The 1,050,224-nt window shown below is 37.1% G+C and overlaps 1 protein-coding gene across 2 annotated transcripts; it reads left to right on the top strand.

The window, feature by feature from the left end:
* Positions 1–78,974: 78,974 nt before the first annotated feature.
* On the top strand, positions 78,975–752,086 carry CADM2 (cell adhesion molecule 2; the record flags this gene model as incomplete). 2 transcript variants are annotated; one of them, XM_080344633.1, is made up of 11 exons in its annotated part: positions 78,975–79,035; positions 515,513–515,543; positions 563,624–563,769; positions 617,703–617,855; positions 620,364–620,501; positions 630,495–630,665; positions 657,213–657,303; positions 685,191–685,369; positions 705,574–705,693; positions 750,167–750,292; positions 751,857–752,086. In XM_080344633.1, the coding sequence occupies 11 exons, from the start codon at positions 78,975–78,977 to the stop codon at positions 751,973–751,975; spliced, it is 1,335 nt and encodes a 444-aa protein (XP_080200759.1). In that variant the 3' UTR covers positions 751,976–752,086. The 2 variants fall into 2 exon arrangements, with proteins under 2 accessions (XP_080200759.1, XP_080200760.1); XM_080344634.1 differs by lacking the exons at positions 78,975–79,035; positions 515,513–515,543; positions 563,624–563,769; positions 705,574–705,693 and having other exon boundaries at positions 617,816–617,855.
* Positions 752,087–1,050,224: the final 298,138 nt, after the last annotated feature.

Raw genomic sequence — 1,050,224 nt, 5'->3', positions numbered from 1 at the left:
AAGAGGATCATACTGTAAATGAATTACTCAAAATTTCAATATATTGATTTGGTTTTAGATGAGCGGCTAGCATACAAAACACACTCTTGTTTCTCTATGAATGTGAGTTAAGAAAGAGAATGGAAAAAGAACATTTTCAACCAGATTAATTCTCTTGGAAACTGAAGTAGCTTACAGCAATCCATCAAAAGGAGGCTTCTTTTTACCACGTGAGGATTCATCCCCATGAATAACACATTGAAGCTAACTAAAATGTTACAACAAGGAGAATAAATTTGCACAGGACAGAAGGGCAAATCATAGTCTGAAGAGAGAAGTAAGCCTGGTGTTTGAATTCCTCCAAAGGAGCCTTGTTATCTGGAGTAAGAAGATGGTCTTAAGAGACAGCACTCATTAACTTCGAAAGTCTCTGACTGAGAAACTCTTCAGAAGAACCGAAACATATCTAGAGTGCTAGATGCAATTTCAAACAGAACTATTTGTTTGGAAAAAAATATATATTGCTTATAGGAATTTAAAGTGCTAGAAAGTCTAGGCCTAATGTGTTTTTTGATCTGCTGGTTGGTTGGTTGTTTTTTTTTAATATCATTGCTCTGTTTTGGGGGAAAAGCAAATGAGATATAAAGCCTCCCAACTCCATCACCCTTAATAGAGAGGTGTATAAAATTAGTATTCCTCTCTGAACTGAACATATACCTGCTGATTAGCACTGCTGAGGTGAAACTTGCATGACCATTAGATCTGGTTACGTGTTACCTCGCCAGCTTCCCAAAAATTGCAGTTAAAAAGAAATCCTGATTTACAAATTATTAAAATAGCAAAAAATAAGATGTAAGACAGATGATCTAGCAAATATTAGAATTATGCATAGTGACACAGCCTCCATTTGGCCTATTTTGTAAACAAATAACAGCAAAGGTGAGTCACACTCACGAATTATCATGGACACAGACAACGACAGAGATTTAACATTTTCATGCTGAAAGGCAGTGGAATTATTTGGAGAAGTCATGTCATACCAGAATCCTGCTTCTCCTTCTGTCTTTGCCATGGATAACTTCATCAAGTTTTCACTTTATTTATCAGTAAAATAGGGCAGCAGGAGGCTCCATCTTCCTAATTCCTGAATTATGAGACTAGCATAGTCCATTTTCTGAACTAAGAGAATATTTGAGTAAGAGCTGGAGGGGCAGTATGCTCTTTCTGAATATTTAGCTGTGCACAGACTATATATGAAGCTTAGTGGAGATTGGCAGTGTTTTTTCTGAATCTGGCATGTACCAAAGCCTTTGGTACTAGAGCAGCTCCAGTGGTGACACAAGGCTCAAAAAGATCTTATCAGGCCCCTTACTATGCTCTACTGAGTGTATGTAAATTATTTTTTTCAGAGGTTTATGCCCCAGCCAAATTCAGAGGAATTTTCTTAGAGACAGCAAAAGTCTCTTTGGCCAAATGACTGTTTTCCTGCCAATTTCTGGATTCCTACTGCAAAGCCAAAGAACCACACTTTAAATAAATGGTTTTACAAAAATCTGATACAAGCAAAATTGTCTGGATTGCTTAAGCTCCCTTTTTCCATTTTTCCTTTTTTTCCTTTTTTTTTTTTTTAAACATAGCTGATGCATTCTGTTCTGCAAATGAGGAAACAAACAAATGGCTTTAAGACAAAACCACATATATTAAATTTATCACAGAAATATATGCAGGTCCCTGGTGCATGATACAATTTTAAACTATAATGACACAAGGTAGGCATGTATCATTACATCAATTAATGAATTCCCTGAAAATGGAAAGAGTTAAGGAGCCAAACTCTTTGCAATTTTGTGTTCAGATTTGCAGAGAAAGAAAAAAAGAGGGTGGGAGAATTAAATTTCAGTAATTTTGGAATATTTCCTTTTCCATTTTAAGTGGCAGCTTTCCATTTTTATTTTGAAAATTTTGAATATTTATTTTGTATTTGACCTGAAACTTTTAAAAATGTCAAAGAATATTCAATAATAACAAAATAATATAACAAACAAATATAACAAAATAATTAATTCTTAGTTAAATTTAAAATCAAATCAAAACCAGACAAATTTTTAACTTAAAATTAAAAAAGCTTCAATACAGCTTCTACTGTTTTTTTTCTTAATTATTCAGATCAACAACCAAGCTCATGATCCACTTTTCTGACATCTGTACTAATGCCTTGGGTCAGAGCCTCGGTATGTAATTTCATCAGATGCAGTAAAATATTATAATGTCTCAAAACTACTGAAAAGTTGAGATCCTTTCCCTATTTCTAGACACACACATTCTCCAGATGATTTTTCCACTATTCCATTCAATTCACTAAAATGGCATAAAACAAAGATGGGGGCAGGAGGGGAAGAAAAAAGTGTTTTTTCTACTCATTTAGTAAATCAAATCAGCTGGGGGAAAGGGCCAGACATGCTGGACCCAGTAGAAGGAAAGAAAAAGGAGAATGTCATCTTCTCCTTTGGGTAACAGTGAACTATTATTCTAGTACAAATGCATGTGAAATTGTATTCTTATAATAAAAATAATTAGGCAAAATGCTACTTCAGAAAAAACACACTAGACCAACCCAGCTTTTAGTTGTTTCATACAGATAGCTGTTATGAAAGGCAGCTGAACAACGTATGTAAACTATACCATCACAACTGCTGAGCATTCAAGTTTACTTTCTTACTGTTTTTTCTGACCTAATTCAATTATATACATTCACTTGCAGATAAGAGAGTTTATATGATAAATTATGAAATTCCAGGTGAAAACAGAATTATCTTTTGCTAAAATAAATGGTTTTCTAAAAGTATTTAGGAAAACAGGAAGCATGTACTTATTTCTATGCTTTGCCAGAAAATACAATTATATCTGCCTAAAACATACAAGTTGCACATTCTAAATCATAACTCCTAAAAAATTGTAATATTTCTCACATTCCTGAGTTTTCCCAAACTGCTATGTAGCAGGCCCTTTTACTTCAGTAGGGCTTATTTCAGAAGCTTTGTTTGAAGTGGCGAATCTGAAGAACTTGAATTTGACATGAATATCAGGCCTGAAACTGGATCCAAACAATCATATGTTTATTGGCCTGAACCAATAATAGCAGGCATTGTGTTATGAATTTACGAGGCTCTGCAGCCTCAAATGAAAGATCATTGTGCTGAAGCTTAGATTATATATGGTAAGAACCACTATGCATGATGGATGCTTAAGTGATTACTTGCTGTTGGCCTGAGACTGTGAAGCTGCAAGAAACACTGATATGAACAAAGCTAATGTAATTTCTGCTATTTTAAGATCACCCAACTCTCTATTGATGTGAGCAGAGATTTGATGGACACAAAAATCTCTGGCTACTTGCTCCCAAGAGGCACATAAACTTTACTTGCAGTTCTTTATTGTCCTAAATTTTTAATCTGAGAATAGAGGAATAGTCTGAGAATTCCTTGGAGAATAGTGATTGAAAACGAAAAAAGTAGAGCAAGTTTATTAATTGTTCAGCTGAGCTGGAATAGTTTTTGCTGTGACTGTTTTCTTACATCGAGATTTTCCAATTAGTAGAAAAGTGACAAATGTTTAAAAGAGCTGGTCAACGCTTCTTGCAATAGTTTGAAATTAAGGAATTCACCACAAAATTGTACCCCCTTGAACTATAGCAGCATGTGTTATATGTCCACTTATTGCTCATAATCCTGGCAGCTAGAGCTTCAAGGACTGGAGGATTATGCCACTGCCCAGGTCTCAAGAGAGTTTGTTCCTTTCAGCAGCATCAGAGAACCTAAGTCCAAATCCTAATTGCATTTAGGACCAAACATTGTTTTCTTCTTTCTGAGGAAAGTACAGTTCTTTTACGCTTCCACAGGTGAGCCACTAAGAATAGTCCCACAGACAGTACGCATCAGGCTGCAGAAGATAATCCACTTTGCAAAACACCTAAACACAGAAACTAGTCAGGCTATCCCTTCTGGAAGGCAGCTATAAGCAGCCCTCTGCACTTGTCAGGAAGGAGGTAGCAACCCAGACAGAGCTGCCATGGAAACATGCAGCCGTCTAGACTCCAGGCAGTAGAGATAGCAGCTGTGTGAAGTGTGACCAGGTGGGTGACCTGCTCAGCCTGGTGGTAGAGCTGAGAGAGAAGGTAGAAAGGTTAAGAAGAATCAGGGAGTCAGAGAAGGAGGTAGACTGATGGGATCATTCTCTGACCTCCCTGAGACAGGAAATACAAGATCAAGGGAGTCCTTTTTCCTTCCCCCATCAGACTGAAGACAGTAGGTTAAGGAAAAGGAATCAATGGAAGCAAGTCCACATGTGGGGTGGTAGGTGAAACCCCCCCTTGCCCACCTCACCCTCCCAGGTGCCTTTGTACAGAAGGTATGAGGCTCTGGAGGTAAAAGGACAGACAATGGATGAGGAAAATTAAGATCTATCTAACCACAGGTGTTGACAGGATCAGAAAGGCCTACAACCTATACCTAATACAAAGGTATTATAACCACCTCCACAAGGAAGAAAATAAGGGGTATAGTTGTAGGTGACCCCCTTCTGAGGGGTACAGAGGGTCCAATATGCCAGACAGACCAACCCCTTAGGGAGGTCTGCTGCCTTCCTGGGGCATAGCTTAAGGACATCACCAGGAAAGTTCCTAGCCTGGTATGGCACTCAGGCTACTACTGGTTACTGGTCTTCTGTGTGGGTAGCAATGAAATTGCAACCTGTAGTCCAAGGGTGATCAAAAGAAACTTTAGAGTCTTGGAACGGTTGGTAAGGGAATTGGGAGCACAGACTATTTTCTCCTCCCTCCTTCCATTTGTGGGCAGTGACATTAGAAGAAACAGACAGGTGCACTCTATTAATACATGGCTCCATGGCTAGTGCCATCATGACAGTTTTGGGGTTTTTTTAATAATGGGATGGTGTATATGGCATCAGTTTCACTGGCGTCAGATGGAGTTCGCCTTTCCCAGAGGTGAACTTGTCTTTGCACAAGAGCTAGCAGGGCTCTTAGACAGAACTTTAAACTAGACATGATGGGGTAGGGGAACGATATCAGACTTGCCCATGACAAGCTGTGGGATGAGACACTAAGGATAGAGGGATGGAGTGCTAGTGAGAACCCTCAGCTGGTGACCCAGAGGCATGTTGGCCTCATTAGAGCACACTTGAAGTCTTATGGAGATGATCCAGGGACGCCTGAGGTAATAGAGGACAACAGGAAAACTCTAGTGAAATACTTCAAAGGAATTAAGGTGTGTTCCTCTAATAAGGTGACGCAGCCAACAGCCCAGCTGAAGTGCCTCTACACTAATACATGTAGCATGGGAAACAAACAAGAGGAGTTGGAAGCCACCATGCTGCTAGAAGACTATGACCTACTGACCATTACTGAAACTTGGTGGGACGGATCCCATGAGTGGAGTGTGGTGATTGATGACTACAGGCTATTCAGAAGGGACAGATAAGGAAGGAAGGGCAGAAGGGTTGTCCTCTACATCAAGAGTGGGATAGAATGTGAATAGTTGTCTCTGAAGAATAGCCATGAGCAAGTTGAAAGCTTATGGGCAACAATCAGAGACCGAGGCAACAAAAGAAACCTTGTGGTTGGTGTCTCCTACAGGCTGCCCAATCAGGTGGAGGCTATTGATGAAGCCTTCTTACTCCAGCTACAGGAGGCATTGCAGTCGCAGGCTCTTATCCTGCTGAGGGACTTCAACCCTCCTGAAATATGCTGGAAAAGTAGCACGGTGAGGTGTAAGCAATCCAGGAGGCTCCTGGAGTGCATTGAGGATGACTTCCTAAGCCAGGTAATAGACAGCCCTACCATGGGGGATGTGATACTGGACATGACAGTCACCAACACAAGCATGTTAATTGGTAACACGAAGGTTGGAGGCAGCCTGGGCTGCAGTGATCATGCACTCATAGAGTTCACAGTCCTGAGAGGTATGGGTCAGGTAAAGAGTGAAGTCACAAACCTGAATTTTAGGAAAGCCAACTTCCAGCTGTTCAGAGAGTCAGTCAATGGGACGCCCTGGGAAACTTCTCTGAGGGACAAGGGAGCAGAACAGAGTTGTTAGATCTTTAAGGACGCTTTCCATTGAGTGTAAGAAATGAGGAAAGGAAGGCAAGAGACCAACGGATGAGTCAAGACCTGCTGGTCAAACTAAAGGGTAAGGAGGAAATGCACAGGCAGTGGCAGCAGGGACAGGTATCCTGTGAAGAGTATAGGGACACTGCATGGTTGTGTAGTGATGGGGTCGGGAAGGCCAAGGTGCAGCTGGATCTGAACTTGGCAAGGGATGCAAAAAATAATAATAAGGGCTTCTATAGTTATGTCAGCCAGAAAAGGAAGATCAAAGGAAGCGTACCCACCTGATGAGCAAGACTGGTAACAACAGATGAGGAGAAGGCTGAAGTACTCAGCAACTTCTTTGCCTCAGTCTTCACTGGCACGCTCTCTTCCCACACTTCTTGAGTGGAAAATGAACTGCAAGGGAGGGACTGGGTGAGCAAAGTCCTTCTCACTGTAACTGAGGATCAGACTTATGACCCCTTAAGGAACCTGAACAAACGTAAGTCCATGAGACCTGATGAGATGCATCCCAGAGGGAACTGGCTGATGTAGTTACCAAACACTCTCCATGATATTTGGAAAGTCATGGCAGTCAGGTGAAGTTTATGGTGACTTGAAAAAGGGAAACACCACACTCATTTTTAAAAAGGGTAGAAAGAAGGACCCTGGGAACTACCAACCTCTCAGCCTCACATCTGTGCCTTGGAAGATCATGGAACAGATCCTCCTAGAAGCTATGCTAAGGCCTGTGGAGGCCAGGGAGGTGATTCAAGACAGCCAGCATAGCTTCACCAAGGGCAAGTCTTACCTGACCAATCTAGTGGCCTTCTGTGATGGAGTAACTACATCAGTGGACAAAGGAAGGGCTACGGATGTCATCTATCTGGACTTCTCTCCAAATTGAAGAGGTATGGATTTGGTGGGTAGACTATTTGGTGGATGAGGAACTGGCTGGATAGTTGCACCCAGAGAGTAGTAGTCAATGTCTGGATGGACACCGGTGACAAGTGGTGTCCCTGCGAAGTCCATACCAGGACCAGTACTTGTTAGTATCTTCACCCATTACATAGACAGTGGTATGGAGTGCACCCTCAGCAAGTTCGTGGATGACACCAAGCTGAGTGATGCAGTTGACATTCCTGAGGGATGGGCTGCCACTCAGAGGTACCTGGACAAGTTCAAGAAGTGGGCTCATGGGAATCTGATGAAGTTCAATAAGGCCAAGTGCAAGGTCCTGCACCTGGGTCAGGACAACCGCTAGTATCAATACAGGTTGAGGGATGAAGGGACTGAGTGCAGCCCTACCAAGAAGGACTTGAGGGTACTGGTGGATGAAAACCTGGACATGAGCTGGCAATGTGCATTTGCACCCCAGAAGGCCAATCTTGGGCTGTATCAAATGAAACATGGCCAGCAGATCGAGGGAGGTGATTCTGCCCCTCTATTCTGCTCTGATGAGACCACCACCTGAAGTTCTGCATCCAGCTCTGGAGCCCGCAGTACAGGAAAGACATGGACCTGTTGGAGAGGATCCAAAGAAGGGCCACAAAGATTATCAGAGAGCTGGAAAACCTCTTCTGTGAGGATAGGCTGAGAGAACTGGGGTTGCAGCTCTGAGGAGACCTTATTATGACCTTATTGTGTACTGTAAAGGAGCCTATCAGAAAGATGGGTACAAACCTTTTAGCAGGGCATGATTCTAAGGTTTTCACAGTCATACCTCAAGCAGAGGCTGTCTTTTCCCTTTTATATTCTCCAAGAAGTCTCCATTTATTATACAAATGGTTAGTGAAAGTGATTTGAATACAAAAATTTATTAACCTACATATGACTGAAAATTATGCATACGTCACTAGAAACATTCAAAAAATGTCAAAACATGTTCAGTTACTGTTTCATAGGTGCATAAGAGTGTTTCTGATGTATATGGAATGTGAGTGATCAACTGATAATTATACGATTTGGTTTCAACATTTTCCCCTATAGAAAGTCTGCCTGTCTCGGACTGCATTAAATTTTAATTATCGCGTATAGTCTGGTGCGTTTTTTTGTACATGGTTTAATTATTTTTCATAAATTATAGGTATGATCCGTACTCAGAATATTAAGATACCTTTTGATGAAAGAGGAGATGTATTCATGCTCAGTGGCAGTTCATGTAGCTACATCAGAGTCCAGTTCAAAATGGGGTTTTGTGTGTTGGTTTGGGGATTTTCATTCAACCAAATTCTGAACACTGAGCTCTTCTGTTTATCCTGTGTTTTTACCTTTTTTAATTTTTTTTTTTTTTACCATTTCTTTCTTTCTTAATCACATGGGTGACATTGAAGCTGGAAGGATGGAAGACACACATGAAGACACAATAGATTGCAAAAGCAACTTAAACAGCTTGGAGAAAGAGCATCTGATGAAAAATTTGGTCCTGATAAGTGTAAAACAAACTGAGAGAAAGTAGCAGAGATACTGAATAAGAGCATAGGAACAAGCTGCAATACAAAGTGGATTTTTCTTGACTTTAGTTTCTTAATTCTGTTTTAGTAATGCTTTTTCATGTCATCAGACACTACATGTTAGAGGTAAAGATAATTGGTGTTCATAGGAATTTTTGTTCTTTATTTTTTGCAAGAAGCTGCCGTCAATACAGAAATAATTTAAGAGTTCACAGATTTTAATAGTGGTTGAGATGTAGAAATGAATTCTTAATGCTGAGATATCACTTGTAAGAAAACAAAAGTGCACAGTTAGGCCGCTCCTATCAATGTGTTATTTATTTAAATATATATAGCATTCATGACTATACTGGATTTATACAAACATTCAGAACATACACACAAGATGAAGACAGGCATTTCCAGTTTTATTCCGTCTGTATATCCTAGGTCAGCAGGAAGAGTATTCAGTCCCCAAGGTCATTAATTTTGTGTCTATTATAAATCCTTGGCAGTGTTTCTGAGATTTCCGTGGTATAACAACAAAATAAACATACTTCCAGTAGGAAATGTATTTATGCCAAATTTATTTACTTCATGTAGGTTGGTGAACAGCCTTCTGATGTTAGCAACATTTTTTTCAATATTGGACTTGTGAAAGAGGTTAACGTCTTCTAGATAGTTCAATGGCATTACTCCAGTTGATCTTATATAGCAGCTGTTTAGAAGTGATTTTAGTAAATTTAAACTAGTACTTTTTCCTGGCCTTTCTAACATGTACCTTATGCCACAAACACCTTTCTTAGATGTGCTCACTTACACTGCTTCAGTCATTTAGGCTCTGAATTGGAATCCCTGGGAGTCTGGAAGTAAAGACTCTAAGGGGCCTGATAGTGTTTTCTCTTAATGCTGCTTTACACCATTCTAATAGCAACAGAGTCATAAAAATAATGTAAATATAAATTACTCCCATTTTAATGCCTTTTTCATATTACCAGAGTGCTGTGAAGTGCCCTTCTTATGAATGAGAATGAGACCTCAGCAGCCCAAATTGATGTAATTCACATGCTGATGGACAAAATGATAGGAACAAAGCAAGCAAAATATAAATCTATGAGTTTACTTCAGAGCTTGTTTAGAGCTTCTACTTTCCTTTGGTTCCTTGGCAAGTCACTCGCATATCTTAGATGCCCTTATGCTTATGCACACGTCGGTTTTGGAAGAGGATGAGGCATGTGGTTGTCTGGGCCTGTGGCAGTTGCACGTTCCCCTGAGATCCAGAGCCTTCAATGGGGCAGTTAATGGTTCTTTAGCACCTTTTGTGCTCCATTGTGCCTGTCCCTATGTACACACCCAGGGCAGTACCAAGATGCTGACAGTCACATCCTCCCCTGCCCCGGGGTGGGTGACTTCACCTCCACACAGCTGAGGGGACAGGAGGGATGAGACCCTCAGTCAATCGACAGGGTCTTCAACAAAGGGGGTGCCCAGAGAAGCTGAGAAGCTTCTGGACCATATTGTAATGACCACAGCCAGATCTGACCAGGCTATAAAATGGGGTCCCCACTGAAGACCCCCTTTGAGTGGTCTTCTTGGAACAGCAGGTCTGTGAACTGGAGCCCTCCCCTTAGACTGGGACGCCATCTAAGGAGACTTTCCAGGATTGAGAGCACCTCAGCTTTTCCTGTGATGAGTGGTTATTTACTGGATATGTCCTTGAATAAGTCCTCGCATAATCCAGGTTAAGTACCCTTGAGTGAGAGGCCTCTGGTTTTGTTTCTTCTAAGTGCATGCACGTTGTGGATCCTCATTATTCTTATGTTGTCGTACCCCAATAATCTCCTCAACTGATATCCGAACCTGTATTTTCTGTTGTCAGAGTGCTAAATAATTGTATAAACCCTGTTTCTAGTCAGTTTATTGGTTACACTTTTCCAGCTAGAATAAAGTCTGTTATGGAACTTACAGTCTGTCTAAAACTGACTTCAGGGTGCCTCTGTGACAGGGCTGAAGGCCTTCATGCATCTTCACTGCTTAAAAATTTCAGTGATTAAAGACTCATCCTCCCCTGCCAGAGTCCATTATCCCAGGGGAAAACCTGGAAAATGAGAAAGTGCATTTTCTTCTGCTGCTGGAGGGTCCCAGCTCAGGCCTGCCTCCCCCAGTGTGAGCCCAGGTGATGGGTGCAGAGGTGCTGGCCTGGTGTGGCACAAGCCTTCCATCTGCCATTTTGCCATGGAGACAGAAGTTAAATGCAAAGCAAATAAACGTCTGGGACAGGTGTCTTCCTAAACGCAGCACAATAGCAGACACCACAGCAGTAACTACCACAGCATCAGGCATCATTTATTTCCCAAAACACTAGAGTTTTACACAAATTAAATAAAAACTACCTTTGAATTTGTATTTATTGACACTTAACTTGCCAGTGACTGGTGATGGCTGTGGCCCAGCCTGGTCACCATTCCTGGCCTGGTCTGGTTTGTGTTGCTGGGGGCTGTGGGATAGGGCTGCTCTGGGAGGGAGGGCAGGGCCTCCCTCTGCCCTGTGCTCTCCGAATGGCTACCACCTGATCCTGGCCTGTCCTTCCTGGGACACCTCGCAAGGAGAGTGCCAGGGCATCAATCTTTAACTCATCTCAGCATTTTACCACCTCAACAACATATGGGGGGCAGCTCCTCCTAATATACACATCACTTCATTGGGCAGGAGTACAGCCTTACAAAATTTATCACAGCTATGATTTATCTCTTGAGGGAGAATCACTGTTACTCTGTTTTTAACCTACTCTATTACTTTATTACTTTCATTGGGAGAATTTTTTTTTTTTTTCCACTATTAACAATGATACTGTGAATATTTATATTATGATATGCATTTTACCCATATTTTCTCTTTGTATTTCCTTCTTCCTTAAATTTTTTGAACAGATTACATACAATATCTTTGGTCAAAAGTACACGATTAACAACAATATCAAAGGATGCCTGAATGACTACTAAACTATAAATGGAGAAAACAATCCAAGTATTTTAAATAAGTAATTAAGCAATTTTTCATGTAAAAGTTTCTAATAGAAATAAAAGTTGCTATTAAATGTTTAATAAAGCCAAGCAGGAACCCCTGGGAAAACAGCAAATTTTAACATTTCAACAAGTAAATAAACATTTTATTTCAACTTTGAAAAACATGATACTTTTAAGTGTTGGTGAAATATCAACATGTATTTTGATTATCAAATCCACTTGTGTGGTGTAACTATACATAATTTATCATCTATTAATATTAGCCATCATAATAATCCCATAAGAGATAAAAGCCTAGATAAATCAATTCTGGCAAAGTAATGAACAGATACCACCACTGTTCAGATAGAATAAATAATTATATCTATTCAATATAATTCTAGAGGAACATTGCTACTACTGAAATAGCTTTTCATAATAATTCTGAAGCAATTATCTCAGTGCCAAAACAAACAAATGAACAAACTAAACCGGTGAAAATGGCTTTAACCAACTTGATTTCTCTTTCAGAATGTATCTAAAAAAACAACATTGCATTGGAAACTTGAGTTCAACTGATTATTTATCTGAATCTTTTGCAGAGTTACCATACTTCAAATGTGGCTGCCAGAGCTGGTGCAGCCCCGTCCCCACCCCAGCTTTCTCACCTTCCTCTGGCAGGGCTGGTCTGTGCCCCAGGTGCCATCCTGCAGTTCTGGCAGGATGGTTGGAGGAGGGAGAAAGAGGAGTTGATGGATCCAGCTGTGGTCATCTGAGTCATGGATTACAGCTGGAGAATGCTGGTACCAGGAGGGGAAGCAGGAGCCAGGGTTGAGTGGAAGGTTGCTGGTCGTTCTCCAGGTACTCTCTTGCAGGATGGACGATAGCATCATGCCTGGAGAACAGAAGGCTCCAGGGAGACCTTACTGCAGCCTTTCAGTATTGTAAAGAAGCCTACAAGAAAGTCAGGTACAGATTTTTTAGCAGTGCCTGTTACAATAGGACAAGCACTAATGGTTTTAAATGAAAAGAGGGAGACTCAGGCTGGACATGGGGAAGAAATTTTTTACAATGAGGGTGGTAAAATACTGGTACAGGTTGCCTAGAGAGATGGTGGATGTCCCATCCCTGGAGACATTCAAGGCCAGGCTGGACAGGGCTCTGAGCAACCTGATCTAGGTGAAGATGTTCCCGCTTATGGCAGGAGGGTTGGACTAGATGACGTTTGAAGGTCCCTTCCAACCCAAACTAGTCTATGATTCTATGATTCTATGATTCTATGATGTGATTTTACACTCAGTCATGCTAAAAAACATATTGCTCAGTTGCAGCCATTTTACTAACAATAAAACACTTATTCTTTTACTGCATGTTAATTCTCTAATCCTTGGCGCATCCATAGGTGTTATCAATAGTGATATTTTCTTCTAATTAGTTGCTAAAACATTAGAAAGTGTAAAGCAATGAGCAAAGCCTTCTAGATCTTCAGTAGAAACATGCCCAACAAATTAAAATAATATTAGAAAACCTGGGGTGTAACTGAGGTCTTCTGAATACATCATAGGCCTTGAAAAGAGCTGTTTATCTCCTTGTGACAGAAACTATTCACTGAAGATGGAAAAGCTTTAGAATAATGTATAAAGCCTCTCGGTCTTCAGTTTCTACATCTTGAAGCAACAGCATTGATATCAGCTAGAAGGCACCCTGAAGAAATTGTGGGTTGTACCTTGCATAGTTAGAAAGGAGAAGGTTCAAGCTTCTATTCGACCTAATTTCTATATGCAGAATAAAAGGAGGACATTTTTTCAGATTGCTTTCAAACAGGAAAAACATAAAATCAGTACTGATATCTGATCTTTTTTTTTAATAGCATGTTGCTAAAAAAATTAACTGCTGGCATTATTTCTATGAAATATTCTGAAAAATAAATTCTTGTTAGATATTTTCTGTAAGTTGCAAAGCAAAACTAAGAAAATCATGGGGTTCGTATGTGTAAGGGCTATAATTTCACTCTACATGCCATAAGGGCTGCTCCATAGGAGAAGGTGAGCCAAGAGGTTGGCATGACAGCAAGGCAGGCACAGGACAGAGATCTGACCAACAAGGGTACAGTCGAGTAACACATGAGAAAGAGGAGCAGAGCAAGTTCAGTGCTAGCACCTAGGGTTAGCCAACAGCTCAGTGCTCACCAGGCAAGACCAGGGTGATGAGGAAGGTCCCAGGTCAAGACAGGAACTTCAGCCAGTGGAGCAGGGGCTGGGGCCACCTCTGCTGGGTACATGGCCAGGCAGGGCTGTAGTATAGCTCAGGAAACACCACAATTGAGGGCCTGAACTTCAGTGCAGCCCACAAGAGAAGTGGGACATAGCTCTCTCTCCCAATACTCTGAACCAGGGTTGTACAGCTACATACCAGCACTGACCCTGGGCATAGGCAGCTAATCCCTAGGGGTGTACTCAGGGTCTTGACAGGCAGTATAGATAAGACAATCCTATCTGAGGAGAGTAAAGAGCTATAGAGGTGCAAGCTGTGTCATATCACTTGCCTTCAAGGGCAGCAACTAATCAGTTTACCTGCTGGTACAGACTACAGATGTATGCTCCAGCAGTGGTTTGCTGAAAGGCACACATACTACAGAGCTCATGATTTGTCTATATCACAAGCACTGAAACCTACTAATTAAAACAAGACCATTCTAAGATTTTTGCTGCAAGTTCACTTTCACCAGTACATAGATAACCTACCTAATCCATTGAGCAAATTTAATTTTAGCAAAAAAACCCCACCAAAAAACAAAAAACAGGACAAAACCTGAAAAAGCAAGAAAAAAGGGGGGGGGAGTGGGCGGGAATTATTTGAGGGAGTTCTTGCACTTTGTTGTTCATTTGTTTTTTTTTAAAAAAGAGATGCCTCCTAAACTGAGTGCCTTGCCATCCAGATGGACATCACCACACTTCACGTACACTTGGCAGCTTACTTTAGGTGGCAGCTTACTTAAGGTGAAAATAGATATCTCAAGATCTCACACACCTCAGGAGATGGATGTGTTGACAACAAGGAGATGCTGAAAGGTACAATACCTTTCCATACTTTCACAGTCTGTGATTTGTGTGGTTTTTTTCTCTTTTTTTGATCTTCGTTGTCACGTACCATATTGAGAAAGTTCTGCAAAGAGCAAGTTCTCATGGCTTTCAACAGCACATATCTGCAATTTGTCAACATTAGTGTTTCACGACTAATCTTTCCTCTGGGTTAATCTGATTAAACGACATGTCACAGCTTCCTGTAAATCAGTTTGCTGGTAATAGAGTCCAGCCAAGGAAGACTTCATTCCTGAAAAGCATTCTGCTTTTCTTTCCGCTGAATATGTGTCATGTCATCATTGTCATCAAATCAGTTTTCTTGTCCTCTAGATAAAAGTAAACAATTTGCATAAATAATCACATAAAACTTGCTATTTTCCTCATTACTGGTGTCATAAAAGACAGTTTCAGCTTTAGATAAAACATGGACTGGTATAGAGAACAAAATTCCTTCTAATTTTCCCCACTTTATCTTTTTGTTTACTCACTGCCATATTCAAATTGCAGCTCTTCTGATGAACTTTGAGGAAACTGAGTGACCTATGTGACAGTCAGAGTCACAGCAGTGTAGGTGATGGTAATGCAGTTAATATAGGTCTTCCCAATCCACCTTTTGCTTGTTCGGTTGTTGGAATGCGGTACTGGTGATTGACTGGTCACAGCCCGTATGTGAGGTTACAAAGCAGATATCACTACTATCAGCACAATCTGTTCTCTCTCTGTTCAGCACATGCAGAAGACAGGAGGCCTCATTCCCCATATGTCCACTGAAGTCTACCAGAAGAAGAAACTTCACAGATTGAAGACATCCAGCTCCTGTTATATAGACTTTCTCTTCTATTTTCCAGGCCTAACACAGTGCCTAAATTATGCTCAGATTTATGAAGCACATTGAAAAATAGAAAATCACATGCATTCAATGATTATTTGTATCTTACCATATTTTTTACAGTTTAGTATTGCTTCCAGCACTTAATTTTATCTCTTATTGCAAAGCTAAGCAAAGAAATACTCTGGTTTTTAAAAGTGATTACCTCTGCAACAATTGCATGCTTATTCGGCAAGTGAATTTTCAATTAGTACAGTAATGTTTATTGCATTAAAACCTCACTGTTTACCAGGGAGATACAGAGATATAGCTGGCTTTGCACTATTCATTACTACTCAGGCATTCCAAGTAACAACATTATCTTCCTCTGGTCACCTTTGCAATATCTGACATTTGGTTAAGACAATGTCCTTATGTGTATGGTGCATTATCCTTTTACTCCAAGTACAGTGTCATTTTTTTTTTTTTTTTACATGAGGCTTGTAATTCATTAATTTTTAACTCTTAATTTGATTCATTAGAGCCTTAAAGTACATAAATGAGAAATAACACTTTGTAAAATCATTTTATTTCATGAAAAAAAAATGATAATGTGTTATACATGTAGACAAACTAAGAAATATCTTTAAAATGTAAGATAGAAGAGAATTATAGGAAAAAAAGTTACCTCACTAATTGTTAGTGATTAATTGCTAAATTTATACCAAATTATCAGGCAAAGAACTAATTGCTTTCCTGCATTAACTATTATATAAATATATGTGTCATTTTCCCCAGTATGGGGCTGATCTCATTCTCATTCAGATCAATACTAATTTTTCAATTTAGCTCAACAGGCATTAGATAAGCTTCTCTGGGAAAAGTATCTTCCCCAAGCCGATTAAAAACAGAGAGTTTCCACATAAAAAGACCTCTACATGATTTTTCCCCATTAAAGTAATGATGCAATTGATATTTGCGTGTTATGCTACAGGTCACAGTTTTAAGAGCTTGCACCCAAAGTAGCACCATCCTCCTGAGATTCATTCTGTACTTTTGCCAGGACGTTTTCTTACACTCTCTTGGTCTGAAAATACACAAAACTTCTCCAAATATGGAAATTTAGCAGCAGGAGTCATTGTTCTAAAAGTGTCATGAATAGGTTGTAGGGTTTTTCCGTGGCAAAGTACAGTTCTGCATCTCACTAAAGAAGACACTTCGGTATATTTCTTTATTAGTTTAAAAATTATTTTAAATCAAGATGTCTTCTCTGAAGGACTCATAGTTGAAGCTATAAATAGGGAGCTGCTTACATCTGTTAAAAAGATATCACATCACTTTCATCACCCGCATCTTTTGTAAAGCATATTTTTAGACATTAAGAAAGAAGTTATCTCTACCTATCAGTCAAACATAATGTCTTGTATGTGAAATTGTATGGGAAACAGCTACAGAATCATAGAATCATAGAACGGTTTATGCAGAAAGGGACCTTTAAAGATTATCTTGTTCCAGCCTGCCTGTCACAAGCAGGAACACCTTCCACTAGACCAGGCTGCTCAAAGCCCCATCCAACATGGCCTTGAGCATGTCCAGTGATGGGACATCCACAGATTCTCTGGGTAATCTGTTCCAGTGCCTCACAACACGCATAATAAAAAATGTGTTCCTGATGTCTAATCTAAACCTACCCTATCCAGTTTAAAACTGTTGCTGCTTGTCTTGTCACTACAGGTCCTGGTAAAAAGTCTCCCTTCATCTTTCTTATAAGTCCCCTTTCAGTGCTGAAATTGTACAGCAAGATCTCCCTGGAGCCTTCTATTCTCCAGGCTAAACAACCCCAACTCACTCAGCCTTTCCTCTTAGGAAAGGTGTCCCAGCCCTATGAGCAATTACTTGTGCTTTTTCCTAAGCTTTTTAAAATGTAAATCAAAATTTAAGTTGCTGTTCATCCACGCCATAGCATAGAAAATTCTTCACAAAAGAAAGGTTTGCTGTCTCTTTGGCGTGCTATGGGATCCTAATTGTATAAACAAAAACAAAACAAAACAAAACAAAAAAACAACAACTAAAATTTAAATTGTACTTTATCTCTAAAGTAAAGCCGTGCAGTTTGCTGGTTGATCTGCTGAGGTATAATTAACACTATAAATTAAGATAAACACTTTCTAAAGTTATTTTCCTCTACCTCATTTGTATTATTTGAAATAAATGTAGTTAGTTACAGGAGTATCAGCGTATTTTGTGCTGCTGAACTGATCCTTAGTATATCACTTCATAAGTAACAACACATTGCTCAGCTGATACCTGGTTACATCAGCTGATTCTAGGTTGTCAGATTTACCTAAAGGTTCTGAAATACCTGAGTTTTTTCCATTCACCTTGATGGCATGCTAATATGCAACTATAGACCCACTCTCAGGTTACTAGCTGAGTATCACTAACTTGTTGGTTTTGAACACAAAAGTCTAGTAAAATCACTAACCTAAATTGAAGATATAAGATAAATGTCAAGAGTGATAGATGCTTCATGACACTCATAAAACAACATTTATGTTGGACTGAAACAAAACATAATCTCACTCTCTCAAGCTTTAGCCTCTGAAAGCTATATTTATCCAATACCAGGTTGGTAATCTGTTATTGTTTATTCTGATTTAAAAACTAAAATGCTTCAGTATTGGAGTTCCATTTTTTTCTGATCAGTTTCAATATAAGAATATATTGTGCTTTATTAATATACTTCTGTGCGATGTTTGCATTATATTATATTATATTTATTTTACTTACTGCCTTTATATTAAAGCCTTTGAAGGATGTAAACATCTTCAAATTTTCTCCATTAAAATTTCTCCTTTAACACTGGAAGGATTTTTGGGCAGTCTGTCCAAACTCATCTAGGTCCCCAACACAAAGTCATAGAATCATAGAGCCATAGAATCATTTCAGTTGGAAGAAATCTTCAGGATCATCGACTCCAACCATTCAACCATAACTTAACTCTATCACTAAACCATGTCCCTAAGAACCTCATCTAAATGCCTTTTAAACACCTCTGGGGATGTTGACTCCACCACTTCCCTGGGCAGCCTGTTCCAATGCCTGACAACCCTTTCTGTGAAGATTTTTTTCCTAATATCCAATCTAAACCTCCCCTGACACAACTTGAGGCCATTTCCTCTCATCCTATCACTTGCTACTTGAGAGAAGAGACCAACAACTTCCATGCTACAACCACCTCTCAGGTAGTTGTAGACAGTGATAAGGCCTCAGACTCCTTTTCTCTAGGCTAATCAGCCCCAGCTCCCTCAGCTGCTCCTCATCAGACTTGTGCTCCAGACCTCCAGACCTCTCACCAACCTCGTTACCCTTCTCTACACTCTCTCTAGTACCTCCATGTCCTTCTGATGAGGAGGGCCCCAAAACTGAACACAGGATTCAAAGTGGAACCTCATCAGCGCTGAGTACAGTGGCACAATCACTTCCTTAGTCCTGCTGGCCACACTATTCCTGACACAAGCCAGGATGCTGTTGGCCTTTTTGGCCACCTGAGCACACTGCTGGTTCATATTCTGCTGGCTGTCAATCAATACCCCCAGGTCCTTTTCCACCAGGCAGCTTTCCAGCCACCCTTCCCTGATCCTGTAGCACTGCCTGGGGTTGTTGTGACCCAAGTGCAAGACCCGGCACTTGGCCTTTTTGAACCTCATACAATTGGCCTCAGCCCAACAATCCAGCCAGTCCAGACCCCTCTGTATGGCCTTTCTACCCTCCAGCAGATCAGCACTACCACCCACTTTGGTGTCATCTACAAACTTACGAGTGTGCACTCAATCCTCTCATCCATATCATTGATAAAGGGATTGAACAGAAGTGGCCCCAATACTGAGCCCTGGGGAACACCACTTGTAATGGGCTGCCGACTGGATTTAGCTCCATTCACCACAAGTCTTTGGGCCCAGTCATCCTGCCAGTTTTATCCACTGCAGAGTACTCCCATCCAGGCCAAGAGCTGCCAGCTTCTCCAGCAGAATGCTGTGGGATATGGTGTCAAAGGCTTTGCAGAAGTCTAGGTACACAACATCCACAGCCTTTCCCTCATCTACTAGGTGTGTCACCTTGTCATAGAAGGAAATCAGGTTGGTCAAATAGGACCTGCCTTTCACAAACCCACGTTGACTGGGCCCAATCACATGGTTTTCTTGTATGTGCTGTGTGATGTTACTCAGGATGATCTGCTCCATGACCTTCTCCAGCACCAATGTTAGACCAATAGGTCTGTAGTTTGCCAAATCCTCCTTCCGGCCCTTCTTGTTGATAGGCGTCATGTTTGCCAACTTGCAGTCAACTGGGACCTCCCCAGTTAGCCAAGATTGCTGATAGATAATGGAAAGTGGCTTAGTGATCACCTCCACCAGCTCACTCAGCACCCTTGGGTATATCCCATCTGGCCCCCAACAGACTTGTGATGTCTAAGTGGTATAGCAGGTCACTGACCATTTGGGCTTCATTCTGCTCCCCATCCCTGTCTTCTGGCTCAGGGAACTGGGTACATGCATCACAACTGATCTGACTATTAAAGACTGAGTCAAAGAAGGCATTTAGTACCTCAGCCTTTCCCTCATCTTCTGTCACTATGTTTCTGGCCATATCCATCCTTAGCCCTCCTCTTGTTGTTAATATATTTGTAGAAACATTTCTTATTGCCTTTAACAGCAGTCACCAGGCTCAGCTCTAGTTGGGCTTTGGCTTTTCTAATCTTTTCCATGCATAACCTCACAGAATTCTTATATATCTCTTGAGTGGCTTGCCCCTCCTTCCAAAGGTTATAGATTCTCTTCTTATTCCTAAATTCCAGCCACAGCTCTCTATTCAGCCAGGCTGGCCTTCTTCCCCACTGGCTCACCTTCCAGCATATGGAGACCACCTGCTCCTGTGCCTCTAAAATTACCTTCTTGAAGAGAGACCAGCCTTCCTGGACTCCTTCATCCTTCAGGACTGTCTCCCAAGGGACTCTGCCAACCAGCCTTCCAAACAGTCAAAGTCTGCCCTTTGTAAGTCCAAAGTAGCAGTTCTGCTGGCCACCCTTCTAACTTCCCCAAGAATAGAAAACTCAATTATTTCATGATCACTATGCCCAAGGCAACCTCCAACCAACACATTGTCCATGGGCCCTTCTCTATTTACAAACAACAGACCAGTGGGACTTCTTCCCTAGTAGGCTCACTAACCAGCTGTGTTAGGAAGTTGTCTTCCATGCACTGCAGGAGACTCCTAGGCTGCTTCCTCTCTGCTGTGTTGTATTCCCAGCAGACATCTGGTAGGTCGAAGTCCCCCATAAGAACAAAGGCTAGTGGTCGGGAGACTTCTCCCAGCTGCCTGCAAAATATTTCGTCTGCCTCTTCATCCTGGTTGGGTAGTTTGTAACAGGTGCCCACCAGGATGTCCTCCTTGTTGCCTTTCTCCTTGAGTCTCTCCCATAGACACTCAACCCTATCATCACCCTCCTCAAGTTGCAGACATACCTCGAGCCCACCCTACTCTGAGTCACGAGCCTGAGCAAAGTTATTCTTGGCATATTGTACTGGTTTATATCTGAAGTAAGGGAGAAGCAAAGTTTTCTTTCAGTGACTGAAATACCATTTTCAACTTGAGTCAGTAATACTGAAGCTTCTATTCGATTTTCTCATTAGCACCCTGACTCACTGGGGTAGGTTCAGTCATTAGTTCAGGAAATTGTGAAACCAAGGATTATGGTTTTGTTTATGGATTAAGTACTCCTGTATTTTGGGTGACATGAAAAAGGCCTTTGTGAAGTTAATGATTCATCCAGTGATTTCTGAATCACAGAATACCCTAGATAAGCACCTAAGCAATGACAGTTCCAAACAATGAGAGAATATTCGTTGTGTGATATACAGAACAGTAAAGAGCAGTTCAGGGGTTTATGTAGTGAGATTTCTGTTGATACTGCATCTTCAGTGCAGAAATTCAGTTTCATAGTCTATGGCTCCTTGAAGAAGCATATTTTATTTGACATTCCATTTTTGCGTTCAATTAACGGGCTGTTTCATCTGAAAGCCAGACAAAGCTAAGGCATTCTCTCTGGAACCTACAGGTTTGATGTGATATATTTGATCTGACCTCCATTCTCCATGCAGCATCATCCTTCTGAGACAAAACAATCCAAAATCACATGCATGACAGAGAGACATTTCCCTGTTATAATAAAGTGCACATCTGAAATCTTGCTGAGATGCTATTTTGGCAGTGTGAAAAAAAAAAGCCTCCACCACAACACAGTAGGCATCTCAAAGAGAAAAGAGACACTGAAGGGAAGAGAAAACTGTTTGCAAAATCAATGAGACAAAAAGATAAACACTGCACCAAAGCACTGAATGTTCACCGTGTCTTATACAATTCTTTTAATATAGAAACAGAAACTGACTTTTGATTTAACTGCTAAATTAAATAATTATGACTTCAAAGGAGGAGATTGAACAAACAGGTGACATGAGGTACAAATGTGTGCTCTTTACCCATAAGTAGAAAAGGAACAGAAGATTGAGGTCCCTGCCAGAGATCACTGATGACCAGAACAACCCAGTTTATTAAGAACATTCTGAATTTGTAAGTGCCTTAGTGTAATAGTTAATGTAATTAAAAATGTTATTTTATTATTTTTTATTTTTCATACATTAGGACAGACTCCCACACAGCTGTAAGTTCTTGTCTACTTTCAGTGCAATATCCCTGTTCATTTCTTTAATTTTTTCAGAGAGCGTTCAGCACCTAGCAGGTTATCCTCCACAAGGTTGAATGAAGAGAGTCTTGAGATGCACTCAGTGAGTTGTTACGTTATCAGAATAATTACAAGAAAGTTAGCATAAGAATCAAGTTTCTTTTATGCATGGCAGAAATAAGGGAAGTTTATATTGCCATTTTAGTTGCTGCAGCTGCAATGATTCTTTGATAGGAAAATATATATATATATATATATAAAAATATTTGGTAACTACTTATAAAACAATATCACACCTTCAAATTATTTTTTTTTTTTTTTAAATATTATTGGACTTTTAAGACAGGTAACAGAAAGAACTGTGGGAAAAAAACAGATAAGAACTTTTTGTTTATTCTGACTTGTGGGTATATTGATTTTACTTTTATCTAAACACATGCACTTTCTTTTGAGACTAGAAAATCTTAACTTCCACATAATCTTATAAACCAATGCAGTGATTCAAAAAGTGTTATATTTTAACACAAAACAAAATATTTATACTTTAAATCTGGTGAAGGTTGGTTAGTTGGCTTTTATTTTCTAGCATCATAGCAAGCACAGAAGAATTTTTTCTCCAAAGTTTCACTGGCATCTCCATTGTATGTCACATCTATGCATCTTTGTGATGTGTCATCTTTCTTCTCCTTGTCACAGGTGAATAAAGGGCCTAGCCATAAACTCAACCTTAATATTAAATATTTGTGCCAAGAATCTGTGCTCTATTTTCTGAGTGCTGGAGTTACTAGACAAAATACAGGTCTCCTGAAGAGTGATGTTGATTCTTCCTTAGCTGCATAGTGTCAGTGTTGTTTGCCTGCTTGGCAATAAAAAGCAGTTAAGTTTTCCTCTACTTCTGTTAAAAATGAGTGATATCAGAGGGACATAAAAAACTTTGTTGTTCTAAATTACTTCTAAAGTATTTTCAGGGCATGGTATGTGTGAGAGCCTTTGAGCAACAGAAATATATGTCATTTGAGTCTGAACACATGTCCTGTGCTGAACCCATGTTCCTTAGGTGGTAATGACATTTTACAGAAGGGAGAAGATGTTTGAGAAGATCTGTTCTAATGAGATAAGAGAAAATATGCACAAATCATCGGGAGATAATTTGTCCAGGAAAAGGAATGAGACAGAGGAAATAACAGTTCAAACCAGGTACAGAATAATACAAGTAATGCATTGCCTCCAAAAGCCTTCAGAAATTAGAATTTGAGATCTTGTATCATCTCTGGGATGCAGGAGGCTGCCTGCAGCTTTTTCTCAACAGAGAACAGTTGGAGGGGATTTGATATCTCTTCTTATAAAGAAGGGATTACTACTTGGGATGGAGTTCGGCCACTAGAGAGGGAGAATGCAGTGCTCAAGTCGTCTGATCAGAAAGAGATTTATCAGTTACACTGAGAATTATTTTCAGCTGCCTTTACAAAAGTATCCAACTAAGAAGCTAGCTAATGGATTTGAGATGCTTGTGTTCTGTAATAAAAACAATACTTATAATAATAATTTAGGCTTCTTTAACTCTTAATTTCTCACTAAACACATGCAAGCATTTTTGTTTTTGAACAGTTGTTGCCAATAGTAGCAATGCAAACTGTTTTGAATTTGTTTTGTTTTGACCTTCTGTCAAGTTAAAACAACTCCAGTACATCACCAGGCCTAACGTGTCCAGTAGAATTAACATACAATACCCACTCACAGCAGGTCTGAATTCGGTATATTGATTTTAATTAGAAAATAGAATGTGAAGACAGATTCTTTCTGATGTAAAGTAAACTGACCACAGTAATTAGGAAAATTGACATCTGATGCCCCCTGTACAAGTCACAGATAAAATTCCTCCTGAAAATGAAACAGAAGATGGTGTAATAGAATATTAGGAAGATGTAGGAAACAATGAAAGAGCACTGTGCATCCTTCCCAACAGGAAGAAGATGATTCCTGCAGATCTTCAATTATATTTCAAAATATAATTCTTCAAGAAGAAACACATTTTGAAAATTCCACAGAGAATGTTTCTAGCAGAAGGGATATCCAAGATCAAAGTTTTGTCATCAGAACGGAGCCTATGGACACAGATAAGAATCTGCTGGCAGCACATACTGTTAGAAACAAACCTGAAGGTACAGCAAGCCACTGTGTTTTGTTACAGGTGTTGTTTTGGTCTTTCATGTCTGGCAAAAGAATCTGGGATGCGGAGTAAATATTTGTAGAAGAGAGCCATGTTCAACTATGCTGTCACTGGTCATCCTGAAAGTCCGACTGTGTTGAAAACATTTAAAATGTCTGGATGCAGTAGAATACATACTCCTGGAAACCAAAAATAAAAACCAGATCTAGATAGATGGCTGATAAAATTAGCAATAGCTACACATCTACTTTGATGATAATGAAATATTAGATCATGAAAAAATGGTATTACTCCCATAATTAGTTTCAACATTATACTACCAGAACAAGCAGCATTATTAAGTCAGTTATACAAACCCAGGGTTTGGTTGCAATAACACTGACCACTACTGCAATTTCTGGACACTATATAACAGCATTGTTTCTATGCTTAAGACTCAAATTGCAACTTTTGGCCTGGTTGATGACTTATGTTTTGCCTCTACCCAAATGTGAGCATTTTCACCATGTATAGTTGTGGTTTTTTTCTCTGTATGGCATGTGTTTGGAATTCAGAAAAAGAAGTAACAGTTTTAAACAGAAGACAAGGCTAATTTTATTAATTTATGTTAGTAGCTGAGTCGTGGTAAAAAGTTATGATATTAGGGGAACTGCTGTCTTTTTTTTTTTTTTTTCAAAATTAAATTCTCACAGTAAAATGTTTTTTAATCTACATTCAAATTTTCCATTGACAAAAGCAAGCTTAGACCTTTTCCTTTTTCCTCTTTTCCAAAGACTACAAAATTATGTCCCCCTTTATACATCACAATTAAATTTTTAAAATGTCATTGGATTTTTAAAGTGTATAATTCTGTTCTTGTGGATTTTTTTTTTTGAAGACTTTAAATTTGGATTCTGAAGGAACCAAGTCAAAGGCAGCTACATGGAAAGTATTCATTAAGTCAAAGATTTGCAGAGGAATTTAAAGGAGCTATGCAAGTAGCTCCAAAAGAAATTAGGATTTGGAAGCTTTGGAGCTGACACCTTCCAAAGAGCCTGGGTCCAAAAGGGAATAAGGAAACATGAAGCTCCTTTCTTAAATTGTATTAATTCAAATGCAGGGCCATCTCTGGAGAAGAGCAAATACTTCAAACTAATTGAATAGAGATGTATCAAGGAAGGCTATTTTCAGATAGATTAATTTAGGAATATAATATCACCAGAAACACGTTGGTAAATCAGTGATAATGGCAATTAGGCTTGCTTGGCTGTTTTCACAGTTCACTAGCTTTTGTATATCTGCAATATGTCAGTCTCCTCATCAGAACAACTTCTGCCTTTCTGTACATCACTGACCAGAATTGTACCACATATGAGATGAAAACAGTGTCTAAGAGGGAAGAAACAAGATACTGTCAAGAAACTCCAAAAATGTGTTGTTACAGCTCTATTACTAAACAAATGACATTAGCATCCAGAGTAAGAACGTTATAATAGCTTTCGTGGAGTCTTAAGCTACATGAAGGTTTGTTACTATGCTGATATTCTGTATCTACAGGATCTAAGCCAAATGTTATCTTGCAGGATCTTCAGTAAAATTGCTTTAGTTTCATGCTTTCATTGTGGGATGTGAAACATTGTCTACTCAGTTGAGTAAATGTATCTTACATACCCAGTAAGATCCCAACATGGATATAAGATGATCTTCCTGACTGTAGTTTTTTTTGTTTTGTTTTGTTTTTTTTTTTTGTCTCTTTATTTTAACATTAAGACTCATATTTCAACTATATGTAACATGTTAAAATCAATGAAATAAATGTTTACAATAGAAGCACAATTATAACAATGTATTAAGAGAAGTGTGCAGTTTTAGAGCAAAATCCACTGACTCTTAACAGTGTCTGTTTGACTATGTTGATTGCTGGATCAAACTCTTATCGATACATCCTTGAATCTATCTCTCTGTAGTGCTGGATTTGTGAATCTGTGACAAATTGTGACAAATGACACTAAAATATCCATTAACATAGTTTAGCCATTAGTGACATAAATACTAACTGTCCAGAAAGGACTTTTCAGGTTGCTAGTTTATCCCAAACTAAGAGCTGGCATGAATAGCTGAAGACATGATACCTGTCATGCTGTTTCACAGACCTGTTGCGTGTAAAGAGAATAATATACACTGGATGTGCCATGGTTGCATCATGAGTGTTGCAATCTTCTATACAACACTTGACAGCCTACATTCTCCTAGAATAAGGAATATATGGTCCCAAACTTATGAAAATGGCATATGTCTACACAATAGATTACAGTTCAGTGAAAAGGTACTGAAAGATCTAGATGTAAACGTGCTATTCCAACACTGTAAGCAACCTAGCTGCAGCATTCAGTAGATCACCGTAGGTGAAGTTACCCTTTTTTTGTCTCTAGACCTTTCCTCTGAAAGCCTGAAGCAAATTAAAGTGTCTTAGAGATATTTTCTTCAAAACAAAGCATCACCTCTTCACATAAAGGTCCATATAATGTGAATGCAAGAATAAAAACATGTTTATAGGTACATAAGATTTAATATGGATTTCTTCCTTAGCTGTATTTAATGCATTCATGCTGACTTCCGAAATCAGGTTGCCTTCATTATTGGTTTGGGAGTAAAGCCTAATCATTGCCTTTTTTGGTGCTTCTAGGTGACAAAACCCTCTATAGCCCACATGCATCTGGAGACTTTGCTTGAAACATCATTCAGAAATATTTTTCTAGTTCATAGGTATTTCACAGAAATGTGAATACTGTTTCAATTTTTTTTTTTTTTTTAAATGAATGTGATAGTCAAATTACTGTTTTATTTATTACACCTTTTTAATAATCTAAAGTCTTTCTACCTTTCTTATAGTCAAAAAGGCCTAATAACATTTGAGTTTTTCCATATTAACAAATAAATTCAACACATTGGGCCTGGATAACAAGCTCTGAATAAGGTAATGGTGATTATTGCCTAGCAGATGAAAATGTCACAAGCTGCCTTCAGCTAGAATAGTAAATGGTTGAACAGCCCAAGGCTCCGTTAAACAAATGACCAGCAAAATCTGTCAGCACAAGTAGGTTAACTTTTATTTTCAAATAAACAGCCATAGCAAAATAAAGATCAGTGGACAGGTATGCAACATTGTTTTCCTGATATCTCCAAAGATACTATTAAAATGTATTAAAAGACAGGAATACTGAAGAAAAAACAAATGATTAATGTGTACTCTTCAGAAACATTCAGTAGCAAAAGCAAAAATTTGGAAAAAATGAAAGGGGGAACGAAGTGCATTTTCTGTCCAAATATCAGTCACATGCTAAGAGAAAATATAATAACAACTGTGCAAACTATGGTTTATTTTTAACTTTGAGTTTGTGAAGGGGGAGAAGATCCTACTGCGTGATAAAACTGTCTGCTAGGAAGAAGTTAACAATCGATCTGCAATAATAGTTTTCACGGTCTACAACTGAGAAACTGCCATCTCATTTGCAGGATGTGTTAAAAAAATTTCATTATGTCCTTCAGACTGAAGTATTGAACTTAAAAACCAAGACTGAAATCTTTCAGCATATCAGCAAAAGGGCAGAAGGCAGAGTAGCATATGGATGGATGCATGGATGCATGGATTGGTGGACAGATATATATATCTTCCCTTTTGGTCTTTCATGTATATCCTCCTATGTCAAGTACATACTTTCGGAACAAATGGTATTTCAGTGTTCATTCTTTCTATCTGGTATCGAGTTCATCATCAACTGACTTTCACTTTAAGGGAGAGTGAAAAAATGCACAGCCACAGAGGAGAATTATGAATTTTAATTCAGTGGGGGTAGTGGTCATTTTAAGATAAGCAAGTTTGCATGAGCATGTTTATTGAGTTGCTCTGTGCATCTTAGTGTGCTGAAACTCTGAAACATGAGAAGGCACATGTAGTATTGCTTCTTTCATGTTGAATTACCTGGATGACGACAACACAATTATTACTGATTTTGTTTCTTTATGTGGAAACCATAGTGGTTTTTTTTAAGAGAACCACTAAATACTTAATGAGGCCAGCATATAATGTATATCATAGTATTAAGAATAGCGAAACAGCAAAATAAACTAGAAATTTTAAAAAAATCTTTTTTTAAACTGGCATTGTTTGATTGAAATACTACAACGATATTTGTAGATTATGTTTCTTCATGTGTTATTAAGGAAAATCTTTAAAACATCTCAGAGAAAAATAGAATGTCATGCTTCTTTCAACACCACACTAGCTCTTATACTGACTTTTTTTCTAGCCATCTACATTTCAGTTTATGCCTCTCAAGGGTGCTGCCTCAAGGTCAAAGTAGTGCAAATTCATACTCACTTCACTGCCAGTTTTGCTCTTCCAAGCAGTTTCAGAGTAAGCTCCAATTCTATTTACAATTTGTCTCTTGTGGGAAGCATGTTGATTGTCATTATTTTTCAGCACTGTGATGTGCTATAGATATGTCCTGTCAAGCTTCTGAGAGATTTGAAGAATGAAAGCAACTGATTTCCAAACCAGACTTTGGCATTTATTACATATCAACATGAAAGTCACAGGAAAAATAAAGAAAAAAAAATTGGAAATTACAAGATGTCCCGTGTTTTGAATAACATCGTTCAAAAATGCTGGAAATTCAACAGTCTTTCTAGAAATCACCGAGGTTTCACAGTGTTAGCATTAAAAATTGTGTATTTGATGTATGTAATAGTTATTTTGGGCAGGTACTGTTTTCCTTACTGGGGGGTGAAGTTTTGGGTTGGCTTTTTTCTTTGTTTGTTGTGGTTGGGTTTTTTTTTAATAAATTTTCTCAGAGCACTATTCATTTATTAGATACTTTAAACTTTTGAACTAAAAACAGCCATAAGCATGGAGTGGTCAGTCTTTCTTTTCTACTTATAACTCCCTGTCTTTCTTCTAATACAGATTCTTTCAGGCATTTTGATCTTAAATGACCTCTCCCTGTCTTATCTCAGGAGACAGCACGAACGGGATTTCCTAATAAATGCAGAACTCACAGAAATTATGTGAATGTGGCCCAACTATTTATTCAGTCTAACAGGTAGGAAAATCATCATTCTCTAAGATACTAAAAGCTATCTTTTGTCTTCTCTATTAAATAATGAAATGAATCCAGAAAAATCAGTATCAGGAAGGACGCTCATGTGAGATAGAGGAATACTGAGCTCAGTGTTATTTTTCTGCTGATTCTTTCTCATACCAGCCTTGTGCTCCTTAACTCTTCTGGACAAAATTTACTCCAAATCATGTCACCTACAAACACAACAAAGGATAAGAAAAAGGACTTTTAGGTCTTGGTAGGCAGCAAGTTCAACATGAGCCAGTAGCATGCCCTGGCAGGAAAAAAGCCCTACAGCACCCTAAGCTGCATTAACAGGTGCATAGCCAGTAGAGTATTGTGTGCAAAAAAAAAAATCCAAATCTTTCTTATGTTTAGGGAAAGACAATGGCTGTCAATAGCACAAAACAATGAGTTTTACCAGCAACGTGTTTTCTCAAAAAACTTACTGAAAGTAAATCTCTCTTGTCATGTAAAGGACACATCCTATGTATCATGTCCTGCCTGGTACACTATTTTGCTCCTTTTATATGGTGCAACGTCTGTAGTAGTTGATTACATTTTGATTCAACAGTTAAATGACAAGTCACATTTACAAGGCAATTCTCATACATGTCCTTTACCAACTGATCACTAACAAGATCCATTATGATAAAAATCCCATCATTTCTGCTCTTAGAAGATCATAGGCAACAAAAAGGTTCAGAGTATTGGATATTAACGATACTTTATTTAACTACATCAACTTGGATATAACTAGAAAAATACATTTGAAATAGGTAGAAAGTACGATAATTTGAATTTGCATAGCTATTTTTCAAAAATCCTATCATTTATTTATTTTTCATCAATAGAATAGTACATAAAAATAATATTAACTGATAACAGAAAGAAAATCTTTACCATAAGATAAAATATTCAAATAGCAATGTCTTTCTCTGTTTTTCAGGACTGGGTATTTCAGATAGGAAGCATGTCAGAGGCAAAAGGGCCCTGTCTATGAATAGCCTAATGGTGAGCTCAAGATCTATAGCTTAATCTCTTGATGAAATGTTTAGCTGCGCTATGAAGAGTTCCTACCTGATGGTAGCTATTTCTGGTTCACCTGGGTAGTCATGATGATGGCACAGCAAAGCTCCTCTCTCTTTAATTAAGTCTAAAACTCTTAGTACTTTAGAGATACAGTTTTTTTGAAAAGTAAAAGTAGAGTCAGCAGTGACTGCCATTGAAATTAAGGGTGAAATATGGCAGAAAATAGTCCGGCCATTATGAAACATCATTGAATCATAGCATCATTGCAGTTGGAAGAGACCCTTAAGATCATTGAGTCCAACCATAACCTAACTCTGGCACTAAACCGCATCCCTAAGAACCTCATCTATACATCTTTTAAACACCTGCAGGGATGGTGACCATTTCCCTGGGCAGCCTGTTCCACTGCTTCACAACCCTCTCTGTGAAGAAATTTTTCCTAATATCCAATCTGAACCTTCCCTGATAGCAAAGATTTCTGAAAGATAGTTAGGAATCAAGGCATACTATTAAATATATATTTGGGATAAACACAGTGAAAAAAATAATTTCTATTTTAGAAATGCCAGTATAAATTATTTTTCTTTTCTCTGTTGCCAATTTACAAAGCTCATTTTATCAACCTACTATTTTCTTGTCTTGTTTTGAAGTCAGAATCTAGTCACAGTGACAATCTCATCATACATTTTTTAAAAATCCATTTTAGCAAAGGATGCTAAGGAAATACTTAGCTTCACAAATTATTAGTAATTGGCTTTCTTTCTGAAGAAGCCATATATTGGGAAATGGTTGTAAGGATTACATTCAAGAACTTCAAGACTGGCTAGTGCCTCATGAAACTGGTGTGTACATTTGGAATTATTTAATATATAAACACCAGATTTGTGATGCAGTTGTGTGCATGTCTGAAAGCTCAGATCAGCCTTCTCTTTATGAATTTCATCTTTGTAACCTAAGCACGTGATTGAACCTTTCTCATATATATATAAAAATATATGTATTTTAATATATATTATATCTATGTATTTGTATTTATATATATGAAGTGCCTATCACTATTTCTGTCATGCAGTACTACATTCCAGAAGTATTTTTTATAGACCAGTGTATATTGAAGTGGTGTAGTGGTGCCATAAGTGCCTCTTTGTTCAGTCAGATTTCTTTCTTAGCAGTAGAGATTGTTTTATGGATGCAATGTGTATTTTGCCTGCTTGAATAACTGGTAGCCTGACCTATTATCTTATTCAAGTGTGGAATAGAATGTTACTTCTGAAATCACCTGTCAACAACTCATGGCCCAGAGGACTCAAAGTAGGCTTTCCAAAGATTATCCACAAATTATCATTTTATAGCAGTGTAAGAAGATACCTTTCAGTCCACACTATTGTATATCCCAATGTTTCTTTACCTCTCTCTTCCTTGTCAACTCAGCTATTCTGACCAATATTTGTCAGGGGATAAAGAGAGTTGTTTTGTCCATGTGCCTAAAGGTGGGAGAAAGAAGGACTGCATGACATGTACTTATTCCTGCATGATGGGGCCCAGTGTTGAGATAGTCCATGCACAGTCAGGTAAAGAAGTTCTTTATTCTCCCATACCCCTTTGTGTAGATGATGAAGCCAAATCAGGAGCTAAGTGCATTTTATTTCACTTCCTAGAAAGGGAAATTTATTAGAAAACTTGGCTTGAAATATCTTTTTGTTTGTTTGTTTCTTTTCCTGTTATATTCAATTCAACAGGTTTCCCTTTTTGCTTTACCCTTGCACTTCCTTTTCTTTTTCAGTCTCCTAAATACTAATAACTACACCATAACACAAAGTAAGCTACAAATGTTCCTACAGACATGCCCAGCTATTATCTCGCAAAGCTAAAAACAGATTATGCTACTAAATAAAAATAAGAAGTTATGCTATAACAGTTTCAGGCAAGTAAAGACATGGGGGCATTAAGAAAACATGATGGACAGGGATTGAACCTTGCAGCTGAATGAGCAGGATAAATGATAACAAGCTTCAGTGATAGCAAGACTAAACAACAGACTTCGCTAAGTCAAAAACCCTCTAAACATTTTATGTTAGCAATGCACAAAGACACAGAACAGATTATCCAGGAGTATAACAAAGATGAAATTAGCATTAGTATCTCCAGAGCTTACAAACAATGTTTAAAAAAAATCACAGATAAGGTATTTCTGTCTGCTTATAACAAGCAATGTTAAACCATCCCTTTCTTAATTTAGAAGTTAAGATTTATTTGTAAAAGCTGTGTGGATTAAATAAAGAATCCATATCCATGGAAGTGGAAAGGCTACTATGCATGTGCAATTTAAAATGAGAAAGAGTTTAGTTAATGAAATAGTGAGAAGAAACATCAAAGCTTATACCTGTAAGAAAGAAATATACATAAATAACTACACAGTATACCACATGCATCCAAAACATCTGAATCATATGGAATAGTCTTTGGTGGTCAACCTGTCCTTCTTTCTGGGAAGATATTTTTTAATAATAGATCCTGTTGATTCTTGTTATAATGGTATTTCAAATAAACTAACTCAAAATTAAATGACAGCTTTAACCAGAATAGTCTTCTAATGCCTGTTTTGTGGCCCATGTTAAATCTGTCTCTCAAAAAACTGTATGCAAAGGCAAAACCTGTGACCAACTTGTCTCTTTCATTGATGAAGCCAAAAACTGAAGGGCAGTTTCTCTTTAGAGCCGTTCAATACTTTGGCTTCACAAGCAAAGTGCAAGTTGATTAAAACTTGACGGTTATATAAAGATAGACTGTAATTCTTGAGATATAGATGGTTACCCCAGAGCAGAGCTGAAACTCACTAGTAGAATAGTGTACAAAAAAAAAACAAAAAAAAAACACCACAAAAATGTCATTACTTGAGTCCTGCATACTAATTAAATAAAGAATTATGCTTTCCACATCTGTTAGTTCAGTGTCTTTCAGCGAAACAGTCAGCTCACATCTTGCAGAAAGAAATAGCTACCTCCACAAAATACAGCATCTATTTTCGGGGAAAAATGATTCAACTATATAGAGAAATGTAACTATTTGTATTATTGTTACCATAGCCCCTCAATGGAAATAAACCAAGATTATTTGCAAAAGCTTGACTTTGGCTATGATTAAAAAAAAACAAATAAACAAAAAACTCTCACACACAGACACAAAAAAAACCAGGAATCAGATAAAATGTCAGGTTTCTTTGTCTTTTAAAATTAAAAAGTGATTTCTTAGGTATAAGGCGCACCTAAAGTTTTGCTTTTCACTTACCTTATTATGTTAATAGGTAAATAATATTTTAAAAGAAAAGTATGACTGACACTGGAAAATGCTTCTTACTTCATCATTCTTATTCGCTAGACTATCATCTCAAAATGATATGATCAAATCTTCTCTTCAAACTTTTCAGCTGACATGAGATAATATTTGGAAATGCTTTCCATTTCAGCCTTGTAAATCCAAATCAGAGAAAATATAGGGATAAAGAACATGTGAAAGTATAACAACACTCTCAAGACACTGAACGACAGCAGGATAAGAGATCTTGGAACATTACCTATTTTTCTCAATTTCAACAGATGTTTGTTGTGGGTTGTTTTTATTTGTTTTTTTGTTTGCTTTTAAGGAGCTTCTAAAAAGGTACATCTTGAGAACTTTTCTGATTGAATTTCTAGTCTTTCTTCCCCACAAATGTCTTAACAACAAGGAGTATTTTCTAAGACACATAAGAGATTCAAGGACTATACACAGAGTTATCTGTTTGGCCCTACAGAAGCCTTACATTACTTTTCCAGAAAACCTGCTTTGTAACAGGTTTTACCTTACCATGTCTTATACCTAGTCTGAAAAGACGTATCTTTGTGCTAAATTTCATCCTCATTTTAGAACATAGTTCTGAAGTTTCTAGTAATATACCCTCTCTATATCAAATCAACAAACCATAGTTATCATTAGTTGTAGGAGCTCCCCAGTTGTTTGTCTAAAATAAAAATTTGAAAATTATTACAGTGAGATCATAGCTGAAGGTACGTCCACAGCAGCCAGGAAAAAACAAAAAAACAAACAACAACAACAAAAAAAAACAAACCAAAAAAAACACAAGAAAAAACCTCAAAACAAAACCAAAAACGTGAGGGAGATCAAATTTAAGTTGACTCAGCAAGTCACAGTCACAGTCTTACAGTCTTAGACTGAAAAATAAGTATTAATATTAACACGGATGTTGATGCAGACTTGCAGGCAATTTTGTTGTTCTTCACAGTAAAGTGGAGATTAGAACAAATCAGAGAAAGGAAAGATATAGCCACAAAATAAGGTCTATTGTTACCACTGGTTTCTTCTCATGAGTCAAATAAATCATTAGATGCAAAAATATTGTGATGAAAATTGACGAAGTTCAAGTGTAATGGAAAAGAAAATGCAATCTCCCAAGAACCTTGCAACACAAGTTCTGAAAATCTTAACAGTGCTTAGATGCTTCATCGCTGGCTTTCATTCCCAGTACTGCAAAATTGTATCTAGAAACATTCTTCATATCTTTAAGATGCATAACACTATTATGTAAAGTACACCTCATTGTACTTCCTTTTACAAAATCACAAAAAGAAATACCTTGTTAGTTGAGAAAATAAAGTCATTAGGTTTTTAAGATTTGATATCTATCAAAAAGTAAATTATTGTATCGCTGGATGGCTCCCTAAAACTATATCGGTTTTGTCAGAATGGATTTAACATAGCAGCTTAACTTGGCAGCCCAAAAGAGAAGTGGCATGATAGTGAACACCTGAAAGATGCCCTAATGCAAAGTAATAGCTCGCTTTCATTCAGACCAGTTCCAGCAAAATAATAGCTGTTTCAATGTCATAAGTCATCAAGGCATAACAGCACAGGAAAAACATTTTTCTCAAAAGTTATTCATTAAAATAGATCAATATGTCTGGTTTTAAAAAATCATGAGGTTGAATCTGAATAGAAAATTCATATAAACAAGCAAGCAATCATGCACAACTGTCACGATCTACAGGGTTACCCTGTCTGCGGGTGTATAGAGATCACCACCATGTGTTCATAAGTTTCTGTGATACACAAGGACATGGAAGCTTTATCCTCTAAATTTTTCTACTTTATTACAGATTACGACAAATACTATACAAATCATCAGTAGCAAGTGCACCACAAAATCACCACTAGCAAATATGATATATATATGCCAGGCTATTACAAATTACTATCAGCAATAACATAATATCAGTCAAAGCTAAAAGGAACAATCAATACTAGAAGTAATCAATCGTATAGAAACAATCAATAATAGCAACAGTAAAGTAGGTATATACCATTACAGTTTGATATAAACTTACAATCAGTGAAGCAACTTATCAACAACATAACAGGAGATATAATAGGTTGCTTTTATATATATATAAAATATACAAGATAAATATTACGTGTATAAAATAAATTGATATCAACTGAATTTCAGAAGGGACCAAACCTTCCCAAAGGGAAGCACAAACTGGCCCAGAGGAGAATTGAAATGTCCGAGAGCTGGGATGATAAGCTGAACTGACCCCAAAAGGGCTATAAGTAAGATAACAGACAGAGCCTCCCATCAGGTGTGATCTGTGTCACAAAGTCTGGAGTCAGCTAGGCATCTTCATGGAGAGCCCAAGCTCTTGTAGAAAGCCGCTGCAGAGAATTCAGCCTGTTTAAGGAAAAGAAAAATAAAAGCAGCACAGAATGTTCTCACAGAGAGAGGGTCCATTTATGATAAAAATTAAGTCATCTTTATAACATAAAAGGTCATAGGACATACTACTTCTAGCAGACAACAGATGTTGTTAGTTTCAATTTTTCACCTGTAAGAGCCAACACATATTTTCTTTCAGAGCATTTTATTTTTCCCAGACTGTTTTCCACCTTCTCAGATTATAAGTTTTTGTTTAATTTCCTTGTTTTTGCACCTTTTGGTGGTATCTCAGGGTCTCTCTGGCTTCTAGGTCCACCAGTTGTACTTCAAAGATGCCAGCTGCATTTTTCAAAGATGTTTCTGGTTCACAGACTTAGTTCCTAGGCTCTAACATGCAGACTGGCAGGCCTTTCTCTGGCAGTATTTTTCAGCAGAAGTTTTCTTTTTCCTAGCAGTTTTCTCCTTTTAACCAGGCCACCTTTATTGCTGCTCATATCAACAACTTATTCTTACGGGCTTAAGGGTTATCTTTGGAGCATTTTCTACTGCCATTGCTATTTATGCAGCCCTAGCAAGGTCTGATCACCTAAGGCAATCCAGAAAGACTGAGAAAGGGGAGAAGGGGGTAACCAGAAAATTTTTAAAATTCAAGGTGCACAGATTAAGTAAAAGAAAGCCATTCACACACCAATGAAGCCTTTATAAGAGAGTTACAACATTTTTCTTTCAGTAAGGACCTCGACCCTCAGCACCTGATTTGTACTGGATTTTCATAAAATTGGAGATCCCACTGAACCAGAGAACAGCCTATCAGATAAAATCTGTGGCCTGCAGGTTTGAAGAACAAATCTTTTTTCTTTCTATAGTCAACTAAGAGTGAACAAATACACTTTTGATGATTTACAGACAGAATAAAAGACTAAGAAAATGGAGGAAAAATTGGTCTAACCATGCAGTCATTTACACAAGCAAGCTATTTCCATTTAAATAAAAAAATATTGCTGACTTGAGCAAGTACTTCCTATCTACATAACAACTTGCAAAAATGGAACTGAAGTCATCCCAGTAAAGTATTACTTAAGAGTAAGGGGACAACAGATAAATAATCTTTCAATGAGATAAGCAAACTTTTAACAGAATTTTATATCTGACAGTATATCAAAAGTATCACATAGAAATCCTCCCGAGGAATTCACGTTTGAATACTCTCCAGGTGACAGAGCACTTTCTCCCTGCTGGTTTTATTGTAATGTCTGTTTTTTTAATTGCAGTTTGCCCCCTTTGCCAATTTAATTACAGAACTACATTTGAAACAAACTTTTCTCTATTGTGCATTCTATCTAGGATAGAATTCTATCTAGTTTTCTTGCCTTGAAAAATCTGTTTAGGAACATGTTTGGAACAAACATTTATATACATTCATAAGTTTATCTAGGCATTTATAAGTTCACCTACTACAGAGTCTCATTCTACATGAAAGCCATTTGTGTTCAAACAGTGTACTATTTAGGTGAGAATGAATGTAATTGTGGATTTTGGAAAGGGTGTTCTTCCTTATTTAATAGATGGCCCACATTATTCACCTAATTAAGAGCTAGCTTTAAACAAAATAAAATTATGTTGAAAATATAGGACTTCAGGAGTTTCAGGCAGTCACATCACAATACACTAGCATCAAGCAGGGAAAGTATATTCTTACCCCTATCTTATTTTCAGGAGGCTCAGGAAACCTGAGGGCTGCTTCTGGCAATTCACCTGGATGTCCTTTTTCCCTTTTATCAGTTCCACCATGTTTTACAAAATGTACAATGGCCTGTGGTGGCAGAAGATCACCCACAGAGTCTAAATCTGAGTCCAGCAGAATACACGTATGCAAGGCATAAATCTCAGGAGAGACAGAAAGTAACTTCTTCAGAATTAAAAGCAGATGTACCACATTGTGACACTGGCATACACTGAAGGTGTTATGGAATGATATTTGCTTGTGGGAAAACGCACTGAGCCTTCCTGATTCCTGTAGCAGTTTCCAGTGCTCTTTAGATGGTAGGCTTATACTATTGCACCCTGGTAATTTAGGAAGCTCTTCCGTATATGTCAAATCAAGCACAACATCAAAGGGTAACAAGAATAAAGAACAGCCTGAAGTGGTGTCATGCACATAGGTAGCAAGAGATCCCTTTTCACCTTTTTCATTCCTGTGCGTATTCATCTGCACCAGAAACAATCTGTTTCTCAAGTTCAGCTACACAGTTTTTTAAAAAAACTACCTACTTAGAAATAAACCATAGCAAACTAAGTCACCATGAACTTTTTACATCTGTTCAATAAATAATAAAGTTCAGGCTTGTGGAATCCCTTTATTTTACCAAGTCATCAGTTACATTGGCAAAGTTGATTTCAGGAAAAGGCAATGGTGTTGGACTGAAAATTATATTTACTCTTGAGTTTTGTTACATCATTTTACTATGACAAAAGTAAGTTCTATGCTTCAGATTTCTGATGCCAAAAAGTACACATAGACAAGTGGGACAGTGAAGTGTGTGTTGTTCCTTGGGAAAAGTAGGGTCTTGCTTCCAATGCAGAATGAAAGCATTGAGAGGGAAATAAGACAAATACATAACACCATGAAACTTCATATTAATAAATTCAGGAGGCTTAAAATAAGCTAGTAAAATGTAGACACCCTGGACAACTGTGCTTAGTGAAAGTACTTGACTTAACTAATGGTGCTTCTCACATAGTAAGTCAGAGTCGTTCATTTTGTGGTAAAACAGTAATGCATTTTTACTTGGATTTAAAAAACACAAAAATGGATAAACAACAAACAAGTAAGAAAATACACAGAAAGCCAAGTCCAGAAAAAGAAACCAGTTAGTTGTAGCTGCTGCCACCTTATTCCAAAAACTGGTACGTGGAATCCCATGGGAGACAGTTCTGAAGGGCTCATAAAAACTGGCAGATCTCTAAAGATTACATCCTCCAAGGACAAGAATAGCCCATCTCAATTCTTAAGAAAACACGCAGAAATATCAGAAGACTCAGCTAAGCATGAAGCTCAAGGCAGTGCTCCAGTGGAAAAAGGCATTGTATATGAGGTGGAAACATGAACAGATTACAAACAATGGTGTTAGGAAATCCAAACCTCAGTTAGAAGTGAGAGTTGCCAATGGACATTAAGGGCATCAAGATCTTCTACTGCTACATTCATAGTAACATGGTCAACAAGGAAAATGAGGAAACACTTGTTAGCCTTCATTGCACTAGTAAATCTTGACGGCCTTGACCAGCTTCATCTGCAGTCTCTACCACACTCCACACTGCTCCAGAAGCTGCATTTCAGCTCAGGTCTAGACCTTCAGTCTTTGTCTGAGCTGCATCATATATACCTCCTTGTCTCCAGTCCTGTTTTCTGGCTGAACTTCTACATTGCAGATAGTTTGTCTCTCTGACTCCTGTCTTTTGTTCCATCTCCTGCTGCTAGACGGACCCTCGACCTGGTTTGTTACCTCAGCTTGTCTGGAGGCAGACTCAGGGTGGCCTAGCAGCAGGCTGTTAGTACCTAGGAGTGGTTACCAAGAAGATGGAGCCAGGCCCTTCAATGGCACGTGATGGAAGTACAAAAGACAACGGGAGGAAGTTGAACTTCTGGTAAAATGTTATTTAATGGACATTGTTAATAATTTTATTTTGTAAAAAGTTTTTTATTAATGTAGAATTAAACAGGCATAAGAGAAAAAAAATACTTATATGACAGGAATTAGGCTATTAGTAATAAAATGCACTTTCCTTTTTCCTCTAATATATATATTATATAATAAAATATATAAAATGTATTTTATATCTTTTGATTTAATATATAATATGTAATATATTATATATATTTAGATAAAATATATATTATATTGACATAGTTTCAGAACTAAAATGTGTCATCCATCTGAGGATATTCACTCTAAAGGAATTTAGCAGTCAAAATGAGAAGCCAGCCACAGCAGAAACAAAACACTATTCAGGCCTATTATCTTTATATAACAGTAACTAATATGAATTGAGATTTAGACTTCGATTTTTAACAAAAAGAACCTTGGATGACACTATTTGAACTATTCAAGGAATAGCTTCATACCACAGAAATCAATGGAGAAGGTAGCACAGAAATTTTGTAAGACGATTTATACTGCAGAAATGGGAGGTGGGGCTAAGAAGTTAGAGACAGAAGGATAAACTATTGTGACTCACAGATCTCTTCCTCTGAAACCCATATGTTTGACTCATTCAGTTCCCTTTCTTCCACAGAGATGATAATGGTTCCATACTATGCAAGCATATGAGACTAATAATAGCATCCATCATTGTAACAATGCTATCAAGGCAGATGATGAGAGCAGGAGCAGGAAGAGAATATCATTGTGCATAAATCACACAAGCCTAACAGAGAAACAAAAAATGTATAGAGGAACTCATTGCAAATCGTGTGCAGTGACTTCTCCTAGAGTCTCAGTAAGGAAAGGACCAAAGCCAGGATCTTGGAACTGGTAGTAATATCAGTAGAAAAGGCAAACAAGAAAGTTACAGGACAAGAAACAAGGTGTTGCAGAAGTTCAATCAATGGGGGAACAAGTTTCAAGGAGTAGCAAGAGACAAAAAAGCCACAGGAAGAAATTAAATTGCTCTATCTATAGCATGATAGCTAGAGAGTTTGACAAAGTGTTGGAAGAATAAATGTTTTCCCTAAAGCAGAAATGTCAGTGTATCCTCAACAGACCTAGCTGTATGCCAAAAGCTTCAACAGTTCCAAGGTGTACAACAGTAACCAGTCTATCATTTCAAATATAAGAAGTGATTTTGAGTCATTGAGGCCCAGTATTATAATATGAAGGTCAAAAGATTCAAAAGAAAAGAGCAACATACATTGGTGCAGGTAAGAGAGGTCTGAAAAGAAAACAAGAGGAGTGAAAGAGAAAGAAATAGCACTATATAGACGGTTATTAATTTTTAGTATGAATATGAATCATAAAGAAATGGCAAGTTAAAATTGGCAAATTCTCAATGGCAAAAGTACTCTCTAAGGCAGTAAATAAAAAGAAGGTGTATTTGTTGTGAAAAAAGTTCAGAGCCTAAATGTTAGCACTGTATTGTGTCAAAAGTCAAACATCTACTTCTCAGCATGCCTTCCCTACAAGTTGAAAAGGGGAAAAGGGGAGTGCCTCAAAAAAACAGACAGCTAGGCTTGAGCAGTGGGTAGCTAACCCAGACACAAGCTGTCAAACAGCACAGGGAAGGAAAAAAAATAAATAAAGTAGTCTCACTTTGTAAGTTTTATATCAATGCTGCTATTCACAAAGAAATTGACACAGAATGGATTAAAAATATACAGGTAAAGAATTTCAAATTATGAATTTGGTTTAGAGAAAAACAATGTATGAGTTATGTGAGCTAACAGTAAAGACCACAGATAACTAATCTACTCCAGATATTAATAAAAGACTAAATATTCATGTATGCAAATGATTAATATTTAAAAGCATGTTATGATCTGCTTAATTATCATTGATTAATCAATGATAATTTGCAAGTGATTAATCAATGGATCTCTATAGAACTGAAAGAAAACATGTTCCTATCTGAAAATAGGAAGGCACATACACAAACATTCCAGAAACAACTGGATATAGGGAAATGCTATTTGGAAAGAATTTAATTCAGTCCCAATAAACAGACAATTATGAAGACTGACATCCTTCCAGAGAGCTGTACAGTTGAGAGGATTTGGCAGAGTTGTTGCCAGAAAACCAGGCAGCGCGGAAGTTGTACAGAATTATAATATACCAATGAGCAGGTAAGAGCAGAAGAGGGGTGATACTCACATCAACTGAAGCTTAGGGCAGGTAAAATCTGAATCTCAAGCTACATCACTCAATTATCTGTCAACTGTATACTTGATGATACAGTACAGTAGTGTATGGCTCTTTTCTTAAAAAAAAAGACAAAAAGTGAACAATTTCCAGAATTATTTCTATTAAAAAATAAAATAAAAATAAAAGGATTTGGTTTATGCCATAATATTCACTGGAGCAGCAAACCAGTTTCAGACATTCAGAATAGGCGTAGGTGCACAATTCAACAGCTTTCCAAGGCAATACAGATGGAGCTTGGCAAGAATTCTGACACGGGGGGCCAGGGGTCAGGCAAGGCCAGCTGTGCACACACAGCAGCCACAGGATGCGGGGGAGAAATGCATAATGCAAACACCATCACTAGAGGGAAAACACTGAGTATCAGAAAGGTACAGAATTTGACAAAAATTGTAATTGCTCCAGGGAAAACACACAACCATTAAGGTGCTACACCAAACAAACTAGCAGGGGAGATGAAGGTGTGGAGTGCCTTAGGGATCACTGTGGAATAAACAGCAGCCAGCTTACACTGCATCACCTCCTTCTGACCAAAAGGACCAAGGAAGAAATGTCTCCTGTGCAAAGCACAAATGAGAAGAACAGAAAGCTGAATGGGTCCAAATTGATCATCTCAGTGTTAGCCATAGCAAAGAAAAATCCAGGAAAGAAAACCCAATTTTTGTATGTCCAGATGTCTTAATAACCTACTATTGTAGGAATACTACAGCTGCCACTAAAGGCTGGGTGATATGACATTCAGGTTACTATATTCACTGTGTAAAGTGATCAAATGATGTACTGGTAAATGAAGCTGGACTAGAGAAGCAGCTGCCAACCTGCAACTTGTCATTTGGCAGTTGCTGATTCTTGTAAATGCCCTTTGCACCTCATCTGCAGAAGAAGGGAATTGTTTTGTTTTTACTTTTCCAGAAGAAAGCACACAAGGTGCTGAAAGTACTGCACAGCATGGATGTCATATATAATAAAATTCCAAAGTATAAATTTACAAGTCATCAGTACAACAAAATACTCATAGCACCGCCTAAAAAAAAGTTGTATTTGCAATATACAGCTGAATTTGAACCCATAAAAAAGCAAGCAGGAATCACACACTTCAAAAACACTTTAGGAAAGAGGTAGCAGCATGAAGCAAAATTAAAGGAAAAATGATAGATTTTGCAGTTTATTCACAATTTGTCAAATATTTTAGGAGAGAGTAAAAAATATATAGTGACATGAATTTGTACTTTAAGGGTTGATATTTGCCACAGCATCAGTATTCAGTTGATGAAAATGCCTAGAACTTAAGCAGTTTGTGTATCCTGTCGTTTGATAAACCTCAGTCTCCCTCCATGCATGTCCTCCTTGTCTTTTGTTGCTGTTATCCTGTATGTTGTATAAAAATTAAGCTCTAAATGCAGAATTAAGATTGCGGGGTGACAATAAAAGCCTGGCAGATGTATTGTTAACCTCCTCTCCCCCCCCACTTCCCCCTTTTGCCCCTCCCTCTCCCCCCTTTCCACTCAGGACAGGCGATTGGGAGGGAAAGAAGGACAGAGAGAAGAGAGTTGGAAAAAATTAACAATGTTTTACTAATGCTACTAATAAGAATAGAGAAAATAATACAAAAAATACAAAACCAATCTTGAAAGTCTCAGCAACTGCAGAGCCAGCACCCAAAGTTCTGGACTGGACTCTGCAGCCAACCGGAGCTGGATTCAGTCTCTCACTAGGTCTCAGTTCGCAGGGACAACTAGCAAGGTCCTCTCCTAATGTCAGCCATAAGCAGAAGGGAAAAAGGGATGAGATCCTCGTGATCTCCTACTTTTATATGAAGTATTCACGTGAATGGGATGTCATACACAGTTGGTCAGTTTCTTGGTCGCCTGTTTCTCGTTGGCCCTCTCGCGAGATGTCCATCCGTGCTTATCAGTAAGTTTGCATTCCATTGCTATGTTTACCAAAACATGTGTCTGGTTCTCCAGGAAAATGCAGTTAATATGAAGCTTTAGCTGACAGGCAAAATTCACTGGAAGAGAAACTTGTTTTTAACAAAACCAGGACAACTTGCTTTCAAATAAAGGAATGGCACTATACCTGGGTTCATAATGAGTCATTTTCCGGGAAACTGAGGAGGATCAATTGGAAATAATTTTCGTTTACAATAAAGATTTATGTTGGATATGAGGAGGAATATTTTCTAATGTTAAATGTTGAAATATCAGAACAAGTTCATAACTTGGAAAAGAAAGGAAAAAACAAAATAAAACTCAAACAAAAACCACAAACAACCAAAACCAAACCAAAACAAAAACACAGGGAAAGGTTAGATACATCTATTTTTTTTTGTTACTGAACAGACTAAGACAATCCAAAGTCCTTGGAGTAATTTTGGTTCCTATATTACTATGATAACTCCCAGAAGCAATTCAGGGTTGTTATATTTCCTTTTAATTTAATAATTAATATTTTCACAAGGCTTTTATTTCAATATATTTAGGCATTTGTCTCTACTACTGATGAATTTCTCACTTTTTTAGCTATATGTTCAAATAGAGATTATATTTGAGTTAAAGATACATACTTCAGTCTTTTTCACATTTTTTTATGATCAGATCACTAACGAGTGAGTAAAGCTTCTTTTAGGTTTGTGATACTTCTTTCCGAATAGCATTTATATTTCTGAACAATTTTCTGAATCGATCCACTTCTTAGGACCTTTCGCCTCCTAACACAGTATTTCTGACTTCTTAAATATGTTTTGCATAAATCAGTAACTCACATCTCCAGGGCTTTTTTCAGTTTTTGACAGTCTAAGTTATCACTTGTCTGCTGGAACAGAGATTAAAGCTGATTTCATTGTCAGTCAAATCTTAATCTACTACTGCACTGTTGTTAACCTGTGTAATAGTCTGTGTACAGATTGTATCTACTCATCTTTCAGTGTCTCAATCATTCACTCAAAGTTTGAATTTATTTTAATAGTACAAACCTATATCTGGTCATAAAGTCTTGATATTGCTGATCTTTGTTGTTGGCATGCCATAGTACTTTGCAGTGAATTGCCATGGAAGAGAAACTTACCAAGGCAATTTTGTTTTCTCCTTTATTTTCTTTTCATATGCAAAACTAGTGCAGACAGAGCAATCTCATTTGTATGAATATTCTACATAGGAGGATGCATCCACAAAATGAAAACTTTTTAGAGAACAATGAGTAAGATCCTGCCTGCAGGAAAACAGATAGCAAACAAATCCTTTTGATGTCATCAAGGCTGACATCAAAATAACCAGGGTTATCCAAGGTAATAAGAGAGTGAGTCTTCCTAATGCACCCCAGGATACCAAGAAGGCAAATAATATATGGGGTGAAATTATAATGAGTGTGACCGGCAGGTTGAGGGAGGTTATCCTCCCCCTCTACTCTGCCCTGGTGTGGCTGCATCTGGAGAACTGTGTCCAGTTCTGGGTTCCACAGTTTAAGAAGGACAAGGAATTACTGGAAGAAGGCCAGCAGAGAGCTACAAAGATGTTGAGGGGTCTGGAGCATCTTTCTTATGAGGAGAGACTGGGAGAGCTGGGTCTGTTCAGCCTGAAGAAGAGAAGGCTGAGAGGGGATCTTATTAATGCTTATAAATATCTCAAGGGTGGGTGTTAAGAGGAGGGACCAGACTCTTTTCAATGGTGACCAATGACAGGACTGGGGGCGATGGGCACAGACTGAAGCACAGGAAGTTCCATCTGAATATGAGGAAAAATTTATTTACTTTGACGGTGCCAGAGCACTGGAACAGGCTGCCCAGAGAGGTTGTGGAGCTTCCTTTTCTGGAAATACTTAAAACCTGCCTCGACTCATTTCCATGTGATCTGTTTTAGGTGAACCTCCTTTAGCAGGTGGGTGGGACTAGATGATCTTCAGAGGTCCCTTCCAAGCACAGGCATTCTGTGATTCTGTGAACAGCAGAGTCAACACATAGTCTAAATTCAAAAGAAACAAAACATTAAAAGAAACAAAAGTGTTTGCAAAGGCTTGGCAATTTTTCCAGGCTGTGAAAGAAAAGAAATGAATTAGTAGTGGGTTTACTACAAATTATACTTAATGTTTTATTCTTGCCTATATAGCAGGTTCTCTGGAATATGATGACCATGCAGCTGAGTGAAGGATTATCTTATTTATATATTATGTTGAAAGTCAAAGTTAATGTTCTATGAATGCATACAATTCTTACCAACAGACAGTATAACATGCTAGAACAAGTACAACTGGTATATGTGCAACATAAGAAGAAACATTTCATGTAATACCTAAAATTATGATAACTTCAAACAATATGTTATGGAATGAAAATACTTCAAGATATAAGCCTAATGAAATCAGAGACACATAGGCTTAAAACTACCATTCAAGTTCTGTCAGCCATACTATTATCTTAGTTGGGTATTTTTCATATTGAATAGATTCTACTCATAAATGTCACTGCAGGGATATTTGTTCACCAGAATGTGTGTTAGTAATTTCAAACCTTTGAACAAAGGTCCCCCATTGTGACATTTTTGCTGCCACCAGGATATCAGTGTGTTTGGGGATTTCAGATGCCATGGCAGCTAAAATCCTGGGTGGAAGTTAAGATTCATTTAGTTGTTTTTAATGACTCTAAATGAAAAGAAAAGGAAGGGAGGGAGAGAGAGAGGGAGGAAGGAAGAAAGGAAGGAAGGAGCGAGCAAAGAACTAGTTTTCAGAGTCCAGCAATAAATTTTTCCTTAAATTAGCAGCCATTTACCAGCAGCATATCCTGAACTCCCTTACCTCAAGTATCTTTCATTTTGAATCCAAATTACCTGAGTATCCCACCATAAATAGAAATTGTCATTCAATTAATAATAGGTGTAAAGAAGCGTAACACTGTAAAACAGTTACCATAATGCTTGATTTGTCTGATTTATTCTTGTTGTTTTCTAGTCAGTTTGGAACAATGAATGCTTTCTTTTCATTATTCTCTATTTGGAGCTATACTTCTCATTTTCTCTCTTGTATTGAGTCAGCAAAAGATGAGAATTCACATTTGAGACAATTGAATTATCAAAAAAAAATGAAACATGATTTTCAGCTACAGATGAATGTATTATTCTTCTTTATTCCTACCCTCTTTCCTCCTATGAATCCTTGCCAGCCCTTCTCACATGGTGACAGAACTTTCTTTTCACAATCAAAATACAATACAATGTATTATAGGCTTTTTTATTTAGTGGTATTTCTAGTTACAGAAATATTTAAAATTAACAAAAAACAGGAATTCCTAATGACTTTTAGACTCAGCTTTTTCACCTATTGTGAGTTTTACATTTAAAGAATTTTAATACATAAAAGTGTGATATTTGATCTTCTGGATTTTCTTTTATTGGCGGTTTCATTGGACTTACAAATTCTCTCACAAAGATGACATTTTTGATGCAAGTGGCCCAGTAATCTGAAAATTGTCTAGTCTTACAAATAACTTAACTCCTTACCTATATACAGTTTCACAGGGCAGGCTTCATACAAATTGAGCCACTTCAGAATCAGTTTCCAAATTCTTCAAGTCAATCTAACTAATGATTTTAGTCTTGATCCTCTGCTGAGCTTCATGCAATTAATTCTGTGCATGTACAAAGCCACAGTGGTATTAACACTGTGTTTGGGGCTGCACTTATTTTTCAACTCATTGGGTGCTACTTCCAATTAAATTCACTGGATTGAAATTAAGATGGCATTTAGGGAAGTGGTCATGGTTTTCTGTGCTTCAATAACTAAGCGGGAAATTCTGAAAAGAAAATACGAAAGGAAAACAGATGAATGGAAGGCAATGTGAGCAGCAACAGTAATTGTGATCTCCTTCTTCAGTTCTTCTCTTGATTCTACAGCATTTTTGAGCTCCCACATAATCCCTTTTTGGCTTTATTTTTTCTGCCAACTTTCACTGGCCATGACATTTTTTATCTCTTCAGTTCAGTCTCCAATTTTTGAAACATAATATAATACTGGAAATCTGGTTCCAGTTTTAAAGGAAACAATGGAAAATGATTACTGTCTTCCCAAGACAATCTCAGTTACACCTTTAAAAGACAGCAGAGTTCGGAATTCTCTGCAAAATGTCAGAGTAGCTTTGGTTCCACTGAAAACTGTTCACAGAAGAGGTAACATTCTGTGACAGTGCCTCTCAGCACAGCTGCCAGCTTTGCAGGAGGGATTGCCAGGACTGGCTTGCTGTAAAGCTGGAGTTAAGAGGCACCTAGACGTCAAAAGTCTAGGGGACATTTCCACTAAAATTTCTTGAAAGGAAGCCCCTCAGGTTTATCGTTGAATCTTCTGCTATAGTTTTAGAAGTTTGAACTGTCCTCTTCAATCTGCCAGAGAGAAACTGGAGGTTCCCTGTGCATTTCCTAAGCTTCCCCATACAGAAAGACACTGATAACTCCATGTAAGTAATCATGTTGTCTGAGTCAAACACATATAATCAAAAAGCAGAAAAATGCATATTTATTACTAACTAAAAAAATACATAATAAGAATACAGTGTGTCTTTCTCAACTCCATATCCATCACATTTGTCTTTTTGTTGTCTATGTCCCCACAATTTTTCTTAGTCTTATTTGCTCCATCCTACATACAGTATTACAACATTAATTGCTCTTCCTTTCTGCTTACAGGACAGGAAGACAGCTACTGCCTTTTGATCTACTTTCACCTACTGCCTCTAGTTCCCTTATTTGAAAACACAACAGAAATTAAAGCTTCCACCTGTGAGAAGCTCTAAACCTCTGTGACCATTGTGATTGCACTAACAGGTACATAACTGACCCTGTTATTCCCTAACTTGTACAGGACTATCACCACTCTTCCACTGAGTGACCACAAAACACATGCTGTTGACAATAGGCCTGTATTTAAGCATTTATGTATGAAACTACACATCTTGCAGGAGGCAAAAATACAAATAACATTATAGCTAGTAGAAAGAGGACTTCTTCAAGAATTTTTTTCCCTGTTCTTTCTCTGAAACAAGTCTGTCTTGGGATATAATGGCCAAGGGTGTGAAGGCTTGTGCATGGTTGAGAAACCAAAAGCAGTTACATGAATGGATGACAGGAATCTTGTTAATGTCTTAACAAGACACACTAGCATTTAATACCATGAAATTTATGATATTATCACAAGAAATGCCAATGCTGACTTTTCATATAATATATCTCCCAGGCAGGTAGCATGTTTACATACACACTCCCACATGGTGAATACACTATGTATTCAATACAATACTGAAATTTAACTGCGCTGAGATTATATGCCAGCTTTTTAGTGATGCACAGTAACACTGTGAAAGCCATCTGTTAAAGCTGTGGTAAGATTATAGGCAGTAAAACTGCTAAATGTTATTTGCCTGTCTTTTTAGATCTCCATTCTGTTCACTGAGACTCACTGGAGCATGTGTAGTATACTGCAAGTGATTAAAACAGGAAGTACAGTATTCAGACTAGTCTACTATCAGAGAAACAATACTATTTTGTGATTTTTCCTAAAGTCTCAGAGCAATTGAGAATTATGCTACCTGGAGGTCACTGTTATTGCTTGAATCTCCAGTGATGTCCAGCTCAGAACTTAGGAACTTACATGGCATTACTCATTCCAAAAAAATGCTTGCTCTTGTGGTATGAAGAAAACAGTTAGCCAGAAAAGAAGTACTGGTTAAGGTCAAGTCTGAGTTGTTTAATATAAATTCCATTCACCTCATCAACATATTTTCATAAGAGAGTTTTTCTACAGAAAGACTGATGTCGTCTTCTTCAAGAAACTGCGTGCCTGTATGCTAACTCAAGCTAGCTCAATAAAATGAACCCACATTGGAGGGAAAGCTGCAACATTGTAAGAGGAAGGGCATGCACTCAAAAGCAGTATATTGTTTATATTTTTTTCTTTTTTTTTTTTTTCTATTTTGAAGTAGTCTAAAAGCTAGAGAATAAAAAATAGTGCAAAGAAGTGGTAGATTTAAGAGCAAACTGAGTGATAGCCCTAAAAATCAAGGTCAGTTATGGAAACTGCCGAACTCTTCTCATCTAAGAAAGTTTAAAGTTGTTAGGGTTTTTTTCACCAAATAAATTGTGGCTGAAAATACTCATTAAATACCCATGTTTCTGCTTAAATTCTTCTACCAGTTGTGTGAAACATTCCAAAAAAAGCTGAAACCTCATTCTATTTCAAGATATCAGACAATGAAACTATGAGGTCTAATACTGTTAGAGCGAAATAAGGACTCAGCAAAACAAGTCGATTCAATGTGAATCACGCTAACGCCATTTATTACAGAAACAAGTCTCCTTATATATGTAACTATATTCTAATCACGCGTCCATGCTCCAAGCATGGATTCGCTAAATGAGTATCGTGGGCTGTCCGTGCGCTGGAGTCTCACTGATGATACATCCGATGATTCACGCCACGCCAGGACCCCGGTGATTGTGGAACGCCCCTCTTTCTCACAGCAGATTCTGTTCTCAGCTTCTCGAAGCAGCCTTGAGATTCTTTTGAGCCTGACTAATTCAGCAACAGATCTTTATCTATCAAAACCCCTCCACATAATACTGAACCCATAGTTTGTAAGTAAGATATCAAATGTTATGTCACCAGGACAAGTTGTGAAGTATAAAACCCCACACTTTGTATGTTATAATTAGAGTAAGCTATTATAACACTAATGGTAAGCTTTTTTAAAAGTCTTAGTTTTCATGACTGCCAGAAATTAAATGTAACGTAAGTCCACACAAAATGCAATTAAATCCCCCTTTTTAATACAAGTTCAAAGAAAAGCTTATTTGTATTCATCTTCCTTTTACCTATGGAAAAGCACAACACTAATACAGAATAAGAACATGGCTTCATACACTAATTTCAGGTTAGTCTAGTTACCTCTTGTCCTGGTTTTGTTAAAAACAAGGTTCTCTTCCAGTGAATTTTGCCTGTCAGCTAAAGACTTCATATTAACTGCATTTTCCTGGAGAACCAGACACATGTTTTGGTAAACATAGCAATGGAATGCAAACTTATTGATAAGCATGGATGGACATCTTGCGGGAGGGGCGACGAGAAACAAGTGACCAAGAAACTGACCAACTGTGTATGACATCCCATTCACGTGAATACTTCATATAAAAGTAGGAGATCATGAGGATCTCATCCCTTTTTTCCCTATGGCCGACATTAGGAGAGGACCTTGCTAGTCGTCCCTGCGAACTGAGGCCTAGTGAGAGACTGAATCCAGCTCCGGTTGGCTGCAGAGTCCAATTCAGGACTTTGGGTGCCGGCTCTGCAGTTGCTGAGACTTTCAAGATTGGTTTTGTATTTTTTGTATTATTTTCTCTATTCTTATTAGTAGCATTAGTAAAACATCTTTAATTTTTTCCAACTCTCTTCTCTCTGTCCTTCTTTCCCTCCCAATCGCCTGTCCTTAGTGGAAAGGGGGGAGAGGGAGGGGCAAAAGAGGGAAGTGGGGGGGGAGAGGGGGTTAACAATATATCTGCCAGGGTTTTATTGTCACCCCGCAATCTTAACCCTCGACACCTCTTCAGACACTGCACAACCTAGCTCTGCTTCAAAAATAGCCTGCAGACGTTTTGAAAAATAATATGTACTACTTATTGGAATTAGGTCTTTGAATGGCTTTGAGACACTTTCACTTTAAAAAAAGAAAAAAAAAAAAAAGGAGAGAGCTATTTGTATTTTCTGTCTATTTTAGCTCAGTAAAGGGACACCTACAAATGTGAGTCACCAAAAGAAAACATAATTTTCCAGCAAGGTCACAGGATTTTCTCACAGACCTTGCCAGTCTACTGAAAATCAAAGGTCTTAATCCTTCAAATTTTATCACGTATTCTCAACTCTATTGCTGTATATCCTATCGAAGTTAGCAACACTTCTTACAGTGGTAAGTATATATATGATCATTTACAGCATTGTTGCTTAACTATGCAGAGGGATAGCTTGTTAGATAAGGAGAGAAGGAAACAAACACCCTTTTACTCATACCTGGGTATCAAAAGTGGTGACATATTTTAGCAAATTCCTTGGAGAAGAGAAGTTTATATATTAAGTGACAGATGCAATTTTTTTAGGCTCCTTAATAAACCACCAGACCTGTATTCTGACAGCAAAAATAATAGGCTTAATACTTGCTTGAGAAGCACTTGTGTGAAATCTTGAAGTAAACACTAGCATTGAACACATTGCATATGTAACCAGAGTGGTAGGGTCTGTTTATCCACTAAACTCCATGGCAGATACAGCAGTGAAGATGACTGCCTTCCTGGCTTTGTACAATGACATTTCTTTATGTAAGATGAATCAGATGAATTCCAAATGTTTCAATGTGAAATTAAATTCTTATATATCTTATAATTTTTGGATAAGAAAGTGGTTTAGGAACGCTGGACAACTTTAATGATTAATGTTTGTGATGCCTATACATGTACCTCTCAAGGGTAAATTTTCTGCATGGTTCATTATTAATGGAAATTGCCCGCCTAACTCCCTGTACACCATGCAGAAAATATGTTCCTTTGCATCTATCATAATAGAAAATGTAGGAAAATATTTATTTCCATATTTTAAAATTATATTCAAAGTATCACCGATAGGAAGCTAATAAATATGCAAAAGAGCTGAAGAGAAAAAGAAATAAAAGTGGAAAGAGGTTCTTGTAAGAATTTATTCTTGACACAATAAGGTGATTTGCAAAAACTTAACATAAATAAAAGCATTCTTTAAGGTTATATATTCTTATACTTTCAAAACACAGAGTGTATTTTCTTTGTTTCTCCAGTAGTAATTATATAAGGTTATATAATGCATACTATGTACTTAAAATTCCTATTAGCCAAGCAAAGAAAAAAATATCACAGATTATCCTTTTCCTACATTATTGAAACACATTGAGAAAGCATTTCTAGAGAAAGGATGGCATAGAACCAGAGTAGTTTTTAAAATGGGGAACTCTTTCATATCAAGGTTTAATGATGTTGACTCTTGATCAGACAGGTATCCCTTCAAGATACTGGTAAGTAACTTAAATGTTCAGTTTCTGAATAGTGCTGCTGAAGTCCAGATGAAACCTTCTCACTGCCTTACATATGAAACTTCAGTCAAATAAAACACAGAATCATAGAACATCTCAGGTTGAAAGGGACTTACAAGGATAATCAAGTCCAAATCCCTGCTCCTCACAGAACTACCTAGAACTAAACCATGTGACTAAGAGCATCATCGAGGTGCTCCTTGAACTCTGACAGACTTTGTGCTGTGACTGTTTCCCTGGGGAACCTGTAGTAAAATAAAATAAGTGTGTGTTAAGTGTAATGAGTTAAAAGGGTATGTCATTTAACTAATATAAACTGCAATATCTCAGAAGACCTACCACAATATTAAGCATAGCATGAAAGATATGGCCCGGGAATTTCTTTAAAGAATAAAATATCATTTACAATATGGAATACACACAAATATACCATGAAAAATAGTGAAAAGCAGAAAAAAAAATCCCAGGAAAAAAGGTCCTCTAGTAGAAACAAAGCAGCCTTGGAAAGTGGGATAGATACTCCAGGACTAACTGGAAACAAAATGTGATTATGATTTGCTTACAGAGGACTGAATGGGTGAATAATGATGTGACAAAGCCCTCGTTGTTGCAAAATTAATCAGAAGACTCAAAGCTAGAACAGATTCCTAATAGTTATAGAAGAATCTCATACAAAATAGTGTAGTAAAATAGGAAATTATATCAGGAAATGCAGGAGAACGTACGTGTGCAGACACAAAACCACCACCTACATATTCTATATGCACACAGCCCCTTCCTCTCTTTTTTCCCAACATTAATACACAAATACATAGAGATAAGCAATTTACATTCAGGCATCATCTAGTGACTGCACCTTTTTCTATTGAAACACTGATAGTGTTGAGTAGCAACAAAGCAAAGTTAGAAAGTATCAAGAGAGGAAGTGAGGACAAAACACCACAACATGCCACAGTATGAATCTATGGCTGCTCAAATTTTGAATACTATCTGTCTGGCCAATGCTTCTCAAAATACAGGCATAAGAAGTGGAAAAGATACAGAGCAAGTCTTGCTGGAAAGACACAGAGCAAGAGTGTAGACACAGTATAGTCTCTTAGCAAAGATAAATTGAACAGAATGTGGGCTTTTACCTTGGAGGAGAAGGAAGGAATGGTAGTCCAAGGTATGAGGAAATAATGAAGAAGTGATGAACTGAGTAAACTGTTACTTGCCCAATGAACTGATCAGGTAGTAGACTTAGAACAAGAAATAGGCTTAATACAAAAAAAAAATAAAAATAGTATGACTTACACCAGACGTTCAAAACTGTGAATGATTTTGCCACAGAATAGAGACAGTTGCAGAAAAAATTGCATTGAGAGGATGCTAACAAGACAGTTTTGATATAACTTCCATCTCTAGGAAATTCCTAAATTGCTAATTCCTAGGAAATGCAGGAACATAACATGAGAAAGATCATGATATTGCCAGTTTTACCTTCTTTCACTGAATGTTTGCTGCTGGCTATTGTTTTAATCAGGAGACTGAGATGGATGGAACTCTGGAATCACATAATTGGGTAATTCCCATATTTCTAGGTTTCTACATGAAGAGAAAGACTTAGTGTTCTTCTGTCATGTGCTTTTATTAAAGCCTGGACTTTGAATTTCTTCATTTTGTATTTATTAACAACTTACATCTTTCATCACTGTACAGTTAAGCTGTTGCTGAAACCAAGACATCTTGTCTACATCTACAATCATAAATTAAGTGCATGCATAATACTCAACAAATAAATCAAAATTCTAATAAATCCCATTGGTAATTCCGGTCTGTAAATACTTGAGCTGGTTCTGAACAGATTTCACCATTATTTGCTAAATATGAATAGCATATTATGCTGTAACTATTACTATATCTCTATATTAGACAACACCTAAGTCTACTACATATTGCAAATCTATTGCCTACCTGATTGCCAAGCTATCTTAGGATCTTTTTGGTATTGCTAGCCAAAGGGTGATTCTTAAAGCTACTAAAAGTGATTCTTTTGGATGCTACTAGGGAACCTCAGTGGGATCGTAGAACCCTCCTATGCAGTTTTCAGTTCTCATATGAATTGGCTAAAACTGGATGTGTTAACAAAGACAGGGAAGAAAGGCAGAAAGAAAAATAACTTACACCTCTCATTAGGGCTTTGTATAACAAAATCAAGTAGAAAGCAGTTCAGTGTACAGAATGCATTGATCCATTCCAAAATGTAACAAGTCAGTAACCATATTCTGTAATAAGCCAAGTTTCTGGATCATCTTCAGATGTAATCTTGTATAGACTATGCAGTTCTTGAAAAACCCAAGCAAAGCCCAGACTGGCTCTGCTTTGTTGTTCCCTGGACATCTGGACACTGTAATTATTTTCTCTCCCATTTTAACTGACCTCCTGTCATGTAATGAAAATGAGAAAGATTGGTCATAAATTGCTCTAATTTGGAACTCAGCACTACAAATCGTCTTTACTTCTGTGGAAAACAAAATAAATTCAAATTGCTTGTATTTGGTAAACATATATACCCACTTTTCATCAGCTTTTTTCTGCTCTTTTTTTTTTCCCTACAGAATGAAAAATACTGTTTGAGACAACCAATATGACAGTACTAAGCAGTATGAAATTAAACAGCAGCTGTAATGTTTGTACAAAATTTAATCTACAAAAAGGTGAAGCATTTAATCTTCGCATTTCAATCTATACCCCCAAATCTAACCAAGGTGACTGAATGATGAGGTCTTCTCATTTTTGTGATTTTATATGGTTTTAAATATAAACTTTTTTCCCCCTTTCTCTTGGCTATTCCATATGACTAGTTGGGAAGTTGGAAAAAAAATTAATTAAACCTGAGTTTATTGCTTTATCTATTTTTTCTATCCAGTACCACTTGACAGAACTTTGTTTGAAGGAGTTAAGAGTATGGTCTTACTGTTACAGTAATTTATTTCTCTAAATGAGAAGTGTTGGTTGGCTGAGAGGCACTGTAAATATTAATGTCAGATTCTCTGCACAACCAGTTCGAACACTGAAGGTATATAGCAGCTAACTTGAGCCTCTATTCAAACTAAAACAGTCTACATACTGGGTTGCTGACTGTAAAGAGCTTAACACATCAATATTTAAAACAGTCCACAGCCAGCACACACCTGTAGCATTTTCCTTTTTTGTGAATAGATTGCAAGATACAATACAAATAGACAAAAAATATAAACCTATCAGTTCTGTACACTGAATAGCAAATATTAGTCTCTCGCATTTTGTTTTCTGTTTTTCAGTAGCTTAATAATAAAGCAGATATTTCAGCAAGTTAGAGCTAAAGAATAAATTTGCATAGCTCCTAATCCATCATATTATCCCACATGGACCAGAACATCCACTCACGTGGAAAAATGAAGGGGCATACCTCCACCTCAGTGGAACAACTCATGTAAAGGCCACAGGAGTTAATGGGACCATTAAAACATCTACATCTGAACATATGCTACATCTTTTACTCATTTAGTACCTTTGAAAGATGTACTATGCAGGAGTTGTTGCATCATACTGAAGAGATATGAAAAGGACACAAGAACAATGGACTTCCACAGACATCAGTAAAACATCCTTGGCATTTCTCCAATGCTTTTGTGCTGGTTTTGGCTCTCATAGAGCTATTTTCTTCATAGTAGCTAGTATGAGGTTATGTTTTAGATTTGTACTGGAAACAGTGTTGTAATGCAGGGAAGTTTTAGTTATTGCTGAGCAGTGCTTGCATAGAGTCAGGGTCTTTTTGGCTCCTCACATTGTTCCTCCAGTGAGCGGACTGGGGCTGTACAAGAAGTTGAGAGAGGACATGGCTGAGACAGTTGATCCCAGCTGACCAAAGGGATATTCCATACCATATGACCTCATGCTCAGCATATAAAGCTGAGGACAAAGGAAGAAGGGGGGCACACTTAGGGTGATGACATTTGTTTTCCCAAGTCACCATTGTGCATGATGGAGCTTTGCTGTCCTGGAGATGGCTGAACACCTTCCTGCTGGGGGAAAGTCATAAGGAACTATTTGGTTTGCTTTGCTTGTGCACACAGCTTTTGATGTAACTATTAAACTATCTGTATATCAACACATGGGTTTTCTCAGTTTTATTCTTCTGATTCTCTCCTCCATCCTGCTGGGGGAAGTGAGCAAGCAGCTGCGTGGTGCTTAGTTGCCGGCTTGGGTAAAACCACAGCAGCTTTGAATTATTAGGAAGAGAACAATTATGAAGCTAGTTTTACTGTGATTATATTAACTGTAAGCTTAATAAGCATGAAATACAAAAAATAAACTACATTGAAAATCCTTATCTGTAGATGAGAGGTACTGGCTGTAGCACATATGAACATAGAAAGAAAAAGTAAAATATTTCAGCAAACTTTCAGTGTGAGTACATTTTTCCCTAATATAAAACACGTTTTTTTTTTTTATTTTGTTAGCTTCAAGAGATCATATCGTTAATGACCGATAGCAGCTGAACTAATATCTATTGGGAAAACAAGTTTGAGTTGGAAAGAGGTTACTAAAGGAGTGCCACAAGAGCATTATAGCCTATTTTCTTCAGTTGATATAAGAATGAGATGTAAGTTGCTGAAACATAGAATCATAGAATCATTTCAGTTGGAAGAGTGATTGTAATAGAAAGAGTGATTGTAATAGGAATGGTGATTGTAATAGGAAATTCCCTTCTGAAAGGAACAGAGGGCCCAATATGCAGAGTTGACCCTCATCTTAGGGAAGTTTGTAGTCTACCTGGAGCCTGGATCAAGGATATCACTAGAGAGCTCCCCAAACTGGTGCACCCGACAGACTACTACCCACTGCTGGTCTTCCAGACAGATGGGGAGGAAGCTGCTTCCCATGGTCTGAGGGGAAGGAAGAACGATTTCAAGGTCTTGGGAAGGATGGTGAAAGACTCAGGGGCTCAAGTGATCTTCTCTTCACTCCTTCCATCTTCAAGTGATGATGTGGGATGGAATAGGAAAATTCAGTCTCTAAATGGTTGGCTCCAGGACTGGTGCTACAGGCAGGGCTTTGGATTTTTTGATAATGGTTGGTTTTATAAGACTCCAGTCCAGACAGTGTTACGTGGGAAAGGTTTATCTTGCAGGGGCAAAAGGATGCTGGGGCAGGAATTAGCTGGGCTCATTTGGAGAGCTTTAAACTAGGCTCGAAGGGGGATGGGGTTGTAGCTGGGCTTGTCCCAGTGGGGCAGCATTCTAAAACTGATGAGGACCGGGTGGCCTCCTATGCCCCTAGGGAGAAATTGGTGTGCTCTGCTCGCTCCCTGAAATGCCTGTACACCAATGCGCGCAGCATGGGGAATAAGCAGGAGAAGTTAGAATCCTATGTTCGGTCGGGAGATTATGATCTGGTGGCAATTACAGAAACATGGTGGGACAGTTCACATGACTGGAATGTGGTCATGGATGGCTATGACCTTTTCAGAAAAGACAGGCCAGCCAGGCGTGGTGGTGGAGTTGCTCTCTATGTGAGAGAGCAACTACAATGTACTAAATTCTGCCCAGGAGCGGATGATGAGCAAGTTGAGGGTGTATGGGTCAGAATTAAGGGGCAGGCTGGCAGGGGTGACACTGTTGTGGGTGTCTGTTACAGGCCACTAGATCAGGCTGAGGAAGTTGATGAGGCCTTCTATGGGCAGCTGAGAGTGGCCTCACAGTCACAGGCCCTGGTTGTTGTGGGTGATTTTAACTTCCTTGATGTTTGCTGGAAGGACCATTCAGCCAGCCAGCCACAGTCCAGGAGGTTCCTCCAGTGCATTGATGATAACTTCCTCATGCAGATGGTGGAGGAGCCGACTAGGAGAGGTGCACTGCTGGATCTCATCCTCACTAACAAGGAGGGTCTGGTCGAAGCAGTAAAGGTTGAGGGCTGCCTGGGTTGCAGTGACCACAAGATGGTGGAGTTCAGCATCTTGTGTGGCAGGAACAGAATAGCAAGCAGAATTGCAACCCTGGACTTCAGCAGGGCTAACTTTGGCCTTTTCAAGCAATTGCTCAGGGAAATCCCATGGGCAAGACTGCTTGAAGGTAAAGGGGCCCAAGATAGCTGGATTGCATTCAGAGATTGCTTCTTCCACGCTCAGGATTAGAGCATCCCCACACGTAGGAAGTCAAGGAAGGGAGCCAGGAGGCCTGCGTGGTTGAATAGGTTGAATCTGTTGGGTATGCTCAAGCAGAAGAGGAGAGTTTACAGGTCATGGAAGCAGGGGCTGGCCACTTGGGAGGAATATAAGGCTGTTGCTAGAGGATGTAGGAAGGCAGCTAGGATAGCCAAGGCCTCCTTAGAATTACAGCTGGCGAGAGGGGCCAAGGACAGCAAAAAGAGCCTTTTCAAATACATAGCAGATAAAACTAATACCAGAGGCAATGTAGGCCCACTGAGGAATGGGGTGGTTGCCCTGGTGGCAGAAGATACAGAGAAGGCAGAATTACTGAATGCCTTCTTTGTCTCTGTCTACTCTGCCGGAGGCTGTCCTGGGGAGCCTTGTACCCCTGAGACCCTGGATGAAGCCAGGTCAATGGAGGAGTTTGCTTTAGTCGGTGAGGACTGGGTTAGGGAGCAATTAAATAGTCTGGACATCCATAAATCCATGGGTCCAGATGGGATGCATCCACGGGTGCTGAGGGAGCTGGCTGAAGTCATTGCTGGATCGCTCTCCATCATCTTTGCCAAGTCTTGGGAAACGGGAGAGGTGCCCAAGGATTGGAGGAAAGCAAATGTCACTCCAGTCTTCAAAAAGGGCAAGAAGGAGGACCTGGGTAATTAGAGACTGGTCAGCCTCACCTCTGTCCCTGGGAAAGTAATGGAACAGCATATCCTTGGTGCCATCTCAAGATATATCAAGGATGAGAAGATTATTAGGGGCAGTCATCATGGCTTTACCAAGAGTAAGTCATGCTTGACCAACCTCATAGCCTTTTATGAGAATGTAACAAGGTGGATGGATGATGGCAGAGTGGTGGATGTAGTCTACCTTGACTTCAGTAAAGCCTTTGACACAGTCTCCCACAGCATCCTCACAGCTAAGTTGAGGAGGTGTGGTCTAGGCAATAGAGTAGTGAGGCGGGTTACAAACTGGCTTAAGGAGAGAAGCCAGAGAGTGGTAGTCAATGGGGCGGAGTCCAGTTGGAGGCCAGTATCTAGTGGAGTGCCTTAGGGGTCAGTACTGGGGCCAATATTATTCAATATACTCATTAACGATTTAGACGAGGGGATAGAGTGTACTATCAGCAAGTTTGCTGGTGACACTAAGCTGGGAGGAGTGGCTGACATGCCAGAAGGCTTTGCTGGCATCCAGCGGGACCTGGACAGGCTGGAGAGTTGGGCGGGGAATAACCTGATGAAATTTAACAAGGGAAAGTGTAGAGTCCTGCATCTGGGCAGGAACAACCCCAGGTTCCAGTATAGGTTGGGAAATTACATATTAGAGAGCACTGTACGGGAAAGGGACCTGGGGGTCCTGGTGGACAACAGGATGACCATGAGCCAGAACTGTGCCCTTGTGGCCAGGAAGGCCAATGGTATCCTGGGGTGTATTACAAGGGGGGTGGTTAGTAGATCGAGAGAGGTTCTCCTTTCCCTCTACTCCACCCTGGTGAGACCCCATCTGGAATATTGTGTCCAGTTCTGGGCCCCTCAGTTCAAGAAGGACAGGGAACTGCTGGAAAGGTTCCAGCATAGGGCAACGAAGATGATTAAGGGAGTGGAGCACCTCCCTTATGAAGAAAGGCTGAGGGAGCTGGGTCTCTTTAGTTTGGAGAAGAGGAGACTGAGGGGTGACCTTAATAATGCTTATAAATATATAAAGGGTGAGTGCCACGAGGATGGAGCCAGGCTCTTCTCGGTGGCAAACAATGATAGGACAAGGGGTAATGGAAGCAGGCTGGAACACAAGAGGTTCCACTTAAATTTGAGAAAAAACTTATTCTCAGTGAGGGTGACAGAGCACTGCAACAGGCCACCCAGGGAGGTTGTGGAGTCTCCTTCTCTGGAGACATTCAAAACCCACCTGGACATGTTTCTGTGCGACCTCACCTAGGCGTTCCTGCTCCAGCAGGGGGATTGGACTAGATGATCTTTTGAGGTGCCTTCCAATCCCAAACATACTGTGATACTGTGATACTGTGAAGAGAGTGTCAGGATTGTAGAGTCCAAACATAACCTAAATCTAGCACTAAACCATGTCCCTAAGAACCTCATATAAATGCCTTTTAAAAATATCCAGGGATGGTGACTCCACCACTTCCCCAGGCAGCCTGTTCCAATGCCTGACAACCCTTTTTGTGAAGAATTTTTTCCTAATATCCAATCTGAACCTCCCCTGGTGCAACTTGAGGCCATTTCCTCTTGTCCTATCACTTGCTACTTGGGAAAAGAGACCAACACCCTCCATGCTACAACCTCCTTTCAGGTAACTGTAGACAGTGATAAGGTCTCCCCTCAGCCTCCTTTTCTCCAGGCTAAACAGCCCCAGCTCCTTCAGCTGCTCTTTATCAGACCTGTGCTCCAGGCCCCTCACCAGTTTCATTGCCTCCTCTGTGCTCTCTCTAGTACCTCAATGTCTTTCTTATGATGAGGGGCCCAGGTTCATTTAAGTTATTTGTTAATAACAAAGCACGGAATGAAGAAAGATCAACCAACATGAAAAAAGACACTATAATTAAGAAAGTTCTGGGAAACCTTAAAGTAATTATGTGATTCAGTGTAAAGAAGTGTAATACAGCAAGGCCAGGGAAAAAAAAAAAAAATAAAGCTGATGTGCACTGTCTACAGTAATATGTTCCACAATAGCAAACAAGCAGAAGTTTTCATGAAGCAATGAATAAAATTTTAAACCTTTCAGAATACTATTCAATGTGACTGAAAAAAACAAAAACCACACTGAGTTATGGAGTCCCTAAATGGATGCATCAAATACAAGACAGAAGAAATTCCTCCAGAGTATTATTACAGCAAAACTGTATTTGTAGTGGTTGTCCCTTTCATTGGAACTAAGAACTTGTGAAGGAAACCACAACAATGCAGAGAATCAAAAGTAGTTTCCATTTAAATAAGTGATAAAATTTAAGTCTTACTTAGGAAAAAAAAGCAAGAAGAGAAACACTGAAGTTCTTTGAGATAACTACTCTGAGGGACCTAAGTGGCACGGGGTTGTTGGATTTCTATGAATTTTCTAATCTCCTAGGAGATTCCACAGATATGAAGCCATTCACACTGCTACATAACAGTATTCTTGACTACATAACCTTCATGCAGAGGCCTATTATATTAATTGACATTTTAAAGTACCATTCTACCTTCTCTCTTTTGCTTCTTCATATGGATATACCTAAACAATTGTATCTTGAAGTTTTATGAGTCATTCCTAATAGCAATTAGTTCTGTGACTGCTAATGGCTGTTCATAATGTTGTGTCCACAAGTACTGTCAGAGTAGAAGTATTCCCACTAATTTCAGATTACCAGAAACATTTTTCTCCCAAAGCATGAAATGTAAACAGCTCCAGGTTACTTCATGTCCCACTTTTCGGTTAGTCTAAATCAACAGGCAGGAAATATAAATTCTTCCTTTTCTACTTATTTACATTTTAGGTTGCTAAGGCGCATTTCTGAAAACTTTCTTGAATTTTGAGTATCAACTAGTATAGTAGCAAAATAGATGTTTTTGCTTTTAATATTCCTCTTTCTGACATGTGACATAACATGACGCTGGCTCAGACTTTTAGGTAATGCTTACTATTTGAGGAGCCCACTTCATGGCATGTTGGAAACATGCCATATCTGTTTTAAAAATGCATAATTTATCACAGTTCATTATTCTACTTTTTTGGAAAATAGTATCTATACCAAAATCAACAGCAACATTTATCATTAAGCACTATAAAGATTAGTTTCCTGACATGGAATTTTTAGACTACCAGAGGTCTCTTGTATCAGAATTTGAACACAACACATTCTCTCCATGTGCTGATTTACTCAAATGGAAAGCAGAAAAATTCTCAACAAGTGTAAGAGAGCAACATCATAGGAAAAAGTAATTAAATACTAAAAAATATCACCAGATGGGAGAGAAGTTGGTAAATCCAAATGGCAGCTTCATGGACAAATTCATACCAAAAGAAGAAAAGCTCAGCAATTTCAGAGAAATTTCAGATTGTTTAAGCATGAACTTCAATGAAGTCATGTGGAAGGTGGATAATGCATCTGTGCATTGCTGACTATATATTGCCAAGCCTTTTACAAGCGGGACAGATACTAAATGTCAGTTGTATTATACAACTGACATATTCAGGACATGTTTTAACAACACTCTTCCATAATAAAAGGTCACACAGGCATCACTTAGAAAAGGAAATTCTTCTTGAAACAATGTAGAGAAATATCTAGTCTGTCAATACAATAGTCAAAAGACTGAATTGTACATTCCAATGTTGAAATAATGAACAGTGATAGATGCCTTATGCACCTAAGAATGCAAATGCTAAACTATTAAAACCAGAAATATATTTCCTATAAAAATTATTTCCTTCACAAAAAGATATCATGTGCTTAAACTGATTCTTCTTGTGCATAAACTTATATAAACTGGGAGTGACACCAGTGAAATACAGGGCAATTCAATTGCTCTGGTGTGTACTACCTATTTTTGCCACATGTTCATTAATACTATTTGATACTGAAATTACAAATTAAAATATCTCAAGTATAATATAATTACTTTAATGTAAGGAAAGTTTATCAATCTTAACTGATATCAGTAGAAATTACATAGTAGACTCAGCTCAATATGTTTCAAGACAATTAAATTACTTCATACTAGTGTATAAGCATTTTTATGTCAAAATTTATGCTTCTGGAAATTGGAAAAGTAGAAAGAAACCGAGATAGCTATATGTACATTTAAAAGCTAGATTTTCTTAAAGAAAAATCTGTAATTTCTGAAGTAAAAGGAAAAAAAAAAGTATTACTCGAATTGTAAAAATAATTCTTAAAATTATAGTCCAAGTAGATTTTGTCATATTTTTAATTTAACAAATCTTGTTTGGATTTGATAGAAAAGACACACTGGATTGGAGCAAAAAGGCTATATCATACATATCCTTATAAATGCCTGACTACTATTGAGTGTGTGTAGTTTTGCAAATTAAGTTTTAGGCAGGAAAGGACTGTATTTAGAATAAAAACAAGCTATAACTGGAACTCTCTCATTATCCATATCCCTATTATCTTCTAAAAATATTTCTTCTTATAAATGCAAATTTATCTTTCCTTGTTGGGATTATCATAGAGGTTTCTTCACTAAATATAAAAGACAACAGCACAAATAACTCACAGACTTGTTAAGTTGTCTGCTACAAGTTAAGTGCATGTGAATAGCTTGAGTATATGAGAAAGAGGACTCAACTCAAAAGCAGGAAAAGAATATGTATGCTATCAAGTTCTTGGCAAATCTAGGTCAGTGGAGTGGCAGTCTTAAACTCTGTTGTGAGGATTGCCGCAATTTCTGCAGCAGTGAGCAAAAGAGAGATGAGAGACACACAAAGTGAGGAGGAGACACAATCACCACCTGAGCTATAGATCCAGTCTGATACTGTTTTTAGGGAATAAATGAGATTCCAAAGTAAATGAACACAAAATTCTCACTGTAACTGAAAGAGGGCTTTTCTCCATTCAAAGGTAAACTGAAGAAAAAGTGTTTTGTTTAAACCGCTCAGTGCCACAATGTCAAAACTTCTGTCCCACAATGTTCAACCAGGGTTGTACCATTCTCTTCAGGAAGATGCTAAAGAGAAAGACAGCACCAAGACATGTGTTTTTATTACAAACATTTAATACTTACGTGCTATACATATATAATTTGTTTGCTCTAAATTATATTTATTATGATTATTTTATGCTGTTCCTAGTGTTCCTGCATACTAGTCTTAATACTTCTTGCCAATTTGAGGAATTTTAACCAACTTTCCAAGATGCTCTTCTTCTGATCAAGTGATAGTTTTCTCCAAACATGGTCCCAAGTAGAACTTAGTCACAACTTGGTTGTGACAACAGAAAATGTCTTTCCAAGTGACAACACAAGCAACACACTGAGAAAAGGGAACAAGCTTAGGCTACTTTCACTGAGAGAAGTAGCAAAATGCTTGTTTTCCTACTGAGACTGAAATGAGTTTGAACTGCTACTTGGAAAAATACAAGATTGGACAGTTTTTGATTTTGCTGTGTTCAAAATAGAGGAAATTTAATTCATTTACAAAGTCCCATACTCTGCAAAAAATCAAACATATAGAAAACATAGATTTTTTGAAAGCAATCTTATTTAGTATGAGTAACTTGGTAATCAAATGTTATAATGACTAAAAGGTTTGAAAAACAACATTCATGTTGTTCTGAGGGTCACCCAACCAAGCCAATATTTTCTGTTTCTACAAAACCTGTGGAAGAATTATCTCACTCTTGTATGACATGCCAAAAACTGATAAAGATGCAAAACATTAATACATATGAATTTCAGGGAATGAGATAAGTTTTTTTATCATCCATAAACTAGTATGGACTAGCATGGACCTTAGGTAGTATTATAAAGTAATTCATCCTATAGAAGTACTTTAAAAAATCCTTACGGAGAATGTCTGTAAGCACAGAATACACATCTACAACTTTGCTATACCATATCACCAATCCACGTAGCCAGACTATGAGACTTTGAAAACACTACAAAATGAAAATGAAGACTGAGAAAGAGCCATTTCATGATCATATTTGAAAGTGCAACTTATGGTCTATGATGACAAACAAAACACTTGTATTGGCACAATTCAGAGTGTCAGACACTTGATTCCTGTATCATATGCCATAATAAAAACTGTAAAACTTCAGCCTTACTCATGACTGCTACCAACAGTGAATGACTAAAGATAACAACCAGAATTTCAGCTAAGCTGACTTTATATGTTAGTTTACGTAATACTGATAAATGCACAGTATCAGTCACTCAAACTTGCAAGGTGTTGACTGGGCCCCTTATCAGAATACTGTCAAAATGATCATCATGAAGATCTCACATATTTTAATCCAATTAGACTGTCTAACCTCTCAAAGGAGTGATTGAGTCCAACAGTCACAGGTTAGAGAGGTTAAAGAGATTCCTTAAACAATATGAACTGCAAACCACACGCAGCAAACATTTCCCTAAAATCTCTGCAGTAAACCAGGCCAAAACATTCTAGCAAGCATAGATCTCATAAGGTCAAGTTAAAAACCCTGGAAACTCCTTTGTCTTTCTCATTTTGGTAGTGTTCCAAGTGTAACAGATTAACAAATGATGTATTCATATTAAACCATGTAAAACTGCTGGATGTGAAAACTTCCATAAAACCTGAGATCAAAAGTTATACTTTGGTAAATATACTGCAGTGACGGCCATAAAATTTATGAACATGCCTAAGCTTGCAAAGAAAACTGGACTTATCAGCCACAGGAAAATAGAGTTGTTTAGCAGTTGTTGCAGATTATTCTAGTGCCTCTAGTTGCAGTGACTTTAGGGTCATCTCAAAACAACTGAGATTTTGGTTTTGATCTGCTACTGTATTGTGTCAGGCAGTTATAAAGGAAATTAAAGACAGTGGCTGTACTCACTGACCTCTTAATGGGTATGGAGGAAAGGTTCATTGTTCAAATTGCCATTGCTATAACTATCTTACATTGAAAAGTTTGAAATGCTCAGCAATAGTCATCTGCATTATTACCTTGGTTTTCTGACTAGTTGCATAAGAATTTATGGTAATGAAATCCCTCTGAATTCTCTGTATTAAATAACACACCACCCGCTTCCTTCTGCAAACATACGCGCATAAATCACATCACAATTAGGCTCATCTACTTCAAGCTGCAGGGACAGAAACCAAGTACTTGAACAATCATGAAGCTGTAAAATTTCTTCTGCAGAACTGAAGTACACTCAAATACACCTGAACAAGACATAAGAAAAGTACATAATATTTTATATACATGTAGAGTCAATAATGCCACATACTCCAACTACCGCGAACTTCAAATTGTCTCGCATATACACAGGGCTAACAACCTTGGGGTACGCTTGTATATGGGAGGCGCAAAAGGAATGAATCGCATCTTGCCATATTCTGTCAAATCTGCTAGTAAACTTGGTGCTCATTTGCAATCCATCATTACTTTTGTAAATGTTGTATGTGAAATAAATATGAAGAACAAAGATAATACCTACTTCTTAAGTTTAAACTTCTTGAATTATCTGAAATCAAGATTTTATTTAAGAAAGATAGGCATGTATTTCAGGATGCTATAATGATAATTAGTTCTTATCTGCTGAAGCACTTTCAAATATCAAGACATACTTCGGAGTATGAATATCAGAAAAGGATCCATTCTTACCTTTCGTATTACTCATGTAGCAAGTGCCCAAATGGAATGTATGAACTGAACAATGTATCTTATTTTTTCTCATCAACTTACTTTCTATATAATAAATAGTTATTGTATCCTGTTGAAGTGAAATATTGTAATTATTTAATTAGCCTGTTTTGCCCTCCGTAAAATGCAAAAGCTATAAATACAAATCAAATTGAGTTCTGCTGTAGGCAGGAAACCTGTCTCTAGTGGATAGCCTGCTACTCAGATATCGTTTGTTAACTTCAATCTTTATACTTTCACAAGAAAAACTAAGGGTACACATGCAGTATAGTTGTACTCAGTGATTTTCCATAGCTTGGTACTAAAACCACATTCTGATCTGAAAAAATGACACATGGCTTAATCTAATTAGTTCAGGAAGAGAAGAAGAATTTCTGTTGTAAGAGAAATATTGCATACAACTGAAAACAAGAAAAACAATTTTAAAAATGACATTGCGTATGTGTACCTACTTAACACTCTTTCCATACACAGCCTCTAGCAATGGCTGATTTTCAGTCTAACTCATTTTACTCTTATTGTCTGCCACTTAAAAAATTACTGACAATAAGTTACAACACAGTCTTGATATTGCTAAAACTCAGGAAATAACTTAGATACATAAGAAGCAAAAATCTTGCCTTTTATATACCTACTTTAAAGTGCTGTTAGTACCATCATCTAACAACTGAAGTATTAATGGCAACCAAATGCACTTGCCATGAGCCACTTTTGTGATTGTTAGAGAATGTAGATTTGCTTTAACAAGCACAAGCACCTTGAAAACCTTTTAATAGTTTCTTGTACTCCTCTCTCACAAATATTTTCCTTTATAACTTTTGTTCTCACTGCATTAGAAACCATCCATAAAGATGCTAACACATTAAATCTCCTACATTATAATTTTACTATGGGAAAACAAATAATGCACCTCCTAATGGCTACAGATACTGCAACATATATTTTCTTTTATTCTTAATCCTATTTTCCACTTAGCAGCAAACTGTCTAACTTGATTGTCCTATATCATAATGGCAAGTGATATAATGAAACACTTTATTTCATCGTTATGTAGAAGAGCATTTAAAAATATGCAACCTTCACTTCTTTGCTTGTTCATTAAATAACTTATTAGCAGGGCTTGTTATACTGCAGTTCTAAACCAGAATTTCACCTCTTAATGAAACTGAGTTTAGCAAACTTATAAACTTCTGTGACAGACATACATTTCAATTTGATTTCAAATAATGATGTTCTGCTCAAAAACAATTATAAGCTTTGCTTACAAAATAATTTAAACATTACAGTAACAATCACCTCTCACCCACTCTGAAACAAAAAGTATAGTTCAACAGACACTGACAAATTGCTGTATTTTGCATGATTCCTTCAGTTTTGTTTCTTTCAAAATATAGTTCCAATATTTTTTTTTCCAAAGACTGGTGAGGTCAGTTCCATATTTTGGGCCAGTAGCAATGTAAGTCATTGTTTATCTTAGTAATCATAATGTCTGTTTTCATTTGTGATTTATTGGCTTAACATAAGAGATTGAAACTCTTCAGGGGAAAAAAATCCTGAAACTTTCACTGACTCCATTTGTGATGATTACACTTCTGAGATTTAACAGATTTAAAAACGTTAGGCAAATATTTCAAGAGAGGAACTAAATCAAAGCTAATAAGCTAATACTAAAAGAAAGAAAAGCAAATAACTGAATTTTAATAAATGAACAAATTGATACACAAAACCGCATTAACATCACTAAAACTGAAAAATCAAAGACTTAAGAAATGCCAGGATTCAGAATTGCCTCTGCAACCTTAATTTGTCCTTGTTCTGCAGATACATTATAATGAAGTATTTAATTAAGATTAATGTCAAAGGTAACCACTAATTCCAAGTGGCCAATTTTCGTTACACAGCTCTGCATGTTCCTAGTCCAGTTCACACTGGTTTTAGGATGTCTGCAGTACTTCACATTTCTGCAGATTTGACTCTCTGGTATGAAGTTGGAGACTGAGAAAATAAGCACTAATATTAATTTATTACCATGCTAAAAACATTTGGTTTAAGTGACTTACCTAACATCACAGAGGAACTCTGTGGCATAGTAAAACATAATATAATTCTCAAAGGTATCATTCAATTAATTGATCTTTTTCTCTTCTTTCAGTTCTCTGCCGTATTGATTATACATTTTCCAATTTTTTTCAGCTAATGAATTTGAGATTTGATTTATCAACGTCTTCCTTCACCCCAAAACCATGAATCATCCCTAGAGCTACTCCTTCAGCTGGATGAGACAAATCTCTCTGTTCTGCAGAGGAGGGGTGGAACAGGACAACAGATGGACAAGGCACAGAAGAAGACAGAAGGTCTATCATGTAGTTCTACTTTGCCATATAAAAATTAAAAAAAAAAAAAAAAAAAATTTGCATGACCAACAAGTTCATTTATTTTATTATGAACATCTCATAACTGTAAGACGTTGACATACAGTGCATGCATGCCCTCAAATTTATTAAAGTGAATGAAGGAAAAAAATGTTATCACACTGATACCCATACAGAAGGCTTAGAGTCTTTAAATCCACCTTACATCTTTTGTTTGAGCTCATCAGTTAGGGCGTAGTACAGTAAATTACTATTACCTAGTGGAGAAAGTAATCTCATATATATTTTATCATGACTCACATATTTACTAAAAGCAGATACGTTATGGAAGTGAGATAAATTGAATTTCAAGCCCTATCACATAATTTGGGTACAGACATTTATTTTATTTCTTAGAACCTGAAGTTTTGTTACTCTCCTAGTCCTGCCTCACCCGCCAGTGGCTACTTTCATCATTCTTCTTTCCATTCCTCTGTCTTCTCAGAGCTCATGCTGTGCCAGTTGTACCACTTAAGCCTTGATTTTCTTTTTCCCTGCTTTATGGTTTTGTTTGGTTTTCTGTTTGTGTTTGGGGTTTTTTTGTTGTTGTTTTTTGGTTGGTTTTTGTTTGTTTGGGGTTTTGTGGTGTGGGTTTTTTTTGTTGTTGTTTTGTTTTGTTGTTGGTTGGTTTGTGGTTTTTTTTTCCTGTTCTCATCAGTTTTTATTGCCAGACTTTCTTTAATTGTTCTTCATCACCACTCAGTTTTCCTTTTTTACCTCTTATCTAGTCTTGTCTCATGCTCCCCATCCAGTGGCTCCTTGGTCCAGTTTCTGTGCTCAAGGATTCTCAGTTCCTCTTTGAAGCTCTACTCTGTTTTCAGATTTATCTTACACTTCTTATTTCCCAAATCATCTTCTGTCGATCCTAAACTCTTTGACTGGATGATTACACACTCCTTTCCTCCTGGAGTCTCAAAAACATGTTTCCATTGCTTTACTTTTCCTTAACAACAATTTACCTTGCCCCAGATTTCAGCCTCAGCTTTATCCCAGCCCTTTTCATCCATTCAACATCTAGTCCTATTTTTACCCTGACCTTCCATCACACTTGTTCTTTTTCTAGAACTTGTCTCCAACAACATTTATCTGAATACATTTTACCTTTCTCTCTTATCTTTTTCTCCTCCTTTTATTTTGGGCCAGGTGACATCCTTTTGATTCCACCTAGTGTCAGCAGATTAAAAGACAACACTAATCTCTGAAACCAATGACCTGGATCTATTTCCCACTTGTTAGGTACTGTGTTCTCCCAGACCACATCTGTTAGGGAAAACAAGAGTGAGGCTGCTCCCTGATAAATGTGAGCCAAGAACACAGAGATGCCCAGCCCATCAGGACAGAGGCCTCAACAGCCACAGCCTAGTCCCACAGTACTCAAGCAAGGACAGACCTAGAGGTTATAGTAAAGTCCAGCCAGAAGTCCAGATCATAGTGCAATATAATAGTAATGAAGTAGGCCAGAGATCACACTGTGAAGTGAATCTGCAGGTCAAGATTAGAATCAGATCTAGTGTTCACTAGGCAGGTTCATAAAATGAGAAATGCTAAGATCAAACCATTGACTGAAATCTGAATTAAACTATTCCATGACCAGGTAAAGACAAAACTAGAGACCTATACCCTTCTAACACAACTTGGCTTAAATAGAACTTCTGGGCCCATGGCTTAAGGTAAAGACCCCAGGTGAGACTGGTCAGGACCATTAAGGCTTATTAATGCTCTCAGCATCCCAACTGAATGTCAGGGCAAAAACTGGAGTACACAAGTTCTCACATTCCCTCATTTCTTGTTAAGGAGAGTTTTGGTATGCATGCCGTGACACAATTGAGTAGGTCTTCAGTGAGGACAATCATGGCATTAGAACTGTTTATACACAAGCTACACAGAGTCTACTCATTCTGCTTCTAATTGTGGTAACCTTACACCACCTGAGAAGATTGCAATCTCATTTTCCTTGCTAGAAAGAGCAATAGTAATCCAGTCTGGCTGGAAGGCTGTATTTCACTGCTAGATCGTCTAACTCTTAGGAACATGTTGAATAAAGATAGAACGTGTAGAAATTTTAAAGGCTATGATCTATTAAGTCAATTGTGAGCATTTTTTTATTTCCCTGTGACTTATGCCTTGAGTTGATTTTTCACAGAGACAGCAAAAGAAATACTCTCAACAAAAAGGCCCTATCAAGTCTTAAACCCCTTTTCTAAAGTATGCATTTGCTAGAACACATATTGTAGGAGTCTTTAGCACAGGCAAAACAATGTATTTGTTCAATTCTTTGAGTGTTACTCTGGATCAGCTAAAATACTTTGACTTGTATTTGAAAACATTTTAATTAAGGATGCACTAATGTGAAAACCTTAGTATAAAGGAAAAAAAGTAAAAAAAAGTTGAGTCTAAATGTTTAGAGCCTCCTTTTAAATGTGTGAGAAAATAATTGTATTTGTACTGGTGTCAATAATAAAAGATGCTTTAAGAAAGTAAAATGGATGACATTATGTTCTACAGAATGAACAGCTTCCTTCTTATTGAGTTCTTTAATATTTCTTTGTATCCTCAGTTGGATGCAAGAGAGGTTTTCTTTCGACACATTGCATAATCTGTGCATAAGGAATCAAACACAAAACAATTAAGAATTACAAAGCATCAGAAATAACAAAACAATAAATAATTGGATGAATATATATTTCAGATATGTTAGCTAGATTGTATTCTAAACTGTATGTAAACGTGTTCATCCAAGAATATTTAAAGCACAATTAGTCTCTAATTCCATGCAATATGTTTTCATGGCAAATTGTAATGTACATTATATATACTTATATGGTAAGTAAATAAAGGTCTAAGAAGCGGTTGGGGGTAAGTAATTTAAAAATTTCTTCAAGTGGTTGCTTCTTAGTTGATGGTTAGAAAATATAGGAAAGCACACACTTTTGCTAATTATCAAACACTTAGGAGTAGGAGAAACTAGTATGTATGGAGAATCTAGTATGTATGGAGAATCAGGTTACCAGCACCAATTTTTCTGTGTCTTCATTCCACAAATTATATGGATGAGATACCAGGTTATGAATAATTCTGCTTCCACTTACCCTTGGTAATTGTTATAATTATTTTCATAAACTCGAAGTCCACATTAGGGACTATTAAATTAGAATGATACCAGTTTGGTTTAACCTTGGTTCACTTTGCATTGGCATTGCATTGACAATGTTTCTTCTCCAAAAGCCAGCAAAATATCTCATTTATAATGTTCACCTTACTAACAGAACAAAGTTTCACTGAATTCATAATATTGCTCTGGAATTGATACATACTGTATATTTACACACCAATATGTTTTATGGAAATGAACATGTTTCTTCTTGGAAGTACATTTTCAAATTTCAGTTGCTCTTTACTGAAGCCAATTTTTTTTTCAAACAAAAAAAGCAATGCATTTCATGTCTATATATTTTTATTCATTACAGTATATTTTCACAATTGGATAGATTTAACTAAATTAGTAGTTACAGTATTTGTTCAAACCAAGGCATTTTTGCTGGCATCTGGTAAGTAAATGTTATCAAATTTTTTAATTTTTTTTTTAGGAATCAGCTTCAACCAAACCCACATTATTTCAAACAACAGCAACTCACCTCCACCACACAATTTCTTGAAGCAAACAAAACACCAAATCTTCTGTTCCAGCTGCTGAAGTATGGTAAGGCGATTATATAAAACACAAATGCACAGACTTCAGTCAAGGAACCTCTGAACTTCTGGCCTCACGTGGGCCCACAATGGTGCACTGGGCAGGGAAATGCACTTTCTGTGACCTTATGTGTCCTCTTCTGGAGAGAGACCCTGCACCCCAGGAAAGCCATTCTGCCACTTGCAGGTAGGAGGGGGCAAATGAAAGAATTAATGGCTTGCTACTGCAAGAGATGACTGTTATCCAACCAGATATTTCTTCAAGGTAGCTGCAAGGGCATTTTGTCACAACATTTTTGTATTGAGCCATGTAAATAAGTCTCACTTTCCAAATTACTGTTTTAAATGTGATCCATGAGTGTTTAGCAGTATTGCAAGCTAGGATAGAAGCTGTCTCTAACTTCTGTCACTATCAGCTTACCTTCTCCATACCTTTCTTCCTGTGGGGCTTTTTTGTTGTTGTTGGAACACTGCAATTGTATTTTGACTGCTTCTTCACTACCCTCTATATTATACAAAATTTACTTTAAAAATGTATTGTAGAACATAACACAGAGCAAGTGTTTCTAGAGCTATGTTTCACAGCTTTTAATACTGGAAGTTTCTCCTTAAATCCTCTCTATATCTTCCACTAAATTCAACAGAACTACAATGTTTTGTCACCTAAATAAGCCTTCCTTGAGTATCATTTCCTCTCCCTAATCACTGACCACTGATGCTATCAAGGAGCATCATTAAAATGATTATCCCTTTATATTTTGCTTGTCTTTCAAGGCTAACTCTAGAGGTAGACCAACCCCATACCACACAGACAACTCCTTACAGAGGAGATGTAACTTTTTGGAGAGAAGCCCTAAGCCTTGTAAGCCAGGAGAAAAAAAAAGTGTGCTAGCAAATTAACAGAATGTGTAGTGGACCAGGACATGAAGCAGTAAGTGATCTGAGTTGTCTGTCAAGGCTGCCTGTAATTTCATCAGCTATTCACCGACACCTGTGAAATCTATGTCATCTAGAAAAGGATCAACAGGAAATACAGAGAGGGGAAAACTAAGAAAGCTGGCTGCTCTGCTAGAGGAAGGGTTTGTCTGTCAGCTTCTGAGTAAACACAATCAAGAAAAAAGAAAGTGAGGTAGGATGACACAATGTAGGATCCATGCTGAAAGTGTAGGGAAGCTGGAAAACTTGCAATTTACCAATTCAGCAAGAAGAAAATCTTGCTGACACTGTCTGAATCCTGCTTGGAGATTAAATTATTTTGCTTTGTTTAACATTAGGAATATCTGTAAGTATCACTTTGATCGATACCAGAATAACGCAGAGAAACTTTTTTCTGGTTCTGATAAAACGTTTACCTTCTGCATCTGTTTTTCAGCATTGATCTACTGTTGATATTTTAGGGTATTACTTTTTACTCTGTTCTGCAGTGAATTTCCTGAAGACTCCCTGTTGCCCTTTTGGTCTGGAAGTAATGAGGCTTCTGGCCATTAAGTGTATGAGCTCCATTAATCAGAAGAAAATAAGTATGACATCATATCTAGCAGTTCTAATTATTTCAATTATAAATTTGTCAGACATATAGCTAGTCAACCAAACCAGGGGCTTCTGGTTGGGATTTCTTTCTGTTTTGAAAAATGGACAGAAACCTTGCTTCAGCATATGCAGCATAAAGATCTCTTGATACTCCTCTCTACTACAAAGATATATTGTTGGGGTTTAAACCCTGGGTTTAATTTTCTAATTTTTAGTAAAAAATTCTGCTGTATGATGAAGAGAGTAACGCTAATGCCCCCCTCCCCCCTCCTTGTGTACCTGTTTAGTTCTGGTTGTGCTTCTGACGTGAGGTGGGATGTAATGTCCGTGTTACTGGGTTCTGGGAGAAAAATGTGAACTGCTGTTTCTAAACACGCAGATCAGCTTTTCCAAAAGTACTAATGCAGCAAAGATGTGGAAAACCTGTGATGCACAGACAGACGCTTCATTCTTACACCTGCCAGGGGACCTCTTTTCACAGTTTCTAATTGCTAAGCTGGGAAGACACTTGTATCTTTCCTATAATGCTTCCTGGAACAAGATTACAATCAAAAATGTGTTTTGTCAAAAGTACTGAGCTGTCAGTTATCATAATTAATGCAAAAGCACCTCAGGTTGGATTACAGTCCTAGTTTAGTAAAGGAATTGAATTACTTATCTTGTCAGGACTGCTCTTTCAATTTCTTCCCCCCACCAAAAAAATGTAAGTTTTGAGCATTTGTTGGCATTTTTTGTGCTGCCTTAAAAATCATGACTTGTTCCTTTTTGCAAGACTTCAAAAATATTTTGAGAAACATTTTCCATTAATTACTGCTTTATGTGCACTGAACTGTATGAACAGTGGTAAAACCTTTGCCTATTGTGCTTTTTTTTTTTATTAGCAATAAAAAAAAGGTAAAGCAAGTATCTACTCATTCACCAGAGACAGACTTCAAATGCTTCCCTGTCCTAGGGGACATTCCCGTGCAACACCTTTGATAGTGTACAAGTGATGTACGTGATGTTCATTTGATACAAAATCATACGAATGATAGAACTTTAAAATGTAACTCTGTAATTTGATTCTGTACTGTGCTTGGACATCTTTTGGAGATGGGGGAACTCAATATAAATTCTGATGCAGTCTTAACTGTTGCCAGGCGTAATCATTCCTTGCTAATGAACAAAGTGGAAGATATGAGTACAGAATACATGACTTCCCAGATATCAGTCTAGTGCAAGTTCTTTAAGTTCAAGCTGTTAGCAGTTCTTTAATGATCTGAGACCATATACTCTTCAGAGAAATAAGCTTTTAAAGACCTTCCCTCTCCTATAGGTATGCAAGACTTGTGCATCACTTGTTTATCTCTGTAAAGCTCAAGGTGGAAATTCAGAGAGGTACTGTGCGAAACATACTGCATCATGTTGGAGAGCAAATCTCAATTGGAAAAGGATGGAACCAGAACCTGTTCACTACAAGTGTTTGGGTGCAGGGGAATCTTGCTTTCTCTGAGATAAGGCAACACAATTCCTTCCAACTTAAAGCATTCTGATTTCACTAAGAGGTTTTGGCAAAAGGTGAATGATACTGTGCTAAACACCAAATATGCAAACATGAAAAAGTAGTCTGACATATTGGATTTCTTACATTCAGTGTCTTACCTTTTAGACAATGAGCAATTTGGTACTCCTAGCTGAATGCTACAAACCTTCCCAAAGAAACCCTTCAAATAGAAAACTTTCTCCAAGCCATTCAGAGCCCAGGCAACACTACGAAATGTCCAGAAAGTTCCTTATTGCCACTGTCTGAACACCTCACAGGAGGGGCTGGTCATTGCTACTGTGGTGAAGGTGCCTATGAGTGTTTAATCCTGAAGATACAGGCGATTCAGCTGGTCTTTCTTAAATCTGCTGCTTTCAGGGAGGCGGGAGGAAAAGCAGAGGCACGAGAAGGTGCTTTACGCCTCCCTTGCAGGGAGCGAAGCAAAACGTCTGGATCCTTTCCACAGCCTCTGTCCCTGGCCACACCTCGCGGGTACTTCTCCCCGTTTTTCCCTCCGGCGATGTGGAGGAGCTGGCCGCCTGCACTCACCGGGGCAGCCGGGGCGCCGGCCATGGCGCTGCGGCCCGAGGACCCCATCTCCGTCACCCGCGAGTTACTCGCGCCACCGGGGCAGCCGCCGGGGACGCTGGGTTCATCCCAGACCCACGGCCCCGCTGTCGGTGCGCCTCGTCCTCACCGCCCGGTCGCGCCTGCCTGTGGCCTCCGGGCCCCGCTCCTTCCCCAGCCGCGGCAGGACGAGGGGCGCCGGGCGGCGGCTAACGCCCGTCCCTCCCGCTGCGCTTCTCTCCCTCCCGCCGCGCCGCCGATCTGGCCGCGGGAGGCGGATGTCCGCGGGGTGCCCCGCCTCGCTTGGAGGCCGCCCAACGCCCCGCCGCCCTCGGAGGTCTCCCACCCCGCCATCGGAGCGCTATCTGGCGTTAACGGTCGCGCTGCAGCTGGCGCCCGGGGCGCTGAGGGCCAGGGCGAGCAGCGAGGGGGCACCTGCCGCTCCTCCCCCGGGGCGCGGGGCGAGGGGCCTCCCGGGGGTCGGGTCCCTGCCGCCCCGCGCCACCAGTGTGGCAGCCGGGAGAGCCGCTCCCCCGGCCCGCCTGCCGCGCTCTGCCCCGGGGCGGCGCCGCCTCTCCTGCGGCGCCCGCTACCGCCGCCGGCCAGCCCCACATCTCGCCGCGTGCGCCGACGGCCGCCACTTCAGGACTGGGTCTGGACAGCGCCCCGCCGCCCGCCCCCTGTCCCCCGTCGCTCACCGCCCATTGGTTGGAGAGCCGCCGCGGAGCCAGATCTCTCCCCGATTGGCCAGAGCCAGCTGCCACTCAGTGGCGCAGGAGGTAGGGTCTGTCACATCCCTCGCGGCTGAAGACTCGGAGAAACGCCCGTTTGTTTTGTAACCTGTCGTCTCGCGCCTCCTCTGTCACCGCCTCATTGGCAATCCGGCCGAACCCGGGGACTTTCTATTGGAGAGCCACCGATGCCAGTCACACACCCACCTGAGGGGGCGTGCCGTGCCGGTGGGGGTGTGGCCAACGAAGTGTCAGGGGCGTGCCTACGGTGCGGGGAGGGGCGGGGTGTGGCCGCGGGGGCGGGCAGAGGGGCGTGTCTCCCAGAAGAAAGGGGCGGGGCGAGCGGCAGGGGCGGGGCGAGGCCAGGGGAGCCTCGCAAGCGGAGATTGCCCTTGTGTCTCGAGCCGGGAAGCGGCTGGGAGCGGAGCGGAGCGGCGCAGCCTCCCCGCGCGCCGCGGCGCCAGCGCAGCCCCCCCCGCCGCCTCCGCCCGCTAGCGGGACGGGACGGGACAGGAGAGGCGAACAAACGGACGGACGGACACGCCGGCAGGGGCAAAGGGAGCCAGTGGGGGCACTAGGCACCGCTCCGCGGGGGAACCTGAACCTGCCCAGCAGCGCCGGAGCCAGAAGAGAGAGCCATTCCCCCCCCTCCTCCCTCCCCAATCCGCCCCCGCGACCCTGGTCCTCCTCCTCCTCCTCACCCCACTGGATACAGCGAGGGAGACACTGCGGCGGAGGCGGCGGCGGCGGCGGCTCCTGCGGGGGGAAGGAAGCGCCCGGAGAGCGGAGCGGCGGGAGGCTGCGGATCTGCGTGCCTGGCGCCCACCCAGCCCGAGGGGAGACCCCAGGATGCGGCTGAAGCCCGGCGCGCTCCTGCGCTTCTACAGCCTCTGCGGGATCCTCGTACAAGGTACCGCCTCCTCCCCACCCCTGCCCCGCACGCAGGGAGGGAGGGACCCCCGGGGGGGCACCGCTGCGGCCCGGGGCATCCCCGGCCCCGTTGCCCACCCCCGCCCCTCCCCCCCCCCGCCGCTCGGCCTCCCCGCCACCCCACTTCTGACCCGCTCTCCCCCTCGCCGCTCTACCGGCCCCCCCCGCCTCCGCCGCCCTCTCTTCGCCGGGTGCCCCCAGCCTCCCGTGCGGGTAGCGCTATCCAGCGCTAAAGCGCCGCACGGTTGTTAACCCTTCCTGGCCTTCCCCCGTCAGCCTCTTCTCATCCTCGTTCGCCCTCCGCGCATCTTCCCCCCCCTAACCCGCTCGCCGCCGCCAGTCGCTTGCCAACCCCTGCAGCCACCCCTTCAACTCCCCGTCACCTCCCCGCTCGCCCGCCGCCAGCGTGCCCCCGAAAGTGCGAGTGCAGCCGCAGCGTGTGCGCTGCTACAACATCCCGGGGAAACGTGCGGGCTCCAGCCGTGCCTCCCCGGAGGGGAAACGGAGGGTTGACGGGAGGGGGAGGAGAGGGGGCTCCATGCCTCGCTCGCGCCGCTGCCGGGAACGCTTGTCTGTAGGTGCGATATAAAATATATACGCAGGGTAATCGGATGAGCCGGGAGTTCGGAAGCGGATCCCGGCACCATCCTGCTCCAGGCGGCTCATCCTGCAGCGAGTTTCCAGACTGGATGTGTTACTGTCTCTCTCTCCCCAATCGCCGCCTTCTCGCCCGCCGCACCGCCGCTCCCCCTAATTAACGTTATCCGTCCAAGTCAGATGTAGCGGCCGCCGCGGAGGGAAAACCCGCCGCACGCTGCTACCGTGCCGGTGATCACCCGTCTGCCTGCGGGAGATCTTCCTCCAGACCTCTCTCACTCGGGGGGAAGGAGAACCAGCAGCCGAGCCCCCGGCACTGCGCTGCCGCCGGGAGTTTGCTCTCTCCGCGGCGGCGGGATGGCGGCGCAGCCCCCCCACCCCGTCCCCGCCGCTCTGCGGGGCCCGCGCGGGGTGGGGCGGGGAGGGGGGAGGTAACGGTCGGGCGCAAGGGTCAGGGAAGGCGGTAACGGCAGCGGCGGCCCCGGCGGGCGATGTTGGGTGTAAACGGGGTCAGGGAGCCACCGCGCAGCAACTTGCTGGCGAGCGGCCGGTCCTCAGGGCGGCTGCGGGGGGACGGCGGGGCGTCTCTCTCCCATCCGCTCGTTCGGCCTGCCAGCTATGCCACTTTGAGAGGGAGAAGAGACGATTAAACTAAGTGACCTTGTGAGATTATTATTTTGTCCTTTTTTTTTTTTTTTCTTTTCCTGCTTCTACCCCTCGTCGTTCCATTTCACGTCAAGTTTAATATATTTCGCGTTTCCCCCGCCTGCGTCAAGTGTCGGGTGATCTCCGGGGGGAGTACCGCCTAGCAGCCCGTAGCGAGAGCAGAGGCAGCCGCCTGGCTGCCCAAAACACACGACTCTCATCCGTCCGCCCCCTCAGTCCTCCGTCGGCCCGAAGTCTCCGAATGCCCCCGCGCCACCTCCCGAGCAAGTCACCGGTCTCGGAGAGGAGAATGAAGAGAAGGGGGAGTGCGCTTGGCAAGTGCAAAGGGCAGTTTCATCGGGCAGATTATTTGTATTCTTTACCAATGTTTGAGTTGCCCTGTACGTCACTGCACAAGGAGCTGCTGTGTTGGTGCTATACAAGATTATTTATTGGGGCATGTGTGGCGGGCTGCACCTGGGGGTTGGCTTCTTCTCTGCCTTTTACATTTCCCTGTGAATTGTCAATTCATTGCCCTGCAAAAGAGGCGGGGTGGGGAGCGTCTGGACTGACTTTCTGTCACCAATAAAATCGGGGCTGCTGCTGGAGGGGGAGGATTTGATCTTTTTTAAGATGCAATCAGCTGCATTCAGTGCATCGCAGTTTTGAGAGTAAACCAGTGATTAAAAACAGTGATGCCTTTCACAGCATTTTAGGGAGTGTGCCAGGCAAAATGTAACTCTGTGAACTGCATCAGGTAAAAACATGTTGCAAGAAAAGGGGTGTAATACAAATCTGACTGTGACCGTGTGAAAATAACCAGATTGGGCCTGTCCTTGCAGATGGCGAAAAGCGATGCTTAACATGCTACCCAGCTTGCCCTCTGTGTGTATAAAACATCTCCCTCTTTTCAGTTCCTCACACAATTATTTTTTCAGCTCCTGATTAAAACTGTAGTCAGAAATACTTGGAGTCTCTGTACACTGCACTTGAACAAAGTGCTGTTCCAGGAGGCGCTTTTTCTGGGCACTTAAACAAACGGGGAGCTGGATATAAAGAACCTCTAGCCCTTAGATGGGAGTGAGGGGAAACAATTTCTACTAACCTTTTCTCTTAAGGTAAAGGAGAATAGAGAAGATGAGTAAATATTTTCTAGGAGAAGACTATCCTGAATAGTGACTGTATCTAACAATACCGAATTATTTTAGTCCACCTTATAGTGCTACTTCATAAATGTTGTTTTGTCAATTTCTGCCATTTATTTTGGCACAACTAGAAGAAACCATTACCATATTAGACAAATTTGTTGTTGGCAGCTTTATACCTGCATTTAAAATTAGTTTTTCCTGTTGGCCTGCTTTGCTTCCCCAAACTGTGTTGTCAAGTGGCCCAATGGATTTGTTAGATTCCCCCGATTTTCTGCTTATGGGCCATGGGATACACAGGTTTTTCGTCAGCTCTGTACATGAATAAGATCTTTGTTCTGAGGATATGAAGCACTTCTGGGTTTTAACTGAGGATGGTTCCTTTTTGTGAAATTGAAGCTAATTAAGTTTAAAGACAAGGTGACAAAGAGTCAAGCTGATGTGTATTTTGTAAGGAAGTGTGCCTTTCTGGCATGATCTGTGGAGAGACTTGCTTAAGGAGTCTGTCCTGAGTATTGATGAAGCATCAGTTTCATCAGGAAAGAGGACATAGAATAATGCTTCTCAGCTTGTGCGTGGAATAGCATTAACAGCAAGCAGTCCCTTCGTAAAGAAGGCAAATAAGAAGTAAAAGAGCCCAGTGTCAACTGCGTGCTGTTAAAGGGGAGCAGTGGAAGTGGAAGAGAGAGTAATAACACGTTGAGCTGAAAAGCGGTTTGTCAGCTGAGTTCGGGTATGATATTAGTCTGCTCTGCCCTCTCCAGTGTTTGCTGTGAAAATAGTAGGATCTCTGGTTGCAGTTGTTCTTAGCTTGTGGACTGTAATGATTCTAGAGTACTTACATGGTGTCCCAAGCGGTTAAATGGTTACGTATGTTTACAGTCACTCTTACATTTTTATTTCATTCCAGTTGATTTTTTTCTGCTTCATGAATTTAGCCTTCCTTGGACAAATTTTAACAGTTTGAGGACAGCATATATTTAGAATAGTTTAAGCACATCATCTGAGCTGGCTTTATGCAACCTGAAAAGTGAGTTCTTTATTGCAAAGGGTTATCACATGAGAAAATGTAACAGTAAAAATAGTTTTGTTGGATTTGTAGGATACAGATAGGGGTTAAGATTATCCTGGAATTGTAGCTGCTGTAGCCCCCTGCTGTGTGATAATGCAAATGGCACTTCATGCCTTAATGTTCTCTGCTTCTGAGAAGACACTGGATAATGCTAGATATGGGAGCAAATGGTCTCTTTCCAGTTCTCTGTCAACACCAAGCAAATCTTCTCAATATGGTTTCTTCAGACACTTCAAATGCTCGCAACCTGTTTACTAATGAAAATAATATAGAGACACACTAATTTGTCTAAATCTGTGATCAGTGATGCATCAGATCAGTGAAGACAGATAATTGCTTATGGGTGAGACTATTTTTTTTTTTTTCCCCATAAGCCCAGACCTATTACAAGCAGAATTAAAAAAAAAAGGGCAAATGTCTACTTCTCAGATCACCTAAGCTGATTTAAGACAAAATCGTCATATATGACTCAACATGTTGTGTATCTAGATTCTGTTTTGAATTTTCAGTGGGATTTCTGTTAGCGAAAACTTGGTAGCCCAATACTGTATGCGTAGGAATTGTCTTGACTGCTACATGTTGTGATGCTAATACAGTTTACAGCAAGTTGAAAGCATGTTGTAATTTTGCAAATTCTTTGTGAGTATAGGTAATTACAAAATAGAAGACAGTAGTTTTGATACAATCTTTATCTGGAATATTTTACACACAAGTTGCAACATAAAATATATCACTCTGCTTGATGGTGACTGTCTTTAAATGACTTCAGTCAATCTAACCAAGGTTTGGCAGGCTTATTAGCTGCTTAGTTCACAGGTTAGTTCATATTTCATGAATTCCTTTGCTTGATTTATTTATGTATTTTTATTGATAGTCATCATATAACAGTCATGTTTAGTTTTAGAACATGAAGTATCTAAACAATCCAAATTCTCATTGATGACCTCGCATGACTTCCCTGAGGAATACATGAATCTGGATCAGTTACTCTCACAATATTTATCACTCTTAAACTCAAAATATTTATCAAGTTTCTATAATCAACAGTAAACAGTTTTGAAGTTTCTCACTGAAGAAGTAACTCCATGGAAATGCTGATCAAGAGAAGCACCTCCATTGAAACAAATATATTTTTCATGTCTACTTTTCTTGTTAATTCTCATTTTTTGTTTGTTTGTTTTTAATTTAAGAAATGTAAACCAGTGAATCTCCCTCTGCTTTTAAATTTACTTAATTGTCAGTTACAGTTCCATTATATGTTACTATAAATATATTTAAGCCATATTTTTTATTATAGAAACCTTAGTTCTAATAATTAGCTTTCACATCACTCTGACTTGATCCTACTATTGACAAAATATGTTGAATGTGATTAGCCTTTCCACCAAAGAATTAATCTTCTGATATTGCTGGATAAATGCAATATTGGACTTTGAGGGATGTATTTTTGGTTTTGTTTTTTTAAATGCATAACAAATGGTGATTAAGTAACAGGTAACAACTGCATGTGTGGTGAAGACATTGACATGGACATCAAATATTTGTCAAGAGAATAGCAGCAAAACCAGAGTGTGGCTGACTGTGTTAGAACAACGATTACCTCTTCATTTCATATTTAAAACTAGAAATAGAAGATGCTGTCATTGTCCTCTTAATGCCTTCTCCAAGAGAAAGAAGGAATAGTTCAATTTTGTTTTAAAAAGTTAATCTGATGACAGGCTAATTCTGTTATACACTCTCAAAACAATGGAAGGTCTTCTCTAGAGAGAATGCCACTGATACACTTTTTAAAATGCACGTTCCAAAACAGATGTAGAATGGTGAAACTATTAGACATGGTTTAGTAGGTGTCTCCTCTGGGTTTGCATCAATATTAAGTATGATCTTAATGAGTATATTGCTTTTTCCCAAGGAGTTTTTGAGATGTGTTTGAAAGGAAGAAAGGTAAATACCAAATTCCAGTGACCAGGAGTAACTTGTAAAATAATGATTTCTGTCAGGAAACTGCCCCTGAACACTTTCTGTTTCTACAAAATGGAAGCATTTTGAAAATAATTGAGTATTTTGAAAAATGAAAATGGGTGCTTTTGCAAGGATTCTTAATGTTGCTTTTTATTTTTTTCATGAACTTATTTCAAGATTGTTTCCCTTCATTTTACAAATGAAAATTATAAGCAAAGTCCAAATGTTCACAATTTCTTTTATGTTGATGTACTGTAAGTTCAGGATGTGTGCTTTAAATGTCAATACATAGGACACTATCATGATAGCATTTTAAGGGGTAAAGAGGATGAAGCAGAAAACATTTATTTAATTGACAAAACAGAATTCTAATACTGGAGGCTGTGTATTGCATCTTCCAGTGCTATCTTTTAATATTAATGTTTTGTGTGTAGGACTTTCTAACATGGAGAACTTGGAATAGGCAAAAAGGATTCAGTGAAGAATGTAGGGAGTTATTTTAATTGTATATGGACTGGAAGACTCCCTGTTTCTTCCTTTAGCAATATCTGCCTACATCCTATATCCTTCCCCTAATACCTGTAAATGTGAAAACTAAAATTATACTTGCATCCTTTGCCATCCTTTCATTTGCAAAACAGAGACCTTGAGATATGTCTAAGCCTTTCAGGAGTGTTTTTGCTGTCTGACAAGTTTGGAATTTTTAAAGGAAAGATCATTTCTTCTTAACTATGAGTTGTGTTGTATTTATTGCTTGCTAGTATAATCAAGTGGCTCTTGGAGACTATGAATGCTTTCATAGGTCCCACATTTTAAGTAGCAGCGAATCACTGTTAATATAGTTTTACGTTACTATAAATTCATAAATTTAATTCCTTTCCATTTTGTAATACTCAATTAAGGATCCTCCTTTTTTTTTTCGTACATAGCTTTTAAAGAGTATTAACTGTCCATGGACAGCTGCTCTTCAGTTTTAGGAAAATGATTAGTATATAGTCTGCATTTCTCAATTTGAATGCCTAAAGCTCTTTCAGAGCTGAAGGTTTTTCTCTCTGCGTGTATATACTTATATATGAAGTTTTGTTCTCATAGAGATGTATTACTGAACTGCTCTCCAGCTTATTTTTGGTCTGTGAATGGAATTGGCAAGGTTTAGATTATTTGAAAAAAAGTGCATATTTTCATATATGCAGTTTAGTGGTTATCTCATTGCTTCGATATTCCCTCTATTGTCATCTTTCTGTAAACAGTTTGTTGACTACCTGTCTTTTTCTTTGTTGGATGGGAAAGAGTGCGAGAGAGACAACTTTCTTATGTTAGAGGTGAAAATATTCTGGTTATATTTTAAACTTCTTATATAACACAATATTAATCAAACAATGATTCTAATAATGGCAACTTGATTGCCAAATGTTCGCTAAAGTAACCTGAGTATGCTATCATGTGCAAACATAATTTGTGACTATGTATGAAAATGCAGTTATGCCTTTCTGGATATCATCAATATATAACGCATTGTATTATTGCCACTTCTTCTGGCAGAAGCTGTGTAGGCCATCACAGCTATACTGACCCGTCTGTCCGCGTCTTAAAAACTCTGCCTTTTCAAAGTTCAGCGCTGGGAACTCCACAACTGCAACTGACTGACAGCTCTGAAGAGAAAAAGGGCAAATTACTTCACAGGAGCAGTTGTAGTAGGCACTTTGGTATTTTCCATTTGTTGCGATATTTATCCCAAACTGACCTACATCTGCTGGATTATCAGTGTAACTTGACCTGCTTTTATTCCTGCTATGGTATAAGGCATGTGAAATGTCCTGTTCATTGGAGTAAGCACTCCAGTTTCCTCTTAACTTTAATGTTTTTTAACTTTTCTATTGCACTTGCAGATTTCTAATAATGTTATTGATGCCTCCAGGCTTGTATAGTGTAGCCTTTTAATACTAAGAAAAATAGGTGAGATTTGGACTAATATGGAGAAAGATATAAGTACCATCTTGTTTAATGATAATTTTCATTAATGGAAAGTGATGTTTCTACAGTATAAAGGGAATCTTCTGAGTTTTAAATTAAAACCAATTGTAGCAAAGTTAGCAACACCCAACATGGAGGAGCTTTAGAGAACTTGAATATCTAGTCAGACAATTACTAGGACATTACATACTAAAAGAGAGTGCATCTCGTCTTAGCAGTACATTAGCTTTATATTCTGTGCTTTCTCTAACAGCTGCAGTCCCGAATCTGACATGTTACAGTTCTAGAACATATTTTGACTGCTGCTTACGCAAATAAAATCAAGATGATGTGTATTTGAACACAAGTAGTGTATAAATAAGTATGGGCTAACACCTTGGCTATTTGCTCAGCTTCTTCAGAAGATTCTCTTTACCTTAACTTTGATTTATTTTTTTTTTTTTGGTCAAGTATTTGGCATATCTCTCCTCACTAAATGTAAAATATATGGGTTACAAACTGCTGGTTAATGCTTCTTTTTGAAATGTAAAATGCAGAATGGATGCCATTCTTAGAGTGAAAAGCCTCCTTCACTCCTTAAAGAAGGGTCCAGAGCTCTCATAATGTCAGTATTTTCCCCTTAAAATAAGTTTGAATTTTAGAATTGGATAGACTAAAACTAAACTGTTTTCTCTTTCTTTGATCATCTTTGTTTTGCCAATTATAACTCATTATTGCTTTGCTGTGTTCTGAATGATGAACTTTGGAGGTGGGGAAGGCATGTAGTCAATAGAAATATACAGACCATTTGTTTTTTATTTATGGTAGATAAAAATCTCAGTGTCTTATAGACTTATTAATGGCATGTTCACATATGTTTAACACGCAAGACTAATGTAATTTCAAAATAGCTTGGAACATAAGATTATTTTAAGTGAATAGACTTTTATCTATTTTGTGTAAACAATACTTGAGGGATGTGTCATTTAAAATAAGGTGATTGCAGAATTTCCCAAACTGTTTTTGGATTTTGAGAAAAACAATTATATCAGATTTTGTACAGATTTGCTTTTGTGTGTTAGAAAAGCAAGCGATACTTGTTCTACAAAACCACAATTTTCTCCTAGTCTGATACAAAGTGGAGTAACAGGAAATCTGGATAAAGAAGGCAGTTAAGCATGTTCTATAAGGGGTATTCTTTATTTACTGTGACATCTGTATTGCAGAATTTGGAAGTGCGGATGCTTTTAATGTTCATTAGATTATGCCTTTTGCAAAATGAAATACATGTAATTCTCAACAGGAAAACAGAATCCAGTAGCCTATATCATTTAAAGTGAACAAATGAAAATTTGCTGTTTAATGAATTGTTAATATCATAGGCTTTTTGTCTTATAACTGATCACTAAAAATGCTTGTCATTTGAACAACTTCTAGAAAGGAAGTAACTTCAGAAAGAAATTTCAAAATTGATGACTAGCTGGTCATGGAAAAATGCAGAGTGATCTCCCTGCAGGTCTTGTCTGCCTGGGATACCTGTCAAGAAAACGAAACTGTTTCTTCTCTTTGTCACTGCAAGGCTTGAAGTGAGGAAACAGCAATAGCCCTGCTTTGCATGCGTGAAGGGATCCCCCTTCCTAAGACAGTCAGGATAAAGGCCTCAAAGTTGGATCCTATATAATCTGTTTTCATTGATGGGTCAACTTTGCAATAAGTGAACTGTGGCACGCCAACACCTTAGTGGCTTTCATGAATGATGCCTGGGTAGGTAGGTAGATGGAGGACAGGGAACGAGGCAACTGATTTTCTCTATGACTGAAACATCCCCTCCAGAGTTACCACAGAAGCCTGTGCTGTGAAAGACCCAAACACACAGGGAGATTAGACTGGAACAAAACACTCAATGACTTCAAGCTTGCAGGATCCAGCATACCTTTTCATCTTTCTCCTGCTATGCCTCTCCACCTCTTCCTTCCTCCAGAAAATGAAATGCAGCAGGTGAAGGGTTTAGGGCAAGTGCATTCTGTGGAAGTTATGAGAGGACATCTTCCTCTCTACCTTGTAGGAGAAGATACCTGGGAGGGATGTGATAGGAAGTGTAGATTTATTTACTTATTAGTTATTATTGTTTTCTTTTATTCTCCCTATTTCTCTTTACCTACCACAAATGTGCACTAACAGAGGCAAGGAGGGGAGACAGTGGGTGTCAATTCCTGGCACCAGGACCTAAGTCCTACCAGGGGCATCAAGTTGCAGAAGCTTTCTGGTGAGGTAGTAGTCATAAGACTCTAGTTTGTTTTGTCTGTTAAGAGCTTGATATTTTACACCAGTACAGCATGGAAGGCTTACAGACATAGGTAAGAAGGGTCAAATGTGAGAAGTGAAAATGCTTCAAAAGCTACCGTATAAAAACCAGCAATTTAGATGAACTTCAACTTATTGATGCAAATGTGCTACATGATATCATTTCAATGTAGCTGCATTTTATTTTCCTTGTTCTAAGTTAGATAAATCAATTATTTGATTGGAACATTTTGTTCAAATGCAGATAAGGCACTTTGTAGGTTCAGTTAACTCCCATTTTCTCTATAATGTTACAAGTCATGCCATCGCAATGTGAAATGCGGTACTATCCAGATTAGTCACAGTATCCATGTCACTTGTGCTTTATTTCAATTAAGAGACTTACAGAAAATATCTGGTGCCATGTATATTAGTGTAAGAAATTAGAGTTGACTGGTGAATATCAATGTCAAAACAGAAGATGTCTTTAGAAAAAAAGTTCCACTGCTATTATGGCCTGTTGCTGTGAATGAGATCTTAGAAAATCCAGCATGTCTATAAAAATAGATTGATGATTCTGCATGTGTACCTGTGTGCTTATCAAACTGAGACACAGGCTGCTGTGCTTGTAAAACTTGGCTAGGATGTCTGCGTGGTAGGAGTAGGGGGCTTCTTAGGTGCTGCTGTGTCAAGGTAAAATTCCAGGCTGTTCAAATACACATCTCTCATTCTCTAGCAGGGAAATTCTTTACATGAAAACTTCCGGTTGAACTAGCAGCTAAAATTTCTACCCTGTTTCAGAAAGGCTTCTACTGTTTACAGAGTAGAAAAGTAAGCTTGCATGAACTAGAATTTTTAAACCTGTTACTGAGGCTCTTGTGATGTCTGTATCATGAATATATTTTTTGCATCTGGAACATATACACATACTTCAACGTGTCAGGGGAATCAATACAAATAGAATGTTTTGGTTAAATTAGAGAAATGGTCCGGCAAGTGATATTAGGGATGGATGAGCAATCAATTCAGTTTTTATGGTGCTTCAGAGCAATATTTGTATGATTACAAGTCTCTAGCATTCTTGCATATGCATTTTTTCTTCAGAGAATACACTTGTAAAGTATCTACATCAGTTGTTTTAATAACTTCTGACAAACTTGTTAGTATTGTTTCCTATGGAAATATGACAGATTTATTTGCAGAATACACAAGCATATGTGAATATAGATTACAAAAATAAATAAATGGATGATAATATTTGAAAACTTTTAAATAGAGAACTAGGTGGTGCTGTTCTTTCATCTTTGTAGCTTAGCTGAGTTCTTAAGTGTGGACTGAGAACACCAGACTACTACTTTTCAAGACAGAATTTAGCACTCTTAAATGTTTGAAGAAGTTATAGCTTCTGATTTCATTGAGAATGCTACTTTAAAAATTAACGACTGTATAACACTTTCTATTTTATGTAGAAGAAATTTGACATCCAAAAATGGTTTAGTTTTATTCAGCCTGGTGATATACTACCTTTTAATCTCAGTTTAAACGACTTAAGAGTGAATTCTAATATTTTTTTGACTCTTTTCTTGGCTCTGTATTCAGTCAGGATCGTTTGGTCAGATCAGTTTAGCATGATTAGAGGCATGAACCTTTGAATCCTTTTTCATTGTTGGTTTAATCATCAATAATAGCTGGAAGAAATTTGTTGCAACTATGCAGTAGCAGTATATAAACCACAGTTAATTAAGCAAGAAAATAAATTTATTAAATTTTCTTCCATTTACAAAAAATACAAAGTTTTAATCACTGTCTTGTCTCAATGACATTAATGTTATAATAAGAAATAGTGAAACTATGCTATAATGAAGTGCCTGGGATCTAATAGGTTTGTTATATCAATGTTCAGTGTTACCACAGAAGAATACATATCTAATGAGAATCCAGCTTCAGTCTGTAACACTTTAGTAGAGAATGCCTCTCATTGACCACTGGTTAAACATAAATTTTGAAAGAACAGATGGAATATAAAGAAGTAAGGGGACAATGTACTTCTGTGCTGAAAGGGATGAAAACTGTTCTAGCTACATCGGACTTAAGTCTTTAATCTAAGTAAATAATTACTTATTAAAAAAAAACCAAACTGTAGTTGCTAATAGGCACAAATGGGAGAGTGCAAACCCACTTTTTGCAGTTGCTCTTCCCTGTTCCTTCTGAAGCGCTGTAATATAGAGTTTAATCTGAAGCAGAAAGTGTGGTTTGTACTTTTTGATTGTTGATGAGTAAGCATAGAATGCTTTCACTTGACTCAGATTAGAGATTGTCTAAAATATACATACAATATCCATAATATTGAAAATTAATATCTACCAAGTTAAAACAATAATTCATTTTATGTTGATTTTCTGTAAGATTTTGGTGTCATAAATGTAGTTGTTATTGTCCCAGTGTTTGAAAAATATCAAAGCGTGTTTTGATTGATTTTTGGAAACTGGAGAGAAACCCAAAGCAACTCTACTTGACAAAGAAATCGTTTAAAAAAATCTCTTTTCATTCCTGACAATCAAGTATTTTTTGGCATTCAAACAAAAGGCATATTTGAGTAGTATACTGCATGTGTTAATAGACTTTGTAGAAAGTTTTTGGTATGTACCATTAAAAGCTATTAATAAAAACTCGCTGCCATAGTTACTGCAGTGCCTAGCACTTACTGATTCCAGAATTGTATATCAGAGATAGAGGTTCAATTTTCATGAGTTAGCAGACTATCTTTAAAACAGGTGTGTTAATAGATTGCACATGGCTAACTGTAATTTGGTACAAGTATGTAAAAGATTTCTGAATACATCTTATAAATGGAATATTATTAAACTAGTTATCTTAAGGAGTTTCTGCTTTCTCCCACAACTTGCCGTTTTGCTTGTGGATTAACGCATACTCATGAATATTTGAAGTACTGCATTTTTGCAGTATTTTGCTTGTTTCCAGGAAAGTGTGGGACCCCTGAATCAAGTGCTTTGATATGCAATTGTCTTCCTGAATAAGTATTTGGCTGGACAGAGAGAATTTATTTTGAATAGATGCTTCTTTTCAATTCCTCTGATTCAAAACAAAGAAAATAAACAGTTTGTATACTGTATTATTGAGGGGCCTTCATTGTCAATAAATAAATGAAGAACCACTTCTAAGTTTTCCTGTACCAGCCCACTCCTGTCTAAACAGCTAAGTATGAACACGTGAAGGAATGAAGTGTTAGAGTTAGAGCTACTGGTGTTTTACTGAGAGATTTTTTTAAGTTACAGACACTATTGAAGAACCTAATTTAAGGCGATTGCCCTGGAAGTGCCTTGTGATTTCTAAACCATTCAAAAATATTTTTTTAGAAAATGGATGTTAGTTGATCCTCAAATCTGAGGGAGAGAGAGGGTTATTATTTCAAACCAGAGCAAAGAAGAAATAAAGCTGATTTTCTTTATCACCTGTTCTGTGTAGATCCTGTGAAACACAATGATTCCATAAGTATCAGTAAAGCTCAGATTTTCTTTCTGAGTACTTTACAGTCACACTTTTGTTTTTTGTTTGTTTTGTTTTGTTTTGTTTTTTTCTTTTTCCCCTGAATATTACCAGTACAAGGAGAGATCTGAACTAGGTACTGAGTTTTAGGTAACTTTTCTATTTGAAATTATCGAGATTAGTACTGTAGGTGTGGGGTTATTTTGTTTCTTCTTTTCCCCTTAGCTAATATTTCAATGAATAATTTACGCATGAAGTGCAAGATAACACCATATATAAGGTTACTTTTCTAATCTAAAAAGATACTACAATGTAAAGAATCCATAAAATATTTTGCATTTTTATTTGTGAGAAAATGATATTTTTTTTTCTTCATCCTTTTTTGGTTTCCAAGTTCTCTCATGCTTCATATTGTATTTTCAGCTTTTATTTCCATTTAATCTGCTCTTTCATCTCTTCTTCCCGCACTGTCTAGGTGTTTAGGGTTTTTGTTCCTATGTCAGTGTGCTGACACAAGACTTTACATTTTCAATGTATTAAATAAGTTGAAGAAGAGGAATTCTGATTAAACAGGCAATTATCATCAGTCTCAAGCTAAAACATAAGGATCCCACTCTCATCTGAAACTTCAACCCAGGTTGTTCTTACGTCAGACATAAGACTAAGTAAAGGTTTGTGGGATTTTTATTTTTATGATTTTTTTTTAGCTTGTTTGGCTTTGGGTAGGGAGATAACACTAAACATTAATGTCTAATTTAGTAAAAAAGACAACCAAGAACATCTTAACTTCAATTGTACCTGTGGAAGGGATACAGATTGTTAGAAGGGTCCTGTAGAGAATTACCTTGTTTCTCATAACAATATATCCCTTTTGTACCACTTTAAGTTCTTAGATACTTTTCTTTTGATGTTTGCAGAGATTTTCATTTTGTTTTCATAATTTTCACATTTTACTCTCAAATCTTTTTAAAACAAATGTTCAGTATAACTTCAGTAGAGAATTACACTTGAGTTTGTTTCTTCAGTACACCCTTAGAGAACTCATACTTCAGAATTCAGATTAAAATTAAACAGATGTATATACGAGAATTTCAACTCAATGGGAAAACAAACAAACAAACAAACCTGAAATCTTTCTTCTAAATATGTGATTTAAAAGAAATAGTTCATATTTAGAGTAACCTGGATACTTTATCCTTCTTTTCCCTGATAATGGGATCTCAGAACCTTTGGGTTTCACTTTTTCAAGCATGGTCCATCAATTCTAATTAAATTGAGCTCTAAGGCTGTACAGGCTTATGATAATGATACAAATGTTTTTCTGAGAGTTGTTTCCTAGTATTTGTCATGATTAATTCCTCATGAAAGCCTCTACCTGTGCATAACACTGCCAACATAAGGGAATTAAATGGAAAGTACAAGATAGACACAGAATTGTGTTTGTGTGCATCTGTCTATATCAAAACCGAAAATGAATGATCAAGATGATAGGGCAATTATTGCATGTTATCTGATGAACCTAATTCAATTACTTAGTTGACTGTATGTAAATATTCCCAATATCTAGGACACAAGTTGTTTGGAGATTTTTCCAAGCCACCCCTTACCCTCTCCCCACCACTGAAGAGTTCTAAGCGTGTATAAAACTTTTCAAGAAACACTTAAAAAATAAATAAAATTCTAAAATCCAACTCTTCTGCCATGAATCCAGTTACCTAAAGTAAATCAAACATGATTGTATCTTTTCAACTGTGGGGGACTGTATTATTTGCAATTCTGTTTATTTTCCTTGTGAAACACATAAGCATTGGTATCAATGCTCAGTTAAAATCAAGATTTTGTTACTTCAATGGAATTACTTGTGTGTTGTCTATAATTTTTTGCAATTGCAGTTTGAATTGTAGGTATCATCTATGTGCATGCTGTATACCTGTTTCTGAAAATTCAAAGATGCTGTCACAGTATGTGATAAATCCTTCAGTCACACAAGAGTGTTGGTCCTTTTTTTCAACTTACCAAGCATATAAACTATATATCTTAAGTAATTGTTGTATAGAAATATCATACATGTAACGGGATCATTTTATCTATGCTCATTTGTCATCACCTGCATCCCAGAATGAATATGTTAAATAAGAACTAGTATTTTGCAGTTTGCATTTGTGCATTTTCTGATGACCCCAGCAAATCAAAACCTCTTCTTCCACTCCCCTCAAAAATTCTGTTGAGATTGTGCAAATACTAAGATATGTTGAGTAAAGTGACATAATATATGAAGCTTTTAACCACCTAAAATGTTGGCTAAACAGTGACTATTGGTCCTTTAAATGTTTTGTCTTATTGCTGGGTCTGCTGTCAAATATCTTTTAACATTTTCATTTTTGGAGCTTTCTCATCAGAAAATATGAGAAAAAGTATTAAGCAAAGCAAAGTTTTTTATTCTGCAGTGACTCTTGTATTGAACCTGTCTTATTTTACAATTAGTGTATCTGCTTGAGTAGTTAAAGTTCACCAACTTATAGCATATCTAGGTTAGGAGGCTGAAAGTAGAGATCTTCAAACAAGTCTGGGAACTAGAAATATCATGGGGCTGTGGCTGAGCTGATTATCCTTGTGTAGTTCATTTCAATACACTTTTTTTTTCTTATTCTTGGGGTTGCAAACACATACATTTAACTTTCTCTTAGTACATGTCCCTGCTCAGCAAAATTTTTTAGTATCAGATTATACTATCACTGTACTAAACCAGATCTAGACATTAGTCTTGGTTTCTATTTATAATATTTGTCATAATATAAAGTGATGTATCAGAATGTTAAAAACACATATTGAAATTCAGAGTTTTGAGTGAGATGTAGGCCAGCTTCCAAAAGTGCAGTACCCATTGTGGTCAGTGGAAATTCATGTGCAGAAGTTTGAAGAGTCAGGTTGTTTCTCTAGTATTTAACAAAGATAAGTGATGTATAGTCTGCATGCTTTAATAAACTTTGTATTTTTCATCATTTGATTTGAACTGCATTCAAAGTTAACTCATGCACAGACTCTTAATAAATTATCTTCTGATGAGAAGGAGTGGGCAAAACAAGATAAATGCAACAACTAAAGTGGTCTGGAAGTGAAAAGTAAAAACCTCTCCTGAAAATGTTTATTTTTTCTCTGTGAATAAAAGTAATTTCAAAAATATGTACTGTTTGTTTTTAAGTGTTGATGCTAATACAACTGAATTATGGAAGACCTGTTACCAACTAGTTGAATACAAAGTTATGTTGTTCCAGATCATTGTGGATCACCTGGTTAATGCTGGATGTGGAAGGCTGTGTTACATTATAGCCTTTGTCCTTCTTTTATGAAACAGATGTTCTCATTGAAGAGACATAATTGATTTCTATGAAATGTGTGGATGTCAGCTTGCCATTCTTTAGATGTAATAATTTTAGTTAATTTCTGTTAAATTATTGTTTATAGCTGCAGGAGTTCATATGTTTAAGTTATGTTAAAGTTGTTCAGATAAGCTGAAAAAATGGAAACAAAAGTGTCCAATGTAAATATTTTCAGTACTTTTAAGCCTTTAATTTGTTTTGCGAGCACTACTAACTCTAAAAAGGGTAGTTTGAAATGGTAACAAACATAACTGTTAGTGTGACCTCTTTTCACACAAACAACCTAAAGTTTACAACACCAGGATGTCACTTGGAATGCCTCTAGTTTCGTATTGTATTTGGCTTAATAATTGTTTTCTTTCTTTGAGATTTTGTTGTTAAGCAGGCAGTAATTCTCCTATAAATGATTAGGCTATTTACTGGCAAGGTTAAAAGGTGATACTTCTAATAAAATATGATAGAATGAACTTTATGATATATTTGAAGTACGTCCACTAAATTTTCAGTGGCAGATGTGTTGCTTTTATTGTCTTCCTTAGACTCACATGAGGAGAGCTGCCAAACCAGATCTTCTGAATGTACCTTGCTAATACTGAAGCTTAAAGACTAATCTTGCTAATCTAAAGACCTGAGTGTGCACATATGCATGCAGTAAGCATCTGGAGAGAAGGATAAGATTTGCAAGGCCAGAAGACACCAGTGTAGTCATGTGGAAGAGGCTTCAGATTAAATCCAAACTTGGATCCTTTTCTTTCTCCTAGACAGTACTGGTCTCAGCAGCTAGCAACAAGCTATAGTTAGTTGAGCTTAACGTGAATATCCCATTTGAACACTGCTTCCCTGATGCTTGTGAGATAAGGGCATTTTTCCCCTTTAAAATCAAAGTAAGAATCTCCTGTTCCAGTGTTGACTCACTATGATCTGACCCCCAAACCCACCAAATCAGGTTCTTCTTAAACAGGATTCAAAGAATTAGGGAGCTGCTAAAGGGCAGCTCTCTCTACAACTCCCTGAAAAGATGTTGTAGTATGGAGGGTGTTGGTCTCTTCTCCTGAGTAGCAAGTGATAGGACAAGAGGAAATGGCTTCAAATTGTGCCAGGGGAGGTTTAGAGTGGATATTAGGGAAAAAAAAAAAATTCACAGAAAGGGTTGTCAGGCATTGGAACAGTGGTGGAGTCACTATCCCTGGAGGTGTTTAAAAGGTATGTAAATGAGGTTTCTAGGGACATGATTTAGTGCTAGAGTTAGGTTAGGTTATGGTTGGACTTGATTATCCTAAGGGTCTCTTCCAACCAAAATCATTCTATGACAAATATTTTTTCTGAACATCTGTTCAGAAGTCTGCTTCATTTCTGATAGTTAACTGGAAAAAAACTAGAAATAAGCAAAAAAGGAGTGAAAAATGATTCAGAATGACAAAATTAATGGAGTTAGGATTCCTGAGAGTAATGCTGCTGTCCATGCCCTGCAAACTTCGCCTGAGCTTTTCATGTTTCCTTTTTTTCATAAGGTTGAACTTAGAACCAAGTTGCCTCAGATGATATCATTTTATCTGTAATATCTGTGTAATTGTTCTCAAATTTTCCCAACTTTTGTATGAAAAAAAGTTTTTTAAGAATTTGGTGCAATGAGAAAAAGGATCATAAACTCAGTTTTGCTTAGTCTTCATGAACAAAAAAAACCTCATGTTACTCTCTTGTCTTTCTTCTTAGCCACTGTCCACTATGAACAATGAAAGTCTGTAAAGAAAACTTTGGACTGTCCTCTGCAGTGTTTTGCTGAAAACATAAACAAATGAAAACAGGCAGTTTTCATAGCTGCAGCATCTTTACTTGAAAAATAAAGAACAACATATGCTGGATTGGTTATCTGAAATGCATGTGTGTGTGTAAGAGCAACTGGAAAGGGTGTTGGCTTGAATTCATAATGACATCCTAGTAGCATTTGTAAGATCTTATGAGAGAAAAAATGTTTTTGTTCATATTTTCTCTTTTCATATAGCTGGAAATTTGGCAATGGAGTGTCTCACGCAGTCTGAGTTATAGTGTGGCTTTCATCTGAGGTCCAGGAATGTCCTGTCACAAAACTGTTAATGGTAAAGTCTTGCTCTTGTAACTTTGGTTTGACTACTCTAATTTTGACATTGAATGTGAATATTTCCTGCACCTTATACTATTGCTTCACTTGTCTTGGACAGTACCTTGTCTTGTAAGACCTTTTTTTGCTTTATGGCAAAATACCTGATGGCTTTTGCTTTTTGGAAGAATGGCTTTGTATGTGTGTTGCAGTTTTCATTGACCATCTAGCCAAAGCACCTCCTATCCCCACCTTCCTGAATAGTGCTAGGTATAAGGAGTGGATGTGGGTTCTTTCAGAGGTGTTTTGTTTGTTTGTTTTGTCTGTGGATTCCCTTAGCCAAAGTCTTTACTATGTTACCTTTTTAGTCAGGAAATGGTAAATTTGGAGAGGTAGTACTTAAGGTAACTAAGCTGCTGATTGTGCTTGCACACTTTAGAACTTTAGGAACTTTAGAAACTTTAGAATATGGCAGAAGATTTATTCATTCCTAACTCTTACACCACCTTAACAATGCTCAACTGAACAAAACATGTTGGTGTTTCTTATGACTACTTCTCTGTCAGCTGAGGAGAGATTTGGGAGAAATACTGAGGTAGCAAGCAGGCGAACAAGAAGATATGACTAAACATCTGGCCCTCTGCTGATCACTGCAAACACTAGAAAATAATTGAAAATTTGAGGATAGTTAGCCAAAAAAAGGAGATGGGGAAAAAATAAACAACAAATGGGTAGTAGATCTGGTTAATGTTTCATAGCTTTGGTTTGACTGAATGGCATTTTTGTCTACGCCAACAAATTCCAGATCTCCAGGAAATTGTTCAGGTAGAGACAGGCACAACTTTATTGGCTTTGGAAATTAAGTTTGAGCATGGAAAAAGCCCAAGTAGAGTACTAGAAAAGAGGAATATTGGATCCATAGCATATTTATTTAGTACTGCAAATGTAAATATATTTTTGGTACTTGCTGTTGTTTCTTGGCCAGATCACAGACCAAGGCCTGAAACAGGTGAACATATCCTGATGCTCAGCTTGCTCCTATTCCTTGGTAGCTGCATTCATGTGATAATGTAAACTAAGTGAGTTAAGAAACAGGAAAATGCAGAATTCTGAAATGGTGTGTGGAAAGAAGAAAAGAAGTAATGTACAACAATATGGCAGAAGGGAGATACATGGAACATGATTTGAGGCATGAAGTGGGGAGTGCTTGCTGTAAGATATAAGAAAATAACATAAGCAGTTTCAAATGGAAAAGAAATGTAAAGCTCCCTGCTATCCCTGCTATGTGTATGTAGTTTGGCTTCAATACACAGTTCAGTTGTGACCAAATTGAAACTTAAAAATGTTTTTAAAGTTCTTAGTTAGAATTAAGAAACTATGTGTTTTGCACACGTTTCTGCTTCATATAATTTCTGTAATAAAATAATAAAGTGTTATTTCAGGTGAAACATTAAATATCAATGTGTGATTATCAATTGATTATTTTTTTAATTTGTGCAAGTTGTTTTTTGTTTTTTGTTTTTTGGTTTTTTGTATGAGACCTCTTTAGTAATCATGATTTACTTGTTTCTGTGATTGTTCTTCCTACGTCTGATTTCAAAAGAACAACTTGAGTGACTTCCTCAATGCAATTTTTATATAGTGACAAGTATCTCATACTTCTATTCCAAATGCTGGGTGCTTGACTGGCCTCAATCCAGAGAGTGAATATCCCTCTATGAACAGAGCCTATGCTAATAGTTTTCAGAATATACATCAGCACTAATCTGCTCTTCTAAGCTGCCACATAATATAGTCCCTTTTATGAACTAAGAATTCATTTATAAATAAGATTAGGACTTTTTTGTTACTAATCCTTCCTTATTTTTAATGTCCACTGCTGCTGGATTACTACATTTGTCATTTACAGGCACTGCCACATTTGGAGCTCACACTCGTGATTTTTAAGTTTTTTTTTTTTTTTTTTTTGCTTTGCTTCCAAATCTTAAGCTGTCAGCTTAAAACAGAAAACTCTCTATAGCACGGAAAAGGAATGATTACCTACAATTTCTAATTTCAGACTGTTTTATTGCTCCACTGCTTTGAGTCATGAAGTTTTTTCTAGATGTTAAATTGTGCTTTTTCCCTGTACTGATAGTTCTTCCATAGGTTATCGTCAGTAAACATTCTTACCTATGTGGAAATTTTGCTTATGAGAATCTTAAATGAAGTCTGTCCAAAGACTAATCTGAGGCTCTCCAGAAATAAGCAGAAGCTAGTAGAATTTATTTACCATGTGATATATGCAATATTTTCTTTCTTGGGACAATCTGACGCTATTTGATTCCTGCTTTGTATTTGTGGTAAAAAAATAGTGTGGGTTTTTTTGTTTGTTTGTTTTTAAATGTATCCAATATAGCAATTATCACACTTAAAATATTCTACAGGTTATGATGCAGAATTTGGAATTTGCTTTAGTTTTTAATCAAAATTCCATTACATTGCATAAAAAAAAAATATACAGATGGAAATATTTTTCCTTCTTCAATCTTCCTTATATATGATTTGCAAGACTTTACTTGTTGGTAGTTCTTTTTATCCTTCTCCTAAGCATGTATTTACTCTTGCCTTGATTTGTTTTTATGATCATGTTGTGCCTTTTTTTTATTTGTTTGTTTCTTGTAAGTGTCCTTATTTTCAACAAGATTACGTGAAAATTTTGTGGCATAAAGTCAGAAATCTCATCTCAGTCAGATTCCTTTATTCCCGATACTGGTACTGGGTGTTCTTGAATGTATATGTGGAAAGTTGAAAACTCCAGAAATGAATTAACTTCTCTAATATCTGTTTATGGACGAAAACCATCAAGTTGTCAGTAGAGATTAAACTTAAAAAAGGAGATTCTTTTACAGGATTTCCAAAATTCTTCTGTGGCTTAAAATCACAAAAGAGACAAAACAGATGGCATTTTATTTTTACTGTTCAGCTGCTTATAAACATTTATTTCGGCATTTGACTGGCATTTTTAAATATGGGTTTTGCAGATTTGCAGGGTTTTTTTACTGACTTTGGAATAGCACATAAAGTTACTTGACAGTAGTATAAGGAAATTATTGGTTAATATAAAGTTAATATTTTTACTAATCTGAACCTATTTTTCACATGGGAACATTATATTGGCATTACATTAATTCAACAAGACTTGGTTGATGAGTAGTGTGTAGTTTTCAAATTTAGGTTGTTTATATAAACAAAAACTTTCTAAATTTATAAAAACAGAAATTGCATTAGTGTGTGTGCACATATGCATGTGCATGTGTATGTATAATTTAAAAAAATAAGTTAGAAATGTCTGTTGTGTTGAAGTATACTTGATCATTATCTTTTTCTCAGTAAGAAGGAAAATATATCTTGGCATCTTTTTTACTCATGATGCTTTCATGTAAAAAGACTGAGGCTGATTTTTTTTTATCTTATTCTTTTTCTCCTAAAATTTTACACCTGTAAAGTTCATGATTCCTTAAGAGGTAACTTTTAAAAAACAGGTAGTGGACTTAAATAACTCTACTCACATTTCTTCTATAGCGTATTGATATATTGAGTAAGTAAGCATATAGGCATTAATTGTGCTAATACTTTGTGCATATATATGTAAACTCTCCTATAATATTTTATGGATGTTACTGAACATTTAATCTAATAGGTGTTCAGGAACAAGCTTCTGTTTCTCGTTTGCTTAGTCGAGTTTCTAAAATACTGCCTTTCCAGAGCATATTAGAGCAAATCTTTTGAAGAGTGTAGTCAGAAACTACAGCATGCTGAAGGCAAGTGAGATACTAGAATGGCTGCCTTAGGAAATCGACTCATTATATGGTGTTCAGACAGATATTCATATTTATCTACAAGTCAATTTAAAATTATGTTCTTTCAATAAGCATCGAGACAATGGTTAGAGAAGATTCCTCCATCAGTAGTTACTGAAGGAAGAAAAAACAATAGGATCAGGTAACTGATCCATTTCCACCAGAACATTTTCAAAGATTCACTTTCATGTTGGAACAGACTAGAAAGTAATTTAAAAAGTTCAAAACTGTGATCACTTGCTGTGTTTACCACAAAAGACATCTGTTAAAATCTTGCTAATCCAGGTGCACATTTAAAAAGTTATATAAATTATTGGACTTGGGCTGACAAATTAAAAGACTGAATCATTGTTTATTATAAATATCAGTCGCCAGAAAGATTGCTATCCTCCGACATTGTTTCTAAACATTTTTGCTTAGGAAAATTACAAAATTTTACATCATTTCTTACTTTGCCAGGATGCATTTTTCTGCAACTTAAAGCTGTTAGATATGCTCCAAATACTCTGAAAGTTATAGATCAGTTGGATGACAGTGTTAGTCAGCATCTTCAGCTGCTATGTCTTCCAGTAGGCTTTTTAAAGGTGATAGGTAGAGTGTGCAATGTTGCTCAGCTTTTGCATTTGGCTGTGTGCCTCAATGAAGGTTTTCATTGCCGTCTCCCTTGTGTGTCAGGCAGCTCTGAGAAATGTGGAGTGACTCTGGAGGCAGCTGGATTGCTCCATCACTGAGTCCCTTTGATTTTGCACTTGCCCATATAGAGAGGGTGGAGGTGGGGAGCAGGTGGCACTTTGGAGAGTGACGCCTTTGGAGAGTGGTGAAGGTTGACAGAGGAGCCGTAAGGAAGAGGAACTCATGAGGAAACACTGTGGGGCCTGCAGGAGAGAGATACAGAAGCCATGATGAAGAAGGTATGGTATCAAGACTGGGTCAGAGCAAGAGGGAAGAGAGGCTGCAAAAATGTGTGGTGAGGAGACAAGGGCCTGTGGAATGTTGATGAAGGAGGAGAAAGCAATGCCCATGGGCCTCTTTAGAGATGATGGAAGAAGCCAATCAAACTGTGTGCTCAGAACCAATTACCCTATTTGCTTTTAAGACATCTCAAGTTTTTTCTTGTTCTGCCTAGAACAGTTTTACAGCTGCCAACATTTGCTGGTTTGATAGTGTCATAGAATTCTTTTTACATATGCATTAAATTTTAAAATATTTAATAACTACAAATGCCTGTATATACTTGTTCATTATTTCAAATTGCATTGCTTTGACTGTACCACATGTACTACAAAAAGCCCCAACAAACTAGATGTATAGTTGAGTTTAGCCTTTTGGTTTATTAATACTCTACTTTGACAGCATGATGGTTAACTTTGGTAACCATTACAAATACCTTAACTAATTAAGGCATGTGCCAAATATGTGTGAGTAAAAAAAGAACTAAACACCTTTCAAATATCAATATTATTTTGAAAGACTTTATTATATTAAAGAAAACAATAGTATTATTTTACAAATATAGATATATAAAATATATTAAAATAATAGTATAAGTATATATATCATATAAGATTCTGAGACTTTATGTTGTTCTAAACTGTGCAATAAACCTTGATTTTGTAATAGTCATTCAGCAAATATCAGGAAGGACTGAAGTCATGGTCTTCTTCCTAGGTTAAAGTCAGTCCTACAGTTCACCTATCATTATTTTTTTTCCTCCTGTCTTCTGCTAAAACTATAAAATAAGAATTTTAACATTCTGTTCTTGGTTTACTCATGGTGTATTACTGATTTTGTTTTGAATATAAAACCAAATTACATTTCTCTTGCTTTTTCCTTGATTACCCAGCCTGGTAAAAGAAAGGGAAACAAGTTCTGACTTTTCCACTCCTGTCTCCTTCAATCTTGTGAAGTCTCCGTGTTTATTCAATGTTTATCTACCCATAAGTATTCAAAAGAGTCCTGTCACAGCAAGCTTTCAAGATAATAATCTAAAGGACATATTCCATTCCAGTAACACACATCAGGAATTCTTAGCTCACTCACAAACTCTGTAATCTAGGATACTCTTAACAAATTTAGTCAGTAGAATAAAACCCCTGATCTTCACTCCTATATCATTATGACTTTCTTAAAAGGCAGATTCTCCATTTCTTGTGTTGATATGTTGGCTTTTCTGTTATTGGGCTGATATTCTTACATGGTTATAAGATAGCAGCCTTCATGATGTGACCTTTTATGTGTGTCGTGTAATTGCTTATGATATTTGATTCTGTTGATGATAACAGTTGATCTTAACAAGCTTTGGAACATTTTGGACTGAGTATATGCCTCCAGCTTCTCAGAAGAAAAGTTGAATATAAAATAAATAGCATATTTACCCTTTTAAGCATTTCTGCACTTTCTAAAAATACTTCAGTTCAATTCTACTTCATCAGACCTTAACTAATCTTTGTAAATGTTGGGGCATAGGGGAGGTTTACTTTTTTTTTTTTTTTTTTTTTACTTGACTCCATGCTGGCTATGATATGTAAAATTTATGTTAGCTCATGTTAACTGTGTACATAGAGCTATAATTTACAGTAGGTTAGCTTTGCTGCCTAGGCTTTTTCTGAACTCAGTGGGGAAGGAGGCTACTAACTCTCGATTTCTGGATTTCAAGTGCATAAGAAAATAGCTGTTAATTAATTTGTTTTTGCATCAGAGGTTTCTATGCAATCAAGAAGCCATGTCATTATTTCTCCTCTCCTTGGCCGCAAGTTCGTTAAGCTTGTTTCTTACATAACTTCATGTGCACAGGGAAAAATTCACATATTTCAAAAGTATTTTTGAAAAGATTGTTTTTCACAGCCTGCCCAGAGATGACTTTTCATTTTCTGACTGTGGGAGAAGAAGGAATTAATGGAGAGACAATGTAGTCACACTGAAAATGGAGAAAATGGTCATTTTCCTTCAAGTCTTTAGGGAGTTCAGAGAACTGAAAGGTGGCTAGATGTGATCAGCTGGTAAGAAGGCAACCATATATGAGATCTGTGCTTGCTGCATAGCTGCCCAACTTGTGTAGGAGGGGCTGACTTCTTCCCCTTCCTCTGGAAATCGGGATGGTAATCAGTAATAAGAAAATACTATGTTTTTCATATTATCCTATCTTTTAGAAAAAAATATCAGTTCAGAAAAGGGAATAATTTATAACTTGAATGCATGCAAGTAAAAATGAGGAATTTGGATGATTTCCATTTTTACAGTGGAAATAGTTTTCTGCTTCTGTCTATCTCTTTTTTTCAACTTCATGTCTGGCTTACATGAGCTAAGAATAGTCTTTTATTATCCATCCTTAGAGTTTGTCTGAAATTATTTCTCAAATTTAGAAGTTTTAAAAAAAGCCCATCTCAAAACCTAAAGCTAAAACTTCCCTCTCCCTCTTCCTTTTTGAATGTCTTAGATCTTTTAGGTGAAATTGAAAAATAAAACCATAGAAGACAGGGACATGCTTTTCTACAGTCAGAGTAAGTCAAAGCAAACTTTTTGTTTTGTTTTTGTTTTTCCCTTTGGCCAAATCATTCACAATGGCTGGTTTCTCCCTAATCCACCAGTGGGGTATTTGGGAGGGCAGTTTAGAGGATCCTTTTGTGAATACAGGTTCTGCCTGGCTTATCAGAACTATTTTACCAGTTTTATATCTTCTTTAGGCTGCCTCAAAGTTTATGGTGCACCTGCTGGACATAAACAAGCTAGCAGGCTCTCTTGGGTTATAAGAGCTGCCTGTCTGATTCAATGGCAGTTCGAAGCAGAGCCTCTTAATGGAAAGCAGGGATGTTGTGTGCAAGGAGCAGATGTGTACAACATTGTTGATACTTTTGTAATGTAATGGATATTGAGGAGTAGGGAATTTGGGTGACTAGTGACAGAGAAAAGAAAGGGCTAACGGATTCCACTTAAAGCTTGTTCTTTCAGAGTACTTGTCAAAGTTTACTGCAGGGCAACAACAAACCGTGGCAGATGCTCTCTCTTACCCTCCCACCCCCCTCCCCACTAAGGAAAGGTGATAAAGAGGAAAAGTAGAGAGACTTGCAAGTTGGAAAAATTTTAAATGCTTTACTAATGCTACTAACAAGGAGAGGAAATATACAAAATATACAAAACCAATCTTGAATTTGCTGGGGTAGTACAGGGTTGCCTGCGGGAGCTGAGTTGGCGTGGCTCGAGTGGCTGCAGGGCAGGCACCTGGAAGTCCTGGGTGGATCTTTACAGCAAACCAGAACTGGATTCAGGGATGCAGGGTCTGGAACCAGGCCTCGGATCACAGGCACAATGGGCAGGGTCCTCTTCAGATGCCGGCCATGGTCGAAGAGAGCGAGAACCTTGTGATCTCTCACTTTTATAGGGTGTATGACGTGGATGGATTACTCAGTTGGTCAATTTTAGTCACCTGTTCTGTTCCCTTCTCCTTGTAAATACAGCCCTCTCACTTATGGGACAGGCAAAATTTTATCAGTTAACCTTGGTTGCTATAGCAATAAATCAAAACATGGGCTTCTTCTGCATTCCATTGGTCATCTTATCAATTCCAGAGTGCAGTGTCTCAAAAAACATGCTGCTAAATTAAAAGACATGGAGTTACTTAGAAGGTGCTTAGAAGAACTTAGCTAAAAGGAAAATCACTAAAAGACAACTGGTCTTGTTTTTAACAAGACCAGGACAGTACTGTACCTGAAACAGCAAAAAGTGTCTTCCCGAGTTCTGTTGTCAAAAATCTCTAAACCAGCTGTTTGCATGCATACTTGCAGATGATTTCTTTTTCAGAGATCCTGTGAAGAAAAAAATGAAAATATTTTATTCAGTTTCAGGGCATTAGGATTCAGCAAGTCTGTAACTTTTATGAAGCTGTAAAGCTTTTGCTATTGCTAACTGACATAATGAACTGCACAGATTATCTTGCTGAAATTCAGCTGCAGCTTGCTGGAAATCTGAAGCCCAGTATGCTGCTTCTTCCCCATGCTGGGTCTTGCATATAGGTGTTTTGACACTGCAAGTGTCAGTGCTCTCTCTGTTACATCTGTTGTCAGCTCCATGTGCCAGTGTATTATTGGACTGTAGTGCAAGGCCTGGAGAGTTCTGTTTATGAAACAGCCCAATTTTGATGTTGGTGTTTGAAGAGTATTTACTTAGTTTGAAAACTCTCAAATTAATTGGTTTAGGAGAACAATATATTTTTGCACAGTGAAATTGCTACAGCAGAATAGTTTTATGTAAGGAGATACTCCATGTTTGTAAAGGTAAATGTGATTATACAGGGAGAATATTGTACTTACATATTAATAGGTACAGCCAAAAGTGATAGAAACACAGAACTGTTATTAATATCTACCAATAGAATTACCATGCTTGGGGAACATGTGATAAGTTAAGAGAATAGGAATTCAATATTCAAGGTGTGGTTATGGCCACTCTGTTTTAGTGCTTAAAATTGCAAGTAAGACTTATGCTATTTTTATCACTTATTTGCTTATGCCTGTATCTGTGTTGGTATGTTCTTTGTCAGCTTCCTCTGTTTAGTAGTAGAAAAATGATTATTTTGTTTTCTAACTGTATACAGCATATGTTTGCTGTGTAATGTGGTGGGGGACAGCAAGCTTGCCTGTGGCTTTTAGGAGCTGCAAAGCTAATTAATTTGACTGCTCATTGTGCTCTGGCACCTCTAAATAGACCACTTAATTTTCTGTACTTGTAGATTCTATTCATAGGTGTCAATTCACTGATGTGGTAAAACACATTAACATTTGAAGTCTCATTATTTTTTAATACAGCTACTGATTTGGAGAATCTGTATGACTTAAAACAAATTTCGTCATAAAGTTTTTCTTCATTCTTGTCATTATTTTCGACACATTCAAAGCATGTTAATAGTTTTACTGCAAAGGTACAGTTGGCATAAATTTTCAAGGACAGTGTTAAATTGAAAAATATTCTGACAACCCTTATCCATATGTTCCTCTTTATTCTCCTTTTAGATGTGTGCACATAGAAAGTATTTGCTGAGTTGCCTTATGTTGTAGTTTAACCCCAGCTGGCAACTAAGCCTCACCTAGCCAATCTCTCACTCCCCCAGTGAGATGGGGGAGAGAATCATAAGGATAAACGTGAGAAAACTTGTGAATTGAGATAAAAGCACTTTAAAAAGTAAAGCAAAAGCCAAATGCACGAGCATAGCAAAACATGGAATTCATTCACTACTTCTCACCGGCAGGCAGGAATCCAGCCATCTCCAGGAAAACTGGGCTCTATCATTCATAACGGTTACTTGGCAAGATCACTGCCATCACTCCAAACGTCCCCCTCTTCATTCTTCTTCCCCCAGCTTTTATACTGAGCATTCTGTCATATGGTATGGAATATCCCTTTGGTCAGCTGGGCTCAGCTGCCCCGCCTGTCTCATCTCCCAGCCTTTTATGCACTCCCCACTTTCTTGCTGGCAGGCAAAGATGAGAAGCTGAAAAATCCTTGACTGCTCAGCAGTAACTAAAACATCAGTATGTTATCAACATTATTCTCATACTAAATCCAAAATGCAGCACTGTACCAACCAAAAGGGGTAAGTGATGCATGAGGATGACGGCCATCACATGCTTTCACTAGTCAAGTTTGTGTGTAACACAATGGTTTAATTCCCAACATTTAGTAGCATAAAGATTACTTAAAACAGTCAAGGCAGGAAGTTCTGTTCGGAACTTAAAACTTTTAGTAGTTCTTCAATATATTACCTATACATTCAGTATATTGACAATGAACACTACTATCTTTGTTATTGGCCACTGCAGTTGTAGGTGATCTTATTGAATGTCTAGGTTCTGTATTTAGGATTTTCAGTTGAAGGTTTCCAGATTTTCTGAGTCTTACTACCCTTAAGAAGTACTTCAATGTGCTATCATTTGGTCATATAAATACAGATATGTAAATTCACTTAAGCTAATGAAAATGTGTAGCTTGTATACCTAGGATACCTGGGATGCAGAAGTCAATATTTCCATAACCTAACGAAATCACAGATGCCTAAAGAAATGTGTCAATAATTTATTGTTGCATACTAGTAGATACACAGGTTTCTTGTATTTGTGTCTGAATTTGTAAATCTTGATTCAATGAAAATGTGGCAAGAATAATTTGTGTACTCATACAAATGCAAGCCTGATGCTACCAGAGTGTAGAAAATCCACTGCTTTAAGCTGATGTGCTTGTTTCATGTACAAGGTGAAGCAAATTCTGAAATTCTGTATTTCAGTATTTCCATTACTTTTACTGATTTTTTTTTTATTTTTTTTTATTTTTTTTTTTACTTAATTAGTTTCACTCTTTTGAGCAATCTCTTGTCACATAGATATAGTATTTAAGCAGATAAAAGCTAACCAAAAGGGATGCTTAGCAGAATCTTACTTGAGGTTGTGTATACAAACCAGTCTCTTTGATCCACTTCACAAAAAGTTAAATCTCTCACTTCCAGTGTGTAGGCCAAGATACAAGTGGCGAAAAATAAAACTGGAAAACTGAAGTGAAACAAATAAACCTTGCTTCTGAGGACTTGCAAAATTTGAAAATACTGTGGTTTGTTTTTTGTTTTTTTTTTTTCCCAGACAAAGCAGAAATCATGTCTGAAGTTGTATTTTGAGGATGATTGATTGAGATTGTGAAATATGACGGAAATAAAACGTATTCCATAAAATAGTGAATCTGTTGATACTTTGTTAATTTGCTGAGAGTTCTCATAGTTGTTATATACTTCATATAGCTGTTTCCAAATTAATTGCTGAGTGAACATTAGTGTGCTAATGTTAAAGAAGGTGAGTTTAGATACTCTTATATACCCTAATAAGATGGAGGCAGATCTGAGTACTGATTTAGAGATCTAAACTGAGTTTAGTTTAGAAAATAAAAGGAGATTAAAACTCTGAAGAAGCAAGGACTAAATTTATTTTACCCTATAACAGAATTCTTCTGGTGGCCTATTTTGTTATTGTCCATATCGCTCTACTGTAAGAGTCCTACAGTAATTTTACATGTAGTTACCAGGTGGGTTTTGTTTTGTTGTTTTCATATTTTTATGGTGTGGGTTTTTTTGTTTGTTCCTTTAAGCACTTGGCTTTTACTGTTCTGTGCTACCCCTAGCTTGTCAGAAACATAGAGAAAAATTTTAAACTCCAAGCTTTTCAAAACAGAAGATCATATTGGTGTAAGTAAAGATACAGGCTCTAATCTGTACATGTTACTGTCAAATTGATATTTGTCTTTGTAATGGTGTATCAATTGACCTTTCAAACTTTCAATACCATGTTGACTACCTAGTATTTTGAACTGCTTTCTTTCATTTACTTCTGTTTTCAATATTCCATTTAATTACTTATTCAGTCTAATAAATGGTTTTGTTCTTACATGCTGAAAGTATAGTTTTACTTTAATTGCTATATCTGATTTCACATTAGTCCTCAGTATCCTAGCAACTTAATTCCTTGGTAATTTTTCTCACTCATCATTATTACTTTTGCAGTTTGACCAACCTTTTTATCTTTTTTTCTTGTCCGTTGCAATGCAAATCTAAACATAGTTCTGTCTAATTTTCCAGTTACTTGTTCAATAAAATAGAGAATATCCAGTTATAGAAATGGAGTCTAGATTAGTCAAGTCTACTGAAAACAAATGCAATGTGGATATTCTTTCTGTGTTAATGGATTTCCATTTTATCATTTATTCAGATGAAGTAAATGTAGTTTTTTGCCCTAAAATCTCTCTTGACCCTGAAAAACTTCTATAATCTTTAGTGCATACAGAGTTACGTTTAGCAAAATTGGCTTTCACACGGGGGAGATCATCCTGACAAGTGTGTGTTTTCATGTCCAAGGCTGTTCATTTTGGAAACTAATGGAAAGAATGCTATTATTTCTGCATATATCTGTTGTAGCAAATAGATTTTGTATACTGGATATCTAAATAGGTATGTTGTTGGGCTATTTTTTTTTTTTTTTTGAATGCTTGTAATGGTTGGATGTTTTATTAAGTGAAATATAAATTTTACTTTAGTTAGTATCATTTTTCTTCTGGCCAGTTCCTTTATCAAAGAGAACATTTTTGGAAGAAATTTGTTTACATTTTGAGGCCCTGAAATAAAAAACAAACATCATCTTGGATTTGAGATTAACATCAAGCTTGGAGAAAATAGGATTGGAGTGCTGTGCAGCTGGAATTATTTGAAAGTGTGCTGGGGGTGGGGAATTTAAGGACAGATGGTCTTCCATGTGAACTAGTAGGAGGATGTTAAATATGAGAGTAGTGCTGACATGTTTATATGTATTTTTTTACTGAGAAGAATTTTAAATATTAAACATCAAAGTAAATAAAATTACTTAAACCAATTTATAATACTTGGTTACTAAAATGCACACTAACATGTGGATCAACTTCAAGACTATAGATTTATATACTGAATTTCACCCTCGGGAGGTAAGGAACCTATTTGAAAATTATGAAGTTGACAAAGCTATTTCTGGGAATAGAGAGTGCCTATGAGTCTTGATAATGTTTTCTAAATAAAAAACAGAATGTCTTTGGAAAAAAAGTACCTTGTTAGGAAAAGAATGGCTGTAAATACCTGTTCCCACAGTGTTACCTGTCTAAGAGGCCATGAAGTCAGAAAACTTGAGAAGGTTTGAGTTCTTGAGAATCCCCATTGTCAGAAAGAGATGTGCAAAGAATCCCAACTGCACCTTCTGGCTTCTGCCTGGTGCTACGAGTCCTTGGGGAAAACAGTAAAGCAGGTTTAAATCTGATCTCACAAATCTGCTGTGGAAAGGATAAGCCATCACTTCAGCTTGAACTCCACAATTCTGCGCTCTGCGAACTTAGAAATATGACTATAGTTTTTCTTCCCTCTCCTCACTTTCCCTAGATTCTGGATTTTTGTCTTTGTGTGTAGTATTTATTAATTACTTCATCTTTTCAGTTGATGGATTGAATGCTTATGCCGTTTAGTGAGCAAAGTTAATTTTTTAGAGTCTTCTCAATGGAAAACTCCTTACTAGTCCCTTATCCTTATGCTTTCAGTACCAAGAGTATTAAGAAAATGTGTAGTTATTATTAGAATTCCTAGGTTAAAAAGAAAAAAAAAGAAAAGAAGAAGTTGATTTTCATCTTAGATTAATCACACAAGACAGTCAAAGAAAAAATAATAGTCATCAGGATATTTAGTACATCCTAAATTGTTCCTTTTACTAATGAGATTTAATGTAATGCATCAATGTATTTTCCAGGCACAAATGAAGAAAAATAGAGATCAAGTTTGTTTTAATCAATTTTTATTAATTCTGCCCTGAAGCTTGTCATGATTTTCAGCATGGAACACAAACATGCAGAGCAGCAGACAGAGAGGAAATCTGTCTCATTAATCTCTTTTGGATGGAGTGTAGTGGAGAGTCATTTAGGATGCAGGCAGGTTTTATGGATAACATGCTATCTGTTTCCACGCAGGCCAGAAAGGTTTCCATGTCCTGGTGAAAAAGATACCAAGCTATTAGTACGGAGAAGACAGTCGGAGAAGGGGTGAGCAAAGTTTCCTGTCACCATCCTGGGAAGTGTGGGAAAAATGCAAAGATCTCTGGATTTTTCCCCTATGAAAATATTTATTGATAATAAACTACCTAAATGTGAATCATGAGAGGTGTTGGGTGCTAGTTTCAGGTTAACATCTTTAGTTCACAGGAAGTATGTGAAAAACTGCAAGTAGTTGATTTTAAAAGGTTTTATGTTTTAGTTTCATTTTTCCAATTTAGAGTAAAACAATTTTTGCCATATTTACTTTTAGGATTAAAAAACCTAAAATAATTGAGAAAATACCATACACGTCAATACTTAAAAAATCCAAACCAACCAAACAAAAAACACACAAAACCCCAAACCTGTAGCAAATAAAAAACTACTGATGGAATTTAATGCTGTTACCTCTTTCACATTGCTAATAGCAATCAGTATTTTAATGAATAGCAGATGTGTGACAGGTGAGATGAAGGTGATATGCTGAAGAGTTTGGAGATTTTTTTTAAGGCAGTTTTCTCATAACTATCTACACTCTAGAAGGCTCTCAGTTCTTCAGCCAGGAGCTGGAATCATTCATAGACCTGACTCCAGCTCAGAGCTTTCATATGCTCTTAGGCAGAGGCACTCAGATTTCTCTGTGGAGACTGTGCTCCAAAGCACATTCAGGCTCCTTATTCCGGACAAAGGACACAGGGAAACCTGGGCACAGAAATGCTCTTCCCTGATCATTCACCCAGTTATAGTTGCTGACATGATGGCAGTCTGCCCTGAAGTTGCAGACACTGGAAGTTAACCTCCTCAGGTAGTGTGCTCTGAAATATGTGATTTCATGAAAGGTTAATCGCTTCTGAGAAACTTTGATGGTATTTAACATTTTTCAGAATTTGATTAGAAAATAACTAGCTCTATTTAAGAATCAGTTTTGAAAATGCAGCATACTACAGCTGTAAAAAAATGACATATTAATCTGTCTCTCTAAAGTGGAATATAATTTACATTATATTTTTACATTATTGTCTGAGAGAAACTAACATATGCTATAACTACAGAAAGTGTATGTTTCATAATGGATCACAAAGATGTTTCTTGTTATTACAGAGAAGTAAGAACTGAAGTTTTTTGTACTAGTATCCATATGATCTGTATTCCTAATCTCATTAAAAAAAAAAAAAAAGATAAGTCCAAAGCCTTGCTTCAATGAGTATTAAGGTTTCTTATTTATTAACTTCAATGGCCATTCACTTTTCCTAATGATTTTAGAAGCCGAAAGAACTAAGGAGCTTTCCAAGAGAAAATGGTGTGTGTGTTGTGGGGGGGAAACCCAGCTGGATTACTCACTTGTGGTTTGGCTCGATAGATTATAAAAGAAAGTAGCTCTTAAGTATCTCTTCTTCCGGCACCCTCCCTTCTCCACCCCATTCTCCATTTCCCCTTTTTCCCTTTCTCTGTATTTTGAGTTTATTGCTGAATTGACATGAAGGAGAAAAGAACTGAGGCCCAGTAGCAGAATAACTAGTTTGATAGAGGGCAACTGAATTCTAAAAGTAGAACTTCAGGGATCTTCATAAGGCAGAAAAGAAATTGGCATTTTTTTCCTATATCTTCTGCATTACACTTGCATTTTGGCTTTTGAGACTGATCTTTTTTTCTTGTCAAGTGTATGAATTCTAAGTCACTATTGTAAATGGTATTTACTGCTACCTCTACAAAAAGTTAATATAAAAGGGAAGATGATAACGAACATCTTTTGCTGTCTCACTACATGATGAAATTCTTAACTGCCTGGGTTAGGTAAGTGTCTTTCTTGGCAGATGAAAGCCACTAGGAAATGATGAGTATCTTTTTGGTTTAGCCTGCTGTGTTCTTTTTCTGGACAAGAAACTGAAACCCATATTCACAGAACACTGGTGTAGGAAGTAAGATACCTGAAGGATGATCTTAGTTACTTGTCTAGGAGTCTAGATATGAATGAAAATCAGTGTGTACTACATAAACTTCCAAGAGATCTCTCATCATACATGAAGAAAGACCACCACATGAATATCTCAGCATGTCTTTCATGCCAACTCAGAGAACAGACTCCCACCTAAGTCTTCAGGGGCTGATCAATAGATAGATGTCACCTGTCTCAGCTAAGTGCTCTAACCGAAGGGCTTGGAGAATAACTGCTTTATGAATTCCCTCTCTAGTCCGTCTGGTTATGAAGGGTTTGCTACACAATAGTGCAATTCCGATAGGAAGATTGTGAAGTAAAATAACTTATTTCACTTGCTAAAGAAGTTTAATATTCCCTTGATGAACAAGATGGATTAAAACTTTTCTGGCTGGGTAGTGAGTCTGTACTTCACAATTTTTGAGTCATTATTCAAACCGCTGCTCTTCTGGGGTTCTGTGCATCCTACTTAAATGGCAATGGATTGGCAATACCCTGTTTCCTTCTGCTTTCCCTGATGGTTTTCTGAAAGATAAGAAGGTTCCTTCTTTTACATTTTCATTTCTAGTGATGACAGATTTCAGACCTCTTTATTTGACAATGTTAGATTCTCAAGCTACATGCTTAAACTCATATGTGTGAAATGAAACGTTCACTGTCATCTGACTTGCATGTTTTCCTGCTCAGTGTATTTAAATGGCATCCTCTGCTCTTAGATTGCTCTTTTCTGTGAATGCTCCATACAAATTGGATCCTTACTGTTGGCTTGGACTCCACACTGTTAAATAATTGCAATGGAAATGCTGAGTGTCATTGCTTTGAAGTAACACAGTTTATCTGACTCTATTAAAGATGGCTTTTGCAAGTTTTAACATATTTTGTTTTTGTTTATTTGTTTTTTTGAAATTAAGAAGTTCTTTGTAATTTCTGAAGTTACCTGTCTTCATAGTTTTCTCAAAATCATACAGATTAGAATAATGAATTGGCTCAGATCAATGCAAACCTCATGTAATACTAGTACAATGAGAGGAAAAGCAGGAGAAATCAGGAATGATAATATTGGCAGCTCTGAGTGGCATTTGAAAATTCAGTCCACAGCTGGGAAGTGTTGTGAAAAACAAATGAATTCTTCATATAGCCTGCCTTAAGACTACACTCCTTTTCTTCTGACCACCAAAATGAATATTCCAGGCTTATGTTGCTGCATGATTAACTAATTAGAATATAATAGTTTTGATAAATTTGCTTGTAGAGGTATTTTTAATAGGTACTAGCAGCCTAAACATAACAAAACAGTTCTAAGTGATATTTATTATCTGTGAAGTTCTTCATGGTTCTATACCTGTATTCTGTACAGGTTAGCTGTTAGCTATCCACCCTGTCTGGGCACAGTGGAAAAATGTTGAGCTGAAATTGCTTAAATGAGGGAGAAAGAGGAGTTTGCATGAACTTCCTTTGAGAGGAAGAAATTCACAGAATCACAGAATGGTTAGGGTTGGAAGGGACCTCTGGAGATCATCCAGTCCCTCTCACCTGCTAAAGCAGGTTCACCCAAAGCAGATTGCACAGGAATGTGTCCAGGCAGGTCTTGAATGTCTTCAGAGAAGGAGACTCCACAACCTCTCTGGGCAGCCTGTTTCAGTGCTCTGGCACCCTCAAAGTAAAGAAATTTCTCCTCATATTCAGATGGAACCTCCTGTGCTTCAGTCTGTGCCTGTTGCCCCTCATCCTATCATTGAGCACCACTGAAAAGAGTCTGGTCCCATCCGCTTGACACCCAACATTGAGATATTTATAAGATTGCCTCTCAGCCTTCTCTTCTTCAGGCTGAACAGACCCATGTCTCTCAGCCTTTCCTCATAAGAAAGATGCTCCAGACTCCTAATCATCTTTGTAGCTCGCCACTGGAATCCCTCTAGTAATTCCTTGTCCTTCTTAAACTGGGGAGCCCAGAACTGGACACAGTACTCCAGATGCAGCCTCACCAGGGCAGAGTAGAGGAGAATAACCTCCCTCAGCCTGCTGTTCACACTTTTCTTAATGTGCTACAGGATACCGTTGGCCTTCTTGGCCACAAGGGCGTATTGTTGACTCATGGTCAGCCTGTTGTCAGCCAGAACTCCCAGGTCCTTCTCTGCAGTGCTGCTTTCCAGCAGGTTTGCCCCTAACCTATACTGGTGCCTGGGGTTGTTCCTCCTCAGGTACAGGACCCTACACTTGCTCTTGTTGAATTTCATCAGGTTCTTCTCGTCTGTGGTTATTATTTGTCCTGTTGTTACCATACTGAGTCTTTTTGACTGATGAATACAAAAAGCCCCTCTCTAGCCAAGGTATTTAGACAAAGGAAGCAGTCAGTGGGTTTCTGAACTAAACCCAGAGAGCTGATTCAAGGATATTTTCATTATTTTTGTTTCTTGAGTTTTTAGTGAAGAATATTTAATTGTCAGTATGTATTTATGTTTCAATTCAGATAATTTAACTAAATCTTAACTCTAGTCTTGTTAGGTGTTCATACTGGTGATTTTCAATAATTTACTGAGATGGTTTTAGAATTATGTTTAGTTTTATCATTTTTGTTATGTAATTCCATTAGATCTTGATATATTCAGAAACCTTATAAACAATAGCTTTGTATCCCAGTTGGTTTATTAAAAATAAGTATGAATGAATATTCTGTCACTGTTCTCGCATCCTTAATTCATACAACATTCTAAAACCATTCACTTTTAAAATATTTTTTAATTAGCTGGAAGTTGCAAAATGTGTGTTAAGTTTAGGCAGTGAAGTCTTTTATATTAGAAATGCTCCATAATTACATTTTTCCAGTCATGAAAAATGAATTAGTGCTGCATTTTATGTGATGACAAATTTTCCTGTTTGTTCTAATTTTACTGAATAGCATACTGTAGCTTCTTGGCACAGCCTAGAATAACTCTATTTAGCTATGAAAGTAGGAACTGTGCTTAATACCAGAAAAGGCCAATATTGTGTGTAAACAATTAATTTGCACAAAAACAAAGTAAAACAACTGTGAGAACAATGACATGTGGGAACTGACTATCAGACACCAGTACACCAGTTTGTCTAGACAGCTGGGATCAATGAAGGTGCTTGCAATGGAGCTTTAGAGGCATTGCTAGGCAAGCGGTACAGATAATTTCTCTTGTGGGAGTACTAGTATATCCCTGTCTAACCTCCTTTTGACAATGGTGAAGTAGGAGATGGGAGACATCAGATATATTTTCTTTTTCTTCATTGCTGAGTAATCTGATTAGAGATTTAACCAAAGCTTACTTTTTTTTTTCTTTTTGACCTATGGGAAAGTGTTGTTTTTATTTTTTCCATTCCAGATGAAAGTGGAAAATGCCTGAGAGACAAATTCTCAAAAGAAAACATACTTCAGGTCTGTCAAAACACTTTGTTTTGATAAATATGCCTCCTGATATATTGTTTTTAACCTTTATTAAAGATTGGTAATCAGGTTGCTTACAATTTGGTGTAGTTGGCTTCCTAGCCGTAATTTGTAGTGATGCTTCCTTGGTTCATCTAAATTGTCAGATGGAATCAACCAACCATGTTCTTGCTTAACTCCAGAGAATTAGGAAACATTTCAAACAAACAAACAAACAAAAACCCTATTAAACGGTTTCACTGGATTACCTCTATTTCATGAAGCTTTCCTAAGCAAATCCTGCTAAGAAATGAAAAGAAGAATTTTAGACAGGAGAAAGAAAAAGAAATAGTAATGACTGTTAATCTAATTCCTCAATTAGTTTACTGTTGTGGAGCTGCCTTTTAGTGCTCAAGTTAGTATCCAGTTATTTCTTTATCTTTCTGCCGTGTGTATGCATTTTGCCATTGAGACACTGTGCTTCTTTATAGCATATATTTAAAGTTTAGAATGTTTTTATGTTATATGTAATGTAATAAATGCATTGTTCAAACAGTACAGAATACTTTCTGTGCCTCTGTGCTTTATTTATCATGCCAGAGGAATCTCTTCTGAGTCACTTAATTCAGTGTTATTACTCACCCACTGGAAGGCTTCCTCACCTTTCAAATCTGAATGCGGTGTGAGATGGTCAAAAGCTTTCTGAAAGTTGCATTCACCACACTTCCCTTATCTGCATAGACAGTCATTTTTTCACAGAGGGAAATTAGGTTGCCTAAGCATGATTTGCTCTTTGTAAATCCACGTTGACTGCTCCTGATGGACCTTTTTACATTTTGAATTGAATAGCAAGGATTTACAATCTATGGCTTATGACTTTCTTGTTATCTCAGGTGGTTGCCTGATTTCTTTTCAAAACGAAACAACCCCCAAAACCATAGTGATTGATTTTGGCTTTGTTTGAAAGCCTTTTGGAAATCTTTGTAAATTCCTTAGATGAAACATCATTAACTGTGTGCTTGTTGTTCCTCACAGAGCTGCAATATGTTTCCATGCTTTTCTTCAAAGAAGCCATGTTGACTGTTGACTCTTCCAATCTAAATTGTACTTATCCACACATTCTACTAACTTTGCTCTCCATTTATGGTCTCTGCTATTTTACCCCATGCAGGGTTTAGGCATGTGGACCTGCAGTTCCCTCAACAAACAATAGGACCTATTTTTTTTTTTTTTTTTTAAACAACTCTTGTTTCCACTTGGTAGATAGAAAGGTAAATTTAGATCCAGGTTTAAAGTGCTAGCTGTGGAGTGTTGCACAGCAAAGGATTATATTGTGTTGGAGGGACAGATTCCAACCAACTTAAAGTGTGGTGGTTTTTTGTTGGTTGGTTGGGTTTTAAACTGAAAAATGTGATTGAGGCTGCCTTGGGAGTCCATTATTAATTGTTGGTGCTGATCAGAACATTAATATATTCTTGGCTACATATGACTCTTAAAAAGTAGTCTGCTACCTAAATTAGTAGCTTTAAGCTGTTCCAACAGGCTTAAGATATAAGACAGCAAGACGTTTGCTGGTATTACCTAATCTTAGTGAACAATGGAGAAAAAAAAGTCTGCTCTAAAAAGCAAAGTTCATGATCTGCTGACTATGTAGAGATCAGAAGAGGGTGACTATGACAGACAATTCAAGCAACACAGAAACAGTCATCTTCACAGTGTAAAGCTTGTCAAAAATAATACAGCAGAAACAGTGTTGCAAATATACTAGTTGTAACAGCTGTATCCATTATTCTAAAGTGACCTCTGTGCTAGTATATACAGTTTAAACTGAGTCTCTATGAATTGGATAAATAGCCAAATGATGTGAGTATTTTGAAGTTCTGTATGTGTTTCAAAAGCAGAATCTCAGTGCAGTTAGGTGCCTACCTCACCTGACATGACATGACTTTTTTTTTTTTCTCTTTTTAAATGTATCTTCAATTAAAACAAAATGCATGTTTCTAGCTGAGCCTAATGGTTAGTCACTTGGGAATTCACACTGCTCCAGCTGATGTGAGTTCCTAGTAATAATCTGCAGGTGTTTTTTCTGCAGAACGTTAGACTAGTTGTGCCCACAACAGTAGTCAAAAAAAAGATGCCAAAATAAAGTAAGAGCAAGATGAAGATCTCTGGTGAAACTTCCCTGGAATACTATCCCAATCTCTGATAAATTATGATTGAGATACTTCCTATGTTACAGGTGATGTTTCCTCTATATTTAGGTGTTTGGTCTTGTTCAATCATGTTTATCATCTTCAATAGCTAAGTATTATCAGCACACTTGGTGACTTTCCTATTCAACTGTTCTTTGAGGTAGTTTAATAATGGACCATTTAGTTGATATCTAGAGCACTTAATTGAACATCTTTGATTTCAGCGCCAAACCTTGCAGAGTTCCGACAGTGAGTTCTCTGCTGTAAACTATGACCATGTGCTACTGCCCCATACCGTAGCCAGTTATTTCCTCATGCTGCATCTTGTGCCTTGCACAGCTTTGTTTCCTGAAAAACCTTTGGAAAAGGCATTGTTGAAAGTCTTTTACATTTCAAAGCTGACCTCACCTCCATCCAATGCTTTTTCACACCTTGACTAGACTCCAATAACTTTGTGGGTATCAGTCTGCTTTAGAAAAGCCATATTGATTCTTGTGCAGAATGTCAAAGTATAATCCTCAAGCCTGCTAACCTGTTCTTAGTTACAGTTTCTACTTATTTGCTTAATAAATACATCAGGTTTACAGAGCTAGTAAGTTTTTGTAGAGTATTCAAAAAAGCTTTTGGAACTGGATGTAGCCCTATTTTGTCCTTTAACGTCATGCTTTTATTAGTAGTTCATCTATTTTATCCTTGAGTTCATTTAGAGCTCTTGGGTGAAAACCATCTGGTCCTGCTCATTTGTTAATATTCACTTTGTGTGTTTGTTTCACAGCCTTCTCTGTGAAGGTTTGAGTCCAGCCCTCTGTGTTCCTTCAGCAGTGGAACATCGGCACGGGAAGCTCCCTTCCCTAATGACAGCTAATGACTTATCTTCTGCATCTGCTCTTGTACATAATTCCTCAGAAGGTGCTACATACTTCCTGGCATATTTCATTGTGCTTGGAAAAAGATTTACTATTAATTTTAATAACTTATTCCATAAATGTTCTTTGGTCTATTTTATGGAGTTCTTACCTTTAATCCACCAAATTTTATGATGCTTCATTCTTTTCATACGTATTGTGCTGGAGAATGACTGGTTTCTGCTGTTGTAGTTTACCTTGCTGCCTAGCATATTTTTGTGCATTCTCAAATAAACTTCAGTAAATTATCTTAATTTGTTTTGGTCCTTTTTTTTTTCTTGTCTAGACTGTCTGCAAAGATAAACTTTTTTGGGCTTCTTTTAGTCTTTTTTTGGACAAGTATCATTTTTTTTGAGTACTCTTCAAAAATAAGCACAAGAGTCATAAAACCCAGGAATATTGCTAATATATGACTATGAAAGATGTATGTAAACCTTTATTTTTTTTTCAGTGCTAAGCATTGTAGTTCACCTGCTTAAAGCTTGTTCAGATATTTAAATGGCATTTTATTCCAAGATGAATTAAACCCCGTGGGATAGAAAAACATCTATTTTAACAAATTTTGTAAAAACTGTCTTTGAATTTGTAGGTGAACGGAATAAAAAAAAATAAAAATGCTGAGTGTCAAGGCCCTGAAGGCACAAATAGGCCTCAGTTGCCTTGATCATCATGACCTGGGGTCTCAGTCCATACCCTCTGCCCATGAGCCCTGGAACTCCATTTAAGCTCAGTCCAGGTGCCTGCTCTTCCTGTCTCCATTCCTGTTCCTGGCTGATCCTGAATTGTCAGGGGGTTTTCTCAAATCAACCTTGGGTCGTTCCTTTCCTTACTGCTCACTGAGACCTGTTACTGTCACCTGTGACTCTGCTCAACCTGCTCAGATATTTCAGGGCTGTCCTCTGCTGAGGAGGCACTATTGTGCTGGTGTTGTCCATGGCTCACTGCTTGTGGAGCAGCCCTTTTCTTGCTTCTCCCTGACAGTGAGGTTAGTGAATTTTATAGATTTAAGGGTCAATATTTAAAGTAACTAAACCAGTAGTGAAGGTGTTGTTTTTTTTTTTTCTAGTTATCAAGGAAGGTACACTGAATAGCAGGTGTGGGTTGTTTTTCTTTGAAGTAATGATTTGGTACATATTGCAAATAAGCAGCTGTGGCATAGTATTCTGTGTCCTGTGATCTTATTAGTTTCTCTTCCTTAGTTTCTCACCTGTAAGCTGCAGATACTGAAGCTTAGCATGCTTTTAATTCTCATTATGGAAGCTTGGTATGCAGATCTATTAGCTATAGTGTTATTACAAATTAACTTATTATTTTTAGAAAGAAATTTAACTGAAAATGTATCATGTAGCCATTATTTCAAGAAACACTATCGATGAGCTAATTAATTTTTGTCTCTTATTTTTCTTCCTTTTTACTGTATGTTTTTATATCTTCTGGTTGTTACATAAATGAAAAGGTTCTTCAGATAATTTGTTGAAGAAAGACAATTCTGGATGTAATTTTTCAGGTTTTTCTTTTTGATTTAGTTTTTTTAAAGATTGTGTTGGTACCTGTGAATAGACTAGTAATCACAGAAAAGGTTCTAGGCATTAGTGAGACATGCCCACCTGGTATGAGAAAAGCAGAAATATGTGATTTGTTGAGTAGTGAGAGTAACAGGTTCAATAATGTCCCCTATGGAGAAAAGGTGAGCATAGTCTCCAACACAGCCTACCTAGGTGCATTCTGACAGTGCAGTGCAAGGATGGTTTTCCTTTTTATAAGTCACTGGCAAGGGTTTCATCAGCTTGAAACTCAGCACTAGTATTTGTAATGGATAGTATCCATTATGTAATTCTCCATCCCCCCCGCCCCAAGCAACAGTGCTTTAATTATTCTGTTCTGTACATGATACTGTATTGTATAATATAGTTACATGATATATGATGGGTAGACATGAGACAGATGCTCTCTGTTTTTAAACTCAACTGTAAGCAATGCACATTAAGCTAATGCATCCTGTTTTTCAGTAAGAATTAAAGCTTTGGGTTCAGCGGGCAGAGCTAATGCTGTCAGTGAATAGTTTGTTCACATCTGCCTACAAAATCCATTGTAGGCTTGACTCTTAAATTTGTTGTAAAAGTCGACAATGTGTAGTTAGTAAAAGATAATAACTTGCTGTATTGTGCAGTAATTTAAAAAAAGTGTGGGTTCTGCATTATGATCAGTGCATGCTCAGAAAATGCTAAAGAGGGTGTATACGTGCAAAGAAAAAGTTGCTGCTGCTTAAAACATGCAAGTGAGCTGCTTTAAGCAGCTGAGATGCACAAACATATTAGTAATTGAATTAATGTAGATTTAAATAAAGACATGGAAGACAGATAAACTGAAACATGATGTTACTTTTTATCTGTTTCCTATATTTTTAGTGTTTAAATTGATAAAACTTTTGCCTGGATTCTCTAAGGCCTAATTAGGTCTACTTCATTTCAGGAAGCATCTGCTACTTCATCTTGGTACCAGGGTTCTTCCCTGGCTGCTTCTGTGATGCTGCTCTTGCTGTCGGCTAAAAGTTCTGTCTATGTAAACAGCATTTTACGTCTGTTGCCAGTTGGGTGTAAGCATTGCTGGCGTGCCTCTTGAGCTGTGTTTGAAGAAGCTCGCTCTAGAGTGCGGTTTCACAGGCAGCAGCGGGAAAGCAGTTTCTCTGGAAGAACTTTTTACAGGTTTAAGTTTGTGGGATTGGAAGCTAAAAATAACTTAATCTTTGCTCATAAACTGAACAAGCTCCTTATGTTGTTCTTAGAGGTAATAAATCAGTTTAGGTTAGTACAGCCCTATAGAAGTACCATTTCTTTATGGTAGATGTTGAGTTTTGTGTTTAGTTCATTGTTGATCTTTTTGAGAAGAATAAGGTTTGGAAGGATGTCAGAAAACTGCCATAAGAGTTAACGATAACAGTAAAAAGATCACTCTATTTTTTTCAAAAATTTAATCATATGAGACAGTATTTTGCCTGAAAGAGAGGAAATGAATCAATCATAAACTGGAAATAAACATGCATATTCTGAAAAGAAATGTTTTAAAGTAAAAATACAATAGCATTAAAACTCACTGCAACTTCAAGGAAGGTCGGTTTCTACTTGTAAAAACTAGTCTATACAAAACCAGTTCTGCTTTTGAGTGCTTATCTATTGCAATTCACATCCCTTACTCACTAGGTCTTCGTGCGACCTTAAGTTGGATTACTTAAAATGTATTAGTTAGAATATCAGGCTATTTTTTTTTTTCTGCTGTTGCTTATAAACATCTAGTCACTGGAGCTTCTCTTTGCGTTGCTGTCTCTGCTGTTCAAAGTTAATCTGTACCAATTATTACAGATTCTGTTGCCAGCAGGAACTGAAGTTAAACTAGTGTTTGCTACCAGTCATTTACCAAACTAAATTTTGATATTCTGATAAAAGGCCAATAGAAGATTCAGAAAACTTTAGTGGAAAATGAAAGAATGACTTATTTTATTATGGACTAAGATGCAAATAACTCTCTTAATTTATATCATCAGCTCCATTTTACTATGACTTACCCTTATTTCTTCCTCCTCACAGTTGTAGACATATCCTATCTCAAGGAAATCTACCTTTTTAATAATCAGAGACAAGGATTCTGAAAATATTGTATTATATTGCCAAATATTTTCACTCTACAAACTCTATAGGTTTATAGCAATGGTGGTCATTTCAGCTAATGAGTAAACTCTAGGTACAGTCTGTGCTCAATGAAGCTGTATTTGTTGTTTATGTATTACATATGTATATGTTATTTCATATATGATTTTCTTGTGTTTCTCTAAGTTTATTAAACTTACCTCTTTAATGGTGGGTGTTTCAGTACATGTGTAATAAAACCTTGTGCAGTTTGAAACATGGAGATGGAGGCATGCAGTAATACAAACTGTTTCATTTCTGTGGTGAGAAATATAGATCATATTTATCTCAGACCTTCAAATATCCTAATAGTATAACTATGAGATTATGTCTTACATATGTCTCTTGTTGCTCTTGAGCCTTATTTAGACACACATTTGAATTTGGTACAGGGCTCAGGTTTTTCTTAACTTTAGAATCTGGCAGCCAGGCCTTAAAGAAAAGTCATATGAAATAATTTCATACTTATTTGTCTCTTTTCTGTCACTGTAGTGTTGTGATATAAGTCACTGTTTTTGAAGATTATATCTATGTTGAGTTTAACCGAATGGTTAGTTCGTCCCTTTGGCTTGAATATTTCTCTGGAGGTCTTTAAACCTATCATTGTTTTTTGTTTCAGTAGTTTCTTGTCTTTCAAGATACTTGTTCTAGACTCGTTAGACTGTATAAGCATGATAACTGAAGTATTCAAGCGTCAAATGTTGGATGAGAAAATTGACTACTCTGTATATATGCTTTACGTTTTAAATGCATAAAAAATTGTCTGGTTTTTGTGTTCTCATATTCATTGGAAGACCAAATGCCATTCAAATATATACTGAGTTCAAATATAACATGAAATCTTGAAAAATATATATAAAGCTGCTTATTTTTTCTAATTACACTCCAAAAACTTTTTTTTTTTTTTTTTTTTTTAAATCAAAATGTAGGGATTTTTTTTCTCTCAACAATTTTTGGGTACAGCTCTGACAATGAGGCCAGAAAAAGTGTATATGTGGTGACATGGGGTTTAGGAACTTGTAGATTAAAACTAATCATTCTGCTAGGTTGTTTTATGTTTGGATCTCTTCCACAGTCCAGAGGCCAGCAATAAGACTTTAGGTGGCACAGTAGAAGGAATAAGCAATATGGGAACAGAGGGAGAGGGATTACTTCATTCAGTTCTTTCCAGTGTTTAAGTCAGTGTGAAATTATGAAGTAATGGGGATGGAGGAGTCCATCTGAAAGGGAATTAGCTGCCATCTCAATACTTTGGAAATATGATAGTGGCTTACATTGTACCTTATAACTTTATTTTTCTCTGCTTTTGGGGATTTTTAAGAAATACTTAATTTTTCTCTGGAAAGGGCAGTTGACAGTTTTGAACTTCAAACATCAGCTGAAGATGTCATTTCAACAGCTAATACCTTCTTGCAGTTACATTAGTTTTTCATTTGCTCAGGCATAAGTAAAGACTTGGTCATGTTCTCTTCTGATTACTGTTTTGTGCCTTTTTACTATTTCTACTTTTTTTTTTTTTTAAAAACAATGCAGCCAAATTCAAATTGTAAATACTTTGGAAAACATCCAGTTGAAGCAGATGTTTCAACTGTAATCTGTTTAATTACAAAAAAATACTTCAATTGCTTTTAAGGTTTGGGAAATCTGAAGTTTAAGTTGCCCTGATTATATTTATTTGTAAATACTTTTAAAATCTAAATTTAGAAAACATAGAAGGGAGGCTAGTAAATAATTCTTGTTCAAGGTCTGTTTTGAAGAAATGCCTACATTTTTCACCACTTCTGTGAGACTAAGTTGGAGAGAATGTCACATCCTTCAGTTAGTAGTTTCAGTTTATTTAATAAGAAATTACAGTACTCATACTTAAAATGTCCTGCTTCACAGGTATTGCAGGAGACTTAACTGCAAGTTAATGGGTAGAAGATATACAATTAAGAAAAAGATTTTACACATACCGTTTCTAAAATTCCACGATAGGGATAGGATAATTCCAGTTGGAAGGGACCTTGGGATGTTTTTAATCTATCCTGCTGCTCTTGAAGCAGGATCAGCTGCAAGGTCAGACCAGGTTGCTTAGGTCTCAATCCAGTTGTGTCTTGAATGCCTCCAAGGACTGAGATTGCACAGGCTTTCTGGGCAATCTGCACTGCTGCCTGCCTGCCCTCATGCGAAGGCAGTCTCTCCTGACAACCAGTCTGAGCCGCCCTTGCTTCAGCTTACACTCATTGTCCCTTGTGCTCCCTGCACGTACCACTGAGGACACTGTCTTCATCTCCTTGATGACCTTCCCATAGGTACTGGGAGGATGCTGAGTCCCACTCCATACTCTAAGCCATCTCTTCATAAGGCAGAGCAAGTCCTTGTCCCTCAGCTTCCCCTTGGTGACCAAAAGCTCTTGTGAACTTGCTCTAGTTGCTCAACATCTTGTTTTTAGTCCACCAATAAAAGAATGCAGTTTTCTGTGTTATTTAATGACTGCTGAGAAAGATAGTCCCTTTTGTTGATGAGGATAATCCTTTCCGTTGATCTACCACCTTGATCCAGACAAGAATACGACTGGCCCTCTCTCCTGCCAGGGCAGGCTGCTGGCTCAGTTCATCCCACAGCCCAATGGCCTTTCCAGAGGAGTTTCTCCCCAACCTGCACTGATGTGAGGGTTAGTCTGTCCCAGGGGCTGGATTTGGTAATTTGCATTGCTGAGCTCTCTGAGGTTCCTGTTGGCATGTTCCTCCAGCATCTATAGGTGTCTCTGAATGGCAGCCCTGTCCTCGAGTGCACCAATGGTACCACTGCAGTTTGGGGGTGTCATGAAACCTGATGAAAGTGTGCTCCCTAACCTTCTCCAGGCCATGGATAAAGTTGTTAAACCGGCTGTGTCTGATTCCTGTCCAGTAGTTATAATGAGTTCTACGCAATCTGAAGAGAACTTGGAGATCACATGATGTGTACTTTATAATGTTTTTGTTCACAGCATCCAATCAGTTGTGAAATCTTTTCTCTTGCTAGTACAGAGTGGATTTTGCATGTTGTTCCTGAGTATTAATGAAAGTACCCCTTTCAGGGTATGATAAATTATTGTTAAGGTGGTGATTCTACAAAAAAAATAATCTTAATTGCCACATTTTAAAACCTAGTAATTCTGTTTGAAAGACTTGTTTTCATATGTGGTAACTATAAGGCTTTTTTACTAATGATTTATGCCACAGACTTTGCATGGACATTATGACCATCTCCTCTGCTTCCTGCACCCTCATCCTGTGAATGAATAGTTTTTATGCAGCCTTGTCTCATAAGTAACAAAAAGCCTTGGTCGTTTGGTAGTTGTAATTAAATAGATTGCTAAACAAAAAGAGAGTCTCTGGCAGTCTATGCATGTAGATATCACCCATCCTGCCTGTGTAAGATGAAAAGTCACTTCTGTCTCTTCCCACAATTAGTAGATGGAGAGGGAGGAGTGATTTTTTCTAGGAGAAGATCTAGCAAATGTGCAACAGGAAGAAAGTTATAATTAGTGCTCCAGTACAATATCCTTTAGCATCCACCAAGTCTGAAGCAGAAAAGAATAATTGCTGTAAAACTTCAGTTTCATTTATTCTACTGAGTATCCCTACCATGGTATTCAGAATGCTACAGACTCTTCTGTCTGCCACTTTATGAAACCGGCCCATTTCAACTTAGCCATCCACGCCATTTAGGTGACAGCTGTGTAGCTGCATAGAGCTTCTGACTGGAAGAGAACAGTAATGACCCAGTTTGAGCTCCCTGGTGTCACAACCCATTACAGGTTAGTAATCATATTTTAAATTCAGTGACTTGGGTTAGTCTATATCATTCCAGTCCTTAAGTCTGTGATGTAGGCACCATCCAAAACTAGTCTTATTTTGATTTGCATCTTTTCCCTAGACCATCACAGTGTTATTTGCTGTCCAAATCTATCAGTTTGTTCAGATTATAAATCTATTAAGAGCATTTGCTTTTTTGGGCATCAGACTCATCAGTATACATCAACAAAGACACTGCAGCAGCAGGTGCAGCCCTAGGCTGAAGAATGAACTGATGTAGATGCAAGGATGAGATGATTTCTCCTGAAGTAGGGCTGCATATGCTACACTATGCGTTGATGATGGGTGTTATTTCCCTGAGTCAGTCTATGTGTTCCTTGTGCATTTTTAAATTGCTCTCCTGAGAAAAGCTTTGCCTTTTACTATTTGGTCTATTAGTAATGATAATATTGCCTGAGTTTGGACTAAAAGCAGGACTGGAGAGCTGGAATCTGCAGGTTTTACACAACCAAAAAGTTGTTCAGTTACTTGAAAGCAGTGTTAAATGGGATAGGATTTTGTGTTGTGTCTTACTGAACAATGGAAGGAACTGGAACTTCTGGACACTTTCACATTGTAGTAATGGAGAGATAAGATGTAAACTTAGGGCTGTGTTGGTGGGTTTTTTTTTGCTTTTTTATTATTAAAAGCGATTTCAGGCTTTTCTGAAGTGATATGCTTCTATCATGGAGTCCTTTGAAAATCTAAGTTTGCACATCAGACTGACGAGAACAACAGTAGCTGCTGCTTCATGTTCTCAAAGCTAGGTGGAAAACTGATGTGCTACTTGCTAGTAGAGTTAACTTTCTTCAAATTTTAATTAACTCACAGCTTAGAAGCCTAGAAACAGGTAATACATGCATCATTTAAGATGAGGTTCACATTTAGGCATCCTTAGTATTGAACTTGGGTCTATTGCTCCTTTTGCTGAAAGTCTTACTACTTTAAATTTATCAGATAGTCTCCTACCATTTTTTTTCTCTAGCTGGCTGTACTTGAAAACATCAGCCTCCCTACCTTTTTCATTCCATTCCATGTTTAGACTTGTGGCTTGACTGCCCTTGAAGATTTGCTGGTGAAGATACTTTTCCATGCACAACTGTACCCATCTTCTTGGAAATAAGCTTATGCCAGGTAAAGAGTATATGTTTTGCCACTAAAACTGATTATAATAAACTGCTGACAATCTGTCTTCTATTATTGTCTACATTGCCACTTCTGCCAACTAGTTGTATTGCATAGAAGTGTTCCTGCACTCCTATCTGTACTTGAAAAAGTCTTAAATGTTGGTCTGGACTCATGTGTTCCCCATGTTTCTTTCTGGCCATCCATATTGCTAACTGGAACCTTCACATGTACAGTTGATGGGAAGATTAGTATTTGTACACAAAATACTAAATAGAGCTGTAATATTAATAAAAAGTTCTGATAGGATCTATGGTTTGAAAAACATTTAGAGGCAGAAAATTCCTTTTGAAGATGGGAAGTAAGATTGCTGATGATTGGTTTTGAACAGACTTAATTCAGCAGGTACGCTGAAGCAATATAATCGTAAAATAATATAAGTTATAGCCCTGGTGCTGTGTACTTGACCTGTGTCTGTGTTTCAGAGACTGTTTTGTAAGCACTTAATCAAAACTCTGGTCTTTGCCTAAGTTGTTCTGTGTTCTCTACTTGAAAGTTTCACAAGCATGTCCACAAGTTCTAGGTTCAAAACATACCACAGTTGCTAATGTCATGTGTAGTGGCTGTTTGCTCAGTTGTGACCAGTTGTTTTCTAAAAGGTGGTAGGTTGATAAAACTGCTGGAAGAAATTGTATTGGCAGAGCTGCTAGGTCGGAACATATATTAAGAAATAAGGTATGTTATTTTTCTTTGCCTCCTGGTAGCTTCGGTGATTCTGTGTAGGCGAGTTCCATGAGGGTAAGAATGATAAAGATCTGCTGTGACTATAATAATGGCAGAAGGTCTTCAGAAACAAAATGAAGTGGGGATGGAGGAGCAGGAAGGTGTTTCCCCCCAAAAAAACCCCAAACAACCAACCAAAAACCCAACCAAACAAGAAAAACCTCACAAACTCTAAAACAAACCAACAGACACTTTTGTCACACTCTCTGAACCAAAGGTGTACCTACTGTGAAAGTATGCAGTGCACACTACCTATTAGAAAATAGAATCATTATATTGGAACTCCAGATGTGAATACTTGAAGCTGTAAATGAAGGAAGATCACAAGTAGGGTCACTTTTTCCACAGTTGCTGCTTGGGAGATAAGGTGACAATATGAAGATGGATTAATGAGAATGTGGTATTGGTCCTCTTCTCCATTCCATCTGCCTAGTAAGACAGCTGTGTAATAGGTCACCTGACTCCGTAGCAGCACTGTAGCCCCTGGTCTGTATCATGGTCATGTCTTTTCTATATTTGTCAGCATTTTGGAAAACATCTACTGTTCCTAAAACATTATGAAAAGTGATTTAAGTATAGCTTTGTGTAAGAAGCTGTATTGCTCATTCCAGAAAAAAAAGAAAAAAAAAAAAAGAAAAAAAAAAAGAAAAAGAGTAGAAATAGTGACAAATACTATGTCTGGATGTCTGGATTTTACATACAAATTATTGAGGTCTATCTTGTGTATTAGCTTTTCTGAAAAGCAAAAGTCTAACCTAAAATGCAAGAAGTCGAGTGATACACAGTTATATTTCATATTACTTCACTTTGAAACTCAATGAAAACTGTTATAACTAGTTCTCTTTATAGGGAACTAAATAAATTCAGTGTGGTATGTGGTGCTTTTCCTTTTTCTTCCATTCATGCTGGTTTCTGCTGCTTCTGCTCTTTTTGGCAATGCTTTTTTTACCACTCCCCCTCCTCTCCCATATAAGCAAGATTGCATCGGCTTCATCCTTCTAGGCAGGCGCTCTCAGTGGAAGTGATGTCTGAGAAGTTGCTAAGGCAAAGGATGTCAGGGGCTTTAACTTAGCATTGCCAACGTTAGTTGGGGAACAAGTGCATTCATTGAAGTTTCAGATCTTGCTTTATAGTTTCCTTGCCTTTTCAGTTGAGTATTATTGGACAGCATGAGGGCAAAGCATATTTTAGTCCTCAGAGTTACATTTTACATAAGTTATTGATTGATATTGAACAGTTGCTTTTGGTCATGGTGAGGTCACTTGCTTCCTTTGATATAAATCCAAGAAAACCCCTTTGTCCCTTCTCTCAGTTGCTTCCCAGTGGGGAGTTTTTCATTCTTTTTATTCTTCATTGCACAACATGCAATTGGATGCGTGGTTTGAGGGTTTGATTTTTTTGCTTCTGCCAGTTCTTAAAGTGGCTTGTTATTTCTCAGAAGTTTTGGTATGTTGAAAAAATAACATTTCCAAGGAAATTAAAAGAGCAAAAGGCAACCATGAAATGAGAATCCTGTCTCATTTGAACACTTGTCCAGACCTAGGAGCAGTACTTGGCTGTGTGTTCATAAAAGCTCTACCTCTGCTTTTGTTGCCAGCGTCTGCAGAGTACAGCACTTGCATCTGTCAGCCTGCCTTGTCAGGACTTAAGATCGCTGTCAGCAGGAGAAGGGAAAAGGCTACGTGGAGTTAAAAGCTCAGTTACTAGAGTATTAAGTTCAAACAAGCCTGTGCACACTAGAGCCACCTGCAATCCCTTTGCCTGCTTACCTTCTTGAGTCATTTGGAGAACTGAAGCTGACAGACTGGGCACTCACTGCCGTGCACAGCGGTCCTGTCTCTCTGGAGGAGTGGAGGCAGGCTGCCGTGCTTACCTTATAAATAGCACAATCATAGAACCCTTTAGGTTAGAAAAGACCTTTAAGATCATAGAGTCCAACAGCGTTGCATTATATGCTTCCTCCATTGTGCTTCAGATTTAGAGGTGGCATCACCACAAAAATGTTTTCCTCATCATGAAACAACCTACTAATTGTTAACTACTACAGAAGCTCGGGGAGAAATAAAAAGAAGGAAAAGGGAAACAAATAGCAGTGCATTTTCATTGTAACTTCGTTCTTGTTGAGATGAGTTTTAAAACTTAAAGACGAAAAAAAAAAATGAAGTCTAGATTGAGCTGGTGACATCAGATGTCTGACTCGTAACTGGGTGTACCAGCCATGGGTGCCCAGGCGTGGGGGCTGCTGGGCAGCCTCTGTAAGGAGAGGCCAGGGCTGTCCTGTTCCAACCAGCTCCAGCCCACCCACTGCAGGGCACGGCTGAGCCCTGTGGCCATGATGGCAGCACCTTGGTGAGTCTGTGTAAAGAGGGGCAAAACGCTACTTGTAGGTGAGGGGAAAAGTGTGAGAAACAGCCCTGGCAGCCCTGAGGGGAGAAGTGGGAAGAGATGGTCCAGGCACCTGAGAAAGGATCCCCTGTGGCTCCTAGAGGCACTGTGGTGGGGCAGGTATTCCCTGGCAGCCAGTGGAGAGGACAATACTAGAGCAAATACCCACACTGTAGCCTGTGAAGAGCCCGTCTTGGAGCAGATTTATCCCAAAGGACTGCAGCCCATGGGAACGATGCATACTGGAGAAGGGGAAGTGTGTGAGGAGGAGGGAGCAACAAAGAAGAACTGAGGGCTGGCTATAAACTAATGCCATGCTGCTCAGGGAGGGAGGAGATAGAGGAGCCAGGAATGAAAAAGTGAAGGTGCACAGTAGCAGGGAAGGTGTTTTAGGTTTTGGCTTTTATTTTTTTTTTCTTACTATTCAACTCTATTTTAATTGGCAAGAAACTAAATTAATTTTGCCCAAGTAAAGTCTGTTTTGCCTGTGATGATAATTGATAAGTGATCTCCCTGTCTTTTTCTTGATCCACAAGCTTTTCCATCTTCTGTCCTCCTTCTTCCACTGATGAGAAGGGGGAGTGAGAGAGCAGCTGGGCAGGTGTCTGGCAGCTGGCCAAAGTCGGCTCATCGTGTCTAGGAAGTTGAAATCCATGCGTGCTGTTGAGAATTTTCTGCACAATTGTTTAACCGACTTTCAGTTCTTTTTCTGCTGAAGCATTTTCAGCATTTGTGCATTCAAATGTAGCCCACCTCTGAGGTCAGCAGAATTTTTTGAACTTCAAATTCGTAGCTTTTCAAGTACATTACTATAATAGGTGAGTCCAAAACACTCCCTTCATGCAGATATAGAATATATGTATTTTGATGTGCATTTTGTTTTAATTCTGAAAAAACTCTTGAGCAATACCTACTTCTTAAGTAAGGCATGCAAAAGGCTATTCAGTGCTAGAGTGCTATGCCAGCTAAAGTTTGTTAAATAGAAGTGACTTGTGTGGTTTCTTAGTGAATTCAAATTAGGAAAATTAATGTTTGCCAAATGAGAGAACTTGATGGGGTAAATAGCAAGCTTCTGGAAAGATTTGAAATAAATATTATCATAAAAATATGTTGGGAATTGTCCTAGAGTGTCTCCATTTACAGAGAACAGATGGTATGGAGATTATTAATGGCACACAAAGCTTTTTTCCTCTTGGTCACGAGTTTGAACTGCTATGAGACTGGACGTGATTGAAAGTTGTGACCATCTGTCCAATGGCCTACATGAAATGAGCTAGTTGTCTAAATCCAGTTACTAAAGAGCATCACCTGCATCATCATGTAAATATCACAATTAATACCCATTTTTGTCTTTTATCAGTTGGTCTTTTGGAAAAGAAATAGCTTTTCAATAATAGGCAAAATTCCTACAGATTACAAATACACTTTTGCTATAACATGAATTTGCTTCATTTTTCTCCAGATGTAATGTGACTGAAAACATTAATTCACTTAAAATATTCTAGTTTACAGGAGCTGTACTGATATCCTGGCTTATTATGTTGAAAGAGGCATTTTATTTTGATTGCCAAGAGTCTTAATCTGACTCTGATCCCATGGTTATGCCATTGCAGTACCCTTGCTGTGCTCTGTCTTCACACTAATCAAACTTACTAAAGGTTTTAAGGCCAATTTTCTTAATTTTAAACTTATCTTTGTCTCTCATAATGATGTTACCAAACTCTTTACCCTGTTCACCTTGCAAAGCAAATGTTACTGTCTTCTTTTGAAAATTTGAATTATGTCACACAACTAGAACCTTTTTTTGAAGCAGATGTTCATAATAAGGTCTGGTTTTAAAACCTGAGGCTTTAGATTCTTTAGCATTTAGATCATAGGCTTAATTTGCAAAGAGAGGAAAAAATATTCAGAAAAGGAAAAAAAATACTGGTTTGATAGGAAAACAAAAAAACAAAACCCTTTGCAACTCTGTTGTCTTTGTTCTACTTGCTGTATGCACTATTGAGAAGAATTTTCATACAGAGCTGGAAGATTGGTTAAGATACTTGACACATTTGGTTATAAACTGAGCATTTGGAAAGACATGAAATGGTGACTGCTTTCGTTTACAGGATTATAAAAACGGAACAGCTATGCTGAGGATTCCTATGCTCTATTTGGAATGCTAATAAGCATGTGAAAGGAATCATCTGCATCGGTCCCTATGTGTTTTTGCTATTCTTTTAGTGACCACATTTTCCTAACATCTTACCATGTAGTGAGGGAAGAAGAAGCTGCAAGGGACAGGAGGATAATTTGAATCCATTTTATTGTAGCCAGATCCTTTTATTTCACTGAAAATATTTTCAAATGCATCTTTTATTGCTGTTACTTATGTCAATGTGTGAAAAATACAACTGAAATCACTAGAACTTGTCCTCAGTAACTTACTCTTCTACATTTTGATCCTACATCATTTGCACTTTTTGGCTCTCCTTCTTATTATTCTGTAAATTATGCATAGTATATTGGTTGTGGCTAAATAATTTGCATGCATTTGCTATGCTTAAGTAGAAGGAATTCCAAATTAACTAGACTCTAACTAGTCTCTGCACCCTCAGTGTTTTCCCTTACTGTGAGATTAATTTGTACCATGTCCAATAAAATGTAGGTTTTTCTGTTGTGCTGAATAACACTTCAGATGATATCGTGCATTCATTGCTCACTCTGCATTATGAAGAATGGGGAGAGGTGGGGATGAACTTCCTTATGTCATTGAGACTAAAATAGTCACAGGACAAGATGTGTTTATGATAGAAGCAAGAGATTGTTGCATGTTTCTCACTGAAGAGGTGAAATGCCTGTTTCAGACTTAACATTAATCCCCTTAAATAAGTGGGAAAGAACATCCATTGCAATCTAATGGGAGTGATAGCTTTTACAGTCTGAAAGGAAGCCCTTTTCTCTATTTTCTCTCTGGGTCATTAAGTCAGTAAAAAACAAAAGCAAAAACAACAAACAAAACAAAACAACCATGAAAGAGGAGTTTGCTCGAGTTACAAAGACATTCTGCTAAAACGCTGTTAGTTATATCCATCCACCAGTTCTTCTGAAAGCATTCATAATATCCAAAATTATGGAAAGGCAAAATATCATTTATTTAGCTTTAAGTAATAGCCTTTATGGCCTCAACACCATGGAAAGGAAATTAAGGAGTTTAGTTAAGGAGTTTAGTTTCTTTGGATACCATGTGAAGCCTTGTAACCTCAAGGGCTTTTATCTTTCTTTTTCTTTCTTTTTTTTTTCTTCTTTTTTTTTTTTTTTTTTTCTTTTCTGTGAGATTACTCACGGTCAGAGAGATGATAGCGGTTGGCATGTACTTTCCTGATGATTAATATACTTTAGGTTTTATTCTGTCATTAAATTAACAGGGAGATTCCTTGGTAGGCATCCCTTTCTTGACTCTGGAAATACCAGTGAACTTGTTAGGAACATGGCACCTCTGCCCTCAGCCCATAGCAGCATAAACTCTGTGCTATCTGCCTAGATCTTATCTTGTTAGTACATCAAGTTTTAATCAAAGAACACTCGTTCACAGATCAAGTTGAGATTCTTTCCAAAGTAATGTGTATGTTTGTTTTTAGTGCTTATTGATGAAGTTTCTGGCTCTATTAGAAGAAAACTATATGTTATACTCTATAGAATACCCTTGTTATTGAAATATTTTCACGTTATACAAATGTGAGATACTCTCCTTGAAGAAATGTAAATCTTAAAGGCCTGGTTTGTGGAAGGGAAACACAAATGTGTGTATTGGTTTTTATTTGTTTACTCCTTCTGACTAGAATGATGAAAGCAGAGGTTTCCTGTGACTGTGTGTTGGACTTCTTTAACTTGGCACTGGCAAAGCTGTGTACTGGTGAGAACCAGCAGTTTGAATTTGCAGAAAGAAAATATATGTCGTTATCTAGGAATGTTTTATGAGCTTCTGAAGCAATCTTCAGCAGTGCCAGTCAGAATGCCGTTTTGGCATGCTCTGTAGTGACTGCAGTGTTTGCGCTGTGCTGCAGCTGCTAAAATTGTCAGGCTTTAAACATAGTATATCTTTATCTACCATTGGGATTGAAATAACATGGTTTCATTTCTGCACATAGAATATTGGTCATTAATATGCAAACAGATACCCAATTATTATTTGTCCTGCTGTTTTCAATTCTGGCAGATTGTCAGTGCTGGGATTTGAAACAAGCTCCTCGGTGTGAAAGGTCTCTCTTGTTTGTGAATAGTTCTGGAGAGCTGACATGCACACTGACTTTCTAAGGCTTACTGAGTCATTAGGGAGTGTTAAATGTATTGCATTTTTGTAATTTTCAGGGTGTTTAAAATGAATTTTACTAGAGCATTTGAAATAATGGAGCTAATATATTTCAAGATACTTGACACATTGCTATTTTTGTCAGGTAACTTATACAACTCTGCTGATACATTTAATATAAACTAGCAGTTGTATAACTTTCACAGGTAGTTGAGAAATAAGCATTTATTTTTGGCTGGATCTAAAAGCTACTTGACTAACAGTAATACAAATACATATTTTACCATTTGTTGTGAACCGTATTTTCAGAATTACTAATATTTTAGGAAAAAAGGAATGTACAGGTATTTTAATCATGCATATGTTTTATAACAGCATTTGTAAAAATAACTAGCTGATGCAGAAAATACAGATGAGTAGATTAGTAACTACTAGTGGGGAAAAAAACCCAAAGCAAACCAGAAATCCAGAAATATTCAGACTTCTGGTAAATTGCACTTCTGAAAGGTTTCTATGTATTCTGCCTCATTTACAGCCTTGAGCAAAACCAGCTGCATATATCTTTTCTTATGTCTTATACTTCATTCATTGCTTTCACTGATGTTGAAACTTCCTTTGTGCCAGCAACAGACTTGCTGGGTCATGGAACTAGCCTTGTACTTCTGTAAATATAGAACTATCACTGTCCATGTTTGAGGACTTATTTACACAAATAGAAGTTTTTATTTTAAGTTCTTCAAACAAATATTTTTTTTAATGTTACTAAATTGACTTAAAATGTGTGTTTGATCTTTTGGTCAAGTATAAGATCTGTAGTTAATGTATTTGTCACTTTTCTGTCATATCTCCTTCTGGAGAGAAATGGAGACTCAAGAGGATTTTTAGTTTTTGGAGTGTTCTTTGCATAAGTATACAGTAAGATGTGGACTTTAATTCCTGAAGAAAATGTCATTAAAATGTATTTTATTTGGAGCAGAAGCAGATTATGGTACTGGTAGTCATTATAAGTCTGACTTTTTACATGAACAAGAATCCTATAAAGATTCTTCTGAGACTAATTATTTTTGTCCTAAAAGATTAGTTTTGTAGCAAAAGTTTGTCATGATTTATTATGACATTTGCACAGAAGCTTTGGAGGACATTTTCTATGTTTTGAGTCCATCCCGGGTCATAGCTGAGGCATCTGTCCTGGTGGTCAAGTTTGACAGAGCTTCACACTGAGATATGGAGTTGAGTGTCTTTGTACTAGCTTCCATTACTGAGGAGATGTAATTGTTGGAATTTCCCAAGGTTTTTTCTAAATTTGAGATCAAATAGATAAATAAATTTGGGGCTGAGATTTTGCTGGGTTATCTGTGGTCCTTACTGAATGAATGGGAACTTTGTTAATTTTGAACTCCATGAAAGCAGGTATTTGAGAAGGAACCATGCTGTTCAGGAAGTACTGCCAAATGTTTCTAATGTTTAATGTTAAGTAGTGTGGAGCATCAGCTGCTGTAAGAATGTATTAAGGTTACAGGCTTTCACAATTCATGATGCTGTTTATGGTCCCCAAGTAGCTCCCTGAAGAACTGTATTTTAAAGAAAAATTAAATAACATAATTTTCTTTTCTCTTGATGACTTTGGTAGTTCTTGTTAGAGCTGTGAAATGTAACTCTTTTTAAAGAGCTGTGTGTTTGATGTTAATCTGCACAGTCTTGCTAATGGTATTTACAGCATTCCGGAAGTATAAATAATAAGTAGATCTATTTAGCATGTTCTAGTATGTTTTTTCCTTCTTGGAGAGACATTCTTGCTGAAGTTTGCTTGGACTTCTTATTTTGGTGTATTTTTTAAAAAGGTCTGCAAGAGACCATTAAAAGAGAGTACCAACAATGAGACTATTGACTGTTATGTATTTGACCTGAGGTGGTGTTTTTTCCTCTTTTTTTGTACTCTTTTATACTGCTGTTGTCTGAATAAGTTGAAAAACTGTGTTAGTAGAATGCGGCTCTAACTTATATGCTGATTTCTGTCTCAGAATCTGATTTGACTTCTTCAGTTGCTGTCCTAGTACCTGGTTAAATTTATATATATACAAAATATATATATATATAATAGGGTTTTTTAAATCTCAAAACAGACTTAAACTTTAAGGAAAGTAAAACAATTGCAACTCTCTAGTTGAGAGAACACATGACTGACAATCAGATACAGTTCATAAATCTATAAAATGTCACCTCTCTCTAAACTTCATGGCGAGAACTGACATCATGACAGAAGGAACACCTGTACTTTTAGATTGAAGTTTGCTTTCTACTATGTAACTACAACATTTCTAACTCCAGTCTTCCAAAGGAAGGCTGGGGTGAGAGCCTTTCCATGACTAATAATTTCAAGCATTGCAGTGAACAGCAGATATCCTTAACTATCACCTTTGTACAGCTGACATGCTTCCCTGCACTATTTCTCGCTGAAACTTGAATTCCAAATGAAGCCTTCAAAACTACCTGCATCGTGTTAAAATTGAAAGGTATGTATTTGCCTACTTGTGTTGTACTCCCTCTTATTATGGGCAAAAGGGAACCCACCATGTGTATCCAGGGCCAAGAATTTCTTATTAGTCCTGTTAATTTTTTCAATAGTCTAATAATCCAAACGACCTAATTAAAACAGGAAAAGCCTCAATAAAAATAATTTTAAAGTCTTTACCCATATCCATGTAACCAGTAGCTCTTATGTATCAGGAAAGGAATACCGACTTTCGTTTTGGTGTGGTAAATGAAATGCCATCTTCCGCTTGCAGCTCTTTTAGTGAGATTTATCTTGAAACCTGTATGCTGCATTTGTGGGTTGAGGCAGAGGGGATTGAGTAATTCTAGGATCTATTGCAAATTTATGAACATGAAAAAGGATGGGTTTTATTATTGCATATAGCAGATGCTTGAGAACTGAAGCTCAGTGCAGCAGAAATCCATATTTGATGGAAGAGAATGATGGAGGTAGAAGAAATTCAGACTCATACTGGGTAGCTGATGAAGTTCCTGTCATTCTTCACTCACAAAAATGAATTTGGCTGAATTTCAATATGTGATTTTTTTTATTATTATTTTTTTTTCTTAACAGCTGTTACTTCATAGGAGCACACATTTGTGCTTGAATTCTCTCAAGTCAGTTTAAACCAGAGTGTTTCAGTTTAGTTCAGTCAAGAAAAACATCGGCAAATTTAACCAAAAAGAAGTTTGCACTCACTGAAACAGATTTGCGTACACTTGCATGAAAGTGATTTTTATCATGATAAACTCTTAAACTTCTCCACGTTTGTGGTCTGATGGAGAAATATTGTTCTGTAAAGTGTACAGACATGACTATATAAGAAAGGACAAAGTGTTTCTATCTTCTCTTTAAACCAGCCAAAGTACATATATTTGAGACCTGTAACAAAGAATGCCTACTTGTGTTTCTTTCTTGAAAAAATTTGATGCAAGCCATTTAAAATGGTGAATATTTTGTGACCTAAGCTTGTTACCATTATGCAAAATTAGTCAAATTTCATGTAATGAATCCCTTGATGGCTTGGATGGTTAAGCTCCCATATGAGGGCTGCTTCTGAGCTTGAGGAACAGGTGAAAGAGAAGGATTCAGGTGCTGGGGCTCAGGTGGGGACTGCTCAAACTGATGCTGGAAAGCGGGTATCAATCTTGAAGGACACAGCTACCAAGGGGCGGACTATATACATACAGACCTTGCACTTTTAATCTGACTGGCCCAGTTGCTGTGACTGCTTTGGTAATGTGTTTTGGTTTGTTTCTTTATTGCTCTGTGTCGGTATGTGTGCCCTCTCTATGCATTCCCTGACTTCTAGAGTTGTTGTAGCTGTGTACAGTTGTGGTACAGCCTTATTCAGAGTCAGTTGGGTTACTGAGATGCTTGCAACGGTATTTGCCATATAATTTCAAGATATGTATACTTTCCAACAGTTTATCTTGCAGTAGATTATACATTAGATAAAATAAAAGGGAAGAGAATAAAGTCAAATCAAGTCTCTAGCAGAAACGTTAGAGCCTCAACCACGTTTTACTAATTATCACATCTATTCCAGAGCTTCAAACATTTCTCTGTCGTGAGAGCTAACAATATTCATATACATGCCAGAAAACTGAATGATACATTATTAAAATGTGGTTTTATTGCAGTCTCCTGAATACTGCACAAACATTTCAAGCAAGAACTGAAGTAGTATAAATGAATCTGAATCTTGCTGTACCTCAAAATTTAGGGCAATGTTGTCCCAGTAGTGTGGCAGACATTTCAAAGGCACATATTCACAAGCTCACTGTCAGTTGTGACCCGGGTGGATCTGAATTTATCTCTCTAGCTCATCAAGACATAAAGGAATTTTTCAAAAACACATCTTCCTAATTCTTGAATATGTTGTTGCAGTAATATGAATAAAGGAAGAGGAACACTTCTTTCATTCCAGGTGTGTGAGCGTTTTATTTATTTATTTGTTTTTAGGCAACAGTATGTGGACAAATTGACTTTTCCAAATATTATTAATCACGTATCTTTACGTGTAATATGGTTACATGTTTTTGATCAATGGTTGAAAAACTTCCAAAATATGTTTTCAATACTAGCATTGGTCCAAGTATAAGTATTGAGAAGGAGGAGAGGAATGAGCAAGGAAAAAATAGGAAAGATACAAATTAAATTTTGTAATTTATCAGAAATATTTTGAAACAGCAATAAAGTGGTATGAAAGAGAAGGATTGAGCAAGATAGCAGTGTTGTGAGTTGGGGAAGAAAATAAAGCATTCAAGATATGGTGAGTTATGTTGGCTGTTTCAGAAGAACAATGTTCAGATGCCCAAGTTACTGCTTTAATTGTTGGAAATAAATTCTTACATGCAAAAAAATGAATGATGCCAACTGAAATAACAAGGATCAGTAGAGGAAATGTCAGGAGTTTAAAGCTATAAAGAATTTTCAATATACAACTTTGGCATGAACTTCCCTGCAAAGAGAATCTTGCTGAAGACAACGGTATGCTGAATGAGAGATTATTTTCATGAAGCAGTGGGACAGAAAATGCTTGCTGAAATCTAGGCTTGTGAAAGAAAGTATCATGAATAGTGTCCACCAAGACAGAGCACTTCAACTCATAGTGTAACCACTCTGAACATTAAGACTTAACAGTAGCAGTCAGTGTGGGTGCTGAAATTCTGATGGATAACTAACAGTATTTCATCTATATTTATTGCCTGTACTTCTTCAGGCTCAGGGACACATTGTTTTGGTTGTTTGGTGGTTTGTTTTTTTTTTGACTGTTACACTGCAACAGTAGTTAGAAAGCAACTGGAAATACTCAGGATAGTTAAGAAATACAGAGAAACTTTGTTTACTCCTCAGTGGTACAGATAACATCCTCTGTGTAATCTATACATCTGTGCTGCAGGGAAAATCAGCTCAGTTGTACTGGCACTAGTGTGTCAGGCAGATACAGTGAATACTGACAGAATTGATTCTTGGAGGCAGCCGGTGACTTGCTGCTTCATCTGAAATTTAAGTGAGTCACGCCAAGGGGAATGATAAGCATGTAGTTCTGTATAACAGAGCCTCTGATGATGGGATACAGGATACTGGAGGGCAGCTTCACGATAGCATGTGCAGTATTGTTTTACTGAACTAAAAATGGTGAAAGAAATGAGTCAGTACAGTTCCACAGAGTCAGCTTTCACAGCAAGTATTTTTTTCTTAAAATTTATGTATAGGATTTTAGACTATACTATTTAGAAGATAGTTACAGACTTAATTGGTAGAAGATACTCACAAGAAAACAGAAGACTTCTAATTTGACTACATTTTGTCTGATCAGGCTTGTTCCCAGTATTTGGGGATGGGGAGTTCCAGGTAGTTTCTGGTAATTCAGTGAATAATGCTTCAAATGCCTCCATTATGGGATGTATCTTTCATTGACTAGAAATCTAATCCAGTTTGCAAGAATTTGTAAGATACTGTACATATAAGAAAATCTATGCAACATTTTCTGACGATTGTTGTGTGGCAAAAGTGATGTGTAAGCCTTAAAGCCAGACTCTGAGTAACAAACTAATTTGTCTCAGTTGAAAAAGGCAGGGAAGAGGGCACACTCTTCCTTTTTTCACTTTAAAGAAAGAAGTCATCTGTCATTAGATAATATTGAAAATACCATAATTGGGCTACCAGGGGGGGCACCCTTCACGAATTAACCATATTGCTTGATATTGGATATTGAATGAGTCCAAGAAATTCTAAGCAGCAAGGAAAACTTTCTTGAATTAATTAGATATTATTAGAAAATACCCACCAAGAAATAAAAAATACTATAGTATTATACCTACAGAAAATAGCTGGAACAATTGTGTGAGGATTGCAGAGGCTTTGCTATGAAGGAAACTAGCTTAATGTAGAGACTTTCAGCTGACTATGGAACAAAGAAAACCCCCTAGAAGATTTTACAGTTGAGGCAAGTCACAGGGTTAAAATGTGAGAAGAATGCAGTAAGGTTTTCTGAGTGAAATGAACCATTACAGCCTATTTCTGTTTTTTCTGTTTTCAAATTTTAGGGTATAATATATCTTTTTTTGCTCATCTACTACAAGTAGTAATACTGGTATGGATATAGTGAAGCATTAACTACTGAAAAAGTTTTTTATCTTTAAAGAATGTGCAATACTTATGTACCTCCTTTTTACAGAATCTGTGTGATCACAATACCAGCTCAAGTATGATTACTGAATTAGACATGTACTGTTACAGATTTGTCTGAAACGTAATGACTGATCTCTCCCACTTGTGTTTTGAGGTGTCCGTAAGTTTCTTTTTCTTTTATACTGAGATAATAGTGAGAACCTTTAACAGAGGCTATTTTCTGATTATTTTTTTCCTATATGTTTATGTAACCTGGAAATGCAACTGGAACTAAAGGGCTGAGATGCAGTTCATCCTGTCGTCCTCTTTAAGCAACTCATTCCAGAACTTTGTCAAACCAGCATAGTCCTTCTGTATCTACCTAGAGAAGGGGAATATCAATGATATTGCTAATATCTATGTTTGCAGCCAATTTCAAGCAATTATGATGGAGATCCACAATTAGAAAAAGGTGAATAGTTAACACAGTGGCTGTAGGAAGCTTTGATTTTTTGTTTTGTTTTGTTTTTTTAATTGGCCACACTTTCTGTCTACCCACATGGATCTTTCAGAGAAGTCTTTTCTTCAGGGTAACTTCAACAGGTTGAAAAAGAATTTCCCAATTAAGAATCATTGCTTGACAGGAAACCAGTTAACCTGTCTTCTGCATATAAGGTATGTATAATAACAATTACATTTATTTGAATGTGTCTGAAGTAAATTGTACAGTGCAATGCTCATCAAAGCAATAAATTTGGAGTAATTTTTCTCCTGATACTAAGATGAGCTGCCTTAATTTGGAAGATGGCGAAGTAGAAACTGTTAAATAAAGCTTTGTATTTAAAGAGACACTGTTGTCATAGAAATCTTACACTTTCCATTTTTTCCAGAGAATCTATACAATATTTCTGAAGTAGTCAGGATAACAAAAGTCTTTAGACTTATACTTCAATGTGTAAAAATAATAGGTTTGAACTTTTGCATATTGTCAGTTGCCTAAATAATATGACAAAAGGTTCCACTTAGCTGTTTGTCATTTACATCCTTGGTTCTATCTGTGATGGGCTTGTTGGGCTTTTCTTTCAGCAAACAGCACATTTTAAAGTAGCTCTCTACTCATTTGAAAAGAAAGATTCTAGTAGAGAAAGAAAGCAATTGACAAACCACTCTTTCTTATAGGTCAAATAGAATTATATTTTGTCTTGTATGTGTCAGACAAAACTTTTTGAGTTGAATTTTTTTTTTTTCTTTTTTTTCAGATTAGGATAAGTTGTTCTGTTTGACAAGGACTTTAAGAAGGCAGCTGTTTGGTGCACAAAATGCTGGTGTTTGATTTGTAAACACTACAAAGACTGAAAATTGTTTGGTTTTGGTTTTATCTTTTTTTTTTTAATTTCTAGCTAGTGTAGAGCAGTTTGGGTTTGGAGTGTCAATTGAGTCAACGTTGCACTTGAGACAGGATCTAGTGCTGATATGCAACTTAAACTTTAAATCCTGCTTTGGATTCCTAGCAGCCAAACTATAGAAGATTTGTTTGTAGGCCAGGTTTGTAAGAACATGTAACTGGATTGAATCAAGCTAGAGAACCATGTAGGATTCTTCTGTCTCCAGCAGTGAACAGAGTAGTACAAGGATTTATGACGCAAGCCCTAAAATCTGTGTCTCTTAATTTCATGAACTTCTGCAGCCAGATGTGGGGTTTTACATACTTAGTTACTCTCATTGGATAGTTATTCCATGAACTTGCCCCAGTCTCCAGTGTAATTTTTAGCTTTCGGTTATCTTTTTGGCAAGGAGTGTGAGTTTATCACCTCTTGCAAGCAAACCACTTATTTTGTTTTAAACCTGTCTCATACTAATTCATTTTGATAACTACTAGCTCACACATTAGAGTATACAGTGATACTTAACTGCTGTCTCTGTGCCACTGATGACTATGTAGACTTTGTAGTTGTGGCTTTTAAATTCCTGACTAAGTTAATGCATGATTTTGTTATTGCTGTTGCTCTTTGAATTCCCCGTCCTGTCCCTCCTCCCCCCATTTTTTTTTTCCTCAGTATCTTTTTAGATGAGGTGGTCAGAACCTAGCACAGTATTCAAGATGCAGACAAACTGAGTTTATACTGTGGTTTAATGGTGACCTCTGTTTTGTTCTGTTGTTTTCCTAATGATCCCTAGCATTCCATTAGATTTGTGAAAAAAACCCATAGAGTAGTGGCTGGATTTTCATAGCATTATCTAGCATTACACCAGAGCCTCACTCCTGAATAGTGATAGTCAACTTAGCCTCCATAAATGTAAAAATGAAGTTAGGATTTTTGACATGTGTATTGCATAAGTTGTACTGAATTTCATATACCACTTTATTGCAAGTCATAAAGTCTCATTAAGATAATCTGAAATTCTTCACAGTTGCTCACTGCACTTCCTATTCAAAGTATTTTTTTTTCTTTTGGTAGGTACTGGTTAATTTGATAGGCATCATAGTAGGAGCCTGAGCTGTATTTTATGAACTTTACTAACACAGATAAATTAAGTATCTTATACAACAAGGAGCAGCTGCTGCTAAATGTAGCAGAAGCTCTCCTATAATCATGTGTATTGATAAGAATGCTTTCTGTAGTCTGGGGACTGAGATTCTAATTTTATCTCTGTTGTGCCTTTAGGTTTTTGGATAAAGTTAAAAAAAATAAGAATTTATCTTCATTTTTTAATTGCATAATACGTTGTGATATGAATTGTGAAAGGTAAACATGAAAGGACATTGTGTTTTATTTTCCTGCACCTGCTTCTTTGTGGGGCTGGCTTTTTACCTGATCTGAATATTTAAACAGTACTAGGATTCCTGAAAGATGCCACATTGCTTTACTGTAAAGAAACCCAACTGTATTTGAGCTGTATAGTCAAGAGAGAAAGCAATTGGACTGAAGTGAGGTTGTGTAACATATGCTTTAATATTTGAAATCAAGTTAGGTGCTAGCAAGGTAGCTTAACACAATAAGTTGCTTGGATATGGGTGAAAGATGGGCCTGTTATTCCCTGGTGAAGTGGCAAATGGGAAACATAATATAGAAGGAAGCAAACTACTAGGTTTGAACCAAGAAGATTAATTGGGAGTGATAAGCTTTATGAGGAGAGGCAGGTGCAAAAGAGGTCTTGAACTGCTTGAAGAGTCTGGAAGGAAATCCAGAATTCCTGAGCCTCAGACTTCATTAGATGTTGGCAAGTAGCCATGAAATCCACTAACAGGAAATGTGTGCTCCATTTCTCTCTCTTGCTGATTCACACAGCTGTTGTAGGTTACAATCTTGTACCAGTTAGGAATGCCAGAATCCATGCTACTTCTTCAATTTTAATTTGCCCTGCATTCTCCCTGTGAGTATGTGTTATAATTGACTTTAATTACGTGTTCACACACTGTTTGTCACTGGATTCTTACTCAATGTATAGGATGGATGTTGTTTGGTGAATGAATGAGAGTTGTACAGATAATGAAACTGTTGTCTCTACAGTTTCTGCTGTAACATCGTGAAGAAATTGAAAGTCATGTAGTGAGGGAAACAGATAAATGAAAAACTATGATCTTCCAATGGAAGCCATTCTAAAGTCCTGAAGAATACTGTTCTCATGGCTTCTAACTTTGAAGTTGTTTAAACCTCTTTTTCTATGTTTCCCCAAAGCATTGTTCATAAAAATGGCTGTAATAGCTAGCCACTGGCATGACAGGTGTCTTGATTGTCAGACACCAGCACAATAAGAAGGAAGGATGACTTAAGTTAGCCTGCTGGAAATCTGAAGGAAAGAAAGTTCTTAGAATTCATAGCTACAGACAGTGCTGTGTTGTGCCAGGGATCACAGTCTTAAACTGTGTGACAATAAAGAATCAATATCCTATTTCACAAAGGAAGAAGGCTTAAGAGATTTCAAAACCAGAATGGTGTTACTACTTTGTTTCTCCCATAAATTTGGAGGAAGTCTAACTTTTCTCCATTTCTCAGGAAAGCGCTCAAGAAAGTGCTATTCTAGGCTGATCTGTCTCACTCTCCTTGAGCTTGGTTTCTGTATAAATCCAGTGGAAGAAAATGGAAAACAAATCTTAAACTTATATCACCGTCTGGTTAAGGCCATTTTCACGGGGTAATTTATTTAATAGTAGAGGCTTTTTCATGGTTGTGTAGTATTTGACAAGAAATAAGCATGTCTACCAGAGAAAGGCATGAAAGGGAGATGGATGATAGAATTGTCTAGTCTTGTCAGCGTTAGCAGGCTTAGGTCTGAACAGTTCAGCGTTCGCTTGATGTAAGCAGTTATATTCATGTAAAGAAAGCAGATGCCTTAAAATCCCTTTCACATTTAGTAGTAGTTGTGCTTTTCTGGCAAAATGTTAGGTTTAGAAACCCAAAACACTAGCTTGTACCATTCCTTGGCTCTGCCTTTGGAGCCAAAACACTGAAGATCCAATTGCACTGGAGCTTTTCAGCTATAAGACAAAGGTTGTCCTGACACAAAGTAATGCCCGTGTTAAATAAGGACAAAATCCCTTTCCTTATAATCCATATCTGATAACAGCTGAATTGAATTTAGCTGTGACTTGACAGATAGACTAGTTTGAGAAGAAATGAAAAGAGTGTACACTAAACTTCACATTTTGTGAAGTGGTATATACTTAAACCAGTTAGTCTGTGCTGTGTTGGTGTGTGTGTTTTGGTTTTTTTAATATTTAGGGTTTTTTTAATGTTTTGGTTTTTTAATCAGTGTGTGGTAAAGTATCGCATTAACTAACTAGATTGTTAGGTTAGAGCACCTTCACAATGGATTTTTTCTAGTTACTTTTTTTTGATCACCAATTGTGTTTAGAGATGCTAGCATATTTGCACTCAAACACAACAACAAGCATTCAGAATTCATAACTTAAAAAAAAAAAGAAAAAATACAATCTGAAAAGAGATTTGCCATGAACACACAAAATAATAAGTTATTTCAAGTGTATGTGTGGGGGATAATTGGTTGTTGTGAGGTTATAGAAATCTTAGTGGGTAACTGAAAACATATCCTTTAATATTAACTGTGGTGTTTATTTTCCCCATTTCTAAAGAGAGATATAACAATATTTACCTAATAGAATATTTTTTACAAAAATGAATTAGTGTTTCTAGAATGCTGAGATACTACATTCATGAAGAAGGTGGTGAAACACATAAGTGTTCATTTCAGAGACAGATACAGCTGTTTTTCAACAAATAATGCATAAGAAACACACATTTAAGGATGAGGATAATTCAAAAGTACTCGTGAATCTTTTATTATGATATAAACTTTAAAGATTTTTCAGTATGGTAGTGTTCTGTTTTTAATGTCATATGTAACAAATGTGAGTGTAAGCTTTTTTAAAGAGCTGTGTCTGTAAATTGGGGCTTAAAAAGTAGAATTTTGACTCTGGGTAGTTAGGTTGGGTTATATGCCTAAATTAGAAAAGGAACAGTAGCAGAATGTTCTACTTTCTTACTGTGTTCTTTTCCTTTTTGACATAATTAAGAGCAAAAGTAACTTATACTAATTTTTCCCCCTCCTTTGTGAAAGAAACTATGTTTTTGTTTTTGTTTGTTTGTTTGTTTGTTGTTGTTTGTTTGTTTGTTTTTTCCCCTTTGCAAATTTTCATTTAAATTATTTTGTTTATATAGAATTCTCAACTGTTTTTTACAGAGCTGTGGGACACAATCTTTTTCAGATTCACCATGTTCTTGATCATTGACTTTCGTCTTTTCCTACTTCTTACTGTACTCATGTTTTTCTAGAAATTCAGAGAAAAAATCTCAGGTTTCTTGAAAGATTTTGTTACCAGGTAGACAATCGTAGATTAATAACAAAGGAAATAAAAAGGAATATGGATTTTAAAATGTTTACACTAACTCTAATTGCTCAATTATTAAGGGTTTTAGAATTCTTGAGGATGACCTTTAGCTGAGTTGTTAACCAGTTCCTATTCAGTTTTCTTCCAATTAGCTAAGAAGCACTTATAACCTGATATTTTGGAGTGTGAAAATCAAACATAACCTTTCACCTTTTTTTAAGATTTTTTTTTTTTTTTTTATCATTAATGATTTCTGTCTTTTTTGAGTTGCCTTTTGAATTCAAAGTGCTAATACTGTTGTATAGAGACAAATGAATTTCAAGAGAGTTAGTGTTAACCTGATCTTCATTAAAAGTTTGGGGAAAATGAAGAGAGTAAAAGGAGAGACTATGGTGTTTTGCTAAATGTAGTGGATTCTTGCGAAGGAGCTGTAGTTTTGCTTAGGATTTCCCTATTTTTTCTTCACCAAACAGTAGTATGTTTACATGCTCTGTCAAATATGTGCACAGCAAATATGACTGCCTTCAGACTGTGCCTTTGCTAAAAAAAAATTCTATGTCTGTATAAGAGTGACTTCTGGAGGATTTCTTGTATTTTAGCTTTTTTTTTTTGAGCACAGTTAGTCCAGCCATGTTCAAGTAACTAGAAGATCTGGACAAAATAACGACATCGTGTATGTGCAGATCACTTGTGATGCCTTTGAAGCTGGTGTCAGACATCTGCTTCCTCATTAACACAACAGTCTCTGATGTAGTTCCTGGGGAAGTAGAAAGGGATGTATGTAGCTTTCCTCAGTGGCATATATATATTGTAGGCTCTGCCTTTTATTTTAATTTTTCTTCAGAGCTCTCCCAGATTAAAAATACTTTGCATTTTATAGCTGTCAAATGACTCCTCATTTAAAGATGTACTCATTTTACACACTTTAGCTTTTTATGGAGTTTGTTATTCATTCTTTATGTTAAGCTCAAAGTCATGAGATGTTCGCCCTTGACCCATCACATCTTTTCCAGGGTGAAGGGTCAGAGTCTATTTTCTTATTTCTTCTGCAGAAATAATTTGGTACCTTGTTCTTGCTATTTTGAAAGTGTTCAGCTACTGGAAAAACAAATATGGAAGATAGACATTTGGCTTGTTCAGCTGTAAAGTATGAGTTGGGGAAAAAAGAAATTTAAAACTTTCCAAGGCCTTTTTGCTCCAGCTGAAATCAACCATTATAATAATATATTTGCCATTCTTTTTCCTTCCAGACATCTAATTCAAGATATAACTGTGGCTTCTAATCTAAACTTTGTCTGCTGTGAACCACAAATCCTAATATAATAATAAGACCAGATCTTAAGGTTTTGATTTGATCACAATAACAGGCTGTAACTATCCATGGAAATAAGGCTGACATTTTTGACCTGAAACTTAGTTTTAACATTATTGCAGTATCCGCTGTGGAAAACTGAGAGTCCCACTCAGTACATTTGCCTTCCTTTGCCAAAGGCTTCTGAGACCAGGAAGTGTCATGGAGAGCACCTACACAGGAGAAAACATCTAACAATCAGTCAAGTCCAGAACTATTAGTATTCCACCTAAGAAAAAGGCTACTATACTTAAATGCACGATAGCATTTTCATTTGTGGTATCTTAAGAACAATTAGAGCACAAAAATTGGAACTGAAGTGCTTTGCGATTCTGAAAGAAAGATAAACATTGAGACTATGCTGCTTTTTCTTGTGAATAGCAAGTAAACAGAAGGGAGGTCAAGGCATCAAAGATGTTATCACATTTTGCACTTTAAAAGATCAGTGTAGTTACTGAGGTTTGTGGGGTTTTTTTTCATTTGTTTGTTTTTGGTTTTGTTTTTTTTTTTTTGTTTGTTTGTTTTCTTTTCAAAGTGCTAAGATTAGATTTAAGGAACAGATTTCTAAAACTCTTCTTAATCTCTGCACCACAGTAGTTGTCATATCACTTTCAATTTCATAGTTTGTATTAGGGCCAACAAACAATAAAAACAAATCAATTCCAATTTCAAGGTTTGGAAGACTTCTGAACTGTTGAAAATGTGGATAAGTGTTTCAGCCTAGCAAGAAAGAAATAACTTACAAGTTTGCATACAGACTTCAAGTTTCTCAGTGTCCTGTATTGTATTAATATCTTAGTGTCTAAAAGTAAGTATTTGAGAGGAAGGTTAAATGTTCCTCACATCCATGCAGCGTGTATAGAACTATCTTTATATCTTTCCTCAGCCACTTTTTTCCTTTTAAGCATCAGTGTAAAGATTGATTCTGGGAAGATTTATGTACCAGACAAAATCCATAGAGCATAAAACTAAACTTTGAGGCAGACTGGTAATTTTCAGTAATCAATCTGCTTTTAAAAATCAAACTGCAACATTTCTTCTATTAACATTCTTTGTTTTGTTAGATTTTTGTCATGACCTTTATGTTCTAAAATAATTTTAATGTTCAAAATTATTTTAGTGAATCTGCAATTGAGCAAGTCAAATTTATCTCTTGTCCTGCAAATCAATTATAATGAATTACAGTCATTCAGAACCTAAAGACTGTAATAACTCTGACAGAATTATAGGCAAACTAATGGGTCATTTATTATCTGATAACTTTGCTTTCATTGAAAATGAATGTATACTCAGCTATTTTTCCTTTCTAACTCAAAAATGGCTGTTAAACTAAAAAAATTGAAAGATAGCCTGCTATATTCCTCTAATACAGTTCTACCTCTTACCATGTTAACAAAGATGTGTATTACATTGGAATAATATTTTACCTGTAACAGAGCTGACCAAGTTAACTTTTATCTCAGTGGAGCATTTGTTAACACTTCATAGTTTTCTGTTCAGACAAGCTTACATAGTATGGATAATATTACTTGGAAGTAAAAATCATCCAGTATTACTGTTGCCAAAAAGAATACCTGTATCAAACAAGATTGTCACCATTTGAAGTTGTTCTTCCTTATCAGAAAGCAGAATGTGTTTTTGTTTAGTAATTTATTTGTAGGATATATGTGTGGAGGTAATAACACGTCAACAATAAAGCAGTCATCATGGACATATTAGATGAATGGTTATTCTCCTAAGATTTGACAAATAAAACTATGTATATGTATGCAGGCTCTCAGAAGTCCTTTTAGAACTGTAGTATGTGTTAATGTGAATATACATTTTTGAAGCACTCTGACTTGTGGTATGTTTTTCCTTCTCTTACTCTTGCGTGACAGGCAAAACAACCTATAGCAGAGTGTCACATGGATACAAAGCCTGTATATCAATCTGCACTTTTTTATAACTTTTTTTTTTTTTTTTTAATTAGCACTGTTAGCTGTTAACGATGTTTTTGGATAAAATATGTCAGGAGAATTAGAAATAAGGGGTTAGTTGCTACTAATACTGAATAATTATTAGTTTATCTTTCATTAAGGCATCATACATACAATGTGTTACAGATCGCTTTTTGAAATAAAGCCTTCCTTATGAAGGAGAAAAGAAATCAAATTGACTAATAGTTTCAAATTTGGAAAACTCAATCTATGAATGAATATGAAACACCAAAATTATCTATGGTTTAATTCTTTTTTGCTGATGAATGGATACTTGCAATGGTTTGCTGGTTAAATTTTACACTGGAAATTATTTTGACTGCAACATTTAGATAAACCTTCCTGCAACTGATTTGTTACAATGATGAAGCACTACTTTAGTCATCATTTAGTCATTTCAGTAAACGTTTAAACCAAATAAAAACCTTGGTCTTTCTGTAATGGGCCACTTCATTTACCCTGTTTTCCATTATTTAGGTGTTAGTTATTTGTGGGAAGGATGTTTGTTTTTAAGACATTATCTTTTGTAGGTGTTTTTGTGTTGCTATGTGCCCTAGATGTGTGCTTTGTTTTAATTTAAAACTTTATGATTTAAATGAAATTTTAAAATATTGTATATGTGGAGGTATTTTTCTTAGTTTTTCTCCTAGTCCTACAATTTTCTTTTCTAACTGTAATCTCAAGAGTATAATTTTTCCCAGCCCTAACCTTGTCTTGTAGACTCAGTTTTAAAAGATGTTATTCATTAGTTAGTTGATCATAGAGACACAAGAATTTTTCTTTGTTGTTATTGTTGTGATATTTTTGTTGTCGTTTTGATTTGTTTTGATACTCATTTTATCTTAGAATCATAGAATGATGTGGGTTGGAAGGGACTTTTAGAGGTCATCTAGTCCAGCCACCTCTGCAATAGACAGGGATGTCTTCAAATAGATCAGGTTGCTTTTCAGCCTCTTGATTATCCTTTATTTAAAGAAGCTTTGCAAAAACAAAAGAGAAAATGATAGACCTTCAATAGTTTGATGGCTTCCCAGTCCTGTAATTGGCTTCCAAGCATGAAGATATTGTGAATATTATTGAGTATAATTTTGGTACTGTTACTTCTCAAGGATTTAAATTGCTATTTTCTTCCAAAGCTGGTGTAGTTGATTTAGCCAGCTGCTGAATGAATCCTCATCTAATTTTCAATAGCTGTGGAAGAATCTGACTATAGTAGATAAACAACAGTAACTCAGCCCTGAGTGCAGAGAGGAAGATGGAGTAAAACTGCACATAATCCTTGACTGTGGAATAACATCTGAATTTTTAAGTAACTGGAATAGAATGAAAACATTCTTGAACTTGCTGACTGTGTAGATTAAAACTGCTTTTGGTCGAAATGGTGTCATCTCTCTGTATGGAATCTATTTTCACATGTTGACCTGACCCACGTGAAAGAGTGTAAACATAGTAATCTGAAGGGAAACCATGTATATTTTGTTTTTATAATGCAAGGCATTAGGTATTTGCCTTTCAGATTAGAGAGCTTTCTTTAGCTGTGGTTCAGCGAGCTTCTTAAAGATTTTTCTGTATGGGAATCACATTATCTTCCTGTACTTAACTTGTGCTACTCAAGGTTTGCTGCTGCTTTTATTTATTTATTTATTTATTTATTTAATAAGCGGGGGGAAAAACAGCCTTTGGTCAACCTATAAATGCAGTTAATGACTTGTTTCTTTCAAACGAGTCATAATAGTTCATGAATTTCTGTAAACTCGGTCAGCCATCTGACTAGGTTTATCTTTGGTAAACATTGTCTTGTCCACGTCTCATAGTGACAGCATCCCCATATACTAGAAATACCTGATAACCCATTTTATTGTAGAACTCTGTAATCACAGGCCTGTAAAATGACACAAATTGAAGAATGAGTCCTCTTCTAGAATAATTCAATCCCTGTGTGACTTGAGAAAATATGCATGCAACCCTGCCTGTCTTAGTCATCTTCATGTCAAAGTGGTATATGAATCTTATGCCTCTTACTTCCCATCTGTAAGTCTATATTTATGCCAACAGTAACCTTCCCATATGCCTGTACTGAGTCATATAAAGTTGAAAATGGGTATATCAAAAATTGGTGGGAAAGCCTATTGTTCCATATTTGAAACTTCTAGCCATATTACAAAAGCAGCTTTGACACTTCACAGCAACAAGAATGAAGAAAATTGCAGTCAATTAATATTGTGTCAGGAGTCACAAAATGTGGAAGATTTCTTTATTTCTCTGACATTTCTGTTTGTGTTGTGGGGTTTTTTTGTGTGCTTGTCGCAGTTATTTTTGAATTATTGTCAAATCCATTCAGTCTTGTGGTACTCTGATGGAATGTTTCATGTCTTTCCCTCTTAAAATTCTTTGAGTATTTCTATAAATCACTGAAAATGATTGAGGGTAATTTTCTATTTAGGTCTTAGCACATAGACCATTAACATCTTGAATCTGATCTGATGTGTGCTTTTTTCCAACCTCAGTGTCAATATTTGAAAAAGATTGTTATTTCATGGTCTCTAATGCTCAGGTGATTCACAATTTAGTTTATAATGAGGAAACTAGGATCTCTGTTGTGGTTTGGTTTTTTTTTCTGTTTGGGTTTCTTTGTTTGTTTTTTCTGTTTCCATTCTTGAGCATTTCTTTTAATTTGCTGAGTAAAATGCTTTAATGTAGGATTTCTGGTTACTGGTATTTATTGTTAATGATATTTGAGATTAATTTTATTTTTCCAGTACAAAAGAAACTATATACCAAGCTCAATTGCAAAATGAGTCTTCTTAAGTGTCATTGTCAAATCTTTTATGTTCAAACTCAAAGACAATAAAGCACCTGCAAAAATAAGTCCTGGAATGTTACAGCAACCTAAGCCATAAGAGAAGGGAAGCTTTGTTTTCTTTTCCATCTTTCATCTACAGGAGGAATCTAATGCTGAAGACAGGTTTTTAAAAATTATGAGTAGATAAAATGAGAACAATTCTGCTACCATAGGGACAAAGAACTAGACTGAAAATCTAACAATGTATTAAAAAGGTCATGTCAGGTGTGAAGAAAAAATTAGGCTTGTAAAGGAAAGAAATGGCTCTTGCCAACGTGGAATCTTAGATTTTGCTGTTTAGGATTGTGCAGACTTGTCTTACCTAGTGGAAACGTTGATGAAGATGCTGCATAGTTGAAAGACAGTTGAGGAATACAAAGAAATAAATATAATACTATAAGAATTAATTGGCTGGGAAGAAGCAAAATTATTACCAAATGTTATGGGAGGCTCTGAAAGGAGAGAAAAATAAGGTAAAGAAGGTGCAGCAAGGTAAGAAGCCTTTGTTTTGAGGGCATTTTAAGCAGAGCCAAGGATTTCTATGGATGTTAGAATTTTAGATCATGCAGGGGAAAAGAGAACTAGAATAGCAGATTTAAATATTAAGGAATAGGATGCAAAGTAACATGATTTTTTCTTTTTTTTTTTAAACTTTGATTTAAAATCTAGATGGAAAGTGAAGTATAAGAAAATATTTGAGGGTAAATGAAGTGCCACCAAAGATGAATTTGTTTCTACCAAAAACCCCACGTCTCTGTTGTCGAGAAGTTGGAGTGGTTGAGTTTTGTTTTCCAGTGGGTAAAGTGAGCCAATATAGGTTAAGAAAAACATTGACTACTTTTAAAGTAGAAATCAATAGTTCTCAACCATGACTTTCTGTATTAGAAAAAGCTTGCTGTGCTGTAATTTCTTTTTGGTGTATCTACATGTAAGTGATGGCAGCCATGTGGTAGTGACTATTCCAGAGGAATAAAACACAGGGTGGCATTGAAATTGTAGCAGTCTCTTATTTCGAGTGCAAGTATCCTTAAGCCATCAAACTATGTTGGTGAAGCAAAGCTGAAAATATTTGGAAAAAAATGTAGTCAATGTAATGGGATGTTGATAGAATTTAAGTATAAAATCAAATAACATTTAAAACTGAATTGTTTATACATTAATTCCCAGAAGGTGGATATTTTGAATATAAAATTATTTTTTTATTTTTAAGAATACCATACACTACCTACTTAACAGGTAATTGGGTGCATCCTTTGATTTCATAAGGTTTGTTTTTGTGCAGTTACTTAGCCTTGTCCTTTGCAAATTTCTCCCTTATCCAACAAAAGGTGTAAAAGGGTTTATTTGTTCCTAAAAAAAATCTCCCTCCCTCCCCCCCCTGAAGTTGTCAGCATTCCTGTTTATAAACTGGACACTCATAAATGTGTTTTCAAATAGAACTAAACTGGATAAGGGGGCAGTAGCCTCAAAGATGTAAGTTGGGGCTGCTCAGTCAATGCCCTACTAAAGGAATGTCTTCAGTGTGAATCCACACCTTCATACAAATCAGACAATGTAGATTAAGCAAATGCCTTGATTGTGCATCTCATTAGATGCCAGAGACTGTATTAAAAGGTAAGCAATTATAAGAATGCCCTAACTGTGTGGAAGAAAGCTTCAACTGAAGTTCAGAATAAATTACTAGAATACTAAATAGTAATGTAACTGGATATAGGATCTGTGTATATTTTTTCATATTTTGTCATATGTATTGATTTATGTTCTCTGATGTCTAGGAATAGAAGTGCCAGGGTGAACACTTTGCAAAACTTCAGGCTCCAGTTTCAAATACAGAGCTTTAAGTGGAAATACCAAATTATGTGGCCTACACAATTTTATCCAACATAAGCTAATTGTAAAAGGAAAAAAGACTGACTAAAGTTCATACACTTGGGGGAAAAAAAAAAAAAAAGTTACAATATAGAAGTATAGAAGTATAAGTTTTTGTTCTAAGTGACAGTAAATAATAATAATAAAAATAAAAAAGGGTGTTTTTATGACCTTGAGTTACAGTTTCACATATGTAAAACTGTTTCTTTGTTACTCTTTCCTTTTATCTTCCAACTTTCTTTTGGTTCTTTTGGGTTCCTCTGAAGGATAAATGCATGGCAACATTTGTAACAGTTTAAGTCCATTTCCCAAGTTAGAATGAAGTTGATCCAAAATGAGACAAAATAGATTATATTAGAAGTTCTTGCTATCAGTGTCTAAAGTTGACATTGGGGCGCTCTGGGGTACAGTGGGTCAACCAGTCCTCATCCTGGAGTGTTCCTGCAGGCCATGTCCTAATTGCATCTTCTGACAGAGCGGGGTTGGCATCATGCTGCTCTGGTCCTTGTCTAGGGTGACAGAAGAAAGAGGAAACCTGCTTCTGCAGGGCCAGGGTTGTTTTTTGATGTTGGAACACGCAGAGCAATGTGACCTTGGCTGTGGAAACAGAGCCAATACAAAGGACGGTTATGTGCAACCAAAAAATGTTAGGATTTCCAGATATTTTCACACTTTATCCTTATCTTTGTTTTCGCCTGGTCTGAAATGGTCAACAGGAAATTTAATTTCTCAGCTCCCCATGCTTTCTACAATTACTATTTAGAGCTGTATGCTCTGTATCTCACCTTTCCATGTTACCCAACAGGAACCGATTTGCAGTAGTCTAGACTTAGAGCTGATCATTCTGACCTCAAATTATGAAGTTCAGAGGGCTCCTTGTTGGCAGCACATGAATTTCAATGTCTGACTTGGTGAAGCAGGTCAGTGGACATGGTGCCTCTAATAAATATGGCTTCAAATATATCTTTCTGTGATGCCAAGGAAATGAAGCTAAATGGAAATTATTTCAAATTTTTGAGAAGAACAAGAATATAGATGACCACGTGGGTGTAAGTATTATACATATGTATGTGTTTTTGTTTATTTATTTGCTAAATTCATCCCGAATCCTTTATTTCAATTTTTTGGGGGAACTGGATAAAGGATCCTACGTATGTGTATGGTTGTTTCCCTACTTCTTGTTATCTTAAATTTATAACCTCCTATCTACCTATAGACATAATTAGCTAGATGATAAACATTAAGTTAACCATTTTCTCTATGGGAAAAGAAGCTAAAGTATTTCAAGCTTAAGTATGAGGTCACTTGTTCAAACACTGGAAGACACTCCCTACAGAGGTGGTCAATGCCCTGAGACTGTCAGTGTTTAAGAGGCACTTGGACAATGCCCTTATTAACAAGCTTTAACTTTTGGTCAGGCAGTTTGATTAGATTGCTATTGGTAGGTCTCCTCCTACTGAAATATTCTATTCTAATTAACTTGTTATTGTCTAACTAATAGCTTGAGAATGACAACATCATGAGCTGTGAATTATGAATTACTTTTAAAAATGGAAGAGGCTGCAGAAAACAGGCTGAAATGCCTCAAAAATTCCCAGGCTTGGTTATTTTCCTTTGTTATCTCATCCACCATATATTGATCAGATTGTAGTAGGCCATTGTAGTTGACTAAAAATGACAAACATAATGTTCTTAATGAATTGTTTTTCACTCAGAACTACTCGCAGAGGGTTAATATAACTTATTGTCACTTTTTCTTCAAGCTGTCTTTTTGCTGGAATCTAAAAATCCTTAATATCAGGTTTTCTGGGTAACAAAAGACAAAATGAAACAGCAAATGGTAGACTATCACTGATAGCAGGTAGCAGTTACAAATTTTGCTTTCTACAAAGTGGAAAATAGAAAGCAAACAGGTCCAAGAATGCTATAAACAAAACTGATTTTAGGGAAGAAGTACAGAACTTAATAGTAATTTTAATTATATGGATTTGTCTAGTGTGCCTATTAAGTCCCACTACAAACTACAAGTATTTTAGTAGTGTCTTCTGTTTAACTGTAAGCTGTTTTACTTTTCAGAGGTGGCTGTTGTTCAGTAAATCCCTTTTCATAGCATGGATCTAATGACATTTTTTCAGACTTGTGGCAGTGTTGTTTCTTTTTCAGAAGTTTCATTTCATCCATTTTTGGGGAGCAAAGGAATAAAGGAATGTTACATTTAAGATATTATTGTTATGGCTGAAAATAGTGTGACATAGTCAAACAGTGTCTTTTTAAAATTGCTTCTCTATTCTGAAGTTATTGAAAACATGCAGCATATCAATACTTGGTATTTCTTATCACATGTTGAAATGAGTATTATTCTTTTTGTGCGATTAAATAAAAATAGGAGTTGGGGAATTCTGTAAAGATAAGAAGGAAAAGTTTTTGAGCAATGATACTGCTAAGGCTTTTTTTTTTTTTTTTCCTTTTCGTATAATTTCTCTGAAGTTGGGTAAAATGTCTTCATTGTAAGTTCCCCATCATTGTTCTTTCATTTGGTAGGTACTGTTCTATATAAATATTGTGTAGAGCTTGCTGTGTGGATGAATCTTTACGTAAAATGTTTTAAGTTTATCATGTGGTGTTAAGAGCTTCAGACTAATATTGTTTGGTCATATCTGCTGTGAAACAGAAACACTGATGCACCTCAAGATGTGTACTTCCATCAGAACTTGGAACAATTATGCAAGCCATTGAGATCTACTTTATGCCAAAATGCTGGTTTTAACATTGTAGTAGGATTGTCTTCAGATTGCCACAATAAAAACAGCTAATGTTAGTCATCCACAAAATGTCTTTAGAGAACAGACACATGCACGTTAAAACATGGCAAACAGAATTTATGGGTGAGTGAAAACATGAAATAGGAATATTTTCACACCGTGTTATAGTGCACATTGTAGGGGTGATAACTCACCTTTCTTCCTGGCCTCTGGATCAGAATTTGTTTGTAATGCCTAAAGTAACTCTTTTTGTTACAGTCTATATATACAGCTGGGTTAGCTTTTAAATTGCATGGTTAGTATACCAAGATTGCAAGAGTTTTCTTCCTGTTCCCTTCAAGCACTTCTCTGGTGCTCTTGCAGATTCTTCTCCTCATGAGAGCTTTAATCCGCTGGATTGTTTTGTATTACAGTAGTGCCCATATACATCTTGGTGATTACCACTCTTCAGAGTCGTTACTTAAGTGGAATTGATTTGACTGAAAGCTGATAGCCTTGCTCCTCCTCCTTTGTAATATTTTCATGGGGATCCAATGCTTGTATAACCAACTATGTGGTCTGTATATTCTGTTTTGAAAGTTGTTGATGTGAAGAATTCAAACTGAACTGTTGATAATTGTGCTGGGTTTGATGTATCTAAATGGAAAGTCCATTATTTTCTTAACCAAATTTTAGTTGCCTCATAATGACAGCTTCATACAAGACCATATTCTGTAGTGCATATTGAAAAGGAGTCTTTTCCCTCAAGAACAGTAGATATGATATATTGGAATGGAGAGAAACATTAATGTTTTAATACTTTTCATAGTTGAAATATTATAGTCATAAATAATTTGTAGAAAATTGATGTGATGACTATGCTTTTTTTTGTGCACTAAACTTGTTTAATTTTAAGATTTGAAACATCATCCTGTGAACATGAGAAATATTGCATTCACTTTTTTTCCCCTCATCTAAATGGCTTCTTTAAAAAGAAAATAAAAGTCACCTACCCAAAGAGTTTTGTTTGTTTTGTTTTTTTTTTTTTTTCTGTAGGAAGTAGAAAAAGATTCAAGGACTCATGTTGAAGAAGAATTGCTGCTGTAGTTGGCTACATTAAACAATTTAACGGAAAGATTTTTCTGTAAAAAAGCTGATGGCTTCTCCTGTGAACATTTGGTTACCTGGATGAATGCCCATTCTTTGTGCTAAAGGCTGCAAAAACTGCAAATATATTTAATTATCCATTGACAGCATCTAATTACTATGTTAATATGATTAGTTAGAATTTGGAGTTTTCAGTGAGATATTAACATTTCTTGGCAAGGTCTTTGGAACACAGTGACTTGCATGCTGTAGCTACATTTCTTTTATTTGGTTTCTTTGTTTGATTTTCTTGAAAGGTCTCTGGCACACACAGATTCAGTACTATTTGATTTTTGGCAGACTCCTTTTTCACATGCAATTTTTTTCCTAGTTAACAATGTGACGTGACCTTTGCTGAATTTTCCTGCACATGGTTTTGCTGACATTGTTTGGTTTTCTCCTAGGTTGATTTTTGAATCTCAAGGATTTTGTGTAGGTAGCGATTCTCCCTGAAGTATTAAGAGCGATGCGTATTATTAGCCAACAAAACATGTTCATCTGCAAAGTTGTAACATTCCTGCAAAGTCAGCTGCTGCATTTTTTTTTCTCCTGACCTGTCTCTTGATCATGCTTTAAAAGAGAAGGTTAGTCTGGTTTAACCACTGGGTAGTACTGCCTTTGTGAAACTCCCATTCTAGGTTCATATTTCAAATTGTTTAGTTGGATTTCATACAGACTTGCTTTTAAATTCGCATGGAAGGACTTAGACCATTGCTTGTAGACTACAAACCATCCACATGGAGCATAAGTCCAGTGCAGAACCTGTGTAGACAAGGTCAGCATAACATCAGGCTGCATTTGCTGTTCCAGAGAAGCAGGCAATTAGCAGGGGCATGATCTTTCTGTCATGTGGTTTCCAGACAAGAATTCTCTTGTAGAAACCTGTTTTGCATTGTGTGATAACCAGATGCAGAATGTGCCTGAAAATACATCCCTAAGAAAGAAAATCCCTGTTTCAGAAGCAGCTTAGACATTTTGATACTTCTGTGCATACACTCGTGTATGTTACACGTGTTACAGGGTATTCATAATGGAGGCCTTGAGCCCGGGCATTATATTTCCTTTAGTTCAAATGCTTGCTGCAGCTTTTATACTCTGTCCTGAATTTCTGGTTGGTTTTACATAAAAGAGTTAAAATGTTGTAGGGAAAACTTGCTCAAAATAAGGGTATCCAAGTCTGATGCATAGTCTACCTCCTAAGTTATTGTTTCTAGCTCCAAAACAACTCATCATCTTATCTTGCAAATATTCTTATCTCTTATTCAGAGACTTATTTCTTACACCCATATCACCACTGGAAACAACTCTATGTGGCCTGTCTTCAAGCTACAAGGCTCGTTGTGCTCCGAGTAACAAAAGGCAAAGCAAGTACCAGCCATGTAGGCCATATTTTGGTAGAGTTGTCAGCTACTGTTGTGCTTCAAAACAGATCCTGTTTCAGCAGGCAGCCCTTCAGAAAAAATGTAGTTAAAAATGAATGTAAAATCAAGCGCTTGGAGAGAAAAAAAAGAATTGAAACACTAGGCTCAGTAGAGTTTATGATGAGATTGCCCTAGAGCACTGGGAGCAAGCCAAGTATAAAAAATTAAATGCTTATCTGCTTTTTGTCTTAGAGAAATATCTTAAAAGCTGGTGTGGCAGAAATGGACCTCAAAATGATCCACAGTCTTGCTGCTTTCTTCATAGGGTAAAGCTACTTTCCTGAAGCTCTGTTAAGTCACTTGTATCTACTACCATGCCTCATCTGAAGTTTTCAATGAGTCAAGTGTATGCAGCTTCCTCGGTTATCAACCTCTCACAAATATTCACTGTGTTCTTAAGAACAGTGTCTTCTGTAGAAAAAAACAAAAGACTTTGTATGTGGCACCATACAGACCTCGGGCTGATACTGTTTAGTTACAGATAAATAGTTCTAACCAGACAAAGAACTTTTGATATTTCTAGGAACTTTAGGAACATCTATCAAGCCATTTTTAATAAGTGTTAATTTATTTTTGTGGATTTAAAAAATTAATTACAACAACCAAAAGCCATAAAAATAACCTAACAGTTTTGTTAAGTAGCATTAAATTAGAATATATTAATTTTGTGCCCAGGTGAAAAGACTTTAAATTTCCTCTTGGTCTGAGCAAATGTAAACAAGTTTCAGATACTTGTGACTATGACAATCTTTTTCATAAAGAAAGAATTTGAATCCTTCTGCAGTTTTGTGCCTCTGTATGTGGTAACTTTTAATGACTATTTTTTTGTGATGCAGTCTTCAGACAGTGTAGATAAAAGATAAACATAATAGTTTAATAATAAGTCATTTCTACTGAATGTGTCAACTCGATTTTTGGTGTGGTGTCCTTTTTTAAGGCACAGCTAGTTTATTCTTGTTTGTGTAATGAGCTGTAGTTCATGAGAAGGAAATTAATGCAAGAGTAATTTCCCCAGCAGATAGTCCTCCTAATGCATACAAGCTGAAAGAACCTTAACAGTGCATACTTTTGCATGGTTAGCTACATGTTCCAGTGTTTTTTATGCATGCTGTACTCTCATTTTAATCTGTGTCTTTTGCTCAAAAAGACATAGAGAAACAAAGTGTAAATAAGAATACTTTTCATTGTTGAACATATTCTAAGAAGTTTATTATAACACAGTGCTTTAACATATTGATATTTATCCGAGAAGCATCACATTCTTTGAAGACAAAATGGAAGCATGTTATGGTGCTGCATTGCTCGCAGAAGCATGTAAATGATCAAAGGAAATAAAGATGCGTCTGTGTTGGTCTGCTGTGAGATGTAGAGGGTGCCTATGGGTTGATACGTCAAAAACCTGGGGGCGAGGAGGGAAGAAGGAAGCAGGAGTGGTGGAGAGAGAATTTTCACTGTCTTGCAATGTATACAGTACTAAACCAGCAGAATATGATTTGTCGTGATCTAATTATGTCTGAAAACTCCTAAGGAGCTGAGGAGGAGGGTGCACAAAACTGAAGAGTAGCTTTAAATGGAGATTAAGGCTAGTAAATGGAAATTCTTTGTCTCCAGTTTAGCAACTTCTGTGAATATTGGATTTTATAATCCCATGAGAATTTGTAATAAAAATTAATTGGAAGAAGACATCAGCTACTTCTTTTGGTACTAGTTGACCATAATCTCTACACGAACAAATGGATGTATATTGCTTCAAGCAGAGAGTACTTGGTATTGTAAAATGCCAACAACTGTGAAAATATGTAAGAATATTCCTGCCTCAGTTCAGTGACTAGTGAAGAAAAAAATTATTACTGTATGAAATGTATAATAGCAGCTACTAAGATATATGCAGTGCTCAGCATGAATACCGAATTGGTCACTTGCACCATAAAATTTCCTGTGCTAATCAGATTTGGAATTTTTTATTTCATAAACTGGGAAAACAATCAAGCAAAACTATGTTGTTTCCTGTTTTCTGAAAACAGATAGAAACCTAATGGATTTCCTTCTCTCTAGCTCTCTCTCTTTTTTCCTAACCAGATAGGCAAGGTAACCTTTTTACTTTTGTGTGGGGGTGTTTTTTTCTTTTTGTTTTGTTTTTTAGTTTAAATTGTCATACATGCATTTTCCCAATTTCATCTATGAAGTCTGTTAGCTCCCGATTGTCTCTTGTGGCCATTCTGACACAGCTACTAGAAATGACAATGAATGAGGACAAATAACACTTCATGTCTCTTTTATTTTTTCATCCTGATGAAAAGTGGGCCAGGCAGTTTTACAGTTATTTCCTAGCTGAGTTAGACTGCCCTTCCTCTCACCTGCTCCCAGCCTTTGATTTTTTTTTTTTTTAAATGAACAAATAGCCTTGACATTTGTTATGTTTAAGAACTCAGTATGTCCTCTATTTAAGTTTTTGTGTCTTTGAATAATGGAGTAAATCAGTGAATTCTTTAACTTAAATATTATAGATATTGACTAAAATTAGCAGTTATTGAGAACTATTGCTTTTTAAAATCAACAGGTACTAGTATACTACTTTTAATTTTTAAGTACCATCAATTAATGACAATTTCTTGCTTGAAGAGGACTTAGAGTCTTTTAGTATTCAGATTTTGAGAAGCTGTAAAAGACCCCAGAAGCATTGTAGCAAATGTGTGAATAAACATGTGAAGAAGTTTGAATATATGCAAGCATGGTAATGCATTTTAAATTAGCTTAATTAAATTCTATTGTTTTATGTTCATGGGAAGGATTTGTGAACATTAATTAGTTCATTTGCAAGACAGTCATATTAGCAAATTGTTTCTTTCTTTTGATAGGGTTAGATATTAAAGTAAAAATAGGTGAGGGAAACCTTAGACTGTTGCAGTACTTTAGTAGAGCTGGTGCCAAGTACTGATTTACTATTAGATCATATCCCTATATCTTCCCTATGCTGTGTATTGTTTTGATAATAACCTCATGACTGAAAGATTTTAATTTCTTTATATAAGTTGAAAATATAGGCTAGTTCCAATGGAGTGGAAAACACGAGCAGCATAATTCCCTCATCCAACATACATGCTGTGGAACGGGTATACTGAATTCATTAAATCAGATTAATAAAAAACAGGTATAAGTTTAGAAAAAAAATAGGAGAAGGTTATTTCTTAGGTCAGAGTTGTAGGACATTCACAGACTGATGGAAAGAAAGGAGCATGCCTCTTGATTTCTTTCTTTCATCCTATCCTATGATCTGTTACAATTGGGTGAGAGTTCTAGGAAAAATGAAACAGGTTACCTCATCCATTTTTGAAGGCTTATCAAAGGGTTTTAAAGGAAATATTAATATTTGTAAACGTGTCTGTCCTACACTTGGCAGTGTGACTTACCTAACTGCTTATGTAAGTCTTTCATTGAGCCAGCATGAAGTGTTTGATTCACAAGGATGCAGACTTAAGCTTGCTTTGAGCTCCAGTCAATGTATAGGTCCAGTCTAATAACCTGAGCAAACCTTTTCAAAACCAGCTCTTGTACATTCCTGCTTTGGAAGAGTTGGCAGTGATAGAGTTTTCAGATTTTGGGCAGCAAACACAGAGGCTAGGAAAATTCCCTTCATTTCTCATCATCTTTATTCCTTTTTCTTTCTTTCTGGAAAGCTGTGCCCTCAAATAGATCTCCTCCCTTCCCCCCATAAATACAATATTAATACAATACATTTAAATACAATATTAAGTGAATAGCACAAGCATGTGCAAGAGGAATGTTGTGTTGCCCCTGTTTCTCTTACTCTTTGGCTTCTTTAACGTGGTTATTTCAGTCCAGAAAAATCAAGATTAGTCAAACAATACTATGCTTTCATATCAGATCTGTTTTAATTTTGAATATGATGTTCATATTTCAACTTTTCTTTAATAGTAATGCCACATTTTATTTTTCTTTAAGCCTGCTGAGAGTCTCAAATTGTTTATAAACACTAGTAAAATCATTCTCACCTGTTATTAATGTTTTCCAGGTGAGGATTTTGAAACGAAGGGGAGATTAAATGACTTGCCCAAAGTGTCAAGCTAAGTACCTACTAACAACAAGCTCCTGTTATAGTCACTGTGTGTTCTTTCTTCATTTAATGCATGTAAATACCCGTTTATCACTAGAGATGAGCTAAGAAAAGTGGGAAAAAAACGCTTCATACAGAAAATGGAAGGCATACATGCATTTACGTGCTGTCAGTGCCTTAAAGAAAGGAAAGGAAGGATGAAAAGAGATGATATATGTTGAGATAGAACTAATAGCGGGTAGCATTGTTGCGCTTTCGTTTAGCTGCATTAAGAACAGCTCACATGTAAAGACAGAAAGAAGGTGAATCAGCTTTCTTTCCTATGTGTTGAAGTGTCAGTGCTAGGCTTGCTTTTTGGAGCTCAAGCCTGCAAGTAGTGTGTAGAGCCAGGGATTTCTGTTGCAGCCCTGGAGATGACTGAGGTGCCCCGACACAGGAGCAGAGCAAGGCTGCACCCTGCGTGGTCACCTCACAGCTGTGGGCTGCTGCGGCCTGCAAGGCCGGCTCTGCAGCACAACACAGGCGGTATCACCTGGAGACCATGTATGGAGTCAGCATGAGAATCTCTTTAGCCCCAGTAAAGCTTCAGGTCCGAGTGTCAGATGCTAAGTTACTAAACTTGTATGTCCTCAAAAAGGAGACAGAACAGTGAAGTAGTGTCTGTATATGTCTGCACATAGGTGCAAGACTGTGTAAGAACTAGGGCAACCAATGGACTTTTAATTCTGCTTCACAAGGATATTCCAAGATATCTGAGCTTGTGTGCTGCCTGGAGCAATCCGTGTCCTCAAGCCCCTCGGCCACCAATGGCTCTGATGGCAGCTGGCAACAAGACTGCAATGCACTATTTCTTTAACTTTTACATGATAAAAATTATGTGGTAAAAGCGAGTAAAACTCAGTAATAGCTTACAAACACACAGTGAACTGTTGTTTCACAAGCAGTTTGCACCAGTCTTTAAACTGTTCAGGCTTGGGAAGACTTTTTTGTTTTTTTTCCTGGAGTCCCAGAGTGAATGAAAGTGGTGTTAACTAGTTAAGTATTACTATAAAGTATCAAGTTTTCTGTCTACTGCACAGGCAGAAAATGGAAACGGCTGGTAGCAGGTTACACGACATCAGCAAAAGCAATGCTAGTGGCTAGTTAAAAGTGAATTTGACCCTGGAGTAAGGGTGGGAAAGAGAAGGAACAGAAAGGAAGGGAAAGGGAGAAGATAGACGGGCTGCCATGTGGTCACAGAGTTCTCAGACTGAGAGGATAGGCATGTGATGGTGCCTTGCTCTGCTCTATGACCTGGCTGTGATGAAGGTATTATTTGCCAAGTACTGAATTTTTTTTTGTTCGTTCTGTCATTTTGTCTTTGATAAACACCACGATGCTCTGTGATCTGCAGGAGTTTAGAGTGATAGACCTGGTGGTCCTTTCTGGACTTTTAATAATAAAAATGTCTTACATTAGATGTAAGTGTACATAAAGTTAATTAAGGGCTATAAGTGAGATTGAAGAAAAGTGCACTGCTCATTATATGCAAGATTAAGTCTTAAATGTGTATGCTTTATTTAGGTAGGTTTCTGAAACAAGGTCTATTGTGAGTTTAGTGTTGCCATCTTCAACATGTGCAATAGTTCTGGGTTCTTCAGAGTCACACGGGCAGTCTTAAAATAGTTATCACAAAGACGTAAAAACATTCCGGTATTGATATGCTTTTGGGGACACTCAACCCTTTCCTTTTGTAGCCTGTGAGAAAATTCAGTAAATTTTCATCTAAAGGTTATGCGTAGTAGTCTCAGCTCTTCCATAGACTGTTGTTAACAATTCTTATTATAATCCAGGGTTTCCTACCTTGGGATGTACCATTCACCCAAGCTGACTGACAGCTTGCACAAGGTAATTTCAGGTAGAATTGGGAAAAAAGCCAGGTTTCAACTTCATCATGCATTTTTTTTGTAAGGTATGTCTATACCACACATTAACAGAGTGTGGCTCTCTGTTACCCTTCAGCAACTACACTGCATGTCAACATGTAACACTGCCACTGTTTTTGCCCTAAGGAATTGGCTAACTCAGCTCCTTGAGCCCCGATTCACTGCTTCATGTACCTTGAATAGAGCTGCTATTCTATGTAACTGTAACAACTGAACCACAATTTCTTCCAGGAATCAAAAAAAAAAAAATATTGTCTAGATTTTTTTTTTGGTCTTGTTGTGTGTACATTTGGTCGCACCTTTTAATATAAATTAATCTCTTTTTTTTGCATACTCTGTAGGACAAGCAGGACAACAGCTTGTTTCTCTCTTCTAATTATACATGTAACTGAAATGTCATGTTTGGTAAACATCAGTGTCAACTTCCATTTTATAGCTTTAATATATACTATATTCTATGGTGTGGTGGTTTGTTTTGTGTGTGTATTTTTTTTTTTCCTTATGTTAAAAGAACGGTTGATACTTTACTTTCTTGGGTCCTTTATTGTGAAATCTTTCACCTATAGCCAAAATCAATTCACAGAACTTTGTAAGATGGCAAAATTGTTGTTTCATGTACTTAATTAAGGATGGGAAAACAAAAGATAATAATAGAGCAGTTAGCCACAGAGATCTAAGAAGGTTGCCACAGATCAAAGAACAGATTGTAAAATGTGGATGCTGCTGAGAGAGAGGTTCAGATAATCTAGAGAATGTAGTCAAAGGTGGCATGCAGATGACAGGAATGAATGGCTGAGAGGCAGATTTAGGATGGCACAAAAGGAATTTGCTATTTCTCCTGGTTTGTTTCTGGCACAATGACTTGGAAATAAATTACCGTTCCATAGGAAATTCTGCTATTTACTTTTCACTCAAATTCAGGACAAAAAGCTCTGTTTAACATAGAAATAACACCCTAGTAACTTCATTTTTGTTTTTGATGCATCGAAGGCTTCTTGCCTAACTGATGTTTAACTATTTGTATTTGATTTTGAAAAATCAAAACATTATAAATGGAAATACAGCAAAAGTCAAATAGAAAAATATGAAAGTAAATTTTTAGCAAAATGGAAAAATCCTAGTGAAGTGTTTCAAAACTGAGCAAGACAGAAAAGGTTTTCGAATTGTTCTGTACAAAATCAATTTTGATAAAAATACAGTTTTGATGAAAAACGGCATGTATTTTTTTATCCTTTTGAAGTCCTGCAGGCTATATCACACAGAGATGAAAATAAGGTAGTTGAAACTATTACTGGGCAAGATTAGCCAGAAAATAGTTGTAAAGGTGGTAGACTGAGGTGGCATTCAGTTTCTGCTACATTTCTATGTTGCTGCTGAGCAGCATACTACCTACTTCAAAAGGTACAGTAGTTCTTGTATGGCTCATAATACAAATTGGCTCCACATTTTTAAGGACCTGACTTAAAATGTTTAACTGGAATATTCTTATCACAGCAAGAGATTCAATGGGTGACAATCAGGCTGCTCGTGTAGACGTCCACAAACTTACAGTTTGTATTTGTCTAAAATTACTCAAGGTGAATGTTGTTGTTTGTGGGTTTTTTTGTTTGTTTGTTTTTGTGGGGTTTCTTTGTTTTTTTTTTTTTGTTTGGTTTTCTTGTTTGTTTTTGTTTGTTTGTTTGTTTGTTTTGGGTTTTTTTTTTTTTTTCTAAGCAGCTTTTTAAGGGATTAATATAAGGAGATCTTCTGCAAAGCCAACTGGAGAAATTACTCAGAAAGAGGCAATTCTATGTTTGTGTACTTGCTTTTGCACAGAGTTGTACTATCAACAAAAGCAGTAAAACAGATTTTCCAAATCTGTATAATCTCAGAGAAATGCACAAAAATCATAAAATGCTGGTTATAAACTCTATGAAATAGATGTAATATGCAAACAGGAGAATCAATTTTTGTATACTGGCTGTGATGCTTACAAAATCCAGGCCAGACCGAAAAGCCCCACCTCTTGTTAAAAAGTAGAAGATATCATTAGATGGCATTGAAGAAAAATGCTACAGAATTTTTCATAAAATGCATAATTTTAATTTTAAGTAGAACTTTAGAATAGATTTTGTTTTCTTGTACACATCTTTCTGTTATTATTTGCCAAGATTACTAACATAATACATTGAAGTGAAATAAGCCATCAGGTAACACTCTGAATGAATAGTGTTCACCTCTCTGTTCCTGTGAGGTTTCATTAGTTTCTGTGCTTGAATTTTACATTATAAATTGACTGTCATTATAACTTATAATTTAAGGATAAGATGTCTACTATATATAATTAGTAATGATTTCAGATAGCCTATGTAGCAGGAATCAAATACAAATGCATGACAATGGAAGTGCCCACAAATGCTGGTTTCACTGTGTCTTTGTTCTAGGTATAGGTATTCTTGTGTAGTTGAATGAACAATAGCTTCAGAGAATGTTAACTAACTGTTGGTGTAGCGGTATGCCTCTTACTCTTACCTGATGGGGAAAAAATAGGTTAAGACAGAGGCTTTTTTCCTCTAATTTGAGAGTATATGTCAGTTGTGCTAAGTAATTACCATACATTTATGAAGCAGTTAATCTCCCAAGTAAGCATCAAAACAAAGGAAAGGCTAATTTTATAGCCAACATTCATATCTGCCATAAAATAATACAAAATATTTAATATTATACAATTCCATGTCAGGTATTTAGTGTTTTGTGTTTGTTTTTTATTTTGTTTGGGTGTGTATTGTGGATTTCTAGAGATGGTACTATTTGGCTTGGGAGGGGGGGCAAAATGTATTAAGGTAATTAATCCTATGTATTTGTATTCTTCTCTGAAATTCAGTCTCTGAGTGTTTCCCTCATTTCTAACCATATAAAATAATTTAAAAATTAATACATTGGCCAAAAAACCAACCAACCAACCAAACAAACAAACAGCCCCAAACCTTTACCCAGAATGCATCAATGCAGTATTTTGAGTGATCTCAGAGATATCTATTTCAGGTCAAAAATACTGTCTTGCAGTAGAAAGTATTTTTGTATGTTAAGAAAAAGTGTGGTAGACAACATTGCAATGTGGATATTCTCAAGAAACTATCTTTGATTTTAGTAGAGATCATACTCGTTTCAGGAAGAAAATAAACATTTGAATATATATGTTAGAACAAGTGGTGCTGTACTGTGTTTTCTCAATAATTAACCAATTTTCTCACTCTGAACCAGAATATGTAGTTATTAAATCCTTCCCAGAACACTACTTTAAAACACTTACACTCAGTGTAGCATTCATTTGTATAGCTCTTGTTTGGTCATGGACAGTCTCTTAAAACTTAACCGCTATCAATTGATAAGAAACATTTTTGATCAGTTGTTTGATTTGTGAGAAGAAGAGAAAGTGTTTATTCCTGAGTTTATTTAGATTGTATTAGGCAAATTAAGAATCTTTTCAATAGTCAACAGTTGTTTTATCTTTTAAAGTTACAGCTCATGGTTATAGCCTCTCTGAAGAATACAGTGTATTAATCTCACTCTTTTCAACTACTTCATTCTTCTGTGTTCAGAAATTCACTTTCTGAAACATTCCGCTAATTCTGAAGAGATGCTTGCTGATAATTCAAGTTTTCTTCCTAGCTGCTTCTTTTCCAACGTGGAAACCTTGGTTCTGAGCAGAAGTTTAACCTTCCATCATGGGAAATGTTAAGTGGATCAGCCACGATCTGACTTTTTTATTTTCTCAAGAGAAGTAAAACCCTTAAATAAATAACAGGAATAGTAATAATATATTGGAAAGTCCACTAATGCTTTGGATTTTCTGAACCTTAGTATTTTGAATTGCCTGGCCTTCAAAGGGTTTTTGTATTCTGTCTAGCCATTATGAAATTGAAGATAATTTATTCTGTGTATATAACTTTGCATAGAAATACCTACCATTTTTCAGTGTGATCTTCCATACTTCTTAAGTAAATTGGACCTATAATTGAAGTTCTTGTTCACTTTCAATGCTGTTTTCCGTAATAGGTGAGTGGATATAAGAGGAGAAAGTATGCACTGTAAAATCTTTCATTCACTTGGCTAGGTTGTATCAAAAGGATAGTTTCTTCAATGTATCTTGAAAGTAAATATTTTTTTATTTATTAGGATTCATTTATATTGTTTGATCCACAGCCGTGCGTTGTTACCACAATGACAGTGTTTCCTACATGTTGTTCAATATTTTGTGTATTTTGTCTTTCATCCATTTAGCTGTTTGCTTACTGAGTCCTGGAGAAAGATCAAGAAGGGAAATTAAATCATAGTTAGGGTGTGACACGTTTGTGGCCTTGTTGATGATGTTAATGAGGATGTTACAGTGTCTGAGAGTCAGACTAGTGTGTTGTGATTCTGTTGAGGTAACCCATCAAGGACAGAGGTGGTTGTACTGTGAGAAGTCAGAAATAACTGCACTGTTTACAGTTTCTCCATCTGAGAGTGGCAAATACATTGTAGCTGGATCCTTATCAGGTGGGAAAGGACAATATCTTCCATTCTGGAAAATGTGATCTTTGGAGACTCTTTGGAAAGAAGATTGGACTTTTGGTGTGTTCTTTTTGTTACATTAGCAACTGATTTTTGTGTTAGCCACAGAAACCTTTAGTTATTTTCTCTTACTCTACTAGTATATACTTGTCTGCTGGGAGGTTGAGGTTAACTTGATTTCTCACTTGAACTGAAAATCAATTCAACAACCCCTTAGTCGTGGTGCTATAAACTACATTTGAAAAGTTGATCTACTGTTGAATTTTATGTGAGTTTGTGCTGGGAACTGAGTCCTAGCTTTCTGAAATTGAGGTTTTCATAAGATGACAGGCTTTATTTTTTTTTTTTTCTCCTTTCTTTTAATAGCATCTGCTTTAATGAGAAGTTGCTATAAAATACATTTTCCCAAAATGTAGGTAGGATTTTCTTAGTTTACTGTTCTGTGGTGTGTGTTTTGGGGTATGTGTGTGTGGTTTGTTTGTTTTGTTTTGTTTTTATTTGCACGGATCCCGCATAATGTAATAACCATTTTATACATGACTCTGAGAATCTTTTAATTGAGTATATGTGGTCAGGTTGCAGCTCATAAAAACTAATTCAGTAGGCAGAAGTACTAAATGGATTAATAATGTCCATAATACAGAAATTTTTAGGTTTGGGTTTTTTTGTTTGTTTTGGTAATGTTCAGGATCACTTAAAGTAAAAATGTCAGAGACTGTATTTTTCCAGATGATTTTTTTTTTTTTTGTAACTTTTAATGAGTCTTCTTAGATTTGTTTTACTTCTGTTGAATTTTTTCCTTTTGTCTCGTCTACTAATGACTCTGGAAGTGAAGCTTATACAATTCAGCCATGTATGAGTCACTTCCCCTCCCTGCCTTGCTTGTTTTTTTGACTACCTTGTAACTGGGCATAGATTCAAAGGAAAAGCTCTCATTAGTGCCACCACAAACAGAGGCTACTGTTATCTAAGTTGTTTGACCTGATGGCTAATCACATATGTAACTCAACCGTCAGCACATATGTATTTTTGAACTAACTGTGGCAGGCAGCTGTTGTTGTAGTTCATGGTGCAATTACAGCTGGTGGAACAGAGATGAGAATGATGTGGAAGCTGGAAAGTGAAAATGTGTTACGGTGTAAGAGTTCACGTGAGAAGAGGCTGCCGGCTTTTTGGGTGGAAGTTCAGGGTTCAAATCCAGAGAAATTGGAATTTATTCAGTTTGTTCGCTCAGCTTGATCTTTTTGTGCTTTACACTTGGATGATTCTTGTGGAATAGCTCTGTGGAAGTTGTGAAGTCTGTATCATGGCAGGCAAATCTGGGACTATGCAGATGGTTCTAGTTCTTATATGTGACAGCAAGAGAGGCACAGAGAGCACATGAATAGCATGGAGAGCTTAAAAGAAAGGGGCCAGTTCTATTTGTTCATAGTTTACACATGTTTATATTAATATGAGTCATTAAAATAAGGTGAATTCTATAGCAGTGTTCAAGGACATTTCTTCTCAATTATGCTGAAGTGTACTGATTTCCAACTATGATATGGAGTAGAATTTTCTGGTTTTTATTTTTAATGTGGGGAGAGGAGAACAGAAATCTCAAGTGTCAATGAATTGTGTAGGCGAGTCATAGAATCATACACTACCAGGTTGGAAGGGACCACAAGAATTTTCTGGTCCAGCCTTTCTTGGCAAAAGCACGGTGTTTAGGTCTAACCTGATTTTTCTCTATGGTTTCTTTAAAATGTGATCTGTAAACTTTAAAGTTATCTCATAGATCATTCATATTACTTAAAAAAATAAAGAATCATGAAAAGCCTTATCATTGCATTTTGTGCTGTTGAATGAATCTGTTTTGCTCTAATATTGTATCTGTGAAAGTCAGGAGTTTCTGGTTTTGATAAACAGGGAGGTCACATTATCACAGGCATAAGTGGGTACATGTTCTGCATTTAAAGTCATTAGAAGGTATGTATGTATAAACTACTGGTTTAGCATCTCTTTCTGAAAACAGTACCAAATTTGTGGAAGTGAAAGACAAAGTACTCATCTTGGATTTTACTTTTCTAACAACTGTTTGCATATGTTAAGTTTTTGCTGAGTCTCTTTTAGAATCAGTCTAGTTCTATTGTTTGTGAATGTCAAGGTTTAAGGCAAGGTGGCAATAAACCGCGGCAGATGCTCTCTGTTATCCCCTCACTTCCTGCCATTCCTTTCCTTTAGACAGGAAAGATTATTGCAAAGATAAGAGGAAAGGAAGAGAGACTTAGACTTCACATTGGAGAGTTTTAAAGGGTTTTACTAATGCTACTAATAAATAGACAATATATACAAAATATACAAAACCAATCTGAAGTGCTCGATGTGGAGTTGGCATCACTCCAGCAGCAGAGCTGGGTGTGCAGAGCTGGCGGCTCCAGCAGGTGCAGCTCAGGCCCCCGGAAGTCATGGACCAGACTTCACAGCAAACTGGAACCTGGTTGCAGGGATGCAGGGCCTGAGGCCTGTAGATCACAGGCAGACAGACGGGGTCCTCTCTAAATACCGGCCATGTCGAAGAGAGAGTGACCCTCGTGATCACCCTCTTATACAGGGGATATGACAATGATGAGATGGAATACTTCCGTTGGTCAGTTCTAGTCACCTGTTCCATCCACCCCTCCTCAAACAAGCCCCTCTCTCAATGGAACGTGGGAAAACTTATCAGTCTTTCTTGGCTACCATAGTAATAAATCTAAACACGAGCTTCTTCAGCATTCTGCTGGTCTCTTATCAGCACCGAGTACAGCATCCTAGGAAGAATATGCAGGCTAAAACTCAGAAGAGTACAGCCACCTAGAAGAACTTAGCTGAAAGAAAAAAAAATCACTAAAAGAGAACTGGTCTTGTTTTTAACAAAACCAGGACATTGAATTTAATAGAAACAATTTAAATAAAGTTATAATCAGCCCAACTACATCAAGTTTATTTGCTTTATTCTAGTAAAGCCACTCTGATTTCATATGTTATAATGAAGATACTTCTGTCTCTTTGACTTGGAACAAGACATTTGATGTTTCCCATCTGTCAAAGAGTGATTGCTGTTTTTTATCACCCAAAGGACAGTAATATTTGAAATATGTATAGAACCTGTGCATGTAAATTATTCTAGGAATAGTTGTGTCGATATCCCTTTAGTGTTCCAAACTGTTCTGACTGAGCTCATGCATTTATACACAAGTTGTGGTGTTTAGAAAAAACTCTGTATGCCCAGAATTGATCCAAATAGCTCAATTACACATTGAAGAAGGTACAGAATTTGCTGGTTTTAGCCACTTTTGTGTATTTTCGTGTCTATGATGGTGTTGTTAATGACCAAAATATCCCATTTAAATTGTGATGTCTAAATTTAAGGAAGATAAATCTAGTGATGGACCTTGTAGGTCTGTGAAGAATTAAAAAAACCCCAAACAACAGTGAAACAGGTGCCCAGTACCACTTTTCTGATTGCAACCACTATAGAAAACAAACTTTTCATAGTAGTTATAGGAATGAGAACAAAATAGAAATATAGTATTTGCTGCATATACTTAATTTTAAAGCAGAAAGTAGTTTCAATTATTTAAATGGGATTGCAATATTAACTAATGCAAACTATCTACCATCCACCTACCATTCCAAGTAAAGATTTGTAGAGACACTTTGGTATAGATACATCAAATACCACTATTAAGGACAATTATTTCTTTTTATACTTTCATGTTTTATTTTTCATCTTAATGAAAACCAAAACCATATCTCATTATGTTTTTCTTTTTCAAGATAAGAGAAAGCCTTGATGTAGTGTTATATATTTTTTGGTGGTGGCTTATCTGGACCTTTTGCTTGCTTTTTCATTGTCTTAGTTGAATAATCTTCAATGCAGCTGTGAAGTTCTATAAGCCTTAACAATTTTTGTGTAAAAGGTATGATTGGAAGAAAAAAAAAAGAAAACAACCCTATGAAGTAAGAACAAAAAACAAGCCAAATAACCAATATGTAACTGCATATACCTGTTTGGTAGATAGAGATTTTATTGACATACAACCTGTATATGGTGACTATCTGCTTTATTACGTGTTGTGGATCGATAATGTTGATTGTATCCAAATACAATCTATTTAATTATCTTTTTAAGGCATACAATAAACATAGAAAGCCACTTGCTATAGAATTTTACAGTAAGTCTTCCTTTAAAAAGTTAGTTGTATGTAATACCTCTTCAAACATTCTGCACTTCATAAAGTATAAGATTTATCTTTTCAAATCTTGTAGTAAATAGAAAACAGATGCCAGTGATTACAAAGCTGCATCTTCATTATATGTCAGGAAGTGACAAATTCCAAAAAGGCTAAATTTTATGGGTTTATTGCACAGGAGATGTTCTGTAATTTTAATGAAGTATATGTGTGACATCTTGTTTTGAGCCTTATTGGTAGGACTGAAATAATTCAGATGGTAGGATTTTCTCAAGTTTATATGCTCTAGAGAAGTTATATTAAATTTATTTAAATTTTTGTCATGATTTTTTTTTCTTTTTTTTTTTAATAGAGACAGTATTCTCCCTTCTCCAAAACCTTAGAGCTTACTAGGACTTGGAAACAAGAATGCCATCTAGTTAAAGCAACCTCTCTTCTGTTTTATAGTTCATATGAACTCTGATTCTTTTGTCCCGAGTTATCAGTGACAGTGACAATGGTAGTCAAGTTAGGTTACCTTTTTAAATTTCTTGTTTGTTTGTTTTTATTTTTTGAGAGGTTGTGGGTTTTTGTTTGTTTGTTTGTTTGTTTTTTTAAGAATACTCAGGGCATTGTTTTGTGATTATATTAAACATTTCCTGCAGCATCCTCTTGAGCACAATGTGCAGTCCTGTTGTCTTAATTTAAAGAAAGATTTGATGACATTAGAGATGATGGAGAGGAAATCTGGTTATATTATTAAGAGTGTGGAGCAGCTGCCAATGAAGAGACATCAGAGGAGGCTCAGCAGTTCAGTCTGAAGAGGAGAGAGTGAGGAATGTGACTGAAGTTTACAAATTCATATAATGGTCAGGCAAACAAAACTGACTGGCAAAAAATGCCAGTACTAGGGACATCTGATGAAATGAATAGAACTGTATAAAACAGATGGAAGAAAAATACTTCTGTAGACTGGATAGTGAGCTCCTTCTGCATGCCATTACAGTCACAAGAATTTGGGCCCATTTTCAACATTTTACTATGAATTCACAATGACATAAGAAGTGCTCTACTGGATCAAGCCAATGGCTTACCTAACCCAGTTCTGTCAGCAGAGTCGGACACTTGAGGGAAAACACACCAACTTTATCTCTTTCCAGAGCTCATTTCTCTTATACTTAACTGCTTAATTGAGTGTGCTAGAAGGTGTACTAGAAGGTAACTCCCTGCCTACTCCTTTTGGTATCTTTCTGTACCCTTGTCCACAAGTTAATCTAATCTTTTTTTGAAAATGCTGGTACCATGTTCTACAAACATAATGTGGCAGGATTTTCAGAATGAAGCTGTGTGTTCCTTCATTTTGAATGTTAAGACATCTCAGAGTTTTAAGGAAAAATACTAACATTTGAGACAGAGGCCTTTAAAACCAAACCAAACCTGCTGTTCATTCAGTAGGAGACCTTCTATAGGCCTTTCCTGCCTATCCTGCATAGTAAGAGTGGGTGACACCACGTCTTTTGGATTTTGCAGTGGGCATTGTTAGATTTGTGTTGAGAGGTGAAATTACTTCCCCCTTCCTCTGTTCCTTCTTATAATATGAAGCTTTGATGTGTGAAAGTTGGAACCCTGCGAGCTTTAGTTAGTTACAAGTGTTTTACCAGTGCAGTAAACTAACCAGTGGGGAGGACTGGTCTTCAAAATCCTGAACTGGATTCTCCTTGCTGTATGATGACACTTTGCATTTGAATACCATTTGGCTAGTTTGTTTTTTACTGAAGCCACTCCTTTAATGGACAGTATTAAAACAGCAGCCCCTTTTTGCTTTCCCTTGACTGTCAGTTTGATTCTAGAGGACTACAAAATTAGTACTAATTTTGGATGGATTAGTGTTGACCTGTTTTTAGTCCCTGTATCAAAGCAGAACAGAGGAGTTGCAGAAAAGGATAGAAAGAATTCTTACTGCGATGGATTAGCAGTAGGCTATTTATTGATTGCTGTTTCCATGTGGTACCTTATTTAAGCTAAACTGCATCTATACTATTCTGTCTGTGTGGTGTTCATGACAATGACTGAATTGAACCATTTGCAGATATGTGGTTTGAGTTTATTAACAGTATTTTACTGAATATAAAAGGATTCCTGACACAAATGGGCTTGTTTGAGAGACTGTGTAGCTGTTTTGTTCATAGAGTACAGTACATCTTATTTGACTTTATTTCCTTTCAATATCTTTTAAAAACCTTTTCACATGTACAATAGGAACACAGCCAAATCCACACCAGACAGGAACAGTAGTTAAGTGCACTTATACTTGTTGCTGCATGCAGTACATCAAATATAATGGGAATGTAACAATATACTCTTGTACATAGTCATTTTTTTTCAAGTCAACCTCTTTGATAATAATTTTTAGCGTTGTAGTTTTCATAACTTGTAGTTTGCTGTACTATTCTTTTTATAAGAATACATAAAGTGTAATACTTGGTTTCCCTGAAGTTTCAAGAAATTGAAATCGCATTGTAGGGCATGTGTGTTGGTTTTTTGTGGGTTTTTTTGTTTAACTTGGGCTTCTTGAATGAATGGCTTTTCCATACCTTATATTTCCAAGTGTAAGTGATAAATAAAAAAGATTCTTTTTAGAAGATAAAAAAAAAATCCTTATTACTGTGCCTTTATGAAAATTCTCCTGTCTCAGAAGAAAATGTTTAATTCTGAATCTGTATATATTCAACAATTACAGAGAACTTACATATTTAATAAAATAATTTTATGGTACATCTTGTGTTCCCAGAACAGGAGGCACAATACAGAAATTTTCTGGCTTGTCAATTCAGATCACTTTTAAATTCAATTTTAAAAATGTGTCCAAGTCTGAACCTCACATAGTAGGCAGATTCATCTCTTACTATTGCAATTTAAATGTGTCACTAGGTATTTAAATAGGTTTGGCCATACCTAGTTTACAACTTAGATCAATCTTCTGTGCACACGTAACAGGAATGATATGGATTCATAATGCCAAACATGGTCTCCAGCATTCTGTCAGAGCCATTGGGGAGCAGAATTGACATATGTATTACTTGGCAGGCATCTGCTTGCATAGATGTCACTGCAAAAGTGGAGCCATAATATTAATTGAATATTCAGCATTTCTTTTTTTGTGTGGGCTTATTATTTATTTTAAGGCAAATGTGGTTCTTGGTCTGTTCTGTGTCAGGCACAGTCAAAATCTATTGTATGTTGGCTTAACATTTTACTCACTTAAAAGCAACTCATTTTGGGGACTAGATTTTTTTTTTTTTTTAATTAAATCATTGTAGAACAGTATTGTTACAACACTAATGGGAACATTTACTTTGCATGGTTTTTTTTTTTTTTTATTTAATCTTCCTTGAATTGATTTTGAATGACTTTTCCTTGTCACTTCATAATTAATGTTTTCTTTATGTGTTTCAGATTACATTTTTCTTGTTTTGAGATTCTTAATTTCCTAGGAATTGGCTTCATAAAAGAGGCATTCAAGAGTGCTTCTAATTTCTTTCTTCAGATTTACCACAGGGACTCTTAGTTTTGAAGGGAACTCATAAATACAAAGCAATTTATTTAAGCCTGGGTTTTAGGCCTGACTTGATGCGAAAGAGGACTACGGAGAAAATTAGGATTCATTATGTCCATTCCCCCATTATGCATCCCCTGATAGTTAACTCAAATAAAAGACCAAGGCGTGTGTTTGAGTGTATTAACCAGCAGGGTGGAATTTAGGCAATGTGGGTGGAAGGTAACCTGGATGTGCCAGGGATCCCTGCATGGGACTCCATCTGTGCTTCTCAGAGGGGATTTTCTGTCTCTTACTGTGTCTAATCCAGGGGCATCTCTTTTCAAAGTGTGTTTGGATTGTAATCTTCAAGGGAAGAGGTCAATTGCAGGCAGAACTGTTCTGCTCTTTTTAACTGGAGACTGCCCTTCCGAATGCCACAGTTTTGAAGCCTAAGGGAAAAACTGTTTCATTCTAAGATAAATACTGCCAGTGTTGAGACCTTGGGTATACAGTAAAGCCTTAAAGCTGGATAATGGAAAAACGGACATGACTGTGAGAACTTAAAAAAATGAAAACATTGTTTGGTATTTTATAATTTCTAGTCTAGCATGAAGTTAAAATACTATGAAAGCAACAAAATTACCAGACTAGAAGTATCTTAAAATATTTTATTACTAATGCAGAAACAGTGCACACATGCTCAATAGTGTGGGTTTGTTTTTTTTGTGGTGGTATTTGTTTTTTTGTGTGGTTTTATTTTTTGTTTTCTGAGCCCTGCAGCTCTTAAGGCTAATTTTAGAGCATCCAGCTGCTAATTCTCCAGCTGATCATATAGAGTATAATTGCACTTAAGCAGGTCTTTAATAAATGCAAAGATGGTACATACAAATAAAGGAAATTCAAGTACAGCCTGCACATGAGAGAAAGTGGTTCAGTCCTCATGCCGCTTTACCCTCAGGCCTTGCTATAGAAAGGACCAACAGAGACAGCTAGTAGCCAAGTGTGGTACTTCTTTCCTGCCCACCCTGTGTATTGGGTTTGCATGGCAAGGTTTTGATAGCAGGGAAGCTACAGGGGTGACTTCTTTGAGAAGATGTCAGAAGCTTCCCCCATGTCCAATACAGTCAGTGCTAGACAGCTCTAAGACAGACCTGCCGCTGGCCAAGGCCAAGCCTATCAATGAGAGTGGTAGCACCTCTGTGATAATATATTTAAGAAGAGGAAAAAGTTGCTATGCAACATCAACTGCAGTGGAAGAAAAGAGTGAGAATATGTGAGAGAAAGAGCCCTGCAGACACCAAGGTCAGAAGGAGCAGCAGGAGGTGCTTGAGGTGCCAGAGCAGAGATTCCCCTGCAGCCTGTGATGCAGACTGTGGTGAGGCCAGCTGTCCCCTGCAGTCCATGGAGGTCCAAGGTGGAAGAGAGATCCTCCTGCAGCCCATGGAGGACCCCATGCCAGCGCAGGTGGATGCCTCAAGGAGTCTGTGACCCCATGGAGAGCCCATGCTGGAACAAGCTCCTGGAAGGACCTGTGGCCTCGTGGAAAGAGCTGGAGCAGGTTTACTGTCAGGACTTGTGACCCCATGAGGGACCCATGCTGGAGCAGTTCATGAAGAACTGAAGCCCATGGGAAGGACTCAAGTCAGATAAATTTGTGGAGACCTGTCTCCTCTGGGAAGGACCCTGTGTTACAGCAGGGGAAGATTGTAAGGAGTCCCTCCCCTGAGGAGGAAGGAGCAGTAGAAACAATGTGTGATGAACTGACTGCAACCTCAATTCCCCATCCCTCTGTAGAGAAAATCAGGAAGAATGGAGGGGTGGGGGGAAGGTGTTTTAAGATTTACTTTTTATTTCTCATTACCTGACTCTGATGTTGATAAGTAATAAATTAAACTAATTTACCCAAGTCGAGTCTGTTTTGCCCATGATGGTAATTGGTGAGTGATCTTCCTTGACCTTATCTTGACCCACAAACCTTTTGTTATATTTTTCTCCCCCTGTCCAGTTGAGGAGGTGAAGTGAAAGAGTGGCTTGGTGGGCACCTGGCATCCAGCCAGGGTCAACCCACCACACCCCATGATATGGACAGGTGCTTCCTAGGAATTTATTTACTTTATGGTAACTGCCAAATAGGTCTCAGAAGTGATTTTTAGACTCTGAGAGGCTGACAACTGTACCTGTCTTTTCTGTTTTCTAGTTAAATTAATATGGTCTCCACTTACAAGGATTCCAGAGAATCAAGTTTAAAAAGTAATATTGATGTCAAACATAAGCTTGTACGTAAGCTCCATCACTGTAGTAATGACAGTCTCTAAATTAGCCACTATTATGACTTGGTGGAGTGGGGGGAAACCCCCTTGGACACATTATGGGTAGTTATCTGAAAAAGTTTAGCTACTATTCCTGAATTTCAGAAGGAAAATGGAATCCAGAACAAGAGAGAAAAGATCAGGATGTAGTTTGAAATTCATGAGCCACACTGTCTCAAAGTCATAAATTAAAAATTAGGAAGTTACACAGCAGGATAATGAAGATGATAATTGTGGAGAGGTTTCCTTTTGAGGTGAGATTAAATATACTGTAGTGCATTATGACCTGGAAGAGAGACAACCGAGAAGGTGTAACATGATGTCACTGTTTAAAGCCGGGTGACAATAAAAGGAATAATAGGTGCTCTCTATTAGCCTCCGCCCTACCCACCAAGGAGAGGGAAAAGGAGGAGAAGGAAGAGACTTATGAGTTGGAAAACTGAAACAGCTTTACTACTAATAAGACAAATAGTGCAAAATATACAAAATCAATATGCAATCTCCCAGATGATCATGGAATCAGGTGCTGCTGGGACTGGGGTGCCAGAGGCTGCAGGGCAGACACCAGGACTGAACTTCACAGTAGATAGGAACCTGATTCACGAACAGACAGTCTTTATTAACTGTATACCAGGGAAGAAATGTTTCATTGTGTCCATTATTTTCCTTATGTTTTATGGAATCATTTGTATGGGAGCATGCACTTTTCATTGTTAATTTATTAATTTAGTATTATATTTTTTTTCTGTGATTACATTAGGATGCCTCATAAGGATAACTGGAAGGTATCCCAGCGTGTTTCAAAACAAACACACAGAAAGTTTTGTATTTGACAACATGACTCATTTGTTTTTGAAAGCTGACCCAGAAAACTGAGTTACTGTCAGATAGGAAATCTTTGCTTTTTTTCCTGATTTGGTATAAATGTTAGTATAAAAACCTGGGGCAATCAGAAATATCAGAACACTTGAGATCTGAATTCTACTGTTAATGTTTAAGATACTTCTGTTTTAGACAGAGAAACTTGAGTTTGGGTCTTCTAAACAATTGTGTTCAAATGAGGTAGAACATTGTCTTAGAATAAATAACATCTCTCTTTTGGGGAAAAAAAAAAATGAAAACTGTTTTAGAAAATCTGACGTAATAGCAGACTAGAACTCTGCCAGGATGAAAAATGAGTAACTACATTGTAAATGCCAGGTCAGAAAAGTACAGATCCTTAAACTGAAGTTCATAATCTTTCCTCAAAAGTAAGATTTCTATCAATATACGGATTTTGTCAGTAAAAAACTGAATTGATTAGTGCTTACAACAACACTGCTTGCAAATACAAGTAGTTTTATAAACAAATTTTCTGTCTTTTTTTAAAGAAATCTGAAGTAAAAAAAAAATAAAAAAAAAATAAATTGATGGAGATTAACATAAACAGCGTAATTCTGTTAACCTTCTGAGCAGGACTGTCAGTCTTCAAAATAGTACTTGATGAGTCTTAAAAGCATTAGTTTTTCTTGTGTTAGATCAATCTCCAGTATGTTTTACAGTACTTACACATCCTGAAGTTAAAAACAAAAAAAGGGCAAAATTAATTTTATAAGGAGAGAAAACCACCTTTGAAAATAAGTTTTCCTCAGAATATAAGATTACCATATGAAAAGAGGTGGTTGGTTTGTATACCCGTGTAGTCAATAGATTTGCAGTTGAAGGTTTATATAATAAGCAGAGTAAGATTAACTACTCTATGAACATTAATTTTTTATAATTGTCTCTGCATCTTTCTATTTATGAAATCAGATCTTCAAAATATTTTTCCTCACTGAAAGGTAAGCATGTTATCAAAGCCCTGAGTTACCTACCGCAAGTGCTGAAAAAATTAAATCATGGAGAGCCCTTCCTTGAAGACACTATATTGCTTTTCTGTGCTGAAACACAGCTCACAGCAGAAAGAAGCTCCATTCCTGAGCAGAAGTTTTCAGAATTGACAGAAAAGAATAATCCATAATCACTGATTTTCAAATTGTATTTTTAGAGAGCTTCTAGAAAAACCTGAGAAGCCTTTTCCTTAATATTTGAAAATAGCTTTTCTTTTTTTCTTTAAAAATGTGCAGGTTTTTTATAATGACTTTTTTTTTTTTTTTTTAAAGTCAGGACATGTTTATGAAGCTTAAAATATTAATAAGAAAATATGAATGACATTTGCCCTAAGTGATTAAAGAGAGCTTAGTAAAATACAGGATCATTCTAAGGCTCTTTAGCTAGCAGTATTCAAAAGAAGTAGGTGAGTGCTTCTTTAGTGTTGTATCATCTCTTGTGTTACCTTGGGTTACTCTAATAATGGTAAGAAAAAAGGAATAGAAGTATGACTTTTTGAACTCTTGCCTTTGTAAGACACCCAAACTCTATTTTCTTTCTGAAAAGAAAATAAAATACCATATGTTTTTCACTACAGTGCTTAAAAATAGCTTGCCTTATTGTAGAAGGAAACTTGTGCAATTTAGTAGAATTGACAAAAGTGAAAGAAACCTTACAGTTGAGTTATTTTTAGAATGGAGGAAGGAATAAATTAAAAGATTTGAATATTTAACTGATTTTCAATGTTTTCAAAGTGGTAAATGCTATACCCAGTTTCAGAGAACTTAAGGTTTCCTCCTCTGTCCTTATGACAGAACCTATGTTCTAATAGGACTAATAAAACTGTATTTATAATGATTATGTTTATTTTGGTTTTCCAATATAATAAAAATCCTATTGCTTGCATACCTGCTATCTATAGCAGATGTGATGTGGTAGACTAGAGACAAATATTTTATTGCTGTTCTTTCCTGATTTTTAAGTTGATACTTGGAAAGTAGGGAAAAAAATACATTGACATGAAGGAATTTATGTGATTGCATTTTTGTATGCCTGCAAATTCCCACATATCACTGATAAGACTACATTGGTATTTTTAATATGTATACATTCCTGAAGATATGTTTTGTTTTGGTTTGGTTTTTTTAGCTGATAATTTGAAAGTCTTATGCATTCCTGGGTAAAAATATAGTATTAATTCAGCTGAATTTTATAAACTAGTATTTTGAATAAAGGGGTACATGGTTTCAGATTTGTTATAAGTTTTTAACATCATGCAATTTGCAGAAAGTGATCTGTAAAGCTTTTCTTCCAGATGATGTAAACAAAAATTATTCTTTCAAATTTAAATATTTAGCTTAACAGAAATTGCATCATTGATAGTGACAGAGGATTAAAACATTATAGGTCAAAATCTGTCAGATCTGGTTAATCAACAGACTCATGTATTGAACCATGAACACATTTTTATTTTCCATGACAGAATCACTCATTAAAATGAACATTGCACATAAATAGCCATGCCACTCGCATGGAAAACTGTAAAACATTTGTTCAGTATGTAAGGTTTTGTTCATAATTTTAGTATTCAGTCAAATATCACATCACAATATGATTCCAAAAGAAGTGCTGGTGTAAAATATCTTCGATCCCATGAACATATTACTGAATGTTGACAAAAAAGCAGTAAGCTGAGGTAGCTTTCATTATAAACACATATACATATAGTTAGGTGTAATTTTCAAGAAAATACACAATGCTAGAGAGTAAATCAATATCAAATTTTCAATCAGTATATTTTGAAATGATAATAACCATGCTTTTATGTCCAAGATTAATGGGTATGTACAAATGCCAGAGAAACTGAGTATATTTCATTTGGCAATAAACAAGCTAATAATTAATGATCGTGTTTCCTAGTTTGCCAAGGGTAATTAAGACAATTCAGATAACACCAACTTCTTAAAAAAAAAAAAAAAAAATGAAATCACAAAACAAAAAGTCCCCACAAAAACCAAAAACCAAACTTCAGAAAATACCTTATTTTGCACTGTCTAGTGTGTTTTTTACTGTTAATCAAGTTGACCTAAATAAACTGGTTTGGTAAAACTACTACTCATTTAATACGTTATGAAAAGTAGATTTAAAGAAAGGAATAAAAGAGAGATCCTGGAAACAGAGTTTGTTTTCTTTCTTGGTCTCTCTCACAGTTTTTGCCATCACTGTTGATGATGCAAAACATTCCAGGGCAGTTCCTTGTAAACTCATCTTCCTCAGAAAGATCATGTATTTGGTAGTGAAGACTCCTGAGCTACCAAGCTCTGCTTTTCTTACCTAAGCAGTTGACCTCTTTCTTCATTGGTGGTATTTCTGATTTTATTTCTGAAGGTCCGCTGTTCTTGTGTTCCAGGTCAGCTTTGGATGCTCTCTCAAAATATGTGTTTTCACTTCATTGCTGGACAAATGTAAGTGGTGAAGCGGCCTTCCATTTGGATGGTCTCTGTGCTTCTCCTTTTTTCTTTAGAGAGAGAGAGAGGTGAAATTTCAAAGAATTCAGAAGTGACATGAGTGAGAGGTTTATTTGGGAAATTGGAGAAATGTATGGAGAGGGACTTAGAAAAGTGTGAGGCCTAGATGAGGAAGGCACTTTGAGGGGTAGACACTTGTGTAGGAGCAGACTTTTGGGAATGGTGAAGTGATTAATGAGGATAAATAAAAGATAAATAACTTTGAGTATGAGATATTTAGGAGTGTGGGGAACAAACATGCTTCTTTTTAGTAATTTCTAATTTGAACTCTGTCTTGGCATTCACAAGGCTGTCTTCTGTAGTCTTCCTCTCTATAAAAGTGCATCCAGACAAGTAATGGTACACTTTCGTGCTTTTTCAGACAAATTATTGGTTCAGAGAAGAAAGTGTCTACATCCATGAGAACAATGATTCTAATATTTGCAGAGCTATTGCTGTAGGGGAGCTTCTGTTATTCTCATTTACTTTTACACATAGCTTCACTGTTTTTGAGATTCCAGGTTTCAAACTATAACCTTCATTCAAGGCAAGGCTTTTCCAGAATCATGGCATGCAGTTGGCATTCTTAAATAGAAAAGTTTTCCATAATATAGGACTACTTTTGTATTGAAAACTTTCCTCATGGAAGGTGGCAAAAGAGCATATTTTTCAAAAGTAAGCACTGTGGAATTTTTTGAGATTATTATTATTATTATTGTTGATGTTACAGGTAGGAAGCATGATAATGATATTAAAATGGCTTTTATAATTATTTTGTTAAAAGATATTAATTTTTTCCAATCTCAGAAGTTTGTAAGCTTTTAGTTTTAAAAAGGAAAATTGTCTCTTAAGGCAAATATTAGGTGAAACCAGTATGGATTTGCTTTGTTACGATTGTTAATATTTCATTGGTTGAATTCCTACAATGAGTCTAAAAGTATCCATTGTAATTCAGTGCTACTAGACTGTCATCGTAACAGTGGTGTATATCTGTGCACTTCTTGTTCAATTGCTTGGAGTTTTGTGTTATTCTTCTAGGATATCAGGTACATATAGGAAAAAAATATATATACTAAAAGAATGCTTTGGAGATTTGAAGAAACTGAAGGTATCAATAATATTATATAGAGAGGGTAAGAGCTTACAGAATCCCACAAAATTAAAAAAACAACAAAAAAACCCCAAACAAACAACAACAAAAACAAAACAAAACAAAACCAAACCCCAAACAACCTTTACATACAAGATCTTACGGATCTCTTTAAAATCAGTACTGGTGAAACAAAAAGAATCCAAGTGTAAAACTTGATATATCTTCAGTAATTCAACTAAAACTACAAATACGAAATGTGTTATTTGTTAAAAGATTAATCAATAGAAATATTTCAGTATCACTTACAAAGTGTACTATTCCAGTGACAATGAATAAACAATTTTCTGTTATCAACAAATGTAAAAGAAATTTACACATGGGATTAATTAACTGTAAACATATTATATGATATTAAAACAGTAAACGTATGGCTGGCCTTGAGTACTCAATGGTATAATATGATTCTGCCCAACCTGTTAATGGATTTTGCTTTTTTAACATTTTGAGTCAACTATCAAACGAATCACACATAATGGGTGTTTCCAAACCTATCAACATCAATGTTTTAAAAATAAACTGGAAAAAAAAATAAGCAAGGAAATGTTCCTCTAAAACTTACTTCAGAATTCATGCTGAAGGTTTTAATTTAATGGAGAAATGTGTAATTTACAGTAAGTTTTCAGCTTCAAATTTTTGCCCTGACACTGATTTCTCATCAGTCTATCAGACAAAAGAATAGATATTTTAGATAGCTGGGAAAAAGGTGAGAAGAGCCTACTAAATCCTTTTAAGAATTTGAGTTATTTTACAGGATTTCATGTTCTGTTTTAAAAAATCAACAAATATGAGATCTGACTAGTTTAAATTTTCTCTCAGGTAAAAAAAAATAATAAATATTTGAGTTCAAAATTATAAACTACATTTTGGAAGAAGTATAGTTTGCATTTTTTTATGAAGTGGCTTCTGTGTCACTTACTGCTGTATGTAGTGATCAAATAAATGTCATCCATTTCTTTAGGTAAGATCTAGATCTTGTCATTCTTCTGCAGGAATCAAAGTATATTTATTAGTAAATTAAAAAAAACAACAACAAAAAAACCCTCAACCAAACCAGGAGAATATTATAAAAGGAAGTGGGATATTTTTTTTTTTTTCCCAGTAGCATGAATAGGAAAGAAGTAGCAAAAAGAAGGTTGAAATGACATAATTCTAAGCTTTACAACTCCGAAAACCCCATACATTTAAAAGTACTTCAAGAGGTTGTCTTTTATATGATCTTTTTTTGATATTATTTACAGAATTTTGTATTAAGATAGAAGCATTTGTATAATTTAGTAGCAAAACAACAGAGAAGTTACTTAAACTCCAGTTGAGCTTTTTTTTCCTTAATTGCCCTAAGGAAGTAGTTCACAGGATGTCATGATTTAAATTTAAATCTATTTTCAGATTTCATTTATAAACTTTCAGATATTAATTTGCATGTCGAAATTGCATATCATATCTCTTTATTTTTATGCTTTTAGTAACACTGGCATATACTTGTGGTTGAAAGATCCTCTATAAGAATCTGAAGTTTACAGTATGTCAGTAATATTTTTTCCCTTTCTGTGTGAAACACACTATATGTAGTAGATGAAACGATTCATTACAGAACTTTTTTTTTTTTTTTAATGTTGAGACTAAAAAGGGGTATGAATTTAGTTTTTAGGCATAATAATCCTTTGAATCATCTTTGTCAAATCAGTATGTTAATGTAGTTAAATTTCTAATTTAAAAGCAAACCAATGTGTCAACTGAACCTTGTTCTCTCATGTTGTAGTTACCAAACTGCAAATATATTAAATGACAGCCTACAAAATGGCATAAAGACTTTGTGATGATAGTATTCATAGAGTTTAACTTTTAAGCATGTGAAGTGCTTTGTCTGAAAAGGACGATTTCATTAAAGGTGTGTGCAGCATTAGCTGAAGTCTCTCATAATTCCTACATGCTGTCTTTAACATAAAATATAAAAGCAATTTCAGTAATCTATGGAGCTGTAGACAAGACCAGACATTTATACCTGGAATATTTTTAAGAAAACAAAAGCTCTGCTCATGTCTTTGGAAAGGGAAAGTTACTTTCAAATTTTAAAGTGTAGAGGAAACATTTTTAGGACGTGGCTTTTCTACAGTTCTTACCTTTCTGTAAATAATAGAGAAGGAACATATCAGTTCATACCATTAGATATGTAACTCTGAACGCACAAAACCCTCTGAAGTAGTAGAACAAACCTGTTGCACTATAAGTCCAATTTAAAGAAAAATAGGAAAATGTAGAATTCATCAAATAGATGGGAAAATATCTTTCTGAATATCTCTGCCTCAATTTCTTCCATTTTTCTTTAATATAATTGAATTGAAAACCCAGAATATGTGTATGCCTTAATTTCAACAGTTTTTTGTGTAAAATATTGACTTCTTTTAGCACAGATTTCATCAGTCTTAGAAGAAAAAATAGATGTTTGATTATTAGCTTTAAGAGTCACAGAGTATCTTAATAGCTCATAGAAATATTAAACAGAAAAAAAATCAAAACTGGGAATAAAAAATATTCTTAAAATCCATGTTATTGTACTTCTCCTAAAATAGCTTGACTATTAAAAGGCAAAAAATTCATACTGGTCGACTTCTATTAATTTTTTGGTATTCAGTAATTCAGATCCGTTCAGTCTAAATCTGGCCGTTGCCCTATGGCATTTATTTCTGAGACTTCTCTTTTCATATGGTGGAAAGAAATGAAAATTGGAAAGGCGGTGATTAAATTATTTTTGTACTTCATGGTTGAGTTGTTTGGGATTATTGAAAGTTGGCAGCAATGCTAGTTTTCCTAAAACTCTGGACACTTGTTGATCCAATTGATTTTTTTACATTTTATGTGTCTGTGCATTTATGTATGAGTTGTGTCAGGGAATTACCAATTCAAATTTTCAAATTTGTTGGAATTTTCAATGAATTTAGCAAAAAATGAGTATGGTTCTTACACTAGCAGTACTTCATGCTGTTGTACTAGCATGAGTCAACTCTGATTTAGAGACATCTCTCCTGTATTAAGAAAATTACTGACGTTCTGATTTTTAAAAATATTACTTTTCTCTCTGTGTCTTTGATATCTACATGGGCTTTTCAGAATGGAAACTTGTCATTCTTGGTTTGTGGGTATGTGTATATATATGTACACACACATATCTCAGCAGTCTTAAGACAGTTTTAAAGATTGCTCTGTATTATCTCAAAATTGTAGATTCTCAGTTCTTGAGAGATACTTTTTGGGGAGGGCAATGTTATAAATTGTTTTAGGGGAAATGCAGGTAACCATTAGAAGTCCAAACACAAAATTATCTAAACTGCTTTTCTTTAATATAAAACCTTATATCCTGACATCTCAAGACGCAAAAGCAGTGATAATATCACATATAGAGGATCGTGAACTGGAGAATTGTGGGCATGATTATGTGTGCTATTGGAAAAAATAGTACTAAAATAAAGTATTTTACTTTGTAAACAATATACATTCATACGTGGAGATTATATTGAAATATTCAAATCCGTATATGACATCTCTTTGTGCTATTTTAGAGTGTTCCTTAGCACGTGACTTTCATGCAGTTCATGATGTGAAAATGATATTTGAATATTCTATTCAGAGAGTGACTGTTTTTAAATTGCTCATCTAATTGTATTCTGAACAATGTCTTGTAACTGACACAGGGATGAAATACACTTCACCCCTGGCTCTCTGGTTTGTGTAAGTCATGCCTTTTTACGTCTTAATTTTTGAGGTCTTACCTGCCTAAGCATGGAAGAATGTTGTTCTCTTACACATAGGGTGGGGCCCTGGGCCAATTTCTGATATGGTGGTTCTGGTAGCCTGACTTAGCTGATGATGCTGAAGTTTTTCTTTTGTCTTGATAAAGATATTGATTTTGGAATGGTTAGTCACATCAAAATATAATCATTTAAACAAAAACCACATGTAAGGCAATACATCAAAACTAATAGAACAAATATGCTTGCATTGTTCTCTTGGACTTTAAAATCACAGGAGCTGTGAATGTCTAGGCTTTCTCTGTGTCTACTTGTTTCTTGTCAGAGCACCACAGTGATGTGCTGGCCAGCTGCGCAGTTTGTTCCATTTTGTTGGGTCTAGAATGCTTTCTTTGATGACTTCAGGTTTGTGCTTTCTTAGGTTCTGAGTGTAAACTTTCAGGCATGTGCTTACATATCCTTATCTTTAGCCATTACTTAGACTGGGGGCAAAAAGGGAGACCTCCTTTTATCAATAAACAATTTTCTCCTTGTTGGCTGCTAGGTATTAATAAAATGGATTTATAAATCATGGACTTTTAGAAGTTTTCCACTGATAGAGATTGAGGGAATTAAAGACCTGTTCTAATATATTTAACATTTCAGTTTTTTTAGGAACTCACTCCAAAGACCTAGATTCACATTTCCCATTCTGTTTTTTCACTGCATAGGGAAAAATGCCTGTCTAGGCACTTTCCCATCAAAGTTCAACTTTAAGTCCCTTTATGGTTCCTTTAAAATAACCAACCAGCTAACAACAACAACAAACAAAACCAACCAAACAAAAAACAAAAAAAACCCTCAAACCCAAACAAAACCAAGAAAAACCCTAATCCCACTTTAACAGAATTTATCTGCATGTTTAGAACTATTGAAATATCTTAGACAAGTTAACTTCAATGAAATTCCAATGTAGCTGAAGTTCTTACGACTCTTTATCAAATCATCATTCCTTGTGCAATAACTTTAAAATAGAAGGGAAAGCTAATAAACATTCACTTCATTGGGAAACCTAATGAATGTATAGTTCAATAGGCAGCATGTCAATTAATGGACACATTGAAGATCTGCATACCCAGCAGCAGCTTCAGAATATGAGATGAGCTGTGCTATTCTTAAGCTTGCAGGGTCATGGCGCTTGGCTGTTGTGAGTTCAGCTACTGACTGAATGCACTTCGAGTCTGAGTAGTATGTCCAGAGTAATTGTTTTATATTCATCTTATATTTTGTTTACTGTATTTTGCCATTTAGTGAGGCAGCCATTCTGCAAGGTAGCCTTTCCACATGGGTATTTTAGTGATATCCTTAATCAGTTTGATGTGAAAATGCCCGAGGTTCTTGGGCCTAGAAAATCTGCTTACTGTTTTGTTCTTTTTTTGATACCTTTCACAATGAGATTTTTTCCATTCCAAAACTAAGTTTGCAAAACTGACTTGAGTATTTTTTTTCACTTTAACATGGCAGCAACTTGAAGGTTATGTCAAGTCACATTTTATTTGTAACACATAAGCTCTTATAAGCTTTATCTCGTCAGATTTAGTACAGAAGACTTTCCAAATGGATGCATGAATGTTGCAGTATAGTTTTTGAACAACATTTGTCAAAATTGTCATGAGGATAAAGTTTAGACTTCCACCCCTACCCTGTGTGTGTGCTACTGAAAAACAAAGAAGGAAATGAAACACTGATGGATCTAAAAGTCTCTGGTCTAAAGTCTACCAGCCCCAACCCCACCACATCATCTCCTGCCTGAAGGAAAGTTATCAGCAGAATAAATAAGACACGAGTAAAGGCAAACATGAAAGAAGCAGGAAATGGTAGCAGGTTCATACTTTTCATTGACTTTCATCTCAGGCTTCCAAGTCTTTTGTAATGCAGTCTGTGTACAAAAGATCTTGTGTGACTCTTGAAACTTTGCTGTTATTAGTTTACTAATTTCTTCTACAATAATGGCGTTTAACAGTTTATTAAAAAATCTGGAAAAGGCACTGCACTGTTTGGATCCAGCTCAAGAATATGGTCCCATTTTCAAAGGGGAAGTGCTATGGCAGAAATAAAATAAAACAAACCATGAATCAGATGCGATGATTTTGTGAGCAGAGAGGAAAAAAAAAAGATGTTTATTTAGTCCAAATACTCATTGCAGTTACTGTGGAAGAAAGAAAGGGGATAGTTCTTACAGTAACTATAGGAGATAGTGCAAATAATTTTGGTGGTTGTGTCAAACAAGGTTGAAATAATGACCTTTACTGAAGAAAATATTAGGTTTTAGATGGTATTTAAATTTATATGGAAAGGAAGAGAAAGAAATAGTAAATAAATGCTGGTTTTAAGTTAGGTCTTTCAGCTGTGACAGGCAGTGGGGACACACAAGCTCTTTCCTGAGTAGAATATTTCTCAATTCTCTTCCCCTAGTAGCTTTAGTTTATTTTCCTGAACATTCTTATTTTGTACTTGATGGGGTTTGTTTGTTTGTTTGTTTGGAGATTTTATTTCAGCCTATGCTCTTCTTTAATGGAGTATTAATTCCTTTTGATTAAAAAAATATTTAATTTGGAAATCTTTCTGCTGTTCCTGAGATGTCTGCATCTATCTGCACTAGTGCAATTTATATGTTGTGACAAATTTGTTTTGAAAAATTCACAGGAGATGCAAGATTTATTGCTAACAACCATCATGTACAATCTGTGGTGGTTCTTAATGAAGACTCGGTTTGATTTATACTTATGTTTCACTCATTAAGATCTTCAGTTGAGCAACATTTAAAAAAATTATCCTGGCCAGTAATTTGGAACCAAATTTTAACAACAAGAGCATGGAGGGCTGGGGGCAAGGAGGGAAAAAGGGATCCATAGGGGTTGTATCAGATGTGTCAATAAGTTGGACACTAGAAAGGTACAGCACTGCTTTAAATTGCAGAATAAGGAATGAAAGATAAAGTGAAAGGAATGAAGTGAAACTACCTTTTTTATTAGCTGGCTTGCTAAAATGTATAGAGAGTAAAAAATTAATTCCACAGAAAAACAGGAGGGTTTTTTCTTCCCCCCCTCCCCCTCCTTTATTCATCTTTAAATCTTGAGTGGACCCATTTAGTCATGTGTTTGCAAGACTTTATAGATACCTGAAATGGTTATATGTGAAACTTTGTGAAAGCAGAGACCTTGAAATTTGAATTATGGACAGTTGCCCCATTAATGGCATAAAATCAAAACTTTGATCTGTCCAAGCTACTTATTGATACAAAACATTTATGTAACTATTTTTTTATAATCATTATGGTCTTCCATTAAAATATTTTAATAGGTATGAACCTTATAAAATGTTTGAAAAACAAACACAACTAGAAAAACGGCTAGCATTTCTGTGCCTGCCACGCTGTGGAAACAGTCAACAAGGGAAATGAGACTGATGTACTCAAAAAGGCATCAAACCAACAGCAATGAAAACCAGGGTTGGCAGCAGAATGACATGAGGAAAACAGGAACAGTGTGATATCTGTGAAGACTTTGCTAGATTAATAATAAATAGGTATACATAAATAATTATAGTTTTTGACAGTTTTAATGACAAGTCATCCAAGGAAAAAAAAATCTGCATATTTGGAATTTAAAAATGTCAAGTTTGAGATGACAGAGGGAAAGAGATGGTTTGGAACAGAGACTGGCAGCTTGTCCAAATATGTGTAATACTAAATACAGGTGATTATATTATTTGAAATTAAAAATAAGCTGTGATTTGGTTATTTTTAAATTGTTAGGCCTTCTCAGCTGCAAATTTCACCAGGTGCTCAGAGCAGTTGTTAAAGCAAGCACGTCATGTGTTACTTAAAAATAACATTCCTAGGCATCACTTAATATCTTTCCACTAAAGGAAAGCTGTTTTCCATGGTTAGAAGCAAATTCCTCTTTTTCCCATATAATTTAAGGTAGATTCTAAAACTGTGTAATTCATAAGGAACAGCTAAGATTTTAAAAGTTTGGTTTTTTGAAATTAATATATGGATGAATTAGGCAATGGCTGTATATACTATGGATATTTGTCTTATTGATTGCATCTAAAGGTGATTGAAGACATACCTTTTTTGGCTTATTAACCATATTTTAAAACATAATCTTGTTTCCCTTTATTGCACCTCATTGATCTCACTTGTCTCCCTGTAGCTCAAAATACTGTGGAAATCAAGGGCAAAAATATACACCTGTATTTTTTATTTTATTTTTTTTTTTACAGCAATGTGTCAACACTAAATATATATAGAAGACTTCATATATATAAAATCCCTTTGTTTTTCTCTTGTTGGCCTGTACCAGTAGGATAAATTGGTCATTATTTAGCAGCTAAGTCAAGAGAAGCCCCAGAAATCTGACAGTAAATGAAGTTATGCTGCCCTACCGGTCCAGTGGCCATGTTGTCCTGAAGCCAGAAAAGACTCGTGTTGGAGAGGAGGTGATGTCTGGAACTGAATCTGCACCTCATGACATACAGTATTAGTGCAGATCCACCATAGGGAAGTCTGCAAGTTGTGTCAGTCTTTATTGAGGCCAGCGTGAGTCCAGCAAACAAAAAGGAAGACATTGTTGGTATCTGGAAGATTATCATACTGCCTAATTTGCTCTATCTGTGTTCAATTTTGGGACCCTCATCATAAGAAGGACACTGAAGTGGTAGAGAGAGTGCAGAGGAGCGTGATGAAGCTGGTGAGGGGCCTGGAGCACAAGTCTGATGAGGAGCAGTTGAAGGAGCTGGGGCTGTTTAGCCTGGAGAACAGGAGGCTGAGGGGAGACCTTATAACTGTCCACAACTGCCTGAAAGGAGGTTGTAGCATGGAGGGGGTTGGTCTCTTCTCCCATGTAGCAACTGATAGGACAAAAGGAAATGACCTCAAGTTGCACCAGGAGAGGTTTAGATTGGACATTGGGAAAAAATTCTTCATGGAAAGGGTTGTCGGGAATTGGAAGAGGCTGCCCAGTGAAGTGGTGGAGTCACCATCATTGGAGGTATTTAAAAGGCATTTAGATGAGGTTCTTAGGGACATGGTGAAATGCTAGAGTTAGGTTAGGTTATGGTTGGACTTGATGATCCTGAATGTCTCTTTCAACCAAAATGATTTTATGATCTCTTGTTTCAGAAGATGGTAGTAAGAGAATCCCCTTCCAAATTTATTATTAAAGTGAATATACTTTCTTTCAGGCTGTTGGCTGAAAGTTTATTAAGTTTATTATTTATTTAGTTGTTAAGTTTATATTGAGATAAATAGTGAATATAGTGAATATAAATAATGAGTATCTTATAAATAGTCACAAACTTCAAAAAGTAGCTTTTAAATAAAGATAGGTCAATTAATTATCACAGTACAATGTGATATCTCAGGATCTCATTATTTTAAGAGGCTAGTCTCAGTTTTGACTGGTAGTAAGTATTAAATAAAGGACTAATATACCATTTGCAAGCTATTTATTGGTTGTGATTTTTAGTAATGGCTTGCCGAAGCTCAGCTCATACAAGCTTATTTAGTTGTCATACCTGTCAGACCTCCAGTTAGCACAGGATTTGCTGAAGAGGTATGTTATACATGTGTCAAAAAATAAACCCATTAAAATGATAATTAAATACCCATAAATTTTAGTGTGTTTTATTTTCCTGTCTTGATTTGAATTTTTATATGATAAATGCTAAACTTAAGAAGAAAATCTGAGCTCCCTTTTAATCATCGTGAATTTAAATGCTGGTAGCTTTTAAAAAATGGAAACCAATTAATCTGTGTGTGCATTTTAGTGTGATACTGATGTTATTGTGATTGTCACTAGATTGAGAAAGTCTGTAGAGTGATACAAATATATTAGAAACAAATGTAAGCTTTGAAGTATTAGATCTAGTACATTTTCAAGATCGCCTCTGTAGCCCTGTGTGTGTGTTTTCATCTGGTTGTGTCTGAATATACATGAGCAGTTTTATACTCTTAAATTGTGCAGTATTTTTCCAAATGTATTTGACAAAAATGTGAAAGCTTTGATCCAATACTTCAATTTTATCATACATTTGATCTTTTGATAATTGCAATTACTTTCATCTATACTCATATCCATATTGCATATAGATGAAAGAAGCACATTGTGTTTGGAAAAGAATAACAGCACAAAAGAGACTTTGTATCTCTGAAGAAGATTATGCAAAATGTAAGGAGCTAATGATTCACAAAATTGTATTTCTAAATAATTATGATTGCTATTAAGCTATTGCTGGAGGGAATTTTTTTATGTTTAGAAAGTGAATTACATGTAGCTCAAATACAAACCTTTCAACTTTCAGTTCATTTCAACTAGAGTTAAGTTACAGAGTTTCTGTTTTTTATCTGTGTTGATTGGTCCCACCACCTTGTAAAAACTAGTTGAATTGTCCAGAGATTGTGTTAACTAAATAACGAGTTCACATATCTTGCTCTGTCATTACACAGACACTAGCTTCTTGTTTCCTAATGTCACCGAAATGAAGACTGTCATGGCCCACAGCAGTCTCTGTCTTTTGGAATCCAATCATACATAACTCAGCCTTGCTTGAAGAGGTTTCCTCTTTCTGAGAGCAGTGGTCCATCATCTCTAGCGATGCTGTATTTCATGGATTTTTAATATCATATGAAATATGACAGTTCTTACATTGTATGTCTTTACTGGTATTTTACTAGGTTTCTTGCATGAGCGAATGAGTTAATACACATATAATAGCAAATACCTGGTATTTACTCAGAAAAAAGAAAAAAGCAGTGTTTAATGTTTGACAGAAAACACTCAGTAGTTAATGAAAAAACTACATCCTTGCTACTTGTTACCATAAAATGAGTATTACAAGCAAATAAAATCAATGGTTAAGTTATGCTTAACCCAAGATGAGATGCTAAGAGATGTCATCCATTTTGGAAGAGCACTGGTGTGCGGAAAGTTGTGTGAAGAATATCACTGCTCAGCCTTTTGTGAAGCATATATGTTATCTAAATTAACCAAAACGATGTACATTTATCTTTAAATCACTACAGTTTTATTGCGCTAGAAGTTTGAAGAGTCTACACAATGACAATTAGAAAAGAAATAAATCTCTTAACAAATTTTTGCACTCATAAAGAATTCACTTGAATTAGTTAAATTATTTCTCAAATACTTAATTGACTAGAAAGTCTTCAGGAATCAACCTCTGATATGAAAATACAATTTTCCTGTGTTTTTTCATAAATAGGCAGCTGAATTCTGGATTTAGGTGTACACCCCAACCTTAATTCTAGATTTTCTATGATTGAAGCCCACATAACAGAATATTTTCTCTTTGAACTTCCACACAGATTGTCTCATCTGTTGAGTGATTAACATTTTGTCTTTTTTCACTGAACAGATGTTTACAAAAAGTACCCCAGTGTTTTCATGACTGCTTGAACTGCCACTTTGCTTTATGCAAAGTTTAGGTTTACAGATTGCTATCTGCAAAAAAAATAAAACAAAACAAAACTGTCTAGTTTTGACCTAAGTTACAGTAGAGAGGGAGAGCTACATACCTTGCTGTGACATGTTTATGCATTGTTTTTGCTGCAAAGCTTATAACTTTCTGCCATAATTTTACTAATATTAAGACTCCTTGTCTTACCCAGCCTGGACATTGAGCATTATTTTAAGACAGTGTAGCTAGCAGATGGTTAGAAACAATAAAATCTGAAAATCATAACCTTTAAGATTATGGGATTTTATTATTATTATTTTTTTTTTGCTATTAAATCCTGAAATGTTAGTCTTTAACAACACGCATATATTTACTTTTAGATAAAAGTATTCATACAGAACTCAAAGGAACTGTATCTGTAGGATTAAATATATACACCTCCACTATTCCTTTGAAATGCTCAATAATTACTAATGCCAGCCTTTGTAAAATGGTTTTCATTTTCTTTTAAGAAAATAGACATATTTGGTTTAAGCTGCTTCATGTGTCCTTTCAGTTGAAAGCTAATTGCATATCTTTGGAAGCAGAATTTATCATGATGGCAATAATAAGATTAACTCTAGAAGTCCAATTGATTGCTGCTAAAATTGGAAATGAAGCTATTTGCTTCCTAGGCATGTATTCCCAAGCAGACCTTGCTATTTAATGTGCATGTATCTTCCTTCAGTGAAATTAGACAAGCTAATTATAGTATTTACTTAGTAATTTACATGTAGCACACACAGGGAAGTACTAGATAGCCAAAAATACAAAGCAATTATAAATTCATTGTCATCACGAGAAAGAATTTGGAAATACCAGAAGAGTATGAAATCTGAGGATAACCCCAAAAGTAGGGTGTTAAGTGTCTGGAAGAAAGAGGACCAAGGGGGTGTGTACAGTGAGATGAGTGTATGACGGGGAATGAGGAAACTGGAAAATGGAATGAGATAAAAAGAACAGGGAAAAAAAAGGAACAGGACAACAGGAACAAGAAAAGGGAAACATTAGAAGAAAAACAGCCATTTTTCAGCATTTTTTGTCTTACCTGTGTGTTAGTAGCAGTGCATTACTACAGAGCAGTGTGTTTGCTGTGTTTACACAGAACAACTCCATGCATAATTTTAATCTTTGAGTTAGCAGTAGCCATTGATGCTTATGTCATTTTTGGATAGTTTTCAGAGAAGTCATAAAATGCACCTATCTTCTCTCAAAAGTAACACTGACACTCTTTTGTATTGTCAAAAATTATTTTATTGTTGGCTACTTTGTCTATTTTTCGCTTCTCCAAAGAAAAAAAAAAAGTAAAATTGATGATTTGTGGCCCTTTCCCCTGCCAAAAGCAAACAAACAACAACTAAAACCAACAGCAACAGCAAAAGAACAAACCAAAACCAACCAACCAACAGGACAAACTAAGGCACACAGAAACATAAAAATCTAGTTTAAGAAGACTGAAGTTTACCCAACACTGTGGGACTTCCATTTCTGATCAGGGCCTTTGAAAATTACAAAGTCTCTATGCAATAAGCCAATTAAAAATTGTGTGGACAATCCTTTGTTTCTCAGGAATTTTAATGTATAGTTACTCTGTTCTATGCTAATGTAATTACTGTACCCATATGCCAGTAGCATAGTAAATTTGATTGATAATCTTTATGTTTTATGTATCTTTCAAACTGGTGGCTGCACTTACTTAGGTTAAGGTTTCCTGTATGACCACATATACATTTGAAAGTAACAACGTGGTGCGCAATTTTTTTAAAAATGAGATTTAGTTCAGTTTTTCAATTCAAGTACAATTTCATTTAGTCAGGAGCAATCATGAAGCAGCAATTGTTTTGGCTATCAATATTTTACAAGACAGTCTCAAGGTCACTTTAAACATGTAAACCATTTTACTCACTATTTTTGACTAATGCTTACAATTTGCTGTGACATTAATAGTCTGACACTGGGAAGTCGTAAAAGCATTTCATTGGAAAATGCAGTTGCTTAGAAGGATTTTCACTGCCACACTCATATAATTTGAAGCACTTGCTGACAGAAGTTGCAGTTCTGTTGGTCTCTAAATCATACTTCTGTGTCAAAAACATTATTTACATGGACATTTTTACTATTTTAAAGCTACTATAGAAAAAATCATGTTTGTAAACTTTCTTCATTCATATAGAGGACTAGCTAGTAGTTAAGTTTTTTTCATTTATGCTAAGTTTTTAGCAACTTCCATTTTATTACATCCCTTGTAGTTTAATTCATTGGCAAAATCTCCCAAATTTGAAAGAGCATAGCCTTTCCTAAAGCTAATGCAATTTTTGTATAATATATTACAGGAAAATATTAGCTTCCTTGGTAAAGGTGCCATTTCATTTTCTTTTTTTCTTTCTTTCTTTCTTTTTTTTTTTCTTTTTTTTTGTTTCCTATTAAATATTTGAGATACAAGAATTTTTTGTCTTTAACAAATGTGGCTTATGCATATACATTGATGAAGAAACCTTTTATTCTGAGATTCATAATTGTTTTCCATTCACACTACTCAGTAATAAATGCTGAATTCATTAAACCTCTAGGAGAGCATAACATTGTTGAAACTTATTTGGCATTACCTAAAGCACAGTATGTTCACTATGCTGTTAGATAGAGAAGAAGATAAAAATATAAAAATATGCCAATTCAGAAAAGTTGTCTAATTTTATCAGGAAAAATGCTGCATCTCCCACCAGGCTTCACAAGAAACCTTGAAAAGTGATTATGGTAGTCACAAAAGTTAATTAGTTTTGTAACTATGTTTTGTTAAAATGTTGCTTTAGGCAGAACACAGAATCTTTATCCGTTTTGGGTTTAGAAGATTTTGAGACTCCTCTTGTGGTAGCAGAACAGTATTGTACCTGTGCTACAGATTAACAAATTGGTTGAATTTTACACAAATTGAACTTTTACCTGTTTTGTGATCCACCTCACTATGTGAAATATTTCTAGCTCCTTCCTTTTCACTTGGATTTAAAGATAAAATATGTTATTTCAAAAGGTTCATAAATATAGAAGCTAATTGCCTACATTACAAATTAATGCTTCCTTCTTCCTCCTCATACCAAGACTTCTTATGCATTTTCTTCTTTTTCCTAGGTGAGTAACTGAAGGTTAACAGAATTCCTGGTTGTCAAGTATGCTTAATGCTTTTCTATAGTATGCTGGGGGTAAGTAAGATAACTATTACTTTTTTTCTTTTTTTTAATCAGCACAATATAAAAAAAAAAAAATAAAAGAAAAATTGGTAATAACTTCTGCAATGATGCTTTCATTAGTGTCATAATTGGCTACTCTATAAACACTGTGCAAAAACTTGCAACAGAATTGAAAATGCATTTTAGATGGAGAGGATTGGATGGTAGGTGTTATTCTGTTTCATAGAATTTTCTCTTCTGTCCTTTTGTCATTTAAATTCTATATTTAGGGCAGAGTTGCAAACTTTGGGAAGTTTGTAGATGTGAAAATGTTTTGGTTTCTAAAGGAGCAAGTGTACATGAAAGTAGACTAAAATTCAAAGTTGTAAAAATAATTTTAGGAAAATACTTCACAGACTTAGAAAACTATTGTGCTTGTGACTACTACATTTATGCATAAATGTGTTGTATTTTGAACTTTGTTAATGGTCAACATTATGCTTTGGGTTTATGTTGGTTCTACAGAAGTTGTTAGAAAATTTTTTTGTGGTATAATAGTTCTTAGTTATTATTTATTTCTTAGTTGTAATTTCCATGTTTCATATGTTTGTTATAACTGGAAAGAAAGACAAATATATATATATATTTTTTTTTTCTGAAAGACTTTTAAAAAAATGGTTGACTTATACTGGATTTACTTTTTGTCAACTACTGTGTGTATGATCAGAAAAACAAGAAGTAAAGGCTTCTATTGTAATCCCAGCCCTACTGGAATGCATCAATGGCCACAGTTGCTTCCATTAGAAATGTCTTTCATATCAGTCAGAAATTAAAATTAGTAGAAACACAGCTGTACATAAATACATTAAAATACTTTAAACCTGTACAAATCTCAGTTCTGCCTTCACAGAAATTGGTATTTATTTAAATGCTAATTAAAATACTTTGTTAGATTAATATTTAAAGTCTGTGGTGTTAACTTAGTCATTCTTTCTTCTGAAAGTAACGGTGTGGTGTGAACATGGATGCGTGGATTATCAAATGCCCGGTTGGTTTAAATATTTTTAGAAGGAAGGAAATGTTGGAAATACGCCTTTAGACATAGTTCTCTTAAATTTTCTTGGAAGCCTAATATGTGCTCTACTAGTAATACTTTCCTGCTTTATGTGGTTAAACTAAAAAGCATGGCTTCATTCAATGATATTTGTACAGTAATATTCATACAATGTGAAAATAGCATACTTCTAGGAAATTTGAATTGTGAGGGTTTTCTTTTTAAACCTGTAAAAGTTTTTAAAAGTTTATATAAAGAATGCAGAATAGTTCCATATGATGCACAGCATGTGCAAATAAGAATACATGACTACAGAAATAATAATCATGCATTCAAAGCATCAAGGCAGAAAATGTATATTAAAAATGTAGTTAAGAATGCCAGTTTAGGATGTCTGAGAGTAATTTTGTTATGATGTCCTTATTTTGGCTATACCATTGTTTTTCAAAAATGTGACTGTTACTCTGCAGTTAATCTGTTACACTTTTTCTTTAAATGTTAAAAAAACACAACCAACCAAACAAAAGCCTCCAGCACCACCACCACCAAAACCACAAAACAAACAAGCAAACAAACACAAACAAAAGCAAAACAAAACCACAACCCTCTGCAAAGATGAGGGAAGGTTAGAAAGATATTTTGTGTATTCAAGTATGTCTAGTTCAATGTTCTTAGGTACCAAGGTAACTTTTCAAGAACTAATAAAACACACTTCAAGTTCAGATGTCTTGTGGAAACAATAACCATTTTTCTCTCATTTGAAAACCTTGTTTTTACAAAACTTGTCCTATCAAATCTCATACTATTTACTTCAATTGAAATACAGAGAATAAAGTGATAAGCCTCAGGGAAGTGAATGACAATCTTGCTTTCCTGGGTCAGTAACTCACAACATATGAAATTATTCAGTGTTGGGTTATTTTCCTTCAGTGGTTCCTTAGATAATAGCTACAATGTATAGACTACTGATTGAACCAAACAATTCAAATGTGACTGTAGTTTGCAGACTTCAGAGGTATTTCATATTCATTTTCTACTACCCAAATCTACCAAATGGAGTAAGCAAAATTTAGTTTATTATCTCTTCTCTGTATAAGTTCCATTGTTGGCAACTATGCACAGTTCTGTCTGGTTTTATGTATAATTAAACTTAAAGAGGAGTCACAAGAAGAAATATTGAGATCATGCATTTAAATACCAGATTGGATTCTATCTAGAAACTTAGATTTGAAAAAGGTAATTCAGGCGAAAGAAAATTATTATGGAATGCAAAGCCAGTTCCTTTCTCTAGTAGTAATTTCTAACATATAAACAGCATTTCCAAAAAACTGACATATTTATGGCACCATTAATTAGCTATTGGAGAAGCCTCTGACAGTTTTAGAATAGTCCCGCATTATTGGAGACTTGCATCTCGAGTGTAGAATAGATTGCATTCTTCTTACATGTTCTATAGAAATAATCTGAATTGCATTTAATTAAGCTCAAAAGCAAAGAAAATGGAAGTGAAATTTTAACTTAGATATGTTAATAAACAGTATTAGGAACAAATCAATTTGAAAATACCCGTCCTGTTTTCATTGCTACCTGATTAAGTAACTCTGCTAATGTCTAAAGGGATACAGTGTGTTTTCTAAATATAGAATTCTGTACATAAGATGAGCTATACTTTAAAATTAGAGCTGCCTTAAAAAGCTTATGCAGGAATGATGTCTTTTGACATCTTGATTAATTACATCAGTTTTGTTTACATGGTATCTTTCTTTGACTAGGCTTGTGTTACTAACTGCAGCAGCAATGGAAAAGACTTGAATTTCTAAATGGAGGAGGTGTTTTATTGCAATAATTTTTGTTTGTTTTTAAAGTAAACTGTATCTTCCTGAATATTTTCATAAACAGTTTTAAAATTCTGCTGACACAAAAGCAGTCATTGCACTGCCCGTCAAAAAATAGAGACATTTCGTTCATACTGTCTCTCCTGCAGGTACAAAATCAAAGTACAGTACAGTCTCTGAAGTGCCTCAAAAATCTGAGTAGTCAGGACCACATCTAATGAAAACAGTGTGTTTAAAATATAGCTTGATAAAGCATTTTCTCTCATCTTCAGGTAACTTTAATACTTCATTTTTTGCCCTAGTTTGAGGTGAAATCTGAATTTAATAGGCTTTTGAGCATTATGACTGTGCTTTGGTTTATTCTGGTTGAAGGCAGAATAAACTGAAGAAACAAGTAGTGTAGTAGTGTAGTGTTTTGATAACTTGTTACTTATTTTTTTCCTCTGTTTTTTGTTTTTTGGGGTTTTTTTCTGTTTAATTCCTACAACAAATAAATATTTTAGAAATATCTGCATTGTACTTCAGAGTGAGACAGTAAAATAGAAAGTTTAACTTGGTAGATTAAAGTTTCTTGTATATGGAAGTACTACTTGTGGAGCATTTTTGAGATCTCAGCAGTTACAAATGAAAACATGTATTCAGTAATATCTGCAAACCTTGTGAAACTACGATCAATCTGAAACTTGTCTATTTATACACTTTGTAGGGGACAATTCATGGCACCAGTTACGGAAATATCTTTAGTGTCCCTGAACAAAAGCTAGCTGTTCTTCCGTAGTTTTCTTCAAATGCCTTTTTTTTTGTTTTGTTTTGTTTTGTAATATCTACATACTCAAAAGAAGATCTGTTTAATGTGCTTAAAATCACAGATTTTGTTCCTATCGGCTGCTGGTTTATCAACTGTGGTTTTCTTTGAATTCTATTTTATTACCTTGATAAATTTTATGTATAGAATAGATAGAATCTGGTATCAATGGTAATACGTGGTGTGGATTAACACAACTCGAATTTCAGGGGCTTTTTTACAGCATTCCATTGCAAGGTGATGAGTTAGCCTTTAAAATGGTATGTGGTATGGAGACTGTATTTAAATAAGGCATCCTGCCTGTTAGCATGTATGTGAAAATGACTCTATTGGGGTTTCCTGTGCCTGTTATCTGCTAAGTAGATGACTTGAGGGCAGCCCAGGGAGGAATGGAAAACATAGAGTAGAATAGTTAAGTGTGGCAGATCAGTGTGAATAAAAAAATAGGAAGAATCATTTAGTCAAGCTGAAGATCTGAAGTGGATGCAATAGCAACTGAAAATACATATGCATCTTCTGGCAGGCAAAGCTCAAGCCTGGAAAGCTGGGAAATCTGTAACAGCAGCATCAGGTATGGGAGCAAGTGAGGCTGGAGAGCATCAGCAGCTGGGTTAGGAACAGGAATGGGCACTAGTGCTGGATGGGGCAGGGCTGAGGGTAAAAGTGCAGAGGAGGGCTGAAGGGAGAGCATTAAGCCAAGTGGTGAGTTGTCCCATGTAAACAGGGAGTCAGGCAGTTTTATGTACCTGGTGGGCTGGAAATGCAAGCCAGGATCCTACAGAGAGGTCATTACCCTCTACTGCCCTGGAAAGTTGAATCTGGCTAGCAGTATGGGATGAGCTGCTGCTTGTTGGCCATGAAGAGGCAAAGAACTTGCACTGTTCAAGTTTAAAGAGGAACATAGCGTGGGGTTTATGACTGCTCTGCTCAAAGAGTTCATGTTTATTGCTAGCAGCTTTGCATGTAGGTATATGACACTAAATATTTTCCATATCAAAGCTACCATGTAATGACAGGCTGCATTAAGCAGAGTAATTACTAAGAGAAACTTCACAAAGATTTGTCGTGTCTACAGCATATTTCTATGCAGTGAATGGAAGCTGTTGCTAGGGGCACGATGTACTTTGTCTATGATCCACAATTTAATTGAACATCTTGTTATGTTTTTGTTTTATTGCTTACAGCACAGAAAATATGCTATGTGGCTTCCAATATAAATAAAATATATTATCCTTCATTCAGCTTGCAAGATACAGTGCTGTGCAGGAGTAACGTGATAATAAGGAGAAAGCAGGAAGGAAACATAAGCTCACTGAGATGGTATTCACCAGGAGGTAAAACAGTGTGTTGCTGTAAAGACTCCTGACTTCATGTTAAAGGAATAAAGTAAATAAAAGTCTTTGCAGTTTTTTGACTTCAGAAGATATGCATCTTCTAGAAGACAGAAGGTAACCTGAGCTACCTCAGGAAAGACACCTGAACAACTGAGCTGCTACAGAATATCTTGAAATGAAGTTGCTTGTTGTTCTTGGAGATAAACTCTAGTGCAGCTTGTAATATGCAGGAGTTAGGATAGAATGAAAACTACTAATTTATGAAGTTGCCAGTTTGGACAGCCTTTCTGGCTACCTGGATGCTCTTTGCCATGATATTCAAACCTTTTTTCAGTGGAGACAAGTACAAAGCAAAATTGACTGATTTACAGAACTGTGCCAGTTAGGTACCCAGTTCAGTGATGGTGACTTTTGTGAGTAAGCTAATGTTTCCTTCCACATTCCTCACTTTGGGCTCTTTCTCTTCTGCTACATTTTAGCTTTCATCTAGGAAAGCCCATTTTCTTCCTTCTCAACTGCCTCCCACATCTTATTTTATATGGATTATCTAGTTTGTTTGGTTTTGGTTGTTGTTCTTTCAATCTCTTCGGCAAGGAATGAGAGAAGTTATTATGGTTATTTCTGTCCAGGAATTTCTGCATCAGTCTCCTCTTTTTTGTATAAATAGTTGAAAATGTGTGAGGCTACACAGAAAGATGGATCAGATAAATAATTTAGTCACTTCCTTATTTGCAGTCTATGTGGAAATTTTGAGAGAAATATGGTTTTAGGAAGTGCCAAATGCTTCAACACAAAGCAAAGAGGCTTTCTTGAGAATAGTCAGTAGTGGCAGGCAACTTGTGTGTATATAGAGACCTGAGATTCAAGTGCTCCTTCTATGTTAAACAGAAGCGGAGCCAATATATGGTTCTTCTAAATGTAATATGAGGATCATAAGCAATGTGCATATTGATATTGGTGTGGTATAGAGTTCTCAGCGCTTTTGGCCAGAGATTGGCCCAGTCTAGTTTGGATTAGAGAAATATTTTCTGAACTGTTACATTTTCCAAAATGATATTAACAGAAATAAATATTATTAGATTAGAAGTAAATATTATTAGATTATTCCATTATTCTATGATTAGCCTTTGATAAATGGTACTTTTTTTCTCAGAGGGTTTTTTTTTCCTTTTTTTTTCTTCCCAGAAAATTCATGATTGATTCCACTTTCATCTTTCAAAAACTTTAGTAGAATTGTATATGAAGCTTTATTTTACTTCATAACCTACCATGCAATAGATACAGTATGTCCAGTATTGTATATCTCTTAGCTTTTTGACAGTAGAACAGTTCTCAAATATTTTTGATCATAAAAATATTTGAGACTTTTCCATAACATTTGCAGTTACCTTCACTGGATTTAAAAGTAAAAAACTATAGATAACTTAATTTTGTTGGGTCAATGTCATCCAAGTCCGTGATTTCTTATTCATGATATCTTCTAACAGACAGTTAGATAATGTCTTATCCTAAGTACCCAGTTAAAATCTGTCTAGTAACCATGTCTGTAAAACAGTAGTCAAACCTGGTTAAGTTTCAGAGGTTTTCTCTCATACAGGTTTGCTTATTCCTTGTTTTATATTTTTTTTCTTTTATTGTGCCAGGTGGTTTTACTAGCTTTTTTTTTTTTTTTTTTTTCATTTCCTACTAAACATGCTGGATGAATGGGATCGTTTCACTTATTGCTATTTTAGGGAAGTAATAACAGGTTTCAGACATGAATGTGGTTTCTGTAATATAGTCCATTAAACAGAGTGAAAACCAATGCCCTTTTTGATGATATTGTGTATGGTTTATTAGTAAAATGTTACCTTCTGATTGTGACTATATCCAGGCAAATTGTTTTGAACTCAGTCTGGTTGAATGAAAGCACTGACATGCAGTTGGATGCATTTGCTGAACTGGGTTCAACTTAAGGAACTTCTGAGATTTTTACGGGAGATACATGCAAAAAGCTAAGTAATTGAGCCTGTGTAGGCCTAGTCTGTTATTATTTTGTATGATGATACTTTGTTTAGTTAGAACTGTTACTGGTCGGAGAGGGTACATTTCTAAGTGAATTAGTATTACCCCTCCTTGTGAGGGAAATTATGCTAGTTATAGAATATTACATTGCTCTTCATTAGACATTTACTATTTCTTTTTTGTCCTTAAAATGAAATGGTTGTCCTTGATGCAGTAGCATACATTTATATAATGCAATTATACTTTCTTGTCACATACTGTATTTGGTTCATCCAGGGCCCATAATCTATCAATAGGGACCCTTAATGGGAAAATTATATTTGAATGAACGTCTTTTCTGCTTTTGCCGTCTTTTCTTTGTAGCATGTTCTTTTCTAGCTTTCTGCTTTGCTACTTTGTACTTCGTCATCTTTTAGGCTTTGTACCAATTCTCTTTCTACTATTTATTCCTCATTGTTCTTACCACAACTTTTAATTTTCCTTTCTCCTTTTCCATACAAGCTAGCTTTATTTTCTTGACTGCTTTGTATCTTCACTGGAGAGCAGGAAAAAGTAATTAAGACTTTGATCCTACAGTAAGCAATTCTCTCATTCTTTGAGGGCAGAAGTGACTCAGTACAAAATAAAGTTGTATAAAATTACACTTATTGCATGGATTAAGTAGTGCTAAAGTGTTAACCATGTTAACACTTAAAAATTAAGAAGTTAAAAGTGGTCTTAACTTGCTTGGACTGATGGCAACAGACATTATACAATTTTATTTAAAAATAAATATTTAAGCTGCAACAAAAATATTAGGACACTAGACAAGTCAGGGAAAGGTCTAATTTGAAAAGTTTGTTCTATTTCTTTTGTAGAAGTCATCATTTTTTGGTTTTGATTTTCTTTAAGTGAAGTCTTGTTTGAAGGCCTTTTGGATAGAAAAAGTCAAAATGAGTTAAAAACTGTTATTACTACTGCTTCTGATGAATAATTTTGGTTTCTTGAAAGTAAAATGAGACAAGTTCAGAAAAAGTAGAAAAGTAAAACTAGGAAATTTACCTTTTACTTATGCACTGACCTACTTGCAGATGTGTGAGAGCAGCAGAAGCCAAGCACATGGATTTTACTCCCTGCTAAAAGCCAAGGCACACACTTGCCAAGATCAAGCCATTTTAGGGTACAGACTAATTTTTCTCTAGCAGTAAATATAGCTGTTTAAAATGGTTGTTACCTTACTAGTGATTACCACCTTTGCAGCTGAATTAATGGTTGTGTGAATGCTGTTCTTCAAATCACAGTAAGGCTCCTCGCAAATCCAAATAACTTTGTGCTGAAATGACCAAACAAAGTCAGTAATGAGCATTGGGTGCAGTAAGTTTTCAGTCATTCCAGTTAGCTGTGCCAGAATTCGTCTTTCTATGCTCTTAGTCACAATTTTGCTGGGCTTTTAGCTCATTGACTCATGACAATGTTGTAATAGAAAGTCTTGACTAGCTCAGTCAAAATCCTTCTCAGAAACATAGTCAAGGAATGAAAACATCGGGGCAGTGAACAATAATGATAATCGAAAAGATAGAAGAAGATAAATAGATCAAGGAAAATGTGAGAATGGGCAGAAATGGTGGTGTCAAACTCTAGATCATTTTCAGAAAGAAGCAGAACTAAATAGAAGCTTTAAGTGGTCTGAAAACCTCTGTATCCCTTTCTATGGTTTGTTTGATATGGGGAAAGGGACCTGGGAGTCCTGGTGGACAGCAGGATGACCACGAGTCAGCACTGTGCCCTTGTGGCCAAGAAGGCCAATGGCATCCTGGAGTATATTAGAAGGGGGGTGTTTAGTAGGTCGAGAGAGGTTCTCCTTCCCCTCTACTCTGCCCTGGTGAGACCACACCTGTAAAGTTGTGTTCAGTTCTGAGCCCCTCAGTTCAAGAAGGACAGGGAACTGCTGGAGAGAGTCCAGCGTAGGGCAACAAAGATGATTAAGGGAGTGGAGCATCTCCCTGATAAGGAAAGGCTGAGGGAGCTGGGGGTCTTTGGCTTGGAGAAGAAGAGACTGAGGAGTGACCTCATTAATGTTTACAGATATATAAAGGGTGAGTGTCACGAGGATGGAGTCAGGCTCTTCTCGGTGACAACCAATGGTAGGACAAGGGGTAATGGGTTCAAACTAGGACGCAAGAGGTTCCACTTAAGTTTGAGAAGAAACCTCTTCCCAGTGAGGGTATCAGAGCACTGGAACAGGCTGCCCAGGGGGGTTGTGGGGTCAAAACCTGCCTGGACACATTTCTGTGTAGCCTCATCTAGGTGTTCCTGCTCTGGCAGGGGGATTGGACTAGATGATCTTTTGAGGTCACTTCCAATCTCTGACATTCTGTGATTTTGTGACTAGAACAGAAGTGCCAAAGACAAAATAATTGTTCCTCAAATCTCAAAAGCTGGGTGAATGGCAAGAAGGGTCATACTCCTCCCTAATTTTAGTTCTGTTTTCATAGATACCAGTGTGGAGTATTTTTTTCTATTTACATCTAGTATAAAGTGCCAGATTCACTGTGTGCAAAACAGCCTACCTTTTCACCCTGATTCACTATTTAGGGCACATTTTTTGCACACTTGGATCTTGGATTTCTGCTAGTATGCTGTTTTTATTGCCATCATTATTTTATCATCTTTGACTCAGTGTTTTCAACAGATAATTCAGTATATCAGTATTTTTCTGATTGTTATAGAGAATTTTGAGTAATGCCAAACTGAATAGTGCAGGCTAACAGTAGCACTGCCAGATCTCTGGCTCTGGAAAGTGAACGTCACTCTACCAGCTTTGACTACACATGATCATATTGTGCATTTGTTTCACGTGACATCCCAGTGAGAAATGATACCTTTCTCTTGCCTTCCTTTTCTTTTAAATTAAGATTTATTCTCCAAATAAAAAAGTCAAAGGAGTCTAATGCTTTGCATGCTATAGTGAACCCTTTGAGAAGATTATTGTCTTATGCTGCAGTAATCTGCAGCAGTAATCTGTTTTGAATTAGGCATTCGATAACTATTCCCTAAACCAACATCTAGTAGTTGGTAATGTCAAGAGATTTTTCAGCTGTGGGTGCTGTGGCGTTTTTTGTGTGTTTTTGTTTGTTTGTTTGTTTGAAATATGTATTGAGATGTTTTTATAATAAAAGTGGACTAGTTGTAAGACACTGAATATTCTTTATATAAACAAGACATGATTAATTCTTAAATTTTGTATGAATGTTTACTATACATTTGCATGCTCCTATATTCTGTTGTGAATGTATAACTGCCACCTCTCACTAGCAGATATCAAACAACTTTCTGGTACATTTTTACTTAGCAATTGAACTAGATTTGGAAATATGATGGAAACTGATATTCTTAATTCAGGAAATTGTGAAGTTTGAGCCTGTCCATCACTGGCAGAAAGGCCTTTGGGTGTTGTTTTTTTTTTTTTTTTGTTTTCTTTTGATTTTTGAACACATATACATGGTACGTACATATACATAAAGAATTATATTAAGTGTATATTTGAAGGATGCTTCTTCAGTCTCTTGCACTCCTAATTTGGTGTTCTAAACTTACACTGACAGCTATCGAAACAGCTCTTTTTTTTTTTTTTAAATAAAAAAAAAAGGGAGAAAGAGTAGAAAATTGGGTTGTTTTGCAATTTCTATATTGAAGACATTGAAGGATTCTTTGATTGTTTTAAATTTCTGTTGTAAATTAAACTTCACAAAACTCAGCTGTTGTATTTCCATTCCATCCCATTGAAGAATTGCTGTCCATTGCATGAATGGACTTCTCAGTTTCTTAAGAAGCTGAGAATACAATTACTGTCTGGCTTCAGGGAGGCTGCTTAGCAAACAGGGATTGCTACAGTTTCTTGCAGACCTCTAAAATGCAGGGACAGACAAACATACAGTTTGACATGTCCATCTGTAATTAAAATTTTATATATGAATGTATGTCAGAAGGCTCTTAATGACTTCAAAATAGTTTTGAATTAATCAGTGCTATTTTATACTAAAAGATGTTGCATTATTTGTAGTGCTCACAAAAGGACTTGTATACTGGTGGCTGAAAATCTACTTCACCTCTTTTTCTCTAATAATCTGAAAGAAAGTTACTTCAAAGACAGGAGATCCCTCTGATTTATAGATTCTAGATGCTTGAGGTGTCCTTTAGTACCAAGGTCATTACAAGTCAGTGGCCTGTGGTTCAGTTTATCAAAAGAAAGGGGATATTAGGAGAACCTGAGGTCTGCTGACTCTGTTTTCTGAATAGGCTTTGTTACAGTATTTGGGAGATAAAATCGTTTGGAAAAACGCCTCATAAAGTGTCAGAGACACAACAAAAGGATTAATCTGAAAACTGATAGTCTGCCCCCAGGACTGATGCTTTCCCTCCCAAGATGAGAGAACAAACCAAATTAATGTTATTCTTCTGGAATAATTTATTGAAGAATAGCAAAGCTTGGGTACATAGGGAAATTAATTTTCAAGTGGGAAAGTTCTCAAGAAGTATTTACCTCTGCTGGTTACTGAATGGTAGTTTTAAGCTCCTAAGATGTACTGTATTTTAAGTAATTGTCCATAAAGAAGAGGTTATAAGAGTAGAAGTAATAATTTCCAGTAAATCCTAAAATGGTTGACAGCATTATTTCTAAAGAATAATTAATTTTTTAGTTGAATAATTATGTCTCTACACAGATGCTATACAGGACTTTACCTGCTCTTTCATTGTTTCTTTAAGACCCATGTATCGGTGGTCTTTCTTAGTAACTCTCATTTTCATGAATACAAAAGACTAAGGAAAACTTCCAATCACCATAAGTCTATAGGAGGTGACTGGTATTTGAGAAATACAAAACTTTTACAAGCAGTAGAAATTTTGGCTGAGGGCTAGTACCTAAAGAATTAAAGGCTCCTCCAGGGCAGGTTGACAGCCTGCAGCAGAGAGAAGTAGGCTGAGTTGCAGGGGAAAGTAACTTGGAGATCAGCACCACTGGCTGACTCCGTTGCTTAGTTAAAGTATTTCTGTACCTGTACCAGGTGAAGAAGTTTTATTTATAAAAGTCCCTGGAATACTTAGGATTCCTGAATCATCTAACATTGGCTTCACTCTGGTAGCCCCTTGGGGAATCTAATTGCTAGCAGCTTCTTAGAGGTCAATATTATAGATTGCTTTTTACAGAAAGATCAAGGAAAAGATCAAGCTGTACTTCTTGTTTGAAGATGGGAGGGAGGAAGGACAAGTAGAAAAGGGCAAGGAGCTCAATAAGGGAATGTGATCTGCACACTGGGGCAGTAAAACAACTTTTAATCATAACCTGGTATTTGATGATGGTGTTTCAGAAATAAAGCACAAGGATGAAACAAAGTTGAATAATTAAACAAACACTAACCACCTCTAGGAGCACCAGCCCTGTTAAACAATTTCCCACAGAGGAAAAAAGTTTTGTTATAAAGAAACAATGTTATTTTTGTTTATTTTCTGAGTCCAACTTGTATTTTGAAGCTTAGTTATATATAATTTTAATTGAAATCCATTTAGATCCTGTTAGTTTTTGAGGAAGTAACTCTACCAATAAATCCTGTGGTTGATACAACAAATATAAGACATATGTAGATGTACTGACCACTTCTATTGAAAATAATGTTGATAGCAAAAATTAACTTAATCTCTTTATTTATAAAATTATGAGAAATACCTTATTCTATAAATTAGACATTGAAGTGTCTTATTTTCTTGCATTTCTTCTTTTATCTCTTCTGGGTTTTTCAGGCAAGTTACTGTGTTGAGTGCTAAATAACGAATATGAGTTGAATACTTAGAGTATTAATCAGTACTGGTAAGTAGATAAAGAGAGTATGCAGCATATGGGGCCACAGAACAGTGTTTTTTGGAGATAGGTTGTTCATGAGTGCCTTCACTTCCTATTGTCTGAGGCTGTATTAAAGGGAAACAAAGTAACAAACTGAAGCTATGAGAGAAAGCAGTTGCTTTGCAGAATGTATTGGCTGATTAGCAGATAAGTATTTCAATTTATATAATCGAAGTTCCAGAATAATCTTTTATTCATTAAAAAAACCAAACCACATTATGATACCTAAAGCCTAAGTTCTTTGAGTAACTGGGCAAGCTTTCAGTTGGATTTATGCAGAAAATGTCTGCAGAGTACTGAAAAAGTTGAGTCTCTAAACCCTGTTTTCTGTCTGAAAACTTGTAGAATGGCTTGATAGATCATAGGACAAGAGGAAGAGGCTTGTTCTACATTTTTTATAGCTTTTAAAATGAGATAACGAAAGTTGATATAAATTTGGTTCACATTTAGGGAGATAATTTAATATAAAGAGATCTGTTTTATTGACCATTTAAGAAAGCACTTGGGCAACACAGCAATAAGACTGTAGTATCATAATTCTAAAAGTGTATTTTATTATCACCTAATAATTTTTATTGTCACTGCAGTTTTGAGGCAACTGCAGTGCAAATACTGGGCCTAAATTGCCCCTGACTGGCAGCGTCTAGCCTTTTATGCCTTGTTCTTTTTTTCTGCAATCCAACCTGGAGTAATTACTGCAGCAGTTTCTCGTTTGCAGAAATGAGGGGGGGTAAAGGAGGCTGGAGATGGATACCAAGCTCTCGCACCATTGCCTGCCTGTGGTGGCTGTTGCAATGTGTTTTCCACAGTATCATGTCCCACTAAAGCTGCCATGTGTTTATAAGACCAGCAGCTTCCAAGGTGGGAGGCGGAAAAGGAGAAGGAGGTGGGTTGGAATAGGACATGTGGTGGTGAAGGAGAGGTAAGTGGTAGGAAAGATCCCCAGTTCTACGTTTCAGCACAGTGTTTGGTGCCACCCTTACCTTCGTATTTCCTCTTCTGATGCCCAGTGAGACCTGAAGGGGGATTAGAGCCATATCCCATGCTCCCCCAGAACTTCTCCAGAAGACTTCTTGGTCATATCAAGATGCATGATTCATATTTGTGAACTACTATGAGGAAAAAAAAATGTAGTATAATTTTTCAGGATGCACAAACTTTGATTTGAGAAACTTAAATCCTCAAAGGACTCACAACGAGCAAACATGTTAAAGGTGATGAGTTTAAAAGGGTGAACAGGATGTGTAATGGGACAATACCATAGCTCATTGGGACTCTTTAAAGACCTTTGTCTCTGTTAAAGCCTGATGCCAGGAATGCAATGGGACAGTAGGGACAAAACAAGACTAAGAAAAGACCATCATTGGTATCTTGGGTCTGTGCAGAAACAGGATCTTTACTAGGTAAATCAGAGATCACCTTAGGAAGGACCAAACACCTCACTGCAGGGGAGGGTCATTTCTGCCAGAATCACCTGAGTGAAGGCAGGGGACTCCCTTTTTAATGCTGTTTTCAGTTGCTTTCCTGGATGTTTGGCTTACTTTTCTTGTACAATTAGCAGTGTGTTGTTCTACTGTCTGAGGCTTGGTAAAATCCTGTTTAATTGTATTTTTCTATTTGCCATTTTAATATTTGCCATTTTGTTCCAATTATCTTTGAGCAATGCATCTTAAATAATGCTTCTCTGTAAGACAAATATTTTGCAGGTAGAGTGATCCGTAAAAAACACTAGGATGTTATAGTATAAATTTTGTCACAGGTGCCTTACATACTGACTTAACTAGATTAGCATTTGTTGTACTGTATTGATTTCTTTTCCTGCTTTTCCAAATAAGCTTTTGTATTTTATGCATATATGTTTTGAGTGACATTGGATATTTGCTCTCATATACATTTAAATAATATATAGAACAATTAAAAGAAAAGAAAGATGACACTTATGAGGCAAAACAAGAAGTTTTAACTAGATTTTTATCATTTATCATTTTTCGTTTATATTAGAAAAAGATAGAAAAGCTGTATACAGTTCTAGAGTGAAGGCAGCGGAGTGTAGAACTGCATGCCCCTGTCAAATTGATAGAGTGAAGATGTTGAGGGATATAATGGAAACTTTTTATTCAGTGAAGAGTGGAATGAAAAAACTATTTCTAGTCATTCATCAGCATTGATTGCCTTCATGCTTTAGGCTTAGATCAGAACTCACACATAATATAGAGAAAGTTGAACAAATATGGAAATCCACTTTGGAAAATGTAGTTAGATGAAGCTTAACCTTTGATGCAGAGAAATCATGAAAGTATTTAACATGGAAATTAACTATGGGTGATAACTACAGTGGTGATATACAAAGGAATAAATGACAGATAGTAGCTCTGATGAAAAGCAAAAATGTAGTGTGTAGTGGAACAAATGACCCCATGCAATACATAACATTCTACATTTCTCGTTTGACATTATTGAAAGGAAACAAAAGCAATAAAATAAGCCTACACATCAGTGTAGTAGTTCATACCCTTCTTTCTTTGGGACACATCAGCATTCACTTAAGTTTTTTTCACACCTGCCTATGTCAGTCAGAAGACAAGTATTCTACACCTGTTAGTACCTTGCGTCTGCAATCATTGTTGCAACTATTATTATATTAAATCAATTATTTAGGAATTTTATTATGCAACCTTCTGAAGTTTTAATGTACTGTAATTTTTAAGTAGCGCCATTATGGTTGCCTGCTGGGAATTTTATGTTTAATTTTCATGATGCTTTGGTATTCATTATTTAGAGTTTAGAGTTGTCCAGAAGACTGGCTTTTGCAAGACTTTGTACAAGAACATAAGAACACTGAGACTTAGAATCACAACAACTGAAAGGAAATTACATGCAAGAAAGCAATCAGAACAGCTGCTGTTGTTACTTATACAAGAATTTGTTGTTCCTGCATCAAAAACTGCAATAAAAATAATGTAAATGCTGAGCATTTTTCTGTCTGCTTCCATTATTTTCATAATATTTAGTTGCTATTCATTGGCAGTGTTTTTATTAGCCTGGGGTCACAAATGTTCATTATAATAAAAGCAGCAGTGATCGCTATAGCTGAGAATAAATTTTAATTTTTGACAGTCACAAGTTTAGATATTAATCTCTTTCAGATTTATTTTTTTTCCGGAAGAAGAATGAACAAGTTAGTTGATGTGTATATAGAATAGAAAGCTACCTCAGGATTATGAAAAACAAACAAAAAAAATCAAAACCACCGCCACCAAAAAAGCCTGAATACTCCACTTCATTTACCTTTTCTTACTAAGGAGTGGAAGATAGAGGCATGATTAGAAGACAAGATTGCAGGTAGTGAGAAGAGAGAGACAATTTTACATGAAAACTGATTTTAAACTGAGGAGGTCGTAAACCATAAAAGAAAAAAAGCCATTTTTTCATCCACTGTATTACTCTGAGGGTTAAGTATCCATTGAAATAATACAGATTTCCCGATATATTCTAGACTATTATATTTATTTTAGCGGAAAGAGTTCAGGTGTTTTTTTAATGGCTTTTCTTTTCCTTTTCTCTCTGTGTTCACTTCTCATAGGTGAAAAGATTTTAAAAAAATGTAGAAGAGAAAAACATTTTCTGTAATTCAGTTTGTTAATATGTTCACTAGTAGATCCATTTGTGTGCTGTTTGTTTCAGTCTGACATTGCAAGAAATAAACTAGAGAAGTGGCTAGTCAGAGGAGATTCATGACTGTCTTCTCTGCTTTAACCAACTACTTAATGGGAAAACAGAAGTTATTTGGATCAATTTGATTTTGATAGAGTGCTTCAAAATACTGTTGCCCATCTAAGGATGAAATTGTGAGTATCCTTTTGCCTAATTTTAGATACAGTTGTTTTTAATCCCAGCTTTAAGTCAGACAGACCAGGGCTCTGTCTCCTTTGTACACTAGTCCTTTCTGTCTTAACTGTCAATATTTATTCTTCAGCTTTGCAGCATTTGTTTACATGTTTTCGTGTTTTGATTTCTAGGGTTCCTTCTCTAAATTTTAATTGAAAATTACAGAGTTTCTGATAAGTTTCTGTTTGCTAAAGCAAACAAGCACTATTTACAGTATAGCTTGTAAATGCAAATGTCATAAGGAAGAAATTTTCTAGTACATTTTTTACAGAACTAGTTGTATTATATGATGGCAAAAAACTGTTTCCCAACATTCTTTTCATTGTCTCAAAACTGAAGACAATATTTAAATGTTGTTCTTTATACCTAAATAGAGCCAGATTTAAGCAAACAAACAAAGCCAAACCTTGTGATTTTCTTTCTGTATCTTTAGGGACTTCAAGAAAATAGAATTATTACAGTGATAGTTAAGATGATACTGAATGCATAGATGATATGTTCTCAGGAGCTAAACTGTGGAATTTAGTGCAAGGTAATACATGCTTTGTATCATAGTGGCTGGCCTAACTGATTGTAATTCACACTAATAGGAATAAACAATTTACTATTACATTTCTTGTGTGTGAATAGAATTTGTGTATGTCCTGACATGTTTGTTTTAAATTTTTCAGATATCTTAAATCATTGTGTAGATATAACCATCATGTATAAAAAAATGTTCACTATATAGTTCTGTTAGCATTTTGTTGTATGCTAGTGTATCTGTGTATATATGTTTGTGGCTGCGTGTGGAATTAAATAAATTAGTAACTTAAATCTAATTAGTTACTGTTTCTAACATCTACTTGAGAAGAAATCATTGAAAGTGTAAAACAAGCACTGAGAAGCAGAAGCCTTTTTAGCATTGTAATGAATCAAGGCAATGAGACAAAATATTTGTTGAAGGTGTGATGTGAATGCTAAACAAGTGTCAATGTAGTAATGGTAGCTAGTGTATTAGCCAGGAGTGTCCACTATATTTATTTGTTTGTTTGTTTCTTTTATTTGTTGTTGTTGTTTAATAGTTTCTTACACACCAGATAGTTAGTTCAAATTTCAGGTGTTTTTATTGAATAGCTCCACTGAAATGTTTCATAAAATCTCCAGCAATGATGTCAGTTACTTTTGTTGAAGTACTAAGATACATTGAGCAGAAGTAAAACAAAATACAAAAATAATGTGAATGAGATACTTCACCTAATGTTGGTCAGCTTGAAATACAAAGAGTTAACTAACTGTAATTTGTCAGTGTGCAAGCAACAACTGACATGACTCGACCTTTTCAATAGCCATTCAATAATTATTTTATTTGCTAATAGAAACAGCTGTTTACTTTTCTTTCCTTACGCCATATTTTCTCTTGTTTATCTGGAGAATATTAGAATTAAAAGCTACTATGAGATAAGTAAACACAAGTTAAATGAAAACAGTATATTAATCCATTTTGTGATATTGTGCTACTGGATTTGTGAAACAACAGGTTTGTCTTATTTTCAAGGACGATCACAAAATTGCAACCTTGTAACATTGTTCAGAAAAGGCATCCACGTAATGAAATGAGTTTCATATTGTGAAAAAGTGACAAAGGTTATGCAAAACCATAAAAATTCATGACTTTCAAATATTTAAATGTAAACAGCTATTCGTAACAAATACTGAATCTTCTCTCCAAACGATTTCTCCCTTCTTGATTTCTTGAAAGTACTTAATTAACTGACTGAGGGGAGAGGGAGGAGAAGACTAACTTTGGTCTTGTAGCAATAATAATAATTAGAAATGATTTTAATCATTTTAATGACTTTCATTGGCAGACATACTGTGTTGTGATAGTCTGAATACAATGTATCTGTTATTTGTAATGACCAGAACAAGTATCACAGTCTTAAAGTAAACCTGAATTGAGAACCTAAATGAAATATCCTGTGCCTAGGTTTAAAAATCATTATTGATTGAGATGGTGTGGGAGCTTTATTATTGTTGTTGTTGTTGTTTTGGGGGGGGTGGTTGGTGGTTGTTGTTTGGGGTATTTTTTTGTTTGTTTTAGAGATAAGATCCCTCTGTTGCTCACTTCATTCTTCAAGATTTGTGAACTTTACTTGTTTGTAAGGCAGGAATTGTGTGAAAAGTATATTTGTTGCCTTAGCAAATGACCTCCACTAACCAACATCTCGTTTGTTTTTATTTTACTTTGTGATCACTTATTTTGATGTTTTTTTAACTATGAGGTTTTTTTCTTAGACTATCTTTTTCTACTAGACAATCTGCTTTTATTAGACTATAATTAGTTTAGTTTTCTTTATTAGATTATCTGATTTATAGCCTGAATGTTTCACTCTCACTAGTGAAGCTTGGGAGACAGCACGGGAAACAGCATTTTCAGTAGACTGAAGAGAGCTGTCTCTGTCTTGATCTGTCAGACTCTCCTAGGGCAGTAGGTCAAAAGAAAACTGTTCATGTGAGCTTAGGGTTTGAAGAGAGCTGTCTGCCTGCTAGCTAGTAAAAAATAACAGATATAATAATTTCCTGAAAAATGATGAGAAGATGGTAAGAGGAAATTATTGAAATTCAACTCCCTGATGTTCCATGGAGTATGTTGTCAGGTCTCGTGCTACTTGTGACTTGCACAAGTCACGAGTGCACCTTGTCTCCATGTCTTGCTATGCATTGAGCTACTCTTTTTGGGAGAACATCTTGTGTCAGCATGGTTGATATACTTCTTATTTGGAGATAAGACTAGCAGAATACCCTGTTCATAGGACTTTAGCTGTTTAACTATATAACTGTTTTCTTTTTTTTTAATCAATTTACATAAAGGCTGATGTCCTGAAAAACTGCTGTTTTACTTATGTATTTCTGGACCTCATATTATCAGAGGTGATTGAGATATAGCCATCTTAAAATAACTAGCAGGAGGCTAGTAGCAGGATGCAATTGTGAGGGACATCTGTCTTAGAACTTTTTCCTGTCTTTACTCCATCAGCATCCACATTGATTTTTTTTTTTTTTTTTTTTTTTTTTTAAGTGTTCTGACAGCCTAACCACTCTCTCCCTTTGCTTCCCCCATCTTCTTCTCCCCAGCACATGGGCATACTCTCACTACTGATGAACAAGTGGGTTGAGCACATTCATAGTTGTAGACAAGTTGCTTTGTGTTTCTACTTGTTTAATAAAGTATAGATATATTTTATGGCCTTTTTTTTTTTTTTTAATGGATTTGGGTAACAATATAAACTTCTGAAGAAGGGAAGGACTGGCTCTTTTCAATGGAAGGAATAGAGACTTTAGATTCATGAGGAGGAAAACAGTGACTTTCATTCCTGTACTGTCAATCTGATCACATTTTCAGTAGGTGATGAGTGACAGTTGTTACCAGCCGATGGCTGCACGGTGACCTGTGTGAAAGCAATTGCAATCTTGTTCCATTTCATGGTCTACAGGTGTCTACACTGCAGAATAAACCAACAAAACTGACAGTAATTGGCACTGGTTTCAGCAATCACTGCAAGAGGTCAAGGACAATCCAGCATTCTAGGACATTGCTGAGGCATTTTGGAGTCATTGTCTAAAGAAACTTCTGCTGTTTCCCAAGTTCAAGCTGCTCTGGGGATCAAAAGAGGGTTTTGGTTTCCAGGAATGTTGGTTCATAGTCTTCAGCAAGACTGTCTTTTCAGAAAGAAAACAGTGAATGGCAGTGGGTTGAGGATGGTCAAGATAACTACCCTTTCCCAAGTAACAAGTGACAGGATCAGAGAAAATGGCCTCAATTTGCACCAGGGGAATTTTAGATTGGATGTTAGGAAAAAATTATTCACAGAAGGGGTTGTCAGGCATTGGAACAGGCTGCCCAGAGAAGTGATGGAGTCACCATCCTCGAAGGTGTTTAAAAGATGCATAGATGAGGTTCTTACGTACATAGTTTAGACATGGACTTGGCAGTTTTAGACTAATGGTTGGTCTTAAAGATCTTTTCCAACCAGAACGGTTCTATGATTCTATCTCGTTATGGAAGTATTAATTCCTTTATCAAAATACTTAACGGGAATAATATCTTCCAATTGTCTTTAAATAAAGTTGGAGATTACCTTTTAATATTTGTTTTGATTTCAGTTTTAATTAAGAATAATAAGGGGGAAAAGAAGTTATTTTTGTGAACATATGTGTTTATGTATACGCACGTATATACACAAACACACATGGGTTTTATGTAAACCTATTAAGCACAGCATATTGTGTGTAGTTTGTGATTTATGACAGAACGTGGCATGATTAATAACAATTAAATGCCAATAGATCCTTAATTGCACCTTATGCTCTATAGAGCTGTGCAGTCATTTCTTTCTGTATTTACCGAAGATTCAACTATCAAAAGAACTTGTAGGTTCTGCATGAATCTGTGTATTTTGTAGGTATAAAGTGATTTTGGGGGTTTCATTTCTTTTTCAGGTGGAGGGGCTCTTGCTTTGAGTTTTAGTTCTGAAAGAAGATTTCTTGTTTCTGTTTTGATTACAGATTTTTTTATTGTTTTTCCTTAACCCCTATACTGTGAGTAAAAGAAATGATAGCAGAAGTTTACCAGCTTCAAACTGATATTTAAATATAGCTACCTTGAAGTCGTAGCAATGACAGCTGGAAGAGACTCAACAGGTGTCTAATGTATTGTTCTGGTATCAAATCCTCCTCTTTGGAGCTAAAGATGTTGAAAAGAAGAGTAAGGAATTTCCTCCCCTCCAGTATAAATCAAGCAGTACTAGTACATGACTGCATGGTGGTATACACTAGGTGGTATATACTAGCTAGCCTCTTGAAAGATAAAGGCTGGGATCATTTCAGCTGAGAGCAGTCCTGTTTTTGCCACTTTTGGATTAGGTTTGATCCTAATGATATCTCTCCCTGCTTGCACAAGATGGTTAAATTCAAACCATGCAGTTGTGTGCCAATTCCTTCCTCACAGAATTTTACACAACAAAATTCATATAGACATTGTAATAGCATCAACAAAATAAATTCATTAATTCATTATTCACTTGTATTTTCATTTTTAGTACTACCAATAGTTAAATAGATAGCTGTAGGTATTTTTGAAATCAAAATTTGTGCCATCTCTTAGAAATCAGAACATGCTTCTAGAAAAGAAAAAAAAAAGTTACATCTATCATAATGATTATCTTTTTTGGTTTATCTTTTCTCAACAATTGTGGATCCCACAGGTTACTGTAAACTCAGCAAATGTTTTTAATACTTCCATGTTTAAGAAGTGGATTAATGTCTTTCTGCTACAGTTAGATATATTTTGTGCATTTTTCTCATTACATTATCTCATTAACTTTAATGTTTAGCAGTATAATTATGTACTTGTAAATAAAAACAGATCAATATGTAGTGTTAAAACATTAAGGTTTTCTCAACCAACATCTAACTCTGAAGAGAGTTTGGTCTTTAACTCCTTCAGGTCCCTTGGATAAGCCTTAGTGTAACTGTGTATTAATTTGGAAGCAGAAACTTCAAGCTTAAATTTTCTTCCTATTTCTTCTTTCTCTCAGACCTTTTCCTTCTTTTCCTTTCCACCATGTGTATATATATATATACATATGTATACAGTTGTTTTGTTTTTTTTTTTACTGGGAGAGAGAAACAACACATTTTATTGGCATGCTTTTGTCACAAAATAGTCTCATAATGTGAGATTTTACTCATTTTTAATCCCATGGCATAGGAATCTGATATTTCTTTACTATACTGCAATTGAACCAATAAAGTAATTTTAGTGCAGTGTGGATGCTTACTTAAAATTCATGGTAAGTCAAGGTATTTCTTGTTACTTTGTGCTACTTAGGATGAAAACATAATGCAGATACTTTTCCGCATTATAGTATTCACTGAAGAATTACAAATAGTTATAGGTTGTCAATGTTGTTAAATTATTGATGCATCTGACCTAAGTGATTCACATCAATGTTATATTTCATTCTGTTCTTCAGTGCACAGCAACATCTTTTTTTCATTAATGCACATCAACATAAAACCCATAAGTGCTTTTTAAAAGTATATTAATGCTGTGGTTTTGGAAGATACTTGAAGTAATGGCAGTATTTGCTCCATCCTGTCACAAACAGCTTATAAGCAAAACAAAAGAGGTGTGTGATAGAGGTAATAATGACAAGAGGAAATATTTCTCGAAGAGATCTATTTTAAGAGAGCTGAGATTCACCCTAGGGGGCAAGTGGGAAAGGAGAAATGAGTTGATGAATGGGAACGGAGATATTTCTAGAAACATAGAACAACACTCTTAAGGCAAAATAGGTTAAGAAAATGAAACATTTGGTAAATGCGTTAGGAAAGCATGGAAAGAAATTTATTTGAGATGAAAGTCCAGAATAGTCCATGTGCAGACCATAGGTGACAATATAACATTTTAAGGATAAAGAAGAGGTTTAGGAAGCTAAGGAGCAATTCAAAAGTGGATTGCATGATTTAGATCGTGGAACACAACATTCATTCAATAACAACATTTTTAAAAGGGAATGAATAAGATTTGATAAAAATGCTCTACTTTAGAATATTCAGAAGTCTGTTCCAAGCCTGAATAGCTCATCCAACAAAAGAGCTTAAGGCATGTTAATTTTCTATAGAGGCTATCAAAGAAGAAAGTGATATAATCATCCTTTGATTTCTACAGTTCCAATGACCAGGGTCTCATTTGTATCTGGGTTAAAATAACAGCTTTTCACATAGGTTCAGAGCAAGGCTGATGCATGATGGACTTTGTGGTGAGTTGCATTGACTTGCATAATAATGATACAAAAGTAAGTTTAAGGGTAAAACAAATTTATTGCAACCCATTTCTAATTGAATTGTATTTGCAGAAATTTCCGTTGCTAAATGAGAAGCACTCTTCTGAGTATAAAGTGATAAAGTGGCATATTATAAATATTATAGATCAATAAAAAGTAATACGCAATATAATGCCTAAGTATGTGCTGAATGCATTGTTACCTTAAAGTGTATTAAAAGAAGGCATTGTTCTTCGTTTAAATGTTTGCCCTCTATTTTTATATTGAAAATGTAAAAGTATTTAAAGTATTTGTTCTATATTTTGTAAGCTCTTTACTCTGATAATTATTTACTCTTTTTCTTTTTCTTTTTTTTTTTTTTTTTTAAATTGATTTGATGAGTGTTTCTGTATTGGGAGCTTAATTTGAGTCTTTACCAGGTTTTTCCAATCTTTCTTCTGTTTCTGACCATCTAATTTGCTTCACAGTTTGCATTTCTACATATATCACCTGGAGTAAATCCAAGTGAATCCCATTTTGCTGCTTGCATGGTAGACACCTTTTGATTCTTGTTATGTTCCTTGAACAAATTGTATGTTTTTCTCTATTTGAATTTGATCCTCTTTTTACTGTATCATTTATAGATGATTGGAGAAATCTTTGAGCAGCATCAATTTTGTTCCCTTGAGTAGGGAGACAAAAGAGTATATAATATTTAAATATATGAGGGATTTTTATTGATCTGTTTTATATAAACTTTCTTGGCATTGTTCAACATAGTGTACTGTGGTTTTAAGTACATGACTGCCATTGAGTGCTATGAGTCATACAGGTAGAATCCTATGTGGTGAATTAAAACTGTATAATTTAGATGTTACACATGGCATTTACATCTGCAGTGTTTATCCTACTGCTGGTTTAGGATAAGATGGTGAGTCTTATCAATTGTGATGCTCTTTGAGATACTTGAGTGAAAGGTGCCTGCAAACATTCATCTTCTGTAAGACAAAAGTGTATGATAATCTATAAGTATGCACGAGACAAATGTGAGTTTCAGAAGCTGGAAATAATTGTTCAGTTATGAAAGTCTCAGTAGATAATTTAAAGGAAAACAGGTGAAATCTTTCTCCTGACGCACAACTCATTTGTAATTTTAGGTAAATTACTGAGGTCCAGATTTTACAAAAGCAACAAACTCTCTCTTGGTTTTTACTTTAAAAACCTGCTTGATTTTTGTGTATCAGTTTTCCTCTTGTGCTAGGAGCACAAAGTCATTCAAAATGTAAACATGGGGTGAGTTGCTCTAAGAGCAGGGTACTTGCATATGTGTGAAAGCTCCTAACACAGATTGAGAATACACTGATAATTTCTAGTGCAAGTTTTTATACTTAAGTTCATGTATGGAAAATATGAGTGGCATCCTTTCTACCCAAAGCATTAATTTTATTATAAATTATAGGGAAATAAATAGCTTGTCACATGTTGGGAAACTTGAAATCCAAGTGCTTTGAAATAAATGTCGTAACATCAAGGAACAATAAATAAGAATCCAGACCTTGATCAGAGCAGAGTGGGGAAGAAAGAGGAGCAGGAACCTGTTAACTACACATCGACACACATCTGCTTAACTACACAAGCAGAAGCTTGTAGCAGACCAAGAAAGAGGCTTTTGCAATATTTATAGCTAAGAAACTAATGTTGAAATTTGGTATATTTTGAAAGTTCAAGAAAAACCTTGTTGTTACTTCCCTGAATTGCAATGCTTTAAACAGAGTGGATTCCACCTTCTCTGAAGGTATGACAAAGTCAATTATTTAGTTATTTTTTCCTTAGTTTTATACTGAGGGAAAATGGAAAGTTTTGATTGTTGTCAGGTCTCTGTCTCCATTGTGACAATGGAGGACATTTTTCCTTGCTTTATTCATATGGAAAAAAATAGTTACTCTGGAATAAGCAGGATCTAAGATTAAGACCAATAATTTTTTAACTTGGATGGTTTCATTTCCTGACAGCTTTTAATCAAGCAACTAGAAACATTTATTGTTAAATATGTCTCTCATATTATGATAGAAATTAAGTAATCAAAGTTATGGTAGTAAATAAACAGATTTTGTTGGGTCAATTGGAGTGATATAGCCTCTGGGTCCAGTCCCCCACTGTTTTGTGGTCTCTGGAGGGGGTGAAAAGGAAGCTATCCCTCCTTCACTTTTAGAGTCCTTTCTTACCAAGCTTTTGCAGTTATACTGGACTTCAGTAAATGTAGCATGTCTAAGGCATCATCCTTAGGAGAAGAGCATATTTCTGGAATCCATTAACTTCTTCTCCAAGGTTTTCCTTTCAATTTTTTAAACCTGTATGTTTGACTTTTACTTAGAATTAAATCTCACATGAAAACTTTATGACAATCCCACTTTTTTTTATTATTATTATTACAGTGTGAAAGAATTCAAATTGATTTACAGCAAAAAAATAGATCTAAGCTACAGGGTTTTATTAAGTTTCTTCATACAATGTTTGAAGAAAGAAAATAGCCTGGAAATAATTTTGAATCATTTACTTTTGGTGCTGTTTATAAAGTTATTTTCTGCATGTGCATAGATTTGTGTCTGAGTGTATATGCATGCATACATATACATATTGTTTCCTTCTGCCCAAATATTAATAGCTGGCAGGCTATAGAATAAAGTAATTTTTTTTTTAAATCTCAAATAAAATGTGTCTTCAGAACATATGGAGATTATCCTAGAGCTATTCCTTATGTAGTTTGTGCATTTATGCTGTAGACTATAGTCCTTTATGTGTAAGACAGGTACGATCTTCAGTGATGTAAGATATGTTAAAGGTTTGGGAACTAACTCTCCAAATGCAGTGTCAGTTAAACATGAAATATCCTGCGGATACATTGTTCATTAGTCATTAGTATTGTCAGATGTTACCATCTTTTAACTATACTGACACTCAACAATCTGAAAAATGTTTTCTCTTTCTTGTTAAATTACTCAAATCAATTATTAGTCATGCAGTGTTTTCTGGATTTCTGGACAGTTGGATTTCAAGGCAGATATTGGGGTTGTGCATATATCTTTTTTTTGCTTGTTTTGTTTTGCTTTTATTTTTGGAAAGACAGTCTTCTATTATGTCAGATGTTAATATTAGCAAGATACTAAACTTCAAACTTATATATCCAAATACGTGTGATTTAAAGCTTTTGCGTGTGAAAATGCATGGTTGGCTTTGCTTAGCTGAGACCACCTTATTCTTAAAGAAATTTAGCATTTACTGCTTGAAACAGTATGAGAAATAAAATGTTAAAATGTTTTCAGTCTTCATCCTTATAATGATTAATTTTTATCTGTAATTTTAGGATGTTTTGATGCAGACATAAAATATAACCCAATGCACTCAATATGTGTTTTGACTATTGCTCAGATACATAGTGGGTTTTGCTGACTTTTTAAAAATAAATACATTTTTTAAATACATTTTTTTGAAAAGTATTGTACTATTAAATCTTAAATACTATTGCAGAGAAATCTGAGGTTGTATCGATAAAGGAAACTGGTTTTGCCTCAGATTCTAGATTTCACACTATAGTCTTTTTTTTTGTTACATGTTTACTGGGGTGTCTTAGCATTGACTGGTTTCATGATATATTTTATTGCTCTGAAGATTTTTAGATTGAATTTTATCAAATGTTAGCTTATGTTAAAATATTTCTTCTTTTAATTTCCACTTTTAATGTCCGTGTGTGATACTCTGATGGTTACAAATGGCTGTTTGTAGGAAGGAACACTGCACTTTGGTTTATTTCAAAACACAGCCCTCTAACTTCCCAATATGACTACAGTCACCCCTGCTGTGACCACGGGTTTGGACCAGATGACTTCTGACACTTTCAACTCAATTCGTCTGGGATTCTAAACCTCTCCATGGTCAGATAATTGCCAGAATTCTTAGGGAATTGAAGGCTGTTAGCACTCCTGTCAGTAAAAGCAAGGCAAATAGCTTACAATTGCAGGAGTGTTTAATCTATTCCATGTAAGATCTTGATAATTTTGAGCTCTAGATTTTTTCTAAACCCCATGGAATATCATACTGGTTATGTATAAAATATTTGCACACTAGTAGCCGCAGCCTTCTTTAGATGTCTAACATTTCGACTTCCATTCTCCGATGTACTTGTAAGGACACCCCAAATATGAGGAGGGGGAATGTGGGGGCTATTGTTTCATTGCTGTGATTTTTGTTTCATTTCTGCTTGTTTGTTTAATTGTGTGTGTACTCTGAGGATAAGCCTGAAAACATGAGCTAATACATACCTTTGTGCATGTGTACACCTGCAACTCTTTTCCTCTCTGCTAATAATTTGTGAAACTTGAAACAAAAGTTTCCTGGTCAAAATTTTCAGATTATTTTTTGACCTTAATATTATATATTTTTTTCTCATTATCTTTACCTACAGAGAGTGGTTAGTATAGCTGCTGCAATATGCTGGGCTACCTCTTAACTGATATATAAGATTTGAAATTAATTATATTCTTCTTGTACTGTTTTTAAAAACAGTCTGTTGGAAGGATGATGGTTACTGGAATTTCTTTTTGATAAATAAACTTACTCTAATAAGCCTAAAAGTCATTATGTGTGAGGTACAGTGCTATATAAATGTCTACTATTATTTTTTATTGCTGCATAATTTATAATTCCCTTGTCAGTCAGTGACCCATGTATGAACACTTCTGTATACCAGTCAAATCAGATCTTTTCTTTCACAGAAAAAAAATCAAGTCCTCATTGCATTACAATATTCTCTTACAAAAGACATTATCAGGAGATAATTGATTGTGCTGGAGAATTACAAATGTTGCAGCACGACCAAGGTCGTCTAACCCTCACCAATGTCGGTTACCCTATGATAAAAGTGCTTTGTTCAGAAATATTGCTATTGCAAAATGGTTTAATAGTAACACAAAGAGGATGTTCAGAATTTGAAAAGGCCATATTTTTAGAGAGAAATACTACCCAGAAGCAAAACGCATCCTGACACTGTAGTGGTACACTGTGGATGATAAAAATGCTAATGGTTACAAATTAAAGTACCTTTTACCAGGTTTTTACAGTTTTCAGTATGATCTTTACTTTTTGAAACAACATGGATTTATTAAGAACAGAAGCTGTATGTCAAGATATTATAGATGTAGAACACAAACTTTCTAAATTACAAATATTGAAATTCAAGGTGTCAATTATTCCAATAATAATCTGATGACACTTAAGAGGTCAAAATAATTTTGTATAATTGGCAGGATTTCTGTCATCCCTGAGCAGATAATTTACTCTAAGTGTATTGTAACAGCAATTCAAGCTGTGGCAGATTCGTCTCCATCTTTATGACAACAGAGAGCCTGATGATTCATTTTAATTGTGGCATTAGGATAGAAATAAAAAGGTACATGCTTTTTCACACAAGGTTTGTCCTAGTTATGTCACAGAAAACCAGAGGAGAGGTGCTCCAATTCATTTACTTCTTCATTGAGGAGACAATCTGTCCGCATTCCATATACTTACACTCTCAAATTAGATTAGATTGAAAAGAATATCCTTCTGTGTAGCTAGTACTGCTGCTGCAATGAATATGTCTTTAGTGGACTCCTGATTAATGTAAAAACACATTAACATCAAGAAGTGACTGTAGTATAGATACTGAAAGATGGTACTTTTATTCCGTACTTTGTGCAGTGACTGCTTCAGCAGTTTTGAAGTCAAGTATTTATACATAATATTTGTTAGGGCCCTTATTTATGCACTTAATACTTCTACACTGATCTTACATGTCTAGCAATTACTCATTCTCATAGACCAGTGTTGAAGCTGAATGCTTTTTTAGAGTGTGTATTTTTCAAGTTTGAAGATCTGAAAATGGCTTCTTATGAGTACATAATCTGCAGAAAGATCTGTGCTATTCTTGACTAACAAAACAATACGACTTTGTCATTGTCATAGAGGAAAATGCGTAAGATTTCTGATGTTCCTTTGTACATTCAGCGTTAGATGTTGTGGATGGGATTGACCTCTTGGCCCATCCTGTGGAGGCCTTTCTGATTTAGTTGGTATCTCAGTGGGTGTGAGAGGGAAGATGCACAAGAGGTGAATGGAACTTCCTTAAAATGATGCATGGAATTCTAGCTTGATTGTACTCATCGCAAAACTGTAGTTATAATAGCAAGTCTCCTTGGGAATGTCTTAATAGTTGCAGATTTTTTATCATGGATATACCACCTTGGAAAGCTTTTTTCTTGTGAAAAATATTAATAATTGGATCAAGCCGTGATATCACGAAAATTATCAGACTGTGAAGCTAATGTATAAACCAGACACTTCTTTGCTCTTTCTCTGGTATGAAGTATTCAGTTTTCTTTATAAAGATTATTTAAGGAGTGGAGTCTCTTTGTAAGCACTACCAGAACTATTTTGTAAGAAAATCCTTACCAGCATGTAACTTGAATTTCTGTTATGATAGATTTGGCAAAAATACTGGTTTTAAGTGGCAAAAAGTGGTCTCAGAGTTAAGATCACTTCTCTGCTGTGGGATGATTTCTGACAGGAGTGATGTTCATAATGCACAGCCAGTTAACAATGGTGGATGAGTGGTCATATACAACCTCAGGATTACAGCAGTTATACTTACCAGGGCCTGAGACCATTTATTTTTATGTTTGTGTTACCATCCATTCTCATTATATCAGCCTTCATTCCTTTTCTTTTTCTAGCTTGTTTGCTGTAGTTTGAAATGGTTAAGTACAATATTTTGATTAGTGAAATATTGGGAACTGGGATTAATAATGTAGGTTCTGAGTGCTTGGTTCTGGAGCATGACTAGCTCGTTGGATCTCCAGTAATGTTTTCTTTTTTTAAACTACTGATTGCTAAAATACTGGAGCATGTATACTTACACTGAACAATTTCTAGAAGTTTTACAGGTACTTATTTATTTTAACAATTCAAATTCTGGTCTGGAGTGGGATTATACAGCTTTATAAATACTAAAAATTGAAGCAAAGAAAGATGAAAAGACTCTAGTATGGTTAAGGACAAATGTAGGCTTATACTTGAATACCAGACTGTCTTCATGCATGAGAGAATATGGCAAGTGCCATTTCTTTTTCCTCACAAGAACTGTTCACTAGTTGATAAAAATGTTATTTCCAGATAACTGCTATACACTGTTCTGCCAGCCTCACTATGACACTTGTATGGCTTACTTTTAAGTCATTGTTAGTTGGTCACTGCAATAAACAAGATTAAATTTTACCTGAATATTTGGCACCGTGAAGGGTAGCCACTGAGAAATCAAGAGTTCTGTGATCATGGATAGTGGTGGTTGGTTTGTTTGTTTGTTTGTTTGTTTTAAATACATATAGGGAGTGAATACCAATTCAAAGACTATTTTACATCAGTCAGATTTGGAATGTGAAAGGGTCATTATCACATGCTAATACCCACAATAGTTAAAGAAGTTACGTATAATGATAACTGGATGTCAGATGACAACTTAGGTTTGTAATGGATGTGACAGGAATTTAGAAATCACTTCACTAGCAGGGGCTGTTTAGTGTTTGAAGGACTAATTGGCTTTTTTTGTTTCTTGTAGTCTTTAATTTACTTTGTGAATGCTGTTTGTCCTCCTATATCTTTCTTACATAGTTATAGAGCTGTACTAATCAAATTGAATTGCCTCTTGTTGTTTCTCAAATTTTAACCACAACAGAAAACTGGGATTTTTAGGCAGCTAATTATAGTAAACCCTCTTGAGATTACTTCTTTATTTTTTTTCATTCTCTTGTCAGTTCCAGTTCTGTTCTTTTGGCTGTTCATCCTCCTCTAAATAACTATTAGCGTGGTTGCATCAAAAGTGGTTATTTTATCCAACTTCCTGAATATGCGTTCACCTTTACTTTGACATAGTTTCAATGAGCTCTTTATTAGTTTGGAGTGAGGACACAAAGTAGAAGTCAAGGGCAGGGGGATGATCTGCTGTGTTGCTCTGAACTAATACAGGGATGACTTTTTAACTTAATGGTGGAGAATCAGACTCTCTTTACCACTTACCCTGATACAATGAGGTGCACTTCTGTCAGATCTCTGTCTAGTGAACGTGAAGAGTAGCTTTTGGTTAACTCACCCTATGGCTAGTGATGCATCCTCTCACCTTTAAAGCAATGACATGGGAGACCTAGGAATTCAGTTTAGTCATCCGAGATGCTGCCTGCAAAACTGATCCTGATGCCAGCTGTGTATTGATCTACTGGTCAGGCCACAGTTTTCATGTAATGTTAGCATTTCTCATCTGGTTTTCAATATTAGATCACTTAATGATGTTGAGCCTCTCTTTTCTGTTTTGCAGATAAACTTCTGGCAGTCTCATATCCATATTAGTTGCTTCTTTGCAATTTTCTACAAAACCTTTATTTGGAAAAATCTTACTCTTAGATGTTAGTTTTCCTGATATTTTCCTTTATAGTCAATATAGATTTATCTCTTAAAAAAACTTAACCATGTTGATTGAACCTTCTTTATTTTAACTTTCTGTCATGTTAATTTGATTTTATTATCCTAAATATAATGATTCCTCTATAAGACATTTCCTAGTCTTTTCTTATTCTCCTGAACTACTAACATTGCTAGAAGATAAATCTTTACATATTGTTCTGTTTAGTTACCATGCATGTTGACTGAGGGTTGTTTTTTGTTTTTTGTTTTTTTTAAATTATTCACGGAAATGCTTGACTGTAGTTACTGCAAACAAGGAGGGAGGTAAATAAGGCTTCTGAGAGATCACCCAAGAAAACATCTGTCTTCATATGTCCACTGAAGGTGAATTTCAGTCTGTGATATTTTACGGTTACATAGCGCTTTTCATTTCAGAGCATTTTGCACTTTTTATCTGGAGAGTTCAATGAGAGTGCAACCATTCTCATTGCCCTCATGCTAGGAAAGCTTTGAAGTAAAGAAGGCTTTTTGCAGGAACTAACAGAAAGCAATATTGCTTTTGCCCTCAATATTGCTAAACCTTTGGCAAAGAATCAATGTTTCTGAGAAGAGCTGGTGGACATGCTTTATCTTCTGCCAGAAGAGGAAGGGAAAGGGTAGAAAGTTGTCCAACAAATGAAGCTGCTTATAAAGGATGTCCACATCAAGAAGACTGTGAAGTCTCACTCCAGGTGGCAGGTGGAGAGATGTCTGTTCCAAGCCATCCACATGATTGCATTGACCCACCTTTACTGATGCCAAGTCAGTGTTAGTTTTGTGGAATCAAACAGTTCTCTGCAGTTCTTAAGGGACATCAGCCTTTTCCCATCAAACTTACTGGTAAACAGATACAACATTACTAAAATTGAGATCAAAAGTGTGAACCAGTCTCACACTGCGACCACCTCATTAAATGGTTTTCTGTAAAAGATGATATTGTGATTATTTTTCATTATTTCTTCCTCTCTTAAACAGTCCTTAGTTTTGTCTTTGGCTCTGCAAGTGTGTTTAAAATACATATGACTGTGTCCATTAAGCAACAATTAACGTGCTACTTAGTCCTGTGATTCTCCTCCAAAAGGCTGACACTCCCCAATTTTTTTTTCCCCCCATCTACTTCATCTTCACTTTTGCCTATCTTAGATTTCTTCCCTTCTGTTCCAGTTTGAAGAGCAGCTATACCAGTGTCTTTTCTCCTTGTCATGCAGTTTTTTGATAAAACACTGTGAGCTCTGCAATTTTTCTCACATTAAGATTTCAGCATTATTGCTGAGTCAGAGTTGCAGTTTCCAAATGGCAGGGGTCACAAAGGCTGTTAATCAAGTTTGTATCAACATCTGTGGATTTCTGCAGTCTTATACTCTGACTTCTTGATCCATCATGCCTGACTAAAGTTGTTCTTTATGGAGAAAAATACCTCTGAATCCACTTATTTAGCCAGTGTTTCTGCTTTCAAACACATTGGGACTACAAATGGATGTCTTTTCAGTAACTGAATTCTGCTGCTACGGTACAAGGCTTAAGCTGGAATAAATCAGATTAGTTTACTCACCACTGTACTTCACCTACTGAAAGGCCACCATCCTTCACTGCTTTGTGGAGAAACAGCAGCTCTCATTGCAAACCTGTCACTTGACCGTTCACTTGTCAGATTTTACTAAGCTCTTGGTAAAAGGAGGAATTACTTAAATACAGTATATTTCGGAGCCTTGAGATTATTCTTTTGCTCACAAAGCATTTTAGAGCAAGAACACCCTCTCAAACCCTGTTTTCTTCTTACAGTTATCCTACCCTTCCTTTTTTTTCAGAGACCAAGTCAGATGGTGAAAGGTTTAAAATGTTTGTAGAATGTATCATGAGAAGCAACATTACATATGTTTCTCAAAACTTGAAAAAAAACTTACAACAAAGTATTGTCATTCAGTAATATAAAGCAGAGGATTACAGTTCTTACAGGCAGATTTTCCAGCAGTAGTAGTGTATTTGTTTTTCACATTCTCTGTTAAATTAGTGTGAGAACTATCAACTTTCTTAAATTCTTCTTTTCCAAAAATACAAGTGCGAAAATAGTCACAAAAAGCATTGTTACATTCATATTCATTCATTCATACCCTAGACAGATGACAGAAAAGGAAGGTGCTTTTTATAAAATGATTACTCAGTAATTGATACTGTACTTTAAGAGACCGAAAACCTAACATATATTGCAAACAAAAACATAGAATACAAGATTTTTTTATATACTTCATTGTTTATACTCCCAAATTATTGTCATTTTGACAACATATTTAATTTCAGTGGATGTTGGAAAAGGTGTGTAAGATCCATTGAAACAATAGGTTTTGTATTATATACGTTCAAAAATACTAATCTATTTAAGCAAAGGTAATTTTCTCAAATGAAGTTCACATTATATGGAATTAATAACCTTCAACCAAAGCAAATCAAGTCAGGCTTTAACCTACCTCTCTCTGAGTTGTCTAGTGAGGAGGACAAGAATATAAGACAACATCTGAGATGCGGACAAAAAGGTTCGTGCAAAGTAATTGTTGTTTTGGACTTAAATTTTAATTCATTATAACTAGTCTCAAACACATCTTATTAATCAAAATAAGAACCATTACAATCAACACATTTTTGCCAACCAGAAATAAGTTTGTTAATTTCTGTAGCATAAAAATTCATGTTTTGGGATTTGACGAACTCTTGGAAAGTGTTTTCTGCATCCTGCTGGTTGTGGAAGCATTTTCCCTGCAAAAAGTTGTCAAGGTCCTTGAAGAAGTGGTAGTTGGTTGGTGAGAGGTCAGATGAATATGGCAGATGAGGCAGTTTTCAGTGCATCTCATCAGTTTGCTCAGTTTGCTGAGAATATTTCTCAGATGTAATGGTTTGGCCAGGATTCAGAAAGCCGTAGTGGATCAGACTGGCAGCAGACCAGCAAAGAGTGACCAGGACCTTTTTTTGGTGCAAGTTTGGCTCTGGGAAGTGCTTTGGAGGTTCTTCTCCATCCAACCACTGAGCTGGTCATGACTGGTTGCGATATAGAATCCACTTTTTATCGCATGTCACAACTGGAGAAATGGTTTGTTGTTGTTGAGTAGAATAAGAGAAGATGACACTTCCGAACAATGATATTTTTGATTTTCAGTCAGCTCATGAGGCACCCACTTACTGAGCTTTTTCACCTTTCCAATTTGATTCAAATGCCATATGACCATAGAATGGTTGACTTCAAGTTCGACAACTTCTTGTGTAGTTGTAAGAGGATCAGCTTTGATCATTGCTCTTCATTTGTCGTTGTCACCTTCCACTAGCCAGCCACTATGCTCTTCATCTTCAAGGCTCCCATCTCCTATGTAAAACTTCTTGACCCACCACTGCACTGTATGTTCATTAGCAGCTCCTGGGCCAAATGTGTTGTTGATGTTGCAAGTTGTCTCCAGTGCTTTATGACCCATTTTATATTCAATTAAGAAAACCACTCGAATTTGCTTTTTTCTAAAATCATTTCCATAGTCTAAAATAAAGATAAAATAAACATCAAGTAATAAATCAGTATCAAAACCAAACAAAAACTACAAAAAAAACCAAAAAACCCCAAACAAATAAACAAACACAAAACCCCATAAAGTGAGAAAAAATATTAAAATTATGGCTAACACAACCACATTTATTTAAGAAAGTATTCCAATATCAAACGGCAAATTTCAACAATGCAAAAACCCCAGTTCGTTTTCCACCAAACTAATAACATTTAGACGATTTTAGCTGATTGAATGAACATGGGTACATGTTTCCTGGATTGAAATCTGCCATCAGAGAAGCAAAACCCTTGCACCTACAGGTACATCCCTAGAACTGTTGGCTCACATATAACAGATATTTCTTCTAGATACCTAGTTCGCAGGGAACAGGAAAGTATTTTTCCACCTTTGTAGGACAGAGGTGAGTGTAGCTCTTCCTTCAACTCAGATGACAATAGATAATGAAAACTTACTGATTCAGTGATGAATAAGACTAGCAGGAAAATCAAGCATTTTCCTTTCTCCTGCACAAGTTTCACTCTAGACAGGTTTGGTTCTCAAGGTCATGAAAAATGAACTTCAGTTTCCTTTGTCTCCCTTCTGTCCTCTGTTTGCATATTTCTGCTTATTTAATAAAAAAGAATCTGAACTTACCAGTCTTCATGCCGATTTTTGTTGCTTCATCTTCTAAAATTTTTTTTAAAGCATTTGAGTGTTCATGACTCACTGTAAGGCCCTTTAGGTTCTGAAACAAATTCGCTTTCATGTTCAGTTGATTATAGATCCTGATGCACCCAAAGAGTAACATAGGAAATTCCAGAAAATTCTAAATATGAAATGTAAATATGAAAATGGATAATTTAATAGCTATTCATCTATAATGTAGTCCAGTTAATGGTGTCAGTTCTTCAGCCAGTTTGGGACCCTTTGTTCTATAAAAGGCTTCCTGAATCAGTCTGAAAACAACAGGAGTTGCTGTTGGGAGATACCACTGAAGATTAATGCTTGTTTGTGGAAAGCAAAATTTCCACAAATTATTCTTACTTCAACCATCCCTCACCGCTGCTGAAAAGTTGTATGCAGAGTATTTTGCAACTGTTGAAAGTGATGTGAAACAAGTCTACCTGGAGTGAAGTTCATCCATAATTTAAAATTTCTTATATAATTTCAATCATGAAGTCAAAATCAAAAAGGAACAGACTTTGGGTTTGGCTTAGGGAGCTTAAAAAGGAATAGAAAGGAATCTGGAAGTAATATCAAGATAACGTTAAAGCTTTTCTTTTTATTTTTACAGGAGTTGTAAGGATAGCTGTAACTTTTTCACATTAATTTGAAACATAGCTGGATTATTTATGATTCAGATGCAGAATTTTAATTCTCATAGCTTCCAAACAGCAACATGTAGGAGTTTGGTTACCTGTATTATAATTTTTTTTTTTTTAAGAAAAACCCTCAAATTTACCCCGTTGTATGAAACATTTTAAATCTGGAAATAATGCTGATCTTTGAGGGAAGAGACAGTATTTTTTCATCTATTATAATTTTTGAATGTTTTGATCAATATATTGTCACATGATTAAATTCTATGAATAATAACTTATAACAGCAAAGTGTTATGTGTTATGTTGGCATTCATATGCCTACATGTAATTGACACTTAATTTCTACTCTTTTCCTTTATGCATCTCAGTTCAGAGTGTCACATATTTTATATCAGGATAAATTGTCCAAAATAGTGATCTACAGGCTTTACTAGCTATAATTAATTTCTTATAAATTTCATGTCACTAGAATTAAATGTGGCATTTAGCCTTATCTTAAAGATCTGTGTTCTTTGGATTCAAGAAATAGCATTTCCCAAATATGAACTTTTTTTTCTTTCACAGTAGCTTAAGTGTTAAAGCCTGAAAGGATTTTAGAAAGCTGCAGTGAATGTGTTAAGACTGTTAATGAAGCCTCTGAATCTAAGGACAAAATTAGCTCTCACACCCACACTGCGAAAAGTACAGCAACTGTCTGATAGAATTGCATCATGACTTTTACCTGGGGACGCTAGTTTTATGTTCACTTGAAATAATGAAATTGGAAAGACAGGTGTCCCCAAAGGACACTTTAAGGAGCTTGTACCTACCTAAATTGCTTGACAAAAATCCCTAAAATTTGAATATGAGAGCTATGTAAAAATGCTTATTGAGTGTGAGCGACAGATAATGCATTCTATCATGTAATATTTGCTTTTAAGTGTACAAGAATATACTGACACAGAATAACCTGAGAAAGAGTGAAAGGAACTTTTGAATACAAGGACTTTGAACTACTTAATTGCATTAAAGGTAGAGATAGGTCTGCGTATGAGCTTATGATTCATCAAAATCAAATGCTGGATTACAAAGCGGGGGCATCTACTTCTTTCCTCCATTTCAGTGAGTGGGAAAGACACCCGTGGCTGTAGTCATGGAGAAGAAGAATCTCCAAGATCCAGAATATCTTGTTCTTCTCACTTCTCAGCCCACACAAGTTCCTTCTTTGAGGTGCAGCACAGCATCAGGCCCAGCAGATCTGTAAAGAACAAGACCAGGAGGATTGTCATTCCCTTGGCACCATGTTGCTAGTCTCCTGCTGCTGACTTCACCTATTCCTTCCCGATTTTATTTGTCCGTTTAGACTACCTGTATCTGTGCAAGATTATGAAGACTGAATAGCACTTGGCACTATCCAGCAATGTAGGCCTGGAGTGGGCTATCAGAAAGCACTGCAGGAGGATGAGGGAGTAGGAAAAGAAGAATAAAATTCAATTCTTATAGAGTAGTCAAATAAAAATATTCTAGATACAGGTACATAATGGGAAATGTACATACAAATGTGAATGGATATAACTGATAACTAAGTAAAATTTCTAATAACAAGAACAAAAAATTACATTTGCAGATGTATTTGTACTGTACTTTTTTGCAATAATGTAAACATTTTTTCTTTATCCACTTTACCCAGAATCAGAGGAAGTGATCTGCAGGTCAGATGTTTAACAGCAATACAGTGATGCTCTTAGTCCAGCAGAAGCTCACAAACAAGCAGAAGCTATAAAACTATTTCTTTCACTTTTTTTTAACAGAAAACTTACAAGAACAGGAGTCTTAAGCTGATAGTAATTGAAAAGAACCTTAGTAGAGATTAAAAATAGGATATTTGAATAAGTGGCATCCCTGTTTAAGAATGTTTATGCCTCTTCAAAAAGAAATCCAGCAAAGGCACCTTGTGAAAGCAAGGATTAACATTGAAATCTCCAGCCTCCTAGACAAACTTCACAAGACAAAATAGAATTTCTTCATAGTGGGCTACTGAGTGTGCTGATGACTACAAGGAAACACCTCATACAGAAAGGTTTAGTTATTTCTCCATAATGTTCTCAATAATGAGTATGCTGACTCTGGTAGCAAAGAACTAAACATTTCCTTATTATGTGTACTCCTACCTCTCTAGCTACCACACTATTATGCAGTAGTAAAAAGCCCACTGGCTACCTCCTCCTAGAGGAGGAAAATGAGGCTTTTAGTAAAAGGAAGGAGATTGATTTCATGTCCATCATTCAGAGATTCTTAGGGGTATCAAGATAACATTTGCCCTTCACTTTAGTAAGGTCAATGTTATTAAAACTATATTGCCTGTGATTGTGAAGTAGAATTTTTAGACTTGATTATTGTAGCTGTTCTTAGAACCCTTTGTAAAATTCAAATGGAAGAGTTTGGAACTACTGAGTGCCATCTATTTACATTCATCAAAATGTAGGATGATTTCGCATCCTACTATGATATAGGTACACCAAAGTTTAGGAATTTATTTTGGATGTATTTTAGAAATAAGAAATCTGGTACATATGAGAATATTAAATTCTTATCCTTATGTTCTTGAAGAGGTTGATACATTCTGGTACTGTGTTATCATCACTGTTTTTTAGATGAAAAGGAGTACTTTATAAACAAGACAATATGGTGAAGTAAACTAAAAATCTTTATAGATTCATTTTAAAGCTATGGGTTAAGAAACACACATATTTGGCCTGTTACCAAATACGAGAGACCAGTTTCCTGGTCTACTGAAAACAAATTTATTAATAAATAGGAGTCTTAAATGAGAAAAAACAAGCAAAAGCATTTATAATCCAGCAATAAGTTAAAATCCTGTAAAATAATTATTGATAAAAAGCAAAAAATTGAATAATTGAATAATGCCTTTAAGTATGTATACAGTTCACATAGGAAGATGCATATATTAATTTCTTATTTACTATTCACTCAGAAACTGATATGGATTATAACATTTTATATTTACCTCTAGGATTTCTGTGATGAATGTTGGATCTCATTTATGTTGGAAATTGATTTGGTCTTAACCACATTTTCATAAACTACAGTATCCTAGAACTTCGAACATATACTGTAATCTTACCAATCAACATACAGATTCATTTACTCATAAACTTATTTTTACTTTCTGTATATAGCATAAGGCTATATTCCTTATTATTTGTTAGTTATCAGATCAATACTTAGAAAGGCAGCTTCTACTACAAAATGGCCTATTACTTTCAAAATGCTGCAAGCTATTAAGGAAAACTAAAATACTGAGAAGAATGCAGATGTAGTGTAAAAGAAATGTATAAAACATCTAATGCATGTGATACAACAAATACGTAGGATATAGTTGTCAATGAATTTGGTAAATAATGCTTACCACTTTAATTGATTCAAAAACCTATGACATTTGGGGGAGGGAGTGGGTATTGGGGAAAGCATTGATGAAATTTTGGATTTGTGCAAAAGGTTGGCTGTTGCCTTGCTAAGCCTTGCTTACAAAATTAATTCAAATTGGCTTGGAGAAGAGCAGTGTCATGTAGATTAAAAGCTGGCTGAAAGACTACAAACAAAGGGTGTCTTGAGGGTACCACAGGGATCACTGCTAGAATCAGTCATTTTTAACATCTTTATTAATGATCTGGGAGACAGTGTTAACAACGGGCTAATAAAATTAGCATGTGATACTGAATTGTAAGGGCATAGAAATACTTGAAAATTTAAAAAAAAACGATACAAGGTCTACAGAGATATTAGAAACACTGGCAGAAGCACCACAATGAGCTTCAGCTTTGAGAAGATGCAGCCCAATTAGATCTCGTGAGGAGAATTTGGAAGATGGATGACACACTTAAAGAAACTTGGAAGTGATTATGTAGAAAAAAAGCTGAATGTAGGAGTGATAATCCTAACAGCAAACCAAATGTGCATTGGCTGCGTAAGATGCTGGCAAAGGAGGGATGGTAGCAATGGGAGCAGGCTGGGAGCCCCAAGGGCTGTGGTTGGGCTTTCAACAGCTAAGTTGGAAAATTTTAAGTTTGTTAGAGCAGGTACCTGGTAAATGCTGCAGTGGGGAACAGCCATTAAATAACAGATCAGTTGTTTATGGGTTTTCTTCCTTATCCCTAACTTCTCTGTATCTAAACATGATATTCTGAAGGCCACATTGCAGCTCTTAAATATGACCATATAAGCTAATACGGAAGAGGTGCATGTTACTAAATTATTATTCCTAAAGTTACCAATGGAAAATATCTCGTAGAATCTTCAATAGTGAATCAAACCACTAATAAATAATGGAAAATACAGTAGTATTGAGTACCTCTGGGAGTGAAACCAATTTAGTGCACATAAAGCAGCGAATAAATATATTCAGCTCTCAAAAATTTGATCTTTCTCTAAGTGAAATATAAACACATTCTGTATCAGAATAAAAAAATGTTGACTGAGTCATGATTACATGATATACTTACTACTAAATTCTTAAAGAAATAGATTATTTTTCCTTAAAACTTTATTCCAATCACTTCAAAAACTAATGAACTGCTTTTGAAAATCTCAGTATGCGGTATACAAAAATACAAGTGTTTGAAATTGTATTTAAAACAATATCCCCCCACTTGAACTGTTTTAGTGTTGAGAGGTAACTTTCTTCATCTTGATTGCATATGTCTAAAATTTGTATTTAAACTTTGGAAGTACAACCTAATGTTTTGGAGATTCAAGTATTATATAAGAGCATAAATTATTATAGTTTAATTTAACTAAGTTATATAAACTAATATATATATATAAACTAATTTATATAATTTAATTTAACTAATAATTTCTTCCATTTGAGACCTTAATTTTGATTTAAATAAAGCTCTACTTACTTTGCTTTCATCTGGAATAGATGTAAGTAAATGCCAGCTGTTTGTATCCAAAGTAAAGTCAGAAAGGCTTACTATCTTTAAAAAAAAATTAAATTCCTTCCTTTTTAAGAATAAGTTACAGATAGAATGTAAAGCTACATCCAAGCCATGATGTTTACATCTGATTGCAGGTGTTTCTCCATCCTAACTTAAAGAAAAAATACATATATATATCTCTAAAACAAGTTTTGTTTTTTTTTTTTCTAGGGGAAGAGATATATAGACAGTTTCAGTATACAACAAATGTGAGCTGCTTGGCTACATCCAGAACAAGTAGTGTGGGTCAACTGGAAAGAGATAGGTAAGAATAAACAGCTGGCAAAGAAGATTTGCTGTCCGAGTTTCACATATTTCCACAACAAATCTTACCTCTCTTCAGCTGATAAAGCTGGAAAACCACACTGAGCACTACTAGAGAAATCATGCTTTTGTTTACAGATTCTTGCTGCTGCAACTCTTTTTAAAGTGGACAGAAAAATTATTTCATAGCAGAAAAAAAATTAGTAGTTTCTATAATATTTATGTGATAGATTCCTAAAAAAATGTGTTGATTTATTCCAGAATCCTGAAAATAAGTGATACTTTTGTGGAGTTATTTTAGAGAATATAACCAGTCTGGAAAAAAACCCTTTAATGAAACTAAAAGAACAGTGAGAATCACCACTTCCATCAAGCAAATCATATTGTCAACATGCAATTATGACAATATATATCCAGAGGACAAAAGATTCAATTTGCCACCCCGTCAGCAGCAAAACAGACAGAATAGCATATTTTGTATATGTACAAAAATAATGAAAAGACCACAGCTTTAATGACTCAGCTTTATCAGCTGAAGAGAGGTAAGATTTGTTGTGGAAATATGTGAAACTCGGACAGCAAATGTTCTTTGCCAACTGTTTATTCTTACCTATCTCTTTCCAGTTGACCCACACTACTTGTTCTGGACGTAGCCAAGCAGCTCACGTTACTGGAAAAACATTTGCATTGATTTTGAAGCTCTGCATTCAATGAGCAAGTTTGAAGAGGCAGTGATAACTCGGGCAACATTTGCTGCATTAATTGTTTGTGAAACTAAATGTGAATTATATTGGAAAATTGATCTGGCTGCACAGTAACCATTATTTTATCTTAAAGCAGTTGATGTAGCAATGTTACGTATGAAAAGCAGCCTCTGAAAAGAGCATCTCCTATTGTATCTCTATTGCTTTAATGAGAAGGAACTGAAAGTCCCTCCATCATCTCTGATGGGATGTATACATGTAGCATCCATCGAGGGTTTTTGTGAGTGTGGGAATGTAATTGAAAGGACTTTTTTCTTACATGTACATTTCTGCAGAATAGACACAACAGAACCTAGTGAAGAAAATGCCAGGGAAAAAGCCTTAGCGATAACTTATTTATGAGCTACACCTCTTTGAAAATTAATAGCAGTTTCCATTTTCTATAAAATCCTGAAAATCAAATGAACACCAGTTGTGAGTTTTGTTGATTGTTGTTCCAGTCATCTGTTAGTATGCCACTGAAACCTGACTCTGAGTGCTCTCTACCAGTAACAGAGATTTAAGGTTTTTTGTTTAGTTTTTTGTTTTGCTTATTGGTTTGCTCCAGCTGTAGTCAGCACACTGAAATCTACATTTTGAGTGCTTTTTTGAAACATTTGTCAAATAGATTTTTGGCTTCTGTTAATGATAAAGGTAACATTGTACAGTCCCAGACTGCAGTAAAATACCCTGAGTTTTATTTGTGATTAAATAAATACAAATCTGCATATATATATTTTTTTTTTCCATTTATCTTCAAACTGTGGGGCTGCTTGGTCTATCAACATATTTATTCCATTATAGTACCAGTATAAACAAATAAAAATCTGGGCATGAAATTAGATTTTGATTAGAAAACAAAGTTCTGTTTAAGTATTCTTTATGTGTGTAGTATTAATAGTAGTATAGATTTACTATATTTGAGGGCACAAATGTAATATGCATCTTAATTTCTGAAGGGTGAAATATATCTTTGTCACACCTGTAAATACAAACAAGTTGAGTTCATTAAGTGAGGTTTGTAAGCAACTAGAACTCACGAGGTCACCTTGCAAGTCTTTTGCAACTTTTTAATCTTTTAAAGGTTTTAAAATATTAACTATCTAATCCTTTCAAAAGCTCGCTGAGAAAAGCGATACATACATTCACACCACTCAATTCCAGGCAGTTAGAGCGAGGCTCCACTCCAGGAGCCAGAAACATTTGCCTGACTCTGGATTTAAGTGTGTAACCTCACTCCAGATTGGGCTCAGACCTGCATGCACTTCAGTCCTCCTCTTTCTTCTTCTCCTGCTTTTGCTTGCTGTGGTTTTCCTAAGGATCAGACAGTCCTGAGGATGGCAAGGACCATGGAGCAGGCTCCAGAGAGCATATAAGGGAGTGGCAATGAAGTTAGGTGGTTGTATTCCTGTTTCAATGGTAAAGAGTTTTACCAAAATATTTAAGCAAACGTGATCATTAGAACAACCTGCTTGTTAGAAGCAGTGATTGCTCTTTCTTGAAGGCTGTATATTGCACATACTTGTTGACATACTATAGAAGTATGTCCTGTTATTAATGAAAAGGCACTTGGCAGAATCAATTAACATAGACATTTGTTAGATTCATTATTGCTGCTTTTTGTTGTTCTATCAGTTATTTGCTGAACTTGGTTGATTAGCCCATTCTCCTCTGTTTCCATTTCCAGTGGTAATATCTTCTGAAGACTTTTTTAAAGCTTTCACTTTGACGTGTAAGGTTAAACTAATAAGATACACTGCTCAAATGCTCTTCAGAAAACTCCCAGCAGTGATGTAGTACATAGTTACACAAGACACGTCAAACCATCTGGTTTTGCATTTAGTTCACAAAGAAGTAAGCTGAACATGAGTGATGAATTGTCTCGAGAACTGATGGTAAAAATAGGATGATATCTCAGCTAAGGTGCCAGAAAGAAGAAAACATGGTAAATGCAAGGCCAGCATCTCTAGAAGAGAGTACGGATTGCCTAGCCTATTGCTAGAACATACACCATCTGTTTTCTTTTTGCCCTGCAGAGAGGCGGAGACAGTTGTGGGTTGCATTTTTTGAGTTTTATATATGCTGATTTTTTTGCTGTTGTTTTTACCTGAGCTAAAATTAACTCTCAGAAAGGGAACAGAAAAAAAACCTGTTTTAGCTGAAATTGGTAATAGAGTGTACTGCTTTAATCATTGTCCTAATGTAAAGACTTGTCCTGCAATTGCACAGGTGCCAGAATGGTTTTGTATGACTTATCAATTGTGTGTGAGATATGTTGATACTTTTAAAAATTCTTTTTTACAGGTTTTGTTGTTTTATAGCATTTACTATTCATTTCTTATAGTTGGAAGAACTGGGTAGCATAAAACGGCTTCATATTGTATGGTTTAATTGACAATAATTAGCAATTTACCACACATTGTTTGAAGGAGATTGAATAATCTTGGCTAAGAATATTGCTTGTAGGGTGAAGCTCCTACACAAATTGCTTTCTCAAACAAAAAAATGTAATCAGTTTTAAATATCTAAAACAAATTTTGTGAAATTATGTGATGTTGTGCTCACTGTATTATAAGGAAGAAAACAGAACCTTATTTGAACAAGTAGGGTATTTGAATGTTAAGAACACCTGGTGGTGAGTTTTGTTATGGAGCAGCTGAGAACTTGAAGTATAATATCGGTATTTCAAAATACAAGTAACACACTGACAAGAAACAAAGGCTATATTTTAGAAAGAAAATAAGTTCTATGAATTAAGCTCATGGTATCCACAGGCTCCTCAGGCGCTGATATACAGGGGGAGGACTGGAAATTTTCTTTCATAGTCTCCAGCCTGTAGTTTGTTTGTTCCCTACTGGATGTTGCCCCCTGGGGAACCAAGTCCTGGCCCACCTTTCCCCCAGGTTCAGAACAGGAGAGATATGCTGTGTGAGAGGTGGCTGCTCCCAGGAGTGAGAAAAGCAAAACAGGAACAAGACATGTAAGATACTCACAGGCTTCAAACAATGAAATGCAACAGGATTTAACTTGGTGGAGAGCCAGGTCGAGATGAATACATTGTTCATTTGCATCCTGTTTGATGATGGCTGGGCTCTCACCCTCAAGGGGCAGTATAGGCATAATTTTATAAGCGATGTACAGTAAATAAGGGTTAAGAGAAGATTTTTTTATTCCTCTGAGACTTTTTTTCATTGATTCCTTTGGTCCTATCATGCCAAACTAAGAGGTAGTTCCATAAATTTATGTCTGTTCCTCTCACATCTGTCTTCGAATAAGACAGATATTACTCTAAATCCTAGACAAAAAATTATTCATAGCTCATTCTGACCTCCAGCAGCCTTTGAAAGAAGTATCATATTGCCCTCTTCAGCCATTATGTCACTTCTTGGTGCTGCCTTTTATAACAGAAGATTCACTAGTGTTGTTTTTCCCCCATAATATTAATCAGTGAAACAATTAACACTGTCTTTAAAATTGTTATAATTTTTACTTTTTCATTAGCACCTGCTTTGACAAATAGGATCAGTTCACACCTCCGAATAGCTATGGCAGCCTGTCTGCAGCCCTCTGCAGGTGTCGCTGTAAACTTAACCAAACCTTTGAAGGTTATTGTCTCTGGCATAAGGACTAGAGAATTTGGGGTTAGTGAAGCTAAGATCCGAGAGTACAGTTATGAAGGAACCTAAACTGGAAAGGATAATTATGCAGCCATTTTTTGCAGCTGTGTAATTGCTTTATACAGCAGGACATGATTGTACTGCAGTAATAAATTGTAATGTTGTCCATGCCTTTTAAAATGTTATCTTTGCTTTTGCATGCAAGGAAATAACAAATAAGATGTATTCCAATTTGCAGGTGATCCAGTTAATTTAATTCTAGTTTGCATACATCACATTTGAGTTAAATTTATCACCACTTCCAAAATCACCTTTTAGAAAACAAAGTCTGAATACTTTTGAATAATCCTGGCAGTGGTGCAAGTGTTGCTTTTATTTGCATTTGGTTTTGTTGCCACATCTAACTTTTCCATTTTTAAAAATATTTATCCAATAAATATTTTTTTCATTTCCAAATATTTTCTTTTTATTCCAGCAGTTTATAGAATCAATCACCAATTCACAATAAACCCCATTTTCTTTGAACAGTTGCTTTTCGCTTATTCAGAAGCAGTTCACTAACAATGCGTGAAAAGCAAAACCTTTGTAAGGTTCCATGCCACCTATGACTGCATACTTCTAGCTTTAAAAAATCACTATAATTTGAATCATTTTACTACATATTTTAGGATATTCACACAGAATACTGGTGTCATAAATTCCTTTCCAAAAAAAAAGAAATTATTCCTTTCATTCTAATAGAGATTTCAGTATTTAACAAATGCTTTTTCAGATCCAATTACTGAATGTTAGATTCAAAGCTTTTGTGCTATTCTCAAAGCTAATAAAGTTTAGAAAGAATTGAATTTAAATGTGAAAGGAAATTTCCTACTACACAAATACTGAGCTTTTACTTAAAAACTTGCTACTGGAAAAGTAAAATATGCTGAATTATCATCTGTAATTAAAAAAAAAAAACAAACAAAACAAACTTCCTGTAATGTTTTCTTGTGTAGATTAATTAGCAAAGCAAATGTATCTCTACATTTCCCATGGCAAACTCTGTCATAGAAACTAACAGAGACTTCAGTCCAAGCATTCCAGTGTCTTCTCTGAGGGGTAGATTTTATTATTATATATATATTTTTTTAACATGTATAAGTCAGCACTCTTTTCTGTCCCATCAGGAGTTTCAACTAGTTAGCTAAAATTTTTCTGTTGTTGGGGTTAGAATGACCTTTTCCTTTCCTGTGGCAAGGTGGTTACAATCAAACCTTTATCAGAATTAAGCAAAGGCTATGTATATTTGTTTTGCTAAATAAATAAATAGAAAAAAAGGCAAGACTTTCCAAACAGACAAATTATTGCCTTGGGGTAAATGCAAGTTTGCTTGCTTAAATACTTAGCATTGTATGGTAACAAATAATTACCATATATGCAGTTGGATTGCACGTAGGTTTATCATTACTTAGCTGTAAAAGTGTCACTGTTTTATCTTTTTTCCTGTACCTATGCTAAGTCTTATCTCACTCTTAAAAAACAAATTAGGCAATAACCCAAGTTACATTCTGGACTTCAAAGAGGTTCTGACTTCATCTCCTGTCTATCTAATGCTTAAATGTTTCAAGCTTGCATGTTTTCACTATGCAAGTGAAAATCAAATTTTATATAAAATCATAAGACTTTAAGCCCATTCATAAAATACTTAATAGATTTAGCAACTCAGCTCCAAAGTGACTGCCTGACATATCAACTTACTCTCCCACTTCCTACCTTAGTGAAGACTAAAATGCTTAGATCCAGGCTGTGGTGTGGGGGTTTTCTTGTTTGTGTTTTGTTTGTTTGTTTGTTTGTTTTAGCAGAGTTTTAATGAAGGTAGTGTCTCTTTGAGGTCTCCTGACCTTCAGCTTCTGTCAAGGGTTGTCAGACCTTTTGTAGTCCCTCCTCGTAGTAAACATACAGTCTTTTCCAAAACTATCTGTGAATTTGTTTGCACTGTCACAGTTGTTTTAGGAAATGTCTCATTTTTAAGAATTTTGTCTTTTCTATGGGTGAGGATCAAATCAAATTGCTACTCTGGAGGTAAAATCGGCACGTTCATCTTCTGCTTAAACTTTGAACTTTGTTCAACTGTAATGCCAGGAGCTCAGAACCATGAAAGAAAACAACCTATTTGACTGTCCTCCTGTTGTCCTTAAAACCTCCTATTTCTATCTCTACCTCCTACACTCTTTGAGATGCTGAATATAGAGGACTATCCTGCATCATGCTAAGAAATAAATGTGGGTTTTTTTCAGTTTGTATGGTGCCCCTGTCACTGAGTAATTGAATCTGTGAATTATTCATACACTCACCAGTGACATGATGTGTATTACAAGTTTTCCAAGTATATGTATAAATGTTTTTTCTAGCTGTATTGTATTCTATTAATTTGTGGTCGTGATGAAATACATTTGCCTCACTGAGAAAGCAAATCAGAAAGTTAATTCTGTTTTCAATTAGCATGTGAAAGCAACACAATAATGAAACATAGAAAGGAGAAGTAAATCTAAAAGCTTGATTCAAGACCAGAGAAAGTGCATAAGGGAGCACAACCTCAGGTTGTAATGGGGGATAATAAGAAGTGAGAGGACTTTGCACAAGTCACTTGATATTCGTAGTGTTGGGCTTGCAGGACGTCGTGCGAGTCAGTCGGGCGCTGACCGCAGCCCAGCCTGGCTGGGCTCCTTGTCTCTGTGTGACTATGGAGCCACTCCTGCTCCACTCCTGCGGAGCCACTCCTCCAGAAATCATAGAATCACAGAATAGTTTGGGTTGCAAGGGACCTTTAAAGGTTAACTAGTCCAGCCTTCCTGGAATGAGCAGGGGCGCCTTGAACTAGATCAGTAATGCTGATTTGAGCACTTCTGTAGATAAATGTTATTTCAAAGATTGGGGATCAGCTCCATTGTAGGTGCTCAGAAAGCCTCTTTCCCTCCATAATAAGACTTTATACTGGGTTTTAAAGAATCTTCTGTGTCACAGAGGAAAGAATACAGTTTTTTTAAGATTTTTGTTCTCTTATATAGCTCTTTGGACAAAGTGAAAGAAAGGGGTAGTTAATCATGTGCAAGAGCAAAATAGCCTTTCTGAATTAACAGAATTGATACTGAATATTGGAAAATGTGTAAATCTTGGTCAGAACCACTGAAAGGCTGTCAAAGAACCGATGAGTGTGCAAACTACTCGAGGGACAAAATGGATCTGGATATACGGATTCATTCTTTAGAGTAAAGAAGAGGACACATTGTTCCAGCTCCCACTGACAGGGATCTGGAGACAAATCTGTTTTGAAAAGCCTATAAGACTATCCCTAAGAACCAAATTATAATTTACCTTCAAGCTGTTTCGCCTTCAGATTTTGCACTTGAAATAAACTGGAAATTAAGTTGCCTAAGTTATGCTAGGATTTCTTTGAGAATGATTAAAGAAGAGAAATACCTAGAGTAAAAACCTCTTGTCAAAAGTAATAGGTTTGGGTGAGATGTTGCACTTATATCTTAGGAAATGATGTTTGTTCTTGACAAATGTATCTGATTGCCAGCAGATATATTTATTTATTGAGCAGTAAGTTGGAAACATTCTAAAATGGAGAAAATTATTGATTTTGTCATCAATGAAATCTAAGATATAGATGACTGGAAAAACGGCTTTTAAATTATATTCTTGTTACTCAATGTGAAACTGAAACTTTACCAGTTTTGTCGTTTTCATGTCTTTTTAGCCAAATAGATATTTAACAGAAGTAAGAAATTAAACAAAGAAAACTCATTCAATACCATATTGAATGCTATTTTGCCTGTCTCCTCTGCAGCAGCTGAAGTAAAACCAATAAAGTGTTTATGGTCACACTCAGCTTATCAAGCATAACAAACTTGAAATACAAATAAAAAAGAACCTGGCACCAGAATACCATAAGCTGGAATGGTGCTTTTCTTGAGTTCTGTGACATTAACTCTAGTCCAGAAACATTGTCAGTTCACAGGTCCTTAAAATAACCTATCCACTTCCACATGATTGTGTCTTTGACTACATCAAACTGCATCTGCTTATTAGTTTCAGCACAGCAAAATTAATAAAAGCCCCACAAGAATTTGTTTTGGTCTTCAGCTGTGAAATATTTAAATTGTACTCTGACTTACACCATGAGGACTGCTGGGATCTCGGGCACTTTGATTGCAAAACTCTTGAGAGGATATCAAAGGTCAAGTAGACTGGCACCAAATTTCAAGATAATATTATAATTTAACAGGTATTAATTTATGTAACTGTACAGACAACTTTTTTTTTTTTTCTTTAAATCAGTGGCTGTAAAAAGTGTATCAGATATTTAAAACAGAATGTGATTGACTTGACCTTATTCTGCACCTGTGGTTAAAATAGAACTTAGCTACATACTTTGACAGGCAGTGACTAAGGGTACACACAGACTTGTCTAAATACAAGCGATCCGCCCATAATACTCAAGGCAAAGAAATTGGCATTTCACTCTGTCTGCACGTTCTTGTGACTGCTGTGCCCAAAGATCCATCAGCACTAACGCAATCATGTGGATGCCTGGAATGCTTTATGCACAAAGTGCTTTTAATCAGCATACAAATAATGTAAATAATGCAAATGTGAACCACTTAAGAGAAGTAAGAAGCCTCACCTCATATTTTTTCTGTTCCATGATTGTTATGCCTGAATTGATACTCTTATGCATCCATATCATACCATACCTTTTTTCTTTTCTTTTTTTAAATATTGTAAATTTGGCAAGGCAACTTTGTGCACAAATTGCAAAACCAGTATGAACTCAGATAATTCATTTTCTATGAGCTGGGCTCAGTTTCTCATTTAGCTGTAAGAAATCTCAAAATATGCCTTTTTTCAATGTGTGTTGTACTAAATGTAAGTCTTTGATCTGACAGTACATGAATAAGGAATGTTGTTTTTCTGAATTAGGTGGAAATGAGGCTTAAGGCAGCCTGCTGTCAGGATCCTAAGTACTAAATAAAATATAAACTAGTTAAACTTTGCAACCTCCAAAGACAGGCATAATTTCATATATCAAAAGAAGTCTGATATCCTGAATTAGGAGTGATTTTGTCTCTTTTCCCAAGTAATGAGTGATGGGACGAGAGCAAATGGCCTCAAGTTGTGCCAGGGCAGGTTTAGATTGGATATTAGGAAAAAATTCTCCATGGAAGCAGTTGTCAGGCATTGGAACAGGCTGCCCAAGGAAGTGGTGGAGTCACCATCCCTGGAAGTGTTTAAAAAACACGTAGATGAGGTTCTCAGGGACATGGCTTAAAAGTGGACTTGACAGTGTTAGGCTAACGGTTGGACCTGATGATCTTGAACATCATTTTCAACCAAAACAATTCTATAATTCTACAGTATATATTGTTATAGCTTTAAATAAAATATTGAACTTTAAAAGTACTTAAGGCTTAGAATGTAGAAAAAAATAACTTTTTCTCCACTTCTTCTCTATTAACATTTGTTCTTTAGTTATCACAATAATGTATTTTACCCTTGTATTTTGCTGACCTTCTTAAAAAAATAAAAATCTGGAGCTCTACTTGTTTTCCTTCTTGGTGATGTAAAAGTTCCTTTATTTTTATTTTTTTTTTTTTAATTCAGTATTATTTCTCTTTTATGTTTGTTTTTTCTTTTATTTCCCATGGCTTGGTACTCCAGCAAACTGTTACATTGGAACAGAGATGAGTCTTGAAGATGTGTTGACCTTTCAGTCATTTGTTTATATTCTTAGGATAATTCTGACACTATTACACTTCTGAGCTTTTGCTAAATGTTGAGGAATCATTCATAGTCTCTTCTTTGAACACATTACCTTTTCATTCTTGGCTTCCTTTACGGTCATCTGCTAACATTATTCTTCCTTTTGTTTAATGGTGCTTATATTTCAGTTTTCTCATTTTCCAATATATCAAGTATGTTTTGTGCAGCTAAATTTTGCTCATAGATACTAAGATTTTTACACTTTGTGATGTAAGTTATTCCTCAACAGTAACAAGAATAGAGCAAGACCTTTGCAACTCCCCTTGCAGCCCCTCTCTCCCCCTCCCTGTGTGACCACAGGCAATGGCAGCATTTGTGCCAGGACATGAACTGTTTTAAAAAGGCTTATGTATCCACAGTGGTGCATATGCTGTGGTTTAGAAATTCGTATCATTTTCATACTCTGCAAAGCTCTATGGGATGTTGTTTACAGGTCACTGGCATTTACATTTTGTACAAGCCTTGTGAGCTTGAACTATACAACAGCAAAATCTAAATGAGTCCTGTTTTTCTCAGGGTGCTCCAGATCAATCCTCTTTTTTTGTCTCCCACTTGCTTCAAACAGACTTACCTGCGTACAGGTCTTCAGTGTCTGGATAGGCATATTTCTTAGAAAAAATAGGATGTCACTAAAATCACTCAAGAGAAATGCTCCCCTGCTTGTGTGACACTCGGGTACCTATATAGCGTCCTACTGGCTGGAAACATTCTGATCTGCTCTTCACTGCCTTCTTTGTCTGGTGTAGCCTCACTGTATCTTGTCTCATCGGGTTTTTTACTTTAATGTGTTTCAAGTGTAGTGTATAATTTTTTTTACTGGCATTCTACTTGTGTTCATTCATTCAATTCTCCTTTATTAGAAATAGTTCATTCTTAGTACAAACCTTTCAAGCTGTCTCAGAACTGGGAATAAGAGTCTATAACATTTTTAGGTCCTAATTTTATTCTGTGCACTGTTTAGATAAATTATTATGCATTATACATATTTAAAATGTTGGTAAAGATATGTAATATTTGCTTGTGTTGCATATTGTTTGCTTGTGTTGAATATTGGAAAAAATTTCTTCATGGAAATGGTTGTCGGGCATTGGAACAGGCTGCCCAGGGAAGTGGTTGAATCACCACCTTTGGAGGTGTTTGAAAGGCACATAGTTGAGGTTCTTAGGGACATGATTTAGTGCAGGAGTTAGATTAATGGTTGGACTCAATGATCTTGAGGGTCTCTTCCAACCAAAATGATTCTATTTTCAATGGTATTTCACTGAAGCGTTTCTCATTTCAGACTGAGGCTTTTAATTGACTTTCAGCTGCCTGTGAAAACATTACCCTTAATATTGTAACAATGTCAGCTTTAGTATTTTTATAATGACAAACGTGTTAAAAGGTTTAATCTTCACAGAAGCTTTGCTTTCTTTAATAATCTTGCCTTTATAAAATGTATAAAATACTTGATACAGGGCTTCATCACTTAAAGGAAAAGAAGATACCTTTGGTATTGATTAATTTTCTTGTGTGGTTGTCAATAATGCCACAAAATTAATACAAATTATCTTACTATTTTTAGTTGCAACCACTTGTTATTGTATTGTCTGAAACTACTATCACAGAAAATGTATTTTATGTCAAATTGTATTACATTTGTTAAACTCTGGTAGCCTTTCCATGTATTGTGAATAAAAAACGAGTGGTTGGCAAAATGGTGACGACAACAGGGTTGACTGACCTTTCTGCTCATGTCTGGACTTACCTCTACTACTACTGCTTTTCTTCTTTGGAGTCCACATAACATAGTGACAAAAGAGCGTGATACAGAAGATTAAGAGACCAGAACCTCCATACATTTTAATTAAAAACTAAAACACTGGCTTTACTCATAATTTTGAGGAAGCTAGTAAGCCTGATCACTTTTTTCAGCACTAAAATATAAAATATTTATACTCCTCAGTCACTGAGCAGCACTTGAAAGAGTTTTAAGTAATGATTGTTAGAAGCAACTATACAAGAAAGACCAATAAAAAATATGTGATAGAAGAAAGGGATTTAAATCAGGAAATCAGGAAGGCTAACTATTGATAACTCTTCAACCAAGCAATTTATACAGATATTTAAACAAACAATGTATCAGCAATTATTTATTTTTTCAAATTAGGATATGATTTTGAATAGACAATTCACTTTCATTTCTGTTTTAATTATTTCCTAGTGTTTTAATCAAAATTTCTTGTCTGTATTTTTAGTCATTTGTATGTATTTTATAGAAGTGCAAACCAAATGTCTCTATATGTGTATTTAATGCATATTCATTGTTTGTAGCTAGTATTCACTGTGGCTAAAGTTTCACTTTTGCAGTATAGAGCAAATTTTGTTGAAAACTATGAATAATCATATTTGGTACTCTGTAAATACCACAGATTTTCTCCTAGTGTTGGGGGAAAGCATTAAGAAAGTTGTCAAATAAACATATTTTAAGCACTTAAATCTCACAGTCTAATCTTACAGTCATCTCAGTAGGTCAACACTGTTATTATGGAATTTTCCAAGTTCTTTATGTGGTGCATAACCAGGCTTTCAATCTTGTAATTTTGTTAGCTTGATTATGCAAGTTATGTTTGAGAAAATGATAATGAAGAGCAAGAATGCTTGCTGTCTCTTTGCATCAATTTCTAGTTGTGAGTTATTTCCTGGGAGAAAAGAACATGAGGAAGAAGGGATTACTTGCGAAGTTTTCATGCCCGACTTTATTTTTGGACCCTGGACTTAGAAAAATAAGAATAGGCTGCTAGACTTTCATATATCTAGTCTTTCTTTCCATTATTGTTCTTTGGTAAACTGATGTAGAAACCTCAAAGCATTAATGGTGTCTTAAGGAGAACTTTAGATCAGGAGACAAGGAAAACAATCCAGCAGCGATATTTGACATGTAGTACAAAATACCAACAAAAAAAACCCAGGTAGCATTGCTAACCGTTCCTTCATATTGTATTGATACCAGGCAAAACTGAAAAAAAAGATGTAGGTTTAGACCCACATCACAGCTGTTTAGAATTTCTATTAAATTTTCAGTTAATTTGTACCTTTTTACACTTATTTAAATTGATAATACAGTGAAAGCCAAAGCAGAAGCATTGAACTTGTTTTAACACAGTGTAAAACAATAGTTTCAAGATGTACAGCCTTCGCTTCTTCCTTCTAAATGGTTGCTTAAGGATGATTTTAGAGTTGGTTCTATTTCTCTTTTTGTTGCTGATTGCATCACAAAAGGAGAGATGCAATTCCTAATTGCTGTTACTAATGTCCATATCATAAGAAAGATGTTCTGGAGAACTGCCAGCAGCTTTTTTCTTCCCATTTGTCAAGAGGATAAAGATGAGAATTAAGCAGCAGGGCAAATTTATCTAATCTCAAGCTGCAGCTCTGCATCTGAATTTTAACAGTCAGTCCTTAAGGGCAGGGTCCATAACCAACACCCCGTGTATTTTGTGTGTCCTAAAGAAACACACTGTGTATGCAAAACTAAGAATTTGTTCTTAATCTTGTTAAAATGTTAAGTCTACTCTAGGAATTATTAATATTTTTAGACTGAATTATGCAACTGTTGCAGCTCATTCCCAATAGTGATACTGTTAGAACTGATATAGACAAACTTTTTATATGTTCCTCTTTCTCTGGTATTACTCTTACTTTTCTCAAAGCCTCTTATGGGCTAAGTCTCATAGTAGAAGTCTTATTTAGTAAAAAAACAAGGTGGAGTTATGGTGAGCCGAGAGCATTTCAAGTTCTTCACCAGAAATTGTTCATGTTAATGTTGCTCTTTTTTTTCTTTTCTCTGGTGGGAAGAGTATCATGTTGACCTAGGGTGTCTCTTCCTCCACAGACAGAGTCTGCTTTGGTTCATTTTTATTGTTTTGCTAACACAGTCTATTAACCTGATCTTCATTCACTGATAAAACCATTTATTTTCCCCAGCTCACAAAGCTACAGTCCCTTAGTGACTAGTGACTGACAGTTTCTGATTTGTGTTTATAGCCCTGGCAGCTTTGCCGTTGTCCTGTGCTCTCACTGTCAAGGCTTTTGCTATCATCTGGTGTTTGTACTTTCTGTGTTTAAATCCCCTCTTTTTCTTCAAGATGTAGTTTTCTGATAGCCTAAGTAATGTCTCATTACCACAAACTAATCACACATACATCTTTGTTCTAAGACTATTAATGATTCACTTGACAAAACTAATGATCCATTAGAAAACATGCATGCATCAATTAACATGTAGATATAGTGCTCTGGTAACCATTTGCAACCCATATCTTCTAGTTACAGCAGCTGCACTGGTATGTTATCAAAAGTGCTTTGAAATAACAGCTACTTAGACCTTTCCTTGTGCAGCAACATCAAATTAAGCAGCTCTTACATTTAAGAGTTAGTGCTTTTCTTCTGTCTACTTTTTCTCAGTGTAAATGCCAGCTCAAATCCATTTTCTCATCTGGTTCATTTTGCAGCCTCAATAACCAAGCCAACTTAACCAAACGGGGGAAGGAATGATTAGTTCTGGGGATAGGAAAAGGGACAAAAGCCATTGCTCAGACCATACTGTGGTTAAAGGGAACACACAGACATTTACACCTTTCAACGTCTCATGTGATCTCCCAAACATCTTCCCTGGTGTTTATCAGAGCAGAGAATGAAGATGCAAGGACAGAGAAGGTGGGCACAAGAATGCGGGAAAGCCTTCTAATAGTCACAGGAAATTGTCAGCAAGAGAAAAGCAGTGAGTGACGGATCCTAAGAAAAGTTACAAGTTCTGTGAGAGATTGGAGATGTATTGATTGAAAAGCCATTGAAAATTATTTTTTTTTCTTTTGAGGGTGAGAGTTGTGGTTTTTTGTTCTGTTCTTTTTTTTATTTGCCTAGGTCCACGTACGTCCTTATACTACTAGGTAAAGCTGTACCATGTTCTATATATATCATGTTGTCTTTCACAGTGTCGAGGGTTAGATTGTGGGGTGACAATAAAACCCTGGCAGATCTATTGTTAACCCCCTTTCCCCCCACACTTACCCCTTTTGCCCCTCCCTCTCCCCCCTTCCCACTCAGGACAGGCGATCGGGAGGGAAAGAAGGACAGAGAGAAGAGAGTTGGAAAAATTAAAGATGTTTTACTAATGCTACTAATAAGAATAGAGAAAATAATGCAAAATATACAAAACCAATCTTGAAAGTCTCAGCAACTGGGCCAGCACCTGAAGTCCTGGATTGGACTCTGCAGCCAACCGGAGCTGGATTCAGTCTGTCACTAGGCCTCAGTTCGCAGGGACGACTAGCAAGGTCCTCTCCTAATGTCAGCCATAGGGAAAAGGGCGAGATCCTCGTGATCTCCCACTTTTATATGAAGTATTCACGTGAATGGAATGTCATACACAGTTGGTCAGTTTCTCAGTCACTTGTTTCTCGTCGCCCCTCTCGCGAGATATCCATCTGTCCTTATCAATAAGTTTGCATTCCATTGCTATGTTTACCAAAACATGTGTCTGGTTCTCCAGGAAAATGCAGCTAATATGAAGGCTTTAGGTGACAGGCAAAATTCACTGAAAGAGAAACTTGTTTTTAACAAAACCAGGACACACAGTGAACCTAAAGAAAACGTGGAACAGAAATTCTTGTGTTTTATCAGAAATAAGGTCAGCACTGGTCTTGGAGGCCTGAAGTAGTTTGGCTTTGGATTACTTTGTCAAATTTTAATAGGCAGATGCCACAGCCAGGAAATATGCCAAGAGGCTCAGGAATTGAACAGTAGGACAGCTTAATTTAGTAATCTTGCTCACTGAAAAACAGCTTTGGAGTTGGAGGCATTATAGCTTCAGACTAAATTATCGGTGTACAACCTGAGCTAAGTAGCCTCTCTGGCAGCAAGACGTATTAACCTCTCTGAGAGGCATGTGAAGATGCCATCGCACTGTGGCCTGACATTGTCACAGAGCTCATGTGGGACTTGAACTCACATTGGCAGTAAGGCAAATGGACAATGCCTGCCATTCACAGAAACTTCAGCAGCTACATGGATTAAGGCCATGCACAGCACGTATGAGTGCTGCATGTTAATAGCTCATCCAACTTCCATAGCTAACTGCAAAACTCCAAACAGAAGGTCTAGCTCTTTGTGTTAGGAGGCAGGAGGAAAAGAAAAATACAAAAAAAGGCCTTGTTTGGTTCTCCTCCATACTTTTGTTCCAGCTTGTGCAGGCTCAGGCTTCAATAGTTACAACTGAACTGTGTTTTCTACAAGCTTTACTTGTGACGGAGTGACATTTAAACATGTGTGTTGTTTTTTCTTTTTTTCCCCAAAAATGAAAGTATTTTTAGTATTTTTCAATTCCTGTGTAATCTGAAAACTTTTAAAAAATCTGCTCCTACATCAAAATTTTAACTGTATGTGAGATTACTTGTTTTTAACAGGCTGACTTGTGGCCTGAGCTGTGGACAGAACCACTTCTTCACACTCTCTGCTTTGAACCATATTTGCACTAGTCTTTATTTTAAAAAAAACTTTTTTTCAGAAATTTTGATTAGCAGATATGAAATGGAACTTGGTATATTTTTTGTGCTCGCTCAGTATCTTTCAAGCAAGGGATTTAAAGTGCATCACACGTCTGTGGCAGAACCCATAACTGAAACTCAAATTTCCTGGCACATTTGGGGTCTAATTAGTGGCTTGGGTTTCAAGTGAATGCATGTGGGTAGATCAATACACGTGTATTAATCTCTATAGAGCAAAACAGAACTGAGCTGAGTTACATTTGCACTTGCAGAAACAGGTTCTAAATTAACTTTCATTTTTCTCAACTATCATACAATAGCCACTGAGAACAAGAGAAGCGATTGAATATGATTACCTTGTCATTGTGTTGATTAAATACAGTGTAAGGATGGGATGGTTACACCACCTCATCAGTTTTGTTTTAAACACAAGACTTTCAGGGAAATGAGGATTTAGTACATTTTAATTCCATCACATATGTTGAGGTTAAGCTCAGCTGGAAGAACTTTATCCCTGAAATTTCTAGTCAAAGTTTGATCACTCCATTAACTTTCAGGAGCTAGAAGATTGACCTCAAATCCTCAACCTCAATACGAATTTTGCAGTGGTTAAGATTCAGTAGCAAACACTTCTCTATCTCCAGAAAAGTCTTTCTTTACATTCTTTAATGAAACTGGAAGGATGCAGTTAGCATTTCATTACCAAATCAAGCTTCACTAAGATTTAAACTTTATGACTAAGACCATCAAAATTACAGTCCTTTTGTTATTTGACTTTACAGCATTCCTACTTTTTCTCAGTGTAAAAAAAAATACAATTACTTGTTTACCAGTTAATGCTGCCTACCTCGATTCAGTTAATGGGAGGTAGCATCCACACTGCTATTGGTCATTAGTTTCTTGTTGAGACTGATATGCTGCTTGAAAATTTTGTCTGGCGTCTTACAATGTTCATCTTGATTAAAGATTGGGATGTTTTTGGTGAAAAAAAAGGTCAACACCATAAATCATCCACCTTCAAAAAAATATGTCAAAATAGATTTCTGCACATACTTCGTATTGGTATTTCTGAGCTGAACTGATTGTCAGGGGTCAGAGGAGACTGTATTCAACTAGAGCTTTTTCAGACATGATAGCATGCCTCAGGATACTCATTGAGATTGAGATTTGCAGAGCAGACAATTGGAGTTCATTTAACACTTTAGCAAATTGTTGTTACTTCAACATTGTTCCTTACAGAAAAGTAAAATTGTAGCTTGACTGAGTTGCCGGTGTTTTGTAGTACTTGTTATGTAGATTTTTCCCCTCCCTTAACCTTGTTTTGCATTTTTTTTTCAGAATATTCCTGCTATTGCCTATTTTACCCAAAAGTAAAACTTATTCTTAAAAATACTTAGCTTACCATTGATTTTAAATGTATTTATTTTCTCTTAGTTTATCTTCTTCTCCCCTTGTACAAAGCTTTTACTGAATTTTTTTGATTTTATGATCTATTACTGCTGAAAAGAAGTGACTAGAAAGATTTCTCTCCTTTATTTACTTATTGTTCTTTGGCATAACACTGGCAGCTTTTTCATGTCATCCTCAGCAATATGCTGTAACATTTGGGATTATCAATAATCCCTAGCTGTTAGATACTTGGATTCCACTTAATTACAGTGAGATTTGTATTCCTAAATCACTTAGTACAGATTGCCATATTCCTGGGTATTAACCCAAAGCAATCAGCATACCTGAAGAGCATCTACTGGGCAAGAAACTGGACCTTTTCCAGCCAATTATCAAATGCTAATTAGAAGATGAAGTAGGTCAAATGAGAACGAATAACTTCTCTTGCTTGCCTTTGCTCGAATTCTTTGGGTGGGCTCCCAGGCAAGGCTTGGGAGAGTTCACAGCTTCCACAGGCAGATGTTTTATGTACCCTGGCTCATTTCACTGTGGCTCTTTTATACCATGTGTTTCCTCTCACTAGGGCTCCTCTAATTTTGTGTGATTGATAATGCTTCCTGAGGTCCCTCAACTCACACTTCCTTTTTCTGTAGTACTGGTAATTCTATTGGTCAGAGCATTCCTAAATACCCCCCAAAAATACAGCAAGACTGAAACTGGTGTGGGAAGCCAAATTCAGAGCCAGTATAAAAAATTATATAAATGTTTGTGGTAGTAAATTAGAAAAGGAATATGCTTCCACAGTTAGTGGGCCATGGACGTTTTTTGTGGAAGCTTCTGAGCAAATCCAGTGAATAATATTCAACAGTAAAATTTAGAGCATTTAATACGAAGGTTGGTGGAGAATTTGTGATACACCTCGAAACATCTTGATGTTTACCTGTGGTCCACTGGTACAAAAAAACTTAGCTATATTTAAAGAGTGGAAGAGTGCAGAAGATGCTGAATTTCTCTAAACAACAGATTTTTAAAGATCTTGTCTAAAAAGTAGGGTGAAAGAATTAGAGTACATTTTTAAGCTTTAGTCTAGATTTCGGTTTATGTGATTTTTATTTTCAGTACTACTAAGATGGTTGTAATTTGCTAATTGCTACTTACATACTGCCCATTCAATAAATTACACAATTTCTACAGCATTTTTGCTCTTTTATTTATGATAGCTATTTATACTCCATGGAGAGGCCAAGACCTCTGCCTTCCAGAAGGAACACACAAATGTAGAATTTTTCTTTGCTCTTCTACTGTCCTTAAACACTGATCTTATGGATTCTTTTGGGGTTTCTGCTTTATTTTCTTTTCTCCATTTTAAATACAGCAGTTCTAACTAATGGAATTTAATCTCGATGAAGTTTATAGAAATATTCAAAAAGGATGATTTTGAAGAGAAAATGGACACCAAGAACACATTAGATAGGTTTCAAAAATTAGATTATTTGGCTTTTATTTGTTCTGAAGAGAAAGAATGACATCTGTTAACTGCCTGGAGTTAGGAGGAGATTTCCCCTTGAGGCTCTCTTACATCTTCTGAAACACCTTTTACTGTCAATGACACAGATGGAGCATCCTATTAGAGTACTTATGCTGTAATTTTTATATTTTATCTATAAAGTACAACTGTAAAGGAATCATAGCAGAGGAAACAAAGCACATCTTGAAATACAATGAGCTCATCAGTGAGTAAGCCTTTAATGAGATTAGAAACATGCATAAATATCTTCCTGAAATAAGGTCCATGGTATGAAGAGTCATGAAAAAATACATATTATTCAAATCCTTCCAGTGTGGACAGAATAAAAAAAAATGTTTTGATTTAGTGCTTGACATTTTATTCCTGTGCTTAACACTGTTGAAATCTCTCTTTATGCTTTTGAACACTTTTTAAAGGGTGGTATTTTGGAGCTATTTCAAGTCTCTGTGAAGTGGATGGGGAAATTGTTCTTCCTAGAAGTTCTGTCAAAATGTTATAGCTTTTACATCTGGAAGTCTAAATCCAAGGACTGAAGCTTTCTGCTTTTATGATGAAAGGCAAATGAGTCGTTATGCTAATTATACATTTAAAATATCAATAGAAGTACCCAGTAAGTAGCAGTAAACATCTCTATATAAATTTCCTGTTATATTGATTGTATCTCATATAATAGCACATTACCTGATTGCTGTTGATCAGCAAAGTGGAATGAGATTTTATTTATTACTTTTCACTGTTGGGTCTCATAATAAATTATTATGGTGAATGTGAGAGGCAAAAAAGTGACTGCTGCTGCAGTTATGTTAATTGTTCATAATTTTTAATATAAAAATTCTTTAAAATATATATACGGAATAACTTTAATCACCAGCTTATTGTACGCTCAAAATGCAATAATGTTTTGATTGTTTTAGGCTTTAAAAAGAGCAGTTAGTTTTGTAATTTAAAATCCTACAGCTCTACAGATCTTTTATATTACTGTATAGTTTAATTTTTCCTGTACCAGGAAACAGATATTAAGAATGAGAGCACAGCTGCTGTGCATATGTGTTATCATTGACCCTGGTGATACTCTACTTTCACATTGAGGATCCCAGAGTGAAGGTCAGTGTGCTAATTTCCTACATGGACAGGGCATGAACTTACTCTGAACTTTCTTAACTATTTTCTTAGCAGGTTGGTTTGTGAAGGAGTCTTTGCTCCCTTAATGGGTCAATTTCTCTATTTTGCTAAACCACTTTTATGTGCCAGCTCTGCCTTTATAGTATGCAGAGATTCTTATATTACCCTCCCCTCTGTCACCTGAATGTCAACAGTCAAAGTAGTCAGTCTTCCACTGATGTAAACGCAAAATATTAAGATTTTTTTGTTGATCTTTTGTATTTAGGTCAGATTCAAATGTCTTTTGACTGGCAAAAGGAAAATACATGACCAGGCAATGGTGAATTTGACTTGTGATTTCAGTGATTTCAGTGTTATGCACTCATCCTTGTTTGTTGTATCAAAAATTCTTTTGTGTACTGTGAATTGTCATGTTAATAAAACCTCTCAGAAGAGAAACCAGTGGAAAGGTCTGAACTGTCTTCTGAGCTGGTTCTTGAGGCTTCACCCTCACAGTGTGCACTGAAACTGTTACTTATGTCTTTATTGCAATCTCTTATGGTTTCTGCGGGCTGCTCCTGCTAGGAGGCCATGCACCAATTTTTCTGCTGCTGACTTAGTCTTGTCCTCACATCTTAGACATTGTTGCCAGAATCCAAAGGAACATAGTGCCCAGCTGGGACAGGATTGTTGCTCAGATAAGTTGTCATCTCACATCCCCATGTGGGGCAGTGTTAATGATCATCTGTCTAGTGTATCTGCAAGCATTAAAGATCTTTTAGTAGCACAGGTGTCAAACACATGGCCCTCCACCCTTTTTTATCCAACCCGGCACTTTGTTTCTACGTGGTGACAATGCCAAACTCTTTGTCCTGAGGCTCCTGCCAGCGTGCTGGTCATGCGTGCAATGTATGTGAGACACATTATACTGCAGGAGCTGCAGCTGTAGCGAGAGCGGTGAGCCTGTGTAAGAAGAGTAATATGTGACATTGATGGAGGGGACACTAGTAACTGCCTTGAGGCATTCATTGAAAGACAAGACAGACAAGAATTACGAGGGGAGGGGTAGGGGGGTGAGGAGGTGCTTAGAGGAGTACTCTCAACAGGGCAACGATTCAATTTAATTTTTTAATAAATTAGCCAGATACATGAACTTTAGCAACTGCATATTATTTAAAAAAAAAAAAAAATACCTGTAAAAATATATTTTGCAACCAGAAGCCAGGATCCCACTCATTAATTCAAAAATGTCCAGTAAGAGAAAGATTGACTCAGAAAGAAGGCAATTTAATGAGAGATGGGAAAGAGAATACATGTTTGTGTTTCAAGGAGAAAAAACAGTATGTCTTTTGTGTTATGAGACAGTGTTGGTGCTAAAGGAGTACAATGCACATGACCAAGTGGTAAACACCAGACCAGCGGGTCAAATCCTAAAATTACATTTGGCCCTTTGAAGGCAACTGCAAGGCTGGTGTGACCCCCGATGAAAATGAGTTTGACACCCCTATCTTAGTATCATCTATGAGATGGGCTTGATGCCACGGTGGATAATGCTGTCAAACCATAGTGTGTTGCTGTGTGCTTCACAACATGTTAGAGGAGGATAAGGAACCTTTCCTCTTGTGAGAGGATGTGCATTGTGGAGGACCCTCATCCAGCAACAACATTGGGCACTGCATTGATGTGTATGGCTCCCTGCAGGAAAGAATAGCATGGGTTCTTTGGTAACAAGATTTGTGTCTCTGCCTCACATTGAGACTGAAATCTCTGTTTTAACATTGAAAACTCCACTCTCAAAAAGGATGTCTCATGATTTTTCTTCTCCATCTCATTTACTCCCTGTAGATATCAGAATAATTCTATTGTTTAACAGTGAGCAGAAGGTTGACTGTGTTGGCAAGGTCATCTCATATTTCTCAGGGCTGCTTCATAAATTCCACTTTCAGTGAAAAACCAATTCATTCTTCTGTGTTTTGACCAGGTAACTACAATAGAAATACAGGTTTGCTAGCACTTAAGGTGCTAGCTGCTACTTCTTCCATTTCCTTATCACCCTGCTCCGCTGTTCCAAAAACATAGTCTTCAATATGCCATCCGTGTGCCTATCTGTGACGCTTGGCCGTAACCTTTTTGGGTCTCCCTTCATAAAGACACTATATCAGGTCAAAGATACTATCTTATAGCTTCCAATACAAACCTTTCCTCTTTCTCCTGATATTTTCCATTTACTGTGTTTCAGTCTTGGCTCTTGATCTCTGAAAGGCATTGTGTAAGCTGGTTCCTTTTAGCCTTACCTTCATTTACCAGTTGTAGTGATCATGGGGACCCAGAGCATTTTTCAAGAAACAGATGTTTAGGTGATCAGAAGCGTTGTACTAAGTGATGTTTCCAAAGGCACTACAAAATGATATCCCAGTATTTTCTACCTGTGTTGTGCAAAGCGCTCTCATTATTTGGACTATAGATTTGTGAAGCCAGTAAATAATAGTTAGTTATGCATATATTTATAGGTAAAAATGGCATTGATAGGAGGTATTTTAGTTTATTTCTGAAATACAATAGTATATTGTAAATCAAAGATACATTTAGAGGTACTATACTGTTGCCCATCTATCAGTATTGCATCTGGGTGCCTATCATGTAAAATTGATAATAATAGGAGCATCTATAGTGGATTCTGTTGTAGTTCTTTTGTTTAGAGGGAAATGTTCAGTGCAGGATTTTTGATTCATTGTAATTCATTCCTTTACACTTGCAAGAGGAAGTTGCTTTAGTGTTTTAGATTCAAGGGAATGCCAGTTTTCTTCATATATTTTCTGTAATGGAAGAAGACAACTTTACAGTGTTTTCACTGAAGTTTTTCAGGCTAGTTTTGCCTGGAGTCCTTCAAAAGCTTGAGGGAAGGGCTGCAGTATGTGATGCTATTATATAAATTAAACAATCAATTTAATGTCCAAAAAGGATGAAAAAGCATTACATTCCAAACACCATATTTGTTGTGGAGTATATTATAATCACCAGGACTGAAGAAAGAACAAGTTTGCTAGAGAAGTGGTCATTCATTGTTAATGTATCACTTGCAAGACTTATTTTATTTCCATGTTACAGGAAGTGTATGCTCTAAAAACATCAGAAGGCCATGCAAAATAAATTAATAGGAAAAAAAATCCAGTCTCAAAGCTTCAGCAGCCAGTCCTGCATGTTTGTTTCAGTCTTAGACTCTTATTCCCATTGACATTAGCATTTTGCCCTTCAGTGCAAGGCTACAGATAACATGAAAAAAATGAATGAAATTAAAATCTCTGGGGGAAAATATTAGTCTCTGTGCAGTACACTCAGTTGTAGCTTTGTTCAATGCCTCTATCTGCAAACCTACTTCTAACTATGGTGCATACATAAATGCTTTTTATTATGGCTTATATGTAGCAAATCTTATCCTTCAGACCCTAGCGTTTTGATTTCAGAAGGCAGTGGTTGAGCTCCATATATTCAGGCTTCCTTTATCTAACGCAAGAGAAAAGTGTGATTTCGTGTAAGTGCACTGAGCTGGTGGAAATGTTTGGCAGCTACTCTTCAACCCTGAGGTCGTTTGAATAAATTATAGTTGACGATTTTGGTAAGGATTGCAAATAAGACAATGCCGATAACAAAATGCATCAGTCAGTTGCACATTCTTTCCTCTGTGCTTCTATTTTCTATTTGTTTTTACTTAAAATAGCTGTAACCTTCCATTGTGTGTAATAGTGAAGCATAATTCCTATTTTTTAAAGTGTAAGTAATATGCCTGTACCTTTCATCCAAACTAAACAAACAAACAAACTATCACTTATGTTGAATTAGCACTTACCCTGGTGGCAGCCAAAGGTAAAGTGTAGTTTTATGTCAACTCTCTGAAATCTGTCTCTGCGTGAACAGCAGTACACAATGGACTGTAATGGGAATTTCTTACAAATCCCTCCCTGCAGGGATTTACATTGTCAGTAGTCTCCCACATATAATATGCCATAATTGAAAGGCAAACTCAGTCATTTTTTTCCTCCTAATTATACAATAGTATTGTTTTATGTGTCATGTAAAGTATTTTCTTGTTTTGTGTGTATATATGTACTTCTAGCAAATCAGAAAGTAAAGGTAATTTTTTTCATCTTTTTTCTTCAAGGCTGAGTGTATTTTGTTACTTCTTAATTGCTGGCTTTCATACCACTACATTGTTTCCTGGAGTTTAAAGTCAGAGACAGATATAACATTAAAAACAAAGGTTGACTTAGAGGAAAATAGTCAACCATCACACAGGTAATTTTGAGTGAACTATAAGTCAAGATCTTTTATCATGCATTTTTTTGTGGCATATATTCACAGATGATAAAAGTGTCTAGAAAACTGGGTAAACCAAAATTAAAATTAAAACTATAAGAAAAGACTATGAAAGTTGGAAACCTTGGTACACTGAGGTTGTTTGTGGCAGTTACAAAGATTAAAATCTTGGATTAGTCGAACTAGGCAAAGTAATTTTGCAACTTCATTAACATGTACTGAAAATCAAATCACTGATAGGTCATATGGCCCGTGTGGTTTGTCGGCAGTCATTTCCATAATAGATTTTTTTTGCTGTTGCTTAAACCACAGGATAATGTGAAATTTAGTCAGCCTCTAAGGAGGAAGTGAATCTGAACAAAGAAATCTATGTATGTACTTCTGAGGATGAAAAACTGAGACCCACACAGTGGGAAGCCATCCCTAACAAGCTACAGTGGTCTTCAAGTACTCAGGTTTGGGGGACAGATGTTCTACCTGTCCCACAGGAGCATGAGGTAGGGAGATGCTCCACAGCTCTAGGCAAACCCTGAGGTACCATATGTGGCTTTTCAATTTGGTTTTGGCTGAGTAAATCCTTGCTCAACAGCTGAGTTAGGAGAGGTGATGTAGACACGATTGCCATTTTAGTGCGAGTCTAATGTAGAGCAACTGAAAGAGATGGGGTAGGAGAAGAGACACAGAAGACCAAGCAGAGATATAGTTTTGACTTTGTCATTTTAAAATAACAATTACTGAGAACAAAAGGCCAGAGCTTCCATTTTCCCATGGCTGGTCAATAAAAGGGTGTAGATAACAACAAAAGAAATAACAAAAGAAATAAACTTCTCAGATGTCGGAGTAGCCTTTCCTTTCCTTTCTGAGATACTCATCACCTTAGAGTTCAGTCAAGAATGTCGTCTGATGGGACAGATTGTTAGCTTTCTGCTGGATAATTCAATGTGATTCTCTTGACACAGCTGTGATTATATGATGTACAAACTGAAGGAGGGTAGATGGAAATTAGGAAGGTAATACTGATTTTGTAGTTAACTTTGCTAAAACAGTCACTGTCATAATATACCTAATTTTAGTATCTGCTCTTAAAAACAACAAACCAAAAACCTTAAGAAATTGGACAGGTGGCAGGAAAGAGTTACAGGAAATTTCAGGAATGGAAATTTATTGTACTGTGCAGGCTAAAGAAACTCCATGCACACAGTTTATCAAGTGAGGGAATGTAACCTCCCTTTTATACCAGTTGTGCTATGTATTCTGTGATATGTCCATATAGACTGCAGTTTTCTCCTCTGGCTCTAAGATTTTCTGAGTTTTTATTTTACTCAAAAAGACCTCATGATGGAAAGGGGAGTTTTTATATAAACACCTAGGAGTGTATCTTGACTTCTAGGGTGAGCTTTGCCCTGTGGATGGAAATTGCCTGTTGAAGATTGAATGGAGGTGTCTGTAATTATATTGGTGACATAACTAAGAGTAAGAAACATGCTTATGGTTTCTGCTTTGCACATAACATGTCAGACAACATTCTAAACATATAGTATATACTGTATTAAGAAAATGAACTACTTATTTTGACTTATGTCAATACATATAAATCAACAATCAGGAAGTCAGACATTTTCTCTTCCCAGGATAAGCAGACAGAGCTTAAAAGTGTATTGCCTATTTTCTTTTTATTTCACAATTAGTAGATGGAAGGATTGAGACTAGCAAGTTTTAAACTGCTTGAATATTAAAAAAAATGATAATCAGAAACAAACATTAAATATGAAAGTCACGTAATACAGACCAGAAGAAAGCGATATACCTGGTATATTTATGACAACACTCGAGATCTTCAGAATAATAATTCTAGGAGAAATGGAAGGCTAATGGGGGACTGGAAGTTACAATGTTTACTCTGCCATTCCTCATCTACTTGTCTTCTGTTGAACTGTGTTGTTTGCCCTTAATAGTGAAATATTTCATCTTCTGCACTTAAATGGACAGATTTTCTTAGTTAGTTAGTTAGTTTGGGTTTTTTGCTTTGTTTTGTTTTGTTTTTGTTTTTGTTTTTTTTTCCCTTAGGTTGATATCGCTAATTTGTTGTCTTTGCATATTGTATTGATTTTAATGCAACACTCAAGAGAGTTGAAATACAACTGGGTTTTTTTTTTAACCCTTAAAAGTTCAGTTTTCTTGTATCTTTAGACGATTCATGTTCATACCTTTCAAAAAGTCTTCCATCAATATGGATATTACATATGCTATAATACTCTATTTAAGTCCATGTGCTCCTCTTCCCAACAGGAGATTGTCCTAGTCTTCAGATTGCATTACTCCCCTGTCAAATATAACTACTGTTCATTACCAGAGCACCACCCCATGATGAAAATATGAGCATTGAGCAGTGAAGCATGCAGTAAATTAATTCCGTATCGGGAAAAACTGTAAATTTGTACTCAATTGCATATTACTTACAGAAATAATATATTGGTTCTAAAAGGTATTTGAAAAATAATTGGATTTCCAGGCATTAATTAAAATAAACTTCAACACAAACCAAAAAAGTTTATAGCTCAGATAGAAACTTATAAGATTTAAAAGATGAGTTGGCATATCTTATGTAATTATCTCAAGATTTGTACTCTAGTGAAGGAAAATAACTTTATTTTTTCCCCCAAAGAGTAAACAAAAGAGAAGTTATGGCAAGTTTTAAACAGTATTTTATAATTGAGAAATAGGAGGATCTTGGTACATTTTCTACAAAATCTTTCTCTTCCTTACAGATCTGTACCTGCAGCACAAGTTTTAATTCACCAGAGCATATTTCATATAAATTCATTTATCACGAGAATTACTTTAAGCACAACTTATAATGAAAATGTCATTCATAGTTTTCAAACGTTGGAGTATTACATATTTTATTTTTACAATGTTATTAAACACATGCTGCAGGCAGCAACATCTTTTAAAATTCTAAAATATGCAATCACCGAGAAAAATGCTTTTTTTTTAATGTCCAAATCCTTTTTTCCTTAATGTCAGGAGCCACCAAATCATATATGCAGGAGACCTTTCTTCCATTTCCTTCCCCCCGTCAATTGCTGTTTTAGGGCCAGACCAGTGTGGTGGCACAGCAGGCAGTCAGCAAGAACACAGTGGATAATGGAAAAAACCTTGAAAATACCCATACCATTGGGATGTTCAGGAAAGCTGTCATATGGACCCAGCTTATTAGTGCTGGCTCCCTTCCATGTCAGCAAGACCCAGGCTGGCTCCCACTGGCTCAGCTCCCTGTTCTTCAGTGTTTTGGACGCAGAAGGGGCTTATTAGCTGAGGTGCATTGCCTTGCAGGGCCAGGTTTTGCCTGGGATTAAACAGAGGCTAACAGGAACCTGAGGCTCCCTGGAGTCAGCTGAAATGTTGCCATAAGCAGCTGCACTGCTGACCTGGCTCAGAAATCTTGACATGGCTCTGCTAAAGCATCCTGCTGGACCAAAGATGCCTCTGCAAACTGCCAGGTCTAATATCTCAGCATCTGTGGTGCACTTAATCTACAACCCAGATAAACTATACATGGGTATTTAAGAGCTGGATGTGTTTCTAAAGGAGAACTAAATGATCTCTGACTCTTTTGTGCCTTACCCTTTCTCCCTATTAGCAGTTAACTGGTTGACTGCAAGGGCAGTGAAGGCTGAGCGGAGGGCAAGCACGCAGTGATGAGCAGGCTAGTTAACCAATTAGTTCAGAATTTCTCCAGGCCTGTCTCTAGTTGTGTGTGCTGCATATTGCTTAGTCATGTTTGAGGCACTTTGGAGGCCGTCTGAAATTCCTGTCTGAGCTAGATATTGTCATGGGCTGTCAGCTGAGCTGTCTGCTCCAAACTATTTGCAAATTAATAAATTAAAACTGTATTCATGTGGAATTTGCTTTCTGATACATTTTAGTAATTTAATTACTTCAGTAAATCTACGATTGAGAAATTTAGCTTATCGTAGATAAATTAATAACCTAGCTTGTCATTTTTGCAAATTGATCAACTGTCAACTTAGGTTTTAAAATCAGGCTAAAGGAGAGTGTCAAAAGAGAAAAGAGCAAATAAGAATGTTACACTACTTTCTTCAATAATGAAGAGATGAGGACATTGGATGTCTTCTGTTCCTTTAATAATTTGAGTTCTTCCTGTCATAAGGCATGATAATATAACAATATTATATATTATTACAGGCGTATAATAATAATAATTACTTAAAATATGTTGGAGAATAATAAAAGTGCTTATAATTATCTTTAAAAAATGGGTTACTTTTTAAAGCACCATGAAAATCAGCTGGAACTTATTAATTAATAAGTACAAACAACTGTTTGTACTCTTTCTCTCTCCTACTTCCTGTCCAGATATACTTTTCTTCTTGCTGTAGGGAACATAATCTTTAAGAGTAATTTGCTCATCTTTCTCTATCCTTTCTATACTTTTGAGGGTTCTATGATACATGGAACATAGCCTTGATCATAGCAGATAACATTTATATTGGTGGTTTCCATTGTGTTGCTGAATCCACTGGTGGCCTGCTCTTTCAGGTTTGAACAATTTTTATTTTTTTCTATAATTAGATATTTTATACTAAATAATACATAAAATAAATGGAATTAGACTTATTTTGTAAGTTAATATAAGCATTCTTCGAAGTATTCCAGTACAGTCTATATTTCTATTTCCTCAAAAGATACTTAAATTTTCAAAAGTATACCTGAAAATAGTGCCTAAAAAGTATATCGAGGGGAACAAAACCATTGTTTTACTTTACTGATAACCAGACTTGCTCTATACAAAGTATTTTTTTGTTTCTAGACGCAGCCATGGGATTCTTACTACAGAATTATCTATTTCAGAGAAATATCTTAGTAGTACTTTTGATCTATTTTTAAAAAAAACTTTTTTGTTAGTATCTTCTTATGTTACGCATTTAATATAATGTGCGACTGCCCATTGCTGCTTCATTCTCTTTTCTCTTCCACTTTTTGTGATCTAGTCTACTTTTGTGATAGTATATTTCTCTTTCTGCAAAACTAGTCGTGTTAAAATGCTTTCTGCCAGTCACTTATCTATAGTGGGATTCTATTACGATCCAAGGGATTGCTCTTTCAAGAACCTCATTAAAGTCTGAACAAACAATATGAAATGAAAAATCCTTCCCCAAGGCACAAATACTATAGACAATCCTGCATTGCAAAGCTAGCTAGGTGGGATAATATTAGACAGGTGGTAATGAAAATATCAGGAAGACTTAATAGCTAAAATGTGTAACAGTTAAGGTCAAGAAAGCATCCTGTTTTCTGATTTTTAAGCAGAGAACATAAGCATATAAAAACTTCCATCGTAAGGCATTGATCAACGTGGGGTTTCTCATGGACTTTTCACAGATTTACTGACAAATCTTACAATAAAGACGGTACAGATCCCCACAAAAAATATACCAAAAGTTGATTTTTAATAGCTCGTTATTGAAGAGAAACAGTTAAAACAAACAAACAAATTGGTACATAAACATGCCTTAAAACTCATATGCTCTAAATACATTCAAGAAATTTACTAGTACTGATTTTACTGCCTGAGACTTGGACATAATTTGATCAGATCTTGCCAATCATTAATATCTGGGTAACTTATGTTAGTTTAAAAATTATTTGTATTTAAACACGTGCAGATCTTGAAATAGAACGGTCTATAATTCAGTGTTTCATAAAATTTTGTCTGTAGCCAGGGCTTACCTCTTTTTTCTAAATTTTTATTTTTCAACAGCTTGTCTTACAGTGGCTCAGCAGTTTGTTACTGAAGTTCTCTCGTGAGAATGAAAGAAGCACTTGAAAGCTCTTATTTCTGAAAGAGCGATAGGATTAGGGGGATGCTTCAGAGACAGTAAAACAAAACAAACAAAAAGTATTCTTTAAAAGAGCTTCTCTGAAAATTGTTGTATTCTCTTGGTACTGAAACTTTTAGTTGTGGGGTTCTTGACAGCTCTTTACTCTTCCGGGTGGCCAAAGTTTGGACCTGTTCAGAGCAGATAGACTTGTGAGTTGTGCATTTTTTGCTATTTATATTTTGGATGAAAAGCTGAGCATTTTTCTTTTTGATACAGACCTCATTACAAGTATTCATTGCCTCTATCACCTCCATTTAGAATCTACTTTTTTTCTGTAGCTGTGTATTTCCCATGAAAACCCCAAGGGAAAGTAATCTAATTTAATAGAAACTGTCCCTGAATTAAAAGCTTTAAGAAAGAGATAATTAACGTTAGCCAAATCCTTCGCTTCTAAATAAAGATATACAGTAACTTGCTTTTCTGCACTTTGGACAGTTAGGGTTTTTATTTTGGGGTATGGTGCTGTTTGTCTTCTTATCCCACTAATGTGTAATTTCTGGTTTTACTGTAAGACATTAGCAAAGGGTTCATCAATGGAGTTAATTTATCAAAACAGGAAGGTTTAGCTATTTGAGGAGTACACACTGTCAATTAAGACAAATAGTTATTGGCTGGTGGGAAGCTCATGAACAAGTAATTATAAGAGATGTTCCCTGTTGAACTACCACACGTTATTCATCAGATTTCAAGTGATGTGTATTAGGCTGATAAATTGATTTTGCATCATTTATATCTTTCTCCACTAAGGTCACTTGCAGTTTTTAATTTTGTTTGGTTTAAGGGGAGGTGGCAGGGGTGGTGGAGGAGGGAGAGGGAAGAAGAAAAGCTTTCTTTGAAATTCATTTAAGTCATTAGTAACTGAGCTAAGAAAGTAATATACAATCAAAGTTCCCACTTAACCCTGGCTAAATGCAATTCCCTTTGTGGTTTGTGTGTGCCTCAGTCGCTCTGGAAGAGGTAAAAACCCATCAGTTTTCCATGGGCTTTCAAGGGTAATCCAGTTCTTGTGAAGTTAACACAACTAACAAGTAAAAATTCTTAGAGTGACACCAATCTCAGAAAAGTGGGCTGTTTTCCCATGTGCGCAAAATTAGAAGCTCTGGGTACCCAGGGAGGCAGGAGCAGTGGGTAGAAGGCTGGGCTGCGCCTGCATGACTGGGAAACACCACTTGATCCTGGTGGCATTTCTCTCCATCTTCTGTAGACCAGAGCAAGGACTGCAGAATAATCAATAAATAGTAGTTACACATTTCCCATTAATTACTGACCAGGTAGCTCCAGGCAGACAGTCTAGTGAAGGCAGTTCCACTGAGACAGGGACCACAAGTAGGGTACAAAGCAGGTAGTGACTCGCTTGAAATCTCTCCAGAAGAGGTTTGTTGTTGTCCATCTGCTGGTATTCGTAGAGAAAAGGTGCAAGTATAAGTTTTAAAATACATTGTGGAGATACGAGTTTTCATACCACATTTATCAGTGTAAAAATTCTACATTTCCACAACACTAAAATTATTTTATATCTTTAAAAAAAAGGGAGAGAGCAAAAGATTTGTATTTGGAAATATTGAAGACATACTGGTCAGAAAAAATCATTAAAGGTACAAAATTGTAAAATTACTCTTCCTGTCCTATGACACAAATAATTCATTCTATTTAGACAAAATTTGCTGGCTATATAGGGGTCGGATCCCCTTAGAATAAGAATGTCAATAAACAAGATCAATCCCATAGAAAAGAGACAGTATGATCTCATTTTATGCTTTTGCTCTGGAGATAATGTCTATTTTTGTTTAGTGTTCATTATTGTAGGTATAAATGGAAGTAAAAAGTGAAGTTGTGTGCATTCGTGTTGTGGAATAAATATACTGAATATTAAAAATTAGAGTTTTAAAAAACAGGGGTAAAAAAATCAAGTGAAAGTAAATAGATATATCTGGGCCGTAATGGGTTAAAAGTAGTTTCCTTTTTGTTTGCAGTTGCTTGCATGTGTTACTAAATTAAAAATTAGACACCACCACACACTTTTTCCTGTGTCTGTTCTTGTATGCTATTTCATACCATGTCTGAACACAACATACGGGATAAAGAAATGTATAATTATATAGCTAGGACACAGAGAACTCTTAGGCCAGACTGGAGGCTTTTTTTCTTTATCAGTGGTTAGAGCTTTTCAGGGAAACCCAGGCAGCAGATACTTCTAGTACATCTTCTGGCTTCAAAGGGCCATATTGCAAATAAGTGTTGGATTCTGCTTTAGTGAAGACATAGTCATCTGTGTGAGCTGTACCATGAAGCTGAGCTCAAATTTCCCTGTCCCCTTTCTCTGCTGGTGCAGAGTGATATGCATAGTAAATGTGAGCATGGTTCAGGGGATATTCCGCCAAGCTGCTGGGCCTTGTTTATCTTTAACAGCCTAACAGTGATGTTAGAATTGTTACTGATTACTAACTGCTTCTCTCAATGTTATTTTCTTAAGGGTAAGTTGGTTTGTACCTGGGCTGTTATGATGCCAGGTTAAACTGTAGTTTCTTATTAGATGTAGATTTTGTTTCAAATGCTTGATTAGGAACACATGAGTAAGAAGAAATACAAAATTCCTCTTACTCTCTGAAGTAGATAGTTTTTGTCATAAAGCTGTTTCAGAAACATTTCTCTGAACTCTATGGGCCGTATAAAACTGGATTATTTGCATGGAATACAAAATGTCTGGATTTTTCTCAACGAGGCAGAAATCCTGTAGACTGTATTGACGTGTCACCTTTGATTTAAACGAGTGATTTTATAAAAGAAAACTTGTAGAATGATCTGTCTCTGTAGGCATATTCTTGTGTGTAATAATGTAATACAGTATCAATATATCTGATTTCAAGGGAGGGTGAGATGTGCTTTGTGTTTCGACCAATCTATAAACACACCTATCCTTTCCATCCAAACTGTATTGTTTACTGTGGGAAGTTGGGTTGCATGAATTAAATATACAGTGGCTCCAACAGCATTCCAAACTGAAGCAGTTTGTGGCATCTGATTTCCTTTTGTAATTTTTCTCAAATTTGTGTTCTGATATTGTTTAGATAAACTGGTGTGATTTGTTTGAGCTGTATAAACATCTTAAACTGAAAGGTACCACACATAGAATAACTGAGAAATGAAGTGGACCCATGAGTGAGATTTGTGAGGCTAATATGTTATGTTTTCTTCACAACTTTTCAAGGACTTTTCCTGTGGTTTCAGAGCTTGGACTGATCTTAGTAACAGAGAAGCTGAAATTTGAGCCTTGTTACAGAATCATCTTTTACATGGATAATCAAGTGTAGCTGGCACTCTGACTATCCAACAACACTGAGCCACCCTAGCCCTTTCCCTCATCCTGTTTTGTTGAGTATATTAAAAGACAATCAAAGATTTCCAAGGTGTTATAGCAATAACTGGCCTCTGTTAACTGTCGGTATTTACAGCTTTTGAATGGTATTAGGTATCAGGCTGTATGATAACTAAAATTATTAATGACTTTTCTGATAGTCATTACTCTTCGAACCTCTTCCTTCTTGGGAAATCTACAGCAGCCGAAATGAAAGAACACTGTATAAAAATCCGGTATCAAATATTACTGAGGATGCTAGACAACAATGCCAAAAGCATTTGTGGAAAAAAAAAAAGTCTCTGGTTCTGCTCCAGCAAAGCAGGCAAATATCTGTACACTGCTTTCAGTGTAGTTATCTAGATGTGTATGAAAGCAGAGAGCTTTGCACATGGTTAAATAGGAATACATTTGCTATTTAGGAAAAACAGATGAAACTTGGACTGCAATTTATTAGAAAATATTCTGATTGAAAAGTATGCAGATGAGGGGTAAAATGATTCTTTTCTACCATATCATCTGAACAGTTCACTCTGCAAAGTATACATTCAGTTCAGATTGAGGCTAAAAGATACACAGTAAACCCAGTTTCTTACAGGCAGCAGTTCATTAGTAACATGTAATATCCTGTACTTTTTATGTAACCTCTTGTATCATTCCAAATTTTTCAGTGTTACTTTCATGAGACTCAGTTCTGTAAATCTTTGTCAAGATGTTCTCACTGTTGACACTGACTCCCACAGTCCGGTGGCATCTTCCGTCTCCCGTTTGGAGATAAAACATTGCTCCAGTCGCTTGCTTGGAACAAGGAGATTGCTTGCTGAAAAAACAGGCTATCAGCATTTATTTGTATGACATTTGTCACAGGTTTAAGACAAATGAAACACTTAAGTGTTAAGCTGGTTTGGTTGTTTTTTTCCATTTCTCCTAAGAGACAGGAGAATGCTTTTCTCTTTGACTCATACATATATACGCATATACACATACGTTTATGTGCACAATGACCATGTCAGACTTAATATTTACCAGTTGACTTCTGTCTTTGGGTTTTATTGTTGGTGGATTTTACTAAATCAGAAATGTTAGGCATGATACTGTGAAGTTGGATGTGGTTTTGAAATTAATAACATAATTTTTGGACAGGAAGCGAAGAGAGTTTATTGCTTTAATTACAGTGTAATGTTCATATTAAATATATTTATATTTTAAAAATCCAGTTTTAAGGAGATTTTAATAGAAGCTGGAGCTGATGAGGCAAAGCAATGCAAAAAGGCTGTTCCAGATGGCATATATCCAGAGGGAGACATTTGCATATTGACAACGGTGGAAATATATGAAAAGAGAAATAAGTAACGAGTATGAGACTAGTGAAGAGAATCCGAGTGAGAATAGTTCAGGACTCAATCTGTTGTTGTAAGGAAAGGAGTAGCAGTGTTCTCTACAGGCTATAATCTGATCCCAGGGAAAGATACTGAAATTGCTAAGTGCTTCAGTCAAGCAATAGAGGAATGCAAGAATGAGTCAGCAGGGCAGTTACAGATGAAATTGTAGAGTAGGAGGATAAAAATTTTGCAAATACAGGAGGAAAGGGAGAAGATGATGAATTTATAATGAAGGTCGGTCTTGAGGTGATGGTAGAAATATAAAGGTCATTTTTTATGGATTAGAAACAGAAAAGTCTACATTGTGTGAGACTTTAGTTACTGTCACGGGTAATTTGGTGGACCACTGATCTAATCTGGTATAATGGTGCTTCTTCTTTGTGTTGGAGGGTATTTTTCTTCTCCAGGGAAAGCACACACTGTGAAACAAAATGTTTACATTTGACTAACGACATTTAAAATTAATTGAAAGAAATATGAAAAATACTATTGCATGTTAAAACCCTTTCCCATTCCTTTTCAATGTTGTTTACAGGGGCATCACCAATTTTATTAATACCTTATATACTAGCTCATGCAGTTTAGAACTAAACCTTGTGTCAAGGAAAGTAAGCTCTTTAGTTAAAAGCAAGTAGCAGCTGTTACCTTTGATTTTGGAAGGCAAATTTTCTTTCTAAATGCCTAATTATAGTGCTATGTGTCTGCTCACCTTCAGTGCAATGCAACTTTTTTTCAAACTACTTACTTTGAAGTTTCTTTTAAATTTGTTGTTTAATTTTTAGCCCAGTGCTATCTGGATATTTTGGTATAGATATTCATTGCTTCCCCATGGACTTTTTTTTCCCTAGCCTATAGAGAGTCTGCAGTGTCATGCTGTAGACTCAGTGCACCAAGGGAGGCAATTTTTTTACCTCCTCAGATATGAGCCAGAAAGGCTCCCTAGGAGTACTCCTGAGAGCATGGAGAGTTTCCTAAATTGCAGGTTAATTAAAAATTACCCTGCCTGGAAATACAGATGCACTACTGTGCACTTTATAACTTCATCTGCCATCTACTACTTGACAAGGCAGCATCCTTACTCCAATTGTGCAGACCAGAATATTGGGTGCTGCCTGGCTGAAGGATTCTCCTTCACAATTCAAAATAAAGAGTAACCTGGACTTTCTGTAGCCACCTTCTGGAATTAACAGAGATTGCTGTCATTATGCAGCAGAAGGTAGGTTCACTTTGTAACAGTGCAAATTTAAAAGAATATATATGCTGAATTAAAGCATGATTAGTATAACTTAGAGCTTGAAAAATTGGAAAGTTCATTTTTATTCTGCCAGAAAGACTAACAGTTACACCTCTCATGAAGTTAAAGCAAGTCTGGTTTTATAATGAAAATTATTATAAGATGGTAGAGGCATGGTTTGGTGGCTGTATCGTTGCCGTCTTATCAACTTTCTGACAGTGGTATCTATAGATCAACTGCTGATTCATTTCCCCTTATTAAAATCACATATGATGCAAAGACACACTGATATATACTTATTTTTTTAAATTCTGCAACTGCTCTCTCTTTGCAGTTAGAAAATGCTTTCTTTGTTTTATCCTAATTTATGGTGTAGTATATATTGTACACAATTTCTGAATATTTTAGCACATTTTCTTCAAGGTAGTATGATAGATACGAAATGCAACATAAAATTTAGTTGCTATAGTTTCTGCAGAGAATGAGCCATTTGAAAAACCCTTCTGAACAGTAAGGCAATGTGCTAACTTAATATGTTGTGATTTTGAAGGGGAAAATTTTCAAGGGCCTGAAGGGAAAGGACATGCCCAAATGGCTCTGCCCCTCCAACTGAGCTCCCCAAGTCCCTCCTGGGCAGGGGGGGGTGACTCAGCTCTGCTTGGAAATCTTGGGGCCACTGCTGGGGCAGACATGGTGAGCAGACAGGGAAGGAAAAAGTAAGATAAAAAACAGTAAAACTATTGAAAGTCTTAAGGGAAAAAAAAAAGAAAAAAAAAAAAAGAAAAAAAAAGAAAAAAGTAGAAAAGAGGAAAAATCTCTATTTTGTGGACATTTGCTTAAATAGAGCTGTTTTCTAGAGGATGTCTTTGCTATCAAGACGTGTTGGATATGGCTTTCAGTTCACACCAATGTAAACTGAGGGCTCTAATTAAATCATTACACTTAGACCCTGCCATCTTACAGTAATGTCGGTGGGTTGGAGAAGTTTCAGAGAAGAGCCACAATGATGTTCAAAGGACTGGGAAGCCATGGTATGAGGAAAGGCTGAGAGAATTGGGCTTGTTCAGCCTTGAGAAAAGAAAGCTTAGGGGAGACCTTATCACCATGTTCCAGTATTTAAAGAGTGGCTATAAAGAAGCTGGGAGCTTCAAAGCAAAGAGTAACATGGAACAGATGAGGAGCAATGGGTACAAGTTACTCCTGGGGTGATTCCAATTTGGCACGAGGGAAATTTTTCACAATTAGAACAATCAACCATTGGAATAATCTCCCCAGGGAAATGGTAGATTCCCCAACACTGGACACTTTTAAGATTCAGCTGGACATGGTGCTGTCCCATCTTTTCTAGACTGTGATTTTGCCAAGAAAGGTTGGACCAGATGATGCTCGTGTCTCCTTCCAACTTGGTATTCTATGTTTATGCTTCATTGTACAACAAAGATCAAGCTACACTCTGAAAAGAACATGTTAGTATAGGCTTGTAATTTTAATTTCTCACACTTTTTCACTCTGCATTTCAGTAAAAATCTAATCTACCCAATCATTGCTTTAGGCTAACAACCTGTAATACAGAATAGTGTCAAAAATGTCAAACTTAATGAAAAAAAGGGGGTCAAACAGTGTTCACTAAAACAATATATTTAAATGCTTTTTTTCCACCAGATTTGTGCATTCTCATTGGTGGCATTTGTGGAATGCATATTAATCAAAGCTGAAATAAAAAGGGAAAGCTCTACTGCCATGAAACTCTTCCATGTCTGATATATGTATTAAAGCTATGAATCTATTAAATATATTTTTAAGAAATCATTGACATATAACCTAAAAGAAGAAAAGAGTTTTATGCTATGGGGGTCAGGTATATCATATTGGATCTTGTTGACTCTTGTACTTCAGCTTTTTAAAATGAAAAACTAAAAAATTTTGCAATGTGTTGGGCAAGGTGATGAAATTAATTAAAATAGTTAAAAATTTCTGTCGTAAAGTTAAAAGGAGATGAGGAATAGATTCTACAATATTCATGCTATTAAATTGCAACAAATAGTTTAATTACCTGACTCACTCATGTATGACAAACTCCTGAAATCTCATAGGTAATTTGATAGTACATACCAGATGAAACCACCTGCACGTCAATACTCTGGTCCATTTGCATAACTCCCTTAAACAGGGAGGCACTGGAAAACCTGGGAAAATGACTTAACAAGTCTTTATGTTTTCATCGCTGTCCTTCCATCTCTTCCATTAATATTTGTTTTGTTTTTCTCCTTCATGCTACAGTAGCAATGCTGATGATGCAACCCCAGACAGTCATTTCTGTGTAATAGCTTTGAGCATGAAATGCTTGATTTGCACTCCTGAGCAGCTATCGTGGGCTTCATTCCCCAGGTCTGTGTGTGTGTGGAGTCATGAAAATGAGGAGTTTTTTTTAAACTTTAGGGAAGTGGGTAATGCACAGAATGAAAAAGGAAGAGAGTGAATGAGTAATGCAGTCATAGAAGAATTGAAGGTAGGAGTAAAAAACTTTTTGATCGAAACAACAGGTTCATTTGATTCAGTTCTTGGGTGTTTGCTTTTATAGAAGAGAAAAATGAGCAAGAGTGTAAGACAAGACAATAAACAGGTTATCCTTAGTCTGTTCTACTGTATTTAAGGCCGTAACAAAAATAGTACACATTTTACACAGAACACAGAACAACTGTTTTTCCTCTGGACAAAGACTATCTGGACTCAGGACAGCTTTCTTCTTAGTTGTTTAGGTCATAAATGCAGAAACAATGATGATTATTTGCCAATATATTAAATATTCTACTTTTGAAGACTCTTAGAAAGGTCAAGAATTACAACATTGACTGTTCTGGTTTTGGTTCCATTTAGAATTTCACAGCTTCCACCTCCCCACATATGTGTACAACTTTAAATCCTCCTGAATGGTCTTAGCAAATATGATCAAGGTCAAATATCTTTGAAAAAGTTCTGAAAAACTAGTGTCACAAAATTAATTTGAGGCTGAGAAATTTTAATTTTTTTGTCCCTGTAATCACAGCTGCAAAGGAAAAATCCAGAAATAAAAATGATAAAAAAAAAAAATAATAAAAAAAAAAATTGGTGTTGAAATTGGTGTTGAAATATATAAGATTGTTTAACCTAGGGGAAAATTAATTTATCTGTGGAGAAACAAGCACCTGTAAATGTAGTGATTTTTGCTTCTGGATCAGAGATGAAGAAATAAGGCTCGATAACTAAGAGTATACTACTAAAATATATTATACTATATGCTTTTTTTGCTACTTTACTCCTATATACTGAGATATTACAAAGTATGCTATATCCCAAAAATATCCAAAACAGCATTCAACAAAAAAATAATTTGACCTGTTATTTTCAAATTATGTTGCCAAAAAGTTAAGGGCAATATTCTGAAAAGCTGAAATAATTGAAAATATACAGGATATAAATTCAACCTATGTTAGTAAGTAGTGTTCCATACAAATATCAAGAATGTCAGTATCCTCTGTTTGCTGATGGCATTTCTAAATACTTTTTTTTTTTAATTTATTTAACAATGACTAAAAATTAAGTAAAGTAATTTAGTTTTACTTGACTTAGAAGCAATGTTCACACTTCAGTCTTGACCTTTGATTTATGAGCTTATCGCCAGCCCCCACCCCCATCATCTGTTCATCCCTAATTGGGAGAGTCATATAAAAGTCAATGATAAGGTTAGTCTTAACCATCTGCGAAAGTCTTTTTTCTGGAAATTCACACGTGCATGCACAGAAACACATACTACGGAGTCACTGTCCTTGTATAACAAGCTACTTCGGCATATCTTAATGAACAGGATTAACTGCATTTCCCTACAGAGATTTACTCGTGCTTAAAGTTAGATGCAAACTCAATTCATATCTTTATGAATTAGATTCAGTAATACTGGATGTCTGCAGTGAAGAGTTTATTTTTGTTTAAAATTAGGGTTACCTGAATTTTCTATATAGTTCAAAATGTTTTTGTTCTGTTAAAGGGCAAATGTTGTGGCATCTACTTCTTAAATAAGTAAGTTTATGATCAGCGATGTACCAAATCAATAGACTGGTTTTCTGTTTAGGTTGATAGATTAATTTCTTCATCTTTCAGTATAGTAAATTGTTAGAGGTATTACTCAGATACCACTATCTACAGCGTTGCTTATGGTAGTAACAAAATGTTATATTCATTACAGGGGTGTCAACCTCATTTTCACCAGGAGCCACATCAGCCTCATGGTTGCCTTCAAAGGGACAAATATAATTTTAGGACTGTATAAATGCAGGAATAGTTACATTTACACAGTCCTAAAATTACATTCGGCCCTTTGAAGGGAACCTTGAGGCTGATGTGGTCCCCAGTGAAAATTAGTCTGACACCCTTGCATTAGAAATACTTACTAAATTCCTAGGTTTTTCTTTGACTGCAGGGAAAACTAGTATGACTCAGCATCTATAGACTAGCTTTCAAACACATGTATGTCTATAGACGTATACATGTGAAGTCAGAAGCCTAATCCATGCAAATCTTTGAATAATTTCATTACAGTATTTTAACCTACTTTCTATTAATCAGTACATAAGACCTTCTACATGAAATGCATCTTTTAAGTGAAATCGCTACAGCAGAGTCTATTATAGAATGCCAAAGAAAAAAGCCACTTAATTATTGTTACCATATCCTGCAGCCAGTATTTTAGCTACCCTTTATTCACTGTCATGGTCTCAACATTTTTCAACTTATTTTCTTCCCCGTATTTTTTTTTTTTAATAAAATGTGATCTGAAATGAAGACCCTCTTTTCCATTCAGTACTTTATAACAGTGATGGGAAAACAAAATGAAAAGGGTGGGGATAAGGATGATGTTTTGTCTGAGCCAAAAACTGTAACAAAACAAAAAAAAAAAAGAGTAAAAAAAGTCATTTGATTGCTCCTAAATTAAATTTTTCATTTTGTATTTTGAACAGGAATCTTCTAAAGCAGAAATTTAAGAAAGTTTGAAAAGGAAAACTTGTTTTCCAAAAGATCTACCATTTTCACTCCCCTCCCCCCTTCCCCGCATTTTTCTAAACTGATTCAAAAAGTGAAAAACAAAACAAAGAGTAACCTTCTGTTCATTAAGGATAACTTATCATATTTGCTTGGAATTCTCATCAGCACTATCTTGGTCTCAGGAGACATGCATAGTTATGGCTGGATTCCTGCCTGTACAGCTCTTGAAGAGTATTGACACTCTTCAGTTTATTCATAATCCTCTGTAGTTCTTCACTGAATTTCTTTCCAATATTGCAATGTACGTGTGATGAAACTGTTCCACTGTAAGAAAATGGTGACAAACATATTCATTCGTTAAGTCTTTCACAACTGTGATCTGTGATAGGAGAACATTTAAACTGTGACATCAATAGTGTATCCAACAAAAAAACTAAACTTTAAGGACAGGATGATCAGCAGGAATATGTTTGTAGATATTGTCAATGATTCAATTGAAAAATGAAGCTTAAAGAAATACATGTTCTTACACTAGGATAGCATATTTGTTCTATAACCGCATTATTGTTGGGAAGAACATCTGAAATTAAGTTGGCAGTTATGCAAGTATTCAAAACCTGAGCTAAGAAATTAATTTTCCTCCTTCATATAAAAAAAAAAAAAACAAAAAACAACCAAACAAAAAGCCCCAATGCACTAAACAAAAGGAATCGAGAAAATTGGTCTTACAATTGTGTAAAGTACTAAATAAGTTTCCTTTTAAATATGAAATCAAATGCAGTTTGAGAATCTCTTCAGTCATACTCCTGAAATCCCTTTTTGAAAGGCATAGATGTTTAGTATTGATGATACTGTTGAAAAATATTTTTATGAGTTTCTTGCAGAGGGCTGGGATTTATTCTTAGATTTGAAGTATGTTTTTTGGATGAAGAAGATAGAATGTATTTTACTTTCTAAAGTATAAAACAAATATTGAAGCAGAATGTAGGCTTAGTTTTTTACATTATATGAAATAGTTTGACTTTATATATAGTAATGTCTACAAGATGCCATTTATAGCTATTTAGAAGTCACTTTACGAATGCTAAAATATTGCACAGAACTGCATAATTTCAAGCACAATGGCTCATAAGTGCCATGGTGTGTTCTTTTCATTATGCACGGCACATAAAATGTCGAATTATAAAATTATAATGAATACAGCCTAAGTATTAAATATACTGTTTTGGCATATTAATATTATGCTGTGGATCTATTCTGGAGGATAGCAGTTATATATTTGAATTTTTAATTTAGTTCAGTGGTGATCACTGGGTGGGAGATTTTTTGAGGCAAGTATAAAATATTGCGATGCCTTTGTGTGTTCTGTGATATTGGAGACTTGGTCAAGGTTTTCTGGCACACCAGCAGTTCCAATCAGTTGAGTGATCCTCCAGCAAATGCAGAGGCCTTTAGAACAGTGATGGCAGAAGATGCCTTTAAACACAGACTGGCTGAGAGTTGTATGAAATTGCAAGCAATTTTACCATTAATTAAAACAATAATTAAATCCAATGTTTTTGAAGTTATTTTCACCTATTGATTTCAGTCAGGGACGTTGCTCAGATAGAAAGTTCAAAAAACCCCATATTCATGTGCCTTTCACTTCTAAAGATAAAACACTTTTTAACTTGCAGGATTAGGGCCGAAATACCTTTCTTTTTCTCAGGTTTTCACTTGTCTCATCTGAAAGAGAAAGTGTTATGAATTTATTATAACTGTGATGAGACATAAAATTACCAGTAATTTCTTTTATTCATTACAACCACTTTATTTACTTCCTTCAACTGTGTTTAAAACTGAAATCTGATTTTTTTAATAATTAAAAAAACCTAGTTCTTAAAAACTTGTATATTTTAAGTGGTTTTGGGTTTATACAGTATGATTCAAGATATTTTGGATGTGGTTTTGTTTGTTTGTTTGTTTGTTTTACCAGAGTGCTTTCAAAGAATACATGTCACACACTTAAATGCACATAATAAGTGAATGAGAAATATTTTACCTTTTTAGAGAGAAGGGGCTGTGAAATATTTGCGGTTAAGTTTATTATACCAGATATGCACCTTGTTTTTTCACTGTTAGCAAATATGTAATGCACTAAATAGTACACTAAATTTTTGATGTCAGGTACTATAAAAGGCCATACATCATTTGATTAGGTAAAACTGGCAAGCTACAGGCTTCAGGAAATCTTCAGTTTGGGAAAAAAAAAAAAAATGTTAAAATTATGAGATCTTTTATTATCTTTCATTTGGTGGGCTTAAGGTTAGTTTGTGCCAGTATAGTTTATCTCACTTTGGCTTTGGTGCAGACTGCGACAACGGTCATATTTATTTGAACTGTATGGTTTAGCATTTTCTTCTGTAAAATTTTAGCACTGAGGACAATGATGTCTTTTACAAAGAACTAGAACTTCTCCTGAGCAGAATTAGCAATTTTTTGTTTTCTCCTTAGAGCTATCACTCTCCTGATTTAAGCAATTAGAGTAGGTATTTATAGCATTAAAATTAAGCAAAGACATCGTGTTATAATAACATTAGAAAACCAGTTGATTTGAGTGTGTGTGGGGGGGAAGGTCTTAGATGAAATCAAGAAACAGAGGATTTTTGCCACATTCTCAATTTTATTTATTCAGCATCCCAAGTTTGGTATGTCATTGCTTCTTAGGTGCTACTATTCATCTATATATTATTTTATAAACATAGGACAGTAGAAAAGTTACCTAAGAAAAAAGATGAGACTTAACACATAGAAAAAACATAACTGGACCTCAGCATAAATAAGCATTTTAAGTACTTGAGCATTTTTCTGCTAGGGTTATATATATATATATATATAAAGTCTGTCATTTTGTAAGACACCTATGATACCAGTAGACAGAACTTCATTGAATCATTCAGAGGCTGAATTTTTTTTTTCTTGGTAACACCACCATGTTTTGTATGAATTATCTTTCTCTTTGTGACCAATGCATACTGTTAGCAAAGATTTTGCTGGGATAGAAAAAATAAAAGGTCTTAGGAAAACATGTACAAGGTAAGGCTTATAGAGGAGCCTCAAGCTCTGGGAAGATTAAAGTTGAATAAGAAATATAAATCCTAATGAGGTTCCATCCTAATATTACCTCTCTATGAGACCTTGGTAGAACTACTGAGAAGAATTTAAAAATAAAGTTTTGGTCATATGGCTGCCCTCTAATGTCCCCACTAATGAATCATTAACATTTGTGGCTTTTGCTAAAATTGAAGTATTAATTTGAATTGAATTTTCAGCAAAGAAACAGTCTGGGTATTTTGTTCTGGTTTTGGATAGTTTAGAAATATCATGTTCTAGCTCTGCTTTTCCTGTCCCTTAAGTTTACTTTTAAAAAAAAAAAAAAGCAGAGAAATTTTAAATTATAAATTCTTAAAACATGTTGGGTGTATTTTTTACTCTGTTTTCTCTACTACCTGTTTCCTTTTGTTTGTTTGTTTATTCTTTTCCTCTTTCAAATCCTACAGGTCAAGCCACATTAGAATGTCTGATGTTGACTTGCTAAGAAACATCACTGAGAAAATCCTGGATGCTTGTTTGAGTCAGATTAAAGATTGTTTCAGTAGGGCTACAGTAGCCTCAGGGCAGCTCCTCCGGATGAGATATGTAGGATAGCTCTTCTGAGTGCACTGCGTACTCTCATTAAACCTGCTGTGCTGACACAGTGTCATGGACAGAATCTAAATGTGGATGTGTGAGAACCACTACAGCTGGTTTTCTGTCTGAACACTCACAATTGAGCTAACCTCCAGGTTTCTCTCCTACGCTCATGAAGAGTCTGGGTCGTATTGGCAGAGGGCTGCACAGGAAGTGTTAGGCAGTGGATTTATTAGGCAAATAGTCACTTGCTCAGGCTCCCATACAGAACAGCTTCACGTTGTATGTTCTCTGGTTTTAGCTTACAGCTTTCTTTGTCCATACATAATCAGCGTAATTGATCGGGTGCCCACTTCAGAGTTTCAAGTATCTATCATGTGAGTTAGATATTTTAAAATTTCAGAACTAGCAGAGGAACAAAATACCAAAGAAAACTAGTCTGCTCTCTTGTTGTGAATGCCACATCAGTAGTTATCGTCATCATCATCTGGAAATGTATTGTTTCCAGATATTGTGAAAGCATTTTTGTGTAGGGTACTAAAGTCAATACTGTATGAACTGCAATAAGAAATAAGTCTAACAGAAGGGTATACAATAATATGTCTAGTTATGTACATAGTACTATTTGTAAGAGAACTCATCTTAAATCTTGTTTTCTATGGACTTTTGCTACGTAAAGGTTATTTCTAAACTGAAATCTCTTAGTTTTAGACAGGCATAGCCATTTTGTAGAACTAGAAGAGTATACAAAGAGTACAGTTACTTCAAAGAAAAAAAAAGAGGTCCCTTTTTAGTAGCTATCCTTGTAAAATCAAACTCGGTACTTGAACAATTCCGGTTTGAAACTACACCCACCTGCCTCACCTGTTTCAATTAATAATTTTCTGGGGTGTGGGTATTTGTTTGTTTGTTTGTTTGTTTAGTGTGAGTGTGATTATGTTTGACTGGGTTTTGGAGAGGTGTTTGGGTTTTTTAATGGGGATGCTGGTTTTTAAACTTTAAAAATATGTCTCAGGGAGAAGTCTTGAATCAGCTTTTCATAGCAAGAAATTTTAACCCTCCAAAAACTGGGATACATAGTAACCCCAAATCTTTGTATAATTAAGCCAACTTTCTGATTTACATTTATATTGATGATTAACATTTCTATTCACTAAAAAAATAATTGTGTTACTTGTAGGAAATGGAACTTTGCCACCCACATCTCAAAATGAAGTACAATAGATATCATAGTGGAAAGCTACATTTATTTTGCATTCCCAAATTTAACATGAAAAGTATTTATAACAGTTAAGCATCAAAATGATTACTGAAGCTGCACATTCAAATCTTGTCTTTTCTCAGTAGACTGGTATTGATGGAAAATCCCATAGATATCCATCAAAATGAAACTTTCAAGGACATAACTCATTATCAGCTAAGAGTGTTTATAGCTTTTGGATATTTTACAGTCATTTGGATCTGCAGTATTAATTTTGCATTACTCAACATCATACATATATTATTTAATATATACCAAACAGTCAGCTCTCAAAGTGAATTCTTTGTTCTCCCCAGCTCCTCATTTTCTCTGAAAACAAAGCATTACAGAAAAATTCTTTAAGATAAAACAAAATAATTATTTCAGAAAACTGATGCCAGGTAGGGCCACAAGTGTCTTCAGGCTCACAGTTATTGATTAGCATTTTTAAAGTTTGATAGTTAATAGTTTAACATTATTTTTTGCCTTAATGATTTCATTTTTTTTGCACAAATCCTTTGACTTAACATGACAGCCACATTATTAATTAACAGAAATTGGAAAGAGTGACTTCAACTTACTGCTAGCTGCATTATTTATTCATTTATATACAGTATAAATAATTCTGGGTGTATGCCAAAGAAATTAATAATCATAGGAGTAGTATCACTGAACTTTCATATCAAGGAGACATGGTAATACTTTATTACAACATTTGAATTAATGTGCAAATTTAACATCCTTATTCTATGCTATGCTTATTACAAGTCAGAGAGAAACTGATAGCATTACAGAACTTGAAGCAGGAGGGTACAACTCTGAAAAATCATACACACAACCGATCTGTAAAGGTCACGTTTATTTTGTAATTTTATAATCTGAGTAGTGGAAGGAAACCTCATGTTATCATCTTTACTTAGGTGCCTGATGATTAAAAAAGAAAAAAACAAATGTGCCAAAACACCAAACCTTGAATGGCCAATGTTTGTAGCTTATTGAGCTCCTATATCTCTCATATTTTTCTGTGTAATAGAGAAGGAAATTAATATTTTACCACATATGCTTAGCTGATAATGATGCTAATACATGTTTTTTGTTATTTAACAGGGGGGAAATTAGCATCGTTTTGGTTATGTTTTTCATTCTCTGATATTTGCATCTATAACACTTGAATATTCTAATGAATTCTGGTTGTTCATTTCTTCTGTCCATATTTGAATAACTCACTCGTGAAGTACTTTGTCCATCTATTAGTTAGTTCTCCAAGCAGATTATATGTAGATGCAGGACATACTGAATGCAGACATCACTGGGGCTTCTACTCCGTACTTTATGTTAAATCATTATGTTGTGCTCATTTAGTAGGACACAGCAACTTTTCACATTCAAATTTCGTATGTTGTGCCTCTTGGCTTTCAAATACAGACACATCAGAGGCCACACGATACAGTCATAGCTCTATATTATTCATTGAAGTGATGTTTTCTCAGGCTCAAGAAGAATGGTGACTAACAACTACCGGAACATTCCTGTGAGTGGTATGAATTGCTAGCAAAGAATTCAGTATATGACACTATGTTGAAAATCTCTTCTTCAAAATTAATATGTTTATTCTCTTTCCAGCTGTTATCTAATGGATAGATGGAGTTTGTATCAGGACTTCAAAGTTTCTAGATTCAGTTTCTTAAATTCCAATTGTAAGCTAGCTGTATACAACTTTTCCTCTGAAAAAAAATGAAAAATCCTCCCTATGTCTTTGTACTAGGTGGGTTTTTCATTATTAAATGTTCTTTCTTCTGTATAGTATGGCTTTTACTGTTTTTTTTTTTTTTTCCTGTTATACCATGATTTTACTGTGCTTTTTATATATTGTAGTTTCTCTTTTTGGACTGGATACTTTTATTTCATCCATGTTTAGTATTGTATTTTGACTGTGCTATTTTTCTAGTGTTAATGAAGTCCTTGCATGGAGTGTAATTGCAACAGTTTTATGTGAATAGCAAATACAATTGCTTTTTTTATTTGTCTGTCTTAATTTCCATCAGGCTGCCAATATTATAACTCATACAGAACACCAAAGCTCCAAAATGTTAAAGAAAATTTTAAAATATGGGATTTCTAATAAAGAATAAACTGTGGATTTCTCTCTCTCTCTCTTTTTTTTTTTTTTTTAAATTATTATTGGAAGATACTGCTTTTAATTGTATTGGAGTCTTAAAGCTGTTGATACCTTTCAAGTTGAAGGAAAAAAATAAAAGATACAAGAACACTTTAAGGTAAATTTCATTCTTGAAACAGAGTCAATAAGGCTATGTAACATGTCATGTGACTGAAAGAAATGATTTAAACATTTTTATAATACTCAGACTGTTGTAGTGTCATGTCCTTATAAAGTACACATGAGGGAGGAAAAAGCTGATCATAGGCATAAAGATTTAATGAACGCAATTTAGAGGTTTTTTTGGTTTGGTTTTGGGTTTGTGTTTGTTTTGCTTGTATTTGTTGTTGTTGTTTTGTTTTTTTTCCTCCTTTTCTGTGCTTATTAAAAAAAAAAAAAATCATCTGACTCCCAAACAAAACAAAAAAACCCCAGCCATAACAATGGGCATGAATCATACTGAACTAGGTAACTTATAAGGCTCAAAATTCGGGAACTCTGACTTCTGCTTATATCTGACAATCTGCTTGTTTCACCTCCCCCTCAAGTTCAAAGGTGTGATACAGAGGCAGATAGAAAGCCAAGAGGCATTCCAATAGCAGCAATCCATCACAGTCGGCCAAGTCAGGAGCCAGGCCAGTGCACGGGATGATGCTGTTCTGCGTGACTCACTCAAACCTAACTCCCATAAATCACGAAAAAGCTATGGAACTAAAAGACATCTAATAGGTCTTTTTGTAAGTTAACTCTCATCTAACAAGGATGTGCCTAACACTGAATAATGCTTCAATTCTTACAACCTCCCTTTTACAGTAGATTTGTTTAGCTCATTCCTTCTACTAACCTTGTTTTATTATGATCAAGAGGATGATTTTGGTTTTGGTTCGGATGAATGGTTTTGACGAAGTCTTCAGCAAAATTGCATAAACCATTTCCATTGGTTTATGTCATATTAGAATTACTCATTTTGTTCTGAGTAATATTTTGAAACTTTGACTATCAAGCCAGCATGTGCCCAGGTGTCCAAAAAGGCCAACAACATCCTGGCTTGTATCAGCAATAGTGTGGCCAGCAGGACTAGGGAAGTGATTGTGCCACTGTACTCAGTGCTGGTGAGGCCCCACCTTGAATCCTGTGTTCAGTTTTGGGCCCCTCATTACAAGAAAGAGATTGAGGTGCTGGAGAGAGTTCAGAGGAGGGTAAAAAAGCTGGTGAGGGGCCTGGAGTACAAGTCTGATGAGAAGCAGCTGAGGGAACTGGGACTGTTTAGCCTGGAGAAAAGGAGGCTGAAGGGAGACCTTATCACTCTCTGAAACTACCTGAAAGGAGGTTGTAGCATGGGGATGTTGGTCTCTTCTCCCAAGTAACAAGTGATAGAATGAGAGGAAAGGGCCTCAAGTTGCGCCAGGGAAGGTTCAGATAGGATATCAGGAAAAAAATTCTTCATGGAAAGGGTTGTCAGGCATTGGAACAGGCTGCCCATGGAAGTGGTGGAGTTACCGTCCCTGGAGGTCTTTAAAAGGGTGTTTAAATGAGGTTCTTAGAGACATGGTTTAGTGACAGAGTTAGGTTATGGTGGGACTTGATGATCTTGAGGGTCTCTTCCTACTGAAATAATTCTGTGATTCTAAGTTTATAACTGAACATTGAAATACGGTACATAATTTCTATCTAAGGGGAAATGGAAAGGAAATTATTTGTATTTGCTGTCTACAGTATTACTTCAATCTTCTTTTAAAAACAAAATATTTAGTCTCTTACTTTAAGAGACTGTACTTTTGAGGAACAAATGAGTTGAAATTTCACACTAAATGCTAGATGTCAAGAAAAATAACACTTGGGTGGGGAGCAAAAAATTCTTGAAGTGCTTATGAAAGCAAATGTATTGAATGTAAGGAAATGCACTTTAAAAGAAAAACAGAAGAGCGCCCCCCTCAACATACATACACAAAACCCCCACAAACAAACATATATCCACTTCTTAATAGAGAAATTTAATAACAAAACAGAGTTTTGAAATTTCTATAACACACAAGACAGAGGGGCTTTTTATTTTCATTTTTAGACATTTTTTATTAACTTGGGGTTTAGCTTTAATTCTCTTTTCAATTGTAAAGGACTTGAAATTATAGCCTGAACTTTAATTCTTCTTCAATAAGTTCTTTGATAGTTTTAGACAGGTAATCACAGGAGCAATTAGGGATGTTGTCCTGAGGCTTCTTTACTGCAGGTGCACCTATCTGATTGCTGTTTTGTAATTAGTGTATAATTCTAACAACCCATATGCATCATATAAGTTCCACAGTGCTTCAAAGAAGAGAAAACCCCTTTCAAGTCTAAATAAGTACTAAATAATTTAGGTTGCTCTGTTATTTGGTCTCAGATCTTCTTGTTGTGATGTTATTTTGTTTGTGAAGCTCAAAGCTAATGGAGAATTTGTCATGCAATTGGTTAAACTGTTAGAGAAAAGTATTAAATAATAGCACTGATTAAAATATTGAAACTAGAATTCCTTGAAATATGCAAAAAACTTAAAATGATTACAGAGGCAATGCCAACTTTAGGATTTTTGTTTTTTGAAGTCTTTGAAGTCTGACTTTGCAGAACAGATTGTGAATCCCTGGCCCATTACACACCTGCAGAGATTTTGGTGTTTTATTTCTCTTGGGTGAAACAGCACAAGCCCAAACCATGTTAATCACTGTCAGAACCAGTTGTATAAAATGCCAAAATGCAATGAACCGGGAATTTTATAATAAATATGACAATACAGTTTAAAGTGTTGTTTTGTTAGGCTTGCAATTTGTTGTAATTTATCACTTATTATAGTACTGGAGGGGAAGACTATCTGGGACCTCCAAGTGATCCTTTCACTTAGAAGAAATGGGCCTGTATTTGTATGCTGTTTTAAACATGAGGGAAGAAAAAAAGATGAAGTGCAGCTATGAGATGTGTAACATTTGTTTTTTAAGTATATGCAATTAAAATGCATGAAAATTTTCTGTTAATATCTACTTAATATGTGTATTCTGTTGGAGATAATTTAGAATTAGTTACATCTTTTTTATAGAAAGAGGCCTATATTCTATTAACCTTCTAAATAATAGTCAGTTTTAGCATATGAGAATATTAGACTTGTATAAATGACACTATTAAAAGCTGAAACGAGAAACAGCTCTCAGCTAAACAAAATCTACTATCATACTGCCCTGTGTGAGTGAATTATTGTATCAAGAGTTACTTCTGAATGTGGTTTTTAAGCAACTTTTCTTATTTCCAGAAGTCTTTTCAGGAAAATAAACTACTTTCCTTCAGCTGCTTGCAACAAGGGAGTGACAGTGCTGTTCTAGAACAGAACTGTTTCCTATTATATTGCCATACATGTTCTTAAGAACATACATGTTCTTATTGTCATATTGTTCTTATCCTCTAGACTAGTGAATTTCTAAGTTACTGCATCAATTATCCAGTGGTGACTGTTTCTTCTGAAATAGTTTTAATTGAAAATACAGAGTAATTATGGCCCATTCTAACAGAATTTACAGATTCAGGTTCTGACCTTTTAACCTGCATGTGCTTATGCAGATGATTAACTTAAAGCACAAGAATTAAGCTAGTTTGCTCTACTGGAACCATATCTGAAATTAAACTTCTTCCCATGTCTTTGCTGTTGTCTGTTGGGTACAGATTTCAAAGGTACCTTGTAGGCAACTGTTGAAGATTCTTGCTGTGTTCCCACAGGAAATTTTCACTGGTAGTGGAACTGCTGACCACAGAAAATATGGCTCTGACTACATCTCTGTTTGTTGTTCCTCCTGTTGTGACAGCTTTTTCCATCACTTAGCTATGTTTCGTTCTGGCTGAATCTCTCTCATAGCTCTTGACATGGTTGTAGTACCTGTGTGACAGTCACTGAACCAGGTCATTGGAAATTTAAACCCTAGGGTATGACATAATTTCAAAGGTAGTTGTGGCTCCTGCTCTCAAATAAGTAAGCACTTACATGTTTTCTAAAGTAATTTTCAGTTGGGAATATTGAAACAATTAGACTAGGGTAAATATGTTTTGAGGAAGAGTACACAGGATCTCTTTGGGATGGGAGCAGCAGAAGAAAAATTACTAAAAACTCAGTCCTGAAAGATGTTCTCAAATTAGACAATTGTCTTGATTTTTTTTTTTTTTTTTCCCTAATGTGATCTTCCCAACAGTAGTACAACAGCTGACATATTTCTCTGAAAGCCAAATAAAAAGAGGGTTTGTAAGTGTTAAATTAACTGCTATTTCTCACACTGGTCATTTCCACACACTGTATCCCAAATATAGCTTTGAAATGGATATAAATGATTTCTTGTCTCCTGAAACAACTAAGAAGGATACGGTCCCTTGGCAGGGTGGTGAAATAAGTGCCCATATCTATCATAATGCCCTGTGGATCTGTATTAGTAATATAGTAGGATCCATCACTGTTCAAAAACTCAGACAAGTCTTTCATATGGAGCAATAATATTATTTATTGTACTTAACTATATTTCTTGTAAGAACTCACCTGAAATCACGGATGCTTCATGACCATATGGATAAGAGTTTGCACTGTGAGCTTTCCTGCCAAGTCCAAACTCAGAATTTTACATCTAAAAACAATGTAGGTTGAACTTTGGAGCATGTTTTTGGCCTCACTGTATTAGATATATACCGTTTTTTCAAGTATTTTTTTTTGTATTAAGATAATCCATTTGGATCACTAACAACCCTGTTTTTTAATGTAACAGAATGATAAGAAATTTGTCACTCTCTGTTCTTAAGAAAATTTCTCTTAGTGAGAAACTAATGTTCCTGGGCTTTGGTTTCCCAAACTTGCTTTCTTGAGTTTTGCATTTTGCTAACTTCTAAGCTTCCTCAAGTGAAAGAAATGGGTTCTTTTAGAGAAATAATTAGATTAAGTGCTTAATTTCTCTAGCTCACACCCTAGAAGAACCAGTCTCTCTTCACTAAGGAAAAAGCCAAGAAAGTCCCATATTAAGTATTCTTTTGCTAATGATCTGCCTCTCACTCTCAAATAGAGGCACAAAAAGTTCATCCAGTTGACCCTCTTAGTCTCACTTATTATTAATATTATCACTTTTAATAGTTTCCTTCCTTGACAGACAAGTGTTTTCTAAGCCTATAATTTATGAACAATAGTATCTGAATTTGCTCAAAACAGGCAAAGGTGAATGTAAGAAGTTGTCTCATGCACAATTCTGTACTTCTTTTTCCTTGAGCAGTGAGACCTACTCTTCGTTCATGATCAGAGTAGTGAAAGTAAATTGCTTCATTGTTGCTTCACTGAAAGTCTTATGTCCTAAAAGAATAATACGGTAGGGCAGTCAATTATTACATGACCATATGTTTCTGTATGACAGCTTTTTTTGTGATTTCTTCTTTAAGCCTGAGAAGATTTTGCTGTGAAGTAGATCTCTGCTGAATATATCAGAATTGAAACAAGTTCTCAAGATAGTGACTTTAATCTGGGTCCCTGTGTCATTCCTGTTATCTACATTTATCTCCCATTCTGTCAAAGATGTGGTAGTTGGTTTTTGTTGCTGTTGTTTGTTGTTGTTTTGTTTTGGGTTGTTGTTGTTGTTGTTTTCCCTTTTCTGTTGCATCTGCTGTACCTGTGTGATAAGGTCTCTTATGTTTGTTTATCTTTTGATGAATGAGTTCTAGAAGTCTTTTGCTTAGAAGTCAAACAGTCTTGTTTGAAGGTGTCTTGTCTGAAATATCATTTTGCGATCCTGCCGTTTTATTTGAACTTGGCTTTAAATGATTTCAGGAAATAATCAGATGTCTGTGAATACCTGACTTTAATGTCTTTCTCTGAACACTTTACCATTCATATCCTTCACTTTAGTGGAGCAGGAGAGGGAAGCTGTGTGTGATATGTTCATGAAGTACGCATGCAGTCTAGGAAGTACATGTTTAGAAAGTATACATGTACTCCAGAAATTATAAGCATATTAGACTCTATAACCTGTAAAAAGAAAGGGAGGATGTCCATAAGATAATGGAATACCTAATTTAGGCCTCGTCCTCAAGAATCTTCCTCCACTTTCCAGATGGGTCTCTCGTGACTGTGGGCTACAGAAGGGGAACTGAGAGTTTCAACTCAACGAAAGAAATCTTTCTTTAAACTAATACACCACTGGACTGCGGAACTCCTTGCCTTAGAATGTTGTAGATGCCAAAAAGCTTATACAAGTTAAAAAAGCAACAGCTGGGTTAGAGATTAAAAAAATAATTTAGAGCAATTAGATGGAAAAATACCAACTCTAGCACAGGAAATCCTTGAATGACACCTTTCTGCAGGATATCAAAAAATTCTGAGAAAGCTTAATACTTGTTTTTCCTTAAGCTTCTTCTGTTTGCTATTGGTACCTGGCTTCATAACATGATCTAGTTGTTTCTGCGTCCTCTTTTGAAAGAAATGTTGCTGGCTTTTGTGGATACTCTTTGTGTCTTTTGGACACTGAAGGACAAAATATTTTGTACTGTATTTTATTAAAAAAAAGGTCAAACTCATTTTTTTGGTGGTGATTAAAATTATATATTAATACTCTCATACTTTTTGCTTATTTTGAGGATAGATCTAAATAAGTCTACTGAATGAATGGTATTTATTCCTGCATCACATTCCATTATATAGATTATAATTCATGAAAACAATCCTTCAATTCATTAAAACATTTTGCATAAAAGGAAATGTTTCCTTTGTGTGGTATTTCTTTTTAAAAGCTACTAATAGGACTGGAATTCTGAAAGGAATTCAATCATGTATAGGTAAAATAAATGTGAAACTCATGCACTGAACATGTTTTCAGCTTCTTTTGTAGATGGGGTTAGTCTCATAATAATAAATTCTAGATATTTCTTCTCTTAACGCCTCTGAATACTTCCTGTTGCAAGTTTACAATTTTAATTTCTAGTTCACATATAAAATATTTTGTGTTCTCTGTTGTGTATCCCTGAAATTTTGCCTATCACTAGCGATCTGTAATGTTGGTGGGACTGGGCATGCTTTACTTCCAATGATCAGTTTTAGACGTGATCAATTCATACCACTATAAAGGCTGGCTGGCATTCCCTACTTGCCAATGATAAATCAATAACAAATAATTCAAGAGTGTAAGTATTCTTTTAAAATAAATTAAGCCTTTAGGTATAAAAAGATTGCTTGTTTAAAGTTCAATATATAAAATAGAATTTATTTAATTTATTCTGAGTGAAGTAATACATATTAAATAATCATCCAACTGAAGATCAATTTGAATATATCCATAAATATACTTGCATCTTAAGAATTTTGGCTTTTTACTATATTAAAGTGATTATTAAAATACCATTTTTCATTTTAACCACATGTCTTGAATACTTTTAATGTTCAGGTTTCTCACATGCACTTGAATCTGGGGTTATATATATCTAAGGGTATGGTTGAACCATGACAGAAGGACTCTAGTGCCCTTCACAGGCCGCTAGCTTCTGATAGTCTCATTTTATCTTCAGTGCTTGTGTATAAGAAACATCAAATAAATGTGGTGCTGTCAAGTAATGCTTTGGCTGTTGTGAAGGAGTGTTTGGGCCCAGGCTGGTACTGCAACAGAAGGGAGGGAAGGGATCCTGCCTAAGGAGGGCTGAGATGTGAAGCTCTCCGGTTGCTTTTACCAAGGTGATTTTTTTTAACTCAGGCTTTCTTCCTGCACTCCCAAAAGGCTTTACATACTTCACAACCCACTTTTAGAGGCAGACTGTGCAGCCTTTCTATCATAATAATGGTGGAGTGTCTGTGCACATTAATCTTACATTATTTCTCTTATTTTTCAAGGCAGTGCATGAGGAAGAGAGTGCACAAGGAGTTGCAGGCCAGGGTTTGACACAGAGTGCCTTTTGATTGCTCTCAGCTGAAGAGAGGGTAGGAACAGATCGCCAAGGTACAAGCAGAGGCTCAGGGGAACTAAAGGGAAAAAATGTCAGTATAAAGACTTTGGACTAATTAGTATGGACAATGTATTTGGGTTAGGTATAGCATTATACAAGGAAGAACAGAGTTTGCATGTTCTCACTTCTTTTTGTTCCTGCTAGTCCTTCACCATGCATTTCTATAAGAAAAATATTATTGATGTAGTTGAATTGCAAGAACAGTGTATGTCCACATAGACACAGAGCACTGGTGGCAGCTCAAGTCTACCTATTTTTTTAAAGGAGTGTTAGGCAGTGTACAGTACAGATAATTTCAACTAGTTCTTAGGGGAAAAACTGAAACTATCACCGTGGCTCTGTGATCAAAAAGAAATAGGAAGGTATCCAGATATGCCCTCAACACTCTTTCAAAGTAAGAAAAATTAAACAATAAAAACTTTGGGGAGAAAAAAAGAACTGGAAAACGTAGACCAAAACCAGACTCTACCCATCGGTTTTTGGGTAATGCAAAAGCTGAACTGCATATATGGGCTATGAAATAGATGATATAAGCATCTTACAACCTTGAACTGAAAGTAGAACAAGTGAAAATCCCTACTCTGTAAATATTAAATGTTGAGTAGATAATATATTAAAGCTCTCAATCAGGGATTTTTTTTTTAATGTATTTTCTCCCTTACGCCCCCTTGACACTCTATAATAATGAACAAGTTATTTAGTTAATGAAGAAAGCATCTTGTATTTAAAGATCTACATATTAATGTGACCTTCCTTTGTTCATAGCTGTTAATATTTATTGCCTTTTCTTGTTGAGATTTTATTTGGTGTTCTGTGACAAACAAGAGTATGATTAGTGAAGCTGTAAAGTTTTCATGGTGACTGCCTGTGTTCCCAAGATAGCAGCATTAGCGTCTGCAGAAGCAGTTAATGCTGTTTATCATTAGTGACAGAGGCTGGGAAGGACCTTCTGTGGCTTTTATCTTTCACCTTGCCAACAGAAGTTGATGAGCTTTGTGATTTAAATGCATAGGTGATATTGTAATATTTGTGTATATTTCACATAGACAAGTGCACAGGTAAACTCATCTTGTTGATTGAGATTAATTAAGACCCATGTTACTGTAGTACTGGACAGGCTATGAATGGACGTACTAGATAAAAAATAGCAATCAGCACTTTATTTGCTTTTCTTTATGATTAAGTTAAAATTTGCAGAATTTGTATAACAGAAGTGCAGGTTAATATTTTATAACTTTTTCCACTTGACATTTTTTTTAATCTCTAATTAAAGTTAATTTAAAGATTTCTTTAGGAAATTTTGAATTGAGAATCTTGAACTCTACATTTGACATCTGCTATTTAGAATTAAAAAAAATAATAACTTGTTGCAATTGACTCATTTTGAGAATACTAAAAATATCTTGCAAAATTGTGTGCCTCATGTAGCTTCATATTCAGAGCTTTTTTGTATGTATATGTTCGTGTACATTGCATCTGCTTAATTTCCATCTTTATACAGAATGTTTCAACATTCAGTTTGTCCATTATTTAACTGTTTTAATGTGTGTATTTGGAAAACAGATGATAAACACTGTAGTTGTGCCAAAGGCTTATTGCACAACTCTACTTATAGAAAAAGTTGAAATTTTGTGTGTCATATTTTACTTCTGAAAGTTGATTTCAGCATAAACTGACCATCTACATTTTTAAAGGAAAAGTTGTAATGAAAACACAGTACTGTGACTAACAAAAATGGTTGTACATTAGTATATAAATTAATTTAGATGTCTTACAGATCCCTTAGCTGTTTAAAAAAATGCTTATTTTAAGAGCAAAATCCAAAATAAGTAGTCTTTCATTACTACTGTCCAAAGAAGGTCCAGACTGCTATATTTCCTGTGATCCTTACTTATATTCTGGGAAAAATATGAGATTTTATTGTATGTTTTCACTATAGAATGTCAAAAGAGAAAATATATGAAAAGCTAAGACCCAGTGCCACATAACCTTTCTGCACTCAATGTTATATAGAGACAATAATCTTGTGACATCAGAATTTAATCAGCAATGTGGGTATGAAGTATATGGGCCTTGCCTGTAAGCTCAAGGAATAAAAGGCCCAGGTATGAGATCCCCTTTGTACAGAGTACCTTTTTTCTCACCTTTTTTCTCACTATAGTTATCTTTTTTTTTTTTTTCAGTTGAAGCTGTTTTTAAAGCACTGATGATTAAGTAGTATTTATAGTTTTGTGATTATAATATTCCTGAAAATGTTCTGTGTTCTTTTTCCTTAATGTTTTAGACCAATAACAGATGTATTATTTAACCACATAAATAATGCATAGTTATCTACATAATTTTGGTTTCTAGCTAGCTGTAAGTGCTTTGATGGTCAAGGGGAAGGGAATAGAAGAGATGCATGAGTGTGGAGGATTTTGTGGTATATGAAGCGGCACCTACGTAACAGTGAAGATTAATTGTAAGGTTTCTTGCCTGTTTGCATTATTACAATACATCTAATAGGGGTTGGGAAAAAAAAAAAAAAAAAGGAAGAATTTAATTTGTTTCTTAAAATAGAAAATTTTAGGATTTATTTCTTAACTTGCTTTAATGTTGTATGTGTTTTGAGTTGGATTTGTTCCACTGAGTGATCACTGGTATTTTTTCATCTGAATTTTATTCAAGGGGCAAACTTTAAAGACTGAGAATTACATTTTCTTGTAGCAGCTCAGTTTAACTAGGTGAAGTATAACAAAACAGTACCGCAAAAGAGAGGAGTGGATAAAATACACATATAAATACACTTGCTTATGTGATATATTATTACAATCTTTAAAGATATATTAACTTGTTCTTATGGATACAAGAATGCTGCTTCAGTTTTAAAGGGTTAAGATTTAACATTTTAACAGCCTGTTTTATGATGATTTTCATACAACAGAAATAAGACTGAGTTGTCTTCCGTCACTGTGGTCTTTTCTTACATCAAATATCAGCAGCAGAAGCAATGTAAGCCTTTCTCATTGACATCTGTAAACCATAATCTAATCTTTACTTAGACAACATGATTCTGATGTTTTGGAACAAAAAAATGTTCTCTACTTTCCTCCTTTTACTGTCAAACATATTTGAATCTACATATTCTTCCAAGATTTACAGTATTTGTAAAACTAGCTTTTACAAGAAGCAAGAGTATGTACACAGAGGCTCATTTCCTCCAAGAATGCCACTTTGTACACTCTTTTCAGCCAGTGGTGAGATGGAAGCTTCTCCTTTTAGTTACTCAGAACATCTGAGGACATCACCTTGACACTGTCTGGATTTTTTTCTCCTTGAGGAAGATCATTCAGAAAACTTGTCACTGTATACAAGTATGGCCGTCGCAGCAAAGAAGAAGAGAATCACATTTAGTATCTTAAATAGCTTAATATAGTGCATGAAGACTAATAAAATAAAGAACATAAAGAATTCACTTGCAGTGTGTGCAATCTATCACTACAAATGCAATCAGAAAGAATACAAACTTTAAACCAAAGTTTCAAATGTTACCTGGAAGATTATCATCAGCTGACCATTCTTCTAGGAGAGAGGTAATACAAGCTGATTTGAACTGATAGACTATATTGTAAAACAAATCATAAAGTATTTGCAGATGGGAACCTTTGCTTTAATCTACCTTTGATGCAGGAGGAACAGAATATCAAAGGAAAGCCTATTTTTATTATTCTGTCACTAATATAAAATTGGCTTATATACAAGGCAACCAAATGTGACTAACAGTAACTTTTACTGTGAGCTATTTACATCGGTTTGGGTCAGTCAGCTTTGCCTGTAGAAAGTTTCAGTTTGGTTTTCATTTTGATTATTTTTATTTCTGAGATTTTTTTCAGTATTTTTTGCCTGTCTTCTGCATTTCTTTTTAATCTCTTTAATCTCTTTTTAATCCTATCTAGTAAACCAAGTAGGAATAGATTAAGAAAGTTCTATGCTGCTCTATAGTTAAGACTTTTGCACTGAATCTTCTAGACAGAAGGTGAATGGGAAATCTCAGGAAGCTGCAGTTATCCTTGGCTGAGTACTTCCACTTGCAGACATGTACTGACATGGATCTAATACCTATAGCAGAAGTAATTTCTTTCCAAGTGGTAGAAGACCTTTGATCATCAAGACCACGTTGTTCAGCTTGCATGAAAAGGGTGGTATTCACTTAAGGTGTTTTGTTTTTTGTTGATATAAAGAGGACTGAGGATTCCTGATGACTAAGAATTAAAAGACTCTTAAATTTATTTCTTGAGCTTTGCTGACTGGAAATGAATGGCTGGAGTTTGCAATTTTAGGAAAATGGTTGAAGTGACTGAGGAAAATCAAATGCAATAAATTTGCTGCTTAACTCATGTATCTGTTTACTAACTCTGTGAAAAAGATTTCCCTGATGACTAGATCATGTGTCCATTTTCCCTAATAAGCATTGCAAACAGGATGAGATTATCATATTAACCCAGAATATAATGACTATTATATGTTTTCCAAAAATACAATCATTTGGGTATTAACAAGTCTTTCAGTCCATGTAGAATTTAATCACAAAGGTCCTCACAGAAGTCCTAGTCTGCAAGAATGTGCAACCTGAGGTATTCCAATAGGAGGGGAAAGCTGGTCAATAGGGAGAAGTGATAAAATATTCACAAGAAAAAAGTAGCATTTTCTTATTATGATTTCTCACAAATCTTTTTAATTGAGCAGAAGATAAGATATTTGAACCCATTTGTCACTACATTTATCCACCAAAGATTCCAGAGCACAGACAAAACAAAATGGGCATTACTCTCAAGCCTCAGAACTATTTTCCCTGTTGTAACTTGGAAACACTTGATTCTATCACTGCCAATGAACTAGATGAATAAGGATAATTATTTAATAAAGCATTTCCATAATCGCTTTTGTATTTCACATCCACAACAACCTTTGTTTCTTTCACTACTACAATATAAGAAACCACATAAATAGATACTGATGAAGCACAGAAAAGGTCTTCTAAACTTTGCTTATTCATATGACTGGAGGGTTTATGGAAAAAGTTTGTAATTTGGTTTTCATTTAGAACTCTTAAATTTTTAATGTTCCATTGTTGTAATGTGGATTTAAGCTCTTTAATTATACAAGCCTTTTTGAATAAGTAACCTCTGCTCTAATCTAACTTAAGAGACTTTATGTAGTAGCTGGGAGATTCTTATATAACAATTAGTATAGGCAATGTCAAATTTAATGGTAAGCGGAATTCATTAAGGTCAATGCTAATACTACATTAGTTATACCTGAAACTGAAGCATATGAGGAAAACATTGAGTTAGATGAAATTTTTATATCAGTTAACACCAGTAATAAATTGATTTGAGGCAGCCACCACAGTTTCACCAGGGGCAAGTCCTTCCTGATCAACCTAGTGGCCTTCTACAATGGAGTAACTGCATCAATGGACAAAGAAAGGGCTATGGATGTCATCTGCCTGGACTTCCGTAAAGCCTTTGACACAGTCCTCCACAACATCCTTCTCTCTAAATTGGAGAAATACTAATTTGATGGATGGAATGTTTGGTGGACAAGAAACTGGCTGGGTGGTTGAATCCAGAGAGTAGTGGTCAATAGCACAATGTCTGGATGGACACCAGAGGTGAGTGGTGTCCCTCAGGGATCCATATCTGGACCAGTACTATTTAATATCTTCATCAATGACACAGACAGTGGGATTGAGTGTACCCTCAGCAAGTTCATGGATGATGCAAAGCTGAGTTGTGCAGTTGACATGCCTGAGGACTGGGCTGCCATCCAGAGGGGTCTGGATAAGCTCAAGAAGTAGGTCCATGTGAACCTCACAAGGTTCAACAAGGCCAAGTGCAAGGTTCGGCACCTGGGTCAGGGCAACCCCCAGTACCAATATAGGCTAGGGGATGAAGAGACTGAGAGCAACCCTGGGAAGAAGGACTTGGCGGTACTGGTAGATGAAAGACTGGACATGAGCTGGCAATGTATGCTTGCAGCCCAGAAGGCCAAACCTATCTTGGGCTGCATCAAAAGGAGCGTGGCCAGCAGGTCGAGGGAGGTGATTCTGTCCCTATATTCTGCTCTGGTGAGACCCCACCTGGAGTTCTGCATCCAGATCTGGAACCCTCAGTACAGGAAAGACCTGGACCTGTTGGAGAGGGTGCAGAGGAGGCCACCAAAATGGTCAGAGGGGTGGAGTACTTTTCTATGAGGACAGGCTGAGGGAGTTGGGGTTGTTCAGCCTGGAGAAGAGAAGGTTCTGGGGAGATCTAATTGTGGTGATGTGATGAGGAAAGAGTCTTTAGCAGGGCCTGTTATGACAGGGCAGGGGTTAAGGGTTTTAAACTAAAAGAGGGGAGATTCAGGCTAGACATGAGGAAGAAATTTTTTACAATGAGGTGGGTAAAACAGTGAAACAGGTTGCCTAGAGAGGTGAAAGATGCACCATCTCTGGAGACATTTCAGGCCAGGCTGGATGAGGCTCTGAGCAACCTGATCTAGATGAAGATGTCCCTGCACATTGCAAGGGGGTTAGACTAGATGACTTTGGGAGAACCCTTCCATCCCAAACTATTATATGATTGTTATTGTATGTTCGGCACAAGCAACAATGAACAACAGAAGAATATGGACTAAAATTAATTAATTACTGTAAATTAGTATTTTAGCAGGCTGTAATTTTTAATGACATTTGTAGAGATCATCTTAAAAAATTAAAAATATAACTAAATCTTAATTCAACAAGGAGAAGAGAGGGAGATGATCTGTAGACTGCTTGAAACTGATACATTCATTTAACCGTTTTTAATGCATTTAGGATTATAAATGGTGCTTCAAAGAGAAACTTCTAAATGGCATGAAAAAATTCTTCAAGGAGAAGGAAGTACTTGTATTTTACTTACATAAGAGCTTTCTCTCTTTCTCCATAAAGAAACCAAAGTATAGGTTACGAGGCTTTGTTTGCAATGATGTGATGTCTTCAGTGGTAAAGACTTTGGCAGTGAATTGTAGGATGAATGTTGTTTTTCATTTCTCTTTCATTTCTCTGTTTTGTGAGCTCACCTGTCCTTTCTTCTCCTTTTTCAACAGGATCTAAGACCATGCTTGAGACCTTATTGTCTTTCTTTTGAATAAAGGTATATGGTGCTTTTAGTGCATTTTTCTGCTGTATCAGATGTTATAAATTACAGAGTGTTCTTCTTTAGCTTTATTAAGGAAGCCTTCATGGAAGCCTCCTACCATTTAAGCTAGAAGAGCATGTACTCACTTTCTTCATTTGTTTAGGTAGGTCATTGACCTGGTGTGGAATAGATGGGAAGTTAGTCAATCCCAATAAGCTAGTATTCATATAAATTATTTCTTACATAAAAAGTAAAAATATGCTAGTGAACAGAGAGGCAAGGAGAAGTTTATATAAACCATTTGTGGGGCTGGAGTCTAAAAAACAAATTTGTTTGTCAATTTTATCATCTTTTGGTTTTTATTCATGTTTTCATGGGAGCTGAATGAAGCACATTTTTATGGAATTGAGGAGAAGGAAGGAATAGAATCATCAGTTTGCAGATACTAATATCTTTTCCAAAATTTTTAAACGCAGGTGGGAGTAGAAAATAATGTCTCAATGAAAAAATATATTGTATATGCCAGAGGTGTCAAAGTCTGCTCTTACATTTATACAGTCCTAAAGTTACATTTGGCCCTTTGAAGGCAACCAGAAGGCTGATGTGGTCCCCAGTGAAAATTACTTTGACACGTCTGGTATATGTGAATGAACAAAATAGTTATTAAATGTTGCTGTTTATGTTGCCTCTCTTTAAGAGGAAGCATTCTTCAGAGTGAAATAGTGTCTTATGTTTTGCTGGTTATTCTCCCCAAGATACTCTTGGAAGTGCTGAACTTTACTTTTCTATTAAATATTTTAAACATTCTCCTTTGTGCATGGGATGAGCAGAATGCCAATTAGAAAGAGTTCTTCAGTGGAAATGTTCTTTATTTTTTTTTCTCTATCTCTTTTTGAACCTACCATTGCCTAAACTCAGCTCTTTTTTAATAAAAATAACTTTCATTAAAAAAATGATTGTATAAAACTGCCGATCAACAATATTCCAATTCTAATGGAAGAATAAACCTGTTCTGTAGGGGTTTTTTTTGTGGTTTTTGTTTGTTTGTTTGATTGGGGTTTTTTGTTTGTTTGCTTTGTTTTGTTTTGTTTTTGTTTGGTTTTTTTCTGTCATCTGTTTGAATGGCAGAGAATAGTAATGATGATCAATTGTAGATGCTGATTTTAGTTTTTGAAAAATTTGCTTTCAAACCAAATACCTTTTCATTTGCTAAAAGTTACAATTTAAAGAAAGCATTGTGTTATCAATGATTAAATTAAGTAACACAGGTTATGCTCATATTTCAGTTCTATCACTTATTTGCCTTTGTCACATTAAGAAGCAAAAACTTTTCAGAACTAAATGAACCACTCAAGGATAAGAGTCTACAGAGCTGGATGGAAGATGAGGACTTCTAAATGACTGAAATACTCTGGTCTATATTTAGTAGGACTCTTTTTAGGCATAAGGCTGTTTTGGAAGTGGCTATAATAGATACATTATCAAAACTAATTCTTCAATTTGTATTTAGAAAGTGAAAGAAATCTTTAGTAACACACAGTCCTTCAGAAGCTGATACCAACACCTCGTTTTGATGTTTTATACGCAGAGTCAGCTACAGGGTCAGACTGCTCAGGGTTTTCTTCAGGTGGGACTTGAAAATTTCCCAAGCTGCAGATTGTGCAACCTCTCTGAGCAACCTGCTTCACCAACTGGCTGTCCTCCTGGGGATTATTATTTTTTTTTCCTTACTATCAGATGGAATTTATCAATTAAAATTGTGCCGGTGAAAACAAAACCAAGAACTTAGACATCTTTTTAAAAACTCATATTGGTCGTGTTTCTATTTGACGTAGAAGTGAAGAATGCAAGGGTCAGTTCTGGAGGATATGTGAGTATTGTTTTAGGGGTTTTTTGCTGTTTTTTTGTTTGGTTTTGATTTTTTTTTGTTGTTGTTTTTGTTTTTTAGCTGGTTGTGTGTTTATATGCAAAGGCTTTATTGTACTATGCTCTTCTATCATTTGTTAAGCTTGTATAGAAAACTTACCAGGTTCAACTGTATTGACACAGTCTTCCATCTGCTTAATGGGATGACATCTTGAAGTGGCTTCCACAGGTTCCTTGATGACACAAAAAATAACTTAAATGACTCAGAAATATCTTCCAATGTATCTTATTTTAAATTATTACAGCTTAGAGATTAAATGACTCATTAGATTTCTTAGACATTGGTCACTGACACAGTAGAAAACTTTGATATACCCTGTGCTCTGTATTAGAAAGAATTATTTTAAAAACAGTAATCAGTTTAGAAATCTCAGTACATCTTAGGAATCCTGGTGGAAGTAAAATGGCAAACAGAATGAAATGAGATGAAGAGAGATTATAAGAACAAAGCTCTCTAAAAGTGTCTTAAAATGCATTAACGAAACTTTATTTGCTAAATGAGAGAGGAAGAATTTATCATGATCACATTACACACATGAAAATTCCTTTTAATTGTTTGTGCCAATTTTTATTTGCTTTGCTAATATTTTATTGCTTGTTAACACTTTCTTTGTTGCAATTTAATATTTGAAGCAGAAGACACCTCTTATCATTATAATTTGGATTTTTACTGTGAGGTGTGGAGAGGCTGAAACAAAGACAGACTGTTGCAAGGTTTTTTTCTCTCCTAATAACAGGTCATGATTTATATTTGTTGAAACCAACAGCTATAATTCTTTGAGATCAGTTCATTCATTTAAAGCCTAAACACTGTCCTAGTTTTCATGGTGATCAATTAGTTGTCCATATTGTATTTCATTTCAGTATGCATTTTTTTCTCAACTAGATTCAGATTATTTATCTTCAAAAATATTTATTCATTTATGGCACCTATTGCTGTGGATTTCCTGGAATGCCTATCTAAAAGCTAACAAAAATAATTTGAAACAAAATTAAGTACTAATAGTCCTTTTGAATTTGAATGTAACTGTTGAAGGGAAACTCACATTTGAAAGAGTTGTATTCAGGAGAAAAAAAATCACTTGCTGCTAAGTGAAAATAAGTGCATGGAGATATTATATATTGCCATCGAAAAAGTCTGCTAAACAGTCTAGTACCCCCTAAATGTGCAGGATCCTAAGTATACTTGCTTTGGTAAAACCTCTAACCAAAAGTAAAATATGCTTAGGAAAAGAGCAAAGAACCAGGGGAAAAAAAACCAGTCAGATTTGCATCTGTGTGTGTTCTCAGATTGCTAGGAGACTGTAGTTTAGGATCTTCCTGAGATAGAAGACGTTTTTCTGCTCCAAAGTCTTGTAGATATTTTTCTGCCATGAAATTAAGCTCATTTTCTTATGGAATGTTGTTTTATCGTCAAGAGCTGTCTATGGTGATGACTTGTGGAGTTTGGTTATGCATTGTGTAGAAAAAGGACTAGCTCTCACCCTCCATTATTTAATGATTTCATGTTATGTTTTCTAGTTTTGCGTTGTGAGCAATACTGAATTGCTTACTTATTCAATAATAAAGATGATATACTCTCCCATACTCAGCAGTAAAAATGATTTAAAAAAATGGAATAAAAAAGCTATGTTAAGCATACCAAGCTTTGAAATGAATAGGCCATTATCTCATGAAGATAAGCGTAATGCAAGTATGTTAGATTGTTTTTGAAAAAACAATTTATCTAGTTTAATATTATTATGCAATTTTTGGGACTGAAGTGATTTCAGCAAAAAAAAAAAATCTGCTTAACTCCAACCTGACAACTGTTATTTATATCAAAATCATACTTGTATTTAAGTGCTACAATCTCTCATTGTTCCTTGGAGAAGTGCTGCTTCAGCAGGACTAGGCAAATTAGAATTTCCATAATTTTGCAAATCCCTGACTGTCCACTGTAGTGATTGTGGTTTTGTGTCTGCTTGGTCTAACTATTGATTAAATAAATTCTATTTTTGAGACAGGATGAGATCTTGTACCCTGTCAGTTACAGAGCTCCAGGAGACTGGTGGTAATTTCTGAAGGAACAGTAACCTGCTTGCCTTTGATCCATAACCTTTATTTCCCCAACTGCTGCAATCCTCCTAATTTCAGATCTGTATCAACCACCCGTCTCTCACAATAAAATCACAGTTTGCCTTTCCCCTGAAGTATAGGTCCTTATGTACTCTGTGAAAAATGTACAGCAGATCTAATTTTGGTTCAGGACTTACATGGTTTTCTCTGAATGAATGCATTAGATGAAAAAGCCCTTTGAAAGACAGTGCCATGTATTAGGAAGGAAATATATTTTTGAGAAAACATATCTTAAAAAGCAACTCCCAGAAAACAAGAAAACCCAGACCAGTCTGTATAGATACCAGCACCTTCGATGGTCACCTTCTTCTATATAAAGACTCTAGAGAAAGAGAAATCCAGGGCCATGGGGTTGTTAGATACCTAGTAGAGAAAGAATCAATACATCTCTCATCTCATGAAGTCTTACTTTTTACAAGCTTTTCTTTAATGTTCTTCTAGGTCAGCTTGTGTCTTTTCTCAAAACTCACAAAAGTGCCCTTGAAAATGTAGCACTCCTTCCTTCACAAGGCTTTGTGTACTTGAAGCTTTTTGGATCCTTATGCTTTCACTCTCACAGAACAGTTATCAGTTTAACATACAACTTAGGAAAACAATGTTGTCTTTCAAATCCATGCTTGTCAGTTGTTTTCTGGAAAGAGGTGGTTGTGTCTTCCCAAGCAAATTGCATTCATTTTAAGAATTATAGGTATATGGTAAGCATCCCATGAGCTTTAGCAGCAGAACATATTTACGCCAAAGATGTTGGTGCCTCATCATAGTCACATTGTTATCTCATAAACTGCATCATTAAATAGTTAGATTTCAATATTCATAATGTTATTACATACAATTTTCATATCATTCATGTTACTGTGTAATATAACTTACAAGAATCCACTTGTATCAGTGGATATGCTTTTAGCATTTCTGTTAAAAGTAAAATAAATTTTAGAGACCTAGCTTCATGAAATCATATAACGTGGTTGAAAAACTCAACAAGTACTGGAAGAAAACAGCTTTTTTTGTTGTGTGTTTTGCTGTTTGTTTTCTTTTTTTTTTCTTTTTCTGGGTGAGAAGTTTCCAGGCATTACATACAAATGCCATTTGGAGAAGGAGACAGTAATGACAACAAACTATACTTAATATATATGTACAGTTGTTATAACCTACATTTCTTAGGGCAGTACTTTTTGCTTACACACACATCTACCGCAGTTTTAAATGCAGTAACACTTGGACTCTAGCTGCTCCTCTGGGAGAGTGAGAGCTTCCCACAGTCCTCTGTCACTGGCAGTAGAGGCCTATCACAGGCTGGAATGGGTATATCAAAGGGTATTAGATACCTGCAGTTTAGGCAACTCAACTCCAACTCTAGTACCACTTCAGAGTCTTCATCAGTAATTAATCTCAAGAATATTAGTGGTAAAGATTTTTTTCATGTCTATGGTTACAACACAACAAATCCCCTCCCATACTCATTCTGTGTAGAAAAATAGAGAATATTCCAGGAAGTTTTTTTCAGCTGTAGACAGCTGTATTGGGTTACTTGTGTTGTACAAATTTTCATAGAGCAAAAATAGGTTGTCATGTTTATACAGTCACAGGACCTTCTAAATTACTTGTAAATGCATGGGTTCAATTTTAGAAATGTATATCAGTTTTAAATATCTCATTCTTTATAGAACAGTTAAATAACAGTTCAACCTGTGTATTTAGCCACTGGTTTCTATGTTAACAATTTACAAAGTACCAACCATTAGGATTAAAAACAAGGGGTAAAGGCGTAGATATGTCTAGCTTTTATGAAGAGATGTGTAGAATTTGGTACAGTCAAAATTCTGAGCTACATTATTTGGAATTCTTTTGTGATAGGGACCACATCTGACTGACTGGGTGATTTAAAGGAATCAGTTAAGAACCAGAATCCAGCAGGTAGAACAAATTGCAATAATCTAGTGGTGGAGCAACCCTGAAAACTTGTAGTGTCAAGATTTGCTGTTGGAACAAGTGTCAAAAGGAGTAATGGGAAGCTTTGTTTCATGACAACTGTTTAGCACAGAACATCAGATTTTTCAAAGCATGTCTCATTGTATAAGTTGTGATTGTCAAATACACTTTTAGGACCTTTAAAAAAAAATAACAGCTGTTGCTAGGTATGCATCCAGAAGAGGATCATAAGAACATTGAACCTGAAAAGCAGGTAGCCTTTGTTTCAAGTCTTCTTGAAAAGAGAAATAGTGCAGAATTCTTAGGTGAGTTGAATCTTACATTGCTCTCCATCTGCCCTTCTCCTGAAGTCTGGTTCATGTGAACTGCAGAAGTTCAGAAAGACCCTGCAGTTTTATGAGTTCAGAAATTTGTAAAAGCGCTGCAGAATGCTTTCTCTTCACTCACCCAGAACTTTGCAATAGTAATGCAAAGATTCTTTGAACCTCTGTACACCAGAATTGAATTACAGTTTTGAATCAGGCAGGGTTTTCTTTTCCCCTTTTCACTATGTCACTTCACCAGTGGTTGAGGACAGAAATTACCAGCATCCTTCTGTAGTTAGAGCGGTGCTATTAAGCAGGGTACTCTGAAACACAGAGGTCTCCATTAGTCTTTAGGGACAGTGTTTATGGGAAGTTTTCACTGACAGTAATGTCTGCATACATTGATATACTATTCCTTTAACTTTTTCATAAGATGTGAGACTAAAACACTGACCTTCATTCATTAGTGAGAGGAGCCATGAAGCTAAATAGAAGAAATAAGTCAAAAACTGTCCCAAATTATGTCTAAACATGAAACAATTTAGAAAAAGAAAAATAGTATTTAACCAGAAGTACATACTCCAGTATCCTCAACTGTCTGCAATGATGTGAATTAATACATGTTTCATTAAGATGATCATAAACAGGCAAATTTCAGTTGAATTTTCTCTTCCTTAGATTTCCCATCACTGTGACGTTTAATAACATTGGCAAAGTTAAATAAAGTTTATAATCAAAGTTTGTGTAAATGTATAAAGCTGGATCCTACAAGATTACGTGAAAGCATGGAGTTCTTGCTGTCTGGAATCCTGTTGCTCTCACTGTGACTCCGTGTGACAGTAGTATATTCCCCTTTCAGGAGATGAGAGGAAATGTCTTCCTTTGTATCGAAAGAAAACATGATAATTAGCGTGACTGCTGCCACAATTTACTTTGACCCTCTAGTTGATGGGGATGAAGACTTGTTCTCTTACAAGATGGAATTTTGAAAGCAAGACAGGATTATTAACCTTCTCGCTGCTGCTGGCTGTGTGAAGCATGCCACCCTCCCCTGACACAACAGCTTTGAGTCCTTCTCCTGTTTGGGATTCATCATCTTCAACATTCTCCATTGCTGTACAAGGGTCTTTCCACCCTACATGATAGTCTTGAGTACGCCCTGGAAACTCTGGCATGGAAAACTTTTAATCCTGTAAGTTTATCTCCTCTCAGTTGCTGTAGTGCTGGAAGGTGGCTGAGCTACCACCAGGCTCTGTGCATGCTATGCTTCCAGCATTTCTGCCATGCTGCCAGCCTTGGCACGCATTGTGCCTGGGCCTCCTGGAAACAAATCATTTTATAGACATGTTTTTGCTATCTTCAAGGGTAGAAATGTAATTCTGTGCAACCATTGCACTCTATGGATTTTGCTTTCTTTGCTTTTACAGTAGTTTAGCAGAGGACATTTTGAATTGGTTATTCTTCATGTTGCGCTGAACCAGGAAGAATTCAAAGGATGGTAACAGTTCACTTAGGGATTTTGATTATTTCTGCAAAGTATTTCCAATGCTTCCCTTCAGAAGTTCCACTTAACTGACCAAAAATTCTTCTGACACTTTAATATTCTGCTTATAATTGGTAATCTCTTCTGGACTTTCTTGGAAGTCTCCTCCTAACAGCTCATTTGAAGAGACCCTTACATTATGCAGGTGGTGCTTTGAAACTGAGAATAGGAAAACATTCAAATATGCTAGTTAGTGTGATAGGAAGTCATTTCAATATGTCAGAAAAATAAAACTTTGAAAAGAATATATTACAAGAGGCACACTTATGAATTCACAAATTGATGAATTATTGATTATGCCTATCAGTGGAAAAAATCAAATTAAAGTTAAAGGAAAAGATGATTTGAATAGCTGTGTTCATTCAAAATCCATAATAATCATGATATAAATACTTATAGAGAAGCTAAAATATTTTAAGGTAAGACAATAACACTAGTTCTGATTTGTTTTTTCTGGCAGTTGTTAAGACAGCTGTTATACATGAAAATGCATGTTTCCTTTGAAACGATGCGTGGATATTTGTCAGGAAAAGAAGGCTTAATGTTAAATCATGAAATACAAGAAGATGGGTGTATAAAATTAATTAAAAGTGAGAAGGAGGTGGTTCTTTCTAAACAGGCATGCATGAGAAAAAAATGTGTTTGAAGCATTCAGTCCCCAAAGAATTTGGTTATGGAAAGAGGCAAGCTATGAACATTTGAAAAGTACCATCTGAAAGTGCTTCAGCTATCCAACACAGTGTGATGATGCCTACTCAGAAGTAAAATAATTGCAGGAGGGAAACTGCACCAGTCCAAAGAAAAATCATAGCCTGTTCTCATCTATTGTTTGAAAAAAAGTTCCTAAAGTTCCATCTTTTTATTTTAAAGAAAGATATTTTCTTTTTTTTTTTTTTTTTTAGTATATCTGACACAACCACATTTTAGTTCTGTGTGCTAACTAGAAATGTCATTTATAATTAACATACCTAGAATAAATCCTTTTTTGGAAATCTTTAAATGCTTTTAAACATGTCAATTTGCCTTCAATGCCTTTCTAAGCAATCTCACGTAAATTGATTTGAAAGCTTGTGAAAAAGAAAAGGCTTTATTTATTTTATCCTGTGTTTATGGAATTTAATTCTATTTAAGCAGAAGCTGCTAGAGCATAGGACAGTTTTAAGGGTGTGGATGTTATAACTCTCTACTCATCTGTCTGCCATAGACACACATCAAGTTATTATGTGTAAAGTCCATCTCTTAACTTATTAGCAGTCTCAACATGTCTTCAAAGTATAAATGAATTATTAAATGTTGGCCCAGGACTGATGAGGAATGATGGAAAAGAAAAAAATAATTCTTTAGCCATTAAAGATGAGGATCAGAAAAAAAAGGAAGATATTACTACATTAAAAAAAAAAAAAAAAAAAAAGTATAGATTTTTTTATTTGCTTGATTTCTGGCTGAAGTCTCCAAAAGCAGCAAATTACATCCGTTCCTTTGACAATTCTGTCACAGGAAAGGTAGGGTTTGCCACAGAAATAAAGTTTCAGGATTCTGGGCTAATCCTGTAGCAATCAAACTCATTTTTGCATATTACATCTTTTAAAAATGAATTGGTTACTGTTGATTTTTTCAGGTACGAAAATGTGGCCCCTTATTACTTTACTTTACTTGTTCATTTATCAGGAGAAAAAAAAAAACAGAAAAAAAACCCCATAGCTTTGGATTTTGTCTTTGTGCTGTGCAAGGTTTAGTCCTCTATATTTTATGCGTGTTTGGTCACAGAAGCATATTTTTCTCGATAAAATGCTGAACTGTCTAATATAAAATGTCTATCAGCTTTTTATTAAATATACGGAATGAGAAACCAGGCTATGGCAATGAAACTATGTCAGAATAAATTGCAACTTCACACTGTAAGCCTCGTGGCTCACCACAGGTCATCATTAGGACCCAATTCATCTTAAAATGCGCACCATCTTTGAAGTAATAACACCCGACGCCTGTGCCTGTACTGGTAGCTCTGATCAAAAACTGTAAATCTTTTTGTCACCATATATTGTGTGAAACAATCAATCTCAATCCCTGGAGATGTGGACTTTGTGAAGAAACTGTTTTACCAACAGTAAGGGGAGTTGTAAATCAGTTTCAAATGGATGTTTGGCTAGGGTAAAGAAAAGAGTTCACCCTATAAAATGGATCCATGCTGAAAAATGCATTGCATAATATAATGATGTCTTAGGAAGCATAACTTCAGGATTGTTACAATTTCAGATATTTTAACATAAAGCCTACTGGTACAAGTGGCACTGGGTGTTTAGTATAGTAACCTTTTTCTTACTAGACTTGCTTGATACTTCACATTGCTTTAATCATTTTTAATACTGTCTTTAGTCTGCATCCTTATCCTGTTTCTCAGTACTTCTGTAACACATTGTTGACCTTAAGAGGATGCTCTAGGAAAAGCACAGTTCCTCTAAAGTGATTATTAATTTGTTATATATCTTAAGAAACACAGAGCCATCGATTTTTTTTTTACTCTAATGTATGTAATATCATAGAATAACCTAGAATGTTATAGATATTTAAATGCAAATAATTTAGAAATATTGTTATTTCCATTCTAAAATATATTTTAACAAATCCTTAAAGGTATAAGAGGCTTCTAAAGAACAATGTAGTAAATGTAAGTCACTCTTATTTCTGATCAGTCCTGTCAGAACCTACATTAGTCAGTAATAGTCATTCAATACTTAACAAAACTGTTAATTAAGAACATTTTCTTAAATAAAAAATGCAGTATAGCTGTCAAAACAATCTTGCTGCTGAATTTAGCTTTGAAAAATATAATTTTTTTTTGATTGGTTAGTATTTTTTGGTCCTTTTTCCCGTTTTGCTTTCTAATAAATCTAGAGAATAGGTTGGTTAAGTTAAAGACTTCCAGTGCAATCTTTTTTTCAAGGTCATATACTCTGGCAAATGTTTACCTTTCTTTTATGTAACTGTGAATAATAATTATGAAGTATACTGTCACATTGCATTAGTTATGTATTTAAAACATCAAACATTTATCCAAATTTCAGGATTTTTTAAAAATAATTATAATCATTTTTTACTTCGTACTTTCTTATCCTATCAACACAAGTTTGATTACCTGGATACTATTATTTCCAGCTGGCAGAAGATTATAATTTTATCTTAATTTGACAGAAAATAGTAAACATTATCAGCTAGAAACCCATATGTATTTTCTATCAGCAGTTTAAATGAATTGTTGTCAGGGGATTTTTCTGCCCTTAAGTGAATAGCTGAATACTCTGACATTCAATAGCTTTAACCAATATTGATATCCCACTAGCCTGTTTTGTCATTCTCTGACCTAATGTCTGGAAAGAAGATACAGGAGCATAGCAATGGAATTTTTTCCCCAATACAGTAGCGTAGTTGCTCGTGTAGTGGAGTAGAGTATTTTGTCAGTCCTGGGCAAGTTTATAGGCAGTTATTGAATCCAGCAGCACCATATTGACACTGATACAATTCAGTATATAGGGTTGTGTTATCCACAATTTAACAAAATAGAACAGAGTATCTGTTTTGGCCTATGGGAGTCCTTAATATATGAGCTGTAAAATCTGTACAAATGATACTGCAGAAAAGAAAGTGATGCTGTCTGTCGTTATGCCATTCAGATAAAGTACATATTAAAAGAAAGTAATCAACATTGGGAAAAAATGGCGAAGGCAGTCCTATTACCATAGAAAGGGTATGTTTGCACATTTTTCTTCAAAGGAATTACATTGAGTGCTTTATATTAGTGAGCTGAGTTGTAGTGTTTGCAGGGGGCTGGGGACAGTGACAAAATCACCCCTGTTCAAGCAGCAAAGAAGAAACATGTACCATTTTTTATTATACAGTTAATTCAAAAATAATTAGGCTTTGAATCATTTTAGTTGTGTGGGTGTTACTTTACCCTCTAAAAATAGATTCTCCAAATTTAGATTTTTTTATTATTATTATTTTTTTATGAGAGAAGGTAAGCTGATCACAGAGAAATCATACCTTGTTCTTCCTCAGCCAGATCAACATTACCATATTTGGGAGCTTCAGCACAAAATGTAATTTCATTGGAAGTTTTAAGGTCTGAATAATTTTTATGTAGGTAGCATAATGACCAGAAGGCAGAAAAAAAACTTATTTTTGAGTTCGCTTAGTTTTTAATGACGAAGGGCTTGTAAAATATAAATAGAACCTCTATTTAAATTGTAGACTTAATGAGTTAGGATCAGCAATAATCTATTAACAGGACTAGATTATACTTACTGTTTCAGGTTTTTTGTTTGTTTTGTTTTTAATTAAATATTAGGAAGCAAAATCCTGTAAAATCTAAAGTAGAAACTTATATTTTTATACATTTTTATTTCTGAATGTTGAACACTTTCTAATTAGGAGAATTAATTATATTATTTTTCTGGCAGTTGGCTACTTTATTCCACTTTAGAATTTTTGTCAATGGAAAAAATGCATAAATGAGAAAGATAAAAACTTTAATTCAAATCTTAAACTGAATTTAAATTGGATTACATTGAATTGAATTGCGCACTATATTGGAAATTAGGGAAAACATATTTTGTGTGTGAATTAAACAAATAAACAAAACCAAACCAAAACAAAACAACACCAAAAACAAAACCCCAAACTCCTGTGTTAAAAACAAAGACAGGATGCACATGGAATGCTAAGGATACCAAGCCTTCAAACAGATTTCAGGATTTGTGTTTGTATTTTTTGATGCTGCTTCTCTTTTCTTCATGCATTTTAGGTTTTATATCATAATGAAGTACATGAGTTTTCTTATTTGCACAGCAAAGAAAGGAGGACAAGGAAAGTTACCAGTACCTTGTTTAACTGTACACTTCGAAAATTAGATTTTGTTTAACCCATTCCTTACTCCAGCCATGGCTACCAAACACGGCGATCTTGCAGGGCTCAGCTTGTCCCTGATGGCAAACCATGGGCTCCCAGCACAGTCACAGGCTACTAGGTTCATTGGTCTGAAAATATGAATGCACCTAAAGTATATAAGATTTTTAGGAGATATTGTAATAAAGACACACAGGTTAGTTTAAAAATGGAAGAGCTCAAACTTCATTAAAAGGAAAGGAAAAAAGAAAAACACAAAAAGAAAGCCCAAACAAACACAAACCAAACCAAACCAAACAACAACAAACTTTTTAACAGGAAAACAGTAAACGATTAGAGTAAAAACTCCTGATTTTTCTCTTCATCTTTCTTCGGCACAACAAAAATTATAAGGTTCAAATAAAATCTCTTGAAGGCACACAAAGGCTGCTTGTTTTCCCACTCCAGACCAAGCAACAGAAGTGCTACATCCTCTATGGACCAGTGATCTGCTAACCTGTGTTAACTTTCAGCAGGGAAATCAACCAACCACTTCCCTGGAGCAATTTAATCATTTAACTTATTGATCTCTGTGTTCAGGCCAGGAGTAAACTAGACCCTCAGCAACTCATGATCATGTGGGAAAGGGGGAAGAAAACAACCAAATGAAACAAACCCAGCTTAAGGAAATCCTTCTTTTGCTTTGCTTAATAGTTTATCTTTGGCTTTCCTCGGTAGAGTCTACCTCTGTCTACAGCCACGGCTGAATTGGTATCAGTTGAGATCATTTAGCTGAAAGTGTACTTCCCTAAGAAACTATGAATTACACCAGGAAAGAGAAAGCTGTGTAAAAGAAAATAATCAAGAAAAAGAAAGATATCTGAAACAGTAAAACAACAACAAACAACCCAAAACCATAACAACAGCAACAAAAACCCCTGTATGTATTTTCAGAACTTATTCTATGATAATTTATACAACAGTCACACTAAAAATGGTTAGAATCATTTCATGGTTCGTGGATATTTCACACTGGAAATAATGTAGTGTATAGGAATAGGTTTATGTGCCATAGCAGTACAACTTCTATCTTCAGTGGGAATTTATGATACCACTGTTAAGCCTCAGACTCCTAGCAAATTTCCCTGTGAAAAAAGGATTATTTTATGTCATGTAAGTTATTTCATCCCAATGCAAGCAACACTTTAGTTGGTAATTTAGCCTGTGTAGCCTGGCACAAAAGATTAAAAAAAGTTTACAGTGCAGTCTTATTGGAGAATTTGCATGTCTTCTCAACCAGCTGTAAAGTTCCTGGAAGCAGGAGACTGGAGAGGTATCAACCCAAAGCAAAAGAAGTTTCCTGATTAATTGGTTTGTCTCGGTGTAACCATTTCAGTACAGCGGGACAAATCAAACTTGCTGCAAGAAAGAAGTTCCTCTTTTGAACCAATGCTTAATGTAATCCTACATTCAGACCATCTGTCTTATGAGTAAGATCTCCAGTGGAGCAGATTTTAAATGTACTAAATTTTTTTTTAATTATTTCCTTTTTCCAGGGATAAAAATCTGTTAAATTTTGATCTCTTAAGGCCTAATCCTCAGATGCTGTGAAATCTGTTTATTCTTTTGACTTTGGTGGAACTATAAGGATGTACATCAGTTCAGGATCGTGTTCTCTTCCCCGTCGGTATTTCTGCTAATTCAAGTGAGAAATAGATCCTCACTGAAGAGGCAAGCAATTCCCTTTTACTCCTCTCTTGATTTGGATAAGATCTGGCACTTCAAATAATTTATTAGATTTGCAATGTCCTTTGATTCTCTTATTCTGTATGGCAAACAAGGCTTCATTTCACCTCTGATCTTTTTTTGTTGTTGTTGTTGTTGGTTTTTTGTTGGTTTTTTTTTGTTATAAAGAATCTGTGCACGTATTACTAGATCATATTTAACCTAAGATGAATATTTTCCAGGCAGTGTTGTCTGTTGTTAGACAACTGTTTGAAAACAGAAAAATCATCATTCAACCTCCAATTTAGGAAATAGGAAATAGTGCGTAAAGAAGTGGATCAAGCAGAAAGTCTCCTTTGACTAAAAATTATTCCTGGTTGCAAGAATCTTAGAAAAAGGTTTTCCACACTGCAAAATACATTGGTGATGAAGAATGTTGGTGTTGGTCAAAATCAAACAATAAAGTAACCTTTGTAGTTCAGGAGGTAAAATTGTAGACAGTATGGTTAAGTACAAAATAATCATCTGTTTAAAGGGAGTAAGTGGTAAATGTTGATGTAGTCCCCAAGAAAATATATATATCTATATATAAAAAAAGGTTTACAGAACTTTCTTTTGCAACATTTATGTAAACTTCATTCAGTTGCTTAAATCTAGGTATCTAATTCAATTTAAGATGCCTTAATATAGCCAAGAGATCTACCCAGGGTTGACAAACATGGCACAAGGCCTGTGGAAAGCCCAAGACTGTCTGGGTTAACAGCTGGACAGCAGGCAGGATACCCCCAAATCTCTGCTACAGCACCAGACACCTGTGTCTAGGCATGGGACACCTCCGCTTAGGCAACAGAACCACGCCCAGAATAACTCAACAACTGTGTCCTGGCTCCCTTTTTCCATTATTATTATTATAATTCATTACTATTATTTTCATTATAAAATTTTTAAAGTTGTAAGTCATCGTGTGAGAAGAGATACTTTATTTAATTCTCTACAATTTAATACCCAGAATACTAAGTAATATTTTGTGTGATTTTTGTGAGTACTGCTTGTAATGTTTTTCTAACATTCACTTCTGTGTAGTCCTAGAGTTAATTTACAAAATTTTTAATGTCTTTTTGTTTCTCAGAAAACAGTGCTATAGACCGAGCTATTTTGATAAAAGGAAAAACACGATGGAAAACAGTACTTTCAGGATAGAAAAACATACCAAACAGTATATCAAAATTGAACAAGCACATAATATTTCTCCCTGTGATGGGGATGTCTTATTTATTTGCAAAAGTGGGATCAGCCCCTAAATTGTGTTCTTCTGCTCTCAGACAGCAGTTCAAGAATATGTCCATGAAGATACAGCTTTTCAGGCAGTCACAATGCACTTTACAAATTTCAGTTTGGCAGGCAATTTTCAATTTATCTTAATGATATTCATTCATTAATAGATACTGTAAAAGCTAAACTGTTGTTTTTTGCAAGTGAGAGATAGGTTGAATAATATTTTTCATATTACCAAATACTTTCAGTGTCCTAGAAAGCATTTTAAATGTACCTGGTAGTTAAGACATAACAAAAGTATATGTTTACATAAGAAGTGACATCTCATCTAAATTAGCTGTAGTGGAGCAAGAGCAATAAACAAAAGTAGATATTTGACTGTCAAAGCGGATGTTCAACACATGAAAACAGGGCTATTGCAAAGAGAGGTACATGAATTATAGCTGCTTGGTGACCTCTAATTGGGTTTGGACAAATTTTTTGAAGGCAGTCATAATTTAAATATTGAGAACTATCTGCCTCCTATAAGAGAGGTTCTGCTAATTCTTTTCCCAAAGCTTTCTAACATATTACCCCTCTTTACAGGAAATATATTGATTAATACTCTAAATCTGTTTTTCAGTTCCAGAAAGCGTAATTCATATAGAAGTCTGGGCTTTTATTCCCCTAAAGCTTCTTCACTCTGAGGCATTGCTCTCCTTCTTCTTACAACTGTCATTTGTTTCTCATGCAAAATTAAAATTTTCTTCAACTTTTCCCATTATGTTTTATTAAAATATTGATTAAATAGCCTTCACAGAAAGGCTGACATTTCTTCTTGTAATAATTTTAAGTTTTCATGTCAAATAAGAACTTGCTGTGTCCTTCCCTAGTATTTTGTTATTTTCAGAAGAGAAAAACAAGATTTAAATATTATTTGAAGCAACACTATGCAGTACATGTATTATGAATTTTCTATTTTTAAAAAAAATAAGACAAGTAATACTAAACAATTCCTTCTGCTTTCTTGAGTGTAAAAGGATGTCTGCATTTCTTGGTCTAGGTGCAAATATGTGTCTCTGCATGAGCGACAGCATGTATGTGCCTCATTTTGGGTACCTTGTCCTGATATCCTCTGATGATTTTGTTAGGCTATATTTTTTGTTCTTTAATTACTGTTTTGCATCATTTACCATTAATCTAATACATATTTTTCTTTTATATTTTAACTTCAGATGTAATGTTTCTGCAGAAAGTGTTTTCAGAATGCCTTATGTGTAGCCATTACTGTCTCCCTGTATTTCTCTCCTTCCTGCCTGATCAGGGAAATTCCAGGAAAATGTTTCGCTCTTAAGTTTTTCCTACAAAAATCTTCACTCTCCTTAGTAACCAAGTGGGGAGCTTCAATTTTCAAGACTCTCTTGCAGGTATTTTATTTTACTTTGGCTTGGTTTTATTTTATTATTTGCTGGATTTTCTAGATTACTTTAGAATAAATTCTCTGATAAATGAACAGTTTTCCTTATTGAAACAGAAAACATTTGAGTAGAAAACTTAATAGATATAGAGAATGGAAAAAAATGGGGAGAATAAACTATTGTCTCTGATACCTTCAAACATGTTTAGAAAGTTCATACACAAGTCTGAAGAAGTATAGAAGAGCAGTGGGTTGTCTGAGCATCAGTCACAGGAAAGAAGTCACTGAGGCACACAACCAAAAAATAATATAAACCCAAGGGAATACCAGAGACTATCCATCCCTTGATGATTTATATTTCAAAAAGAAATATTTCATGTAGTCCCAAACTGAACAAGTTTCTTCTGGCTTCAATTTGCATCAGAACCTCAGGTCCCCATAGAATGGAGTTACAACTGTGATCCAAAAAATTATCTGGAAAACCAAATAAAAATGGTTTTGTAGAGTTTGTGCTCAAAGTAGGTCTACCCAAGCTTTACTGTTTACAAGTAGATTGTGTTTGTAGCTGAGGAGTCATCACAAGTAGAAATGTTATTTGGGCATGAGGGGCAGAGGTTTCTCTCATCTGTTCTATCTGTCTGGCAAAGGGTGTAAATATGTGTCTTGTAAAGCCCCTGTTGATTACATTTCTTTTCCTCCAGATCAAGGTGGTTGTTAGCCTTGATAACAGTGGTGTGATCTAATTTTTAGAGTTTATGTCTTCCCTTCATAACACCAACCTTTCTGTCTTTACCTTCAAACACATGCATGCCTCCCAACCTCTGGGGCTGACACAAGAAAATCCTCTTGTCACTCAAAAAATACAGTTATCAAAAAAATACCATCTCAGGCTGTGAGGTCAGTAAAGGCCATCTGCTTCCTCAGCCAACAGAAAGGCTGTGGCAGTGATAGTAAGGAAACTTAGTTTCATGGCTCTGTCAGCCGTGACAACGGAGGGCTTGTTGATGGTTTGACAGGTCTTGGAGTAGCTGATGTATTTGATGCAGGTCAGTTCCCAGCTTAGGCTTTGGTTTTCTCCAGAAACAGCCACTGCTTGATGGAGGAGCCTGAATGTATTCAGCTTGAGAAGAAGTCAACCCGAACGACTTTTCGACCTAAGGGGAAAAAAGAAAAAAATATAGTGTTGTGAGTACTCCCAGAAGTATTGTAAATTATTTCAGAAATATCAAGGAATGATAACACTAAACGAGCTTCTGCTTTTTAAAAGCACATCAGAATTATGCTGCTACTTAAGGTATTTGGAGAATGGTTTTATTAGGTAAATTGAAAAGTAAACATAATGCTATGTGTAAACAGGGGGAAGGCTTTATCAGCTCCTTCAAGACTGAGGCAATATGTATAATAAGCTTTACCTGGGTAATTAATGCACATAATTTTTAACCATTATGGAAAATGAATTTAAGTGAGTGAATAAAGTGAATTTAAAATTATGTTTCAACAAGGTAAATGAATCAGTCATTGTAGCCTAATGTTAGGCTTCAGATTGTTGGAGTGGTAAACAAAGTTTCTAGCTGTGGGAAGCTTCCAGTAAATACATTTTCTTTAAAGTGTAATTCTATATGAGCTCCCAGTAAATTGTAATGAGAGCAGATTCAGTTATGAATTATTTGGACAAAATTATGACCTTTAGCTGTTGTCTACATAGCAGGTTTTTTCAAAGCGAACAGACCTGAAGGAAATGGGGTAATTTTGGTGCCAGCATTCCAGTAGTGTTGCAGTCTGTCTTGCTGTGTGTAGTAGTGAGCTGAAGAGGTTAACATGAAAAACAAATTACTGTGCTTTTCTGTAGTCTTCATTAATGATGTACTTCACCAGAAAAAGAAAAAGACAAAGACAACCAATGGGAATGGAACCAGCTTTGCAGGCTGAATTGGTATTCTGCTGTGCACAGTATGTTTTACTCCCTGGCAGCAAGATGACTTGTTTTTTCCAATTTTTGATGGTAAAGGGTCAGGAAATAGTATTAACTAAGGCAAGTGATTAAAAAAAATTAAATTGAAAACCTTTCTCTGCCTAGTAGAAGTCAGCTTTGAAACCAACTTATATTACTTAAGAGTGATTTATCATTTCACTCTTAAGTGATTTCCTTTTCTCCTCCACCCCCCGATGATAAACTCCAAGTACCATACACACAAAGGACATTATTTGATCCTCAAAGTTGTGGTAGGAAGATGTATTTCTTAAAGCACATTTGGGGATGTTTCGGGTATTTATTTCATATGTGCAATAAGCCTTGCTCCAGTCCTTGTAATTTTTAAGAAATGGATTTAGATATGTAAGGAATTATTTTTCTTTTATTTTTTTTTTCCTGAGCTCCATGTTATCCAACAAATCACTACTCTGAAGAGTGTTTTGGGAATTCAGTATTGACAGGTGGATACAGCAAAACAGAAACATTGGCATTCTCATTACTATACTCTTTCTTTTCTGTCCTTAGAAATCTCCCTGACAGTACCTGGTATCAGTTCTAAGTTTCCAGTGTCCCAGATCCTCCTTAATGGTGATCTTTTTAGAAATACTGTAGAAAGCTTTATCATTTAATTTTTCAGTAAAGACTGCTTTTTTGTTTGTCTGGTTTTGGTGTAAAATCAAGTGATTTACACTACCTTTTCAAAATTTTTCTGTTCTTGTGTAATGAACAGCAAGATTATTAAGTATTTAATTAGTTTTAATGGGGCCTTTTTGAATTCTTTATTAAAGGCTGTACTTCTGTATTCATTTCACCTTTAGAAATAACAATATTCTAATTTCTCTATTTTCTAGGAAGATATTATAGAAATTACTTTTTTTTTTTTTGTTTATTTGCCATGTTTACATTCTTTGGGTCATGGAAGGAAGAAGAATATTTTTTACCTTGTCCTCATGTCAGGATTTAATTTTAGTGTATACTGACATGGACAAATAATTTCCCTATCAACGCTTTTAAGTTACAATATTGAAACATCTAACTTTAAAAAAAAAAAACAAACCATTAAGTACTCTGTGTACCTGTGTTAATGATTTTATTTACACAAACCTCCCTCATGAACACACATTTTTGAAACAATAAAGCATAAAAGTAAGGCAAGAGGTCCCTAAAAATACATTTAAAGAGTAAATCCTATCAGTCTTACACTTTCAAGAAGATAAAACTATAAAGAAGCACTCTTGCTATCAAATATCATTTTTTCTGTAACCATGGGAACTTGAAACTTGTAGTATCTCCCTTTATGCATTTGTGGAGTGTTCACTATGGGCAAAGAGTATATAAGTAATAATGTACATTTGTTGTTATTTTAGACTAAAACATATTGCCAATGTTTTGTTCAGAAAAGTCCTCAAAACATCTGCTTCTCTAGTGACTTTGCAAATCAGAATTTCTATTTGTGTGGCCTAAAATATTTTTTTAAAAGCCTGTCCACTTATTATGGATTATAAAGATACTTTACATTTATAAAGATTATTACCATAAAAAGTGTGAACTATCTTACTTGCTCATCTATTTATCAATATGTTGCTGTTATAGATTAAAAACAACTTGCAGTACACAGCGAAGTACTGGTATTGTAGTTATAATATGTAGGAATATGTAGTAATAATATGTAGTTATAATATGTACCACTCTTCATCTATTTAACCTAAATATGCAATGATCATCATGTTACCTTTCACTTCTTAAAGCCATTTATTTAGTATTTCCTATTTTGATTATATATTGATACACTGTAATATCTGGAAATATTTAAATATCTTATTGCTCTTTAACCTAATGGTTTAAAGTTAAACAGAGGTTTGAATTCAGGAAAATATAAAGTATTCTTCTCAAGTAGCAGCAGTTTGCCTTTAATTTTATAAACCTTTGAGTGATTATAGAAACAAAGCAAATTTTCCTTTGTAGATATCTTTATTGTACATGCATGCATATGTGTGTGTTATTGAAACATATAATAAATCTCTGTATGATTTTTTCTTCTTTTTTTTCTTTTGTTTTGTCGTATGGAAACATAACTTTGTTTTAGTGTCTACTCTCCCTAGCTGCTGTTCTCCTTTCCTCAATGACGACATTTTATGCTTCAAGAATATTGATTAAGCTCTATTCCTTTAATTCTAAGTTAAATCAGAAGTATTTGTTTATCTTAGTCATTACACAGAATTAGCTCACAGGATGGGTTTAGAGTAAATTTATTATTATTATTCATGAAATATTTTTATATGCTTAGATAAGAGGACCTGCAAAAATCAAAATCAATGACTTAAGATATTTATTAATAGTTTCTTACTTTGCAAGATTTGTGGATTTTTCAAAGATAACACCTCTAACTAAATACTAAATTCTAATATAGCTACCATGGTATTACAAAAAAAAAACAACTTTTCAGATCTTTATTCAGACTTTGTATCTCTTTTGTATTTTCTTTAAGAGATGTGATTATTTTTAGAGTTATTTTTAAATAGTAGGATTGTACAATGAATTAATTTAAAAAGTCTTCTGAGTAAATGAAAGGACAAACTACTGAAAATTAGTCAATTTTTGTGGGAGATAAGAGTAAACAGATTTTTGCTTTAATGACAATAGATCTCTTTTGGAAAAAAAAGAAACAACTAGCTTTTACTGTAAGTCTGCACATTGTGTTTCCATTTATGTTTTCTTCCTAGAATGCTGTTAAGGCAGTTTTTGACTTTTGAGGTTTATATTGTGCCTTTTGTTTTAAAACAAAAACAAACAAACCACCCAACCAAACAAAAACAACAACAAGAACAACAAAGAAAACACCAAGAAAAACAGTATAAAAGAATTCTAATTTGGGGGGGGTTGAGTATCTTACAATGGTTAGTAGAGAAGTTTCTATGCTTAAATGTAGAAAAAATAATTTCTTCTCCCACCTGTCACTGACACAAACGCAGACATTTGGCTTTCTTTGAGAAAAAGTTTTGAACTTGGAAAGATTATGATATCTTCTAACTTCTGTTTTATTACAAAATATAACCTATAATTGATTCTCTATGAATACAGCATTGCAAGTAGCCCATGTCACCTTATGGGTAAGGTTCAGTGCCTCAACTCAAAGACCTCAGTGATACCAATGGAAGCGTGACTCACTTTACTCAGTATTTGTACTTTGTATTTACATTCAGTGTTACTTACTAAAGAGTTCGTAAGCACCTTACAGGTACAAATATATAAAGATAAATAGATAGATGAATTACACTTAGTTAACACTACATTCCATTTGAATGGTTTCCACCTGTTAAAATTAGAACCAAATGGTAAAATAAATTCAGCAGAGTCCTTCTAGAGTATGACATCTTTCAATTAAACTATGAGATTTGTTACAACTTGCAAATGTAATTGATTTTATTTTAGTATCACATATTAAGAAATTTCCTATTCCATTGCATATAGTCATAAGCCATTTGACAAATTTCTATTGAGAAGCTGCATCCTTTAGCCAGAAGTTACCCTCACTGTGCATGCTTAAACAAATTACCTCTAAATAAGAAAAGCAGTGTAAGGTTCAAAAGAAAATGCTGGACTCAAATATGCTAGATTTCCTTGTCTGTCTCTCAAGACCCTTAATGACTGTTCTCACATGGTCAAGCCAGTTTTTCTTTTTCTGTGTCACCCTATTTAGAAAAAACAAACAAACAAAACACCTTGCACAGTTTATGCAGACATGCAATTTAAAATTGGGATTATAGTTTATTTTAGAATTTAATAGAATTGTCTGCTGAGTGGTTTCCTGAAAAAAAAAATAAAAATATCTGGGAAGCCTTCCAGTTCTCGTCACCTTTTACTTGTGGTGGCAACCTCTATTGGGAAGAAGATCACATTTCTAATTTTGCACCAGGTCTTGGCAAGCTTCCATTAGTTCTAAAGTAATCATGAGATTCTTGTGGACACACAAGGTAGTTGTCACTTCTCTTTGTAGTGTTATTCTCTCTTGATCCTTCCTTCCTTCCTTCCTTCCTTCCTTCCTTCCTCTATGCATATGAAACAGTTTCAGTCAAAACTGCTACATAAAAATCCTTACACATTAAATTTTCCCAGTTTCAAGAAACACATTTCTTCATTATGGAAATAAATTATTCGTTCATTAACTGAAGATTAATCTAGAGATTCCACATGTTTGTTTTTTGTTTTGTTTTGTTTGGTTGTTTTGGTTTTTTTTTTTGGCTATCTAAGCATATGATGAAAATTTTAATTCATGAGGCACAGAGGCAGATAATTTTTTTTAAAAGAAAGTATTTTTTTTCAGCATATTCTTATTTATTCACTACAAACAATGCTTTCTTCTTGTGGTCAGGGATTCTTATTTTCCAGAATTTGTAATACATGTGAATTTAATTTCATTCATACTGCCAGTATTCTCCACCAATATTTGTTCTTAATTAAAAAAAAAAAAAATACAGTAATGCCTTTCTAATGTGTACTAGCTTTGTCATCAAAATTGTAATTTATACCAGGCGGTGTTGAAGATACAGGAGTAGAGGAATTGTTTTTGTAATGAACTCATAGAATTTCTGTAATAAAAACCTGAATTTTGAATGCATGCTTTTCATTTGAAAACATTGTAATTAGAACGTGCAAGACTGAATATTTAAGGTAACATTTAATTTGTAGTCTGTCTCTTCTCAAGCATTATCTGCATGACTTTCATATCTTCTCGGTCAGGCTGAGGTATAAAAAGGGACACGAAGTAATTTCTCAGCTAATAAAATATCTTTTTTGTTGTTCTCAAAAATTTCTTGTCATTAGAGACAGAAAGGAAATTATTCCCAATCTTTAACATACTTTGACTTGAGAGCTCACAGAGACAGTCTGCATCATTTCAACATATATATATATATATACATACTTTCAGAGAAGCTGTTTGCTTACATAAAAAAAAGTTCAAAAGGAACCCTGGTAAATTTTGGAAAGCTTCTCCATGATATCTACTTCAGACAAGATAATGTATAATATTATTTTAGATAATTTGGGACATTTTATTTAAATTTTATGACTCACAAATAATCACAGTTTGACACGATGTTTTTGCTGATCCATATATTTCTCTTTTTAAAATTAGTTTGATGACATGAAAAGAAACATATTGTGTTACTTTGGTGTAGAAATTGTAGCTTCAGGAAACTTCTCAAAGAAGTAGTCTGTGGCTAGAGGTGGAGGTTTTCTTCCAGAAAGAGACCTGGAGCATTAAGATGATAAAGAAGTTGAAACACAAAAGATTAAAATTACCTTAAAATCTCAGTAAGCATTCAGTGCAAGAAAGTTGTTTTATCTGGTGTGCTGAGGGAAAAAAAGAAGATATTTAATGCTTCTGGATGAATGTGATTGCACTTTGTCACCTGCTGTTTACAAAGACATAGTTCAACAGATAATTAACATGTAGCAGGAATATAAAATGAGCTTTTGGAGCCACATTTGAGGGGGTAGGAGACTAGTTAACACAGAAGTGACAAACAAGTGGATTGCAGTTAGTTTGAAACTCTGAATGCAAATGAATTTAAATCTCTTTAAATTTTCTCAAATATGCTTGAGCATGGGATTCATCCACTTAATAATAGTAGTAATATTTATAGTATTAGTATCATAAGAATAATAAGGTATATTAAACTATTTTTTTCAAGACATATCCCTCTCTCTTCCAAGTAGCTTTATTTTTACACAGCAGTGGCTGTATACTTGCATTGAGTAAAGAAAGCTCTGTCTCCTTATAATTGTCAGCTACTCAACTGACCTTACCAAAGAGCTTCTGTTTCACTCTTCAAACTTGTCACCATATTGAGCACTCTTTTAATATTTAATATTGTCTTCATAAATGACCAAAATTTTTTACCTCAGTGTACCATGGGGTCTATAAGGCAATATGGAGGCAACAAAACAAAACCACCTCCCCCTTCGCCCAAACACACAAAAATCCCACAGAGATAAACACTGCATTTTTATGTTGCTCTTTTAGTCAGGTGGAATGCAGATCTACTTGAATTAAATATAAATTATTTTCTAAATTTACAGTTTACAAAGAACTTCCTGCAGATAATCTCACAAATAAAGGTGATTCATGTGTATTTTTGTTACACCCTTAAGAAAAAAAACATTGCACAGGCATCCTTCTTGAAGGAAAAGTGCAACACTGCTTAATGAGGCTTTCAAATACAGACACAACATTAAAATAAAATAGCCTGTTAGCATTCCCTATTTTACTTCAGGGGCAGAATAATGTTACCCGTGAAACCATCACCAAATGTTCCTCTTCTGTTTGACAGCTGGAGATACCAGATTGTGTAGGGTTGGTGAGGTGCATTTGGGAAGGATTTGTCTGAAGGTAGTAGCCAAATTCACCATAACTGAGGGAGGGTTATACCTGGAGAAGGGAGGGAACTGGGCACAGCCCCAGCAACCTGGCAAGCAGCAGGTGGGGGGATATGGAGGGGTTGCTCAACAGCACATTGCCACAGTGACTGCAGGAGAGGAAGAGAATGAAGGATGCACTGGGGCTGGCAGAGAATTGTAGCTCAGAGAGTCACAGGGAGAAGAAACAAATACCAGTGATGGTAAAATTCCATACCCCATCAAAAGCTGGTGCAAAAAGAGCAAGTTGACTGCTATCACTGGAAGTTCTAAATTATTCAAATGACAAAAAATTCCTTAGAAATTTGTAGTAACAAATGAAATGTTTTAACATTCCAGAATCAAATTACAGTACTTGTTTGTGGAACTGAGTTACATCATATAATTTCATTTCGGTTCAGTGTTTATGATTTTGAAAAGTGTGTAGAACAGACCTTTAGTCTTGCCCAGCAGGCTATATAAAACCATTTTAATCTATTGTTTAATGGTTTCTCTTGAAACCTCACTTATTTTCTCCTTCATATTCAGCTGGCGTTTTCAGTAACTCCTATTTGTAATTTTTTTCCTCTTTGAGGGAAATACAAAAACTTTTTTTTGAGGAGAGTTACAGGAGATTGTTTCCAATTCAGCATCCTCAGTCACGTGCAGGCAGTTACCTGAAATAATGTTCCGCCTCTGGCCTATTCCAGTGATTTTGTCTGCAATGGCAAATTATCTGTCATTATAGATGTCTCCCTTTTTAAATTGTCATATGAATAATTTTATTTGTGGCATTACAGAAGGGTAGGTTTTAATATGTAAGTTAAAACATAGTTTTGTCACAGATTAAAGTTTGTCACTGACATTATGCCAGATTTGCTTTTGGGGCTGTTTGTCTACATAATGTTCCACACTACATTATACAGTTAATCACTTTGCAAATGGTATAAGATAAAGGTAAAGCATAGTTTCTTTTGCTTCTACAAAACTTGAATGTTTGCACCAAATGCAAATTGTCAACAGTTCAGCAAAAATCATTTAATGTATAATTAATTCACTGTAATCAACTGGCTACTAACCAATGATGAAAGCAAGATATCAGATAGCTTACAATGTTCCATTTTTATTTTATTTGACTTAATAACTTTAATGAACAAGCACTGTGTAGATCAGTTTAGGACTCAAAATCCTTCCCTTACTTTTGGTAGCTGACAGCCTAACAAGGGATTAATACTGTTGCTTCCTTTGTGCAAGAAAACAGCAGTTCCACTGGCATTTCTTTCCATGCACTTCCAATATCTGGAGCTTTTCAGATCTTGTGTGTAACAGTTTTGATATACTGATATTCCTTTGCTCCCTGGACATGTACTCCCTTGAGAGCTAACTTCATGCAGGACTCCAATTAGCAATAATGGAGCTGAATTACTTAAATGGTCAAGTGAATCATCACATACTTGTGATTTTCTCTGTTGACTGGCACCAAAAACTAGCACTGGCAAACAAGCTCCTGATGATAAAGCAAGAAATAAGAAAGTATGGAAATGTAATTATCCATTTGTGACCCTGAACTGGCTGTTCATGTCTCTGAAGCAAGAGATCATTGCATATACATTATCATTTGTATTGGGGTGTTTTCTGGAAGCTGCAGTCATGAAATTGCAAAAAGTGCTTCAATGATCAAAGCTTTCATAGCAGCAAAAATTAGATTTGTTTACTTTGAGATGGAATGGAGACTTGTCCTTATCAGCTGAGAAACTGTGATATTTCTGAGCTTCATCTAACAGTGGGTGGCACAGGATGAGGATATGCCTTGCAACTACCTGTCATCTCCTGTAGCAGCTATTATATCTCTGTCCTTTGCTTAAGTGGATACTTCAGCAGCAGTGATTTCTGATCTGCCTACTATTCCTTGTAGCACTTTCTACAGCTACAGCAAGAATAAGCGGTATTCAATTGTTCCTTTGTTCTTCCTCTTGTCATACCCTCTGTATCAAATGTCCAGGGTGATGCCTTTGCTACTAAAGAATCTGTCCGGTGGGAGATCTTGTTTTGATTATACAGTACCTTATTAAAAGCAAGCAGCACACAAACTAAATCCCCTCCTACTATTGTTTAAAACCTGAAAGTTGTTAACAAGGTATTGCTCAGCAAGTCATCTCATCCATAAATGTTACTGGAGGACAAAATATTCTCTAGAGTCTTCTTTCCATCAGTTTACATTTCTACAAAATTTCCTAAAAGGAAAATGAGACTTCAATAGTAGGAAAAAAACCAACCAACCAGCCAAACAAACAAACAACCTTAAATGCAGCAGTGCCTAGAAGTGTTTGCTTTAATTATGTGTTGTTGTGGAAAAATGAATAGTCCTAATGAAATTCAGGCATCCAAAATACAAAATCGGTCCCACATTGAATTTCAATTATGCCAATTCTGTTTTCTGTACCTCTGTCAAAACCCTGTAATAGAGTTTTAGGAAATCCCAGCTCTAGCAGGCAACAGAAAGCGTACACACAGTTAGGACAAAATTTTTGTGATCCCCTCTGACAAACCCTCACAGAGTGCCTGTAAAGAAGTCCCGTAGTACCCTAACAGGTCATGATGATCTAATATTGAGAGCATAAGCCACAGGCTGCACATATCAGTTCTAGTACCAGATGATGGGTTTCCCAACAAGATTTTAATAGTCCAAAATTCTGTCTCTTCTATCTAAATTAAAATAAGTGAAATTCCTTAAATATCCAAATAATCAAAATATGAAAATACTCTGGAAGTCTGAGCTTTTGCTTTACTTTCAGATCAATAAAGGAGTGACCTTGAAAGGAAATAAATCTGCTTAATCTGTCCTCAGTATTCCAGAAATACATGAAGGAATAAAATGGCTGTCAGAGTGACAAGATTCTACCAACGGCATTAAATGCACATAGAAATCTGGGAAGAAGGTTTTGCTGTTTTGCTTTACCATGCCTCCTTCTCATTTTGAAAGAATGAGGGAGCCAGTTTTAACTTTGTTCCACTCTGCAGAATGATTCAGAGTTGAGTTTTATTGATCATTTCAATTCCTTTACTCTGATAGTCTTGCATAATGCCTATAATTTTTTTCAATTGATAGTAGAAACAGTAGTATTTACAAGATTTAAATTTTAAATGTTACTCTGATGTAAATGTGAAATTATTAATATTACTTTCTCATATGTCTCTGCATAATGGGATGAATACAGAATAAGTTAGGATGTGAATTTAAAGTGCAACACCTATGCTACATTTACAAAGTAGATTAACCCAAACTAGACAGGACACTTCTGGGTCAGAGTAGGAGCTCTGAGTCATGAGTTCTCTCAATTCCTGCTGGGCACCTGAAGAGAATCCGAATGGAATCCGTGCTCTGTGTCCCTCTTCTGAAAGCTTCTGCTGCAGGAGTGTGATGATGAAACGGTGGCATTTCTACTCCAGAGCCACAATAGTATTAACAGAAACCAAACGACATTTCAGTTTATTTTAATATGTGAGACTACAAGCCACGGTACCCAAGAGGTCTGATTCACAATCCCTGCAGGAGATTTAGCTGCAGAGATTAAATATATTAAGTCCCACAAACCATTGGTTTATTTTAACTACTGAACCGGGGCTGAGAGTGGGGAGCTGTGGGCAGTAACTTCTTCAGCTGCAGAAAATTAATCAGGAAAGGAACATGAATCAGAGCCACAGAGCTGCTGACCTGGGAGTAAGCAAAGTGGGATTAATTTCTGTTCTGGTTTATTCTGCCCTGACTTCCCATTTTACACAGTTCTCCCAACTGTTGTGACACCATTGGGTTGAATTGCCTCACCTCCACAGCACAGAGCCACTAGCTCAGGAGGCAGTAGCTTCCTCATGAAGAAAAACTTGTTTGCCTTTCTCCTCTACCACATCCCATTCCTGTAGGAGGTCGGGACACAGCTCCTATCATCTTCAGTTGAAGCAGAGCAGGTGTGTAGTGGGGAAGGGACAGTATCTCAGTCCCATGGCTTGGAATGCTCTGGGCCCTCATGGAGGGACTGTGGATTTGAATGAGATTTGTAAAAGATGACTATGTTATTAACTGACTAAAGAGCTGATTTATGCCCACTGGGTTGCGTGACGCATGCTTCTAAGAAGGACTTCAACAGAGAATCTCTAAAAAATGATCTATCATAGAACTCTTTAAGCCTACAAAGTGATCCGCTTTTATTCTGTAGGTGCATGCTAAATTGTTTTTCTCAAATATATTTATATGGGGAGAAAGTTTTTTTCTCATGAGAGTTTTAGAAACTAAGAGTTTTTTTTCAATTATTATTTTTCTTTCATTGTATAAAGACAATATGAAGACTTAGGCAGGGTAAACCACTCATCATATGGTTCAGAGGCTGAGTTTCTTATCCATATCATACAATTTTTTTTCTCTTTTTTTTTTGTTTGCATGTGAGTGACTAGATCCTTGACATGGTATTAAGGAAATGTCAAAGTAGACATCTATTCTTAGTCTATAAGTCATTATTTAACAACTTCAAAGGTTTGACAACTACAAAGAAATGAAGCACAAACACCTAGGTATTGATTTTTGTCTTTTGATTTGTATCTACTCCATTAAATTCTATAGGCATTGACAACTGCTGAACTCGTCTTCAAAATTCTGTGAGCTTTCAGTCATTAAGGACAGATTTATTTCATTTTCTACACTTTTTTTTTTTTTTGTTCTGAAATCTCTTTGTCATTAAACTGTTACTGCAGTCTTAAGGAGAACTATTTAAAATTAAATCTGTTGAAAGTTATTATTCCCCTGTGTCTGTGCTGAAAGATAATGCTATGGTAACATGTCATTGATGAATTTATGGGCACTTGAAATCAATGGATTTACAATATTTGATTTAGTTACCCAATGTGAGTACTAATAATCAGTCACAAATGGCTGGTATGATATAAAATTGATGATATAAAGAATAGATCCTGAAAAGGATTTTTTTCAACTGTATTCCAAAATGCATATAATTATACTAGCTGAAAAAAATGAAAAGAAATGTTACACTTTCACTTAATTAAAAAGGCATTAGAGTAGTTTGTAGACTGCTAACTGGGAACACCTTAAATTTTAAAGTGAAGAATTAATAGATATCAGTAAGCACTTCCAGAAATATCACTTACCTCTCAATGGAGGATGACTATCTGAACCTAGAAACAGAACACTGCTATATTGCCATAGCCAGTGCTGGAAGCGTGAGTACTTAGTGCAAAAGTGAGTGACTTTTTCACTCAATTTATTTACAAAAATAGTTAGGCCAAGCTTGATACTAATGTGGTGTTCTCATGGATATGCATGTGTACATACTGTGTGGTGTCTTTCATGATGTCTTTCACATATAAAATTGGTTTTGTTTCATATGTGAAATCTAGGAGAACTTTTCACCTTCCTTGACTTCACTGGCAGTGTGTGACTGAGCCCTCTTTAACCCTAGTCTTTGTGGGAAGGGCACTAGATAAGAGGTCTAAGCTAAAAATAATAATAATAATACTTTAAAATAAATAAATAAAAAAATAAAAATAATAATTTTATATATATATATATCTTCCAGTCAAGTAATTTGGGTGGATAATATAATTGCCTGATCTCACCAGCTAAGGATACTCCATGGAAAAGAACTCCTCAGCTGATGAAGAGTCAGCAGAGCTGGCAGAGAGTTTTGTGGTGAACCTTGGGGTAAACCAGCATTTGTGGAGTCGCTTAGTTTGAGTACTTTGCTTCAACCAGTTTCAGCTCTCAGGTAACCCTCCAAGGAAAGTCCGTACTGCAACACAAAAAAGACAAGGAGCAACCCTAGGCCCTGGAGCCAATGGTACAAACAGGGCTACATTTATAATGGTTCAAAGTAGTTCTCTCTTAGGGCACACTGGCCTTGCCCATGTAACAAGTCAGTTTGCTCTGGGTCTCTTGAGCCCTTTATGGTGTCTGAGGCCATAGACATAGCTGTTTTTTTCTTAAGTTCAAACTGCATAAAACATCAGGGCTCTTTTGCACTGACCACCTTGCTATTTTGTAATATGAACGTGAAAGTATGTGCTGCTCTGTGCTGTAGCTGGGGTATGTCTGAAGAAGCAAAATATGCCAAGACAGTGTCGAGAGACTGTTTTGGGTGATAGGAGACAGCTGAGTGTAATGTACTATGTCTTGAGAGCAGACCTGGGAGTATATTATGTCCAAAAATGAACAGAGGCATTACTTTGGGAAGAGCAAGTTTGTTCGCTCTAACAGACAGTCTACGATCAAAGTAACAAGCAATGTGGATAATCAGGGATGATTCAGTGCTCAGTGTTACTTCTAGACATCTTTTATGTTCAGTGTAGATGTACCTTTGGGGACATTTACAAGGAATTTTAATTTAGAGGAACCCAAGGATTGCTGAAAACTGCTGATAAAACAAGCTAAAACTAGTTTGAAAGCCAAGAAGCTGTGGTTGTCTTTTATTTCTTCTTATTTCAGGGGAAACTAGAGATGGTTTGTCACTAAACAAGTATGTCATATAATGCGTATTATTTCACAAATTTTGACCTTTATAAGCAGGCAACCACACAGCTTTCTCACTGAGTCATTCTTACAGCATCCATTTCTGGAGTGAGGAATACGTTGCTGAGCAAATAGTAAAACCAGAGACTTCTCATTCTGAAAGGGAGAGATGTGAGATGAATGTTAAGATGAGAGAAAGTAATATTTTTTTCTAGGCGATAAGAAGAAAAAAATAGCAGGAGGTGGTATTTGCAGATGATATTTTAACTGCAAGTTCAAGAACTGTCTCTGATTTAATTTCTCCAGTTTAATTTCTCCAGCCCTGGAGATACTGTAAATCATCTTTCTCTAGTTTTGTGAATCTAGACCCTCACTGCCTTTGTCATTTTTCACATTTCATTTCATATCAATTGGAACATATTAGGAAGGGCTAAACCTTTATTTTGGAAAGGCAGGTTAGGACAAGTGAAGAAAAAAACTGGAACTTTTAAAACTCAGTTTGATCTGGTCAGAAATTTTAATCAAAGTTTTTGGTTCAATTGCAAATGAAAAAAATAGCAAGCAGAGACCTGCTTAAAGCTATAGTTTCAAACTGACTTGAGAGTTTCTTTTGATTCAAGACTTAGCTGTTCCTTATGAATTTGATCTGTCTGGCTTTCTATGAGGCAGAATTGGAGCCCCTGAGTAAACACTGTAGGATGAGGTAGTAAAGTACATTATGAATGACTGAATAATTTGTAAGTTTTGTTTGTTTGTAATAATAATATATAAGTAAAACAGGGAACAACTGAATTTCAGTGAAGCACTAACTGTATTTCAGCAGACTATCCAGCTGTAACCAGTGTATGCATTATCACTGAATTTTTAGGTAAAGTTTCAGTGGCAGTAGATAAAAAAGGCAATGCATTTTTGTGGGCCACACTTTATCTGTGATCCAGCCAAAGTGAAACAAAAGGAATGAAAATAAAACTATGATGTTTCTTTTTGTAAGTACTTACATAATGAAAACACTGCAAAAGAAAGTCCTTCAGATTTGTCTATTTGTAAGGAAATGACCATAATTATCCAGTTCCTTGATCTTTTTCAGAATAATCTATAAGGGTTTATTAGATTTCATGAGAGACCTTTCTGACAGTAAACTTGTTCTGGATATTGAAGTGTCAACAGATCTTTGAAATGCTTCTAGTAATTTAAGACAGATATTTCTGTGTGCATTTTATTTGATCAGTTTGGGGAGGACATAATTCAAATGTAACTGAAGTGATTAGCGTATCTTTTCTTATTTTTTGGGGTGATTTCTTAAAGCAGATATGAAACTGTAACAGTAGCTAGCTAACAGAATGAAGTTACTGATATTTTTAGGTATAAGGAAAGTTATATAAAATATTTTAATGATATATTTAATTTTAGAGGAGAACCTGAGAGCTGTAAATGTACCAATCAAGCAAGAAACATATTTAAGGATGCAAAAGTTTCTCAGAGATATAATTTCATTGTTTTGCTTATTATTTTAATTATTTTTCCATTTTTTTTTTTTTTAAGGTGACAAATATAGTTTGGATAATGTCATGATATGGTAAACAGTTACATTACTATGCCCACTTACCATGGCCTTTAAGAAAGTACCATTGTTCAGCTTTCCAGAGAGGAATTGTAAGCTGACAAGTAAAAAATCCCTTATCTGTCAAATTGAAATGTGCACCTAAAATCACTTAGATTAGAATCATAGAATCATTAGAATTAGATTGGAAAATATCTTTAAAATCATCAAGTCCATCTGTCCAATCTACACATCCAAGTCCACCACTAATCCATGTCCCTAAAAACGTAACTTGAGAAACATGAGTGTGAATAGACCATCATGAAAGAAGTAGTAAAGCTTAAAAGGACAAATATTTGAGGAGCCTTCTTAACCCACCCTTTTTTTTTTTTTCCGTAGTTAATTTGCAACTAACCTTGCTGTCTCATCCAAAGATGAGAGATACTGTCAGATTGATTGACAGATTAAGGGCTGGTTGTTTCCAGAAGAAGGGAGAAAGAACACAGCAGTAACTTTTTTGAGCGGACAGGTTTAGCTTAGCTGCCAGTACCTTGGTGAGAAGGACAGATATTTCTGTGGTAATCTGGCTTGAGTTACTGCTTTCTACTTACACCTTTACCTCCTGCCTGTGTCTCAGTGCTGGGGAGATGCAGAATTAACAGGCAAGTAATGAGCAACATGCAATTGGCTCTTTAAGCAGTTTTCTTCTGGCCTTTACTTTGTAGGGACCTGGGGGTCAGATACTAATACGTCTCAGCATCTAGAAAGTAGTTTGCCAGTCACCTGATAGACTATCTCTTCAATGTGAACTTTTGCTGCTGTTTCCATACTCACTTCATCTCAGACCCAAAATCCAAACTTGAAGCAGGACTTATTTCAGTTCCTTTAAAACACATAGCTTTGGACTTGTCTCTCTATCATAACAAGTTCCAAATCAGTTTTTTTTTTCACCTTAAACAATTTTAATTTTAATTGTATATAAATATTTTCTTCTTATGGAGACTGAAAGAATAACATTAAAAGTTACTGTGCTTTATATTGGTGTTGCAGGAATTCATTATAATGGACTCAACTGCCTGTAAGAATCACGAAGCAAGAGTCTTCATTAAACTGTTGAAAATATCAGCACTTATTTTAATGTTCAAAGGCCTCCTTCAGTTTTCTAGTAGAGAAGGCAACCCAATATCATTATAGGAGAGTCAATAAATCCAGTGTGGGAAGCTAAAGGGGCATCCAATTTCAGAGTCAAGGGGCTTTGACAGTGAATGCCCTTCTAGGAGGTCCCACTTTACTAAACTGATAGAGCTCTAGCACAAATTCCTCTGCAGCACAATCACACAACAGAGAAAATGTCTCACAAGTACCCTTTTTCCAGTCATTTAAAGGTCAAAACTAACTCCTTTGATTCCATTTGAAAGCCCACAGGTGTGGTAAGTAGCTTAGGTTACAAAGTTAATGACTGATAAAGTTGATTCTGCATGACAGAAGGAATACAGAGATTTCTCAAACAAGATTTAGTTTGTTATCTCTATTGCTAGCCCTGCTGTTTTTACCCCTAGTAATTACGTGACAGCCATCCAGATTTGCCAAAACATGTGTGGAGTAAAACGAATTCATGCACTTAGGACTTGGGTATTGAAATGAGGCAAATGGGAGGATTAGGGAAAGACATACCACTTTCCTTCTAGCTGTAAATAGATGTCATATAAAGTTGTGCAATGTAGGAAGTTTTTCTCTCCTCTATCTGGGTTTCTCTGTTCTCTCTCATGGATGGATTGCCACAGGGCCACTGAGCAAAAACTGAGGGTTTTTGATTTAAAGTTTTATTTTAAAGAAAAAAGCCATGAATCCTTGTGATTTTATATCTGGGAAGAAAGGAGAAAGTACAACAGAGAAGAAGAAATCCTTTGATAAAAATGAAGTGATTTCCTGCTTCTGGCTGTCCCAGTGACCTTGCTGGCAGACCTGGAAAGTTGACCTCTGCTGTGGTACAATGTTTGGAGCTTGGGAGCTGACAACTTCCACTATCACTGTCAGCTGAATTGGGGGATTTTTGTGGTATTGGGAAATGAAATTCCTCAAAGTCTGGATAGCCATAACGTCAAAGGGCCTTAGAGGAACTGTCAGGAATGGCCCACTGCTGTATTTCATTTTGACAGCTGAAATACCTCGGCTCAGTTGTGACAGCCCTGCATGGTCTGTTGAGGAAACCATCTGGTGGAAAATTCATGACCAGTTCCAGCAGGGAGACAAACAGCTGGGGGGAGTTCCCCACTTGCAAGTAGAAGTGATAAATCTGCAAAGTCCTTCAGCTCTCTGTACTCAATGTAGTGCCATAGAATCAGTTAAGAAATATAAGGCCTCATTAAAATGCTCCCAGCTACTGATAGGCAGGAAGGGTAGAACAACATTTCACCAAATAAGCAAGAACTCAGTTCATTTTTTAATCTGGGATTCTGATTGAAGAGATTTGTTAAAAGTAGCCAAAAACAAAGGCAAAAGGGGGGAGAAGTTGCCTAGTGAATGAATGAAAAAAAAATGAATGAAAACAGAAGGTGGAAAAGGGCTGATTGCAGAAAAGAAAAAAAAAAAGAGGAAAGATTCAGTGAGCATAAAGGAAAGCCTAGCTGCGGTCAAGCAGGGAATCCAAGTCGTGCCCTCTGGTCTGTTTGTGTTCTCCTATAAAATCCTTCTTTGGCCTTTACAAGTGGTTAGCTTTGTATTTTCCAAAGTACCACTGCCACTAAATTGGGAACCCACACACTGAATACAGAAATTCATCCTTCTAGTAATTTTCCATTTCATTAATACTGTTCTAATGGATTCACAGACTTTTGTGTTTTCCCAAGATGATACTTTAAACTGAGTTTATTTGTATTTGAACATGGCTGATTTTTTTCATCATAGTCTCTTTTGTTGTTGATGATTGGACATTTGAGATTAGTAAATGCCAGTAACAGTCATTTTTTTTGTGTTGCTGTCTTTGTTTTTTTCTTGCAATGCAATTTCATTGAGGGCACTTACTTAGAATTGTTATCATCTTGGATGATCAATAACCAGAAGTGGCAACTGACCAAATTAACATTTAGAAAATCAAAAGACTATAAATACGCTGAAGTTTTCTTACCATGGGAAATCTTTAAACATCATAAAATAACTCACAAAGCAACAGCCAATGCCATCATAGTAAATTAAAATGTACCGTTAACAAGAAAGTATACCCCAGAGCTGTCTGTATGGAAAATCAAGACTCTCCCAGAGTAATACTAACAACTTATATTACACTTCACATATTTCAAGCATTAAGATGTGACAACTGAGATGTTTTTGCCACATTGTTTCTGAGTGTATAGATGGTGTTATCCTTATTTGAGATGCATGAGAGCTGAGGGGGAATCTGAATTTTTACAGCTACCTGTTACCAGGTGTGAAGGCTTGAGAGCAATAATTCTACTATTTAATGTACGTGATTTCTACTTTTTAGAATAAAGTATATGTTTTTATTTTTTTTTTTTTTTTTACATTTTAACAATCCTTCTTTGCTTCTGGAAGAGAAATTTGAGAAATACCGCAGTATAATGTATTTTCTTAAATATTTCATTCAAATAGACTACTGGAAATATTCTGATGATGGGAATATTAGAAATCCCTTCAAGTGCTGGCTAGGAATCACCTATGAAACAGAACACAGTGACCTAGCATTCTTATGTTTACACATAAATTTCTGTTGGAGATTTCAGTATAAGTAGGATAACGTGAAAGGTAAGGCAGAATTTCGATTGAAGGTAACAAAATTCACAACTATTGGTCAAGACCATGGAATAATGTAATTCTTCATATAGTATTCTATAGTATATGTGTGTATATGTATGCATAATATGTTTGTGGATACAGTATTCCTATGCTGTGTATAGGAAATTGATTAAATGCTACCACTTAGGAAAGCAAAGGTTTGTTTTTTAAAGTGATGCAGACAGTAACACGGAAGAGGGATCAGTCAGCCTATAAACAGATGTGTGCCTCTAGATTGAGCTGGAATATTCTTTCTGTTCCATTCCTGAACTAAGACAATGGAAATGTTTCAGCTTTTTAAAATTTTCTGTCCTCCCTCCCTTATCTCTAGGTTTTTGCATTGTATGTTACAGCATCTCTAGTTAGCGACATAAGTGTTTTCCTAAACACTTATGTCGTCTCTATGGACATGATATTTCTTTTTACTTGATGATTCATTGTTGCCTTTCTTGAAGAATATATTCAAATCTCTTCTGTACCTGTGCTGGCCATTCCATGTTGTCTTTTCTAAAAAATTCTGACTTCTGAGGTAAGAAGTGAGATTTGTAAATGCTGACCTCCCATTTTCAGTTTCAAGGACTGGGATACTATCTAAAGCAACAGCGATTCATTGAGTCAGAGGAGATTATTCTTATCTGAATATATATTTTCAAGGGAACATAAGTTTGCTTGATAGTAAAGCGTGGGAATTAAAATCAACTATTGAAGCACTGAACAAGTACAGCGTGAGCAAACCTCATCAACATGCTACACATCAGAGGGCACAGAGATGGCCGCTCAGTTCTTGGCTTATGCCAACACTGCCAACAAAGGCGATAATTGTGATGGACTCCTTGATGTGAAGAACTGTTCACCAGAACCAATCAACAAGCAGCTGCCACATAGGAAGGCATTTAGGTAACCAACACCTGTGGCCTTATTTAAAATTACAATTAGCTTTTTTGTTGGAGAGTTCCAATTCCAGGAGAGATTTACTTTCCTTTTTTCTACAATTGCTGACAGATAGTTATATATCGTATAATTTTTCTGAAATTTGTTTTTGTTTATCAGTGCATAATATTCATTTACTAAGTCTGCTTTTGAAGGATTAAGAATCTTTTTTTCTGATTGCTGCATGTGGGTTTGATATTTCAGCAGCATCTGTGCATAATGTGAATTGAGATGTACTTATACTGTTATCTTGTTTGAATCCTTTATTTGCTTTGACCATGAAACATCCCCCCTTGTGACAGAATAGCTTCACCTCAGAGGGTTACTAGACTTAAAATACAATAAATAAAATAATGAACTAAAAACAGGCTATATGCTTTCTATTTTTCTCACTGCAACATCTATAAAAGTAAGAAAGATGGAAAGTGGAAAGTAGTGTTTTTTGCCCTGTGAAGTGTACCCTTTAAATAAGGGCTGAAAATCGAGGTATAGAAGCTGAAATGTCCACAATTATGACACTGAATGGGAAACAGGTGAGTTTGAGAAACTGTAATGAGAGAATTTCACAATTAGACCAGTAGAGTTAGCAATATGTTTGTTCGGCTTTGAGTTGTTTTTGGGGTTTGCCATTCAACATTTAGTCTTTTATCAAGGTCCAGAGATTTTTCTGCCAAGCAAGCATCTCTCCAGGTGGTAAAATTTTCTCTTAGCAGAGGAAAAACTAGAGGAACTGTAGAAGAGCTGCATTTACTGCTTGAATTGTTACCTGAAAGCAACAGCTAGTTTGAGGAGGAGCCTGATTTCATATTTTTTCATGCAAGGAAGATACAGAAGCAGGCTGTTAATTTTAGAATACTTAAAGCAAAAACTTGCCGAGATTACAGACACCTGAAATTTCTCAGGCTTTTAAGGCCACTTCTGTCTTCCTTTCATTGCTATTTTCTGCATTTTCTTGATTTTTTTTTTTATCTTTCTGATTTTTCAAAACAAGTTAGAAGTTACCATTAGGGCTACCTTGGTTTGGGCAATATATAGAATTATTAGTCCTCTAGTTATATGTAACAATTGTAGGAAAAAAAAAAAAGAAAGAAAAAAAGACTGGTATATTGTTTTGCTATATCAAAGGTGCTGCATTAATGGATTTTTTTAAAGATAAGCCATTGGGTAAAATGGAGGGAAACTCTACACTATGAAATTTCTTGAGCTTCCTAAAAGTTAATTTTTCTCACTGGATCAAATAAAGCCTCTTCAAAATTATGTGTGTGGGTGTATGTGTGGGGGATGTTGTTTCTATTTTTGGTTTGGTTTGGTACAAAGAAAGAGAAATCAACTGAAACCACCTTTCTAGAATTGGGCATTCTTACAGCAATGAGATAGCAACAAGTACTCACCCAGGTTCCTGTACTAACAACTGTTTTCTGACTAGATTGTGGGTCACTTCTTATAAATTTGAACTTTTTAATCATTTGGAGATAGTGACATAACACAGAAACTCTTTAGACAATTGAAGATAACAAAAAATAGAACAATTTCTATAATAAAAATCCTGTGTAAAAAAATGTGTTACTAAAACAATTCTATTAATCCAAACCTAGTAATGATATGATGCATGGAAAGTTTTTTTTAAAAAAGAAACTCTTATATTTTTGGAAGAAATACAAAAGAGTTTTAATGTTGTTTTTATCTCTGTGCTCTGTCTTTGGGGAAAGACAGTAGAAAACAAACATGACAGTACATTAATTCATTGTTTCAGTAAAAGATCAGATACATTCAAAATGCACATTTGTTTTCTTTCTTTGACTTTACTCAGTGAAATAGGGGGAAAGACCAGCTTTCCGGTAGTATATGAATGTTGCGAGTACATAATAAACCCAGATCTCCAAACACATCAGTCATGTGTCATCTGAAATATGCTTTGTGTCTCACATTACAATTGCTTCCCCAATATTCATGAAACATTCATGCTGGATATATGCAGTACGTGCCACATGGATAGATGTGACATGAAACAAAAACAATAATCAAGAATTCACTATAAGGAGGCCAAAACAGAGGCAGAATAGCCTCCATTTCATCTTTACATATGCAATTAGAAAATAAATTGATTACAAATAAAGTCTGTGAAGCTTTTCTATTTACACATTTGCACATGCACACACATACATACAAATATAGGTGCACAGAGTTACACAAGCACACCAGTGCTCTCTCTTCCTTCTATTCAATCAGTCAAGTCAATGAAGGGTTGAGTGCCTAATAACTATCTTTTTTTTTTGCCTACTGTAAGGGGATGACATGGCCTTCTAATCTTGGAGGAATCTTGGTTGTTAATGATGAATTTAGCTTCTTAAGGTCATGAAGCAGTCAGATGTAAAAGAATATCCACATGTTATTCTCACTGCTTGAATTACAACTCTCTTTTTCCTGTTCAGTTAGTCAGTCCTGTTTATTTTCCTTGGAAGCTAAAAAGAGAAATGGCTCTGTGCTATGTTTTGTCATCTCCCATAAATCCTCAGGAGGATGGAGTAATAAATTTCATTTCATAGGTAGGCTGTGGAGTTTGTTTTTATTTAAAGTATTTTTATATAGCTTCATGTGTAGATGTCTGACACATTTGCATGACCTGAAAGAATTTCCAGACTTCAAGGTCTGGTTGGGTTCCATAGATGTAGCCCAGGGGGACCTGACTCAAGCCAGAGGGGTAGAAATCTTTGCAGGTGTTTCCAGTTGTAAATTTCTTGGTTAGTTTTACAAAACCAGAAAATAAATCCTATCTGTGAAAAAGGGCTCTGAGTCATGGCGTTTTATTATCCATCGTCATGTTGCCTTCCTTGAGCGTTCAAATATTTTTTTCTAGTCTTATCAAGTAATCCAGCAAGTAGAGCTCTGAGCTACTTCTGAAGTACTTGAAATGATTACATCCCATTTTAATCCTTTTTGCAGGTAAAATAGTGAAATGTTTCTGTTACAGTGATAGTTGATAGGCACAAAGCATGTCTGTCTTAAAAGAGGCTTTGAAACAACCACCTAGTGACCTTACAGAAGAGAAATGCAACCCATACTAAATCAAACTTTTCTTTGTGGCGTACCTCCTCTGCCACTAAAAAACCTGGTTTCATTTCACCATACTTAAGTTCACACACAAGAGGTATTTTCAATGCTACTTTCAATAAAAACTCTTAGCTGTTGCATAAGACAAGTTTAGGAGGAGTTTGGGTCAACAGAGATCCAGTCCAGCCCTCATTAGAACCTGCCAGCCATTGATTTCTGATCCTAGGCAATGCCAGCAGCATTTGAAATAGATGTCAGAAGAGAGGAAAGAAGGAAAGAGAAGAGGCACATATCAGGTGCCAAGAGGTGATATCAGCTGGTCAGCTCACTCATGGAGGTAGTGAAATCTCCATGGAGGAAGATGGGCTCCTGCATTTAGTCAGTGTTGCTGTAAAGGATTCAGATAGGATGTTATGCTGGGGTGGTGATGCTCATCCAGTTCAACATGGAGGAATCTAAAGAGGCTGGGTTGATATGGTGATGGACAGCAGAGTCTAGCAGTCAAGAAGCTACAGCAGGTTTTTTCTCCTTGATTTGAATGTGGGTGTGGAGAGAAGGAGAGAAGAATACCTGAAACCAGCTGGTGTGCTGGCACTCCCACAGTGGCTAGAGATTCTTTGTTTCCCTTGTAAACTATGTATGGACTTTAGGATACCATAAGATACAGAGGATGATCTGAGATTCTAGATGTTTAGTTATCTGCATTATGCAGGCCTCATCCTCATAGTACGTGGAATAATGAGTGTAGGGTTTAAGCACAGTCTAATCCTGAAATGCATGTTTAATAAAAATTATATATTTTTCTCTACAGTGATGAATAATAAAATAACAAATAATAAAATACTTGCAAAGTATTACTGTATCAAAATAATATTTTTCAAATAGAAAGGTGTTATGTATGACATTTTTATATCTATTTATTTATTTAACCCAGCTACCCAAGTTTTATCCCACAGTAGACCAGCAGAAAGGATATTTGCTCATTTGTACCAGCAAATTCATAGTAAGGTGCTTCCTTCTACGTGAAGAATAGTTTTCTAGATTGTGGGTGCTTTTCATTCTTTAACTGACTTAGAGAAGGCATTATTTTTAAAATTACCATGTCAATTTAACTGTGACAGTAACAGAGGCAGGTACCAGCAGTTTTCTTCTGATTATGTTAAAATCCCATCTATTATTTAGTTTAAAACTGACAGCATATATTAAGGCTTAATGAAGGCTTTCAGTAATTTCAAAGACCAGATTTATCTTTGCAGATTTTGGGATGTTTCTGTCATTTATGAGTGCTATGATTTGAACAAAGGTTAATCTTGGGAGGAGTTTCATCCAAATTATTTTAACTTTGAAATAAGGAACTTTGAATTTACAAAAAAAAAGAGTTCTTTGGAAATCAGTTACGTGTAGTCTGATCTTAAAAGCAACCAGAATGATGGTTAGAGTTTGGATTTTTTTTCTTAAAAATCACATATTAAAATAACAGTACATACGTGAAAAGTAATAGACATTATGAAAATTAATCTTGTTCATAGTCTTTTTATAGTGCTCATTAAAATTGACTGAATTTCAATGAATCTGTCTCCTGGAGCAAGGAGAATTTTTGAAATTCATACTTCTGAAACAGTGCTCAGAGATGAGACAGTTTCCATTCTATTTGTTAAGGTAACACTGGTTTTGTTTGCTTGCTTGGTTTCTTGTTTTTCGTGTTTTTTTGAGGGGGTTGTTTTTGTTTTTTAAAGGAAGAGTTGAATGATTATTCACTCTTTATGACTTTGTATGACTTTTTCCTCTGAAAACATGTGAAGCTATTGGCTGATTTCTATCAAATTTGACAGAAAGCTAGAGGTCTCCAAGGTAATTACATTTCTTCCAATTTCATAAAGAAACAGAGTCAGGAAAAAAGAAAGAGCTGGCTTTGAACTATCATAAACTTGCCTCAGGAACTTTTATTTTTGTTTTGGAATGGCAATTTTAAGGAAATCAGAAGTAATTCTGTTCCAAAAAGGATGGAAATGTATAAACATATGCAAAAAATTATGGAAAATTTTATACAGTCAAGTTAAAATAAAATCAACCAATAGCAACAAAGTTTTGGGAAAGCAAGAGGTTTTTTTTTCATTCCACTGCATTTTCTTTTTTTTTAGCAAGGGCAAGGGAAAAGTTTGTGGAGTTGCCGTAAAACATAATTAGCTCATTTTATGAGGCAGTACTTGACAGAAGAATAGTTTCCATTTTTTAATAGTGGTATATTTTTTTCAAATGCTCACAATTCCATATTTTTCTAATTGCGTACTTTGTACGATGACAAACATATGGATTAATCTTTAAAACTGAGCAGGAATTATGTTTCATATTTAATTTTTGCTGTCAGCTAGGGAAATTAGGAGAAACAAGTGCTTATGAATCTTTGAATAATTTTAATACATAAGCAATTCTGAGATTAATATCTCTGAAGAAGTGTAGACTCCATTCATGCTGTTCCGCCACCTCTGTTCTTGACATTAACTCTTCTTCTTTTGGAGAACAACACATGGCTGAATTTCGACCTTACAGACACCGGAATATCACACAAATTGACATTGTATGCACAGGTTAAGTGTTGTGATTAATGTGTAGCTAGTGTGCTCCCCCTCTATTTTTTTTAGTTACCTTTTTTATTTTTGGTAAGCAAAGCTGAAACTCCTTGTGAGGATATATGCATTTTTTCTCTACTAATTCCAAAGCACAGTACTCTTAATAAATTGGGTCTTTTTCTATATTTCCTTGCTTTTTAAGGTCATTGTTATTGAACCTTTCTTTTTTCTTGAGACTACAGGAAACTTACGCATCTTTTTTCTTCTCGTCACAATTTCATTTCATTTTTGCTGTTAACTGATGAAAGAATTGACCATAAAATACCTTGAATATTTGAAGTTTGAAAAGGAAATGGTAGCAACCAAGAGGAGCTGAGCCTTGTGGTGTGGATCAGAACGTCCACCCTGGTAAAGTAAGGTCATTTGCTATCCTGCTTGTAGCAGATGTCTGGGACAGCAGATTGTCTGGGCTAAATGTGCTGAAATTTCTGTAAAATGCATGCAGAAACAAGGAATTCCATTCACATGATAAGGGCAGATACTGCATTCATCTATGTAATGTTATTTACAGTACATAATAATACTCTGAAGTTTTTTATTTCATTTATTTTGTGACATGAAAGAAGCGTTTAATAACTGACCTCTGCAATGGGACTTCTTCATTAAGTGCTAGCCATCTTCCAGGGCAGTCTGGCTCCAAGAAATGGGAGCATCAGCTCTTCTTGCTCACAGATAGCATAAGCATCATACCAAGCTTTAGTGAAATGGTGGCTATCTTCCCTAAAGGCTCTCTTTGTTTTCTGAGCTGTTAGTAGAAATGTACACGTTGTCATCTTCTGGTAGGGTCTAGTCACATCCTGATGAAATTGTCTGTAGGCAAACAATTGCCTTGCTGGACTGTGGACAGAAGTGGAATAACTATTATTTCTAAGAAAGTCAAAATTCTTACTATAATGGGGAAAGAATGTTTTTGTTACTTACAACTTAATTTTCCTGTGTGTGGTAATTATTTCAAAGTAAGTCCAGATTATGCAGAGAGCACAAACAATGGAAAACTAGCAATTTGTTAGTGAAAGGAATCAGACAGAAGTGAGCAGGTGCAGAAATACAATTCTTATGAGACCTTATGTTTAATTATTTTTAATTCCTAATCTAAGTGACAGATTTAGTTAAAATCCTGAGAAAATTCAATCTTTAATTAGAGTACGTCCTTTGAGCGGGGAAGGTGATATAATGTATCCTTCAAATAAAACAAAGAGGATAATTCCTTTTTTGAATACAAATATCTGAAGTCAACCTTAATACAGGGTTTGTTTATATAATATAACATTAAAAGGAATGAAAATTAACATATGCCAAGGCTACTCCAAGGTTGCAAGGCAAGCACTGGCAGCCTAGGAAACACTGTGATCAAGATTGCCTGTGCAATGCTGATTTGTCTCCTTCAGGCAGGTGCACTAATACAGTCTTTAATTACCTATTTACAGACTAGTATTTCTGCACAACCTTTCACTTCTGCTGAGTACCAAATGAGATGCTATTCAGTACTTTTTCTCTAACTTCACCATTCTTATCAGCTTGTGACTGCATCTTAAATTTACAGCACACAGGCCAGTCCTCACACTGAACACAGACAGAATTATTAGTTTTCTCATATGCTTTTTCCAGGTCTTTCAGCAGTTATATCTTACAACTAGATCCACAAAGGGGCACAGGAATTTTTCTATTTAGCGTTGTAATGCCTAATTTGTACCTGTCTGTCTCTCAGCTTAGATTGCACAACTCTGAGTTAAATTCCCTTTTCAGTGTGTGGATGCCTTGGGGTATTGCTGCTACAGGCTTTTGTGCAGAGCGGGAAATCCTGGGCTCTGTTTAGATGTCATGAATACTTGCAGCAGTCAAGGTATGTCAGCGTTAGTCTAATTTGCTCTGCTGTCATTAGATATAACTTCTGGTGCCTGACATGACAATCAGGAGGTAGTCCACCACTGCACATGTTGACTATGGATGCTTGTACATAAAAGGGATGCTTATACATGTCTGAACCCAGGTGCCTTCTACTGCTCCTTGCTCATTGGCAGAGAACACATCCAAGGGCAATAACCTGAAGTATTTCTTTCTCCAGGAAAGGAGGATGATTCTGTCTTCTGTTGGGATGGTAAACCCACCATCCTCTTGTTCACCTCTTACCTGATAGCTCCTAGTTAGATACTCAGACTACAGGACGTGTAAGTTTACATATCACCATTTTTAGGATGAGCTTTTATATCCTCAGGTACAGTATTTTGGGGATAATCCCATAACTACAAACCAGATAATGTAGAAGTGGAGACCCTGCCAATACCTCCTCCCAGAGGCCACTGCTAAACCTGGACTGGACTGACAGTCACTTGTAGCCTGGGGTAGAGTAGGTACAGTCGTGGGGGACAGTGATAGAGCTGTGAGTGGCTGGGGAGTAGGGTCTGGGGGAGTCTTAGGGTTAGGCCCCATGGTGCTAGGGTTGGGGGCAACCACTGGGTCCCAGCCACAGGGCTGGTCAGCTGGCAGGGCAGTGCCCTCAGCCAGCACAGCCCTGTCACACGTCAGCCAGCAATGTGAGTCAGGCAGGACTGGTGATGGCAGCCATGTTCAGCCAAGGGTCCTGATCATTTGCTGTGGCTGCAGGGACCAAGAAAGCTGGGTTGGGTTGTGTTGATGTCCAGCTCAGTAGGACTCATGGCCAGGCACCAGCAGGACTGTGGTGCAACAGCAGCACATCTCAGGCAGGAATACTGGGATTGATATGATACTTGGTGTAAAAGCAGCTCCCATGGGAACTGGGCGCAGTCCCAGCTGTGGTTTCTTCTGACTTTATTCACAACAGCTGTCTTCAATGTTGCCATCTGTGCTCTGATCTGGCCCAGAGCCTGGCTGGCCAAAGCCCCAGGAGGCGGGGTGCACTTCAGGTCCTCACAGCCTGCTCTCTTCCCATTGTAAATCTTCAAAGTGCCAGAAAGAGAGAGAGGAGAGAGCATGAACACCACAAAGCTTGTGTGGAAGCAGACCTGAGCTTTCCCATTGCAAGAGGATTTTATTGTAAAATAGCTGTCTGTTTATCTATCTAAGCCTTAATAAATCACTGACAAAGTCAACTTTAAAACACCATTGTGATTGCAAACCATTTTACTATTATTCTTAAGTTGTATAGGGCAAAGTCGGGCATGATAATATAAGTTCAACAAATTAAATCTATCAGTTGGGTCTTTGGTTTGGCACACCTAGGGCATGGTTGTGTAGAGGTTTATGTGCTGATAACAGCATTCCCTCTATTTCTGTTGCTGTTGTGAATGCTCGGTGTCTGCAGGTTATGATCCAGATGTCTCCAATTACTGGCCCCCAAATAAGGAACAGGTAATTAGTAGCCATGAGGAGGAATTTGATTTAACATTTTTTGATTACAGAGTGTAAACAGGATAGACTCTGCTGATTTCTTCTGTAAGATTATTTTCCTACGGTGTTGTCTTTTTCCTCCTCACTAGACAGCTTTGAGCTCCCATACCAGATGCCTTGTGGATGGTACAGTAACAGTCTCTCTCAGGCAGCCATCCCTCTATAAATGGACCGGCATCCCACAGAGGGAATGGATGACATGAACAGAGACTGTTCATCTTTCAAGAGAGCTGAACCATGTTTGTACAAATGAACTTAATGCTAATGTTTAAACTAGCAACCTCATGTTCTTTAAAAATAGTTGTTTTACATAACAATAAGTAATATCTTTGGTGTATATCATTGTTAATCTGTAACTGTTTCAATATTTATATCCTTTTGGGGTACAGTGGTATAAATAGACATATATACATAGAGAGAGACATATAAAGGAACAAAAAAGTTTCGAAGGTGCTGATGGTTGATTTGGCCTGCACATTCACTCGTCACCAGGACTTAAGCACATAACCTCCATTCTACAGGCCAAAAACATAACTGCTGGGACCTACAGCTCTGTTGAGCACTGTCTGTAAAAGTCTGCGATGGTGTGAAAACAAGGATTTTCAGAGGGGTTAAGATGTTAATTATATTACAATAAGAAGAGAGAGTGAGAGAATTGGAAGTGTCCTAGGTATGTGTAATGAGTAAGTAATGGAAAAGACTGAAATGCATTAATATTAAACCTTCTCTACATAACTCATCCATATTGGACACAGCTGTCGATAAAATATGCCCTTACTCTTGACAAGTAGCTCCTGTGTTTTGCTTGTAGATTAGCTTGCAGCCCTGCTCTGTATTCTTTATCTTCATCACTGCACCAGTCCTTTAATTAGGCAGTGAAATCTTCTGCATAGTGATTAGGAAATCACAGTTAAGAAGGTGTTACAAAGAGGCTCTGGAAGCTGCTCAAAATAGCTTTCAGCTTTGGAAATTCCTCCATCTACTGTGGGAAGAAAATGTGTGTAGGATTCAGAAGAGCATGAAAACTAACCTTTGCTCAGTTGATGTAGAAAATTGTTAGCCTTTAGTATAGGAATACTGTGCTTAATAAAAATTAGTCTGCAAGTGAGTAGCTAGCAGTTGTTCCCTCTTGTTACCTGGCATGCAGAAATTATACTGAGATCACCTACAGAAATTAAAGCCACGTTCAACAGCTTCATGTTGATGGAGATTTTTGATTTCAAGAGAAATTATGTGACATTCAACCCAAATGTATTCAGAACTCCAGCTACTTATACTTGAACAAAGTCTATATTTGTTCTTTGAAACACTGCTGTTTGTAATGCACTCTATCCCACTGTTGGTTTGTTTTGTTTTTTCGCCTTTGGAAACATAGGTACTTCACTTCCTGGCAATCAGCTAGTATTAACTTTTTCATTTCCCAGCCTCAGTCACTGACCATTGCATGTGGAAGTATACTCATATACAGTGAAGCAGAGTAGAACATAACATGAGTATTGTCCAAAAAAAAAAAAAAGCCTTTTTCCTTGAGCTTCATGATTCCAATATTTATAGAGAAGTCACATTTAGTGCTTGTATTGAAATACTGTTAATTGAATCTGGAAACTGTTGTGCCTGTTGCCTGCAAAAAAGGGGCAAAATCTGTTTTTTTTTATATGCTACAATATTACTGTACTACCTACATACAGACCTTATTATAAACAGAGAGAACAAGGAGGTTTTGGGTTAGAGAAACTGGCTCAGGACAGCCCAGTGGTCAAAAAAGGGCTCATTCATTTCATCCTTCGTGCTGACTGCAATGTGCTTGGTAGCCATGTGAGAAGGAAAGCTTCCTAACCTTACTGTGTAGAGGCAGAAGAAGATGGAGTTCATCTGCTGAGGAGATCGATGTTCTTGCTATAAATATATGTGGAGAAAAGGAGGAAGCCACCATTCTGCAATCTCCTATCATGTTTTGCTACATGTTTGTATATCTATAGATCCTTACTGTTGTCAGAAGTGGCTACTTCTCAAAGCAAGGTGGCTACAAAACTTAATCTTGGTGTAAAATTTTGGATTTATTGTGTAAAGCTAACAAAAGATATCGAACAAAGAGAGTCCTTTGTGCCTGTGTGCTTTTTTTGGCAGTAACGTTTATTCCTCATAATTCTATCCTACTGTTTTTTTTAAAAAATGAGATGTCCAGAATCACTTGGGTCAAACTTCCTTCTTTTTTTTCCCTTTTCAGAAGTAACTAAATGAAATGTTTGAAATTATGAACATTAAACCATAGGTTTATTTCAGTGAGTGAGCAGTATGCTGGAGAATCTTTATTCACAGCATACATGGGATTAGTCCTCATGAATACAGGTTGTCTTCTTCCGTCAGTGTGGTTGCATAAGTGATCTAGTGATTATGGCTCTTTTTTTTCTCATGTGTATAACTTTTTTATGCATCTGAATTATCTGCTGTTATTATTTAGATGAAACAATTTCAAGATTTCTTCCTAGTGTCTAGATAGTAGAAGAGGTCAGAAGGGTCTTTATGGCTGAATGAATGAATAGAACCTTTACTGTTGCATGCAGCGTTCATCCTGTTGTGAGTTGGGTTGGGGAGACTTTGGCTGGATTTCTTTTTTTATTTTTTTCCTCTGTTTAAATTTTTCCTTTCTACTTTCTTCTTATATAATGCTATGAACTACAGAGGGATATAGTTTAAAAATGTCAGGGATGTAGACAATTTAAATTGTAGCTTCTTTCTTACTGCAGTGGTAAAGGGTTCTCTTTATTGCAGAGAACATATGTGATCTGCATTACTTGTTTATTACTGTTACATTATAGCGTTTTTAAATGCATAACTGTACAAAGAGTTATAAATATTGTGTGTGCAGGATTGACTCTCTACACATATCTATTCTTTCTGTGTTTTCCAGAATGTGGTACGTGTTATTAGGGCAGGGTTTAGATGTGAAAATTTTTAGTCTTTTAGCAATAGTATTTTTATGTAGCCACAAATGTCTCTTTTTAATGTACTGTATCTGCTGCACAATGTATTTGTTCTCAAGACTGTGAATAAAGTACAAGGGAAATCACTGGAATGGGTGACAAGAAGGGTCTCAAGATGGCATGAGATTATTGGAACACCAGTCTTTTTACTTGCTCATAATCTGTGTTGGTGTATCTTAAATCAGAAAATAACATATTTCCAAGCTAAAGTGCATGTCTAGGATTAGAGAATTCTGAGATTAAATGTACTTGTCACTTAAAGTTGTTTTAAGTTCTTAACACATTAAATGGGGAAGTTGGACAATACAGAGTCAAGGCAAGCAACATGCTGAACAATAAAATATACCTCAGAGTCAGTGGGTGACACTGAAATTTCTGTGTGTTGAAGAGAAGAACATGAGAAAGAGTTTAGGGGAATAGGAAGAAAGGAAGTTGAAGAAGGTTCTGATGTTTTTCTTCCTTCTTGGCATAAGTGTCAACTTGTAGATTTGCAGTTCATTGTCAAAGGCTGCTGTTTGGCTCATATATCTTGGTAACGTGCTTGAGCAGAAGGAGCAGACTTTTCTTGCAAGGTAGGAGAAGTGTTAGTAACCTTTTCTGAGTGAGGCTAGGGCACAGTGTAACTTGCTTGGGAGCATCTGCACAGAGCTCCTAAACTCAGGGTTTTTAGGGGGCTAGGTTGGGTTTCACACCATTGCTGCTGGAGTCAGCTGTTGAGCACTCAATGCTGTAAAGCCCAGGATGGAAATAAAGACACAGATGGTAAGAGAGAGCTGCCTGGGGCAGGGCTGACAAGGAGAGGAGAGGAAAGAGGAGAAGAAATCATATTAAAGTGCTACTACATAATGACTGGTATTTTCCTATGTATACTGCTCATTTGCAGACTGCAGTTCTGTTCCGCTTCAGACTCCTTGCTTTTGAATCCTACTACTAATTTCAGAGAATGAATGGACATTTTTGCATTAAGTATTTCACAACATGAGTATTTGCAAGCAGGTTATAGATACAAATGAGTAGCCTAACCTCAACCTGCAGGCTAGGCAGCTAAGCGAGCCTGGGGTTGGGTGTTTCTGCTGCTGAATCTGGACCACTCTGCAGCAAGTTTTATTGGGTGAGAGGTAGAACAGGGAGCATTTGCTTCTGGGATCTCCTGTGAATTAGGCTCCTTTGGGAGTGACAGGAATCCTAATGAATGTTTATGTTTATTTTGCATCAAGGTCTTTTCAAGTAACAACACTGACAAGCAGGATCCAGACCGTAGGACACTTTTCACTTCTCACTGAGCAACACAGGCACATGTCTACATGATATGTAGATTTTTTGGTGTAACTTAAGCTCTAGCTGAAATGAAAAAGAAGTTAATCTATAATAGCCTTTTATAGGATCCAGCATAGTGTGATCTTGATTTTAGTTTGGTCATCAGTGCATTATTGCCATTTTAAAGTAACTAACTTTGGCAACTTTTTAATTCTCATTTACTACCTGCTAGATAAAACAAACATGGAGGAAAAGGACAAATGTCCAATTTTTCCAATATTTTTTTTCTCTCTGTTCCTTCCTTCCTTCCTTCCTTCCTTCCTTCCTTCCTTTTCTCTCTTTCTCTCGTTCTCTCTTTCTCTCTCTCTTTCTCCCTTCCTCCCTTCTTGCCTTCCTCCCTCCCTTCCTTCCTCCCTCCCTTCCTCCCTTCCTCCCTTTCTTTCTTTCTTTCTTTCCTTCCTTCTTTCCTTCCTTCCTTCCTTCCTTCCTTCCTTCCTTCCTTAAATATAAGTTTGTGTGATGCCAGTAGAGGGATTTGGGAAGGTTGCCATTCTTTCATTTCTTGCCATTTTATATAATTTTGATTATTCATTCCCTGCATTGTTAGGCAAGATGCATTTCATAGGAAGTACTCCTTACTATCATTTTCCAGAGAACGTGTCATTTTTTTGTTCAAAAATGCTACTTGTAAAATATATAACAATAAATAGATCCCAAGAGTTAGAAACTCAACATTTATAGTTTGGCTATTGATTTTAAGGTAACAAACTGCATCCTCCAGAAAATTTTGATTTCTGATATTAATGGCATTTACTTAACATAGTGCGCGTTGTAAAAAACTTCAGAAACTCTTAACATCAACAACTACAAAAAGAATCTGAGTTTTCAGTCCAGAGGTCATAGCAGTTCCTTTGACTTTTTCTCTCAGGTTACTTAGAACTTGTGACAAGCCTACCTTTCTCTCTCTTTTTTTTTTTTTTCTTTTTTTAACCTCTTCACCAGGAATGTTAAATACCTGAAAAAAATCTGAGTGTGCACATAGAGACACAAATAAATTTCTACCTGTTCTTTTACAACTTGAAAACATAAAATGTTTACATGTAATGGCTTGGCCAAGAACTGGCTTCTCATGCTTACATTTTGAGATGGTAGTTTCTTTGTGAAAAGGGGACACTTGGTGTCAAACTTTCCCAAGGCTTGATTGTGTCTATGTAATATGCTGCAGGCAGTTTAAGGCAAACAAGGCATGCTAATTCTGCATACACTCTATGAGAATGCTTAGAAGTATTTCTATTGGAATTATACATTGCTTGGATAATCTGGGAATATCTTTTTCCATGTCTGCTTTACTTTAGGGGAACATTAGAAAGCAAACAAGGGAGTAATTAATTGCATTTCTTTGCTTCATTAATTTCACTTTGTGTGCTACATTGAGAAGCGTAGTGGTGGTGTACCCTTGTACCAGTTAGACATATGTATTAACATAAATGAAACTGTGAAAAGTTCAGTATCCCTGAAGAATCTTCCCCACACTGTCACTGAATTAATATATTGGGTTTTCTTAGACACAGATTTCACACTGACATAATCACAAAAGTGTTCTAGGGCTGTGCTTTTTCTACTTTTCCCTTCAACATTGTTCCATTTGAAGCATCTCCTGCATGCCGTTTGCCTTAGTAGGTATATGGGGGTGATCCTCTCATCTTCCTTTTAAGACACACACCGTGACACTAGTCCAGTTGATCACAATTCTAAGACAGCTTAATAAAATCATTTTTTGTGACTCATTCAACTTGTTAAAACTCAGTCCTTCATAGATAATAAAATCACATTGTGTATAATAAATCTTTCATGCAAAAGATTCAGCAATGTTGTTGTTCTTATCTGCAGCAATATTTTGTTTTAAAATTAAAGCATCTTTTTGAACATGGTATATGAAACTCTAAAATAATTAATACATCTTAAATAATTAGGCTTTGGCAAAGCTGAAATTCTCCCAATGACAGAAAAATAACTTAATTTACACTATTTAAATGTATTTAATTATAGCATTGTCAGCTGCACTGCCAAGTTCTAAAATGGTGTGTGAAAATGTTTTTTGGCTGTGTGGCCTCTAACATGTAACACTGGAAAACTCATTTGGAACTCTATGAGTTAAGACTTTTTGAAGGCACAACTGTTAGGTTTTCCTTTCATGTGCCTCTAGGGGTATGTACACTATACCTGTCATGTAATCTTCTGCTCCTTTCTTTACTCATGGCTGTAGTACACAACTGAGTCTGCTCTTTTTTGTTTCCAATAGTTATTAATTGTATATCTTTTTTTACTTAGTTTTGATCTTCCACTTATTTAAGGAAAGTCATTATAAATCTTTCATCTCTACATGTCCTGATGAAGTATACCCACTAGAAAAAACGAAACAAAACAAAACAAAACTGCTGTATTTCTTCAGAAAAAAGAAGAAACCTTATTAAAAATGTATATATATATTTAATGTGATGTGACAGTCACTGCTGTTTTTCATAGCTATATAGCACTTCTAGATAAAAAATCTACATGGACTACTCACTCATTGGGCCACAGTACATGGAGTTTCTAACACTGCAGGATGCATTGAATGGCCTAATAGCTTCTGGAGAATGCTTAGGGACACTTTCAGTAGTTCCATTATTCCATTAAAAAAAAATAGAAATGTTTAAAGCAAACTACACTCCACACTTCACATTTGAACCCTCAGTTATTCCTGCACTTTGAATGTAAGCATATATTGAAAGCCTGAAGTTGGACAGCAGAGGTTTTTCTGGATCAACTGAAAAGCATTGGTGATAAAGCCAAGTGATTGTGGTGGAATTATTTTCAATAGATCATGAGAAAGCTGTGTAAATTAATGTGAAAAGAGAGGGTAGACAAGGAGAATGGATGATACCACAACTGTGCTTAGTCCTAGTTTTTACAGCATGGTTAAATGAACTAGCAGAACAAGCTACTAAAATAACATCCATTTAACTTCTTGTCCTAAATCTGGAGGTGAAGATGTTACATAAAAGAGGAGAATAGATAATTTCTTTACATATTCTTAGCAAAGTGCTTTTGACAATTAAGACTGGAACTAAGTACAGCTGAAATTTTAAATATTCATGTACATTAATGGCTTGGTCATTATTCTTATAGCAATGATTTAACCCTTGGGGCTTCAGATACCTTTGGCATTTCCATTCCCAACAAACAACAGCACAGTCAACTTCCACTGCAAAATACTTGTGTGCCAGAGACAGGATTTATTTGGTGCAGACATAAGTACCTGGAGGTCACTTTCCAGGCTTTTTAGGGAAACGAAAACTTCTCTGCCCACTGAGATATAAAAACACAAGCCTAAGTTCTTTCTCTCTCCCAGCTCTTCCCCTTCCCGCCGCCCCCCAGGTACTGTTTTCCCATTAAGCACTGCAGAAGGAATTAGGATATTTTTCTGTGAACTACTATGAGCAGCAAAAAATGGTTGAAAAAAAATCCCAAACCAAACAACAACAACAGAACTTTCAAGAACAGTTTAGTTCCTTTGAGCTTCTTTCAAGGCTGTACAGAAATACCCAAGTAACTTCTGATACTGGGATAGCTCCAACTAAGTCAGACCAGAAACTTTTATGGTTTGTGAGGGAAAATAACACTGAGCTATTAGATCGTAGTTCTGTCTATGGCATGCTGGAGGCTTTGTGCTGCCAGTTATTATTTCTGAAACCTGGCAACTGTTGTCATAACCTCAACTATTGCCACCACCAGCGATTTCCCGTTATCAAGAAGGCTAGAACAGAGATAAACAAGAACTGAAACAAATATTTGCTCCCAATAGTCACCACAATTGTTATCTGTTTTGCCTTGCCAGCACATAAATCCAAATCAAAGTACTTAGTTATGCAGATGTACTTACACAAGTGATATTTAAAGAAACTAGCATGTGCCTTAAAGAACAAATTTTTAATACTGGAGAGAGAAGAAGAGAGGAGAATAAATTCACTGTGCTGTAATTTTATCCCCAAAATGATTATACTTCTTTAAAGGACTGTTATGGTATACCATGGTGGTGTTACATGTGAATTCCAAAGAAGTGGAGATGCAGTGTTTAAACAGAAAATTATTTTTGATAACTGTAAACTAAAAAATCACATCCTCTGTTCACAAAAACACAACTCTGCAATCTAGAGGAGGAAAAAAAGAGAGGAGAGACAAGGTTTTTAAAAGTCTGGTCCAGTGAAAATGAAAATTCAGTTGCTAAACTTGGAAAAAAAAAAGAAGTTGTTAGCAAAGGCTATATATCTAAAACTAGGAATGGTAGAAAATTGATAGAGTAAATGAGAACATAATCTTCAACCAACAGCTGCAAAAGACAGTCCTGGAAGAGTTTTAGCATATTATGAGAAAAAGGAATCCTGATTATTCTTATTATAAATAGCAGTCTTTTAAGAAGGAAGTGGAAAAGATACAAAGACTAGATAATGTATTCGTTTTAGGTGAAAGAAGAAAGGCAGACGAGTAATGCAGTTGCATTATGTAATGCTGAAATATTTTGTATTTCAAAAGGAAAAGGATGCTAGTGACTCTGTAAGTAAAACCATACAGGGTATTTGCTTAAAACTGTCTTCAGATGAGATAGAGATTGGTCACGCAGTTGTGGAGCCAGCCTTTCTCTCTCACCTTTGCTACTGTGCTGGTGATGCTTTGCTCTGTGAATTCAGTCTAAGAAGATCTTGTGGTCTCTTGTCTGGAAACAGAGAGAGATCTTGCTCTCACTTCTGCACACGCACTTGATCCGCCTCCATATGAGTTCATCCAGCTTCTCGACTCACCGCCTGTGTCTGAAAGAACTCCCTGTAATTGGCGATTAGCTTGCATCTATCAATCTTATTGTTAGGAGGATTGACAGTTGAGACAGATGTCCGAGCTTATTCAATTAAAGCTTCAGTTGCATCCATTGCCAACCTTATGTCAGGTCAGTCCCTTCAAATGCAATTTGCAAAGCTTCAAGCAGGAGCTTTTTCCATATGTTTCCAAACCCAATCTCTACAAATATTTTTCCACAATTTTCTGTTATTTTTTCTGAGTGTGGTTGGAATCTAATTTTAACTTTGTCTTCCTTTTGTTATGTGCTGGTCTAGAGCATAGACTCATTATCTTTTTATAGTGTGAACTCTTTTAAATGTGCCAGACTGATGTTTTGTGATTCAGTAGTCAATATCCATAGATGGCATTTCCAAAGGTATTATTAGCTATGGGCAGGTAAACAGTTCCTTTTATTTATTTTTAAATTCAAATCCTTTATGTGAATCACACAAAAGAGATTAGTTTCTCATTCAAATAAATGAGTTTCTAGCCAGATAAAATCTACTTGCAGTGTGACTATTAAGGTGGTGAATAAATGCCTTTTGTACATCAGAAGGATTTCATTAACAAGTCAGAAAGGGCATTTTGACTTGTTTCCAACTTGGTACAAGCCTTTTTCATTCTCACTGATCAACACAAAGACAAGCAAGAGATTTTCTTTTATAATGTTTCAGAAAGCCACAACAAAAAGGTGTGTGTGTGTATCTTTTTTTCATTTGGGGGGGGGTGTGAAGCTAGTTTAGTTTTGTCTTCTGAAAAATACTGATTTTTTTCAAAAACACTGGAATTCTTGTGCAAAGATCTCATTACAAGTGCCCTCATGAGCAATTTATTGATGTTATTAGCCTTCTTTGTGAGCTGGAAGGAAGTTGTACCTCAAAAGAAGCTGGAAAGGATTAAAAATGCTGGAAAAAAAAAAAGTAGAGATTAGAACATCAATGCTGCTCTGTCTTTGTAGCATGCTGCAGTGCTACCACTGATGAAAGTAAGAGGAGCAGCATAACATTGCATAACTGAGGGAAGTGTTCTAACTGGTAGCTAAACTAAGAACGGATATTCAAACAAAAATCAGTCTATAGTCTTGGATCACCATTTTCTTTTATTTTTTTTTTTTCTTTTCTTGTGTTCACTATAGGACCATGCCATTGTTGTATTTTCTAAAACAAGTAAAATGTATTTAGATTCAGTCTTGTTGCCTCTCTTTTCTACAGTCCTTTTTTCGTTCAAAGAGGTTACATATAAGAAAGTGGAGAGTCTGTAAATTATTTGAATATTTTTGAGTCCCTAAGGGGATGGAGAAAGAAATTACAAGTGAGATTTAATTCATTTTTATACTGGTACTGGAGAGTTCAGTTGTATTTTGTGCAGTGTATCATCTGTACATTAGTTACTGACATGTCTATGTTGGATAATTGAAATTTGGAGCTCAGCGTAAAATCCTCTGCAAAATATATTTGGAGGCATTTCATTTGGCTATGTCATATTTCCTTTAAAATCCAGTTTCATTTTTGTGTTGATGTTCTAGTTTGGGTTTATGGGTATCCTTGTTTTTTTCTTTTCTGTGATACAAGTACTCTCTTTATAGAGGCTCATTTTTCCTCAGACTGAACTGGTACTCTAATTGGTTCCATAGCTCACATCTAGCAACATCTTTCAAAACTGCAAGAGAAGTTATGGCTATATCTCAAAATATTGCATGCTGGACTTTAATCAAACTGAATTTTAAATACATTAAAAAAAATATGATACACATAGCACCTTAGGCTATTTAAGTTTTTAAGTTGTATGGGTAATAATATCTGGAGGAGGTCCAAAAGAAAGAATTCCTTCCTTGTTCCTATGAAGGAATTTTTTCTCATGAGGAGCAATTCTTTTGTTCTTCACTTTCCAAATAACCTTGAAAATTTATAGGCTGATCAAGTGGGACATACTTAGTGAGAGTGTTCAGGGTCAGAAATTGAAAACTCACTTTTTTATAGTATCCCAAGTGTTTATGCGGAAGTTTTATGTCTTCCTTTATTCCAAGTTACACAAAGCCTTCTGGGTTTCTTTTAACAGAATAACAGTACCAGAGTTTAATCATTTTTATCCTTATGTATAACCGAAGCTTCAAAGCCAAAAGAGATTTTTTTTAAAATTAGTTTTATGAAATACCATGACTTGCTTTACTTGTGTGCATGCATAAGTGTGTGTGGCTTCTTCACAGATATCCAAGGGTTAACCTTTTACCAGTGTCATTCTCCATTTCCATGGGCATTGTTTATGACAGGCAATAACTGGTTAGGGCCAGTGAAAAGATTAAAAAAGCTCATTGGCATTTGAATAGGTGCACTTGGGCAGTATAGTGGATATACTAAAGAAGCTGGCCAAGCAAGACAACAGCTTTGCCAAATGGACGGGTGACCAGCTGAAGGATCATCTAGCATTTTGACAAAAGGCATTTTGACAAAACTGATTGCCAGGTTATTTGACAGTAGCTGGACACAGACAGTTTGGGGAGGGCAGAATGCTGGATGCAGGTACAGATGATAAGAGAGTCTCCTGTCTTAGAAGAGAAGCCAGGTTCTGTGCAAAGAGGAGGAAAGTGAACATACTTGGCAATTCTGACCACATATTGCTCTGCAATCGAGAGTAATGAGTGACACCAAGGAAGCACTTACAGACGTGATATGGTTTGACCACATCTGCATATTAGGGCTATGTTAACTACAACTGAGATAAGAAATTCTGAAAATTACTCTCTTTTGCTTCAGCTGAGGCTTAGAAAATATAAACTACAAACCTAGAGCTCTGATTTATTGATTTATGGTGTTCAGGTAGCTGCAGTATGTGAGTAAAGCTATTGCTTTTTTGCGTTGTTTTTTTTTTTTTTTTTAAATTTTTCCCACTGGTGCAGTGAGGATGTAAAAACTCAAATCTTTGTGGAATCCTTTCCTAAGAAAATTTATTCCTAAAAGTTTTTCTAGAAAACCTAAAGTCAGCAACTGCATCTGATGTATTTCCATGCTGAGGAAGCTTAGCAATGAATGGAGCCTGTCTGGGGTATAGGCATAGCAGTGCAACCTGATTTGATCACAGAAAAGCTTCGCTAGAACCAATATTAGGCAGAAGTAGAATTAAGCTGCTTGTTTCAACCCTGGAACAGAATGTTCAGAAATGCAAGATTTAAGGCTTGTCGATTCCCAACCCGAGTTGAGTCACTTATTATCCAGTTACACTCAGGTCAGTCCAGCCTCAGAAGGTTTATTGGCGTAGCCCAAGCGACATGTTAATGTGGCTAGGCTGCTTCCAGAACAGGACGAATAATTTCCTGCAGCACAGTATAGACTTGCTATTCTGGGACCTCTCTCTTGATCTTCCTTCTGTGCTCTAAGTACATAGCTGCTAATTCTTCTACAGCCTTCATTCTGAGGAGGACTGTGTCGTGCTACTAATTTAATAATGCACACTGCCTCTTTATAATGTTAAAATTGCTTTGGTCTGCACTTGAAAATTTAAGTAGCTGAAATTAGTTACTGTAACTAGAGACCTGGTGATTTTAAGTGGTTTGGGGTTTGTTCAGGTTGAGGCTGGGGAAGAGAGTATGAGGTGCCACTCAGGTTGCATTTTACCAAGCTGGAATTGCAGGTAGTCAGTCTACTGATAAGAAGCTGAAAATATAAGGATTTAGGATTTTAGCTGTAGAGCCCTGTATTTTTTATTTCTCTGTCTCACTTTTTGTCAATTATAAATGTGAATATAATGATGTAATTCACTGGAGTATTGATGTTAAATGCAGTGATGCTCTTCAGTGACAGTGACAAGTGGCAAGGACACTGAAGTGTCTAAATATATATATATCTTTTGAGCACTATCTGCTCTTGTAGAACTGGAGGGCACTTTTGTTATGTGAACTTGTGTTATAGTTGACACTATATACAGCTAAAGTTCAAGAGGGTTCTGGTCACTGTTGGTTAATGGCCACTGAGTGGTTAATGGCCACATGCTAAAGATAACATTCACATCTCTTAAAAGAAGTCATCAGCATATACCTCAAGTACATTTTTAGTTCAAGTTGGAGGATAACACACATATATGAGCTAAGGATCAACATTTTTTGTGAGAAAACTGAGGTTTTCTTAAGGCTGTTTTAGAGCGCCTGTAACATGTTACCAGCAATGAAATCTTTTGTTAAAAATCATGAATGGAAGAGAGGAATTCTAAATGATGGTGTAGATGTTGTTTTGTCTCTGTTATTGATATGTTTTGTGCACTACAAATATAGTAGTATTCAAAACCGAAAAGTGAAGCGAAACGAAACATATTTCACCTGTGATGAAAATCTGATAAGCTTGGCGTGGCAGATGCACACCCCCATCTCCCCCCTCCCCCTTCATTCGATATGGAAGGTGCAGGCACATCTCCCTCTTCCTCAACACATCCTCCCTGACCCCTCACCTGCAATGGGGGTAACATCTTCTGTTTGACCCCAGAGCCCGTTGGCCAGGGTCATTAAGAGAGAGAAGGAGGTGGTGCAGAAGCACCAAGCTGCCAAGAAGTTTCTGGGCACCCCACAGCCAGAGTGCAGAGAAGCTTCTGGAATGCCCACAGTCAGATCTGACTCGGGTATTTAAACAGGACCAAGGCAAGTGTTTGGCCTGTCCTCTTGGAGCGCAGGACAAAGTGCTGCCACCAAGAGCCCTCCCAGGACTGGGATGCCGTTTGCCTCATCTCCACGTGTGGGTGAGTGATATACTTATTTCCTTGCAGATAAGCGAGTGTATTAAATAATTCCTCGCCACTTGGGTGGGTGCTTATTCCATGCTTAAATATAAGCACGTGTATTTTCTTTAATAATTCCTTGCCAGATTCAGGCAAGTGTGTATTTTTCCTGGAGTCAGGGACAGCTCTGGCATTGTTTTTGGTGAGCCACATGTATGCACACTGTGGATCTCCATTGTTAGTATTTGCTGCACCCCGATAATTTCCTCAAAGTTGATATCTGAACCTGTATTTGATGTTACCGGAGTAACCAATTGTATAAACCCCATTTCTAATTGGTTGTTTTTCCGGACTTTCCCAGACAGAATAAAAGCCTGTTTTGGACTTGGTTGTCCGCCTAAAACTAACTTCGGAGTGCCTCTGTGACACTTGGACTGGAAACTTCTGGGTTTCTGTGATGTAGCTGGACAAGAGCCAAAGAAGGATCTTGTTTTGCATTTCTTTTCCTACTGTTCATAATGCCAACCTCAAAGGCCTTACAAGTATAACTGTGTTAATGGTACAATGTTAACGGCAGAGTGGTAAACCAGGCTTGTGTGTTTGAAAATCACTCACATCTTTTACAGTGGAGATTGGCTGACATATAAGATCACACAAGTTGGAACCAAAGATTTATGGCTGCAATGTATTTGAAAGGACAGTATTTTAAGGAGGAAATGTAATTTTCCCTACTAAATATGGTACCTCTTGCTGTGTGAAAGTTCTCATTTACTTTTGTTCTGTGAACTACACACAGAGAGGTATAGAAAAAGAATTGGAGAGCTACCTCTGGAGTTGATTGTAGATAGGTCCTTAAACCAAAACCAGGAGAAGGACTCTCATGATGGTAATTTCCTAGTTAACAGACAATTTTCAGCAAGCCTGTGTTGTGAATAACATTGAGTGGAAGTAACGATTGTTGAATCTCTGTGGTCGCTTATGTTTCAATCCTGAAAGAGACAGAGTCTATGCCTGGCTTTATTGGACAGCAAAAGAGGCTTGACTCCTTCAAACTTTTTTGGGTCTTCTTCAAGTTACTGCACACCCTCTTGTTCATTGTATACATGCCCCCTGGAGATTGGTTGCTATCTCAGGCACCTATACCCCTGCATTGCAACTTGACTTGAGTTAGAGTGAGTATTTACATGACAAGGTTGAGATCTGAATACAAATGTTACTTTTCACCTGAATTAGTTCCCTTACATTTGATGTGCAGTCACATGAGTGCTCATACTAATACAAAATAAGTGGTGTTATGGGGCCAGGAAGAAACAGAAGCAGCAACTTCTTTTGAAGAGTTAATTGGGGAAACATTCCTCTAACATTTCAGCAATCATATTAAAAATAGTTGTTAGTATAGTAATTAGTCTATTGTTAGCATTCCCTTTTTGTCTCCTCTTAAAAGGGCTCTGAAAATGTTCATGTCCTGCCATCTGGCAGTCTAGTACCGGTGGTTATCCATAAGCCCTTATTGTCTGCTGTCCAAACCACCACCACATCTTTCTAAGATGTCTGGCTACTGTCTAATTACTCAACAGCTCTAGTTATCCTCCTTCAGTACCTCCAGAAACCCAGCTTCTTATTATAAGCTCCTGCTTTATTTTAGTATCTCCAGACCCTCTCAAGGAGACAAATTGCCTTTCTGTCCTGTTTTCAGCTGGGGTAGATGTGGTTTTCTTCCTAGGAGCTGGGAGATGGTGTATTTTAGATTCAGTATGAGATGAATGTTGACAACACACTGATGTTTTAGTTGTTGCTGAGCAGTCAAGGACTTTTCAGCTCCTCGTACTGCCCTGCCAGTGAGAAGGTGAGGAGTGCACAAAAGGCTGGGAGGGGGCACAGTCGGGAGAGCTGAGCCCAGCTGACCAAAGGGATATTCCATACCATATGACAGAATGCTTAGTGTATAAAGACAGGGGAAGAAGAAAGCAGTGGGTGATGTTCAGAGTCACAGAGTTTGTCTTCCCAAGTAACCATTATGTGTGATGGACCTGGCTTTGCTTGTGAGCATGGCTTTCGCTTCACCTATTAAACTGTCCTTACTTCAACCAATGAATTTTCTCACTTACTCTTCTGATTCTCTCCCCCATCCTACCAGAGAGGAGCAAGTGAGTGGTGGTGGTTAGTTGCTGCCTGGGGTTAAATCATGACACTTTGCTTCTGGTCCTTTCCCTTATCTGCCTTCTGTATGTCTCAGCTCCTCATTATTCAAGTTCACAGTGTTTATTGCCTCAGCCTTTCCCTCAGCTAACAAGCTGGCATCCATTTACTCCTTAGACACCTTCTACTTCCATTTGCCACATCCAGCACAGCTTGAAGCAGTTTGTTTTGCTATAAATTGGAGTTTATGGTAACATACAATGTATTTGGAAATGTCACAATATTTAAATAACAAACTTCAATACCTATGAATAACAAAAAAAAAAAAAAAAAAAAAGCCATAAGTAGTGGTAGCAGGACTCTGTTTCTCTAGTCTTAATGACTTATATAGGTCTGTAACTGAAATCTCTTTAGGTAAACAGAGACCTTTCCTAAATTCAGTGAGTCTTAGATCAAGCCATATGTTTTCAGACAGGCTGTCAGACCACCCACCATCATCCATCTTCATCCTCTATTTATTTTTATTGTGACAACTTCAAATTACATTTTTTCCTATTTTATTCTTAGAACTTGTTTTGCTTTTACAACAATCTCTTCAAATAAAGTCTTCGCAAAGAAACAGATGGTGATCTTATTTTCTGTGCTGTGAATGGACAGCACTTCACAGTTTAGTAAGCAAAGTGAGACCCTTGTGGTATTCAGTGCATTTAGAAGGATAAATCAAGCATCAGAACACAGAGATGGTCCCTTTTCCATTAATCACTAGAACAGCAACTTTATGCTGTTTCTACAAAATGGCTGAATTACATCTTGACAGTCGATGCAAAGAAAGTGTCAGTAATGACATGCCTTTTCCACTGACCACTAATCCATTTTTCACTAAAACTAAGTCTTTAATGAGAAAATTCAAGAACCACTATTAATCGTCTATTTTGTATGTTGGGAGCACAGATCATAAAAAAACTTTACCATTGGATAAAACAACTTGTGGAGTACAGTATCTTTAGACATGAATAATTTCTGGTAATTGCTTTATCTCAAATTGCAATTAGGAGAGTGAAGATCCTTCTGATCTTGAAATATAGTTCAATAATGATACTACTTCTGAAAGTCTGTTCTATAAGAAAATGGTCCAGAGAATGGAGATACTTGATTTTTTTTTTTTTTTTTTCTAATTGAATCATTTATTATAGCATGTTCATTCATACAAAATAAACTATATTGCAGGGTTTCTTTCTGTTCTTGTTAACCACCATTACACATCTTAAAGTTATGTATTTTGTAATAAATAGAGCATACTCTTTTTTTTCCTATTCCTATCTGGTTTAGAAGTCACATCAAAGGCAGTTTAGTAAGTAAAATGGAGTTCTTAAATGTCTGAAATTTTTAAAAGAAAAATTAAGAGAAGAGTGTTTTTTTAAAGGAAGTATTTAAAACCAGTTTAAAGTCAGGTACCAGCTTCCATGATGGTAAATGTTAAGTTCAATAACTGCAGGTGATAAAAATAATAACTGTTGTGCACACATAAATTTGATGAGAATAGTTGTAATAAATATCCCATTCCACCAACAGCTTATTCAACAACAGCAACTACCTGTTAGTCTTGAAATAACTGTTTCTGCTTTCAAAGTGCTGTATAAATATGAGGTTAGTGCAACAAAGAATTGTGCTTGCTAACCCAGAAGGTGGGGTCCTGTCATTGTGAAGTAAGATTTTGCATTTAGTTTCAGTAAATGTCTCAAAAGGGAAATATTGCAAAATCAGGGCCTATGACTGCACCAATTCAGGCTAATGTAACAATATCTGATGAACACTATAACAATTACTAGACATGATATTAATACCATATGTTCTCAATTGCTTGTTTCCTTCCTGTTTGCAGACCTTTTGGTTTTATATATGTGGCTTTTTAGTTGTTTCTCAAGACTACTGGAAGGAAATAGATGCATTTTAGTGTAAACTTCAGATTTCTGTGCTTGTATGTCCATACCTTATTACTGAGTTTGACTCTTCTGCTGAAGTTGGCTGACAAAAACATATAGTTTGTTGGTTTTTTTTTTTCATGATCAGAAATTTTTAAGACTTGAACCTTTTGTGCATTTCTAGCTTGAGAGTAAAATTACTCTGCTGACCCTCTACCTGAGAATTTGCAGAATAATTCCTCTGATTTAGTTTTAAATTTTGTTTAATTTGGTTTTATTTCCATAATTATGGACTCTATAGAGTGCTATAAGCGGCTTCCAGAGTTGGCTAAGTGATTATCCAACTTCTAAACATTTAGGTTAAGTGTCTGCTGACAACTTAGGTGAATAAGAGAACAGACAGGAAGATACAAAAAATCTTAGTATTCTATTTCATATTTGTCTATATCATATTAATTGCTCATCCAAATTTGATCGCAAGTTGTCTTTGAGGTCTGAAAATTGAAATAAAATTTATTTCAAAAATGTGTATACTACAGTACAAGGTACCAATATGAGAACTGAAGTCACAATTAGCATGTGAAGTCATGGCTGTGCTACTGTCTGTATTTTAGTGTCTGTTATTTTAATTCATTTTAACAAACACTTAGGAAAGCATATGTCAAATAATATTTTATTTTAATACAAAATCTGGCAAATACAAAGTGGCAACATCATCAGCCCTTTATAATATATGGCGTAACTGGTAGTCTCAGGAGAAATATAACAATTTAACGTGCTTAGTATTTTATTCTGACACGAAGATCCACAGGAGTACCATTTAAACTTATGAATGGCAAAAGATGGTAAAAGAGCATGAAGAATGGGTTCTGAGCACTCTTTGGGTTCTGAGCTTTTGTTGTCTAGAAGTACAGTGATACTTGCTATAACATTTTATTTCTTGTCCATATTTTATCATGTCTGGGACAAGAATGATGTAATCAGACTAATTGGTTAGGGCTGATACAATCAACTCAATTTGAAATCAGTAGAACTTCTCAAAGGGTTATATTTAGGTGTGTGTTTATGCACTTTTACTAAGTCCTTAGAAAAAAGGTATTGTATGAACATTATCAAAAGAAGGCAGAGAATTTAGTTCATCAAGTAGAAATTTAAGTACATATTTGCTTATTTTATATCACCGTGTATATATAGACAGGTGGGTATACCCACAGCTTAACTTAGTAACTGCATTATGTGTAGAAATAGGGAGAAAATAGACTATTTTAATGTATCAGTGTTTTTGTATGAAGTGTATTGATATGTTAATGTTTCATGAAACAATATTTCCAAGAGGAAAAGTATTTTAAATTATTTTTGCATTCTTCTGCCTCTACACACTAAGTTATAGTTTTGAATATAATAACAAATTATCTTGTACTTATTTTGCTGAATATGGAAATATAATTTATAATCTTCTGCCAATTAGCTTTTCTCCTTAGTAGTATTTCTGAAGCATTCATTGCTGTTGTAAAATTCTATTAAGATAAGAAAATACAGAGTGTTAGATTTCTTTGCTTAGTTTTTCTTGAGACTATCACACAGTGTTTCTCCCAGTAAGCTTGGAAGAGAGAGAATGTAATTTGTACTTTCCAAAGCTTTTGATTTGAACTGATTGGTATTTTCTTTCAAAAAGCTGAGTAAGTTTTATTACAGTACAAACATGACCTTCAGGAAAAGGTTAAAGATAACTTTAACAAACTACTTTCCCAGCCACTCAAAAAGAATCAGTTAGGAAATGACTGGGCTCAGCTCCTCAGGTAAGTAGCCCTCATTAAATGTCTGTTATTGACATACTAATTATTATCAGACAATTGACAATTGCTGATATTAAATCTGGAACAAGCATACACAATCAACTAATGAAATTGAAATGCTAGAATTAAGGTGCTGCTAGTTGGCTTTTATAGCTAATGAGGAGATTTCTGTAGTCACACAGGTAGTTGCTAGTGGTTTAATGGGGTCCTTTATGGGGTTTATAGTTAGTAAGATCATGTGGTTTAATTATTTCTGGCATCTTAATACAATCTTTGTTCTTTTCACCTTTCACATGAGGAGACTCATTACTTTTCTCCAAGGATCTAGTATGATAGACAAAATGTCAGAAGTAATTAAAACTAATGATGGCCACACACAGAGAAATGTTGGGTAGGAATTCAGTCTATTTTGTGTTGAGAATTCCCCCTGGAAATCTGAAATGAAATGCTTCCCACTCGTATTTGGACTCGTTCTCATCAGCCTCTTATTTTCATCAGTTTGATAGTGTTGTGCTTCTTTGGCACCCTGATTTATTGGTTTGCGGGAAAAAGGTCAAACATTTTATGGCCTCACATTGTTTAGTCTGTCTTTATAACTCCCTGGGTAGAATGATTGTTTTCAGATAGGAGTGCCTCCCATTTAAAATCCAGCATCCTGAAATTTGTTGTCATGGCCCCCAGGTCCCTTTGGCAATAAGAACTATGTTTGTCTGTGCTGTGACGTTGATGTGGCTTTTAACCAGAAATTAACATTGTTCAACAACATGAATTGGGTTTCTTCACAATTCTGACTCATTGTATGTACTCCAGCAGTTTGCCTTCATTAAAGTCTTGGCAAATTTTCATAATAGCCATATGAGTAATAAGGTTTTTCCTAATACTGAATAGTTACAACATAGCAAACACTAGGTTTTCTATTCATAATAGGAAGAAACTAGAATAAGATATTGTCTTCAAGTGGAATATGAACACTCAGCTCCTCTTTGAATTTCTTGAATTTCTTTTGAAATCTTTCCCTGAAATTACTGATTATGTTTCTTAGTGCTGTCTGTAGCTCAGGCTAGTTGTGACTGGCAAGGACAACTAGATTATTAAAAAACTAGCAAAAAATCCCCTCTGAATTGAAAATGCTGTTTTTAGATGTATATGCTGGGCTAAGGCCATTTACACTCAGCCAGGGGCTGCTTTCATTTGCACCTCTGAACTTTTTCCTTTCCTGGTGAGTGGCCCCACAGAGGGAAGTATGTCGCCGTGTTTGGTCATGCAGTGGAGAAAAGCTGAAACCAAAGGGTTTTTGTGATTTAAGCCAAGATTTTCAGAACATCTACTTGTCTGGCAGATGTTTGCTTCAAGCCTGCAACCACAGAGCAAACGAGCAGTGATAGAGCTATGGAGTTGGTGGTGGGAGAACATGGGCAGTGGAAGGGGAAAACTTATCATGAGAGTTGGACAGTCAGACAGTCACAGTACTGTTCTTAAGCAATCTACAAGGAGTATATATATCAACAGCTCTTCTTTTCACACTTGCCATGTGGGCAAAGGGGAGGGGTGGTGCAGATAATTATGGAGGGCACCTAATCACACTGATTGGTGGTGCAAATCTGTCTCAGTTGAGTTCTTCTCAGCCAGGTCAATTCTAACCAACATAGTTCTCACCTTTTAGCTTTGCTTTGGAGAAAGGAAACTAAACAAGGCAAAATATATGCCCCAAAATACTAAGTTCTGCTGATACTCTGAGGTAAAAAGGTTATTCCTCAAACTGTAAGCACTGGATGGTGTAGTTACAGTGATTTGGAATTAATATTAGCAATATGAGCTGCATTCTTCAATGTATAATTGCTTCAGGATCTTCACTATAAATCTTGTTTCTGCAACTCTTTAGGTACAATTAGAAGTGACTCTGTGTGTGATTTATGTAAAAAGACTAGAAACAAGGAATAAGCATGACACTACTTAAATATTGGTTTTAAAAAAATGTTTACTTTAACTCCTGAATCTCCCTTTCCTCAAATTTTCTCAGTGACAAAACTTTAGAAACTCTAAATACAAGTGAAAGTGTTAAAAATGTTCTTAATTCCAAACACATGAGAATCCTTGAGTGTATGAATCTATTTCTGTATTTTTTAATTAATTTTATCTCTTCCATATGAGATAATACAAACAATGTTTGGAAGGCAGGGTATTTTGCAGACTGAAATATTACTGACTTGTCTTCTTCCATTCTTAGACTTCTTGGTTATAATAAATGTCACTTTCATCTAAGACCTACAACAGACCTATTAATAGAAGTCAAGTAAGCATTAAAAATGCACCTTCCTTCACCTAGAGCTATCACAGCTCCATCCCTTTTCCACTGTATTAGGAATAGGGCTCATTTATCTTCTGATGCTGAATCCCCGTGTTTCACACTTGATGAAGCCTTGCTTCAGGATAAATCTTGTGGCATTCTGCTTTGTCTTTCTTAAACAAAATTCTGTTAATAAACTAATTACACATAGACTGCATGGCATTGCTAGCAATCTACCATATATATCTACTTGTAGGTTTAACTGATGGTACTTTTAATTTTGCTTATCAGATCTAACTTCTTTACCTGCCTTTTTGACAGCTATGACTGAAGTGGAAATTGATTCTAGCTTTTTAAGATCACTTTGTCATTAGGCTTGCTATATTGAAAAGCCACTGATAAAAGATGCTGATGAATGAGGTGCAAGGATTAAAACTATGTCCTGTTTGTGTGTGTATGTGAGGCAATAGATCTGCAAGATTGAGTTCATTTTCTCCTTGCTATTGTTGATGCTGTTCTGGAAGATGAAAATAGAACCTGCTTCTTTCCCAGTATTTTTTTCAATCGGTGTATTTCCATTTGCCAGATTGTTCACCAGTGCTAAAACTGCATGCCCTATTTTTTGGGGGGGCAAAAAAGGAGAATTTTTTTGAAAGGGAATATTTGTATCCATAGAGTACTCTAAGAGACTTGTAAGAGAAAAGACAGGAAGAGGACATGAAATTTTGTATCCAACATGCTGGAGAAGCAACTAGCTTGCACAAAAAAAAAAAAAAAAAAAAAAAAAAAAGAAGTAAGTTCACCTTTCACTGGAAAATATACAAAAAAGTTAAGCATTACTGACAGCCCAAGTAACAACTCCTGTCTTCACCTATGCACAACTCTGAGCTAGTGTTGATTTATTCTTCTTCTGTTTAGTCATCTAAAATCTAGCTTGCTTTGCCTTCAAGTAACTCTTTTGCCTTTGTGGTGCTGAAGAATGGGTTGCGGGATGTGGTTCAGTTCAGACCTTGAAAAGAAAACATAATTGCTCAATTAGACTCTCTAGGAGAGCTTCATTTGTTGTAGTCAATTATATTGGTCACTGGCTACCATTAAGAAAGGAAAAGGGAATGAAAAGGGAAGAAACAAGGGATCACACATCCTTAACAGGTCAGATTAAACCAGCCAGAAAGGTTCATGGTGTCATAAACATTGCAGAGAGTGAAAAAAGACTTTGATAGCTGATAACTTAATTATCTGCCACTATCAGTTTGGAAGGGCTTTTAAACATGTCCAAAGTGTCTACCAAAATTTTCAGCAGGAGTGACAGCAGATTTTTAAGTAAGGATAAAAATGCAGCAGTCTGCCTGGAATAAGACTCTGACAGACTATGATGAATTACCTTATTATAGTTGTTCGCATGACAAATGTACTTGATCAGTGTTTCTTCTTGGGAATAGTTGAGCTTATCCAGAGGCAAAAGTTGAAAGGAAATGAAAGCTAACTAGTAATCCGAAGTGAAATACATCAGAATTTCTAGCAACAGAAGCAGAGAAACCTAATCAATTATTGTGTATATCAATAAAAAACCACTTCTTATGTCCCCCGTAGTATGACTTCTTCCTTTATCTATTTAATATTATGGATAGGAATTTCAAATACACATATGCTTTTAATTGACTCAGTTGATGTCAAGAGGCCGACTTAAGGCATAATGCTTTATAAACAGCAAGATTTAGCCTTTTGCCATGTTGCAGGACCACAGAGTACCTACCTTGAGCACAGAGAGTGACAGAGAAATTGCCATGGGCCACACCTGCCTGTAATCACAACTGACTTTGCTGCCTAGCTTTCCAAATGAACTTTGCAGCCATGACAGTGCTGGTTACAAAGCCACTTTGTGACAATGTACTGGGTTCAGGTGCCCAGGGGCTGCCAGAGGCTGCAGGGGCCTCTGTGAAGAGTGGCCGGGGCTGCCTCGTACTGAGCACAGCTGGTTCCAGCAGCTTCAACCCACCCACTGCAGGTCACGGCTGAGTCCCACAGCCACCATGGCAGTGCCTTGGGGAGAGTCTGTGTAAGGAAGGGCAAAATATTAGAAGGAAAAGTCTGAGCTCCCAGGGGAGAGGAGGTGACCCAGGCACTGGAGCAGGGGTTCCCCTGCAGCCCCTGGAGAGGCCATGGTGGAGCCGGTGTCCACACTGCACCCATGGAGGACCCCACACTGGTGAGAGGGAAAAGAGCGTGGAGGATGGAGCGGCAGAGAGGAGCTGGTGTGGACTGAGCAAAATCCCCATTCCACCCTTGCTCCACCACTCAGTTGCTGGGGGAGGCAGAGGAGTTGGGAATAAAGAAGTGAACGTCTTTCAGCTTTTGTCTTTGTTTCTCACCATCCAACTCTGTTTTAATTGGCAATAAATTAAATTAATTTTCCCCAAGTCATGTCTGTTTCACCCATGGCAACAAAAAATTAGCATTCTCATCTTATTTCCCTCCCCCTTTCCTGTTGAGAAAGGGGAGTGAGAGCAGCTGGTTGGGGATCTGGCAGCCAGCTAAAGTCAACCCACCACAGATTCTTTCGCTCCTTTCTTTTTTCTTGATATAGCATCTCAACACAGGCCTGTACCTAGCACACCCATATTTCCTCTCTTTTTTATTTTTTTTTTTTAAGTATTTGCAATTACAATTAACTGAAGTTATAAGTGTCAAATAACATTCAGAATTTTTAGCTACCATTTATCAAAGTCGCCTATTTAAGTTTTGTAAAATACGAGAAGTGAGATAATAATTATAACTATTTTAATTTCTACATTATTTCAAAAGAAACTCATGACATAATATCTAATACACAAGGTGTTACAAAAAGATGGAAACAGTTTCAAAACAGTAGTGATTTCAAAATGGGTCCATCATTTTGAAACACACTGTATAATTATTTAGCCAGAGTATCAGAACTATCCTAACCTGTAATTCTCTGATATGCCCACCTTACAATTTCAGCAGAAAAATAATGGAAATCCCACTCCAGAGTTCAGAGTTAACAAATGAGCTTTTGATTACTGATATCTCTAAACACATAACTTAGGTTGTTTCCCCAAATTGAAATTGAGAGTCTACATCTGCCCCTTCTGGCTTTGAGAGACAAGGCTACAAGCCTGTCTGTCAGGACACAAAATCTGTGTAACAGAACAAGAGTGAAATTGGAGAGAGAAAAATCTCAATAGTTTTGGACAAATTAGATGTTTTGGTTCATCCTAGCACTTTAAAACAAAACAAAACACAACAAAACAACAACTTGATATATACTTGATATACTCTCAACTATATTTTGTGTGTGTGTTTAGTCCTTAAGCAATGTATATATTGTTCTGATTTTTACTAAGAATTCTTACAAGAATGCGACACAGTATGTTGATTAGTACACTTGTGAAATATTGTTCTAAGTAATGGAAATTAGACTGAAGTCAAATTTTAGGTACAAACGATGTTTTTGTGATTCATATATCAAAGTTATTTTGGTTTTTTTTAACGTATTTTTACTTTTCTTCTGATTTAATCATTGGCAATGGTTTTCCAGTCAGTAGTGTGACTTAAGGACATTTTCTATGTTTCTAGTTACATATAATTATTATTTTGTTTCAAGGCATGATTTGAAAATCAACTATGCATGCAGAAAAGCTTGTGCTGTTGTTTATATTGGCTTTAGAGGACAAATAAGTACATCTGCATCTGAGCTTTCAAAACTTGTCAGAAAATGATTTTCTAAAGAAGAATTGCTTCTCAGTGCTTAAATTTAAATTGCGGAAAATAAGATTTTGTTATTGCATGTGCTTTGTTATACTGTGTTCATGAAGTACTCAGCATAGTTTAATCATCTTGATCACATTAAAATGAAAACAGTTAACAGAATATGTAGTCAGCTATTTTGGGAGTAATATTACCAATGTAACACATTTTTTCTCGTTGTTTTCTTTGAATTTTTCTGGTGTTTCTGTGATTTAGAGAACAGGAATAGGCCTGTATTTTCATCAAAAACATATTTTATTGTCCCCATAAGTATCTCTCCAGACCTAGTACAAATATAATATATCTGAAAAAAATTAGCACCTGGATGTGTTTGTTGGCAGTTCTTTAGCTCGAACTCTTTGGGTTTTGTGTTTGAAAACCAGTATACCTAGTCATATCAAGTTAGCAGGCAGCAAAGCCTGAGAATTTGTGCTAGAGACAGCAACACAGTTAACATGCTGCAGCTATTTTTTTCACAAAGTTGTAAGCTATATTTTTACTAAGTTAGCTGGATGACTGGAAGAGCCTCTACACAACAATAAGTAACTCTGTGAGGACTTAAGTAGGGCATGTTTGCTAAAGGAGATGCACAAAGACACAAACTGCATTTGTTCTTTGTCTTCGCTGTAGGGAGGTGCAAGCCAGATGTGTGGAGTAGATTCACTCTGCCAATGGCAAAAGAGCTGCAGAAGTAGGATTGTATGTTCCTCGTTCCCTATGTACATTTACAATGCACCCTATGTAGACATTGTGCGTTGTATTTGTGGAGAATTAAAAAAAAATATATATATAGATATATATTTCTCTACAGGACTCAAGCCTGATTGTCCCTTGTCCAAATAAACACACTCCTAAAGACCTATTGATCAGTTTCTTTAAACTTAATGTATTTTGTCTTACTGCTTTTGCTCTTAATATAGCTTGCTCTGAGAAGCAAGAAGTGCTTTTTACATTCTTCTATTAGAAATGCACAGTTATATCTCTACTGATAACTTACATAATCATAATAATTAAAAAAATCTATCTGAATATAAAAGTGTTCTGTAGTCTTTATACCAATCCTTGATTAGTGTTCTTATTTGACAAATGTACATCTGAACAATATTTCAAGTGAAAAATTGAATTGAATTCAAGTGGGGGGTTGTTCGAAGTAATTGAGGATGAAGGTGCTGGACCTGACTGAGACAGCACTTTATCCTGTTTGGGACTGATTTAATGTCTTAATTGTTTTCACATATTATTTGGGTTGATGAATCCTATCGATATTATAATGAGACTAAATAATTGTGAGTATCCTGTGAGTCTCCTATGCCTTTTTTTTCTTGAAGGCTTTTCTAATTTATACATTTTGTTCCTTATTTTACTTCTTGAATATTTTGCTGCCTCTTTATGAGTCTTAATTTAATTTCTTTCTTTATAAAATAACAAAATGTAAAATATCCAGTAAAGACCAAATGCATACATTGAAAAGTAAACTAAAATTGTAAAAGTTTGAGTGGGATTTGATTTTTTTACTGTGTCGTCTTGTGCAGAATTATCTATTTTGTATTTTTTTCAGATAGCTTATTGTTGTGCATAGCAGAGATTCAGTCAAATGGTACTTCTGTCAAAATTTTGACAAAGCAGTTAAACAGAAGAGTGAATAAAATGGCAAATTAATTGAATGGATAGACTTGGGTCTAATGCTTCTTTATCTGTCATTTGCTTGTTTTGTTCTGCTTAATTTAGCTGCTTTTCAGCTCATAAACTTCAAAGTCAACCCAAAGTTGAGCTCAAGGAGGATTCATATGATACAGGCAGGCCTGATTAGCCCAAGAACTGTGAGCAAGTGTGGTATCTATGCAGTCTGCACAACTGTGGTGAAGATGTAAATGTTTATTTTTTGTCTTCTGGGTTTGAACTCAAAGGATTAATCTATTGTGAGAAATTTAGAAGCAGGTTGCTAACATTCAGTATATAAAATCACCAGTTTTCAGATCTTAAATAAGGCATCTGTCTGAAGGGAAGGTAATTTAGAGTAGCTTGTGATTTATAGTAGTTTGACTCATCACTAGTGATCATAACTAAAAACGATATTTTGTTTCATTACTGTGGAATATTTTATAATGTTTTTTTCCCAAATGGGTTTTAAGAATAACAGATCTGCTTATTCAAGACTACTAATTTATACTGTTGCATGCCATAAGCACTGGTCTTGATTGATAACTGGTCAGATATTTATTGAACTCAGCTTATTCCTGGATGGTAGATCATAAAACCTTTATCTCCCAATTTATATCTGAGTTGTAAAATTCTGATCTCTTTAAATCATATGGAAATAAACTCTAAGCCTTTATAGGCATCTGCAGTGATGTTGTTTCTTCATGCCATTTGCTGCATCTTCAGTCTACATTCCACAGAATTCTTCCTCGGTCTGGTTTTGTTTGCTTCCTTTGACTGTGTAAAATCAGAGGATGTCAGTGCCATTTTGCTATCCCACACTAAAGCACTTTCCTTACTAGTTATTACATCTAAATTGCTTGTTGGTCATCAACATCTGCTGCTCAGTTTCTCATCCAAAAATACAGGGTATAATACTCTATCTGATGCCTTATTTATGTTTTTCTTTCTATAAAATGTGTTCTGGCTACTAAGAACTGCAGGTGGTTTTGTATCTCAGATCTAAGCATTATATCCCCGTATATACTCTTAGAATCTGTTTCGTTTTGCAAGCACCATTTTAAAATTTCTCTCATGCAACATGAAAGGGACAGTCCTGATGGTTGCAATTGTGACAGTCATTAATAAAACTAGAATAATACACATAAATCCCAAGACAAACACATTTTTGATTCTGCAGTTTGATAGGAAGAGTAGAAAAGGAAGAGTAGAAGGATATGACAGAATCATTATTTATCTGGAGCTGCTGTACTTTGTGTCTTAGATGAACGGTATGTCTGCTGTTTGAATAGGGAAGATGCGTAGAATTGTGATGACACTTGTAGTAGCAGGACATCCAGGCAACAAAGTCTTCCTTTTTCAGAACCTGCTTTGCACACTCACATGGGACCACAGCATGGAAGTTCCCTTTGCTGTTCCCTGTAAGGAGGGGTCACTGACAGCACTGTCCGGAGACTCACAAGCACAGGCAGCTCTGGCTCAGAAAGATATTGGCACAGTGTTAACATGTCAATATTGGGGGTATTGCCATGGAGGTTTTGATGTGTTGGAAGGCTGCTGGTATGCTGAGAAGCTTGGTGGAGCATGGCTATTGCTGGTAATTATATTCTAGAAAGAATGAATAGGGTATGAATAGCATTTCTCTTTGTATCTTGTAGATTAACTGCTAATAAAGTCAAGCAGTTTGAAAAGATCTACTGTGCCAGGATTTTTTTTTTTTTTTTTTTTTTTTTAATATAGGTTTATTTATTTGGAAAGAACAAGGAAACCTTTGCTTCTTGATCATTATGAGCATTAGTGGACTTGATATGATGAATTTAAAGTGTTACTAGTAGTTGAGGGTGCCAAAATACGATGACAGAAGATTACATCCGTATATTCCAGCAATGGCTGTTTTGCACAATTGTTGTCATTTTTTCTGAGCTTATTTCAGTCATGAAAGAGAATTAAGTAGTTTAGATTTTTTTTTTTTAGTCTTGAAATACTTTTAGATTATAGCACTTTTTAAGCCCTCTTCATAGTATTTAGCAACCTCAAAATAAACCACATTGACATTTAAAAATCTAACTACTTGCTTGTTTAAAAAAAAAAAATAGTTTATATTCTTGATGGAATATTCTATAACTCTTCTAGCATAATAACAACCTTATTGAAAGTTATATGGGTAAAACCAAACAGCTTTCCTCTAGAATAAAATCACAGAATCAAATGGGTAGAAAACATTTACCATTGGGAAAATTTCCTCTTTTTTTTTTCTCCTTCATTTTTTTTCCCCAAAGACCAGCTGAATTCCCTGATATCCTAGTCACTTTTTTTCAAGGAAAATCTACAAAAAATAGCCTTAGACAAGAAATTTTCCTAGGTTTAGTTCCTAAGTATCCTGGGAGCTAAATACTTACTCCTTTAGTGGTCACTAAAAAAATCACAAACTTGACAGAGGGAGCAGGAAAATAAGTGGTTTTAAAGAATGCTTTGTTACACAGGTTTTCATGACAGAAGAACAGAAAAGTTAGCTTTCGTGTCCCCTGTCCCACAGCTGTTCACTGAGAAAATCAGTTAGATCACCTAATGGATGAACAGAATTAGGTTAAAGGGAAGGTTGTGTTGCTCTGCCAGCAATGCTAGTTTCCTTTCCCCACTGAGAGTTATCATGTTCTCTGTTGTGCCGTTTCAAGCATTCCTGTTACCAGAAATTAGCCCAGATCTGTCTAAATGATCCAGTTTAAAAAGAAAACAGTAAATGGTTTTTAAGTGATTGAAGTCTAGAGTGGGAAATGTCACCAAGTAGTTTTGGGTCAGTGCATAGCCACTTAAACAGAATGTGAAGAAACTACAGCTTTTGTGGGGAGAAAGAAATAAGCAGATACACTGAAAGCATTGAAAGAAATTGTTGCCAGCCTGTGCTGGCTGGTTATGTTGGTGATTCTGGGCCAGGACCACAGAAGCGCCAGGGTGGCCGACAGCCTGGGTGCTCTTGCCCAGCCTCCCCGCTGATCTGAAACCAGCATTACTGCCTGAATCCTTCACCGAGGCTGAGCCTCGAATCCTGTGTTCAGTTTTGGGTTCCTCACTATAGAAATGACACTGAAGCGCTGGAGAGACCTCAGAGAAGGGCAATGAGGCTGATGATGGCCTGGGAACACAAGTCTGATGAGGAGTGGCTGAGAGAGCTCAGGTTGTTTAGCCTGGAGAAAAGGAGGCTGAGGGGAGACCTTATTACTGTCTACAACTACCTGAAAGGATGTTGTAGCATGGAGAGTGTTGACCTCTTCTCCCAAGCAGCAATTGACAGGATGAGAGGAAATGGCCTCAAGTTGCACCTGGAAGGTTTAGATTGTATATTAGGAAAAAATTATTCACAGGCGTTGCAGCAGGCTGCCCAGGGAAGTAGTTGAGTCGCCATTCCTGGAGGTGTTTAAAAGACTCATAGATAAGGTTCTTAGGGACTTGGTTTAGTTACAGTGTTAGGTTAATGGCTGGACTCAACGATCCTATGGGTGTTTTCCAACCCAAACGATTCTATGATTTTGAAATCCCGTGGCACCATTCAGGTCCAATGACAAGGAGAACAGTGAACCCTCTGCTCCCCTCTTTTTGTTGGACTGTTGGTTTTCTAAGTAAAATCTCTAATCACTTCATTTTGACTTGGAACAAGGCCTGATTGATATAGGAACCCTTTTTCCCAGCCCTGGGTGATGGGGCAGGAGGAGACTGAACCACGCCTCTCCTCAGCCATATGGCGGCGGTGGGATAGGTGGGCACTAGGCCCCAGGGTTGAAGCTGTGCTGGGGCTACGCATGCAGCAGCCATTGCCCCAGGCCTTGGGGGTTGTCAGGGTGAGCCCAAGCCAGTCAGTGAGGCCAGGGCCTCAGAGAACAGAGGGATCCCTCTCAGGGTTTGCGAGTGAGGGAGCAGGACAGGGTGGTAAGGCCTGCTTAGGCATCTTCCCCCGCTTCCCCCACACACACCATGCCAGGAGGATGCAGCCTGAGAAGGGTGTGAAAATGGTGAACAGGGAAAAAGGAACACTTGTGAGGCTGGTGTGGTGGTGTAGCCGGCAGAGTAAGAGGGATGGTGCTGGACATGCTCCAGCTGCAGCGCAAACCATAAATAAAATGGTACTGGATTGTGGATGATGTAGAAGAACATAAATGGTGATAGGGTAAACCCATCTAGGCAGCTCATCCAATGCAACAAAAAACTGTGTTAGTTTGTCAAGTGAGCGAATTGCTAACATTTGCTGATCATGTCAGCAATGATACCTAATCAGGCCCTCAGGAGCAAGAGGTGCAGTTTGTAGTAGCTGAAAGTTCAGACTGTGATCATGTTATCCTCTGTAGTTGTGTGCACATAGCACGTTGTTACTCACTGTTATCTAGCCCCAGGGACAAGGGCAGAGTTTATTAAATGTATATTAAGATTTTGATTATGTCAAAAGTAGAGTTTATGAAGGATATATGTTCAAATAATTCTTAAAATGTGTTTCACAGAGGTGAGGGATGCATTGGATTGAGGGATGTATTGGACTTAAATGACAGAATGGGTGACGGGACTGCCATTGGTGGCCTGTGCAGGACAAGGCAGTGAACTGCCCTGTATCTGTACCAGCTGGCTCTGAAAATGGAGTAAACACCACATTGCTTGTGAAAACTTCAGCCAGTCCAGTAGTCTATAGTGCACCTGCTCAGACATGCTGAAGAAAATGTGGCAGCCACTAGTGGCAAGAGACAAGTGGAGAGGCTCCTGGTGAGACATGCCAAGTAGACACCCTGGAGGATGCACTTGGAGACACAAGGGAGATATTTCAGGGTTATACAAGATACTCCCAGGTTATATGAGGGAGAACCCAAAAGTTTCAAGAAGAAACTGAAGGAGCCATCCAGGGGACTAGCAGTCCTACTGCCGGGCTGCACAAATCAAGCGTAGCTGGAGCCTTTATGCTGACCCACTTGCCTTTCCTCCCAGACTGTGCTGTCTCTCCTGTAGGACATGGTGGTCATCTAATTTAGAAAACTGCACACATATCCATGATTAAAGTGTTTTTTTATTTGAGTTCATTTAGTCTCCACACTATCAGTGTGGTCTTACACCATGGCAGTGCATGTTTGAATAAGAGGTAGTAATAATTTGTCATGGTAGTTAAGGACACTTCTGTCATATGCTTTTGGATGGGAAAGTATTAAAAGCCTTCAGATTAAGCAGTTTGTCAACATTAGGTACTTCCTGTGATAAATGGTAGCTTCTTAAAGCATACTGGATACCTTTAAGTAGGCAGAGATGCGACATAATGGGGAAGGAGAGAGGTGAACTGAAAATTACCAGCAGCAACACAGTCATAGATGAACAGGATTTCATAGAATCAGTGAAGTTAGTTTAAATGGAGTGGTAATGACAATGGGAATAAAAATAAAAATGTTGAAGTAGCTTTTGTAACAGATGACGATAGACCTAAAGAAAGAAAGATTGTAGTGGTGGATTTCAAATTATCTATAAGCATTTGCATCTTGAAGACATACCTAAGGTGTCTGTTTATGTGTTAATTCTTGCTATGTTGCTCATGAGATGTTGAACTAAATTCAAATCTTGGTAGGATTTCATGCAAGTTGCTGCAAACTAATAAATGTAATGGCAAGTAATAATTTGTTGATGTTTTCCAATGCCCCTCACCCTCAAATGTAGATTCTAGCACAGTGAGTCCCGGCGGTTTATGCTTACAGCTTTAAATTAAGGGATACTTTGCGTTATCTTTCCATAAGGTGAACTCTAGTAAAAAGTGAACAATTTTGTAGTTTTGTTTAGGGCCCAGTAATCCACACAAGCATTGAACAGTTTGTAGCAACAAGGTTTCAGTTGTCCAAGGAATCCATATATTCCACAGCTCAAGCAGTTGAAATAACTTTTAGCTGTTCTTTTGCTGCCATCATTAAAGTTATTTTACTTAAAAGAATGTGTACCATTTAAAGGGTATATGGTTTGTGAACATTCATATTTCCTAGTTTATACACTTTATAGACATTGCTTCTTCAGATATTTTTTGAGCTTCAAGACACTTTATACTGTTTACAATATGTTGTGGTACATGTGTCATTGTTGGCTGGCTATTGGAAAAGAAGGTAGAAAACAAAATAGACACTAAAGCATTTTTTTGTCATTAGACAAAAAACAAACAAACAAACAAACAAAAAAACCAAACCAAATACCAAACCCAAAAAAAAAAAAAAAAAAAAAATCAGTGTAGAGGAGTATAAAATCTGCCTTTGAGTTTATACCTTCCAAGAAAAATTGTATACACTTGTTTATTTGTACAAGAAGTGTTACATGCACACTGATAAAGTTAGAAAGATGATAATAACGTGAATCATGCTAATATATATATAAACATGGATGTTGGATTTTTCTTGCCAGATTTGGCTTTTGACCTTACTTGACTGATAAGATTCACTTTATAGTCATCCAAGGAGAGGAAATGACAAGGCTGTGATAGAAGATGCTGTCAAATCTCTTGGACTGTATTAATACTAATTTTATAACTTGTCTACCTATCTTTTGGTTGGATGTAGTTCTTTTTTCTTTAATTTGCAAAATGTATTATTTGAATAATGCTATGTATTAATCTTAATTTATTTTTTTTTTTTTGTATTCTAGGTAAGAGAATATCAGGTTTCTCACTATAATCAGACAACATCAAGGTAACAGATTTCAGGTATCTGAAGCCTATGATGAGACTATAATTGCGTGTGAATGTGTGTGGATTCTCTTGCATATGCAAATGTTTGAATCAGTAATAGATTTTATTTCCAACAGAAAAGTAGCCATCTTTAGCAAATCTTTATCAAACCTTCAAAATCTAATAGAAAGAATTATGTTCTGTGCTACAGTCTCATTACATTATGTTCTACTTTTCTTCTGTGAAAATTACTTAATTCTTTTGTTAGGATACTGGATATATTTTGTATGATGTCTATATGTTTGCAAAGACTAAGACAACAATATGATCACTTTGTGAAGTGAGTAAAAATAAAGTTGACAAGAAAAAAAAGTGTAATGCAAATAGTAAAAAAAAAAAAAAAAAAAAAAAAAAGAGATGCGTATGTAATCTACAATATTAAAGATTAAATTGGAAAGATTCTGAAATACCAGTATGCCAGGAGGAGACATTGTACTCACTTCTGCCTGTAGATAGCATATGTAGGCCAACATTTTGCTAAAAAAATTAGATTGGTGAAGCTTGCAGTGCTGTGTGGACTAATGTGCTCAAGCATCCAAAATATTTACATTACAAACCCACAAACAAGCAAACAGTTAGAAAAAGAAATTACCATATTCTTTCTTGTATTTTCTTTCTTTTATTTCCTTTTACATCCTTTGTGTCAGTCAAGATTTATGGATATGAGTCCTGTAAGAATCTTGTATTTTGAAGAGACAGCTGAACCTTATTTATCAACCTGGTTATTGAAATAAAATACAATGGGCACCCTGTGATGAAGATGTCAGCAGTAGTTTCAGCTAAGATTCAGTACTAGTATGTCTGTCACCTGCAGCTTTCAAAGATTTTTCTGGAAAAAATAATTAAAATTGATACCTATTTTTCCCCTCACAAATAGTGTGTAGTTTTGCAGTCCTTGATATCTCCAGCAAGAGTCATGTGTAGCATGTTGAAAACAATTAGAACATTTATAGAAGCTTTTCCTTCATTGATTGCATCCTATCTTTAAAATGCAACTTAAAAAAAATGCTAGTCCTGGTATATCCTTTATAAGGTTGTATTCACATTTTAGCAACTCAGATTTTTGTTGCCAGTATCATCTGGGCTGTTGGATACTGGGATATATAAAATCTTACAGCTATACAAAGGCAAGTAAATAGCATAAATCCTTCACTGCTAGACACAGTGTTGTAATGGATCTAAATGGCTTTTTAAAGGTAGGGTTTGGAGAAATGTCCAGATATTTCACGATTATTTAGCTAAGGTAGAAATCACACAAAGTTCTTTCATGAAAAACATTGGGATGGGTGTGTCTTTCACTGTCCAGCTGCATTTTGAATGCCTTGGCAGTGCCATTAGATCACAATAAGATTGATAGTTATTTGATATAACAACATCTGTTCCAACTTCCAGCAGATGCTCTTACTTTAAATGTAATATGCTATTTGTTTTAATCTTGGAGCATGTTACCTGTAGCAAATGAATGGTAGTGAAGTTGCAGTGCAGGCTTTGAAACAATGTATTGTGTATCTTTGGTCAAATTGATGTCTGTGGATTGTTCAGAACATCATTAACTTTAATAAGGATGGCAGTTGGAACAGTTTCTGATTTATTTCACAAATTGGCATATGGAATTCTTTTGACTGTAGGGCAATTTGTGTTGTTTTTTTTTTTTTAATTTTTTTCCCACTCTTCCCCCCCACACACACCTTTTCTCCCTTCCATGATTCCCTGCCCCAGTAGCCATTCTTTTTTGTTCCTGGTCAGTGGATAAACCTGCATGGACATGTATCTTATCCGAACTTGGAAGACTGTTTCCAAAGTTTGTCACTGTGTTTTTTACCTGTCACACCATATGAAGAGTTGTAACGAAAATACGTCCAACAATTAAATCGGTAACTTAATTGACTTTGCATGCACAACATGCTGGCAAATGGTCTAGACAAAGAAAATTTTAGACAACAGTATTTTCCTGCTTTATGGAAGTTTAAGATAAACAAAATGGTGATATCATCAAGTATTTCTGTAGTCAAAGAAAAGTTTTTTTGTAAAAAAAATGCTCCTTTTCTAGCATGAATATCAAAACCACAGTATTGTAAAATGCAGTGCTCTTAAATACATCCACACAGCAGACATTCCATATATCTTGATGTTAATAACTTCACTTGTAAGTACCATTTCCTTCTTTCAAGAAGTGGCATGCTATTATTGAACTTGTATGCAAATTCCAGCTTCTCTTACAAAGTTACAGCAATCAAGAGAATCTCATGTGACAATATCTGCTGAATGTTGTTAAAATTCTTCGTACAAACACAGACAAAAACATGCAGGTAGCTGTAGATATTTTCTTGCACATTGATGGCTAATTTGGCATTAATAACTCTGCATGTTTATGTTTTACCCAGAGAGAACACAGGAAGTTATATAAGGTGATGTAACTGTTTTCCTGTCACTGTCTTCTCCCTAAAGTCTCAAGTCAGTATGTTTGCAATGCCTGTTTTGAGAATTTTATCTTTCTTATCTTTATCTTTTTATCTGTGAAAAAGTAGAAAATTCTAGAATTTCTTGGAGTGTGGGAGAGCTCAGTCCAGGCTTCATGTGGGGATTTTTTGACACACATTGACTCTGATTCCCTGTCAAGCACCTGTGCATTTTAAGTAATAAAGTCTAGCTTCTTGCACTAAATAATGGTCTACCATACCTATTGTTGTGGTTTAACCCCAGCCAGCAACTAAGCACCACACAGCTGCTCACTTACTCTCTCCCAGGGGGATGGGGGAAGAGAATCAGAAGAGTAAAAATGAGAAAACTTGTGGGTTGAGAAAAAACAGTTTAATAATTGAAATAAAATACTACTACTAACAATAGTAATAATAATAACGATATGGCAATGCAAAAGAAAATAAGGAGGAGAGAGAAACAAAACCCAAGAAAAACAAGTGATGCAAATGAAACAATTACTCACCACCAAGCTATTGATGCCTGACCAGTCCCTGAGCAGCAGCTCTCCCTCCAACCCCCTTCCCCCCTAGTTTTATTGCTGAGCATGACATCATATGATGTGGAATATCCGTTTGGTCAGCTGGGGTCAGCTGTCCTGGCTATGCCCTCTCCCAGCTTCTTGTGCTCCCTGGTGCATTTGCTGGCAGGGCAGGGGTGAGGGGAAGAAAAGCCCTTGGCTCTGTGCAAGCACTGCTCAGCAGTATCTGAAACATCCCTGTGTTATCAGCACTGTTTCCAGCATAAATCCAAAACATAGCACCATAAGAGTTACTGTGAAGAAAATTAACTCCATTCCAACCAAACCCAGCACACCTATATTGAAAGTGACGTTATTAAAGTTCTTAAGAGATACATGAGTTTGGGTTCATTAATAGATATTTCTGAGCAGTTTGATGAAATAGCTCATCATAACCATATCAAAGAAGTATAATGTTATATAAAGCTACATAGTGCTTAACCAAAACTGTTCTGCATAATTTGTGACAGAGGCTATTATAATCCATTAGCCATAATTTCCAAGACAATTTTCAGTCAGTTTTAAGTTGTGAAAACAGTGTGAGCTGTAAATTATTAAATAAATTGCAGAGCTTCTTGGTGTTTCATATTGTTTTCACATACAACTACAATGTTATAAGCAGCCTTTTTATATATGAGGTTACTTTAGGGCAAATTGGATTTTTGTCTCTGTACCTATTGTGAATGGAGGTATGGTGTCTTTGTGATAAAAACGGGTAGGGATAATGGATAATCCTTCCTTTTACCTCTCCATTCCTAGTCTAGGAAAAAGTAATTGAACAGAATATTTGACTTTACCAGTAAAATAAAATGCCTTCAATCTATGAGTTTTCTTGCCAGTGCAGATATTAAATGAAATTTAAGACTGTAAGTAGATTTATCAGGATAAAGTATACTGATCCATGCCTCGCCCCCACAAACTGTCTAATGCCATGAATGAGGAGAGAGTTGTGCAGAAACACCAATATAAAATTAAGCTGTTAAAGCCGTGACTCTCTGGCTTCTTTCCTTCAGCCAGTTCGCAGTCCACCTCACTGCCCGATCGTCCAGATCACACTTCCTCACTTGAGCTGTGAGGATGCTGTGGGAGACTGTGTCAAATGCTTTACTGAAGTCAAGGCAGACCACATCCACCACTCTGCCATCATCTATCCACCAATTTCTTAAATTAATCTCCAAATTCAATACTTTCCTACAACAGATGAACAATTAAAAAGGAAAGAACAAAGTTCCAAATTGTCTATGATATCATGTACAAGGAGAAAAAAAATCCTTCAAAAGTATATTTAGTAATTATTACGTGCCTCTAATAAATAATTACTCCTTCCCTTATGCAATATAGGATCTTTACCATTCTCATGCAAATTATCTTATTAGGATACAAAAGTGAAAAAAAATATTTTTCACATAATTTTTTATGTTGTAGGGTTACTTATGCTGTGGCAAGTGGCAGTCTGCCATGATTTACCTACTCCTAGGATTGCTGGCAAAATAACTCAAAATCCTTCTTCATGTCATGTTGTCCTTGACACGGGGCACATTACTATCTCATATTTTAGCTTATAATGACAGACCATAAAATCTTAACATATGTACACACAAATCAATAGTAAGCTGAAGCATAGCTTGTTTGTATAGTAATGAAATTATTCAGTAGAAAAGGCAGTAAAATTACTCTACTGTTGTGATAATAATTAAAATAATACATTACTAGGAAAATCATACAATTTTAGTAGAAATAAAGCCAGAAAGCTAAATCAAAGCTGTTTTCATATCAGTCAAACATCAGTTAATTAACTAGATTATTTAACAAGAAATCTTCAAAATTAAGCTGCTGTTAATTCATTCAAAAGTAAATGCAAATATGTTGTTTTCCACATCACAACGTTTCAAACCAAAATGCAGGTTCTGGTGGAACAGAGTCAACTAACTTTTCCTCATCTGAGTCATTCACCTTTTCATCAGTGTTCTTTTTGTTCCCCTTGATTTGACTATTCAAAAATTCCATTGCTGTCACCCAGTCTTAAAAGATACTGGTTTTTTCATACTTGATTTCACAAAGCTCAGTGTAGAAAAGAACAGTGCTGTAGTGTGTTCTGGTGCTCTTGCTGTGTTGAACAGCAGGTTGTTGTTAATATAGTCCTACGTGGGTGACACTAGTAATGAAGACTCAGATCTCAGATGAAACAGTTCAAGCCAAACATGCAATCTGGATACCTGTAACGGTGGTTGATTGCCCATGGTAAAGTTGTTGCCTGCACGTTTTGTTGCTAGTTAAAGATCATTTGAGAAGGCATAATCACATTAACACCATGCACCTGTTTAACTGTTTGTATGTTCCCTTAAAGTCAACCATGTTGACTCCCTCCACATAAGTCAATAATATGATTTATTTATTCCCATGCATATTTATTCCATTCTAAAAATCATGATACCAAAGTTACCTATACATTACTAATGAGAAATTCTTTCTGTCAGTTGCTTTCTTTTCTTCTATCAAAGTACTTTTGAAGTAGTGAAACAGAAAGTCTAGAGTTGTTTTGACTGCTAATAGACTTACTAAAAAACAAAAAGGCTTCAGTGGGAACTGACATTTATTGTCTCTTTTCTGACCTGTTACTAAGTCATTGTCCAATACCTAGCAGTGAATAGAAGTACAGATGTTAAAACTTTGGTAGGAATTCAAAAATAAGTCTTTCCCATGTGTATGTAGGTTAAAAGAAAACTCCTTAGTTAAAAGAATATTTGTTTATTTTTGATTTTGTAGTTGTTCTGTATTCAATTAATGCTAACCTATCACTGTCTTAGGCTTCTTCATCTTACCACATCTTTTCATTCTTTCACTTCTAAGCATGTTTTCACAGGCACTTAAGGAATCCAAGTAGCAATAATCTGTGTACAGAAAGTACACTAAAATACCTCAGGTGCTCTATTCAGATTGAATATGCATCTAAATGGATTTATATGTAATATGCACTTTGGCAAAGTGCCATGACTTTCAGAGTTAACTGGAGGAAGACTCAGCAATGAAAAATAACTGCAGTTGGATAAGGCAAAGAAATACAGATTATCTTTTTGTGCATGCTGAATTTGGAAGTACATTTCTGTATAATATGTGCTTTTATTTGACATGCAGAATGCTGCAAACCAGTATGTTCTGTTAAACATTAGCATTACTAAGACAGGCTCTTTATGTGGTATCTTCTGCCTTCTTTATCTGATTCAGTGGTGGCTAGTTTATGTAAATAGATGCCAGGAAGTCTGCTTGGGAATCTCCCACCCAGTTGCCCACCACACCGCACCTTGCACTTCTATCCTCAAGAATCACATGATTTCCTATTAGAAACTAAGGATGGTGCCAAATCCATAGTCACCTTAGGAGAACAGCTCTGCAGTAGGATTTGCCCCTGTGCCACACTGATTTCTAAACTAGTGTCTCTGAGATCCCGATCCTGCAAGAGTGTTAAACTTCCCATGGCATAGACTCCTCTCTACTTTTCCTCAGAGACTCCAAAATTCCCATTTTTTCTTTCCTCCTTATCTTCCTTGGTGTAGAAAATGAAACTGCCAAAACATGGAGCATTTGCCACATCTGCAGCTGTGTTAAAAGGGGAATTGAACCTTTGGGAACAGTAGGAAACCTGAGTATGCAAGTCTGTCAAAGGATTTTTTCTTTTTTTAAGAGTTATATATATATGACAATATGATATTTTGCTCTGTCATACACATATTTGTATATGTAAGTGTGTCATGTGTGTCATGCACACTTAAATTACACAATTAGCTGTTATCTGTTAGGGTGCTGCTTAAAATCTTAATTATCCTTTTCATTTAAAAGCTTTTGAGAGGAAAATAGTAGTTTAAGTAGTATATTTAATTAAATGAAAATTTTATTACCTTTGCGAGGTCTTGTAATTCAATATAAAATCATAAACACTATTTGTTGTCCAGTTTTTACACTTGCATATTTGTACAAAAAAACCTGGTTGATTTTTGAATGTTATTGCTTCTACCTAAAGTGCCTATCATAACCAGTGCAGAAGGCCAAATCCCATTTAGTTTTAATTGACACAGCTTAAGTGAAGCTAGAAAATAAGTGGAAGCACCAGGTATGGCCAAACCATGCTAATGGAACAACTTGTTTTCAAGTGATCTTCATAAAGAATGGATGCATTGTTGTCTTACTACACACTCAATAGTGCTGTTGCTTTAAACTTTTGATTTAAATTTAAGTTCGGTATTATGAACTTCAGGTCATGGATCAGTAGACAAAAAGAGAGCTCCTTAATTTATTGTCCTGAAAATGAAGTATACACAGGATTCTTCTGATGCTCCTTTATTGTACCTTATTTAATAAACAGTAAGAGAGATGATTACATGCAATGAATCTATAAAACTGCAGTGATCACTGGGAAGCTATATGCATCTTGTAGTATTTTTTAGTTGAGATTATTACTTTGTGATTTATTAAAAAAGTGGATAACTACAGCATAAGCATATATTAAGATGAAAACTGGGCTATATTTTCTGAGATACTTTAAGTTTTTAGGTCATTCTTGTTTGCAGATATGCAATTCTGAAGAAGTTAACTTAGAGATCTTAACTTACTAGGACTTGCCATTGAGTACCCTGTGGCTAAGTGCCAGTGGCAAAGCATTTCTTTTATTTGTCTAAAGATAAATCCTGATTAAAAATAGAAGTAAATTCATTAAACTCCCTTAATGCATTGTTTCTCTGAAAATAATAGAAAATATGATGTATCTGGAAGAAGATTACAGAAATACCTTACATTTATAGAAACAAACTTTGCTTGAATCAGAGGTTTCACTGGAATCATTTTTGCAATATTCAGATTGGTGAAGTTTTAAAGATTTAGCTGATAATGTGTGTGGGTCTTGTTTGTTTGTTTCTTTTTAACTTTATTTTTGTTTGTTTGTTTACTAAATACTTTTGTTTGGCTTTAACAGACATCAACTGTCTTGTTCTGGTTTCCCGACTTGCTTGTTGTTCATGTTGCTTTGCATCTGTGACCTAAGGAAAACTCTTCACTTTTTTGAAATACTGAAGAAATCAGTTACTCATATTCAGAGCATTTAATGCATTGCGTGTCCTAGCTTTGACAATAGAACTTTTGGTGTTTTACAAAGCAAATACGTTTTATACCAGTTTTTACAACGCTCCTTTACTTCCAGTTTCTTTCTTTGGTTATGAAGTATCCATGTGCACATGCAGAAGTAAACAGACGTTTGCTAATCTGTGTTTTATTGGTCAGATTCTGTCTGCTCTTTTGACAAATATTGACCTAAACCTGAAAAAGTGGCATTGTACAAGAACTACATACTCTGTCCTTGCTCTGAAATGTGCCTGTATATTCAAGAACTCCTTTTGACATGACCAAATACTTTGCTTTTTTAATAACATTCAGCTCTCATCTATTAAGTCATTTATTTCTGTGTTAAGGCTGGCACCAGGTGTTAATGATAAAAGCAAACTGAAGGTGTGCAATCAAAGCGACAGAGGTTTATGTAGCTTAAGCAGCAACTTTGTTCTCTGGAAAAAATGATGTGACTTTGTAACACTAGATTTAGCATGTCTGTTCAATAAAACAAAGTGACTCCTGCAGTGAAAAGTCCTCTAATGGAAATGAATGCTGTTTGTTCTTGAGGGCTCTTTGTTTTTCATCCTTGCTCTAAACTACTTCTTGAATTATCCAGGATAGGTGGTGCCTATGAGCACCCTCTGTGTGCAGGTCTGTTACTGTGGGGAAGGAGGGGAGGAAGGAAACAAGAGTTTGGTTAATAAGGATGTTTACTTCATTTTCTAAGTGAGTTTTTTCTATTGAAAAAGTGTTGGAGGCTAAGCTGTTCAGACTTTGACAGGTTATATATCCCCTCTGCTCCCATTCAATTAATGGCAAAGAACAGTTAACAATATTTTGGTTTGAGAATCCTCAAAAGAAGAGGTGACAGAAGATGAGCCTATTATCCACCTTATCCTGTCTGTAATCTTTTGTCTTGTCTGCCTATCAAGCACAGATTCAGTGCCTCCCCATTCCCCTTGCTGTACGCTACTGACCCACAGGGTCTGCTTCAGTCCTGATATGGGTCAATCAGTCATGGGATGGATTGCTGACTACACCACAGGAGGTGAAAACATTTCCCAGGGTTCATCAGTAGGATGAGAGAGAGGAGGCAGGGGAAGCGTAAGGTAACATACTTTAGAGCAGAATTTCACTCAATGGGGTATTTTAATTTAAATACCTCTATTAAGAGTTTAATAGAGCTGTAGCTTCTGTCCCCACTGTGCTGACATGTAACTATTTTTCTCTTCCTGTCCTTGCTGTTTACATCCCTTCCCATCAACTGCCTTTTTCCTTGGGATTAATAGAGATACACTCGAGTTGCTGCATATTTCTTGTAGGAATTAAAATCATAATAGGAAATATTTTTGCTTTTAGAAGAAAGTGTGTGGAATAGTGATAGTTTAAAATGTAAGAGGCATTTGAACACTTCAAGAAGATCTCTGTGAGAGTAAGTGGCATGCAAAGTTGTGAATACTTGTAGGAATAGGAGGGAAGTAGCAAAGACACAAAGACTGAGCATTCCTCATACCTCTTTGAAGACAGAGGCAGTCATCCCTCATTGAAAATAAACCTGAAATGATATTGAGCTTCACTGCAGAAGAGAGAGCTGAAATAAGAAAGGCTGCAGAAAATGTAACTTGGAGATAGTGGTGAGATTGCATGAAAATGTAGAGGTAAATGTTGACAGAGGCATAAAAATTCCACTAAAGGAGCACTGGCTTTGCAGCTGATACCTCAGGATCTCTGTAGGTCCCATACAGAATGTTGCAGTGTGGTATCTTGCATACTGTGAGCCATAGAGGGGGTAAGGATTATCACTTCCTCAGTCCAAACTGCTGTATAAATTAGATAGGGTTTCAGGGTTTTAAAAGCTGTCTCTGTGATGGATATATACGTGATGGGTATATATACACACACATGCTATAAAATGTAAGAAGTGCACTTCATTATGTCCTCTGTTATTTGGAGTTCATTCTGTATTTACAGACTCTTGCATTTTATATGCAAATGACTGATTATAATTTAGAAAAGGAATATATTAATTTGATTAATTTCTTACCTTATTTAAATCTTATGAAATGTCACCTGCCATTCATCTACACACCAGTTACAACAAAGCAGCAAACATTACAAAGAGGTGAAGCGTTACATTTCTCCTAATCACAAGGCAGATATGACAGGTCTCAGTTTATGCACACAGACATTGCTGAGTGTGCTGAAGATATGGAGATACTTTTCTCCCTTCACAAAACTAATTAGAATAAAACTTTTGGTTTTAAATATGTAGCTGGAAACCTTTGTTCCTTTGTCACGGAAAACAAGCACAAAGTTCTATAAATTTTCTGGTGAGACTGTGAAATGGATTTAATTTTTTTTTTTGTAGATAGCAGCAAAATATAAATGAAGTACAGAAAATCTTGAAAGTTTGCATGCTTTTCTTTGTTTTGTTGTTGTTGTTTGTTTATTTTGCTTTCAAGGGTATGCTTTCCCATGGGCTTTTAGATTTTTTTTTTAGAAAAGTATTGTATCCTCATGTATTCCGTGGGGCATCTAGTGGGTAGCCTGTCAGTTCCACTACTACAAGAAGGCTGTCATTAGCCATCCCTCATACTCTGCTGTAGAATGTCTGTTTGAGACTTGTTGAATTCAGCTACTTTTCTGTGAAAGAAAGGTATTTTTATGTGTTAGTCCAATACTTAGGGCTTACAGATCTAGTCTCAGTTTACCATACTTGTTTGAGATTGGGCAGATAAACTATTGTATGTCAAAGCTTTACTTACTATGACAGAAGTGATTACATACTTCCTAGAAATTTTGTGAAATACAATGATTTTTAATGTTTTCAAATGAGTTTGCTTTCTTCTAGTGCAAGTAATGTAAAATTCTAGTATGATATTATTATTGTGAATGGTTCTTTACTCCATTGAAAGCTTACGAATGGATTTTGTCTGGTGTTAGTCCTCACTACTGTCTCCTATTGAAGACATTTGCATCTCCAAATGTTTCCTGAGACTGGCAAAACACAATATGAATTAGCAGTTAAGCTTCATGTGTACACATATAGATTTTTGACCACATATAAAACATAGGTGCTGGCTGAAATATTCTCCACTTTTTTTGAGAAAGTGATTCTAGGTTTATGAGTGCTCTCTGCATTATTTTTTTCTGGAACAATTTACTTACTCATTTCACAGAAACTATAAGACAGGTTAGAATGACCTTGAGTAGAAAACAAAAAAATTAGATGTGCATTTGAAAAAGCATATCTCAAAAACTATCCCATATGAGAGTAATGTCTACCTAGATTAATAGCTTTATTATTAATGGTTTAGACTATATTATATCATTTAATTGATGTTTATAAATAGCTTCCTTCCCTGTGGTTATGAAATATAACATTTACCAAACTTCTTCTTTGATGGAATTTACATATGGCACATCATGATGATTAAAAGCCAGCCGTCTTTTCACAGCATGGCAAGAAATAGGATTTGATTTATCTTCGTTGCTCGCCTACCACTTGCTGTGACTGTACTTTTGAAATTTTAATATTCTCATTTCTCAAAAGGAGCTTGTTATGTAAAGTATTATGTAAATATCTTTTATGCTTTGTTTTTTGGCTTTCTATGTTTAAAACAGTAATTTTAATGTGATAAGCAAATAAAGAAGGAAGGTGGGAATGAAAAGTCTTCTTAGCCAACTGGATTTTTGTCAAAAGAAGCAGGTTACTACTTCAGAATCTGAAGTACAGTGTGATGTGAAGTCTGTGTATTGAGTCCCTTTCATATGAGCTGTTTAGCAATTGATGAATGAATGGCTGAAAATGTGTCATTCCTGGATTTCTGTTCCTAACCTATTAGAGAATAGTGCCAGCACAGTATGGTTTCCTATGACAGAGAACAGAGCACATGCCTGTTGCATGTGGGCACACAGATTTCTTCTGCCCCCTTTCTCACGCTCCCCGCTTACAACTGCATCCTCAATAGCAAATACGGTGCCAGGTCCAGGCCTCGGACTATTCAGGCTGTGATGTGATAATCTTGTTGGGATGCAGATGCAACAGCATGTCTCTGCTACAACAAACTACATTTTGAAAGAGTAGGGATTGTGTATTCCTCTTACATCTGCTCAGAATTTAACACTCTCCCTTTTAATGCTGGCCTTCCCGACACCAGAGATTTGATCAAGGTGTTCTTCAAAATTCTGTGCCATGCTGGGAAAGTCTAGTATAAACCTGTTGTCTGTCACCTTCTAATTCTTTTTAAGCAATTAAGCACCTGCTGATTTACTGAGGTTACACTAGGATTTTTACTTTGGTTTTTCTCCATAATTTAGCTTAGGTTTTTTTCTGTTGTTTGGTTCAACAAGGGAGATAAACCTAATTTGACTGTCCTCCTTTCTGCTCCTTGTGAGACAGCCTGTGCCCACTAAACACCTATTTCTTAGTAGAATGAAAATAAAGACGAATTAAATATGCTCAGTGCTATGGTTTAGAAAACTGAATACAACACTAAGTAGCAAATTCGTACAGAATATTGTCTAAAACTACACATAACAGAGATAATTAACTAATGCCTGTACCAATGGTTTGAAACAGGATATGCATGGTAGGTGGTTGATATCAAATACAGCAAACCCACAGATAGATCGAGGTTTTGGTTTATTTTTATATTAGATGGTGGTTTTTTTTATAAGGCAGCATTTCCTTTGCCAGTCCTCTATCTCCTAAAAAAACTTGCAAGGCATTTAACATGCAGAGAAGGAAGGGATAATTATACCATGACCAATAAGGCATATATAGCTCTGCCAATTTGAACTGGTAAATATGAAGAAAATATGTCCTCCGTAGAAAACAATCCAGCTTTATTACATTATTAGAAAACATTATAAAGAAATCATATCCCTCTCCTAAATTTTATCAGAATATTTCATAACTTGTCAGTTTTCTTTGCCAGTTTTTTAGAAATAAATATGTGAAAATGAGTAATTATCAGTTCTAAAATTAACAGATACAATCATTTCAGAAGTGGACCCCTGCTGGGCTGTAAAGCTGGTTAAGATAGGGTTTTTCTTGGAATGCTCTCAGATCCTGTCCCATGGGATGATGTGTGTTGGATCTGAATGGTAAAAAGGATTAAATATTCTGCAAGGCAGAGTAAATTACTTCCTGTCTCAGCAAGAATAAACACATAAAACTAGTACAAAATGTATTTTTCTTGCTCTGTGCATTGTTATAAATGCTATTTGTTGTGATAAACAATATAAACAAATAGATTGTAACCATATTACCACAACTGAAACTTGTCTTGCTAGCTATAGGAGAAAAAAAAATGAGGATTATGCAGGACTTCTTGGGATTTAGTTGATAAACTGTAAACTGTGGCAAATCCCCATTTAAATAATTCTAGAAGGAAGAATGACACTCCTGAAATTCAGAAGTTTCTCACTTGCTAGCTGGGTCTGCAATAGTGAACTTGTGCTGTTTCCCAAAAGCTATTAAGCAACAGGCTGCTCTGTCTTGAGTACAAAAGGCTTCCAATTTCCAACATGGCAATTTCAGTCACTCTGGATATTTTTTCTTTAATATTTCAATTATATAGCAATTAACCAAGAAAATATGATGTGAACTATTCAAATAACAAAGCTAGTAAATAGAGTGCAATATATTATTTTTCTTAAAAACACACTTTCAAATCACAGTGAAGACTTCATCAAGGTATTGTTTGTATAATGGGATATTATATCAGATAGGCATCATTTAAATAATTTTCTGTATCAAAGGATAAAGGAAAACAAAACGGTATAAATGATTTATGGCTGATCTTTCATAGACCTGAAAGAGTACTGTAACAAAGAGAAAAAACATTTTTTTGTTTACACTGTAGTTTTCTATGATGATTGTAAGGAAGCTGAGCTGAAGAACATTCATTTTCTGTGCAGGTATTTTAAAAGATATTATATACTGCTAATATTTAAACTGGGATAAATATATTTTTATTCCAATCGTACATTCATTTTTGTTGAAACGTAAAAAACAGCTTATCTTTTTCTTGCAGAAGAGAGTATAATTTGTATTTACCATTACTGAGGAATGCTGTAATTGTACGTGTGAAGATTAAGACATTGATGAAAAATGAGGGGCCTTTTCATTTCATGTGCCAGGTAGGGCACAGACTACACAACTGTGCTCATGTTGCTCCACTGCTGATCTCAGACGTGCCCTGTTCTAATAGAGAATTTCTGTGCCTGCTTCCCTGATCTTCTACTAAGCAGAGAGCGGTGCTGCAGTGTGTCTGATAACTTTGTGCTTTTGTACATCAGAAACAATAAAGTATGTATGTGGTCTCACAATGACAGGAATAGTAGCAAACAGATGGCTTCAGTTTATCCCTACAGTGGGTACCCAATGAGCAGAAGTGAGTTATATTTTGCATTGTTCTCATAAATCTGTTTCACTGCACTTATTCAAGATGTGACTAGGTTCAGAATAACAATAGCAAAGTCTGTATAAACAAAGGTAAAAAAAATGGGTTTGTGTCTGTTTTCTCTAGCTTCTTAAATGATTGTTAGATATTGGCAGTGTTTCTCAGAACATCTGTATAATGCTATTAAAATTAGAATATTGCCTAGTATAGTCATAGTATGGATTCATGGTAGCTGACAGCTATCCTGACACTTGAATGTATTCCTTGTGTGTAACAAAATAGCTTTTATTTCATTGCTTTATCATTGAGATTGAAGCATTGAGTATTTTGACCTTACAGGTACTTGGTCAATCTGAGATGTTTAGCTAAAATGAAACTGGTTTAGCCTATGGCTCATCTTCAAGGCAAATGCATGCCAAAGAGACCAGTGCTCTAAGAAAATTTGTAGCAGAGAGCTTTGTACTGACTAATTAAGCATTTAGTACCTGAGCTGTGGGTCAAAACTTCTACAGCTGTAATTTGTTTAATACACTTGTAAGACATCCAGTTTATTAAAAAGGTAGAGAGGAAAGAGAAAACTTATTCTGCTTTTGGAAGCATGTGAGCTACTGTTACAGTTGCTAGCAATTGTTGCATCTGAATCAATGTTATCTCTACCAATTTGTTCTAAGTCTTTTGCATTGCAGTTTTTGCAGTACACGTGAACCAAAAACCCACACTTTATGTTCAAAGCAAAGAGCTTGTTGTTATTCTAACTGAAATCTTAGCAGTCTAACCAAATAGTTACTATTATTTGAGCTCGGTTACATACATATAAAGTAGAAGAGTGATATTACAGAGAAAGTCACAATAGTAATAATACATTTTAAATTGTTACATACACTTCCTAATATTTACCTTTTTGCTCTGGTATTATATGTACCTTCCAACTTCTCTCTGGGCCTCAATAGCTTCAGTAATGCTCAAGCAGAAATGGAGGTAAGAGTGGGTTGCAATAAGTCATCAGCACATCCTAAGTCTTTACTAGGATGAGTATGTTATAAATGCTCTGTTTTCTCCTCACTCTAGAGTTCCTTTGATGCTGATTTTACATCTTGTTGTAACATGCTGTACACCTTCTTCACTGGTTTACAGTCCACTTTACATCCTAGATGGTATGTTTTACAAAGATTGGATGTTTGTTCTTTTTTCTCTCATTATCCAGCTCCCAAGGTTGCATCTTTCAGCAACCAGTAATTGACTACCGAAGATTTTTCTGCAGTCCTGAGTTTTCTGTCTGTACTTTGAAGGCCTCTGCTATAATTTCATGCTTGCACTCCTCTATACTGCATTTTTATGCTAGATACACTATTTTCCATTAGTTATAAAAATATATCAAAATTCTAATAACAGTGGGGTTTACACCACACCATTGTACAAAACTAACGCAAATCAGGTCAGGTAAAAGTTACCTAATTAGAAAGTTGTTGTTACAGCTTATTGTGCTGAAATAATGCTCTAGGCAAGCCTAAAACAAACCTAGATGAAAGCTGACAAGTCCCTGTCTTGAGGCCTTGCAGAGTTAGTATAAAGCTTGTGATCTGTTAGTAGCACTGGTGATGACTTTACTGGGTTACAGAGCTGCACGACAACTTAGTAACTTGAAGCCAGTGTTATCATTCGGTATTCATAATGAAATCAGATTAGAAATTAGATTCTTTGTCTCTGTTTGCAATTAATTTATTTATTATTCATTTATTTATTTATTTCTGCAGTTGGAATTCCAGATTGTATTAGAATTGTTCCCATCCCATTCTGAAAACACTAGATAGGAAGACAAATCAGGAATATGTCTGCTGTGTTTTAAATATTTTGGAGGTAACTTTGGTTTAGTTTTACCTTAAATTGATAGATAAACAGCTAAATCATGGTAGCAATACCTTGAAAAGGTAGTCCCTGTGTGGAACCTGAAAGAAACGCTTGGATATCTGAGGTAGCCCTCACAGTGGTTTCAGTTGCCTCAAGCTGACAGTTGGTCTAGAACCCTCTCCCTTCCCTGAAGAAACAGCCCAAAATCTCCTGCTGTGGTAATTCTCTAACATGCTTGGCAAAAATACCCAGATGGAGTCCTAAGACAAGCTTTCACTAACACAGAACTTAAGTTGCCCAATGATATCATATGCCTTTTTAGGATGTGTAGTTCAACAAAAAGTCAACATGAGGAGAAAATAAAAAGGCAAAGGCAATAGGTGCTTACAACTTTAATTCTGTACCTCTTGAAGTTAACATATCTGAGAGCATTTCAACCACTTCTGGGTGAGGCATTTCTCTACAGCATGGTGGGGGGAGTTACAACAGCTTGATGAAGCATAATGTTGAACAAAATATGTAGGAGGGCTATGTCCTCAGGCTTATCACCTTGTATATGATCAGTATAAAAAGGTATATGGCCCCTTAAGAGAGGTTCATGAGCTGCTTTTCCCAGCTGCTTTGTGTATGTTGGGCCAAGGTCTGAGCCAGTTGTCATCTTAAGGGATTCCTTGCAATTAATCTGGCTATTCTGGAGGTTAATGCTTGGTAAGTGAAATTATAGATTTAGATGGATTATGTGCTTATGGCTAAGGAAACTGTAGAACTGGAAAATACTTGGAAAATACATTTTCTGTGGAGTAGGCTGTAAATGAAAGATGACTTAGAAGGAATTTAACATAGAGGACTGCAAACACAGAGGAATATTAGGATAATGAGTCCTAAAGAAAATGTAATAGTGTTAAAATTAAATTTTACAGTACATAGATGCTGAATGATGATTTGTTGGAAATTTAGGAAATTTCAAATTCAGAAAAAACAAAAGGGAGTGCTTTTTTGAGATTATTCAAAGTGAAACTGTTACAACTCGTTGCTGTAGGGTACTGTGGATGGACAAAATCTGGATGCATTGAATGAACCTAAAACTGATAGTGGAAATGAAAACTATCAAGGTTTTCTCAACAACAACAAAAAGTGTCCTTTGTTCTGGGTAATCCTTAGACCTCAGACTACATGAAAGCTACTGGAAGTTACGCTATTCTTGCAACCATCTTCTCTCTATCTGCTTGCTACTTGTTGGTATCAGTCACTGGCAGCTCCTTGTTCACAGGGAGGAAAAATTCATATGCAAACAACTGTTCTGAAAGGGACCTAGGTATATGTCCACTAACAGAAGGAAAATGTAGACATGAAGTTTTCCAATCCTTATTTCTTAACCCATATTTACACTGTCTTTCAAGATTTAGTCTTTATTTCTTTGCCCTTATTCCCTCTCTGTAGAAGCCTTGTTTACCTTATAGTGTTGTATCTAGTTTCCATTTTATGTAATGTGGGTATAGAGCTCCATTCCTTTTTTGCATGCCTGGGTGCAAATGTTAGTTTCACTCATAATTAGGAAAAAAAATATATATATATATAGTTTCCACAAAACCTTTGTGAAGTAGGCCAGTGTTCCCCAAAGAACTAGAAGGAATCTTTCTTCTAGGCTATTAGAGTATTTTTTCAGGGGCTGAAAGCTGTAGTAGGTAGGTTTTAATCTTTGGTACCTGTTGTAACATTAATAAAGTGAGTTTCCTTTTCATTTTAGAAATGACTGCCAAAGGTAAATCTTGGATAGAAACTTTTTTTTTTCCCATTAAGTAAGCTGGGATACATCAATATGTGTGTGTTGCAGCAATGTATACTATTAAACTTATATGCACTAAAAATGAAAGAAAAATTTTGAGGCAGGTATTTTATTTCCTGTTCTGCCATGGGCCTCCTTCTTTTGTCAATTAGCTGAATCTATGTACTGCAATCAATAAATTTGTTAAAGAATAATTATCCACATATGTGTTTTTAATGTACTTTGAGTTACTTGTGTGTTGGTTATAGGAGCACATTATTGATATTTTTACTATATTAATAACAGGAAAATTAAAAACATGAATGGGTCTTTATTAATAGGCAGTCTTTTTGGCTGTATTGGACAGGGATTTTGGTGTCACCAGGAGAGTAGAGGAAAAACACCAGTAGAGTAGAGGAAAAACACCAGTAGAGTGGTTAGGTAAGAAGGCATCATTACTCTGTGTTTCAGTACTGGCAATTAGAATTTAGGGAATTATTATTACAGGAATAAATGATATACTGTAGAAGTTAACTTCTCGGTTGCATGTGCAGCATATTACTTATGCTTATTACTTATGCCAAAAATAAAGCAAGAAGGAACAATAGATATCAAGTTAAGAATTTTGTTGAAAATGTAAATTGGTGTGTATCTAGAGATGTATGCAGAGATTTTGTGTGCTCAGCTTAGGCACGAAGCTAGTCTAAATAACCCCCTTCTACAGGTGATGCATGTGAACTACCAGATGATCAGATCTAAATGAAAATACTAATCCATCAAATAGAAGGCTTAATTTTCTAGACAAGGAACTTTTTTCCTCCTTTGCTAGCTGTCATTCACAGTGTGCACAGACAGGCATGGCTGCCAGTGCTGACAAAACCTGTGCCTGAGTGGAAAAATGAGAGGAGGGGTGGGATTGACTGTATGGTTTTGCAAAGTGATTCTTACGTTTTTGGACTTCATGCAAAGCTTGTAGCAAGCTAAGGTTTATAAATCTTGAATTGTTCTAACTGTTGAAAAGTTTATGTCAACCCTGACAAATAACTGTCACAAATAATTGATGAAATTATGCAATGTTAATTAAAGTGGCTGTTTTAAGGTATCTGTAAATAAACGCAAACACCTTTTCAATGTCAAGACTATGCACTAATCTTGCAGTGCATGCTTGAATATACTTGATTACCAACCTAGCAAGTTTGAGCGTGGATTTGAAGCCGAGTGGAAATTATTTGTGTTAACTTGTGATGTTTCTGCTCCCCACTACAGAGATCTAGGGGTTTGTAAAATCTGTTCTTTCATGCTGAAGTGGAGAAGGTCACAAAAAGCAATTTCTTTGGGTAACTGAGGTAGCTGGAATTTTTTTTTTCATGTTCCCTTCTTGCGAAGACAAAGCTCTAAGAACTCAATGTATACTTCTACTGGGCAAAGTCACTGCTGGAGGTGCTAAGGATATTTTTGTTGATCTTCATTGTTTAGCACAATCTTTAATGCTGGGTTTAGTACGTTGTGATGTCTTTTTCTCATAGCTTACACTTATTTTTCACTGATTTTAAAAAAACAAACGCACAAAACCAAAACAAACACAGCAAAACAAAAACCCACAACCAACCAACCAAAAAAACTAATGTCTAATGACAAAGATGGCTCTGACTAATGACCATAACATTCCTTACATGGGGGAGTTTATGCATTGTTCAAGGATGGACTGGCAGAATCAAGGTATCATCTGCCACCGGCTGGCTTATGCTGTCCCCAGAACTCTTCAGGGAGATCCAACACTAACCCTAAAAGGGTCTGGTCTTGATGAGCAAGATAATTTGTGAATGCAACTGAAACTTTGCTAAAAATAGGTATTTCTCCACAGATTGCCAAAATAGTGAAATTTTGGACATGGTGCTCAAAGCACTCCTTCAATATGCATGCACCTCCTCATTTTCTGGTTCCCAACAGGTCTTTCTCTGCTTCTCTATTTAGCACCTAAGTTTTTAATTGAGTCATTTTGTCTCATTTCTGCAGACTCTCCCTCCAGACTTTTCTGGCCTGATTGCCCACTTACACATCTCATCAGATATACAGTACTGCTGACACCACTTTTTGTAGCATTTTCTTCTGTCACACCCCTCTCTAACACCTATTCTATGCTTTGTTTTTGACGTGATATAATTTCACATGTGAACGAGTCATCACAGCTTCTGTACCTCCCTTCCTTTTCGTTTCTCTCTCCTCCCTACTTAAGGTCTGTGGTAATCTTAAGTGAAACTTAAGTAGATAATTGCTACTTCCATGAGGGAGTTGCTCATGCATATTAGTGGCCGGTATCTTCTAATCATAACAGACTACAGGAAAAATGACTTTGTATCATCTATGTAAGTATAAGTGATTACTGCTTGTCCTTTCTTGTACTTGCTCACCTCTCTTTACTTCTGCATTCCCTATGATTATTTATGACCACTTGCTGTATATGGCTATGGTGACAGTTTATAGACTATTCAGGGTATAAACCTGTGTTTGTCCAATTATTAGCACAATAAGGATATAGACCTGATCAGAACTGTGTGTACTTACAGAATGTAATCTGGTAGGTAATCCTTTTAGGCCATTTTTCTCAGCAAGATATTGAGTGAATAAGTAAGTAAATTATATTTGTTTCCCTCAATGTATTATTCAGCTGCTATAATTTTTAACCGCATAAAGAAAGGAAAAGAAAGGAAAAGAAAGGAAAAGAAAAGAGCTGTGCAGAAATTGAATATGTTTTAGAATTGCACTTCAAGATTTTGATAGTTGTAGTAGAGGGAAGAGTACTTGAATTAATCAGACGTCAGTTGGCTTGTGTGGTGGGAGGAAAAAACCCAACATAAACCAACAAAAAATGCCACAGACCTGCTTGTTATACTGAAGAATTGACAGACATATTCAAACAGAGCTTAGCACTTATTTTTTATTGGACAGCAACTGAAAATATGTAGTGTTAAATATTAATAAAAATATTATATTCAGAAACTTTTCAAAGTTAATTTTTATTAAATCCCAATGCCTGGTCTCATTGAAATGTTGCTGATGGCTTGACCAATTGTTCAGATAAGTTCAGTAAATATTTTTACTCTCTGACTATCTCAAGGTATTTGCTACACTTGAGTGCCCAGCAGCATACTAGTACAGCTCCTGATATGACTGATACGAGCTGAAAATTGGTTACAATGAGTTTCATCAATTTAAAGAAACTGGTGTTATGTCCAACAATGTAGGAACGTAAATTGACAGCTATCATTTCAGCTATAGGCCATTCAGCTGCTGAACAACTAGCTCATGGAGAAATTAATTTTTCTTTCAGCTGGCTGGCTTACAGTTTTACATATTACAAGACTGGAATACATTTCTCCAATTCTAATTTAGCAGAAGCACAGCATAAAATAAGTCTGTTAGACTGACAAGTAAAGTTACCAAATGAAACCATTATGTGGAAAACAGGAGACCTGTGCAAGTCTAAGAGGCAAGGATCATGTGCTTAAATGGCTTTGGGTGTCCGTATTTTTTTTAATTATTATTACTTTTTTATGCTGAGGCTGTAAAATCTGGCACTGAATTTAGGATTACATTACCCACTGTGTCCTTCACTAGGTTCCTACCTAAGCCCATGTTGCTTGTGAAACTGTCCAATGTTGTTTGTAACCAAAGGGAACACCTGAGGCTTCACAGTGGTGGTGGCTTCAGGAGGAAGAATTAAGCTGTGATGTTGTGTATTATGTCCTTCTTGTTCAACGTTGTCCTTTCGAACAATGAGAGTTTAGGATCACCATGATAATGTATATGTGATTTTTCTACTTTCTCTTTACTCATTTATTGAAAGACTTGTAAGGAGATGTGGCACGTTCTGCTGAGAGATCTTTACTTTGTAATAAAATCAATATAAAAAATGACACTACCTTTATTGTAACAATGCAACATTTAGTGCCTTTGTCTACTGCCATGGTTGTTGTGGGTGTTGTGTGCGTGGGTTTTTTGTTGCTGTTTGTTTGTTTGGGGTTTTTTTAAGTGACTTGTTCTATGCTAAGGCATTGTCTGTAATGAGTGGGTAGTTCTATGCAGCTTCACAGAATATACTTGCTATTGAATATAAATATGAATCTTGCATTGTAGATATGACCAGAATGCAATCGACAGTTAATGCAGTGAACATAAATCATGCTGATATAGTCCTTCATATTTTATTAAAATCATAGATAAATGGACTTAATGAGTACTTGTTTTAAAATTTATCAAAGTGTGCACTATTAAAAGCAGGAAGTTCTTTCAGAGAAAATTCAATACTAAATAAGCTTTCATCAAAATGTTGAGGAAAAAAAAAATCAATTACAGCAATCATATTATCTTTCAAGTATGTCCAATGAAGTCAGCTAATGGATATAATTTATTCTTTATGGAATTACAGTTTAAGTGTACTGGAGTACACTTAAACACTGGAAATACTAAAGCCATTATCATTTCACTTTGTATGAAAATTCTCAGTTTATGAATGCATAGGCAGCCTGAACTGGAATTAGAGTTCTACAGCAGAACGTGTGGATTATCTGTAGCTTCCAATTTCTTTGCTTGATTGAAACGTCCTTAGTTATTATATTCTGCCTGAGGTAATAGATCTATTTATTTATTTATTTATTTTAGCTTGCATACTTCTCAATCTTCCTAACATTTCTGTGAAATAAGGCAATGGACTTGTGTGCTTTTCAAAGTATGTCAGCCAGTAAATGACTCAAACATTTTGGAGTTGTATCTGCTTGCTCCACCTCATGTCTGTTTTTTTCCAGGTGAACAGTTAAGTGAAATTAGGAAACCTCTGCTTGTACCAATTATCTTTGTACTGGAAGCTTATAAGCACAGATCAGACCTACTTCTCTGTTGTTTGGGAGGGTGTTCAAACTGATTGTTTACCCCTTATTTGACAGATTTTTCTAGAAAAAAAAACAAAAAAACACAACAGTTTTAGTAGAAAGTGCTCAAAATTAAGGTGTAATATGAAGTGATTGCTACCCAAACACTCTTGGAATCTGATATTCTATTGTAACAAAAAGAAGGACAGGGAGTAGAAATGTGAAGCAACAGCAGAGGAAAAAAACAGTTTGCAGGGTAGACAGTATTGAAAAACAATAGGGAAGAATCTGAGAGATGAGACAAGTTCATTAGTCTGTAAGCATGAGTACAGTGATGCAATTTCCCTTTTCACTCCCTGTGTGTGTGTGTGTTTGTTCATATTAATGAACATATATTTTTATACTTACAAATAAAGTATAATAGATGCCTTTCCTTTCTAGCAGTGAAAACCAAAACTAATGTAAACATCAGTTTTTATTATTATTTTTGTACTCCGATGGAAACATATATATCCTATTGTCACACGTAAGTCGAAATGGCAGTTACACATAACTGAAATGTATTAGCTTAAGTTTTTTATTCTTCTACTGGAATATATCCCTGCTGCCATTCTATTCCTGAGAGCTCTGCAATTCACACAGTGGCCTTGGTACCTGTTTATGCACAGAAGTTTGCCTGGAGATTTACAAATCAAGATAGGCATTGAAATTTCCAGTCTTAGAAAATTGCTGCTGTGTGTCAATGTGAAGAGTTTTTGACCTAGTTTATAAGAACATATCATGAATACACTTTATCACTGGTCAAGAAATATGCATGGGCTATTTGGTGTTGATACTACTGGCTTTCTTAGCCCCGTGTGGTTTTATAAGATGCTGCTGACTGTATGAATCTCATGAATCTCAGGGAGAAAAGGGTAGACGGAACTGCAAGATGAGTGTCTCTTTTTTTTAATTTCTTTCAAATACTTTTTGTTTTTTCTATCCATGTCCTGCAGCATAGATTACTTGTCAGATAAATTTATAGTACCTTTCCAAGCTGTAAAGCGACAAGAGGGTAATGCAACAAGGCATTGGAGAGAAGTTTGTAATCTATCCCACAGTTTTTCCTTTTGTTTCACAGTACTGTATTACTAACAATAAAAGTAATGATAATCATTAAAAAAAAAAAAAAAGAAAAAAAAAAAAGGAAAAAAAAAAGGCAAAAATAGTCAAGGTCAGATAAAGGAAAACCAGAACTGTGAATGTCCCTGTGATTTAATGTGTCCCACCCTTCAGCCCTTGGAATGGTAATATCAACAGGCAGGAAACTTCTGTATGGAGCTGTTCTATGGGGATGTGGTTTTATGTTATTGGAGATACTATTCTCCACTCAGGCTTCTCAGTATAGAATGTTCCCTTGACAATGAACTCTTACATTACTGCTGCCAATGGTTTGAAGGTTTTGTTGGTTGTGTGCTTTTCTTAAACACAAAAGAGGAGGTCTTTACTTCTATTTCTGTTACAATTTCCTGATGGTGAGGCAAAACATCCAGGATTCAAGCCTTAATAACAGATGTTATAGGTAGTACTGAAGCCACTTAAATGAGTTCTCTAAATTCAAGGGTCATTGGGTTAGAGTGGAGGAACAAAAAAAAGATTGGAATGGTCACTCCTTGATCTGTGCAACTGGAGTGGTGAGAACCTGCATTTCTGTTGCTGCTCTGAGGTCTAGATATCTGGTTTATGTTGAGTATTCTAACAGTTGGACAAACTGGCCATAGCAGTGTTTGAATAGAAGTGAACAGCTGTCACAGCTTGTAGAGCAGAACCTGTTGATGTTGCTCTGTAAAAAGTATATTTAATTTACAGACTGAGTCTTCGAAAGGGATGGAGGAAGTCCAGAGGAGTCCACAAAGGTGATCAGAGGGCTGGAACACCTCTCCTATGAAGACAGGATGAGAGACTTGGGGTTGTTCAGCCTGGAGACAAGAAGGCTTTGGAGAGACCTTATTGCAGCCTTCCAGTACCTAAAGGGGACCTACGAGAAAGCTGGAGAGGAACATTTTACAAGGGCCTGTAGTGACAGGAAAAGGAGTAATGCCTTTAAACTGAATGAAGGTAGATTTAGATTAGATATATGGAAGAAATTCTTCATCATGAGGGTGGTGAGACACTGGAACAGGCTGCCCAGAGAAGTTGTGGATGCCCCATCCCTGGAAGTGTTCAAGGCCAGGCTGGACAGGGGTTTGAGCAACCTGGTCTAGTGAAGTATCCCTGCCCATGGCAAGGAGGTTGGAAGTAGCTGATCTTTAAGGTCCCTTCCAACGCAAAGCATTCTATGATGGGCAGGACATGCCAGGTTCATTAATCTCAGTAAGGTCTTCCCTGTGAGCTAAATGCTGAATTATTCAAAGCCTTAGGATGTATGCGTGCTCCTAGAAGTCTGAGTCACCAAACTTCTTTGAAATATGGTGGTTTGTTGTTTGTTGGTTTGTGGTTTGTTGTTGTTTGCTTTGTTTAATATCCTCAACTTTTACTACAGGGCGACAAACTGTAGCAGGTGCCCTCTGTTAACTTCCCCTGCCCCTGCCCCCCCACTAAGGAAAAGTAGTCAGAGGAAAAGGGAGAGAGACTTGCAAGTTGGAAAAAAGTTTAAAATGCTTTACTAATGCTGATAAACTGAGAAAATAATACCAAATATACAAAACCAATCTTGAATTTCCCGGGGCAGTGCAGCCGCAGCTGTGTCAGAGCCGGTTCCAGCAGCTGCAGAGCAGGCATCCAGAAGTCCTGGGCTGGACTCTGCAGCAAACCAGAACTGCATTGAGGGATGTAGGATCTGGAACCAGGCCTAGGACCGCAGGGATGACACGCAGGTTCCTCTTCAGATGCTAGCTATAGTTGAAGAGAATGAGACCCTCGTGATCTCCCACTTTCATAGGGTGTATGACGTGGATGGGATGAAATACTTAGTTGCTCAATTTTAGTCACCTGTTCTGTTTGCCCCTCCTTCCAAATACACCCCTCTCATTTATGTAGCATGTGAAATTGGTCAGCAACCTTGGCTGCCATAGCAATAAATCTAAACCTGGGGCCCTTCTGCGTACCACTGCTCACCTTATCAGCTCCTGTCGGCAAAAGCATGCAGCCAAATTCAGAAAAGTGCAGTTACGTAGAAGAACTTATCTGAAAGGAAAATTCACTAAAAGATAAACTGGTTTTGTTTTTAACAAAACCAGGACAAATATATTTTTGTGAGCTTTTGGGGAAGTATAGTTTGAGCATTTCTGGAGAAAGCAAAACAAAATATGTAAGATATATTATTGCATAAAATGGAATTGTTCTTCTGTTTCAGTAGGCTTAGTACTCTGTAAAATACCTTTTTAGTATCTACAGTAAAATATATAATTAAACAGAAGGATATTTATGATGTCTTATGTAGTGTACAGATGGTACCTTTACCCGTATCTGTCTGCCTTGTCCTTTCAAGGACATCCATTAAGGTCTGTTGCCTCCATAGGAAACAAGTCATTTTTGGAAAGAGGTGGTCTTTAAAATTTAATTTTATCAAAATAAACTAGATCTCGTGAGTATAAAATGTTTGCCAGAAACTAATTCTCTTCATTTTTCATTCAAATAATTTTTCTGCATTTTCTAGCCAGAGCTGTTTGTAAAGGCCAAAGAAGCAATTGCTAACTGTGTGTGATATATAAGAGTTGGATAGAATTAGCATCTCTGTCTTGGCTTTGGAATCTTTTGTCCCTAATCTTTCAATGAGTTCCAAATAGACAGACAACTATTTCTCCATAGCAGAAAAAGAACCTCAGGGAAAGTGAGGTCGAGTTACTTACAGTTCATTACTACATCATGGCTTTTGTGCATGTGTGGCTTAGTGAAGTTGGTTTTACTTTTCTTTCTCTTTTATTATCCTGTGATAATGTGGTAATAAATTCTAATGGCTTGAGCCTCCAATGTCCTAAGGCTACTCTCAGCTGTTTTTAGGAGAACACAGGTCTTGTAAATTTGGCTTCAGTTAGGTAAGGAAACATAGAATGCAACAGGAGGAATAGACAACCTGTCTATTTAATAGACAAATATTTAGTAGCTAAAACTCTGTAACCCACAGAAGAAAGAAGTTTTGAACTGTGTTCTGGTCTGCCACTGTTCAAAGTGCCAGAGAAGACCAAAAATTCATTACTTTCCAAAAGGGGTTAAATCTTGTCCATAACATTTTGGGTTCACATCTGCACGAAGTGCAAAGACACAACAGCAAAAGGCCATGAGTATCATGGAAGACTTGGTGGGCCTGTCAGAAGTTTTTATTGTTTTGACCAGTGATAAACCAGCAAAGAACATAAATATTTGCCAAGGAATAATCAGCAGACCTATAATGTTGGGTGGCAGAGGAAGAAGGAATCAAGATTTTATGTTCTCTGAATCTTATACTGGCCAAACATATCAGATGCCTGCTGGCTCCAGTGAAAGACCAAACACCATGCATGGAAAAAATATGTAAGGGCAGAATTGTCAAAGCCAGCAACACAAGGAAGTAGGTTCAAATAAGTGCTGAAATTATGTATATATTTAAATAAATTAAAAAAAAAAGAAAACATTTATTTATTTATTTAAGTCACCTTATTTTCTGCCACAAACTCTCCTCAGTGATTCTACTTTATTTATTAACTGCCTTTCCATTTCTGACAATGTCACTAGTGAAGGAAACAAAGTACTCTCAGGCACTTTACTAATAACAAATACATCTGTAATGATCAGTGTACTCTCAGTAAATGATGTAGCACATGGCTTCTGTTTTCTGGAACAGTGTTCCCTGACCTTGTTGGAGGTGCAGTTGCTGCTTATGTAGGAACAGACCCTGTGCACTTTATATTATTTTGCACTTCTGAATAGTTTAATTTTTGATTAAGCGGAGTTTGTTAAATCAACTTAGCTTGTCATGTGAATGACAATGAACACATAAGCTGTGGTCTGGTCAGGAACTCTTAAGGTTAATGTCATTCATGGACGGAGTAAGTGGAAGACTTACTGTTGTCTTGGTATTGTTCTTTGCCTAGAGAGTTAACACTAAAAATATATTGCTCATGCCACAAAATACTGAAAAACTAGGGATGAACTTTAGTTAAGCTCTCATGTCTGCATTTATTTCTTTGCCTAATGCTGCTCTCAACTGACCCACAACCTTGGCATAGATGTTTGCGCTTATTGCTGTTCTGTGTTTCACATATTAGAATTGTATTATGGGGTTGTGTATTTATTTTTTATTTTTTCAGCTACAATATCAGATTATAGGATATGTCTTAGCTTCTGTAGTCACAATCTGTACCAAAAGGCTTTTTGCAATACACATCTGTACCAGCTTAATGTTTGTATCATATGTGTACCACGTGGGTGGTTTTATATTAAACGGATCATTTTTCAAATATTATTGAAATTTGAAATATTGAAATTTGTTTTGGACAAAAAAATAACAGATGTTACTGGAATAAACACTACATAGATAGACAGGTCGAAGGATGGCTGGAGTTTCAGGCACTGTGCAGAACATGTTAATTCAATATGCATTTGTATATTTTTAATATATGTTTGTGTTTTCAGGATGGGTTATTGTAGTTGATTCTTTTACACATTGATGTCAAAATGTTATTGTGACACTGGTGGCTTCAGGCAGTGTTTTCTGTGCATTGCAGCAAAGGCCAATGATGTCTCTCTTCCCTGGCTGTCCCCAGACACTCTTAGTGAAGAGCAGTTCTGGGATGAGTACCTAATATGCTACTGCTTCTCTTTCTTGATGTCTCTGGTGTAACAATTAGTTTATTGCAACAAAATTCCCTCCTGAGAACCAAAAAAACAACAATTATCTTATGCTCAAGCTAGCTCTGTTTTGCCTAAGACAGGAAAGAGCAGCAGTCTAAGAAAAGAGGGTGGAAGGAAAGATGAAATGTGGTTCATCGCCATCTTCACTGTTTCAGCTGGCAAAATGGAGATGCAACGTAGGTGCAGTGAAACATCAAGTGCCCGTTCCCTGGCAGGGTCTTACTCACTGGTCTAAGGAATTATTTTTGCTCTCTGCAAAATGCAAAAACTCACATTGGAATACTGTTACTCATCATATTTTCCTGAAAGGTGAAAATTTTTGTGCCAAACTCATGTCCTCAGTCTGGTAGATAAAAGATTTCAGTTTGTCTGTGACACCCATCAGGTCTATGTTATTGGTCCACAAGATTTCCTAAGTTGAATCCCCTTTCGTCATTCGTGTTCAACTTCTACTTTTTTCCATACTCAGTTAGTTTGCTATAATGGTGCTCTCTGTAAACAAAAAGGGAGACTGAGGGCACTCTTAAGCAATTTTCAGTCTTCTCTACCACATTTTATAAACAATTTTGAAGTTTCCTTTTCCTTCCTTTATTTTTTTTTTTCTTTTTTTCTAAGGCTTCTGAAAATGGCACAAGTGGTGATGATTTAGTATCTCTGTAATTACAAGCCAAGAGTACTCTGTGGTGTTCTTGGTGTGTTTTAAATTGTGATACTCAATGTAGTTGTCATCGTTGCTGAACATAATTTCTGTCCTTGATAGTGGAATGTCAGATATAAAATAAAAAAACCTGCTTCTAGTAAAAGCTTTCCATTCTCCTCACTTTATCTGCATTTCAGAAATTGAAATAATAGGGCAATACTAGCTAGATTTTATGGTACTGAAAATATGAAGAATACTATTTTATATACAGAACATGTGAGGGTTTTTTTTTCCCGTTTATGTAGTGGGAGATATGTTTCAGGAGCACGAAAAAGTGTCCTTCAAGAGCCTGAAAACACGTTCTTCAGAAGCATGCAGTACATTATGGGTGACTTGTTAAAGTCCTGTGAATCTTACAGCCTCTTCCTTTGAGAAAGGATAATTGTATTAAAAAGAGTTTCATAAAGATACTTTTTTTAACAACAATACAGCTCTTCAAAATAAAAATAAAATGCTGCAATAGTCTGCTGAAAACATGTATTCACTCTTATGAAATGGTAGATATATTCCAATACTGCTAGATTTTGCGTGGACAGAAGTTACTGGAAAAAAAAAAAAAGAACAAGCAACTGTGCACCTGCCTTCTTTTGTCTCTGAAAACATAGTTTGACAAACACAAAATACCTTGAAACACAGCTCATTGAAGCAACTGTCTTTGTCTTCGCAAGCTGCTTACCAGTCTGTTGATTATCAGTTATACCACTGCATACTAGTAAATGTAAACATGTTTTAGGGAAGTAACATGTGCAGCTGGGGAAGCCTGAGGTAAATAACTTGATTCTGTGTACACTTGTGGCTTTTCATCTACCAGGATATCTAATAGACCCTCTAACGGGAATATGAAGTACAAGAAAAAAAGAATTTGGGTAGCACAATGTTAGTTACTGTAGATTTTATGCAAACTATTTTTTGACATCTTGTGGATTTGTTTCAATTTTGATTAGTCTCTGTTTTCATTATTCAAAAGGTTCTTAGGAGCTGGGAGGGGGTCTAGAGATTTTTTTGTTTGTTTGTTTCATAATCATGCTTTAACAGGCAATCTGGATGGAGAGTGCTATTTTTTCACAAACAATTGCGGATTACCAAATGTATAATTTTACCTTACAGGAGGAAGAAATACTGTTACCACTATAACTTTTTGTAAAGTTTTTCAAAAGTTTACCACCTTTACACTCAAATACAGTGGCCAGATGATGTGCACACCATATGGCTACTAGCTTGCTGCATCATTCTGGCTGATTGTTAGAGGCATTACTAAAGGGTGTTATTTAAGCAGTGTGTAAACTGAAGCAGTTAATGGATAACATTTCTAGACATGAGCGATCTGATGTTGGTATCAGTAAGGCAAATCTAAGAAAAATAAACAATGTAAAATAGAGTTATTACTTTTATATATATATATATATATATATATATATATATATATAAAGTTCACAGGCTCTGCAAGAAATGTCTAAACCTGCTCAGCATCTAGATTTTTTTTCTTTCTGTTTTAAGTATGAAAAAGCAGATAAGGAATGCTTCTTTATTTATCTGTATTTTCCAAAGAGATCAGATGGGACCCATGACTGGAAATCAGGGCTTGTAATTTCTGGCTGCATTTTCAAGGTGGTGCCTGAAACCTAGAATCATAGAATTACTGACTGAGTGACACTGACCTGTTTGAGTTTTTTTGTTTTATTTCTTGACAATGCTTCACTCCCTTTGTTGCCTTGAGGAGCTTGAGAAATTAATGTTTGAGCACTTGCACTGCTGCCCAGGCCAGGCAGGTTGACTTTCTTAGTAAATTACTAATGGGAACATGTGTTAGTAGTAAAACTCATTCAAGAAATTATCAATTTCAGCATAATTATTTTAGCATAATGATCGACATGATCTCAAGTACAGAATGTCAACTATGGACTCCAGGCAACAGGAGTTGGAACATTTTTTAATAAGAATTACTTCAGGAGCAGGAATGTTGTCACTAGACAACAATTGGTAATGGATTTTCCTGGAGGGAAAGGGGGAAAATTTCTTAGGTTTTATCTGGCATAAGTACTTAAAACCAGTCACTTGGATGAAATTGAAGGGGCTACCAGGATTTATGATTTTCCACAATTTCCTAAGCCTTCATCCAGATGGATTTAAATAATTTATTTTGTATTCATGTGTTTTGATGTAAATTAGTTGGTACAGCCTTTTCATAGCTTGTCCTATGTCCTGTTTAACAATTAAATTTTGTTGAATGTATTATGAGAGAAATGCCTGAATAGAATATTTTTTTAAAATATGATCTGAGGTGAATTAATTTTATTAGGAAATTACTTTTGAATAAGGTCCTGGTTTAGTTTGGGGAAATGGATCTTCCTTTCGTGATCACAAACCTATCTCTCTATTTTTCCAGTACTGTGTATTTTAATAGCTCTAATGTACAGGGTGTGTGATTTAAGTGAGGAGGTGGAAATCGTAAAGCTTATTTCTAATGCCTTGGAGGAAAGACCAAGCTAAAAATTCATGCACATTATTGGCGTCAAATCAAAGGCCATTTCTGCATGAACAAGTAATGTGGTATTAGAGGAAGGGAGCTATAGATGGGAACAGCTGGTGCTGGGGACCCAGCACCCATGTTGTGTGTCTTTTTGAATGCTTGGCTTTGCATTGACTTTAGTATTGTGGACTTGAGTATCTGACAGAGGTTGGAGAGCACTAGAGGTATTCTTGGAGTACAGTGAATTTAGTTTCACCTTAAAGGAGTCTATTTGTGCTTTTCAAGACTACTGTAAGATGTGAACCAAAGCATTATAAGTGAGAATGATCAGATTTGTTGTAAGAAAGTGATGCTCATCTAAACTATCAGAGCTGCATAGGACCCATCCAGAGACAGGTATGTATGAAATTGATTCTAATCAAATTCTCTGTTCTGATAATGAGCAACTTGTTATAATCAGGTAAATATCAGAGCATGAATTTATGCATCAAATCTGTTCTGGGAAAACATGCCTGAAGGAAGTAGCTTGCTATCGGGAACATTTTCTCAGCTCATCTAGGCAAACATACCACTTCTGTAAGAATTTCACTGATTTTCTTCATGGTGTTAGTGAGCAGTCAGGAGGGAAAGCTCAGACCAAAGGATGCAATCCTGGCTTTGTCCAAATCGCCTATGAACTCTTCTTGACTTAAGAGGCTCATCTTGAGTTTTGAAAGATGTTGCCCTTTCCCCATCTGCTGCTGTTTCAACTGCCAGAAAACTGTCTTGGTGGCTGGTTGGATCTATTTCAGATGTTCTGAGGGCTTTATTTTCAGCCCTGATGGAATTATGGAACCACTCCTCCTGTCAACTATTATAAAATCTAAGATTTGCCCCTGCATTTCTAAACTTTTAATAATTTGAATTTATGTACTCATTCTTTTTCCTGTTTTCCATTTTCAGTCTTGGCTTTCCTTTCTCTCTTACCTCTTCCTCTCTCCCTTAAAATAATCAAAATATTTTGTTGTGGGGAATGTGTGCTGTGGTTTTTGGCTTGTTCATCTGGGAGGTTTTTGTTTGTTTTTGTTGTTGTTTTGTTTGTTTATTTCTTCCCTCTCTCCTCCCCTGAATAAGTAACAAATCTCAAAGTCGGGGTAAGTAGATAAAGCCAAAGTGCAGTCTCTGCACTCTGTGTTAGCCTTCATAGTGCAGGCATAGATGGAGGGAAGGGGAGGCTTTTGGACGCTTCACCACTTTCTATATTCTGCATCTATTTTGGGCCACAGGAAGACTTCTGGGCCATAGGAAGCAGAGAATGTGAGAACAGAGGACTCTGCTCCCAGTTTCCCTATCCCAGTGGCAGAAGCTGGGCTCAAGCAGGGTTGTTCCAAATAACATATGACACAGACATCAACTTGGAAAAGCATGTTCCCTAGGACTTCAGTTCCTCAGGCTTCAAGGTGACCGGGAACAGTTTCCTGTGATTCTAGGGCTCAGTCATTGACATGGGTCATGAGAGTAGTGTTGGGGCAGGCTCCTCTTTGCAAGGAGATAATCTTGAGGAAGGTTTAAAATTGATCTTCTTTAGTGCATCACCCATAAGTACTTAGGAAGAGTGGGGCTTCTTCCAGTTAGGTCTTCAAGTACAACGATTTCTGTAAGAAAAGTATAAAACTTGCATCTTTGAATGAATACAGTATGCAGGCAGCCTTTCAGCCTGAGTGTGTTTCAGGTAGACATTATATTCACATTTTTGTTCTACAGGCTGAAAGAATCTGCAAGAAGTCAGTCTCACTGGATAATAATATTAAACAGTGAAGCATACAAGCACACTGATCCCCAGAGATGGCTTGAAATCTAGAGGGAATACACCCATGTTAGCTGCATGACAGTGCCAGCAGGATCTCTGTCAGGAGAAAACTGGAAGTTGCCAGATGTTTGTATTGGAAATACACCTCAAGCCAGTAAGACATCAGAACGATCAGTGTGTCAGAGCAAAGGCCTTCTCAGTACATAAAACCTGCATTTACCATACAGGAGGTATATTTCAAGATAGAGCAACTAACTAAAATGAGGAAAGTTACATCTTTCCATTTTGTAATGAAGATTTCAATGAAAACCTACATCCTGTAGAAAAAAATCCGACCAATATTAAAAGATAAACTTCCATGTATTTCAGACTGTATGATGTTGTTGTGGGTTAAGACCACACTATGAATGTGAAGGCCAGATGGAGGTGGATGCCAAAATACTTCAATCACACTTTTACAAGTCAAAGGACTTCTGTGCCTTGCAGGAGAGATGGTGGTCTGGCAGAGAAGTTGGGTGCATCAGCATAAGGATTTCTGCTGTAGTTTGCTTAGCCTGCATGTGGGGCTGCACGGTCCCTGGGCTTTGCTCTCTCTCTTTAGGAGTCCATCTTATTCTCTCTTGCATACACTGGCAATCTCTTAGATATCCTCAAGTGTCTCCTTTTTCTGAAGTTTTTCCCTCTGTGTGTTTCCTGGAGCATCTTTCAGAGTGTCTTCTCAGTTTTTCTCCCCAAGAACCTCTCCCTGTGTGTCTCCTGCCCCGATGGTGGTCGCTGCTGGAGTGCCAGGGGCAGCAGTTCTGGCCATGTTGGTGTGTTTGTCCTGGTGTCGGAACTGCCTATGACTGGCACAGAGTGACTCGTGGCCTTCTGCCTCATGGGTTCACCTTGTAACTCTCCACCACCCAGACTTTGCTATTTTTTTATACACTGTGATTAATTTTACTTGCTGAAACACTTCCATAAAATATTTTCTAGAATAATAAGTGTTGAACAACAGGAGTCATCAAAACTTGAAAGACAGCCCAATGAAGAGAGGAGAAACCAAACAAAATGAAGTGAGACTGGCTGTAGTTGTGTTGGAGGTTATCACCTGACCCAGTCATAGACCTCAGACTCTCAAAGTCCAGCACAGCATCATTAGATTCTGATGCTGCCTTCTTTGATCACAGGAATTTAACATGGTGAAGCATAGCCACTAATACCACGACTGTAGATCCTAACCTGTGAATTCTTATTGCTTTAGAAGGGATGATGTAAAATGCCAGCAGCCATTGCTAGCAGCTAGCTGTTTTCTGGGGGTTACTGCCACAGGGGAACATACTAATGCAGTTCCAAACATACCAAAGAATGGTGCTTTGAGAAGCAGATTGACATCCACTTGTGCTGCCATCCCATTTGTGACAGTCTTGTCCCTCTGAGTTTTCTGCAAGACAGCTGGGAGCAATAACACCTTCAGTCACACAAGTGAAGTTCTAATGGAAGATGAGAATATCTTTCAGTAAGTTCACTGTGCATTGAAAGATAATGCTATTTGGTTTGTTCATTTTCATTTGTTTTAAACATCTGTGAATCCAGAACACTATTAGTGAACAGTAAATTGCTATAAATGCTCCAAAATCCAGTTACCTAATCCCTGTTATGGAACTTACCTCCATTTAGTTTAGGTTGTTGACTATTTCACAGCAATAACTGATTTGTTGCAATGTACCCATATATGTGCATTTTTCTTTATGAATAAAAGCAAGAATGAAAATAAAAGCTGTTTATTTAGCACACTGTAATATCAGTTTCATGTTAGGCCTTTTGTTAGAAATTATTAATAAAAATGGTAGAAAAATCAGTAAACCAGCTGAAGTACAGGCAGTAGGTGGTATCGTCTGTTTGGTATTTGAGCATTGTCAATATAGCAATGGCTACATGGCAAATGAAAGTATGACTGAAGCAAAGTCAAGTGTTAAAGTAGTATCGATTGCAATGGTCTGGTGTAGTGAAAACTGATGACGTGTTCATGCTTCTTTAGTCTTTGGTTAAAAGGGTGGCACCTCTCTCTCTAGACATGTCTTGAAGAGTGATCCAGTAAAGCTTAAAAGTATTTCAAAATCTTTGGAAATGGAGTGCACTGAATTTATAGGAATGTAGTGTTATCTTCTATGATTGATACCATGCTTTTCACTATCTGGAATATGACTTCAAGAGAGCTCTGCAGTAAGACTTATTTTTGAATACTCTCTGTTTGAAATTGTTTTGTTTTCTGGTATTTGATTTAAAACAAAACCAAATCATCCATGACATTGCAATTAAATAATGAGACAGTGAATGAATGAAGGCAAAATGAGATAATCAACATATATAAGCAGTTAATCATGCAATCGTCTTTTAAGTACCAACAGGGAAGATTTCTATTTTTGATGGCCATGGCTCACGAAGGAGGCTTTCAGTACTGAATAGGTCTAGACTTGGGAGTGTTGGTATAAGTTGAAATTCCCTGCGGCTGCTCCACCTGCTTGTCAGACACTGGGACTTTGAACACAACTGTAACACAGCTTCAAGAATAATATTTAATTCCATAAAGGGAGTTTGAAAATGAATTTGCGATGTTTGTGAAGTCCTTAAATACATCAGTGGAATGTGACAGAAATGTTCACAGGAAAAAAAAAAAAAAATCATTTTTTTACCAGAGATTGATTCAATACTGGTTTGTGTTTTTAAGTATAAGGCTGTACAGTGAACATAGCAATGAAAACAATTTTGCAGTGAACTCTTTCACTGCAATATGCAGGAGTCCTGATGGTAAAAGGTATTATTTTATTGTTTAATTAGGAATTGTGTCATGATATACAAGAACTGGATTTTACAGGCTGTCTTGAGTCTGGCATTTCCTCCTTTTGAATGTTTTGCTTAGCAACCGTCTCTTTATATGATTTTGTGGATGCAGTTTAATATTTATATAATGGTAGTGCCCATGGGCTTGATCACGATCAAAGACCTGTTTTACTAACGTGCATATAAATACAGTTTCTTTGCTGTTAACTGTTTCTCAACTCGAACTTTTAATACAGTGTGATCAAATTAAAGCTCCAGGGGAAATGTGTCATGTTACGGCTGCTTCTAGATTAACAAAATTGCATTATGATTTTTTAAAGAATAATATTCACATTCTTTGGAAGAAACCTGGGATGCAGAAACTTCTTGAAGATGATAAAAAGCTCTAAGGAATGTTGAAAATGAAGGTCCCCACAAGATTTTTTTTTTTTTTTTTTCAGGGTGGTTAAGTGACAATTATGCTGAATATCCTTTTTTAAACTTTTCTTTCCTATGAGATAGTTAACTAAGGGGTAATGGGCTGCAGCAGTTTTGAAGAAAATGACAGGGTATTTTCTCTCTGTCTGCCTGGTACAGTGCAAAATCAATATAAGGAACATAGCACTGTGAGTGGAAAAAAAATGCTCTTGAGCATTATCCACACTCAAAAGATAGAATTCTTAATTTGTTGGAAGCATTGTTGAGACCAAATCCCAAGCTGAAGTTTTCAGTACTGATTCTTAGATAATTTTCTTCAGTGGTCAAAGAGAAGAAACAACAATAATACCAGACTTCAAAGATCTAATTTATGAAGAAAGATTAAGAGGCTTATTTTGACTGAAATAGAAAAATATATTTTATGGTGATTTTAGCGAAGTTTATATGTTTAGGGGGAGGGTGGCTAATGTTAAATGAACTCTTTATTCTTGCAGGAAGAAAAAGAGGGAGGAAAATCAAAATGGATTAGGAAAGGTTGAGAAAAAGACAGCATGAATGAGACATTTTTACAAAGAGTCATAAATGTATGTAAAAAAATACTGGAAAGGTTATTGAAGCATGAAACATTGATGGATTCTAAAGGTATCTATTTTAGTTTCTGAGGATAGTAAGATATGTAAATGAAATAGTTGAATAGAAGTGAGGAAAGCATAGATAAGGTAGGAAAGGTTTGAAGTTTCGTTTGTTTTGTTGTCTTTTTTTTTTTCTTTTCTGGATATTTGAGTACTCAATAAGTGTAAGGGAAATGTATTTTAAAGCAAATTAGTCAATTTTTCTTTTCCAAAAACATCTTTTAAAGATGAAAGCAAGACTTGAATTTCTCATGTATCATATGCCTACTGAGATGTGCTCTAAGCTCACATGTTCACCATTTTTTAATGACTCTTAAGTTTCGCTGACTATGAATGTAGAAAAATCAGATGGTACTGCTTAATACTTACAGCTTCTTCCATTTTCAGGGACAGTTTTTTTGCCATCGTTTCCTTTGTTAAGTTTGTCAGTGACATGAATGTAGCCAACGTAACAAGTGTATTCTTACTGGAAAATACATGTGGGCTCCCTCACGAAACATGCCCAGAATGTCTTGATTTTGGCAGTAAGCATATGCTAGCCTAGTCACTGTTTTCCATGGAAAACAAGACAAATACCACTGGAAGAGGAGCCCTTCCGGTATTCAGATTTTCTCTAGGAAGATGATCTCTAATATTTTATTGAATATGTTTCCTGTTAGTTAAAAAAAAACAAAAACAAAACACCTCTGAATTTTAATATGTTGCCTATTTGCTGAAATGCATGCAGATTTGTGAGGGGTAGCTTTGCAGTTGCATATCAGAACTGTAACTGAAGATACACCAATAAAGTTATGGTGTGTTAGGTGCTTCATGGTATGTACACAGGCATATGCTCTTTAACCACCTCATATTTACTGTAACTTAAAGCAGCTGATTCCTGACAGGGGCAGGGGAGGGTAGGTAGGGTGACGTGAGCTCCCTGGTATTCTACCATTAACAGCTCTGTGCCATCTATCAGATCTGTGTCTCATGCCCAGCTGTCTGACTAAGCAAAGGAAGGGAAATGAGAGGGAGGGAAAGAGGAACCTAGAGAAATAATTTTGCCTGGACCTTTCTGTTGTCCCCTATTGATAGATCTTGCTCTGCCTGTCTGCCAAGCAGCTGGAGTAAGCAGACATCCACAGCACAATCCTGACAGTCCTGCACAGTGGCAGGCTGCCCTGCCACAGTTTGACCTGATACTCAGACTGAGTTGGTTTCGGTAAAAGACTTTGAATGCTTCAGTGAAAGAGCGGAAAAAAGTGGAAGTGCAGGTCAACTGACTTATTGAAATTTGCTTTTCTGTTGTTTGTGAAGCTGTTACCTCTAGCATTGCAGATGAAGATGAGCACTAGAAATTGTCTGACCTAAGATAAAATAAAAACATTTACTGTCTTGTAATTTGGAGATACAGCAATATAATGCATAGAAATGCAGGCTTCATTAGGCTTGCTGCTTACAAAATCACTTGTTATGAATACTGAGTTTAAGTGGTGTTTGGATTTAAAAATCCTAATAGATGGGTAAATACTTTCATGGACTCAGTTATGTAATTTCTTAGTGGTACTTTCCTCATTACCCTTTTTCCTTTATGAGAAAGATTTGTTAAATGTATTGGAACAGTTCAAAAGTCCATTAGTTTTTGACTTCTTACTTCCTGCTTAATGGGATATAGGTTGCTTAGTTATGTTAAAGCTTTTCCAGAGCATGTTTCCATACCTGGATGCATTTCATGAGACTTCAGTAGACCAGGGCTATCATAACCTACCACAGGAGTATGCAAGATAGTGGATAATTTGTAAGTATTTACCCTTCTATCCAGAGTTTTCAAAATGCTGAAAATTTTTTTAGCAGCATACCAGATGTAGCTGACTGCTGTTTTTACCTGGTAGCTCTTCTGAATTTGAGATAGAAGAGAAGATACAAGTAAATACCAATTAATGAGTGCCTTTTCCCTCTTCAGAAATGAGTATTCCTACTTCATGCAGGTTGCTGCATCCATTTTCTGTGGAGGCATCTGGATCAGAATAGGTTTTATAATGTGCTTAATCAGTAAATTATAGTATCACAACAATTTATTTACAACTTGAGGAATACTCCAAGTTGCAGTCTGTGTGATAAGGCTAGGTGCTATTGTAGAAGATACTGAAGAAATGTTTATTATGCTTTCTTTACTAAATGTTCTCCAATTAAACTCACATATAAAAAGTTTTTTCTAGATTAAATATGCACAATTCAGCCATATTTTGGTTTTTGTTACTCCTGTAAGTCGGGCATATGCCAGCTAAGACAATTGTGTAAACTGTTCACCCCTTAACATTCATTGGCATTTTTCAGGTCTAAGTCATCCCAACATTGACTAGGTGCCTAAAATAAGTCAGATGCATGAAAGTAAAGTAGTGTCTTTTTTTCCCCATGGACTCTGCAAAGGGGAGGTCTTTAGCAGTGTGAGCAAGACACCTAAAATTAGGTGAGCTGGATTGCATATGTTTCTTTTCTTTGCTATACCGCCTCTGCAAAATTTGCTTATCTTTATTAAACCATATAGTAGGAGGATTATAATGCTTTTATGATTTTTGCTTCATAGATTAGCACTACCTGGCCTGCAGCTCATCAGCAATGTGTTGCCTTTTAGACATGGAGATGGCTCCTGGCTGCAGGAGGCTGCTGCTGCTGCCTTGTCCTTGCTGGAAGGAAGATGTTTCCAGCACAGTGTTAGTGCTTTAGTGTGGTTATTCAGCATTCAGTAAAGTTGGGGACCCAATGACTATTAAAGTCATTTTACTTCTGAAGTTTTATGAACTGCTCAGGTACGTTTTACATTCCAAAATGTTCCTCAGTAGAAGGGCACATTAAATTATTGTTCAAATTCCTCTAGTTCCATATTCATGCACCTGTGTATAGAGAACTCTGTTAATGAAATTGGGAATTAATGCTAGGAAAGCATCACCTGAAGCTGCATCCCAGCTAAGACAAAACAATCCTCTGCACCTCAGCCCCTGCCAAGTTAAGCTGTCAATAGGACATAATTTTAGACCCTATATTTTCAGCTGCTTTGTATAAACAAAAACTTTAAAAGTAATTACAATTAAAGGTTTTCAACTTAGGATTTTATTAAAACATAGGCATACATCTGCTCTCTATAGAAAGGTAAATTTGTTTAACTGAGTACAGTTGGGGATTTAAAGTCTGGTTATTTCAAACCCTTTTAATTTATGTTGCTATGTTCCCTGCTCTTTGAACCTTACCAAAAAATGTAATTATCTTGATAACTGCTATAAAATGTTATGACAAATTACAACACAAAATATGATGCAATACAATTTAGAGAGATGTAAAATTAACTAGTTGTGTTTCATGACTTGCAAGTGCTACGTGAATAGAGACCAGTCAAAGTTTTCCATATTGCTACAACTCATGTAGGTCCATTGCACCAAGAACCCTAAAATGTAAAGAAAGCCAAAATGCTTCAAAATATGCTACAGAGAAAATTCTTTTTGAGTTCAAGGACCATACTGTATTAGTGGTATTATACGTGAAATACTAGATCACCAAGATTTTTGGCACACAGAATAACAGAAAGACAGAATGTCATGGATTGGATGGGACCTCAAAAGATCATCTAGTCCAATCCCTCTGCTGGAGCAGGAACACCTAGATGAGGTTACACAGAAATGTGTCCAGGTGGATTTTGAATGTCTCCAGAGAAGGAGACTCCACAACCTCCCTGGGCAGCCTGTTCCAGTGCTCTGTTACCCTTACTGAGAAGAAGGTGAAGTTTCTTCTTGTATTTAAGTGGAACCTCCTGTGTTCCAGGTTGAACCCATTGCCCCTTGTCTTACCACTGAATGTCACCAAAAAGAGCCTGGCTCTATCCTCGTGAAACTCACCCTTTACATATTTATAAACATTAATGAGGTCACCCCTCAGTCTCCTCTTCTCCCATCTAAAGAGACCTAGCTCGCTCACTCTTTTGTCATAAGGGAGATGCTCCACTCCCTTAGTCATCTTCATTGCCCTGCGCTGGACTCTCTCCATCAGTTCCCTGTCCTTCTTGGACTGATGGGCCCAGAACTTGGCACAATATTCCAGGTGTGGTCTCACCAGGGCAGAGTAGATGGGGAGGAGAACCTCTCTTGACCTACTAACCACCCCCCTTCTAATACACCCCAGAATGCCATCGGCCTTCCTGGCCACAAGGGCACAGTGCTGGCTCATGGTCATCCTGCTGTCCATCAGGATCCCCAGGTCCCTTTCCCTACACTGCTTTCTAACAGTTCATTCCCCAGCTTATACTGGAACCTGGGGTTGTTCCTACCCAGATGCAAGACTACACTTGCCCTTGTTATATTTTATTAAATTTTTCCCCGCTGTCAAGGTTTAAGGCAAGGCGAGAATAAACCATGGCAGATGCACCCTGCTACTCCCTTCACCTCCCACCACCCCTTTCCTCTAGACTGGAAAAAGGATAGGAAAGACAAGGAGGAAGGAAGAGATACTTAGACTTCAAGTTGGCGAGTTTTAAAGGGTTTTACTAATGCTACTAATAGAGAATATATACAGAATATACAAAACCAATCTCAAATGCTTGATGTGGAGCTGGCGTCACTCCAGCAGCAGAGCTGGGTGTGCGGAGCTGGCAGCTGCAGCAGGTGCAGCTCAGGTCCCTGGAAGTCATGGGCGGGACTTCACATCAAACCAGAACCTGGTTGCAGGGATGCAGGGCCTGAGGCCTGTAGATCACAGGCAGACAGACAGGGTCCTCTTTAGATGCCGGCCATGGTCGAAGAGAGAGTGACCCTCGTGATCACCCTCTTATATAGGGGGTATGATGATTATGGGATGGAATAGTTAATTGGTCAATTTAAGTTACCTGTTCCATCCACCCCTCCTCAAACACACCCCTTTCACGACAGAACGTGGAAAAACTTATCAGGCTTTCTTGGCTACCATGGTAATAAATCTAAACATGAGCTTCTTTTGCATTCCGTTGGTCTTCTTATCAGCACCGAGTACAGCATCCAAGGAAAAACGTGCAGGCTAAAACTCAGGAAAGTACAGCCACCTAGAAGAACTTAGCTGAAAGAAAAATCACTAAAAGAGAACTGGTCTTGTTTTTAACAAAACCAGGACACCTGCCCAACTCTCCAGCCTGTCCAGATCTTGCTGGATGGCAGCACAGCCTTCTGGTGTGTCAGCCACTCCTCCCAGCTTGGTGTCATCAGCAAACTTGCTGATAGTACACTCTATTCCCTCATCTAAATAATTGATGAATATATTGAATAATACTGGCCCCAGTACTGACCCTTGAGGCACTCCACTAGATACAGGCCTCCAACTAGACTCCACCCCATTGACCACAATTCTCTGGCTTCTTTCCTGCCAGTTCACAGTCCACTTCACTACCCATTCATCCAGACCACGTTTCCTCAGTTAAGCAGTGATGATGCTGTGGGAGACTGTGTCAAATGCTTTACTGAAGTCAAGGTAGACCATATCCATTGCTTTACCATACCATCATCTACCCACCTGGTTATGTCCTCATAAAAGGCTATGAGGTTGGTTAAGCATGCCTTCACCTTGGTGAAACCATGTTGACTGCCCCTAATGACCCTCTTCTCTTTGATATGCCTTGAGATGGCACCAAGGATAAGTTGTTCCATCAACTTTCCAGGGATGGAGGTGAGGCTGACCAGTCTATAGTTACCTGGGTCCTCCTTCTTGCCCTTTTTGAAGACTGGAGTGATATTTGCTTTCTTCCAGTCCTTCAGGCACCTCTCCCGTTTCCCACGACTTAGCAAAGATGATGAATAGTGGTATTGTTTGTCAAAACAAGTAATTTCAGTGCAAGGTTTAAATCATGGGTGTTTTCTTGTTTGCTTCTCTTTTAGTCTGTAGTGACACTGATTTAACACCTTAAATTTGATACTTTTTTTTTTTTTTTTAAACCTAGTAGACTAACAGGATAATTTAGATCTCAGTTTATAGTGTGATGTCTCACTAGTTGGAACATACTGTTTATATGCAGTAATTGAAATTGTGTGTTTCTGGACTGTAGAGCATGTTTGAGTTCAGACCTTGTGAACAAACTCATTGAATTTCTGAACCTGTTGCCTGATGTGTGTCTTCTACGTGTTTGTGTAGAAAGGGTCTTTATGGAGAATTACCAGGTTGTAATCTCACAATTTTGACTTTTTGAAAAGTCTTTAAAATGTTTCACAAGCTATTCAGATCTGCCGGAAGTCACAATGTAGGCCAGCATCTTTTAGTTATGTTGTTAATTTTGGACCAGACTTTACCTTTCTTACACATGCTGCTGAGGTAATCCATCATCATGCTAAAATCAGGGAAGTTCAATCCATCACTGTTGGATTCTGATACAGGACTGTAGGGGGATGCAAGTCATCTTCTTGCTAGTAATCAAACAGCTGTGATACATGCCACTTTAAGCTTGTATCATCCTATAATAGACGGTTTTCTGCTACATGGGAGCCTAGTACAAAATCTTCTGACAGATGGACTGTCTTGCAGAGGTTTCTTTTTGTGGAGTTTAAGGCTATGAACTAGTTATTGACAAATACTACATCATCAGTTCCAGCTGAAGACACAGACTAATAAGGGGAACATTGGCACTAATCCTTATTTAATCAGCCTTAAAATGGCAATTTTGAATTGATGAGGGCATAGGGAATAGATTTTATACTTCTGAAGTGCTACTAAAAATACCAGGAATGTGTGTATACAACCCAAGGATGAAATTAAAGTGCATTCTGAATGTATGGTGAGCAAAGCATGCTGCAGAAAGCTGAGGCTGGAGTCATACTTGGACTGAAGAATTCCTTCTTTTAAAAACAATACACTCCTTCTCTGAGTTTCATAGAGAATTTGTGGGAGCACTATTGTTTTGTTTCGTTTTTCTTTTTCTTGTGTTTCTCAAATAACTTCAAAAGCTGTCAAAACATTCTAAAGCATTAAGAAACTTAATATTAAAAAACAAGAAACAAGCAAACAAACAAACAAACAGAAAAAAAAAAAACCAACACAAACACACTGTAGCAAGCTAAAGATTTAGAACTCATGAAACTGAATTTGGTTGCCTACCTAATACAACGTCAGTGTTTACAATAATTTCCCAATCTACCTTACTGTATATTTAGAGAACCTAAAACGGTATTTACAGTGTAACTCACTAATTTCTCTAATGCATCTACTTGGAAGGCTGTTTAAAAATGATACTGATTATGATCATTTTCATATAAGCATTATATAAATATTCATATCATATCATATTCATATAAGTATTCATATAAAAGTAGGAATACTTTCTAATCATTTTCAATGTTTCAGCACAAAGAAACATAGTGCAGCAGGGGAAGATTGCTTGTCTGTTCAGATGGAGTAATACAAATATTGTAGAAGCTTTACTGAGTATATTAGTCTCCAAACATGGATCTAAATCTATTTTGAAACTAATTTGTGTGAGCCATGGAACATGTTACAAGCACACAAGTGCTTTAGTTGTTTTTTTGAAGTTTCCTGACTTGAATGCTTTGAGATTTGATGTTTATCTAAATACAGTTAGTTAGTAATCTAAAGCTGGAAAGTAGCTTCATTGAAAGCTGAGCTCAGAAACATGAATGCGCACCAAGTAAAAGGGTTCCCAAGAGATATTTAAAGTATGATGGCTGCATCAACATACAGTCCTGAAGTATGGAAGAGGGGTATTCTTGTAGCTGTAGCAGAAAACATTCAGCCTGGGCTGACTCGTGCTGGCAAGAACTGGGTTGAATTCATCCAGTGCTGAAGTCTGTGCCACTTAAAGGAGACTGCTATTGACACTTGAGTTATTTAAATTAATCTAGGCTAGGATAGCTTGTTAGACTGCTGCATACACTTGTTCTGAGGCAGGAATGAAGAATACAGTATCTAGAAATGATGGCAGTAATATTATGTAGACATAGTTATATGGATAGCAGGGAGCTCATACTACTATGGGTCATTTTTTGCCTGTTCTGCAATAAGAAGTATCAGACTGAATCAAGAGCAACTTGCAACGTTTACCTCAACAGTTCAAGACAAACAATTAAGCCAAACAGTTTGAAACAGTAGCAAAAATGTCAATGTGTTAATGACTTAACTTTCTGGTTTACTCTTTCAGATCTTGCTCCGAAATAGCAAGCAGAGTTCTAGAATGTTTATAAAGCTTCTGATAGTTGGTACAGTAAATCTGCTAGAGATCATTTTGCATTCTCTAAATACATTTAAAGTGAATTTTCTTACTTCAGTGAAATAGCCAGTCGATTTACTTGCATGTACGTTTTCAGTTGTTCAAAAAAATTCTCACTGACTATTGCAGCAGTTCTGGAGTTTACTAATAGACACAAAAATGAAGAGGAAGTGCATCTAAACCTTCTTTTCAAATAGCTATACCGGGAATACTGGGACATATAAAGCATAAAACAATTGATATGACACCTGGGCTACTGAAGATAAGTGAAGTAGACACAGAGAAGTGGGTTATGCCCTTTTGTAAGTAGTAGAATTTTGAAGGCGTGTTATAAGCTTATGATGTGCCTTTCTCCCTTTCTCTTTTAAAAACACCTCAAACCTAATAAGTATCCTTGTGTGCATGCAAACACACAAAGAGGTTTTACTTTTAAAAAACTCTTGGAATATGTTGGATATCACCACCTTCTTTGATAGTGTCCTATTGTGAGTAAAAATAACTAAATGCTGGCAACAAACCATTATAGGACCCTCTTGTTATTGTGAGTGTATCTTTTGAAAGTCTTTTAGAACTACAGCCTTGATATAGCTATCTTGACCATCCACAGTTGGTTCACTCTTTTGAGGATCTCTGTCTATCTTCTGCCTCTAATGTCCTCTCATTAGTGGTAACCCTGGACATTAGGTAATGGACCCTACTTAGACTAGGAATGGAAAGCTATACTGTGCAATTGTCCTCTAATATTTGAATTGAAAGTGATTGTATCTCATATCCAAATAATAAATTTAGATCAATTAGGTTATAGAAGTAGAGGGAGAGGGAAAAGGAGTGAGAATATGATGGAATGACCTTGTGTTTTATTAAACATTACTCCTTTTTCAATAGTGACTGTGGTAAAGCATTAGAAAAAACAGGATGACATAAACAGAAATTCACTGCCATTAATGGCTGTAAACTGTGGGCCTGTCTGTCCAGACCAGAAAATACAGATGATATTGGCAGTATTCTGCTTATATTTTTGCTAGAACCAGTTTCATTACTCAAACACAAAATGCACAATACAACACAGGGGAAATTCTTTCATCAAAGTTGAGTACATGACACTAGTAAGCTCTTCCCTTTACTTCTTCCCCATTGCTCCTGGGCAAATGGCAAAACCCTGTCTTATTTCTATGACTACTTGATCACAGGGTCTTTTGGTTGCTTTTGTAATTACTTAATTCCTGTGTAGACTGTAATTGGTCAGCCACTGAACTGGCTTATGTCAGCTTAGATGTGCTGCCAAGATGTGCTTAAATAAAGAAAGGTCTCTCAGATAACCAAACAGTGACAAATAATTTCCTAAATTGCTTTCAAACATATGTTTTAGCACCTAGTACACAAAAAGATACGGAAAAAGTGGGAGATGATTTGCAAGAGCAGATTCAGCATTAGAAATAAGAAATTTGGGCAAAATATGTGTGATGTGGCATAGAGTAAGCCACCAACTCTAACAAATGGAAACTATGAAATAGTCATAGTACAGGTAGGTACAAGATACTCAATATTTCATGTACATAGGTTGAAGGACAGGAGTCCTGGAAATCTTACTCTCTCATATTGAAAAATATAACAAATAGTTTAGCAGTGAGCAGACTATTCTACCTGTGTCTCTTTCAAAATATGTACCCTTCATACCTAGTCAAAACTACCAGCTAAAATTCTAGTGCAGACTGGTGACTGTTAGTTGGGTGATGAAGACTAAACCTTTGCAATATATTATGCAGTACTAATGAATATATCTTACTGAGCACAATTTTCTGTAATATTTTCCATCACTTGTCATTAGATTTTTCCTGAGACAAGTATTATAAAATATTGCTAATAAAAATATTATAATAACTGAAGTAGAACAGTTTGAGATTTTTTTTTTTTTTGTTAGTTAATTGGTTAGTTATTGGAAAGTGTGGCAAGTTGCTTTAATTTGATGGTATAGGTCATAGGTTTATACCAGCACTGCAGAGGTAGGTATTTGTTCATCTTCTGTCCAAAAAGCCTTAAGTCACATCATGTTGAACACAAGACAAATAGATTTTGTTACCGCAACACCACACCAGAAGGATGTTATGATGATGATTGATTCATTCATTCCAGTTTACAGTTCCAACTACTTGTATACTAAAATGTTGATTTGAACTTAGAAAAGGGCAGTTTACCTTTTTATCAAACAAACTATGTCAGCAGCTGTAATAATTTGCTCACAGAAATGCAGACGTAGGATTGTCCTTGGCCCTGCTTTACATTTTTTTTCCTTGTCGATGATGTGCAAGTAAAAACTGTTTGTCGAAGGTCAGTGGTCCTCAGAGTACACTGTCCAATATAAAGACAGTTTTAACATGAAGTGTTGTGTTCTGCTTTTTTGAGGGTGTCTTTGTGGTAAGAACTCAACTACAGTGGCAAAAAATATTTGGGGTTTGTATTTAAAAGAAAAGTGTGCAGCTTTTGTCCTGTGCTACAAATCCTTTTCATAACTATTCCAGATTGTGAAGTCAAGTGATCACTTTTTTTGTAGCCAGGCACTGAAAAGCTACTGTGTCTCTAACAAAAAAGGCAGGAAAGCTTCTTCCAGAGGCTTTGAGTTACTCAGACATGTAGTTTATAAACATTAAGCCTTATTTAGTGGGTCTACAAGTTCAAGCTTTTGAGAAAGCTTCTAAATTGCTACCCTGCCTAACTCATGAAAAGGCTTCTTATAATCTGGAATAGATAAGACAGCTGCAAGAAGTGTAGCACAGTGCCTGCTGGCAAGGGAAAGGGTTTTATTCCAGGTAATGTACTGTGCAGAGACTGCCAGAGATCTGGTTCACCCTCAATCAGGAAGTATCTCGATCAAGATAAGATCATGATAGTCACTCTCTCAGCCTTCAAGAGGAAGGCTGCTAGCTGCCTAGTGTTGCTGTCACACATCTTTACAAGGAGTAGCTTCCAAGAACAGCAAATATTTCAGATTAGCTATCAGCTAGCAATAGTATGACTATTATTTGCTGCTATTTTCCTGTCATCACTGTGAAAGGAATCAAATTCATTTTAAATTTCCATGTCTTTGTAATGTGTTATAAGGATATGCAGACAGAAAAGAGAGGCTGGAGAGATTTCTTACTAGGAGAAACCAATTCTTTTTGGTGTTGTGTTTACAACCTTAATTTAAAATTCAGGGAAGTTAATAATATATTTTTCTTTAGTGGGAAACCTTTAATATTAACTGAGTTTGTTCTCTCTATACTCTTTGATTGTTTGGCTCAACTGTGAGGTTTTTTTTATTTTTTGGAGAACTATCCTATGACAAAGATAGACATAAAGTTTTAAAAAATGCTAATGAATCCTGCTTATCCATACAGAAGTTAGTTCAAATTTAGATGAGAATATCAGTAGAAGGTTTGAGTGGTAAATAAATTAACATCTCCTAAGTGCACTCATTTTTGTCTCCTGTCTGGTGAAGTAAAGTTTGGATAACAAACGGAATCTAAGTACAGAGATGGCTTGTTAGAAGTAGCATTCATTTCAGGTGTCAGTGTAACTAATATTCTAAAGCCTTCACTTTCATGTGAGACATTAATGTCTGCAGCTGATATGCTATCTCTAAAGGCACAAAAAGAACTGTCAGTAATTAGAGGAGGTGAAACTTGAGTGTTCTGAAAAATGAATTTGATTTATATAAAACTCTTGCCTCATACTGAAGAGCTGGTTTCGATTCTGATTCATTAAGCATGCGTTCCTGTTGTAAAAGCTGAATATAGTAAGTCGACAGTGAGAAAATGATTAGTTAATTTGTTTTACTGATCTGAAAAGTATAGACCATCTTTTTCAGGAGCACCAGCATAGTATCAATATAATCACACAAGTGCAAAAGCCTGGCTGTCAATGGTCTACTATTAAACAGATGATTTAAATATTACTTCAGGGGTTTTTAATCCAAGTTGCTCAGTATATTGGAAAATATACTGGTGTGCTCTCAAATAGGCAATATGGTTTCTGCACTACTTCCATTGCAGTTTCTAATGCTCTTTGGCAAGTCTCGACCAAAATCTCCTCAAGCCATCCTGACACTTGAGCTGTTTATACCCCTGCAACAGGATCACGATTATGGTTGAAGTGCTAATAGTTGCACTGTAATTAAAACTGCATATAAAGTAAAAAAAAAAGGTTGGAGAGGGGCAGAGAAATTTTAGTCGATAGCTGAAATGGCCATAAAGTTATTTTTGTTATTTTTGTTTCACTTAACGCTTTATACATTCTGCGAAACAGAGCAGGAAGCGAGAATCAACTTCCACAGTGCATTATTTGATTAGCTGGTATTTCAGTGTTGGAATACCTTTCTGGACCTTTCCACTGGTCACACAACAGATCTCTGATTCCTACATGTTCTTTCAGACCCCTACACCCAATTGGTGGTGACATTTTCTCCAAATGATGAAAGTCAGGGAAAAAAAGACATACAAAACCTGATGATTGTGTTTGACACACAGCCATTGACCTTCCTTTTTTTCCCCCAAAGCCATTATGTTGGGCTTTTTCTATGCTTTTGAATCAGAGCAGCTTTCTGAGCTGCAGGGCAGGAGACTGGGATGAGCTGCCAGATATTGGGCAGCTCATGAGGGAGAAAATGAGAACTGCAACAGAGGAGGAGGAAGATACAATTTTGTATGGTCTATAATGCCTCTGGAAAAATAAGTTTCAAATGTGGTATTTTGACTCCATACTGACTAATACTCAGTTTAGATTTCAGGAAATGAATATCATTATTGTAAGATAACTTATCAACATATGGGAGAAACTAGGTATCTTGTTAGTAGCAACCTATCAGTAGCTTGATGCTGAATTGCTTCTAACTGGCTGTTACTGTTGCTGTTACGGGATGTGAGAAATGCACCTGATGGAAATTATAATCAGAAGATGAATAGCAACTTATAAATTGTCTGTTTCAAATAATTTTATGCCTGCTCCTTTCTTCTTTTAACTGAATGTAAAATTGTATAGTCATATTACTCCTTGGCGTTCACATTGAAAACTTTAAGTCACTGCTTTGAAGATCTGAAGAGCTATCACTTCTGTTTTCTTCATTTGTAGTTTTTGATCTATGGCAGTATTAGCAATGTTGACTGCAGATATATATATGTATGTATATATAGTGTGTATATAATTGCGTATGTATATATGTTTTAAAAACTTTGAATTATAATGCTTAGATGGAGAAAATAAAATCTAGGGAAAACAAAACAAGAACCAAACCAAACAAACAGAATACAAACAAAACCTATTAAACCGACCAGACCATTTATGTTCAGAGAGTTCTTACAACAGTCTCTCTAAGATGGATCTTACTGTCTGAAGTTTTTAGGGCCTGTAGACTCTTTTCTGACTTCCCTTGAGAGACCAGTTCCAGGGGGAGGGTCACTGTGTTTGTCCTCATGGGAGTACAGTCTTTTATGAAATCAGAAGTTTGAAGGATGAGCCTCATAGCAGAACAGTAAAAAGAAGAGAAAATGATATGTAGTTAACCAGAAGTACAATAATAAAATCTTGTTCTGAATGCTACAGCCAAGAATATATTTCAGCCCCAATGGGTTCCCTTTCCCTTCTCCTCCCATGGAGCCTCTTTTAGTCTCATCTCTGCCTCGTAGCTCTTATTCTACTCCTTAAGTTTCAGCATGAAAATAATAAAAAGACAGGAAGCTGTAGCTGTAGAAATTTGAAAGAAATATAGGAGAATGAAACCTATTCAGTTGCAGGGACATAAAGAAATTACAACTTGGGGGGACAAGGTTTGCTGACACTTTTGTTCTTGATTTTTACAGGATGCAATTACTTACTGTTGATTTGATAACATTTTTATTAACTGAAACTTAAAACTGGCTATTTATAGCTTTCCATATTGTTATATTGGAGACTGTGGTTGTTTTAAGGAGGCATGAATTTCCTTTTCCACAAACAAAAAAAATGAAGCAGATTTTTTTTTTTCCAGAGTAGCAAGATAAAAATAAAACAAAAACTCTGGGTTCAGACTGACTTTCTGAGTCTTAACCATCAACAAATTCTTAAGATTGGTTTCAGATCCCTGCAAATGCATTCTGTAATTGTAATGCATTAATAAAATAGCATAACATTTCATATGTGCAGATTTTCACTGCAAACCTCCTGCAATACAGCAGAAGCAAATGAGACAATATGTGCTGTTTTCAAATGACATAAGTGTGCCTTTTAACATCATGGATTACAAAGATTAAAAAAAAAATGCTTAGGAAGAACTGAATTACAAAGTAAAAAAATGTTTCAATTTTAGTTTAGAATTTTGCTTGATACTGGCTTTACTCTATTCTAACATGATCATTGTTTTTAGAGAATGCATGTTCTAAATTAATCAAAGTATAATAACTAGAAACAGAAATAATCTGTATGAATATGTATTTACCTTTAGATTAATTTATAAGTAATAGTTAAAACGAAATAATCTGGTGGTTTGGGGTTTTTTTAAGTGCTATTCAAGATAAGTAGCTTGTGACAATTTGTTGAGTGGCGAGATAACTCTTCCATAAAATATCATAGGAAAAGCCTTAACTTATTTTTCTGTCTACCTACTTAAACTCGAGGGCAAGAGAGATTGGCTGATTGTGCTAAAGGAAAAACTCCTGTAGTCTGAAAAATTTATTAGTATTCTTCTGTGTGTTATGTGCATTTATAATATGTAGAGTTCTGCATACATATACAATAATGATAACAAAAAGGAGAATGTCAAGAGTGCTTCAAATAGCCCTCTCTCTCAAAAAAAATCAAGCAATTAGAACTTGAAACAAACATTTAGTAAAGTCTCATTCTATTTGAAATTGCTTAATAGTGAATGGTGAATTGTACCATTCCATTAACTGCAAAACAAGCATAATTTAGACAATTGTTCCAGTAGATTAATTAGTATTTTATGTTGCATGATGTAGAGGCACTCAACAGGATAGCATCACTTTAGATTTTCTCTACCTTGAGTCACCTTCACCAGGCAACCCTACTTTAGCATTACTTACTTATTCATTTTGCTTGTCAGAGTATTTGGGATGGCAGTGGAATGAGAAGGATACTAAAGAGCTGGTATCTACAGACGTAGAGATAAAAAGTATGAAAGTTTTATTGTAGTGGACAAATCTCTATCAATAGATGAATGGCAGACTATATTTTAACAGCAAAAAAATTCAGATCATTTTTTTAATAAAAATGTATTAGAAGATCCTGACAGTTCTCCAGGCTTTTAGAAAATTTGAAAAGCAAAAAATCAACATTAAAAGTACATTTGATACAAAAAGAAATCTGGCAAGAGAAATAAAGCCTTGTATACAAATTTTGAACTACCTCTGAAAGTATGATCTCAGGAAATAACCCATAATATAGTTGCTTTTCAACAAGATCAATGAAATAAGGCTGTCAAGTTATTAGAAAGCACATACTGGTGGTATAAGACAGGTACAATAACCAATATTAATATGCTGTCTTATGTGAAAACAAAAATATGTCAAACGTAAAAGTTTTTAATTTTGACACATCAAAGCCTTTTCATCCTCCAGTAAGTATTGTTTCCTGTTTTTCACTAATCATTTCACTTCTACAGCATTTTAAAATTTATTATTTCCTCTTTTGAATGGAGCTAAAAAAAAATCGCCAGCAGATATTAATGTAATTGCAAGTGTCAGTTGTCTCATCATGTGTATCAAACGCATTTTCAGTGCAGAAAACAGTTTTGAAGTTTAAGTTTTAGTTCTCATTTGTCTTTTTTTCTGCTATAGTAATGCTGTCTGTAACCAAATACCATATACAGAGTTCAGAATTAGTTTAACGCTGGATTCACAGCTTGCTTAAACTCAACAAAACTGTTGCAGGTAAAAACTGTTATTGGATAAGTAATATTTTTTAACAGATTACTAGTATATCACAAATGTGGCAAATATTAATTACCAGCCTGGCTTAATCCTGGAAAATGGAAGAGAAGATTGTAAGGGAAAATAACAATAATAACAATAACAATAATAATAATAATAACAACAATAATAACAGCAACAACAATAACAAATACAAATGCAAACAACACCTAGTCTATTTTCTGTAGTTGCTTTCAACTTTCTTTTTGGAAAGCCTCAGTTGCTCAAGTGTAAGTGGTTCTCCTGATGGGTATTGAGAAATCTTATTTGTGTTTTAATAAGATTCATCTGCTTACTTGCTCTCTTGAACTAGCTGTGTGCATATGTGAAAAGCAAGCACACCTGCAGGTTGGAAGAGAGGGCGGTGACACTAGGAAACAAGCATAGACAAAATTGTGAGTAGAAGTAAATACAGATTAAATAATACAGTAAGTATAATAAGCAAATATAAAAAATATGTGTGCAGCTAAAAAGATTAATTGTGGAGTCATCACATACTTCAAATATTGTGTCAGGAAAATCAAGACTTGTTAAAAGTTTATCTTTTTTTTCATATATGGCGCACATACTTTTGGTGGTTTTATATTATTTCTTTTTTCTTCTGCAGTTGGTTTTGGTTATATTAAGACGTTTATTAAATAAAATTATGTTAGCCAGTGGTTATTATTGAAGTGACAATTTTATTTATAATTGGAAAGATAAATATATTTATATAGCCTGATGATAAAATGTCTGTACAGCATACTGCCAACAGCAAGACCAGCTGCCAGATGAATTATCTGTGTCTCTTTGCCTCTGCTAGGAAAAGCCAAGTAGAACTGTTGTATGACCAGTGGCGAAGTCTGAAAACATTTAATCTATAGTTCAATGAGCAATTCTCAGTCTTGAAATGGCAATCTCAAATTTTAGTGATGATCTTTTAAAATCTGGGGGGTTTACATTCATTTAACCTAATAAATTACTGTCTTCAAGTTTGGAATCTGGAGAAATGTACCAACAGTACAGGAAAGAGTAGGGGTGCAAGACAAGGATTAAAAGCAAAAATGATATTTTGTGTCTCTCTCTGAAAGTATCCCTATTTCCTTGTGGAGATTAATTTATATGAAAAATGGTTTTATGCAGATTCAATATGCAAAAGATATAAACTGCTGTCCAGCTAATGCCTGTCATGTAACAATACCACGTATACACGCAAAATCTAAAAATGTAACTAGAAATAGGAAATAGCATGAGTGTGCTAGAGGAAGATCACAGAATTTCCTCCATGCCCACACATTTTGACCTGCAGTAGGCTGATTCACTTGTATATGTTCAACCCTATGGTAACCCTAGAGACTTTCACTGGCTCTACTATGGGAAAATTACTTGGCTGAAGTCAGTGATTTAACATGACCTGGTTTGAATGGCTGTTTGTTTTTAAAGGAGTCTTGGTAATACTGTCTTCATATTCCCAATCTAATAACTGGATTTTGAAAGACAAATCTTGATGCCTAAGAGTTTGTTTCTGGCCTTTGACAGGAGCAAAAGAAAGAGTAAATAAATAACTTATTCTTGCACGTTACTCTTTCTTGTATAGAAACACAGAAGCTATTTCTGAGATGCTAAGTCAAAACTAAAACTAGATGTCAGAAAGCACAAGGGGTAAGTGGGGCCATAGTTCAAGATGTTTGCCCGTGTATTAGTCAGTAGTGATTCTGAACCTGGTGTCCTATAGGGTTATATGCACTGCCTGTCTTTTCACCATTGCTGGGAATTTGTGAAACAATAGCTTCAAAAGCATCTGTCAGAAGGTTAGAGGTCTTCAAGATATTCAGGGTCCAGAATTCTGTGAAAGCAGCACTGGCAAGATAATTGTAATAACTGTCTATAGTGTCGGGGGAGTGGGGGAGGAAGAAGTTTGTATTCTGTTTGAAAGCAGCTAGCTCACTGGGTCAGTCCAAATATACCAACTAGAAGATCAGCTCCTGTATAACCATGGTATGTGTTGTGTCTCTTGTCCAGTGGGTGTTTCATGGAAAGGATACAGGAATTTTTTATGCTGGAGGGAAGAAATATAACGAGTAAGGAAGACAAACTTAATTAGTTTTGCTGTCCAAAGAAAACTCATTTAAATCCTTACTAAATTGGAGCACTCTGGAAAATTGTATTTGGATGTTTCTGTAGTAGAACGCAGAGTCATAATTTAAGTTGGAAGGAACCTCCAGTAGTTATCTAGTCCAAGTGCCTGTTCCAAATATGTCCAATGAGATCCGATTGCTCAGGGTCACATTCAGCCAGGTCTTAAACACCTCCAAGGACAGAGATCCCCCAACCTCTCTGGGTAACCTGTTCCAGTATTTAACCACCCTCACAGTTTCAGCAAACAAAGAAACAAAAAGCCCCAAGCCCTTTTTTCCTTATGTATAATTGGGATTTCTCACATTTCACCTTATCCATTGCCTCTTGTACTATCACTGCACATCCCTGTGGAGAGTCTAGCTCCATCTTCTCTGTACCCTCTAACCATCATTTTTCCAGGCTGAAGAGGCCCGGGCCTCTGAGCCTCTCCTTGTCTGTTTGTTCTCCAGCCCCCTAACCAATTCTGTGGCCCACCATTAGATTTACTTCAGTATGTCCAGATCCTTCTTGTACTGGGGAGCCTGAAACAGTGTCCAGATGTGGCCTGGTACAGGCTGAAGAGAGGAGAGAAGGCTCACTTCCCTCATCCAACATGCTGCACTGTTTGTATTTCTCCTTTTTAATTTTACACATTTGACTTGTTTTAATTAGATTTCTGATAAAATTCCTTCTATTAATTTATTGGCAGAACATACTTTGTATTCTAGAAGCATCACCTGTAGTCATGTGAAAGAAATTTGTTGGGATTTTTTTATGTTCCCGCACTCCCAACCCAGTGTGGATTTAAGAGTATTACTATATGTTCTGCCTTGGATCACAGAAGCAGTAAATTACTTTTAAGTTCATGCAGGACACTAGTTTGTTCTTTAACCTTAAAAATACATGCTTTATTTGCTTAAGAAAATCAGAAAATACTTCCTACGGAACCATGGTCTGTGTCTGATTATTCTTTCTCATTATTTTTACCCATTCATTAAAATCAACAGCTGAGTAGCTTCTTTAATTTGCTTCTGAATCTCTTTAGAAACCTCTTTTAACAGTAATACTTTCTCTCATGCATATAGAAAAACAGATGCTGACCAGAGAGCTGACAGAGTGTCAACCGTATGTGCAACACCTACATCACCTTTTTCATATGCTGTAAACAACAAGGTGACAAATAAGCACACTATGGAGAAATTAAAACATGAAAGGAATCCCAATGTAGTTGCAACATGGATAATTCATTCTGGAAAAAAATGAAGCTGCAAAATGTGTAAAACCAACAAAATGAATGTTTTGTGTATTCTCCAGGTGCATTTTGCATGGTAATAACAAAGTTACTTTTCATCCTGATATATCCAGGTAGAAGGCTAATTATCTTTCCTTTTTCTTATCACAAAAATTATTAGTATTTAGGTGTAAGTCTGTTGGCATTACTTGAAACGCTTCTTGAATCACAAAAATAAAGGTTTGGATCAGGCTTAAGTGTTCACTTACCTAAGTGCCCTGCATAGACACAGAACCTGTAGAGTGGTTTTCAAGAATGTTCAGTAAGAGAGATTGTGCACTGGGTTCTGATCATTCCTTCCATTGCTTTAGGTATTTTATAATGGATTTTCCTTTCCGTGTCTTCCTGATAGTCAATGTGAATCTTTCCTTGCAAACTGAGTTATTGTCTTCATGTCCTCTAGCAGATATAGGGAGAAGAATTAACCAACTGTTCTTACAACCCTTGGTATATTGGAAATGTATTATCAATGTAGAAAGCAAGCATTTTATGAGATATAAAAAACAAACAAACAGGCCAATGACAAAAAGAAACAACCAAGCAACCACAGGTTTCATTTAACCTTTCACTGTAAGCCATGCATTTTGACCTACGTGAACTTCTGAAAGCTTCTTCCTATGTCGTTTTATGTGTTATGTGTTCTTCAAGGAATACCACATACATCACATAGCAAGAATAAATGTTCACTCTGTATTGGTCAAAAGCTGTCAAAATTAAAAGGTTTTGAAAGTATTTTGCTGCACATCGTAGTAGACATTCAGCAAATGAACGGAGAATACTCAAAGCCGGTTTAATCCTCGTTCCCCTACTTTGAGAATCCAGATCACTTCAGTAATTCTGTCTTGACAGGTGCAAGTGTCAGCATACTGAATTTGAAATTTCTTGTTTGAACAAATGCTAGGTTTTGTTTCAGTATGATTAATTTCAAACTTTAACTGCCTGTTTAAAAAGTTCACTGCCTGTGTAGCATGGACACGTACCAATAAGTCTCTTACCCATTTTTTCTAACCTGCAAGCTGTAAAGTTATTTTTGCCATTTTTAAATGTTTTGGTTGTTTTGGCCTATTATTCTTGATAGTAGTGGCTTCAAAATTCTCTTTCATTCTCTTCTTGAAAGAAAATGCTTTCTCAAACAGTGGAAGTCCCATCTTGGCACTCTTTTTGTGACAACAATACATAGTCTGTAATAGCCACTTGTGGGAAACTTTTACAAATATTAACACAAAGAGAATAAATTCTGCAAAAAGTCTCAGCGTCTAGTATTTCAGGCAATGAATAATGGCCACATTTAAGGAAGTCAAATTCATTTGCCTCCATGGTACCACCTTCTTCAGAGAAGATACCCATAAACATCTGTTTCACAGTACTCTGCACCACAGGCTTGCTGTGCCTGAGCCCTATGCTTTTCAGGCTCTTTTCAATATACGAATTTTGATAGATTTTGACCCCATTAAGTTGCCACATATGCATATTAGTCTTTATAGGAAACTTTCCGTTTTTTTAGGAGTCTTTCTTAGTCCCTGCAAAGTAAATACATGCTTATTCTAATAGTAATAATTTATCAGGAAAACAGAAAAATATTTTTTGTAATGTGTGTGTCAGAAAGACAGAACTGTTACATCCAATTACAGCAACATGTAATCCCTCAAAGGTTCTTGTTCCTTTAGGTTGGGGGGGAGAGGTTGTGTGGTGGTTTTTTTTTTGTTTGTTTGTTTGTTTTCCTGGCTTTGGTGTTGGTGGGCGTTTTTAATGTACAGGTGACAATTTTGTGTAAAATTAGTTATAGTAAAATTCCTGATTCTAGTTCTTCCTTAAACATATCTATCTATCTATCTATTGCTATGAGCTTGTTCCTTATACATAGATATATCTCATGTACAATTGCTCCAGATTTCTGGTTTGGATTAAATTAAATATCAGAATCATCACTTTGGTTTCTAGTATAATAGGGGCAACAGCAGAATTACTAGTGTGTTGCTAGTCAGAAGAATAGTAAACCAAATTGACCTATCCAGAAGCCAAAGTCTGAATGTGATTGACCACAACCTACCTTGGTGTTCATGTTGTAGATGACATAAATATACCATATCCAACAGTGCATTCTTTGCAATGGATAATTGGTACTTACATTGCATCAAAGAAGATCACAGAATTATAATTTTGTGTGATATCTCACAGTGTCCTTACTGCTTAGAACTACTGTGCCCTCTTAAGTATTCTTTCAGCTATGTTGTTTGAACTGCAAGCATCAAATTTCTGTTAGCTCCTATTTGGATTTTTAAAACCTGTCAGAATAACTCGATTTATTCTCAAAGTCTAGCTTATATTTAGACTCTTTGATCTAAATTAGCTATTCCCTGTTTATGCTTTCAGATTCTTAGTAAATAAGCATCTGTACAGTTACAGCTAGACGGCCTTAAGTTTACACACAATTTATGACCTCAAATTGGAAAAGGAGCTATTTTTTTGATGTTTTCCTGTCTTTGTACCTCTTTGTAAAATCTTTCCTGTTAATAAATTTAACATATCTTGTTTTTTTGCCAGGCACTGAAATTTTGCTAGCAATGTGTTGGCTCATCAGATTAGGGAGATGTTTATAACTAACTTTATCGCGAATACACAAGGACTATGCATTAAATATTGTTCACATTTAGAAAGGGAAAAAACTCAAATCCTCCTATATGACATTCTCTAGTTACTGTAAGCTGTAGTCTGCAGCAAGGGCTGTCATGGGAGAAAGGTAGATGCTTAGGAGAGCTTTCTTCTGCGCCAAACTCTAGACAAGGCCTTGGAGACTGGCAGTTGTCACCTCTCCTCTATCCATTTCTTCAAGAAGACAGTGGTCCTGTTTGACTAAAATTCCTAAGATGTTTTAGGGCTAAGTTGCCAGAAAGTGTAAAGTCAGAGAAGACCAAGGTTTATCTACAAGTTATTTGAAGGAAATAAAAAATACGTCTTTGTGACCATATCTGTAATTGTGTGATTTTGTAGCCTGTTCTCAATTCTGCAAACACAAATGATGTTGCATACCCAAACAATTAAAATTAGCTTCTGTCTAGGCACATTACCAGGTATATGTAAGTAATAAAGCTGTTTCAAACTCATTCTGGGTCTCCATTGGATCTTCCCATCCTGTGCCTGTTTTTCTAGCACTGACATACTACAGACTATCACTGCTGTTCACATTTCTGTCTGTATCGCTGGAGATACCACATTAAGGAGCAGAGATTCTTAATGGGAAAGCATTTCTTTATATGCAGTCTATTGACTGTCGTTTCCTACTGAAACCTCTGCAACTTGAATAAAAATGATTGGACGGGTATTTAAAAGGTGTTTTAAGAATTCTAAGTACCTCTGCCCAAATATAAAAATTATTGGTTCAATATAAAAATTCTCCGGGGAATACAGCTTTTATCCATTCATGGATAAAGATGAGGCAACCACATTAAGGCTTTTGTTTATACTGGTGACTCAGGTGCAGCTGTTAGACTGATGTGTGTAACCCCTGAAGGAATGGATGGGTTCACCGAGGGTTTGCTGCTTTCTTTCCAAGAGACTCAAAACAGTATTTTTAACATATGCCTGTGTTAAGAGGGTGGACTACTCTCTTCAGCTGTTAAAAAGCAGGAAGCAATACACATGTTGTCCAAGCTTTTCTCACTGCAACATAGAAAATGCTTAGCGTAACAATTGTATGATATTCCATGGCTGGGATGTACCAGCTTTATATGCTGCCCTAGTTGTTGGCAGCAGCTTAGTTCCAAGCAAATTTTGGCATGTCAGTTTTGACCTACATCAGTCAGATTCTCTTTTCTTGAAAGACTGCTTCTCTCTCTCTAATGTTATTTTCCCAACAACTTTTTAGAATATTGGAATTGCAATGAAAAAAGTTGTTAATGAAGTCCAGCAGCTTATTTATCATAAAAATCACATATTTCACACTTAGTAGTGTTATTGTTACTGTTACTTTCACTGTTTCTACTTGTATTTTTCTTGCTACTATTGTTATCCCTAGATAATTACTAATAGAATTTTCCAAATGTTTTGGGAGGGCCTGATAAGCTCTAAGGATTTCTCTGTGTGGCAATAATTGTTGCAAGGATAAGAAATATACAATGGCAAAAAATAGCACAAACCAAAGCAGAATGATGCCTTTTCCTTTCACTATGGAGTAGTTCAACATTCTGTATGCAGCTTCCTATTTTGACAAAAGATTTTATCATATTTCTTTTATAAAGCATATAGTATTAAATCAGTCTACCTACTTTTAACTCCAAATCTCACAAGTTTTTAGCCTACATTTCCCTGAAGTGTTCCTAAAAACGTCCTTTATTCTGGCACCTATTTTCTTCTTCTGTTACAGCACATGTTTTTTACAGACTTTAGGTAACCCTTCAAATGCTCACATGTTCACTGAGGATTTCCTTGGCTCTGTGTGACAAAGCAGCTCTTTGACTGCCTCAAAATCCATATTGATTGTCAAGCTGTTTTTACTTTCTTTATAGGAATTTGTTGTTTAGGGGGATACCGTAATGAGGTAACATATATATTTTCAGCGTAAACAGTGTATTACAGAATCAAAGTGCATACACCCTAAGCAAAATAAATTGCTGTTTAAATTTTACTATGCACTTACAAATAGTTTGCAATATTTAGAAGCAGACGTATTGAAAAATGAGTAGACCAACATCCTCAGCATTGCATTTTCTTCCTTTGGTAAATTTAAATGAAAACTTCACAGAGATTTTGCATTTTTTTAATTTAATCTATTCATCAGTTTTATTGAAAGTAATATAAAGTGACACTTAATTCTATCATATTTGGCTAATATGTAACTCAGCTGTCATGCACCCAAAGAGATTCTTCAGGGTGTTCAGCTGTCATGTGTAATTTATAACACAGTTCTCTTGCATGAGAAAGGAAAATTTAAAGCTGAGGATATTTGTTTTGCTTTCTCTGTGGCAAGAACTGATACCAGTCTTTTTAAGACTCAGTTTCCATGTATTTGCTTTGATAATATTGACCTTGGACTTCTGGAACAAAAACAAAGATTCAAAAACTCAACAAAGAAAGATCCTTGTAAAAAACATTCTCTCAGAAATTGTATACCTGTAACACGCCTACTGTTAGGAAGAAGAGATCAGAAACATTAGAAGACATCAGATGATATCAAAGTAACAACTCACCCAATACAAATAATTATAAACACAGTATTTAATTTGTGTAATTTACTGAAAGTTCTATCTGTTTCCTTGGCAACTCTCTTACTAGGTCTTCCCAGGTGTTCCCTCCAATACTGGATACTCAAAATATTGAACTAAACAGTATAATTTACAATGAAATGAAATTAATCTCGGTAGAATGAATCAAATATGTCACCCATGAAGGGTAATTATGTTTCATTTTCTCAAGAAAGAAATCCAGGATAGAGCAATAGTTCTCATACCCGTGAAGTAACAGATGCTACTTCTAAATATGGCAGAATAAACTTTTCAATACTTTTAAAGCATTTTAAAATGTTGTTTGATAAGTAGAACTGGTAGGATAACTTTAAAAACTACTTGTATTAATGAGCCAGCTGGTATTAGTTTTAACCTTTTATTTCTTTTTAAGTGTTTAGACAAACTCTCAGCACAAATATATAATCATGATAGCCTGGTTCATTTGAAGTTTTCTCAGTGTATCATTTCTCTGTCATGAATTTAACAATTTAACCAACCTCAAAAACAATGCAGAAGCAGCTTGAGAAGCAAACCCTTTATTTGGATGTTGTGGTTCATCAGCTGACTTGCTGCTTTTTGTGGAAGTACTGCCTAAAGCGCAAATTAGGTTATAAAAAATAAAGTCTTGCAGCTTATAACACTAGTAAACATTTTGTTGCTAAACAAGCAAGTCAAGTATTTATTACCAAACTTTTATTTATTAACAATTTAAGTAATCTGTGGCTGCCTCGTTCTTCAAGAAATTGTTGTTCTATTCTCCAAAAAAATTTTGAGATATATGACTCTCTCTGAAACTTGCAGATACATGGAAGAGAAACTTACTTTTCACTAACAATGTTTGTAGTTTTTCTGGCTTCCTGTCTCTAACTAAATGATGTACATCCTTTTTTTATTGCCTTCTAATGATTTGTTTTGTGTTTTGTTTTGTTTTGTTTTTCACATGCATTTCATAGCGCTTTCATTATGACCTGGCTATTTGGAGATGAACATAGTCTTAAAATGGTATAATTTTCTCATACAACCTCAAAGCTTTAACAGCTCTCTGTTAATTTATCTAAAATGAATGAACACCAGAGTCATGGTGTTGGTGTTGAGGAACATTTTCATCTGAGGCCTGCACTGTTTTCTGAGACATTTGGTAGAAGAAAAGCAAGTTTGACTTCAGACTGCTATATTATTATTCATAATGGCCTATCAAGCCAGCAGGATAGTTCTAGGTTGTATAATTTCTCACAGCTAATAAAGTTGGGAGTGGGAAAAAAAAAAAAAAAAAGAGAGAGAGAGAAATGGAATTATGAACTAAGAAACTACATTTTACCTGTCCTTCAAAACATTCCTGTTAAACAAGACTGGTTTCACTGAGATCACATCACATGCTGTGTTCCTGGAATGACAGTCAGTGCTAGCATCTGAGTGACAATGCTCACCTGATGCTTCATACACTGCTTTAAAAGATGCTTGCATCTTAATCAAGAAAGAAAACAAAACTGAGAAAAATTAATGGTAGTATCTCATTTCTAGAGAAGGGGAAATAAAATATAGGATGGCTATGTGGTTTATCATTTTTTTCATTGAAAGTCTGTGAAAGAACTTCTATGTAATTTTAGTTAGATTTTTAAATGTTGTATTTGCGTCATTATCCAGTGAAAATGTTTCACTTTTCAAACCATTAATTGAACATGGCGGTTTGTTTTCAGTTGCTGATCCCAAATGTAATAGGAAAAAATGTGAGGTTTGTTTTTACAGCACTGCTCTATTGAGTTGTGGTATTTATGGTAAATTTTATAAAGGTACTTAAATTCCTTCCTATAGGAAGCATAGGTTTCTGTGGGATGTTCACTATATATTGTGATAGAAATTTTCACTTGTATTCAATGTTAAAGGAAGATTCCAGTTTGCATCTTTGTTCATGTAGTGTGTTGGTTTTTTTGTTTATTTCTTTCTTTCTTTTTATCCATTTAAAACCTATTTGTAAGGCCTTTCTGTGAATGCTTAAGTCCTTCTGAGTACTATGAGAAGTACAATTTGGAATAAGCAAGATCAACTTTCAGCCTCCTACTGAGTTACATTTTACCTTATTTGGTCAAATTATATTTTATCATAATGAAAGAAATAGATGCTTAACTAAGAATGGTTTGTAAACTTCAAAAAGATAAACAATTAAGAAATGCAGAAAACATACATATTAGTTATTCCAAAATTACATACAGTCACTCTTCAGACATAATCATGTTGTGTCAGTCAATGTAAAAATAATACATATTGCCTTAATAACCTTTACATTCTGCAGATACATCCAGAAGTCTCCACTATTCTTTTTCCATATTACTTCTTGTGCTCCTGGCTGATTCTAGGAATGCCTGAAAAATCTCTGTGTAGTCATTTTAGCATGACAAGTACCACAAAAGTTGAACACAAAAAATACCGGCATACTATGTCTTCCACGCAACTCATCACTTCCACCAAACCCCTGTGTACACCTTTCTTTTGTCACTGCAGCTTCCTAACCCACAGTAGTTATCCTTCCTTCTCAAATTTTCAGCTCTACCAAATGTTGTGGTTTTTGTTTTTTTTTTTCCAGACTCCTTTCCTCATAGTATCTGTTCCTTCAGTACCTTGTGATATCTAGGAGGAAGGAAAAGCATGTTAGAGAGCAGGGGAGGGCAGAGTTGAGACAGGGGAGTTCCGAGGTAGGCAGTGGTCCTGAAGGGCACTCCATAGTTCAGAAGTCATTAATCTCGTCATGTTTGCTTCATCTTGATTGTGAGATGGTTCCCACCAGTTCTGGTGCATGAGAAAACAGCAAGGTGTTTTTGTTTTTTTTTTTTCCATGTTTGTTTTGCTCAACTACATTTAATATCTGTGTATCTGTGGGCTGATAGACTTGGGGGAGACAAAAGGAGAGGCAGGGGAAGTTAGAACACATTCAAAATTATAACCAGCATGTCTCAGTGGAGGGATGGATTGAAATCTATGTTCTAAATAGATTTGGTTAATTTGGCATGAACAATTGTACAAAATCAGTTGCCGGAATTCATTATGATCATTGCCTACCTCTGTTTCTTAGATCAGTGGGATGTCTTAAGAGAAGAAAATTTTGATCATAAGTGAGGAACTGCTACAGGACTCAGAGTGTTTTGTTTGCAGTTTTAGTTGATAATGTAGAAAACGTAGCCATTCATATTTCTCTCGGCAGGCTTTCTAATAGCCTTATTCAACTTATTATTGGATCCTTACTGAATCAGAATGGGGAAGACCATGTAATTAGGTGCTACTACTACCGTACTGGGTGATACGGGACAACTACCTCTTCTGTTTTGCTGTGTGGGAGAATACTACTAGTTTTAGAGACTCTGATAAAATATGTTTATTTTGGAACATCATATTTGGTTTGACAACAAAGCAAAAAGATGTAGTTTTTAATATATTTTTTAAAACTTTGTCTGAAATTTCCAGGTTTTTTTTTTTTTCCAAGACATAGTCCCGTGCTGGAATTCAGTGTTTCATTTCTGTGGTTTGATAGCCATGGGCAAGAGAAAATAGGGGGTAAGGAGTTGGACATAGTCAAAATGTCAGTGAGTATCTATTTATCAAGCAGGATAATAAGCTGCAATGCATTTAGATTTTCATTTTTTTAAGTTGTTCTGCTATTTAGAGATTGTACTCTGTGGAGAATGAAGAATTTGCACGGTAAGTCTCTTTGAGTGCGAGGGACGGACCGGCGAGGACAGAGACTGGGGCTCAATATGAGTTTAACATCAATCCCCTTTAATGAACGTTTTAACAACACATTGAATATCAATGTTCCCCAATACACGTTTTAACAACCCTTATATACTCTTTACTTAGCGGTCACGCGACAAACGCAGGCTACGATTGGTCACTCTGCAGTCACGTGTGCCCCCCGCCCCGGTGATTGGCTGCAGGGCACTGTCCATGAGCTGTTCACGCGCAGTGACGACAGCGCCCCTCTGCAGCCTGGGTCGAGGACAGACCAGCTTCTGTTTACTTAAGCGACTTCCTTTCTGTCTTTGGTGTCTCCAGACAACCCTTAGTGCAGGTCCTGGCCTACACCTCAGCCACATCAAGCTCTGGCTTGTTCACAGCACACAGCCCATGTCCTCTTTCTTCCAAAAACTCTCCACAGTACTCCATAGAAAATTCTAGGCTATTGTAAAGAAGCAAAATATAGTAGTTGAATAAATCTGTTAAAACTCTTCTTACAACTCATTTGACATGCCTAGAAACAGAACACAGGGTTATCTTAAAGAAAAGGAAGCCAAATCTCAGCTTTGCTTTAAAGCATTAATAATTGTGGCAATGAATTAATGAGAAAAAAAGCATATCCATGCTTGGGAAGAAAATGGTCATAGGTAATGAGACAGCCAAGATTAGACCCTAGACAATTCAGTAATGCAGCCCATATTTAAGATGATTTGTATACAAATACATGCTTGGAAAATAATGTTCCTTATAATTATTTCTGTAATGCAAGAACAGTTTCCTGCTCAATTAAGTCTTATTTTTCTGTCTTGGAGTGACTGGACACCACAAACTAGATTGTCTAGAAGTTTTCTATAATCCAAGCCATGTATATGAGAACAAAAGAGGAAGGACAAAGACATAGGTATTGTACTTCTTTTTAATTCTGCAAGAAGTCTCTGCTTGCAATTGGTATTTGTGTCTTAGCTTAAAAATATACAAAATTTTCAAAGAGTTATGGCTGGGAGAACTTTGAGAATTTAAAGATATGTTTTCTCAAATTGACTTCACAATTTCAAACAAAATTTCAGGTTTCCTTTTCCCCAAGCTCTTCAGAATTCTCAGTGTGTTCTTTCTTAGGACAGTGCCCTACTTATCATGTTTTTAAGTATGCTGAGCTTGGGTTATCTATCTATCTATCTATCTATCTATCTATCTATCTATCTATCCATTCATCCATCCGTCTATCTATCTATCTTCTCTTAAACTTTTTACTTTCTTCTATATATAATTAAAGGAAGCAGAAATTGTTATAACTTCTAGTTTAGTGTCACAATGTTATTTTCTTGATCTATATCTCAATGACTGTTCGTGTATTTCGTATATAGAGGAATAATTACAGCAGATTTAAACTCACAATATCTTGTCACCTGTTAATTAGGACAGTTATTTTACTGTAGCAAGATTATATGGATATTTTTGTGTTGGTTAAATGGAAAATAAAGACATGATATATCTGTCAAGTTGAAATACTTGTTGTGTTTTTCAGCAATATTTTTGATTAGGAATTGTGTGATCAAATTGTTTTGACATAAGACATCTTGCTAGGCAGTTGAAATATTAACGTGTATGTGAGCTAGCAATTTATGCAGCTACTGAGAATTAGATGACTTATTTTTTTAACAAACGTGGTGAAGAATTAATTTGTAAAGGAGGTAAAGATATGTTTAAGGCAGAGATCCTTAGCTTGCTTTCAATATCACAGCAACTTTGTCTGCCACACTATATAAGAGGTAAACAAGAAGAGGATGAAGTCTTATTGGAAAATACTTCAGTTGAAGTAGAAGAATTTATACTTTTCTTCCTAATTTCCTGCCACAATGAACCTGTGATTTCTTGTTAAAATTGTCATGCATAGGGAAAAAAAAAACCACTTACTAGAAGCAGGAGTGTTAATTTACTTCTATCCAAATCATGTTCTGAACTGATAACTTGATCTTTGCAAATTTTATTTGTATTGGATAAAATATTTATTTTTGTCTTCCTAAGTTTTTGTTATTTGTTTTGTTTTTTTTTTTTTTTTTTATAATGCCTTGCCATGGCTTTTCCTTTAAGTGCCCAAAGTGAAATATTCCAGGGTAAATGTAAAGATCTTCTACCAGTTTCCTGTATGTTCTGTACTTCTGTTGGCTATATATTACCAATATACAATGTACCCTAAAGAAGAAGTCTTCACTTTTGGGGGATTAAGGCTATGAACACCAGATTGGCTTTCAACTAGCTGTGGATTTGACAGAGGTTCATTGGGAAGCATGGATTTCAATTTGCAAAATTGAAAAGGTCTCTTTGCCTCAAAGCATGTGCAAGTGCTCAGTGAAAGAGTAAAGTGAAAAAGTACAGGATGAACTAAAGAATTTGATTTTTTTTTTGGAAATGCAGGTGAATTATTAGAACCACTAGTAAAAGCCATCTAGCAAATGTATAAAAAATACATCGCAAACATCCTCATAGTTAAATCAGAAAAATGTGCAGGAAGATTAGCAGCCATTACACCATCATTTTTATGACCACTGATGCATAAAGTTAAATCTCTAACAAACTTTTATTTACTACAGTTTGATTACTAATTCATGGAGTATTCATTTGAAGGTCAGGGAATGATAGTAGCCTTTATATTTTCTAACTTTCCTCTTAAATCTTATGTGTGATTCATGATAAAGGGTCTGAAGTACATATCTTGATTTAGCATAATTTCCTTGTTCTTCACAAAGTAAGCTTGTCAACAGCCTGGTTCATGAGTTCATTGAAGTTATGAATTTTGTATTAAATTGTAGATTAAAATCATTCCAATTGTTTATTAGGTGAACTGACTGAGGCAATTATTGGAGAAATGGCTAGAACAAAGATTTAGGCATAACTGTTTTCCTCAACAAATAAATGAAATTTGCTAGGAAAATTAGTTTTCCCAATAAATGCAACCTGTGTCTTTCAGTTGTATTCTGGCTTTCTACAAGGAAAAAGCTTAAACTCTGTCTATTACTGATCTGCTGGTTTGCCTTCAGCTTCTCTTTTTATTTCTTCTTCCTCACCCCAGCCCACCCTTCCATGTGTTTAAGTCTTTGGTTTTCCTAACATCTTTTTTGGAAAGAAGGAATAAAGTTGCAGAGATCAAATAGCTGGACTGATTTGAATGATTAGTGTTTAGAAGACTTGGGTTGAGTGTTTGGCACACGATCACTTATTATTCAAACTGAATTGTGGAGCTGTTTTCCTCTTTGATGAAAAGAGTCGTAGTGTTATAATTTCCTACAGAAATAATCATTAGTTTTATTGATGTTGAAAAATAGCTGGTTAAATAGATATCATCTCAACTGTATGTTTCAAAGGCTTTGAAAACTCTGTAAGTGTGACTTTCTGTGGGTAATGTGTTTCAGACTAAATTTTTACTGCAGTCAACATTGTTTTTAAGCTGTACTTTTAAATATAAATAAAATGTGAAATGTCACATTTTATTGGTTGTAGATTGAGACCTGGAAGTTAGGTTGAATGCAGGTTTCATCAATAGAATCACAAAAAATGAGTTTATAAGCAAAACATTTTTGGAATAACATTGCTGGCAAAAATAAGTGGTGCTCTCTCATGTGATTCCATTAAAATAGCTAAGTAATTTTCTAAGTGTGCTCTTACAGCTTTTGAAATAACTGCCAAAATCACAAATAGCCGAGTTTAGACTGTGCATGTTATAACAGCAAAATTAAAGTTTTCTATGAGGTTATGGTATTGGTTGCAAAATCTTTTTATCTTGTGTTTTTGAGGATGTTTTGGAAAGTGTTTGGTATTTGTGTTCTGAATTTAAGATGGGAAACACATACTAGATTATGGAGTATAAAAATTAAATATGACTTTTTTTTTTTTTTTTTTTTTTGAATGGGCAACACCTAGAACATTATATTCTCCCTTTAATTCATTTCACAACTCGGTTGAAGGGTGATTGCGCTGTTCAGCAGGGCGATAGCTGGTGTTTTGCTGTAAAGTGTAGTATGGGATATGCCAAATGTCACGAAGTCTGCTTTTGCATGTTTTGGAATGTTTCATAGTTACCTCTCTTAGTTTCTTGTCCCAGATTCAGTTTGAAGACAATTAAGAATAATTCTTACACATAATTATTTTACAGGGAGAGCAGTGGAGAACAGACAAGTAGGGATGTGCTTGCTATGATTTCATAGCATGCAGTAAAGAGAATGGAGAGTTCTCTAGTTTTTACATTCTGATTAATGTTAAAATATAATAAATTATATATTACTGAACCTACAGTTGCAAATTTGTAATTGTTTTCTAAAATTAATACACTGATGAAGTTGTAACACTTCGGCTGTAATATCGGTTATGAATAAACGGTCATTTTTGTAATGAGAGACTCTAAAGCAATGATAGTACTCAAAATTTGAAATCTGTTATAGCAAAAAACTGATGACACTGATAAACAGTGTCTTTAGTATTCACTCTCTTCAGTCGAGACACCTCCTCTTCTAATGTTCCAGTGTTCAACTAGAAAGCAGAATGGCAGCCTTCTCTGGAGAAAAAATAGTTAATTCAATGAAAACAGCAATTTTGAGAAAAAATATTATAGACACAGAGATTATAGAAAATAGAGAAGATGTTTACATCTTTTTTAATATAGGCTGGATAATTTATTTTGAGGAACATCTACAAAAATTATTCAAGTTCTTAATAAAGCCTCACCATTTGAATTTCATAATGAAATTAATTATAACTGAAATACTTAAAATTTCTTTTGAATCATAGTAGATATTTTGTTTTATTCTTATTTTTCAAAAGTCTAAAATAAAAGATGTTTTAAAATGTTAAATGAGAAGTAATGGTAAAAGTGAAAATAACAACAACAAACAAAACAAAATAAACAAAAAAAACAACCCACAACCAACCAACCAAAAAAAACAAACAAACCCCACAGAAATATTTTGTAGGAAAAACTCTGAGTAAAATGTTTTTGACAGGTTCTGAATGCATTTTTTCTTAAAAATGTATTTTCTCTAAAATTGACCGGTTTCATGGGGTTTCTTTGTGTGTGTGTGGTTTGTTGTTTTATTTTTTTATTTATTACTATTTTTTTTTTTAATTAACCTGCACTTTAAGACAGCTCTTCAATTATTTCTATTCCTTTTTTGCCTGTATCTTCAATAAAGCAGGTAGACAAGACCGTTTTTTAGTAAACTAGGTATAAATGACTGTTCACGTGTGCCATTCCCTATTAGTGTGAGTTGAAGGAGTGTCATCTCACACCACTTTGTCCTTTCCTGATTTCACCACAGCAGTGGTTATGCTTCAGTGGGTCTCTGTCATGGTGCAGATCTTCAGGTCTTGAAGTGTGAAACCAGAAGCGAAGGAGGCAAGCCGTACTCAGAATTTCACTTAATTTAACATGTCTCTACCCATCTCTGCGATGCCTCTCAAATGTTTTGAAACAATCCTCAGAGCTGCTGCCTGTTTATTCCTCTCTGCTGCTGCTTCCCTGCTCATGCTCTCCCAAGGCATCAGGGTGATGGTGGAATTGAAGGCAGTCTGGGTAGCTCAAGGAACTGGATATACTGTGTGGCCAGTGGAGACAGAGATCTGGAGTGATAAACTTTGAGGATGATGGGTGGCTTGACTAATGGCAGTCTGGTGGCTGCAGTACTCAATCTAAGCTTCAAATGTAAGCCCAAAGGAATATAAGTAAGGAAGCAGAGCCTATTATGTATAAGAGCTTTCGGATAAGGAAGATGCAAGGCTAGGATGTTGCTAAGGACATGTGACACTAGGGTGTGTGGTGTCTAGGAGGAGGCTAGACACTACTTGGATGGGGAGATGTCAGGCTCCTGCACTGGCTGGGAGGAGCTTCGTACTTGCCCATCCATGACTTCCATTCTTATCTTTCACATTGGACAAGACAGACAAAAGCAGCAGTGGTCCAGTCTAGGTAGGCTTGGTTAGATGAAGGAAAGGACTCCATGCTTAGTGATGTTGGAGCTGCAAACAGTGTGAAGGATAGTGAAGAAGCAGGATCATCCCATCCTGCTTTCTTCTGTAGGGAAAGGATAGCCAGAAGAGTTTGAAAGGAGATGCATGATTTGAGTTTTATCTACCAAAGTATATTCAGGCTTTACTCTGGTCAGGAACTGCTGTTATGATATCTGTAACAATGCAGTTTTCAGAGCATTAACTTTCCATCTGTCCCATAGTGCAACTAATGCAGAAAGACACTATGGCAGCCAGGCAGTGAGGAGCAACAGAGAATTAGGGTTTTAGAAGGCTTCTCAGCCTCTGATGAGGCAAAATATAGGTGGATATTCCATGCCAATAACTCTTCACAGAAACAACTGAGTAGAAGTTCATTCTCTTTCCTGTTCTGTTGTTGCTTCAGAACAAAATGAAACCATATAGTCCAATTTCTTGTCTGCTGAACTTGTTTATTCTATGTCACGTAATTTTTTAATGTTTGTTTTAGGGTTTTGTTGTTGTTATTTTCTGCATATGGGAGTATTACTGCTACAAGTTGATTCTAAAAATGTTGGTTGTTGAAACTCTGTTTTGGTCTGTTCCTCCTTTTCAGATATGTTTTTTCCCTGTGTGAACCACACTTCTGAATTGCATTGTATTTATTTAACGTAGCGTATGTACCTCTTGAAGTTTGATGTTAGTAATACCACGACTCCTATCAATGGCTCACTCTCATGGCCACATATAATTTTACAGAGTTTGTATTCAGAGTAATGCTACAATAATAAAAAATAGGATTATTGTTAAAATTCTTGAAATATTAAAAAAAATGAGGGTGTAATGCACAAGATCCTAATTTCTTTACACTAAAATCCTGATTTGCGAATGTGAAAGATTGACTTTTCTTTCCAGAGATGATTAGCTGCCAGCTCTAATCAAATTGAGAAGTAATTAGCAAATCAAAACTTGATTAGCTCTTTGCTTGATTTACTAAAATTACAGTTTATGCAGTTTAAATGATGGGGGAGGGGAAATGTCTCTTCTCTACATATAGCCCACTACTGTTCTGTAATAGGGGAGCAAAGGAAGAGAATCCTTGCCTACAGTACTTAGCTACTTCAATCCTGTAGCACTGTTACTTCAGTGAAAGTGATGCTGGATAAGCAAAGACTTTGTCCTTTTTTTGTCTTTGAAGTAAATATGTTGTGAGTAGCTGTTGCGAAGCTTGTTTAGGATACATGAACCAGTATTCTTCTTCCTTCACAAAGTGCTTCAGTCTTGTTACAGAATTGTTAAAATGTGAAGGTTATGTATGTGTTTCTGAATGAAAGTTATCTAATTGATTTATGTGCTGCAACAGTACAGGCAAGGCTGAAAGGGGAGAGCAATCTTGACAGTGCTGGGCTTTGACTTCCATCTGTGCCACCTACTGGCTGTGGGATATTTGCCTTTGCTTAATTTCTGCAAGACTATTTTTCCTTTCTGTGGAACGGGTATCACTTTATCTTGCTCTTTCATCTTACTGAACTTTGAGTTCCTGTGGAAAAAACAAATATAGCTGGAGTCTAGAATGCTGTAATAGATGGCCCCTCCAGCTACGTAAATCAAATGCAAAATGTTAGGTTTTTATCTGTATGGGGCCAAAAATAAACATGTACGTTTTTCCAGTGTGCAATTTGTGACAATCTTCCTTGTCTGTCTTCTCTTTGAGATTAGATGGCTGTAATGCTCTCTGCATTTACATTGTGATCAGGACACATTTTAATGCATCTTTTATACTGGAGTCTTATTTGTTACAGAAGTAACTGCATTGGAGAGCTTCTCTGAATTAATTTAATGGCAGAATTAGCAGGCCAACTGTAATCCCATTGAAGTATCTTAAAAGCTGCACTTTTTGGAGGTAGATTTATTAGAAAAGCAAGAAGTTTGAAATTAATTCAAAACAGATTGTGAGATGCTTAATTTTCTGGGAACTGCCATGACAGTACCTTAAAAATAAAAAAACCTACTGTTTAATTAAACAGAAGACTAAAGACATAAGCCTTGTAATATTGCAGTATAGAGTATTGCAGAAATCCTGATATTTAGGGCGTCCAGTTCTGCTCTTAAATGCTAAGTATGAAGCACTAATGAAAGAAAACTGAATTGTCATTTTGTTTATATATCTGAAAGCCAAATGGATCCTTCGCATTATTATTTCAGAGTATATTCCAGCAAACTTCAGAAAAAAATTGATGTTCTGTTCAATTGATGATTTGGTGGGGTTTTTCCCCCTTTAGTCTTTAGGGCACTTTTTTCTCTCAGACATTGGTTGTTTATATAACAATTTGATATATTGAGTATTTCTGCCTCAGGCTGCCAGATTGTGGTATGGCAGCTGATCTATTTCTTTTTCGGATAAAGTATTTAATCCATAAAATTTTCCTTCCTCTAAGGGACATCAGTAGTCTTGGGCTTTCAAACTTGTATAGACTATTCAATGAACTATTGTACTTTTTTTTTTTTTTTTTAAACAAAAGCTTTATTTACTTTTTTTCTCAAGCTCTCAAGAACTGTACCATGCTTAGTTTCCCTGATGCCTTTCCTCCTGCAGATTCAACCTTCTGTTAGGTACCTATTTCCTTTTCCTACATCTACTGATAAGGAAGCCTTTCTCTCATAGGACTGAAGAGTGGTCCCACCATCCATTCACAAGAACTGCTATGTCATCCCACAATGTCTTCTCTAGTGCAGCCACACCACACAATGAAGCACAATTTATTTGAAAGAAGGTCTGTTTACCTTACACTAAGAAGATGCTATTGAAGGAGGTAGATCTCAAAACAAATGGCAATGGCAGAAAACCCTGACAAGCAAAGATGATGTCTGATAGCTCTATGAATAGTATTATACAATGTGTTCTGAGCTATGGGAGGGCTTAAGTTGATCTGTCTGATGTCCAATCCAATGCTTAATTCCAATGTCTTTTATCTGGAACTTCAAGCTGATAGAATTCACACATTTAGAAAGGGAAAAATTAGATTTTTTCATTTTCAGCCTAGCACCTTACAGGAGTAAGCAGGACAAAATTATATCCATCTTTTCTATGTAAAGGCAAGAGATCTGTAGTAACTGTGTTGGTGTCAAGGCTGATTTTAGTTACAGAGAAATGCGTTTTCATTTAAGGGGTCCAGATTTCGGTTTTTAGCTTGGAAGTTTTGAAGCAGGGCAGGCAACATTTGATGGAAACATGCATGTGTCAAATAAGAAAATATATCATTTCGACACTGAGGATGAGGAATATATAACTGAATATTTTTAAAACTGTTTGATATTTAGAGCGTTTTCTTTTGATCATGATTTCTATATCTTCATTTTCCAATAAATTAGTACTGAGTGTGGATGGGACAGAGTTAATTTTCTTCCTAGCAGCCCATATGATGCTGTGCTTTGCATTTGTGGGTAAAACAATGTTGATAACCCCCCAGTGTTCTGCCTGTTGCTGAGGAGTGTTTTCAGAGCCCCAAAGCTTTCTCTTTCTACCCCTGCAGATGCTGGGGTTGGGCAAGAGGATGGGAGAGGACACAGCCAGGACAGTTACCCCCAGGTAACCAACGAGATATTCCCCACCATATTGTGGTGTGCTCAGCTGTGAAGGCTCAGGGAAAGGAGGAGGAAGAGGGGGTTATGTTTTTTGTTTTCCCAAGCAGCTGTTAACATCTACTGAAGCCCTCCTTGTCTGAAAGGTGGCTGGACATCTGCCTGCTGATGGGAAGTAGTGAATTTTGCTTTTCTTGAACACACAGCTTTTGCTTTCCCTATTAAACTGTCATCTCAATCCATGAGTCTTCTTGCCTCCTTTTGGTTTTCTCCCGTCCCGCAGAAGAGGGGAGTGAGCAAGAGGTAGGTTGGGTATTGGGCTACTGGTCAGGGCTGACCTCCTACAAAATGATAGAGGTAAAAGAAGTTGCTTTAATTTAGAATCATGGAATACTTTTGGTTGGAAGGGACCTTCAAAGGTTGTCTAGTCCACCTTCCCTGGAATGAGCAGAGACATCTTCAACTATTGGTGGCTTAAAAGAGGTAGCTTTTAACAAGCATCAAGGATAAGGGTGTTGATGGGAAGCTGCCTCTCTTTTATTTATAATGTTAGGAAACAAAACCGTAGGTACTGTCAGGAGTCGAATTTGGAAGGAAAAGAATTGGTTTGTACCTTAGGATCTTTTCCTCAATGTTGGGCTACAGTTCTTATGCCCCAACCCAAAGTTACATCTGCAAAGCCTCTGAAATGGGGGCAGAGGTTATGTGGGTGGGCTGTTCCAGGTTCCTTTCCTAAGTCTCCAACTTTTTTGATTCTAGTATGTTTTCAGTATGTACTCCACAGTGTAAACTGAGTCCTTCTTAAGCAAATTAACCATTGTTAGCACCAGCTGTAGTTGTACCCATGAAGTTGTACTTGCAAAAAAACGTCTCATCTGTTCTTGCTGACCATCAGGGAGGTAACTACTGCTACAGTGGTGCCATGGTAAATCTCTTGTACCTTTTCTTTTCTTGTTCGATTGTTTCAGTGAGAGTTCTTTGTGAAATAAGATTACTCTTAGGTCACCAACCCAGCGTTTGGGGAATACCAAACTCCTGTTTATTAGTATTGCATTAAAATACTAATTATTAATGGTACCCAATTTTTTTTCAATATTTACACCATTGAAGTAGGTAGGTGAAGTTTAAATGGTTTTAACCTTAAAATCATTGTATCTCAACACGTAATGCTGCTTCATGCTACGAGTTGCCATAATTAAGAAGCATTCAGAAGTTGTTTTTCTTTCAGTGATTTCAGACATGCTCTTGCAATTCAAATTTTAGTGAAGATCATGGCCTGTACTCCACTAGTACAATTAAGGTAATTGACAAAGGCAAAACTGGTGTGCAAAGTTAATTAGATTTTTCCATCTCCTCACATTCAATTAAGCATGTTGGTCTGACACGTGTCTTCCTGTTTAATTGCCTTTATTTTTACACAGTATACAGGTTGTACTAGTATAGTAGTCTGTCAGATAAGTAGTAGTTATTGGAATAATCATGGAGCTGAACAATTTTTTTGCATGTTTTGATTGTCCTCTTCTGTTTGAACAGCTGAGTCTTGTAATTAATATTTACCTCATTTATGTAGCAATTTTGATTTGCACTTTAAAGTACATTATTTTGTTTCTGTTTTGTTGGTTTTTGGTGGTTGATTTGTTTGGGTTTGTTTTTGTTTTTTTTCTGGAGAACAAGAACCCTACTGTATAGCAGAAACAGACATAATAACAACTATAATTACAGCAGATGAGACTAGAAATTCTTCAAACTGTTTATGGATTAGGGCAGAAATTATAGCAATACTGAATGTTAAACCTGACACTGTCAGAGAAATATTTATGTCTTTGGTAACAGAGCAGTATTAAAAGTTGGATTGCTGCCTTGGGGATCATACAATTCTGTCAAACACTATTCATTGGCAACTATGTTATGACTCAAGCTAAATAATTCACCCCTTCTAAAATATGTATTGGTTTGCAATACCATTGGTAAATTTATTCTTCTGATTGTCATCTAGGTGAAAGGAGGACAAATACAGCTAAAGTAAGATTAGATGCAAGATCACAGCTAGTGTTCATAAAGTATGTATAAATACATATTTGGAAAACAAAATGCTTGTTCAACATGTGAATGCAAGCATCTGTCCAGTCCCTGCAATCATGTGTTACCAAAATTACTTGATTCATTTAAGTACCTTGGAGATTGAGAAGTAAAAATTTGTGGTGCTCTTGAATATGCTGGCATTTGTACACTTTGGTGAAAATCCATGGTCTGCCAAATTTGAGGACTGAAACAGCATCTCATATCCTCTGTTATACTCACACTTCCAATATCGCACAGCTCATGACCCTGGATTTAGCTTCCCTACATGTCATGCGCCTTTCATTTGCTCTATCTCTCCTCTGCGATGCTTACCCTTCCATAGCTGCCCTTAACATCCACATCTTCATCAGAAAGGATCATTAGGAAATAATGTTCTGGCTGTGATTTTCCTGGCAGTACCATAGGCCAAGTGAACCAGACAATAGGTTATTGCTGCAAAATGTTGTCCTTTATTTCACAATAGACTGTTAATTGTGATCCTTGTCATCCCACAGGATGTGAGGTGGCTCTGTGCTGATAGATAGTCTTGAGTTCTCACAAGTAGTGTCAACTGGACCCGGATAAAGAAACTCCTGCCATACAACTGTATGGCTTAAGATCCTAATGGAAAGCAGAGCTGTATTTCTCCTATATTGTCACTGTTCTATGAACCTTGTACATAACTGAATGCTTGCACAGGCTTGCTGCAAATTGACAGCCTTTGGAGAGAATGAATGATTTGCACATTTTAATGGGAGTGCTTAAATGGCCAACAAGAATTCAAAGAGCAGCAAGGTTGCTGGTACTTCCTTGACCAAACTATCTCAGCAGTGGAAGTAGCTGTACAATATCTTATGCATTTTGGCTGAAATACTAGTGTGATGCAAAGATCATCTCAACATTTGAGCATAATGATGCAATGTTAAAATGCACCTCTGCCCACGCACAGCGAGGGGCGCTAGCTGGCACCTCAGCAATCACAGTATATCTGTGTGTCTGGGTGTGGTATCAGCTCTGTTTATGGAGGTCTAAGCACTGAGACAAGAGTGGTCCACTGAAGAACATTTTGATGCATTTGTGGAAAGCCTCTCTTTGTTGCCGTTAAAGTTGGACTTCTGGTGCTGCTGCCAGTGATAAATCTGGTGATGCTGGCGGAATTAAATTTCTGACCATGACTGTCTTGCAAGTTAATGCAGAAATTTCGTATGAAGCACTTGTGAAGCACCAACTAAACTGGAATGAGTGGGAATGTTTCTAATATTTTTTTTTTAATTGGTCTCTTATCCCTCTGGCTTTCTGTTGTTGCACTTGTAAGCCCTTCCACTCCAGCTCCTTAACAATTTACAAATTAATATCATGCATGTTGGACCGGGAGTCTGGACATGTAGAACTTAAAAATCTTATTGATATAAGTCTCTTGACTTTGAAGTAATATGTCCGTTTTAGTCTCAGGATCCTAACGATTTCCATACCCTGTCTTATACAATGCAAAATTATTTGTTTCAAATGATGTCTCCAGTTTCTTTGAGACCAATCCTGTATTCTTCCAAGAAAGGATGTAACAACATGCAAGGGCACAAGGTTTTGGTCTTCACGGGCATTTGCAATGAAATATACTTGTTCAAAATGTGTGAGGGTTGGCTAGGCAATTAGATTCATATTGCAGCCTTTGTTCACTTAAATCTAGGGTTCTTATTTGCTTGTTTACTCAGTAGAGAACAAAAGAGGCTGCAGAAGATTGTAGGAGGGCTGATTGTTTTTCCAGCCGTATCTCCCTAGAAAACAGATGAAAGCAGAAAGCTTGGTATTTTCCCCGCTAATGTATGCAGAGATTTTTCTGAGTGACAATGTTAAAATTTATGGTGATCTATTAGGCAATTGTCTTGCTTAATGATATGTTTCAAATATATCTGGACACATCAAAAATAGTTAGCTTTTGTCTTGTATTCAACTTTCTGAAGGACTATGATCTTCCTATCATGAGAATGTGCTGTTTAAATTAGAAAAACTAAGGACAGTGATTTTCGAAAGCAATGGAGAAAATATCTAGTCAGGGTGAGGAGGGAATGAGGTATTTTTTTGTCTCCAACAAAAATGTTTGGCCTTCCATATGAGAAGACTAACAGAATCAGGTCCCACAGAAATTCAGGTACGAAGAGGAGGAGTCTGGGAATCCTTGAAGTCTTTGCAGGCTTTCAAACCCTTCTTATACAGCAAGGAACATTCAAAAGCAAGTTATCTGTGGCCTGCAGGATTTCTTAAATTGAAGGCTTGGTGGAATAAGACCCTAATTTGTTTTATTGTGGTGTACATGAAGCAGAGAGGGTCTCTCACTGCACTGATGTGAATAAATGTCTATTCTCTTCTGCAGATGTATTAGGTACATCTATTCCAGAAGGTTATCTTTTTTAAAAAATGAATTAATCATGTCACATAACTGTGCTATCTGGATGGTTATGGTTTTTTTTATTTTTATTTTTGATTAATTTCTATTGATTAGATGATAAGTTGGGACTTCATAAAGATCAACAAATAGAAGTCCACTGTTTCTAAAGTGATACCCATAAATATGGGAATAAAGAGACTTGGAGATCTAAGCCTGGATGGTCAAACTGTAAGAGGGGCAATACATTGGCAGAATAGACTTTTTTATTTTGGAAAGCAATGCTACATTATAATAAATTAGTGAATATGTATTTGGGATCCTTCTGGGTCCTGGAAAAGGGACCGCTCAAGATCGTTCAGACAGAATAGTTTCTTTCTATTGCAAGATGAATATATAAATCCATTTATCTACCTTAGAAATGCTTATCAGTGTGCAATCCATTCAATACTTTCCCTCAGAGTTCACCTGGCAAATGCTGCTTTTTTTATGAGTTGAGAGAAGGAACACCAACTTCTACACATTCCTCTAGTGGTTTAGTTTATTAGGGAAATGATGCATTTAACACTCCTACAAACAAATCAGTTGTGTCATGGGATATTAACTTTCTCTTGCCTGAATTAATGAAATCTGTTTGAGGATGATTTTTTCTCAACCTCAAGTGCCTTAAATAGAAGGCTATTTTCTAGCAGAAGGGCAGAAGCAAATGCAGTTCACAGACGCAATAAACTGCAAGGTCTAGTGACTGAACCACAAAATGTTAAAGCTAAAATGATGTTGCATGTTAATTCAGAATTCTCCTCTGTGGAGTAATTCCATGGCAATCAGGCATCCATGTCAATATTTTGTTTCTCTGTGCAGTACTCTTCGAAGAACGTAACTTCAAAAGACAAGGCCTGGCAGGGAGGGAGAAATAAGGCAGAAGAGGATAAATCTGTCAATTTTTAGGAAGAACAAATGCAAATATCTAGAAAGCAAAGCCTAATTTTTTTTTATTTTATTTTTTAACACTGCCTTGTATGCCAGCCACTTGTTTGGGCAACCTGTGTAGCAGAGAGTTGGCTACTTGCACTTCTCATTGGTATTCTCTAGTGATGATGCTTGTAGGTCAAGTAAAAGGTCATTCAACCAAAACAGAAGAGAAGATGCTTGCCAGCCTGAGGTTAGTACTGCCTCTGGAGGTTTATGTATCAGCCACTTGGATTTCATAGCATACCTTTATTAAATGCCAGAGTTGCTGTGTAGTCACTCAGGAATTAATGAAAACTGTGTAAACTCTTCTTAATTAAAATACTTGGAGTATATTATTGTTCTGATTTATGTGATAGAGAGGGTATCTGAATTTTGAACTGTATGAATTCTATGCACCTTTGTCCCTTTCTCAAGAGCTGAAACAGAGATATTGTTTAATTATCAGTCTGAAACTTGTTAACCAAATTTCCTTAAAAAAAAAAAATCATGATTTTCAAACTGAATATAAAGTATGAGATGTCAGCAAAGCCACAATTTAGGGGTTTTGTTTTGTTGCTGCCATATTGTGCTCTTAACAGTAGTGGGAAATAGATCGAGCAGTCAGTTGCTAGCAGAAATCTCCAAAGAATATCTAATGTTTTCTTCCTCAGCTACTGCCAGTGTGGTATGTCTGAATTTGCCTTTACAGGAGAAGGTTAAGAAAGGGTGTTGGAAAAAGAGCTGGTGTTAACAATAACCAGTTTGAGTTCTGTTCTCTGTAAAATCAAGCCTCCATCTTTTAGATTTTAAAAAATCTTCTTTAAAAACCCAGAAACATACTAGCAAAAAGAGCAAGCTTTTAAGCACTTAAGAGAGTTTTAAGAATAACCTCATCCTTTTAAACCATTTGACAATACTATGAATTTTTAAGTAATGTTTTCATTATTGTTATTTTTAAGTACTTTCTAACAAACTAGGAAATAATTTGTAAAATCTCTGGTAGTGCTGTGATTATGGATGAATTCAAACTGTTCGTTTTTTTGTTTGTTCGTGTTGGGGTGAGGGTTTTTTGTTTGGTTGGGTTTTGTTGTGGTTTGTTTTTTTTTTTTATTGGTGGGGTTTTTTGCTTGTTTGTTTTTTGGTTTAGGTTTTTTTTTCTTTAATACTTTTAAGGACTTCAACTATTGGGTGAATGGGGACAACATAGGAACAGGTTTTGATGTTTCCAGTACAGAATGAAAACTTCAGGGTCAGCAGAGAGATTTCCCCTGAAGTATTCCTGTAAGGATATTTGCTGTCTGTCAGAGGTGCAGACTTTTACAGAACATAGGAAAAAGAATTACAGCTGTGATGACAGAACTGCTTAGGTGATGAATAGAAGTAACTTTGCCTCTGTTTCTTTTTCAGTACTCTAAGTCTTTTAGGGAATTGGCTGGTGGGCTGGGCTCAAAGGCTTTTTAGTAAATGGGATTTTGTCAGGCTGGTGACCGCAGGGATCCATCTTAGGGCCAGCACTCTTCAATATCTTTATAAATTACTTGGACACGGGACTTGAGGGAATACTTAGTAAGTTTGCTGATGACACAAAACTGGGAGGAGCTTTCGACACTCTTGAGGGGAGAGAGGCCCTGCAGAGGGATCCAGACAAATTGGAGAACTGGGCAATCACCAACCACATGAAGTTCAGGAAGGGCAAGTGCCGGATTTTGCACCTGAGACACAGCAACCTTGGCTGTACATACAGACTGGGGGACAAGATGCTGGAAAGCAGCTCCGCAAAGCGGTGATCTGGATGACAGCAAGTTGAACATGAGCCAACAGTGTGCCCTGGCAGCCAAGGGGGCCACCCATGTCCTGGGGTGGATCAAGCCCAGCATTGCCAGCCGGGCAAGGGGGGTGATTGTCCCGCTCTGCTCTGCACTGGTGCGGCCTCACGTGGAACACTGTGTGCAGTTCTGGGCAACACAGGATAAAAAGGACATAAAGCTACTAGAGAGTGTCCAGAAGAGGGCTTCGAAGTTAGTGAAGGGTTTGGAGGGGAAGCCTCATGAGTAGTGGCTAAAGTCACTTGGTTTGTTCAACCTGGATAAGAGGAGACTGAGAAGAGACCTCATCATGGTCTACAGCTTCCTCACAAGGAAAGGAGGAGTAGCAGGTGCTGATCTCTTCACTTTAGTGACCAATGACAGAACCCGAGGGAATGGCAGGAAGATGTGCCAGGGCAGGTTTAGGTTGGTCCTTAGGAAAAGGTTCTTCACCCAGGGAATGCTGGAGCACTAGAATAGGTTCCCCAGGGACGTGTCACAGCCCCAAGCCTGACAGTGTTCAAGAAGAGAGTGGACAATGCCCTGAGACACATGGTGTGAACTGTGGGGTTGTCATATGCAGGGACAGGAGTCACTGTTGGACTCACTGATCCTTGTGGGTCCCTTCCAACTCAGGACATTCTATGATTCTGTGATTTTCTCTTCCTCATTCTGGTTCAACACAGGAAAAAAAAATCCCAGCTTAGCTGATAATTACTGATATCATATTAAAAGGAGAAGCGGGAAGTAAAATAAAGAAATATGCAATTCTAGGGCATGTGCAGAGGACACCACCTCTACCCCTCAGCCTTCCAAAAATCTACCTTCAGTTTCATTTGTGAAAGAATGTTTCAAGTGCCTGTTTCTTCTGTTCTCTTGGCTACGCCTAAGTGGGAAATGATCTGATATTTCTTCACCTCTGTTAAAAAAATCTTTCAGTCTGCCATTTCAGATACACAGATCTTTGAAAACCAATTTGATTATTGCCTCTGTAATGAATAATACCATTTAAGTATGGATGGACATTATATGTGTTATAAACTCCTTGCTGTAACATATATGTTATAAACTTCTTGCTGTAACATATCAAATTATACTCATTACAGTAAAAAAAAAGATCAATTTATGTTTCAGCAAAAAAGTAGGTATAGATTCTATAGAAAATAGACTTCCCTCAGATTTTCAAATACTTCTGTTTGTTTCTGTTTTATTCTTTTAATAGCAATGCTTGATTTCTGTGGTTTAAGTGTTAGTTCAATCATAGTTTTGCTATCATGTTCGTTAAATAATATTTTTTTAATTGTTGTTCATCATGTTGTTCATGTTATCATCCTTAATACCAAGAGTGTAGTGTTGTATTTTGACCTCCTATTTGTATTCTTACCACATTAAATAAAAAAGTCTTTCTTCAATAATTGGTAGGATAAAGAAATGTAATGTTCTGCAACTACCCCATTTTTCCTCATTTGGGTCCTTTATAAAGATGCTGTGCAGCCGCCTTCCTAAGCAGAGAGCACATTCCTTGCCTAAGGCCAAAACAATTATCTGCCATCATAAAGAAGTTAAACCAGTGCGGATGAGGGGGAGAAAAGGCTTGAAGTGCTAGTTATAAATTCTAGGAGCAAATCTGTGGAAAAGTGAAAAGAATCAGTAAGGGTACCTTTTGAAAGCAAAGCCATGTCCTATTTGCTATGGAAAACACTAGGCTGCAGAGTTAGGACAAGCTAAAAGGGTGAGCGTGCTGCAAGGTCTTTGCATGTTTGCTGTTTTAAATGACTGTGACTTGACAAGTAGTTCGTCTAAAGATAGGCAGGTACTTATATCTCTCTACATATATTTAGATGTACAGAAGGGTAGCGTTGCCAACTGAAAACTGTGGCTTGATAAATTGTGAAGAAGTATTTTGGCAATGGCTTAGCTATGTGTAATTTTCCTTTTTAAGATTCTGTGTAATTTTTGTTTATTTTCAGTTACTGCATTTGAAATAATGCCTTTGTCACTGATGTTAGACATAAGCTTGTATCTTAATGAGTAATACTTCATGAAGCAGCAAAGTTACAGAGAATGTACAATGTTGCTTTTATCCCTATGTCTGCAGAATCTGAGGCCTTAAGAGCCATTTGTGTTCTTGCACAAATTGTCTGCTTTCCTTTAGGCCAAGTATAAGCATACTAATCAATTTTCTTATTTTTTAATATTTTTTATGAAAGATATTTCTTGGGGGTCCATTAATTTTGGGATCACATAACTGATCTCACAGATAAAACACTTATTTATGGATGGTGAATGTCTAAATAAACAAGAGACCAGAATTTAAAATACATTATGAAGAAAATCTCTCATTGGGATAGAAAGTTATCATATGAGCCTAAATATTGACCATTGATTGCATTATAAGCTAGACACAGATTTTAAACAAAAACATTTAAGAATAATCTTGCTACAGAATAGTGTTGATTTAAAAAAAAATCTTCCCTCTATGCCCCTGCCTGCCCTCCACCTGACTCTCTGTGGTACAGATATATCTAAGATTTTTATACAGCTTTTTTTAATTAAAAAAAAAGGTGGTTCTAAAATATAAATCATGCTCTAGTTCTTTCCCATATTAGCTGTATCTTTTATTGAGATTAAAAAAAAAAAGAAGTATAGTCACAGTAAGGTTTTTAATTAGAATTAATGTACATTAGTGTTTTTCATTAATTCACTGCATAAGTGTTAAAGCTGTGCTGTTACACTTGATCTAGAGACACAGAGGTAAAAGAAGGTCCATGTCTTGCAATAACAGGAAAACTAACTATAAAGCAAAACACCAGAATCATACAGAGAAACAGAACTCAGTAAGATGGTGTCACAATCCTGGCTGGCGCCATGGGCTGTAGCTTCAGTGTTGTAACGGCCTTTGTCATTCTGACAGCATGAGGAAGGTGAATTTTAAGGGCCGTTTCAGGAAGACTAGTGCTTTATGTTTGCCAGCTTGTAGAATTGTCTTCTCCATTAAATGGGCTTCCTGCCTGAGTTGAGAAGTAGAAATTGGCATCTTAATGTTGAGGTAGAGAATGAGATAGGACAAGAGGGCTGTGGAAATGAAGAAAACATGTTTATGCAATAAAGAAAATCACTGAAGTGGCTTTACAAAGGTGCTGATTGATAGAGTGGGATGAGCTTCCTTGGGACTTTACATAGTTGTGTTGGGGTTCAGAGCGAAAAGGTTGCAAATATTTTTAAGTTGTGCAACAGTGTGCTGCTCGCCTGAGATGATCTAGAGGATGCATGTTGTAGCAGCTATTGCTAGTGGGGCACTACAGTACGCTTATCTGGGCTGATAATACTTTTTTTTGGTGCTAGCCACATTTGGAATGCATTTGAGCACTGCAAAACTGCACTTGCCTAGGCCGAAAGAAGGAATGGTACCACGTGGAAGCCAAGATGAAGTTTTTTTTCTGTATTAAAAGATGAGAATAACTATATTTTAGAGATGCTGTACAGAAGGCATCTGTGGACCAACAAGGTGAAGGATTTACCAAAGCGTATAATCAGTATAGTGATTTAGGTAAAGTTTAGAAGGCTCAGATGAAGGTGGTTATTGCTATAGGCATTAGTAATGAGAGAGATTAAGAGAAAAAAATTGTGCAGGGGGAAGAAGAGTATAGAATGAAGAGCTTCAGTTGAGTCACAATACATCAGAGATGCACGCAAGACATCCGTAAGAAAAGGCCATAGGAAGAAGCTAATGAGATTTAAATCTGGACACAGTAGAACAGAACTAGAATAAAGGGGTAGATTTGTGAGATAGGAGCTCAGAGTTGCTATATGAATATGTTACTTGAGTTTGTGATTGTGATTATTCAGTTTTGAGACCTACGTCAAGTACAGTGGTCTTGAGGAATTTGCAGAGAGCTGAGGTGAAATAAAAAGACTCTTCTGAAGATCACAGAAAGAAGCCATTAAAAAACAAGGGAGGCATAAAGTTTCACAAAAATCTGGAACTTAAATTAGCTAGAGTTCAAAAACTTGGAGTGAAGGGGCACAGTTGGAATTAAAACAATATTGTTAGTTAGGAACGTTTTGAATTTGTTCTTTAAAAAGTTTGAAAGGACCAACAGAAGTTTGAGAGGAGAGAGCTAATGGAGAGAGACAGAGTAGTTACCTCAGAGTTTTTTTCTGTGAAGACTGCAGATAAAAAATATGCTTTTCCAGAGATAGATATTAGAGCTCTTTGGTGGCCTCCTGCATTCTTCAAAATAAGAACAAGATAAATGTGTAAGGAATGAAGGTCCTGTCAGGAAAGTGGAAATTTTTCTGTGGAATAAAGAAGGGTTTTCATGTTTGTTCGTTTGTTTAGATTTAGATATAGGTTTTAAATTTATTGCAGAACGTAGCCACAAAGCTGCTTGCCTTTTTGTTTATTTTTTTTTATTTTTTTTTAAATTCAGGAAGAAAAAGGACTCTTCTGAATTTAGTATGTATATTCCTTTTTAAATATTCCATAATTATTTTTATTGGCAGCATATTTTATACACAGCATTTCTAACTGCTGTAAAAAAATCTTGCTTATATAATAAAAGCATGTCTCTAAATAACTTGTCTGTAACAAATAAAAAAATTACTTGTTTGCCTATTCTGGTGTTTTAAATAACCTTCTAAAATTAGATTTCAGAAAACTTTGCCAGTGTATGTGTTAAGTCTATATAATATCTACTATATATCAAATAAAATTTGAACAAACATAAAAAAAGAAAAAGTTTCCATCTGTTGTTTTCTATTCACTTTTTAATGGATTTTGTTCAGATTAAAAACCCTCAATAATAATTAATTTTAAATTTGTTTTACAAAGTATTCTGTGAGGTTCCAGCTATCTTCTCATACAAATTAACTTACCACCCACTATTCTGAAAGTTCTTAATATATAGTGACTCCTAGCCTCTACATTATAGCAACAAATATATATGTAGCATTCTGGATATGTAAAAAGTCTGTCATGTTCAAAAGAAAAAAAAAGACTGTACAGAAAAATATCCACTTTTCAGGTCTAAGATTTTCCTCATAAATGTGAAAACTTCATCATTTTCACCTGGAATATCTCAGATATTAAAAAGTGATAATTTTAGAAGACAAAGCTGAAATAATGAGTAAATGTAAAATGTCTGTAATTTTTATCTGTCAACAAAAAGTACTCTGAAGTATGACAGTGATTGAATTTTTCATATACACTTACTTGAATCACCTCTGTTAATGTGTCCAAAACACTTTTCTGAAAAGGCAACAGGTATGAATTTATCAAACGTGACTATAATAAATAATTCCTCTGCACTCCAATACAACTGGTATTATGTAAGATCAGTTGTAAGATCAGTTCCTGCAAAACTCCCTCTTTTAAAACTGAGAAACCCTTTTCACATAAGGTGACTGCATCTAGGGTTGTTTCCCTGAGACTTTGACAGCAGATAATTTTGTATCAGAGTTGCTGGAGCAGATTTGCTGGTGTTATAGAAGTTGCTTTTCTTAATACATCATAGTAAACATTTGTTGGTTTTCAGTCATTTCTATAAAATGGTCAAAACCTGCTTCTGAGACACCAACCCTGCTAAGAAACCTGCCTTTCTCAACTGTGGTGCTTTGCTTTCCAACTCTTTCAAGCAGTTCAGGGTCATCATTATCATATTGCCAGGTCACTAAGATTCGTGGTTTTATAGCTGCTTTGTAAATTTGTCCGTCCACTTGCAAATTACGTTTGATTTGTGAGCATGAAATTTACTACGTAATCTAATGCTGTCTTGGGTCAAGTCATGATTTTCTGATGATGTCCAGTCGTTTCTTACTGGAGCTAGAAATGTCAGAGTTTTTTATTCCATTGGTGAAAAGCCTATCTTTTTTTTTCTTAAAAAGCACAGTGCGATTAAGGTATCTCATAAAATTACTTTAAATGTCTTTTCCAGTTTTGTTCATTTAACACAGGGAGAGCTATCTCAGACACAGATCATTTCTGAATGCCAGTGGTTCAAAGCCTGAGCAGGTCAGTGCTGTTCCATTGGTGGAGCATGGGGACCTGAAACACTGTTGTAACTGCAAGAATTTGCTGTTTCACTGCACTGAAGAAGAGGGTGGCTGAATATTTGCCTGGGTCTCTTTAGTTTGCCTGGGTCTCTTTAGTTTGGAGAAGAGGAGACTGAGGGGTGACCTTATTAATGTTTATAAATATGTAAAGGGTGAGTGCCATGAGGATGGAGCCAGGCTCTTCTCGGTGGCAAACAATGATAGGACAAGGGGTAATGGGATCAAGCTGGAACACAAGAGGTTCCACTTAAATTTGAGAAGAAACTTCTTCTCAGTAAGGGTGACAGAGCACTGGAACAGGCTGCCCAGGGGGGTTGTGGAGTCTCCTTCTCTAGAGACATTCAAGACCCACCTGGACATGTTCCTGTGGGACCTCACCTAGGCGTTCCTGCTCCAGCAGGGGGATTGGACTAGATGATCTTTTGAGGTCCCTTCCAATCCCAAACATACTGTGATACTGTGATATTTCTTTGCCCATAGTTACATTTTCCTCTGCCATTGGGCAAAAGAGATCTGCTCCAAGAAAGTTATTTTCTCCAACTTAGAGAAAAAACAAGAGCTATGATTCATGCCTCTAGGGGTTCATGAAAATGTATTCCTGTTCTGGTTAGTGAAAGCTCATACTGGCTAAGAAAACTTTCAGATAATAAAAAAGTTTACTCTGAAAGTCCATGTTTAGTTCTGAGTGTGAATTTCAAAGAATTGTATTATAAACATAGCACTTCTGAGATGCACTTGTTGGATTTCAGAACATGTTCAATGAAGAATACAAAACATCAAAACACTCTGTTTAGTAAGCAAGGAGCAGGTGGTTTTCCATTATGTTCCCTCAGCCTAAGCCTGGCCAGGACCCCATATGCTGGTTGCCACAGATCAGGCAGAAAAAAAATATCCTACTTATTATTTTATACTTGCTATGAGGAGTTAGTTTTCAGAACAAGACAGGAAATTAATACCCAAACCAGGGTTTATATCTTCCCTTTAGTTTCTGAAGTGTTCGTGTATAGATGAGGGTGTGCTATATGTTTTTAGCAGTCACTTCCTCTCACTCTTCTTTTTTTTTTTTTTTTAATGATTTTAATTTGTTAATTGAAAACTTATTTAGATCATTATGATAATAGTATTCTTAGGAATGCGTTACAGAATGAACTATTAAGTAACTTGACCTCTTACATCAGTAGTCAGTTTACTGAGGGAAAATTTCAGACAATTCATAGCACACTGTTATATTTCAATCTTTGTCAAATCCTGTGGTTATCCTGTGCAAATAGTTTTCAAATATTTTATACTATTGTTAAAATCTGCTTTAAATCTAAGGTCTCCTTCAGGAAAAAAAAAAAAAAAATCAATTACGTACTATACATAAGTATCCCTTACCAAAAGCCTTAAATATCACATTTTCATTAACTATTGTGGAGGGTTAGATTGCGGGGTGACAATAAAACCCTGGTATATGTATTGTTAACCCCCTCTCCCCGCCACTTTCCCCTTTTTGCCCCTCCCTCTTCTCCCTTCCACTCAGGACAGGCGATCCGGAGGGAAAGAAGGACAGAGAGAAGAGAGTTGGAAAAATTAAAAATGTTTTACTAATGCTACTAATAAGAATAGAGAAAATAATACAAAATATACAAAACCAATCTTGAAAGTCTCAGCAGCTGGGCCGGCACCTGAAGTCCTGGATTGGACTCTGTAGCCAACCAGAGCTGGATTCAGTCTCTCACTAGGCCTCAGTTCGCAGGGACGACTAGCAAGGTCCTCTCATAATGTCAGCCATATGGAAAAAGGGAAAAGGCAAAAAGGGCAAAAGGGCCGAGATCCTCGTGATCTCCCACTTTTATATGAAGTATTCATGTGAATGCAATGTTATACACAGTTAGTCAGTTTCTTGGTCACTTGTTTCTTGTCGCCCCTCTCACGAGACGTCCATCCGTGCTTATCAATAAGTTCACATTCCATTGCTAGGTTTTACCAAAACATGTGTCTGGTTCTCCAGGAAAATGCAGTTAATATGAAGGCTTTAGCTGACAGGCAAAATTCACTGAAAGAGAAACTTGTTTTTAACAAAACCAGGACAACTATGAACCTCTAATATATTCTATACACAGTGAAATTCTATGCATGTCATTGCAACTGCTGAGTTGTTGCTGCTGTTGGTGTAAGAGAAGTACATGTGGAGATAAGTCTCTTTCTTATCTGACCTGATACTAGAAGAATCAACAGGAACAAAAATTTTTGGTGACAAGGAAGATACAAGGTTTTGGTTGTTGAAAGAGACAGTATGCAATTCTTTGGCAGGTCTCATAGAAGTTTGGTTTAATGAAAAATTTAAAGGGCTATGGAGCTGGATGGTGCCAAGGGGTAGAAGTACTGGTGTTCTGGTGTGGATAGCGTCAAAGAAAATGTAGGAGAAAATCGTGGCATCTCTTAGGCAGAAGATACTGTGACGAGATGAGTAAGGAGCTGGAATCAGAAACAAAGTTGTGTGACATTCTGGCTCTGAGATTAAGATTAGAATTTATTAAGATTAGAATCGATTTCATATACCTGTAACGATGCATTGCCCTGAAGGGAAAGAGAAGTTTCTGTATTAAGGTGTGTTGCAAGTAGAGTGTAGATATTGCCATTGAAAAAGATCATTCTTTCTGATTTTCTCTTGTCATGGGGTGGCAAAGCAAACAGTAGAATGTGTATTGTGAGCCAACAGTGTTTGTGGAGCAGACTGGTACCACCTTTCTTTCCATTGATCACATGACTTTTCACTTAGCACAGAGCACAGATGTTGAAACGTGACAAATTGATTTTGGATTCCTATGTATCTTCAGTCTCTTACATCATGGAAATCATACTCAAACTTCAATTATGAAGAGAAATATTGTGCAATTATGACATCACCTTCTCATCTTTCTTACTAATATGGGATTTATACAATAGTCACTAATGTGTTGTATTAAACTACTGCTGCTTTAAACTACTATTATATTCTTAACTTCCTTCTCTTTGCTTTGTATGAACAAGAGCAAAGTCAACAAGTAATTTTATTTGTTAGTTTCAGTTTGTGTACTATTATCTTTCATTTCATTTGCAGTAGTGATAGAGTTTGGGTTTTCCCCTAATTTTACTGTAGTAAACATTCAAGAAAATACACACTGTAGTTTCCCCTTTCAGAATTTTTGGGGTGGAGCTGTTGGAGATTACTTAATATCTGTTCTACCAAAGAGAGATCCTCCTATCATGGCCTATTCCCTTCATAAACTTTATCCAATGAAATATATCTTCAAGCCGTTAATTTACTTGCTGTCATTTTATTGTTACAGAAGTTCCACTGGTGCCTAGCCTATCAGGGTCTGATATTTTATCAGTTTTAGGTGTTTGTAGTTAATGTCACTCTTTTCCTGACAAATGATTTATAGTTTGAAGATGGATAGGGTCTTTAACCTCATGTACTAGGTCTGGTTGTGGTAGAGTCAATTTTCTTCACAGCAGCCTGTATGGTTCTTTGATATGTGTCTTAGATTTGTGACCAAAACAGTGCTGATAACACATCAATGTGTTGGCTACTGCTGGGAGGTGCTTGCACAGTGCCAAGGCCTTCTCTGTTTCTCACTCTGCTCCCCGCCACGAACAGCTGACCTGAATTGACCAAAGAGATATTCCATACTATATAGTGTCATGCTCAGCAATAAAACTATGTGGGGGAGGGAGTTTTTCCAAGGTAGCCATTGCTTCATGAGCACCTGGGCACCAATCTGTTGGTGGGAGGTGGTCAGTGCAACTTTGCATCACTCTTTTTAGTTTGTTTTTGCATTTGTATTTTTTTCCTGATTCTTTTCTATTCACTTGGAGATTTTGTTGTTGTTGGGGTTTTTTGTTTGTTTGGGTTTTTTGTTTGTTTGTTTTTTCTTCCTACTTAATACATCATCTCAACTCACATTTTTTTCATGCTTTTGCCCTTCCTTTTGTCTCTCCCCACCCTGACTGAGCGAGCAACCGGATGGGGCAGACTTAGGTGCTTAGATGCTCATTGGGGTCAACCCCCCACACCCTTTCTTCAGATACTGGATATAAAAGCTGTTCATAGTGTCAGAATCTGGAAAATCTGTTCATTCATCTTTTCCTTCAAGAACAGTTCATTCTGCAATCATATTTAAGAACAAAGAATATATTTGGTCATTCGGTGGTGTCCTTCATCTTACTTGTTCGGATGGCTAATATATTTGTCTAGTATTATGGTCATTTGTTTGAATAAATGTCATCATTATAGTGATTAATATCATGCCTTTCATAAGACCCATAAAATTTCCTGTGTAAATTCTCAGTGTCCTATTTTCAGTGGTGCAGAGCGACTACTTTTTCATATTTAATACACTGAAAATAAGTTTGGAACAAGGGACTAAAGGAATGGGACAAACTTTTTAAAAAATCTCAGGAGATATTGAAATAAGGCCAAGATGTAATGTAAGAATCCAGACAGCTGCTTAAATCTGGGCAACAAAGGCTTCCACCTTGTAGTGTGGTGGAATCATTGTTGGACATCCACAGACTCCCTACTGGTGGAAACGCCAAGTGTAACTGAGCACAGATTTTGGCCAACCTGAGCTAGACTGAAGATTTGGGCAGAGAGTGATTGATGTGAGCTTGGTACTTAGTTGCTCATGCCCTGTTTTGCTGTCTGTGATATGATAATGTCTGTTGAGCACTTCTGGCAAGTCTTAATGTGAGAGCCATAAAGTCTAATGTGTCTTTTTAATCAAACTCTCTAGTCATTCCGCACAACAGCCTGCTCTGGAATTTAGAATCAGTAGGGCTGAGACTTCAATAATCTAGCAAGAGGTGTGGGGAGAAACAACTCCAAACTTATCTTTGAAAGGCTTACAACAAATGGACTAAACTATTTACATTTTTTTTTCATATAAATGTGAATTGTCAGATCATCTGTATGGCATGATAGCTTATAGCAGTTTCAGAGAAGAAAATTTTCCTTGATCAGTTTGTTATTTCTATAGAGGATAAGCCTTTAATATTTTCTGTCTCATCTCAATGCCTTCCTCTGCTAAGGACTCAGCCCTGAGTGCTTTGTATCTCATGCCCCACTATCTAGTGTGCAAACAAATAAATGAAGAGAGAGCTTTAGATGCTATCTATAGTGTTTTAGTTTTGGAGGGTCCTTACCAGTCTCATGTTGTCTGTGATTCCTTGCTCTTAGCCAGTCCTTTGGTCTTTAGTTTGCTTTTGTGGCACAACAGGATAATTGAGTTCCATGCCTTGCAGATGACAGCAGCAAATGGCTTCCCTACTTCCGTGAATTGCTGCAAACTGTTTCCCCTGTGTCAGCAGTAAAGTGTGATACCTCAGGCTCAGGCTGCCTTCAGCACCTTCTCCTTCCTGGGCTCAGCTCAAGTTGTGTTTAGTTCCTTCTGCCAGTGCTTTTTCAGCACAGACCAGACATTGTTTTGCTAAGGTGTCAGTCAGATTTTGCATGACAGCTCTTGCTCCTCTTCTTCTCTCCTGGCTCAGTGCATGGGTGGAGGTAGTGTCAACACTGTTTAAACTCCTGTTTCTGAAGCTCCCAGCTAAAGCTGCGTGAGCTCCTCTGTCCATCAAACAGACGAGGGACATGCATTCGCTTCCCCTCTGGAGCCCTTCTGTGCTGCTATCTTTGAAAGATTATTCTCTCAGTCTCCATCTGGCTGTGGGCTACAGCCTCTCTGACTAACATTGTGCTTTGCTGATGTTCCTGCTACTGTTTTAAGGTTGATGGCTCTTGCACTCCAGTGTTTTTTATTTATTTCCTCACATTGCTTCTCTATAATGAGCCTCTTTTTAATGTGTTTCTACATTTTTCTGCCGAAATTGGAATTCTGTGCTCTTTTGGAGAAGGATATATAAAGCAATGATGGAATTTGGTACTTACTGTGATGATAGCTACTCTATGAATTCTCCATTTTTCTTTCATAAAAAGCCCTTGGTATTCTCTCCAGCCCAAAAGATGGTTTCATAAGTATTGCTGACTATAGTTATTCTGAGGATAATGTTTTTTTTCCTGTATTTATTGAAATAGAAATACGTCCTTGTTTGATCCCTTAAGAGTAGTAGACGTATTCTACATCATACAGTTTCAAAGAAGTGAAAATTACTTTAATTTTCAGACTCTGGAGTTTCTGGAATTGATTAATTTGTCCATGTAGCTAAACTCTTGGTACCTTTGTGACTGGCTCTTAACTATGCCACTTACTTTTACCTGTCAGTTGTTTTGTAGATATTGGTCAATTGGAGTGTGTGTGAATATGTACTGTTTTCCTCAGATTAAAACCAGCTTTGGATATGTTTGTTGTTTTTTTTGGTGTTTTTTTGGTGTTAACTAATATCTTTGTTATCTGAGTTAACAAAATAGTTAACAGAGTAGTTAACAAATTTAGCATGTCTTGTTTTCCACCTTGCATTGAGTATTATCTTATAAAAGTTAGCTGGCTAAGTGCTGATATTAAATAATTCTTCATAATATCATAGATAATTACCACTGATATGGGAATAATTTAGAGCCATCCATACATGAAATAGTGTTTTTCGTAAAAGTATATCATTAATAGGAGACCACTTTAATAGCAAGTGCACATGAAGAAACGTTAATCATGGTCAGTGTCATTACAATGTTGCATTCATGCAAGCTTAAGGAGTGCATTACAAATGCTGATTAATCTAGGAAATAAACTAATGGAAGAGTACAAAGCTGAATGTCACTGCAAGCATATTTATGTAAGCTTTTGATTTAATCTGGCCAGCTAAGTGCTGCAGGTGAAGTGAGAGAAGCTGCCACCTGTAAAGTTCTAGTGATATTAAATGAATAGATTGGAGTTTTAGTCACTGGAGATTCAATGGATTTCACCAAGTGTGGTAATCAGCTATAAAGAAGAGAATTCAGGTGTTTCCGTCTTTTATGCATTGCAGAGCAGTCATTGAAGAGGATGTTCTTTAACCAGATGCAAAATATTCAAGTTTTGTGGTTTGTTTTGGTTTTTTTTTTTTGGCAGTGGGGATATTTTTAATTTCATAGACTTTTTTTTTTTTTTCTATAAATACAATATTTTTTTCCTCCTTCTGGACAATTAAAACATCAGTACCTGCAAATTATGTTTTTCGAAGTGCAATAGCTTATTTTAAAAACCATCCACTTAGAGAGATCTGTCATGCAATGTCTGTCCCTCTATGCTACACATAGTATTTGTAAACAGAAAGCATTCTTCAACCTGCTGCTCCTGTAAGAGGTACAGCTGGCTTCGGCTTCTATTGAATCCAATTTTTTCAGGCACGAGTAAAGGAATAGCCCTTTGTCTCTTGTTCTAACCATTGTATTCCCTATGCATATCTGATGGACATCTACAGACAGATTGACAACAGATTTGTTATCTACAGGCTTGTAGAAAAAATTAAATAGTATGAGTAGGAGTCTAAAGAGGAGTGAGTACACAATAACAAACTGACAAACTGACAAAGCACCTGAAGCAAAAGGAGAGCTATTTGATAATCCGAGGATTTGTTGGTTTACTTTTTTTTTGACAGAACAAACGTTTAAATTAAAAATCTGTATAAAGTGCTGTGTATTTCTAGAATGAGTGTGCATTCCTTTTTTTTTTTTTTTTCCCTGTTACATTATGTACTACTTGGAAAAAGTCTTAAGGTTTGTTCATGCATGTATTGATTTTTAACCTCTGGGCTACCTGTGCAGTAAAGGAAAGTAAGGCCAACAAAATGGAGGTATATTTAGATTTATGTCTTGATCCTGGGACTTCTATCTAGTCCAAGAGTGCATCTGTGTAGACCTTTGCAAGCAGGTGCTACTTGCTCCCTCTGCCTCCTCACATGGCAGGAGGCTGCATGAGTGCCATTGAGTACAAGTTGCAGTGCCATCGGTAAGAAAACATTGCTCTTGTCAACACTATATCATTCTGACTCCATAATATTCCATAATAGTCTGTTCACATGATTTCTGATCATTGCATGGGTATTCTTTAAAGCCTACAAGTGATGTAAACATTTTTAGTACAGCAAAACAGCTGTAATGGTTTGTCTCAGAAAAAATCTCATTAGTTTTAGTTGAACTGGAACAGTACCTTTCCCTCCTCCCCTTGCTTATAAACCTTTCTGGAAATAAGTTTTACTCTACATTAAGAATAAATATCACATTAGAAAAAGCAGCTTACACGGGATAAAAATCATTCTCACTTTGCCCAAAACTGAAATTTTGAGTAATCAAAAACTTTTATTTATCACACAGAATGATGTAGTTTTTTGTTTTTTGTTTTTTTTTTTTAATATGATGTGGAGGTATAAAAATGAGTTGCACATTGAATAACATTATGAAATCTAAATGCAACTTATTGAAGCAAAACACTTCGACTTTTCTTAAATACAATATTTTTTAATGAGCAGAAAAAGTGAGTATTCTTCCTGAGCTGTTTTTTTTCCTGCTGATGAGCACACCCTGGTCATGTTGATGCAGTTGTGTTTCCAGTGGAAGACTGTACTCGCCTGTCTTCTTTCCTCTCCCAAAAAGGCTGACAGTTGTCCATCATTTCCTTGTTCCCCCGTAAACCTAGATATTGTTCTTGCTAGTCTCTCCTTGTAGTGTGCTACTTAGTTATGGTGTTTATTTCATTGTTTTATTGTATTATTTCCTAGACAATATAATGCTATGTTTGAAAAAAATAGGTGATTAAATCACCCCTACAGGAAACAATTTGTTATATTACAGAGTATCTACAGAGGTGGAATATACTCAATATAGCAATGGCAGTTTAGTGTCAGAGCTCAACTACTGTCTGTTGCTCTTGATAATTTTGTACTAGCAGCCTAACTTATCAAATGCACACTAGCTATGGTTGTTTTTAGATTGCATCACAGTGGTCAGGTGAAAAGTGATTTAGAAAATATGGAAATCACTGCCACTTACACTTGTATTCATTACTTTTACACAACCTTTCAGAAGCTTCAAGAATGTCATGACCCCTTTTCTGTAAGCTAATTTGTACAATATGCCCAAACCACTGCAAAAATACACAGAAAAAGGTCATATTTGAACAGATTATTTGTGTCTTGATACTTTTACATTATCCTCACTTCCTCTCATAAGAGTTGAAGACATTGTCAGGAAGCTAAGGAAAAACTGTGTGGAGATTTATTTCATGTTATTCTGACCTCTGTTTTCCACCCTCCTCATCCTTGTCTCCCAAAAAGAATACAGAAAAGACTTTAAGTCTCTCTTGGAGTCAGTCAAAAGTGCAGGGATAGCTGTTTCAGTGCCAAGGGAGCTTCCAGACATTGTTTGCTCTAATCTTAGTTAAGGATTTCATGGAGAGTTTGTTTTTTCTATAATTTGTTTTGACACTATTGAATTTGAATACTATAGATTTTTTTTTTTTTTATGATCCTTTTAAGAGAATAGTCTCAGTTTACTTTATCCTGCTTATTTTATGCTTCCTTTTGTTCTTCTTCCTTCTGCCTTTGTTCTTACCATACTTTGCTTTGTAGCTTTCGTCCGCTGTTATCCACTCCTTCTTTCCTCAGAAATACCTTTCTCATTATCCCAGGCACACATTCTGCTCCTTTCTTGTAAAGCCATACAACAGGTGCTAAGGGCCTACACAACTTTCTTGCTGACTTGGTTCTCTTGTCCAGCAGGTTAACAGTTCTCAGGACAAGGACTGTGTGTTCCAGTGTTCATATGATGCTCAATGCAGTAAGGACTATAACCATAGTAAGACTCTTACTGTCCACTGTTCTGCTCATAGAAATGATCACCCAAATTCCAATGTACAGTCCAGCTGTTTGTTGCTGCTCTAAAGATAATTAAAAAGTTGTAGCCTAGTTTAATCATTTAATCTACATGCATACATATTTTGTACAGTCAGATTTTGAGGAGTAATACTGATAATAAGAAACAGACTTTTTTGTAAGTTCTCTCTTCTTTACTATAAATTGTTATCTAATGTTAGAGTCTTCAGAGTCTTACAAAAAGATCTGTAATTCAACACCAAAAGTATGTGCAGGGAAATATCTGTGTCACCTACCCATAAGTACCAGCTTTAAGAGATTCCATAATAAATGGAGAGAGTGACAGGCTCTTTTACAGAGCAGGTCGGAGATGAAGCGTAACCTAAATGCTCTGAACTCCTTCTGCTTTTCCTCTGCCTAAGACACTGATTTTTGGAAGCTGGGCATCTCAGTGAGGTGACTAAGTTTTGAGTACCATAATCCCACGACACTGCCCTTTCACCATCTTTCCATACTGCTGACCTAAAAGGCCCAAAGCCAGCACCTCACTCCACACCAGCCAGAGCTGGTACACAGGGATGCATAAGAAATGGGAGAAGCAAAAAGCAGAACACTCAAGACAGGTCAGGGTGCCCTTGGCAGATGCTTCTAACGCACACAGCAGCACTCCCTCCCCAGAACAGAGCTGAGAGCCTTTCCTCAGATCTAATGGTGCAGTTCCTCCATCTGCAAAGTCTAAGCATATCAAAGTCTAAGCCTATTCTTCCGACATTGACGTCAAGGGTCAGGAAGCTTTTCTGCCAAGTTCCGATATAGTCAAGTTGCTTAATCAATACCAGTGTTAAACTGCCACCCATCACCATTTACAGAGATGTTTTTCTTAGATTTTTCTAAGTTACTCGAATAATGTCATGTGTGTCTTAAGAGATTAAAAATGGGAAGAATAAATGTATAGATGGTTTTGATGAATAGTGTCTTTAGTAGAAATTTAATAACTCAGAGGTAAAATATTGATCTTGTTGTACTTGCTCTCATAAATTCCTTTAAAACTGTAACTTTTTTTTAGTTGCAATTACACAGAAAGACAAACAGAGTCTTAGCACCTGTAATCTAACATATGACATGATGCAATATACAGTTTGCAGCCCTGAAGGTCAGGAGCTTGACTGTTATTTATTACAGAGAGAGAACATGAATTGACACTATAGTGGAAGGGTCTATTTTTAGACAGAAATGGAGCAAAAGGAGGAGAATTCATGACATGTTGGATACTATACACCTTGTGAGTGGCTGTGGAAATCAAGTGCATTGATGAATTTTAGCAAATGTATTGGCAGCAACAGTAAAAAAAAAAAAAAAAAAAAAAAAAAAAGTGTGGTCTGTATGACATATATATTAATATTACAGAAGCATTTGATGATAAGCATAATAATAAAAGGCACTGTAAACCAAAGTTGTGTTCTGTACTTTTACTGCTAGTCTTGGTCAGGAACAAGAAGGCTGTTCTCTGTGCGTATCAGAGGTATTGTGGCTGGATTAAGACAGCATTTGAAATAGTGGAGAGTACTTTCTGTGGTGAAAGCATGATAGAGTTTTCACCATTAAAGTAAGGGAAGTAGGTAAACTTTAGTGTTTTCATTTTTTTTCTACTACATCATAGATTGTAACTGTTTCAGGGCTCTGTGTGCTATAGAGCTTTCCTGGCTAAGTTTGACCATCTTTCTAGCAGACTCTGCTGTTACCAAAATCCAAACTGTCTTGTTAACACTCTTTTAAACTTTGGTAACCTGAGCAAAAGTTTGTTGGTGAGGACACTGCAAGACTATTCTAGTTTCTTGGGTTTTAAGATTGCCAAACTCTTTGGTTTCAGATGCTTTAATGTTTGCTTGGTATCTGTAAATCACCCTTAAAACAAACTAGTTTACAGTATCATGTAAAATTAAGTAGTAATTTCAAAATTCTAGCTGCAGAGAATATATTTACAGCTTTAGGGAGTAAATACCATTCTTATCTCTTTTTAATCTACTCAAAGTGTCTGCTACGGTACATCATCCATCTAATAACCTGTTTGTAATGCAAGATTAAAAGTTTTGTTCTTATAAAAATTAATAATTTACAACCAGAGGGAAACAAAAAAGATTCATTTTGTACCCAGCCCCACTTGAGATTCCATGCCAATTCAAGTTTTAATTCCAGAAAGAATAATATCCTAAATTACTGATTTAACTCAGCGATGGCTTTATCTTTTTTTTCTCTTTAGATGATTCAAGAATCAGGGCAATTAGTAAGTATTGGAAGAACTGTAATTGTCTGATGAGTTAAAGCATTATTTTTCTATGGTGATCAAAAGTCCTTTTAGTCATTGGATGTACCCAACATATCATTTCTTATAAAACACCCAAGATAAAACTGAAGGTTAGGAATGCAGAATTGAAGACGAGATTATTTCATGTAGCATTAGGGATTCTTGATGCAGCTAGTGTTTGGATAACTTGGGCTGGAAGGGTCCTCTTGAGGTCATGTGGTCAACTCCTTGAGCAAAGCAATCACAATTCTGAAGTTAAATGGGGTTACTGTGGGCCTTGATTGAACAAGATTTGAGCATCTCCAAAAAACTGAGATTCCTCAGTCCCTCTGGAACCGTTTCAGTTTTTCACTACCCTCATGGAGAAAGTTTTTTCTACCTGCTGCAAGAGCAGACCATGACAATGACATTTCTGAGGTGATGATTGCTTGGAGTGACTAGCTCATCACTCTTCAAAGGATTCCATGATAGCATATAGGAATGGTTTATTAAAGGAAACCAGGCTGTAGCTGCCAGCAATGATGGCTCTAATGCCCTTAGCCAGTGAGCAACTTCCTCGCCTCGTGTGTTATGTTTCCAGGCTGGAAGCTGGTGTATCTGCCCTCCCACTTAGTGCAAGAGAGAAATAATGCTCAGATTTTAACAAGGATCTTAAAGCTGAGGTGAAGATGGATGGATGCCAGTGTTTTCTGCTGAGCCACGGAGCAGCTTGGATATTCCACCACACTGTGCTGATTACACACTGGTAATTTATTTTACAGCCCTCTCAACCCTTGGAACAGCAGGAGTGGAAACTCTGAACTACCTCCAGTTTACTAATCCACTTTTATTTCCTAGTCTTCCTTTTATGGTAAATTCATGTTACTTTTTGCATACCTTCCGACAGATTTAATAAAAGATTTTACCTCTACCCGCACATTGTCTTGCATTATAACAGGAACTTGATCAGAGTCATAGAATAGTTTAGGTTGGGATAGACCTCTGGAGGTCATCTGGTCTAAACCCCTAGTCAAGACATGTTCAGTTGTGAAACTGTTAGATGTATAGTAAACATAAACACTACAAATAAATGTCTGTATGTTTTTCTTCTTAATTAAAAAAAAAATCCTAGAATAAAATGTAACGATCAGCTGGTATAACTGAAAATGCTTTCACCTAACTCATTAATTGAAGAGTTGGTAAATGAAGTGAGCAAAGCTCTGAATCAGTTATCTGTTGAAAATTGTCTTCTCTAATCATGCCCCTGCTAGTAATTCTGAAGATCTCTCTTAAACAGAAATAGATATGGTGCCTATTAATCTATTTTAACTAAGTCTATCATTAATAACACAAAGCTATTAGCAATAAGAGCAATAGAACAGGCTGCCCAGAGAGGTTGTGGAATCTCCTTCTCTGCAGACATTCAAGACCCACCTGGACACATCCCTGTGCAATCTGCTCTGGGTGAATCTACTTCAGCAGGTGGGTTGGACTGGATGATCTCCAGAGGTCCCTTCCAACCCCAACTATTCTGTGATCATGTGATAAGAGGGAGGTGGGTTTTTTGATTGTGTTTTTGTTTGTTTATTTGTTTGTTTGTTTGTTTCAGAAAACTAGTTTTAATTCCTGAGTGAAAAAATAGAGGGAACTCTTTCAGAAAATGTCTCAACAGTTCCACTTTTTACTTTTCTCTTATGTAGCTGAGTTGAAAATTGTTGCAGGAAGAAGCTGTTTATTTTGGTTTTACTATGTGAACTCTGAATATAGATATAACTTGTATTCATTGAGCACAGAGACTGTGGACAAAATAACTCAGAAAGGCACATAATACTGACGCAGCTGCAGATGGCAGCTCCTGAAAGCCTGCGGGCATGGGAGCATATTGAATCTACCTTGAAATGCATTTACTCATTTCCTTGTTGTAGAGATTCTGCAACCTGTTTCTAGTCAGCGTTGCTCCTGTCACTTGCTGGTGAGAGCAGAGAAGCATGAGAGGCCGAGGGAGCATGTGCCCTCACACTGGAAATGAGCAGGGGCAGCAGGCAGCGTCGCTCAGGTGTAGGCTCAGCTGTCTTGTGGTTGCTGTTCTTTGCGGCCTGTCCTCTGAGTTACTGATTGCAAAATGTGAAAAAGTTTTCATTAGGAAATATGTCATGATCCAGCACTTCCCCTGTTTTATTGGCTTAATGTTTACTCGCCATTTCCTTTTGTAATGGTGTTTGCCATTTGTAGAAAGGTATATTTATAGGCCTTGGTGATTTCAAGCAATATTGGTAAATTGCGTCTACCAAAAGGGTGTTAATGTATTTTGCTATCTTATTCTTTTTGGTGTATATATATGAAAATAGGTGCTACAAAGTGATCAGGATGTAAATCTATTTGACATCATATTTCTTTGATAAAACTCTGAAGTTCTCCTTCAGTTGTGTATAACTAAGTGCTTACTAATAAACTCTACTTCTGTGGGCTTTTCTTGTCTTCATAAGAAACTTACTGTGAAGTATACTCAAATGTGTGTCTAGATCTGTAAGTTCTCTGCTAAATAACTGAATAATGAAAGGACAGCCTGACCTCGGTGCCTGGCAGGGTTATGGAGCAGATCATCCTGAATGGAATCACACAGCACCTTCAGGATGGACAAGGGATCAGACCCCGCCAGCATGGGTTTAGGAGGGGCAGGTCCTGTCTGACCAACCTGATCTCCTTTTATGATCAGGTGACTCAGCTGGTGGATGAGGGGAAAGCCGTGGATGTGGTCTATCTGGACTTCAGCAAGGCCTTTGACACTGTCTCCCATAGTATACTCCTGCAGAAGCTGGTAGCCCGTGGCTTGGACAAGTGCGCTCTCTGCTGGGTTAAGAACTGGCTGGAGGGCCGGGCCCAGAGAGTGCTGGTGAATGGGGCTGCATCCAGCTGGCGGCCAGTCACTAGTGGTGTTCCCCAGGGGTCAGTGTTGGGTCCAGTCCTGTTTAACATCTTTATTGACGATTTAGATGAGGGGATTGAGACCATCATCAGCAAATTTGCTGATGACACCAAGTTGGGAGGGAGTGTCAACCTGCTGGAAGGCAGGAGGGCTCTGCAGAGGGATCTGGATAGACTGGAAAAATGGGCTGATTCCAATGGGATGAAGTTCAATAAGGCCAAGTGCGGGGTGCTGCACTTTGGTCACAACAACCCCCTGCAGCGCTACAGGCTGGGTGCAGAGTGGCTGGAGAGCAGTCAGGCAGAAAGGGACCTGGGGGTGCTAATTGACAGGAAGCTCAACATGAGCCAACACTGTGCCCAGGTGGCCAAGAAGGCCAATGGTATCCTGTCCTGTATCAAAAACAGCGTGGTCAGCAGGACAAGGGCAGTGATCCTTCCTCTGTACTCTGCATTGGTGAGGCCACACCTGGAGTATTGTGTTCAGTTCCGGCGCCCCTCAGGTCAGGAAAGACATTGAAGTGCTGGAAAGGGTCCAGAGAAGAGCAACACGACTGGTGAAGGGACTTGAACATAAGACCTATGGGGAGAGGCTGAGGGAGCTGGGGTTGTTTAGTCTGGAGAAGAGGAGGCTCAGAGGTGACCTCATCACTCTCTATAACTACCTGAAGGGAAGTTCTAGCCAGGTGGGGATTGGTCTCTTCTCCCAGGCACTCAGCAATAGGACAAGGGGACATGGGCTTAAACTCTGACAGGGGAAATTTAGGCTGAATATGAGAAAGAAATTCCTTACAGAGAGAGTGGTCAGGCATTGGAACGGCCTGCCCAGGGAGGTGCTGGACTCGCCGTCCCTGGAGGTTTTTAAACTCAGATTGGACATGGCACTTAGTGCCATGATCTAGTAAACGGACTAGAGTTGGACCAAGGGTTGGACTCGATGATCTCTGAGGTCTTTTCCAGCCCAGTCAATTCTGTGATTCTGTGACAATCACATTTCATGCAATTTTTTATGGCTTTCCATACACTTCTTCTCCTTCCACTTTTGCTCCCTTTTATTGTTTTTGTCGCATCGATGGTGTAGTCTTTTGGAGTTAGACTAGATGAAGGGTATTTTGCAGTAGATAGTTGGAGGGAGACTTAGTACTGCGTTTACTTTTTTGATGGCATTGTAGCACTTCACATGGAAATACAGGCGCTCCCAGACCGAGTCAACTATCAGATTTCTCTAGTCTCATAGGCTGCCCTTGGCAGTGGCAAACAGGTTAAGAGGCGGGCCAGATAACATAATTCACCTAGGAGTTTACATTTATGGGATGAAGAAAATGTTATTAATAATAGTTCATGTTGTAATTTCAGCAGAGGGATTCTACTTATACCCTGAAGCATGAGATTTAATTGCTCTTACATCATTGTCTTTGCTTACAAAGCTGCCAGTGTTGTTTATCATCAGAAAATTATCCAACCCTTTCAAAAAGCAGTTTTAATATTTATCTCAATGAACTTTCACAGCAGTAACTCCATAAATTAATTAAACTCTGCCTTGGAAAAGTGGCTCCTTTTTGCAGTTGAAATTTTAGTATCATTTCATAGAACCATATTTTTCACACTCAGGGACTAAGGTTCAAAATAAATTGGATAGTTTTCATAATGCCCTTCATTATTTTATAATACTTTTTTTCCCAGTCAATAAATTAATTGGTTGATTGCATATATTAAACGGCCTTCCTTCTCCCATGCCCCCCAGCCCGCTACCTTCTTTTGGATCACTCCAATCCAAAATTAAATATGTAATAATCCTATAAATGTTAGTAATCTTATGATCTATCTAAAGTAGCTGTATTACTGATAGTGTATTTATTATATGTCTAAAATATGTTCTTCTAAAGCTAAAACTTTAAAGTTAAACTTCAGTCAAATTTAGCAAATTCACTGACTTAATTAACTTTATATTAAATATCTCCTGTTTGCAGATGCTGAAAGTCTCAAGTTGTGTGCTATTTTTATTTAATTTTCCTATGTTAGTATTATTTCTATTTATGAGACAAGATGAAGATTGTATGATAGCTATTCAGTGCTCCTACTATTAACTGTAATATGTGTTATATAATATTTTCAGATTAATGATGTGAATGAAGTATGAAACACTAGTAGTTACATACAATGAAGGAATGTAGGTTGTAAGTAGATCCACAAAGAGAACTGAATCCAATACACAGCTGTATCCAAAACAGCAGCACAAAGAACTTATTTTCAACTGCATCAGTTCCTTCATCTGACTCTCCACATAGTTGAAAATGTACTGATCATGGCATAAAAGTGAGTGAAGGGGAAAGAAGTGATTGGGGGATGGACAGAGGGCAGGAACATTCACTCTAAATTTATGGTCATTTAATTGAAAATGTGATTATGATCTAAATACATCTTTCTAAATTTTTATCATTTGAGTACAAAATGGCTTAGTGTTAAAAAATATATCATGTCAAGATTATTATCTTCTGGTATTTAATTCTTGTAATTACTCTTTTATTTTTATGCCCTTAATGTCTTCTCCAGTGCTCTGAATTTCATGTTTTTCAATTACCTAAGATTATTGTTAATATAGTTTTTCATGGACTTTTGATGACCGTGCACTCAGCCTGGCATTAAACTTGAAGAGGAACTGTGTCCTTCTGCCTTACATATAATTACATATGTATAAAAGACCCCATATTCCTCAGTGGCAGACTGTTTACTCCTTTCAAAAATCTAAAATAACACATAGTTTTCTGTATTGAATGAACTATACAGCTTTTAGAAACATTATTATCTGATAAAGCTACATGCTGCTGCTGCTTCTCAATACCTCACTTAATTTTAAGGGAGAAAGTGTGAAATGGCATGTGGCAGTTTGGGGACTAAAATCATGGCTTCAACAGCCAGTGATCACCTTCTGGGAAGTTCCCTTTTAGTTTAACTGATTCTCAAAATTTTGATGTGAACAACAGATCAACACATAATACCTGTCAAGAGCCAGACCATCTTACGTCTGCTTGCTCTACTTAAGATAAGTGATGTTATTTTTTTCTTATTGGATTTACTTCATGAGGTAGTTGTTTGCTATGGCAATATTGGTTGCATATTGATTCCTAGATCTTATTGTATGAGTCATCCCTTTGTCTGGTAGCAAGTCTTTGAAGAAATTGTTTTTCTTTATTGTGAATATTCCCTCCGATAAAATTTCTTGGTTAATTTATTTTATCAATAATTTACATTGTACAATGGTCATACATCTTAGCTGACAAGTATATAATACTTTCACATGGCTACTAATATTTGCTGCATTAGAGGATGCTGAAAAATGCAATTTCATCTAGCCAATGTTGTTCTAGTCCTGTTTCCTTTTTTTTTTTTGTGTGTGTGTGTGTATTTTTCCTAAATCACTATTATTTTCTTTCAGTAATCTAATGGTATAATTATTGCTTGATTTATAGCCTACTAAAGTCAATAGAAATATCCCTGTCATATTTAGTGGGTGTTAGATTACTTTTTCAGTTTCAAGCTGAATACTGTTACTACTGCACAGATCAAAGCCTTTTCCTTCCTCTCCCTCTCTGAATATCAGATTACAGTTCTGATTGAGAGACTGTGCTGATCTGACTCAAAATGGGTTAATTTTCTTCGTGCAGTTAGAAACATTTCTTTTTCATAGCTAGCATGCTCATTATTTGGACTTAATTTGAGAACAAGCAGATAACACCCCAGCACAGAGTTAATGTTTTTAGTTGCTCTGGTCAGAGAGCCAAGGACACTCTGAGCTCTGCCCACAGGTGTGAGGCATCGAGGAAACGGGGCATGGTTGGGGCAGAGCTTGACTGACAACCAGATTGATCAATGAGAGCATTCCATCCCATTAGTGTTATGTTCCAGATTTAAGAGTGGGGCTTTCCAGTTTCTCATCCCCTTTTCTCCTCTTCCACTTTCTCCCTCTGTCTGGAGGTAGCCGGGGAAGTTTTGGTTGGGATGTTTAGCCTGGTCTTCTGCCATTTTGCAGAGGCCTCTGAGCCATTCTGCCTTTTTCCTCTATTTTTCTCTCTCTGAGATCAACTGTGGGACCACGTGTGACTTGCTGGGACTGGCTGCTCAGTTGTGGACAGAGCTCGTAAGGAATTGCCTTGAGTATCTTTTATTTCTGTTATATGTATATGTGTATATATATCTATATATCTATATATAGATATATAGATATATAGATATATATTTGCCAGTAGTGTATTAGTATTTTGTTATTTTATTAAAATGTGTTTATCTCAACCCAAGTTTCTCCCTTCCCTTTTGATTCTCTCCCCTCTTGGAGGGGGTAGGAGAGGGGGTGAGCAAGCGGTGGCTATCATGGTTGTATTGCTAGCTTAGGTTAAACCACCATAAAGACCCATACAATCAATGGAGAAACTAGTGCAGCATAGACCAGATTTCATAGTGAAATGAGGGGAGATCTAAACCCTTTCTTTATACTTGTCAGCACAATGCCATGAACATCCCAATAGCTGTAGAAGTGACAATGCACAGTAGGAGAACTTCTTCTGTAAGCTTTTGCAGAACAGATCTTATTTTCTGATTTTTCATTAACCTATTCTGTTACACAGACCTGATACATGTATTCAGCATACTAATGTTTGTTGTTCACCTTTGCCAATTTATAGAACATCATTTACCAATTCAACCAAGATGGTATTGGAAGCTAAACTCAATGCACAGGAAAACATGTTTTTAAAATTTAATTATAGCTGGAAATATTACTGGTTAGCCGGTTAACTAGAAAGATATAAGGTTGCTGAGATTTCCCCAGACAACACAGCCTTATTCGCCTCTCTTAATAAAACAAAACAATTTTAAAATGTTAATTTCTGTTGTGTGCAGAACAAGATAATTGCACTACAGTGTTTGCTTTGCATATTTACTTTTTATATGTAAAATTTTGCTGTGTGTTGTACAAAGTTCAACTTTATAATTCTGTTAATAAAATATCCTATAATTCTAACTAAACTTACAGTCAATCACTGCTTTTTTTGCTTTTCCAATGGTACTGGCTTTAATCAGTCTGATTGTGCTGTTCCCATACTTTCCCAAATGTAATGGAATTTAAGCATTGTATGCCATGTGAATTACAAAAACAATGAGAGAATTTGCAGAAGAATATGAAGTATCAGAAAGCAGTACTGTGGAATTAAAATATTTTTTAAAATTAAAACTTTTTTTTTCATTCAAATTACATTTTGGTCTTGTGTCACGACAGTGTTTATTTTATTTTAAAATTAATGAAGAAATGGATGAATTACCTCTTGCCACGTTAAATGCATAACCAAACATCTCGGAAACACAAGAAGACAAAATTATGTTATAAACCCGTATTTTTTAATGCTCTTGCAGCTCATCAATCCAAATTATTGTTTTTCTTTATTTAAATAATTCCAACATACAGGTTCTTTGCCATTGTTTAGTTGTAAATCTAATAATATGAGTGGAATTGTTCAATAATCTTCTGTCTCAAGCTTTTCTTCATTTCTGATTCATTGTGTCTATTATTAAACCCAGCTGTTGATGTTTTTGAACAAACTGATTTCTGAATTGTCTCTGCATTGTGTTCTATAATAACACCACTTCTGAATTATCATGGGCTGCTCCCAATTTACTTTTAGATAATTAAAGGCTGTCTTTATTTCTATCCAAGTTGTCTGTTTTATTTCCCAGAACACGAGGATGTGATTTCATTCACGCTGCTCTAGGGGTCTGAAGTTGATAATCATTTTTCTACATCTGCCCTCATCAGTGTCATCTTCCGATACATGATGCTTCAGTGTTATTCCTCGGCTTTACTCATTAGCATTCACAGTGTTGGGGCTGTGTTGTGTGAGTCCGCCACAAGCCATTCCCTCTTGTTTTCCTCAGAAGCCTGTACCTTCATGCTTTGGAGTAGCCTTGTCTTCTAGAATACATTCCTCTTCTTTTCAACTTCATTTATTAGTGTCTTTGCATGTAAAAATTAGTAATACCTTCCAATCATGCAGTCTCTAAATATTTTAATACATTGCATGTTAACGAATGTCAACATTGTTGGGATTGCCATAGTTTATCTCATGTATGGTGCATATGCTAACTACTCAACTTTAAGGACTTTAAAATAAAGACATCAATATAATATATTTTGGATAACTAACTCATGAGGTTCTGTTTTCTGCATATGAACTAATATTTTTTTTATTACAAAGAAAAAAAAATAAAACAAAATCTCTGCATGTACTTCAAATGGAAGACTGACCTATGACATGTTTCAGTATGTGGTCACACATAATATCTGATTTCCTTGTTTTACTACCTCATGTCATTGTGAAATACAAAAGGAAGACTACCTAAAAAAGGGGATAAGTAAGGGATTTACAGTAAACCCCCAAACAATTAAAAATATTTTTTTATTCCCACTAAGGTTCATAAGGAAAGGACATTTTAAGCTCTTAATAGGCTCTTTAAAATTAGTGTTAACCTTGAATTATGAGAGTTATTTTTATTTCACCTTGGTAAGAACAAGAATTTTAATCTGATCCTACTGTTTTTACTCTTGCCAAGGTAAAATTCCTCTGACTTCTCTTGCATTTAATAATTGAGACCTTTATGGACTAGTTTCTTCCCTTTGCTATTTTTTGAGGGACTGCCTGTGGTACTTTTAAATATAGTACTAGAGCTGAACAGTGAACATGGCAAAGAATGATCCTCACCTTACTAATAAAGCAAGGTATTTGATGTACAAGACACTTACCTATTTGCTTAAAAAGGCAGTAGCACATTATTCCAGGTTAATGCTGCCTTCACAGAGCCACTACTTGTATCTACTTGCTTTCATGTAAATGTGTAGCAGTAAGTGAAATCTTTGAACTGGCGACAGTGTGGTAAGTTTCTGTTTACTTCATTACTTTAAATGCAGGACTTTTCTCCATTATTCCTCAAGGGGCAGCACTGTTAAGATGCTGTGTAAAATTTTCAGACAAGTGCTGAGGTACTCTAACAAAAAAATGCGTCTTATTTATGATGTGTCAAATTACTGTTCTGAGAGTAGACCTTTTAGGTTGCATTCAGCCTTTAATTTGACTGAATTTAAATAGCATAAAATGCCTTTTAGTTGGAACTTGGCTTGCATATTATATCTCTCATTTCAATGAAAAACATTCAGATGCAAATACGGTTTGTTTGGACTGAGTACAAATGCCACTATCATGACTGATGAAGGCTTTTGATCACACATCTACAAACTGAAACCTTAAAAAGGAAGAGGCTATTTGGACTGGCATCTGCAGTGCCATGAATTATTTAGTTCCCATTATTCATAAATCTCTTTGAAGAGAAGGCTTATGAGGTTTTTAAGGAGGAGTAGTCATAGTTGTGTTGCTAGTTTCTATTTATGCTGTGACTGCATGTGCAAACTTCTTCTAAACTGCAAGCGCTGTACTGAATATGAAAGAGGTGTACGCAAGGTTTCTTTGGTTTCCTAGGGTAAGAATGGAGATGCCTCTGTTGTTATCATCTGCTTTTGTGTGCTCCAGGAGGTGGGCAAGGCAGGAGCATGTTGGGATAATTTGGTGAGCTCCCCAGTTAGCTGCTAGAGACCTGTTTGAATCTTGCAGGGCACATGTTCACAGCTGGAGTTTGTTCTGTCACTCATTCACTGAACTACAAATCTCTTTTGGCTGTGCTCCGACAGCAAAACAAAAATAGGAATGCCACCCTCTTTTTTGCATTCTTTTGCTCAGAATCCTTTGTTGTATGATGGTTTTTGCTACAAAAGACTGACATTTCAAAATGTTTCCTCTATTTCCACCAATGATTAAAGCTTAATTCTATCTATAAACACTATTCTGCAATAAAAGGGGTTTGCATGCTTGTTTAGCTCAATGTAATTGTGTAATAATGTTGTCTAGATGATGTACGTTGGCAGAAATGTTAAGGAATGGGTTAGAAATACCCAATAGTAACTTGCTTGTCTGCCTTGCAGACTAGTTTAGTGGGTTCATTTGTGTGTTTTCTTTTTCCTCTTTTTTTTTTATTTTTTTTTTATTTTTTTATTTATTTTTTTATTTATTTTTAGTAGGATTTCAGTTTGCATTACTGAGGAATACTATGGGAAATTATTTGTCTGGTATATGTTATTCCAGTCTGTTATAAAACTCAAATTATGAATCAAAATACTGTAAAGTTGTTGTGCAGCTCAGAAATGTACAGGGTTGACAAATAATTTCTTTATTATAACACCTTTTTCATCATAGGAGTACTAGGACTATTTTACTTCAGAAGTCATAATTAGGATGATTCTCCAACAATAATTTTCTAAAATATTATTATTCAAAAGTGTTCCATGGAGTGTTGTCATCTTTCATTTTTCAATTGACTGTGCACATTACTCTAACTTGATTTAACTTGTTATTCCAATGTACTAAAATGCATTATACTTTATAGACAGTAATGTATGTGTATATGCACACTTTTGTGTATTATATAGTACATAATTCATATAGATATATCACATATATATTTTATTTATTTTTGTATAGAATATAATAATGGATGTTATGTTATATATAGCAATGTATGTTGAATGAAGAGGTTTCTGTAACGTAGAATATAGTTTTATTTCATAAAAAAGTATACTGAAATAACATACACAATATCTAGTATATATAATATGAAATATATAATATGTGTGTACATTGAGTGTAATAGGTTTATATTCATATTCTTTTAAATTCTGGGAGTAGTTTCACTGATATGAAAATAAAGAAATACGAGAAATGAGAAGTGCAAGAAATATGTGCTTATTTTATATTATTTTTATATTATTATATATTTTATTATTATTATTTATATTATTATATATTTTTATATTAATATATTTTTATATTATTATATTTTATATTATTTTTATATTATTTTTATTTATATATATATAAAAGAAAGGTGTTTTGTTTGTTTGTTTGTTTTTTAATGTGAGTAATGTAACAACTTTGTGGCAGTATTAGAAGGAAGGAACACAGGCAGGGACCATCATAACAATAGTAAGGAAGCAGTTAATAATATATGAAAACTTTCTTGTTGTGTCATTAAGTATTGATTTACAGTTTTTCTAGAATCTTAGTCTCTTTCCTTATACACTATATCTCTTATCACTTTAGAAACACTTCCTCAATATTGAAATGCTGAAAGCACACAGGACTGGAGTTCAGAATTTTGAGATTTCTATAACAGTTAGTATATCTCATATACATTCAATTCTCTGAGCTTTCTGATCTGAATCTTTCAACATGATCATCTCCCCTTCTTTTCACTTAATGTTGGCTTTTTTTCCTCTTCTCTCTGGTTTCATCTTTTTTACCTCCCTGTTTTTTTTTTTTAATTTTTCTTGTTGACCTTGAAGAACTCTTTCATCATCCATAATTTTTAATTCATTTTATATATTAACTTGCTACATCTCCTAGACTCAGTTGTTAAAGATTCTATGCTACCTGCAAGCCATGATGTTTCAGTCTTTTAATTTTCATTCTTCCAAAGTGGCAGAACTTTGGGAACATCATTTTTTCTCACTTCGGTTATTGCTAGCAGTCACTCAGAAGCTCTTACTTGGCTCTGTCTCTGCAGTGGACCATCTACCATCATTAGTGTGTCTGCTTGCCTGGTGCATATGCTGACCGTACTTTGTATACACACACCCTGGTAAGGATGTTCACTAATAAGTCCTTATTTTGATAGCTCCTAGACAGAACTGGGCAATTTATGAAATGTGTCTGCTCTGTTTTGGAGGTATGGCCAACATATACATCTCAAGGCCAAGAGTGAAGGGCATAAGATGAAAGGCCCCAGTACAGAACAAAGCTGTGAAAATCATATCAGCAGCTCCTGTCAGTGGTCTGGGGATGTTCTTGTTAGACTGGCAAGCTGTGAGCCACCCCTTTTGAAACTAACTCAGATTAAATGCAAGCTGACGAGAGTCTAGTTTTCTAATGTTAACTGCTGATCACCTAACAGAACTTTTCAGTTCATCAGCTTAGTGCTCAGTGTAAAAAAAAAAAAAATAGATTCCAGATTACATCTTCCCCCACAGACGGTGTTTTCAGCTTTTTACTTACTATAATAACACTTTGGGCATGTTATTACATACAGTAACCTGAGAGTGATATGGACAGCCAGGAATACTGATAGGTGCTGTAAACATTGACCAATTCTTAAATGAATCCTGCACAAACCATTTCAGTAGAGTGGCAATATATTCAAGTAGGAATAGAAATGCTTTAATGCTCAGATCAAAAAAATTAAGGTTCAGGTCAATATTAGTAGTATCATATTTGGAACAATTATACCTTCTTCAAAACTATTTTTATTTTTTTAAGCTTCTTTAACAATGCTCTAAATTCTGAATTTAATATTACTTTATTTTCTGCCTGAAAAACCTAGTGGCTGTTTTATGAGTTTTCAAATTCTGCATATTCATTCACACATATACGTGTAGATTCTGCATATTCATTCCTCTCTTTCTAATAAAGAACTTGTATTTCTTTATACAAGAAGAGGATAGGGATGGGTGTAAAATCATAAGTCTGGAATTGTGAATTCTTGAATTTGTGAGTATTCAGATGTAGTTCTCATATCTGTAGGAAAGTTGCAGAAGAGGTGACAACTTTTACTGCATTAGCTTGCATATTCAACACATATATACATTTAAAATAATAGCGGAAAATTAGAACCATATACAGGAAATTACTTTTTCATTAATTTAATGTTTGTGAATTTAATGCATATAGTCAGATAAAATGTCAAACATGCAATGAAAGATGGTCTGTGGTCAAAATGATTTAGAATGGGGATAAAATTTATCTCTTGATATTGCATCTTTAAAAAAATAATTTTCATTTACGTATCTCACACAAGCTACAAAAATAAGTCATGCTCAGTAAGCCTTGGCAAGGCAACTTTTCACCTTAACAGTACTATTAGGCATCACATTGGATATTGGTAGGCAAAATCGAGTGGCAATTAGTCTTTTCTGTTTCCAGCACCTAAATAGAGTCCTTTTTTATAAAGCCATAAATAAAGAAAAGATAGTAGTTAGCCTTATTTTAGTATGATTATGAATAACAGATGATAAATTACAGTCAAATATTTGAACTTCAGATATCGTACACAGTCATAGTTGGCTTTTTTCTTACGCTTTACTTGTGTTTCTTGAACTGTCAGAAAAACATAGAAAAAATGGCAGTAAATCACACGAAATAAGTGCAAGAATTATTTTTTTAATATTACTTTACTAATAGCAATATGATCCAGTTGAAAGATTATCATCATCCAAAGTGGGTACAGATGTAATAAATAATTCATATGGAAAGCAATGTGTCTTCCTTCCTTGTTTCTGAGAATAAATTGCTAAGTATTTATTTTAAACTGAGTCATTTGAGTGTGGTTAATACTACTTTGGTATAAATTGGTTTTTGGGTTTTTGATTTTTTAGGGGTCTTAACAAAACATCGTGGTTGATTTACATCTTCACCACTTTTATTGTAAAGAGCTAAATTATATTTTTGTATTTTGATTACTGTGCAGATAAGTTTTAATATTTTTAATTTGTCTTGATAAATGAAAAAATGCTGAGAAAAAGATTTCATTACTCTTCAGAAGTGAATGTATACTTTTAATATGTATAGCAATATGATCCATTTTTAGTTAAAATAAATGTCACTCATTATCATACATGCAAATAGCTATTTTCAGGAGTATGATATATAGTTTGTCAATTATGAAGGTATTTTAATGTCTCTAAATCATCCAGTAAGCCTCACTAATTCCAAAGGAGTCATTATGTTCTATAATATTGAAACTAACTCTCTGGAAGGTCTGATGTGGAATGGCTATAATGTATCAGGTCAAGACAAAAAGTAAAGCTTTCCAGTATTTTTCTTGACATGAGAATTGCAGTGATTGCCAAGTGGTGATGAAGAAAATCCCTGGTAGAATTTTTAGTGGCTGAATAAAATCATCACTGAAAAGTCACATCTGAAATTCCCATTCTCTAACCGAAGAAGAACTTCAATTTAGAACATATTTACTGTCAAACATTTAAACATATGAAAATCCTGTCTCTGCACTTAATTAATTATGGTATTTTTTTCACCAGTCTTGTCAGTTACCCAAGTTTGTCTCCTAATGTATGGAAAAGCCTAAATTGATAATAATTGAGGAATAAAAAAAAAAAAAAAAAAAAAAAAAAAAAATTGTTCACAGTTTTAATCCTCTGATCTTTAAGATATGTGCATGTTTCCACATGCTTCAATTGTTGTCCCATTGGCACTTAATTTATACTTCAACCTTATTAAGGAAGCATTTCACACGGATGTTCTATTACAGATGTGGTTTAGCACATGTTCTCATGGGCTGAGATGTTGAAAAAAAAAAAAGTAACCATGCCATGAAAGGCAATTGCCTTCCCAAAACCTTCGTAGGGTTTACAGTAGATTAATTAATTGTACGTGGAAGTGAAGTAAGGAGAACCCTAGCTGTTTGCCTGCCTAACTAGCTCCTTGCTAACATTTCTGATTTCATGCTGGTTGTATAAGGGCTTATTTTGAAATACAAGAACTATTAGAGCTTTGTGGGTTATCAGAGCTGTGGACTGTGCGTAGAAAATAATGTATATAAGCAAAGTAGACTCAGAAAATGTCTAGTTGTATTAATGTAGGACAGCAAATACAGTTAAAAAAATAATCTGATATGAGACATGTGTGCCACATGTTGCTCTTGGGTTGAGTAAAATGGAGAAGGTGTAGTTTGAGGTGTTTTGCCTGCATTGATATGCAGACATGAAAAGAAACATGCACTCACTTCTTCCAGCTGCTTGTGCCCAATCACAGTTACGTGATGACAGCCAGTTTGTTCCGAAGTAGTTTGATAGTTCCTTTCTTCTCTTTCTAGAGACCTGACATAAACACAGAAGCAAAAACTTTTCAAATATTTGGTTTAAGTTTTATAATAACTGTAAAAGAGATCTGAGAGAAAAACTGAGTACTTGTATCTCTATCTGACATAATGACACAGCCTCGTGGAGTTCTTCATTGTACTACTTTGGAACTGTTTTTATAAGTAAATATTAAAACACTCTGTTACTTTGATACAATGAAATATAAAAGTTGTATTTACTCTTGTTCACAAACTATATTATTCATTTGTAAGTGAAATTTCTGTGAAGTTTTGTGGAAACCCAGCTTATGATGAAATTGATTACTTATTGTTTGTAGAAGTTGCATGTCCAGCTGTATTATAACATACATAAAGCTGGCATTCTGGGACAGACAAATCATGTTATCTAGATGCCTTTAAGAGAAGCCTTTAGGGTATGATTTTACTCATCTTCTAGTTTCACTATATAGTAATATACTGTGTTATGTGTTTCCAGCTGCTGATTTGAATCAGCTACGGCCGGAATGCTGAACTCTAGTGATGTTTAGATTATAAGATGCTTCTGCTGATCTCCATCATGCCAGTTATAATGAGTGTTGAGAACAAAATTACTATATTTATAGACTATTTTTCAGAAAGAAAATGGAGCTGCATGTTCTTCAATATTTTGTGATTAGTATTGCATAATAAAAGTCATTGCATGTGATAAACTAGTTGCAGTTTTAAAATATTTAATGTGTTTAGCAGCATATTAGGAAGTTAGAAAGATGCTTACAAGCATTTTAGCTTTTCTATTCCAGTATACCAATTGCTTCTCATTATCTGGGTTCAGTAATTACTATTTTACATATCTGTATTCTATTGGGTTGGAAAGGAAAGCTCTGAACACAAGAAAACAATCTGTCATTAGCTGGCACCGAATTCTAGAGTAATAGTGTGGGGGGAAAACCAAAATGCTGGAATCTGTGCTCCTTCATCACATTGCCTTTTGAAGTTTCACCAAGTAAAATATAATTTTATAGAATTTCTAGAGTTTCTGCTTCCATAAAGAAAAGTGTGCTTTAAAAGCAATATTGCTTTTTCTCACAGGGCACAGTAAACATACAGTAGCTGCTGTTTTGATTTTTTGTTTCTCCTTTAGTCATAGAACAGTTGATTATTACTGCCCAGGATGTATGGTCAGTTCATGGGTTTGCTACGTGCAGTAATATGTAGTAGTGTGTTGCCATTTGGGTCTGTGCATTAACTTATGTAGTTTATGTCTGGCTTGCCTATAGGTTTTATAGTGTGTATGTACAAGAGACATTAAGTAAAATGGGTTAGTATTGTTTTGTTTAATAACAAGTTGCTTATTTCTGTTTTGGGTTTTGTTTCTTTTTTTTTTCACTAATTATGGGCTGAATGTAGATCCACTGAACACAATTGAAGACCTTTTTGACCTTGTTAGTCTTGGATTTGAACATCTGCTGCTGCTGTCAAGAATTATTACGTTGTTCAACAGAGTAGCAGATATACAAAAATAATGTGGTACAGTATGTATCTTTGAGATACGTTTGTACTTTGTAGGTTAACAGTCAAGTTAGTATTTATTCATGGAACTGGAAGGGTGTGTTAGTATTTAAGATGTCCTTAAGAAATGGACCAAATAACTTTAAAGCAACAGAATGTTCTAAAGACAAGGGTGAGGTCCTGTATTCAAAAAGGATAAAATAAATATGTAAAACCAAAATGGTCAATAGGTAGATGTACAACAATATGGAGGGAAGGACTAAGAGTTCGTGTGGGTTTGAACACAATGTAATGGTGTCTTGTTAGACCCAAGTGCTATTTTGGAGTGTGCAGCTGAAGAGCTAGATGGAAGGCATTGTAAATAATTGTTGCACTTTGCCCTTGCCACTTCATCTGGACATCTTGCTCAATTTTAGTTCAGTCTTGAAAATCCAGGAGAGAAGAGTTAAAAAAACAACCAACCAACCAAAATAAACAAAAGTCAATGAAGTTGGAAAACATGTTAAGAAAGTGGAAGATTGTGACTGTTTAGGCACAGAAGATAAATAAGTCATCTTCAAATTTGCAAGGGATTACATGGAAAGTATGAGAAGGACTAATTGGGCTAATTACTAATTGGGCTAGTCTCCTACATATAATAGTTAGATTATATGTCAGGAAAACAATTTGCCATTTAGAGGACAACTGTGCACTAAAACAGATTACCTGGAGAGCTTTTGGAGTCCCTGTCACCAAAAGTTTTAACAATATTTTAGGCCATCTGTTAGGAGAGGTCCAAACATAATTCATGCTGATTCAAACCCAAAGGTTGCAGTAGTTGACCTCTTCCTAACCCTTCCAAATTTTCATTTTTGTCCTCTTTTCAATTGCATCTTCAAGAACATATTTTATGTTCTAAGAAGAAACAGTAGGACAAAACACTTTGTAGATGCGTAATCCCTAATATATAGCATAATTGTAATGACAATTCTTTGTCATTACAAAATCACATACTTTTTTTTTGCATATCAATTCATTCATAGTTTTTCTCTTAAACTCTGGGAGGAAAAATATGTTAAATTCTCATAATCAAAAAGGTTTTTATTTTTCCAAAGATCAGTCAATGAATAAGTGAAATGTGTCTCTTTCTAGAGGGAAATTACCTGATGTCATCTTGGGAACTCGTGGATAGAATGATGCAAAGACAGAATACATAAGAGAAGGTCCCATATTTAAATTCCATATAATTACATATGCATGACCGCACAGATCTTTAATGGTTATACAAATAGAGAGATGAAGACTGATTTGGGAATATTTGCATTCTGAATATATCAGCAAATGCCACTAACTGATAACCTAGAAATCTCCCTGAGAAGAGTTTGCAGAACTTATGTACTAAAAATAATGTTCACTATAAAATACAATGGCATATCAATAAAGGAAATCAAATCGGCGGTCAGAAAATCAGAAGTAAACAAATTTAGTCATGAGAATATATCTAGGTTGTTTAAATAATATCCTAATCTAAAAGAACTCACAAGGTCCCATAGTTCTCTGCCATCTTTTGGCCACACACTTCAAGACTAGACAGAAGTGTCTTCTTGAATGCAGGAGACTCAAAATCCCACTAAGAAATTCAGGTGATTATGGTGGTTTCTTTCTCCTTCAGTGGCTTTTGGAATAAATGCTGTTGTTGAAAAGGAGGTGGTGAAGCATGTTACATTAGAGCACATGCTGGTATCTTTGCTTTGAATGAGTCTCCTAGTCTGTGAGAGTCTAATAATCTGCATTATTCTCCAGAGAAAATGATCCTGCTAAGCCTTCTGTCACACAGAGGAGCTTTTCCACTCAGAGAATCAGAGTGAGCATTTAGGTGACCTAAATGACCAGTGATAATCCATCGGTTTATCCAAAGGAAAAGAAAAAGTAATTGTCATCATCATCATCAAATTAAAAAGAAAATTCTAAATTTAGGTAGTTTAAAAATAACTCATTTCAAAAACTGGAAATCTGCTTCATATGTTGGGGGTGTTGGGAAAGAGACTTGTGGGTTTTTTGTTGGTGTTTGGTGTATGTGGTTATGTGGTCTTTATTGTCTTTTGTTCTGTGGTATTTTTTGTTTCGTTTTGTTTTATGCTACGTCTCTGATAGTTTTTACTATTCCAGCATTGCAGAAGGCTTTAAGACTAGCATAAAAATACAGACAAATAAATATGTCGAAACTATAGGTTGTGGATGCCTTATTTTTTTTATTGAAGATGAGAGGACCTCCAGATTTGCTGGAACTGTAGGTTACTGTACGCAGGAGAAAATCGGTGCAATGTGTTTTATGAGTGTGAGTTTCATCTTGTTTCTTTTAGTGAAAAGAGCTATTTAGTAATTATAACATTTAGATATTTTACTGTTTTTTCCTCTAGCTGCATTCTTAGTATGTGTAATAGGTGAAATGAGAACAAGGCACTGACCTCCAACTTTTCACTTTTTCTTTTTTCTTTCTCCATATTTTCTGAAATAAAAGGTTAGGTAAGCTGGACATCTAGGGGGAATACTTTTCCCCTTTTTTATTTTTATTGAGCTGTTGAAGTAATTGGAAGGATGTGGGGGTTTTTTCCAAAGACAAAAGAAAAAGAAAACAAACCAAATCGAATAATAAATCACCTATAAGAGAAAAATAAAATAAACACTATATCAAATCTGTCTGAAAATGTCCACAAAATTGAACAGCATAGAGACAGCTGAGTGTGGAGAAAATATTGAACAACTTGTAACCACCATTTATCAAAGAATGTAATTTAACAATTGTTGGCATACAAAAAGCAAGAAGTCAGAAAGATATATCACAGAAAAAATAAAGCACAATATATTATTGATATTTGAGAGCAAGGGTATATATTAGGGGTTTTGAAATTTGAATCAAAATTTTACGTTCAAGCAATGATTTTTAAAAACATTGATTCAGCAGCATGGTTACAGCAGAAATACTTTTCTGATTTAAAAATTCCCTAAAAACCTTAGTTCTGTGAAAATTAACTGCCATGGTTCAGGACTTGGCACACTGTTCCTCCCCTTTCCTGTTCTCTCAGAGTGGACTCCCCCGAGGTCTCTGACCTTTACTTCTTGTTGCTCTGTGATCCTCTCGCTCCCAGACCTTCCCCTAGTAGCCAACCTGTTTTGTTTTGCACACACTGTGACCAGAAGAGCCTTCAGAAAATAAAGTATTGATTGATTTTGATAGAACTAAGGATTAATAGAAGAGTTTGGGCTTTTTTGTTTTGTTTGTCTCTCTTTTTTATTTTTCTTTTTCCTCAGTCTTACCTAGAAACCTAGTCGCTCTGTTGTGCCTTTCAGCCTGACTTTTGAGAATATGGTCTTTCTTCTCTCTTTGCCTTTCTTTCTTCTTCTTAAATTCCAACAAAGATCACTGTTCACACTTTTATGTAGTATGCTTCCCTATCCAAAATCAATTTCCTAAGAAAGACACAGCAGAGTAACTAAATAAAAATGCCCCTGTTAAAGTATTCTTTTTTTTTTAAAGAAATCTCCAAACATGGGGAAATACCAGAAGTCATTGTCTTTCCTTTTTATCCATTTTCCAATCGGCTTATTAATTCAGCCAAAAAAAGTAAGTGCCAGCCAAATACAGTAAATTCCACTGTTCATGTTACATTGTACCCATAAATTATTCCTGGCTTGTCCTAATCCATTTTAGTTGTATTACAGAAGTTTCAAATCAATGTACTATAAGTATACTACTTTGAGAAGTGGGTGAGTCGCTGCCTTGAAGGGCTCTGAGTCAGCAAGCAAGGGAGTCTAGGTGGGGAAAAACAGAATGTGCTATGTGAAATGCAGAGAAATCATCTGACTTACTCAAGACTTAAAGTACGTGTAGATCCTTTGACTGTAATGTTTGCAAAAACCCACGGGTCTGTTGTCACTGACATCAGTGGCACAAAAAGCTGAGTTATCACATTTCTGGTGCTCTAACCGAGACATCAGCCTCCCTCTGCTAAATTTCAGTCCTGATGATGCTCTTTTGAAACATTTATGTATGCTTGTCTCCTCCTATGACTTTTCACGTAGTAATAAGAAGAAAAGGTGGATAAAAATTTTCAAACATGTTGGACATAGGTTGAAAATTGTCTTCTCTTTACACAGAGTGACAAGGAGACTAAAGAGAGAAGAGCAAAAAATTCTTTCACCTTTGCCAAAAGAAATACTAACCTTAATTATAATAATGAAAGAGAAATTTTCCCTCATATTAGGTATTAAAAAGATGGGTCGTTGATGGAAACAGGTCCCATTAGTTCCTATATATAGGTAGAATTATATTTTGAAAGACCATTTTCAGCTAATTTGGCTGTTGTGCAGTTTGAACTTTATGAATTGATTTGTAATTGGACTGTGCTGTCAATGGAAAAACTTATAAGTATTGAACATGACATTTTTAAGAAGGTCACTGTCATCTAGTCCTCTATTAGTGGATTTACAGAGAGTTATAATTGGTCTAACAAGCTTAGTAACCTGTCCTACTTCCAATTATAATGTACAACCTCATTTATATCTTTTATTTACTGATACATGATAGATAATAATTCTCTAGTTCTCATGCTTCAAAATAAAGCTATCTAATCATAGAATGGTTGGATTCTTTTAATATCCATGTATATATGTACCTGTACACATAGATTATATATAATTTACATATGCATGTAGGTGTGTATATGTATTTATTCTGAACTATTAAAGTACGTATATATTTTTTCGTATAGGTATGTGTATATATATACACACGCACATACATATATATATATTTAATTCTGAATTATGAATGTGAGTATAAAGTCTCCAGTTGCTTTTGAATTACCTCACGGGGAGGTGTGTTTCCTTCAGACTTTTGTTGAGTTTAAATGATTGCTCTGGCTCGAAGTGATAAAGTGTTAATGTAGATGTAATTCACAGGACAGAGAAAGAAAGGGAAACATGACAAAATTAACAGGTTGATGAACTTGATGCATTCATTATCAGCTTATATATGAACAAAGGGGAAACTGGTCACTTATTATAAAATTAGAATGGCACCATTAAATTTGTTTACTATGCAAGCAATTTTTAGTAGGATTTGCTGGCTGCTTTGCAGGTGAGTATGTCTTGTTAAACAGCCTTGCAGAAGCAGCTCTGCAGAAGCATTTGCATGTGTTGTACCAACCCAAAGCAGTGTTGTTCTGTGGAGTAATGTTGATTTCAGACACCATGGGACTGCTTTTTCAGTTTTGTTTTCACTGCCAGGAGAATTTACATTTTCGGGTGCATTCACAAAGTTAAGATTTTTCATTTTTCAACAATTCTTCATATATGGCAACTTGGCCATCACTGCCATGCTCTCCTTACTAATACCTTTATGTGTGAATAAGAGAGCAAGAGTGTCTGTTGGTCAGAAGTTTAGCTGCCTTTCAATTGCGAATGCAGTTCTGCCTTAGAAGAGGTGCCAGCCAAAGAAGAATAATTTGTTTTGTTTTTCTGAGGTACCTTTCTTGTCATGAATATGCTCTTGAAGGAATGCCTTTCAGAGTGCACTTGAGATTTTAAAAAGTTGTGGGTAGTGTCTTTTATGTAATTTACAAGCTAGCAGAGTAATTCCATTTTCACTTTGGATTCTGATAAATGTTGTGTATCAGCAACATTATCCATGAGAGTCAGAAAACAGAAAGTAATAATTCTGTTGGTTTTGGTGGTAGGGTAGATGTTAGAAGAACACTGTAACGTCCTGGTTTTTTGTGTTTTTGGGGGGTTTCTTTGGTGCTTTTGGAACTAATAGTGTAAAACTGTGTTTCTTCAGGAGGCTCAAGGAAAGCTGTAATGTCTGCACCTTGTCTGCCTCTCTTTTTTCTAAGTTTGATCACTGTTTGTTAAAATACTGCCTGCTCTTTTGCTTTGCATGTTCTATTAGGGTGCATAAACAATCTGAATATATAGGTTTCAATGAAGAAAAACAATGATCATGTAATGCAGATTATAAATAACTGGAGTACCTGCAATTTAAATGATGTTTGCATCAGCTTCACAGGAGGATGATGTTTCAAGAAGTAGGAACAAGGGAATGATTTCAGGTACTTCAGAAGGTACTTTTGGCAAAGCAAATTGTGCTGTAGGTTTTAGAATTCACGAATGTGTGAACACATGCTCTCACCTTCTTGTGATTGATAGTTCATGATTTTTCTGCGCTCCTTGCCATGCTTTTTGGGTGTGTTTTGTGATATATTTTCTAAGTTCTCAACATGTCTTCTGACAGAATCATAGATCTGATCTATCTCATAGTACTGCAGTGTCTCAAACAAATTGGTCAAATAATCCTAGAAATGGTATTTCTTAGCTTTGAATCGATAGTGATAAAGTTTCTCTGTATTCTTACTTGCTCAAACTTCTGTCTAATTTATCTTTGTTCTCTTCTTCTGCAATTTTTTCATTGCTTCCAGTGGCTGCTACAAAGAGCAAAGGTAGAGGTGAGTGTCTGCCTGCACTCTTCAATTTGCATTGCATGGTTCTGCAGCCCATGTATTTTCTCACAAGGTTTTATGATTTTTTCTGCTTCTCAAAGCCGAGAGAGATATTTTTAGATTTTGTGGTATAATAGATTATTTTTTTACAATTTTGTAATTGCCCCTAAGTGCAGACTATTTTCATTGTTTATAAAACATCACTATTTATACTATATTTTGTTAATTGTTTTAATTTAGGAAGTTCTTTAGCAAAAATATAAAACCAAATGCATTGTAGTTAGATTTCTGACTTGCATTGTAGTAATGTAGGGGTATTGTTGGCATTTTAATAAAAATGGGGATATTACACGAAAATGCTCATAAATATGTAAATGTAATTTATATTTTTACATCTAGACGTAGTCATAAATACCTGAACAGAGAACAATGAACATAAGTGTCTCCTAAGCATTTCTCATCTTCTCACACTAGTATAAAATGATCATCACTATTTCTGATAGCATACCCATATATAGAGAGGCATACTATGATCTCTACAGAGCAGCAAGGTGATTGTCACAAATCAGCATGACAAAGAAGTAAACCTTTCAGAATTAATCATGTAAGGTCAGTTGCACCTTAAACCATTCCCTGAATTTCAACAAAGCAGTGATGTAGCAAATGTAACCTGATTAGAGCATTTTTACTTGCATGTACACATAAATGTATGCATATATGTGTATATATACATATGTGTATGTTTATTTATGAATATATTTTATCATAGAAAATCCTGAAAATATATATTTTACTAGAATTTATCTAACATTTCTGATAGATGAGTTGTTTGATAATTAGACATCAGATTTTAAGGCAAATATTTATACTTGGTTACATGTAGTTTGGAAGTTAAGGACTCTCATATCCACAGTGTTTGTTAAGTTCATTTATATACAATGTCTAGGTTGAAGCTGTTGAACAATAATAATAATAATAATAATAATAATAATAATAAAGAAAACACAGCCAACTGATGGTGTTTATGTATTAGAATACTCAAATCGATAAATAAAATACAGCACAGCTGTTTGTTTTTTTTTTTTTAAAGGCTTGCATGGCTTTTTGTAAAAATCTTTTCTCAGAAAGTTTGCATGCATTGGATGCCATGAGTGAGGGGAGTGGATGAAGTCAAATTTGCATAATTGTCAATGCATGCCATGAAGTTTGCTTTACTCTTTTCTGTACTGTCATATAGTCACTCAGCTGTGCTGTGTAACAGTGGTCAAGAGTTCAAGACCTTCATCATCAATGAAAGCAAAACAAAACAAAAACCAAAAAAAGCACACATCCACGGAAGCAAAATTTCAGCACAAATAAGTATAATCTCATCAGTATTCAGCAATTACTTCATGTACCCATATATTGCCATTCAAACAGAAACTGCCCTGGAGGCACAGGAATTATAAAATGAGTCAGAATTACTCATGGGCTCAAATCATCTGTGAATATTAACACACCCTTATTTCAGAAGTGCACGTGCGTATTGAATAAACAGCTGAAACTATATATAGTAAACTGGGTTTGACACTGTGATAATGGCAAATCCCATAGTCTGTAGCTGTGCATTATCTTTGGAGTTCTCTTGCTCGGTTGTACAGTGCCTTCGAGACATCATCAGCTTTTTCTTTGGTACTGAACAACCCTGTGAAGAAGGTACCAAATACCCACCGGGAATTCAGTCCTACGATAGTTGTCTTTTAGCAAAACTGTGGGACCCATCTTCTAGTCTTGTGTGGTGGAAGACATAAAGTAGCTGATGCCTTACTGCTTTTTCACATTGCTCTGTCTAAGCAGTCAAGAGAGCCTGTTCCTTCTTTTGAAGTATAACACTTAAGTGGCAAGCACTTATCTAATATAGCATTGGAAATGGCAACCCCCAACTTGAGGAAGTGCTTTGTTGCAGGAGGAATTTCTATTTTGGCATTTATTTCCCTGAAATCTAGCACTCTTACATCTATGCTTCTATTTATGGATCTTCATCTTTCCTTTCTGAAAGTTTGGAATTTTTGCTGCCATTTTCAGCAAGATGAAGTTGACACTCAAGCCTGCCCTGAGATCGGAGGGTTCCAAAGCATGTTTGTAGGTGACATTGTATGGGTTCACCTGTCATAGAATATTTTCTGTTGGAAGAGACCCTCAGGATCAAGTCCAACCATAACCTAACCTAACCTAACTCTAGGACTAAACCATCTCCCTAAGAGCCTCATCTAAACACCTTTTAAACACCTCCAGGGATGATGACTCCACCACTTCCCTGGGCAGCCTGCTCCAATGCCTGACAGCCCTTTTCGTGAAGAATTTTTTCCCAATGTCCAATCTAAATGCCTCTGGCACAACTTGAGGCCATTTCCTCTCATCTTGTCACTTTCTACTTGGGAGAAGAGACCAACACACCCTCCATGCTACAACCTCCTTTCAGGTAGTTGTAGACAGCAATAAGGTCTCCCCTCAGCCTCCTTTTCTCCAGGCTAAACAACGCCAGCTCCTTCAGCTGCTCCTCATCAGACTTGTGCTCCAGACACTTTACCAGCTTCATTGCCCTCGCCTGCACTTTCTCCACCACCTCCATGTTTTTCTTGTGGTGAGGGTCCCAAATCTGAACACAGTATTCAAGGTGGGGTCCTCACCAGTGCCAAGTACAGTGACACTATCACTTCCTGTTGGCTACACTATTCCTGCTACAAGCCAGGATGCTGTTGGCCTTTTTGGCCAACTGGGCACACTGCTGGCTCATGTTTAGACAGCCGTCAGTCAAGACCCCCAGATCCCTCTCTGCCAAGAATCTTTCCAGCCACTCTTCCCTGAACCTATAGCGATGCCTGGAGTTGTTGTGACCCAAGTGCAGGACCCAGCACTTGGCCTTGTTAAACCTCATACAACTGGCCTCAGCCCATTGATCCAGCCAGTCCAGATCCCTCTGTATGGCCTTCTGACCCTCCAGCAGATCAACACTCCCACTCAATTTGGTGTCATCTGCAGACTTACTTATGGTACACTCAATCCCCTCATCCAGATCGTTGAAATGTTGTTCATGCTTTGTTAATGTGAGAAACTCCTGCTGGTCTCCAGTTTCCCTCCCTCTCCTTGTGGGATTGTTTACAGGCAGAACATTAGAGCCCTTGTTCTCAAATATTGCATTCAATGTTTTTTCCTGAAGCATTTTCTCAGACTTTGTTGAAGACTGTTTGTATTCAGTGTGTCAAGCAGCTGTTGAACTCTCTAGTTTACTCCTACTTTGTGGCCTTTAAAATCAGTTTAGGCTTGAAGGTCATCTGCTCTGCAAATCATCTGGACTGAGTAAGGATGGACTACTAAGTTCTCGTTGCTCAGAGCCTTACAGACAAATTGAAGTATCTCTAGGATCAGAGATATCACACTTCTAGGTTAGATTTATGCTATCATTGTTGTCTTTTACCCTGGTTTTCTTATTTCTACTTTATACTTTCTGTTAGCTAGAAGAAACTGCATGAAATTTTTTTGTGGTCTCCAGAAAGGGTAAATACTTGAATTTTGCATAGAAGGTAGGATCTTGCTTTGGACTACCATGGGCAGATACTGCCACAGGACACTCATGGTCTGAAGAGAACACTTTTGGCATTTTCAAGAAGTCTAATTCAGAGAACTTGAAAGAGTAAGAGGTAAAATTAGACATGAAAATAGTTGTTCATAGCAGTGAATTTGATGAAGTAGAAACCAAAGATGCCACCTGAAAGTCTCAACAATCTGATTGGAGTTGTTTCAGTGCATGAATATTTTAAGGACTGTTCCTTAATGCACCAGATGATATTTGTTCAACTTGAGCTCTGTAAGTGAGCATTTCCTCTATCAAAGCATCAGTTTGAAGACCTCTTGACCTGCTAAGAAGGGCTGTTTTGACATTTTGGTGACAATATTGTTGCAGATACCTTCTGGCAGCAGTTAACAATGGTTTTCAGTCTCAGTGGTCTTATCAGAGCTGCTAATGACATGTCAATTTTCTGCCAGCAGGTGAAAGAGAGAGGCCAAGTGTCTTCATTCAAATGTAATTAGTTGAGGAATGGAATCGTGTGCTCCACATTTTTACTTCTCTGATACACTCTGTGTCAGCTGCTGTTAAAAAGTTATTTCTGGAGCTGCCCCACTAACCTTATGCAGTTAGACACTTGACTTTATCACCCTTTAGAATTTAAATTGGAATTTCTGATAGGTTTTTTGCTATTGGGAATGGTGTGGAAAAATATGAAAACTTCTTATTGAAGAAAGGAGATTATAAAGGCAACTGCTGTTGCAGGAGGAAAAAGCAAGTCCTCAGAAAAGATCTATCATCTGCCTGTTGAGAATTACAACATTCCTTCCTGTTCCTAAGATTTCTGAGGCCCTAGATAAAAAATAGTGAAATTCCCAATAAGAGTCCCAAGAAGAGACTTTTTGCAGAGGGGAAAATATAACAGCCATAACATTGCAAGATTCATAGTATCCAATCTAAATTAAAACATGGTGGATTGGTAGCTTATTTCTGCCATGCTCCTTTCCTCCATTTTAGCTATGTATGAAGTTCTATTTTTAATTTTCTCAGGTAGAAATATCATTCACATAATAGTTCTACTGTTTCTCATAGCAATATATTACTGTACTTCCCACTCAGTCTGTATATAGACAATGCTATATTCTCTGTCCAAAATTGTTGTAAAAGTTGTACCTCTATGGCTTCTAGAGGTCCTATTGATGGGAGACACCTTTAAACTTTTTTTCTTTTAATACTACACTTCTAAGTACTGTAAATGCTTTTAACTCTATTTCACTTGCCTCAAAATTTTGATATTAACAGTACTGTGTTTTGTAGCCCATTGGCTATCTAGGAGATTTTTTTAGATGTTGACTTGTGTTGCATCTGTGTCCCAAAGAAATTGCACTTATTTTTCAGCTCCATAGGGAAGAACTTTTTTCTTTCAGTCTTATCTTCTACAAATGCAGAGGTATGTTGTTTCTGCTTTACTTTTAAAAGAGAAGACTCTTTCAGAAACATAACATTTAAATTTAGCTTTAACAATGCTACTTCAAGCAAACATCTCAATCACTAATATCAATCATCATAGCATTTGATACACTGTCTAAATGCATCTTATTCAAGAGGCAAAGATCACTCTGGACTTGACTCGCTTGATTTATTTTGTTCTCATTATGTCAATGAAATCGGTATCAGCTTATTTGAAGTTTAAGTCTTGAGGGAGTGTGTGAAGGGTGTTGTACAAATATACATGCCTGGATAGTTGTGCAATGACTCATGTTATCTTTTAGTTAGGAATCAGTTTGTTTCTCGAAACTTCACTAGGTCTTATCAATGGTCATGTTCAACCCAACCATCTCTTTGATTTTCATACAGTATATGATAAACTTTATTGTATTCTCTGTGTAAGTATTTGTCATCTTGGTAAATAATAGGTCTAATTCATCCCATTGTTTTGACTGAAAACCAGACAAACCAGGATAAATTGTGTTCATCAGAATTTCCTGTATGGAAGACCTACAGTTTAGATCCTTTCTTCAGTACGTGCAATTAGTCAAGCATATTTCTCATTCAAGGTTAAATTATCCTGAAAACAAGCAAATAACACTACAGCTGTCCATGTTAAGAATAGGATGAAATAAAAGTACACAAAGGAGACTCAAATATTGCTATTTGTCTTATTTGCATTATCCTCACAAAGTTCTGAGCTATTGCATTATTAACATCAGTCAGGCATTAGTTCTGCTGTCACAGAGTTTTCTTCATTGAGGGATAGATAATTCAGGGTATCATCTGCATAAAAATGACACACTGCAACATTATGGCAAAAAAATACAAACTAGTGGAAGTGTATTGATGTTGAAAGTGTGAATCCAATATAGTGTCTAGGGAAACTCCATAACTCACAGGAGCCTGAAAGTGCATTTATTTATGGTTGCAAGCTTTCACCACCGAGACATGTAGAAATGAAAACCTGTCAGATTCCACCTTTAATACAAGGTCATTACAAAAACTTGCCAAGGCTGTTGTAGTAGCATAGCATGATCTGAAGCCTGACTGAAATTTTTCACACATTATAGTGCTATTGAAATAAAGTAGTTCTTATTTGTAAAATCTTCTCCTGACATTTTTATTCAAAATAGAGTTTCAGCTTCTGAAGGTAAAAGCACCTTTGGTATTTGTAAATGATTGTACTTCTGGAGGAGAACAACAAAGCTAATGAAGCCTTAATAACCATTCCTTTACTGTTTCTACAGTTTTCCTTCCCTTGTTGTTTAGTCACTGCTTCCAGTACATAACCTCTGTGGTCCAGTGCTTTTCTCTGCTGGTTAAGTCATGTCCAATGGCTAAACCTGTGAATCCAAAAGGTCTGGATTTCATTCCTGTATCTGCCACAGTTTTTCTCTGTGAATTTTCATGGCCCTTGAGGCCAGAGTTCTCTCATATTCAGCAGTTCTGATGGGGAGGAAAGTGATGATGAAAAACAAAATGTGATGCTTGACTGTGAATAATGTACAGAAAAAGAAAAGAAAGAAAGAAAGAAAGAAAGAAAGAAAGAAAGAGGTTTGAAAATGACCGTATTAAGAGTGCAGAGGACTGTGAAAGCATACATGGAGCATATTGTTCCTCCTTGCATGCCTTTTGCTGCTGGTACTTATACAGTAGCAGGTATTTGAGAAATTAATTTAGGTAGGCAATTGTTACTGTGTTTCTCCAGTTCGAGTTCTATTTTTGTGAAAAGCATAAGGATTTTTCAAATTAATATTTACTCAATAAACATAAAAATGTGTCGGTTTGGTTTTTGGTTTTTTTTGTTTTTTTTTTTTTTTAATCCTCCTAAATGCAGAACTTCCCATTAGATCAAGATAATAGGTTATTTCACAGTTTCGGTTTTCCGTCAAATAACGTAAAACATTATAATTGCAATAAACTCTAAAAAATCATATATATACTTGAGTATAATATATATGCTATTTGTCAAAAGAGTTTTGAAAAAGACAGCAGTTGCCTGAGTTCTGAGGGGTTTTTAGCAGATTCGTGAAATATGTTGCTATGTTTTTTCTTTTTCTTACAAACTCTAGCTGACCCTCTGAGGGAGAAAGCTGGAGTCATAATTATGATAATAGTTGTAAACAAAACTGCTGACTGATCTTTACCCTTTGCAATTATATTTGGGAAATACCTGGCCTTAACATCTGTAAGATTTCCGCATAATGTTGTGTGTACGCAGTCCAAATGCTCACCATTCTACTACACACTAAGGAGGCTGTGAAAACATGAATCAGCTTTTTCTTTTTTAGGCTGAGGGACTATGTGAGAAGCACTGGAAACAGGGGTCATACAAGCCTGTATATCCTTTTTGCTGCTTTTAATGCACCTTATTCTGGTATGTTTTCCAGAATAGATGTAAACAAAACAACCATTAATAGTTTTGGTAATGCCACATGGTCATTGAAATTGTAGGTAGCCATGGAATAAAGCAGCTCTGGCAACATAAAAATAATGAAGGAATGCACAAACCTCACTGAAAAGAGATTGGTGGGGGCAGGTTATTGCTTCTCACATACTCTTTTCCTTTGAGAGACATCTATGTTAAGCCAACATATCATCATATAATTTATTGACTAAACAGTTTAATAACCAGGGTAGAAGAGTTTGGGATGGAGTACCATAATGTTTGTTTTCATTCATGTGAAGTGCAGCACAGTTATGGGAGAGGGAGTCTAGGGAGGATGTTCCCTTTTGAGGTGGACCCAGTTTTCATCTACTAAAACATTTTGCCAGTTCTTATTCTCCAACTTTCAGATAGGCAACTCTTCCCTCCACAATGGTTAATGCAAATTCTGATTGCTTTTATTCAATTTGTTTGCCCTCATTTGGTTGTTAAGACTGTTAAAAGCAGTGTATTAGGAGGACTTGCCATACTTGAATAGAAATCTACTGGAAACTGAGTTGCTTTATTTGCTATTGGAACGGATGTGCTGTTGTAAGTCTGGTTGTGATATTGAGCACTGAGCCCTTATGGCTATCTAAAAAAATTTTTGTAGGCATTACGTTTCATTTCAGATATGAAAGTATTGTGAACACATGAGACAGACACATATTGCTCTGTGCTGGCCCAATGAAGTCATTTTTTCAGATTCTAGCTGAACAAAACACTTTGCTTCAGAGTCCAGACTTTAAACTTAAGCACAATTAGAAAGATATAGTGAGTATCTAAGATAACTTAATCATATTTATACATGCTATGGAATTGCTGGGCAAGATTTGAAAATATCTGATAGTTGGATGGAGCTGCCGCTCTGAAGCAGGCTGTTGACTTCTCTTATGCCCAAATATCAAAATTCCTCAACTTCTATTGAGACAAAATGTCTGAGGGAGTTTAATAATAACACCTAAAGACTGGAGAAAATATACAGTTGGTGTATGGGTTATGGCAAACCCGTGATCACTGATTTTTACTTCTTTGTTGATAGTTACAGATGCCTTTTAAATCATAGACTTTTCTTTCAAGCTTAGCTTAGTTTCTTGCATAGTTTTATAACCAAAGGAAGTAAAGACAGTGTTTTAAAATAGAAGGATTTTTTTTTTCTCTAATGTTCTTTTGAAAACCTTAAGACTTTCATTGATTCTCCACATTAGCTCAGTTTTCAAGACTTGCTTCTTAAATCTCTGTGTGAGATTAGATCTTCAGAGAATTTGTTTTACTTGAGTAGACAGTGGTCAGTGAAACACATGGTGTCTAAATGGCTGAGGATTCACTATGGTAGCTAACATTTAGTGCTTTATATTAACACTAGCTTGGTTTCTTAGTTCAGGCATAGGAATAGAAGAAAGGAAGTTAAGACTCTATGTGTTGCCATTGTTCTGTAGAGGTTCTCTGGAAGTTCTTTGTAAATAAGTGTGTTATACTCTGCATTACTCTGGATTTCTTTCAAGGACTTCCTTACACATTTTTTTAGATTATGACCTGCATATAAGGGAAAGGTAGTGGAAAACACTTGAGCAGAGTACAATGTGGGATTTTTGCTCCACAAAACCTGATGGATCATTAGAGATGAAGGAGAAAACTATGCAGGGTTCACTTACCAGCTGCCTTAGGTTCTTGATTCTGAATTAATATCCTCACTACTCACCTGATTGCCAAACATGTAAGTCCTTTTCTATTAAGCTGATAAAGTGAACTTCACCTCTTACAAAAACTAGGTAGAACCACCCTATTGCCTTTTTGCAGTTTTTCAGCTCAAATAAAAGAACCAGAAACTTTATTTGGCCTATTTCCAATAACTGTAAATTTCAGTAGGAACTTCTAATCGTTTATGTTTTGGAAACTGTTGCTGGCTCTCAGAAAGCTAAACAGATGAACTGGTGAGTTCTTGTTCTTCAGAGACTACTGTAGCTGAAACTGTGTCGGTAGCAGTACCCCGGGAAATAGAAAATCTTAAGATATCTTTTTTTTTTGGAGCCTGATTCTATGAAGTCAGGTCCAGAAGCTAAATACTGCAATCATAATAAATACATGTTTTATGGGTTTGTTTGTTTGTTTGTTTCTTGTTTGGTTTTAGTTTTCTTGTTTTGTTTGTTTTTGTTGTGATAATTTGTTTGCTTGGTTTGGTTTTCTTGGGGTTTTTGTGATTTTTTTTTTTTTTTTTTTTTTGTGGTGAGCACTTTTAATGGCAATATTTCTGAAAATGAAAAAAGATTTAGTAATAAAGAAAAAACACTGTAAATGTTGGATCTTTCATTTGGTATATTAGCAATCTGTTGATGGGCTCCCTGAAGAGCTAATAACAGACTAGCAGTCCTGATTCCAACCTAACCACCTTTTACATTTATTATGTGGTCTATAAAAGATGATAAAAATCTTTAAAATATTGTAACTTGACAAAAAACCTTCAAAGGGAAATGGGCAAGATAGTTAAGGAGTTCAAATTTAAGCGAAGCTGTCAGAAGGGAGGAAAACACTGGAAAGAGGGCAATAGAAAGGAATCGTGCACGGTGGTTCCAAATGCAGTGAGCCTTTGCAGCAGCCAACAGTAGAGGTTCTACCTGGACTTGGCAGGTCCCCATGTGTCTTAGAAGTCACTGTCAGTTTGCCAAATTCTGGCTTTCTTAACCATGCTGGTTAAGATTGTGTAAGCAAAGACAAAGCTATAGAATCCTGATTTATAACAGTCCCCATGCATGATACAATACATCCAATTGGTCTCCTACAGGCTCACTTTTCATTTGTTAACTGTTGCTGAGAGTACTGCAAGCCTTTTGTATTGCGAGGGGTGGCTTTTCCATTCATGTGTTTTTTTCTAATAGTTATTGTCATTTTTATATACATAATACATGTTGCATGTGGTGCATCAGGAAAAGTACTTAAACGATTTATTGTAGTTGGATTTAGAAACAATTGTTCATAACCTTAAGTTTCTTAAGGTAGAAATTTTGTGCTTTCATGCCATACTTAGTAGATTCAAGATGTCTGTCATCTGTGATCCCTTTGTTTCATAGTTTCCTTCAGAAGTATTTATTTTCATTCGTTTTGGGCAATAGTACTTACTGTATTTTTTGTCACTGATTTCTGGAACTGAAGTGTGTCAGCTAATGCTTCCCAAGTAGCAGCTCAAAAATGAAAGGAGAATAGCAACCCCTGCATTGATGTCCATTTACATTTTAGGAATTTACAAGTGTATAAAACTAATGAGTTAATAATTCAACATTCTTTTTAGATAATGTTATGTACAGAAATGAATAGGATGAAAAGGCTTTCTTCCCATGATTTGGCTTCTCTTACAGAATTTAATTTTGTAACGATTATCATAATGGACTGCCCATCCCACTCCAACAATAAATGATCCCCAGGAGGCAGACTAGTAAAATAAATGCTTCTCCAGAGGAGACATAATAAAATTGCTCTATTTGTTGTCTTTTTCTCTCTCCAGAAGCTCAGGAGATAAAGTGGGCTATGTAGCACTGTTGAGAGGTTACAAATTTCTGGTTTCAGTGGTACCAGCTAGGAAGCAAGTTTCAGTGTCAGGAAAACGCATTCCATTTACAACTTCCAGCCCTGCTCGTCCCAGCGTTTGCATGGTGATGTGCTGTACAGTTGTATCCACCTCACCTGCAAATCAATGTAGCATGTTTTCCTGGTCCTTCCTGCTTGCATTTTTTTTTTCCTTGCTTTCTTTTTCTGATATGTCCTGGTAACACAGGAGGCAGTTTTGTAATCTTTTATTATTCCTTCTGTATTCAGCTACCATCTTGATTTGATCTAAATATCTTTCAAAATATATTCAGTCATTTGTGTAGATTAGTGACAACTATTTTAATAACTTTACCTTTTTAAAAATAAATTTTACTTTCTTCAATGCTTCTCTGAAGAGCAAAGCATTATTTCCCATGACAGTTCCTTAAAATAAGATGTCATATTAGAGATTTTGGCTGTAAACTTGTCAGTCTTACCTGAAGAATGTTATATGTTTTCCAAAGGACATGAATTTGATTGACTTTTTGAGTTACAGCGTTCAAGCCCTTTGACTGCTTTTTAAAAGCAAATTGTGCATGGTATTGAGGAACACAGACAGCTACAAGAGATATTCTTGATCATCAAGTCCATTCTCTTTCCACAGGCATCACATATTACCTCTTCCTTATATGCATTCTTCTGTAAATCTGTTTTGGGGGGTTGTTGTGTTGCTTTTTTTGGGTTTTGTTTGGTTTAGTATTGTTTTTTTCTTTCTCAGATAGTTTTCTGATTAGGGAAACTGTGAACCCTTCTCTTGTAATTTTTGGGCACACTCTTCTAATTTCTGGAAGTAGCTTATTGACATAACTTTTCCTTATGTCGATATTATCTTTAACTGTAAACTGATCTTCTTCCTCCTTCTTTTCTGTCTCCACGAGTAATACACAGACAAGTATCATGTCTTCTCTCAGTCTTTGTTTTGACAGACAGACAGATGTTTTTCATTCTCTTCTCTTTCCAGGCTAGTCTTGGCTACATTATACTTTTCTGGTGTCTTGTGGTGTGAACTGGCTGCTGTTGATTGAAGTGAGCAGAATGATCTGCAGTGTTTTACCTGGGGTTCACCCCGTCTTTTCCATAAAGCCTTCCTACATCTGCCAGAAATACTTTTACCTGGCTTGTCATATGACTGCTTTCTTTGAAGCTGCTTTATATTGGTCATTCATAGTCATCCACTGATAAATTAGAAAATGTGCCTTCTTCCTGCTCATTTGTTCTCAGCTGATGAGATCCACCGTGTAGGTGAAGTTTCAATTATTAATCACCAAGTACAAGACTTTTTTCTCATTTCTATTACCTCTATCCTAAAGGTTGTCCAGCACTTTCTGTGAGATGTACCAGTCCTCTTCTGTATGAATGATACCTTTAAAGATTTTCTCATTAACTCGCTCATGCTGTCTGTTAATAAAATTATTATTAATATAAAAAATAAAGAATGAAAAGGAGTCCTTGAAAAAGGTCCAAGCATTAATGACTTCCCTCAAGTATCTCCTTTTCAGCTGCAGCCTGACACCATCTCCCATAAGCAGGTTCTTCATTTCCCACATTTCCTGTGCCGGTATCTGCCTAATTTACAAATTTTGTTTATGAGATCTTATTCTGATGCACTTAAGTAAAGATTAATCTACTAAATTCCTATTACCTGCCAGAAATCAGATTGGTCTATGTTTGTTAACTTTGTATTAATTTGTTGATCTCAGTTGACTATGCCAGTGTTTCTGATCCCTTCTTTCACATCTTCATGGTCATTTCCAGGGAACAAATTCACTTATCCTGCCTGATCTGCACAAGGTGCCTTGATGGTGGTTTTATTAGCTGTTTTCTTTTTCTTTTTTTTTTTTGTTTTACTCAGGGCAGCTGATATTTAGCAAGTGTAATGCTGTATAGTGGTGTTAAAAAAAGCAAGCAGTGGGATTCAAAAAATACCAATTATGTCTAACCCAAATTACAGCTATACTTCATATGTAATTATTTCCTGATAGGTGAGTTTTTTCATCTTTGTTATTAGTATATTTTTCTGTTGGCTGTTTTCCATTCACTTTGTAGTTGGCTTATTACTTTATCTGTATACTAAGTATATATGGTAATACTTATCCAGCAGTACTGTACTTGGCCAAGCTGTGTATCTTTAAAGGACTTTATTGGACATTTCCCATTTCTGTACTTTTTTGCATATAATTCCACAAGTGCCTTATGTGTATCTTCCAACTTGCTACATATGTTGTAATTCCTATTTCATTATTTTTCACCTGTATGCTTTTTAGTCACACTCTCTAGTTCATGAGTGCATCAGTGATGGCCTTTAAAATGTGTGTGTATATTTATTTATTTGTGTAAAGTTATTATTTTTTTCTCCGAGGCATCTTGCTTTAGGAGAATCCTGATCAACACCACTACTGGTTTTAGTGGGTCCCTTGAGCATCCAGTTACCAATATGTCTTTCCAGTTGTTAGCACCATGTACTTTCTGACAATTATCCCATTGCAGAAAAATTTGTAGTTAGATTGGTTTCTTCAGCATTGTCAACATGTCTGTCTACTTCACAACCAAATCTAGTTCTAAGGAACTAGAATAATTCCAATAAAATCCCATCTACCAGCTTCTTCAAAATGAATTTGGCTCAAAGAAAAATCTTTTCTGCCATCTTTTCATGCAGTTGTTATTAGGACTCAGCTGCCTTCATCATTATTTTTATCTTTCATGAAAAGCTCCTGCTCTTGTGGTATTCTAAGCATGATTGCTATTGCATCTTACTTCTCTTCATCCTGTAACAGAAGGCGCTTGTCTACAGTTCCTGCATTTTGCTATCCATATTCCTTGCATTAACATGCAAATATTTGGCTTGTTTCTTATCTCTTCGCTAATTGAATTAGGCTCATCTTTTCAGCAGTATGTCTTATGCATGCAAATAGTCTTGATATCCAGATTTAGAAGTGTTTTTCTCAACTTTATAGACTGCTATAGTGATAAATCTAAATTCAGTGTTGATGTCCTTCCTGACCTCCTCCTATGTACTAAACCAACATTTGGAGATTACAGATAATGCCCCAATCCTCTCTCTTAATTTCTTAGACCAAGATGCTTCCTGTTGCACAGTTCAGCCTAAATAATAGAAAACTATTTCAAGGCAGTTTGAGAGCTGTGTTTCCAGTGAAAGCATTCAAAATTTTATTTTATTTTTTTCTAATCCTGGAGGCACTTACTACTGTTGGTTGTCTTTGTTATATTCCTTGCTTCTTCCCTGTATTTCCATTAGAAAGAACAGAAAGAGTTATGACCTAGATTTCCTTATCTTTGCATGTCTTTTTGGTTTTGTTTTCAAGGTGCTTTTTGGGGGGATTTTTTGTTTGGTTGGTTTTGTTTTAGTTTTGTTGGGGTTTTTTTGTTTTGTTATTGTTGTTGGTTTGGTTTGGTGTTTTCCTTCTTTTGCTTTCACTGAGATTGTTTTAACTCTGTGTTAATTTCTACCAACAGTATGTAAATATAAAAGTGCTCAAAAAGTAAACACTGAAAAGCCAAGAAAATGATCTGATTATCTGGGGACATGCCACTGGTTTCTTCTGAAGTAATACAAGAATACTGTTCTGTTAGAAACAAGGCCATAGAGTTCATGTGCTTTTGACATAATTCTTCAGATTTTACAAGCTCTTTTATTGACCGAAAATGGATAGGTCAGCTTTCTGAATTGCTTCTCTGTAAGTGCATGCATTTATGAATTGCCAGCACTTTGCTTTCCTTGTGAGTAGGATTTAATCTCTCAGATGAAATGGGAATTAAACAGGAGATTAATCTGTTCCACAAAGGATCGTACTATTGCCAATCTTCATTGTCTGTAAGGTCTCCAAATCTTGTCATATATTAGTCATGTTAATGTGTTAATAATAATAAGGCCATGACTTTTTTTTTTCCCTTAGTTGAGTTGTAAATGTCCCTTGATTTATGTAGATTCCTAAACAGAAAATGATTTTGTGGATGAATAGGTGTCCAAACAGGAGTTTGAGCTATAGGTGACTTCCTAACACCCTGGATGACATTCAGTGACCTCTGCAGCCTTGTGCCTTGTCTCATTTTATCCAATATTAACAAGAGGCAAAGCCACATAACTGAAGCAGGGAACAGAGTGTTAAGTGACATAGTGGGAAGGAAGTAGCCCGTAGTGGTGCTGGGCAAAACATTCTGGGGAAAGCTTTTTGAGTCCTGTCTCCAGCACAGCGTAATAGCCTTGCTTCTGCCTCAAGCTCCTGATGCTGGGCATATCCAGCCATCAGATCCTGCCTCATATGTTACATGGAGAGTGAAGTCCCCAAAAAAGGTCCTTGCTCCAAGTCTTTATAGGAAGCTACACACGGCAGGAGGCAGGGCATGTAGATGCACAACAGGTTCTGGGTGTGAAGGCTGTGCATTCCAAGGAGGGTCTGGACCACAGGGCTGGGTGCTGGTTGCATGATACTGATGCAGGAGTAGGGCAGACTTAGAAAAAAGGTATGGCTCAGTGTAAGACATGACAGACTGGTTTATCACAGCATGATGGTTGAGTTGGTTGATCAGGGTAAGAGGAAACGAAGGCAGCAATATTGTAAGAGATTTGTAAGGGAACTGACAGGTGTCAGATAAAGACTTAGGACTGGTTTTTGGGAGGCCTGAGGTTTCATGGGCAGGGGTGCAGAAGGGTATAACTGTTAGCTATAATAGAATTTTGAAAAGTAGTTTTTGTAGTGTAGAATGTTGACTATATATTTTGTAAACTTAGGAGAGATATATCTATTTCCTTATTGTTTAGTACTGTCAGGAGGGAAATTGAATAACTTTTCAAATACTTTGTTATTACTCAGTAGAAAGTGTTATAAATTGGAAAAGTTGTTTATCTCTGGTATAAGTATTATTACATTACAGCAACATAAACCAAGCTCTATATGAAAAGACAGGAGTTTGATTTTAACTATGACAGACTGCATTTAATATGAGTTTGTCAGTGTTTATGTCTGAGGTATGTATTTCCCATTCTCATCTTCAAACTTCATCTAATTCCTTCTGTAATGTGCTGCAGTTCGCTACACTGTGCGGGGAATTTCATTCCAATGAAGTTTTACAGCTTTCTTATGTAGAGAAGTGAAGCATCAGGCTTGTACGGATTATATATTTGAAACTTGATCCTGTAAACATTTACTTATGTGCTTAAAGGTAAGCCTGTAATTCTCATGGAGTCAGTGAGTCTACCTGTGTATTTAAAGTTGGGGATAAAGTCAATGTAAATATCTCAAATATCTTAGTTATTGTATCACATCCCTAAGAAATAAATAGCTTCTTTGATTCTCAGCCAACTTTGGTACTAGTACATCTGGCATTGTCTTTGAGTCATAGATTTTTTTTGCACGTTGTTTCCAGTGTTTCAGAAAACGCCTGTGAATTCATCTGCTAAAAAAAAAAATAAAGGTGGGAAGTTGGGAAGCCTGAGGGGGATTGATTGTTTCTTTTTTAAATAAAGCCAGGCTGATTTGGTGACAATACAGGATGATTTTGAAACACCTCATCATAATTAGTTTATTGACTTAGTGTTGGATTACTAACAGAGACTCAAAAGTAGTTTGAGTGCCTTCGAATTAGCATCAGAATTCACACAAGATTACCCGAATTTACTTGGTAGTTGGGGTAAAAAAACCTCATGGTCGGAAGATTTGCTTTCCAAATAGCCATGCAATGAAAGAGCTTATTGCAAAGTTAGTTTATGTTAGGGGGTTTTTGCTTGCTTGTTTGTTTGTTTGTTTGTTTTTCTTAGCTCACCAAATAAAATCAGCTCATACATTTGGGTGTATCTCAGTACTTGATCAGACAGCAGTAGCAGAATTCATCAAAGTCCTTTCCTCCCTCCAATGACCCTCAAACATTTTCCCTTGTTAGCCCAAGGTTGTGACATCTATTTGTTGCATCAAACACATCTGCCTTATAAAATTACATATTATTGCAGTTTCTTCTCAAAATTGGTTTTGTTAGTGAAAATTGCACTCCCTGTCACCTAGCAGGCAGCTTTATAGCCTGGTTGTAAGATAAGCACAGTATGCTCTTCCTGAGAAGTCTGCACTTGAATTAAGTACGCAGCTGCTCACTCATTCCCCTCCCCCAAGTGGGATGGGGGAGCAAATCAAAAGGGGAGAAACTCATGGATTAAGAACAGTTTAATAGGACAGCAAAGGAAGGTAAAATGATATCTATATCTGTACCTATATTGATATACAAAATAAGAGATGCACAATGCAATTGCTCATGAACACTAGTCATGTACAGCTGATCTCAGAAGAGTGGAGACCAGGACAGCAGGTCATTCTCAAACACAATTGTGCTGAACATCTGATCATGGAAAAAAAGAGCACCTTGGTCTCAAACAGCTGATCCTGGAAGAAGAGAGGCAAGAGCAAGCCAGAAAAGTCCACTCCAGCTATATAATGACTATGATGCGAATAGTAGAGGATTTCTCATTGGCCAGGCTGGATATCAATCTAGGTGTTGTCCTATTATACTCCCTCCCAGCTTCTAAGTGCACCTGCAGCTGGCAAGCTGAAAAGTCCTTGGTTTCCTGGGCAACAGCCAAAACATAAGTGAGTCCTCATGTTCTTTTCATATCAACTCCAAAACACAGGCTAGCTACTGGAAAGAAAAGATCAACTCTGTCCCAAGGAAAAGTGTTGGAAGTCCAGTGTGTTATCACATTATTCTCATGCTAAACCAAAAACAAAAGACTGTACTAGCTACTAAAAAGAAAATATTCTAACCACTATGAAGAACAGTAACTATCCCAGCAAAACCTGCACATTGAGTCAGCTGAAACTTTTGAACTGCTTGGCCAAGGGAGTACTGAAGTCTGACATCTCCTTGACCAAAGAGCTTCCTGCTGCTTTGGAGTGCTTTTCTCTTGAATCTTATTCTACAGTCTCCTTGAAAGGTAAAATAAGAGCTGGGCTTGCTGCAATCAAAGCTGGAAAGAGGTTTTGTTTTTAGGAAGGCAGAGCACTTGAGCACTTCCACACTACCATGCTTGACGTGGGTAATTGAAATTCCATTGTCATGTTTGTATGTGCCAGGCTAATGTCAAAGTATATTTCTTTGAGAGGCTACTGGCTTAATTTCTCTAGCTTCTTGGGTTGAAGAGAAGATATGGGTTTCTAGAAAGTTAGTAGCTCAGCACTGGAATGTAGAATAGATCAACAGAAGAGAAAACTTACAACAAGAGGTGTTTTAAGGACTTCCCTGAATTTTCATTAGCAGGATCATAGTTATACAGAAAACCAGCACATGTGACTCTGTGGACCTTGTTCACTTGTTCATAAGTGCACCATTCTGTGCTGCTGGAAGTCAAGAGGAGGTTGTCTGAGCCTCTGACCTGGATTCTGGTCAAAGCCTATGTGCCAGTGCTTCACTTCTCTACACTGGGGTTGAGGGTTGAAAGCTGTTATAGGAAACAAGGCAAAACAACAGGGTGGAGAGAGCAAGGAACTCAAGATGACCCCAAAATAAGTAGGAGAAGATTTTGAACTAAATGCTAACACAGGTTTTACAAATCAATTAAACTAAACCATATTTCTAGTGCTCAGATCTCCCAGCTTCTGTACTGATTTGAATTTCATTATTTTCCTGGTTCCCATCCCCTGGCTTTCCATCATGCCCTAGGGTGCTTTGTTTTGGGTTTTTTTGGTGGTTTTTGGTTTTGTTTTTTCCTTTTTCATTTTCAGTCTTGTTCTGTCACTTCTGTCATTCAAGTATTAAGGCCTTGCAGCTATAGAGGTCTCTGTAATGGTACTTGCTGGGTTGTTCATAGCAAATTATCTTACAACATATTGTTTCCCTGTTTCTCTCTGCTTTGTTCCATTGAGTGTGTGATGAGAGCTTTTATTAGACATAAATTGTGTATCCTGGGGGAGCATAATAGAAAAAACACAAAACACCACTCAATCTGTAAAATTTAAAGCCATGCTTAAAATGTGTGGGAGAGAGGTGGGGATTCTTAGAAGAGGAACACTGCTGAAGGAGTGAGAGGTCTGGGCTGGTATCAGGAGGACGCCAATGAAAGGATAGACAAGGCTTTCTCAACTAGTGTCACTTATGATTGGAATAAGCTATTTAATCTTAAAACCCGTTGAGCTTTGTGTTGCACCCATTGCTATTCACTTATCTACAGTATGGTAATGCATTCATTATGCTTTGTGTTGCTGTTGAATGCATTATAATGTGAAGTCAGATTGTAGCATGAAAGTTCACTAAAATGCTAGGTTTCTTTTTTTTTCTATAACTGTGTGAAATGAAGCAAATATTTTCTGATCCTGAACTCCATGAGATGGCCTCTAAAATACACAGATGTTGCCGTGTATACCTGTAGATTCGTTCTTAATCGGAAGAAGAGACTGCCCAGCTGAGAGGGGCTTGGGCAGCTCGAAAAGCCTAGAAAATTGATTTGAAACAGAAGCTGGAGAGAAGCAACACCTCGAATGTATTTTATTTTACACTGATTTAAATTTTAAATCGAAAGGTAATGATCGCAGTGTTTTCTGGTGGGGATTGACATCTATTTTTCTAAGAATAAAGGGCAAAATGACATTTGGATTCCAGAAGAGATGTCATTTAGCTGTGTCAAAGAAAGTATCGGGGACTCTAATGACCTAGTTTCCTGTTAAATCTCTAGACCATTGCTGAAGTTAGGAGCATAGGGAAAATACATTTCATCTTCAAAGACTCCAAGATGAGGTTTATAACTTTCTTAAAGAGGAAAAATTGAAACCTCTCTGCTGAAATGAGGCAGATAAAGTTTCAGCCCAAGATGGATATTTTTCCCTGAAGATTTGAAAATTAAACCACCTGCTTTAAATGAGAAGTTTGAAAAAATGCAGTGTGCTAAACCACTGTCTTTGATAGGAAACGACAATGGAAAAAAAAATGTATATTTTTACTTCTGTATAGTCTAAATAAATAAATAAATAAATACATACATACATACATACATGAATAAATAAATAAAAATATTTGGATTCTGCAAATAACACAAGGACTGAAAAATACTTTCAGATTTTAGTTGAAATCAGAACTACTTTAAGTATTTGGAGGGGGCAGAGAATCTCATTGTTTCACAGCACTTTGTCTTTTCCTGCCATACCATATTAAGATAAGGTGCATATGAAGTATATTTCACTATATTTTTAGTTGAATCTGATAGCTTTCCTGCAGAGTTTTATGATACTGATTTAGGAAATGATAAACCACTCACAGCCAAGTGTGGCCTGTCTACACGTGTACCAGCTAAACAAGCAGGCTCATGATGATTTTGTGGGTGGGGGGCGTTAGGCTAATCTTTTGTTCCTAGTCTTCTGGAACAAATCCAATGACTACTTCTTTGTCCTTCACATATTTCTCCAGAGCAGACTACTGTCTCCTTATGTGCTCAAGATTTGGATGGGAAAACCTGTGCTTGTTCTTCTGCTTTGGTTTCGATTCTGCCTATTAAAAATCCTTGCACACACACCAACTCATGGAGTTCAGTGAGGCTTCCAGAAAGAAATACTGACTTAGGTCTTGAATCAGAAATAATACAGCTAAGGTATAGCTATGCATCAAAGCAATCTAGGCATATTGATAGAAGTGTGACAAATCGCTTCTGGATGTCACTACCACAGAGGAGGAAAGAGGTGATGTGTTGTGCCTCATTGGGCCATATAGACATTCCCCACATTTCACTAGTACTTAAAATTCATCTGAGTCTTGAATATAAATGAAACTGTTCTGAAAACATTCTTGTTTTGGAAGAAGCAAAAGCTTTTTTTTGAAAATTAACTATTCATGATGGAGGAAATACTTTAATTGATGTACATTCTGGTTGTTATATTCTCAACTGCCATTTCTGTTTGTGGAATTTGGTACATCTCTCCAATCAGTACTTCGAATTTTTATGCATCTGCATCACTTGAAGAAGGGAAACATGATGAGGAAGCGGGGGAAAAAGGAAAAGGGGGTGGAGAAGACAATAATTTTATCTGTCATTTTTCAATATATCCATTTTTGTGTTAGTGACAATTACTCTTCAAAAAACATTGGACCTGAGCAGAAGAAAAAGGTAATACTTTTGCCTTCTGCTTATTGAATGACTCACAAACACTCATGTACATGAACCCTAGCACCTTAGAATAGTTGTGGTATTGGAGCTTTCTGCATAATTTACCATAAAAGAACATGAGACATTCAGCAGTCAGTGCTCATTCAGAGATGTTCTGCATTACTAGCAGCACTAGTAAATATGCCTGCTCCATACATAATTTATGGTCTTCAGCAGAGGTAGTTTTATGCTTCGTAACAGGCTAGCTTTGATCCCTTAAAATTTGTTTGTTAAACTGAAAGGTTGGGTACAAAACAAAGACTTTAAAATCGTTCCTGCATTGCTTGTTTCAACACTCTTCATTTTCACATCCCGTTAACAAGGTTGAAATTGGTTCTGACCCAGTTTTGGGGAAATGAGCCTTCCTGTAATGGATTTTGTGTGTAAGACTTTTTATTAGCCAATTCCCTCCACACCCAACTTGATGTAGAATGAAAATTGCTTTAGAAACCTTAGTATGGTCTATTCTATACTTCTGCTTAAAGAATTTATTGTTATTTCTTGTGACCTGTAGGAGGAAAATGTAGATAGATTTTGTGTTCTGTGAATCCCTCTTTTAATGCTGTGATGCAGCTAGAGACCGTGTATAAATGTAAATGAATGTGTTGGAACTCATTGAAATGTGCTGGTTTTGTTTTGTGGGAGAGCTCCACATTAAAATAATCCATATTACACAGAAATACATTCCATCTTTCAAGTTCAGTAAGGTGTCAGGGTAAAAAAATTGTCAGTTTAAAATGTTTCAGTGTGCTGAAATTTAAATGTTTTCATTTATACCTTGTCTTTAGTTTCTGTAGCATTCTTTAGACAATATGTGAATTTAAACCTTATCAAATGTATCATATTTTAAACAATATAAGGATCTAAAATACATCTCTAAATGAAAATACACGGCGTTCCTCTCTGATATTTCAAAGACTGTAAAGTTATTTTTTTTCTACAGAGAATGTCATCAGAATTGATGCATTTCTTTGAAATATTTCAGTGCTGACATACCAGCACTGTCTGATGGAGTTTGTTTTTTCACCTTTCTCCCTGTTGATCCTGTTTTCCCTGTTCCTTTTCTTTTTCTTTTCATTTTTCTTTTTCTTTTTCTCTCTTTCTCTTTCTTTTTCTTTTTCTTTTTCTTTTTCTTTTTCTTTTTCTTTTTCTTTTTCTTTTTCTTTTTCTTTTTCTTTTTCTTTTTCTTTTTCTTTTTCTTTTTCTTTTTCTTTTTCTTTTTTTTTTTTATTTCCATTATCACTGTACTTCAACCTATTATCATTCTTTGGTTTTAAATGTCTTGTTCACACCCAAGCTATTTCAATAAGAAATTTTAGAATTGACTAGTGGTTTACAGTTTTTCAGCAAATATTAAGATCTGCCTTTTGGAAACTAGGTCTCTTTTTATACATGTCAAGTTAGACATATTAAAAACCAATTAAAAATTTCTTATTGCTGTTCAGACATCCTGTCATAATCTTTTTTTCTCTCCAGCTCCTCAGTGTAGGTAGCTTTGGGCAGGTAGTTTGCCCAAAGCAGTGATTTAAATATTCTCTCTGTCTGCAGTCCAATTCAGTTGCTCTTTTTTTTCTGTTCACTGTACCAGCCTTCTGACTCTCACTGCATCAGATTCAATTTCTGTAGTGTCATCTGCAAGACGTCATATATCATTTTAGTTCCTCCTTTTTTTTTCTGCTGTTATGATTTATTGTTCTAATATTGGGGAGGTCTTATGTAATGTGGTCTCCTGGTGTTGTGGTTTAACCCCAGACAGAAACTAAGGTCCATGCAGCTGCTCATTCAGTCATCTCTGATAGGATGGGGAGAGAGTTAGAAGAGTAAAAGTGAGAAAACTCATGATTTGAGATAAAGACACTTCAATAGGTAAAGAGAAAGTTGCACTTGCAAGCAAAGCAAAACAAGGGATTAATTCACCGCTCCCCATGGGCAGCCATCCCCAGGAAAAACAGACTCCATCCTGCAGAATGGTTACTTGGGAAGACAAACACCGTAACTCTGAACAGCCCCCCTTCCTTCTCTTTCCCACAGCTTTATATAGTCGTCATGATATCATATGCTATGGATTATCCCTTTGGTCAGCTGGGCTCAGCTGTCCTAGCTGTGTCCCCTCCCAAACTTTTGTGCTCTCCCTACCTTGTTGCTGGCAGGCCAGTATGAGGAGCTGAAAAGTCCTTGACTGCTCAGCAGTAGCTGAACCGTCAGTGTGTTATCAAAATTATGCTCATACTCTTATACTAAATCCACAGTGCAGCACTGTACCAGCCACTAGGAAGAAAATAAATGCAAGATAGAGAATGGGGAAGAACTTTTGCCATCTCTTTGACGTGTGTAGTTATTAATCTGTGGATGATCACACACCAGCAAAGCTTTTTCAGGCTTATTAAATGCGTGCTTGCTTAGAGGATCGATACAGCTTTTGTGTCTCATCTTTTATAGTGCAACCACACCAGGCAGCTCTATGAGTGCCTGAAAAAATGTCTACTACTTTTTACCTCCATTGGTATTTTAATATTTTTGGTACAGATGAGTCATCTGTAAGCATATGAGGGAGAAAAAAACATAAAGTCTACTTTCCTGGATAACCTTGTCTGCCAGAGCTAGCAAATGTTGCTTACAGTAGTGAGGAGAGGGGAAGAGTCTTCGCTTCTCTTTGTAACTGTTTCACCACAGCTCTTAAGATGTTCTGATATCTTTCATTAGATGTCTATGGGTTTTGTAATTTGAGAGCAAACATTTGATTTAATCTATCTTTTGCACTAATAAGTGCAAATAATAAGTGTATTGGCATTTATTCATATTGGACAATTTTTCCTACTGTATTCTAGACAGGAAAAAAAGAAATGCCCTACCCCCACACACCTCCAAATAAGACAGTGCAGCTCAATGTTTTTAGAAGGTCAGGCCACACATCTCACTTCAGAGTCAGGAGGAGGCCCAAACAGACACAGTAAACATGTGAAGGATCCATTCACAGGCAGCATATTGAGCGTTTTCCAGAAGCCTTGCATTGGTTGCATGTCAACGGAGTGGCTACACTGCATGGGTTTGGAGGCCTTTCTGCAGGCACTGGGTTTGCTGTACATGCTGTTCCAGTCTTTTGAACAGAACTTCCCAGATACAAACAAATGTGATATTGCTTTGGGGGGCGAGAGGGGTTGCTGGTTTAGTTGATTTTTATTTTTTTCCTTTCTTTCTTCCCTGGGATGTTGTCCTTCTGTATATGAAGCCTGAAGCAACAGTATCTGTAGCAGCAGTAGTTAGTCAACAGCAAGTGAGTTTTCTGTATCACTGTACCAGTTCTGAAATATAGACTGGCATTGAGCTTTCATGTTTTAGCAGCAGTTTAATGTCTTCAGTGTGGCTTTTGGAACAAAAGAATCAGAGTGCAGCAGTGGTACAACACACAATTGTTTCTTTCACATTTTCATTTGTATATGAAGAAGAGTTGTTATCTCCTGCTGTCCTGTGACAAGTCTCATGTTGTTTGCCATTGTGTTTTTCTTTTTTATTGAAGCTCCAACTCTTGGAATCACTGGGTTATATAAATTTGTCCATATGGCATTGCATAAAAAAAATGGAAATATTTATGCAAATCTCAAATCATAATTTCAATTCCTTGTTTTCTCTTCTTATTTCCGTCCTCTCCTAGGCCAGGTTCATTTATTCTAAACAATTTTTTCTTGATGGTATATTTAGATGGAGCTGTTCTGCCTATTGTAAAGATTAGATGAATAAAAAACAAGTTCTCTTTATGGGCCAGTGCAGGTCTACAACAGCTGTATGTAAGCAGTTCTTGCTGAAAACATAAGCAGGGTCTGGTTTTGTTTTGTTGGTGGTAGTTTTTTTGTGGGTTTAGTTTATTTATTACTTTTGGTTGTTTGTTTTTGGTTTTTTTCCCCTGCTGCCCCAAAGCAAAGCCATTAAAAGCTGGTTTTACAGAGAGTATCTTCTGAGGACCTATATATACTCCTACAAAGGAAAGTTTCCACATATGGGGAATGAGATGCGCTAGCTACAGCAAATTTATGATTTCAAAATAATTGCCCAGAAGCAGCATAAATAACATTAGAGTCTTCCAGTGGAACGGATACTAGAACAACGGCTTGTTTGGAGACTGTAACAGTCGCCTTGTTTTGTTCTACTCAAAACACAGGGCAGAATTATATTTAAGTAAAAGCCAAGCAATTATTCTTGGTCTTTTAAAGTTGTAAACTTCCATTGTGAAACCTTATTTTAAGCTGTTTCTGTAAGTAAATTTAGTGTAATATTAAGTAAGAGAACTCTCCGGCTGGGTTTTGAGCTAGCTTTTATAATCATATTGCATTGCTATTCAATGCATAGTTGCTATGTGTATCTGTATAGAAGTTTATCTTTCATATTGGAAATCACAGGAATGTGATTTGATACTAATTTTCTCTCTCACAAGTTGATATTGGAGAAGCTCTTCCCAGCCCTCAGGACCTCAGTTGCAGTGATTCAGCTGTTTGCCAGCCAGCCCGGGGCTGTTGAAACCAAATCATGTCATAGATCCAGTTCAAGGCCTGGCCAGTCTGACAGTGGAAGTGGTAAAGCAGCACACAGGGCAAAGTAAACCTAACTCAACACGGCAAATAGGTATCTAGAGAAAAACAGGAGAGATCTTCCAGAGCAGGGGTGTCAAACTCATTTTCACCAGGGGCTACCTCAGCCTCGTGGTTGCTTTCAAAGGGCCAAATGTAATTTTAGGCTTGTATAAATGTAACTACTCCTAGATTTATACCGACCCAAAAATTACCTTTGACCCTTTGAAGACAACCACAAGGCTGATATGGCCCCAGGTGAAAATGAGTTTGACACCCCTGTTCTAGAGTCTGCTGTCAATGAAAGAGTAAAGGAGACTTTCTGATCCAAGTCTGTCATACATGGCAAGCATGCTTGACAAAAGGCTTCAGGGCTTTTTATGGCAGAAAGTACAAATTGTAAATGGAAGAATATCTAAATTAGACACTGTTTAATTATAGATCGAATTAATTGAGAAGATCAGTTCCTCATTTACGCACTTGATATTTTTAAAAGTGGATTATTTTACAGTGGGCTACATTTCTCCTGACTTTAGACTCATATTGTCAGTACTGTGTTGATAAATTAGTTTTCATCAGTGGATATTATTCTAGGAGAACTGAAGAATGGAAAGCTCAACGAATGATTTATAAGTGCATGTCATAGATTATAATTCTGTGGTGCTCGGGAGAACTCAGGCTTTTTATAAAATGTATGATGCTAAAAGGTGTCTTAATTACTATCATTCTTACTGTTCCTTTGATTCTCAGAGTTGAGCAGGAGAAGCAACATCCAAAAGTGAGTAAAACAGCTCTCGTAATATGAAGAGGTAGAAGCCTATATAAGAGCTAGCTTTTCACTAAGGACTTGGAAAGATATTGTTATGAATTTTACTGTATCTTCTTGAAATGTGGATACATAACTATTGAGCTTAATTTAGTTTTAAAAAGCAACATAACAATGTTGAAAAGGACAGTGATCTTTACTCTACAACTGCCTAGCCCAAAGGCCACACTGGTGAAAGAATTTAGTTTACCTGAATCATTTAGTTGATATGATTTTGTATTTATGTTTCCGTGAAAGAAGCTCAGGAAGATCAGTAAAACTGATGGTTACACTGCAAATCGGAGTATAGTGTAGAGGTAGCTGTGCTTGCTCCAGGTCAGAAGCAGAGAAACAGCATAAATGAGTCATTGTAGGACTTGGTACTGTAGCAGTTAGATACTTCCCACAGCTTGTTCTGAAGAGAAAGCACTGATCACTGACTGCAGACTGGAAGAAAAAAATATATCTAAGTGTGAAGTGTGACAGATGCCTTGAGGCTGAGTATTGACTGAAAAAATATTTGAATCACAGGTAAAGTCACCTTTTCTGTTGTTTCCTGTGCTCAGAGATATAGAAGTTTGTTTACTCTTTTTAAACTGGTATGACTTGATCACAGGAAATCCCCACATGATCATCAGCTTCCATCTCAAATTAAACAATTTTCAAATCTTATTTTATAATTAGTTTATATTCTTAGCTAACTTTTTTTCAAACAAAACCAGGTACTCTGTAATGGCTACAGTCAAAGTCTGTGCCAGCAGACACTTAGGCACTTGCTTGTTAGCTTTCTTTGTGTACGTAAACAAGCACATAGTCTTGAGAATACAAAAGTCTTGATACTTAAAGGCACTTGGTGTTGGAGATCAGTTCTCCTCTTACCCTCCTCTCAAATAGAGTCTTTCAGGCAGGAATTCCAATTGCTGAGTGCATGAATGCCAAAAAAGAGGTGTTTCGTGCTCTTTCATTTCTTCACTTGAGAAATGCACTCTGCTGTCCAGAAAAAGTCGAGTTGTCTAAATCTGTGCAACAGATGTTAGTCACTGTGCCTCCTCCTCCCCTCTCCTGCTCTCCCCTGATAGACAAATGTGGTCTTTGGCATTTGTATTTCCCTTGTGGCGAAATATATTTCCCTGATTAGGCTAGTTGTGGTAACTGCTGAGAATTAAAAACAAAACAAAACAAAACAAAACTCTAATGAAGCTGATAAATCAGTTTTGTGAATTTTATCAGATATCCCCTTCTGCCATGTAATGAATTCCTTAGTAAGTGGGAGAATTTTCTTTTTCCAGAGTGTGGGCAAGCCCCTACATTTTCAAAAATTAATTTGTACTATATCTTAAGGCATTTTAATTCACACTTGTTCAGTTTCCTTTTTCTTCCTATGACTAAAACCCATCAACACTCAATACTCATGTAATTACAAACACTTGGTAGAACCCAATGCAAGAAGAACCACTTAAATATTGTGTGTGATTGTGCAGCTCACAACCTGCCAGGCTGCCAACCCGACAGCTATACAGTAATAAACGCAATTCAGAAATTTTTCTTGTCTTTGCATTTCCTAATTGCACAACAGCATTTTTGTTAGTTTCTCAAATGTTTCATCCTTCAGGGTGATTAAGGAAACAGCAAACCTGTGGTTACCCTATATGTTCCTTTCATGAATGTCTCAGCTTCTTTCTCCATGGGCCACAAAGAGAAGGCTGCTGATCCTCACTTGGTGAATAATTTTTCTTCTTCCTGACTCTCATTGCAACACCCCTTAGTGAACTCAGAGTTTCATTTTTGCATGGGCATGTGGGTATGGTGCTGACTGATGTAATAGCTGTGTGTGGATATGTCATCTGAGCTGCCAACACCCACATTAGCAAGATTAAAGCTCGTTCCAATGACACTTGTGATTCAGCAAGGAAACCTTCAACTGCATTGCCCTTTTTTCCCCAGTATATGGTCACTCTACAGCCACTTTCCGTGGTGGGCTATAAGGATAAGCACTCTAGCGCTCCTGCCTTTTGGTCATGAGAAAATAATGTTGTGATTTAATCCTAAAAGAAAAACATATTTATATAAATCAGTTATGTAAAATGCGAGAAGTAAGGTAATGTTAATGTGACCAGTAAGAGAATTTTTGGGTCTCCTGCAAATTTGACACAAGCAAGTGTTTTCTCAACAATGTGCAGAATGAATGTTGTTCTCCCTTTTCTAGAAGAAAATTATTCAAGTCAACATTTTGTTAGATACCAAATAACCTTTAGAATCATTCAGTAAATTATAAAATAAATGACTTCAACTAAAATATTCTTACAGCCAAGCAGGAAATCTAGTCAGCCATTACTGACATGGATTCACTGATCTAGAAAATTACTTTAATGCACATATCAATATACTTGCTGATTTTTTTCAGTGCATTTTTAAAAAACTGTTATTGCAGAGACCTCTTGTGCTTTGTATGTTATGAAATTCACTGAAGTTTTTATACACTAAAGCAATAATACAGGTAGTGTAGCTCCTAGGTTTACCTTTTTAATAAAAATTAATAATATTTTAAGTCAAACTTAGCTGTAAAAATATGAGTGTTTGTATGCAGCTGATAAATTAACTGTGTTCAAAAGGCAAAAAATTACATTGAACTGTGAATCTCATTCCAGATACATAAGGAATTCTTTGTGCAAGAGGACATACCAAAATATTATTCTAAGGAAGACAGAAAATTTGCATTTTTGCATTCACATCCCCATTGGTGTGGAGTTGGAATTACTTCCTATTAAATATCCAACTTTTCTAATTGAAAAGAATCAATTAATAAAGTTCTTCTGTTGGCCTATTGACATATAATAGGCTTTTTTGGGGTAAAAATAGACAAAGATTTCAGTCCAGGTGGCACTGAAGCTAATATTAACCTTTTAGTGCATCTTGCAGAAATTTAGAAGTCCCTTCTAACTGAGTTCTTAGTTCCACCATTGGCTTCACACAAGTACACCCATCCTGTCCCTTTTTGAGCTTTTTGAGGAGTAAGAATTGAATTGACTCATGAGAGAGGATTAATGAATGCCTATATCTATAAGTACATCTCATGAATGCACAAAGTGAAGAAATTTGAAGAATTTTTTTCTGCTGATTCCTTTTGTCATACCAACTTATTAACTTTAAGAACAGTAAGGACAAGAATTTCAGACAAATATGATATTTGGGGTGAAGATTTTTAATCATAGACTACTGGAAAGGACAGACCCCATATTAAATCCTAACAAAAAGAAGGGGTCCAAAGGTCAAAACAACAACAGCAAGAACAAAACCACCACCAAACAAACAAATAAGAGACTCTAGAACAAAAACTTGGAGATTTTGAATAAGAGACTTCCATCTGCTGTGAAAGCAAGGTCAAGTGATAAAAAAATGCTGTTCTATATATCTATTTTTGAGGGCAGCTGGCGAATTCAGGCATTCATTTACTTTAATTAATTTATTTTTTAATTACATTTTAAAAAATTTAACTTGTTCTTGTACCTAAATACCCTTAACAGTTTCCTTGACACAGTCTGTACAATCTATTAGGGACACAGTGCTGAATGCAACTTGCATTTAAGCATTTTTGAGTTTATATTGTTAGGGAAAAGAAGTTTAACACAAATATATTTTTCTAATTTACATCTGTGTATTAATATAAGGTTCAATAGCACAACAGGGGAAGTTTAGGGACATGTTTGAAAAAAAACCCCAGATTTAATATTTGGCTACATAAGAAGATTGTGGCATTTGTAGATAACCCTCTTAGAGAGGAATGGGAAAAAAAATACAATCAGTATACAGCACCATGCTTAACGAAGCCACAGCAGCTTTTTCCTGTCTCTGTTGCTACATGGCACACATCCAGATATCTGCTGTACTAACATTTGCTCCTGGGAGGAGATGAAGAAAAAAGGGTCCATAAGGTTTCCATTGGCCTAGACAACTGAAACATCTGCTAGATTCATGAGCAGCTTGCTGGCCTAAGTCAGCAGGGAGAAGTGCTGCAGATCAGCACTGCAATATCAATAGATATCGCATAGACCATAGGGAGGAAAAAAAGAAAGTCAGTAGAGTAAGCGATTTATTTCAAAGTACACCAAAGTCTTGTGTAGTTTTATATAAATGATATTTAAATTGCACAAAATTAGAGCCATATCTACAACTGATCTGTGTGCAAGACTCATTAGGGAACAGGTGCATGAAAGAAGAGCAGGATGTCATCCTCATCTTCTAATACCTACTAATAGGAGCAAATCACCTAAGCTCCCAGATGAAATTTGACAAATAACAGTCACTTGAGAAAATATTTCCTTTATGCAGAAGCTTGCACCAGAAGATGCCTTCTCCTTTTTTCTGAAATACAAATAGTGTGAAGATGCTTGTTGGAGGGGAATTGGCTGTTCTGTGTCAGGACACACAACAGAGAAAAAGAGCAAGTGTTGAAGCAACAAGCATAGAGGACAGAGGAGAATATGCATCCTCATTTGGTGTAAACTGCCTTTCACATCCTTAGTTCAAGTCTGGGTTCTGGAGCCTGAATGTGTAGTCTGGCCTAAGTAATTTTGTTTAGAGTTTGGTGCCGCTTAGGCTCAAAAGGGCTGCAGAAACTGTATCCATTGGTCATTCTCCAAACCAAATTCCTGGTATTATTTTATTGTGCAAACCAAAAGAGGGAGAAAAAAAAAAAATCAAGTACCAAGTAATTTTTAAAACTATTATTTCATATTATTTCATATTGGAACTTCCATTAAACAGAGATCTCATGTCTGTACTAGAAAAACAGTCAAACATCAAAGAAGGTAGATATTGACATGGTGAGTGACAACACCAGTAATGAAAACTTTGTGAATATAAAGATGATCACAAGTAGAAAACCTTTTATTAATCAGTCAGGCTTTTGGTCTGCGAGAATCAGAACTTCTTTCTTCAGGGAATGTTTCCAGTTGGCAGGGATGTGTCTGTGTATTGATCAACAGAAAAGTCATTAAGAGAGTGCCTATTCAGATCAAAACCATCTACAGGCATGATATTCCTCACCTTTAAGACAGTATTGCCTTTTAACACATCCCCCCTGTCCCCAATAGTTTTTACAGTAAATAAGTTTTGCTATCAAAGGGATGTTATTTGAAAGTGTGTTTAATTTGTCCATATTGTGTTACATTGACAGAACTCAAGAATCTAACTCCTTGATATTGATCCCCATTTACCACTATATTTTAATTGTGACTTGTTTACAACTGCAGAGTATTTCACTGAAAAACACTGGTAATCTGGTTAATCAGAAGAGATATGTGTAACATCACAAATAGTGTCTCTGGTCAAAATCTGTTTTTTTCTACCTTTGCTTTTTCTTAATTTGCCTTTGAGTTTTTCATATCATAAGAAGCAAACTGAACAGTGAAAGTGTTGGAAGTCTGGGTAGCAAGTATTTATTTAATCTGCTAGTGCAATGACAGGTGTTAGTGCAATGACTTGTTTCCAAACCAGAGGTATTAAGATCAGTGTTTAGATATGCTGTTCTGTTCTAATTAAAATATAAAGTCTGAAGTAAAAAGAAATTGAATTAGCAGGAAAAGTGGGGTTTTATTGATGAACATATCCCTGTTCTTTGTCCCCACTCCTGTTTGTGTATATATGTGTAAACGTGTGCAAGATACACATTTGCTTTTGCATTTTAGCAAGAATAAAAGCTATTGTGTGGGCACATACTAAGGCAAACCCAGAAAAATTTTCATTTTCAGTTTTGCTCATCTGTTTGGTACAGTGAAAAATTCCAGCTTTCATTTAAACACAGAAGACTTAAAGTGGTGAGTGAGCTATTGCCAGGGGTGTTTGTAAATAAGGGTAAGCAGTTCAATGATGGTGCATTTTGGGAATTCCTAAATATTATTTGAGGTTACAAACATTCAAAGAACAACAGTACTTGGAGCTGACCTGTATAGCGGTTTCTTCTTCTGTCTTTTAACAACTCTTTTGGATGAAATTTCAGAAGGTGGTGAGACAAAGCTAAAAGTGGAAGAATTTTAAACCTTGACTGTGTTCTGCTCAGGTGAAAAGAGTGATTGAATAGACAACATAAATAAACAGACAGATACAATTATTGTCCTTGCCAAATGGGTTACCTACATGTTGTACTTCAAACTCCATTATCTATTTTAAGGACAAAGGAAAAAGGAAAACTGTGTTTCTGGAGAGATGCAAGATGCAAGAATATTTTCTTTTATAATGACTGAAACCTGGAAAGCTTGAGAGAACTTTTTTTTTTTTCCCCCCCCCCCAATAGATTTGAAATGTTTCAGAGATGGAAGCAAAGAAATGTTGAAAATTATGTTGGCAAAATGATGAGAAAAAAAATATGAATAGATGTACTGATTTAATTCCATTTTTTTTCTTGGTCATGTAATTCTCTTTCAGTGGAATGTTTAACTGAGAAAAATGAAAACCAATGTATTTTGACTTTTCTGAACAAAAATAGTTTGTTTTCAACACTTAGGGAAAAATCTATATTTCTAATGTTTTCAGTCCATCTCTACTTTTCCCCTAGCCAAAATTATTTACTCAATTATTTCTGAATTTCTACTAATTTAAAATCTTCCTTAAACATTACTTTTTTCCAACATTTACTATTTTCTGAAATATCTTCTCCTTATACTAAGCTTATAAGCTTTCACATATCCTCAAATTATTTCAAGCCAAGATTTAAATAAATACGGCAGAGTTATGGGAAAGGTTATGATTAGGCTACTGAAGTATCTGTGAGATCAGCACGGGTTCTGCAAACAAATCAGCTGAGCATCTGGCCTGAATGAGGAGATAATACACGCAGCCTGTGGAGAGACGCTGACCTGAGACAATGCTAAGCACTACCAAGTTGTAAGGAAACATAAGTAACATGAGTTTTTAGCATGCAGAATCCAACAACGGTTGCAAATGTCTGGTGCACAGTTTCACTATGCAGTGACAGCTGTTAACAATTAATAGCTTACACAAATTCATAATTCACAGAAACAATGAAACAAAGAGGATAAGAGAGAAAACCCGTGGAACAGACTTAGGAAGTCCATGGAAAGGATTCATTTACTCATTTGGCACATTAGTTGTTGATTGTAATGTGCTCCGTATTGAAGCTCTGTATATGACTATTTATAATTCTCAGTTTGGGAAGAACAAAGAAAAAAAAAAAAAAAAGAAATTAGAAAAAAAAAAGAAAAAAAAAAGAGAAAGTAATGAAATAGGACAAGGGCCAATGGGTACAAACTGGAACACAAAAGGTTCCTCTTAAATTTGAGAAGAAACTTCTTCTCAGTGAGGTTGACAGAGCACTGGAACAGGCTGCCCAGGGAGGTTGTGGAGTCTCCTACTCTGGAGGCATTCAAGACCTGCCTGGACGCCTTCCTGTGTAACCTCATCTAGGTGTTCCTGCTCCAGCGGGAGGATTGGACTGGATGATCTTTCGAGGTCCCTTCCAATCCCTGACATTCTGTGATTCTGCGTGATTCTGTGAAATAGCACCCAAAAGAAACAAATGAATAAAACAACCCCAAAGCCTGCATTATCCTGGATGTTCTGAATCTTCACACTAATCCTAAAGAGTCCAAGTACTAGTGCAGCATTTTTCACAACGCTTGCTCCAGACTGATACCTCAGTCTAGGTCTGATTGATTTTATCTTCTGAACATCTCTGAATATGATTGTAGTTTTCTTATTTCTTAGCTGTTTGTCTTTCAACTGTTCTTGCTCCAAGTGGAGAGACAGTCATCTGCTCGTCCTTTTTATCAATCTTTCAAATGGCATCCCAGAAAGATAAAGTGGTTTTGTGACCTTTTTATAATTAACTTTCTGGACATTCTTGAGATTATGTGCCTGTCGTCTTTCTAGGAATACTTCCCTCAACAAGGATTAGATCTTCCCATATATAATTGTTCAGAACTGTGGTTGATAATTTCATATTCTTCCCTAGCCCACTTATTTAACTGTGACACTGCTTTCTGGATGGAGTGTGCTCAAAAGAGGATTATCAATGTATGGCCATAAACTCTGAGCATTGCTTCAGGACACCTTTCATAGTATTTACTTTCTAGACACTAGAAAGATTTGTTAAAAGTGTTAAAATGTATATCAACAGACCCAAATTGAACTCATTTTAAGTATTTTTTTTTTTTTTTTTTTTTTTTTAAATAAAAAGAACTTACATTAATAATGTGCACTTAAAAGAGTAGGTATGTTTTGCATTAAGTTCAGATAAACATGTAAGCTTTTGGATGCTTATCATTATTTTGTCGATATTTTGAATGTACAGAACTAGAACAAAAATTTCTCACACAGAATATTCCTTCAGGCCTTGAGACCATTTCCCCAAAGCAGAACTGTCCTGTACCAGGCTGAACATCAAAACACTTGTGGATTTTTTAAAATTTATTTTATTTTTGTATTGATTGGTTGGGGTTTTTTCTTCTTGTTCAAGTGTAGTCGACTTTAAGAGTGTAAATGGCTGGGTCATTCCATCACAGTACCAAACATCTATGGCTTGCAGTGAGTTATCATATGGAGACAGGATAGAAAAGGTATGAAAATTGTTTGCTTTAGATCGTATTTCATTGCAGTCAGTTTTAGAACTGTTATAAGTGCTTGCTAATGGATCATTTATACTAATATATTGTGTGTTACACTGACAGTAAATTTTAAATCGAATTTTATCATGGCTAAATATCTGCATGATAGTTGTTTGATACAAAGAACTCATAATCTAAGTCAGATAGGATGTGTAGCAGCATATTTTACTTTTAAGTCTTCCCGTGATGTTTAGGGTCAGATAGTTTTCCTATTGTCCTGTTTCACATTAAAATGATGTTAGTGTAAAAAAAAATTTGGCACAAATACTACAGAATTGCTGGCTTAGTCATGAGATACTGAGTGTGGACAACCCTGGTTCTGTTACAGTCATCTTAGAAAAATCAGCAATGTTAAGTTTGTGTCTTCCTTCGTAGTCATTTCTGTAAATTATTTAGATTCATGTGCATGTAACTAGAGTTGGATCTTCTCTTGGAATTGATGATTGTTCCTTTTACCTGGCTCTTATTCCATGGAAAATTTCTGCAGGAAAGAGAGAAGTGTCCAAAACCGAGTATTTTATATTTTCAACTGATTGTTTCTTGTAGGTAGGCAATTAATCAGAAGATAGAAAGTAATGTTCAGGCAGACTGCTGCCTCTAGATTGTATGTTGCAGCGTGGTGGTAAATTTTTGAGGCCCCCAAATCACAGTATTACAAGAGCAGTCTGGAAAACTGTATTAACCACTGTTGATGCTGAACTAAAATACAAAACTGTGACAGAGAAAATAGGACAGGGGGGTGATTTGAGACACACAGCATGGCTTCACCAAGGGCAAGTCCTGCCTGACCACCCTCGTGGGCTTCTGAGATGTAGTGACTACATCATTGGACAAGGGAAGAGCTATGAATGTCATCTACCTGGACTTCTATAAGGCCTTTGACACAGTCCCCCACAACATCCTTCTTTCTAAATTAGAGAGATATGGATTTGATGTGTGGATAAAGAATTGGCTGGATGATTGCACCCAGAGGGTAGTGGTCACAGCTTAATGTCCAGGTGGAGACTGGTGACAAGTGGGATCCTATTAGGACCAGTGCTGTTTAATATCTTTGTCAGTGACATAGACAGTGGGATCAAGTGCACCCTCAGCACATCTGCAGAGTGTTGCAGTTGACATGGCCAAGGGACAAGATGCCATCAAGAGGAACCTGGACAAACTCAAGAAGTGTGCCCATGCAAACCTCATGAGGTTAGACAAGCCAAGAGCAAGGTCCTGCAACTGTGTCAGGGCAACCCCCAGTATCAGTACAGGCTGTGGGATGAAAGGATTGAGAGCAGCCCTAGGGAGAAGAACTTGGGGATGCTGATGGATAAAAAGCTGGACATGAACCTGGACATGTGTGCCTGCATCCCACAAGTCCAATTGTATCTTGGGCTGCATCGAAAGAAGCATGACCAGCAGGTGGAAGGAGATGATTCTGCCCCTCTGCTCTGATGAGACACCACCTGGAGTTCTGCATGCAGCTCTGGGGCCCTCATTACAGGAAAGACATGGACCTGTTGCAGGGGTTCCAGAGGAGACCACAAAAATGATCAGAGGGTTGCAACACCTCTCCTATGTGAACAGGTTGAGAGAGTTGAGGTTGTTCAGCCTGGAGAAGAGAAGGCTCCAGGGAGACTTTATTGTGGCCTTTCGGTAGTTAAAGAGAGCTTAGAAGACAGATGGGGACAGACTCTTTAGCAGGGCCTGTTGCAATAGGACAAGGGGTAATGGCTTTGAACTGAAAGAAGGGAGATTTAGACTACGTATAAGGAAGATATTTCTTTTTTTTACAATGCAGGCAATAAAACACTGGAGCAAGTTGCCCAGAGAGGTGATAGATGCCCCATCCCTGAAAACACTCTGGAGCAAGTTGCCCAGAGAGGTGATAGATGCCCCATCCCTGAAAACACTCAAGGCCAGGCTTGACAGTGCTCTGAGCAACCTCATCTAGTTGAAGATGTCCCTGCTCATGGCAGAGGGGTTGGACTAGATGACCTTTGAAGGTTCCTTCCAACCCAAACTGTTCTATGATTCTGTGAAATACAAGCAGTATAGGCTGATTGGCTACTGTTTAACCTGTATGATGGGTTTTTTTGGAGAGAAGACCTACATTGGGAGAGATAAAAGCTTTTCTCTATTCTCTGTAAAAGTCACTTTTTTGAGATGGGCTAATATTGCTTAAGTGTCATATCTATTTCTGTTGGAAATATATTTTATAAGTTAAATTTCTTATATATATTTATTTTATTGCTTACTGTAGAAACATCATCATTAGCTTATGATCTTTCCTTGTTTACGTTGACATGCTTTACGTTTCCAAATACAAATTTCACTTTGTCTTTAAACTCCCTAAATATTCTTCAATTTCTGGAAAACTCAGAGCCCTATCTTCAGTTCTGTCACTACATCACCTTTATCCTGAACCTGCTTCTAAACAGTAGCACACATTCATGCAACAACAAGAGCCTGAACTGTACTACCTACTTTTGCACCTCCCCAGAACCCTGTGTAGTGTGATTTATAGTCAGTCCTAAAAAGTCTGGTAACTCATGTGTTTACAGCTCTTTAATTTTCTTTTGAGATGATGTGTCCAGAACTTCATTTCATGTGTTGCTCAGATGAGAAGGTTGAACAGAGAAGTAATAATTGTAACTGAAAGTACTTTCATTAGCTTGAATGGCCAAGTACATAACTGCTGTGAAGTTGGTAGTTGTCTCTCACACTTTTTCTTATTTATCTTTATGGAATAATTGTACTTCATTATGCAATTTTCTCAAATTTATATCTACAATCTCTTCCACTGAAATATAGTCTGAATCAATTATATCTTTAATTTGCAGCTGTTGTAGAAATATACACCTGAAACACGAGGAGTAAAGGAACAAATGCCTCTTCCTTCTCTGTTGTTGCTGTTTAGCATTAATTCTGTAGTCTGAAATCAGAGGCTCTGCTGTCATGCTCTTGTCTTTTGGGTTATTTTAGTAATTGCTTAAACATTTTAAAAAGCCCAGTGACCTTGAATGCACAGTTTGAGGGTAATAGTTATTTGCTGAGTTGTTTCTTCTCTCTCTTCAAAAACTCTGTCATTCTATAGAAAGTTTCTGCAGTGTTCTCATTAACTCAAATTTTCTCTGCAAGTGGTTTTGTTACTGGAGCATGTAATAGTTACCAGAGCACTCATTTTCTCTTTCTTTGTTTTGTTCTTTTTTAAACAATGTTTCTTCAGTAAGCAAACAATTTACAGGACATTCTCTCTGGGGATCAACTCTTAAAAGTATATGGTGTCCAGATATAGGACTAAATTATTGCCAGCAAGTTAGGAAAGGCAAATCTACCTGGTCGAAGACTGTGTATCAAATTATGCTCATGCAAATTTCTCTTTAGCATGCAGGCTACCTTGTCATCTTGTCTTTTAGAATGAAGAAAAGCAAGCAATTTTGTATCAAGAGTCAAACTCTTTTCCTTAATCTGTAGTCAATGTCTTAAAACACTCTTAAGACTGTTCTTAGAAATGAAATAAAATAAGTGAAATAAAATAATAGGGCTAACAACTTCTTCTGTAGTTTTCTTCTTCAAAATTTCCAGGACCCTAACCTTATATATGGTATCTGTGCTGAAAAATAGAGAAGGGGATTCATTCCTAATAAATTTTGAGAGAAAGCCATGAAACTAATTCAGTATATTTAGATATTTCATCATTCTGTTTTTTTTGTTTCTAATGTTTTAGTTCCTTTGCTAAGTAAGAAGGCTAAAATGAATGTATTCTTCTTACAGATGCAAGCTGCTGTTTGAAGAAGTAAGTTGCTTGCCTCCTCACCTAAATATTTATTCCAGATTTTTTTTTCTTTTAGGGTCTGGTCCTTTTGAAGTCAATATTAAAGAAAACAAAAAATCTGACTGATTTGAAAAATAATTTACTCAAGACTTTATTTCTTTATTTCCTCTCAAAGAGTTTTGCATTTTTAATGGGCTTTGCTTTTGGCTGACATCATTCAATAAAGGTGTCAAATAAAAGGCCAAAGACTGAAAAGGTTAAATCTCTGCTATAGGCTTCCTGTGTGAGAATGAACAGAACTGTAAACTCTGCTTTCTTCCTTTTTTATACTGATAAACTTTGTTTAGCTTAGAGGGATGCTGGGCAGCCAGGCTTGCAGGAGAAGGTAGATCCAATCTGCCAAAAGGTTGTTGAGTACTGTCACCTCTTTCCCAGTCCCTCCTCTCTTTCCACACCCATTTCTTCTTATGGCTTTCTGATGTATAGTGACATGAGTAGGCAAAGCTTGCTGCACTGGTATGGTGAAACTCTCTTAAAATGTAACTGTTTCCTATGAAAACAGATCTCTCCAGAAACAAAGGAGAGGATTATGTTTCCTCAGTGCTTATAACCACCAAGACATAGGTATGATTAGCCTGGTAAACTGGTTACAATAGATAAGCAAAGCATCAAATAGAAGTGTTGAACTCATGAAAAAACTTTCATTTTAATTGCAGAAAAAAAACCCAAAACAAAACAATAAAAAAACAAAGAAACAAAACCATAAACAAATAGACATGAGATGAACTCACAAGATGAATGTTTCCAAACTGGGCCAAATAATGATAATTATTCTGCATAGTCTTGTCACATACTGAGATAGCAATCAGTTTTAAAATCTGTAAAAGCAATTGAGCCATGGTTTCTGTGTGAAAAAAAACCAAAACAAAACAAAAAATCCTTTCTTGACTGAAAACAGGTTGTGGCTAATGAGATATGAGCCCATTGGTTCTACTGGAAAATAGTATTGGTCCTCTACAAAGCACTGCAAAACCAGCCTGGCATAGAATATACTTAACTATAGCTCTAGTCAAAATAGTTGAAATATTTTTTGCTAACAAATCTTCCTAAAATGAGCAGAGGGATCGGGATAGAGCATGGTCACAGTGATATCTAGATGCTGCCTAGTTTTCGCAATGACTTCATTGCTTATTGTAATTAATCTTTGTGTAGCCTTGTAGTGTTTTCCAATTAAGCTTTTTGCTTCATCTTCAGATCCAAGACAATTGTAATGTAGACCATCAGTGCTTTTTATTTTTCTTTGTATATTAGTATACTCCAGACAGACAGTAAAATTGTTTGACTTGCCTCAAAGTTTGATTATAAAACAGAATGTAGTTGTGTCACGGAGGCACCTCGAGGTTAGTTCAAGCGACAACAGGGTCCAAAACAACTTTTATTAAACGGGTGAGAAACAGGGTTTTAGCACTCCAAAAGTGACTTAAATACAGGTTCGGATATCAGTTCAGGAAAATTATTAAGGGGCAGCAACTAATTCAACAGGTGGTCCACAGGGTGCATGCACATGGCTTCACCCAAAACAATGCCGGATCCGTCCCTGAGTCCTGGAGAAGTACACGCTTGCGTGAACACGGTGTGGGATTATTTTTAAAAAGATACACGTACTCGTAGTGAGTACGGAATGTTAGTACACTCGTAATTCTGCGAGGGTAAATTTATAAAACATTCACAATTCTGTGAGGGTAAATTTATAATACACGTGCAAATGTGCACGGAATATTACACGTGCTTATGTGGAAGCATGGGAAGTAAAATACACTCATGATTGTGCGAGGAAATAATTTATACACGTGCTCATATTGAGCACGGAAAGTTACACGTGTAAATGTGCACGGAAAGTACATGTGCTTGTATTAAGCATGAAAAGTACACGTGCAAATGTGCACGGAAAGTTACACATGCTTACGTGGAAGCATGGGAGGAAAATACACCCGTGATTATGCGAGGATTAATTTTACATGTGCTCATATGGAGCACAGAAAGTTACACGTGCATATGTGCACGGAAAGTATAAATATACTTGCAATTCTGCGAGAAGTTTTACTCACATCCTTGGCGGCAAGGCAAGCGGAGTCTCCATCCCGGGGAGGGGGGCTCTCGGCGGCAGCATCTTGCTCGTGCTCCGAGAGACCCGCGACAATGGGTGGAGTCTCGACGAGAATCCCGTTTTTATATTGGCTGATCAGATCTGACTGTAGGCATTCTAGAAGCTTCTCTGCACCCACACACTGGCCGCAGGTGCCAGCGGCTCACTGGCGCCTCGGCATTCCCTTCTCCTAATGGCCCTGGCCAGGGTGCTCTGGGGCCAAACAAAAGAAGCTGTTAGCCTCGAGTAGCAGAGAGAGAGAGAGAGATGTGCCTACTCCTTCCATACTGAAGGAGGGAGGGGAAGAGAGGGGGGTTGGCATCCTGCCACAAGTTGTATATGTTGTAGTAGATACATATGTGACTGATTGACCTGACCTGTCAGTGAAGGGTAGAAGTGTCCTTGCCAACCATTTCTTGTGAAGGAAGCAAGCAAGCTACATGGGTATCCCTGTCTGTGAATGGTGATCATCTGTACCATGTTCATTATCTCAAGCATAACTGTCAGTCACCTCAGTTAACAGTAAAGTAGGAAGTAAATTACACAGAACTTGCCTAAAAAGCTCTGTTCAGAACAGCCCATATTATTTACATATTCTGCAATGTCTGGATGTTTATAAAAATAAAATGTCTCTTTTAATACTTACTAAGTAGCATTTGAGGGGAGTGGATTTCTCTTTGATCCAAATTAAAACTCCTATGAAAGATATAACTTTCACCCCCCTCCTTTGTTCCATATTCTTATTCCCTTTTCCTCCTCAGCTTATACTCCCACTGGGTGCATATTTTCAAGAGACCCCTGACTTTTGCAAGCCCTGTGTCCCATCGTCATCATGTAATCCCATGATAGTTTTTCTCCAGGTGAATTTCTAAAGCAAGTATCAGTGTCTGCCCTTGGTACAAGCACCAAATTTCAGCGCCCTTTCCATACCTGCAACCTGAAATAAGGAATAACTAGCGCTATTGTGTAATGTACTGCTAAGGTTTCTGGAGTGGTGTGCGGTGTCCTGGCTGCCTGTGTTGAAGGAAGAGAAAGGCTGTCAAGTTGTTCCAGTAATAGAGGGGCCATCCAGTGAGAGGCAAATAAAGCAACTTGGTTTGTTCAGCTAGCACAACGCAGACTAAAAGGTGATGTATCTGGGAAACACTTAATGCATGGGTGAGCAGTGTGGTAAGTGCTTAGAGGTTTTCCAATGGATGTTGAAATATAACATATAATTAATTATTATTAAGTCGTATGCCATGGTTTTTATTCTTTTCTGCTCAAGCATACTGACCATGTAGGAGCTTTACTGGAATAAAGAACAATTTAGTTCAGTATAGTTTGCTATTGCTATGAGTGCAGTTTTGTTACTGCTGTCATCATTTTGGGGTTTCAACAAAATAAGTACGATGCCAGAATTTTTGTATTTGTGACAATGGGGAGTCCAATTCAGAAATTAAAGAGAGTAAGTTAGACTTGGATTAATTCCTAAAATCTGGAAAGGGAATCCGCTTTCTTTTTGATTATACTTCTTTATGGTGTCTAAAATTGGCACATCCAACATTAAAAAAAAATACACAAATAGACATTTATAAATTTTTAAAATAACTTGATTAGAAGAGAGCTATGTTTAGATAGGGAGAACAGAAAGGATCTCAAATAATTTGGAGTACAGAACTATTCTCTAGTAATATACATATGCAAAAACCAGGAGATACATGTGATTTGAACAATATATGCAATGAAGTAATCATTTTTTTCATATATAAACACAAATAAAAGCATTTATTTTATGATTGTTTCAAGCCTCTGTTCCCCACAAGTACATTTCTCTGTCCTGTACCCACAGCAGTACGGGCTGAAATCAGATGAGAAAAAGTGAAAAAACATATATAAAAAATGGAAAAAAAAATATATTTTTCCTTTTTAATCCAGATCTTTTTAAAAGTTGAATAAACATTATTATTCATTTTGTGTAGATTGGTTAGCAAAGCATATATTAAATGGATTGCTTGAGGTCATGTGACAAGTCAATGGTAGATTTCAAATATTTACAAAATCTTAGATTTTGAAATCTGATATTTCACTTAATTTCATGGGATTATATCTGACTGCCATCACCACCATTGAAGGAAATATGGACATTAGTTTGTAGCTAAATTTTCTGCCTTCACAGAAAGTTTTATCAGGCCCTGGTTTAACACAAATCTTCACCACGAATTAATTGCTTTTCAATGTTTTTAAAAATGTATTTATAAATGAATATGTGATGAATTTAATATTTTCATGACTTCTTAAATTACAGTTATATCTGGGGAAAGGTAACCCTAATCTTTAAAATCTTTTTGACTGCTCCAAGACCTTTGATTGAAATAGCCTGATGTCTTGAGTAATAACCAAAACTTATTCAAAACCAACCTTACAAGCTTTAAGTGAATTAGAACTGTTTGAAAAAATAGGCTGAAAGTATAACAATAAATAATAACTCACCATTGAATAGCCATTTTTCTGTGCATTTCTCTGCATAGGGAAAAGCAGTTGGTGCTGCACTATTTAGATGGTTTTCGGAGTTGGTTTTTAGAAACACCCTGGGAAACACAATTGTTGCCAGCAGTGTTTGCAGATGCCACAAAGACCATGGATATATGAAATGACTAAAAGCTCAGGTCACTGGGCTCAGGGAAATATATATTTCAGTACGGTGAAACATAGGGACATACGTCTAAGGGCTACAGCAAGAGAACTGGTTGTCTTTGGAGCGGTGTATGAGAAAAAACGCTGTCATCATGGTGGACAGTCAGTCAAACTTGGGTTCTCATCTGACCCTGTGGCCAAGGGGTCTCATTTAGATCTGCAACCAGCCATATGAAGTGCTGGTAGAAAAGTGGCCTCACTGTTGTATTTTCTCCTTCTGTGAGTGTTACAGTGGAATTTCCAGGTCTGGGCTTCACACTTCAGAAAAAAGATGACAAATTGAAGAGGGCACAGAGAAGAGCCACAGACTAATTAAAGGATTAGAAAAATATGATATCTACAGAAAGCCGTAGGAGCTCAATTTATTTAGATTATCAAAGAGAAGGTTAATGGGTGATATGATCGCAGCCTCTAAGTGTCTATAAAAAAAAGGAGAAAATTGATAATAGAGGGCTCTTCAGAGCAGGGAAAAAGGTATAACAAGAGTCAGTGGATGCTAGGTGCTGCAGTGAGACAAATTCAGACTAGAAGTAAAATCCTGTCTTCTTTTTTAAACAATGATGACCATTGCTCTCGGAAATAAGTTACTGAAAGTGCCACTAACTTTCCCATTACTAGACTTCTAAAGTCTAGGCAGAATGCTTTTGTTAGATAACATTGTCTTGTTCAATATCTGCTTGCAGAGCTAAAGAAGAAATTGAGAAATGGGAGTTAAATAATTATATTAAGAACCAGTCGTAATAGCGAACCACAGTGGTAGCATCCAGTTGGAGAAATGATGTTGAAAACTGTATTTCTTTTAACATACTGACCTCCATCTGGCAGTGCCTTCAGGCTTCCCTTCTTATTCAAGGATCATCACTAAGCATTTTTTGATTTAATGGCACTGCTCATATGGATCAGCACCAACTCAGAGCATGAATGGGTTTTTTTTTTTTGCAGTGGAAATAAATTTTTCACAGGCATTAGGGGGTTTTTCCAAAGCAAGTCCCTTGGGGAATGATGTTGTGATTCCAGTTGCTGGCCTCCAGCCATGGGTCACTGTGCTGCAGGGGGAGCCTGCTGCCCTGTCAGCTCAAGGGTGGTACCTAGGAGTGGCTGAGAACACATTGTCTGCATCACTGGTGGCCTGGGCTCTTCATCCCACTGAGTACTTGCATGGACTGACAGCTTTTCTGGCATGCTTCCTGGGCACATGCTTCCCATCTATTTAACAGGAAAAAAATCTGATCTATGGTGGCATAAAACCACTTATTTGACACTTATAATGCTGTGTTAAATGGCATGATTCTGATGTTTTCTATAATGTTCATCTATCTGGTATAGGCTTCTATAGTCTTCTCTAGTCCTTTCAGCCCCGAAGCTCCTACTTCAATAACCCAAGTTAGATGCTGATACAGACAATGAAGTAAATCTCATAAATATTTATTTGTCTTGGTTTTCTCATCACTTACTAATAATTTTGGTCTTCATTAAGAGATGTGCAGTGTCCATTCTTTTGGTCTTGCTTTGTCTATCTTTCTCTGCACAGGTTCTCAGCACAGGTTCCCTTCTTTTCACCTGGGCTGGTTTCCAGATTAAATGACTCCTCCATACCTCTTTCTCCACTCCAGGCTTCCTGTGAAGCTCTGTGCATCTTCTCCAGATCCACACAGCTTCTCTATTGATAAGGGATAGGATGAATATTTTGGTTTTCCTTTTATATGCTAGATTAATTCTTGCTTCCAAAACCTCAGGATGCAGTGGAGTGGCCAGAGAAAAGAAAGTTCATCTGACTTCTTTCAGATCATGACATCTACCGTTTCCATTTAAATGGCTGATTAGAAAAGTTTACCTGCTAACCACGCTTCTGATCAAACAAGTCTGAGACTTGTCAATCATTAGCAAATGATAGACTGCATATATAATGACACCTTCATGATAAGAACTATAATATCAAAAAGACGATGTAGGATAATTCTCAGGAGATCTCCCAAGTTGCATTAACAGGGTCCTAAAACATTACAGTAGTTCTATATTAAACTATCTCCCATTCCTAGTCTTTAATGTAAATGACAGCTTTCACTGTGCTAATCTCTGATGCTAGGTTCTGTCTGATGTTTCTTGTATGCAAAATATATTTTAGCCCACATAGCCTCTTATGCACAACTCATACTTTAGAAGGTTATTTCTTTGGTAAGATGCCTGTAATTTAGTGGAAGTAATAACAGGCTGTGTGCATTTTTGCTGGATTTTTAAAATTCTAATTTAAGCAGTAAGCAATTTATGCAATATCTTGAGGTTCCTTGACACATTGGAATTGAAAGAGGAGAAATGGAAGGAAATGACAAATCTTTCTGTTTTCCTTTTTTTTTTTTTTTCCATCCTTGTTTATGATTTTTCACTCATCAAGTATTTCTCAACGTGTGGTTTTCAAGAAGCAGGGTTTGATTAATGAAGTGTCAGATACAGAGGATGTCATGAGAATTCTGGCATTTATTGTTTGCAGCATTTAAATTAGCCATGGTGTTTTCAATATTCCTTATTTTTGTATTTACTATATCTGTTATCCTGTTGATAGTAGATAACCTCTTATAGTAAATATCAGTACATAGTCAATTTTGATCTTTAGACATCTACAGAAAGTTGATATTTATACAAAAATTATACCAGTCATTCAGATTTGCATTTTGATATAAATCCTTCATTTATTGATTTATTTTAAAGCAAGGCAGTCAAGAGTGTTAGACTACCTAAACACTAAGGGTTTCAGTGATGTAGATGCTTAGGCCTAAGGCCATCAAAATTATTTTGCATGGGGATATGGACAGTTATTGAAACCTGGCTAGAATTAAATTTTTGGCAATATCAACAGGTCAAATAGAAGTTCAGTTGCTAATCTTTTATTTAGTAATTGCTTACTTTGGTGATCTGAAAACCTGTATACTAGATAATAGACTTCTGTATTATCATGCCTTCCATATAGAAGGTATGCCTCCATTTAACTTAGCTGGCAACAACTCTCATGAGAGCCAATAAAATAGGATGTTTCTGTGAAGGTTTTGTGCCAGTTGTGTGATTCAGTATTGGTATGATTAGTGGATATTCTATATATAATTTCCTTGATGTACTTCTGACATGTCTATGAGCTCATACACTCCCATAGGACTGTAGAGAGATTTTCCAGTTCTGGCACATCCCACTTGTGTGTCATAGCATTATGCTTCTTATGCTAGCAGTTCTACCTTCCCTTGAGTCCTTTTTGTATTAAGAGAACCTGTATAAAAGGAAAGGAAGAAAGAAGCATATGCTTGATTTAGACTATTGGATTGTCTTTCTTTTGCACTGTATTCTTGAATATGTTAATTTATCTCCCAGGTAATGATGTATCTTGCTTATTATTGAAGAACTTTTATTTTCCCACCCATGTTAAAAATGACTTCCATGTTTTTACTGTGCTCCCTTGTAGTGATACTTCTTTGTCAGAATGTGTTGTGCTATTTGACAAGGAGCGTTTTATTCTCACAGTACATAAACACTTTAGTCTAACTATGCCATTGAAAATGTGTGTGATTCAAGAACCTGGGTGATACTGCTCCTGTATTGTGTAGAGGCATTTGGAAGTCTTCCCAGTGACTTTTTAGCAGGCACTTAATGTGATTCATAATGCTCTGGAATAGAATCACAGATGTGAAAGAGACCTACTACATCATCAATTCCACTTTCATATGAAACCAGATTATATTCCCTCAACAGAGGATGCATCGAGCATTAGATTCACACTACATTTGCTCTCCAACAACTTTCTAAACCTGGCAGGAAAACATTGTCCTGAGAGTCCTTTAAAAACCATAAAAAGAAACAGGGAGACAAGGCTGCCATGTCCCTCTATTTTAGAAATGCTACGTGGATTTTTATGTTACGCTTTCAGTGATGTTTTCAACAGCCGTTTAATTATATTATCCGTACTGAGACATCTCTATACATATGTAGCATGCGAGCCCTATGCAGAGGCATATCCAGGATGTAAGGGTATGTCTGAGGAGATTACATTGCAAAGTATTTCTTTGGAACTAATTAGTATAACTTACAGGGTGGGGGGAGGGGGAAGAGAAAGAGGGGGAAAATACCTGCTTCTTAATTAATCTATCTGTGTCTTGGATACAGATAATATATAGTGAATATATATTTCGATTTATTGTATTACCTTTCATTGGTCAGAATAGATCACACTGAGTTCAGGCTCTGTCATCTGTGGGAAGCTGCTGCAATAAATTCAGTTCTACAACTTAAATTCTCTTTTTTTTTTTTTTTTTTCCCTTACTCTCTTCCCTTCTCCATCCCTCCCTTCCCTCCTCAGGCAGCCAAGGGCAGTTTCCACTTACACAGAACGTCACGGTTGTTGAAGGGGGAACAGCAAATTTGACCTGCAGGGTCGATCAAAATGATAACACCTCCCTCCAGTGGTCAAATCCAGCTCAACAAACACTGTACTTCGATGACAAGAAAGGTAAATCGTTTCCTGAACTTATGGTTCTGTGTATTTTTTTTTCTAAAAAAGAAATGTTTAAAAACATTTCCCTTTAACATTTTAATGTGAAAATATTTGCTAGGAATATATGTTTTCATCTATAATTACTATATAATCTTTTTTGAAGGGGCTTCACTGAAGTATATGAAATGTTGCATATAAAATTGTACGTTGTTATTAAAGGAAAGTAATAATATTTGAAATTCTTGTGGCAAGATAATTTGGAAAGCATTATTGGAAAATATCTTGGAAAAGCATTTATGGGTGGTGAGAGGATGAGAGAGGAACAAGTAGTCCATAAACCTTGCGACTGGCTTTTGTTATTGTGTGTGTATACATATAAACATATATATATATGTATATAATTCCACTATTTGCTTCAGGTGTACTGCAGTTTTGTTGTTATTGCAACACACAGTTGCTATGGTAGGTGTTCTTAACAGCTAATAAAAATGGTTCAGTGCCCTGATTTTTCCAATTGCATCATGCACAGATTTTTTTCATTTTAGTTACAAAAATACAAGAAAATGTCCACCCCTTACAAAAAGAAGGTCTTTATCACTGCAGGAGGATAGATTTCTGATACATTTGTCTTAAACTGAAATGAAAAGGCATTACATTTTAAATAATAGAATGTTAACATGAATATTATATTAATTCTTTTAAAGAAATTGAAGCTAAATTTGTGAGGAATAAAATCACTTGTCTTCAAAAATGCAAAAGTTTTGGTGTTGATTTCAGTGATACAGAGCTCCAACAGTATTTTATACTTAATTCTACTGCTTGAGTTTATTCTGAAAGGTGCTACATACTCTAGAACATATTTTAACAAGTGCAGTTATTCCTCTGCTTAAAATTAAAGAAGTGCTGTCCAAATGCTTTGCTGAATGATTACGAGACTTTAAAACACCTTTTAGGACTGAAAGTGCTTTATGGATCTATGCACTTCAATAAAAGTAGAGTCTAAAAGCTGTCATTTTATACCTGCAGAATCTGCAATCAAAATATAGCTTTTTTTGCTATTAATATAATAGCTGAATAGAATCTCTTTATGGTGTTGAAGTGGTTCCTTTCTCTTTTATCTAATTTCCTGTAGCGTGTAATCATTTGATTTGCAATTTCTTTGAAATCATAAGTACCTTTTCAATGTAGGATTGAAGATGAGAGGTTTATAAGGTGCAAACTTTTGAGCTGTAGGTCTGGTCCTGTAACCATTACTCGTATGGACCCCTTTATTTTAGCTGTAGTTGATAGTGATTTGGGATGGGTAAATAATGTCTGCAAAACTAAAAGCAGAGAAAAGTTATCTGTTGATAGAGCGCATCAGTATTCAGAAAATCTATATCTTATATAAAATAAGTGACATTTTAAAGGATGCTGAGAAGGACGTGGGAAGACTGCAAATAGATTAATTTGAACTTTGTAGCCATTTTGGTGTGAATTGAATTTCCTGTGTACTTTAGCTAAATCTGTACTTTTCCAACAAATAATTGAAGTTTGTATTACTTTTTAATATAATGAATTGAAGCAACAGAATTTAAATGGCATGCAGCATAGTAAGTACTTAGAAGCAATTTATATTCCCCACAGGAAATATGAGGAGCTGAAGTGTGTAAGTTTAAAGGACCACGCTCTTTATTGAACTTTTAGCTTGTCCCAAGACTTTGAGGGATGCTTGTTGATTCATTTTATGGAGGGGTTGCTATGCATCTATTAGACAGGAAAATGTATTAATGTCATCAAGAAAAACTTTAAGTCCTTCAGTCTTTCTTACATTGGAAAAGATTTGCATTCTGTGTGACATTTCCAGACTTGAGTATACTGAGGGGAGCGAGCAGTGCCTAGAAGTCCTACATGGAAAACATTCTGCTGTTTCTGAAAATGAAGTTACAGCTTTCACTGGCAATTTTTCTTTGTATGTATATGTATGTGTTCTTATAAGCAAGAAGGAGATTTTCTTTAGATGCTTTTGATGCTTGCATTTTTGAGCAAAAATGGAGAAAGGTATTTATGGCTCTGATACCCTGGTGGTTTTCTCAGTATATGATAGCAAACACAGCTGTAAAGGCTTTCTCTTTTTTGTTTGTTTGGTTGATTGGTTGGTTTGTGTTTTGTTTGTTTGATTTGGTTTGGTTTTCTTTTTTTGTTTTTTTTTTTTGTTTTTTTTTTTTTCCATTTGCACTTCTCTCAGCCAGGCATACAATTTGGCTATAATAGGCAGCTTTCTACTAGATCCAGTCATTACATTGAATTTATTGAGAGCAGTGTCTCAGCCGGAGTCTTTTCAAACCACTCTCTTAATGTTAGCCAAAACCAACCTTCAGATTGTACTTATCCTTTCAACACAATGAAAATGGGTGTTTAATAGTTCACACCCTGAAAATTCATGAAAACTGTAAATGTTTGACCTTGTGGATTTGGTCTCACTGATGACCTGTCTCCTTCAGCACGATATCTCCCTGTTGTCCCTTCTGGTACTTCTTTTTTTTTTTTTTTTTCTGGTCCTCTACCTTGTAGGTTCAAGGACATTGTGTATCAATTTGATTTTTAACTCTACCTATTTCATTCGAAGCACAAAATCTTTACCTGGCAGTAAAAAAAAGGGATAGTCTAGTTGCATAAATGTATACATGATCTCAAATTTTAATAGGCTTAACAACCTCCCCAAGACACTCCTCAGTTTCCTACCCTCCAGACAGAATTTTAAACATTTTGTCTTCCTGGGAAATATGAATTCATAGCCTACCCTGAGCAAGCTTGGGTTCTTTGGAAACAGATGCAAATTGCATGCTGCACATGAAATGAGCTTTTTCCTACACAATTTTCAATTAAAATGAATAATTACCATAGAAACCTCCATATCACTTTATGCACACGAGTTCCTATAATTATATAGCTGCCTTTGGAAGAAGCACAACGTGCAACAATGTAGAACTGGCAGATATTATTTTAAATTAATATAGGTTATTTTATTTTATCTTCACTAGTGGTACTTCTTAAGGATTTTGAAGGGGCAATTAATACAGACAGACATAAATATGAATGCAGGTGTATAACAAAAAGGGTGTAGCATGGAAGGAGAGATGGTTGATAAGAAGAGTGAAAAGAACGTTTATTCAACTTGTTATAGCAGCCATCTTCTCATACTATCTTTTGGTAGGGAATATAGATACACATGGAGCAGGATATTGAGTTATAAAAGGATACGTGTGCAACTGAATTATGGCTGTTGATGTTGAAAGTCTTTAATCTCATCAATATAAAAATGTGCAATCAGACTATGAAAAGGAACAGAAATGGTACCTGGTGTATAGATACCTAACAGTTTTGCTCAGTCAGGCAAGTGCAAGTGTAAAACACCTGCTCTTCACCTTAACAGGGAAGTTTGCAGGTCTGTTGACAGTAAAACAAGTGTTGTGTTGACGTTGATCATGATGTTTGCCAAAGACACACCAGATTTTGAGAAGACATGCCTGATGCTAATCACAGACAGGTACATGTCCCTAGTGTTTTCCTCAAGTAGAAGCACTTTCATGTCTTACTAAAAAATTAGAAAGCCTCAGGATTATTCAGCCCTCAGCAGCAGAATCTGTTTCTTCAGATGACCTTTGATTTTTCACATGTAAGAGTACTCAGGATTTCTCTAACTATCATCTTGAAAGCTTTCAAAGATACTGGTGTACTAGGCAAGGGCTACAAGAGGGCAGGGTACTTGCAAAGCTCTTGAGAGTTCCCTGATAGGCACAATGCCTCAGGTGAGCTTATGGAAACATGTTTGGGTATAACACTTGCCCATAAGTTTCTGCATTTTCGCCCTCTCAGGGGTGGCACTATTACATTAGAACTTGTGGGTAAGTTTAGAGGCAGGTTGCATCTCTAACAAAAATGTTGGGCCTTTTGGTATACTGAACTGTACTATCAACTCAATGAAAACAACTCCAAGCCTTTTTCTTTCTCAATATAAAGATAGTTAGAGGGAGACTGAAATTCACAGTACACAAGGAATAGTATTTTAATTACAGTGTCACATATGCCAGTTTCGGAGGAGTCATTAGTGCAGAGAACTTTAATTCTTACTGTAACACTGTCAAAACTAAATAATGTTATAATTGACATACAAAAGTCTGGGCCTTTCAGGCATGAAAATCCTGTATCTCTGATGAACAAGCAGAGGTAAATGTGGGTTACAAAAGTCATTTGAGAATGTTTCTGACTGGGGGAAATAGTGAACTTCCTTCCTGTATGACATTTAACGATTCCAGCAAGCAGTTGAAATTAAAAGATAAGTATATATGTAGACAAACAAGCCTCAGACAGAAGGAATATGCTTGTACAAAATGAAAGTCAGAGAAGCAAATAGTGTTTCTTTTTGCCATAGAAAGTAGGAACTACATTATTTAGATTAGTTATGCAGACAGGGAGGCAGACAGGATGTGTTGTTGGAAGGACTGAGAGCATTAGCATTTACGTAATGTGAAATTGAGTAGCAATGATGAATGGACTTATATCTCCACCTTCACACACTCTTTTTCCTGTTACATAATTGAGAGGAGATGGTATCAGACAATAGATGATGACCAAGCTTAACTCCATCTTAGGGTACACATATAAATTAGAGATTCACTGTTATTTAGAGTTTAATAGACTCTTTCAATGTGATAATACCTCGTTGTAAACCTGTGACATAACATGGAAAGAAATGGCAAAAATGCAAGAAAACTATACAGACAAGTATTGAAGCATGACTTTACAGCTGGAAAAGTTGGGGTATACAGGGAATAGTTTTATTTTTTTCCCTGAGCTGAATAGCAATTGCTTGTAAATGCCTTATAAAATTTGAGAGGTTTTTAGCATTTAAAAAAGAAATGTAGGAGGTAGAAATCTGGTTTTCACAGAGAGCTCTCCATGAAGATCTTTTAGAACAGCTCTTCAAAAAACTGCATTTAAGCTTAATCTTTATGTCAGTCAGATCTGTTGATTTCACAACTATGCTATGTGACTATCAGTAGCTGTCTGGCCAGGTCTTACCCTTCCTTGAGGCTCATGGTAAGACATAATAAGGATAGATAACCTGAGTTAAGTCTTTCAGCTGCAATTTTGTTTCTTACTTATGGATTCTTATATTCGGTCACTCCCATGTGGTGGGGAGGAGGAAAATATTGGAAGGGCAAAACCAAAAAAAGCTCATGGATCAAGGCTAAGACAGTTCAATAAGTGAAGGAAAAACAACAACAACAACAACAACAACAACAACAACAAAGTAAAAAACAAACCAAAACAACAACAAACAAACAAAAACAGGTGATACAAAGGAAATCACTCTCCTCCTCCCACCAGCAGACCAATGCCCAGCCAGTCCCTGAGCAATCCCTGCTTTGGGAGAACAACACTCAAATTTGATGCCTGAGCACACTTTCGTATGGTATGGAATATCCCTTTGGTCAGTTGAGGTCAGTTGTCCCGAATGTCTCCCCTCCCAGCCTCTTGTCCACCCCCAGCCCACTTGCTGGGGGTGCGAGTCAGAAACAGAGAAAGCCTTGGCAATGTGCAAAGCACCACTCAGCAATAGCCAATGCATTGGCATGTTATCCACACTGTTTTGGTCATGAATCCAAAACACAGCACCATACGGGCTGCTATGAAGAAAATTAATTCCATCCAACCAGACCCAGTACATCCTACTTCTGAGCCATGGGTAGGAAACGAGCTTAAGTGATTTTGGATAGTAGTTTCTCAGTGCTTGGAGTATAAAAGGAAGGTGTCTTAGAGCTTTTGAGATCAAGAAATGTTTCACTTGATCCTTAAAAAAGAAGGTTTAAAAAACAGGTTGCCACTTTTAAAAGCCGGAATGCTTGTGTTCGTGTATCTTAAAAAAAGATAACACGATAAAAGAGAGCAGGAGTCTGTTAAAATATCTTGACAGTTATTGTCTGTATGAATACGAAAATTACATTTTTAAAATGTATTACAATGCATTAGAATATTATTTCATTGCAATAAATTAGTAAACTACTCCCACTTACAGCATTTATTTTTCATTTCTTAGCAGTATTAAGGGAGTAAATGAGCATGTTGTAGATATGGTTAGAAAGTGTAGGAGTTTGCATTATATTGTGCTGAAGTGTGGGTATGTGCAGAAATTAAGTTTGCTAGCACTCAAGCTAAATGGAGAATGAAGCTGGTACATTGGAATATGATGAAGTGGAACAGTAGTTGTGATGACACTGCTAAGATTACTCTGTTATGAAGTTTCGTGCTACTCAGGCTGATGGCTATTTTTGTTTTAAACGGCAAAGAATCTTCTAAGGAATGAGAAATCTTTGAGGGATGATAGGAAGGAGGTTAAAAAGAAAAGTGGAAAAAGAAATTTCATATACCTGACCTCTCTGTGCTCGTTGTTTCTGTGGATGAGCAAAACTTCCTGGAGTTTCAGAAGAAAATGGACCTACTACATTTAATTCTGAACCCATTGTTTTCTTTCAGAGAACTCTTAGAGCAAATGATAGCAAGGAACAATTTGAGTGCAGAGAAGGGCAATTGGAAGAATATGCTCATGATGATAGGCGGTAGATCCAGCAGCTGTAGAGCTCAACATTGTACATCACAAGGAACATAAAGGTAGGCAGAAAAAGGCATTTTGTTTTTAATCAGGAACACAGTGAACTTTGCTCCTTAGGGAAAGTGAAGGTTATCTTTTTGAACAAACTGGATTACAGGCAAGAGTGCTGATTGTTATATCGCATATCACAACATACTCAGTACAGTAGAGTTATAGGGATAAGAGAATTACCAGACAGACCAGAACCTGAACGCTTTGTCATACAAGTGGTCATTAGATCCAAGAAAAAGTAAGTTTGCAAAAAATAGCTGATATTTGCAGGGCTTGTGAAAATTATGCTTCAAAAGGAAAACAACAACAGTAGAAAAAGTTGAAGTGCAAATATTTAGAAATGACATATCAGATTATAAAGAAATAGACAATGCTTTAGAATAAAAGCATATTTTTTCATACTTAAAAGGGAAAAACAATCCTGGAATATTCAGATATTCCTAGGACAGAAACATGTGATATATTGCACACAAAAATAAGAAAAAAATCTACAAGTATAATGACGACTGTGCATCTGGATGACAAAACTCTGACACAAAACCATGACAATATCTGCATGGCACAATGCAGTGTCATGAAGAGACATCTGAGATGGCACTTAAGCTAGCTAATATGTTGCTGGCGTGTCTGTCCACCTTCCACACAGTTTCTTCAAGCAAATTAGGTCATCTGAAAAGAAGAACTTTTTTAGTGTGGCTTATAAACATGCATGTAGCTTAAGACATTTAAAATCTAAGTTTGCACAACACACTGACTAATGATACTGGAAACAATCAGTCAAAAGCTGACTTGGAAACAGAAACTGAAATGGAATGCAATATAATCACAGCAGCCCTAGACTAACAGCAGGTGGTACAGTCACTGCCATTCCAGCTGCTTTTAGAAGGGTTAATGTAGAGTTTAACCATCAGTCAGCAAATGATGAAGGAATAAAAACACAGCAGGTCAAGGAGAAATATAGTCCAGAAGAGTGATTCAACAACATATTTTTAGAGAATTACGAAACTGGATGGAAAATAACGCTAAAGGATATGACTAAAGGACAGTGACTACTCTGTAGGAAAATAGGAAATGAATAGAAAAAGCCTCTTCTATGAGCATGATACAGAATTCCTAGTCTAGATAAATTAGACCTGAGCAAATGAATTCCAAGCCTGGCCCAGAAGCTGGTTTGGTAACACGCTTGTACCTGTGGACTTCAACCCTCTACCTTCTGAAATAACACCTACTCTGAGAAGATGGAGGCTTGCCAGGTTGTGTGGGCACTTCCCCATTGCTCAGTCAAATATGGCACAGAAGTCCCAAAGTTACCAAGATGGGAAGTCCCCACAATGTTGCATTAGCAGGAACGAAAAGTTTTTTGACCAGGCGAGATAAATTCTCTCTGAGTTTGCGCTAGCTGGCATCCAGTGAGTGTGAATGTCTCTGCAGCATGTTTCCCTTTGCTTCTATTTTCACGCTTAGCAAGGGTGAAGATAGCCTGAGTCTTTTTTTCACTGGTAGAATGGGTTTGCTTTTCTTTAATATAAAAATGGAGAAAATGCTACTAAAGACTCACCTTCAGCTGCACTGTATACCACAGAAAGACTTAATGGTAAGAGACTTAACTTCTTAATGTTTAAAGAGTGTAGCAAAGCAGAATACCATTTTTCTTTTGAATGGCCATCCTAAAAATATAAGCCCTTGTTGACTGACACTATGCGATGTAAAGGAATGAAGTGGGAAATCCTAGTTTTGTTTAGGATCAAGAGCTACTTGTAAAAAAAATAATTTTTATATATATATATATATATATATAGTACTGAAAAAAAGTAAAATATGCATACTAAATCTAAATGAATTTTTTATGCCACCTGTACATTAGTCAGACCTTATCATGTGTGTATAAATCCCACTCCATCACCAGAACTACTATACAATATTTAAATTTCCATTGGCAGTGGGAAACAAATTAAGGAGAACTTTTATGAGATCTAACATCAGATGTTAGGAAGCCAATCCAAAAGCTGGATGATTAGTTTATAGGAGGATTTTAATATATTTGAAGATTTAAATAAAGTCGGGAAATGTACACTTTCCTGTGCCTGGATCTAAACATATTATTATTTTCTCTTTTTGAGGTTAAGTGAAGGATCTACCATTATTAGAAGTGCTCATCACTCCCTTTCTGGTAAAAAAATTGTTTGAGCAGCTTCCCTTCATGATTGTTTCAGCACAGAAAGTGTAACAAATCATCATGTCCTGGATCTTTAAGGATCTGTGTGCAGAAAAGTAATTGCTGATGAGCTGCTGATATGGGGTGAAAATCCTCAATAACTCAGTGAGAGACTGTGTGATGTTCTGCTGTGAGCCAAAGAAAATAACTTTAAATTGAACAGAAACTAGAACTGAATCAACCTGAATGAGATTACGTTCAGAGGTATGTACTCTGGGTAAAAGGAGCTTGAGGAAATAAAAAAAAAAAAACAAAAACCAAAAAAAACAAAGGGCAATTGATTAAATGGAGAAAGGAAAAAGCAAACAATCAAACAAACAAAACCACAAATGAATAGTGTGCAGAGAGTTCAAGGCATGTTAACAGCTGTTTAAAAAAAATAATAAAATTTAAAAAACACGCCTGTAACAGCTAATCTACAGTAATTGACTGATAATTGTTTTTACATATACATTGATTTTCTAATATTAATAAGTTTTCAGAATGCTTCTTAAAGAATACTAAATAATTACATGACTGGGAAGAAAAATAACCTTCTGAAATTTGAAGTAAAACTAAGATGTAAGTAAAGTGTATAGACTCTAATAGAAATATTTTTGAAAACAAAAAGGCAGATGCAAACAAGTTTGGTTTTGGTTTTGGTTTTGTTTTTTACGTGGCAGCTGTAGTAAGACTGGGGCTGCATCCCAAACGCCTTCCAGTTCAGTGAGATATGGATGAGCTGTTGGACCAAACATTGTCTTTTCCTCGCTTGAACCTCAGCTTTTGAAGCAAAGACTCATTGATCAGTCTGATCAAACATTTAAAATGTAGCCTTTCACAAACTGTTATTGTTTTATTTCTGTCTGTAGCTTTATTGTCTGGTAGCAGCCTGAGAATAATACCATGCAACTACACTGACAACTCAATGTATGTTAAGTGAGAGCAAAATCAACTTAAATAGAATTTCCTGTTATCTAAAATAATGTTTGGAGGTAAAAAATAATGCCATCTTACTAGGTCAGTCTTCCCATTCAGAGTATCTGGTCATGGTTCAGTTTATACCAGTGAACAAAAGTGTGGTTTGTAAACCACAGTGTACATCACGGTGTACAATCTTAGCATGTTCGTATTTATTTTACTTCATACAAGGCACAATTTCCATTCTGACATTCTTCAGATCTTTTAGTCAATTTTGCAGCCTAAATATGAAGTGCGTTTCATCTGTATTTTTCCCATCTTGAATGAAACTATAATGTGTCTCAGTGCAAATCCCATCATTTCCCTTTTAATACCATGGTTATGCTGTTTACTAACATAGGGGGAAAAAAAAAAAAAAAAAGAAAAAAAAAAGCAGCAAAAAAAAGCGCTCCTGTCTGAATTGAACCATGTTGAATTAATATGCCAAACTTGATCATACTTGCATTAATCTATATGTGAAATGGGCAAGTATTACGTAGAACTAGTGCTTAGAGTACTTGTAAATAATGCAAATAAGTGCAGACAAGACTTAAAATCTGTCTTATTCAAAGGAAGAAAAAATTCCAATGACTTGCAAGGCAATTCATATCATGTGATTGTGGAGATAGGATAGTAAAATCCTTTTTACCTTAATTACAGATAGAACCAGTTGTATTAGCCACTCAAACACTAAAAAATGAACAATTGCACTGTTTGTAATGAAACCAAATAGGTTGGTTTTTGCTTGCTGTTTGAGCAATTGAGTGTCTGAGGAGTAGAGACTTGCCTCTGTTCAGTTGAACCATGGGGAATTTCTTCAAGATTTATAGTGGTATTGGATCATTGCTTAATCAGAGGGCAGAAAGATGTTCTCAGTATGTATTCTTTTCTTTAATGAAAGAGGTGATTAACCCATGCCAAATGCTATCTTTTAAGACTTCTTTCTCCAGTTACCTAGCAAAATTTTATTTCATCCCTGTTTTGGTACTCTACAGATGCACAGTATGCTATGGTAATGTACTTGATAAAAGACATTTCTGATAATTTTAAATTTTTTAAGAATAAATCTTTACCATAGTCACATCTTGTGAGAAAAACAGAAGAAGAAGGAAGACAGTGTAAGGACTAAAGGCTGAGCTCTGGCAGGTCTAGTAGCAACACTTTAAATGCTCCTGACTCCAGTTGTCTCTCCTGCCCCACTGGCAGATGTTAGTTAAAGGCATTGTGAGAGCAACAGCAGAAGTGAATTTGCTCTTTGCCTGTATAAGAAAAATTGTAGCTGGTTTACTTGTGATTCTGTTCCTTTATTCTGACTCTGTTAAGGGAGTGGTAATTGCTAGTACTGGGAATAGAGGCGGTTTCTTATACCACCACTGCTAATTCCATCAAAGCTCCTATGCCAAACTCTTAGACTGCTACAGAATAACTCTCCTCTGCAATCCTCTGGTCCTCCTGAGAAACTCTCCTGACAGTTCTGATCCACTGGAAAAGTAGAAATGTCAACTTAAAAAGTCAGACTTGTATCTGCATTAGTCAGAGCTTTCTTAGCAACTGACTCACACATATGGAATTTTCTCCCTGTGCAGATTAGCTAGGATTGTGAATGGGTATTTTTTCAGACCCGTTGAAGGCTTCAGTTTCCCCTAATATTAAAAAAAAAAAAAAAAAGAAAGGAAAAAAAAAAGAAAAAAAAAAAGGCCTATGATTTTCTTTCTTGCAATACATGGTGCTTTGATGCTGCCTGGTCAACTTTTATGCATTTCATATCACTGTCTTCCTGCAGATGAACTTCTGATATCGTGAGGCTGGGGGTGAGCCATGGAAGGGAGGCCTTATTCCTTCTTTCTTTGTCGCAGGGTCCAATTTCATACTGAAATTCTCCTTGCACTCACCCAGAAGGATCATCTTAGAGCAGAGGCAAGAAGAAGCCTTGAAATTGTGCAGCCTGCAGTTCCTCTGAGTCAAGAGGCTGAGCACAGTCTGTGGTGTTCTCCTTGGCATATCTATGTCAGCCTCTATTCACTAGTTCTTAGTAAAGCATTTGGGAAACTTTCAGCTCTTTGTATTTGCCAAGGATCCTCCCTTTGTGTTTTGCAGGTATATTTGTTGTTCACCAGTTGTAGTACAAATTATGTTACAGAAAAAATATCAAGGCTTTATGTGAATGATACATGCCTAATCTTTCACCCAGGGGAGGAAAACTATCAGAATTAATATCTGTAGGCGGCCATGAAAAGGAAACATCTTTCACAGTGAAGAACAAAAAGTGTTTGGAAAAATGTACCAGACTATCATACCCTCACCTTCTGTAACAGGCAGCCTTAGTCAGCAAGACATCTTACCTTTGTTTGTCTTTCAAGCATAGCTGTGTATTCATGATCTGCAAGCTTCTTTACTGAAGCTGTTGAGCATTAATAAGGAAATCTCAATTTCTTTATTAAAGGTATCCTACTTAGAACTTAACTGGACTGAGATCTGAACTTACTATTTTGAAGGAAATAGCACCATTTGATATTCTTCTTTTCAAAATGCATCAAGTATCAAACTTGAATTTTTAATATTTTGTAAGTTGCCTGACATAAACAAAAAAACCTTTTTAAAAATTTCCTTTTAAATAAAACATTTATTTTGGTTCAGCTTTTTATATATGAAATAGAAAATTCTTCCAAAGTGAAAATAATCTGCTTCCATCATATCATTAAAATTGTTTTCTTTTAAAGTATAAGGTTGAAAATGAGGAATTACTACATCAATTAATTAGCTTATTTTTCAATGCATAATATACTTTTGTCAATGTTGTTTTTTTCTAGTTTTGTTTAGAATACAGCAGCCTGTCTGCACAGATTACCAATGAAGCACCGTTCATTTTTCAGCTCTATTCACTGGCTTTGAATTAAAACCGGAATTTAATATAGGTCTTAGTTTTATCCCCCCACTTCACACACTCATGACAGGTGTGGTGCAGTGGAGCAGTGGAAAGGTCTACTTCAAGAATCAGGTTCATAAGTTTAAGAGTTGGCCTAAAGTTCCAGATCTCTGTCCCTTGGGAAAAAGGAGTGAGGCGTAAACCATGTCACCACAGAGCAAAATGGCACCAGAACAACCCCTTTCCTAGAACAGCTCTTCTTTGTGAGTCTTACTTTACTGTCAGAGCAACATCCAGTTCTGGCAGAAGGGAGACAAAGCCGCTATGTTTGAGGGCTAGGAGCTCAGTTCCCTGCTCCAGCACAGATCTTGGCAGGGCCTGGACACACCTGTGCATCCCCATCTGTAGATAGTGAAGGGACAGCATTGCAAGGTGATGTGTTGCTAAATAGCATTACTTTGCATTGTGCAAAGATCTGGCGGTACTGTAGCTGGATCATTTCAGATTTGTTTTGTGTCATTTTCTAGTGGGATTTGTTCCTGTTACAAACAGAAGCAGAAAGGATGGCTGCTGCCTCTTGACTGGGGCATCTTAAGGTTTTTCTGCTTATTTTCAAAAAGAAAGCAGCACCAATATGGACAAAGAAAGTTGCAGTTAAGAACTCCTTTAACTATTTCTTTCCTTGCTAATTAAAAATTAGGAACTTTGTCACATCTGTGCTCTAAAATAGGAGGGAAGAAAGTTTTGTTTTGATGCCCTGCTCTTTTACCAAACTCTTTTACTCCTAACCTCTGAGGAAATTAAAACTATGATATAAAATGTGTTGTGGCTTTGTGTAAAATAGCTCACTTTTGTAATGTAGACTTTCAAAATCCAGACTGGTTTGAGTATTGAAGTTACCAAGAAGGCACGTACTTTCAGGCATTTATAGATTGAAGTTTGCTAGGCAGAAAGACATATTTTATGCAGTGTTGCAAACTGCATCCGTGCTTCACTACTCACATTATCCTCTATCTGACTGTATTCTAGTTAAGGTGATGTAAAAAGAGTTCATTCTAAGCATATTTCTTTCTGTTCTGTCTCTGCTACTTGAGCTGGAGTTCATCACCAGAAGATGATGCAGTGCCACATCAACACACAATGCCAAGGCTCCCAATGACAGTCATAAATGCTTTCCTATCATGTTATGTTCAAACCACTTCTTTTGAGAGCCTATAGAGGCATTCAGAAAAGCTAATGCAACTCAGGTCAGCTCGTGCTATTTCCCAGATTTTTAAGCCTGGATGAGCTTGGACTCATCCTCCAGATCGATGTGTCCTAAACTGTATATCATTTCTTTTTCAAAAATGAGAGGATTTACTGTCCAAAAAATGTCAGCCTTGCTGCTGAAGAATTTAAAAGGTGCAGTTCATCTGTGCTTAACAAAATGCGCTGGCAATGATGTTGTCAATTTGTAATGAAGTAAGTTAAGAGGTCCGTGTATAATCTATCAGTGTATTGCAGCTTCCCGAGAGGATGGTTTTCACAGTGGTCAGTAATAAACCCATTTTGCTGAAAAAAATTGCACTCCTTTTAATAAGGATTATCTCTTTCGGATTATGACAATCTTCCTCTTTCTCCTAAGACAGTCAAATATGTTGCATCTATGTTTATGTTCTCAAACATTGGAGAGCGTAGCAAAGGAAAAGAGCAAATGGCAGTGATATGAAAATGTCCTTCTTCATTTTATGTGCTTGATAACAATTTTGAAGAAAGATATTCAGCCAGTCATATTTTGTAGCAAGTTCCTATTTCTTCTTCTATCTTTTAACTACCAACAACAAACAGATGGTTTTTTATGTCAAACTGATCAAGGCACAATAGATCAGAATCATCTTTCAAGATGTGTTAGAGGCGATAAGGCTTAATTTCTTATTTTAAAATGTGGAAATTACTCTCCTTGTCTGAGAACAGTCTGTCACCCAAACACCCCCCAATTACCACCATTTGCCTTATGATAAAAAAGGCCTTGCATCTCACTATATGGGCATGACATGGAGGAGACCTGTTAGTAAAGATTTAATATACCTGGAATAGAGGGTAATAAGAATTGAATTAGTGTAATTTATGTGGTACTGGCAACAATACGATCTGAGAATCTTCAAAGATTTTCCCTTCTGCAGTGATTCTAAATGAGCAGGTATTTTCAAGTCAAGTTCCTGCAATGTGTGTATGTCAATGTGTTCTTTTCAAACTTGTTCTGGAATTTTGTGAGTGTGTATATTTGATCTGAAACATTGGAAGAAAAATCATTTTTAGCTAGTGTTCCTAGTGAATAATTGCACCATCAGTTACCTTGAATTCTTTTCTTCCAAATGGTCCCTTATTATATACTTGAATCTGTTGTCCACTTCTGGCCTATTTGAAAGAATGTGTGGGTATCAAATATATATATAAATGCATGACTATTAGGAGTAGAAGAAAAGTGATCTAAATTTATTCTACTAATGCAAGAAAGTCAGGTAGAATTTTATTCTTCTCCACTCAAAGAGGCAGAGCCCAAGCAGACAGGTGAGATAGAAGAATGAGGCAGTTAGTCAACTCATGGAGAGCTCCAGAACGGGAGAGTAAGTCTCATTTCTTTCTTACTCAGCAGAGAAAGATGGAGAAGGAAGTTCAGAAACTTTGTAGAAGGAACAAATTAATTACCATTGTATAAACGGGAGGGGTATAACTTCTTGGGACTTCAGGTTTCAGTAGCTCTTTACTGAACAACAACATAAAAAAATCATGAATAGCTAGCACTTTAAACGTTTTCTGGGTGTTCAAGAAATAAAATTATAACAGATTGAACTGCAGGCTCAGTCCTAAGGATAAATGCATACCAACAGTTGCCTAGTAGGAAGATTTTGTCTGTAACAGGCCAAATCATGACCTGGCATAGCAGATATAACTCTTTCCAGGCTAGTAACATTAAGTTGCTTGGGTAAGGAGGTCATTTGACCCCGCAGTTCTAGATGTAATGAAGTTCCACACCACTCTGCAGAAGTCTATAATACACAAACATGAAAATGCTGTCTTTACTGGAGCTTGACTGGAATTTTATTGATCTACTGTTGAAGTAAACAAAAGCAAGTGCTTACTGCAAGCCAGTGTTTATTCCCAAGGCAAAAAAGAGTTTAAAGTCTTGACTCACTATAAAGAAGAAAAAATGAAGAAGAAAACTTTCATTCAGAAATTGCAAGCAATTTCTGAACAGACTAGGACAAAATGATCCATTAAATATCCATGTTAATGACGTAAACTGTCTCTTCAAGTAAATTGGGTATTTTGACCATGTAAGGCTGAGCATTTTTATTTAAAAAAAAAAACAAACAAAAACCAAAAAACAAACAAACAAACAAACAAAAAAAAGTAGAACTGAAAGATTGTGTGAGTACTGAGGATCTCTCCCACTGGTAAGAATTCCTTGGGGGTAAGAATGCAGCAAAGAAGAAAATCAACACCATTAAACAGACTAACTTACTATTTTATGCTTAAAACCAATGCCAGATTTATAAAACAGTGGAGTACTGTGACATGGAAATCTTCTTTAGGCATGTCAGTAATACCATATTGCAGCTTTTTGGAACTGAATGATGGGCTTCAGCAATACTATACATCAGAGAAAGGTAGTTGTTGGTGTTTGTTTGTTGTGGGTTTTGTTCGTATGTTTGCTTGCTTGGGTTTTTCATTATTAGAGCAGAAAGTGGAACTTAAAAGAGTTGAAATGAATTATGAAAAAGTTTACTTCTGAACTGAGCATGTTGTCTTTGTGAGATTAAAATAACAAAACAAATCTGATAGTTTATTTGGGGTCTGTGCTACCTTTGACTATGGTATCATGTTTTATAAGATAGACTTTTATTTGTTCAGTGCACGAAGGGAAGCCTTCTGATAATGATTTAGTAGGACAATGGTAATGTTGGAGATTGACTGGGAAGAATTCCCTGAATTGATTTTAAACCATGATTCCAGAATAAAGGTACTGGAAGCTAAGTATTTAGGATGAGATTCAGTTAACTGGGACCCTGACTGTGACCATTCCTACAGGAGTTACAAGATGGATTTTTAGTTAAGCAGTAAGCTTTTGACATACTTTAGAATCTTTTGGCAAAACATACTTATATGTTAGTTTTCATTATACTCCTTGTGAACATCTGGTTTTGTCTGAATTATTTTTATAAATCTGAGAAAATGATATAAAATATGTACAACTGCATAGGGGAAATACAAGCGCCTTAAGCTCACTGCAGATTTCACTGTTTATTGCCAAGACTTTCTAAAAGAAAATAAATTCTGGTAGTCGGCCGTACTTTAAATGGTTCTTGACATCAAGAATGGAGTTTTGCATCCTAATCCTAAAACAAATGGACTTCTCAATGCTAATTACTTGCCCAAGGCACTGAGACAATGAGTTTCAAAGCTAGGATGAAAACACCAGGAATCTTTGCCTTGTAAGTACCCTGTTAGGCAAGGTATTCTAAATGTCAAATATTAGTTTATAAGAGTAACCGATATAACAATAATAGTGCATGGGGTTTGATTGATGAGTCATATTTGTTTATATGCAAGACCTAGGAATTACTTGTAAAGTTTCTGCATTAAGAGCATTTTTTTTCACAGGCAGTTTAACACAGCATGTCAGTCCTTTTGTCTTTTGAGGTAATGACTTGAATCTTCTTCTGTAAGTGTCACCCAGAGAATAATTACCTTTGCATTACTATTCAAAAACAGAGTTTGGTTGACTTCTTTTAACTTGACAGCCATGTTTCTTGGGTTCAATAAATGTTATCAGGCATTCTTTGGCTGCTCCTATTACATCAACTTTAATTAGTTTTTGATTGCTGTTAATTTCACAGCCCTTTCTCCTTAATAAATTGCATCAAAAATGCTTTGGCTTTTTGTTGCATCAAGTTTAATTAGTTTTGTGTTTTGCTTACTCTATTTTGCTTTCTCTTTTTAAAGATACTCCCCCACAGTTTCTTCCTCTGAATATACCTCTGAGTCACTGATTCTGACACTGATGATTAAAGGAAAGTACAGAACCTCTGATCATTGAACCTGTCTCTCTCCAGAGCTGTGAGAGTGCTCCTGTCTCACCAGGGTACATGAGTGAATGTAGTACATGATAGAGAGGTCACCAATGGGCTTTGCATAATGGTGCAATTTACAGTGTGGTTAAGGAACAGAATTCTTCATTTCTGATCTAAATAAAGACATGCTTCAAACATTAAATGCAACAGTTCTTCTAAGCAACTCAGAACAAAAGCAGTCATCAAAATGAAAGTCTGTTTCCTTGGTAGGGCAATGTGCAAGTGAATGGCTTAGCTACCTTATGAGAGTGAGAGGTCCACATTATTATTCTTTAAGTATAATCAGGTGCTTTTGGAAGACCATGGTTTGTGGGGAGAGTGATAGGACACTTCATGAGAAACACCAGTTCCCATCCTTATGATCCTTAAGTAGCTTAAGTTTAAATGCCCAGACTTGAAATTGGACCCTTGGCATTCTCTAGTTTTCCTGACTCACTACTTTATAGGTAAAGTTTGGTTCTTTCCAAAACCCATTTAACTCATTGAATGTTGGAAAGATGTCTTCTTAATCTCACCTCTGGCATCATCTGGAAGTCTCTGCACTCCTTGTTACTCTTTTGACTTTTGCATGGTTTCACTGAAGATTTCTCTAGGACTCAAGATTTTGAGTAATGAGTGTCAGAGAAAGGTCCTCGGATAACATCAAGAGGTAAGATTTCAATATGCTGCTTCTCTGTGTAGAAGCTGGGGATTTCAAAGAGACAAAGGAAGTAGGAGCTGTATCTGGGAAAAGAACCAAGAAATGAAGAAGGAACATAGATGGCTTCAAAGGAGCTCAGAAGAACATCTAAAAGAACACAACAGGACAGGAAAGAAGATTGTCTGAATTTATTTTTTAGTACTTTAGGTTTCAGTAGCAGAATGACTTCTCAGTAAGATACCTTGGAGGTAGAAAATGGCTCGGGGGAATCTGGTAATTACAGAAAAATAATTTTATATTTAAGGCACTGGATTAGGATTCTTCAAATGTGGTATTAATTTATCTTTCAGTTAAAGGCTTCTTATGTAACATTTGGTAAATTAGATGGAGTGTCATTTTCAAAAATACCTGGGTACTGAGAGAGAAGAAACACCTAAGCAAGTTAAATGTTTAAGAAAGAAATGTGCAAGACCATAATATAGCATTTAGTGAATTCTAACATCTAGAATTGGATAGGGGCACACCTTTTGCCTTTTTTACTGAAAAGCTCACAAGTTGGGTAGATTTCTACTTCTGTTGAAGTCATGAGCTACCTCAACTAGAGCATGTAAGCCCTACCAGTACCCAAAGCTGGCTTTAAGTTTTCTGAGTAACTGTTTTTTCCTTTTCTCATAAAAGAACAAGATCCTTGCAAGAGTTATTAATGTCTCGCCTGTTTGGGATTTTTTTGTTTGTTTTAATGGAACCAATGGTAGTGTTTAGTCATATTTCTGTAACATTTTCTGTGTTCAGACATGAATTCAATATTAAAAAAAAAAAAAAGTCCTGCCTTGATGGCTTCGTATTCAATGCCATCTTAAGTCTAAAAGACTCCAAATGTACTTCTTTAATTTCTTGGATAAGATCCTTGACCATCAGGTAAAATTTTGTGAGGGTTTTGAGCACTTCTTTAAGGAGAAGTATATTGTCTGTTTTCAGTAAAAACTGCTCTTACATTTGTCCCTCATAAAATTGTTTTCCAAAGAGAATGAATGTTCAAGGTTTTTCATAAGCTTTTATGTATTTTCAGCATGGGAGTGGGGATTGAATAGATGTTTAGGAGCCCTTACCTCTCTGGATGTCTAAGGAGACAGTCCTCAGGTGTAGTTTATGCCGGCAAATAAGTACTTTTGGAAAAATGTCCATCATCTTTCTCAGCTCCTGTATGCTGCCTGTGACTTGGAGGATCTAAGTTTTCCCTTCTCCTGTCCCTTCTTTGCCTTTTATACTTACGACACCTTTGAGGGCAGGGTCTCTTCCTCTTTGTTGATGTACAGTGACTCAAAATTAAAGATGTGGTTTTTAGGTATTTTATAACACCCACGCCAAAGTAGTAGGTGTTATTTTTCTAGAAGCAGGCTTTGACAATGCTTTGCTTTATTCAAGTGGAAACTGGTTAGTATATTGGATAATCTGTTGCAAATTTAATGATACTGTTTTGCTTCCCTATCAAGGCTTTTTTAGACTTTCTATAGTAAGAGTCAGAAAAGATACATTCTTTATTCCACATACCAGACTTTACAAGTAACCTTTTCTCTTGTTAATCTATGAGTTTCCATCATTGTCTTTCCCTTAGCAACGCCACATACAAAAATATTTCCAGTGTTTCAGATTGCTGACTAATTCTGAACAATACCTGCATTTTTCTTAGATCCAATATTTAAAGTGTAGAACCGCTATTCTGGAAGTCATACTGTTCCCATAAAATTTAGTTAGCTTCCTGTAGCTTCCAGACTCTGAGAGCATTTTGTATCAGGCATCTGTCTTAGAAATGAATGGATTCTTCAGGGTAGCTTCCAGTATATGTCTAGCAACAATCCTATGAATCAAGTAAGGAGGTAATCAGATGTGTGGGAGTGACCTCCATGGTGCCTGGCAACAGTGTATGTTCTTCCTGAGTTTGCTCACTAGTAGCTGGAGGAAAAAAAAAATGACAATAAATCTGTAAATAACAAAGGAAAAAAAAAAAGTATTATGTGTTTAGAGTTCCTTCTCAGAATTTTAATTCCAGTTTTCTAGCTCCTGATGCCACATAGACACTGCTTAATAGTGGTTTCTCTATCACAGCCTTTTTGAAATGTGATCACTTTCCATCAGTATGATTTCCAGGCTCAGTCATGGCACTTTTCACTTTCTACTTTTTCCCCTTCGTTGTTAAATGGCCTCATTTGGCCCTGTGACCAGACACAGCATGCTGCCTTTTTTTCAGAGGTGCTTTGGCTATATGTTGCACAAACTCTTTTTTGTTAATGAAATTGAGTAAATAATTTGTAGTGATTTTAATGCAGTGGTTTGATAAAGTTATTAATTGCAATGCTTTGTGAGAATTTGCAAGGTATGTTATAGGTCACAGCTGTTTGCATATCAAGGATTTTTCTTCTTTATATACCTATTGAACTAGCATTTTTCAAAGGTGCTATAGATATTACTATAAGAACATATTTTCCCGAGGCAAGAATAAATTTGCAAGTCACATGCAGGAAAACTAGTTATGGGATAAACTGTCATTTGATAGAAACAAAGGAAGTTGAATGCTCAAGGTGTATAAATTATTACTGGGAATTATTATTTGTGATATTAAAAACCAAAACAAAAACAAGAAAACCACAACATAAACTGGTGAAAAGTGGAAAGGCAACAGACTAGGGAGTTTTGGGGGTTTTTTTACCTGAAAGTTGTACATTCAGACACAAAATTATTTGATTTAGTATTCTACTTTAAGAAAAAATATTTAGGATCTTAAGAGTACTTAGTCCAAGAGTACAAGTTAATGAAGTTGTCTTGACCTTCAACTTACATCAAAGCAGGTCAGTGCAGTACAGACAAGATAGCAGATGTAATCTCACATGTTCCTGCATTTGGTAGCCAGCGCTAGGGAATGTCTGGATTGTGGTGCATACCCCGAAGTCTTCAGTCAGTGTCCTTATTAGCATCCCCCACTAGTTAAGATGTGGGAGCATTTCTAAAATCTAAGGCAAGCCCAAATCCCTGTACCTACCCTCTTACAGCCATATTCCTGTATGGAACAAGTAGTCCACGTGCTATGGGACAGAGTGACAGCAAGCTGCTGCTTCCTTCCTTCTCTAGGATTCATCCCTAGCTTTGTCCTTGGGGACACCAATGTTGTTAAGGTTAAATAAATCTGGATTGCAATACAAACTCAGGCCTGCAGTCAGATTGCAATACATATGTATGCTGTAGTTATTAATAATTGCAATGACTACAATTGTAAACAAAGGAGAAGGTAGGCAGCCTGAAGCACTTGAAGCATAGCATGACAATTGATATCGGAGGACCATTCTCTACAGGGTCAGGACCATTCTCTGCAGTGTCCATGGAGTTGTGGTCACTCTTCCATTGGCAACAGCAGTTGGTGGATAAGCTTGTTTATAGTTAGCCCTGTTTGACATGTCTTTCATCCCACTCTTTTTAACTGATTAATATTGTAGAATCCAGCAACATATTAGATCTAGAAGGAATCAGACTGCTATATTGTCTGACAAATAACATAGGACTATAGTAAGTGGTAAACAAAAATATCTAGCAATCTAAGCATTGCTCTAAAATATTGTCTGGAGACATATTTTTGTTTCCCCAGTATCTGGTACAATTAAAACAGTGCTCAGATAAAAATAAATAAAATAACATTCTTCACAAACATTTGAAATTGTTATCCCTGAAATACAAAACCATAACTTAAAACCCTAGATATGGTACTTCTAATTCTAAAATTTTCATTTTGTCTGGCTAACACCGAGTTTAAAGTCTTTTACATGAAGCTTTTCACCAAGCACTCAATTCCAACAACTCATCATTAACTAATAATAAAAGGCAGGAGGAGAGTGAGTAATGCTTAGTATGTAATTTCAACTATGCTTTTGAAAGAGCTCTTTAGTAGTTGGTTTTCTAGATTTTTTTTTTGAGCATGCTTTTGAGATGGGTAATGACTTGAGATAAGAAATACTCAAAAAACTGTAAATACTGTGGCAAAATTATTTACAGAATCAAAGATGTGCTTGTTTTTCTGGAGGCTGTTTCTGGGGGTTATGTTGGCATCTTTTATTACTTTGAGCAGTGATAATGTGTGGTGTTTATTTTTCCCTCTCTACTTCTAAGCCTTAGCATTACACATATTTCTTGTACAAACAGGATCAGAAAGGTTTTCTTGGTTTTTATTTGTAATGGAAAGTTTAGCCTTTTTTATTACTTTCACTATTGACTCTTGATGTGTTCTTGTCTCTACAAATACTGCTGAAATAGCTGTTGTCAGCCATTCTTTGATATGTTTTGGCTGGATGGGTGCTTCAGGGTCAAATGATAGCTCATTCAGCCAATACTGTGGTAGCAACAATTGCCAGCCTCAGGCCAGTTCTTGCAGTTTAGATTTTCAGGCCTGCAATCTATGATTCCTTCTAGTTTTTGAACTTTCACCAAATATAAATGCTGCAGTGCTGCTCTTTGTTAAAAGAAAAAATAAATACATACATATTTCAAAAAGCTCTAGTAGTATCCTTCTTGTAGATCAGTACATGTTAGCTGTGTGCTCAGGGATGCAGACTGTAAAGTAAATGAGTAAATGCTCATACTCCATGGTGTTTCATGGATGAGTTTGATATGGTGTAAAGTAGCTATGTCAGGAACTGATTAAACCTCTGTGACTTCCAAGATATCAGGGTTCTGTGCTGACCCAAACAACTGATAGTTTGTGGGATTCATTCATTAGTCATTCATTAGTCATTCATTAGTTCATTAGAGATGACAGTTCAGTAAACTCAAACATGTCGTATGTATTTCCTTCTTATGTTGGCAGATTCCCTTTTTCATCTCGTAAGAAATTTTGCAGATTTGAATTTTAAGATGACTTGGGATAAGATAGAGGAAATTAGAGGATTTGGAAGGGATAGCACTCATTAGTTAAGTTTGCTGCATCAGTATGGATGACAATAGCAATATGTCATTGAAAGACAGATTAATTAGAGCAGGCTTTTTAAAAAAAAGTTCTCTTTAAAAAAAAAAAAAAAATCAATATTTGGTCCTCCTACTAAGAATTAGTGGGACCTAGAGGAATTGCTTCTACTACTGTTATTTCAAATTAATCGAGTCTTTCAAGGCGATTGTGGCCTTGGTTTTGCTTGAAGAGTAATTTGATGGGTTGGAAGTGCTAGAATGCAATGTGTATAAAATAATCCCCAACATTTTCTACTACAAAAATGTTTATGAAACTTTTCTTTCAGTATATTTTATTCCTTTTGAATATAAGTTTGTTGGGTTTTTCCTTTTTTTTTTTTTTTTTTTAATTGTATATTATTTTATATGCTGCCACAATGAAAAGTACCGTCTTTGATAACAATAATAATTAAATTAGAAACTGTTAAAAGGAAGAATGTCCTACCAGCTGCTGCTGTAAGTAGATTGTGACCTCATTAAACTCCATGAGTAAAAGCTGGAAGTAACAAGGGTTTCTGTCTCTAGAAGTGTTAATCATGGGAAGGGATTCTTTCCTAAGTGGTTTAGAGAGGCTTACCTGTCTTTTTAACACAACTTTACAATATTCTTAAACTGATTGACAGTAACATTTCATTAACTTTAAATATATGATAATGAACACTTCATGTAGGTTTATGCCTTGGGCTACATTTTAAATATCCAGTTTATTGTCATATTTGCAGTCTACTCTGATGCACGGTAGCAGTGTTCAGAATTTTTTTACTGACATTCTTTCTGCTATTTTTCATTCTATCAACCCTTCATAAAAACAAAACGGTATCTACACAGTGGTTTGTTCTTTCTCCTGTCCGAGACTGGTAGATGGCAAACTTTCTCAAATTTGAAAGTTGATTGGAATTGAGAATTCAGAGTATTGCTTAAGTGTTACACCACAGTTCAAATTGGATTCAGTTCCCATCTTTTCCTGAGCTCACAAACTATTTAATCTCAATCTTTTCCATTTGTGCCATGGAAAACAAATACATGAATGTGAAAACCATTATTGCCTTATGTTTCATTGCCATGTTAAAGTCCTCGTGATTGATAATACCAACTATTAAGTGAACCAGGCAGGTCATACTAGATATTATCTTTAAATAATTCAATTTGGAAATATACACTATTTATTCATTTATTGTATGGTGTATTCATTTTAATAATTTAAATAATGTTAATATTTTTAATGCATTTTACACAATTGAGAATTGATTTTTATAGAAGATGAAGAGCCCAAAATATATTGTAGGTACTTAGAAAAATTATGGCTAAATTCTCACTTTAAAATAATTCTTTGGACAGGCTCATCAGCTAGTTACAAGGGAAGCTGTATACACCAAACTCAATAGGATTACATGTTTATACTCTAGTTTTGAGAACTTAGTTTATAAAATTCTGGCCCATTTTCAATTATAGTTTTTGAATTCTGAATTTCCCTCTATTGTCCGCCCAAATAAGGACAGAATATACTTACATTTATGAACTGTTCCCTCTAAACTAATTTTCTTATTTCTTAGAATAAGCATCAAAATAAACTATTTCTTTGCCTCTTATCTGTTTCCCCTTACAGAACACCGACTCACATTTTGTACCAATGGTTTAGAGGTAGTGGGGCTTTTCTTCTCTAGTGAATGAGTCACTGTTGTAATTTTCCAATAAGTCATATAAACAGAATAATATTTTTTACATCCATTAATATTTTAAGTTAATAAAAGCTTCATAATTAAATGGACGGTTTTATTTTCTTATGGTATGTGTTTCTTTAAGATTTGCTACTAAAGTAGTCATATAACTCACAAGGGATATTTGAGAAGTTTACTATTCTAATTTGAATTTTTTGTTACAGTATTGCTTAGCTTTACTGAGCATTGTTTATAGTTTGTTCCACTTTTATTAAATTATTTTGTCTTAACTGTGGAGAATGTTGTCACTTTCAAGATTAATATGCACTAAAAGTAGTCAAAACTATGCAACAGTGACATAAGACCATTGTCCTAGGGCTGTGAAGAATTTTGTGACTCATTTTCCAACTTTGGGTAGAGTTGTTTTTCCTAGAACTTTAGTATTTCAGGTTTATGTGTCCATTTTCCTTTTCTTACAGTGATAACAAGATATCATCCATATAAGTAAATGTTTGCATGATATGCATAGATAAACTGACACAGCTGACTTGGATCTTATCCTCTACCATTTAATAGCTGTCAAAACATCTGCATCCCACCTGAGTGAGATTATAAATGATTATTATCACACACGCTTTCCCAAGGCTTACTTCTTTCCACTGTATTGAGTGGCAGTAATGTACCTCAGTTGAAAATACTCACCCCTGATTCACTCACGAACAATGGTTTTATTTTTTTGTAAGGACTCTAAAAAATTTTCATGTTATGTGTCAGTAGAGCCTGTGTCACTCATTATGACTTTAAAAAGCAGAAGCCATTGTATTAATGGAAATTTTTTACTTATAAATACAGATAATATAGGAATATTTTATGTTTGTCGCTCATCTTATTTTAGTACTTTGCAACCTCATTTAGCCTCTGTGCAGAAATTAAATGTGCTTTTAACATCTGAGTATCCAAAACTTATCCAAAACTATTACAGAAATAATTTCCAGTTGGCCTTTTTATAGATTCAAGTATTCTACTTTCTTAATAAATACTCAAACAGTCCAGTATTAATTTCAAATGCAAAAAGATCTCTCCTTCCTCCTTTTCAAAAATAGCTCTGCAAATATCTTAACCATTTTGTCTATTTGTGAAAAAATCCCCAATATGCTGATTAACAGAAGAAATAAAAGAGCACTGCTAAAATGAAGGTACCAGTTCATGTAGCATCATAACCTGTGCAAACAAGGGTTGTTGCAGCACATTCTGAAAGATAGCAATTTTGGTCAAAGGCAAGGAAAACTGCAGAATTAAAAGTGAGGCATGGAAAGCATTTTCCCTTTATTTTTGTCTGTACTGCACTGAGCAGTTTCCAGCTCAAGCATTTCTGCTTATCCCAGCCTTGCATGGAAAGATACACTCTATCATCTGTCTGCATCCCCAGCAACCTGGAGCTGTGTGGCTCAGAAGGACATCTTGTCTCCTGTCTGGAGATTAGTGAACAGCCAAGGAGCTCCCTCAGCGTATGAGGCAGCATAGTATATATTGTAGTAATCTGGATTAGGATTTTCCAAGTAACCAACTGCAAATTTATTCTAAATCAGCTTGATACTGGTGCCTCTTTATACTACTACTAAAATGTATGTCTCAAATCTTCGAAGCATGATTTTAGAATAGCTGGCATCAGTAAGAAAAACAGGCAAAGGCTATGCTGCATGAGAATAAGTAAAAACCATACCTTTATATTGTTTCTCCACAATTTTTTTTACTGTAATCTTCAAGAATAAAAGGCTGCTGTCTCCCTCCATTCAATGAGGAGGTACAATGCTTGTGACATTATCCAGGTGCTCCTGGGAGGGTACAGCAGTTACCTTGGTTCTGCCTTCCAGGAGCTACAAAGACAAGAGTTCTACCTTCTGGCCCTGTTCCAAAGAACAGGTGAGACACTTCACAGCAGTAGTTAAGCTAAGCAAGATATTAAGGGTTTACTGAATGTCACGCATGTAAATTGCCACTGCCCTCACTTCGCACTCACCTTCCATAGGGAAATATAGATATATTGATTGATAGGTGTGTTGAATGAGAACAGGGCTCTGTATGAGAGAGCACCTGAGGTAGAAGGTATTTGCGTAAAATTGCCTTCTCATTGCCTCAGAGAAATAAGCCATTAAATGGTAGCCAGCTGAAATTGTAATTGATAAACGGCTTAGCTGGCAAGCTCTCCTAATCTGTGCAAAACAAAGCAGTATAGAAGAGCACATGGCTTTTATTTATTTTAGAAGCCTATCTGCAATAGTAATTTTAATTTTTATACAGGCTATGAAAAAAATGATGAGGGCATATGATCACATTTTGTATTTGTCACAGTTGTTAATAGCAGAAGAAAGGAGCCAAGGTATTTATAAATACATAAAAGTTGCGTGTTCATACTTTATAATTCTCAGTGCAGTAAAACAGTGTGGTTTTACAGCTTGTGGGAGACAACAGTAGCAAGTCTTACAAAGATTTTGCATCAGTAGTGTGCTACAAGATCCTGGGCCTTGGGCCATACCTAGGTAAAAGTTTTGAGATAAGGACCGAATATCCCAATTACTTGCTAAAGGGAAGCTATGAAACTGACTGTGATCTTCTTCCTCCCAACCATCGTGATCTTCTGCAGCAAATTAGCTTTTCATTTAGAGTACTTGTATGAAAGGGGATTTCTCACATAGAAGTTATGTTTGGGGAAAACAAAAAGAATTCTTTTTCTTCCCACCTTGTGGAGCACTTCATACAAGAGAATGAGGAGATGCTAACATATGCATGAAATGTCACCTCTATTTGAGTTCTCCCATCTGCTTGATACATAATACTTATCATTATACAAACCATTAGGGGAAGTGTGGAATGTCTTGAGATGGACCTTTTCATCTTCTTCCTTCATTTGGCAATGTGAAGCATGAATGCTCGATGCCCAAGTGTGTCATTCATTTGACAGTTTCTGCTGACAAAGAATGAATCAAGGCTGTTTCTTCATGAAAGGTTTTTAGAGGACAGCAGTTCATTGCGTGTTCTGTGATTCCAGTGTTTTCTTTAATCATGTCTGAGGCTTCCCCTCATTCCTGCATTTATTTAATAAATTATTGTAAAAGCCCATCCTGGAGACTGATGCAGATTGCTGTGACCATATTCTGTATGATCTGAAGCGCCTATATGTTTTGTCTGAGAGAATGGCTAAGTATCAATACTCAGCCCCACCTTATTCTCATGGATTATACCATTAGTTTGGTGATGTCTTTCCTTAAGAGCCTTTGACACAAGGACAAGGTATAGTATACTGAAAAATTTTCTTTGATCTTAGACAAACTGTGGCGTAAGCTGAAGCTAGAACAAGGCAAAAACATATGCCATTACCAGACAGTTTTGTGAGACAGAAGACTTTTGGATATTCAGATGAAAGATAATGAATATTTTTCTTCACTGAAGGTTACGTCCTTTCTGGTTCAAGATTGTTCTTATTTGGATATAGTTTCCTAGTACAGGGTGTTTCAAAAAGATGGACATAATCATGAAATATACTGCTTTGAAATTGGGCCCATCTTTTTGAAACACCTTGTATTTTATTCAGATAATATTTGAAAACTATCCACAAAGCATCACCTGCCATTTTTGTATGGAGACTATTCTGTTGTCAAACTGACATTTTTTTTAAGGAAAACTTCTATTCTTACTTAGGCTAAAGATGTAGTTCATCCAAGAAAATGATCTTCAAAGAACTGCCATGTAGATACAGATATAGTTACAGTGAGAGAGATGTAATCAGCTGGTCATTTCATACAGTCTGTGTCATCTGCCAAAAAGGCATTCATCATCACACACAATGTCCTGTTGTGTTGTGGACTTGGGAATACAGACCAAAGGATCAGAGGAAAATGCATCACTTCACCAGAGGGCCTGATGTGCCCTTAAGGGCACATCCTTAGACGACTGCATTTACAAGCAAATATTTAAAGTGAACAAATAGGAATCCAGTATTTACACTATTAGAGAAAGTCTAATTTATTTCTGATTTAATTATGCCTGATTGAGTCAATGAGAATAATCTAATATGATTGGTGCAGAAATTTTTGAAGATAGTGTGTTATGATGCAAGATTTTGTTTTCATATACTCAATATGTTCCAGTAAATCAAAGGTCTCACTAGTTAATAAGAGTTTTATATATATAAAAATAAATTGCTGGGGGCTATTTATGGCTTTGTTATAGACAGTCCTTTTTGTCTTTTTTTTAATGTACTAAAACTTCATGAAGAAACAAAAAGAACAATTTGACAGAACGTGCTGTTTCCATGACATAATATAATTGCATAACAATCATAGAAGAGGAAGAACTAATTAGTTTACTAGAATAAGTGTCATCAGAAATAGGAAACTTGTCAATTCTCATAACATTTTGAGAGTAACTTAAATAAAAAAGACTGAAAAAAAGTTAAGTATAAGAGAGAACTGAGACTTTACTTCCCACAGCTATTTTGCACTCTATTGGAACTATAGAGTCATAGCATTAACAAAAAAATAATTAGAAAAACAGGCAATAGTTGAGAACCTGTAGTCAAAAAATGAACACATTGTTCTGTAAACTGATTAATCAACCAATTTTTTTCATTATTTGCTAGAATAAATATGGATTGTACCTCTGGGATGGTGTTATTAAAAAAAAAAAAAAAAAGAGTGAGGGAGAGAGAGAGAACAAAACCCCTGCTACTTTATGTGTAATCATGAAATCAAAGCCATAACTGAATTATTTGCTACTCTAGCTGAGGTCAGTTCCAGGTACATAAATTTTGTATGTGTACAAAATGGACAGCATAGAACAGAAATGTATTTGGAGGGGTAAGGAAAGGCAGGATCAAAACAGGAGCAAGGAAAAGTTCATTAAAATACCTGCCTTGCAATGACTTACTCCTGTTCTAGTTGCCAAACAGGTAATTCTTGGCTCTTGCAAATTCTGAAAATGAAGTGGGTTTTTTTAAGTAATAGTATCTAAAGCTCCTTAAAGAGGAAATTTAGCATTAGCACTTACATGTTCTTACATGGAGCAGGGGACTGGCCATCTTCCCCTGCTGTGCTGCTGCTATGTCCACATCTTGTGCAAGACAACATGGCTCTGAATCCATTGCTCCATAACATTCCTATGTCATGCAAGAAGTAGTTTGATTAACATCTGAAAGCATGCACTTTCCAGTGCATGGTTGGTTGTTGAATAGTATTTCCATTAATTTGGATTTTCAGTGTAAGTACTGAAATAAAAGGGAAAAGAACATGTGAAAGCATTAGGAGAATATACAGGGGAGCTGATATGACAGATTATGTGTTCTTCAAATGTGATTAACATTTGATGCAAGACTATGGAGTAACTTGCTATTTAGTTCCCTTCCTGTTTTCTTATCTCTTAATGTGCCTGTCACTCTAGTGTGTTCAAAGAGAGCATGTAAGCCATGGCCATTGTGTTGGGTACAACTGTACAAAAGAGTTTACAAACCTTATAATGATTAGTAAAAAGAAAAGGCTAATGAAGTAATACTCAATATAATTAGATACTGGAAGTGTAATTGATTGATTACCTTATTACTACAGGAAAAAAAAAAAAAAACAACAACAAAAACCAACAACAAAAACAACAAAAACAAGAAAAGAGGAATTGAACCCAGATTAGGTCTGATTCCTTCTCCCTCTAAATTCAGACATTCTCCTTAGAATCCGTGGTAGCTTTCCTTCTACTGTGTACTTCACTATAAAAATACAGAGACATGAAAGAAGATAAAGAGAAAATAGAACAGAACAAAAGTAAGAGAAGTAGTATATAATAAAGAGATAGCACAAAAACCAGACTAATAAAACTCTGTAAAACAAAGTGGATTTCTGAAGTACAGTGATGTGTAAGAAAGGAAAAGAGAATGAAAACATAAGACAGGAAAAATAGGTATGTGGAAAGGAATCTTGAAACAACAGAAATAATGATAAAATTTTTAGGACTTGATTTATCAAATCTGAAATGGTGTGCAAGCTACAAAGAGCAAAGTAAAAGAAACAGCATCATTATTCAAGGAGAAAGTAGGTCGAAAGCTTTTGAGCAGCATAAATTGGATTGGAATAGAACAGGACTATGCTAAGATTACTGATGAAGGATTTTATGTCATGGACTTCCTATTCAGTGAAAGTAATACAGTCTAGTATATCTTTGAGATGTGTTTTGAAGAATATTTTTTGCAAAATCAGTCCTACCAGTACTTAGTGTGAACTATGGAAATTATGATATTAACTTCAAGAAAACAAGTTAAGTACACCTACAAGTATTTGAGGGCTATTTTTAATGTATTATATACCCATTTGAGAGACTGCATGTCTACCATGCCTTACAGTTTGGAAGATGTCATGTTTACTATCAGTTTCCTCCCATAAACATGCACTGTCTTCCTCAGTAGCCTTGCAAAATGGCATCACAAAGCTCTCCATCTTAGATACAAACTAGGTAGGTCTTGCAAATGCTCTTTATCCATTAGTCAATCTAATTTCAACTCAGTAATTCAGTGCCCTTATCCTAACCTCAGTAAAAATGATGCAATGTCATCAGTATGTTTTTCACTTCCTTTTGGCTCAGAAAGGAGAACACAATCTCAGCAGTTAAATGAAGAGCTACATAGGTTCCCATAACTATAATTTCTAAGTAAACGTCTACATGGGCTATCTCTGCTTCTCTGTGAGCTGGGCTACTTTAGGATAAGAAAGGAAAAATAGTGGACAAGGCTCCCTGCCATGGTGCTGATACGACCAGGGACCCGCCACAAGTCCTTGAAAATATGTTTGCTGAAATACTACTATCTCCTGTTTGGAGCAGGAGGTGAGTGAAGGTGTCCCTCTGAGTCATACTGCCACACACTTGGACCAAAGGCTACCACAGGCAGGAATTGCCTCATAATTGATTGCAGTGGGGCTTTCTGATGATTAAGATGCTCCTCATTGTGAATATCAGTGACAGACGCTGTCTTGACTGATAAAGTGTTTCACTGTAAATCTCTAGTGTCAGTTTCAGAGGGTTCTCCCTGATCCTACTCTTTCACCAGATTTAATAGTGCGGAGTAAAAAGACATCTGTGAAAACAACACTAATTCTAGAATTGTTACACAACTTGTCTGTGCCTGGCAGAAGTTTTGTAAAACACAACCTTGTCTGAGCTTCAGTATAGCAGCAATCAGCTCTGTCTACTCATGTCAGGTCAATATGAGAGGTGTCTGCTGTTTCACGGAACAGTTTTCTTTCTCCTTTGAAAAGTAATTAAGTGTATCTGTGATGTATATTCTCTGTGCCAAACAATCTTTCATGGTGCATTGATTCTAGTACTCTGATTAGTGAAAACTTCACCTTGCAGTGAAAAATAGAAAATAATTTCTGTTTTATTTTTCTGCTTATAGACCTAAGAGGCACTACATGGTAAAAACTTATTTGAAGAACTACAACTCCCAATATGATTTGCAGAGATAATGACCATAGGAAAACTACTTAAATCTAGAATAAATATTGCAATAGATGAATGATACAGACTGATCAAATATTTAGGCAATCAATGGTCCTGTAAATCGTTACTGTGAATTCTGATACACTCTTGCTAGTCCTGCTGGACAAATTATTATTATCCACTTTGTAATGGCATAGTACAGTATCACAAAGATAAAAGGTTTCCTTGACATGAAGGTTACATCTTATTAATTACAATAGTAAAACAATTCTCTGTTTTGTGGGGGGTTTTTTTCAGCAATCAATATGCCACTAAAATCAGGTCCAACTCAGTAGATAGAAAAAACTCAAAAATTTCCCACAGTCAATTTCAGCATTGCTGTGTTAGGGAAACAGAAAGCTAGCAAGAAGACTTGAAAGATATCTGTATCTCAGTTAGTAGGCAGAGATACTGACTTGAGACATGCAGCCAAGCAAATTACTGTGCAGAAATACCAGCACGGGTCCCTGGAGTGTTATAGCCACATCACTGTGCTCAAATTGCAGCTGCTGAGCCCTGCTAATGCAGCTGGACTGGTTTCAGATCCCTCCGCACCGTGCCATTAGTTGCATGCTAGGTTTGATATTCCTATTGCAGTACTACATCATCCACTGCAGAATGACCTTTTGTGGTGACTATATTACTCTTGTGTTATAATGTGTGCTTTATGGTGCTTTAGTTTGAGACTGTTCAAAATGTCATTAATTCGAACAGTGACTACCAAGAAGTACCTTTAAACGCAGAAGCATATGTTCATTGTGTATTGCATCCTGTGTCCACTTAAGTTCTGGATACAGCTTAGCCTACCTTGCTTTTTAGTCCAGCCTCATAAAATGCCATTCAACTATGTTTAGTGACATTCCACATCTGCAGCGAGTATTCTCCATGCATATCCATAGGATATTATGAGATGGTACTTGCTTTGGCCAGATAACAAAGAAAGTCTACAGTAATAATCTGCTTCTCAGGTGATGTGCCTTCAGAGTCACCACCCTCTCATCATATTGGGAATTTCACATGCCAAGTATGCCCAAACTGAGAAATGAACTCTTATCTGGACTGTGCATATATGAGAGGTTGCTGCTATGGCTGGGGAGCAGAGATTGGCTGTTCCACAGAGTACAGATGGGTTGTTCAAGTTTGACACCACCATGCAAATCTGTGGCAGTTGCAGTATATACCTATATTCAGACGTGGACTATTGAAAAATGGAATTTGGGTGTCTAGATTTTCCCCAAGCAACTCCAGGAAGTGGGAAGTACTCCAGATTCTTATGAGAAAAAGTACAGGTTTGCTCACCTTTAAAATACACTAAATTGTATTTTGTCTTCCAACTTTGTGCTTTGACCTGTGAGAAAATCAAATGGTAGAGCTCTGAGATGGTTGTCATGGAATGATTTTTTTTTTTCCTGCTTCGAGTCTGGTTGATTTAAAATGTATGATGTTATTAATGATATTGTAGTTTTAAGAATTGAATTGGGAATGACACTTATTTTCCTAAATATAACAACAAGTTATGTTCTTTAGTTTATTTTTTTTTTCCTCTGAATGCTTTATATATTACTGAACTCAGTGTCTCTTGTGCTGCTAGCAACTATAATCTGCATTTCTGAAATAGGAGTAGAAGGTGAAAAGTTTATCTGGTTCACCAAAATCTAAGAAAAGGCTGCTTTAAATTCTGAGATAAGCATTTGCAATTCCTGCCTCTTAGGCATTTTATTCATGTTTAATTTTTCTCATAGTCTTTTAGTCCAGTTAAAAGCTATTCTTTTCTCTGTATCAGTGTTTGTTTCAGGGTGTCATGTGGCTGTGTGAGTATAATTTCCATTTACTATTGTAAAGTTGTTAAGGATGTTACTTTAGCAAAGCACTTAAAATTTTGAGGTAGAAACTTTGCTGATCCATTGTTATCTGAGAATCCATTTATGATGAGGAATGTGTTAGAGCAGGAATTACATCTGAGCAGTTCTGACTAAGTGCTTCCCTTCATTGTTATTTTGGTCAAGATCACATCCTTTCGTAGTCAAAATAAAACTACTTTGACAGGAGGCTGACATCGGGGTGTAAAGAACATAGTGCTTTCAGGCTATCTTGTGATATTTTTAGGCTGTCCTTGAAACCGCAAATTTGTTTAAATACTTTCATTTAATTGTTGCTGAGTTCCTCTACAGAGTGTGGCACAGAGAGAGGTGGTATTGTGACTGTATATTTAAAAGGCAGTCAATGTATCGTGTTACTGCTTTAAATATATCAGACTGAAATGACCCAGCATTATCAGATGCTTTTTATTATGCTGTTAACAATAGCAAGAAGTCCCTATTTTCTGAACAAAAAATGCAGACAAAATAAGGACAGATCTTCTTATTAAAATGCAATGGTTTCTATATAAAATTTCTAGGGATGTGCTTGTAAGAGGTATTGATGTCTTTAAGAAGGCTAACAGCTACACTGCAGTAGGAAGAAGCAGTTCAGCTAATGCACACTTCAGCAAATAATAATAAAAAAACCCCTCTATTCCAGCCATGTATTTCATTCACATATTTTATCCTGCCCCAGGGAAGACAAGATGGCTGAAAATCTGGCAGATTCCTGCACCTGAAATAACAATAAAATACTCTGTTATCACCAGAAACTTGTGAGTGGAGTGCAGGGCAAGGTGATAGAGGAAGAGTTACATGCTGCTAAGTTCACTGAGTAGACAAGTTTTCTATATTACTGAAGTAATAAGGCATGATAGGGTGTGCATTTCTGAGCTTGGGGGGCGGATTCAGGTACTATGATGTGATGCCAAAGAGAAATAACTTCAACAGCTGGAATAATGTGCCTGTAGCACAATGGTGCACACTGACACATGTCTCATTATAATACATATAACTGCCTTGTAAGGCAGTTGTAGTACAGGAAAGAGAGGGAATTTTTCTGATTATCCTTCACATTATGAATTGTTGTGCCTGCATTGGCTAGTGTTAAATTTACTGCCAAAGCAGAACCTTAAAGCAAAATGATTTGTTGAATCTAGAACAATGTATTTGTCATCAGTCAAAATCACTGAAATATGGGAGAGAAGGACAAACTGGTTTGTAGTCAGTGAGGAGATCAGAATTGGAACTTTTGTCTCAGATGCCAGGGTTGCAAACATGTGGACATACAGCAATAGGACTTATTAATAAAAGCATAGTGAAATGCCTGTTCAATTCAGCTTTTCCAACCAAGTGCTTTCTTTCCGTCCTTACTGTTGTCTCGGCACTCAACAACTGGGAGATGAATAGAGCTGTTAAAACTCAGCTAATTTGTATTTCTGTGTCAATAGAGGAATGCTTTCCAGTCCACTCTGGCATGAGAACTGAATCTCCACCTTTCTCAGGCACCTTATTTTTCTCCTAATAACACTTTAAAGCAAGTGTTAGGTAGAAGGAGAAGTTGCTGTCACTGTGTGAGGTCAAAATTCATAGGCTTGGTGAGCTAAGAGGACTCTAGACAAGGTCGAACAACAAACCAGGATCCAAAGCAGAAACAGATCATGTGTTCCTCAGGAATATGTGTCATGCTTTGCAGGGTGTCAGGCCAGCATTGGTAGGAAACACACATATTGCCGCTCAGTATTGTGCCTCTCCATGCTGGCTTCTGTATGAGAGGAAGAGTGAATCAGGAACAAAATGCCTTTCTTATTATCATGTGTATTTGCTTTTAGAAGAGAAGATATCTCTTGGAATTCTTAAAGATGTACCTTGCTAGCACAGGCCTGTGCAACCCCTCCAGTGAAAGAAATGAATTGCAAGACAGTGTGGCTCCATTGGGTTCCTTCTTCAACTGTGTGAGGTTCTTGAGTAATAAAGCAGAATAATTTGAGACTTATTGTCGTTGCATCCTCACATGCACACAGACACATTTATTTAGGGAAGAATGCTGTCTCCCGTGTTTTTAATAACACAGACTTCTCCAATGAATTATCCTGCAGAATTCTGAAAGATACTTGTTTCATTTCAGAGTATTTCTACCAAATGTGTCCTACACAGTGATTGGGGAAATAACCAAATAAGTTACTTGTTTTTAGTAACACTTCACTATGTAAAGTGTTCCTTGTTCTCTCTCTTTGTAGTTTTACCTGCCTTATAAGATTTATGTGCTAAAATTAAATGGTGCTGCATCAGTGTTGTGCTCTATAGAGACCTGTGTCATTTTCCATTTTTAGTGGTGAGGAGCTGATGTAGCAGAATACATTTAGGCTTTGTTTTCTGAGACAGCTAAAAATAGAAATATTTGATTATCCATTATTCATCATGATCGAACCTAAGATGTTATGCAAAACTTAGTTCTGTTTTCAACTAAGTTGGACACTTATCCAGAAGCTGACACTGTTAGTAAATTACTAGGGTACTGCAATATCAACAATTATAACTAATAATCTTGAATTTCAGAAAGCAATTATAACTTTTTAAAAGTTATATCAAAAGTTTGTGAAAAATCACAATAGTCATGCAGAAAAAGGCAATAACAAATAAACCACCCCTAAAACCATCAATACATTTTTAGAACAGAGTGCAAACTGTATGTCTTGGACTATGCCCATGTCTGTTCTGTCAATCACCAACCTCCTTTTATTAGTCTTAGATAGAAGATAAACAACAAGACTGACAGCTTTGTGTCCTTTGGCATTTTTGTGTCACCATCACAGAGTAGGAGGGTATTATGTCATCACTCAAGCCTGTCAGGTTTAGTTTAGTCTGCTGTTTGTCTTAACGATTGTTTTCCTCATTTTTTCCTCTAACTTGATACGCATACCCTGTATGGATTGTATATTGTTGATGTTACCAGAGTCCGTTTTTTTGACAAGAGGTGTCTTTAACTTCAGCCATGGAAATGTTACCCTTTTTCCCTGTACACCCAAACAGAAATTAGAAAAATAAGCATCTTCATCACTCAATCAGTTCTGGTCTATGCATACCCCGGTTCTGGTCTTTTCATACCTCATACATTCAAACATCAATTGCATTAATATTACAAGTAGCGAGAACTTTGAGATGTTTTTTTAAAAAAAAGAGCTTCTTTTAGGTAAGTGTTTGGCTTTTAAAAACAAGTGTGTTGAGAGGTTAAAGAGTCAACATTTGGCTTTTGTTAGTAGCTTCATAACACATGATAGTTTAATGAAAACTATAGTGTTTCCTCACTAGGGAGGCAATAGCCTGGTTCCACAGAAAGGCATATGTAACTATAGGAAATGTCTGCTTCAAACCACATATTTCAGCTCTCTGGGAAATCTGTGGAAAGTGTAAGACAAATTAAGAGTGAGGTTCTCCAAAGATGGCAAGCTGAAGCAGAAGATACGTAAGCTAAACATTAGAAATCATAATGAGGGGGAATAGAGCCTGTGCAAGCAACTTCAGCCTACAGGGAGGTATTTAGTGATTCTTGGGATTCTCCATTTATCTTTAAAAGATTGCATTTAAACCAGGTCAAATCTTTAAACTGAAACAAAGAAACAAATGGAAAAATGGAGAACAATGGAAACAAATGGGAAAATGGAGAAGAGTCTGCTTGGTCTAGGCAGTAGCCAGGTAGGTAGAGCATTCACTGCTAGTGGATGGGTAAGGAAGGGAGAAGTTTTTTAACTGCCACAGTCTCCAATACAAACCAGTAATAAGACTTTTCATCTACCAGCCTTCTCAGTGAATGTCCTAGCCATCTGGATGCTGTACTTTCTTGCTCAAGCCTTCCTGAAGCTATTCCACTGTAAATATTCACAGTAGGAAGCAAAATAGAAGACAAGCTAGTGGGTAAGAAACATAGAAAAATAATGTTCAAGTCTTTGCTTCCATTAATATATATTTATATGTTTATAGTGTGTGTTCATACAAAGTAGGGCAGTTTCAAAGGAGACTTCTTATAGCAAATGCCCAGAAGTCCAGTGGTGATGATATGCAGATGGTCAATGAGTTGGAAGTCCTGGGATCTGTCCCTTCTGAGCAAGCATCTCCAGCCAGAACTTTGGAGGTGACAGTAACTAGGTAGGTTTTGGAGAATCAGTTAGTCTGCACCTCATTTGCAAGAGGAGACCTAGCAGCTAACTCTAAGAATGTCTAAGAATGTGAGCTCATGGGTAAAATAGGTGGAGGAGCACCTTGTTTGTGAATTACCATGATGCAGACATAGGATCCACCCTCCCAATCCTCTCAACCATGCAGTTAATTGACCCAGAAGAAATCAGGCAATTGCCCTTAGGTATTTGTTCATCGTGAGAGACATGAGCTCAGCAACTCAGCTAGGCACTTGTCATTGCATAAGTGAAGGATTTCAGCAGCATCCAAGGGTTTTCCTTAGGCACAGGAGTTTGTGTTTCTGATATTTGCTGTAGTTTTATGTGGTAGCTTCACCCACAACTTGAGCTAGATACTATTTCTTAATAAATTGACAGAAATATTAGAGACCAAGTAACAGTGCAGAGTGCTAGAGAGCTTCCTGGATATTGTTGTAGTGGCTTTTTGACATGACTGTCTCAGCTACCAAATTTATTCCAGTAGAAATCACCTTACAAGATGACACTTGATTTACATTATCTGATTTGTTCCATAATGGGGGGAGATCAGAACTGAGTTTTTGATTTCATTTTCACAGGGAACAATATATATTTAATTTTAAAATGGATGATCAGTGACTACATTCACAGAATAATTCAAGACATCACTTTGGCTACTGCAATTCACATTGCAGAGTAGTGTAATCATAATTTCCATCCTACTTTGACTGTCTCAGTCAGTAATGCTTCATCTAGGCTCATCTGTAGCTGCCTGTCTTGGATCTAGATAGGCAGGCTGGAGCCATATGTTCAAGTAGTTCCAGTCTTTACCCCTCCTTCCTCTTTCTCTGAATTTAAGCAGTTTCTAAGGAACTCTAGCACCTAAACTGCTATTGAGGGAGACAAAGGCTTTTTTGCTCCTTTTTGGATTTAATCCACATAAAGTTTTATGTCTGTTGGTAGAATTAGGAAGACAGATTTGCATATGAAGATTTCATTTTTGTTTTGTCCCCTGGAGATCAACATGGTTGCAGACTCTGCTATTTTTCTTTTCTTTTCTCTTTTCTTTTCTCTTTTCTTTTCTCTTTTCTTTTCTCTTTTCTTTTCTTTTCTTTTCTTTTCTTTTCTTTTCTTTTCTTTTCTTTTTTTTCTTTTCTTTTCTTTTCTTTCCTTTCCTTTCCTTTCCTTTCCTTTCCTTTCCTTTCTTTTCTTTTCTTTTCTTTTCTTTTCTTTTCTTTTCTTTTCTTTTCTTTTCTTTTCTTCCTTTCCTTTCCTTTCCAGTGCCAGTGGTGAGGTATTTATTTTGTTTTAATTTATCACTGTTCAGGATACAGGATGCAACTAGAGAAAATATTAGCTCTGAGCATTTTTGTACAATATTATTTCTTGGTTTTTTGGTTGGTTGTTTTTTAATTCAGATTTTTAATTGAGGTTTAGTAAGTACTGTATGATTTTTTTTCCTGCTCTCAGAATAAACCTTTTCAAAATAAAGTAATCTAGTATGGTTCTTGTCTATCAAGCATAGAGGGTTTGAAATAATATTCAGTAAGTCAGCATTTGCAGGTATTTCATGACTGCACCTTTAATAACTGGATTATAGAACTCATTTTTTTGCGTGTCTACTAGGGATTTTCTTAAATAGATTTCTTCAGCTCCATCCAAATCCTGATAACACCATGGGATTGCTGGTCTGAGGAGGAAATATTTTAGATTTCTAGCTAGCAATAACATCCCTTCTCAATGAGGAAATTTACTCCGGGTACAGAGGTAATTCATTGGGCTTTTCGGTGACCCTGAAGATCAAAGTTGCTAGAGCTCCCAAAACTCTGTTGTTGTTATTGTTGTTGTTGTTGTTGTTGTTATTGTTTCTAACAGTGATACTGTAATTCAGTGTTGATGCAAAAGTTTTCTTTGAGGGCCCAAGCTTTTGATATCCTACAAGTAGCAAAAGGAACTGAGAACAAATCACAACCATCTAGAATATGATCCTGGAGCAGGTGAGAGCTCATCCACATGTATTCACCAAGAACATCTGGCAGGCTCCCTTCTCTCCAGCACTTTCTTTTCTGTTGTTCTATCTGGAAACATTTTCACTGATGCAATCAAAAGTTTTTAAATTCTTTGTTGTTCTGGGAAAAGACATGTTCATGGGAGGACCTACTCAGAACAGCACTCTTTTCCAGAGGATATCATCACGTTTATCTGTCAACATATGAACAGTGCCAGATAAGCCTTATCTCTATGGATGGATAGTCCTCAGACAGTTGTCTTCAGTACAGTTTGGCAGAGTGCTATTTGGGATATCAGTTATTAAATATAAGAAAACAACTGAAAATCCAAAAAGAAGGAGAGGAGGAATGTTGGGTTTGGGTTTTTTTTTTTTTTTTTTTCCCCTCCCTGTAGTAGTGTGATACAAGTTGTGTGAATCAGAGAACCATAGAATAGCTGAGATTGGAAGGGACCTCTGGTGATCATGCAGTCCAACTACCCTGCTCAAGCTGGATCAGCCAGAGCAGGAGGTTGTCCCAGACTGTATCCAGTCAGGTTTTGAATATCTCCAAGGGTGGAGACTCTACAACCTCTCTAGGTAACCTGTGCAGGTGTCTGAGCAGCCTCGCATTAAGATAGTTTTTTCTATGCTTAAGTTGAGTTTCCTGCATTTCAGTTTCTGCCTATTGCTTCTTGTCCTGTCAGTGTGCACTACTGAGAAGTGTCTGGCTCCATATTCTGTACTCCCCTCATCAGATATTTATAAACATTGATGAGATCTGCTTCTCTTCTCCAGAGTGAACAGTCCCCGCACTCTCAACCTCGCCTTATATGGTAGAAGTTCTTTTCCAGTCCCTTAATTGCCTTTATGGCCTTTTGCTGTACTCACTCCAGTACGTCCCTGTGTCTCCTTTACTGGGTCAGCCCAGAACAGAAAACAGTAGTTCAAGAGTGACCTCACCAGTTCTGACCAGAGGGGAGGATCATCTTCTTGGACCTGCTGGCAAAGTTCTTTCTAATACAGCTCAGGATGCTGATAAATGTAAAGTAATTTAAATTTGCAATTGTTACATTTTTGCACATCTGTTACAGAAAAGATAAAGTGTACTTTAGAGTTTATATTTGGAAATATAAAGAAATTAATTAATTTTATGTACTCTTCCCTTTTAAAGAGTTGCTAATCAGTATTCCCGATGTATATTTCATATGCAATTGGTTTAGCCCATTCTTATTTTCTAATTTCTTTCAGTGGCCTCATTCTTATATAGGAATTATCTATCACACAGAGAAAACAAAATTATTTAGTACAGAAAATGGGAAAAGTGTTGCTAAGAGGGATGCCAACAGCTTTTTTTATCAATTAAAGACTGACAAGGAGAAGAGGAAGAGACTAGATGGAGGAATAATTGGAGTCCAAGACAGCTTATTCCAAGGACTGGCAACACCCACGTATGTGTGAAGTCAAGAAGGATTTCAAACAAAAAGAAGGAAGAAAGATGAAGAGTAAGATGAGGAAAAACTGAGGAAAGGATGGGATCAGTGAGGCAGGTCAAATATTGTCTGTTGGAAGATAAACATATATTGGGTATACTGAAGAATGTTACAGTAGAAAGAAATTAAATATAAAATTTAATCTAGTAAGGTTTGGTTGAAGAATTTGGAAACAACTTGATTCAAGAAGGGCAAGAGAAGGATCCAAGGAAAGCATCAAACTTTGCAAACAGAGTTTGCAAGTGATTTGGAAAACAGAAGAAAAAACACTGTTTTTATTGAAAGTGGTACTGTTAAAAACATCATTGTGTACCAGCAGAAGTGGATTTGATGTCTGCATTTTTTCCAAAACTGTTGAGTGTGGCAGGAGTTGTATAAGATGGGAAAGGAGATTCGGGTGTATAGATAACAGGTTTATTTTTCTAAATACCTTTTAAAACTGAGGTCTTAACATTTGTATCTGTAGAGGAAGAAAAACTAGTTGAATTCTAAGGTAAAGCGGAGTTAAGTGGATCAGCTCTGACGTGAAGAGAGATAAGGTGGGATCAAGGACACAGTATAATTAAAAATGGGATATTATAACTTGGACACCAAAAACATTCATGTATCCAGTGTTGCAGATTGTAACTACAGCACTCTTTATTATATCTGATGCTGTGAACATATTATCATCCAAATGTGCAATTAATGTCCTTTGACGGGCACTTTGTCGACAAGCCCAAGAAAGAGTACAGTAACATTCACTGCCCTGAAGGCCAAATACCTCCTCGACTTGTGCCATGTCTCAGACAGCTTGTGAAGCAGAACTGGAAGTTACTCTTGATCTATTATATACAATTCTGTAGTACACAGTAGATTCAGAAATTCTTCGACTGTTTCTCCAATACTTCAGTGATTTACAGTCTACTAAAAATAGCCACAAAAAGCAGTCAACACTGGAACAATTCCTTGCAGTTTTTAAATATTCAATGCTTCCTTTCATATGACGATCATGATATACAAAACTATCCTTCAAAAGTAATAAACTGAAGGCAGGTTAGTTATGATGGTTTCTTAGTGAGTCTTCCGATTATACCAGTTAAGAAAAGCACTGTATGAGAACCAATATGATTAATCGTCTGTTACAAGTGCGAAGGGTAAGTGACATTCTCTAGCTATGTAGCTGTAAATTGTACTCTATGTATTTGCTCTTCAAATTAATGTCTTAAATACTTTTACTACTACTACAATTTGAACTGCAGAAAAAAACCAGAAGAATATTTGTCTTCAACTCTTAAAAAAGAAAATGCCTGCATAAATCTCTAAATCAAAAAGCCAGGATACATTCAGCTGATTTTTGTTTAGGCATATATGTTAAGAATGGACAAGTTTCTTCTGGTTTATTCAAATATATCTGGCATAAGTGGATGGCTGTGAAAATGTCAGATGTTGAAGATAAATGTTACCAATGGTAACATGATTCCAATAATCTATTACTGTCAGTATCTACTGTTTGTTAAATAATGCTTTTATTCATAGCGGAGTTTTTATTCAGTGCAGCTATCAGCACTTAGTATGCTGTTGTCTGTCAAATATTTGTTTTATTTTTCCAAATGATGTTCAGTAATACTTGGTGAATATGTCTGGCCACCACTCTGGACTCCAAATATTATATTGCTGCACTTGTGAAGTCACCACATTCTTAGAATATAGCTGCACAAGAAGCGTATTTGCACAAACTAGGTGCAGGAAAAGCTAAAGAAGATAAATCTTTGTGAATATCCACCAAAAGCTGGGGATTTTGTTGGTGTTTCAGGATTGGTCACATTCCAGAATTTTGTGCTACACAGATTATTTACCCCAAAAAAATCTAGAATCACAAGATCACAGAACATTTCACATTGGAAAGGAACTCTGGAGGTCACCTAGTCCAACTTTCTTCTCCAAATATGTCCAATTAGGTCAAGTTCCTCAGAGTATTTGACATCTGCTGCCAAATCTTCTCTTGCATTTGCATTAAGTTCATAATTTGCTGCCTCTTCCTGCTAAACAATCCCATGTCTCTCAGCCTCCAATTCCTTAATTATGTGTTTCCATCACCATTTCTCACTGTTCCCTTCACAGCACATCTGCATCAGAAAAACTAAGACAAATCCTGCAAAACAGTAAGCCTCTGTGTACTTGTGGTTCAGAGGCAGATTGTCTGCTGATAGGCCGGATGAGAGACTTAATAGAATTTTAAAGGACTTCATCATAAAAGTTGCTGAAACCACCAAAGAGCTGTCTGAGAATTCTCTCTGGAATTGCACTAGACTCATCTCAGATGTCTCCTCATACTTTGTTCCATGTTTCAATTCCCTCAATAGTGAGATCTGAAAGTCATCAGTAACACCACTAATATCTTCAGTATCGACATATATATTAGTATTTGACTCTACATTGGTACTGGAAGCAGTTGCTAGATTGATTGCAGATATAGTCATCAATCGTTGACAGTTTCTTCACTATTTTGTTCAGGTTGTCTAATATTTTCAAGACAGTGACCTGTTCTTAATTGGCCTCTGAAGGAAGCTGTCTTGCTCCACTGACTGCAGCAGGACTTTAGGGAGTCTGACTCCTTAATGTAGTTAGGATGAACAAGTATTCTTACTGCATGTCCAGCCAATGTATCCATCTGCTACAGGAAGAACCATGTTAATTTATGTATCTACATGAGTGATCATGAAGTGCAGAAGGAATGGGGCATCTTGTAGCTGTTCTCACTGACAGAGAGATCTCAGATCGTTAGTGAGAAAGTGTCTCCAAATTCTGCTGAGGCAGTATGTTTGAACAGGACCATGTTCTTGAGAGTTAGAGGGTGGTGGTTTTCCAAGAAATATGAAGCAATACCATAAACAGGACTGTACCACAAGTATTACTCATTCATGCCACTAAAAACATTTTCATTATGATGGGGTCATCAAGTTCAGCTAGTGAATGAGCAGAACTGTAATGTCATCATCTACAAGGTTAGAGAAATACAGTTCTGCATCTTCCTTAAGACATGGTCACCTGCAGATGCATATGAAGAACATCTTGCACATGGGCAGGTTTGAGGAGGAACTGGATTTCCAGCAGTGTTAAGAGTGTAAAATTTGGCTGAGTTGTTGACTACCCCCTAGGATTCCTGGCATCCAAAGCTGACTAAAGCCTGTTCATGAAGGTCACCAGCATTGACTGTAAAGGGTAGTCTCTTGAAGAGGAAAAAGTGACCATATTGTATAATTGATGTTCTTTAAAATATGTAGACTTTCTTGGTAGACCACTTTGCTATTTAGCTAGACGGTTTTTAATACCTAAACAAACTTAGCTCTGCCTCTCTCAGCAATCATTTAAGTACTGTTAACACAGTGATTAGTATCAACATCAGTAGCATGAGGAAAAATTGCCTAGTCTGGTCTTCACAAACGAACAAACTGGATAATCTGTGTACTCTTGTTTCAGTTTGCAAGAGGCTTAGTATTTATTTATCCCTTCTACTTCAGTGATGTCATTATCTAATATTTCTCACTTACAATGAACTCTAATTTAGCCTGAAACATACTGTTTTGTGTTTTCAGTATTACCCTCAAAATTATAGAAAAAAAATTATTTTTCCAACTTCTATTAGTATTTCCTTATGTAGGTGTGGACTGTTATTACAGCTCTCCATTGTATTATTTTCATACTATTACTTATGCAGTAGTGTTCCATCAGTAGACCTTCAGAAATTACATTTCCAACTGAGAGCCTGTTTCTTTCTGTAATTTGCCATATATGACACAGTATGATATATATATATACAGTTTTGGAATACTGTAGCATTATTTTTTCCTTTTACCGTAATTGCCAGGATCAGTACAACACAGAATACGATTTGTCTTTTTAGAATGGTGCTGCATTTGAAAATACAGTTAAATAATTTTCTCTGTAATCCTCAGGGCTTCTTCCCTGCAATACTGCTTTCAAAATATCAGTCTCCAACCTGGTATATAAAATTACCAATTACTTTTATCTATTAAATATAATTTGTTTTAATTCTGTCCATCTTTTACCTTGCCAGATCGTTTTGCAATTTTAATTTTTTTGCAGCTGCATATTTCAGAAGTATGATTGTTAAATATTTTCTTGGGTACTGTGCTATGTCACGTGTCCAGTTGCATTAGTATAGTAGCAAATCTTGTAAATCCTCATTGCGGAAGAAATTAAATGAGCAGACCTTGTAAGACAATTTTTCATTCTGACAAATGTGATTTTTGCTTCATTTTTTTGAGGTATAGTTAAACACTGTTCCAACACAGTAAAACAATATAGCATCTTCATAGTTAAAAACCTATATGTTTTGGAAGGATTTGAAACTTAAATTTCTTACATGAAAATGTGAGGCAGCCCAGAGATCTCAATAACTGTCATCTGTAAGATTCTCAAAAGACAAGCAGCACATAAGTGCAGTTCCTCTTTAATTCCAGAAACAGGCATTATGAACATTCTTAAAAATAAGTTATTCTCTTTTTGCATATTGCCATGTTTCTTGAAGACTCTGAAAAGGAGAGAAACTGAAGAGAATACAGAAAGTCATTGTGAGAGAAGATGTAGCTCAGTGCAGAAACTCTAGCATGCAAGAAAGTTTTACTGCATTCATTCCATTCATGAAGAGCATATATTCATCCTGGCCTCCTTTTGTCCTTTGATGACAGTTGGAGAAACCTCACTGAGTGAATATGTTCAAGATCATAAGTCGTCAGAAGTCACCCTAAACTGTTTCCATTTTATCTAGATTGCAGAACACAGAGAAACGTTGTCATTTTGCTGAAGAAATTATCTTGCTATTTGGATATTCCTCCGAAGTATCTAAGGTTGTTCTTTAAATATAGCCCACCCTCATAAATAATAGATAATGTTGTACGGATAGGTGTCTTGGTCCCCAGTGCTCTGGCCTTTTCAGAGGAGTAGGTGAGCACAGAGAAGATGCCTCTGTTACTGAGACTGTCATCATCTCTTCCAATGAAGGCATTTTGCTGTGTGCCTAGACATATGCATTATCCAAAGTGCAAAAAATCTAAAAAAATATAAAAAACAGAATGCAACTTGCTCTTGAACATTATTCTCTAAATAACCTAATCAAATATCCCAGAAGTATTTGTCAGCTGAAAACAATCTAGTTATTTCTTTTTTAGATTGCAGGCTAGAGCATAAAGTAGAAGATGACCAGATGATTAGAGGTACAAGTAGTATATTCCTATTGACCCTGTTTCTTCCTTTTGATAACCAAGTACTTCAGAAGAGTTCAAAGAGAAATATAAATACACTGGAATGAAAATAAAACTAATCTCCAAGGATTATTATGTTTTCTTCCATTTCAAAAACCTCACTTAGCATCTTCTGCAAAACTCAGTGATGCCCTGAATTTATTAAGTACATGAAGGGGTTCAAAAAATGAGTGAAGTATCCACAATACCTAAGTGACACGAAACTGTGAAAGATGCTGTTTGGAATGCCTGTGTGAACTCATCTGTGTTACTAATCACTTTCCTAATGGCGAAAAAAATCATCATGTATCTGAGAATTTCACAGCCAATTAGCCAAAGATCTGTCCACGGTATTGTGACCTTCAATTCTTTATTATTTCTGCTAATTTTACTTAGAAATGATGTCACCTTTAAAGGACTCCAATGGTACATACATCAGCCAGTCTAACAGGTTGCATAGAAACTTCTAACATATTACCAAGTGCTTTTCCCTCTACATTAGCATTACCTGTGAAAGTAAACTAATTTTCAGTGTTTCTGTCCCAGTACTGAAACCTGTCGTGACCCTAGACTGATTAAGAGATCATCTATCTTTCTAACCTTTGGGCTTTGTTGCAGTCATGACCAGCTAGTAATAAAAGCAAAAGTGATAGTTTTACAGACACAATGCTATGGGGTTGATTTCCAATGAGAGTTAAAGATTGCCTCACCACATGTGAGAATAGAAAACATGAGATCACTAAATATCCACACTGCTACAGTCTTGTATCCCTTCTTGTATGAAAGTAATCAAATAGCATGACAGGAAGTGAAAGAGGAAGGAAAAATAATTTCTTTCCATGTACAAATAATTGAGAAGTTTTAAAATATTAGGAGTCCAGATATCATGCAAGTTCCTACTAGGTAGGTTAGGCATTACCAGAATAACTGTGTATCACTCGAAATGTGCAAACTGTTCATACTATAACAGACTAAAGAGTACATTATTTTTTTTTAAAGGAAGTTGAAATGTTTTGAAAATAAGTATGATGGCCTGGAAGACTGAGCACAGAATAACAATAATAGATTTTTTTTTTCTTCCATTTACTCCCCTTTTGTCTCTGTTTTTTCTTTCCCCGGTGGTAGTGGTCTATGGCCTGACAGATTTTAATGCTCAACTATATGCAAGTGCTGTAGATCACCCCTATAGGCACCTTGATATATTGAACTTACCGGGAACAAGGCAAAAGGCCTTCTGAAGTACATCCAAGTGTATCTGGAAACACAATATAAATCCCTTGAAATCTGTTTCAGATTAGTCAATGGTGCTGCATTCAGAAAGTTGGAATCTGAAAATCAGAAGGATGGTTTCAGTTCCATAAGTATTAAATTTTTGGGAGTTTAGCACAACGTGTAGACTATCAGAAATCTTTCTGGTTCCAACTAATGGTTACATTATTCCCATGACAGAGGGAACAGCTCTAACATGAGGAAGAAAATTTTGTTGAGTGAATCCTAGGATGGCAGCATATGTCAAGTTAGTATTGTCAAAACATCTGTGAAACACTCTGGAGGATTTGAGATTTTAGTTGTTTGTTTGGTTTGTTTTTGGTTGGTTGGTTGGTTGTTTTTTTCCCCATTCTTCAACTATATCACTCATCACTCAAAATACTAATGAGATATAATCATTTTAGATAAATAAGATGAGCGATGCTGCTTTCTGGCCACTATATCTAACAGGTCCAACTCCCTTTTCCACACAGTATGAAATATGGCTTTTTTTTTTTTTTTTTCCATGACAGTGTGAATTTCTAAGGTTTTTTTTAATCTCTTTGATATAATTCCTATTGTAAGATTTCACTACATATGATCATAATATTTTTTTCAAAACATAAAGTGCAGCTTTTTGTGTTTGTGAACAAAGAGACCAGTTTATTGCAGTGGCCGTGAGTCTCAAGAATTGCTAATTAATGCAGCTGAGATACATGACTGTATATTTTATTCATAATAAACTAAACTATGCAAATTATCAAGGTTGCTTGTTTCTGTGTCAGAAAACATTCTGAAAGGAAATCTTTTCTACAGAAAAAGAGACTGACAGGTAAAATAAATGAAGTGTATCTGCTTAGGAACAAGTATTTTGTGCATAATTATTTCATACCTTTCTAATTAACTATATAATATGTGCCTTGGAATTACAGAAGAACAAATAATGTACTTAGAGCATACTGGAATTTACTATGCAATTTTATTTCTTATTCCATTTTATATTTTTTGTAAGTACCTGCAACTTAAGAATCCGGGAAGGAGGCGTCTGTGATAGTGTTCCTTGTTATAGTTTTGGCAAAGGTGTATTTTCCAGAAATCAAATATATATTCAGTTTATTTACCCTTTTTCTAACACCTCCGTATCATGCAAAAATGTAGGTATGCAAGTTATTGATAAGGTAATGATTTTGTATGTAGGTTAAAATCCCCAGGAAAAGGGGGTTGACTTCGGACAAAATGAAATGGAAAAAAGAAAAAGCTTCCAGAGAAGGTTATGAATGAGCAGGCATAGGTAGGAGAGAGGTTGGTAAACCACACACATCAAGTGGGGATGGAGCTTGTAGAGCCTATAAGGACAAAACTTTCTCTTCTGGCTCACCCGGTCTGTCTAGTCATTACCACAATGCAACTGAAAGTATTCAGAAACTACCTTGTGAAATACAAAATGAAGCTAGTTGTATAACCTTCTTAAAAGGTGGAGGAATAAATACTGTCACTGGGGTACAATACAGCAGCTGTATTTTAGTATGTTTTCTATTTTTTTTGTGGGGAGCTAGAAATATTTACTGCTGTTTGTATTGAACAATGCATGGACATTTCAGTATATAGAAAATCTGTTTATTGGTGTATACCAAACTCCAAATTCATGCAGAATGTCCCCATACATGTTCTGCTTTTTGTTTTCAGCTATTAATTAAAAAAGAGACAACATTTTGTATTTTACGGTACGGTACTTTATTTAAATTACTGTAGTAGAGCCTCAAGCTGGCTTGAACCTTGTAGTAAAATTGCTCTTTTGGGGACAATTCTCGCTCCAAAGAAAGAGCAATCAAAAAGTATATCGAAAGCTTTTGAAGCTCATATCCTTTAAAGAGAGAATAGTGAACTAAATTAGATCACTCTTGAAACAAGTAGAACTCAGATCTGCTGAAAGGGATGGAATACAGAGTATTGTAAATAAATCTGCTTCCCATCCACTAGCTCCTTGAGGAGAATGTCTTCTCCTTCAAGCTTTTGCTTTCCAGTTGATACCTTTCAGTAGCTGGCTTCTGTTCCGGCTCCACGGGCTTCTTTGCACCATCAAACAGGCCCATCAAGAGTTTACTCTCTGCCATGAGCAAGACCCCGGCTCTACTCAGTCTCCATGCCTGGAGATTTCTGTCTGGCTAGAAGTGCTCCTGGCTTGTGCAATGTCACCAACTGTTCATTTGCTGGTCGAGGGAGCAGTCACCCTCTCCCAGAGGGTTTTCTCTGCCCCAGGGTGCAGGAGCCAGGGCTAGACAGGCAGCCACTTTTTCTCTGATCCAACTTCAACCTTTTAGCAAAATGTACCTCACACAGAAAATGGAAACAAACCAGTTCTGGCATCTACCATAGCAATGAGTTTCTTAAGAGGAATTCATGTCTTTCTAAACCAATATAGTTAGGGATACAGATATAGATGTAGGAATAAGGTTTGAAAATAAGATTCTAAAAAGACTCCATGTAAGTGCTAGCCTTGTCTAAGCAATAGCAGTAGAATTCTGATTGGTTTGGTCTCAAGTCTGCCTAGACAGGAAAGCTTACAGATGTTTAGGTTTGAAACTGATGGCACAGATAATTAATTGCATTTAGACTTAGCACTTATAAAAATGCTTCTGACAAATAGCTTTCCTGCAAAGGAGTATTATCACTACGCTATTTGCGACATTTTTTTTGCAAAGGCTCTGTGTTGGTATTTCCATTATAAAATTATTTCTTTGTGTTCTTTCAATAAAAGTTAACTTCAGGCTGAAACATGGAACATCTATATCAGCTCTTGCTCAGTGGCTGTTTTTACCAGTTTTCCATAAAACTGGCTGAGCTGCAGTTTCTCTGTTGTACACAGGCTAAAAAAGGTGTAGAGGGGAGGAAATGAGAGAGGAGCAGTGGGAATATAGTTGATGGAGGTGGTTTGTATTTCAATTTTTTTTGGCTTTTTTTTCACTGCCAGTTAGATCAAAAGTGGTGTGCTATTGGCAACACCTATAGACCATTTGTGCTCTAGTGTAATTCATTACAGTTCTGTTTAGTGCATGAAATTCTTCATATTGCCCGATCTATAGGAAAGTATTTCAACAGCTACATAAATCTTTATCACGAGGCAGTAGCAATTGAAAATTTTAACAAAATAAAATACAATAATAGATTATATACTGCATTATTTTTTAAACAATTTCTGATTAAGGAGAGGCAAAACTCACCACTTTCAAATTATGGGATGCAGAAGGTCCTTTTTTTTAAAAAAAAAATAAAAAATCATATGCTGTTCTCCAAATTATATATATGGGCATGGTAGTAATCAAACGTAATCAAACCATTTCAAAGCTCTGGGTCATTTTGAAAATATTTTTGAAGGGTCAGTAATGTGAAATAAGCTACCATTCTTCTTTATGCTCAGTTTGCATCTGAGTAGAATTGAAAAACTGAGAAATGAATTCTGAATCCCCATCTACTTCCTCAAAGATAGCAACAGCTTCCCTATTGTGAGGGCTTTTGGTTACTAAAGACAGAGTCATCAGCTTTGCCTGCTGTTCTGGGTTGGTAGAAGCTTGCTTCTATGGATTTTTGTTTTCTTGAGCTTGTTTTTCTTGGCTGTTGTGTAAGCATATTGGTATGTACATAGTTTTCCATGTTGTGGCTTTTGTTTTGCTTGCTTGTTTGCTTTAATGTTGCCAGTATTTTCCATCATTATATGCATTTTATATTATATACTACGTAATTATTTATTACTTGCTGTGGCTGGTCAGAAGATGTCGAAGTTATGTTTTGACTCTGTCCATTACACACAATCTCAGTCACTTTGAAGTGCCTTGGAGCAGTTCATGACATGCTTGTATGTTAGGTCTGCTTAAGCTGTTACCTTTCAGTCTTCAGGCCCTGCAGAGAATAAGTAAGTCAAGCTTTAGCTGGCCTACCCTGAAATAGCCAGTAAATTCAGCTTGAGATTGCTGTAAAGAAATCTGAATGCTAGCATTAGAAGACAACAAATTCAAATGACGTTTTTGCTGAATATTCACTGTAGCTGCTTATTTTGGTGTAAATCATCTTGAACTGGCAGCACTTGGAGAGCCTTACAATGGGGCGGAAACATCTAGATTTAGTAGCAAAAGAACCGCAGTAAAGCTTTGTTTTTCTTTTTGGAGATTTAAATGTTAGGAGAATGATATCTAAGAGCCTTTAGGGACTATAGAAAGAGGTGAGTGAAAACAGCATTAGAGACTTCAACACCATGGTTCTTCTCACAAATCAAAACATAGCTCTTCCAGTAATTATAACAGTCCTGTATTAGTTTGATTTCAGAGGCTGACCATAAAAATAGACTCAAATGCTGTTAGGTCAAAGATTTGAATCTAGAGGTATATGCAGCACTTTCTGAGTTACAGAGGATTTTTTATTGTTCTCTTAGGAGAATTATGGTGTTAACTTACTTATTATGCTAGTATTTCTATTCTGCCAAAAGACTTAATTAATATATGTAGATTCCCAAAACAACTTCACTACAGAGAAATTGAATGTTTAGGAATGTTTTCATTGTTTGTTTGTGGTTTTGTTGTTGTTGTAGTTTTCAATAGAAAATGTGTGTTCATCTAAATATAGGCTTTAAAATATTTAAAATTTCAAGACATTAGCTAAAGTGACATTTTGAATTTAAGTAAATCTATCTGTTCCTCTTGCCTCAGTGGCTTCATGGAAACAAAATTTTGTTTGGAAGGATTTTCTGATAGACCAGATGTTTGATCATAATCAAAAAAGTAAAGCCGCTATCCTAAATTACCTCAAATCTTTAAATGTATTATATATGCATGTAGAAGTGGAACTTTCAATATATTCATAATAAGAAATATCCTTTGAGCATTCGAGAAATCTGGTATTCCAGTTCAATATGAGTAGTAACGGATGTGAGAAAAATCTGTAGGCAAGCTGTGCAATTCTAGACTTCTAAGTTGAAAATATAGTTTGTTAGTAGATGAAACAGGATTTTTAATATTCAGATACATTTATAAATATGTGAAAAAGAAAAAGGTTTTAGGAAGGAGTTATTTTAGGCACTGACCAAAGCTGTTATGGGACAGAAATCAAAGTCACTTTTTTGTTTCAGAGGAAGACCAAAGAAACTAAAGTCCCTTAATTTCTAGGTTTATATACATTACAAGTCACTTAGCACACTATTCAAAAACTCGCTGAACTCCTGCACTTTATTCCACAGAGAAAACAAACTGCTCTGCAGAAAGACAACTGTGGCCGTATCCCTGTATTCTAGGCCATGATTTCTCTAGACTACATCACAGAGCCTCTTGTACAACGTACCACACTTGGTTAATGTGCTGTTTCTTACCTTATGTTTTTTTTGTTTTTCAGCTCTGAGGGACAACAGAATTGAGCTGGTCCGAGCTTCATGGCATGAACTGAGTATCAGTGTCAGTGACGTGTCTCTGTCGGATGAAGGGCAGTATACCTGCTCTTTATTTACAATGCCTGTCAAAACTTCCAAGGCTTTTCTTACCGTTCTCGGTAAGTATAAATAGCTGAGCACGAAGAAGCAAGTGTTAAACTTCTCAGGCTTTGGCAAATTATGATAAGAATGAACTTTTCTAAAGCTTGTCAGAAGATACATGTAAATGTCTGATCTTGTTTCCCTGAAGTTTATTGTTTCATATTGCTGTGCTGAAAAATAACATGCCTCTTGCTATTTGTGCTGTGGCAGGATAATGAATTAGGGAGCACACAAATATCGCAGCATGAGTGCTCCATAAAATGGACATAACCTCTACATCCCAAGCACCAGAAGTGCGAAGAAGGTGCATGTATTCATCTCCTAACAATATATTGTACAGGGCAGAGAGGAGAAAATCAGAACGCATAAAATCAAAACGAGTTTTAGTGCTTTATCATTTTTCCTTAGCTATGCATTTTCTTGTCTCATTCTCTCATTCTGCTTTCTTTTCTTTTCTTTTTTTTTTTTTTTTTTTTTTTTTTTTGTCTATAAAGTGCATATTTTCACTGAGTTTGCTGTTTCTTTTATGCTTTATCTTCTAAATGCTCTGCTGTTTTCTCCAAAGGTTATAGATACACATAGAAAAGCAAGACATTTTGAGAGATGTCCAGGAAATGAAGTTTCTTCTTGAAGCTTTATATGTTTCTATGAATGTCAGTAGCCCAATTGGCCAAAATTGCTACAGTTCATTGAAACACACCTGTGTACCTAAGAGGTTATATGATTTTAGAGACTGATTTTTATTCTTTTCTCCTTTTTCTGTCCCTGAACTTGACTATTTTTTTTTAATTTGATTTTTATTTATTTCATTTTTATATATACAGGCAGATGTTTGAATTTAATAGGACTGATGTAAGATGTCCTCTGCACCAGTAATATTCACATTAATCCAGCCAGGGAATTGGTTTTGTGCATAGGATGTGAAATACATCTTCCTTTCAGTCCCTGTGAGACTATTTTACAAAAATCTTCAAAAGTTTGCTATTAAGGACAAAAAATACCCACTCAGAGTAGAATAATCTGGAGTAGCAACTGCCTACAGTTAATCTTTTCTGTAGAGAGGCATCTCATGATCTAAACAATAGATGAGTAGACCAATTCAACATTTTAAGTGGCAGCAAGACATAGAAAGGTGTGGCAAAGACAAAAAAAAAAAAATCTAGCCAATATTTATTAACCAAAGTAACTTGATCACAGCTGTTCTCGTTTTACCTGCAGTTTGAGGGAGGGTTTAATGAAATATTCGCAACATCAGCTACTTCCAAGAAAGAAAGCTTCAAGGTTTTAGATGCCTATCTGTTTTCATTTTGTATTTTTAATTTTCTATTTCAAAGTAACATTTTGGAGCACCTTCTATCTGAAAAGGAGATCTTTTCCATTGAAATGTATTACATATTTTAATCAGATAAATTATCCTTTTATGAACTAATAATCTCTTTGTTGACTGCTCTGTTATAGATTAGAAGATTTAAGTGTCAAGGTATTATAGTAGACACCATTTTCTGTCTTGAAAGAGAGGAGTAAATTTATTACAGAAATGTACTATGCAATAGGTACTGCTGCTTGGTTTTTATGTACATAATCTGTCATTGTGGATAAGAGATGTAAACAAACTAAATTGTGAAATACACAGCACAGGATCAATTACCGTGACTGATTCCTTTATCTAGCCACAAATATGAATGTGTCAAAGTGCTGCAGATGCATGTTATAACAATGACATTTTCAGAGATTTTAAAATTATAGTCATCAGTATCACTTTAAAAAAAGTTATTCTTGTGTCTTTGGAAGTCAGATGGATTAATACATGTAGTGATCAATTTCTCAATTCTCTTCATTATTTTTAAAAAGTTTTCCATGGTTCATTGAAAAACAACTATTTCCAAATTTAATATTCTGTATATAGTATGTCATGATTATGCAACCTCCTTCAAAGAACTTGGATTCAGCTGAAAAATACTCCATAGACAATTGAATTGTGATTATACCTATTGTTTTTTGGTTATGTATTCTCTGAAGATAAAGTAGCTCCTGTATTTACTTTCACCCTCCCTTTTCCCTGGATTTTGTATTAACATCTTCATAATTCATGCTTAAACATCCCTTCTGAACTTAGACCAGTTCAGCTTTTTGTTGCCAGTTATATTGTATTTTCACAGCTGTACTTCTAATATACGTTGTCATCCTGCTTGCTTTGTAGACCATTTTAAACCTTGTAATAGCAAGTCATACTAGAACTGCATGCAGAAATACATAGATAACACAGTTTTTAAAATACAATCTGTTTCCCGTAGAAAACTAGATAATTTATGTTTTCTTTAATTCTTTAGAATCAACTATGGTACAGATTGACAGTTTATTTGCAATGGGAAGCAGGATTAACTGGCATTTCAATTTTGATAGAAGACAAGGAACTAATTATTCTGCTCCCAAAATTTAGAGCATATGAAGCAAACTTTAAGTTGGTCATATATTCGTGGCAGCAGCTGACACTATCAGAGATATTTTGCTTGTTTCCTTTTTAGGTGTTCCTGAGAAGCCACAAATTACTGGATTTACCTCACCAGTTATGGAGGGAGAGAGGATGCAGCTAACTTGCAAGACGTCTGGTAGTAAACCAGCAGCTGATATCAGATGGTTCAAGAATGACAAAGAAGTCAAAGGTACTTAAAAGGACTTTGATGTAATTTTTTGCAAGTGTCAAAAATATGTCTTATTTAAAATTATATTTTTAAATTCACATTTGTAAAGTTTCTGATATTTAATCATTGTATGAATCATTAATCATAGAATCATAGAAATATTTAGGTTGGAGAAGACCTGTAAGATCATCAGGTCCAACCATTAACCTAGCACTACTGAGTCCACAACTAACCAATGTCCCTAAGCATCACATCTATACACCTTTTAAACTGTTCCAGGGATGGTGAATTCACCACTTCCCCGGGCAGCCTGTTCCAATGCCTGACAACCCTTTCCACAGAATTTTTTCCTAATATCTAATCTGAACCTTCGCTGACACAACCTGAGGCCATTTCCTCTCATCCTATCACTTGCTACTCGGGAGAAGAGACCAACACTCTCCATGCTACAACCTCCCTTCAGGTAGTTGTGGACAGTGATAAGGTCTCCTCTCAGCCTCCTTTTCTCAAGACTAAACAGCTCCAGTTCCCTTAACCTCTCCTCATAAGACTTGTGCTCCGGACCCTTTAACAGCTTTGTTGCCCTTCTTTGAACACGCTCCAGCACCTCAGTGTTTTTCTTATTGTGAGGGGCCCCAAACTGACAACAGGATACAAGATGTGGCCTCGCCGATGTCAAGTACTGTGGAACAATCAACTCTCTAGTCCTGCTGGCCACACTATTCTTGATACAAGCCAGGATGCTGTTGGCCTTCTTGGCCACCTGGGCACTCTGCTAGCTCATGTTCAGCTGCCTGTTGACCAAAACTCCCAGGTACTTTTCAACCAGGCAGCTTTCCAGCCACTCTTCCCCAAGCCTGGAGCATTGTATTGAGTTGTTGTGACCCAAGTGCAGGACCCAGCAATTGGCCTTGTTGTACATCATACAATTGGCCTTAGCCCATCGATCCAGCCAGTCCAGATCCCTCTGTATGGCCTTTCTACCCTCCAGCAGATCAACACTCCCACTCAACTTGGTGTGATCTGCAAACTTACTGAGGGTGCACTCAATCCCTTCACCCAAATCATTGATAAAGAGATTAAACAGAACTGGGACCAATACTGAGCCCTGGGGAACACCACTGGAGACTGGCCACCGACTGGATTTGGCTCCTTTCACCACAACTCTTTGGGCCCAGCCATCCAACCAGTTCTATACCCAGCAAAGAGTACACCCATCCAAGGTATGTGTATCCACTTTCACCAGGAGAATGCTGTATGATACAGTGTCAAAGGCTTTACTAAAGTTTAGGTACACAACATCCACAGCCTTTCCCTTATCCACTAAGTGGGTCACCTTGCTCTAGAAGGAGATCAGGTTGGTTAAGCAGGACCTGCCTTTCATAAACCCATGCCGACTGGACCTGATCACTTGTTTTTCTTGTACGCGCTTTGCGATGGAACTCAGGATAGCCTGTTCCATGACCTTCCCTGGAACTGAGGTCAGACTGACAGGCCTGTAACTCTCCAGATTCTCATTTCAGCCCTTCTTATAGATGGGTGTCACATTTGCCAACTTCCAGTCAATTGGCCCTCCCTGTTTTTCCAGGACTGCTGATAAATAATGGGAAGTGGCTTGGTGAGCACGTCCACCAGCTTCCTCAGTACCCTTGGGTGCATCCCATCTGGCCCAATAGACTTGTGTGTTTTTAAGTGGTGTAGCAGGTCACTTAGTATTTCCCCTTGGATTATGGGGGCTTCATTCTGCTCCATGTCCATATCTTCCAGCCCAGTGGACTGATTATTGGAGAACAGCTGGTCTTACTATTGAAGACTGAAGCAAAGAAGGCATTAAGTACCTCAGCCTTTTCTTCATCCTTTGTCACTATGTTTCCCCCCATATCCAATAAAGGAAGGAGGTTCTCCTTAGCCCTTGTTTTGTTTCTCATGTATTTATAGAAACATTTTGGTTGTCTTTTTATGGTAGTAGCCAAATTAAGTTCCGGTTGTTCTTGGGCCCTTCTGTTTTTCTCCCTGCATAATCTCATGACATCTTTGTAGTCCTCCTTAGTTACCTTCCCCTTCTTTCAAAGGTTATAAATTTTCCTTTAATTCCCAAGTTCCAGCTGAAGCTCTCTATTCAGACAGGCCAGTCTTCTTCCCTGCCATCTCGTCTTTCAGCACATGAGGACAACCTGCTTCTGTGCCTCCAAGATTTCCTTCTTGAAGACAGACCAATCTGCCTGGACTCCTTTATCCTTCAGGACTGTCTCCCAAGGGCCTCCTAAACAGGTCAAAGTCTGCCCTTCAGAAGTCCAGGGTAGCAGTTCTACTGACCTTTCTGCTTCATGACCACTATGCCCAAGGTGACCTCCAACCATCATATGACCCACAAGTCCTTCTCTGTTCGCAAACAAGATGCCTAGTGGGGCACCTTCTCTAGCTGGCTCACTGACAGCTGTGTCAGGAAGTTGTCTTCCATGCAGTCCAGGAGCCTCCTAGACTGTTTCCTCTCTGCTGTGTTGTATTTCCAGCAGACACCTAGTAAGTTGAAGTCCTCCATGAGAACAAGGGCTAGTGATCGTGAGATTTCTCCCAGCTGCTTATTGAATATTTCATCTGCATCTTCCTCCTGGTTGGGTGGTCTATAACAGACTCCTATGATGTTATCTGGTTCGTTGGCCTTTCTCCTGATTCTTGCCTGTAAACACTTGACCCTGTTGTCACCATCAGTAAGCTCTAAAACAGGGGGTGTCAAACTGTATAAATGTAACTACTGCTACATTAATACGGTCCTAAAATTGCATTCTGCCCCTTAAAGGCAACAATGAGGCTCATGTGACCCCCGGTGAAAATGAATTTGACGCCTCTGCTCTAAATAGTCAAAACACTCCCTAGCATACAGGACTATCCCACCTCCTCTCCTTCCTTGCCTATCCCTTGTGAAGAGCTGAAAGCCATTCATTGCAGCACTCCAGTTGTGTGAGTCATCTTACCCTGTTTCCATGATGGGAACTATGTCATAGGAGCAGCTTCCAGCTGCTCCTGTTTGTTTCCCATGCTGCGTGATAGTACATAGATAAGGAATTTTTTTTGTAAATTACTGGAACGGTCATATAACCATCTTTTTACTTATTCTTCAAATGGTAAAACCTGATGTTTGGAATTGCTCTGAATTCTATTCAGCATAATAAACTCAACTGTGATGCTTCATAGAGAAACATTTTATGGATTACTGTTATCACAGCCATACCATTCACCCCAGATATTTTACATCTCTTTTTGCCTTTCTAATATGAGATATGTCTGATTTGCTCAATTGCCAGTTTTGTGTTACATTCTTCTAAGGAAACTGACCAGGTGAGACAGAACAGTCTGAAGGATACAGGAGATTGCAGTTCCATAAGGGAGCTATGGAGCATGCTCTGGTGAGGAGGAGTGAGGACATACAGCAATAGAGGGAATCTCAGCTGGGAAACTAGGTCCCTGTAGCCGAGGATACTGAGTATCTGTGGTAAGGAGCAGGGAGAAGACAGACTTTAAAGGGGATGGGAAGAACTTCACCAGGACTGGGGGGAGTTGGAAAAAGTCTGTTGTAACTGAAAAGTCATTGGGTGACTAAAACTGAAGCTGAAACCAAGGATTTGCCTGTGATGATTCTTTGAGATAGGAAACAGCTGCATGTAAAAGCTATTTATTTCTTTTCTGTCTTCTCTTTCACTTTGTATGTTGTTTCCTTAGAACTTAGTTTTCTAGTCCATGTCATCATAAATGCTGGGCTAGTTTAAAATCTTTTTTGGTGAATGGGTGGAGAGAGCTTCCTGTAACAGAAAGCTTAGTCACATCTACCCCAGCCAGCTGCAGTGCCCATTATAGAGTACATAAATAAAAAATAAATAATATGAATAATTCTGCTATAAGATCAGATCAATAAATGATTCAAAATCCGCATTTTCTTTCTACCTTAAAAAAGAAAAAAAAAAACACAAACAAAACAAAACAAAACAAAACAACTCCACAACTTTATCTGCTTTCTCTTGTATTTGTCTCACATTGTGGACTTTGTTAGCACAACAAAGTGCCTCAAGCAAAATTGCAGCATTAATTACAGAACCCATCAATCTTCCTTTACTTTTCTCTAACACAGTTCAATGTACACAACCAGAGCTGTGATATCAAATTGGTAAATAAAGGATATTGCAGTTGATTGTCCAAGGAACCTAGTCCATTCTAGAAGTCTTTAGATTTGTGATCAAAATCAGAATACTTTTAAAGGAGACCAAAATTTTAGGCTGGAATTATTTGAAATATATTTGACCACTTTTAACAAGGATAGAAAATCTGGAAACAAAGAACCATTCTTTCCAGTCACTGGGAAATTTGAGAAAATTGCTGAAAAAAAAGGGCTGCCTCATTAAACATAATTAAAAGGAAAAATTTAAAGCACAGCTAACACATGGCATGGCATAGATTCTGTCATTCAGAAAAGATGACAAGATTAATATACATATTCAAGATATGTAAAGATTGAAAGTCACTCTGATCAATGTCAATACTTTAAGAGAACCACTAATACAGTTGACATGACAGTAAGGCAACATATCTAAAAAGATGTTATTTTAAAAATTATATTTTAAAATCTCATGTATTAACTTTGCCTTTCAGCTGACATATAATTGAAGCCAAGCAAGCAATTAGGTGATTTGACTCTTTAACTAATTTACCCTTCTCAACATTTCCTAAAAAAAAGAAAAAAGAGGGGAAGGGACTGAGCACATTCATTTCAGTTTGGTCTTCTAGGTCTTCTGAAGAGCACATTGCCATTTCACAAAGGTTAGGAATAAAATAACCTAACCAGTTTGCAGTGGCATCAGCAGAAGTTACATTAGCTTTGTGCACTGTAAAAGGTGAAATGATAAATCTGAGAAAATAGATATGAAATTATATGCTAATGCAGCTGACATTAAAGGTTAGGAGTTCATCTGTCTAGCACCAGTAAATCCAATTGTGTTACAGTGTATTATACGTGGTGCAAAAGAATATAAATGATGCATTGAGTTCAGAGTTGCACCGAAGGGGAAAAAGCCATTCTAAAATTGTAGCTCCATTGCTATTATTCAAAAAAGGAATCATCATCTGGTAAAGGAATACTGTTTGATAGAGTGTTAGTAGTGAGAGAGACTGAATGTGAAACACTGAGCACAATACCTTTTACTTTAGTTTTCCATCTCTCATATATGCACCAAATTAACAAAGTGATCTGCAGTTTAGCATTCTGATGACACTTCTGGAAGATCATTTAAAGCAATAATATTGGAGAAGCTAAATACATAATCTTTATTTAAAATCAACAACACTTGTTACAAGGTATTTCATAGAATCATAGAATAGCTTGGGTTGGAAGGGACCTTCCAAGGTCATCTAGTCCAACCCCTCTGCCATGACCAGGGACACCTTCAACTAGATCAGGTTGCTCAGAGCCCCGTCCAGCCTCACCTTGAATGTTTCCAGAGATGGGTCATCTGCTACCTCTCTGGGCAACCTATTCGTGTTTTACCACCCTCGTTGTAAAAAAATTCTTCCTCATATCTAGCCTGAATCTCCTTTCCTTTGGTTTAAAACCATTATCCCTTGTTCTGTCGCAACAGGCCCTGCTAAAGAGTCGACATCTTTCTTATAGGAGCCCTTTAAGTACTGAAAGGCCACAATAGGGTCTCCCCAGAGCCTTCTCCAGGCTGAACAACCCCTACTCTCTCAGCCTGTCCTCATAGCAGAGCTGTTCCAGCCCTCTGATTATTTTTGTGGCCTCCTCTGCACCCTCTCCAACAGGTCCATGTATTTCCTGTACCAAGGGCTCCAGAGCTGAATGCAGAACTCTCAGGTGGGGTCTTATCAGAGCAGAGTAGAGGGGCAGAATCTCCTCCCTCTACCTGCTGGCCACGATTCTTTCGATGCAGCCCAAGATATGATTTGCCTTCTGGGCTGCAAGTGCACATTGCTGGCTCATGTCTGGGTTTTCATCCACCAGTAACCTCAAGTCCTTCTTGGCAGGGCTGCTTGCAATCCCTTCATCTCCCAGCCTATATTGATACAGGGGGTTGCCCTGACCTACGTGCAGGGCTTTGCACTTGGCCTTGTTGAACCTCATGAGATTCCCATGGGCCCACTTCTTGAGCTTGTCCAGATGCCTCTGGATGGCAGCCCAGCCCTCAGGAATATCAACTGCACCACTCTGCTTGCTGTCATCCACAAGTTTGCTGAGGGTGCACTCAGTCCCACTCTCTATGTTATTGGTGAAGATGTCCTGGTTCTACTACAGACCCCTGAAGGACTCCACTTGTCACTGGCATCCATCCAGACATTGTGCCATTGACCACTGCTCTCTGGATATGACCATGCAGCCAGTTCCTCATCCTTTGAACAGTGCACCCATCAAATCCATATCTTTCAAATTTAGAGAGAGGGGTGTTGTGGGGGCCTGTGTCAAATGCTTTACAGAACTCCTGATAGACAACATCTGTCGCCCTTCCTTTGTCCACTGATATAGTTACTCCTTCATAGGAAGCCACTAGGTTGATCAGGCAAGACTTGATCTTGGTGAAGCCAATTGAAAAAATATTATGTTAAAAAAAAAATTATAATTCAGAAATATTTTTAATAGATTTTCTTTTTTTTTTTTCCTAGCAGAATTTGACTTCAAAAATAAATAAGATCATATTAGTAATTTTGTTGCAACAGATTAGAATAGTTTGAAGGAGTTTATGTATCTTTAGTATACACAAAGAATTCAGAGAGGCAGTGAACATTTTGTCTTTCTAAACCTCTAAAACAAATATGATTTTTCTTTTTTTTAGTTAAGAAGGCCATTTCTTGTCACAATTTGATTTTAAATGTAAACAAAAATTATATTTACCTTGCAAAAACAGCACAACTGTATTTTTAAAAGATTAGTGTTTCTACATGGGTGTTACAAGTATATGCTTTTGGAAATAGTTGGCAATGAACAATGAATGATAGACATTCTACCGTTTCTATTTTTATTATTTTCATTATCAAACAGCTAAACTAGTACTAGTTAATAAAAGCATATCTGTATGTGCACCTATCTGATAGTCATAGAAGTGGGCCCATAGTTGATCCTTAAATTTCATATGTCCAAACCTCTGTTCAAAGGTTTGATCAGCTTGCTAAAGGTCTTTTCCAATTCAGTTTTTGAAAAATCTCCAAGCATGGAGATTCCATAGTCTGTCTGGGCTAGATGTTTCCGTATTTGAAAGCCCTTACTGTGGAGGATTTTCATTTTATGTAGATATTTGATGATACAGAATCAGAATTTTCTTGGTGTAACTTGTGTTCATTGCCCCTTAACTTTTGCTGCATACCTCTAAGAGGACTTTGGATTTTTCTTCTCTGTGACCATGTATTAGGTACTTGAAGGCAGCAGTTCATCTGGTTTTAGTCATCTTTTCCTCAGGTTGAGCAAACCCAACTGCCTTAAGCTGTCCTTGTACATCGTATGCTTCCGCCACTGAGCATATCTGTGGCTTTCACCTCAACCTATTTGGGTTTTTCAACACCTTTCTTGTACTGGAAAGCCTAAAACTGAGCCTAGTACTTTAAATGCAGACATGCAAATACTGAATAGAGAAGAATCACTTCCCTTGGCTTGTTGACTATGCTGTTATTGATGCGAGGCAGTAATTTTTTAGCTTTCAACATTGTAAAGGCACACTGTTGACTAATGTGCAACCTGTCCCCAAGAACTCCAGTTTCTTCTTTATAAAGCTACTTCCTAGTTAGTCATACTCCAACCTGTGCCTCTGTAATTGATCTTTTTTTTTTTTTTTTAACCTTTATTTCAAGAGGGTTTTTAGGTGAGAGAAGTAGCAAGAAAATTAATAAAATAATGAACTACTGTAGGCCTATTCAAAGATTTTTTAAAACTCCAGGTTAATATTCTGAATGGTAGCATATGGTGAGATACCCAGTACCTGATGCACTGCTCTTGCATCCAGGTGGGCTTGCATTCAGTTAGCATATGTTACAATCATACTTTCATTTTGCTATGAAGAAACATCTGATAAAGTGGACAAACTAAGTATAATATATCCACTGCTGAAGATGTCAACAGTTTATAGAATATTATCACCGTTCTTTTTACAGAGGTAATTAACTCTAAGGGTCAAACTCTTCCAAACACTTCATGTTTAGAGAAAGGCTTCTAAACATCCATTTAGGAAATTAACTGGGGTTTTGTTTGATTGATTGTTTTTGTTTGTTCATTTTGTTCTTTGTGTGTTGTTGGTTGGTTGGTTTGTTTTGGTTTTGTTTGGTCTGGGGTTTGGTTTGGTTGGTTTTTGTTTGTTTTGGTTTTTGTTGGTTGATTGGTTGGGTTTTGTTGTTTTTTTATTATTATTTTTAATCTAAAGGATTAAGCATCCACAACCTCTCACTGAAATTAAAGTTGTTGATGTTTGCAGGAGCTGTCTGTTCTCCCCTTGAAGTCAGTAAGCAAAGGGATGTGTACATTGCTTATAAGCAGAAGACTATCTATACAGGTCCTTATTATTAAATTTGGAAACGTAACTCTGGGAAAAAAAATCTCATGTGTTTACTTTAAATATTAGTGAATATTAGTTCTTTCATTCTAATAACTATGATTTATCCATGGTCAATATTCCTCTCACCTACTGATCCCTAAATATTAATAGTCACCATGGCAGAAATTGAAATCTCTTAAACCAACAGGTAGAAAAATGCTTGCTTGTATGCAAGTAATAATTATTTCTTAGGAAAGAATGAAAATTGTATAACTACGTGGCATCTTCATCTACCTAGAGACAATGAGAAAGACCACCTTACTGATTCAGAGGTATTTTTAATCTTAAAAGGTGTATCTTAGGCCATTTAAGATTTGCTTTCCAAAATTGGTATTTCATGGAAATGTTATTTAGGTCATCCTCTCTAGTGGGATTTAATATAATTTATAAAAATTAAACCTCTCACTTTTTTTTTTTTTCTTTTTTTTTAGGGCACATGTAATCTCAATATAATTTAACATATATGTTTATGAATCTATTTATATCTTTTAAAGCTTTCTTTGTAACAAATTGATATAACAAGCTTACTATTTTGCTGAAATAAATTAAAATCAGTACTATAGGTATTTTGGAACCAAGTAAAATCATGCTAAAGTATGTGTAAGATCTCATGTTGCAGTTAATACATTAAAACATTAAAAAACAAAAAACAAAAACCAAAAACCTCAGTTTTTTGGATCTTCAGTTCTGATCCAAGATTTGTGTCCTACAACAAAACTTTCTGAATTTGAACCTTAACCTTGAGCTGAGTTGAATACTTCTTAAGCATGACTGTAGGCTTCCTGCACTCCAGGATCTGGGCTGAAAATTGTCAAAGAGATTTTTAACTGAATCTGCACAAAATAAGTATGCCAATTTAGCATGATATAAAGTAGTGAGTAGGTGATCTCTCTGAAGTAATTTCATTTCTAGTCTTCTTGGGGCTTGTCTGTAGATTAGAGTAAATACTATTACATGCTCTATTTACAGTTGTTCAATGCCATTGATATCTATTGCATAATTCTAGCCAAACAACAGAATAAGCAATGAAGAAAGTAAGCACAAGATTAATGAGATTACATGAATGTAACTCTTAGTTAATATGACTCCAGTAATATCCATGTATCATTATGAAAGATTATAAGCATGGACTTAGAAAGTTTAGTAATTAGTGACACTCTGACTACTTAAGGTAAGTGATGGTGCGACAGACCACATTTCTCTAATGAACTGCAGAAAAAGTTGACATCAAATTTGGACCTAAACATATAAGAGAGAATAGTGAGAAGAATTTCATTAGAGTGTAGTGTCATGTTACCAATTCTGAAATTTTCTTTCTCAATATGAAAGATGTGAGTTTTTTCAATGAGTGTGATAGATAATTTAGCCGTCTAATGCTTGACTACTTTTCCTAAAATTATTGGACAGAAAATTGTTTGTTTATTTTTTCTTTCAGATGTTAAATATTTAAAAGAAGAAGATGCAAATCGTAAAACATTCACAGTCAGCAGCACACTGGATTTCCTAGCAGATCGCAATGATGATGGTGCAGTGGTAAGCTGCAGAGTAGATCACGAGTCCCTAAACTCTACACCTCAGATAGCAATGCAGGTTCTAGAAATACACTGTAAGTAATACACATTGCATATACTTGCTTGTCTAGTTTTGTTTTGTTTCATAGTTTCTAATGTGGGAAGCAATGGGTATCTCTGGTATTGTGCAGACAGATAACATCTTTCTTTCAGCCAGATTCTCTGGTTTGTATTTGATCGGTTGTTTGGGTTTTTTTTTTGTTTGTTTTTATTTTTACAAGGGAAACTCTAAAAATTTTAATGACAGCATTACCAGTGAAAACACTGTGGGACTGGGTTCCTGGTTTGCTTTGAGAAATAGTAGAGAGGAAATGCATTTATCTTTTTTGTTTATCATTGTAGCAATGGGAAAGAGTTCTTAAAAATCAAGATCATAGTGGTTCACAATTTTTCTTGAAAGTTTCTAGAAACTTGAAACAAGGGTATGAAGAAGCAAAGTTTGCAGTAGACTGCCTCAATATCTTTGAATCCTGCTAATGAAACTCTGTTAATAACACAAGTTCAGAAGGAAAAACCCTTTAAATTTTATTTTTAGGCTTTATCTATACAGCATGTTACTAAGATAATTCAAACTTCAGTTGTCCTCTATTTATATACATTGCGTTATTTTTTTCAAATAGGGTTTCTGGAAACTTGATCTTTTCTGCAATGCATTATTTCAAAGCTGAAAGAACCTGCCTAAGTACCTCTGTGCCCTACTCTGAAATCATGTTGTCTTATGAGTCTTTTTTTTTTTCTCTTACAAACCGTGAGACACTCAGAAAAATGCCATTTCACCATCCGATGATGTTTTCATTTTCACTTGCATTATACCCACCATTCTTCAGGGTCCAGCTATTTGATTTCCAGCTAGCAAAAAGAGACATCTGGAACATATTGTCAGACTAAATGAATGGGAGAGACCTTGCATGCTTCTGTTTCTGGCTAGGTGTAATTAAAGAACCTGCCCCAGATTCTATTATAAAGCAGACAAGCTTGTCTGTAAAGCAGACTAGTTCTGGAGATGCTATGTCAAGGACTGCTGGCATAAATAACTTGTTTCTAAAGGGGGATATTTCAAGACAGCCAAGCGATTGGGCCTAGTCAGCATGGGGCTATGAAAGGAAGGTCTTGCTTCACCAACATGATCTCCTTCTAGGACAACATGACCCACTTAGGGGATGAGGGAAAGGCTGCAAATGTTGTATACCTAGGGTTTAGTAAAGCCTTTGACATTGTTTCCCACAGCATTCTCCTAGAGAAGATGGCAGCTCATGGCCTGGATGTGAGTACTCTTCAGTGGGTAAAGAACTAACTGGATGGATGGCTGGGCCCAAAGAATTGTGGTGAAAGGAGCCAAATCCAGTCGGTGGCCAGTCTCCAGTGGTGTTCCCCAGGGCTCAGTATTGGTCCCAGTTCTGTTTAATCTCTTTATCAATGATTTGGGTGAAGGGATTGAGTGCACCCTCAGTAAGTTTGCAGATCACACCAAGTTGAGTGGGAGTGTTGATCTGCTGGAGGGTAGAAAGGCCATACAGAGGGATCTGGACTGGCTGGATCGATGGGCTAAGGCCAATTGTGTGATGTTCAGCAAGGCCAATTGCTGGGTCCTGCACTTGGGTCACAACAACCCCAGGCAACGCTACAGGCTCAGGGGGGGAGTGGCTGGAAAGCTGCCTGGCAGAAAAGGACCTGAGAGTTTTGGTCAACAGGCAGGTGAATATGAGCTAGCAGAGTGCCCAGGTGCCCAAGAAGGCCAACAACATCCTCGCTTGTATCAAGAATAGTGTGGCCAGCAGAACTAGAGAGTTGATTGTTCCACAGTACTCGACATTGGTGAAGCCCCACCTTATATCCTGTTTTCAGTTTTGTGCCACTCATCATTAGAAGGACATTGAAGTACTAGAGAGAGTGCAGAGGGGGACGATGAAGCTGGTGAGGGGCCTGGAGCACAAGTCTTATGAGGAGAGGCTGAGGGAACTGGGGCTGTTCAGCCTGGAGACAAGGATGTTGAGGGGAGACCTTATCACTGTCTACAACTACCTGAAAGGAGATTGTAGCTTGGAGGGTGCTGGTCTCTTCTCCCAAGTAGGAAGTGATAGGATGAGAGAAAATGGCCTCAAGTTGCGCCAGTGAAGGTTCAGATTGGATATTAGGAAAAAATTCTTCAGTGGAAAGGGTTGTCAGGCATTGGAACAGGCTTCCCAGGGAAGTGATGGAGTCACCATTGCTGAAGGTGTTTAGAAGACGTATAGATGAGGTTCTTAGGGATGCTGTTTAGTGCTAGAGTTAGCTTAATGCTTGGACTCAATGATCTTAAGGATCCCTTTCCCCAAGATGATTGCATGATTGCATAAGCGTTTAAGATTCACAACACACGTAAAATACAGTAATGCCAAAAGCACTCCATTCATACAAACTGACAGCATTGCTAAAAATCCCATGTGAAAAAAAAGCCTGCAAATTAGGAGGATGTCATTTAGTATCCACAAGTATTAATAATAGGTACTGAGAACAACTGTATTCTGAAACATTCTGCCCATCTTATTCACCAAATGGCTGTTGAACACCCGCCTCCCCTAATGTGTTGAAATGGTATCTGGACTAGAGACATGAATTTTTAACAGGTTTATTTCCCTGAATTTTAAATCCCACAACTCTCAGCCACTGAGCTGGCCCATACCTTCACTTCCAAATTGCTTACTTTTCCTTCCGTGCCCTCCTCAAGATGTTAGGACTACAGGAGATGAACCAAACTAAATGGAACAGTGCATACAGAAACAGGACAGCTACACAAGGTTTAAGCTGAGTTACAGTGGCTGCAATATAATGTGATTCTGGCTAAAGGCAGGTTTGTGGTTTGTGTGAGCATCAGAAGATCATAAGGCAAGGAAGCCTTTCTGTGGCCTCTCATACATAAAGCTTCTTGAATATTCATTGTTTCATTCCCGTTTGCACACTAGGTAGCAAATCATAACCTTGCTAAGTAGCAGCAGGATGCATCTTCCTCTAGGCCTGTTGCTTCACGTTTTGAACAAGACCCTTCTCTCTCTTCTGGGAGTTCACTGGAGTTCTCTAACAAGAACAAACTGAATAGAGTGCTTACAATTACTAATGTGCTTTATGTTGCTGCGCTCCCCACCCCCCAAGACTGCCAACTTATCAAAACCACAATGCATAAGTAATTATTCTCTATCGTGTCTGCTTGCTCCATTAATTTTCCACCAATCGATTTAATACTCTCCATCACTAATATGGAGACATTGTACATGGAAAGATAAGTAAAAAATGTACCAACAGAAGCTCAAGTTTAGAAGAGAGGGTGGAAATACCATTTAAAATCATGGAGAAACTAATATTTATTACTGGTGACAAGGAGACTAAGAACAGGCTATTATTGTCCTTTTCCTTACCATCTACATCTCCATGGTCAACATACCCAGAAATCTTACACTAGGCAAGTTTCTAAAGGAAACTTTAAAAATAGAAGGAGATTCAGGGAACTAATGATGTGGTTCAGCAAAGAGCCTTGAAGGAAAAAGAGAAGGAGGATCATATACCAGAGCAATCTTGAAGACTCCGAATGGAATATATTGCACTGGAACTGAGGCCCTTGGTTTTATTCTTCTGGTGTTGCTCTCCCTCATTGTGGGTATTACTGCAGTCAGTGGAAGCTGTTGGCTTTCTTCCATCAATCCATAAGACTTAAATGTATAACAGACATCCTATTTGTATCAATGAGAGGCATGCTCACAGGACCTAATATGAGTTGACCCAATATATCCCCAGTGCCTGCTGACAGCAATTCAAAAATAGTGCTGACAAAACAGATGGATTATGGGACCCCATGAGAAAAGTCAAGACAATTTGTTAATCTGACATCCTGTAGGCTCCAAAATCATGACCAAATGGTGTATCATTTCTCCACAGGGCACTTGTTCTGAATATCTCAGGGGTTTTTCAGATAAACAGATAAGCAAGGACCTTAAAATAGTCAAACAGAACAGGACAGATGAATATCAGCTTTGGAGAGAACAGATGCACAATGATTGGGTATCACTCACTAGAATTGTACTCTGTTTTTAAAACACCTTCCCAAATCTGAAGAATTTTATCTGTGGTACATGGATGCTCATTATGAATTATCATTACAGGTTAGAAAAAATAAACTAAAAAAATTTGTCTAGCCATTTATGTCCTGTGTAATTATGCTTGAATGTAATAAAGTCTTCATTTTTCCAAGCAACTAGCCCATGACTATGGACAGAACATTTATGGCTTCCTCAAAACAAAAACAAACAAACAAACAAAAAAAAAAAAAAAGCAAAGAAAAGGAAACTAACAGAACAGTAGGGATTACAGTATTGTGTTTGCATCCAGTGGTTGATAGACAAAAAGGAAAACAGTGCAATGGCTGGAATTACAGATTTTTATTTATGCCTAGTGAAAGACAGATTAAAATTAAATCTGTCCAAGGTGATGAGACTATATAAAACAGATATTTGTAAAGAGTCCATGGAGAGATGTAGATATAGGTGTTTATGAGTCCACACATCTGCTTTTATGATCAGCTTTAATAGGAAGTAAACTTAACAAATGAAAGCCAGTAATGCCATCAGCAACCATGATATATACTTTATTCCCTCTTCTTCCCCATACACAAATCTTTGCTCTCATTAGTGAGACAGATAAATCAAATCAGCTTTCCACTGTAGTACTACCATACATGAAATTAGGCCGAGGAGTAAACTTTTATAATAAAAAGTGTTTACTTTCTTTTAATATATATGTGTGTATGTAAGAGAAATAATGTCCAGGTCCTTCTGGTATACTTTTTTTTTTTTTTCAATGATTAGGTCCAGAAGTAGAGATTACCTATATTATTTATAGCTTGACAAAAAGATGGTTATCTTGAAAGAGACCATGATCAGTCCTTGTTTCCGCAGGGCTTTCCAGACTAATTTTGCAGGCTTCAAACATTAAAATAATCGGGATGCTGTTGGGGTAAGCACACTGTACCCCACTGCAGACTGTGGTATAATTATCTCTCGCAATCTTTTGAGCTTTATTTATCACTAATTGATATTATGCTCACTTGTGCTTGATCTTGTTCATCTGTATGTCATGCTCTGCAGAGCAGCCCAGTTGCCCAAGTCTTTCTGTCGTGCTGAAAGGCTTGGCTGTAATTTAGTTTCTGCTTGGCCAGCAGAGGTTTGTGGCAGCATGACACTGCTTGCTGAATTTATTTTTCCTTTGACCCTTACTATCAACAGTAAACCTAAAATAGACTTGTATCCCCCGTGGCTTTCCTCTGAAGTTTGCTTGTCAGCCTAGCTGCCACTGATTATTAGGAAGTGCTTCTTGTAAGTGATAAATACAAATCTCAAAGGGATATTTCATGTTATTGTTTACTTCTGCATTCAAACTAAACTGAGGATGCATTCTTTGTTTTTGTATAGAAGAATCACAGGTGCGGAACTCAATTTTGAAAGCTTTTCAGTACGATATTTATGAGTTTGTATAGCGTAAGTCTTCATGCACACTCCTCAAAAGACATTCTGAGGGCAAATGCAACTTCTGGTCGACACCTGGGAAGTGAGTGAATTCTGTTCATCCCTCCGCAATGTCTCAGACACATGTTGTTTCCCAGAAGCAGCATATTCACTTTCCTCCATGTCCTGTCTGAGCAGAACCCAGCCAACACATTGCTTCCCACTGAACAGAGTGCCATAAAATTACCCAGTGGTAATTACCTTACCTTAGTGAAGATTCTCTGACTACAGTAAATTACCCAGCAGACCTCAGTAAAAATTAATTGTGTAAGTCTGCCCCAGAGGCTACTTTTGAAGCTTTAAAGTGAAATCATATCATTTGAACTTCAAAAGTAATCATCATGATTCTAAAATGGCAGCTGTGATGTGATCTGTGCTAAAGGACTCGGTGTGATTTTGCTCAAAAGCTGACCACACTCCCAAATGACAGCACTAATAAGCTAAATATGTGTTATGTAAAGAAGCATCTAAAGAGGCAATTTTGAGTAAATTCTAGATTGGCAGACACAGATGTGCAGTGAATTGTCAGTCTGAGAAGTCTATAGCCATCAGCTAACTTGTTTTTACAATGTTTGTGTAATAGGCTGTTTCTTCATTTGTGGGTTGTTATTAGATTGTTTTACAATGATCGTCCAAACTTGAATTTAAGATTAGGCAGCTATTCCAAGAGATTGTTGGCTATTGTCCAGGAAATAAACTTATTGATTTTGAATTAAGTAAACAAAATGCCTTGAGTGCAACAGACTACAGATAAGCAAATCAACAATGCACTTGTGCAGCCATGTAGAAAATAGTGTGTGTCTGTGTGTGTGTGTTTAATAACAGTGTACTACTGTGATTTCTGATGTATAAACAAATGAAGGCTATCCTGAAAACAGCATGGGGTTAGAATTTCTACTGGTGTAAAGCAGAGTAATTTTGTGAAAGAACTACATTACCTGATGCTCACTAAGAGAGTTTAGCCCAATATTTTTACTTGGCTGGTTTCAAGTTTTTGTTGGAACACAGTTTCTACAATTATGCATTCTGAACAAAAATAAGTTAAAATATATGATATATTGGGGGGGGGGGGTTGTGAATATGTGAAAATATAAGATGTGAAATATATATAATATACATTCATATAGTACTGTGTGAAATAAGGCATCACAAAAAAGGGCAAGAAAAGGGTCGTGCATGTTGACTTTTAGACCCTTTGTGTACGGATAATGTCTAAACCGTAGTGACACATCAAGACAGTATTTAGAGAGAAAAAAAAAATCTTCCTTAAACCTTAACGTTTAATTATAATAGATTAGTTACACTTTACATATCTTAGAGAGCTGTTCAGGATGACTATCTCAACCATGGACATGCTGGGTTTTTTTGTAGCTCAGAACAGGCAGATGTGTGCCCATGAAGACAAATATAGAATTGAACACCTCTTAGCTAGGATAAAGTTTGAGAGGATAGGGACAGTTTTCCTTGTTGCCTCCCTATGGTCCTTCTTTACTGTAAATGGGTAAAATATGTGTCACACCTTCATTTTCTTTTGACTGTGTGGCTAAGGCAGACCATTTCTCTTTCTGAGGCCGTTCAACTAAGACATAAGATTTGGATTTTCTTTTAGTGTACTGCTTTCTTTTTAATTACTTCAGGTTTTGTTGTTTTGTTTTGTGTTGTTTTGTTTTGTTTTATTTTGCTTTACTTGAGGTATGCCTCGCAGAATTACCCAGGAGTTAAGCAGTACCCATGCTTTAGGGACAAAGGCACAGTCCTCATTTTAGGAAGTAGCTTGTACTGTCTAGGCAGAGAACATGTTGCTCTGAAGTGAAGAAAATATGAGAGTTAAAAGAGAATTCCTTCTTTTTTTTTTTTTTTTTTTTTTTTTGTTTCTGATCACTCAACAGCCCTATTGGTCATTTTCATTTGCTTATGACCATCTCTTCATTGGGCTGTGTGACATCCTTAAAGACACACTGGCTAAAGTAAAATCTGGGAATATTTGGCATGATTACACACTGCCTTAATCTTTGTATGCACAGCCTGGCAAGAGATCCAACCCAAATGTCAGGAAATGGTTTACTAACTATAATAATGAGGTGTCACAGCCTTCCAATTTTTCATTTATTTTTTAACAGGTCCCCAAAATATTGAGCCAGCTCAAGTAAATGCAGATAGACTGTATGTTGAGTCAGGAGGGAAAATAGCTGAGTGCTTGTAAGAATGGAAACTTGTTTTGGTTTTTCTATGAGAGAAAGTGTTTATCTAACTATGTCTTTAGTCAAGCACACAATTCTCCTATAAATTCTGATACAGTGAAAAGAGATGGATTTTCCAAGAGCATAAATCTCAAGGGCTGTAAAAGAACTCACTCAAGATTTGCACATCCAGGGCTTTGCAGTTCTCTATTCCAATTTAGCACGATTTGCTCTCTTGCTATACCCATTTTATCTTACAACAATTTGAGTGTTTGGAACTGTGACACTTCAGAGTCCTCTGGAACTCGTGGAAGGTGGCCAAAATCTCAAGCTTGAGCTGTCTTTTAAGAGTAACATGATGGCACAGATGCAGCAGCACTTTCTCTGGCACAGCCCATCCTATTACATCCTGTGCAGAAGAAAAGGCATGGAAGATTTCCCCTTGAGGAAAGAGAATTGTTTTGTTCCAAATGGATATACTCCTAATGATTTTGTTGGCTTTAATGCTTTATTTTTCAGGGTTCTTAGACTCAGCTCTGGAAATGAGACACATTTCAGCTATGTGTTCTTTTTTTTTTTTTTTTTTTAAGGAAACAGTCTGATGTCATTGTACAGCTACCTAGATCCAACCTTTTGGAAGTCGCTAAGTCATTAGCAGACTGTCATCTCTTATCAGTCTTTCTGCTACACATACCTGACGAAGACAGATGTGAATAACAGGACACAAGAGGGAAACCCAGAACAATTTTTTTGAATGATTTGACAGGACTCTGGGTGCTGTAAGAACAATCTTTTTGCTTCAGACACCAAAGAGTTCTGGGTTTTACTCCAGCACTGGCCTGTCCCAGGGATCTTTTATACGTATGCTCTTTATCCTTAATAATGAAGTATACTTCCCATCCTGAGTTAATGGAAGGTAGTAGCTGGGTAGTGTAAGAGATCACCCAGCATCTTAATCACCTGAGCTTGATTGTAGCAATACATTTTTTCAGAACGTACTTCATCTCTACAGAATAGGCCTGGACCTCGAGCTCTTAGATCTCACCTTTTCAAGTGGGTTTCTCTATCTGACCTTTATTTTGAAATGAGATGGTCTTACTGATTAAAGCCATGTTTCCCTTCTACTTATAGAGCAAGAGGGCTATGTTTTCTCTGTGATGTGCAGACAGGACCTGACTCTCTCATAAAACCTGCCTCTCTGATAACAGACAATCTCTGTAAGCCTGAGCAAGCAGGGACTTCCATACTGGTTGGCAAAAATCTGCCAGCCATTTGAATCCTTTAGAAGTTTATGAGGACAAGCTAGGTGTTTTCTTAAATGGCTGCCTCAGTCTGAGGAAGAGGTACTGTCTCTGGTGACTGATGCTCTCATACAACTATCTGAGTGGTGTTCTTGCTTTTTGCTTTCAATGAGGATGCTCTGCTGGACTGCTGTGACCTTGAGAATGGGACAATTTCAAGATCTTTCAGTTGTCTCGTTGTTAGACAAGTTTACTCTTTGTAGACACTCAGGTTTCCACCCCAAGACTCCTCTATGTTGAGATATTCTTCCGGTGTTTTCTCCAAACAGGATTTTTTTTATCCCTGAGTCACAGTGTGAATATTATTATGGACAATATATCTCAATGTTATTTGAGTGCTTCGGTGACCAGCTTTCCATTCTGCCTTCCTTAAAGGAGGGATATTTCCACATTTAGCGATGTAAGATGTAGTTGAAATTAGTAGTAATAAGAATGCAAATTAAAAGATTCAGCCATCAGTACATGTAGACCTCTTCATATTGAATGAAAAGTAAATAAGTTATTATTTTTAATTGTTTAGCTCAAAAATTATGTAAATATTGTGTTAATAAGTAAAATTATCTTGTTTAGGCTTTTCATATTAGTGAGTGCTTAAATGAAACATCAAGGATAGCTACTATAAACACTAAAGAATGATATCTGTGAATATGAAAGTTCTGTGCCACAATTTGCATGTTTAAATGAGATCAATTAGGTTAATGATGGATGAAAATAAGAAATCCATTATTTAAATGTAAAATAATTCAAAAACTTGTGGGTCCATTTACTGTCAAACTTTCATCTTTCAAAGGGGATATCTAGTTCAAAGGGTTAATGTACAATTCTGACCTTTCCCATCTGGAGGCTTATGTTCAAATATGGTTTACAAGTGAAATACAATTTAATATAATTTATTTTTCTGTAAAATCTTTTGTAGGCAAATCCACAGAGTGGCTTGTCTATTCTGCTTAGAAACTTTAAAATATGGTGTGAACAGGTTATTCCATTTGCTTGTTGTGTGCTTAAGAGAGGGCTCAAGAATACTAAAAGTAGGATGTTCAGGAAATAAACATAAAATGAATATGATTTAATTTCAAAGGAGTAGGACTTTAGGCATAGGAAAGAGACAACCTGCGGTAAAATGACTGATAAGACAGAGGGCATGGATATGCTGCGAAATGGAGCACAGTGAGGTCATCCCTGAACCTGTTCCAAATATATGTTTGAACCACATAGTATTCAGCCATGTGGAGATGCTAGCTTTGATCAGTGTGGTGACATTTCCAGATTAACAAGCACTAGTCGGCTAACAACTGTTTTCTCTCTGGAGGGAAGGCTGGGGATAGAACCTTATAGAGCTCACTGTAGGCTTTTGGGGTCACATAGTTAATTTGGTCATGACTGGGCACTGGCCATGGTCATCAGTAGAAATCCCCACAGACAGTCAATCAAGTCACCGGAGGATATTCTTAGGTGGACATAATAAAGAGAACAAGATAGTCTGTCTACCTGAACACATCAGAAAACTAGTGTCATTGTGTAAATAAAGCAGTGCAGCTGATACCTGTAATGACAGATTTTTCTTTGGGTAAAGAGATAGGTTCCAGAAATAATGTTCTGTTGCAGACAGACAAGCAGCAGTATCCCAAAGACTGACTGATTTTTGAACTCCTAATCCAAGTAACAATCAGCTAGTGTAAAAGTGATTAAATAATTAATAATTTCTCTACATTGCATTTGATAAGACAGATAAGACAAGCAAGACACAGCAGCAGCAGCTATGGTAGGTTACATACCTGAACACTATATTATTGTGGACTGGGGTGGACACTGGGGCTCCTGAAGCCAGGGAAACCTGAGAAAGAGTTTGCTGTGGCATTCATGCCGGCAAGTGGCATCTTTCACAAGAGAGGCTGATGAGGCTTGGGCATTGTAAGGAGCAACTGTGGGAGATTTAAATGGTCCTCAGCAGTGCAGGTGATGAGGAGTGCTGGGAACAGGATGGGCAAAGAAGGTCCATGGCAGTTTGCACAGGTGGAGCATGCAGACAGGGCAATGCATGCTACTCATAGATCCACAGCCCAGGGTAGTGCTCCAGGTCTCTGCCATAATGGTGAGCACTCTTGCAGGGAAAGCCCCTGAAATGTCTCAGTTCCACCCAGGCAGAACCAGTAAGAAAAGAGACTTCTGTAGAGGTGGCAGGTTGCAATGAGTGGCCAGACCCCATTCCGGGAGAAAAGCTAAGTGCACAAGGTGTGCACGGGTTGATAATCTGATACATCAGGTAGCTGAGTTGCCGGAAACAGTTTAAAGGCTGCACAGTATTAGAGGAGTTAAGATGGAAATAAGTGATTTCAAAACTGTGCTCCTGTAGCAGACACCACTGAAAATGTAGCGGACACCAATGAGAATGAGGCACTTTGGACCCTGGTGACCTGCAAAAAAAGGGCTTCGCCTCAGTCTCCATACTCCAGTATCACAACCGAAAACAGATATGAAGCTTTAACAGCTATAGACACCAATAAGCAGGGTCTGCAAGGAGAAACTGTATCAGCAGCACACAGTGGATACTGTAAAAAGAAACAAAGGGTGCTTGTAGTGGGTGACTCTCTGTTAAATGGCACTGAAGCGCCCACCTGCTGTCTTGACAGGGAGCCACGAGGTATGCTCCCTTCTGGGAGCTATGATCTGAGATGTTACAGAGAGGGTTCCACAAGTTGTCAAGAGCAGAGACTACTATCCACTGCTGCTCTTTCACATGGGCACAAATGCCACTGAAAGATGGAACCTAGGGGTGAAAGTGAAAAATGTTGGTGCCCAAGTCATCTTTTCCTCCATTCTACCAGTTGGAGGAAAGTGGGCTGCCAGAAATACATGGACAATGCACATCAACTCCTGGCTTCAAGGCTGGTGCCATTGTGAGGGTTTTGGCTTTTATGACAATGGGACATTCTTTTATGAATATAACCTGTTAGGGAGGGATAGAATCTACCTGTCTAGAAAAGGCAAGGGAATCTTTGGCAGTAGACTGGCTAGCTTGATAAGGTGGGCTTTAAACTGAAGAGCCTGGGGAAGGGTCCAAATTGGCAATGCTCACAACATCAAATCCAACTGGGGAATAAGCCAGACCAACCATAGCAGTGACAAATATTCCTTAGCTGCCACCCAAGGTGAGAAACGGAAGGCCAACTACTTCAAGGGTATGTACAGCTGTGGTGGATCCTTCTGCACCCCTCATGGGAAACCTGCAGTCTCAATTACTCCTCTGAAGTATCTGTACACCAATGCACATAGCAGGGGGAATAAGCAGGAAGAATGAGAGATCTGTGTGTAGTCGCTGGGCCATGATCTCATTGCTGTGACAGAGACATGGTGAGACAGCTCAAATGACTGGAAAGTTGTTGTGGAAGGCTATGCACTTTTTAGGAAAGACAAACCAGCAAGGTGAGGTGGAGGAGTTGCACTTTATGTGAAAGAGCAACTTGAATGTATCAAGATCTGCTTAGGAGAGAGATGAAGTTGAGTCCTTATGGGCAAAAATTAAGGGATAAGGGGGACACTGTTGTAGCTGTTTGTTACAGGCCACCTGACCAGGAAGAAGAAATCGATGAGGCTTTCTACAAACAGCTGGAAGTACCCTCACAATCACAGGCCCTTGTCCTCATGGGGGACTTCAATCACCCTGACGTCTGCTGAGTAGGCAACACACCTAAGCATGCACCATCTAGGAGGTTCTTACACATCATTGATGACAACTTCTTGACACAGGTGGTGGAGGAACCAAAAAGGAGAGGTGTGCTGCTGGACCTTGTCCTAACAAACCAAGAAGAACTGGATGAAAATGTGAAGGTTGGGGACAGCTTTGGCTGCAGTGACAATGTGATGATGGAGTTTAGGATCCTGTGTGGAGGAAGCAGGAAAATAAGTAGGATTACAACCATTGGCTTCAGCAGGGTGAAATTTGGCCTCTTCAAGGTCCTATTTGAAAGAATCCTGTGGATTAGGGCTCTAGAAGGTAGGCGGGGGGTCCAAGAGAGCTGGCTAATATTCAAAAATCACTTAATCTAAGCTCAAGACCGTTGCATCCATATGAGCAAGAAATCAAGTAAAGAGACTTGGAGGCCTGCATGAATAAGTAAGTATCTCCTATCAAAACTCAGGTGGAAGAAGGATGTTTGTGTAACTAACCACTTGGGAGGAATACAAGGAGGCTGTTAGAGTATGAAGGGATGCAGTGAGGAAGGCCAAGCTCCACTTGGAGTTAAATCTGGCCAGGGATGTCAAGGGCAACCAGAAGGGCTTCTTCAAGCACATCAGCAGCAAAAGGAAGATGAGGGAAAATGTAGGTCCACTGCTGAATGAGGTGGTTGCCCTGGTGATGGAGGAGACAGAGAATGCAGAGTTACTAAATGCCTTCTTTCCTTCTGTCTTTACCACTAAGACCAGTCCTTAGGAATCCCAAACTCTGAAGCTAAGAGAGAAAGTCTGGAGAAAAGAAAGACTTCCCCTTTGAGAAGGATCAGATTAGAGGTCGTTTAGGCAAACTGGACATCCACAAACCCATTGGCCCTGGTGGGATGCACCCAGGAGTGTGGAGAGAGCTGGCAGATGTTATTGCTATGCTGCTCTCCATCATCTTTGAAGGGTCATGGAGAACAGGAGAGGTGTCTGAGGACTGGAAGAAAGCCAGTGTCACTCCAGTCTTCAGAAAAGGCAAGAAGGATGACATAGGAAACTACAGACCAGTCAGCCTCGCCTCCATCCCCAGAAAGCTGATGGAACAACTCATTCTGGATGTCATCTCCAAGCATGTGGAGCAAAAGAAGGTTATTAGGAGTAGTCAGCATGGATTCACAGGAGAAATCATGTTTCACCAACATGATAGCCTTCTATGATGGCATGACTGGCTGGGTAGACATGGGGGGAGCAGTGTATGTTGTTTACCTTGACTTCAGCAAGGCTTTTGACACTGTGTCCCACAAAATCCTCATAGATAAGCTCAGGAAGTGTGGGTTGGATGAGTGAACAGTAAGATGGATTGAGAATAGCTGGATGGCAGAGCTCAGAGGGTTATGATCAATGATACAGAGTCTAGGTGGAGGCTTGTAGTTAATGGTGTCCCCCAGGAGTCAGCACTGGGTGCAGTTCTGTTCAACCTGTTCATCAGTGACCTAGAAGAAGATACTGAGTGCACCCTCAGAATGTTTGCTAATGATACCAAACTGGGAGGAAGGGTTGACACACCAGAAGGCTGTGCTGCCATTCAGTGAGACCTGGACAGACTGGAGGACTGGGCAGAGAAGAACCTGATGAAATTCAACAAGGGCAAATGTAGGGTCCTGCACCTGGTGAGGTACAACTCCAGGAACCAGTACAGATTAAGGGCAGACCTGCTGAAAAGCAGCACTGCAGAGAAGGACTTGGAAGTTCTGGTGGTCAACAGGTTGACCATGAGTCAGCAATGTGCCCTTCTGGCCAGGAAGGGTCTGGAACATCTTTTTTATGAGGAGAGACTGAGAAGGCTGGGTATGTTCAGTCTGGAGAAGAGAAGGCTGAGAGGGGATCTTATCAAATGCTTATAAATATCTCAAGGGTGGGTGTCAAGAAGATGGAACCAGACTACTTTCAGTGGTGCCCAACAGCAACAATAGGGGGAGGGGCAATGGGCACAGACTGAAATGTAAGAGGTTCCATCTGAATATGAGGAAAAACTGCTTTGCTTTGAGGGTGCCAGAGCACTGGAACAGGCTGCCCAGGGAGGTTGTAGAGTCTCCTTCTCTGGAGACATTCAAAACCCGCCTGGACACATTCCCATGAGATCTGCTCTAGTGAACCTGCTTTAGCAGGTGGGATGGAGTAGATGATCTCCAGAGGTCCCTTCCAACCCCAACCATTCTGTGAGTTTGTGATACATGGATATAATGTGAATAGATTAGATTAACATTTTTAGAGATATGTACTGGAAGGTTGATATACAGAAGAACTAGAAAGAAAGTTTTAAAATATGTTTGTTAGAACTACTTAAGATTAGGTAGCACTAACAGGACAATAAAGACTGTGTGGCTGAATGACAGTCCAGTATCTGAAAAGTTTGACATCAGGTCCCAATTGGAGCAAAAATTTTTCAAGTATGTGACTAAGATCCATTAAGCTCCATGCTGCCTTCAAAAATATGCTTCAAATGTCTTTTTCTTTTTTTCCTAGTGTAGATTTGGTGTTATTTCAAATTGAATTATCTTGGAAGAAGACTGAAAATTACAGAATATGTATAGCTCACACCTCAAGTTACAACTCTGGTCACCTTCAGCCAGTGAACCTAATGACAGAAGGATAGAGCTTTCCTATAGAACAGTTTTGGGGGATGTTTATTTCTAAAACTAAAGACTGGAAAACAGGTGAGATATTTTGGAGGAAAACATATACAGAAACTGTTAGTAAGACCTCCCAAGGAATAGAGGTTTACCCTTGATGAGGGTGTAGTATATATCTATAAGAAACAAGTAAAAATTTCATGTCCCTGTACTATTGCTTAGATATTTTTAAATAGATTAAACTTTTATAGTGCCCAATATGTGATAAGAATGTCAGATAAAGTATTGAAGGGGTATTTTGGTCTGCTGAGCTTATAGAATTCTTATTTACTCCTTCTGCAGTTTGCAATTCTGAAGCCATATTCACAGAAGCGCAGAATGTTAGGGATTGGAAGGGACCTCAAAAGATCATCTAGCCCAATCCCCCTGCTGGAGCAGGAACACTTAGATGAGGCTACACAGGAAGGTGTCCAGGTGGATTTTGAGATAATTTGAGTCAGACATAACAGAAAACTGAAGGCCTTAAGCAAAAGAACTGAGGATGCATAAGGTGAAGTTACATTGCAAGGTCACATGTTGACTTAGAGTTAGGTATTTCTTGATAATATGTGATCTAGGCAGAAAGGTGTTTTTTTCTCTTGCTTTTTTTTCAATACTCCTCTCAGGTGGCATGGCAAAAATTAGATAAAATAAAAATAAGCTGGAAAGAGCACAGTGTACAGCAATGGAGATGTTAAATGGAACAGAGACGTTTACGTATCTACAGAGACTGGCAAAATTGAGATTGTTTTGTCTGAAAAAGTATCAGGGCAGAAATAATTAAACAAGAGGAAGGCTGTATAACAAAGCTTCATCACTTGCTTCCACCATAGAAAACAGAATTGAGTTGCCAAAGAAAATATTATTTCTACCATATCATTCATGTATATATGGGACCTAATGGTTAACTAAGACACCAGTGACCCATTCTGCAAAAGCATGTGAAGGAGAATAGCTTTATTTACACAAGCAGTGCTACTGGAGCTTTCTATTACATCTTCATGAAGTGGCACACATCTCAAACTGTGGTGACAGTGTCACTCTGTCTACCAGTTAATTCAGCTGAGTCTACCAATATATCTAAAGCTATGCTCACATTTATGTCTCACAGTCTTAAGACCAAGCACAAAGTAGGTAAGAATGATTACATGGCAAAGGAAGTGTAAGGTTTTAACACATTTTAAGTGGAGTAGAGAAGAACTGTGGAGCTTCGGTAGCATACCTCCATCTTCTCTTTCACCTTCCCAAAACCTCAAGCCACACATTACGTACTATCACATTTTAATTATTTTTTTCCTTTTCAGCAATTGTGGTGAAGGAGTCTGGTATGACTGACAGGTGAGATGGTGAAACAGGTACTATGAATATTTTTTAACAAAATACCAGATAATCAGTGTTCACAGCATTAGTAACTTAAAGGGTTTCCTGCAAGGTTGGTGCTTGAATTCAGGCACTCATGAATTATGAGCATCAGGAGGGAGTATTTCATTGATCAAGCTTTCTTTTTCCCCACATTGGCATTTGGCTTGTTGTTTTGCTTCCAAGAGTGTTTTTTATGCTGTTCTGGTACAAACTGTTATTACTTTGTTCTTCAACAAACATAATTTAAAACTAAATTAAAAGAGATGAGATAGAGGATGACATAATAGTCATCAAAGAATCTCAGAAGACAAAGGGACCATATGCTGGTTTTTGTCCTGCTTGATTATAAAGTACCTTTTAAATGAATGTAAAAAGAAGATAGGAATACCCATGTAGATATGGTACCAAGTATTTACTTGTATCAAAGCTAAATATTGAAAAATATTATAAAGCTTATTTTTACAGTATTGTTGAACATATTTCTTGAAATTAAATACCATTGCCATGACACAATCATTTGATCTAGATTGTCTCACCCACAAATACTAATAATAAAATAATTTGTCAGATACATAATACTGAGGTTTTTGTCTCATGTGTTTGAAAAGTGAGTCATTAGTTATATTCTGAAGCAGATCATCAAACTGACTGTATTTCTCAGGCTTATTTGATGAAGTTTACCAATACATACTTACTTTGCAATTGCTTATTCAAAGCAACAGGGTACAGGCAGAAGCCATGCTACTTGTCATTTACAAAAGAAGCCCAATTTGGGGGAATGCTGATTCACAGCTGTAGAATGTGTGCAACTGGTAAGCATAAAAGCTATTAAAAATGGTGAGCAATTTCACAGAGCTGATTAGAGTACTCCTCTCTCTTTTTTCAGATCTTGTTTGGGATATCCAATTTGTTGTTTATTTTTGTACATACTAGAGTGGTTTGTCCTTGGAATTTACTTTAAAGGACTTTTTTTCTAAGCTTAATTACCATACTTTTTTAAAGAAATAGGTATAAAATTCTGTAGAAATATAGAAATTTTGAGGAGTTTTGTAATTGCTTTCCATATATGAAACTTATTATTTCCTCAAGACTTCTGGAAAAAAAAAAAAAAAACCAAACAACTTAAACCATCCTGTGCTTACTCCAGTGCTAATTAATCTGGAAAGTAGATACATCATCATTTTCAGAGGTATCTGCTTATTTTATCTGTGCATCTAGAAGTGATGGAAAGGTTCCAAGGAAATAAGAGAAAAAGCATGATGAAAAATGTAGAAGGCTGTGACATAAATAGATTTCACAAACATGCTTTTTGAAAAATCAGACAAAACCAGGTAGAAAATGAATGAATTAGTCTCTCAGGAAATAATTTAAAAATTTTATCATCTGGCAGTCATTTATTACCAGGTAGCAATAATATTTTATTATCAGATTGTTAGATTTTTATAACATTTTTTAAAATGATAGCACCAGAAATGTTGCTGTTAGCTTCCACAATAAAATATCAGAGAAATTTATGGAAGCTTTTCAATATTCAGAAGGTTTGTGGTCATAAAATATAACTATGAAGTAGACGTGCTGTTGGTAGCCCATAATTTAGCTAAACCTGTAAGAGCAAAAGTGTGTTGTAATAAATAAATCAGACTAATTTGAACTCTGGTACAAAGCGCAGAGGGTAGTTAGTGTGCAAAAAATTAAACATCAAGATAAATAAATTAATTCTAAGTGGCAAAGTAGACTTGAGTATTGTAGATCCAGGCAGGAGATACTGATGCACACAGGCACGTGATTGTGTGAGAACTTAGAGTAATTTGGGAACAGTCAGCGGGCAACACCAGGAACCACGGGGCTAATACATTTCTATAACTTTGGGGGAACAAAGGAAATCTGCAAGTTTTCCTGGGCAGTGGCAATTTCTGGCTATGCAGACAGCCTGAAATGATAACCCTCAGTGACAGATATCTACCTGTTTATCTGGGGGAGATATTAACATTGTGATCCCTTGCTCTTGAGAATCTTGTAGAAATGATGCAGCAAGTTATGGCAATAGAAGAGTGCAGTAAGCCTCATCAACCAACCAAAGCAGGATTTTATATATTGCAACAAGGCACAACCTGCTTGCTGAGAAGATGACAATCCTTCTGTTATTCCAAGAAATCCCAACAAAATGTCCTCTAGAGAAGGAGAGAGACCTCATTCCAGTGCTTCTGCCAAATCATCTGGCAGCCATGACGTAGATGTTGTACCTTAGGCAGGGTCTATGTATTTTGTCCTGTGGGCTGCCTGGGGCTCAAGTGAGTGTTTTCCAAACTGATAAGTAGTTAATAAGACACATTCCTTTTCTTGCTTAGGGTCTGTGAAGGTAAAACCTGGCAGTCATGGGAAGCTCCCTGATCACAGTGGGAAACGTCACCCTGACACACAAGAATAGCTCTCTTCCTTATTGGATTCAATGATGTATTTCATATTATGAGATCCAATGCAGAATTGCATTGTTAAACAAAGTCTTTTCTTACTAGTAGTACTTTTAAGGTTTTTTAAATCATTGTGCATAGAAGAAAATTTGTAGTCACAAAAGGTAATTAAAAACATCTAGTCATCATCCTAAAAGATTAAATAGGAAGGCCGTACCAATGTTTTTAGAAGGAGGGATTTGAATAACACTTGTAGCATACCCTGATGTATTATGAACACTTGTTTCCTTTGGCAAACCCAGCAAATGTTGTATTCACCCCTGCCTTTACTGGTGTCTTTCCTATTAGTGTTAGCATAATTTGCACTCAAACAGTAGGTCCAACAAGGATCACAGACTTCATTACAACAAACTCAGCTTCTTACTGCAGGTGGGGAGATGTTCATAACATGAACTAGAGAGAGAGAATCACCTTCAAAGAAAACATGCATCAGAATCAAAGTATTCCAGAGGAGGCCTAGAGTCAAACGATGTTAATGAGCTCTTTTCCATTATTTAGAACATGATGAGAGACAGGATTGTATTTGCCCTGATTTTGAAATAGGCACCTGACAGTTTGGTTGGATGGAAACTTATCAGATGAGGAGGTGTTGTTTTGGAGGCTTAATAGTATTTACTGTCATATTGTAAAGAGGTGTACATTTTTATTCAAAACAGGCAAACATTTGAGCAGCTGTGCCTGCTTTTCTACTATTTGTACTAGGTATAGCTCTTTTGGTTCTAGTTCAAAGTTGGAAGGCTAAGCAGGACATTGTGAAAAATAAAAAAACGCAGAATCCCTCATATTTTAAGAAAAAGAGGTTTAGATAGTATATATCACACTGATGTGTACCATACATAGAGGAAAGAACCTCACCGATGGATTTTTCTTTTTGAATTCCAAAGATTCGTAAACTAAGGAAATAAAGAGTTTAATCTTTCACTATACGCCTTCTATATATTGAAGCTTATTGTCACCAAATGTGACAATTTTTCTGTGCCAGATCTTTTAATATCCTACAGACTAGAAAACATACATTCTATGATGATGTGACAACAGTGGAAACCAACAGAAATGTGATTTCTTCTTGCCACTGTCACCCATTTCCTTAGAATGATGTGAACTAACCTTCGTAAAACTGTAAGTCGAGACTAATCGTTACTTAAACGGCAAATAACTTGTTTTATATGTATTAATGGACTGCTTTGCTTATGACAAAAACATGGTACCCAGGTACAAAGAGAACATCCAAACATTTTGCACCAGCTCAAAGGCCGTTGAAAACATTTCAGTAATTTTTTATGTGTAAAGCCCAAGAATAGATGTATCAAAGACACTCAATGCTAAGTATTGACAGAACTTTCAATTAAACATCCTAGGAAATGTGTAGGGAATATTAAAGTTTTATGGGTTTTTTTTTTGTTTGTTTGTTTTTGTTTTTGTTTTTCTAAATATCCTAATCTGGCTTTAGAAACGTTTTTTAAATGTAGGTAAGATGGACAGTATATTCCATGTTATGTTGTCACTGAATACAAATAGGGACAATTTGCACAGTACTGAGTTACTTGTGGAATTCTAATTCATAATGTGGAATGGGTTAAAGATTTTGTATACTAATACCTGTTGGTTTTAGTAGTCAGAAAATCCTGATTTATCCAAACTAGGACATAGGTAGGAAAAAAAACTCTTTCAGATTTAAAGTGAAATTTTATTTCAAACCTGAGTAGGAGATCTTAAAATACCTGGTAGACTTCTGCTATTGTATGGTAGTTCAGCACATAAATCCTTACACTCTTGAATTAGACCAAACCCTTAATCCCCAGATTCCAAGGGTCTGAATGTTCTAATCACTGAATTACTGTCAAATAAGTATTTTGCTGGATCTGATCTACTTAGCGTGAATACTTCAATACTCAGTAAAGGAACCTTTTTTACTCATAAATCACTTTATGGGCTCTAATAACTTGTCTAAAGAACTAGTCTTGGTGGGCTGATTACTACTTCTCATAAAAATCGAATTACCTGTAAGTAAGGAAGCATAGAAATGTTGTCCTAAGACTTGGGGGTTTAGTCGGCCTCTACAATGTAGAATGCTGTATTACAGGTCTGTTTTTCAGGGATTAATAACCTTATTTCTGTAAGTGAAAGGAAGGGGGTGTTCTTGTTCCATTCTGCTTCCTGAAACTTTAGCCAGATTGAAAGATATTTGGGGTGCTGAGTTTAAATTTCATAGTAAGTTTATGCAGTTATTTTTTAAAAAAATATCTATAATTCAGCAGAGAACTTGAAAATTATGAGCCCTGACCTGGATCTCTACATGTGATGTAATATTCCTTTCAAAGATTCTGCAGGGGAGAACCAATAAGACTTTTTCTGTTAATTCTCCTTTCACTGGAAGCCCAATGAAGGCTAAGATGTGAGCAACATAGAGATTTACTTTAAACAAATTGTGCAGAGAAATCTAGTGGTAACTAGTGTTTATTTTACAGCTAAATATATATGTATATTTATATATCAGTTATCTGCGGTAAAGACTGATGCATGCATCTTTGAATAGGTGCATTTCCACCACTGTTTGAAATCACTAATCTTTCTACTCTTGAGTAGTATATTACTGCCAGTAGTAATTTTTTAAAAGTCTCGACTTAATGTACGTACTCCACTCACCCAACTATCTGCCCATGAAAAGAGGTGATCTTTTCTTCTGTTTCTAGGATTGTAGTTACAGTAACTGAAGATGATTACTTTAAAGAGAGATTATTTGACAAAATAACATGGTGCTGTTTTAACATCATCATAATTTTATCCTTTTATCTCACTTTTTTTTTTTTTTTCCCCATAGTTGTGGTTATTCCCACACACCTTTTGCTGATTAATGTTATAGGATACATAGGGGTCGTACTTGGATTTAATTACTCAACCAGCAGCTTGGACTTCCATGGAAAGGTATCCACAGAAGCTCCAGTAATCCAACAAGCTAAGGAGTTAAGGGGTGAAGGACTTCTGAAGTTACATAGGAAAAAGAGGCCAAGTTACTTTTTTAAGATCGTGCCACTGAGAAGAAGCTAACAGTGATTAATTTTCTTATTCTATTAGTGACCTGCTTTATGATCTTAAGCTAATTTGTTACTTCTATTAATTCAGTTTCTGCTTTTACACTGTGGTTGTCAAGGGTTTACATATACAGTTTAACATAACTTATCATATGGTAATCTTGCAGCAGCTTCCATATGATTCCTTTATATGAGGAAAATTATGTGAAGAAATTTATATGAAGAAATGTAATGCTGCATGTAACCTTATAAGGGCTGGGAGATGATATAAATACATAATGAAATCCTTCTTACTTCATGCAATGTAAAAATAGTAAGTTAATTTTGAAAAAAAAAAAAAAAAAGGCCAAAAAAATACCCCAAACCTTTTAGCATTGAGGATCTGATTAACAGCGACAGTCTGGTGAGTGATAAGAACCATGTTTATTTTGAAATAGTTTCAAAGAGATTAAATCAATCAGTAAAGCAGTTCCACAAGGTATTAATGTTGCCATTAGTTATTGCTAAGAGTACAACAAAAATCGTGTGCTGAAGTGTTTAATTACTTCTTATATCAGATAACATTCATTACCAGTGTCAACTAAAATCAATTTTCCACACGCATTCACTGATTTTGTGTGTTGCTGAATAAAGATGATATTGCCTGATCAAAAATAGATAAATCATCCCAAAGCTTTGAAATGGCTTCCCTGGTCTTGTGCAATGAGATGTACCCAAATCCTAGAAAGCTGGATGAAACAGAATCACTCAGTGGAACTTTTGCCTTTGATTTACTGAAACTGGAAAGGATATATGAAAAAAAACAACCAAAGCAAATCATGGCATAGGTTTTTTCTGTAACCACTGCAAAGTTGTTATTTCCAGCAAAAAGACAGATTCCTGGCACATGGCTGGTAAAGGTGTCTTGCTATATGCCTAAAGACATGTTTGAATCTCAGTTCACATTGCTGCTACCTCCAGTCAGTTGCAGCTCATAAATACCTCACTACTCCAGCTGAAGAGTGTAGGGCCAAACATTTTTCATGCTCTTGGAAATGTATGGGAATACATAAGTCACTGGGTATTGAAACCATTGTGTTTTCCTGTGTTACTGTGTAGGCTTGCTCTACAACCTATGCTTACATAAGCCACTGTGGTTTTGGTTTTTGTTGATTTGTTGGGTTTTGTTTGATTGGTTTTGTTTGTTTTGTTTTTAAATTCAATTTTCCCAATGCTCATTCTTTTTGGAATATTTATCTCCTTCATAATGTCATTAGAGCTCAGGATAAGGGCTTATTTGTAGATATTGTAAAGAAATTATAGTCACCAGTCCCTTATTCATAAGAGTTTTGCTTGAAATACTGATCTACAATATTTTATTACCATGAAAGTATGGGGCCAAATCCTAAAAAAGATGCAAATAATTTAAGTTCTGTTAAGTTTAACTGATGTAAATTGGCATACTTCTACTGACTTTAAAGGAGAATCAACAGAACATCTGACACACAAACCCCTGATCGTACTCCTTTCATTTGTTTTGGTTGTAAAAGTGGAGATTTTTTTGGACATATCTGCATTACTTATAACAAGCTGATGAGCATATCTGAAAATAAATCAATGTCTCTAACTGTGTTACTATTCTTGATATGTTTTTCTTTCTTTAGACTTCATTTTCTAGTGGTGGTGTTGTTTGCTGAAGATAAGGTGATGTTCCAGTTGTTATGCTTTATACTTCTGAGTGTGACGGGTTAAAGCTCCCAGTATTGATAAAGTACATTTATACCTGTCAAATTCTTCTAAAATGAACAGTCCTAGCAGGAGGTAGTATTTTGTAACAGCATTTTGTGTTCTGGAAAAACCTCAGTCAACAGGATTTTATTTATCTTTGTTAAAATAATATATTTAGGTTAGTTTTGATGGAATTATTTTTAAAAAAATCTTCTCGTTCTAAATATTGATGTCAATGTGAAAGTGAAGGACAAGTTTGTCTTAATAGTTTTCCCCTTAGAAGTGCACACTTTAATTCTGGACAGAAATCAAGCACAGCATGAAAATAAAGTAGAAGCAACAACACTGAGAATGAAGCATCCAAAATAAAATATCAACTATTTTTTTTTTAAAAAAAAAGGACTGATAATTAAATACAAAAATTGTCGATTGTAAGCTTTACTAAAAACTGTATACTGAATTAATCCCTGTGTTACCTGTTTTAAAGAAACAAGTAGCTACTGTACAAGTCAATTACGAGGGAAAATCACATATTTCCTACACTGCTTTATTATGCATTAGACAGTGAAATACAAACATAAAACCTTTCTTATTCTGTGTAAATAAGCTCTGCTTGGAAGTGCATGGAGAACAGAGAGCTGTCTGGGGCATTAAATAAAGTAGGAATGGGAATTTCACACTGGGGGAAACAGCACTGCACTGATCCATGCAAATGAAAGCTTAATTGTCTGAAGTCCCCTCTTCTATTTTATGTGGGTCATTTACAGTAATGCATATAATGCTGATCATTTCTTAAATATTTAAGCCAGTAATGCTAGCTAGATGGACCTTTAATTTCTTTCCTCACCTGTGGCTATCAAGATTACACCCATCAAAGTTTAGCTCTTTTTCATATTTCTCTGGGAACCTCTTGATCTCATTGCATTAGTTGTCTCCCTCCCTCGGTTAAACTCTTCATGTGTTCCTAACTGATACTAATTTGTTCCTCTGGTTCAATGTATAGTTAAGAGAGTAATTTATTAATCTTCAATAGCACCACTGAAATCACAGAAGTACTTGATGCCCTGATTTATTAAGGCACTTGAGGTCAGTGCCTTAAGCATGTGCTAAAAACAAAGCGAATTCCAGCACATCCTCCAAAGGATTAGTCACCTGCATAATGGTTTGCAGGGTCCTTCAAAATATGAACTTGTGGAACAGATTTGCTACTGGTGTAAGGTTAGTGCAGTTGTACTGAAAGCTAAATGATGCTGAGGATCTTTTCAGTGGAATTTTCTTGTCTTGTGCCATGCTGTTACATTTTGATATGCCAAAAATAAAAATCAAAGTTAGGAAAATGCTTCTGACATTTTTAATTGCCATTTAGTGTTCAACGGGACTATTAGCATCTCAATAAGACATTATATCATTACAGCATATCATTTTTTTTGCATTTGATTCTGTAGGGGCATATTGTCATGCTCTTTCACATTTGCTTGATAATAGGATATCGGTGGTGTCACTGCTACCTCATTGCTAATGAAAATAGGAATTGCAAATTGAGTGAGGCAAAACTTAGGTACCCTAGGTTTGCAGGTTAAAGTATTTCTTGTTCCATAGATGAAGATATGTGTTTTGTATTAGGAAACTGTGAAGAAACAAGAATTTATACTTTCCTATTGAGTCTGAAATTTTTTCTCACTATAACTATGAACTATTTCTTTTCCTAAGCAAAAAACTTCTTTATACAAAAATGTTTCTTTCTCTATGTTTTGTTTTGGGTTTTTTTTTTGTTTGGTTGGTTTTGGGTTTTTTTGTTTGTTTGTTTTGTGTTTTTTTTTTTTTCCTTATAAGAGGTGTCTCTAGCTCATATAAACTATCTTGATTATGAGAATATACCCTTGCAAGGCAGCTGGCAATTTTTTTTTTTTATTTATTCTGAATGAATTCACAGTAGCTATATTGTGTATGTTTTTGCAAATAAAGCTATAAAGTTAATTCCAATGTGTAGGAAAAATATTTCTAAAAAATTTAGGACAGATTAGGGACATTTATATAGTGCTTTGTGCAGATATTTAAAACATTCTCTTTGTAACTTTGATTTAAATAATGTTCTGTTTTAGGGGCAGCATTATTGCATTTCAGAAATAAAATCCCGTAAAATGCCTGTAACAACATGTTTTATCTGAAAGCCCATTGCAGACTTCTTATTATGAGTTTCAAGCTTCTGCAACAATAAAAGTGTTCTTATTGAAATGTATGTTATTGCATTAATTCCTCTAATAGCAGCATTCCATCATATCAACCTATAAATAGACAAAGAAACAATTGCACAGAATACTTGTTATTCATCCTCAATATTTTTTATTTTGTTGTTAGACGTCAGAGTTTGGAAGAGTCATATGTAGTATTTGCATTGAATACAGAAAGAAGAGTTATTTCCTCTGTATATACATGTGTTTTATATCTGTGTTTTCTTGGGATATAAAAAAGTTACTTGTTTAGTTCCATCGGTCATTTTTATTGCCTTCCTGAAGACAATGGAAATCACACAAGGCTCCATAAAAAAGCATCTCTAAGTGCAAATGAAATCTATGATACAGTCTTTTGCAAATAGAGAGGAATGCACTCATAGATAATAAATCTTTTTTGTGTATATCAACAAGATGTCTATTTTTTTTTCTTCCTAGATACACCTTTAGTTAAAATCATTTCTTCCAATTCATGGCCTGAAGAAGGACAATCTATAATTTTGACTTGTGAATCCAAAGGAAAACCAGTGTAAGTGATTTAACAAGTAATATGTTTTCGTTATTTTCATTATTCTGTTGTGATTGCAATCTTCAGCTGCAGAAATCTGCTGGTTTTGTCTTGTCCTGGGGTGTAAAGTAATCTCTGGAATAGAAAACCCCTTGAAGCCTGTCTACATTAAGTGTCTGTAGAGGCTTGGTCTTTTACTTTGTCATCTATTTTAGTTTCAGGAAGAATTCCAGCTGTGAGATTTTTTTTCAGTCAAGTATATAAACCTGAAAGGAGTGCAGGCTTAATCAGTCACTGTTTACATCATTGAACTGATAGAAGAAAAGAAAATGTCTCATGAAAATCTTCCTACATCAACTAGCCTCAGAGAAAATATATTGAACTTTCTGGATGCTTTGGCTGTCATTTACAGGGGAATTTGAAGTTTAATGATATGTGCAAGTTGGCTGCCCGTTTCGACCAGAATTTGAAAAGATGCAGCCTGCTTTAAGAATATAAATTGTTTTACTTGGAAACTAACATCTCTGCCATCAATATTTTAAAAGCAGATCTGCAGAGATTAACTCTTACACAGAAACTACTATTTAAATAGACTTTGGTCTCTAAAACAGTATATTCTCAGATGAGCTGTTATATATTTATCCATAAAAATACAAAAATAATCCAGTTGCTTAATATTAAGTTGATAAGAATCAAGTTTATTAAATACTGACCTTCTGCTCAAAAGATTAATACAAACTGTTATATGGAGTGATGATATACAGCTTTAGATTGGTCTTGAAAATAATAGTGCAATAATATTTTGGTTCTAGAAAAGGTGCAAATTACATGCCAAAAATCATGTCACTTAGGGCTGAATTTCTCCCTAGTAAAATTTCAGTCACTTTATGGAATTGCTTCATATAGGAAGCTGAAGTCAGATTTAGGTGAAGTCAGGAATTTAATTCCAAAATGTATGAATTGAAAAGCTCTTCTGACTTTAGTCTGGTATCATTTCAACTCCATAAGTATTTTCTTTGTTACATTATATGCTTGTATAATTTGAAAGCAACTCTTCCATCCAAATCTTGACTGGCCTGAGCAACTCAGCATTTAGATCCTGCTTCTATTCTGCTTGAGACCAGAACACTGAGGGTCCACCCAATTAGTCTTGCATGGTGCTCAATGCAATCAGTCCTCTGTGTACCTGTGTACTTCTGAACTAATATGTGTTTCTGAGACAGATACTCCTGTAGGTAACACAAAAATCAGTTGCAAGCCATCTCTTGCTTTTATAATATACTTGAAGGAGAAGGAATTATCCATTTACCTAATAGCATTTGAAATTCCCCTAGGTATCAAAATTCAGCAGAAGATATTCAAGATGATATTCAAGTGCTTAATCTTAGGAAAGAGGTCAGCCCTGATTGCCTTGAGTGCACTGTTGGCTAGGTGATAATTAGGATTTTTCCTGTCTCAGTGTTTTCCTCATGACTTAACAGGTGACAACTATATGCCAAATGCTCTGCTTGGCTTATAGACTTCAGATGTCCTAACCCCGGGTGCTTGATTTTCACTGTTCATCTAACATTCACTGTAGGGATAAAGGTTAGAAGTAAGGCAGTCATTATGTACTTTTATATTTTTAATTAGCTGTTGTTTGTTGCAGAGGGCATATGGCCCTTCACATTTGGAGTCTTTAAACAATAAGAAAATTTGGAGGTTGTGCATTGATTTCCTCTTTTTTTTGCTTCTTAGTTTTGTGAGACAGACATCTGGATGATTTGACAGAGAGATGTAATTGGCATGTGAGGAGGAAGGAGGAATAGGTGTATGATACCAACTAGGTGTTCTAGTCCTCCAATGATTTCACCTGTCTCTGAGCATTGCAACGACGCTTTTCTGTTTCTGAATGTATGAGAATCATTTCAGCTCTCTTTAAACATTTGCACAGTAGATATTTACATCTAAGCTGCTCACTTGGGCTTCCCTTTGCATTCAGTGGAGAGATTTAGGCAGTATTACTACATGACTTGTCTGTTCTACCTTAGACAATTACAGAAGAAACAGCCAGACTGAATAGCCAGACTCTGCTACTTTCTCTCAACTAACTACATGGAGTTCAGACAGTTAATTCAGTCAGATATCTACTTTTGTATTTTTCAATACCAAGTATAGATGTCTAAATGTAGACTTTTATATTGAATTTTCTAGCTATGTTGAATTTTGGTTACATGTATCTTGCTCTTTGTACAATCTTCATTGAAAATGGGCTAACATTTTTTTTTTTTTACATGCCAAAGATGTTAGACTCTGTTAAAAGAAGAGGCTATTAATCCTCTCAGATATTATCTTTTCCTCTAGACCCTCATATTTGTTAGCCATTTCTGAAGGATGTAAAATAATATAAAAGGGGTACACCATGTTTTCTGTTTGGTACATATAATATTGTAGATATAATTAATATGTTACCATTAGGAGACATTCATTAAAACATAATAATTCAAATAGAGTTTCAGTTGAGGCATTTACTGTTTTGGTTTGGTTTGGTTTTTGTTTTCAAATACAACTCAGTTGCACCCTTAATGGATGCAAATGCAAACTTTGCATGTGGCTTTGAAAGGGCAGCCAAATAAAAACTCCACACCACAGAATTATCAAGGCAGGGCAGCTGTTTGTGGTAATCTTTTGGGCACAAATATTTTGCCAATAAATACACCTCTAATTGTCAATGCTAGTAGAAACACCAACATCAGCTGCTCCATACTGCTCCATTAGGTCAGTCTTTCATGGTGCAAAGCCAGTAATAAATAGGCATCCTCCTGGGAGCAGTTTGCAGTTGCTTTGCATGAGAAACAGTAATGTCATGCTTCCAACCTACATTACAATTACCTTCTGGCTTGTAGAGAGAGAGAAATTGGAGAGGTCTACAGAGACCAAGTATGTCAGTATCACAAGAGAAGTGATGAAGTGTGGGCTTTATGGAGAGCTCAGAGCCAGCTATGGTCCTTCATAGACATTTAAACACCATGGGTTAATTTCCATACACTGTCAACTTTACGTCACAGTTAAAACAGTATCTTTTGTTTTCTGTAGGTAGCAGTGAATCATACCAGTAAATGAACACTTACTTACAGGTACACTTCTCTTGTATCCCAGGAACAATTTTCATGAGCTTCAAAATGACATTAGACATGAAAATGGAGGAAGAATGAAGCCAGGCCATGGCTGTGGTGACATTCCTGATACTGATAGCTGCTGCAGAGTAATTCTTTCCCAAAAGGGAAAAGCAGAATGAGGCTAAAACTAGAACGTACTTACTCCATCTTACATTGCATCACCAAGCCTCTCTTTGCAGGGATTCTGTCCCTCAAACCATGTGCATCACAGATACCCAGATATTGTGCTCCAAATCTACAACACAGTCCTACGGAAAATCCTTACTTAACTTACTGTCCTGTAGCAGGGAATGGGAGGGAAGCCTAGCTCAGACCAACACCTCTAGGAAATCAACTGCCCTCTGCATCTCCTGCTGAAACAGCATTCTCCACAGATATAGCAGAGACAGGAGGAAGAACTGTTTACTGGGTGTTAAAACTAGAGAACTAAGGCTCTGCTAAAGTTTCATAGTCTAGAGTATAAGATTTGGCTTGACCAGTCAATGACCATGTCTTTGGACAAGACAAAACATGGCCTCAGACACTGGCTGCATGTGTGCAGCATCCATGTTAGAATGTGTGAGGTGGGATGGAATTATCCCAGACTCTGAGGGTGCTGTTGCAGTGAATGGGTTCATGTAACCTCACATTTGTGGTCTTGGTGCACAGATGGAACAGGAGTCCTACAAGTGGGACAAGGGGAAGAAGAGAAGTTGGGGGGAGTGGGAGAGAGGATGGAGAGGGAGATGGAAATGTGGCTGAGCCATATAGTTTCAAACCAAATTGAAGCTAATCTCTTGTATTTTCAGTCCTTAGAGCTATTTTGTCTTTTCCAATATTTTTTGATGAAGCCCTGGACAGTTGTCAGGCTATAATATTTTAGTAAATGAACTTGCCTAATATGTCTGTAAGGTGTCAGTGGCTCTTTTAAATTCATTACCATAATATACCTTTGCCTAGGCTTTGTTTATTTTCCAACAACGGAAATGTAATTAAGCTTCAGAAATCATAGACATCCTCTTTATGAACTCATATGCAATGTCTAGACTTTCCTGAAGTCATATTGCCTGACAATATTTTGAATATTTTAAAATGAACAGAAGACAGCTGAAAAAAATAAAAACCCAAGAATAAAATTATCATTTACAGTCATTTGTGCTTACAAAAGATTTTAGAAGTTGATATTTTCTTATTGTAAGTTGCAGCTTCTACACACTGTTGTGTCATAATGGTAGAGTCTAGTGACTCAAAACTGACCCAAAACTGAACTAAAAAACTACCCCATAATGAAAAAATGGTTCAATATTTAATATTCTAAGTCAGCACTCTCAGCAAAGTGTGCATGAAATATGGGGTTTTTTAAGTCAGTGTCATTTCAGCAGAAAGGATGTCAAAATATAATGGAATAATTAGGGCACAGGAAACAAAGAGAGAGTTGGCTGTCTCCTGTGTGCTTTAGAGAAATGTCTTTCCATTCCATGCAGCTCAGGGGAATCATAGTATAGTTGGTTGAGTAACGTAAAGTGAATATTTGGCCTTATTTGAAAAAAATAGGAAAGATTTTTATTTCAGAAGAACACTTTATATGTATCCTTCATCAGAATAACATTATTTGTAAGGTCATGAAAAAGTTCTAGAGAAAAGCACAACCAGTAATAAACACTAGTGTTATATGTGCCCAGTAATATATAGACAAATACATATTTTGATATCAGAAATATTGGTCACTTTTAATAATGAGGGCATGCTAAATAGCTTGTGCTATAAAGCTACTGTAAACTATGTATATAGTATTGCCACTGAAAGTTGATTTTTCTAGTATCTATTTTAAGAAGACACCCTTGAATGAGACAAACATTTTGCAAAGGCAAACACTGGAAACAAACACTAATGATAACAGAGGAGTATACAACACGTTTCTGTCAGTGACCTCAGCGAGTGGCTGTTTCATTTGAGAAGGACCTGACAGGGCTCTAGGTGACTCCCTCTGGCCCACATTTAGCCTACTGTCAGCCAGGATCCACAGGTCCTTCTTCGCTTAGGTGCTGGATTTTGTATCTGTCCTTGCTGAATTTCCCTGCCTTCCATGAGGAACCTGTTGGCCTGTTCCTCCAGCCTGCAGAGGCCTCTCTGAATAGTGGCCTTCCCTGCAATTATACTCAATACAGCCAAAGTTTGTTGTAAACAATCAGCTTAATGAGAGCACATTCCATCACCTCAGCCAGGTCTTTGATATTAAAAAGTCAAACAGAACAGGAGCCAGGACAGAATCCTGAAAAAGTCAGTTTGTAAACAACCACCAGGTAGAGTGTCCCTTCAATCTAATCAATGGGCCAACCACTTTTTCACCCATTGAGTAGTACACACATCCAGGAAAATGGTAACAACCCAGCCAAGATACAAAGACTGTCATTGGAGACAGTAACTGAAGCATTGCTAAAATCAAGGTAAACAGCATACAGAGTCTTCTTCTCCTACAGATCCTGTCATTTCTTCAGAGTTTTCACGTGTTTAATAGTTAGAAAATTATGGATACACTTATTTCATTAATCATTTTGTCACAGGTTCAAGGATAAAATGTGTTAGAAATAAAAGAGTAGAAATTCTCTTCCTTCCTCTGAATAGTTATCTTAGTTCAAACAAATTCAAAGTGGAAAATCCCCTGAACCTAAAGAAGTTGTTTTGAGAAATGCTAAAATGGATGCATTTGGATTTCACAATTTTCATCATACAATGAGAAGCATCATAATATTTTACTTCCTGAAAACTATGGCATTATGGGCAGGATTTAGCCTTGGAAGAAGGCTAAATCTACTGACTCCTTCAGTAGAATAGGAATTATGAACGGTAGCTATGAATTATCTGTATTACTCAGGTCTTATCTGAGACATTCTCTCAGAACACAGGATGAAAATAATTTCTTCATAGGTGTTTTTATGTTTCTTCCACATAGAATCTGAGAACTTGGCAAATATTTAAGTATTTATTGTTATCACACCTCTGTACAACTAGGGTAATCAATTGCCTCAAATTTACTGCTGGGAACAGAAGCAGAAAAAAAAAATCTTAAAATCAAAACTAACAAATAGAACACATATATTTTATGTCTAATATTGAACACAGTCCCCAATTTCCCAAAAGTACTTGATGTGACATAGCATCACACTCAGAAGATAGCTCATCATTGGTTTGAATTGTAACAATGAGTTCTTAGCACATCTACAAATCTATGCTCAAGAGTCTGAAATCAGAAACTAGGAGAGAAAATTGTGGAAACTCACTTGACATTCAGCTGTTAACATTTTGGTGTAAGTAGTTTGCCAATATTGCTTTGAAACTATATCATAATGGCAGTTTTAGATTCTGATTCATTACCCTAACAGCCAGCTTTTTGCCCATGTCCAGTTCTTTCTTTCCTGTTTTGACATGATACACTTCTCAGCTTCTCTAGGAAATGAGATGGAGGTTCTGTAAGAAATTGTCTCATTTTCTGCATAAATTTTATTCACTGCAGAATGCTATCTAGATTGTGCCATGAATACCAAGCAGCCTAGAAAGGAATTCTAGTTAATGCTAGGCTAATGTTAATCACTTTGTGTTCCATGGTTATTGTAAACCACATAGAAAGTTCTGGCATGCTGAACTCAAACAGACCTGTAAGTTAACCATCTAGATCCTCCACCCATATAGGCAGCAGTGTCTAACTAAAAATACCTTTATCAGTGTTAAACACTACATTTCAAGCTCCTTCAGTCAGGAAGATAAAGAGAAACTATATCATATGCAACACAGACTTATCACATAGCATATGAGAAAATTTTTTTAGATTGGAACTGTTAATAATGGTGAACCTTTTCAGTACACAAATTTTATGCCCAGTTTATTTTTAAAACAATTCTAGTTAATAGCCACTGATGCCAGCCCAAATTTCTATTGAAGCCAAACTTGGCAACATTTGCCAGTATAAAATTTGACACTGTTACTGTAATTACCTTCTTTAGATAGTTGACCAATTTTTAAATTATTGTCATTTTGAAGGAGTTCATCCTAATGGTATCTCCTGCCTTGATTGAGTAGGCATTTGTTATACGCTGTGTTAAATGAGTGCTCATTTTCAGTAAAATGTTCTAGAATCTTATAAGGAATATCATATGAAGTGTAGAAAAAAACTGCCTAGTGAAACTTTCCAGATAGGTAGTTTGTCTTTGCAAGAAAAAGCCAATTATTTTTAAAGGATTATGTAAATATGTAGCTTGTAACCTTCAACACCAATATTCCATTGACATTACACCTTCCCTGTGGAATTATGCTGTGATGTAGCAGATAACACACTAAGAAGCAGGTAACATTTTTGCTGAGATACAGCATGTATATTTAATAGATTAAATTTCAGTTTGTGTTAAACATCCTGGCCATCTGGGAGGCTGTATCTTCTTTTCACAGCTGGGACCTTCTATGCTTTTTTTTTTCCCCCAGTATTTTGCAGGGAGCAGGGAAATTGGTGTTATAAAAAGTGTGACACAAAAAGAAACAGGTGGGAGCATTAGTGCCTGTCTGAAAATTACACTTTACAATAAAGCCTCCTGCAGTGCTTAAGAACTTCCTTTAGTGATCTGTAAAATGATCTCATTGCCTAATAGGCTCAATTCAATAATTGCTTTTCCTATTTTTTAAGTGTCCCTTTTCTGCAGTGTTTACACATAAAATGGTGCAGAAAGTACAGTGTGAAAAACAACTAAATGCGGCATTTTTATTGCTTATTATATCCATTTTGCATGTGGATGCCTTTCAAAATAATTCTTTCCCTTGCTCTCAGTTGGGAACACATTCTAAAACAAAAAAGGCCCACGAAATATAATAATAGATAAAACTGAAATACAGCATGGGTAATTCTAGTTGAGTACTAGACTGGAAGATAAAACATGAGAAATAAGTTTTGGGAGTTCATTGCATATCTGCATTTTCACCAGTCATTGCAAAACTGGGGCTCATGTATGATTAATGTGTAAATGAGGTGCAGAAAATGGACACTGAAAGAAACAGTTTAATTGACAAACTCAAATGCAACCTTCTGCCTGATCATCCTTCTCCACAGTTATAAATTCTCAGTCAGCGTTCAAATTCTAAAAAGAGGTATGAATGGAGTAAGTATGGGAAGATAACAATACGGTCAGGTCTGTTGGTATACTTTTGGAATGGCTATCTTACATGTGAAAGGCAAAGCCAAAAGTGAGTTGAGGGTTCGGTTTTGGGTTTTTGGGGGTTTGTTTTTGTTTTTAAGTGAGCACTGAAGCCTATCCCTGAACTGTTCCTACATGATGTTGCACTAGTCCTCATACTGCACTTTCATTAGTGACACCCATTCAGTAAATCTAGTGCTTGCTTACATAATTTTCTAAAACTGCATTGGCGGTTTTAGTTTCCTCACAAAACTGAGAGTCCTAGTGCCTATTGGCAGCAGTTCTCTTTACTACAGGAAAACCCAAGAGAACTATTTTGAAAGGTGGTGAAATTGCTCCACTGCACAGCAAGGAGATTTTGCCCCATCATGGAAAGGGCAGTGAGACCTGTTCACATAAACATTGAAATTCCCAGTGTTGTGTGCATATATTACTGACCTTTTTTTTTCATGAGGTTTTTTTGAAGAAGAAGCAGCTCTTTGCTCTCCATTCCCTAGAGTTATTGCTGGGGAAAATCACTTGATACGGTTGTTCTAGGTTGCTCTGAAAGAGTACTGTTCTGACATATATTTTGACAAATGGGTGGCATATTTACAAAATGTATAGTATTTGTATGGATGGAAGGAACTGCACATCTCTCCACGCAAAGAACATTGTGGCATTAACCCAGACAATTTAGCCCCCTGCTAAGGCTTGGAAAACAAAGGCTGGAAAAATATTAAAACAACCTTTTTAGGTTTGAAAATGTAAGCTTAACAATACTGTTTGGTAGGTGAGCCTAGCCCTGGAACAAACAGATATGACAAGGTAAGTAGGATTGTGGTTCTGACAGGTAAGGGAAAGGGGTAAGAGAATGAATAAATTAACACCATTTATTGTTAGTGTAAATTACAAATTAGTCATTGTTCATTTTAGATAGTCTTTGTCTTTCTACTGTGAGGAAAATCTCAGAGATTTCTCAGACTTGAGTTTGCCTAGCTAAAATGAAATTTCCAGACTCAAGGCTTAGTATTTAAAGTACTACTGTAAACTGTTTCCAAAATGTATATTATAAGACCTAAAGAAAACTGAGTCTGTGATTTGTAGTTTTGCACAGGAGAGCAAAAGCAGTGGGCTGGAAGAATGTAGCACTTCAAGGAGAAGAGAACTAGCAAGAAACTGTTACAGCTAGTTGTCTTGGTTGTCCCTCATTTAAGAGCCTGCTATAAGCAGCTGAGGGGCTGAGCAGCCATGCCAGGGCTCTTAATGGCAGATAACCTAGTCAGGGAATGATCTAACTGGGAGACAGAAGTGAGTCTACTGGGTTTTGGCTGGTGGGGCTCTGAAGTTAAAATTTCATCACAGATGTATGTGTTGAGTTTTGTGCATACCTGTTTCTGTGCATTATGCAGCAGAGTCTTGAGGGAATAGTCTTGTAGAGAAGAAAAACAGCAAAGGTTATTCATAACCAAAATAATACAAACAACATAAGAGTATTTAGTGTTTATACACTGGAAAACAGAAAAGATGGCTACTACTTAGTGAAGGATCCTGTAACTTTCTCCTGTGTATTTCCTTCCATCCTTAATAGCAGTTGCCACGTACCTATCTGTGGTGGCTTGACCATGGCTGGCAGCCAGACACCCACCCAGACATTCTTGCATTCACCCCACTCAGCAGGACGTGGATTGAGATAAGGACAGGGAGATTGCTTACCAGTTACTGTCACAGGCAAAGCAGATTCAGCTCAGGGAAAATTAATTTATTGCCAGTTCCTCTAACTACCCTTGCCAGGGGATGGGAAACAGGGGCTGTGGTCAGTCTCTGGCATTCCTTCCTCCTCACACTGCTCCAGAGTTGTCTGCTCCAGGGGCTGCAGGGGAATCTCTGCTCTGCTGCCTGCTGCATCTCCTCTCTCTCCTCTTCCCCTCACCTCAAATGGCTGTTTCTCACATTTTTTTTCCTCACCCCTCACTGCTGGGCAGTGTTTTGCCCTTTCTTACACAGACTTTCCCTGAGGCACTACCATTGTGACTAGGATTAAGAAGTGGTAGTGGGGTGGACTGTGATGTCCCCACAGTAGGAGCAGGAGATCCAGCCACACCTGCTCAGAGCTGGGGGAGCTGACAGGGTACGGAGGAATGTGGATCCTTTGGGAATAGTAGGATTTAAGTGGAGATGGGTCAGTGTTTCTACTTATAATTGCTACATAATTGTGATTTTCTTCTTTTTCTTTCTTCTACTGCTCTTGAATATCCTTAGTCTATCTTCTTACCTCACTCACACAATTTCTAGAATGCTCCAAATGTAGTTGGTTTGTCCCAGGAAGCAACAGACTGGGGGAGCTCACAGCACCATCTAGTCTACCTTCAGCTTGTTCTTTAAAATGTATTTACTTGCAGTTTTCACCTAGGGGCAATAAGTGAAGTCTAGACAATTATATGGTAATCAACATCAAAAACGAGAACTACATAAAAACGAAGAATCTTGTTAAAAAGAAGCTAATAGGGGCAGCTAAGAGAATTAAATCTTTCCAGGCAGCCTGAGGACTATGTTAGAAGAAATTTTTAAAGAAAAGAGTCTAGAAACACAGGGTCAAGGCATATCACCTGGGAGAGAAAATTAAAAAGGAGAAATTGGTGAGGCTAGACAAAAGAGAAAGTGAAGTAATAAAAATGATGAAGCCATAAATTAAAAAGCTGAAGTTGTTTTCTAAAAGAAGGAGATCCTTAGATTTTGGCAGATTAAATATGAAAATGCAGTAAGCCAAACTGCTAATATATATATATACACATATATATATATGCTTAAGCAGCAACTAGCAAAGGGAATTGAAAGTAACAGTCTTTCTTGATATATACCAGGAAGTGTGCCAGTATATTTGTAGGATCAACTGAGGATCAGGCTGTACGGGGAAGCCAGATGAATGTGCTATATCCATATTTACTGTGGAAGAAACTGGGTATATTACAGACTGGATCCCTCTTTTTTTTTTGAGGTGCTCATCAGCAAGAATTTTCTTAAGTGGTCTGTGGAGGACATTGTGGAACGTATGTACAAAATAAGTGGTAGCAAGCCAGCAAGACCAGATGGTTTCACCCTGGTGTTCAAAAGGAATTCAAGGATGAGACTGATGAATTATGAACAGTGACAGGAAACCTCATGTTTAAAACCACCTTGTTAACTTGGGACAACAGGGCTTCGGGAGAGATCCCAGGATGTGCAAGTCTGTACAAGTGACACCTGGGCTTCACAAATAGTAAAGACTATAAAAAGGACTAGAATTAGCAGACATATGAATAAAAACAAACTTCCTACAGGGAGGGTCCCTTCTTCCAGAGTGAAAATCCAGTCTTATAAACATATTGGAGTTCTTCGAAGAGCACAGAAAATGTGCCTTTTGGTGGCCCAGTTGATAGGAAATATTACAGGTATTTACAAAATTGTAAATGTCAAACAGATAGCTGTTAGGGATTGTTGGTTCATTCTTTCTTCAAATATGAATGTTTAAGGGTGAATTAAGCTAGTAAGAATCAGTTCTGTCACAAAGCAAGGAGTACATTTTTCATCCAATGACTGGTAAACTTTGGGAATTTGTTGTCAATGAATATGGCAGATGGTAGAAGTTTGTGGTAGTTCAAGGGAAAACTCTGTAAGTTCATGGAAAAGGAAAAATCCTTAAGGTTTACAGAATATTTTTAAACTGTGCTTGGTTTCAGAAGTGCCTGAGACAGTTGCAGGTTGGAGCAGTGCTTGGGAGGCAACATCTCTGCTTGGCTTGTTCCCTAGACATCTGCTTGTCCCTGGTGTTGGAGATAAGGCACTGGGTACCTGAACTTTTAGTCTGATCCAGTACAGCTGTTTCTGTGCTGTTAAGCGTTGAACATAGACTGTTGTGGCTTGGTAGGACTAGATGCTAATGAAGCTGGATCCCTTTGAGAGCTTGAAGGTATCTCCTTTACAGTGCTAAAAGTTATTACTATGAAGTACTAATGAATAATTTTCTATGTGAGAAAAGTTTGAATGAACTAAAACACTCCCCTCTATCTGGAAATAATGATACATTTGGGAGAAGAAAAGCAAACTCCTCTAAGTAAATAACGTTTGTCTCTTTTTTTTCCCTTTATTGTATTACTGTTTCATAAGTTATTTTTCGATGTAAAAGAAATTGACAGAGACCACGGTATAGGACTTAGCTCTGCAATATAAATAATCATAAGTTCCCAGTGTGTTGTTCTTAAGATTTCATTTTATTACCTTGAAAGTACGAAGCATTTTATTATTTATTATTATCTAATAAAGTGTGCTTCAACATCAGATTTTTTTGACACTGGTGAAAAAATACAACTAAGAGACAAAAATGTTATGGTGTATTTCTATTCCTTTGGTGCTCCTATAACTGTGATAAATATCAACATTTGGTTACTTGTTGAGAAGAACCCATGATTCAGCTAAAGATTTAGAAATGTCATTGTTCTAGCTAGTTATTTAAGGGGATCTTGTCTGGTGAAAAGAGGATATTCTACTACATCTCCCAAACTTCATGATGTTCTTACATGCATTGAAAGTCCAGAAGAGCATACCTTGGTTAATGAGGGTTGGTACTGAAGACTTTGTGTAGTCTTTGTTTGTCATTCACGTTGCAGCACTGGTACTTACATTAGGTCTCTGCATGTTGTCACTGCACCTGAAGCACATGGATGAATTTTAGTTTCATGAGGCTTCTCCTTGACTGTGCCTTACATCAGCGACAAATGGTTTTAAACAAGTAGTATTTGGACAAGCAAGTAGCTGTTTACTTAATGGAAAAAGGGGAAGTGAATCAGCCACTCTTCATTTTCCTCTTTGATTCTTGTGCCAGGTAGCATTTGACCTTAGCTCAGAAAATGCAGCTGGTGTTTCTTAGGTGGGATTTCTCAGTTTATCGTAAAAACAGAGGCAGTTTCTCATGAGTGTTGGGACACAGCTCTTACTGAAAACAGTGAAAGTTAGGCATCTGAATATCCATCAGTGTCTCAGCCTGAAATATTTAAGCAATCTAAAATCCTGACTGCTCATAATAATCTTTGTTCATTAATACCTCAATATACCCTTCGGGCCTCAACTGGCAGTAGTGCTATCATCAGCAGACATAATGTTGATTAAGAAAAGAGAGAAAAGGGAACTGAAAATCCAGTGTGACAGTAGTTACCTCCTCTTTCCTCTTTCTTGCAGTCTCCACCATTCTCTCTATGTGGCAGTTCAGCACAGCCTATGTAAGCCAAGTCAGTTTTCTGAAAGTGTACGTTTTTTAATCCTATAATACGAAAATGTAAAACATTTAAAATGAGGGGTGGTGAAACTCTTTCTGCTATTTTTCTGTTATTTCTGATAAATCAGTATTTTCCTCAGTTTGTGTTGCCCTCGCTGGGGATGCAGTATGCTTCTAAACTTCTATGAAGACACACAGTGTTATAAACGGACCTGAAGACATGCTGATTGAGAAGATGTTATTTTCCTCTGTTCTATTAAATGCATAGTAACTAAGGTGTGCACATCCTATCATTATGTTTTACTGCTGCTTTCCTATTCCCAGCAGTACTTCATTAACATTAGGAACATAGTTCCTGGTTAATCCCAGTAATTTTCAGCAATCATTCTGATGCATCCACTTGAGCACCATATTATCTTAATACTGCTGACATTTGCTTGTCTTTGAAATACATTTTTTTCAGACATTGTCCATTTAATCCGCTGCAGTTTCTATTGTCCTTTATTCTTATAGTCATGCTTTAGTTACAGCTGATGAAAAAAGGAAAATCTACTAATTTCTCAATAGCTCTTAAAGGTTAAGAAGGAATCAACAAGGTGTAAACAGCAGTATAAGAAGCCCAAAGATTTAGCTGTTTGAACACAGACTACGTAATTAGGAACCTATAGAACTAGAATTGTAGTGAAACCAGGCCATTAAGATTTCTGTATTTAATCGACAATTTTTCATGAGAATGAAATTCTTGCATGCCATTTATCATCTCAGCTGTACTCTGACAGAAAAGAAAAAGCCCCTAGGAACAGCAATAAAATATTTAAGCAAGGTGTGACAATTATTCTTTATATTCACTTAACTGTATATAGTTTCTCCTCTACTTTTACCCCGCAACCCTGCTCTTTTCTGAGATTGTGAGTCCTAGCTTATGAGGCTAAAAGGGAAAGGTTTTTTCTTTCCAATTTGCACATTAATATATGGCACCCATCCCAGGAAGAACAGGGGAAGGGCATATATTACTGGTGTGCTCCAGTACTTATCCCGAATACTTCCAGCTCCAGAATTTAAAAGGAGCTTTCAGGGTATCACTGTTTCTCTGCTTGATGTTTTACACCTTCCTCTGACTGGAATAATGTTGCTGTGGCCCTGAGTGGACCTTATTTCTTTCCCTGTGTGGGATTACTCGGCTGTTAGCCTGAACCTGAGGCTCTGCTGACTTTCCATTCTCCAGAGGAGGTAGTGGATTCACCGGGTCTGCTTTGTCCCTCCGCCTGCAGCAGTGAGGAAGATGCATCTTACAGAGAAGATCTCTCTCCCTTTACTTTCTTGCACAGTTTTCTAAAAGCAAGGCTGTCACTTGCCCTTAATTATTGATTTGTCGTTAGAGATATCTTATCCATTGCCTGTGAGGGCTGTTAAATGATTGCATGGCAGATAATACATTGTGCATCCACCTGAACAGCTCGTTGTTGTGCAATCTGTCCATATCAGGCCTTCAATACAAGACTTCTGATACAAAAGCAGCATCTTTGTTACTTTACAGAAACTGGAAAACACCTTATCTAATCTGTGGTCAAGTCCAGGCTGACCTGCAGATATTCCCTGCAAGGAATTGCCTAGTACTTTGTCCTTGAGCCAGTGTCAGGTAGCTGACAGTGGCGGTTACTTCTCCAGGGGCCTCCATTCCCCAGACAGTAAGGCAGGATTTATGACATAAGATTTTCTTTTTCCTTTCCTTTCCTTTCCTTTCCTTTCCTTTCCTTTCCTTTCCTTTCCTTTCCTTTCCTTTCCTTTCCTTTCCTTTCCTTTCCTTTCCTCTCCTTTCCTCTCCTTTCCTCTCCTCTCCTTTCCTCTCCTCTCCTTTCCTCTCCTCTCCTTTCCTCTCCTCTCCTTTCCTCTCCTTTCCTTTCCTCTCCTTTCCTTTCCTTTCCTTTCCTTTCCTTTCCTTTCCTTTCCTTTCCTTTCCTTTCCTTTCCTTTCCTTTCCTTTCCTTTCCTTTCCTTTCCTTTCCTTTCCTTTCCTTTCCTTTCCTTTCCTTTCCTTTCCTTTCCTTTCCTTTCTTTTTTCTTGTTTCCTTCTTCTTTCCTGCAGCTGTACTGGCTTACACCTTTCCTTCTGCCTTTTTAGCCTCAGGAAACTTTCTGTGGAGAGCTTCTTTCTGTGGAGGACTTTTTTTTGGTTGTTGTTTCCTGGTTAAAATTTAAAAGAAATATAAATTATTTATAAACTGGCAACACAAAATGAATTTTATAGCCCTACATACCATTGTTTTCTACAGACAGAAGATTTCAAAATGCACTTTTTATGAAACCTGTTCATAAGGTGTCAAGATTATGGTTTTTTCTCTGAATTTAAAACTTTTGAGCCTCAGACTTTAAAATACATATTAAAAGGTGTGGTTAATTGCTGGCTACTAAAAATACTAGACATTTTGATTTGAAGTACTAAAGATGCATTAAAATATAGAGATCTATTTCAGAATAAGTCTGAAAAAAAAAAAAAAATTAAGTCAGTGCCTATTCCCTGACTTTCTAATAATGTATTTAAAAGAGGTTTACTTTTCTTTATTTATTGTATGCATCAGTGTGCCTGTATTCTTCAGTTCCCTGTTTGCTCCTAAGTCGTGGTCTGGCCTTGAAAGTTCGGAAATATGGCAACGTCTTTATCCCTCCTCCATTTTGTGGTACTATATTTGTAAGGGATGGAAGGCAGAAATACAGCAGTTCAGCAAATTTTGCCTTTTGTGGGAGTAATTGCCTGCCCAGTGCAGAAATGTCTGAAGACTTGATAAAGTATAAAGGAGTAGAAATTTCCAATCTATTTTTTGGGAAGTTGGTCAGATTCAGAGAAAGCAAAAAACTGGATGGGGGATGAAATGAGACACCAGAAGTTTGAAAGTAGATGGGATATATGTCAAATGTGAGAGAGATTTGGGCAGCATGGAAAACCAGAATGTGAGGTTACAGAATAGGCACTATATAGAACAGATAGCTGATGGCTCTTAGTGTTCTCTGCTATGAAAGCCCATTAAAATTAGCACATCTGCAGTGCTTTCACTTTCTGACTGAGGAAGTTACAGAGGCAAATGCCCGAGAAAAAGGGTGGAGAAAACCAATAGCCTTTTAGACAGCATGCAGTGGTTTTAATTTGTATTAAGAAGGTGGAGGGTATAAGCACAAGATGCTTCTCCTTTTAAAAATTTTCTTATTTTTTTAAGACTGTCCTAAAATGGGTACTGGTAGTATCCCATCAGTGTGTGAAAAAAAAAAAAAGTGCTGTAGAATGGGAACTGGCATTCTCCTCCTAAAAATTATGTGCATATGGGGTATATACATCATACACACGTCTAAAGTAAAATGCAACCATTTCTGTAGTACTGGTCTGATGGTTCAGAAATAGTGCAATTTTGCAGTTAAAAGCTCAACCCATAAGTACAGCCGTATCAAAATACTGGCATGGCCTGTTAGATGTAAGGAAAATCGTGGTTAGTTTTAAATATCAAGGGGCAAAAAAGGAAGAAAAAAAATCTGTTGGTGAAGACTATGAGATCTGACTTTCTTGAAGAAAATTAGCCACAAGATCTACCACTTAATCTGATGAAGAAGTTGTTTCACTTCAGAAATTAGCAAATTGGTTGGATACCAATAAAAATAACAGCAATAAAACACTTAAAGACTGCAGGAAATTTTACGAGTCATCTGGAGAGTTCAGATCTCAAAAGAATAAAATCGTGAAAATAATTTTGGATAAAAAACCCAAAAGCATGCCTATAAAGAAAGTGTCAGGCTTGGAAGAGTACTGGCTGGATATATAATTGGAGAAATATTCAGTACCGCAATAAACTGGTTCAGAGTAGAACCAGAATGAAGAAATGAAGGATGGCTGAGGTCTTACGATGAAACTCAAACATAAGAGTATTGTTCATCAGAAGAATAAAAATAGAAGCATTTTTAAATTCTTTTTTATATACAAGTAGTAAAACTATAGTGTCTTAGAAGAATATTATTTGGATTTATTTTGTCATTTTAAAGCACAAATTTGAAACGAAGTCTGAAATCATTTAGAGATTTCATTGCACCAAAATAAGATTGGCAATCAGTAAGCAATTAAACATTCTTAAAAAGCTATAAAAACTGAAATAGATTTTGCACTTCCATGAGAGTTAAAAATATTTTGCTACAGCTTATCATGAAACACAGATGTCTGAATGTACACTAGGTTAAAAAGATTGTTTATTTAGAATACTTCATAGATTTGCCTTCTCTAGAACTTGCTGTTAGAAAATATGTTTTATGTATTGGAATTATATAAAATATATTTTTTTTGCATTACTACAAAAAATATAGCTGAAGCAGGCAACTATCATATACCTCAAAGACGTACCATTCTAAATGATATTTATCATTAAAGTGGGTTTAAATATAATTCTGAGTGTAACAATTTAAAAGCAGAAAGTATTCTACATGTGTTTTTGTTGTTTAGTACTAACAAAAAGTATGTTGAGTGAAAACTTTAATATTCCTTTTTTAAGAATTTTTATATGGTCACACTCAGTATTTACTCATTTCGGTACTCTCAAGTCATTATGGTAGTGCTCAATTAATTCTTGATTCAGACATGGTCAGAGTAATTCAGTGACCAATGGACAAAATGTCATTGTTCATGTGAATCAGAAAGTGGCACCACTGCAGAATATATACTAGATTTGGATGGCAAGGATTTTAATGCACATTAATGTTCTAACATATAGTTGGAACTGTTGTGAACCAGAAGTTCTAGACTCATGAAGTAATGCATGATAGATGGTGCAATACCTTTTGGAACGGTTTCTCAATATGGCATATTCAAAGGAAAAAGTTTGGCAGAAATGATAATTGCTGAAATATAGAAAAATGTAGAATATAGAAAAATGTAGAATATAGACAGATTACTTAAAAACACAGGCTGAATAATTTAAATAGGCAGCATAAACTGTAAGCCTTAAGCATTAGCAGATGCCTGTCAATCCTGATCTATCTTTACACACTGGCGCACAGTTAAAACCTTTTGTCAATAGTTCATGAGTTTATAGCTAATTTTCATTTAAGAGTAATCAAGCTCTTTAAGACATAAAATCTGAATTTGTTCACTCCACAGGAGATCCATGTGATTTGGAGAGGCTATGAACTTTGCAAAAAGGTTTCTAGTTCTTATGTAAATTGAAGATAATAAGGTTTCTCATGTTAATCAGAAAAAAAGAAAAAAAAAAAAGCTTTTCAACTTGTAGGGTACAATTCAGCAAATAAATTGATATATGAGTTTGAAGTTATTAATGTCAATTAGAAAAGCTGACTTTCTAAGTGTCTGTGCAAACCTTCCATTATCAGAACAAGATTTAGCTGTCTATCACAGTGGAAAGCTAGATCAGGGTTTGCTGGTATCTCTGCTCATGGTGTTGGCCTAAGTAACAGGGCTTTGTAAAGGAAGTAGGAACTCTGCAGCCAGAACTGTGTTCTCCCTTGCACATTTGGCAGTCAAGCCTAACCTAACACTGAGTAGCTTCTAATAGGGAGGCCAGGCTGAGGGGAAATGATCAATAAAGTTGGTAAATATGGAATAAACCATATTTCTCTTCCAGATCAAGAGGACAGTCTTGCTTAGAATGACTTCTATTTTTTCTAGTTTATTATAAGCACATAGAGGATCTTTTAACAGAAGTCTCCTTCAGAATTTACCAAAAAATGTACGGTGAAACAGTTTGTCTCAATTTTTTAAAGGCGGGTGACATTTGTAGTGGTTAGCGTGTTATTTTTATGGCATGCAATAGTAATTTCACTGCAAGGTGAGTTTAATAACTAAGACAAAAAGGAGACTTCTTCTGATAGAGGAGATCAGATAAGATGTTCAGATAAAGCCTTAAAAGAAATTAATAGCGCTAGAAGCAGCACTGCTGAAACTGGCAAAATAAAACATGTAACCTGAATGATTATGGTATTTTCTTAGAAATCTTTATAACAAGAACAGTTTTTAAGAGGATACATTTTTTTAGATGTGTTTTCCTGACTCTGAATAGTTAGAGGTACTTGGGGCGATAAATGGCCTTAGCAACCAACTGTGCACAGTTTGATTTCATGTCTCACTGATTTATTCTGAGTTGGCCATTTGCATGCTCTAGTGTTGGGGGCATAAGAAATCACTTAAATAAGTAACTGTGTTACTATATACTACAGTGATGGGTTCGTATGTATTCCACTATTGAGACAAACTGCTGACTTGATCTCAGCTTTGATATATTGCACAATATCACAACAAAGCTTTTTCTGACATTGACCCATCAGCCATGTTGCACATTTGTGAGCTCTCTGATTTTGCATTTCCTTCAAAGCTGAAGGGCTTGCAGTGCTGGCACAACCAAACTATCCCTGACAAAACACTGCCTCTCCAATACAGACACAGTAAATATTCATAATGAATTATAATGGTCAGAACTATTTTTTTCACTTCTAATGTGGATCATGGAAAGACAGTGGATCACCCAAAGCATTAAGCATTTTGTGTCCTCTTTTTTTCTCTCACATTAAACTTACTTTAGGGAGAATGGTACTTTGTAAACAAGCTTTGGGGTCTCCCTGACATTGCTGTCATGTGGCAATGGATTTTGAGTTTATTTCAATAAAATTCTGGACTACATTCCTATGGCATCTTCCTCACAAAGTTGTGGGGTTTTATGTTGTGTTTTTTTGAGACAATCTTTCTGTCCATCTCTAGCCTCCCTGCTGCTTACAATAGTAGAATCAGGGATATTTCTGATGCAATTCACTGATAAGATACCTTCTGATTTCACGTAAGATCTTTTGTTGATCTGTGTCATGACTATGAGAAAGCCAATCTCCAAACTGTTACTCACAGCAGGTTTCTTTGGGAAGATTGTGAATAATACTGGTATTAGGTAAGAAATTTCATATATACATATATAAATATATATATGTGGATTATGCACTTTTCAGGATATTTGTTTCATATTGCCTTGCCTTCTTGAAAATGACTAACATAAAGGAAATATTTAAGGGGAGAGGGTACAAGAAATGCACAAAAGGCAAAGCAAAAAACTACAGGTAAATAGCTTTAAAGGAGTTAACATTATAATAGGTTGGTGAAAATTGGGGGAAAAAAGCTATCCAGAGAGCAGCAGCATTACACAGCTGTGTTAATGGCTGAAAGCTTTAGGTCAAAGGGTGTCCTAGACTCTAAAGATACTAAAGGATAAAGGGAAATGGGCTATCAGCCTGATGAGAGGAAATACAGAAGGAAAGAGAATTATGGCAGAAGGAGAACAGTCAGGTTCTTACAGGCAAAGGTGGGTACTAACTGACCTGAAAGAAACCTTGAAATTGGTTGCAAGGAAAGATTAGAGTGTAGATAGGGGGAAATATGAATATGAAAAATTACTCTTTTATCCTTTAGCAATCTATACTTTGTATCTTTGGGTTAAAGAATAACTACCTTGGCTTTGAAAATAATCTCTTGAGTCACTCTAATGAGTTGCTGTCACAGGCTACTGAGGGATGAGGACTTCGGGCCACAAATTTAGTCTGTCATAGCAACATGGTTAGCAACTGTAATCTGTTGAGCCAGTTTGAAGGTGAAAGGACTGCCCGTTTTATGCAAAACAAGCTAGAGGCACAGAGGCCTGTTACTCCAGTACATTTGTGATGTACAAAAGAAAGGCTTTGATCTGTAACCAGGACAGAAAGTGAGGGATGAAGGGGATTTGGTGTGGTGTGAGGTTTTTTTTGTTGTTTGTTTGTTTTGTTGTAATTGTTTTTGTTTTGATTTGGGGTTTTGTTGTTGTTGTTGTGTGTGTGTGGTTGTGGTTTTTTGGTTTAGTTTTTGGGATTTTTTTGGTTAGTTGTTTTTTTTTTTTTTTAATTCCCATTTCTGCTATTTTTTTCCCTATTTTTTAGCATTGTTTTTCTGTAAATGATGAATAATAACAGTTTGAGATTCCTGCCACCCGTTTAAGTTTATCATTTAAGCAAGGTTTTCAAAGGCATAATACACTACAACTGTCTTCAATGTTTCTTGTTGCTCCTGTTGTCTTTATAGCTCTGATTTCTTGGCAAATGTTGTCACCTAATTTTTAGCATATGTTGGTATTAATAATTTTATTCTTAACTATTTTAAAAAACATTGGTATAGGGCATCATAAATACTCTTAGGCTACGTTGTGCCTGCTGAGCTGCTTAAAAGACAAAAAGTGGAGGCAAATGTAATAGTAAATTCTTATGTTCAAAGCTCTTTGAAAATAGAACTTCATTAAAAGTACTTGGGACATTCTTGACTAAGTCATCTGGGCAGAAAAACTCTAAGAAGGTTACTCAGGGCTTTGCAGAACTACAAAATCATACAGAGTTCTTATCTCGTAAAATACTAACCATCTATCCAAGCCTTTTATGAAAGGCTAGTGACTGTGGATATTGATGTTTTTGATAGATGAAATGCTCCCAGACCAGCTCATCCCAATATGACTCATCAGACTCAAACTTTACATAAACAAGAGGTTCCCTCAGGATTTAATCTTTCAACTGGTTGATTAACTGACAAAGCTAAAAATCCAGATTCTCAATACAGAGAAACTGTAAGTTTCAAATTAATGAAGCAATCGTTCCATTGGGTGACTTTTAACATTGCACCAGGATTTCAACAAAAAATGCTCTGATAAATGCAGTGATACCTTTTCCATTACTCATTTGAGCATAACTACTGGATTATGTTTTTATGGACTTGAGTGTGCTCCTGTTTGAAGAAGTAAAAGGCATTGTTCAAGAGAGGCCATACTCTAATTAATTTACTTGTCTTATTAGTATTCCACAAATCCTTCTTCCATCTTTATGGTTTTTACCCTCATTTGGCTACAAAATTTTGATAGGATGCTGAGGTACCCAGATGGATGATAATATATCCTCAGCGAGTTGGAGAATGTAAAAAAAAGCCAACTCTGTTCTGTTGTTGTCATTGTGGGATTTTTTGAGTGAGATCTTATGGAAATTAAAAGGTTATCCTGTGCAAGTATTATGGGTCAGCAAGTGATCTGAGTGTTGTTTACCAAGGTCTCGGTGAAGAACACTTTGTACATGACCTTTCTCTACACAAAAATCAGAAAAGGGCAACAAAAATGAATAGAGCCAAGAACTTTCAAGTGGGAGTGGATTGCAATGCTTAAATTAACTTTGTGTGGAAAGAAGAGGTCATACAATAGATCTATAGATAATTTTTAAAATAAGGCTGATTTAAGATAAATATAATGGTTAGATATAAAGATATCACTAGAAAGCAGGACTATAGGAAAGCACTGGAACATCACAGTCCTTTAAAGATGGAGAAAGGGATGTAAAATTGACAAACTTGTTTTAAAATACTACTGTGTAACTTTAAAGGCCTAAATTATAAAAAATATCAATGTGGACTTATTTAACTGTTAACTTTCAAGTTAGTTACATAAACAATTGTTGAAAAAGTAAGTCTGTGCCTCAGTGTTCTTCTTTAATCAAATCTGCCTGTCATTTTAAAACTTTTTTTTTTTTTTTTTCCCCTCCAACACATTCCACTTTGCCCTTAGCTTTCTCTCTGGCTTATTTTGACAGAAAAGTTTTCTTAGCCTCAGGATTAGAAAAATATGCTTTATTTACCAATGCTTTGCTAAGCTATGTGCAAGAAAACTTCTGTTCCACAATAAAAAACATGAATCATCCAGGAACATGATACCAGTTTTTTGATATAATCATTACAATTCCATTTCAGTTTGACTAGGAAAGAATACTAAATTCTGTTGCTTTTTATGTCAAGTTTTGAGGCTAACATGAAGACAGCTCACAAAATCATTTATTTATACCAAATACTGGTTACCCTTTTGCAAGCCAGTTACTAAAAGCTTCTGAACCTTTCTACTGTGATTAAACACAAATTATACCAAAATCTAAGACCACTTAGCCATTCTTCAGAGGGAGTATAGAGTTCAAATTTCTTTTGGGGGGCTAGCAGAGAAGTCATTAGTCATACTTAAGGATTTTTAGTATGTTTGTGATTAGTATTTCTGGCTTCTTTTGTTTCAATATAGTCCTGATGATTCCACTGCAAGCAGCTGCATAGGAATCCAAAACAGTAAAGGGAATACATATAAGCCAAAGAAATAGCATGAGCTGTGTCATTGGAAGAATTTCTTCAGTACAGCATGCTTGATTTTTTTATTTTTAGTTTTAAAAGGTGTCACATTGGGAGCAAATTAGAATAGATAAGCCAGAAGCAGAGCTATGTTTTGGGAAAGAAAACAGCATCTTGGTGCTTCAGCTCTGCTACCTCCCTAAACCCAATGGAGATGTATTAATAGCACAGCCCATTTCCACGTAACCACATCCACATGGGAGGGATTAAACCAGGGATATAGAAAAGCACCTCTCATCCAAGATGAGAAAGAAAGAAAGAGAAAGCAGGAAGGCAGGAAGGAAGGAAAGAAAGAAAGAGGCAAAGAAGGAAAAAAGGAAAGAGAGCGAGAGGAGGACAGGCCTATTCTTTAGCTGACTGCATTGGTACCAGCAGGCTGCACAGTCCTATTAGGACAAAGTAGGTCAGTGAGCTTGTTTGTGCCATGGAATATGTGAAGGTAGTAACATGCAATTGCATTAGTGGCCACAGTGCTTGCTCCAACTTTATAGCTAGTGTGCTGCAAGACAGATGTTTTCAGGATTGTCTGAGAAAAATGGGGATTAAACTGGAAAGAGTGATCTAGCTTGAAGTAAGCACAAATGCAAGGTGCAGGGATATCCTCTTTGTTCCAGTCCACACTGTAATAGATAGCATTATGGCAAATCTTTAGTATGCGAAGAAAAGCTGAAATTCTGCAGTGTTGGAGATGTATGCATCAAAGAATAATGTGCAGTATTAGGAGTGTATATATTTGGTGGTTTAGAATGTCAAACCTAAATATTCTGCAGGTGAGCTAGAACCCTATCAAAGTGATGGGTAAGAGAAAGGACCTCTGTCTGGATCTGCGCCCATGAACATGTTTCAAAAGCATAAACTATGGGCAATTCATATTTCTCTGTGTCTTGTGCTGCAGGAGGAAAGCTTCCCCATCACTGTTTCAGTTTCATTTGTGCTTTGGACAATGAAGGTACTAAAGTAATTATCAAGAAATAGCCAATATGCTCTAAATTTACAGTTCCTTTACCCTTTCTTGTTGTTATTTTTTTCCTCCTGCCAATAATGTCAGAAGATATCAAGTGCAAACAAACAGAAAAAAAGAGAGAGAGTGGCCTACTAAGTTCAAGGCTATCGTAACTTATGATAAGGTTATAATATGCAGAAGCATTATTTACCATATCCTGCAATATTCATTGCTACTGCTAGGAGATCAGTGTAAGACAGATAAAAGTAAATACGTTTTTTGCACAGCAGGTAGGAACTTCCAGAATTCATTGCCACAGGAGGCTGGCTTGACATACAGTATAAGCAGATTCAAAAAGATATTACAGACATTCATAGGCAACAAGTAAATACTAAGTAGATAAAAAAAAATAAAATAACAGGAGATGTGCCCTCCAGCATCCCTGACAGAATGACTGTGGATGCTGGCAAAGTGGCAGAGTACAGGAGGAATGAACTACAGAAAATGGACAAACACACAAGCTTTTCATAAATGCTGACCACGGCCACATATCCTGGTCTGGGTGCACGAGCATGTCTCGCGTTCTTAGCTCACTTCTACCTAAGGAATTGTTTAGATGAGAATGTCTCAAAGCTTCCCAGCAGTGCAATATAGTTTTGTGGCTGTGACAGAAGTGCTGCTTTAGGCACCATTCCTCAGTGAGAGCTGTGTCCAGCCACCACGATATGTTGACTGTGAGTCAGCTGCCCAGGAATTCTGCTGCTGCTGCTGCTAAGCCAACACATGGTGGCTTGATATTAATGGTTAATCCACAACTTTCCTGACACCCAGAGTATGTAGATCTGCCTCTCTCTAAGCTGTGATTTTTCTGCCACCATCACTTTGCAACCATAGCTAAGCACACTCTGTAAGAGTAGAGTTGGTATATTACAATGTGACAAAGCTCCCTGAATAATTTATATCTAAGGCTCCATTTCATACTTATTTGTTATCCTATGGGTTTTCCCGTAGGATATGCCATCTAATTTCAATTTAAAATGTAAGTTCCATAAATTACCACTGTGCAGAAGTTGCTTTAACATGCCATTTATGAAGGTAATGGTGCACATTGTAGCAGAAGTTTTTCAGAATTTCTGCTCCTGGGATTACAGATTCACAGTAAGCTGGTAAGTGGGGAACAATGAAGAGTTCACTAGAAAATTGAACAAAGCCACCTTAAAATACCAAGGCAAGTCACATATTAATGTTGTAAACTCTGTGGGGATATGTTTCTGCAATAGCATGGACATCTAGGTTCCCTTCATACATTAAGCAGAAAAGAAGTGTGTATATTGTGTATATCATGTATATTTAGACACCAATTCCTGAAAGTGGACTTAGGAAGAGTATTAAGACATAATTATGGTAAGATATAAATAAGGTGCATTACACCAACAGTTCTTAATCCTTGGTTTAAAATTATGTGAATCTTGTTATATTCCCTGAGTATATGATTATTCTAAAATAGCATAACTTCAAATAATAGCTAGTCTAGGTAAAAAGTTCACCAATTATTTAACAAGGTATCATCCAAATATTATTTAAATGTGTATAAAAGTCTGCTGGTTTTTGAGATAAACATAAGTTATGGTATTTTTACTTTGGAAAAAAATAATATAAATTATATAGCAGTAAGTCCATTTCAGAAAAAATCACTTTGTTTACATGTCATGCCTAACTTAAAAGAAAATGTGTCATTATGACTATTTTTCTGTCCATAAAGCCACATTTTGACAAAAAGTCTCTCCTTAGGTATCTAGGTTTAATTCTTATTCTTAACACTCACTGTATTTAATAAGCTTTAGACACCTGCTTGAATTAGTTAAATTAATTATTTCTTGGATAAGACTTGCAACTAAGTTATCATCTGCTGATTTTATAACAGCATTTTGTATTTTGTTTTATTACTTAGTCATACAACTGCATACTTCAATAGGGAAATATAATGTAACATTCTCCTACTAAATAAATGTGCAAATCTAGAACTGCTTCTGACTGAAATTACTTAAGTAGCATACCCAAAAGAAAGGGATCGATGTTTAGGTTATAAGGTACAAAGCTACCAAATACAAGTAACGTAGCAGTGAATTCCCAGGCTATATATATCTTGCTCTAACGCCTAGTATCTAAGGACCTGAGGTGTTCTGTTTGTTTGTGAGATATTCAGTAAGACAGTTTTTCAGTCCCAGTTGTGGATCTTTTTTGGTGATTTCTCTCATGTAAATTTGAAAGTAGATGTTGTTACATGTACGCTAAGACTGCATACCAGCAATAAATGCATCCCACTGTCTGTTAAGCAAATCTTGTGAACTGTGGAGTTTCTGCAAGGTCTTTAGGAAAGAGTTAGGTATCACTTGCCAGTGGGAAGGTATATGTGAATCTGCAATATGGTAAGTTCCGTTCTCTGTGGTGCCCTTAACTTGCCAGGGGGTTTTCTCTGCCAGTGCTTTGCCTTTGCCTTCTTGGATTTGAGTTCGTGAGGCGCAGGAGGAAAGGTTTCACAAAAGAAGGAAATCCAGGATTTTAAGTCAAATCTTATATTGCTTGTGATAACATGCGTAACAAGCAATTACTTGAGGGAAGAATGCAGAAAGGGTGGAAAAAGGGATGGGCTGTGACACAATGCAGCAACAGAAACAAATTTAGATTGTATGTAAGATGTGCCACTTTGAGACCGATATGTCTGGTTCAGGAAAAACACTCGGCATACACAAGTGCACTTGGGAATGTGAATAGCCTAAATAATTTTAGAATCCATTTATAAACCACTTACATTTACTTCAGCCTGCTTGCATGATTTCTGATGCCTGTCAGCCACACAGGACCATATTGCTCATCACACAAATGGAAAGCTGTTTTCACTTAGCTTGCCAAGTATCTTGCCAAACTGTGAACCCTGAAACCTTGCAAGCACCTGTTTTTGATTTAGGGAAGATCTTGGCCTGTTCCAGTTCCATTTGTTTCCTTTTTCGGTTCTCTTCTTTTCCTTGCTTGTTCTTTCACTTTCTTTAGTAGCTCCCATCCAGGATGGTGAAGTTGTAATCGTGACAGTTCATTATATCCAGTAACTCAAATGATCATTGAATACTCTGTGATGGCAGGTTACTATTCATAATTTTCTGATGTATATGTTGCGTATACATGCTATGTGTATCTGACTAAATGCATTGCTTTGGATCCAACAGGCCAGAACCAGTACTGTGGACAAAGGATGGTGGAGAACTACCAGATCCAGAGAGAATGGTTGTCAATGGCAGGGTCCTAAGCATCAGTTTCCTAAACAAAACAGATAATGGTACATACCGATGTGAAGCAAAAAATCCTATCGGCCGAAACAGCACAGAATATGTCCTGATAGTACATGGTGAGTGCGTGCTCGTTAGTTTTTTGGTGCATGTTATGCATATGTAAAATTTCAAGAAAATGCAATCAGTTTCTTATGATCATTACCAAAAGAACAGCAAGAAAAAGCTGGAAGTATAATTGCACTTTTATTGATGCTATCATGTAGTTGTGGGATGCATGTTTACTTCCTTTTATTGGCATGCCTCTCTTCATACAGTTTAAACAAAATATATTTGCTTATGCTGTGAACTTTTTTGCAAAGTAAGCACCTGTAAAAATGTTTTGCAGTATGTTGGGTACTGTTTTATACCTACTTGCCTCAGGCACACACTGTTCAGATAAAGCTTGTTACAAAAGCATATGTGAAGGGAAATATGGAAATACTAGACAGACAAGTATTTGAGGTTTTTGTTTTGTTTTTATAGACCACCAAAGAAAGGACAATCAGATACTTTCTTTACCCAAGTTACAGCCTGCTGCTGAGAAAATTCAGCTTATACAAGTCAGCTGATCATCGTCTGGCTTGTCATTACAGTCAGTCCTCAAAAATTTGTCCTGTCCTAAATTCATGTGACTACTTCTAATAAAATTGAAAAATGGGAAGGTTCACATTAAATTACAAGTGATGTGCTTTCCTTAATTAATTAGGCAACAATATGTGTCACATGAAAAGAATAGCAGGCTTTTACATTAATCATGGGTAAGATTGGTATGACTCAGGTATAGGAGGATCTATAATACAAAGTTAGCATTTACCTTTAATACAGCTTTGCACTGAGGATCTACTGTCCCAAAACATAAAGATCTCTTATCACAGATATGTATGTCATAATTCCTGGAAAACTTTGAGTTCTGTAATTTGAATTTTAACTAAAGTGAACATAGAGGCGAAAGTTCCACTGTAGCTCATGACAGTATTTTACTTTTCTTCTAGTGTTGTAAAAAATGCAACTTCTTATTAAAATGGCAAAATATAATGAAACAATCTAATACAAATTATACTCTGTAAATGGGCATGGGAATTGTATAGATTTTATTTGCCCATGATGAATTCAGGTATAGCAAATACATGTTTTCTTGTTGTTTGCAAGCTCTAAATAACATTTTTCACTAAAGGTTTAACCTGCCTTTAGGTATTTGGCAGAAAACTTTTAATAAGTGTTACTTTCAGCTTTCAGTAATGAGATATTTTTGACACTGTTGATGAAATGTCATTTATCAAAAGAACCCCTTAGATTACTTTTCATTTTTCTTAAAGTTCACTATTAGTTTATGTAGGATTAGTGGCACAAGTAAGGAGGAGGTCTTTGCATGAGGAACTCAGAGCCTGTACTGCTGCGTGAGTATTTCTGTGTTAAAGACAAAAAGAAAAACTAAACCCTCTAACCTCTGCTTACATTGATTACTACAAGAAAAGACAAAGGAAAACTATCCTTTACATTGTGGAGGTAATATTTTATTGGTTCTTGGCTGCAGGCACTAAGTGTACTGCCTTTGATGAGGTAATGTCTTCTAGCTTACCAAATGTTGAAACTTCTGTTGTTTGTGTCTCCTGCCCAATTTATTTATCTGATTATTTCTGAAAACATGGCCATTTATAATGGTAGATTTTTTCCATCAGTGGTGACTTTGCAATATACCTCTATCAAAGAATATTTCACAATCTCCTATGTGTCTTTTCCATAGTGGCATGCCCCTGTTGATCTGATTTTCTTGCAACAACTTCATGGCAGTCTGTAAAATCATTCATTATCAGGAAGGCATTCTGTTATGTTTGGCAGCACAGTAGGCATGTTATCAGATTTAGCTTGCACATTGCTGACCTTTTCTGTTATGAGTATCAGAGTTTTCCTAATTACGTTTCTGCAATTCCAATGTTAGAGCTAAAGAAGGTAAATGTCAGGTGCTTCTGAGGTTTCTGAAACAATGAGAGTAGTGTGACAGAGTATGTGATGATGTTTAGTGCTCACCTTACTGTGTTTTAGAGTTGTTAAGTTTATTTTAAGTAGAGAAGAGACTGACACAATTATTTTATCAAGTGTAGCACAATCAGTTGTATAGATCAATTTAGGCAGTGTCTTACCCCTTCTTTAGCTCATTACATTCAAAAATGCCCCTAGCGAAACACAATTCTCCCAAAACTATACAATATTCTCTCTCTCCTTCTCTCTCTCTCTCTGTCTACCAAAAGTACATTTTATCATTTCCTGAGATACATTCTTCCATTTAATAGGGGATGTATTTTTTTCTAGATCTTCCTAATTATATCTGGGAACATTCTTTGATTTTGCATCCCTTCCCCTGTGCCTAATGTGTGGCTGTAATATTTTTTTTTGTCCTACTCCTTTGTTAGAGGTGATTTATCATATCAACATGCCTTCTTTACTTGAATGTTAGGTTCCTAATACAAGTATATGCCAGCTTTAACATAAGGGGAACATTTGTTCGTAATGATGTGGGAGAGGAGAGGGGAGGAATCTCTTCACAAAAGATTATTTTAAATTACAGGTCAAGGAAGTAATGTCTAGGAAAAACGACCTACCAGATCTATATGGAGTGAGGAATATGTGCCCTGATTGCTAGTGGCCACTGCCTTAATAGAGCCTCTGGAAGTTCAGTTCCACAGTTTTTAAACAAAAAATAATTTTTCTAGGAAACTCTGAAGCCCAGAGGAGTTAGGGTGAGAGAGAAAGAAAGATAATTATATGTCCAGGTTTAGAGACATACTAAGGCAGGTTCAGTTTTTCCAGGCTAGTTTGTGTGAGAAGGCAGAGGACATCGGTGGAAGGCATCCTCCGCATAAGCAGAGGAGTGTAACCTGATTCAGAGCTTTTATTTTCTTATCCATACTGTGATTTCCTCTGCATGCTTTATTTTTTTCACTTCAACAAATTTTGTCTTTCTGTTTTTTAATATTGCAAAAGTTTCATCAGACTTCTATTCCTTTTTTCCCCTATGAAATGCCACCCTGAGTGGGACTCAATCTACTAATTCTCTCCATTTCTGAAGTTATCTTCCTAACTCAGAAGAGATTTAGACCACTTCAGCATAGAAAGAAGTTTGCTTAAAATTAGAAGGTATAGAATAGTAGAATCCTAGAATCACTTTGATTGGAAGACACCCTAGTTTTAAGGATAAACAAAGTATTTATACATATTAATTATACAAACCAAGCAAAGAGTGTCTCATGCCTTTAACTGGACAAACCTAGACACAGAATTATACAGAAAAGTAGTATTTTTTCCACTGTAAGTGATGATGAGGTAATAGTGTTTTGATATTAAGTGATGGTAGTGGAAATAAATATTGCTGTAACCAGCTGAATGGCAATCTGTCTGCTATAATTAGTATCTGATAACATAAAAAGTCTTTTTAGATTTGTAGTGTAATTAAAGAAATTGGACTTCAGAGAAATTGAATATAATTGAATCAGGTAAAAGGCACAGGCTATTAAATATTCTCATGCTGCTTTGCTGAATCAATACGGCTGTTACTTTCATTTTTCTTACCTTTTATTATTAATAATAAATGTCAAGAAAACCCTTCATGAAGCAAGAAGTTGGGCACAAAGTCAGAGTTTATAGGCAGCAGTGCAAAGGCAAGACATGTAGTTTGCTGAAACATTTGCTCATGCAGTAACAAAGCCACAAGCTTTAAGGCCTGTAGCTGTTGTCATTTCTGTATTCTAATTGGCAAGCTTAGTGCCTTAGAAGTGCACATTCTGGCTAGATATATTGCACCCTTTCTTTGGTAATGGGCCTCAGGCAATTTTCACTCTCTTCCAATTTATAAAGAATTTTGTTTACCTTTGTCCAAACACTAGTCATTAATCATCAGTAAACAGAGCTAACTGTCAAACTCATAATGCTCAACCCAAAAGCATAGATTCTACTTGCAAAGCTTAAGTAGTAACTGTATTGATTTAACTGGAGTTGAGAAAGGAAGTGGTCCATCATCATCAAACTGAAGACACAGCTGTTATGTGGGTAGCAGTAGTTCATATCCTCTGGATGTCACTAGAAGACCTGAAGACTTAGTTCAACATCATATTGAGTGGGTGACAGAAGTCCACATCATTCGGAAATCTTAATGAAAACAGCAGCATGTGATAATTTGCAAACCTATATGACATAAAATACCTTGGTGAAATACCCTGATTTGCCAGTCTAAAGACACATATTCCATTAATTTAAATATTCAGAGGTATCATGTGTCGTGTATATATGATGTATCAAAGCAAAGGAAAATTAACATGAATCAGCAGCTGTGGGTGGTCAAAGCATTTCTTACTATCAGACATACAGTAGAAAGTGTTTAGGCCAGTAACATAGTACCTCTAGAGTATAAAAAATGGCATGACATATTCACTTCAGTCTCTCAGTTATTTTGTATTTTTTTCTTGAACAAGCTATTTTATTGCAAATAAAGGCATCTAAAAGATCGAGTTACATCCTCATTAATATTTTGAAATGTACTTTCAAACAGAAGATCTCCTACAATGTGTAAGACCAAAGGTCCCACTTCACCTTTCCTTTGGATTATAATGTATTTATCTTCCACTGCTGGTCCAGTCCCATTTCAAAATATTTCTCGTCTTTGCTTTCACAATAACCTGTGGCAACAAGTTTCTGAATTGAATTATGTGCTTTGAAGGAAAAGTATTCTCTTTTGTTTGTCTAAGCCTGCTGCCTGATCTCTTCACTTCCCAACTTTACAATCTATTTGGCCTCTTTTGCTGTTTGTGCTATAAGAATGGAAAATCTCACTATGATGGGGGTTCATATTTGCATTCTGATGGTGTTGTCTCATTCCTCTTACCGTCGCTGACAGTTTCTTTCAAATCCCAGTACATCTTCTGTTATAAATTCTCCCACTTAGGCCTTTGGCTTGTATCCTCTTCTAAGTCCCACAGCTGTTGTTATCTCAATAATGTTCTCATTTCCACCTTCATTTTACCATTTTCCAGTCTGATCGCTGCATTGCAGTTAAAATCACTGCTGCTTCCCTTCAATAGCTTCTCAAGTATTTCTGCCTTGCTCTCTGTTTCTCGCTGATTATGACCTTAGACTCTGCATTTCCTGGATTTCTGTCCCTTATATCCACTCTCCCTCTTTCATGACCTGTTTTCTACATTTTTCTTTGGTTTTGGTCTAGTAGTAAATCTCTGTGACTGACTGTTCTCCACATCTGGAACAGTGCTATGCCAAACATAGTGCTATGCCAAGAGCACCAGACAGCTTAGTATATTAACTTCTGCCTCCAAATACATTTACAGAAGTTTGTCTCCTGTGGCCACCCATAATACCAGCACCATGCACTTTTACTTCTATACAAGTTTCATTTTAATTTAGTAGAAACTCTGTGGCATCCAAAGCACATCTGAAATGAAACAGACTTCATTGGATAGGCAATAGATCTCCTGGTTTGCAAATATTTTCACTACAGGCTTCTGATAAATCTTATGCATTGCTTTTGGACACCTTATCCTCATAAACATATCTCAAAAAACACAAAAAATATATTCACTAAAGGGGTGGGGGGAGGTGGGAAGGAAAGGAAGCAGCATCCATATGAAAGAGCATGCTCATCAGTTATCTAGTTGCTCTCTGTTTTGGTGATAACACCCTAGATGTTGAGGTAGCTGGACAATTTCTAAAGTTTCCTCCTTTATAGTTCCTGACTTGACATGTCTCATTTACAGACAAATCTCAGAGAAAAGACTTTCCTTGCCTATGGGAAAATCCTACACTTTGACTGAACAAAGCTTGGGCTTTGGGAAAAGAGAATTGACCAGATCATTGTGTAATGGAACAACAATAACATGCACAGCTACAATAGTGCGTATTTTTAGTAAAAAAACAACCTTGACCTTACAGCAATCAAGGCATATCAAGAATACGAGTCTCAGAAGACTGCTTAGGACTTAATTTGAAATTCTGTACATGTGAATACCTATGCTATTTAGTTTTGCATTTTGTTTTGTTTTTATATCTCTGTTTGAATTAAAAGAAAGAGGGTGTCTCAGTTTTGAATCCTACGTTGGTTTGGCTGAATCAGTGTAGTTTTCCATTGCTTTAGCTAATTTTCCTGTTGATAGCTAGCATTGTCCTTTGTTTTGAATGTAGTTCAAGAATAATAAGATAGCACCTTGGGACAGAATAAATGTTCTCTTCCAGTAATTTTCCAGTGTTTGAGACTTAGGATGAAAGGATGTAAGAACTCACTGATGTTGATATTTATTGATAGAGAAGCCAAGGTCATCCCTCAGTTTCTCAAATTTTGCAAGTAAGCAGGTGTATAATGCTTGGAGGAGAGGATCCAGGACAGCTGACTTAAGCTGGCCAACAGAAGTATTCTATACTGTGAACGTCATGTTCTATATTTAAGTGGGAAGTTTCTGGAAATAGCACTCTTTCTTCAATGGCTGCTGTCCCTGAGGGGTTCCTGCTCCTGTTCTGCTTCCAGAGCCTGGTTCCACTACCTTCCCTGTGCCCCTCCCTGTGTTCATCTCCGCATCTTCACTGAACTCAGTGTGCTCACAGTCGCCGCCTTCTGGTGTTCATTGCTGCAGGCGTAATTTCTAGTGGCTATTTGCTTTGTATCATTTTCCTTTTACTATTATTTAATAAATCTGCTTCTGTTTCAACCAAGAAGTCTTTCCTCCTCTTTCCATTCCCTCCAGAGAAAGAAAGGTGAGCGAGCAATTGTTTTGCTATTTAGCTGCTGGCCCACCTCTAAACAGCAACAAGGCATATTCCCATCTTTTGAAAAGCAAAAATAACCTTAAAAGGTACAGAAGACAACTCGCAGACAGATAAGCCCGAGCCTTCAGCTGAAAAACAAATAAATTAAAGGACGTTCTTGAAGACTTTTTCCTTCTCAAATGTTTCCATCCTCCCAAACCATATATTTTTTTCTTTTTCGCTCTCCCCCTTCCCTGCTATGCATGTCTGCATACACAAACACTTAACATGCACACATACAAACAAATAAGCAGAATAACTTATTAGTAGTAACTTATTAGTACTATTAGTAGTAACTTATTCAGGAAGAGATTCTTTTTCTTTTTTTTTCATCTTCATATATTTGAAATCCACAGCAGAGGATGGTTTTCTTGCAAAAGTTGAGGTGTGGAGGAGTGAAGTTTCTGCAAGTCACAGCCCTTCTAATTGTGTTGAAGTGACATTAAGGTATTCAGTCATTGTCATGACATTGAAGTTGACTTCTCTAGGTGACTTGGTTATGCTAAAAGAGGTGTCCCAGACCTTAAGGCACAATGCAGATGGATGCTGCACAATCAGACGAATTAAGAAATCATTGTACTGGACAAAAGAAGAATAATGTATAGTTGACATTTTTTAGGTATATGTAGACTGTCAAGAAACTTATGGTGGAATTGTTGGCTTTATTTTGTGGATGAACTGTCCAGCTATCATCCCTGAATGCTTGCAAGGCAGATGCTTTGAGGTTGTTTTTTTGTTGATAAATACATGAATAGTGGGATCTATAGTTGAGCTGTATGAACTGATATTTCTTCATTTATGGTGACTTTGGAAAAATAATACACAATTTTTTATTTATTTTTTTTTTTTCAGATAAGCTCAAAATTATTTTGTAAAGGTCAAGAAAATAACATTCCAAACCACAGTAACACTTTTGGGGAATCTGTTTGACACTTCTACATTTTTACATTAGAATACTACTTTTGATGAAAGAAAACTTCTAAGTTAATTTTGTTAGATGACATATAGAAGATTTTAATTAATTTATTTTCCACAGTGGAGTACTCATTGGAATTATTGAATTCAGAGTATTTCAGTTGAATTAAATCTGGATGTGTCCTGAGTTGTTTTGTTGGTGTTTTGTTTTGGTTTGTCTAGGGTTCTTTTGTTTGTTTGTTTCTGTGTGTGTGTGTTTGTCGTTGTTGTTTCCTTTTTGTTTTTGTTTGTTTTGTTTTGTTTTGTTTTTCTTCTCCTGGTGGATGCATCAAAAGCTCTCTCTGGGTCAAATCTTTAACAACATATTCTAGCATGTATAGCTCATTCCTATTTGACTAGATGTCATACTTCTTTAAGAAAAATGTAGACTTGGATAGTGTCTTTAATAGCACACAGCACTTGAAAATATTTAATTTTCTGTGTACATATAAAATTGGCTAATGTAATAATTCTTGATTTGGATTCTGTATGTTATATCTGAAAAGGAAAAGATTGCATGTTAGTTTTGAATTATAACGAGTTCTTGTTTCCACATGCAATAATTGCATAAAGTTAATATTTTGGATCCTTGCGTATGGGTAAAGCATCCACAATAAAGTGAACTAGATATAAATCTTGAACTAGATATACTGTATAAATTGCTGTTGCTTTTTGAAAAGAACTTTTAACTGATCATTAGTGATGTGTATTTCTAAAATAATGCTGTTGAATTAATTATCACTGATTTGCTGTAGTAGCAGAGATTGCTCTCAGATTTTTCTGGAATTCAAGCTTTGCTATTGCTTATACTTCTAACATTCTTGAACTTTACTTCAATGGAGCTTTTTTGGCTGAGGGGTCAGACTTAAAAACCTTAATGAAGAAAATATCACTGTCAACAGAAAAAATTAACTTCAAACTGATGACAAAGTTATAGTCTAACAGTTGCTAGTGATCTTCTTTTTGCATATACATAATTTATTATTCACAAAACCTAAACAATAAATGAATTGTTAAAGTGATCTAATAATTTTCTAAATTGAAATCTTTCTTGATCATTAGGTGCTACGTGGAATGGAGATAAGGGTGTCCTTTATCCTTCTCATACGGTGCTTTTATAACTTTCTTTTGAGGATAGGTTGTTCAGTTTTCCACTCAATTCAAGAAAGGAAAATGATACACTATACAGTGATACAGTTTAAAATGTTGGCTAGTGATGCTAGTAGCCTCATGCTACATCAGTATAATGTTTTATTCCAACAGAGGTTACAAACCCTGGGAAAGTAACAAAAATCATTGGTTCTGAGCAAATGGAGATAGATATAAATGCTTTGGTGAGATTGCAAACAGTATCCTGAGTCTGAAAGGGGTAGGGAAAGGTTCTGTAAAAATTCTTAGAGAAGTCTGAGAAGTTCTGTACCTAAGGTCACTGATCACATGCTAAGATGAGCATAGAAGCTCAAAGAAAAGTAGACACGTCGAAATTTTCTCATCTCAAACCATTAACATTTCTAACATCAATAATTTGATGTTAACATTTATTAGTTCTGAGTGTTCTGGTTCTGTTATTTGTAATTTTAATAATTAATGACTTGTAAACTTTTTCTGGAGTTTATCTTAGTTTGAGTGTCCATATTTTATGAAGGAAAAAATATTCAATAAAATACTTTGTATAACATTCCATTAGTATTTTACTTACAGTAAATAAGGTTTTCCTCTCCCTTGTTTTCCATATTCTTCTAACTAAAAAACAGATAAAAATTACAAAAATTTGACATTTCCCTGAACAAAATTTAAAAATCTCCATAACATCTTTCTTCACAGCATAGATTCAGTCTACATTTGAGGTGAGACCCAAAGCATCTTTAGCCCCTCCTCCAAAATGGAAACCTCTAAGCTGCAATAACAAACTGTTTTTTTCTTTCTTCTACTGCTTGAATTCTTGACCCAATATGATAAAATTCTCTTTGATTTGTAATTAAAGTCACATTTTTTATTGCTAAATCATATCATAATCTTTCTGTATTATATCTTCTTCTGTCTTGCCATGCTTTAATGTGAATTACTTTGACTTTGTCATTAGGATTCAAAACTGTTTTGACAGCTTTGAAGAACGCTCATTGCATCAATCTTTCTGTATAATTGCCATGGGAAGGGGAAGAGACAACAAAAACTAGCCAGGAGGACAAGTGTACGTCTCAAAATTATTCCCCAGTTGCAGGGAGGCAAAACCACCCCAAAACTAAAAAAAAAACCTACCACAAACCAAATCAACAACACCCCACCCACCCCCACACCTCCTCCCCCCTCTCCCCAAACAAGAACCAAACAAAACCAAACCAAACCAAAAACCACCAAAAGGACACCACCACAAACAAACAAAACAAACTCCACCATTGCCAGCAAGTATGACTATGGATCTACCAAAGCTGGTGGTAAAGTGCTATATGGGGAAGTCCCACAACACCCTGACTTCTTTCACAGGGCTGTGGTTCCTCCTGTAAACTCTTCTGAATAAACTTACCTGGCAGGTGCCTGTGAAGAGGTCTCCAGATATCTGCTGCAACTGATGGAGTTCATGTTGTGGTGCAAGGTGATGTGTTATTTGTGAGAAGAGTGGTCCAAACCATTTTCAGTCAGGATTACTTTTCTTTTCTTATAAGCCCTGGAGAGAGAATAATTAAAGTTTTTATTTCTTTATTCTTTATCTGCTTTACACTCTGACATGCATTTTCTTTACTTTTACTTCACTGGCATCTACACAGCTTGTTTACTCACTGAATATTCCCTTGAAGAAAAATATTGCTTTTGCTTGGAAACTTCTTGCTTGTCAGTTGAAACAACCTGTGTTAATCCTCATAGCAAGTGAAGAAAGAAAGAAAACAAAGGAGAGGAGGAAGGAAAGAAAAAAGTTTGACAGTGTAAAACTGTAGGAGTGGGTAAACTTGAGGTATTACTGTGAGTCATTGCACTACTGGATTTGTTTTTTCTTCTTTTGTGTCTGTTTTTTGTATTTTCTGTGGATTTCCTAATGCTTGATGCGTAGGAGGCAGGGAGTAGTCGTAGCAGGTTGAGGTGTTCAAGTGCTAGTTTGCTGTTTGATTGAGGAGAGCTCTGGATGGTTTTCATCATTCACAGGCAGAAACGGAAATGTCTTTGCACAGCTTTGTATATCATTTTGTTTAAAACAATTTAGGAGATATGACCAAGCATTCTTTATAACGGGTACTGTGATAATCCTTTGGTTTAATCCTGTTGGATGGCTTGGTAGTTAAGGTAAATGTGTAAGTAAATGTGTGTCTGCCTGAAGGGAAGCTGGATAATTTTAATCAAATTAAGTCTTGACTATATTGCACGTGTCCTGCCATCCATAGTAGTGTGTTATATAAAGCCAAAAAAGTCATGGGGGGAATTCAACTGTAACTCTCTTGAGCAAAAAAAGACAGAGCATAAAAGATTGACAGCTAGAAATATAGGTCCTTGGTTTCTCAGGTAATGTAGTATGGTGATACGAAAATGAGAATGAAGTGTATTAGTCAAAGACAGTGCAAAGAAGTGCAATAGACTATGTTTTAGGTTGCAAAGATGCCATTAACTTGCCCAAGGTGATTTTCAATGGGATACAGCTATGCCACTGTGATAAAGCATTTCAGATTAGTGTTGGACCCCTTTGATTTTAGTTTGAAATAAAGTAATTTAAAATAAATAATGTTCTTTATCTCTTTTATGAACCTTAAAATTATTGCAGTGAGTTTTGACTTGTTTAAGCAATTTCAGTGATTTCTGCTGAATTTCTCAGAGAAATGAAAGTAGCTACCATAATTAAATAGAGATCAGCAATCCGTTTACCTCCATTTAGTTTCAGCATTTGGGTCTCTAATAGGGAAATTTTAGAAAAATCTCCTTGGCCTTGTTCCTCTTCCTAGTGCAGTGCTGGCTGAGCTTTTTGAATTTTTTTGCACAGAAAGAGCCAAGTGTCATTCTGAGAAAGCTGTCATATTTGTTCAAGGCTGCTGGTGTCTGAATTTGTATTGTATGTAGGTTTTCAAGGGCCAGCTGCTGGTACTTTATTTCATATGATTTTGAATACTCCTATTTTATGGCTTGGAGAAACAAGGAAATATGACTTGTCTGTTAACTTTAAAAGAATAAAAATTAACATCACAGCCTTAACATGATTTTTAAGCAATGGCAATGAGCCTACAGCACCATATTAATAGTGATAGAAGGCTGTGTTTCTGGGGCAAATCATGCTGGCTTTACTCATACAAGACGCTTGGTGGTTTTTATGGTAACATTTTGTCTTGGATTCAGTGAAATTGGCACTTCAGCTATAAGAACAATTCCTTTTTAAATATCATTTTAAAAGGCTTTGTTTTCTTTTATGGTTCTGATTGTTTTGGTTTTTTAGTAGAGGGTTAAAACAGGACTTGGGAGTTCTGTTCTGAACAACCCTGTCAGGCTCATATATCTGTAAAAATCAGACATTTCACTTAATACTTCTTTGTTCATTTCTCCAGCTGTGAAATGGGAATAATGCTAGCTCCTTTTCCTTAATATTTGGTCTACGCTGTCTAAATAATGGTCTTACAGAAACTCATGGCAGAGATCCATTCTTTACTGCACATATATTTGTTAATGTTGAGTTGTGAACACGATCGACATGTATAGGTGCCTTTACATAGGAAAAGCTACTTCATTTGACACTACAGTCTCAAACAATGCTCTAAAACATTACCTTTTTATTTAAAATGTTGAATTACTAAATTCTCTTTATTAGCCTTTTGCATGCTCTGCAAATTTTACTTAATTTCTTTCAGGCAAGTTGCATAAGCTTCAGTGATTTGCTCAGTGCAGTATTTGTAACTACATCAATTAGAAAGATGGGCTTTTGTACAGGATAGAATGAGTCCCTTAAATAAAATAATAGGCTTTATTAGTATTACTACTATTAAATGGGAAAGGGCTTTTTTACCTACTAGCAAAACTTATAGTAGCTTTGGGAAAAATAGGTCTTACACCATATTTTTTAGTAATCTGAAGTACATATTGTATTCATAAAACTGCAGAACATGGAATATCAGTCTTTCTCTTGAATACTTGTTTTGATTTGTCCTTGGAGGTACATTGTACACTAATAATAATTAATAAAGTAGAACTTAGAGCACCTGAAAACAGATTATTCAGTATTAAATAATTTGCCTTCTTGATAATTTAGGTTTTCCGTGTACTAAGATAATCTTCAATATCTAATCACCAGGACAAGTTATTATCTTATGAATTTTATCCTTTTCTGTTCTCTGTATGTCTCCTGGTTTTAGCACAATTAGAAATTAAGAAATATTGCGTTACAACCTATTTGTTTTCTCCAGTACAAATGTTGCAATTCATATAATGTGCCCCATCAAAACTGAACAGCAAGAGGCAAATGTATTGTGAGATACCATATTATGTCACCTTTCATTCTTCTGCTTCACTGAGAGCAAGAATGGTGAGCTTTATAATTGGCTAGACTGGTGACAAACAATGAGTCTGATGGACAGAGAAATGGGAGTGTGTTCCAGCATCTCAGGACCTTCATTGCAAACTTCTCTTTCTGTTTCAAGGGAGCTGCCGTGAGAGTGCATTTGCTGATCACAAATTCAGCGAAGTAGTGTGGGGAGCAAAATGATCCCTAAAGTAAACACTGAGGGCTTCAAAGGTCAAACCCCGCATTTTGAAAGTTGTCAGCCACTAGTGCAATGCTTAAATGTTCATGTTAGTTGCTTTCCTGTGAAAACCTTGATTCAAATTTCATGTGGTCCCCATGTGCGACTCCAACTGTGTGTGCAACAGGCTGGTCTCCAGGTGACAAAGCTATATTTGTGGCAACCTCTGTGCTGTGGAGAAAGGTCATGTTTTCCTACCCAGAAAAAACAAAACAAAACCCACAACAAAAAATAAACAAACAAACAAACAAAAAAAGCACCCTTCCTTTTTTTGTGTGTTTACTGCTAATCTTTGAATTTTAGCAAGTACTCATAAGCCTTATAAAATGCATGTACATAGACCCAGTGCCCACTAAATCTCAAATTCTGTTCTGTGTACGGGGAGAGGTTCAAGAGAAAGGGTGGGAGCTGCCCCTGCTGAGCATGCTCTGCTTGTCAGTCCCCACAGAATGTGATAGACGTGGATTTTATCTAAATATCCCTTGCTGTCCGCCTGACCCTGGGACCCACAGCACCATGTGAGAGCTGTCCTGAGCACACGCAGCCGCACCTGGGTGTGGAGGGAAGTCACTGGTCTCAGCCCTGAAAACTCGTTCTCCCTTACCATGTCCTTCCTACTACATTGAGACACTTCCTTCCCACCACTTCTTTTTTGTCACACCTGTATGAGAGCCACAGCTTCTTGTTTCCTAACAGCTCACAAAGTTCCTCTGAGCCTGACCTGGCTTTACTGGTGGAAAATCAGCCCTTCACATACCTGTGGTCTTTGTGAGCCCTGCTGTTGCTCTGGTGCACAAAATGAATGAGATATTCAGTAGAGGAGTTGTTTCAAGACAGTTAAGGGCAGTTAACCTTTTCTTCATATTTCAGTGTCAAATGAGTTGGCATAATCAGAAATAACTTACTAGTACACCTTGTTTTGTCATATTTATCACATTTCTTATTTTTCCATGAGCAATTCTGGTCAGAGCATGTGTTGTAAAATGTGCCACAGTGTGATATCAGGTCGTCATTTTAAAGGAAGAACTTTTAAGTGATTTGCAATGACATCATGCTGCCAATACTAAGTACTAAAAATGGCATGGGCTTTTTTCTTTCAAGTCATATTGATAAGTTTCTAAGCATAGAATTTGGGCTAGGAATGTGTGGATACCATTTTTTTTTTTGCTTGGCTCTCTTTGAAAACAGGAGACATTTTCTCTTCTTGCTGTAATTTTGTACTACTTTATCCTTCGTTTGCTACTGAAACCGATCGAGTTCAAAATAGGACAAAAATCCACACTGAACTACCAAACTTTCTATAAGAAGAGAGAAATAGTGTTCTTCCCAGTTTCTAACTTAGGTAAAAAGAGCAATGAGATCAAAATCTTAATATCTCTTGATTTTTTTTTCCTTTATCCTGGCTGTGCAACCAAACTATGTTTAATCAAACTTTAAGGAGCCGTCCCACATCTTCTAACATTTAATATCATCAGGCCCATGAAACATCTTGGAATCATGGCACTATGTGAATTTATTTTCTTTTCTTTCTAAGTTGCCTAGTCATTTTAGCCCCTCTGTATATCTTGCATTATGAGCTCATGCACTGGAAGACTCCAGTGGTTTTAATTACAGATCTAGGTCTACATGGAGCTTTTGTTAAAAGGGTTTCGATATTTTTAAATGACATCTGATTTTCTAGACAAAATGTCAAGCACATAATTGCCATTTCAGAGTTTCATAAATCTGAATCAATTAGTAAGAAGAACCCCTTGACCTCATGTCCGTGAGCCTTCATGATCATTCAAAGTGGTAAGGAGCTATTGGCACATGATATTCAAGCTGAATGATCCTTTTGTTCAATCCCGTTTTCGTGGAGTAAGGCTACATGTAGCTCCCTTTGAATTTAAAACCTTGCTAAATTATTTAGTACTACATACCACGGACTGATTAAATTTTGCACAGAGTAGTGAGATTGTTTCCCAGGTAGGTCATCACTCAGTTCAGTTTACCACTTAAAATTTCTTTCATTCTCCATCAAAATACAGCAAGGGCCATCCATCATTATCACTTTGTCCTTTAATTTTTCTGTCAGCCTTTGTCAAGCTTGAAACAAAAGCCTTTACATTTTTATCAACTGCAGCTATTGTTGTCGGAATTGTGCTCAGTCATTTCAGAATATCGGTTGTGTTTTTACCAAACAAGTCAAATATTTTCAATAGGTCAGATCTATCTTTCACATAAGCCCGCTAAACCAAACAGAACCATTTCTCATTTCTTTGGAAATGGAAAGTAAAAATGCTTAGGGCCAAACTGGCAGTGAGAGTAAATTGGATGAATGTCTTTTGCCTTAGCAAGAAGAATGTGTCATCAATTCAAGAAAGAAGGAGGTGCGAGTAGAAAATTTTGATCAGGCAGAACTTGACAGTGTTTTGAGCCAATCTTGTACAACACTATTCTGCCACTCTTAAACAGACTACATCTGTGCCTCGGCTAAAGAGCAGCCTCCAGACCAATGTTGAATGCTCCTCCTTTTTCCACTGTCCGCTTGCAGTCAGCAGTCAGATTACCTGCTGTCTGCCTTCACCTTGCCAGTGGTCCTGTAGCTTGATGGCCTGCTAACAAGCAGCAGCAGCCAACACCCTTCTAAAAGCTTCCCCATACTTCCCTCTGCATCCACTGAACCATGATGTTACATTAGGTCCTCACTGGAAAGAGACTTTTTCGCTTAGCATTTGTGGCTCTGCTCAAACCCCCTCATGCCACTGAGAGAGATTAGGAGCCTGTCTCTTTCACTGAAAATCCAGTTCAGGTCCTACCCGTATAATCTGTGGGAACGTATGTGAAAAATAGTTGGAACTGCAGTCAGTAACTCCCCTTGACATGAAGTCTAACCTCTTTTCTATTTCCAACAACTTTTATGGAAACAATTGTGTGAATTGATTGTATTTCATAGATAGAAAGGTGATGAATATCAACTTAAATACATTATTCAACTTTTGACTGTCTGTCAACACACATTCATTTTAGGAGTAAGGTTTCAAACTTAATGGTTACAATGATTGCTTGACTTCTAGATCTGCGAGCGTGGCTTTTCTATCTTTTTTGGTTCCCTATTGGCAAAATATAGCTACTTTCTGCTCCATTAGAGGCTAAGGATTAATACCTTAGTATTACTTGAAATAGCGATCTTGTGCATTGATTTGGGTATGGCTACTTGAATTAAAAAGTTCCACTCTACAAGGTCTTTTGGTCATAATGTTGCCTGGTATTTAGTGGTAGGAGACTCATGAACAAAAAATATTCTTTTCAGCTGAATGTTGTGTACAACTAAATTCAGAAAATGCAAGGCCAGAAAAATGGAATTAAGTCTCAATCCAACACAGGTTTCTTGAGTAGAAATCTGAAAATTCATTATTTTAAGATCCTTCTAGGCAGAGAGCTCAAGTGGGCAAATCTAGAGAGTCCCTTTGATAGCATGTTTCTGAGCAGCTGCCAATAGGGAGCTCTGGGTAACATAACCTGTGCCTTGCCATTAGTATAAGATAGGTGTGCCCTGCAGTAAAAGCAATGACCAAAAAGTCCTACAGGACTAGAAAGAGTAAGATTGTAATTCCCTTTTCTGGCATACAAATGAAACAGCACAACCTCATTAAAACACAGTGGTTCATATGCCTTAAACAGAAGCCTCTGCTCCTGTTTATGAGTTTATACTTGTAGTCTGTCTAATTTTGAGAACTACCAAACCCACTTACCTCCTACACTTACAATACATGATGAGAGAATGACGGGCACTGCATGTTACTTCGCTTTATTTCCTAACTGCATATTCTGCATTCTCTGATGCAAAAGCAATTTCAGGGCAAGGTCAAGTAGTTTTCAAGAGAGTCCATAAATCTTCTTGGAAGAACTGATAAGGAGCCTTTCTGTCACAGACACTCAGTAGAAGTGGGGGGCCCTGTACACATAAGTCTTTTGAATGTGGGGCTGGGGTGCTTTTCAGAGTTCTAATCTACGCGTGGATTTGGGATGTCCAAAATAGGGTTTAAGGATGGGTTATGGCCCAAGAATTCCAAAACATGTTCATCGGAGAGCTGTGAGCTATTATTTTTTTTTACACATACCTTCCTATTGCACACTCATGTCACTGAAGATATGATTCTACTGGGCAGAGCCTTGAACCTAAGCAGGTATGCACCAGGCATTTCTTGAGTCCAGGGCTGACTTAGATTTCATTGCGTGGGCAAGTAGTGCTCTTCAGGCTGATGATTCCTGGTTACTATCTTGTATTGCAGTCTTTGAGAGCAAGTAATTGTAATGCTGTGAGCAAAGCAGAGCAACTGCAGTTATTTGCATGGTGAATTTCACCTTACTTTGCTAAGAAAGAAACAAAGCCAATGCTGTTTCTTGTATGTACCTTTCTTTTGAGAACATATGTTTTTCTTTGAGCCTTCAGACAAGCTGCCATTTTGATGTTTGACATCAGAGTTTGTGAGTTTGATCAGGATACTAATTCCCACACAAGTTTTCATCATTCTTCATCTGATTAGAAAAAGTGAATCTATCACATTTGTCTTAAAACTCTGATACACCCTAGTTCTTTTCAACTAGTCTATTTCCTAAGTAGCCTTTCTTTTAAAATAAGAAATCTTTTTGAATTTTTTTCAATCAGAAGAGAAAACAGAAAGCAATGAACTTCTAAATTCACCAATGACTCATTTAAGCTATTAGGTGGTAAAATGGGTAGACAGTGTGTTCACAGATTGGAAAGCACTGACATAAAACCATAACTGTATTTGCCAGTAGCAGTTAACTTGCCACTGCAACATTCTTAAGTAAATGGCATGTTTAAGAACGATAATTAATGGAACTGTGAGTCACACTAATTAGGTTTTACGTACAAGACTGATTTGTAAAGCTTCCCAATAAACAAGGGTTTGCTGTCCTTATGAAATAGGTGTGTTTTTTTCTGTTTGATTTCATTTTTAGCAGATACTTATCAGGGAAGGAGTTTCCCTTTATGAGAAGCAATTGCAAAGATCAGTATATGTGACATGTATCTTTTTAACATGTTAATTTATTTCTAATGCTTGTTATACTCAGTTCTGTTTAATTATCATGGTACTCACACTGCAGGTAATGTTGCCATTTTTCTTGATGATTAATTTGACTACGCTGTGGGTTTTTTTAAAAGTCTGGTTTAATTTTTCTGACTTGGGAATATTTTGTACTGAGAAACAGATTAAATACCAGTTTACAACAGATGAAAGCAGGTTCTCATACTGTTTTCTGATGGCTTAGAAAGTGGAAAATCCCAAAGGTATAGATTCCAACAAGAATACTGCTAGCATTTATCAAAACCAGAAGAATACAGAAAATTGTAGGTGACTCATAGATGTTAACTGACAAGGAGACTTTAAATTGGCAAAATAATCTGTCATCCAATATGAAAATAAAGTAAGCATGCTAATTTGAAATCTTAAGAGAGTAATTATGCAGTGCTGAACTCAGGGACCCTGTGTCTGAAGTGTATTCTGTAGGGCCCAATACTGTAAAGCTCTGAGCTACTTCAGCTCCCATTGATTTCAGTCAGAATTGATGGTGCTCAGAGACCAATTGCATTTTGTTCCACAGCAAGAGAAGACAGATTGTGGGTCAGATTTTTACTCTTTTATTGCATTGAATAGCACTCTTCAGAAATATTTTCACTGAAATCAGTGTGGAATGGGTTACTAACCATCAGCTGCTGAGAAATTGGTCCTTTCCTTTTAAACCTGCATTGTAAATAATCTGAAAAATGTCAGATGTTTTTATGTCCTCATGGAAGTGCTTTTCTCTAGTTCTCTTCAAGGCTTTGTTTTTTCTTTAAAGCCTGCAATCACCTTATAAGCAAAGTGATACTGGTCTTTATTGCTTTTGGCAGTGTAATCAAAGTATTTTCTATCCGTACATCTGGTAATATTCTGCTCTGTACTAGAGCATTTTGCAACAGACATTGTTGATTCCTCTGCAACAAAGCAGCCGCATACCTAAGTCTGGCATACCTGCACTTACTTGATCAAAAGCTGAAGGGTTTTGTAGGATGCTGTCATAAGGACTGTGCTTTTTTTCTGACTTGTATACACGTTTCTAATAGTAGTATTATTAGTATTTCCAATTTTTTAGTCCTAAACTGTTTTAGAGAAATAGTGATGCATGTAGTGATGGTAAATTTCGAGTGTTAAGTATGACTGAAAGATGGCTGTGACTGCTAATTAGGTTAAAGTTTTTGAAATATACTCTGCTCTGGATCTTAGCAGACAACAGTGTCTTAAACAAATGTGTGGGAAGAAGAAAAGCAACATGGAAAAAGCAGCTCTTATAGTTAGTAGCATTTTCTCCCCTTTTTCCTTCCATTGAGTCTGTCTGAAAGTGGGTGTTTTAACATAAAGCCATTTCTCGTTAACATGTGTGTGTTTATTTTAGCATGATGGTGTTGTTTTTTTCATTTCCCACTCTGACACAGCATGTTTCATCTGTATATGGTTTCTACTATATGAGACATTTAAAATGTGAAGAAATAGATTCTTGTCACTTAAACAGTCACTCTCCAGAACTGTGGAAACGTGGTCATTTTAACAGTGTTTTAAATTCTGTATGCTAGAAGATTGACTATAAAAACTGAGAGTGATATAATGTCAAGAATTTAAAGGTACTTCATTGTACCTGTAATAATTTATGTTAATCATGTTTTAATTTAGTCATTTCAACATACATGTATTTACAAATTAAACCACTTTTATGGTTCTCCTTTGTTTGCATGATATGATTTTATTTTATATTTTTTTTCCACTCACCAGATGTTTTCAACACTTTGCTTCCCACTACTGTCATCCCCTCCCTTACCACTGCAACAGTCACAACCACTGTAGCCTTAACAACCAGCACAACCACATCGGCAACAGCCATCAGCACCAGAGGTACAGTATGCTTCTTTGTTATGGCCTGAAAAAACACATTATAAATAGGAAATTATAGGTTCGATTTTTACGAAAAATAGAACTTGCTAAAGAGAGGATTCAAACACTTTAGTTCAATATATAAATTCAATAGAATAATCCATGAGAGACTACATGGTTAAGAAAGATTTCATACGACCTTGAATATTTTTATTGCTCGAGCAGTGTGTATGTGAACTTTGACAGGATGTTTAAATTATTTGTATACATTTGCATTTAATTTTTTTAAGGTTAGTAGATTAATGTAAAATGCAAGCAAGCTATTTTTAAGTAAACATGACCTTTCAAGACTGGTTATTTTGGGTGCTAATGTTTAAAACAAGATAGGTGTCTCAGCATTGGAATTACTGTTGATGCAATCTTGCTTGATAACAAAGAGGCATCATATTACATCACCCTTGTTAGTCTTTTACAATTTAATCTATTCCTGTTTTAGGGTTGTCTTTGTCTTACCAGAACTAGGGTAAATGAGCTGAAATTTCTCTCTCCCCTCCCTGCCTTACATTTTGTTGGGTTTTTTGTCTGTCATAAGTTTCTAAATGTTTCTAGTAATGCTTTGCTTTGTTATGAGCAAACTATAACCCTTAATTTTACTGTTGTATTCAGTGACATCAGATAACTGTTCAATAGCAAAGGTGTGTGTAAGGTTTTGTGGATTACCATCTTCTGGGTAGCTAGTAATCTCTCATAGTGAGTGAAATGGCAGAAGGTTCCTATGTGGTCTATTGAAAACCTTTGTTGTGCAAGGAGAGAGGAAATCATATTAACTTATCACACTTGAAATACTCAGATGATGAGGTATAATTATACCAGGGGAGCTAAGACAGAGTTATGAAATCTTTTATTTCTGGAAGCATTGTTACTAATCAGTTGTAGTGACTTCCCTAACTTGCAAGAATAAGTTGAGCTAAATGCAAGTCCATTGTGTAAAGATTGTGATGGTATCAGATCGCCCAACTTTCTCCTCCATAGGGCATTGGTATTTTAATATTGTGGCTTTCATGTAATAAACTGCATCAGAAATGATATAACATTTCTAAGCTTTAATGTTACTTATGATGTAAAAAAAATATTGTTGCTTTAGTGAAAAAAAAGAAGTATTGTAGTCCTTTCCCTCCAGAAAAAAGGACAGACCATGAAAAACAGTCCAGTGTTCATGGGTCTGAGTAGCTGCAAGAGAAACATTTATTGAAAAGGAACAGAATGACAGGAATTATGTCTATATAGAAGAGTGTTTTGTGTCAAACAGCAGAAGCTTCCCAGCTTTCTGAGGGCTTGGATACTGGAAGGACAAAGTGCTTGGTGTGACATGTTGGTGTTTGCTGTCCTGAAGGAATTGTTTTCTTCTTGTTGTTATGTGGTCTTAGCTAAATTGTGTCACTGATGTGATTGTATATTTAGTCTAACAACGTTATTAAGGCAGTCGGTTACCTCTTAAGTGTGGTTTGGGACCTCATTTTTCTTTACTCTGTATGCCTGGCATCAAGAGAACTATCTGGAAAAGGAGAACACTTTTTTAAGCTTCAACTCTTAACACATATGAGAACACATGCAATTTGATGCTACAGCAACAAAGAGATACTGCTTTAAGCAAAATTAAAAGAAGGAAATCTGTGTGAAGGCAATCACTAAAACATGAGCACCTACTTTTCCCCGATGAATTGAATGCAGAAGATGCCTGAGATGATGAGACCACTTAATCATCAAGGAACTGGGATATGTGGTCTCTTGGGCAGGTAATCTGAGAGACAAAGGAATGTAGAAAGGCTATTTCTTGAAAAGCTTGTATTGAAAGGAAAATGACAGTCTATCCCAATGCAATGGAAAAATAAGACACATAATAGACTAATGAAGTTGTTTATCTAACAATCTAAGAAATTAAAACCCAAAAATGTTAAAACAAAAGAAGATTGCTAGAAGTTTGAGTCATATCAGTGTGGAAGAAACAAGAAACCAGGTATAATATCAGAAACAATCAGATGCAAAAGTAATTGCTACTAGCAAGATGTGAGAAATTTAACCAAACAAAATGTTTTAGAAATACATTAGATGAAAGACAAAAATAAAGAAATGTAATGATCCTATTCATGAACCATTAGGACAAGGCTGAAGTACCTGGTGTTTTATCTAGCAGTGGATGATAAATAGAGTGCTGTTTCTAGCAGGGGTGTCACACTGAAAGATGACCACAAACAGAGATAGATCACAGAACAAGAACAGGAAACTTAGAGATGTGCTCTGTGAGGAATCTAAAGGCACCAGTTTGTTTGGTTTTACTTTCAAAAAAGAAAAGTCAGTATAAAGCTGATGGAGAGTTATTTCCCAAGTTTGATGAGGAAAATGAATCCACTGAATCAGTGTCAAAGGCTTTTAGTGGGGAAACTTTCTAAATGAGCAGGAGGCAGTGTAGCTGTTGGAAGTTCTGTGACTTCCTTCATCCTTTCTCTCCTTAAAAATGCTTGATTCCCATGGCAGAGGAAAATGGACAAGGTGCTCTCCTTAGGCCTCTTCCTCCCTATCTTTCTTGGGCCCATAAACAAATAATGTTCACAAATTTACCGTGAATGTTGTGAAGGCAGAATTCCACCATCCTGAAATACTAAAATGAGCCTTATCTAGATCAGAGCACCTATACACCAGAGGTACAAGCTGCATAAGAACCATTTTGGAAAGGACCACATTTTCAGTAGTGTCTGTTTCTGGCTGAGTGAAAAGAACCACATAAACATACTTTCCTTTGACACTTCTGCTTTTTATTCCAGTAAGAATTTTGACCTGAAGGAGTATATAAGGACATAAAGTTGAGAAGATATTAATATATTTTCAATACTCAAATAATTTTTTTTGTTGTATTTTACCTTCTGGATACATTAGAAGCAGCATTTCTCTTTGTCTTTCTTTATCAGATTTTGTTTGATCATGCCTTAAACAAACAGAAGTTTGCCACAGATCATAGGGTAGTATATACTAATTAATAATATGATTGAACTGGATTTCCAATAGATGACACAATAGTCTTGCTGGATGGATTTCACTAATTCCATTCAGAAATTGTGACTTCATACTTATGAATCACCTCAGGTAAATTTTATAAGACATTCCTCTATTCTGCATGACTTTTACGTAGTTCACCTTGAGGATATGTTACTTCACATCCAGTCATAAGAGATGTCTTTACAGGAATATGATAGAGGATATAAAGAGCCCAGAGAGTCTGTATGGCATTTTACATTATGCTGATTGTACCTCATTATTACGAAAATGCATTAATGGGAAAAAAAAAGAAAACCCACCTCCAAACTATCACCAGTTAATTCTGGAACTGTATGACCCATCTCTATCATAATTTACGTGGCATTTAGTAAACAACATGAAAAAAAAAATACTGATCCGGTTGGATGACAGCATGATAATTCATAAACATCCTGTTTAGTCAAACTTTTCACTTTCTCAGACAAATGTATGCTTGCTTTTGTGCTCAGTCCTTCAGGAATTAATTATTCTTTTACTGGTACATTACCTACTAACTCAAAAAATCTAAATACAATTTGATGCCAGTGAAGAGTACTGCCCTTTATATATTTGTCAAGGGTATCTTAAAGCCTAATAACCATGATGAGAAATGTATGACAAAATGAGAATAAAATGTGTGAGAAGAAACAATTCTAGAGGACTACGGAAAGAATAATTACACACTGTATCATCAGATTTATGTAATGTTATTTATGAAAGCTGTGCATGGATCCATGCTGATGTTCCCTTTTGTACTGGAAGAGGCACAAAGCAATTGTGGATTTGCCCCCAGTAGTGAAAGAAGGGATGCCTTCCTTGGAGAAATTCTTTGTTAGCATGACATTAATTTCGATTGTTCTGTGCCACTCCTTCAAAGTCTTGTAGGTAGAGAGGGAGTGTGATTAACAGTCTAGGAGAAGCTACCTCAACCCAGAACAGCTCTGTGTTTCTGCATTCACCAAGCAGAAAAACTTGTGTACACATAAACCCCTCTCAAAGGCTGGCATTATGTTAATCACAACCCCACATACCACCCCACCCTGCTATTTTTTTAATGTAAATCGTTTTCCCATCAAGAAAAAAAAAAAAAAAACAAAGAAAAGAAAAAAAATAAGGCAAAAAACCAACAACAACAACAACACACTCAATAGAAGGAAGTTATAAATTTTGGTAATTTTTACTTATTGAAGATTGAAATCCCACCACCACCCCCTAAATAGGTACAAAAGTCACATTGCAAGAGCATCCCAAACTGAGAAGATAGATCTATTCAGTTCAATTGCATGTATCAGAATGATTCAGTCTCATCTGACTCACTTGTATAATGACTGTGCCAGAATGTTCAAAGCTTTATATAGCAACGCCTAAAAACATCTCCAAAAGTCATTGCATATAGCAGAGATATGATGCTGCTCCCAGGCAGCTGCAGAGTGAAGTTCAAGAGTTTATTTCATAGTCAGGGTTACTACAAAGGCAACGAATGTACACATTTATATATGAATGAAATCCCTGCTTTATTATAATCCACTTTGCTTTTATTGGTTTTGGCTCTGGTATAAAAGAAAGATTTCTTAAAGGAGATCCGTGGAGCTAAATTTAAAAGAAGAGTTTGCAGTGGATTAAGGAGGGGTTTGAGGATGTGATAATTTTGAAAACTACTGTGAATTTAATTTGTGTGAATATTTCTATTTAATAGCATAAATTTCAACCATCAAACCACCTTAGCTAAAAAATTACATTAATTTCTTTTCCTCGCATTTTTACCTTGGAGTTTGAATGAGGGAAAAAAAAAACCAAACTGGAATACTCATTTCATATGGGCAGCTTAAATGCAGAAACTGCTTGGACAATACTTGTAGTCCGCAGATTTTTTTGTTATCAAAAAATGTTAAGAATTACCATTTCTTTCCTTGTGATTTAATGTTTCTTACATACAATATAATTAATGTAACTTGGCACTTTTGTGATATTGACAGAGAAAGAAACAACAAAGCAAGGAAAAGGTATAGAATATGTGAGAAATAAGGGAGATTAGGGTAGACATATTTCAAATACAGTTACTTGCATTCAACTCTGACCATGAATAAAATGTGTTTTGTCTAAAACATTTGTGGATGTGGTCTATCTTGATTTCAGTAAACCATTCGACACAGTCTCCCACAGCATCCTCGCTGCTAAATTGAGGAAGTGTGGACTGGATGATCGGGTAGTGAGGTGGACTGTGAACTGGCTGAAGGAAAGAAGCCAGAGAGTCGTGGTCAATGGGTCAGAGTCCAGTTGGAGGCCTGTATCTAGTGGAGTGCCTCAAGAGTCTATACTGAGACCAGTACTATTCAATATATTCATGAATGACTTGGATGAGGGAATAGAGTGCACTGTCAGCAAGTTTGCTGATGACACCAAACTGGGAGGAGTGGCTGACACACCAGAAGTCTGTGCTGCCATCCAGCAAGACCTGGACAGGCTGGAGAGTTGGGCAGGGGAAAATTTGATGAAATATAACAAAGGAAAGTGTAGAGTCTTGCATCTGGACAGGAACAACCCCAGGTTCCAGTATAAGTTGGGGAACAACCTGTGAGAGACCAGTGTAAGGTAAAGGGGCCTGGAGGTCCTGGTAGACAGCAGGGTGACCATGAGCCAGCACTGTGCTCTTGTGGCCAAGAAGGCCAATGGCATCCTGGGGTGTATTAGAAGGGGGGTGGTTAGTAGGTCGAGAGAGGTTGTCCTTCCCCTCTACTCTGCCCTGGTGAGACCACACCTGGAATATTGTGTCCAGTTCTGGGCCCCTCAGTTCAAGAAGGAAAGGGAAGGGAACTGCTGGAGAGAGTCCAGCGCAGGGCAATGAAGATGATTAAGGGAGTGGAGCATCTCCCATATGAGGAAAGGCTGAGGGAGCTGGGTCTCTCTAGTTTGGAGAAGAGGAGACTGAGGGGTGACCTTATTAATGTTTACAAATATATAAAGGGTGAGTGTCTTGAGGATGGAGCTAGGCTGTTCTTGGTGACAACCAATGATAAGACAGGGGACAATGGGTATAAACTGGAACACAGAAGGTTCCATTTAAATTTGAGAAGAAACTTCCTCATGGTGAGGGTGACAGAGCACCGGAATAGGCTGCCCAGGGAGGTTGTGGGGTCTTGTTCTCTGGAGACATATAAAACCCACCTGGACACATTACTGTGTAGCCTCATCTAGGTGTTCCTGCTCTGGCAGGGGGATTGGACTAGATGATCTTTTGTGGTCCCTTCCAATCCCTAACAATCTGGGATTCTGTGAAAAGCAGTTTTATATGACAGCAGGATAAAAGCTTGTTGTTTTACATACTACTTTATAGCTGTAGCAGTAACAGCCTAATTTGTCTCTAGTTTTACTCAAACCAGGTAAGAAAATTAAAAATTTCCAGTTTTTATTTCTTCTTTCTCATCTTCCCTTCTCTTATAATAATCTCCTACTGGCTTATCCACTTCTAGATTTCCCAGGAGGCCAAACTCATGTTCAGAGCAACGCTTCTTTAGATTATTTTTTTCCCACTAGACATTCAAGTAAGCCTTTAGCACCCATCTTGCAAGAACTGTCACCTCTTGATTTTATGACTTTTTTTGTTACACTTATTTTTCATTCTTCTTGTTTCTCAGCTGGTTAGAAGGTGTGCTAATAAATCATGGTAAACCTAAGTTAGACCACGATGAAATCCCAAACCTATTTTACAAGCCTCTTTCCCTAAGTCTTGAAACCTCCAGGGCTGTCTCTGGTCAGAGTTATCTGTTACACAGGTGAAACACCCACAAGGTACAGCTGAGTAGTAGCTGGGAAACCTTCCCTGGCCAGCATCTGCAACCAGCTGATAGGAAGGCCAGGAATAGAAAACTCATTTGAATTCCTTGGCACTTGTGTGGGCTAAATAGAGGAGACCAGTAAGAAAAATTGTGCCCAGTTTCCCAAGGTCCACTACTTGCTAACAGGTGCAGAGGGGAGATGCAGGAGTGTAAGGCTGTCTGCCTTCTTTTCTGCATGCTCTCTGCTACCAAGGGCTCCAACATTGAAAGAAAAATTCCACAGCTGTGTTTGTGTATGGCCTCAGCTCATGAGCAGGCATGTGGCTCCTTGGGGCAAATCTTAGGCTTCTGTGCAGCAGGGAGGACAAACCCAAAGCAGAGATCCAGTGTACCCAGAGAGCAAGATTTGAGATTTATTTTTTTTAGGATCAAACAATCAACTTTTTTAATAACTAAATATTCCTGTTGTGGTGAGATTCAAATGTGTTATTTATGGAAACAGGAGGAAATTAGAACCCAGAGTTTAAAAAAAAAAAAAAGAGAGATTAGGCTGTCCTGTGCTTCTCTCTTCTCGTATGGTACTTGAAGGATGCACAAGAACTATGCCATGCACAGGAGAATCCAGAACAACTTTGCCCAACATGAGCAAGGAAGCTGAATTCTTATTAGTTCCGTTTCTTTGTAGATCCCTCAATGTTTCTCCTGACTCCTCCAGGGTATACAATTTATTTGGTTTCAGTTGCTGTGTAAGTTTCATGACTCTTGCTAATTTCTGAAGTTTCCAGAAACATGTGTTGAACAGGACTTAGAGTTTCTAAAGGTCTACAAGTATATTTTGTAGAGACTTAGTAGTCCGCAGTTCCCATTTTAGGGGAAACAGTATTTTTTATTTGCTTAAGGAACATCTAATTATTATTTCATCCCAGAAGTCAGGCTTGGTGGTACAATTAATGCTGCAAATTCTCAAAGTGCACAAAGTTAAGATCAACAGGGTATAGCTCAAAGATTCAAATTGAAAGAACTGTTTGGTTTTTAGGTCTGATAGATACCCAGACAGGAAAAGCCTTCTTATAATATCATGAAAGTGGCTTTTAAGAATGTTAGTGCAGCAGATCACATACACAGATTTGATACATGCAAAAAAATTATAACTAGGGGTCCTCAGGTGTTCTTATGCTTTAGCCTTATGGTATAAGGTATCTCCCTGTAGCAACCAAAGAAAAAACAAAACCAAAACCAACTAAACAAACCCAAACCAACCATACACCCAAACCAACCAAACACCCAAACTCAAGCAATTTCTTACTTTACTTGCTAGATTCCTACTGATTTCTAAGTATGTCCACAGAGAATCAGACTCATGACAAACAAACACATCCACATGCATGACGATCATAGACCAAAAATATGCTAGCTTCAAGCAAGAGGTGTTTCAAACATAGTGTGAAAATAGTCTACATTTTTTGAAACTAAGGCTAGGAATTTTGTGTATTTTAGCATCCACAGAAGATATTTTTCTGTGGCTCAGATGAAATAGGACAACAAGGCAGTATGTAGCATCAAATGGTAGCTATGAAAGAAAGTACTTTTTCGTGTAATGTGAAACTAAATGTGAAACTCCATTATCACAACATGCTAAAAATTTGAAATATCCTGATGTTTATATTGTGAGCTGACCAAAATCAAGTGTTTCTGTGTGGAATTCCCAGTTCTTAAATGCTTTTAAAAAGTGCTTTATATTTGTAATATTAATGCAAGAGTTATCCTCGAGTCAAGATGCACAGCACTAAAGCAGTCTAGCCACAAACAAAAATTCTGGCAAATTGTCCACATCGCGCTATTTGCCTTGATTGCCATGAAATGTACTTGGGCTTTTCAATTTTTATCTTTTACAACTTAAAGCAGAGAAATATGCAATTTAGAAAATTGCAGTTTTCTCTGTTTATCAGCTATTATGATGTAAGATGAAGACTGTCGTCATCATTATATGTTATTTGTTCATATTATTCATGAAATGAGATTGTTGCATTCTGGAACAAATAAAGATAGATTTTATACTCTGAATAGGTTACCGTATAAATGAGCATCAGAAATGAGACATAGATTACAACACAGGCACTCTGAACACATGAAAACAAAGGAAATACCATAATATCATATATTAGGAACCTGCTTTTTCTGTCTGGAACAAATATTTCTAGTGCTAACAAATCCATCCAGCTGTCAGCTTGCAGTAATGAAGTATGCAACTTAAAAAGTACACAATGATTTCCAGCCTTGATGGATTATCACTTAACCCAAAATGCAACGCTGTACAGATAAGTATCACAATTGGTTGATGGTCTGATAAAGATTCCATTATATAGCTGAGCTCCGGAGAGGCTTCAGCAATGCATCAGGAATTCAAACGTTCCTAACCTGAGCTCTGATCATGCTGGTTTTTTTTTTCCTGCATATGAATTATGCAGTCAAACAGTCTCTCTTGCAAGCCAGCAGTACCAGAGATTTTCCAAATTAAGAGTCCCTTCTGTTGGAAGCACATTTACTGCCAGCAAGGAAAGTCCTGTGCTCTGAATTCATCCTGAGTGCCCCTCAGGCGACAGTGCTGTAGGGTCTTAGCACTCCTTCTGCCCAGCCTCCACATGTAACTAGCAAAGAAAAACAGGTCTTTCCAAAAGTACATGGGAAGGACAGAAGTCATCAGTATCACCACCTCTACATAAAGCATAACATCAAAGTCAGTGTAGATTGAAGAACGTAATCATACTGAGCATTTTCATCCATCCTCTAGCTGAGTGGTGCCCTCAGTCATAATGTTTCCTACAGTTTCATAAGGTGTGATAATTTTCAAAATTCATTTGTAAACAAGACATGAAACCTATATTATTCGTACTAACTTCACACTCCAATCATGCTTAATAGTCTTATGACTTTCAAAATAATTTAAAAAAAAAAAAAAAAAAATCATACCTGCTACTCTAAAAGCCAGAATTCCACAAATTTCAAGAGACTTTGGGATCAAGTATTTACACTCTACAAGTGGTTTGGCTTGTAAATTAGTTAAAGTAATGTATCCCATCTAGCTGACAGGCAGTTTTGAGGTTTAGAAGTATCTTGATTTTCTGGTCCAAAGGGAGAGAGACTATTTTTAGTGTGTTTTCAGTGCTGCCTGAAGTGCCTCATAAGCTTGAGAAAGACCTGCAGATATGTGAAGAATTTCCTCTACAGGAGAACAGGCTGTAATATCCTCTCGTCTATGTAATACTTTACATATACATGAGCTCATTAATTTTCACTGAGACTATATGTAGTTTGGTGTGTTATTCATAGATAAAATCTGTGATCTGCTAAGTCCAGAGTGATCCATTGGGTTAGTCAGCCTAAATTCTTGTATGGATTCCACTCTTATAGGTTCAGAATGAGGACCAGAAACCTTTATTTAACTGAAGAGCATCCACCAGAACAGATGTAGGCTTAATTTAGGACCTAAAGAAAGGGAGAATCCACAATTTCCCTTGGTGTTTCTCTTCAGCAGTTAACTATCCTCATTGTTACAAATTTGAGCCTTGTTTCTCAGTTAAATTTCTCTGAAGTTAACAGCCATACATCAGTTCTCATTAAATCTTTCTCCAGTAAAAAGGGTTCTCATTCCATATGTATTTTCTTCTCAAATGTTAATATTTATTGTAAAAGATGCTGTAAATACGCATCAAAATTTATTGTTAGACTTCATTTGAAAGAACTGAATCTATGATCTTTAGGATCTTCTTAAGACTTTTTGTTGATTTGGTTTGCTTTAAAGGTGTTGTCAAGTGTATCTTCAGTGATGAATTTTAAAGGAAATCTATATTTTTATAACAAGAAGAAAAATTAGGCAAATACTTTCTGTTGAGTGTCTTTCATTGCTGCTGTATTTATATCAAACCACAAGGCTAACATAGTTTTATTTTATTTAGAGAGATATTTAAGGTATTTAAAGATCGCACCAGCAAAATGCAAGATATTTTTTTCTGATGTTACTGTGGAAGGCAGATTTTGGCAAATTCTGTGCTGTCAGAATACTGATGAAGTGCTTCACTGTTAAAAGCAGAAGTATACAACTAAGAATCGGCACAGTTAACAACAAGGACAACTAAAGCAACTGTTCCAGTGTCATGCAGGATGTTAAAAAAGACTGAAATGGTGCCAAGAAGGTCTAAAAATGCAGAGAGAAAAGAAAAAGAGGGAAAATGCTTATAGTTTCAAATGTATTGCTAACACCTTTAATAAAAAATGCACGTCTTTCTCACTAACCAGTGAACTACAGTCATCAACTGTGCCTTTGAAGCTGAAGAGATTACTCCCTCTGCCCTTGGTTTCTCTGACACTCCACTTGAAACACAGTTAATAACTTCCAATGTGAGTCTCACAAAATACAGAACTGGTACTAATTATATTAAGTTTTTTGGATGAAGGATGACCTTCGTAAAACTCGAAGCTACAGCATTCCTCAGAACAATAAAATAAAAGCAAAATCTACAAAGAGTGACTTTGGAGATGATTTAATCTGACCTTTTAATTTTTGGATGTGAGGTTATCCAAATACTGAATTCAAAAAAGGTTATTCTTAAGGTAATATTTTAGCATTTTTCAGAGCATTGAAATTAATTGCTTAGCCATACCCATTTTTGCTGCATTAGCTATTTGGGGTGTCTGTTCTTTGTTCACTTTGGAGATGGCACCGTGGAGAAACCTGAGTGCCATGCAGCTTGGGGAAGTTGGCTTGTATTTGCACTTCATAGGACCATTTCCTTCAGGAGCTGAGAGAAGCATCAGTACAAATTCGTACTTGGCCTAGGTCTCCTCTCAGACCCATCTGGGCCACATACTTTACTGGGCATCATACTTGATGTGGATTGTTTTCAAAGTGCAGTGTACACAGTGATGAGTGACACAGGAGTATTTTCAGAGCAGAATGCTGAACATGTGCCTTGTGCATCAAAATGCTGAAGGTTCAGGTCCTGCTGTGGTGGTGGTGCCTGTCTCTCGGCTGTGCTGTGCATCTGACAATAGAGTTAAAATGTATTTCCCTGTTACGACTAAGAGGAGTAGAGAGACTAGAAATATAAAGGGAGCATTGCTGTAGTTCTGTTACTTTAAGACTCTAAACCAAAAATCTTTAAAGGTTGACGTTTTTCTGCAGTGTGGCCGTCACATTGGGTGCAGAAAAGCAGAGTCAACAAAGCTGAAGTGAAAAAAGGTGACAAAAAATGAATGCCAATGTTTTAAAAGATTAGCTTAAAACATGCTTTAGAGGAAAGAAGCAGAAGAGAAGTCTGGTTTGAAGCATACGATATTGTAAATGGCTGTACCTAATCACAGCCAAGTTCATTTTTTTGGTCATATAAATTGAGAGAGAATTATAAGCTCATCTACTCTGGGAAATACAGGGTGGAAAACCTTATTCAATAGCACTTGACTCACTGTTTGGCTGAGTATAAAAGACTGAATGGGAAAGCACAAATGGAAGTGACTGAAAAAATGAAATTCAGAACCAACACAAGGAAGTACTTTTCACTCAAAGAGAAATACAATTTTTCAATAGCCTACTGAGCCAAGTTTGGAATTGGAGGCACTGGGGTCATTAAAGAAGAAGAGAGATACTATTCTGGAGGAACTGTGTTAACCAAGATGACTCGCAATGGTCTGAATGGCCTTTTCCTTTTCCCCAAATTTATGTTCTTTTTGAAAAACTTTGATTACAAGTCATCCTGCTGTGATTTAGATAGCATGAATTTGAAAAGAATGTATCAAATCCTTTCAATCAAGATGCTTGGGTTTCTTTCCAGCCTGAATTCTTGCAAGCCTGTAATAGAAAAGCATCAGTCAAGGGAAAGAAGTATCACGAGTAGCAATTTACGTTAATACACAATTTCCTTTTCCAGCATAAAGAGTAAGAGACAAGGATCCTGGGCAACAAAGGCCAGAATATAAATCTTTATAGGAATAAATTATGGATAGTCAGGGGAAAAAAAAAAAAAAAAAAAAACGAAAAATCCCCAAGACTGACAAATCCCCAAGGCTGACAATTTAAGGAAGCCATTCTATTTATTTTATATACTTCTTTTCTTGTGGCTGACAAATCTCTACTGTATCCACATCAGGTCATGAACTGCATTCGGCACCCTATAGAGAAGAGACAGCTTTTATTTTAATGAATTCAAAGTGCCCTATCAATCTTTAGCATTGACTTTGGACCAGGTCCTTGGACATTCTTGATAGAAGCTAGCTTTTATAACTATATTAATTTGTTAGAGAATAGGAACATTGTAGAAGATTAATATATAAAGCTTTTCCACTTTTTCATTTTTTTGTGGCAGGGTGTAGCTTTCAATACAGACCTAAGAGGAACATTTTGAATGTTCAGGTTTGTGTTTGACTCAATTACTGTCTCCAGTGCAGGAATTCACCTGGGCTGAATTGCATACTTGGGCACACTTTGAGATTCTTTGGCACAATTACTGTCGCTGATCCTGAACTTGTTTATCTTCTACAATGCGGTTTTGATAGTGTGAGTGCTGGGTTGCTCTTGTATGAGGACATCCTAATGTCAGATCTTTTGTTGTTGTTGTTCTTTTGTTTGTTTGTTTGTTTGTTTTATTTTTTTTTCTCATAAGTTGTGAGTTTTACAAAACAATAGCAGCCCTGGGTTATTTAAGGTTTTAAAGGTTGCTTAACCCCAGAGCCCTATCCCTCCAGCTCAACTCTGAAGCATCTGTTCCCTGTATTTCTGGAGTTAGTAACGCTAAGAAGAAATTAATCTTTTATTACAATCAAGTTGGCTCTCCTCCACTATGAGACCTTGTGCCAAGTCCCTATGGGACTTTTTTGTTGTTATTGTTGTCTTAAGTGCCTGTATTATAGCATGACTGTGGGGAAGTGTCCTAATTGTTTTTGTGTGACTGAAATGTCCACTTCTTTTACTTCCTGGTGCTTTCCAGTAGTATCCACTGATTCTTACAAAATAATTTCTGTGGAAAAAAAATGCTGCAAATTGCTACTAAGACACTCAGAATTTTTGTTTCTATTTTCTGTGCAGAATGTGCTTCTCTGTATTCATTATGAATTATGAGTGAACTGTAGGATTTTTACATAATTCTAAATCCTTCTCAACCTAATAAACAGTCAGGGGAATAATTCATACACCAGGGAAATTAATAGTGTGTGGTTGCCTTCAGCACCATAATAAAATTGTATGCAGTGTGAAACATCTTGCTCTTGGTACATCTGTGGTGTTACGGGAAACCTAAGGACATCAGGAAAGTTCAAGGTCAGGAAAATTTTTCTTCTGTTTTTATAGGTGATGTTTGCATGAACTTGTGTATAATAACAAAATAAATAATGTACATAATAAGAACAACATATGAATCAGTCTAAACCACATTTCTTAATGTGTCTATTTTATTAAAAAAAATATGAACTGTTAAACTGTCTGAACAGAGAACACAATGAGCAGATTATTTTGATTTTAAACTTTTTTTTTTTTTTTTTTTTTTACTATTGAAAATATGTCTGAGTTGTCTTATGTTACAGGCTACTAACCCTGTTTATACTGTCCCAATTTCTAGTCTGTCTGAACAACTTCTAAAATCCTAACATATTAACCATTTTGTGAAAAAGTCTCTGAATCTATGGTGAATGAATGGCAGCATTTGAGCTTACATTCTGTATTCAAGCACAAGCCTAAAACACATTTTTTATCCCAACGTAAATAAAAATGGAACATGCTCAGCAGCTAGCATGTGCTCTAAACAGAGGTCATATGCAATACTGTCTTCATTTCCGCAGGGATCATCTGATTAGGGTTTTGTAGGACTGGACATATCTTAAACCCTTATCTCTCTTTTGACTTCTCTTTTGACTTGATGGCTACAAAACAGTGCTACTAATTCTTCATGATTTCACAACTTTAGTGGAGATCCCAGAGTAAACTTTTATTTGGTGTTTAAAATCACAGGTGTCTAAAATTGAATGAGTCTGTCATCAGCCAAACAGATGGTTGAGGAAGGCAATAGGAGAAACAAAGCTGGAGAAATGAGAGAAAATGAGTGTCTTCATATTCATAAAAATCTTCTGTGCATAGTAACAACTCCTACTTCCCTATTGATTATCTACAGTTGTCCATTTTAGCCTTACATTTCTTCATCACACTTTTTGTTATTATCACATACTTTTTATTTATATGACTTTTATTAGTGATTACCTGATATTAAAAAAAGAAGTAATTTACTTGTCTAAGTTTTATATATATATATATATATATATATCCACATTTAAATTGCTGTATTCATTCAGAATCTTAGAATTGGTATTAATTCATCAGACTGAGGAGTGCTAAGGACTTTGGGCTTGTCATCTTTGGAAAAAAAGCAGCTGAGGGGCAACCTCATGGCTCTCTACAACTTCCTGATGAGGGGCTATAGGGAGGGAGGTGTTGAGCTCTTCTCCCTGGCATCCAGTGCCAGGACGTGTGGGAATGGTTCAAAGCTGCACTAAGGGCAGTTCAGGCTGGACATCAGGAAGTATTTCTTTGCTGAGTGGGTGGTCAAACACTGGAACAGGCTCCCTAGGGAGGTGGTCGGTACCCCAAGCCTGTCAATGTTTAAGAGGCATTCAGACAATGCCCTTAATAACATGCTTTAACTATTTCTCAGCCCTGAAGTGGTCAGGCAGTTGGACTAGATGATCATTGTAGGTCTCTTCCACCGCAACTGCTGTTTTGTTCTGTTCTGTACTGTTTTATTCTATTCTAGTCATCCTTATGATTTATATCGTGGTAGCCACAGCAGATACCTGATGTTGCACTAGAACTCACAAACCTTCAGTTGAGACAGGAAAATATATAAATTTTACATTTAATATCACATATGAAAATCCAGGTCATCTTTCATTCCAAATAAATTATAATTAAAAGATTCAAGTTCTGAAATAATTTCTAAAACGACACACAAATGTTAAGAAGTGTTACAGTCATAGATTTCTCCATCTGTTGCTGGATACCTTCAATATATGGCTATTTAATGCATTAAAAAGTTATTTTAATTCTTTTTGTAAGGGTTGTAAGATTATCATTTATACTGTGTTCAAAAGACTGATGTTGGAAAAGGGCAGTTATTTTAGCCATATTGCTACACTAATAGTATGCTGAAAGGAAGTCTTCTGGAAAGGGGAGAAATGAAAATGGCAGTCAAATGTTCTCAGAGTTAGTCTTGGTCAGTTCAGAGTTCCAAAAATCAGCTTTATTAGTCCTGAACATCAACTTAAACCTAACTTCTAACTTCAGATCTTGGTCAAAAAATTACTGTGGATGATTTACTTGTGAATGTAGTAAACATGTTGGAATTTTCCAATGTGATTATCATGAGAATGGACACTTTTTCTTTTCTGTCAAAAAAGCCTGTTCTTTATTTAATTTTAAATTAATCAACTTTTGTCAATAAATTTATTATTTCCAAGAACCTCTTATATTTTAAGATCTGAGTTTTATCCTGATATTTCATTACCACTAATTACTGTCTGCATTGCCACTATCTTAATGAAAGATAAAAACCATAGAAACAGAAGTATGTAGCACTGAAAAAAGTAAATTTTTCTAAGATTGTGGCAGTAAGTGTGATAGAATACATGATGCCCACTAACTGCTGCAGGAATGTGAACTAATCTAGACTGCATTCCACAGTTATTCTTTCAGCAATCAAAACCGAAATGATGCATCAGCAGCAGAGCTGTGCTGCATTGGAAGCACTACTTACATACATAGTAGTGCAAAAGCATTAGAAAGAATGAGGCCTGCAATCTAGCAGTGTGCTATTCAGTCTAAATTTTATAGATGGTATATTTTAGTCAGACCTGTACTGAAATCTTAAGAATTTTTCATCAGTTTTACATGACATTAAACATATATATATACATGTTAATTGGATTAGTTTGTCACTAAGTAATTATGCAATATGTTGTTAACATTAGCACTTTGAGAGGTGCCTTCCTATAATCTGCAATTGTATTCTTGTATTCTGGACAAATGTCATTAATCAGGCTGGAGATGCCAGCCTGCTCCTGCAAAAGATTACCCACACGTTTTGTGCATTATGAGCAATCCCATGGAAATCAGAGAAGCTACATCTGTTGTTTAAGTCAAATGCATGTGTGTCCTTGGGGGATTACGACCATGTTTAACATTAGGGCTAAACCCTATTCTTTGAACCCATTTAAGAAAGTTTACTTGGAAGGTTGTGTAACAGGAACTGCAACATAATCATGCCTAAATATTCCATTAATTTGATTTCTCTTTTTCATTTATTCATTGCATACTGAGAGAAGCAGAACAAAAATGGGTTTTTTGGTTTGTTCTTTTTTCTTGGCACTCAGTCTGTGTTATTATAGATAAATAATGTTCCTGATAAGGTTAAAGCGTTTATATTGTTGTGCACTTATCAAGCATTTACTCTATTTGCTGATATTATAAACCACTTCACAACTTTGATAAGGAATGAATATTAAGATAAGACCCAATTTCTGTCTGAAGTGTCCACAGAACCTGCTTCAAAGAAAGAAAAAGTAATGGGACTTCAGATTTAAATCCTGACTTGTTTTCAAATTATATATCTGAACATCTGCAGTACCATAGTAGATAATGTTAAATATTACGGCTACGAACATCAATAGTACAACTGTAATTTTATGACAAAAATTTTAAATAAATTAAAACTGTGTACTTTTATGCTGAACAATCCCTATTCCTATTACATGGTTCTTTTATGTAGTGAGTGTGTTTAACAAAAATACATGATTAACTGGCAATTCGCGTAACCTTTGAAATCACTTTTATGATAAAATTATGAACATTTCATAATTTTCGATGTTGGAGTATTTACAGAAGTCTACCAAAGATTATGCATATTTTTCCTTTCCATACAATGGGGATAATCCCCCACACATCCTGCCCAGCAGTGCTTTTTTCACAAGCCACTTATAAAATAACCTGAGCTATTTCAATACTGTGAATAGTCCAAAAGTATTTCACTTGTTATCTGAAGTGGCATTGATTATTTCACCGCCAAGAAACAAGTTATAGGTTGCTACTATGTCATTGACACAGTCATGTTGGCCCCACAGTGCTCTTGCACTTTGCTGGGGAGAGAAAGGACAACTGCCAAGCAGAGAGAGGAGGAGCAAGAGCTGGAGTACACTGTGGAGGGAGAGGCTGCTAAACAAAATGATGTGACCATTATGGGCTTGTGACATTTAACTAACTCAGAAATTTTTTAGAATCATGATGCACAGTTGCAGAAGCATTCTAATGGAAATATAAAAAGTAATAAAAGCAAATGATGCATTGATTCTATAAAACCAATTCACCTGTACACACTTGAACAATGAATGTCTGAATGAGCTGCTGATAGTAGTTTGTAAGCAGAGGTTGGATCATTGCAGCTAGTTCTTTGAAAATAAGTCAGGATTCAGTGATAATACAGAAAGGTAGGTAAAATCGTGGCACCAGCAGGAGTGGAGTAGAAACCTGAATGGAAATCATGGCCATGTCATTGTGTAAATCTATGGTGCATCTTAAATTGTTCACCTTATGGTGTGCCTTACATGCTTAATACTGTACCTCTGCATCAGAAATACCACACAAAGTTCTGGTTATCTGGCATTAAAAGGTATGATAGAAATTAGAAAAAAAAAAAAATGCAAAAAGGATGTCTGTTGTTTCAAAATGGTATCTGTGCTGGGAGAGCTTAAACAGACTAGAACTTTTCAGCTTGGAAAAGAAATATCTGGAAAGAGAGGTAGTAGCAGTTAAATTAAATTAGGAATTACATTAGAAAATTGATTTATGTGCATACAATCACCAAGGCAGAAAGTTTCTAGACTCTGGAGTCAGAAAATGGTTGAGTGAACAAGGGGAACTTATGTATCTCATTTTTCATCTGGTTGTAAACAAGACTTCACTAGGTGGTGGTGGTGTCCAATCTAGTACAGTCATTCCTATGTTCTAAGATTTTTCTGCACAGGAAAGAATTGCAAATTTCAAATTGATCATAATTTAAATGAATAAAAATATACCAACCTCAAATCATAGCTGTAATTAATATTAAAATAATAGAATTGTTTAATTAAAATGGATCTTTATAACTGTTAGGTTATTGACTAAGATAACTTATACTACAAGGCTATTTTTGTTGCAATGTTAAGAAAACTAAATTTGAATCTATTAATTTAGTAACTGCAGAAAAAATCAGTAAAAAATGCAAGATTACTAAATCAAAACTGTAATATCCCTCTACCAATTTAGTTAAACTAAGTCTTCTAACAATATAGTTTACCTTATTGATGTCTAAATCATGTAAATATACTGCTATCCATATCAGAGTTCACATACCACAGAAACCATAGGTAAAAATAATTTGATACAAATCTTAATGAAATCAAGCTAAGTCAGTGATCGTTACATGAATCAACATTTTCAAGAACGACTGTGTCCCTGTTTTTCTCGTGAACTGACCATTCAGAAATTGTTTTGACTTGTGATAGTTTTGAAGAGGCTTCCTATCATTTTTTTTAGCAAAATAAGGTTTAGAAGAGAAAACCAAAACCTGCTGGAGAAACATCTACATGCAAGATGAGAACATTTTTGTCATCCTACCCACTGTGGCTCTAACCATACCTGGAAAATATGTCTGTGATCTGGTACATAGTCTGTTTGGAACTCTGAACCAAAACCATTGATCTGTTATTGTCTGGAAAACAAAGAAAGAAAGCAGTTACCATTTCAGTTGGAGTCTGTCTTGCTATAAACTAGTAAATCTAGAATGTTTAAGTAGTCTATAATGTTTTGAAAGATTATTTTTACATGGTTACATTTGTTTACCTGTGTAGGATTTAAAGACTAGGACAGGGATGAGTCTGAAAGCTTGGGAAAAAACAGCAAATAATGGAGCTTTTTGTCACTAAAAATCATTTTAAAGGTGCCACAGTGTATTTTAATTAGGCCTCAACTGTGAAAACATAAAAGTAAATGAGCAACTTATTATGCGTGTGCTCATAACAGTAAAGTACTTCGTGTTTCCAGGAAGGATGCTTCTGCATACAGTGTGTTTTCTTTTACTGTTACAGAATTTGCAAGTTTTCCCCCTAAATTTAAGATTTTATTTCTAAGTAAGCCAAATAAAAGTCTAATGGTTATGAAAGAGAAAGAGTTGCTTGAGAGTGCAGCTTAATTCCACTGTTATTGCCATAAATAATAGTGATGTAATACAACTTAACAAAATTAATTGCAAATTTAGACTCTTTATTGCCACGTGCCACCATTTCAGTGAAATTATAAAATCATAAAAACCAAGTTAAGAATTTTCCTCCTTCCTGGTAATTCAAATACAAGTTACAAATGAAAAAGACACTCAACCTACTATATAATTTATTTTATCAGAAAGAAAAAAGATACTGTAACAGAGTATCTTTTGCTCATCAGATGTGACTCTTACTGCTTTAAGGGAAAAATAAAGTTTCTCTATGGCCACCTACTGTGTGATTTCAGTGGCAAAATGACCGTCAAACTAATTGGCAATCACACTGCTATAAACCTACAAGTCCCAAATACCATGTATGTGTAAAGAAAAATTGTATGGGTGGCTCAAGGTTGTAATAGCAGTCATGGTTTCACAATTAACCAAAGTAATAGGGGAAGCCTGAACATCGTATATTATAATAATGGTAGAAATATGGAACATAAAGCATTTAGAGGGGTAGTACAAATTCAAATGTTATGACCACAGATAACAACCCTAAAAAATTGTGGGACAATTAAATCACAACTGTAATATCTCTCTAACTTAATCCAATGTAGTTAAATTAAATCTTCCAACAGTATAATTTACTGTTAAAACTTTACTGATGTACATATCATGTAAATATGCTGCTATCCCTATCAATTTACCACAGAAAACATAGGTAAATAATTTGTTACAATTCTTACGAAATCAGAGTAAGTTGGTGCTGATTACACAGATCTAAATTTGAGTGTAGTACCAATGAGGGCAAATTTATATGAACATGAACTATATTGTAATATATACATACGCATTGTCTTCTGCGCCAAAAATCCCCACATTTCTATATTCAGAAGTAAAAAAAAAATGATGAATGAATAAAATTAAAGATCTTATGTAATGAATTAAAGAAAATTATTAATATGGTGGGGTTTTGGGGTTTGTTTGTTTGTTTGTTTCAGTGGTTTTGTTTGTTTTGGCTTTGGTTTTTGTTTGTTTTGTTTTGGGAAAAAGACCTATGTAGTTACAGACTTTTCATTGGGCTTTTTTCTTCTGGTGATAAGCATAAAATTCAGGCTGGTTTGCATGTCAAGGACCACTCCTAGCAAGATCATGTAGTAAAGGTGTTGCTCTTCAGATCTGAGGTTCATCAGCAGAGCTCTTACAGCTTACTGTCTAGAAAGAGTAAGCACTGTAACTGGCATCCAGGTGAAGCTGTGTTCTGGTTCTTTCCATGGAAAGCAAGGAGAGGCATACTCCTCTCTAGGTCCCAAGCTATACCCCCACTGCAGACCAGCAATAAAGCTGCTGCAGTTCTTGTGGCTATCTAAGACAACATTTTCAATTTCTACTTTTATTGAAGTGCTGGGTGTGAAACTCTAGTGGCTAACAGGGTACAAATCCTGGTCAATCTACCCTGCTCCCTCTCATACACAGGCAGGAGAAAGTGCAGTTAATTTGCATCCAGTCATAAATTGGAAACAGTGATTTTTAGCCCTGAACATTTAAAAGTGTCTGGATTTTACTCTCCTTTGTCAATACTCATCTGTTTCTGAGTGAGAGGAGAATCACTGGAAACAGCTAGAGAGGCATCAACAGGTAGAAGTTAATAATCTGTGTTGACATTTTCATCCAATGATATGGTTTTACTTTTCCTGAGCAGGCTCTTCAGTACTACCCATCAGTGAAGTCTGCTGAATAGCAGTTGCTTATAGTGCCCAAACCATGTGAGTCTAACCTAGTAATAGTATGAAATATTGTGCATGCTATGTTGAATATGTGATGGAATATTCAGGGTTAGATTGTTTGGGGGAGTTAGGATGAGTGGATAAGGTAGGTATAGAGTTGATTCCTGGCCAGTCCATTGAAGATAGATACAGAGAAGGCAGAGTTAGTGAATGCCTTCTTTGTCCCTGTCTACTCTGCTGGAGGCTGTTCCAAGGAGCCTTGTACCCCTGAGGCCCCAGAGGAAGTCGGGACAATGGAGGAGTTTGCCTTGGTTGATGAGGACTGGGTTAGGGAGCAATTAAGCAATCTGAACATCCATAAATCCATGGGTCCAGATGGGATGCACCTGTGGGTGCTGAGGGAGCTGGCTGAAGTCATTGCTAGACCACTCTCTATCGTCTTTGCTAAATCATGGGAAATGGGAGAGATGCCTGAGGACTGGAGGAAAGCAAATGTCACTCCAGTCTTCAAAAAGGGCAAGAAGAATGACCAGGTAACTATAGACCAGTCAACCTTACCTCCATCCCTGGGAAAGTGATGAAACAACTTGACCATGTTGCCATCTCAAGGCATATCAAGGATAAGAGGGTCATTTGGGGCAGTCGACATGGCTTCACCAAGGAGACGTTGTGCTTGACCAGCCCCATAGCCTTTTATGAGGACATAACGAGGTGGATAGATGATGGCAGAGAGGTGGATGTGGTCTACCTTGACTTGAGTAAGGCATTTGACAGTCTCCCACAGCATCCTTACAGCTAAACTGAGTAAGTGTGGACTGGATCATCACGCAGTGAGGTGAACTGGGATCTGGCTGAAGGAAAGAAGCCAGAGAGTTGTGGTCAACGGGGCAGAGTCTAGTTGGAGGCCTGTATCTAGTGGAGTGCCTCAAGGGTCAGTACTGGAGCCAGTATTATTCAATATATTGATCAATGACTTGGATGAGGGAATAGAGTGTGCTATCAGCAAGTTTGCTGATGACATCAAGCTGGGAGGAATGGCTGACATGCCAGAAGGCTGTGCTGCCATCCAGTGAGACGTGGACAGGCTGGAGAGTTGGGCAGGGGAAAAATTAATTAAATATAACAAGGGCAAGTGTAGAGTCCTGCATCTGGACAGGAACAACTCCAGGCTCCAGTATAGGTTGGGGAACGACATATTAGAGAACAGTGCAGGGGAAACTGACCTGGGGGTCCTGGTGGACAGCAGGATGACCATTAGCCAGCGCTGTGCCCTTGCGGCCAAGAAGGCCAATGGCATCCTGGGGTGTATTAGAAGGGGGGTGGTTAGTAGGTCGAGAGAGGTTCTCCTTCCTCTCTACTCTGCCCTGGTGAGACCACACCTGGAATATTGTGTCCAGTTCTGGGCCCCTCAGTTCAAGAAGGACAGGGAACTGCTGGAGAGGGTCCAGCACAGGGCAATGAATATGATTAAGGGAGTGGAGCATCTCCCTTATGAGGAAAGGCTGAGGGAGCTGGTGCTCTTTAGTTTGGAGAAGAGGAGACTGAGGGGTGACCTTATTAATGTTTACAAACATATAAAGAGTGAGTGTCACGAGGATGGAGCTAGGCTCTTCTCGGTGACAACCAATGGTAAGACAAGGAGTAATGGGTGGAAACAGGAAAACAGGAGGTTCCACTTATATACGAGAAGAAATTTCTTCTCAGTGAGGGTGACAGAACACTGGAACAGGCTGCCCAGGGAAGTTGTGGAGTCTCCTTCTTTGGAGACGTTCAAAACCCAGCTGGACGCAGTCCTGTATAGCCTCATCTAGGTGTTCCTGCTCCAGTTTGGGGGGACTGGACCAGATGAACTTTTGTGGTCCCTCCCAATCCCTAACATTCTGTGATTCTGTGAAATATGTCCTAAATATATCTTCTTTTGCTAAAGAAAATAAACAAGAAAACAAAAAATACTGTGTCTTCATACAGTGCTACAACTTGTGTAATACATAAGATGCTTGAAGTATGTGAAAGAATATACAGCCAATGTATAACAGCACTTCTTTTCCACTAGATGATGCAGAGGAGACTTTGCCTCTATGTGTATATTCATGCAATTGAACTGAGCATACACTCTCAAGGCATACTTTTGTCTGCAATAGAGTTGTTAAAGTTTCATTTCAGCAGTTTCTTGTCTGCTTCAGGCAAAAAATGGAATCCTGGCTTGGTCCCAGCAACTTGAAAAGAATCTGATGCCTATAGAAATACAGAGTCTTAATCATTAGGAACTATGTTATTTTTCTGGTTCTCCAGCAATGTTTCATAATGAATCAAAATAAGCTGCATGTTTTGCTAGTAGTTTGAATACTAATTACATGGAGACCTTCAGCAGTTTGTGACCACTTCTAATGCTTCTAAATTTTGTTTGTTTATATTTCTGTTAATCAGTGAGGTTTATGTTGTAGGAAACCACAGCAATACAGAGGAATCTTAATTTCTTGCTCTTTCTTTTCTTTTTTTTTAACAAGTCTAGCTTCCAAATCCACAGTAACCTCTTCCTGTTCAGACATCAGTGCAACTCAGACTGTGCCAACAGAGTTTTCATCTCCCTGAAGCAGGAATTTGGAATATTAAGCAGTTCAGAGCAGATTTTACCTGCTTAGTTGCCCCGTGATTTTCTCATTTCTCTTCTTCAGTTTTGCTTCAATGGGCAGAAAATGAGATTCTTTGAAAACAAAAGTAATTTTGCAACAACAAAGCAACCAACTAATTGGGAAAAGAAAAGGAAAACAAAAAGGAGAAACATCCTAAAGTATGTAGTTTGCCCATCTGATTTTTGCTAATTGTTCAACCATGAGTAGAGCATTGGCTACTATTCTGGGTTGAAAGCTGATTTTACTTGTTGAACTTTCCTGCTGGATTAACAGAGGCTGAGTTTCATCATTGTAGCTATTCACACACCTACTCTTCTCAAAGAGGATGTCATTTTATGTCTCTGCATCTCCTCTTTGATAACGTTAAATACTTAGGAACCCATGCAAAATATGTAGTAGAAGACATGAGCTCAGTTGTGCCTTTGCAGTTTTAACTGTTGGAACTGATAAACAGGTAAAGTTCAGAGCTGGTTCCTTCCCTAGTAGGAGGAGCAACTCTTGAAGTGTGGGGAAGGGACCTGGCAGTTTTGTGCACCAGTGGGCTGTGTTTTGCACACCAAGGAAACAGGAGCATTTTCTAAAGCTCAGACTCTCCTGTTGTGGTGTTCACATAGAAAATCAAAGATGCACAGGGATATACAAGCATGAATTTTATTTATTTGTTGGTACACATCTGGTTTTCAATGCCAAAAGAATAGAAATGGGCAATAGTGGAATCCAGGGAAAGATGGATCGTATTTCCTGTCACTATCTAAAGAATCCCTAATAGTTTCTTTTAAACGGTGTGTACAGAGGCATCATTTGGAGTAAGCAAGCACAAGACCAGTTTATACCACTAACTCTAATTTCCCTGAATGTTAGAGAGAAATATATTTGTAAAATAAAACTGGCACTCCTATTCCTGCTGCTAATAGAAACAGCAATAACTAAGAGAAGGGCATGTTCATTTAAATTCATTATTCTTTTAAGGAACTTCTGAGAATCTGCCTTTCCTTTCCCATCCCTACCACACAAAGAGAACAAATGTATCCATGGCTGCATCTCTATGATTCAACATTGTTTATAAACAAAAGTGAATGGAATGAGAAAAATGGAAAGAGGTTTGTGTTCATACAGCAGATTCTTTTCTGTCTTTCCCAGTCTTTCCAGTCTCTTCTGTTTTTAAAAAAATCTTAAAATATTTTGTTTATGTTGCTGTATCACGGATGTTAATAAGTCCATAATGCTGTAAAGAAAAGCATGGCTTAGCTTTTTCCAAAATTTGCACAACGAGTGTAACATCTCTTTCATTATAATTGATTTTCAAATTTGTTCAAAATGTTTTACAAGGCATAACCTATTGAAATGAGTCATCTAGTTTTCAGGGTGTCTGGACATAAAAGCTTACTGTACAATTTAGGTGTAAAAACACTATTAAAATGTTAGCACTAGAATAACTCTCCCTAAACATGTTGAAAATGAAGTTTGATTTTTTGATTTGAAAGAACAGTTCAACTCGCCATCAATTACACTCAGAGCTCATTATGTTTGTGCTGCAATAATTATCTGTCCTTTTATGTATTGGGTCTTTCTTGTAGCTCTTTGGAAGATAATTTTGGTTTTGATGCACAGCTGCTTGTTTCACACAGGTTCTACCTCTAAAAGGAAGATCTGATATCAAAATGCTGTTGTCAGCTATGAAAGGCAATCACAGACACCATTTTTTATGTTTCCTCAGAAGGCACATACAAGACATTTCAAAGTGTTGTGTTTGGATATTTCACAACATTCATTTAGTTCTCTTTAAGCCACTCCATGAACTTGTACTTTCGATGTGTCATGGATGTCATACACATGGTTGCTTCTTTAAAGGACAATACTCTGAAATTCTTGCACTGTGTGGTATTTTACCCCTCAAGTAATCCCATCCATTTTGCTTCTGGCATGTGAAGAGGTAGAATAATTTCAAGTCAGATTCTGAGTACTGGCAGTTAAAAGGAGAGACTTTCTCTAGCACTTCTCTCAGTATTTGTTTCTGTGTGACAGTCTATGAACTGAACAGATTTTATATATATATATATATTTTATTTTTTTTTTTCCTTCACAAATCAGCATTTTAAATAAGGATTTCTATAGTAGCTGATTATAAAGATTGTCTGGTCTCTAAAAATATGACCAGATCATAAAAATGCATTGTGCCAAGATATGCAATTTGAAATGATAAATACTATTCTTTCTGAAATGCTACTGCTTGGGTTTGCTGCGGGAGATGCACCAGCACAAGGGTTGGTCTTTGCGGCCAGGCTGCACCTGCTTCCTAGAGATTGTTCTCTGTTCCAAGATAATGTGACAGACTTTCATTAAAGATTATAAATCTGGTTCAACAAATCCTCTTGATGATACTTGATGTATCTTGATGATACTACATGCCAGGCCACGGCATAGGTATGTGCATGAGATAAATGATTGTTCTGTGCTTTCCAGAATGGTTTCTTTCTTCTTAGTATTAAGAAGAAACACATCGTCGACCATGCTGCACACAAAGAAGGTCCCAGAAATAGTGCGTATTGGCTGAGAAATATCTCTGTCAGCCAACAACTCCTAGTAATAGTTTTCAGTTGTTTAAAATATTTAAAAGCCTGAAACGTGCATTGATTCAGATGGGAGAAAGACTGCATCCTTAGATACTGAAGTCAAGCAAGTGTGAATTGTACACAGTGTTAAACTGTTCATGGTTAAGCGTCTGATGAGGGGCTCAGTCATGATTGTATGTATTTAAAGGGTTGGCTGGCGTAGTTCTTCATGGACGCAATGGAAAACCAAAGCATTTGTTTTCTTTGAGCAACTTTTGTTTCCAGAAAAGGCAAGTCAACTTCTTTTCTTTGCATCTGCTCTGTGAAATGACAGACATCTCTCTTGGCAAAAAAAAAGTCTTGCAGTAATTTGTCTGACTGTCACCAGACAGGTAAATAAATCTTAAAAGCAGATGTTTCAAAGAACAAAGTTAAGCAACACTAGACAATGTGATATATGTTTAACTGTGCTTCTTGGCTTCCACAGATTTTCTTTTAATAACTAGAAAATAAATTATTTAAACAAAAGCAGTGTTCAAAAGAAAACTTTTCAAGAAGATTTGACGTATGCTATTTTCTTCTATGTTCCCATAAAAATGGTAACAGTATAGAAAATTAGTCAATGAACTATGAATTCTTATAATAAGATGCTAAAATAGACTTTTTAAAAACTGAATAGTCCTGAACATAAATGAATAATATACCTTATCAACTAAATGTAAATGTGCTTTAAAATATTATGTTCTGCTGTGTCAGAACTACACATCTCTGAAGAGATGCAAGATGCAGAAAGATGGAGACATTGAGCATCTGTGTTCTGTTGAACATAGAGCCAGGAATCAAACCAATCATTACAGGCTTTCTACAGCAGATCATGTTAGTGATACCGTGTCCTTGATATATGATGCATCAAAAAACAGTGTTTCAGTTCATTCATAGATGAAGTGTTGTTGAGGAACTACCCAGCTAAAAATAGTTTATATCTCATTAGGAATGCTGTGACATTTTGATCATGGCCAAGGCCAAATCATGCCATTATTGGTCAGCATACACTTTCTCATGCATGAAAGGGAGATATGACAAGAGATGTGTCACTGCATCCATATTCTGAGTTATTTGCCAGGATGAATTTACCTTTCTAGGGACACCTAGTCAACAGAGAATGAAGCCAAAGAAGAGGTAATCTAATACTCAGTGAATTGTGTTAGCTGGTCAGCTATAAAAGAGGAGGTCAATACTGAATTAGGCATTTCAAGCTGTTCTTTGAGTACATTAACTCTTATGTTCACTCTATCTATGCTCCAGGCCAGTTCCATTCAAAAGTGGTCATTTCTTAAATTAAGGTCACAAAACACTGCCTCTCAGATAACATGACTATGGGTTTCTGGGGACTTGACTTAATTACTTTCTCACAGTGCAAAGGTGGGCATGGCCAGGGCATGTGATTTTTTTGTGGTGATATCTTCATGATTATCAGGGGGTTTCACCCCCTTTCATGTATGCCAGAACTGTATTTATTTTAATATTCCCTATTCATCTCCAAAACCCTAGTGAGACAATGATTCTGCTCCTCTTCATGTTGCATCTTTAGTAGGACTGTCTGTGGCTAGTACATTTTGGTTTAGATTCAGTGTTTTCAAGTGTATGTTTAACATTCTTGAAGTAAGACAAATCAGTTGGGCCCTCAGGCAACTTACAACTAGAAACACCTACTTTGTGAATTTAAAACAACTTCATAGGGCAGGCAGATACACAGATGATCAGCTCAGCCAAAACAGTGCTGCCTCTAGGCATGGACAGTATAGCATGCTAGTCATCCAAAGATGCATGCGGCAGGGACACATTTGTCTCCCTGTCCTTTAAATGGCTTAAGCCATGCTTTTGTGAACACGCTTCATGATGTTGTTGCTCAAATTTGACATAAGATACATTAAAAATACTTCAATGTGCATTTAGTTCTCATCCTGAGTGCGCAGTAAGATTGAATAGAACAAAAATGCAAAAGGTCTTATGGAACTTACTTTTGGGACAAGAAAAACTTCTTAATTTCTAAAGCAATAGCAGGAAGTAACAATGCAATAGCAAGGCAATAACAGGATCTATGCAGATGCTTGTGGCACTGAGGAAGTTGTTTTAAGTGACAGTTTTGCTGGAAGTATATGAACCTCTTTCATGAAAAAGTAATGGAGAAGGATGGTGCTAGGGGTGTGGAAGGCCAGGGACACAGAAAACTGTGTGGAAGCACACTCCTAAATGTAGCTGTGATACTACATCATTAGCAGATTTTATGAGAATTTTTCCTCTTCTTGAAGTCAAATTACCAAAAAGGAAGACATTGAGGGGACCAGGAAGAAAAGAGAGGTGGCTGATGCACTCCAGAATGTTTTCCCACAGAATTTCCCACAGAGAAATTTCAGATCAGAATTTTTGCAGCAGGATTTTATCTCCCCAGGTTTGTGGAGAAGATTCAGACCATAAATTTAGTTGTCAGATTTTTACATGAGGTCTTCCATGTGGTATTTCCATCAGAGCCCCTGCAGTGTTTGGGGCCTACAGTGTACTTTGAAAGATGCCTGCTCACTGCTATTACATGGAGATAAGCTCCAGTATATTTTTATCTGTGAAATGTTTTGTGCATTGAATATCAAGTCTGACAGGCAGAGAAGCAATTATTGTGGTTGCTGGTTCTTACTCCCTGCTATTACAGAGAAACAACACCATCCAGACTTTTACTTGCATGACAATTTCTCTAGTGAGTAAAAAGATAGAAGAGATTTCAAATGAGTTGACCTTGCTTTAAATAAACCTAGCTATACCTGAGAAAAACAGAATTACACCGGTTTTGTCAAGCTGGTCATAAAACTGAAATCCTCAAACTGAAAATACTGCAATTGCCAGAGAATGTGGAAATGTCAGCTCATTTATTTGCAAATCTAACCTCTCAGTAATTGTAAACATAATTTGATGGAAAGTCCATTGGAACAATTTGCTGATCTTTGACATTCTTATTATGTACACTGCTTTGTAAAACATTATCTGAAATAATATGGTATGGAATATTTTTTCAGAATGCCTACTGTGACCCTGGTTTTAAGATAAAGAAAAAAATATTTCAAGAAAAGACAAATTATTAGAGGAAGACAACAAAATTCTATCACATAAAATTTTCCTCTGCCAACACAGAGCTGTTTTCTGTGGTATAATTTCTAAAGTTTTATGTGAACTCCTGCCATTACTAGAAGGCAGGAGAAAAGTAATTGGAGAGCCTGTTGAATTTTTGACAGTATGGATATAAAAGTGATGGCAACAATGTAAGACAACACAAAAAGATCAGTAAATCTTAAAGCAATAGTAGGTTTGTTTATTATTAACTCTGTTCATATTTAGATGCAGAAACCTGGAAAACCTCTTTATTTTATTTCCTTGTATTCTTCATTTTTATGGCTTGTGACCCATATCCTAGAACTGTAGAATAACATAAATTTTAAGGGACTTCTGGAGATCATCTGGTCCAAGCCTAGCTTAGAGCGGGGCCACTGTACATCTGGTTGCTCAGGGCCTCATTCAGGTGTGTTTGACATATGTCCAAGGATGGAGAACTCACACCATCTCTGGGTAACTTGTTCCAGTGTTTGACCATCCTCATGATGAAAAATAAATTCTTAATATCTATTTTTAACTTCTGACGTTCTGGGTTGTGTTCATTGCCTCTCATCTCTGTGCACTTCTAATAAGAGTCTGGCTCGATCATCTCTTCTTCCCATGTGGTAGCTGAAGATAGCAATAATGTTTCCTTCCTTAACTCTCCTTAGGACTGAAAAAATGTAATTCTCTCAGCATGTCCTCATACATTGTGTGTTCCAGCCCCCAAGCACCTTGTTGACCTTTACTGTCTGTGAGTGTGGACAGCTGCTAACTAGCTGACCTCTGCAGGGTATGAATTTGCCGCTCTTTTTTAGTTTTGCATATAATTCACAAGGATTGTCATGCTCGACATATGTGAAGTATATTATGTTATGGCTCATATTTGCAGAGCCATGGCATCTTTTGGAACAATACCTGTTTATAGTACTATGAAGATTTAACCACTTGCATGCTACGGCAACAATGAAAGGCACAAATGTCCATTTAAATATCTAAAACGTTCATGTGCTTGAACAGTTTCTGAAGTTAACAAGAGATATAATTGCACCTGTACATATTATTTTAAACCAGTAACATTTTATGGGTCTTCTATTGTGATTGCTGTGATTGCTTTTGTTACTCAGTTCTCACAAAAATGGTAGCAGAACCTTGTAATACTGTTCACTGAAACTTTGAGATCTGGATGCAGATTTAGTTACTTCATGTAATTTTAAAGTTCCAAACTGTTATTGTTGCATTAGATTAACATACAGATAAAGGAACTAACCTTTAAATGGTCCCCTGAGATTTTAGGAAGTTAGTGTAACTAAATATAAAGAAGTTTTAATCATAATTTCTAAGTATAACTGTAATGCATAAATTATTAACACTTAAGAGAAAGCAGACATTACTGGGATGAAAAAGAAATCTGAAGCCAGGAAAATATAGCTGCTCATTTTTCTAACATTAATTCTCTGCTACCTTCTTGTATCGCAGAATCACAGAGTGGTTGGGGTTGGAAGGGACGTCTGTAGATCATCTAGTCCAACCCACCTGCTAAAGCAGGTTCACCCAGAGCAAATCACAGAGTAATGTGTCCAGGAGGGTTTTGAATGTCTTTGGAGAAGGAGACTCCACAGCCTCTCTGGGCAGCCTGTTCCAGTGCTCCTCCACCCTCAAAGTAACAAAGCTACTCATATTCAGATGGAACCTCCTGTGCTTCAGTCTGTGCCCATTGCCCCTCATCCTATTGTTGGGCACCGCTGAAAAGAGTCTGGTCCCAGCCTCTTGACACCTGCCCCTGAGATATTTTTAAGCAGCGATAAGATCCCATCTCAGCCTTCTCTTCTCCAGGCTGCCAGCTGACATACATCTTCAATGATTCTATTATTAAAATGAAACAACTTTGCCTGTTAAATTCAAGGTTATTTATGAACCCACGGATTCATGTTGACCTGTTTAACAATGTTTAACAACATCTCTAATACTTCTTTGTTGATTTCCATAATCTAGAAGTTGATTCACCCTATTTCTGGCTTATTCATGTATTCTGTTTATTTTTATCTTCATCAGTTATTTGCTGTGATTTTCTTTCAGTAATGTAGCTGTGTAAGATTATCTTGTTCAGTCTCATGTCTCTGAAATAAGGGCATCCAGCTATTAATTTCTTCATTATGCAAACACATAGGAATAAATGCACAGTTTCCTTTTATCTAAAAAACAAAAATTATATCCATCAAAAGTTTAGCAAAAATTAAACACACAGAAATCCATTTCAAATGTTTTTAAAATACTATCATGTAAAATATTGTTTGTAAGGACAGATGAAGTACTCACCTTACCCCTACTACCACTGTATATAAAAACCACTAATTGTTCTGTCAGTCATTCTATGAGTAAAGATCATTCACTGTTGATGAGTCTCAATTTATTTCAAGGGAACCGAGACACAGGTAAAGAAAACACTTTGCCAAAGCATGCATACGGGTATTTGTTGCATGGCAAGGATTTAAACCTGATTTTCCATGCTTATCTCTCGAAAAACTAACTTTTTTTTCAAGGAATGTCACCAGCATAGTGTCCTGGAGGGACATCTCACGAGCCTCTAGGCCTTAAGTGTTGTTGTGAGCAGACTAAGTCATCACTAGGCAGAACAAGCATATGTTTTCAGGATTTTACTAGGCTACAAGGTGTAAAAAAACCATTTCTACCTTAAGTACTGAAATAGATTTTGCAGGAACAGGCCACATGCTGCCTCCTTGGCCCAGGTGACAAGAGCAGCGCTTTGATGAGTAGCTGCTACCAGCATGGAGGACTCTCTGATTATGCACTGTCCTGCGCCGCAGGCTCACTGCTGCGTTTGGCGCCAGACCCAGACACTCCGGTGTCAGAGAGGAGCTGTCGCAATGGGCTGTGAATTCATGAATCTCACCTCCAGAAGAGGAGGAGCAGCTTGCTAAAGCTTTCCAGAGGGCGAGGAAGGCTAGAAATGCTACTTTTCACAGCTAATGGAATCGTAGCTCCTTCTTTAGTTTATCTGCACCTCCTTTGGTAGCCAGCGTCTTGTAAATTGCAACTGGGATCTAACACTCCGGTTTTAAAGCAAGAAAAGCACTTAATCTTGGTTTATGCCCTGTTTGTTGTATACTTGTTTTACTGAATTAAGGGCTGTAACACTAGAAAACTTGAAATATCCACATTTGGCTTCATATTCCTAACCTTCCAGTAAAAATCTCTGTTTTTCAGCTGAGTATAGTATTTACTCACTTCATATTGGGAATTATATTGCTATAATGGGATAGCCATAACTAAAATTTTGCTGACTAACAAAAGCTTCTGCACCCAACAAAATGTCACAATGATCAGAATCACATTTTTGAAGTGCATCTTTATTTTTAGTCGGTTTAAGCACACAAAATACTTCAGAGAGGAACATAATGTACCTTACATGTCTATAATGTAAAGGGAACAGACTTACTAGGAAGGAAGAAGGAAAGAGATGAAGTTGCTCTGCAGTAGCATTTGGAAGAGTCGTGTTACTTCCAGCTTTGTTTGGAGTGCTGTTTTTTGCTTCTGCATTTGATGTTCATGGTTTCCTAAAGAGAGAACTAAGTTTTAGGAGGCCTTTTAAGAGGAAATGTGAATTAATGAACCACTTCAGTTAAGTAAGAGTGGATGCAAAGTGATGTAATCTGATGAGACAATGCAGGGTAAAGGGATTATACGGAAATTTTCCTGCAGTTTAAAGAGTATAAGAACTGAATAGGAAAAGGAAGGGAAAGCTACTTGATGAAGTGGCCAAATAGGAAATGAGCAGAATATTTCTAGAGCAAAAAATGCCATGAGATATTTCCTAGACTCATGAATCCTTCCAAGAACTTTTTCCAGACCAATAGCTTGAAGGAAACCAATTTTAACTACTGCAGTACAAAGATGCTGACCTCTTAGGAGCTGTAGAGCAAAAAGAGCTTTCTGCTGGGCTTTACAACATGAATTTAAAGGGCCAAAGATCTCCTTGCTGAGCAGCACCTTGATTTACAGAGTGTCCTGGTACAGTTTCTGGTCAGAATGAATTTTTAAGAAGAGGTACAAATGTGATATTGTAAACCATGAATATCCACAGTTTGACTAAGATAAGAGATTTGTCATTTTTTAAAAAATAAGCACTGGTATTTTCAATTTTGAGTTAATTTTGTTGTAGCTTTCTGAGTTGTAAACCTCAAGGAGCTGTAAATCATAAGAAAGAGCAGCCCTTCTAACCACAATTAGTTGCTCTGTGAATAAATTCCATATATTTTTTGCCAGCCTTTTTTTCTTACCATAAGTTTTTTAAAAGACCTCCAGTAATGTAGTAAATTTCGACTCTCCACGTATTGCAAGCACTACTGCAAGGAGGTGTAAAGTAAATGGAGAAATGGCAGCATCATTTTCTATTTTTCCCTTGAAATTTTTGTTGTTTATTTTTTGGGTAGCAGGTTGGGATTTTTCTTTAATGAGAGGCCATGAATTTCTGTTCTGAGAGTGACCTGCATTTTTCTAGCAGATAGAGTATAATTTGAAGCTATTGACATATTGTGCAAGACTTTTCTGATTTTTAAAGTTCTCCTCAAGAACTGTTCCAGTACACCACATACACTCATTTCCCCAGTATTAGACTTTTTACAGCTTCTCAGACCAGGATCAGACTACTATTAAATTGGGGTGGCCATCTTCAAATAGTGTGAGCACAATCAGCATTTAGTAAAATAAACATGGCCCCATTATTTCTTAATGCCTTGCTTAACAACTTTAAGATTAGACTATGTCGCCCAAACTCCCAGTAGGCAGTCCTTAAACAGTGAGTAATATTTCTGTCTGCCATAGTCAAGTAATCCCAAATGTAAGTAATTTACAGGCTGACATTAGGGACTGTTACAAGAGACCTATTGTACTATGTCACTGAAAATCAGCCTGCCTCTGCACGTTTGATCAACAGCCAGATGGAGGCTTTTATCACATTTATTTAATCTGAAATATACATAGTAATTACAGTGGACCTCTGATTTGTTCAGTCCTCATTGCTGTCTCAAGAGAAGGTAGGAAATTAATCTGTCAGTTGCAGACTGGTGTGGATGTGACCCCCTTGTTAGAATCCAGATGTATTGCAGCCAGCAGTGCAGACAAGAGAGATCATGAGTGCTGCTGGAAATGAATGCATGCTGCCAAGTTAAAAAAAAAAAAAAAAATAGGCCCATTAAGCAAAAACTATGTAGCTTTATTTTTTTTGTGAATACAAAAAGCCTTTAGGAAAGTAAAGATCAACCTTATTCTTAGCAAATCCATTACCAATCAATGACATTAAGAGCAAACAGTGTCTCACTAATAGCTGGGTGGTATTTAACTTTAAGGCATTTGAAAACAACGCAGTCTTAATGTTCCCAGAGGAGTATTTGGTTAAGATATTGAATTCCATCAAGCATGTCATTATTAAATGGGGAAAATATTGTTGTTTCCATTAGTACAAAGTTGTCATAAAGAATGAATAGTATTCAATTAAATTACAGGCAAAACTTCAAATAAATTGAAGGTGGTTTTATTGCTTGGACAGAAACTTCACTAATGGATATTACCATTGTACCAAAGAATTTACATAAGATTCTATGCCCTAACTAAAACAGCTATAAAAGATTCCTCACATATTAACAGGGATGCTCACCTTCCTATTAATAATTTACTCTTCTGTTACTCTGTGCATTACAACAGACTGTCTCTGCTAATCTATCTCACATCCCTCTTTCTGAGATGAGCTGGGTCAGTCAACAGCCTCTTTTGGCTCAGTTACCCTAACCGCAAGTATGCCTAGCTAATCTTGTGGAGATATATTGACAGATAAAATATGCTATTAATTGCCAAAGAGGAAATTCTGTTGCAATTACTCATACTGAGTAGTCCCACGACAGATTAAATTGCTTTTCAGCATGAATAAGGTGTCAGATTCTGGCTGTAAGCGGCTGGTTTACTGGGGTTCTTTTTTGTCATTATAAGCTTATAATTATTTTAATCTGATTTGGTAAGAAAAAATTAGTATGACAAGCATACAGAATTCATTTGAACAATACGTTTTCTTCCACCACAGAGTAAGTATTAATTAGAACTGTTCTTCAATTAAATTAAAGCTGCCCTTCTTGGTTTTAAAACTCTCATGAACATGTTCAGTACAATGTATCTTGTGCAACTGTGAATCTGCTCATGCGTCCCTGATCCTTATAGGACCATACATGTTCTCGGTTAACTTTATGTCTGTGGGTCTGCTTTACTGGTGAGAAAACTTTCTCTTCCCTACCTTATGCCATTGGGAACAACTTTGTCTCTGTGATTCACTGAACCTCTCCATTTATTTCATACCTTTTCTCAGCTGAAAGCATGTCTTTCTTGCACTGCTTATGTGAAGTAGTATCTATTATTTGAGGTCTGCAGTGATAATGTTTATCTCTGAGAAGCAATTTGTGAGGGAGTTTGTACAACAGCATAAAAACAAAGCAGAAAAAAAGTCACAGCAAAAACATTTATTCTACTTTCTAGTGGGCTTAAACTGTTGGGTCTTCCTTAAGGTTAACACAATAACTGTCTTAGAAGCTTTGAGCAATGATCCTTTGAGCAATTACTCTCTTAACAACTGTAGTTCATGATATGTAGCTGTGGTGATCATGTGTTGCTTTCTCATGGTACTGGAAAGATAACACTGCCAGAGACCATCTGAATACCTGGCCCCAGCCACTGTGATGGAGAGCAGCAATAGATGCCCACACTCAGAAAACACTGCTGAGCACGTGCTCCATGCTCCCTTCCCACACAATCACATTCATATTCTTGCTGGAAAACCAAAGCCTGTGAGAAGTGACCAAAAGCCACAACTACAAGGTACTACAAGGAAGGGAGCAGAAAAGTACATTGGCGTATCCGATCTCTGTGTTAATTAGTGAATCATTCATTATTTGTACAGATAATTAACTTCTGATGACAGGGAAAGGAGTTGTGTGCACACACACACCTGCTCCAGCTGGTGCCTGTCCTTTTTCTGATGAAGAAAACCAAGAAGAGCAGGGATCCATTTATTGATGGAAAGTCATCAGGAGAAAAATGATGCTTATGAAATGTGGTTTTTCTCACAAAGTCATGCATCTTGATTTTGTAGGTAGGGATGAGTTCTTCCTCTTATTTATTTATATATTTTTAAAATTATCTAATTGGCTGAAGTTTCCAAACTTCCATCTCCTTTCTTTTGATTTCTTCAATGGAGGCACTGAGCATTCTGTAACTTCACAAGAAGACAAAAATTTAAATGCTGGAAGCAGAGTTAAGGCATCAACTGTGTGTTGCTGCAGCCCACAGTCAACTTGTTCAGGGAAAGAAACTTACCAGGGAAATTCTACAGTCATCTGTGCCAGTTGTCTCTTTCCCTACAGCCTCCTGTTTCAGTAGCTAGAAGTTATAGCTGGACAGACTGCAAGTATTTCTTCAAGCCCTGAATTGACTAAATTATCCTCTACAGAAAATAAGATGAAGACAAAATTTGTGGATTTTAGTTCTTTTTTCCTAAGACAAAGTCTGAAGCAATTGATGGACAAAAATATAATCTTGTCAATACGAAAAGTCCTTTATGTGCTCTAATGATAACAACTGTTCCCTTCAGGAAAGTGGAACTTTTAAAGCAGCATTAAGGAGAAAAAATAAAAAAAATAAAACAAACAAACAAACAAACAAAGAACACTTAAAAAAACCCACCGCTATGTTAATGACGCAAGGCTCAAAATCTGCAACAAGGCTCTAAGGACCCCAAAAAATACTGTTACACTTTTTGTTTAACATTGTAGGTATACAGCTCTCCTGTTAGCATTGCAAATAATACATTTACAGAATAAATAGGTATGGGTAATGCTTTTATTTACCTTTGACAAGGGCCATCTACTTACAAATACACATCAGAAGACATTTGGATTTTTCTCTCGACTGAAAGAAGTCTGAGAATCATGAGAACAACATGAACTCTTCAAAAGGAGCTGTAGGTTCAGCTGCTGAAACATTAGTGTGAGACTTTTGTGCTTCTGGGATGTGGGCTCTTCTTAATTGAAATGTATATATAACTCAGTACTGTGAAAAAAAAAAAATCACTTTGAGGTAAAATGGGCCAAACATGCTACTGCAGTAACTAGAGAAGAAAGGGCTATCAATTCCTTTGAAGATTTACAAGTAAAGTTTTTTCTGCCTGTCTAGTCTATGGTTGATGATGTTCCTCTATAAAAATAGCAGTTTACATATGCAGTATATTAGTACACTGTTTTGTTCTTCTTTGCTTCAGGCACTGAAGAAAAAGAAGCTTGTCACATATTTTAGGTTCAGAACTGGTTAATAACAAAACACATTTTCAATGAATTTCACAACCAACCCCTTTGGGCAGCTACTCTTTGCAATTTAAATGAAGGTGAAGAAACTTTCTTTTCTCCTTAACAATACTTTCACAAGTTTCATGTACATGTATTTTAGTGCTTAGCACTATATTACAAAATGAGATTAAAAGTACCTGTTTCAGCACTCCAGGCCAGGCAAAGGGAAATTGAACTCTTGGGTGCCCAAATTAAGGTGCTAAAATGGGTAAATTCTACTTACTGGCATTTATCACAGACAGCACTACTGCCTCTTTTCCTAAAGGAAATACCTTGTCAGCTATCGCTTCAGTCCTACCTCCTATCCATATTGTGAGTAAATTCCTGTTTTAGTCTTTTTTTGTCCTACTGCTGTTAGACAAATAATTGTGGGTTTGGTTTTGTTTGTTTGTGGAGTTTTTGTTTTGTTTTGCAGTTTAATGCTTGGTTTTTTGTTTTTTGTTTTTTGTTTTTTTTTCCAAAGCTTACATTTTTGGAACAGTTAAAAATTATATGAACCCTATGGCTAAAGCTGGCGAATGGTATTAACCTAAATACATTTTTAAAACCAAGCTTGTTCCATAAACTGCAGAAAGAAATCTTCTCTGGTTCCCAATGAGATTGTGCCTCATGGTTGACTGCCTTTTTAAACTGAATTATACAAATTCTGCAATGTGACCTGACCATTATGAGACAAGAAGGAAGAGAAGCTGCAAGTGGTTATGGGGGGAAGGGGGAAAAGATGACTTGGGAAGGGCTCAGATTTTATAAATGCCATCTAACCAGGTGAAAAGCTTCTAACAGAATCTGTGCAGTAGTGGACGCCAAAGTGCTCACAATGGAGAGAAACCTCTAATGAAGAATTGATTCCTGGGCACAGATTTTGACTGAAACTTTTGTCTCTGTTAGAGTTTTTCTGAAGTTGTCTTTCCTGTAGGTTCTCTGATATCTAATAAGTTCCTGCAGCAACCTGTCCCCTCAGATTATAGGAAAACTGTAATCTTGAGATCTTTACTGTTTCTTAAAACTTGTCATAATGCGTCCATGGTTCTTAAGTAATTTGCTCGGAGTGAAAAAGCATGAATACACAAGTTATCTCTGCTTAGGAAATTAACCTGAAATACAGAGAGGTTTTAGTGGATAACATTTCTAATTTAACTTGCATTCTCTGGTGGACTTCACAAACTCAAAGTTACTTGCTTTCCACAGTTTTTGCAGTTGGCTCTCCTCTGGCTAAGGCACTTAGAAGTAGTGCAGGTTTAGATGTCTCATGATTTGTGGTTCCTTGCTAGATTTTCTCCAGGAATGTTCACTGGTTTCCACTACTCATTTTCACCCTGCCTTCATCTGCAGCAGTTCAACAGCCCTTCAAATATGACAGAGCTATTTATTTAATTTTTATGCTTTTTGGATTTCCCCACCCTAAAATGTACTTTGCTTTACTGATCTGATTTTGAGCCAGGCCCTTCAAACAATTGCTTTTGCAGAAGTATGAAATATTGGCAAGTTATACTGGGAATGATAACAAGTCCTTGAATATGGGGAAAGAAGCCAAAGTCACTTGAAGAGATTTTTCTGTCACATAAATTGTAACATGGAGCCATGCCCCAGGATCCCTTGCTGGAGCCCTTCTACTTTGCCTCAGCGGTTGATTATTCATGAAATCAGTAAAAGTGACTGTAGGCTGATGGTTTCAGTACTTACCTGAGAAATGGGACATCCCTGTTCTTTTTCCAGCCCTAAGGAACAGTAATTTATGAATAATACATCTGCTTAATATGTCTTCATTTTGTGAATGCTATTTAAGCTTCACAGCAAATTAGGACCTTTAATTTCAATTTTTCTTTTAGTAGAAATGGTCAAAACAAATTACTGTTTTGCATGCCTCCAACATAGGTGTATATCATGCTCAGAGTGATTTTTTAAAACTTCAGCACCTGAGACAAAAACACATTAATAAAGTTCTTCAATAAATGGAGCTGCTTGAGCATATGCTCCCCCAAATATGTCATTTCAGCATTCACAAATGTGTTTGTTCTCCCTTTGCTTAGGGAAGGGTTATCTGACCCTTTCCTGCAGCCTGCTCAGTCAAGTTAGCTATGCATAGATAAGAAGGAAACTTATGCAGGGAGAAAATGAAATTAGATGGATAATTAACATATATTTTATGCAAAAGCATGAAAAACTGTTCCAAAATTTATCTGGTTAACTAACGTGTGAATTCATATAAAAATATTCTACACTGAAGCTTTGTCAGCAGGTCATAAAAAGCACATATCTCCTTATTTAATAGGTCTAAGATTTATATGATGCGTTTCATTTCTTAATGACTGATACATTTTTTTCTTAGTCATTTTAAGTATGTAATTTCTGGAGGTTTGTGAATAAACAGTAACAGGCAAATCCCAGAAATTAAAAATGGTTGTAACTTCACAGCATCAGCAATCGGTATTTTGAGGAGGCTTTCTAAATTTAGGACAAAAAACAAACAAAAAAGAATTATGAGATTTTGTGTCATTGTCTCGCTGTAAGATTTTAAGATTTCCTTAGTCTCATCAAAGGATGAAATAAACAGAAAAACAACTGCTATTTGAAGAAGATGTAGTGTTTATTGCATAGCTGAATACTTAAGATTTCATTTACTGAAGTTATGTGTGGCAGGGTAGGATTTGCCTGGTAAAGCTCATGAAGCTTATGATGGGAATCTAAAAATAATATAATTACTGTTCTATTTTTTGGAAAGCAAAATGTCGGGTGGTCAGCTCCTAAATACATGTTTAACACTGTCAGGAACTTCAATGGGAGTTGCTAGTATAAGTGCCCAGAATGCTTGAGTAATTACACATGTTCACTGCATAAATACCTAAACCACAAAATGGCATAGTTTCCAATCCCCTGTATTTCTATCATTCAGATACTGTCCAGGCAGACTTTGACCCAGTAATTATTTATACGATGATAGATAGCCCCATATCTATAATTCACTCATGGGGCTTATGTCATTTAATGAAAGGCAAAAGTATAGTACGTTACTCTGTATGCTTAATGTAGGGCATATTTAATGCTAACATTATTTTCCTATGAGGCAAATATTTCTATGAGGTGCACTTCCTGTTCAGAATATTGTTTATGTTGTATAAATTTTCATTTTGAGATTAAAGAATTCTTGTTTCACAGTAAAATATTGGACGTTTTAGAGGATCTCTTTATTTCCTTCCCTTCCACCTCTTCTTTCCTCTCCTTTCTTTCCTTTTTTCTTTTTAACAAATAAGTTATTCAGTGGTAATATAATGGTAATAGGTCGTGGACAGGTTTGTTCATGGGCAAACTTGTCTAGCAATACTTACCATTATAATTTGACTTTGATATCAAGGTTAAGAGATTATAGCAGAAATACAATACTAACTTTTCATTCCTATGAATATCTAAATTAATTTTAAAGTTCAAAACTTCGACCTATAGCAGGCATAGAATCTCATTAATCCACATTAGTGAGAACTTTACATATATGTTGGCTTTAAGCCGTTTCATGTAGTCATATCAGGTATGCCAGAAGAGAAGTGAGTAGCCATGTATAAGAAACCACCTGAGGATAAAAACACAGTGTATTGTGAGGATTTTTAATCATAATGTTTATTAAAGCTCACAGAGGAGATATATTGTAAATCTGGGTATTGAGCCAAGGCTGTAGACTGCAACCAGCTTTTCAGAAAGTGCCTCTATAAAGTGCTGTGCCAGCCTTCTCTGGATTATACGCTGCATCAGGATGTATATTATCCCTTAAAATATCTCCTTTCATTCTTTAATTTTACTCCTAGTATACTAGCAGGAGTTAGCTTTTAGCGGGAAAACATGATCATGCTGCTGCTGGACCAGTATTGGGGAAGAGCATCTCTTGCAGGTCACATGCAGCATTTGGGGACATTGCTGCTCCTCCGTTCCTGAATGGGTCGTGCCTTTTTGCTGCAGGGAGGAGGTTTATCACAACGTTGCTACAGGCACCACAGCAGGAGGAATTTGTTAGATGGCTCAAGCAGGCTGACAATCCTGCAGCAACCTGTCACCTTCCATTTTCTCAAGGGAACAGTCACCTCCTCCTTACTCACTGTGGAAGACAGCGTCCCCGCAAGGCATGGGAAAGGATGGCTGCACACTTCAAGATCTTGCTTCAAAAAGGCAAGATTTCAGCTGTCTTGCTTTTCCCTGCAAGGCTGCTGGCACACAGAACTCAGGGTCATTTTTAATCACCAAAACGGAGGCAATGTCCCCTTGGACTGAATCTCCGTACTCAGTGTTGTGCCACCAACAGCAGCACCATGCCAGGAGGTTCATGGAGATGAAGGAAGAGGTGGGCACAGCTGACTTTGTAAAGTGTTTCTAGGTTTTTTGAGTCAAATAACTACTCTTTGCCATCACAAAAGTGCTATGGTCAACTTCTCCAAAGTCCTCTTAGCAGCCATAGGAGAAAGATGTGGGAGCTAAGCAAGCCAGCAATGAGTGACAAAGCCATGCCTGATGGTGATGGGTTCAGTGACTGTTAAGAACAGAACTGTATCTGTAACAGTGGCCATAGCGCCCTGTACTCCAGCAAACATGAAAGTGTAGTTTCGGTATGCCCGACTATTTACAAAAGAAAGAGAAAGCACGATTCTTTTCTTTCATCTATATGATATTATATTTGTGTACACTTGTGTAGGTGAAGGTATATCTATATATCTTACCATTATACAATGATCCTGGTCAGCAGAATGTAATTATGGTATGGAATCATACCTCCTCAGCATTATCAGAGCACCTTCTTGTCATGTTTACAGACTTGCCTTGTTTTCAGTGTAAATATTTTTCCTGCCTTTCCCTTTTGCAAAGCAAAGAAGTTGTTTGCAAACTATTTGTAGATTATAAACAGCACCTACGAGGGAAATGCCCTTGAACCAGTGAGAGTAGATTGATTGCAACACACAGTACATGCTAATAGCACCCTGAGGGAATTACTTTGTAGCAGAGGCATTTTCATAAAAATAGAAATCTTACCATGATTCTCAGTTTGAATTTTTACTTTCTTTTGCATATTTCGGATGAGTCAACAGTCACAGGTTGCTGGTTCATTGTTCAAAAGCTCCAAAGAATTACTCACCCCTAAGTAGTGCCATTTTCCTTCATTGCCTCTCTGTTACTTTTGTGAAACACCAGGCAACAGAACAGAAAAATGACCAGCACAGAAAGCTTGAATCTGACATTATTCCAAGTGTTCTGCACAGAGTTAGTAAAATGAACCTGATAATACATTGTTATATCTATTACAGGTTGCTCATCTTGGACATTAATCGAGTATTCATGGTAAATTGACAAAATGATGCTTGAGACTGAATGACGATCTTTCAGCTTGCCCGATACCTTTATCTGATCAAATTCATGCAGGCTCAGCCATGTGCAGAGGAACTTGGCATGGCTGCACTTTATCTCCCTTTTTATTTCTGGTGAAATAGGATAGGAGTGAGAGGAAGAGAATATATAAGGGATCCCCACTGAGAATCGGTTCTATAAATTATGTATTATGCAGACACTATTCTGCTGATGCTATCTGATCCCCAATTCTCAGTTCCTTGTTTTTCCTTCTATAAATAGCTATGGCCAGGTTTTTAGTTGTAAAATTACGAGGACAAAACAAGAAACCTTTCCCATTTAATAACCTCTGCCAAAGAAGAATAAGGCAATATTTTTCATAACTGTGATGTCTTCAGGGCTTTAACAATCTGGGAATACAAGCAGCACTATGTCGTTGATAAGATACTGGTAGTAAAAGTGGGAATAACCATGCTGAATATTAAAGAGGGAAATGCCCTATTTTCAGGATGATCGGTATAAAACTTGGTATTGTGAATTTTCCTGTCAATTTTTTTGTCTATGTAGGATCACTTTTGCTTTTTGTTTCTCCCTTTAGATCCAAATGCTTTGGCTGGACAGACCGGACCTGACCATGCTCTTATAGGAGGAATAGTGGCTGTAGTTGTCTTTGTAACGCTATGTTCTATAATTCTCCTTGGTCGATACCTGGCAAGACATAAAGGTAGGACTGATTTAGCGGAAGCTCAGTCCCTTTTGAAAGCAAGGCATAATTTCACCTGGGATGGCTGTTCTCTTTTGCCTTCCCCCATTTGCTAAATGATTTTGACTAGAAAGCTCAGTTCACAGCCCAGTCGCAAGTGAAGTCCCTGTAAATTTTACCCAGTTTTCCAGTGGACCGGCTAAGGCACAGGACATCTAGTTACATGCCCAAGGTCGTATCATAAGTCAGTGATTTAGAGAGACTAAGAGGCAAGATTCCCCCTTGGTTTTGGCCCTTGGCTCTAGACGTTTGGTTACATGATCTCATAGTTTTTTCTAGTACATCAGTTCAGCAGAATATATATAAACATAGAGAGAGAACAAGATTTTTCATTTTAATAAATTGTGCTAATACCTTAAGTATGTATTGAAAAAATATCAGACACTGGTGGTGAGTTTTCAGATCAGTGACTCTTTTGCTAATGATCCCACTGGAATCAGGGGTTAATTCCTGGGCCAAGCTTTACTTTATTCAGAGATTTCACCTTCACAATTCTACTCCCTTCCTTTTCAGGCCCCCCTGCCATCAGACATAACAGGGAATGACTGACACTGGCTTCTGACTAAGCTTCTCTATGATCCTATTTTGACCTAGTTAATTCCAAAGTAATTTCTTGAGATTCAACTTCTGAATGACTTGTAGAACTATTGTTAAAACACTCCCTTCCCCCTCCAAAAACAAAAGTGAAGAGAGGATTAGTGTTGATATTAACTCATTAAATTTCATTGTAGATAGGATAACTATATTGCCAGCATACATAAGCTGATAAAAACATATTTTTAATTTGATTGGACTCTGCAGGGAAAAAACAAGATTTTTTTTCTAATGAACCAGTGAAAGTGTGTCTCTTTTGTTTTATTTTCCTGAGTGAACAGTAACGCATCTCAGGCCCACATAAATAATGCTTTTCACAAATGGGAAGCTGACTATTTTACACAATTCTTTTTATTCATATCCTGAGCATAAAGATATCTGTTATTGTAGAATGTGAGTGGGTTCAGTTAATAAAACTACCTCAATTTTTTAATTCTTGGAAATGACTATAATACGATTCTGTAAAATTAAAGTGTAGATGCTATCAAGAACAAATAGAAATATAAAAATAATCAGTGGCTCTTTTTTATAAAAAATAAGCATTTATTAATATCTAAGTCTTCAAAGTTAGTTTGTTTTTTATGGATAGTTGTTCCATGAAATAACCAAGATTTTATCATTTGTTCTATAATTGCAAAATGTATTGCATATTAATGCAGCTAGATAAAGTGGATTTTTGTTAAAATATTTCCTTAATTTATTTGAGATATATTTGAATTTATGTATGTGTGTTGTCAGTATTAATACTGTAAGTATTTCTTAGACAAAGTAGAAAGCTGGGCATACCTCTATCACGTAGACTAAAATTGTGTAAAAATATTTATACATTCATGAAACAATGCAGTATAAAGCCAAAAACCTAATATTTCTTCTTTTCTTTTCTTTTCTTTTCTTTTCTTTTTTTTTTTTTCTGTTTTACTGATTCCTATAGGAACATATTTAACAAATGAAGCAAAAGGAGCCGAAGATGCACCTGATGCCGACACAGCCATTATCAATGCAGAAGGCAGTCAAGTCAATGCAGAGGAAAAAAAAGAGTATTTCATTTAGATGCAGAGCTAGAATCTTGGAGTTTTACTTATCAGGCTGACTGCTGGAGAAAACTGGCTATAATTTCTCAGAATTCCTTTATGCCATCTTCTGCTATCTTTATTAACTCTCACACCTGCTATAAGTAGCCAGTTTATGCCAACAATCAGCTGTTGACATCATCATTCTATAATTACAGTATCATGCGTAAAGCAGGACATTTCTTATTGCCTAAAATTCATATCCACTGCTCTCTTAACATACAGTGCTTGAATATACAGCCTTAACAATGTTAATCATCATCTTAATCCAAGTTTTCTACATTTTTAAATGTTATGCAGCTTTCTTCTTTTTTCTGTTTTCTTTTATCATGTCCCTACTAGTGTGTCATAAAACAAAATTCATAACAAATACTATTAGGTAGGGACCTAGCTTACTTACATAAAATGTTAAGTCTAAGATTAGAGGTTTACAAAGAATGTTTTATACATGTCTATCTATAATTCAAAAAAAAGCAACTTGTTTTTGAAACAAATGCCCTAGGAAACACAAACTGAAATACTTTTGGTATAGTTTCTTGCATGCTTGGATTTGATGGAAAGAAAATATCAGTCTACTGAATTTTTTGTTCTATTTTGCTTTGTTTTGTTATGTTTAAAATGGTACCTTGACAACAGTGCCATGTTTCAGTGGTAAAAATATGCTGAATAGCTATACAGATTCTGCAAAGTTAGATAACAGTACTTCATTTGAAACAAATTTGACCTGCCCTTTTACTGCTTTTTGGGATCATGAGATTAGAGAACTTTCTGTGTAACTTCTGTTTTTTATAATTTATTTGCTTCACATGACCTCACCTGCCTACTCAAATTTGAAGTGTTCATGGGGCACAACTGCAAGGCATTTTAGTATCTGTATATAGTGCATATAATAAATTCAATTAAACATTATTTGATACATATTTAACTTTTTTGGCAGTAGCTAAGTCAGTCACAAGTAAGCATTTTCTAATGTCCATTATATCCCTTTAGATATGACTCAAATCAGTATTCTGAGTAGATAACATGTATTAGTGGTTTTTTGTCTGTATGTCCTAGCACTGTTCAGCAGCAAACTTTTCTAGTTCTTGTTACTTTTTTCTTTGTTATACAATGGAAGCACAATGTTATATGGAAAGATAGTTTTAAGCTAACAACCAGTGCACAGCCTCAGGTTTTAAATTACAACCACATTTGATTACTATCCTTAAAAAATACTATTGAGTTGCTAAAATTCTCAATTTTTCGTTTGGCAGTTCCAGAGCTGCTTCTCTATGTTGGTTTGCCAAAAAATTTAAAAAAAAAAAAAAAAAAAAAAAAAGGAAAAAAAAAGGAAAAAAAAGAAAAAAAAAAGAAAAAATAGAAGTGTTAAAACAAAAGATATATGTTTTGTGTATACAGTAAATGGACTAATTCTTTATATTAAATTCCTGTCTATGCATTTTGTGAGGTACAAACTTATGTCACCGTGAATGATAGAGAATTCCTGCCATGCTTTTAGCTCCACAGTGAAAGTCTCTGTTTGGATTATTTCTGAAATTTTTTGTGTAATTGACAGCTGAAAAATCACATGCTCTTAAATATGACAACAAAACACTCTAAGCCCATTGGCTTACTTCCTCTTCCAATGAAAGAGAAAGGTTGCTGTAACAGCTCTTGGAAGCGATTCTACACCGGAGAACGCAAGTCTAGATGGAGCTTGTCTTGCTCCTAAGTTTTGCACCTTTGACAAAAGAGTATTTCTCTCTGGTAGCTGTGCTTGTGAAGCCTAAAAGCATGATGGTCTGCTGTAAAGGACTTTCTCCTGGGATTTTATTTTTGTGTGGGGAAGGGAGACTTTGGAAAATGACATCATGTAGTATGGTAAAATGGAAGATAAAAGGTGCTCTGTCAGATTATTTATCAGAAGAGTATAAACCTTTTAAGGACGATATTAGAGTATTTTAATTGTTTTTGTTGAAACATTTATCTTGTTCATTTCTAAGAAAAAAGGGTGTCGTCAATCAAAGCAGCACTTTTTTTCAAAGTATACAGGCATAAATAATATGATGTGGTTGAGTGTTAACATAATAAATCATATACAGTATGACATTTTAAAGAAATAAGTCTGCATTGATGTGATTGCATGCTTGTTTTTACAGTTCTCTCCATACCCATCTGTGGAAAAATGCAATAATATGTTAATATAATATGGTAGTTTGAGAGAACCAGGTAGGTGCTACTAGACACATTGAAAACTAGTATAGGTTTACAAGATATTCATGTCTTTCAAAACATACATATGTAAAAGGCTGGCAAGGAAGTCATTCAGTTTAATACCAAAAATATGGGTTCATGTCACAACAGTAAGTTACATTACCTACAGTACAGTATCACATACGGCACGGTTTTATTTCAGGACCTGGAGCCCAGTTCAACTAAGAATTTAAGCACATGCTGAGCTTTAGGCATCAGAGAAGTTCCATTGGACTGTAAGGCACTATTCATTTGCTTAAAAATAAGTGCTTCCCTGGATGAGGGCCTTATTTGCTCAAGTGGAATTCCCCACCAGTATGGTGTTTATGCCTTTTTTCATTCTTCCTAACTCAAGCTTGCTTGAATAGTAGGGTTGCTACTGGAACCATTACCCAACCAAGGTCAGGTAGGGCCTTCAAAAGTGAGATTGCCCTTGAGGTAACCATTTCAAACCATTTTCTCCAGTGGCAAAGAAACAGCATTTAAACTTTGTAAAAAGAGGGAAAAAACAAACAAACAAGCAAACAACACCAAAAACAATGTACTGTTAAAATAAGTTATTTCGTTGGTTTTCAATTAAAACGTCTCACATGTGCTTGCTCTTAATGCAGTTGATCTTCCATTATCTTGCACCTCGTGATGTCCCTTGCATCTGTGAAAAGCAGATGTGAAAAACCCCACACCAAGTATTCTACCTGGATAGCACCTTGCAAGCCTGTCTGGTCTTCACTGGTTTAAATTACTGCACTAGGTGTAAGGAGGCATCCCTTTTCTTTGTATGCGGAACCATGTCTCAACACTAACAACATTCAGCAGGCTCAAAGCCAGTCATCTGTTCCCTTTGTCCAAGATCCCATTCTGAAACACCGCTTTTATTATGGTGTGAGGTATCCAGCGAATGTGAAAAGCGGAGGATCTGAATGGGAACTACCCTCTCTAAAATGTATGTGACATCCTCTCCTATACACACTTGCAGAGTAGTTTTCTTGAGACCAGGTAGCTAGTTTTCTGCCAGTGTACTGTTTACAGTGTCGATTGCTGATTATTTTTAAACTTTTTGATGTAGATTTTTTTTTTAGTGCTTCGAGAACATTCTCATGATTTGAACAAGAAAGCGGTGCATCCTCGCACTCTTTTAGGGTCATCTGACAAACCAAGAAACAATTTAAGGAACCTATGTTTAACTTGAGGCTCAGAATTTAATCTAGAACACTTTAAAAAGTTTCCACATTACTTAAGGGTGGTTTGTCTTGCACTGAGACTCCATCTATAAAGGAAAACATGAAGAAGACCAATTTTTTTCTAAATAAGACATGAAAGTTAACATCTTGTGTATTTTCATTGCAGTATGATATATATATATATATAACTATTTCAATGAAAAGAAAGGACAGAATCATCTGTAATTATGTAATTCATGATTGTAACAGCACTGAAGTTACCATGTACGCACATGTACAGTAGCTATTTCAACAGTTACAGTGTAGTTACATGTAATTCCCTGTAACATAACAGTTATAGTGTAATTTAGTGCCACTTATTGTAAAGTGTTACCAAAAGGAAAATGGAGTTCTTACCTTTACAATTCCATTCAAATTAAAGGTAAGTTTATTAAATTAGCACCATGAATCTGATATTGCATTTCTTAATTAAGGAGGTGATTTAAAACTTCATGTTCACACTGCAGCTTCCCCCACCGCTTACCCAGACTCCTCCAAGTGTCTAATCTCTACACTCCTAGGAACTGGTAATATGTGATGAACATACCAAAAATCCAGCTACTTCAACTTTAATTGAATAAGCTGTCTGATAGAGAAAAAAAAAAAAAAAACCAACAAAAATAACAAGTAATGCTTTTTATTAAGTGGCACAAAGTACACACTAAAAACTATGCAAAAATATAGGTAAATACAGTGTACTTACATGTAAGTATCTTGTACTTGCTGTGTATGGATATTGGAAAACCGTGTAATTACAATATGCATTTTGATTATTTCAAGCAGGGGGATGACCCCTAACAGTCACAAGGAAAACCTGGAAGGTACATATCCAAACAGTGGATATCCTAATGCAATATGTGTAATTCCTCTGCTTACAATGACTAATTTATAGAAGTGCTTATACCACTCCTCATTCTCAATAGCTGTGCTTTCCATTTCTTTGAGACCCATTAAAGATCACTGAAACACCTTTAGGCAAAGTAAGACACTGACTTTGCTAATGGCTTTTCTGCTAGCACTCTGCATGTCTGGCAACACTGTTCTACAATCTATTTCTGGCTCAACAGCACAAGTTTCCTCTTTTTTTCCATCCTCAAGGGAGCCTAGTATGTTAAGATGCTGAAATATGCTGCCATATGCCCTGGTATTTTTAGCACGAACAAGAGAGAAAGAAAGAGAGAGAGAGCTGAATTTTTCTGACCCCTATTTTGCTGAATCACCTCACCTGGAATTTCCACTACTCGCTCAATAATGCCAGGTAATCTTAAATTGTAAGTACAAAATGCTTCCATCAAAGTACAGAGGATGCCTTTAATGATGAACCATAATGATAAAGCTAACATTTTGTAAATGTGAGGTTTTGTATTACTGATTTTTTTACTTCTCACCACTTATGCATCATACCCTTCCAGAAGGAATGCACTGAAAGACAGATAACATAGACTATCAAAAGAAGAAAAGAATATTGTAAACCTTGTTGTGGTTACCATTGCTATAACCATCCTTTGTGTCCTATGTAACAAGCAAATAGATGTATTTAGCAACTGCCATTAGCATCATTCCACATTATACTGTTCCTAGAATATGACATCTACCTCTTAGTCTAAAGACGAGCTATGAGATATTTGTATACATTTTTAATACTATTGCAACTTTGATGTAGTCTTGAAATAAAATCAGTTGTTTTTGTTCTTTTTTTTTTTTTTCTGTTAGGAAAAAAAAAAACAAACATCCTGGGTCCATAATTCTGGCCCTGTTCTTCATTCATTTTGGGACACTTTGAGCTTTTAACAGGGCACAAAGACACAGCCTCAGATGGTATAAATCAACTTCACTCTGTTGCCTTAAATGTGGGCCAATTTACACTGGCTGGGGATTCATCCCAAACAGCGTAAAAATAAACTTCTGTAACACGTCAATGTTTAGTCAGTACTAGGTAATGATGTGCAATCCAACTGCAACACAGTTCTTTCCAGTGAGGCATGCAGGTTTGAAGAGAAACTTTTAAAGCACATGCAAGCTTTCAAATTAAATATGCAATATCAATATTGTTGAGATATTTTGACATGTCTGTTATGTGTTTAAACATAATATTGCCTGGGCATGTTTACATTAAAACACTCATTGCATGGGAGACAGGGAAGGACTATTGCAAACAATATGAGAAAATTAAATTGATAGAGCAGCCTTTGATGTCAACAGAGCACAGCAGAAACTCTTATTGAGAGTAGGACTTCCTACATGTTTTTTCAGAGTGGACCTAGTACCTCTAAAGCAAATAGGAGTTGTCTGCTTGGCATTAACAGAAGCTAGCACAGTTCCATCTTGCTATTGATGAATCTAACCCAGCACTCTGCACTAGTTTTAACTCAGGAGGAAATAAGGGTACAAACATGGTTTAACAGCACACTTCTGTATCACTCCACATCCTCAGGATGCTCCAAGCTTTGTGCGCTTCCAGCAGCCATTAAGAGAATTCTTCCAGCATCTAGGAATCACCTTGCTGCTGTGTTCATTTTCTTCAGTAGTGTTTACTGTACTCACAGCCAGACAGAAGACAGTGTAGAGCCAATATGATGACTCTACAGGACCAGGGGCTTCCAGAGTCTCTCAGTAGATAGAAAAAAAAAAAAATCTTCATGGCTTCTGTGTTTACTAGACATCTGCCCTCCATGTTCTGTGTCTTAAGTCATTTATTCTCTGCTGGGCTAAAAACAGCAGTCTAATTGGAAAGGAGGTAGCAAAAAACGTCTCTCTAAAAAGAGCAGTGTGTGTCACTGTTAAAGAAAAGTTTGAGGATTTTTTTATTATTATTATATTATTTTTTTTTTTAGATTTCAGGTGCAAAGCCAAGCCTGTTGGGGTCAGCACTTTAGCACTTTCCCTGTGTTCAGGGTCAAGCCAGCAGTGTTTCCTGTGTGAGCTCTGATCTCACATTTCAGCACAAACTACAGACAGCCTTACTCTGTCCTTATGCATGGCACTGAAAATCACTTCTAAACACATTCATTTTCCTAGTATTATTCTACAATGAAATCATTGAAGGGTTTTCATAATAGGTTCAAAAGGAGGGGTTTTAAAGTAATAACTTGTAAAGAAAATAATAATGATGATCATCAACTGTTTGTGTTGATTATGAAGAAGAGGAAAATCTTTAATTGCTGGACTGAATTCTTTATCACTTCCTCTTTCTCTCCTTTCTATGCATATTGATTACTGTTAGTAAATATGCAGTTGCACATGTTGTCCTTTTTCAGTGAAAACAGATTTGCTTATACCCCTATATAGCTTCCATAGAAATATGCAAATATGACCTACAATCATCTGTGTCTGCCTAAACAGTGAGCCAAGAGAGTGAATTCATAGATTACTGGATTCATATACATCCTGCTTGCATAAAAGTTGGGTACAATATGCCTATTGATTTGAAAAGGACAAGGCTCAAGTCCTTAATGCACATGTTTGAGTTCCTATTTAGCTCCTTACCAACAGAATTATAAAGCAACCATTGTGCATCCTTTACTTTTAGCCTGGTTATTTTATAACTACAAAAAACCTTCAGTTCCCCAGGAAGTTTCCTAGAACAAATAATAAGGCATAATTTGTGAAAGGACTGTAATAACAACTTCATCTATTCATAGCCACTGTAAGTGTATTCTCCTAGGAACTCCAGTGTACTCTGCTCTTACACTGGCAATTTATGGCCTTGGGAAGGATATATTTGAATGGTTCAGAAACGCTAACCAATAAACAAAATCCATGGGAATTAAACATATTGCACTGCTGATGAGACACATTTTTTTAATTTAATTTCCTCATTAATAACTTTGAGCAGACAAAATGCATATTGTAATGTTAGGTACATGACACTTGCATGTTGCTATGCCTATATACTTACAAAGTATTCAATGTGTACTTAGTGGCGCTTAAAAAATGTCGTGTACAATTCTTCTAAACATTCTTACAGGGTTCCCATTTGCACTTCATCTTTCAGAAAAGTCTTGTCAGAAAATTGTCTGATGAATATTATTGAAAAAATAAAATTTCAATTTTAGTTATCTGTTGGACATTTCTGAATTGTCTATTCATTTAATATATTTCCTGGTTCTTGCCAGTTTGGCGGTAGAGTTGATTTAGACAAGTGGCTGTGCACACAAACTGTTCACTGAGCAGATTTTGCTGTTTCTAGTAGAACTGTTATAATAATATACTCCCTTAAGTATTAACTGTGATATTTTAAACAGTTATCCAAGAAAATTATCTGTGAGATGCTGGTATTTCACAGATAATTACAAATTCTATTATTTTATTTGATGTTTATGCACTATTTGCTATGTATTGCTTTACAGTTTCTTCTGACTGACAAAGTAACAGCTTTTGGATGCTGTCCTCACTGTTAGAGAAATTCATCCCTATGAAGAGGTCAAGTACTGAAAAAGCATTTAAGCCTGTGGGACTTAAATGGTGGCTTAGCCTTCTTGAAGGAGCTAGAGAATTCATGCAAGGTTTTCTACACCACTTATCATGCTTGAGTTGATATTATAAAGGGTGAGAAGGCCACTGGTCTCAAAGGGAGAGAGGCAAATGTCACAGGTAAGAGGAAATTCTGAGAGGGCCTGTGTATATGACAGAGAAACCAGTCCCAGATACAGAGAGAGATGCTAACAGAGTTTGGTACCTCCATGCAGAGGATATCCTAGTGCTGTTGCACATGTCTGATGGCAGAGCTTTCCTATGACCTAGACTAAGCATGCGTCTGACAAATGTACAACCCCGTTGGATTCAGCAGATTCGTTCTTATCTTTATCCTTTCTTTTCACTAAACCAAAAAATGTCCCCTTAACCCACTTTTAATGTGCAATAACATACTTTTTAATACCACAACAATGCAAATTTCCACATGACCCTCAGTGTCATATGCCCATGATTTAGGCAAAGCATGCTGAAAATTGACAGTGTGCCCAAAGAAAATGGCACAGTCCAGCAAATGACACCATCCGCCACTGGATTTAGAGTTTTCTGCATTCAAGCTGTAACTTGTAGTACTGTCCTGTTTTCCTTTATCAGCCAAAAGCTTCCCTAAATGTAACGGTATTTTGTGCCTTTCCTTGACCAAGAGTAGATTCTTACAGTGATCACATTAACTTGGTATGTCCCTCAAATGATTCCTTTTTTAAAGAAGGAGTCTTAAATCTATAAATGCCAATAAGGGATCTCTTTCAGCAGCAGCTAACAAAATATTTTCCCTCTTCTCATTTCTATAGTAATAAAAGACAAAAGTCCCTTTTTGTCTGGGTTTTTAGTTTGATTTGTTTGGGGTTTGGTTGGTTGGTTTGTGGGGATTTTTTTGGTTTGTTTGCTTTTGTTTGGTTTGGTTTGGGGTTGGTTGGTTGGTTGGTTGGTTGGTTGGTTGGTTTGGTTTTGGGTTTGGTTTGTTCATTTGTTTTCCCAATAGGAATACTCTAAAGGGAAAAAAACAAAACAAAACAAAACAAACAAATAAACAAAAAACACAACATGATATATTTTAAACTGTAAAGGCTGCTTGAAATTTTGTAAAATACTGAGAATAATTTTGTTGAATACAAAATGTCTTTACCAGACTGTCATGACATTATATATTCACTGATGTGAAAGAGAATCTACTTACCCCTTTTAATAGTCATCAGGCACCTACATGAAGTTATATGCACTATTTCAGAAGTAGTGTTATAGAGCAACACTTGTCCAAGCTCTGTTGGTAAGAGTAAGGTAAAGGTAAGTGCAATTAGTGAAATTCAGAGATAATCAAGTAGGGATAATGAAGATGATTCCTTGCTTGACAAAAGTGCCATAGTACATCGCCTTCTGGTTCTGCTTCAAGCACTTGGCAACATCCTGAGCCATGGGAGGGCTCTTTATATTAGCTCCGGGCTACTTACGTGCCCTAGCTCTTGCTCCAGCTGAGTTTGTAGCAATAGATTCTTTGCTGCTTGAGGCTAAGAGGCTGGGGCCTTATTGATTCTGCAAGATGCATTCAGGAAGAAGACAGAGAGTGTTTCTAAGCAAGCCAGAAAGATCTTTTTGAAAGAAGTCTCTTCTTTATCCTGTGGTAACTTACAGGAAATCAGCACTAATGTCAGCTGGTGAGGATAGTAACCATCCCTGCTCGGTGTACTGTGGGGGAGGACATCCTTCAGGCTGTGCCAGCTGGCTGCATGAAAGAAGAAGGGAGCGGTGAGAAGAGGCAAAGCTGTGCAGATACCAGGGACATGGGAGACAGGTTTGTACTTCTCTAGGTGTGGGAGCAAAGGGGAGCCTGTTATTCCTATTTTCAGTCTGTATTCACTTCTAGAGCTTCAGCTAAAGAGGATGTAAAATGAAACCAGTCCAACCAGCAGAATGACAGAGCTACTGAGCAGTGAGAACCATTCTCCAAAACACTGATGCCAACACATGGCAAACAGGCAGTGCTTCCCATTTCAAGTGTTTTGAGTTGCTTGAACTTAGAGAGAGGTGGGAATTTATAAGATACAAAGAAAGGAAGAAGAAGAACCCAGCAAATCATAATTTGGACCTTGACAGATGAAGCTGGACAGAAAGTATCAGTAATTGAAATGGAAAAAATACATCTTGGAAGGGCTTTCAGTTCTGTATCAGAGCATTAGCTAGCTCTGTCTCAGGACAATGAGAATATTTCATATAATTCTGTAATTTTTCCAGTGCATTTTCATTCTTTCTGGAGCATCTAATGTTAACCTCAGAGAAAAAAGTGCATATGCCATAATATGATCCAGTTAAAGTACATCATTATATTGCACTCACTAACATAGTATGAGATTACCCTCCAGAACAGCAGTAAGCAACATGACTAAGAGCTGTCATATTTATTTTCTCATCCACTCCCCATGGAGGAGTCTGTGTCCAATGAAGTGTTGTATTTATTTATTTTATTTATTTATTTATTTATTTATTTTAATATTTCCCCTATGTTTATGTAAGATGTTTAGATTAAAATCACTTTGTACTCAGAGAAGAAACCTATACAGGTTGTGATGGTCCCTTTTTCCTGTGAGTTTCAAAGTTCTTGTTTTAGAAAATTCTCCCTGTAAAACCTTCAGTGTGATAGAGGAATAAAGTTACTGATGTTGGTCTACATTTATTAGCTCTAGGAAGCCTTTCAGCTACACTATATCTGGCCCTTGAAATAAAGTCCAAGACCTTGGACTAAATTCCAAAAACTATAAGAAGCCAATGTAGGCTATGGGGCAGCAAGCTGAGCTTGCTTTTTACTAAGAAGATGTATCCAAGTTTTGCACACCTTTGAGGGTGTGTGAAGACACACTACATGCTCAGCTGTACTGCACAGCTGTAGCCCACCTGCGAGGTCACATAGCAGAGTTGCTGCCATGATCTTCAAATTCATGTATTGCCTAAAGGTGATAAAAAGCAGTGGTCATGACTGCTGCTGTAGAGAAGGGTAAGCAGTACTCCTGTTGGGGCCTGCTTTTGTCACTTTGGGGCCTGCTTTTGTCACTCCCCACAGCCAGACTTACCCCTAAATATTATTTACCTGGACACAATCAAGATTGGCACTCTCGTCATGCAGCTAGCACATGACTGCAGTTCATCTGACCAACCAGCCTCCTGTCTGCATGGGGAAGACAAAGCTGATGTAGGAGAGCATTAATCCTATGAGACTGGACAGAATCAAGTTCTCAGTAGTGTTTCCCATAACTACTCCTTGAGTACCACATGCCAGAAAGGCCAATGTCATTACCTTCACCTGTTACAGCAACGTGTGTGCAGCACATGAAAACCTCTTTGAGACCTATGTCTTTTCACTAGTAGAAGGGAAGAGGGTCACTAGGTCATTACAGAGACTCTCATTTACACATCATAAGCTTATCATTTGATGGGTGATTTAGGGACTATAAGAAGTTTGTTCACATTTAATATCACAAGTTACTGAAACATGAATGCAGGATCTCATTCTGGTTCTTTTTGAAATTAGCAGTGGGATTTAATTTAGGGTTTTCATTTTTTTTGGGTTGTATCAGCTCATAAACAGACAGGTACAAATGGACAGAAGTATACACACACAAGCACAGCATTAATGTCATGTATTTTTTTGTGTCTTCTTCTTACCCCCATTGATATCTTCCACTTCCTCTGCTACTCCAAGCTGGTGATTTTATATCTACCATAATCTGTCAGGACACAGCGTTCTCTTTTTCACATTTGTTTTATACCCGTGTGGCTTCCACCAATGCTTTATGTGGCACAGGTAAACTAACTTTAGGTTTACTCATTGATCAGCAACTTTGGTTGAAATTTTTTCACCAGGAGGCCTACTCTGGCTTTCTAAAGGAGGCTCTAATATACAAAAACGTGGCAGGGTGGGAAACATTTTCAATTTTTCCACTGTACTCAGTACAGCTAAGCCACATTAACTGAAGTGGAAGAGAAATTCAGCATTGGTCCCTGAAGATAATGACTGCTGCACCCAGGATGGGAAGGAAGCTGTTGGTTGTGTTGCTGCTCTTTGGCTCTGCTGCAGCTTGGCAGAGTGTCTGTGACAGCAGGAACACCAGATCAGGGCATTATTTGATCACCAAATCACATACTTTTCTCTGCCAATATCATTATTTATTTCTTTCAGAGTGGGAGGGAAATAGCATGGCTGGTTTCAATGCCCCTGGGACCATGAATCTACGATTTCATTTAGGAAATGAATCATGATCATCCTGCCTTGCTGTGGGGCAAAACTAGAGAATATGGTATTTACCTTTAATGCACAAAGCTAACAAATAAGTGTTCCTGTAAGAAACTGAGAAAAGGGAACAGAGAATTGTATAGGGTAGGTGGGGTCTAGAAGAGCAAGAAATGCAACAAAAGTGTTGGCAGAAGGAAATGCTGCAATACCTTTCCTACCACTGTGAGTCTCATGAGGTTTGCAATTAAAGTGGGGGAATGTAGCTAAAGAATCAGATAAGACTACAAAGCCTGTTAGGGACTCAGGGAGGGAATGAAATAGAAATTTCAAAGCAAAGGCAGAGAGAGGAAAAGGCCTCTGAAAGAAAATGACGGCAGACTGACAGAGTGTCACTCAGTGCAGCTGATATGCCTGAAAGTCCCCAGAGCTGGGACTGAGAAGGCATCACATCAAGTTGCTGACAGAAAGGACTTCCACTGTCATTCACAGGCAGCCTTCGAACTGATCAAAGAGTACTGCTAAAAACTCACACTGAAGCCAGGAGTCCAAGAGAGAGCAGGTTGCCTACAGGCAACACCTTCAGCATAAAATATGCAGTAGACAGTAGAGTAGAAGGCAATTGCTTGAGATTCCTGTAGCCACAAGAAATCACCTCCCCACAGAATCACAGAATAGTTTGGGTCAGAAGGGACCTTCAAAGGTCATCTACTTCAACCCCCCTGCATTGAGCATGGACATCTTCAACTAGATCAGGAAAAACTATGACACTGTCTAAAGATTTCTCTGTTTTGAGAGGGTATAAGTGTACTAGCAGCTTCAATTGGAATAAGCATATTTGATATAAATATTTACATTTGCATAACTCCCCTCCCTAACCCTGCTGGAGACATAAGGAACTCAGTAGCAACTGCTTCAGGCCAATGCTCTGCTTCAGCTATCACAAGAAAATGGCAACTGCAGTCATAAACTTTGTCACCAGCTGCTACCCACTTACTCGGGTGGTTGCCAAAAAGAAAGACAGAATGCCTTTGACAATGGCAGAGGCATTCTCATTTCTTTATAGGTAAAAGGAGCTCTAAAAACCCTCTGTTAAATTCATACTGAAATAGGCTAAACATTGGTGCACTATTAATATGCTCAAGAGACGAAACTTGGAAATGTCTCACCTTCTTATATACCTTGGGCAGGAATTTCCTGCTCAGAAATAATCTCTTTTATAACAAGGAAATGAAAATTATTACAATTAACCAAAAGAAAGGAGTGAAGACCACTGTTGGAGTTTCATGAGCCACGGAGTTTTTTGTACAAGTCATGAAATTCTCTTGCAAATGGAAATGAAGTATTCTGTAGAAACTGGGATCATTATACACGAAGATAAAGGAAAGCCCTTGCTCCCTCATATCCCGAACGAATGAGCTAATTTATGGTTTGATTTAATTTTTCTAATAAAGAACCAACAATGATTTGGCATGCATCACATATGTATGAAACAAGGTGAAAGGGAGAATCACAGAAATAAGACTGAATTATACCAAAGCTAGCTCAGTTTAAAATCAGCCTAACTCCCTGGACTTCTACGAAATTACTCCTGATTCATCTGGATGTAAGTAAGCATAGAAACCAATTACTGCTTCTGCGAAGGGCTGAACGTAGTGTCATCCTAAGGCAAGGAATGAAGAAAGGTTTTGTTCAGGCTTTTTTTGTCTTTTTCTTTTTCTTCTTTTTTTTTTTTTTCTTCCTATTTGAATGGCCTCTTATGTCAAAGTTCTCATTAGGCAGCATCAGAGACATAATAACAAAAAAGAGCATAAAATGTTACAGTCCTGCTGACTCTGCCCCACACCTCATCTAGCCTCAGAAAACATCAGTAGCATGTTAATGCACTGACCTCTTCCAAGAAGTAGAAGCAGCTGTACAGCTTGTTTCTAAGCTAATGCATAGAAATTGGGAGTGGGAGGATATTGGGAAGGATGAGTGTCTGGCACAGTCATATACTGGTAGCGAATTGTCCATGTTTCAAGTTAGAAAATGTGCAATTACAGCTGGATAGGGAAAAACAAAACAAAAACCCCTGAAAATAATGGAGAGACTGGGTATTTGCTTGCTTGTTTATTTTCTCTGGCCTACATATTTACTGAAAACCATAGTAAAGCAGGCTTTTTTTTTGTGATAGACTACAGGAGGATTTGGCAAATATGACAGAGGAAAACCATGAGCAGATATGCCTAAGTTGTTCTGTGAGAGAATTGTGGGGCTGCAGGGAAAGGTCTAGGAATTAAATGTCCTCATAATATTCACTGGGAAAAGCTGCTTTCAGTAGCTGTGCTAAGCTCCAAGAAATGCAAATGACTGATCTCCAAAGAATGCAGAGCTGGGTACAATGTGACTAACTAACATCCCCTTGCTCCTTGCGGGCCAAATAGCCACTCTAATGCTCAGTTTGCCTTGAAAAACTAATTCCTTTGCTGGTACAGAGCTGGCACCAAGAAGAAGCTAAATCTTGTATGATGGGACTGATCTAACAGCTTCATCTGGCTGGTACAGGATTACAGCAGAATTTCCTACATGGAGAACCAGACTTCAATCTGAAATCAAAAGTGTCTCTGTTAAGACTTCTGTGTGAAAGGTCCCTTTGCAAATCATCTCTCACCAGGAGACTTTCCCTTTCCAATGAACTGATAAAAAAATACTAATAAAATCATTTAAAAATCTTGAGGTCAGTACCTAGCATCTTAGTATTCCTTATTCTTTCCTAAATTTATTTGTACCAGGTAAATTGTTTAGGAAAGATATGATACTCAAAAAAAACAAGAAAACTCTCCAGAAAGAAGGGTTTAAATGGCATACAAAGTTTTATTTTTGTTTGTTTATTTTGGCTTTGTTTGGGGTTTGGTTGATTTTGGAAATACTTGGGTTTCCTACCACTTCCTATCACTTCCTACTGTAATGAATTAGAAAGTCTATTCACAAAGACAAAATGCATATTCCAAAACAGCATATCAGATGGGACTTGAGCTGTGATGGATGAGGCTAAGAATTGCCTCAGTTACAGATCTGCATCTGATGTGATCTTGGAATGTATTTGAGATCTATGTAGTGATATCTTTAAATATATTTAATCAAATTGCTAGGCATCTTTGAAAAATCCTTTTGCCTGATTCTCTGTGTTTGCAAATACATTCTGTTATGAACATACTTGGGGGGCAGAAGTTACTTTAGGGGGTGTTTTCTTCTCAAAGCCCTTCAACTGAGAGGAGCAAACCCAGTATTAGGATACATAGGTTTTACAGTTTTTTGGGCAAGTCTGGTATCTATCCTATGTTTTCCATCTCTGAAATTGAGGTAATACTTAAAGTACTTTTTAAAAGTACTTTAAAGGTTGCCATGTTAAAAATTAGCTGTTGCCTGTTACTATTAGTTTAACATAGATTATAAATCCCATTAGATTTGCACTTGTGTTAGGTGGTATCAGAAAAGTAAATGCCTATGATACCCACTGGTATAGAAAGAGGCTGCATTCAGCAATATCTACTGAACTTGCTAATAATCCAAATTCAGCTACCTGACAGAGCTAAAACTGCAGTACCTAGGCTGGAAATAAGCAGGTATCTCTGAATCCTGACACTAGATAAAAGTGTGTCCTCCATAGGACAACTCATCTCCTTTTGTAATGTCTACTGCACCTTCAGCAAAATAAAGTAAAACAACTTTGGAAACAGACGGGCTGTGTGACGATCAGATGTGTCAATATCTTGACTCAAGAGAATAAGAGGTCGTAATTAAGGTTTTTCTTTAAAGCAGGAGTTTTAATAGTGTATATATTGTTCCTGGTAGTTGTTTCAAAGAGAAATCAATAACTTACAGGGAACTGACAGTAGTGACAGGTATTGAAGTGGCAAAAACTATTGGAGACTTTAATTTAACTTTTGCTGCTTCTATAAATGTTTTGGATAGCCTGGGTATAGCATAATGACACCATCTTTATCCATCACAGAAAGATACATTAATATGTGAATTAATAATAATGTTATGATTTCAAAATATTGGCTGATACTAATGCACAACCTGGTTGCACAGAGTCTGAGTCTGACCAATTTCTCTTTTTTTCCACTTCAGCTGTTCCTTGCTTTATTTAGAAAGAGTCAAATTACTTTGTGCTACTCTGTCTGTGTCTCTGATATGGACTAAACATATTATATTACAAGTCACAGAAGTATAGTAACACATCTTTATTGGGGCTACTGCCCAGTTAGAGGCCTTGCACCAACACTTCTATCAGTCCTTTAGACTTTAAAACTAATGCTTCAGCTTGTATGGTTAGTTCAAAACATTGCAAATGCAAAGTTTACAGAAGTGTATGACAGTGATATATTTGCCAGTAGCAAATTAGTCCAAGTGAGTTATAAAGCTTTCACTGACGTACATAACTCTTAACAGGTTTCAAACTGTCTCCTTCACACTATGATTAATTTCATTAGATATTCTTAAAGTGAAGAAAAAAGAGGAAGAGTTATAAGGTAGTCTGTCAATCACAAGTTCTAGAACACAAAAAATCTGAGATTTAGTCATCTTCCCATACTGTGGACTTGGTTCTCATCTTGCATGAGAGTAGTTCTACTGCACTCGTAACCCACACATTTAAGCAGATCGAGATAGAATTTTAGCACCAAGCACCAAAATGACAGTCTGATGTATTTTCTCAAAAGATTATTTTCCAAAATAGAGATTATGTAACCATGTGTTTTAAATGTACCTGTTCCTAAATAATATGAAATACCTTATAAATGGTGAAATTATGTGCCCATAGTAAAACACCACTACATAGCTAATATGCAAAACTATACATATTATGCAATAAAGACTATGCCATAAGTGAAAGATTGAAACAGTAAATTACAGTCAGAATTCTGCTTTATTTTGGTCAATTTATGAAGCAAATGGATACATTCATCACAGACAGATCTTATGTGGGAAGGTAACTTCCATCTTAAGTAATGAAAACATCATAAAGAAAGCCCCATTGGCTAATGACAATGTGACTTTTGTTAATCCTTGATGATTAACAATATATTTTTTTTCCTGATGATTGCATCACAGATTTGAATTCCCAAAATAAGCTTGACCTACTGATAGCAGTGATAGTTTTTTAAAGGGTGAGCAATTCAGTTGGGGCATAATTTCTTTTCTCTGGTAATGCCCAGTCCTGCCTTCCCTCCACACAGGCTTTACCCATCACTTGCTCATCCGACTGGCTTTTCTGATAGGGATGGGTGGCTTTACCTTTTCTGTGGTGTTGTCTGGTACCTGACTGTCATTGACTCCAGCTGTTGCCCTTTTCATTGATTCTTTAGCAGGTGTGGGAGGGAAAGGGGAGGAGAAGCAGTTGTTTATTTCTTACCTCTGCAGGCAGTCTGCTCCTTTTCAATTGCTATTTGTTACAGCCTTCTACAATGTGAAAGCCTGATCTCTCTCCTGTCTTTCTTCTGCTTTTCTGTCAGTACTGGAACTTGGGTGGATTTTTTTTTTTTCCTCTTTCAGTTTCTTTTTACTCTGTCCACTCTTGACAAATGGGCTTTTGCCCCACTTCCAGCTCTCTGGGATAGCACACCTGAAGACAGACAACAGCAGCTGAACAACATGGCAGTGTGTATAAATAACCTGCATTCAGTGCAGCATCCAAATTTTCTTAGGGATTACTGCTTTTATTTTCACAGGAGGCCTGTGATAAAGGGTGGGTAGTGGATTCATGTCACAGAGAGAAGAGAGTTGGACTGGTAAATGGGTTTAAGGATTAAAGTTATGTGTTTTGATATCTAACCTTTTTGTGCCTACCTGCCAGAAAAGAGACCAGAGCTTTATGTTAAATCTACATGGACAGATCTGGGTTTCTGGGACATGGATTCTCAGCCCTCTGAAGACAAAGGCATTTCAAGTCAATGTGGAGTGTTAGCAGAAGATGCTTACAGAAGAGATATGTCTGAAATTCCACCCTTCTCTGGAGCTTTGCCAAATTAGCTGAGCCTATAATAAATTAGCTATTCATTTGGGCCCAGTACTGGAACCTTTTACCTGAACTTCTTCCAGAAATCAGGTCAAACTGCAGATTTACCAGGAAGGGTAATGGGGTTGTGTGGTCCCTAGTGTCTGTGTTTTCAGTTCTGCCATGACTGCTTTCCTTTACAGTGATATGGCTGCAGAAACACCGATGTTTGCTTCAGGGTTTGTTTGTCACCACTGTCAGCTCTTGGAAGAATAAGATTACAACTTTACTGGGTCTATGATAATGAGAATAACTCTTGTGGTTAACTGCTAGGAACCTAACCCATTATTCTTTGAAGTCAAATCACATGAAAAAGGAGAAGGAAAACACAATGCTCCTTCTCCTACCCAGCACGGCTTTCAGTTTAGTTATGTGGTAGCTGCACAGGTTCTAGAAGATGTAGACTTGAATTGCCTCAGGTATAGCTGCCTTCTGCCACATCTGAAGTAAAATGAGATCTCCTCCACATCAGGTGATTTCTTTACCCATTTAGGCCTGTGATGTGAAGGTGCTGTTAGTGCAATTTTCTGCCTGATTTTTGGGGCAAAATGAGATCTGTCACTTGTTCTCCACCTCAGCATTCTCTCTTGGCATTGTATGGCCATCTCAGTGGTGAATAGTTTAAGGGTGACCAGGGCACTTCTCACATGGGAAACACACCAGCCTGCTGAGAAACAAGTTTTATATGCTCAGCTCAGGCAACTGCAAATTTCTACTTGGTGCTGATCTTAGGGGTTACTGCTAGTGCCAGCATAAGCTTAGGGCCTGGCTCAGAAAAGGGACTATACTTTATACAACAATTTGCACCCCCATTCAAACCTTTCTCATCATAGCACATCCTCTTCAGTTGTCCATGGATATTGTCACATGGCTAACAACATAAACTAATACATGTAACTAAACTAACTAACATGTAAACTAAACTAATTTTAATTTCTGTGTAGGATTATCATGCAGTGGACAAACAAGAGCTAATAGAAATGCTCGAGCAGGCAACAGGGAGTTGGGCTTTCTGCCGCTTTCTCACTATATCTCCTCTGATGCCCCTCACTGCTGCTTTGAAATAACCCGTTACTCCCATCATGCGAATCTTGATCAGTTGCTGTCAGTCATGGTTTCAGTGTGCCAGATGTGATGTTATGTTATGCCAAATGTGGCCTGAACCGAGGGCAAGTGTGACTCACCATCAAACTGTTTTCTCCTGTGAGCCAAACAAGATTTAATAAAGGAAAAAAAGGAAGCGGGGGGGGTGGTATGGGGTGATGACTGTTATTTATGTTGGTTGAGTCTGTTGGCTTCTCTTCCTAGATATGTTAAAAGCAGTATATTTACTAGCCTTTGTTTTTTATACAAGTGAACAGTGAGTGGCCTCAAACTACATGGGTGGAAAATAGCTTGAAAAGAGGATTTCTTTTTTTTTTTTTTTTTTTTTGTAAGAGTGCATGGATTTTTGGGGTTGTCTGGAATAATTTCACAGAAACAAGAGCAGATTAAAGGAGGTAATGACATGTTTGTAATTTCATTCCTAAGGCTCACGGTGTCCTTGCCTCTGTCTAGTTTTCAGCCTGGAGATAAATCAAGGGCTTCAATTTCCAAATCTGTCATAGAAGCTTCACAAATAAAAATGCTGACAAAAAATATCTGCTTTTAAATAGCGACTTGCAAGCCCTGACAACTAGCAGTCTATACATCTTTCACCTTACAGGGAAGAGAAGTAGTGTGTGTTGCCAGGAAAAATAAGCAGGAAAAAAGCAGTGCTCCTAAAGTTAAAGTAATCTAAAAGTATGACAACAATAACCCATTTACAGTCATGTTTTGAATGCTAGATGAAAACAGATTTCATGTGGTGTATTAACAAAGCCTCACAGCTGCCTGGCAAAGAAAAAAAATGGATGTAGATTTAGAATATGAAGTAGAGAGACTGTGTAGACAAGCAAAATTCCTTTCCACCCCCAGCTGCCCTCACAGCTGCTGTGGCTGCTCCACTGTGCCCACAGAGAGAGCTTGTGCGTGACTGGGGAGGAGTGGGAAACAGGCACCATTAAAACCAGCTCAGATTATGCTGGTTAAAGCTGAAAAATTTGCTGTATCTCTTAGCTGCAGGCTCTAGCTTTTGCAGGATATGAATTCCAATTAAGAGGCAGAGCTGGAGCAGTCTATAGTGATAGGTAAACTAGACCAGTTACTCTGTTAAAACTAGGGGTGACAGAGCTGAAATGGCAGCTAGGAGTGCTTCAGCTAGCAGCACAGCAGAGTTCCTGAAGTCCCACAGACACTGGCCCCATACAGTGTCCCACCACAGGGATTCGTGTCTGATGGTTATACATATAGTCTCCTTGGTCTGTGGGATTGAAATTTGTATGAAAATTGTAGAGCCATTTTATCACAGCAACCTAGAATGGTCTGGGTTGGAAGGGACCTTAAAAATCATCTAGTTCCAACCTGCTGCCATGGGCAGGGACACCTTCTACTAGACCAAGTTGCTCAAACCCCTGTCCAGCCTGGCCTTGAACACTTGCAGAGATGAGAAATCCACAGCTCTGCGCAACATATTCCAGTGCCTCGTCACCCTCATAGTGAAGAATTTCTTCCTTATATTTAATCTAAATCTACCCCCATTCAGTTTAAAGCTGCTATCCCTTGTCCTATCGCTACATGCCCTTGTTAAAAAATTCCTTTCCAGCTTTCTTGTAGGTCCGTTTTAGGTACTGGAAGGCTGCTGTAAGATTTCCCTGGAGGCTTCTCCTCACCAGGCTGAAAAAACACAACTCTCAGCCTGTCTTCATAGGAGAGGTGCTCCAGTCCTCTGATCATCTTCATGGCTCTCCTCTGAAATCAATCTAGCAGATCCACATCCTTCTTATATTAGGGGGCCTCAGAGCTGAACACAGAACTGCATGTGGGGTATCATGAGAGCAGAGAGGGAGAATCACCTCCCTTGAACTGCTGGCCATGCTCCTTTTGCTGTAGCCCAGGATACGGTTGGCTTTCTGGGCTGTAAGTGTGCATTGCTGGGTCACGTTGAGCTTTTCATCAACCAACACCCACAAGTCTTTCTCCTCAGGGATGCTCTCAATCCATTCTCTGCTCAGCCTGTATTTCTGCTTGGAATTGCCCCAACCCATATGCAGGACCATGCACTTGGCCTTGTTAAACTTCATGAGGTTTGCATGGGCCCATTTCTCAAGCCTGTGAAAATCCCTCTGGATGGCACCCCTTCCCTTCAGTGTGTCGACTGCACCACACTGCTTGGTGTCATCCGCAAACTTGCTGAAGGTGCACTCAAACCTTCTGCCCATGTTGCTGAAAAAGATGTTAAATGGTGCCAGTCCCAATACCAACTCTTGGGGAACACCACTCAATGCTAGTCAGCACTTGGACATTGAGTCATTGACTGCAACTATTTACACGTGGCCATCTAGCTAATTCCTTATCCACAAAGTGGTTCATCTGTCAAATCCATGTCCCTCCAATTTAGAGAGAAGGATGTTGTGTAGGTTAGTGTCAAATGCTTTGCACAAGTTCAGGTATATGACATTCGTTGCTCTTCCCTTATCCACCAATGCTGTAACCCCATTGTGGAAGGCCAACTAGTCTTGTCAGGCATGATTTACCCTTAGTGAAGCCATGTTGGCTGCCACCAGTGGCCTCCTTATTTTCCATGTGCCTTAGCATAGTTTCCAGGAGGATCTGCTCCATGATCTTGCCAGGCACATTGTGTTCTTGAATCTCCCCCTACAGCCTAGCTGCCATTAGAGGCAGAACAGTGTGAATCAGGCCCCCCATGACATGCCCAGGTTACTTGCCTTCATGAAAGGTTAGACCTGTTTCACCTCAAAGCCAGAGGATAGCTCAGCATGCAGACTGTGTGGTGCTCTGGGGCTTTAGTCTGAGTGCACAATCAGAATGAATGTATTGGAATAAATGCACTCACCCAGCCACTTTTCCCAGAAGAGCTCTTTTTCTTTATTCCTTGCTAACATGTGCACTTAATGCCTCCCAGTCAGATTGTGTCCTTAAGGCTTCTGCTTGGGAAATCCTGAAGGCAGACATCTAGCAGTTGTCAGATCCAGGGAATGAGTGGTACCTGCTCTAGGTAGTTGAAGAGCCCTAGGTAAATTTATTTCATATAAAAACTTGTCATCCTAATGGCATATGGCCCCTAGGATTTGTCTATGTACATGCTGTGGGCAGGATCTGAGACGACTCCAGTCCCTGGTCCAGTGGGAACCACGCTTGTGTCCTACACAGCAGACAAATGACCACAGTCTGCCTGGATCTCATTTTTAAGGCAGAAGAAGAGAACATGTCAAGGGAAACTTGTATCTGTTGTAGCCCTACATATAAGAAAGAACAGGGTATAAAAGATAAAGGACCATGTTGTCTTATTAAATTAAGGATTATTTAAAATGTATGAAAATTCTATGTGGCACATAATAGCTTTCTAGAGCAGGGAACTAGCATACTTCTGCCTTCTATTAATGAAGATAAAAAACTTGCTCAAGACTCTTATTATCTTCATCTCTGCAGTCTTTGTCAGACGTCTGGGTTCAAAACCAAGCTGTAGAAGGTGGGTGCTCTCATTTTGCTCTTCACAAATTAGGCTTCATGGTCAAGCAAGCCCTACAAACCTCAGTAGTCTAATTTTGCTTTTAGTATTATCACAATTGTAAAATGGTTAGGAAAAGTTTTTACTTCAAGCAGAGGACTTGCTACCTTGGAGCCATTGAGAGACAGGGCTCAGTAAGTAGCTATCACTGAGGTTTTATTTCAGCGAAAGTTTTAGAAAAATAATGCTTTAATCTGTAGATCTGGAAAGTAATCTGTGAATAAGGGCAAAAAGGGTTAGTATTTTTAGGACATATTATATGTTCAAAGGGCTGTGCACAGTGCTAATGCACATCCATTAACAAACTGATCTTCAGCCCCTGTGTGCAGTTAAGTAGGAAAGTTTTACAGATGGGAAGACTGACACAAAACATCTTGCTTCAGGCTGCCTGGTGACAGAGCCAGCTTCAGAAGTCAGCATCTCCCATCTCCCCGTGTTGTTCCTCCAGACAGCACTGCTGAGCAGCAAAAAAATCCAAATCAGAGACACCTTTCTGCAAGGCTTAAAAGGAATGGCCATGAAATAAACATAACAGTTAAAGCAAAAGGCAGTCTGAACAGCCCTGCTGCATTTTGAGTGTCGGGGTCTGCAGAGCAAAACTGCTGATGTTTTGGTAAAACCAACACCAAAGACATTAAGTTTTATTATCGATATCAGATGATTGCCTATTTCGATAATCACTGGACTGTGCGTTTGATAAAAGAACATTTGAGAACTGCTAGGCTGTTATTATATATAATTGCTCTTTACAATGACTGGATATCTCTAGTGAAAATGAATCAGTGATCTCCACTGTAGCAGAATCTATTAAATAATTGGAGAGCATGGCTAAGATCTTTGATGTTGAAAGGAAGAAATTCAATAAGCAGTCTCATCAGGCTTTCTAACACAGCAGAAAAAAAGGGCTGCAGGCAGGAACATACTGACACTACAGGTCACTGAAGGTTTACGGATTTGTGCGCCTTAGAAAGGAGGCAGAACCTGGCTGTACAGGACTGTTGAACCATTAGATACCTCAGGGGGTGTCAGAGTATTGTTGTGTAGCCTTCTAAAAATATAAATGGCAGGGCCAGACATCAAATGTTTCTCCTCTGCCCAGATTTTATGGGAATATTGTGTGTCCAGAGGAGATGTCAGAACTGTGCTTTGGCTGTTTTGCTACTTGACACTGGTGCATTATCCTTAGAAGATTAATTTTCACATTTATTAACCCATTTCTAGCTTGCAGACTCACATCTTTCCATCAAAGAAGTGCCTGTTTGTCTTTGAATTAATAGCTTAGATGTACATAGTGGCCTTCATTACAAAAAAGCATTCAGCTCCCTCTGCTAGATGGAAGACAGCTGGCAGGTACTTAGTACATTGCCCTGGGAGGAGAGCTCTTGGCTGAAGAAAGCACAAAAAAATCCCTATTCTCTTCTAACAAGAGACACCCTGGGACCTTTAATGTGACCATGGGACTGGCTTTTACTGGCTCCTCTGAAAAAACTGCAGACAATACTCCTTGTGATACACTCTTGGTCAGAAAGGCTGAAGGAGGAAAAGGGATCGTGGGGCTTTGGGGATCAAATTATAACTCCCTAACGTTCATAACAACATTTGTGCTGGCATTAGGCTGTAGAAAGGATATTTAAAGAAACAGTTGAGCAGATCAGGTTAGTGATTTCCTCTGTAAAGATGTACAGTAAAAGAGAGCAAAGCACCACAGCTGCAGAGTTATTGTGTCTGCAAAGTGCTGGGGGCAGCTGGTACGTGATGATGGGACAGTGTCAGGGTAGACTGTGCAGTGGACATTTCCTGTACTACACCAAATTTATCCCACTTGCCTTGAGGAACAAGTTAGCCAAATTGAAGGAAACTAGTAAGGAGAAAACAAGAACACCCAGCCCATGGTGACTTCTCAAGGTCTTTTGGGCAAAAAAACAACCTTGTTTGTGGTCCTGACCAGCACTCAGGGAGAGTGGTGAAGCGGTGAGAAACATGGTTGTTGCCAGGGTCTGTGTGTGAGGGTGGCATGCTGGAGAAGCTGGGAGGACCTTGGTCTTGAGCCCAAATCCCTCTGTTCTTTGCAGAGGCTTGGGTGAAAGAAATGAAATGGGGTCACCCCAGTGCTTTCATGGACAGACATCCAGCTCCTTCTGACCCGTGGGCTATTTGTGAAGTTACAGTGTGTTCTTTTGCTCAACACAACACTGAAAATACTCTGAACAGCATTATGTGCTGTCCAGATCTGCAATGTTTGCAGTATGCCTCAATGAGTCCACACTACCGTTTTTCCATATCAGTCCATATCACATCCATTATATGTTTGTTTCAAAAGTCCTAAATACAAAGCTAATTTTAAGTGTAAATTTTGCAGTTGTAGAGTTTTTAATTAGTAATTTTATCCAAAGGGTTCTCACCTTTAGTGAGATACATTTACTGTATAGCATGATGATCTAAGCAGTTCAAGTGCCATATAAATATAAAATATCTTTTTTCACTTTTGTTAAACTGTAGCATGAAAAAGCCTAAAAGAGAGGCAGATTTGTAGTATATAAGTTAATGCTTTTTCAGAAGTCTCGAGTGAAGTTGGATTGCTGTGAAACCATTTCTCTCATAAAACCTTCTCTTCCTTGTCCACCTTTTTCAAGCTTAAGCAAATTAAATGGCGAAGTCATACATAGATCAAAGAGAATGTTAAACCGTAACTTTATTTACTCATTTTCTCTTTCAGGATCAGTAACTTTTCATCACAGATGTAGTGTCATGATTAGCTCTTTTCCTTACCTCTATGTGACAGTACAGTATTTCTATTAAAATTGCCTTGCAGTTTCATAACTCTCCAATATAGCAAGGAGCTGAAACCCCCATGTTGTAGAAATGAAGCTTTGCTTAGAGTACACGATTAAAAAGAGTAGACGAGTACAAGAAAGCAAGATAATCCCAAGGGCATACCGAGCTTCAAATACTGATCCATGTTTTAGATGCTTTTTGAAGTGTCCCTTACAGGTATTGGGATCTGTGGGAAAATGATAATGAGTTTGTATTCTTTGGACCAGCTTCCAAGGTATCCCAGTATTTTTGCACTTGTGGTTTGCCAGTGTGTGCTCAGCCACCACAGGGCAGGTAATCTGTGTTAGAGCATGGCTGTGAATAGATTTGGGATTCAGAGCTTGCAGTTTTGGAGAGCTGAGACTTTAAAATCTCCTCTTCTGTGAGGCAGAGTATGAGCACAGAGCTGGAAATCGGGGTGTGCATGTTCTGCTTGTCTGGCAATGGGCTGCTGCTGCATTGAGCTGCCCAGTTACTTGGAGACAGCCATCCTCGCTGCTATGCATAGTGTTCCGGCTACTCCAAACAGCATGTACCAATTATCTCTTTTTTTTTTTTTTTCTTGTTGCCTCTGCTGTGCTTTTTAATTGAAAGAAATGATGGCCTTTAGCCTCTAATTTGTGCTTTGGTGTGTGTTTTTCTTTTGATGCCAAACAATGGATTCTTCTGAATTCCAATTTATGAGAACTGTAAACCAGATTTAGGTTCCCATTTTACATGTACCATCTCAGTGTCATACAATGCTCATAACTTTCTGGTCCGGAGTCCTCCCAGCAGTGCTGATGAGAGGGCTTCTGTCCCCCTTCCTTGCAAGTCCCTGCAGGAGAGACCTGGTTAAGGGCACGGCAAAGGGAATGGATTCTCACTTGTGCACCACAGAGCTCTGTGGTTCTTCCACCAGGATATGTTAAGAGCAACGTGGCTATTGCTGCTTACAACTAGTCTGAACATCTCCACATTGCAATGACAAGAACACTGCAGCATGATTAAAGGATGCTTTTGCTTGCTCCTGTGGCTCAGCTGATTGTAGCTATTTTGCTACAAAAGCAGACCAAGGCCTTTGTTATACCCTGGCTTATGGAAACAATAAGCCTTTGTGAAATGGCTTTTCCATCCTTGAAATAGAAAATCACTAAGCAAAAATGATTTGTATAGTTTCTTAGAGGTACTGTCTCTAAAAACCTATGCTTTCTGTGTTTCAGATATGCTTTTTATCTCATCAGCACTTCAGTGCAAAGACCATCCAAGTTCTAAATTGGCTCATTTTATGTTTATGAAGACTTTCTATATTTAAAAAAAGAGTCAATTATAAAGCTTATTGGTATATACTGATACTTCAAAGGCAGTAGAGAAAGATGTATGTTTCAAATAGTCAGGACTCCTGGGGTGAGTTAGGTTTAATATTTTGATAGGGAGAAGTTCCATTAACTTCATATCATTAGTAAGAAATAAAAGTTTTTCTTTATTTATTGAAAAGTTTAACATTTATTGTATTAAACATCAGGATTGAATTTTGTCTCTTTTTTTGTCTGTAGTCACCCGTTTTATATTTAGTCTTGAATATGTAGTCTTTGCTATACTCTGCTATTGTCAAGTTAACATGCACTACCCATTTATTGTGGAGAATGAAAAACTTGGGCACAGTAAGTCTCTTTGAGTGCGACGGGCAGACCAGCGAGGACAGAGAATCCGGCTCAATATGAGTTTAACATCAATGCCCTTTAATGAACGTTTTAACAACACATCAATGAATATCAATGTCTTCCAATATGCGTTTTAACAACCCTTATATACTCTTTACTTAGTGTTCACACGACAAGCACAGGGTATGATTGGTTATTTCCTGCAGTCACGCGTTCCCCACCCCCATGGTGATTGGCTGCAGGGCACTGTCCACGAGCTGCTCATGCGCAGTGATGACAGCGCCTCTTCTGCAGCCTGGGTTGAGGACAGACCAGCTTCTGTTTACTTAAGCGACTTCCTTTCTGTCTTTGGTGTCTCCAGACAACCCTCCGTGCAGGTCCTGGCCTACACCTCAGTCACATCAAGCTCTGGCTTGTTCACAGCACACAGCCCATGTCCTCTTTCTTCCAAAAACTCTCCACAATTTATCACAGAGCATCTTGTTTTCCACAGTTCACTTGTCATGCTTAGATACTTTGCTGTTGGGACTTTATGATTGTCATTTTTACTTTTCAGATTACTGTATAAGTTTAAGGGCATTATCATATATGTGAGATTCATAATTAAAAGTCACTGGATTTTTTTTTTTTTTTTTAATGTTAGCTTACAAAAGTGGAAGTAAAGCAGATTCACAAGTCTGTCAAGATAGCTTTCTGAAAATGAACACCACAAGCTGACCGTGGTCTGCTTTGCAAATGCCATATAACCAGTTCTATGCCAGTGATGTAGTCCACTGGTGTGGAAAACATGGAGCTGGAATATTATGTGCTCAGCTGATTCCTAGTTCATGGGTAATAGTAACCTCAGCTGTTCTAGCTGCCATAAAGTGGTCCCACAGGTCCTACAAATTAACCAGTTGGGGTGGGAAATGCTTGGCTCTTTGAATGTCTCGAGATAAATGAGAGAGGCAACTTTAAGCCCCAGGCAATTTAGAATCTGATTTTAGAAGAATATGATAGACAGGATAAGAGTAAAATTGCAAGATAGGGTGTGATACTGACAGCATTTAGAGCACTACTGTCAGTCTTGAAGAAATGTAGGTTATATGGAGGGATTTGAAGGAAGAGAATGAGAGTGCTTTGCTGACAAGAGAAGGATTTTTTTTTTCTTAAGTGTGAGAACTTTGCTTTGAATAAGATAGCAAGTTTAGAGAAGGAATAGACAGAAAAAAAAGGAAGATGTATGAATGGAGGTATCATGCTGATGCTAATATCTGTAGTGTTTAAGAAATAATGAGCCCAATAACATATGTGAAAGTTCTTTTGGAAAGTATCACAGGGAAACCTAACAATGTATTTTTCATGATTACTGATTTCCAAACTCTACTCTCTGCCCCAGAGTTTCCTTTAATTGGTTACAGAATTAGCCGTTGCCCTGAATGTATTTGGAGTTTAAATAGTATTAGTTCATTATTTTATCTGCTTAAAAATGAAAGGAATAAGGAAAAAAGGCATTTTGGAAGTCATTTTAGATTTGTATTTTCAAACTAGTTAAACACAGAACTGCATAAAAGTGACACTCTCTTACTCATCCATTTCATCTAACCACCATATTTCCTTGTTTTACTGATTAAACTTCATTTACAGGCTCACCCTAAGAGAATTTAAGTAAGCAGCAGGAGAGAGAACTACATTTTTATCATTCTTGTATCAGAAAACTGAGCAGTTCTTTACTCGCTTCTTTAAATAAAAAAGTCTCTTCCTCAGCTGCACTTACTTGTGTTTATGATGATCCTCAGCCACGTTACCTACAATGATGCAGAAAATAGAAGTGGCAGAACTGACCTAGAAATATTTCTAACCTGGTTGAGTTGGACAGGAAATTCTTATGAGGGAAGGGTGCAGCTCTGGAAAGTCAGCTTTACAAACCACGGTAAGTCCTAGGCAGCTGCACAGGTGCTTTGTCTCATTTGTAGTATATAGTGCCCAGCCCTGCTTCCATTTGTTCAGGGAGAAACTTATTCTTGCTGCTGTCTTGTTTTCTCCAGCCCAAGTTTTATACATTCAGGTACTGATTCATGTTATAAAACCTTAATGAAATATTTTCAGTTCGTAGGCATCTCTGAAAGCCAGGAGTGAGCCAAAAGGGAGAGTTTAGGATTCTGTGTCCTGTTGAGGATTTCTGTCTATCAGAGCTCACTCCACAAACCCACTTGGCTGTTTCTGGTAGACTGGTGTAATGAAGGGTGAGGTCAAAGCTTTGCTGCTCAAGTTAAATGTGTTTTGCTGTTCTGTGCTCTTAAGGTAATCATTATATCTTAACGGTATATAACAACTATTTTCAGTTGTTCAGCTGTTCCCGATCGGGGTTAGAGGACTGCAGAGTGAGCCCAGGCAGTAGTAAACCTCTATGGAATACAAATAACTTAATCAAGGCTGTTGCCTGGCTGTTGAGTGTGGTGGCTAGTGCGGGACAAAGGGTTGGTAGGAAAACCCTGGATTCCTACTAGACAGTTGCTCCTTTAGAGAAAAGTGGGATTTAAATTTGGGACATCCTATTAATTTTGCAGGGGTATAAAAGTTCATCTCAAAAAAACCCAAAACAAAACAACAACAACAAATCCCTAAACAAACAAAAACAAAAACAAAAAAACAACAAAAAAAACAAACAAAAAAATAACCACCAAAACCAACACCAAAAAATGCTAAAAAAAAAAAAAAAAAATCAGCCAAAAAATGGGAGTCCAGCTTGTTTTGAAGTCCCAAATTTCATAGACTTGAAAGCCACAGACATTTTGCAGTTTCTTACAGTGATTTCTGTTAACATGTTTTACTGATTACTCTGATATAATCACTACTGTTATATGGTACTTCAATCCATCTGTGCACAGGCTTGCAAATACTAAGTTTTTACTCTGTCTTCAGCTATTACTCCTTATTAATTTCACCTTGTGAATTTATACTGAAAAGATCAGTTTTCTTTTATTAATTTCTGTATTTCAGAAGATTATTTCTGAGCTGAGACACATTATTTTTAAGTGACAACTTTTGAAGCGGGTTGGTTGTCTTTCCTAGTACTATATAGAATATGGGTGACCTTTAAACCAGAGAAATGTTAGCTTTAAGAATTTATTTTTATTTAAATTTATCAGTTACTCCTTTGTATCAAGAGTGCATAATGCCTTTCTGTATTTGGCCTTTCTAATCTCTAAATTTTCCCCTTTCTTTTCTTCTGCCTCAAATTAATTTCATTCTTCTAAGTTCTCCTCTTGACAATGTTGACTGAGCTTGAAATTTCCTCCTAATAAATTGGTCTATCTACCTAATGAATCTTCAGTTTTTCTGCAAGGGATGCTATCTCCAAGCAGTGACTTGAACTTCCAAATTTTCATTTCTTCACAAAGAAACTGAGGGTTAAATCAAATAAGTCACTAATATACTTGAAAATTCAGCATATTCTCTTCTCAGCTCTGAATTTATAGTCTAGAGCTCTGTGGTGGATGCCCAGATAGGTGAATGGACAGGGTTTTCTACTTTCGAGTAGGGTGCACAGAGCCCATGGTGCCTCTTAGAGAGACTTAGAATTAGCACGCTGGACATACAGCTGCCTTTTGCTAGCAAATTGAAACCTCAGGAGTTGGGATCAGCCCTTATGTCTCAGCCCTTCTGTGCTACATACACACCTGAGGGAGCAAGTGTGATGATTTGTATGCAAACTACCAAGTCCCACTTCCCAAAACCTTTAGTTTAGAGTTCTCTTACTTTAACAGGCATCTACTGAAAGAGGTGTGGAGGAGGTGGATGATATCACTCCTACTATTTAGTAAATTGGTATGTATTGTCATCTTCTGTCTGAGGGAATGAAAATGGATCCCTACCCTTTACCTGAATGCTGCTTTAGTAGCAATTCTTCCTTTCTAATTCTTTTCTGCACATCTCCAAACCCATTGGGACAGGGAAAAAAAAAAAAAAAAGCCTTGTCACTCTGTGGGAAACTGTTTCCTGGAAGTGGAAAGACCTAGGTTAGCTGCTCTTTGCCATTTGATATATATTGCATGGCATACGGAACTCTTTTGAGAAAATATTGAAACACAAATTACCTGTTGTCTTCCTTTTCCTCCTCTACAGAGTACAGATGGGGTTACCAATGTATGCACATACATGTAAGCTCATCCCTTAAGAGCATTACAGGACAGAGTACTGTTTATTTGCAATTTTTCCCCCTTGACTCCAAGTATGGTGTTCCAATTGGTGTATCAGTTTTAGCAAACTCCTAGCCAAGAGTCTAGTGATTAGGACACTTCTAGGGAAGCAGCAGGATTGGGGTGTTTGTTTGTTTGTTTTAAAGAAAGGTGTGGAAGCATTTCTTTTGTGAGTGTTGTTAGCCACTTGTCTAATGCATCTTTGCCTCTCCCTCCTATCCCTCTGTTTTTTTTAGTAAAGAAAATAGAGGCGCCTTTTTTTTTTTTTTTACAAAAAGTATTTTGAGTGTTTATTGTAAAAACTAGATATATAGTAAAAGTCTTAATAAAAGGTATTCCCTTTTTAACTTCTTTTTGATGTTTAGCTAGTTTCATTTCATAGGAGTGAAAGGAAGAGCAGGGATTTATTGAGTAAATATGCTGTTAAGCTCTTACAGCTTAAGAATATATCTGATGTTTACTGCGTTAACCAATTTGTTCTGGCAGCTCTAATACCCAGGTTGTAAGGCATTTTTGCTTCACCCTTTGGAGAAAAAGCTAGAGCATAAAGGCTTACTTCTCCAGTATGGTCAGTAAATATCAATTAAAATTATTCTTGAAGATTTTTGACATTTGTTGTACAACCTTGACAACTAGAATGACAAGAAAGACCATAATAGCTCTTGAGCAGCTGTTAAATTCCATTGTATCAATGATCTGTGAATTAAACAGAAGTTGACTGATAGACTGTAGCTTGCTTTGAAGAAGCCATTATGGGCCATTGGGTCAAAAATGGTCTTTCAAGAAGCAGCCTTAGTATAAATTTGCTACACCTTGAAAGGAAAATTAATAGCCTCAGGGCTATTTGGATTCTATTTCAAAACTTCAAATGTTTTCCAGAGTATAAAGCCTTAGAGGTGGAGCTCAGGCTTAATATGTGCATCTCTACAGGTGAGTAATCATTATCCATCCTGATGGCATATGAGTGTACATGCCAAATCTACAGATCTGAATAAGAGGGACTAGTTGCTCACCTCAAGGTCGTATGATATCTAACAGTTCATGTCCAGATTTACCAAATCTGCAGTGAAGTGGTCCCTGAACCTTAGGATTCCTCTGTGTTCCCAAGACTGCTTTATTATGAAATAACTTGTGTGATTTTTCTCATATCATGTCAAAGATTATGTAGAAGCCTAGAATAATAGTTTTCCTTTGTCATGAACCTTCTGAGTTAATAACAAACAGCTGTGTAGGGAAAAGAATCCTGATTCTGTCAAGTCTCATCTGTATCACCTCTGGAGTGAGCTATATCTCTAGATGGACTTGGGCACAGTGATGGAGAGGTATAGTTGAAATAGTTAAAACAGCTAGGAAACAGTCTGGATGATCAGGGTCCAGTGCCTAAACTTATTTCCTGGTCCTTTTTAGATGAATAATAGAGCCACAGCTGCATGTCTCTTTGTGATACCCCCTCCTACCCATATAGTAGTAGCAATAAACTTCTCTTCACAAGTCTAAATTAGCACAGATTTTTATTTTTTTTATTATTTGTTTGTTTGTTATTCTAAATTACTGAGTGTCTGCTGTCATATTCTCTCTACACCTGGCCTATTGCATTTTGAGCCAGCTAATAAAATCCCCATTCAGGGCTCTCCTGGGAAGGTGTAGGAAGGAAACAGCTGGCTGTGACAGATAGTGCTTTGTGTGTTTCTGAAAGGTGGCAAGCATTGCAGAGGTACAAGGCTTGAGGGGGAGGAATAAAAAATCAGAAGCAAAATTTTTGCTAAATGCAGATGGCAAAAAGAATTTTGCTTTTGGGTATTGCAGTAGTCCTTCAGATATACACAACAAGCCAGTGGTGGGCCCCTTGGAAAACGGGCAGCAGGGCTCTGTGGCAATCACTCTAATGATACCAGGAACCTCATGCCAATACAGCAGTTGAAGACCCAAGGTCTTACACAATATTGTGTATTTGTGCGTCAAATTCCTCCCCACCATGACAAAATTAGGGAATTTCTCTTTCTGTCTTGTTACCTGTCATTTTTGTCTGTCCTGGGATCAGCTGAGAGAACAAGTGTGTGTGAGAGGGCAGTGAAGAGGTTCCTGCTGACTTGCTGCAGGTGCAGTTTAAACTACTTCAGTTGTCTTTGATTCAGATACCTGCATTGGGCTTTGTTTCCCTCTGCTACTTTTGGTTTGTACTGGCTATAGAGCATGCACTTTCCACACTTACCTGCTTTTCTGAAAAGGAACATCTTGTTGAAGGCTGGAAGAAGAACTGTCCAAAAGATCATAGTTATTTATTCCCAAGTAAATTGCCAAGAATTAGTAGAAAAAAGTCAGTAAGATTAATAATATCAAATTCTCACTTTAATCAATAACTACAGAGAAGTTTTCCCTAGCTACTTGCACAAATTGTATTTTTGAAGTATAGAAGATCTCCCCATAATCCTAATTGGTTATGAGTTTATGCATCTAGAGTTGTTCATCCTTGGACCTATAATGAGGTTGCATCTGTGTGTTGATGAAAAGTGGAGCAAGCACTTCCTTTTTTTAGTAGATCCACATAAAGCTGCTGAATGGTGAGTGATTTGCTTATGAAACATATCCTGAAGTATGACAACTGCCAAGCAAAACTTTCTCAAGTGCTATGGAGAAATCTGAGGAGGAATGAATATATGCTTTTGTTTATGACAATATATTAAAAAAGGAAGCTGCTGAATATGGAGAACAATTTTCTTCTGAAGATATACAGAGAAAGATGACAAATTCCAAATGGATTTTTCTGTAATAATGAGATGAGGAAAAAGCTAACAGCTACAGCATAGATGGTTTGCCCTATGCTTATTAAAATTTATAGAGGAGAAACTAATTGTTCACTTGCGGAAACTCAGTCAATGGGCCAAACAAATTTGCATGATTAGGAATACTCTTGAGCATGTGGTGTTAGTATATGTTGCTTGGTTAGTCTAAGTATCTTGCCTAGCTGATCATTTGCCAAAAGAAGGGATTCAACTGTTTTTGTTCTTTGTTATGCAGATATATTCTACGACCACCTCACAAAAAAGTCGTTTTATTAGAGGATACTACTTGCTGCTTGGCTGAGCTAGAGCAGGATGAAGCACAATAATGTTAAAAGAGTTCTAAGCTGAATTACAGCAAACCAGCTGATTTATATTGGATTTATGCAGCTTTGTTTAACTGACACTGTTAAGAGAGTTTGGGAGGGGTGGTGGAGTGGGATAGGAAAAGATTTCCCAGAAATGTCTAGAACTCTTTGTTGCTGTGGGTTTGACACTGAAAAATCCTGCACAAATCTCTGGTATTAAAGGTACTGAAGTCTATAGCAGAAATGTGTCAGATGAGAAACAAGGATTGGTAAAGATGAAAGGGCACGATAGGAAGTTGAGTCCTGCCTGTATTGTGCCTCTTTGTCTTCATCCCTCGGAGCAAACTAGATTTGACTTCCCTGGTCCATGGTAGATCTGTGACTTCAGGGAAGGCATTAAGTGATATAAGAGCTGAGCTTTATTCCTTCGTGGATAACATTTACTTCTTGATACTGAGTGTTATGCTAGAAGTCTTATCTTTTGGTTGCTCACAACCTATTTGGGACAATGAGGGGGGATATTGTTTTTATTTGCTCAATCTTCACTTTCCATGTTAGGAAGAAGCTAGAGTGGGAGGTAAAAGCCTGGTGCTAGTTCTGGACTAGTTGCAGTGCCTTGTGTTGCCAGGATGTTTTTTGGAGGGGGGGTGGGAGGCTGTTTCACTCCAATGAGCAGCAGGGCTGTCTGGAGGGAGATTCGCTGTGTAGGGGACAGAGCAAGAGGTGGCCAGAGGAAGAAAGTAGAATAAGGCAAGGAGATTTTTTTAGGAGAAAAGAAGCACAGTTGTGTTAACAGCCCAGCCTAAGAGGGTACAGTGTTCAGGAGAAGTCAAGAATAAAATTATTTGCCAACCAGTCTCTCACTGGCAGATCTGAGATATTAGAGCTAGTGTTTGTTCTGATAAAACATTGTGTTATTGTTTGCTTTTAAGAAAAGGGGCATTCATACATTGAAACTCTGGTTAACTGAGAGTAGCAGTACAGAATCATTTAAACTTTCAGGCACAGAAAAACACTTTTTTGAATTTACCTTTTGTTGCATTTGCGACACTCAATTTTTGATTCAGTTAAAACAAACGGAGAGCACGTGGATTCCTCCATAGTTCAGCAACTCCTTCCAGTCTGCCCTTCTTTTTTTCCCCAAGCAGTTTTCCAAATTATTTGAGCCATGTACAGGACTTCAAGAGAGAAAATGAGAGTGGGAAATGAAATAAAAATATGTTCTAAAAGCAAAGGAGAAACTTGTCTCTTGGCTCCCATGAGAGCTGTGCATGCTAACTCAGGATGACCTTGTTCCAGAGCAAAAGATCCCTGCCACCTGGTTTAACCCAGGACTTGTATCCTCTTTACTTCAGACAGCTTGATCATGCTGTGCAGCCAGCAAAGGGATGTGTCTTGTGTTGTGGCTCAGCTGTCTGATGATACAGCAGTGTCTACCATTCACAAGTAAAATCTGCAAGAACAATGGTTATAATAGTGTTTGATCACAATTTGGTCATAAAATATGGATTGTATAACTGAAACAAGTAGATTACAGCTCTGCTTTTCAGACCAAGACTCAGCTGCTCTTAAATGTGCATTGGCTTGACATATATAGCTGTGTTTCTTTTTTGTCTTGTTGAAAACCAGATCATTTGTATAAGGCACAGCCCATCCCTCCCTGTGCCATCATAATGCAGATTTTCAAAGCTTCCCTGATACATATTCCAGGAAGGCTGTACATTGTCACTGTTGTCTTATCCTAACACCAGTCTGCCCTCATAATGACATGCTTTGGTTATGCCATAGGTTAATTCATGAAGAGGGCCTGTAATCAGAATCAGCTTTCTCTGAAGCCCTGATTAAGTGAGGAGAGTGATCTGTGTCCTTCACTGGAAGAAGACAGTGCTCGTGGCGTGTCTGGGGGAGGTGATGCCCTGATGTCACTGCACTGTCCAGACCTATTTAGAACAACCTCTACTATAGTCTTTGGAGGCTCCAATATTGTGCTTCCAGTGTGCAAGAGCTACAGTTCAAACAGACATTTCTCCTACCATGCTCCAAACTGTACTTTTAGCTTCTTCTGTCCTACCACCTTCCTGCTGCAGCATGATAGCCCTGAGTTAATATCTAAGAATGTATACTAGGGTGACTTCTTTTAGGAAGAAAATCAGTGTGCAGCTTCCCATCCTGCAAATTTGTTTGCCACCTCACAGTCCCCAGGGGCAAAATCTTTCCCTATAAGCGCACCTTTTACTTCTTGGTTCCTTTTTGTATATGCTGAAAAGGACATTTCTGTGTAGGGTTCTTGTGTATAATTCAGTTTCCATTTTTGGTTTAGAAGCTGCCTTAAAATCTAAAGATAAAAGAGTTTCTTTTGCTTTGCCCCACCTGTGAGGAGAATTTGAATTTCTGCTGGAAGAAACTGCATCCACTGGATTGGGGTCACTCCTACATTATTATTCTCCCACCCACGCCTGTGCAAAAGCACACAAAGAGAACTGCATTAGGAGAAGCCTGTAATCCAAGCCCCCATCACAGAAATCCTCAGCAAGTCAATCTCATTCTAGGCAGCTCTTGGTATTTGACCATTTATTTCTTTTCTACTTACTCCTGAAATAATATAAATGGATGCACCTGTCCAGTCACGCAGAGAAAATGAGGGCACTGCCTGTAAGTTAAGTAATGACTTTCTAGCCCTAAATGTTTCCCCCATCACTTTGTTCCCCAGCATGTAGTGGTACACATTTTTGTCTCCTTCTTTTGAAGCAAGACTCAATTCTCTCCAAAGTGTCAACTGCTGTGATTGCTTTATTACACAGTCTTATGCCACTCATAGCTTATCTGATTTTAAATTACCATATAAATCTACATAGTTAGACAATATAAGAAACATCATTTTAAATGTATCTAATCTCATTTTCAAAGTTAGATAAGAAACAATCAACACTTTAGAATGAAAGTAATATCTCTAAGCTAGAAAACGGGAACCTACTGAAATTTTCTACACTAATCATCATTAACTATAATACTTGCAAAACAAAACAAAACAAAAAAACAGTGGTGTAATTAATTGTAACACTTAGAGGGTTAAAAGGACCAGACAAAAAAGATATTCTCAGATTAGTCATTGTTTGCTAATTCTCCAACATGGTAATATGAGGGATTTTTAATTATATGTGCTAATATTGCTTAAGTTTTAGCAGAATAATTGCAGTGTAGCACATGTATTATAATGCGGTAGGTATGGCATAACCACTGTGAATTCGAACTCTCTAAGTGGAGAAAACAAAAATGTTAGGGAGTGGCTTAAAGATAAAGGTCATGAATCCATGGAGCAGTTGCATGACCAGAGTTTGTTCTAAGAGGAGTTTTGTCCTAATGTTTGTTCTAATAAGAGTTCTGTTCTGATAAATTAGCGGTTTGTCATGATTTAGGGGGTTTGGCATGGCTGGCCCTCCATGCCTCAACAGGCCTCGGTGGAAGCTGCTGATCACGAGGGAGTGGCAAGGACACTGTGTCCTTGATGAGTCTTGTAAACAACTTCAGGGAGGTGGGAGTTGAGAAGGCGCTAAACTCGCGCAGCCAGCTAGCCGCAGGTAGGAGGGTCAAGGCAAATGTAACCTTTGGATCTAAGCCAATCAGCAGGTGACAAGTATGCATAATTACTGTAACCTGTATAAATATGTGTCGTTAAGGGCAATAAAGTTGAACAATGCGTTATCATTCATACTGAGTCGGGCTAGCTTGTCCTCCGCCGCTCGCACAAAAAATTAAGCTAGCAACAGTGCTTGGCTGGAAATCTGTATACAGTTACAGCAAAAGGAAAAGTTTGCTCTAAGTACAGACCTGGGAGTAATGCTTTATTAATATATGGAAGGAAGATAGTTTGGAAGAAACTTTTGCTTACCTTGGGAGGGGAGCTTTGGCAGGAGTTGAAGTGGGAATACTGCACTAAAGAAACAAATCAGGAAGACTTGTTTTGAATTTTATTAGTTGTTTGAAAGCAAGCTCTCAGAAGTCCCATTACTGGAAAGGCATTCAGTACGATTCCTTGGGCAAGAAGGGAAAACAAAGATAAACAGGCCTGAGGCAAGAGTGGTCAAGATGTCATGCAGTAAACATGACTTGGGCTGTGTAGACGTCAGTCTTAGAAGTTGAGTCTCTGAGAACTAGAAGGTGCATTGACCAAAGACGTGGTCCCCTAGTGAGAGCTTGACCTCCTGTGATCTGAGTAGCATGTTTCACAGGTGGAGCTTCTGCAGCAGAAGTTATCCGGTGGCACTGGCATTCTGCTGCCTTATGTTCTTGCTTGTAACTGTGGTGCTCAGGAAGCATTTTTAGCTGCTTTTCTATTAACTCCTGTTCTGAACACACAGTGAGGAGATTGTGGTGCTTCCTCAACTGTTTTCATGCTTTTGCTCAGGTTCATTCTTGTTGTTAAATTTTCAGTGTGTGTCTTCGACTGCAAGTGTTCCTTTTGTTAAAATAACTGTTTGACTATGTGAATAAGAATTGACATGAGTAATTGAAGCTGCAAATAATGTGACTTGGTCCAATACATAGGAAATGAAATATAAGTAGACTGAAAGGAGTTGGACTTTGGCAGAGACCTAGTAGTGCTGCCTATCAACTGGATGGATGGCTTTGTGCTAAAAAAAGCCTGTCTTCACTTGCATATAACTTCTGACTTTAGGAGTTGTGCTGAAGGTATCTGAGACCTGCATCTGCTTTAGAGTGATTAATGTGTATGTTTGCATTTAAGAGTTTCGGATGATATATGTTGTTCCTAAAAGGAAAAACACAGAATTTTCCTCTGGGTAAGTTAAATGTGAGCATCTCACTGAGAAGCTACAGAGCCCCTACGATGAAGGGAAAAATCTGCTGGATTTACTCAGGGATAATATCCAAATTCTATGACTGATGCTCCAGAAATAATGAGCTTGTGGTCAGCTGGCTGCCTTTCGAGCCCCAGGAGCTGAAGCTGCAGGAGGCAGTGCCTGGGCTGTTTGCTCTTGGGTGACCACTGCTCTCAGCGAACCCAGCTGGGCAGCTGGTGGGCAGAGCCTCAGGCATCAGAGCAAAGGTCTTTCAGTGGTCCTTCAGCGTTGGCAGGGAGAGAGCAATCTTCCCACATGGGAGGGGAGCTGCAAATGGGAATACTCAGATTGCACTCCCGTTTGAGGCTTCCCTCAGGGGTTTGCTTCAGGTTCAGGTGACCAGAGAGGCTGCACTGGGCAAAAGCATCTTGTACTTTCTTTCTTTTCCCACCTCTGCCTCCTGTAGCTGCACCACCCCCGCCATACAGAGGAAGAGAGGGAAATGCCACGCTGCTGGCACCCAGAGAATGGGGAGGGAGCAAAGGGGTTGGCCAGTCAGGCCTGACAGAAGCTGGCAGCCCTTGCCTCTCTGCTCTCCTCCATGGGTACCTGCGAAGCCTGTGGGCAAACCTTGCTCTGTGCCTGCCTGGCCGCTGTTCGGGAAGGCAGGAGAGATCTCTGCTGCCATGCCTGCTCGCCAAAGCCTGTGCATGGCTGGGGCTGTCAAGAGGCTTCAATGCGGTGCAGTCTCTGCTTGAGCAAATGATATTACCAAAGAGTTCTGAAAAAGTACTTGTAAGGTTGGCATGGTCAAGCCTCCAAAGATAACTGGGAAAAAAAATCACCTTTTTCTGATTGTCACAGTGTGAGACAAAGTCTCCAGTGGCTCTAAGCTCATTTGGCTCTATTGCTTTATTGGAACTGTAATGGTTTATCTGGTCAGATAAACTCATCCAAACGTAGATAGTGTCCAAGATTCAAGTCACTAGGCTTGTAAACAGTTGGAAAGCACAAGTACTTACAGTGGGGAGCTCTTAAATTCTTTTTAATTGCAAGAACTGAGAACCTATGCTTTGCATTTTGACCATTTGTTTTGTTTGTGGTTTACTAGCCAAATCTCTTTATCTGTTCTCTTTTCATGTTAAGATGCATTTAATAAAGAAAAGCATAGATATCTTAAAATACTAGAGATTAATTCTCAGAAGTTCTATACTATACTTTTTTTCCAAAATAAGGAGAGACTGTTTTGTTTTTCTCTCCTTATCTTGCCTCTCCCCTACCCTCCATAGTGAAAATGCTCTGTATAATTTACTGTTTTCAAAAAATAATTCTGACTCATTCAGTCCATTTTTTCACTTGTGATTATGCACTGTGGTTGAAAATGCAAACCTACAATGAAGTGAACAGAAAGCTGGGCACTTTTTACTTTGGTGCTATTTCTGCTTTTTGGAAAACTTACAGAACACAAACTTGATCTGTCTATTAGTAGCATGCAAGATTCAGTGCAATATTGGTATAAATTTGTATACAATTTCTACTGAAACCTAGTAGAGCTTGTGAACTGTGAACTGGTCAGCTCAGTCCTTTTCTCTAAATATCAAAGTTGATGAAACATTCTGAGATGAAGTGTAAAAGACAGGTATACACTGTCATACAGAAATGATAAGCTATGAAAGTGATGGTGTCAACAGAGCATGGTAGGATGAGATACTAATTTCAAGTAAGTATCTGGTTTGTCTACCATTTGGCACCTGATAAATGTTTCATTCACTTCTTGTTCACTATCTCTTTGGCTGCCATGGATCATCAGATTTTGTTGTTGTTGGTTTTTTGGGTTGTGACTTTGTTTTGTTCCCTTTTCTGATCATTTCAGATGATCAGTCTCAGAAATTAAGAAAGGAAGAAAACCTAGGAAATATTTTGCTCTAGTTGCTTCTATTCTGTATTATGACAGATTTTCTTACTGATATTCATTTTCTTTCTGACACTTTATCAGATTACTGCAACTTATTTTTAGGCTGGGAAATGGAATACAAAGTTGAAGCTCGTGTGTGAAGTAGGCCTGCTTTATTGATAGCAGATGGAAGAGGCATTTGCTACTCTGTAAATAATGTAAGTCACCTCTACTGCAAAGCCACTTTCTAGCCTGTCAGTCCCCAGCCTGTACTGTTGCCTGGGGTTATTCTGTCCCAGATGCAGAAGTTTCCTTTTGTCCTTGTTGAACCTCTTGAGGTTTTCTGTTGGCCAGTTCTCCCACATAGTCATGGTGACAGCCTTGCCCTTTGTTGCCACTTGGTGCCACCTACAAACTGCCTAAGGTGTCAGTCCCCCCTGTCATCCAGCTCACAGATAATATTTAGCTCTATAAGCTCCATTATCAAAGCCTAAGATAGTCTAATCATTAAAAAAAAAAAGGTTGTGATTAGGCTTCAAACTGTTTACCCTGAAAGTCTAGCCAGTCTAGCCACCTCATAGACCACCCACTCAGTTCCAGTCACTGTGTCTTATCTGCTAGGTGACACTAGTGAAAGTCATTAGAAAGTAAATGGTGTTCTCTGCTGTCCCACATTCACAGAGCCAGTCGTTTCATCATGGTAGGTAATCATGCTGATCAAGTGCAATTTTGTAAATCTGTGCTGACTGTTCCAAATCACCTTCCTGTCATCTTTTGCATGCATAGAAGTGCCTTTCATGAGGACTTGCCAAGTAACTTTCCCAGGGACTGAAGAGTGCCTTAGTGGTTTGTAGCTCCTTGGATTCTAGATTCTAGTCCTATAGTCCCACTATTATGATATTTTTTTTCTTTTTTTTTTTTTTTTTTTCTTAAATGGCAGAAGCACTTGCCTTTTTCTAGTCACTGGGGACCGTGCAAGTTGGGAGAGCTTTTTGAAGAAGACAGAGTGGCCCCATGGAAATATTGGCCAGCATGCTTTGGTATGCTTTATCCTGCTCCATGAATGGATATACACTTGACTTATTCAAGCATCTCATAATTTGATTCTCCTCTGCCTGGTAGTTCCTGTTTACCCCAGGTAACATTGTGAGCAGACCTCCTCAGTACAGACTGATGCAAACAAAACATTAAGTACTCTGGCCATTTCCATGTTTTTCTTATAGAGCCCAACTTCCAATTCAGCAGCAAGCTCACACTTTTCTACATCTTGATTTTGCTACCAAGGTAGCTCTAGACTCTCTCCTTCTTGCTCTGATCAGCTCTCAGCTGTTTTAGCTCCAGCCAAGCTTTGCTCACCCTGAATCCAAGCCTGCACATGGGTGACCTCTCTTTTGTAGCCTCTACCTGCTCATACCTTCCCTGTTCTTGGTTGTCACATCTGAACTCCCTCAGAATTTCCCAATTAAGCCAGGATGTACCTGGCCCACTTTGCCAGGGGCATCTTGCCAGTCTGCAGTAGTTCCTCACTCTTGAAAGAGGATCCTGTTGTCACAGAAAAACAAATCCCATTGCAAATAGCAGCAGCAGAGCCAACTTTCATGTGCAGGGGATTTTGCACCTGGGACATGGCAACCCTGGCTGTACATACAGACTAGGGGACTAGAGGCTGGAAAGGAGCTCTGCGGAGAGGAATCTGGGGGTTCTGGTTAATGGCAAGTTGAACATGAGCCAACAGTGTCCCTGGCAGCCAAAAGGGCCAACCGTGTCCTGGGGTGCATCAAGCACAGCATCCTGCTTTACTCCAGACCTCACCTGGACCACTATGTGCAGTTCTGGATGCCACAGTATAAAAAAAAATATATTAAGCTACTAAAGAGTGTCCAGAAGAGGGCTGCAAAGTTGGTGAAAGGTTTGGAGAGGAAGCTGTATGAGGAGCAGCTAAAGTCACTTGGTTTGTTCAGATTGGAGGAGACTGAGAGGAGACCTCATTGTGGTCTACAGCTTCCTCACTAAGGGGAGGAGGAAGGGTAGACACCAAACTCTTCTCTTTAGTGACCGATGACAGAAACTGAGGGAATGGCAGGAAGATGTGCCAGGAGAGGTTTAGGGTTGGACATTAGGAAAATGCCCTTCATCCAGAGGGTGGTGGAGCACTGGAACAAGCTTCCCCGGGAGGCAGTCACGGCTCCAACCCTGACAGTGTTCAAGAAGAGACTGGACAACGCCCTCAGACACATGGTGTGAACTGTGGGGTTGTCATATGCAGGGACAGGAGTTGGACTCAATGATCCTTGTGGCTCCCTTCCAACTCAGGACATTCTATGATTATATGATTCTATAAATCAGTGCAGCAGCCTGAATATTGCCAAGAAATCAGCAAAGATCTGAGGATGGCAGAAGGGTCCTTGCAAACTGACTCTGAAAACAAGGCTACGGAGATAATTTCTGGCAAAATCTGTTCAAAGACTGCTAATATCTGAGCAAAGAAATTCTGTCCCATTACTTGTGTCTGTTGTATTGGTTAGGCAGGGAATGTTTTGTGCCTTGTATGAAACACACATGACTTTAAAAACCCACAGCAATTAAACCTCAACTGCAGCAAGCTTTTTCTCCTCGAGTCTCCTCTTGACCTTCATGGGTCTAGATGACTAATACTTCAATTTTCTTTCCCTAATGTTCCTGATGCATCTCTCTCCTTTTTTTATTTTTTATTTTATTATTTTATTTTTTTTAAGCTGGTGTTGGGTCTCATCTCTTTCAAAACTATAGAAGTATATAGCAACAGCATTAGGAGCTCAGGAAGAGAAAAGTGAGATCAGTCTATAGTGTTGTTACTCTGTGCTGCTCAGGTGAAGTGGGACTAAAGTAGTTTTATATCAGCATTCATCAGCATCCCCAGCAGCAAAGATGACTCAGTTGCTTTGTTAATGCTCTTGCTGTTCTCAGTTGCTAAAACATGTTAGGGGTCATTGACATTTGGGCACACAAGAGGTTGTTCCCAACAATTCTCAACAAGGAAAGGAGACCAAATGAAAGTAATATTATCTCAGGTCAGGTTGATAAACAGATACTCATAACGCTGCTGTATTTTTTGCCTTATTTCTTCATTCTGTTTCAAAAAATCTTATGCAGCTAGTGCAACGTTATTTTTAAGAGGCAAAAATGAAAATAACTGTGATATAATTCTTACACAACTTGGGCAATAACAAAAAAAAAAAGCATTCAGTGTATTAGTTTTCCTTAGGGTTTTATTTGTGGTTGTTTGTTTGGTTAGTGTTTTGTGGGGCTTTTCTTTGTTTGTTTGTTTCTTTTTTTCTTTTTTTTTTTTCTTTTTTTCATTTCTTCAAGTCCATATGACTTAAGTTCATCTTTTAAACATAAATGTGTAACTTTTGGAATCATAACAATACACTTAATTACACAGATTTTTTTTAATACAAACTGGGACTACCAACCTCAACTGTAATTACAAGAGTAATGAACCTCCAAAATGTCTGCTTAGTCAAGAATGGATTTTAAACTACAGAGGGCTTTTCCCACCTTGTCTTGGTTATTTGGAGTTGAGTTTGTGTTTTTTCATAATAATGTGTAACATAATATATAGCATGGAAAAATATATTTTGATAAGTTTATTTTTGTGGAATTATGGGTTAAAAAACTTATCTTTCTAGGGTTTTAATTTAGGTATAATTATTATTAAGAACAAATTTGTCATTTTTCCTACAGCATGTATTGTTTTAGCTATAATTAAGTTTCAGATTGACTTTTATCGAACAGTTTTCTAACTGTGCAGAGGCTTTTCAGATTAGCGTGTGTATGCTTGTGTTACACAAAATTAGGCCATCTCCATTATGGCCGATGTGTGTGTGGTTTTGCTTGTGGAATTCTGTGCCTGAGCACATTAAAAGTTTTGCAGAAAACAATGCAAACAACCCTGCTGCTACTGTTACATCTTCCCTCCCCTTTTTTCCTGCTTCAGAGAGGATATTCTGATTATTGATATTTACACTGTTAAAAGCCAAAGACCTTGATATTTGATGTTTAGCATTATGAAAAAAAAAAAAAGAAGTTGTTCCCTTTTACCTTTATAGACAGTTTATCTTATTTTTTTTTATCAACCATGTTTCTAACTGTTTGTCTTTGAGCATATCCATTGTCTCACTGACTTCAAGGAAAGTGCCAGTGATGGGGATCTCACATTGACTCCAGCCAACTGTGACATACAGATTGTTTTTAAAGATTATATGCCATAGCTGTGTGAAAAGAAAAAAAATAGTTTTATGGTTGGGTTTTTCTTGTTGCTATGAAGACAGGCTTGCTGAGAAAGGGACCTAAAGAGTCACTTTCATGAAAATAGGGAAGTGATGTCTTTCGTCACACAGTATTGTACACTAATAGATCTTAAAAAAATGTTACGATGTCCAGGACTCAATGCTGATAAGCTGGCAAACTGTTTCCCTCAGTCACATCTCATTTTTGTGTAGATCATCACTGAGAAGATTCTGTCTGGACAAAGATGGCATCTTTTAGATTACTTTAATTTCCCTGCCCCTATAAATGCATGGAAAGACCTGATGGATCATGACATTGTTTTGTTAACTTTGCAGTTATGGGACAAGACTAAAATGTTTTGCTAATTACTTTAGATTTCTGGCTGTTTTGTGGATGATTTTTTTTTTTTCTTTTTATGCTGTTTGTGTGTGTATAAGTGCTAGTGCAGATCTTGCATTAACTCAGTTGGAACAATGCTTTTCTGATAACTCTTACTTTGTATCTTCCTGGGACACTACAAAAGCAGTTGTGAGCAAGGTTTACTCTTCACTCTCTCTCCCAAAATCCCCTTTCAAGGTGTTACAGTAGAGTACATATCTTGCTAGAGATGTATATGCTGTAGGAGCATTCAGGAGTAGACTTGGAATGAGAGCATGCAACTTGTTGTCATAGTTAGCTAGCAGAATGTATTAAATAGTGTCTAGATGAGGGTTTGGGTAAGAGGAAATTAATTAGACAAAAGTTAATTTGAGAGACCTGCAGTAGTGCTTTGGGCAACTCCTGAGGCTTGCAGACAGAGGAGCCAATTCCTGGAATTGTGCCAAAGCATGCTGGCCTTCATTTCCACTCGTCTACCCTAAGTCTCATGGGTGTTTAGAAAAGCAAAGAGTAGCAACAAAAAGTGCAAAAGACAGAAAGCCAGAATGATTTGACATTAAGATGGTGTTTGCAGTGTTCCAAATTTGGTTTAATTATTCTGGTCTTGCATTTCTCTGTGTTACCGGAGACAATGTTCACAAGGTCTTCCAGGTATATCAATAAACCATTGTGTTTAGATGAATCCAGTCCTCTTGGCTTCAAATTTAATAGCCTAACATTTCCTTTCCAAAGGAAAATGCCACGCTGGAACTTTTACAGCATGTAGGTCTTCCACGTGAGGCACTACTAGTCTCTCATCTTTCTTGTCAGCATTAATGTGATTGGAGTGCTCTTTCCTAACATGGAAAGGTGGATATAAATTAAAGCACATATTTTTACTGATTAAGAATGAGAGATGCTGCATGCTAAATATATCTTTTTTTTTTTTCTACTTTTGCCTTGCAATATGACAACTGCCATGTCCACTTTCCAGGAGTATTTTGAATAAGAAGCTGCCTTGCCTTTGTCATGTGCAAGTTAAAAGTTAATGTACTCTATATGTGACTGCACCTTGAAGTCATTTGTAAGCTAAATACAAGATTCAAACCTGTTGCTTATTATTCATTGCCCTACCCACATCTAAAGATTTATCAAGAATTATGTCAACTATTTTGATTTTGAGGTTTAAGCTAAGCCTCTAAGATTTGATTCAATAAAATTTTATGTCTCCCTTTGTATTAAAAGTTGCAGAAAAGAGGAAAATCTCGATGGACCTATGACATGATGGACAATATCATGTTTTTAGGAACCTTTATCATTTCTCATGTCATTGCAAACAAATAAGGAACCTTTAATCCAAGGACGGATGTCATGTAACACTTTATCTGTCATCTCAATATACATTTTTATATTTGAAAGTGTCATGCAGTATTAACAAGCTATTGCACTGCATGCTAAGTATATTTTGAAAAAGTTATTAAAGCATACATTAACTGGCTGTGAAGGCTCATTACTTTGGTTCTAGTTAGTATTTCTAATTGCAGATGATTGTCGATTCGAAGGTGTTTTTTTGTTTTTTAGGAAATCTGTCTGTTTACTCACTAAAGCACCTTAAATACATATTTAAAAACCTAGTATGACCAGTTAACGTATTAACAGTGAATGTTCTGTTAATATAGCTGGTAATAAATTTAATCCAGAATTTAATCCAGAAAAAAAATACAAATTTGAGACAAAAGTCTTAACCACAGATTGAACAAATAAGGAAAAAAGAGTGAATATTCCTTTTAGCAGAGAGATGAGACTTATTACAGCATTTCACATTTGCTTTCACTTACTGTGCAAATAAGTATAACATAATTGCTTACAGTTTTCAAAATACATGCCCATTCCATAATCTCTTTAGTTACCTTTGGCATCTCAGTAATGACCTCAGACTCATTGCTTGTTGAGAGTTATATAGAGTTTCTTCATATTAAATTGTAGCCTGATGCAAGAAATTGAAGAACATATCTGTCTATATCACTTCAAGAAAGTATCAATGGAATTGATCTAAATGTGCAGCAAACAAAAGCTGCCTTTTAGGGATAGCTTGAAAAGCTGTTTGACTAAAATGGTCTGGTAATCACTGTGATCTTAGTTCTCTGAATCATCATTCATCCTTCTTATTTGGAGGGGGGAAGAATTTGCTGCTACTCTATTGTAGTAAATTGCTAACTTTTTTCCAACTTCTATTTGCTCACTGGTTTCATCAGTGAGTTGGAGAGGGGGAAGCAAAGGGGACAGTCAGCAAATACTCTGCTCTCTTCTTAAACATGCCAATATGACAGGTAGCTTGAGGATGATTTCCCTTGTGTGACTGTGCAACCTCAGACAGAATTGAGTCTGACTAAAAGCTATTCCAAAGAACAGAAATTAGTTACTATGTTTTATTACATCTTTATTAAAAAAAAAAAAAAAGCATTGGAAGTTTTTTTTCTACAGATTTTATATGTTTGGGTTTTTTTCCCAGTTGGAAAGAAAATTCCCTTCTTCAACTGTATGCAACTGCTTACCCTGTAAGAAAAGAAGTATAAAGATGTCCATCATGATACTTTCAACATTTTCAAGTCACTGCTTCAACCACGTAAATTCCTATCCATTGCATGATTGCAGCTGGCTAGCTAGTGTTAACGCATTGTCAGACCTTAGTACAGATAACATTTACTATCACACAAATCACTTTGCATCAGTGGAGTTATTTTGGCCAAAACACTTATAGGTAGTAAATAGGATGTATCACACACAGTCAGTCGGAAAAAAGATCCCTGGACCAGTGGTGCACTTCACAAGTTTATTATTCCACTATTTTCTTTAAGAAAGTGATGTTTAGGCCATTCCTACTTATTTTACTTTTTTTTTGTTTGTTTTGTTTTGTTGTGGTTTGGAGGGGGGGGGGGGGGGTTGTTTTTTTTTGTATTTTTTTGTGGTCTTTTTTTTGTTTGTTTAAGGTCATAGCCTTTAGTTTGTTCCTACTCAGTCTCCCAAATGTTGTTGTTTTCCTCCTATAATAACTTCTTAAGCCAGGAGTGTCAAACTCATTTTCACCAGGGGCTACATTAGCAGTTGCCTTCAAAGGACTGAATGTAATTTTAGGACTGTAATATGCATTCAGCCCTTTGAATGCAGCCATGAGGCTGATGTGGTCCTCAGTGCAAAGGAGTTTGACACCCCTCACTTAAAAAAAAGAAAGAAAAAAAGGAGCGGGGGGGAGTAGAGTGAGAGGAAAGGTCTTCAACTCTGAAACATGTTCTTGATCTGTTGGCGTGCCTTGTCTCAGTGTGTTCTTCCAAACCTCACCCTTCGTCTTGTCCTCCTATTCTCTTTATGTTGAAAGTCTTGATGCTCTTTCCATTTATTGCCCTTCCCCCACCCTCAATCTCTTTTTGCCTTTTCTTTCCCTCAGGATTCCCTCTTGCTATTTGCAGATTTGCTGACTCCATTACCACATGCATGGTGACCTGATGTAGGTGTCTGTGGGCACCAGCTCCCACATGGGGTGAATGAGTGCTCAGAGGGAGATGGGGAGCAGACACCTGCTGAAAAGGGCTCTCTCTGCAGCTCTCACCCAACTCTTGTGTTTAGCAGCCCTTCTATAGCTCAGGTGGAAAGAAAGGGTAGCTCAGTTCATCCCACAGACTGTTTCCCTCCTATATCCCTTCTTTTCTCTTCACAGCCAGCAGGAGATGGGAATAGGTTTCCTTGCCCCTGAAGCAGAAAATGGTGTGTGGGCAGAGGAGAGAGCATTGTTTCTCAACCCAAGTACCCCCTGTAATGTTTACCTCTTAATATATTTTTCTATAATAACTAGTGTGAAATTCTTGGGGAGAGCGAGAAGAACTGTAAAAGCATTATTTTTAACTTCCCTGGGGCAGGGTTTGTCTTCTATTGTTCCTATAAAGCAATGTGAATATGTGATGCAGCATGGGAAATAATAGCATTTCAAATAAACACAAAAATTATTTCTCTTTGTTAGATTCTTGGCTGAGAACTGCCTGGCTGAGGAGAATGAACCAGACATTCACTTATAAGTGGATGCCTCCAGCTGCGCGGGAAAGCAACCTGTGTTATACTAATTCTGTAGAAAGATAAAGGGCCTCACTCTTCAAGAGCTTTTATGACTACTTGAAAGAGGTTTTGCAATGGGTATGGGGGGGGAGAGCACAAAGAGAGGGAAAAACAAAACACCACCCAAAATAACAAAAGGTTAAATAAATCTGAAGGGAATGCAAACTGAAGGAAAATAGGAGTTTACTTTGTTGCCAAACTGTACAATAAGTAGATAGTGTAAGCATCTCTAATGTGAGACTTCTGTGTTTCCTGCTGTCCTTACCCGTGAAAAAGTATGGAGTTACTCTCTAGTAAAAGTAAAGTTAAACTAATGCTCATTCTAATTAGCTGTAGGGAGTTTTGCTGTTGACTTTCATAGTACCAGAATGTCCCTCTATGTGCTTCAGCACAGGAGCAGACCTTCCAGAACTCTGGGAAGGAAGCAGAGGGAAAAGATTTTATAAATTTAGAGGAAAACAGAAGAGAGAAAAAGACCACATAGTTTCTAGATGAGGGCAGGAACTATACCTATGAGGCACTCATGGGTTCCCAGATCCATCATCTTGGGTAATTCCTTGCTGGAGGGCTGGATCAGAAGGATTTAGTCTCTTCCAGGCAGCATTTTTCAGCATTTGGAGCCAAGAACAACATCCCTATGCTGGGCAAGGTGGACTCTGAGTTCTAACAAAAAACAGGGTTTCCTTGGTGATGTTTTGCTAAGGAAAGTGTCTTGTAGAAACACTGAGTTGGGACATGAAGGTAGAGGTCAGGCATCTCACCTAGGACCATGAGCCCCAGCATACGGCAGCACAACTTGCCCTGGTGGGGTGGGACCCTCTGCCACCACAGAGGTGGCGGCTCTGGATCTGATGTGATTGCAGAGACTTGGTGGGCACCAAGGCCCCTTCTGAATTCTGAGTGGTGTTGCTTTACGCTGAAAAGCCATGAAACAAAAAGTATCATTTGCTATAGCTTGTATGGTGCTACTTCAAGCACTCTGCACAGCCAGAGAAAACAGCAGAGCCAAATTCTATATCTGCTAAAAGCCAGTCTGCTGTAGAAATATGTGCCCCATTGTCAGAGAGGCACCCCAAAGTCAGTTTTAGGTGCACAAGTTCCAAAACAGACTTTATTCTGTCCGGAAAAGTGCAGCCAGTAAACCAACCAAAACAGGGCTTATACAATTAGTTAGCACTCGGACAGCACAAAATACAGGTTTGGATATCAGCTGAGGAGATTATTGGGGTGCAGCAAAATGAGAATAATGAGCCCTCTGACTCCAGGGTCGCCTCAAGAAATAATCACTCGCCTGAGTTATGCAAGGACTCACACTCGAGGGCTCACCCAAACGAGGAGGTGAGGTGCCCCCAGTCCCAGGAAGTTTCCTTAGATGGTGTTCCAGTCTAAGGGGAAGGCTCTGGCTCAGCAGACCCGCTGGTCTGAAAGGGAATCTTCAGCGGGAGCCCTGTTTATAGTCTGATCAGATCTGGCTGTGGGCACTCCAGAAACTTCTCAGCTTCTTAGGGCCCCTCCTCTGCTAACGACCCTGTCAACTGACTCTGAGTCCCACAGAAGAGCCATTAACTGCCCCATTGAAGGCTACAGTTCTCAGAGGGGGAAGTGCAACTGCCACACCCGTGTTTGTCTCAGACTGCACTTGGATAGATCAAATCTGGAACTCTTTTGTAAGAACCAAATTTTGCTCTGGGAAGGAAAAGGGTTTTGTCTCTGTTTTAAAACCTCTTGTAGCATGTGATCCTTCACGGGAAGGAGGAGGAAAAGTCAGGGCATCATACAGATCTCAATCCTGAAGCAGAAAGTAATGACACTGAATACATCCAAGATTCCTTGAAACAATAAATGGATTGTGAGAATGCCTAGTCTGAAATTACAGGCCTAAATGTATGATACCACCTCCATGAAAATGGAGGTAGCCAGCTGAATAAAATATTCTGTCTCATACCATTTAATTTTCCTGGCCAAAGAATATATTAAAAGAGAAGAACCACACAGGTGGTGTTCATACATGTATTTCTGTGAGAACAGACCAGATGAAATACAAAGAAAAATAAGATGAAGGAAAAGTGAGCACAGTCTTTGCCTTTCTCAAAATGCATCTCTTGCATCTTCTTCTGTTGAATATCTGTACCTAAAACCTCACAGTTTTCTGTATTTAAGCAGTTTCAGTATTTTCAGAATCACGCTCAGTAACACAAACCTGAAACAAAGAAACCCACTGAAGGCTGAGTAAGCCAAACTCCCTCCCTTCTTCACATCACCTTGAAAAACAGGAGGACTCAACAAGATTTTTCTTGACCACTGTGAAACAAACTCCATCTGCACCTCCATGAATTTTCTATTTGTGTTTTCAGAGTTTCCATGTTGAAGTTTTATGAAATTGTCCTGGGAAAGGTTTGCTTTCATAAGCATTCCATTGCCTTTCATTTTAAGTTCTTCCTTTGTGTTTTATAGGCATGGGTCACAACACTAGTTCAAAGTAAAAGTACTGCAGTTTGAATAGTTACCTCTAGCACCTGTAAAGGCTGCTGGCTTCTGAAGAAAGCTCTGAATTAAATCTTCCAGCTGGTAGCTCCTGACATGTCAACAATTACTGAAGAGAGAAACATAGAGGGAGACAATAACATTTGCATTTTCTTGCTAATTTATTAAGAAAAGACAGGAAGAGAGAAGGGTTGGTTAATTTTCCATTCATCGTTGACTTCAATGCTTTTACAAGGGCAGGCTAAAAAAGGCAGGGAGCTGTGCAGTGTAATAAATCTCAGGTTGCTTGGGTAGCTGTAAGAGAATGCTGCAGTGCTGAGTTCTGGGGCCATAATCCCATAATTCAGTGGTTCCAGCCCAGCAATTGCCATGCTACTTTCCACTGAGCTCATTTATGATCCCAAGCAGTTCCTTGCTTTCACTTCCTATTTGCATCTTCTCCTTCTCTATTTTTTTCCTTTCTCTGAAATCTTCCCTGTCACATTTCATCTTAATTCTGATTTCTTATCATCCTTCCTTGAGCTGTTTCAGCTTACGTTTTTTCTGCTATCATCCACTATTTTCATCATTGAGGGGTTAATCATGTAAACCACCTCTAGCACCAGCACAGTTTCGAGCTTCAAGCTTTTCTGTTTCCTCTGTCAAAGCAAGCACAGGTTCTCTATACCTTTGCTGTCTCTGAGTAGTCTAATTTTTGTAGCTAAACCAGCAACCTTTCTGCTTTCTTGCATTAAACCTCCAACAGAAGAGCCTGACTGATAGACTCTTTATAAGGCAGTAAGAGTCTGTGGAGCACCATAGCCAGTGTGTGCTGACACTGGCAGAACTAATAGTGGTTCATACCAAAGATGGATGTAGGCTATTTCAGTTGCAGTCTGATATTTCTTGTTCCCCATTTTCTGTTTAATACTTTTACATTCTTAAAGCAGCCAGATTAATCTTCATCTCTTTCTTTTTGTCTACAGTTTCTTGAGACTAGAAACTCATTGCAAATTGATTTTAATCTGAGCACCTCTGGGTCATTATATGGCTTCATCTTTTATATAAACAAGTAATAAATTGTTGGTTGATATTTTTCTGAGCCTGTAACTCGAACAGGTGTGTGCCATTGCTGTCTTCCCAAATTTCCTGCTAGTTTAACACTGTTCCTCTTGAGCGAATTCCATTCCTATCTCAGCATTAGTCATGCGTAATCTCATAGCCATGAAACATCCCTGTTGTTTGGTCAGTGACCCAGCCGTCTAATTCTCCTTGGCAATCCTGTCACTCACTGTTTCAGCAAGCATGTCTTTCCAGCAAATATATTCTTCTATCAACATTTGCCAGTGTTGTTGCACCACATCTCACTGGTTTCACAAATTTTCACATTATCTTATCCCAGTCCACTTGTCAGCACCATTGCTGTCCTGCTGATTTTTCTTGTCTTTGCATCCCAGAAACCTTTGTGTGCTGTAAGATGCAATGAGGTATAGTAATATCAAAAAAATCCGAGTTGATGTTCCAATAAAGACACTTTCAGTGCAGTACAGCTGTGGGAGTTGAGGGCCAGAGAGTGTAATCTCTGGATCCTGATGGTCCTTTTGCACTGGCCGAAATGACTAGCTGAAGAGCTGCTCAGTTAATGAGTAGGAGTGGAAACTCTTCGTAGCGTAGGAGTGCACCTCTTCCCCAAATACCTGTGTTTCTATGATGGGTGGGGTAAGAAGTATCCCAATAGCCAGCACAATCCTGGAATCATCTTATATGGCTCAAGATACCTACTATACTCGCCTGAGAGCTGCTTGACACTTGTAGGTTTGCCAAATTTGCTGTCTACTACATTTGGAGTTGTGAATATGAAGAGTGCATACGGTTTTCAGTACTTTTGCACGTACTCCAGCTTTAAACCAAAGCTTTTAAAGAACTGATAGTTTTATCACAGTACATTTCTTTTGGATTGAACAAAATAACTTTCTACAAATAAACTGATTTTTTTTGTTGTTCAAGAGGTTTTGAATACTTTTAGATTTATACAGTTTAAAGTAATCTTTGCACATATATAAGTAAAATATGTTTTTAAAAATGGTGTATATTCATAGGTAAACCATAGTAAAAGAGATCATCTTATTAGAACATTGGGGCCAGAAGGGAATTGGAAGAAGTTTCATGTTTATGCCATTAACTATAAGTTATCTTCACCTTCTAAGAAAGCATTGTATGTGAGAAATTTGTCCAGAGCATTTAAATTGACGACCCATTAAAAAGCATGTGTATACAGTGTCTGCTCTTGTACGAAAGACAATCATTCTTGTGCGGTGGGCTAACTCTCCTCTTCTTAGAACACTTTTGTTTGTGTTTTTTTTTTCTTTCACATGAGAAATATTTTGGATAAACTTTCCTGAGATGTTTACCAATGTGCATTGAGGCAAACTCTATGGGAGGTGGAAGACAATGACAAAGACATATACGCTAGTAAGAAAAAACAATGTTAATATCTAGAAGTAATGAAAGTAAAATTTCAAACAGGAACACGTGGCAAATAATATAGTAGACTATTTCACAGAATTACAGATTGGTTAGGGTTGGAAGGGACCTCTGGAGATCATCTAGTCCCAACCACCTGCTAAAGCAGGTTCACCTAGAGTAGATTGCACAGAAATGTGTCCAGGCAAGTTTTGGATGTCTCCATAGACGGAGACTCCACAGCCTCTCTGGGAAACTTGGTCCAGTGCTCTGGCACCCTCAAAATAATGAAGTTTCTCCTCATATTCAGATGGAACCTCCCATGCTTCAGTATATGCCTGTTGCCTTTCATCCTATTGTTGGGCACCACTGAAAGGAGTCTGGTCCCATCCTCTTGACACCCACCTTTGAGATATTTATAAGCATTGATAAGATGCCCTCTCAACCTTCTCTTCTCCAGGCTGAACAGACCCAGCTCTCTCAGGCTCTCCTCCTAAGAAAGATGCTCCAGACCCCTAATCATCTTTGTAGCCTGCTGCTGGACTTCCTCCAATAATTTCTTACCCTTCTTAAACCAGGGAGCCCAGAACTGTACACAGTGCTCCAGATCTGGCCTCACCAGGGAAGACTAGAGGTGGAGGATAATCTCCCTTGACCTGCTGGTCACACTTTTCTTAGTGCACCCCAAGATACCATTGGCCTTCTTGGCCACAAGGGCATATTGTTGACTCATGGCCAACCTGTTGTCAGCCAGAACTCCCAAGTTCTTCTCTGCAACACTGCTTTCCAGCAGGTCTGCCCCTAACCTGTACTGGCGTTTGGGTTTATGCCTTCCCAGGTACAGGACCCAGGTACACTTGCCCTTGTTGAATTTCATCAGGTTCTTCTCTGCCCACTCCCCCAGCCTCTCCAGGTCTTGCTGAATGGCAGCACATCCTTCTGGTGTGTCAGCCCTTCCTCCCAGTCTGGTATCATGAGCAAACTTGCTGAGGGTGCACTCAGTCTATACATCCAGGTAGTTTTCTCCATTCCTTGTAAATTTGATTTTATTTTGTTTACCAGATCTCTTATCTACATAGCCAGCAGTGATATGTTCGAGGTGGACCTGTCTTAACTCTCTGCATGTGAATAAATTAAAAAAACCAAAAGTCAACAGTTAAGTATTGCTTTGAACTAAATGATAGGAAAAAGAGAAAGAGAAAACATGCTCCCATTTAAACAATGCCCCTGTGACTACATGAAATATTCAAGATTTCGTGGGGTGATTACCATAGGATGGAACACAAGATAATTTATTTAAACAATAAGAAAAAATAATAAATTCTCTTTGTTATAAACAATTTCCTGCAAGAGAGAACAGATATTTGGCTACAGGAGTTTGAAAGGGCCAAGGCTTTTGACTTTGTAAAGAGCAAAAGGCATTCTGAGGTCAATGAGGTCTGTGTTTGAAATATGCTGCTTTTTTTTTTTTTTAATTTTCCTTTTTATGAAGTGTGTTGATCCTCAACTAAAAAATATCACAGTAGAAATCGAAAGTCTCAATAGGAAGAGGCCATAGACCCAAGTCATGTTTTCAGCATATACTGTCTTATTTATATCTGGAAATCATACTAATTAGTTACCAAAAAGTACTACCTTTTAAAAATAGTTCCACATTTTTGGGGGGTAGAAGAAGGAAATGCATTGACTTAGTAAATATTTTGAATTGACAGACAACCAACTAAAAATTGTTATTTGTAGTGTTTAAAGGGATTTCAGGATGCCCTGAGAGAAGACACTGCAGAAAATGACAATACAAACTTTGTCTGCATTTCCTGAAAAATGCCTATCTTGACGGTTCTTGAAAAACGCTGGTGATGGAAAGGGGATCTCCATGGCTGCAGTTTCAGCCTATTATTTCTTGTTCTTTCCTTCATGGACATGGAGGATAAGTTATTCTTTCTCTCCCTCTCCAAAAGCCTTTAATATACTTGAAGACTTTTGCAGTTAGCAACCCGTTTGTTCAGCCTTTCTTTGTAGTTTGTGTATCTTAGATCTCTGATCCTCAGGAATCTCTACAAGCAACCCACATGTTTTTGGTAGGCAGTGACCAAAACTGAACCCATTACTACAGCAAAACAGAAGGAAACTAGGAAACACAGAAGCAGCACAGTTTACGCTGTTGTCTATTATCCTGCTATGATGTCCACTTTTTTTTTTTTTTTTACCAGAGAATAACACTGTTGATTCATGTTCTGTGATCCACATATTTGTTTGTTTTAACCAGATTGCTCTCCAGCCTATATTTCTGCAACATTTTTCCCCTAAGTGTACATGGCAGTGTAGAATGCCATTAAAAAAAAAAAAAGAGAGACCCTCCAATATGCAATATAATTTTAAATCACAGTCTTTTGTATTGTGTTTGCTGCCTCTCTCATGTTGGCGTCACCTTTACATTTAACAAATAGACTGGTTCTGTTCCATCACTCAAACCACTAATGAAAGTATTGAATCAATACTGGTACCCATTGGACAAATCCTGATGCATATTTTTTTTTTTTATTTTTGAGACACCTGAAGACAGCCCAGAAAATGTTATATGTGTTGTTGATCTAGACTTTGGTTCCCTTCATTGTTGCCTATTACTTTATCATAAGCAGGACAGAGTCAGTGCCTGATATTTACCCTTCTCCCTCCTACAGAAGGGTTAAGGTCAGAAGACCTGTTATCTCACCATAAAAAGATACTGGATATGTTGGGTAAAACTCATTCTTCATGTCTTTTTTTCCTTGCTAGTTTGTGTATTCTTAAAGGTTGTTTGATTGTGTTGATAGGGTTGTTGGGTTTTTTTTTAGGTACTTGGTTAAGGAAACTGATATATAATTTCTACCTCTTCCCTTTTTTGTCTCAGAAATACATGCTATATTCAATCTCTTCTAATTCTCTGGAGTTTTCCCCATTTCCCAGAGATTCTCAAAACCAGCCATTAATGTGACAGAACTTTCAGGTGTTTTAAATTTTATCAGGCTCATGGAGTCTGAAAACAAATCCTAGGTGTCTCTGAGCTCTTTATTCCCTGCTCTAGCCTTTTGCTTGACATCAGTCATGCATCATTTTTCTAGTAAAAACTGATAGCAAAAAAAGGCATGGAGTACTTAATCTTTGTGGGCATCCTCTTTCTAAAGAGGAGGTTAAAATTTAAAGATTTTTTTAGTCTTACCTTAGTGTACTTCTAGGATTGTTTCTTGCTTATCTTTTACGTTATTTGTTATTAAGCTATTTTTCACACTGCTTCTAGATACTAATGCTATTATTTTATTCCTATCCTTAGTAATCTTGTGTAGCTTCCTCTAAAATGAGGTCAAGGAGGAGCTTGTGATTTAGCCAGTGGGGGTCTAATTAGTTTTTCCATTCCTCCTTTACACTGGGTTAGTTGGCTTTTGTGCCTTTGTTATAATTTCTTTAACGAATTGTTAGTGCTCCAGAATTTCCTTAGGGTTATCTCTTCCCTGTGAGGCTATGGTCTACCAGTTCTCTGAATATATTAGCCTTCTTCATGAAATGCACTATTTTTATTTTGTTGTTCTTCTCAATCTTTCCTTTTCTAAAAAGAGGTAATCCTGCCATTTTATCCCGTCCAAATTACTGTTTACCTATTTTTCCTTTCTGGATAGGGTTGTATTTAGAAAAATTACCATTTTAGTTGTTTTCTCCATATTCTGTAAAGAAAATAAAAAATTCACAAAAGTAGCTTTACTGATCTCCCTTAATACTCAGAATCTCACAGGGTTCAGTGTCAAGCTGCGTATGCAGTTTCTGAAGGCTTTGATAAATTCCTTGTGTCTGGAAGAATACCAAAAACCTTAAGCAAACCATGGTCCATGGCCTCAACGGTTTGACATCATATTATCAAGTAGAGATCCTATGAGATACTTTAAACACTGTTGGGTTTTTTTTGTTTGTTTGTTTGGGTTTTTTTCTCATTCTAACATAGCCATCTTATATGGTATTCTTATTTCTCTTCTGTATATTCTTTCATTTGGAAAATGATACTAAATTTCCCTGGTTACTTTAAAAATTAATAAGTTATACAGTGATATGCGTGAATCTAAACAGTTCCAAATGATAATTTTCAAATGTGTTTTGTATGTGCATTTATTTAAGACATTTATACTTGCTTGTTTTCCTTGTGTATACACATGTACCATCATATCCAGTCTTCGACAGAATTGGGTCTGTGGTGGGAACAGAAACAATAAATCTCTTTATTTCTGGCTTTTATGGAAGTAACACCTTCTAAAATATTTTTTTTCTCTTCTTTCGTCCTAGGTTGCTGACTGATGGAGGCAATGGAGCACTGTGGTCAATTGAATCCCACAGATTCTAATATTAAAAGACAAAAGGGAAGGACGTTTGGGTGAGCAGAATAAACTGACAAGCATTTAGGAAGCACCAGTAATTGTCTCTCAGGAAAGCAGAAAAAAGCATTTGTATTTTACTACTTCCTGTCTACACTCATTACCGACTTCCCTTTCTTAAATGCTACAGCATTTTTTTTTTTTTGTTACAAAGATGGTGCTTAGTTTCTTCTAGATACTTTTAATTTTGATGGTAGAAACGTTTTGAAGAATCACCTCTTTTTTTTTTTTTTTTAATGAAGATTCCTATTTAAGAATATTATTTTGCCTCATGGAAAAAGATAATGTAATGTTTCTTAAGTGAAAATAAATTTATCAGACACATGAATGAAAATATTAAACATTCTGTAGCAAACTACAGAACACTTGTTTTTAGTTTATTTGTTGAGTTGCAGATATTGATTCAACTTATTACTGAAGTTTTCTTGTCTTCCTCACAGTGCCTTCCCTTTAAGGTGTGCTCATAGTGCAATGCAGGTAAGGATCTGTTCACATGTTTGGTATGCTCCTCATATTTTGTAAATGGAATTGTCGTAGCTAGACTTTTCGGATGCATGTGATCCAGCTGGCACAGATATTAGAATATACATGCCAGTCTTGTTTGATATTGAATTTTGGCATTGTGAAAGCTTCTTATTTTTATATTGATACTTCTAAAGGTGCTTCTATGCAGACAAAAACAAATCCAAGCAACTCAGCATGAAAGCCTCTGTTTTCTTTGATTAGCATTGCATCAAAAACAGTGTTTAATCTCTGTTTATCCATTTCAGGCCTAAGAGTCTTGCTTATAGATCTTTAGTACCATTGTGCATGAATATGTGAAGTGTCTATGTTTCCTGTTTTACGGTAAAGATATCAGAACAGTTCACTGCACTTTTGCATTTCCATAGGACTTGCTCACAGAACTGCTGCAAAGACATTCTGTAACCATTTTTTCTTTTTCACGTGTTGGTCTGATTGTCTTCAGGGCTAATCACATTAGCACATAAATTGTCATTGTGGAATTAATGGCTTCATTTGTCCCTTACTTTCTCGAAAAGCAAGGTGTGGGTTTGGTCCCTATTATAGGTTTACTTTAATCTTGATTCTTAAAATGTGATAATATTTTAAAATTATAGCAATGATTACTACAAGTGTTTCCTCTTTGATGAAAAGAGAGATGTAATAGGCTAGGATATATATTTCCTGCAGGCACTGAAGCACATATTTTTCTGACACATCAGGGTTTCAGCATAAAGAAGCTTCACACTAGCAAAAAGTTTCCAGCAGATAATATCTCCCTGTGACCCTGCTGCAGAACGCATGCACCTTCTGTGTCACTTTTTAAAGTCTATGTACATCAGCTGGGAATGAGGGGGACATTTGATCACTTTCCTTGAAACTCCATTCTGATAGAGTTTATCATCCAGTTTATAAGCCTGATATATTGGATGAGTTTTTAAATAGGCCATTCCAAGTCCTTGAAGACAGAGCACCATGTTGGAAGGACATTGTTTGAATCCCTCAAATTCTAAAAAGCAATAAAGCGTAATATTTGGTGTATGAGCACTTTTGGTCCCTACAGTCAGTAACTGTTGACTCAAAGCATGAATGAGAAGTAGCCCTTTCCAAATGTATATAAACAGAACTTTTATTTTAATTCTTAATGTCCTGTTTTTCTAAACCAGTGCTTTCTTGGAACAAAGATATCCTACTTATACACAGCTGTGCAGTGGCAGTATGGAAGCACTGGGAAGCTGTGCCTGGCCATGGGAATTCTTGGAAAGGCTGTGTCTTGGTGGTAACTACGTCTCAGACATAACCTCTCTAAGACTTCCCACAGTGAGGCAAGCTTTCACAGTGTCTTGTGAACAATCAATTCTGTGTCACCCTGGGCAATGAAAGGAAGGTGCCTATCTGTATGCTCTTTGAATACCACTGTCCTTCCATTTTAGGTTGTTGACCTTGCTCTGGGAGCAGATAGATGGCAGGTTCAATGGCTTTGCTCCTGTGTTTCTTTGGGTGCAGAGCCTGCAGTTGCAACTCCTTTGCATGAAGGGAGTGCGTGAGGGAGTTGGTGCCTTTCCATGTTCTTCTGCCTCCCTTCATCTGGGACAAGACTCACTTGAGGGCCACTGACACTCTGGTTCATAGGATTTGCTTAGAGAGCTATGCTCTGAGCATCTAGGTGCTGTATTTGTGCATGCCAAGGAATTATAGTTATGCATTACAGCAGATGTTTTATGGTAGTTCTGTAATTAGCACTCTGTACTACTATGCCAGAGGCACAGATTTGATCTCTTGCTCTCTGAGCTGGCAGGGAATGGGAGCACTGCTTAGGCAGTGTGCAAAACCCCAGATGGGCAGGGAAAAGGAATATTTTCTATTGCTCTGCAGTGGCCCTTATAGCTAATGATGATGGTATTTTGTGCTCTTATGCCTTTCATTTAAGGATCTCCAAGTGATTTACAAGCATTAAGTAAGACATTCTGTACCCAAGTGAAATAGCCAGTAGCAAGTACAGAGGAATCACTTCATCACTTACCTCTGGGCCATAACACGGCAGCTGTCCAGCAAAGCAGGGCAGAATTAGTCAACATTTTAGGATGGGCAGCAAGCACTGTAGCTTTCAATTAAAACAACAGGGAAAACTGAGGTAGGCAGAATGTAATTGTACTTTTGCTTAGCCAGAGTGTTTGGGCCAGCATATCTATTTTGAGGGGAAATTGTTGGTTTCCTTAATACAAACACACATGCCTTCCATCAGCACCAGCCCGTCCCTGCCCCTGACACAATGACAGGTCATTGGCTTAATGATTCAGTGGGAAAAGTGCCATTCTCTGACTCATCAGAGGCCCACAGCCTGGCACTGCAAATTTCAAAAGAGCCAGGCAAATGGTCTGAGCCTCTACCTATCAGAATTTAAGACTTGCATCAATAGAAGTGGATTAAGGCCTTTGTGTTGCTGCCATCAGATCAAGCTTCCAGCTCCATTTAGCAGCTCCTAGCAGGACTCTGTGTGCATTTTGGTTAATTTTTCTTGGCTTTCTCTACTGTTTCCTTCAGACTATTTAGTCCTATTATATACTTCCTATGTTCAAATTAGCAGTCTTTTCATTTCAATTGTTCAGCAGTATTTCCTTGGTAAATACAGAAAACCTAAAGAACATTTACTGAATTTGCTAAGCTAAAAGATCTGTGTGCAGGTTTTTGATTTGCCCTTTCATTTATCACCTTCTTGTCTCATCTCTTATGTGTCTATCTTAATTTCTTTCCTTAGTTCTATTTCTTTTTCTTGTATAGATTACTTCATTGCCATTTGTTATTCCTCTCTTTAGCCATAGGGCCAAAATAAGTGGGTTATTCTCTTTGCTTTAATCAGGGATCAATGCAGAGACCTACATTTTATATGTCTTTTTTTCTATGTAAAAGATTTTGTGGATGTGCTTACGTAACTGTGCATGTTGAACTATTTAATAATTCAGGCTTTTTAGGCTATTTTCTATTTCTGCAACAAATGTGGTTTGGTTTTTTGGTTTTTTTGGGGTTTTGTTTGTTTGTTTGTTTGGGGTTTTTTTTAATATGACACTTGGGTGTACATCTTCAATTCTCTGTTGTTACTGTGTGGTTACAAGTGACAGTGTTAATTCTTTGTTGATCTGTGTGGTTCAAGTGCAACAGCTGCAAGCACGTTGGTATTTCCATCCCAAATGTTTGAAATCCAATACGAGCTGTAGCTTGAAAAACTCCTGGATTATCATCTCTTTATTTAGCTATGTTGTTGACTACTTCTACAGAAACAACCGACAATCGCAGGATGTTGCAGAATTTGAGCCTGGGAACTCTGAATACTAAATGAAGAATGTAGCCATTCTGCACAGCACATCAGAATCATATTATCACTGGCTACCACCAAATTTTCCTCTTGTGTGTATAAAGCCTGGTTAGGTGATCCAAATTGTCCATGCTTGATTTGTTTTGATTATAATATGAGCTAATATCAGGCTTGCTGTCTTCTGAAATAACCTTGTTGTCTTCAGTGCAACATGATGATGCTAAAGCTTTTCCTTTCTTTTATGCCTAGCTTACTAGCACTGTGGTCTGGTGAAAACAGAACACAGATGCTTTCTTTGCACATGGATGATTTGGGAATAACTCCACTGGAACCTCGTGTCAGTTTTTCCAGATCACATCAGCAATTGTACCAAAAGCAAAAGTTCCTCTGCCAGGTTCCTCCGCAGAAAAAAATGCCACTGTGACATTTTAACCTTTCCTTTCTGTAGGTTTCCAATCATCTAGTGCAATCAGAGGTATTACTGTCTCTTTTATTTCCACCTCTCCTGCATGTTGTCATGAATGCATTGCTCAGTCAGGGGACATGACATTGTAAAATGGCAATACTGATATATTTGTACTTCATAGCTCTGTCCTTTCTTAGTAATATCGGTACAATTACCTCACAAAATTTTCCTGCCATACCTTCACAAAAAGACCACTCTGAAAGCAGCCATCTTTCATTTTCTTGCCTACGTTTCCATGTTATCTTTTCTGTAAAGCAGCTAAAACACAGCAAAATCTGAAACTGCCACTTAGGATATTGCAATACAAAATATGTAGATGACCACAGCTATCCCATTAATTCTTTCTGCTATCTCCAATTGAAAAGTACTAATCCAATAAATACAGTATTTTTTTTTACATGTCTATCCATTGATCCTACCATTTAGAACAAACTCTACTCTGGATTGACAGTATTTGCTCTTCTGTCTTACACATCAGTTCATTTACATTCAACAGGGAATATAACAAAATTAGTTTATTTGTAACAACTTTTTACCTCCTTCATTGCAACACATCATGGTTGATTGTTTGTTTTGGTGGTTGTTGCTGGGCTGAAAAGGATAAGAACCTCAACTTTTGGGAGGAAGATGTATCCAGTTGTGATGTGTTACAAGGGTCTGATTCAACTTTGCAGGGTCCAGTCAATGAGGCAGAGTATTTGCAGAGGTCACTGGGCTGTCGCTGGTGAGCAGCAGCTGATCGGCTACCAGCAGAGACCTCTCCTGTAGGTGGCTGGTGCCTCGCTCTTGTTCTTGTCCTAGTGATCAAGGAGACATTTTGGCTTTCTGCATGCTGTAGCTTGATATCAAAGACTGCAATGCTGCATGGTGAGATTCCTTGTCAGTGCTTACAGAAGTTCGATATGTTGACCTATATTAATTCAGGGTCTTATGGGCTCCACGGTGTAGAAGTAGGCCATGCTCCTTAGGGAAAAAAAATGGAGCTATTACGTTACGGAGTGTGATTGCTATATAAATATATATGCATTCAATGTTCTATTGGTGCTATCTTTGAAGTTCTCTAAAGAAGGCTATTGCAAGTATTGCTGAGTTGTAATAAAATTTCTTTTTTTCTAAGGCAGCATAAAGAGCTAGACAAGTAAGAGTCAAATGGCATAAATACAATTTGATTTCTTCTTTCAGGTTACCCGTCTATTTGATTTCTCTCATGTTATTCTTTCACTTCCTTACATGTTTATTTATATCTGGCTTAGAAGCCAGAGCTTCAGTGTTCTGGGCATTGCACAAACACAGAACAAAGGCAGAGCCCTTGTGACAGAAGCTTTGCTTTTTTCCAGCTATTTATTGTAGCCTGTTATGGAAAGGCTGCCTTTTGACAACTAAAGACAAAATCTGTGTGTACCTGGAAATTAAATGGAAACTTAGTTTCCCCTGACCCCTCTTCAGCTCTCACCAAAATAATTTGCTATAACTTTGGCTGTAAGGAGAACAAACTTTCTTGGCATTTTTCAAATTCAATTATACGAGACATTTCATTCTCTTGTTTGCTTTTAGAAGGAAATAATTAGCAGACATTTCTGTTTTCCACATGGATCTTAGTATTCTGCAAAGAAGATGACATTATACCTGGGTAAACAGCAAAGTAATTATCAAAACAAAGTCAAATAAAACAAAGGAGACTTTCCTTTTCTTTTGGAAACTCCTGGTACTCTGAAGCATTTCATGTGTAACTGAATCTTTTCTTCTCAAATTAATTTATGTTATTGTACACGTGGCTAAATATAGACTGATCGAAGTAAAGACTGGCAATTTATTTACAATAATTTTATTGGTCTTAATTCCTTTGTGATAGCACTGGGTTTAATTTGTACTCCAACAGCCTGCATGTAGAAAAATAGCTTTTAATGATTTTTCATTATGGAGCTTTATTTTTCGGCATACTTTGTTCTTTAGTATTTGGCAACAACTGTACCTCCTCTTCCTAAGGTCAGAACGATTTGAGCTTCAACTACTTATTTGAAGAGATCCGATAAAGAAATTTCATCTCTGTGGGTGCTGGCCAGTGATGAAGAGAACCCTAGGTTTCAGTAGAGACTAATGTTAACTCAGGAGGGAATATTCAGGAGGGGAAAAGCAATCTGCTCTTCAGTGACAGACTGCTGACAATTTACTTCCACTAGCCACCTCTCTCTTCCTGCCTGAACTGTCAAAGTGCCATGGAAGAAAAAGCCCTTTGTGCCTGTGTGCAGAAAGTGACTGTCATCACCATTATGAATGGTATTTTACATAGGGCTTATAAAGATCAGCAATTACTTCATCCTTCCTGCCTTTTCTTTGTGCCTGTTTCTCTTCGTGCTGCAACCAGCTGAGGTTTGGCCCATAGGACATCTGATTCTCTGCTGTGAGAGTACCTCTAATAGGTTGCCTCATACCCTGGTTCCTTCCTTCTAGTAATCTTCCCAAATCTGCAGGGGGTGGGGGAGGGGAGGGAGAAACAGCTTTCCCTTCTCTCCCAGAAGGTTAGGACTGAGATTTGTAATTCTGGTTTTGACTTTAGGCCCTGACTCAGGCTAAGGGACAGCTGCAGTTGCTGACATGTCCCAGAGAGCCCTGCTAGGAAGAGTGAGAAGGTGGGTGAGAGAAGTGAATGTGTGGATTTTGGGAGGGCAAAAGAGGCAGAAAAGGATGGGTGTGCGAATGAGCATTGTGAATGGCAATAGGGGCAGGTTGGATAGTAACAACAACAGTATGAAAAGGTTTGAAAATCTGTGATTTCAACATTTCCCTTTTCCCTGGATTAAGAGGGGAAAAAAAAAAAAAAAAAAAAAAAAGATCTATTTATTAGAATGGAAAATTCTAATTAACCTGAACTTTTGAAAGTTTTTAGTCTGGATGTTACAGTGTGCATGCCTGAATGGGACCAGTGCCTTATGAAAACTGAAATTCAGCTCTCTGTCTCCTTAGGCTCAAATTTGAGCTCAAACTTTTGTACAACCTCCATCAGGCACAGTAGTCATGACTCAGATGGTGTGTTTAACAGTTTAATTGGAGGGGATGCTGTGGTGTGTAAATGTAACTGCAGCTCAACAAAAGTGCCTACAGAGAAAAAGTGAGCTCTGGAAGGAGCAAAATACTGTTCCTGTGAGGTGCCGTGGCAGATCCAGAAAACAGAGGAATGGTGGATCCAGCCCAAAATGAAAAAGCATGGTTTGTTTTAAAAAGACAAAACTGTTCTGTTTCAGAACAGTTGGTCACCAAAGCAAATTTTCCTTCATTCAATCCTGAAAAAGAAAAAGCAATTGACAATTTTTTTTTTGTACATAAAGCATACAGGTTAAGTAAGACACTTTGATTTCCACTGAATATGCTTGACACAGTAAAACTCCCAGTCCCTGCTAGTCAGTGAGTCAGACAAGTGAGATGAATACAGGTGAGTCAGGGTTTTTATGACAAAGCAGTGAGTGAAGATTGATATGATGTAGGTATCTCTAGTGTGGGTAAAATTGGTGTGAAATGACTTTGTGTGTACAAAGTTAGTTGTGAAAAGTATATGCATCTGAATGACACCAGGAATGTTTTGTTTTGTTTTTTTTATATATATAGATATAAATATATATATATATAAGAAAGGAGAGTCCTTGTGCACAACCAGCAAAGATTATGATTGCTCACATTTTTAAGTAGCTCCTTTCCGCATTTCTTTTGAACTTGACAAGTTTTAAGTTAATGAGCTTGTCTGGAGGCAACAGCCAGATTTCTATTAATAGTTTAGAACAGAAGCCTATGTATAGTTCACCCTTTCCTTGTTTTCAAGAAATCATTTAATTCGTGGGTGTGTTGTTTTTTTTTTCTTTCTTTAAAATATATATATATATATTTAGAGAGTTAGCAGATGCAGAGCCTCTTAGTTACTGTAGTTTATAACATGAAAAATTATTTACAAGGTTAGAAGCAGGAGATATTAAGCAACTCAGATTATCATATGAATTTAATAAGAATTATACAGATTAGAAGGCAGCACATTATAAAGCCAAAGGATAGGAATACCTCTAATTACACCTCCAGGTGCAATTGCCGCAAATCAGAATTGTGGGATCTCAACATCACAGTCAGGTTGTTTACCTACAAGAATCAGGTTGAAACAAGAGATTTCACTGTGTTTTCTTCATGTTTTTCTGCTATTACAGTGAGTGTTTTCTGTACTATTGTTTGCTTTCCCTCATTTGCCTTTCAAATCTTTATTCTCTGTATATATTGTATCTAGTTTATGATATTTATCTCATTTATTTTTTAATCATTTTAACAATTGTCCTTCAAATATTTTGTAGTTGTTTTAATTTCTTTGGAAATGTTTAATGTTGGTGTCCATGTTCTTTACTGGTTGTTTCCAAGGAGATATTTGTTTTCAGTCTCCTGCAAATTTTCTGAATGTTTCTTCCTAGTATGTAATAGAAATATCATTCTTTTTAAAGTATTTCAGCAACAAATTTTGAGCAAAGCACTAAGCTCTCTATCATAAGATTTTAGTCTGTAAAACTTAGAAGACTAATAACCTGCTTCCTGAAGCTCGGGGGATTCTTCTTTTCGAGAAAAGTATGACTATTTTATGTTATATCATACAGTCTTATAAGTTCTTACTGTTTATTGCAGTAACAGCAGGTCTCATGATATTTCATATTTCTTTTCCTTGTAACATCCCAGCTCTTGCAGACACATGGCTGTATAAAACTTTCAATTTTAACTGAAATAAGTTTCTAGCACTTGCGCTTGTAAAGAAAGAAAACCTTGATAAAGTCACTCCCTGAAGACTAAAAGAAAAACTAGGACAGAAATGGAGAGGACCCAAACTATGTTACTTCTTAAAATGAATAATATCTTGGAGTCTAAGCCATGGTGTGTGAACATCAGGTTTTGCAGCATTGCATACATGAACAGCAAGGTAGGACTGTAAATGTTGAGTATGTGCAGCCAGGCTGATAAGTAGAGTGTTGTCAACCATTTGCCTTCAATTCAGAAGAAACATTTCTTGATCAGAGTGAAACTGAATAAAGTTCCAGACAAAGGAAGCAAATATTCAGGATACTTTATTTCTTCTTGTCCCTCTTTCCTCCACTTGGCATATTGCATCAGAGTGGTTATCTGCACTTTCTTCCCCTTTTTATTGCAACCTTTCACTGTTGCTGGTGATTAGAAATCAGTAGTCTTAGTTTACCTTCAGTATTTAACTTTTTTATATGCAGGAGCATTATTTTAAAACTGCGTTTATGTAAACAAGGTGACCTTGGTAACTTCACAAATAGAAAAACAGCGCACCCTCACGGTAGGTAACGAAGAAGTAACGATAATAATGCTGGTTTCATGGCATTGCTACGTTTTGCTTTCCTTTTTCCCCCCAACCCTTTTTCTACATGTCTCACATGTTTTAGGTCATAACTCATAAAACTGCCTTTACCTGTTCCACACTTTTATGTCCACTAGTGTTTTCATCATCAGACCTGCATATTGTCAGCATGATTATGAACAAAATGGAACAAATAAGATCCTGATATTTAATAACTGAAGGATAAAAAAAAACAAACAAAAAAACCAAACACCCAAACAAAAACAAACAAAAACCCCCACAAAATAAAAAAAAAAAACAAAACAGCTAAACAAACAAAACAAAACCCCACAATTTCTGCATACATCGGTAAAAATAAATGTAGGATAAATACTTTTGCAACATTGCCTTTTCAGCACTTTAAATTAAAGGGACAAATCCTTGTGTGGAAAAATTTAACATATACCCATTGAAATCAATGGAGCTACACAGATTTAAAGCAATTTGGTATCTGGCCCTCTATTGGAAATGCTAGATTAAATTGAAAAGATATGTACTTGAGATCAGTTCATTTCAAAGCATGCCTTTCACTGGGGAATCTATAATGACCCTGAAAAAAATCTGAAATACTCCCCAAATTGTGATTTGTGCAAAGGAAAAAAAATACTACTTTATATCTTTATACTGCTTTTACCTGGGAAGATATACTTGAAGTAGTTTTCAAAACGATTGAAGCAAATCTGACAATTTATCATAATTGAAAGTGTCTCAGGAAAATGTCTTGGAGGCTCAATTTCCTGCTGAGAAAGGGAATGTCAGTGTTGTCACTGACCTGTGGCTGTAAGAGGCACATGATCAAGACTTATTAATTACAACATTAAGTGCCAAATATATGAGATACCATAGACATTTTATTGGATGTGGGAACTAATCAACTTGCTACTGAAGTAATTCAATTCTGTGCAGGTTTATTATTCAAGCACTTTAAAGCTCAAGGAATGACAGCTGATATATATGAGGGAAAACTAAGAGAGACAACAATAGTTCCTTTTAATTGTATTTATTGTATTGGATAAAAGTGATATACAGCTTTCTTTTTTGGTTTTGAAGTGATTTGTCTCATGCTTAATTATCACTTAAGTATCAATGACCAGAACAGAAAAATAACTTTCATCCTGACAAACACAGTTGTCTCCAGAGAACTTCTCCTCTTCAGGCATCAAGTAAGTGGGCTGCAAGGCAAAAGTGCCACCAGTAGCTCCAAGTTGGCCAGCTCCAGTGCCTACAATCTTCCAGGGCACAGCTTGGGCTAACTTGCCTTGCTGAGCAAGGAAGCTGTTGAGGTGAAGCATGTCCCCTCAGTGCCATCATAAGCAGCAGCTGCTCAGGTTGTGTCCCCCCTGATGGAGACACCCCCAGGCTGGGGTCTCAAGGCAGGAGCTGAGCAGTAAAATGTTGTCTCACTGTGCTTCGTAAAAAGTGGGATCATGCTTTTGCCTCCTTGAACTAAAAAAAATTCTTTAGCTAGATTTATATTTGACTGCCCAGGCAACAGCACTGTCTGCTGTTTGAACCAGTCAGCCTGGCAAGCTAGAAGACCCTTGTCAGTTGAAACCATGTTTTCCACAGTCTTTGTGGTGAAGCACTTGGGAATGCATTAGTTACCAATGAAAAAAACCTACTAAATTCTATTCCTCTGCAACTACAAAGATAACTTCTTAGTGGAGAACAGATGACTATTTCAGTAGGACAGGATTCTTAATGGTAGATTTTTCTTTCACAGAAATGCATTACATGGCACGTGTGAGAAACTGTGCAACTTAGTGAAAATGGAAGGACACTCATGTTCTTAAATGATGAACTAGATGGGGCTAGACAGTCTCTTCACAGATTATGCATCTCCTTTGAATGGGAATATTATGGCTTTAGAATAGACTAAACAAGACAAATTGATGCTTCCTCAGTTCTCAGGGATTGGATAGTTAGGATTTGAATTCATTAGAACATATTTTGTTTGCATTTTAAGTTTGAAAAGAAGATATGTCCTTGGCTTGGGAATGAAACTTAACAGGAGAATATGCATCTACTTAGTCTTTAAGACTGAAATTTTATGCAAAATTTGTTTTGTGAGTTTTGCTTTTGAATTTGAAATGCAGACTTAATTTCTGTTTACCCTCAGTTCAGTCATTCTTAAACATATTGCTAAAAGTATTAAAGCTATTGTAACAAAATCAGTTTGGAGTTTTTAAAGTAACTTGAAAATACCCTGTTGTTATTTCTCCAGTATGGTAGTAGAAGGGCTGAAGTTGATTTGTTTGTTTTAACATAGTAGTGGTTTTTGTTTGGTTTTTTTAGGTTTTGGGTTGGTTTCTTTTGTTTTGTTTTGTTTTGTTTTTGTTGAGATTTTTTGCAGTTTTTGTTTGTTTGGGTTTTCTGGTTTTGTTGTGGTTGGTTTGGTTTTCTTTTGTGTGGGGGGTTTTGTTTGTTTATTTGTTTGTTCTTCCCCATATTACTGCTGTTCAGCTCTATTAAAATAGAATGTCCATTTTTCTGTTGCCCAAAGATTTTTCTAAAACAAAAGATGTGATATTTCTTGATCTGTTTTCACTGATTTCAAACTGGTTTGGATATTAACACCTCTTTGAAACATTTACACTCCTTCCTGTGCTTACAGTGGGTAAACAACTCATTCCTTGTGTTAGTATCTAAACTCTTAAATGTAAATTGGGTAGGAGTTCGAAAATAAGACAGGTATGCACAGCAGCATTTAAGGTTGCATAAAATCCTTGTGACAGTTAAGTCATATGCTTGCACAGTTTAGCAGTGTTAGAGGGAAATCTAGAGCATGATTAGCAAAGTACTTTTTAACTTCTTTTTATAGGTGGTTTAACCAGAGGAAATAAGGAAGAAGTGCTTGCATAATTACATAAGCGTTTCACTTGTAGCTAATGTGATAAACATAGCGATATCAGCTAAATTTTGAGTTGGAATTTTAGGCAGCATGCTAGCAAGGGGAAGCATGCCTACAGGGATATTTCTGTTACTCATTCCTAATGGAGCTTCACTTAGATAAGGCAATGGATGTCATCTTCATACGGTGCCTTCTGGCCAGAGCTAGCAATAAAAATACACAATAGATTTAATGTGGCTTGGCTGTCCTCTGACCAGCAAGTTATTCTGCCAGTTTGCTATTGGCAGGGGCAGAGAGTACACTGAAATTCTTCAGCCGTGCTCTTACGTCTTTTATTACCATAGTGTTAGGCAGTGGGCATAAGTTGGACTGTAAATGACCCACTGAACCTATGAAAATGCAGAACAGAACAATCATGGTGAAAGCATGGATACTACCAGAAATGTAAGCCAGCTTACACTAAACTAGAACTAAAAAATATATTCATAAACACATTTTTGGCAGTGATAATTTAATGTGTTAACCTTAAGGATATGATTATCTATGCTCCAAGATTTTTCTACTTCATGGTGTCACATTCAAATAATTTTTAGACAAGGGCCTTACTGGTAGGCTGATGATAGTCATATGGAAATCCTGTTCTTATCAAGTAAAAGTTTGGTTTGTGGTTTACAATAGCAGTTTAGTGTGTAAGAAGTTCTTTTTAAATATGAAACTTAATTGCAGTCTACAGCTGACTGTTATACAGTACCTTATGCATACCTTGGTGCATATAAAATATTTTTCCCTTTTGTTGAAATGAAGGTGAAGGGAATGTGAAGGACTCTGGTGCCAATGGGAGCACAAGATACCGCACTATGGTGTGAGCTGGACCAGGACCAATGTCCTCCACTCAGGAGGTGCACTTTTCAAATAGGTACACAGGCATACTATTCTGGAAATATATACAACTTTCTGTCTTTCATTAAGAGAGCTGAAAGAGATCAAGAAGGTGACAAGTTCTAGCACCACTTGCAGATATTTAAACAAGACAGAAATATTGATGATATTAGCATGCAGCGTTATTGCTGTAGTCATGTATGGGTGAAGCAGATTACTGGAGAATTTAATCTCTAAAAATATGTAGCAGGAAATTTTTTAGATTCTATTCATCAGCAAATAATAGGTAAATCACAAATGAATTTGAATGAAGAAGACAGACCGGGGTCGCTCATCTAAGGAGTGCAATCCAAAATCCTTCTGTAAGACCAGAATCAGAACAAACATATACAGATTTCTGTTTCAGACAGTGTTAATTTCCTTTTAAATTGAAATGAAATTATTTCTAATTTATGCTGGTGATGTCTTGAGCAGGTTTGTGCCTATTTGCATACCTGGTTTACAAGAAGTGTATTTCTCCTCTGGGCCAAATGTTGTACTCCCTGTAAAACAAAGGTTATGGCACTAACACAAACTACTTCCTTGAGGCCAAATTCTACCCACAGTTTCTTGAATGCAAATTACTGGCATTACACATGGGTAACTGAAAGCTGAATTTACCCTTGAGTGCTCAGTTCAGTTAAAATTATTTTGCAGCTTCCCTGCTGATGGCTAAGAAATCATCCAACCACAGTAGTATAGCTACCTTTTATTCAGTATTCCCTTAACAAATGTAACATACGAGTTGCTTATAAATATACATGCTTTAGTTTAAAATTGCTGATGAAATTCACTGCTTTACATACTACAGGTATAGTGAAAGGAATATCTGAAAGCTCATAATTAACTATTCCTTTTGTTCAGACAATGCTAAGTGGACTAATTTTTCAGACAGATAGATATTGTATCTGAGTTGTTTTCAGAAATTTTTCACACAATTGTGACTGGTTTATGGCAGGGCTATACTAATTAGTATTCTTGATCTTCATCATTATTTCTGATGCATCGTCATGTGCTTCAGATCCAATCCTGCCTTGCTCTGAGCACAAATAATTGAACACCCCACTGTAAATCCTTTCTAATTAGGTTATTCTTGTCTTTTAATCTCTTACTCTGAGAGCCATTAATGATTTTGAACTGAGACATGTATAATTTGTAATAATTTATTTTATCTGACTTTAAAAGACCATTTGTTTTCCTTTTAATCTTTATCAACCCTGTTTGGATTTAAGACTGTGCACTAAATGCCAAAGGTGAAGACAATTTTCATTATATTATGCAATTTTTAACCTGATACTGAAGCCTTCATCTGCAAAGTGTATGATGCCTCCCATAAATGAATGAAAAACAAAACAACAAACAAACAAAAGGAAAAAACCAAAACCAACCAACCAACCAAACAACAACAACAAACATACCAAACCAAAACTACAAAAGCCTGCCCAACAAATCTGGAGGGCTTAGATGTCAATGGTGATAATATGTTCATATGTTTTCTAATTGCAATACTACTGTACCAAATACCATACTTTGTGTTATTCTCTTGTCTATTTGAACTGGTAGATTGAGCCTAATTTTCCATGATGAAATGTTTCAGATTATTGGAAACTTCTTGAATTTAAGCTTTCAGAGATCATTGTGGACCACAGGTTAAATCAAATCAAGCTGCTTTCAGTGTACCTAGTTTGATTAATTATGCAGAAATTTATTTTAGCAGACAATGATAGTGAATTCCTTCAGTTATGTATCAGAACATGACCAGTTTGTTAGATGCTTCTCTACAATGTGAAATATGTATACAACAGTCAAGTAGAGTTTCAAATCCCAGTACATTCATAATATGTTCTAAAAAGCTTTATAGAATTATTATTAGTGGTAGTAGTAGCAGTTGTTGTTGTTGTTTTTGTTTTTGTCAACCCATACGTTTAAATGGAAAACTAGGCATGCTTTGAAAATTTCTGGAAGACAGTTGTCAACAAAGAAAAGAAGTATCATTCTTTATTGGTGTACATTATTTTACTCCCTAAGCTCTATAGAAACCCTGGGGAAGTCACTATATTTCATGTCACTTCTTCCTCTACATCTAAAAACTCTTCACTTCCAACACTCGCTATTTTTGCTGTCCCCTGGAAACAGCCATTAACACTGCTACAGTGTCCTGCAGTGCATTATGTATTGCCTTGCCTCTAGAGTGTGTATGCGATGTTACTGTGTTTCAAACTGAGTTTCAGTTAATCAGCCATTTATGGTAAGATAGGAGTGTTCAGCAAAGTTGAATAAATACCCTGAATATGGATGGTCCACTACTAAAATGAACTGCAGAGCGATCTTCATAGAAGTGATAGAATCAGCCAACTAGTGATTGTTTATGAATGGCTTGGTTACATCTAAGTGTAGTTTGTTGTTGTTGTTGCAGTTAAAGACAACAAAGGAAAAGAAGTTTCAGTTGGTTTATTTAGTCTTCTGCTCTGCACAGCCAGACAAATACATGCCCACAAAACTTTGAGAGCTACCAAGGGTGTGAGTTCACATAAACCAGCACTTAAACATATGTTCAGTCCCACTAGACTTCAAGTACATACTGAGAGCTCATTGTTTTGGGAAGGATGAGCAGTTTTCTGTTGCAGTTACCCATCACTTGTTGGAAAGGATAATTTTACACAGCAATCAAGTAGATTGGATGAATCTAGAGCAACTTGAGAAAAATAGCATCAAAACTAACTAGAAGATATGACATAATAACTTCCTTATGTCCGTCTGTTGATTGATTTGTGACCAATGTAGTAGTCTTCAAAAATCTCAATTAAGTAGAAAATAAATACCTTGTAAAATGGTATGTGCTGGTTTAGATATTTACACTATGTGCAAAACCAAATTTAACTCTAAAGGGAAACAGCTTTTTCTAACAAATGTAAATTTTTTTCTTTTGCCATAGCAAGTTTGTCAAGACTTGTCCTGGACTAAATTCCCAATGTTGGTGACTTCACAACTGTCTTCGAACTAACGTGACTTTGAATAGTACATGGAGCTGTGACTATGCCAAGGGCACTGCTGGTGGGTCCTTGGGGCTGAGGTGGTGCAGTGCCCTCCCTCCCTCACCAGCCTTGTCCCACATCCTCCAGCAAGGTGAGCAAGCTGTGCAGTGCAGAGGATAGTGGCAGGGACAGTCATAGCCCAGCCACCCCAGCTGCTGTCCCAGGCCTGGCTGGTGTTCAGCCAGGGGGAGCAGTGTCCCTTCAGTAGGGGACTGGCTGGATCCAAGTTAAAATGCAGCTCTAGAGCCAAGGGGCATCAAGTGCATCGGGGACCTGAATGAGGCTTATCCTTGGACTTAGCTATTTTTCACAAAGCCTTCTCCAAGGTTACACTGGTATGCAATGCCAGAGAACAGCCTGATCGCTCCATTTTTTTTCCTGTTGGACAAAATAATATTGGGTATCAGGTGCCTTCCTGCTGGCTCTGTGAACCTGCAGTGTGATGATCCATCTCTGACCACAAACCCTCTTCACTGCAGGAAGTGCTACTCACTAGGCAGTAGAAAACTATATTCAAATGACTTTCTGTGCTGGGAAAGGGTGGGGAAAATGTGTTTATGGGAGAGTAAATGGATCTGTCCATTACTCTGCTGCTTCGTTCTCAATGATAACCACAAACCGGAAACTGTCCCTCATCCCAAATCCATGTTATTGCAGGCTTTCACTGTATCTATTCCTTCAAATTCCAGATCTCACTGGAGTTAGTGAGAGAAGTTGAAACAAAAGTAAAAAAGGCTTTTTCTTATTAACAGGGGAGCCTGATAATAATTCTGGTTCATTGGGGTGAGGAGATGGACCACATATCGACATAACCCCAACTGAATACCCCAGTACTGGAGAACTGCCATGAACTTTGAGGAAGACAGGATGTGTTCTTCATGCTTGACCATCCAGAGAAATTGAGAAGTTCTTGTGACATCAACTTATTTTCAGCCCTTCCAGCACATCTGCATGCACCAGCAGGGCACAATGCTTCCACTGTCACCACATTGATTATACTTTCCCTTTCCCTCTCCATCCAGTCCTATTTGCCTATGTGGCAGAGACTTTTCTGAGGACAGAAGTCCTCTTATAAAAGGCAGATTTTACCCTACTTGAAATCTAGGAAGAGGCTTAACCGCTACCCTCCGTGCTCAGTCTCTCAAGAAAGAAAACAAATTGCATTCTGAAAATACTGCTTCGTTGTTTTGTGGTTTTTTGTTGTTGTTTGTTTTTTATTTTTGCTTTTTTCCCTGGGAGGTTCACTTGTATTAAAATCCTCTGGTTTAATGGTTGTCTTTGGTCAGAGCTTAGTGTCTAAATTTTCTGGAAATAAGCAGAAAGACCATTCTTTAAAATGGGAAGAAAGGTGGCTTAAAAAGTATACATTAATAATCTAGAGTCTTTTTTTTACTAACTTCAGATTTGAGGAAAAAAAATCTTATGACTTATGTCAGGATCTTTTGTTCACTTAATGAATTTTTCAAGGTATTAAAATAATTTGTGCAATGTGGTGCCTATTAAGCTAGCAGGTGAGGATGGAAATAGAATATAATTTCAATTAATATCCCATCTGAAACAAAAAGAACATTCTTAAAGATTAAAAAAAAATCTTCACTGATTCAAGAAAGAACCTCATCTTTGCTGGAAAATAAAGCATATGACATGGCAACAACAGCTCCATAGAACAGAGAGTGGGAAGTATGTTGAAGAACAGTCTTTACATTTAACACTTCAAAAAATGAACCTCAGTGAAGCTACCAGGCAGCCTTGCTCCTTTGGTATACTCACACTTACAATACGTATGTGAGGATATATGTGCATGTATATATGACTATACCTCTACTCCTCATTTTACTAATTTCTATGGGTGCTATGATTACAGACCAGGAGGAGATTAAGCCTCAGAGCACAGCCACATGGTGACTTTAAGCAAGTTTACTTTGGAAGTGTTAAATATGTGAAGTGATCTTCAATATATGCAAATTAAAAGCTTCTGGGAGTACTGTGCATGCAATGAAAAGAAAATATAGCCTTCTGCAGATGGAAAAAGCAAGCTTATTAGGAATTAATAACTCTCTGAGTCCTAGGGAAATAAGAGAAAATGGTGCATCTAATTCTTACTATAGCAAAATGTAATTAACAGGAAGGTCAGAGGGCAAGGACACAGTATGCAATTAAGTCTTCCTCAATCTTGTGCTACACAGGTAAACACAATACAAGTTTAATAATGAACTAATCCTCTGGTACCTAGTGCACATTGCACATTTTTAGAACTCTCATTTACATGAACTCTGTTGGAATTTTATTTCTTTCTATACCATGTTTTGCAGTTTTATAAAGAAAATTTAGGAACACTCTAAAGATGTTTTCCTCACTCCTATCTTCAGGTTCCCTCTGATTGCCCTGCCACTAAAGCATTACTATGGTTCCTTTTTCTGCATGTTACTTGAAATTTAGTGCTAATGCAGATAAGGCAAAGCTGTAACGAGGCTGCTGCTAACATGTGAAAGCTGTGCTTTGAAGTGATAGTGTAATGAATACCTATGTTAGTTACTGTTGGACACATTCTTTACCTTTCAGATGTCTGTTTTAGTATTTTAGGAGGCGATACTCTTTTTTTTTTTTTTTTTTTTTTTTTTTTTTTTTTTTTTTTGAGATAGTGTCCAGGATACTTGGTTGAGGGTATAGTATTCATTACATGCTTGTTCACAAATGCGTAGTGGGGATAGATTAAGTGCTGATCATGCTCTGAGCAGGAGGTTGGGATATGTGACCTCCCAATGTCTCTTCCAAACTGAATTAATCTACAAATTTAAGATTTGCATGCAGAACTCTGCGTTAGTTTTTTACAGTTCTTTTTAAGAAACAAAACATTTCAGCTAGATATTGGATTTCACCTGTGGTATATTCATGTTCTCATAAGTGCTCTGTTTATTATTTGTGCCCCTCTGCCACAGCTTTACTTTCTCTTGTCTCATTTTCTGTCAAGAGCTTCCAGACTTGCCCTTGATTTCTGCCTCATAGCAAATCTGACTAAGACCCACTTCCCTGTCTGCTTTTGCTTTCCAAGCTCTTTTTCATCTATGGCTCTGAGCCCAGGGAGCAATTCATAAAATGTTGCAAACCATAACACAGACTGTGGCACCTAGCAGTCACTGAAATGGGATGAAGTTTTACACAAATAATACCAGCAGAAGTGACTATGCTGCAAACTTACCTTTCTAGGCCGCATGGGCTAAGATTTATGCAAAAGGGCTCTCTAGACTTGGAAACGTCAAGAAGCATATCAAAAGGGCAAATTCATACACTAAATCATCCTCTAATCCCTCATGTCAGATCTCCCAACCTTATACTGTGGATAACTGTGAATGACAAGATAGCACCTAAACTGAAAACTGTGTAGTCAGATTAAGGATGAGTGCAAAATTGATCTGGTTCTTCTTTTTTGTCATCACTATAGAAGGTCCTTGCCATAAATGTTACAGGATTTTTTATTTTTTTTTTTTCATGAGCAAGATTCTTTGTGATCAAAAAGAAGACTGAAGTAAAGGGTCAATGCCCTTGTCCCAAACAATTTCTGAAAATCCAAGCTGTGATACCTTGAAAAAAAAAAAAAAAAAAAAAAAAAAATAGTAGGGGGACAAGTACATTATCTAATTAGAAAATTAGAACAGAGATTATGATTTTGCCAAAATATAATGTTTATTTCTTGAGCTTTTGACCTGTAACTTTTGAGTAACAGGAAGCAATCAATTTGAAAACTAGTGGAATTCCTCTTCAGTCTAAATCCTCCTGGGATGGGCATAAAAAGCCTTTGCAGAAAACAATTTTGGTCTCAGTTAAGATAGAAACAAGGGCTGAAGAAGAAAGCTATTTTTGTATCCTTTGGAAAACATAAGTCTGAAACACAGGTATTACATCCTTTTTGTCCAGATGTGTGAGATGAAGGTACCAGAAGAATGAGTGTGAGATATCAGCTTACTCTGCCCTGCCTCACCCCCCACCCCCGACCCCCTTTTTCCAAAGGCTGCGTTGTGACCTGAAGAAATGAACAGCCGATGCACTAACCAGTAAGGGGGAGTGCAGAGGGTGAATTCGGGTTATCCTTTGAGAAAAGGGCACAATGACTGTGTGTGACACAGTAACTGGTGCCATGGCCATCATTCTTGCAGCCTCACACCCGTCTATGCTGCCTCAGCTTTGGTGGGCGCACTCAGCTTCTGCTTTCCTGGTTACCGAACAGGGCCGGTGCGGGACGCTGCCTCCCCTCCCATGCCGGTGAGGCTGCGGAAGCTGCAGGGATCTGCATGGCAGCCTGAAGAATAGGGTCCTAATTAGGCAACAGCTCTGTAAAATGTTCCTTTCTTCTTCAGCTTTAAAACTCATTTACCCTTTCCATATGTGTCAAAACATGTCAGATATTACGGGCGTGATCTCTTGAGATCATGCTAATTCGTGACTCTCTTAATCTTACAGCTCTTTTTTATTGAATGATTGTGGTATGATTTATACTCATTTTTTTGCTCACTTGCTTTCTTTGGTATACGTTGAGGTTATGTTTGTTTCCAGGGATATGACTATATTTTGTCTGACAGAAAATAAGTGGTTAGTTTGAAATATCTGTTATTCTGTGCTTCCCCCCTTTCTCCTAGAGTAAAATAGGGAGGTAAAAGATGATTGTACTGCAATGCTTGTATTGACAGTGGAAAGAGTACAGATATTTTTGGTTTACTAAATACTGCGTGCAAAAAGGAGAAAAAGAATTCCAAATGAATCAGAAGTAATTTACAAACATAATTATAGTAAAATTATTATGAGCTTGAGCAACCCTACAAAACATAGTACAGACATATTCAGTATTTTCAAATGAATATGCGAAAATATTTTCTTGAACTTGTGGATTTGATGGGGAGAATGAGTTTCCTTAATATTAATAACCTCCACATAGCTGCATGAAACAAATGGTGATAGGGGAAGAAGCCTTACCTATACTTGGTAGTGCATGTATTGAGATTGATGTTTACAGTTCTTTAGACCTATATTAATTTTATGGATGAAATCTTGTATCTTTTTTTTTTTTTCTTTTTCTTTCCCCTTTGTGTTGGTATTTGCAATTTAATATCATCACCTAAGTGCTCCTGAACTTAGGTTTTTTTCTTGCAAAACTCATAGCTGAAGAATGATGGTGATAACCTGACCAAGTTTTTAATTTCTGCACACAAGCAAAGCTTGGTTTCAGCCATCTTACTTATAAAATGAACACTGACATTAAGGAATATATTGTCTTGATTATGGTTCAGACATCAGTCTGAGATATCTCTATAGAAGTGTATTGTACTTCTCATCTGGATACAGTGACTCAATAAATACATTGATACTAACTGATAATTTTTCTTCTTATAGTGACTAAGGGTCTTGTGCCTGCTTATTATATCAGAAAGAAAGAAACAAACAAAAACAATAACAACAAAAACAAACAAACAAAACCCAAAACAAAACAACAGACAAAACCACAAACCACCAAACAAAAACAAAACCACAAACAAAAAAACCCCACAAACCTCCACAGCTGACTTTGGTAGGAATTTTGCCTGAACAAAGACTACAAGCTGCAATCTCAATGAGATTTCTCTCAGTGCATTATCTGTTTCATTTTCTGAAGTTTCTATATTTTGACAGTACATATGGATGTGACTTATATTTCAGCTTAAAATTGCTGCTTTTAGAGACCAAGCTGCTGCAGTGATGTTGGGCTCTTATGCATGTGTTAAGGCTCTGCTTTGTTTCCTACCTGAATGCTTGGAATTTGCTAGTGTTTACCTGAAGTCCAGATGAGTAGCTGTGAGAATTTTGTGGAATGGAAAGGAGGAAGAAAAATAGCTGTATTCATAGAAACTACTTCTTTAACATAAGTGCATTCATCCACAACAGCCATCCTCCACCCTGACACGGAACAAAGGTCTTGGTAATGCTGCTCCTATACAGTGTACTGAAGGCTTTGGGCACGATACACAACTGCAGGTTGGCAAGGGCATGACACTATTAACCAAAGCTGTCTCTCAAATCTCAACTGACCTCAATACCAAAGTGGAACTTGCCAGCGAGTCCTTATTCCCTTTGGGCATTGATCAGTTCTTTTTAAGTGGCTGGGAATCTAGGGTTTCAGGCTTCTAGCACAATTTGCAAAATATCTATTACCCAATATGCAGAAATTGAAAACTGCATCAAATATTATAATTAAGATAGAAAAGTGCTTCATTGCTCAGGTATTAAGTATGTTCTTTTAATCTATATGTTTTTAAGTGTGCGCATGTAAGAAATGTATATGTATAGATGTTTCTGACATATATCCAACTGGTTTATGCAAATCTCAGCAAAAGGTATTAAAAATGGCAGTTTATAAATATAAATCGATAGCTGCAGCAGATATTTGCTTTACCATTACTCCACCTACTGGTATTGTGTTAAACTGACTGAGATATCAGAGCTTTCTCAAAAAAGAAAAAAAATAAAAAATAAAACTATCCCCAGAGCACAGGTACTGTGTGATTAATTAAACAACAATTGTGGGGAATGATAGATTTAAGGAGTAAATAATGGTTTACATCAGATGAGTGGAGGCTGAACTATGTCTTTCTTTCCATAATTACTCATTAGTGATATTCTTGCCATTAAAAATATCTAAAAATTAATTTGAGAGGAATCAATAATATAAGAGATGTGTCTAACTATACATTTACAACAAAACCATGTGCACACACATTATTTGAATAATAGTGTGGAATTACCTTAGAACAGTAAAATATCAATTATAATTAAGTCTTCTAAAGCTATGGCAATTTGAGTAAATAGAGTATGACACTGTCTGAAAAATTACAGTGGGGAAAACAAACACTGTCACAAATGGACTATGCTCAGCTTCTTGGGCCTGAAGTTTATAAGATACGATTTTTTATCACATTGTAATGGCTGGAGGAGCCTAAGATCCAAGAAGGGCTTCAGACACCCCCATGGAAGCTGTCAGTTCTGCATGTGATCTGACCCTCACGCAAAGACAGGGGATGCCTGTGATATCTACATGAAATTTGGGTAAATCAAACATCGTAGGACCACCGTAGGCTCTGCTGCAAATTTGAAGAAAAAAAAAAAAAATAAGAAAAAAAAAAATTTGCTTTTGGGGGGTCTGTAGCCCCAAGACAGCTTTGCGGTTACCTGTTTATTCATTCTTTCCACCTTTACTGTTTTAATATAACACATCCTTTTGCTGGGGCTATCATAGGCTTTCATAAAGAGCCCACCACATTGTAAGATTTGTGAGAAGACCCTTCATCAGTGAATTCCCTGGAAAAGGCTATATGTTGGCTTTTTAATATTTAAAAAGAAAAAGGAGACAGCGATGAACTAAGTCCGCTGTTGTTTGGTAATCTGGCCTGTATTATATATCTGTGTCATAATATATATGTCATACATGTGCTTACAGCCAGTTCCCTCATTTCCTTCTTTTTGGTTACCTTATTTTAAATTAGTCACATTTCCTTAATAGATAGATGCTAAGAAAGCATATAGTTATATAGCAGATTTTACAAGTGTAACTATGCAAAAAAAAAAAAAAAATATCTGTGACATGGTTCATTCCAAAGGCCTGGTAATGAACTTTTCCTCTGCTTTTGTAATTGAAAGGGTGATGAGGGCACAGTCACCTTTTACTCTGTCATACCTGCTGACAACAACCTGAAAAGAATCCTTTTATCAGTGGTTTAAACACGACTTGTTTTCCTCCAGGGGACTGCATTCATGAAAGAGCAAAGAGAAACCTGATACCTCCACCAAAGGGATATGCAATCCATGTTGGACTACTACTGCTGGGTGTCACCAGGTGATCCATTAAATCCACGTTCCTCAGCTAAGCCTAAATCAAGGGTGAAAGGGAGGGACATTTTCATCACCATGGGTCTGTGTGTCTGTGGTCTTTGGTCTTTTGAATCCTAATTAACAGAGAAATATGGGTATCTGGACTGAATAATTGACAGACACTGTGCTGTGCTCAGCTCCTTACTAGTGTGACAAATCACCAGGACAGTGGAACGTGCCATGGTGCATATCTACCACCCCAGCTCTGGTGTTCTCCACATTTCTGCAGTAGGTACCAAGCCCCTTTTGGTTGAAGCCCTTTCCACTAGTCTACGTAGTACTACTGGTGTTTTATCCCCCCTTTCTTCCCAGCTGCTCCTTCCTTGACTTGACTGAAGCCTTGGGACAGGAACCATTACTTCTTTATGCTGTAAAAGCCACCCATGGGTTTGGAAAGAGATAAACCTGAGGAGAGGAGTGTGTGATGACTCCTTTGGACCAGCAAAAGGTACTCTTCCTTTACCCTGGGCAAGTAGGAGGAAGCAGCTGGTAAGAAGACCAAAGGGGAAGCAGTGCATTGGAAGACATCATTATAGGAGGAAGCATGGAGGGGTAATTAGGTGAGCTTGCTCCTTGTTTGTGCTGTAGTGCTGAACACGATGCTTATTCTCAGCAGTGCAGAGGTTAAGAGACACAGGTCTAGATGGTCATCCAAGGGGTATGCAATTAGCTTTCATGCGGAGCAAAGCCAAAGCCAGAGAGCTTGCACCTGTAGATTCCTGATGGAAAAACACTCTTGACTGGGCATAGTCTAAAGTGAGATCTTTTTTCCATGGAGCACAAAAAGGCTGCGTGCTGAATACAAGAGGATCAACACAGCTGGTTGCTAGCATCTTGATTAGGGATGGATGAACTGGCTTGGATAAAAAAAACCAAACTAGTCTGACTGTGCACAGACCTCAAGCTAAGCCTGAATTTTGAAGGGGGAAAACAATACAAAGCTTATATTATTATTTTTACTCTTACACATTAACATTTGTCTGTAGTTCCTGGTTGCAGCAAAACAGCCTAAAGGCAGTGCAAGGATGGCACATTTCCTGGCTAACTGGAAAGAAAGGAAGTCACTTGGTCTCTCTTCCTATCATCAGACCTGTTTCTAGATAACAGACATTTTTCTCTGCACTCAGCCACATACCCTAATATCAGAATGTTTGTCTGTCTCTGAGAGAATTCAACCTGTAGCAGTTAAGAGAAAACTGCCAGTAGCATCACTATCCCTGAAAGGCTTTTTGAAGGGTCTGTGAAGTTTCTCTCATGGAGAGTCTGTGAGCACTGAAAATTGCCATCTGTGCCATTGCTGGTGTTTTCTCATCATGTTTAGATGTCTGCATAAGCTTGGTGGTGTGACCACACTGCACATCACAAAGGGAGGTGGTACTTCTTCCTCAGTCATACAAATGACATCTTGGCGATTCTCAGTGTTGCAGCTCTGTGGGAATACTGTGGAAATATTTGGATTCTGATTTAAAGTGAGCATCCACCTGGCATTTGTGCTGGAACATATGTTATTTCAATGTGCATCTCAGTATTTTACCCAATAAAATACTAGCTTTGTCCAAAAGATCTCTTAATGTACTGTTACAAATAAATTACAGTTCAGTATTCTTTTTGAAAGTACTCACATAGGCCTTTTTTCAGAGTTGTCTTTAATTTTGTGAGGACAGAATATAGGAAATCACGTTATGTGGCCATTCATTTAAAACATAGCTAATTATTGGAGAGCTATATTTAACAGTGAAAGCTGCTATTTAACATAAATAATAGTTGGGGTTTTTCTCTTTAATTGCACAGAAGGGTTTGTTTCCAGTAAATTAAAATTTATTTGACACCAATTATTTGACCATATGAAGATGTAGAATTTTACATTTAATTGATTTCCTCTAAATTAATCTGATGATTATTAGATTTAAATAATAAAAATAATGAGCTATGTTTCTTTCTCTAAATTGCTTCTCTGTCATGTGTGCTTCCCTTTGTATTGAACTTGGTGACTTATTTGCTTTTAGTAGTTCTGAAATTTTCTGACACTAATTACATTTTGAAATACAACCTTCCAACTATGTTGCTTCTGGTTTTTACTCATTTCAGATTGGTTTAGAAGTATTGGTTTATTATTTTATTGCTGAATATCAAAGCTGAGAGCCATATTACATGTATGAGTGTGCTTTCTTTTCCACCCTTGGTTTTGTTAATTAAATTCTGTATCCTCTATATTGTTCATGATTTGTAAGGTTTGTTGCCAAATTTCAGGCTCTGCAGTGTGAAATTTATTCAATATAAGTATTTTATTTGTCCAATTGTTTTTGAAAACTAGTTCAGCCATAATCTCTAGCATTTTCTTTCTCTGTAGTGTATTAACTGGCCATTGCAATACATAACAAAAACAAAAGAAAATGTTCTGACATACTCCCTGCAAAAATAACAGATTAAACATATATTTTTCCTGCTGCTAATAAAAACTAAAAAGACCTGTCGCTGAGGTTGCTGAGCTATATGCTACAGAAAGATAGCAGATTAGCAACTACAGCAGATGAGCCCAGTACTACTTCTGGTTGAGCACTGGTTGTGGGATAGACACCAGTACCAAGAGTCTAAGAGGAAGTTAACTGAATTCTTCAGTTGTAATATGTTAATCCACAGAGGAAAAGATTAGTATGTTGCAGGTGGCACTTGCCTTATACCTCAAAGCTATAAACCCATTAAAACAATTACAGTGGGTCAGACCAAAGGTTCATCTCATGCTGTATTCTGACTCTGTAGGAGTGAGTGCTTAGGAAAGAGTAAAAGCAGAGTAAGGATGTAGGATGCTTCCCTTCAGTATTTTTACTGGTCTCCAACTGTTTTCAGTCAGAGCTGTTGCAGAGAGGGAACTGTTTTCAGGCAGGGAACTCTGTATGCCATGCCTGGTCTCCTTCTCTTTGCTAACTGTCTCATCTATGTTCTGTCTCCCCTTCAACCCAGATTCTCTAGCCTGTGCCATCATGAGAGTCCCAGATGCTGCATCGAGAATTGGTTCCTTTTTATTGTGTGTGGAGTCTGGCTCCTGCTATCTTATTTTGATGTGCCCTAGTTCTGACAATATAAAAGATAAATTATACAGTTCATCCCTATCACCCTTTTCACACCAGTCACAATTTTGCAAATTTTTCTCATATCCTACCTCAGTCAATTAATTTCCATTCCAGAGATGGTTAGCTTAGTTGTTCCCTGTACAAAAGTTATCCTACACATTTGATTTTCTACTGGTTTGGGTTTTTTTGGTTGCTTGTGTGGGGTTTGTTTGAGTTTGCTTGCTTGTTTCCTGCACATATTTTATGCTCCTGTATCCTTCCTGAGATAGAGGCATACACACCATTCAAGATATGGGTGTACCATGGTTTTATACAATGGCATAATGAAATTCTCTATTTTATTCTCTCTTAATTTTGCAATAGTTTCTAACTTACAATTTGTATTTTTTGACTACTATTGAGCACTGAGCAGGCATTCTCGTGGAACTGTTGATCCCAGTCGAAAGATTATGCTCTGAAGTTGTAATGCTCAGCTCAACAGCCGTCACTTTAAATGTGAAGATAAGATTATTTTTCTTCTATTTGACTAACTGCACTTTTGCTTATATTGAACAGCATTTGACATTTTATTGCTCAGCCTCTTAGTCTCATAAGATCTTTCTGCATTTTTTCGTGAGTCTTTTTCTTCCTACTTTAATAACTCAGTATTGTCAGCAAACTTTGTCGGTTCACCACTCACCCCCTTTGGGAGGTTATATTTATGACCATATAGAACAGCAGGGGTCTCAGGTGAAACTCCATTGATGGTTTTCTTTCACTGCTTGAGACCCAGTCATATTACATCTTCTTTATCACATCGTTAAGCCAATTATCTAGCCAGGATTTTTTTTCCCTTGCATACAGCCATGTAGTTCTTCAAGACCCTTTAATGAAAGAATATATTGAAAACTTTTTGGAAGACTAAATAGGTTACACCAAGTTGATGATCTGTATCTAGATTCCTTTTGAAATCCAGCACTGAGAACCCAAACAGGTTTTTAAAGCATTGCTTGCTCTTCGAAAAGACACGTTGGCATTTTCCAAGTAAAACAGTTTTTTCCAAGTTTCTGCTCATCTTGTATTCTCTCAAGGTTTTTTTGCTAACTGGCCTTGTGTATGTTAGGCTTTCATCTTGTTCCTTTGGCATATTTTTCCTGCCTTCATTTTATTTTATTTTTTAATGGCACTATATTTTTTAATCTTCAGACACCAGTTTTAGGCAGAAATTTATAACCCACTATTTGTCTGCTTCATCCTCAAGCTCCCTTGAAACTCCTGTGTGGACACCATCTGGTCCTGATGTGCTCCTACTGTCCATTTTGTCCATTTGAGTCATGACTTTTTCTGCAATGATTTCAATTTCATCTGGATCCTCTGACAAGTCTCCCAGGCAAAAGGATTACAGCACAAGAGTTCATAGTACTTTCCATAGTGGATGGTGATGTAAAAAATTAGTTTGTCTTCTGTATATTTGCACCTTCTGTGAGTGCACTTTTTGCAGCCTTATCATTTGTTGGTCATACAGGTTTTTTGTTGGTTTCTTGTTCCTCTTGGAGGAAGGATTTATTATTAAGTTTTGTTGCATGTTGCATGTGGTCAGTTTGTTGTGTTTTCATTAGTAGGGCTCAGCCTATTTGAATGATGCCTTATAATATTCCAAACCCTACTATTTAAATATTGTGGTTTATTCCTGCTCTTTTAGAGATGTTTCTTAAGAGGGTTTATAAATTTCTCAGAAAATAATATATATTTACTTTGCCATTAGCTCTTGATATGTGGGGTGTTCACTTTGTTTGGAACCCAGTTGTCATGACTGTTCCAGTAATCCATTGACAAATTCTGAACAAATGGTTAATTCTTTCATCAGATATATAGGGTAGCCTATAATGAATGTTTATGTATTTTTTCAAATTAATCCATTTGTAGTAGAGCTAATGAAAAGTATATAGAATCCTAATCAGCTGATTTCTTTTTAATTTGAATCTGTATATAAACAAGCTTTAAATGAAAAGGGATATGGAAATTATTCATCAAGGGAGACCCACAGAGACTTCTATGATTGCTATAAACATGAGGGATTCCAGACGGGATCCCCCACAGGAGCTAATGTATGGAAACCTGAACATTGTACAGATTCTGTAAAAGTCAGTAGAGCGAAGAAGCCAGGTTTTGTTGGTTTTTTTTGGTTTGTTTGTTTTCTCTGTTGCTTCTCCATTGAACATTTAAAAAAAAAGAAAAAAGATAAAAAAAAGATAAAAGAGAGATAAAAGAGGATAAATATTGTCAAGGCTTAATGCCTCTCTTGTCATTATCAAACACCTCTAACAGCTCCACACAATATCTCTTTTGCTGAGGTATGCGAGGTCATACTATGGGCAGTCTTTCTCACTGTTTTGGGGGGCTGTTGTAAATTTCATTATGTTGTCAGTTATAGAAATTATTCAAGATTTCTCAGGAGTGCAAATGAAATTCTGTTTTGTGATTTTGATTCCAGGAGAAGGAATGGGGAAGGGAGACGGGAAGAAGTCTTGAAGTCCAGACATGAGATGAGTTTGTTTGAGAAAAAGGTCTGGAAAGGCTCTTGGTTTAGGGGATAGGTTAAGAGAAAGTAAATTTTCCTATCCCTTCTGGGAAAAGAGAGACACCGAGCTGGGCCAAGGGTCCAGCATTACTAATGAAGAAATGGATGAGAGTGGATGTAGCAATAGCACCCACCCAAGTTTTCTACAGTCATCTCTCAGAAAAGCACATCATCCAGGAGCTGGTTGTTAGACTCCTTTGACTCTGAATCAAATTCATAAGTCTTACCTAATCTGAATGCCTAAATCTGAAATCCAGATATTTTCTTCAATCCAGATGTGGGTGCTTCCACAATCATAGCCTGAGGTTGGCTTAGTTTGTTCATTTACTTGACTTAGTCTCTTACACAGAATAGAGGAAAGATACTTTACAAGCCTGTGCATAGGGAATTTACTCAATGAGAAGTGAATTCCTAAACTTTTACTAAGTAAACAATGGCATTGATTACTCATTTTGGATGTGTTGATTAGTGAGAACCCAAGTATGTAAAAATCCTGGCTTTGGGATAAAGATGAGCACTCACAGGTCTGTCTTGTGAAGAAAATTCCACCTTGAAAACTAGACCTATTTATCTTTTTGGCATGCAGTAGGTTAGATGTTCTTTGTTGGAGATTCTCAGTGATTATCATGCTCAGTGTGCAACATGGAAAAAGGGTAAAGCTTGTCTACACAACTCCATTTTGTCCCTATTTTGTGTGTGTGGTGGCTACCACAAGATTTATGAGTTTCGTAAATGAAGCTATAGAGGCTTTAATTAGCCCTAGCTGCCTTATAATAAATTCCTACTATGACATCTTTTCCATTCTCTCCCAATAAAAACGAAGCAATATTAGTATCAAGCTTGGAAATCATCATTGAAAAAGGCTTAAAAAGCACAGGTATTTATTGGCTAAGGTCACAAGGTCATGAATTTTCTGCTCTCTTAAGTATCTGTGGCAAAGATTATTCCCAGATTTCTCCATTTTCAATGCTATTATTTAGAAGTCTAAGAAGCAGCCCAGAGTTGTCAGTAAAAGAAAAAAAAAAGAAGTGGGAGAAAACTGAAGATAGCAGAGCAAAACAGTTTATAGACATCTCTTCATGCACACACTGGCACACATAATAGAAGAGGATTACACATAATCTGCTTAGAAAGAGAAGAAAAATTTAAATGAGATAAAACACAGAAGGAAGCAAGAGAAGCAGAGACAAGCAAAATCAGTCTCAAGGCAGTTAGTTAGCGAAGTGCCCGTTAGTTCACTGCTAACATGGCACAAGATAACAGCATTTTGTTGATTTTATTTTATTTTATTAGTAAAGAGAAGGCTCGTGTATGTGTGTAAACTAAATTTCTGCAGGTTAATTTTAGGGACATGTATTTTTAAGACATATAATTAATGGCACCACCTGTGAATCATACAAAATCAGAAGAAATATAGATATTTCATGGCTAGTAATTCTACCCCACTCCTCTGTTATTCAAGAGATAAGAGCTGAAATGCAGCTTGGAGAGAGACCCAGGGGAGTAACGTGCATTGGAACTTTATGTACAGGAGCAAGAACAACCCCCGTTTCAAGGGAAAGTCCTTTTGCAAGGTTATGTTAAAGAATGAGGTCATTTCACACTTATTCACATTAACACAGCACTACAAAAGCTCCTGAAGAATATGAAGTATAAGAATTAATTAAAATACTAGGGAAAGGTGTTTCTGTCTGGAAGACAAATAGTGCATCTGGTGATGCTTATGCAAGGGCAGCAGCAGGCAGGCCATCACTTTATACTTGGAAAAATAGTTTCCTCTGGATTTCTAACTTTTTTGTAAGTAACGGAGGTAACTGCGAAAGTGGAACAGCACACTAGCATTAAAAAAATGCTTTCCGGTAATGCCTTGTTTGTATATGTTCAATACACCTACTTACCCTGTTGCTAGTAATTTTTGATTTGTAGTTTAAGCTGGCATTAGGCACACATTGGATTTCATGAGTAGATAATGAGGAATTCAGAGAAGTGGCAGCTCACAGAGATAACACTACAGTTTGTCTGAAAAGGATTGTCTGTTGGCACTGCGTCTTGACAAACAGCACTGATTTGGTGGAGAAGGGGTGCCCAGGAAAAGCATGGCCTCAGGCATCTTGCTCCCATGCCTGGCAGAATGCACATGCTTTTGGGAGGACCTGCAGCTATGAAAAATCAAGTTCTGAGGCTTCACTGGCAGTGTTGGCTCAGTGCTCGAAAGTGGTCTCCTTCCCAGTTCCTTGATAGGCTTCAGAGGAAGCTGCTTACTGACTTGTCCAGCAAAGGCAGCAAATTTTACATTCATACTAATCTAAAATATTGGAAACATGGTAAAGAAAGAAGGATGGGAGAGAAAGTTCTCATGTCACCTTCAAACAGACTCTTGATAAGGATAGGCCAAAAGAAGCCCCTCTGGCCAGTTCTAGAGGATAAGTTGATGAAAACCTTGTGTATTTATATTTCATCACACATTTTCTTTCTCCTTTTTTTGTTTTTTTTCATTTATCTTCAGTGGTGAATTAGAGTGAGAAAGCCCTCTTTTTCATATGGTATCAAAACACCCACTTGTCTTGTTTTGACCTTAATTGCACAAAATTTTACTAGGTTTAGTGTACCTGGTGTATTGATTCTGTGACTGTGACTACAGCTGCACATAAACCACTAGAATCTTATTTTATGAAATATGAAGCCAGCTAAGGAGGGATTCACTTGCTTCCAAATATTGGTTTTCCATTGCATAAAAAAGATGCTCTGTAGGTCTTTTTTTTTTGGTGTTTTGTTTTGTTTTTTGGGGGGTGGTGTTTTGCTTGTTGTTGTTGTACTGGTTTTTGTTTGTTTGTTTGTTTGTTTTAAGTTGTTTTTATGTGCACCTTTAAGAGGACTTTAAGTTAATTTGCCCTCTTTACTTCTGTATGTCAGATTATTTACCTGCTGTCCTCCTCCTTTAAAATGGAAAAGTATCATTGCACAAGGTTGGATTATCTCCAACATGTTGCCATTTCTTTTCTTGTGGAGATTATACATACAATCATTAAATAATAATCTTCTAAACCTCCTCTAACTGAGGTGTGGATGGAAGTCACAGAGGTGATTAGAATATGATTAGAGAGCACTGTGATTCTTTATCAGTTGCAAATAAAAGGATAAAAGGTTGGAGTGTCTAGACTTCAGTTGAAAACATTATATTTCTACAAGTTTATAAAAAGGACTTCAGCCTAGAAGATCTAAAAAAAATAGATTGGGGCTTAGCAGTGCTTGTGCTCAGCACCGTTTTCAATTTGCTTCTCAGATGTTTGGCTGGAAAACGAAGCCAAGAAACAAGTTTTGCTAATCCTAAAAACAGTAATTTCAACACACTACTATAATCTCAGAAAACAGGACATACATATTTATGACAAAAAGTAGCACTGTCAGAGTAATGACATGCCAAATGTTGAAGGGGACTTTTCCATTACTTTGTGTGGACTCCTCCCTCTTAAAAAGTCCCTTCTCTACACTAACAAATAAGTAAACCCCAGTCTGCATAAGCTATATTTTAAGGCAATTAATGGTGTTTTACCACCGAGGTCATTCATCAGCCTATGAGCTTCTTAAAGATTTAACATATTGATCCTTCATTGTTTCATTTTCCCCTACATCCAATATCTTTAGCACAGTTGTTAATTATTTATTTTAGTAAAACCACAAATGCTACAATGATCATTGCCAACAATTCAGCACTAATGAGCAGTTCTGTTGTAACTAACCATTGTGTGCATTCAATATGAGAAAGCAAATCGGTAAGGAAAAATCTTGAAGCAATGTTATGCTGTTATAGATTATAGTGAAGAGTAAAAAAAAAATACCTTTGCAATTATTAAAAAGTTTTACTGTCATCCTGTGAACTGAATCTTTTTGGACTATAATTATCACTTCCGCTATTACTATTGTTATTGAGGCAGCAGTGTTTTGTTCATGATGAAATAACAAAGGCAGTGGAGAACAACTAAGACTGTTTGCAGCAGTTACATTCTATCTGAACAGAGAACAAGGAGAGCTTTTATTTTACCCTAAAATGTAGTTCAAGGTAGCCTATAAATCCGACACATTTTTATCTCTGTCAGATATGTCACTCATGTCTGAACTCTGCAGAAAATCTTTGAGATATGAGTAGAAATTTGTAATATTTCAAAAAGTTGGTTAACTTAGCAGACTGTAGTAAACAGGTTCTGTTATCAAATGGTTTATTATACTATCTCATTATATAATGTCATCTGCTCTGACCACCTGCCTATCCCTTGACTTTAACATTTCACCAATTTATGAAACAAGGAGGTCCTGTGACATGTATTCTTGGAAGCCTGCTGTTGCTTGAACCCACACTGCAGCCATTCAACAGGAACTTCAGTAGGCTTACTTTCCTTATTTTCTTGTATTCATAGAAGTTTTAAAAACTTAGTATTTTTGAAAATAAATTAGCCAATTAATGGGAAAGATTGTCACACACCACACAGATTTTCTTTTCCATATCTCTAGCATTTCTACGTCTGCCATGATATGTGCACTGGAACCAGGTGCATAAATTCCAATAGCTGTCTTACTTTGAGACCATTCATCTCCTTCCGTCTCCAAGGACTTCACTAGGCCATTTAACAGTAATGTTTCTCTTTTTATAGTTCATGAAGAGGCAATCTCTGACTTCATCTTCATTGACTCATTGTTTTCAAGGCTGAGTGTCCCAATGTCTAACATATATCCTGCAATCTACATGTCCAGGTATTACTGTGAATTTTTGGCTGTCTGAAAATATATATGGGTGGACCACTATTGTTTAACTAAGAGCTTAATTTAACTCTTCAATAATCTGCTACCTCTTGTTGCTACCCATTAATCCTTCTGTGCTCTGCAGATTTGAATATCTTTGTCGTTGCCCAAGTTATAGATAGATGTTAATTAATATTGTTGTAAAAGCGTGGCCATCAAATTTCTCATTGTAATGTAGGAACCGTGTACCCTGTAGAGCATGTAAATTCTTCAAAGTGTTCAAAGTTTGGTGTAACAGAGAATTTCAAAATACAGATCTGAGAGAGAGGTGAGCTCTCTCCCTGGAAGAGTCTCTGTGCTTATTATTAGTTCAAATATTCCCTGTATTTGTGCTTTACAAGTACGTGGCTGCTGAGATTCCCTTTCAGCACAGTACATTGATGGAGATCACATGTGAGTCATTCTTCAAATCTTAGTGAAAACAGAAATTGAGGTGTCTTTTTTTTTTTTTTTTTGAGAACTGCATAGTTCATTTAGTACTGAGTATCTGTATTGGTGAATTTTTATCTAATTTACATTTAAAAATATTTATCTTTTTATGTTTTCTGTTCTTTGTTTTCCATTAGTTTCTCCTTAAATAATTATTATTCTCAGTTAAATAAGACTGTTTCATTTTCTCAGTACTAGATACTTCATCAATACAGAATTTTATAACATCACAGCTTTATTCAGGAAGATACTTTATTTAATTCAATTGTAATGAATACTAATTCTAAAAGTAGTCCCACTTTTATATGAATGTCTTGCTGTGAAAATCTTTTCCTGTTATGGTCTTTTCTGCAGCTTAAATTCCACTGGATATATCTTGCACTGATTTCTGATATTATAGTTGCTCTGTAGATAGCTTGTTTCTTGCCTGCTGGCTCCTAAGTGCCCAGAAGCCACTTGTAGCCAGTAGAAAGATTGCCATGGATTCAGATAAGCAATGTATCAGCCTCTTTGGACACAGTAGCTGTTGTACTCAGAATCCCCTTGCTGTCATTTTATTTATTAGCTATGGTGTAATGTATATGTTCCATAGGGTTGACTCAGACCATTACCTGCTTACAAATTTACAGTAGTAACAGCTGCCTGTTCAGAGCAGAGTGTGAATGTACTGCTGAAGGTAGTAGCGGAGAAAAGGCAATGAAAAGCAGAAAGTGTTGAAGATTTAAATAGTACAATGATTGTTTGTATGAAAAAGCTTTGCAGATTTGTGCTGACAATACACAGTTTTTTTCTTCTTTGTTGTAAATAACATTTCCAGAAATTATGTAGACAGGCATTTTAAGTGAATGGATTTATCTCTTTTTTAATGAAGACACCATATCTCACCAGCAAAAAAAACCCAAACCAAAACAACAACAAAACCAGACCAAACCCCAAAAAATCAAACAAAACAATAACACCGAAAGATGCCCACCTCCCCCTTATGTCTGTGAAAACCCTGGGCATACAGACCTTAAGATAAAGAGATATTTTCTTATTCTACTGAATTACTGTGTGGCAGAAGTGACTCTCAGCATGATCCAGCCCCTTTCTGTGTATCATCACAGCTGCAGTACATGCTTTACCCACATAATCTCCCTGGGTCTTGGGCGTGGTTCAGCTGGTACTCAGAGTGAAGTCAGAGAAATCAGACTGTCTGATCAAACAAACGGATTATCATATTTTGTGGTGGGTGCTGATATTGTGATTTCTATCTGCTGTCACAAATGTCAAGATGAGGAAATACATTTACACAATACTGAGTAGATGTCATAATTCAGGTAAAGCAAAATTTTATTTTATGATTTAAGAAAGGAGAGTTGATGCTGATCCCATTCACACCCATACACCTAAGGAAGGTCATTAGTGTAGTGCTAACATAAAGGAGATCACAGATTTTGATTCATTTTGCAAGTCCTACAATGTCAGATAACATAAACAATGTGTTTTAGGCATACCAAATAATTTTTATTATCCAAGCAACCTTTCTTCCATGTTGTCTTTGCACAACTTACTGAATTTTTAAAGAATACTTATTAGCCTCTATTAGATTTTGTTAAATTAATATTTAATTAATTTAAATTAATTATAGCTTGATATCAGCTTGTTGAATCTGTTGCTGTGCAGTGATTCATAATGAAGAGGAATGCATGATTACCTTAGGAAAGGAGAAGGAATATAAGTTTTGGTCTCAGCTCAAAACCATCATATTTTAATAGCTCAGACATAGACATTGATATCTAAAATAGATATTGAAGTAGAAAAGCAGACTTAGAAGTTTTTAGACCAAGTAAGAAGATAGAAGTCTTGCAGGTCCTTTGTTGTGCTTTTAGTCCACTAAGGCTTTTTAACCAAAACAGCTCCTATATTTTGTTAAGCTTCAGATTAAAATAACCCTAAAGCAAAAGTATTGTAAGGAAATGATGTCCTTTTGTTAAAGACAGTTCATGCTGAGGAACAGTCTGGCTTCCTTCCTCCAGTAACTTCTGTAGATGCGTATTAATGGAAACATTCCCTCAGGTATGAATGGGGTGGAAGAAAGCTCAGCAGGGAAGACAGCAGCATTCACCTTCCCACCCTCCTCAGCCTCTCAGTCTCTGTGTGCTCACCCACCCCCACAGACAGAAGAGCTCTCAGGGCCCATTTTACTTGGTAGATAAGAGGGCCATTTTTCAGTGATGAAACCAAAACCCAGTTTTTATAGGTTTTTCATTCTTGACCTCCCACCTGTTATTTTAACATTTTCTGTCTTTCCTAAGTTGCTGATATTATTGAGAAGTTTCTTTTTGTCTGGCTGGGTTAGGGACTGCGGAAGCATCTGCCTCGGTGCAGAGACTTCCCTCATGACTCAGAAAGAGCCCCAACACACAAGTGCATCCTGCAGTTTCTCGTCTGTGTTATGGAGTGAAGGCTGCCACAGGGAGCAGCTATACCCCCATGGCAGCTCACTCTGGTCTGCTAGTTGGCTGCTGCTGTGGGCTGCACCAGCACCTCACTCTGTGGCTTCTCCCACGGTGGGTACAGGGAACGCCCTTAGGAGGATCGCACCTGGTTGAGTGACAGGAGGTAGAAAGAGCTTGGGGCCCCAGTTTAAGGTGTAATGAGAGAGAGATAGAGGTTATCCTGGCAGGACTTGTAAAGAAGCAAGGCAGGAAGGAGATAGTAGAGGAAAAGAAAAAAAACAAAAACAAACCAGAAACAAAGCCTTATCTTGTGCCTCTTTACAGATCTACACAGAGATGACAGCAAACACTGCCAATGGTGGTGATACTTGCTGCATCTAGTGACACACAAGCAAAGAAAGTTGGGAAATCCCTGTCCTAGCTTTTGAACCAGATATGGAAGAATTTCAGTTTCTTTTCAGCCTGAACAAACTCAATTCCGTATTTCCCATCTCCTTGAGGAGAGCCAACCATGGGTTCCTTTGGAAAGAAAGCATACTACACTATTCATGGTGAAGGTGTTCCAGTTTTCAGAAAAGATTGTAAGATTTGTTGGGTTGCAGTGAAAAAAAGAATTACAGGAATGTCACTATGCAACCTAGTGGTTAGGCATTCCCATGACAGAAAAGAAATAGAGGATTTGGTCTCTGCTTCACAGAATATTACTGCATTTCCCAATACTGTAAAACAGAGTTAAAAACCAAACTGAAACAACAACAAAAAGCCAAAACACACGAACAAAAACAAAACAAAAAAACCCACAAAATTTTGGCAATAAATCAGTTGCTTCCAGTCAAAATAATTGACCTTGAAAAGTCTGAATTTAATAATATATGGGATTAATTGTCGATGTGGCAAGAATTGCTGAGATTTCTTTTCATGTTAATATTTTAGGCTTGTCTTTTAAGTCAGCAACAGTTAAAGAGATATGGGGCTACAGCAAAGGCATGAGTCTGCTTTGAAAAATATTTCCTGAGGAACTTCCTGAGGCTTGGCACAGTGTTCTGTTAGTTTTGCAGTATTTCTTTCTGTAATACTCCTTTCTTTTTTCCTTCAAAAATATTATTTTCACTGTTCCTCTGCCTAGATTATTTCCTTCTGTAGAAATATTTACCTGTGCTTGGCAGTGTGTGAGCCTAACTTAGAGATGCTTTCAAGGTGCATGACTCCCCACTGACTGTGTAGGAAGCTGGGGAAGATTAGGGTTTCAAATCACCTAATTTCAGAATTCTACAATATCCAGATCTGTGCTAGTTTTCTAGACTCCATTTATCATCAAGGGAAAGAAATGTCAGTTTAAGAAATGATTTGATTCATTCTAAGTGACAGATACTGGAGCCACTGTCTAGAAGTAAACACTTCTCTAACACTCACTGTGAACATCGCATCTCCATGTAGACCTGTACCGAGGTATGGTTCATTGCCAAGCAGCTGTGTTTGTACATATGTATATCAGGCTTAGTTGCACGCCTGCTGTTGCACTGAGTCATTTCAAGGATCTTCTAACATGTAAAACACAGCGAAACAACTTAAATGGTAAGTAGTTAATGAGATATCACTGTATGCTTAATACAGCACATGATGTTACCTATCAGCCAGTTAGTAGTTACTGACTGTAAAGAATAATGTAATATCCGCTGGTAGAATGGTTGCACAATGGTTGCATTGACTCTCATCTTTGACTTTCTAAATAGTCACTGTTCATGCCCTACATCTGCTTATTTGCGTTGCTAAAAATACATAGGATGTCTCCTTTTAACTCTTGGTGGGCAACTCCTTTGCAATACACTGAGAGGTCATCAGTGTTTCCAATACTGTATGAAAGGAGTGTGAGTTGTGCATAAAACTACAAGTTTTATGACTGATGTCTCTCTGGTACCTTTTGTTTTCCCATTTGATTGGTAAGTATCTGGCCAGCTAGCAATGCTTCCAGTCAGGGAGAAGGGGAGAGGATTTAGTTACCAGTTTAATGGGAACCACGGCTTTCCACCAGAGCACCTGCCAGCTTTCGTTAGGAAAGGCAACAGCTCCCCAGGTACAGGAACTCATCAGAAACTGGGAGCCAGGAGGAGCTGCCTCTCACAGAGTAAAATGCTGTTAATCAGCATTTCCCTGGGCAGCCTGCTTTGCCGTGGCCAGAGGAGCTCAGGAGGCCTCTAACTCTTATCTGACTGTTTCTGTGTAGGACAACAATTCTCTCTGAGTTTCTGCAGACGTTTCTCTCTGCTTCAAAATGTGGTAGTCTTGGAAAGGTTTATAGCCTTTTTTAGCTTTTTTTTTTTTTTTTTTTTAAGTACTGGTATTGAATGCTGCTCTACTTTGTATGTGCTGAACAAAGTGGGGTCTGCAGAAGTTGAAACTACAGACATTTTATATCCTGATCTCACTTTTAAGGTCCTACTGCACTCTCAGTGCAGACCAGCATTTGGTTGCAAATTGTTGATTCCCTTCCATGTCTAGCCTGCAGACTAAATACATGTGCAGTGTGTACATTTATTATGCTTTGAGGTTCTTTGGGCAGCTCAGCAGCATTGCATTGCATGTCATCAACTAGCTTTAAGAAACCAACATGTGACATGATACTATGCAAAGATACTAATAAGGCTCAAAAAAACCAAGCAGCTGCAATAGGCACTTTGACTAATAGACCTTTCCTCTTCATAGCATTAGCTTTTCTGTTAACTGTGCTGTGCTACCAGGATTGCAATGTTTCTGATTGCAGACCTTGCAGCAGTTAGTGCAAACACAGCTGTATGTGCAGCATGCTCCACTGTGTCCTACGTGTGACCTTTTCACAGTTAGTGGAAAAAGGAAACTAAGCAGAATAACTGCCCTGAGCATTCAAATATTGTTTCAAATCTTCAGAAAACACAGAAGATTTTTTAAACAGTAATGGGTTTTTTTGGTAAAGATTTTCAGATTGATATATCTTCACCAAAATGCTGGTTGTTAAAATGATTTTGGAAAATTCCAAACAGGAAAGAAAGGCATACCAGAGTATAAACCCTTTTTGCATTGAGAAAGAGTGAATGATAGAGTAGCCCAAGCATCTGCGTTCACACAAGGAAAGAGAGAAACAGAATCTCACTGAGTGTCAAATTTAAATGTACATCAAGAAGAGAGAAAAAAAACCAAAACCACTAAAGCCTCCCTAGAGACAGATGCTGTAAATCACAGAGTTCCTTTGATAACATCAGTTCAATAACTACAACAACAAAAATTATTATTTTTTAATAACTTGGTATCCAACTAGGCCAATACCTCGTAAAATCAAGAGAATGACTGACAGACGCAAATATATTTCAAAAGAGGCAGAGTCCCTTTTTAATAATGCAAGTTTAACTAAATTATAAATCATTTCATGGTCTTTGCCCAGAGAAATCCCATGTCACTGGCTTCACTGATACTAGCCTGTAGCTCAACACCTATGATGCCAAAACAGCTGCTCAGATACAAGCTTTCTCTTTTTTCTGTGTGCGTGTGTGCAATTCCCCTATCATTTTTCCCTTCTGTCAGTTTAATTGCTTGGAGACCAGATTCCAGATCAGATAGCCCACCCAGGCAGATATAGAGAAGTGATGCTACTGCTGCAGGAATGGAAGTGATGGGAGCTTCTCACAAGAATTATTCCTCTTCTTTGGGATCACTTTAAAAGTTAGCTAGATTGCCTTTGGGCCCTATGTATGTTTTTTAGGGGAAGCATATACAGGTGAAAGGAATGTTAACCTGACACATTGTTTAAGTCAGGGTAGTCACAACCTCTGTGCTCAATTAAAGAGTAGGAATTCTTCCATCCACACGGCATCCCATTGCCAAAGGACGTGGCAACTCTTTGTGCCTTTCATCATGATTTCCATGGTCACTGGGGACAGCATAAGCAGGATTTCTCCTCAACACAGTCTCTCTATGGCTCTTCTGCACTTGTTTACTAGCTATGATAAGACTAAGACCAGCTGTCCAGCAGCCTACTACATCCTTTCTTGTTTCTGAAAACCAGCTTCAGAGGAGCTAGAATTCACTTTCCTTCTTTTCGGTTCATCCTTAAAATACTGTCTGAGATGTTCAGTATGGAGAAGGAAGATGTGCAAAGGCAGTCCCTTCTGCAAGTCTGCTGCCGCATTTGAGGAAAACAGGGTGTGGGAGAGCATTTCTTTGTGTACTGTTGCTAGGAAGACAGCAACATCTGTCAATTGTAATATGCTACAGAGTATTAAACAACAAAGTATGATTCTTTTTGGACACATGACTACCAGATGAAGGCTTGATAAGAAAACAGTTGACAATAGGGCAGATAATAAAAGAGCAGTTTTACAAACCTCAAATATTCAGAAATCCTGAGAATACCTTGAAACATTTGAACAATTAAAAAAAAAATATATATATATATACACATACATACATATATATACATATATATACATATATATATATACACTGAAATTTGTTGTTTTTTGATACCTTTGTTCTCTATTTCTGTGTTGCTAGTTTGCATGATGGTCATTTTTTATTCTTGTTCTCAAAAATGCGTAGGCTGGAAATTTGATTCAAAGCAAAAACAAAATAGCTGATATATTCATGCATTCTGATAATTCTGTCATCAGGGACTACTTGGAGGAATAAAAAGCAAACCCACCAACCAAGCAGACAGCCAACGAACCAAAATAAACTGGGATTCCATGAGACAACCAAGATGCTAAGATTGGCAATCTTGACTGAGCTCCCTCATCTCATATTTCTGGAACCTTTTGCTGATTTAATGAAAGTGTTGCCCAGCAGTAAAAGAAGAGTAGCAGAATTTTAGCCAGCAAGTGTTTGAAATACTATACCACTAGCAAAATCTATCTTACCACACTCAGACAGTAATTTTTTCTCTGGTCTGTGTATGAGCTTGTGACTTACATATCTGCATAGTCTGTTCCCTTTCCTAAGATGTGGATGCCATGTTGAGTAGGAGCATGTTTTCTGCAGTGACAAACTTTGATCCTATTTTTATTGTACAGCCCAGATTAAATTATCTGTTTTCTGCCCTTAATTGAGGACTGCAATAGCATGAGACTTACTCAACTGAGTTTGTTTATTCAGCAATATTTAAACTCCCTTTATGTGTGTCTGTGTGAGACTGAGAATATTATGTTTTATACAGCTGTTTACAAGTGCTTAAAGATTTTTTTTAAAAAAATAGATATTAAAGATGTCAAAAGGATGTTTTGTTCTCATGAGGATTTCTGCAGTGTTTCTTCTTTTGTAAAATATGTTCTTAAAAACAAAGGAAAAAAAAAGACTCTGTAGAAATTCAGCGCTGTTGCCTGAGTTGTACAGGAAAAAAATATAGTGAGGTGCTATATTCCCCCAGCCAGCACATGTTCCTGAGATGTTTCTAGTGGGTAATAGTTTGTTAGTAGGATGATGTATGTTACCTCATGGAGGTGAGTTTACTGTCATTTCTGCAGTTTGTCCAAAGAATTTTTGCCAACCATACTATTTTTTTGAAGAGAGCACAGCTACACATTTTGCTCTGACAGGGCAGGATATGCTGATATAAATCATACTGTGGTTCCTGAGCTCCGATGCGTCTCATAAAATGAGAGGATAGTCAGCTGTAATTAAATTGTGGAGCAATCCCTGCAGAAAAACAGACTTCCCTTAAGGTATAATATGTTTTTAATAAAAAGGATAGATCTCAATGCAATGTATTCCATCCCAGCTGCCTGACAGTGCTTAGGTATGCAGGATGTTAAGTCAAAGCCTTGCAATAATAAAATTTGAATTCTGAGATGCTGTATTTCTTTTTTATGAGGAACTAATTGTACCATATCATTGACATGCTGAAGAATCGTTGCTTAAAGATCAAGCTCCAACATCAGTAAGCACTTTTGAAGTTGAAGTCATATATTTTCAACTATGAGAAGAGGACTTGTTTGCAATTTCTCAGTTATTTTTGGTAGTGATTTTCAAAACCACAGACAAAAGAAGTCCATCGAGGTAGCAATTGGAAATATGTTGGTCTTTTCAGTTCTGATTATTTTACCTAATTTTTAATTTTCATATACAATAAGCAAGATTATTGAAGATGACTGATATAAATTAGTACTCATAAAGCAACTCAGCTAATTAAAAGATGTAAAAATTCTACATTTGAACAGCCTAGACAATATCTATCACCATCAGAGGCCTTCATTTCATGAAAAAGAATCCCTCCAGTGAAATCCCAGTAGTCGTTCTCTAAGTGGACTGTTTAATTTGATTGTCTCCTTTGGGGGTTCTTCAATTTTAAAAAAGAAATCTACTCCACCACCTGGAAATGTGCATGTGCACATGCACCTGTAACCATGCACTTGAGAAACTCTCATATAAGGAAGGACTGAGCCTTTGCAGCCTGGAAGCAAAACATGGAATTACACACTTAAACATGTTTCTCATTTCTTGCATAGAGGCCAAAATAATTGGCATGTTTGCAGCTGGAAGGAATCTTCCATTTTGGCAGTTTGGTAGACACTTTTTCTTTCTTTCACAGCAGGTCTGAGTAAAAGGCTGAATCATTCTTGTTTAGCTTTTCTGAAATGTAAACTACATCAGGATACTTCACTCTGGCCTTGCATGAGGGCATGCTGAAGAGACAATACTGACTCATCGGTTCTTTGGTTGGCTGACCAAACTGCAAATTTATTACGTAATTGTAAATGTAAGGGCAGGATGAGGCTGCCTATTTCCAGCCTGACCAGCCACTTTCTCTGCCTTTCTCACAGATTATACTTCCTGAGCATTTCCAGTTGGAATAGGAAAGTGGAGAGTCAGGAAGAAATACCAGCCCTGTATTTCTCCCTTAAACATACTTATATGATCCCCCCATTACTGTGTTGTCTGAGCAATTCCTATTTTCTACTACAGTTACCTTCACAAAACTTTAGTAGCGTGGAATATCCCTGTTATCTGTGTTTTACTGATGGGAGCTGAGAACTAAACTATGTCTGTATGCATTTCTGCTAGGGCTGCCCTTTTTAAGTGCTGTGGTTGAATGGGAAGTTTAGCCTGCAGGGGCTGAATTTTCACCATCTAGTTCCTCTGGGAGTACCACAAAGGCAAAACTGTTGGGTAGCTGGGCTAAGACAGAAGTGTGGACTTTGTCTCTCCTGGAGGAAGTGGCATAGGGTGCACCACAGAATGACAATTTCAGGCAACTAGGAAAAGATATTAAAAAAATGATAACCTGACATTATGACCCAATGAAGACCGATCTCCCTCAGAAGTGTGTCCAAGGGTGTGCTGCATGCTTCAGGGTATGCACAGGAATTTTTCAGTTTGAACATCATCAAGTGAAATCTAGAAGCTGATCAGATTGCAGTGCTGAGAAGTGGGGACAGCTCTGCGTGAATCTTTTTTGAAAGAGGTAAAAATAGGCTGACTAGAATCAAAACTGAATTGGGGGTGCATTATGAAGGACTGATTTCACTCAGTTTTCTGTCAGTCTTCCTTGAAGCAAGGCTTGAAGAGATGGTTGCTTTTACTTCATCATTGCTGTTGGAATCTATGTAGTCTTAAAGACAGAGTATAGTGCCATTCAGTGAAGATCAAAACCACCTCAAACAGCAAAAGGTCAAACCATATTAGATACTGAACCAAGTCCAGTGGAATGCAACAAAACTGTTTCTGAGCAATGATTTGCCCTTTCTGTCTCTGCTTTTTCAGCTGACTATAAGGACTATACTCAAGCACTTCAGGGCCATGAGTGCCAGGGAGCAATGAGAGTGTTTATGCACCAACATTTTAGAGATATTGTTCCATCAAGACTCATAATCTAAAGGGGTTTTTTGGATATGAATAAATGGGTCGGAGACCATCAAGGAAAATAAAAGTGCTGTTGATGGCTTGATAAACATTGTTGCTTTGGGGGATTATTACTGACTTTACGCCATGACCGGAACCACAGAATATGTCTGTTACCAAGATGCTGTCTCTCAGCTGAGACAGAAAGCTGTATGTCAATAATGAAAAATTGAGCTCAGACTCATCCTGCTTTTGGAAACATTGTCATAGGCTAACCACAGTATTCTGCCTATTTGAATAGTTGCTTTAGATCTGCTCGATTTATTATGGGTTATATTTTCTTTAATTACGTGGGGACCTAAAGTTACAGACGTGCCAGTATGAGTTCATAAACCTTGAGGATTAAATCCCCATTGATATCAAGTCTCTAAAGCTGCAGCATTCTTTATTCTTTTCCTATGCTGTTGTGCAGTGATCCTCTGCACTGCTAAAGCACTTCCAAAACTCATTGCAGCCATGTTTGTGTTTTAATGATAGGTCAAATTACCCTTACCTGCAGTTTGTTAAACACTTTGCCAACATTTTGAATTAAAGGTGTCATAGAAATGTAAGATCATGATGTGGTTTTAGATTCTCAAACTTCTCCTACATGTAGTTGAATATTGATACACTCGTGGCTTAAAAATGCTATGACTGCAACTTCAGAAATTTCTTCTGTTCCAGTTTGTTTAACCAAACAAAGCTTGTTTAACATTAAATATTCAGCAAATTTCTTTCTTCAGATCAGCATACTCATTAATAATTTAAAATATAAACTATCACACATTAAACATGCAAATCAGACATTTTATTCAAAGTGGGTCCTCAGTCTCCTACACATAGTTATGATAAATAGAACCTTCTGCAGTGAGTCACAACACTGTTTCTGTCAAAATTATTCCCTGAGCAACAAGCAAGGCAGAGAGAAACAGCAGAGTGGCTGTGTCAGTGGCCAGTGCTGACGGCCTGTGACAACACGCCTTCCAGCTCTTGGCCTCTGTTTTCCTGTTCATAGAATCATAGAATAATTTCACTTGGAAGAGACCCTCAAGATCATTGAGTTCAATCATAACCTAAGTCTAGCACTAAACCATGTACCTAAGAACCTTGTCTATATGCTTTTTAAACACCTCCAAGGATGGTGACTCCACCACTTCCCTGGGCAGCCTGTTCCAATGCCTGACAACACTTTCTGTGAAGAATTTTTTCCTAATACCCCATCTGAACCTTCCTCGGCACAACTTGAGGCCATTTCCTCTCATCCTGTCAATTGGAGAGAGGGAGAAGAGATCAACACCCTCCATGCTACAACCTCCTTTCAGGTAGTTGTAGACAGTGATAAGGTCTCCCCTCAGCCAGCTTTTCTCAAGGCTGACAATGCTACTATGCTCTGCAATGTGTTATGTTAAACTTACTTCATGGTGTCTTAACATGGGGTCAGTGGCATAACTTGTGTTAATGTGGTGGTTTTGGTAGCTTGATCTGTGACATATTTATAAAATTATTGCTACAAAACAGCTTGTCCATTTTAGGAATAGTGGGAGTTGAGGACCAACCAGTCTGGTTCAAGCTGTAGTTTTGTGAGAGAAAGTGAGTCTGTAATATGTAGATATCTGGGAGAACAGGATCTTTCATGATGCTGCCACATTACATATAGGTACATAAGACAAGCTTATATCATTTTAGTCATTGGCACAATGTGACCCTGGAGCATTCATAGAAAGAAGATACGAACCTCATGTGGAACTTGGAAAGACCACAGTGAAATATAAACAAAAAAACCCAACAACGACACTACACAGAATTTTTTTCTCTCAGTGAAGCATTTGTAACAGGTTTTTGAGAAGGGTTCCCAAGGGAATTGTGAAGGACTGGTAAAGACAATTGAACCCTTGAGGGAATTTGGACATTGATGAAAACAGAAATATAGATATGCTGAATGGTATTGACTTTGAAATAAGCAACTATTTTGTATAAACAAGGTAGATCCTGGAAATAGTAAGTTATGCCATCCAAGCTTAAATACGTAAATAAAAAGTAATTAGTCTTTATAGGGGGAAAGTAATTTCAAAGAGCCAGTTCATGCCGCCTGCCAACTCAGCTTCTTTTGCAAGAAGGGAGACAGAGGGAACGTATTACCCAGCCTTAAAATGGGCAAACTCTTGTAGTCAAACTGAGATCATTTGTTCTTTATCATACTAAGCCCTATCATAATGCAGAGTATTCAGATCACAGCAGGATTTAACAGACATGCTGCTCCTCTGCCTTCAGCACAGCCTCTCTGCTTGTATGCACTGCCAGCATGTCAATGGTGAGCATACAGCAATTTCTTACATTATATGACTTCCAAATAAATAATGAAGTCTTTTCATACATACTCTTTTTTAATTAAGAACAGACAATAATTTTAAAGGATTTTTAAGCAAGAATTACCTTAAAAGGCTAGGGTGGTTTGATTATGTGAGGATTTCATTCTGAAAAAGACATACTTTTAATATTCTTTTTGATTGAGGCTCTGCTATTTGATAAAATCCTTATTTGCAGAAAAATTTCAACAGCTTTAGCTAATACTGTATCATACCTCTCCTTTCAAATTATATTTAAGCTTGTAAGGCCCAGGCTGTAAGACTGTGAGACAAAGAAAGACTCGTCCAGTGAAGTAAAACATTAGCTGGACATGGATTGTACTAGATTCTACCCAGGATTTTAATCCAGATCTATGTTCTGAGAATCATTATTCTTATTTTTACTTTGATGTGATACTGGTAAATAGCAACCTCTAAACTCTGAAAACTCTACAGTCTGTAATATGGTGGCTTAGTTTATGTCTGAGCTCTGTGTTTGAAGCATGCATAGGTCTCACCAGGTTATCCTATTTTTCCTAGGTTTCATACCAGTGATATTTATTAAAACAGAAAGGATCTGAACATTGCCCTTCAGCTTTCAGAGCATTTGGCTAAATGGCTATCACACCGCAGGTTGCCTTTTCTTTTAAAGTATTTGTATTGCATCGGAGTATAGAAGTTGTTTAGTGCACTGCAGCTGTGTGAAAACTGTTGTTTTCCTTAATTCTTTATTTTCCTTTCATCCTAACTGATTACCACCTCAGTCAGAATTTATCAGCACTGCTCTGTGCACTGGACTGTGTGACCTAAATTGTATGACCTTGCATCCAGAATCTAATTCTCTAGTACAAACTCATATTTCTTTGTTGATCTTTTAAAGACATTTTCCTCATTAGCATAGCAGGAAAGCATGTGGAAGCCAAGTGAAACAATATGGAATTTTACATTGCACTCAAATCCCTTGCTGCAGTGCACTCAACTAACCTTCTATTAAAATTATATTTTCTTCCCATATCCTTGTTTTCTATTTGCAAATAAATAATCTATCAGTGCTAAGGAGCTATTTATTTTGTCCATCTTTGATTATTCCTGTCAGTTACCAGCCTTCAATTTGGCCATTTTTCTGTGGCTACTCAGGTAACCACAGTGCTATCAAAGCCTTTCCAGTATATTAAAAATCCCCAGCAGCTATGTTTCCACTGCAAGGATATCTTAATCTAGAATTGTAATATTAGCAGGAAATAATAGACAATAAGAAAATAAGTCTAACTCTCAACATAATGCCAACTTCTGAACAGTAAACTCTTATTATGGAAAAGGAACATCAAATGCTTTTAGCATCTATGATAATGGGAGAGCATGGAAGAGAAATAGGAGGTATGAACAGTTAAAAGACAAGCCTCTAGCACCATCAAGAATTTTGTGCAGAAATCAGAAAAATGACTATGAATAGAAGCTTTATTTATTTTTATATTTTTTCCCACAAGATTTCTAAAAGAATTTAGATTATTTTAATAAATGTGAAACTAAGGACCTCTCCCACACATTTATATAGCCTTTATTAGGCAAAGAAAGGGATTTGTAGGTAGCTGTCAATGCAATTTTATTTGATCATGTCACCTCCTAATAGACACATTCTTATAGTTCACTTGAAAAGTTGCGTAACAAATTTACCTACAGAAATAGCTAGCATCATCAGCTGAAAAACAAGATACAATTTTAAAGTGTTCTTTACAATCATAATATTTTCTAAACAACATCCATGATGAAAAATAGGTTTTGTAATCCATGTATATAGAAAAATCACCACAGTAAAAGTTGGAAATAAAAAAGAATGAAGATCATCTAAAGGATTCCACTGTGACACATGGCATAAGTTCAGGCTGCTTCATTTTCATTTTTACTTCTTGGTGAATTTAGTGGTTGTTTTTAAAGCTAATGCAGATGACGTAACACCTTCAAAAACACTGAACTGTGACAAAAGTGTTGCTTGTAAGTCTCATGTTCACCTCTAAGATATTGTCTGAACCTGGAATATAACACCTAAACTGGGCCCAAGTTGTGTTTCTGCTCAATATGCCACAGTTAACAAGAACTAAACATAGGTGAGGTTTTTGCTCTAAGTGACATAAAGACTCCTCTCTACTTGTTCTGTGGTACATAATACACTGCATATTGAGTACTGAAGACATTATTAGTATTAGAGCTATATGAGATAAGGGAGGGGAACACACTGGTGATGAAAATGACTGGTGTTTACACACTTCCATGCTTTTTGTTACAAAGAATTGGCAGGTCTTGAGGCTCTGTACAAGGTAATGTGGTCTTTTTTCTAGTCAGTACAAGTTAGAAGTAATCTCATGGAGTTAGGAAATCCTAAAGCACAAACTCTCTTTCCTTTGTTTGCTGCTATTAAAATGTGTAGCTTTACTAGCTTCAGAGAAACTGTTCATTGTTCACAGTTTATTCAGCACATGATAATGCACTTGATTAGGTACTTAACTTCCTGTTAAATTCATTGATTCTTGCTGAGTTAAGGAGGGTTGACTTGTATGCATGCTGAACTGGATACCTTTGTTGTGTGGTTTTTTTTTCAAGTAGCTGAAAAGTTAGCATCCCAAAGTTTCCTGCTGTCTCTTGTGAGTGGCAAAAAATCCTGCCATGTTCTTTGTCAAAAGTGGCTTGGGAGGCTCCAGTTCCCCCCGTGTCTCTCCTCTAGAAATGACCCTCAAGTATCTTGACAACAGAAGCATCCCTGTCGGCAATATATACCCAAACAGTGGTAAAATGCAAAAACTGATTTAGCTGAAACATGCTGAGATTGTAATTCAAAGATCCACAACATCATTTCAGTCTCAAGAATGCAAATACCTTAGTTTTTAAATAATTGCATACAAAAGCATTCAAAGCACAAATAATAACAAGACAATAAGCAATGTTTGCTATGGCAACATGAGTTCTAAAGCCAGCAATACAGTTATGATGCCTCTGAAGAGAAAAATATGGAGTTGTTCTGGAAGGCAGATTGGACACAGCTGGTAAATCTCATAGTAAAAAGAGTGCAAATCCATATACACAGCTCTTCTAATGTTGGTGTGAGGTAAACTGAAATCATGATGTGACCACATTACAGAATCTACTGCTGTGTTTGGTTATATTTGCATTACTACAATCCTCCATCCCAGAAAATTATTCTGGCTCTAGACAAAATGATGAAGAATGGCTTACATCCACATTATCTAAAGGTGTCTCAACACTGCTTTGCACTCCGCTGGGCCATTGCACCTTAAACAAGGACATTTGTATATGTGTGGCTTATTGCCTAACACAGAATATCCAAAATAATATTAAAGCAGGTTATAAGATAAGTATATTTTTTTTTCTAGCATGAGAGTCAAGGGTCTGCATTGCATGCTTTGGAATAAAGCAGGAAAATGCATAAAGAGATTTCAGGATGCAGAAGACAGCGAGGAAAACCAAAGCAGTGCAGTGTTACCTACAATGCAATATAGGCAGCTGTCCCTGGAGTAAAGTGTTTAGAACAACTCAGTTTTGTTTTGGTGGAAACTGGTTGGTTGACTTCAAAAAAGAAACTAGGATAGAATTGAATTGTATATCGTTTGGACAAGCAGTTTATTAGGACTTAGGGCTGAACTGTGGACTGAAGTTGATAACAAAGAAGACTTTATCGTGTTTGCTTATGTATTCAGTGTTTGAAAGAAAGCATTTGGATGCTTATATATAAAACTCAGTGTTTCATTCACAGGAGGAATTATTTGCAAATGTTTTTATAAGTCTGTATAGAAATCAAAGGCCAAAGTACTTCTGATGTATCTTTTATAACCTCTAGGGTCACAGTATCTTGAGTGACAATAACAAAATATTTCAAAAACAGCTAACATCAGATCAAGACTTTGTGTTGCAAAAAAGATAGTTGAATGAGTCAGATCTTTCTGATAGCTGAATGATCACAACCTTGCTCATGTGTTGACTAGGGTTGCATTTCACTAAGACTGCAGAATGTATTGTCAGAACCCATCCCCTACCAGAGGTAATATGGTTAACATGTTGACTGCAATTAAAGAAGCAGCACTGTCATCTCAGATGCTTTACATACCCTCAGTTCAGTCATTGAAAAGGGCCTGAATGTGCACCAGGTGAACAATGTTTGTACTATTTTTTGAAGGCATTCACACAGCAAGTACTATGCTGGAAAAAAAGTAGCTCCTGCTGGCTGTTTTCCGATGTAAATTAATAACAGATGTTCCAACAAAGTTACAACATGTTTTCTAGATAGTTAGAGGAACAATCAGATATTAGTGCCACATTGTTGTCAAAACAGGTCTGGGGAAATGGTTAAGACCTCACGACTTCTTTGAAGATAATCAGATAAAGTTGAAAGTGTAATACAGATCTTGGAGCCTGTGCAAACTGCCATTATAGTTCTTTGTGACAAAGGCACACCTACAGTTTCAGTGATTCATGATCCATCCATGTTATTATATGATGCACTGAAAGTTACCAAGCCTAGATTGGCAGCTCATTGGTAACAGCAGTGAAAACTTCAGTGGCTAAATATGTAGGTTTAGCCACCAAGCTATCACAAGATATTGTGAGGTTTATTGTTTTATTTCTTTGGGGATATAGACACACTCACACATAGGGTGGTGATGGGGAGGAAAAGATTTTCATTTTTTGCAGGGAGCTGCACGTTGTATTCTAGATGCAAGATTTGTTCCCATGAGGAAGCCCAGAAAATTAAGATTTGTGATAGATCCTTGTTGTGGTTTAACCCCAGATGACAACTAAGCTTCACATAGCTGCTCGCTCACTCCCGGCTGGGGAATGGAGGAGAGAATCAGAACAGTAAAAGTGAGGAAACTCATGTATTGAGATAAATACAGTTTAATAAGTAAAGTAAAATCTGCAGATGCAAGCAAAGCAAAACAAGGATTTCCTTCACTGCTTCCCATGGACAGGTAGGTGTTCAGCCATCTCCAAGATGAGAAGTCAGCAACTAAAACATCAGTGTGTTACCAACGTTATTCTCATACTAAATCCAAAACACAGCACTGTACCAGCTATGAGGAAGAAAATTAACTCTATCTCAGCTGAAACCAGGACAATCCTGTAATTCTAGGTCTATAATATTACACTGTGAAGGAGAAGAAAAGGCTGATGATTACCAAAAGGAAGAAATAAGAATATGTGGCGTACACAAGTGTATGTGCTTTGCTTGATAAAATTTCAAGACAAGTTATAAAACTCCAAGATTAGGATACTTCTAAATGTGATAGCTGAGATCAAAGAGAAAATCACAATGTTAAATATACAAAAGTGCTCATATCTCTAGAATACATTACTCATGGCAAGAAACCCACTTTAGATTTCATGATTACTTGAAAAACACTTTCTGGCTTACACTCTGCAGACATAGCACTTAAGATATGCCATCATTCATGTATTGTAGGAAACAAGCTAGGAATTGCATAAAAATCTTACATCTATTGCATAGGAAGTCAGCTAGGAAGCTTAACAGCAAAGATTGCATTAAGATGTCAAAGGTAGCTATTTTCAAGGATCCTTTTATTTTTTTCAGCTTCACAAGATAGACATATGATGGTCATTGGCCTTAATCTTTCAATAACTCACTTTTAGGGGACAGAAATTGTGTTAAATAAGTAAGAAAGAGTAAAAGTTGTATGAGCACAGCTCTTCCAGTTCTGAGCCACAGAAGATAATGTGTGTTCTGCTAGGTTAATACCCTTGGTCAGGGACATGAAGCATTATAAAGGCTTTTAATTAACATCCCCAGAGCACTTGTTACAACACCGGGTAAGTAGAGGGAGTTTCTATTTGAATCTTTCTTCATATGAGGGAATATTTTGAGAAATAAAAGTAATAAGTAGGAAAACAACAAAAAATCTTTTTCCTAGTGGCAAGAATTGTAATTGTGAGTGTTCAGTGACTTAAACACACTAAATTGATGTTTCATAAGAGGTGGTGATTGATCCCCTTGAAGATTAAGTCAAGATAATTACCTGTCCAAGAGAAGAGAGTGAGAGAAAAAAACACATTCTTTTCTATGGTCAGTGTTTAGGCAGAACTATGCACTGATGGAGAAAGAAGTAGTGTCATAGGAGAGCAACCAGTCATCTATTCTTAGCACCTACATAGCGCTTTACAGGTTAAAGCATTAAAGACTGAACAATCTGTATTTGTAAATGTGGAACTTCCCATGGGTTTCTGGATAGTGTTGATACGTGCTTTTTTTTGTTGTTGTTCACATATTTTGTTTTGTTTGCTGTTTTGGTATCCCTCGCCCCTTGCAGAATTACCACCTTTCCAACAGGCAACCACGCATAATTTTCTTGATCCATTTTACCAGTACTATTTTTCTTATGATCTCTTCTCTGAGTAGTCATCTATACAGACGTGTCAACAAATTCTTGGTGATGGAAAGTGCAGGCTGTCATTCTTTTGTTTCTGTCTTCTGGGGTCTGCCATAAAACTTCTCTCCCTGTTTCAGATTTCAGTAGTAACTTGGATTTGGAGCTGATTAGTAAGAGTGATGTGACTGATAGATTTGGAGCTATTCAGAAGTAATTTATTATTTCAGCCAGGAGACTAGTAACTTTTCTGCTTGATAAGAAAGCATATCTTCAGCTCCTCCTCATAGCAGGCACTGTAATGATCCATGACACAAAGAATCTTTTCTGTAAAGAACTGGCATGTCCATTTTTGGTCTGGTGTTTTCTTGTCTTCAGCACTGAGAGTCTTTCTCAGTGAAGCATGTAAATCAGTCTGCTTTTTACTACATATCCCATCTCCTACTACTGTGTTATTTAAAAACTTATGAGCATTCACTAGTATTTTTAAGACCACAATCCATTTGAATAATTCTTTCTGTTTGCATTATGTGTTGATTCTAATCCCAGAGTAGCAAAATGTATGCTGGTGTTCCATTCATCTCCACTGATGACAGGCTGCCCATAGTCATGGTAAGTTAAGTGTGGCAATTCTTTGTTTATATTCATTATTTTATTTCCTTAATCTTTGTTACTGTTTTATCTTTCTCAAATTGCTGGAACTAGCTTTATTTCTCTTTGCGTGTTTCTTTCCTCTCATCTTCCAGCTTCTCATCCTAAATATCATACATGGTAAATTCTTTTCCTCCTATATTAGCTCTTCTTCAGTATTGCCTTGCTAACATTCTTTCACACTCCTATCCAGAAGTATGTCCTCTGTGTCTTGACTAAGAGTTAATCAGTGAATCATATCCAGCATCTCCTCCACTATTTATTCAGTGTATTTGAGATTCAGTTTAATTTCCAGACTTCGGAAATTCTCTTCCATGAAGTCCATTAACGGAAAGTTCACAGAGGAGCAGAATATTTCTGGTTGTGTATGCTATCATGCTCCAGCTGATTGTGTTTCTTTGCTGAAATGTGGCCTTAAGAGCAAAGAACTGTTTCTAGACCTTGTCAGAAGGTCAAGATATCTAAGGCAAAGGTCTATGTAAAATTTCCTCTTCACCTAAGTTTCAGCTGAATTGTTGATACTGCACAACACGTAGTATCAGGCCTGAGACCTTACATTTCTGTATTTAGGAAGTGGATCTGTGGATAGCTATGCTGTAATTTCTACAGAGAGATTTTTTGTTATAATTTAAAGCTGTATTTCTGAAAGGTGACGATTCTTTTGGTTTAAATCCCTTGAAAACTACAAAGTAAACTACATAACTCGAAAGAGTTCATTTCTGTGAAACGGTTTCTTTTTAGATTAAAAGCAACCTTATGTTTTTGCAGCTGGAAAACAAAATCCTGGAGAAAGTGTTTTCCCCAACAGGGAGTGGGTGTTGGTACTTCAAAGCTATTTTCACTTATTGCAATCTGAAGCCAACTATTGTGCTTCAAACCATGATCATATACCTTCATTTTGGTTTGAGGAGGTGCGCGCTCCTTCAGTTTTGCTGTTGCCCCTCTTCTCAGTGGTGAGATTGCACAGGCTGCATGTGTTTGAAATAGTTTTGTATTTATGTGGCTAACTTGAGAGAAAAAGCGTTCGTGATGGGTAGGTATCTCTCATTAAAAACATGAGTGCTGCTGCAACCTGCACCAATACTGAGAACCCAGGACTTTGGATAGTGGAAATGCATGTAATCATTCAGTATTTTGCAAGTTTGAAAACTGCTGGGGTTTGCAAGCTACAGAGAGACAATTTCAAAGGTATTGAGCCCTGAACCAGCTCCGCTCCTTCAGCTGCTGAGAGCTCTTTTCCGTTCATTTGAAGCAGTGCTCAGTCAATATAAAGTGCCTTTGAAAGTATCATCCATTCTACATTCACCACCAATTTCACAGCTCCAGGATTTCTTGTTTTTCCATTTGTGTTTTCTAGTACATTGTACTATGTATTTCTCTTCTTCTGTGCCTTACTTAATAAAGATGTTGTTCAGAGTTAAAACCTTTTCTGACGATGGCTGGAGTCAGTTTTTCCACATCTGTGGAATTTCTGGACTGATGTGGTTTACTTCACTGTCTGTTATGCATTTTCCGGTTTGGGATTTTGAGCTTTTCTTGGTCTTGTGTGGAGGATATTCAACATCAATATCTTGTCGCTACTCTGTTTTATGTTTGTCTCTGACTTGCTTTTTTCTATCAAAGAGATATCTATAAAGATAAAGTCTCTTGTAAGATGTGTCTGAAAACTCAGATATCCCAGAGTTTAAAATTAGGCAAATTATTTCCATATACTATTATATAATTTTTGCACACACAAACATACAAAAGGTACAAAACTTTTTTTGTTCAATAACAGGCTGAAGATAACAAGCCCTCACATAAGTGTCTGCATGTAATATAGCAGCAAGCTACTTTAATTTATTGTACTCTATTATATAGAAAGCCCATTAATTGATATGTCATAAGCTCAAAGTGATATAATTTAACTAGAACAATTATTTAGCTAAGTAGAATTAGAACTTGATTGCTAATCTATAATAACTTCTCATAGAAAAAAACCCCAAGCTTATTTATCCTTTTTTTAGCAATAATGAAAATTAAGATGGTACCTTCACACTTTAGGAAGGGAATGCAGAAAAAGTAAAGATGAAAGCAAGATGGAGGTTGGAACTGAATCAATCTATTTTTATCCAATGCTGTTTCGTTTGTGTTTGTTTGTTTGTTTTTTTCTGTATATATGGACAAATAACAAAAAAAGCCCAACAACTGCTGTAACCCAAATGGGTAATTCACCTCATGCCATTTTAATGCAAGGCTATACTTAATAGCTACTGACAGCTGCACTAACTAATGCTAAAGAATTAAGTGTATGGTGGTGTGAAAAATTTATTAAGCAAAATTTGTTACCATTTTGCTTAAAACTACAGGTCATGTTGTACTTTTCATCAGAGCCGAAAAGGCAAGACAATGTCTTATACCAGTGGCAGATCTTTACAAGTTGTATTGTCAAGTTTCACTAGCAATCAAGCTCGATCTTGATTGATAAGTCTGTGTTTTATGTACCAATATTTAAAGGAAGTGAACCTCAGGAAAATAAGCAGGGCTAAATGAGGAGACTGATGGACACGAATCCTTAAGGTCCTTTACCTTACTGTGACATTAACTTCTGTGTCTTCTGTGACTATGCCTCTGAGGCTAATTTCTGATTTGTGGTGTGCTGCTGTGTTGAGGGAAAGCAGGTTGCAAATATTCACAGCTACTTCACAGAATACTCATTCAACAGTTTTTGAAAGGTATAGGGTCCCTATTGATACGTTAGATACATCCTACAGCATTAGTTGTTAGGCTGCTGTTGTGAATTATGTAGTCCCTCAGCAGGCCTTGGTACTGCTGCCAGGGGAGAAGGCGCTCAGTGTGATGCGGTCTGAAATGCAACGTCTTTGATTACATGTCTTATGTTGCAAAGGAATGTGTTTCACCCTCTACTTAAGGTAGGATGTCAGGGAGTAAATTTCTTTCTTCAGTCAGTGAAACAGGGACACATAAGGTTTTGCATCCATTCATCCACAAGTGCAAAGTCCAGCATCTTTCTCAATATCATAGAAACGAACATAAAGAGATGCCTTCTGCCAATACACTCCCACTGAGTCAGAAAAGTAGGGAGGAAACAATTAACTGACATACTGCTAATAATAGCTGCTCTAGGCAGCACATTAAGCAGTGCATTAATTGATGTATTAATTGATTTATAAACACCAGCTTCCTGAATAGCTTGACTATTGCCATCATACCGGGATGAAGATAAATGGGGAGCTGCATAAACTTTAGCAACAGTATAATTAAACATTTCTTTTGTGGTACAATGTGGCATTCCCTAAGACAGTACCAATATGATGCATTCTTTTCTGTCTGATTAATGAGTTGGATTAATTTCAGCAAACTTTATAATGTTCAGAGCTGCATAAAGTTTTTCTGAACTACAACTTATCTTAAAAAAGGTGGTTTAGTGAAATGAACAATGAAAAGATACAGAGGCCTGGAAGGCAGAGAAGGGTTAAGAACCAGATGTTTAACTGTAATAAAGGGTGTAGAAAAGTTATTCTCCTCACTGCCACATCTGGACCTTAGAAGACAGTTTGCCTGATGAGGGGCTTTCCACATTCTTTTTCTGACATGAACGTCAAGCTTCAGATAGTCACAAGGAGCTAAATTGTGTCTTTCTGTTACTAAGCCAAACTAAGCCAAACAGATGAATGGTACAGCTCTCCTCCCGTGCTGACTCTGCTTTTGCCTACAGGGCAGGTGCTGCCCCTCCATGCACTGAGTATTTCCACTGTCAATGGGCAAAGGGAAAGCCAAGAGAGTCAGGGAGGCTGTGCATCCTTGATCAGTCCTTCCCTGATGCTGGGCACAGGGGGGACTGCAAGAATATAAACTGAAGGGCCACAAGAGATAGTATGCATAAGACAGCTCAGCTATGTATTTCTTCTCTAACAGGGGTTGAACCTAAAGGTTGGTACTAAACCAGGCTTCCTCTCTTTCTCTGCAGCTTCATTTGCTCCCTTCTCTCTGCAGCCTCTGCCTCTCTATCTGTCTCTACAGCCTGCTCCTCTCTTCCCAGTGGTTCAGCTGGAGCTCTGACTCATTCCACATTTCATACTGAAACTCAGAACAATATTTAATCCCTTGACATCCCCCTCAAGTTGTTAATGGACTCCGTTTCTTCTCCTTTTGCCCTCTCATCACAGTGGGGGCAGAGAAGCATCTCTAGGGTCTGTCAACACTTTGCTCAGTCAGTTGATTGTGCATTGCCTCTGTGTCAGCAGCAGGCATTAGTGGAGAATTGGGAGTGTAGGGAGCAAACCTGTTCTAGCTTTGAAGTGGTGCAATATTGCAGTTTAAAATACAGATGCTGCCCAGTGTGTAGATAGGGTGCCATGTAATAATTGCTAAGTGGGTGCCATGGGATATCAGAAAAAAAAATTATATACCTATTATATACCTGCATCCCCTTCCCCCACATACCATTTCAAACATCTCATTGATGGTTTTTAAGGCGAAAGGGTTTGTCATTGCCTGAAGCATAATGATGGAAAAAATGAGAAGCTGCAGTGGAAACACAGAATAATAATACTCCTGTACAAATACCTTATTCCAAGATTTTTCTTTGCTTATCTTTTCAGCTAGTTATCTTACACTAATCTCTCGTGGTTCAAGGTATGTGTGAACTCCACAGAAATTAAGTTCTAGTAATCATATTATGACCCGAATGTATTGCCCATATCAGTGAGGTTTCATTCTCACAGATATTGACATATTCTCTCCCTGTGTACGAATGCTTGAGGGCAGCTTAGTGGTCAGGACATGAAACTAGTGCATCTGGACTTAATCCTTCCAAGTTGCTAGATTGTATTAATATTTGGGCAGTGAAGGAAGATACTACATCTAATTGTACCTTGGGAAATGCTCCAGACATTTGTAATCCTTGTACAAATCTGGTGCAAAGAATGCCTTAGACTTAATGAGGAGAGTGAAAAGCAACAAGGAGCAAAAGTCCCATTTGTTTCAATGGCATTCATGTTGCTGAAATCTCGTAGATATTCTTGAAAATCCCTTTCTATCTTGGCTAGAAATGTTGGAAGATGAAACTTGACACATGTTTCTACGCTAAATAACTCTCCAGAGTCTATCGTCCCCTGTTGATTGCAACAGACAATGAGCAGTCTTTTGTTGTTGGTCATTGGCACTGTCTGAATAATTTGGGGCAAGAAACAGAATAACTTCAGTAAAGTTTATCTTTTATTCTTTTATAAAATCTGTCTCAAAAGGACTGCAGCTGATGCAGAAGTCCTTTTCTTCTTTAACAGCAATGCCATTAGCAGCCTGCTGGTGGAAGAAGGGATCTGGATATGAGGTATGAGGCAACCAGGTTGGGAGTTGAGGTTCACAGGCTTATCCCACAGTTCAGCTTAAAATGGAAGCAGAGATATGTTTCTGTTCTCTGTTTGCCATTTGCTTACCTTCAAATCTGGGCTATTTTCCTACATACTCTGTATTTCTCTTTTCCCATTAGTAAAAAAGCAATAGCTCACAAGCAATACAACCACCTGGGCTCTTAGTAAATGCACCATGACCCCTTTATATTACAAATGAATAAAACACGGAACAAATTTCATGTAGCTCAATACCTTACATGAGAGTATCTTGTCTCTAGACAGTTCATTTCTCTCTCTGTTGTCATTCACGCAGCTCTTCTGCCTAGTCCTTTTCTGCAAGAGTCCTTTCCTGTAATAAATAGTAACTCTGTTCCTTAACTGCATATGAAGTTTGGGGATGAAAACAAGTTCATTCTTTATAAATGCCCAGAAGCAAATATTAGGTTTAATCCTTTCATATTTTACCACATACTGTTTTTGTCCTAGATGCTCCAGAAGTTCTGAATTCAGGCCTTTCAATGTAACTTTATTGGATAAAGTTTGCAAATAAAATTTCTTATTATTATTTTTATTGAATAAGTTTACAAATATACATGGGTATATCAGTGTTGCTGAGTATTGTTCATCTATGTTTCTCAAATGGAATTATTAATATGTGTTACTGCTACCTTCTACAAAAAACAAGGTAGCAGCAACAGGAGTAACATGGGAAACTGGTACCTTTTAGTATGTTAGTTGCTTGTGTATTTCTGCTACTCTGCACTTGCCATACAGGAAGCCAGATCTATCCACTCTGGAGAAGTGTTTGAATAATTCAGGGTCTCTTGAATTTTATGCTATAGCAATCACAAACCCTGTTTTAACCTACTCAGAAAATGAGCCCATATGATGTAAAATGTTTTTCCTGAAGATGTGGATTGTGACTGTTCGTTATCTTCAGTGGAGTGAGAATGAGCAGATTAAAGATAGTCAGGTACTCAGAGATTATGGGAATGGGGAGTCTCGGACATTTCTGGAAAAGTGTCACTTATTTCTCCTGTGCTACTGGGCATTCACATCAATGGCATACATTGGCTTTCCAGTCCGTAAGTCCATTTGAGCCACAAAACAGTTACTGTGATTCTGATGGGCTGAAGGTGGGGAAACGGTTTGTCGTTGGGGTCCAGCTTCCACCAACAGCTCTGCTGCCAGTAATGATCCTCTTGGGTTTGTTGGCATTCTGCTATTTCTTTTTGTGTAGTAGAATACTTGTTTACCTGAGCTGTTCTGTACTCTTAATAAACAGCAACACTGTTGATATTTTAGGGGAATAAAAGATAATGGTGATTCTTCACCCCACCAGACATTATAAGGTGTTTTCTGATTACTGTTTAGATTGCAGTAATACCTGAAGTCTCCACTTGTGAATCAGGCACCATGAAACTCACTCCTCCTGCCAAATACTATGTCCTGAAAATGTTTGTCCTGCAGCCATCAGAGCAGGATTGTCACAGAGCGTGGTTTCCATGGCCATTAGTGACAAGGGGCATAAGATTGACATGAGGAGAGCAGTTAGAGGCAACAACACTTAACTGTAATTACCATTGAAATTGTAAATTAGCTTCTCTAGACTAAATGGGCATTAGATCAGGTACTCTTTGAAAGGTAAATGGGAAAGACTGAAGAACCCAACTGATGTCGTACATGGTTTTGTCTCATTTTGCTGCCTCTGAATCATCACCATTTTTCTGCTCATATTTTCCCAGTCATGGGAAGATTTGAAAGCAGGAAGGTTCTTGAGGGTTCATTGATATGATGGAAAGTGCAGAAGCTTATGCTGACAGGTTAAGTTTTCACTCTTTTGGCTAGTGATACAGCATTGGAGAATGAAAAAATGTCAGTGTAGGACATACAGCTCCAAATACTCACTCTTCTGTAAGGCTGGTTAAAGCAATGTAATGAAATTACTGCTAATACAATGAAATATGGTTCAGATTAGTGTTCACAGACAATGTCTGTTGATCTTTTTTTTTTTTCCTTTGTAAGCAAGGCATTTTGATTTCAGATTTAATAATCTCCAATAGCCTCTTTTTTTAAGGTCTACTAAACTAACAGTATGGCGTAACTACCATTGATCTTAACTTGATTTATGGTCTACAGATGATCAAACATAGACTTGCAAAACTACTTTGCACTGAAGATTAGTTACAAACCCCGCTTTCCCATCAGAATGAATTTTCTTAGTCTGAAGGTTCTGGTAGGAAAAAACCTCAGTATCATGCTCACCAGATAATAAATTATCTGCAACCTTTCCCAGTCTGCAATCAATATGTTATTCACTATTTATTTCCCAATTTTAATCAAATCTAAAGACAGAAAACTCAGAAAAGCCAACCCAGGACAAAACTGATGATAAAAATGACATTTATTGACATTTCTGAGGCACAAGGTGATTTAAATGAAGTTAAAATACCTTACAGCAAATGACAAGGGTTGTAATGAAAACCCAGTGAACACAATAAAATATGCACTGCCAACTGCATACAGGTCAAAAATGAAATTTACATAAAAGTAAGATAACTTTGCTTCTGTGTCATTTATCCTGGTGCTACACAGCTGCCTGGTTGTTGCAAGCCACAGCGACAACATCACTTTACCTGGCCATGTATTCTTATTTCTGATTATATGAAAGAGGAAGAAACTAAGGAAGGGATGAGAGGCAGAGGCAAACCGGCAGCTAAAAATCAAAAATTTTTAGGTACTCTTTTAGTCATTTATGACATATATATATATATATATTTAACTAGACTTCTATTTGCCAACTGATTTCTGTATTTACATCTCTGGTTCTGGTGGATACATCTATTTTCACATCCCACACGTTTGGCCTTTGCATTCCTGATACATTTTGGCCTGTTCTACCAGGTCTTTTGCATGTTATCAAGCCCAGTCCTACTATGGACTTATATTTTTCCCATTCTCATCAGGAACAATGCTATTTGACATTATTCTGCTCAGTATGACCCTCAAAATATCTGAAAGGTTCCCTCATAGCTGTCACCTATCATTTTTCTGATCACTTTTTCTCTAACTTGCAGCGACAGATGGAGCTGAATGAAAAACAAACAAAGAAACAAACTTTGAGGTGAATTTCCATAGCAGATGACTGTAGGTCTTGCAACACCTTTAAGCTGATTCTTTGTACGGCTGAGTAAATAAAAGCCTTGCTAAAATCTACTTGAACTGCCATATTCAACCCCTCCAAAAAAAACCCAGATCTTACTCATTTCTGTAAGCCACAGCTCTTGAAGACAAAATCAGGCAGTATGAGGAGACAAGAGTGAATGTTTTTTACTAGTGTAGCTGAAAGCCTGAAAGGTAGCAGGCAACTCCTGGAGCTTGCTGGCATGAACTCATGGAAGAGGGAAACAAATGAAATGTTGTCTATGTATATCTATCTATCTATCTATCTATCTATCTATCTATCTATCTGCCTGCCTGCCTGCCTGCCTGCCTGCCTGCCTGCCTGCCTGCCTGCCTACCTACCTACCTACCTACCTACCTACTTACCTACCTACCTACCTACCTACCTATTCAGGTAGAGAGCATTCATGAGATCCTGCAGACTATGTGAGACATCTGGCATGTTTAGCACAGCAGTGGCTGCTTCCATAGAAGCTGTCCCTGCAGCAGCTGTGGTGACAGAAAGTATATGGGAGAGTAACCTTGCAGCACTTTCAGCTGCTTGAGTGGCCATTCTCAGAGAGCATGGTTGTGCATGGACTAGGTATACTAGAAAAGGGCAAAACTTAAGTTCCAATTTATAGACTCTTCAGAGCAGGTACTGTTCTTTTTTCTCCTGGCACCTAAAGGTCTTAATCTTAGAAGACAAATAGTAATTTAACAGCGTGAAGAGGTGGAGAGTTATACTTGACCACAGCTTGTATGAGGTCCTGCTATACAAGCTGGGGAGATGTTTAAGGGAAATGGTTTTTGGAAGGAGCAGGAGAGTCCAAAACTCAAAGCAGCATTTAAATGGAACCAGGTAGGACTGATTTTGCAAAGATGTTCATATACCTGCAGATTCTACATCATAACTCTGTTAAAAATTCCAGTGCTACTGAAGCACTGCACAATAATAACTATTTGGTTGCAATTCCTCCAAACTGCTTTTTAATGGCTCTGAAATAGAACTGCAAATCCAATGAGAATTTTTTTTTTAAATTTGGGAATAAATTCAATTTTCGCAGTGCTATCATGGATGATCAGAGAGATTCAGGTTTTATTTGGAAGTGCATTGGTGTTTAGAACTGAGGCACTGTAATTGCAGACCTGGATTTCACACTGCTACTTACTATACAACAACTAAAATAAAAGCAAGTTCTTGTCTGAACAATTATTTCAAAATTACACCAAAAATAGAGGCAATACTATGAGAATATATTGGTAGTTGATGCAAAAAGGCATCCAGTGGGCTTTCTGAACACTGGATCAGGCCCTTGGTAAATACATACAACCATTTTATATTGTTTATCAGTCTTTGTACTGTAAATAACTGGGATACTGAGTCTTATTCTGTTAGTATTCATTTTGTATAAATATATAAAATGACATATCTATAATTACTTCATTGCCATATCACAAAGCAGAAAGAAAAAAGTAAAGCAAAATTCTTATTTTACCTTTTTTCCTAGGCTGGCATCAAGTGTGTGATATAGTCATTTAAAAAGTATGTTTTTAATATTCTTCCCCACAGACAAATGAAACAAACTGATGTCATATAAACGACAGCTTCTGAAGAGGTACTTCCATTTACTTAATTCTGCCTTTTTACTCTTCCCTATTGTATCGCTGACAATTTGCTTTTAAGGCTGTTATTTGTATGAATTGTGTAAATACCTTTAAAGTTCTGGGCAACTGCTGAAATATTTTTACAGTTAGGCAGCTGAAAGTGTTAGCTTGTCTTTTATTATAGGCTGTTTTTTTGCATTTGTCTTCACTACTTCATGTTCTCTTGTGACACCTTTCTGTCCTGATAAGGTGGAAATCACAATCAAATAAAATTTAGATTGATTTTATATTTATGCTTATCATCCTACATCATACAATTTGTTGAGAAAGGAACTGTAGTAAAGCTGCTGCTGTACCTACTAAAGTCATTATACCATAGCTCCATTGTGCTGTTTTATGAGACCATAATCTGCTTCCTTACGAGGCAACTAGATTAGTGCATCATAAAAATGGCAAAAGCACCACTATTACTGTTCTACAAGTTTTTATGCCTTGCTGAATTTTATCATTATTATTATTGTTGTTTTACCGTTAGTGTGGCCTAGTGAAGCTGTGGTTTGAGATGAGAATTCTTTGTCTAAATAAAAAAACCCAAAAAGACAAACAGTAGTTTGGCAGAAGCGTAACTCCCTTTGACAGAAGTAGTTTTGTCTGTGGTTCTTGGAAAGGGTACATGCCCAGGCTGCCCATGTGTCCATGATGCTGTTGATGGGGATATGTGATGCATGAGGCTAAATAAATTTGCAAGTCTGACTTTTTAAGTGGATTGAAATAGTTGACATCAAAACTGTTGAAGTAAGTGACAAAAGGGAGATATAAATCTGCACATTTAGTTATTCAAATACCTGTAGCAATATTTGAATGCTAAACTTCTATAGCTCCTCCAGAGCCCCTTACTTGTCAGTTTTGACACACAAATTTATTGGCACATACCAACACTTCCAAAACTAAATCAATTTTTTAACATCACAGTTTGTGGATAACACTTGCAACAGCAGACTTTAGCCTCCTTCTTTAGTCTCCTTCTCTGGAGGCTTTAGTCTCCTTCTCTGGAGACATTCAAAACCCGCCTGGACATGTTCCTGTGTGACCTCACTTAGGCGTTCCTGCTCCAGCAGGGGGATTGGACTAGATGATCTTTTGAGGTCCCTTCCAATCCGAAATATACTGTGATACTGTGATACTGTGATGCTGAACTTTTGACTAAACGGGAGTATTTTGCTTCTAATTGGGGGCAAACAATCAGAATTATAACCATCTAGTCTATGTGGAAGTTCCCTAAGTAAACTGAGGGAGCCTTGTCTGTTTACTTACATGTATATTTATCACTCTGGGAAAGCTATGAAGAGAGTCTTTATTATATAATAAGTGTGCCCTCAATTTTAGAAAAGCAAGTTAATTATAGGGACAGTGGCCTACAAGTTTTAATGAGCACTTCTGTAGATGCAGAATGATATGAATTATCCCCCTTGTGCCAGGGAAAGGAAGGGAGGTCCTTGGAGTGAGAGGACAAGCAATTTGTCTCCCACTGCAGCATTTGAAGGAGAAAGGACCTCTTTTAGGTGGAGTGAGTTGTAGTTTCTGATGGGCAGCTAGCTGAAGAGCTGAAACCAAAGCATTTTTGGGCAGGTGGTGATGTCGCTGGCCCTTGTTCTGGGCACTTCGCCTCTGCCAGGACACAGAGCTCAGGGCTGACCTCTGCAAAGGCTTTTAGGTGCAAGGACCTGTGATAATCCCACAGTAAATCAGTATGCCACCCAGTTCAGTCAAACCCAAAATATTAATTTCTTTCTTTCTAGCTATTTGCTAACTGACTTTAAATTTTAGTTATGTTTTGGTGCTTCAGTTTCTGAGTATTCTCCCTTCTGAAGTTCATTTTTCTTCTCTTGTAGCTGGTGTTTTATGCTGAGTATAATTGCAGACACAAATAAGGACATTTGTTTTGACATCACTTTTAATATATTTTAGCAGAGTGACTCCTGAGTGCCCATTCAGCAAAACATATCCTTTGAGGTAGGATCATTTGCTTTTCCTTAACTTGTCAGACAGAAGACTAGTTCCACTTTAGTCTCAATATCTTAGGGGGTCTCTTGGTTTAAATTTATTAGAAGCAAAGGAAGTTTCCCAGCTGCAGTGTAACCTTGAATGTCTTACAGGTTTTTCAGTTGCAGTATAAGGGCAATGCCCTGAGTAGATACAAATTTAACTAGACATGAGAAATTGCAAAAGCCCTTTTTTTAATCAGCAGTTGCAAGTCCCTTGATTCGACCATGAGAATAAATTTTCTATGATCTCATAACTTCAAAAGCTCTCTCCACTCCCTTCTTCCCCCATCTGTTTAACCAATAACCTATTCTCACAAACACTGAAAATCACATTATGAACACAGTTGGGTTGTTAGGCCTGGAATGTACTGTGGATCAGGCTGAATTAAGTTATAAGTATGCTGAGACTATGCAGTTAGGAGTAAAAGTTTCTGCTTCTTTTTCTTTTCTCGAAGGTAGATTTTCTGAAAAATACCTTTTTTTTCCCACAGAAAATAGTAATGAATCTGGAGCAAATTTAGAAAATTAGGGACGATTTCTACAGCTGATATTGAGCTTTTTATTCAAAAATATTATAAATCATCAGACACTATAGATATAAATATTTTTTCCCACCATTTTCTAATATTACTGCCAAGTCAGAATCATAACTTGGTTACTTGTTTATTTTCTTCCCCTAAATAATTCAAGTAAATATTGCCAATAGTCTCTCTCTTAGTAAATACATATTGAAAATCCAAGATCTGAATCCAGTTATAGGAACTGAGGTCAGTGTGGGGTTGTCAGAGATGGTGGCTATCATGAAGCACGCCAAGAAACCTATCTTTAACAACTGAAGGAGACAGTGAAGTATGGTAATACTGAGTAATCAAAATTTTTAGAAAGATATTAGACCAAAGCTCTCCCAACCATTCTAAGCACCTGGAAGTTAAAATGGAGACAAATAGTTCCAGAATGGATTTTTGGGGGAAACAGTTGTGCCAAACCAACCTACTTCTGTTCTGCAGCATGTCAGAGAAGCAGCACCGAATCCTTTGTGTCTTGTCTCCTGACTCTGTTAATCCTGACATCTTCAAAAGTAAACACAGTCTGCAAAGGTCTGTGACAATGTGTGTGCAAAATTGTTTGAAACCTCTATGCAGAATGCAATTATCACATTCGCTATTAAAATAAAGTGATAAATGGACCTGCTCTGTGCTAGTCGTTGTTCATTAATGATCACCATCCTCAAGGCATTAGCAAGTTGAGAGGGAGGAAGCTAGATGCACCAGATGACAAGAGCAGAATTAAAAATGATTTTGACAACCTGGGGAAGATGAGCTGAAATGGAATAGGTGGGAAGTGCATGTTACTTCACATAGGCAAGCTGAGTCAACTGCATAAATAAAGAATGAGGAGCAGCTGGCTAGGAAGCTGTTATACAGAAAAGGGTCAGGAGTTGTACTGAACCAGAAGCTAATATGTATGAGTCATGAGTTAAAATGTCATACTGCTGTGGTGAATCCGAATACCATACTGGGAGGCAGCAGGGCACTTGAGGTAATATTTTTATTCTGCTCAACTTTGATAAAGATTCAAGGGCCTCAAGGCTAAAGGCCTATATTGAATTTGGGGCCTTTGCTTAAAGAAAGATCTGGGCTAACACTGTAACAGAGTAAATATAATTTATTGGAAGATGCAGGAATAGAGGGAGAGTTTTGGGAAGTGGAAAAGTTCAGAAGTTTCTTGACTAACTGTGTAAATGAGGCTTAGGAATTGTTTGGATTATCAGGCCAAAGGTGGCATAATGTCACATGTAGGCAAGTAAGAATGTGGGATGGTTAATCTTGTCTTTTCTAGGAGCATAAAAGTTACAGATACAATGCTGCTGATGTGTAGAAAATGGCAATTTGGAGTGTGATAGGAAGGAAAATGTGACAAGGAACAACCTGCCAGGTCAAACTGACCTGGAAAACAAGAAGAATAAAAGTCTTACTATTCATTGAGGAAGAAGAAGAAGAAACTATGCTAAGGAAGGAATATTACTATATTGCATACACCAAACGTTTACATGCAAACTTTCTTTGCATTTTTCCCTGCTTTAAAAGACAAGGAGTTAAAGTGCTTCTTTTGAAGCTTTAGGAGATTGAAGACGCTCGAGAAGGACTACACCAGTCTCTGACAGTCCTTACTCTACTGAAAAAAGTAGTCAATGTTTAAAGGTATGTGCTTGTAAATGTTCCAGAATCCTTCTATACCTACTTTGGCTGCCACTGAATGGTGAAATGCACGTCATCGCTGCTGCATAACTATCACTGTATTAGCCAGATACATTTAGTAAGAAATATATTGACACTTAATTACATCTTTGTCCTGCTTTGTAGATTTCACCTGTGGTGCAGAAGTCTTATAGAATGCCCATGGGCTTTGCAGGGTGAGGCCAGTTCTGGTGGGCAGAAATGGAGGATCAGTGAAATGTCATCTTTAGTTTAGATCCCACCTGAAAACCATCATCATCTGTGTCTTGGCTGGTATTAAAGCAAATACGTAAGTCACAAGGTGAAGTTAAAACTTCAGGTTACATTGTCAAAACAAAATAGCAAATTTCTATCCTTCGGGGCTAAAGGAGAAAAAGAAAAAACTCCAAAGCAAAACTGGATCTGACTGATGCAACAAAACATATCTGACTCTTTGCCTAACTGGACAGAAGAGAGCCGAAACAGGTGAGCCAGAAGGGGAGATGGAAGAGGGAGCAGAAGATAGACTTTCTCTGTCCATCATGGGCTTTGGCTATGTAAAAGAACTTGGACTGCAGCTGCAGAAAGGGACTGTTTCACTGCAGCCAGCATGCTCACTTGTGAGAGGTCTTCACTACTGCCTTTCTTCTGTGAGGGGAAGGATGTCTCTTTATTATTCAGTTATCGATAATCCAACCACTAATGTGGCAATCCACCGCTGTGCTGTGTCCCATGTTGTTATCTCTGTAGCTCAGAGCAAAAACAAATAAATCAGTCAGGCCAGGTAAGGATCAGTAGAAAAAAAAAATAAAAATGGAGCCATCAGCATATGCTTTTTATGGAGTCCAGAGTTAAACAGGTCTGGCCTAACCAGAGTCTCAGTCCTGAGCAAATTTTAGTTCAAGGAGTCTGTTCTTTCTTTACTTAGATTTTTTAAAGTGTGTTACTTTAAAGTGCCTGGATGTTGCACATATCTGTAAAAATGACATTCTCAGCAAGATCAAGAAAGCTTTATAGTCTCCTAAAATAGCATCTGAATTCTAAGCAAGAAAAACAGAGGAAAGAAAAAGAAAAAAAAAAAACCCCTCACTTCCTTTAGATGAAGAGGCCATATATCATTCTATCATTAATCTTCTCATAGTGGGAAAAGATTATGGGAAAAGTGGTAGCTCTTCAGTTACTTCATTATCTCTTTAGCCATGTGTCTTCTGAGAAACTTCACTGTTTTTCTGACCCAAACATAGCAATGAGATAACCTCACTTCTTATTAGCGTTGACAGAGGTACCTTGTCTCAACAGACTCCACAGATCTCTCTTTCTTTGGCATTGTACATCACAGAGTCCTTGTATGAACATCTCAAGGATAGGCAGTAGCTGGCTTTGCAGCTGTGTCCTTTAAGGCTTTTCAATCTTTCATGTCACTCCCCCCAACCTTTGGTGGAAATGATATGTTATCCAATTCTTCACATTAAGAATTTACCATTCCTTGGGCTGCCATGCTGGCATCCATCCCCTGTGGTGCTTAAAAAGACAGCAGTATTTCATAGCTGTAGTCACTGTAAGAGTAACCTAGTTTTACATACACTTTTAAATAGGATTGCTCTTACAACTTTGGGATGAGCTATAAAAGCTATTTTAACTCACTCCATGACCTGAATATTCACATTCTTGTTGCACCCATTCATTTGGATCTAATGACATCACGACAGATTTGGGGAAGGCTTAGGTAAGTGGCTTTTCAGTTTAAGTAATTCTGGAGAATCCTTTCTTCATAATAGCTAAAGCATATTAAATACCATAGTGCAGAAGCCAGGCAATGTAGCTCTGTGTGCTTAAAACAGACATCTAGCACTGAAAAGAGCAGAGGAGAGGAGCTTTGGAAACTGTTTATACTGCTGAAGCCAGGGAAGAGATATATCATTTAGTGATAAAATCCAGATTATTTATCCCATCTTTTTACTGTAAATCCTAAGAAATAAAACATATACCAGGGAGGTGCAGGAGGTGCAGTGAAACAATGGAGTACAAATACATGAAAAATATTATAACCTAATCTCAACTTTTTTTTTTTTTTAACCTATATCCTGCCATTTGTTTATGCAGTGTCAGTTTTCTTCGCTGCCATACTAGTAATTTTGTTTCTTTTTTGGGTATTGTATTTTCTATGGCTTATTGCAGACTGCATTCTACCATCCACCTCACTACTGTATAGCTCACATTCTGCCCTCCCAGTTACAGCAGGAATATAAAGGGAGTAAAAGACTAATCAGAGTGAGCACAAAAGGAGACGGAATGTGTCTCTGAATGCTTAAACTCATCAAGAGAAGGCCTGCTGCCTTTTCTATTTTGAATGCACAGCTGGTTCTCAGTATCAAATACTTTTCTTTTGGTAGTGAGGTCTATGGTTGCTTGCACTGAAAGCATTATGATCCAAGCACTAATTTCTATTCCCTTCTCTGTTCTACAAAAAATTGTCAGTTTATCTCTCTAGGTTTGCCTGCATCCATGTGCAAATTTGAAGTAGTTAAATCCTACTGCCTTTCTGACACCTGAATAAAACCCTACTCCCTGCATGGTTTAGGAGCCTGAGCAGATGTTTCCATAAGGCAGAAATGAAAATAGAGATATTCAGGTCGACGGCACTGCAGAAACAGTAGTCAAGGGCCAAAAAAGGCATGAGATGTAGCAACAAGCTAAGGTGAAATATCTCTGTCAGGCCTACCAGAAGACAGAGAAGACCAAGACAGCATTTACTAGCTCCCCACTGGTCGCCTTCTACCAAAATATATATTTGAAGGAAGAGGTGAACATACGTGTTTGTGTATGTACAGCAAGTTTCATATATTGTACATACATTTGCACATGCAAAAAGAGGAGCATACTTTCACTTGGATGTAGCTGTGAATACACTAATGTACCATAGAAAGATAACTTCATCAGGAAGCAGAGATACATAGGATGCAATCCAGTCCCTGTTAGGCATTTGTAGTGCTCTGAAATTTAGCAGGATCAGATATAGGGAAGCCAGAAAAAGCCCAATAAAGGAGGAAGTTAAGGTAGAGATAGTACATATAATTATTTTTCTAATCAAAAAAGATTAGAAACACTCTTCAAAAAACAGTGTTCATTTAATGACTAAAAGACCTAAGAATAGCTTTTGAAAATAACTTCTTTATTTAAAGACCTAACAATAAAATGAGATAATATTAGAGCCATTAGTTATCAACCATATCTTAATATCAGTGGTAGAATTTCATCTGTCATAAAGGAACAATATCAGAACATGCAGATCATAGCAACAAAGAAAAATCTACCAATCTAGGTATGTGACTAAAATAAAACAGACTGCATCAAGACATGCTTCACAAATAGCAGTGCTGATTCAGTTCGAGGTCCCACCTTTTACAAATAAGTTCTGATAAACCTCTAGTACACAGGAAATGTAAAAACTGCAGAAGGCTATAGTCTCATTTGAAATTCAGTTTTGCCATTTCCATATATCTCACACCTGCACTCTACTTTCACAAGGGTAAAGGAGCAATTACAATAGCAATGTACTTGATTGTATTTCTGCTTTCTTTTGTCTTGCAATGTTATGTGCCAAGCACGACTCATCTTTCCTTGTGAGATACCTGTGTTGATCTGTACAGAGATGTCCTTTTTATGCTTCATGTTAAACAACAGCATTTTCCAGGGATAGCTGAAAAACCTTTTCCTGACGTTTCTAGGTATAAAATTTCATGTCTTGCATGCTGATCAAATATCTACCTGTATCCTTCCCTTAGCTCTTACAGGCCTTCACGTGAACAACCAAGCAGCAGTGAGGCCCGCATGTCATTAGCTGCTTGTAGCTTCTGCCTTAACTGAGCCCTTTTCAACCTCCAGAGCAATACATTAGCTATAATCATGTGTGGAGTAACTTAGTTGGATCCACTCTTCTGTTCCCACCCTGATAACCTGAGACCCCTTGAAAAGGTTTCTTTTTCTCTGCAAATTGGGCCTTCCTGTGGGCTCACTGTGATGTAAGAGGGCTTCTGGAGTACATTCCATGACACATATTCTATTCTTCAATTAATTTATTGGAAAAGTCTTTAGGAATTTAAAGACTGGCTTTTATTTTTCTTTCCACAGTTATCTAAAAAATTGTGTTTTCTCTAGCAGATTTGGCTCTCAGGAGAGTAACCTCCCTATTTACTGGAAAACTCACCAAGAGGACCTGTACTGCAAACAGGTTGCTTATGAAAAAGTGTTTTGCAGAACTAAGATAGCAGGATGGAAATGTACCAAAATACTGACTCTAATATTGGATAGTAGTACTGCAGATTATGGCCTAGAATCAGCAAAATATATTATCTCACCACTTTTTGGAGATCATGTACTACTCCTACTATGACAGACATGCATAACTAACATCTTTCTCAAATTGATGCCAGTGACAAATCAGGAAGAACTGGGACATTCCCTACATCCCTAAATCGTGCTATTACAAGCACTATGTTCTCCTCAGTGACGTTATGAAAGTGTATCTGCAGAATGTAGTGCTCTTTTCCTGTTTGTTGTGAAGTGTTTACACTGCTTCCTTTCCTGATGCTGGTATTCAATGCAATGTGTACATTTATTATGAAATATCTTAGAAGATCATAGATGCCCAAACAGCACTCTTCTGTCCAAAACTGTTCATATCGTTTGTTTATATGGCACTTAATTGCAATATTCTAGCCAACACACAGTAAAAATATTAGGCAATTCAGTACTCAGACATATTGTCAAGATCTTGTAGGTCTTCTCTAATCTGAACAGAGTCTTGGTAGATACTCAGAACCGCCTTTGTATCTGGATGTTGAAAATTAGCAAGCAAATTTTCTAATTTTAACATGCTTTTAACTTCTGCTGCTAATTGTCACTTTAGCTTACAAAGATGATTCAGTAGTACACTGTACATAGCAATAATAATAGAAACATTAAATTTGCTAATAGCAGTATGACTCATGATACATTTTCATACCCTTTCAGGAAACTAAAATTATATTAATCTGTGTGTGTTCTCAAATGTTAACTAAATCTTTGTGGTACTGGTCAGATGGCTCTTTTCGTGGCCCTAAGATGAGGGAAGCAAAGGATAAAGTTACCCTTGATATTGCAATTCCAGAAAAGTGGAGGGTTTGGTCAAGAAAAAAGATCCCAGCTTGCATCTTCTGGAAATGACATATGTTTCTATCAAGGTAAATGTCATGTTACATACTGCCTTTGACTAGCCAGCACAGATGTTAAGTGAAATGTTCCCACTTGAGACAGGTGCTTACATAACTGAAGAAAATTAATAGCTTTACTGTTTATGTAGTCATAGGAAAAAAAAAAAAAAAAAAAAATCATCTCATTAGGATATATGTCCTATCTCTGACTGCACTGCTCTTCAAGAAGATGTTTCCTCCTGACTTTGTATGGAAAAGTGCAAGTAGTGGCCTTGCATTCTTGAATGACAGCTGTTCTTTCTGTGTATTTCTGGACCTGCTATCAATTCCCCAGTGGCTGGCATCTACCTGACACAAGCTAGACTTGCAGTCTTTTGGTGACATTCACCACTCTCTTTTCCTTTGCCAAAGTTCACTTGCTTTCTGCTTCTGAGCTGTTGTCATCTAGATTGAACCCCTCCTGGTCAAAAGTTTGGCAGCCATTCCCAATAGTCTCAGATTTGCATGAAAGTGTGGTCCTATCAGTTACTGCTTGTTTCTTAAGACCCTGAAGTATCCTTCTTCCTCGTGTAGCTGATAAGTGCCTGCACTATCCAGTATTGTTTGCTTGTTCATTTCAGTAAACTCTATATCCTCTTCCTGGGATCTTCCAATGCTATTTGAGTTATACTTGTTGAATTTCTGAATATGTGCAAGAGTTTCCCAGGGTGTCTGTAGATCAGACAGAAGAAGGCTGCAGATCTGTTCAGCATCCTTGCAGATGGAAGAAAGACTAAAAGCAGGGAGGAATGCTAGGATGTTTTCAAAAGAGTGAGTATTTTAGGAATATTCAGAAAACCTTGTAAGATAGAAAAAACAAAGTATCTGACATTCAGCTGGCATCTCAATAGATGCTGCAGCTGTATCCCTGTGCATCCTGGGGCATGGAATCACCCAAGAGATGGGGAACACAGAGGTGCTGGCCATGGGGCACTTAGTCTTTGTCATGCTTATTAGCTGGCAGTAATGATACAGGACTGTCAGTGTGAGCACCCAAAGTACATAGGCACAATTAAAAATGCAGAACTGTTGACTAATAAAGCTTCTGGAAGTTTTTTTTTTTTTTTACACAGAAGAGTGCTAGCTTACATTCTAGCAGCCTGTAAAAGAACATCAATCAAATTTACCTTTATTGAAGAGTAGTATACAAGAAAATTAAAAAAAAAAAAAGCAAAAGACAACCAGCAAAGAAAAGAAACAAAAGAAACACACACAACTGCTGGCAAGTCTTTTATTTTATTTTATTTTTCAGTGAACGCAAGCTACTAAATGTGCATAAGAGCAAAAGAACAACAGCCTACCCTGCAATCCTGGCTCTTCGCTGGCTCACGATCAAAGGACTGAAAGGAGCATTTCACAGGAGAATGCTGTAATAAAGGTGTCATAAAGCATTAGTGGTTTGCAGCTGAAGGAAAAGAAAACAAATGTAAATACTTCTTAACTGTCTGGTCAACGTGAACTTCATTGAACTTTTTAAAAGCAGAAAGGACATGAATGATGTTCCAGGCATTTTTTTTTAGTTTTCTTTTTTAAAAAATATCTTTCTTGAAAGGACAGCATGTACCAATTATAATCCTTTAAGATAGCAAAATTCTTTAAAATAAGTTGTCAGGAGAGATCAAAGACTGAATCAGGAATGTAGGAAATGCTATGTCTTATCCAATAAATAAAGAGTGTTTCTTTAGCATGTTGCTGAAGGTAGCCTGGATCTAGTCTTTTGGATAAAGCACAAGAAACCTCAAGGTAGGTGCTGTGTTAACATGCTTGAAGAAAAGAAGAGAAAAAAAGTAAAACGTAAGAAGTTTTTAGCATCTTCTCTTGGATGTAATTTATTTTTCACAATCTGTTATTTGATCATTGTTGAGACTGGTCAGACCTTGTAGCAGATCTGGCAAGGATGAAAGAAATGTCACAGACAGGGAAGGAAGGAACTGGGAACTGGCAGCACAAAGATGACTCATCTATAAACAAGATATGAGTAGCAGAGAAATCTAGTTGACTGTACAACTCAATTAAAAAAAAAAAATCAGGAGCAATCTTACTGCAGATCTCTCATGTTTTCTTGTATCTCAGAATGTTCTGGAGTGGTGCAGTTGCTTTTCTTCTTGTTTGTTACTTTCAGCTATCATATCTTTAGCACATCAGCTGCTTTTCTTTAGTAACTATGAGCATGTAGTGCTCACAGTTGTCCTGAGTAAAAGTGAGTGACCTATTCTCTGCCTCTTCCAAAACTGAAACATGGCCTGAAATTCGTGATTTTTAAACCCCTCTGAAAGGCCTCATTAAGTGGCAGACCTGGAAGAACTTAGCGTGGACTGAGAGCAGAGTTTGCATCCTTGCACATTTTCCTCTCTTTCCCCACACAGACCTCAACTTGTGTCTAGTGTAGTTGCCAGGCATCCTGACAAATCTATTTGGAGGCTGTAGGTGGGCTACAGCATCACCGCTGTACATTGCACAGCCAAGAGTCGGTAGGCATTGCTGTTAGTCATGTCCCTGAAAAGCAAAACTTGCTGTCACTGGCAGGGTACCCTTCTGATTTTGAAGATATGACTGCTTATGTTAAGCTCAGCTTAAGCAGACCAGTGTGAGGGGTCTATACCACAAAACATTTAGTTCTGAAAGAGTATGACTCAATGCTCTGCTAAATGCAGCTGCATGCCAGAACCAAGCCATTATGTGTTGGGTAGCTTACCCTTCAATGGTTCTGTATACTTACATGTCACAGAGGTAGAGCTGTCCTGGAATGGGTACCGGAAGAGTTTCTGTGGTGGACATATTTCAGAAGTGTAGTAGGTCATTATAGCACAGAATGTGTTAGAAATTGTGATATACATTTTTGTAGCAGGCTGCTCAGCTAGCAGTCCAGTGGTTGGGGAGGTGAATAGCCTTGTGAATATGAATCGTGTGGTGGGAGTGAATGTTCCCATCTGATGATAGACACTTACCTAAATGGGGACACTACTGAACTTCAATTAGATAAAAATAGTAGTTCTTTTAGAATAATAAACCAGTACATGAGCTGGTGAAAGACAGAAGAGGAGGGTTAATGCAATACATTCCTATGAGTCAGTGACAATATCCAGCTAGTTATAGGGGGTAGGTTTTTGCATTTTTTTTTCTTGATGAGCTGTCTGGAAGTCCCTCCTCTTCTGCATTTTCTTGTCAGAAGCCGTCTTTCCCAGGGTAAGAAAACAGACTATATCTATTATTTGTAAGTTAGAAAAATAGAAAAAAAAAATAATGAAAACAATATGTTTCTATTTAGATAGATAATTCTATATCAGAACATTTATTTTGTTTGAAGTCTCATGAGTTAGGTCTGGTTTTCCAGACAAGCAAGAGGATATAATCATATCGTGTCTCAGTCCTGCTTCTACTTCTGAAACTGTTCCCCAGTTCAGCCAAGACTTATATGGATTAGGCGATCTCAAATATGAAAGTCCTATTTTGTGAAAACTTGTTGAGCAGAGAAACTGGAGTGCTTGCTTCTATGAAGGAAAATTCACAGTATCAGGTCAGCAGCTGATTATCCCTCTGGCTTTTTCTCTAAGTAAATCCAGACTTTAGGAGAAATTCTAAGGCAGGCTTTCTAAAGAAGAAAATTATAAGACCCTGTTGGCACAAGGAATGGGGGTTCAAGTCACATGCAGAATTAGCGCTATCCTAGCAACAGATGGGTAGTGAAACCCATCTCCGGAAAGATCTGCTCATCATGGAAATGGGGTCCTCCCTTTTCCTTTCTGGCTGGTGAAGGCAGTTCTCACTTGGAGGTAAAATTATATTAGTGTTTGGGTTTTGTTCATTTGTTTTTCAGTGATGTCATCCCTGCCTCACCATGGTTTCTGTGGAGGTGAATTGAGCTCTGTCTTCCAAAACAATTCCTCAAATCCTCTGTGAAATTATTTCCATCTCTAGTGTTTGTGCACCACACTGTGGTATTGCTGTACAAACAATGCAACACTATGCATGTAAAGGAGATTCAGTAGAATATGATTAATTTATAAGCATGATAACTTTCGTGTATTAAACTGTCTTATTTTCCAGCTACCAACAAGTTCCCCTTCCAATAGCCCCTCTTAATTCTCTATGTCAATTTTCAGTTGTTTAATATTAACTCCAAGGTCTTTCCTTAGTTGCTTTCTTGAGTGGGCAGAGGGATGTTTTGGTGTGTCTCATTCCTCTTTTGACTGCTTGGAAGCAAAGGAAGTGAGAAGATTGAAGGCAGGTGAGTGCAAAGTCGTAGCAGGTTCTATTTTCTCTCATCTGAATTGTTCCATGAACAGCTCTTGTAGGTCTGTGCTTGCTACTTGGCTGCTGAGCCCTGGCCCAAGGAAGGAGCTGATCTGCCAGAGGCTGGCAGTGACAGCTTAGTGAGATGCTTCTTCAGTCATTGTGTGCAGGGAGAAATCGAGGAGAAGATTTAAAAACCAAACAAACCAAGACCAGGGTTGACTGCACCTGTCTACAAAACAAGACCATAGGAATTGCCATACCCTATTAGAGCACTGGTCCATTGAGTATTGTGTCCTAACTAAAATGCTGGCCAACACCAGAGGCTTCAAACCATGAAACAAGGCACTGTGTAGCAGGCAGCCATAGCAGCAGGAAGTGTGTCTTGTTCGGGGTTTGTTTGTTTGATTGATCGATTTTTATTTCCAGCTTGTTTTTGCCTTGGAAGTTTAACTCATTAAATGAATTTCAGCACATTCCTTTCTCTTAACCTTTCCTCTGCTTTACAGCAAGTTTGTTTCTCTTACTGCAATAGCAGTTTCCCAGTCATCTTTGCTAAGCAGATGAAAGATTCACTCGTAGGGAGATATATGTGTTCTCTTAATAGTACTTTATTTCTATAGGGATTGAAAGCTGAGGGAATTAGTCTCCAGTTATATCTGCTCTTTGACTGTGTGTAGTAACTTCTCAGGCAGGTCATGTACTCCATTCCACTGCTATCTGCTGTTTCTCTGTATATTTTCCTGCATTTTGCATTATCATTTGTTAAATATATTCCAACCCGCAATTTATCTTAGTCAGCAGATTTAGGACCTTTGTGTCTCTCTGCACACCCAGGGAATTCAGAAACAAATTACTACACCTAGGGGTTGTTTTTAATGCAACAAATGTTTTAGAGAAAGTCAAGAGGGGCTTGGTCAATATTGTCTGGACTCCCCTGTGCAATAAAACATTTTCCACATCCTTTCCCAGGTGGCAGGAGAATCCTGATTCGATTCAATTTTCTAAGCTTGCTATTTTTAATTTTTAATATGTGTTTTTTTCACTGAATTCAAGCTCTTCTGGTTAAATTTCATGTGTTAGAGATATTGCAGGCAGTAGTCAAAATTATTTTTGTACCGCTTATGCATCGATTTTTGTTGGCAGCTTTTACACAAAAATTATCTTCCGAAATGTTTTGTAGGTTAGATAATGCAGAATAAGAAAACAAGAAGCCACATACAGCTTAAGTTTGTTAGGCAGGGTTTCTTAGAAACTCAAAAACAGAACCTGTTTTTAATAAGATGTTTTCTAAACTACACTGATTTGTTGAGGTGGAAACTGCATTAATATAAGACAAACATGCCTTCTCCTTAATACTTGTCAAAAATAGGGTTCTTTGAAGTGAGGGGAAGTATTTGCATAAAGATCTAGGTCTCCCTCCTGCAACCATTTAAACAAATGAAAATATTTATGTATCTGAGTCTGATCTTTTGTATGTGTGGAGGTGGAGATCCTGTTCCCAGCGAGGTGACTTATACTTGGTAGGCTTCCCTGCCTTACCTAACCACTTGTCTGTCAGATGCTGATCTAAATGGGCTACTTTGGTACTCAATGTAAATACTTGTGCCTCTTCACTCCTCTAGATCAAAAACAGAGCACTTGTCCCTGGCAGGGCTGTACCATCATCCTTGGCCTTGATGTCCCCCTTGAGTGCTGTGTGGGTGGGTGGTGGACCTCCTGTTGTCACTACACACAGAATGTTTTGGACTCTAGACAGCAAATGCTTTGGAGCAAGTGCTGTTTGCCCATCAACTTGTATATTGCTCTCAGCAGGAGAAGTCCTCCACAGCAGTGGGAGTCACTGAGCACTCAGGTAATAATGCCTAATAAATAATCACAGAGTAAAAAATTGTTGCAGGGCTTGTGTGAAATTGATTCAAATGGGAGGCAATTGTCACAACTTAGTTCAAAAACAAAACCAATGTTTTTTAACAGAGCTGTAGCTATAATGTTTCATTATTGCAATCAAGTTTCTGTCAAGAGCTAAGAAAGGCTGGGAGCTCACAGGGACCCCTCTTGATAAAGAAGTAACATTCACTTTTTGTTTGTGAAATTAGTCTACGGGTTTAACAAATTATAAATAATTGCTGAAATGAAAAATGATTCAATAATGTATTCAAGGGACAGTTTTCATATTAGTGAACTGATCTGGTGTACATTCAGAAGAATTCTCTGCCATGTTATTTAGCAGCAGGGATCAGAAATATTCATTTTCTCACAGTAAGATGCATGTAACACTTTTCTTAATTTAGAGACAATTAAGACTGGAATGTGGAGGGACTATTGCAGTGGAGTGACTCACGCCATACTTATTGGGGAACAATAAGATTACTTTGATTTCTGAAGCAAATCTAAGTCTCCAGACTACTTATTTTTTAATAACTGCTGACCATATACAAATTGGGATAATCGGATTCAGGAGATTTTTCTCTGTTATTGAACCAACAAAAAGCTGACACGTCTATTTGCTGTGTCTAAACAAATTGAGAAAAATAAAACAAAACAAACAAACCATCAAACCATCAGCCTAGAGAAAATGACTTAAGTTTACTAGTACAACTGATGTGTGCATGTATGTGTTAATATTCTCAGTGTGGTTTTCTGAGGTGTTCCCAACAGTGGTAAGTGAAATTATTTTCAGCTGAGGTAGTGGGCAGATATTTTCAGCTTGTGCTTCCTTATCTCTTCATCATAAGTACAGTCCTGATATGTACAGACAAACTCTGGAAGAAGAAAGATATTTTTCCACTGTGCCTACCCTTACCTATTCATTATACTGCAAGACTGCTATGTGTTGCAAATGTAGATTTAAAACATGTGGCATACCTCTGCCTTCAGCTATATGGACATACCTCTCTTCAAAGTTGTTTCCTCTTCAGATAGGCACAGGATTTTCAAACAGTCATCTTTTTTGTCTTGTTGGTCTAAAAGTCACCATCTTATAAATGTGTGTCACAGCAGATTTGGAACAGAATTAGAGAGACATTGAAATAGGTGACACTAACAAAAATGAACATGAATGTTGAAAATTGGAGTGAGAATGTCCTGTGCAGCTTTTGTAGCTTTCTGAACTCATCTGGGTTTTTTGGAGATATTTGTCCTTCCCTGAGATTAGAAGTAAAGAAGAGGTCAGTTCTGGTCAGAGAAAGAGTTTTATAGAGATATGAGGACAGAGTAAATGAACTGAATGGGGTGAGAGGGAAAACATGAAAAAAGGAGTATGACCTTGCTGTAACTGCAGTAAGAAAGGAAGATGAACTTGGCCTGGAGGCCAGAAGAAGAGACAAGCAGGTAAAGTGGGATGAAGAATTTTAGCTATTGCAAAGGAAAGAATAGGCTTAACTGTAGTAATAGTGAGGAATAATCAGCTATACAACACAGAGACAAAGGTAGCTGTCTGGGACAGGAGGATGGAGAGAGAATTACACAGAAGTAAATAACAAAGCAATGTGTCTTTATAAAGGATTTAAGAAGAAATTCAGTAAACAATAAGATTTAAAAAATATTTTCAGCTTGATTTCAGCTCAAATAGATTTAATTTAGATATCCGCTTTTTTAGGGATCAGTGAGGAAGTTCTTTGCCACACACTTCTGAAGAAGGTGTTTGTGACATTTGCTAGGAAGTACGAGGATTTTCAGAAAACAGTATTGGCTGTTTGCAGAGTCAAGATTTCAAGGGAAACTAAAGCATTTTAAAGCATCAGTAGAGTAGCCAGTGGCATGCTGTTTGAATTCTCCAAAGATCTAGATATTATTTTTGCAGAAGCAATGGCTGGACACTGAACACTTTTTGAAAGTGTGTTCTGCTGCAGTAGCAAGCATTTAAAAAGCAGCTTCTCAGTAAAAAATCTCCTTCTTGTCTACTGAGATTTCTGTCTCTTTATTTTTGGATTTTATTAATTATTAAAATAAAAGAATCTAAGGACATAGTGTTAATTTTTTCTAGTTATTTTTGACAATGGCACTGTCATTAGGGACTAATGCTTACACATCCGATCCCACATGCTGCCAGCAATAGGATATCTGGTGAAAAATTAATTTAGTGTGATCTCAGAAAAGATATATCAACTGATGAACTCTTAACACCACATTTGATTTAGTGGAACTTGAGATGCTTTGAAATCACAGGAGAGTCATTCAGTTCTCTTAAAGATAATATCAGCAAACGAGATTGATAGAACAACAACAAAAAAAAATGATGAGTTGCAGCAGCATTGGGTTAACTTCACTTAATAAGATCCCTTTTTATTTGTTTTACTCTGCTGATCATTGTGATCCTAAACATAGAGGAGCTAAGGTAAAGTAATTTACTTATCCAATTTATGAGGAGAAAAAAAAAAAAAAAAGGCAGAAGAAAACTACTAAAATTCAAAAACTAAAAATGTAGGGAGCTCATGACTCTGCATCCAGCTGTGAGCCATTACTCACATGAGTAGTCACACTGATTGCGGTGGATCTATTTGTGGAAGCTGGAGCTTATGCCTGGAGCAGAGCCAGCAAATGGCATAGGAAACATAGGCACCAGTTTAAGAGGCAGGCTGTAGCTGGGAAAGACTGTTCTGCCTGTGTTGGAGAACATGTAGGTCACTATGGACCTACTCCTACAGTCTTACTCTCTGGTGGCACTAGCATGCATTAGGTATGAGGGCAGCTATTGCTTTATTTTCCTGAACCATCTGCTCTGCACTGCCTCCCTGGCCCAGGGGCAACAGAAGCAGTAAGCATGGGGTTATTTGGATCATGAGCAAAGAAGAGCAAAAGAAGATGAAAGTGACATTTCCAACCTGGGCTTTCTTCTCCTCTCACTTCTCATGTTATTCCAGCAATGCCCTGCTAGCCTTTTATCACTCTGGGCTCCTTCCTCCATGCAGAGCCCCAGCTCTACCTTTCTTCCCCATCTGTTGTGGACCCCATATCTCTCTCATTTACCCAATAACACTGCAACTCCATCTCACTCATCTGTAGTCCTTCCTGCCACATGGAGTGCCTCAAAATTGTACTATATTCCCACACAAATCATAGAATATTTCAACTTGAGAGGCACACATAAGAATCATTGAGTCCAACTCCCAAGTATTGGTTTGCCACTGCTTGTGTCCTTCCTGACCCTTCAGCAATCCCCATCACCAAGTCGTTCTCACCTGCCAGAAGGTGACTCTTTAAAATCTGACCTGTTGCTGACACTGCTAAATTGAATTTGCTTGAAGGATCTTTGGAAGGACAAAATTGAATTTGCAGCTGAGAAGCCTTGAGCCTTGTCATCTATAAAAGAAGGTGGGGGAAGAGTCAAATTCAAAATCCAACATTTAGTGATTCACATGTGAAATGAGTTTACAGAAATGTCTTAAATGTGTTGTGGCATAAAACTTGAAGATCTCAGCCAAAAGCTCAAAATGAAAATAAGGTGTGACATATTAAATCCCCTTCCTAAAAACTTATTACCTATTCCGATTGCAGAGATGTTTCATCAGAGGGTTGAAATATGATCTGGAACTTAGTCTTCAAACTGTTTCTATGGTGGAAGATATTTATGGTCAGTTTAGAGAAGCAGTGTGACAGAAAAAAAAAGACTGAAAATGCTCTTTATCCTTGTTAGTTTCCTCCTTTGATTTAGGACTTGGGTTTCTCTGTTTTTGCTAAATGCACCGAGTATACTGGACAGATGTATTCATTTCAACTTTCACATGACTGTAGTAAACTGGAAAGATAATTGGCCCAACCTGTTTCTCTTTGGCTTTCCTTTTCTCCCATTTTAGTCTTTAAATGGCAATTTGTTTCCAATGCAGGATTCAACTGAAAAGATTTAAAGGTGACGTACAACCAAATACAGCCGAAAGTTTTGGCCAGCTTCAAAATGGCCCTGGAAGCCAACGTCTCATTCTAGGAGAATATCTTCATTCAATATAATATCTAGACAAATACGTATCTTTATTGTAAAATAAATATGGATTGGAACAGGTATTTCAGTGCTTTTATGTATCAGAGGTTAACATAAGTACTTAAGTTAAATTTCTTTTATTTTGTCTTTAAATGCTCAAAGTATATCTATAGGGAATCCGGAGAGTTATCCAATTCAGTTAATATGTAATTTAATAAGATACAAGCCACTTGACATAAATTTTGTGATTTTATTATATTCTTCTTACACCATCTGAATTGTTCTTGTTTATTGCTTAGTTATTTTTTATCTCTGCCTACAAAGTTGAAGATATATCCATGGCTCAGTTCTGTTGTTTAAGGGCCAGTTCGGCATTCAGGACACCTGAGCTCAGTGTTCTGCTCCATCTGCAGAAATCAATACTTTCTGGTGAGTGGCTAGAGCCACCAGGAAATGTGCATACCTTATTCACATTGATTTTTGTAAGAGTTAGATGACTGGACAGCTCCTCAAAAGCCACTGCTTAGCTCATTGGAGGTCTATATTTTTAAGACGAAAAATTATCTATTTGTGAATGTGCCTCACAACATTTAAACCTGATTAAAAACAAAAACAAACACAAACAAAAACAAAATTGGGCCTGTGTGGCCCAATTTACTATGTGTCAAAACAGATCTACCAAGCATTTTCTTATACAAAAGATGTCATGGCAGACATACTGTTCGCTATTTATTTTCCTTTACTACCAGGCTAAATACTAACATCCCCTCTGGCTTCCTCTCTCCGTTTTTCTGGCCCAGTTACACAGTTACACTATCTCTAGCATTGAAAGTGAGGGCCTCTGATCACTCCTGAATATCCATCATTCATTGCTAGAATACCTTCCTTAGAAGATAGGGAATACAAATTCAAATACTCTCAGATGACTTTCTTGCTATTTCTGTCTATAAACTTTAAAATGTCTGTGGACCTGTCAGGCTGTGCATCTGCTGAGCCCAGCAATCCCAGAATGAGTCAGATTTAATCTGTGCGGTATCCAGCGCATCCAAGAGAGCCTGGGCTCTAAGCACATTTGGTGTAAGTTGATCCCAAATCTACAGTGGCACATCATGTGAATGTATGTGCTTCTATATGATTTCCATGTACCAAATAAGGCTTTTTCCATCTAAATACAGATGTGCTGAAGTCAGATGTAAGCAAGACTGGGTAGTCTCATTAGTCATTTTAGACTGATACGCATTTTCAAATTCATTAAAACTTGTCTAAATGCATAGCTACTATTACAAATTCTAAAGAGTTCCATTTGTATCTGTATTTTTTGTATTAGAAATTATTTTTACAGTTTTATGCATCATGATACAGTATCTTTATGCAAAAATACCTTTTTTTTTTATTTACAGTTTTCTGGTTTTTGTTGATCTAATCATTGCTACATTCTAGAAACCATTTTCTCGCCCTATTCTGCAACATGAGGCTGTTGAACCCCAGTATGGGACATTTTACCACATCTGGCTCCTCTCTGAATTTGCTTAGTTTAAAGCAGGTTAATATTCTAATTTTCACTCTGTTTTCCCTGATTGCTTTTTCACATTTCTGATGATATATCACATTTTTGAATTAATGAAATGTTTTAAATTTATTTTAAATGCTTTTAACTGTTGTCAAGATTAGGGCAGAGATGACACAAGTCAAAAAGTTATCTGTAAAAGGAAGAAGGATTTATCTCCTCCTGCTATGATCCATATGAATTAAAGATCATGTGACTTTCTCAAATCAACAAGAGAGAGTACAGCCTAAAATAATGTGTTTTGAAACAAATTATTGAAAAAACAGTTTCTAATTTTGGCCCCAGCTTTGTCCACTTACGCATATACGTCACACTCAATGAGTGCATATTAAGTAGCATTAGTTATGTATGCATGCATGTGTACACATAAATATGCATGCACACATGTATAATATATATTTGGGAGCAATGCTCATATGTTTAGATTTTAAGAAATACTTTATGAAACCAGCATTCCCCAAAATTCTAATATAGCACTTATTCTAAAATATTTATGTGGTTAATAAACTTTCTTTTTTTTATGGATTAGACATATATGAAACTTTTTTTCTATAACTTTAGATTTCCTAGTCTTATTTAAAATAATGAATGTGGTATTGGATATCATGCACTAAAATTTGTTATTTAAAATATGATACATGATATACCCATGAAACATATTCTCCTGATGAGAGAAAAAATAACCAAGAGAAAATAAAAATTGTAAGTCACACATGCATTACCTGGAGAATGAAATTTCCTTCTATTGTATGATAACTTTTGTAAAGACAGTGGTACTACTGAAGATTTCATATTGCTAGCACTAAAATACAGCTACTTACATGAACTTATGACAGCACAAAAATATTGTAAGGGGAGTGAATTCACTCCTTCATAATGGTAAAGATATTGAGCTATGGCAACCATTTCTGTGGAATATACATTGACTGAGGGAAAAAATGTGCTCTGGATGGTAAGTCATTGGGCTGAGAGGGGATCTGGGTTTATTCATTCTGGCTGTTCTCCCAGAAGTAGATGGTTGATCCAGAAGACACTCAAATCCACAGTGTTTGGATATGAGTCCATTTTAGGCTGTAGACCTGTTGGTGTCTTAGAGCTTAGTGACAGAGAAGCCTTGACCTGTTGCGTAAAGCGTGCCACCTCCTGCAGTGCAGATGGGCTGTGTCTGGCTGAATGGAGGTAGATCTATCTCTCTTTAGCCTGTAATGCCACAGGGCTGACTGACAAAGCAGGCAAGACTCTAGTAAGACTGGCACAACACTTACGCAGCACGTTGGTGCTGCAGTCTGGGTCAGGAGCATGCTTTTGAATCAAATCCCCCAGTTCTCCTCACACACTTTTGTGATGAGGTTTGGTGTGTACCATGAAGCAGGCTCAGAGCACACAATCTGGATTACTTGACATGGAATTGAGCAGAAAGATGCCCTCTGTCATGCTATCAAGAACTCAACCCACAGGACTAGTTATCTTAAAACAAAACCCAATTAAATGTTTATAGTGTGAACTCCCTGTATTTGCCACCAACTGGAGTACTCGGTAAATCTACTGAGTTCCTCTACACAGCCACGGTGTGCAGTCATATTGTAGGAGATGCATAAGCAGTGAATTGGTGTTACGTCTTCCTGACAGTGTGGTATATGGGGCATAGGGCATACAACATGCCCAAGTCCACTCTCAGACTAATGCAAGGCAGAAGAGATGTGTACTATTTGACTTAGAGCTTGTTTTCCAATTCTTGCCATTTTCCTTTTTTTCCTTCATTGTATTTCATTGTTATTTATGTGAGAGTGAGTACAAGAGCACTTGTAAAATGCCTACGGTGATAGAGATTTGATCTCATCCGAGTCTTCGAGGCACCACTCTTATATAGGTAAGATAATAATGAGGTTAATAGCCTCAGAGAAATTGTGACGAGGCACTGAAAACTTGTAACCAAAATATCTAATCCAAGGCATCTTCTTGATTGTGGTTTAGTTTACCACAGTAACGTGAAACCACCAGGTTTTTAAATATACTTCAGTTTGAAGCCTCTCTTCACGCAAAATAGAATTGAAGTCAGTTATGACCATTCTACATAGTTTAAAAGCTCCTTTTCCTCTCAATTTTCTGTTAAAATTACTTTTGAGACAATATGCTGGTTTGACTGAAAATGAGTTAATTTTATTTGTGCAGTTAGAAACCTTTCTTTTCTGTAGCTAGCATGCTCATTATTCGGACTCAGATTGAGAACAAGCAGATAACATCCCAGCACAAAGCTAATGTTTTTAATTGCTGTTGTCTGAGAGCCAAAGACATTCTGAGTGCTCTGCCTACAGGTGCGAGACAGTGAGGCAGAGATGGGGCAGCGATTGACTGACATCCGGACTGATCAATAAGAGTATTCCATCCCATTAGTGTCATGCTTCAGATTTAAGGAGAGTTGCTCTTCTGGGTTGCTCCCCTTTTCTCTTGCTCTTCTGCTATATCTTGCTCTCTCAGGGGCGCAGCCGGGTGAGGTCTTTATGGGACATTTAGTTTGGCTTTTGCTGTTTAGCAGAGGCCTCTGGCCTTTCTGCCTTTTTCCTCTCTTCTCTCTCTCCGGGATCAGCTGTTTGGGACCAGGTGTGGCTTGCTGGGACTGGCTGCTCAATTGCGGATAGAGTTTGTGAGTAATTGCCTTGAGTATCTTTTATTTCTCTTTTTATGTATATATTTACTAGTAGTATATTAGTATTTTGTAATTTTATTAAACTGTGTTTATCTCAATCCAAGTTTCTCACTTCCCTTTTGATTCTCTCACCTGTTGCGGGGGTGTGGCAGGGGGTGGGTAAGCAGCTATCATGGTTGTTATTGCTAGCTCAGGTTAAACCACAACAGATAAACTTTCCCCCTCACCTCGAATAAATGATGATGTATTATAGCAAGAGCTGTTTCTTGATTGGAACAAAGTCTGTGGTATTTTAACGATCCTGAGTTTAGGCTTTCTTTTTCTTTAATAAATATCTGGAGTCCCTCATTTTCCATTGTGGTGTGGGTTGTTTTTTTTTGTTTTGTTTTGTTTTGTTTTGTTTTGTTAGACATGCTACGCATGTGGACTCTGGCAAGTTGAGAGCCATGGGAGTAATTCTGATCTGAAACAGCCTTTTTTCTAAACACAAAAATGAGTCTATACCAATTTCAGAACCTCTCTATCTAGAATTACCAAAACAAACAGCTTTGAAATTGGAAATGTGTTTACCCTGGCCATTCAGCCTGACAGAGCAGTCTGGCCCCATGGAATGGAAGCTATGTCTTTGAAACATCATAGGCACTATAAAGGTTCGGAGACCAAATATGGAAAAGGCTGTGAGCATTCCGGCTTGAAATACGTAAGGAAGAGAGGAGGGAGCTAGCTGGATTCACAAGATAGTGTTAGACCCTTCAGTTGTACAGGGTTAGTCACAAAGCCTCTTAATTTTTCAATGCAAGCAACTAATGTGACTTTCAGAGTCTGGTATTCTATGAATGCTAAAATAACATTAATTATTTTTCAGTGACATTGCAAACATTGTAATGGGAATTGTAGTATGCTTTTGTCGGTGTTATCTGTCTACTGAAAATAATATAAGAGGCAGGAAATTATTATTTTTTAACTTCAGGGTTATCAGTCTTGGAACTTTTTAGCAAAAATACTGTATCTTCTGGTATTTTCTATAACTTCCATTACTAAAATACAAGTTAAATTTTAAAAATTTACAAATTAAAATATACATCATAGGAAAAACATTTTGGTGATCCCAAACTTTAATAAAAGTGGTTTTATTAAGTCTTCTGAAAAGGTTATGGAAAACGATAAAAAGCTGAAATAGGTCATATTAAGAAACCTTGTGCTTTGTTAAAATACATGCTGCTTGGCAAGAGATTTTAATGTAGTGTGGTTGTCAGAGCTGACCACTATTTTACACACATATTGTGAGAGAGCTGACTGAAAATAGTTTATCTTAATAGTATCTATTGACTAACTAAGGGCTTAAGCATTTTGTTGCTATATTCACCATATTTATAGGTATCCTGAGAAGCAGGTAATTAGTGCATTGCAAATTTATTTCCAACATTCACTAGCGATGTAAGTCTGTGAGCCAGGTTCACAGATGGCATAGTCAGCTTTAACTCCATTGACTTCTATTGTGCTGTCCTTATTTAATCCACTAATTATTTCAGAATTAAACATTATTTCAGAATTAAATTTATAATTTCATTTTTTCTTTGGTAATCCTGAACTATTCTAGCCAGTGCTGTCTAACTTATTCGCAATTATAGGCTGGATTGCATTCAAGTTGTAACTGTGAGCTGATTGCACTTCTCTCCAGATATATTAAGGCACAGTGGAAAACGACAGGCATTCCCAAAGTTGTGTATACCTTAGCAAGATATGCTACACAAGGGAAAGGCTCTGTGTAGAAAAGGAGATGGTGCTGAGGATCCAACAGACAGACACATTGTGGGTATTCCTGCATTTTCCTTTGGACTAGCTCTGGACTGATGCGATGGACTGAACACCCAGTCATGGCTGAAGCAAGTAGGGTGAGATCACAAAGTGCATCCTTCAGTTTAGCTTGATCTTCTTTGTTTATGCACTCTGAGACTGCTTTGTGGTGCAGACCAAGGCACGGTGAATAGGAACAACAAAAATTTAATTTGGAAGCACACTGTTTGTCCGAATCAAAATGCTAATACAGAGGCATTCTGTAAAAGATACTCAAAGTAATTCAGGGCCTGGATAACTGTTTAGATTACCTCATCTTTCAACAGTCTTGTTTCAAGTCAGAATCACACAGCCTAACTTCTATGTATTAGTGAAAGGTCTGCTTCCCTCTTTTTCATTTTATGAGGTCCAGGCATCTCTAACCTTAGAGAAAGAAAGCTGCACTGGTCTGAGGGTTTTTCCTTCTCTTTAATCCTAAAAAGAGAGAGAGAGAGGACCAAGGCATGAAAGAAATGCAGTGAAGGAAAGAAAAGCAATGATTTTTCTAAAGACGTACAAAATTTGGGCAGTATTGGTAGAAGAAAGTGAGCAAAGGCAGTTCTTCAATGATAGCAGAGTTTGCATGCGTACACTGAGCAAAAACAGGTGTATAGTGAAAGTAGGATCACAACTCTCATGACTTGCAAGTGAAAATTATTTGTATGCAGCTCTGTAAAATGTAATTTGTGTTGATATATAATTGGACACCTCCTCAAATCCTTTTCATCATTATACTATGTGAAAGTATAGTGCCATCAATTGTTATCTGCTTTTTCTGGGTTACTGCTATGCACATCAGTTCCAGCTGATTCTTTCACTTCTTTACTGCTTCCAATAAAATGGAATTAAGGATATTTCATGTCATCATTATAGATTACATTTGGTTTTATTATAAATTCAATATATGGGTATGTCATTGTGTGCATTTATCTTATGCCATTGTATATCTACATCTATATATGTGTGTGTGTAAAAGTACACATATACATATATGTCTTTGTGTGTCTGTGCACATGTATAGAGAATGAATGAACTTCAAATAAATGCTTTACTGTGTGGTTGTTGTTCTTTCTGGTATGAGAGATGATCACATAACACATTTGCCAAGATACTGTGGAATAATTTCTTTGTGGTTTCCCTGAAATGGTAGCCTGTATTGAACTTCCTCATGGGTGTAGTCTCATAAAACAAACAGGCTGAAGATCAGTCTGTAAATAAGACATGGCTTTTCGGTATTGTATTAATTTTCCTCCTTGCTGTGTCCTTTTTTTTTTTTTTTTGGTGAAGTTTTGGTCTTTCTGTTCATGATAATAATAACTTCGTAGAAACATAGAGTCAGAGAATCAGAGAATAGTTTGGGTTGGAAGGGACCTTCAAAGCTCATCTAGTCCAACCCCACTGCAATGAGCTGGGACATCTTCAGCTAGATCAGGTTGCTCAGAGCCCCGTACAGCCTGGCCTTGAGTAACTCCAGGGATGGGCCAACCACTGCCTCTCTGGGCAACCTGTTCTGGTGTTTTACCACCCTCATGGTAAAAATTTCTTCCTCATGCCTAGCCTGAATCTCCCCTTCTTTAGTTTAAAACCATTCTCCCCTGTCTTGTCATAAAAGGCCCTGCTAAAAGGTCTGTCCCTATCTTTCTTATTAGGCTCCTTTGAAGTACTGAAAGCTTGCAATAAGGTGTCCCCAGAGCCTTTTCTTCTCCAGGCTGAACAACCCCAACTCTGTCAGCCTGTCCTTGTAGGAGAGGTGTTTCATCTATCTGACCACCTTGATGGCCCTCCTCTGGACCCTCTCCAACAGGTCTTTCCTGTACCTTGAGGGCTCCAGAGCTGGACGCAGTACTCCAGGTGGGGTCTCATCAGAGCAGAGTAGCGGGGTAGAATCACATGCCTTGATCTGATGGCCATGCTCCTCTTGGTGCAACCCAAGATATGACTGGCCTTCTGGGCTGCAAGCACACGTTGCCATCTCATGTCCAATCTTTCATTCATCAGTACCCCCAAGTCCTCTGCAGGGCTGCTCTCACTCCCTTCATCCCCCAGCCTGTACTGATACTGGGGGTTTCCCTGAGACAGGTGAATGACCTTGCACTTGGCCTTGTTGAATCTCATGGAGTTTGCATTGGCCCACTTCTCGAGCTTGTTCAAGTCCCACTGGATGGCATCCCATTCCTCAGGTGTGTAAACTGCGCCACTCAGCTTGGTGTCATCTGCAAAGCTGCTGAGAGTGCACTTGATCTCACTGTCTATGTCACTGATGAAGATGTTAAACAGTACTTCCTAGTACTGACATGCTGGTCAAACTTAAGGGCAAATAGGAAACGTACAGGCAGCGGTAGCAGAGACAGGTATCCTCAGAAGAGTATAGGGATACTGCCCGGTTGTGCAGAGATGAGGTCATGAAGGCCAAGGCACAGCTGGAGCTGAACTTGGCAAGAGGTGCAAAGAATAACAAGAAGGGCTTATGCAGGTAGGTCAACCGGAAAAGGAAGTGTACCCCCCCGATGAAGAAGACTGGTAAACTGGTAACAAGGGATGAGGAGAAGGCTGAAGTACTCAGCAACTTCTTTACCTTAGTCTTCACAGGCAAGCTTTCTTTCCCCACTTCTCAAGTGGAAAATGAACTGCAAGACAGGGACTGGAGAAGTGAAGTCCTTCTCACTGTAAGTGAGGATAAGGTTCATGACCACTTAAGGAACCTGAACAAACATAAGTCCATGTGACCTGATGAGATGCATCCCAGAGCTATGAGGGAATCAGCTGATATAGTTGCCAAGTCACTCTCCATGATATTTGGGAAGTCACGACAGCCAGGTGAAGACCCCAGTGACTGGAAAAAGGGTAGAAAGGAGGTACTCAGCCATGCTGCCGTCTTGCCCTCCTTATCAGATTTCTTATACCTGGGGATCGAGAGCTCAGAGGAATGCATCCTTAAAGATCTGCCAGCTCTGTTCTGCTCCTTTGTCCCTTAGGGCAGTTTCCTAGGAGATCCTGTTGACCAACTCCTTGAAGAGCTGGAAGATGGCTTTCCTAAAATTCAACCCTAAAAAGGACCCTGACTTTACATCTCTCAGGACTGCAAACTCCATGAGCATGTGATCACTGAAACCCAGGCAGCCTCCAATCTTGGTGTCACCAATTAGCTCACTTGCCTTGGTGACCATCGGGTCCAGTATTGCCCCTGATTGGGCAGCCTGTAGAAGACACCAACCACAAGGTTTCCTTTGCTGCCTCAGTCTCTGATTCTCACCCATAAACTTTCAACCTGCTCGTGGCGATTCTTCAGAGACAGCTCTTCACACTCTATCCATCTCTTGATGGACAATCCCTGCACTCTTCCTTCCTTCCTTCCTTCCTGTCCCTTCTGAACAGCCTGTAGCCATTGAGTGTCACACTCCAGTCATGGGATATGCCCCAACAAGTTTCAGATATGGCCACTAGGTCATAGCCTTCTAGCAGCATGGTGGCTTCCAGCTCCTCCTGTTTGTGGCCCATGCGGTGTGCATCAGTGTAGAGACACTTCAGCTGGGCTGTTGGATGTGTCACCTTCTTAGAGGAACACCCCTTAATTCTTTTGAAGTTTTTCACTGGTGTTTTCCTGTTGACCTCTATTATCTCAGGAGCCCCTGACTCATCTCCATAAGACTTCAGGTGTGCTCAACTTATAAACTTAAAACTTACAAACTTAAAACTTATAAAAATAAATGAAGTAACTTTTGAAGTTATTTCATACAATGAAGCAGGTGAGACCCAGGCTGCATTCTCTGAGGGCTTTTTGCCCTTTATAATTTTATTTTTCTGAAGTGTCATCAGTCACAGATGAGGCAAACCTTGTACTGTGCAATGCCAGGCCTGCAGGCAGCTGTTACGGATTTGTGCTGCTGTGACTACATGCAGAACTTTTCATCACCGTGTGTCTTCCTGACTGCAAATTGTTCGCTTTGGTTATTTGCTACTTGAATTTTGTTGCTTTACAGGTTTGTTTTCTAGGAGTGCCACACTGGTTTATAATTCTTTCTCTCTTCAAGGTATGAGTTCTGTCACATCTGAGAGTGTATAGCATCCCTCATGTCATGTGAGCCATAGAGTGGTCACTCCTGCTTTAAACTTAGAGAACTAAAATAAATTCAGTGGCTCTTTGTGCTTCCCTTTGGGTTTTTTTGCAGAGCAACAGCATTTAGAAGAAATCTGCAGACCATGACTGCAAATTACCGTAAACCTTGTAATAAAGCAAAATTAACTTAAATACTTTAAGCTTCCATATGACCAAGCCATAGAAGTCCTAGTCCATTATCTTTATAATTGTACCTGCTAATGAGTTCTATGACTCACAGATGAATCAAAATGCAGCTTATCAATGTTAGGGAACCTATTTTGCTTCTCCCTTAAAATGCTGATGTTCTGGGCCTCTGGGCTTGAGGAGTGTTGCTAAGACAGATGCTTTATAAAAGAGTGATTAGTCTTGTGCAGCCTAAGATTTGACAGCCTGGGAGGTTACTGAGACCATTTGCCAGTATCATTTCACATTCCTTGGGCATCTCCTTCAGCAGCCAAGGAAACATATGATGCCGAGAGTAGTTTTCTTACAAATCTGTAAGACATTAAGGAAGAATATTTATTTTATTACAAGTTGAAACAGGACATTTCAGCTAAATGTTTCTTAAAAGCTATTTTTATACTGTCACAATTCAAGGTTGGCAAACATGACCATATACAAATGTGAATGGTAGTTGACATAAAAACATCTTCATTTTTTTTCTTAGACAAGGGACTTAATCAGTTTAAGGGGTTATTTATTCAAACACTTATTAAGAAGCTGGAAAAATTTAAACTTGGAGATGCATTATTCTATGAATTTAATTTAAAACTGTAGCTGACTTCACAGTGAGGTATAGGTCCCTGGTTTAAAGAGTGAGAGGCAGACTATACTTTTTCCTGACATTTTGGATTGGATTAACGTTGGGTACAAATAAAACTACTTTGTATCGCTGAACAGGGACATTTTTCAAATGGACAAAAATGCATGCCGTTTAAATATTTGATATCCATGTACTATGTTCCTTTTGCACATATTGTTCAGTATATTGGTACTACCTAGGTTTAATTTACCACATTTCTACTTGAAGAATTTAAAAATTATTATTTTCTGGATTTGTTTTGTTTGTTTGTTTTGGTTTTGGTTTCTGTATGGGTTTTTTGGTTTTTTGTTTTTTGTTTTTTGTTTTTTGTTTTTTTTTTCTTTTAACATTGATAGTTTTGTCACATCATTCATTTCAACATTCTGCTTCTCTTCAGGAAGCATTACTTTACTGGAAAGCAACATTAGGATTTCATGGCAACAATGCATTATTCAAGACAGTCGATTACAATTGTAATTTCTCACATATGTTTTAACCTGGTGGGTTTAAATTGCTATCCAAGTAAGCTTTAAGAGACTTCACAAAATGGATGTGTATTGCCACTCTACATACGATTATCCTCCTGACAGTACAACATATTATCTCTAAGGAAACAGCATATGGCTTTAGCTCAGATGAGACAGCACCACTGTGTAGTAGATGGGTTTCTTTAAAGCTGCACAGCAAAACTTTAATGTACCATGCTAAAGTGCATATGTGAAGAAACCAAGAGTGTTATAAACACAGGTGACAGCCTGGCAGGCTTTTATGGAAGCATCACCTGTCCTATCAAGATAGCACATGATGAATAGATATTGGCTGTAAACCTTCTTCTTCCTCACTTGGTGTTTGGTGATGTTTACATTGCTTATACAGTTGGGTTCTTTGGTAGTATAATTAAAAATATTGTCAGTTTTGACCTCTAAAGACCTATGCAGTAAATTACATTTTCCAGTGCTTTATATTAGTCATTTAACTCTAAATCCTGGGGAAATGCATTTATTATAGAGAAGGTTTCTTAAAAGTTACATCTCCCACTGGACTGCCATAGCAGTTGACACATGGCCTCATGTTATATGTATAAGTTAGCACTCTACAAAACCCACTATAACTCTCAAAAAATAGATTAAGAACTGGCTTAAATGAGAAATCTCAAAAAGAAATTAGAGTAGGGATGTTTTTTCCTAGAGTCATTGAGAGATTTATTTTTTACCAGTGTTACTGAATAAGTTGTGTGTGCCTTGGCTTTTGCAAACTGATGCCTTGCCACTTTTCACCAAAATATTTGGTGTTTGATATTTTGCTGAAATATCTGTAATTTGTGGGCATTTTTTATCAAAATGAGTTTTGTTGAAATGCTTCCACTAGGTAAACATAGTTAAAAGAAAGGAAGAAATGAGTTTCTTATTGCACACATTTCGTTTTTAAAAGTACCAAATACCAAAGTCACCAGAGGTGAGTTTAGCACTTATTTTTTCTGAGCCGAGCTGGTGACACTTTATAAATGGGACAGATGTTCTGGTGAGACATCCTTGCCTTTGCCAAAAATAAGATTCCCTCAAGATAATATTGAGAAATGCTATTTCTCTAACCCACCCTCGCTCTTGGTTGACTACTCATGCCTTTTTTCCCCTCTCATTTTTGTATATATTCAGGAATTGCATAGGTGTTTGTTTGGGAGTTGTTTGTTTGTATGTGGGGTTTGTTTATTTGGTTTGGTTTTTTCCCCTATCTCAACTATGATTTCCCTACTGCTAGGTTAACATTTTCTGGTAGACTGGTTTTAGAACTATGACTCCAGATGTAATCTGATCTGGTATTCAGGCTCTCTCTCAGTTACTCCATCCCAATACAACACAGTGTCAAACAACTCTAATTTCTGAAACCATTGCCAGGTTTAGTGGGAAACAGCATAGGAAGAATATCGCTCTGCCACATCTGTTACCATCATTCTTCATTGCTGATACCATTTGGTACCAGTGCAGAACTTCATTGCTCCCACCCTCTGCACAGAACTCATGGAAATTCTCTTTGTGGAGCAGGAAAAGATGAAGAAAAATCTCGCAGTAGTGAGACTGGGTGCTTTCCTATTCCTTTCTGGAATCTTTTTTGAGAGGATGGTGTAATTATTTAGCATGATATGATTGTGAAGTCAGAAGTACAATTTGAAGATGTCAAGGATAAGAAGACACTGAAAACTAGGAAAATAAAACTCCGCCCTTGACAAGTATGAAATGGTTGAGGAAGAACTCCTACAGATATTACCAGGTTGCTCTGTTCTCTACTGACCATCTTAATATTGTCAAGAACTTTTTTAAGCCTTCTTGTGCCCCTGTAACCACTGAGAAAAAATACTTCAGTGTTGTTCTGAACAGCTCAATCAGTAATGAGACTTAGGCTGTACAGAAAGCAAAACAGAGCAAGTAAGATGGAAAAGAAGTACTTAATGCTTGAATGAATGCTGACTGTTCACCTCAAACAGTATAGTTTTCATGCTACCTGTTAAAAAATGGATGTAGAAAAAAACAAGTTCATTGGGGAGTAAACAAGCGTCATACACAGTAAAGCAGAAGACATCCTAAATTTATACGGGTGGGGTTTTTTTTGTTGTTAATCATAGGGCTAAACTAAATTTCACTTTCATTGCCAGAGGATGAATAAAGAGAGAGACTGATGTTGAATTAAGTATAAGAAGAAACAGGCAGTTCTCCATTTACATAGCATATTGTTGTTTTCTACTTACAGTAACATAAATACATATGAAGAGTTTTTGGCTTCATGCTTCAAGAGAAGCAAAAGCTTTATGCCTTTATTCCAAATACTTGGTAAATAGAAAATAAAAACAGAGATATCATTGATTTGGTCCATGATATTATTATATTGTACTTAGGTGTTACTGTACTAATTATTCTAAAGTCTTTGAAATGTCTCATTCAGGGTAGATGTATTTTGTTCTAATTGCACAGAATAATCTTCATAAAGATGTCTTAATCTTTTTCTGAATTTCAAAAATGAAGTAAAATAATAATGACTGCATGTATAGCAATGATGTCCTGTGATCCTTAGGCTGTATTCTGTTCTTACTCTGTGTTAGTTGGAGGTCAAAGTTTAAACTGTCAGTTTTCTTCCTCAAGATTTGAAATTGTGTCCTTAGTCCTGAAGAAATGTTGAAACAATATTTTTCTTTTCATAAAAGAACATTAATTCAGCAGCACAGGCTGCCACAGTAGTGACAAGCAAAGAGCAGAAGTGTCTGTCACAATAATTCCCACACAAAAAAGTGAAGAGCCAGAACACTTCCTAGAACTGTATCCTTCTGAGCACATTTTTATGGCCTTTAGTTGTGAAATGTTTCATACTCCAAGATGATAGATCTAGTAACCACAGTGAGTAGCAGCTGCACTTTTTTGACATTCGGGGGGTTGTTGTGTCTCATTTCAGAAGTTGTTATACGGTACTCAATTTTAATATTTTGAATTTTCATTACAGGTATGGCTTTTGCTTATCTGTTTATTCTGAACTGATCATCTTTCTTCATGATAATTGCAGAAAACTATCAAGAGGCCTATAAACTATCCAGCCCTTAGAGACAAAGGAGAATGAGACATGGTATTCATGGTACTATATTCCTCTGGTTTTTAGAATTGTGAAGCTAATAAATTTCTTCACTGAGTTCCAAGTGGCAATCTTCCCATGTTCTTGAGATGTAATAGTCTTAGCAAGTAGCAGTGGTCATGTAGGAGTTCACCTGGACTTCCAAATTGGCAGAATTTTCTGTTTGACATTTGTTCATCCATTCACTGAAGAGTGAACACAATATCTTTCAAATTATGCAATTTTCTTAAGTACTAAAGATGCTTAGATATCTCTTATACATTTGCAACCAACACACTGATAGATTTATAAACAGCTCTGTAATGAGTCCTGTTATGCCAAATGTGGCTTAATTAAACCCCTGAATTTCCACCTATCAGTGCGAACAAAGTGGAATAATTTGAAGAGAGCTTAGATACACTGATCAAATAAACTATATAAAATAATAAATTGCATGTATTTCTTTAATCTCTTTTCCCTTCCTGCTGATGCTCTACTTCCAGTTCCTTGAGGTTCTTTCTGTATCATTGCTGTTGTACTTTTTCCCTAATTTTTTTGTCCCCTTCTCCATAGGTCTTTTTTCCCCTTCACATTTCACAGGTTTACTCCAAAGACATCGTCCCTGTTTTCAGTCATCCTCCTTTCAAGGCACACACTCTCAACACATCACATGCAGTGGGAAATAGTAAAGCATAATTTACTCTCATGATCTCTGCAGGCAATATGAATTCTTTTTTCACCTTGTCTTTTATATTTTAAAAACTTTCAGATTCTTCTCCATTCAGATCTCTTCCTTTTGGGATCTCTGGTACTGTACGAGGATGTGATTATTCAAGAAACTACAATACAGGTCAGAAGTGAAGATGAATACAAGAGATTTCTGTTGAGAGCCAAGAAAGTATGGAGTAGAGAAATTCCAGGCAGGGAGTAAGGCTAAGGAGAAAAACACCAAGAATCAACCACAGACCCTAAAATGGTCTGTTTGAGAGTTCCCTGCAACATGCCCATATCTGCATTTCGAGATAGGTCACTAACAAACTCACGCTTCCCTTCTGTTCTGGAACCTTGTTCTCATCAGCATCTTTAACCTTTTCTGTATCAACATTTCATGACACATATACTTTTGTGCTCCCTCACCCATGCTGTGGTAAAGAGCAACTGGTAAATTAAATTTGCCAAATATTAAAAAAAAAGTTTTCAATAGAGCTTGTTTTTAAAAAGCAAAAGTGCCAGCTGATCTCATCTCTACACCCCTGCCCCATATAGTACCACTATCTGTATTCCTTCTTTATATACTTCTTCTTTGTACTCCTCTTCTTTACATTCCTCTCCCTTCTATAGGTTTCCAGTCTTATTCAAGACAGAAAACACTCCTAACTGGGAACGTGATACAAACAGCCATATAGGTGATATGATTATAAAGGGGAAAAGAGTAATTAATAGCAGGTAGGAATAAATACTGTAATATTATCAGGGTGAAAATACATTTTGGTCTGAATTCCCACACAGTTTAAAGCACAGTGAAATCAGTTTAATATGACAACTTTATAGACAAATTAGTTTTAGCATCATACTTTACAGTACATTTCAGAATTTTTGGTTGCTTTTGGTGTTGGGGGGGAGGAGACAACATGGGGAATAGCAGTCTTCATCTGACTATAGAAATAGTTTTCCATTCTGGTCTTGTTTGCTCTAAATACATTTCACTGTACAAGCCTTTCAATAGCTCAGTAAAACTTTTCTGATCTGAACTCCACTGACTGAACTTTGCCATTTAAAACTAATGTGCTGTTCCACTGTCTAAAGGCACTCCTAATGGGCAACTTTAACATTGTTTAGATGCCAAGTAATTTGTTACAGCTGGTATTTCCTCTCCTACTTAATGGTTGGAAGTTAAATGTTTGCCATCAAAAACCAGTGATCTGTTGAGCGGTGATCCATGTGAGAACAGTGAACCTATGTCTCTGCACATTTGTTAGTCATCTATGAGGTAAAGCAAAACTGACCTCATAATGTCAAATCCCATTTAGAGCTGGTGAATAGGTTGGAAAGAAGATACTTGATACCTTTTGAGCAGTATTAAAAATACACTGCTGTGCAGAAAGATGAAAGCCTCAGTAAATTAATGTGGAGATTCTGGCCTTTCCAAATAATTCATAGTTGAATTCTGTCTTTTAGAGGAATAGAATGCAGTTAATAAAGATTGTGACTTCAGTAAACAGTTTCAGAGCAGGGCTACTTCCATATACATGTTTGAAGCTGTAGGTTTGCCCTTCTATGTGTACCATTTTTACTTTGAATTGTTTTTCTTAAGCCTCATTAGTAGTTGCATTTTTCTAACTTCACTCAAAACCAGTCACTCGCATCACTTTGCTAAAACACCAGGTTGAAATTGAAATGTCATATACCTAACTTCATCTTACTAAAAGATGCAAGTTTCTTCTTGTATACATTTTACTTAAGTTCTTTTTATTCACTGGCTATAGGCCACAGGAGCACCCAGGCACAGAGAGTCATGAAGCTGGGGCTGGTGCCCACAGTGGCAGAGCTCGTGTTAACACTCATTACTAGTCTTTTCATTTCCCTGACAGGCAACTGTGTTGTCCTCATTCAATCAATTCACTCCTCCAAATGTCAGCTATGAAACTTTAAGGGCTTCCAGACTTTTAAGATCTGCCTCACAAAGCTTGCAGTTTGATGAATAATTTACAGGATTGGTATCCACTTAATTTGGCTAAACTAATAGGCATTGTTGCTGTTTTCACATTAAGTTTTTACTTATTGGAAATTAAGTTTTAAGGACTTTTTAAAAAGTCTAAATAACCAATTGAACTGAAAATATTTGGGTAATTCCACTTTCACTTGTAGGTTTTGCACAGGCTCTGAGCAAATACAAAAAAGACCTCCATCCACTCTCCTGCCAGAGTGCCATTGCATCTTTTTAGACATAAATCCACTGGAAAAGCCCAAGGTAGGATTTGAAAACAAAATCAAAAATTCTTTTGAAGGGTAGCAACAATTGATCAGAATTGTCAGAGACCAGTGAAGAAGGCAGTTGCTGGATATAAAAATAGGATGTGACTGAGATGGTTGTGTGTGTTAATATATTTATGAGTTTGGGCAGAAAGATGACCAGACACTTCATCTGTGCCTAATGCAATTTCATGCAGATTCTCACCAGTTGTGACCTCTTTGCATTGCTCCAGAATGTTATGCCTGAAATAGCTTGCCCTCTTCATCCCAGTATTTTTATCAGGCTTCTCCTGTGGCCAAAACCTACAAAATCTAACTATGCCGACTGTGAAGTGTGATGTTTGCTGAGGAATTTAAGAGGAGCCAAAACCCGGGCTCCAATTAGACAGCTTGCTACATTCTCACCATGGAGAGAAGACAGCATGTGAATTACTCATATGCATTAATTATAATCTCCTCCCCTACCTTCCATTTTTCAGCTTGCCAAGCTTCTCCCCTAACTGAATTGTCCTGCTCTTCTTGTGTGAAAAAGGAACAGTCATCTGATGTTTTTTTGTGGCTAGGTCTAAAGTTTTATTTTCCCCATGAAATTAAAAATTGATAATCACAAACCAAAAAGGCTGGTCTGCGGTGACCCGATCAAGCTGGTGTATGCTTTTTGATTCTTGTTTTGCTTTTTCTCTATCAGTGGTTAAGAATGAGAGTGGGGAGCAATTAGTGTTTTTATGAAACTTAGACCTAGGGCTGAGGAGAAAGCAGGAAGCAATTTATCTGTGGTGAGCAAGCCTCAAGAGTCATAATTTCCTTGTTTGTGTTTCAGTTCAGATGAGTGCCATCCTGTTGTTTGTTTCATAAACTGTTTAATAAGCTGTAATGTTTATTAACAGTAATCCATTAAGATTGTCTCCTGTGAGACCTTTTCTGTAGAGTCAGTGCTCTGTGCTTCAACTAGGAACCCATTTTTTATTTTCCTCTTGTTTCTTGCTTTCACTCCCATTCAGAAACTTTAATGATTTTATTGGAACTTTCATACTGTTCTGCACAGAGAAAGAACTCTTAAAGGCGTTTAGATACAAACTGTGTCAGCTCCAGCCTTGCCAAACAGAAAAATAATGAAGTCTAAAATATGTTTGTGTTAGCCACAAAGTCTAAAATTGTAGCAGCTCAATTTCCTTGCTAGGAAGTGGGAAAATTAGCTGTGCTATGTCACATGGTGGATAAGGGTGGGAGGTAGCACAGGTGGTCATAACAACTGCAAAGGGTTTATCATATAAGGCTCTGCTCATTTTTAATAAAATTGTCCTTGAAACCCAGCTAGACCAGAAATTAATAGGAAGCTTGCAATGATTTTTCTCAGCAAAGCACTATGAAATTTCATATGGTGAAAATCACTTATCAGTACATCTAAACTGAGTTCTATTTTAAAATATAGTTTTTAATTAAAGTCTGCAATTCTGAGCCTGCTGCTAGTGCCTGATATCTTGCTAAAAGGTTGCAGCACTGGTGGAATTAATGGTATGAAAACCTGACAGAGGAGATTATGAACGTCTGTGTTTCAGTGCTGGTTTATCATTAGGAGGGGCTGCAGCTGTTCCTTGCTAAAGGCAGGGTTCATGATGAAAGTGAGGGTCTTGTTCCTTGGTTTAGGTGTCATTACAGGCAAACCAGGCAGGTTCCTAAGCTGGGTGTGTGCAGGGAAGGAGCAAATGGTTGTCTATGGTCTCAGCTGCCTACTTTGAGGATGGTGGGGCTCCAGCAGCCCCTAGCATAGCTGCTGCTGTGGTATGGTGGGGCAGCACAGGGCGGGGTGATGGCAGGCCAGGCACACTCCCATCTCTGGAGATGACAGGGACAAAAACTCTGGCACCATGTTCAAGCTCAGTGCCTTCTTCTGACCTGTCCCTACTAAGGACAGGAACTGCTTTATGTGTGTTGTAACCTTTATTATTCAAGAGACAAAAGTGACTTTGCCCATGCTTCTGAGAAGCCTTGAACTGGCTTGATTCCAGTTGTAACTTGAAATGTAAATCAGAAGATTTTATAGCTGCTTTGCTGCAGCTCGTATGACTTGGGGGGACAGTGGAGCAGTAGACATTTGCTAGAGGAGAGATGAGCTGCAGCAGTTCTGGGAATGATATTGCAGAGAGCTGAAATGGAGCAGATTTCATCTATCAGCTTCAAAAGGACCTCACAAGAGAGAGCTAGAAATAACTTGTATTGCATGAGACTGGCATTATTCTCTTCTAAGCTCCTGAACCAGACCAGTGTCACACCTCTTGGCTCTGGAGAATATCTGAAGAAGTACAACAGAATTATGAACTTTGCATAGCAAGTTGTGTGACTGTGGCGTTGCCTGAGCCAGGAACCCAAAGCTGCTGCTGTGCAGGAGGAAGCAAAGAACAAGGAATGCAAATCCTCCAGTATGGCACAGAGGTAGACCCTAAGGAGGCCTCCGAGCTGAGGTTCTGCAGCAGTAAATGCAAGACTAAGTTGTCCACAAAGAACCCCAAAGACAGGTTTGGTACAGCTGTATTACTACACTGGTCAAAACTCAAAATTACCGCTACTTTCAAATTATGTTGGGCTAGTGAAGGCTGAAACTAAGTGGAGCATATTGCAATTGCCCAGGGGGACCCGGCACACATCTACCACTGAAAGCAGGAATGATCATTTTCAGATGGAAAAGAAACCATAGCTCTGATAGTCAGAGGCACACTCTTCAGAACATCTGCCAGATGAGCTGCAGCACAAACTTCAGTGTTAGATTATACACATTGGGCTGTTGAGTTTTGTTGTTATTTTCTTTTACAATTGCTGCTTGGTCTCAGATAAAATGATGCCTCCTAGCCAAAGATACTGCTGAGAGTGAGACTCCAAAGAAAGGGATCTGGACTAGCATAGGGCACCTGAGAGAACATATTTCTAAACTTGTGTTATCAATATGAAAGTGAGTTATCAATAGCAGATAAACATTTCTTAAATGTATTGAGATGTTCAGAATGCTTCAGAAAATAAGCAAATAAATAAAAGGACAACTTTAGAAAGTTTTCATTTAGGAATGGAAAATCTAAGCTGTAGTCTTAGCCATACTAAGGAAACAACTATGCCAAAAATGCTACCTGCAACAACTGAAAATGCCTATACAGTGACATAAGAAAATAGGCTTCTTTCTGTTTACATTTCCTATATGTGAAAGAAATTGTGCTTGTTCTGAACTTCTTATTGTTTTTCTGAAGTATCCTTTTTGTAAAAAGGCGAACCAAACTTTATCATTTGGAGCCTTGGGAGCTTAGATGCTTTCAAAAGAATAAGTCTACAGAAACTGGTGGTGAGAAACAGAGGTCTTAGGTCACAGTGATATCAAAAAGGACTTTTGTCACTGCAGAGAAACACATGCTCTGGCAGAACAGGTTACTTGTAGTGTACTGCCAAAATGGGAGGGAAGCAAAGGTCTCTCTGACCAAGACAGCTTTAGATGGGCAATAGCCACTCCAGGATAAGCTGGCTGAACCTGGGGACATGATTCACCTGGCACTAATGAGCTTTTTGCTGCCTCCGAACAAGTGAGACAACACAGGGTGTCTCAGAGATTAGCTGACTACTGTTAGGAAGTTGCTTTTATATGTCAGAGATTTTTTATTATGCTGACTGCTATTAGGGTTGTGTTTAGCTGAGGAAGGAGGAGGAAGTGGAAAACTGTTATTCTAAGAAGATCTTTTGCAGAGGTTCATGTTAGAGGTTCAAGGGCAAGGAATAGATCTTAGAAATTGAATGAGTTTCTCAACACAGCTTTTGTGTTCAGCACCCAGAAAACTGACCCAAAGTTAATGACTTCTGAGGAAGGTAAAGACTAAACCTCTTTCGATTTCCTCATTAAAATCTTCTCGTTATTTAAAAATATGTTCACCTAGGACAACAAGTTGCTGTTTTGTATTTTAGCCATCCTCTGAGCCCAGGGCCTTTCAAAAGTTTATACTCTCAAGCAGACAGAAAGAGCAAATAATGGTTGGACCTGATTGCCCAAGGTAACAAAGCAAATCCAGGAATTAAATCCAGGCTGCTTTATTCTCCCACCCTGCATTTAGCCTGAGGATGCTGCTTTGGCCAGTAGCAGGCTACTCTGTACTAGTGAGTGACACATAGTCTAACACATATTTCTTATGCTTATGAAAAAAATTATAATCCCTGATAAGAGTCTCCATATGCCTTGTCCTTTTAAAAAGTTAACCACTGGAAAAGGCTTTGCATGTAAATGAAGTTTTTATCAGGTTTCAAATCTAATCAAAATGGATGCAACTTTCTTCTAAAGAATATGCAAACTACTTGGTCAAACATCCTTCAGCCTCTAAGTTATCACCAGCCTGACGTCAGTCTGGAAATCCCAATTTTCTTAAGAGATGATAAATGTTATCTGCCAATCTTTTCCGCTGAATAAACTCTGTTTGATCTGCATTAATCACACTTGGCAGAAGCTGTTCAAGCCTGCTAGCAGCAATCCTGGTGAACAGCTTGGCATCATTGCTTAATAATGAAGTGGAACAGTATGAAAAACAACATGAAGGAGCTTTCTTTTCGTTCCCAACCCAAAGTTAATGAAACACACATTAAAGTGAATGGTTTGAAATATTCGGTAGTTCTGAAACTGTCTTGTAATCATATTATTACTCTCAAGGGCAAAACATACCTTTTTTTTTTTAACTTTTCTGCTATAATACTATGTGTGAGAAGTGCACAGAAATGAGAAATAGCAGGTACTTCTATAATTTTCCATACTTTTCATAATTTCAATAAATAAGCATTCAGTTTTCTGAATTAGTCTTCACAAATTTTGCCCAAGGATGTTTAAGTCATTTTCACTTTTCATTCCAACATGGCTGAGTGCAGTTCATAGCTGAGCTCTTCCTATTGTTCTTCCGTCAAGATAGACGGCTAGAGACAGGTCTGTGCATCACTGCAGTCCAGCAAACCCTGTTGTGGGGGCTGTCCCGTTAATTAAACAGTGAGTGTAACACATCCTGAGTATTTCTACAAAAATGCTAGATCTGGTTGCAGGTTCTCATCCAGGAAAAACTTGAAAACCTTTTTTCAATAACTTCACTCGACTGTATAGATGCACTAAACTCAGTGGAACTATTGACATAGAAAAAGTTCAGCACAGAAATAAGGCATTGGTGGAAACAGCTATTAAAGAACTCAGGGAGGGTGAGAAATGTATTCCCATAGGGTTACACAGCACCTGCCTTAGTTTTGAATAAATGAGGGAACAACAAAGAAAGAGCAGGGAGGGAAGTGCAGAAAGCAGAGCCGCATCCCTGAAAAATGAGGAAAAGAACTGAGGAGACAAGGAAAGAATAAGTGAAGATACATGTGGCTAGATGGACAAAATAATATTTTGAAAAATTATGTGACCTTCCATACAATTTCTGGGAATTCCTAATCTGCAGGACCCACTCAGAAATAGCTTGAAATGTTTTATTGAGGAATCTTTCTTGTAAAAAAAAGAACATTGGTAAAAACAACTTGATTAATAAAGGAAAAAAAAGGCTGATGAAATTTCTCCCCTAAAAAAGGATATTAGTCTTGTCTATAGACATTTAAAAATATTTCCATGTTAGGAGAGTGTTAGGATGTAAGGTTAACACAGCTGAACTTCTTTATAAATGTGCACTCGTTTCAGCTTAAGCCTCAGCCCTTTGAGACTAAAAGGCAACTTATACACAGGTTTTTGGAAGCTTCATCGTTTTGTGATCCTCGTGACCCCTCTGAGTTTTCTTGTAAACTTTCATTTCTGGGTAGCTGAAGTTGCTTTAAATAAACCACTTTAACAAGTAAAGAAAACGTGTTTCTTCCTAGGACTCCCATCAGATTTAGTGAATCCATTCTGTTTAGATACAAACTTCCTCCTCTAGCCCATAAGATAAACTATTTTTTTTTGTTGTTTTTTAAATAAAAACTGTGTAATCTTAATTCCAAGAGACACGTCCTACGAAATCATTTAACATTGCAGCTAAAATAACAATTAGCCTTCCTACCTTAGCACAATATATGACATTGTTTCTGAAGTTTGTGGATTCAGACAACAAAGAAATCCAGAAGGAATAAAATAAATGAACATGTTTTGGAAGATGTGTCCAAATGCCTCAACTTTGTGCAGGCTGCAGATGCTGCTCTAGTTCTTAAAGAAAAAATAAAAATAGAAATATAAAAATAAGAAATTGTCATAACATAACTCTTCAGACAAAGAAGCAAATCCTCCTCTTCTGTGCTTATTCAGGTTTTGGTGATTTACCACACATTCATGACTAGCTTGAAGAAATCTTAATTGAGAAGCTTTGTGTGAAACAAACATAGCTACCACTAGTCAGAAGAAATAAATTAAATCACTGCAGTTCTGAGGTTTTTAGAGCATATAATGGTGCTTTCATGATGGGGGTAATCAATAAAATTTCAAAAAGAATCTATGCAATAGGCACTTGGAAGTCTATGAAAATATTTAATTAATTACTAGTATACCAAAAGATTTTCTGTTACTTGTGACACGTTTTGTTTCTTGCATGCACACATACACATACACGTGCCATTAATTTAAAGGGATTTGCTACATAGTGATTTCTCTTGAGATGCATTTTTGGCTATACCCACAAATAACCTCTGCTTTTAATTTTAGTTCATTAAGAACTGCAGTAACCAAATGGTAAAATATATATAATGCATAATACATTAATTTACATGGCTCACTCTTGTCTATGAAGATGTCAATTTAATGAGATGTCACAAATAATGTTTTATCTGAAAAAAATCTCTCAGCTATAATTGCTCAAAGCATGAATGCTATCTCTAAGCTGCATTTTCACTGCATGTGTAACATTTTTAAAGTGATGTTGACTGTAATGCCTCTTACTCTGAACAATCTTCACTCAAAATTTTTACGTGATATAAGGAGGAAAAGTAGAAATTGCTTCTAGACACCTAGAAAAGCCACTAGAATACAGATTAAATTCTTTACAAGTTTTTGAGATGTCAGGAGTCCACTTTCTGAGAAGTAGTTAAGCTAGTCAATAATGAGGTAATGTTAATTACCTTGTGAGATTGTGCTGGGGCATCATCTTACATACACTCAAGAACTGGCAAAGGCCACATTCTTTTTCTCTGGTACACAAAGGTGCTCTTCCTAAACTCTCAACTGAAAACTGAAGTGAACCACACAAAACAGGAAGAATATATTATTTAAAAAAAAAAAAAAAAAAACAAAAAAAAAAACAAAAACAAAAACGCATGAAAGAATATGAAGGAAAAAAGTACATAAGAAGAATCTAACAAAAAACTATGGATACAAAAGTATGGAAAGTGGAAAAAATTGTACGGATAACATTTTCAAAAGGATCTTATTCCCAGGTTCAGAAATGTCAGACTACACTGAACTGAAGTTTACACCAATCTACTCTCAGCCATTTTTAAACTGAGGACTCTAGAAGCAGCTGATGCCCAATAGCATTTTTTTTTAGCAACTTTTGTTCAGACAGAGTCATTTATAACAGGATGATACATATACATATTGGTAACCATAGTATCTCAATTTCACTTTTGATTTCTCTTTCTGTAAATGGCAAGGTTTCTGTCATTTCAGTTCTCTCAACACAGCTGTTTTGGTGCAAAATGATAATTTATTAGGAGTGACACCATTTTGGAAATATGCAGCTTTAGTATCAATCCGAATTTTCCAGGTAAAGGATAAGAGTAAAAATTCTCTTGAATAAAATAGAACATAGAAGACCTTTTGAAAGGTTAATGTAAGTAGCAGATAACCATTTAGACTTTTTTTGCTAAATTTTGTTTATGAAGATTAAAGGACTTACTGCTGTTTTGATTAGAAATTAAAGGTCCTGCTTACAGATACAGACTTGGGTTGAAATATCTGAGAAAATGGTGACCTAGCACACTTGAAAACTTGCAATATTATTAGCAAGACTGAAATCTTTCCTTGCTTCAACATGAAATATGTTTTAATAGAGAAAAGGGTTATTATTTATCATTGAATTCACTTAGCAAATCAAAATGAAAATGGTAAGTACCCCACTGCTTATCTTCCAAAACATATTGTCATTGCAATATAATCAGGACTGTGAACTACTTGGAGATTAAAAGGTGATCTCAGGATAATGAACAATGAATCTATGTACATGCTGAATAGATGAATTTGATCGAGATGCTACCAACACTACAGTTATGGAGGTGTAAAAATGATAGAAATATACTTCCGAAGATGCTTACTGGGATTCCTGGTGAGCACCTTTTTGGCCTTCTCTTTAGGCTACATACTTTAGTGCCGACAACCTAATCACTTCCCAAGTTTAACCTAGGAACTACAGGGAGCTGGGATCTCAAGGTAAATGTACTTATCTTTTCAAGGGAAGAAAGCAGTCATTCTTCTGGAAAACTCAAGGGCTTCTAGCCCATATTTTCCTCCTATATGGATTTGACTCTCTGGGTAAACTGCCAAGTCTCTTTTCTCGCTCTTTTTTTTTTTTTTCTCAAGTCATGGGCATGTTTGCTGTTGATGTTCACTAATGTTAGCTGTGTTCGTCAACACCCTTTGGTTTCTGGTGACCATGGTAGTGTTTTTGTAGTAAATTTATCTAGAACTACTGAGAGAAATTGAAGTGTAAACAATAAACAGCTCTGGTTAGAGTCACATTGAATTCGTACTTATCTTCCAGGGAGCTGACAGTGACTTAATTCTTTCTAAGTAAATGCCATCTTTCTTTATGAGAAATGGCCATTAGAGTATCTGAGATGACATGACAACCTTTAAAATGACAAGACACAGCACAATAAAGCATACAGTTTTTTGTCAAAAACAAAAATCCAGATTCAAAATTAAAGACAAAGACATAGTATAGTCGAAGTAATTTTTCAAATCATATTACACCTGATGCAGGTAAAACTAAAGTATTATCCGACTTGAGGAACAGAAAAAAACTTTTTGAACATAAAGGAATGAATCTGACAGGCTTATTTTTCAGCTGTTGTTAGAAAAGCAGAAATGCAGACAGATTACCACAACAAATCTATTCAGAAGCAATGGTGACCAGTGTTAATCTTGATAATTAGAAACAACTGCAAAGTGAGGTAGAGTGAAAAGCACTCAGGAGTAATAGTTGGCTTTTTGACATCGGGGAAATTTTTAACTTTTATTTATAGTGGAAGTTATACTATTGAATATAGAATTTGAAGACCGTGTTTAAATATGTGTACAGTTTCAGTTTTCATATTTCTTTTAATATATGCAGCCAAGATTAATTTACCTCTTGGTTTAACTTTAGTGCATTACAATGGGTCTTCCTTGAACATATTTTATACCTTTATTACTTAAATAAAGGCACAAAATGTGTTAAGGTTCTGATGGTGAGTACTGGGACCTGCCTTGCCAGTGTTATAATCTTTGTAAAATATAAAAATGCTTCCCAAAAATATGTGACAGTATCGCCAGGTCACATATCTCAGTGAACACAGATTCCCTTTAAGGACCTTGGTTACTATTTCTTCAAAGAGTTTATTTGCCTGTTTATAAGTCTAGGGTCTCACACAATAGATCTTCCTCTGTTTCTGCTTATGGGATTTTCAAACACTCCACAGTTTTCTGGAGAGAAACTAGACTATATATATATATAAGTATATAAGCATATAAGTATATAAATATAGAAAAAAATATAAAAATATATATATATGTAAGTTAGTTTGATTCTTTACTATGGCATAGACATAGAGATCCAGCTCTGCCATCGTTTACCTTACCAGACAATACTTTTCTAGGATTTTTAAAAGTGGAACAAGTCCAGAGAAGAAAAACTTTTTGCAGTGTCAGGGTCAACTCTACTTTTGACAGCCTACAGGGTTTACTCCAAGCCATCTCACCTATGTATTTGACCACCAGCCATCACCGTTGTCTCTGTGGTCTACATCCCTTGCTGTGAAGTTAATGGAAGCCTTCAAGGAAAATAAAGGAAGTTATGAATTAAATGATTAAACAAACTTTTTTAAACAAGGCATGCTGCACACTAGGTAATAACTATGAAAGAATTGAGACTTTGTTTCATAAAAACACATTCCAGCTTTGTCTTCCTTATGTGACCAAACCTGAGCTCATGGCTAATCATTCAAAACCATTTCCTCTAGCCTCTTCCTCAAAAAAACAAAAACAAAAACAAAAACAAACCAAACAAAAAATATTATTTGCAGTTTGACTATGGAAGGAGACAGGAAAGAAATCAGAAAGACAAGGTTACAAGCTTTTAAGGCTGCTCTTGTTTCAGAAAATTTGCAACAATTACTCTTTGTTCACTATGTAACAGATAAATTGTGGACTGCATTAGGGTAACAAGCATTCTTTTTTTAAGCCTTCCATGTTCAAGACCTCACGTGACCCATAATACCTACTGCTTCACCCTGGTACAAGCAGTCAGGTCTGAACAAGCTGACACAGGCTGAACAGGCTGATACATCCCTATAGCATTAAAGTCCTTGTCCTAATACCAATGAACACAGAAAAATTTCATCTTTAAGTGAATATGTGAAAAAGAGAATAACATTTTCTCTAACATAATTGCACTTGAGCTTTTTAATAGAGAAAATAAAAGGAGAATACATTTGTTATTGACCGAAGAAAGAAAGCTAAATGCTCTGACATCTAGGGATTTTATTGAGCAGCAGTTTGAAATATTCTCAAAATGAAAGTGAGCAAACTAATCCATATGTTGGCAATGGAGAGAATGATTTAAGCTAGATTTGATACTGTTGGTTCTAAGAGAGTGTTGGCCATCATAACCTTGAAGGTAAGAAAGGTGTAATTGCCTTCCTGCAATGGCAGGTGGAGTTCATATAGGAATACTTCCTAGAAAGACAAGGGAAGTATCTGCCAAAGACCTACTAATGCAAGCCAAATTATCTGCTCATACAAACAGATATGACCCCATTGACATTAGAGGAGTTTTATCCATTTACAATAGCAGGGATCTGCCTTCTTACTGAGGTTTATTGTTGTACACATTCTACCCTAGGGTCATTGTGTAATTACTATAGAAAATAGTGTATTCACTTGATAACAACTTGTAGCAGAAAAGCAATTAGCCTGCCAAGTGACTTGATGTTCCTAAGAAGGTACTGAAGTTTTGGAGGCTGGAAGTTTTAGCAGAAAGAAAAAGAAGTGAAGGAGGAAAAATGTCAGGCTGGCAGACAGCGTACAAAGGAGAGGCTCGGGTGGGGAGATAGAGGTGGCCGTTTTAGGAAGTACAATTTTCAATAAAAATCTCAAGCTTCAATGGGATACCAACAACCAGAAAAACACTTCACTAGCCCACTAACTCCTTGACTCTGCGCAATACTGAGAAAGATACCTGGACTTTCTATCTGAACAAATTGCTTAGGATGTTCATGGATAGGTGGGCAGTAGCCAGTCTACAAGAGCAGTTGTCATTTCTTTCTGATATAAAATATTATTGATGCAAGAAGGAAATAAGTCCTTTTATACAGAAGATTCATGAGCACAAATGAATAACATTGTTAATATGTAAAATACTGTTTGACCAGTGCTTCAGTTCTAGTGTACTGGATTAGGATGGTGCTGATGAAATCTCACTTTACTGGACATAAAGGTAGAGATGGAAACACTAGTGGACATCTCGGATTGTTGCAGTATCATTATCACAATAGCACAAAGTGTTATTATTTTGTTATGGAAATCAAGACAGTTTCTCTCATACAGAAAAAGGGTGCAGCAAATGATGGAGTGTGCAACATTTGAAAAAAATGCTTAGGCAGTTAGGGAATGGAAAAAATTAGATAAAGTGCAGCAACCTTAAAGCATAATAACCATTTTTGACGCTATTAGAGGGTAAAATGATTTTGCAAACTGTGATTTACCTGTTTGAGTAGAGCAGACTGTATTGCATGCCTCTGTTGAATTTTCTTTTCTTTTTATAATGATTCAAAAAACAATTTAGAATCAATAGGTTGTGGAATATTGGAATGTTAGTATTTATTGAAAATGGACTGTTTTATGGTGATCTGATATAATTAAAATCAAAGAAGAGAAAAAAATGAAAAATAGGGGAGGGTTTTGCTGGTGAAGCCATATAGGGATGTTGGGTAAATAAAATGCCCCCAATTGTTTGCTTTTATAGAGAAAGTCTTTATGTGAAATCAGTCTCTATCATTAGCTTCTATTCTTTTTATTGCATGCAAACAAGATTAAAAAAAAGATGTCATTCACATAGAAATGTATTCTAAGAGATAGGGCTACATGTGTGTAAATAAACATTATTCCCAGCAAATATGTTACTAATGTATAGTTGGAAGAAATAGAATGTTAAACCCACATATAACTAAAGGATTCATATTTTCAGATGCAGGAGAAATCCTTAGTTTGTATTTCCCCATCTGCTTTTTAAAAATGCAAATAAACCACCATCCATTTAAAAAACCCTCCATTGAAAATCCCAATCAAGTTCCTAGAAACCTTCTACCTGCCTTATTTCAGTTCTGTAAATTATTATCAAGTCTGAAGGGAAATGAATCTGTGCTTTTGCTATACAATGCTTCTGAGGAGACAAGGTACACAGACTAGATCTAAGAATTTTTTTCTTTTCATTTTTTTTTTGCTTTTGACAAAAATGCATACAAATTCATATAAGAACCTGAATTCTTCTTGAAATATACACTTTTTTTAAGCTGAAAAAAAAAAACATGGGTCAGAAAGTGTTGGAAGTTGACATTTGTTAAGTGAAACTTTTAAAATTCTATTTCACTTTAAGTTTAAAAGGAAAAATAAAATTTCTGTGTCCAAGAAAATAAAGTTTGGTCAAATTTAAGTAGGCATCCAGCTCTGAGGTGACAGTGACACCAGTTGCAAGAGAGAATTCATTTCATGCATCTCTCAGAGAATGTACAACAGCAGGAGTTCCCACTACTGGTCAGAGGCTGCAGCTAGTGCAAGACTTCCTGAGGGAGCAAGAGGAACAAGATGGCCATGCAGAAGGCCTCAAAAGCACTGCTGGGCTTATCCTTCTCCGCTTTCTGAGTTTTGCAGGGACAGGATCCAGCAGACTTATGTACAGGGATCCTACAGATCCCTGGTCTCGCTTAAAGGAGTGAAATTTTCAGATTACAGTATCACAGTATCACAGTATGTCTGGGATTGGAAGGAACCTCAGAAGAACATCTAGTCCAATCTCCCTGCTGGAGCAGGAACGCCTAGGTGAGGTCACACAGAAACGTGTCCAGGCGGGTTTTGAATGTCTCCAGTGAAGGAGACGCCACAACCCCCCTGGGCAGCCTGTTCCAGTGCTCTGTCACCCTCACTGAGAAGAAGTTTTTTCTCAAATTTAGGTGGAACCTCTTGTGTTCCAGCTTGATCCCACCACCCCTTGTCCTATCATTGTTTGTCACCAAGAAGTGCCTGGCTCCATCCTCGTGGCACTCACTCTTTATATATTTATAAACATTAATAAGGTCACCCCTCCGTCTCCTCTTCTCCAAACTAAAGAGACCCAGCTCCCTCAGCCTTTCTTCATAAGGGAAGTGCTCCACTCCCTTAATCATCTTTGTTGCCCTACTCCCTTAATCATCTTTGTTGCAGATTTAGGAAAACACAGGTAAAGTTTCATTTGAAGACGCATTGTTTTGAGTGTATTGTTTTTCAGGGATATTAGATGTAATGAAAAAGCCTGAAAGTGCAACAGGTCACACCAGTGCAATCAGTTTTTATCTTGCTTCAGACAGGAGAGTTGCATACTGCAACTTGGTTCATAGGTTCAAAAAACAGCACTTCTTGAAATAAGCAGTTACCAGGCACTGTTATACTACAAACAAATCTGGAATTTCATTAGACCAGCTGTAATAACCTTAACTAAAAATGCACTTAGGTTCATTTCTCCCACACATGTATATAATTCTAGCATTTTATGTGTTCTATCACTGGACACATAGAGAACACCATTTTCAACTTCAAAGCATATGTTCTACTTTCGAGGAGCTACATGTTCAAATGCAAAAAAAAAATGCACTTTAAAATAAAATTTACATGCACTTTCTTAAAGATGTCATAGTGTTATTTTTGCATGCAGGGTCTACACATATAAAGGTAGGATTAAACTACATGTATAGTTAGGAAAGTATTCAAGTGTAAACCCACCATATCTGCAAACTGGGAGTGATAGTCATATGCAACTGTTAGGAAATAGACTGCCTTAGCTTATTGAATTGTTTGGTATACTGCTTCTCATAGAACTTGTTCAGAAATTGCTTGTAGAGAACTCCTTAGCATAACTGATTGTTTGCTGTGAACTCTTGAACTCTCTACCTTGTTGAACAAGAAGCAGCCCCAGAGACTGTTCAAGCAAGAAGAAAAAGGGAGCTTTTGATCAACAGGATTTACACCCCTGGAGATAAGGAACAGAACCACACATCTAAAAGAAGATGAGAAAAAAAAAATGTTTTGGTTATTGTCAAGGACTTATTTTCTCCCCAGCTGCAGCTGCAAAATAGCAGCTGAAGGTCAGGACTTTGATTGACATCTAGTCTGGTCAGAAAAAGACAAACAACTACCCACAGAGGTAAGACACAGCCTGCCTGATGAAAATGAAGGGATCCAATGCAGAACTGGGAGAACCCAGACTCTAATTTTATAATTGGCCCAGACTGTCATGCACGGGGTGGGAAACTTAAATTCTAAGGGTATCATTGCCCAAGGTTTTCTTATTCGAGGTCCCTAACCAGAAGTAACCAGCTCAAGCTGCTATATACTGTGCCTTATGAATAAATTATTTATTTAATAAGAATTTCTGGAATCTATGGCTAAGTCTTTGTCTCAGGAAACCTAGGGAAAAGAAGCATCCTCAGCACAATACTGTTCAATCTACAAGTATTTGACATCCATACACAATGTCAAATAATCTTCTAAGGCCAGATAGTTATGAATAAAAGTTCATGAATTAATTCACCGCTTTTCTCTGCTACACTTTTTAATGAGTTCTCCAACTTAAAAGCACATTTCCATAAGGCAGCCTGTTGAAATTAAGATGCTTTCACCATCAAGCTGAGCTTGCTATAATATCACAACTCTGCTAGGGCAAAGTAAAATTTAAGATATCTTTTTTTAGCATAAATTTTAGTTTTCTTTGGTTTTGGAGGACAATTTAATTACAAGTTTTTGATCTGATTAAGTTATTTAGGTATCTATCTTGAAGAAATCATTGCTTTCAATCTACATTCTATTTTAATGATTTGTACATACATCTGTCTCACATATCGCTCTCAGCCCCTTCACTCCTGCATACAACATTTTTTGGCAAAATTTGTACAAGGTATGCTGTGTACTGTCACAGTTTTACACAATTAGGTCAGGTAATTCGAAGAGCACGGCTTGAAGTAATGCTTGTCCTGTCACTATAGAAAACTTTACACAGGGGGAAAAAGTGATTAAATTATTAGACGTGACTCATGAAACAAGGTGTCTTACTTAATTTTGTCATTTCCAGATGTGGAATTTTCAGAAATTCTGTCATAAACTCACCCTCTCGTGAATCAATCACAGAATCATAGAATGGTTTGGGTTGGAATGGACCTTAAAGATTACCTAGTTCCAATCCCCCTGCCATGGACAGGGACACACCTTCCACTACATCAGGTTGCTCAAAGGCCCGCCCAACTTGGCCTTGAACACTTCCAGGGATGAGGTATCCACAACTTCGCTGGGAAACCTGTTCCAGTGTCTCACCACCCTCACGGTGGATAATTTCTTCTTTATATATAATCAAAATGTACCTTATTTCAGTTTAAAGCCATTATGCCTCAACTTGTCTCTACATGCCCTCGTAAAAATCTCCTTTCCAGCTTTCTTGTAGGTTCCCTTTAGGTAGTGGAAGGCTGCAATAAGGTTTCTGTGGACCTTTCTTTTCTCCAGGCTGAACAACCCCAAATTTCCCAGCCTATCTTCATAGGAGTGGTGCTCCAGCCCACTGATCATCTTTATGGCCCTCCTTTGGACTCACTTCAACAGGTCCATGTCCTTCTTATGTTGGGGGCCCCATAGCTGAATGCAGAACTCCAGGTGGGGTCTTACAAGAGTGGAGCAGAGGAAGAGAATCACCTCCCTTGACCTGTTGGTCTTGCTTCTTTTGATTCAACCCAGGATATGGGGGACTTTCTGGAATGCAAGCATCACTTAAGCTAAACATCATTACAAAGTTCTTGCTTTGACACTTCTCCTTATTTTGACTGCATTTATATCAGCTTTTTCTCCCTCATTCCACATGCACTTCCAAATCACCCATGCTGGCAGCTGTTCACAGTGAGCTAGTGTCACAATTTTAACAAGCTGGTTTGTGGATTTTTTTTTTCTCTGAAGGCATATCAAGCATTACAGACCTCTAATTAGTGGTAGTTATAGTTGAAGACAGGTCTTTTGAAGCATTAAGAGATTATATCCTTTAATAGCTCTGAAAAGAATGGAAAACATCCTTATTTGCTTCTCATTTATCAAGCTTACCAATTTCAAGACATAGTTTGGTATCATGGAATTATATGTGACCAAGAGGCTGTACTGGTGCACAGACGTCATCAGAACAAGGAGAAAGCTGTTTTCTTTAAAATAACAATAAAACCTGAACAATCAACTGCATCAAAATTAATGTGTTTGTTTCTGTCAGTGAGATAACTTCTATTTCTTCATCCTTGGCTATGTGTTTGCAATAGATCAAATTGCCCCTTCTCTTTCATTTGACTGACTGCAGAGCCAACACTTGCTGAAACTTTTTTTGGTTCATTGTGTTTCTTGTCCTCTTTTTTTAAGTCCATTTTTATCTTTTCCTCTCCAGAAATCCATCAGACCAACATACAGCTCCCAAGTGTTATCTTTGATTTGTTTGGCAGTGTATGTCTAAATCAAGGAAAAGGGGCAGAAAGTATCCTGACTGATGTGGAACCTCATAATGATTTTCTTCCATTGTCCCTCACAGAGTGCCATTCAAGCAACAGCTAAAAAATTACTTCTAAAATAAGACTTCATGATTATGTTTTGCACATTAAAAGCTCATTCTGTATCTCAAATGTATGAAATAGTCTATCTTGTCCATCAATTAAAAAAAAAAATCCAAATTAAAAAGGAACCAAACCCTTGAAATATACCCTAACAAATGAGCTAGTTGGACTAGTCATCAGGTTTGATCCCAGATACACAAAATATTCCCTTCTGTGATTACTATGACTTGTGTGTTACAGGTAGTCTAGAAAGACTGCCTTGAGTATACCAAATTAAGGGTATTGAGTTTTCAACATACCTCAGGCTTTACAGATCATAACAGATGCAGCTGAAATTTGCTATGTAAGACCATTTTTTTCTTTTCTACTATGATGTTCAGTTGAAGAGCCATTTCAATTGTTTGTTGTCAACATCAAAAACATTCTACAAATTACACTCACATCTCATTTCAAAGATAGCTTAGCAGGAATTAAGCTCTTTTTCTATGGTGCTGCTTATATTTTGTAATTATGGAGGACATTTATCTGTGAGCTTTGCAATTCTACTGCCAGCACATCTGTTTACTAGATATACCAATTTGCTCACCATATTTCAGTTTTAACTGTGTCAGGACGTATATAAACCTACCTATAAGTATAGTAAAGCACACACAAGCCCATGTACATAATCCAAATACTTATTAAAATACTCCCGTTCATCACTGTCCATATTTTAACACATTTAAAGGATCCTTGGTGCTTGAGTGCAACTCTCCTCCAGTTGAAGCCAGTGTAGAGGAAACATCCCCAGGTATTTGCATGAGCTACACTCCAGTGATAAAGTTATGGCAGAAGAAAAGGTGTCAACGTGCATTTATTCGAAGTTGAACTAATTTTATTTTTTGTCTTTTAAGTTCTTCACAGTTTTTTTATAATAGATTTGGCTTTGTGACTTGTGCCCTGCTGAACATCCCCAAGTGCAATGTAAGAACTCTTGCAAGCTACAGTCTGGACCATAAATGCCCAAATGTCCCCTTCAGTCTGTGAGATCCCCTTGACACCTAAACTTCTACCTGCTAAGCTGTTCAGGTTCTGCTAATGTATATATATCCAGTAGCATAGCCATCATGCCTGAGCTAATGGCAACAATTTCACGCCTTAAGACCATTTTCTATGCTTTGAGAAGTCTGTTCTGCTGGGGAAAATTCGGAGTATTGCTTTTGCAATCACAGAAGTCATGAGCCCTTCCATCAAGACTGCAGCCAGAGGAGATGATGTCATTCTCTAATTTCTGAACAAGTTAATAACATGGGCTCCTATCTGGGAAATGGAAGATCAGAAAATTCAAACCTATATCACTTTCCTACCAGATGAGCATTCTTATTAATGATTAGAATCACAATTTTCTTCATTTCCCTCTATTGTCTGTTTGGCCCTCTGAATCCTGGATTGATTGACTGATTAACTGATTGATTGATTGATTGATTGATTGATTGATTTTTTCAGTATGGTAGCAATACAGTGTTTCTCTGTTTCAGTCTAGTGGATAACTGTCTGCTTAGGACATCACACTGGAAGATCAAAGCTATGAACTTAAACTACTTTTGGCTTAAGGAAGGTCAAGAACCGTACTTCTAATCTCAGGTAAATTTTTTCTTGACCTAACTGTAGGGTAGTAATATAACAATATGCCACCTTCGTGTCCTACTATCCTAAAACCCAGTCATTCTCCTCAAAAACTCACTTTGTGCCTAAATGCAGGAATGCTTTTCCTGGATTTATATCCTAGTCCTATACAGATTATAGCTCTGAGTCAAAGATAACATTTCAAATGCATATTTCTTTTGGGAACATTTGGACTGCTTGGGTTGTTCTGAACCTCACTCTCAACTGGAAGTCTTGTTGTCTCTGTTCACTTAGGAGAGAATTTTGGACCTAATCTGGATTTACGAATACAAAATTTGGCATGAGGTTGCTGTGGCCTTTTATTTGTACACATTCACTGGAAACTCAATGAGAAGCCCAGATTTCAGAACTATGGCCATGATCATCATTTCTTCCTGACTTGCTTGTATTGTAGTGAGTAATGGCGTAAGCATGGAAAAAATCCCATAGAAACAATAGTGAAAGACTTCGATGTACCGAAGGAATGCTAATTAATTTCCTTATCTTTTCCATTAAAATATTCAGAAATACACTATGAATGGAAATCCATAGTGCAGGAATACTTTATGTGATAACTAAAATACATTCTTATTTTATGTCCATATAGCATTCAAAGTTACATAATAACATAATTATCTCTTACTTTAAAACTTTTTTTCATGTTCTGCATATGTGAGTTACATGTTACTGTTATAAGCAATTCAGCTGGTGTGGAAAATGACACAAAACAGCAGAAAAATAGAATCTGGCTTAATGCAAAGCTTTTTATATTCAAGGTACCTCAAAATACTTTATAGAATGTGTTGTTGTTAGATATTATTACAGGCTTCCCATTAACTGGGAAAAGGTGTTTGATGGCTTCAAAGGTGATTTGGAAGGTGTTTCTTAATCTAAGACTAAAAAGACTAAAAAGAAAGAGCATTCTCAAACAAACATGCTACTGAGAACAAGCTGAGGAGACAACTGACATTTGTCCTCTCTTGGTCAATAGATTGTTATTAAATCTCTAAAATCATATTAAACAATATTTTAAGGAACTGACTTAAATCCACAAGGGGAATAAAAGAAAATGAAAGTAGATATTTATTCTGAAATCTCATACTATTGTGACTGTATTTCATAGTCTGATGACATACTATGCACATGTTATTATTAAGCTTCGGTCAGAGAGCTTGGGTTAAGATAGGAATGTCATCCCAGGCGTTAGCCATTAATCTGGGCATCTCATTGCTTTACTGACATTTAGGTTATATGGATAATAACTTTGGGCCATATTTTGAAACCTTTATTCATGCTGAATGGCATCTTATGCAGCATCAAGTCCCACTAAAATCAGGTTATTTCCAGAGAAATACATTATTTGATGTGGAATATTGGCCTTTGGCAACATCTGTAGATGAAATTGTACTGTAAAATGGTATCAAAATGGCTTTGTATACAAATTTGAAACAGATTCTGAGACAGTGGCTCCTGACAATGCCATTTCACACTCTCTTTCAACGTGTGATTCCTTGCCACAGAGCAGTAATGACAATACAGCACTAACATTTTATCAAAAAATGACAGTGAAACCATGGATATGAGTTATTCAAAGTTATGACATAGAGACATGTTTGATACTCAAAGTCAGTGTCCTGGTTTTTTTAGAAACAAGTTTCTCTTTTAGTGAATTTTCATTTCAGCTGAAGTCTTCTTAGTAATTGCACTTTTCTAAAGTAGGATACATGTTTTGGTAGACATAGCAATGGAATGCAAGGTTGTTGATAAGGATGCACATCCCCCGAGAGGGACAAGCAGGAGATGACTAAAACTAACCAACCAAGTATTCCATCCCATTCATGTGATACATTATATGAAAGTGGGAGATCACAAGGATCTTGTCCCTTTTCCTTATGGCTGACATTAGGAGAGGACCTTGTGAGTCATCCCTGCGAACTCAGACCTAGTGACAGACTGAATCCAGTTCTGGTTTGCTGCAGAGTACAATCCAGGACTTCTGGGTGCAGGCTCTGCTGCTGCTGGAGCAGCGTTGATCTTTGCCAGGACTTTCAAGATTGGTTTTGTATATTTTGTATTATTTTCTCTATTTTATTAGTAGCATTAGTAAAACATTTTAATTTTTTTCCAGCTCTCTGTCCTTCTTTACCTTCCAATCACCTGTAATTAGTGGGGAGGGGGGACTAAGGGAGGGCTGGGGGGCAGAGGGGGTTAACAAACATCTGCCATAGTTTGTTGTCACCCTGAAATCAAACCTTGACAGTTAGGTAGATATTTAATTAAATTAAGTAATGCCATTTTATTATTATGTCTTTTTTTAATTTTTTTTTTAATTGCATGTTTTTAATGGTATCTTCTACAAACAAAATCAGAGATAATTCTTTTAAAATGTACTTTAAACTACTTTTGGTAGCCAATCAGGCTCTTTCAGAGCCATTTCAGTCTACTTGAGTCTGTGTGTGACAGCCATAATACTAGAAAATATTATTGTAAGACCTGCAACTTTAATATTGGTAATGGTGAGGCCCACTCCAATAACCTCAAAGAACTATATTTTTGAAGAATGTAAAAGGAACTGTCTTTTGGGGAAATTACCATAAAAGAGAAACAGCAAAAATTAGCAACGGAAAATTTCTAGTTCAAGAGAGAACATTTTATTTTATTTATTCAGATATCCAGTTTTAACATGATCTTAATAGTTTATGCAATCAAAAACTCCTCACATCAACAACTGATGGAAAACAACAAAATGTTTTTGTGTAATCCAACATGATACAATAATGAATGCACACCAGGTACTCTTGCCAACAGACTACCAGTTTTGACTTCAAGAACAGACATTACAGGAGAACGTTTGATCTCACCTGGCTACACCTGTGTCTTTAGCAAGCTTTCTTAGGGACACACAGGTGTCTGTGCATGTGAGAACATCCTAGGATGTCTTCTGGCTTACTGGGGGAAATGAAGTAGAAAAAGTATTGCATTGCTGCCTGTGTCTTCCAGAGGCTTGGTTTCCAGTGCTCCAAACAGCTTGGAGATAAGTTGATCAGATGTTAATAGGAGTTGTTCCATTCTCCCAGGCAACAGTTAGTCTTCCACTGCTTTACAGCATGTTAGCAAGCTGGCGCCTGCATCATGATTTTCATTCACATAGAACCAAGAGCTTGTAGTGCTTGTAGAAGTTGCAAAAACCTTTTCAGAGTTTCTTTCCAATATTTTTGACACAAGAGCTCAGAGCTCTTTCCCAAGTGTGTCCAACCCAGGTAAGATGTGTGGACTCTTCATGAGACTGCTGTCTTCTCTTCCTTGCCCACTTCTACTCCTTGTCTCCCCTTAAAAACCGTTCATTGCACATGTAAAACTGAGATTTTTCAGATATAAAAACTTGTCTGGTTATGAGTCCTTTTTATGGGTACAACATGGAAATGTCCATGACATGAAGGTGACTGTCTCTCTTATCTCACTCTATACCATCTGTTACTACTGCCACTTTGCCAAATGTTTTCTGCAGAGCACATGAAAGGTAGACCTTCTCAACCCAACAGCAAGCAAACCTTATCCTGCCCCCAGAAATAGCTGAAATAATTTGTCTGAAATTCTTCTCCTGCTTATCTCAAAGACCCCAAAACACCCCAGAAACTGGTCCAAATGAGACATGATCAACCTTAAGTAACATAATCCTGGGAGCTTTAAAGAAAATGAGTATGAAAACAACATCCTAAATGATAAGTGGTGTGCAGCTTTAAGATTGGCTGAAACTGAAGGCAGAACTTGTAATTAGGATTTAGATAGTGAAAACAACACAGCTACTAATACCGGGGCTAAACTCTGCTCTTGGATATGTATATTGTAAGAAGTGCCGCTCAACTTCCATCAGAAACATTTGCACAGATCCAACTGCAGACTTCAGCCTGAGTTTGCAAGGAGATATGTTTGATTTTGTAATTGCATCATTATCATTTACAATTGATATCAGTTCTGTCATTGTATATGCCTTGTTATGGAGAAAACAGATAGCAGCAGTATGTTAGGTTGGTGAAAAAAAAAAAAAAGGAAAACTTTTAAGTATAATTACTTTACAATATAATCAAATTACACTGTTGAGCATTATAATGTTTCCATGACATGCACAGTATCACAGAGGGAAATTTTAATTTTTACTATTGATAAGATTATTACTTTATTGCTTCTTAGAAATTTTCATTCTCTTTATGATAGTGTTGCAGGGGAAACAAATGTGAAGTAAATGGAGCTGAAATGTGCGGTATGGGTGATGAAACTGCCAAGTGAAATTATATTGTTCTGGGTTTTGTGGTTGTAGATGATTCTCCTTGATTTATTAAAAGTTAAGAATGTACATTAAAATAATTGAGACCCCAGTGAAGTACAAGGAACAAAAGACAGGACATCCTTTGGTAGACACAGATGAACAAATACGATACTAATGTGTAGCATAGATAGTGTAATAAATTGTCCACTAAACAAATTTGAATGCAATGGGGAATCTGAGCCTTTCCAGGAATTGATACTGATGCCAAATGCATTAATGTTCTACATGCAACATGAGTAATAGTAGAGAAAAGCAAAGTGAACACTTAAATTGCATTGTGGCTTAGTAATTAAATTGTGGCTCTTAAAACATTGTCCCCCCACAAAAGTCCTTACAAGCGAATGAGTTGCCTGCAAGTGCAGTTTTAATAAAATTGACTTAGATACATTCCAGCCTCCTTCTACATCCTTGTGCTTTTTCAGTTTAATACAGTATTTCTAGTTAATCCTTTTTAATAGAATCAAAATTTCTCAAACATTTGCTCTGAGATTCTTCATTAAAGTTTAATCACTGAACTTTTGTCTAGCAATCAAAGAACAACTGCCTCATATTGATGGATACTGTCAAGTGCCTCTCTGTCCTTAGGACTCTGGGCAATTTTCTTGGGACACTGGAGCTAACTAGGGCCAATAGCAACTCACCTCTATCTCATTCTCTGACTGTTTGTAGAAGAAAGTTATTTTCCAATAGGTTGAAGTCTTTTATCTGCAGACCACTCCTCCCAGCAACCAGTAATTTAATGGTTAATCTCCTTTATCTATTGCCTCTGTTCAAGACAATCATGAAATTTCAGCTCACAGATTTAAGTCTAAGACTTCTCTGACTGCAAAGCTACTGCACAATCTTAATCTTATTTTGCATCCTTTATTCTTCCACAGACCTACAGTGATTTGGTTTTATTACTTTTTAATAGGAATATCTCCTTCCTGAGTGTAGTCCTACATGCTACAACTTTGTACATATCTGTGCTGTTGGTCTAAAAATATGAGAAGTGTCTGCTATCATCAGAGAAGAAGAAGAGCTTGTGTGCTTCAAAACACTTTCATCTTTCAGCCAGGACAGTTTGCCAAATATAACACGTTCCCTCTCAGATAAGATCCTGCTATGTTGAATACATTTGTATTCTGGACAAAATAACTTGCTGTGGCAGGATGTACTCCTCTGACCATTGATGTGAGAGAGAGCTAACAGTGTAGTTAGCAATGAGAAGTTATACTCTGGACAGTGCAGAGGCCTATTGAATCAGAAACAGAAAGAGACAGTAGCTGGAATACTCTCCATTCCCCTTTAAGGGCAGTCACTTGGATCCATTAGCTACTGACATCAACCTTCCTGTTTGAAAGCAACGTCTGAGATTACAGGTAACATTACAAATGATGTTATGTGTTCCTTCTCATAAAACCATCTGCCTTTGTACTCTTTGCCTACGTAGCTAGAAATAACCCAGAATAAAGCAAATGCTCCTAAAGTCACCCACTGGTCTCCATTGATAAGGTGAATTAGTTCCTTTCACAAATGTCACCCTTACCATACTTGGTTCTGGGAAGGAAATTTCTCCTTACAGTTTATCAATCACATTTTGAAGTGTTTTTTTCCCCATTTTCCTTGGTGAATGTAAGGGAGGCCTGCCATCAAAGCTACAGATGCCTGCACTGCATCTCATTGAGCTTACAGCTATCTAGTAGATGTGAAACATAACTGATGTGAGGGACATTGCCTCTTTTCCATTTGACTACCTTGGCCTACGTGGACAGTTTAAAACACCTTCAAACTTTCAACACCTGTCCTCTGAGCTTCAGTCTCCTGGGAACAGGGATCAGGAGCTCAGCATCAGCTGTGCAGCTCTCAATGGCTGACAGTGCTGCCTTTCCTGCTGACTTTCATGTCTCCTCTCCAAGGGAAAGACCTTTTCAGAGGGTCCCTGGCCCTGCTGGTGGCTGCTTTCTGGCTGAGCTGGTGGGATCACTGCAGCTAAACCCAGCCTGCAGCCATAGTAGCCAGGGTAGCAAGGGTACGCTGCATGCAAGTGCTTCTTCTGCTGGGTCCAAGCTGGAAGATGGAGAAGGGAGAAGAGAGCAAGGTCTGGTGAGCATTCTCTCTATTGCTTTTATTTGTTGGTCTCTTTAACATTTAATTTTCCATTTCTCAAAGGTAGAGAGTTCACAGAAGCATGATTTCTTGTGCTCCTTTGGGGCCTTGTCTTGTAGCTCACAGGGTAGAAGCATTTGCAAACACAACAGGGTCTCCTCAACTGAATCCGTGTTCTTTAACAGTGCTGTAAATAGTGGGTTTTTTTTCATGATGACTTGTTATTTTAAAAAATCTTATATGTGCTTGATCTCTCCCACTTCTAAATAAATACCAGTGACACTTGCCAGATGATTTCTGAAAAGTCAAAAGGGGGAAGAGACAAAGTTTGTTAGCACTAAAGTCTTTTTTATCATCCTGTCAGCTTTATTACATGACAAAGGATAAGGCTTAGATGAAACAGCAGGACTGATCCTACATCAAAATAAGGAATGAACTCTTTTGCTTAAAACTGTGCTCATCTGAATGCAACCAGTGAATGGTAAGTGGATCTTTGAAGCTGAATGCTTTCAAATAAAATTTTATCCATTTAAAAATACACACACATGCACACGAGTCTTTCTGAGAATAGGACACTTCTTGTTCATACTGGATTGTTGGTGACAACTGTATGACCAATCAAATGATCCAACCACAAATATCCAAATCAGCAAATCCATAAATAGCCATGCCAAATGGTGCAAAGAGGACTTGGAGTTCTCTTATCTGCAGACATCCCTACCAGTTTAAATACAAACAAAAAAAGACATCATCTGCCTGCTATTGAGAAGAAAAGTTAAAAGAATGCAGTGAAAACTCATTGCAAATATCTGAGTGAAACTTCACTACAACCTTTTGGCCATGGATGCTGGTTATTCAGTGCTTTGACTTCCATTAGAAGCTTGTCATTACATTTGACTCGCTTATGTATGTATTACAACATATTTTCATGTAAAACTTTATTTTGAGCAGCTACCCCAATTCTTTTCTCAAAGACTATAGAATAGCAGTGAAGCAATAGATACGGTGGCTTGTAATAAGCTTTTACAATGAGGCAAATATAAATGTTTTGATCAAAGTCATGACTGAACCGAGAAGAAGCCATTGTTCCTATAATTTCCAGTTATACTTAGGGTTTAATGCCTTTGCATCTGTTCTTAATCTCTGACCACAGACACAAAGAGGAACTATGTGAACAACTGTGTGTGGTTCAACATCACAGAAAAGAGTCTATTATACCCATGGCAAGTCTGGAAGGTTTATTACTGTTATCCCAAATGACAACTATCTGCTCTGTGATTCTTGGGTCCTACGCTGTCATTGCCACAGTGCTGCAGGGAAGTTGAAACTGAATTGGTTTGAGACTGTACAGCCAGGAAACACACATTGGATGGAGGAGGCAACATGAGTAGAAAAGCCATCTTGCAGTTCAGGCAAAAATGCTCAGGATGAGAAAAAGGCATGCATGCACACACAAAATACCCACAAACATAGGCGAGAAAGAAGAGAGTCAGGTGAAAGTTGGATTAATTAAAAGGATCCATACAATTATAAGACATTGTGCCATTGCTAAAATTTCCATTCTCACCTCTGATTTTCCCCTGTTGCACTAGATTGGTTAATGCCTGACAACCTGATTAGGTTTTTTTGGATTAAAATAAGAAAATGCAAAGCTATTTTTGTGCTTCATATTTCCCGTCTCTCTCCCTTTATATCTTTAAAAGTTTACTACTTTTTTCTTCCTTCCTGTCAAAATACTCTTTATCACATCTTTCTCAACGAAAATTATTTTGCATACTGCAATTCTGTAGAGATGTGCAAACTGCAATAATATACAATTAGGTGATCTTTTTCTCCATTTTTCATAGTAAGAAAGACACCTATCTAGTGAATATCTTTGTCTGCCACCAGTGCAAGTGTCAGTGTTTGTCAAGATATCTCTTATGTAACAATAAGACGAAATGATTACTGAAATCAGATTAAAAACAAGGACATACTGGATACAACTGCTGTTTTTATATCCCTTACAAATTTTATTCATCTTTACTCTGTTGCAAGAGATTTTGTTTCACAGGTACACAATTCTGCAAATAAAAACTATTTAAACTCCAAGTGAGAAAAAGAAATAAAGAAGGAAGAAATAATAATTCCTCTCTTTTTCGAAAAGATTATTTGTATATCCAACTCTCAGTGATTTGTTGGTGTGTCATGTTCCACTTTGATGTCTTTATAAGATTATTACTTAACAGGTTTTATTGAAATTTTTGATACAGCATAAAGACAAGAGAAGACTGAGGGACAAAACATTTGATTTATGTGTGCTTTTCTTGTGTGTCATAGCAAACAAACAAAAAAGCAAATAAAATTTTCCACCAGATGTATAAAAATAAACCCCTAGGAAGAAGTTTCAAAGGAGAATAGCATTAATGAAAATTTTGACATAACCAAACAATCAAAGGAATCTTTCGTGCAATATTACTATAAAAAGAATAGTAGTGAAAAATTTGCTGAAAGGAAAAAAACATCAAAAAAAACCCCTCAACTTCTTTTCACAGTGAAATGATGACAAGGCCTGCAGAGCATGCTAAAAAGAGCAAACTGTCTGCAAAAGCTAAGATGATGGCTGGATATTACTGAAATGTGTTTTGAAGTTTTTTGTGGTTTTGTTTGTGTTTTGTTGTTGTCAGTTTTGGTTTTGTTTTTGTTTTTTTTGTCCTCTCGTTGTGCCAGCCCAAACTGTTTATCCCTGCACCCTGCTGTCATTTCCAGTATTTTGAGGCAATCTGGCTTTGTAAAGAGGTGACGGTGTGGCTAGCTCTCTAAGACTGGCACACACGGGCACAGTTCTCTCTGCTCAGGACCACTGTGTGGAAATCACAGAATCACAGAATGTTAGGGATTGGAAGGGACCTCAAAAGATCATCTAGTCCAAACCCCCCACCAGAGCAGGAACACCTCAATGAGGTTGCACAGGAACATGTCCAGGCGGGTTTTGAATGTCACTGGAGAAGGAGACTCCACAATCCCCCTGGGCAGCCTGTTCCAGTGCTCTGTCACCCTCACTGAGAATAAATTTCTTCTCAAATTTAAGTGGAACCGCCGGTGTTCCGTTTTGTACCCATTACTCCTTTTCTTATCATTGGTTGTCACCGAGAAGAGCCTGGTTCCATCCTGGTGATACTCACCCCTTACATATTTATAAACATTAATGAAGTCACCCCTCAATCTCCTCCAAGCTAAAGAGGCCCAGCTTCCTCAGCTTTTCCTCATAAGGGAGATGCTTCAATCCCTTAATCAGCTTCGTGGCTCTGTGCTGGACTCTCTCCAGCAGTTTCCTGTCCTTCTTGAACTGAGGGACCCGGAACTGGACACAATATTCCAGATGTGGTCTCATCAGGGCAGAGTAGAGGGGAAGGAGAACCTCTCTCGACCTACTGACCACCCCCCTTGTAATACACCCCAGGATGCCATTGACCTTCCTGGCCACAAGGGCACAGTGCTGGCTCATGGTCATCCTGCTGTCCACCAGGACCCCCAGGTCCCTTTCCCTTATGCTGCTCTCTAATAGGTCATTCCCCAACTTATACTGGAACCTGGAGTTGTTCCTGCCCAAATGCAAGACTCTGCACTTGCCCTTGTTATATTTCATTACATTTTTTCCCACCCAAATCTCCAGCCTGTAAATAATGTAGTGTTACTGCTGATTCAAACTGCTGCTGCTCCACTAGCAGCAATAGCAAACAGCTGATTTTATAAAAACGCTTTGTGAAGTGTGATGCCCACAATAACAGTACTGTATTTTACTACCATAAGGCTAGTGATCTGAAGCATTGCCCATCTCTGTGTTCTGCTGCAACTATTTCCCATGCAGAGATATCTTTGATACACGATTATATTACTGGAAAGTTTTGGGTTGCTACTGTACATTTTTGGCAAGCCAGAGGAACTGGGTCAGAAAGATGACACTAACTTTTTCAGTTATATTATCAGTTTAATGATCAAATCAAGGAGAAATTGTAATTTGCAAGTACATGCCTAAACTGGATCTTGAAAGTTCATTTATTCACTTCCCACTTTCTTGGCTATGGTGATTATTGGGCTCTATGGAGGCAGCTGACTTCCATTTGGAAAGTGAACCTTAAGGTGTGCTGTGCAGCATTGATATACATGCTGGGTGACACACAGGTCCCCTGTTTATAGAGCCCCTCAACTGCTTGAAATAAATCCTAGTAGAAGTCATCTGTACCATAAATTACAAGAATGCTGGAAATGTCAATTTGCAAGGCTTCTTGCTGCCAAGGAGGTTTCTTACGTCAAGGGCTGATTCTCCACTCTGGCACATCAATGTCAGGCTGGTGTTTCTACAGCAACCTCACAGCTATGACAGTGACTGAAACCTTTGGGCCTAAGGGCTGTAGCTGTAGAGGGGTACTGGCACTCTTGTAAATTTTGGGAGAATTCGAGTTATCAAGTAAATTTTAAGTGGGCTTCTTCCTTTATCATCCCTAATATTCTTGCTCCCTTGGATCTATAAATAATTGGGCTTTTGTCCAGTTGAGGTGACCTTTTTCTCAGTACCCTTCTGTGACGTCCCACAGTATCGGCAGCTTTTTATCATTTCACCGTCAACAACCATTGCAGCTACCTTCATTGGAAGTCCCTCTACAGTTGCAGCCCTACAGCAGCAGCCCCTTCCCCTTGCCCTTTGTGTCAAGCCTGCTCAAGCCTTGCAGCCATCCTCATTGCTTTGGATAGCAGAAATTGAATGGAATCAAAGTTATGTAGGAAAAAAATTGCCCAACTTTCCCTTTCATTAGGTCTTTTTATTCCTTCATACATATGCCTCTCTTCTCACTCTTCACCCTACCACTTCACTTCTTTTCTATTCCCTTCTGCAATTGTAACACCCCATGGTGCCCTTCTTTCTCCATATATTTTTGTTTCACATGTGTGTGTCATTTTGTCTAATACCCCTAGGTAATATCAACCTATGAAAACAGCTATTCCCTCTCCATCTCTCAGGCAGTACAAGTTTCTACCAGAAAGATCTAAAGAACTTCCTTCCTTGACTTTAAATTGATTTTGTACATCTTGTTTACAGTTAAGAACTTGGAGAAATGAAAATAGGCACTAACATAAAGAGACATTACTACTGTGAAGCTGGTCATTGAAATACTGAGATTAGTTCTGAGACTACAGATTGCAAATCGATATTTTACTTTTTAGGAAATGAAAGAGAAGTATGAATAAATATAATGATTCATTAAAGCTAAGTATAAACTAAAGGCCAGAATTACAGAAGAGTGAACTGTTTTTCTGTCTCCTTGCATCAGTCACATTTAAGTAGTCCATGAAATAATCTTCTCACTTAAAACAGAATTAATATCTCCTATACTGAGAAACAATTTTTAAGGAGAGAGCTTACATGGAGGTTGCTGTACATTGTCTAAGAAAAAAATCATGAATTTTAAAAGAATGACTTTCAGAGTGAAGCAAGTCTGAAAAATTAAATAGAAAGCATTTGTACAAGATCGAGTTATGTGGTCATGTCCTCACTTGCTTTTCCTGGGGATAGCTGTAATACACCAGTCAGGTCTGTTTCTACAAATTTGCAACTGCTGCTTCTGATTTGTTCCACCTTGATATAATCAATCTGAATTCATGGTATCACCCTGTGCTGCCACAGAAGTGGCTCATGTGGGAAACAGAGCAAAATGCAACAGATCCTGCCCTAGTGCAAATGGGTGTGACACAATGTCTTTACTACAAGGTCAGTTAAGAGCAGATTGCCTATGACCTTCTTCTTGCTCATAAATTGAATTGCTTTGGTTGTTAGCTAATATCCTGGGGGGAAAAAAAAATTAAAAAATAAAAAAAAATGCAACAGAGTGATTTATATTTATGTATTCTATATTTGAAAGTTTTACCTATTAAGAAAGTAATTGCCTGAAATTGTGAGTGTTGCCTGAACATGAATATTTGCAGTGATGACACTCCAGACTAGTTTACTGTATTGCATTTTCAGATCATGTTTTATGCATGTACTTATTCAAGAATACACTAAACATTACTATCCTGACTACATTTGTATTTGGATGTTATGTGTGTTTACATTCAAGTAAGCTGCCCTATGATGGGATCTGTCCCTGAAAACCTCCCTTATAGACACTCCACTCACAAAGCAGAGGTGGAGATGCAATACAATTCAAATTACCGGATTCACATGGACTCAGTTGCACTAGTGTGAAACTGTGCGATTATGCAAAAGAGTAAGATACTTTCTCTGCCTTGTATGCAGATGGGCAGGAGGGCAAGAGAATCACTGAGACAGCAATTTATAAACAGTTAGATTTCATCTCTGAGGATTATTTATCTCACTTATTTTAAATTAAAAAAAAAAAAAAAAGTGTAGTGTGTGCTTCCCCCTCCCCACTCAGTCACTTGCAGTGAAGGCAAGTACTAAGATAGGTTTGGCCTGAAAATTGAACAATAGGAAAATTAAAATGCAGTGGTGGAAGTGGGGGATTGTCCAGAGCTCTGTGTGGGTTTTGCTTACAAAATTTTTCAGTTATGCTCTTCACTTTGCTGAATAATCTTTTATCTAACCAGGAATTTTACTGACTTGACCACCACTGAGGCTAAGTTCCCAGAAGCATCTTCCAGACTTTTTGGCAAGTTTGACTAAATGAAAATATCGGTCACTGACACTGTCAGAAAAAAAAATCACTCTTGAGACATCGCAGTAGATAGGAACTTTGTTAATTAGCAGTGGGAAATGGGAGTAAGAACAATTTTCTTTTCACAGGGAAGGCATTAGGTTTTTGTTTTTTACTTAGATATTAAAGCAATAAAGCCTTGATATGTTAATTTGTTGGATCTGAATGTGCTTAGACTGTGATGAAGGTGTTTTGACATCAGATGATGGGGATGTTTTGATAGTGCATTTCTGAGGTTAGGCTGTTTTGACACAAAAGGCTTTGACAAGATATTTGTAAGGTCACTGTGACCTACCGCTGCTGTTAATGTGGAAGTGATGGAAATGTAAATGTACTGATGTCTAATCAATGGAATAAAGTACTGTGGGATATATGTAAATTGAGATGTAAATTAACTAGTTTGGGTTATAAATGGGCATGTTTAAAAAAAATGCTTCACGGGTGCTTTCTTGGCATTTTCCTTTTCCAGTCCTGGGGGGAGAGGAGTGTTTAACTACGAAAACCTCGTGAGACCTTATGGTGGCCTTCCAGTACTTAAAGGGGACCTGTAGGAAAGATGGGAAAAGATGTTTTATTAAGGACTGTAGTGATAGGAAGAGGGGTAATGGTTTTAAACTGAAAGAGGGTAGATTTATATCACATACAAGGAAGAAATTCTTCATCATGTAGGTGCTGAGACACTGAAACAGGCTCTTCAGAGAAGTTGCAGATGTCCTGGTAGTGTTCAAGGCCAGGCTGGATGGGGCTTTGAGCAGCCTGGTCTAGTGGAAGGTATCACTGTCCACGGCAGGGGAATTGGAACTAGATGATTTTAAAGACCCTTTCTGACCAAACCATTCTGTGGTTCTATGCAAACAGTGTTTGACTTCACAGACATGCTTCCTTCTACTTACTAAGACATGAAATAATGTACCTTTTGATTTCTGGTTAAGAAACTTATGACTTTTTGTAATAACCTTACAAATTTAAATTTAGCAAAAGCAACCACCTTTAACTTGGCCTTAGATTATACAAGCCTAATCTTCTGGTCAACCCCCAAAAGGAGAGCTGCTAGTTTTGTGGTTGATGTAGAATCCATGTCACAAAATTCATTTACCCTCTAACAGAAAAGAGGCTGCTGTCATGTCTGCTCCTGTGCTAATGCCTGGATAAAGCAGGCAGACCCAACAATGCAAACTGCAGGGCTGCCAAAGCAGAGGGAGGTGGTGAGGCAACAATCTAGTGAAAGGATGCTGCCCTGGGCTGTGGGATGCTTGTGGCTGTCTTTTTTTTACTGTTTTGTGCCAAGCCAGCCAACTATTAAGAATTAACAGGGGGCTGCTCCATGAATAGAGCAGCCTGTTGTATTGGTGTGTTATGCAATTTAATGCCCTTACAGGAGGTGGATCAATATCACAGTGGGAGACATAAGGATCCCAAGTAGATTAGTCACAGACAGTGAAGAGTGAAGAGAGAGAAGAGACTAGAAGAGAAAGGAAGAAAATTTCCACCTCTCCTTCAGAATTAATATTCTTTTTCTGGTTTTACTTTCTTTTAGATTTGGTCTGCCTGCCTGTATATGTTCGGGGTTTGCCGGAAAGCTTTTCCCAGGCTCCTTTTTTTTTTTTTTCATTTTATTTTTGTAATCATGTGTCTCTTTTGTTGCTCTAAAACCTGCCAGAGCTTGATGTTAACGAGTTGCTGCTTGAAGAGCTTGTACTGGCCCATATTTGCAGTCCTATACAATTTCAGTTTAATCACTATGGCAGTCAGCTCAGAAGTGTCTATAGTTGGAAAACATCACTATAACATGGTGCAGTTGATTTTACTTCAGCATGGCCTCAAGACAAGCCATATTGGCACATGAAGAGTGTGTAGGTACTCCTCTTTCTCTGTGCCACTTCACACATTTGCAGATATGAATTTGTCCTTTCAGAAAACGTACAATAAGCCACCATTATTCTTTATGAGGTAAGACCAAGTGTTAAACAAATTGCAAACAAGGCAGCATGACAGAGAAACTTAAGATATCCTATTAAGTAAATGCATCATTCCTTTCTCCCTTCAGTACCCTTTCACCCATCTTATCACTTCCATAAATCTTCAATCACTCTAATCATCTCCTTCCAGCCTCTGCAGCCTGCAAAGAGGACAAAAAGCCCTGCACTGGCTTTGTGCTTTCATTTCTCTTCTCTTTGCTACCAGCAAGACAAATGAGTTATTTCACAACTGTTGGGAAGGGGGAGCAGAGGGAAAAAATATTTAACCTACCTCATCTAATCAGAACCTCCTAACAGATGGAGGGAAACTGTTCCCTGTGCTCAACAGGGAACTTAGCCAGGGCTCTTCCCCCACCACCACTTGCTGCCAGCTAAACATCTGAATTTTCTCTCTTCTAGAAGCTTACCAAAACTCTAATCCAAGAAACCGCACCTTATTATCTCCTTTCCCTCATGTTTCATTCCCTTGTCCTTAAGCAGAGCACTCGTCCAGCCTGATGACTTTCAACATTGTGACAATGTCCAAGTCACCATTTTCCACCCACTCCCAAATCCACTGTTTAAAAAAATAAGAAAAATATCAAAAAGTGATAATGCTTTCCCCTTCTAACATGTCCTCTCAAGTTTGGTGGTTTTTTTGATTGGTTGATTGGTTAGTTTGGGGTTTTTTTGTTTGTTTGTTTTTGTTGTTGTTTTTTTCTTTTGTTTTTGTGGGAGTTTTTTAAATATTCAGAGCAGGAAAAAGGTTTTTTTGCATCCTGGACTGTAGTTTCTGACATATCATGAAGAATCCCATTTCGTATCAGGAGGGTAAAGGGTATAAACCAGGGCAGAAATAGGGACAAATACAGCTACAGACAGCCAAGTCAAGGAAGTTATCTGATTTGAGAGACCTAAAATTCATGTCTCTTTCTGGCAAAAGGTATCATATTTTAGCTAGGCACTTGCATCTTTGTGGGTGTGTTTTTCATGTTTGGAAGAGAAATTTTATCCTGCACCTGACAAACCTCCAAACTGAAGATGATACCTTGGTCACTGTCAGAGCACCAACTTTATTTGCCAAAATTAAATCGTCCGTTACACCAATTATTCATCTTCAGCTGTTTGCCGGGTTTGGGCTGAGTAACAGGTATAGATGATAGCACATTTCAAAGTCCAGCTCCTGCCCGGTCATCTAGATAGGGGAACACAGCCAGTGTTTTGGCTCTCTTCCTATAAATTATTGCTGTGTAGAGGATGTGGCTGTTTGATTGCCCAAGCACAGAGCTATGACTATTCATACTCAAGGGCTAGAAAGACTGCAGTGCTACCCAGTTCAGACATAGCTTTACAAGACTTAGCAAGGACAATTTTGTAGACAATGAAAGTGAATGTTGTTAGCATTCAGTCCAAGGGAGGCCAGTGAGTTGTTAGCTCATGTGGACATTAAACAGAGAAACAACTCCACCTAGTACTGATCAGGTAGGATTTCTGAGCATTTACTGCAAAACACCTGCCCAATGCAATCCACCTGCAGAAGTTCAGCAGAATGACCCTTGACAAAAATTCAGATTCGATTCACTTCATCAGACAGATGGTCAATATCTCAAGGTTCATCTCCCTTAAAAAAGAAGAACTCTCATTTACAAAAATGAGTCTCAATACAAGTTATATACGTGATCACCTGAGAGCACTAAGGGCTTTCTAAGGAAAGGACCAGAAGCAATGGCTGTGACAGCACTGAAGTTCATGAAGTTTTAGTTTTGCAATTGTTTGACTGTCATCGAAAAAATATGTTTGAATGTCACCCAGCTTGTATTTTTGATAGTCACCATGGTGCTCTTGCTCAAATTCTGTACCATAGGCTTCTGATGGATTCTCCAACATGCAGTTTTGAGATTCAAACACAAAATTAATCTCAGTTTATACTTATTGTTTTCTTCAGGGACCTAATGTGCATGTAACTACTCACATGCACAACTCACACATACACTAAAATGGACTGTAATAGTAACAACCAAACAAGGTAATTATCCTATAGATTTAGAAGAAGGGACAAGAACAATACTATCATTTCTGGCCTAATACCTACTGCTGTTACTATGACAAAAATTATTCTTTGGCTTCTATTCCAGCATTCACTGGAAAATAATTCCTTTTGTGTATAGCTAGTGTATTAGTCATATGCATTACAGTGAATAAGATATTACTTTTGTTTCATAAGGACTTTGATATGTTTAGTAGCACAAATATCTAGGTTGGTATTACAATTGCACTTTGACAATTTCTGTAGAAAAATAGACACACATTTGTAGCTGTTTTATTTTTCCTGCAGAAGATACTCTATCAAGAAACCTGTTTTGTTGGTGTAATGAAGTGTGACTTTCAAAAGCAGTAAATGGGCACAAATGGAAATATAAAAAAATATTTTTAAAGAAAAGGAACAAAACAAAACTTTTTTTTTTTTTTTTTTTTTTTTTTTTTTTTTAACTGTGAGAATGATTAAACACCGGCACAGGTTGCCCAGGGAAGTTGTCAAGTCTCCATCACTGGAGATATTCAAACCCTGACTGGACATGGCCCTAAGCAACCTGCTCTAGGTGACAATGCTTTGAGTAGAGGAGTTGGACTAGACATTTTTCAGAGATGCCTTCCAGCCTCAGCCACTCTGTGATTCTAAATAGTCATGTTTTCTGTGCAGTCACAAAAGGGTTGTTTCCTTTTAGATAGTTCCATGAATTGCTCTTGTTGTCAGATTCAATAGCATCAGTCATTTCTCTGTTTTTGTTATATCTGAAGCTTATCAGAAATAAGAGGGACAATTCAGAGGTGCTTTCTAGAAGAGAGGGCTGAAACAAAGGAGATCTTTAAAGCCAATTGTGGATGCTGAGTTAGATAGAATAGAGTACACCTCCTTTAAGTAGGAATTATTTAGAGTCTTTCATTTCAGTAGTTCCTTTTCTTAATGTTTAAAGAACACATCCTTTGAGTGCAAAAATCGTTCAGGAGAAGAGTTAATGCACTAAGTGACTGAAACAAGAAAGTCAAATTGAAGACTTGTTATATTCCTGAAACTGCACCTTAATCTGATATTGTACAAAGAGACGAAATTAAAAAGAAAGATAAAACATGGTTGGTCCAACTGTATAACTCATGTGTCAAATGTGCTCATTAAACCAGTGAAAGAGAATGTGATATACTGTGAAGGTTAATTACTAATGAAAAATAAACACAAAAAAGGAAGGGGGGGGATGGAGGGGGGGGCGGGGAATGGGGAGGGGTGGGGAGGGAAAGAAAAGAGAAATCCAGAGTTTGTAATGATTGAATGCAGCATGCTTAGGGGACTATTGCCACACATCTGCTTTGTGACAAGTATAGTAAAATTAGTTATGGATCATCAAAGAGATTCCCAGCACTTAACAAAATGAGACTGAAAGTGCTTTTTTTCTCCAGGTTCAGACATCTGGGAAAACATTAATCAAACATACAGATTCAGTGGGAGGAAAAATTTGGAAAACAGAAATGTTGAAAGAGATTGAGTGCATAATATTGACAGAAAAACAGATATGAATCTGCAATGAGGTATCCAAGTAAAAGAGCCATTTTGAATTTTATTTTATTTTTATTTTTTCAGTCTGCAGATGAAGAACCATCATACCTTTATTCAGGAAGGAACAATAATCTTGTTCTGGTTTGGAATGGTAAAATGGAAGATCATGGTTGATCCTGCAAGATGCTTAATGTTTCCTACTGCATAACCTGAAGTCTCCCTGATGTGGAAGGGAGTTGGGCCTTAGAAGACAGTGTACAGAGTTGATAACCTCTTACCAATGTTGCCGAGCAGTTGGAAGGGAATTCAAAGAAATGCAATGCTAGTCACTGCTGACAGGACTGGCTTACAAGAAAAGATTAAAACTTCTCTGATTACATCCGTGTCTGATGGGATGTGGTGAGGATCTTCTTAACAAATAGACAGAAAAAGAAAATTTGTGATATCAGCCACTACATAAGAACTGATTCCTTATTTGGGGAAGCAAGTCAGGTTTCCTTTCTCTAGTATGTAGAGGCAATCTCTCGGGCAGAGCCTGGGTTTCATCTAATTTGCTTTTAGCTTATCTTGAACACTTCTTCCTAAACTAATTTAAATTGGCAGGTTTAAGCGTCTTGAATTCTTTATATCTATCTATTCTATTTATTATTATTTCTAGTGAGTAGGTGATGATATCAAACAACAAACAATTACAAGTACAGAATGCAGGAAAAAGAGTCACTGTGCAAGAGAATATGAGGAAGAGCAAGGCGATGACTTGCTGTAAGGGACAGCTGTTTTGAGTATCAGCAGAAATAGCTTCTCCCAGACCTGCCTACGTGACCTGTTTGGTTTGCATAAAAACATGACCCCTTTAGCAGTTATATATTCAGTACTGCACTATATCCGTCTCAGTGAGCTTGCTTCCTCCTCCCTACCCACTCTGTTCTATTTTTTGTGTGTGTAGGCGATAAGCATTGTGAATATTTTTTCTTGTTGTGTGCTGTGAACCTTACCTCTCTGCAACTGCAATTCTGAGACCAAATTCACACACATCCATTCCTAGATCTGCCCCTTTTTATAGTCTGGTACCTTTTCAAACTGCTCTGAAAAAAAAAGTGCTCAGTGTTACATTGCTGGTCTTAACCAATATGAATCGGGTTGGAGGGAGGCGATGGATTTGACATCTTGCCATCTGCTGGCCTCAGCTCTGCAGGTCAGAGCTCAGAGATAGACCAGCTTCTCTAACTGCTTTGGCCATGTAAGTTATTGTGGTAACTTTGTCAAAATCCTTGTGGCATGATTAGCAAAAGCACAAGATGCACTGCATGCCACTAAGCCAGACCGATTTTCTTTAGTGAAACAGATAACACTGTTCCCACTACCTTGATCACATTAATAGAGGTGACAGAACTTTTATCCTGGGAGACTCTGCTAACTCTGCCTTGCATTTTTCTAAATAATGAAAATCACTAGAAAGCAATGAAACTATCGTCTAAGTGACTGGAGGATGATAGAAGGTTTTGGAAACTGAGGGCAGATGACACTGTGCTGTTACAGTAGGCTATCAGCTGCTGGTCAGTACCTGCTCTTTTCACATAATTTCACGCTACAATTTATACAGCTAAGAGAGCAGAGAAATGAAGAGAAACACCCTCCACAAACTTCATTTGCCCTGCACACTTAATCAAAGAGCTCTTTTGTGTTATGTACAAAGGATAAAACAGTGATGGTTTAAGTTTCAGAGTTTAGGGTCTATATGATTTCTCCTCGTTTCCTTTCCTTTTTGTGTGTGTATGTGTGTGTATGTGTGTGTGTGTTTGTGTGTAGCGTTTTTTTTGTGTATTTCATGAAAATTTAGTAGATTATTTCTAGAGGAGTTCACAGACTATTTTGTGACTGTGTAGGGGTATTGAACAAAAATCTTTTTAAGTGGGGAAACACTGCTTCTGTTGTGTGCATGGTGTAGTTATTTTCCCACTGTTATTTCATTTTATTTTAAACTTAGTCTATTGAACCATGAAAAAATCTTAAGTATGAGAAATGTACTTTTCTTTTATGTAGCTAGTATTATAAGCCTCATAAAAAAACATCTCAGATGAATAAAGCAAATTTTTATTTTTACAAAATACATGTAAGGAGATATAACTATTTAACTACTGCTTCAAGTTGCTTCATGTTGTTCCATATCCATGTGTAGAAATAAAGCTAGGTTTCCCACAGATCCATGCCCTACATCCCTTCACCTCACAGCCCCCACATCTACAATAAACCCATACCTCCTCCTACAATTACCCCTCCCACACACACCACATCACAACAATATCCCTTTGTCTTCCCTAGATCCCCCAAATACCATATTCTCATTTCCCCTCTGTGCCCCCAATATTTCTGACTGCAATGAGCCCTCTCCTCTACGTACATGTGGATTGCAAGAAGCACCATATGCTGTCATCAGTTTTGAGCTGTGCAAGAGAAGCCTGCACAGCCAGCCATGGTCCTTGGCTGCTGGGAGAGCCAAGCAGAAAGGTTGTGAGTTGATTCATTCCCACTTGTCCTTCAGACATTTCTGTCTTCCACCCAGCCCTGCATTTTCCCAGTTTCTTGGAGAACCTGAAATATTTGAAACCTGATGTTCTTCACCAAACGTGGCTGAAACGCTTCTGTCAGTTCAAAAGTTATTAAAAGTAAAGGAGGGAAGACAGACATACAGATACACAGAAAGCTTTGTTGTACAAGCCTCATTTCTGAAGTAAACCAGCCAAGCTGAAGATAAGAAAGAGATAGTGAGAGCCATAAAGTGCAATAGTTTGAAACTATTAGTTTACAAAAAAGACAGAGGGAAAAATCTTGCAGCCTTTAAGCCTCATGTTGCTATAAATTATTTTCCTGCTGCTTCCCACCTTGGTTTTGCTGTACCATAACGTAGTTATCACACCTTTTGAGAAAAGGTCCAAAATACATAGATGCAGCAACAGTGTTTGGAAACAACTGTCCAGAACATTGGGGGTTAATCACATCCACAGCCTTCTGCCTCACTGCTCACTAAGTCTACGCATTTCTTATGCAGAGCTGATTTACAGCTGCACTGTTAAGTTTTATCCTGTGAAAAAGCCTCAAAAATGTGTTTCTGCTGCAGAAATTCTGCCCTTTGTAATCGGGGAAGAAAATGTCTATAAAATAAGCTATACAGCTCTATGATAAAGCACTTCAAAACGTACTTCATTACATACCAGAAAAGCTGAAACTACAAAGCCCATTGATCAAAATGAGAACATTACTGTACCCTGTTAATTAGGATATAGTACTTAACACTATTCTTTGTACTGGGCACAGTAAGTACACTTCTATTAACATGTTTTCTGGGGGGTTTGAGGGCCAGTGTTTCTCTTTATTTTTTTTGCACCAAAAGGCAGGAGCCAACAGTCACCATTTTCAGAGTGCTACAGGAAGAAGAGCTTTCCTACTGGGAAAAGCCAAAGAAAGAGTGGAAAGAAAAAATGTATGTGTCAGATGACAGAAGGGAAAGGGGGAACAGTTAGGAATGGCTAGCTGAGATACAGTGAATGATTGCATTCTTACAACTTTCCTAGGGTTGAATAGGGAAAACAAGTTACCATTCTGAACATTTAGTGGAAAGCTTTTCCAGCATGCTGGAAGAAGAACAGTGTACAAATACATACAAATACCTATTTGACAGTCAGACTAGAAGCAGGGAATTTCAAATGTATACAACAAGAAGTGAGTCTGAGTAGCTTTTTCTCTGTCACAGTCACTGCGTTCAGCACATGAAGAAAGCTTAAAAATCCAAACAGCTACAAGTCTCAAGTAGATACTTGGAAAAAAACAGCTCCTAGTGGTGTATGAAAATATACAATACTGGTTACATCTAATGGAAGCAAAAGAAAAGGTAAAAAACAGAAAAGTCAAGGAATATAATAAACACAAGCCCAGATCACTTTCTTGGTACTAACAAGCCGCCTAAGAGATATCGCTGTTGCCCTTGCCACATGTCATCATCACACAGCAGCCTGAATCTTCACCTTTCCCCTTCTAGGATATCTGTCACGCTCTAGGTGGACAAAGCTCTTAGGCCAGAACATGGTTTTATTAATTAAGATGTATTTCCAGTGCAACCTCTGGGTTGTGTTTGCCACCAGCAAAGGGCTCTCCCCAGCTGGATGCCAGTGTTTAACTGGGTAGCAACACCTGATGGGGAGCAGCAAGGGCAGGAGCGGGCACACAGCGCTGCCCTCTGAGAGAGCATTTGGCAGCTCTCCAGGGGCCTATGTGGTCCATCTGCACTCAATGAATATCTGTACGCTTTCAGTTCATGCACTCTGAATCTACTATGGTTTCAAAAGGAGCATAGAATATATTTTATCTCAGCAGCTAATGCATGGTGAGATTTGTGCTGTGTGAATGCAGGTCATCTGAACACACAGAAATCAAGCTCAGAGCAAATGTGAAAGGAACCCCTGGTCCCCCATGTAAACAAGTTCTTAATCTTTCTAGGCTCTACCTGAGAAAGGAATTAGGATGCTGATCCTCAATTTTGTCAGTCTCCTCTCTATCATCTGTGGGTGTTTATTGAAGCACTGGGCTGGTTACATAATTTTTCACACTATTCTCTCAGGCTGTCCAATGTATGAAGTCGTTCTTTAATTGAAGTTTCTATTTGCATGCTTCACAACCCTTAAAATATTCTGCTTGGAATGTCAGACAAGGTTAATTGAGGGCTCACTTAATGATGGTATTATTGAAACTTGAATTTGGATAAATCCAATATTAATTCTAGGAGGATTCTGTAAGATTTGTTTTTTCTCTTTTGGTTTTATCTTTGTATTGAGAATTAGTTTGCCGTTGAAATTAAAACTGATTTTCTATATACTGAAATTCATAGCATTCTAATGAATTACAGAAACTATCTTTTCCTATAAATGGAATGACTGCATTGTATTTAAATATAATTCTTTGCATTCTACAACATACGAGACTGCATTATATCATTTTTGGCTGATATGATTTGGGGGATTTTTATTTCCTCTTGGCTATGTGCAGGAAATTATTTCTCAGGTTTTGCTGAGATCAGGTGTACTCACTGTTCTAGGCTGTTGCCTTACTGTGACTGGAGTTGTGTATTTAACTTTGGAAAAAATGGCTGTAAGAGTACTTTCTTACCTACTGATCATGTTGTTTAAGAATCTCATCCTTTCTATTTTGCCCTCAATTTTTCAGCAGACAAGTCATCTTCATGAGGAAGAGCATTTGTCCCTGTTTAAAAATATAGAAGAGCACTGTAACAACCTAAGTGTAAGGTATCTCTGTTAAAGGACTGAAGCATCCATTCAAATCTTCGTGAAGATCTGTAAATGAAAACTTTATCACTCAAAATTTTGGAAACCTTTTTTTTATTCTAAGCTTATTTTAGCATCCATCACTCTATGTTACTAAGCTCTTTTGAGGCAGCAGTTTCTACCTAGCATTGGCAATGTTTAACATGTTCACATTTACACAAATTATGTAATACAGGTATCTAATGACATAGTAAGAAAGTTAAATTCCTTATCCACTACCAAACTTATTTTTAACTGACAAGTAAAATTATTTCAAAGAATATGTGTAAGCCTGATACAACTAATTGTTTAACAAATGCTTTAAAAAAAAGTCAAAACACTAACTTAATATGTAGAAATTCCCTGCACAGTCTATAACTTCCATGGCATAATCCTCCACCAATTCATTTACATTAGAAATTAAAGGAAAGTGGATGTTTGTTTCATAGCACATGATAGTCTGCTTCCACAGAACTGAAAGGGCATTTGGCTACATCTGTGATATTCTTGCACTGAATCATTAGACAGCTTTTAAAAATCTGTATTTCAGGCAAAAATCTACATCAATTTGTTACTTCAAGTTTTTTGTCTGATCCTTCAGAAACAAAAAGAGTCAGACCTTTACCTCCATATGTAGTCAATGGCTATATTCTAAGGGTCACCTGCAGGAGATTGTTTGAAAACACAAATTTCATGCTCATGTTCACATCAGTTCATGAACTGATGTTCATGTTCACATCAATTTTATACAACATGGCTTTTCTTTGCTCTGACTGACTGTTAAACAAAGTATCTTTCCTTTTTTTGTAGCTTAATATTTTGGCCTTTCAGTTTTACTCCTCTGCACACCTGTATTTGAGTCATGCACTGAGAAAACGTGAGACAACGTTTTATTGTAGAACGATCAAGTAACCGTTCTCCTGCCGCACAGCCATTACTGTTGTTTCTGTGCAGAGGATACTCATTATCCAGTATGTGAAATTACAATGGGAGAAAATTGTGAACATCTCAAACAGAGAAGTAATTACCATGTACCATAAATTATATGGTTTGTTTGTCTTTAAAAAAAGTTGTGGGAAATTTTTCTTTTCTTTTCTTTCGTTTTTATGCTTCAGACACTTTAAAGTACTGTGGATTTAAATATCAACACCCTTTTCTGTCTTAAATATCACAGCTTCATACCATCCTGGGTTATCACTATTGCAGCAACAAATGTGACAAATTACATCATGTAACTAAATACCCAGCTCCTATATGTTCATGGGACAATTAGAGAAAAGAAAATTGTGCATAAAAAAGCATTTTTATTTCTTTACAAAATAGTAGATGAATTTAACCTCTGAAGAAAAGCCTAGATGCTATTCTGAATAGTACTGAACACTGGAGTGGCTCAGCCATAAAGGAGGAACGTATTGTTCATAGGTAAGGATGCTGTAAATGTCAAATATTTAATGGATAACTTATTTTTGTATTTTTCTTAAGCAAGGGCTAAAGGTCAGAATTTTATGATACACCATGTACAGACTTACAGCAAAGAAATGAAAAACTATCTTTTTTCATTCTTCATCTTTTACAAAGTAGCCAACTAAACTGCCCAATAAAATGGGCCAGTCACTATGGGCCAGAAATAAGAATTTGAGGTCCCCTGACAACATTGGCATTTTTCCCCTTAACAGTTAACAATTTGGTCCAAATACATCAGGTTGTAAAGGGGAAATGGTCCTTACCCTAGATTTATTTTCATTATTTATGGTGCATGGAAACCAAGTTGTTTTCGGAAAAGATGCATAAGCAAGGAAGGGATTCTTAGTCCTCCTTGACCTTCATAGAAGGCTGTTTTTTTCTCATAAAAGTTCTGCTTTCACCTGTGTTTCGCTGCATTAGGAAGAGCAAGCTTGGAGTGCTCAGATCCCCATGTGACACAATCCTGTTCATATTAACTGCAGATCACTCTGTCTAGCCAGGAGCAATAGGACTTGTTGTGAGGGGCAGGTGTCCATACAGATCATTCTGCTCTTTATGCATATGCAGGGTCTCTCCATGCAGATTTTCAGTCGCTGCTTATTCTCTTCCCTTTAGATGTGAGCTTGCAGTTCTCCTTCTCTGCTGGCCCTCTCCCCAAGGTGTTATAGCAAGTGGAGGTGATTTGCCCATGGGTTATTAGAGAAGACACCACATACACTAGGAATTCCCAGTGTATAAATAATGTCCTCGCTAATTAATTTATTTGTGTTTGAGTCTCTCCTCCCATCCTGTTACTGACACTTGTGATTATTAGAACAGAAAGCCCAAGTCCTTTCCCAGTCTTTGTCAGATGACCGCCTCTTGTGCTAACTATTAGACTGCTCTGTACAATATCCCTGGAATGAAAATTAGCTGCTCTACAAAAAACAACAGCAGAGGAAGAATAGAAATTATGGAGTTTGAAACTGCACAAGCATATGTGATTTTATGAAAGTCAAGTCTGAAGAGTAACAAGAAGTTGCGCAAAACACCAGACTGACTACCAGGTGAGTGAAATGAGATGCCTCCTTTCTTACAAAAGGAGAAGAGTTAAACTGGTTATGCCAAAAGCACATCCATTCATGTCAAATGAGGATTTCATTAGAGAGTAAATAGTTTTACTCTCCCATTGCCTATGCATTGCCCAAATGGTGCTATATGGATATGAATTTGTTGCAAATGCCTGGCCCAGAACTTCCACCTCCCAAGGTGAGTTTCTTGCTGAGACAGAACTGATAGAGATGATACAGCCAGCTCCTTCAGTGTACCAGAGAAGAGAGATTAACGTAGGGCAAGTAAGCTGAAATTTCAGCTAGCTACCACCATTATTTCACAGAGACCAGAAAGTCATGGAGAATAGGAATTGCTCTGACACACACAGGAGTCTGCTGCAGCATGAGCACAGCTCTTGGTTGAATTGCAGTGTGTCCCCTTGTCCTTCATCAGCCCCTCCCCAGCTATGCCTGAGCAGTAAGGACACAATATCTTCACTGTTAGATGGGATATAGTAAACAGGATACTCTAAAAATGGTGTTGCTTGTCTGACCACTGTTATCATGGCTAGCAACTGTCACTATATAGATTTGCAGCAGCTGCAAGAAATACAGCTAGATCCAGCGCAGTAGATATTCCAAACACTGTGACAGAGCCTTGTCTAGGTGAAGAAGACAAAAATAAATGTTTATCAAAGAGGTCTGATTGCCAGAGAATAGTCACCCTGACTCCTAATGGAAAGTTACATTTTGCAGAACAATCTATAGATGCTATCTCACAGCTGTCACAGCAAAATTACCTTTACTGAAGTCAGCCAGGAGCTCTGCTAGGAGTTGTGGAGTGTGGAAATGTCCTGAATCCAAGAGCACACAGTGGTGCAAAGTTATTTCTCATTTTCATTAAAAAAAATGCAGTGAGGAAAGATTTGACATTATTCTTTAAGATAACAAGAAAACCACATCAATTCTGGACTGTAACATTCTTATTCTTCCCAAAAGTAATTTGCTTTCTATGTATGAGTAAACTGCTACTTTATTCCATGCATCTCCACAAGTATGTATTTATTTCCTGTTCAACAGAAACCCTGTGTAAAAGGAAATATATAAATATATAAATAACTTCTATGGTAACTATGGAGAGTGCCTGGCTTATAGTTCAGAAACCTGATAAAGAAGCCTGTTCATTTTATATTATTTTTCCTGAACAGTACCTATGCTGAGGGCCATGAAAATAATCAATAAACTGAAGAAATGAACAACAATAGTCACCACAGAAAAGTTCAGAAAAATCTAACTGATGAAAAAGTTAAGCAAACACCCTACAGAAAATCACAGAATCACAGAATGTCAGGGACTGGAAGGGACCTCGAAAGTTCATACTCCATTCCCTTAATGATCTTTGTGGCTCTGCGCTGGACTCTCTCCAGCAGTTCCCTGTCCTTCTTGAACTGAGAGGCCCAGAACTGGCCACAATATTCCAGATGCGGTCTCACCAGGGCAGAGCAGAGGGGAAGGAGAACCTCTCTCGACCTACTGACCACTCCCCTTCTAATACACCCCAGGACGCCATTGGCCTTCCTGGCCACAAGGCCCCAGTGCTGGCTCATGGTCATCCTGCTGTCCACCAGGACCCCCAGGTCCCTTTCCCATACATTGCTCTCTAATAGGTCATTCCCCAACTTATACTGGAACCTGAGGTTGTTCCTGCCCAGATGCAAGACTCTACACTTGCCCTTGTTATATTTCATTAAATCTCATTATTTTTTCCCCACAACATGGAAATGGTTAATTCTTTTTCTCTTTATTTTCTGTGAGTGATAAGCAGAATGGTATAAAAATATGTGCTTTCAGTATTTTGTTTTGTTTTGTGCTGTTTTATTTTCCTATGGGCTGTGCTCGTGCAAGAAGCAACTGTGGCCTAAAATTAAGATGGTAAAAATGTGAACTACGTAACAGATGGCATTTTATAACAGTGAAGACTTTTGAGGAAGTAAAAAATACCTATCTATCAAAGGCAAAATTCCATACAAAACTAGGATGGAATCTATACAAAACCCTGAACAACACATTCAGAAACCACAAGACTTGTTTGATGCATTTTAATCTATAAATGTGAGACTTCCTAGATTTGTACCCATTTCAGGAGACATTTTGGAGTATATGTTGGCAGAAGCAGGCATGTGCACCAAAATGAAGGATTTTGCCAACATAAAGTAGAGGAAATTTGCTATCCAGCAGCTGTGGTATTTGTTGGGAGCTTGGGCAACTACCACACAAACATCTGTTTGCATTTAATGAATGCTGCTGTGGCACAGGGTAAAGCGGTGACATGAAGCTCTTTGTGTAGACATGATCTAGGTTCAAAGCTCCATAAGCAGCTCTTAGTTGGCAATACCATGTAACATATTTTTTTTCTTTTTTCCATACAGTTCACCTTCACAGTCAGAACAACCTCTGTGCTCATCTGGGCTGTAGAACAGCAATTCCCTTGAACACAGCAGGCATTCAACCTGAGGCTGACCAGGTTCAGGCATTGAGCCATGCAGCCTTAAGTATGCTTGCTTGCCTTGCATTATGAGTCACTACTAGGGGCAGATAGCTGCTGTTTGAAAATAAGATAAAATGCATTAACAGAAATTCAATTTAGTTTTCTGTTTTGTTTTGATTTTGTTTGTTTGTTTGTTTGTTTGTTTTTAAAAAAAGACCTACCTAGTTGAATTTAGGAGAATTCATGAGTCAAAATATAAGACTTTAGTTAGGAAATAATTGGACACTTCTGACCTGAGGCAACAGTCAGAATTTGTTCAAAAAAAAAAAAAGAAAAAAGGTACATGTCATTAAATTTAATAATACTTAATCATAGAATCATAAATATTTCAGATTGGAAAGTCTGAGCAAGTCATTTAAGTCCCCCTTCTTATCAATGCAGGACTGTTCCCTATTGCACATAGGGTGGTATGTTTTCCACAGACTATTAGAATTCATTGTCAAGAGGATTTACCTTAAATTCTGCCTCAATTTTCCATTTCTTAATTTCATCCCATTACTCCCTGATATACCTGCTTGTTTCAAGCTAAGTAATTCCTTTCCCTCCCTAGTGTGTATGCCAGTCAAATATTTGTAGATGGTTAGCATGCCTCTCCTTAGTTATCACTTAGCCAAACTATACATATTTATTTAGTTCTTTTAATCTTCCTCATAGGCAAACCCCTCCAGCCCCTTAATTATTTTGTTGCTCTTTTCCGAACCCTCTCTATTTTCAAATCTTTCTTGTGGTCATATTGAATGCAGTATCCCAGTTCATGCCATCCGTAGCCACAGAAAATCAGGGGGGCTATTGCATCTCTGCTGCAATGCGATGTGTCTTTGTATCTGACCCAGTATATTTTTTCTTCCCTGCTCTGTCATGCTGAGCACCATGCAAGGCTGGAGAGAGGTCAAGACAGCCTCTGTTTTTAAAATTCTGCCCTGAAGCTATCCCTCACGGTGCTGTCAGCAGGGAAGACATTTCTTCTTCTAAAACCTTACTTCTGATAGTTTTTCCATCTAAAGATGTTGTAACTTGAGCTTTCTTGTGCATTGGGCAATAACTTCACTTATATTTCTCCCCTTTTTCTGTGCTTCTTTACTGTCATCTGCCCTGTGTGTTTCAGAGGAGATCAGTAAGAATGGGAGAACAGAGTGAGAACAACAACAAAAAAAAGTAGCTGACTGCAACAGCAGGAAAAAGCTTTGTCTCTGGGGTTTATCATCCCACAGATTAGTAGCCCAGGATGAGGAAAAGGCTCTAGGGAGGCACCGTGATAAAACAACACAAGAATGAAGACTAAAGTGAGGAGACAAAGTAGTACAGAAATAACTTAGTGGGGCAAGCTGACAGGGGAGATGAAAACAGGGAAGACAGCACAGGTATTTTCTTCCTGGCCAGCACCTAGCAACAGATTCTGTTATTGAATAATTGGTACTATGTTGATTGCTGTGGATGGCTTTGTTTTGACTTTTCCTTGTCAGTTTTGATGTCTCCATTTACACTAAAACACTCTCTTTTTCCTCAGCCCTTAGTTCAGCTGAACTGAAAGGTGGACTTTCCATGTAGACTCTGACTCTGCTTTCCTGGCAAGGCCACTGCACTGACCACAAGGTCCCCTAAAGAGGATCGCTTAAATGTCTTCGGCACTTAACATGAAGTGGTTTCTAACAGCACACTGCAGAAAAGCTAGAGGATTCAGGATGACCTGATTGATGCCCAGAGCTAGAAAGAGACTAGTCAGCAACTGTTTTTTTCTCTTGAGACCTTACCTGATTAAATGGAACACAAGTACTTCCAAGAAGTACTATATTCAAATAATACGTATAAATCAGTGTCCAAGCCAAGGGATTTTGTAGTGTTTGCTTTACCCTTAGCTTTTAAACTTTTTATTTCATCTTGGAAACCATGTCAATTGACAGAGCTGTGCAGGAGTGCAAAAAGTAAATGTAAAAATCTGCAAACATAAAATTATAAATGTAAATATTTCAGTGCAGGTATGAGTGTTTACATAAAGGGCAACCTATTTCTTCTTCCTTTCTCAAAGTCCCCAGGTGGTGTTTTTTACGTGTTTGTTTTCCCTGAAAATAAAAGGTAACTTCAAGAGGTAGGGCCAGCTGTAGCACTATAGTGTTCCAGATTTGTAAGGGAATTTATGCACCTAATTGCCAACTTGGCAGACAAGAGGTTGTGTCTCTGTATTTTTAGCATTTATTTACTTATATGAGAATTGTCATTATATTTGTTCAAAATAATAGAAAATACACATTTTGCAAATTTTAATTTAACTGCCAAGTATCTTTCTTACATAAATATATCCGATAAGTCATCTTATCAGAGTAACCGTCTGAAACCATTCTATGGGAACAAACTGACCCTTACATGAAACCTCTTTCGAACAATAAGAGGATGAACATGACCAGGGAATGTTTCCATCTTTAATATAAGCCAATATTTTCCAGCCTAGCCATCAATTTTGTGTGCATCCAGCCATACACAAAAGAGTGTCCATCTGCATGTTTGGATGAATAATCAGTACGTGAAGCTGACAGGAGTCACAGAAGCCATCACTGGCATGTGAGAGTCATGGTGTTTAAACAAGGGATCCTGAAGATCTCTCATCATTGAAAGAACCTTTTGTGGTTGCACATGCACATGAAGCTGCAAAGCTGCAAAGGCAAGGAGAGCAGGGAACTGGGAGACCACATTCTTATAGCACAGGCTCAGCTCCAGTTGTCCGTAGTCCCAGAAGTATTCCCCTCATATTCTTTTTCGGTGCTCCAGAAACCTAAATAAAGTTGAAAACTGAAGTCCTGATGTAAATTCAGGTGACAGATACTGAAAGCTTTCGCCTTTCATTGACTTATCTAATGTGTCAGGCAGCCAGCACAATACAGAAAGAAAGGTGTTTATGCAGCATTTTTCCCAATTTACACTATTTTTTCAGCCTATGTCTGAAATGCTATGACACTCTCAGTTGTTTCTTTGCCCTTTACAAAGTTTTTGAGTCATTTTTTGGAAAAAAAAAAAATATGCAAAATATACAGAGATTAAACTCCAGCCTCCAAATCTCTTTGTGTCTTTGTTTTGCTGGCTCAGAAAATGAAGGCTATCGGCTCTCGGATTATGTAAACTGACACGGTACATTTAGTTTCATCTTCTTCAGAGTGCATGCATCAAGTTATCCATAAAGTATTGATTGCAGGGCACTGAAGCTGTGTGCACAGTGTTGGCTGATTTTATAAGAGATTTTATTCACAATTCTGCCACATAAGCAAGGTGTTGCTGTTGTTTCTAATGGAAAGCATGCAATGCTAAAGACATGCAGGTGTCTCTGGGAGAGAGGGTTGCACTCTAATGCCCAAGTTTATGTCTTTCAGCACAGTGTATGTGAAAACATGAGGAAGTCATTGCTCTTGAGTCATTCCTCTGTGGCATATAGCCTTCAAAGCCTTCTTTTCCCTGCTACATTCAAACCACTGCTTACTCTCTTTTTTCCATACATCTCTATCTACAAGGGATGTCCCAGGTGGAAGCATGTACCTATCTGCCAAACACTTGTTCTGTGCACAAGCAGTAAAAATAATGTTGCAGGAAGGTATCATACACAGTTCATTCTCAGCAGATCTGGTAAAGACAACCTGGAAGCATCAACCTCATTGAGCAGAGCTACGTGGCACAGCTACAGAAACCCTGAGCACCTTACCACATGCCTCGACCACAGCCAAAGCAGAGACATAGTGTGTCTGAGAGGACCAGGCATGTGGTAGAGCCTTTGCACAGCTAAACCTCTCAGAGGTCTGAGAAAACTCGTAAAGCCTTCAACATGAGCTGGACAAAACTTCCTCAGACAAAAGGCAGTTTCAAGGAGACCACAACTGCTATGTGGATTTTGACACAGGAGATGCTGAAGGGGTTGCACAAGCTCCCAGAGTAGTGCTGCAGCCACATCTTCTCCCTTTCCTTTTCTACTCATTTTTTCAAGGACAGGACAGGCATTGCTGCCTCCAGCTCTTGGTTTAAAGTCATAGGCAGTGTGTGCTTTGCGTGTGTATGTAAGTACATGCTTTTGTCTCTGGGCTGAATGGCCCCACTGCCTGACCTCACGCCTCAGAGCACTGGCAGGAGCTGACCGCAGACCTGCAGCTCTGCCTGATGGGGAGGGAGGTGGCAGAGCTGGTCACTGCTCCTGGCCCCCATGCATAGTCTCCTGTTTGAAAGGCTTGCTTGGTCTGCTGGCCCTTGCCTCCTTCCTTGTCATCTCCTTGGTTTTCATCTCTGAGAGGCGGTAGCATGGTGTTTTTCTGATAACTCGTTAATGCTGAGGGTGCAGCTGAGGTTGGTGTCCTGTGCTCCAGCCAGGTAAGGGTGCTCATCTCTCACCACTCCCTGTCTGCATGGGACTGCTGTAAGGGATGCTCACACTACAGCTTGCAAATAGCTTGCCCATGTTTCAAATATTTTTTTAAACCTTCTCTGAACACCATAATAGTTTCCTACCTGCATTCAAGATAAGTCAGACATTTTACTAGTGAGAAATCATAAACACAGTCTTGCTTGACTTCCAGAGGTGTTAAGCATTTCTGAAGTTTCATAATGTTCAAAAAGCTTGTGTTATAAACAAAATGGACAACACTGCCAGTTGGATTTTATTTTTTCAGACAGTGGTTTGCTGCCTTCTGGCTCCTCGGAGTGGTCGGTGTTGGCAAGGCTTCCCTCTACCTGGCAAATGCTGGGGCTCTAGCAGGCAGCTGGGGGGGAGTTTTTCGGCTGACCCAGATTTTGAAGCACTGTGGAATAAAAATGTGTAGCTCCTATTAGTCCTGACTGATGACTGGATTAGTAAAGTGATTATGTAGTGAGGTATCTATGGTTTCTGCTGTGTCTCTGCGGAGTGTTTCTGTACTTTATGTCTTGCACTTTCTTTACACAGAGTATACTTTTTTTTTTTTTTTTTCTGTATCTTGTCACCCCCATGTCACACTTTTTTATTAGGATTTCTCATACCAGAGGGGTCTAGTTGATTAATAAAAATCAGGTATTCTTTAATAAACATATATTAAAGAATTTTTAATAACACCATGTTGCAGCAGCTTTGTGTGCTCTTATTTTAAGAAATTGGCATTTGCACCAAGAAAGACAGAATCAGTCACTTTCTCAGATTTTGTAGCCCAGTCACCCAGCACTGGAGATCCCTGGAGATGTCATTACTGAAGTGATAAGACATTCTGGTTTAAGTGCTCTTGGTCTCTGCAGAGCAAGTGGCTGGGAATTAAGTATGCGTGTTACACATAGTAGTGCAGAACAGCATCAATAAATTACTATTCTCCTCCTTAATGTTTGCTTTTAGATTCATGGGGACCAGAAAGAGCCAGTGCCAGGCCAGAACTCATGATTTTTAATTCCTGTTTGGGCCTGGATTTATATGGCTGAACATTGTGCCTCTGGAAAATTGATGTAATACTTGCAGTTACCATTGAGCTGTTGTTCTGATGAGCTACTGCTCAAGCAGGTCTTTGAATCAGAAATTGCTATGTGGTTTATGTTTGCAAAGGAACAGGGCTTCAGTAGTGATTCTTGGCTCTAGAGAGACTTTACCTGCCCTATCCAGTGAAAACATGGGTGGTTTGCCAGTGGTCTTCGAGGGAGAATTATTTTGTTTTTCATGTTAGCTCTTCTGCTACAAATAGCTCTATTTTTTCTCTTAGTATATGCAATGTGGTACATCAAACACATTATAACACATTCTATGACTTGTTTTTTGTTAGGATCACACACATTAAAAAACAGAGCAATCATCTGATAGCAAGGTAAGCTTTGTGTTAAGGTTAACACTAATCTCCCTGTGCTGAAAACACAACTACAGTAAGCTGAATTATTGTCCCTGTGCAGTTTTCATAGTTATTACTTGGTAGGTTGCCTCTTCAGTGTCAAATTAGAAGTCATTCGGCTAGAACCATTGCAGTGGTGCCTCTTGAGGTTTGTAGGCCTACATACTTGAAGTATATTACAAATTTTTTCGAACAGTTGTGCTTTCACAGGGGTCTGTATTAGAACAGCATGAAATCTGCTGCTGTTTACTTTGGTTTTATCTAAACCTCACTGGTGGGTTCACTTTATGCATTGTCAGCAGCACTGAGAGTGAAATTCCATCTGTTTCAGACAAACCTGAAACTTGAAAGAAAACTTGAACTCAACCTCCTGAATTCCTCCCAGTGTCTTTCTCCTTTCCATTCCTTTCTTGAAGGGCAAATTTGCATTTAGTTTTCTGATATTTAGTGAACACCAAACAGCATCTTTTTCTGCTTTTCAAGAGCCATTTTATTTTGCAGTTTTGCTTACTCTTCTGCCCTACCTTGCACACACTCATCCATGTCATTTACTTGCTGTGGTATACTGAAAGCAGATGGGAAGCAAGTATAGATTTCATTCGTCTTTTATGCATATATATATATATCTATATATATATATCTATATATCTTCGTAGGCACGGAGGATGAATTTTCTCTGTTACAGTGTTTGTTTAAATACTGGCTGCAGCGACCATAAAACAGAGGACAGGAGACAGAAAGGCTGAGGAAAACATTCAATGAACCAACTGCGTTATTCAGGTGAAGAGGAACTATAGGGGAAAAATGCTTACGTATTATAAAAGAGAAGCTAACGCTGGCCAGAAAGGTAAAACATCTTTTTCTTTACGTTAGTAGTTAAAACTTGGACTGGTTGGTGAAGCAGAGAAGTGTTGTGGTCCTCATTTCACTACTAAGCAATCTACAGCTGCAATACTTGAAGTGAAGGTGGAGAGAGATATCTAACCAGCTTAAATTTGTGTAGAAACAAGGTGAAAGGGCTAGGCAACAGATTAAAAAATGTGGGATTAAGCAAAACAGAATTGAGTTTTCTTTAAGTACTCGTTCTGCCCTGGTTGACATTTGGATTTTCTTCTGTTGTTAATTTTGTTCGGTCTCACATCTTCTTTTTTTTTAAAAAAAAAAAAAAAAAGAATTGCTCTTTTACTAAATCATATAAGCAGCTGTTATAGTGGTATCTTGTCCTTTAGAGTTGACTGAAAACTGGTCTTATTTTTCAGATAGTGCCTTTGCCTGAAAATTATCATTACAATGCCTTCTGGCAAACAAGAGCAAGATTTGAGCGGGGTCAAAGACAAATCTATGTAGGGGATTAAATCAGAGAAGAGTTTCAATCTTCCCATAGAAGTCAAAACCTCTAAGATGAGTTTAAAAAGAATTATACAGAAAATAGAGTTAATGCTTTTATATAACATAATAGGAAGTTTAAACTTTAAACACAGACAATTATTTTAATTAAAATCTATAAAACTGAGCATTATATTTATGTTTTATATTCTACAATGCATGTTAAGACAGAGTCTCTGGGGAACCTTTTAGAGTTTAAGATTCAAAGTAAAAAACTGTGACTGAAAATCTAGCCTTGATCATGGTTTTTGAAACAGATATCATGAACCTGAATTGTTCCTTGTACATTTTAAATCCTTTGTCTTTGTGTAAGATGATGAACTACCATAAACTTTGGTTTGATACTTCTTTTTCTCTTCTAGAGAAAATATGAGAAAATTTCCCTCTATTACAGCTTGTATTTGCAAAGCATGATGAATAACTTGGTTCAAAGTGAGTAAGCATCCACTAAAATATTTTCATTATATTTTTGGTGTTTTGTTTTGGTTTGTTTTTTTATGTGAAAGCATGACAGATTGTAATAATCAGCAGAGGCCCCTTATAAGCCTTTTTCTATTAAAAGGACAGGCATGCATATGACAGTTCCTTTATTTGTCAGACAGAAGAGTATATAAAAGCAGAAACTTCTCTAATTCCTTTCTCTATACATCCATATCCATGCATACACAGGTATATGTACATGCATTTTACTTCAAAAAACCTTTCTATGGCCCTGCCCAGCTTTTTCCTTGTACATATATATATCGATTAATATGTTTCATTTTGCTGCTGGGAAGTAATATTACATCTGGATTATAAACAGATCTATCTTGACTACGGATGGGGTTGTTGTACTGTCTAAAGGGCAGCTGTGATGAATGAGATTGCTTAATGCTCATGGATATGAACTGGCCCATCCTTTGAGCGTCTCCCATTGGGTTCACCCAAACACCACCACATCGAATACAGAAAACAGAGGGTCCATGGAGCAGGACTGAAGCTGACAGAGCTTGAAGTGCTGAGCGAGGAAAGTCTCAGTTTTCCTCAAACCCCAGCAAAGAGTAAGCAAGGGTAACAGGAGATTGGGTGCTTTCTCCAAAAGCCATTTGCAAAGCCTTGGTGGGAAACCTGGTTGCAGCCACACCTCTGAAAGCTGTCTATAAAAGTTTTCATACATCACATTTGATGTGTTGGCCCAAAGCATCCTGTTCAGGCTTCCCAACAGGCGAGTCTTGCTTGCATGGGAAGATGCTGGGCAGTATCTTTTATAAGATTAATGAGGGTTAGTGATGGCTCAACAGAAATGACAACGAGAAGCAGCAAATGAAATCCTCTCCAGGCCCTTCCTCTCTGCAGAGTGCAACACAAAACTCTCAGCTACATAAGAAACTAAGTAAATTCTTTCTAGGTCATTTTATTTTTAAAGATTAACTTGAGATCAGAGACTTGCATCATGCTGTGCTGATTGCCTCTGTGTTTTGCAATATAGTTATTGGTACAGATTTTTAAGGACTAAATTGTCAAAATAGTTTAGTAGTAGTGTGAAATCTAATCATTTTGTACAGATTACAGTACCTCTGTATTTGAGATGGTTTTTTAAATTCCGATTGCTGGAACTGCATCTTTAGTTGTTCCTTGATTGTTTGTAGATGCTATGAATGCCTTCGGATCCAGAGAGCATGATAATGGCTTTGAGCACAGAAATGGAGTTGCAGCTGGATTCTCAGGAGAGATTTCTACACTAGGTAACAGCTCACATATGGAAATTGGCTTATCGAAAAGGTGTTATGGGGGCAGTAAAGGGAACCAAGATTTGCTTGCAAAGTGGAGATGAGAAACAGGAAAAGGTAGAAATAATCTAATTTCTCATGGAAATTGTGTTAAAATCAATTTCTATTATTTTCATCACTAATTTTAGGCCAGGATCTGCAACCATTGCTGAAGGTAGCCATTACCTTGTTTCCAGTGCAATTCCTTTTACTACAGTATGTGTCAAAGAAACATGGAAAATTGTGATTCCCAGGGTAAGCTGCTGCTTAACATGAGTGTCAGAATTGTCTAGCCTTTATTAATTCCAATCCTGAGTTCTTTATATGATATAACCATCCTAAGCAGAAAAAGCTAATGTGCTGAAAGGCAGAACACTGTGTTTGCAAAAAGAACAGCATGAAAGGATCTATGCTCCAGTGATGTCTTGTTTACTGTTGCAACTGAGTTCAAAGCCCATTTGTCCTTCTTATTACATTAAATTAGTTCAGGAGTCACTTCTGTGATTCTGTGATTAACTGAAGTATCCTTAACCTAGTGCTTCTGTAAACTGGTACATCTACATAGAGAACAGTTATTAAAATAAACATCTCATTAACAGCATCCTAATGCAGTACCATTGTGAGTAATCAATGAGTTCTCTGGCAATCATGGGAATTATACAATGTAATTGCGTTATCTATAATAAAATTGCTAGAGTTGCTGACCATCCCAGTTAAAACTTTTTTTTTTTTTTTTTCTTACAGCCTGCTGATTTTGCTCTGAATTTCTAACACACCATGTTTTCTTCTTTGTCCTAATGTAACTTTAGAATAGAAATCTATTAAGCTAAGCTCAGGTTTATAAAATAAATTTATCATGGAGTCACATTACAGAAACAAGTTGCATCCCTTAAGCTTTAAAGTCATCACTTCAGGTAAGAATTTTATGCTATCCTCTAAGACAAAATAGAAGCTGGAAATATAGGAAAAATTTGTCTATGCTGCTTCCACCTGACAGTCTATGTTTCACTCCTTTTAGCTTAGTCTCTTAGCCATGCAGTATAGAGGATCTGAATCCCCTGCACACCCATTACAGAGAACACGTAAGAATAAGGCTAGTGCTGAAGCCTGAGCTCTGAGAAAACAAATATGGGAATAAGAAGTTTCCAGCAGATACAATAAAGGCATACAAATGCCTCTGCTTTGCAAGTGTGCACACCCCTCCCCATTCATCCCTGCTGCTGCATTGGGGGCTACACACATACAGAAGTCCTGGTAGAAAGCTACCAGTGGCTGCTCCTCGCCTGCCACAGTGCTAAGAATTCCAGCTTAGCTTAAACTGATGGTGAAGAGGATGTGAAATAACCTTCTAGATTTGACATCAAAATGAATGAAAGAGCACCCATGTTCTGCCGTTTCAGAAATGAGTTTCAGAAATGATCTCTAGTAGGTGAGTACTGATAATCATCTGGAGCTAGTAAAGTTATTAACCACATCCAAAACAGCATGTTTGCTCACACTTAACTGGACAGGGAAGGCATATGCCTGCAGCTGTGATTTTGCCCTCTAGACTGTCTGACAATGTAGAATATGGATGTAGTAGATATCTTTAAATTTATTACAAATATTTTCCTCTCTCCATAAGATGCTCCAGCAATTATTTGAACCCTCAGAGTTAGATTGTCATTAGAAGTCATTGTCCGGGTCTGCATCAAGACAACTCTGTTGTGAGACCATCCATATCAGTGGGTTTGGATAAATATCCAAGGCATTGGAGTGGATGCTGTAGATTTACTACATACCTTTTTTTAAAGAAGCAATAGACTGGTACCTTTTTTGGTGGGTAAAGAATTTGCAATATTGTGCACTGTTTCAAGAATGACAGGTTAGAAGCCATGCAAGTCACTGGCATTAAAATTAAAGGAATTCTATTTAGAGACCCTCTTCTGTGTCAGGAAAAAACTCAAGAGAGTAGCAGCTAAAACTTGTTTATTTATCAGGCAGCTGAGTTTGTAGGTGAACTGATTCCTAGATACACTGTAGTTGGGCAACTTTTCTGTTGACTAACAACACTAAACTGAGAAGGCCACCTCAGAAGTCAGGTGGGAAAAGGTTGCTCTCTACAGGCTCAGTAGTCCTTCCAAACAGAGAATTTAAGTACATCAAGTATCTGTGGGAGGAGGGAGAGCATAGTAAAACATGATCATTACTAGGATTAAATAAAAATTAGACCTAGATCACCTAGGCTTGGATGATCTTCACCCCAGCCCTAGAGACAGACAAGGACAAATCACATGAAGACTTGCAGATGTTGCCTTGCACCTTTTGTTATACATAGGAGTGATGATGGAAGAGGAGTCTTGCCAGCTCTCTTTCCTCATTTGAAAACCTGTACTGCCGTGTTTCACTTTAATTAACCACACAAAAATGGCAGAAGGAGAGAGGCAGGAGAAAAGCATCCACATCAGACACAACAGAAGGGAATGTGGGAAAAGGGTGGAGAGGTGGGTTGGTGTTGTCTGGTTTATGGCTCTTCTATGCCATCTGAATGGTACAAAAGCCTAAAAAACAGCTTGAGCATCTGTGTTACTGTTTGCACCCTTAAGATAATGAAAATCCACAAATGCTTAGAGGAATAAAGAACATTTCAAGTTTCCTGAGGTTATATAAAATAAATATTTATTCTTTCTGATAAAGGATATGCAGAGAAGTATTGCAGTTAAAAAAAGGCATAATGTGTTCACAATGTGAAGAAGCAGAACAGCACAGTGAACAGCATTAACTAGGCTGTTTCCAAACTTTTGGCTGCCTAATCATGCAGCCTGAGTACTCTGTTACTATATTCGTCATGTACACAGTATTATATAGATATATATAATACCAACTGTCTTGCTAGATATAGATATTTTTATTGGAATGTTATCCCCAGTCTCCTCTCTGCTTCTCTTTTCACAGTTTTTCTTTAGCAGAATATGAAACTAATACTTTAAAATTTCAGCTGCACTTTTGAACCTGTGATATTTGAAAGCAATTTTTTCTCATCACAACCTGAAACTGGTATGTTGTTACACAGGAAATGTTGCACATCTCAAAACTCTGCACTTGTAGAAGATGCGGTGCATATCCTTTCAAAGATGTGGGATGCGTGTGAAAAAATGTATCAGAATTGCTTGGCTCATTGGAAATTATCACTGCAGCTCTTTCCTCTACCTCTTTTCTTTCTTTACACAAGTGCCAAAATTATCTCTGAAAAATGTGTAAAATTAATATTCTGTCATGTAGATCCTGGAGTTTATTTTGAAATGAGAGTTTGTCTGTGAAAGCTATATTATGCATTTTGGTTCTTATGCTATGTAAAAATATTAACATAAAGTAAATCCAAGCTCAGGTGCATAATTAAATCTAAGACAGCAATTATTAAAGTACCTGAATGAGCCCCAAGACCAAATCCTGCCTGCCCAATGAAAGCTAATGACAATGGGTTGCTCCAACTCTTAGATTATCAAAGGATCTTAGCACCCAAGTGGTCTCACAGATTACGTACCTGAATCCACCATCTGAGGATGGACAATTTCTATCTTTTTTATAAAAGCATATGATTTTGGAGCCAAAGAGGAGGAACAAAAGATGGAGTACGGTCCTGTAGCCCAGTGAGGTTGATGTTTCAAATTTGTAAGCATTAAAGTAAATGACAAAACAGTTCCCAAAGCAAGAAGGAGCCTCAGCTCCTTCTTATACTGAAGGGGATATCAGCAGAGAGTTACCGCTTTTTGTCATTTCTGAGCAGGATCAGGGGCAAGATAGACTGCACCAGGGAACTTTCTGGTGAAATCCCAAGTATCCTTAATCTTTTGAATGCTGGAGAGGTTTAGTAAGGGTTTTGTGAGTTGTGTTTTTGGATTCAAATGCCTAAATCTCACAGAAAATATACCTAGGATATCTAACTGCCTCTGCTGCACTGATTTTGTTCCCCATTACTTTTCCCTAGTTACATATATATATATATATATATATATATATATATATATTTCTTATGTATGTATACATGTTAACCCTTTTGCCATGTTATGTATCAGTTTAAATTTTGACACAGATGAGACCAAATTCCTCTGCATTTTCTCTTCACTCCCTGAATTAAGTAAACTCTAGATAGCAAGCATTTGGTATGCAGGAAAAGCTCTAGTGTTGATTTTTGTTTCCAGTAATCACCCATCCATCTAATCCATCATACTTGACTGGATCATACATAAATCTGATTAGCTCATGTAAGAATGTAAAAGACTTTCTTGCTTCCTTTGGTAAGCACATCAGTGCAATAACCTAGACATCAACAGAAACAGGCTTTACACTTTACAGAGGAGAATCAATAAACCTGAGGATATGCTGATTATAAGTGTACACGACCTCCAGGAAGGTTGTATGCAGCTGAAGTGAGAAATCCTTCACCTCTCAAACTGGTCAGACCCAAAGATTTGTTTAATTAGCTGATTATGCTTTCTTTGAGAAGACCTATATGCTTAATGCAACAGCTCAATATGCAACATTAATTTTAATTAACAAATTGTTTGTGGACCTATAGTTCTTTCATATTGTCACTGTAGCCAAGGTTAGGAAGTTGTCTGAAGGAAATAAATTTGAAGCAATTCGGGCACAGGTAAATAGTCTGTGATTATCTATGAATGATTGTCATTATGGTCACTTCTGAAAACTCATGTGTTTCCCATGGTTCATTAAATTTGTTTTACTCCCTGAATAAATGAGCTACTTTGAGAAGTCAGCTGTGAAGACTGAAACAACCCCAAGCAGAAGGATTTATTCCACTAAGAAAAATGACAATTGGCAACATAGAAGACCTTCCAGAAAACAGCTTATACAAAAATTGTGGTTTCATTAATTCATATTAAATGTTTTCAGCAGCTAACTAGTCATAGTATTTCATCAAGATGTGCATTCATAAAAAAGGGAAGGTATTAGCTTTTCTTTAGCAACTTTGCTCTGATATCTTTATTCTTTCCTAAAAACATAACATTCTCAAGATGGAAATTTTTTATTTCAGTAAGTTTATCTACCAGATTGTCAGAAAATTACTTCAAAACGGCCAGCACGAGGCTTCCACCAAGAGTTTTCAACAACTGAGCAACAAAAAAATCCCCAAATTATGGTGTCAGAAAAAGGCAAGAAAGGAGTAGGGGAGTTGACATCATGCTACCTTCAGCCAGGGGTTTGTGCTGCCCTTGCCACAAACAGATTTTAGAGCAGGTCAGGCTAGTTAATGTGATTGTAGCTCCCCAGTAGGTACTTACATGATGGCATATTGTGTTTATATAATGCTGTATCATTACAGGAATGCGACAAAGAGGGCCAGCAAAGAGGAAGGCTGGTCCTGATGCCTATACTGTGTTTTGAAGGGGAACACCCTAGAAAACAGGAAAGGAAATATCTTCCATAAAAGCATCCAAGCAAACCAGATGGCCAATCCCTCTGGAGGGAAGGACAAATGGTGGGAGAAGAGGAATGCAGGGAAAAGCCTGAAGGAGTACAGAATGAAGGACTTCTGAAGGAAGCAAGAGGCTACATGCACTGGGGGACAGACCTACACCAAGCTTCAGAAATGACACAAAGTGACCCCTCCTAAAGACTCCAAAGGGGAGCCAGGAGGGAAGACGCTTTCTCCCAACCACAGAAACACTGAAAGTTGCAAATTTGAAAGAAAGCCCAGAGAAAAGGGCCCATCCTTCTCAAGAGGGATATTTGTTTTCCAGTTTTTCATATGCTTTACTTCTTACTTCGTAAGTTCTGAATTTTCCCTGCTTGGACAGTTATCTTGTTCTACTGTGCGTGAGATTTGGGTATTTTTTTTCTTCCAAATAAACCTTAATGTAAAAGGCTACAAAACTATTAACTTTGGGTTGGCAGGACAGATTTGCTTTCTATTTCATGATCCTTCTGGTGCAAGCCTTGTGAGCCGGTAACCCTCCACCATCAGTTGTTGCTGTATTGACAAACCCTACAAAAGTAGAGGACAGCTAAGGAATAACCTTGAAATGCCACAGGAGAGCTGCACAGAGACAAAGTGAGATAGCTCTTCCCCCTTCCCTCTCTCATCATAGCACCAAAACCTGGGAGCATACATCCTGAGTATTTGTGATCCCTTGGAGCTAAGTGACACTACCTGGCCTCTTGGAGCTTTCAAAGGCAAAATCTAGCTGGCCTTGGACATGAACGTGCATTACAAGAGTGATGATGAAGAATTAGGGAATTGCTAGCTAAAAAATAATGAATGACTGCCCTGAAAGCTGCGTGTGACTTACTTCAGGGTGTACAGTCAAAAGACTTATGTTGATGTGTATCTGTATTATGGCCTACACGATGGCTATTTGTATGCTCCCCAGCAAAGCACAAACCTGTCTGCTACCCAACGCTGCATGTGAGGCAGCCTGTGCTCCAAATCAGCCACAGTCAGGATATTGAAAGTGCTTTTTTACCCAGTGCAGTAGGGTATGTGTGGGATATGTACGGTATATTAGATTGGTTTCCAACCACCTGCCAGAATTTGATGGCAGGAAATTTGCACAGCTCTTGTTGTAGCCAAGTGACAGATAATAAGAGAAAGGTGCCATTGTTGGAACTATCAGTATCAGATTTTCTAATATAGGCCTGTTGTAATGAGATCATGCACGTTGCTCAAGCTGCAATCAAAACTTCCACTGAAGGAATGAGCCTGGATAATAATAAAAGCAGAAAGCATTTTAAGTAAATAGAATTTCCCAGATACTGCATAATGTTGTTTGTTATTGCTATCTTTTATGAGCCTTGAGAAATATATTGCATAAGAATGATTCCCTTCAATATAAGCTGTTATCACGGAGGTCTCCTATGTCAATTCTTATTTAAAATATATTTCCTTACAGTCTCGATATTATGAAAGCATAAATTAATGCGACCTCTTTTCTTCCATTCCATGTCCTTATAAAGCCTCGCCACAGCTCTCCAAAGAACAGTTACTTGCTGCTTTGTACAAATGTAGCCTAAAACACTCCAAATAATAAGATCCATTTCGGCAGTAAAAATTCATTTTATGTACAACTTTCACAGCCCCTGAAAAGCCAAGGTCTTTCAATGAACGTTGCACAGAACATTTTTTTCTAAGCTCAAGTGAGAGTGAAGCATGTAGATGATGTCCCCCTCCGCCCTTGTAATGGAAAACCTCTATGAGCCTAAACAAGTGCCGCCTCTTTTAAAGAGCTTGTGGGAGCATAAACAGGGAGCCTGACATCTCTAACAGCCAGTGCAACAACAATGCCCTGGCAAATGTAGAAGGGAAGGCAGACTATTTCCATGAGCTACACTAGTACATTATTTCCCTCTTGCCTAAAGCTTGCCATTGGCAGAAATACTAAGCCAAAACAAATTCCTACGGTGAAATGCACATTCCTGATTAACATTTCCCTATTAAGACCATTTTCCTGTTTTGCACAGTTTGCTTTTTTATTGTGATATGTATTTATTATTGCTGGCAGCATATAATAAATATCATTTTGGTGTTTCATCCATATTATTTTCTGACCAATGAATCTTATTTTCTATTATTTTCTGCTCAAGTAAGAGAGCTGTATATTTTTGAAATTTCTTCCTTAGATAGTTAAAAATCTTGTTTACAGGCAAAGAGGAAACGTACCTTATACATAAAGTCAAAAATTATCATTAGTACAACTGAAATCCTAAAGGTCTAATCCAATAATTGTTATTAATCCAGATGTAATCATTATGAAAATAGAAAGAACATGTGTATGCAGAAAATGTTCAGTAGTAATAATAATAATACAGTTAAATTTTTACACATGCACTTAGTTTCTACCTCTTTTCTTGATGATATGGTCACTCTGGTGTTCCTCTTAGTCCTAAGGTCAGGGGTTTCATTCTAGTGTTCACGGCGTTAACAGCGAGTTGTCAGCGTACAACTCGGAGGAATATAATGTTCACATTGATGTTCTCCTCTTTTTCTGTCTTGGGTTCATTTGGGATCGCTTTTGTATGTCTGTTAACATGCCTTTACGCCCAGCTTTTATTTAATTGACCTGCACCTCTGTGTTATAGCCGATTTTTTATGGCGGATTTACATATGTTAGATACTATTTTTTTGTTCTCTTTGTTCTCCTAAAACCCAGTTTTGTCCAGCTTTGGGTCTGCACTTCTTTAGCCATGGAGTCTCCAGTGCACAGCCCGTGCCCCATAACTTATCATCCCAAGCCTATATTCCTCCACACTGTGTCTCCACCTCTTAAGGTCTCTCTTATCCAGCCTGATTTGTGTTTGTCTATACTGGTAAAACCATGGTGGTACCACACAAAGATAAACCAAAGTAAACCAAATCAGCCATAAAGTTCTAAAGATTTAGAAAAATTTCTGTCACAACTAAACTAACTAAAACAAGACTGCAAGCAAGTCACAGAAAGTTCAGACAGAGCAAGTCCTGACACCTTGCAAACTCAGTGCAAAGCTTGTGGCATGTTACCAGCCTTCGTGATACTGTATTACAGATCGACATGATTGCAGTAGGTTCTTGTACATATAATATTTTTTTCACTTTTCTTAGAGACATGAAACAGACTTATCTTCTTTAGACTTTGACTGGAAAAGATGAATTTCAACCCCCTCAAGTAATTCTGTAGTTCTTTTAAGTACCTTGCTTTCTTTTGTGATGTTTAGTAAAATATTTATTTGACAGTGATAACAAAATAGTTATATAATATAATGTGTAGGTTTGTGAAATTCATCATAAAGGACAAGCTGTTAAATTTTCTGGCTGCCACTTGTTCAGACAGTGCTTCATACTCAGCCTCCAGAACTCTATCACCTAACATGGCTCAAAACAAACCTAGAAGGTGTAATATAGAGGAAAAAAAAAAGGTGGTAGGTGCAGACCCTTGTATAAGCAAAGGCAACCATGGTTGGAACTGCTCTGTATGCTTTATTTTAGAAAGCATCACATGTCCAGTCCCCGTCACTGGATTATTTGGCACGTGTCCACCACCATTAGCTTTAATGAAATCTCATAGCCTTATTTCCTAAAGGATGACATTTGAGATCATGGTATCTATATGAATAATTTATTTTGTTTCATTCCCCATTTCTTCCAAAAACTTTTTGTACCATTTCCCACATTTTGTCTAATTCAACACAGGGGCAAGTCATCTCAGAAAATACTAATTTCTTACTGAGGAAATAATGAGCTTCAATCATTACCACATACAAAACCATCTCATAGACAAGCCAGACACAAGTCTGCATCTCACTGGTCTTTGCTGGGCTGCTGCTCATGGAATGCATGGTTTCAGTGGACAGTTAATGGCTTTCTGGGCAGAGTGTTCAGTGCTACTCATTGCAACAACTCTTGTCCAAGTGAAAAAAAATTTTGCTAGATAAATGAGAACAAATAGGGATAAGGGGGATTTAAGCCCCTTATAAGTTTCTGTCTTCATCCTTCTTATCACAACATTCCCAATGCAGGACCACAATTTTTCCCTGACACCCCATGCATCAACTCAGGAGGTGTAGAAGAGGTAGGTGTTCCACTGTATAAGAGCTGGGGATAGAACAGCTGGAGTGGGTCCTTCCCATCAGCAGGCCCTTGCTACAAGTCTGCTTCTGTCACTGAGTCATGCAGAAAATGGAACAGAGATAAAGGAAAAGAGGCAATGTAGTGCTCCTCAATCACCTACATCAATGCTTTTCCACAGCAGGCGCTTTCTGCTAATTTTCCGTTTGCTGCTACCATCAGCACATTGCACAACTGTGAAGACAACTGTCTAAGAAAGACAGTGTACAGGTATGAAGTAACTGGTGGATTCTTTGGTTTTAAATAACCATTCTGTTTGCTTGAGTTGTTTTTTTTTTCCTTCATTTAATTTCTGCTAATTTTGAAAATTATAAGGTTTCATAGAAAAATATTTCTCTGTGGCAAATGCACAGGCATCATACTATTAATATTAATACTATTAATATTGTACTGCTGAACTGATTTGAGTGAGAGATACCAGTTCTTATTCTGCTGCTACTGTTTTATTTCAGCAAGATCTAGACATCCTAGCTGGAGAGGGAGGACAATACTACAAGATGCTGTCTATTTATACAGCAAACAGCAGCTTCTGTTCTGATAGATTTATGATTATCCACTCCATTTATCTCAATGAGATGTGAACTTTTAAGTTTGCATGGTCCATTAGGGTTTCAAGTGAGCAAGACATTTAAGCATGTGCTTAAATCCATCCATATTCAGAAAACCAATTAAGCACATGCTTAATTTCAATGATGGATGCTGTACTGAGGCCTATAAAGCTAAACTGCCATTAAACTTCGACAATGTCCCCCATTCTTTTTTTCCTTCAAAAAAAATAACCTAAGAAGTTATTTGCAAGAGCTCATGGTAGTGCAAAACAAGGTTTTGCAATTTCCGTGTGCAAATATCAGGAACTGAACTAGTGAGGATTAGTTGTAATAACATCACCCTATGCAGTAAACTAATAGGCAGGGAATCAGAAGGATTAATTCACAAAGGTAACTTTTACCTAGTGAGATAGGGCAATTTGGAGAGGCAAAACAAGGCTTTTGCCTCTTCACCAACTACAGAGGCAGGCTACAGTGATTAATACAACTAGTGTTAAGGTAGCAGTCATTCAATACTTCTGTAACCAGATACAGATTTCAACAGTCTTCCATAGGAGACAGTATAAAAGTACAAAGCAAATTAGCTTACGTTACATTTCTTATCCTGGCTTCTCTGCATTTTCATCTGCCCCTTTAATCGTTCCATTAACAGTCCCATAGATGCCTTTATTTTGTTTTTTAAGCATTACTATCATAAGATCAACCCAAGCTATAAAATTATTCCACACTGAGATATGTATGATACCTATTGATGTCAAAATTAAAGGTTTTTGAAGAAACAGTGCTGTAATCTTATTATTAGTTCACTAATTGCTAATTTAGTTTCAACTGGGTATGACATTTCATAACATATTCCATTTCACCCTCTTTACCACATTATGCAGGGCAGCTAAGGAGTATGAAAGCTTTAAGGATGTCTTTCTATTTATGAGGGTAAAGAGGATGCATAGGCATTCCTTAATAATGTAGGTCTGAATCAGTGTAAAAAAGTTAGAAATGAAGTAGTGATATATTAAAGAGGAGATTTAGAAAGAGATGATTTTAGCAAAGCTATCACTGGTATTTGAAAATACTGAAAAGTACTTGACAATACCACAGAATTTAAACAGGAAGACAAATACCACAGCTTAACCCTGCAGATAATGGGAATAGCAGGCAGACTCTGGCCTGTCCCTGAAGGACTAATTTTGATCTCTATTAACCACTTAACCTGGGGAGTTCAGTTTAACACCATTAGAAAAACAAAGTACATGTTTAGCAAGTGAACTGACATAAAAGTACCCCAAAGTTTTCACTAAGCTTGTAAGACTCATTATGGTTGTTAGAGCAACATTGGCCTGGGACACATGACAAGTAGCAGAACAAGAAGATAAAGAGGCCAGCAATATACTTACAAATACTAAAATTATACTTCTGGAAAGAATTATGTGTTCCCTTCAATAAATGTACTATTTGGCAAAAAGGTAATTATTTATTTTAAAGCAGTCAATTGATGTTTTGTATTTTTTTTTTTTTTCAGCAGATAACTTTAATAAAAAGGTTAGTAGTGGCATTTGTGTTTGAAATTCAGCATGCAGGTGTACAATTATTAGAGATGGGAGGAAGATACGTCCTTACCTCTTCTCTGCTCTTGCCTCTTTGTTAACTTTCCACTCTGTACCCGAGTTCCCTCTTATTTTCCCAACCACTGAGTAAATTGATCCAGACATACATGTATACTTGATTCTGCAAAAAATGTTGTATGTTCCTGGCAGCAGAAGCTTGTGCTGGCAGCCAGTGTGAGCCCACATGTGCACTGGGGTGTACAATTTCCCCTCAGGAACTGGGAGAGCTCTCACAATTCCCTTTTTTGCAGCATGTGAGATTTTGCAGGGTTTGCAATGTGGCAATTATTCTCATGGAAATGGGAGAAATCTCAGGTTTCCCTTTGCAAGAAACAGTTAAAACATCTGCTAGGTCACAGAGAGAAAGTGAATGTGGTGCAGATATTAACCTAGGATGCACTAGAGCAGAAAAGAAAGAATAGGTCCCTTGCTTCCAAGGATGTTTATCCAGTAAAGGCTTATTCCAAAGTATATAAAACACTGAAACAGTCCTGGGAGCAACTCCTGTTTTCTTGTCTGTTGGGTGACTGCTCAGACAAGATTTGTGTGAAAAGTGGGCCCTCCTCCTCCTTTGGCCATATTTTAAAAGAAAACAGCTGTTGTCTCTATATCCTCCACATGAGCTCCAAAGCCCCTACAGATCAGTCCTTGTTTGGAGGAAGGTTTTGTTTCTTGATCCCAGCTGATGTGAGCTTTGGTATGAGACACTGAGGAATGCAACAGGTCTTCATGTACATCCATGGATATGAGAAAGTTACACATGGTGTTTGGGCAACACTAAAATTAACATGCCAATCAGTTGGGGTGTTCCAGGGTTGCAACGGTGATTTTGAATGTGGCTTTGGATCCTGTCTCTGAGCCCGCAGACAGGCAGGAGTTGTGCAACAGAGCTCTCTTCAGCATTTCTCACTGCAGGAATCTACAGCTTTTGCCACAGAATCTCAGCTTTCTTTTTCAATTCTTTTATATGTATTTGAAAGTGTCCTAAAAACATATGTCCTCAATCTACTTTGAGTCATCAAAGAGCCTGGAACAACACTCCTGAGAGCATGGAAACAGAACTGATGCTGTGACACCATGAAATTTTACATTTTGCTAAGGCACGATGAGTCAGTGTTTTACTGCAGATTTAATTATTTTACTGACATCAGAAATCTATATGTATTTTAATTTTTTAGGGACTGTTCCCTAGTGAGACTGGATATAGCTGCATCTTGCTCTGCACTCTTTCTTGCAAAAGAGGAATTCATCGATTGCAGAGGGGGTAGGAGAACTAAAGTGATGTCACTTAGTCTAAAAAAAAAAGTGTGAGAGCATAGAAAGAAGAAATGGCTTTTTACTAATCATATTTGCCTGTCGGTGAGAGACATGATAGCATAAAGTAGGGTGATGAAATTCTTTCTGTATGGACACAAGGCCCGACAAGCAGAGGAGAAAACAGTCCTTAGCATCTGCTGTAACTGCAGGAAAGTAAGAACAAAGGAAAACCTTGTGTAACCTTTCCCATTACCCTGTATGCCCATACATACATAACACTCAAATTCTATTACAGCTCTTTCTTCACTGCATACAGACTTTGTTCTTTTGATCTTGGTGGACTTGTGTTCTTTGGATGTGTTTTTCCTTGGGTGATAAAAAGTCCACATGTTTCTGAGAGTAAGATTCCATGCATGCCACTTGAGAGCAGGTGCTAAGCAATGTTTATAACCTGAAAAAGCAAGTCTTACCCAGATAAAGGCATCAATTGGAAAAAAATACCTTAAAGATATGCCCAGGAACACATGGGGGCTGGATCTGCAGCAAGTTGAAAAGCACATAGGTAACACGGACTTCTGTTACATTGCAGTGGTGTTCACCTCCTGTGGATCTGGTCCAAGGCCAAGATGGAAGAACCAGGGCAATAATTAGACATTCTGTTTTGCAATTAGAAGCCACAGATGAAGTAATTAAAAGCTTTCCAGAACATCACTTACTATATTATTGGGTGGTGGGTTTTTTTTAATTTGTTCTTGAAATTAATTCTGCTTAAGTGACTAACTAGATAGTCAGTATTCAGCTTGAGAAGTGCAGACAGGTGGGGGTAACCAAAACAAACAGGACTAAATTGGTATTCATATTAATAGGAGAGTTCATTCTAGAGAGGAAAGGTTAATTTGCTTTTCAGTGAGTATATGAAGGAGCTGCTTGTGGCTAGGGTGGTAATTTATAGCTAAATCATATGTTTAAAGGCAAAAGTGATTACAGAAAAGCAAGGGAGCAAGGGACAGCATTTGCAGTATTATGCAACAGAACTGTCAACAATATTCTCTGTGCTTTCTCCTTCCCCTGAGCACAAGGATTTGAGAAACATGCCAGCATGATAGCACTGTCAGTTGTGGTCTTATTTTTTCTCTACCCAACAGATACCTTAACGAATACAGAATCCGAGACAATGATGCTTTAATGATGCTTATTCTGATAGTCTAAGAGTTTTTTGTCTGAGAGGGTTTTGTTGGGCTTTGCTTTCCCAGCAGTGTGTTGTCTGCAGGTACTGAATTTTCACCTGGTTAGCATACTAATTCTTGAGATTTGTGACTTTTCAGAGATGCAAGCAAAGGAATTTATGACTGAGATGATGACTGGACATGGATAAAATCATTGTGAATATGGGTTGATTTTATTTTGTGTGTGTTTTTTTGTTTTTTTGGGGTTTTTTTAACCAAGAAGAAACTGATATTTATGCAACAGAATGTAGATGGGCTAACTTGTTTCTTTGATACATCTAGGCTTAGTAGTTGAAATTTTGGCCAGCCACCTGCAAGGTTACATTGCAATAAGAGTGGTACCTGTGCTACTGAGTGTCGCAGAAGTACCCCAAAAATCGATTTAGGCAGACAATTATCTCCAAACAGAACTGTTTAGCAGAGTACTAACTAGAAATGAGGTTTATCCGAAATTATTCAGTACTCTGGCAACATTACAAAATACAGATTCAGATATCAGTGGGGAGTTCAGTTACTACACAGAGGGGAAAGTCCTGCTTAACAAACTTAATTTTATTCTACAACAAGGTTGCCCATCTAGTTGACCAAGGGAAGCCTGCCGATGTGATATTTTTGGATTTCAGTAAAGCCTTTGATTCTGTCTCTCTCAGTATCCTCCTGGACAAGATGTCCAGCATACAGCTGGATAAACACACAATACAGTGGGTGAGCAATTGGCTGACAGGCCAGGCTCAAAGGCTTCTAGTAAATGTGGTTATGTCGGGCTGGTGACCAGTCACTAGTGGGTTCCGCAGGGATCCACCTTAGGGCCAGCACTCTTCAATGTCTTTATAAATGACTTAGATTCAGGACTTGAGGGATTGCTTAGTAAGTTTGCCAATGACACAAAATTGGGAGGAGCTGTCAACACTCCTGAGAGCAGAGAGGTCCTAAAGAGGGATCTGGACAAACTGGAGAACTGGGCAATCACCAACTGCATGAAGTTCAATATGGACAAGTGCCAGATTTTGCACCTGGGACATGGCAACACTGGCTGTACATACAGATTGGGCAACAAGAGGCTGGAAAGCAGCTCTGTGGAGAGGGATCTAGGGGGTCTGGTCAACAGCAAGTTGAACACAAGCCAACAGTATCCCTGGCAGCCAAGAGGGCCACCCGTGTCCCAGGGTGCATCCAGCACAGCGTTGCCAGCCACACGAGGAAAGTGATTGTCCCACTCTGCTCTGCACTAGTGCGGCCTTACTTGGAGCACTGTGTGCAGTTCTGGGAGCCATAGGTAAAAAAGATATTAATGTACTGAACAGTTTCCAGAAGACGGCTGCAAAGTTGGTGAAGGGTTTGGAGAGAAGCCATATGAGGAGCAGCTAAAGTCACTTGGTTTGTTCAGCCTGGAGGAGACTGAGGGGAGACCTCATCACAGTCTACAGCTTCCTCACAAGGCGGGGAGGAATAGTAGGTGTCGATCTCTTGTCTTTGGTGACCAATAACAGAACCCAAGGGAATGGCAGGAAGATGTGTCAGGGGAGATTTAGGTTGGACATTAGGAAAAGGTTCTCCACCCTTTGGTGAAGAAGGTGGCGGAGCACTGGAAGAGGCTCCCCAGGGAGGCAGACATGGCCCCAAACCTGTCAGTATTCAGGAAGAGATTGGACAATGCCCTCAGACATATGGTGTGAACTGTGGAGTTGTCATATATAGGGACAGGAGTTGGACTCAATGATCCTTGTGGGTCTTTTCCAACTCAGGACATTCTACAATTTTATGATAGCTGATTCAGACTCAAGGGATCCAAAGACACTTTAGAATGGTGCTTCAGAATGTTCATCTTCCCACTCATAAAAAGTGACTACTCTGAAGGGTCCTCAGAATATATAGTCACTTACCAATAGGCAAAATTTCTTAATCCTCAAGGAAATTTCCTCAGATGGAATCCCAGTCTAAGGAGAAGAGTCTCCAACTGTAAGCCCATTCCTCCAAGGTAGACCAACTCAAAACAGGTCTCCAGCAGACTCCTTTTATATCCTAGGTCAAATCTGAGCTGTGATCATTTATGGTAGTGGTCTAGAAACTTCTCTCAACAAAGGCGTTTCATTGGTCAAGGGTACTGTCTGTTGACCAAGGGGTGTGTGCATGATCACAGTGGTCTGTCAGCCTGGAAGTTTCTGGTGCTTTCAGTGGGATGTGCATCTGACAGCCTGTGTTAAGAAGTGCAGTGATAAATGTGACTTGACACAAGTATGTGACTGCCACAGTGGCTTAGAAGGAGGTGTGAATATAATAAGGATAGGTTTGTAATGGCATTGTACTGATGTGGGTGAGGAGCAGTGCCAGCAGCTTGCCCCTCCTACCTTTAATGTTATATTCAAGCTTTAAACAAGCATGCAAACCTAGAAAAGCTTAACAAACAAATACCTAGCAAAGTTTGCCCTTTGGAATTTTTGAAATGAAAATTGCTAATTCATCACCTTTAGAACTGTGATTTTTGCTGCACCTGCCATAGTTTGGATGGTGGTGGAGTGAGAATCCCAAATCAGACTGACATCTGAAATGCCATACTAAATTTTTTTTTTTTATGTGAGTGTGTGAACTTGCAGATTTCTAAGGGAAAATCCTCAAGAAAATAAGAGATTCACTCAAAATGTGTCATTTAGCAGTACCTGAAATAATTTATCAAGCAATAATATTAACACTGTCTTTCTTGTTCCACCAAAGTCTCTTAGAAACTGAAAGCTCCAATTTACCTTTTAAAGTTAGGTGGAAACTTTCTTCACTGTGAAAAGTGTTGTGGTTACAAAGTCAGCAGTGATGTAGGTCAATTGATATTAATGATATTATTTCATGGTTAAATGAAGCCTAATTGAATTTAAACTGTTTGGTTTCCATGTGGTTTTTATTGTTTCATATTGTATTAGCTGTCACTTTAATCAGCAACATACTCAATATTAATTTTTTCAATGTACTGCTGTTTTGCCTTTGTCCATACTTGCACAAAGAATTTAGATAAATAACTGCAATCACTGCCAATAAAAGTTACCCATGCACTTCAAGGCCTCAGCCCTACAAACATGAGCTGTCCCATTAAACTGAATGAGCCCTTTTTATATGTGGGGAGTTTCTCAGGCAAAGGTGTGCGGGAAAGATCAAGCCCTAATACATTACATTCATTCAGAGGAGAGCGTATACCTACATTGCCCAACCATCCAAAAGGAAAATGATGTACAATGCACCTATGTCATCAGTGGGTTTTATTTTGGTTTGCTGTCATTAGAAAGGTTTTTTTGCAAGATAGAAGTGGATCAGTAGAATAAGAATATAAAATACTGAACTTCTCAGTCTTAATCAGGATGATGACATATCAGAAGAGCAATAACAGTACAACAAAGACACTCTGAATTCATCCAGCTCTAGTAGGACATGATTGACATTTAATCGGAAGGGAAACCATGGAAGATCAATAACGTGTTTGAACATCAGCTTTCACTCACAGCTCATAGCTGAATCAAACTGCTGGCAACCTTCATGATTGATGCATCATGTTGTCCAAAAACCAAAAGACCCTGGTATCTCTTTTGTTCCTGCTAAATTATCACTATTTTCACTGTAAAGGAGATGGTAAAACTCTATGCCTGCTATAACAGGAATTTGAAACAGCTTGTAGCTAAAAAGAAAACCAACAAGCTCTTTTTAAGTATTGTGTCAGGACTGAAAGATATTTGAGGAAGTGGAAACAGTTGAGCCAACATACAACACTGCAGACGTAGGTTTTCAAAGGATGATTTTACATTTGTTGTTAGCTCAGTTTTAGTGCAGCAATACCCATGAGCTTCAGTCACGGACCAGGATAACACAGGACAACAACAAAAGCCCTGCTTCCAAGTAGTTTGAAATTGCACCAGATAACCCTCTTTCTGTGCAGAACAACATATCTGCACAAAAGGCACGTCTGTTTTCAATACTGAGAGTAAATTCTTAAGGAAAATGAACCGGTAGCATGCCTGTAGGGGCTTTACAAAACTTCATAGTAAAAACTAACTGGCTTTTGAGTAGTTGGTGCCATCCCCCAAAAATCATTTACTTTCTTTATGCCAGTAGTCAAGTTTTGCAGTTTGACGCTGAACCTTGAAAAAAATCTCAGCTTGTCTCCAGGATAGTGTCTGAACTTCACAAGCCTGAAGAAGACAACTAAACTGTTCTTAATCCAAATTGGCTCTTGACACCTCTGAGGGGGAAAGACATGTATCAAGAGATTTTCTGAGGCTGACTTATATAGACATGCTTCAGACTAGAACTATTTTAGGTTCATATTCTAGTATAGAAATGTCCCTGATGCTCCTGAAGAAACAGGACGAAAAAAGAGCGCACTCCTGCACATTATAAACACCCTTGGTTGACATGTACAAAGGTACGTACAGGTATTTTCACAGGCTATAAAACAGAGTTCAAATTGACCAAGAAATAGATAAAGTCTGTAATCTTCAGGATGCTAGCTGCAGTAAAGATTATGTATTGCAGATCAGAAAATATGTTTAAAAAAGTATCTTCTTTGCTATGGCAAAACAGTTGCACCTTCCACATTTCCAGGCTCAAATGTGACCATGATAAAATCTTAACAACATGCCATTAAATAAGCCTTTACAACATGCCTTCTGCCTCACTAGATATATCTGTGAATCCTCCCTTTGCACTGGAGTTTAAATAAATTCCATGGACAACTGAGAAGAATTAAAGTATGACCTGATAGTTTCTCTGCTTGACAATAATATTGTCTGTTGGTTCATGCTGTATCCAAGATACTGTTCTCTGATCCGTGTTCAGAAAACAGATATTGATGGTTTTAGCTGATTAGCATCTGTATACTATTTGGCATTTCAGTCTCAAAACGTATTTTACAAAATGCTGCAGCAGGTGGTTTCTAGACTGTGCGCAGTGATGCTCAGTGCAAATATTTCCCTGCATCACCCAGCTAATGCCTTGAAATTTTTTTTCTGCCTTAAACAAACAGCAATGCTGATGAGTTTGACTAGCAAAGTCCAACCTTTTGATCAGGATGCTGCTTGCACCCTGTATGAAGGTATGGGAAGGTTGTCTAATTATTCTTATCCTCTGTTATAGGACAGAACAGCAGCTGGTCAAAATGCAGGTACTTCTACACCCAAAATGCCTCTAGTAATTTTGGGTAAGGCATCTGGACAGATAACAATACAGACAAGGAACTCATTGTTACATGCTGTAAAGTATACAGGTATTCCTTAAACATGACTGCACTCACACTTGTCACATAACTGGCATACCCAAATTTTAGTCAAGCAGCAGTTGCAAGTCACCTTATGTGAGAAGAGAAAGACTGTAAGGGTTCCTTAAGAAAAGAGCAGAGGAAAGCAGGACACAGGATACTCATGCAGGCTGAAGCCCACTCCCTGCTGAGGTGACTTTAAGAAAATGTTTGCCATTTAAGCTTTCCACCAAAATTCCCTGGAATTTCTTTAAACACACAGTATTTTGGCAGCAAGTGAAAAGAGCAAGTAGCTGTGATGCATCTCACAGGAACCATCACTCATGTTCAAGGTTTGTGCGATGAAAGGGTGCACAAAAAGCTGGGGAAACTAAGCAGCTTCTGATGCTGTAAAATCAGCAAAGTAACGGACTCTTAAAACCATATTTTGAGGTTTTAAAAGTAGCATTTCTTAATCAGTGCCAGGACTGGATAGGGGGTGTCCTTCCATAGATCTGCCGCCAACCAGTGGCATGGCTTATATTGACAGAGAAATTACATATTCGTTACAGTTCTTGACAACCATTAACGTATTCCGTGCCTATTCTAGCACAAGCTATCCACTTGAGCAATGCTAAGTAACATTTGCATGTTTCTCAGTTGCTTCTCAGTTACGTGTTTTAAAAGAATATGTCATAAATCTATGTCAACCTTAAGAATAAGGTCTGGTTAACAAGATTCTAGATTCTATGGTTATAAGGTCTGCTTATGCAAAGATTCTATGGTTACAAGGTTGATTAATCTTTAAAGGTTGCTACCTCAATGTTCTCCTAAACTATGAGTTCTATCATTCCTTAAAATACAGTCTAAGAATTAGAAATACAGGTATCACTTCCAAGAAAATATCACAGTTTACTTGACTTTAACATCTATTACCTCTCTTATTGTAAACAGATGGCACAATCAGAAAAAAAAAAAAAAAAAAAGAAAAGAGGAAGAAGGGCAGCAGTTGCAGCAGTTTTCAGAATTAGGAATAAGATTCTGTGCAAAAAGTAAAATTCACTCTTCCTGTGAAAACTGTGAAGAAAACTAGTGAGACTGTGCTCAAAGACTTTTCTTCCTCCTGGAAAATCGATAGAAATTTCAAGAAACAATCAACAACAACAGTTCAACTCCCTCAAGCCCCTTGGATATAATGAACCCAAAGCTGTGAGTCACCCACTGATATGTGTCTCTAGACTGGCTGTGTGGGAACTGAGCACCATCAGGCCAGTGATGGATGGCACCATCATGTTACCATGTTCAGCCAGGGTTCCACACTGACCACAAGGCAGCTGAGGAGAAATTCTGCACTGCTGAGCCCCAGCACCCTGCTACCCCTCAGCTCCAGGCCTCCAGAGAGACCCAGGGCAAAGAGGGAGAGAGGAGGCAGCTGTGATCTTTTGGCTCCTGCTTCTGTTCAGTTTATGACCAAGATGTCCTGTTCCAGCTTCAGGACACAGAGCACGAGCCTGCCATGCCACGCAGATGGCATCTTTGTGGAAAACAATGAAATTAGCCAGAAAGTGTATGGTGGCATAACAAAGATGATGAAGTACAATCATGGTTGCGTAAGACTACTATATGTTCTAAGTAGGTATAACAATGAATTAAAGCTTCTATGAAATTATAGAAATTTTCCTTTTTCTTTTTCTTTTTTTTCATTTCATTTTATTTTATTTTAGTTTTACTTTCATTACTTCTGGTGGCTTGGGAACCATTCCTGTACACATTCCAAATTCCATAAAGTGATATATGGACCACTAGAAATGATTTTAGATATACAGGCCCATGTTGCAACAAACTTCAAGCTGATGGCTGAACTATAACTTTGGAATCCAATTTAAATTGGCCATTTTAGCACAAAGCTACACACATTTTTTTTTTTAATTGCAAATTGATAGAGGAGACATTCTCTGTTGTAAAACAAATTGTATTTTGTTTATCTAACATTTAAATGTCCAGTGCTAAAGTAATAAAAAAAAAAAAAAAAAAGACCTGAAGTAATGAATAAGACAAATCCCAACTCAGTTTGACACTTTCCCCCAGCATGGTGATTTTCAACCTTTTTTTCTCCATTTTCAGACACCTCCTAGCCTTTCATTGCAAACTGCTCCCATTTGAATTCATCTTTCTTAGATACGGCTGATTAAAACTGGAGACAGTATTGCAGATGAGCTCTCAGCAGTACCTTGTAAAATAGCATGAACTCTCCCTCATCTCTACTGAAAATATCCTGTCAGAGGCATTTTTGGATTGCCATTGCCATTTCACAGCACTGGTGGCTCTCAGTTGTCCCATGGCCAATACACCCAGATCCTTGTCAGCGTCAGTCATCCCTAGCTAATGAGCTCCCAGTATAAAGCAAAAAAGTGATAATAGTCCCCAAGCCCAAGCCCATTTACACTCTGTACTATAAAATTTAATTCCACCACTATTACTTTTTCCCCTGAGGTTATCCATTTCTCCTTCCTTGATGCTTTTTACACCGGTGCCTCCTTACAGTGTCATCAGCAAATTCCGTTTGTGCTCTTTGTGTTAAATGTTGTCATTTGCATGCCAACATCACTAAAATGAATATTAAGTAAAAACAGTCATGTTCTCTATTGCATTGCTCTGAAAACACCCATGGAACTAAAGTAAGCCCCGTCTTTTAACAAGGGCACACATGTACGGCTAGAAAACTCTATTGCCTAGTACAGATATCCCTGTAAGGCCCCTCCCATGCCATTACACCCCCATCCCAATCAAGGACCACATCATAAAACTCCTTTGGAGGCACACTCCAAAAGGGTTACACACTGTGCAGCCCACTGTATAGATGTATCAGGCAGAAGGCAAAGCGTTCAGGAAAGCAGCTGTAGGACACAGCTGTGTGCTGTTGGGGTGAGCATGGGCCTCCTTGGTGCTCCATGGCTGCTGATTTCCTCCCCAGACCAGGGGCCATGACGTACCCTTGCATCAGCAGCCACCAGTACAATATCCCCATTGTTGGGGCCCCCAGGGCAGCATCAGGCCCACCAGACTGCCAAGAGCTGGCCCAACTCACAAGCACCACAGGGCATATGGAAGCCACAAGAGAAAGAAATAGAGGCAGAGCATAGACCCTCCAGGTGGTGAATACAACAGCCATCTCAAAATTTCATTTTGATAATCTCCAGCTTGTCTTGCCACTGGCTTTAAATGCCTCCATGCAGGTGTCACATCTTTGTCCTCCAGCTCTCTCCCTGGCCATGTAATAAACACACTTTTATTTGAAGGAAGTCCAAATAAGTGAAACTCTATGGCCTTGACTTTTTTCCTCAGCACCCCATGCAGGTTTTCTGAAAAGAACTGTTACAAAGATTTTTCAAAGAAATTGGGGTCACCTGCTGCAGTGAACTGAACATAATTGGGAAGTACTGCAGATATCCTCTGTTTGGAAATGCATTGCGTGTGGATGATGGCTAGTTTGGTTTTGTATGAGTTTCTGGCTTCAAATGCTATTTTTAAGAGCTGTAAATAGAGCAGGTTCTGCCCCCAGCTCCTTCCACCCTCTACTCCTACTCACTGATTTCTCAAATTAAATTTGGTACAAATACTGTAAAAAATAATTTTCTCCCTACACTATAAGAAGATAGGCACAGACAGAAGTTCAGACACATACAGCATGTAGCATCTTTACAAGATAATATCAGCAGTGTGGCTTTCTGTCAGAGGTTTTAGCTTTAAAAATTGTAATCATCAGTTTAGCATATTTATCATCCTCTAAGATGTATACTCTTACCACTGCCTATGAGGAGAAATGGCTTTTATCAGATCACCTTTGTATTTATCAGAACCTTTTAATTGCCCACAACATGTGGCCCTTACAAGCATTTGCATTAAAAGGAAAATTGTCACTGTCGTTTAAAAACATGTTCTCAGAGTCACACATTAAAATAGATAAATCTCCTTCAGCCTAAAATTAAAAGGAGAACATAGAGATTGCTGTCTTCCCCAGCTTCCTTTGACCACAGAGGAGAGGGGAGTTCGAAAGCAAATATCCCTTCCCTGTTGGCTCTTGCTGTTTTCTGCTTTTTGCACTGCCAAGGTGAGTAGAGCAGCCCTGGCTGCTTCATTTGTTTTGCTTGAACCAAGAGACTGATAACAGCAAAAGCAAACTCCCCTTCTGTTTCCCCCAGGCTTTCATGACTGCTGGACCAAGAACTGTTCACACTTACAACTCGCTGATTCAGCCTAAGCTCAAATTTTTTTAACTTGCTCCAGATATTGATTGTTTTATAGAGTCAGATGCCAGTTGGAAATGGAATGCCCCAAATGCCACAAGTAAATGTTCTCCCTGTGCTCTTTCATACAGCAAAAAGCACAGCACAAGAGATCCTCCTTTGAAGTGCAGAGAGTAGCTCAGGGCATCTAGAGCAACTTGTTCAGCACAGGTTGAGATGATTGGGTATTATTGCTGTAAATCAGACCTTCCAAATAGCTGTCATTTTTTATAGTTCTTCCCTGAATTCTTGCCACTTTATCTTCATTTTATGGCAGGTCTCAGGACCATTTCCCCACTTGACCCAAGCAGTCAAGCAGAAGATGAAGAGTCTTACTGTCTGTTTTATCCAGGAGAACTTTATGAGGACACCAGACAACTTGTAGATAATTGTGGTTCTTCTCAAGAACAGGCAAAGTCTCCCTTTTTACCACTTCATGAGGAAATGAAAAACATCCTTTCTGAAAGGGCCTCCCAGGGCCTTTCCTTGGGCTAGACTTACCTTACATACTTGGGTTGTGCTGGAACAATCAGCACTGTCTGTCTACAGTGTGTGTGTGTGTCACCTACACCCTCCAGCTCCATACAGCATTAAAATGAAAATCCATTGTTCTCACCAGTGGGGTTCCAATTGCATGCATCTTTGGATCGAACAGGGAGAAGACTATCTTCTGGGGTTTGGAGATGACTGTTAATTCAGCCTTCTCTTTCAGGAACTCTGGAAATTCTTGCAGCCAACATGAAGGACTACAACTTTTCCCAACAGTTTGTCCCAATCTGCAACAACATCCTAGGCGCATCTACGCAAAGCCACCTGGCAAGAGAACAGTAATCCCTGGCTCTGTAACATGACTTTTTTTCCATACTATAGCCAGCTTGCAAGACATGCACTTAGCAATTTTTCTGTCTACTCTGCTGCTTCTAAAATGTAGACTGACTCTAGATAACAAGGAGATAATTCTGAATCTAACCCATTTATTTGCTGTTTTCCTGAGGAATAACAGGACAGTTCAACACAAGGGCTTTTGTTGAAATCCCATGCCAATCATTGCAAAAATGTTCTTAGGAAAAAGCTAATCTTTTGCTTCTTCTCAAACATACTGTGTATGTACTCATCATCTATTTGCCCTTCGGTCATTGGCATCCGTTACTATATCAGCCCAGCAAAACATAGGTGGAAATACAGCAGATGGTGGCATATCCCTGCAAGCTTAATATAACAGAACTAACATTAAGGGCACCTTCTTCAGGAAAAGCAGATTTTTGCTTTAGGAGTGGAATATGAAAATTTCCAGATACCAAATGTTATGAATCCAGCAATAACAGAGCTCCCCTGATAATGACAATGGTTTGAATATTTTTTATTTGAATAGATCTGCCTGCATTACCAATATCTACAGTGTTGCTTGGTAACTATTTTCCAATACCAGGAGAATGAAAAACACTTTTTCAAAACTAGATTCCAGTTCTGATATTAAGTCTTGCATTTTAGTCATTTCAGTCTGTCCTCTGTATTGCTGTCCAGATATGGCAATATTCTTGGTTACATTCTTACATGGCATGAACTTTTTTTTTACTTTCTTTCTATATTCTTGACTATATTAGAGAAGATGCCAAGCGAGATTGCAAGCAAATATTTTACGCTCCCTCCTTAAAAATATGTTGATGTCATAAGAAGAGTCAGTGAAACTATAGAGTGAGAATACAGGTGATCTCAGACACCAGCTGCATAATTCAGGCAGAGTTTAATAATGTAAGTAGAAAACAACTCTAAATTATTAGTGGACAGAAATAAAATTACCATATGAAGTAGAAAAACAAATTATATTAAAGTGTTGTGTGGAATAGAGGTGAATATGCTTAAATATTAGTCACATTTCTATGTATATATTTTGCCAGTGGTGCACTGCTAGCATTCACTTATCTTCCAGAAGCTATGTTGTATGGTCACAAAGATAAAGGAATATAATAACAATAGTAATAACAATAATAACAAATGTAACACTGTTGATAGGATCATAATTCAGCAATGAATAAAATACCACAGTGCTCTACTAAATTACTTGTTAGAATTTTAACTCAGACAATAAAAAGGATAATTAAAAAGAGGAAAGAACAAAACTCCACTGTGCTGTAGTTTTAAAAGTGTGTCTGCTTATTTCCTCATGTTGTAAATTTCTGTTAGAAAGCCATTTCTTTCCAATTTTATGAGGATTAACAAGTTCACTGCTGCCTTCTATGCTAATATCAACAGTACTACAGAAGGTGGTAGGATGCTTGTAAATGCCATGATTTTGCTGATTTGTGGGTACTCCTATGACTAAAAAAATGTAGCAGTTGTGTGAATCAGCCCTTAAAATCTTTTTTTCACTCTTTGACAATGCCAGATTGTGCAGGAGGCTGCCTAGGGAGCTGTGTTTGAAAATGAAATCCCCACGCCCCTCAAATATATGCACAGTGACTTTCTGAAACATGACTGGTTTTCACAAGTATCCACTGTTCATTTGCTTTCTAAATGCCCTCTTTTGACTAAAGAGATGAAACTGGCAGTTCAGAACTATGATGGTAGAAGAAGATCAGCAGAAAGCATATAACTTTTGTTTAACATCATTGGTAGTAGCAAAATTCTAGCTGGTAAGTGGGTAAGTGATTACGTCGGTTCTATTCCATAACTCTTCCAGAAGAAGGTAGAACTTTAAAGTCACTTAGGAAAACCCTTTCCCTGGTGTTGAAGTAACAGCAAAGTCTGCATGGCAGATGATGGAGAAGTTCTGATTCCTGCAAAAGTTCACAGCCACAGAATGTACTTCCTAAGGAAATCCTTCTCAAATTATGGCCAAACAGACAATGTGGTGGTGCCTGGGATTTTCAACAGTGGCAAGACTGTAAAATGTAGAAATTGACAACACCTGTAGAAAAAGCAGCAGTCTAAAACTTTCCACCATTCATCAGGTGCAAAATGTCTTCTCATGTTTTAAGAAAAGAAATGGAAGGTTTGTTTTATAGCACCAGCCTTAACATCATTCCCAGGGCCCAATGGTGTCCTAGATACTGCCTCCTTAGGGAGACTGGGTAGCCTCCAGCACTGGAAGTCTTTAAAGGACAGGTTAGACAGAAATGTCTGGAGTTGACATAGACAGGTGTAACTAACCTTTCTGTAGGTCAAGGGAATGACCCAAATGTCAGTCACCTCAGAAAGTAACTCCCATCATTAGTTTTCTATTTTTTTTAATAGCATTCAGTAATAATTGTACTAACAGAATTGTCCTTCTTTCAGAAGGAATGACATGCTTCAGGTATTCTGGGCTCCAAGAAGAGACAAGTGGGTACGTTTTTACTCTGTGCTATGGAAAATGTCAGGCATGGTGGTTGCTGTGATGCCCAACAATTCGAAGTTCACAGAATATGTCACAGCATTTGTTTCTTCATTGTTTAACTACAGATAAACTTGATGTTGTCTAAACTCAGACATAATGTGGAGGCAAATTCTTCAATCTATCCTACCCTCACCCAGAAATATGGCATCTATGGTTATTCAAATCACTGTGGTAGTGGTTTATTCAATCATATGGGAGATTACTGAGAAAATAAGGGCAGGATGTGGTCTTCTGCCTTCTGCAAATACTCAAAAATGATGATTTCCATACCAAGAAACCATGGTTGAGAAATTGATAATTCTTTCTCTCTCTCTTACTTTCTTTTTTTTTCCCTCAGGAGTGGTGGAGGTGTTGAACTACTAGGGGTCACATCAAAATTTTTGTTTAAACCGTGAACTTCTCCTGAGATCATATGACTCAGTCTGGTGGAGCTTTTCAAATAACAGTATTCTAAAGTGGGAAATGCTGCTGACAAATTAAAAAATAGATTCTCTTCTTACTGCGGGGAAAAAAAAGTATGTTGTTGGGGTGTTTGGCATTTTGTAGGTGTGATACACTAAGAATTCAAAACTCCTACCAAACTCTGGGAATTTAGCATCTCAAGGCATCAAGCCCATGCAGAACCAGAAATTATTGTTGCTGTTACTTTGGTGATCTTTTACAATTAGATATTTTCCTCATGTGTTTTAATGCTTTAGATCCCTAATATGCACTGTTTATTTCTCTCTTTTTATTACTGTTAAGGCTCAAATAATATGTGGGGGAGAAATGCACTCAGAAAAGACAGATTCTAGTTTTATTCCCACGCCCACACTGCAAAATACAGCATACAATAAATCTGCAAGTGAATCTAGATTTGTGACTTATGTAGGCCATTAATGTTTAACGTATGCAGTACCTACACTTTTGCAGGTTTGTGCGTATCCTTTTCTAATGTCCTGTAAACAGGCTCCAAATAATTTCTGACATCTCTGGAGCAGGAAACTGCTATGTATACAAAACTCAATCTGTGCTGAAGATGAGAAATTATGGCAGAAATAAGTGTTAGAACCCTTTGATCCCCCCTTCCTCTCTGCAGCAGTAAATATATTCAGAAAGGCAGCGCTGTAGATGTATAAATGCTAGCACTCTGAGTGAAGTCAAACTAATTTACTCTATAAACTTCTCTGACATTATGAAAACTTTACAAAGAGATCATAGCGTGTGAAGTATTAAAATACTATAATTTTAACTTAAGAACCCCACTCACCAGACATTTAAGCGCCTTTCTGTATATCTTCTGCCTTTAGAAGTGTTTTAAGGATAAATGGGAATGCCATAAAGATGGCAAAATATATTATGCCTCTTGAAGTTTAGGAATGACACCAACATCAAATTAATCCATTTTTCATAGATCTATACTCAAGAAGTAGACCCAAGCAGCTAGGGAGAAGAAGTGTCAAAGGAGCTGGTTCTGAATGAATTAATGGTAACAAGGGAGCTAATCACAGAATCATTGAATGTCCTGAGTTGGAAGGAACCCACAAGGACGATTGAGTCTAACTCCTGTCCCTACATATGACAACCCCACAATTCATACCATGTGTCTGAGGATGTTGTCCAGTCTCTTCTTGAACACTGTCAGGCTTGGGGCTGTGGCACCTCCCTGGGAGCCTGTTCCAGTGCTCCATCACCCCCTGGGGGAAGAACCTTTTCCTAATGTCCAACCTCAACCTCCCTGGTACATCTTCCTGTCGTTCCCTCGAGTTCTGTCATTGGTCACTGAGGAGAAGAGTTCAGCACCTACCATTCCTCCTCCCCTTGTGAGGAAGCTGTAGGCTGCAATGACAACACTGGAAATGTCTAACAGGGTTGCAGAGGAGCTGAGCATAGATGTCTTGTGGAGCTGGCTTTGTGTCACAGGCAATAAGCTAATATGCCGTTTGTCGTGGGGGAGAACTAATTTATTGGTGTCAATTTAGGACTCAACTAGTTGCAAAGCTGAGAGTGGCTGAATGGAGTGTATGGATATCTCATCATGAGCACTGGACTGGACCGTTTTCAAGGAAGATGGCTTGAAGCCATAAATTACAGTGCTTTGTCACACAGGCACTCAGCACCACTGCAGAGGCAGATCAGCCTACACAGCAGTACAAACTGCAGTTGCACTTTCAGACCTTTTTCTCTGCTCATGCTCCATGTTGAGAGGTGGAAAAGAAGAAGAATCCCCAAAGGAGACAAAGCTTGGAGGCTGGCCAAGTTCTTCATCACATCTGAGCAGGAGGACACATCTGTCCAGGAAGAGGATAAATGATGGGTAGAAGAGTATTTTTCCTCCTGATGTAAAGCTCATACTTAACAGCAATTGTAGGTACCTCAATGACTTAATTAGTTCAGAACAATGCTCTGCATTTCTTTGACTGCAACAGACCTATAAGACCCTTGCTCTGCTGTCTATGGTGATTTTCCATAGATTTTGAAATCCGGACATCTTTTGTTTCTCGACTGAGTGCATGCCTCAGCAGCCATCTGTGACTCTGAGGAAAAGGGCATGCATGACACCTACATATTTCTGTTATTTGGCTGGGCGACCCAAGTTCTCCTGGATGCTAGTCAGATGATGGTTCTCACCACTTTCCAATCCTAAAGAAAGCAATTGAGTGCAATCCTGAACAACAATGCATACCTGTTTATACAGCTTACCGATGTGGCTATACAAATTTCAGCACCCAAGCTGGACTGCTGAGAGGTATCTCAGATATTTTTCTTCACAGCACCATCTAGTGCTACTTGAGCAAATCACAATTTTCTTTGACACTGTGTTGTCTAATGTAAGTACACAATTACATATATGTTTTAAAACAAATACAGAATGAATGAGAGGTCTTAAAAAAAAAAGTACTTGAATAAATACTGTTGTGGTTTTTGTTGTGTTTGTTTGTTTGTTTGTTTGTTTCCTGGAGAAATAAGGAGAGGAAAGACTCACAGCAATAGATGTGCAGTGATTTATTGCACTTCATAAACAGTGCTGATGAAGGCATTATGAGAACCTGAACAAAGCAGGATAAATAAAATAAAATTAAATTAAATTAAATTAAATTAAATTAAATTAAATTTTAAAAAAAAATGTTTGCTGTTTAAAACTACATGTTTTATCTGGACCAAGAAAGTACTTGTGGGTTGGTGTGGGTTTTCAAAGATACAATACCTTGCCCTTAATATGCCTTGCCATTTTTTTCTAACCTCAGAGAAAGCCTTTTGCTTGACATTGCTAAAACATGTTCAACTTCACTGAATAATGAATGCTGAAGGTAAAGACTGTCTTTGCCAATAGCTCAGCGACCACCAATAACAGCAAAAGTTCTTACCGAAAAAAATTCCCAGAGCATCCATGATGATCATTGCCACAAGAGCCAAAAAGATCCCACAACCACTCTCCCAAACCTTAATTTGTCCTTTACTGTGGTGAAAACCAAGTCAAACAAAGGGGAAGGAAAAAAAAAAAAAAAAAAAAAACACAAAAGTCAAAAAGGGAAGAGGAGAAAAAGGAGAAAGGGAGAAAGAGAGAAAGGGAAATGCAAGCAAGCAAAATGCTTCCTAGATACTATTTTTTTAAATCCTGATTCAAAATAAATAACAAAACTTTTCCAGTCATCATGAAAATTGCCAGCATATGGAAGAGGAAGCTATGACAGCAACCACAGGTTTGCCCAGGGATTTTTCACCTGTTCATCTTGTACTGTTGCAATAAATTCTTACAGAGTCTTCTGGAGATCACAGTGGGAACCAGCTGCCATCTAGACAAAGCAGAGACACAGGGAGCTGTAGAGAATACCAGAATGCTACATACTGATAGAATTTGGATGTACTAGTATTGCCCTTCTATGGAGTAATATCTAGTCTAGTCTCATATTCATTGATTGTAACTTTGTAATTTGATCTTGACAGCTTGTAGATTTTCAGGATACTATTCTCAAAAACAATTCAGGCAGGTTATGCTTTCAAATCACTGGTTTCATAGTTGGACTTTATAAGGAAAGGTACATGTTTTAAATAGCTTTTGTGTAAAAATCCCACAGGATATGCCAAAAGCAAACTAATGACCACTGGTGAAGCCACAAATGGAATTGGGTAGTATATTGATACTAGCAGTAAACAGTATTCGATTTTAACAGTGACTAGTATAGAATAACATGTCTAATTTAATTTATGAACCTAATTTAAATATCGGGGAGATTTGACACAGAAAAACTAGTTGCTATGTTGTTTCTGTATTAGTATTTGCTACTCATCAGAAAAATGGAATGACTTTGTAGTGCTTGGTGTTAATTTGTTCATCTGCTTATGCTGTTGGCATTTCTTGCCTGCTTGTGGTATTTTTGCAAGTAACTCTAGCTGTTCTTAACCCTGATTCAAAGAAACAATTGATTTTCTTCTTATGATTTATTATCATTGATCAGTCTGGAAATAATGTATTTTTGCTTTTGACACATTGTACAGCCACAGCTAAGGTTATCAACCTTTTTCTATTTCTCTGTGCAGGGAAGAATTAACTATGACTCCAGAAGTGCAAATGCTGTTCCTTTGTGAGCAGCTCTGCCCATGTGAATAAATTTCAGTGAAGTCACTAGGATAATTCATGTGCACAAAACTGTGCTGTCTTGGATCATGACATTTGTGTATAGCTCAGCTGGAAAACCTTTACTCTTCTTGTCTTAATGGCATGCATTTTTAAAGACTTTCAAGCTGTTTCTATTAGTAATTTTAAAAGCTGAGGTTCTGAGCCTGCCTAAGTTGTAGTTCTAGTATAAACCTAAGAGACAATAAGGGTTCTTTACAATGAACAAACAAAAAATCCAGCTCTTTATTTTGGATATTTGAATGCTAACCTTATGAAATATATTGAAGTGAAAAAAGAAGCTTGCTGCTAAGCTTTTAGTACAAAATAAAATAAGCATTACTAACTTCTATCTCTGTCTCATTTTCAGATCTTACAGGCCTGTGTTGTTTCACCCCTACCTTCACTAAATAAAAATGAATATTATATTGTTGTAAAATATAGCTAAAAGAAGACGATTTAGCTCTGGCAAACACTATGAGACAATGTGAGACAAGATGAACCACGAAAGACATACATATACACTAGAAAATATTATTTAATACTAAGAAAATTATTTCTGACTTTTACAAGTAGATTTATATTTATGCTTTTTAATATCCCTTGTTCTGGTGAATAGCATGGCTTTCACTTAACTTTTGATACCAAACTTTTGCAAGAACTCTCTGTCCTGTACAAGACGAGACTTCCCTCAGTCCCTGAGAGTAAATGAGAGGAGAGTTTTGACCTTATGTGACCCCCCAAACAGTGGATTAGTAGGGTTTTCTACTTTTCAAGAGTGACCCTTCCTCCAGGTGATGGAATCATGAGTAAGGGTCAAGATGGTGCTAATAAAGAAAGAGGCACTGCAACACAATCTCAGCACTGCATCATCTACTCCTATTACATTTTTGGTGTGCAATATTTTTCTCAGCGGGGCTCTTTTTGTGTGTGGCTGGTTATCTTCAAAGCAAAGCATACCAATGCATTGCAAAGCAATGTCAAGGCGTTTCAGAGCTTTAGCAAAGTTGCTTTAAACAAGACCTTTTCAGCAAAGGTCTTGTGTTTGCTAGTATCAGAAATGGATGATCAACATCCTGATAGTTCTCTGGCTTTAATGACAGCAGGGTCTGTCACTGCAACAGGAAGTCTCCTTCAAGGGTTAATTTGCTTCCTGATCAAAAAAATAAAAATAAAAATGGGGAAATTATTTTGTAGCTCACCTTTTTTTGTATTCCAAAGTGTGCTTAAAGAGAAAATACAGATGTCAGTTATTTCCGTTCTGAAAATAGGAACTTGTGACATTAAGAGTCTTTCAGCTTCTCAAATTTATGCTCTGTGAATGAGTATCCAATTAATGTTTCAAGTACACTGCCTGAGACAAATCTTAAAACCACGGATACTGCAGACTTAGTAGCAGTAAAACAAACAAACAAACAAACAAATCAAAAACAAAACAAAAAATACAAACAAACAAACAAACAAACAAAAAACCAAAAAAACCCCCACACTTTCTTATTTTCACTCTGAATCATCAATAGCTAAAGAGCTAAAAGTAGAAATTCTTCATGTACATGCAGAGAAAAAATAGATTTGCGATGGAAACTTTTTGGCAAGTATGAGTCTAATAGTATTTGAAAAAGATGAGATATTGATCCCTAAAATAAAGAAATAAATACAAATGCCCAAACCTTTTAGACTGCGAGGATCTGCAAAATTAACAACCTCGCACTCAGAAAACTGATTAAAACAAAACAAAACAAAACAAAATAAAACAAAACAAACAAACAAACAAACAAATCCCTTTCTATAAAATTGCAATGGAACAGAACTTCTCTTGCCTTTACTTTCTGAGAACAATAGCATGCCTATACTTGCATATGGCAGGAGGAAAAGTACACAAACTCAGGATCAGCTCCTGGACTTTGTGGTGCAGGTCAGTCCAATTTTGTAAACAAACATGTTAAAAAAATTACTGTCAGTTTCCAGTACTGGGTACTGAAATAGCAATAGCAGCATAAAATCCCAGCCCTCCACCACACCTGATTTAGGTTTGGAGCTCCATCTTTTTTTACTGGGCTGTTCCTGCAAGGTGAATACGGTTAATTGGGTAGCATATACTTGATCAGAGCTTCAAAGAGATGTCTTCAGACTAATAGCAGGTCTAAACAGCGTTGCATGCTCACAGTTCTCCAGGTATGAATCAGCTTTAGTCCACAAGACACATAAACATGACTCCAAGGCCTAAGCCCGTGTAGCTTGCCTTTCAGCCATACTTTGTATCTTAGATCAAGCTCCATGTTCTTGGCTTTTGAGGCTCAAAAGAAGGTGTTTGTATCCAGCTGCTGTGGCTTGTGGAAGCAGCATTTTCATTAGCATTTTTTATTATTATTCCCCAGGAAGCTTCTAGTGTTCATGTGGAGGCAACCCTCTTTTGTGTGCAATAGGTCTGCTTGAAGCTGAGCAATGATTTGGGATCAGGAGCAGCATCAATTTGAAACCCATGAGTCAGACGTGTAGTTCATAGCTGGCCCCAGCTCTGCAAAGCAGAGTATTACTTCTTACCTCCCCTGAAGGGAACAGCAAACTCCACACACATCTCCAGAAATATGCCAGTTTTCAGATTAGGATTGAGGGCTGCGATTACCAAAAAAAAAAAAAAAAAAAAAAAAAAGAAGAATGAGAAAGAAACCATTCGTAATGCTCACTAATCTGAGAGGAAGATACCGGATAGCTGAGTGAAAAAGGTAAATAAATTCTCCCACGTTATTTTGCGCCTGGGGAGGAATAACCCCAAGCACCAGTACAGGTTAGGGGCAGACCTGCTGGAAAGCAGCACTGTAGAGAGGGACTTGGGAGTTCTGGTTGGCAACAGATTGACCATGAAACAACAATGCAACCTTGTGGCCAAGAAGGCCAACGGTGTCCTGGGGCGCATTAAGAAGAGTATGACCAGCAAGTCAAGGGAGGTTATCCTCCCCCTCTACTCTGCCCTGGTGAGGCCGCCATCTGGAGTACTGTGTCCAGTTCTGAGCTCCCCAGTTTAAGAAGGACAAGGAATTACTGAAGGGAGTCCAGCAGTGGGCTACAAAGATGATTAGAGGCCTAGAGCCCCTTTCTTACGAAAAGAGACTGAAAGAGCTGGTCTGTTCAGCCTGGAGAAGAGATCCTGAGAAGGGATCTTATCAATGCTTATAAATATCTCAAGGGAGGATGTCAAGAGGATGGGACCAGACTCCTTTCAGTGGTGCCCAACAATAAAACAAGGGGCAACAGGCATGGACTGAAGTATAGGAGGTTCCATCTGAATATGAGGAGAAACTTCTTTACTTTGAGGTGCCAGAGCACTGGAAGAGGCTGCCCAGAAAGGCTGTGGAATCTCCTTCTCCAGAGACATTCAAAACCCTCCTGGACACATTCCTGTGTGATCTGCTCTGGGTGAACCTGCTTTAGCAGGTGGATTGGACTAGATGGTCTCCAGAGGTCCCTTCCAATCCCAACCATTCTGTGATTCTGTAATTTCACTAAAAGGCTGCAGAAATATTTCAGTTATATCAAGAGCAGGCACTGGGTGGGAACTTGTCTCTTCTTGCATGGGTTCCCACAAAGCCCCTGCTGCCCAGCGCCAGCATTGCAGTAGTACAAAATGTTCAACCTAGCTTTCAGTGGGGGGCACAGTGGGGGTGGCTCCTGCTGCAGCCATGAGTTTCCGATATTTTTCAGTGATGTCAGGCAAAGCACCTCATAACTCATCAGTCACGCATGCTCGCTAACCAGCATTCCTCAGCCTGGATCAGAAGTTTGGGTCCTGCTTGCTTGCTTTCTAGTTTATGAATATCAGGAGGCTCACATATTTTCCAAGGTTATTTCTAAAACGGTCACAGATTTCTCATTTAAAAAATTGTCTGAGAAAATATTATCTTTATAAGTGGGTTGAATACGAACACAAGGTATCACAAAACAGAAGATAAAATTTTCAGAGCTGGCAGCACTGGAATATGATTTTGGTACATATTTTGAACTAAGGTGAGGAGGGGTATGGAGCATCTTTCCTATGAGAAGAAACTGAGAGAGCTGGGCCTGTTCAGCCTGGAGAAGACTGAGAGGGGATCTTGTCAATGCTTATAAATATCTCAAGGGTGGGTGTCAACAGGATGGGACCAGACTTCTTTCAGTGATGTCAAACAACAGGATGAGGGGCAACGGGCACGGACTGAAGCACACGAGGTTCCATCTGAATGTGAGGAAAAACTTCTTTAATTTGGGGCTGCCAGAGCACTGAAACAGGCTGCCCAGGTAGGCTGTGGAGACTCCTTCTCTGGAGACATTCAAAACCCTTCTGCACATGTGCCTGTGTGATCTGCTCTGGGTGAACCTGCTTTAGTAGGTGCATCGGACTAGATGATCTCCAGAGGTTCCTTCCAACTCCAACCATTCTGTGACGCTGTGAAAATAGAGTGTGTGGGTAATTTATATCCGAATTAGGAAGGAGCTCATTTTGGGTCATAAATCCTCCTTGTAGCTTGACATTGAAAATGTCTATGGAAAGAAAACTCTGACTTACAGTCAAGATCCACTGAATCAAGATTTTTTTTTTTCAATTATTTTTTTATCTTTGATCCTGTATTACAAAAGTAAATTTGGTATTGATGGAATTAGTTTTTCAGTAACACAACTTTTATAGAGATTAGGGTATTAATTTCATTTATTTAGTGAACCTGTACATAGTATACAATGAAAGAGAAAACAGTCTTGTATCTTAAAAAATCTCATTTCTTCTAAAATGGAAGCTTAGCCTCAGCCTACATGAAAGTACAAGATGTCACAGAAAGACAAGCAGTTACTATGAAGAGGTATATCTGCGTGCAAATATAGCACAGGTTTTATGGAAAGACAAGAATAAATCAAATAAAAATCCCTTTTAAAGATAAAATGTCACTGCATTCCAGCTGGGGAGGGGGTTAAAAAAGAGTCAAAATATGAACAACCTCTAAATCCTTCCTTGCAGTGTGCAGTCAACTCCTCACCTCTTATGGGTATCTGGTATTGATTTCCAAGTCTTAATAGGCCATTACAGATGAAGCACTGCTGCACTCTGACATGCTCATTGCTAGGAATGTGCAGTGGTTTGTGAACAGTTATTTGAAATTTTGCTACCAGATGGCTGCAGCTTTGCAAACCACATGCCACAAGACTGAGACGTTCTGGCTCTGGTTTGAGTAGGAGACGTAACTGCTGCAGCTCCAGCTTTCCCTTCTGACCACTCCAAGAGAGCATGAGATTGCAGATAATTATGGGAGGGTGGCAGCATCACTTGCAGGGACATATCTTGGAATACCTGAGGTCTGTGCAACCAACATCTTACTGGGGCATGGCAGGGGGGAGTGGTGGGATGGGACGGAAAGATCAGCTACAAGTTACAGATGAAGTTACAGTATGACAGATGCACGTAAGCAGTGTAAGTCTTTAATATCTGATTTATTTAAAAACCATTTACATTTACAAACTTGGGTAAAATAAAATTCATAAGTGGGAATTTAAAGGTACTTCAGAGCCCTGTGGTGGTTCTGTGGCCAAGGTGAACAGTCCAGAGTTCACAATTATGTGCTTGATGATCAGTAAAGTAAAAAAAATGGTAAGGCGCCTGAGGAATCATGCCCTTAGGCTATGAAAGCTTTCTGTTGACATTCTTTTCATTCAGCTTTAGAAATTAAAGTCTTTATATCTCCATTTCTGAAATGTGGTCTTCCCAGCAATGTATTTTTCCAAAAAGATAATTAAAGCTGGCAAGCATTTCAGGTATTCTTCAACAATCGCTTCTGAAAAACTACAGTTTTTCTGTCATCAGCTTACTGTAAATCAACCTGAAATGTCAACTCCACACTTACAGTAGCCAGTAAGCCTCAAGGATAAGTTCATATTGAATTGTGAAAAATGAAATGGAAACTAAAAAGAAGCAAACACATCAGAAGCCCCTCTTCACCACAGGAGTGCTCGTCTGTGACAGATTGTGATTTAGAATGGGTTGGCTGGTGAAAGGTATGCATATGTAGACTAAAATGTTGATTATATGAAAGTAAAATAGACAATACAAAATGTGCAGCAAGTAGTATGTTTGGAGGCTTTTACACGAGAATTAGAGGGATCAAAAATAAAGAGAAATCTGACAATTTAAATTGGCTAAAGTTTCAGTTTTCTTGAAGAGTTGGATTCTGTCTCCCTGGCTTGTTACCTACATGTTCCTACAATGTATATTTCATTTACATGGGTGTTTTGCTAGCGTTATGACCAAAAATCATTTCAAAAGGTTTTTACCTTTGAGATGTTGGTATTCAGCATCATATCCACTAGATGTCGCTCAATAGTCATAATAATTTCAGCATTGACATAAACACAAAAGAAAACATAAAAAGGGAAATAAATGTTTTGCTTTCTTCAGACTCAGAATTATGTTTTTTTCAAAAATTCAGATAGTAACTGTTTAAGACACAATGTCTGAAAGGTTGTCATCATCACTTCAAAAATTATAACTTTAAGCTTGTAGGCTGATCTCATTTAGAAGTCCTTGTTACCATCTGGAAGTTATCTATTATTTAATAAATCTGGTTCTTTAAAGAGCATTTGGATGGTGATTGGCTTGATGCTAATGAGTAACTGTGCCTCTGGACTGTGAACACCCTTTTCAACTTTTTGATCTGCATGATGCCCAATAACATTGATCTTCAGTTAAATTGTTTTCTAGTTTATATGTCCATGCCCTCTGCCTTTTTGACATTAAAAGATATTTTGAATCCACGTCTCCCCCAAAACGTTAATTTACCAGGACAGATGGAGTCTCTGTTATGCATTTGGCAAGGGTGTGTTCCTACCTGGAGGTTCTCTAGCTCCCACTTCCAGGCATTTGTTCTCATATGGCTTTCAGGTACTGTAATGATATCACAATGCAATTGACTTTTTATGGGAAATTAAACAAAGAAATTTTTCTCTAGTCTTCAAATGATTTTGTTGTTGTTGTTGTTTTGTTGGCTTTTTCCATATTCCCTCTGGCTTCCAAAAAAACCTTTCCAAATATGGGTACTAAAATGCTGAAAACATTATATATGTGCAGAAAACAGCTTCACACACCTGCTTGTTACTGGTTTATATCATTTTCATTCAGAAAGAGGCCTATAACATTTTTATGATATATCTGGGGAATACCTTGCTGTCCCACATTCCACTAGATTTGTATTTTCCTTGATGTGACCGGCATCCCTTGTGAATTCATATGTTCAGTATATATTGACAGTTTGCTTTTTCCCCCAGATCCCAAAGGAATGATCTACCTCTGATGAAGCCATGAACCTTTATCATCTCTTACACTAATCACCAGCAGCAGTGACATTTTCAAATAGGTACTGCAGAGACAAGCAGCAAATCCTGCTCAGCTCCGTATTCAACCCTAGCGCTCAGAACAAGGAAAGCTAAAAATATTTATTCACTATTCTCTGCAAATTATTCCTTACATGCAATTTAAACTTGCTATATCATTTGCATAAAGAGCCTTTGTGGAAGGATGAGCTCACTGTCACGCCGGCATGGCCTGAAAGGTCCATAGGAAAACAACCCCTTGCAGCTTCTGAAGAAAGCCTCCTCCTACATTTGATAAGAGAGGCACATTCTCTGGGCAGCTGTGGCCCAAAAGCAGATGATGTTGCTGTAACTAGAGACACAGGTCACACCTAAAGGCCACAGCCAGGTGGGCTCCTCTGTACCAGAACTCTTCAAGCATACAGTGAATGATACTTTGGAGCAATTCACTGAATCTTTTTAGCAAAAGACACTGGCTTACTCATAAACATCAAGGCCGAGTTGATATTGGTTCATCATAAAACTTGCAGTGGTTCTAAGGCCTACATTCTCCCTTTTATTCCTTTCCCACAGACTTAGAAGAAGACATTTTAATCTCAATAGTTTTATCTTTTCAAATGCATTTAAAAGCCTTGATGGATCTAGACCCATACCGTTAGATGGAGTCTAAAAATTATTAAATTCCCTGCATTTAGACAGGCTCCAAAATTACCTGTCCTGAGAAGAACTCCTTCAAAAGGCCAAATAGAGCTATCTATTTATTTATTTATTTTTCATTTGAGATTACAATCCTGCTTAGGGGAGACAGGCTATGTTTCTGTAGTAAATATACAAGGTTATTTTCCACCATTTGTCTAGTGTTCTGTTAGATAAACTTTTTGAGACCTGCACCTAGCTTCTGCTTTGCTACCCTTGGCTATAGAAATAGACCAAGAAAGTCAAAGCTGTTTGTGTGATCTTGTTTTTGAAAAACATTAAGTTCCTACACTGACCTGGGGTTCCAAGAGCAAAGACTTTAGCCTCCTTAATTGCATGGAAAACAATCATAGACTAATAATTTTCATAACTGATTATTACAAGGGCAGGACAACAACAACAAAAAAAAAAAGACACACAGAAGTTACTGAATTAAATAAAATTTTCCTTTTTTTTATCAGCCTCAGTTAATTCCTTTCTTTTTTGCCACCAGAGTTTTAACACACAAAGCATGTTGTTTGGCAAATCTACCAGAGGGTGCTAACAAGGGAGATAACAGGCCTTTTGATGGCAAAGAAAAACAGGTGCTGAAGTGAGTTGGAATTATTGTTGCTCCTGCTGTTTCTGTTGTAGCTTGATCCTCTTTCCTCAAAGACAAAGCAAGGTTGCAAAGAGCAGAAAACAGGAAGAACTAAGGAGATTTTTAAAGATGCAGCTTCTGTTTCTGAGGCTGTCTCTTGCTTACTATCAAAAACTGGCAAGTCCTCAACACAAGATCTTACCTGTCATGCTTAGATCAGACAAACCTCTGCAAGCCAGGCTATTTAAAACTTTGTTTGAAGGTAGGGAAGAAATACACAATACACTGGGAAATAGGGAAGAAAACAGAAAAAAACAAACACAAAACCACACAAGGAGAAAATGAGAGCAGGAATTCGGGTCTAATAGTCTGGCACTGACTAGGATTTTAGGATTCTGTTGAAGTCAATGGAGATGGTGATAACACATGGGTCCCTTTCAGCTACCCAATGCAATAAGGATGTGGTTCAAGAGGAGAATGTTGTCCCTGGTGGTGCTCTATTTCTGAGTCCTGGTTTTGCTAAAAAACAAGTTTCTCTTTTAGTGAATTTGGCTGTCAGCTGAAGCCTTCATATTAGCTGCATTTTCCTGGAGAACCAGATACATGTTTTGGTAAACATAGCAATGGAATGTGAACTTATTGATAAGGATAGATTCACATCTCACAAGAGGGGCAATGAGAAACAGGTGACCAAGAAGTTGACTGAATCCAGCTCCGGTTGGCTGCAAAGTCCAATCCAGGACTTTGGGTGCTGGCTTTGCAGTTGCTGAGACTTTCAAGATTGGTTTTGTATATTTTGTATTATTTTCTCTATTCTTATTAGTAGCATTAATAAAACATCTTTAATTTTTCCAGCTCTCTTCTCTCTGTCCTTCTTTCCCTCCCGATCACCTGTCCTTAGCGGGACGGTGGGAGAGGGAGGGGCAGAAAGGGGAAGGGGGGAAGAGAGGAGGTTAACAATACATCTGCCAGGGTTTTATTGTCACCCCACAACCTAAACCCTGGACATTCTGATATCAGAGCTCTGTGTCCTCTAGCACTATCCACCAGCACTGTTGCTTTCTGGACATGAAGAAGGGATGATGGACAGAATAGCTTAAGCTTCCATTACTCTGGTTACTATTTAAGTGAATGTCCAGTACACCAATAATACTCCATTTTTATCCATGTGCTAGTTATTTACCTACCTTGATACCACCACATCTGTTAGCCCATTTTGACTGGACTAATTTGCATTCGCTTTTGTTGATTTTCAGCCCACAGGCTTAACTAAAGCATTTTTTCCTTTAGAAGGCTCAGACCAGTAGTTCCCAAGGAAATACCTCCTGAGGACACATGATATGACTACTGGAACAGCACATCATTTTAATCCAAACCACAGTACTACACTTGCTATCAGGCAAAACTCCTGTGGAATTTGGAAGGAAACAGGTGCGAGCTGCACTGCCCCACAGCTTTGTTTTTAAATGAGGCATATTTTAATTTACCTGGAGACTCCAAGCAAAACAGAGGTTGTACAAACAAGTGCAGAAATGGTTTCTCCACAGAGAGAAAGAAATAAAGAAATAGGCACACAGTCAAAAAGCACAGGGAGAAACAATCCAAGATGTCCAAGGTCAATGAGCCATTTTATAGATTTCTGACTTCCACTTCAATGCTTTATCCATCCCATACTGATAGGAAAAGAGTATTGAAGGCAATATTACCACTCTGACATAATGGAGATTTGCTTTTCTAGTAGTTAATTCAATGCAGAATCTATTTTCTGAACAGCAGTAGCTGTGTCATCCTACTTACCTGGCAGATGAATTTGATCAGATATATACATTGTCCTAAGAAAGATAAAGTACACAACTCAGTGTATGTATTGGGTTTGCATGGCAAGGGTTTGGTAGTAGAGGGGGCTACAGGGGTGATTGCTGTGAGAAGCTGCTAGAAGCTTCCCCCATGTCAAATAGAGCCAGTGCCAACTGGCTCCAAGATGGACCCGCTGCTGTCCAAGTCCAAGCTCATCAGCAATGGTGGTAGCACCTCTGAGATAACTTATTTAAGAAGGGGAAAAAGTTGCTGTGCAACAGCAGCTGAGGTAGAATAAAGGAGTGACAATATGTGAGAGTAACAGTTCTGCAGACACCGATGTCAGTGAAGAAGCAAGGGGAGGAGGTACTCCAGGCACCAGAGCAGAGGTTCTTCTGCAGCCCATGGTGCAGTCCACAGAGGAGCACATATCTTCCCGCAGCCTGTGGAGGACACCATGCCAGAGCAGGTGGATGCCCAAAGGAGGTTGTGACCCCACAGAGACTCCATGCTGGTGCAGGCTTCTGGTAGGACCTGTGACCCTGTAGAGAGAAGAGCCCATGCATAAGCAAGTTTGCTGACAGGACTTGTGACCCTGTGGGGACCCATGCTGGAGCAGTCTGTTCCTGAAAGACTGCACCCCATGGGAGGAACCCACACTGGAGCAGTTCATGAAGGACTGCAGCAGTTCATGAAGGACTCATGTTGGAGAAGTTCAGGCAGAACCATCTCCCATGGGAAGGAGCCATTGCTGGAGCAACAGAAGAATATGAGGAGTCCTCACCCTGAGAAGGAAGAAATGGCAGAGACAACATATGATGAACTAACTGCAACCCTTATTCTCCATCGTTATGTGCTGCTGGGAGAGGAGAAGGTCAAGAATTCAAGAGTAAAGTTGAGTCAGGAAAGAAGAGAGGGATTAGTGGAAGGTGTTTGCAATCTGTTTTTATTTTCTCATTACATTACTCTGATTTGATTGGCAATAAATTAAGTTAATTTCCTCATGTTGAGTCTGTTTTGCCCATGATGGTAATTGGTAAGAGATCTCTCCCTGTCCTTATCTTGACCCACAAACCTTTCATTATATTTTCTCTCCCTTGTCCAGCTGAAAAGGGAAGTGATGAATCAGCTTTGATGGGTACCTGGCATCCAGCTAGGGTCAATCCACCATGGCATGGCAGGAGAATTACTGCACTTGTAAGAAAAGTAGAAATATGGCAAGGAAAGAGTAAAAAACAATGACTTGACTGTACTATAAATTTCCATTGTCACTATGGTACAAGAATGGGAATAACAGTCGATGATGTGAAAGTCAGCATGTAAAAATAATTATCGAATGAGTCCAAGTCTGAGATGAAGGAAATAACTGAGTGAAAACTCTTTCCCTTGAAGCAGATGTTAATTGTGCTTCTTGGTCCAGTGAAAGTAGAAGGAAATGAAATGAACTCCTGACCGACCGCTCTTAGGAGATTTTTTTCCTTCCACTCTCATTCACTGTGCCAGTTCCTGGTACCTGCACTGAAATGGCGCACTTGTTGCAGGCTCTGAGCCATTAATACTGTCACTTCAACACTTCCTTGGCACAGAATTTGCAATAAAGAAAAAAATCCAGCATCAAGATGTAAGCCCCTTGTCTCTAAGACAGAGAGCACTCCAGGGACTGAGATTACACAACTCAGAGAGTGTCTGGGCTTCTGTCAAAGGACACAACTCAGCCTCCCACTCTTGCCTGTCTCTATTTAAAGTGGAGACAATACAAAAGAGACACACAGCTAGTTTAAGAAGCGTTCAGAGGGAGTTACATTTTGTGGTAAACCCTATTCCCCAGATGCTATTATCTTTTTTTTTTTCAAAAAAAACCTGTTTCCCCTCAGGAATATTCTTCCATTGCCATTTCTCATGTGTTGTTCCTTTGCAAAGTTTTTATTTCTTTCCTTCTTTCCGCCCCCCCCCCCCCCCTATTTTTTTATAATTTCTCTTTACTCTTCCTGTAATAAGGACTTTATAACATTTTTCTAATTACTTTGAGGTTGGCCTTGTTTCCCTTACAAACAACACAGATGTGAAGACATCCAAAATGAGAATAAGAGAATCTGAAAGTAAATTATGTCTTAAGTGATTGCCAAAAGGCTTCCCTCAAGACAAGACTCAGCTACTATCACCAAGGGACCCTGAAAGCTCACACCTGAATTCAATCAGGATGCTCCCTGTGCAATGGATAAGACCTGTATATCCCAGCTCTCCTGACCAGGCAACACTACCAGGCACACTCAAGCAAGCTATCCACAGGTAGTGTATAAACTATCCAAAGAGACCAAAGAGGGGAGGTGCTGCATTAAATAACTGCAGATGCAGTTGCTCGGACACCTTCCCCCCTCCTCACCACTTCCAGAGCAGTGTGGCACAGCCAGTCTGTGTGAAACAAGTGTTTGACAATGGAGAGTATCTCAGACCAGAGAGACAGAATGAACTGTGCTTGTTAGGTAGCTATTTGATAGTCTTAAAGGTTATACAGGATGACCATGAGCCAGCACTGTGCCCTTGTGGCCAGGAAGACCAATGGCATTCTTGGGTGTATTACAAGGGAGGTGTTTAGTAGATCAAGAGAGATTCTCCTTCCCCTCTACTCCACCCTGGTGAGACCCCATCTAGAATATTGTGTCCAGTTCTGAGCCCCTTAGTTCAAGAAGGACAGGGAACTGCTGGAGAGGGTCCAGCATAGGGCAACAAAGGTGATTAAGGGAGTGGAGCACCTCCCTTATGAAGAAAGGCTGAGGGAGCTGGGTCTCTTTAGTTTGGAGAAGAGGAGACTGAGGGGTGACCTTATTAATGTTTATAAATATATGAAGGGTGAGTGCCACAAGGATGGAGCCAGGCTCCTCTTGGTGGCAAACAATGATAGGACAAGGGGTAATGGGATCAAGCTGGAACACAAGAGGTTCCACTTAAATTTGAGAAGAAACTTCTTCTCAGTGAGGGTGACAAAGCACTGGAACAGGCTGCCCAGGGGGGTTGTGGAGTTTCCTTCGCTGGAGACATTCAAAACCCGCCTGGACATGTTCCTGTGCGACCTCACCTAGGCGTTCCTGCTCCAGCAGGGGGATTGGACTAGATGATCTTTTGAGGTCCCTTCCAATCCAAAACATACTGTGATACTGTGATACAAGCAAAACATCAAATTTCCATTTGTTTTCACTGAAGCCAGAGAGAAAAACAAGCAAATAAAAAAAAACCCCACAAAACATGAGACTCTTAAACGTACAACTGCATTTTAAAAGCTTTCCATAAGAGAAAGGGAGTCAGTCTCCAAATAAACTCAAAGCCCTACAACCGTTATGTGAAAGGGACTAGAGTGTTCTGAAAACCTGAACTGTCTTCTTGAGAACTGCATAATTTATTATAAAAGAGATCCTGCCAAAAATAACAAATGTATTAAAGACAAGCTTTTCTTTTGAAAGGCAATAGGTTGATGACTACAAAGACAAAGGAGCTTTTAAGGATCTTTCTGAAACTCTTACACCGCTGAGCTTTGTACAAGGACAACAGAGATTAATGCAATATGTTATACTTGGTGCTAACTGAAGTATTCAGATGACAGTTTTAAAATGTGGATTTACAGATTATTTCATTAGTTGCTTACTGAGCAAGGTATACAATAAATTTTAAAAGGCTATCCATACTACAAAAGAAAATCTCTTAATGCTTTTTTTGGTTAGGCAAATGTGTATCTTTTCCATACTCTGCATCTCTGCAGCAGTAAGCGGTAAGGGTAATTAAGTAGTAGTTAGGAATCTGCTGAGTGTTGCATGTCCTTAATGTGCTTTAAGGAAATTCTAACATTACAGATGCATAGCATTCCTATTACTTGATAATTGCATCTTTAAGTTTGGTATTTTAATTATGCTCATACGCATAGGGTCATATTTTAAATTTAGTGCCTTATTTTATGTACAAAGTGCTATACAACCTTGCTCCTAGATTAGTAAAATTTCATGGGAATCTGGACTGTAATATGCCATCACTTTATCCTCATATTCCAATTAATTCTGACATGGTTTAAATGAGTTAAATCGAGTATGTTGGTTTTGTGTGGGTTTTGCCAATTCAAAACAAATTTAAATTAAGAGCCTTTATGAGAGTTTCATGCTCCTTCTGGCATGTTGCATTTTTATATCATAAGAGATGTAATTTAGAAGATTATGTCACTCCCTAAATCATTCTCCCGGTTGTTTAGGAGAGAAGTTTGTGCTCATCATTTTGGGTTGAATATTTTGTTGCCTGTCTCAGCTATTTAAGTAACCAGGTAGCTCTTAATGAGTCACATCCAAAATCTGAACAAGGATAACTGCAGGATGCTGTGCTGGGGCATGTATTTTTGAAAGGGACTGGTGATCCAAACACCAATATAATTTTTGAAACACCTGCCTTAAGACACATGTAAAAAAGCCTCATTTTCAGAATAGAAGTGTTTCACATTTTCAAGACAATCATAGTCCTCTTAGGTTTCTCAGGTCTGGCAGCAAAAATAATTAAATGCTTTGAAAGCTTAGGCTAAAAAGTAATTAGAACAGGAATTCTCAGAATTTATTATCCTTCTTAAAATGGCTTACACACTTACAAGTACTGGCTCTTGGCTGTTCTCTGCCAACTACATTTAAAGCCTGTCTATAACTTACGGCAGAAAAAAAAATAAAAAGGGACAAACAGTTCTGTCCTGTCTATTTTAATTTTGTAATTGTATCAAAACAGATGAATGAGTGTGCATTGAACATGATTTGGCTACAAGACTGTGGCACCCCTCCAGTAACTCAGGAACCTTCAAAGGAGAGAGGTAGAGCAAGGGAAGGTAAACTTACTCTCCAATATTAATGTGAGAAAAGCAAAATACTATAAATCTGAGTTATTTATAATAACACACACACCAAAAAAAAATAAAAATAGGCTATCTGGGCAGGAAGGAGTTAAGAGAAATTAAATGAAAGTACAAGGGAAAAGTGACTAGAAAGGAAGGATAGCAAAAAGCAGAAAACATTCTCAACAGCAAAAGTAACATGAGTTTCTATTTGGATGATTAAGAGATCACATTGTTGCTTAAACCAGATACTATTTATTTGCCAGTAACTTTGTTTCTCTAAACATTTACTTGTAGCTTTTTTTCATTGATAAAGTTACCTAGCATTAGGGGAACTCAGTAAAAAGAGAGAAAAACTGAGAAGTTGCACTACCAGCAGGTAGACTTTAGATGAACATGGAGTTCAGCACAGCCATAGCTTCCAGGCCCCTACATCTTAGAAGGTGGGAAACAAAACTGGCAGTCTACAAAGTGTTGCTGTGGGGACTTATGTCCTTGGTTTTCAGGGATGGGATGTGGGAGATAAATAGCAAAGGCTAGAAATGGAGAAGACAGCCACGAGACACCTGATAGCTATGAATAAATCGAAGTCCCTAAAGGGAGATGCTGGCATATATACAAATAGGCTAGAAAACACCTGCTTCATGAATAAGCTTGAAATGTATCACACCTGATAAACCACTGTGCTTCCTCTCTGGTAATCAAGAGGTAATCACTATGCTCCCAGCGTGATTAGGATTATTTTTAAATTCTATTTGCCATTGCTTGTCTACAAAAGGAATGTTTAAGCAAATTAACACAAATCAACTGCTGGCATCAAGTCAATGTCTGCATTCCACTATCATCTCCTAATTTCTGATCTTTTTACTGACCTGATCCACATTACTAGAATTACAGGAACCAAGGGAAAAAAGCGAAAATTTCAAAATGTTCAGTACTAGGACACTTTTAATTTACACATGCACAGAATATCAGCTATGCCTTACTCAGGAATTTGCCTTCTGCCCAGCTAAAGAGCTGAAAAAGAGGCTGCCATTAATGCAGCCTTCCCCAAAACTGAGAAAGTAGAGGGACAATTATTTCTGAACCAGTTTATTGGATTTTTTTTAAAGTATCCAACTCGAAGTATTTAAATTATTACAAGTCTACCTTTGTACTTAGGGCATGTTTTGTGTTCTCCACACTGCCAAAAATATCCAGTGCCTTCAGGTAGCTCTAAGTAGCTTCGTCCTGCCATCTAAACATTTAATAGTGGTGGAGAGAATACAAAACCAGGAATTATTGTGCATTTTCATCACAGAATTTCTCATCAACATTATGAAGACAAACTGAGAATAGGATCATTTAGAAATACGAAGTCCTATTACTTTCCCTCACCACAATGAAGAAACTGCAGCCAAAGTTATGATGCTTTTATAGAGACACAGCTGACCTTTGCCTTTCAGCTAACAACCTGGTAAGCCAGGGGATGGCCTTCCTAGGACAGAACAGAGTCATTCATCTCCTGCCTGCTCTGAATAAGGAGATACTAGCATCTGATTTCCTGAAAGATCTGACATCTCTGCTCCCGTTATAGCAAATCAGCCTGGACAGTTAAGAGAGACTTGCACTATCTGGATTTAAAAGCAATTAATCTGAGTGACCAGCTTTTACCTGTTAGCCTTTTCCCACTAGGCAACAGCCAGTTCAAACCCAGAATGTGCTTGTGAAAAGGGTTGCATATACTCATATAACTAATGCATGCCAGGCAGGGGAAAAGCGTAACAAATTAAAATGCCCAAAGCACACTTAATTCTACTATTTTTTAGGTTTTGAATATTTGCCAATTGTCTTTGACCAGCATACAATGGTAAACATTACAAATGGTATGTTAGAAATACATGAAACCTAAGTTCCTGGGAGAACGTGGTCTGCACTCCGCTGATAGCTGCCATTTCAGCAGGGAGTCTAAGCTCCCAGTCATTTTGGGTGTCACTTTATCCCTGCAGATACACAGAGTATACCTCCACACATCAATGATGGCAAGAGGTGCATTACTTGTCACATGACCCTACTAGGACTAGAAAAAAACATCCTAGGCTTTCCTTCTCTTACATAAGCACACCAGGGACAGATGTACTATAGTATTCTGTGAGTCAAGTTGAAATTCTATTCTATTTCAGATATCATAAGCAGTGAAAATGTCTAGTTTTCTATGTCTGTTTGTACCAACATTCATACACCTTGCTTAATGCAGCTATTAAATTAAAAGATCCTACTAGTTCTAATTGGTCTTCCTGAGTCGAAGTGTTTTATCCATTCCACTTTAGGTAAAAAATGGTACTCACATGTGGTTAATGCACTTGACCTTTGATGGTAAATGATTCTAATGGTTCTGTAACACGGCAGCAAAATTTTTCATTACCATTCTGGATGTCCTTGCTTGGGAACAGTCTGATGGCCTTTATTTCCTTCTCTTTCTCTCTCTCTCTTTTATTTTTTTTTTTTGGAGGGGGGGTTGGGGGAGAGTGGAGTGGGGAAGGGTATTTTTTAATTTTTTTTCTTTTTTCTTTTTTCTTTTTTTGCCAAATAAAAGGAATTATTTGCTCAGAGTGCAGACCAACTGAGTTTTGCAGCAGCTCATGAGCAATAATCCACAGAACAGTGCACATCAGCTGTTGAGAAAGATATTGACATCCACAATCCTTGTGCCAAGCTTTTGACTGTATCAAGGCCAAAATGAACATGAGGGGAGGAGGTACCTGCACTTGTGTTCGCAGGATAAAGTATCTGCAATTGCATCTTCCTCATATGAGGGATGCAATTACCTCCTGGATTCTGAGTTAAGGCAACTGAGGGGAAATTAAGAAGGGCCAACTTGAAATAAATATATTAAACAATTGCTTAAATTGTAAGGGAGGACTGGGTCTACTTTAAAGAAATTATAATTCAAACTTTGAAAAAGTTATGAAAATTGTTCCTTTGTGTTTTCCTCAACCCTTGTATTTATTTTAATTCACCGCTTTAGAGGTGTCCTATAACTCTATCCTAGCTATGTTTATTTAATACGTGAGGAACAGACGGATGCATATGTGATTTCAGAGTGACAGGAAGTTAGTGTCAGGTCCCAATCTTGGCTGTTTGGAGATGTTTACTTAAGTGACAGCTGTTGCTGTTATGGGAGATATTTACCTTCAAGCACTTACCTTCACAGTTTAGCTGCATGCTTCCAACCAGACAGTTCCAAGGTAGCTATCTACATGAAGGCTAGTTAAACCATAGGGTCAGCATCTCCAGACAAATGGACGTACCACCTATGTTTGTGTATAGCTGAATTCCTTGTTCCTTGTGTTTTTCCAGTGAACAGTACGGTAGAGGAAGCCAGACAATGTCGACCCCCTACTTCCTAATCCACACATTGGATCAGGAGCAAGGCAGCACAGGGCTGGTAAACAGCAGGTTCTGCAAGTGGAGTTAAGGGAGGCAGATGGGGCATGATGCTAGAGCTTTAATAGGTATCAAGGCAGAGGAAGCCTTGGACCATGAAGGTGATGAGTTTGTCTTGATAAAGTCATAGAGCTTAAATCCCACTTGAGTAGGTAACTGCAGAGGCATGTGCTGCAGAAGAGCTGGGGATGAGAGGATATAGGGATTCTTCCTCCCACACTTATAGTACAGTACAGCACAGAGCAATTGACCTCAGTGCCCTCCACAGTAACAAGAAAACTCAGTTCCTGGTCTCCTACGTTCCTGAATTGCTGGTTCAAGATTTTTCTGGTTTAGCTGTGTAGGAATTTGATTTAAACCTTTGGTTTAAAATGCAGGAGAGAATCTGTGATGGAAGAAATATTGGCAGTATTCCTTCATCCTTTTTTGAGCTGTTTGAGTGAAGCAGGATATACCTTCCTAATTGTTTAGTTCGCAGCAAAGAAACAAGATACCCAGCAGGCAATCAGGTCTGGGAAAAGGCTAGAGCCAGCAGTACCATGCCAATCCAATGTCATCACTTACTGGCATTCTGCCACAACAGAAACTGCAAAGCTGAAAACCATTTTGTTACATCAGTGGTTCAAATTTTCTTGCTGGAGGGGTGCTCGTCTCCTATATTAAACCTTAGGAAAAGCATAACAACTTTAACCCTAGTATTTTTCTGAAGGGGAAGAGAGTGATAGAGAGGAAATAAGACAATGTTCCTCTGTATAATCTCAATATCTCTCCCAGACAACTTCTGGGATCCTGGAGAGGAGAACAAGAGAATACCGTTGTACATACACTTTATAGACAAGTAAACACAACGTCAAGAGGATAAGGACTACATCCCAGAGAAGCACTGAAAATTCTGCTTATGCCAAGCAATTCCAGTGTGAAATCCACAAGCACAGTTTAAATTCTCTAGCATCTTCATTCACTGGTTGACTCATGCAGGCAACTTATCTCTTACCTAGGGCAACTGTCTGATGGGCACACTTTTATTCTAGCTTCCTTGATGTCAGTGCTTCAGGCCAGACAAGGAGTGACTTTTGAAATGATCCTCGCTTATGGTACCTTAGTTCACATTGTGCACTGGTCACAGCACATGCACACACACACACACAAAGGACTTCAGGTGAATCTGTCCCAGAAAATGAGGACCAGGTGTGCATCTTATGATCTCCAGCTGCTAATGAGCTTCTCTGCACAGTGGCCCAGACTAAAGCTAGTCCTGAGAAAAACCCCTCAAACACCTGTTGTGTGACTGCTGGCTCCTCTGCACCAATTGTTTTGATCTGCAAATCTACTCCTCTTTGGCTACAACTTGCTGAGAGCTCCTAAAAGAAAACTACACAGCAGCTACAGGCATCACCCTGTTAAAAAGAAATATTCATAAGCTCTGGAGACCTCACCTCTTGCAATTCTGAATTTTCTGCTCACCTCAGCCAAGGTGTGTTCAGAGGTGTGCCAGCTGCCTCCTTAGAGAAGGGTTTAGCCACAAGTCCTCCTGAAATTCCAGTGCTTTGGGAAGCTGAAATAATTAGCAAGTGGATAGCCAGAAATGTTATGTGGTAGTCAAGTGGTAAAGATACTTCTCTGAGGAGAGGGTCTGCTCTCTGCCTGGAGGTGACTTCATATGGATCATGCAGCAGGAAATACTAACTTCCTTGGCATTAATAAACCAAACCCCAGGAATCCCCATCACTGGCACACACCAGCCACCTGCCTGAGTTATAATTAGGTCAAGCCAACCTGGGACTCTAATGCAAATAAATCCATAAGCAGATATTACACAAGGGACACATTTCCTGCAGTCACAAACTACACAGCTGGACTCTCCTGCATCACCCATGGGCTGCCTGAAGTATGATCCCCAGTTGGCATTTTGGACATGTATCTCCCCCATGCACTATGTAGACAGTTTCAGCACCCAACTGAGGTTTCTGAATTCCATTCCTGGAAGCAGCTGCCTAAATTTTAAGGGTAGTAATTCTCAGCACAACTACTCTCACACTGAGTGATGGATCTGGGCCAGTGTGACAGGTCTGGGGCCAGAGCCAAAACTAGGAATAGAACTCGAGCATTTCTTCTGCACATTTTGTCTATCTAAATTACATTTTCAGATACACAAGTCACAGACCAAGGTGATTGCAATAGACACACAGTCCCTCTCTTTCATTGGGAAAAAAAAAAAAAAAAGTTTTTAAGAAGACAGACTATAATTTTACTTTTTTGCTATTTATTACCACCACAATGACAGCTTTTAATTCAATGCTAATGTAAGTCAATAAGAGATTGCCTATAACAGCAAAGAAGTACAGATTGTGATAGTTACTCTTGACATACTGCTTACAATATTCAGCCTCCAAGGATACCCAAGGATACCTCTATCCAATGTCTTCTTCAGTTGTGAATTATAGTCTAGGAATTTCATTACATGCTCATCTGTAAGGTCGTCTATTGAAGACTTACTCCACATGACTCAGTAATGGGGCTGAGAGAGTAATTAGAGTAATGTGTTAATGTATGGAACTTGGAGGACTTGCCTGAGGAAAAAAAAGTCTAATGGAAAAAGAAGTAATTTACAGCATTTCTTCACACCCCTCTCCAGATAACATCTGTTCAAGTTAGACTTTGTAAATTTGATAGTATCTGAACAGCAGGCCTGGTCCAAAAGTCACCAAGTAAGTATTTGTCTATACTTCTCCCTTTTCTACAGAAATAATGAGCTCTAGAACAGATTCCTTTTTAAGAGACAGGTGCAAATGGATTTTTTTAATGCCAAACAGAGCTTTATTGCCATCAGTAAAATCAACATAGGTATAGGGGATTGTTCATTAAAAGATGGAATTTCCATATTCTGCTCTTCCAAGAACTGAGATATTTTCAAGACAAACATGTATCTTATCCACCTTTTCTCCCAAGTGAGAGCTTGCTGTTAGACACCTTATTTAATAGCTTCACCGATACTCCCAGCAAAGTGGAGTGAGAAAATCTGCGTCGTCTGAAAATGGGTTTTCTTTCAGTGGGAAAATGAGTAGATCCAGCTTACTTGGGCATGACAATTACCATTCTGATTAGCATTGGATTCCTAATTGATTAGCATTTAAACTGTCACGTGCATTCTAACAGGTTGTGGTGGTGTTTTTGTTTTGGTTTTTGTTGTTGTTGTTGTGGTGTTGTGGTGGGGATTTCTTTGTTTGTTTGTGTTGTTTTGGTTTGGTTTGGTTGTTTGTTTGTTAGTTTGTTTGTTATTTTTGTTTGGTTGGTTGGTTGGGGGGAGGGGGGGTGCTTTTTTTTGGTTGGTTTTGGCTTCGTTTTTATTTTGTGGGGAGTGAGTTTGTTTGTTTTGGGGGGATGGTTTTGTTTTGTTGTTTTCGGGGGGCTTCTTTTCCTCCAGAATGTTATAAATAGAAGGGGCATCCTATAGTTAAAGCCTCCTTTAGAACCATAATTATTCTGTGGGTGTTTTGGGTATATGGAACTGGCTACTAAAATTAAGGAAATTTAAAACAAGAAGAATCTATATTGAGTTTTACTACTAGAATTCACAAAATGCAACTTTCAATGACCCATACAGAAGAAATCTTGCAGACAAAACTGTAAAATCTAATGGATGAATATTTGAATCAGAAATGCTGACACTGTGTAACACACAGTGTTCACAAACATACAAGAACAGAAGAACAGTCATACCAAGCCAGATCAAAGATCCACCCACTCAGCATGCTGTTTCTGATAGCCAAAAGTAGTGGCCTTTCCCTTGAATTGTCTTTAGGAAAATAAGCAATCTGAGAACAGTTAAAATAATTCATGAACTTCATCAGATGCTGCTAATAACAAAATAAAATTCAGTTGTGATCTTGCCATTTGCATTCCACAAGCAGAAAAATAAAAAAAAAATTATCATCCTAAATTATTTGGTCACATCTAAAACTATTTCAACACATGGTATTATTTACAGATGTTTTTCTTTGGCAATAATTACACTTCATACAAAGTAAATTATTTGTTTAATGCTTAGCTACAAGTTAGAGAATTTCTGGGTCATCTATAACGTTAGATCAACTTTTAAAGACAAGAACAGATAAATTTTAACAGCTTTAACAGGAACTATTTTCCCTTCTAGGCTGATCCAGGACAACAAATCAATACCACAAAGGTTATGCTTCCCTTTGCTGCAGGACAGCAAGCTGTTGATGATTTGCTTTTCGTAAATGGCTCATTAAATTAGTAGAGAAATTGTGCATCGTCTGTCATGGAAATCACTGTGCCTTTATTTTTTTTTTCCTCCCTTAATGAAGTAAAAAGGCTCTTGAAGCTAGTGCATAGAAGAGTTTGCTTTGTGATAAAAAGTCTGGAAATTTACACATTAGTTCGTATACATGGCATCTTTGTCATGTTAGGATTGAAAATATTCCCCCACTACTACCAATGAGAGTTCTTAGCTTTTTTAATGCCATCCAGTTATTCACTTTTTGTGCTGAAGAATGTCATATAACAATAAAATTAAGCTGCTTACAGAAAATGTGCAATAATCCATCCTCACTCACGATAGCTAATGAAAACTGGGATTCATCTAATTCTGCTGATATGAGACTAACTGCATCCAGAACACATTTATCTAACATTCTGGCAACAGATAAATACATAGTCTCTCTTTTAATTAGAAAATCTGTCTCCATTAGTTTGATTCTATGAGACATAAGCATGAATAAAATGAAGCTGCATATACTGACTTAAAAGTTTACTAAACAGAAAGAATGTTTCCAAGATCATTTTAGTTGGCAATTGTGGTATCTGTGTTACAACCCATTCAAATTAAGAATATCCCTAACTAAGCACAAACTTAAAAGGACAAAGCAATCTGCCCTCTTGCTCTGCTGGTCACTATACAAACACCAGCCCAGAAAGAGAGGCATGTACTTTAAGGGTATTTCAGAAATGTAGGCATAAAGTCAACCTGCTGCAAAAGGAGGTAGCAACAGTGAGGATAACAACTGTGTTGCAGGTGAAAGGCTTGAAAGGGAGTGGTAGAGCCATCATTCAGAAACACACAGAGATGGGGAAGGCTTCCCTACTTCCACAGCCTGCACTGAAAGAGAAAGTACCATCCCCTTGCCAAAAAATGAAGCAAAGGATCTGTGCAAAAGCATTTGCCTATTTAAGCTGCAACTACTAAAGGGACACAGTGTTGCTGCCCCTCCACTTCTGCCTGCTGCATTGCTTTGTCTGACCATCAGGGAGAAATATGGGAGTTGGACACAGGTGGTTCTTATCCTCTGGCTCTTCTCATCCTTCTCCCATTTTTTCTGCATATATCTTGCCTTCCCCCCTTCTTCTGCTCCTGTAAGTTATATTTCTTACTCTATCCATAATACACAGATATTTTTTCATTGAACTGTACTGAAAAGGCAGGATATTTGTGTTGCTTAGGCTCAGGTGGGGATGAGAAAATAAATGAACCTGGGGGCCATCTGCTCAACAACTTGGCAATTTCTATTATAGATCTTATTGTTAGGAACAATGAAGATAAACTCTTTTTGTCCTTAATGAAAAAAATAAAATAAAAAGGAAGTCAGAGTCATATTATAATGCTCTTTAATTTTGCAGCAAGTAGACTAGGAAAAAGAGACACAAATGAAACGCAAATGAAACACAAATGAAACACAAATAAAAATGGGATTTGCTCTTCCACTATCCATGGCAAATCAAGATCCATTCTTTTTTATGCTTACAGACCATTGAATAAACACACTTTTATTACAAGATAAGTTATTATACAAAAATAATTGACCAAATGACCATCACAGTACAGGCAGAGGCCACAGTGGCAAGCCAGGGCTGATCAGCAGGATCAGCCACAGCCCAGCCATTGCCTGGTGCTACCACAGGCCCCTCAGCCTGACTGGGGAGGCAGCCACTGAGCTGAGGCAGGACTGCCCAGGGGTCCATCTAAAAGCAGTTAACCTCTTCTTGCAACCTTGTCCCACTCCTGTGAATTTGCTTTGCTTTTCATGGTGCCTGCCTGGAAGAACCATGAACTGGGTCTTTCTTTCTCCACACACACTGATACATCTGCAAACACCGGTGTGGCAGCCACTACAGCTGCAGCCCCCATGGGCTGGCCAGTGTGCCGGGGGGAGAGCAGCCATGGTCTCAATGCAGGGAGAGCAGCCATGGGCTCGATGGCTGAAGAGCAGCCATCTGGATCACAGCGTTTTAGCACTCACCATGCTAGACCAGCATTTCAAAGTCAAATCTAAATCTTTTTACTGCCTCTCATTCAACATTGCTCTTTTTATTGCCCTCAGAAATATCCACCAGAGGCATACATTTATAGCCAGGTTTTGAAGCTACCTTTGACAGTCTTCTGCCAGGACGAGGGCTGTTGCTTTGATTGATGAGGGCAGGGAGATAAACCTGACACCAGTGGAGGAAAAAGTGGAAAAAGGCTAGATGCTGACTGGGACTAAGCCCATCCTGGGACTGTGGCAGGTATCTGACAGCTTTGGTGGCACCCAAGATGAGTTATATTTGTCAACACCTGCTTCTGGTGACTTCCAGAAAAGAAGCAGTAAGATACAGCTAGCATGTTAAGAATGACAGAAATTAGTTAAGAATGACAGAAATTAACTAACTATTTCTGGATTTCATGAGTCACTTCCTTATATACATATAAGAGGAGTCTTTTGAATGGGGAGCTTCTGTGTGCCTTTATGCGCATTTCCTAAAATCTTCCTAAAACAATAGGACCTCTTTTCAAGCTGTCTTGTTGACAGGAGTTTGTAACAGCAACCAACACAGAGGAAAGAAAGGTGTAGCATGGTTTGAGCTTCTACTCTCCTTTCATCTGAGATGCTTTTTCTCTTTCATGTCCATTGATCCTATTCATTAAAAAAATGTTCATCTTCATTGTAGCTACTCTTCTAATGATCTCTAGGCAAAGATATACTTAGGAATGTAAGAGATATGAGTATTTCACCTGCATGCAGTGGTGTTTGACAGCCAAAATATCTTAAAGCTTATTTTTACATAGAAATTTATACAAGTTTAACTACACTAAAGCGATATAGACCCAATAACGTTGTTATCCTTATATGAAAATATCTCTCTATCAGTACATCTTTGTCCCCTACGGAAAGCATTAAAAACAATTATAAAAGGCACTTCTAGACTGGTATAATTAAAAATCCCTTTGACAGTACGGCAAAAGCAGTTCAGCAGCAAAAGAATCCCCTGTAACTGACTGACAGTATTAATTCCTATACAATCTCTTTTGAAATTCTTCTAAACAAAACTATACACACTGGTAATGAACACAACATACCATATTAGGGCAGAAATTGTAAAAAAGTACTGTTCCCTAACTGTGGAAAGATTCCCATATATTTTCTTCCCAGTGACACACACAGAACATTCCAAATCATAGAATCATAGAATTGTTTTAGTTCGAAGAGACTCCCAATATTATCAACCATAACCTAACTCTAGCACTAAACCATGTCCCTAAGAACCTCATCTAATTGCCTTTTAAACACCTCCAGGGATGGTAACTCCACTACTTCCCTGGGCAGCCTGTTTTATTCCTTCACAACACTCTACATGAATAATTTTTTCCTAATATCCAATCTGAACGTTCCCTGGTGCAACTTAAGGCCATTTCCTGTCTTCCTATCACTTGCTACTTGTTAAACCTCATACAGCTGGCCTCAGCCCAATGATGCAGGCAGTCCAGATCCCACTGGAGAGACTTCCTACCCTCCAGCAGATCAACACTCCCACCCAATTTGATGTTGTCTGCAAACTTAGTAAGGGTGAACTCCATCCCTGTGGAGTATCTTACAGAGAGTCATCTTGAGTTACTGGAATGACCTTGACCAAAATAATAGAATCAGAAACCAGAATATTTTTGTACAAGAAAAGATATTTACAATGTGTTAGTCAAGCTGCCAGAGCGCGTGCAAGATTAAGTAAGCCAATCACAAGGTAACTTTAAGGGCGTGAACAGCTAGCATAAGGCAATTAAAACAGAAAATTAAATGCATGTACAACAGCTACTAACTATAAATGTAAGTACCTTGTGAAAATAAAATGTCTCTTGGTTCACTCGCACTGAGAGTCTGTGCCATCTGGGCCTGATCGCTTGGTTATCTTGTATGTGCCATAAGATGGAACTCAGGATGATCTGCTCCATGACCTTCCCTGGCACCAAGGTCAGACTGACAGGCCTGTAGTTCCCTGGATCCTCCTTCTGGCCCTTCTTATAGGTGAGTGTCACGTTTGCCAACTTCCAGCCAGCTGGGACCTCCCCAGTTAGCCAAGACTGATGAGAAATAATGGCAAGTGGCTTGGTGAGCATGTCCACCAGCTCCCTCAGTACCCTTGGAGGGATCCCATCTGGCCTCATAGACTTCTAGGTGTCTAAATGGTGTAGCAGGTGGCTAATCATTTCCCCTTGGATTATTTGGGCTTTGTTCTGCTCCCCATCCCTGCTTTTTGGCTCAGGGAAGCACAGCTTGTAGTACTATTGAAGACTGAGGTAAAGAAGGCATTTAGCCTTTCCCTCATCTTCTGTCACTATGTTTCCCCTCACATCCATCAGGGGATGGAGATTTTCCTTATCCATCCTTTGCAAAATGCAAGGAGGAAGCAAATGTAGACAATATTAATCATATATTTATGGGGAAATCTGCAGTAATTTAAAAAAAAATAGTTGCTTTAAACAACCTTAGATAGCATCCTAGTAATCATAAGGTAAGCACTAATCTGGAGTGCTCATTTGAATATTAAGTGTTTTTTTTCAAGTCACATATCAGATTGTTTTTAAAGGAATACATCTAGGTTTCTTCACTTTCAATATCAATGAAGAGTGCAGATCTCACTTCTCATAGTATTAATTGCAAGTGGCTCTTACTAGGAGATGATGCTTCAAAACCTATCCAATGAAATATTTGAAATACTCAACTACACATAACATTTTCCTGATTTCCCTGTTTACTAACACAAATTTTATGTAGTGACAGAATAATGCCACAAACACTATGTCAATATGCCACATGCTAAGACTGCACATACTCTCTCACTACACCTGAGCACTGCACCTGTAGGCTTTTGTGGTGTAAGTCACTGAAGCAATAAATTTTGTCTGAGGTGTGAAAACTTAAATTCTAGAAGATGGAAGTCAGTAAGAATGCCAGTCTCAGTAGAAATTGAAATTTGTTTTCAAATCCATATTCCTTAAATGTAACTCAATAACTTAAGTTTTAACCATGAAGTTTGTAGATATTTGGACTGCATATTGAGAGGGAGAGCCAGGCACAGCAGTGGTACATACCATATTCACCTCATGTCCATGCAGATTGGCAGGGAGCCAGTAAAAAAATACTTTTGCCAAAGAAAAAAGTGACTTCTGCTTGATAAAAAAATATAATGACTCTTAAACTGAGAACTCTCTAGTTCATTTCCTTCTTGCCCCAAGTTTTTTGTCAGCCAAAAATGTCCAGTAACCTGGCAAGTTTCAAGTATCTGGTCTATTTATTTCCAAATTACTGTTACAAAAGGCTTAACACATACAGAACATACACCAAACAGAACTCTACTGCACAATGTAACAACAGTTTCTTACAGAAATACAATTGTTACATCTTACAAAGAAAAAATATGTCTATAAAAAGAACTTCAAAGAATTTAAGGTACCTCTCAGTCCCTCAGGTATGATTTTGCTGCCCCCAACACTCCAGTCTGAGTAGAGCTGCTAAGAACATGCTTGATTCCAAGACTCTAAAGTCCTCAGGTTCATTTGCTATTAATCCCTTACAATGATACTACAACTCTTAACCTCAGTATATTCATGTAGAGAGAATTATAGATTTTTGAATCTACAATTCAGATTTTGAATTACAGAACTTAAGATTTATCAGCAGTGTCCTTGTGAGCTAAAAGCCCTATCAAAGCCAGAAAAAGACCATTTATTTTGTCTGTGTCAAGGCTTGGTTCACAAAAATGCAAATCTTAGGGAGAAGAAAAGCTCATTAAAGAATGCTGTGGCAGGGGGCATGCTATAATACTGTATTAGAGCTTTCTCCTGACACATAAGAAGGTTCTGACACTGAACTATCAGGTCTGAAATCAAGATCTGAGATTGGTTTTCAGTTCAGTCATACTGCTTTCTGATTTTGTGACATCTGGTAGTTTTTCTATGCCTTTTTTTTCTGCCACAGTACTCATCTCTGTCTCCTGATGAGAAAAACAGACTTGATACTTCCGTTTTGTGTTAACAAATTGCTTTTCTTTTAAAAGTGTTTTATAGAGTAGTTTCTGTTTAGCATATCTCCTCACATGTGTTTCACCAAGCGTATTTTTGTTATGCAAGCTATAAAACTATGGACCAAACTCTCCCTTTTAAGAGAGTCCTTGACACCAAAGCTTGTTAACCAATCCATTGAGGCATAAGAGGTGGAATGTTACCCAAAGTAGCATTTCTGACACTGCAGAATACCTCCCAGTTGGCTCATCATACAGGTGACTGTTGTTGCACATGTACAACTGTTACATGTTACAGAAACTGCAAAAACATGAAATCACATCCCTAAAGAGGAATATAAGAAAAGTAGGTTGTTTCCCTTCCCTGCTTACTGAAAGAGAAATTAACATTTTTGGTTAATTTGAAACAAGACATAGGTTTTTTCTAGGTCTTTAAAAATCTTTGAAAAGAGTTGTAACGTTTCACTTTTTCAATATCACATAAAGATAACTTCTACCTTTTCTTTAGCATTGAACTGCTTATCAAATTTAATATTAATAGACATAGTATCATAACTTTATTCTCCCAAAAGCAGAAATTTTAAGAGGTACATCTACCATTTCCATGTACCTCAGTTTCTACCATTCGATTTCCATGACAGCAGTAGATATATTGGCCTACAGTTTGTTAACTGTTCTACCAGTAACTCTGAAGCAAAGCTAATCAATCACTGGGACACAGGACCAGGGAAAGCTATACATTCGTGTCTAGCTATTTTTCTCTGAGAAATAGTACAGTTCAAATATAAATTGCAAGCTTGATGAAGGAATTACAAGATAAGATGTTATGGCCCAAGTTATACAGGAGATAAAACACAATTATATTGGTTCCTTTGAGAGCTTCCATCTCAAAGTTTCTGTTAATTGAATCTTTCACAAAAGGCAATGCCATAACCAACAAAAATGAAGACTATCCATGCTAAGGAAATATTCTAGAAGATTATAAGAAAGCCACTGTTAAAGTTTCACTAGCTAGTGGAAGGCAAGTACTAAAAAGTATGATTTTTAAACTACATGGCAACATACTGGCAAACATGAAAGCCTTTTGACAGGTATGAAAAAATATTTTGTCTTTATGGAATATAATAACACTAGAGACACACATCAAGAGAATTCAATCAAAGTAACCCATCACACTAAGGAATTTTGAATGTAAAAAATATATATATATATATATATATATATATATATATATATATAGTAGTCCAGGGAGATAGATTTGTTAGAGTAGATTCAAAACAACAATAAGATTAATGCATTCAGAAGGCATGTGGTATAGTTCTTATTTATTTACTGTCGTGACTTCAGAACACAGAGAATCTTTGACCTGCCAAGAATGTCAACAGGAATGTTTACAGCCACTCAGGATACTTAGAAGAAAAAATAAGTCTCTTTTTACCACTGGTGGAGTACTACAAACTTTCTTCTTGAATGCCACTTCAGGAACCAGCATTCATACATGGTGGTCATATTTAGAACACAGAGCATCTCTGCATCTAAGTGCATGAACAGCACAAACTACAAGGCTAGGTCTGCAATGAGTGCCGTTAAATCCACACTGCCATTTACCCCTCTGCAGAATTTTCCATTTATTTCAGGCAATTTATCATAAAACTTAGCCATTAGAAACAGCTGCCTAATGTAAGGACAAGGATATCCCATAATGTGTTTCAAAATCTAAGCATCCACACATTTGAGATTTTTATTACAAAGGCTGTTCAAGATCTATGTAACTGTTCTCTTACTCTGGTATCAGTGAAAAGCAGCACTATCTCAGCTAGATAATATGATATTTAGGACTTGAAAGTTTTGTGCTGAGGGATTTTACTTTCACTCGATTCAAAACATTTCATTTTACTTTCTGGTGTTTCACTCTGGGGTTTGAGAGAAGTTTCCTGGGGAAGAAATTTAATTTACGGCAATCTCCTTAATAGTAAATGTCAAGTTGCTATCACGGAGGGTAAGATAATTTCACAAGTCATTGACTGACAGATACATGCGAGCACTGTACTTCCTCAGGTTTTATGACTATAGAGTGGGAAAAGCTATTTATAATGTTGTCCACGAGGTGGCAGGAAAAGTTAACTAAAACTTCACTGGTCCCTTCGTGTCTAGTTGTAGTGCAGGGGTAGGAACTGCTTCCCCTAATTAATAGACCCATTATGAGATGGGGAGCACAAGAGTTACCATAAGTAAAGGTGACAAAGTCTGGATTAAATGTCGGTTACTGAAAAATAGAAAAACATCTTGCTGAAGATGTTGGGATTTTTTTTTTTTTATCTAGTGTCTACGCATGTGTAATACGTGCAGTTATGAACACTCTGTTTTTAAGGAAATCCAATCTGCAACAGCATTCCAGCACCATAATTAATATCTAGATCCCAATTTCATTTTTATTCCAACTTTGTTTCAGTTTCACTTTATACAAAGTAGTTTTGCAATACTCAATTTATCTGAAAAGCAACAATTTAAAGGAAACCAATGGTAAAAGAAAAAATTTTTAAAAAAGTCGGTGACCCAACTGAAAACCATCCGTCACTGATGTTCACACTTTGTAACTGGAACATTGGAATACTAAGCATTTTTACTGAGAAATTTGATTAGTACTTTCATATTTATCCATATTGCAACAAGAGAGCACAGGCCACAATACTAGATTTTGTACAGAAAAAGTCGGTCCTTGATTTGAGTTAAAAATAAAAAGAATGACTAATGAAAAAAATCAGCCTCTGCCCATATTTCCTAGAATTGGTGCTTTGTTCATCCTCTTTTAATTATTTCAAACTCTATTTGTCACTCAATAAATTTTCCTTTTCTTTCACAACCACTGTGTGCAGGAAAAAGGATCAGTCTCTTGAGAATCATATATTGGTCAGGCAACAGTCATTAATTAAAATGAATCAAAGTTTTCTGGCTTTGTGGCAATTATTAAATGATATTCACTTCATTTTGCTTCAGTAGCACACAAAATAGATTTAGAGAAATTATTTAAATTTTGTCTAAATACCAGCCTTCAGAAAAAATACCCAGAAAAATGTTTTTCATAAGTTGGTGATTCATATAATAGACAGCCTGGGGCATGAATGCCAAAAACCGTTACTTATTCAGATGTTTAAGTGATAATTTTTTGTTTCTAGAAGCACAACTACCACAGTAGGCAAGTTACATCTGGAGAAGAGGCATGAAGTAAACAAATTCTCTTTTGTAATATCTAGCACAGAAAATAGCTACCCCAAACATGCAGTGAGCAATTTAGGAAGCCAAAAATTTTATCAAGTATCAGGCTTCTATGATATTAGATCAAACCATGCCATAGCAGCCTGTGGCAGAGGTCTGCTGCAGATCCATGTGTGCTCTGCTAATAGGAAACTTCTTCGATGATGGGAGAGAGTTCCTTGTTATTAAGACAGCAAGTTAAATGACAGTGCTAAGGACAATGGAGAATTAGTCTGCACTACATTTTCTCCAACTTCCTCCCCCTTTTTCAGCTTGGGGAGGGGAAAAAAGAAAAAGGGGGGGGGGGGGGGTGTGTGTGCATTTTCTGCAAAACCATAAAATTTTGCTGGAAAAAACTCAGCACTTTCTGGCTGATCTGTGTTCTCTCTAGTGCAGTTTCCCAAACTTACTGAATCCTCCACTAGCCTGTTAAATGAACAATCAATCTGTCAATGCAGAACGGCTCTAAGATGGCATGCAATGTTAGAGACCATACCAACACAAGTGACTGCAGAAAGCCAGTTTTCTCCATAAAACAGAAAGCCTGTAGGCAAAATGCAACTTTAATAACATCAAGGCAGCAGTGGGTACAACAGCCCTGAAATCAGACTTTATCTTATTCAATATTAACACGTCATATTGAGATCAGGAGGAAAGACCTGTTGGGTCAAGTTCATCATATGTGCATACATAGGCAGAGGTATTGTGCATGACAAGGTCATGAAAGCAGGAGGCACAACTCAAAGCAGAGCACCTGGACATCCTCCCCATTCCTCAACTCTGTGAGTGTTTCACAGCCAGAGAGAAAACTCAGTGCTGAGCATATGTGAGACAGAAAAAAAGACGCAGAGGTAGGGAAGCCAGAGATGGTTGCAAGCCTCATATCTAGAGCACAAGATGTGACTGTTTCCTTCTTTAGCCGACCCCCACCTTCAGATCATCAGATGCTCACCAGCATTTGATTACATCATTCAGACTTTGCTTCTAATCACATGGATTTAATTCTCTCATTAGCACTATTTTGACAAGCGCTGGTATGAAGCATTGGAAGTCCCAGATTCGGAGTTACAGAGCAATGCACAAAGATGTATTTGCTGTTTACTGATCGCTTACAGTGTGGGCCTTTGATCCTAACCAAAGACAAAACCATCACTTCTGTAAACGTAAGGATCTCAAGTTTTTCCTTTTCATGGATTTGCTGAAGATCCTCAAGAAGGCAAGAGCTCAGCCTCATACTATGCTGCTTTGGTCTCCTAAGGACACCAGGAGGCTAAATGCAGTTCCAAAGAGAAAAAAAGTCATGTAATATTAAATTATATTTCAAAAACAGAATGAAATGTTGTCTTTTAAAGGTTTCCTTCACTTGCATTGGAATTGAGTACTAAAGGGTACACTGTTTTGCTATGCCATTAACTTTAAAAGCATGCAATTTTAGTACTCCACAACAGCAAAGAGGCTACAAATTAGCCTGTGTTCAGCAGAATGATGGCCTCATCTGAAGTTCTCCTGTCTCCCCTGTTCGTTAGTGACCCATGCACAGATACTCTTTGAATCAGTACAGAACAAACCATATAAATCCCATCTAATTTCCCTCTCAGAATGGGTAACAAGCCTTGGGACTAAGAGAGAAGTAAACTTTTTCTCTTGATGTTGGTAAGACATGATGGCATCCTGAGTCACATTCTTAGAGGAAGGAGCGCTGTGTGGCAGGTACAAAATTGTGTATGTATATGTGTATATATAGAATCACTTAAAGGAGTTACAACTGATTTGTTTTCTAAATGGAAGGGAAAGGGAGAAGGTTGTGAAGGGAACTGGTTTGGATTTGGTACTGTTGCAAGTGTTCTAAAGAGACCTGAATGACAGTGTCATTTATTTGGAAAGGGGACCATGCTGAAAAGGGCATCAAATGCAAAAGAGATAAAAGTAACACTAAGAAGTATTACACAACCTGCAGAAAGCAGTTTGAAGGCAAACTCCAAAACCTTCAAATACAGTGCAAATATTCCTTCAAGTGGCAAGCACAGGGTTTTGTGTTTGGGAAAGGATAAACAAGGGCACAAGGCAGCATAGAGAAACTGGTCAGGAAGCAATTTTGCTGAAGATGCCCTGGGATTAGAGCAGATTACCTGATAAAAGAAAACAAACAAAAAAACCTCTAAACCCAAAACAAACAAAAAACCCCTGGGATATGTAAACAGGAAGCCTATTAGCCTTATATAGCAATTCTTCCATTTTAAGCCTGTGTTGGAGTACATAGTTTTCAGCATCACACGAGAAGAAATAATGGAGGTATCATAAAGAAGCAGTCTGTCAATTATTACAGGTACATGATTCATGAAGATTATGACTTTTTCTTATCTCTTTCCTTATAAGCAATTAATTAAGTCTTTAGATACAGAATGGTTTTAGCAATGTTATTTTGCCACACTAAGGCATCAGAAAAGTATGGATCCCTTATGCTAGGTCAGAAATGCATTAGATGTCTAAGACAGTATATTTAAGGGTGTGTTACAAACTTCCCCCCAAATTAGAGATGGGTATGAGTAAAGAACGTCAGAGACAGCCATTAAAATTCTGTTATTGAAAGACATTAGCTTCCTCTATGTACAATGGAGAGCAAATTTAAGAAATAAAGTGCTCAGAAGCACTTGAGCGTAATAGAAAGTTATCTTCAGACATTCACTAAGGCAACAAAATTTTAAGCTAAGATAACACTGGTTTAGACAATTTTGAAAGGCAGCATGGACCTTAGAGAAAAACTGACCATAGAAATGTTCCTGAAAAGAGCAACCACAAGAGATTTCCCAATCAAGCTTATGATTTCAAAAAGGCAAATATAGAAAGTCAGGGAATTCACCTGAACTTAAAACTCAAATATCAGAATTTAAGCAAGCACACCCCGAGGTAAGGGGTCAGTGATGTTGCCACGTCATCATATGAACATAATACAGGAACAGATATATTTACCTCCAAAAAGAGAAAAATATTAAGATGATAGAAGAAATAAGGATATAGTTACAAAGACTGGCAAAGTGACTACCCACTAGGGAGAGCTTCATGTCATTGGTCATCAAGAGTGAGAACACCACAAGCATTGCTAAAATAGAGTCAGAACTTACAAAGCAAATTAATAGAAGTACCAAATGGCTCAGTAGGCACCTACAGAGGAAAAAATGTAAAAGAAGTTACTTTATCATGTAGTAGAAGGGGTGAATTTAAGATAAAAATTAGTCCACTCAAATTCTAAGGCAAGATAAGTATTCTGCCTCTGCTTTCAAGAAAGTGAATTTGAATGAAGAATGGAGGATAAGCAGCTAACAAGATGAGGCGTTCTTACATGTAATTTAGAAGCACATCACCAAAATTTACACCCAATACAGTCAAATTGGAAGAGTTGGGTCCTTCCTAAAATGTTAACAGATTTTATACTTGAAATTACAGGTCCTGTAAGGGAAGGGTTTGAGGAGTGAATTTTTTGCTTTAAAAGGTGACAAATTAATGACCTTATTAATGTTTATAAATATATAAAGGGTGAGTGCCACGAGGATGGAGCCAGGCTCTTCTCGGTGGCAAACAATGATAGGACAAGGGGTAATGGGATCAAGCTGGAACACAAGAGGTTCCACTTAAATTTGAGAAAAAAACTTATTCTCAGTAAGGGTGACAGAGCACTGGAACAGGCTGCCCAGGGAGGTTGTGGAGTCTCCTTCTCTGGAGACATTCAAGACCCACCTGGACATGTTCCTATGCGACCTCACCTAGGCGTTCCTGCTCCAGCAGGGGGATTGGACTAGATGATCTTTTGAGGTCCCTTCCAATCCCGAACATACTGTGATACTGTGATACTGTGAAATTAATGTAGCTGAAGAATAGCAAGGACCTGTAATACCTGTAGATAAAAATGGAGAGAAGAAATACTCATTAATCTACATTCAGTAATATCCACGAGCTACAAACAAGTTTTGGAGGAGGTAATTAGAATCATAGAAACATTTTGGTTAGAAGAGGCTCTCAAGATCAAGTCCAACTGTTAACCTAACTTTGGCACCAAAGGGTGTCCCTGAGAACCTTGTCTACACATATTTTAAACCCCTTCAGGGATGCTGACTCCACCACTTCACCTGGGCAGCCTGTTCCAATGCCTGACAACCTTTCCTGTGAATACATTTTTCCTAATATCTAATCTAAACCTCTCCTGGCACACCCTGAGGCCTCATCCTATCATTTGCTACTTGGGAGAGGAGACCAACACTGTCCATGCTACAACCTCCTTTCAGGTAGTTATAGAGAACCGTAAGGTCTCACCTCAGCCTCCTTGTCTCCAGGCTAAACAGCCCCAGTTCCCTCAACCACACCTCATAAGACTTGTGCTCCAGACACCTCACCAGCTTTGTTGCCTTTCTCTGAACTGTCCATCACTTCAATGTCTTTCCTGTAGTGAGGGGCCCAAAACTGAACACAGGATTCAAGGTAAGGCCTCACCAGTGCTAAGCACAGGTGGAAAATCACTTCCCTAGTCCCACTGGCCACAGTATTTTTGATGCATGGCAGGATGCTGTTGGCCTTTTTGGCCATCTGGGCACACTGCTGGCTCATGTTCAGATGGTTGTTGACCAGAAACCCCAGATCTTTTTCCACCAGGCAGCTTTCCAACCACTCTTCCTCAAGCCTGTAGCACTGCCTGGGGTTGTTGTGACCCAAGTGCAGAAGCTGGCACTTGGCCTTGTTGAACCTCATACAATTGGCCTCAGCCCATCAATGCAGCTGGTCCAGATCTCTCTGTAGAGCGCTCCTACCCTTCAGCAGTTCAACACGCCCACCCAATTTGGTGTCATCTACAAACTTGCTGAAGGTGCACTTGACGTCCTCATCCAGATCACTGATAAAGAGATTAAACAGAACTGGCCCCAATACTGAGCCCTGGGAAACACTACTCCTGACGGGCCACCAACTGGATTTGGATCCGTCCACCATAACTCTTTGGGCCCGGGCCTCCAGCCAGTTTTTTTATCCATCAAAGAGTACACCTATCCAGGCCATGAGCTGCCAGCTTCTCCAGGAGACTGCTGTGGGATATAGTGTCAAAGGCTTTACTGAAGTCTGAGTACACAACACCCACAGCCTTTCCCTCATCTACTAAGGAGGTCACCTTGTCATAGAAGGAGATCAGGCTGGTCAAGCAAGAATTAGAAACAGACATAAACAGGAAAAATTGAGAAAATACAACATATGTTCACTGAACATGTATCTTAAGTAAGCAATTTATTTTTTGTTAAGACAGCTTCACCAGAAAAGGAGTTGCCTTAATTCAGAATATGCTCAACTCATTTCATCTGGTCTAACAAGCACAAAATGTATTTATTATCCCTACCATTTAATTAAAAGAAGAAAATCATAATGTGCATAAGAACTGGATAAAGGAAAAATGAAAATAGCATTTACTGACAGGGAAGCTATTGACATGGAGGAAAGTTGCAAGTGAAACTCCACACACATGGGTGCTAAATAGTTAATTAAAGGTGATGGCAGAAAAATGCAACAGTATACTGAATAAGTGGTATGAACGAAACTGTCTTTCATTGACAAATTGAAAGGGACTGAAACATCATGCAAGAAGGTCTGGAGAAACTTGAGGACAGAAGTAACTGAAATGAAATAGAATATGAAATCAAAGATTGTTCACTTGGCATTTGATACTTCCTGCAAATCTATGCTCAATGAATCAAAACAGGCCAAGAAGGAGTAAGATATAGTTGCCCTATGGATTGGTGAATCCATCAATGATATATCACTGTGAAAGGACAAATGTGATGTATCAGGCTACATTTTCCCGCAGAAATAGGAAAGTACAAAATACTGGTAAGCTTTTCACTGGAAATATAAGACACCTGAACCATAAGTAAATTCATCCAAAACAAAACATGTCTGTAAACCACTCAGGCCACTAGCATTAGAGTCAGAAAATCTAGAGAAGAGGGTGATTCACTAGATCTACAAGACAAAATTGTTGCTGTCCATCCTGGTGAAGTAAAAACATCAGGGAAGTAGAAGCCTCATTTAAGCTAAGGGGCTACATCACCCAGTGAGCTTTAATTTATCATCAGTTAATTTTGACCAGAAATTTGAAAAAGGCTAAACACAAGGAAAGTGATATTCTGGAACAGGTACTTATCAAAAGCAGTCAGGACAAGAAATCACAGTAGTATAGTTCAGAAAAAGAGATAAAAGACATGAATGCCCATAGCATCAAAAACTGGACCCTTTTATCCAGCTGACCATTTAGGGTACACGCTCCAGATTGGAATAAGAATCTGTGCTCTTCTAGACTACAAGCAGACAGCATAGCTGTGAAAAGTTGTCTGAATTAATCCAAGTTTTATAGGTTAGTTTTTATTTGGAAGATGGGTCAATCTTCTGGTCAGAGTTGTTTTTCTCCTCTTCTCCATCTTAAATATGATTCACTTATTGCTAACATGTGCTGTGTCTGAGTAGCAGGAGGAAACAGTTCTGCCTCTGAAGCACAGGATAAAAAAAAATACAGCTGGCTTGTGTATACACTTGAAAAAAAATGGTCTTGCTGTTTTTACTCCTTTAGAAGTGTTGGGCAGCTTGTACTATGAATGCCATATCATTCTTTGAAGGCAGATTCTGATATCTATGCCAGGAGAAGAAATAACTTTCATCTTTTAAAAGAATTAGTTGCTGGTGCAAGAGGTCATTACAACATTTTCCTGTGAATCATGGGCTGGATAATAAAGCCAATAGTCTAACAAGGCTTTGCATCCCACTATTGCCAAGGGACTCTGAAGAATGCACATTGAAAAACTCCAATGCAAATTATCTGTGACTGCACTCCACACAATTGCTATTGTTAAAAGAAAACAATCAGTAAAATTCCAGAGATAGATAGAAATGCTTATCACATTAGTGAGAGTGATGCACAAAGAGAAACTGACAGGGTAGTACAATTATTGTTTTTTATATAACGGGATATGATCAAAAGTATTTATCTCACACTATCTTGATAGCCTGCAAAGTCAGAATGGATCTGTCTCGGACCTTACAAACTGTATATTAGAAGGCTTACCTATCCATGAAAACATTCAACTACACATCATCATATTCACTACACAGTCTGCTCTCTAGTCAAAAATTCTGAGATATTTCCATGTGATTGGAATGATAGACTCCAGAAGAGACAGTCCAGCTCAGGGATGAAGCTGTAGTAAAATATATTTGTGAGACATGAGATCAATTGTTAATTACTTCATATTTGGGATATGGCAGAACCAACATGTAAGAATCACGAAGTCATCAAAATAATAAGTATCAAACTTGAATTTTTTAGAAAAGTAGATGTACAAACAACATCCACCCCCTCACACCCCCGTCTTCATGTTTTCTTTGTGTTTTGCACATACAGACCTAGACACTGGTGAAGAAGTCAACAAGGTTGATTAAACACAGGAACAGGTTGCCTAGAGATATAGAGAGATTTCCAACATCAAAGATATTCACAACCCACCTGGTAAAGACCCTGAATGATCTGAGGTCACCTCAAAGTTAGATCCAGCCAAGTCAGCAGGAAGCTTGGAGCCATGCCCAGGGTTTTAATAGGTTCACTCAGTGCTGACATTTGAGAAACATCCCTGCTGTGGGGCACACCAAGGATGCACCCTGCTCTGATGTGCAGTAAGACATATCCACTTCTCTCAGTAAATGAAAGAACTGTTTCTCTTTCCTTGACTTCATCAGGAGCTCTCACTTCTCTTTCCCATACCCATCTGACTTAACACTTGTTTGTCTGAAGTGTTAAGCAGGTGACTAAAAATGCCAAGTCTACCTTGCAAAAAAACTCAGAAATGTTGCCACTTATATCCTGTAGGAGAATCCTGGATAGGAGTCAGAGGCAAGGTCATCCTGTTCTCTCTTCTGATTATGACCAGTTGTATCAAGAGTCAACATGCTCTATACACTCAGCATTTTTTCTAAGAGTAAAAATACTTGGTAAAATGTTCTGCATGTGAGCCATTAGAAACTGGATCACCATAGAGGAAAATAGGAGCATCAGTTGATCTTCCTTGTGGTTAAAAAATCGATTTTTTAACCTAAATTCAACCCTTGATTCTTCTTTCTAAATGACTTGTCCATGTTGAAAGTATTTCCATAGTTTCAGCCATTTTTTTGATATTTTCTTTATTTACAGGAAAAATTATGAAATTACTAAATATTCTACAATATAATGGCAAACCTTTAAAAAAACTCTTAGCATTTAATTGGGAAATTTTAAAAAGCCTACATTCCAGGCAGCAGCAATTTCTGAAATCAAGGCCCAAGCTGATATTTTTTAAGATTCCATACGTTAGAGAACTCTATTGTTAAATTCTTTACACAAAGGTTACTAGTTCAGTGATGCATACACTGTATCACAGGCAAAGAGAGATTTCCATACTGTATTTTCACATAGCTATCAAAAACGATTTTCAGTTAAATAAGGCCTGATATACCTAAAAAGGCAAAAGTCAATTTACAGAGGTCCCACAGTAAAATTAAAATTTACTTATATAGAGAGATATATGTAAATATATGCATTAAAAAAGCCATACATACATAAACTAGGACATTTCTTCATACTTGCGAGACTACAATCTGTCACCAGTGAGTGAGATTTTTCTCATGCTGCAGGTCTGGAGGTTACACAAAAAGATTTGCAATATCATGTCCACTTGACATAGGCTGTTTGAGTCTTCATGGACAATGCCAACCGAGTTTTACCCCAAAGTAGAACCATAATTTTTGTTACTTTTTTTTTTTTTTTTCAGTTATTGAATTTCCTAAATTGTGTTTTTCTCCTCCTAGTTCACAAGTGCCTTGTGCATAGTGGCTCCCTATTGCTTCAAAAATACAGGAATAGCAGAAAAAAGGCCATCTCTCCTCAAAACAAGGACAGAGACCAATAGTGCAGGTTCTGTTAACTCATACAAACTACCCTGAAGGGTAAATGAGTCCTTTCCTATTCAAGATCAGAAGAAAACCAGTACATCTGGCTCTCAGGGCATTTTCCTGCTCTTACAGTCCAAATGAGTACTGAGCACTGGGGCACACTGTCATCCTCGAGAAAACAGTGTCCTAGATTTGCTCTCTTCCCTCCCATCACCTTCCCTCCAACAGTAACATTTGTTTTGGTGAATTTGACAACATCTCAAAAGAAATATTTTTTTGAAGGCTTAGGCATAAATTATAAAGCATGGGTCTTTCTTCCCTTATGTTTCTGCTCAGGTAGCCAGATGGATGAGAAAACAGTGATTCTAGCCCAAGGCACACTTTATCTTGAAGAAAATGAAAACTGAAAAATGGAATTCTTCCTTATATGGAATTACGAATCCCTGGCCAGATCTCATAGTTTCATCCTCTTTGCAAGCACCATTCTTGCAATGGTGCAAAATACTGAGACAGAGCTCCTCCTAGGCACAACATCACAAGTTTTGCTGACTGATATTTCCATCGCTTCTCCCTTTGATGCAGATACCTCACTGAATAACATTTTCATTTTGTCTAGAACTATGGCAACCTGGGCAGCTGCCAGAAGGCAGCTTTGGTTGACAACTCAAAAGAGTGGTTCTCAGGAAAACAATTAGTGGTAACTGCTCTTTTCCAGGGAGGCAGACTTTTTGGCAAATTGCACAAGTCAGAGAACTCAGACAAGGAGAAATCCAGCCTGCTTTGCCCAAAGGAAGGAATGCAGGTTTTTATAGCGTGTAAGGAGGAATTCTTCTGGTCTCTCACTATAGCTCCAAATACCACAGCTGTTTGTGGCAAGGGTCTGCCCTGAAGGTTGCTCCATGGTGGCACAGTAGGCACCAGTAGGGCTATTCAGGGTGCCACAATGTCACAGGCTACCCACAGAAGCAGCATCACTGAAGTTTTCCTGTGGATGCATTAGCCTTGCTGTGACAGACTTGTTGCTCCTTAGTCCTGGTGCTGCCCATCAAGCACATCAGATCACTCAGTTGGGTAATGAAATGCTGCACTATGCTTCAGAGAAACATCCACAGTACGTTACAGGTCCCCTGCCAAAAAAGGTCAAGTATATCCTTCAACAATTGGTTTTTGAGGCACAGCCTAGCAAAGCCCACCACAATTCCCACCCAGCAGGGGACACAGAGCAAGTACTGCTACAACAAGTTCTAAGCTTCCTCAGATTCCTACAGTTTTTTTCTAACAGCCCTACTCTCTCCACTCAGACTGTATTATTAAACAGCCTTTCTAGGCACCAACCTCTCATTCCTCCGCTGCTGTGAGGCAGCACCAGCCACACCTAGGAAAACTGCTTATTAGTAGCACAGTAGCAATTGCAAGGTGAAATCCTGCCAGAGAACTTGCTTAAATCATTCCTGGAGAGTGGCTGAAATTGGTTGTGAATTGCTGAGCTTAAGCCCAGGCTTTCGTTACTTCCCTGTGCTCGATTTGCAACTTGATTTTTGTTCTTTCTTTCCCCTCCTTGCATGTCCCCTATATATACATTAGCAATTTGCAGCTTTTTCCATTAACAAGCACTGAGAGTCACTGCCCACTTGTGAGCACCCCCTTTACTCTGTATGTAATCCAATAGGCTTGCTGAAGATACCTATGTGCTAAATTAATTTTTTTAATCTGATTGTTGCCTTTTGAAATATTTCCTACCTATAGTCTTCTTATTGGTATGTTTTATTAGATACTTATTAGATAGATGTTCTGTATCTACTCTCGCTACCAATAGTTTACAAGTACAGCCCAAACTTACAGGCCAGTTTAAACAAGCTGTAAGACAAAACAATTAAGAAGATTCTGTCCCTAGGGAGTTTGCAGTCTAATTCATATACAAACAGTGTTGGTTTATTTCTATCTAAGAGTTAGAAATCTAATGCTGTTTAAGAAGACATGCACACACAGAGAGAGGTTTTGCTGACAAAATGTTCATTCAAGTTACCCTTTTTAAGCAAAGGGAAATTTTATTTCCCTATCTATATTTTAATGTAATAGTTTGCTTAATTTTACTCCCATAGGACCCAGTAACAGCTAATACTATGATTTGCTTTCCGTTTGTTTTTCCTTCCTGCTGTTGAATGAACAATCAGTGTTTACAGATTAGCAGCAGTTGTAAAGTGCCCTGACTTTCTCTTCTATTTCAGAGTTATGAGTGAGAAGCACATTATATTGGTTCGTCTGGCATTTTTGGAGTAGCTTAGGCATTCACAGTGCAAACCACTGTTATTCATGCTGTTATAATTCCTCTGCAGTTAAGTCATTACTAGCAATCAGAGCAGGCTTGTAGTACAATTCCTTATTTGGGAATGTCATGTGAGATGCCCAGAGCAATATGAAAAAATAAAGGCCAACTTGTCTGGCTGTGGAGGGATTTATAGCAGGCCCACTGAAGAGATCTGCTGGGAAGTATTAAGAGCTCCCGCTTAGCTGATCATATAAACACCCAAGCCAGCAGGTGCATTACATTCGTACACTATCCTTTTCCTTCAGGTGCAGTATTAAAATCCTGTCATCACAGCATGTTTACAGAAACTTGAATTATAATGGCCTTTTCCTGCAAATGCTTGAGCTGAAGTTTTTCTTTAGGTAAATGTGAGATTCATTAAAAATCACTTAATTTTTTTTCCTGCTTTTTAACAAATGGCAATATTGCCAAGAAAAAATCTACTTCAGACAATACTTTTCTTTTAGTGAGAAAGAAACCTCTCTTATAGCAGATTATTAGTTATTAAAAATGACATCTGAGGGTGTTTATTTCCAAACAGCTGGACTCAAATCAGTCTCCCTCTCTTCCAAAATACAGATATCTCACCCAAATGTGAAAGTTTGGACAAATAGCTTTAAACTTGACTCAGACCAACAACTTTTATTATTTGTAAGTGTCCATTTTTAACCTACAGAACATTTGATTAGACTAAAATGTGATCTCCTTAGGCATTATCATACCCTAAGGCAAACCAAGACTGGAGTTAATGAATGAAATTATATCTGATAAAGGGTACTGTAATAATTAAATTATTAGGAATAACTTGCAACTTGCAATTTTACAAGACACAAGCCTACCTATCCTGTATTAATGCAACCATCTGCTTGGATGGTCAAATAATTACAGTCAGAAAATCAATAAATTAATGTTTTACATGTAATTTTAACTTAGCTCTCCATCCATCTTGAGTGCTTTAATACACAGACTTCAACTGCACAATCACTTACTTTCCTGCTTTCCATAGCAGCCTTATGTGATACATAACTATTTTGTTCTGTAACTCTTAATGAACCACTACTGTAGAAGAAACAGCGTGTTTGTGAGTGTGTGTATTTCATGGTACTATAATCAAGAAAACTCTCTTTCCCTGTGATCTCCTTTTATGGAATTCAGGACAACAGAACAAAAGTTAGAAGAGGGAGTAAGGATGAACACATGAATTCAGTCTAAAATTCAGTCAGTTCAGCCACTGGTGCCCTGCTGTAACCTGAGTTAAGGCACTTAAGGTGAACTTTTACAACATAGGTCCTTTCTTTTTGCTGTTCAACAAGTGGCAGTATTACTAAGAAAAGATCCGTTTCAGAAAATAACAATCTGTTATTAAGTAAAGAACCTCATTTTCTGATAGGAATAGCCCCACTTCATGCATATTTTTTGCTTCAAGATGTCACCACCCCTTTTGCCCTCATACTGTCTGTTTTTTGAACCCTCTACATTGGCAGAAAATTTATCAGCAAGAAAGAATAGATTTCTATCAGTTTAGAGAGCAGAACCACCCACACTCATCATGGTGTGAGATGAATGCCAGTGTCAGCCCAAAGGAAGTGGAGAGATGATCTCCTGGTAGCAGCAAGCTACCAGATGACCAACTTTAGTACACCATTTTGACTCTTTAAGCCTCACATCAACCCTGTCAACTTAAGTATGACAGCATTCATTACTTCGTGGGGAGGTTCTGAGGATAAACAGTCCAAGGGTTGCAAGGCACTCATTACAAATACAAAGGCCTTCTATAAGCATTGGGCAAATCTGTTTACTGCAGCCATAATATGTCTTATTCTATAGAAGGAAAGTTTCTACATAAGAGTCTTAAAATGGACAGCCCATCTGTTCAACTCTTTAGTAAAATACCTAATTATGATATAGTTGGTGTTCTATCTCCATGTAGTTTTGCTAGGAATCATAGAATAACTTGAGTTGGAAGGGAACTTTATGGATCATCTAGTCTAGCCCCCATTGGACCAGATGGAAGATCTAGAAGAATTAGCATTCATAACAAGAGAGCAGCTTGTTAGAAGTGTAGCACTTCTCAGGGTTTAATTTTCAGACACTAGAGAATTTGGTGCAAGGAAATTCTGTGTAGTATCATACATGTTGTGCTGGAGACATCATCAACTAGCACCACCTTAAGTATATCTTCCTTCCTCCTCACAAAATTCATATTGGCATTTAGCATTTACAGTGCAGTAAAGCAGACAATCTCCTGCTCTGTAACTTCATATGTCACACTGATTGCTCTCATCTGTGATCTGTTCACCAGCTGCTGCTGATGCATGAGGGAGGAGGCACAGGGCTCTGCAGTATGTCCATGGCAAGGGCTGCACCAAGGCCTATCCTGCATATTGAGTGAGATCCCCCACTCCAACTGAAAGTGCTCCCAGCATGCTCTGTTACCTGGGATATCATTTGCAGAGGGGCAAAATAATAGAGGTCTGCAAAGACTATGGCAAACCAGGCAGAAATAACTCAATACATGCCAGTGTAAGTCCCTGTGTCAGTTTCAGGCTGAGTAGTGATTTTGATGACAGTAGGAGCACTGCACATGGTGATTATTAGCTGCCAACAGGACCCTGTGACTACAAATGCTCAAATACTCTAACCCGAGGGATTTGAAATTTATGGAGGAATTGAGTGGGAGTACAGGACTGGTGAGTGTTTATGAGTTTGAGAAGCCTCCCTGTAAGAGTTGAGGGTCTGGAGCACAAGTCTTATGAGTAGCAGCTGAGGTAACTGAGATTGTTTAGTCTGGAGAAACAGAGGCTGAGGTGAGACCATAGCACTCTCTAGAACTACCTGAAAGGAGGTTGTAGGATGGAGGATGTCAGTCTCTTCCTCCAAGCAACAAGCGACATGACAAGACAAAATGAACTCAAGTGACACAAGGAGAGGTTTAGATTAGATATTATTGGAAATGGTTGTCAGGCGTTGGAACAGGCTGCCCAGGGAAGTGGTTGAGTCACTATCCCTGGAGGTGTTTAAAAGATGTGTAAATGTGACACTTAGGGACATAGTTTAGTGGTGGACTTGGCAGCATTAGTTTAACAGTTGGACTCAGTGACCTTATTGTCCTTTCCAACCTAAACAATTATATGATTCTTTGACTCTACAATTGTATATTATTGTCAAGAGAGTAGAAGATGGAATACATGGAAAGGGAGAAGAAGGATGTGAGGGATGTAATGGCAGAAACTGCACAGGAAGGGAATATTTTGCAAGGTTAGGAAGAGCTGAATTCAGGTTGGACTAAAAGATAAAAGAGAAATTGTGCATGGCTTTCCTCAAGGAAAAGGGAGTGCAGAATAAAGGCAGTAAAGGTTTCCTTGAAGGTAAAAGAGAATAGTAAAAGCTTTTTCCTCTCTAAGATAAATTGATGATTGTTTGACTCCAGCCAACAGGAATATTTCCTAGGTCTTGTTGGTGGGAAGCAAGGACCAAGATTTGATGAAGCAAGGACAGTAGCTTTTCTACTAGTCAGTGGCTAAAATTGCCGTCCATTTGTGGACTGTTTTGCTTATTGTACTGGCTTTGGTGGGTCTTTCTCCTTTTTGCAATGGCTTTAAATCATCACCACCTCACCCTGTGCCTGAAGTATGTACTATACATGTTTTAAGTGTTACATTACAGAAACTTCTCTATTTGAAAGGGATGAGTATTTTTTTCCTTTCATCCAATGAATTTTTGTCATGAAAGGACAACTGCTAACAATTTGCCCACATAAGACTTTTGAACATTTTAAAATAATTTTTACTCTTCAGCAAAATCTCTGATTCTACCCTGGAGACTTTAAAGTATGGTGATAATGTTAAAAAATAAAACCCCAAAAACTAAGGAATAGGGATATGAAAACTATTTTTAGTCTGAAAAATTTTGCTTTCTCTCCATAGATGAAATGTTCAAAACTAATTCTGTGGATTAGGATGTTCTTTACTGCATAGTGTCTTTACTGGCTCTTATCGAGAGCTTTACAAATACATAGTCTCTCTCCTATGTTTGTTGTGCTATCATTACCAGTTAAGAGTTGTGAGGAATCCAGCAACCTTCTAGTCAGAGCAAATGGGGGGTGGGGGAACAGCAATACCCTGGAAGCTTTTCACAGTTCGTTTGGAGTTCAGTCTCCACAAGGCAGCACAAATGTTGCATACTGCTCTATGTTTCACTGAAGCTAAACTGCAGTGTCTAGGCTTTCATTAGTTATTTTTCAGTTTAATGTTGAAAATGTGGTACTGATGATGGTGTCTGAGTGTGGATGGAATCTCTATAAACTTCCCTTTGGAGCCTAGCTGAGGTTCCTCTCCTGACCCATATTAGCCTCAGCATTGCACAACTTGGGGTCTCCTGAGGAGAAATCACAGATCATGCCAAACTATAGACACCATAAAGGCAAGGTGAGGAAATACTAATTAGGTGTCAGGTTGAGACCACCAGTCTTTTTTAACTGTGAGGTCAAGCTGACTGAAATTTTGTCTCCAAGCTACATATGGTCAAACTGTTTTGTGAACAACATATCTCGTAAAGTCTTCTTTTTCTTCTGTTTACACACAAGAAGCAGACTAAAACTCTAAGAAATGCTTTCCTAGTTGTTCATTGAACCATTTTTGTTTGTGATCACAGAGGCATCTGTTTTTCTTTGTACTTTTAGCCCCCTAAATGTGATCAGATCCAAAAACTAATTCATGCTTTCCTTGTTTTTTTGTGGTTTTTTGTTTGTTTGTTTGTTTGGTTGGTTGTTTTTTCTTGGTTTTTTGTTTGTTTGTTTGTTTGTTTTTTAAGGCATTTGGAGAGCATTTGTATCCATCCAGACAGTTCTGGGCATTTTGATCTTAATTTTTTGGCAGGAGTAGATAAATTGCAGTATGTGCATGTTGGGCTTGCAAGCACACTCTATACCAACTTTTATGGCCCAGGGAAAAGCATGTTAAGCACCTATCAGTTCCTGATGGTATATCTTTTTGCTTCTTGG

Source organism: Nesoenas mayeri (assembly GCF_963082525.1).
Source record: "Nesoenas mayeri genome assembly, chromosome: 1".
NCBI classification, from domain to species: Eukaryota; Metazoa; Chordata; class Aves; order Columbiformes; family Columbidae; genus Nesoenas; species Nesoenas mayeri.
The sequence above is the reverse complement of the archived record's forward strand: the minus strand, read 5'-3'. Positions and strand labels throughout refer to the sequence as shown.